The 1,138,792-nt window shown below is 44.1% G+C and overlaps 1 protein-coding gene across 1 annotated transcript; it reads left to right on the top strand.

Annotated features, from left to right (window-relative positions):
• Positions 1-312,203: 312,203 nt before the first annotated feature.
• On the top strand, positions 312,204-1,023,244 carry SLC6A3 (solute carrier family 6 member 3). Its single transcript, XM_078685725.1, has 14 exons — positions 312,204-312,489; positions 343,526-343,657; positions 393,719-393,956; positions 756,690-756,828; positions 784,560-784,694; positions 862,194-862,297; positions 894,536-894,660; positions 951,784-951,896; positions 996,542-996,670; positions 998,027-998,126; positions 1,001,268-1,001,368; positions 1,005,695-1,005,862; positions 1,017,030-1,017,101; positions 1,023,221-1,023,244. Exons 1-14 carry the CDS (start codon positions 312,204-312,206, stop codon positions 1,023,242-1,023,244), a joined length of 1,866 nt encoding a protein of 621 aa, XP_078541851.1.
• Positions 1,023,245-1,138,792: the final 115,548 nt, after the last annotated feature.

The following is a 1,138,792-nucleotide window of genomic DNA, read 5'->3' as shown; positions in this document are numbered from 1 at the left end:
TTCAGAGCCCCGCGGCCTCTCCCAAGGCTCCACCAAGGAGAGATAACCGAGATACGGCGGAAGAGCTGCACGTGGGGGTGGGGGCTCAGCCAGCATCTTAACTTAGCGCACACAGGCTCGCTCTCCCACTGACCACGACCATTCGAACATGAGGTGATAGCAAAGTTTCACTAACCTCACAGAAGAAGGGCTCTCCAACTCCAGTCTGTCCAGGCGGCCCCAGTGTCACTGACTTCTTTGCGTCGGCTACAGTAAAATATTGCATGATTCAATGGAGGGCGGATAAAAATTGCACGTGGTGCCCGAGCCGATGCAAGCTGGCGGACGGTACCGTAATTATAAGCAGTGCTCCCTTTAACCATGAACATGCCGTGCAGCCCGCAAACTATTCAGCCGCATCGAGAGCCCAAAATATACTGCGCGCGCTTCCACAGTGACGTCCCCCCGCAATGACATCAGCCTGCCAGTAAGAGCAGAGCCGCGGCAGTTAGATTCAACCAGGATACATTGTACTAAAGCTGCCTGCAGCCTTAGCTCAGCTGAACCCCAAGCCTGCTGGAGTAGTGCGCATAAGCCACGGCTGCGCGTTGCCACAGACTCTCAGTTTAAGTCAGGCTTGACAGTCACTCAGGCTTGACAGTGACAACCTCAAATACTGGTAATTCACTCAACTTTTAAATACGCTGATTTGAGCGACAATCCTTTCACATGTGGTAATGTAACTTAAAATGCGTTAGTGTCACACCGGATGTGTGACACTTGGCAGGCTGCCCACGCCCCTATGGAGGAGCCGTCACTGAGTTTAGTCTGTTCTCTTTAATCCAGTAAAAAGCAGAAAATATTCTAATCGAACTATCTCTTCCCTCGGGGAGGAGGGAGGTTTGCTTATGATTTCAATGGAGAGTTCTCTGAGAGAGAAATGGGATTGCAAGGAAACACCATTCCTTTTTCTCGGGGGTTCGCCATTGATAATCATAAACATTGATTATATTAGTTAGCACATTACAGAGGAAATCCACAAGGGAAGAGATAAAAATGAAGAAGCACAATGTAGGCAAATAGATTTCTTAGAGGGGATTGCCCAATCTGTGCATTTGCCCTCGTATCTGAATCATGAAAAGAAGAGTCTTTTAAAGGTGTGAATGCATTTCCAAGTCGCAGCTTTGCAAAGTTCAGAAATAGGAATGTTTCTAAGCAAAGCTGCACAATGGGCTTCTCAGGTAATGCTTGGTAGGCTTTCTGGCAACCTAGGATTTTGCAGGAGACAATCCATCTAGACAAAGATTACTTCAAAGTGGCAGATCCTGTCCTTAAACGACCAGATATATGAAAAACATATTTTGATTTCCTCTAAGACTTTGTCTTATCTGCATAAATATTCAATACCCTTCTTACAGAGCGAGAATGGAGAGATCTTTCTGCAGGAGAAGAGGGATTTTGAAACTATGTAGATAAAGACAGTCTGATTGACATGAAAATGTGACACTATTTTAGGCAGAAATTTAGGATGTTTCCTCATCACTACCCTATCACTGAATAATTGTACAGAGGTTATAAAGACTAAGCAGGATGCCTTCCAAGATAGTTGTCGGAGATAGGCCATATGTAGTGTTTTGCCTGTGCCGTCACAGGCGTAGCGCGTAAGGGTCATGTGACCCCGTTAATAAAAGGGGTCTGGCACGCACATAAGCCAGTTGGGCTACGGCGGCTAGACAAGTAATCAGCATACCTGGCTCTGCATTGTTATTTCAAAGCCCCCAAGCGTGCCACTAATTGTACCCCATTTGTGTCGCCCCTACCCTGGTTCAGGGCCGGCCCACGACACAACAGCTGGCAACGAGGGTGGGCGTGCCCTCACCGCATGTCGGACTGCGGTAAGGCGGCCGTGAGCACTGCCATCGGCTCGCGGTGCTCGTGCCCTGGCGTGCGGCGCGCTGCGCCCTATTTCAGCGGCGGCTGGATCGGAGTGACCGGAGGCTGACGGATTCCCTGTGAAGGCCCTGCTGCATCTGCGAGGCCCGCGAGGTGAGGCGCAAGACTGCTCCCGGCCACGCTGCCTGCCACCTATTGGCCTGCAGGCCACGTGGTGCCCCACGCGGGAGGCGCGCAAACTCCTGCTACTGGTCCCTGAGATCTGGGAGGCTCGAGGAGCTCCTGTTGCCTGTTCTCCTCTCCAAGGCCCCAGAGAGCGTGTCAGTGTGCCCTGCTGGGGTCACAGGCCCCGTTTCAGTGCGTGGAAGGGGTAAAGAAGCAGAAGGCCTACATCACATGCCTAGGGGTGCACGGTGAGCGAGTAGAAGAGCTCACCACAGAGGCAGCACCCACCCTGCCCAATTAAGAGGTACACAAGTTGCAGCCACTACCTGGCCAAGGGACTACAACCACCAACGTCTTTGTCACTGATGACGGACAACGCATGCTGCTAGGGTTCCGAGCAGCGGAAGATCTAGGTGTAGTGACATTTGCCTTCGGGGTACACAAGGAGTCAATACAACACCTTCTAACAGAATTCTCGGAAGTCTTCAAAGGAATCGGGAAGTTTAGAGGCAAAGAGGTCCACCTCCATATTGACCCCACGTCATTAACCGCCCAAGTCGTTCAGCTCGCTCACATATGGCATCAAGGCATGGTCAAGACCAAGTCACGACTTAGAACCAAAGTGTGGTTACCCCTAATGGACGAATTGGTGGAGGCCACTGTCCGGACCTGCACTGCCTGCCAAGTGACTGGAGAAGCTCCTCGACCGGCCCGATCATTGTGGACCCAGGCTGAAGTCTCCGTGGTCATGTGTCAGTCTCGACTTTGGCAGCCTTCCTGATGGTCGCCACACGCTGGTGACTATTGATGACCATTCCAAATATCCCGAGGTGGAAATCATATCAGCACCCAGTGCCAAGGAAGTGAACCCTAAACTTGAAAAGATCATGGCAGCTCACGGTCTCATGCGTGAGCTGAGGACTGACAACAGACCTCCCTTCCAAGGGCAAGAACTCGCCACATACCTGAGCGCTCTTGGCATTCAACACCGCCGAATCACACCCAGATGGCCACAAGCAAACGGCGAAGTGGAGAGATTCATGCGAACATTGAATAAGGTGATTCGAATCACCTATGACAAAGGAAAGTCCAAAGAACTAGCCATTTTTACTTTTCTGAGGAGCTATCGTCAAACATCCCACACCATGACGGGTGTGGCCCCAGTACACCTCCTCATGGGCCGAGTGGTCACGGACTCAATATCTCACCACCCCCAGTGGCGGTTTGAGACACCAGATGACAGCCAAATTGATGCCAGACACCACAAGGCGCATGCTCAGGTCAGTCGTCGACGGAGGGCCAAAACCCCCAGCTCACAAGAGGGGATGCCCTGTTGCTTAAGAATTGCATTACCAGCGGCAAGTTCCATCTGCCATATGAAAAGGACCCGTGGACTGTGGTCAGTGTCAAAGGAACCAGGGTCATTGCCACTCGAGGAAGAGAAACTGTGACCCGCAATGTGTCCTACTTCAAAAAGTACAAATCTGAGGGGGTCTGTGTCCTCCCTGAGAATGCTCGAGAACGGACCGTACTCCACGTAAATGGAAGATGTCAACCCCAGCGGCTCGATGGACATGTTCTCACCTGTGGATGGTCGGGGGTCCCCTGACCCCGTGTTAACTCAGCATGACGGAGCAGCGAGTGAAGAGCTGGAGAGTAGCCGCAGTCACCCCAAGCCCAGGCCGGCGAAACCACACCTAACGCCGGAGTCCGTGAGACACAGAGCCGGGGCCTGTCACAACACCAACTGCGGGGAAACCCAGCGCCATCCTGCTGACTGAGAGACCACTTCACGTAAGACTGTTCTCAAATGTGCCTGTCGAATATTTTGTCAAGTTGGAATTGATAAGTTAGCAGTGGAGCAGAAGACATACCTGCTAATGTTTGTTTTGATGTTTGTTGGTGAGGAATGTAGTGTTTTGCCTGTGCCGTCACAGACGTAGCGCGTAAGGGTCATGTGACCCCAAGTTAATAAAAGGGGTCTGGCACGCACGTACGCCAGTTGGGCTACGGCGGCTAGACGAGTAATCAGCATACCTGGCTCCACGTTGTTATTTCAAGGCCCCAAGCGTGCCACTAATTGTACCCCATTTGTGTTGCCCCTGCCCTGGTTCAGGGCCGGCCCATGACACAACAGCCATATAGATAGGTTCGAAGGGAGGACTCATAAGTGGAGAAAGGACAATATTTTATTCCCAAGACGGAAAAGGAATTCTGAGAGGAAGATAGATTTTCTTAATACCCCCTTAGGAATCCTTGACTAGGGGCATTTCGAAAATGGATGTTTGTGAAATACTTTTTTGATATGCTGTGATTGCTGTAAGATTAATTCTGAATGATGGAAATTGCAATCACCGGGTATCCAAAAAAAGGAGCTTGGTAAGAACCGCTTCTTCTTTGCATGTGAGAGGACTGAGATTGTACTGAGCACATCGGATGTAGAATCTCTTCACCTGAAAGAATAAGAAGTTCTAGTAACATTTATTTTGCCTTCTTTAAAAAATCGATTAATTTCTGAGGAAGGTTCAGGCTACCATATTGTATGACTTCAGGATCCAAGCTCCTAAGTTTAGCGATTTCAGGTTGTGGTGTTGAATTTGGCCTCCAGATTTCCAAAGAAAGTCCTGTCTGCATGGCAGCTTTCTGAGTGGACGCTATGAGAGGTGAAGAAATCTGCCTGACCAGTGGACCCATAAGGAATTTCCCAGTATGCCTGGTTGATAAAACCTCAAGGTGAAGCTTGGGCATTTCTTGTTTTCGCCTTCTGCAAAAGGATTTATTTGAGGGAAAACCTGAGTTGCAAAAGATGTTGTGAAGTACAGAGTTATCTAAAACCCATTTGAGATTTTCTCGAATTGTTCTGCTGATCTTGTTCCTCCCTGCTTGTTTAGATAATGCATGGATGTACTGTACATCTGAACTAGGAGCGAGTTTGTCCTGAATACAGGGAGGAAAGCCTTCAGGGCTAGATGTACTCTCAGCTCCAGTAGGATGATGTGGTAAGACTGTTCCTTCTGAGATCACATGCCTTGCATTTGAAGATAGTCCATATGAGCACCCCCGCATGTAAGGGAAGCATTCGTCACTATGATTTGCGATTGGATGTCTTGATGGGAATTCATTCCTTTCAGAAGATTCTCTGAGTGGCACTGCCAGCTGAGCAATTTTGTTTGCATAAACAGCACAGTACTGAAACAGCTTCTCGGCTGTGGCCGAGGAACTTAGAGCTTTGTTGGACAGAGAAGGGTCAGCCGCCCTTATCTTGTTAAACCTGACTGTGGCCGTCGACACAGTAGATCACGCCACTCTTATTCAGAGGATGTTAAATGTGGGGGTCATTGGCAGTGCCTTGAAATGGCTCTCCACCTTTGTGAGGAATAGATTGTTCCAGTTGATTGACCAGTCTTGGTATTCTCAGTTTTCCTCTGAACTGTGGGGTGCCACTGTGGTCTTCTTTGATCTCCACTCTTATAATCAAGTTTCAAGTTTCAAAATACTTTATTCGGTTTACATGATAGAAAAACATAAAAAGTTACAAATCCTCATAAAAATATACAAAACACATATATACATATCTGGACATACGGACACATCATCATCAGAATTTAAAAAGTTACTACTTAAGCAGATAAAATACAACAGCCAACTTTTATGATTCCACACAGTTTCTGTACCTTAGAGAACATTTCAGAAAGCCAACCACAAATGGTATATATTCTGGCTTTAATAGTTGTAGGAAATAGAGAGCGGGGCGGACCTGTATAAAATGTAACTTTTTTAAAAGCGATTTTAAAAAGAACCTCGGGGGGGCTTCATATAGGCTACAAAAAACATAAAGTGCAGCAAGTCCTGTGGAGACACTCCGTCACAGCCACAGGGTGCTAACACTTGTCCTGTATGGCACCCCTTCGGAACAGCAAGTAAAAGTTGGAAATAATCCATTCGGAACCTGATCAGTAAAAACCGCTCGTGAGCCGACAGAGGCCACGAGAGATATGGCTCCATATCTGGGGTAGATTTGAGCATCACGTATTTGCGGATGCTAGTTTTTGACAATTCCATCCCATCTCTATCTAATTTCTTTTGTAAAATAAAAGATTGCTTCACGAAGGCCACATCTGCTCTAATAATATGATCAGGTCTTAAAAAAAGGTCCGGACGCCCCAGCTCTCCAAAACAGCCCTTTAGTTATTTTAACCAAGGAATATCAATCATCTGATCCAGGCTCAAAATTTCTTTCAATAACTCTTGAGTAAAGCCAAGATCTTCATTCAGCCAGCTATTGAGCCAGAAAAGCAATGGGCGCAGAATATAACACTCTTTTAATCTTTATCTCCTACCACTGGCCGAGATTGTTTTCTCCTTTGGGTTGTCATTGGTTTCATATTTGGGTGACACCCAGTTGGTTATATCCATCTTCCCTGACACCAGTCCCAATCACCACAATCTGATCTCCTGTCTTCATGAGATAGCCAGTTGGATGGCCTAATGTAAATTGAAGTATCAATTCAGAAAAGACTGAGGTCATGTTTTTTGGCCATGGCTTCATTAGGAAAGGTCCGACTCTTGTCCCATACTATCTGAAAGGACTCCCCAGTCCCAAAGGGGTGATAAAGAGCCTTGGGGTGTGACTTGACTCTAGCCTCACCATTGCCCACCAAGCAAAAACATTGGCAGCTAGCTGCTTTGGTACCTTGAGACTATTAAGGAAGTTACTAAACTTACTCCCTGTCCTAGCTAGAAGACTAACTGTCCTGGTCCTGGTCATCTTTCACCTTGACTACAGTAATGTTTTGTACCTGGGTTCACCTTGTTATGTGACAAAAAGGTTACAAGCTATTCAAAATGCCGCTGCTTGGCCTCTGATGGATCTCCCCAGGCATCAGTCTGCTAAAAGTGCTCTGAGAGATCTTTTACTACAGTAATGCCTATGCACACAAAATCAGAAATCTTTCGCAGTTGTGTACAGTAATGGCACACAAATGAAGAAAAGCCAAAGTCAACAATAAAGCGAGCAAAATTCTTGGCACAGAGGTGCTGTGAAAAGGTTTAATGGTTCCACAACCAGCCTGGTACTGTACACGACTGCGAAAGATTTCTGATTTTGTGTGCATAGGCATTACTGTAGTAACTGTTTTAGTATGCGAGTTTCTATTTACATACTGTTGAGCGGTTAGGGGGTCTTCTCCGCTCGCCTGTTGCACCTCATTAACTTACTTTGCTCCAGCTACCCTAGCGTCCACATCTGGTAGAGCGCCCACTGACATTCTGATATACTAAAAACCCTTTCCTCCAGTATCTCTGAGAGATCTTCCCTAGCTGCCCGCTTAGAAGCGAGTTCACTTTAAGGCTTTATGTATCCTACATAGATCACTCTTTAAGAGAGGTCTTATTTTATTCAGATCGCCGGCTACTCCCTACAATCCAGGGAGAGCACATAGATTCTCCTCAGCTCATTTGTTACACATTCCCAAGTTTGACAGGTCTCAGTAGGGTGGCTGCTATTTTTCTCATTAGGCTCCCAAACTCTGGAACACCCTTCCCCTTGCATTTTGCCAGCAGTCTAATTAGCTTTCCTTCTGTAGGCCTTGAAGACCTTGCTATATGGTAGGGAGCTCTGCTGGTTAAGTTAGCTGTATTTTAACTGACTGAGCACTGGGAGGCCTTTGGGTAGCTACGTGCTATATAAGACTAGCAGACTAGAATAGAATGAACGGTTAGTATCACTGTCTACTCTTATCTTCTGGAGAGTTGATTCCATTAATGTTCAAGCCACTATTGGAAAGGTTCCATGTGGAAACGTGCATTCGGGACCCAAAGAAATGCATGATGCCATGATCCCAGTAGATAAACTTGTGTTGCCCTTTGGATGAGCTATTTTTTTCAGATTGTGACATTTCTGAAAGATGGATGATTGTCTCTCCTCTGAGGGAAACCCTCTTTGTGCACTATGTCTAGGACTGCACCCAGGCCTTGTAGGTATTGAACTGTTATTGAGGTCGATTTCTCATGATTCACATGCAGCTCCAGCTGATTGAGAGTGATGACAGTCTAATGATAAAGTTGACTTTCTTATTAGTACAAAGCCTTGGTGGCCCAGCCATCTATGAGGAGCACAAACACTTTCCTCCTCATCCCCCCTTATTCAAAAAGAAAACCAATCAATCTCGCTCCTTCTTTGGAAATGCGCTGATCGTCTGGAATGCCCTCCCTAAGGAATTGCGCTGCAACCCCTCCTACATTACCTTCAATAAAGACCTTAAACTGCACCTCCTCGGCAAATACTACGGCCTTTAAATCATACCAGTGACCTCTGACGAGTCTATCCTCCTCTACTTTACTCCCTCCCCTCCCCTCACCTTTCCCCTCCCCCTTCTATCTCCCACATCCTATGTAAGAATGTATGTTAATTTATCTGCTCTTGCTATGTCTCTGTTTATTAGACCTCGATGGAACGTTTGTTTTTTATTTATTGTTTCATACTGTGCTTTTTGAGCAACGTCTGTAATCTTGTTTTTCACACATGTAAAGCGCTCTGATACCCCCGGGTCTAGCCAGCGCTATATAAAACCTTTCAAATAAAAATAAAATAAAAAATCTCCAGCTACTAATATTATTCGTGTTGTAATAGTAACCACGTCAGATAAATTTACTTTAGTGGCCACCCTATGCAAGATTACCAGCACTGATCACCCCAGTACATCATTCAAAGTTGCCAGTACTAAGGTAAAAACGTTTTTTCAATGTGGAATTCTATTACAGGACTGGAGGCTTCAGATTATTGCGTCTCTTTCTTTACTGTTCAAATCACAGCAGCCAATGAAAACGTTTTACACACAAATAAAAATACATTTCCCATCATGCTTATACAACCTATCATATCTCATCAACTCTATAAGAGTCACCCTCTCCTTTCCATGAGCCTCTTTCTTTGCTGCTCATGCAGGTTTAAGTGCAATTTCTATTTCTATTTTATTGGTTTGTAATGCGTACAGTCAACTGTTCTCACAGGCGCGCTCGCTTGTCAGAACGAGCTGCTGAGTACGTGCATGGTTTTATCTTTCAACTTTGTATGCTTGACATATTTTAACTTTATAGATTGTACGCGTACTAGCACAATTGTGTATTAGCCCAGGTCAAGCAGATTCTGAGTTTTGGCTCCTGCCGGGAGCGTGGGTGGAACCCTGAGGTAAGTGGTGTAGATTGGTGGCATTTTTGCAGTATTTTGAAGCATGACCTTAGGGCTTACAGTCAGCTGACTTCCCTAATCAGGCCCGACGTGTATAACATGAGCCAAGCGTCGCCCGACATGCGTAGCCAAATTGGCGTCTTCCCCTCGCTCGTTCCGAGGCTAAAAAAAGACCAGTAATCATAATGAGCTGCACGTGTTGAAGACGCTTGACCGGCTGGAATAGTAGTCAGCCCAGGGAGTGCGCACACACTCCAGAAAATTGCAAAATTGGATCTTACGCCCTGGATTAGGGCCAGTGTCGTAACAAAACCTGAGTGGGCCCCCTACAAAGAACATGGAGGGGGCCCCCCGAACCACGACTCACCACTTTGCCTCACTGCCAAAAAATCTGGTATATTTTTGAGTGAAACCTCCAACATTTAATGAAATGCCTTTAGATTGCCTAGCTCAAAGTTTGAATAAAACAGTGAGAAAAACTCCTAACATATAAACAATGCCATTTGTGACATTATTGTTAAGATAAATTATTTTTCTGAGACAGCAATCAGAACAATGCCAGGGAGCTGGCCTATTGCCTCAGGAAATGCCTATAGCTGAAGAACAAAGAACAACTGCATAGGGTCTGGATTATAATTGACATTGATGGAAAATAACTTGAAACTTTGAAAGACAATCCCAAACCTGCAATTTCACAGACACAACTGACAATATACATGAGTAGTACACAAGTTACAACTCAGTAACTTGCCAGCTCCAAGAGAAATAAACTGATGTGAATTATCTGCATGCCACACACTTGCGTCTGCCAAGGGGTGTGTATGATAATAAACACTCTATAGTATTTAAAATGAATTGAGGAAGCAATTTCAATTTCTACCATCATGGCTTTATTAGTTAGCATAACAAAAGCAGGAAGGCAAACAAGGCTGAAGATGGAAACTGCTTGGATGCTTCAGAACATTGATGTGAATGTTTGTCTGTTTTTATCATTTCTGTAGTGTAAACAATGCTAATTACACGATTTAAGGTCCACACATTATAGACAAGTGCAATCAACACCATAAATAACATCTCATGTACAATAAAACCAAACCATATCAGCAAGTACATAATGACAGAATCTATACTATCTGTAGCCGGTGAAGCAAAGGAAAAAGTGCAAATACCATCAAAGTGCATTATAAAACAATCTGCAATTCAGCAATATACACAACCCAAGTGTGTTTTGTAAACCAATCCTTTCTTCTTGCATCAAGGTGAAAACACTTCCAAAGTGCATGATAAAAACAAGTCCAGCAGTATGCAGAATTGAAGCCAGGTTGGTCTAACAATTCCCTTTGGTTTGAGCATGAAGGCGCAAATATTTCAAAGTGACTGGTCAAACAATAACGCACAGCAGCATACAAAAATCAAACCAGTTAAATCAAACTATGGCCCTTTGGTTTGTGCATGACGGTGTAAATATGTCACAGTGACTTTTTAAACAATAACACATATAGCAAGCAGCTGCATAAAAAGATCCATGTACTGTACCCTTCCCAGGCACATAGACATCTAGCGCAGAGTCACTACTCCTGCGCAACTCTGCACATCTACCTGAAGTTGGCCATGGGTGAGTCAAGCACACAGCAGTTGAGCTTTTTAAAAAGTGAGTGAGCCTGTAGGCCTCACTCCAGTGACACAGGGCAAAAAGGATCTGTTCCCTACTACTAATCACTACACAGTATGCTACCATCACCTCCCTTGTGCTGCTTAACTCCTGGTGAATGCGGTAGCCTTCTACCACTATGAAGGTAATACTTTGGGTGCCCCTCCTGGTCCAACAAGATCGCATTCGGTGAGACAGGCCTATGTCATGGCACACTCACATGATCTGTGCTCACCTATGTGAAATATATAAACAATAGGAATCTAGACAACAGTACAGTAGCAGTAGAGCCCTCAGGGCAGGTGTACACATCCTTAAACATGCAGAGGACCTTTCCACCATATATATATATATATATATATATATATATATATATATATATATATATATATATATATATATATATATATATATATATATATATATATATATTCTACAACTCCTTCACCTATGAAGGAAAGGCGCACTCCCAAGCCGGTGACTAATTTCTTTGTTTCTTTATTTTATCTCGGTCCAGCAGCCTGGCGCGTTTCGGGGCATCTGGCCCCTTAATCATAGGCGAAAAGTGGACATCACAGCAAAACTTGCTCCCAGCATTCCCTGCATGCTTCTAAATTTATGGGCCTCCAGTGTGCCTCTCTAATGAGTTTATTACAAATGTATGCTGGAACTTGTGGTTCTTTTTCGAGCCGATTATTACCCTCTAGTGGGTTCTGTGAATTTCTAATGTCCACATTTATTTTAGAAAAGTTCTTATTTGATGCTGTCCATATTATTGCTCACTTACGTACCGGTTTGCTCCAAAACAGCCCACTTTTCAGGCTGATGAGGAAACCTACCTCGGCAGGTCCGAGGCGGCAGCGATTACCCCTTACTGTCTCTTGACGTTGCGAACACTGGTCCATTTCGGGGCATTGTGGCGCTCTTTTGCGGGCGGTGCATCCATCGGCAGGACCAAGCCGGAAAATATTTCTACAACTCCTTCACTTTCGAAGGAAAGGCGCACTTCCAAACCGATGATAGAAAAGTTCTTATTTGATGCTGTCCATATTCTTTAAGGAGGAAACATTCATTTGAATGCAATTATTATTATAAGATCATGATTATAGGTTTTGAAAATCTCTCTCTGAAACCATAATAGTGTAGGGAAATAGCTTGTTACTCTTCTCTTCCAACCTGAAGGTAAGCAGTTGACGTAACACTTTGGTTTTCTATATCATCTCATCTTACTTTATTGTCTATTTTGAGTTTCTTCCTGCTAAGAAAGATCCACCGTAGGTGAGCACTAATATTTCTCATCAAGATTAAAATATTTTGCAATCTCTTTTGAATGCTAAAGTGGTATTTATCACTATGGTTTTAAAAGCAGAACATGCAGCAGTCATGGGTCATTGGGTAGGCACTCAGGGGAAGCCAATTCAAGGTGTCACCAAAAATGGTGCAGAGAAAATGAACAGGCTTAAGTCAAAACAGAAACAGTAGACCCCAACATGCAACTGGTTCCAAGGTAACATTGGTATCATGTGTGAAACCAAGGACCTTCTATGATTTGTGCCAGAATAACCTGAGTGTGCCATGACAGGAGCATTTGTGGTGGTCACTCTGGTTTCCCTGTCCTTAACAGAGACATTTTAAACAATGGGCAAAGTGGGCTCTGGCCCAGGGCCCCAGGCTTTCAGGGGGCCCCCGAAACAGCGAGCTCTGATCTGCAGAGAGTCTTGCCCTGATGACCTTGAATAATTCAAAAACTGATTCTTTAGAATGCAGTTTTCCTTTAACATATTTTTAATGTAGGAAACGAATGAGAGTCTATTACACACATTTTGCATGGAATGTTTCATGCAAAATCCATAAAAAATTGTTTCTTTTACATCACACTAGGTCCTCACAGATGAGAAATGGGAGGACGTCACAGAGATTACTTGCAGTAATGTTAGTGAGCTGCTGCTGTGTATCAGTATTGAAAACACACATCACGATCCCTGAATAACATTTAGAATTTTGCCCAGTGTGCCTGTGCACTGCCTGTGACATGGCCAAAGAGGGCATGAAAGCCGTGGTGCGGTGTTCGGCGTATATTTCTAATGCGGGCAATGAATTAGTTGATGTATAAGAGAAAGATCCTCTGAAGTAGCTAAATTTCACATGCACTACACTCTCGCATCAAGGATGAGTGTTTTATGCTGGATAGTACCTATTATTCTCACATCGCATGCATAGTTTAATTTAGCATTGCACCACAGTAAATGTATTTCTTTGTTGCAGACTTAATTTGAAAGATAGAAGCACATAGTTTATAAAAAGAATAAATACTCCTGCATTGAGAAGTGATTGAGAGGAAGACGGAGAATGCATAGCTTTAGAAACCAAGGTGCTGCTACTTTTTCACAATGACCTGCAAACACACTGTCAAGGCTTGACTTCCAACTGAATAGTTTTTTAATGCTGTTTTTGCTGTGATAAACAGCTCCATCCCCACATTAAAAAACGTACCTAACTTAGTTGCTTGCAGGCTGCTTCTGTAGCATCCATGGAGGCAGGCGCAGACGTCTGGTGCTATCGCACGTGCAGTTTATACTGCACTCATGACCCGCCCTGACCCACCTCCGTGAAGGCGCACAGAATGCGCACCAAATGTTAACGTGCTGTCGTGCGGCTGCGTGATCCCAGCCTTGGTCTCTGAGGCCGAGGGCCGGTTTTAATAATGGGCTGCCGCCTGTGCACAGAGCCAGCCTTTGCGGTGCATGGGCGGCAGGCCATTATCACTATTTAAATGCTTCTCTGCTTCGGAGATTGTGTCCAGCCGATGCATGCGGTGATACTGACTGTTCTTTGATATTTCGAGCCAGTCTGCAATGTGCTGAGGGAGTGCACTAGACCTCGGGCCCCCAGACCACAGGGGCTGCGGGGGGCTATGTTACGCCCCTGCTTAGGACTGCAACAATATATGATTACAGCTTTGCTGAAGAGCTAGGTACTCTGTTTTTTCCTACACTGCATGCACAGAGGTTTGCTACCCCCTGACTCCTGCTTTAAACACTACAATTCCGGTTGGCAAGAGTGTGACAAGGGGTTCCATAATGGAAGATTGGGTTAGATATGAGGAAAAGGAGGAAGAACCCTTCTATGATGGACAGCAGGAGACTGTCTTGGAAGATAATCTAACTGATGCTCTGGAAGCATCAGTCCAGCAGTCGGTCAACCGGGCAATTGAAAGTGTGTTCCCTAGCACTGTGCGAGCAAGCCTTGGCAGCAGCGCTGAAACCAATTACCAAACAATTAGAAAGTTTTGCGAAGCGCCATTGGTTCCAGAACCCCCTTGATCCCCCAAGACGACGCCCCAGCAGGCAAAAGCAAGGCAAAGTCAGGGCAATGGCCCCATGCAGACGCGCTAGCTAGCTTGCCACAGGCAAAGGCAGAGGAAAATGATTATGCCACACCAGGTATCACAGAAGGTGGTAAAGTGAAACGCAAACAAAAAGTGTGTGTTGACACCGACACTACTGATACGAACACCACTGGCGAGGAGGACCCTCCTAAGAAAAAGTATAGGAAGGCAGTCATCATAGTGCCCAATGTGACGCCTCAAAATCCTAACATCCCCTTCACATTTAATCCGACTGACATCGTCCACCCAGGTCATCTGATTGTACTCTGGCCACTGAAGTGGCCGACTATTTACATGAAAACCTTCAAAAAGGTTTTGATAAAGAAGTGCGCAATAGGTTGTGCTTCGAGTGCTCTCGGCCTGATATCCCGGATAAAGTGGCGGAGACGCCTGATATAGATGCCAGTCTTTTAAACTTCCTCAAGAAGTTTACGAAGGATTCCAAAAAGGGGATTGAACGTGCCTGGCGGGGCTGCCAGGACAAACTCCTGGATGTGTCTGGACACCTGGCCAAAATTCTAGAGATGGCCCTTGTAGCCAAGGAATCATCCTCTCCTGTGGATCCAGACATCCTAGCGGGCTGGACACAAAGGGCAATTTGCTTATTAGGAAACGCAAATTGCACCATCTATACGGAGAGACGCAAAACTCTACTTGTGCGGATGGATACCAATCTTACGGAATTGGCTTCAGCCGAGCCTGGTCCCCTTGCAGAGGGCAACCTCCTTGGTGAGAGATTTGTGAAGCACGTGTCAAGCTACGTGGGTACTTTGACGTCACTGGACAAGGCACAATCCGGAATAAAAAGGGTGTTTCAGGCAGGCCTTTTTAACAGGGCTGGCGAGGCAGGGGATGCATTGCTCGGCCGTCAGTACTACCAAGATCCTCCCAGAGGCGACTACGGATGAGGTAGAGGTGACTGGGACTCTACCAGAGGCAGAACCTTCCAGCCCACGTGACAGAGGTTCAACAAGCAGCGCTTCAACAGAGGTGGTCACTGTGCAGGATTCCAGAACCAAAATTCTACAGGTAAGAGTTACCAAAATTTCTCACTTACCCTTGGGAGGTCATACTCAGTTCTTCCCTCACAATTTGGTAGTGTTGTCACAAGATGCATGGATTTTGCAAATCATTCAGGGTTTTCACCTGGACTTCTATCAAACTCCATTCCAAGACACTTACCCGAGACAACTCAGTTTTTCCCAACAAGAGTGTGCTTTTATAGACGCAGAAATAGAGGAATTGCTGCAGAAGCGTGTGATTGCCTACTGCGACAACTTGGCTTGCGGGTTCTGCAGCAATGTCTTCTTAGTGCAGAAGAAGGGTGGTGGTCACAGGTTGGTGTTAAACCTGAGAGAATTTAACCAATTTATGGACTACAAACACTACAAGATGAAGGGTATCCATCAATTAGCAGATTTACACAAGAAAGGAGATTGGATGGTCTGGTTAATTCTAAAGGATGCTTACCTGAGGATTCCAATTTTAACTCCCCAGCGTCGTTTTCTGCAGTTTGATGGAGGAACTGGTGGTTTGAATACTTGGCCCTTCCTTTCAGGCTTTCCTCAGCTCCATGGTGTTTCACTAAGGTAATGAAACCAGTGGTAGCTCATTTCCGAGAACAGGGCATTCGCATGATAGTGTATCTAGACAACATACTTATCATGGCTCAGACACAATCCCTAGCCAACCAACATTTGCAAACGACGGTGTCCCTTCTGCAGAATGTGGGGTTCATGATCAACGAGTCCAAGTCGGCACTTTGTCCTTCCCAGACAATGGACTTTCTAGGGTTTGTCATAACTCACAGATGGCTCAACTAAGCCTTCCCCGGTCGAAGTTATGGGATATCAAGAAGGAGCTCACATCAGTGCTTGCCAAGCAGACGGGCTCCCTCAGGACAATTGCCAGAATAGTGGGGTTACTGGCATCCTCAATACAGGCTATCTTTCCGGGTCCCCTTCATTACAGGGCCCTTATGAGACTGAAAATCCAGCACCTTCAGAAGGGTCTGTCTTATAAGGACCTAGTCCCTTTGTCCCAGCAAGTGAGGGAAGAAATGAAATGGTGGTTGGGTCACGTAGAAGGTTGGAACGGCAGAGCTATCTTTGGCTCTCAACCGGAGGTTGTCATAGAATCAGACGCCAGCCACTGGGGCTGGGGAGCATGTTGCGGAGATATCTCCACAGGAGGACGGTGGCCACTCCAAGAACTATCCCTCCACATCAATTGTCTGGAGTTGTTGTGTCAGGAACTGTCCCACAGTTAGAAAGTCACTGACCTGCAGGATGCCAACCAGCTGGGACGATGGTTCGAAGTAAGGTCCTCTATTCCCTTTAGTGTTAACCCCCACAGCGTACTGTATACCGCTCTGAGAGGGAACACTCCGGGGAAAAGGGGAATGGATAAAACAATAAACAATGCTGCGAGGCCTGGTGTCCTCAACTGTGCTGGATGTCTGAAGGAATGGAGTCTGCCTGAAACCATACCACCCAACGAGGAGTTACTGCAGGGAAAGAGAAAAGAGAACGTGATGCATAGAATACTGGCTATACACGGCACAACTGCAGAGTACAAGGCCACTGCGGTAACTTACACTCAAACATGCAGCAATAAGACAAAACCTGAGCAGCAGCAGAAGCAGAACCTAGAATCCAAGGTGAACTCAATCCGACTGAGTTTCTGAAAATAGTCACAAACTGGAACTCAAATGATCCAAACAAAACAAAGTCTCGGTCCCTATGACTGAATAAACTAACCTAATTACCTAGAGGCGTGACACGAGAAGTTCAATCCGGGAGCTAGACACACGGCACAGCACAATCACCCCTTCCCTCGTGCACTTTTGCTGTCAAAGCAGAACGAAGGAATTCTTGAGGGTTAAAAAAGGGCACAAGTATATCCCGACGTGCTGTTGGAAAATCACAGCGTTAGCACCGACTTCCTTGTGCGCTGTTAAATACACATCGAAAATGAAGGGGGTCTAGAAGGCTTTGTGAGGCTCAATAGAGTTAATCAGTGGGAAGACGGCACTGACCACAGCGGGTGGGATGATCCTTCTCTCCCCTCCCGTCTATGGACACGTACCGCGTTGTCATCGGATTCGATCTCCAAGGCTGCTTCCTCGTACTTCAACCAGATAGGCAGCAGAGCACTCCAGTGTCGGTCCGTGCATGCTGACCCAGAACCAGGAAGGGAATCCAAACACTTGGAGCGGCAACGCCGGAAACAGGAACACAGAGGCTAACTTGTCAACCCCGACCTCAGGAAAGGGAAGGATTTTATACCAGAGCAACTTCCGCGTTCATTCTGGCCCTTCCGTATATCCCAGTAGGCAAGGGGATTCTGGGACTTGTAGCCCCTTGGCAAGTTCCAGATAATCGGGCTGTCATACTTCATTCATTCTCCAGTCGCTCAATCATAGAGAAAGGGGAAGAGGGCCCTAGATGTGGGTGTAAAGAACCCCTTAACCCCTGTCTTCCTCTGAATAATCATGACATGTTGGCAGGGTCATTTGCAATACGGACACTTGCCCCCAAGCAAGTCTCTTGTTGCATCCTTCTCCAGATGGACAATATCTCGACAGTAAGGTATATCAACAAGTTGGGAGGTACGAGGTTGTCTCTACTTGTGGAGATAGCAAAGGACTTTTGGCACTATTGCCTGAGTCATCAGATATCAGTGATAGCGGAGTACATTTCGGGATAGTCGAAGACTGTCGCGGACTGGAATTCCAGGTATCTAAAGGACAACAGCGATTGACAACTCCAACCCCAACTGTTCCATTGGTTGCAGCCAGTGTGGGGTCCTGGCATGACAAACATGTTTGCGCCCAGATTGAACCGTCAAATACAGACGTTCTACAGCTGGAGGCCAGACCCCTTAGCGAAAGCGACAGATGCCTTCTCCCAGGATTGGTCAGGGAACCTGAATTATTCTTTTTCTCCTTTCATTCTGATCCCCAGTGTGACGACACCGATAGCTTGTCAACAGGCAGAGTTGATCTTGGTGACCCCCCTGTGGAAGTCGCAGCCCTGGTTCCCGATATTATTGGAGAGGAGCTGCGACCTCCCCAGGACGCTCCCTTGGACTCAAACGATGCTGCAGGCCCCACATGGAGAACTGCATCCGATGGTAAAATCGGGGCAGTTGTCTCAGGTGGCATGGAGGCTTTCCGGCAACAATGGGAAATGCCAGGATTTTCGGACAAAGCTTCCACATTCATCAAGCAAGGCTGAGCCCGTTCCACAAGAAAAAGATATTCTTCAGCTTGGAAAGGCTGAGTATGTTTGTGCTCGGAATGGTACATGGATCCCGTGGAGCAGAGTTACTCCATATTGTGAATTTCCTGTCTGATAAAGCTTCAGAAGGTTTAGCATATCGTTCAGTAAATAACTTCAGATTGGCCATATCCGCAGGGCATATACAAGTGGACGGAAAACCGGTGGGTATCACCCAGTTGTATGTAAGTTACTTACAGGTTTTAGAGTGGCTACTACCCCTAAACTTAAATATTTATGTTTGTGGGACGTATCACTAGTCACATCCCTTTTTCACAAATGGTCGAATAATACTTTGTTATTCTTGAAACAATTGTCAGCCAAACTGGCTATGCTTTTGTGTTTATCTGCATGCAGACGCTCTTCAAAGGTAAGAGCCTTGGACCTTACAAGTAGAGTATTTACTCCGGAAGATATTTCTTTTAACATTACTGGCAAAACGAAAACCTTGTCATGTAGTATTGAGTATAATGCTTTTTACCCAGTAATGAGAAGTTATGTGTAGTGCAATGCTTTAAATCATATGAAGAATGTACACGGTCTTTGCGATCAGAACGTGCTAACCAACTATTGATTGCTTTGCAAAAAAACGTTTAAACCAGTGTCGGCAGCTACAATAGCCAGATGGTTGAAGTCCGTCATGAAAGAAGCTGGTACTGATAACCAGATATTTGGGGCACATTCTGTACGTGGTGCCATGGCATCCAAAACATTTATGTTGGGTTCCATTATGAGATTGGCTGATTGGTCTTCAGAGTCCACATTTAAGCAATTTTAGTATAAACCAGTGGGTGATATAACTACTGTGGTGTTTGATAAGCGTTAAAAGAGCAATAATCCAAAGCCTCCGGTCCTGTAATAGAATACAAAATTTGCTAGCATTCGTGTCAAGAATTTCCAATTCTATTAAGGACATGGAGGCGCGGATTAGCCCACTGGTTGTATTTCAATTATCATTGCAATAAAGTACCCGCCCGTATGTTGTATATATTTTGGTTGACAGAGATTACGGGTTGTCTGTTTCATTTTATTTCAGGATCTGAGAAGAAGACCGAATAAACGCTCTTCTGGTTAAAGAAATTGGACAACGTCCTAGTTCTTGTTTCGAGTTCTTCCACGTTGGAGAATGACATTATGGTTTTTTTTCGAATTAATGTTCATTTGGACTTAAGGACTCGAGCAAAGAAAGAGGCTCATGGAAAGGAGAGGGTGACTCTTATAGGGTCCGATGAGATATGATTGGTTGTATAAGCATCATGGGAAATGTCGTTTTATTTGTGTGGAAAACGTTTTTATTGGCTGCTGTGATTTGAACAGTAAAGAAAGAGAAGCAATACTCCTCGCCTCCGTGTCCTTAATAGATTTGAAAATTCTTGGTGCGAATGCTAGCACATTTTTTATTCCTCTACATGGATAATACTGAACAGTACTAGTTGTGATGCCCCAATCACCAGGTTAGTATTAGTAATATTGCATGATTTATCACTCAAATTTAAGTTTTACATATAATTCGAAAATCCATTTATCTCCAGAAGTCAGTTTATGAGTTCAGCAAACACACACATTTTCATTGCAAATATACACCTTTCAATTTTGGAATACATCTACTAATTCAACCAAGCAAACGTTTCTAATTTAGCATGCTGTACTGCACACATTGGTGAGCTACTTTTAGGGAGCTAGAGAGCTACCAGTAGCTCACGAGCTAGTCAATGGAGGCGCCTGCTTTAGACTCCTGTATCTGTTTCGTATCTTATACGTAGTCCATGTACTCTGAAGTCCTTATGTAATGTAACTGGTTCTATTGCAAAGTGCTCTGACACTTTCAGGTAAAGTACTCACTATATAAAAGCGCATAAATACATGATTTTTCGCAGCATCTCCTGTTCGCAGCACAGGGACACAACAGCTGAAGAAGCCTGCTGGGGCAAGTTGGTAGCCCAAAGTCTTCAAACCGCTATCGCTGCCAACGTGAAGCACCAAGGACCAAGACACCCGATTTACAGAGTTGCACCCGAGTTCGCTGAGCCCGGGAGTGCTGTCAGAAGGCTGCTGGGACCCTCAGATGACAAGTTATCGGCCCAGGAACGATTGGCATGTGACCGCAACACTGGGCAACTGGTAGGCCAGTGATGACTGGATTTTTAACAGACCAGTGCGAACTTTGTGGGACGTTGGCCGTGTAACCAGAACCCTCTCACCATCTTCATGGACCAAGGAATTCAAGCTGGAAGACCCCATGGACTGTGTCGTATCCACAGCATCCTTGTAGCATCGTCAGCATCCTTCTTGCCTTGCATTAGGACCACTCCATAGGAATCCATTGCAATGCTGATAACGTGCCTGGAACTGCTTGTAGACTGCTTCTTCTGTGGAGGTAACTGTTTCTAAGGACCTTGGCTGTCCGCTTGACTAGCTCCCTGACGTAGTTGGTTGACCCAAATACTTCTACCCAATCGCATTGATAGTTACCCAAGTTTCCTTTGAAAAAGTTTCCAAGTGTCAAATTCATAGAATTTGTCAGTGCTTGCTCGTGGTTGAATAAAAATGCTTTGGCTTATTATTACTTGTAAAATCCATATCCCCGGAACCGTCCAATGGATTTTTTTCATTGTTGTGTCTAAATTCTTATAAAAATACTGTCTATTTTTATAAAGTGGTGTCAGATTCCCTGAGTGTCTTGTCAATTTCTTCTTCAATTGTTTTGGTGCTGTTTAAATGCTTTACACTTGTTCCTCTGTGTGAGCTTTGCTACTTAGTGCCACAACTACCCAGGGTTAAGCAGAGGGTTTGACAGACGAAATCTACTGGACCTAAAGGGGTTGGTAATTGTATTACATGTTGAGATCGCACAACCACACCATATAATACACTCCATTTTTTAAAAACTGCGACTGGTCTTTAGTCTCATTTTTGTTTGTTCACAACAAAATCAATAAATTTGGTTATCAACAAATATACACTCCATTTAGTCACAGCCAACTCTGAAAGAGATCCCAAACCCTTTTTTGAGGAGCAGTGTGTTTCAGATACACCCATAACCAAGGAGTAAGAATGAATCAAGAAAGAGGTGCCTCAGGAGCAAACTTGGTGGCACGTCCCTTCCTCAGGATATTCATGAACCAATGGTCCAGTACATCCCAGATCCAGGCATTAAGGATACAGCCCCTCTTCCCCTATCTTGACCTCTGAAGGGATTATCCTGAGAATAGAAAGCTGCAGAGGAGAGTACGTGGGCGAAGTTGCCACCAAGTAGCGAGAGGAGGGTGATTGTGAAAATGAATAGCCAATTTTCTATTCTTAGTGGACTACTTCTCCAATTCCTGTAAAAGTAGATCAAAAAAGGTCCTGAACCAAACAAAGGAAGTTCAGCAAAAGTTTATTTTTACCTGAACCCTTCTTCCATGTATGAAGATAACAAACTTTTACGGCCAGTTAGATCCAGTCCTGTTGGATCCCGAGTCCCCTGAATCTACCTAGCGCCAAGACACCCAAGGGCATTCGCGCGCTCTATAAAATTATAAATCAAATCAAATCAAACAATTCCTGTGAACTGTTACAGCAGAAACGGCCACCAAGGAATTCACCTTGAGAGTGTCTAAAGGCACTGCCAGAAGCAAATTGGAGCAGTTTCTCAATAATATCTAAAAGAACACAGATGGAGCTATCTTCCAGGGGGGAGTTAAGGACTGAAAATCCTTCATAAAGAACTGGGCAGTGTATGCAAAGGAAAGGTAGCAGCTGGATGCTCACATCTTATGTTTAAATCCCTTTTATTGATAATTAAGTAAATTCACAATGCAGCAATCATCCCGCCTACATCCAGTGGCTGATGGGGGACAACAGGGTAAGTTGTCAATAACAAGGGGAAGGGTGACTGTTGTAGAGGACAAGAGGGGAAGGCAGGGTCAGGAGAGGGGAGGGTGAGGGGAAAGTAGGTAGAATTGTTCAACACACCTCCCTAGGGAAATATGTATAGCGCTCAGTGCGCAGGGGAGATGTATTCTAGAAGTTCTCAGGTACCTTTCAAGTGGTGTCATGATCCTCATGCATGAAGTGTTGTACTTGTAGATATGCTGGACAAGTCAGCGCCCTAAATTAATTACAAAGAAACCATACTGGGTTTTGTCAATTTGTGGCAATGTCCTATTTACGACTGCCATTAGTTTCTTCATTCCCAAGAGTTCACATAATTTATGTAGCCAGTCGAGTCATGTTGGTGCAGTATCTGTACCGCAACGGGATAGGAGGACTTGTTTGACTGCGCCAAGCACCAGAGTAATGACACGCCCCCTCATCGACCTCAGGGGATATGTTAAGAGGTTCAAAAGTCCCAGTAGGATATAGCTAGGAAACCTGGGAAGCTCAGTGTCATATATCTCATTGATATCCGTTAAAACTACTGCCCAAAATTGTTGCACTTTGGGGCAGTGCCCAAGAAGATATGCCAGTGTGCCAATTTGTCCACAGTGCCTCCAGCATGTAGCATCTCTGCCTTGCTTCCATGGAGTCACCCTAGCTTCCTTATAATACCAGTAGTACTCAATTTTAAATAACATTTCCTTGCCAGACGTCCTACATGCGGAGATGCAGGCTCTGTGTAAGATTTCGCTCTATTCTTTGGTGGTGAAAATACGTTCTCATTCTACTTCCCAGCGCCTCTGTGCCAGTGATTTAAAGGGCACCATGGTTGTGTTGAGGAATGCGTAGATGTCGGAGAGAAGATGTTTGTCTGAGGAGGGAGTAATAATCCATTTTTCAAATGGAGTTAGGGGTTGGCTAGTGTGTGGGCGGACATGGGGCTGTGTGACCCAGTGTCGAATGGCAACGTGCTGCCAACATGCACTGGGCGGTGGACCACAGCTAGATTGGAGTTGTGTGAAGTCCATGACCCATCTAGGTCAAAGAAATCTCCCACCCTCTTGCAATTGGCGGTCTGCCATTGTGTGAAAAATGACCCTTGTATCGCTGGTGGGAAGTCTGAATTCCCTATGGTAGGGATCTGGGGTGAGATGCGAGAGGACAGTTTTCACAATACTTGTACTTTATCCTATACTCCTATCATCTCTTAGACTATTAGGGAGCTATAGACCCATGTTGGTCAGTGGGGTTTAGACAGCCATGGTATTTTCCAAATATGAATTCCGGCTAAAGCTTGATCTATGAAGTACTAATTCTTCTCCGTGCTAAGTCTGGATCATTCCGCCAGGTACTGAAGTTGTGTTGCCTGACAGTAATGCACTAGGGGATGTATGCCCAACCCACCCTCCGCAGGAGCTAATTAAGCCAGTTTTGTTGCCATGCACGCTTTCTTACCACCCCCAGATAAAGTAATCTATGAGCTGTTGTAGTTTGCCTAGGGTATGGGGAGGGGGCAGTAATGATAGTGTTTGTAAAACATAGAGGATCTTGGGCAAAAGGGTCATTTTGACCATTGCAATTCGTCCCAGTCAGGAGAGGGTGTATCCCTTCCATGAGGAGAGATCGGATCGGGTGGTAGCAAGAAGGGTGGCATAATTACTTTTGGCGGTGCGTCCTGGCATCAGGAATATCGGCTAGCCCAAATATACTACACCGTAGGAGGCCCAAATGAATAGGTAGAGGCATTCAAGCTGGGCTTGGTCAGCTTTTGTAATGGTAAGATTAAGTGCAAGGAATTTTTAGAAGTTGATTTTGAATCCAGAAGCTCGTCTGAATGCTTCCATCTCTTGCATTAGTGAAGGCAAAGAGGTGAGGTGCTTCATTAAAGCTATCATGACATCATCTGCAGATAGGGCTAGGTTATGTTCCCTGCCCCCATTGTTATTCCTGCTATATCAGGACTACTGCGTATTCTTTCAGCAAAGGGTTCCATCTATAAGGCAAAACGTAATGGAGATAAGGGGCAGCCCTTTTGGGTGCCTCTAGTGATGTCAAAAAGTTGTGACATCAGCCCATTGACTCTGACCATTGCCCTATGCTGTGCATAGTTAGCTCAGCTCCATCAGCAGACTTGCACGCCTAGGCCAATCTTGGCACGCACTACTTGAAGATACAGCCAGTGGATACGGTCAAAAGCCTTCTCAGCATCAATAGATAGGAGAAAGGCTGGGATATGAGAATGCTGTATTTTATCAAGGAGATGGCAAATAGGTTTAGTATTGTCACTGCAGCTTCTCTTGGATGTAAACCCTGCTTGATCAGAGTCTACGAGGCCTTGCATAGATGGAGCGAGACGGACTGCCAAGATCCTAATGAAAATGTTGGCCTCTACATTTAGTAGTGAAATAGATCGGTATGATGAGCAATGTGTGGGGACTTTGCCAGGTTTCTCGATAACCGCAATGGACGCCATTTTCATTGTGTCCGTGAATGTGCCTGTTGTGCTAAAGGAATTATATAGGTGCTCCAGGATTGGTGCCAACACGGGTGCAAACTTATTATAGAAGTCCAAGGTGTAACAGTCCTGTGCCGTCACTTTGCTGGGTTGCAGACGTTGTATGGCCATAAGTACGTCATTGGATGGATGACTTTTTTTCAGTTTTGAGGATTCGTCTTGGGAGATCTGGGCCAAGGGGACCTGCGTCAGATAGGATTCAGCGTTTCTTAAAGCTAGGGCTTCCATCATGTACAGTGTAGAGTAGAAGTGCTCAAGCTCTTGGGCAATCCATGCTCGCATTTTAAAGCAAAATGCACACTCATGTCAGTGGAATCAGATTCTGCAGCATCCTTCAGTGGCAATATGGAAGCAGTCAGGCAAGGGGGGAAGAGAGAGTTCACCTTAAGGACATCTCAGAAGTTCTGGTCAAACTTGCAGTGAGGATGTTTTTTAGGCCAGTAGCGAGGTACAGAGGTGTTCTCCAGATCATTCCACTCCTGAAGCAACTCTAGCAAGATATCCTGGTTGAACTGAAGGCCCCGAGAGGCTGAAGGTAGGTATCTATCAAAATGATTACTCTGACCAGCATAATCAGATGTGGATGGAAGTGTAACCTAAGGAAAACCCATGTTCACCTTGAGATGGGAGGAAACCTCCTTAAGGATATCCCTCTTGATATATCAACTTTTCACCTCGATTATGGTGTTTTTATCACCTGCTTCAGCATAATTAGCATCCTCAATCTGCAATGTTTTTAAATCAGTTTCAACAAAAGGCGGTGGAGGCACAGACATAGGAGCAGGAAAGCGTTTGTCAAACACCAAAGCTGCTGTTTCCTCAATTAAATATAATATAAAAGTCACAGAATCCAGAAAAAGTGTTGCAATAAAATGGGGTAAAGGAAAAGGAGGCAGAGGTACTCCAGGATTTGGATTTTGAACTGAGGGAGAGTGCTCATGAAGGCGAGGTCTGTGTGCCTTTTTTGAGTGCAAGAAGGGCTCATTTCAACCAGCGCCAAATGCCTCTGAAGCCGTACTTATGAGATGTAGAGGAGCACTGGCTACTCATGATCAAAGAAGACGACAGACAATATTCAGGTAATGTAGAAAGAACAAAAGAGTTCATAAAACCCACAACCTGATCCACTAATACCATGTGACACTAGTGTAAGAGGGTGAGTGCATAGCTGAATCCTCATGCCCAAATATCAGCCAGAAGACAAACCTTGCATAGTAGAATTCTGTAAATGAAAAAACTGAGGAAAGTACAAACATTACCAAGGAAGGGAAAACATTAACATTCAAGAACAGATGCCAAAGCACATATGTGCCTGCCTGACAGAAGACAAGATCTAAACTGGATGAGTTTGTGGAGGTTGACCTTTTACTGCCTTTCATAATGGGAGGAGTTAGAGTGGGCTTAGAGTGGCCTGTCTCTGGGGGTGGATAAGCTCATTGCTTTGGACCGGATGAGGGTAGGGATTGTAATGACTGGTGGTCATTTTGACCAACAGTTGTTACTAGACCACTGACAATTTGAGCCTGTTTGTCGGTGCTAAGCTCACTCAGTAGGTTTTACCCTTTGGGAATATAAGTGGGTCGTCTGTAATCAACTTTCCTGATTGAAGATTATTTTAAACGTTGCTATATTTGTTATCTGCAATTGGTGTATTTTGTTCAATAGTTGAACTATGTAGCAAATGTGCCTGATCTGCATTGCCACCACTCATTTTTCGCCTTTTTCTAAGCCCCATTTTTGCTGGTACTATGACTTTGTGCACTGTGATACTGCTATTCAGTACCACCGTGCACGTGCTCTGACTCTAAAATGGTATTGGTAAAATTGGTTTCACCCAATTGCTCTATTTGACTATCCTGTAAGAACATTGTTGATGGCACAGAACAACTTTACCTATGACAGGAAAGTTAAATGTCATATTTGGGCTGCTGTGTTTATTTACATCATCTCTCACATACATGACAAAAATATATGTCTGCCAGGAGCACCAGTGCTTTGGCTGTGTCACAATTTCAATGCACTACAGTGACACAATGCAGGTAAAAGTGCCTTTGCCCTGTAGAAATATTCCAAATATTAATTACCCCTAAAGTATGCCTTGTAAGTACACAGAGGAAGGTGCTCATATATAGATAGTGGGCTCGCTGGGTTTTGGAGGTAGTGTGCTTCCACACTGAAATAAATAACAACGCCTATATCACTGTTTAGGCTTTGCCAGACTTTTCCCTGAGCAAGCTTAGATGGGGTTCACATTTTTACTTTCCAACTCCGTGCTTTGGAAAATGCCAGAAAAATGCCTCAAATTTTCAAAACCTAATTTAATTGCTAAATCATATTTATGATAACTTAACCGACAAAGTAAATTTGTAAACATTTATTTTGTGCGACCTAAGCCAAAACTGACCTAAAACTTGTTTTGTCCCTCCAAAGCTAAAATTCAAATGTATTGCTAGGAGAGTTAACAAACCTGGTTCTGAGAAAAATAGCTTGTCTGAGTCCAGGAAGAGCAGATGACTGTTAACTGGTGACCATGAAGAAGGGATTAGCTATATGGAAGTGGATAGGGACAGTTGGCAGATCAAAAGGACAGCTTGAGCACTACCTGTATTTGACAAGGGGATACCAGGGAGTGCTTCTCCAATGATTTCTCTGGACCCTCCTAGACAGCCAGGCTCAAGTCACAGTAGGGGAGAAAGCATTTTCTGCCAGTCGGAAGGGAGGAGAGATCCTCAAAATATAGGAGTGGTTAAGGAGCTGCTGATAGGTCTGCTTGACTGATGATAGATTCATCCATCTTGAAATAGGGACTCGGGTAATATTACAGTAAAGCAAAGAGGAAGTGCTGCCAAAGGAGGTGGGGCTATGTTAAATAGATAAGATTGGGTGGCAGAATTTCTTCAATCACTCGCTAGTGCACGGGGTAAATCAAGCACCTCATCCAACATCTCCTGTGAACAATTCTGTCCTTGGAAGGCTCCACCTGAAGAGGAACTGCTGGAAGAAAACTCCTATCTCTTGCTGTATGAAGATGACTTACTTAAGGACTCCTAGATCTTGCTGGCACCCAGTGATTGGAGTTGCTCTCTAGTGGTCAAGTGGCTGGGCTCCTGTTTGCCTGCTTCAGGGACACTAAAATCAGTCAGACTCCCTAATTCAAGAGAGCTTAGCTAACCACAGAGGTCTGGACCATACAGGAGACATGGCTGGAGAGATACCTGGTGCCTTGAAGCCTGCCCGATAACTTCAGGCTGCAGAACTGGTCAGGAGGAACCTTCCCTGCACTTAAAAAGAAAGTGGGATTTAGTCATTTTTTTTATACCTCCGGGGGACTGGGCCAATATCCTGTGGCTTGTCTAGAAGGTTGCACCTGATGCAGGCAAGTTAACCAGTCTTGCGCTAACCAGAGTTTTTTGCCACACTGGAAACTGGTCCATCTGGACCTTGCAGAGAAGGTATCGGGCCTTGTGGTTCCCTGCCCATCTACAGCTTGCAGCCTTGCCCCGCTGGAACTGTATCTATATCTCCAAGGTCATGGCCTGCCAACCCAATTTAGATGTGGGAGGACCATAGGTTTAATCATAGCAGAGACTACTTAATCTCCGCCATGAATAAACCTCTTCAGCGGCTCTGTGAGGTAAGGGCCACTAGAGAGAGACCTTTAATTCTGAACGCCTCATTTAAATGGATGGAATGAAAGGTCAGTTTTCCCCGCCATCACAGCCAGGAAAACCTTGGCGATGAGGGACGGTGAAAGCTGCTACATGCTCTCCTTGCCATATGACGGGACTCCCATCGTGAGGGGATCTTTTTTTTCTATTTTGAAAAAGAAAATCTAGTTTTGGGGGATCTTTTTGGAGAAAAAAACTGTTTGGGGCAGGGCTCTGTCCTTTTGATGGAGCCCTGCACCAAACTGCAAAAATGAGAAAACTTAAGAGGGCAGGGGTGGGGCTGGCGTACTTCTCCTGAGAACCTCCTTCACACATTAATCCTAACGCTGTGCCCAGAACACAAGGAAGAGGAAGTGTAGCCATCCTGATTCGCACAATCGTGGACCGACCCCGATAGTTATTTTTTCTTCTATAAATTCCACATACACCTACAAACACTGACAGTAGTATCTGTATATGCCTCAGGTGGAGACAAAAGTGCCCTTATCAAAAGTATTACTAGATTACTCTCATCCTCACCACCCAGCAAAATACTAATAGGAGGCGACTGGAATTGGTGAAGTGGAGGCTAAATATGCTTTATTGTAGGTTACAGGAAGTCAAGGTATGTCTCCAATATTATCTGGCTTCTTACTTGACAGTAAATGAATGCAGCGTCACCTCCATGCAACTAGTATGGGCGGCAGGGAAAGGCAGAATCAGAAGGGACTTAATGAGGGCGTCGGCCTTGCACAAGAAAAAGATTGCTCAGCAACAGACTCTTTTTGTTGCAGTCCCTCCTTTCTTCCACTCCTTCTTGGTGTCTTATTTCCAATCTGTTCCTTTGTTTCTCTCCTTTGTTCCTTTTTTTGCTTTCTCACTTTCTTTTAACTCCTCTTCTGCCTTCAGTCTTTCCTTTCTTTTTCTCCCCCCTTTCTCTTTCATTATCTCAGTCTCAGTCTTTCTTTCCTTTTCTATTCTTCTGCTCGGTTCCTCATTTCCTTTCCCTCTTTTTTCCATTTGTCGTTTCTTATTTCCTTTTCTTTATTTTCTTCCCGCCTTCAGTTCTTCTTTATTTCTTCTCTCCTTGTTTCCTTCTTTTTTTCTACTTCCATCTTTATTTTCTTTCTCTCTTTTCATCCTTTTTCTGTACTTTTTCTTGCTCTACTTTCTTTCCTCCTTTCTCCTTGCTTTCCTTCCTTCCCTCTGTTTCTCTCCTTTCTCCCTGCCCCTTCATTCCTTCCATCTTTCCTTTTTCCCTTTTCCCTTTCTCACATTCTCTTTTTGTTCATTCTCTAATTTCGCTGTCTCTCTTCATTCTTTCTTTGCCTCGGTTCTTTCTTTCTTTCTCTCCTTCCTTTCTTCAAGAGTACTCTAATTCCTAAACTAATCTCATTATTCATGTACGTGTGTTTCATTTTTGGCTTAAATGTATTCTCATTGACATAGTTACTTGTAGAGGCCTATGACGCCTCCTTGTATATATTTGTATATATAGTTAAGGATGAACGTGTATGCTAAAAAAATCACACTCTTATTTAGTGTATGTGTGTCTGTACATAATGCGGAGTGCTTGGGCATGTTGTCCTAGGTCTGTGAAATCTTAAGAGCTGGCTTTGCCAATAATTCTTCTACCTTTGCAATAACAAGACAACATTATTCTTAATCTTGAATATTTAAGGCAGAGCCCTATCTGGATCTCTGGACTGCAACCAATGGACCTTTGGACAATAATCAAGATAATGGATGCCTTACAGGCCCTATCTCGCATAATGAGCATACTGTCATCCTCTCGGTTTCATGTCAAAAAGTGACACTCGCCTTCCACATGTCAAAGTAAGAGGATTAAACAGCTGCATAGGTTCCCTACAGGATACAGCTGTTATGCCATTCATAATTGTGCTCCCTGCAGCAGGACTGGGTGTTCAAGGGGTGGCGTTTAAGTTGCTTGGTCTTTATGAAACCTTATATTATACATAGATAGTAACTCTGCACGGGTTTGTTTGATCAGAAGTCACTCTCACTAGTGAAAAGACAAATTTACAAAGGTATGAAGTGACTTTCTGAAGGATAAGCACGATAAGTAGCATGATTTATACTGGCGGAGACCTGAGACAGCAGATAACACTTCAAAGGTGCACAACTCATGATGTTTTGAATGCTGCTCCTCACAGCAGATCGCTACATCCTAATATTTATGAGATACCCTCTCCAGGTTTAGATACATTGGTAATCGATAAGAGAAGCCAAACAGCACACGGCACTGATAAGAAGGGCTCGAAAAACTTTATTGAAGGAGTTAAAAACACAGGACATTCTTAGTACGATTGTCTTTATTTATTTTATTTTCATAACATTTTCTTTCAGCAAACGTATGTGCTCCTTCTTCCTGTAGCATTTTTCTTGCAAATCATGAGACCATATTGAATGCGTGATTTTTATTTAGTTGAATGTACAGCCTAAGATGCTCTCTGATATGATGTTCAAGTCTGACGGTGTTTTAACGGATCCACTGAGAGATGAACATTTAATATTTCCTTTTCTTCTTGTGTTACAATAAAACTTGATTTATTAAAAATGAATCCCCCGGGTCTAATGATCTTTCTTTTCCATCCGGGGATTACAGTTAAGTCTCCAGTCTCTCTCCATTGGGGTCACTAAGACGGACTTTGCCAATTTTGGCGGGAAGCCATAGTTAATGTGTTGCAAACTGAAAGTATTCTGTGGTATGGCAGGGGTGGTTTACCATGTAATACTAGCTCAATACACAAAGATGGACTCCGGGTACTCTCTCAGTACACCTACTCTCAGTCCTGGTAGAGTGGCAAAGAGCAGACAGGCTACTTAGAGGAACATGTGCTAAGCATTTAACATCACCAACATGGACGATAAGTTATTGACTCGACTCAAGAGAAATCCGACACCAATTTATAAAAATAGCTCTGAATTTTATATGTGTTTAGACACTATAATGAAATCAATAAATACAGTATAACCGGAGTTGTTAATTTTTAAGCAATAAATAAATCAATACTTTGCAAAGTGAAAAACATTTACGTTGCCGTCAGTAGAAAATATATACAAATGATACTTTAGAAGGTGAGTTCAACAGGACCAACTTAGAGTTAAGGTCTCGGAAGAACTTAGACCAGCTCACAACAGCTAGCATGAATGTATCTGACTCAGGGGAGCAGGGTACAGAGGTGCACTTTCAGCTGTCAAACAGAGCTGCCAATCAGACTTGCGGTGTGGAAATGCTTACCTTAGCAAAAAGATACTTGCGGGGTGAGTTGAGTAAAGCCCTTTGGAAGCAAAGCAAGGAGCTGACTCTGGACTAGGAGTCTCCAGGTAGATCCAATATAGCTGGCTTGGGGGACTCGGGTGCAGAGGTGTTCTTGGCTATCCGCAGTGCTGAATAGGATTCAGGGCCAGGGGAGCTGGCAAGTGTGCCAAGAGGGGCAAAAACAAATGCAAGATCTTTACGATGGAGCCACAGGAGTGGTTGGACATTCAAGCAGATGAATCTCTTCTCATGATACGTTGAGTAAAAAAAGTAGTACTCGGACTGACCACCAACAAGCCTTGGTACCTGCAAGCACTCCGGTTAAGGAAATCTTTATCCAGAGGACAAGGGGAAGGTTGTAGAAAGCTTTGCTTCACTGAGGGACTGGACTATAGTTCCCAGAAGCCACCTGCACAAGAACTTTGAGCAACCATGCCGGGCGGCTCAGCGTGCAATTTTTCAAGGTTGTGGACCTCTCAGTTTGCACCTGCCGACTGCAGCGGTCTAGTTCCTCTAGCCCAAGGGAGTTCTTGTGAAGTCTGGAGTTGGCAGAGGGGTTTGCCTTCCTTGCAGAATCTGTCTCTTGCCTTTGTCGAGTCGCAGTCCAGTGGTTGCAGGGGCATGCCACAGGTGCAGAGCTTAGCGTGTATCATCATGGAGTCCTGCCTTGTCGTGGACACGGATCTCGTCTTAATATCACGTCAAATCTAAGGTTCTGGTGTCTGGGGTGCCCCATTAATTCTGGATTTAGGGGGTGTTAGTGGATGTGACGACTAGCAGCTAATGGATAGTGCAGTTAATCCACCCCAGTAGTGACTAAATGCTGTGGGTACATGTAACTAGTCAGAACCTGATTTCTAACGTTAAATTCAATATGGTCAAAACCATCCTCGGTCATGCACCTCGGCTGCCAGCCCCTAGAGGTGTGGTCAGCCTTGTGGAGGTGGACGCCTTCCTGCATAGTTAATTTCCCACCTGCCTGTGATAAACAGTGCCTGGGGCAGAGGGAGGCTATGTCCTCAAGTGGGGGACAGTTCCTTTGTCCAGTGGCATCAGTAAAGCCTTTGATGCTCACCGCCATAATGGTCTAATCACTAGCCATCCTGTGTGGGCAGAGGTGTCACCTCCTGCTCACATAGGTCCTTTATCTCTGACCTCTGGGAGTGGTGCACACTCCCCAGCATGAGGTCAGACTTCTGTCATGGTGACAAAGCTTAAAAAAAGCCCGCAAAAGCACAACAGCACTGGTTAAACTTGGTGGGCACTGTCTAAAGTGCCATCTGGGTATATGCTGGTTAAATAATAATAATCCACATTTGTAAAGCGCACCACCACCCGCAAGGGTCTCTATTCGCTGGGGGCCGTCGGGAAGATTAAGCAAGCTATTGCCCAGAGTCACATGGTGCTGGGCTAATCTGCCGCCGGTGCCAGGTATCGAACCTTGATCCCCAGATTCTTGAGTCAGTCGCCCTAGCCGCGGCGCCACACCTCTTCCTTAAACCTCGACACCACCAGTGTGTCTGGGGTTAAAAAGCACAGTGTTTGACACCAAGCATGAAAGTAATCAGCAGGACCATCATGGAGCTGGACATATAGGTAATATCCTAATGCCAGGCCATGGTATCTTGTGGACAACCGGTCATTTGCAGTAAAAGATGACTAATATATATTAACTGCATTGAGGTGTCCCTGTCACACATGGTGTGTGCAGGTTCGAACTAGAGAAGGGAAGCTGCTCATGCTGGGCTGACATGGCAGACCTGTAGTATTCAATTTAACTTGGGTCACTCTGGATGGCACAATAAGTGCTGCAGCCCTGGTACCCCTTTTACATACGTGCCCTGGGTACCACTGGTACCATATACTAAGGCCTTACAGGGGTGTAAATGTACCTGCCTATTGCATGTATCAATCCACATCTACAGATTAAGGAAAAGAGCACTGGTTCTGGGCCTGTTTAGCAGGGCCCAGCACACTTTCAGATCAATTACCACAGCATCTTAGTAGGAAAAAGGGGGAAAGGTGTCGGGGCACTGTAATACAGTCCATTTTACAACATCATGTGTGTAGTGGGTGGATCCCTTCTTGTAAATTGACCTCCTCTGGTGATGCCCATGCAGGGATGCACTAGGAAAATGTATCATTGGAAAGGGGGCAGTCTCCCCTTTCCTGTTGTGATTGGTGATCGAGGAATCTGAGATATGCTCCACTTGCACCAATCACAGTGAAAGCAGCCGGAGGTTAAAAGCTCTAGCTGATTTAACTTTGAAATCTGAGTGTGATCGGCATGCATAGCGCGCGGCTCATCACACTGATTGGAATAGTAATCTCGGGCTGTGAAGGAAGCTCTTCATTCATGGTTCGAGATTTCTAAACAAAGAGAAAATCCTTCTGGCACCAGAAGGATTTTGAGCCTGCGGCGGGAAGCCGAGATGTTCACGCCCTCTGCACTGATAAGATAGGGTGGAGGACATAAATGTCTCATGCTACACATTGTAGTGGATAAGAAGATATTCAAAATGGGTGTTTTAAGTTCTTAATGAAAGTGAGAAATGGGAGTTTTGTTCGAATATCAATAGGCAGACAGTTCCTGGTGGTAATTACTGCTCCAATGAAGCAGTGTTTCAATGCAGGTCACAATGTTTTGGGGTTATGTACTCACATATTCCTGTGGCAATGTTTTGTGTTGCAACTGATTGCGGTATTGCTTTTAGTGCTACAAGGGGTTTTGTGGAGCCCCTCTTAAAATATAATTTCCAAAATCCAATCTGAAGACAACTAGAGCTAAACTGTTGATTGTTTTACTTCGCTCTGACAAGGTTAGGCGACTCATTTGATTGAAAGTAGATATTTACTGGCTTGGCCATCCAGCGCGATGGAGGAATTCTTCTAACTTCAAAAGGTGGAGTTGTCCCAGATCATTAATTTTTTAATGAAGATTTGTCAGTCAGCACATTAGTGTATGGAGATATACTCTGAGATCAGACTACTCCACGAATAGGTTTCAATTCGGAGGGGATAGTATTGACCCCCAGTGGACACTGCATGACATTTTGGATATTCATCCCATGTAGTTCCCAATCTTCACCACTTGGCGTCCATTGGTGAGAGAGGTGGAAAACAAAAACATCTATGTAGCATTCTAGAGTTCAGATCAGTCTGCCATGATGAATTGTGTCACAAACTGCTGAAAAATCTAGAAGTGTGAGTAGTGATTCAATGGTTCTTTTTAGCAGCATGGATGAGTAGAGGGGAGAAAATCTGTTAGTAAGACAATCAATTAACCGCCAAAAATACCCTCGGACACATAGTAACCACAGACAATTACGTAAAGGTAGTTGATTTATTACAAAGCCAAAAATAACTGAACATAAAGGCACCTCAAGATGAGAGTGTAAAATACATCAGAATTAGCATAAAGCCAAATCTGCGTTTCTAATTAATACAATGTAGCATGAACAATATGATTAATTCAAGAAGTAGAATGCAGATGTTCAGAAAGCATGAGTCCAAATTTCCCTGCTTCGAAGGTTGATGAATAAAAAAACATGAATCTATCCCTACACTAACATTAAAGTGACATCCCTACCTAAGCATCTCCAGGAGGAAGGGTAAAATGGTGTCAGCATGAGGAGTCTTCCTAAGAAGTATCTCCACTTTCAATGGGCCATGTAGCATCAAGGTACTGGGACAGAGCTTGTTCTTAGGTTCTCTCTCTCCGAAGGCAGAAGAAGAAGTGGGCACTTTCCCTCACTCTCATCACATTATTCGTAGATAACTTTTCCAATATTCATTGCGGATCACGCCATCTGCTCTGGGTACAACCCTAAAGGTGTTTTTCCATGGGATAGCGGTGTTCTTTCCTTGCAACATTTTTTCCTTGGTTCCCAGGCCTTCTCCTGTGTGAAGCATAACGACCTTCCTGTCACGAGTGAGGTTATCACTAACCAGTTCAGCCGGATACAGCAGGAGCGATGAGAAGCTAGTTCACTCCCTCCCCGATATGGAACCACCTAGGAGTATTACAAACACCCGCCAGATGTCACCATAGTTGGGGAAGGGGTAAAAAGGGACAAAGGAAACAATAAAGTTGCAGCAGCCAAATGACGTGGTACGAGTACTGTCGTGGAGTTGTGTAGACCTCTCTCCCTGCAGTGACTCAGTGTATCTTGTATAAAGATATAAGCATCCACACATAAATATACAGACAGCACTGGCAGTGCTCTATCAATGAAATATGTGTCTGTGATACACTTACAATTATAACTGCTGCCAGCACCTCATAACAAAAAAGGCACAAAAAGGAAAAATAAAGAAAAGAAAGCAAATGGTGTTCGTATCACTTCATTAGCAGTGATAACTCTGAGGCATAATAGGTAATTTGATATTTCTTAACCACTATGCACTTATCTGTCACCAGTCTGTCCTCTGGTACTCTTGTAGTACGAATAGATGAACGTTTCTTTTCTAGATCCGCAGTGTAGACCAATCCAATGCTACATGCACAACTAATCCGAGCCCTCAACAGCTCAAAGGGCTATGAGATCCATTACCTCGTAGAAGAGGCTTAAAGGTCACGTACTGCTTGCGAAGTATATTGCTCCTTTCTACTCAGGAGGCCTCGTTGAGGCCAAGTGCCCCGGGCGTTCAGCACACAACAAACAAAGGCTCTCGCGCTTCCTATGTGTGGGAGAAGAAAAGTGCCCCCAGCGCAGGGGTTTTTCAGATATGCTTAGCGCCGTTCGGCGCTCCAGGAAATAATAAGGCGCCACGGGCGCGAAGAACAATCAGGGATTTCAGGACCTCGAGGAGAGAGGAAAATCACACGGCACCCCTGATGCAAAGTGATAATGAAGACTTCCGTGCCGTCCGGCGCTCGAAGGAAACAAGGCGCCCTGGGCGCGAAGAACTGCGGGACTGCAAGTCGGCTTCTTCCTTCAGGTGACAAGCACCGTTCCCCTGGCAGGAAGCGATTAAAAGAAGAGAAGAAAGGAAGATAGGACTAACACCATCCCTAGAATGCTGGGAGATGTAGTTCATGCATTCAACCATGTTTCCCACTATCTAGCCCTTCCTCGGGTATGAATCGTGACACTTCCTTTATCAACTCAAGCCACACAAATGTAACTTCTCTTCTTGCCTGACTACTGACACAAAGACATTATTCTAGCTAACAAGAACGCTTCTTTCACCTGCAACACAAAACATGAGAAAGAACAAGTTCCATGGCACACATGAAATTCAGCTATTAATTCTAAAGTGAGAGTTTCAAGGAAACTACATTTCAGGTCTACGAAATTAAGCTAACATTAAAAAAAATCATAAGAACTTTAGGAAACTGCATAGGAAACAAGGCACCTTCAGTTAATGCATTTACCCACATATAAATTGCACTATTAATAAACTCCTTCAGTACGTGAATAATTGTCAGTTTCACAACACAAGTTCTTCACATTAATGTTTTCTGCTAGTTACATTTACCTTCCATGTTAAAGAAGCATTAGGTGAGGTGTTGATTTGTTCTTGAATCAAATACGATTTATATAGGGGTGGCTCCTCCATAATGGCGTCAGTCACAGAAAAATAAAATGATTATAAAACAATAATATAATTTTATGTTTCTGTGACTGGCTCTGGCTGAGGCATGCCTACGTACGGCGGGGAGGGGTGGCCCATGACAGGAAGGAGTGGTGGGCACTTAGAAGTGTTCATGTCAGTTTGGCCTGCCGTCTTAAGCTGGCCAAACAGACATGCACACTTCTATTTCTCCACAGCCAGGTTGGAGAAATCCTGCAGGCTCCCAGGCACTGTCTGGGTGGCAGACCAGGCTGCTCAGACAAATACTGGTGCTGCTTTCATGCTAGGTATAGCAAGAGAGCTGCATCTGATTGAGTGGAGTGCCTGTGCTTTCACGGTGACTGCCGGGAGAGAAACCCCGAGGCGGGCAGCGACAGATACGTTTTTCTTTTAGTATTTCCCCCTAAATTCCCCATTTTCCCCTTGTTTAATTGCAATATTTTTTTTGTAAGAAGGATGCTACTGAACTGACGAATCTATGTATGATATTGTTGTTATTCTGACAGAGTCATTGGTGTATGCCAACAGGACCAGGTGCCTTTTTAGGTTTCGCCTGGCGTCCACTGCGCATCAGTGTTCGCGCAGGCGAAATCTTTTGTTTAGCAGTACGGGGCTTTGTCCCGCCTGTCTCTTCCATTGGCTAGCTCCATAAATGGAGGCTAGCCATTGGAAGAGAGACCTGTCCGTTATTCTCCGAGCAGATTTGTGGGCGTTCCGTAGATTTTTTCTCATTCCGCCCCTTTTAGAACGCCATGCGGCGGTGGGCGGATGTTTTTTTTTTCTCGGCATGTTTTGGCCATTTTGGACATGTGTTTTGCAGGGGTGGGTTGCGCGATTTCAGTTTCCTTGATTTGCTAGCAGGTAAGCGTCATTTTGTACGTCCGTGGCTTGTCTTTGTTTCCTGTTTGTTTACTTTGTAGGTCTTGTCCGTGTCCTGTCGTCTCTGTGTAGTGTTCTTCGTGTCTGCTGTCTTTGTTTTTGTAATCTGGGTGTCCTGTGGTCTTGGTTTGTTGTCGTGCATGGCCCCCCTTCCCTCTGCCCGCAGCTCTCCTCCCCGCAACTCTTCTCCGTCCCGCTCTCGCTAACGATAACGTCAAACAATTGCCCAAGGGAGCACACAGCCTGAAAACCTCGTCTCACCCACTCCCCAACCCCGCTTTCTTCATAGAACAGTCCACTTCTCCCTAACCCAATGCCCCGTTGAGTAGGTTCCCCTTTGTAGCGCCGAAAGCCTTCTATTACAACCCCAGTCAGTCCACTTATGGCGTTCGCTTTTCCGATCCTCAAATGGCCACAAAGTCCTGCTCCCTTCATGGATTTCACCGAGTCAGTCACCTCGTACCCAACTCCTCACACAATGCCACGTATGCCGCTCTTATAGATTACCAGCCTCTGTCCATTGCAGAGCCTTTATTCTCCTATCACGAAGCCCCGTCCCCATTCTCACGGCAGGGTAAGCATCTAAAGAACTAGCCTAGAAAACAGCTTACTCACCGTCACAGTTACTCCCCATGCTTGAAGCTGCTCCTCGAGGCTGGCTGTTTCTGCGGCCTCAATAACAAGAAAAAAGTTTTTTAATGAACTGCATTTGTAACACGTTGCCAGGACTTCAACCCCGCTTCTATTTTTGGGCAGTTTTAAATAACACGAAAGTAGGTATTGGAGTGCTTTACATGAGCACCAACTACATTACACAAGTACATTAGGTAATGTTATTCTTTCTGTGCTGTGGCATTTCTGAAGTAGCGTCCAAACCTGGGCCTGTGGTGTTCCTGAATCCAAAGCACAGTGGTACGCAGTAGTGTAACAGGTTGTTATTCCTCCACTATAGTTGTACGCCGTCTTCTTCCCAGTTCAGTGGTATTTGTCCCTCGCAGTTACAATTGCAGCCTCTCTCGTGTAGTCAGGACATAATGTTTCTACTTCTGAGGTTTCATTTAGCTATTTAAGGTATTCTGGGAGTTGTTTTTTCGTATGAGTGGCCGGCCGGATACCAATGGTTTGTTCAGAATAGCCAAGCACTGGAAACATGGCTGTGCTTGCTTCCCTGCCCCCTGGCTGTGCTTGGCTCCCTGCCCCTGGCTGTGCTTGCTTCCCTGCCCCCTGGCTGTGCTTGCTTCCCTGCCCCCTGGCTGTGCTTGCTTCCCTGCCTGTGCTTGCTTCCCTGCCCCCTGGCTGTGCTTGCTTCCCCGCCCCCTGGCTGTGCTTGCTCCCCCGCCCCCTGGTTCCCCTTCCCCTGGCTGTGCTTGCTCCCCTGCAACCTGGCTGTGCTTGCTTCCCTGCCACCTGGCTGTGCTTGCTTCCCTGCCCCCTCGCTGTGCTTGCTTCCCTGCCCCCTCGCTGTGCTTGCTTCCCTGCCCCCTCGCTGTGCTTCCTTCCCTGCCCCCTCGCTGTGCTTCCTTCCCTGCCCCCTCGCTGTACTTGCATCCCTGCCCCCTCGCTGTGCTTGCTTCTCTGCCCCCTCGCTGTGCTTGCTTCCCTGCCCCCTCACTGTGCTAGCTCTCCTGAGTGTGTGTGTGGCTCTGGGTGGGTGTGTGTGGCTCTGGGTGGGTGTGTGTGGCTCTGGGTGTGTGTGTGTGTGGCTCTGGGTGTGTGTGTGTGTGGCTGTGTGTGTGTGTGTGTGTGTGTGTGTGGCTCTGGGTGTGTGTGTGTGTGTGTGGCTCTGGGTGTGTGTGTGTGTATGGCTCTGGGTGTGTGTGTGTGTGTGTGGCTCTGGGTGTGTGTGTGTGTGTGTGGCTCTGGGTGTGTGTGTGTGTGTGTGGCTCTGGGTGTGTGTGTGGCTCTGGGTGTGTGTGTGTGTGTGTGGCTCTGGGTATGTGTGTGTGGGGGGCTCTGGGTGTGTGTGTGTGTGGCTCTGGGTGTGTGTGTGGGTGGTTCTGGGTGTGTGTGTGTGGCTGGCTCTGGGTGTGTGTGGCTGGCTCTGGGTGTGTGTGTGTGTGGCTCTGGGTGTGTGTGTGTGTGGCTCTGGGTGTGTGTGTGTGGTAGTAATTGCTGTCTGCTGAGCTCGTCCGTAGGGTACAATAGGTCTCACATTTGCGAGAGATTAAGCTAATGGCAATGTAAATGACAATGCCATTTATTTATCTGTTTTCAAAACCAACACATAAATACAAATGTTGTCATTTACAATGCCAATAGCTCTAACTTTTCCAAAGGCGAAACCATTGCATTGTAAATGCTTGTTTTAATAGTGAAGAGATCATGGAGTACGGGAGGTAATAGTATTCTTACTGGCCAATTTCAACTTCTTGTGACAAGGCTTTTCTTTGGTCAAGACTGCTATCAAGACAAGAATGCAGAGGGGGAATGAGAAAGTGGTCTGAGCAGCCAACTTGAAGGACAGAAAAGCATTTGATGATTTATGGTTCCCTATGTAGACCTATTTAAGCTGCACCCAAACCCCATGGCCCTGCTTGCTTTTCCTGAGTTTGGCAAATGTGAATCTCGTTCGATACTGTTTGGGCCTCCGCCATGCCTCTGCCATCCCCAGTAGTTATGTGAGTTGTTGGTAACTAGGCAGAAGCTGTCACCCCACCTCCTTAAAGGATTTCTGATTTTCCTCCTGTGAAAAAGAAGAAACAGTCATTGGCAATGAACCTAATGTAAGGCTCATGAGGTTTACAGACACACAACACTTATGTCTTAGGCCACTATTATTGTAGCAGCTTCATTATCAGAAAGAGAGGAGCATGTTTAATATTGGGGGTGTGTGATAAATCATTCTTGCCACTAATTACACATATTATAACGAACAATATATTTCGTCACTAATCAGGCATGCAGTAATGTGAAATCTCAAAATTGAGAGTATTGCATGTAGACCATTTGCCCCTGTGTTATCCTTGCGCAGGAACAGGTGTAGAGGGAGTCTAAAACAGGAACAGGGTATGGGAACGAAAGATCTGAATGGGTACATTTTGCATGTTTTCACCTAGGGATCCGCAGGCTTCCACATATCAGCCCTTTTACAGAACAAACAGAGAGAGTTTGGCTTTTGTACAGTGTGAAGAGGCTGTACATGCAGTTACTGTGATTACTGTGTCCTATTTGGACTCACCCACAAGTAAAACCTCAACTGGTACAACCTACCACAGCCCTTGCGACAGAGAGATTAGAAGGATAGCTAAATTACATAGGTAAGATGAAACCTGCAGCCATGCAACTCTGTCTCTTTTTCTGTCCTCCCATCCTCCTTTTCAACATTCGGTTCTCTTCATCTCTAATTCCCTAACATGGGAGTGGGAGCAAACAGAGGAGTTAGCTGATATCTGCATTGTCCCAGCAGGACGAGAGGCACCTTTTATTAGGTTAGTATCACTTGTTTTTGACAAAGACAAGAGTGAGATAGAAAGAAACTCTGGCAGAGGATAAGAGAGAAAGTGTAAGAGAATGAGAGTAGCAGAAGGAGTCTCAAGAGTTTGGGTAAGTAAGAGTAAGATTAAGTAGGAGTAAGATTAGGAAGTAGAAGTAAGGATGTATCATTAACATCTACATAGGAAATGACATTACTGGATTTCCCGTTATCCATATGCTCAAGAAGTGACATCACTGGATTTCCCATCATCCATCTGCACAGGAAGTGGCATCACTGGATATCCCATCATCCATCTGCAAAGGAAGTGACATCATTGGTTTCCTGTCCATGGAGCCCTGCACTGCTTCCTCCTACCAGGACCTGTTTAATGACAGATGCACCACAGTCATGCAGGAGACATGGGCAGTGGGTGCACCAAAGGAAAGCCTATCTCTGCTTGGACCATGCCCAGTGCCAGAAATCCTGGTTCTGCCCCTATCCACTGCTACTCTGCAGCGCTCCTTGACCCTGGCCGCCAATCGCCACACTGCTGCCACACTGCACCAAAAGACACGGAAGGAGTATTCACATGTGCCTGTTGCAAGTTCTCATGCACTTTCAGGGACCCTACACCCACCACTCCCACACCACTAGCATTCCAAAAGCTCACACTCACACAAACCAGCCACCAGCTCACACTCACACAGACCAAACAGCACCCCACACTCTTAAGCATGTTGCTCAACATCAGCTTACTCACCAAACACGCCACAGAGATATGGGACCTCACGCCACAGTGATTGAAGGACCTCAAGACCTGGCTCATCGACGGAGATCCGTGATCTTCCGGGAGCTGCGCCCCTCTTACTCCCCCTACTCAGCGCCTTGAGACCCCTTGGGTGAGTAGCTGCGCTTTATAAATCTTTTGATTGATTGATGAATTGATTGATTGGGACCTTCTTAATGACCATGCTCCAAATCTGCTCTTTCTCACAGAAACATTGCTAAACTCAACCTCGACACCAGACATCGCTACAGCCATTACCGCCAGCTACAAGATTGCTAGGCAAGACCATCAGTACAAGCCCAGAGGTGGAGTTGCATTCATATTCAAAGATATTGTCATCTGCACCAGCTACACGGACTCACCCATCAGCTATATGGGACACCTCACATTTAAGATACACATCTGAGTCAACTTCTCCCTGGGCATAACCCTCATTTACAGACCAACAGGCCCCAGCACTAATTTCACCAGCAACATCACAGACTTCATTGTACCCCTCATCATCAATGCCAGCACTTTCATCCTCCTTGGAAACATTAACTTTCACCTAGAAGGTTGCACCAGCCCAACCTCTATGGCCCATAATGCCAGACTCCTGTATGGCCTGACTTTCTACTCAATCAGCAGCATCATAGTCGATAAGCCAGCAACTACCCCTGGAACAACCCGCTGCAGCTGGAAAAGCCTCAGAAGAGGAGCACACCAGCAACTTGCCAATTGCCATATAGAGCCTCAACAACTGTATCATCAAATGTGCCAAAACCCTTGCCAGCCCTGCCAAGTGTCACACATATCAGGTTAGATTGACTCATTTCAGTGCAGATTCCAGCATCACCGCACTGAAATGCAATGTCATGGTAATTTAGCAACTTCTCTTTACCTTTGCATTGCTGTAGATGCTCTCAGCACAGCAGTGTATCTGCCATCCCGAGGTGTGCTGTCTGGGGTGGAGGAGAGAAGAGGTGTTAACAGGCGCTCCCTGTTATATAGCTATGGGCTGGAGCTAGTTTCCCATGACATTTTAAATAGTATATTTTTCAATCTGGCCAAATTCAAATACACCACGTTTTTCCCGTGTTCAGAACCATTTTTTAATATATGTTCAGGGATCTAAACCCACAGCCATGCTAGGTGCACTATTGTCGTACATTCTATAGTGAATACCAATAAACAACACATATGTAAATTGCAACTTAAGCAACAGTAGCAACTTAGAAGAGTCTAGTGTTTCCTGGTCTGCTTTTTTATCCGCCTGTAATATTTAAGAACAAAGCAACAAATACCAGAATGCACCTTTGCTATAGGCTAAAAAAGCAATTTATGGCTGAAGATGTCACCTAATCATGTCTGAAATTTATCTTAGGAAACACAAGGAGATGATGGGCGGAGTCTGAGATTAATAGGGTATTGATATCGGCATGAATAATAGGTTGAGAGAAGGCTTTGGATAAAAATATGTGGTCAATTCTGGATTGGGGGAAATGAACAGGGGAGAAGAAGATAAATCCCTGAGAACAAAGAGGGCAAAATCTCCAAGAATCTATAAGAGATCTTTGAGAAAAGGCTACATTTAATTTTTTGTGCATGGTAGAGGTAATAAATGTAGACTTAGAGGAACAATCCAAAAAAGGGTCCCTTACTAGTTTGTAATCGCCCCCAAAGATGGGGTAGTCATTAAAAAAGGACATCAATTTATGAGTGATATTAGGCTAGAAAGATTTATCAAGCTGTGTTTGGGCATATATGTTAAAAAGAGTGAGTAGTATTTTATTAGTGTTTAGTTTTAAAATAAGCCAACAGACTTTCAAATCATATTCTTGTGAAATTAGTGAGACATTCAAGGAACGTTTACATAGATTTACAGCGCCATTACGTTTACCTGAGCCTGGTGAGGTGAAAGCATAACCAACCTACTGCCGTATTATTTTCTTGGCTTCCATGTCCACAATATGTGCTTCTTGTAATAGCTTGTCAGCTTTTAATTTGCCTAATGATACAATACCCATTGACATTTGATGGGTGACCCCAATCCTTTCACGTTCCTCGAAATTACATGCAATGTCATACAGAATTAAATATTTTGTGATGCGTAGTTGCTAAATAGAGCTATTCTTAAACAGTAAAGAACTTTGGGCCAGATGTAGGCAGCTCAATCCCGGTCGGAAACGGACGGAAATACCGATTTTCGGCCGTTTCCGACCGGTATTGAGCTTTTGGGATGTAGGGGACTGAAAATAGTCCGAATCAGTAAATTTACCGAATCGGTAAAGTTACCAAATCGGTAAATTTACCGATTCTGTAATTTTACCGATTCGGTGAATTTACCGAATCGGTAAATATACCGATTCGGTAAATAAGAAGTGGTAAAATTGAATACTAAGATGTAGGTAAGCTCTTAAATACCGAATTTGCTTGAAATTCGGTATTTAAGAGTCTGTATTTACCATGGATTGAAATTAGGTGGTAACCAGGTGCAGCCTATAAAAAAGGACCCAAAATGCAATACTTTTTTCACAATGGCGGCATTCTATGTCATTGGGAGGCGGCTATGTCTACAGGAGGAAGGAGAGAGGGAATGGCTGAGACAGGAGCAGGTCTACAGACAGAGGATCACCTTGTTCATGCTCACAGAGCCAGAGATACTCCAGAGGTACAGGTTGGACTCAGACACCATCTTGGACCTCATCAGGGACCTCCACCCACTGTTGGAGCACACTACCCCAAGGGTGCACGCCATTCCACCCCACGTGCAGGTGCTGTGCAGCCTACACCTGCTTGCGACTGGGAGTTACCAGAGTGTGGTTGCTGCGGTAGGTGGGGTGACCCAGAGCAGCCTGTCACGCTTTTTCCACAAATTCCTTGACGCCATGGTACAGAGGATGGACCAGTATATAACTTTCCCTGAAACCCATGCTGAACTGCTCCAAACAAAAACTGACTTTTATCTGATGGCGCATTTCCCCAATATCATTGGCTGCATTGATGGCACCCACATTCCCATTTGTCCCCCTGCTGCCACCAAATACATATATAGGAATAGAAAGTCCACCCACACCATCAATGTGCAGGTGGTCTGCAATGCCAAGTGCGCCATCCCTGACCTTGTGACAAAATTTCCTGGGAGTACCCACGACTCCTTCATATTTCAAAACAGCGGTATCTATGCACGGCTGACAGCAGGGGAATTTGGTGAAGGATACCTGCTAGGTAAGACACCATTAACACCTATTGCAGAAAGAAGTACATGTATGCATGTGAGTAATGTACTCCCAATTCCTTTTAGGGGACAGTGCATATGCCCTCCACTCCTTCATCCTCACCCCCTACCTCAACCCCTCAACACCCAGCCAAAGGAGATATAACAGGGCCCACAAGAGCACAAGAAATATTGTGGAGCGTACCTTTGGTACATGGAAGAGCAGGTTCAGGTGCCTGCATAAGAGTGGAGGCGCCCGGCTGTAAAATCATTGCTGCCTGTGCCATGTTGCACAACCTTATTAAACAAAACAAAAGCCAATCCTGGAACGTTAATCCAACAACAATAAAGTTTCAAAGACAAGCTGCTTTGATTAAAGCAAAAACAACCTATTTATATTTCAAGCAAATTTATTCTTATTTTGTAAAATAATCGTTTTTCTTTTTAGCACACTGTTTGTCGTGCATGGAAAATACAAAATACAAAATGCATACAGTTATATGTACATTATATACAAACTAATAAATCCACAATTTCAAACACACTTGGCCATTCATTCGTACACCATCCTTTCACAACAATAGAACAAAAAATAATAAAAAACAGTGCGTCCAAGCATCGGAAAATAAATCAGTCCAAAATATTTCTTTTCATATTTTTGCAAGCTTATTGTTGTTGTAATTGTCACAAGATCTCTTGTGAACCCAAATATATGCAAAATGAGATTGACCAGATGCTGGACGAAAAATGGTCGACGCGTTTCAAACCCCTGTAAATAGGGTGAAGTTCTCCTCAGGACCGGATTGGTTCTGAAACAATAAAAATGACTGGCTTTAGCGCATATGTATGGAGCATAAACAACTATAAGAAAGAAGGGATCAACTCCCTGTGTTCAGCTGAGGCTGCCTACCTTATTCCAAAAAAGAACGCAACCAATGGTGGACAGTTAAGTTTCCCAATGGAGTTGTATTTTCCCAAAAGATGTAGTGCCAGCAACTGTGCAGAAAGAACAACAAACGCGACAACATTTACTAATGTGTCACACTTTCCCATTCATACGATACATTCGTGGGCAGTTGCGAGATGATGCAGGCAGCCTTTGTACTTACCCGGTAATGCACAGTTCCACGTTTGCTGCGCTGTCATTAGTTTTAAGGGCGTCGGCTCCTGTTCTGTAAAAATGGAGCGAAATAAGCGTTAGCTATCTGGCGCTTCAAGGGCTGGCTTAACGATTGACCGCAGCGCGGTATAACGTACCAATGCGGGACGAAGGGAGCAGTCCTTCTCCTTAGGCGGTTTCCATGTTTAGCACTACAGAAGACCTCGGGTGGAAGCCTATTCTCCGTGCTTCCTGGATGATCACCAATACCTGGGATTTCTGGGATTTGTAGTTCCAAGGCGGTTATGACATAGAAGTGAAACAAAACCCGGCCCGGACTATTCAGAATGTTAGTCAGTGGGACTTTACACAGTAGGCTTGTAAATTTCAGAGATCTCATTTAAACCCCGTGTGGCGGTGTTAAACTTCATTATAAGCATTGCCTCACGTTGAGACAATTGGGCATCAACGTCACCACCTCTGGGGTCTTTTTCAATTTTGGACAGCACTGTCCAGCGCAAGTCTGTATTTTCATGCTTCCACTTAGCCCAATGATTGACTAATGGGGCATTTTCCACTTTCCTGCGGATGCGCGATTTATGTTGCGTGATCCTATTCCTGATTTCCTGTGTTGTTTTCCTAATATAGACTAAAGGGCATGGGCACACAATTGCATAAACGACGTTTTTTGATTTGCAATTAGTGAAGGTGTCGTGCCTCCAATGAATATCGTCGAATGTAAACACTGAGTCCTCAATAGTCTCAACACAACAAGTGCACGTACCGCACTTGTGGTGTCCTTTAGGTGGAGGTAATCCAAACAGGCTTTGTAATGTGGGAGCCTTAATAGTTGGTAATGCCGCCCTCACAACATAATTGGCCACACTTTTGTCCTTTTTGTATGCAAACAGTGGTGGCACTGAGAAATCTTCATGCAGATTGTTTAGCAAATGCCAGTTAGATGTAATGAGCTTCCTGTGTAAGTTAGTTGCTGGACAGAAAGTGGTAACACACACCATCCTTTTAACATCTGGCTTGGTTCTTTTTTCAAGCAAAGTCTCACGAGGAGTCCACCAGGCTCGTTTGAGTGAATTTTTCAATAGTTTTTTCGGGTACCCTCTCTGCATGAGTCGGTGTTTCAAATGCTCTGCGTGTCTGAAATATTCTTCCTTACTGGAACAATTTCTGTGAATTCTCAGAAATTGCCCGAACGGCAGATTTTGTTTCAGGCTCCGAGGGTGGTTACTAGAGTAATGCAACGCTTTATTCCTGTCGGAGGGTTTTCGGAACAACGTTGTGCTTAAACCTCCATTAGAAGGTTCCACTTTGACGTCCAAGAAGTTAATGGATTCATTTGATGCCGAGACCGAGAACTGGATGTCAATCGTTCTTGAGTTCAGCCAACTCACGAATTGTCCAAGGTCTTCTTGTCCTCCTGTCCAGACCATGAATACGTCATCAATGTATCGCATGTAATGGGAAATGTTGCTGCTAAAGGGGTTAGTTTGATAAATGAATTTATCCTCAAAAAGCCCCATGAACATAATGGCTAGCTCTGGAGCAAAGGGGCAACCCATCGCCACCCCCTTGGTTTGATAGCAACTAACTTACACAGGAAGCTCATTACATCTAACTGGCATTTGCTAAAAAATCTGCATGAAGATTTCTCAGTGCCACCACTGTTTGCATACAAAAAGGACAAAAGTGTGGCCAATTATGTTGTGAGGGCGGCATTACCAACTATTAAGGCTCCCACATTACAAAGCCTGTTTGGATTACCTCCACCTAAAGGACACCACAAGTGCGGTACGTGCACTTGTTGTGTTGAGACTATTGAGGACTCAGTGTTTACATTCGACGATATTCATTGGAGGCACGACACCTTCACTAATTGCAAATCAAAAAACGTCGTTTATGCAATTGTGCGCCCATGCCCTTTAGTCTATATTGGGAAAACAACACAGGAAATCAGGAATAGGATCACGCAACATAAATCGCGCATCCGCAGGAAAGTGGAAAATGCCCCATTAGTCAATCATTGGGCTAAGTGGAAGCATGAAAATACAGACTTGCGCTGGACAGTGCTGTCCAAAATTGAAAAAGACCCCAGAGGTGGTGACGTTGATGCCCAATTGTCTCAACGTGAGGCAATGCTTATAATGAAGTTTAACACCGCCACACGGGGTTTAAATGAGATCTCTGAAATTTACAAGCCTACTGTGTAAAGTCCCACTGACTAACATTCTGTATAGTCCGGGCTGGGTTTTGTTTCACTTCTATGTCATAACCGCCTTGGAACTACAAATCCCAGAAATCCCAGGTATTGGTGATCATCCAGGAAGCACTGAGGATACGCTTCCACCCGAGGTCTTCTGTAGTGCTAAACATGGAAACCGCCTAAGGAGAAGGACTGCTCCCTTCGTCCCGCATTGGTACGTTATACCGCGCTGCGGTCAATCGTTAAGCCAGCCCTTGAAGCGCCAGATAGCTAACGCTTATTTCGCTCCATTTTTACAGAACAGGAGCCGACGCCCTTAAAACTAATGACAGCGCAGCAAACGTGGAACTGTGCATTACCGGGTAAGTACAAAGGCTGCCTGCATCATCTCGCAACTGCCCACGAATGTATCATATGAATGGGAAAGTGTGACACATTAGTAAATGTTGTCGCGTTTGTTGTTCTTTCCGCACAGTTGCTGGCACTACATCTTTTGGGAAAATACAACTCCATTGGGAAACTTAACTGTCCACCATTGGTTGCGTTCTTTTTTGGAATAAGGTAGGCAGCCTCAGCTGAACACAGGGAGTTGATCCCTTCTTTCTTATAGTTGTTAATGCTCCATACATATGCGCTAAAGCCAGTCATTTTTATTGTTTCAGAACCAATCCGGTCCTGAGGAGAACCCCACCCTATTTACAGGGGTTTGAAACGCGTCGACCATTTTTCGTCCAGCATCTGGTCAATCTCATTTTGCATTTATTTGGGTTCACAAGAGATCTTGTGACAATTACAACAACAATAAGCTTGCAAAAATATGAAAAGAAATATTTTGGACTGATTTATTTTCCGATGCTTGGACGCACTGTTTTTTATTATTTTTTGTTCTATTGTTGTGAAAGGATGGTGTACGAATGAATGGCCAAGTGTGTTTGAAATTGTGGATTTATTAGTTTGTATATAATGTACATATAACTGTATGCATTTTGTATTTTGTATTTTCCATGCACGACAAACAGTGTGCTAAAAAGAAAAACGATTATTTTACAAAATAAGAATAAATTTGCTTGAAATATAAATAGGTTGTTTTTGCTTTAATCAAAGCAGCTTGTCTTTGAAACTTTATTGTTGTTGGATTAACGTTCCAGGATTGGATTTTGTTTTGTTTAATAAGTTCAGTTGGACTCAGCCTTTCTGAGTAAGGAGTCAAGGCCCTTTTTTGATTCTTGTATGTTGCACAACCTTGCCGTGAAGAAGGGCACAGAGGTGGAGTTGTCAGACTTTGAGGATCATGAAGAGGTTGCTGTGCCTGAACCACAACCTGCTGGAATGTCAACACCAAGTGATGGCAGATACAGACGTGAGGAGATTAGACGCAACTATTTCTGAGTAAGTAATGAGACACAGACAGGTTGTGTATGGGACCAACGTATTTTAATGGTGCCACAACGTTTAAGCACGTAAGTGCAACATAAAAAAATATACACGTGGGGACTGTATGTCCCGGGTTACTTCACCCATGAACGGTAATGTAACTTGCGCCCGCGCTTCCCTGAGCCACTTGGATGTTGTTCGCTTTGTTCAGCGTGCCCTGCAGCCTCAGCTTGGCGCCTGGTACTCCTCCGTGTCTCCACATTAGAGCTTACTATGCTGCTCCGGCTACTTGTGTCTTCACCCTCTGCCACGTCCAGGGCAGGATTCTGTGCTGTGTGGGATATCAACATTGCCTCTAGAGCACTGGTCATTCTGGCCATGCACCTGGTGACCTCAGTTGTATTCTACGTCAATGCCTCCTGCATATTTATGCCTCTCCTGCATAGCAGTGATGTGGCAGTGGCCAAGCGATTGATGGCCGTATTCTGGGCACGGGCATCCCTGCGCCATGTGTGTGACACACTGTCAAGTTTAGAGCATAGCTGCGTTACTGAGTGGCTCATCTGCTGCATCCCTGCTGCAATGTCCCTATTTGTTTTGGCAACTCCTTTATTCGCCTCCACTATATCTCTCATGCCCTTCCCTATGTCTCCTATGTGCACATTCAGGGCTCTGATTTGGCGTTGGCAGGCTTGGATTGATTTGCCCTGCATCCTTTGAATGCGCACCATGCTCCCCTCCAGCCCACGGAACACAGTGCCCTCACCACGTCCACCTGCACTGCTGAGTCTGCGTTGTCTTCTGCGAGAAGTGCCCATCTCATTTTTGGACTGCAGTGCTGCTGAACTATCATCCACGGTATATTCAGCCTCCCTCTCACCCTCTGCTGCCTCCATTGATGATAGTGGGGCCACAACACGCCTCCTGGCTGGTGGGGTTACAGGAGTGGAGTGGAGCAGAGATGGTGAAATTTCTGGTGAGAATTGCAAGTGAGGGGATTGGGAAAGCTGTGGGGAGTGCAGCAACTCTGAGGTCAGTACAGTGTCATCTTCCAGGGACATGCCAGTTGTGAGTAGTGTGCGACCCCACCCCCAATTGTAATGTTAAAGCTCCCTCGAGCAGTTGGCTGACGAGCCTGGGACCCCGCACCTGCGCGCCTGAGTGGTACATGACCTGGCAGATATTTGGCAGCCACCGGCAACCCCAGAACACGGCCTATCCCTGCTGACGAGGGGTGATACCCCGAAAAACATCGGTCCAGGGATGGCGAAGACAGCGAAGATAGCAGAGAATCGAAAGAAGATGCATCGCGGAACACGTAACTACATTTACCATAGTACTTAGGGGCGATACCGCTGGTGTGTGAGTAGTGTGCGACCCCACCCCCAATTGTAGTCTTACATTTGCTGACTACATTTCCCATAATGCATTGCTCCTGTATAGTGCTAGCAGTACTGGACTGGGGTTTGCTTGTCCACAAAGGGTAAAGGGAAGCAGGTTGGTATGGGGTGTCATGCTGTGCATGCGTCTTACCTTTTTTTGTTGCACCTCTGGCTGAGCTGTCCCCATCTCCCAGTCCGCAGACGCTGTCTGCCTCAATGGTTGAGGCCACCAACTCCTCCAGGTCAGTCAGGGGGGGGTTGTGTTCCTGCCTCCACCGGTTAGGCCTGCCTGCTTGTGGATTTCAGCCATTTTCCTCTTGGTGAGGCTCCTGAGGTCATAGAATCTTTTTTTAAGGTCCTCAGTGTTCCTGGTTGGGACTCCCACAGCATTCACCTTCTCAACAATTGCCTGCCAGATTTTTCTTTTGGCAGACTCGGCAACAGTGAGGGATTGCCTGCCAAAAAGTTTGTTGTGCACCCTCACTACCTCCTCCACAAGTACCTGCAGCTCCATGATGCTGAACTTGATTTTCCTCTTCCTGTCTAGCTTTTGGCTTTCACTGCTGCTTGCCATTTTTCAGTTTGTAAAGTTACAAAAAACTCTCCCTGCTGCTCTGTGACTCTGCTCAGCTCTGACTGCCTCTCCAGAACCTTCTAATTAGTTGCAGCTGCCTGGGTAGCCACTTCCTAGTAGGGAGGGGGGAGTGTGTTTGCACCTGATTGGCTGCCTTCATAGGTTTCACTTTGTTTTTTTTTCCGATCTGGTATTTACCGAATCGGTATTTACCGAATCGGTATTTCCCATTCAATCCTATGGCCAAAAAGGCCCATAGGAATGAATGGGGAATACCGATTCGGTAAATACCGATTCGGTAAATACCCAGTCTCCGATACCGAATTTTACAGAATCAGTATTTTTTACTGAATTTTTACCTACATCCCACTTTCCGATTCTAAAATACCGATTTGGTAAAATTCGGTATTTTAGAATCGGTAAAATCGATTTACCTACATCTGGCCCTTTGTACCTAAAATAACCAACTTGCAGCAAAGGAAAAGAGAGAAAAAGTGAAGAAATGGATGACCATCAAAGAGAAAGTATTGAACTGGAAAGAAGCAAGAAATTAAAGAAAGAGAAGAGAGAAAAAAAAGGGAAAAGAGCAAAGCAAGAGTATAGAATAACCAAAGAAAAGAACATAACTGCATGTGGGAGAACAAGAGTATACAAGTATCATACCGAGAAGCAAAACAAATGACTGAGCATGTTGGGGCCACAAAGGGAAGATGATGCTACCGAATTCCAGAGGTAACCAGTAAGAGACAATCCAGACAACACAGAAATATGGAAATAAAACTATGAGGGATATGAGATAAAACATTACATATGGGAGAGAAAAAGAACACAAGTTAACTCACATGAGAGTAAAACATAACTATGAATAACAAAAATGTAATACTGTGAGATCATATCATGTTAAAATATCAAATACATAAAAACACAACATAGAAGAAATAAATTAGGAATGTGGAAGTTTAGATGTATCCATAGCTTCAATTTTACAACTGTCTATAAACTTCTGCAAACGTACAGGGTCTTTTTATGTTGTTATTTTATTTTTATGCCACCTTAAAGGGGCATGGGTTGATTAGGCCTAAACAAGTACCAATGGAATGAAGAGCAGGATGCATGTCCAGGAACTTTTTACATCTATCTGCAGTGGGTTTGGCGAGATCTTGAAAAATGAAGAGTAAGTTACCAGACCAAGTAATTCGACCTTTAGCTTTGGTAGCTTGAATTACCATGAGGAGATCCTGGTATTCCAAAAAGAAGATGATAACTCCCCGAAGCCTGTGTAACATTAAAGGATAATGGGGAATATTATCCAGTCTATGAGCTTGCTGTATGAGCTTGCTTTATGTTGAGATTTGATGTTTCAGGCATATCTAGAACTTTTGCAAGAACAGACTGAATGAATGAAATAGGAGGAGAGCCTTCCATCCCCACCGAAAGACGATAAATTTCAAGGTTGTTGTGCCTTTTTTGGTTTTCCAACTCTTCTGTTAGTTTTTTTAAAGTATGCAACTTCGGTTTGAAGGCGTTTAAAATCTTGGGCAGGGTCTTGTATGTTGCTGATTTGTTGTTCCATTTCTGCAACTCTATTCTCCATTAAAGACCATTGGTCATCTAGTTGAAGACAATTTGTCATCTAGTTGTTCTTATTTGTGTCTTCCATGTATGGTGTTAAAGTGCCATTTCCTCCAGAATGAGTTCCATGGAGAAAGAGGCAATGTTTCTAACGGTCGAGGGAAGGTCTTTTTTCAGTCTTTTATTAGTTGGAAGAGGAGTTGTTGAAGGCAACTTACAGATAGTCTTAGTGGAGGAGAGGGGAATGAAGGATGAACATGACAGATTGGATTCATGGGAGTTACCAAGAGCTTCCATTGCAGGTTCAAGAACAGCAAAGGCGTTCTTCATATCAATCGGATACTGTGCAGCAAAGGGGAATGATAGGTGCAGTAAGCTTGAGATTTCTAGCTTTGCCCATGAGTTTGTACATACTCAGGAGAAAATGCCAGCAATAATTAGTGTAATTATAAAAGTAATGTAATTTTGAAATTTACTGCTGGACTCTTCTACATAAAAGTAATTCTTATGCAGACCAAATGAGCAGGATAGGAAGCGTATTGAAATAGTGAAAAAATATGCATTTACCTGATGAGGTGAGAAGCTTCTACAGTCGACATCTACCTCAGTGATTGAGTTCAAAATGGTGGGCACGACTGCATGCACAGTGTGTCTACCGCCGTGTCGGGATAACTCAGCGAACATGAGAGTTGAAGCTTGAAAAGGGAATGTAAGTGAGCAGGAGGGTCTTGGCAGTGTTCATGCTGTATTAGGCGTACGCTTCGGCCCAAAAAACTGGTGCCGGGAAGGAAAAATTCCCATCTTCATTGGGTGCTGAGCCAATATTTCTAATAGAGGCATTGCTTTCAACCTTGTGTGAAGACACAGCACATTATCCCCCACCAGCTCCATAGATCTGTTAAAGTGAAAGTCAGAAAAGCCCCTTACAATTGGTAGGGGGTAAAGGGAAAGACTGATTGCTGTGAGGTACGTTGCCAACTGTGACATGGATTTGAAGGATTTCATACTTACAGATAATTATGAGAAAATAGTGCTGCAAGGCAACTAGGGGGCTTAAACTAGTAATTCAGGAAACTATGATGTACTCTGTGGTCTATCTTGTTTTCACTCAGAACAATGGTAGTACTTACTCCTATAAATTGCAGCAGAATAGTACAAAATCCATACCAATGACTGTAAGATACCAGTGTTTGTGTGTGCATCGATTCGTGGCTTTGGGAGATGCCCCCTTATGTTTCACCTGCAAGAGATTGTAATAGTTTTATTGCATTCCAAACATCCCTAAATCTGTCTGTTTTCCTTTTCTCCCCAAATGTTATCCCCCAGAGGATATTTTTTTTTACCTGGTTGTACCCTCCACCAAAGTATTGGGGTTCTTGTGATATGACAGACAACCTGGGGCCAATCCATTGAGGACACCTAGGTAATGGCACCCCAAAATGTGTACGCAAACTATCTCAAATCCCCCCAATTAGGTGGTCAAATCACACTCATTGGGAAGGCATAACTCATCTGTACAACTGAAGTATTTTACTCCTGGATTAAGTTATGGGCTGCAATTACAATGGAACTATTTATCAAATATACCCCAAACGATTGTTCAGCACAATATAATCCTAAAAGCTACATTGACGTGCCCTTACGATACAATCAACACATGATTTTGTCAAGGGAAGGCTTCCACATGTTATACTGGCTATGATATTAGGACCCTTAACGTTGCCACAGCAGACATGAACTCTTTTTTAAAATTGTGTTAAAGTGTTTGTTTTAACTGCTGTTCATTCCTACCTTGCTTCTTGGGGCTTTTGTTTACTTCCCTGACCCCCGCGCAGTCGAGTTGAACGCTGCCGCGGGACAGGCTCTCCCCATTTGCCGCCATCCCCGAGCCTCACCTCAGGCCACGCCCACCTGCACGAGGCCACGCCCACTCGTTTACTTAAACCGAGCTGACTGCGAGCTCGGTCCTTGACCCAGATACTCCTGAGGCACAGCCGGGAGCGTAGATTGAAAACGTACAAAATCGACCTCTTTTTTAAAATTGTGTTAAAGTGTTTGTTTTAACTGCTGTTCATTCCTACCTTGCTTCTTGGGGCTTTTGTTTACTTCCCTGACCCCCGCGCAGTCGAGTTGAACGCTGCCGCGGGACAGGCTCTCCCCATTTGCCGCCATTCCCGGAGCCTCACCTCAGGCCACGCCCACCTGCACGAGGCCACGCCCACTCGTTTACTCCTGAGGCACAGCCGGGAGCGTAGATTGAAAACTTACAAAATCGATCTCTTTTTTAAAATTGTGTTAAAGTGTTTGTTTTAACTGCTGTTCATTCCTACCTTGCTTCTTGGGGCTTTTGTTTACTACCCTGACCCCCGCACAGTCGAGTTGAACGCTGCCGCGGGACAGGCTCTCCCCATTTGCCGCCATCCCCGAGCCTCACCTCAGGCCACGCCCACCTGCACGAGGCCACGCCCACTCGTTTACTTAAACCGAGCTGACTGCGAGCTCGGTCCTTGACCCAGATACTCCTGAGGCACAGCCGGGAGCGTAGATTGAAAACTTACAAAATCGATCTCTTTTTTAAAATTGTGTTAAAGTGTTTGTTTTAACTGCTGTTCATTCCTACCTTGCTTCTTGGGGCTTTTGTTTACTTCCCTGACCCCCGCGCAGTCGAGTTGAACGCTGCCGCGGGACAGGCTCTCCCCATTTGCCGCCATCACCGAGCCTCACCTCAGGCCACGCCCACCTGCACGAGGCCACGCCCACTCGTTTACTTAAACCGAGCTGACTGCGAGCTCGGTCCTTGACCCAGATACTCCTGAGGCACAGCCGGGAGCGTAGATTGAAAACTTACAAAATCGATCTCTTTTTTAAAATTGTGTTAAAGTGTTTGTTTTAACTGCTGTTCATTCCTACCTTGCTTCTTGGGGCTTTTGTTTACTTCCCTGACCCCCGCGCAGTCGAGTTGAACGCTGCCGCGGGACAGGCTCTCCCCATTTGCCGCCATCCCCGAGCCTCACCTCAGGCCACGCCCACCTGCACGAGGCCACGCCCTGAACGCCTCCATAAAACATGTGCTTTCTACGTACGCGCAGCGGACCGGCGCAGCGGGCGCGCCTAAGGCAAGCCCGTCTGCGCCCGTCCGCGACGGGCCGGGACCAGGGGCCACAGACCCTGCTCATTTTTTGGTGTACTCCTCAGCCCAGCTCTCTGCACATTCTGCGGGCTCTCCTCTTTCCCCTTCCCTGTTGCATCATCTGGATTCTCTTGGCATCTCTGCCTCTCGCTTCCCCTGCCCACTATCCCCATCCACAGCTCCATCTCTCCCCTTTCCGGTTCCTCTCTTGCTACTCGCTCTTCACCTATCTCGTCGGCAGCTTCTGCTTATCTGCTTAATACCCGTTCTGCAGTCAAGCACCAGACAGAACTTTCTCATCTCTTAAACACAGATTCCCCAGACTATTTATTTCTCACTGAAACCTGGTTTGCCACTGACTCTGTTCCGGATCTTCTGGCCATCCTCCCCGACACCTATTACGCCCTCCGAGCAGATCGCCCGGTTGGTAAGGCTGGGGGTGGTGTGGCAATGATCATCCGCTCCACTTTGAAATTCCAACTTCTTGCTTACCCCCCCATACCTAATGTGGACTTCTTGGTGGCCCGATCTCTTAACCTTTCCACACCTCTCACTGTTGTCCTTATGTATCGTCCCCCTCAATCTATGCCTTTATATGTAGCTGCTCTACAGGATCTTTTGGCCACGCTGGTGGTCAACAACTCTTCGGTTATCCTGCTTGGTGATTTTAACTACTAGCCAGGTGACCCCAGGGAAGATCTGTACTCCAAAGATTTTTCCACTACCCTTCAATGCTTGAATTTCTCATCCCATATCTCGGCCCCCACCCATGCCCAGGGCCATATCCTGGACCAAATTTGGTCACTACGGTGTGACGTTTCATGCCCCTCTATACTCCCTTTCATTTGGTCTGACCATTCTATTATTTCATTCTCTATTCACTCGGCTTTGGCCGACAAACTGCCTTTGCCCAAAAATATTCTGGCTCGCAGCTGGAACCAAACTGACCTCAACTCTCTGTCGCTCTCCTTGGCCTCCTCAGCTCCTGATCTCACTGACCTCTCCCTGGATTCGCAGGCAGATACCATTAGTACTTGGCTCTCTTCCTCCTGCGATCAGGTCGCCCCGCTCAAGAAGGTCAAATCCGTCCGCCCTTATGATGCACACAAATGGTTTACCAGCGAGCTCAAAGATGTTAAGCTTGACCTTAGGCGGTCGGAACGCCACTGGAGACGGAACTACTGTCCCATCTTCCGTGCTAAATACAGACTTCTCCTTAACGACTATAAAAGAGCAATCCTCGCGGCCAAAACCAAATACTTCACCGAGAAAGTCGCCCTCTCCGCTAATAAATCTCGAGAAATCTTCTCTCTGGTTCATAATCTAGCTACTTCTGATCGCACCAGCATTAGTCTCGTCCCATCCCAGACCCTCTGCTCTTCACTCAACGATTATTTTATTGATAAGATCGCTACCATAAAGGCTAATATTCCCACGGTGTTTCAATCTGATCTCTTCTGCCCCCCCCCCCTTTGCCCCCTTCCTCTCTGGATCATTTCCCACCCATTTCTATGGATCGCTTCCTTAATCTGCTTTTAAAAGTCAAGTCTGGCTCTCCGGCGGACTGTGCCCCTGCACGGATCCTCAAACCTCTTTTCACCAGCTGTCCTGCCCCTCCCCTTGCCCTTCTTAATGCTTCTTTGGCTTTGGGTTCTGTTCCTTCATCTTTCAAATCTGCTATAGTTTTCCCTATTCTCAAAAAAACTGGCCTGGACCCCTCTCTCCCCTCTAACTTCAGGCCTATCTCTCTTCTCCCTTACCTGGGCAAGATCCTTGAAAGCCATGTCACATCCTGTTTGTCCACCTTTATCGAGGAGAACCACCTCCTAGCCTCCCATCAGGCGGGTTTCCGCCCAGGCCATTCCACGGAGACAGTGGTCATTGCGGTCCTGGACGAACTTAAGAGGAAAGCTGACATCAATCTCCCTCAAGCCTTGGTCCTCCTCGATTTGTCCGCTGCGTTTGACACGGTCGATCATTCCATCCTTCTCGACCATGTCAGCGCAGCGGGCAGCAGGGGCACTGCACGTTCTTGGCTTGCGTCCTTTCTTTAGGGAAGGTCCCAGGCGGTTCACCTCTCAGGTTTCTCAGCTCCTCCTCGCTTGGTTACCTGTGGAGTCCCCCAGGGCTCTTCCCTTTCCCCCCTTCTTTTCAATCTTTACATCTACCCCCTTATCACTTCCCTTCTCGAGCTGGGGGTCTCTCTGTATAACTACGCCAATGACCTCCAGCTCGTCTTAGATCTCTCTTCCCCTTCCAATTCTCTTTCTAAGCTCTGTTCCACTTTAGTCTTTATATCTGAATGGATGAGCATCAATCACTTGAAGCTCAATCCGGACAAGACGGAGCTTGTCCTCACGGGTGGCTCCTCAAACCCTTGGTCCGCGCTCCACTGGCCCCCTTCCTTTGGCTCCCCCCTTCACCGGTTTCCTCTGTTCGGACCTTGGGCATTAAGGTCAGCCATGACCTGACTATGCATGCCCAAATCAGCTCCGTTTTATCCTCTTGTTTCCTGTCCCTCCGCCTCATTCGGAAGATTTTCCGGTATTTCTCTACGGACGCCCTCAAAACCATAGTCATGGCTCTTATCACCTCCCGCCTTGACTATGGGAATGGCCTGTATGTGGGCATCCCCGCTTATGAAACCTTCCGCCTTCAGGCCATTCAAAATCAGGCAGCCCGCCTTATTCTTCGCCTCCCCAAATTTGCTCACATTACCCCTGCACTCAAGTCCCTTCATTGGCTTTCTGTGCACTTTAGATCCTTCTTCAAATTGGCCTGTCTGGCCTTTCGGGCTCACACTCACTCAGCTCCTCTCTTTATCAGTTCTCTCATCACTCCTCACGCCCCTAGTCGCACTCTCCGCTCCTCATCTCTTTCTCCTTTGCACGTCCCCCGCTTCCGTAAATCCAGAACGGGAGGCACCCGATATTCGGTTCAGGCCCCCCGGCTCTGGAATAGTCTTCCTCTTTTCATCCGCTCTACCCCCATCTTTACCCACTTCTGTAAAGCGCTTAAAACTTTCCTTTTCTCCCAGGCATTTTCCTGTTAGCCTCCCCGGGTCCCCCTCGTGAGTCTGGTCAAATCCCAGCGCCAGGAAGCCGCTTGGCCGCAGTGCGCTTAACCAAGTTCTTTTTTCATTTCATTTCATTTCATTTCATTTCAACCACATTAGCTGCATACATGCCACACCCAGCCAAGGATCAACACAAGGCAGACATTACAATAGAAATGTTAAGAGAAGTGATGGAGATGTATTAGTATTTTGGACAATATGTGTCACAGCAGCAAAGCACCGAGGTGACACGCCCAGTTCAGATACCCACCCATGGTCTAGCACCATTAGGTAATACAAATTATCAATGCAGTAATGGGGTATTGCCAGAGAAAAGCAGAACAAGATTTTGTTTTGGGGATCTAATAAAACATACCAGCTCAATGTGGTAAACCCTAATTTCAACACTGCAGGAAAACCTAGTTTAAAAAATATTCCTACGTGGATGGTGCCTACTTATCAACAATGTCGGCCGTAGGGAAGTTAATTTGCAGATTTATATACAATTATGTATGGTATTCCTTCAATAGGGATACTGACAGAGGTCCTTTATTAGATCCAAGAGAATACTGGTGATCCTCCAGCCCTAGATCATGTCATGAAATTGATTGTCAATATAGCTATAATTGCTGAAACTGTTCTTTATCATGTCAAATCTGTTTATTGCATATAAATTGAACATACAAAGGACAAAGATCCAAAAAAGAAAGAAGGCGGGGAGGGGAAGGGGTTAAACAATGCAAAGTACTCACTGCTGATATGGTGCATTGGCAAGACCCTGCCAAAGTTCTCCTGTTGCAACCAAGGGGAACAATAGAAGGTAAGGGTGCACCAAAGACAAACCAATATGCTTATTAATTAATAGTGTGTTTCAATATACTGTCATGTTAAAATACAATCTGTATCACCATAGCCATAAGGGGGCAGGAGTCAAGTTTACAAAGTGATTGCCACTAGTGTCTCTGTTGTAGTGGATGCCCCTCCCAGGGGAGTGAGGTATCAGGAGGTTGGGAGCTTGGTTTCACTGGCTCATTGCTCGGCCTAGGTAAATATACTTTGTGCATATCTGCGTAATGGCGTAGGGAGATGAAAGTACTAACGTGGTATTGCTAATGAGAAAAGGGTGTTATAAAATATTCCCCTTCTAAAGAAAATAACAGGAGAGGGAAAGAGAGTCGGGTAGGAGTGGTGAGTGGAGGGAATGTGCTCAGGTCTTCAAGAGAATGTAAAATCGGAGTGCCATAGGAGGAGGTAGATGCCCCTGTAAAGTCCTGTCTCTTTGGGGAAGACTGGCGTGTGCCTCTTGAGTACGGTAACAGGGAATCTTCGAATGACTGCAATGCTCTAAGACGTGAGAGGGTGAAAAGCGCGTTCTCAATCTGGGATGGGTGTTGGATTAATGGTTGCCAAATGCGGGTGAATTTGGTGTCCGTATGATTGAGAAGGGCAGTAAGCAATTCTAGGGCAATAACATGCCACAGCCGGAGAACCCACGTTGCGATAGGTAGAGGAGCATGTTTCTTCCAATATAAAGCTGTGGTCTGTTGTGCCACCCCTAGCATTTGCGCTATTAGGTGCCAATCAGAGTGATTCATGGCAGTTTGCTGTGAAGGTCGAATGCCCAACAGGGTAACTGGTGGAGAGTTGGGTCTGGGAAATCCTACCGTATCTTTAATGTGGCTAAGGGCTTCCTTCTAATAAAGGGCCTGGGTGGGACAGGACCACCAGATGTGAATGAAGTCACCCGTTTCACCCTGGCATCTCCAACATGTTGGAGGGAAGCCTGGGATCATCTTCCAAAGGCGGGCAGGGGTGAAGTACCATTGTGTCATAAATTTATAAGCTGATTTGCGTAGGGGGATGCTTTGATATATTTTAGGAATGTCTCGCCATAATCGGTCCCAATTTTCAGGGGAAATCTCTCCATCAAGGTCCACATTCCATTGTTTTGGTATGTATGTGGTTGGTGTAGTTGCGAATGTTGTAGCACTTTGTATGTGTTAGAAATCAAACATCTGGAACCCTCAAAGGCCCAAACTAGGGCCTCAAAGGAGGTGAGCTGCCTAGTCACTCCTTCAATTTATGCAGGAGAAGAGAGCCAGTGTCTGGGTTAATAATATTGCCTTCTTGCATTATCTACAAGGCGAAATGATTTTGTGCACCGTTCAAAGGTGTTAAATGTGGCACTCTCGAATAAGTCTTGAATTAGGCGACATTCGCCCTCCGTCCAAGATAAGAAGGCGTGAGGCTCGAGGGCAAGCGGGAGGGTGGAGTTGCGTGCTAAAGGAGTATTGGGAGATGTGAAGGAGGTCAGGCCTTGAGGTATCGCCAGCTTGTCCCATATGTCTGGGTCCGTTTTTGTAGGGGTAGATATGTATGTACTACGGGGACGAGCTGCACGAGGAAGCCAAGGCAAGTCCTAAAGAGGTCTATAAGCTACAGCTCGATACATGTGGAACCAGTGCTTTTCGCTCTCTCGCACCACCCATTCTTAGGTATAGCAAAGATGACAGGACCAGTAATATTCAAGGAGATTACGGCACATTAAACCTCCCCGGTTCCGGGGTAGCATCAAGACTTTGTTAGAAAAACTTGGGCGGTCTTTTCCCCAGATGAAGGCAGTTAGATCACGTTGGAGGGATTGAATATCAGTTTGTGGGATTGGAGTACGGAGGGTTTGGAACAAATATAGCACCTTCGGGAGGAGAGACATCTTAACAGTGTTCAGCCAACCTAGCCAAGAGAGGGGAAGGTTTCACCATCTATGGATATCTCACCTTATAGCCTGTCTGTAGCTTGGCCACTTGGCTTGGGTCCAGGAGGATAGTGAAGGGGTCAGGTCTAGTCCCAGGTATCATATTGAAGTCTCAGACCATTGTAATGGACTCAGGTACTGTAATTCTTGTATCTCGGAAGAGGAGAGTGTAAGATTCAGGGTGTGGGACTGAGCTAAATTAATCCTGAAGCCCGAGGCTTTTTCAAAGGAGAGCTGGAGTGATGCTAATTCTGGAAGGGATGAGGCCAGAGCAGTAAGGGACAAGAGAAGGTCGTCCGCATATAAAGAAATCTTGTGCTGATATTCCCAAAATGGAATGCCAGAAATGGTGGGTGAATAGCGTATTGCAATTGCTAAGGACTCTATTACCAGGGCGAATAAAAGCGGGGATAGCAGGCAGCCTTGTCTAGTGCCCCTACGCATAGCGATGGGAGTTGTGAGACGACCACTGATGCGGATACGCGTGGTCGGTTGAGAGTAAGAGGTCATCAGTCTAGATGGCATGCTAGAGCCTAATCCTATTTGATGCAAGACCTCTCTGAGGAAACACCAGTCCACACGGTCAAATGCCTTCTCCGCGTCTAACGACACCAAGCATGCAGGGATGTCACGGAATTGAGGTTTTGCTATAAGGTGAGCTATGCGACAAATATTATTGGTGCCCTGGCGATGGCAGATAAATCCCACCTGATGGGGCCAACAATATTAGGTAGATAGGGTTCTAGCCGTTTTGCAAGGATCTTTGTAAAGATCTTCACGTCGGTTTTCAGGTGGGCTATGGAATGGTAAGATGTGCAAAGGGAGGGGTCTTTACCTGGTTTTGGGACTAGAACTACCTCAGCTTCAAACTGGTTGGGGTGAGGCCAGTGGCATCAGAGAAGTTGTTAAAGAGGGGAAGAAGGTGAGCCTGGAGCTGCAGGGAAAAGTGCGATAAAAAGCAACATTAAGACCATCCGGCCCATTGCCCATTGCCGGGTTTTGCCCATTGGAAGCTGTTTAAGTACGTTTGCAATCTCTTCCAGGGAAATTGGCTCATCTAGGAGTTTTGCGTGGTGGGGTTGATGAATTCCAAGGGAAAAGAGTCAAGAAAGGAGGCAACGCTCTCCCGGGAACAAGGTTCGGCAGCATAGAGTTCTTCATAAAAGTTTGAGAGAAGAAGACTTTTCTCATTTTCAGATGTGGCCCAGGAGCCGCCGGGCCTCCTAACTTTGGATATATGGGTTCACTTGGCATGAGCCCGCAGGCGTCCCGCAAGGCATTTACTTACTTTATCCCCCCCCATTTTTAATTTTTGCTTAAGAGCTAGTAAGGAACGTTCTGCTTTGTTGGTTTGGTGCAGGCGTAATTGCCCATGCAGCGTTGCAAGTTGCTTTTTTATCATGCAGCGAGGGTTGTTGGTGATCTTGTCGCTCTAGCGCATTATTAGCCCCTTAGAGAGTCGATTCAAGGAGGCGGGCCTCTGGGAACGAGCTATCGCAATGGAGGAAATAAACCCCCATATGGTTGCCTTAAAGGCATCCCATCTGACCAACTCCGACGTGTCTGAAACGTCATTGGCGATAAAGAAGGCCTCAATCTCTTTCCGTATGTCTGCCACATCCACCAGATCATGCAGTACATGAGGAGGGAGTCACCATCGTGGATGAGCTCTGCGCCGCAAGTCAAGGGGTTGGAAAGAAATGGCGATTTGGGCGTGGTCAGAGATTGAGATGACAGACATCTCCTCAGCAGTTAAAAACGGAGAGCAGGGGGGGATAAGAAGAAGTGGTCACTTCGCGAATATGAGTGATGGATATGGGAGTAGAATGAATAGTCTCTGATGTCAGGGTGACAGTATCGCCAGGAATCAGTGATAATATTCCTGAGGGCCGTCAACATGGCGCCCAAGCCCTGGTATGTAATTGCACTTCCATCCAGGTCAGGGTCACACACCAAAATGAAATCCCCCCAAGAACAATCGTCTTCTCTGAGGATTCTAGGAGTTCTCAAAGGCGGGTGCATATGAACAAATCCTGGGCCTGATTAGGTGCGTAGAGGTTTACTAGTGTCAAACGTTGTGTGCCCCATTGTATCTGGAGTTTAAGGAATCGACCCTCTGGGTCATGTACTACCCCGGGTATCCTCCCAACCAAACCTGCCCGCAGTAGTGTAACCACTCCTGCAGTTTTGGAAGGGTAGCAAGCCCAGTAATGTAGTGGATATTTAGGGTGTGTCATGAGACTTGTATCGGTGGAGATAAGGCGTGTCCCACGCCGATCGTGAGGTTTCCCCACGCACTACGAGGACCCCCATTGAGGACCCGTATTCTTTTATCCATTGACTTGCCTGTTTATCCTTGCCCTGCATTTGTGGCTATCGGGATTGGCCACCCGAACATTATTGTGCGATCCATTGAGCCAACTCCGGTACTCCCGGTGTGGGCATTCTGTATATATAACTGCTAGGCAATCGTGTGTTGTCCTGAAGATGAACCTTGTATTAGATTAGGGTTCGAAACGTCGTCGACCTTCATACACTAAATGCTTTTTTATCCACTGATATTATTATTTGCATATGTGTATTCTGGATTGTCTGTGTATAATTTATGATATTCAGACTGCCATAAATTGCCTATTTTTCCCTGTTTGTTCCTTCCCTGGTTGTGTTAGTCGGGCACCGGCTGGTGTCCCACTTGTATCACACCTAACTTTTACGCAATTTATACATCCTGAAATTAAACTGTCCGGCTGGACATTTGATATAGAACTATCTAGTCTATATTTATTGGATTTATCGTTCTCTGACCTAGGGACATTGTTTTGGTTAATCTATGGGTTTTTAAGGCCCACCTTAGTGGTGACTTATATGTATTAAAAAGGGATTTTTAGGCCCGACTAAAGGTTTATTTTTCAGGTCGAAATGGCCATTTAAAACTGCACACCCAGGCTGCAGTGGCATGCCTGAGACTTGGTTTGAGGTGCTACTTAATTGGGGGGCACAATGAAAACTACAGCCCACTAATAGTATTTCATTTGCAAGCCCTTGATGCATGCATTACCATGTACTAGGTATTTCCAAATACATTCATTGTGCCAATCAGGTGTATATCAATTCTGCCACGTTTGAAAAGGATAAACAGGCAGTTTACCACTTTCAAGCAGGAGTAAAGTGTACAGAGTTCCATGGCCAACAAAAATACGTTCCGCAAAAGAGAGCAAATATCTGGGGCAAAACCAAACAAGAATGTCATTTCCAACAGTAGGTTAAATTTTTTAGTAAGATTACACTTTGTAATAAGTTTACTACACTCGATATTCACAAATTCTGAGTGTAAACTTGTTACAAAGGTTGCATGTCTCCCCCCAGAGTAAAGCAATTGGCTATCTGTTGTGTGGATGGGTGATATCTCACCATCAACACCCTATAAGAACCTCCCTAAAACCCTCATACTCCTCCCTAATCCCATCCCCTTTCGTAGTAAGTCAACCTATTTTCCCACACACTCCCCTCTGTCCTGCACACATTTACTACTAAAGGCTATACTTACATGTGTGGAAACTCCTCAGTTGGGATGGAGAACTCCGCACAAATAAAAATAGGCAAAAATTACATTTTGTATTATGACAAAACGTACTACAAACAGCAGTCTGAGAATCAGACCCTAAGAGAACATTGAAGGTCAAAGTACACCCAAATCATGCATTTGTACTTAGCACAAGAGAGTGTCACTCCATTTGAGAGCATTTCTTTTGCAGTTCAAACTTACAGAATCAAAGAAAGTCCCCCAGCATAGAGTCAAAAGATCATCATAGTGTCATCTATTCCAACACTGGAAGCAGCAGCAGCAACAGCTAGAACTCTCAATTCCAGAGTTTTATAAGTTAGATGAGTGCAAGGGGCAGAGACTCAGGAGAGTTCGAATTCAATATGAGTATGACACAATATTGAGAACAATAGGTTTCCGTCAATACCAACTGACACCCCTATAGACACTGCATATCATACCTCCGCATGAATACCCATCGATATATTCTTATGATGGCTAGGAAAAGCTGGCAGCAGGCAACAAACAGCGGCATTCAACTCCTTATGTGGTGGTTGAGGGAACGTTTGAGGATCAGGGGTTGAAAATCAGACATATTTTTGACTAATCATTCTCCCAGCAAGGTTACAAAATAGGTATGAGACAATGGGAGTCTGGGGATTACAAAGACTCGTGGGTGAAAATTATGAAATCTATGGAGCTGTGGGTACAGATGGCAACTTTGAAAAGTCTTCCAATGGTAAATGCCCAGCACAGTCTACCATACAAAAGAGAGAGATACCACTCAAAATGTAATTCTGCTGCTGATTGAGCTGCAAAGTCTGCTGTTCAGACATGCAACACAACAGTAATAACTACTTAGCAAACTAAAACTGACCTGGAAACAGCAGTGAGATCATTCACAATAAAACGTGTTGCCTCTATTTTTTCCTAGTGTAATATGTTTACTTCCTGGGACAAGATGGGCTCAATAAAATCTCACTTTTAGGAGTGAGTGATCCCAACATTGAAAATGAATCAGTTGTGCTTGAAGGGGAATTAAGACAGCCTTTGAGGGGATATGTGCCACTCATGCTGGACACAATCACTCTTCACATGTTGCATGAGTATTATGGATTCCATTAACGACAAAAGCTACCCAGCAATATGCATTGCACTATTCAATATGTCCATAATTAAAACCTCCAATGGTTTCATGACCCTATAAATACCTCACAGACAAAGAACTAAACACTTCAAAATAATTCATGTCAGTTATATTGGTGCACTCTCACCAGTAAACAAATATAGGTACAGGTAGTGGTAGTCCCAGTTGGGTGGGGGGGGGGGGGGGGGGTGTGTGCACAGCATTCACTTGAATCAAGGGCTGACTTTTACTTCCAAAGTATTAGCGGAGGCATTTGCAAAAGTGGAACTGCTATTTCAGTTCCCTAATCCATTCAAACCACATGTCACCATAGAAAAGCTCAATTGCTTAATGTGCCTTGACTAGAAGCATTTCAAGTGGAGATGCATCATGGGTAAAAGCCTGAGTACTGCTCAGATAGCATTAAATGAGTTCCTGAGACGTGTATTATTAAACCGAACACCTTATAAAACATTATTTTATATGAAAATTTAAATTTATGTTTTTAATTAGTGTTTTCTCTACTAGAATGATTCTTGAAGTTGTTCCCACACATTACCATGTTTATATAAGTTGTATCTCCCAAGCCTTCTGTGCTTCGGCAGGTGCAGCAAACAAAGGGAGGGCTGTTTTATTATCGTGGAGATTTAAAAGTGAAATCTTAGTGGTGTTTAGAGATCCTAGAGTAGGGATAGATGGACTATTCTAAAGGTGGTTATAGGAGCTCAGCTTTTGTGCATAGTCAACTTTTGTGGTCCTTTGGATGACGACATAGTCGCACTTAAAGAGATTTACTATGCTGTGGTAAATAAATAAATAATACCTCTCTTTTTGAATGTATAAATGATTAACAGATAGCTCAATAAATAAGAGTCAAGATTCGAGGTAGTAGGAGTTTTGCAGGTTTAATACAGCATAAAGGACAGGAACAGGACAACCTGCACGGGAACAGAATGGTAAGCCCTGGCAGCGCTGCCAGGATCTGGATCGGGACAAGGGATAACTTTTTAATAACAGTACATGGGCATATATACATAACGCAAACACATAGCATTACATTGCAATAGGCGTAGCAGTGGGTGGAGCAAAGGGTGTGACGCGTAGCAATCGCGAAAGATAAGGGTGAAAAGAGGTGTAACAGGGCGTATACATAGACATGTGATGCAAACGTAACAGAATATGTCATGAATGGGGCGGGAACCATGGAGGGGGCTACCTGAGGAGCCGGGACCTCTAACCTGATGGTGCGCGCAAACTGGCAATGACGTATCACTAGGAGAAGCTGGGGGCTATGAACTCTGTGCTAGGAGCAGAGACTGAAGTCTAGAGAGTCAGGGCGACATGTACCTAAACAGTATCTAGTATCTGATGTTTAGGGAACATGTTGATATAAACTAGAAGTCAGGAGGGGAAAAGCTAACAGACTCTAAGACTGGAGCATGCATTATTCTACATGTAGTGCGTGATGAAGAATATTAAATGACCATTAAATGCAGTATTTCTCTTACATGGAGACGTAAAGGCTAGACAATGACGGAAACTATTGATGCGATTCAGTAGCTTTAGGAATGCAGAGAAGGAGGGCTGTACTGATAACTCGAATCATAACATACTCTTGGCAGACTCAGAGGCAGAGCCAGGCTGAACCGGGCACTGTGAGGCAGGAAGTAAGTGAAGGGTCGAGGATACAGGTGGGGGCTGTATCGCTCCTCAGCGAGGCTTCAGGAGACAGGAGCTGAATCTGGTGTCCGGGCCCTTTTGAGGCCTAGAAACGGGGACTTTACAATGGAATAACGTGCACACTGAGAAACGTGGCAACGTAGCTTTACATAGGCCTGATATTCGTAGTATTCACGAGAACTGGAAACTGGCATACTAGAGGTGGACACAACTATAATTGCGTCTTTAATCGAACATGGGGAATAACATATGCATATTAATCATGCACAGATAACATATGATGGAGGACGCGTAGGGACACAGAACATGGCAAAATTTACTTTTCCACAATGCTTAACGTGCTTCTGGCCTGCTGGTGATAGGGGGGATTGTAACATCCTGCAGGACGTTAGTTTGACTCATTCAATTTAAATAAGGCTCAGAATAAACCCAGGGCAGCAAGCTTTCTGGCCAAATTAGCTAAGGATTTAGCCTTAGTTGATCCTTGGCGCCTAGATAACCCTCATTCCCAGGAATTTACTTGCTTTTCCAAGAGGATCTATACGGCCTCTAGGATTGATTTTCTTCTTGTTCTCGTTTCTATGGGCAAGGAGGAAGGCAGGCATAGTGCCTAATCTCTTCTCAGACCACTCAGTTCCGGTTATTGAACTCAATGTCAATTTTGAGAAGGTAGAAAGACCTAGATGGGGCCTTGATAAAACACTGTTGACCAATAGAGGGTGGGTGGAAGTTATGAATTAGAACCTCAAGGATTTACTCGAGAGAAATATAGGGTCGGCCCCCCCCTTTTTTGTCTGGGAAGATTGTAACACATTTTTACGGGAGGAGGCCTTTGCATTTAAAGTTCAAGTACTCAAACTAAGAAGGGAGAAATAACATGCTCCTCCTCGTGGAGCTGGATTAAGACATTCGGGTCCATATAAGAGACGATGGGTGGGATTCTCGCTCAAAACTATGTGAAGCTAGACAGGCTCCACATAGCTCAGACAACCTTTAATCTGAATTCCATCTTTCAACAGATCTACAGAGAGAGCGAGCAGGCAGGACGATTCATAGCATGGTCTGCTAAAAAGAGACAGAATAACTCTATTATCAATTCAATCTATGATGGAACTAGTGGCCAGAATGTATCATAACGGAGGGGGCAGAAAAAGTATTTCTAACTCATTATACACAACTCTATAAGTCCTCATCCGTTACTATGCCCAAAGCTATCAATAAACTCCTTAACAGTATTGATATGCCTTCTCTTAGCCAAGAACAGCAGGCTAGCCTAGTGACTCCCATAACGCTAAAAGAAGTTCAAGAAGCAATTAATAGCTTCCAAAATGGAAAAGCGCATGGGAACGATGGCTTACTAGCAGAGATGTATGAAATCGTCGAAAAACAGCTGCCCCCCTTTCTGGTGACTTTCTTCAATTAAATATTAGAACGCTGTGAAGTACTTAGTAGCTTTTCGGAGGCGGTAGTTACCTTTTTTTTTTTTTTTTTTAAAGTGAAACCCTCTGATCAGCCTGGTTCTTATTGCCCTATCAGCCTTCTGAACGATTATAAAATCTAGGCCAGGATAATTACCTCCAGAATAACTCTTCTTGCTCAAGAAATTGTCCATTCAGATCAATCAGGATTTTGACCGGGGAAGACCATTTCAGCGAAGACGCACTTTCTCCTCCAAGCGATAGATTTCTGTGTAAGTATGAAAACTAAGGTGGCTATCATAATGATACACGCAGAAAAAGCATGTGATCTAGTTCAGTGGAAATCCTTTTTGCTTCCATGATTAGAATTGGCTTTCTATCGAAGCAGGTGAAGTGCTAAGGCTGCCTTTATGACCAAGCCAAGGTCCTGATGAACTAATGTTTGGTAGGAACCATTTAAATCAGTCAGGGCAATCGCTAGTGTGGCCGATCTCTCCAGTGCTTTTTGAACTGTTTATTGAGCCACTGGCACTGTCTCTCCGACAAGATCCCCTAAAACAAACCTCCTATCTTCGGTGCTAAAAAACTGAATTTATTTGCAGGCGACTTGATCTTGTGTCTGCATGCTGAGGAGCTTCACATTAAAAGATATTTTGATAAAATCCAAGCCTTTTCAGAATTGGCGGTGGATTAAAATTAATCACCCAAAACAGACATTTTGTTATTTAACAGCCCCAATAATGTACTATCTAGTGAATTACAGTCTCAGGTTTATGCTTCGTGCCCCATTAGGTATTTATGCATTTTTATATCTCACTGTTTCTCCGGTCTCTATCATCTCAATTATGTACCAACGTTAGCAAAAGCCCAGAATCTACTATTGCAATGGCAGCTTTATCCACTCTCCAAGATTAAGCTCTCCCCCTTAGCCCGTGAACAAGGAGCAGCATCTCCGAAACGCGTAGAGCTTCAATAATTTTCTGGACATTGTTTGCCGGTTTATCTGAATAAAGAATGACTGCTACAAATGGCATAATTCGGCTGTTTTTGAGTGGGTCCTTGCAGAGGGGCAACCTTTTTGGAGAATATATATATATATATATATATATATATATATATATATATATATATATATATATATATACACACACACAGACGCACACACACACACACACACAAGCCCCTGGAAAGCTCCAGACTAAAAATATTGAAGACATTTTGAGTTGATCTCATATGATAAGATTCATATGTTGATTGTGATGGATGCCCACTAGGGGGCTTGAAATAGGGAGAAAATCAACATTGTGGCAACTGCGAGATGCCAAGGCGGAACCTCTGAAGAAAGTCGAGGCTGACTGAAACGTGTCTGGACTGCCAAGTAATTGAATATAACCCTTTAAATTTACTGTTGGAGTGCGGCTCATTGCTTTCCGAGTAGGAGAGAGTTGGAGTAATATCTATATAAATACACACACACACGCATACACACACACACACACACAAAGAAGCGCCTGGAAAGCTCCAAACTAAAAATATTGAAGACATTTTGAGTTGATCTCATATGATAAGATTCATATGTTGATTGTGATCGCTAACATCGCCATCAGAGGGGGGTTCAGAGCAGCACAATTTAGGCCCCATCCTCATACGTGACAGAAGTCCAAAGTATATATGTGCACTTGACATTATATCCACTGAGTGCTTTAACGTTATTAACATGTGTGACAAATTTAAATGTATAACTGAAATATATTCACTGTAGAAACTAGAGAGTTATGTGTGTGCACTCATTTTTAGTTTAATCATGAAGGGCCATATGTAGGAAGCCTAATTGCGCTCGCAAATGCTGAAATTCGCAGAATTTCGGCATTTGCGATCGCAATTAGGGCAGTGTGCTACGTAGCACACAAAAACCCACATGCAAAATAAGGAATCGCAAACTTTGTGATTCCTTATTTTGCTATTGCATTTAAGGAATCGCAAATTGTGATTCCTTAAATGCAATGTAGGAAGCATCCATTTGTGCAAATTTTGGCTTAAGGTATCGCAAAATACCACCAACTTCAGGTTGGTTGTATTTTGCGATTTCTTCGAAAAATGCACTTTTTGGCATTTTTCAAAGTGCCATGTGGGTCACATACATGCCCTTAGGGCATGTATGTGGGCCACATGTGCACACATGTTAATTTCAGGGGTGCAAAAGGGTGTCCTATTGACACCCTTCCAACTCTGAAATTGCATTCTCAATTTGCGATTCTCTAATTGAGAATCGCAAATTGAGAATGTCTTCCCATTCATTCCTATGGGCCTTCTAGCCCATAGGAATGAATGAGAAGGTATTCCTTATTTGTGAATCTCAATTTGCGATTCGCAAACAAGGAATAAGTGGGATTCGCAAAAAAATTTGCTAATCCTACCTACATTGCGTTTTGCGATTCTCTAATTGCGAATCCCTAAAAATCGCAATTAGAGAATCGCAAAACACAAATTACCTACACATGGCCCGAAGAGATGTAATTTTCATTTACATTCTACACTTATTTTTCAAGTTGTATTGCATTTATTTTGAAAAATGACATTTGTGTATGTAAACATGTACTAATTTACTCACATTAAAATGCTTAACTAAAGTCACCCTGAATGCAGTCTTCAATTGAAATGTATTTTAAGTTGCCAGCAGGTTTTTCTCTTTCCCTTGCAGGTTTATTATATTTACCAGCTAGAGAAAGGCTATTAGTCTGTATTAGGAGACTGATAGAGAGGCCTGAGAAGAAACATGGCAGTGAACATGGAAAAACAATGGTTGAAAGAGGCCTTCTGATCATCATGTACCAGGACGGCAAGATGTTCAAGGTTGGGAACCGAAGTTGCGGTTCAACACAGTGTGAACCTGAACTGATGTTGCAGATGCATTCAAGCAGCGTCCTGATTGGTCCCTGGTGGTGAGAGAGAGATAAAAATGTTCTGAATTTCTTGTTACTTTTAAATTGGTGTTCTCAGTGTTGTTGATAGATTAGGACGGGCCAAAAGAGGTGTTGCTATGTATTTCTGCCGCAGTCTTCTTTGGGAATATCGTCAAATTGAGAGAGATCCCTTGGGGCGATGGTTATGGGTCGAGGCCAAATTAATTGGGATGATCTTAAATTTTGTAAATTACTATGGCCCGACAGTAGATTACACCATAGCCCTATTAAAGATCAGTGAGTTACTTAGGGGGGCCCGGGGAAAAAGAATTTTGGGTGGAGACTTCAACTTTATTCAAGACCTTAAAAAAGAAACCTCGAATAAAAATAAAAAAGAACTGAAACACCAAACAAAGAAAGTGCCGGAGGACTTAAGGCATGAGCGTCTACTGGTAGACCCTTGGCGTGAATCTAACCCTACTGTTGCTAAATTTACCTACTATTCCAATCAATTTCACACGGCCTCCCGGACAGATTTGTTCCTAATTTCATGATCTTTAAAGCTTATAGGCAGTGGAATAGGGGCTAATCCATTTTCAGATCATTCCCTTGTGACAATGGAGTTGGAAATTGAAGGGGGCGGTAGGATTCAATCCAGGTGACAGATGGATCGTCCCTCACTGGGTAGCCTAAACCAAAAACTTGATATTGGAGTGTTTTAGAATAAATGAAGATACAGCAGAATTTTTTTCAGTCTGAGGTGGGTTTAAGGCTGCCTTTCGAGGGCAGATGATCGTGCGCTCAGCCGCTCATTTGAGAAAAAGGCGGGATAAGATTAATCAACTCCATCAGGCTGTAGACCATGCTATGAGCTCCAGAGATACTCAGCCCCAGGGGTGTGGGGACGTTACGACTCAGCTAGAAAGGGCAAATCCTACATTAAAAGAGTTTTTTTTAATTGAAACAAATAATAGTTCCAGAACCTTCCAACAACAAGTTTACGAGGAGAATCAAATGGTGAGAAAAATGCTAGCAGGGCAAACATAAACCAAACAAGAGAAAGCCTTGATATCAGAAATAATAGTTCCAAAGACCTGAGATATTATAAAAGATAAAGATGGTATAGCTCTAGTTTTTATGGAACACTACTCACAGCTTTACTCTACAAAATATGAGGTAGGGTTGGGCCAAATTCACAAATATTTCGAGGAAGTAAATCTTCCAATCTTACCCGGCCCGTTAGCTAAACAACTTGAGTGCGATATTTTGGTCGCATAAATCTTAGATACAGTGAAATCAATTGCACGGGTGAAGGCCTGTGGAGCAAATGGGCTCCCAATTGAATTTTATAAAACAATTTCCAAAGAACTGACTCCCTTTTTGGCGAAACTATTCAATGCAGTTAGATTGGGAGGTACTGTTCCTCCTATCTTTAAGGAGTCTATCATCATTAGTTTTGTCAAAAAAGGGAAGAACCATAAGGATGTTAATTCTTATAGGCTGATTAGCCTCCTTAACGCCGATTTTAAGATTTTAATCAAAATATGGGCTCAATGCTTTACCCCGATTGCCCAGGCTTTAATCCATCAGGATTAGTCCAGGTTTGTGGCAGGGAGGTCAATGTCCTCTAATACTGGATTTTTAATACAGGCCCTTGATTTTTCTACAAATAACAAAACTCCAACTCTAGTTACGATGGTAGATGCCGAAAAGGCGTTCAACCTGGTAAACTTTATAAACTTTATAAACTTTAAAAATAAATATAATCTGTTGTCATGTGCGATACCATCTGTTCAGGCTAACGCCTTATAAAGCCAAATTAAAGGGGGTCGGAAACTGGTATACCTTACTGAGAAAGGGTGAAGAGTCCCCCCTGGTCGAAAAAGTTCTGGCCAAATTAACCTGTGAAACTAATTGTTCCTTCTCATGGTATGAGTGGGAGGAGATAGCTCAGCTAGGAAGTAAGGCCCTTAGAGCAGCCAATTTGTAAAAGGATGGACTTTTTATCTCGGTGGCTGGCCTATTTCACCCCAAAAGCTCTTAATAAATGTTTTCAGGGAGTGGAAAATAAATGCTTTCATTGTCAGACTCGAGGCGGGGGCGATTGGCTCCATATATTTTTTACATGTCCGAAACTTGAAATATTTTGGGGTAAGAGCTTCTCATCAATAAGCCACGTCATTAATAAGACACTGGACCCGGAAGCCGAGGTGGCTTTCTTTGGCATCTCCAAAAAAACGTCATATCTGACCAAAGCTGAAAAGACATACATGGCGATCTGTTCCCTAGTAGCTTGTTCCCTAATCCTCCAAAAATGGAGGTCCGAGGATGTTCCTCTTACTCAAAATGGGTGAACAAAATGCTAAAGACAAGGAGGTTTGAGAAGGCTTACTCCAAAAGAGTCGGGGCAACGAAAAAGTTTACTAATGTTTCGAAATTCTTCGATAGTTGCGAGCCCATCGCCGATAGGTAGCACTTTAGCACTTGCCATTTTATTGTTATATACTTAAGGATAGTCATGATTGCACTTTAATGCTGCAGGGCTCTTTGCCGAGGTAGAATGTTTACTCAATTAAATAATACGATCTGTATGGGGGGCAAAGGTAAACAAGAACAATAATGTTGTTTAACCCTGCAATATTTTAGTATTAAGCACTATTAGCACTTTTGAAATTAGGACGATAGGAATGTTAGCACTTGGCACTTTCGTGTTATATATTTAAGGGAAGATACGATGGTATTTTAATGTTGCAGGGTTTTTCAATTAGATAGACTGTTTATCCACTTAATGAACACAACCTGTACAGTGGGGTAAAGGCCAACAACAATAATAATATATGCAATTGGTCAACCCTGCTGTATATCAACATTTAGCACTGTTAGCACTTTGCAAATCATGGTAGTAGGAACATTGTTTTTCTTCTGTTGTTTTCTGATAATGTTATTGATCAAAGGTTCTTAGCAGACTTTGCTTGTCTTTTTTTTTAATTGCTATTTTTTTCCTGATCATTGATTACTGTATATTGTGCCCATCTGCTCTGCTCAATAAAAAAACTTTACAAAAAAAATACACAAAAAAGTATGCAAAATACTAAGGAGATGAAATCGATAATAGGCGGAAGAAATTAGAAGAAAAAGAAATGTGGCTCAAGTCAAATTGGCAGAACAGCAGGAACTCCAGTTAAATCAGCAGGCAAATAATCAAGGAAAAGGGGAAGGCCAAGGTGAAGGTAGTGGAGGCAAGCCAAGAGGGAGAATGAGCAAAGAAGAGGCAAATAAAAAGTTTTCCTGTCACAGGTGCGGAAAATTGGGGCACTGGAAAAACAAGTGTAAATTAATACAGAATAATAATGTAAAAACTCAAAATTTAAATCTGCAGACGCAGAATGAAGTGTCAGTGAGGCAACAGGTAATACAAAATCAGTTACCACCTGCCCCTGTGCCAGATTTTGTAGACAAATACGGTGACACCACAGTTTCTTTTGCAGGACATATTTTTTGAAAATGAGTCATATTGACGGTGCTTGAGAGAGGGGGAAGAGGAATGTGTACTTGGCGCATTTTTACCGGTAGATCAGTCAGGTCCTTACATAATGGCAAAGTTGAGGGAAATGACATCACCTTTTTGTTGGACACTGGTGCAACCTGTTCTACTGTGAGAACAACAGACATCCCAAACCTACCCCTCTCGGGAGAAGCGATCCAAGTAGTTGGTGTTTCTAATAAACAGATTAGGACCCCTATTACAGAACCAATGGAGGTACGTATTGGCAATTTTAAGGAGATGCACAAATGCGTTGTGTGCGACTCTAGCCCTGTAAGCTTGCTAGGAAGGGATTTATTATGCAAAATGAATTGCACAATCTTTTGCACACTAAATGGTGTTGAAATTCAGACTCCAGATGAAGATGGAGTGTATAAAATCATGTTAGCTAAACAGGAAACTGTAACTAAACTAAAAAGATGACTCTAAATGATTTACCAGTAGAGCTTCAAAATATTGTAAACCCTGATGTATGGGATTTTTCTGCAAAAGAAGTAGGATTAATGGCAAATGTCGATCCAGTAAAAGTGACAGTAAAGGAAGGTGCAGTTTACCCAAATATACAACAGTAAAAGCAGGTGTTGCAGCAGAGATTGAGCGTTTGGTTGAAAAAGGCATTCTAAAAGAAATAATGAGCAGTTCATGTAATTCACCTATAATTGGCATAAAGAAATCAAGTGGGAAATATAGGGTAAGTCAAGACCTGTGTACAATAAATAAAATTGTTGTTCCATGTTGCCCAGTTGTACCGAATCCAGCAGTGATTCTGTATCAGATACCATGGAGTGCAGGATGGTTCACTGTAATTGATTTATGCCATGCCTTCTTCCCCATCCCATTGCATCCAGACACTACATTTTTATTTTCGATTAAATTTGACGAGCATGTTTACGTTTGGAATCGTGTTCTTCAGGGGTACACCGAAAGTCCATCGGTTTTTAATCAAATTTTGAAAAAAATGTCTTGAATCCTTGGTGCTGTCTGGACAGTCCATTTTGGTGCAGTACATAGATGACTTACTGGTTGCGTCTAAAACACAAAGTGACTGCATCATTGATACAATTGCATTATGGAATCATTTGGCTGAAGGAGGACATGAAGTGTCACTTAAAAAATTGCAATTTTGTACCACATCGCTCAAGTACCTGGGACACCAGTTAGAGAGAGGAGTCAGAAGAGTGACTTCAGAAACATGAAACTTCCTCAGACACAGAAAGAAATCAGGATGTTTCTCGGAGTTGTAGGTTACTGCAGGCAGTGGATTGTGGGATTTGCAGTGCTAGCTAAGCCATTGAGTCAACTGACAAAGAAACGAGCAAGAGATCCAGTGGAATGGAATGATGAAAGCACGACTGCTTTCTTAAAATTACGCAACTCTCTGTGCGCAGCCCCAGCATTAGGGAAGCCTGATTATTCAAAAGAATTTGCACTATTCTGTGATGAGAGAGACAATTGTGCTCTTTCAGTTCTAACCCAGACACATGGTCTAATGTGACATCCCGTGGCATACTTTTCTGCCACACTGGACCCAGTAGCATCAGCATTACCAGGATGTTTAAAATCTGTAGCTGCAACTTGAATGAGTCTAGGACAGAGTGAATCCATTGTAATGGGACATCCTGTAACAGTGTATGTTCCTCATTCAGTTGTGATTCTGTTAACAAGAACCCGTACTCAGTACCTCACTCCTAGTCGTCTCACTAAGTATGAGCGAGTCATTCTAGGTGCAGAAAATGTGACAATAACTTGATGTACTGTCCTGAACCCTGCAACCTTATTGTCTAATTTTGAAGCGGTAAAGGAGGAAGTCTAACATGATTGTATCGACTTTACTGAATACAGTACTTAACCACACCATGACATACAGGAAGAACCACTAAAAAATCCAGAACATGAGCTTTTTGTAGATGGCTTATGCATGCGTCATGAGGAAGGAGGATTGAGTGCTGCGTATGCTGTGTGCACATTTGCTGATTTAGTCAAAGCATCCTATTTACCAGGAGTCAAGTCTGCACAAGTAGCCGAATTGTTGGCTTTAATAAAAGCTTGCAAAATTGGGAAAAGTTGGAAGGTAACCATTTATACTGATAGTCAGTATGGTTACGGGGTTGTGCATGACTTTGGCCAGATTTGGATGCAAAGGGAGTTCATGACATTTTGTAGAAGAATTACTTGAAGCCATTCAATTACCAAAAGAAGTGGCTGTGGTCAAGTGTGCTGCTCACCAATCTGGAAATGGCAAAGTGACAGCTGGTAATCGTTATGCTGACCAGGTGGCCCAACATTGTACCAAGTACAAAATGGCAGTGAACAAGAAAATCAGTAGATGTGGAATCAGCTGCCAACGTATGCTGCTAGGGGGCGTAGGAACATGGGATGAAGTGAAAGGTCTACAAAATGAAGCAGAACCCAAAGAAAAGGAAGAATGGGAGAAAATAGGTTGGCAGGGAAGAGCTGAAGGTGGTGTAATAATCTACTAAAATGGGAGACCAGTGCTACCTGACCTTATGCCTGCAGCAATGGCTAGGATGTATCATGGGGACACACACATAGGCAGAGACGAAATGATAAGATTGTTTAGACAGCATTGGTTCAACACAAAGTTCAGGAGCATAGCAGAGAGTCTTTGCCAGAGATGCTTAATTTGTCAACAAATGAACCCTGGAAGGAAAACTGTAGTTTGCCCCGGGAAAATTGGAAAGGCGGAAGGTCCATTCATAAGACTCCAAATCGGTTTCATTCAGTAACCTGCTTGTCGATGATTAAAATATGTCCTTGTCATTGTTTGCCTATTTTCCAAATGGGTAGAAGCTTACCCGCCCAGGAGAAATGACAGCCTTACTGTAGCCAAACTCCTGTTGAGAGAGCTCATTCCTAGGTTTGGTTTATCAGTAACAATTGAATCAGACCGAGGGTCTCATTTTAATAATGAAATAATTCGATTAATTTGTGAAGCATTCAAAATTAAGCAAAAGCTGCACTGTGCATAACGCCCAGAGGCTTCTGGAGTGGTAGAACAACTCAATGGCACTATGAAATCGAGGTTGGGGTAAATGTGTGAATCTACCTCATTAGAGTGGCCTGATGCTTTACCTCTTGTTCTGATGGGACTCAGAAGCATACCAGACAAAAATACAGGCTTGAGTCCCATGAGATACTCATGGGAAGGGCAATTAGGCAAACATGTGTACCAGGATACAAGCTGTTAAATATATCTAATGATTTGGTATTGGAATACTGCAAAGAGTTGGCTGACCAAGTGTGTTCAATCACTCACCAGGTTGGGGAAGATCCTGTTGCCAGACAGTCAACTCAAGCACATGATAGTGATAAAAGATCACACCTGAGAATCCTGCCTAGCACCAAGGTGGGGAAAACCACATCAAGTAATACTGGTTACCACCACAGCTGTGAAATGTCACGGAATACCAAATTGGATTCATGCTAGTCATACCAAAAGAGTGACTGAACCTGATGGAACAGAGGCTGAAGGTTGTACAGCTGAAGGATCTCAACTGATTGATCCTGAAGTAGCTGATAAAGAACGACATAGCACAAGTCAGGATGAATGGATTCCAATAGTTGACATACCTGAAGTGACAGTAAGAACAAGAAGCCAAATGTATTTGGATAGTCAGAGTGATAGAGAGGATAAGACAGGAATCGAAGAACACACTCAGATCACCGAAACAAAAGCAATTATAAAATCTGAGGAGGACCAGATAAGAAAAGAGCAATATAGTCAGACAATAGAAATTAGAAACAGCACTCCTGAGTCTGAGGAGGGACAGATAAGCACTTGAGAAAATGTTCAGGCAGAAGACAATCAAGAAATTACAAGACCTGGGCAGGACCAGACAGGTATAGGAAAACGTGTTCAGGAAGAAGAAGGAGAACAAAGCCAAAGTCAAAGCCAAATCCAACAAACTCCTGAACAGGGGCAGACTAGTATAGAAGAACCCATCCAGGCAGAAACGGAAGAGGTAATAAGCCCTGGACAAGGTCAGATAGAGAGGAATTCTGAAGACAACGAAAATCAAAAAGTGACACAAATTAATGAAAATAAAAGGACACATGAAGAAATTAAAAGTACAGTGGCAGCCAAGAGACTCAGAAAAGGTAATACTTGGCCTAGTGTTATCAAGAGACTGAAATATCGCCTTAAAACAATAGGTGAAGAACCAGACCAAGTAGATGAAATCACAAGTCAGTCTGGACCATCCACAGAGAAACCCAGAAGGAGAAGACCACGCTTGAAAAGACTGAATAATAAATTCAAAGGTCCTGAATGGACCTATGTGATTCTCGAGGATTTTGAGAATTTGGAAATCAATACAGAAAGCAATGAAGAATTAACTGCTGATCAAATTGACAAAGAAGTGAGACCAACTTGAACATAAATTCACAGTTTATTTTCTGTGCAAAAGTTACACAGAGGGGTTAAGTCTCCTTAGTCAGAAATGGCTGATAATAGAGTTATTGGAAACTCGAAAATAAATTGTATAAAGACATGCTGTAGAATATGCATATGTAGTATACTGAGAGTGTTTATAGCATGGCTAGGACTGACAATAGCAATACCTTACTTGATGGCTGCTAATAAACAGAATGACACTAGTACACATGAAAAGGTAGCTACCCTTAAGCAAGACAGAGTACAATTAGAAGCACCAGATGAGGTAGAATTACACCATAGTATAAATAGAAATGAGACAGATTTGTATGTATTTGCCAATCTGTTTGTACATTTTGTAGAAACCATGGAAGTTAGTGATTGCTAAGTCTGTATGAAATTACAGACATCTGTAGCAGAAGGAGTGACATATCATCATTTACCACTGACATATGGTATTTCATGTAGTATTTTAGCTAGTTTGTTTTATAGAACTGGAAAGTTACAGTATTATTATTCTAAGATAGATGTGATTTTTTCTGAAATTCCTTTACTCAGAAACATGAACCCTGTCCTTAGCAGTAGAGACTCACAGTTTATGGGTGAATATTTTCCAACAATGTCAACAATAGATATAGCTGAAGCACACAAAAAGAAAATCTAACATGCAAGTTACATGAAGAAGAGAATTTTTTTTTTATTTAGTTGAAAAAAGGAGACAGGATTTCCATAGAAGGGCTACTGAACCGAAACCCCAGATACCCAAATGGGCTGAAAGGGAAGAATGTATTGCAACTGGCAAGACTCATGCTGCTATGTCTCTGGACTTTGAAAAGAAAGGGACAATCTGTCTCCATAGGTTAAAAACAGAGTATAACAATGTATTTATCAGTTCCAGTGAATGTGAACACAATTTCCTGATAATTGGGGGTTGGGGACTAAAAGGGAGAACTGATCCAGTATTTCCTGGAGTCTATTATATTTGTGGGAACAGAGCTTATTTTATGCTGCCTGATCATTGGTATGGGAGTTGCTATTTTGGAATAGTATTCCCGAAGGTATACCATGTAAAAAGAATCACTGGAAGCATTGAAGACAGTAATGGACTAACACGACATAAAAGAGCTAGTTTTTCAGAAATTGTAGGAGATATATTTAGTGCATTGATGTCTTCAGTGGGGTAATTCTGAATACACAAAGAATTTGCAAATTGTCTACAGTGGTGGATTGCTTATCGACTGACACTGCTGGAGGATTCTTACTGACCAATACTGAATTAGTTGCGATAAGATCAATGGTTTTACAAAATTAACTTGCTCTTGATATATTATTTTCAAAAGAGGGCGGAGTCTGTAGAATGCTGAAGGCGCAACATTGTTGCACTTACATACCTGATAAGAGTATTGAAATTGGAAGGTATGTCAGAAATATTACTCATTTGGAAGAAGAATTGAAACCACTGGAGGTTGATAGTGCATGGAAGAGACTAACTAATGGTCTCTCCTCTGTAGGTAGTTGATTTTCTATTGTAGGAAGAAGTATTGTAGGTCGAATACTGATGCCAATGATGTGAAACGCCCTACTGATATTAGTGATAATGATCTGGTGCAAATGCTGCAGAAACAGAAAGTGTTATACAGTTTCTAATGTAGGAAAAAGTATTGTAGGTAAAGTACTGATGCCAATAATGGGAATAGCACTACTGATTTTGGTGATTATGATCTGGTGCAAATACTGCAGAAACAGAAAGTGGTATGCAGTAAATGAGAAAAGAAAGAAGTGAAAATACGATGAAATTCAACTTGAGGAAATGAAAGGGGATATTTACAAAAGAATGAAGGGTTTTCAAAAGAAAAGAGATAAAGGAAATCCTAAAGTAATAGAAGAAATTGAATTGGGAGAATGCTAAAGTTGGCATCTGGTTCCGTAATTAGTGATGGTATAGAATACCATCAAAGAGGGAATTGATGGAGCAAGGTTTCATATGTACAGAAACTTGCTCGTATTCAATCCTCTCGAAATAACATGTAACTTATTAATCAACATGTTTTGTATTTACTAATAATTGCATTACACAACATTTTAGCATCTAGGGGAAGCTTACCTATGTGCTTTTACTAACATTAACCCGAGTGTCCTAATATGGCCGCCGAAAATGAGGGAATCTTTCTGCGCATGAGTCTGCTGCACCTACGTAGTGTGACGTATCTTTGCTTTTGGTGGGAATTCTTGCAGCTGCGTACTAGTGCCAAAGATGGCCGCTTCATGCTTCACATACTAATGCACATGCTCCTTCTCAAACTAAAACTTGTATGTTCTGCTTAACTATTAATTCTATAGTTAAAATAAAGTAAAGGGTTTAGAGTAGAAATAAGTGGAATACAGTGCATTCATTTATTTTCGTATGTCTGTTTTTTACTTCATTGATAGCTCGTATTTGGGCCTGAAAGGTGCTGCAAACCTCCATCTTGAAATCCGTGCGCATGTGCATCTAAACGCCCAAAACCTTGAGGTCATCATTGACAAGCTGCCAAAGTCCCGACTTACTCGCAATGTTCCTGGGAACCTGACCGTGTGACCCCAGGAGAGAAAGAAATATGAACTGTATTTAATACATTGTATATGATTTGAAACAAATATTGCTGGGTGGAATAAAAGCATGGAAAAGTAATTTATGGGCGAGAACTTCATCAACTATATCAAATAGAAATTATCTCATACTTGTATGGTGTGATGACCTCTCCTCGCAATTCTGACCAATCAAACAGGGGAATACACGAATTTGCAACATTGGGGGTGGTACATGTCCCTGGAAATAGTATAATTAAGGTAGGTTTAGTTAGTTAGATTGTCTGTCTTGTCACAGACCTTTCACTGACCCAACGTATGCTGAAGGAGAATCGAGAGCAGAGTGCCAGTTGAGCACTTTGACAGAAGAATCGGGAGTTGACTGAGGGAGAAGAATCGATCTACCCAGTCAGGGTCCAAGAGTAGCCATCGAGAGGGGTGTGACGCTGGTGTTGCACTTAGCGGAGATTGCCGGTCCTGTCCTGCACCTGTCCTGTTGGCACCTGATTAGTCGGGAGCCCTTTTTTTTGTCCCAGCCAGTGGCCAGGGTTGGTCCTCGCACCATTCTAGGTAAATATAATCTGTGTGGCATGTCCTTGTATTGTTTGCCCTGTTCCACCCTTCCCAGGTACCAATATCTAAAGACATTTTCTTAAAGTCCAGCAAGATTTATGTTTTAATATTTGTTTTCTTACTTGCAAACTCTCTAATTGTTCTATTGTGGCACCTGACTCACAAAATATTGCATATATAAAGTGTTTAAAACTTTCCTGAGTCTGTGGTTATTTTATGAAAGTAAATGTTATATTATAACCTATTATTCTAACTTTCTTTGATCCATCAGATTTAGGACTTAAAGCATAAGAGACAAGGATTTTTTAAGTCATGGTGTACAGGTATAAGTCCTAAAAGTTAATAAACCCCTGATAGGCAGAAACGGGTGATTACAGGTCTAGTAGTGTGTATGTTTATGGGCCCAGGTGAGTATGTTGTGTTAGTGAAAATCCTGGACTGGTATTCCCACGCCATCAGTATGATTATGTGAGGTTTCAAAATATGAAAATGTGATTTGTTGGAGCGAAGTTCATACCACGTTGACTTTGCGGTCTTTCCATACTTAGTAAAACTATATTTAAAGCATTTAATTTGGGGGTGAGGAATAATGTTTGGAGACCTTTCCTAAGCCTAGGAATATTCTCCGATGTCCTACTAATTTTGCTGCACAATTGAAATTTAGCATTAGTCTGATTTTTTTACCATTATTATATTATTCAGTATTTGATAGCCTCCGCCGCACTAAACGTCTCCTTTGTAATTCAACCAGTTTACTGCTGCATCTGTATTTTATAATTTTTGTACCGTACCGTTAAGTTTTATAGTAAACCTTCATGGGTTTCTAATCTTTAATCTCAAACTCCCTTTTTTAGTCAGTCCTTTTTTATCGACTGTGTTTCGAAATGCTGTTTTGAATCTTGTCTCTAGTGACTCATTTCCTCATAGATTTTGAGGATAACACCCACCCAATGTACGTAAGGGCGAGCCTCTGTCATGCAGATTTCATAGGGACCCACAACGGTGCTGCTGTCAAACAGTCCTTTTTAAAAAAAAAAATTTTAATACATTTTATTGACAGACAAGCCAGATGATTGACAATCACAATTTACAGAAAAATATAGTACAGATATATCTCAATATACAATAGATCAGGCTCATTAGATTTCCTATGCACTTTGTTTAACCTAGAGAGAAAAATAAATAAAAGAAGAAAGCCCCCAAATAACAAAAAAAAGCTCCTAACCCTGTAAGATCAGTAACATTATCATTATCGCCCCCCCCCCCCCGGCAACTGTAATCTATAACTGTTACTTCTTCAGTCCTCAGGATCGTTTGTTGCTTAAATGGGTCCACCTCTTGACCTAACCACGCCTGATTGCAATAATGACACAGGTCAATAGAAGGGTCAAGCGAGGGAAAGGAAGGGAAAGGGACAGCTTGGAGGGAGATCTGAAACAACAAATAAACAAATAATCACTTCCACTATCATAGCAATCACGTGTCTCATATGCTGACAATGAAGGACCCCTATCACCATGTACCTGAAACTGTGGGAAACTGACTCTGTGAATAACTGAAATAAAGGAAAGTTGCTGTCCCTTGTTTTAGGCGGGATAGGCAGGTGACACTGTACTGGGAAGACAAAAACCCACAATGAGACCCTGAAGACAACTATGGCCCAGACAAATATGCTGCTGCGAGGCTTTTTTCTCTTACCTGCCTTCCGCTTTTGTGCCCATAAAAATACGCATAAGGAAATAGGACTGTAATACAGTCTATGCAGAATAAGGTTGTAATCCAACAGTTTGACTTGAACGCACTCGATGTGGACCTGTGACTTATTCCATGTCTGGATTTCCCATGAATAACGAGGATGAATTCCAAAAATGAAAAAATTATACCATCCGGTATGTTGAAGAACCAAGAATCGTCCTCCGCATGAACTCCAATACTAGAGTTCACCAACGGAGGACCTGTGCACAAGGCGGCTGAAAATGCCGTCCTGTATTTAGTGAAGATTTCACTAAAAAGACACTGTTGTTCCTAACGGCCAAATCGCCGTTAATTAACTCAAATCAATACCATCCCCCGCATGAGCAATCAAAGGCAATGCTCGCCAACGGAGGACCTTCGAACTAACCACACAAAAGGACAAAGATTCGTCCTCCGCACGAGCTCAGCAGCGGCTCACCAACGGAGGGCAAAGGAGTGAATTGCTGATCGTTTCAACCGAGTGCAGCCGCACAGCAGTGAATCAGGACAATTCCGACCGACAAGGGCAAATCCTTCGTGAACAATCCAGGAAATGAAAGAACAAAGGTCTAAGCCAGAACAGCAGGTCGAATCAAGAACACAGCTAGTAACACAGTCCAGCTAGCAGAATATTCGACCCACTTCCCGGTCTGTCATGTGGTTAAATAGGCGTCACATGATAACCCAACATGCAAGGCCTTATGGGAGATGTAGTTATTTGCCTAACTCATCCCCATTATCGTTGCACACTAAATAGAACCATGACAATAACAATGCAAGTTTTTAAATAAAGTTATCCCAGATCTTAACAAACTTCGCCACTGCTTTAGTACCTCTGATCTTGGCTAGTGAACCTTCCATAGTATAAATTTCATTAACAAGGGCCCACCACTCGGTCGTATGAGGAGGATTCTGAGAGATCCAAGCTCTAGCTATGACCAGTCTAGCACAGGACAGAAGGATATTCAACAAGTCTTTATTAGAACTGTTGGTAGAATATATAGCCAATAGAACTTCGGCTGCGGATATTGCAGAATTAATCACTTGTTTTTGAAGTAGGATATCTTCTATTGCTGACCAATACTTAGTTAATGATGGACAAGAATACATCATGTGTGTGAGGTCTGCTGCCACCAGACCACATTTAGGACATTTAGTACGATCACTAACAAAGCTGTTTGGTGACCATTTCGAAATTCTTAGTGGAGTATGATATAGATGACATATAGTCTTGTAAGACTGGAGCATTAAGCTTGAGGAATGAACCACTTTGTCAATATTCACTAAAGCAGCCGAAATATTCTGGGCGGTTACATTAAAACCTAATCTTTCAGTCCATTTTAAAGCCATTTTGGGGCATTCATCTGTTCTATTTTGGCTAAGACACTTGCATCCCAAACTAATTAGTGATTTCCTATTCACCGGATAGAAGCAAGTCCATATGTCTGAACCGCTCAGCTCTTGCAGCCTCATCTTACATGTTAAAAAATCCCTTATTTGAAAATATTTAAATTGCATAGATTTAGGTAGTTTATACAAGAGTTTCAGTGTTTCAAATTGTAGGAGCCCACCAGTACCATATAAGTCTCCTAGTGTCTTAATGCCATCTTTAGCCAAGTCACGCCCAGTTTTATCGCTAAAAATATCAGGAAGTCCTGGATTATCCCAGAGTGGCAAATCAGTATGAAAAAAAGAAGTACCGCAATTAGTCAGTATCAGGTTCCAGATGCGTACTGCATCCCTTGCAGTCTTAAATTTGACACGTTTAAAATATTTCGGATCATGCACTCTAGCCAAGAATTGTTTCGAGTCTCTACCAAGCAAAAATTGATGAAAAAAGTATTGATGGTTAACAACATACAGGCTACGGAGCCGACCCAAAAAAGAAGCAAAAAAATAAGATCTAAAGTCAGGGAAGTTAAGACCGCCCTTATCAAGTGGAAGTTTTAATATCGACATTGATCTTCGGGACTTTTTATAGCCCCAAATAAAGCTGCTGAGAATGCCATCTAGTTTTTTAAAAAACAAATTGTTAACGCGAGAAGAAATAGACCTGAAAAGATATAAAAGTTTCGGCAAGATGGTCATCTTAATAAGATTAATTCGCCCGAGGAGATTGAGCGGGATCTTGTGCCATTTTTTCAAAAGAACTGACACTTCTTTTAACAAAGAATCATAGTTCAGAGCATTTATTTCACTAATCTTAGCAGATATCTTTACCCCTAGATATACCGCAGCCTGGCAGAGCCCCAGCACTGGTGAGTTAGACTGGTAATTCATTATAACTTGAGTTTTGTTGATATTTAATTTATAGCCAGAAATAGCCCCAAAGTTATTTGCTTCCTCAGTAATCCCTACCAGTGCATCCGCCACGTTTGACGTATAAATAGCTAAGTCGTCAGCATATACTGTGATTTTAAGAGTTTTGTCGTCATGCCGGACAGGTACAATCTTAGTTTGAATTTGAAGGGCGTTGATAAATGGCTCCATAGAAAGAGCGAAGAGCAGGGGTGACAAAGGGCACCCCTGCCGGGTTCCCCTTGAAATTGCAAAATTTGATGACAATGTCCCAGCATAGCTTATTTTGGCATTAGGGTCCCTATACAATGCCTGTATACTTTTCAAGAAGCGACCCTTTAGGCCAAACTGCTTCATAACCCCCCACAAATAATCCCACCCCACTCGGCCGAACGCCTTCTTTGCGTCTAAAAGAATCATACCGAGCGGGGTGAGATCAGTTGCAGCTACACCAAAGGCGGTTATAGCCATGTTGACATGAGTAGTGGTGTCCCTCCCTACAACAAAGCCATGTTGTTGATCATTAACAAGCCGTGGCATAAGTGGAGCCAATCGTGTTGCAAGAAGTTTAGAGTAAGCTTTTGCGTCGGCATTGATCAGGGATATGGGTCTGTAAGACCCACACTCCGTAGATGTTTTTTTTTTTTTTTTTTTAAACATAATTTTGGCTGTCTTCCAGGAATCCTGAGCTTTCCCTGTAGAAGCGATTAAGTTAATAACTAGACAAAAAAGTGGTAAAAGTTCCTCCACAGAAATATTATAAATTTCTATAGGGAGTGTATCCTCACCTGCACCCTTGTTAGAGGGGAGAGAAGTGATAGCAAGACGCAACTCCGATATTGTAACCTCTTCCTCCAGTAAGTCAATGCATTCCTGATCTAAATACTCTTCTGCGGGCAAATTCTTATTAATGTATGTTTGTATATTGGCCTTGTTGCAGCAACTCTCAGGAGTATACAGCTTTTCATAATATGAAACAAACTATCCCAATATTTGTGCTGGTTGAGTAATCAAGGTATCGTTGGGGCCCTTAATAGATTTAATTAATGTTGATGCACGATCCTCTGCGACTTTGTACGCCAGGACCTTCCCAACTTTATCCCCGCATTCATATTGAGATAGTTTGTACTTATGTATTTTAAGGATATTTCTCTCCCTGAGCGAACTTTTTAGAGCCAAGCGTAAAGTAACTAACTCAGTTTCTAATTGAACAATGTGTTGCACACTCGGCCCGTCAGTTCTAAGTGTATCGGCAAGTTGTTTTTCACATAACAGAATATTCGCTGTGGCCATCTTAATCTTCCTCTTGCGCTCTGCATTTTGTTTTAGTACATATTGTTGAGCCAGACCACGAATAGAGGCCTTACAAGCATCCCATACCGATAAAAGTGATGCGGTGTTAATGTTAATATCAATAAATTCTTTAATATACTCCTTAAGTTTAGCTATAAATGCTATATCTGCTAATAAATATCTAGGGAACGTGAAAGGTCGAGATTCCAGTGCCCTTTGGGCTATACTAAATGAAAAAAGTATGGGGTTGTAGTCAGACGATACTCTAGGGAAAATCTCCATATGCCCTGTCTCCATAACTTTATCTGATGCCCATGCCAGATCGATTCATGAACACAGTTTATGGGGTGGGGAATAATACGTATAGCCAGCTATACCAGGGTGTAGATTCCTCCACACGTCTTTAACGTTGTGAATCCGTGCTAATTCCAGAATTGTAGCCCTAGTTTTGCGCATACGCCGGAATAAACCTCTCTTGGTTACATCCTGGTCGTAATTCAGCACGCAATTAAAATCCCCCATCAGAATCAGTTCCCCCTCCCAAGCAAGTAATTCAATGTTCAGCCAGTCAAAAATACGTGGTTCATCAATATTAGGCCGATAAATAGTACAGAAAACATATTTACAATTTTCCACCTCCATTTGAGCGATAGCCCCTCGGCCTCCATTATCTGACGCTGTTTTAATCACTTCCCCCCGTAGTTGCCTCTTCTTCAAAATCGCCACACCCGGTATAGAAGCATTTAACAAAGTGCATACCACCAAATCGTACCCCAGTTGGCCCAATAACTTCTTATCCTTGTAACAGATATGTGTTTACGTTAACATAACCAGGTGTGGATCATACATTTTCAGCTCCTCGGAGACCAAATGCCTTTTATTTTTATTGTTCAGGCCGGAAACGTTCCAGGCTAAACATCTAATTTGCAGCATTATAACTTATTGGTAGATTTAAACGTTCTGCACAATTCTTTAATTCCAGCATCATAACCTGTCTGTAATCCACAGCGAAAATCACCCTGAAGCTTGTCTTGTCCTTTTCTACTTTTTTCCCCTCCCCCCAGCCACCAAACCCACAACCAACCCCTATCCTGCCTCCCCTAAGTACCAGAAGGGAACCCCCCTCTAACTTCCGCTGCCGCTGGAAGGGCAGCCAACTAAGGGGGCAGCAGTCTGAAGATCCCTCTCCATCCGAAAAAATAAATCTTGGATCACCCAGATATGAATAATCAAATAATTAACAGATCCCCGACCAGAATTTCATTTTAAGCATTTCCTATTATAAGTGCCATTATACTGTACTAATTTTTGAAAGTACATTCTCCGCTTCTTTAACCTCATTAAGATAATATGTATGACTGGCTTTAATAACTTTGAGACAAGCCGGCTCCTGAAGGAAAACCTGAGCCCCAGCTGCTTTGAAGGGGTCTATTAACTGACGCAGCTTCCAGCGTTTCTCCATTGTATTCTTGCATAAATCCGACCTTACAAAAAAAGTTACATCTTCTGTCACCACAGGGGAATTTGGTCTGCCTGTCTAAGTAGAAAATTCCCGAAAAAGATCAGGAAAGGGCAGGGAAATTGACTTCCTTTATTTCTGTTTACTAAAGGCAGTCTGTGAACTCTTTGTAATTGTGAGCCCCAATCCCAATCGGCCAGGTCAGGGAAAGCCCGTTGAAATAGCTTAACTATGTAGGCTCGAGGGTCCGAGCCCTCTGAGCCCTCAGGAATTCTGAATAGTCTGAGGTTCTGCCTCCGCTGTCTATTCTCCAGTTCTTCGAGTTTATTTAGCAGCGCGTTAATTTCCACATCATGGCGGTATGACCGTAGTTCTGTATCTGCGGATTGCTCTTCCACCAGCACGACCAGCTGCTGTAGTTCTTCAACTTCTTGTGTAATACCAATCATCTTACTAGTCACTTCTAATAGACAGTTTTGCATTTTATTAATATCTTCTTTTAGTTGCAAAAAGTATTGCTGAGCTTCATGCCGCTGTTCGGTCAGATTATGAAGTATTAAAGCCAAAGAAGAACTCTCTGATTGAGCGGAGCCTGCCGGATTGTTGATGCTAGATGAGATATCAGAGAAAACATTAGTGACAGTATGCGCATCCGTTAAGTGCTTTCCGCTTGCCTCAGCCCGTGGAGCAGCAGTAGAAGGGGTAGCGATGGTAGTTTGAGTAAACCCGATACTGCTAGCCCCCTCTCCCCCGGATGTTGCCACATTTGCTTCAGCTAATGAGTATCCCCCTTCTGCATAAATTGTGTCCGGTGTTCCGGCCGCAAGTGAGATATCAGAAGAAGTAACTTTGCCACTTGCTTCTTGGAGTGGATGAACTGTCTCAGTTGGGCTAGCACCTGATAGTCGAAGTGCCATGGTTTTGACCCCTCCTTTTGCCTTATTCCACTTTCGTAGTGGGCTCTCGTCCAAGATAGGTTTGTCTCTCGTATTTGAGAATGATATAACCGTTGAGAGAGTAGAAGGGTTAATATTTGTTTTGTTCTTTACTTTGCCTTTAGCCTTCGCCCTCCCTTTTTTCCTAGATAGCTGCTTAGCCGCGTCCGTAGGAGATCCCATAGTCTCCTCATCTTCCTGTTCGTCAATTTCCTCATATTCATCGTTAGAGAGCCCCTCGATTCTTTCCACGCTCCCAGAAGCAAGCTCAGTAGTGTTATTTACGCCAGCACTGTTAACTTCATATATTTCCTGTATTACTCCGCTCTGCTCCAGATCGATAATAACCAGTGCTTGGGGTTTCATCACCTAGCACATCGTCCTTTTCAGGGCAGCTTAGTTCCTGGTTAATGCTCGCCTGCTCCTGCTCCCCAACTGTGAGACCCGCAATTCCTGTGCTCCCCGGCACTTCACTCAGAAGCACTCCTTTGTTGCTGCCCAAAGGGTCATCAGTCACAAGAATGGTGTCTTTATTCCGGTTAGCTCCCCCATTAAGCAGCACCCCCAACTGATGTATCCTCATTTAGCTGAGTTTTTGAAGTATTTGCAACATTGTTGTCCTTTGCGCGGGTAGCAGTTACAGTAACCAAGGCAGCTTTTGGCTGTCAAACAGTCCTATGACAACAATATACATAGAGTGGGCTTTAGCCCCCCCTTTCAACCATAGGCTTTCTACCACCAGCCATCAGTCCACCCCTTTAAACAGCCTGTTTTAGCCACTGGCTTGAGTCGTCATCAATCACAGCTGTTTGAATATATAATACTACCTTCACTGAAGTTCTTGCATTAAATTGAGTGAGGGGCTACGTCACGACAAATAGCCTTCTTCTGATTTCTCCTGGTTTTCTGTCCTGGGTGCCACGCACTACCATGCCAATGCTGCATGCCATAGCACGTTTAACCCAGTCCTACTGGCTTTGGAAAAGCTTGCTGATGACCGGTCGTCCGATCAGACCCAGGGTTAATGCCCTTGAATCTTGAGGAGCCTTGACTCAGATCAGATTTACTAACTGAGCTGAAAAAGCAGCTGGTCCCAATTTGGACTGAATGAGGCTACTCTGTGCCGAGAGGGGCTCGGCTGCAATTTCGCAATTACATACAGTGCTCTATGTTCATTGTTTTTCACTACCCAGCTGTGAAATAGTCAACACTTAACCAACCGGGAGGAGTGTGGAGGGCGGGGGGTGCTGAGGTGGAGTGCATACAAAATCGCCAATTCAATGAATCGGTAAATTAGAGCCGTATCAGTAAAGTGTGGTTGACCCGCAGACCTCGGTGCCCCTTGGAAGTCTCTGTGTAAAACGTCATGGGAGGGAAACTGGGAGCAATGGTTGTTCAACTGTTGTGCATCCCAGGGCCAACCAATTAGACGGTGACTTTTTTGATGCTGTAAATAAGCGGGATGAATAGGCACAGGAAGGTAAAATAATATCATTATGGGCGAGGACAAAACATCCACTTCCCGACAGGATAAGGTGTAAAGTAACACGACGTAGCCAGCAGCCCCTGCAGTGCAGGTGAATGTGACGGAACGACGGAGAGATAGTGACGAAACACGCAAAGGGCAATAAAGGCAGGCACGCGACCGGAAATGTGAGAGTTCTGACGCAGAGGTACCCATTTTGCCATGTTTTATTAGCTGCCCAGCAATTAGGGGGCGGTCATACGTATTTGTTCTCATGTCTGTTTCTCGCTAGATCTTTTTCGTTCTAATTCGTTTGTTTGGGTGAACAAATGTAGTTCATCCTTTTACCTGACGACCCGGTCTCCTTGCGTGTTTTGTTTTAGACGGCGCTGTCGAGTGTGAATGCACACACACTCTTAATAAATAGTGTAATCGAAAGCAAACGAGTAAAACTGACTGCACATGTCAATGTAACTTGCGTGAGTGGAGCAGTCCGCCGAATTCATGATGCGGCATAAGTTGTGTATGTGCTTTGGGGGTTTTTAATAATCAATTATTAGGATTCTGCGTTTGGAAATCATTTTTAGTACACAATAGGGAATACTCTAGTCTCTAAACTATGAAAACGACAATAATAAGAGACGTAATAGTCATAACAATAATAAAATACACATGTCAAAATAACAGTAGAACAGTCATTATCTATTTGTATTAACCTCCCTAACCACCTTAAATTCAAGACCAAGGGTACCAAACAGATACCGGTGGTTGACTCATTTAGGACAGAACGCGTAAACGAAGGAAGTGCGCTGAGGGCGTTTTAGCGCCTCGGATAATATTTCAGCACCACGGACAGCTCTTCGGTAGCCGCAGCCTCGAGAGCTGTCCAAACATCAGAGCCCGACTCAACTAAAAGGGCGGGGACCATGTGGGGAGGGGCTTCAGGGGTGCCACAGTTGGGGTGTTGGAGGGGTTATTACAGCCCCCATTCGGTGTGGCTCAAGGAGAGACAGCGGAGTACAATCATGATTCATGATGCTGGGCTGAAGGCGTAGTTCCGGGACAACCTGGGGAGCTTTAAAGTGTGTAATTGTTGTATCGAGTTTTATTTACAACGTATAGATGCCCTATAATAAAAAAAAACAGTATTATTAATAGCAAAATGGTAATTTGTAAATCGTACGGGAAACAAAGAATAAAAGAACGAATTTCGCAGTTTGGTGTCGAGGGTTTTTGGAACTGAGAGACCCCAAGTAAATGAGGCAGGAAGTGGGGTACGAAGCCGAGGCAGTCTGAGCGGGGACTGCGGTGGGGTGACACATGGAAATCTCCCATCATTTGGTCAGAGGGCGAGGTGACAGACCGAGACCCCGGGTAAAGGCAGGACGTGAGACAAGTCTTTTACCCCAGAGTGGACGAGGGGGTGAGAGCTTTAAGAGCCCTTCGAGTGGAGGGAGAATGGTGTGGTGAATGACAGAGTCCGAACCCAGGGTGGAGGCAAGGGTGGGTGGCAGGCTGAGCTCACGCCTTATATGTAGAAGTGGGTGGCGGAGTCCAAACCTCAGGGTGAAAGAGGTTGTGACCGCCTGAGATCTCAGGGTGGAGGCAACTCCCGACCTTCAGGGTGGAGATTGGGGGTGGATGTTAGAATCCAACCTTCTGTGTCCAGGCGGGAGGTGTGAGAATCCGGTCCTGAGTGTTGGGCAGGGGTGGGTGAGCTCGGTCCAAGAAGGATATGACTGGCTGAGACCCCAGCGACGGAGGCAGGCGCGGGTCTGAAAGGCTGACTCCCTCGCAGCCGATCCTCCTCACGCTGGGCGGCGGAGGGGGCTGCTGAGAAAGAGGTGGGCACCTCCCTCGGCCCTCCCCCGACACCAGACCCTGCCTGACACCGAGCCTCAGGCTGCAGTCAGCATCAGGACCACCCATCCCTCAGCAGCCTCTGTGGTGCCCCGCGGGTCGCTGTCCAGGACCGTCGGTGACACAGCGCCCCCGACTGTGCAGAGGGGCATGGACAGGGAGCCGAGCCGAACCCCGAGGCCTGCCAGCCTCACCGAGGCATCGAACTAAACCACAGCCAGCGGCCGCGACTTCAAAAGTTAACCCCGCTGTACTCTGCGCTCCCAAAACCTCAGAGTGTTTTAAGGTAAGAAAATAAATTAAGATCGCTCGTAATATTGATATAGACTGACAACCTATAATATAGAGTGTATTTGTGGATATTGAGATGGATATAACGTAGCTGTGTTGTTTTGTGTGGGTAGTATATATATATATATAGATACACACACACACATACGCAGATAAGTACACAAAGACCATTTTGACGTATCATAAATGCATTCAAAGGTCGTACACTTTTAGGAACCTACCTCGCAATAGTCTCAATAGGTGAATGTTCTCAGAACACCTGCTCCTCCCCCCCCGCCCCCCCCCCCAAAAGATTAAGTATAGCCAGTGATTGGGACAGAACTAAACAAATATAAAGCTATAAAAAACAGTGGTTATGAAGACAAGTCTCAGGTCTTAATTTAATATGTAATTTATAGATTTTTTAACGTAAAGAGCAATGGGAGAGATCTAAGTAGGTCTATACGAGCAGCTCCCCCCCCCCCCCCCCCCGCCCCCCGGGCGGCGCCCCGGCCTTTTCCTGTAGGCTCCCGCGAGGGGGCCGCGGACATTTTAATTGCGGAGTTTAGATTTCCAGTGTTGTGACGACTGATTAGGGCAATTATCGCTCAATTGCAGCCTTTTTTCATAACACGTGCGGCAGACCCCGTTTCAGAAGGGGATGGGGGGTACATTTTAAACTAGACGTGAAAACCATACTTGTTAACCTAATCTGTCAAGCAGCTCGCGCATGAAATAAGCAACAAAAGTCTCTTCTCTCGGCAGCCTAAACACTACACAATATCAAGGGCATAAAACACGTTTGTTTTTCGTTGTAGAAAGATTTTTTTTCGGACTGTGTCTATAAAGGAACATTTATAATAAATGCTCGCACTCCAAAATACGCTGCATGTCTACTAAAGTGCGTTTGCTGATCCTGTTTTTATTTTTTTGTGTGGAATATTCACCTCGATAGAAAACACTAATGTGTTTTAACCTACATTCGCGAACAATTGCCTAAAAACACCAAGGGTCGTGGCTATCAGTGCAGTGACACCCGAGGTTGACGAGGTCCATACACCCCCAAGTAAGTCTTCTTTTTACTACCAAAGCCCTGTGGGTGGGACATTTTCTTCGCTTGCTTGTGACAACTACAACTGCCGGTTCGCCCCTGCCTCGCAGGCTGTAAATATGTAAAACAAAATATATATTTATACAAGGTTTGCAGCCAGCTGTCCATTAGTGCCTTATCGCAACCCTGATTTCTGCAGTGGCGCAGCCAGGGTGCCAAGGGCATTAGTGAAAACGGGCGCTCTGGCTGCTATTCGAATTGTAAAATATATCAATAATTAGGATTTGGTGGACCCCTTTAGCCTCTGTGCTCCGGTGCCACTGCACCTGCTGCACCAGCTGGGTTTCTGTAATTCGTTCTATAGTGGAGCCTGCATCCTCCCTAGTACTCTATTTATAGCGCCTCATCTTTTAGAGGCTCCAGTGGCAGTAGAAGGTTGTCTGTGAAGCGCTCTGCAAAGCGTCGGAACCCTTTACTGGATGAAAATTCAATCAGGTGTACCTTTTGCAACTTACCTGGTTCTTTTGTAAAGCGCTCTGACACCTTTGGGTAAAGTTCACGCTATATAAAACCGGCGGCTGCCTTGTTGGGCGGCGTGTCTGTGTGTGGGAGGGGGGGGGGGGCGGGGTTTGGCGGTAGTGCACTTGGAGACGATTTAATTTGAGCACTTTGCTGTATTCAAGGAGAAAAGGACAGTGCAGTGGGCAGTACGCGCTATCAGGGCACGACATCCAGCCTGGCGCAACTGCGCCAACCTTCCGGCATTGGAACCCTCCTGGGAAACTTACGGAACACCGCAGTTTAAAACACGTGAAAATACTCTGCAACCATGGAAATCCCCCCACCTTAGAACTAACTAAAACCTTATTTGCAGTACTGGTGGCTAAATACATAGGTTGGTTGGCACGTACTTCGTTTTTTTGCCGTTTTATTTTTGTATAGCGCCAAATTGACCCGAAGATATCGGGGCGCTCTATGCGATCACCACTTGCGTTGCAGACGGACACCACCATTTTTAGGCGCGGAGCGATTTGTCCAGCTACACAGGTTGTTAAGCATGGCGGCGAGACACAGCCCCGGCTCCTCGGCTTCAAAGTCGGCCGCTCAAGCCGTTACGCCCTATTAATAGCCTCTGCTAGTGACACTAGAAACTAGTGCGGGAAACTATCGCAAGTGCTTCGAGCTGACATTCGTCATTAGGAGGAGCTGCATTTGTAGGAATTTGAAGAAAGGCACACCCCCTGCCCAGCTACTAAAAAGAATAATAGGGCAGAGTTTACTGAGAGTTTACTGTAGAAACAGACACAACAACAACAACCAGACCGCTCACCAGGACATAACCACACACGGGTACACGCAAACACACCTGCACGCGCGCGCGCTCACACACACTTACGTTCTACCAGAAAGTCACATACCTAAATATATTGAGTACAGGGCCCTCACAGATGTACATACAAGGCATAACTATGACAAAGACTTAGGCAAAAGCACAGTCAGAGCGGCACTAAAGGCACTGCACACGCACAGCCATCCCACGCACAGGCAAACAGGTGCGGGCACACGCACAGCCATCCCGAATGATGCAAGCGCAAACACTGCACACACAGGCTGACACGAAGGCACGCAAACAGACGATCGCAGGCAAAAGTGGACACTTGGGCAGATGAGCGTGCGCACCCAGAAGGCACACGAAGACCCGCCCACCCACTCACATACACTCAAACACACAAATACAACACACAGAGCAGAGGACAGGCAGAAAACAGGTGCGCAACAAACACGCTGCGAGGCACGCAGATGCACACAAACACACAAATGTACATAGACAATCAAGAAGGAACAGAGAGACTGGCGCACACAAGCGCAAGCACACAGACCCGCATACAGACACACGCACCGTCCATCAACAGTCAGCGCCCATCAATCAGACGCAGGCCGCGTCTGCCCTCGGCCCTCGCCTTTTCTCCTGAAGTGCCCAGAAGCCGAATGAAAATCGTGCGCCCCAGGAGGACGCGTCTATTTAGCCAACAAGCAAAAGGACAAGTGGGTCTGCTGACAGCCGTCGCGTGCCCCGGTGTGGGGCCTCACGCGGGTTCCTAATGGGCAATCATCTCAAAAGTCAATACCCTCTCTTCTGCGCCTCTCTTCCTCTGGCAGCCCAAGACGCAGCCTTTCACGGTATTGATTTTCAGAATGTCAGTTTGACATTTGATTATTTTTCCCTTTTTCCCCCCCAAATAGAATCACAGCCTTCATTTAATATTCAAATAACACTGCTCGTCCCTGAATAATTCTACATGTAACCTCTAAACAAAAGCAATACGTACATCACTAGTGAATACAAATACCTTTTTTTGTTTGTTCTGTAGGAGCTGTTTTGGGCATTTCCTTTTATGGCATACAGCTGCAATCAGTGGTTTTCATATTTAATTGCAGGGTGGCTATAACGAGTTCAGCACAGACATCAAAAAGAGAACAAAGTGAGGTTTTATTATGTGTCTGTTTTGATCTATTTCCTCATCTTCTAGTCCGTATAAATCAAAGAAAAGCAACCCGAGCCTGAGAGGGGCTCGCGGCCAACTTCAGCACTCTCCCGCCATTTTCTTCCTGCCGCCCGTGTCCCTGCCTCTCCCTCCTAGAGGCCAGGATGTTCCTTCGTAGAAGCTCCCCCCCTCTGATGCCATCCATTGGCAGACATTCTATCTCCCTTGTAGAGACCAGGATGTTTCTTCCTAAAAGCTCCTCCCCCTCTGATGACATCTATTGGCAGACATTCTATCTCCCCGGTAGAGACCAGGATGTTTCTTCCTAAAAGCTCCTTCCCCTCTGATGACATCTATTGGCAGACATTCTATCTCCCTGGTAGAGACCAGGATGTTTCTTCCTAAAAGCTCCTCCCCCTCTGATGACATCTATTGGCAGACATTTTATCTCCCTTGTAGAGACCAGGATGTTCCTTCCTAGAAGCTCCTCCCCCTCTGATGACATCTATTGGCAGACATTCTATCTCCATTGTAGAGACCAGGATGTTCCTTCCTAAAAGCTCCTCCCCCTCTGATGACATCTATTGGCAGACATTCTATCTCCATTGTAGAGACCAGGATGTGCCTTCCAAGAAGCCCCTCCCCTTCTGATGACATCAATTGGCAGACATTCTATCTCCCTGGTAGAGACCAGGATATTTCTTCCTAAAAGCTCCTCCCCCTCTGATGACATCCATTGGCAGACATTCTATCTCCCTGGTAGAGACCAGGCTGTTTCTTCCTAAAAGCTCCTCCCCCTCTGATGACATCCATTGGCAGACATTCTATCTCCCTGGTAGACACCAGGATATTTCTTCCTAAAAGCTCCTCCCCCTCTGATGACATCCATTGGCAGACATTCTATCTCCCTGGTAGAGGCCAGGATGTTTCTTCCTAAAAGCTCCTCCCCCTCTGATGACATCTATTGGCAGACATTCTATCTCCCTTGTAGAGACCAGGATGTTCCTTCCCAGAAGCTCCTCCCCCTCTGATGACATCTATTGGCAGACATTCTATCTCCCTGGTAGAGACCAGGATGTTTCTTCCTAAAAGCTCCTCCCCCTCTGATGACATCTATTGGCAGACATTCTATCTCCCTGGTAGAGGCCAGGATGTTTCTTCCTAAAAGCTCCTCCCCCTCTGATGACATCTATTGGCAGACATTCTATCTCCCTGGTAGAGACCATGATGTTTCTTCCTAAAAGCTCCTCCCCCTCTGATGACATCTATTGGCAGACATTCTATCTCCCTGGTAGAGACCAGAATGTTTCTTCCTAAAAGCTCCTCCCCCTCTGATGACATCTATTGGCAGACATTCTATCGAGACTAGAGTGACCACCGTACCTCAGGTCACTACCACCCTGTCTCCTGTCCTGAACTTTTCCCCAACAAAAAATTGATTTCAGGTGTGCTGATTTAATGAGTCCAAAGGAAGTAAAACAAGACCACAGCACCCAAAATGCATTGGCTTATCACATAAAAATCCAGGCCTGCAAATAGTGTCTGCAGGCGCGGCCGGTAGAGGACAGAGTGGTGGGGTGGTGGAGCTGGGCGGAGGCGTGGGGTGAGGGGGGAGTTGGCAGGTGACGGGATAGGGAAAATAAAAGAAATGACGAAATGAAACCACTTACCTTGCACTCTTACAGGTTTTTTATGCGCTAGTTTCTTTAATTGTCAGTTTATCCTTCTTTCACATCCTCCTTCTCTACCTCTTTTGTGTTTTCTCTCTCTTCCTCTGAATCATTCTAATGAGGAAAAATAAGTGCCAATTCCCCCAAAATGAGTGCCGATTTGAGCCACCTGCAACCACTGGCTCAAATTAAGCTCTGGCTGGTCACCACTTTCCAAGTTACCACTGTTTGCCTTGTTTATGGTTCCTCTTCAGGTGACACACTAAAGTATACCAAAGAGTAATGGGTGGAATGCTTGAATGAATCCCAGCCACTGGTAATTACTCAAGGCTGTAACCCAGTCCATCGCTATTTTGCACTCCATGCCCCTTCAGCTTAGACCCAACCGTATGCAAATAGGTCTTGACCCTGCTCCAATGAGAACAGTTCAGCCTGTAATGCTAGGCGTATTCAGGGGAGATTGATTAAATTTGCCATAGTTAGGACTCACTAGCCAGGTACAGCTTGATTCCAGTGACATAGCATGCATGGGACACATCTATGCGCATACCCGTCCCACTATGCGTGACACACTAAATTTCCGAATTTGTGATGGGTGGAACGCTTAAATTATCTCAGACACTGGTAACCACTCGGGCTGCATCCCAGTCCATTGTTATTTTGCCCACCATGTCACGTCAGCTTAGACCCAGTCGTATGCAAATCACTCGACCCTGCTTCAATGGAATCGTCCAGCCTGAACTGCCAGGCCAGGTCCTCCTTGAACCGAAACACATGCAACCTAGGACCGGTTTCGCCCTATTTAGGGCTCATCAGATATAGCTTGTTTCAGTGACGTAGTGTGCACAGGACCCACATCTGGACATACACATGAAACTTAGAGTGACACACAAAAGTACACAAAAATGTGACGAGTTGAATGCTTGAATTAATCCAGCTCCTGGTAACCACTTGGGGATGCCTCCCAGACCATCATTATTTTACACACCATGCCACCTCAGCTTGGACCCATCCGTATGCAAATCAGTCTTGACCCTGCTCCAATGGGAACAGTCCAGCCCAAACTGCCAGGTCAGGTCATCCACGAATGTGAATGTTTTGCCATTGTGCAATATTCCGTCCATCACCTTGTGTGTTTTGTTGTTCGCCCAAGCAAAATAACGATGGATTAAACTGGGGGTGAATGATTTGCCATTGTGCAACATTCCGTCCATCACCTTGTGTGTTTTGCTGTTCGCCCTATGTGGGAAGGATATGCCCAGACGTGGGTCCCATTTTCACTGCGCCACTGGAGTCAAGCAAGCCTGGTTGATGACAGCTGATTAGCCAGAAACCGGTCCTAGGATGCTTGATTCCGATCCAGGGAAGACATGGCTTGGTAGTTCGGGCTGGGCTGTTCCCATGAGACACAGGGTCAAGACTGATTTGCATATGGCCATGTCTGAACTGGGGTGGTGTGGTGAGCAGAATAATGATGGATTAAAACCAGATCTGTGACTGGGGGGGGAATGTTTTGCCATTGTGCAACATTCCGTCCATCACCTTGTGTGTTTTGCCATCCATGAACCATAACACAAGCAACCAACCCAGGATCGGTTTCACCCTAGTTAGGGCTCAATAGCCAGGATTAGCTCAGTTCTAGTGACAAGGTGTGCAGCAAAATTCCTACACCTGGAATGTTTTGTCACTCTTCTACCAATTGTCCCTGAATTTATCATTCTCCTCCACACAATGGGATAACATGGGCCCATGCCCTCACTGTGGTGGGTGAACCTCTTTACCTGTTCTTCAGCCCCTCCCAGCCCAAAGCCTCACATGTCTTTTGAGGCTCAGCTTAAGTTAAAGGCTAAGGTCATCTCACCAAGTTTTAGCAGGAAACTCACTTTTGAGTGTCAAGCCTCTGACCCTTTAATTCTGCTTTGCAGTGCAATCAGTCACTTCAACACATATTCTGCTATGCACACATTTCCACAGAACCACCACACTTAAACACCAATGCCCACAACACTGTCTCCAATCTCAGTGAAACTGCTATACTTAAGCATCAATGTGCATAAGAAAATCACACTTCCACACAAATCTACACAAGGATGCATGTCATGGTGTAACACCAATCTACACAGAACTGCTCCACACAAACTCCAATCACCACATGACTGCCATTCTTTAAGTCCTCTCTTTAAAGAATTGCAAAATCTTAGCACCAATCTCCGAAGGATGCAAGGCTTTTACTCCTGCCTGCACCAGAATGCCACAGTTCAACACCACTCTCCTCAAGAAAGCTATTCTTATACAGAAATCTCCACAAAAATGCAAGGCTTTACAACACATATTGACCAAACTGCCAGGCACCAACACAACTCCCCACAAAAAGCCATGCTTTAACCCAAATTTGCCAAACTTATACATCATGCACACAAGCCTATCATGAGTTGCCACCAATCTCAATAGACATGCTATACTGCAACGCCAATGTGCATATGAATAACATTTTAACACAAATCTCCACACACCTGCAGTACGTAAACACCGATACCTACAAGATTGTCATGCTTTCACTCCACAGCATTCTCAACCGGAATGCCTAGCATAAACACCTATTTCCACCACATTTCCACAGTCCAACCCACTCTCCACAATAAAGCCACGCTTTAAAATTAATCTCCCCTGAATACGTCATGCTACAACATCAGTGTCCATATGCCAGACATGATTTGACACTCATCGGCCTGACTGCATACCTAGGATCAGTCATGGCAGGAATTCAATCCTTTATCACTTGTCCCCCAAAAAATGTCATGCTTCGATGCCAAACTCCTCAAAAAGTAATTCTTTGACATCAGTTACCACAAGACCGGCATGTTTTGACACCAGTATGCACAATATTGCTAATTTTTAAGACCAATCGTCACAGGAATGCCATGCTTGAACACCAACCCAGTGCTTAATTTGAGCCGGTGTTTTCCGGTGCTGGGCACCGGAACTTAACTGTCAATACCACACTTATGACACTCTGCCACATGGTGGTGCTGCTCATCTAATTTAGAGATGAACAGAACAACGGTTTTTATGATTACAACATACATAAAAAAATACTAATACATTTCACTGCAGCCATTCCTTTAGCTTTGGGGCCATGGAATAATCGGAACCGTTGCACTTGCGGGCGAGAGAGATGGTGAGTAGTTGTTTTGGTAAGTCATTGGCAGTGATGACAGGGCAATGGGTGTCGCAAGCTGAAGTGGCATTCTGGTCAGGGCCCTGGCATGTATTATTTTACAAATTAAGCACTGCACCAACCTCTAAAACAACTGCATGCTTTGACACCAATAGCTACATGACTGCCATGGTTTTGTGATTTTATTGTAAGGCAGCCAAGATAAATAAACAGGGATTGTAGCATAGGCGAGTCAATGGCTGTTGTAAAACGATACTTGAGTTGTAATACTGGCTCGCTTGTGTAGCCAAATTGTAGAGAAACCAGACAAATCAACTGGGACCTTATTTACAATTCTTTTTGCGCATAGTGAAACTTACACGTCATCAACACCATATGTGGTCAGACTGACTCCCTTTGTGTTTTGAATGTCTGGTTTTACAATGTAATATTTTAATCTATTTATTTGATTTTTAATGCTGCATTGCTGACCTTGTTCTTTAAATGATTTTAAGTAATTATACAATAAAGACTTGCTTAGTGAAACAGACATGTGCACAAAGTATCCTCTGCATAACACTAGAATATGTTGAGCAAAAACAAAACCAGAAATAGTGGATTTTCCATCTACAGTGTATATGAACGTTCAGTGGAAAAACCTTCAGCTGGGTGGATTTTCCACATTCATGAGTGTAAGGCAAGGTAATACCATTGGAAATTACATTGCAAATGTAAATGTGTTGTACTTGTAAAGCGCACGGCTGCCTCAGCAATGGGGCGTCCCGGCGCTGCACTCATACCGCTGGGAACCCTTCCTGGCTTTTCCCTGTGAAATGTCCACTCCTGGGCACCCCCAAGGTGTAGCCAGGCATCCCAGCGCTTTTGGGGCCGTTGTGGAGATTAAGCAAGCTATTGCCCAGAGTTGCAAAGTGGGACACATGATTAGAAGAGGCACCGAAGCGAGAATTTTCAGATCCGAGGAAATTGAGCCCAAGACCTGCCGAGGTGGGAATTGAACCCTGGTCCCGGGCCAGACCTCTGCATCAGGGTCTGCCGCTCTAACCATTGTTCAACAGCCACACAGTCCTGCTTTCGAGAGTATTCACACATTTGCAATGCTTTTGCCATACTTGCAGCACTTCCAATTTTGCACTTACTTCCAGAAGGCTAAATAGTGCAACGCCTGTTGGACACAGCCTCAGATGCCCCAAATTTTATGGGGCGCAGGATTTCTTCACATCGGAAATATTTTCTATTTGAAAAGCTACTGAAAAATAAATATGTGCTTTTTTACTGTAACCTAACATCTGCATGATTTAGCTCTGCTGACAAAATGGAGTTGTAGTACTAGGACTGAAATTCATTTATTAGAGATGGAGGAGCCAACAAGTTAACAGGTAGAGCCGAGCCAGAGGGATGTATGACGTTACAACGCATGCTTTTACCACGCATGCTGTTACAACACGGTTTTTACAACGCAAACCTTTACAATGCATAGCGCTTTGGGGTGCTGGATAGTGAATAGTTTGATTTACTATTCCAACTCCAGTCCCCGTGGACACTAGGGAAGGTGTTGGATAGTAAATTAAATCTATTCCCTATCCTAGAGCGTCCCCAGCGCAATGCGTTGTAATGGTTTTCGTTGTAAAACCTGCGTTGTAAAAGCACTGAGTTGTAAAAGTTTCGTTGTAAAGGATGTTTCCCGAGCCAGAGCCGTGCCAATGGTCTGGCTTGGCTCTAAGAGCCCATGCACGAGCCGAGCCCAGAAAATATTTTGGCATGTAAATCACGCAACAAACATCATGTTAAAATATGATGAAGTTGATCAAAAAAAATTTATTCTTGAACATGCAGATGCGTTTCAACAAGTCAAATTATATCACTACATTGAGAAGTGTTTATTAAAAGTGATAGTTATTAAACATTAACTTAAAAGCATTCCGACCCATGGGCTCCGCCCTTCTGACAATGCCCTAAGTGAACTAAGAGGTCAGTCAGCTGTGATGTGTATATATATCTGTGGTGTCGATTTTTATTGCAGTTGAAGCAAATAAGCATTAATTAAACAAAAAACAGTTTTTTGTGTAGAGTACATCCTGAATTCAAATGTGATCATTAAGAAAAGGGAGACTTGGTTAAATATAAAATTTGACCAGGATCATACAATTGCATCCAGTGGGGAAGCTGGGATTTCAAGTTTTATAGTGTACAATTCGGTCAATGGTAGGGTATCTATTTCTCTCTTGTCCATTTTATGCCAAAGGTTCATCAATGCTTTGGTTCAGAAAAGGGGGTGGTGATGAACAGAGTGCCTGAATTAAGCAGACCACTCTTACCCAGTCCAAAGATCAGGGCTTGATCCATCACCGTTTTTTAGCTCATTGCACCATCCCAGCTCAGAACTTGGCTATATGCAAATTAGTCTGTACCTGTCCCAGTGCATGATGGGAACAGGGCAAACCAAACTACCAAGCCAATTCTTATACTGGGAAGGAAACAAGCTTCCGGGGACCGGTTTCTGCCATTTCAGGCGTCGTCGGCCCGGCTTGCTTGAATCCTGATGGTGCAATGAGCAAGGGACTCACATCTGAGTATACCCTTCCACGCTTATGGTGGACAAAATGATTCAGAAAAGGGGGTGGTGATGAACAGAGTGCCTGAATTAAGCAATGCTTTGGAGCAGATTTACAAGTCCCTTGCTCCTCTGTTACGCCGCCGTTGTGTCACTTTTGTGACGCAGCGGCGGCGCAAAGCCAGCACCATGCTGCAGGGTATTTACAACGTGACGCATCTGGGAGATGCGTCACGTTGTAAAGCCCTGCGCCACATGTAGGCGTTCCGGTGAAGGGGTGGGCGTTCCGGCGCAGGAACGCCTCCTAAAAGTGGCTGAGTGAAAACTACAAGATTTCACTCAATCACTTTTAAGGCCATGCTACGTCAAAACCCTGTGCCTGCTTGAAGCAAGCGTAAGGATTGACGCAGCATGTTAGGGTTAGGCACCCCTGAGCCTTGCTGGAGCTGCATCGCGCTTTTGACGTAACTCCAGCAATGCACCGCCTTTGCACGACACGCATCTGCCAATCTGTGCGCCACGGTGCGCCGCATTGTAAATGTGGCATATCAGTGGTGAAGCACCGGTGGGCAGATGCATCGCAACTCTTCTGGCGCATCCCTGCTGATTAGCAGATATGCGCCAGAAGTAGTAAATCTGCCCTTTTGTCTTTATTTCCTAGCATATGAGGTGACAGCCTGAGCAACAGGCTGTAGCCACCTGAAAGCTCGGCTCGTTTTGGGTTCGATGGTTCAAGAACACCTCGAGCCGAGCCAGAGGCAGGCATCTTGATCGAGCTTGGCTCGAACTTTCAGTGGCTAACCCACCTTTAGCATCTAGTGCTCCCAGAGCACAGTTAGCGGGTTGTGGGTGGGTATCTGGAACACGATTGTACCTCAAAAAATGTAGAAAACTGCAAATTGTGTGCCTATGCATACACCTCCATGAACTTCTACATTTTTCTAATCAGACCCTTACACCCCACTTCTCAGGACTCTGGCTTGAAACAATGGGGGTATTTATAAACAAACTCACTCATGGTATTAAGAATTAAATCAAATAAAGAAATATGACTTCCAGCCTTTTCCCAATCAGGCTTTGGTTGACTCTCCTACTGGTGCCCAAAACAAGATGCAGAATTGGGGAAAGGGAAGGGGGGTGGGGGGAAGCTGAAAGTATTTTAGCAGGGGGGGTCTTTGGCAAAGAGAAGCTCTTAGCCTGTTCCTGATGATTGCTGACATACATCACTCTGAAAAGTGCTGTGAGAACAGTGAAAGAAAACAGTGTCTCTCCTTGAGCTACAATATAATGAGAAATCAGAATGATTTTTTCTCATTCACGTCCTGGCAGGGAGCAGGTCTCAAAAAGGATCTCAAAATGAATTACTGATCCTACCCCTTTGAAATAAGAGGAAGGAGCGCATAGTTAATATTTTTATAGTGGTATTTCTGAGTGCGCTTTAAAAAGGATTTTTTCATTATAACTGCAGTATGTGAACTGTTGAACAGGGACATAGTTGCCTTGTGAGCTCATCTGTCGTGAAACAACTGCAGCCCGAACTGGCAATTTAGCCAGCAGTGCATTGCATTTTGGGATTTGTAGTTTTGCACTAAACAAAGAAAGAATGGGCTCAAAATGTCATGCAGGCAAAGTATTTTTGTCTAAAAAGCCAAGACAGGCAAAATGTGCCACACGTAACATGAAGGCATTTGGCAGATGGGTGTAAGTTGCGAAAAAAGGCAATGTTTTTATCAAAAAATCTTGGACATTTTTAATCCTGTGCTTGCAATATATTTCTAATGTCACATAAGGGATTTATTACAAGAACATGTAACAGAGAACTTTGCTTTTGTACTATTCTTTGGAAATGCATGTCCGCCCAGGGATTACATTTGTAATGTTTGGCTTGCTTTTCTTTACAGTGCAAATATACATTGAGGTAATCTGGAAGGTATTCCAGCATGCCAGCTTTCTCTATAGTTTGTGGAGAATGTGTCACCAAGACTCACTGTCATTGTTCATATTACTTGCAGTATCCAACATTTTCTGGAATACATTTAAGAAAACATGTGTGTCATTTTTTCAGCTTCAATTACATAATCGTTTGCAAAGGGGGGCGCAACATTAATTCGATTGAATACTTCTGCCATAGACTGATCCTCTCACTGTGCTTTGCCACATTCATAGCCAAGTCACACATGTATGATATATTTTACTCTCTTTTCTGTGTGACAGCAAAGGCTGCATTGACCCATATACGAGCGCGACAACATGTCTGCCATCTTTTGGCACCTGATACTATAAATCCCAATCTTGTTCAGACTTTTGTGACTCTTCCCCCCAGAAACAAATCCTCCCATACTTTGCCACTCACCACCGCCTAATGACACCCACGAATGACTGAGTTTCCACCTCAGGTCATTAATGTATTTAACACTGGCACATTTTGTAAGCCCAACTTTAAACCTACAACCTTAATGTTATCAAACATTTGGCCAAGATACACAAGACTGCCAATTTTACTCATTTGATGGCAAATATGTATTGCTCCTTTAGGATCTGTGTTTCATTTGTGAAAAAAAAGTGTAAATGTCCAATTTTTCATTAGGAGCCCACATCACTGCTACTTAATGCTGGAGGTTGCCAGATACCAAGGCTGCCTAGTTTTAATTCCCCACCAATCTTCTTTCTTTATTCACCTACACTACCTGTCTCTTCATCTCACTATTGTAGGCTCTTTTCATCCCTACTTTCTTATTTTGTTACTGATTTACTTTTTCTTCCGTCTTCTTTCTCCCTTTACTATCTTTCTCTTGTCCTGGTTAAAGTACTGGTCCATAAAGTAAGTACCAATGCCCACCACAGGCAATCCAATCCAATCCAAAAATCTTTATTTCGGCCAATTAGGCCATAAAAGATGCATAAAAAGACATACACACATTTAAAATTCAAACATACAAGTATCAGCATTTCAATACATTTAAAAACAAGTATATAAAATGCATAAGAGGAACAAACAACTACATTCCATGTCATTGAGGATGGAATGGACAGTGTGATGGGAGACATTATCAGCGGGAGCCAGAGGTTGCAATGACACAGTGGTGAAGGCATTCATCCTATAATGGTTTTGCCTTAATCAACTTGGACCTAATACGCCCCATGGCCAAGAGATATTTTGCAACTGCGAAAACAATGTGGGGGGAGGAATCAGTTTTCAGTATTCTGAAAGATGTTGCACAGTTCCTTATTGCCATATTCCTACATAGGGGGACCAGCCAATATTTCCTAGGCGACTTGTAGGTAGGGCAAAAAAACAGAACATGGATTTCCTCCTCATCACAGGAATTACAGCCAGGGCATATTTTATCCCCTCCATTGGTCCATTTGCTAGTGAAGGATTTGATAGGTAGGGTGCCAAACCACCACTGTATAAATAGCTTCCTTGCCATGATCGGGTAGATAAAATCCATAAAAGTTTCAAACTTATAAGAATTTTTGGATTCAGTAAAACAATGAGTTAAAGTGCCGATGCTGGGTGCAGTCATGTGAGAGACAAGGTTTTGTTCCTTGTAAGCTTCCACAAGTCTTTTCCGAGGGACCCTATTACAGCCTGTTTCTGGGGCCACCCACAGCTCATTAAAACCAAGCCGGAACAATTCTTTTTTAACGAAGGCTAACCAAGGAATCTTATCATTGTGATTTAGATTCATAACATGCACAAGATCTTGCCTGTAGTGACTGAGCTCCTTTGTTGACCAAAGTCTGTGCCAAAATCTTAAAGGTTTGGATTCAAGGTCCTCCCTAATGGACGGTAAACCCAAATCAAGACGTAAGGGAAACAGAGGAGTTGCAATTGGGAGAGCCAGAAGACGCCTCATAAAGTTATTTTCAACATGTACCAACTCAGCTGCAGCTTGATGTCCCCATAGTTCACTACCGTAAAGTGCAGCTGATTTTGCTTGTGTTTTGTACATCTCAACTGCAGGAGCTATGGGTTTATAGGTTGAGGTGTTCGTGGCCTTTAAAAAAGCCCCAGAGAGTTGAGAAAGCCTTATTCGCGAACTTGAAATCTGTGGTCCCCAGGATAGGTTCTCTTGTAGGGTTACGCCCAGGTACTGGAATGTTTTAACCCTCTCTAGGACCGTGGAATTTAGGGATGGGTTAGGTCTAGTTGTGGGAGAGGGGTTAAAAACCATGAACTTGGTCTTCCCTGTGTGGATCTCAAGGCCATACTGCCTGCAGAAAAGACCAAATCCGTCTAGGATTCGCTGAATTCCCATGGGTGATTTGGAAAGCAGGAGGGTGTCATCAGCAAACATAATTGCCGGCACCCTCCTGCCTGCCAAGACCGGGGCGTCATTGTCCCTAACGTTAACTAAGTGTAAAATGACACTGTTCACGTATAGACAGAAAAGAGTAGGGGCAAGGACGCAGCCCTGCCTAACCCCCCGGGAAACAGGAAACCTTTTTGACAATACTCCACCCCGCCCACATCGTACCTGGGCAAAGTTGCCCTGATGGAGTCTTATTATAGCCTGGAGTAGGTTAATGGGCACTCCCATCTCCTTCAGGACCTCCCAGAGTTTTTTCCGTGGTACCAAATCAAATGCTGACTTCAGGTCTACGAACACCATGTACAATCTCCCTCCCTCGATGCTCACCGATTTCCAAAAAAGGAGGACGAGGCGGAAGATTTGATCCATGGTGGACGTATTTTTCCTGAGGCCAGCCTGGAGGGGACTTAAAATTTCATTTTCCTCCATCCAGTCCAAGAGTTGGTCCAATAAATGTCGAGAATAAATCTTTTGGGGGACATCTATGAGGCTGATCGGCCTGTAGTTGGACGGGAACAGAGGACAGCCCTTCTTGAAGATTGGGACTATCTCTGCCCCCAACCAAGTACAGGGGATCGCCATTCCACCTGCAAGTGAATTGAAAAGAATGTAAAGATAAGGCGCCCAAATCTCTGGTTGGGACCTAAAAAGGTCACCTGGTAATTTATCAAGGCCCGGGGCCTTTCCCAACGCTAGACCATCTATTGCGCTGACCACTTCCCCTAGCGTGAACTCCAAGGTGTCTCCAGGAAGGGAAAGGAGTGTTGCAACAACAGCATCAGTATTCTCTAGGGTATCTGCATAAAGTTTACTAAAATGATCTTCCCATATATGTGCTGCTATATTGGGTTCAACTGCAGGTTTGGGTTCCCCTGAGCCAATGGTCACGAGTGACCAGAATCTTCTTAAGTCCTTAGTTGTTAGGGCTGCTGAAAGGTCTTGCCATCTATCCCAGTCCCAGTCTGATCTCGCACGGGCCATTGTGTCCTTATACTGACGCCGCAGAACGGCCACCCTGGTACGAGCTACGCCCTCTCTGACTGCAGTAATAAGGTCTGATTTGGCCTTTCTGCAATCAGAGCTGTACCAGGTGGAGGTTCTAGTTTTGTACTTGGGCTTTGGCACCTCTGGGTAGAGAACCTCTCCTAGAACTCCCACTAGGTCTTCGTGTATAAAAGGTAAAGTTTGATGTAAATCTTGGGAACTGGATTGACTAATTAGTTCATGCAGGGCCTCGAATTTAGGCAGCACCAGATCATAGATTTTCCCAATATTTTCTGTTGACTTGGAGAATTTCTGCCATCTCACCCTACGCCTATTAGAGGTTAGTACCAGGTTTCCCCGTTCATCTCTATCCTCAAGTGATTCTGATCCGGGATATACTGGAAAATAGGCCAGGGAGAGTAGGAGAGCATTGTGATCACTATCTGTGTGGGGGATTATTTTAAAATCCTCTACCTTTGGCCAAAGACTGGTATCTACAAGAATGTAGTCCAGTCGTGACTCATGATTTTTTCTGTTAAATGTACATTTTGAGGGAGTGTCTGAGGGTGTACGTCCGTTGCAAGCTCTTAGCGCAAAGTTAAGGGTTAGTGACATAATTTGGACCGCAAGTGGAGACCAGGATCTGGGATGGGGCGATTGGCACACTGGAATACCCCAGAAGTCATCTTCTGCCGTAAGGGCCCCTTCCCTCAAGCCCTCTAAGGGCTCGAAGTGGCAGTTAAAATCTCCACCCATTACCACCTTGTAATCGGTCGGCAACTGACCCAAGAAGGACACAAGGTCTTCAAGTGTGGTGGACTCCGCCGTTGGGCCAACTGGGCGGGAGTAAACATTTATAATTGCCAACTTGGGGGCGCCTGACCAGTTCAATAGAACGCACTGAATATCTGGAGAGAACGTGGCTATGGTTTCCGCTGTGCAGCCAATATGACACGCTACCCACACCGCCAAACCACCCGAGGGCCTCCCCTTGCCATTCCAAGTAGCCTGAATTTCAAATATTGCGTAGCCAGTTTTAAGAACGGGTTCCCTCGCCCAAGTCTCTTGAAAGAGGCAGATATCACTGTTTGTTATTAGGGAATCCCATTCTTCAGTGTGTATTTTATTGGCAATGCCTGCGACATTCCATGACAGTACCCTCAGGGCTCTGGAAGGAGTGTGGAAAGTAGATCCCTGCCCCCCTGTAGTATCACTACCACTGCATACATGTGAGATAGGAATCCCTAGAGGGGGAGGTGGACTATGGTTGGATGTGACTGAAAGGATTTGAGTCGTGCCGTGGGAATCACCTGTCATCTGGGGGGGGGGGAATTTGCACCAGGTGAATGAAATTTAACATCCTGTACGCTTAACCCCCTCTCTAGAGCAGAATGACCAGGGGAGGAGCCCAGGCGTCAATCACAGGAATCCAAACCAGAAAAAACTTCAAATCTATTACTAACTTCCAGGGGTGTAAAAGGAAGCAAATGGTCCATCCCCCCTGTTTGAAAAGAGTAGTCCGATCTCCTATGATTGGTGCCATAGCCCCTTTGCGGGACGGATTCCCACCCATAAGCATTCTTTGAAACCATGGGGCCAGGCTGCAGGGGGAAGTAATGGTTTATTTTTTTTGGACCAATAATACCTGTCAGGGCCGTAGAAGGCCATGGACATGACAGGGGAGCTACTAGGGCTCTAGGATAGAAATAGGTAAGGTCGCACGGCATAATTGATTTGCCTAGGTTCCCTGGCATCCAGCTCAAAATGTGCCTAACAACTTCTGGGTCCCTAAAGTTGATCACAATCAAGTCGCCCTCTATATCTTTCTCCCGCCCCCCCCAACCAGGAGAGTCGACGCACGTGCACAATGTCCCCAGTAACATTCTCCGGAAGTGGCCTATTTTTGGACAGCCAATACACGGTTTTATTTTTAAGCTGCTGTGGGCCTTCTCGCTTGTCAGGGTCAAGGGTAGGGACACCCGTAAGCACCACTACGTAAGGTAGTGCTTCCGGAGGAAGTTCAACCTGGGGAATTCTATGTTTTACTACTCTGCTTGGGGGTTCCCTCTCTCCAGCCGACTGCGTTGGTCTTGTAGCCATACTGTTTCCACCCTTCGGGATGGCACCATCCATATGCATGGCAGGTCGGGAAGGAATGGTAGAGGTTGTAATCCCTAAGGGATTTTGGGTCACTGTTTTAGTAGGAACATTGGGCTTAGGGAATGAGGCCGTTGTAGTGGTGATAGATGTTGTATGGGCCGCCTTAGCTAGATTAATAGATGTTGTATGAGCCACCTTGGCTGAAGTAGGTTTTGAGGTATTAAGTAAACCGACCGCAGCCAGTGCTGTATTAGGAATAGAGGGGGCCTTCTGCTTGTCCGGCTTGTTGAGAATAGCCTGTTCCAAATTCCCTAGGCGTTGTTCAATGGCCAATAGCCTGTCTACAATAGGGGAAGTAAGCGTCCTGAGCATTTGCCCAAGATGCTCCAGGGTGGGGACGAGCGGTGTTGACACTTGAGGGGGTAGTGACGTGTGTAAGTGGCGGTGATTCTTGTGTAGTCACTATAGTGATGACAGGTCTTGTATCCGCTGTTAGTTTAGGAGCAGGGGCTACACCCCCACCTTTCCCCTTGCCAAATTCAGTGTGACTAATTTTGCCCTTTTGATTAGAACCCCCCTTCCTCATTCTCTTTTTGGGCGGAGGACCATGAATTTTTGGGGCCTCTATCTTCCTCGGTTGATTTTTGGCGATGATTTTACCAGTATGGAGGGGAGCTGGTGTAGCTTCCTGGCCTACATCAGAATTACAGGGTGGCGAGGGAGCAACAGTAGGTGGGCTAGGTAGGGCCCCAGGAGAAGGTGGTGAGGGAATAGTGTCCCTTAGAAGTTCTGGTATACCCTGGGATGCAAAAGGATCCTCAGTAATAGGGGTCACCCCTGAACTAGATAATATAATATGCGGGGATGTTGTCAAAGAGGGTCTGACCTTATAACCCTCGATGGAGCGACGACGCTCCACCCTTCTCTCCACTAGGGCTTCTTCCCTTTCTATTTCTGAAGTAGATTTCTTAAAGTAATTGTCTAGTGTACCCTTGTTGAGGTTTACCCCCGCAGTCCCAGGTGAGGCCGTGTCCATGATGGCAAGAGAGTACACAACTATAGTACTTAGACAGGAATATCAGTTCTGAAAATGGCCTAGCCAAGCAATGATAGTGGAACAAAAACTAGCACAGAATATTAAAGTCCGGAACTCAATACCACACGTAGGGAAAGTGTAAATGCGGTTATATACGTAGGAAACTCAAGTCTAGGAAAAAAACACATGGAAATAAAAGAGACGGGGCCCAGCCCAGCCTCTCCGGCCACCTAACGGCCACACAACGGCCCGCTCTTTGCCCGGTCTTCGCGCACGTCCCGCGACGCGTCCGGAAGCTGGGCTAAGTAGGAGGAGACGGGAAGAGGCACCAGGTGCGCGCGATTACCTGGCGCAAGCACCTCTGGGCCTCGCAGTCCCGCTCCCGCTGGCTGCCTCGACTCCCTACAGCAGATGGTGAAAACGTGTAATGGAGCACACGGGCTCAGTCAGAGTTCCGATATCCCCAGGCACAGTCAATGCACGACAGTAGAGCACACAGGCTCAGGCAAAGTTCCGATATCCCCAGGCACAGACAATGCACGACGGTGGAGCACATGGGCTCAGAGATCAAGGGTCCCAGTGGGGAGATGGGCAGCAGTTGGAAGGGCTCACCTCCACGCCTCAGGCAACACACACGACTGCGAGCGGCACACAGGCAATCACATGTGCAAATTAAGCTCTGTTGTGGGGCAGCCCCAATAGATGGAAAGACATCTCCAGAAAACTGTCCTGTAGGACATTACAGCAGTTAAATCTCCTGATATCCAAGGCATCTTCGGTGATCATCTTCTATTTCTGTGAAATAAAATAATTTCACATTTTTCATCAAATACATTTGCAAAGAAAAACACTAAGGAATACAACAGTTTGTTTTTATATGTGTTAAAGCTTTCTCAAGATGCATCCAATTACAGAAGGTGTATATACTGACTACGTGACTCTGCATCATCACAAAATAAAATGATAAAATGATGAATGAATAGTTGAATCTTTTCAAACACTCACCCCCAGTCCCATCACTGGGTTTAATCAATTGGAATTTTGCTTGTTACGTCTCCCCAATTTGGATCCAACTATATGCAAATCAGTCTTAACCCTGCTTCCCATGGGAACAGTTCAGCCCGAACTGCCAAGCAAGGTCCTACCCAGACCAGAAACAAGCATCCTGGGACCGGTTTTGGGGTACTTCACTCTGCATTAAATAACACACAATGAGTGTGATTACTTTAATTAATTTTTGAAGCAGAACAATAATATTTTGCAAATGTATGGTGCTAGTCTCTAATCACAAAGTTCATCTAAGTGATCTTTCCCATTGCTCTCAGAGGTATCACCAGTGACTCAGATTAATTCCAGTATTTCCTTCCAACATATTATTTTATGTTGGTCATAGCACATATTAAATTATAGCAAGTGAATAGTTGGATTACTTTAATATGCATCATATCACAGAATGTGTGTATTTTTATTTCACCCTGCATTATATTATATTAGATTATTATGGTTATTAAACAGTGCACTGAATTACAAAAATACATTACTCTGAATACATGACTAGATATTCAATTGTAAGAAACTACTCCTGTTACCTCGACTTTCACTGGATTACATAAGGAGATTGTTTTAATTTAAGATTCAGTTTATTACAACGGTACGACTGACCAAAATACATGTATAGAGTTACAGAGATATCCTGTGTGCCTAATCAATATGTAATCTAGATAAGAAAAGGTAATCACCACTAGAAACTCACAGTATTTTTTTCTATTTAAAATGATATTGCTTACATTCTACTGTTAGACTAATATTTAGTTTTCTCGGCAAAGAGTAGATCTATTCAGTTCAACTTGATTGCTTTTTACAAAATTTGATGTGTACAATCCAAAAATGTTACAACATTTGTGCATAATACCACAAAATAGTAACCCAACATAAACCATTACTTCTTGAATTAACCTTAATCTATCATCGTTGCCTATATAGATCTTACACAAATTTAGCAGGACAGGGGAAATACTTATTATATTTTCCAAACCCTCCCTAACCAAAATACACAATCTGCATATTATAGATGCTCCATGCCTGTTCCATTTGTCTATATTTGCTCCTCTGGGGACACATTGAAATTGAAATTTCATCAATTTCAGTCTCTTAGTTGGATGCATAAATTAATTTAAGTATTATTGTAGTTTAGGGTTTGTTTAACTAACTATTAACTATTAACATTTTCAACAACTTATACCCTTGAAGGTTAGAACAACTCTGCTCTTTTTACTGGTTTTATTTTTTCATAAGGTTTTTAAAATCACTTTTTGTGATTGTACTATTTGAACATATCTCAACCAAATTGTATTTTGTTAAAAAGGGATCGTAGACATATGCTGAATAGCTGCTCAGAAGATTTAGGCAATTCACACCAAATTGGTGACTTTATTGAACTATTGGTAGCCAACTTTGATGTCCTTACGTCAGAGATTACAATGATTAATGTACCCAGCATTCCATGACATAATAAAGACGCTCCTTTGGGTAGTTTATCAAACATTAGATTAAAGGAGAGTATTCTGTGTTTGATTGCAGAAAGAGACTTATAAACTATATTTACACACACTTTACTGGATAACAAAATATTTATGTTTATTGTGCAAAAGAGTACAAAAACAGATTTCCTTGATTAATTTCACCCCTATTAAAATGTAGAAAATATTTACTTCAAATTGCATTAGATTACAGAAGCAGATGATTATGATTGCTTCACTGTGTATTTTAAACATTTACTATGAAGACTTCAATCTTTTTCAGATTACATATCACTGATTACTTTTTATTTATTTGAAAAGTTTTATATAGTGCTGGATAGACCCGGAGGTATCAGATCACTTTACATGAGAAAGGACATTGTTTCAGAACATTGTTTCATCAGTTACAGTTGCAATTACCAGTATATGCTTAGGAGAAAAACGTGAGCTTACACAATAATATAAGATATTAGCGCGTAGCATATACAAGACACCCGTCATATGGAGAATGGAAGGTAGTGGGGGAAAGGTAGACAGGGGAGAGAAAAACAGACAGAGTCAGGTAGATGTGAAGGGGGAAAGTACTCCTGGGGGAACAAAGCAGTCAAGACAGTCGAGGAGAGAGACAGATAAAACTATGAAGAACTGTGAAAAACAATGTTCGATGTCTAGCTGGGTTGGTGACGGCTGAGGGGGTGACCCAGAGCCACACTCTGCTATAGCTACATAGGAGAACTCCACTGGGCAGCGGCCAAATGGTATTCGGGCTACGCAGTAAGTACAAACAGTTATAGTTTCAGCCTGTGGAGCATTGTCATGGTTTAATAGAAGGCAGGTACAGGCAGCATCTCGGGACCCAACGCCATGAAAGGCGATTATAGTGCAACAGTCCGCAAACAAATGGTGCCCCTGGTGTTCCATTCGGAGTGAGCCTGTGGGTCTTCACACCAATGTGGGAGTTGTAGCTCATTGTGGTAACGGACAACTGTAGCAGCCATCTCAGGGGTCAGGTAAGAGATTCTGCCCCTGGTGTTCCATTCGGCGGGTCCCCTTTTTTCTTTACCCTTTGTAGTATCGGGGGCCCCTAGGGTATTCCCTCCACTTCTTCAGGAGTCTCCTGAACTGTCACAGGAGGAAACTCTTCATTGATGCCTTTCAGTTGCCATTATAGGGTTAGGCGGGACGGGGGGTGGAGGAGAGAAAACCTTGTCACCCTTGGTGCAACCGTGCTTTCCTTAGAGCACTACACTGGTTTGGGCGCCAAACGGTTGCTGCACCCTGGTAAGGACTACTCAGTCCTACTCACCCCCTCCATCGCACTTCATGATCATGATCCGGCTATCAGCGGCCGCTGATGTCACAGGGACGCCCAGGACCAGTTCCTTCTCCCAAGTGCTCCACCTACGATGCAGACCTTTCAGTCTAATCTCGCTGTGGATTAGACTCTGCACCCCTTCCTATCACTGCGCCACTTGTTTGGTGCTCCTGTGCCGAAGCGTAGCTTTGGGATGCTGCGCTGGGCTAAATCAAACCCTTCGGCCCCATACTATGAGGCCGTTGATCTGCTGCCCTTCGAACTTCAGAGCCGGCCCAGCAACCGCGGACACTGCAAATGTCCATAAAGATCACTGGACGGGTCTATACTTCCCCGCACCCAATGCTGTAAAGTGGGGGCTGCCGCTATATATATATATATATATATATATATATATATATATATATATATATATATATATATATATATATATATATATATATATATATATATATATATATATATTATTCTAACTACTTGACTACTTTATCATGTTTCAAATGAGATAAAGTGAGTGATTTGATTACATCAAATGGCATTATTAAAGTAGATTCCTCTTATTACTTCCCTCAGTGCTATGTGGAGGGTCACCGGAATTATGTGATTCTGCAGCTGGAGCATTTCTTTTTATTTAGTTAGGTTTATTTTACAATTGTTTTATAACCCAACAATCTGCTTCATAGTTATTAGATTTAAACAAAAAAATTATAGTTCAAACTGTTCAAATGTTACTAAAAAAGTGTCACATGTGGTGCCTTGTGATCGCAGACACTTTTTGTTGCTGGTGATAAACTAGTACTTAGAAGATTAAACCTTTGCCCACTATTTAATGTGTGTTAAAGTGACAGATGAGATAGTGAAATAATACTGCCACAGAATATTCGGGCCGACGACGCCTGAAATGGCAGAAACCGGTCCCCGGAAGCTTGTTTCCTTCCCAGTACAAGAATTGGCTTGGTAGTTTGGTTTGCCCTGTTCCCATCATGCACTGGGACAGGAACAGACTAATTTGCATATAGCCAAGTTCTGAGCTGGGATGGTGCAGTGAGCTAAAAAACGGTGATGGATCAAGCCCTGATCTTTGGACTGGGTAAGAGTGGTCTGCTTAATTCAGGCACTCTGTTCATCACCACCCCCTTTTCTGAATTATTTTGTCCACCATGAGCGTGGAAGGGTATACTCAGATGTGAGTCCCTTGCTCATTGCACCATCAGGATTCAAGCAAGCCGGGTCGACAACGCCTGAAATGGCAGAAACCGGTCCCCGGAAGCTTGTTTCCTTCCCAGTACAAGAATTGGCTTGGTAGTTTGGTTTGCCCTGTTCCCATCATGCACTGGGACAGGAACAGACTAATTTGCATATAGCCAAGTTCTGAGCTGGGATGGTGCAGTGAGCTAAAAAACGGTGATGGATCAAGCCCTGATCTTTGGACTGGGTAAGAGTGGTCTGCTTAATTCAGGCACTCTGTTCATCACCACCCCCTTTTCTGAATCATTTTGTCCACCATAAGCGTGGAAGGGTATACTCAGATGTGAGTCCCTTGCTCATTGCACCATCAGGATTCAAGCAAGCCGGGCCGACGACGCCTGAAATGGCAGAAACCGGTCCCCGGAAGCTTGTTTCCTTCCCAGTACAAGAATTGGCTTGGTAGTTTGGTTTGCCCTGTTCCCATCATGCACTGGGACAGGAACAGACTACTTTGCATATAGCCAAGTTCTGAGCTGGGATGGTGCAGTGAGCTAAAAAACGGTGATGGATCAAGCCCTGATCTTTGGACTGGGTAAGAGTGGTCTGCTTAATTCAGGCACTCTGTTCATCACCACCCCCTTTTCTGAATCATTTTGTCCACCATAAGCGTGGAAGGGTATACTCAGATGTGAGTCCCTTGCTCATTGCACCATCAGGATTCAAGCAAGCCGGGCCGACGACGCCTGAAATGGCAGAAACCGGTCCCCGGAAGCTTGTTTCCTTCCCAGTACAAGAATTGGCTTGGTAGTTTGGTTTGCCCTGTTCCCATCATGCACTGGGACAGGAACAGACTAATTTGCATATAGCCAAGTTCTGAGCTGGGATGGTGCAGTGAGCTAAAAAACGGTGATGGATCAAGCCCTGATCTTTGGACTGGGTAAGAGTGGTCTGCTTAATTCAGGCACTCTGTTCATCACCACCCCCTTTTCTGAATCACAGAATATTCTACATCACACTGCATTATTAACATTATTATATGGTTCACTGACAAAATATTGACCCTCAAAATATCTCCATACCAAAATATCAACCACAATATCAATGTAAAAAATATCCTCACCCTATACATATAATAGTAAGTACAAAAATATTGAAACAATATAATTGCAATAAAAAGCATTGTATTAAATATCGTTTTTGAAATATATATACGTTAAAATAATAAATAGGAAATGTATGAAATAGTAAAATTAATTAAAAAACATAAAATAGATTTAATATATATTTTAACACATTTAACAAAAACCGTAATAAAAAAAAGTTACAACAATTATAATAATTAATATATATATATTTATATATTTAAAAAATACCAAGGTTACTCCCAAGAGAAAGTCACACACATAGGGGTTCCGCACATCACCTCGCAGGCAGCAGCGTGAAGTCAGACTGCATGCATTCCATCTAGCCATACGCGTTTCAAGCTCCCTTGAGCTCTTGATCACTGGCGGCATGAAGAGGGAAACAGGTAAGTAAGAACAAATGACTTTTATTCAGTATGAAGTCCCACCTATGTGGGTGTCCCAAGGCATTCTGGTCAATGTAGTTCCATATATTACCTGACAGACTTCCATGTTCATTAACCAAGTGGAATCTGCTCCCGCTTCAATTAAATATCACTTCTGTAAGGTAGAAACATTCTGCGAGCTCTGTTTTCCTGCTGCTCAGTCTTCAACTGGGTGAGGCCCCCTATGTCCCACACGCACTCATAGTTCTGAGTACAGAGGGCCCGCTATTCAGCGTCCGCGCTTTCTTGTGGCCGGACCAGCCGCATTAACAAAAAACACCAAGGTTGCCCCCAAGAGAAAGCCACCCACATAGGGGTTCTGCACATCACCTCGCAGGCAGCATCGTGAAGTCAGACTGCGTGCATTCCATCTAGCCATATGCTTTTCGAGCTCCCTTGAGCTCTTGATCACTGGCGGCATGAAGAAGGAAACAGGTAAGTAAGAACATATGACTTTTATTCAGTATGAAGTCCCGCCCATGTGAGCGTCCCAAGGCATGCTGGTCAATGTAGTTCCATATATTGCCTGACAGAGTTCCATGTTCATTAACCAAGTGGAACCTGTTCCTGCTTCAATTAAATATCACTCCTGTAAGGTAGGAACGTTCTGCCAGTTCTGTTTTCCCGCTGCTCAGTCTTCAAGCCGGTGAGGCTCCCTATGTCTTGCACGCACTCATAGTTCTGAGTACAGAGGGCCTGCTATTCAGCATGGGGTCTTTCTCGCGGCCGGACCAGAGGCATTAACAAACAACACCTAGGCTGCCCCCAAGAGAAAGCCACACACATAGGGGTTCCACACATCACCTCGCAGGCAGCAGCGTGAAGTTAGACTGCGTGCATTCTATCTAGTCATAAGCATTTCGAGCTCCCTTGAGCTCTGGATCACAGGCGGCATGAAGAGGGAAACAGGTAAGTAAGAACAAATGACTTTTATTCAGTATGAAATCCCGCCCATGTGGGCGTCCCCAAGCATGCTGGTCAATGTAGTTCCATATATTGCCTGACAAACTTCCATGTTCATTAACCAAGTGGAACCTGATCCTGCTTCAATTAAATATCACTCCTATAAGGTAGGAACATTCTGCCAGTTCTGTTTTCCCGCTGCTCAGTCTTCAAGTGGGTGAGGCCCCCTATGTCCTGCACGCATCCATAGTTCTGAGTATAGAGGGCCCGCTATTAAGCGTCAGGGCTTTCTCGCAGCCGTATTAACAAAAAACACCAAGGTTGCCCCCAAATATATATACTTAAAAAATATTAAATGAATTCTCTTAATTTAAAGTATAATATTTTTTTTAACCAATATAAAAATATAACATATATATATATATATATTCACTGAAAAAACCATAGGTTAGAGACCATATATAGTTAGCTGGACATTTTATTGACATAAAACCAATGAAATTCCATATATAGTTAGTTGCACTAACTATATATCGCGCACCCGCAATCCACTGCTGATGATGTCACATATTACATCATTCATGACATGGTCAGTGACATCACTGATGACATCACTGATGACATCTCAAATGACATCACTGATGACATCACTGATGACATCTCAAATGACATCACTGATGACATCATCTAGTGTCTGTGTGTTTTTGTAAAGTTTAAATATGTTTTACATATTGAAGAATGAGTGGATGTATGGAAGACTGAGTGTGTGTGTGGCTGGCTGGGAGGTGTGTGACTCTGTGCATATCAATGTGTACTTGTATCAGTGATTGTATAAGAGAGTAAGTATGTGTTAGTATATGTGTGAAAAGTATGGTGTTCTGTGTTTAACTGTATAGATGAGGAAATCGAAGTTGATTCTTCACAGGACTGACTAGGTGTATGAGTGCATATGATAGTGTTGTAATAATGAGTGACTGTATGTATGAGTGATTGTATGGGTGAATGAGTGAATGTGTGTGTAGACGTAGGAATCAGTGAGTGCGTATGTAGTAACTGGTATTGGTGTGTCATGATGTCATCAGTGATGTCATTTGAGATGTCATCAGTGATGTCATTTGAGATGTCATCAGTGATGTCATCAGTGATGTCACTAAAGTATGGTGTTCTGTGTTTAACTGTATAGATGAGGAAATGGAAGTGTGATTGATTCTTTACAGGACTGACTAGGTGTGTGAGTAACTCCATGGATGAGTGGCAGTGTGTGAGTGTCTGCATAGGTGTATGAGTGCATATGATAGTGTTGTAATAATGAGTGACGGTATGTATGAGTGATTGTATGGGTGAATGAGTGAATGTGTGTGTAGACGTAGGAATCAGTGAGTGCGTATGTAGTAACTGGTATTGGTTTGTCATGATGTCATCAGTGATGTCATTTGAGATGTCATCAGTGATGTCATTTGAGATGTCATCAGTAATGTCATCAGTGATGTCACTGACCATGTCATGAATGACGTAATATGTGACATCATCAGCAGTGGATTGCGGGTGCGCGATATATAGTTAGTGCAACTAACTATATATGGAATTTCATTGGTTTTATGTCAATAAAATGTCCAGCTAACTATATAAGGTCTCTAACCTATGGTTTTTTCAGTGAATTTTCAAGGTTTTGTAAATGCAAATTCCTAACTATATATGGTCTGTAACCTATGGTTTTTTCAGTGAATGTCATTGGTTTTTTAAAAGCTAATATCTATAGCTGTAAAATATATTCTTTATTACGTGACGTATCACGTAGCCACGTGAGACGCCTCATGACGCGTCGCATAACCGTGACGTATCGGCTCTGCAGCGCAAACAAAACCCGTAACGTAAGCGTGCCGGAGCACGCTTACAGATATATATATTTTTTTTAACCTTAATTAGACAAAATCCACACGTGCACATATCTTGAGGCCTTGCAAAGGCACATCAAACAAACAGTCCCTACAATTTTGCCAAGTTTGCTGGAAATCTATTCCCTTAATTTTTTATTTACTGTTTCTCTTGGTTTTCCCCTTGTTACGCTTACCGGGACGCTACCCGGTACGCGAACCAGACGCTCCAAAAACACAAGATGGCGGACTCCCGTTACGCTTCCGGTTAGCTGCCCGGTTCGCGTACCGGGAAGCGCCTCCACCGCGAAAAATCACGGGGGACTTTAATATCCTCCTCATCAATCCTAGGGGCAGGAGTGGTCTACCTTGCCCCCTTTCCTTCATTTCCCCCTTTGTTTTTCACCACATCTTGTCTCTCGATCGTACCGAGAGACAAGATGGCGGCCGCTCCGGACTGTTTAGAATGTTGACAGACACCGGAGAGCCAATCAGCTTCGCTTCGTGAAGTTCCGTTACGCATCAGGTACGCGAACCGGGGCGCTAACCGGAGCGCTGTCACAGATATATATATTTTTTTAAACGTTAATTTCTCAAAATCCACTGGAGCACATATATTGAGACATAGCAAAGGCACGTCGGGCAAACCATATCTACAATTTTGCCAAGTTTCATGTAAATCTATTCAGCCGTTCGAGCTAAAAGTGAGTCCAACCGCCCTATGGAAAAATGAATGGGAAAAACGCGTTTTGGGACCCCCCTTTTTTCTCGGCCCCCCCTTGACGAAACCCCCCCAAATTTTCAGGAGCTGCTCAGAAACAAAATGTGCCATTTTCCTGAAAATATCAGCAAATTCCGTCCACAAACGCCAAAGTTATTAGACATAGAATTTTCAGAAATCCCATAGAGAAAAAATCCTAACTATATATACCCACTGGCTATCGCCAGTAGGTAATATACATATATAAATATATATAATCTGCATATCTATATAAATATAAATGCATGCATACATATACATATATGCATACATATGCATGTTATTTACATGAAAGTTTTAAAAACACTAATAAAAGCAAAGCTAAAAAGCCACCTCATTACAAACAGAATGGCTTTAACTTAAACGAGGGCGAGATCTATTGCATTTTCAATGCTTGTTTACTTTGGTTCTATCAAGAAGGCATTCAGATGTGTCACATATTTGCCATAAATTCTGAATGTTAGCACTCTAGTTGCTCATTAGATCACTGTAGTAAAGCTAGTGCTCACCAGGGAAGTCTGCTGCTAATCATGGTTTGCAGCCATTTTCCCGCATTTTTTATCCCGCAGACTTTCAGTCCGCATACCATTATCCCGCAAGGTCATTGACCTCGCATACCATTATCCCGCATTTTTTCAAAACGCATGTGCATTTATCGCGCATGCCTTTACAAAGAATTATGTTTTAAAGGCATATATGGTAAATGCATTTGCGTTGTGAAAACCACGATGACGAGAGAGGTAAGTGGGTTTGTGTTAATTTTTTCATGGGTTAGTGATTGTGTAGTGTAGTGTAGTGTTGTGTAGTGTAGTGTTGTGTTAGTGTAGTGTAGAGTTGTGGTGGTTGTTTAGTGTAGGGTCATGCTGGGGGTAGTGTTTTAGGGTTTAGGGTTGTGTTGTAGTGTTTGCGTAGTGTAGGGTCATGCTGGGGGTAGTGTTTTAGGGTTTAGGGTAGTGTTGTAGTGTTTGCGTAGTGTAGGGTCATGCTGGGGCTAGTGTTTTAGGGTTTAGGGTAGTGTTGTAGTGTTTGCGTAGTGTAGGGTCATGCTGGGCGTAGTGTTTTAGGGTTTAGGATAGTGTTGTAGTGTTTGCGTAGTGTAGGGTCATGCTGGGGGTAGTGTTTTAGGGTTTTGGGTAGTGTTGTAGTGTTTGCGTAATGTAGGGTCATGCTGCGGTGTAGTGTTTCAGGGTTTTGGGTAGTGTTGTAGTGTTTGCGTAGTGTAGGGTCATGCTGGGATGTAGTGTTTTAGGGTTTAGGATAGTGTTGTAGTGTTTGCGTAGTGTAGGGTCATGCTGGGGGTAGTGTTTTAGGGTTTTGGGTAGTGTTGTAGTGTTTGCGTAGTGTAGGGTCATGCTGGGGTGTAGTGTTTTAGGGTTTTGGGTAGTGTTGTAATGTTTGCGTAGTGTAGGGTCATGCTGGGGTGTAGTGTTTTAGGGTTTTGGGTAGTGTTGTAGTGTTTGCGTAGTGTAGGGTCATGCTGGGGGTAGTGTTTTAGGGTTTTGGGTAGTGTTGTAGTGTTTGCGTAGTGTAGGGTCATAGTGGGGGTAGTGTTTTAGGGTTTTGGGTAGTGTTGTAGTGTTTGCGTAGTGTAGGGTCATGCTGGGGGGTAGTGTTTTAGGGTTTTGGGTAGTGTTGTAGTGTTTGCGTAGTCTAGGGTCATGCTGGGGGTAGTGTTTTAGGGTTTTGGGTAGTGTTGTAGTGTTTGCGTAGTGTAGGGTCATGCTGGGGGTAGTGTTTTAGGGTTTAGGGTTGTGTTGTAGTGTTTGCGTAGTGTAGGGTCATGCTGGGGCTAGTGTTTTAGGGTTAAGGGTAGTGTTGTAGTGTTTGCGTAGTGTAGGGTCATGCTGGGGGTAGTGTTTTAGGGTTTAGGGTAGTGTTGTAGTGTTTGCGTAGTGTAGGATCATGCTGGGGGTAGTGTTTTAGGGTTTAGGGTTGTGTTGTAGTATTTGCGTAGTGTAGGGTCATGCTGGGGGTAGTGTTTTAGGGTTTAGGGTAGTGTTGTAGTGTTTGCGTAGTGTAGGGTCATGCTGGGGGTAGTGTTTTAGGGTTTAGGGTTGTGTTGTAGTGTTTGCGTAGTGTAGGGTCATGCTGGGGCTAGTGTTTTAGGGTTTAGGGTAGTGTTGTAGTGTTTGCGTAGTGTAGGGTCATGCTGGGCGTAGTGTTTTAGGGTTTAGGATAGTGTTGTAGTGTTTGCGTAGTGTAGGGTCATGCTGGGGGTAGTGTTTTAGGGTTTTGGGTAGTGTTGTAGTGTTTGCGTAGTGTAGGGTCATGCTGGGGTGTAGTGTTTTAGGGTTTAGGGTAGTGTTGTAGTGTTTGCGTAGTGTAGGGTCATGCTGGGGGTAGTGTTTTAGGGTTTTGGGTAGTGTTGTAGTGTTTGCGTAGTGTAGGGTCATGCTGGGGGTAGTGTTTTAGGGTTTTGGGTAGTGTTGTAGTGTTTGCGTAGTGTAGGGTCATGCTGGGGTGTAGTGTTTTAGGGTTTTGGGTAGTGTTGTAGTGTTTGCGTAGTGTAGGGTCATGCTGGGGTGTAGTGTTTTAGGGTTTTGGGTAGTGTTGTAGTGTTTGCGTAGTGTAGGGTCATGCTGGGGGTAGTGTTTTAGGGTTTTGGGTAGTGTTGTAGTGTTTGCGTAGTGTAGGGTCATGCTGGGGGTAGTGTTTTAGGGTTTTGGGTAGTGTTGTAGTGTTTGCGTAGTGTAGGGTCATGCTGGGGGGTAGTGTTTTAGGGTTTTGGTTAGTGTTGTAGTGTTTACGTAGTGTAGGGTCATGCTGGGGGTAGTGTTTTAGGGTTTTGGGTAGTGTTGTAGTGTTTGCGTAGTGTAGGGTCATGCTGGGGGTAGTGTTTTAGGGTTTTGGGTAGTGTTGTAGTGTTTGCGTAGTGTAGGGTCATGCTGGGGGTAGTGTTTTAGGGTTTAGGGTAGTGTTGTAGTGTTTGCGTAGTGTAGGGTCATGCTGGGGGTAGTGTTTTAGGGTTTAGGGTAGTGTTGTAGTGTTTGCGTAGTGTAGGGTCATGCTGGGGGTAGTGTTTTAGGGTTTAGGGAAGTGTTGTAGTGTTTGCGTAGTGTAGGGTCATGCTGGGGTGTAGTGTTTTAGGGTTTTGGGTAGTGTTGTAGTGTTTGCGTAGTGTAGGGTCATGCTGGGGGTAGTGTTTTAGGGTTTAGGGTAGTGTTGTAGTGTTTGCGTAGTGTAGGGTCATGCTGGGGGTAGTGTTTTAGGGTTTAGGGTTGTGTTGTAGTGTTTGCGTAGTGTAGGGTCATGCTGGGGGTATTGTTTTAGGGTTTAGGGTTGTGTTGTAGTGTTTGTGTAGTGTAGGGTCATGCTGGGGGTAGTGTTTTAGGGTTTAGGGTAGTGTTGTAGTGTTTGCATAGTGTAGGGTCATGCTGGGGTGTAGTGTTTTAGGGTTTAGGGTTGTGTTGTAGTGTTTGCGTAGTGTAGGGTCATGCTGGGGGTAGTGTTTTAGGGTTTAGGGTAGTGTTGTAGTGTTTGTGTAGTGTAGGGTCATGCTGGGGGTAGTGTTTTAGGGTTTAGGGTAGTGTTGTACTGTTTGTGTAGTGTAGGGTCATGCTGGGAGTAGTGTTTTAGGGTTTAGGGTAGTTTAGTTGTTTAGTGTATGCTAAAGGCATATTCGTTCTAAAAGTTTTCGTTATTTTAATTTGCGGCCTAATAGTACATGCGGGATTTTTTTTGCGGACTGATTGTATGCGGGATTTCGTCATATATTCGCTAATCATACTTTCTATGGCAAAATGAACCCCCTCATTTTGTTCCTTTTTAAATTAAATGTTTTAAGAGTTACCACTTTATTCCAATCAAGATGGCTTCAGGTGTGCCATACCTTTGTAATAAGTAGGACTGTTAGCACTCTAGTTGTTCTTTAGAACACTCTGGGACATTCTGTCATTGGGCTATAGTTGGGCTACATCTGGCTGATATTTGGGCTACATTTGTTTTTTTTTGTCTCTGGTGGCCATCTTTGGGCTACATTGGGCTACATTGGGCTACATTGGGCTGCATTTGGGCTCCAACATATATATAGCCCAATGTAGCCCAATATATATTTTTCAAAGTTAATTTTCGTAAAAACCACTGGAGCCTATATCTTGAGACATAGTAAAGGCACATCGGGCTACCAGTCCCTACAATTTTGCCAAGTTTGGTGTAAATCCATTCAGCCGTTCAGGCTAAAAGTGAGGCCAACCGCCCTATGGAAAATTGCATGGGAAAAACATGTTTTGGGACCCCCCTTTTTTCTCGGCCCCCCCTTGACGAAACCCCCCCAAATTTTCAGGGGCTGCTCAGAAACAAAATGTTCCATTTGCCTGAAAATTTCAGCCAATTCTGTCCTCAAACGCCAAAGTTATTCGACATAGAATTTTCAAAAATCCCATAGGAAAAAAATCCTAACTATATATACCTACTGGCTATCGCCAGTAGGTAATATATATATATATATATATATATATATATATATATATATATATATATATATATATATATATATATATATATATATATATATTCACTGAAAAAACCATAGGTTTCACACCAGTTATAGTTAGCTGGAAATTTTACTTGCATAAAACCAATGAAATTCCCACGTTATAGTTAGTTGGACTCACTATAACTTGCGCGTGCAATGCACTGCTAATGACGTCACATATTACATCACTCATGACATGGTCAGTGACATCACTCATGACATCACTGATGACACCATCCAGTGAATGTGTGTCTTTTTAAAAAATAAATATGTGTTATATATGTATATGTAAAAGTTGATGGAAGAATAAATGTTTAATTAAGTGTTTACATGGATGTTTTAAAAAAAAAAATTGATTGATTAACTCGCTTATTAAGTGTATCTTAGTGAATACATATATTAGTGAGTAATGTGTAAATATTTAAATATATGGATTAGTGTTTCACTTTGTGTATAAGTGGCTGCATGGGTTGGTGAGTAGCTACATGTGTAGGTATATGGGTTATTAGATGTTTTTCTTAGTATCAGTATGAGTGTTTGTATGGTTTGCTGGGGGTATTACTTAGCACATAGATGCATGAGTGACTGACTCTCTGTTTGTATGTGTTTGGAAGACAGCATATGTGCAGGACTGTATGGGTGGATGAGTGTATATATGTGTTTGTTAGTGACTGAATGACTGTCTCACTAGTGTCTTTATCAGTAACTACATATGTTTTAATCTAATATATGTGAATATTGATGTATATAAGTGAGTATATGTGAGAGTAAGAGATTGTAAGAGTTCCTGTTTAAATAAGTATGTGTTTCTATAAGTGATTGTTTAAGAGAGTAAGTATGTGTAAGTTTCCTTAGAAGTAAGGTGGTTGTGTGTGTATAGCTGTATATGCAAGTAAATGGATGTTCAATAGTTTATCTGCATGTGTGAGTATGTGTGAGAGTATCTTTTGGATGACTGTCGGTGTGTAACAGGATGTATAGGTGTATCACTACATATGATGAGTGAGTATATGTATGAGTGACTATATAGAACTGTTGGTCAATGAGTGGATGTGTATATAGATGGTGGAATTATTGAATTGGTTATTGTAACTGGTATGGGTATCTCCATTTTTTTGAAAATCTTAATTTCTATTTTTGAATATGTGTTTCAAGGGTTACATTACAGTGAAAAGAGGTCTGTCACTCTGTCACAAGGATGGTGTCATCAGTGATGTCATGAGTGATGTCAATGACCCTGTCATGAGTGATGTAATATGTGACGTCATCAGCAGTGCATTGCACGCGCAAGTTATAGTGAGTCCAACTAACTATAACGTGGGAATTTCATTGGTTTTATGCGAGTAAAATTTCCAGCTAACTATAACTGGTGTGAAACCTATGGTTTTTTCAGTGAATTTTATAGGTTTTTAAAATGCTAATTCCTAACTATAACTGATGTGAAACCTATGGTTTTTTCAGTGAATTTCATAGGTTTTTTAATTGCAAATCTCTATAGGTATGAAATGTAATATTTTTTATAATGAATTTTATATTTTATAATTATGTAATACTATTTTTTTTAAAAATGTTTTAAATTTTTAATTGTTTTGTCCTGGAGCGCTCCCGGGGCGCGTACCGATGCGCTCACCGGTGAGCGCTATGTTATCGCGCGCCCCGGGGCGCGTACCGGTGAGCGTCCAGTTAGCGCTATTGCCGCGAACGAAAACAACATCGTGTCGTATCGTGTAACCGCGTGATGCATCATATGACGCACAGCAAAAGCGCACCCGGAAGCACCCGAGCGCATACGATCGCGCAACGTAAGCGCCCCCGGGCACGCACCGGGGCGCGTAGCGTAAGCGCGTCGGGTTATGTGATCTGAAAATAACACTTTTCATTGGTTCAGATCAGTTTTGGTTTCCAAATGATGAGAAAGCCCAGGTCATGAGACCTGAAAATAACACTTTTGATTGGTTCACAACAGTGTTGTTTTCCAAATGATGAAAGCCCCCACCTTTTTTCCTCATTCTCACTTTGTTGTTTGAGTGAAGAAGACCTGCATTCATTCTGTGAGAAATGGCTTCACTAGTAGCAGCTGCAGGTGCATCTGCACCACCACCACCTCCACCACCACCACAAGGACCAGCACAACACCACATTGGTGGTCAAGAAGAAGAGGAGGACGAAGAGGAGGAAGAGGAGAGGCACTTTCTGCCTGAGGACAATCCCCCATACCCAAGGAACATTTTATTTGGGAGTTTTACAAGATGCCAAGGGGTGCAAAAAAAGTGAATGCAGCTAAGGTGACTTGCCTCATCTGTGGCGAACAACTGTCAAGAGGGAACCCAAACAAGAAATACTCTTTTGGGAACCACAGTATGATTCGACATATGCAGAGGAAGCACCCGAACAATTATTCGGCAGCAGAGGTCAGGGAACTGACCAGGAACCCTCCCCATCCTTCTTCTTCAAGCGCCTCCAATCAACCCACTCCATCGGGTCCAGAGGCTAGGGAGATGGTCCCTAATTTACAAACCAGGTTTGCAAAATTTAAATGTGTTTGCATATATTGCAACAAAACAATTTCATATGGTGAGCATCACTTTACTCAATCGAGCTGCAGACAACCATCACTGCAGCAAGCAACTTTAATTTGTTTCTATTTTTTTTGCTCCAGTTGAGCTGTTTGCAATTCCCTGTGTTTTGTTTGACCCCAGAAAAACTACAAAAAAATATAAAATTGTTCAGAAAAACCAAAAAAGTAAACAAAATTCAAAAAAACAATAAAAAATTTAAAACAACAAAAAGAATAAAAAAACAGTTCTTTTCAGAACTACCTCCAATTAATATAAAAATGCTACATTTAAAAAAACTCTGTCTTTCTTTTTTTCTCCAGGGTACGCGTACCGGTACGTGTACCGGTACGCGTTCCGGGGCGCGCACCCCCCAAAAAAATAAAAAATAAAATAATGAGTGTGTGTGTGTGGTGTGTGTGTGTGGGGGTGGGTGTGGGGTGTGTGTGTGTGGGGGGTATGTGTGTGGGGTGTGTGTGTGTGTGTAGGTTGTGTGTGTGTGTGGGTGTGTGTGTGGGGGGGTGTGTGTGGGTGTGTGGGGGTGTGGGGTGTGTGTGTGGGTGTGTGTGTGTGTGTGAGTAGTGTGTGTGTGGTGTGTGTGTGTGTGTGTGGGGGGGTGTGTCAGAGGTGTGTGTGGGGGGTGAGGTGTGTGTGGGGGATGTGTGGGGTGTGTCTGTGAGGTGTGTGCGTGTGTGTGGGGGGTGAGGTGTGTGTGGGTGGGGTTGTGTGGGGTGTGTGGGTGTGGGTGGGGGTGTGGGTGTGTAAGGTGTGTGTGTGGGGTGTTTGGGTGTGGGTGGAGGTGTGAGTGTGTGTGAGGTGTGTATGTGGTGTCTGTGTGTGTGTGTGTGGGATGTGGATGTGTGTGTGTGGGGGTGTGTGTGCGGGGTGTGTTTGTGTGTGTAGGATATGTGGGTGTGTGTGGGGTGTGTGTATGGGGTGTGTGGGTGTGTGGGGTGTGTGTGGGAGTGTGGCTGGCGGTGTGGGGGTGTGTGTGTGTGTGGGGTGTGTGTGTGGGTGTGTGTGTGTGGGGGGGTGTCTGTGGGTGTGTGGGGTGTGTGTGTGGGTGTGTGTGTGTGTGGGGGGGGTGTGAGGTGTGTGTGTGGGATGTGTGGGGTGTGTCTGTGAGGTGTGTGTGTGTGTGGGGGGGTGAGGTGTGGGTGTGGGTGTGTGGGGTGTGTGGGTGTGGGTGGGTGTGTGGGTGTGTAAGGTGTGTGTGTGGGTGTGTGGGGTGTTTGGGTGTGGGTGGAGGTGTGGGTGTGTGAGGTGTGTGTGGGGGGTGTGTGGGTGTGGGGGGTATGTGTGTGGGGTGTGTGTGTGTGTGTGTGTGGGATGTGTGGGTGTGTGGGTGGGTGTGTGTGAGGAGTGTGTGGGTGGGTGTGTGTGGGTGTGTGTGTGGGGTGTGTGCGTGTGGGTGTGTGTGGGATGTACTTGTAGGTACCTAAATCAACCACAGAACCCAAAAGCTCTTTTCAGAGCTACCCTACATCTGATCACTCAAAATGATTATTTTACACTAACTTTTTTCACTATTTTTCACCAAAGTACGCTCCCCGGTACGCTCCTCGGTGCACGTACCGGGCGCTCCCCCACGAAAATCAAATTTAAAAAACATTTTGTTTTGCCCCGCGGGGCCCTTTTATGGCACCCACATCAAACCTAGGGGGTCAGGGGGGCTCTACCCTGCCCCCTTTTGGTCATTTCCCCCTTTGTTTTTGCCACATCTTGTGTCTCGATCCTACCGAGACACAAGATGGCGGCCGCTCCGGACTGTTTGGAATGTTGACAGACACCCGAAAGCCAATCAGCTTTCCGCTCGCGAACTCGCGGTGCGCACTGGAGCGCGCCCCAGTACGCGTACCGGGGCGCGCTTACAGATATATATTTTTTTTTGAACCTAAATTACTCAAAATCCACTGGGGCACATATCTTGAGACATAGCAAAGGCACATCGGGCTACCAGTCCCTACAATTTTGCCAAGTTTGGTGCAAATCCATTCAGCCGTTCGGGCTAAAAGTGAGTCCAACCGCCCTATGGAAATTAACATGGGGAAAACACGTTTTGTGACCCCCCTTTTATCTCGGCCCCCGCTTGACGAATCCCCCCCAAACTTTCAGGGAAGGAGCGGAGCGGAGCTGGCCATTTTCTTGGAGAAATTCAGCCAATTCCGTCCATCAACGCCAAAGTTATTCCCAATAGAATGTTGCGGATTTCCTATGGAAACTAGGTCCTAACTATAGCTACCTACTGGTAACCGCCAGTAGGTTATATATATATATATATATGTATATATATATATATACATATACAACTAATTTAATATCTTTGGAAAAACAAACCATTCTAATTAAATTAAAAAAGTAAGCAACTTAAACTTTTGTACAAATATTTTACACATTACACATTAGAAACATTAATAATGATAAATATTATAGTTTTGAATAAACAAAAAAATAACAATATAAATTATAACAATATAAAATAAATTATAAAATATAAAATGTAATACATGTACGATTCCCACTACAATTTATACCAGACTTCTCCAACCAGTAGCTCGTGAGATACTGGTAGCTCTCCAGCCTACTAAAGAATAAGCTAATGCTTGTTTGAAATAATATATGCATTCCAAAATTGAAAAGTGTGCATTCGAGGCAACGATTTGTATTTTCAGAGCTCATAGACTTAGCTGATGTTTGGAGGCCAATGGCTGGAGTTCCAAAATGATATTTAAAACAGATATTTAAGTGTTAAATCATGAGGCATTGAGGAGATGTAACTAAAATTATTAACTTGCTTCTAGAGGCTTTCAATCCATAGCTGTTATGTATTAACCCTGTATTGTAATTGTAATTGCATTTATATAGCGCTTACTACCCCTGACGAGGCGTCCAAGCGCTTTTTCGGCAGGTAGCACGCTACTCCGGGACCCACAGAGGATTAGTGTTGAATTAGTATAGTGAAACAAGCAAGTACATTTTAAGTGGTGGATAGGTTAATCAGTTATTTGGATTTGGAATGATAGCAGAAGGATAGAGTAGGAAAAAGGTTTGTATTTATTTATCGCTCGCTTGTTGACGCATGCTATTCAGGGAGCCTATAGAGGATTAGTGGTGAATTAATATGGTGAAATATGAGATAATTTCAGTGGTGGATATTAGTCTGTTACTTGGAGTGAGAAGGATAGCGGATGGATAAAAGGGGAAGAAAGATTTGCATTCATATAGCACTTGTTACCCCTGATGGGCGTTGACGCGCTTTTCTGGCGAGTAGCACGCCACTCCGGAACCCATAAAGGATTAGTATTGAAAAGTAGTATAGTATAAATATGAAGTAATTTGAGTAGTAGATATGTTATTCAGTTATTTGGGCAGTATATTAGTTTAGTTGAATATGGAATATGGAATTTGAGAAGTGAAACATGTTAGTCTGTTAATTTATATTGAAAAAGGATAGTGGAGGGATAAAAGAGTGAAGGATTTTTTTTAAAAGTCTTAGCAGTAGGAAGAGGCTTTTGGATGAGTAAAAAGGAGTTTTGGAGGGAAGGAGTCAGAGGGGAGAGTTTAGAAATGTTTGTTTTAGGGGATTGGTGTAGTAAAAAGAGGTGTCAGATGATGCAAGGAGGGGTAGAACAGGAGAAAGTCTAGATAAGGTTATTTTGGCGATCATAGTAGTGGTATGGGGTTTGGGATAAATGAGAGAGTGGATGTAGAGGATATATTGATAGATCTATAGGATGAGATAGGGTAGTGCATTAGAAGGAGTAGTAGAAAGAATTTTGAGAGGAGTCAGAAGGTTGGGCTAGAAGATATATTGAGTGAAGTATAGGCTGAGAAATAGGCTAGTGCATTGGAAATGCTAAATTAGAAGAAAGAGATAAGTATATAGATCCATAAGTACATTAAAAGTATATAGATACATAAAAAAGTAAGTATATTTAGATTAAATATATTGATAGAGGCACAGGATGAGAGATAGGGTAGTGCATTGGATATGCTTTTTCAGGAGAAAAGTAACAGACACACAGATCCAAGTACATGGAAGGTACATAGATGTACAATGGAAGTATGTACATGTAGACCAAAAATGATTTTTATTTATTGATGATTATTATTATTATTATTATTATTATTTTTCTTCTCTTAACAACATAATTGTTTTACATGTTTTATAAAGTAATACACAAAGATAGGTACATATCTATAGTGAAAACAAATGCTTATATAAAGAGGGATATGCTGTAAATTTCTATTTACGTATGGTGCTTATGTGGGGAAGAGCCAGATCTTGAGTAGTTTTCTGAAGATAAGATGGTTGTCGCTGGATCTTATGTTGGGGGTAAAGAGTTCCATAGTTTGGCTGCTTGAACAGAGAAGGATGTGCCACCCATTGTTTTTTTCTTTTATGGTGGGATTTTGAGACGAGATGCTCCTTTAGAGCGTAGGTTCCTTTGTTGAATGTGTTTGGTGATTTTATTCCTGATGAAGAGTGGTCCTATTCCATGTATTGCTTTGTGGGTAATACAAAGCAGCTTGAACGTGGATCTTCTGGCAACCGGTAACCAATGCAGGGCTTTCAAGGCAGGGGAGATGTGGTCTCGTGGTTTGATATGCAAGAGTAGTCTGGCAGCCGAGTTCTGAATTCGTTGTAGTCTTTTCATGGTCATTAAAGGTGATCCCATGGTAGAGGCTATTGGCGTAATCGAGTTTGGATAGAACAAGGGAGATGGTAGCTTGGACCTTGTGTGGAAATCCCAAATGAGGGAAAATTTGTCGCAGCGTTTTTATAGTAGCAAAGCTTGATCTTGCTAGTTTATTTACTTGGACATTCATAGACAGCTTGGAGTCCATGGTCATTCCGAGGTTTCTTACTTCCTTCGATACTTTAGGCAGTGATCCCAGTTCATCAGGCCATGCGGCAAGCGGGTTGTAATTTTTCCAATCGCCACACATGAGTATTTCAGTTTTTGAAGCATTCAATTTGAGATGGCTCCAAGTCATCCACTGATCCACGGCTCTGAGACAGCTGAAAGTTGGTGATTTTCCAATGTCTTTGGGGCATTCAAGTTGAAGGAGTATTTGCGTGTCATCTGCATAGTTGTAGCACGTGAGGTGAAATTTATTGATCAGTACTGGTAAAGACTTCATGTAGATGTTGAAAAGCATGGGCAAGATGATAGAACCTTGAGGGACCCCTGCTTTTGTGGAGTACGGTTTGGACGAGAAAGGTGGGGTGTGGATGACATTAGTTCTGTTTCGAATGTAGGACGCGATCCAGTCTAGAGCAGTTCCCTCTATGCCGGCTTCATAAAGTCTTTGTTTCAGAGTGTCATGGTCAACCGTGTCAAAGGCAGCTGAGAGGTCCAAGAGGAGTAGCGCAGCAACTCCGCTGTGGTCAACTGTATTCTTTAGGTCATCCCAGATGGCAAGGAGGGAAGATTCAGTGCCTCTTCCCGGATGGAAACCTGTTTGGAAATCAGAAAGTATGTCATTCCCTTCAATGAATTGGGACATCTGGGTGAACGCTGCTCTTTCTATCAGTTTGCCCAGGAAAGGTCCATTTGTAATGGGTCTGTAGTTGTCGGGGTTCAGCGGGTCCAAGTTTGTTTTCTTCCGTAAAAGGCGTATGTATGACTTTTTGAGTTCTTCTGGAAGTATTCCAGTAGTTAAGGAATCGTTGATGATTCTTCTTACTGGAATGACAGCAGAGGTTGTTGAAAGAATTGAATTGTCTTGAAAGTTTGTGGCGGACAGGGGTCAGAAGGGCTGCCGGCAGGCCTGCTTGCTTTGACCAGGTCCATAAATTTATCGTGTGAGATGTGTTGGAAGGAACGGAGAGGCTTGATTAGAGCAATCTTAGATAGTTGTTTTGTACAAGGGTTAGTGCTGGTGCTTTGTTTCTGTTGTAAGTACGAGACCAACGTGTCTGCTTTGTCCTTGTAATGATTTGCCAGTTTGTCTGTAAAATCTTGAGTAACAGGATGAGTTCCTTCTAGGCAATTTGGTTTTCAAAATTCATTGAGTATTTTATAGAATTCTTTATTTGCACATTTAGCGTTTTGAATTCTGTCTGAATAGTACCTTTTCTTAGCTATTTTCATATCAGTGATGACAACCTTCTCTGATGCACTGAGGTAATCACTGATGGTAATCTGCATGGGGTGGCCACTAATGTAATGTTTTCTGGCACGCTCACTATCAGCACATTAGTGATGGGTATGATTTTCATTGGGAACAAGTAGCTCATATTAGAGAAAAAGTTGGAGACCCCTGATTTATACAAAACTACACAAACTATTATAGTAAATATATAACAAATGTTCTGCTCCCACTTCACGCAATGCACAAATAATAAAACAGGGTAAAATTGACAAATCTCCCTTCTGTAAATGCAGCAGTAGTGAATGTGTTGGATTGCGAATACATAAAATGTACCATTCCCACTCTAGCCAGTACAACAGTAGGCAAACTGCTGGAGTGCAGAGGGGTAAAATGTACGAATCCCACTACAATTAGTACAGCAGTAGGGAAAGTATTGGATTGCGAAGAAGTACAATTTAATATTCTCACTCCAGTCAGAATTCAGAATATCTTTATTCGGTTATTTGCAGAAAACAACCATAAAAGCACAATTTAATAAACATCATAAAAACTACATGATTAAACCACATTGTCCCCAAGTATAAAACACAATTAATCTGTTAAAAGATATATACAACAATGTCAGGCGTTAACCATCCATGCTGATTCTAAATTTTAGGGCTAATTTTAAAAAACTAATTACAAATAAAATGCATTCATTATTTAGCAGCTGTAGGTAACAAAGGGCGGATTTAACCTGAATAAAGTTCAGACTTTTGAGAAGAGGCTTTAGGTAAACCGTCCGGGGAATATCATAAAAAGGGCAAGAAAATAAAAAGTGCACCAAATCCTGCGGAGACACGCAGTCGCAGCCGCAGGAAGGTAGCACTTGGCCTTGGTGGCTGCCTCTTGGAACAGCTAGCAGTAAATGAAAGAGGCCCAGCCGGAACCTAATTAACAAGAAACGGTCATAACTCGACATTGGCCAAGTCAAGTAAGGTTCCATGCTTACTGTGGTCTGTAGGACAACATATTTTCTATTACTGCTTTTCTTTAGTTCCACCTCCTCCTGCTGAAAAAGCTGCAAACAAGAAAAGGTGTTTTTCACGGACTCTACGTCAGTTACAGTGATGGAGTCGGGGTTTGAGAAGAGTTCAGAACGCCCCAATGCAGTGAAACGTTTTTTCAAATATTTTAGCCACGGGATTTTTAACATGTTATCCCATGTCAGTGCTTCTCTCAGGAATTGGTGGTTTAGCGGGAGATCCTTATTTAACCAGCACTTCAGCCAGAATGTTAGAGGCCGAAGTGCAATGATGTCACCTAAATAAGGGGAACCCAGCTCCTCGTGCACTATGAAATTGGCAGTTCCTCTCGGGAGCCCCAGGAGCTGTTTCATAAAATTGTTTTCTGCTACCACCAAGTCATTAACAGTTGTGTGCCCCCATAACTCACTTCCATAACAGCCTATTGCCACACTCTTGGCCTGGTATACTTTTAACAGAGCGGCAATTGGCCTTTTCCCCATTTTCCTCGCAAAATTAAAAATTGCCGCATTTGCCCGTGTTATCTCCCCTTTTTTCTTCTGTACAGCGGGGCCCCATTTCAGTTGGTTATCGAACAGGACCCCCAGGTATGAAAAAGTTTTTGACGTGGGAATCTTCTCCCCATTTACATAGAATGGTAACTCCTTGGCTTTTGTAGTTCGGACTGGACTGTTCCCATGGGGCACAGGGTCAGCGCTGATTTGCATATCGCCATTGTCTAACCCAGGGTGGTGTGGAGTGGAAAAACGATGGATTTGGGCCCAGATCTTTGGACTGGGGTGAATGTGTGACATTGATCCACATTCTGTCCATCATTATTGTGTTTGCAGGTACCGCTCTAAGTGTACTGGGGATGCTCAGACGTGAGTCCCAGGCACTCCACACCACTGGAGTCAAGCTAGCCGGGCTGATGAGAGGTGTTACCTCGAAACCGGGCCGGTCCTCGGATGCTTGTTTCCGTTCTGGGAAGGACATGGCTTTTGTAGTTCGGACTGGACTGTTCCCATGGGACACAGGGTCAGCGCTGATTTGCATATCGCCATTGTCTAACCCAGGGTGGTGTGGAGTGGAAAAACGATGGATTTGGGCCCAGATCTTTGGACTGGGGTGAATGTGTGACATTGATCCACATTCTGTCCATCATTATTGTGTTTGCAGGTACCGCTCTAAGTGTACTGGGGATGCTCAGACAGGCACTCCACACCACTGGAGTCAAGCTAGCCGGGCTGATGAGAGGTGTTACCTCGAAACCGGGCCGGTCCTCGGATGCTTGTTTCCGTTCTGGGAAGGACATGGCTTTTGTAGTTCGGACTGGACTGTTCCCATGGGGCACAGGGTCAGCGCTGATTTGCATATCGCCATTGTCTAACCCAGGGTGGTGTGGAGTGGAAAAACGATGGATTTGGGCCCAGATCTTTGGACTGGGGTGAATGTGTGACATTGATCCACATTCTGTCCATCATTATTGTGTTTGCAGGTACCGCTCTAAGTGTACTGGGGATGCTCAGACGTGAGTCCCAGGCACTCCACACCACTGGAGTCAAGCTAGCCGGGCTGATGAGAGGTGTTACCTCGAAACCGGGCCGGTCCTCGGATGCTTGTTTCCGTTCTGGGAAGGACATGGCTTTTGTAGTTTGGACTGGACTGTTCCCATGGGACACAGGGTCAGCGCTGATTTGCATATCGCCATTGTCTAACCCAGGGTGGTGTGGAGTGGAAAAACAATGGATTTGGGCCCAGATCTTTGGACTGGGGTGAATGTGTGACATTGATCCACATTCTGTCCATCATTATTGTGTTTGCAGGTACCGCTCTAAGTGTACTGGGGATGCTCAGACGTGAGTCCCAGGCACTCCACACCACTGGAGTCAAGCTAGCCGGGCTGATGAGAGGTGTTACCTCGAAACCGGGCCGGTCCTCGGATGCTTGTTTCCGTTCTGGGAAGGACATGGCTTTTGTAGTTCGGACTGGACTGTTCCCATGGGGCACAGGGTCAGCGCTGATTTGCATATCGCCATTGTCTAACCCAGGGTGGTGTGGAGTGGAAAAACGATGGATTTGGGCCCAGATCTTTGGACTGGGGTGAATGTGTGACATTGATCCACATTCTGTCCATCATTATTGTGTTTGCAGGTACCGCTCTAAGTGTACTGGGGATGCTCAGACGTGAGTCCCAGGCACTCCACACCACTGGAGTCAAGCTAGCCGGGCTGATGAGAGGTGTTACCTCGAAACCGGGCCGGTCCTCGGATGCTTGTTTCCGTTCTGGGAAGGACATGGCTTTTGTAGTTCGGACTGGACTGTTCCCATGGGGCACAGGGTCAGCGCTGATTTGCATATCGCCATTGTCTAACCCAGGGTGGTGTGGAGTGGAAAAACGATGGATTTGGGCCCAGATCTTTGGACTGGGGTGAATGTGTGACATTGATCCACATTCTGTCCATCATTATTGTGTTTGCAGGTACCGCTCTAAGTGTACTGGGGATGCTCAGACGTGAGTCCCAGGCACTCCACACCACTGGAGTCAAGCTAGCCGGGCTGATGAGAGGTGTTACCTCGAAACCGGGCCGGTCCTCGGATGCTTGTTTCCGTTCTGGGAAGGACATGGCTTTTGTAGTTCGGACTGGACTGTTCCCATGGGGCACAGGGTCAGCGCTGATTTGCATATCGCCATTGTCTAACCCAGGGTGGTGTGGAGTGGAAAAACGATGGATTTGGGCCCAGATCTTTGGACTGGGGTGAATGTGTGACATTGATCCACATTCTGTCCATCATTATTGTGTTTGCAGGTACCGCTCTAAGTGTACTGGGGATGCTCAGACGTGAGTCCCAGGCACTCCACACCACTGGAGTCAAGCTAGCCGGGCTGATGAGAGGTGTTACCTCGAAACCGGGCCGGTCCTCGGATGCTTGTTTCCGTTCTGGGAAGGACATGGCTTTTGTAGTTCGGACTGGACTGTTCCCATGGGGCACAGGGTCAGCGCTGATTTGCATATCGCCATTGTCTAACCCAGGGTGGTGTGGAGTGGAAAAACGATGGATTTGGGCCCAGATCTTTGGACTGGGGTGAATGTGTGACATTGATCCACATTCTGTCCATCATTATTGTGTTTGCAGGTACCGCTCTAAGTGTACTGGGGATGCTCAGACGTGAGTCCCAGGCACTCCACACCACTGGAGTCAAGCTAGCCGGGCTGATGAGAGGTGTTACCTCGAAACCGGGCCGGTCCTCGGATGCTTGTTTCCGTTCTGGGAAGGACATGGCTTTTGTAGTTCGGACTGGACTGTTCCCATGGGGCACAGGGTCAGCGCTGATTTGCATATCGCCATTGTCTAACCCAGGGTGGTGTGGAGTGGAAAAACGATGGATTTGGGCCCAGATCTTTGGACTGGGGTGAATGTGTGACATTGATCCACATTCTGTCCATCATTATTGTGTTTGCAGGTACCGCTCTAAGTGTACTGGGGATGCTCAGACGTGAGTCCCAGGCACTCCACACCACTGGAGTCAAGCTAGCCGGGCTGATGAGAGGTGTTACCTCGAAACCGGGCCGGTCCTCGGATGCTTGTTTCCGTTCTGGGAAGGACATGGCTTTTGTAGTTCGGACTGGACTGTTCCCATGGGGCACAGGGTCAGCGCTGATTTGCATATCGCCATTGTCTAACCCAGGGTGGTGTGGAGTGGAAAAACGATGGATTTGGGCCCAGATCTTTGGACTGGGGTGAATGTGTGACATTGATCCACATTCTGTCCATCATAATTGTGTTTGCAGGTACCGCTCTAAGTGTACTGGGGATGCTCAGACGTGAGTCCCAGGCACTCCACACCACTGGAGTCAAGCTAGCCGGGCTGATGAGAGGTGTTACCTCGAAACCGGGCCGGTCCTCGGATGCTTGTTTCCGTTCTGGGAAGGACATGGCTTTTGTAGTTCGGACTGGACTGTTCCCATGGGGCACAGGGTCAGCGCTGATTTGCATATCGCCATTGTCTAACCCAGGGTGGTGTGGAGTGGAAAAACGATGGATTTGGGCCCAGATCTTTGGACTGGGTTGAATGTGTGACATTGATCCACATTCTGTCCATCATTATTGTGTTTGCAGGTACCGCTCTAAGTGTACTGGGGATGCTCAGACGTGAGTCCCAGGCACTCCACACCACTGGAGTCAAGCTAGCCGGGCTGATGAGAGGTGTTACCTCGAAACCGGGCCGGTCCTCGGATGCTTGTTTCCGTTCTGGGAAGGACATGGCTTTTGTAGTTCGGACTGGACTGTTCCCATGGGGCACAGGGTCAGCGCTGATTTGCATATCGCCATTGTCTAACCCAGGGTGGTGTGGAGTGGAAAAACGATGGATTTGGGCCCAGATCTTTGGACTGGGGTGAATGTGTGACATTGATCCACATTCTGTCCATCATTACTGTGTTTGCAGGTACCGCTCTAAGTGTACTGGGGATGCTCAGACGTGAGTCCCAGGCACTCCACACCACTGGAGTCAAGCTAGCCGGGCTGATGAGAGGTGTTACCTCGAAACCGGGCCGGTCCTCGGATGCTTGTTTCCGTTCTGGGAAGGACATGGCTTTTGTAGTTCGGACTGGACTGTTCCCATGGGGCACAGGGTCAGCGCTGATTTGCATATCGCCATTGTCTAACCCAGGGTGGTGTGGAGTGGAAAAACGATGGATTTGGGCCCAGATCTTTGGACTGGGGTGAATGTGTGACATTGATCCACATTCTGTCCATCATTATTGTGTTTGCAGGTACCGCTCTAAGTGTACTGGGGATGCTCAGACGTGAGTCCCAGGCACTCCACACCACTGGAGTCAAGCTAGCCGGGCTGATGAGAGGTGTTACCTCGAAACCGGGCCGGTCCTCGGATGCTTGTTTCCATTCTGGGAAGGACATGGCTTTTGTAGTTCGGACTGGACTGTTCCCATGGGGCACAGGGTCAGCGCTGATTTGCATATCGCCATTGTCTAACCCAGGGTGGTGTGGAGTGGAAAAACGATGGATTTGGGCCCAGATCTTTGGACTGGGGTGAATGTGTGACATTGATCCACATTCTGTCCATCATTATTGTGTTTGCAGGTACCGCTCTAAGTGTACTGGGGATGCTCAGACGTGAGTCCCAGGCACTCCACACCACTGGAGTCAAGCTAGCCGGGCTGATGAGAGGTGTTACCTCGAAACCGTGCCGGTCCTCGGATGCTTGTTTCCGTTCTGGGAAGGACATGGCTTTTGTAGTTCGGACTGGACTGTTCCCATGGGGCACAGGGTCAGCGCTGATTTGCATATCGCCATTGTCTAACCCAGGGTGGTGTGGAGTGGAAAAACGATGGATTTGGGCCCAGATCTTTGGACTGGGGTGAATGTGTGACATTGATCCACATTCTGTCCATCATTATTGTGTTTGCAGGTACCGCTCTAAGTGTACTGGGGATGCTCAGACGTGAGTCCCAGGCACTCCACACCACTGGAGTCAAGCTAGCCGGGCTGATGAGAGGTGTTACCTCGAAACCGGGCCGGTCCTCGGATGCTTGTTTCCGTTCTGGGAAGGATATGGCTTTTGTAGTTCGGACTGGACTGTTCCCATGGGGCACAGGGTCAGCGCTGATTTGCATATCGCCATTGTCTAACCCAGGGTGGTGTGGAGTGGAAAAACGATGGATTTGGGCCCAGATCTTTGGACTGGGGTGAATGTGTGACATTGATCCTCATTCTGTCCATCATTATTGTGTTTGCAGGTACCGCTCTAAGTGTACTGGGGATGCTCAGACGTGAGTTGCCAGCAAAACGGCATCGTCCGCGTAAAGTAAGACGGGTAGCCCTTTACGTCCGACATAGGGATAATCAGCACATGTTTTTAAAAGAGTGTTTTCCAGGTTATTAATATATAAATTAAAAAGAAACGGGGCCAGGATACAGCCCTGTCTTACGCCCCGGTGTACTCCGAATCCCCTGGTCACATTCAGGTCCTGGGTGTATCGCACATTAGCTCGGGTGTCCTGGTGTAAGTCCGCCAAGAAGTTCACCAGGGTCTGCTCCACCCCCATATTTCTCATGGCTTCCCATAGTTTGGCCCTGTTGACACAGTCGAAGGCTGAAGAGAGGTCCATAAAAGCCATGTGGACTGTGCCCTGACGTGCCAACGTGTATTTCCCCAAAACCATGTATAAGTTGAGGCACTGGGAGATGGTAGAATGGCCTGGTCTAAAGCCATACTGGATTGGGGAAATTATATTATTTTCGTCGGCCCAGGTTGTTAACTTGTTTAGGATTACACCACCTACTACTTTTACGACCAAATCGATCAAGGATATTGGCCTGTAGCAGGATGTGCTGTTACGGTCCCCTTTTTTGAAGACGGGGACTATTGTGGACAACCCCCAGGACTTTGGGCATTCATGGTCAGCGGCTGCATTAAATACAGCAGAGAGAACGGGTGCCCACAATGATGTCCTTGATTTAAAGAGGTCCGGGGGCAGACAATCGGGCCCAGGTGCTTTCTTACTGGTTAGGCCCGTGATGCCCTTCTCCACCTCACAAATGGTGAAGCGCAGGGGGTTAGTCCCTGAGTCACCTGTATCATATATAGGCTGGGCTATATCACTATTAAAGATGCAACTAAAATGGGAAACCCAATCATCTTCAGATATGTTAGTACCTAAAGGGGAATCACCTGGGGATTCAACAGGGGTTTGTTTATGATACCCCAAAATGTAGTACTGTTACCAAGTGTTGCAGGGTCTAGCAGGTTTTCCCAAGTAGACGCGTTTACAGTCAGTACAACAGTAGGGAAAGCTGTTGGATTGCGGAGGGGTACAATTTACTACTCCCACTCCAGTCAGTATAACAGTAGGGAAAGCGTTGGATTGAAAAAAAATACTACTCCCACTCCAGTCAGCACAACAGTAGGGAAAGCATTGGATTGTGGAGGGGTACAATTTACTATTCCCACTGCAGTCAGAACAACAGTAAGAAAAGTGTTGGATTGCGGAGGGGTCAAATTTACTATTCCCATTCCAATGAGTGCAACAGTAGGGAAAGTGGTGGATTGTGGAGGGGTACAATTTACTATTCCCACTCCAGTCAGTACAACTGAAGGGAAAGTGTTGGAAAGTGGAGGGGTAACATTTTTTTCCCACTCCAGTCAGTAAAACTGTAGGGAAAGTGTTGGATTGCAGAGGGGAACAATTTACTATTCCCACTCCAATGAGTGCAACAGTAGGGAAAGCGTTGGATTGCGGAGAGGTAAAATTTACTAATCCCACTCCAATTAGTACAAAAGTAGGGAAAGTGATGGATTGGGGAGGGGTAAAATATTCTACTCTCATACCAATGAGTGCAACAGTAGGGAACGTGTTGGATTGTGGAGGGGTAACATTTACTATTCCCACTCCAGTCAGTAAAACTATGGGGAAAGTGTTGGATTGTAGGGGGGTAACATTTACTATTCCCACTCTAATGAGTGCAACAGGAGGTAAAATGTTGGATAGTGGAGGGGTAAAATTTACTATTCCCACTCCAGCCAGTGCAATAGTAGGGAAAGTGTTGGACTGCGGAGGGGCCAAATTTGCTATTCCCACTCCAGTCAGAGCAACATTAAAAACAAGTAAAATATCTTGAACGAAATAAAAGTATTTCAAAAACATAGTAAATATAGAAAAAATAAATATGTACAAGGAAACTACAAAGGTATTTAATATTAAAAATGTAAAAAATAAAACATATTACAATGTTGAATACATATCACAAATACCTACAAATATTATTATAGATGAAATATAAAAATAATTTTCATACGACTATTTTTATTTAGAAATATTTTTATTAACCAAACTTTTTAATTATATAAATTCAATTTTGTTACTTCCCAACCTATAACCCTACAACACTTACAACCTGCAGCTAAAACTTAACCTTAAAAAGCAAAATATTTAAACTATTAATATAAATATGTATCAACGAATTATCATTAATTAAATATTAATTATTAATTAATTATAATTAATTTACTTCCCGCAATATACCCCAGAACACACTCATAAAATTAAACAGAAAATGATTTACCCAATTAACATAATTAATGATCAATTTAATAATTGATATACATTTACTTATTGATTACTTAAAATGCATTTACTCCCGACCCCATACCCCTACAAAACCCACAACCCAAATCAATCATCTGAAAAAATGTAATTGCACAATGACTTAACTTCCCACCCTTTACCCCTATAAACCCCACATCCCAAACCTAAAATTAAATTTAAAAACATTTAATTACACAATTAAAATAATGAATGAGCAACTAATAAAAATTAATTCTAAACTAATTATTAATGAATTTAAATGATTTTACCCCCTTCCTTTACCCCTATAAACCCCACAACCCGCACCTAAAAAAGTAAATTAGACAATTAGCATAATTAATTAATATTAATTAACAACTAATTAAAAACAAATTACTACCCAACCTTTATGGCTATAAACCTCACAACCCGCACATTAAAGTTACTTGAAAAAAAATGAATAGCACAATTAATATAATTAAATATCAAATAAATAAATATTATTAAATAATAAATAATAATTAATGTGTTATAATTAAATTACTTTTCACCCTATACCCCTATAAACCCACAACCCGCTACAACACTAAAAATCACAAAAAGAAATACAATTAAATGTAATAACTACTCAAAATTTAACAACTATATTAGAAAACATAAACAATAACTATACAAAAAATTTACATTTTAAATATATACTAAAATACATACCAATAATTTAAAAATGATATTTAAAACAACTATATTTTTACGAACGATATAAATAACTTGAATATTTAAAAAATCTATATTCCTTACCTTAAAATCAATATTCTTGACAATAATATTCTTGCCAACGATATTTCCATATCATGATATTTTGGACACAATATTTTGGTATTGTGATATTTTTTTTAGAAATTTTGTTGGAATGCCTATTATACCACATAATTTAGCCAACCCTGCGCATAATTTGATCCCCTTTTACTGCATATTTTCAGGAGCCCTGTCTGTAATACATGAGATTACTCTAATTACTTTAATCCGTATTGGATCATAATATGAGAATACTATGATTATTTTACTGTGAATTTTATGACAAAAGATGAACACTTTGATTTCCTCACCTTGTAATGGGTTACAAATCGATTTTTCTGTGATTGTTTCTTTATACATTACTTGGTATTAGATTACAGTGGGCTTTTAAATAATAGATACTTCTGATTACTGCACCCTGCATAAGACAACAGAAACAGTCTTCGCTCATTACTTTAGTATGCGTTGAATACAAGAATTATAATGCTTTGAATAATATACCCGGCATTTGATTAATGAAATACAGGACTCCAGTTACAATGGTCAACAAGTGAGTAACATGTTTCTTTAATTGAATTACTATGCATTAAGCTTGGGGAGGAATGATGGTGACGGCTGCATGATTACATTCTGTTTCTGTAATTACTTTGATCTGCATTAGATTACAAAACAAGGTTCCTCAAACAGTCTTAGACTCCAGTAGGCTACATAAAAGGCATATTTAAATTCATTTATTCTGTATCAGATTACAACATAAGATTCCACCAATGAAATGAGTCTGCTTTAGATCACATGAAGTGACGCTAATTAACTTTGTCATGGACTGCAGAGGCAGATTACTCATCACCATACACTACACCAGATCGAAGAGGAAGTTACCTTAATTACCTTGTTCTTGAATGTGTAAAAAAAGCATATTTCTTTGATTGCTTCATTTTGTATTAGTTGAAAGGGGAGTACTGTGATTACTTTAACCAGCAGTTGATTCAAATAATTACTCAAAATATGTTACTTTTTATTGGAATACAAAAGATTACTTGACTTTTTTAACTTCCATCCGATTACATATTGTGGCTCCATTGATTACTTTTCCCTTCACCAAATTACTGAAGATTACACAAATTACTTCCCCATGTATTAGTTAACAAAAAAGTTACTGGCCATGCCATACCAATGCAAAACACACACACACACACACTCATTCTCTCTCTCTCTTTCTCCCCTACCTGGATGAGCAGGGACGGCACAAATGTAATCACACATAAACACTCGCACAGGCAAGCAGCACAACAGAAGAGCAAGCAGGAATAGCAATATTCGCTCACCTAACACTGGCAGAACACATGCAACAGCAGTGCAGATTTCCTCTAGACTGCAAAAAACAGAGACAGACTACATTTGGGCAGGCTGCATCGATGCACGTGCATTGCAGGTATGGCACAGAGAAAAAATCTCGAGAAAATAAACAATCGCTTTTTAAACTTATTCTTCGATTTCAGTCTTGAAATATTTTGTCTTTGCCAACATTGCATATAGGCAACGGTCATGTTTTAGTTAATCTCATGGCAAAAACTCACAGTGCTTAATTTGAGCCGGTGCTTTCCTGTGCTCAGCACCTGCACCTATTCCTCAGCACTGCACTTATAGCACCAATTAAGGACACACTCATTTGGAAGGCACGCAATTTTCCCCAGAATCACAGGATGTTGATGCACGCCAAGACTCAAACCTATTTCCCCCGCTCCTTAATCGGCAGCTCTAGCCATTAGGTGAAGTCCTCTCCAGAATAATAGGTGCCAGGGCTCCAGTCAGGAGGCAGTTTGCACCAGCACATTTCTCCTGTTAGCACTGAGGAGAGCCTCAGCACTTTTATTTGACAAATTAACCACTGCTCACATCTAGGCATAAAGTTCGCATTCCACCAAGATCCTGGGCTAGGGGATGGTAGCATTAGTCGTAGGGACAGGAAAGAGATGTTGGATTTAAGAGGTAGAGTTGGCATTAAATAGCCTTATGGAATTAGGTGCAGGATTGTTACAGGTTATGCTCGGTGCTAGGGTTAGGCTTAGGTTTAGCATTAATTTTAGGGGTAGGGTCAATGTTATGATTGTTATGTTATGTTATGTTATCAATTGCTTATAAAGCGCACTATCACCAGAGGTTTCATGGCGCTAGGTGTGGCTTTGTAATCATGTTTTGTATTTGAGGGTTTGTATTTTGTTTCCAATGTAGATGTATTGAGTCAGTGCACTAAATATCTACAGATACAGAAGTGCAAGGAATCATTACCCAGAGTGCATTCTTGCTACTTTGAAGTGCCGATACTCTCCCATCGAAAGTACTGCACCAATGCTGAGAAGTGCCGGTACATTCCCATTCAAAGTGGTAGTATCTACCCATTTAAAGCACCGCATTAAGTTTTGATATTTTCTCACCTGATTCTCGAAAAATTTAGAAATTTACTTATTTAGACTTAAAGACTTCCCAGAGTACTCCTGGGGAATTCATAACTGCCATGTTTCCAGACTGCTTATGTATGACATTGTCATGTTTGGCATGTGTTTATGTGTGACATTCAAATGCCTCACCAGTGCTATTTTCAGTTTTACTTTAAAACGAGTAAAGTGGTTATGCTCATATAATGAGATACATTTCAGAAAGGAATAAGTGACACCTTCAGCCATCATTTGCTTTTTTAGCCAACAGAAAAGTTGCATTGTGGAATTTGTAGTTTCCTTCTTAAAAATTACAGGAGGCTGAAAAAGCAGAGCAGTAAAGCAGAATGCTCTCAATTTTAACACAACTCTTCTAGGTTGCTACTGCTGCTTACATTGGCATTCACAAATGTATTGTTTGTTGTTATTCACTATAAAATGAATAGTGAAATTCGCATGGCTTTGTGTTTAGATCCATGAACATATTTAAAAAGTGCTTCCAGCTGTGCGATATTCTCTTTACCTAAAAGAACTGTCAAACTTGATGCTGCTTCTGAACTTAAGAAAAACATGGTATATTTAAACTTTGGACAGATTGAAAAAAATACTTATTAAAACGCAGTCAGCAATGTGAGTTTTTTTAAAGAGCCAATAAAAAAGCAGCTATGAACTCACAACCATTGACTTAAATGATGCAGTAGAGGGCAGGGACTGGCTCCAGCCCATAGCTACATAACAGGGAGAAGGCTGTTAGCACCTTTTCTGTCCTTCCCCAGACAGCACACCTCCGGATGGCTGATACATTGCCGAGAGCGTCTGCAGCAACGTGAAGGTAAAAAGACTTAGCTAAATTACCGTGACGTTGCATTTCAGTATGGTGATGCGGGGATCTGCATTGAAATGAGTCAGTCTAACCTTAGTTGCGTGGGACTTGGCAGGGCTGGACATTTAGGACTCTTGGAAGTTCATAGTAGTACGCAGTAAACGTGCTCACACACTGACATGTACATTTCCAACATAGAACATCTGTTGTTTATCCAAGGGAAACATTTTGACTATGGAAGAACCCCTACCATACAGCTTAGTCATTTTGTGGTGTCCTTCACCTTTCCCGCTCTGAAAGCAGAAGTATTCCTACACTTATCAGGAGTAAATCTCTGATCATTTTCAGGAGGGAAAAGTGGCTGCCAAAAGTTGTGAAGATTCATAAATTGCCGAGTCTGTGGGGATTTTTCACATTTAGCAGGTGTCTACCACACACAGAACCAAGCCTATGAGCAGATTTGCTCTTTTGGAAAATGAGCCATATTGGTAAATTTGTACTTGTGAGAATTTCCATTTACAAGTCCAAATTCAGATTGTATGAAGTGGCACTGTGGATTTTGCACTTTTGCTGCCTAGTACTCACACACCTTAAACACTTCATTTAACTTTGCTGCGTTTGCTGTAATTGGTTCTGCTTGCTTCAGACTTGCTCAGAAAGATAGTTTTCTTCCAATATAATATCCGCCGATCCATGTGATTTTGTTTGCTTCATCCTAAATCAGGACTTACCCTTTCCTCACAGTTTTACATATGAGCAGTGTGGCCTAAGATATTGAGGACACTAAAACAATTTGTACTTTTTATGTAAATAATGAAAAGCTAGGACATATGCCAGAATGTTGCACTTTCCTTCTGAGGGAATGGGCTCCTGTTGCAGTATTTAAGGAAAGGAACTATTTCAAGACAAACCAGAAAAAGTACTTTGCTTCCCTGGACAATTGTTGTAAGCTTGTAATCTCTGTGTTCACATGCCTACATAAACTGTCACAACAGATTAGAATTTGAGGGTCTTTCCCAAGAACTGGAAGTTCCTCAGAGAACAGACTACTGTCCGGAGGAGGAGCCAAGTAGAGCAAGGAAGTCCAACGTAGGTCGAGGAGGGCCGGATCAATGCCAGATTTTCAGGATAATCAATTTACCAATTTATATTCATTGTTTGTAAAGGTATGTTATGTAAAAATTGTGAAAATCTGACACAGATCCAGCCCCCTGGACCTATATCGGACACTCATGAAGTAGAGACCTTTAATTATGGAAATAAGCTTGTTTCACAGCCTTTGATGCCTTGTTAGCAAGTGGTAAAAAATGAATGTCGCAAAGCATTGTAAATTCTATGTTATAAAATAAATGGTGCAAAATATTGTAAATTCTATGTTATAAAATAAATGGTGCAAATCATTGTAAGTTCTTTGCAATCAAATAAATGGTGCAAAACATTTGTAAGTTCTATGATATATTGCAAGTCTTGTCACACATGGCAATACTGAAGTCACAGGAGCTATGTTTATGTAGCGATTCATCCCAATGCATATGAAAAATGTATTTGTATCGGGTATTAATTTGGTGAATATGAGAGTAATTTCACATTTTTGCGATTCAGATTTGTGACATGGGAAATACAATTATCCCACATACTAACTAGTCATCTTATGTACGGAGGAGCTGATATTTTCACGATAACATATATTTTCATTCTTTTTCAAGCATGAGCAAATCCGAATCATAATTTTGTCTGATATGTATGAATTTTTCTTTAATCAATAGCAGTATTGTGTGCTTAATTACCTTAATGACCTTATCTTGGGTACAAGTGGGAGCAGGTCCGGCCCTTGGGGTCTCTCTCCACAGATTCAACAGCAGGTGCAGTCCTTCTTCTGTCTTCCACATGTCCAAATGTGTTCTGAAGAGGGTCCTGGGAGTGTCAAATGTATTCACAATGCGTGCAGAGCTCCCTGGGCCCAACCAGATGTGTGGCTAGTATAATGGACAAACCCTCCCTTGTGGTCATTCAAAAAAGATTCTGGGGACAGCCTTCTCTCCTCCTGGGATTAGTGCCTAGTTTCCTAGCTGGACAATGAAGTGATAGGTCTAGGCATGAGTTACATCTGCTAATGACACAGTAGGCACCTTTTAAAATAAATGTAATTTAGCTCCTGGGCCTAGTCATATTGCCATCCTTTCTGGTGGAAAGGCATCTCCCCACACCCACGCCTTTTGTCCATAGTCTAGGCGAAATATACATCTCCCCACAGGAGAGCCATTAACAGTCAGGGGACACTGAGCACTGGCAGAAAGGCACATTTGGCTTAGGCAGGAAAATGCCAAATATCTAATTTTATAATAGTAGTTTAAAATCTGACTTGACTATTAGGTTGATTTTGAAACTATCATTAAATTGTGTCCTTGAATCAGTTTTCTAGCTAGTCCCAATGTGAAGTTATGCATTATATGATGTTGTGTTGTAACCCTTTGCTTTCCTATGAGATAGTCAGCATTTTCACAATGAAAAACAACTTTTGAGATTTTCTCACTGCCAGGACAGGTAAAACTTAAGTACACATGTCCTACCTTTTAGTTACTTTGCACCATGCACTATGGGTATCTAGGGCCTACCTTAGCGGCGACCTATAATTACTAAAAATGAAGGTATACGCCTGGCAAAAGGTTTATTATGCCTATGGGCAGCAAGGGTCTATGTAGGGGAGACATACGTATTAAAAAAGAAGGCTTAGGCCTGAAAAAAGGTTTATTTTGCCAGGTCAAACTTGCACTTTAAAAACTGTACACACAGGCTGCAGGGGCAGACCTGAATACATGCTTTGCAGTGTCACTTTAGTAGTGGCAAAATATGTGCTGCAGTCCACTAGTGGGAAAACAGAACAGGGTGGTTGGACAGGATTATTCACACAACAATTCCTTAGTCACACAGTCAATCTGTACCATGTGACCCCTGGATTAGTATTCCAAACGAATTTATTTTTCTTTTTTATACATTTGTCAACAAATTTTGGAAAACAGACACAAACAGAACCACTGTCAGATCAAAAGGTTTTGTGTTTCTATCTAGGACCCTAATTCGATATTCCCGATTTATGCCCTTATATGGTTATAATAAATAGTATCCTTATAAAGGCATAAGAATCATATCCATATTTAGTAATAGCCCATGCAGTCCAAATACGGCAAGGCTACTCCCCTAGACTCCTAGAAAGTACAACGCATTCTTTAAACAAACCAAGCCTCCAGCAGCCCGGGAATTCCCCCTGCTTTTGTTTTGATTTGCACAAGAACTCCTGGAGTCCAGAAAGAACTGTTAGTTCTTAGTGACGTCTTATGTCCAATCTTACATCAAACCCGGCACCTTTCAGGTATAAATATACCAACATTGCCTTAAGCAAACACACGGTGGTTTGGAGCAGAGCGGCTATCTACTTACCCGAAGCCCAGCTGATGCGAGAGCCGAAGGAAGCCGCCCCTCCCTTTTGACGCACTGAGAAAGACGCTGTCTTTTTCTCCAGCAGAGAAATTCCAGCTCCAGTGTTTCCAGTCATTCTTGCGGGTTGCTGGGAGATCGAGTCCTGAGACACGAGATACAAGACCTCCTTCATTCTAGAACCAAGGTACGGAGCTGATTAAACCCCTAAGAGAATTCTTGATTCAGATTCCTTGGCAAAAACCAACTTAACTTAAACTGCAACTTACTTACTCCTTCCCACGTATTAGGCTTAGGTCAGGTACTCCGGGGTAGGCGTATCTTAGAAGCACCAGTTGAGTACGGTAGTCAATGTTTTTATGTATGTATATATTTTATCCATTTTAAAGTATCATATGGCTAAGAAACCATATCAATGCTTTTACAGTATTATTTTATAATACTCCTTTTACTGTACGCACTTTACTTCATGATAAGTATTGCAATTGTGGCAATTCATTTCTCTTGCATGAGAAAGAAGACTGCTCAATAAATAAGACCTTTTATTGAAAACGCCCGTCTCTCTATTTCTCTGCACTCTGGTGAAACTAAGTATGCACAATTGACTGAGTGAAATAGCTGTCTATTGTTTTCACACGACTCTAGAGATATACTCTTTATTCTGAGGGAGCAAAGTTGTCATGTTTATGCGGTTGTCAGAAGCTAATCCCTTCTTGTCTAAATCAGGAGAGTTAACTCTTTCCTGAACATTCGAGAAAGTCTCTAGTGACCTCTGAGCTAGCTGGCAAAACTAATTAAGTCTAATATAGTCAGTAGAGACCTAGATGACCTCAGTCCTACGTCTACACTGCTGTCTATATTATTCCAATGCGCAGAGCCTATTGGGAATATAGGAACTACACTACACAGGGACAAGAACCCAAATACTGTGGGGCAGATTTACTACTTCTGGCGCATCTCTGTTCATCAGCAGGGATGCGTCAGAAGAGTTGCGATGCATCTGCCCACCCGTGCGCCACCACTGATGCGCCGCATTTACAATGCGGCGCACATTGGCGCACGGATGGGCAGATGCATGCCGCATCCCCCATCGGAAAGGCGGTGCATTGCTGGAGTTGCGTCATAAGTGTGACGCGGCTCCAGCAAGGCTCGGGGGTGCACTATCCCTAACATGCTGCGCCAATCCTTACGCCTGCTTCAAGCAGGCGCAGGGTTTTGACGCAGCATGGCCTTAAAAGTGACTGAGTGAAATCAGCCACTTTTAGGAGGCGTTCCAATGCGCAGAGCCTATTGGGAATATAGGAACTACACTACATGGCACCCAACGTTTGGTAAGGCGATAATCTAACGCAAGACATTAGAGTAACTCAGTCGTGCTTTTTCACACAGACCCCTTTTCCCGTAAAACTCCAATAGACATCTGGAGTGGGTAAAAGGTTAATATCCGCCGGAACTTAGTAGGAAGAGATTCCTATGTATTAGTTTTTGGTTTAGTCAACGTTGAAGGATACAGTGTTCCAAAATATTGTGCACCTAATCTTTGTTTCCTTGAAACTTGCTCTGCAAAGCAAAAATAACTTTCTGTCAGTAAAATTCCAGAAGGTGACGAAGAAAGAGATGCTTTAGCGTCTCAACTGTTGTTAGAGGCCACAACTCTCCAACAGAATCACCCGAATGCTATAAACATTCCGGTAAATGTAAGAAGAACTATAACTAAAAAACGTATAGAAAATGGAGTATCATCACGAGGGGGTACAGTCATATTCGTGGTAAAGGCCCATGAATATCGGCAGACAGAGGTATTCTATTCATGGATACATTTTCCAGCAGCACACTCTGTGACACAAGATTTCCACTATTACAAAATAGAGGAACCTCCGGATGAATACACTCCTTTCGAGGACGTTGAAATCCCACTAACTTACCTGCTCTGGTTTAATGGCGCCCTAAAACATCAAAATCACATCACCAGGCTAGGTCCACTAGGTAGACCAGGAGCCACGTGGCCGGTTCTAGCCAGCTACACACCACACCCTGACATTGAAAAGATGTCAGACCAGGAACTCTTAGCTCAGCTAAAACAACTCATTAAAATACATAGACAATTGGTCCAATATGTCATGCGGACTTCAACAGACCAACCAGCAATAAAAATTCCACAGACCACCCCTCACCAGGGGAACACAAATAAAATCACACCACAGAATATACAATCAGCCATTGGCAAAATACCCGCAAAACGGGAACAAATTCCATTCTGGTTATCCCAGAAAATCACTCAAATAGAGGCGGTATTTCCTGATACTACACCTGAAACACAGATTTCTGACTATCTGTCTTCCAAAGGGGATCGCACCACATGTGGAGGACTGTGACACTTGGGGCACAGTCTTTGCTTCGATTTACACAAAAACACATGGTGTTCCGTCCATGGCGGTTATACCAGACATACTAAGACAGATTCAAAATGAATACGGTCCAGAACCTGCTTTAACTCTGGGTATGAAATTACTGAAAGACTTCAAGCAGGTCTCAGCTATATTACTAGCCAACATAAAAGGAGAAGCAGCATCTGTGGCGATCCGCCAGAAATTGAAAGAAACAGATATAGCAGAACAACCTTTTGAACTTGCCAGAATCATAGCAAAACCCTATGAAGAACTAGGAAGAGATAGTTTTGGTGGAAAACCAGTAAAACCCCAACTACTTGAAAATCCTGAAAAAACATTTATTAAAAATAATCTAAACACTCCAAAAAAGAGTTGGGATGGAAATAAACAATCCACTCGCAGGGAAAAACGATTCCAGTCCAGAGGAAGGTCTCCTCAACGAAGAGATAGATCTCCAGAACGAGGAGGCATGTCTCCCCAGAGGGAGCCCTCTGAGAAAAGATACAACTTTAGAAATAGGGATAAATTGAGAAAATCTGATAGATATCAAGATATTGATACACGTCCCTCTTGATCTTTTCAGACTTCCTCACAGAAATCGGAAAGAAGAGGACGGTCAGAACACAAGGAAGAGCACGTCAAGTCCAAAGACAAGGAACCTGCTAATCAAAGTAAAAAAATACAATTTCCAAAGAAGAAGGTAGCTAGTATTAAAATAAAACATGCCGAGGATACTGAGGACACAACTGAAAAACGGAGAGTGGGCCCAGACAATGCTAGACAGCGCAACAGAAGTAACCATAGCTCACAAGATCCTGATTAATCTTCTGGAGACAGTGGACACGAATGAATACATTCAAGTGGAAACTGCAGACACCAGAGTTAGCAAACCCCATAAATTATACGAAATAACATTGCGTATAGAGGGGGACAAAACTAGGAAAATAAAGGGTCTCTTTTGGGACAACTTATCGAAAGGCTATGACATCCTGTTAGCTGAGAAAGACTGGCCACCAGAGTTTGTCAGGGAATGCCCTCATGGCGAAGAAATGATTATGCCTGCCTTATCAAATCATATTCCAATTCATAAAAAAATATACATTTGCAAGAAAATGGGCAGTAGCCCAAGCTCCTGCATTATATAAAAATCATGTAGGATGGGATGAGGATTCTCCTCCTCACAAAATCCAGTTAAAAAATCAACCCACTGCACAAAGGCAGTACCCAGTTAAACAAGAAGCTAAAAAACAAGTCAGGGAGATCTTAGATCAACTTGAATATCAGGGGGTGATTGAAACATGCACCTCACAAATGAACAATCCTTTGTTTCCTGTCTCCAAGCCAGATGATTCATATCGTCTAGTTTTGGACTACAGACACCTAAACTCCTGCTGCAAAACATTTGCAGTACAAAACTCACACAGTGTAGCACTAATGAATAACATTGTGCGCAAAAAGTATAAAACGACATTAGATGTCTCTAATGGAATCTTTTGTCAAAACATTGCACCTGAAAGCAGGTATTTGACTGCTTTCTCAATAATGGGGTCGCAAAAACAATTCTGTCGACTCCCACAGGGATTCAAGAACAGCCCAGGATTATTCTCAGCAAGGGTAACAGAGTTACTACAAATATATGATGATGAGGCATTATCTTATGTCGATGACATCTATCTCACAGATGATGACCTGGAGACTCACTTGAAAAGAGTGAACACCATAATACTTGGGTTCGCATCTGAGGGTTACAAATTCAACTTTAAAAAGTCAAGAATTGCCCATCTAACTGTCCTGTTTTTAGGATATGAATTATCAAGTGAAGGCAAAAGCCTAGCAGACAACTTCTTAGAGAAGTGTGCTGTACTCCAAGCTCTAAAAACGCTGAAGAACTTACAATCAATACTAGGTTTCCTGAATTTCGGAAGAACATACATTCTAAATTATGCAGAGAGGTTTAAACCACTCTATGAATTAATAAAACCTGATTTCAAACCAATTAATTGGACTCAGAAACACACAGAAATTTTAAGATCATTACAAGCAGACATGTTAACTAAAACAAAATCGCAAACACGCGAAAACATACGCAACCTTGTAATCCGAGTCATCCCAGGAAGATGTGGATTCACGTACCTAACCTCTAATGAGGGAGAAACGGTACCAATAGCTTACAAATCACATTTGTACACACAAGCTGAAATGAAATTCAGTTCTTCTGAAAAAAATTCTAACAGCGGTTCAAACTGCTGTAGCAAAAGAAAGAACCCAAAGCAGAAACATACCTGTTTTAACAGCAGAATCAGCCCTTGAGACAGTGACAAGACCACACATTCCAAATGCTGTGGCATTAGATCCAAAATGGATACAATGGGAAAACTCTCTTGCTGCAGAAGACGTGAAACACGCGTTTGATCCAAAAATGAAAGACTAGAAGATCTAGAATACGAAAATGAATATCCTCTGCCAATCGAAATTCTGCCTCTAGAACAATACACTGTGTGATTTACACAGACAGATTCGCACAACACTACGTTGTGGGAAAACAAACTTACAATGCAGCGTGCGCGATTGTTAAAGTTCGCTGGCGCTCAGGTAAATTCAGACCGATAATTACAAAAACTGAATCACTCAGAAACTGTACAGCTCAGCGAGCTGAAATAAGATCTTTAAAGATGGCGCTTGAAAATGCCGATCGCAAATTCCCCACACTAATAGTGTGCGATTCGCATTTCTGCGTCAAATCTTACACTAATGAAATGCAGACATGGATCAAAAACGGTTACAAAGATGACACAGGTGCCACAATAAAGCATAAAAAGCTTTGGGAACAAGTAGTTCTTTTACAGAAAGAACTACAAAAGACTCACGTGATACATACACTGAGTCATCAACGTGATGGCGTTCACGTTGCAGGGAATTCATTGGCTAACAGAGCCACAGCGGCAGCGGTCAAACCGGCTTCCGTAGCTACAAAAAAGCGTACTAAAAAACAAATAGACGGTGAAACGCTACTAGCAGTAAGAGCCTCAATGAAAGGCAACTATGCAGCATTACCTCTCAACTATCCACTCAGTAATACATACATAATTGATGCAAACTCCGTTCCTTTTGCTCAAATCCCTGGAGTGGGGGATAGAGTAATTCCAAACACGAACCGGAGAGCTTACTTGTTTCAAGAAGCACACATGGGACAGGGTCTAAGGCACCAAGAGATCGTGAAATCTCTAAAAAAATTACAATCAGAATACTGGTGGCCGGGGATGAGCTTGCAAAATTACAAATTTGCAAAGGATTGTTCAGACTGCAACCGAGATCGCAGTTGTGAACCGGACCAGACTACTGCCAGGACACCCTTATTAGAAAGCATCAGGCTATCTATACGCAGAAATCCAGCCGGAGAAATGCGTTCCCATAAATATTAAGACTAGATTAACTTAAAATGTAGACACCAGCGCTCGGCTGACGCCAGAACTGTTATAAAAGATTTGCGAGTCTTTATCTGCACATACGCAATTGGCATGCTACATTCTGACCAGGGTCCTGCGTTTAGCTCTCGAGCTTACAAAGCGGCCATGACCAGCATGGGCATTGCATTGCGGTACTCTTCTCCCTTCCATCCTGAGGGAAATGCGGTAGTGGAAAGAAAAAAACGGGACATAAAGCAATCTATAACGGCGAGGGTATTAGGTTCGGGTGATGGGTGGGTCAAACATTTAACAAGTGTCCAACGTAGTCTTAACAATCTGCCAAGAAATTCTCTAAACAGTCTCACTCCCTACGAACTATTGTTCGGTACTAGAATGCACATTCAGGACTTAGATAGTCACACTTCAGTGGTAGAAGAAACAGCTTTTGATATCAAAGACCGTTTGGCTGTTTTACAGGACTTAAATGAAACAAGAAGAAGTCTGAGTAATATAAAGTTAAAGCCAACAGCCACTGAAGAGAAACTACCTGTCCCAGCAAGACCTGTCTGGATGCCAAAGATTGGGGATCTAGTCAGAGAAAAGATCGCGGTGAAGAAGGAATTTGGGCCTTCTTACAGAAAAACAGTACCTGTCTTAGCTGTCAGCGGAACAAGATCAGTTGTACTACCGCCCCTTGCTGGTAAAAAGGAGAACTGAGTTGTATCCATCGACCTGGTAAAACCACAATCATGTGGCCAATAATAATTAGTAGGCCCAGTGGACTCTCAAGAAATAGCAGAAGACCAAATCTTGCTGCAATCCAAGAGGTTCAAACTGAAAGACTAATCACATTTGATAAACCTGCAGTGAATAAAAAAGGACTATGCAACAAAGCCATGGAACTTGTGCCTCTTGAAACCCAAATTGCAACAGTTTGTCAAGAAACACCTGTCTACAACGATGTAGCCTCAGACTATGCTAATGAAACAAAGAAAAATCCAAAAGCAAATGAAAATCCGGAAGCTATTCCAACAATTGACAGAACTGCATCTGGCTACTTCATCAATTTCGATGACTTTTCTGAAGATCCTAGCGAGCCTGAAGAAACATCAGCAACAAAAACTTTCAAAGACAAAGTAACTGAACTTTTTCAACAACTAAAAGAAACATATCTGATTTCACCATGGATTGAATTTTGGATTGTGTTAGGTGTACTTTTCCTCCAGCTTTGGCTCATCATGGTTTTATGTTTGGGTAGATTTATTGATGGAAAATATAGTACAATGGACACAGCAAGCGAGAACATCAACTTGGTCCTAAAGCCTCACAGATCCTCTCACATCGAGAAAAAAAAACTGTCATCAGTGAACATCACAGCCAATCCAATACCCGGTGGGGTAGCATGGGACAAAACGGATTATGAAATCTATGGCCCGATTGAGCTCTTGAAATATCCACACCAGTTCAAGGTTTCCTTAAGTGACTTTGTGACACCAAGTACTTTCTCTGATGATTGGGACTTTGAAAATATTAATAATATGATGTCACATTTAGTAATGTCAGCTAAATTCACAGAACATGATTATTTGCAGGGTACATCTAATTATGAAGAAATGTACTGTTTTAACCACTATGGTCATCACTATTTGCATAAAACTGCTCAGCCTAGAAATGTTTTGACTTATAACCAATGGGAACATTGTCCAACTCCGCCAAAAGGCAGTTCAAAAACATTTTATGAGAAATTCACATACTTCTCAGGGTTTAACAACAGTGATGCAGAAACATTTTATTTCAAAATGTTAAATAAGACTGGAATGAAAACAATGTTGACAAATACTAAATTAATATATTCAGAAGCATTTTATGAAAAAATGTCTACATTTGGTTTTGAATTTTGGAAAAACAACATTGAAACAAAAACCATCTGGGGTTCAAAAGACTGGCAGGTACAAGGTCTAGAAGCACTATTTAGAGCCTGCATTATCCCAGAACAGATAATATTCCTGAATGACACAATTCAGCAAACAACCTGTCTTGGTTTAGCCAAGATAAAAGACTTAAACAAACCGTCTATTCCGAAGCCCATACCTGATAGTAATAGCACTACAGATGTGGAGATAGACGTATCCCATATTTTACACCAAAACAGAACAAATCCTGATTGGAAAAAATGGTTTATCTGGCCCACAGACACAAATAACTGTCAAGATAGATTCCTGAACAAAACACAGGGGTCTAGATACTCCCAGAGACAACATCCAGGGATAGTTATAACATACAGTGTAGGGAAACTATGCCTTGAGTGGCTACAGAAATCCTAACTGGCTGAAATTAAGCAACACTTGACTTTACTTAAAGACGGTGCTGACTTGCGTGATTTCATACTGGGACCACGCAAATAGCGTCAAAAACGTTTCATATACGCCGGTATATACGCTGCTTCCAACGAACCTTGGAAAGTAACACAAATTGAAACAGCTGAAAAAATACTAGAAATTGATCGTATAAATTTGGAAAAATCACTTTCTGTAGTGGACAATGGGTTAACGACTCTGTCCTCCAGAATATATTCACTGGACAGTATTGTATCATCTGCTATTGATATAATAGAGCAGGACTTGCCGATGTTACAACATGGTCAGTCCCAGTTACGTTCTATTGTACAGCTAGGCTGGACGTTACAAAACCTGCGTTCAGGCTACGTGCCATGGCGTTTAATCAACACAACGTCATTATTCTCTATCTTTAACCTTACTGATAAACAAATCAGTTTGGCACAAAAAGGAGCAGACTATATGATTCTGAGCATTGAAAAACTTGAGAGATTACCATTGACAATGTCAGAGAGACCTGTCATTGAATGGATAATATATGGAACGATTACAATCCCACTAACAACGTTCCAGTTTAAATACTGCCAGAAGTATATACCAGCAGTTCATCAAAGAAGAGGGATGAGGAATCTTGTCCCGTTCAGTTCCCCAGGGGTAGTATTTAGATTAATCAAAGAGAAAGGGACACTTGTATCTACACGAACCATTGGTTCAAATTGACAACCCTCATAGACGCTGAAGATTATGACGATACGGTATATTTGTTTTTCCGCCCCTCATCTAGCGTCATGGCATAGTCATTGGGTGGTCAAAGGTAAAGTATGCCAGCCTCACCCGAGGCACCTCTGGGAAGTGTAGAAGTGTCCAGAGATCAGAAGTGGTACCTCCAAATGGAAAGGAACACAAGGTCAAACTATGAGGGAAGTGATAAAAAACAGTTTGCACACCACAGGCAAATTTATTCAAAAAAGTGAGAACTGTTGGCTAAGAGAATAGGGTATATTCGTTAATCGTGTAACTAGATTATCATATACTGTTAGTTGATAAAAGTCGACATGTTTCAGCTCCTTATGGCCCAGCCGGATCTATGGAGCTTTCGTCAGGACAAATACAAGCAAGGCGAAGTGTACTTACACAACTTGTGCAGTATTCATGTGTTTAGGTAATCACAGATTCATTTTCCTGTATATTGGAAACACAAAACACAACATCATATTGTTCATATATGTGAAGTAGGCATACTAGACTGGCCAAATGTGTCACAGTCGATGACACACTATTCTTATTAGAAGGTGCCAATTTACCAAAGGTGCATGGTAATACATGCACACAAACTATATGTGGGCGGTGAAAAAAGTAGAAAAAGTGAGGGAAAGCAAACTGGTTATGGTCTCAATCGGAAAGCGAACACTCAAGTTACTCATATCATTTCTTTGTTATGACGCTAGTAATTTAATGGTAACCTATATCAATCATCATTACCATGTTGTCACAGGCATCGTTTGGAAAAAGCGCTAGTTGTGTAGTAAGCATTTGTATTCAGTAAACATTTTCTCATTCACTGGTTATCTTTATAATATACACGGTTTCTCTGTGTACATAGTAAGCTGAATGGTAAAGGCTATTAGGTGAAGCTATGACGCTAGTACATATTTGAATCATTTTAGGGACTCCGCGCTAAAATACCTGATTACACGGAGAAATTCTCATCTTCAGGGTGCTATGAGCCGCTAGGAGTTGTGGTCTTGGCTGCAAACAATAGACACATTGCGTGAAATGCCTTGTTAGTCAGGGGAGCCCCGCCAGAGATGGACTCGGGAGGCTTCTCACTTACCCACGTGTGTCCGTCTAGTGCCTGTGCTGACTCTGCCCCTGGAAGCGCCGAGCGCGGGCAGAGCAGCGTCTTATGACGTTTTGTCATGGAAATGGACAATGTCTCTTGTTCTGGAAGACAGACTAGCGTCAAGATGAAATACATTAAGTGGTTGACAATACACGCAATTGTGCACAATTCAATAAATAATTCAATGCTATACCCACATGTAATTTTTGTGTACAAAGATTATTTTATAAACGGGACTTTACAGTGTCAGCAGATGCGATATTCGACACTAGTGCCATGAACTTAGACACGGTCTGCGGTCTAGTGCCATGCACTTAGACAAGGTCTGCGATCTAGAAAAACAGACTCATGTCAAGGAAGCTGAAAATACCCTTAATAGTTGAAATAACACGTAGTAGTGCACGATTCATTTCACAAAATGCTACACCCACGTGTACATTTTTTCTGAACGATTGTTTTTCAAAAATAGGGTTTTGACGTATCAAACATAAAAGGTATAGGGCACTCGACTGGTTTATTCAAGGTATCAGGGTCTTCCACGGGTCAGTGGGGAGATCTATTTTAATGAGAGGTATGCCAAAGTGTTTTAGCAAATGATCAATAGATGCTCAGTAACAAAAGCTAAATGGGGCCAGATGTGAATTACACATTCGTAACAGGTAGGGAGGTTAATGTGGAACTCACACTGCCTCCTAAGGCTAAAACTCAGCTCACAAAGGACTCAGTAGAAATGATGCCAGGGAATATTATCGTTCATCCCCAACACGTGGGTTTGCAAGCGATTCACCCATCTTTGCTCCTTTTCGAAAAGGATTTGTTCAGAATTAGTGTCTCTGTCTTGAAGCATCTCAAGGACTGCCCAACTTAGGTCGTCACATGTGTGGCCAATTTCGACAAAGTGGGCACATAGTTTCGTTGTGTTCTTTTTTAGCCTCATATTACTTCTATGTTCTCCGATGCGGATTTTCACCTTCCTGCAGGTCATGCCAATGTATTGTTTTTGGCAGGGACAGGTGATAAGGTATATCACGTGGGTCGAGTTGCAATTTGTGTGATAGCGTTGGGTCCATAGTAGTTGGTCAGTCAACTGTAATGTTTTCGTGCTCTTAGTGAATTTGCAGACCCCACACATTCCGCAGGGGTGATGTCCTGTAATCGGGACCATGTTTAGGTCTCTGATGCTGGGTGGTGGTCGCTTTTTCAGAGGTCGTGTGTGGACCAACACATCTCTAATGTTTTTTGTCCTTTTATTGGCAAATCTCGGCTTCGGCCAATTATAAGCACCCGAGGTGATGATGGACCACTTTTTCTTTATCAGTTTTTGGACCTCATACGTTGTTGGGCAGAAGGTAGTGACGCAGGTCACAAGGTCTTTTACTGGTTCTTTTTCAAAGGTCTGTAGTAGGCAGTCGCGTGGTTGATTGTTTGCCCGTTTTCTGCACTTGGAGATAACCCGAGGGGTATAATCTCTAGCTTGAAGTTTATCACTTAGAATTCGCGCCTGTTGTGTGTAATCACTGGTTTTACTGCAATTTCTTTTATGTCGCAAAAACTGGCTATATGGTAAATTGTCTCTTAGCGGTTGAGGGTGATAGCTCAGGTACGACAAAAGACTGTTTTTAGCAGTGGGCTTAGTGTATGTCTTGGTTTCCAGTTTTCCGTTATCACAGAAAAGCGTCAAGTCTAGAAAGTCAATGCTTTTGTTGCTCGCTGTAAACGTGAACTTCAACCACCGGTCCTGCCCGTTTAGCCAGTCGATGAACATCTGTAGATCTTGTTCAGTGTCCCAAATCATTAAAACGTCATCAATATAACGTTTCCAGTAAAGTATACTGGAAACGAATGGATTTTGGTTGTTGAGGACGCAGTTTTTTTCAAACTGACTAACGTATAGTCCAGCTACCGAAGGAGCAAAGGCACTGCCCATAGAAGTTCCATGGCATTGTAAAAACAGTTGTTTGTTGTACTCGAAATAATTCTCCTTCAAGGCCATGTGACAGCATTCCAGAACAAAATGGCGAGGAGTGTGGTATGACCAATCTTCTTGGAACAGTAGATCTTCTAGCATTTGCATAGTCTCATCCTGAGGTAGACTCGTGTACAAGGATTCGACATCCAAACCCACTAGAAGCATAGTGTTTGGGTCGAAATCTCTATTTGCAATCTGTACTAGGAGATCCCGAGTATCCTTGAGATATGTTGGTGTCCGTTGCACAACAGGTTTGAGGAATTGATCAGCAAATTTGGACAACGGTTCCAGTAGGGACCCAATGCCCGAAACTATTGGGGGACCTGGTGGAGGGAACTTATTTTTATGGGTCTTCGGTAGGGAGTAGAAGAAGGGGATTTTTGTAGATCTGGGTGTTAAGTAGTCAGCCTCCTTCTTCGAAATCCAACCATTCACCTCCGCTTCATGTGTCATGATAGCTATTGTGTTGGTAATCCTCTCTGTGGGGTCAGAATCAAGCTGCTTGTAGAAAGTTTCATTCGAGAGCAGCGCAAGGCACTGTTGGTCGTAACCTTCTTTTGTTAGTATGACCACTCCCCCACCCTTGTCCGCGGGTTTGATGACTATATTGTCATTTTGTCTCAGTTCAGTTAGAGCTCGGCGTTCATTTCTGTTTAAATTCTGGAATGCTTTTTTGTTGTGGTCCAAGTTGTCAATGCCTTTCAGAATTGCTTGTTCGAATGCTAAGATTTCTAGTGGGACCGCATTGGTTGGAGGTACGAATTTTGATTTCCTCCGTAGCGTGGTGTCTCCTTCGTTGCTTTGAGTAGATGAACCGTCAAAGAATGCTTTCAGTTTGAGAGTTCTACAAAATCCGGATAACTCACACTTGAGTTTGAATGGATCCGAAGGAGGAGTTGGAACGAACCCCAGGCCTTTGTTCAGGATGGTCACTTGGTCCGGTGTTAGAGGAACCCCTGATAAATTGACTATCAGAGAGTTTTTTTGTTGGTCTCCGACTGTGCTGACGCCATGCTCCTTGTTTGCACGTTGGGTAGATGATCTTGCCAAGTCAGATTTTTCTTCTTGCCCCTTGGTTGGTTTTGGCCTTGGCCTAAAAAAGACTGCTGTGTCTGATGTGAGGTACTGGCCATCGGCATTGGCATCATCTGGTTTCCCATCTGTGGGTGTTGATCCATATTGGGATTGTAAGGGTTCATCCATCCACCGAAAGGAGGCATGTACGGTTGGAAGAAGGGCATTGGATTCCCTTGGAAGAAGGGCGGCTTTTGCCATCTATTTCCTCTATTTCCTCTATTGTTTCTGTTGCCTCATCTTGGTCCTCGGTATCTCGGATTGTAACTGCCTCTTCTTGTGGTTTGTTGTTCATAGCTCCCCTCCGATCCATTAGATGAACCACCCGTGGAGTCGGCATCAGAGCCGGTCTCTGCTGCCGTGTAGTCTTCCTTAGAATAGGGGTGCATTCGTTCCTGGCTAAACTTTTTGACGTCTTTAGCTAGCTTTTGTAACTTGTTTTGCATCAGAAACTCTTGATTTTCTTCCATTTCTTTTGTAATCTCATCTAGTCTTTTCTTGTAGATGAGAGGATTGATGTTTCTTTTCAGTTCTTGTTCACAGGTTTGTATTTCGGCCAATAAAGCTTCCGAGAGTCTTTTGGCTGTCTTAACTATCAGGACTAGATAGTCAAGGGTACATTTCCACGATATAGATGACCAGTCGCGGCGGAATGCTAAATCGTGTAAAAAAATTCTCGGGGCATTTGATATCCATAGGCCTCTAGGAGCAGTTTTAAATCGTAGATACTCGGTCATGATAATACCATGAATGGCAGTTCGTATCTGTTCTCTTTTTTTATTAGACAACGTCTCCCACTCGTCTGTTTGTGCAATCGCTTCAGAGAGATCAGCATTTTGAAGCAGAGGTTGCGCTGCTAGGATCTCGTCGATGTCGCTTCCGGTGAAACTCAGACCATTGTTTCCCTCCATCATTCACCACTCAAGGTTTGCAAAGGAACAAAACAAACTATCAAGCTGCTATCTGAAATTATAGCGCGGATAGATTTATTCCCACAGCTGTCCGCTGCTTAAAGACATTCATCAAAGAAGAGGGATGAGGAATCTTGTCCCGTTCAGTTCCCCAGGGGTAGTATTTAGATTAATCAAAGAGAAAGGGACACTTGTATCTACACGAACCATTGGTTCAAATTGACAACCCTCATAGACGCTGAAGATTATGACGATGCGGTATATTTGTTTTTCCGCCCCTCATCTAGCGTCATGGCATAGTCATTGGGTGGTCAAAGGTAAAGTATGCCAGCCTCACCCGAGGCACCTCTGGGAAGTGTAGAAGTGTCCAGAGATCAGAAGTGGTACCTCCAAATGGAAAGGAACACAAGGTCAAACTATGAGGGAAGTGATAAAAAACAGTTTGCACACCACAGGCAAATTTATTCAAAAAGGTGAGAACTGTTGGCTAAGAGAATAGGGTATATTCGGTAATCGTGTAACTAGATTATCATATACTGTTAGTTGATAAAAGTCGACATGTTTCAGCTCCTTATGGCCCAGCCGGGTCTATGGAGCTTTCGTCAGGACAAATACAAGCAAGGCGAAGTGTACTTACACAACTTGTGCAGTATTCATGTGTTTAGGTAATCACAGATTCATTTTCCTGTATATTGGAAACACAAAACACAACATCATATTGTTCATATATGTGAAGTAGGCATACTAGACTGGCCAAATGTGTCACAGTCGATGACACACTATTCTTATTAGAAGGTGCCAATTTACCAAAGGTGCATGGTAATACATGCACACAAACTATATGTGGGCGGTGAAAAAAGTAGAAAAAGTGAGGGAAAGCAAACTGGTTATGGTCTCAATCGGAAAGCGAACACTCAAGTTACTCATATCATTTCTTTGTTATGACGCTAGTAATTTAATGGTAACCTATATCAATCATCATTACCATGTTGTCACAGGCATCGTTTGGAAAAAGCGCTAGTTGTGTAGTAAGCATTTGTATTCAGTAAACATTTTCTCATTCACTGGTTATCTTTATAATATACACGGTTTCTCTGTGTACATAGTAAGCTATTGATCATTTGCTAAAACACTTTGGCATACCTCTCATTAAAATAGATCTCCCCACTGACCCGTGAAAGACCCTGATACCTTGAATAAACCAGTCGAGTGCCCTATACCTTTTATGTTTGATACGTCAAAACCCCATTTTTGAAAAACAATCGTTCAGAAAAAATTTACACGTGGGTGTAGCATTTTGTGAAATGAATCGTGCACTACTACGTGTTATTTCAACTATTAAGGGTATTTTCAGCTTCCTTGACATGAGTCTGTTTTTCTAGATCGCAGACCTTGTCTAAGTGCATGGCACTAGACCGCAGACCGTGTCTAAGTTCATGGCACTAGTGTCGAATATCGCATCTGCTGACACTGTAAAGTCCCGTTTATAAAATAATCTTTGTACACAAAAATTACATGTGGGTATAGCATTGAATTATTTATTGAATTGTGCACAATTGCGTGTATTGTCAACCACTTAATGTATTTCATCTTGACGCTAGTCTGTCTTCCAGAACAAGAGACATTGTCCATTTCCATGACAAAACGTCATAAGACGCTGCTCTGCCCGCGCTCGGCGCTTCCAGGGGCAGAGTCAGCACAGGCACTAGACGGACACACGTGGGTAAGTGAGAAGCCTCCCGAGTCCATCTCTGGCGGGGCTCCCCTGACTAACAAGGCATTTCACGCAATGTGTCTATTGTTTGCAGCCAAGACCACAACTCCTAGCGGCTCATAGCACCCTGAAGATGAGAATTTCTCCGTGTAATCAGGTATTTTAGCACGGAGTCCCTAAAATGATTCAAATATGTACTAGCGTCATTGCTTCACCTAATAGCCTTTACCATTCAGCTTACTATGTACACAGAGAAACCGTGTATATTATAAAGATAACCAGTGAATGAGAAAATGTTTACTGACTACAAATGCTTACTACACAACTAGCGCTTTTTCCAAACGATGCCTGTGACAACATGGTAATGATGATTGATATAGGTTACCATTAAATTACTAGCGTCATAACAAAGAATTGATATGAGTAACTTGAGTGTTCGCTTTCCGATTGAGACCATAACCAGTTTGCTTTCCCTCACTTTTTCTACTTTTTTCACCGCCCACATATAGTTTGTGTGCATGTATTACCATGCACCTTTGGTAAATTGGCACCTTCTAATAAGAATAGTGTGTCATCGACTGTGACACATTTGGCCAGTCTAGTATGCCTACTTCACATATATGAACAATATGATGTTGTGTTTTGTGTTTCCAATATACAGGAAAATGAATCTGTGATTACCTAAACACATGAATACTGCACAAGTTGTGTAAGTACACTTCGCCTTGCTTGTATTTGTCCTGACGAAAGCTCCATAGACCCGGCTGGGCCATAAGGAGCTGAAACATGTCGACTTTTATCAACTAACAGTATATGATAATCTAGTTACATGATTACCGAATATACCCTATTCTCTTAGCCAACAGTTCTCACCTTTTTGAATAAATTTGCCTGTGGTGTGCAAACTGTTTTTTATCACTTCCCTCATAGTTTGACCTTGTGTTCCTTTCCATTTGGAGGTACCACTTCTGATCTCTGGACACTTCTACACTTCCCAGAGGTGCCTCGGGTGAGGCTGGCATACTTTACCTTTGACCACCCAATGACTATGCCATGACGCTAGATGAGGGGCGGAAAAACAAATATACCGCATCGTCATAATCTTCAGCGTCTATGAGGGTTGTCAATTTGAACCAATGGTTCGTGTAGATACAAGTGTCCCTTTCTCTTTGATTAATCTAAATACTACCCCTGGGGAACTGAACGGGACAAGATTCCTCATCCCTCTTCTTTGATGAATGTCTTTAAGCAGCGGACAGCTGTGGGAATAAATCTATCCGCGCTATAATTCCAGATAGCAGCTTGATAGTTTGTTTTGTTCCTTTGCAAACCTTGAGTGGTGAATGATGGAGGGAAACAATGGTCTGAGTTTCACCGGAAGCGACATCGACGAGATCCTAGCAGCGCAACCTCTGCTTCAAAATGCTGATCTCTCTGAAGCGATTGCACAAACAGACGAGTGGGAGACGTTGTCTAATAAAAAAAGAGAACAGATACGAACTGCCATTCATGGTATTATCATGACTGAGTATCTACGATTTAAAACTGCTCCTAGAGGCCTATGGATATCAAATGCCCCGAGAATTTTTTTACACGATTTAGCATTCCGCCGCGACTGGTCATCTATATCGTGGAAATGTACCCTTGACTATCTAGTCCTGATAGTTAAGACAGCCAAAAGACTCTCGGAAGCTTTATTGGCCGAAATACAAACCTGTGAACAAGAACTGAAAAGAAACATCAATCCTCTCATCTACAAGAAAAGACTAGATGAGATTACAAAAGAAATGGAAGAAAATCAAGAGTTTCTGATGCAAAACAAGTTACAAAAGCTAGCTAAAGACGTCAAAAAGTTTAGCCAGGAACGAATGCACCCCTATTCTAAGGAAGACTACACGGCAGCAGAGACCGGCTCTGATGCCGACTCCACGGGTGGTTCATCTAATGGATCGGAGGGGAGCTATGAACAACAAACCACAAGAAGAAGCAGTTACAATCCGAGATACCAAGGACAAAGACGAGGCAACAGAAACAATAGAGGAAATAGAGGAAATAGATGGCAAAAGCCGCCCTTCTTCCAAGGGAATCCAATGCCCTTCTTCCAACCGTACATGCCTCCTTTCGGTGGATGGATGAACCCTTACAATCCCAATATGGATCAACACCCACAGATGGGAAACTAGATGATGCCAATGCCGATGGCCAGTACCTCACATCAGACACAGCAGTCTTTTTTAGGCCAAGGCCAAAACCAACCAAGGGGCAAGAATCAAAATCTGACTTGGCAAGATCATCTACCCAACGTGCAAACAAGGAGCATGGCGTCAGCACAGTCGGAGACCAACAAAAAAACTCTCTGATTGTCAATTTATCAGGGGTTCCTCTAACACCGGACCAAGTGACCATCCTGAACAAAGGCCTGGGGTTCGTTCCAACTCCTCCTTCGGATCCATTCAAACTCAAGTGTGAGTTATCCGAATTTTGTAGAACTCTCAAACTGAAAGCATTCTTTGACGGTTCATCTACTCAAAGCAACGAAGGAGACACCACGCTACGGAGGAAATCAAAATTCGTACCTCCAACCAATGCGGTCCCACTAGAAATCTTAGCATTCGAACAAGCAATTCTGAAAGGCATTGACAACTTGGACCACAACAAAAAAGCATTCCAGAATTTAAACAGAAATGAACGCCGAGCTCTAACTGAACTGAGACAAAATGACAATATAGTCATCAAACCCGCGGACAAGGGTGGGGGAGTGGTCATACTAACAAAAGAAGGTTACGACCAACAGTGCCTTGCGCTGCTCTCGAATGAAACTTTCTACAAGCAGCTTGATTCTGACCCCACAGAGAGGATTACCAACACAATAGCTATCATGACACATGAAGCGGAGGTGAATGGTTGGATTTCGAAGAAGGAGGCTGACTACTTAACACCCAGATCTACAAAAATCCCCTTCTTCTACTCCCTACCGAAGACCCACAAAAATAAGTTCCCTCCACCAGGTCGCCCAATAGTTTCGGGCATTGGGTCCCTACTGGAACCGTTGTCCAAATTTGCTGATCAATTCCTCAAACCTGTTGTGCAACGGACACCAACATATCTCAAGGATACTCGGGATCTCCTAGTACAGATTGCAAATAGAGATTTCGACCCAAACACTATGCTTCTAGTGGGTTTGGATGTCGAATCCTTGTACACGAGTCTACCTCAGGATGAGACTATGCAAATGCTAGAAGATCTACTGTTCCAAGAAGATTGGTCATACCACACTCCTCGCCATTTTGTTCTGGAATGCTGTCACATGGCCTTGAAGGAGAATTATTTCGAGTACAACAAACAACTGTTTTTACAATGCCATGGAACTTCTATGGGCAGTGCCTTTGCTCCTTCGGTAGCTGGACTATACGTTAGTCAGTTTGAAAAAAACTGCGTCCTCAACAACCAAAATCCATTCGTTTCCAGTATACTTTACTGGAAACGTTATATTGATGACGTTTTAATGATTTGGGACACTGAACAAGATCTACAGATGTTCATCGACTGGCTAAACGGGCAGGACCGGTGGTTGAAGTTCACGTTTACAGCGAGCAACAAAAGCATTGACTTTCTAGACTTGACGCTTTTCTGTGATAACGGAAAACTGGAAACCAAGACACACACTAAGCCCACTGCTAAAAACAGTCTTTTGTCGTACCTGAGCTATCACCCTCAACCGCTAAGAGACAATTTACCATATAGCCAGTTTTTGCGACATAAAAGAAATTGCAGTAAAACCAGTGATTACACACAACAGGCGCAAATTCTAAGTGATAAACTTCAAGCTAGAGATTATACCCCTCGGGTTATCTCCAAGTGCAGAAAACGGGCAAACAATCAACCACGCGACTGCCTACTACAGACCTTTGAAAAAGAACCAGTAAAAGACCTTGTGACCTGCGTCACTACCTTCTGCCCAACAACGTATGAGGTCCAAAAACTGATAAAGAAAAAGTGGTCCATCATCACCTCGGGTGCTTATAATTGGCCGAAGCCGAGATTTGCCAATAAAAGGACAAAAAACATTAGAGATGTGTTGGTCCACACACGACCTCTGAAAAAGCGACCACCACCCAGCATCAGAGACCTAAACATGGCCCCGATTACAGGACATCACCCCTGCGGAATGTGTGGGGTCTGCAAATTCACTAAGAGCACGAAAACATTACAGTTGACTGACCAACTACTATGGACCCAACGCTATCACACAAATTGCAACTCGACCCACGTGATATACCTTATCACCTGTCCCTGCCAAAAACAATACATTGGCATGACCTGCAGGAAGGTGAAAATCCGCATCGGAGAACATAGAAGTAATGTGAGGCTAAAAAAGAACACAACGAAACTATGTGCCCACTTTGTCGAAATTGGCCACACATGTGACGACCTAAGTTGGACAGTCCTTGAGATGCTTCAAGACAGAGACACTAATTCTGAACAAATCCTTTTCGAAAAGGAGCAAAGATGGGTGAATCGCTTGCAAACCCACGTGTTGGGGATGAACGATAATATTCCCTGGCATCATTTCTACTGAGTCCTGTGTAAGCTGAGTTTTAGCCTTAGGAGGCAGTGTGAGTTCCACATTAACCTCCCTACCTGTTACGAATGTGTAATTCACATCTGGCCCCATTAGGCTTTTGTTACTGAGCATCTATTGATCATTTGCTAAAACACTTTGGCATACCTCTCATTAAAATAGATCTCCCCACTGACCCGTGGAAGACCCTGATACCTTGAATAAACCAGTCGAGTGCCCTATACCTTTTATGTTTGATACGTCAAAACCCCATTTTTGAAAAACAATCGTTCAGAAAAAATTTACACGTGGGTGTAGCATTTTGTGAAATGAATCGTGCACTACTACGTGTTATTTCAACTATTAAGGGTATTTTCAGCTTCCTTGACATGAGTCTGTTTTTCTAGATCGCAGACCTTGTCTAAGTGCATGGCACTAGACCGCAGACCGTGTCTAAGTTCATGGCACTAGTGTCGAATATCGCATCTGCTGACACTGTAAAGTCCCGTTTATAAAATAATCTTTGTACACAAAAATTACATGTGGGTATAGCATTGAATTATTTATTGAATTGTGCACAATTGCGTGTATTGTCAACCACTTAATGTATTTCATCTTGACGCTAGTCTGTCTTCCAGAACAAGAGACATTGTCCATTTCCATGACAAAACGTCATAAGACGCTGCTCTGCCCGCGCTCGGCGCTTCCAGGGGCAGAGTCAGCACAGGCACTAGACGGACACACGTGGGTAAGTGAGAAGCCTCCCGAGTCCATCTCTGGCGGGGCTCCCCTGACTAACAAGGCATTTCACGCAATGTGTCTATTGTTTGCAGCCAAGACCACAACTCCATAGCACCCTGAAGATGAGAATTTCTCCGTGTAATCAGGTATTTTAGCACGGAGTCCCTAAAATGATTCAAATATGTACTAGCGTCATAGCTTCACCTAATAGCCTTTACCATTCAGCTTACTATGTACACAGAGAAACCGTGTATATTATAAAGATAACCAGTGAATGAGAAAATGTTTACTGAATACAAATGCTTACTACACAACTAGCGCTTTTTCCAAACGATGCCTGTGACAACATGGTAATGATGATTGATATAGGTTACCATTAAATTACTAGCGTCATAACAAAGAAATGATATGAGTAACTTGAGTGTTCGCTTTCCGATTGAGACCATAACCAGTTTGCTTTCCCTCACTTTTTCTACTTTTTTCACCGCCCACATATAGTTTGTGTGCATGTATTACCATGCACCTTTGGTAAATTGGCACCTTCTAATAAGAATAGTGTGTCATCGACTGTGACACATTTGGCCAGTCTAGTATGCCTACTTCACATATATGAACAATATGATGTTGTGTTTTGTGTTTCCAATATACAGGAAAATGAATCTGTGATTACCTAAACACATGAATACTGCACAAGTTGTGTAAGTACACTTCGCCTTGCTTGTATTTGTCCTGACGAAAGCTCCATAGACCCGGCTGGGCCATAAGGAGCTGAAACATGTCGACTTTTATCAACTAACAGTATATGATAATCTAGTTACACGATTACCGAATATACCCTATTCTCTTAGCCAACAGTTCTCACCTTTTTGAATAAATTTGCCTGTGGTGTGCAAACTGTTTTTTATCACTTCCCTCATAGTTGTGTTCCTTTCCATTTGGAGGTACCACTTCTGATCTCTGGACACTTCTACACTTCCCAGAGGTGCCTCGGGTGAGGCTGGCATACTTTACCTTTGACCACCCAATGACTATGCCATGACGCTAGATGAGGGGCGGAAAAACAAATATACTGCATCGTCATAATCTTCAGCGTCTATGAGGGTTGTCAATTTGAACCAATGGTTCGCGTAGATACAAGTGTCCCTTTCTCTTTGATTAATCTAAGTATATACCAGCAGGCCTGTATGAAAGGTTGGTTAAAGGATACATCAAGTCAACATGGAATTTACCTTATACACACAAATGTTATAGTGAAGGAAAAAAAGAGGTATTTCTTAGTGGTAACAATTGTAAAAAATCACTAAGCGGTACACTTCTGTGTCAAGGTATTAACTTGCATGGAGCCTGCGAAGGGTCTTCAAATAATCTTTAATGTCACCTGCACGGCACTCCTGCAACAGAGATAGAGCCATTCTTTAGACAACTTTCCAACTGCAGTTATGTTCTAATAAGTGACCACAGCTGTTGTGGCATGGTGCCAGGAAAAGCCTATCTCGTGAGCGTTAGTTCCATGGTCATTTGCTGTATGCAAGTATTGTATCCAAAACAGCAATCCAGACATGGAGGCGGCAATATGGCCTTCTTTGAATATCTCTTCTATTCGAATTGATACTTTAAGCAGAATGAAGTCCATTCTTTTACAGATAACTGTGCCTTTAACCTCGTCCAAAGAGACGTATGATCTGCAAGTTGCAAGGACAGCAGCAGAGATACATTCCCTATTATCAACAAATTGCCCCGTGCATTTCGTAGAAATGTTAGGTCAAATCTTAAACATGTCTGATACCAGTGGCATCACACATGTATTTAAGACAATTTTTTCGGGACTGTTAGCACCCTTTGAAACAGTTCTGGGCATTTTCCCGAATTTTGTCCATTCCTTTTTCAGTGGCCTGCCTCTTCTTTTGGGACTCATAGCAGGAATTTTATTTTTGATCCTTCTGCACCGATATGGCAAGCCAAGTCACAGACAGAGCTCCAGCTACAATGGAAGAAACGATCTTAGCAATACGCTACCAAGACCAAATCACTAAAGTGCTCGGATTGGTCCGGCTAAGAAATCTGAGGGCAACCTGGTTTCTTTCATTCAGACCAATCTGTCAAGATTGCATCTTACCTGTGCTTCGATGTCTGCTATGCGGAGAAGAATGCGTGTTAGACGTCTGTCTTACACTACCATCAGCAGTACCAATGGATATCGATACTTTGCTAGGTCCCGTAACGACTCATGCAATGTGTTGTCCCCAGCGGCTACCTATACTGATGACGGCATTCGTTGAGACTTCACCATTACGAGTAGGTGGCGGTGAAGTACGAGAGGAAAGCAGCACCAAACAGGTACAACCTTCTGTGAGCATTGCTGATCCCAACATCGATGATAGCAATCATTCCCACATACGCACAATTTCAGCATTTTCGAACTTGGTCGAACTTTTACCTGATGTTGTAGACCAATTTTTCGCAAGCCTGTCTGATATGATGTTCTCCCCTGAACAAAAAAGAATAACTTTTAAAACAACGAGCACACAGCGTTCCCTGAACTCTGAATTTGGCCTTCAATTGTGATAAACAAAGCCACTGAAAACATTTGGAACTATTTTTTCCCCTGAAAACGAAATTATTTTTTCCACTTCCAAAATATTAACTTTTTTGGCACACAGTAATCTGCTTAAAGTAGAACTATTCTTAGAGAACAGAGCTTCTATTTTTAGAGATACTAGAGACAATATTTTACCTCATCCTCTAGCACATGTACAGTATTGTATAAATATGTGATGAAATGGTCTCGACCTTCTTTTCTGTATTCAGAGCCATTTCATGTGTAATTTTCGCACATTCATTCAGCCAAGATATATATGCATTTAACTGAATGATACCACTGCTTAAAAAACATACAGTACCATTACTCATTTTCGTGTATTTACCATATACCATTTCAAATGCGAATTTTGTATTTTGGGGTGGGTTGTTAAACACACATGCATCGTTATATGTTTAATATTGCTTAGTTTTTAGTAATGATGGACATTAATACGTGGAGTGGGTGTTGTGTTTCTATCTAGGACTCTAATTCGATATTCCCGATTTATGCCCTTATGTGGCGGTGAAGTACGAGAGGAAAGCAGCACCAAACAGGTACAACCTTCTGTGAGCATTGTTGATCCCAACATCGATGATAGCAATCATTCTCACATATGCACAATTTCAGCATTTTCGAACTTGGTCGACCTTTCACCTGATGTTGTAGACCAATTTTTCGCAAGCCTGTCTGATATGATGTTCTCCCCTGAACAAAAAGAATAACTTTTAAAACAACGAGCACACAGCGTTCCCTGAACTCTGAATTTGCCCTTCAATTGTGATAAACAAAGCCACTGAAAACATTTGGAACTATTTTTTCCCCTGAAAATGAAATTATTTTTTCCACTTCCAAAATATTTACTTTTTTTGGCACACAGTAATCTGCTTAAAGTAGAACTATTCTTAGAGAACAGAGCTTCTATTTTTAGAGATACTAGAGACAATATTTTACCTCATCGTCTAGCACATGTACAGTATTGTATAAATATGTGATGAAATGGTCTCGACCTTCTTTTCTGTATTCAGAGCCATTTCATGTGTAATTTTCGCAAATTCATTCAGCCAAGATATATATGCATTTAACTGAATTATACCACTGCTTAAAAAACATACAGTACCATTACTCATTTTCGTGTATTTACCATATACCATTTCAAATGCGAATTTTGTATTTTTGGGTGGGTTGTTAAACACACATGCATCGTTATATGTTTAATATTGCTTAGTTTTTAGTAATGATGGACATTAATACGTGGAGTGGGTGTTGTGTTTCTATCTAGGACCCTAATTCGATATTCCCGATTTATGCCCTTATATGGTTATAATAAATAGTAACCTTATGAAGGCATACGAATCATATCCATATTTAGTAATAGCCCATGCAGTCCAAATACGGCAAGGCTACTCCCCTAGACTCCTAGAAAGTACAACGCGTTCTTTAAACAAACCAAGCCTCCAGCAGCCCGGGAATTCCCCCTGCTTTTGTTTTGATTTGCACAATAACTCCTGGAGTCCAGAAAGAACTGTTAGTTCTTAGTGACGTCTTATGTCCAACCTTACGTCAAACCCGGCACCTTTCAGGTATAAATATACCAAAGTTGCCTTAAGCAAACACACGGTGGTTTGGAGCAGAGCGGCTATCTACTTACCCGAAGCCCAGCTGATGCGAGAGCTGAAGGAAGCCGCCCCTCCCTTTTGACGCACTGAGAAAGACGCTGTCTTTTTCTCCAGCCGAGAAATTCCAGCTCCAGTGTTTCCAGTCACCATTGCGGGTTGCTGGGAGATCGAGTCCTGAGACACGAGATACAAGACCTCCTTCATTCTAGAACCAAGGTGCGGAGCTGACTAAACCCTTAGGAGAATTCTTGATTCAGATTCCTTGGCAAAAAAACAACTCAACTTAAACTGCAACTTACTTACTCCTTCCCACGTATTAGGCTTAGGTCAGGTACACCGGGGTAGGCGTATCTTAGAAGCACCAGTTGAGTACGGTAGTCAATGTTTTTATGTATGCATATATTTTATTCACTTTAAAGTATCATATGGCTAAGAAACCATATCAATGCTTTTACAGTATTATTTTATAATACTCCTTTTACTGTACGCACTTTACTTCATGATAAGTATTGCAATTGTGGCAATTCATTTCTCTTGCATGAGAAAGAAGACTGCTCAATAAATAAGACCTTTTATTGAAAACGCCCGTCTCTCTATTTCTCTGCACTCTGGTGAAACTAAGTATGCACAATTGACTGAGTGAAATAGCTGTCTATTGTTTTCACACGACTCTAGAGATATACTCTTTATTCTGAGGGAGCAAAGTTGTCATGTTTATGCGGTTGTCAGAAGCTAATCCCTTCTTGTCTAAATCAGGAGAGTTAACTCTTTCCCTGAACATTCGAGAAAGTTTCTAGTGACCTCTGAGCTAGCTGGCAAAACTAATTAAGTCTAATATAGTCAGTAGAGACCTAGATGACCTCAGTCCTACGTCTACACTGCTGTCTATATTATTCCAATGCACAGAGCCTATTGGGAATATAGGAACTACACTACACAGGGACAAGAACCCAAATACTGTGGGGCAGATTTACTACTTATGGTGCATCTCTGCTCATCAGCAGGGATGCGTCAAAAGAGTTGCGATGCATCTGCCCACCCGTGTACCACCACTGATGCGCCGCATTTACAATGCGGCGCACCTTGGCGCACGGATGGGCAGATGCATGCCGCATCCCCCATCGGAAAGGCGGTGCATTGCTGGAGTTGCGTCACAAGTGCGACGCGGCTCCAGCAAGGCTCGGGGGTGCCCTATCCCTAACATGCTGCGTCAATCCTTACGCCTGCTTCAAGCAGGCGCAGGGTTTTGACGCAGCATGGCCTTAAAAGTGACTGAGTGAAATCAGCCACTTTTAGGAGACGTTCCTGCGCTGGAACGCCTACATGTGGCGCAGGGCTTTACAACGTGACGCATCTCCCAGATGCGTCACATTGTAAATACCCTGCAGCATGGCGCTGGCTTTGCACTGCCACTGCGTCACAAAAGTGACGCAACAGCGGTGTAAAAGAGGCGCAAGGGGCTTATAAATCTGCCCCACAATGTTTGGGGCAGACGCAACTGGCCAATCATGGGAGGTCTTTTAGGGGCAGGGGGATGCAGGGTCAACCTCTACACAGGAGCACCTACCCCAGTTCGATTGGAAGGATATATGTGGTGGCTGGCATGTTATTTAGATAGAGATGCCTTTACGGACACCCTTTGTGCCCTTGCTGGGGTGGGACTTCGTCCCGTAGCATCACCTTTGATTGGAGAAGGGGCCATCTCTGCCGTAGGCGCTTAAAAGCGACTTCGACTCGTGCCACACGGGATACCTTCATGGGCACTGTTGTGCCCTTGCTAGGGTAGGACTTTGTGTGCCAGCATCACCCTTATAAGAGGAGGGGGCAACCCTGCGACGCTGCTGTAAGCTCTTAAACGTTCCTTTCAACTCTTGCAGCGTGGGATGCACTGGAACAACGTTTGGGAAATCTTGAGCAAGCCATAAAAGTTCACGCATGGCATTCCCACAGGCTTTCGCATCCTGCTCATGAAAATTTGTTACCTGCTCAGAACAACCCACTGAGTGTTCCTGCTGACACTCGGAGAAGAAATCCCCTTGATATTTCTGACCGGCTGGCTGCCCCCTCAAGGTGTATGCCCTCAACACCAAGGGCGCTACCGCACATTTGTTCCCAGTCCATTGGACCTAGTGGAGGACCAGATTCTGCCACTCAGGTTCGACCAGCACTCTGCAACAGTAGAACTGTGATGTATCTGCCACATGCCGCCACCCCTTCTGTGGTGGTGCTTGGGAACGTACCGCCTCTGCCCCATGGCTCAAAGGAGTCTCACGACCAACTTAAAAATAAAGTGACTCTTTGGATTGGCTCACACTCCAAGCTAGGCCAACAGATCCACAGGAAAATAAAAAAGGGGAGAAGAGTGAGTTGGTTGGGGAAGGACACGAAAGCCTACGAGGGCGACACTGTGGTGGTCAACTGCAATCAACCCACAGAAGCTGCCTGAGTCCTGGCAGCCGTTAACTAGTTTAGGTTGGGCAAGCAATCCTCAATCCAAGCCCTTCCACTGGGTTTTCACTAATGGCCAGAAGTTGTTAGTCCTGCATCATGGACACATGTGGGTCATAGGGTTCTCCCTGTACCTCGCCGCTCCCCTTGCCTCCTTCCCTAGAGTCCCTTAACCGCTTTGCATCATTCAGCTCTTTTGTGACTGACTGGCACCTTATGCTCCTGGACTGCCCCCCCGCCCCCCCACCCCTCCACATCCCCACAGGTGGATGCCCTTCATTCAATCCACAGGCACACCCAGCCATATACAACATCAAGGATTCGGTCCTAGTTAGTTGGAACATACCTGGTCTTGCCTCCAAATTCAGTGTGATATGTCTGAAAGAATCCTGGGAGGCTTCGAAATGTTTCCTCCTGGAGGGTTACAAAGCTTTCTTTGTTCCAGCAACTGAGGCGAGTTCTGAGAGGGCCGAAGGGGCTTGGTGAAATTATGTCTCGTTGGCAGTCTCCTGGTTCTCTACTCCATGATCTAAGAGTGATGCTGCCTTGCCCCTGGTTCTTCATCAATTGATTTTTTATAATTCGTTCTCTGGTTCCCAGAATACTTCAAATAATAAATTACTGGGGTTCCATATTGATTCCCAACTTTAATCATGGCCGGTGCCTTCAACATACACTTGTGTGAGTGTCCTTTGGCTGTTAAAAGTAAATATTGTTCCTGTCGGATTGGAGATGGTTTACACATGGACATATAAAAGAGGGTGCTGGGCTGAATTCCATCCTGTATTTTAATAACCTAGCTTTTGCTATGGATAAGTTGGTTAACGCTGCAGTTCTTGGAATTGTCCCCACTTTTAAGGGCAGGGGTTGCTGAACTATTATTGATTTTATTTGTGTGTCGGCCCCTTTCTTTTCATTGATGTCCAGCTCAGAAATGTTATATAATGTATTTAGTGATCATAACCCTGTCTCTCTCAGTTTGCAGTGAACCCAACCTGTATTATCCAGAGCTAGGGAAGAAGTGGGTTCCTATAGACCCTCCGATCTGGGTAGGCACTTATGGTGGGCCATGGTGGACCAGATGGTTTAAAACAGGCCCTGTTTCACAGCTGCACCAAGAACTTTGCAATTTGTCTAGATCTGACTGCTAGTGACTCTGCGATTTTAGCAGTATCTGGGAAGATATCTAACACGATTGGGGTGCCCTTCCTCCGCCCTGGCACCAACCCTTCTCCCTCTGTCACAAGTTGGTTTGACTCAAGATGCTCAAAGGCCCTTCGAGCACTAAAGAGTGCAGTTACCCCCAGAAATAGAGAGCTTGTTCTTTCTGCCCGAAAGACCTATAAGAACGAGCTGTAAAGATGCTTTGAGGGCACAGGCGTGGAATGACCTTTTGTTAGTGTAGGCTTGGAAGAACAGCTCGACCATTTGGTTTATTATCAACCAGTCATGTTTTACCCAATCTATTGGTACTACATTATGTCATCACATTTCCCATGGGGGGCGTGGCCAACAGCCGAGCATGGTAGACGTGAGCTAAGCTCGCTCCGTCTACAATCCCCTTTAATCCTAAAATAAATCCTGAAATTCCGACATCTGACCCCTACCCCTCACCTGAATCCTGTAGAACCGCTGCCCTCCTCGTCTGGAGGCCTGTTCAAAGAGCTGGGAGCCCTGAACCGCGGCGTCCGCACTGTAGCGGTGTTCCGGGAAAAAGAGGCCTGGAGGCGGAAGGGAAGCCGCGACCCACAGTGCATTGTGAGGCGGACCGGAAGTGGCACAATCCTGGGTGCGGCCAGGTCCCTGGTGTCGGCTGGACACCCTGCTGTGGATTCTGGACACCGGAGCACGGCGGACGCCCATGGGGTAGCACCCCGCGGACAGCAGTGTGCTCTGTGAAGCCGGATGCACTGGGCGGAGTGCTAAAGGCGTGAGAGGCAATTGCGGCGTTGGTGGGGAATGGACATGGCACCCTGCTGGCCCGCGCGACCCGAGGCGGCTGAGGCCCGTGCGGATGGAGCGCCTACATATTGAACATCGCGGCAGGGGATCCACACCAAGAGACGGGAGACTGATCGCGACACCGCAGACACGCACTGGTGGAGGCTGCCGGGATTGGACGAGTGTCTGCAAGGTGCGGCCTGGATTCCGGCAGTGGTCCCCGACCCACGGTGCGGTGAGGGCGGACAGACACGGGGGAGCGACAGCGGGGGAGGAGCCGCACACGAGAACGCCGAACAGCTGAGCGGAACCGGGGACTGGCTGGAGAACTGTGGCGCAGCGCTACCCTGACACCAGAGCGCGAGACCGGCCACGGCCTGGGAAGGCCTGCATGATATACCGCAGCCCGGGAGCCTACGGTACCCTCTATAAGGTGCCGGGAACTTCCGCGATGGCTGTGGGGGTTGGGGGACCGCACGCCACACGGAGAGAGGGGCTTGACATCGACCCCCCACTGGGACATAATAGCTACTGAGCGGACCTCACCCCCTCCCCCCCACCCCGGTGGGTGATACTGCAAACGCGACACGGACACACTAGTACTTGAGGCCCACCACCTTACTGCCTGCAGCGGCCAACTCCTCCCCTTAGACGCTAAAAATCTGCTATACAGCCAGGTTCAGCGGGGATCAAGCAGTGCTGGCCACCACACTATTTATGATGCAATACTTCTCGCCGGCCCACGCTATTGAGGACCTTACTGGCGAAGGTGGGTGGACCTGACCGGGTGGAGGGGCCCGGGGTACAGATTCCTTCCCTCCGCGCGCTTCGGCGCTGCTGACCGCGAGGCGCGGCCACGGGAGCGAGGACCAGGGCAGGAACAGACGCAGCGGGACCCCATGCCCATCCCAAACGCAGGCACCTTATGCTGACGGCAGCTCTACATATGTGAAACTGACACTGATCCGCATACTGCATTGGTTCCTAGCAGAAGGAGGGATATCAAAGGAGCCACGGCCGCACTTGAGGGGACGAGATTGCGGAACGCACTTCTACAGCGGTTGGCCCGTTTGGATCCCCTTTCCCAAATAACGTAGCACGGAACAGGGGCCCCGGCGGAGTAACTCCCCTCATTACAGACTGTTGCAGCCGGGAGGAGCTGGTACACAGCAAGACATGGGCGCGCACTGAGGTCGGAGCGAGCAACTCCATATCGGTCTGCAGAGGACATTATTGTGGTAAGATGGGTCGGAACAGGATTCCTCGTAATGGAACACATGCCTCCGGCTCAGAGGATCCACTGGCCTCCTCCAGCGAGGACGTGGTCCCTCCAACGAGCGTTACTGCACACGAGGCCAAACTAGATCTCATATTGACGGAGATTAGGGCATCCAGGGAGGCTCTTGAGACTCGGATAGACACAATGTCAACTGGGCTGTCGCTCCTGAAGGACGACCACAAGAAATTGGCCGAAAAAGTGTCCGAACACAAACTAGCAATTGCAGATTTGATACCGCAGCAGACGGAACATTCCACGAGATTGGAAAACCTAGAGAAGCAGATACGGGGTTTAAGGGACAGAGTGGATGATGCTGAAGGGCGCTCACACCGGAACAACATACGCATTTTGGGCGTGCCGGAGCGCAGAGAAGGGACAAACCCGACCCGTTTCATGGAGGACTGGCTGAAGACTGTCGTGGATCCAGCGGAACTCATCCAGATGTATAGTGTGGAGAGAGCACACAGGGTGCCTCGCCTCGCCCATTGATAGCGCGCCTCCTCCACTTCAAGGACAGGGACCCGATTCTGAGGGCCGCGAGGGAGAACGGCCCAATCAAATACGAAAACCAAACGGTGTCCATCTATCCGGACTTCACTCAAGCCGTACAGAAGGCCAGAGCGTCATTTTGGGGCGTGAAACGCGCCCTCAGAGACCTTAATGTAAAATATGCATTATTCTACCCGGCACGCCTTAGAGTCATCCACGACCGTAAGACTTACTTCTTTGACACTCCTGAGGAAGCCTCGGAGTGGATGGAAATAGCAATTACACCACTCCCGTCCCCTCGGGACGGCCAGAAAGTTCCGGAAACGCAGAGATCCGATGGTCGAGACACGACTCGGGCCGCCCCCAGTCTCCGGAGATAGAAGCACCCAGAGATGTCAGGCTGGAAGAGGAAGGAGACGGCTACCCGATAGAAGTGGCACTACTTACAACTAACGCCTTGGCGGAACATGATGCACACATTGGGACAGTGCCGAATAACCAAGCCAGCTCTCATACGGCAGCCTCTGATACGGACGGCAGCCTGCAGCTGTTCCCACGAATCACGGCGCAGATGGCGGCAGACATGTGAACATTGGTCCAGCGGGAACGGTTTGGTAATGTAGCGGATGTTCTCCTTGTTCATTGGGGGGGAGGGGGTCTAGGACCCGGAACACTTACAGCTATAGGGGACTATGCGAACGAGACTTTTGGTGACAAACTGTTGTGAGCGTTTGACTGGGCTCACACCCCCGGGCTCAGGCACGATTCCAGTGAGATTTTACCCCTGTTGGGTATTATGGTTTGGTCCTCTACGTTCATAGGGAGGGACCTTAAAGTTGGGGTAATGTATGCACACGCAGCACTGAAAATGTACAATATGTGGCCAGCAATGTTGTGGCCGAAGGCATTGTCTCAGGAAGGTCTGTTCTTGGAACGTAAGGGGTTTAGGTTCAGTACATAAAAGACACAGGGTGCTGGCTCAACTGAATAGGTGGAAGGTACACATAGCGTATCTCCAGGAAACGCACCTGAACGGGGCGGAGGGAACTAAACTGTCACGGAAGTGGAAAGGCCAACTTCACGCCACAGCGTTTTCTGTGTTCTCCCGAGGGGCAGCCATTGGGTTAGGAACACTGTTCCATTTAAACCGGCCGAAACGAGGGTGGACAAGGAGGGACGGTATGTGTTCGTCAGGGGGATGCTGAATGGTGCATGTGTAGTGTTGGGTAGTATATATGCCCCAAACGTGGACCAGTCAAAGTTCTTTGAAGGTGTTGGCAGTGTGTTGTCGGATTGGACGGAGTATGACTGGGTGATTGGTGGTGATTGTAATGCGGTGCTGGATCTCGCACTGGACAGGTCACACCCCCCTGCAGGCGACAGAAAGCAGGAAGCAGGCCGTAGCGTTAGCACAATGGGCAGATGGATGGGAACTAGATGATGCTTGGAGGATACTTAAAACGTCGAATAGGGAATACACGTTTTACTCCCCGCCGCACAAATTGCACACCAGAATAGACCGTATCTTCTGTTCCAGGACGCTGACGGCCTCCATTGTAAATGTGCAGCACATGGGTAAGACACTGTCGGACCACAACCCGGTGTCCCTACAATGGGGGAGATTACCCACTCCGATACCGACATGGCGCCTGTCCCCGGGTCTCTTGGAGGACCCGGTCTTCAGGTCCACACTGCTGGACGCTAGTACAAACTACTTTAATGAGAACTCTGACACGGCCAGCTCCAGACAGATCGAATGGGACGCCTTCAAGGCTACCGTACGTGGGGTGGCGATGGGTACGAAGGTGGGCGTTAAACATCTGGTGTTGGATAAACTACGGACAGTGGAGGACAGTCTGGCGATGCTGGAGAACGAAGCCGCTGGCACGGACGGCGTTCTCACGCAGCTCCAGGAGGCCCATATACAGCATGCGGAGCTCTTGGAGGAACTGAGAGTACTAGACCACAGGGAATACACAGCACGACAGCACACGCAAGCAGATAGAGCGGGCACGCTTTTGGCGTGCCTGACGCGTGACACTCCGGCGAGCGCCCCTATAATGGAGGTACAGAACGACACCGGGGAGTTAATTCAGGATCAGCGGGAGATCAACGCTGCATTCCGACATTATTATTCTGTTTTATATGGCCCACACGCGCCATTATCGGAACAGACCTTTGAGGCGTTTTTCTCTGACATATGTGTTCCCCAACTGAGTGAAGCACAAGGTGCGGATCTCGCGAAGCCTATCACACTGGCAGAAATTAGGGTGGCCATCAGAGCTTTGCCGAGAAACAAGGCACCCGGGACCGACGGACTCCCGGCAGAATTCTACCTGATGTACATCGACCTATTGGCCCCGCGCTTACACGCACTATACGGTGAGGCGCTGGAGAACAGCGCATTACCGGACACGACACTACAGGCCCTGATCATATCGCTTCTGAAGCCTGGGAGGGACGCCTTACAGTTGGAAAACTACAGGCCCCTATCACTTTTAAACACAGACTCTAAAATCCTCAGTAAGATAATGGCAATACGCCTCTCCCGCTATATCCCAGACATGATACACCCTGACCAATGCGGGTTTGTACCGGGCAGGAGTACGGCTCTGAACCTACGGAGACTCAGTCAACTAATGTCCCCAGACGCTGAGGGCGGAGCGGCTGAGGGTTGCATCTCCCTGGACCTCAGACCGGCCTTTGACTCCCTTAGATGGGACTACATGTTTGCGGCTATGGCTAAATTTAGGATCCCGCCGGAATACATAGCCTGGGTGTCCTTACTTTACCGGAAGCCCACGGCGCGGGTTCGGACCAACAGATGCATATCAGATCAGATTGAGATAGTAAAGGGCACGAGGCAGGGATGCCCACTCTCGCCCTTATTGTTTATCATCGCTCTAGAGCCCTTAATGATTAAGGCACGATCCGTTGCGACCGCAGTGGGGATCACTAGACTTCACACTCATCATGTCATATCGGCGTACGCCGACGACATATTGCTGTTCCTCAGAGATGTAGATGGGACGCTGACACCGCTGCCGAGGATCTTTAGCGACTTCCAAGAGTTGTCGGGCCTCAAGATCAATGAGGCGAATTTGTACGGGTTTGGTTTCCATGGTCCGGTGGTAGGGTCGCATGTCCAATTTCCGCCGTACAGCTTCCAGGTGGCGCCCACGACGTTTAAATATCTGGGTATCCAGGTATACCGGCAAACACAGGACCTGTTGGACGGCAATCTGGGTAAGGCCCTGACCAACTTGAAAATACAGGTACAGTTCTGGAACACCCTACCCCTGTCGGTGGCAGGCAGAGTAGCTATCTCAAAGATGGTAGTGCTGCCGAGGCTGCTATATTTTTATACGAACTTGCCGATACTGGTGCCTATGCCCTTTTTAAGACCCTGACCGCGCTGCTGACGGAACTGGTGTGGGGGACAGGCAGACGACGTATAAGTATGGCCAAATTACAGCTCCCTACAGACCGGGGCGGCATGGGAGTGCCTGACCTGTTTGCCTATAGCTGTGCGTGTCAACTTCAGTGGCTGGCATATTGGCTCGCAGGTCGTAATCTCCAGGAACTGGGTATGACGGAGACGGATAGAAGTCGGGGTACGATTCACCGACTGCTGCTTCCGAGGGCCAGGATATCGTCTTCGGCCCCGCCCCTACTTAAATTAGCGATCGCACACTGGAAGTGGGCGGTCAGGTACACAAACAGGCGGTCGGCAAATGCACCCTTGATACCGCTACTGGGCATCCCGCTAGGGACAGGCACGTTAACGGAACGGAGATTGCGGCCCTGGCTCGATGCAGGGGTTGTGCAAATCGGGGATTTTTTCTCGGATGGCAGGCTCTTAACGAACGCAGACTTCACCCGACTGCACCAGACACCAAGAGCGTTATTCTTACAACATGCACAAGTAGCACATTACATAACCACACACTGGGCGACGGACGGGACGGAGCCTGACATGAATACGTTGATTGCTATGCAATACCTTATGGGGACGGGTAGCCACCTGACGAGGTGGCTGACAGATGATATCCAAGCCGGCAGGGCTATTTCTCTACAGCCCCTTAGGACGCGCTGGGAAGGTGACATGGGAAGAACGCTCAGTGATAAGGAATGGGCAATGGCACTGAAGCTGCCAAAGAAAGTGTCTCGTAACCCTAAATTCAAATTCATCCAGCTCATGATTGTACATAGGGCTTACTTAACCTCTCACAGGATACATGCCATGTTCCCAGATGCAGCTGACACCTGCCCCAGATGTCATCAGGAAGACGCGGGTCTATTACACATGTTTTGGGACTGCCCTAAGCTGGGATAATATTGGGGAACGGTTCACCAGATTCTGAACGCAATATCACCGGGTAGGCCCTACACATCGGCGTCATACTGCCTACTGGGGTTAGGTCACAAAGAGATAAAAAGGAGTGTGGCTACTAGATTTGTGGATTTGGTGTTGCTGTTGGCGAAGCGGGCAATAGCGATGAAATGGAAGTCGGCTAGGCCGCCGGAAGTGGGGACATGGAGTGGGGAAGTGGTGATATGGGGTAAAGCTGAAGGGCAGGAGCTACACAGAGAAGAGCGCAGGGGCCTTAGAAAGACTCCCATTTCCTTAGATTGGAACGCACTCCTACTGGAGTTTGAACAGGGTGTCATGGACCACGGCGACTAGATTTCATAAGGTGGATTGTGCAGGGGGACGCCATGCCGGCCTGATAGCGCCGCCTACAATGAGAGTCACTCACGGATTCTGAGTACGGGAAGACATGCCCTTGGGGCAAGATACAGACCTTAATAGCCCTGCAGGTTGTTTATTCATATTTCAAAGTAGGAGACCGAGAGACCCAATAGATACTAAATGAGTCATTATGACCGAGTCAATGCCACTCTAGGTTCATTTTGTGATTTGAGTAAGTGCTGGGGGGAGGGGGGAGGACAGGGGGGGAGTTCGGGTCTTTGCGAGTTTCACCATTACACACGAAAACGGAAAATAGAAATGCTGATACTATAATGTCCTGGACACTGTAATTGTATTATGTTCAAAATACACAGTAGAATATGATGTGTAACGGTGATTTTATACTGCAAATAAAGATATTTAAAAAAAAAAAAATCACATTTCCCATTTGGAAGGATTTACAATCATGTTTCTCAAGAGCAGTCAGTTGTACCTGAGTTACTTACTATGGGGAGATTGAATTTGGTATTCAATTTAGATGAGGCTATCCATGAAATTCTATGTCTCACTAGGAATATGGCCCTGGGTCCGGATGGCATTCCACCAGACTTGTACCTTAGTGAAGCTGCCGTGTGGGGTCCAGGCTGACCCAGGTTTTAAATGCGGAAGTCAGGGAGTGCCCCCCCCCCATCTTAGTCAACCTCAGTTTTAGTCCCCATTTTTAAAAAGGGAAACATGGAAAATCCTCAGTGCTATAGACCTATTTTCCTGATTGACTCTGTTGCAAAGTTTCTGGGGCGGATACTGCTGGCCAGGTTATCGAGTTGGGCAGAAGGAAATATACCTGCAATATGGCTTTAAAAAAGGGTTGTCCACAGCTGATCAGTTCCTAAGCCTGTACTTAGTCGCTATCAAGTACACTGCCGCCCTATCTTAATCCCTTCACTTGGCTTTCATGAACCTCACGTCAGCTTTCAACAGGGTTAATAGGGATAGACTGTGGATTATCCTCAGAAGGACGGCGGTAGACCCTGACATTGTTTTTTTCTGCGGGACCTCCATGCCCAGACTTCGGCAGCAGTTAGATATTCCAGCCAGTCAGCTGACACCGAAAAATTCAAGGTACGAAGAGGGGTGCACTAACAGTGCATATTGGCCCCTTTTCCACTCTGCCTTTACATCAATGGAGTCGAGCAGGCACGGTTGAACGCAGGGGCAAGGGCCCCGTCTAGGTTCCCGCTCGCTTCTTTTGAATTCATTTGGAACATTTGTGGACAACTTAGACCTCACAGTTAATCTTACAAAGTCCTTTGTGAGGGTGGTGGGCCCCTGCTCGTCCAAGTCTCAAACATTTCTTGTTCACCATCATAACATTTGTAAAGTGAAGGCCTTCCCATATGTAGGCATCTTGTTTGACTCCCACATGCGCTCGAAGTCGTTAGCGACAGTTAAAAAACGAGGCGCTTGCTACATCGGTTGCTGCTGTTTTTAGCTTTACGTCAAGACTAGGTTCCAAACTCCTTAGGACCATAGTGAAAATTTATGAGGTGAAGTGCCTCTCTAAGGGTGTTCATGGCAGTCACATTTGGGAATATGTTGCTGTGAGCTGCATCCAGACCACAGAGAATACATTTTTGTGGAGGTTACTCTGTGCTTACCAAAGTACTCCCTCTTTGTGTGCCCATAAAGAGCTGGGTGTTGGATATGTGAGAGACCCTTTTGCTCTCCGTCTTTTGTTGGGCTGGATTAGGTTGTGGGCAAGGGAGGAACTTGGCCTGAATAGATCTAAGCATTGTCTTTCCCTTGATGGTGTCCTTAAAATCCCTTGGATAAAATACATTAGGGATTCTTTTACGTCCTTGGGGAGGAAGGAGCTTTTCTACAATCCTGAATGCATTTGTAATGCCGACAGGGGATGGGTCGAGAATAACTTCTTAGCGAGGACATCCCTGCATAGGGAAAAGACCGGACTGGTGAAACCCAGGGTTTGGAGATCTATATCGTTTAAAAATACACAGTCGAATGAGCAGAATCTCACCTTTGTAAAAAACAATAGAGACCCCTTCCTGCTCTCTAGGTTCAGGCTAAACCTCATGCACTCTCTGTTAGCTGCCGCAAAGGATGCTTTGACTCTGGATTATTGGGTTCCTGTGGTTACGACAATACGTTTCCGCAGGACCCTAGAACAGCCTTTATTATTCCTTTATTGTAGGGCAAGGGCTTTTCTCAAGTGCGGGTCCACTTTGATCTTCTTACAGATGTTATCTGATGAATTTACAGTTTAGCTGGGGTTGGATTTTGTTTTAGTATTTTATCTTTCGTAATTAGTATTGTATTTATTATTATTGGTTTTTATCTTTGTAAATTTTTTATGGTACGAAAAGTAACCGTATAAAGACTACAATAAAATTGATGGAGATGTCGCTATCAAACTGGAGGTGGGCTTTAAGTTTAGATTTAGACTGTGTTATCAGGGACCCAGGCAACAATGCTGTTCGGACAATTTGAAATCAGCTAAAACCTTCCTTTGGTGGTGAGGGAAAAATTGAGGAAAGAAGGGATGGAAGGGAGGATTGCTGGTCCATTTTTTGTTTGGCCATTACCTGTTGTGTGTGCTTCCTAAGAGAAACCAAGGGGGTTTCCATCCGATACCTCATTTATCTTGTTCTGAAGGGACATCTGTGAGCAATTATTTTGCACCAGAAGATGTATCCGTACAGTATGCCACCGTGGATGATGCAATTTGATTAGTGATAAATTGTGGTTGCAAGAAATTAGGTTATTAGCTGAGGGGGTGAGCTCCCCACTCAAGTAACAACCACAGTCCTTGTCAGGGTGAACCACAAAAGTCACTAAATTAAATTGCGTTTAACCCTCTGGGAGCCTGGCACAAAACAGGCTTGCTTAATTTATAGGCAATGTGCAAAGTATTTGTGTGGCATTCAAAAAGGAATAAAGTTAAAACAAAAACAAGAAAAATCCCAGATTCAGGTAGAAACATGTAGTACATTCCAATAAATAAGAGGACACTAAAATGATCAACATCCAATCAGTAGAGCCAGAGATATTCATTTTAAAGTTGTGGATTAAAATAACACCAAGAAGCACAAAAAGGGGGAAAGTCATAATTTCTGTTTGACTGCGATGGAGCGGGAGTCGGATACAGGGACCAGCTTAGTCCCACTGAATAGTTACCTTCTCAAAGTCCACATGAAGAATTCTGTTCACATTGGCGGGTGCCACAAGGAGGAGGCTGTTCGTGCGACTAGCAGGTGGAGCGCTGCAGACAGTTGTTACTGTAGCTTGAAGAGCCTATTGTCACTGGAGCTCTGCCTTGATTGATCATTGCGGACGGTCGCTGTCGGCATGAAGAGGTCACTTCACGGTCGCGAGGAGCCCAACATTTCTGTAACTTCACCTTTTCTTCAAAAGGAGTTCTCATTGATACCAGCCAAGTACCAGGATCTAGGGAGCACCTCATGGGCATCAAGACACACTTCAGCAGAGGCCAGCAGCAGGGTCTTGCAGTTTCCAGCAAGTCCAGTTGGTGATTGTCAGGTGGGAAGTTGCAGGGAGGCCTCTGGAAGCTTGTTGTGTCCCTGTAGCTCTCACAGGAGGTCAGCCAACTCAACCGTAGCAATACTCTGTGTAGACTGGGTGGAAGGAAAGTAGGTCCAATCTTCCTTCTCCAGTCAGCAGGGAAGACCCTCTTTTTCCGACAGCACAGTAGTCCTTCTTCTAAGTCTTACACAGATCCTGGAATGTTCTGATGAGAGGTTCTGAAGGCCCCACTTTTATGCCTGTGTTCGCCTTTTTGTGGAAGAATTCCCTGAGCTACCATCACAACTGGCTCCGTCCAGTTCTTCCCCTTCCCAGGGTATCACTGACATAATATCGAGGGACAAAATATAGAGTACTCAAAATATCGATTCCAAAATATCGACAGACAAAATATCGAAGTCCTATCTACAAACAGGTAAGTACAAAAATATCGACTCCAAAATATCGTCTAAAAATATGTACTTTGTAAAAATATCGAATTTATTAAAATTAATGTAAAAAAAAATATTAAAAATAAATAACTAAAATATACTTACAAATACTTAAATAACCTTAAAATTATTAAATAATTAATGTGTTATAAAAAATAATACAATTTTAATTGTTAAAACATATATATATATATTTCAACACTTGTTGGTTCAAGTTTCACCTCTGTGTACGGCGCTTCCTGCAGGTGCGTTGCTTCATGCGGCGGAACCAGAGCCGCTTAACATTACAACTGGGTCCCCAACGAACACAAGGTCCACTGGAGAAGAATTGAAGCCGCCACTCCCGTCACACCAACTTTTGTGAGAATAACTTAATTTATTCTTAAGTTCATTACAGCTTATTCACAGCATGAAAACCAACGTGTTTCGTTAGCTCCCCACTAACTTGATCACGGTTGTGTCAAACACTGTTTGCTGGTTGTGTTTTAAAATGGGAGTTCCCACCCACCTCGGTCACATGATCATATTCATGTTTTGTCGTTTGTCAAAGGAATTCTGGGATATGTAGTCCCCTTTAGAAATGGAATGCCCATTATAACACAATTAAACCCAATTCATTCCGTATGTTTGTCATTGTGCCCCTGTTATTCCTAATCATTGAACAATTGTTATCTTATAACATTTTCCTTTACAGCAAAATCATATTCAAATTTTTTTTTTCATTTTTTCTGCATTTCTCAAAATGATTGTGAGAGTAAGGAAAAAATGATGGGCACCTGAGCAGACCATTTCCGTTTCTTTTCTGAACATAATTTATAGCCCTCTAGTGGGCTGACATTTCTGCACAATTATAACTTTTGAGTTATTTAAAGAATATGTACAGTTCTCATATTTCGTGAGACCGAGCCTTATGATGTTTATCTGTAAATTAATCATTTATGTGGGATTTATGGGAAAAGAGAGTTTATGGAGATTTATATGAGAAGCGTATAAATTTGAGATTTTTGGTTTTTCATAAAAGTTGGTGTGACGGGAGTGGCGGCTTCAATTCTTCTCCAGTGGACCGTGTGTTCGTTGGGGACCCAGTTGTAATATATATATATATATATATATATATATAAACATAACATTATTGAAAAATATACAATATTATTACCGTAGGATAGCTGGAGTGTTAAAATTACTATTCCCACTTCAATGAGTGCAACAGTAGGGAAAGCGTTGGATAGTGTAGCGGTAAAAATTACTATTCCCACTCCAGAGATTGCAACAGTAGGGAAAGCGTTGGATAGCGTAGGGGTAAAAATTACTGTTCCCACTCCAAAGAGTGCAACAGTAGGGAAAGCGTTGGATAGCGTAGGGGTAAAAATTACTATTCCCACTCCAAAGAGTCCAACAGTAGGGAAAGCGTTGGATAGCGTAGGGGTAAAAATTACTATTCCCACTCCAGTGGGAGCAACAGTAGTGAAAGCGTTGGATAGCATAAGGGTAAAAATTACTATTCCCACTCCAGTCAGTGCAACAGTAGGAAAAGCGCTGGATAGCGTGGGGGTAAAAATGACTATTCCCACTCCAGTGAGTGCAACAGTAGGGAAAGCGTTGGATAGCGTAGGGGTAAAAATTACTATTCCCACTCCAGTGAGTGCAACAGTAGGGAAAGCGTTGGATAGCGTAGGGGTAAAAATTACTATTCCCACTCCGGTGAGTGCAACAGTAGGGAAAGCGTTGGATAGCGTAGGGGTAAAAATTACTATTCCCACTCCAGTGGGTGCAACAGTAGTGAAAGCGTTGGATAGCATAGGGGTAAAAATGACTATTCCCACTCCGGTGAGTGCAACAGTAGGGAAAGCGCTGGATAGCGTAGGGGTAACAATTACTATTCCCACTCCAGTGAGTGCAACAGAAGGGAAAGCGCAGGATAGCGTAGGTGTAAAAATTACTATTCCCACTGCAGAGAGTGCAACAGAAGGGAAAGCGTTGGATAGCGTAGGGGTAAAAATTACTATTCCCACTCCAGTGAGTGCAACAGTAGGGAAAGCGTTGGATAGTGTAGCGGTAAAAATTACTATTCCCACTCCAGAGATGGCAACAGTAGGGAAAGCGTTGGATAGCGTAGGGGTAAAAATTACTGTTCCCACTCCAAAGAGTGCAACAGTAGGGAAAGCGTTGGATAGCATAGGGGTAAAAATTACTATTCCCACTCCAAAGAGTCCAACAGTAGGGAAAGCGTTGGATAGCGTAAGGGTAAAAATTACTATTCCCACTCCAGTGGGAGCAACAGTAGTGAAAGCGTTGGATAGCATAAGGGTAAAAATTACTATTCCCACTCCAGTCAGTGCAACAGTAGGAAAAGCGCTGGATAGCGTAGGGGTAAAAATGACTATTCCCACTCCAGTGAGTGCAACAGTAGGGAAAGCGTTGGATAGCGTAGGGGTAAAAATTACTATTCCCACTCCAGTGAGTGCAACAGTAGGGAAAGCGTTGGATAGCGTAGGGGTAAAAATTACTATTCCCACTCCGGTGAGTGCAACAGTAGGGAAAGCGTTGGATAGCGTAGGGGTAAAAATTACTATTCCCACTCCAGTGGGTGCAACAGTAGTGAAAGCGTTGGATAGCATAGGGGTAAAAATGACTATTCCCACTCCGGTGAGTGCAACAGTAGGGAAAGCGCTGGATAGCGTAGGGGTAACAATTACTATTCCCACTCCAGTGAGTGCAACAGAAGGGAAAGCGCAGGATAGCGTAGGTGTAAAAATTACTATTCCCACTGCAGAGAGTGCAACAGAAGGGAAAGCGTTGGATAGCGTAGGGGTAAAAATTACTATTCCCACTCCAGTGAGTGCAACAGTAGGGAAAGCGTTGGATAGCGTAGGGGTGAAAATTACTATTCCCATTCCAGAGAGTGCAACAGTAGGGAAAGTAAATACTTCATATAATATTTAAAAATATATATATATTAATATCTATAAAACATGTATTAAAAGTAATCCCCAATTTAATATAATATAATATTTAATCAATTAAAATTACAAATTAAAATTAAGTATTACAATTAGTTACCTATTAATACAAATTAATTACAAATTAACAATCAATTAATTAACAATTAAAAATTAATTAACAATTAATTCAAATTAAATACAAATAAATCAATTACATTATTTGATGAATTATAAATAAATTACTTCTCACCCTATTCCCCTATAAACCCACAACCCGCTACAGAAAATAAATTAGTACAATTAACATAATTAGCAATTAATCAATTAAATAAACTTAATTGGCAATTAAAATTTAATTAATTACACCAAAAAATTAATTAACAATTAATTCAAAATGAATACCAATAAATAAATTTACATATTTAATTAATTATAAATAAATTACTTCCCACCCATTTCCCCTATAAACCCACAACCCGCTACAGAAAATAAATGAGTAAAATTACCATAATTATCAATTAATCAATTAATTAAAATTAATTGCCAATTAAAATTTAATTAATTACCAAATAGAAATTATTTAACAATTAATTAAAAATAAATACCAATAAATAAATTTACATATTTAATTAATTATAATTAAATTACTTCCCACCCTATTCCCCTATAAACTCACAACCCACTACAGAATTAAATTACCCACAAATTAAAAAACATAAAATTCATTAATTAAAATAAATTATAACATAAATACACACTTTTAACACATATAATAACATAAAAAACACTATAAAAAATCGATATTATTAAAAATTCGATAATTTTAATAACCTATATTATATACTTTGATATTTTGACTTTTTATATTTTTAACATTCGATATTACATTACTTACCTTAAAAACGATATTTTTGATGACTATATTCTGTCCATTCGATATTTTGTCCATTCTATATTTTGAACTCGATATTATGTCCATTTGATATTTTTTACTCAATATTTTGACTGTTTACTTTTCCCGGGTCCTGTCTCCAAACTGTCTAAAGTGACAAAGGAAAGGGCGAGCCTGGTGTTAGACTTGGCCCTTTTTGCAGGGTTATCCCCAAACGTTTTGCTTCTTCCTCCTATTTTTTCCTGACCTGTTGTTGGTTTTAGGACTCCGGGCACTTTACCACTGCTAATCAGTGCTAAAGAGCATATGCTCTCTGTGTAAATTGTGAACATGATTTGTTATCTATGATTGGCATATTTGATTTACGGGTAAGCACCTAGTAAAGTGTACTGAGTGTGCTAGGGCCTGTAAATCAAATGCTACTAGTGGGCCTACAGCATTGATTATGCCACGCACATGAGTTGCTCTGAAAAGTGTCTGCTGGCAAAGAGAAATTTTCAATAGTACAGCATCTGTAAAAGAATGACTTATAGCAGAGGCATCAGTACTTTTGGCCCTTTCTTTTAAACAATAAAAAAAAGCTGACGCGCTCAAAAACCTCCTAGCTTTGTCCACACCAACAGGAGCCACAAGCCTCCTGGTCAGCTATATGAGTAAATCGGGCTCTCTAAAATTGTGAAGAGACTCCTAGATGTATAAACAGATTCCAGTCACTGCCCTGAAGAGAATCCCTTGAAATAAATTGGGTTTCGAAACACGTTGGTATATATCACCAACAGGGGATCAGCCTGTCTAAAATTATGTATAGCAACTGAGGGAAATAATCCCTTTAAAATGTATACCCCCATTTGAATGAACTGTTAACATCCCCGTTGGTCGGTAACCCAATTCTGTTCCGTTTAAACAGTCTTTGATGGAAATATGAGGCTACCTGACTTTTTTTTGCTGACTGGTAATAACTTCAATTGATTTCATGTAATCGCTTTGATGTTTTCACTTTTTTGTTATTGTTTAATTGTGTAGTGCCGTCCACATTTGTCTTGTGAAATCACCAATTGATTGTGTTGTAATTTGTTTTCACATCTTTAGTCTTTCAGTTCAGTTTTGACATTGTGTCAATTGTGAAGTGTAGTCCATATCCGTCTAGTGAATTTATAAAACATATAATAATTGAACAATTAAATGATGTAGACCATCTTATTTATGATTTTGGTTTCAGTCTGCTCAAATAGCTGGCAGCCGAATAAACGGTCAGCTAGATATTTAAATTATTTGCAATTTATCAGCCCACCCCTTGTTATAACGAATACTTTTAGAAAGTAGGCATTTTCTTGTTAAACCATTCTGTGTGCCTCTGCCTGTTTGTGTATGGACTGTCTGGTTTTGGAGTGACAGGGGCTGGGGAGGGGCATTCTCTCAGACACCCACCAGGGGGGGGGGTAGATATGTGTCCTGCCTTTCCTGAATGAGTGAGGGCTGGGCTGTATAGATCTGGGCTGCATTCAGAGTAGGGGGGGGGGTAGTTTTCACTAGCACCTGAATAGTTCTGGTCTGCATTTAGTGTGGTAGGAGGAGATTTCCCTTCCACCTGAATAGGGCCTGTCTGCCTCACACAATGCTGTCTACACCTCCTGCCGGGCAGCTGCACCAGAGAGGACATAACTGGTTTGAACTGGGCTCAGAGACCCTGGCACAAAGAGAACAAATACATTTGGGGTATAAGTATTATACCTAAAACCCCTGAACTTTAGACTATGTCTGGAATCAAGAGGAACCTTTGCTAAGGCAAAGAGCTGGAGAAACTGAGGAGAAATACTGCCCCCTTGCTGTGTGTTTGGGGTTGGCCTGCAGTTGATGTTTCTGCCAAGGAAAGGAGAAGGACTTTGCTGTGTGCTCATGTCTCCTGCTTGAAGATCTCCAATGGCTTGAGTAGAGCTTGCCTCCTGTTTTTAAGTCTCACAGACACAAAAACTTCACCCCCAGCTCCCCTCAACTTCCTTGCTGGAAGTTTGAACTGCTAGGAGGTGCCTTTGACTGTCCTGGACCTCTGAAGGTTGTTTTTGCTGTTGGGAGCTGGAAAAGCAATGCAACTACAAGAAAACCGTGCATCGCTCTTCTTGGAGCAGTTTTTCCATCGCAGCACCACCGTGAGAGAAGAATCTCTACGCATCGCTGGGCCACAACAGAAACAAGCGCAGCGCCTCTGACTGCTGCAAGACCCGACGCATGGAGGGATCATGGCTGCAGAAACCGATGCAGCGCTGTCGATTCCGCCGCATAGATCGCTGTCGCATCTTGGATTTCTGTGCATCGTACCTGTGCAGCAATCTTTCCCGACGAATCACCTGCAGATCGTAGTCACCTCGGAATCGATGCATCGCTTTCCCCCTACAGACCAGACTCAATGCACCACTCTCTTGCATGCAGCAGAACTGTTGCATCGCATCCTCAAGGTCTTAGGAAACGATGTATCTCTTTGTTTTTCAATGCCTCTCATCGCTGCAGCTGTTTGGCCTTCTGAATTTTGTCGCAACAACAGGTACTTTGAGACAAATCATGCATCCATAGTTTTCTATGGACCCAGTTGCTTAAAACCTTTGTAAAGTCATTTTGTTAATACTTGTATGTTGGAGTTTTGTCATTTTGCTCTTGTTAAGTTTTGATGAAGATACTTTATTTTTCTTACTGGTGTGGTGTCCATTTGTGGTGTTATCTCTGTCTTACTGTGTGTTTTGAGTACAAATACTTTACACATTTCCTTTGGGATAAGTCTGTCTGCTCGTGCCAAGCTACCCAGGGAGTGAGCAGGGGTTATCTAAAGTGTGTATCCCCATTACCCTGACTAGAAGCAAGGGTCCCTTTTTGGACAAAGGTGCCTACCTCTGCCAACTAGAGACCCCCATTTCTAACACCTCGTGTCAGGTTCCATTGTGAGTGCTGCAGGCAGGGCCCTTTGAAGTATCATGAAGGTAGGGCACAGCTCATTCCAAGCCATCATGTGAGAAAAAGCCATTCCATAACCACTTAGGCCTTCTTTGTTCACATGTCTGGGAGCAGTACACAACCCACAACAGCAGAGCCATTCACAGTCATGTGACCCAGCATACTGGCAGAAAAGCACATTTGTTGTAAGGAGAAAAATGCCGACATTTCTAACTTAAAATCTGACTTTAATTAGAGTGCAAGCATCATTTCTCTATCAGCTTCCAACCGGAAGTTAGTATTTATTATTAAGTATAAGATGTAGCCGAATGTTAGTCTATGGGCAAGATACCCTTACAGCATTGAAAAATGACTTTAGGAGTTTTTCACTACCAGGACATGTAAAACTTAAACCCACATGCCCTATCTTTTAAACACCATGAACCCTGACCTACAATCCTTTAGGGCCTAACTTGAGGGTGATTTACAAATATTGAAAAGTAAGGTTTGGGCTTGGTAAAATGTGCATTTTGTCAGGTTGAAATGACAGTTTGAAACTACACTTCAGGCTGCAGTGGCAGGCCTGAGACATGCTTTAAAAGGCTACTTTAGTGGGTGGCACAATGAGTGCTGCAGCCCACTGGTAGCATTTAGGTTACTGGCCCAGGGTACATTTAATATGCCAATTAGTTGTGGTCCAATTTTACCATATTTTCAAGGGAGAGCACAAACACTCTACAAAATTGGGTTTAGCAGGATACGGGTACAGCAGGAAGGTAGAGGAAAGCAAAAACATCTGGGGTGATCCTGCATAAAGGGCCAAATTCAATAGTGGTCCTGGGACAGATTTGGCATAGCACAACATTCAATCTGCTTTCCGTATTATGCCTGTTCATTCAGTTAATTTCCAGCTTCTGTGGATACAATTTGAAGGGGTGATATATGTGGACAGAGTACTGCTAGTGGGTTGCACAATTTATTGCTCTCTTTTTGGGTTCTTCAGCACTTTGGTTTACAATGGGTGGTGAGGAAGAAGGCAGAATGTAAGCTGTTTTCCCATTATCTGGATGATATTCTTTTTGTTCAAGGGAGGCTCTGATGAAAGTGCCAGGTTGTTGAGCATTTTCCAAGAAGTGACAGAGGACTTTGGGGTATTACTGAGCCCTACCACAGTTGTGCTTTGAACTGGATACACTAAAAAAGGAGGATATGTTTTCACTTGAGGAGGCAAGGGAAGCAAGGAAGATAAAATTTCACAAGGTTCAACGCCTTTTGATGCATCTACATTTCACCTGCAGAGTGGTAAGGGCTGGCCGAACTTTCTGTAGAAGGATGCATTTGGCCTTGTCAGAAGCTTTGCTACTGAAGCTCAGAGTGTGGGTTATGTGTGCGTCAAGGGAAGATTTCTGATGATGGAATCATTTTATTGAGAGCTTCAATGACCAGAGCATGTTCTTGATGAGGATAAAATTGAGTGTTTTTTTCAGATTTTCTCACATGTGGCGCTGCTATGTGCGTTTGCCTTTTCAGTGATGGAGCATGGTGTTCAGAGCAGTGACCCGGGCACTGGTTGACTCAGGGCAAAAGTGTTGCTTTTATTGCATTCTTTCTGTTGCTGGTGGCATTGATGGTTTTAGGAAAGGAACTGGCGAACAGACTAGTCTTGCTAAATGTGGACAATACAATGGATGTAAAGTTGGGGAACAAGCAGAAGGCATGAGATTTAAGGTGCTTTATGCTGTTGATATTTATGCGAGGTTGTCTACAGTACAATATTGTTTTTAAGGCCAGACATCCTTGGAGCGAGCAATGACATAGGTGATCTTGGTCGCAGTGGGAGAGGTTCTGGCAGTTGGCCCTTGGAGCGGAAGAGAGGAAGACATAGTTGCCTCCAGACATTTGGTACCCGGGAGAATGAGCATCTTGAGTTTGGTTGAGCATTCTGTGTCCAGTAATACTAGACAATCTTATTTCTAGACCTGAATGTAGTTTCAGGAGAAAGGTTTGAGTCAATGAGCTAGTGGTGAGAGAGGTCTGGAACAGTGTAAAAATGATGTGATCCATTTTGTTTTAGAACTGATTGACAGGGGTTTGTCGGAAGTTAGCATTTCTGAGAAGTTAGCAGATCTATCATTTTAGGTTAAGTTAATTTGGGGATATGAACTGGCAGAACGGTAGTTGTTGAAGAGAGTATTGATTGTTTTGTCCAAGGTTTGCAGAGGAAGGGAGAATGTTAAGGATCCAATAATGTTTACTTTGTTAGTACAGATACTTGGAGTTTTGTTTGTTTGTTGTCATGACAGCTTGAGACAAATTTTTCGTTCTTTGCATGGCTTGGATTTTCTTTGGGGCTTTTTCATGTGTCATAGTTGTTAGGGTTTCAAGGATAGACCAGGTTTGAAGCTTCATCAGGTGTTTTTGGAAGATACACTATTAAAGATATAGCTTTGCAGACCAGAAACAGACAAAGGGGACTGGGGAGGTGGGTAGTTTTGAGGCAAAGTGTGGTGGTTGATGCATGTGTTTGGTGTGTCAATGTTATTTACATTTGAAACCTCCTGCAGAGGAGGAAATAGTCTGCCATTTGGATGGTACAAGGGTAACATCGGTTAATCGTTTGGGTGTATTACGAAAGACTCTGTCTTGTTTGGGTTTGGATGCCAAACATTTTGGCACACATTCCTTTAGGATTGGAGCTGCATTGGCGGAAGCAAGGTTAGGAGTTCAAAATGATGACATCAGGAGGACTCAGAGGTGTCACTGTGAGCATTATGTGAGGCGCATGTCAGGTGTCGTTTCTTGTTCATAATGTGATGTTCTTTTGTAGTTTGCGTTCAAGGCCCGGCTTCAGAAAAAACAGGGACTTGGATTGTGGGGCACTCCGGTCCGGTGGGCCACAAAATTTGCTATCCAGGTGGTCACTCTTTAGGACTTCCCAGCATTATACCTAAGGTTTACTGATGGACTAAGAGAAGGATGAGAAGGGAACAACTGTTGCCCTAATTAGCCAAGTTGTTTCCTGAAAGGAACTGTCCAGACCTCCTCATAATTAATTTGAGGAAGAATGACTTGGTCTGACTATCAGGCCTATCATTATAGAATGTAATGAAAGAGGACCTTGTGAGGATAAAGAATATCTGGGCTGGCGGGTGTATAGTTTGGACAATATTTTTCCCCAGGAGAACATGCCGGGTGAATTGAAACTCACGGCTGTGGATAAAGCAAGTCACAAGTTGACCAGAGCAATGAGGTGTTGTCCCAGGTTCAGATTAAAGAAGAGGATGACACAGTATATTGTGCGGATGGTGTCCATTTATCGTTGTTTGGTAAAGCGTACTATGTGATGGAGTAACAGGAGTTCATTGCTAATCTGTGGGATGAAAAGCTTTGTGCTGAACACATTTGAGGACATTAGTGTGTGATTACGCGATGCAGAGGATTTACCATGGTTTTCCTGGATTGTGCTAGTTGGGAAGAGGAGGAATTATGAGCGGATGTATCCACCACCCCTTGGGAGGGGAGCACAATGGCAGGGCCTGGGGGGACAAGTAGGGGACAGCTGGAGCAGGTTAAGCTAGAGAGAGATGTAAAAGTATGGTGACGTGCTTGGGCGATGTGGCTGTGGTAGGAATGTTTATGAGAAGGAGAGGGGAAATGCAAGTGTGGTGTGTGAGCCATTTCTTGGTAAAGGATTTGATTTCTTGTGGGAATCTTTAGGGAAGGAGGTTGGCCAAGTTGTAAACTATGCATTAGTGAGGTTTGAGCTTTTATTTGTTGTAGGCCTTTATCACTATATGGTAGTCTGTGGTTGATGTGCAATCATGCTTGATAGGTGGTCTGGGGAGCAGGACCCAGTAAGACTGTCTCCCCCAGAAAGATTTGGGTGTGTGGAATCAATCAATCAATCAATCAAAGACATTTATAGAGCGCACTACTTACCCGGAGGGTCTCAAGGCGCTTGGGGGGGGGGGGGTGCTGCTACTGCTCGAACAGCCAGGTCTTGAGCTTCTTCCTGAAGGAGAGGTGGTCTTGGGTCAGGCGCAGGTCGGACGGGAGGGAGTTCCAGGTCTTGGCGGCCAGGTAGGAGAAGGACCTTCCTCCTGTTGTCGTTCTTCGGATGCGGGGGACGGCGGCGAGGGCGTGACTGGCTGATCGTAGATGGCGTTTGGGAGCGTAGAAGTTGATGCGGTTGTTGAGGTAGCTCGGGCCTTGATCGTGTAGGGCTTTGTGTGCGTGGGTGAGGAGGCGGAAGGTGATTCTTTTGTTGACGGGGAGCCAATGCAGGTCTCTCAGATGTCCGGAGATGTGGCTGTGTCGTGGGATGTCGAGGATGAGTCTGGCTGAGGTGTTCTGGATCCGCTGGAGTCTCTTCTGGAGCTTGGCGGTGGTTCCGGCGTAGAGGGCGTTGCCGTAGTCCAGTCGGCTGGTGACGAGGGCCTGGGTGACCGTCTTCCTGGTCTCGGTGGGGATCCACCGAAAGATCTTCCGTAGCATGCGCAGGATGTTGAAGCATGACGAGGAGACGGCGTTGACTTGTCTGGTCATGGAATGGGCTGCAAAGCCTCTCTAGTGATATGTGAGAGCGAGAAGTCGGGATGGGGTTTGCTTATAGGTATGTGTACCGGTTATGGGTCAAGGGCAACCCTTCTTGGCTGGCCCTTGATTCATTGTGCAGTTAGTGTAGAGCTGGTTAAGGGCTGTTTTATTTGATCTGGCCACCTACACTGTTGTTGAATAGAGGGGTCTGGTATAGTGTATGGGCTGATATGCCAATGCAGAAATCAGGGGATGGTGAGTCAGGAGCAGGAGTAGCTACTCCTTGGGTGGGTGAGAGGTAGACATGTTGGGGACATCTGGAGCAGGTTAAGTTGGTGAGAGATGTGAGAGTTTGGTGATGTGCTTGAGTGATGTGGCTGTGGTAGGAATGGCTGTGAAATATGAGAGAGAATTGCAAATGCGGGATATGAGCGATTTCTTGGGGATGGATTTGGTATCCTGGGGTGGGGGAGACTTTCGAGAGGTTTTTTCCAGGCTGCTCACTATGTATTAATGAAGTAGAGTTTTTTTGCGGTATGTAATGATGTTCATAACTGCAGACCTGTCCTAATAAAGTGGCCTTTATCACCAAATGATGGTCTGTTGCTAATAGGCAATCGTGCCCAATATCCATGTTTGAGTATAAGCTTTCAGGTATTTTCTGTTTTTCCCTGACGTTGGACTGTGCAAGTGTGCATACCAACTTGTGTACGTTAGCTGCATGCACTGCCTGATTCCTGAGCAGACTCTACCCTTTAGAGTTTAAGGAAGCAACATCCTACAGTCCTCCATTTTGGAAAACAAGAACACTGTTTATGTTTCAGTCTTATTCGTTGGTATTTGAAGATAATCAATTCCTCATAACAACTGTATAATTGCCATCACCTGTAGAATGTATTTTAGGGTCATTGGTCATGTCAACCCTTCCTGCAAGTTTCTCCGCATTACTGGGGTTCCTCTTTCTTTGTATTCTCGTTCTTTTGTTTATTGTCCCTAAAAGCTTAAGGGCTTTTAGTCTCTTGGGGCAGGGCAAACTGACAGTGTGGAGAAAGGGACTGAAATGAAAGGATCCCATCATTTCTGGAAATGTTTTTCTTTATCCAGGCTATCGTAGACTAATTTCTTCATGCCCAATGGGAGCCACAACTTTTGTAACCACAAGTGGAGCCTCTGAGTTTCCCCCCCACCCATAGATTAAGGCTCCACTATTTTGCTGCTAACAGTGGGAAAATTGTTTTCCCTTTAGTAGTGTATAATGGTCAGCACCACTGGAATTATGCAGCAGGGGAAGACCGAATCATGCTGAAGAATTGACTAAATTATGCAGCAAGAACAGGCAAATTAAGCGGTGTAATGCAGCATATTTTGTGATAGTATTACTTCCATATTTTGACATTTTTGTGTATGTTAAAACTGGGTAGGAAAAGGTTTCCTCTCATTGCACCAGTGTAACACCAAAATACAGCAATAAGCAACTGAAAGATGACCATTCATACCTGTGAAGGGCCTCCCACTGTGTGGCAACAAGTCGCTAAATTTGTAGTAACTTTTCATCCATATGAGCTAGAATCTATTTTTTTGTTACAATCTGCAGATTATGCTGCAGATAATGTATTTTGTGGCAAACAGCAAATCCATAATTATGTGGAAACTGCTGCGGCCGCAGAATCATATATTTTAAGTGGCCCTAAAAAGATAAATCTCTTCCCAACAATATCACCCATGGGCAGTGGCCCAAGTCAGCTCTTGTTGTATGTATGCTCTCTTGCACCTCGTCCAATAGTTTTGTAGATATGGGAGCTCCATCAAATATGGACTAGTGTACCCTGGTTCTTCACACTCCCTCCAACAAGTTGCAGGGCATATGTTATCTATGTGGTTCATCGATATCTGTTCCAATTGATCGTCATATGGTGATATTGCTAGTTCTTTTTCTTACTTCTTTTGAAATATGAATTTTGCATGACTCGTTATCTCCATCAGAATCTTGGAGATCAATACTATAGCTACCATTTAGGAAGTGTGTGCTTGAATCAGCTTTTCACATGCTGTAAGGGATCAACAGCTGTCCTAGAGCAGCGTCTTACTTGTACATTGGTATCTTCTTGCCTCTAGGAGTTGAAATTCTTCCTTTTTCTGCTGGAAAGACTTGACATTGCCTCTGTAGAACAAGTCGCCTACTGTGTCATAATCCTTTTCTTTCCAGTTCTCAAAAGCTTTTTCCATCTATATCTGGGTGAAAGTCTATATTATTTAATATAGGGAGTGAATGATGCACATGAGATCAGAGATCCTTCCTTATTCACTATATCCCAGACCCTCAAAGCAGATCTTGTTATCGGAGGGATATAAAGTCTGGACTGTCTCTGGTCGCCCATATAGAAATGCCTGGAAATCCCCTGTCTACTTACAGAATTATTTTTGTGTTTCCATGGGATATGGCACTGTTCTAAATACATTAGGTGGGAGGCTTTATTGAATTTGAGGAGGTTAGGTATACCTAAGCCCCCCCTTCTTTAGTGCAAGTGAGCTGTGCGTTCATCATCCCACAGGAGAACTCCACTACAGCCGATGAATATGGCAGACACACACCAAGGTGACAGGGACGGCGCCTTACAAGCGTAAACCACCCAGCGACAGGGCATCCCACTGACAGTAATTTCATGGAACGTAAATGGTTTGGGGGACAAAATTAAGCGTGGCTTAGTGTTACAGTATCTTAAACAGACGACCCCAGCAGTGGTGCTCCTCCAAGAGACCCACCTACAAGGAACAACAGCTAAGGCTCTTGACCGCTAGGGCTTCCGGATGGCAGTGCACTCAGACTTTACCACTGGCTCTAGAGGGGTTGGGATTCTTGTAAACAAGCGATTTCCATTGATAGTAACTGGGTCTCATCATGATGATCAGGGTAGAATTGCGGCACTCTCGTGCCAGTGGGATGGTAGGCTGTACAATGTTGTGTTAGTATACATACCTCCTACGCTACATCAGGTCGCCTTTCCAGATCTTGGGAGGTTCCTGCTTACACTCCTCCAGGGGGAATTGATTATAGGGGGAGATTTCAATGCCACCATGAACGCAGACATTGACTGGCACCCCCCAAGAACCACAAGTAGCTCCACACACAGACTACGGGAGTTTGTAGACGCAATTGGGCTGATAGATATTTGGCGCACTAAACACCCAGAGGACAGACAGTTCACATTCCATTCAGGTGTACACAATAGCCTATCCAGACTCGACTACATTTTCACTCTGGCCACAGGGGTCCTCGGGTTGGCAGAGGTCAGACACTTGCCCAGAGGCATATCAGATCACTCTCCAATCTTAATAACATATGCACCATATACCCCACAAAACCAGAGGTTGTTCCCCATCCACCCAGGGTACCTCAAGGACCGCAAGATAAGTAAAGGCCTCATCAAGGCGACAACATATTATTTCGAGGAAAATCGACACTCAGTCTCCTCTCCTACTACACTGTGGGAGGCATACAAGACGGTGCTCAGAGGCCATGCTATTTCCCTGATTACGGGCCAAAAGCGATAGAGTCAGAAACACATTGATGGGCTGGAATTTGAATTCATGCAAGCAGAAGCAGCCCTAGCAACAAACACTTCCAAAGAGGCCGCACATAGACTACATCTGGCACAGCACGAATATAAGGCATTCGCACATGAAGAAGCTGCCACTAGACTGACTAAGACACAACACACGATATATGAGCAGGGGGACAAAGCAGGTCGCTTACTGGCCTGGTTAGGAAAGAAAGAAAGTGCACACAATTGGATAGCTCAGATTAGGTCCGTCGAAGGGGACCTGGTAACTACACCACACCAGATCACTGAAGTGCTTGCACAACACTACAAGACTATTTATACGCCCCTACTACTGCAACGGTGGACGAGAACATAGCATTTATAAGGGATATCCGCATGCCTGAACTAGATGCAGAAGCCATAGCCGCCCTGGAGGAAGATATTACTCCGAAGGAACTCACACAATCCATTAGGGTATTACACGTGGGGAAGGCGTTGGGGCCCAATGGAATCCCTATTGAGTTTTATAAGCGAGCTGCCCCACAGCTTGTGCCACACCTACTAACCATGTACAGGTAGAGTCTCGACAAAGGGATTTTACCTAAAGACCAGAGACTCGCCACTATCGTGGCGATACATAAGCCTGGTAAGCCGCCCCTCGAGTGCACATCCTATAGACCGATTCCCTTCTGAATGCAGAGGCCAAAATACTAGCCAAGACACTCGCAACCATGTTGCAACCACACTTGTCAGCGGTGATCCATCTAGACCAGTCCGGCTTTAGGCCCCACCGCAACACATCACTAAATCTCAGAAGGCTGCATGGCGTGATGGAACGTAAATTGACCATTGCGGAAGATGCAATTACACTCTCCCTAGATGGCATTTGACTTGGTGGAATGGCCCTTCCTATTCGCAGTTCTTCGGCGTATGGGATTCGGACCTAAGTTTTGTGCATGGGTCCAACTGTTGTACACGAAGCCAGTGGCACAGGTAGTGGTGAACAGCCATTTATCAACAGAATTCCAACTAGGCAGAGGGACACGACAAGGCTGTCCTTTATCACCACTTTTATTTGCAATTGTTCTTGAACCGCTGGCGGCATGCATCAGGCAGGATCTGACTATACGAGGGCTTAAATGGACCAATGGATGGGAACGCCGCATCTCGCTTTACGCGGATGATATATTACTATACTTAACTTCCCCGGCACGGTCAATCAACTGCCTCATAGACATCTGCGCGGCCTATGGGCATGCATCGGGATATACCATTAACTGGGAGACGTCGCTTCTTTATATCCAAAACGGCTCCCCTCCACGACTCCCGCGTGGATGTACGCTCCAGATAGTCACGGACGGGTTTAAGTATCTTGGTTTTTTATTACACATTACCGATCACAGTTTACGGAATGTAACTTGACTCAACACTTGTCGCGATTCAAAAACGATGTCAAACACTGGCGCACACTACCTCTGACGCTACTGGGTAGAGCCGCTCTTTTTAAGATGATGGCACTCCGACCACGCCATTCCCTATCCCCGCTGCCTACTTCGCTGCGATTAATGCGGAAGTCACGACCTTACTGTGGGACGGGAAAGTGCCCCGCATAGCCCTACACAAACTAACCAGGAGCTGGTACGATGGAGGGATAGCTCTCCCATTTTTTAAAATTTTTTTTTTATTTTTTTTTAAAAGACCTTTATTATTCAACATGAATTGTACACAGCATTCAGCTTACAACCCAGCCGGGCCAGCCGCGAGTAAAGAGTATTGCATAAAGCGTATCAGAGGAACACAGCCTAAAGGCCGACAACCCTGGGGTTCGGCAGCGTATATCAATTTGCAACAATATCGCACAATCACACTATCATTCGGTGCTGTAAAAAGTACCGGTCTGTGGGCTTTTTTTCTTTTTTCTTTCTCATATCGTATGTGAACTCAACGTCACAGCGCTAAGCTGGCACTCATCAGCGTTTTCAGGTGTGGCAGAGCCTCCTATGAAACGTGTGATCCGCAAGAAAGAGTGTCTGTTGAAATCGTCCGTCAGCGGGCGTGGAGTAATATAGATTAAGGATGAGGCTGCTCAGTGTCCGAATGTGGTGTTGAGCGTGTATGCACGTAGCCCACCAACTCTGATGAGTGTGTCTGATATCTGTATCGGTCCTTAGGTGGAGACACCTAGGCCATGGCTGTTGTTTCCGAAGGCCTCATGGTGCAGTGAGTGCAATGATCAACTTACAAGGGCTTTATCCAAAGGGAGATAGGATCGGAATGTCAACAAACTTCAAACATTAACAACAGAAATACAAAAGGGAGGCGGGGGGGATGGGGGGGGATGGGGGTAGATACGGCCATGTGTCCGAGGAGGGAAGTGTAGTGCCAAGGTGTCGGTAGCGGTCCAGTGAGTGGGTAGGCAGGAGTCCGTAGGAGGGGAGCTCGCCTATATGTCAAGTGCACAAGGGGGGAGTTGCCACTATGGGGGCGTGACAGTTGTGGTTGTGCAATGCCCCGTGGGAGGCAGCAGGCAGCTGGATCTCTCGTCGTGGTGGCGCGCGTGGTGGTGTAGGCGTGGGAGGGGTAAAGCACTCGCCATTGCGCGATAGCCGGGTATTCAGCACTTGTCGGGCAAGGTATGGTGGCTGTGCAGGCAGCGATCGGAGCTATATACATGCCTCTCGGTGACCAGTACAGGGAGGGGGGGAGGGCAGCACATGTCGCTTCACGTGATCCCCTGCTCTACGCATTTCTGCTGGAAGGATTGTAGGATGTCATCCCAGTGTTGTGCGATTGGGAATTTCCTAAGTCCCGCTGTCTCTTCTCGCCGCAGGACGGTGCTCTCCGCTCGTGCCCAGTTCACTAGTGACAGGCTCCAGTGTTTGATATGTGGGGGTGTATCGGCCTTCCACCGCTTGGTAAGCAGTCTCTTGGCCGTGATCAGCCCAAGATCCCAGTATCGGGCCTGGACCTTGTTCAGCCGTGTGCGCTTGTACAGTCCCAGTATGCAGGCCTCCCATGTTCGCGGTACCTGTTCGTTGGTGCAGTGCTTGAGCAGTGCGGTCACACCTTCCCAGTACTGTTGGAGGGCAGGACAGAGCCAGAGCATATGGAGGAGGTCCGCTCCCAGTAAGGAGCAGCGGCTGCATGCAGTATCAGTGACTGAAAAATATCTGTTGATCTTGTCCGGGGTGAGGTATGCGCGGTGTAGTATGTATAGCTGTATAATTTTGAAGCGAGGGTTACGGGGGATGTTCACTGGGCCCGCCAGGATCATATCCCACTCCTTGTCCGTCCAGCCCCTACCTCTGTCTGTCGCCCATTTCTCTCTCAGTTGCACGGTGGTGGGATGGGTATGGAGAAGTAGTGCTTGTGCTATCCAATGAATTACGTGTGTGCCATTGCACATGACATGCAGATATTGTATGAAGTGATGCGTGGGCAACTCGTTAGATATGTCCCCCCAAGCGGCAGTCAGCGTACGGATGAGGGATGCATGTAAGAGGAATTGTCCAGCCGAGAGAGATGTCTCGTCCACTAGAGTGACAAAGGGGAGGAGGGTGCCATCAGAGTACAGATCTCCCAGGGTTTCCACCCCCGCAGCGGTCCAATTGTCCAGTTGGATAGCCGTTAAGGCCCCCGTCGCAGTCGGGGTGCCCAATATTGGGAGTATCGGAGCATATGGTATTGTCGCTCGGGTCAGCCGCAAACAGCGGAGGAAGCATTTACGCGCCACTGCGAGCTGTAGTTGTGGCGGACGGGGAGTGCGGGTCAGTGGATGAAACAACACATGGACCTGCAACTGGGACCAGATAGCGGTGTCCGTGGCTGTGTCTCCCAGGTTATTGCCACCTAGCCATCCCGACACCCACTGCATTTGCGCCGCTAGATAGTATAACTCCATGTTGGGAACAGCTAGCCCTCCCGCTTCAGTAGGCATATAAAGTTTCGTTAACGCAACCCGTGGCCGGCCCTTATTCCAAATCAGGTCACGTAGTAGGACCTCAAGATCTCGAAACACCCGGGCAGGGATATAAGTCGGTATATTCGCAAAGTAGTACAGTAGCCGCGGCAGGACTATCATCTTTGTTAGGTCTATGCGTCTGGGAACGTTCAGTGGCAACGTCTTCCAGAACCCAGTCTGCGATCTGGTAGAAGCGATCGCTCGCATCAGGTTCCCTTCCAAAATATCCGCAGGGTCACTGTAGACGTGGATCCCAAGGTATCTGAACGTCGTGGGATACCACCGTAATCTCTCACCCCCGATGTGTATCGCACTCTCGGGAACATTCGGGTTAAAGGAGTAGGCCCCCGATTTGGTCCAATTCACCTTCAGGCCCGACATTTCCTCAAAGGTTGTAAATATGTCAGTCAGGGACGCCGGAACGTCACTGAGGTCTTTGACATATAAAAGGAGATCATCAGCGTACAATGGCACCACATGAAGTCCATCCGCCATCGGTATTCCCCACTCCGCCCCCTGAGACCTGAGCATCGCAGCCAGGGGCTCCACAGCTAAGGAGAACAGCAAGGGCGATAGGGGGCAGCCCTGTCTGGTGCCTCTCCGCACACAGACCGGGTCAGAAAGCAGCGCCCCAGTACGAACGCGAACTATGGGTCTTCGGTACAAGAGCCCAACCATAGCCTGATAGTCGTCCCCTAGCTCAAATTTGTCCATGACTGCTCGCAGGTAAGGCCATTCAAACGCCTTCTCCAGGTCAAGTACCAAGCACCCGGCGCGTGGCCATTGTCGTGTGGCGTATTCTTGTATGCGGAATAGGCGGCGGATGTTGTGTGACGTGTGTCGTGTCGGTACAAACCCGTTCTGGTCGCAATGCACCAGTGCAGGAACTAGAGGGGCCAACCTGCGAGCCAGCGCGGAGGGGAGGATTTTATAGTCTGTGTTGAGGAGTGCCAAAGGGCGGTAGGAGCCCATCCGTTCGCTGTCCCTGTCTGGTTTGAGTAGTGATATAAGGGTGGCTTCATTTAGCGTCGGGGGCAAGGAGAAGTCATCTGTTGCCGCAGCATACATCTTCACCAGGTGGGGAATAAGGATGTCCGAAGCGGCTTTATAGAATTCAGCCGGCAAGCCATCCGGTCCCGGAGACTTGCCATTTGAGAGGTTAAATATGGTATCGCGGAGCTCTTCGAAGTCCAGTGGTGCTCCGAGTTCATCCTGTTGCCCAGCCGTTAGGGTGGGCAGCTGCACAGCAGAGAGATATTCAGTTATGGCAGCCCGCGAGACACGTAGCCGGGAACGATACATCCTCGAGTAGTGAGCCGTGAATGCCTCGTGTATTTGACTTTGGGAGTAGAGTATACTACCATCGTCTCCCTGTAGAGCCGAGATGGGGGCCGAGCGATCCTCCCATGCAATCAGCCAGGTTAACAGTTTGCCAGGTCTATCACCCTGCCTATGGACGCGGGCGGAGTGTGCCGCGAAATTGATGTTGCGTAAACGGTCTAGTAGGCGGTCATGTTCCGTTCTGGCCTCTGTCAGTCGGGCGCTCGCATTGCCCCCCACAACCTGTTCAAGGGCTAGTAGTTCGGCCTCCAGTCACGTCAGGTCGTCTTCAAGCTGTCGTCGTATGTGTCCCTATGTTCCCAAGCAATGCCCTCGGACCACCACCTTGAAGGCATCCCATTCAGTTTGGGGAGAGGACGCCGTACCAGCGTTGAACTCAAAGTATTGAGCCGTCTGTGTGATAAGAGAGTTGCGGAAGATCGCGTCCAGCAAGAGGTCTGGTTGGAGGTGCCAAGTGGGAATAGGTGGGTGTGGATCGTCCCAGGCAACGACCAACGTGTGGGGATTATGGTCCAAGTGTGTTCGGCCCATATATTGCGTGTCCTTTACTAGCGGGAGAAGATCAGTGGAGACCATGTATCTATCTAAGCGTACATGTAGCGCATGCGCACCTGACCAGTAGGAATACGAGCGTGTTGTGGGGTTGCGTGCCCTCCATGCATCCCGGAGATCCCATTGTAAGGCCCAGTTGATGAGGGCTTTTGTGGTATTGTGTGTCTGGGCATTGGCCGGGGGTGCGGTAGATCTGTCTAAGTTTACGTCCAGTACGCAATTGTAGTCACCCCCAAGGATCCACGGGATGCCATGCCAGGTCGCTAGTGTTGTGGAAAGGCTATCTAAGAAGTTGCCCTGGTCGGTGTTCGGGAAGTATAAAGAGGCAAGTACCACAGGGCGTCCATCAAGTCTGCCTCGGGCTATCACATATCTACCCTCTGTGTCAGTCTGTGTGTCTATGGCCGCCCACGGGGTGCCCGGCCGAATCCATATGTGTCCCCCGAGCATAGGAGGAATACTCCGTGGCGTAAAGTTGTCCGCGCCATCTACGGCGCAGTGCATGTACCTCAGTTTTGTTTAAATGTGTTTCTTGTAGCAATGCTACATGAAATTTGTGGCGTTTCAAGTAAGAATAAATTTGGTATCGTCTCGACGTGTGTGTATACCTCTCACATTCCATGTGCACATTCTGAACTCAGCCATACTCACGGTTGTGATAAGGAATGCCCGCCTCGCCCACCACCCACCTCCCAGGCGAGAGCCTCCACAAGGCCCCCGGCCCCCCCCCAACCACTCAATTCAGACACAGGCAATTGCATATAAGGAAAGGGTGTAGGTAAGTTTCCGAGAATGATGGTGAAAAGAAGAACAAAATGTCCAAACATTGCAAAACAGCAATAGATACCAAAAGGTCGGCCACGCAACATGTCGCCGTCCAAACGCACCAAAATAGTCAAGTCTAGGGGGTAACGTGTGCTAATCACAGTTCTGGCAGTGTATGTATTCAAGGAAGGAACGGGGATCATTGGCCTTCCCCGGGGCTTATGCTGCGTACGCCTTGCGGCCAATGTTAGGGTCCAGGAAGGCAGCGCTGTTGCTTGTTATGGGGTCATCTGTTTGCCTAAGCTTGCAGAGGGGAGACAGGTATGTCTTCTTCCCCAAGTCTCTGGTGTGGGACAGTCCCCAGGCTATACGGGCAACTGGTACTGAGGAGAGAATGGAAAGCGCTGCAGCATGTTCCCACTTCTCATCCACCCCTACAGTGACTATAAGGCTGGACAGGTACTCACTGTGTCAAGTTCACTCCCTGCGTCTCCAGGGCGGCGGTAGACATCCCGGGCAGCGGCTCGCAAGTTTGGCTTCGCAGCAACCACCCGGACCTTGGTTCCGTCTCCGCTGCCCCGGCAGGGTCCGATAGGGTGACTTGTGTGCGGCTTCAATGGAGCATGTCCGCCGTTTGAGGCGTAAGATCATGGTAGATCCACGGACAACTGGGAGTCTGGTATCCCATAGATGGCTTCATCATCGCTGGGAACTATCCATGGGCTGGTGACTTGAACGTCGTCTGAGGTTGGTGAGGCGCTCAATTGGGAGACCCTTTGGAGTGCATCGCGTTGCTCCTGGATCATTTGGTCCGCCGGTGGGGAGTGTCGCGTCGGTTCCTCCGGACGGCCGGTTCTTTGGTCCTTGTTCCTGCGGCGATGGCGCGGCCCGCGTGTCCGTGGTCTTGTCTCGTAGCTCTGTGCCTGCCTGGGTGTTGAGTCTGTGCCACTATCTAGCCATTCGCTGACCTCTTCAGGAGTACTAAAGAAGTAGGTCTTGTCCCGTGCCACCACTCTTAGTTTAGCAGGAAAAAGTAGGGAGTACTTGAGGCCCGCGGTGCGGGGACGTCGTTTTAAGTCCAAGAAGTTGTGCCTCTGACGTTGTACCTGAATGGTGTAGTCCGGAAAAAACATCACTGTAGTATTGTCAATGCGAATTTCCCCGAGCCTTCTAGTTTCTCTCAGGATCGCGTCTCTGTCCCGATAGTTCAGCACCTTGAAGAGTAGTGGCCTCGGATTAGAGCCCGTGGTGTGAGGTCTCGTAGGTACGCGATGTGTGCGTTCCACTACAAAATGGGGCTGGCGGACACTTGCCCCAACATACCACTGCGTAGTCCTGCCCCGCGGGCTAACACGGAGGACGCGTGGGAGGCCAACGGATCAGCCGAAAATACGCCGCCGCAAGCGGTCACACGCCACGGGCCGTGGGCACCACCTAAACCGCACGCCAGTATCCGGCCACTCGAACTGCACTGTTGGCCGGGTCGCCTTGCACATGTCCGGAGGAGTGAGGACTCGCACTGGGACTGGAGGAGCCCCGCCGAAGGGAAAAACGGATAAATCACTACACAAGATGGCTGCTGATCAGGTGACCGCGAGGTTAGACAGCGTGTTAGCCGCCATGGAACGCATGGAACAATCGCTCCAACTGACCAGAACATCCCTGGAGTCCAAAATAGACAGCGTCGCCATAGACCTAACCCACCTACGAGACGACCACAAGAAGCTGTCTGATCGAACTAAAGCGTTCGAGGGAACGGTGACGGAAGTTGGACCCAAAGTCACACAAACAGATAAACAGATACAAGACCTTCTGAATAGAGTGGAGTTCCTTGAGGATCGCGCTGAGAACGCCGAAGCGAGGGCGAGATGCAACAACATCAGGCTCGTGGGGGTCCCGGAAAAATGGGAAGGCCCTCGTCCTACCCAACGAGTTGAGGACATCATCAGTGATGTCATTTGAGATGTCATCAGTGATGTCATCAGTGATGTCACTGACCATGTCATGAATGATGTAATATGTGACATCATCAGCAGTGGATTGCGGGTGCGCGATATATAGTTAGTGCAACTAACTATATATGGAATTTCAATGGTTTTGTGTGAGTAAAATAGGGTTTTTTAAATGCTAATTCCTAACTATATATGGTCTATAACCTATGGTTTTTTCAGTGAATTTTTAAGGTTTTGTAAATGCTAATTCCTAACTATATATGGTCTATAACCTATGGTTTTTTCAGTGAATTTCAATGGTTTTTTAATAGCAAATATCAAAAGCTTTAAAATGTCAAGTACGTGGTAGGTAAAAACATTTTCGTGTTTATGCACGCTGATGTGCTTTGAACGCTGCCCCCCCCCCCTCTTTTCTTTTAGGAGTATTCTCTCTTTGCAGATAGTGAAGGGTAGGTAACGCAGGCCTTTGCCCCCGTTGTAATCCGTCGTGCCTGCTTCCCTCTCCATTTGATTGATTATTATCCAAGCATTTACTGTTTTGGAATTGGTTCTCTTTGGTTCATTCTCTATTTACAAACAAGCACAGAGTCGCAATACTCTGTTTAGTCTTTGCAGATAGTGAAGGATAGGTAACGCAGGCTTTAGCCCCCGTTGCAATCCGTTGTGCCTATTTTTATCCCTCATTTGATTGATTGTTTGGCCGAACATTGATCGTTCAGAATTGGTTCTCTTTGGGTGATTCTCTATTCACAAATAAGCACAGAGTCGCAATACTCTGTTTAGTCTTTGCGGATAGTGAAGGATAGGTAGTGCAGACTTTTGTCCCCTTTGTAATCCGTCATGCCTATCTCTGCCCCGTTTGTTGGTAGTTGGTTCAGCCCGGACCGTTTATTAGAGGTAGATCATCCGACTCCACCGGAGGACACCCCTAATAAAAAGGACATATATATAAAATGCGGACTAGCCGCTGTATCATGCAAGCAAACTATAACATAAAAATCGTTAGAAAAAACAAAAGGAATCAAGCAAAATCAGTAGGCCACTGATGAGATCTCTTTTTGACCTCGCTAAAATAGAAACATTAGGAACAACCCCTCATGAGAAATATGAAACTAGTGAGAGGAACGGAGCTCGACGCCATGATGGCTGCAAGACAGCTCGGCTCCGCCGCCCACCCCGCCCAAAATAACGACAAACCCTATGCAAATATTATAAATATATACAACACACCAGCAAAGTAACAGGGTAAAACGTTTTATTAAATAACTATTTACATGGCAGCCTGCTGCAACATCGATCCAAATGCATGACGCTGTTCATGTCCCTCCTTCCTTAAAGTAGCAATGCTGGGCTACTTTGGGCTACTTTTTAGTAGGATGTGGGCTTTAGAAAGTCTACAAAGGCCATCACCCGGCGAGGTAGCGGCCTAGGGGTGGAGGACCATTGTGCAAATAGCCCGGGGGTGACACCACGCGCCAAGGCTCGTCCCCAATACACCCAGAGATGATGTCCAGCAAGTTGTGTGGGGGGATGCCTTGCTGATGCCGCCACCCCCCCCACCTTCTTGTTGCCTGATCCGGCCAGCTCAATCGATCGAGCATGAGACTCTTAAACCCAGGGTCGTAGGCCCGGCCATCTTAGTGATGTGTAATGCATGCCGCCGTTCCCGGGATTTCTCCCCGACTACTCTGCGGCCTACGAGATGGAGAGGCCAGGGCGTTGACTAGGCGGGGCCGCAACCACAGCGCCAACGATCGCTGCTGACGGAGGGGAGCCTTGCCGGTGAGAGCCACTGATCTGAAGAACCACTGCCTGCGGTGCCTCCCTGAGCCGCTTGACGGAGGCCCCCGAGGGGCGGTGTGGTGGCGCGGACTCGGAGGGGGCGCTTGGCTCCTGCCCCCTCCCCAAGTCTTGTTGCCCTGGTGTGGCCTGGGATCGACCCCGACATAGGCGGCCGGCTCCCGGGGTCCGGCGGGACTTTTAGCCTTTTGGTGACTCTTCCATTCTGGACCCTGTCCCACAATCCGTTTGACCTGGGGACACGTCCTGCGGTGCCCTCGCAATGCGGCCTGGTCCCTGAATGTGTGCGGGGGGACGGTGTTGATTGGATCAAGATGGTGGCTGGTGCCCTTCTTCATGGCTCACGTCCGGACCGGGCGACTGTTCCAGGCCCCCGAGGGGCGGTGTGGTGGCGCGGACTCAGAGAAGGCACTTGGCTCCTGCCCCCTCCCCAAGTCTTGTTGCCCTGGTGTGGCCTGAGATCGCCCCCGACATAGGCGGCCGGCTCCCGGGGTCCGGCGGGACTTTTAGCCTTTTGGTGACTCTTCCATTCTGGACCCTGTCCCACAATCCGTTTGACATGGGGACACGTCCTGCGGTGCCCTCGCAATGCGGCCTGGTCCCTGAATGTGTGCGGGGGGACGGTGTTGATAGGATCAAGATGGCAGCTGGTGCCCTTCTTCATGGCTCACGTCCGGACCGGGCGACTGTTCCAGGCCCCCGAGGGGCGGTGTGGTGGCGCGGACTCGGAGGGGGCGCTTGGCTCCTGCCCCCTCCCCAAGTCTTGTTGCCCTGGTGTGGCCTGAGATCGCCCCCGACATAGGCGGCCGGCTCCCGGGGTCCGGCGGGACTTTTAGCCTTTTGGTGACTCTTCCATTCTGGACCTTGTCCCACAATCCGTTTGACCTGAAGACACGTCCTGCGGTGCCCTCGCAATGCGGCCTGGTCCCTGAATGTGTGCGGGGGGACGGTATTGATTGGATCAAGATGGCGGCTTCACACAAACCTGACTCAAGTGTTGCTGCTGATGCTATGCAGACAAAAACTGGTTTTCAGTTTGTACATTCTTCAGGATTTTTCCATCCAAGGCTGGTTGAGAGTTTGTAGAACGATGGCTTCAGATTTTCAACATACTACTCTTCAACATTCTTCATAAATGTAAGAATGTGAGACTCACTAGGAGAACGGCCGTTTATCTTTCCTTTCAAAATGCTGCCAACAATATTTTCTGTATGGAAGACACCATCTTGTAGCATAAAGGGCTGCGTCAAGGGTGGTATTGCCCAGAATGTCTTGTTTTCAAGTGCTCGTAATGACGAAGCCAGGACTGTGGCAGAGCATCCAAAATCTACAAAAAACACCACTGCCAACTCTTCAATAACTTCCATCACCCAGCACCGCATTTCCAAAGAAACAGCATAGTAAGCTTTCGTGGCCTTTAGAGTTTTCGGAAGCAGTTTCCCAAGACCATCACTGCAGCCATTGCAATCCAACAGAGGAACTTTTTCCAAGATCGGCATATTAACAGGGCTGCTGGTGTAATCGGGGCTCTTGCAGTCATTCAACTTAATTGAAGCTTTCACAATGACAGACAGCCCACTGAACTTCGTGCCATGACATTTACTTATAACATTCTGCTGGGTCTTCGCCGAACTGAAGCCTACAAATGCAAAGCATTTCATTCCGCTTTGACATTTCTTGACATGTAGTGGGTTGAAGTCTTTAAAGAGGTCCACAATTTGCTCCTCAGTCACATCACTTGAAAGATTCCCCAAGCCAGGCAGGTCCCACACCACTTGAAAGGACCTGCCTGGCCTCGACCAAAATGGCGCCAGTATGGGAGCGACTTGCAACTCCTTATGACATTCTAGTTACTTAGCCTTGACGTTATGGGGGATGTATGCGGTCTTTGTGCACATGGCGGGCGGGGAAGGGTACTGACTGGGCATACGGACAACCCTATTGATGTCGGTTTTTCATTATTGATTATTGTATTATTAAAGCTTCGAAGTAATGTTACCCATGATACTCGCCCTTGGTGTGCGTATGGACGATTTTATTGTAACTGATCCTGTTATACTTTCGAATAAAAAATCAACCTTCACTGATCCTGCAACCGTTTGTCACGTTTATTTTTTTCAATTAAATGGCTCGCTTGTTACATACTCCTATACCCCTGGCTTTTGACCCTTTCCTACGCGCGGTCTGTACTACCGCCCTCGGGCGATCTATGTAATGAACAGACTACCATTGCCGAGACACAAGGCAATGCATCTCAGAGAGATAAGTCTAGTACGTGGTAGATAAAAACATTTTCGTGTTTATGCACGCTGATGTGCTTTGAACCCTGCCCCCCCCTCTTTTCTTTTTCTGCAGGTTACATTGGAATTTCAGCTAAAGTATGGAGAAGACCTAAACCGCACCATGTTCCACGAAAGGAAAAATAGGCTAGCTCTGTGAGACGGTACATTATATGTACGAGCTATCTCTGGGAGCGTGAAAGATTGTATGGTATGCATGGGCCCTGATTTGTACGGTATGAATGCGTATGTGTGGCGCACGACTGGGTCAATAAAAGAATGCTTTTTGTATGACTGAGGCGTTGATCGAACGGTTAATGGAATGAGAAAAATAAGCCCGAACATGGTATCCGCATGTGAAGGACGAAAAAGAATATAGCACTTTCCTTACTTAGGAACGACTCTCTCTGGAGCTAGTGAATGGGAGAGTAGCCTACACCAGAAACTTGAAGGGTTATTTCAGTACGACGAACCCGACCCCAACCGATATTCCAAATGTACACCCAAAATAATGCGCACCAGTAAGTCAATTTATGTGCTGACTAAATAAGAGAAGTTAGCTCGGCTCCGCCACCCACCCCGCCCAAAATAACGACAAACCCTATGCAAATATTATAAATATATACAACACACCAGCAAAGTAACAGGGTAAAACGTTTTATTAAATAACTATTTACATGGCAGCCTGCTGCAACATCGATCCAAATGCATGACGCTGTTCCTGTCGAGGTAGCATAGGTGGCGGCCTAGGGGTGGAGGACCGTTGTGCAAATAGCCCAGGGGCGACACCACGCGCCAAGGCCCGTCCCCGCGGTCAGCTGCAGCAGGGCGACCCTTAGCGTTTCACTCCCCGGTCAGCTGCACCATGACTGCCATTGGCGTTCCACTCGGTTGGATGGCCGGGGACCCGCTCCGGTGGCCGGGGTGAAGAGCGGCTGTTGCTGCGGAATGCTCAAAATGGCGGCCGGATTTGGGCCTGGTCCACTAGAACGACTCTGGACTACCCTGGAACTCGAATGCTTGCCTGCTCGGGCATGAGCCCCACTCTTGAAGACGTCCTCTCAGTTTTAAAGGTTCTACGAGAGTCGTTGGCCCTCGACTCCCGCTGGCTTCCGATGGGGGCAACCGCCACTGTTGCTCGACTATCCCCCATGGATATACCGCTGCCACGGGTGTCCGCCGCCTTATCCACATCTGGTGCCGTGAGGGAGGCTGATTCAGTGCATCGGCGGAGGGATACGCCTGCTGTCCGCTCTCCGGAAGTGGCCACAACATTGTCACAGGATGGTAGTGCTCTCATGCTGACGGCAGTTTTTGTCCGAATTACTAAGAGACACTGTAGACTGCCAACTTGATCAGCTCCGGTGGGACCTCAGCGTGACCCGGTAGGGAAGATTTTGCCTCCCTCGCCTTTGAGTCATGGTTCATGCTGCCTGTTCTTTCTGTTGGTGCTAACGAACTTTTTGAACTGCCGAAAGGGATTCTGGTCCTGCCGCTACTTATTGGAGACATTGAACTATACTCTGGACCTGCCTGGCCTCGACCAAAATGGCGCCAGTATGGGAGCGACTTGCAACTCCTTATGACGTTCTAGTTACTTAGCCTTGACGTTATGGGGGATGTATGCGGTCTTTGTGCACATGGCGGGCGGGGAAGGGTACTGACTGGGCATACGGACAATCCTATTGATGTCGATTTTTCATTATTGATTATTGTATTAATAAAGCTTCGAAGTAATGTTACCCATGATACTCGCCCATGGTGTGCGTATGGACGATTTTATTGTAACTGATCCTGTTATACTTTCAATTATAAAATCAACCTTCACTGATCCTGCAACCGTTTGTCACGTTTAGTTTTTTCAATTAAATGGCTCGCTTGTTACATACTCCTATACCCCTGGCTTTTGACCCTTTCCTACGCGCGGTCTGTACTACCGCCCTCGGGCGATCTATGTAATGAACAGACTACCATTGCCGAAATACAAGGGAATGCATCTCAGAGAGATAAGTCAAGTACGTGGTAGATAAAAACATTTTCGTGTTTATGCACGCTGATGTGCTTTGAACGCTGCCCCCCCCCACCTCATCATTTAGATTACCACCGCCCATTGCACAAAAGCGTACCGGGCGCTCCCCACGCAAAAAAAATGATGTATTTTTTATTTTTTTTATTTATTTTTTTTGCCCCGCGGGGCCCTTTTAAAGCCTCCACATCAAACCTAGGGGGTCAGGGAGGATCTACTATGCCCCCTTATGGTCATTTCCCCCTTTGTTTTGGCCTCCTCTTGTCTCTCGATCCTACAGAGAGACAAGATGGCGGCCGCTCCGGACTGTTTAGAATGTTGACAGACACCGGAGAGCCAATCAGCTTCGCTTCGCGAAGTTCCGTTACGCGTCAAGTACGCGAACCGGAGCGCTGTTACAGATATATATATTTTTTTGAATGTTAATTTATCAAAATCCACTGGAGCACATATATTGAGACCTAGCAAAGGCACATCGGGCTAACAGTCCCTACAATTTTGCCAAGTTTCATGCAAATCCATTCAGCCGTTCGGGCTAAAAGTGAGGCCAACCGCCCTATGGAAATTAACATGGGAAAAACGCGTTTGGGACCCCCCTTTTTTCTCGGCCCCCCCTTGACGAACCCCCCCCAAATTTTCAGGGGCTGCTCAGAAACAAAATGTTCCATTTTCCTGAAAATTTCAGCCATTCCGTCCACAAACGCCAAAGTTATTAGACATAGAATTTTCAAAAATCCCATAGAGAAAAAATCCTAACTATATATACCTACTGGCGACCGCCAGTAGGTAATATATATATATATATATATATATATATATCCAAACAGCTTAGCGAAAATCATACCGGCGCCTCTTCGTTTGTGGCGGGCCTCGACGGGGTTTCGCCACACCCCTTTCAATCCAAACAAATTACCGTCTTTCACTCGTGAGAAAGCGGCGGAGGCTGCGAAACGCGTTGAGTGCTAGTGTTGCGGAATAAAAACACTTGAAAAGCTAATCTGGGCCTCGACTCTCTGTCTGTGAAGCAAAGACGGTAATTTGTTTGGATATATATATATATATATATATATATATATATATATATATATATATATATATATATATATATATATATATATATATCCAACCAAAGCAGAGTCCCAATTGAGAAGCAAGCCTCGTGAAGGTAGATTAAAACCCACTTTATTGGTAATGAACAGCCTGCCAGCAGGCTCGTTCCAGGAAGCAATGGTGTCCCAAGTTCAAACGCCAGACGCGTTTCAGGCGAACTGCCTTTCTTCAGTGGCGTAAAATGGCAAATGCAGGCTGTAGGCGCTTACAAGAGAACACTCCGTCTTTCATCCCCTGCTGCGGTAGGCGTGGCCTCGTATGAGGCATGCTGGGTGATGTAGTCTTCTCACAGTTATCCACAGTGGGCGCGCCTCCATGCCTGCATGTAAAATCTGCCTAGTAAAGGTGTGTCTTCCAGGGCTGCACCTGCCCCGCTTTGTGTGCTGTTCATTGGGGTGTCGGAGCTTGCCTCCTCCGCGTGATTACAGCTCCGCCTTCACTCCTTCATGGACAGCACATACCGTCCAGGATCCGCTGTGGCGACAGGTTTGTTTCTCGCGACCTGGGGGGCCGCTATACATCCAACCAAAGCAGAGTCCCAATTGAGAAGCAAGCCTCGTGAAGGTAGATTAAAACCCACTTTATTGGTAATGAACAGCCTGCCAGCAGGCTCGTTCCAGGAAGCAATGGTGTCCCAAGTTCAAACGCCAGACGCGTTTCAGGCGAACTGCCTTTCTTCAGTGGCGTAAAATGGCAAATGCAGGCTGTAGGCGCTTACAAGAGAACACTCCGTCTTTCATCCCCTGCTGCGGTAGGCGTGGCCTCGTATGAGGCATGCTGGGTGATGTAGTCTTCTCACAGTTATCCACAGTGGGCGCGCCTCCATGCCTGCATGTAAAATCTGCCTAGTAAAGGTGTGTCTTCCAGGGCTGCACCTGCCCCGCTTTGTGTGCTGTTCATTGGGGTGTCGGAGCTTGCCTCCTCCGCGTGATTACAGCTCCGCCTTCACTCCTTCATGGACAGCACATACCGTCCAGGATCCGCTGTGGCGACAGGTTTGTTTCTCGCGACCTGGGGGGCCGCTATACATCCAACCAAAGCAGAGTCCCAATTGAGAAGCAAGCCTCGTGAAGGTAGATTAAAACCCACTTTATTGGTAATGAACAGCCTGCCAGCAGGCTCGTTCCAGGAAGCAATGGTGTCCCAAGTTCAAACGCCAGACGCGTTTCAGGCGAACTGCCTTTCTTCAGTGGCGTAAAATGGCAAATGCAGGCTGTAGGCGCTTACAAGAGAACACTCCGTCTTTCATCCCCTGCTGCGGTAGGCGTGGCCTCGTATGAGGCATGCTGGGTGATGTAGTCTTCTCACAGTTATCCACAGTGGGCGCGCCTCCATGCCTGCATGTAAAATCTGCCTAGTAAAGGTGTGTCTTCCAGGGCTGCACCTGCCCCGCTTTGTGTGCTGTTCATTGGGGTGTCGGAGCTTGCCTCCTCCGCGTGATTACAGCTCCGCCTTCACTCCTTCATGGACAGCACATACCGTCCAGGATCCGCTGTGGCGACAGGTTTGTTTCTCGCGACCTGGGGGGCCGCTATACATCCAACCAAAGCAGAGTCCCAATTGAGAAGCAAGCCTCGTGAAGGTAGATTAAAACCCACTTTATTGGTAATGAACAGCCTGCCAGCAGGCTCGTTCCAGGAAGCAATGGTGTCCCAAGTTCAAACGCCAGACGCGTTTCAGGCGAACTGCCTTTCTTCAGTGGCGTAAAATGGCAAATGCAGGCTGTAGGCGCTTACAAGGGAACACTCCGTCTTTCATCCCCTGCTGCGGTAGGCGTGGCCTCGTATGAGGCATGCTGGGTGATGTAGTCTTCTCACAGTTATCCACAGTGGGCGCGCCTCCATGCCTGCATGTAAAATCTGCCTAGTAAAGGTGTGTCTTCCAGGGCTGCACCTGCCCCGCTTTGTGTGCTGTTCATTGGGGTGTCGGAGCTTGCCTCCTCCGCGTGATTACAGCTCCGCCTTCACTCCTTCATGGACAGCACATACCGTCCAGGATCCGCTGTGGCGACAGGTTTGTTTCTCGCGACCTGGGGGGCCGCTATACATCCAACCAAAGCAGAGTCCCAATTGAGAAGCAAGCCTCGTGAAGGTAGATTAAAACCCACTTTATTGGTAATGAACAGCCTGCCAGCAGGCTCGTTCCAGGAAGCAATGGTGTCCCAAGTTCAAACGCCAGACGCGTTTCAGGCGAACTGCCTTTCTTCAGTGGCGTAAAATGGCAAATGCAGGCTGTAGGCGCTTACAAGAGAACACTCCGTCTTTCATCCCCTGCTGCGGTAGGCGTGGCCTCGTATGAGGCATGCTGGGTGATGTAGTCTTCTCACAGTTATCCACAGTGGGCGCGCCTCCATGCCTGCATGTAAAATCTGCCTAGTAAAGGTGTGTCTTCCAGGGCTGCACCTGCCCCGCTTTGTGTGCTGTTCATTGGGGTGTCGGAGCTTGCCTCCTCCGCGTGATTACAGCTCCGCCTTCACTCCTTCATGGACAGCACATACCGTCCAGGATCCGCTGTGGCGACAGGTTTGTTTCTCGCGACCTGGGGGGCCGCTATACATCCAACCAAAGCAGAGTCCCAATTGAGAAGCAAGCCTCGTGAAGGTAGATTAAAACCCACTTTATTGGTAATGAACAGCCTGCCAGCAGGCTCGTTCCAGGAAGCAATGGTGTCCCAAGTTCAAACGCCAGACGCGTTTCAGGCGAACTGCCTTTCTTCAGTGGCGTAAAATGGCAAATGCAGGCTGTAGGCGCTTACAAGAGAACACTCCGTCTTTCATCCCCTGCTGCGGTAGGCGTGGCCTCGTATGAGGCATGCTGGGTGATGTAGTCTTCTCACAGTTATCCACAGTGGGCGCGCCTCCATGCCTGCATGTAAAATCTGCCTAGTAAAGGTGTGTCTTCCAGGGCTGCACCTGCCCCGCTTTGTGTGCTGTTCATTATATATATATGCATATATCTAGTTCAAAACTATTAATAAACTAATAACTTTAACTTATATTATAATTTCAGAATTTGTAAAATAATGTAATACTATAACAGCTATATGTATTCGCCCGAAAAGCGTCGGCGAAGGTTGCCGAGTGTTGTTCATGGAAGCAGTTTCCTTTGGCAACTTAACCTTCTTGGGTGTGCGCCTCACCCTGGGACAACCTCTTTCTTCACATTAATACGGCAGGAACAGAGTACCATCGTTTTGATCTCCCCATCTGAATGATCTTCCCTTAGCATCTGGGCATGGTACTTCACTGCTCTTGCCCATTTGCAACAAAATAACTTTCCCCTGTCTTTCTGATCTCCCCTTGAATCTTGAAATCAATTTCATTTTTTCTCTTGCCGACTTGCAACAATCTAACTTTCCCCTGTCTTTCTGAGCTCCCCCTAAAAATCAATTTCATTTTTCCTCTCACCCCTCTCAAAACGTTTCCAAGCTGCAATCACACCGTGCTCACTTATGTCTGCAAAACGATCAGTAAAATGAATATTAGTTTCTTATTTTGGTTTAGTTGCCAGGTGAGTTTTTATTCTTTTATTTGTTTTAATGTTCAAAATGTTAGCCTTTCTGTTGCTTGAAATCACGATCTGTGAAACAAATATTACTTTCTTATTTTGCTTTAGTTGCAAGGTGAGTTTTTATTAGTTTTAATGTTCAAAATGTTAGCCTTTCTGTCGCTTGAATTTCTAGATTATACCTGGCGCTTTTTGTCTGATGTTGCCAGTAATGTGAGCTTATTTATACTTTTTAGTCATGTCGCATTTTAGACAGGTGACTAAGGGGGTCCCTCTAATTGGACTTTGGCTGCACCATTGATCTTGCCCCGTAGGCCCCCCTTGCGCTACCCCATAACCCCCCCTTTTCTGCAGAGGACATATGGTGCCCCATAAGGTTGGGCAGAGCTCAAGTGGAGGGATGGGCATTGTGCTGACTACCCTGGTGTGCTGGTTGGTGGCCCAGGTCAACGTCCATGCACTCTAATTCGAGTGGCGCCTTATGCTCTGGAGTGACAGAGGTCTACAGAGCCTGTGACTGCTACTACGAGGCTTGCCCACACCTTACTGGACGGATGCCTCTGCTGTGTGGACTCTGATTGGGATAGTGCGTGAGTTCTGTGTGTGACACCCCTGATGGGTTTCGTGCGGACTGCGCTGCAACAGTGAGGCCTGGGCATTCTTCCTTGTTTGGCCCCTTTGCTGCCCTGTGTAGTGCTTCACATGTTGGTGCCCACCTTCTACACCACGGTCAAATATCGCTGCTTTAAATGGGCCCGTAGAGTGTGGGCAGAGAGAGGACCCCCCTCCCCACTACCACTGGTGCCTGGTGGACACCCAGGCTGGCTGGTGGGCTTTCCCCTGTGAACAGGTTTGAGGAGCTGCTTGGGGCCATTAAGGACATTAAGGCTACACTGGTCCCGAAACTGGGTGCCCCAACAATCAAAATGTGTTTTCTTAGGGCTGACTAGGCAAAGTTGAGAGATGGCATTGAATCTAATGTATCTACGTTGGCTGGTCTGTGTCCTTCAATGATGGACATGCAATTTCAGTTGAAGGCACTCCAGGCAGAGCTGGCTGTTTGAAGCTGGGCGAATGATGTTAATGGTCGCTAGAGGTGCAATAATATCCGCATAATTAGGTAAGGGCCCCAACATGGGCCTTTTTCTTGAGGACTGGCTGCTTAATAAAGTGCTGGATGAACGGAGGTCCACTTTCTTCTCAGTGGAGCGTGGACAGAGTCCCTGGTCGGTCGCCTTCCCCCATGGCTTTGCCTCAAACAGTGGTGGTGTGCCTCTTCAATAATCTGTACCACATCCTACAGGTTGAGCACATGAAGGGCCCATTGCAAGTGGAGAGCAGTCCCAGCACCTGATAAGTTGGTTCGGGCCCCTTAGCAACTGATCACTTCTCTGCATAGCCCAGGGAGTCTCTAACCTCTCCTAAGCTCCTTTCCACAGTCCTCTATTCATCCCTGCTGCCAATACAGCCCTGCCCTGACAGGGGTTTCCGACCTGACGACCCGGTGTCTCAAAGCACATGAAGGGCCCATTGCAGGTGAAGAGCAGTCCCAGCGCCGGATAGGCTGGTTTGGGCCCCTCAGCAACTCATCACTTTTCTGCAGAGCCCAGGGAGCCACATTAACCTATCCTAAGCTCCTTTCCACAGTCCTCTATTCATCCCTGCTGCCAATACAGCCCCGCCCTGACAGGGGTTTCCGACCTGACGACCCGGTGTCTCAAACAGCACCCAACACCAGCCTGCTTCTGTTGCTGCCCAGAGCCCTTCTACCTGAATCTACAGGCCATGAGCATGGGTCACCTAACAAGCTCCATTGCACAGGTTTTAAGGAGCAATCTAGTCTCTCGCTCCAACTCTGAACCCAGTTTGTCTTCCAGGGTAACTCGAGATATGTCTAAGCTTCCCATGATGGGGTGGTTCTGGGCCCAGACTGGAACAGCTTCCTTATGGGTTGTGGCTGTTATCTTGGTGGTTATGATATGCCCCTCTGTATGATTATTTAGTGTACAAAGAATACACTCTCCTGCCCTTAGCAAACGTCTCCGCATCCTGGTGCTCGGGCCCTCTGCTTCTGTTGGTTACATAAAGAGTCTGCCTGACTTAAGTTTGTGAAGCTCCTTTCCCACCGCTGCCTTCCCTGTGGCCCCGCCCCATCCTCTCCCATTCGCCACCCGCCTCCCAGCTTCTGCTCCTCCCTCCCTCCACCCTTCTTAATGCAGGCCACTGCGCGGCCGTGCCGCAGGAGCGCCGGAGGCAAGCCCGTCTGCGCCCATCCGCGTCTGGACCGCGCCCAGCGCCAGGACCCCTGGCCCCCGACGATGCCAGACCACACCACGGACTTATGACGCCGCCACCCTCTATGCACTCAAACCCGGTCAGAACCCCGCCTGCTACCGAGCCACCCCGAAATGCACCCACGGACCCTTTACCTGCCAAGCCTGCAATTTCACCTGCCTCCGGACCTGCACTGCACCTGAAAGGCCAGGCACCAGCAACAACCACCTCAAGTGCATCCTGCTCAACACCCGCTCCGTGCACAGACACGCCGTCGAACTCTGGAACCTGCTCGACACAACATCACCAGACGTCGCCTTCCTAACGGAAACCTGTATGAACGCCTCCTCAGCCCCCGACATCGCCATAGCCATCCTGGACGGATACAAGATCACCCGGAGGGATCGCGTCAACCAGACCGGAGTGTGATGTATTCCTATAGGTTCTGTATCGATCCCCCTATTCCTGACCCTATTCTGGTTAACAAGTTAACTAGCAGCCATCCCATGAGGCAGAAAACCCCCATGATGCAGGAACCGTTATCTGATTAAGCCACACTACGGCACAGGAACGTGTTATCTGATTAGGTCATAACGCTTGCCATCTAATTTGACAAGCGATATTCCTCCAGCCCCTGATAAGGCATACGGAGTTCTCAAAACAAATCAAACCTATGACAACCTGGGAAAAACCCTGCGGCCATTGTTTTGATTTCACCGAGAACTTCAGCAAAAGAATGTGCTAACGACCAGGTCATATGACATCCTTATTGACGTATCTATGTCCATCCTTACGTCAATCTCGGCACCTTAAAGGTATAAATATTACCGATATTGCCCTATGCAAACACACGCGGTGGTGACGAGATCGGAGCAGCCAGACTTGCCGAAGCCCAGAGCAGAGCAGACCCCGCTGGCGCAGCCCCGCCTTCCTGACGCGCTGAGAACGAGAAGCTGCCTTTTCTCCTGCCGAGAAATCCAGCTCCGGCGCTTCCGGGTAGCCCTCGCAGGCAGCCTGGAATATCGAGACCAGAGACGAGAGATACCATCCCTCATTCATCCTAGATTCCAGGTACAGAACTGAATAACCCCTTGCAGAGAATTCTTTAGTCAGTCACTTGGCAAAACAAACTTAACTTAAACTGTAACTTTCTATTCCCGCCCACGTATTAGGCTTAGGTCAGGTACACGGGGTAGGCGTAGTTAGAAACACCAGTTGAGTATGATTAGTCAAATGTATATGTGTATGTATCTATTTTATTCATTTTAAACCTTCATATGGCTTAGAAACCATATCAATGTTTTTACAGTATTATTTTATACTTCTGCTTTTAATGTATGCACTTTACTTAACCATAAGTATTGCAATAATATCGATCCATTTCTCTTGTATGAGAAAAGAGACTGATCAATAAATAACATCTTTCATTGAACACGCCCGTCTCTTCCTTTTCTCTACAATCTGGTGAGACTAAGAATGCACGTACTGACTGAGTAAAATAAGTCTTCTTTTGTTTTCACACGACTCTAGAGATACACTCTTGATTAGGGGAGAGCAAAGTTGTCATGTTCTATGGTTGTCAGAAACTAAATCCCTTCTTGTCTATCCAGGGAGGTTCAACTCCTCCTTGCCTATTCGAGAAAGTTTCTAGTGAACTCTGAGCTAGCTGGCAAACCCAAAACTTTAAGTCTAATATCGACAGTAGTAGACCTAGTTAACGTCTGGTCTAGGCCTATACTATTGAAGGTATTATTCCAATGCGCAGAGCCTATTGGGATAATAGGAACTACACTACATGGCGCCCAACGCGTTTGGAAGGGCGATAAAACTAACGTAAGACATTTAGAGTAACTCAGTCGTGCTTTTTCACTCAGACCCCTTTTTTCCCATAATACTCCAAAGACGTCTGGAGTGGGTGAAAAGTAATATCCGCCAGACCTCGCAGGAGGAAACTCCTATGTATGGTTCTTGGTTTAGTCAACGTTGAAGGATACACTGTTCCAAAATATTGTGCATCTAATCTTTGTTTCCATAAGAACCTGATCTGCAAACAAACTAAATAACCTTCTGGACAGTACAATGTCAGACACTGAAGGAGAAAGAGAGGCAGTTAGAATAGCAACTGAACTCGCAGCAGCTGATAATGCACTGCAAGACGCTGACCAGGATATAATACTCATCCCGGTCAACACAAGAAAATCTATAACTTTAAAACTTATAGAAAATGGACTGACACCTAGAGGTGGCACAGTCATATTCGTAATTGAGGCACACGAATATCGGCAGACAGAGGTATTCTATTCATGGATACACTTTCCAGCAGCAAATGCTGTAACAAAGGTCTTCCACTATTACAAAACAGAGGAACCTCCTAATGAGTACACTCCTTTCGAGGAGGTGGAAGTACCACTTAAATTTCAAGAGCATCTGCTCTTATTTAATGGCGCCCTAAAACACAATAATCACATCACCAGGCTCGGTCCATTAGGTAGACCAGGAGCAACGTGGCCGGTTCTAGCCGGATACACACCACATCCAGACATCGATGGGATGTCTGCAGCAGAGCTTTTAATACAGCTAAAACAATTAATAAAAGTACATAGACAATTAGTCCAATATGTAATGCGGACTTCAACAATTCAACCAGCGATTAAAATTCCACAGCTGACCCCTCATCAGGGGAACACAAATAAAATTACACCACAGAACACACAATCCTGCCTAGGTAAAGTACCAGCTAAACGGGAACAAATACCATTCTGGTTAGCACAAAAAATCACCCAAATAGAGGCGGTGTTTCCAGACACCACCCCGTTAGAAAAACACAGGATTCTGACTATCTGTCTTCCAATGGGAATCGCACCACACGTGGAGGACTGTGACACTTGGGGTACAGTCTTTGCTTCCATCTACACAAAAACGCACGGTGTTCCATCCATTTCGGTAATACCAGATGTGCTAAAACAAATTCAAGACGAATACGGTCCAGAACCCGCTTTAACTCTTGGTATGAAATTACTAAAAGACTTCAAGCAGGTCTCGGCTATATTATTAGCCAACATAAAGGGAGAAGCAGCAAACGTGGCGATCCGCCAGAGGTTAAAGGAGACAGATATAGCAGACCAACCAGCTGAAATTGCCAGAATTATAGAAAAATCCTATGAGGAACTAGGTAGAGATAGTTTAGGTGGAATACCAGTAAAACCACAACTGATTGAAAGTCCTGAAAAAATATTTTTTAATAATAATTCAACATCACAAAAAAAGAGCTGGGATGGAAACAAACAATCCAATCCTAAAGAAAAGAAATTCCAGTCCAGAGGAAGGTCTCCTCGGCGGAGAGAAAAATCTCCGAACCAAAGACACAGGTCACCCCAAAGTGACCCCTATGGGAAAAGATATAACCTTAGAAATATGGATAATATAAAGAAGCCTGATAGATATCAAGACATTGATACACGTCCCTCTCAATCTTTTCAGACTTCCTCGCAGAAATCGGAAAGAAGAGGACGATCAGAACAAAGAGAAGAGCACGCCAAGTCCAAAGACAAGGAACCTGCTCATCTAAAAAAGAAATTACAATTTCCAAAAAAGAAGGTAGCCAGTATCAAGGTAGTTAACAATGCCGAGAATACTGAGGACACAACTGAAAAACGGAGAATGGGCTCAGACAATGCTAGACAGCGCAGCAGAAGTGAGCATAGCTCGCAAAGTCCTTATGAATCATCTGGAGACAGTGGACACGAATGAATATCTTCAAGTGGAAACTGCAGACACCAGAGTTAGCAAACCTCACAAAATATATGAAATAACTTTACGTATAGAAGGGGATAAGACTAGAAAAATAAGGGGACTATTTTGGGATAATCTCTCCAAGGGCTATGACATCCTTCTAGCTGAAAAAGACTGGCCACCAGAGGTTGTCAGGGAGTGCCCTCATGGCGAAGAAATAATTATGCCTGCCTTCTCAAATCATATCCCAATTCCCAAAAAATATACACTTGCTAGAAAGTGGGCAGTAGCTCTAGCTCCTGCTTTATATAAAAATCATGTAGGATGGGATGAGGACTCTCCTCCTCACAAAATCCAGTTAAAATCACAACCTACTGCACAAAGACAGTACCCAATTAAGCAAGAAGCTAAAAAACAGGTAAAAGAAATCCTAGATCAATTAGAATACCAGGGGGTGATTGAAACTTGCACCTCACAAATGAACAACCCTTTGTTTCCGGTCTCCAAACCAGACAATTCATATCGTCTAGTTTTGGATTACCGACACCTTAACTCATGTTGCAAAACTTTTGCAGTACAAAACTCGCATAGTGCTGCACTAATGAATAACATAGTGCGCAAAAAATACAAAACAACATTAGACATCTCTAATGGATTCTTTTGTCAAAACATAGCACCAGAGAGCAGATATTTGTCTGCGTTCTCAATAAATGGCACTCAAAAACAATTCTGTCGGTTAGCCCAGGGGTATAAGAATAGCCCAGGGGTATTCTCAGCGAGAGTAACAGAATTACTACAAACATATGATGACGAAGCATTATCGTATGTCGACGACATATACTTAACAGATGATGACTTGGATACTCACTTGAAGAGAGTGAACACCATAATACTTGGGTTCGCAGCAGAGGGTTACAAATTCAACTTTAAAAAATCCAGAATTGCCCATCTAACAGTCCTGTTCTTAGGATATGAATTATCAAGTGAAGGCAAAAGCCTGGCTGACAATTTCCTAGAGAATTGTGCCGTACTCCAAGCACCTAGAACACTAAAAAACCTACAGTCAATTCTAGGCTTCCTAAATTTCGGAAGAACATACATTGCAAATTACGCAGAAAGGGTCAAACCCCTTTATGATCTAATAAAACCAGATTTTAAAAGAACCAATTGGACTCAAATACACACAGAAATTTTGAGATCCTTACAAACAGACATGTTAATTAAAACAAAATTAGAAACACGTGATAACACACGCAATCTTGTGATTCGAGTCATCCCAGGAAGATGCGGATTCACATACCTGACCTCTAATGAGGGAGAAAAGGTACCAATTGCATTCAAATCACACTTGTACACAGAAGCTGAAAAGAAGTTCAGCATTAAAGAAAAAATTGTTCATGCAGTTCAAACCGCAATAGCTAGAGAAAAAGATCAAGCTGACGGTAGACGTATCACAGTCAGAACAGCAGAATCAGCCTTTGAGGCATTAACAACACCGTGTAATTTACCAACAACATTGAATCCGGAATGGATACAATGGGTGAATTCAATTACAACGGGCAAAGTATACTACTACTTTGATCCAGAACTAGAGGAACTGGAAAATCTAGAATATGAAAGAACATTCCCTCTGCCAAACGACATTCTGCCCTTACGACAATACGCTTGTGTAATCTATACAGACGGACATGCTCAACCCTCCGTTTGGGGAGAACAAGCATACAACCCCACATGTGAGATTACAAAAGAAGTGTGGCGCGGAGGTAAACTAAGACCTCTATTAACAAAAACACACTCAGTAGAAACAAATTCAGAACAACAAACTGAAATAATAGCATTGAAAATGGCGCTAGATAATGCGGATCGCGAATTCCCGACACTTATAGTGTCCGATTCATATTACTGCGTCAAATCATATAACAAGAATTTGCAGACATGGATTCAAAACGGTTACAAAGATGACACAGATGCAACAATAAAGCAGAAACTGCTTTGGGAACAAATAGCTCTTTTACAAAAAGAACTACCAAAGACTCACGTGACACACTCACTGAGTCATCAGCGTGATGGCGTTCACGTTGCAGGGAATTCATTGGCTGAAACAGCCACAGCGGTAGCAACTAAATCGGCTTCCGTAGCTCGAAAAAAGCGTACAGTGAAGTATATTGACGGTGAAACAGTGCTGGCGGTGAAAACGTCATCAAAAGGCGACTGCTCAGCGCTACCGATCAACTATCCACTCAATTATACATACATAATCGATGCAAACTCCGTCCCTTTTGCTCGAATCCCTGGAGTGGGGGATAGAGTGATTCCAAACATGGACAGGAGAAACTTGTTAATAGCAGACGCACATATGGGCGAGGGTCTCAGACACCTCAAACTAAAAGATTCTCTGGAAGAATTACAATCAAGGTACTGGTGGCCAGGCATGAGCCTGCATCATACCATGTTTGTAAAGAACTGCCCAAACTGTAACAGAAATCGCAGTGGTGAGAGAAACGGTGTAATACCGTGTCGTTTCACTCCAGAAAGAATCAACAGTAAAAAGCAAAGCGTCCGATTAACATATACAGGCTAGTTTCCACTTATAATGTAGATCACCAGCACTCGGCTGACGTCTGGACTGTTATACAAAGATTTGCGAGTCTAAATGGCATATACGCTAAGAGCATGCTACGTTTGACCATTGTTTTCACTCTAGCCCTCCAGCCTGAGGGGAAACATGGCCAAATGAGCATAGCACAGCGGGATTCTTCTCACTTCCTTCCTGAGGGATACGGGATGGTGTAAAGAAAAAACCAAGGCAGAAAGCAATCTATAACGGAAAGGATATTAGGTTCGGGAGCTGGGTGGGTCAAACATCTAATAAGTGTCCAACGTAGTCTAAATAACTTGCCAAGAAATTCTCTGAAGGGATTCAGTCCGTACGAATTATTATTTGGAACTAGGATGTTAGTCTTAGACCTCGACAGTCAGACTTCAGTGGTGAAGGAAAAAAGCTTTGATATCAAAGATCGTTTGGCTATTTTGCAGGACTTAAACGAAACAAGAAAAGACCTGAGCAACATAAAGTTGAAACAGCAGCCAACAACCACTGAAGAACCACCACCTGTCCCAGCAAGACCTGTCTGGATTCCAAAAGTCGGGGATCTAGTCAGAGAAAAGATTGCGGTAAAGAAGGAATTTGGGCCTTCTTACAGAAAAGCAGTTCCTGTCTTGTCCATCAACGGGACAAGATCAGTTGTACTACCGCCGCTTGCTGGTAAAAAGGAGAACCGAGTTGTATCCATCGACCTGGTAAAACCACAATCATGTGGCCAATAACAAATAGTAGGCCAAGTGGACTCCCGATAAGTAGTAGAACACCAAGATTTGCTACAAACACAGAGGTTCAATCTAAGAGGCTAATCACATTCGAAACGCCTACAGAACTACAACAAGGACTATGCAACAATGCAGTGGAACTTAGACCTCTGAAAACCCAAATAAAAACATTTAGCAGAGACACACCAATCTATAATGAAGTAACAAACGACTATGCAAGAAACAGTAATCCTGAAGCAATTGGAACAATTGACAGAACTGCATCCGGCTACTTCATAAACTTCGATGATTCCTCTGAAGGCTTCACTGAATCAAAAACACAGCCATCAACAAAAACCTTTAAAGATAAAGTTAAAGTACTTTTGAAACAACTGAAAGAAACATATCTGATTTCTCCATGGATTGAATTTTGGGTGGGTTTTGGTGCATTTATCCTCATACTTTGGCTCATCATGATACTAACTTTGGGACGCTTCATTGAGGGAAAATATGCTAAAATGGACACAGCAAGTCAGAAAATCAACTTGATCCTCAAACCACACACATCTTCACACGTCGAGAAAAGAGAACTTTCTTCAGTCAACTTCACAGCCAATCCTATACCGGGTGGGGTAGCATGGGACAACACTGACTACGAAATTTATGGTCCGGTTGAAATCCTGAAATATCCACACCAAATTAAGATCTCGTTGAGTGACTTTGTAAAACCAAGCTCATTTGCTGATGATTGGGACTTTGAAAGTATAAATAATATGATGTCTGACTTAGTGATGTCTGCTAAATTTACCAAACATGATTATTTGCAGGGTTCGACAAATTATGATAGTATGTACTGTTATAACCACTATGGTAACCATTTTCTACATAGATCTGCACAACCTAGAAATGTTTTAAATTATAATCAATGGGAACATTGTGCAACCCCTCCAAAAGGAAGCTCAAGAACCTTTTATGACAAATATTCATACTTTATAATTGTCAAATAAGACAGGGACAAAGACCATGATAACAAACACGAAATTGATATATTCAGACTCATTCTTTGAACAAATGAATACTTTTGGTTTTGATTATTGGGACAAAAATGTTGAAGTAAAGAGTGTTTGGGGTACAAAAGAATGGCAAGTACAGGGTATAGAATCTTTGCTTAGAGCCTGCATGATCCCAGAACAAATTATATTTTTAAATGACACTGTTCAACAAACTACCTGTCTTGGCTTAGCCAAAATCAAAGACTTAAATAAACCGTCTATTCCAAAACCAACAATGAACAGCAATAGCTCTACAGATGAGGAGATAGACGTAAATTATGTATTAAACCAAAACAGAACACATCCTGATTGGAAACAGTGGTTGATCTGGCCCACAGATACTAATAACTGTCAAGACAGATTCCTGAACAAAACACATGGGTTCAAAATGACCAGGCCAGACCCTAGATATTCCCAAAGACAACATCCAGGGATAATAACCACCTACAGTGTGGGCAAATTATGCCTTCAGTGGCTACAAACTTCCACACTGGCAGAAATTAAGCAACACCTAACTTTACTTACTGATGGTGCTGACTTGCGTGATTTCATTATGGGACCACGCAAACAGCGTCAAAAACGCTTCATAGCAGCCTCTGTATATGCAGCATACAACGAGGCCTGGAAGGTTACTCAAATTGAGACAGCAGAAAGAATACGGGAAATTGACCGTATTAATTTGGAAAAATCACTTTCTGTAGTGGACAATGGGTTAATGACTCTGTCCTCCAGAATTTTTTCTCTGGACAGCATTGTGTCTTCAGCAATCGACATAATATCGCAAGACTTACTGTTGTTACAACATGGTCAGTCTCAATTGCGTTCTATTGTACAGCTTGGCTGGACATTACAAAATCTGCGTTCAGGCTATGTGCCTTGGCGTTTAATCAACACAACATCACTATTCAATATCTTTAACCTTACTGATAAACAAATCAGTATGGCACAAAAGGGTGCTGATTATACAATCCTGAGCATTGAGAAACTCGAGAGATTACCAGTGACAATGTCAGAACGACCTGTCAGTGAATGGATAATACATGGGATAATTAATATTCCAATATCAACCTTCAGGTTTCAATACTGCCAAAAATATATACAGGCTGGCATGTACAAAAAATTGGGAAAAGGGTACATTAAAACAACATGGAACTTGCCCTATTCACATGCATGTGTCAGTAATAAAGGACAGAAAGTGTTTCTTAGTGGCAATAATTGTGCGATGTCACTAAGCGGTACACTTCTGTGTAATGGAATTAGTTTGCATGGAGCCTGTGAAGGGAACTCAAATAACCTTTCATGTCACCAGCTAGGCGCACCTGCAACAGAGATAGAACCATTCTTTCAAAGACTCTATAATGGGAGTTACGTTCTAATTGTGGACCGCAGATGTTGTAGTCTTATGCCCGGGACTCCTTATCTCGTAACTACGACTGCGAAGGTCAAGTGCTGTGGACGCTTATTGTTCCCCAGCTCCCTTCCAGACAGGGAGGCAAGGGCATGGCCCAACTTGAAAATTACTTCTATTCGAATAGATACTTTAAGCAGAATGAAAACAGTGCTTCTTCAGACGCCGACAAGGCTCACGTCATCAAAAGAAACGTATGATCTCCTAGTCGCAAGGACGACTGCAGAGATTCACTCCTTATTATCAACTAATTCCCCCATACATTTCGCAGAAATCCTGAATGAAATCTTAAATATTTCTGATACCAGTGGAGTCTCAAAAGTATTTAAGACAGTATTTTCGATGGCATTAACACCATTCAAAGCCATACTGGGTATTTTTCCAGATTTCGTCCATTCGATTTTTGGCGGACTTCCCCTCATTTTGGGACTAATTGCAGGAATCCTATTCCTAGTCCTTATATTTCGTTATGGCAAACCGTGTCACAGACAAAACACCTGCGACAAGGGAAGAAACAATCCTAGCCATTGGATACCGGGACCGGATATCAAAAATCCTGGGACTATCGCGGCTTAGAGACCTGAACATGACTTGGTTTCTTTCATTTCGACCAATGTGGCATCGATGTGTTTTACCTGTATTAAGGTGCTTGCTATGCGGAGAAGAATGCGTGTTAGACACCTGTCTGACGCTACAATCAGATGCGCCAATGGATGCAGAAACATTGTTGAGTCCAATAAAGGCTCATGCTTTGTGCTGCCCTCAACGGCTACCAATCCTGATGACGGCATTCGTGGAAGCTTCACCACTACGATTAAGGGGTAGTGAAGTTCAAGATGAAAGCAGCATTGATCAGGTACGACCTTCTGTCAGCAATACTAATCAAAATGTCAATGGAGACAATCGTGCGCACGAATGCATGGTTACACCTTTTTCCGAGTTAGTGGAACTCTCCCAGGAAGCTGTTGACAACTTTTTCGAGAGTCTAAATGATATGATGTTCTCACCAGAGCAGAAATAGAGACTTTTGAGCAAGCTCGCACACGGCGTTCCCTGAATTTGGCCTTCAACTAGAAAAGCAAAATACCATGAACAATTTTCCCTCCAGTTCACGGACAGCAATTTTTTCAGCAGCCCCAGAATATTTTTGCATATTTTTCGGGACACTATCTTCTGCTTAAAGTAAGAACTATTCTTAGAGAACTAAAATTTCTAATTTTAGATAGTTTATAGACATTAGCTGCCCGCTGGTATGTTCATAATTATTTTATTCTGTTATGGAATGGTCTCGAACCTTTTTTCTGTATTAAGAGCCATTTCATGTGTAAATTCTCATATACAAATTAGTGATAATGTATAGATATGCGTGATTACTTTAGCATTATTCTACAGCTTGAGTGCATATATTACATGTGACTGTTTTTTCCGTATAGTTGATAATTTCAAAATGCATTTATGTATTTTGGGGTGGTAAGGTATACACGATACTCTACAGTATGTTTTACTATGCATAGATTCGTAAATATGTCCATAGTTAGCGTGGAGTGGGTGTGATGTATTCCTATAGGTTCTGTATCGATCCCCCTATTCCTGACCCTATTCTGGTTAACAAGTTAACTAGCAGCCATCCCATGAGGCAGAAAACCCCCATGATGCAGGAACCGTTATCTGATTAAGCCACACTACGGCACAGGAACGTGTTATCTGATTAGGTCATAACGCTTGCCATCTAATTAGACAAGCGATATTCCTCCAGCCCCTGATAAGGCATACGGAGTTCTCAAAACAAATCAAACCTATGACAACCTGGGAAAAACCCTGCGGCCATTGTTTTGATTTCACCGAGAACTTCAGCAAAAGAATGTGCTAACGACCAGGTCATATGACATCCTTATTGACGTATCTATGTCCATCCTTACGTCAATCTCGGCACCTTAAAGGTATAAATATTACCGATATTGCCCTATGCAAACACACGCGGTGGTGACGAGATCGGAGCAGCCAGACTTGCCGAAGCCCAGAGCAGAGCAGACCCCGCTGGCGCAGCCCCGCCTTCCTGACGCGCTGAGAACGAGAAGCTGCCTTTTCTCCTGCCGAGAAATCCAGCTCCGGCGCTTCCGGGTAGCCCTCGCAGGCAGCCTGGAATATCGAGACCAGAGACGAGAGATACCATCCCTCATTCATCCTAGATTCCAGGTACAGAACTGAATAACCCCTTGCAGAGAATTCTTTAGTCAGTCACTTGGCAAAACAAACTTAACTTAAACTGTAACTTTCTATTCCCGCCCACGTATTAGGCTTAGGTCAGGTACACGGGGTAGGCGTAGTTAGAAACACCAGTTGAGTACGATTAGTCAAATGTATATGTGTATGTATCTATTTTATTCATTTTAAACCTTCATATGGCTTAGAAACCATATCAATGTTTTTACAGTATTATTTTATACTTCTGCTTTTAATGTATGCACTTTACTTAACCATAAGTATTGCAATAATATCGATCCATTTCTCTTGTATGAGAAAAGAGACTGATCAATAAATAACATCTTTCATTGAACACGCCCGTCTCTTCCTTTTCTCTACACTCTGGTGAGACTAAGAATGCACGTACTGACTGAGTAAAATAAGTCGTCTTTTGTTTTCACACGACTCTAGAGATACACTCTTGATTAGGGGAGAGCAAAGTTGTCATGTTCTTTGGTTGTCAGAAACTAAATCCCTTCTTGTCTATCCAGGGAGGTTCAACTCCTCCTTGCCTATTCGAGAAAGTTTCTAGTGAACTCTGAGCTAGCTGGCAAACCCAAAACTTTAAGTCTAATATCGACAGTAGTAGACCTAGTTAACGTCTGGTCTAGGCCTATACTATTGAAGGTATTATTCCAATGCGCAGAGCCTATTGGGATAATAGGAACTACACTACAGGAGGAGGCATCGCCATCGTCCACAGGAACACCATCCGCATCACGACCAATTCCGACGACACCCTCACCGCCTCCGAGCACCTCCACTTCCAGATACACACCGACCCCAAGACCACCCTCAGAGGCACTCTCATCTCCAGACCCCCGGGACCACGCACACAATTCAGCGAAGCCATCGCAGACTTCATCAGCCCGCACGCCCTCACCTCCTCTGACTACATCCTCCTAGGGGACCTCAACTTCCACTTGGAAAACAACAATGACAGCAACACCACCACCCTGCTGGACAACCTCGCCAACCTCGGACTCAAGCAACTGGTGAACATCCCCACCCACTACGCCGGCCACACGCTTGACCCCGTCTTCTCCTCCAGCAAGCACATCTCCTTCAGCCACTCCACCGTACTTCATTGGACTGATCACGGCTGTGTCCACTTCAACTTCAGGAGAACCACGACCCACCACCACCCGCAACAGGCTCCCCACAGGAGCTGGAACAAGATCACCATTGACCAGCTCACCACCTCCCTCAGCCCGAACCCTCCCACTAGCGCAACGGACCCCAGCGAAGCAGCCCGCAACTTCACACAGTGGCTCACCAACTGCGCCGACGACCTCGCACCTCTGAAGAACCCACCCAGCAGACCCGGCAGCAAGAAAGCCTCGTGGTTCACCAACGAACTCAAAACATCCAAGAAAAACTGCCGCACTCTCGAAAAAGCCTGGCGCCACGACCAGACTACAGAAAACATGACAGCCCTCAAGAACGCCACCCGCATACACCACCAGCTGATCCGTACCACCAAAAGAACAACATTCAAAGATCGACTGGACAACAACACCCACAACAGCAAGGAACTCTTCAGCATCGTCAAAGAGCTCTCCAACCCCAGCGCCAGAAACAACGACATCACACCCTCGCAAGACCTCTGCGACTCACTCGCCTCATTCTTCCACCGCAAGATCGCTAACATACACAACAGCTTTGGCGCACAGACCACGCACCCAACCACCGAACCAACGCCCCCACCACCACCCTCTGCAACTGGACCCCGGTCAACATCGAAGCCACCACCCGCACGATGAACACCATCCACTCCGGATCCACTACCGACCCCTTCCCCCACCACGTCTTCAACAAGGCCGACTCCATCATCGCACCCCAACTCCGGGACATCATCAACATCTCCTTCACCACCGCCACCTTCCTGGAGAGCTGGAAGCATGCCGAGCTCAGCGCCCTCCTGAAGAAACCGACAGCGGACCCCACCGACCTCAAGAACATCCGCCCCATCTCGCTCTTCCCTTTTCCTGCCAAAGTCATCGAGAAGACCGTCAACAAACAACTCGCCGCCTTCCTCGAGACGAATGGATCCCTCGACCCCTCACAGTCTGGTTTCCGAGCCAACCACAGCACCGAGACCACCCTCATCGCAGCCACCGACGACATCAGATCCCTGCTCGACAACGGGGAAACAGCTGCCCTCATCCTCCTGGACCTCTCTGCAGCGTTCGACACAGTTTGCCACCGCACACTAATACAGCGCCTCAGCAACTTCGGAATCCAAGAGAAAGCACTGGAGTGGATCATCTCGTTCCTCGCCGGAAGAACCCAGAGAGTCTGCCTCCCCCGTTCCGATCCACAGCCACCGAAGTCATCTGCGGCGTACCTCAAGGATCCTCGCTCAGCCCCACCCTCTTCAACGTCTACATGAGCCCCCTCGCGGCCATCGCACGCCAACACAACCTTAACATCATTTCCTACGTCGACGACACCCAGCTGATCCTCTCCCTCACCAACGATCCCGCCACCGCCAGAGCCAGCCTACACAAAAGAATGAAAGACGTCGCCAAGTGAATGAAGAACAGCCGCCTGAAACTGAACTCAGACAAAACGGAAGTCCTCATCCTGGGATCATCCCCCTCCACCTGGGACGACTCCTGGTGGCCCCCTGCCCTGGGCACCACCCCCAAGCCAACGGACCATGCACGAAACCTGGGCTTCATCCTGGACTCCTCAATCTCGATGATCAAACAAGTCAACGCCGTCTCATCATCCTGTTTCAACACCCTGCGCATGCTCCGAAAGATCTTTCGATGGATCCCCACCGAAACCAGGAAGACGGTCACCCAGGCACTCGTCACCAGTCGACTGGACTACGGGAACACCCTCTACGTGGGAACCACAGCCAAACTACAGAAAAGACTCCAGCGCATACAGAACGCCTCCGCACAACTCGTCCTGGACATCCCCCGCCACAACCACATCTCCGCCCACCTGAGAGACCTGCACTGGCTCCCCATCAGCAAGAGGATCACGTTCAGACTCCTCACCCACGCACACAAGGCTCTCCATGACCAGGGCCCCAAGTACCTCAACAACCGCCTCACTTTCTACACGCCCACCCGCCAGCTGCGATCGACCAGCCTCGCCACCGTACCACGCATTCGCAGAGCCACCACCGGAGGAAGATCCTTCTCCTACCTGGCGGCCAAGACATGGAACTCCCTCCCCACCCACCTACAGCTGACCCAGGACCATCTCTCCTTCAGGAAGCAACTCAAGACCTGGCTTTTTGAGCAGTAACGGACCCCTCCCCCCCAGTGCCTTGAGTCCCTAGTGGGTGAGTAGTGCGCTATATAAATTGATTGATTGATTGATTGATTGATTGATTGACTGGTATATCACAGCTAAGGAGCTTTGGCCATTGGTTGAAAATTGCCAACATCTGTAAGCTTCATATTTTGTTCCAAACCAAAGCTGCCACTTTTTCTGCACAGTAAGTTAGCGTTGCCCTTTTAACACTTTTTCTGAAGCTGTCTTCAGAACCAAAGTGGACAAAATACACCTCAAGTTTAGAGCAGTGAATTCTGTACAAGAAGAGAATAGCCAAAGCCGCTTACTTTGTAGCTGGGGAACCAGGTTTGAGTCTCAGCGTTGGCTCAACATCCTGTGATTCTGCTCAAATAACTAATCTCCCGCGGATACAAAAAAACAACTCTGGGCCCGCAGTAGGGTTTGAATTTGATCGCTAGATTTTGGTCTGTTGTGCCATGTGTGTAGAGCAATGATATGTCACGCAGTCTCATGACTCTCTTCAGAAGGACGCACGGTGGAAGGTATTAAAAAGGAATCTTTTATATGTTCCTGATCCACGTGGAACCACAATGAAGGTCTACTGAAAGGGCAATATTAAAACTATTTTGTGTTGGTTACAGATACGTTTTGCCAAGTGTCTAATTCACAGAGAACATGTAGAGCATCGGCAACATAGCAAAAAAATTTCGGAAATCCTTGGTTAAGTTCTTTAGAAAACTCTTCCAAGCCTCAAAAGTTTAAATTTTCTTCACATATACATATAAATGATGTTAAAGTTGAGAGGAGACAAGTAAGTAACCCCCAAAGAACTGTGGGGAAAATCTCCGATCTAGCCTATAAAAGGTACCTAGGCACTTTCTGGGAAATATTGTTTACTTCTTTTTCTTACTGTTTAACCCTAAATTAAATTATTGGTAATTCCCTTGCCCACAGCTTACACTCTGCAGTAATATTGCTGCAGTGACCCAGCTGGGGAGAGTAGGGAGGAGTTGTCCTAACGGCTAGGGCGGTCGACCTGGAATCTGGGGAACTGGGTTCGAGTCTCGGCAATAACGCTGAACATCATGTGATACTGGGCCAATTACTTAATCTCCCCGTGCCTAACCAAAATAAATGTGTCCTAATGTAACGCAACGAGTGCTATGTAAAGCGCTCTGATACCCGATTTGGGTCAAGTTCGCGCTATCTAAAACTTCGTAAAATAACAAATAATAATTTTTTTAAATCTATGTTTTGCATCTTTTTTCCTGTCAACCGCAATACTTCACCTATCACGGAATCATGTCTGTAGACCTGGCTGGACGTGAGGAAGGTAGTGAAAAAGAACATGGTTCCCTGGATTAATTCAGTGTTTGCAGAGTGTAGTCAGAGGTCGCATATCAGAGTAGGTAATCAGAGGTTCAATGTCACCTTAGGATATAATGCTTATCGTTATTATACTTGCTGCAGGCAATCTAGTACAAACCCATACTACCTAATTTCTAATTTATGTTAATTGGTACAGTTCCTGCTTAGTAAAATGTAAAATCCCCAGTGTCTTCATGTTTACAGCACTCTACCAATTGTCAGGCTATTGGTTGTTGGTATGCGGTTACATCATGGACTAATAAATCTATGCTGTTTACCTTTTGTGAGGTTAATAATTACCTCCCCAATACTTTGTGTTCACTAAATATACCAAAAGCACAAAACATGCTGTCTGCCATCACAATGTCTGCTTTTGGACTGAGGGTGTTTTAGGGTGGGAGGGGGGGGGTGAACAGCTGTGAGCAGCTAGTTTGTGATTATTTGAAGTGCAAGGTCTTGAGGTCCTTTTTGAACTGGTGTAGTTTTTTGCTTTGGTGTAGTTGGAGTTCATTCCAACTCTTGGCTGCGAGGTAGGAGAAGGATCTTACCCTTGCTCATGTCCTGTAGAAACGAATGACGGTGGTTACTTCAAGGTCAGTTGAGCGGATGTTTTTTTGGGAGGGGTTTATGGAGGTTCGCTGATTCAGCTATTGTGGTCTGTTGTTATGAAAGGCTTTGTAGGCATGAGTGAGCACCTTGAAGGTTAGTCTTCTTTCTATGGGGAGCCAGTGGATGTTGTGGAGGAGTTGGGTAATGTGGTTGTGTCGTGAAATGTCGATGATGAGTCTACCTGTGGCGTTTTAGAGAGTCTGGAGTTTGCGGAGACCGTTGCTGTAGTCCATTCTGCTTGAGATGAGTGTATGGGTGATATTTTTTCAGGAGTCAGCGTTTTCCACTTGAATGTTTTGCAAAGTATGCCGAGGTGTTTGAAGCATGCTGAGGATACAGTGTTGATCTGGCTATTCATTGTTAGTGAGGAGTCAAGTATGATGCCAAAGTTGCATGCCTCGTCTGTTGGGGTGGGTGGTTTTCTAAAGGTGGATGGCCACCAGGTGTTGTACTATGTGTAGGAGGTGCAGCAGAGTATGATGACTTCTGTTTTCTCTGCATTAACCTTCAGCCAGCTGTTGCTCATCCAGGTTGGAATGGCTTTCATCCCTTCTTGGAAATTGCTCCTGGTTATGTTGTCTTCCTTGGTGAGTGTGAGGATGAGCTTTGTGTCATTTTTGTATGAGACAATTTTTATTTTTTTATTTTATTTTATCTGAGGATGGTCGTGATGGTGTCTATGTAGATGTTGAAGAGTGTGGGGCTGACGGAGGATCCTTGTGGTACTCTGCATCTGATATCTGTCATTTCTGAGACGAAGGGCAGGAGTCGGATTCTCTGTGTTCTGCATGAGAGGAAAGATCTTATCCAGTCTAATGCTATTTTTCAGATGCCGGCGTAATGGAGCCTGTTGACTAGTGTGTGGTCCGAGATGGGGTTTTAAGCCTGCTGAGAGGTCCAGAATGATGAGGGCTGCCGTGTGGCTTTGGTCGAGGATCCTGCTTATGTCATTAGTGTCAGTGATGCGGCTGTTTTTGGTGCTGTGGTTGTTGCTGAATCTGGATTTAGAGGTGTCTCTGATGTTTTTTTCTTTATAATGTACTAGCTGGGTGTTGATGACATTTTCGATTAATTTTGCAGTGAAAGTGAGCATAAACATGGGCCTCATGTTTTTGTGATTTGTTGGTTCTGCTGCGGGCTTCTTTTAGTATGGTGTTGACTTTGGGATTCTTCCTGTTGTCAGTGAATGTGGCGGTCTTCAGGCAGCAGTTCCTATTTCTGCAAAGTTCTGGTTCGAAAGCAGTGTATGCTCTGTCTAAAATGTGTGTCTGGCAGGGAACAGTAGGTGCTCTGGACTGAATGCTCTTCATTGTCTTTAAGTTGTTTTCTGTGGTGAGAACTCTTCAGGTGAGAATGGTCTGGTGGATGGCATCGTTTGTGGTGTGGATTGAGGCGGTGTGTCGTCTTTTTTCTCAAGGTTGTCTTACAGCATTTTGATCTTCTGGTGAAAGAAGAACCTTACTTTGTTGCAGCGTTCTTGCTACGGAGGGACGTCGGTTCTTTTGCTATTGTTGTTTTTGTATTCCTGTATAATGGCGAAGATTTCCTTTGAGTTGTGGGCGTTGGAGAGGATTCTGTCTTGGGTGAAGTTTTCTTTGTCCATTTGATGAGTGCTGACTTGGTGGTGTGCTGTGATACCTGCTTTGTAGGCGGGTGTCATTCTGGTGTTTTTTATGTTTCTCCTCTTCTTCTCCAGTCTTTGGCATGAGTGCTTGGTTTCTCCTTGATCCATTTTGAACCATTTTGCGTTCATGTTGTGTCGTCTCTTGCTGTTCTAGATGGTGGGCGAGGGTGTTGGCGCATTTGGCGATTCATTGGTAGAGTTTGCTTGCCGCTGTATTGCACTCTGTTGTAGTTGGTGAAGGAGTGCAGACTTTGTTACTGTTTCTGCATGGGGGTGGAACGTGCGGTTTGACATCGAATCGATATGTGCTGGACTGTCCATTTGTGTAGTAAGTTAGAAAGCATTCTCTTATGCCTGATTATATTTTGATAACTCTATAGTGCTTGTCACGTTATTTCAATAATAATAAAAAAGAGTTAAAAATGTTACTAGGTCAGCCAGTCCCCGGGGAGACCCAAGCCAGGACGCCGCTGCCCGCTGAGTATCTCCTCTGTGGAACCCTCCAATACTAAACCGTAACGTATACTGTGGTTATGTGGTGGCCGGGCTTGACTGACTGTGAACTGGATGCTTCAACTTGCCTGTACTCTCCGGGACATTGTGTTTGATTTGTGGTGCTTCGTACTTAGAGGGACAATTGCTGTGGGGACAGCGTAGGCATGGAGGTGGAAGTTGGGGCTGGCACACGTTCCACTGACAGAGTTCCCTCGGGAGAGGGCGGTTCCTCACTCCTGGGTTGGGCGAAAGGCGCTCTGCTAATTGGGGGAGTGGGTAGTTTGAAACTTACAGAGCAGGGAACAGGGTGGGGGGGTCGGTGTTGGGGGGAGGACATGGGGGAGTTGAACGGGGGCAGAGGGGGGGCAGAGGGGAGGGGAATGGGGGGGTTGGTAGGAGTTAGGGAGGGGGGGGTGTTGTTTGTTTGGTCACTACTGAATGGAACTGAGAGAGCCCGGGGGCTTGCAGGGACACCGGGGGCTAAACAGACGGTGAAACGTGGATATGGCTCAGAAATGGGACAAAAGCCTCAAGATACTGAGTTGGAATGTAAATGGGCTGGGGGAAAAACTGAAACGCACAATGGCACTCCAATTTGTTAGGCGCCACCTGCCCGATGTTGTGATGTTACAGGAGACTCATTTGCTGGGCAACACCTGTCACGCCCTGAACCAATACGGATACACCCTAGCAATACACTCTGGTTTTACCATGGGGTCCAGGGGGGCGGGTATCCTCCTACGGCGTGCCTTCCCTTTCCTTCCTGACTGCACTGATACTGACCCACAGGGGCGCTTTGCCGCGGTCGCAGGCACATGGGAGGGGCGCAGGCTGACTCTGGTGTCCGCATATATCCCGCCCGGTCTCCAGTCGCAGGCATATACGGATCTGGGTGCACTCCTCCTGTCCCTCCCTGACGGGCAGCTGTTTGTAGGAGGGGGCTTCAATGCGGTGGTCTCAGGCACAATGGACAGACACCCACCCAAGGACATACCTCTGGGGCAGAGGTGGTTGGGAGATTTCCTTGGGACGCTCGGCCTCACAGACATATGGCGCTTGGCACATCCCACAGAGACACAATACACTTTCTTTTCAGGGCCACACCACTCCTTCTCCCGCCTCGACTATATCCTCACTCCTTTGCACCGAGACACAGTGGTGCGGGCGGCGACGCATCTGGCAAGGGGCATATCTGACCACTCACCGGTACTAGCCCACCTTACGGTTGGAGATAGGCGGGAGGGGTGCGTGGCACCTATAACCGTCTGGTACCTCCGCGATGAGGAAACACGTAAGGCACTGACTCTCTCCGCAACAAACTACTTTAGAGACAATAAGGGCACAGTGGAATCGGCAATCACACTCTGGGAGGCATTTAAAATGGTCCTTAGAGGTGAGGCCCTATCGGCAATTACAGGTCGCCGTAAGGACAAAGAATTGCAGCTGGTCGCGATTGAGTCGGACCTGAGCGCGTTGGAGGGCGCAGCGTGGACTGGGGATACGCAGGGGGCACGCCATAGGCTGTCCCTCAAAACCGCGGAGGACCGGGCAGTGGCGACGGAGGCTGCGAAACAGTGGGCAGTCTCTAGGGAGGGCAGGATATATGACCAGGGGGACAAGGCGGGTAGGCTTCTTGCGTGGCTCGACAAAAAACAGCAGGCCAGTAAGGTGGTGGCTGAGATCCGTACGGCCGACGGCTCAGTCCTTACAGAGCCGCACGATATAGTCGCTGAATTTGCCCGTCACCTCCATTTTGGTTGTAAATCTAGTTTGTGTCTCTCACCGAGTCCAGTGCAGTGTATGCCTGTTTCATTTTCCAATGGTATGTTGTTCCCAGAACAGTCAATTCTGTTTGGGTGGTGTATCATCTGAAGACCAACCACCCACGTAATCGCTTTTAAAGCTTTTCTTTATCTGTTACCCAATTAGCAGTTCACTCTTTTGAAAGTTTGGCCATATTCAAGTTCAAGTTCAAAAAGCTTTATTCGAATTGTAAAAACAGTTCATAAAAGCATACAATAAAATACATCTAATTGAATTTCATCATGATTACAAACAAAGTCATAAAACACATAGTAATTCATTAAAATATTTAGTATCTAAATTAAAATAGCGAGACCATATATAAAACTACACAAAATGAATTAAAATTTTCGGATGGGAGGCCAGTTAATCTAATACGATAGAGCTTCGTAATCTTAGTACTACTTTCAAAAAGGCCGTTACTGTAATAATTGTATGATGATCGGCCAAACAACGCAATTTATTGTAAGCCTCACGGGACTTTCGCACTCCCCAAGTACGCAATAGGGGCCTTAAAATTTGTCTCCTTGGATGTGCGTAAAAGGTACAATAAAAGGTAAAATGAATGTTAGACTGGAAAGAAGACATGTCACATGGGCAGATTACTTTCTCCTTGGACCATTCCTTACGTATTGGGAGCATAATTATCCTAAAAAATGTTTCCAACCTAAAATAAGTTAGTAGTCTACGGTCATAGAAAGGCTGAACTATTAAGAGATAGAGCTGGATAGTGTTATGGAGGATGACAGCATCATGATTTTTTACTGTTATTTTTGACCTCTCATTACCCCATCTCTTAATTTCCAAGTGCTCCATCAAGACCTTTTTTAGGGTTGTCCGCGACACCAGGTCCAATGATGAGGGATTTAGGAAATATTCTGGGTGGCCGATGTAATTTACAAAGCTCTTAATATAGGAGAACCACTTTACGTTTTTTACTCCCTCACTTTGTAGACAGTCCTCTATTATCATTCTATTAAGGAAAGTGGCCGGATTGGTCTAGATGTTATGCCAAAGTAATATTGGTGCCACCCTTATGATGTCAGTAATATAGACTACTGCCAGTTCCTCGTGAAGTACGTAAGTAGACGTACTAGGCGGTAATGCTAAAAGGTAGCGTAAAAATTTGTTTTCTGTACATTGAATTACTTCAGCCGATAACCATCCCCACAGGCCAGCACCATATGTACCTATCGAAACACATTTTGCTCTGTATATCTGAATGAGCTCCCTAGGAGGTCTTGACCCTATTTTTTTGGAAAAGTTTAAAAGAGCTCCAATGGCTTTATTGAACAAAAGGGCTCTGGCCTTTACTGCTGGTTTCCAACTGCTGATACGGTCAAAGAGAACTCCTAAATAACAGAAAGTATCTGTTACTTCCAGCAGTTTATTTTCTAAAAAGATGCTACATGGAGCTCTCACTTTCTTTATACCACAGGACATTGTGAAGGTTTTTGATATGTTTATATTGAGGCCCCGTTCAGTCATAAAAAGTGCAAAGGTATCAACGGCCCTTTGAAGTCCCCTCTTGGTTTATGAAAGGATAGCCGCATCGTCGGCATAGAGCAATATCGGTATGGGTCTTCCCTTAATAACAGGGTAATCGTTATAACTCTGCACCAATTTAGCGCCCACACCGTTAATGTACAGATTAAACAACAGGGGTGCCAAAATGCACCCCTGTCTAACACCTCTATGGATCCAAAAGAAATCTGTACATTCCCCCTTCTTTCCATATCTGACACGGGCCCCCGCACCAAAATATAGTTGTTTGATGAAATTTAAAATATTTATGTCCAGCCCTATGTCCCCTAGTGTTTGCCATAAAAGATCATGCCTTACACAGTCGAAGGCAGAGCTAAGATCTACGTATGTAATGTACAAGTTATTAGCTCTGGCGTGCGTATATTTGGCAGTAATGAGGGCTAAATTCAAACCCTGCTCTAAGGTTCCCCGCCCACGCCTAAACCCATATTGGAGCGGGGAAAGAACGTCCTTCTCTTCAAGCCATTCTTGGATTCGGGATAGAATGATCCTGCCTGCAATCTTCATAAGGCCGTCTAGAAGAGAAATCGGCCGATAGCAGGCAGGATCATTTCTTTCCCCTTTTTTGAATATAGGAACAAGGACTGACTCCTGCCAGGTTTTTATGAAGCCGACCTTGTTAGAGCAGTTAAGGACGTTGGTAAGAATAGGAGCCCAGAGATCAGGGAAGGTTTTAAAAATATCAATTGGGACATTATCAGGACCGGGGGCTTTGGCAGCCGAACTTTCTTGTAAAGCTTTTTGAACCTCATGTAAATTAAAACAGATATCTATCTGGGTTCTAGATCCCTGCGTTTCTGTGGTGGCTCCCATAATAATGGGAACTAGCGAGCAGGGGGGCGCGCTATAGAGTCGCTCAAAATGGAGAACCCATTCTTGCGCAGAGATGGCATTGTCTATTATAGGGCCAGTGCGCTCCTGATAGTAGGGTGCATTTACGGCCTTCCAAAAGGCCACATTATCCCTTCTTTCTGAAGCCTCTCGTAGTGTATTCCAGGCCTGAGTTTTAAGATCTTGTTTCCTGACAATAGTGCCTTACGGTAGTTTAGCCTCGCAAGCTTAACCTCGGGTCTGCTCACTGTGGATGAGTGAAGGGCCTTCTTTAGGGTCCTCAGTGCCCTTGTACATTTTGCGTCAAACCAGCCCCTGGGGCCCTTTGAGGAATTAGAAAAAGTTCTTGTTAGTAGTTTTTTTATAGAAGAACAAATTTTACCAAACGCCTCGGTCACCTTCAACGGGTCACCCTCTAAGGACAGACAGACATTAAACTCACTAAAGGATGACCTCACAAGATTTTTTAAAAAGGATTCCGGAACGACTTTGTTCCACTTAATGGTAAAACCATTTTTTTGGCCCAAGATTGGGTTAAAGTCATAGTTTGGACATATAGCAGGGGGTTTACTATTTAACTCAAGGATAAGTGTCGCTAGTATGGGATAGTGATCACTCATTGGGGAACAAAGGGTCTCCCAATCTGCTACCAGAGAAACGTACCGTGATGAGTATAATATGAAATCTATTGTTGTCTTCACACCCCTACCATTGAAAGTTGGAAAACATTTCTTGGGTGGGTTACAAAGCTCGTTAAAAAATACAAGCGAGAAATCCCCCATTAATGTATTAAATAGGTCCCCAGCTTTTGTGTGGGCAAAGTGATAACCTGTTGCCCCCTGTTCATCCTCATCTATACCACATACCCCCTTAGTACTCATAGGGCAGGTTGAACAATTAAAATCACCTGCCCAAATGACAGCCATATCCCCAGATGTTCGGTCTTCTAAGGAGTTTAGTGTATTAAACAGATTTTTAAATGTTTTATCCAGGTCTAATACTGGGATGTTATTGTAAAGGTTGATAAAGGCCAGGTTTTTATGGTGACCCCAAGATCCCAGTAAGATTTGGAAATATGGGTTATCCAGGAATGACTTCCGAATAATCGGGCCTGTGGTAATAGACACGTATGTGGCTAAACCTCCCTTTGCTCTACCTCTTTTACTGGGGATAGCTGGAGTGAAGAATGTCTGATAGCCCAGTATGTGTAGTGGTTCTATTACCCACGTTTCTTGGATGGCAATAATCGAGTGGGTTGAAATGATCGAGTGCCACTGGGAATCTTGTATTTTAGTGGCTAGACCTGCCACATTCCATGTCATGACCGTACCCCGAGTTTCTAGGTTGGGCAACGGTGACAACTCTGGATGAAAGGGGATAGGAGAACGACATTGATATTTGGGGATAATAAAGTTTTAACAGGTAGAGGAGTTAAATAGGAATGAGAAAGATCGTTTTGGAGCGTGGGGTGATCAAGTTAATCCACACTATCTAATCCTAGTAGGGCATCATATCTATTTGTAAACAAGGGATAAGACAGATAGTCTTCGTGTTGCCTCTGGGATTGGGGAGCCTGATGTTGTCTTGGAAAAACCATGGACCTAGGATAGAAATAATCTAGTTGTTTTAGATGTATCCCTAGGATTTCTTTCTCCTGATACCAATCATTCAGGAAGGTCATCACTCTATGGTCTCTAAAGTTTATAATTATAATGTCACCACTAATGTCCTTTTGTCTTACTCCCATCCAGTTAGCCCTTCTTACATGTAAGATTTCCCCGTTGATGTGTGGAGGTAGTGGTCTGTTCTTTTTTAACCAATGAATTGTTTTATTTTTAAGGCTCCCATAATCTTCATATTGAGCTAGTAGTAACTCAGGGACCCCTGTTAGAACTGCGACATACGCAGCAGATTCTGGGGGGAGCATAATTGAAACCTCACGATAATTTCTCCTGTAGGGCTTATTTGAACTGGGCCATTATTTTTTCCTGCTGCCAGGGGTGCAGTTGACGAACTTTTTGCACCCCTTACATCTGGTACGTCAGTGGCAAAGGTTTTTTCTTTTGAAGCTGTCCCCTCCCTTGCTTCCCCTGTATTGCCTAAGCCCTGCGTGATAGGAACTCGAGAGCTGTCTCTACTTTGGACAGGAATTGTAGCGGGTGGAATTTTGGACATAGAAAGATTCCCGTTAGGTTTAGAATAAGCTTGTCCTTGCGCTGATTTAGTTTCCAATCTGGGCGCTTTAGTCAGGGAAGCTGGAACAGGATTAGATTGTCTAACAGGAACATTCTTAGGTACTTGTTTAGTTAGTTCCTTTAAGAGTTGAGTGTTAGTTTGTGTATTGTTTTCCAACTCTCCCAATTTTTCAGTGATTATTTTTAACCTGTGTACAATTGGAAGTACTAAGGTTTGCATTAGGGTTTGTATGCTTTCTACAACCTCCTTGACAAAGGAAGGTTGGATGGCAGGAGTATTTAAGATAAAGGGTTGTTTTGTCTTCAATTCCCCCGAGGGTATCGTAATTTTCCCTTGTTTAATCTCTGGTCTTTTCCTCGATTTTACGTTTCTCGCTAGAGGAATATCAGCCGCTCGCTTCCTCTTTCTCGGAGGGGAATGGGTTTTACTCCCCTCGGGTACAAGAGGAGTAGGTTGAGGCAAGGATTTCGCCCCCTCTATAGAAAAAGGATTATTACCTAATAAATCCCTAGTAGGTGTGGGGGACCTAGAATACTCGCGCAGTTGGAGCGGGATGCTAATGTCTGCAATGTTGTTAATTTCAGACGAGTGGTGCAAGAGTGACAGGGCCGCGTCCCCCTGCCCTAGAAGAACTCCACCCGTGTTCTCCTGGCTAGCGATTAACGCTGTTGAGTAGATGGTGGGGGATCAACACTATTTGGATCTTCAGGGGGTGTATCAGCTTCTGGGGTCAAAGAGCTAGCCACATGTGGAAGGGCAACAAAAGATGGCAACAAATATGAGTCCTGTGTGTTATCAATAGTCTCTGATAAATTAATGATGGAGTAGGGAGGTAGTCCGGATAGAGGCAGGGACAAGCGTCTCTCTGACTGCTCGATAGCAGTTGTTACCGCCCCAATAGTTTTTTGTAGCATGCGGTCAATGGCAGTCAATGTTGTAATGTTATTTTTGGCCTGAACAGAATTTTTAGAAGAAGGCATTTTCGACTGCAATAAACAGTTCCCAAACGAATAACAGGCCTGTGTCCCGCTTACTTGTTTGTCGCTTTACTAGTCATAGATGATCAATCTGAGTTGGAGAAAAAGGGGGGGCCCAGCCCGGCCTCCTCTGCCCCCCGAACGGCCGCAAAACGACCCGGGCTTCACCCGGACTGCACCGCGCGCGTCCCGCAGTGCGGGAGGAGCTCAGGTGTTTTTGTGCGCCTCCGGGCGCTTCCGCTGGCGTAGTTGGATGGAGTCAGCAGGAATTGTGGGCCCTGTAGTCCCCCCGCTCGGCGGCCGCGTTTACTAGGCGGCGGCGGGGGGGACCTGGTGGCGTGTCGTTAGCGCTCCCACCGCGCCGAACACAGTCCGTGACCAAGGCAGCAAAGCAGAGGCTGGACGCGCTGGCGAAGGGCAAAAACGACCCGCAAGGGCTCCGTGGGCCAAAGTAAGTTGAGTCTCTTACTCCAGTATTACGTGCTGCAAGGCACAAAAAGCGCGAAAAATCCTTTCGGCCGGTATCTCTCTCCGTTGCTCCCCCCGGAGCCTGCAAAGCCTGGAAGCCACGAAGCCGCACTGAGCCCGAATCGACCCAGTCAGCCACAGGTGTGTTGTAGTCAGGCAGCTCAGGAGGGAAACGCCCGGAATCTAACGGGTGCCGCCGCACCGATACTGGTAAGTTTTCTCCGCACCGCTCTAACTCACTGGTACCGCAAATTCAAGTGTCCAGACGCCGACATCAGTCATACATCGAAGTCCCGAATACTTTTACTCAGTATGGGTTTTAATCCACCGTCTTGTATCCTCCGCTATTTTGGAGCTATTTTGGAGCTCTCAGTGCAGTGCAGCACCAATTTTCTCCGTCGGGTCCTCTCCCAAGCCTCAGTCAGCGGCTCCACGCCTGCGCCTCAATGCAAGCAGTCGCATCAAGTACACCGATCGTACAATGGGGGTACGGCTCGTACACCGATCGTACATGGGGTACGGATCGTACACCGGTCGTACAATGGAGGTATGGCTCGTACACCGATCGTACAATGGGGGTACGGCTCGTACACCGATCGTACAATGGGGGTATGGCTCGTACACCGATCGTACATGGGGTACGGCTCGTACACCGATCGTACAATGGGGGTACGGCTCGTACACCGATAGTACATGGGGTACGGCTCGTACACCGATCGTACAATGGGGGTACGGCTCGTACACTGATCGTACAATGGGGGTACGGCTTGTACACCCCATGATCGCAGGGGTACAGTGCGTACCCCTGCGATCATGGGGGGTACGCACCGTACCCGGGGGGGCGTTCCGTACCTGTTTCGGCGCGAACTCTGCTTTTACGGCTGTTTTCAGCCCCCGTAGAAAAAGGGTCGTACGGTACGTACCCGACACGTATCGTACTTGCTGGGTCGTAAAAACCAGCCGCGAACCGTACAGATGTCGCGTACAGCGGGTTCCGAGGGAGAATCGTACGGAGATTAGAGTTGTACGGTGTCTTGTACGACTCGTACGGAGTACGGCTCCTGGTACGAATCGTACTTCGTCGTACGTACGGGACGTTTACAGGTACGATTCGTATGGGGAAAAAACGCTCCGTACGACGATTCGGAGCGCTTTTTACCGGATCGGAATCGACCCCTAGGTAAGTACAAAAATTATCGGAAAAATTATTGATGTAAAAAATATTGTTATAAAAAATTCTTATCAATATAATAAACATAGTAAAACATATTATATACTGTTTAAAATTAATAAGTAATATATATAATTTAATAAAACATGACCTAAACATATACATATAAATATATATATACTTACTTAATCAGTTTTAATAATTATTTAAATAACTTATAAATAACTTAAAAATATTATAAATTACAAATAAATCTATGCACGTAAAATAATAACTTAAATAAAAATTAAATTATTATGTAAAACAAATTACATTTTTTTATTTACTTTTAATATTTTTTTTAATTAATTATATACTACATTAGCTAAAATGTTTTTAAAAAAAATTCAATTGCAGAGGGAATAAAACTACTGTCCCAACTCCAGAGAGTGCAACAGTAGGGAAAGTGTTGGATAGCGTAGGGGTACAAATTACTATTCCAACTTAAGAGAGTGCAACAGTAGGGAAAGTGTTGGATAGCGAAGGGGTAAAATTACAATTCCCACTCCAGAGAGTGCAACAGTAGGAAAAATGTTGGATAGCGTACACGTTAAAAAATACTATTCCCACTCCAGAGAGTGCAACAGTAGGGAAAGGGTTGGATAGTTTAGGGGTAAAAATTATTATTCCCACTCCAGAGAGTGCAACAGTAGGGAAAGTATTGGATAGCTTAGAAGTTAAAAAAGCATACTTATAAATATATTAATGTTTTAAAATAATTAATTAATTATTAAATGAATTGAAACTATTTACAAATACCAATAAATAATGATTAAAAACATAAGTGCCAATGAATAATTAATTAACAATAAATGAATAATAAATACCAATTAATTTTAATTAATAACTATTAATTACCAATTTTTTATAACAAAAACATATTAATTATAAAAAATCATTACCAATTAAAAAATAGTGAACAATTAAATCATTTTGTATACCAAAAACATGAATTATTAAAAATTAATTTCCAACTAATAACGGTGTATTAATATATTAATTAAAATTTAAATAAATAATAGTTAGTGATATGTAATTACCAAATAATTATTAAACAATAAATAAATGTTCATAACCAAAAAATATATACTTTTAAATAATTACCAATTAATAATTAATGTCCAATAAATTAATTATCATTACCGAACCCGAAATTTTATAATGACTTAATTAGATATCAATTACTTTACACACTATTCCCCTACAAACGCATATCACACTCCAATAATAAAATAATACACTTAACATTACTATCAATTGATCAATTAATAAAAATGAGTTACCAATTAATAAAAATTAATTACCAATTAATAATTAATTAACAAATATAATTATCAATACCAATTAATGAAAATAAATGATTAATTAATTATATTTAAATTACTTCCCACCCTATTCCCCTATAACCCCACAACCCACTACAGAACTTACACACAAAAATTAACTAAAATTAATTTATAATTCCTAAAAATTATTAATTAATTTGGTATAATTAAATTACTTCCCACCCTATTCCCCTATAAACCCACAACCCGCTACGGTACTAAAATAAAAGATTAACTTAAAATAACAATATTTACATATAAAAGTTGTATACATATATTTTAAAACCAGTAGAACACTTTACCCAAAAATATAATACATACATATTAAATGCATACTAAAATACATAACTATCATATAAATATCGATATTCGTAATATCGATATTAGTAACATCGATATTAGTCACATCGATATATTTGATATCGATATTACTAACTTCAATATTACTTACATTGATATTTAAAAAATCGATATTTCTTACCTTAGGGTCGATATTCTGTCCATCGATATTCCTAACATCGATATTCAGTCCCTTCGATATTATCACCTCGATATTATTGTAGGTCGATATTTTATTGTCGATATTTTGACTGCTCACCCTACGGTAGTGCGACTGTTAGTAAGGAGAAGAGATTTCAGAAGGGCTCAATTTTTAGGTCTCTTCAGAATACTGAAGATACCATTTCCCCCCCACCATATTAGAATGGCGGGGGGACCGTGGCAGACGGGAAGACCGTCTGCCGCTTATCCGCCCAAGAAAAAGGGTTTCATATGGTGGCTGTGTCTGCTAGACACCACCATCCATATCAGGATGCAGGCGGAAGGGAGCCTTCCTGTGAGTGCGTTGCCGCCCCAGAAAGGCATGCGGATTTCGAGGTTGGGGTCCCGTTGCGGGCACCCATGATGTTGGGGCGTGGGGGGTACCTATGGTACCCCCTACATGTGTATGCATGTGCACTGCACGGTGCCTGCCACGTTGTGCCTGCACTTTCTTTCCTTGACTTGGGGGCCCATTAGTATGTTGGGCCGATCGCCAAAGCCCGCATGGTGGTGGTGCTCTACCCGACATATTCCCCCACCCGCATGTAAATTTCCCCCGCCACAATACCATGGCGGGGGGACCCCGGCAGATGGCAAGACCATCCGCCGCAATTTTAGAAATGCGGGATGCACCCGCCGGTGTTTCGGACGTATCCTTAGGCATTTCGGGCAGTCCCATTTCCCAGGGGTATGGCGGGTGGACTAAGTCCACCCGCCATGTTATTGCCCCCCTTTGTGTTATTATCTTGAAAAATGTTAAATGGTGAGTATAAATTCCTTATTCATTAAAATGCATTGTACGTATATGTACAATTCTCTAGTGTATATTAACTCTTGTGTAATCATGGTGACAAATATTACAATTAATCTATTTAAAAATTAGTATTTACTACAAGGATGAACTTTCAATTTTTATAAAAGTATTTCCATTGGTTTAGTGACAAAGGGGTCTATTAGGATGACGGGCGGACTTTGTCCGCCTGCCATCCTATTGGGACTAGGGACCGCCCGCCATAAGGGCGGGGGTCCCGCTTGTGGCATTAGGATGCGGCCGCCACAGTGGCGGCTGCATTCTACATTCATAACATTGTGGCGGGTGGTGCACTCTGCACCGCCCGCCACAATGCCATGAATGCATGCATACATTTGCATGCGCAATGCAGCAGGCACCGCGCGGTGCCTACCGCATTGCATATGCAAATGCATGGGTGTACCACAGGTACCCCCGTGTGCACCTCCCACTTCACTTTGGGGGCCCGCAGGGGGTCCCCAAAGTGAAGACCGCATGCCTTTCTGTGGCGGCATCGCCACCACGGAAAGGCATCACTTACACCTCATGATAATATGGCTGGCGGTGTCTGTTAGACACCGCCACCATATTATTCCTTTTCTGCCCCGGCCGCAAGGCAACCGGGGCAGAAAAGCGGCGGACGGTCTTTCTGTTCGCCGCGGTCCCCCCTGCCATACTAATGTGGCGGGGGAATTCTGGACACGATGTCGGGCAGATTGCCTCCACCAGGCCGGCGGTGGCTACCGCCGGCCTGGCGGAAGCAATCCGCACGAGATGGTAATGGGCCCCAAAGTATCAAAAATAAGTAATTGTATAAGTATTGACTTCCAAAATTGTTCCTTTCTTAAAAATATTGTGTGGCAAAATTATATGCGGACCCTAAATTGCATGTATCTAAAGAAATTCTATTCTTTATTTATTTTTAACAATTTTTTCAATTTAATAATACATGATAAAAAAATCCTAAATATGAATATACTTCCGAACAATTTATTTTTAAATGTCATTTTTTAAAACAATGATTTAAAACTATCGTTTTAAGCCTATTAAAAGTAATATTAAAAATCTTTGTATAATATTTGGTAGCAGTATTCATGTTTAATTTCAATATTTTATGGATTTTTTATCATTGTTGGGCATTTTCGTGTTTATAAGGTTGAAATTCTGGTTTGTTTTTAATTAGTAATTCAATATTAATTCATGTTTATCTTGAAATTTAAAAGCAAACTTGATAAAACTTATGTTTATTGTATCATTCCTTTTTTTATTTTTGTTTTCATGAGCATGTTGGATGTTTGCTAAATTCTTTAGAAACCAAAGAATTGGTGAAAACAAACATTTTCCTTTACCGTATGCATATGCTACATACAAAACTATATTCACAATTATTGTATTCTAATTATCCTTGACCTTTCTGCAGCCTTTGACACTGTCAATCACAACACTCTCCTCAACACTCTTCAACAGAGAATGGGCATGGAGGGCACTGTGCTTAAATGGTTTGCTTCCTTCCTCTCTTATAGATCCCAAATGATCAAAATAGCCAACAGTCTTTCATCTCCTCTGGCAGTAGGTCAAGGTGTTCCTCAAGGCTCTATACTTGCACCCACACTGTTTAATCTCTATTTAGAACCACTGGGAGATCTCTAAGCAAATCTGGGGTCCACTATCATCTCTACGCAGATGACACGACGACTTGGTAACGACTTGCGTTGAAAAAACCGCGTTGTATCGGCACGCGGTGTAAAAGCACGCGTTGTAAAGCTGTACAACCCAGTATTATCCTTCTACCTGTGTTTGGTATTCTTTTGTAACATGCACACGTCACTTTTCTCTTGTAACACACTGTTTGCTACCTCTTACATTTTGTTTGCTTTAGATACTTGCACAAGTGCCACCATTGACTACGTAACGTTTGTTCTTGTGTTTGAGTGTCTGCCATATATTGCAGTACTATACCTCTACTTGTACTTTGTACGCTTTTGTAAACTGCACACATCACTTTTTCCTCCTATAATGCACTGTTTGCTACCTCTTGTATTTTGTTTGCTCACAATTGTCCCTTTTGCCTCATGTAACTTAACGTTTGCTTTTTGTAATTTGTTCACTTGTAATGTTCTCCTCATGTATCAGATCTGTTCCTTTTATGAAGCGCTCGGGTAAAGTCCGCGCTATATAAAAACGCATAAAATAATTAAATAAATAAATAAATATTTGCCAACTTTACACATGCCATAAGAGGCATAGACATACGGCCAGGCAAAAAAAGCAGGTTATAGCTGTATTTGTGAGCCCCGTAGGGGGAGACCAAACCTACGGAAGCAGAACTAGTTGTATTTGTAAGCTCCCCTCTGACATAGGGGGAGACCAAACCCACGGGGGAGAGGAGATAGTTAGTTTGCAGCTGTATTTGTAATCTCCCCTCTTACGTAGGTGGAGATCAAACCGACGGGGGAGATCTTCTAGTTAAGGCTGTGAGACGCTCCCTCGCAAGACATCAGCGGGTTCGCTGCTATTCATTGAGATGGCGGAGTGAATTGGATATGTGAGACTGATTTCGTGAACTATTGAATTTTAAAAGAACTCTTTTGAATGGCAATAACAACAGCGACCCACATGGGCTATACTTCTTGGACTTCCAGTCCCATGATGCAATGCTTATGCAACTCACCTGAGTGTAATTAGTTGTGATTAAAAGGAATATACTGGAGCGTGCTGGCTGACGTCATTGTTGCAGTTTAGCTTTGAAAGAACGGCGCACGGCCCGAAATGCGTCTGCAAAAGCTGCCGAGTTTTGTTCATGGAAGCGGTTTCCTTTGGCAAATTAACCTTCCTGGGAGTGCGCCTCGCCCTGGGGCAACCTCTTTCTTCACATAAATATATATAGTATTGAGCACTGCTGATACACAACTATTGTCATTGGGTTTATCTTTCTGTCCGAAAAATGGTATTAAATATGTGCAATCTCGCATCGATGTATTCAAATTTCTATGAACACTAAAATTAATTAAGCATTTTAAACTGAATAAAGCCAATGAGACTTGTGCTACAATCATTGCTTCAAACCAACCCAGCAAAATCTTCTAAAATCTGATATCAGCACATTAAGAAAGATATATGCACTAGTCGGGGACATTGATGACACTATTTTAAACACACAGGAAGAGCACCAACAAATGGGCATAGAGAGTGGCTGTGCAGCAGAGTTCATTTCGCCCTCCATCCACTTTTATTCCTCTCATGCCCAAGGATGCAATAGATACCTTCAGTGACTGCGTAATTAAAGATTTGAAAAAACTCAGCCAGAGTGTCCTGCGCCAAAAAAATCTAAGAAGTTATTCTGAAATACAATATTCTAAGCTCATGCGCAAAATCAATGAGAATGGCAACATAATTGTGAATAAAACTGACAAAGGAGTAAATATAGTTCTTTAGCCTCGAGATGCATATATAAAAGAAGCAGAACGACATCTGAATGATCAATTATGCTACAAAAAGGCCTCATTCCATGAACTTAAATGAATTAAAGATAAAGTATTTAAGGAACTAGCCCAGTGGAAAAGAGAGGGTCTGATAAGTATACACGAGTACAACTTTCTCAGAAATGATCATCCAATCACTCCAACTTTATATTTCATCCCAAAAGTACACAAGCAATTAACACCCATGTCTGGAAGACTGATCATTTCGGCTCAAAAAACCCTTTTGAAGCAATGTCCAAATATGTGGACTTTTACTTACATGAGTATGTGGAAAATCTTCCTTCATTCATCAAGGACACAGACCATTTCCTTACTAAATTGCAAGATGTTACCTGGAATGAAAACTATTATCTTATAGTCATGGACATATGTTCTCTATATAACAGTATTCACCATGCTGATGGTCTGAATGCGGTAAAATATTTTCTATCGAATAGGAACATACAATTCTCTAAGCATAATACTATGTTGCTAAGAATGATTGAATTATGTTTACTGAATAACTTCTTTTTATTTAACAAGGAGGTGCATCAGCAGTTACGTGGGGTGGCTATGGGGGCATGCTTTTTCCCCCCAGCTACGCATGTTTGCACGTGGGCTGGTGGGAGAAGCATGTCCTCAGACACACCCACAGGGAGCAATTCGCCAACAATGTTCTTAGGTGGTGGCGGTTTATTGATGATGTGTGCATAATTTGGCGAGGTTCTAAAGAATCAGCACAGGACTTTGTCAATGCCATCAATGTCAATAATGTCAATCTTGAGTTTACTGCTACTATAAGCAATGAGAGGGTTGAGTTCCTAGAGGTGGAGTTATATATTGAAAATAATACCATCCAGACTTAACTCCACAGAAAGAGTACAGCAGGGAACTCAACATTGCATGCTAGCAGCTCCCACCCCAGACACTTGATCAAAAGCATTCCATATGGAGAATTTTTAAGAATCATAAGAATTCGCAGTTTCAACATAGATCTTAAACAATGCTAGCAGAAAAGCTACAAAGATTTCAAGCAAGGGGCTACAAAACACAGGATCTGTAAACAGCTCTAGTGAAAGTGAGTAACATCAATAGAGAGACAGTTTTGCCTAGTACTGTCCAGGATACAGTATCTACTGTGGTTGGGAAAGAAAGCAATGCACAGAATTGAGATAAAGCGGTAAGATTAATAACTACATATAGCCGCCGTGAGAAACAGGTCAGGAACATCATTAGCAAGAATTGGCCAATTCTCAGAACTGACATCACTCTCTCTACAATCCTGAAAGAAGTACCAGTTATCACCTTTAGGAAGGCACCCTCTATGAGGGATGCGTTGGTTAAAAAGAGCCCTGAAGTACTTACTCCTAGGCATTGGCTCTCCAATAGGACAGGGTTTTACAAATGTAGCTCATGCAGGGCATGCAAGTTTGGGGTCAACAAACAGGAATACACCAAGGCATTTGGACATATCCCCTCCAAAATCAGGGAAATGTTCACTTGCAAAACTGAGTTTGCGGTGTACGTACTTGAGTGTTCATGTCATCTCAGTACGTAGGCAGCACTAAGCTGCAAGTGTTTAATCGCATTCTGCAACACCTGCGTGCGATAGTAAATTCAGACCCCAGTTATCCGGTTGCTCGGCATTTAAAGCTGGTTCATAAAAAAATCTTAATGATTTTAGCTACTTTGTAATAGATGCAGTACCCAGGTCATTAAGGGGAGGCAAGAAAGAAAAGAAACTATGACAGTTGGAGACCCAATACATTTTACAACTCGATACTAAGATGCCAAATGGCCTCAATACTGGAGAGGGCTTACATAATTTTTTGTAAAGAAATATATTTGAATTTGCGTCTAGGTTCCTTCTCTCATATATACTGCATCTGCTTCTCTATTTGCACATGATCGTTTGATATGAGTGACTCTCAGCTTCTTAGTTCAATGGATTTTAGCCAGATTTCAGCCCTATGTTTACCTTGTTTTACCTGATTTGATCGGTTTTACTTGGTGTTTATGGGGTTTTTATTTGGAGATTTTAATCAAATTGATGGAAGTTGTATATAATGACTGTATTTATTTGTATCATGAAGTACTGTAATACTATTAGCATTTGACCATATTCAGGTCCAACAACTATTCACATTTGCACTGCTTACTTTGCACACTGAATTGATTTTGTCTCTGCGTGCACATAGATGAATCTATATGAACTGATTGTGCACTATCTCTGATGTTTATGTTTTCTGCATCAATGTACCCCATATACGGAGTACAGGCACTTTACAATCATGGAGATATGGTTTCAGACATAGGCCAGCCAACCTCTCAAATACACGATTTTTAGGAATTTGATCAACTATGATTGACTAGTCGGTTCATGTTTACTTTATCATGAGCACTTTCTAAGCACAATCACTTTGTTTGTATAATATTTGCACTATTTAGTACTTGATTTGTTCAACATATTTTAGCTGCTATTAGGGGAACTTTATTTTGACCCGATGTGCCATTTTGCAGTGGTAATAGAAACTATCGCAATTGTGCACTTGCCCTATATTCAACATGTATTTTCGTGTATTGACTAAGTCGATAGTTATTCAGTTGTACATAATTATTTACATTTGTAATTGTACATGGTTACCATGCAGTCTTACTTATTATCATATGGCACAGCAGTAGTATGTTGTTTAGTTTCATTATGCGAGTGGGAGGGATTGCTCTCTCGAAGTGTCGCTATATAATGATGTCACAGGTCCTGGCACGTCATGTGATCAAGACCGGGGAAACCTGGTCGAAACGCGTCATGCTGCTGAAAATACAATAAAGCACTGAATTGAATGAAAATACGCTGTGGCCTGTATCTAATTTGCCGAGGAATAGCAATGCCCTTCAGGATTGTGGTTACTTCACACACACACACACCTACACACACACACACACACACACGCACACACACACACACACACACACACATATATATATATATATATATTCACACATATATATATATACATATATATATATATACATTTATATATACTGAAATCATAAAATATTGAAAAAACAGCTCATTTTAATTTAAATATACAAGTAAACAACATAAATAACTTACAAGTTAAAACATATTTTACACATTAAAAACATTATTAATTTTAACGATGTAAAATAAATTGTAAAAGTTTACATTTAATACATATACTATTCCCACTTCCATGTATACAAAAGTAGTCAAAGTGTTGGACTAAGGATGTAAAAAATTCACTCCTCCCACTTCACACCATGCAGCAGTAGGAAAACGGTTACATCACAAAGGGGTAAAATGTACCATTCCCACTATATTCAGTTTGAAAGTAGAGAAAGTGTTAGATAACACACGTGTTCAATGAACTATTCCCACACCATTCGCAGCAGCAGGAAACTGTTAGATTGTGCAGGGGTAAAACTTACAATTACCACTCCAGTAAGTGAAACAGTAGGGAAAGTGATGGATTGCGGAGGGGTAAAATTTACTATTCCCACTCTAGTCAGTGCAACACTAGGAAAATGTTGGATTGCGTAGGGGTAACATTTTCTATTCCCACTACAGTCAGTGCAATAGTAGGGAAAGTATTAGATTGTGGAGAGGTAAAATTTACTATTCCCACTCCAGTCATTGCAACAGAAGGGAAAGTATTGGATTGCGGAGGGGTAAAACTTACTATTCCCACTCCAATGAGTGCAACTGCAGGGAATGTGCTGGGTTGAGGAGGGATAAAATGTACTATTCCCACTCCAGTGGGTGCAATAGTAGGGAAAATGTTGGATTGCGGTTGGGTAAAATGTACTATTCCTTCTCCAGTGAGTGTAACAGTAGGGACAGTATTGGATTGGAGAGGGATACAAGTTACTTTTCTAACTCCAATAAGTGCAACAGTGGGTAAAGTATTGCATTTGTTAAGAGGGGTAACCTTTACTATAGCCAATCCAACAAGCGAAGCAGTAGGTAAAGTGTTGGATGGCAGAGGAGAAACATTTACTAATCCCACTCCAATGAGTGCAACAGAAGAGAAAGTGTTGATTGTGGAGGGGTAAAATTTACTACTACCCCACTCTAGTCAGTGCAACATCTTAGATCTTAGAACCATGTTATGTGTGCTTGGTCTCCAATCCCTTTGGGAAAACCCGTCAGGTGTCCTGTTCCCTAGTAAAAAAACAATAAAGGAGCTATATTGGGATTATGTGGCCAAGCGGTACTGGAGAAAAACTGATGCCGAGTACATGACTGGTCGTTTTTTGGAAGCTAAAATCTCCCCTAGTCTAGAACTTTATTGGGACTCCATAACCAAGCCAGGGGACAGGAAACTTCTTTTTCAAATCAGGGCAGGAGCTCTCCCTATTAGGTCCCTAACAGGCAGGTGGAGAGGTTCATTTAACACTAACTGCCCCGTTTGTGGTACTCCAAAGGAAGCCATTGGGCATTTGCTATTTTCTTGTAGGGCCGATGTCGTTCCAAGGCGAATCTGGTTAACACCGGTCTGTAAAAATGTTGGCACCTCTAGTAGCTCAGTAGCTCTGAGAATTATCTGCACTAGCACTTGTTTGCCATTAGCTATAGCAACAGCTAAATATCTGGGATGGGCATGGTCTATTAGGCAGAGAGCTATAGCCGTGAGACCACCTATATAGGGATTGTTTTATTGTATCCATTTGAGTAATTGTGTAAATTTTAACTATTTGAAAAAAAAATGTAATCATGTTTTTCATAAAGCCTTGTAATTGATTGCTATTTGAATGAGGTACCTATTTAATGCTGTTTTAAATTTATGTATGTAATGTGCTTTTATGAGAATTACTCGAATAAAGCCTCTTTGACTTGACTGACTTGAAACAAACAAATTCTCTTCAACACAATGAAATAATTTAAAAAACATAATAAGCAATTAAAAACATAAATATGTAAAGAAAGAAATACATTTTATTTGAAAAATAAAATAAAAACATTCCAATGATAAATTCATATAATAAATAACTACATATATTATTATAATTAAATATAAAAATAAATTCTCAACAGCTAACAAATAAAATATTATTTACATTTAAAAAGCACAACACAATTAACATATACAATAATAGATAACATACTTGTATATAAAATAATTACTTACATTTACATTTGTTACAATTTCATTTATATTCTACTCTAAACTTCAACTAAGAATACTACTCATATCCCAAAATGTTAATTTAAAAATTATTATTTACATGTTACATATATATTGCTTAAAGTAATAATAATATAAATGTATTCCTAAAATAATTATAGTTCATTACCACCCCACCATTTATCCTTACAAAAACACACACACACAAAACATATAAATATTAAAATTATTATTTTCAACATATTAATAATTAAATCTTAATAAAACCTTTATCATTAACAATTAGGTAATAATAAATGAATAATATTAAATTAATTCACCACCAATTACCCCTACAACTTCTAAAAATCACACCTAATATATACTGTGAATAATATTTTTCTGATAACCAATTTTATTGATTTTCAAAAAAGTGAAGGTGAATACAGCAAATGTGAATAATATTTTATGTACATATTTTACATAAATATTTTTCATTTCTATCATTATTATCAATTTACTTTATTATTTACTATAAATAGCTTCCTATACACCCTTTACACATACATAAACTACAACACACTTCCAGAACAAAAAAACATTTAGGGGTCGATTCCGATTTGGGAAAAACCGCTCCGAATAGCCGTACGGAGCGCTTTTCCCGTACAAATCGCACCCTGCAACGTTCCCCGTATGTATGACGAAGTACGATTCGTACCAGGAGCTGGACTCCGTACGAATCGTACAGAGACGGTACGAATCAAATCCCCGTATGAATCTCCCTCGGAACCCGCTGTACGCGACATCCGTACGGTTCGCAGCTGGTTTTTCCGACCCAGCAAGTACGATTCGTGTCGGGTACACACCGTACAATGCTTTATTTACGGGAGCCGAAAACATCCGGAAAAGCAGAGTTCGCCTCGAAACAGGTACAGAATGCCCCCCCCGGGTACGGTGCGTACACCCCATGATCGCAGGAGTATGGTGCGTACCCATGCGATCATGGGGTGTACACACCATACCCCGCGATCATGGGGTGTACGGTGCGTACACCCTGTGATCGCGGGGTACGGTGCATACACCCCATGATCGCAGGGGTACGCACCGTACCCCTGCGATCATGGGGTGTACGGACTGTACGGTGTGTATGTGATTGTGTGCTTTTCCGTACCAATCGCCCTTATCTGATGTGGACCGTACGAATCGCGTCCTCATACCCCGGTTCGGATCGTACTCGTCGGGTCGTACGGCATGTTTACGATTCGTACGGAGATGGCTTCGGATACGAATCGTACGACGTTTTTTTTCCAGGATCGGAATCGACCCCTTAATATACTACAAAATGTGCATAAATATGTTTACTTCAAATAAATAATATTATTTAAAAATGATTAATTATCAAAAATGTATTTATTTAATAATTCAATTGTAGTTACTTCTCAACCTACACCCCTACAAAACCCACAACCCACACCTAAAATGTAACTTTAAAAATCATGTTTACACTATTAACATAAATATTTATCACTATACTAATTTGAATTTATAAACAAAATACTATTACCTAATTATAATTAATAATTTCCCACACTATACAACTACAAAACACACACAATGCTATTAAAATGTAAAAAAAACCTAAAAATTAATTACACATTTAACATATTTAATTACATTTTAATAATTAATAACAATTAAAAAGTATTTATTTCTTCATTTTAATTGATTTACTTCCCACCCTATACTTCTTTAAAACCCACAACCTACATCTAAAATGTAAGTACATTCTTTAACTGAACAATTAACATAATTAATTATCAATTAAATTATTATTATTAATTCAAAACAAAATATCAATTCCTTATACTTAATTTAGTTCCCACCCTGTATCCCTATGACCCCCTCAACCCGCATCTAAAATGAAAATGTAAAAATAAAAATGACACAATTAACTTAAGTAATCATCAATTACATAATTAATATTAATTAACAACTAATTAATAATAATTAATTTACTTGACACTTCTACCCCTCTAAACCCCACAACACATACCTAAAATTAAAAATATATATTGCGTACACCTTGAGCATAATTATTCATCAAATAATTAATATTATTAACAATTAGTTATTATTTCATTATAATTCATTTACTTCCCACCCTGTATCCTTATAAACTCCAAAACCCGCACCTAAAATTTAAATTAAAAAAAAGAATTGTACAATTAACACAATTTATTATAAACTAAATACTTAACATTGATTAAAAACGAATTAATAATTAATTATAATTAAATTACTTCCCAACCTGTGCCCCTTAAGACCCACAACCCCTTAGGGTTCTAAAAAATACAAAAAAATAATTAAAATAATTTTAATAACTACTACAAATTTAGCAACTACATTAAAAAACCTAAACAATAATTATACCATTTTTTACATCATATACTTTAATCATATTTACTTATCTACATAATAATAAGTAAAAAACCATGTTATTAAGAACTATATTTTTGTAAATGATATTAATGACTTCAATATATTTAAAGTCGCTGTTACTTACCTTAAAATTGATATTCTTGACAACGATATTCTTGCAGATGATTTTTCCATAAAACAATATTTTGTACACAATATTTTGTTAGGACGATATTTTAGTTTCAATATTTTGTCTGAACACCGATTTAAAAAGAGCTGTACCGGTAGTATTACTGTCTGACCTCCAGAAGAGCTCAAAGTGTTCGGTTCATCTCATGCTTCTAAGCATATGAGGCAATTTTCCCAGTACTTAAAGTGCCAGCTTTACTTTGAGTCGGAGTCCAATTAATTCTCAATAGGTGACCAGTGCCAATATCTGAACCCATTGGCAGCGTATTTATGAGTGGGTATGCAGCAGTATTACTATTATCTTATTTCCAGCAATGTCCAAAAGGTCTACATGAGTGCTAAGGCATTAGTATGTATGTAAATAAACTTTATTGTTGGATTAGTTAAAATCGTAACAATTTTACATATAAAATGTTAAATTTATAGAGTAAAACCATTAGGTACATATAACCTCCACGATATGATTATCACACAAATTTTCACGTTTAAAATTACAGCTCAGTATAGTGTTTAACATTGATTGTACTGGGATGTTTTTTGAGGCTAGTTTATAATCCTTTAAAAACTTTAGAAGTTTACAGTTTAGTTGGGGACCTGATGGGGTGAGGCACTGGATGAAGGCAGCCCTTCATGTCCTAATTTTGATCATTTTAAAGTCCAGCCGCAATAAGGTGACTCATGCGGGATAAAAGTATGAGCAGATTCGAATCAGGTGAATAAAGTCCTCTTTTGTTTGTCCAAAAAATCTGCATGTTGTAGGACCATTGTATTTCCAACTGGGTTGATCAGCTATTGTTGGTAGCTCCCCAAACCGAAGTGCCATCAGTCGTTTCTTTGAAACTGCAGAGAATGTGAGGCTTAGATAAGGAGCTTGTTTTAAAGAGTCTCAGGGCCCAATTCTGATCTTGTTTGGAAAGCATACCGACCGAGGAGTCCGACTGAACGAGTACAATGCATCCCTATGCATCCGGATCCGATTCGGTCAGACTCCCATTTACTTAAATAGGAGCCTGTGTTCCGAACGTGAACAGAGGCTCCCATTGAAGAAAGGGGTGGTTGGGGCAAACCTTGCACCCTGTGGCAGGCACTCTATGGTGCCTGCCACTCTGTGCATGGTTGGAAAGGGGGGAGCCATGGGTACCCACACAGGCCTGATTCTGAGTGCCCTGGGTGAAGAGGGGCCTACTACAGGTCCCCAAAGACCGATTCCTGCAGCCGATTTGTTCCAGACATATTGAATCGGAAAGGCTGTCCAGATCGGTCATCGTACTCGCTCGTTCGGAAACCAAGTCCATAGAGCTGTATGCATCAGCCCCGGATATGCTCGTCCTGTCCGGATGCCTTTCAGAACTGATTCAGTCACCCCTGTTGGTTTCCAGGAATCGTACTTGCTCATTCAAAACTGGGAATTTGTCGGTCGAAACAAGGACTATGGATTGGATTCGGCAAGCCCAGAACCGTTATGGAGCCCTTCCGAACGACATCAGAATCGATCCCATAATTGATGATTATCATCCATGCATGTGCTTGCCTGCTAAACATGTTGTTATCTTCTACCAGAGATTGAAGTCTTGCCATTTTGTTGGTGATGCATTTAAATGCTGAGAAAACAGTTTTTTCTCCACAGGTCTCCCGTCTTGGTTATTTGGAGAGCTTTGTGTAGATATTTATTGTATGAGGATTTTTTGGCTTTTTCAACTTCTGTCCACAGGGCTTCAGTGATTTGTGAATGTTCTTGGTTAAGTTTTATTTTGTACCAGATTTTTACGGTTGAGTACATCTTTCCTAATGATTCGTTAATTAGTCCGAATTCCAGCCACACTTATGTTGGTGATGCTCTTTTTGCTAGCTGGAAGGCTCATTTGTAGATAGTGACTAGCAGTTTGTTAAGACGTGTGGAATCTTTTCTATAATGAGTAATGCTACCCTAGGATAGTGTTGGCAAAAGCCTTGCAGCCATCACTGCGAGTAGTGGTTTAAAAGTGGGCATTCCAGTTTTTTGCTAGGATGCTAAAGGCAAATTTTAATGCACCAGCCATTTTTTCTGTGTAATTCCTCTGAGCTTGTTGGTTGAATCTGTTACCTAGGTAGAACCCTAAGTATTTGTAGCTTGTGACTTTCTTCTTGAGTTTACGGCTCAGTCTGCTTTGGGTCAGCATGGTTTTAGACTTACTTGTGTTGATTTCTGATTTATTGATTGTTATATAATCCTGCATTTCTGTTAGCACCCTCTGGAGGCCAACCTCTGTTAGACTCATTAATACCACATCACCAGTGTATGAGCGATGCAACAGAGATAATGTCGCAGGAGGGTGAGTGTTAGTCCATTCCAATCTTTGTGCTAAGTCACACATGAACAGATTGGTGGAGAGCCAGCACCCATCCTTTTTCAAACCCCTAATTGTTATGATCTTCCTCAAGACCCTTGTGCCATTGCCTACTTTGACTCTTACCCAGGTATTGGTATACGGTTGAATTATTCATCGAAGTATAGTTTTCTGGGATGTTCCAGTCTTTTAACTTTGTCCACAGCCTGTGTCAGTCCATGGAGTCAAAGGCTGCCTTTAGGTCTATAAAGTAGAGGTGTAATCTTTTTCTTTCCCTTTTACACTTGTTGGCAATCTGTGATACTGCTAATATATTCGTTGTGGTTCTGGTTCATTTCTTGAATTTTATTTGCTTGACTGGGATCAAGTTCTGCTTCTCCGACCACTTGGTCAAGTCTGCCAGAATCATCGATGCATAGTATTTTGCTAAGTCATATTTGATAAATTTCAGAAATTGAGCGGCTAACTGAGAAGATCAGCCTTTCAAAAATGCTTGCATAGGATCTTGGCAAGTCCTGATGTTTAGAGTATGCTATATTGGGGGCAACCAGAACTTTCTTAGTGGTGGCAATTTTTCACAGATGCAGAGGATGTGGGACAATGATTTAATTTCCCTTGCACAAAAGGGGCATTGCCTATTGGAAGCATCAAGATCCCTCTGGCCTTACTAATAAGCTTTTAAGGGGATTAACCCAAATCTGAGTCTCATCAACAGTTTCTTCATATCCTTGCCAAATAGTGTCAAAGATAGATTGTGGAGCCCATAGATCATACAGTGTTGCTGCCCAAGTTGCCTGTACCTGTGTCTTCAGGGTCTGCACTTCTTGCTTCCTCAATATTAGTTTTGATTGTTTAACCAGCAGATGTCATGCCAAGGTCACAGGGAGGTCACTTGACCAGATCTCTTGGGCCTCCAAAACATCAAGAGCAAAGTTTAGATGCAAGCTTGTCAAGGGGTTGTTTATTACTTCCCAGATTGTATGTTTTAGTGTGTTATATTATGCACGCTTGGCTTTAAAACAGTAAACCAATAATTTTGCATTCAGTATTAAATGTTGCGAAAACAGATACAATTCTAGCTGAATTTTGACGTTTGAAGTGCAATCTGGTACAGAAAATATCTTCTACAGCGAGTGAATTCCGCTTTATCCAGCCAATATGCCAGTCTCTGAATATCATTGCTTTGTAAGCAATGGTTGGTAAGAGTTTGTAGCCCTTCACCTTTGGGAGAGGCTGTAGACCAGGATTCACCATTGATTTCTGCAGTTTGTAGAATGCCAATTTTAGAGAGTTTGCCACCACCCGCTGAGGATGGACGTGCAGTGCGATACGACTCTTGCTATCCAACCAAACCGCAAGATATTTGTAAATGTCCACAATATCAACCGCACTCCCCTCAATAAACCAGGCTCTTCTCTTGTTTAGTCTGCTTGTAATAATCATGACCTTTGTTCTTGCTACGTTGATCTTCAAGTTATTGGATTTACAGTACTTAGCGATTGCATAGAAAAGTCCCTGTAGGCTTATTGGTGCCTGTTCACCGAGTACTGTGTTGTTTGCGTACTGGAGAAACTGAACTCTAAAACCAGCCATCCTAGGTAGAAATGCCCTCTCCTTTTCAAGATGCTCCTTTAGATGTGCCAAGTAGAGGTTGAATAGTAATGGTGCCAGTATGAAACCTTGCTTTAGGCCTTTATTGGTCATGATTTTTGTAGTTGTGGTCCACTCAGAGCTGATGTCTATCTTCACAGAAGTGTTGGAATACAATGATATAATGCCCTTTAATAAAAGGGTGGGATGCCCCAGGCATTCAACTTTTAACAAAAGGTTTGCTCTTGAAACGCTATCAAATGCAGTTTGGAAGTCTATAAACCCAAAGTATAGGTCCTTGCTCTTATACGCTATAGTAGCTTCACTTCAATAAGAGCTCCAGGTTAGATTATCTTCAATGTGGCAACCCTTTTGGAATCCTGATTGATTTGGGGGAATACGTTTTTTTCTGTTGCCTATGCTTGCAATTCTTTCTTAAGGATGCTTGTGTGGCACTTCCATTCTGTGTGAATCAACTGATAATTCCCCGGGCAAGAACAGGGCCCTTTCTTATACATTGAATCCAAAAGTGAACCTCTCCATTATTCTGGAATAGATGCCCCTAGCAAATATGCTTGAAATATGGGGGCCATTACTGAGGCCCATCTTTTTGGCACCCATTTAAATATCATAGCTGGAATGCTGCCTGGGCCTGGAACTCCTCTTATGCGCATTGCATTGATAACTTTTACCACTTGGTCCTATCTTATTGGTGTTATATCCACTTTGATTCCGGACTATGGTTCTGCAGCTGGTGGACCAACAGCTGGGTGATCTATATGTAATCTTTTGCTAAAGCACACCCACTTGACAGATGATGTTAATTGCTGTTGCCTGATATTTTGACCCTGAGATGCAATTTATTCATAATCAGATATTTCTCTGGCCATTAGATTTCATTATTTAATGTGATTCGGCACACTTTTGGGATTCTTTTTCCTTTTTTCTGGCATAGACGATTTTCTTGTATCTTGACCTTATCAAATATAATTTCATATGGAATGTTGATCAGTAATACATGTCTCACCATATTATTTATTAGCGTCTGTGCACTATATAGGTTAGAAAATCAGGAACCCATGTGATGGGTTCGGAGACCTAGTTTGTGTGTATGGTTACTGCTAAATTTTAACAGTGTTTGCCATGATAAGAAAGAAAAATTTCTTTCTAGAGTCCCCTCACTCACCGGGGTTTCCCCACGGTGACATGCTTCATCATTGGGGCCATCCCAGTTCTCTACGAAAAGGGGCGTGCTGCGACTAGCGGACTACGCAGGAGCATGGCAAATACTGTTAAAATTTAGCAGTAACCATACACACAAACTAGGTCCCCGAACCCATCACATGGGTTCCTGATTTTCTGATATAAACTGGAGGCCGACCTAGTTTAGTTTACCCTCCTTCTCCCCCCATTTCTTGTTTTGCACTATATAGGTTATTCATCCGAGGTGCAACGTAACTTAAGACCCTCCCATTCATGGTTTTTTTACACAATTTATTCGCTCCATTACTCCATTCAGACATGGTTTGAAGGGATTGGGGAAATGGAGGTACACCCCCACTTTGAGAAGTGCCTCTTTTAATACTTTGTAAGTAACAGCTGGCCCCTGTTCTGCATGTAAGGCACCATTTGTATTCTATTGTATTGTATTGTATTTGTATTTTATATAGCGCACTTCTACCCAGAGGTCTCGTAGCGCTGTATTCACACCGCTGTGGAACCCATCCTGGCTTTCCTTTGAAATGTCCACTCCTGGGCACCCCCAAGGTGAAGCCAGGCATCCAAGCGCTGCTGGGGCCGTTGTGGAGATTAAGCAAGCTATTGCCCAGAGTCAGAGAGTGGGACCCATGATTAGACTAGGCACCGAGGCGAGAATTATCAGGTCCGGGGAAATTGAGTCCAAGAGCCGCCGAGGCCGGAATTGAACCCTGGTCCCGGGCCAGACCTCTGCATCAGGGTCTGCCGCTCTAACCATTGAGCCACGCTTTGTGGTGGTTTGATTATTATTTAGGATTTGTTTTGGACATTTTGCACTGTAACTCAAAGTACCAGGATGTTTTTGGCATTAATAGCTGCCAACAACATTAATGCAACATATGTAATGTTGTAGACATTCCCACATGGGATGGGATTAGTCATTGCTTACTCTAATCAACTCAGGTATAGCTGATTCATTTGGAATATCTTAATCAGCATTTTCAGTTGTTATAACTATATGAAGCCTATTAGATCTGCCGTCCCTCAATCTTTTTGCTGAATCTTTTTGTTGGCTTCTGGACACTGAGCCCTTTACAACTGCTAATCATAACTATAGTGCATATGCTTTTTCCCTAAACATGTGTAATTGGTGTATAGCTGATTGACATATTTAATGTACTTGTAAGTCCCTTTTAAGGTTGCATACCATATAACCAGGACCTGTTAACTAAATGCGACTAGTGTGTCTTTTACTAGTGTGCATGCAGCAATCATTGTGCCACCCACTAAAGCAGCACTTTGAAACATTTCTCGGGCCTGCTGTTGCAGCCTGTAATGCAGTTTTAAAACTGCCATTTCGACCTAGTGAAATAAACCTTTTTCCCAGCCCTAAACCTTCCTTTGTATTACACTTAAGACATCTCTAAGGTACGCCCTAAAGGTCCATAGGACAGGGTGCATTGCCTTTATAAAGTAGGACATGTGGGTTTTACATTTCACATGTCCTGGTAGTGAAAAGTTCCTATATTCGTTTTTCACTACTCTAAGGCCTATGTCTCCCATAGACTTACACTGGGTTGCCTTATTACCATTGACAAGTGCTAATCCGATTCAATACTGATTAAAAAAGGGATTGCCTTTATCTAAGAAGCTCTGGTAATTTGAATTGCTCAATGCAAAGAAAACCTGTATCCATAAACCTGAGTAAAGAAAAATTCATAAAACAATATCGGAGGTTAGATTAAATAGACACATCACTGTTTGTTGCCTTCTAAATAATTTGATCAGATAAAGGGCCATTGAAAGAGAGAAGGAAGAGGGCAGCCTTGAAGGATTTGATTGCCAGGTTTTTGAAGCAAGTAGACCTGACTCCGGTTTATTTAGAAAATAAGAAACATTTGGTCACGGATTGATGTTCATGAAATTCAAAGATGCAGAATAAGATTTTGGATAAGAGCTCATTCATTCTGAGTCCTGAGGAGAACCCTAGAATACTGAAGGGTTTCGAAACGTGTCAACAGTTTTTGTAACTCTCAAGTGCATCTTAAATCAGAGAAAGTGAGGTTCGGAGTTGTTATTGAACAGAAGACTGTAATTTATTTTTGCCTTTTGAACCTGTACTGTAGCCCTGTGTGGTTTAATAGCCCAAAGAGATGAGCCCGAAATATATGAAATAATAAGGAGGCTCCTTATAAGCTCGGAAATGTCAGAACATGGGCTCAATTGCATTTTATAAAAATTTGATGTGTTACTATTCTGCATGATGTACAAAATTGTTTTCGATATTTGTTATATTTCCTGTGTGACGACAGGAGTTTTTGGAACACTTTGATGTTAGAGGGCTATGTAAATTGTGTTATGTATGTGCTGTGTATGATTTTATAATTATGAGAATTTGCAGCATAAATTGAGAAATGTTGTAAATTGAGAAAATAATTTATATAGAAGAAAAGTCTGAAAATAAATGGTGGTCAAGGGGCGGTAGGGGTCGGCCCTGTAGTCAGACTAACCTCAAGGGTCCAGGGCCGTGGTAAACGTAGTTGTCTGCCCGCTCTCCCTGGCTGGAGGTTTGCTGAGCCCAACCGCCCCTTGATAAGTATAGTACACTTAAATCTGGGGTACTTCTCACATACAGCGAGTATATTTTTCTCTCTGCATGCTGAAGCATATCTTTAGCACACTATGCATAGATCTGTAGATTTTACAGGGGTGTGACACTGGTGGATTGCGTGTTTTACCTCTCCAGTATCACCCTGAGGAATGCCAAGGACCTACATAGGCCAATAGAGTAGGGCAGAAACATGTTGCCACTTTTAGATTAGGGTCATATGAGCACAATATCCTGTTTGCACCTTTCCATATATTTTAACTATTCCCACCCAACCAATGAATAAAGGGATACCTTGGGGCGGATGAGGGATTTTTTAGGAATAAAAAAAAATCAAGACTTCCCAAAAGAGCTTTTTGTAACATGGTTGAGCCTACCCTAACCTTTAGGAGTCAGGGTAACCCCAATGATGAAGAATGCCACTACTAGAGTGGGTGAGGATGTGTATAAAAATAGTTTTTCCACCTCTCTATTTAATCATGTGGATTTACAAAGAGGTTACGATTTAGATATGGTGAAGGGAAGAATTTTCCAGAACCAGATGTGGCACCGGGTATAAATATTAGACCCCCCCCCCCAGTGGTACCCCCAGGTCCTGGACCCTTGGTAGTGATATTGGTAGTACTGCTCCTGCCTAACCCTAAAACTTGGGACCTAGAAATATTTTCACCAAAAGTTCCTAGAGAACTGACAGAAGACCAGGACCTACCTGCCAGTCCGTCTGCTCATGGAGCATTGCCAATCAACTTGACTTCACAGTAGCTCTTGCTACGTTCTTCTCCACACTAGCAAATCACTTTCCGCAAGAACTCTCAGTGATGGTATCCGACCTCGTGAAGGCCTCTTCATGTACAGCCTACAGCTTCATCCAGCTAGAGGATTTAAACTTTGTCTAAGCCCGAAGGTAAAAATCTTCATCGAGCTTGACAGCAACCGGCTCTCCATAGACAATGATGATGACTGCCTCAGCCTTGAAATTCAGGTTTTCCTGCTTGGAGTTTTTTTCTGACATCAAGGGCTTCTTCCGAACGTTGTCCAGCTGCTCCCTGGCTACAACGATTCCTCTTCAAGAACAGACTGCTATCTTGCTCAGTTGAACTTCTCCTGGACTTTTCTTCGAGAATTTTTTTAAGACTGAAGTAAGCTGAGACTTGGCCAAATACCCCCATTGTACCCGACCCGTGATCCATTGCAGTCAGCCTTAACTTTTGACTTTGCCCCGGTGACCAGATGCCCACAGTTGGTGCTTGATCTTTTAGGTGCTAAGTTTCACTAAAAACTTCAAAAATTCATAACTACGGTAATATGTCTTGGTGTAATTTTATTCATTTCATTTTTCTATTTTGGTTTCATATTTCTCATATGTTGTGTTTTCATTGTATTGCTGTTTGTGTGCTGCAAAAAATCTTTACACAGAGCCTCTATGTGAAGCCTGACTGTTTTATTGCTAACGTACCAGAGGGTTAAGCAGTGAAGTGACTTTTTGTGGCACACCAAAACAAGGATTGTGGATGTGGCCTGAGTGGGGTTGTAACCCCCACAGCCAATAACCCCATTTCTTACAACATCCAAGACACATGCATGAGTTGAGTATATACATTACTCTGCTTTATAAGCTTGGGAAAATTCTAATGACAGAAAAAAGCCAAATGACTAGCTATATTTTCAAGATTTTCTTGAAAAAGACTAGTAATGATTTGGTGGAATCCTTTTCAAACATTTTCAGAAGATGGCCTTTTTTGATTTCCTCACATTTACTTGTAAACATCAACACAGATACAGACTATGAAACAGAAACAAAGTGGATACATTGTTTTCCATCAAGAAAGTGTCATTTTGATGAGAAAAACAACCCATTTGGTAAAAAGAAGCCATCCGGATGCCCAGAGACATTATGAGGAATTTAAACGATGAGAGGACTAGCACAGATTAGGAGCTGCTGCTACATAATGCCTATGTGAAAGATCCTTGACCCTACGCATTTATTCATATATTTCCTCATAGTAGCCGGAGAGAGAATAGAAAAAAGTGATTTATACAATCCGTGGGGTAGTGGGATATCCTATATAGCAGAGCTTTGCCCAAGGGTTGGGGTACCACTCAACAAAATCCTTCCCACATTACTGATGGGCCATGTTTGTGTTGGACTTGTCCCCTACATATTAGAAACACACTGAAGTCTTGTTCAAGGATGAGGGATGGTGGTGGTTTTTGCCTTCTCCCCTCTATTGCCCAAGGTCTGCCATAGTCGATAATGTTACCCCAAATATTAAATTCCCAGGTGTTGCCCAAGGGACAGGGAAGGATTTGTTACTTTATTCCTCCATGTCACACCCTCGCTACCTGACTGTTATCTGGGCCCTGCTTCTCAAAAGTAAACATACATGTTTGTGTAAGTTTACGCTTTTTCAGTGTTAAAAAAACTGCATTTTAGTAGTAAGTTCCTAAGCACGAAGACTCCACTCGGGGCAAAGAACTACTCACGTAAACAAATAGGCATGCCCTATATTTTTATGTGCAGAGTTCTCTGCCCAGACTGCAAAGTCTCTAAACTCGTAAACTTAATATTAAAATGCAGTTTTGTGAATACTGAAAAAGTGTAAACTTGCACAAATGTGTAAGTTTATCTTTGTGAATCAGACCTTGGTGTCTTGACCATAGGTGTGAACAGTACTCCTGGGAAGTTTTAATCTGCTTTGCTCCTACTTGTCTTGTAGAAGGATGCATGAGAAGCAAGACAGCGTCAGATGTCTCAGTGTCCCAATCGCATTTTCAATGCAGACAGCAGGGCAAATGTCAGCTGCAATTGCCCTAACTAACTGAAATATCCTACTAATGAAGGTTACATAGGTAACACAATGGGGCTTGAGATCCCCAGCTGTGCATATAGTTCTATTTTTAAAAAAAGGCAGTCAGCAAAATATTACACTGACTTGCCATCCTTCTAGACTTAAAAAACACAAGAATTGCTCTATAGTGCTGGTTCACCTAGTAGAGCGTGAGAATTTATCTGCAGGTATAGGAGTGGTGCTTGTATTCTGGTGTATGAATACCTACAGAAATATTCTCACACTCCATGATGTGGGGGACCAGTACTAAAGAGCAAGGCTTGTGTTTTTTATATATATGCATTTCCTATAGTTCCAGACAATGCTGCCGCTTACAACGTGGCACTTGGTGCGTACTCAGGAATGCTTATTCAAAGATTTTTACTAAGCCACAAACGACAAAGCAACAACAGACCTGTTTCGTCCCCTTTGGCCGTTATCAATTTTAAAGCAGATGTCGCCTTCGCCATTTTTAAATACACCATTGTACACCTGTGCTACAGAAACAAACAGTGATAGTTATAAAACCTTACATGAATTGCTTAGTAAGGTGGAAACCGTGTTGTCATGGGGACCCCATGTCATCATTACATGGGAATTCCTGTTCCATTCAGATCACGTATATGAGGAATCCATGTTCCATACTTTGTTTATAATTTCAACTTATAAAGATTGTGTACATACTTATTAATATAAGTATTTTATCACAAAACTCCATGCCCAAAATTGATATGACAGCAGTGTTTCTTATAAAACCCCTTAGTGCACCATGTATAAATGGGGTACTTTTAAGCCTCCTGCATGGTTACTTGTGACCAATATATCTAACATACCACAGTTTTGGCAGCTCCTAAATTAGCACTGTGTACGGCCATACAGCAATCACCGACCTAATTGAAAATATCGGAACCACCCTTGATCACCCCAAGAGGGATACTACTGCCTCCCAAGTGTAGCCCTGTATGGGCAAAAACTCCCTATGTTTAAAAATGCGGGAGATCAGTATTTGCGTAGTGGGACCCTCAGCTGCCTAATGGCTAAAATAAGTAGAATATAACTTCCAATCATGCCTTGTATGGGCTAGCTATCTGCGAGGTATATGGTGGTCGTAGTCACCAGAGACTTGTTCCACCACACCTATTGTTCGTAAAAAGTGTGTGCAAAGCAAAAAGTGTACCAGTGCAAAATGATATTTAATACATTGCTGAACTGAAATGTTTTCCAAAGTGTATTAACCTTTATTATGTATGTATACTATGGCAATACGCAGCTACCCTTCATGTGGCACAACTCTTCATCGCTGTTGATCCCATGGGGCTCTAGGATGAATTTCTATAATGTAAACATGACTCTAATTGTTGTAGGGCCCTAATTTTGTCCCCTCCCCTTTCATATTGAGGGGCCTGATCAAGGCTAAAGAAACTTAGCAATTCCCTGTTGCTGTTATGGTCAATTAAAAAGTGCCTGGCCAATGCATACAAAAAGAACTATTGATGGACAGAATGCAGAACAATGTCATACATTCACCCAGTACAGAGATCTGGCCCTAAATCTATCGGGTTTTTTGCTCACTCACCATGCCATTCCAGTTTGGATCCAGACAAATGCAAATCAGTCTTGACCCTGCGCCCAATGTGAACAGTCCAGCCCGAACTGCCAGGCCAGGTCCTCCCTGGACTGGAAACAAGCATTCTAGGACCGGTTTTGGGGTTTCACCCCTCTTCAGCCAGGATAGCTTGATTCCAGTGGCATGGAGAGCACGGGACTCACGTCTGAGCGTACTCGTCCCACTCGGGGTGACAAATGCAAAAAGAACTATTGATGGACAGAATGAAGAATAATGTCATACATTCACCCCAGTACAGAGATCTGGGCCTAAATACATAGTTTACATAGTTTTTTTGCTCACCATGCCATTCTAGTTTGGACCCAGCCATATGCAAATCAGTCTTGACCCTGTGCCCGAAAGGAACAGTCCAGACCGAACTGCCAGGCCATCATCCCCTTTGCTATCGCTTGGCCAATAGATACATCCTGTCCTGATTCGTTATTACATGCATGTGCTCCAGCACCCTTTACATTGCTTGATGCAGTGTGCTGCCTATGTGTCTCTTGCCATATGGGCATAGTAGGCAGTAGATGACTAGAATTACAATTGAGTAATTTAGTGATCTGATTTTTAGTTGCTGTGCCCGGGACATCATAATCCTTTACCTTGCTGCTTCCCCTGCATGCTTTACATCTCGTGTACGGTAAAAACCCAGTGATTTCGAGTTTCTCCATCCTGGCATTCATATAATGGCTGTTCACCAGTAAATTTCTAAGGAAATAACTTTTCCTATTTCTAACTTGTGGAGCTGTTAAGCTTTGGACTAATTACATGATCTGCCTTCAGAATATGCCAGTGTTTTCTGCCAATCTGACATCATTTCCTAGACTCAACTGAAAAGTTCACGATCAGCCTTGTCCCCTGTTCGCCATTATCCACCTGCATCTCGGTCCCTTTCTTTATCAGCAATTGTTGTCTATCAAGAGTCTGCACTTTTATAGAAGCTTGATTCAAAACTGCTTTGGAATACCCCCTTCTTTCAAATCACCCCAAGGCCTCCCTTTCTGCCTGTGAGTATGTTTGGGGTGAGGAACAGTTGTGCTTGATGCACAGCAGCTACCTGTAGGGTATGTTATTCACTAGGCGGCGTGGATGTTTGCTCTTGGCATGCAGGATAGAATTACCAGCTGTCAGCTTCCCATACAGTTTAGTCTTCAGCCAGCTATCCTCTATATATACTAACAGATTGAGGAAAGGCACTTGAGTATCGCTGATCTGCCTAGTGAACTGTAAATTAGGAGAGTTGTTCTTCATTGTTTGTATGTACATCTCCACCTCTTGTTGGGACCCTGTCCATACAATTAAACAATTGCCACTGTATCTTTCCCAAAGGACCACCTTGTTCACCCAACAATCATTGATATCCACCCTGGCAATGCACTTCTCCCAGCAGCCCAACACTAAATTTGCATAGCTGGGGGCAAAGCACTTGCCCATGGCAGTCCCCTTTCTCTGCTGGTACAGTTGTCCTGTGAACACAAATATGTTGTTATTCAAGCAGAAGGAGATTAACTGTAAAACCATCATGTTATGTTCCTGACATTCTTTTTTTTTTAGTTCAAAATATTTTATTGTAGAATTTTCATAATAAACAATAAGCAAGACATACAAAAAAGAATAACAATTCAAAAAATCTAGAACAATATATAACACAATATTTTCTTATTCAATTCAGTAGATATGAGGTTAAATGTAATCATAGACAAAACTAAAAAAGGGGGAGGAGGGGAGGGAACCATGAAATAGCAAATTAATAGTAATTTATAAACAGAGCTACAATGCAATATCAATTAATACAATAAAAGAACAATAAAAGGGGAACAAACAATAAATACACCATTAATTTGATAAATAAATGTCAACAGAAATCCAGAATGAATGATATGAAATAGAATTATGAGAAACCCCAGATAATGATAACTGTGCACCTCTTCTTGTAAAAATGACCCATGACCACCAGGCGTGAACTGATAACTTTGAAACATCTTTCCAACAGAAGGTAATGGATTTTATCACAGCTGAGATTAAGAAATTAAATGGTTTACATTCAAGATCACTTAAATCTTTCGATAATGTAACAAATTTGCATATTAACAGTTTATAGCTAATGTCTTCATGAATATTTTTTTTTTAAATAATATCCCAAACTTCTGTCCAGAATTTGTAAATTAAAGGACAAGTAAAAAGCATATGTTGAAGTGAGCCAGGATGCAGATTACAATGCCAACATGTATCAGATTGGAGAAGGTTAGCTTGAAATAAACGTTTTGGAGTCCATAAGCAATTGAGTAAAATATAAGAATTAGTTTGAAAAAGCGAAACAGGTAACCATCCAGATATATTACTGAGCCATATATTTTTTCATTTATCAATAGACAAGGAAAGCGATAATTCATTATTCCAGAACATTGCAATCATATTTATGTTACTACCTAAAGTACTGGACAATTTTTATATAAAATAGAAACACCATGAGTACTCATTGATATAGTTTGGATATAAATAGATAAATCAGCTTGAATATTCGATGGAATAACTTGTGAAAAAGAATCTAAAATCGAATTACTTAAATATTCATATTTTATAAGTTCAGAATTAGCTAAACCAAACTATGGGGCCTATTATGATGGCGGACGGACCTGCGTCCGTTTGCACCCCAGAGGTGGCGGGACCGTCCGCAGGGGCAGCGGCGGTCCCTCTGTGCAAATTAGGATGTGACCGCCACCCTGGCGGTCACATCCTGTATATTTAACATAGCGGCGGGTGCTGCTTGAAGCAGCACCCGCCGCAAGGTTAATAATGCATGCTTTGCATGTGCATGCACAAAGCGGCAGGCACCGCGCGGTGCCTGCCGCTTAGTGCATGCACATGCAGGGGGGTACCATAGATACCCCCTATGTGCACCTTCCACCCCCCGTTTCACCCTGGGGGCCCGCAACGGGCCCCCAAAGTAAAGACCGTATGCCTTTGCACGGCAGAAATGCCGCCGTGGAAAGGCATGGGACCGCGGGCATCATAATATGGCTGGCGGTGTCTCGCAGACACTGCCACCATATGTATGCACTATTTTCGCTGGTCGCGAAGGCGACCGGCGGAAAAGCGGCGGACGGTCTTGCCGTCCGCCGCAGACCCCCCAGCCATCCTAATGTGGCGGGGGGTCTTTTCAGTCACCGCAGCGGTGAATCCGCATCCTCCGGGCCGGCGGTGGCTTCCGCCAGCGCGGAGGATGCGGATTCACCGCAATCGTAATCGGCCCCTTTGTTTGTAAAGTCTCAAACGGTATAAAATTGTTATTAGAATAAACATCTTTAAGGTAAAAAATACCAGCTTTAATCCATGAAAACCAAAAACTAATATTTCTATTCAGTTTAATGACATTGCTATACCACAAAGACAATTCATCAGTACTACACATGGGATATTGAAAAATTGAATCTATATAATTGAAAATCATTTTGGTAGATTTGAGGATAGAAGATTTATGAAAAACTGAAAATGTGTTAGGCATTATTAACAGAGTGGGTAGAGGAAAAGGTTTCACAATGGATTTTTCAATATGTAGCCGTGTAGGTGGATTATGGAAAAAAGATTGATTAAACCATATGGCACTTTGTTTTAAAATAAAGGCTTTATGATAAAGAAGGAAATCTGGAATACCAAATCCAGCATTACATTTAGACATTTTTTATTTATTATAACTAATACGGTGTGCTTTGTTATTCCAAAGAAATTTGGAAAGAAGTTTATCAACATCTTTATAACATTTTGATGGAAATTGAGTGGGAATCATGGCAAGGGTGTAAAAGATTTTAGGAGCAACATTCATTTTAATAGATTCCATTCTACCCCACCATGAAAGATGTAATAAAGACCATTTAGACATTTTATCTTTAATATAATTTAAAACAACATCACTGTTTAAAGTTATTGTCGATTTTACAGAAGAAGAGAATAAAATACCTAGATATTTTAATTTATTCTTTTGCCAAATAATTTCATTCATGGGAATCATATCAGGAGTACAGTATACATTTAAAGGAAAACATTCAGTTTTTTTAGTATTTAATTTGTATCCAGACACCATAGAATATTTTGTTATTATTTCTATTAATGGAGGAAATGAGGATGATGGATCACTGATAAATAAAAGTACATCATCGGCATACGCTAATGTTTTAATGATAACATCCTTAACATTGATTCCTTTAATAGTATCCCATTTTCGTATAGAGGCAAGAAAGGGCTCAATGCCAATTAATAACAATAGTGGAGAAAGGGGATACCCCTGACGTGTACCTCTAAAAAGGAAGAATTAATTCGAAACTTGGCCATTAATAAATAAATGAGCAGTAGGGGCAGAATATAAAGCGGAAACCATGCGGATAAAAGTCTCACCAGAATTAAAAGACAATAACATATGAAATAAAAAGTGCCAATGAAGTTTATCAAAGGCTTTTTCAGCATCCAAAGCCATGTCACCTGAAGTACTAGTCAACGTATGACCTTGTTCAATGACATGTAACAAAGTTCTAGTATTATTATCTGAATATCTATTTTTCGTAAACCCAGATTGATCTGGATGTATGATAGAATCTAATACAGGGGATAAACGTGTGGCCAATATTTTAGCATATAATTTACAATCTTGATTTATTAAAGAAATAGGGCGATAATTAGATACCAGAGTGGGGTCTTTGTCTGGTTTAGGAAGAACAATAATTAAAGCCTCAGTAAAAGAAACAGACATAATTCCTGATGAGCCAAACAATGTAAAAAGTTGAAGTAATATAGGTGAAAGTTGGGATTGAAATTCTTTATAAAACTCTGCAGGTAACCCATCAGGACCTCGAGATTTATTTAGTTTGAGAGATTTTATAGCTGATAAAATATTTCATCTTTAGTAATAGGTAAGTCCAGTCCAAGTTTGTTTGATTGAGAAATCTCAGGCAGATTACATGAGGATAGGAAATAATCAACCAAAGAATCATCATTAACATTAGGTTTATTATATAATCTAGAGTAAAAATTCCAAAATTCAATAACAATATCTTTATGCGATAAAGCAATTTTACCATTGGGGCCATGAATAGAAGTGATTTGAGTTTTATCTTTTTTAATACGGAGATTATTTGCATTGAAACTACATTTAGCTTTGGTCTTAGAAATTTGAATGCCAGCTTTTTACTAAGAATTGTATTAAATTCATAACAGAGCTTTTGTAACTTATCCCATTTTTGTGGATGTAATAAAGAGGCGCTCATATTTCGCTATTTGTTTTTCTAAGCTTTTAACATTTGCATTAAAGGCCTTATTTTCGTGGGCCATAATAGAAATAGTAGCTCCTCTAATATAAGTTTTGAAAGCATCCCGTCTATTAACCACAGTAGTAGAACCTTCAGGATTCAGTTGAAAATAATCATTAATGGCGGATAAAAGTTTTGGCTTATTATGATCATTGAGAGCTATACTAGAATTCATTCTCCATCTAGATTGTTTAGTAAAGGTTGAATTTAGGTTTAAAATACAAGAAATCATAGCATGATCAGAGACATCAATATTGCCAATCATAGGTGTTTTGATAGAATTAATAAGTTGTCTGTTAACTAATATATAATCAATTCGAGAATGGGAATTGTGTGGGTTTGAAAAAAAAGTAAAAACATTTTCCGTAGAAAAATGGAGACGCCAGATATCAACTAACTTAGTAGTTTGAAGAAACATTTTAAAAGCAAAATAAACCTTAGGGGGATGGAATTTCGTACAAGATAATCTATCTAATAAAGGATCAAAAGTTACATTAAAATCACTGGCAACAATTAAAGGGGCATTCCCAATTTCTAACACTTCCGTTGCAAGATTATTCCAAAAACCAGGATCATCCGCAGTGGGACCATAAACATTTAATAAAAATATAATAGAATCATGAACTTTAACAATTAAATATCTCTCATCTGTATCAGTAAATTTACTCAGAATTTGGCAATGAGATTTCTTTGCAAATAGTATAGCTACACCATTTTCCTCACCATTAGCAGGAGAAGAAACAATATTGTCAACCCATTTTCTTTTCATGTAATCTAAGACTTTATCATCAACATGAGTTTTTTGTAAAAAACAAAAATCGGCTGTGGAACTGCCTAAATAATCTAAAAATTTAGTATGGTTAACTGGATGGCGCAAACCTTTTACATTTAATGAAATAACTTTAATATTAGCCATAATGGAAGAAGAAGAGAGAAAAAGGTAAGAAGAGGATAATAAGAATAAGCACAGATAATGAGAAGAGAGTAGCTCCAGAAAATATAAAAGGTAGAGGAGAGGAAAAAACATAGACAAAAAATACAAAAACATGTTCTACAAGCATGGCCTGAACCGTTGGAGCCCAAAAATGGATGAAGTACTCATAAATATGTCAGCAAAAATCATACTGGAGAAAAGTCAAGTAGTAGGGTCATGAGTGTCCATTGAATGTTGTACTTGTTGATCAAGAAAATGTCGCAATTCTTCTGTTCGGTAAAAGGATTTGGAGAAATTATCTGTCCATATGCGCATTGTAGATGGATCAAAAAGGCCGTATTTGAATCCAAGACTTCTTAACTGTGGGCGAAGGTCAGTAAATTCCTTACGTATTGTAACAGTTTCTTTAGCAAAGTCTTGATGAATGAAGATTTTATTGCCATTGACCATCAGTGAGGGAATTTCTCTTGCTGCTTTTCAAATCAGTACCAAATGATAATGACGAAAAACTTTAAATATCATTTGTCTAGGTTTGGTATGTTGAGGATTGCAAAGAGAAGGGATTCTCTGGGCCTTATGTTCTTGATATTCTTAAGGAAGACTTCAACAGCCTCCAAACCCTGTTTGTGAGATATGCTTGTATAGAGGCTTATGATGTGAGATATGCTTGTATAGAGGCTTGTGATGTTCAAAGTTATTAATAAAAAATTCTTCTCCCATTGGATACCTTTAAAGGTACTTATAAATGTTGGTGTGTCCTTTACATATAAACTTAAGTCCTTGACAAAGGGAAACAGAATAAATCAACAAAAATATAGGCATTTTCTAAAAGACTCCCCTTGGATGACACAATAGGATGCCCAGGGGGAACCTCTCCATTCTTGTGGATTTTAGGTATATGATAAAACGTGAGTACCTGCAGGTGTTCCACCCTTAGGATCCGATACTCTTCGAAAATCAAGGACCCCTTTATTACTCTATTGCTCTAGGAGTTCATAGAAGGCTTTGATGCTTTCAATTTAGTCATGTTTGGTGATTAGCTGGTAGCATTAATCATCTGACAGTTGTCGTATAGCCTCCTCAAAGTATTTCTCTTTACTCTGAAGCACAACACTGCCCCCCTTATCCGATTGTTTAATTATTAGTGATGCCTCACTTTTGAGGGCTAATACAGCCCACTAGTGTTCCTTTGTCATGTTATGTCCCCTGTTTGTATTCCCTGGCATTTCCAAAGTCCATAGTCTATCCAAATCTCTAATGACTGTTCATGAAAGCAGTTAATAGCTTCTTGCGGGGACTACGGGATGAACCTGAATTTAACTTTGAAACTGCTCTTCCCTCGTCGCTGTGATATTCCAGCTCTCTCTAGGATTGACAGAATGTTGTCCATAGTGTTTTCAGTGGGTTTTGGGGCCATTTACTGCAACTCCTGGATAGTCTTCAGCGCCTCCAGATCTTTCCTGTCAAAATATAACTTGGCTCAGAGCCATTAGCAGTATGAGTGACATCTCTTTTTGCATGTAGCATATGTACCTTGCTAAGTTTAATTTTGCCTATAAATTGATAAAGAGAGAAGATGTGGTCTAAAAGCCAGGGTGGTTGATCTCAAATCTGGGGAACCAGGTTCGTGTCTCGTCAATGACGCTCAACATCCTGTGATTTTGGGCAAATCACTTAATATCCCTGTACCTAACAGAAAAAAATGAAAATGTCCTCGTTTAACGCAACTGGTGCTCATGTAAAGCGCTCTGAAACCTGATACCTTCGGGTCAAGTTCGAGCTAAGTAAAACTTCCCCCCCCCAAAAAAGGTTTTATCCTTCTGTGTGTATAGCCCAGTTGTGCTGTGGGGCAGAATGTGAGGCTAGGTACAAAACGTAAAATAGCAACAGCACCTTTTATAAAATCGCTGTGAAAATGGAATAAATAAATGAAAGTGAATAAACACATTGATCATGTCCTCAATGACCTGTTGTTAAACATTAACTAAAGCTCTTTCAGTGAATATATAACACACAAGCAAGGTGTAACCTGGTATTTACTAACATTTTGAGTGTTGGGAGGGGTCTTGACTGACTCATTGGAAATAAAGCCTCAAGTTAGTGCTTAATTTGTAAACATTTAGGTACCTGAGCTGAAGGTAGTCTGCTTCTACCGCGCCACCCACTCCTTCTACTGCTACCGAATGGCAGAGCCAGCATTTCCCCCTTGCTATCACACTTAAACAAGTGTGACATTGTGGACTGCTGCAGGCCATTCTATGTTGTAGGAACCGCCTGGAAGTGCAAGTTTAATCATTTTTTAATACTATGTATTGCAAAATATTTGTACTGTGCTAAAAAAAATAGTCTCGAGTGCCACCTTGTGGTGTAATCCATAAACAAGTGTCGGGGTGTCAAATTAAATACAGGTGCTGAGCATCAGAAAACACCTGCACAAATTAAGCACTGCCTTAAGTAGTCCTAGGGCCACATTATACATGTGGGGCAATTTCCCACATTGCGCATAGCGCCCCTTTAAAAAGGTGCGCCCGGTGCAATAAAGGAAAATGCCCTTCATATGAGGAATGTGCTCCTCCCAGGGCAGCTGCAAACTCGTGCAGCCCGGTGGGACACGCATTCATGTGAAATACGATGCTGCTGCTTTAAAGCCGTTCTGTATTTCACTGTACAGGTAGCAACTTGCCTGCACTTTTAAAGGGAAATAGAGATCCCCTTGCAGGTGGCAACGGGATGTCTGGGGGGGGGCATAGGCTCCCCTATAACCCCTGCAGAGGGTTGCTCAAGGAGGCGCACTGACAGTGCATCATCGTCTAGGTGGCGCACTGTCAGTGCGCCTCCTGAGGGCTTCTTTGCATCTGCGCCAACATAAGTAATACAGCGCGGGCACAGAGGCAAAGGGATTCCCTTATTTGCATGAGGCATGCCCCCAGGCAAATGGGGAAACGCCCCTTTGAAGATAGCTCTGGTGCTTTATGTGCGCGAGTGCTATTGGTATTAGAGAAAGGCCCGCACAAGTGTCTATGTCCCCTTCTGTAATACCAAAGTGCCCCAGGGGCACACAAAGTGGGCGCAAACGCCCGTTGCGACCCCCAGGGCCACTTTATGTATACAGCCACAGATGTTCATAATCTCCCTCAACTATGGTAATGCATAGCATATCTTTCTGTGACTTTTCCTACATTGTTTATGACTTTCTCTTTTATCAAATGCAGATGATACTAACAAGATATTTAAGTTGAACACAAATCATTCAATCTGTGCATTGAGAAAAAATGTCAGGCCCTGTTGATATGGACCTAGTAGTTTTTATCTGCAAAGTGATTGCAATATAAATAGATGAATAAAACAAATGAATAAATACATAAAAGAAATGCTACATATTTAACGGGGAATATGAGATAAAGCAAGCAATGTTTCCTCACATTAAATACGCTGCTCCAGGGTAATGTTATGGAATGACAAAAAAAAAAAAAAAAATGAAAGTGTGTCCTCATGTAACGTAACTGGTGCTATGTAAAGCGCTCTGATAACTGATTCGGTTCGGTTCAAGTTCGCGCTATATAAAACTCTCAAAAAAAAAAAAACAAAAAAAAAAGAATGTGAACTATGCAGTGCAGTAATACATTTGTGAATGTACATTTATTACTGCTGGAGCGTTCAATAAGATTAGCTCCTTGGATACGCTTATTTTCACAGAATGAGCTGCTAAATTTACAATAGCACATGACTCCGGCTCCTATTCCTGAAGCTCCCTCTGTGGTCACTTTCTCGACGTTCCAGCTGTGTTTATAAGTAGGAAGTGCCAGGGTCATGCTGACACAGCTGTCTAATGAGGAATGGTATCACAGCACAGGCAATTTAGAAGTGGGGGGTTGGCTACATGTAATTATGAGGTGCTTTGCAATCTGTCATTTTCATATCTTCCTGAGGGGTGGGTGGGTTAAACAATGCTTCAATAAGTGGAAATCTTTTACAGTATATTATTTTTTTCTTCACAGCCAACAACTAAGTGGAGTGATGCAGAAGTGTACATTTCACATGCCAAAAAGGAAAATCACATTTGTTTTTTTATTAGTTAGCTTCAGTACTTTCCTGACAGCACAGCCGCCTTTGGGATAGACACATTCATAGTAGGTCTGCTTTCCTCAGTTCTGATTAGACTGTTCCCTGTTTATTTATGAATGAGACTGTTGAGGTAGAGGTGCAAATCAACAGCAGGGCCAGTTCTGCACACTTCTATCATAACCGCCCTCATTGATATGGTTGGTATCAGCGTGCAACCGCTCACTTGCCATGGAAATTACATTATGAACTGATAAATGTGGGAAGAATTGTTTTGGGGGGTACATGCCACTGAAAGTACTGCCATCCCTGCCAAACCTGTGGTTCACCTACCACATTTAGTGATTGACCACTGGTGGAGCCTCCACCAGCACAGCCCACCAGTCTTTGGCTGTGACTTTATCTATGTTCTGAAATTCAGGGATTGGGGTAGGAGAAGCTTCTGGGTAGGCAGGGATAGGCATCCAATCCAACCAGGGTTTGGGTTTGCTTTTGCTTTTGCTTTTCACTCCTTGAAACATTTAGCTATTGTGATCTGTTTTGGGCATCTGTGTCCTGTTTGAGACCTTCTTGAAACTCCAAGTCTACAATATTTTGTTTTCTTCATCAGGCCATCTTCTTGTTGTAAATCAAGCAGTGTTTGTATTCAGTTCATTGGTAAGTTCATGGTTTAGTGTTTGTCTCCTATAGTTGGATATATAGATGTCCATGAGAGGACTGCTTCACAGGTAGCATCACTGTACTGCACCTATCCCCGAGAACCGGGATGCCATCAAATGCCAGAACTTCCCCTAGCCACGGCAAGACTGACATGGGCTGAAGGACTATCCATGCGCTCCAGTACTACTGTGGTCCCAGTCCTCAGAGAATAGTGCACATCTGTATGTCAGAGAGTGCACTGGATGACCGACAGCCTAGAAAGGCCTTTGTTTTGTTGCCGACCCTAAACCTGCTACAATTCAGCTGTTCATGGACAGAAAATGAATTCTGGCATAGCATTGACTTCCGGACTCCAGTGATAGTGACTTCCTGGAGTTCTTACATTAACATTGGAGTATTAAGAGTGCTTAATTTGAGCTGGTGGTTCCCGGAGCCCGGCACTTAATTGTCAACACTGGCACTTATGACAGTCTGCCACATGATGACACTGTTTTTCTAATTCAGGGATGAGCACAGTCACAGTTGTTTCAATAAACATTACAAATCGACTTATACCTGCTGCCCAAGCCATTCTTAAAATGTTGGGGGGCCTGTAAAAGTCTCAAATGTCACTCTTGTAGGAGTGTGATGGTTAGAAGTTGTGTTGGTACTGAAATTGGTGGTTCCGGCAGGTGCAATGACTTATTCAAGCTGTAGCGGCCTCTAGACAAGGGCCCCGGCAACAGCTTAATAAAACTATTGCAAATAATCTCTCTGACTCCCTCTGATTTCTCATATGTGAGGTCCTGTTTTGATCTAAAAGAAACTTTTTAGGGATGTTGCATGAAACAAACACAACATTTCTCTGCAAAATGTCTGGAATAGACTCACACACACACATACCACTCACGTTAAAAGTAAATTAAAGGGAAAGTATTTAAAACAAACTGTTTAAAAATTATCCAAGGTCATCAGGGCAAGACTCTCTTCAGAACAGAGCTGGCACTATCTGGCCCCCCTTGAAAGGCTGTGTCTCTGGGCCAGAGCCCACTTTCCCATGTCTTGAAATGTCTCTGAACCTTCCTGTTCACGTGAATTGATGTTTCCTCAGGCAACCTCTTCTCTCCTCTTGGAGAGAGGAGGTTATGTGAAGACACAGCCGGCATGTTTTACCTCACTTTTCTCACTAGTGTGCCTGGGGTGAAGAGTTACCACTGCTTTGTTCACATTCCTGGCTAGGCCTGATAGGGTGCAGTAGTTTAGATCTCTTCAGGTGTTCCTGTTGGAAAACAGGGCCTCTCAAAGTGGCACCAGACTTGTCAACACACGGTGCGACTGTGTGACAATCAATATAGGCTGACCCGGGGAGGAGTCAATTTTACACAATGGCAGATAAAAAGGTGGTGAAAACCACTGTACACAGTGGATTTTTAACTTATTTTCTGAGGCTTTGAACTGCTGAAGTCCATTAAGGGGGTGTAAAAACATCCCAGGACATCAGCACCAGCCTTAGAAAGATTTTCTATGTTTTTGGAGGTGGGGCTTGCGGACAGCGTGGGGGCAAAAGTGCCTCTTAGGTACCCCCTCCTCAATGAGATGTTTGTTCAAGTTGGCAGGTATGTGTCACTCTTCTCCAAGACCCAGCACCCCCTGGTTTAAGAACCCAGAAACACCTAAATTCCCATTGTATAATTGCCATCTGCTCTAACTGACCCGGTACCATTGTAGCAAAGGTCTGCTGCTCCATCTTACCAGACAAGTAAGACTGTCTTGCGTACTTGACGTTCCCTCATTATTTCCTGCTTTCTCAGACTATCATCAGCTGCTAAACGTCATCATCTTGAAACATACTTTAATCTTTCATTGGGGATTTTGTAGCCTGCCATCTACATCATCCTTAACATCTTTGATGCCCCTTTTTCACCTGGCAAGGCAGGAGGCTGCTCCTCTCAACCTCCCTGGCTTCAATGAACTCAACTACTCCTGGTGATCCCAAACTGCACAGCCACACTCAGACCCTCCTCATATATTTCCTGGACCTGTTTACTTGATAACAATGGTCCAAACGATGATCAACATATTTTTTTGTTTGTTAATGGTGGAATCTTTTTGGAGGTCACCAGCAAGGTAATGGTTTCACTAAAAATCTAGACATCCTTTTAAAGAGAGATGCACAATATTTTTTTTACACCTTTCTTTTCTGGTGGAACAATACAGTGAGGATGCTGGTTAAAAATGTGTTGGGATAGTAGGTATTTGCACAGTGTTACTTACATTTCTCTTTTACAGGGCTAAAAAGCCCTATGAAGATTGTATTATTAACCCCTCAATTCTCATCAGCATCTTTCTCCCCTCTACTTGTTCGCCCTTGCCATGGGCACTTGTCAAGTCTGAGCCTTCTGAGTCCTTTCCCTAATGACAACCCCATAACTTTATCTGTGCAGCGTGAGGAAAAGGTAACAATGCACTAATTACTCCATATATTTTGTGCTGTACTAAATAGGGATTTCACTTTCCCTCTCTCTAGTCACTTGACCCCAGAAAACAAGGAACAGTCAGATTAATGGGTGGGCAAGTCTTAGGCCAGCAGATGATTTTCTGTTTGGCCGTTCTCCAGGAAGTGGGTTATCATGTTAATATTCTGTTGTCTGTAGTGAATGTTTTTGCGTTATTCTCTTATTTTAACACATACTATACATGACTCCACTCCAATATGTATTGCAGACTGCAAAAACAAGTGATCATATATGCAAAGTATTCGTTATTGCACTTTCTATGTATTCACTATTGCCTCAGAGCGGTAAGTCCTGGTCAATAGCTTCAGTGGTGCTAGTAAATTTACATACTCCACAATTCCCCAAGAATGGCATCCGTCCACGACAGGCAGTGACCAAAAAGACAACTGTGTGGTTCTGGTTTTGTGTGTCTGTGGTCTTGTATGAACTAAATAGTCGCTCAAGAGTTTGTCCCTCATTAACGCAAATTAAGGTTTTTCATAATGGTTACTACTCACCTCTAGTATGCCCTAATGTTTGTTGATACTCTTTTTCAAGTAACTGACTATCAGGAATAGGTGGTGACATATATGACCGTTGAGAGAAATTTGGTTATTGGTTGAGGGGACTGTAATCCTTTTCAAGTAACAACTACAATCCTTGTCAGGGTGACCCACAAAAGCCACTAAATTAACTTGTGTTTAACATTCTGGTAGTTTGGCACAAAAACAATCAGGCTTAACTGAGAGGCACTGTGTTAAGTATTTATGAAGCACACAAACAGTAATAAAGTCAAAACACAACACACTGGAAAATTAGAGTATAATGTGGATGAAATGAGACCAAAATAACAAAAATCCTATCAGTAGAGCTGGAAATATTGAATTACAAAGCTGTAGGTAGGGATAGTGCCTAACAGCGCAAAGTGCCACTCATAGTTATCTGGTCATGCTGAACGTGGCGAAGTGCCAAGTTTAGGCCTACCACAATGGAGCATGGGCTGGATACAGTGACTCTGTTAGTCCCACTGAAACAGTGACCTTCTCAAAGTCTGGCCCCGAAGAGAGTGTTACGTATGGTCATCGCTGTAGCATGAAGAGAAGGCCTGGTTTTGCAGACTGTCATCACTGTAGCAGGAAGATCTGTTTGGACTGCCCGGATGGTCATTGCTGGAGCTTCACGTTAGCAGTCATCATGGGCTGTCGTTGTGTAGTGCAAAGTGCATATCTCGCATTCCTAGTCATTGCTGGTGGTCACTGTAACATGAAGAGTCGGCTTCACCGAAGCTTTGTGCTGGCAGTCGTTGCAGGTGGCAGAGTCTTGGTGTGAACGGGTTCATTTGCAGGCACGATGAGCCCAAAAATTCAGAATTTTGCCTTTTCTTTACAGAGGAGTACACTCTGATGCCAGCCAAGGGACCAGGACCAGGGGAGTCACCTCGTAGGGATAAGGGATTAGGGAACTCACTATAGCAGTCCTGGCCCAGTTGCAGGTGCAGGAAGGTCCAGGCAGGTCAAGTTGCAGCACTTCAGCTGGGCGGGTACAGGGAGGTCAGTGGAGCTTTTTGTGACTATGTAGCTCAGAACAAGAGGGCAGCTAACTATCCTTTGGAGTCGCTCTGTTGGTTCTGAGTTCATGGAGAAGGTCAATGTCTTTATTCCTCAGGCAGCAGGGTAGCAAGGCAGTTTTTACAGCAGCAGGGCAGTAGGGGAGTCCTCCTTCTGAGTGTTTCACAAGTTCAGAAGTGATGAGTAGTTCAAGAGGTTCAATATTTATACCAGATTGCCAGTCTTTGAAGTGGGTGGAAACTCCTAGACCACCCCGACATCTGATTCTGGAAACTTCCTGCCTTACCTTGCCCAGGCTCCAAGAGGTCTAGGGTGACAAAAGACAGGGTCAGGTGTTTTGGGAGTGTGCTGGAGGCACCCCCTTTGAAATGTAAATGGGTCAGGGAACAGCTCCTCCCCTCCCATCATGGCAGGATGACCCATCTTGCTATCACCTAGTCCCATTTGCCTAACTGTCTGGGAGGAATACAGAAAAGCCAGCTGCCAACTACACCCCGTCATGTCACCCAGGACACAAGCTGCAGGGACCAAATGGTTAGGACAAGAAAATGCCAACTTTCTAAAAGTTACATTTTCAGAATTGTGACTTAAAATCCAACTTTACTACTAAAAAATTGAAAAATAAATTGAGTGTAAACATGGCATTCCTACCCACTCCCAATCAAAGTTATTACTTATTAAATTTAATAAGGTAACCCAATATTATCCAATGAGAGAGCTAGTCCTACAGTAGTGATTTTTTTTAGGGTTTTATAAACTACCAGGACCTATAAAACGTAGAGATAAAGTGTACATATTCATCTTCAAAAGACCATCATTGTACTTTTACTATCACTTTTTATGCTTTATCTTATACAAAGTGACCTGTTAGCAGATTGACAAAGCATAGTTCCTGACGAGTGCCACTACACCAACTAATGAGTAATAGATAGGCAGAAACATGGTGTCCACTCTATTTGGGGTTGAAGATCTCCAATCCCATAAGTATTTCTAATCATATCTCTTGGGGACAGAGTAAATTAGTTGGGCTCCACCAAGAGGTAGTTTTAGTTCAAACAGTTTTTTGTGCACTCTGCGCCACCACTCATCCCTTCCATTCATGGCGCATTCATCTAAAATAGCTCCTCATGCCTAAAGGAGTTGTAGTCCATACCTCATCACCTGGTTTTGGATGAGGGGGAGCGCTATGGTGAAGTATTCAGTCTAAGGGTGGGTGAGGGTTTTCGTCCTAATAGGCAACTGTTCCTGAAGCAATGTTCAATGTACACAATTCATGAGTTTGCAGAATTCTACCACACTAGTGGACAGAGCTGAGTGTTTGGATCAAATGGCACATGCTTCAATAAAATCAGAACACCCTTGGCATCATTTAGATAGGAAGGTATTTTTTAAATGTGCGGTTGTAAACTTGCAACAACGGTTTTGAAACTGTACTGGAAAGGAATGGTCTCTCAGGAGGGGGCAGAGTATCTTTACTGATGTTTGGAAGTGTATAGAAATATGGAGCCAGTGCTTTTTCAGTCATGAGGAATTCAGCCTTTTGCTAAGACACCCAATTGGCTTGTACTGCTCCTGTCACCAGTTTGCTGATTTCCAGTTTAACATTCTCCAGTGGGTCTTGTTGGAGTTTTTTGTAACTCTTCTCATCACTTCAGGCAAAGACATTCCCTTCTTAGTTCTTCTTGGTTTTGTAGCTCTATTCCTCACTTGTAATGGCTTGTTTGATGTCTAAAGGGCGTTTCGGGACTGGTGACAGTCCATCCATCCTATTTAAAGTCTGTACAATGGCATACACTCCAAAGAGGATGAACTGGACATCTGCCAATTTTTGGTAGATGTCTCACATCTGCCAAACTCTTCATAATCTCCTGGGCCTTTCCTCTTCTAGAGGCAGTAATTCCTTGCCTAGCTTCAGGAAGGATGTGAGCACTGGAGAGCTTTGCCTTTATCACTGCCAGGCATTGCAGCAATGTATAAACTAATTATGCTACCCAATCTATTATACACCCTGCAAAACACCCCATATAAGATACTGGACCTTTTATTCCGACAAGCAGAGAAGGAAGTGCAGCTTTTGCTGATGAATAAGAGGGATAGCCCTGCTCTGTATTAAAAAATACTCGCAATTGCTAATGGTATATGAGGGTGCCTCTGACCCACTGGAGGAACCAGCGCTGAGAGTGGAGACATGCCATGAGAAGGCGGGGGCAGTCCTCTATAGAAAGCAACTCCGGTCAGTGTTATCGACCCACACTCAAACAGTGACACAAGTCTGGAAGCAGGCCATGAGATACTTGGGTTGAGTTGGGAAGCTTGGCATGAATACTCCATTTTGGGACAGCAATGCTCTCTTGCAAGTTGGACGGCTGGCCAAGTGTGAAATGATAAGAATAAGTGCACAAGATGATATATGGGACAAGAACAGTTTGTTGCCTTTAGAGGCACTCTCATGGAACTACAAATTGGCATCTTCTGAGGTGTTCTGATATTTAAAAATCAGGCATGCGCTAGAAGAGCCTATAACCAAAGACCCAGGAATCTTTGCAACTAGAAGACAAGGTAGTGATTGAACCATTATGAAGGAAAGCAATCTCTCTGATATGTAAGAAAATAATGTATGACTTCCCAGATGTTATGGTCAAATTAAGAGTGGACTGGGAAAAGGATGTGGATTGATTCGGGACGTTGCAATACGATTGGGGTTTTGCCTGATACAATTGCATACATTTCATAGATCATATTACACCAAGCAAATGATACACAGAAAAGGGAGGGCGACTATGACAAATACAGAAAAATGGTGACTTCACTTATACATCAAAAAAGATGACGGAGGGAATGTTGAACATTGTCAAACATTCATGCCCAGACGTGGGTCCCTTGCTCACTTTGCCTCTGGATTCATGGTAGCCTGGCTGATGAGGGGTGTTACCCCAAAACTGGTCCCAGGATGCTTTTTTCTGGTCCAGGGAAGACATGGTTTGGCAGTTCGGGCTGGCCTGTTTCCATGAGGAACAGGGTCAAAAAACTGATTTGCATATGGCTGGGGCTGAACTGGGATGGCAAAGTGAGCTAAAGAACGATGATGGATACATCTCAGATCTGTGACTGGGGGTGAGTGTCTGAAAGGTTTCAGCACTCTGTCCATTATCTCCTTGTGGTTGCTTTGTTCACCCTAAGTTGGCAGGGTATACCCAGACGAAGGTCCCTTCCTCACTTTGCCACTGGATGCAAGGTACCCTGGCTGATGAGTGGTGTTACCCCGAATCTGATCCTAGGATGCTTGTTTCTGGTCCAGGAAAGACCAGGCTTAGCGGTTCGGGCTGGACTGTTTCCATGAGGAACAGGGTTAAGACTGATTTGCATGGCTGGGACTGAAATGGGATGGCGAAGTGAGCTAAAAAACAATGATGGATTCAACCCAGATCTGTGACTGGGGGTGACTGCCTGAAAAGGTTCAGCTCTGTATACATTATCTCCTTTGGTTTGCTGGCTTTACTTATACAATCTGGTCCTGTACACGACTTCAACACTATTGGGATGCAGTGAGGGATTGTCTTCATGCAGCTGCCTGGGCACATGTAGAAAGATTAGTCAAAGCAGTGGTGCTTAACATATGGGGTGCCTATGATCTACCAAAATATACCATGTTACTAGTGATATTAGGGCTAATGGTGGCAAAAAGAAATATCACAAGGAGATGGAAAGCGAGTGACCCATCAGATATACACACCTGGAAGGAAGATATGGACTGGTGTAGGCTTGCAGAGAAGCAAGTCTATGAAGGAAGGGGATGCCCCAAAAAGTGTGCAAAGGTCGGGAGACCCTGGCATATGTTCCTGGGAGGAACATATGTTTGGAAATATAGCCTTGGTGCAGAGGCTGCACTGCCTGAGAAAGAAGTGGGTGGCAGAGAAAGGAGGGGGAAGAGTGTATGGATTTTTGGCGTTGCGAAGAGATGATATTATTGATTATATGGAGAAATAAATATCTGCTCACTTGTTTAGGTGAAGTTGGCTGTTGATGATTTCTTTGTTGTAAACCCCAATAAAATATTTCTTTAACAAAAAATATTCTGACCTACAAACCCCTGGAACAGGTCTTTTTTCTTGTTCCCCACTCAGGTTTCCGTTGGCATCTTCCGTAAAAAGTATCCTCATTGGGTTGCCACCTGGTTAGGGATTGCGACCATCCCAGAACTTGGACTGCTGATACTGCTCACTCGAAGTACTGGTTTATCTTTCACATTGCTCCCCTCATTGGAGCTAAAATCCAGTGTTGGTTTCAATCTAAGTTTTTCTTTTAATTAGGTTGTTCTTTGAGCTAACTATAATACTTTTCTTTGACATATGTATAAGTCGTATCATGTATACATTTTTGCCTCTTTTCTTACTTTGGCAACTTTGAAATTGGCCAAGACTTTAAATTGTGCTATAATCGCTTAGATTTCTTCCCCTTCTTCTTGTTCTGCTAATTGTTGCCTTCCTTTTTAGGTGGCAATCGATTCATGTGGCCCTAGTTAGTTAATTTTAGTGGAACATATTATTTGGTAACAAGACACACTCTCCTCCAAGGGAAATACTTCACAAACTATTCTAGAGGAATAACTTTGCTGTTTATTTACCCATTATTTGGAGTGCCTGTCCCATACTAGTCTCAAACTATCTTTAGGACAGTGGTTCCCAAACTTTTTTGACCCGCGGCTCCCTTGACCCATTGGCCATTGCCCGTGGCCACCTACTGTTACTTTTTTTGGAGGCCGGGGGGGGGGGGGGGGGGGGGGGGGGATTGTAAGCCCGGCCACTGGAGTACTTGCATTTTTCTCCTTGAAAATAATTGGGCTGAAGCTGATGAATGTTTTATAATCATACACGCAGGGTGTTTTGTATTACTAAGGCGGCAGCCTCTAATAAAAGTTTCCTAGTTACACTTCTTTGCCCATGACTTTTTTAGATTACCCTCTTAAACTTTTTTATCCCACTTACAGTGCTAGATAGCTCCCTTATGAATGTAGGCCCAATTGTTTCTGCGCTTGAAGAATATTTGCATGCACCTCCATTTCGACCCATGTCATATGTGCCAACACACCTGTCTCAGCAGGGTGACTCACACTTTTTTAAACCACATACAGCTTTCTTTTTTCTATCTCCTCCCTAAAATTGCCTCCAAATCAATGCAAGTAAAATAAATTCCTCTTATATTTTTTTTAAACGTCTCTCTTTCTTGCTTCAAATGTTGGCATTATGCCATATATGGGGTTTTACTTCCCTGTGTTCAAGAAGAGAGCCGGCCTGTCTGGAAGTGTGTGTACTGAAAGAAATGTGTACTGCAAGTACCTATGATTCAAGTACAAATGGCAATATTTTATAATACTAGTATGTTTAATAGACAGGAAACTGTACTTTCCTGATAACTTGCATTGGTGTAAAATGTATTTGGAAAAAAATGAAACTATTAATGTGTCTAACAAAATAAATTAGGCATCTTCTGCCTACTTTGGGAGTGTTTGAATGTGGGGATCCAGTGATATATTGAGGTCATCTCCCTCGAGATGCCTTCTATTAAGCATTATGTTTACAGCTTTAGGCATTCACTTAGAAATCATCAACATCATATGTTTAAGTCTAATTAGTTTAACTGAAGCCAACAACCCCTTCAATGTTAAATGCATTAAAGTGCTTGGTGTGTGGCTCCCCTGGCTAGACTTGACGGCTCCCCAGGGAGCCACGGTGCACTGTTTGGGAACCACTGCTCTAGGAGGAAGCTGTTTTGGAGACTCCTGTTTGTCTCTGAGCACTCAGAAACCTGCAGAACTAGACAACTGGCCCCACCGGCTATCATTTTATTTCCCTTTTTTCAAGACTTGCTTCCTACGAACAGATTGAATATTTTTTTTCTTCTCAATTTTTTCGCGGATACTCCATCTCCTGCGTTTATATTTTTTGATCTAGCTTTTGCAGTACTGTGTTCCGTTGATTTAATCTGTTAAGATCCAAAATGTTCCTTTTGAGGTCAATTACAAACCAAATCTGAATTGACATAGACTTATTTGCCCTGTTTGAAATTTCTCATTGCATCTGAGGAGTCCTCTTTCTACACGAGGACTATGTTTGTTGCTACACTTAGGGCCTGATTTAGAGCTTGTTGCATGGTATACTTTCCTCTCAAACGTCATGGATAGCCCGTCCGCCATATTAGAAGTGCACTCTATGCCACGGCACACATTACCTATGTTAGATTGTTTTTTATTAATTAAAACAATAATGCCTAGTTCAAATAAGCTTAAGTTTGCATGACAGGGTCACAGCCAGCTTGCAATTACATCTATTCATATTTGTAGAAATAAATATGCACCTTTGTTTTATGTGAATGAGCTTGTCCACATGTATGTGTTTCTCTGTGTGCTTGTTCATTTCAGGAAATTAGCAAAATGGAAGCCTGATCTATGGCTTCTGTATTAATACATTGTATTCATTTTGATTCCTCTTAAGGAATCCATGTCCAGGATGTTCCTGTCTTTGCAATTTCAAGGTCCTATTGCTCGAGCCTGTCCTATGGACCATTCATTAGTTGAACTGTCTTTTGCATTTCTGTATTACATACATGTCTTGCCATTTCCTTCATTTGTTATGCACTCCTCATTCATTAATATGCAGTAGAAGCAGGCATTTTAGATGTATCTTATTGAGTATATATTATATATTAGAATATGAGACTGATACATTGCTAGTTCAACCCTATTATGTCAAATCTCACCCCTGAATGAATGTGTGTGGCTTTTCTGTCCTAAACTCTACAAAAGATGAGGATTTTGGTATATGTGCCAGACATTCTTTGACTTTCTTTGCCTTTCCTACTGTGCAAGCTTTATGCAAGTATGTTATTTGATTTATACCTAGTCTTTTCTGATTTTTCTTTGGAAGCAGAATCTATCTCAGTCATGTTGCAGAGCTATGCTTAGTCCTGGCTGTTTGCTTTCTTTGGAGGTAGAGCTTATGTTGATCTTCTCACATTATTTGATTTGCTATTAATACATTGATTGCTATTGAATAACTAACTATATTGATCTCCAAAACCCCAGGTGGGCTACAGAAACTTTCAACTCATTTTGACGAGTCTTGCCTTGCTTGTGGTTTGGAGATCAACACGACTAAAACAAAATTAACGGTCTTTAATCTTCGCAAATTGCAGTAAAGGAGTACAGTTTTAGAGGGGGTACCTCCTGAGAGAGTGGACTAGTTTACCTACCTGGGTGTGACATTTTCTGCAGGTATGTCCTGGAAATCGCATGTCAATAAAGCGATTATAAAACACAAGCAGATTATGGATGCAATACTTAAAGACCATTGTGCTTCTTTAACTAAACACATCGCACCTGCGCTCCGTATTTATGAAGCCAATGCACTGGACTTAGCACTCTATGGGTGTAACTGTGGGGCTTTTCCAATGTTGAGGAATTAGTAAGACCTGAAAATAAATTTATGATAAATCTTGCCTTTCTTCTTTCCAGTGCTCACTTGTATTGAATTTTTATGGACATGGGAGTAAGAGGGCTGGCAGGAACGGTTAGACTATGACCACTTCTGTGCTGAAGGTGTGTCTGAACTACTCCAGAACTTTCCCACTATGTTGCGGCACTCCAGAATGTAATGAAAACTGAACACTTTGGCAGGGCTACGTGGCTCTCGGAAATTAATAGACGCTGCACTCACTTGGTATGTCTGAATTATGGGAGCGACCAGCTGTCACCTGCTTTCTGCCCAAGGATGCACTTAAACAGTGGTATTGGGCTAATACAATGGCCAATGATTCTAAAAAGGCTGCTTGTACCAAACTGTCAAGTGAATTCCTTGACTTTAAGTCCTCTTGTGGTTATGAGCTATTTTGGGATCAAGTGACAGGAAATTAAAATTTCAGTTCAGAGTGGAAGCTCTACCGTTGAGAGCGTTCACCTCCAAATGGCCGACCGGGGGTGGTGCTGAGTTGTAACTGTTCAGAGGAAAGTGCTCCGCATGGTTATTTTTGCATGCGGTGCTCATGACCGCCCTCGCTGTGCTTGGCTGGCACCTGTTTGTAGGAAGCTAGGCATGCATAAGCACTCTATTGCTCTCCGCATCCCCAGAATAAAATTGACGTCCATTTTATGCCATCGCAGTTGCTAAGTTTTTGGGCACCATCTGGATACTCAGGAGGAAGGTTTCCCCTTCTCACTAGAGAAATTGGTATTTTTGCCCGGTACTTGGCTCCTTATACAGTGTGCCATGCTGAGCATTTTTGGCTTTTACCTCTTTCCTGTATTCTGTATGTATTTGCATGTTCTTGAATTGTTTTAATCATGTTTTTTGCTGATAAATTAAGATGTCTGAGAGCATCACTTACTGATATATGAATTTATTTTAGGTATTTTTTTTTATCTATTTATTATGTACTTCGTTTTAACTGTACTTACACTTTTATGACCCTGGTGGCCGAAAAAAAAGTTGTTTCAATCTGAGCTTTCTTTGGAGGTAGAGCTTATGTTGATCTTCTCGAATTATTTGATTTTGTTTTACTATTGAGACATTGATTGTCATTGATTACCTAACTACCATTTGCCTTCTGTAATGATCTAACATTTGAATAAATCTATAAGGTTTCACTTTGAACTCGGTCTCGTGTAAAATTGTTTGACTGACTTGGACTTATTCTTATGAAGACTCAGATAGTCCATATACTATGTATCGACCCTCTTAATTGATTTAATTGGCTCGTCCACACCTAGATCACACATTCCTCTTACACAGTCTCTATTTGCTGTGGTGCTGTTGGTCAGATGGTGGAAGAGGGTAGGATTATTGTTACGTTGTCCTGCTCACATTGCCTCTTTTATTTGCCTAGCTAATCATGTGCCTTCACATTTGATTGCAGCTGCATCATTTACAAAGCCATCACAACCAGCGTCCCATTTATCTTGCAAACAAGCTCACCGTATTTGGTGGCTCTCAACGCTTCTGCAGCCCGAACACCATAAAACTGCAATTAAGGGCCTGATTTAGAGTGCAGAGGACAGGCTTTACACCATCTGGGCAATACTCCTTCGCTCTGATGATGTACCCATCAATGTCTGCTAGTCCTGCGGACATCTCTTAACATTGGCAGGAACAGCGGTCACGGTGGTTCCTGTCACTGTGTTACAAGTTTGAAGGATTGCTCTGTCAAACATAACAGACAACCGTCAAACTTTTGACTTGTTTTTCTTTCAACAACAAAAATCCCAAAATGGGATTTTGTTTTTTGAAAAAAATCCAAAAACTAATGGCCCCACACCATGAGAGTTGCCTGCCGTGGTGTGGAGGGCACTTAAATGTTTTCACTGTCCCTTACAAACAGTTTTTTCACAGGCGTAAACGGAGTGAAAACTGGCTTTTCGACCGCCCACTCTAAATTGGACGGACCATCGAATGGCCAAACCTCCAAAGGCCCGTACTCTGTCGGGCCGTCAAAGGAATATGTCAGTGTGTCAAAGGAATATGTCAGGGCGGAGCCAGAAGAGGCTCCATTACTGACATATTCATGGTCACTGTAAAACAGGCTGGTTGACCAAGGCTTTGGCAGAGAGGGTACTTAATTGAGCCCTGGATTGTTTCTGCTGACCACCAAGCACCACTACTTTATGCATTAATTTTACTGAGGCTTTTTCTGTTCCTTTGTGAATTTTCTTTTAATAAATCATACCATTTTCACCATTTTCTGTGCTTTTGTGAATTTACTTGATAGATATCATACATGTTCTGCTGCTTTGGCTGCACGTCAAGGCTCTTTCCAGCCTCTTGGGCACTAACTCACTAGTCTGACTCCATCAAACGTAGTAAATATTCTTCCTGCAGATACCCACACCACTGAAGTAACTATTTGGTTCCAGAATTTTGTACATGGTCAGCAGGCTAAGATGTACAGCCTGGTCACTGTGGATGCGTCATATAGAGATGCCCATATTAAGATGTCATTTTTCTCCTGGCTAACTCATTAGTCGAGAAGTGTTCATTCTTCAATAGCCTAGAAAACTACAAGTCACATCTCGAATGAGGGTGGAGAATTCCAAAGAGATTTGCTAATCCACGTTTATTGAATAGTGCTCAGTGTTGGCAGTGGCCAAAGTAAGACTGTATTTAGAGAGGGAAATTAATAGAGTATAGCGTACCCTAGGCCTTGCTGTCTTTGCATCATCTCATACCACAAACTGAAACCTAACATTGAAAAGACAATATTCTCTTATGACTGACGAGAAATAAAGATATGGCTTTAAACTGCTTTTAGTAATGTGTTTAGTTGGCTGTTACTTTACAGCTGTGTTTGAATTTTTTTCCGAAGCATTGCCTTATATTTTTCAGCCATATTGTACCCCTTCAACATCAACAGCTGTGGCTTGATTCTCAAAACGTTTTCGGGCACTTAAGAGTAACTTGTGTAGTTTATGTGCGCAAAAAATGTAATATCCCACTAAAAATTACAGATGAGGATTCTCGAAGTCATTATCTGTGGATGAGTTTGTGCAGATGTTGAATTTACGAATGCGGTCAGTCTGCATGCAAGAAATGTGGATTTTCGTACAGTTGTGAGTGTGAAGTAGGGGTTGGGAAATGGGAGTGTCAAGGAGTGGTCAATGGTAATATTTAAAACACAAAGTCAAAACATTGTGCGTAATCATAGACATTTGTAATACCCTTCCCACACTTTGTGCCTCATTACAATGGCCCTTTTAGTTCCAGTGGGGCTGGTAATAGCAGTTAATGGCTCTACTGCACATTTAAATGCGTGGGAACACAACAGATCTGTTTACATTTACCCAGAAATGTCAGTTACTGAAAGCAGCCAAAATCTCAAGGTGAAAGTTCAAGTGAAAATGAGAAATAACCACGTAAAAATGATTTTTTTCAGTACCCCTGGAACTTCCTCATTTCTCATGGTTCACCCCATAATTCAGGCTATTTCAGCACCCTGGCATTAAAAGGACCCCGGTATTGTTAAATCGGGGAGTGCAGAATTAACATCACTGCATCTCAAGCCTTACAATGATACCCTTTCGTATTACTAAAACCCTCTCTTGAAATATTTGCTATTGGTGTGAATAATTGGTTTAGCGTCACTCAAATCCCAGATTTTAAGTGAGTGTAAAAGTAGGAATTTTAATGTGAAATGAAGAGAGGAAATTAAACAAGTGTGAAAACGCACAGTATCCTACATTTGTTTTCCCATTTCCCACTTTGCATAAGCAGGGTTAGGGGAAGCATGCTTACATACAGAAGTGCGCTGCACTTGTGAATGCCCATGGCACGCCACTGGGACTTTTTGTGTTTGTTTTATAAATGCCCACGTCTTTGATGTAGGTCTTAGCGCATTTACACATTTTACTGATACTTGGGTCCAGAGTTTGGTAGATGAGAATTCTAAATTGTGCACCATGAATACATTCTTGGATGCATTTGTAACCTTGTGATGTTTTTTTTTTCATAGAGAATCACGACCATCACTGGAGGATCTGGAAAGTTGCTTTGTGGTCCGCCCGTTCCCTATGATCAAAGCTCGAGCCCCTGTAGGACAGATGTCTTCAGTGGTGGCTCCTGCCAAAGACTCCAACACCATGGTTCCTAAGGAGGTGGAGCTCATTCTGGTCAAGGAGCAGAACGGAGTGCAGTTCACTAACTCAACACTAGTCAACCCTTCGCAGACGATCATTGAAAATGAAGAGAGGGAGACCTGGAGTAAGAAGATTGACTTCCTCCTCTCAGTGATTGGGTTTGCAGTGGACTTAGCAAACGTCTGGAGATTCCCATATCTCTGCTACAAGAATGGAGGAGGTACAGTTAGTTCTTCAGTCCATAAGAAATCTACCAATTTAGTGCCTGATGTTCTATTACCATCTACCAATTTAGTGCCTGATGTTCTATTGCCATCTACCAATTTAGGGCCTGATGTTCTATTGCCATCTACCAATTTAGGACCTGATGTTCTATTGCCATCTACCAATTTAGTGCCTGATGTTCTATTGCCATCTACCAATTTAGTGCCTGATGTTCTATTGCCATCTACCAATTTAGTGCCTGAAATTCTATTCACTTTTACAAACCAGGGATATGCAATTTACGCACCGAATGGATTGTGAATAGGAATGCATAGGTGCCATCACAAACTGCCTCTTTGCATGCGGTCACAAAATGACCTGCCTAACGACTATTAATTAGCCTGGTTGCAATTGGCAACCGTCTGTGAATGGCTGCAAATTCAGAAATGGGGGGCTGCAAAGAACAAACCTCTGTCCATGCTTCAGCATTCCTATGTGGGATTTTCCTTTATTAAAGGCATCCTTTAAAGAGACCGGTGTAGCTTTAAAAAAATACTTCCGCTTAGCAAATCAGATATCACCCCTTAGAGGTATTGATATCTGATCAATGGTTTTCCACAATTGCCATAACAAACCATTGATATAAGCCTTTCCATATTGCAAATAGTAGGGATGCACTCTTTTCACACCCTCTCCAATTTGTGATGCAGTTAGAATGATTTTTCTAAGGGCCTGATTAAGATTTCGGTGGATGGGTTACCCTGTCATAACAGTGACGTATATCCCATCAGACGAAATATAAATCCCATATTATCCTATGGGATTTATATTTCGGCGGACGGGATATCCATCACAGTTGTGATGGAGTAACCTGTCCGCCAAAATCAAAATCAGGCCTTGAGTCTTGAAAGGAACTTGTGTGAATACTAAAAAGGCATTTTGTAGTCACAAACCCTGTATTTAGTAAAATACCTTTATATATCGTGTCCTTAGTCCTTAACAATTCTACAGCTGTCTTACGCCATTTTTAATTTTTTGTTTAGTATATTAATTTAGGACCGAATATGATTAAGGCCTAAGTAAAATTTTGGACGGAAACATGAGTTTCCAACTAAACGTTTCGACCAAAATGGCATTACGACTCTGGTGGAATTACTGCATACCTTAACACTGCATGCTGTAATACGATCACAGCAAGCATTGTTACTTTTTTGTTGAGATGGAATGAGTATTTCTTTTATGTATGTTGTATAGTGCTGTCTTGTAACAGAAATAACTGTCAGAAAGACAGTTTTTCTATTCTAAACCCCTTTCCACACACCTCAACATGGCTGTTCACCATTTGAGTACAGAGGGAAATAGATACATCTCTTGTAAGTTCGGGATATAGTCTAAGATATAACTAACCCCTTGCATGCTGATGACGGCCCCCATCCGTCATGCACTACGGCGCTCGTGTGCTGATGACGGCTGGGGGCCATCATGATCCCGCCCACTCGCGATTCTGCCGCACAGGCGCAGAATCGCGGCAGCATGCAAGGGGTTAAACTAAATTCTGTGGCACTGTGCCCTTTATCAAGGGGAATGGGTAGTCCTAGTGGTCATCACAGACAGATTATGGGCCTTATTCACAAAGCTAAATGTTGCAATGCACAAGCCAAAGCACAAATGTAATGACAAGAGGGTTTATTGAAGATACAGGATTGAGCGTGGCTTCCATCTCTGCCAGTCCGCCTCGAACTGTCAGAGTCGACCGTCCCTGCTCAAACACAAACAATTGAACGCACACAAGATAACAAGCCACTTCTTTTGAAGAAAAAGATTACAACATATCTCCATCCCTTTGTAATCCATGCTAAACATATAAGATAAGACAATTAGCAATAACAAATGATATCAATAAGAAGCAAAATTAAATAGCTGTACAACAATAGAAGAAAATACCAAGAAGAAAGCATTGAAGCAAAAAAATAAAAGAAATACAACAATTTATATTTAAAAGTCTTGCAAATACCTTGGAGCCCTTCTCATTCTTTGAGCTCTTTCAAATCCGGAAACCATACTCTAACTTCCCACCATCTCTTGGACATTTTCATTAGCACCACAATCACCAGAACCAGAAAGTAACGGAACTGTTGAATTTTCCACATCTTCAATTACCATAAACTCACTGCACCCATCATCCCTCTCAACATACCTGACCCTGCACTCTTGGGAACCAGACTTAGCAGTTCTCCTAAGCTTTCACTTTTTACCATTGGTCAACATCATATACCAACAATGAACTTCCTTCACTTCAAAAGGTCCATAGAACTTGCACAAACCTTTCACTACTCAACTTGACCATATTTTCGCCCAATCTTCTGGTAAAAACCTCCTTTCATGGCTAGTCATACCATCCAAGGACTCTGATACATCCCCACCACCACATTTGGTGACCCATTCGGTCACCTGGTCTGTCATGGTTCTTTCACTCTTAATTAACTCCTTCATCCCTGAGGGTTTAAGTGTAGTACTGGGCTTTGTACCCCATATCAAATAAAAAAGGTGAAGCATTAACAGAAGCATTTTCTGTAGTGCGATATGCCCAGACTTAGGGGGTCATTAGGATGGCGGATTTCCCGCATCCTCCGGGCCGGCGGAAGCCACCGCCGGCCCGGAGGATGCGGGAAAACCGCCGCGGATGCTGGCAAGACCCACCGCCAAATTAGGATGGCTGGTGGGTCTTTGAATCTGTCCGCCGCTTTTCCGCCGCGGTCGCCTTCCGACCGCGGCGGAAAAGCATTAACATGGCTGGCGGTGTCTATCAGAGACCGCCAGCCATATTAGGATGGCGGAATTAATATGCTTTTCCACGGCGGCTTTTCCGCCGTGGAAAAGCATACGGACATTGACTTCGGGGGCCCGTTGTGGGCCCCCTTGGTGAAGGGGGGGTGCACATGGGGGGTACCTATGGTACCCCCCTGCATTTGCGTGGACAAAGCTGCAGGCACCGCGCGGTGCCTGCTGCTTTGTGCACGCAAATGCCGTGCCTGCATTTTTAACATTGCGGCAGGTGCAGCTTGAAGCTGCACCCGCCGCAATGTTAAAGATTGAGGATGTGACCGCCACCCTGGCGGTCACATCCTATTCTGCATGGAGCCCCTGCAGACGGTCCCTCCTACTCTATGGTGGCGGACGGACTCAGGTCCGCCCGCCATCATAATCGTCCCCTAAGTCAGAAACTATTTTCTCAGCCCTCAACTTGTTAGCTAGAGTAAACTGAATGGCACTGTTGGTCATACAGTCCACCCTTTCAACAATTCCATTAGCTTGGTAATTTACAGAGCTGCACATGAGTGATTGACCCCACATGATGACAAAAATTCTCTCATTTCTAGAGAAGTGAACTGGGTACCATTATCTGTAATCAGAAAAATAGGAAACCCTTTGTCCCTAAACATTTCCATCAAGATGCTTCTTGTGGATACAGGGGAAATTTCTGACATAAATTTGACTACTAACCACCTAGAGTGTACATTGACCGATACAAGTGCGAATCCATTCTCACGTTTGACCACAAACATAGGACCAATAAAGTCCACACATGCACTGTGCCAAACCTGCCCTGGTCTATGCAACATACCTAAATCTACCTGACAACCAAATTTCAGTCTCTTTTCATTCTCCTTACCCTCTACATATTGCTCTACCTAGCTTACCACATTGTCATCCATCCCTGGTCACCAAAATTACAACCTTAATCTTTTCTTGGTAAGTGCCCAAAAACAGTTTCTTCAGCGTATCCACAGGCGGTACAATTTTCTCACCACACAGCACCATATTGTCACCTATCAATAACGATTCATCCAGCAGTTTACCATAAGAACTCAAAGCTGCCAGCAAAGTACTCTCACTCCTCCTACCTTTTACAATCATTAGCACTACCTTGTTCAAAACCTCATCATGCTCCATAGCTTCATGCCATTCTTTGACACACACCACTCCCAAGCTCCATTGAACTACTTTACCCACACTTGCCACAGCTCCTTCTGTTCCACTCCGAATGACTGCTTCTTCATTCACATATTCCAAATCTAACGGCAGACAGGAGAGACAATCTGCCTGAACATTTCTCCACCTAAGGTATATAATCAACAGTGCAATAGTACTCTTGCAACCTGGTTGCCAACCTAGCGAGTCTGGCAGATCCCTCACCTGCACCCCCGGAGATTAACTTTTAACAAAGGTTTATGATCAGTATGGAGTACAATCCCACTTCCCCGTAAATATGTTCTGAAGGGCCCCATCCGCCAGGCTGCCACCTGCCCCTCCCTGCCAATTGCAGAATAATGTTGTCCTTTAGACTTTAAAGAGCGGGATGCAGATGCACTAGTTTGTTTTTGTAGAACCATGAAATTGTGACAACAAAGCCTCTATCCCAGTGGCACTCGCATCTGCAGTCACAATAGTTTTGTAGTTAGTGTTGATGGAACCAAATCCCAGCCTCACACACTTCTTTTTTGATATTGTCAAAACACTTTGTTCATCACCCCAAGAAAAATGTACACCATTCCTCAACAGATTTTTCAAGCAAAATGTTTTACAAACTTGGAATAGTACTCGTTTAAACCCAAAACTTATCCTAATTGATCTTTTTCTCGAGGTGCAGGTTCCAACTTAATTGCAGATAACAAATCCTTTTAGCTGACACAGTGTGCCCAAGATACTCAATCTCATTCACCAAGAATTTCTCTTTCCTCAATGTCAACACTGATTTTGACATTCTATCCAGAACCTGTTTAATGCAAGATTAGGACTTTCCACAATGTACCCAGACACTTAAAGGTGATTCTGAAAAAGGATGAAATTATTGAAGCCCCTGAACACCTCAGTTATAACTCTCTGGAAGACACTGGCTGTCAATGACAGACCAAAGGGCATCCCGGTAATTTGGAAAGTGCCCTCCATAGTTATGAATGCTGTCAAAGGCTTGGAATTCTCTTGAAGGCAGACCTGATGACAGGCATGTTTTAAATCTAATTGTGAGAACAAATTCCCCCCGTGTGAATCAGAATCAATTCATTTATGTTGAGGAGAGGAAGACTATCTGCCACCACATTCTGATTCAAACTTTTCGAATCCACACAGAACCTAAGTTTCGTATCTGCTTTCTCCGTGATTACTATGGGAGAGATTCAACAGGTTCTATCGCGTCACTCTCCAACAGCTCATCCAGCATTTTCCTTACTTCATCCCAAACCAGAATGGGTACCCTTCTGACCTTATGTTGAACTGGTACCACAACGTGCTTTAATCTTATCCTATGGATGTAACCCTTCAACTCCCCCATCTCTTCTCTAAAAATACCTTCCAGTCCTCTGATTATATCATCTAGTGTAACCTCTTCTACCACCTTGACACTAATTTATTATGATGTGCGAATCATACTAATGAAGCCACCCTAAAATGGGTGGACCGGGTACTGCAACATACACCTTGTATTTTATGCATCTACCTCTGAATTCAATGTCAGTAAGCATATATCTGATATTATCTATCTGTTTCCCTTGATACCCACCAGGGTTGATATCTTTTGCAAATAACCTCACCTGTGGCCATTCTGCCAAAAACACTTTTTTTGGGTATAATGGTATGTAAGAACCCTGAACCCTGAATCCACCATTAACTCCACTTGTTTTCCTGGAATGACGAATTATGAATGAATGAATGAATAGCATTTTTATACCGCGGTGCCTTTGGTTCTATTTTTTCTACCTGAGCAATTATCACCACCCTCAATACATCCTATCTACCCCTATGCTCATGGAATCAGAAAAGACTTCTTCTGATAACCCCACTACTTTCTCCTTCAGTGGATTACGAGATATCCTGGCAAAATGTCCCTTATGCCACATTTTCTATGTCCTTTACCTACAGCAAAACACTTCTTTGCCTCTGTAGTATGACTGTAACTACCATACCTCCCACAAACATTACATGGTGGCCTATTGCTAGACAACCATTTCCAGGATTTACAACTACTAGTCTTGGCTTCTACTGCCACCTCACTCTCCACCTTGTCTACTGATGACACGTCATTACCTTCCCTTACGACTCTCTTAACCATTTCCTGCATGCAATATTCTAACTCTGCCACAATCTTTGCTATTTTAATAGAATCCTTCAGAAGAGGATTTTTAGCAGCCCACAACCTTCCATGCAGTTTTCTACTCCTGCACTGAACAATTTATTAGTTCCTAATAATTTCTTCCATCATGGGTCCACATTGGCATTTTATTGAAAATTCCCGTAGCCTAGACATTAACTCATCGACTGATTCTCCAGGCCTCTGTGTGTAAAATTGTATCTCCCCACAACCACATTAATCCCTTTAGCAAATCTGACCTCAAGTATTTTTCTTGTTTCGCTGTACAAATCTTTCGGCAGTTGACCCTCTTGAAATGGTAATGCAGGTAAATATTTAAAAACACTTTGTCCTTCCTTGACTAAGCATTCAGCAACAACACCCTTTTCCAGCTTGTACGAAATCCTGCCCATCCAATAGTTCAAGATAGTTGTTGAACATGTCTACCCATTCTTCCCACTCAAATGGTGGATCTCAGGTAGGCAAAGAATGGTTGTGGTGATGTTATCAATGAAGCTTCTATAATCTCCGGTGACTCATACCTAAATCATATGCTATATGGTCTTTCCTCAAGTACAGTCAAAAGGAAGATTACACAGACTTAAATTTTGCTAATGGGTCTTTCCCCTAACACCACAGGATGCATTCCCATGAATCATGAAGAACTGCTAGAGTTACGTTTTGACTCAGGATCATTACTCTAATAACAGAAGAAGCAGTTACTCCAGAAAGCTGAGGTAATGTTCAGTTCCATCTCAAAACGATATATTGCTCCCAATCCTTATGCAAGTGTACTATGGCAATACAGTCTGAATACTCCTGGTAATATCACATTGTTTCCTCACCAGACAGTAGCACTGTAGGAGCTGCGTGATGGATTACCAGGCAGGTGAGTGTGCTTGAGATACACTGAGCGCATACTCTCTGTAAGTTCTCTTAAAGTGCCTGGCTCAGTGGGCGTGGCCAAGATGGCGAGGTGAGCGGACGCACTCTCCGCGAGCTCCTCCGACCTCAGGCCCCTAAGCCATGAAATCGCACTAATCTCCCCCCGGTTAGTACCGGTGAGTTGGCAGAGTCACACATCCACCGACGGTCCATCGCTGGACGGCTGTCCTGCAGGCGATCTGCAGCCGGAGGTCTCAGCAGAGCGGCGACTCCTGGTGCGTGGCCTTGACGCGGCTCCGAACACGAGGCCGCCTGGGCGACGGAAGACACCGAGTCCAGCACCGAGAAGCGACAGGCGTCCCACGCAGCTCGACCCCCGGACACAGACACCGGCAGACTCCGAGGTGGGAGTGACGCCCGGGGGCGGTCGACAGAGGCGACGTCGAGGGGTCCCGCCTAACCGGAAACACTCACGCGAGGCCGGGGACGCGGCCTACTGCTGAAGCATCCCGGCCCCCTGCTACGGACCAGGCCCTCATGAAGCTGCCACATAGCGCTACACCTGCGGGGGTGAGGGGCACCGCAGTCAGCGCTCCCCGAGGAGGACACAGTGAGTTGCCCAACGACGGCGTCCGGCGAAAGGAGAAGCCCCGGGACCCGCCCCACGTGGAGCTCAGGGGGCCCGCGGGGAAGTGACTGGACGCTTGATCCACCTGGGTGTCGGTGGACGGCGGGGCGCGACGGCCCCCGCTCGACCCCGGTGGCAGTGTCGAACCAACGAGTTGAGGGTCCCTGGGCCCGGGGGACGACCGGAGGGGGCCGGCGGGAGCACAACGCAGCGTAGCCGGCGCGAGGCTTTCACGCGAGGCCGGGGACGCGGCCTACAACTGGAACGGTGAGGAGAGCTACAGGGACCGCGCTCCCCGGGGTCTAGGCCCGCGACGACCGGCGAGGGAGTGGCCGCAGGTCTGGAACGCGGCTAGAAGCGAGACCGACCTGCGTATCAGTGGGGGAAGAGACACATCGAGCGCCCGGAGAGACATTATCGGCGCCCCGTGGGACGTGACAAGCCCCAAGGCGCGGGCCTTTGAAGGGGCTCAACGGGCAGAGATTGACGGCCTCAACCCTGAGAGGGGACTAACTACGCTTTGTTGAGAGGGTGCCGCTGAGGCGTTGGGAGGCTGCGAGGCATCGATCGGAGGCCTCGCTCTGCAGAGAAGGAGGGTCGAGGGTCCCATCTGAGCCGACATTGCCTCCCCCAATGGCGGACTGCGACCAAAGGGGATTGGTGACCCCGCAGAGAGAGGGGTCGGCTTACAACCTCGAACGGGGGAGGCAGGCTGCAACACGGGGATTGAGGACGCCGCCCTCCCCGGCTGGACTCTCACCGACACGCGGCTGCCCCTCGTCCAGGCCTTGCTGCCCGACTGGCCCTGCCCGGGCTCCAACACCCCCTGTGATGGCGGACAACAGGGGGCCGAAGAAGGGGGACCGGACACTGCCCGAGATGTTGAACAGGGGAACCTCGAAAACGGACAGAGAACAACACTCGCCAGGCCCCTCGAGAAGCCCGCTAGACACGGAAGAAAGAGAGCCGCCGGTCACCAGATCCTTCCTGGAATCTCTATTCAGCTCACTGCGGGACGACTTTCAGACGCTGAAACAAGAGGTAGCCGGAGAAGTCAGAGAAGTGCGGAGAGAGTGTTGTATCCAAAGTATGACAGGAGAAGGAGATAAACTTAATGATTACATTTAATCAGGAAATCCAAGTACAGCATAAGATCCATCAGAGTGCACATCCAAGAAGCTCCAGTCTTCAACTGAAGATCAGGAGAAGAACATTCTACAATAACCTAGCAACCAGGTGCTAAGATAGAAATACATGAAACAGCATGAGCAATAAGGAAACATAGGATAGGATAACATAGGATAGGATATAACACACCTCCTTCCCCACAATTACAAAACAAAGCAAAATAAAATAAACAAAGTGAGAAAACAAAAATTTTGGAACTGAACAACATATCAAGTAATGTAATCATTCAAATATTTGGGTGTAAACTTAATTCTAGATGACTTTGAACAGGATGCAGAGACCTCAGAAGAACCTGAGGTAAGTTGAGGTACATCTAAAGAAGTTGCGTTATTATCATTAGAAATCATCAAAGGAGTAGATTGAAGAAACTCTTCCTCATGAACATTAGGATCGTCAAACAAAGACATAGCTCCCTCAGACACGTTGGAATTACATGAAGGGAGGTTGTAAGGAGAAAAATTGTTAGAGGCAACTGCATTAGGAATAACATTGGACCCTGAAACATTAACAGGAGTAACGCTCGAGTCCTTCACTTTTGAAACGGCTCTTTTACTCCACCACTTACCACCAGTAACCTTAACAGCATGTTTGCTGATTTGAACAATAGTTGTCTCCGGATAAAACTTTGAACCTTTGTTTTTACATGGTCTTCGGATTCTAACTTTGTCACCAACGTTTAAAGAAATTTCTTTTACATGTTTATCCAGATCATACCTGATCTTGGACTTGAGTTGGGCAGATACAACCTTGTCCTTGACAAGATCAAGATCAACAACACCTTTACCTTGAGAAGTTTTGCTAACAACCCAACCAGGTGATAATTCATTAAAGGATTGTCTCCCTCTTAACAAGAGGAAAGGTGTCACCCCAGTGGTTGAGTGTGGTGTGTTGTTGTTTGACCAAACCCTGTCGCAGACAACATCCTGAACACAAATACCAGATGAAATAGCTAATTGGACTGCATCCTTCAGGACACGATTCGCTCTCTCCACTAAACCGTTGCCCTGTGGGGAATACAAGGCAGTGGTAAGATGTTTGATAGCAAAATTATCCAAAAAACTGTTCATCTCATAAGATACAAATTGTACCCCATTATCCGATACTAAGAACTTGGGAATTCCTTCGGACTGGAAAAGTTTCTTAAGACATTTTATGACATTACAGGTATTGGGTTCTTTTAAAAATTCACAGGCAAGCCACTTGGAGTGATAGTCTACAATAGTAAGTATAAACCTGAAACCCTGGTTTAAACCACCAATAGGCCCTAGAAAATCCATACCCAATTTCTCCCATGGACTGTCAGGGAAAGCAACAGGACACAAGGGTTTGTTAACAGTCCGCAAAGATTTCTCAGCACGAGAACACTCGCTACAGCCATTTAAAAAGGTATCTACACAGATGTCCATCCCTGGCCACCAATAATGAAGCCTCAATCTCTTTTTTGTGCTTGTGATCCCACCATGACCGTTGTGAGCAATTTCAATGATCTTATCTCGAATAGAAGGAGGAGGAATGAGGGAAACACCTCTCAACAGTAAATCACCCTCCAAACTTAATTCATCTCTGACTTTGGAGAAAGGAAGAAGATCCTTATCAATAAGATTCTCTCTTGGCCAACCTTCAGCAATATACTTTTTAAGAGTTTGAAAAGAAAAATCCCGCAAAGACTCTTTAATCCAAACAGACTCAGAAACCACATCCTTTGCTAGAACTAGTCCATCTAGAAGGTTGACAACTACTTCTTTGTCATCAAGAATAGGAGAAAACTTCAAAGAACTTGAAGGACATCTTGACAAAAAATCTGCCGTGAAATTCTTCCCACCAGGGATATGCCTCATAATGAAATTGAAGTCATAAAGCTTTGAAAGAAGACGACTTAATCTAGGACTAGCATTCCTTAAACCCTTGTCATTCCAGATAAAAATCAATGGCTTATGATCTGAAACCAGCACAAATTCACGACCCCAAACATACGTAGAAAAATGTCTAACTCCCCAAACGCAAGCTAAAGCTTCCTTTTCGGTGGTACTATAATTTCTTTCCGAAGAGGAAAGTTGACGGGATGCAAAGGCAACAACATTTTCAATCCCACCATCAGCTTGACTCAGTACAGCACCCAAACCGGTATTGCTAGCATCCACTGTAATAAATGACAGAGAGTTCTCATCAAAGGGCTTGAGAGCTGGGGCATGTATAATCAATTCCTTTAGAGAATCAAAAGCCACATTATGCACTTCATCCCACACAAATTTAACATTATTCCTAGTAAGCGACCTCAAAGGCTCACTAACATGTGCAAAATTCTGTACAAATCTCGAATAAAATTCACTTAAACCCAAAAATGATCTTAATTGATCTTTGTTAATGGGCTGAGCACAATCACGAATACCTTGCAAGAGATCATGTTTTGGAGCAATGCCTTTATGAGAAATGGTATGGCCAAGATATTCAACCTCACTAAGGAGAAATTTGCATTTCTGTTTTTTAACAGTCATACCATGGTCACTTAAAATACCAATGACTTGATCAAGTTTGACAAGATGTTCTTCTACAGTGTTAGTAGAGATCAAAATATCATCTTGATAGGCTAAGACGTCACGAACTTCCCCAAATAACTGAAACATTAGTTTCTGAAAAACTGATGCCGCTGAGGCAAGACCGAAAGGTAACCTCAGATATCTAAAAAGACCAAAAGGAGTGTTGAATGCAGTTAAGTCTCTAGACTCTTCACATAACTCTATCTGATGATAAGCAGCTCGTAGGTCTATGGTAGAGAAAACCTTTGTACCCCTTAATTGAGCCAACATATCTTGAATACGCGGGAGAGGAAAACAATCTACCTGAATATTTTTGTTAAGGGCTCTTAGGTCTACACACAGCCTGAGCTCATCACAGTTCTTCTTAAGTGCGACTACAATTGGAGAAACCCACAACGAAGAGTTGATGTTTTCAATGACTCCCTCTTTACTCAGCTGTTGGAGATGAGTCTTCAGTCTTTCCATAATGCTCAGTGGAACATGTCTTATCTTATGAATCACTGGAACAGCATCAGGCTTCAAAATAATTTTATGTTCAAAGCCTTTAACTGAACCAAGATTATCAGAAAAAACATTGTTGTATTTATTTATGATACTCTCTAGAGAAAGTTCCTCAGTATTCAGAGCATTAATTGTGGTAGAACGGTCTAAAGAAATGGGATTTCTGGTACCAGGTCTTAACACTAAAGGAAATTTGCCCTGATCTTTCCAACCCAACACATTATAACCCTTTTTAGATACATAAATTTTGGCCTGAATGAAACGATCTTCAAAGGTTAAACTGTCGTTGAAGAAACCCATTAAATCAATGACTTTGCCATTAAATGCAACAGTACGTATATCAGGAGGTAAGAGTAAATTTTCGTCCCAATGTTTGAGAAATAAAAAATCTGCAATGATGGTAATAGGGGATCCCGAATCTACAGTGACCTTAACAAGAATCTCACCAATTTTTAGATCACATACAGGATCATAGATAGAAGGATCTTCCTGACCATCTATCATATCTACAGACAACAAACATTTTTTTACAATCTGTTCTTCACATGCATTGGAATTATCAGAATCAGAGACTTCAAGGTACATTGTCTTGGACTTAAACTTACAAACTGCAGCAAAATGACCAATCTTTTTACAATTTGTACATTGTTTTTTCAAGGCTGGACAAGAAGTAGAATTAGCAAGATGTAATTTTGATCCACATCTATAACAAATGGGAGGTTTATCAGACTTTTTCCATTCAAGTTTAGGAGATTGACTACGTTGAGAACTTTTTGAGGAAGTAGATTTTACTAAATCTACATGTGTAGGAGGTTTATTGTTGCTTAATTCTTTAGAAGCAGAAGCAGATCTCTCTATTCCTCTAGCTAATTCTAAAGTTTCTTGCAAGGAAGGATTGCGACAACATACAATTATTTCTTGAACTTTGTTGTTAAAACAATTCACAACAATTTGGTCCCTGAGATACTGATCAATAGGGCCTTCAAATTCACAAGTTGCAGCCAAAATTCTTAACTCAGCTAAAAATATATCATTTTTTTCATACTCCCTTTGTTTGCGTGTGTAAAATCTGTGTCTCTCAACAATTACACTTGGTTCATCCTTAAAATAATTTTCTAGGCAAGCAATAGCCTCAGTGTACTCATTCCAATCATCTGAAGGAGGTCTAATAACAGAGGGTTGATGATCAAAAATTCTTTGACCTTCAGCGCCTAAGGCACTATATAACATTGCATTTTTCCTGGTAGCAGGAAATTTTACAGCATCAATGGCAATTATGTAACTATTAAAAGCTTTAAACCAATGTGACCATTTTATTTTTGGTGTACCTGGTTCTGGAAGAAAGGAAGAAGGAAGAACTGCAGTTTGTTGGGCCATCCTGAATTAATATAATAATAACAAATGAATAATGAATATAAAAGAACAAGGTATAATCAAAATTTACCGTAAATAATACACATTGTAGTAAATATACAATATCAACAGTGTATATGAACAAAATTGATACAAGTTGTAGTAAATATGCAGAATTAGCTCTCTGTACCAGCGTAAAACTATACAGGTTGTGGTAAAATGTAATATGAGCTGTGTGTATCAGCGTAGACAATACACGTTATGGTATATATGTAGTAACAGCTGTGTGTATCAGCGTAGACGATACACGTTATGGTAAAATAGTCAATATCAGCTGTGTGTATCAGCGAAGAAACACACTTGTAAATTTGAAAGTAGCCTGTCTTAGAATCAAAGCAAATGAACAAAAGAAGTATTAAAATACCTTGTGGAAGAAAAATATTGAAGTTCGCAACAACGCACTGAAGTCCGTGAAAGGACGTTGTAATGACGGTAGCTAGGCAACCCCAAAATGGCCGCTACGTTGGACGATGTGCGTGCAAACGTCAACTCGTGATACCGTTTTTTTTTTTTTTTTGTGGAGCCTGCCGATGGACGTCGAAGAAGAAGAAATGCAGCGAGCGTCGTTCTCGTGGAGTCCAAACCGCCAGTGGAGAAAGAATGGCGATATTTTGAACAACGAAAGTTCTAAGGAGGTAGAAGTCAATGTAAAGATTAATAAAATGTGAAAATTGACAAATAAGAAAAATGGGAAAGTTGCTTGCCGCTTGTAGAGAAGTTTGGTAGGTTCATAGAAAAGAAGTGAAAGAGTCTGCCGCAGGTGCAATCAAGGGCACAGCTAGATCGGCAGCCGCTGATTATAGGTGAAGAAAGTAGTAGTTGGAATAAATAATGATAAAAAAACTGCCGCTGGTGCAATCAGAGCACAGTGAAAATATGAACAGGCAAATATGAGCAGGCGCAGGTGCAATCAAATCACGAAGGATAAATAAAGAGTCTATTTTAAACGAAAGTCACTGTTATTTTCTAGTGGCTGTAGTAAAAATCACTGTTAATTTTGTAGAGGCTGTAGTAAGACTTATAAAAGATAAAGTCAGGCGCTGGTGCTATCAAATCACAGAATATGAAAATATCTTACTTTAAATGAAGTCAATGTTGTTGAAGTTTTGAAGAAATTCAATTTGAAGCAGGTTGACAGAGGACTTGAATAGATGTAAGAGGAAAAATTCAAAATTAACTGAGGAACATCTGAAGTCTGATGAGATCTGTTTAAAATTAAAATTTCAGGCCTAGGTTCGTAGGTAATGCTGACTTGACCACCTCGTCGCCAATTTATGTTGTATCCAAAGTATGACAGGAGAAGGAGATAAACTTAATGATTAAATTTAATCAGGAAATCCAAGTACAGCATAAGATCCATCAGAGTGCACATCCAAGAAGCTCCAGTCTTCAACTGAAGATCAGGAGAAGAACATTCTACAATAACCTAGCAACCAGGTGCTAAGATAGAAATACATGAAACAGCATGAGCAATAAGGAAACATAGGATAGGATAAAATAGGATAGGATATAACAGAGAGGTAGATGGCCTGGGCGAGAGGGTGGCTACCTTGGAGGGAGCTGGTCACTCCAGAGACGAGGAGATTGAGCACTTGCAGCAGGAAGTGCTCTGTCTTCGGGACCAACAACTGGACCTCCAAGCACACACTGAAGATCTTGAGAACCAATCCCGTCGAAACAACATCCGTGTCCGGGGAGTGCCATCCAAGGAAGAAGGAGAGGACGTTGCCACCTATCTACAGTGCATGTTCAGGGAAGTACTGGGAGAAGCGGAGGACTTTCCTATCAGAATAGACAGGGCGCAAAGAGTGGGCCTGGCGAGGCGGACCTCTGCGCCACCACCAGACATCCTGGCCTTCCTGCCGGACTACCCGCTTAAGGAGCGCATCCTCCGTGAAGCTAGGAAGCAACAGTCGTTCAGCTTCCGGGGGCACTCGATTGTGCTTTTCCAGGGCTTGTCGGCGATTACGCTTCAAAAACGCAGGACATTCAAGATTGCGACTGACTTTCTGAGAAGCCATGAGACGCAGTACTCTTGGGGGCACCCTTTCAGGCTTATCTTCCAATGGAACGGCACCTTGCACCAACTGCGCTCCCTCCAGGACACATGCGAGGTACTGGGCATCACCGCAACGGACGAAGACCCACCCACACCACGCCACAGACGCACCACTAGGGACGGCTGGCAACGGATCCCGAACCGCCGGTCCTCTGCTTCGTCCACCCGCCCAGACTCACCCACTATCCGGTCCGGTATGGACAGAGCGGTGCAGGAAGCTGCCAGGGGCACAGCCACCAATGCCGTAGCGCTGACAGCTTAAGAAGCCTCCGGGGGAGAACGATGCAGCCTTTCTATGATGCAGGTTTGGGGGTACGGGGGGGGCGGACGGGGGTGCAGTGGCCGGACGTCCACTACAGTAACCAACCACGGTCTTGTCCTTGAGGGGCCGGACTGGGACTATGAGAACTTGGGTCTTGTTGTGGGGAAGGGGGGGGGGGTTTGTAGCTATGGTGCTTAGGGGTTGTTACCGAAAGGTTGGCGGAGAGAGAGGGGAGGTTGGGTGGGGACAAGCCAGAGGAGTTCGGGGGGAGTTGGGGGGAGAGGGGTGGGGATCGTCCAGTGCTTTTAAGGCACCTACCTCGGCCGGGTAGAGCTTCCACACACTACTTAGCACAGAGCCGCCCTTCCTGGGTCCCGATTCACTGCTTGCACTACAGTTGTCCCTATAATAATGGCGACCCTTAAGGTACTGACCCTTAATGTGAAAGGGTTGAATAATCCCGTAAAGAGGAAAGCAGTCTTGTCCTTGCTTGAGAACTCCCAGGCTGATATTTGTCTCTTACAAGAGACCCATTTGCTGGCCCGTGATTGCCATAGGATGCGATCCCACAAATTTCCTACACAATTTTTTTCGTCCAACACCACCAAGACAGCGGGGGTGGCAATTTTAATTTCCCGAACGTTCAGGGGGGAGGTTTTACATAAGTTTGCAGAGCTGAAAGGGAGGCTTCTGGTGTACAGGGTTAAGTCAGGAGGTCTAGTGTTCACCATAGGGTCGATATATAGCCCCAACGAGCATCAAGAGCGCTTTTTTCACTGAGCCTTAGTGGATGTCACAGCCACCGCAGATAGACACATCATCATAGGAGGGGACCTAAACATGGTATTCGACTCATCTCTAGATAGGTCGGCCCAGAGGTACCCACAAACAGGAGAGATTTCACGAAGCGGCAAGTCCCAACTAGAGGACCTAGATCTTCACGATCTCTGGCGCCACCTCCACCCCACCGACAGGGACTACTCCTATTACTCACATGCGCATAAGACGTATGCAAGATTGGACCACCTCTTGGTCACGGGGCCACTATGTGACCTAGCTACAGCATCTGAAATGGGGGTTCTCTCCTTATCGGATCATGCACCCGTCACGGGCACCTTTTGCTTACCACCGGTGTTGTCCTCACGCGGGGTTTGGCACCTCAGAGACACACTGCTGCACAAAACGACAGTAGTGAAGCATATCACGGATTCGATCCGTGATTATCAGACCCACAATGATAATTCCGACACCTCATTAGCAACGCAATGGGCGGCCCTGAAAGCGGTGCTCAGAGGCGAATTTATAGCAATATCATCTGCGGAGAATAGAGAACGACAGCTCAAACGAGACAAACTCACAAACAAGGTGCGCGAGCTGGAACATGTACATCAGCGCACGGGAGCCCCTAGGGTTTGGAAGCAAATTAAGGCAGCGAGGAAACTCCTGTCGGCTTTAGACATGGACAGAGCGGAGTATGCGGCGCTGCGTTTGAAGCATGCGTACTACACCGGGGGGGGACAGATGTGGCCGGCTGCTGGCGAACAGGCTCCGAGTGGTGCAGCAGCGGCATTTGGTGAAGGAGCTCCGGGTCTCGTACGGCGAGACGGTCACAGACGACGACCAGATAGCGGAGACTTTCCGTCGTTACTATGCAGACCTGTACACCGGTGAGCCCCCAACGCCATGTGCGGTGGCGAGCTATCTGGACTCGGTCGACCTCCCTTCCTTAGCTCCGGAGCAAGCGGAGTACCTTGAAAGGGACATTAGGATCGAAGAGGTGATCACGGCCATCTCTAATCTCAAGCATGGGAAGGCCCCGGGCCCGGACGGATATACCTCACTTTTTTACAAAACGTTTTGCTCTGTGCTGGCCCCTGTCCTTACCAGGCTTTTCAACTCATTCTCCGCGCCTGGAGCTATTCCACCTGATTTACTCCAGGCGACTGTGTCGGTTATCCCCAAACCAGGGAAGGACCGAACTCACTGCGGCTCATACAGACCGATTTCCCTCCTGAACGTCGATCTCAAGCTATACACCGGGATCCTTGCAGCTCGGCTGGCACTTCACCTGCCCGGACTGATTGAACCGGACCAGGCGGGATTCATCCCGGGGCGTCAGACGGTGGACAACACAAAGAGGGTGGTTCACCTCCTGGAGAAAGCCTCCCGGATCCCTGGGGAAAGAATGTTGTTAGCTGTGGACGCAAAGAAGGCATTCGACCGGGTCCACTGGCCTTATTTGGAGCGGGTCCTGGGAAAGGTGGGGATTGGGGAGAAGTTCCGCGCCCTAGTGTTCAACTGCTACAGACTCCCATCGGCAGTAGTGCGGGTGAATGGCTGTAGCTCCCGAAGGTTTACCATAGAGAGGGGCACCAGGCAGGGGTGCCCACTGTCACCGCTGCTCTTTGCTTTATATATGGAGCCTCTGGCTCAAAAGATACGTCAGAACCCGGCTGCGACGGGGGTTAGAATGGGGGGATGTACCCACACGATTAGCCTCTATGCTGATGACGTCATACTGACGCTAGCTAACCAGAGGGGAGCGCTTCCGGCGTGTATTGCTGGAGGCTTTCTCGGCGGTTGCGGGCTTCAAAATGAATATGGGAAAATCCGCGGCCCTTGACGTCTCCTTGACCGCGGCGACGAGAACTGAACTTCAGAACCTCTTCCCCATGCATTGGTCTTCGGATCTTGTACCCTATTTAGGCATCCTCCTGGCACCCACCTTGCCCGCTATGGTGACCGCCAATTATGCGGCCTTGGGAAAGAAAATCAAGGAGGAACTGGGGCGCTGGGACAAAGGCACTCTGTCCTGGCTGGGCAGGGTAGCAGCAGTTAAGATGACGATCTTGCCACAGGTTCTCTATTTGTTTCGGGCCCTGCCGCTCATGCCTCCCAAGGGGTGGATCCAACAGACGCAGTCGGACCTCGCGCGCTTCATCTGGCAGGGCCGCACACCCAGGCTGAAGAGAGCCCTCACCACGCTGGCCCCGGAGGCGGGGGGTCTGGGTATACCGGACTTGCGCAAGTACTTTCAAGCGGCACAACTGCGCTATCTCGTTGAGTGGAGCAGATGGGAGTCGGATAAACACTGGCTCTTCCAAGACCAAGTGGTAGCGGGCAGGCCTCTAAAAGAGGTGCCCTTCTTGCGCAGAACTCACCGCCCCCCCAATCTTACGCGCCTTTCATAACGCGTGTCCCTCTGCAGGTATGGGACGCCACCAATCTTGTTCATGACCTCACCACGTTCCCCTCCCCGTTTACACCATTGGTTGAGAACCCGGATTTCACCCCCGGGATGGAACAGGGTGCCTTTCAGAGTTGGCAGACGGCGGGGTGCAGGGCGCTGTTCCATATGTATGCCCCAGAGGGCATTATCTCATTTCAGGACTTCAAACGCGAATATCACCTACCAGAAACGGAGAGACTGCGATATTTGCAGGTGCGACACTGGGCGTTGCAACCGCAGGTACGTGACTCAGCGGACAGAAGGCTTTCACCTTACGAGAAGTGGCTTGTGACTCGCACTTCAGATGCGAAGTTGATCTCAGATCTTTACCAACTTTTGCAGCCCCCTTCCTCTCATCTTTATAATCCTGGTAGGGAGCGTTGGGAACGGGAACTGGGGAGGACATTGAGTCATGCAGAGTGGGACCAGATTTCATACCGGGCACGACACTCCGCTTACCACACCGGACTTACCGAAACATTCACGAAAGTGACCACCTACTGGTACTACACCCCAGAGAGATTGCACGAAATGTATCACAGTGTTGAGGACAAATGCTGGTGGGCTTGTGGGCATACTCACACATGTGTTATGGGATTGCCCTTAGCTACACCCCTACTGGAAGGAGATCTTGGACGAGGTAGACAAGCACTTTGATATTGAATTGCCACGCTTCCCTGCATATGTACTGCTAGGTCTCCCTAACCGGTTGATGTACCCCCTTAAGTCCCGACGAGGCAGACAGATTGCAATTGCGCTGGGGTCGGCCATTCAAAACATTCTTATACACTGGCCCACCACCACACCCCCCTCTATCACGGGCTGGCTACATAGGTTATGGCATGTCTTGGGCATGGAGAAGTTGTCGCTCACAGTGGCGGGTGAAGTGGAGCAATTCAGAGAACTGTGGCAGCCGTTTCACTCACTGTTGGTCATGGAATTTAAGGAACTCACATGTCCACGATATCTTAGACTTTTGAGACTAACGTCACCTGCAGATGCCACTGACTGATGGAGTGTAAGTTGGGATGGATGAAAGGAGAGGGCGGCGGAGGGAGGAGTGCACGAGGAGGCACACTAGGCACTGGACGGGGGAGGGAAGGGAGGGAGTAGGGGGGAGGAGGGATGGGGGAGTTTATAATGGGGATGGTTTATAGTGTATTGTTGTCGCTGTATGAGTATCAATGACGGAGCCGGCTGGTTACTTCGTTTGCAGAGACTTTATGCACCAATTGCACTCCAGCATGGCGATAACGTAGCACAAACCCTTTTGCGACTAGGGTTTCTTGTTTTTGTAAATGACTCAATAAAATGCTTTAAACCTAAAGTGCCTGGCTCATATGGGTGTTTGCAGTGAAATTGGCACTTGCCAGGTCCCACTGGACCTGTGCACATTAAGTTGAATATTACACTTCGTGCCTGCACAGTTTTGGGCAATGGAATCACCAACCTGGGTACTGCTAAGAAAACACCACAGCAATTTGCACAGGTTACACAAGGCGATCCCTTGAAGCCAAATGATGGGTTCAGAAAACCACGCTGCTAATGATGATACGGAAGCATTTAGGACTAGCAGCTCATCTTCAAAATTATGTTGCGATGTGCAAGCTAAATCACAAATGTAATAACAAGAGGGTTTATTGAAAAAACAGGTTGAGTGTGGCTTCCCTCACGGCCAGTCCGCCTCCAATTGTCAGAGTCGAACACCACTGCTCAAACACACATGATTACACGCACACAAAATAACATTCCAATTCTTTTGAAGAAAGACCTTACAACAGTAAACTTACAATTTTGTGTATATTTAAATTTTTTGGGGAAGTCTCAAACTACAAGTCAATAGTAAGTTTACGATTGCGGAGACTCTGCAGGTGGGACGTAGAACTCCGCACCTAAAGATGGGACATGTGTATCTTTTTATTTCTGAGTTTTGGACACCCAAGAGTCCCAGATTGTAGTATCAATTTTGATCTTCATCCGTGGGACTTTCACTTAAATCCATCTTGAACAATAAGGTTTGCCTTGCTGGATCTCAAGTTGAAGGCGGATGTGCAACTACAAAATAATTTCTCTCAGTATCTGGGGTCTCAGACCTCCCAAGATTGAAAGATGCTGCAGAGAAATTTTAATTTTATTTTCTGAGCTGTAAGCCATTGGAAGACAATAGTGCTCAATGAAAATTGGTCTGATGTGAACAGAGCCCGACAACCTGGTTTTGTGTTCTCTCTAGTGAAGGACCTCTTGTTGAAGCTCAGGCCTAAACAATGTTAAAGCAGTCAACTCTCGACATCACCAAGGCCATCATCAGTTTAATGCTCCTATGTTCACTAAACGAAAACGTGGTGCTAAAGCTGGGAATATCATCCCCGCCCCGTTAGAGGAATATCTTGATCTACCTATCACCATGCATACAAACCCTTCTGTGGCCCCTTCTGAGGAGTCGGATAGGGCTCAAGCACGGGCCTGTTTGGTCCCGTGCTCAAACAGGTTTGCCACTTTGGATTTTGAACCTGACGAGGACGATCCAGCCGTTGTGGGGGGTCATCCTCGTGCTGGCAAGTCCTGTGCAGAGATCCAGGCGAGTTGCAATCCGTGTGGGCCCTTTAAGTCCGATCTGATGTTGAGGATTACTGAGCTGGAAAAGTTGGTTGCATCTTTGTGTGACAAGGTAGAGGGTCTATTGGTGGAACGGGTACCCTCCCACAACTTTCGAGCTCAACTCGCCCCTCGAGAGATAAGCGATCGAGTGGAAAAGATCAGCATAGCGCAGCTCAGGGGTGCCCCCCCCCAACCAACCTTCCTCTATCACTTGCCAAGTAGACACTAAGCCCCGCAGGGCCTCATTTCACAACACCTACCACTAGATCATACTCCGACTCTGCAAGACCTAGGGTTACACAAGGACGACCCCAGGGGCAGGGCCCAACTCTGGAGGTGACTCGGCCTCTGGCCCCCCCTAACAGAGCGCTGACTAGGCGATTGATAGATACAGGCCCCCAAAGCGGCTCATCTCATCATAATAGGGCTACTGTATACATGACACAGGTTCCAAAACTGACGACAATAGGGGGTTACGAAAGTAATGAATCCATACACAATAAGGCAATTCACTGGCTGAGACACACTAGGGGGTGTAGATCCATCATACGAGAGGATATGGTCAAGGTGAGGCGGGTCACTAGGGTGAACTCCGAAACTGATTGTATTGAGATCCAGTTCTCCGATTCTTCCCTAGCAGAAAATCTTTTAGCCTTGGAATTCAGAACATTCCCCCGTCTATTCATCTATCCAGATCCGTCGGTCTCCGCTCTAGATAACGGCCCGGGAGGAGGGAGGATCCGGACTGTCCCAAGTAGACTGACTAGAGGGGGAGCAAATAGCAGATGACTCCGTTACTGCGTGCAAGAGTCGTGCATTGGGAGCCGATGGTATGTGTATGATGCCACCTGAGATAGAAGGATTAGTATGTAAGGGCTCAGGGCCGTGTATCACTGCCAACCCCGGCCTTTCCGGGCCGGGCGGGTCGAGGCATGAAGACCATGACACTTCTACCGTGGGGGCAATCCACCTGCTTCTTGGAACATAGCTGGATTACAAAAAAAATTAGCCCTTCCTGAGTGGAATGATTTCATCCACAAATACGATATCTGCTTGTTCCAGGAGACAAGGAGTCTGGTCCCCCTGTACATGCCGGGGTACACTACATACTATATCCCTGCGACCAGCTCGGGTAGAGGCCGGCCTTTAGGGGGGCTTTTGATTTGGGTCAGTATTGGTCTGAACTGGTCGATAATCCATTGTAGCACCTCTTCCCAGGACATCTTACACTTATCTATCGGAGGGGGTAAAGAGGTAGACCATATAGAGATCTTTAACGTTTACATTAGGGGCTCGCCCAGTGCTGTAGCGGCACCTACCCTATCAGTCCTCGACGCTGAGCTGTCAGCTATCTCCAAAAAAGCAGGGATCATTGTTGCAGGAGATTTTAACTGCACCTTTGAACCCCTGAGTGAAGATGATATTCTGGGCACCAGGGAGGAAGACTCTAAACAGTCCATTCCTACACTTAATCTAGCTCCAATCAAGAAATGGTCCCAAAGAGCCATACAGATTAACGCCTTGGCTTTGGAGCATAATTTAAGAGCAGCCAACGGTAGGACCCGTTCAGATCCTGGTGGGGCATATACATTTAACAGGATCAGCTCCCCTTTCCGCATTGATTATATATTGATAGATGTGGGACTTTGGGCTGCCCTCGTTGATATGGAGGTCATTCCGAGTTCAGACAGTGACCACAACCCCCTGTCCATGCATCTTTCTCGATCAGCAGATACCACATCTATTGCCAGGGATACACTCACGCTGCTGTCAACGAGGGAGGTTCAACCATCCAATTGTAACCGCCGCCTTAGGTGGCATATGGTGGCTAAACAGGATCAGACTCTAGAAAATATTAGGGCCATACTGGAGTCTAAGACCTCCGAGCTCGATTTACTACTAAGCCCGTTTCCAAAGGCCACACGGGATCCCAGGTTCACTGAGATATATCAGGAGACCACGGGCAAAATAGGCGAGTTCTTTAGCATAAAGGACGAGGGGGGTCCCAAACCACACTCCACTCAAACAACAAACCTATGGTATACTGCCCTGTGCCGCGAAAGGAGGCAGGATCTCTCGCTAGCCCTCAGAACAAAAGATCAGGCAAAAATAACAACAGCGAGGAAGGTATACTACAGGACATTAGACAAAGCGAAGCGGGAGTGGGAAGAAACCCATTGGCAGGAGCTTAAACAGGCAGCCCAGTCGAAGGACTCCTCCCCGTTCTCGGAGCTCATCAACATCAGTACAAGGAAGGGAGAAGCCTCAATCCCAAACCATATCACACCCCATCAATGGTATGAGCACTTTAATGGTCTGTACTCAGGAGGAGGGGGGAACCCATTGCTTGACCAGGAGCCTTGGCTGGCCACCGTCGGGATTCAAGATCCGGGGGATGCATTCGGTCTCGAGGAGGTAAAATCTGCCATTGCTGGTATCGCCCCGGGTAAGGCGGCGGGCCCAGATGGGCTTCCCGGTGACCTAATACGTCACGATAGTGAGGTTTGGGCCCTTTTTATCCTCCGGGTCCTGAATTGTATTGCGCGTGGCCACCCCGTTCCCGACTCCTGGAAGGGTGCCGAGGTGGTGCCGATCTACAAGAAGGGGGATAGGGAGGATCCTGCCAATTATAGGCCGATCAGCCTAATCGATGTTGCGCAGAAAGTGGTTGGCAGGGTCCTCCTCACGAGGCTAAGGTCTTGGATCAATGAGGATAAAGTTCTGTCTCACTTTCAGGCAGGTTTCAGACAGGGGATAGGCACGATGGACCAGGTCTTTAGATTCTGTATGATTTATTGGAAGATGGTAACAATCGAGAAAGGCAGCCTTTACTTGGCATTTATTGATTTAAGAACAGCCTTCGACCTGGTCCCTCGTGCCAGGCTTTGGCGGGTCCTGTCCAATCTAGGTATCCCCCCCCCTGATTCTGGATTTGATTGTGCGCCTTCATGAAGGGAATTATGCTAGAGTGAGGTGGGGCAGGCAGGGACGCCTGACGGAGAGAGTATCGGTTGAGAGAGGGGTCCTCCAGGGTTGTGTTCTGGCTCCGACCTTGTTCTCCCTCTTTATCAACGGGGTGGTGGAGCACTTGAGGGAGGACTCGGCTGACGCGCCAACCCTGGCAAGGGAAAAATCACCCACGTTGCTTTTCGCAGACGATACCCTCCTGATCTCTAAAAGCCCTATGGGTTTACAAAAGCATTTAGATCGGTTTAGCCAATTTTGTGTGCTCCGAGGCTTGTGCATTAATACATCTAAAACCAAGATTATGGCCTTGTCCCCATCCAAGCGTTTTAGAAATTTCATCAGGCTGGATGACTCCCCTTTGGAATTAGTCGAAGCTTTTGACTACCTAGGCGTACGGGTCAACAACCTGATGAAATGGAACTCACATCTGGCCAAGATGTTGTTGAACCATAAACGCATGTCGGGGGCTATTGCAAGACATCAGCGTCTATCATATAGCCGTCCGATCGTGCCTGCCATTAAGGTGTATGAGGGGAAAGCCTTGCCTTCATCCCTGTACGGGGCGGAACTGTGGGGATTCGAGAAAATCAAGGAGCTAGAGAGATCGGAGAACAAGTTCTATAGGGACTTGGTCTCTCTTCCTCCGTCAACCCCTCTGGTTCCTCTCCGTCACGACCTTGGAAAACATGCAATAAGGGATATAGCAAGGCTGCACCCCCTTTTGTTCTGGGTAAGTCTTAGAAGGACCCCAGAACTGTGTAACCATGCTGCCGGACTGGCGGAATTGATTCGCTTGGATACAGGCCACAAGACAGCTTGGATAACAAAATTGAAACAGCTGGTGGAGACCATTGGCCTAATAGATGTTTGGGAAAGTCAGAATCCGCCACCAAAGCAAATAGTCAAGAAGGCCTACTGGGAGTGGGTGTCTAATAACGCCATACGAAATTTGCAACTTGGCCCCTTGACGGAGAAATTCTTAGACTTTAAGCCTACTCTCAAGCTGGAACCTTTTCTGGATTTTATTGAGTCCCTGAGAGATACGGCACTGTATTTGAAGCTGAGGTCTGGCACACTCCCTCTGAATGATTTTACATCAGTCTGGAAACACACAGGGGTGAGGGTAAGCGGGTGCCCTGGTTGTGCTTCCCCCACGGAATCTATTTCCCGTTTTCTTTTTGCCTGTCCAGCGTACTGGCAGGCAAGAAAAAGGTGTCTGAAACCCGTGTGCGTTAACCTGGGGGTTAGGAACCATAAGGAGGCACTCTGCATTCTTACAACAGACACCTCTGCCCCTAGTATAGTCTGTGCAACAGCAAAATATTTGGGAAGCGCATGGCTAATCAGATTAAAGCGCTTATAGGCGAGGCACACAAGTAGCGTCACAAACCCCCGCCTCCTAATTTTTTTGGTTTAGATACATTGTTCTTATAAAAATTGTATAACTCTTTTAATAGTTTTTTAAACCTTGTACATATTGTCTTTTTTAAATTCTAATTCACACTGGATGTATGGCAAGAGATACATTGTTTTTTAAGATACTCACGTTCTTTTCTTTTAACCTACGAATGAATTGTGTAAACTTTTATGATACATGTATCGAATAAAGTCATACAACAACAGCTTTGAGGTAGTTGAAGTAACACGAGGAGCCTTTGAATCAAATTGCGGTGGGGATTAATGTTTTGTAGTAATGTGATTTGGTGGCCAACATACAGTCGGAATGAATCAAGATCGGAGGAGCTCCTAGTTCCATAGGCTACTGAATGGTAGGCTATCAGCTAGAGATGATTAGAGTCTGTGGATCTTGGTTTTAGCACTGTTCATGCAGAGGTAATTCTTATTCACCTAGAAATGAAAGTGTCTTCTTCAAGCATTAAGGGTATTTTTCTGGTCCTGATAGTTGTCCAGACATATATGTAGTCAAATATCGTCAAGGGATAGTTAGACCTATGTGTGGAATTATGATATAATCTGTCTCAGTGGCCCTAATTACATATCAAAAACGTAAAAGTAAATTTCAGAACCTCGAATGGCCCTGTAAAAAATTAATTTTATTGATAAGGTGAAAGATCACATTTTAAATTGCTGACAGCTGGATAAGAATGATCAGCACACTTGAAGAACTGTCACAGTTATTCCAGCCCATTTCTCCAATAATTTCTCATTGAGGTTTGTGCTGCACTGTTTCATATGCAGCTGATATGCCCATAAGAATAAAGAATTTTGAGTACCCATTCTATTCCCCACTTAGAGGGTAACCATAGCCTCTCTGCTGTTTGTAAAGGCACTCTAGTCTCTCCCGTGGTCTAAAGAATGTATGTATGTTGTATAGCAAGCTCTTTGGTTATCCAAATTTCAAGTTGTTGATTTGCCTCCCCCTCCACGATCTTGCTAATGAAAGGGAGATTATAGCAGCTTGCAATTTGCTTGGTCCAACTTGTTGGCAAATGTAGTTTAAGCATAAGGGTGATTACTGAATGTTTTACAGCATTAGGCACTAATCCTTGTATCAAAGGCATCTTTGATTCCTATTATTCCTGGGGCAATTGTGACAAAGTAATCTTTGGTAGTAGGAATTCTGCAAAGTTTGATAGACGTTGCAGAAGATTCCAGTTTTCCCACTAATTTGTGAATTTACAGGAGATTAAGAGCCTTGGAAGATGAAAATGGGACATTTATAGTTGGAGGTTAAATTGATGGGCTCGATGATGTCCCCACTTTTTCTAGTAAATAGCTGAGATCTTGATGGCCTTATTTTCACGGAATGTAGTCAGGCGTTTAACATGCTAGCCGTACATGATAGTGGCATCTTTTATTACCCTCGGGCTGAGCTATTTTTAATTTTGGAGAGCTTTCCAATTAAGCTCTTAGTTTGATTGATTCAAGTTGCTAAATATGTCTTATTTCTTGATAGACTGCTCTGTTCTCACACACAGGTTTTGTATAGCTTCAGGTTGAATTTTGTGTGGGTCTTCCTCCGCCTGTGTTCCAGTTTGGGCCATTTGTTTGACTTTTTCACAATTGTAAAGTACGCATTATACCAAGTGTTCTTGACAGTTTTTATGGAAGGCATCAAGATCAGCATTTAGAATAGCGTCAATCGAGATAATGGGTTCTATATTAGTAGAATTTTTTTCTAATCCGCTTAAAACTTTCATCCAGTGCTTTATTAAATTTAGATCACTCTTGGATGGCTAGCATTGTATTTTGATATTAATGTTGATCAGTGAATGGTCTATTAAGGTTTTTCATTTAATCATGAAATAATCCGTAGTGATTCCACAGGTGAAGTCCAGGTCCAGTGTGTGACCTGTCAGATTGGTTGTTGAGGCAATCAGTCAGGTGAGTCCAAAATATTTGAGGTATTGCTTGTATAACTTGCTTACTGCTCTGGTCATCTACTGAGATGTTGACTTTAACCAACAGCATGATGTTAAGCAAGAATGTTATGTCCACAATTTCTTTAACAGATGCTGAGTTATAGCTCAGTTTGTGGTACATTATTACAATTACGAAGAAGGAATTAGGACAAGGAGAGATCCACACAGCCATGTGTTTGAAGCATGAAAGAGTTTGGTACCACAAGCGTATTACAGATTTGTGGTGGATTAGTGGCTCTGTTAGGATTTCAAAATTAGGAGGCAGAAGAGAAACATGCAGAGTAGTGTCGTTATTTGAGAGCCAGTTTTCTGTCATCTCTTAGATTACACATTCCTCTTCCTCAATCCTGGAATGTGAGTGAATTTTTAGTGCTGAATGGCTGTTCTTAAGGACCATTTTCCAATAGGAACCAAACATGATGTAGGAATGTTCAAGTAGAACTCTGATAGGGAATTAGCCTTTGAGACAAGAAGCCTAATTCTTTATGTTAGAGTGAGTTCGACGTTTTAACTTGTAGGGAACCACTACATCAATGACCTCACTATGAGGTCTCTGGGGCCAGCGAGGTTATGTCTACTCCTCATACTTAACGATACCAAAAAGGGTGGTAAATTCCAGAGGGCATGTTACCGGGCTTACAAGTGGATCCCAGAGGGTTCCCTGAGAAATTAACAGTTAAATTAGCATTTCTAAATCTAACATTCCCCAGTACTTCCTCATTTACCCTCCAACCTGTAGTTTCACCCACAGATTTAATTTGCCTTCAGGTGCTGGAGTCTCTTGGTGATATGTACTTAATATGCTGATTAACCTCTGACCTTTTAATTATTGTAATTCACAAGGGAGCTGCTAATACTTCATACTGTTACCGGGTTAATTCAATTTTGGGGGCCTCACTCTTGAATGGGTACTATTGTATTTTGATTTTTAGAGTAATCAGACAATGGACTGTACAAACGTTTGGTTTAATAAATAAAAAACTGTAGTGATCAACATGTAAAGAAGAAGTCAAGGGTGTGGCAGAGCAGTAATTAGAATTTCAGTTATGGACAATTTCCGAATCATTGAATTCGTAGCCATCAACGTTCATATTTTTTCATTTAGAATATAGTCAATCGTGGCAGCATTGAAGGTGCTGCTTAAAATCAATGGCATTAGTATGAGTAGTTAATAAACCCCCCACCTTATGCAGCATTTTCTCATTGAGCTGAACAGAGGTATTAGGTCAAGAGATGTTCCTCTATGATTATTTGTATTCAATTACAACTACACACATAAAAATCCTTTAGGCATATTTGCTAGAAAATCTAACATCCAGATTGTGAGGGCCTCGAAAACCCTCACCAATTTAACAAACTTTTGATCTAAATATTGTTGCCTGGATATTGAAAGTGAACTAGAGATGACGTTTAATGAAGACAGTCCATTTCTATTCTATGATGTCCACATGTCCATGTTGTTGTGAAAATCCAATAGAAATGGCACAGTGTTAGTGAGTGGCTTATCAGGCTGCCATTCAGACAGGATTACCGGCTCTTCAATCAATGTCTGTAGCTCATGGCAGCTTGTCATATCAAGAATCTTCAGCAAAAACAGATACATTTTGTAAAGCTAGACATTAGTAACTTTTAATAGAGATATAGGTCAGTGTGAGGAACATGGCGACCTCAGCAATACATTCTTTATTGTCTCCTGGACAAGAAATAGTGTGACAGTGTTGGAAGGTTGATCAATCAAGTTTGGGGAATAGCAAAATGTTGGCAAATTCTTTGAGGTTTGATCAGTTCAATAACTGGTGACCTAATCAAGTGATGATACATTAGGGCATGAATGCTCTGCTCTCTATATAATACATTCCTACATGTAATTGTTACTATATTTTCAGTTTAAATAATTTTGTAGTTCATGCCACCATTGTTTAGTTAGTTCAGTAGACATATTCAAGCCTTTTGTTGTCCCTAAAGCAATAAGTCCTAATGAAAGAGTATTGATCAGTCCAGACTGAACCTAGAACCCGGTCAGAAGAGAAACACAACTGCTTGAAAGCACTGTACATACATTGTACTGGATGGTGTACAGTTTGAGGTGGCGTGAAGACCCAGGGACCCAGGGAGAAAGATCACTTGTGAGTTTCTTAAACTTGCATTACGCCATACGTGTTAAAATTAACACAACCTGCATAAAGAAGTGCAGAAGTCCTTTAGGCAGGCTGGAATGAACAAATACACAATTGCTTGTCTTGCTTATGCATTTGTGGGTAGGAAAAAGAGACAAGAGTACTGATTGCAGACCATCACCTAAGAGCTAAGGATAGCAAAGTATTGCACCTGTTTTCAATACCATCATCTCAAACATTGCAGAGGGAAATAAATGTCGTACATAAGTATTCATGTTTAGTATAAGAGTATCTGATCGACAGCACATAGAGAATCCTTGTGAGTGGTTGTTTGCTCTATACATTTACCTTTACCGTTACTTTTACCTTTGTGATTATTATTATTTTCATTCTTCTTTCTACTTCTTCTTATAATTATTAGCATTATTATGTTAATAATGATAATACCAATAATACATATAATTATTAGTATTAATCTTGAGGAAATTAACAATAATAAGAACAATTACATTATTATTATTTTTATTTTTTTATTTTTATTATTATTATTATTATTATTATTATTATTATTATTATTATTATTATTATTAACAATACTAATGATAATAATAATAATAATAATAATAATAATAATAATAATAATAATAATATTAATAATAATAACACAAATAATAGGAATACTAATATATATAATAATAATTATAATAATGATACTAACACACTCATTATTATTGTTAATATGATGTTGCTCTTTTTGTTACTGTTGTTATTTTTGTTATAATTTCCGCTAGGATTATTTAAAAAAAAGTTTATTAGCACAATATTTTATCAAGTCAACAGAAGCTGCCATCAACCATACAAGCTGCAGCAGGAAAATGTTGCACATTTTGTATTAGATTAATATTAACACCCCAAACCACAAATATTTTTGGCATTACTATTACTATTTTATCACTATTTACCATGCAGCAGTCTTTGCAGGTTAATGGGCTATGCTACGGCAAACTAATGGCATCTCTAGATAGTCAATGATAAGGCGCCTTCAGAGCAGTTTCTAAGGGTTCACCCTTAGCATTAAAAGTAACCATGAGAACACGCACGTTGGTGATTGTGACAACCATATCGTCAATATAAGGCATGTCTTTTTTTTCTCAACAGGTGCCTTCCTGGTCCCCTACCTGTTTTTCATGGTTATTGCGGGGATGCCTCTATTTTACATGGAGTTGGCGCTGGGGCAGTTCAACAGGGAAGGAGCAGCCGGTGTCTGGAAGATCTGTCCCATTTTCAAAGGTAATGGCTTCATTCAAAATGTGGAGACTAATCAAATTAAAGCGACAATTCTGCACTCAGGCTGCACATATTTTGATGCACCTTTGCTCTAACAATATTACTATAAGTGTTGAAGACTATGGCAGGCCTCCCAACTTACACTGTGCCACTGTGCGCCCTTGATGTTAGCACTCTTCACATGGTCTTCTGGCGAAGAGCCAATATCATACTGTGACCAAGAAGTCAACTAGAAACACCAACTCAGTAGATTTGCAACCACCTGGAGGCATGAAATGCTGTGTTAGAGGCCCTTTGGTTTTCTCTGTTTGAAATGAGTTAAGAGTGGCTGCCTAGGAAAGACCAGGTATAAAAACTACCCCCTCACCCAGTCATGCCCTCTTCAATGTCCACGACTGTGATGGTCTAAAAGCACTGCCACCCCTCCAGGCCCCATCCAAAATGTCTCACTCCTGACTCACATGGTGATGGTGTTTTCGAAATTGGCAGGTCTGACTATGATATTGTTACAGTATAGGTCACTGCACAAAGCAGTGAGCCTATTTTTTTGTTTTAATTGCCTCCTGGCAGAGTGGGGTGTGAAAATCCATGGCGCCACAGTCCATTGCAAAGGAGGTTTGGCCTCTTGAAAAACTGGGATTGTTTTAGGCAGGACAGTTCCTCTTAAAGCCTGCCTTGGTTGCAACCACATTAATAGATAATTTCTCCCTCAGTTCTACTGAGCTTTCAAAGACATGGGGCTGTGTAGGTTCTTACACTGGTCTAGGGAAGCATATCCAGAGCGAATTGTGATATTTAAAAAAATATTTCACTCCTATGTGTCAAATATATTTATTTTCTTCTCTCTACATCGCCTTCCTCTTCTTCACATTAAAACCCCCACGTCCCGTCTGAACCTAAACCTCCTGAATCTACTTATGTAGCCATCATCGCAAATACTCACCTCTAGACAAACACCCCAATGGTGAGACATTCGCTGACAGCTCTTCTAGACTGAAACTGTTATTTATTTTAAAGTACCAACACTGTTGCACTTTCTATGACTTTCTGTTTATCAATCACCCTGGTGAAATAGCTCTGTATGCTAACCACTTGCTGGGGAGATAGCAGGAAGACTCCCTGGATGCGGTACTACCTCTTAAAACAGTCACAAAGAAAAGTAGTACTTTTAAATCTGCAAAAAACTGGAACGCAGATGGAGGAAAGACTGGGCGGTTAATAATAAAGCGGCTTACCGATCTGCCCTGAGACTCTATAAAACCTCCCTGAAAAAAGCACAGGTGGCTTTCTTTGAGAATAAAATAAATGTGTCATCCAACTCCTCGAGAGAAACTTTTAAAATAGTTAAACAACTACTTAAGGTTCCTTCTCCAGTAAGCACCCTGGAATGCACAGAAGAAAGATGTAATCAACTAGCGGACTTCTTTGATTCTAAGATATTAAGAATCCTTGATAGTCTACCGCAGAACGTCTCTGTTTCTTATGACGACATGGACCTGGCCCCTACTTCTGGCCCCCGGCTGGACTCCTTTAGTTGTATTACCAGGGATGACTTCTGTAAAGCTCTATCTTCCTTGAAAAGTGGCTCTCCGTCTGATCCTGCGCCCATGTATATCCTTAAGCGGATCGTAGATACGATCGCCCCATTGGCAACAGAGCTTCTAAATGCCTCTTTTTCCTGCGGGGCTGTGCCACCTAGTTGGAAACAGGCCAGGGTCAAAACCCTTTTAAAAAAAACGGGGCTTGATCCCTCGGACCTGGCCAATTTCCGCCCGATTTCGTTGTTACCCGGCCTTGGCAAAATTGCCGAAAAAATGGTCAATCAGCAGCTCTCCGGGTTCCTCGAAAATAACCTGCTGCTGAGCAACTCCCAAACGGGTTTTCGTCCGGGGCAAGGCATGGATACAGCCCTGATAGTGGTGGCGGAGGAGGCAAGGTGTATCTTAGATTCAGGAGGATCCGCTGTTGTGATCCTCCTGGATCTAAGTGCAGCATTTGATACGGTGGACCACGAAACTCTAACTCACCGTCTCGCCAGACTGGGCGTAACAGGAATGGCCCTGAAATGGCTTACATCCTTTTTGAATAACCTCTCTTTCAGAATCTGGGAAGGTGGTGTACTGTCTAAATCCACCCCCCTCCAGTGTGGAGTCCCTCAGGGCTCTTCTTTGAGCCCTACTTTGTTTAACATATATATGGCCCCACTGGAGGAGGTGGTGGCTCCCTTTAGGATCAAAACAGTCACCTACGCGGACGACACCCAACTAGTCGTCTCGCTAACCCAACAAGAGGGATGTCTGGATAACCTCTCCGCCTGCCTTGCCGGAATATTCTCCTGGATGTCCAGTTCGCGGCTCAAACTAAATGGAGCAAAAACAGAGATCATGCTCCTGGGTCATCATTTTACATCTCTCCCCAAAGCTGTCTGGCCCCCCTACTTGGGTGAGTCGCCCATACCGAAAGATAAAATTAAAAGCTTAGGGGTGTGGTTTGAGCCCGACCTAACTTTTAAGACGCAGGCACAGAAAGTTGCAGGCATTTGTTTTGGCCTACTACGATCAGTACGGAAAGCTCTCCCTCTCCTGCCTCCCCAGTCCAGGACACTACTGATTCAGGGGTTAATATTATCCAGACTGGATTATAGTAACACCCTGTTTTTAGCAGCTCCTGAAGCTACCATCAATATCCTACAACGGGTGCAGAATGCTGCAGCCAGGATGCTTGCGGGTGCCTCAAGAAGATCTTCGGCTAGACCGGTCTTGAGAGCACTTCACTGGCTGCCAATACGCGAAAGAGTCATCTTTAAATCGCTATGCATCACCCATAAGGCTCTTCAGGGTAAAGGACCTCCTGTCCTCAGGAGCCTGATCTGCCCCTCCAAATCATCTCGGGCTCTCCGGTCGGACCTCGGAAACCTAGCCACGGTTCCCAGAGTTAGGAAGGTACGCACAGGGGGTCGCCGCTTCTCTGTAAATGCGGCAAAAAACTGGAACTCTCTCCCCAGTCGGATTCGTATCGAACCCTGCTATTTTAAGTTTCGAAAGGCCCTTAAAACATTTCTTTTTCCCAAGGACTCCTAATTATCGGTACCCACTACACACTATCGGTGTGTAGTGATCAGTAGCAGTGAACAGGTCATTTTTTACCCTGTGTCACTGGAGTGACAGCTACAGGCTCCCTCACTTTTTTAAAAGTGCTGCTGCTGTGTGCTTAACACGAGGTACATGTGGAGTGCCGTGATGGTCCAGAGGAGTGACTCTGTGCTGGATGTATGTGTGCCTGGGTAGGGTGCAGTACAGAGATAGAGCGGTATGGAGTGGTAAATGTGGGATTAGTGTATATGCTGAGTGTATATATGTCTGCGAGGAATGCATTACATTAGAGATGTAGTACTGTGCAGTGAGTGCACAATGAAAACATATGCTTATTGTATGTGTGCTTGCATGAAGTACAATACTTGAAGGGGAAAGTATTGTGTGGCGCATACGGTGAGTGTGTTTGCTGGAAGTGTGAGTGTTTGCAAATAGCACATCCTGGTACAGTATGGAAAAGCTTCAGTGCTGAACAGTGCACACAGTCTGAATGCGTGTACTGAATGCTTGTGCACTTGTGATGGTACAACGCATGGAGGGAAGAGTGCTGGACAGTAAGTGTACTGTGAATTTACACTGAGTAAGTGTGCCTGCATTTGTACATTAAATTGAAGGGGTCTGGGCGCATCTTAGGAAAGGGGATGGGTCTGATAAGGAAATCATAAAGAGTAGGACTCGGACCTGGGATTAACCCTTTGATGTGCATATCACTGTGGCTGACATCCAGGTGTTAACTCTGGTCACTCACGTGAATTGTGTAGTGGGTCAATCAGCTTCAGAGTCTCGCCTGCTGTGACAGACATCCTTTCAAGGGGAAAGAAATTAAATAGAAGTGGGCACTTCAAAAGAAGCGGAACTCCAATGTAAAACTTCAAAGATTCAGACCCCAAATCACATTTTGATGTCTGGGAATGGACTTTAGGAATGGGAGGTTGAGACCCTAAACTTTGTCATCTGCCAAGCAGCCAGGCGGGTTGCGTGAGAAGGGGAAGCTATGCAAGACTTCTGCCTGTGACCAGGATTGGGGGACAAGGTGTGCTAGTCTCCCTGCTGGTGAGGTGTCATCACCCAGGGGGAACTAAGATCACCTGCCCTGGAGCAATGGCCCCTGTCTGCTTGTCAAGACCAGGGACTAAGACCAGGGGCCCTGTGTAGAAGAGGAGTGTGTTGGAGGCAGCGAGGTCCAGTGGGGAGCCCTACGGAGAGGACACCCTGAGTCAGGTGTGAAGAGAACAGCTTCACACTGATTGGGTTGTAGCCTGTGTGCAGATACGGTCCAGTGACTCCTGCATGCCAGGAGAAGGCTGTCGTGGTCTAAGCTGTGTGAAGACTGCTGTGCAGGAAGCGCCAGGCCAGCACGACCAGGCCGCAGTGACCCCTATGCCAGAGAGAACCACAGTTAAAATTATTTGGGCCAGAAGTTTGATACTTGTGTCCACTGAGATCTGTGAACTCGTACATCAGGAGGGGCTGTCATAGTCAGATTTATCGCACTGGCAGAGTCTGCGCATTATTGTGAGTAATGTGGCAACTCTGTATGCCAGGAGGGGCTGCCGGTATTAGTGTTGCCAAGTGTTTGGGTCGTGGAACAGACAAGGGGATTACTGCAGTGACCAGCAGGTCAAACCTGCCAATTGCACCTGACTGAATCACACAGGATTGCAAGGACACTGCAAAAGACGTTGCACACTCACTGAAGCTCTAGTCGGGTGCCGGTAAATCCTCCCCCTGTGTTAGGGGTGGAGTGACTTACCTCGTGTTGGCTGAGCGGAAGCAGCTCCGATCGCTGGACAAGCCGGCGGTGCTGCTCAATGGAGAGAGCCTATCCTGCCAGGTGCTGCTGTGTGAACTGCACTTGACCTTTCTTTGCCAAACAGAATCTGGACTCTGGAGTTCCAACAGAGAGGGCACTGACTGCAGCGCTGAACACCTCCATCCCGCCAGAGGGGGTTAGATTGGAATTGGCCCTGTGTGTCCCCTGTGGGACTTGCAGCTAACGGGCTTGGGACACAAAATACACTTTTGACTAATAGCTAAGGAGTCAAAGGGAAACCCTTGAGTACGGCCTAGTAATATGGATTCCGTGGATGTGGCCCCCAGAGAATAACTTGGGACAGGTTACAAGGTAGAGGGTGGGACAGGGATTTTACTGACAACTAGTAGAGACCCAACCTCAATGTTATTGCATAGGAGTATTGTTTTTCCTTTGTATGTGTACAGTTAGAAATAAAAGACTTCTTTTTCTTATAAAAGTAACTATTGGACTGGACATTTATTAATTGTGCATATTGTGTGCATTGTGAGTTATAAGTCACCTTTATTTACCTGTATCAAAACGTCACCACCCCACCACTCAGGGAGCCTCGTCCACAGCTAGCACCAACATTCAAGTACAGAATGGGTACTTGGTCCAGTTGTTCAGGATCCATAGTAGGCCTGGCTCCAGGAGGTCATGAGTAAAAGGCCTCAAACATCACAGTGTGGCCCAGTATCCCCCTCATACTCAATGGCTCTATGAAAAGGGTTCTAACAAAGTAATTAATCAGGAGCCTTCATACTGTGTGTTACATTGGTGACTCTCCTGTTCTTCTATTTTTCTCCAGTCTCAGCTCTAGACTTCGCCCAGTATTATTGCTAACATTATTTCCCCTTGAATCTGCCTTTTATAATTGTTACTGCCCCTGTGAGTTTCCTCATTTTCTCTCTCATGCGCTATACTCCCTACTTTCTATTATCGGCAATCATGGTATCTGTCAACCACCATCCTTTCTGAATGAATGTGGTGACCCCGAGATCCACTGGAAGGATTGGACTAAGTTATTTGAATCGTACCTGATCGTAATGGGGGGTGAGAAATGCTCAGCGTTGTGAAAACAACATATACTACTGCATAACTTGGGTGTTCATGGGCGTAAAGTGTATGAAACTCTACCTGATCCCAAAGTGGATGACGACGATGATTTTGATGCGTACGATATCACACTTATGAAGCTAGAGGCACACTTTGGAGACAAGGTCAATGTGGTACTCGAACAACATCAATTCTTTAGCAGAGTACAAGGGAAGAATGAACATATAAATAATTATATCGCAGCTTTAAGAGGTCTTACCCAGTTATGTGAGTTTGGGGATCTCAATGACTCCCTCATAAGAGACCAACTTGTCAGATGCATGAACAACAGCAGGGTCGAAGAGAAGTTACTCGCAAAAAAACCCACTCTTAGAGATGCTATCTCTATTGCACAGTCGATTGGACATATGGTGAAGTGTGTAAAAGAAATGAAAGCTAAAGAATAAATAGTGGCTTCTGTACAAGTAGAGGTCACTAACAGTGAAGTACTTAAAATATCTAACAAAGTGGGCACTAAAGAAATCCCATCCAATAAACCTATTAAAGAGGGTCATGGGTTAAAATGTTTTAGATGTGGCAGCAGCAACCATCTGGCCATCAGCCCCTTTTGTACAGCACAAAGTATTTTATGTAAAAAGTGTAATAGGAGAGGGCACTTAGCCTGAGTGTGTAGAGATGGGGTGAGTAATACTGTCAAAATAGTCAACTCTAACGAAGAACCACCGGTTAAATTTGTGTTCCAAGTAAAAGACAGTGATTTTGGTTCCAAACCTAATTACCCCAAGTGTGTAATACTCTTTGACAACAAACCATTAGAAGTATATGCTGATTCCTGTTCCCCGTTCACGTTGGTAAATCTTAAGGACTTTGAGAGTTTGCTGGGTCGTAACAAGGCCACCTTAAATCCTCCAGATATTTCACCTGAAGGATACACCAGCGACCCCATTCCTCTTGTGGGCGTGGTAAACAGCCACATAGACTTTAAAGGTAGATCCACAGTAGGCAAGGTGTACATAGTTGAGAGTGGAGCGAATCTGCTGGATGGCAACACCAGAAAGAGTTGGGTATCATTCTGGACCCTAATGACAAGAATCAAGTCATCCTAGTTGATCTTCCTAACAACAGGCCCTTGCAGGAAGCTTTTCCTAATCTGTTCACGGATAAACTAGGTAAATTACGAGACTTTCAACATAAAATCGAAGTCAGACTAGGTGCCAAGCCTGTGGTGCACAAGACACGTCAAGGTCCACTACGTCTTAGGGAAACTCTTAAAATGGAATTGGATAAACTGTGTGAAATGGATGTCATCCAACCCATTGAAGCTTCTGAATGGCTAGCACCATTGGTTCTTGCATCCAAGGCCAATGGACAAGGTATTCGGCTTTGTGTGGACCTCCGCTGTCTCAACGCAAACATCTGGGTAGAGAGATTTCCTCTCCCCAACATAAACGAGATGTTAAGTACTATGGGCAAAGCATGTTATTTTTCGGTCATCGACCTATCTATGGCGTATCAACATGTAGAACTTCACCCTGAATCAAGACCGCTGACAGCATTTACTTCACCTTTTGGGGCCTATATGTTTGTAAGAATGCCGTTCGGCCTTCCCTCAGCAGCTTCCATTTTTCAAAAAGGGATTCAACACATTCTTAAAGGAGTCAATAACACCCTCTGTTTCCAAGATGACATACTAATGTACGGAGCAACAGAAGAGGAGCATGATGCCACCCTCAACTCAGTATGCCTGAAACTCTCACATGCAGGGTTAACAGTGAAACTTGAAAAGTGTAAGGTCAAGGTCAAGTCAGTTGACTATCTGGGGCATACTATTTCCATAGATGGTTTTAGGCTCAAGCACAGCTTAATCCAAGTAGTAAAGGATGCTCCATATCCATCGAGCAAAGATGAACTCAAATCTTTTCTTGGACTAGTAGAATAATATGTCCAAGTTCGAGAGGAACTTTGCTGATCTATGTGATGGATTACGTGATCTCCTTAAGAAAAATACAATGTTTGAATGGGAAGAAAAACACAATGATATGGTCAAAATGATAAAACAACGCATTCTGGACTCACCTGCTCTAAGTACATTTGACCATAATAAGAAAACTGTACTAACTACGGATACATCTGGTAGAGGGTTAGGAGCCATGCTCTCTCAAAAAGGAGATGAAACCATCATAGCGTTTGCATCCCGATCCCTCAGCTCCGCAGAACGAAACTACTCAGTCATTGAGAAGGAGGCATTGGCATGCTTCTGGGCAGTACACCATTTTACTCTTGTGGGGTATAAGATTTGTAATACACACTGACTACAAGCCGTTAACTTTCATATTCTAATCCAAACATACCCAAAATGTATCCCCCACGGATAAACAAATGGGTCCTGGGCCTTAAAAACTTCTGCTTTAAAGTAGAATATCTACCAGGCCCTGAGAACGTGGTTGTGGATTATTTATCCTGGTCACCCCTCATGGATAACCACAGTGAGGAACAGTTAGATGTCCCCATTTTTTGATGCATCTTCCCTCACTAACAGAAGTAGAGTGGGATGAGAACATGAAGAAAGACAAAGTCATGAAGGTACTCAAAGACTTCATCATCAACGGTTGGCAAAAAAACTTTCTGAAGTCCCTGACATCATCGGAGATTACTGGGAGGTTAGACTTGAACTAATACTTATGTCTGTTCGGATACATTGGGGTGATAAGGTCATTCCACCCAAGGACTTGAGGAATAAAATAATCGATCTGGCCCCTGAGGGATAATTAGGCAGGAGCCTCACAAAAAACAAAGTTAGAAGTTGCTTTTGGTTTCCTAAAATGGATTCAATGATTGAACTCAAGGTCAAAGAATGCTCCAGCTGTGCTAAAAGCGACAAAAGCAAAGTCCTTCACAAAGTCCCTCTCTCCCCTGTCGATGTCCCCATGGTACCATGGACCAAACTGGTCATAGACATAATTGGCCCAATGGAGGCCCTCGGTCCCCAGAAAAAGTTCATGTTTGTTCTTGTCAATTACACCTCGCATTGGGTACATTTCAAGTTTACGTCATCCACCAAAACGAACAATCTCATCTCTTTCCTAAAGAACATTTATATTTGTGTCTGAAACAATGAGAGAATTCTTGGATGAACTAAACATAAAACATGAGAAGACTGCACTCTATCGTCCTAAAGCAAACGGTATGGTAGAGAGGGTGAATCGCCTGGTGAAAGAACACATTCAACTGGCAATGCCAATGGGTTCAATGTTGAAGATTCCCTCAGAGAGTGTATATGGGCATACCACACCACACCCAACAGTGTCACAGGAGTGTCTCCCTTTGTGTTCCTGAGAGGGAGGAAACCTAGCACCAAAATGAACACCAGGTGGTTGGAGGGTGGTTAAAGTGTTTAGCTTGATCTAGATCAGAGAAATTAGAAAGTTAATCTACATCAACAAAAATACAAGTTGTGGTATGACAAAAAACATGGGGTCAAAAATGTTGATTTCAAGGCAGATACACCTGTGGTTGTCAAGAAACCCACTCATATGCAACCCGGGTCGAGCAAGTACTATGTTCCCCTACGAGTGGACAAAGCGGGCAAGAATGTAGTTCACTTAGAGAATGGGCAGACGTGGAGTCATGAAAGACTTGTGGCCATCTCATAATGTTGTCTTTATATACATTTTTGTTTCCCTCTATAAAGGAGATGTGTTGTAATCTTGATAATGGGTTCCCTAGGTGGTACATTCCGTTCCCCCCTCACCTGCCCTGTCCTTTAGAACCTCCCATGGGGAGTTCATGTTAGAATGTTGAGTTCTCTGACTGTTGATTGTGAGGAGAGTGGATGATCAGAATAAAGGTTCCAATTCTTACCTGCTCTGGAGTCTGCAACATTTCTTGGACTTCAACAGTATGTTTCTGCCATCAGATAATATTTTCCTTCTAAGGTCTTGCCTACCACACAGCATAAGCTTTCTTTAGGCAAAGCCTCTCGGGCAACCTAGAAATCATCAGGAACTGTCCAAGCCATTGCAAAATCTGTATATTTGCCTGGTCATTTACAAGCATTTACAAGCATGCCCCTGAATCCATTTCTTACACTTGCTTCTGTCTAAAGCACAGAGAATCATGAGAGTCTCCAAAGTGCCACCTTCGGATGCAATGGATAACCACCCTCCTTCCTACATGGGTACCACTTTTATACCTTAGACACCAGATAAACCAGATACAGAACATTAGGGCCTATCTGGACCTGCATTCCACACATCAACCTTAGGTCTTGAGCGCCCAACATACCCACCAAGAGTTACTGCTTTGCATTTGATTTAGCCTTCACCCAGCATACCAGCTACTGTATCATAGTTACCAGATAGTGTAGCTCAAAATCTTGAAGACCTAGCCCTCCTGCTTATATTTAAGTTTCAAAATCATAAGCCTAACATTTGGCCTTGAGCTCGTCCATACCAGCTGGCATATGAAAGTTTCCAGTACTTTAAATACAGGTTCCGGAACATGGCACACTACTCTCTGTAGCAGGTAAAAGCATCTCAGGATCATAATCATTTTTACCAGTGGCATGTCAACCACATAAAGAGTGATAGGGTTACCAAAATGTGACAGGACTCCTTTGGTTACTGATGACTCTCTTGAAATTCAATGTATCCACATCATAACGTTGCCGGGCAACATGTATCCCAAATATTTAAATACATGATATTGTCACATTTGTCCCAACTTTGACATGTCTCTTTTTTGTGTGCCATACCACCCAAAGGAAATACTCTGAATTTGTGCCGGTTATGTCAAATATTGGACAGTCCCTCAAACACTCCTGGATGTTACAACAGGCAAGGAGTAGCCTGCTTGGGGTTCCACATATAAGCTCGACATACAGTGAGACTAAGTGCAAGGTGTCACCTATGGTCATTCCCCAAACTCGCATAAACCTTTTCATGTGTGCCTCCAGCGATTCGATTTCCAGAACAAATAGCATTGTTAATGGAGAGCATCACTGTTGTGTCTCATCCCTTCTAGATTTCTCCCCCATCTTCACCCTGGCACAAGGTGATCTGGAATCTCCTCTAATGAATAAAGACGAGGCCAAAGTGAAACCTAGCCAACCTACCAAATAAGAACTCCTTACTAACTGACTCAAAGTCCTTCTCAGTATCAAAATAATCATTTTATTTTAGCCTAAGGCCCGTGACTCTCTTTCTCTTGCAGCTCCTATTCTGTTGGAGGAGCTCAGTCTGTTTTCCAGCTTTCTTTCCCTATATGTTAAAATGAAAACAGTTAAGCGGCATGTAAAAAGTTTTGACAACAGGTAACCTATCTGAATTGTTTTACTTCTGTGGTCAAAACAAAATACTTTTTTGCTTGGGTAGTAATTTCCTTGACTTAAGGCTGGCTCATGAACAAAAGGGAAGTGATATCTTCACCCCTCAGAAAGTAGATAAGCATGCATCAATATCCTGTCAAGCGTGTCTAAGGATTCCCATTAAATCATTAGCCTAGGCAGTGTGCTTACACCTTTCTTGCAGTGTAACCACCAACATCCATTTCTGTGAGCCTTAAGTGTCCAAGAGAACCGGACAGAGAACACTTGAGGCACGTCTCACTAAATGTCAACTTTTTTTGGTGCTTATCAATGAAAACACAAGCATTGCATCACATTGTCACTTTTCAAACTCACCCACAACTCTGGCTTAGTCCACGATTGCTCTGTAGGATCATGGTAGTTAGAACTTAGAGCCCCTGTCCTGGTGGGTTCTGAATCTACAGTCTTGAGGGATGACTTAGGTAGCATACTTAGGTACTTAGGCAGCAGAAAATTTACACTGCCGGACATCAATTGGAAGTACATATTATCACTTAAGAAAATTCAACAAAGTCATAAAAATGGCCCAAGAGCATTTGAAAAGTTGTATCACCTAAAAACTGACAAAGTAAGGTTGGGGGCACAAGCTATCCATATGACACACTCAGTAGTAAGCATTACGACCGTTCCAGTCGTCAAGATCCCACTGGTTGGGGTATCAACCAAATCGCATGGCCACTCAATTGAGATTTAACAACCTTACTGACAATCTGATAACCATTGTACTTCAAAACAAAGTGAAACGGAAGCCTTGAACACTAAACACTTCCTTATCATTGAAGACCAGACTTAAAACCTCTGGCTCTGGAAGCAGAGCACACTCCAACCTAGCCAAATCAGGCCTTAGTTCCAACCAGGGCCGGACTGGCCGTAGCAGGCACCGGGCATTTTCCCGGTGGGCCACCAGGTTGGGGGCCAATTTTGGGCCCCTGGCGTGCCGTTTTTGTTATAGGGCCGTTTTTGCAGCATAGCTGCAAAATTGACCCACAACAAAATCGGCCGATACCGGCCCTGGCAAACAGCTCCCCCCTTGGGGGAGTGGCCGAGCACTTTGCCAGGGCCGGTTTTGGTTCCCAGTCCAGCCCTGGTTCCAACTACTATTGGGGCTTCCAAAAGTGTGAGTCTGGGTGAAAGAGCCATATCTGCTCTCACGTTGTGACAACACTGTTTACAGGACCGATACTAGGCATGTGTAAACATAGTGCGAATGTCCTTGATGCTCTCTGGCAAAAGGAGATGCTTCTTTCAACCCACAGCTCTGAATCCCTGTCTACTACGTGATTCACATTTGTCCCATTCACACAAAGTTCCCTCTCTTAGGTGGAGCTGTTGACAGCGTCTAATGGCAACTCCTCAATTCTCTGGTGAGACAATCACCATCTCGGTGTCTTTTACGCCTTTCAATATATCTTGGAATCTGAGGCCACTTTTGGACCTGAAACTCAAATCTCTATCCTTGGACCACATTCAGCCCGAAACCACATTCAAGCGACTTTCACTCCAACCCTGCAAGACATCACACAATCAAACCATTACCACAATCTAGCACACTCCATACAATTACCACAAATGCGATGACTGCAAACGGAATTACTGCCTACCACGATCTAATCCAACACATTTATCTCAAATGCAATGACAGCATACCACAATCCAATCCAATGCAATTACTGCTATCAAACATTACCGCAACACATTTCTCCCTATTAATACATACACCTTCTTCAGCAACTCTCTACTTGCAGTGCCTTCTAATACCGCTTTGTCAGTCTTCAAGTTCTGGGCAATAAAATCAGGACTTTTTGGGACTTGGATCTTTATTCTAACTTGGGCAATTATTTTGTAGCTCCATTCAGGGCATTAACCTAAACTATGCTCCTTTTTGTCAAGGTGTTTAACATTACCTCGACTATCAAACTAATAATGCAGAAATTTCACAGTAATCTCTCTTTGGTAAGTTAGAAAATGTGGCACAGTTACCTTTAATTACCATTACCCTTTTTTCCGCTCACATTGATGAATCTTTGCCACTCTATTATCACCAAAAGAATTCCTTCACAAACATTGTCAAATTATCAAATGCAAATAGACATTTTAGTCAATAATGAGAGTTGAGTGTAGTTTAAAAGTGATTTATTTTCTTAATTAAAGTTTAAGGTTCTCTGACTCTTCATTCATTAGTCAGGTATGAATAAGATTACAGAATTGATAAAAGAAAAATAAAGGTAGTACAGAGCATATTATAATTTCCATACATCGTGTTCCATAATAGAAAGAATCCCTATTCTTAGAAAATGAGGCACACATGATGTCAATCAGAACTCATGAAGAGTTCAACAATAGAAGAAAGATTGATATTAACATGAATCTAAATCAATAATAAATAATTGCGGAATCTCCCATAAAGAGAAATAAAGCTTAGTGCAAATAAGCCTTGGCAAAGCCAGTTAGTCAAAACACAAAGCTTGGGGATTTTAATAAAAGTCAGATGGAACAAAGCCTGCATCTAATCTGCCTTTGTCTGCCTCAGTTGTGCTCTCCATCAAGGCCTGTCCTCCCCTCCTCTGCAGGTCTGAAAAAGTTGGCAAAGTTCTCCGCCCCTAAATCTGTCTGAGTCTGCTTCTGGCTTCTGCAAGGGTTCTGAAACTCCTAATCTAGGAACGCTTTTATATAAAAAACATTTTTACAAAGCAGGTGGCATTTTTTCATCCTGCATCCAATTGGAAACCAGCATTCTCACTTCCACCATTCCGCAGTTTGCATACGTCATCCATCAGACCGGCAAAAATCCTTCTCACAACATATTTTGCATCTTATTTTAATATAACGTTTTTATTTTTAATTACACACGTAACATTAGCTGCAAAAGAACTATGTTATTTAAGCAAGAATCATTAAAGCATAACATGGTAATGCATTTTTAAAGTGCGTGTTTTTCCTATTCTCTCTAAAGCAAAGCATTAACTGAGGCTTTGTTTAACATTTCCAGCAACTAAATAGATAAGGCTCTGAGGTTACATGCTGTAAATTATGCCAAGCGTTCTCTCTTCCACACAGAAAGAAAAATTCCTTTTCTTATCTCGAAGGTCACCTGGAGCTTTCACAGCAAGAGCTGAATCATGAACTGTTTCTGTGTTCCTGCATTTAAAATGTTGTGTTAATTTAGTACAACTATATTCTACTACTGCACACATTTAACATGTTTGCAAACTAAAATTGCATAAGGAGACAATCCAAACTAGCCACATTAAATCAGACTATGAATTAATTGTGCAATGGTTTACATGATTTATTAAATAGAAAACATCTGACTAAAGTCTGTGAATATCAAAGCCTCATGTTTTCATTTTGCAGCTCCAAATGTCTGCATGCCATTTTTTAAAATGCATTTTTATGTCTGAAGCCCAAGGCAGGGTTGCGAATAGTAATGCGTAATTCTATAGGAAATGTTTACGCTCTTTCAGGATAATGGGCAAGATAAGATTATCTAAAGGGGTGAAAACTGAGGGTGTGGTTGGGGTGGTAGTGATATCTTCTTTGCTGTGCATCTCTGTGATCCTCGTTCCAATAGTGACATGTAGGCGCTGATTGGTTTGGTGGGTCAATGGGAGTGACTTCCCCCCCTCGAGGGGTGTGGAAGAGTTGGTACTGTGTGGGCTGATTACTATGTTGGAGCGAAGTGTGGTCAAGGGTGGATCATTAGATGTGGGTAGGCAGTGCAGTGACATTAGTTGGGGTGACTTTGTGACCTGTGGGAAACTAGGGTGTACCTTAGAGGGTACTGAGTCCTTATTAGATACTGCATGCTTTATGATAGGGAAAACGTTGTGTAATAAATCTAGGATGTGGTCTGATGACTGGACAAGCATAATCTCATTTTTATAAATGGAGATGGTTACTTTTGCATTGAAAGTAGGCGCGGGAGCCACGGATAGTCCAAGGCTGTGTGACGCTTTCCTGGATGTTAAGATCAGGAGTATTGCATAAAGAGCTTTTCTCCAATGAGCTCTTCTTTTTGTGTAGAAGATAAGATTGTTGTATAAGGCTCCTTTATGATACGCAGAAGTAAGGGTCAGAAATGAGGTTTTCTGGGTGCACATTGAGAAGTCTGTGTTTGAAGATCTTGGAGGCCTTTCATGTTAGATTGGTTGAGTATTTTTATTTTCTAGGCATCGAAGCTATCCAATTCCAGATTGGTATTCAGTGGGTATCGCAAGACAGGATCCATACCTGAATAGGGGTCTGGACCCAATATAAGAGTGAGTAGATGAGGCGAGTTAGTTGGCTTTGGAGAAACAGAGATAGTAGGAAGGTGCTCACTTGTAGACTGCCATCTTCATAGCAGTAACAGGACGTAAAGCGGCTTACAGTCTTTGAGTCCGAGTACTGTTTTCAGGCTTACTAGTTTAAGGTTAACAGGCAGGCTATAGATCTCTGGGTATCTAAACACATGGACAGCATCTTTCTTGGGGGCAGGGAGGACCTAATATTAGAGAAGGTAGTGTGAGAGGTTCACCTGGCATATGCTGTCCACTAATTAAAGTGGGCCCCTTGCACCAGTCCAAATGACCCTTATTAATGATTAGGTGGCCTGGCATATGCTGTCCACTAATTAAAGTGGGCCCCTTGCACCAGTCCAAATGACCCTTATTGATGATTAGGTCAAAGACAACCTTTAAAGAAAGCTATCCTAGCGGTAGCTGTGGAGGGCAGTCTTCATACTAAGTCTCAAAGGAATGTAAAGCAGCTTGTTTTACCAGAATAGAACCTCCTGAATACCCAAATGAAAGGAGAACCACACAAAAGATATATAAAATATATGTATTTATTACTGAAAACTCTCTACTAACCTCTAAACAAGATTAGAGCACACGGCACACAATTATTAATCAATAGAACAACAGTAAATAGCACAATACACAGCGGGCTCCAGGGGGAGACCGAACCATATACTAAGAAAGTGGTATAACAACCACGACTTGACTAGACACAGTGCCTAGATCACATAGAATCGCTGGGACCCCAAGGAACCACCCAAAGTAGTGACACAGGGGACCCACAGAGGACGTGTGCAGTGTGAGAACAAAGACGCAAGCTCCGCACAACTCTATAGGAAATTCACGGTTGGAAATTTACAGTTTAAGGACACTTCGGAGAGGACTTCAAGAAAACCCTTTGGAACATATAAGGTTCTAAGGCACCCTTGTGAGTACCGGAGTACCCGTGTTACCTATCCCAGGGGACCCGGGTGCATAGGGGTCGTCGTGTCGGAAACCTTTGTTGTTTTCAATGGCATGACTCAAAAAAGTGCTGCTGCCAGGAAGATGAAAAGTGTCTGGTGGAATCCAAGCCTGTATCTGAGGTGAGAAGAACCTGAAAGCGGAGGGGACAGAGTCTGGGTCACTTCAGGGTGACCAGGGGCTCGGTAGACTAATGCCCACCGATGTCGGGTGCTTCAGGTGAGATGATGAGATGTCGACGATGACCAAAGTCTGGTGGTGAGCTGTCCTACAAAGGATGTCGAGTGCTGAGGGGTCAGTGTCCGGATTGAACACCAACAAGCCTTGGCAAATGCAACCCACACTGGCAGAGAAAACCAGTCACGGTGAGGACCAGCAAGGTTCTGGAGACTCTCCAAGCTATGGGAAGTCAGGGCACTTCTGGAGCAACCAGGGAAGTCCAAGATAAATCAAAGTTACCTTCACAGGGACCAACAGGCCAACGGACCGGGGATCACAAAGGGACCTCAAGCTGAATCACGAAATACCAGCCCACGGAACACTTGTGGAGTGTAGGCTGGAGATCTTCGGTGAAATTACTACTCAGAGTCAGGACTACAAGTAGCCAGAAGCACAGCCTCAGGGATTGCCAAAAAGCATATGCTACTGCAAAAGTACACGGTGCACAATAGTTCAGGTTGCATGGTCCCCACAAGGGATACTGGTCTCAGAATTTCTGAGAGGGCAGATCGACCTCAGGGGTGCTCGGGTACTCAACTTCTGTGTTGCAGAAATCCTTGGAGTCCTTAGGAGCTTGGGAGATACAAACCGGTCAGATGCATTAAAGGTGTCTGCCTTGCAGGGTAGTAATCCTTTACTCCAAGGGAGATTCTTCCGTTATTTAGCATAGTGTAGATTGTTGAAGTACTTGGTTTCTGCTTGCAGAGTTTAGTCCAGGTAAAATCTAAAGTCCTGTAGTCAGGGTCCTTACTTTCTACCCAGGGAAGGGGTTGGACAAACTCTGGGGACACTCCTAGGAAAGGGACAGGACAGAGGGGGGGACACCCATGTCCTTTGTCCAGTATCATGCCAGAGCAGGAGCCAATGGCTCCTGCAACCGGTTTGAGCTGGACTATGCACAGGGACACCAAATGTACCCCCAGTGCAGACTTTCAGGCACTCTCAGAGTGCACCCACCCAGCCCCAATACACTAACGCCTGTCATGGAGGAACCATACCTCCCACACCAGTTACTGATGTGGAGGTATGTGGAGGTATGATTCCAAGGTGTTTGACACCAAACACAACATGTTTCTAAGCAGCCGTTTTAGCACATACCATGAGGTGTGTTTTATAGAATTTTTATTGTTCTTTAGGAAATAGTCGTGGCCCTCCAGGTGAAGGCGCTTTCAGTGCCGAAACGCGCGTTGAGAAGATGCATCTTTTAGCCACCTCATATTATTTGTGTTTGTTTTTGTAACATTGTTTTTCATTATGTCTATGTATATGTATTAATATTCTGTCTATTTTAGATCATTATTTAGCTTTGTGTTAAACGTGCAATTTTGTACGTCGCTTAAATTATGTTGCATCAGAATTATGTCTTTTCTATACATTATTTGAATTAAAGTTTTTTTTTAAATGAATAAAATAAATTTCCAATATGTTTTAATGTAGCTTAATTACATTCAAATGTCAAGAACAAATTCCCTTCTGCGTGTAACTTTATAGCATACAAACTTTCAACCATAACCATTCATACAGACCGGAGCAAAGAGGAAAACTAAACTAAAATGCGAAAGTTTATTCAATGATTATTTAAAAGCATTTCTTCTCTTGTCATCAGAAGCACGATAAAAAATTACACAGTTATACAGAATAAAATCACAAAAAAATAATAATACAAGTGGGAAACAAATCTAAGGAATAAATGAATCCTATTGTCGTGAGCTAAATACAATAGTCACAAATATAATCAGACTCTGGCATCCAATTGAATATTTTACAGTCAGAGTTGTTATTCCATGGACTTAAGGTACTTAAACTCAGTAGAGTGCATCGACGCGTTTCGGTGGGCAAATGTTTAGGAGCCAGCACCTTCTTCAGGCTACATTAATAGAATCCCACAAATTTAAAATCTCATAGAGGGATCACATACAATCTCACGCTCTTCGAAATAAGGTTCCAAGGCCACGATGATGGCTATCTTCAAAGCGGTCATTAGATATTTGGCCGTAGATACAGTTGAAAATGATCCATATATTAGTATATTGCTAGACAATATTATAGGTTACGTCGTAATCTCATTCATCTATTATATTCAGCCGCCAGCGGTCTGCTCAACATCGGAAACGCTGGAATTCGGGCATACACCTCAGGCGGTAGCTTAATTATATTCACACTGAGCTCTCCTTATCATGTTCTATTGTATTATTACCCTGTTCAGGAGCTCTAGAAGTGCTACAGTGGGGCCTTGATACTCGCATTATGGTTCCATCATACAACCACCAAACATATGGCAGAACTTGATTACTATATCCCTTATGGTATTTGACGGTCAAGTTGCCCTGATCCTGTGGTTAATGCTGCTCTCATGCCTACTGAGGTTAGTGCCTCATGTCACCAACCCCCCACACTTTCTTTATCAAGGGGTATAGGACCTCCTCAGCAGCTACATGCATTTTCTCTGCTGCGCCAAAGAATAAGGCCTTGCGTGGCGGGGGGGGGGGGCTTAACGTATGGTAACAAAATATTACTTTACGTTAAAAAACATAGAAATTCACTGGCTAAACCAAAGGTTTAAGTAACGTTATAGTTAGGTGTGATAAAAATACCCTTTCTATTTAAATTAAAAAATTCTTAAAAAATCACTGAAAAAACTAAGGTTACAATAATGGTATACACCGATGACTATGTCAGTGACAACCTGAATGTTTTGAAAAAACACAGAAATGTAGAAGTTAACGTTAGCAGAGCTAACTATACCTTGTGCTCCTGCTATGCATTGCTTATTACCGCACATATTACATCACTCATGACATGTTCTATGACATAACTTATGACATCACTGATGACGTCTCAAACAACATTATTGATGACATCATCCAAGCCTCTTTTGTAGACATTACTCCAAAAAACAGATCTTTTTTTCATACCTAACTATGACTGTACTTTAACCTTTTTTTAATGAATAACTATATTGCCATTATGTGAACTTTTTAAATACTCTTGTGAACTGTTGCTGCTCTGTTAAAAGATACTCACATTCACTCCATGGTTAAGGCCTGATTTAGAAGATTGTGATAACAGGACAGATGCCAAAAAATGACAGATGTCTCAACTGATATCTCTGCTTTCCCTGTCCTCACTTAAAGGACAGGGGAAGAATGCCTTCTTGATGGCAGAACCAACAATGGCTCCTCCATCTTGAAGGGTAACTGGTGGTCAAGACACCATCAAAACCTACGCTAGACTAACACAAAATTTAGGGTGGCGAACCCTCCACTACTTCTGGTGATGACACATCTGCCCAAGACCGCTGTTATAAAGCATCATAGAATGCTCTTGAAATGTCCCTGATGAGCTGGGCCAAAACTTCTCAACAAGTCAAGCGCATTTTTAATGTGAGATTTGGAGAGTCCCCCCCCCATTTGAGGACATATTCTTGGTTTCCATTTTTGTGATGGCAGAAGGACTTGCTGTCTCTGAGATTTTACACCAGAGGGGTGTTACATCATTTTCACTAGTGAAGCTTTGGGGGAAAAGCCCCGACTCTTTGTAGGGAAGCACAAAATGTGGTGGACCATCTTCCACTGGCATGGTAGAGGTGTTCCTTCCGCCATACTGATGGCGCGGGATTACCAGCTCAGTTTACCATACTCACCTGGGCCCATAAACATTCACACATTGAACCGGTATACCAGCTTAACTTCCTGCCTATCAGAATTATTATTCCCCTTAGGACTTATACCTGTACACCATGACTTACCAAACCCTCGTCACTTGTGCTCTAAGTGCTAAATCTAAGGATCAAGGAGTTAGAATAATAGGTAGAGAACAACATTTACCTTCATAAATAACCACAGACTCAAGCAAGTTTAAAAACACTTTATCTATGCGTTAGTTTGTGAGTCAGGTGCCACAGTAGTGAAATTACAGACTTTGCAAGTAAGAAAACAGTTATTAAAACAAATTTTTGCAGGACTTTAAGAAAATGCCTTTAGACATTGGTACCTGGGAAGGGTGAAAAAGGGAAATGGTACAAGGACATACTTCACAGATTATATTTACCTAGAATGGTGAGAAGACCAACTCTGGCCACGGGCTGGGACAAGAAAAGGCACCCGACTAAGCAGGTGCCAACAGGACAGGACAGGTGCAAGACAGGACAGGTAACCACTGCTAAGTTCAACGCCAGCGACACACCCCTCTCTGCGGCTACACTCGGACCCAACTGGGTAGATCGATTCTTCTCCCTCTGTAAAACTCCTGATTCTTCTGTCAGAGCGCTCGACCAGCCCTCTGCTCTCGATTCTCCATCAGCATACATTGGGTCAGTGACAGGTCTGTGACAAGTCGGACAATCTAACTGACTAAGCCTACCTTAGTTATACCATTTCAGAGTGTGTCCACCCCCTTAATGTTGCAAATTCTATGTATTCCCTTCATTTGATTGGTCAGAAAGACGAGGAGAGGTCATCACACCATACCAGTATGAGATCATTTCCATTCGATATAGTTGATCAATATTCCTGCCCATATTTTATTGACCCATGATTTTATTCCACCCAGCAATATTAGTTTCAATTCATATACAATGTATTCAAAATCATTCAGTTTCTTCCTCTCTGGGGTCACACGGTCAGGTTCCCAGGAACATTGCGCGTAAGTCATGACTTTGGCATGAGAGACACATTAGAATCCAAAAATTAATTAATGCACTATATACCACTTATATCTACTCTAACCCCATTAATTTATTTTAACTATAGCCTTATTAGTTAAGCAGAACATATACGTTTTAGTTCTAGCAGGATCATGTGCATTAGTATGTGAAGCATGAAGCGGCCATCTGGGCACTAGTGCACAGCTGCAAAGAGTTCCCACCAAAAGCACTGATACGTCACACTACGTAGATGCAGCAGACACATGTGCAGAAAGATTCCTGCTTTTTCAGCAGCCATATTAGGACACTTGGGTTACTGTTAGTAAAAGCACATAGGAAAGCTTCCCATAGAAACTAGAAATGTCGTGTAGTGCGGTGTTTAGTAAAACATGTTGGTTAATAAGTTACATGTTATTTTCGAGAGGATTGAATACGAGCAAGTTTCTGTACCTATGAAACCTTGCTCCATCAATCCCCTCTTTAATGGTATTCTATACCATCACTAATTACGGAACCCGATGCCAACTTTAACATTCTCCCAATTCAATTTCTTCTATTACTTTAGGATTTCCTTTATCTCTTTTTTCTTTTGGAAACCCTTCATTCTTTTGTAAATATCCCCTTTCATTTGCTCAAGTTGAATTTCAATTTCTTTTTTCTTTTCTCATTTACTGCATAACACTTTCTGTTTCTGCAGCATTTGCACCAGATCATTATCACTAATATCAGTAGGGCGTTTCGCATTATTGGCATCAGAATTCGACCTACAATACTTCTTCCTACATTAGAAAATCAACTACCTACAGAGGAGAGACCATTAGTTAGTCTCTTCCATGCACTATCAACCTCCAGTGGTTTCAATTCTTCCTCCAAATTAGTAATATTTCTGACATACCTTCCAATTTCAATACTTTTATCAGGTATGTAAGTGCAACAATGTTGCGCCTTCAGCATTCTACAGACTCTGCCCTCTTTTGCCAATAATATATCAAGAGCAAGTCGATTTTGTAAAACCATTGATCTTATCACAACTAATTCAGTATTGATCTGTAAGAATCCTCCAGCAGTGTCAGTCGATAAGCCATCCACCACTGTAGACAATTTACAAATTCTTTGTGTATTCAGAATGACCCCCACTGTGGGTATCAATGCACTAAATATATTTCCTACAATTTCTGAAAAACTAGCTCTTTTCCTTCGTGTTAGTCCATTATTGTCTTCATTGGTTCCAGTGATTCTTTTTACATGGTATACCTTCGGGAATACTACTCCGAACTGGCAACTCCCGCAGGCAGCTTAAAATAAGCCTTGTTCCCACAAATGAAATAAACTCCAGGAAAACTGGATCAGTTTCCCCTTTTAGTCCCCAACCCCCAATTATCAGGAAATTGTGTTCACATTCACTGGAACCAATGCATACATTGTTATACTCTGTTTTTAACCTATGGAGACAGATTTTCCTCTTCTTTTCAAAGTCCAGAGACATAGCAGCATTAGTCTTGCCAGTTGCAAGAAATTCTTCCCTTTTAGCCCATTTGGGTATCTGGGGTTTTGGTTCAGTAGCCCTTCTATGGAAATCCTGTCTCCTTTTCTCTACTAAATTCAAAAATATTTTCTGTAACCTACATGTTAAGTTGTCTTTATGTGCTTCAGCAATAACTATTGTTTTCATTGTTAGAAAATATTCACCCATAAACTGTGAGTCTCTACTGCTAAAGACAGGGTTCATGTTTCTGCGTATAGGAATTTCAGAAAAAATAACATCTATATTAGAATAATAATACTATAACTTTCCAGTTCTATAAAACAAACTAGCTAGAATACTACATGAAATACCATATGTCAGTGGTAAATGATGATATGCCACTCCTTCTGCTACAGATGTCGGTAATTTCATACAGACGTAGCAATCACTAACTTCGATAGTTTCTACCTAATGTACTAACAAGTTAGAAAATACATTTAAATCTGTCTCATTTCTAATTTTACTATGGTGTAATTCTATCTCATCTGGTGCTTCTAAATCTGCTCTGTCTTGTTTAAGGTTAACTACCTTTCCTTATGTACTAGTATCATTCTGTTTATTAGTAGCCATCAAGTAAGGTATTGCTACTGTCAGTCTTAACCATACTATGAGCACTATCAATATACTACATATGCATATTCTACAGCATGTCTTTATACAATTTCTTTTCGAGTTTCCAGTAAATCTATTATCACCCATGTTTGACTAAGGAGGCTTAGCCCCTCTTTAACATTTACACAGAATATAAACTGTGAATTTAATTTCAAGTTGGTCTCACTTCTTCGTTAATTGGATCAGCAATAAGTTCCTCATCACTCTCATCACTAATTTCCAGATTCTCAAAGTCCTCAAGAATCACAGAGACACATTCAGGACCCTTGAATTTATTATTCAGTCTTTTCAAGCGTGGACTTATCCTTCTGGGTTTCTCTGTGGATGGTCCAGACTGGCTTGCTATTTCGTCTACTTGGTCTGGTTCTTCATTTATTGTCTTAAAGCGATATGTCAGTCTCTTGATAACACTAGGCCAAGTATCACATTTTCGGAGTCTTTTAGCTAGCACTGTGCTTTTATTTTCTTCAAATGCTCTTTTGTTTTCGTTTTGTTGGGGCACACTTTGTCTATTTTCATCTTCTGCTTTCCTCTCTATCTGACCTCGTACAGGGCCTATTACCTCTGTCATGTCTGCCTGGATGGGTTCTTCTATACTAGTCTGACCTTGTTCAGGAGTTGGTTGAATTTGGCTTTTACTTTGGCTTTGTTCTCCTTCTTCTTCCTGACCAGGTTTTTCTATACCTGTCTGATCTTGCTCAGGTCTTGTAATTTCTTGATTGTCTTCTGCCTGAGCGTTTTCTGTAGTACCTATCTGTCCCTCCTCAGAGTCAGGAGTGCTGTTGCTGTTTTCTTCTGTCTGAGTACATTGCTCTTTCCTTATTTGGTCCTCCTCAGATTTGATATTGATTTTCTTTTCTGAAATCTGAGTCCGTTCTTCTATTCCTATCTCATCCTCACTATCACTCTGACTGTCTAAATACGTTTGACTTCTTGTTCTTATTGTCACTTCAGGTATGTCAACTATTGGAATCCATTCATCCTGACTGGTGCTAGGTAATTCCTCATCAACTACTTCAGGACCTGGTTCTTGGGATCCTTCAGCTGTCTACTTCGTCAGGTTCAATTACTCTTTTGGTATGACTTGCATAAATCCAGTTTGGAATTCCTTTGCACTTCACTGCTGTGGTGGTAACCAGTATTACTTGATGTGGGTTTCCCCACCTAGGTGCTAGACATGATTCTCAGGTGTGATCCTTTATCACTACCCAATCTCCAGGGTTCAAATCGTGTGCTGGAGTAGAATGTCTGGCTTCAGCGTCTTCCCCAACCTGGTGAGAGATAGAACGCACTTGGTCAGCCAACTCTTTGCAGTACCCCAATACCAAATCATCAGATATATTTAACAGCTTGTGTCCAGGCACACATGCTTGCCTCATTGCTCATTGATCTTCCCATTAGTATCTCATGGGGACTCAAGCCTGTTTTCTTGTCTGGTATGCTTCTGAGTCCCATCAGGGCAAGAGGTAAAGCATCAGGCCATTCCAATCGGGTAGACTCACACATCTTTCCCAATCTTGATTTGATTGTGCCATTCAGTTGTTTTACTACTCCAGAAGCCTCTGGGCGGTATGCACTGTACAGCTTTTGCTCAATTTTGAATGCTTCACAAATTAATCAAATTATTTCATCATTAAAATTAGACACTCGGTCTGACTCAATCGTTACTGGAAAACCGAATCTAGGAATGAGCCCTCTTAATAGGAGTTTGGCTACAGTTAGGCTGTTATTCCCCCTGCTTCTACCCATTTGGAAACTAGACAAACAATAACAATGACATATTTTAATCCTCGACAAGCAGGTAACTGAATAAAATCAAGTTGGAGTCTTATGAATAGACCTTCTGCCTTTCCGATTTTTCCAGGGCAAACTCCAGTTTTCCTACCTGGGTTCATTTGTTGACAAATTAAGCACCTATGGCAAAGAGTCTCTGCTACATTCCTGAACCTTGGGTTAAACCAATCTTGTTTAAACAGTCTTATCATTGCATCTCTGCCTATGTGTGTGTCCCTGTGATACATCCTAGCCATGGGTGCAAGCATACAGTCAGGTACCACTGGTCTCCCATCTAAATAAGTTATCACACCATCTTCTGTTCTTTTCTGACAACCTATTTTTACCCATTCTTCCTTTTCTTTGGGTTCTGCTTCATTTTGTAAATCTCTCACTTTTTCCCATGTACCTACGCCCTCTAGCAGCATAAGTTAGCAGCTGATTCCACAGGCATCGATTTTCTTGTTTACTGCCATTTTGTACTTGGCACAATGTTGGGCCACATGGTCAGCATAACGATTACCAGCTGTCACTTTGTCATTTCCAGATTGGTGAGCTGCACACTTGACCACGCCACTTCTTTTGGCAATTACATTGCTGCAAGTAATTCCTTTACAAAATGTCCATTTTTAATAGGAGTTCCTGAAGAGGTCATGAACTCCTTTTGCATCCATAATTGGCTTAACTCATGCACAACCCCATAACCATACTGACTATCAGTGTAAATGGTCACTTTCCAATTTTTCCCAATTTTGCAAGCTATTGTTAAAGCAATCAATTTGGGTACTTGTGCAGACTTGACTCCTGGTAAATAGGATGCTTCGACTATACCAGCCAATGTGCACACAGCATAAGCAGCACTCAATCCTCCTTCCTCATGACACATGAATGAACTATCTACAAATAGCTCATGTTCTGGATCAATTAGTGATTCTTCCTGTATGTCTGGGCATGGTTTAGTACTGTATTCAGTGAGGGCGATAAAATCATGTTCGACTTCTTCCTTCACCTCTTCAAACAGTGAATTAGGTAACAGGGTTGCCGGATTTAGAACAGTACATCTGACTATTGTCACATTTTCTGCACCTAGAATAACTCTTTCATACTTAGTCAGCCGACTAGGAGTGAGGTAGTGTGTGTGAGTTTGTGTCAGCAAAATCACAACTGCACGTGGGACATATACGGTTACAGGGTGTTCCATTACAATGGATTCACTTTGTTCAAGACTCATGCAAGTTGCACTGACAGACTTTAGGTACCCTGGTAATGTTGATGCCACTGGGTCCAATGTGGCAGAGAAATATGCCACAGGACGTCGCATTAGGCCATGTGTCTGTGTTAGGACTGAGAGAGCACAATTGTCTCTTGTGTCACAAAACAGTGCAAACTCTTTTGAATAATCAGGCATTCCTAATGCTGGAGCCTCACACAGGCAGTTGCGTAATTTTAGGAAAGCAGTCATGCTTTCATCATCCCATTCGACTGGATCTTTTGACCGTTTCTTTGTCAGTTGAATCAATGGTTTTGCTAGTATTGCAAATCCCACAATCCACAGCCTGCAGTGACCTACAACTCCAAGAAACATCCTGATTTCTTTCTGTGTATGAGGTAATTTCATGTTTTTATTTATTTTGATTCTTTCTGAAGTCACTCTTCTGACCCCTCTCTCTATCTGGTGTCCCAAATATTTGAATGATGTGGTGCAAAATTGAAACTTATCAGGTGACACCTTATGTCCTCCTTCAGCTAAATGGTTCAGTAACGCACTTGTATCAACAATGTAGTCACTTTGAGTTTAAGATGCAATCAGTAAGTCATCTATATATACTGCACCAGAACGGACTGTCCAGGCAGCACCCAAAGTTTCGAGAAATGTTTTCAATATCTGATTAAAAATCGATTGACTTTCCGTGTACCCCTGAGGAACACGATTCCAAACATAAACATGCTCGTCAAATTTACACGTAAATACTAATTTACTGTCTGGATGCAATGGAATGGAGAAGAAGGCATGGCATAAATTAATCACAGTGAACTATCCTGCACTCCCTGGTACCTGATATAGAATCACTGCTGGATTTGGTACTACTAGGCAACATGGAACAACAATTTTATTTATTTTACGCAGGTCTTGAATTACCCAATATTTTCCACTTGGTTTCTTTATGCCAATTAGAGGTGAATTAAATGGACTGTTCATTATTTCTTTTAAAATACCTTGTTCAACCAATCGCTCAATTTCGGCAGCACCAGCTGCTTTTATTTCCGGACTCATTTTGTGCTGATGGGTATTTGGGAAAACTGCACCTTCCTTCACTGTCACTTTTACCGGATCAACATTTGCCATTAATCCTACTTCTTTTCCTGAAAAATCCCATACATCAGGGTTTACAGTATTTTGAAGCTCTTCTGGTAAATCCTTTAGGGTCATCTTTTTAATTACAGTCTCCTGTTTAGCTAACATGATTTTTTACACTCCATCTTCATCTGGAGTTTGAGTCTCAACACCATTTGGTGTGCAAAAGATTGTGCAATTCATTTTGCATAATAAATCCCTTCCTAGCAAATTGACAGGGCTGGAGTCGCACACAAAAAATGTGTGCATCTTCTTAAAATTACCAATACACACCTCAATTGGTTCTGTGATGGGGTCCTAATCTGTTTATTAGAAACGCCTACTACTTGGATCGCTTCTCCCGAGAGGGGTAGGTTTGGGATGATTCAGAAAAGGGGGGTGGTGATGAACAGAGTGTCTGAATTAAGCAGACCACTCTTACCCAGTCCAAAGATCAGGGCTTGATCCATCACCGTTTTTTAGCTCACTGCACCATCCCAGCTCAGAACCTGGCTACATGCAAATTAGTCTGTTCCTGTCCCAGTGCATGATGGGAACAGGGCAAACCAAACTACCAAGCCAATTCTTATACTGGGAAGGAAACAAGCTACCGGGGACCGGTTTCTGGCATTTCAGCCTCGTCGGCCCGGCTTGCTTGAATCCTGATGGTGCAATGAGCAAGGGACTCACATCTGAGTATACCCTTCCACGCTTATGGTGGACAAAATGATTCAGAAAAGGTGGGTGGTGATGAACAGAGTGTCTGAATTAAGCAGACCACTCTTACCCAGTCCAAAGATCAGGGCTTGATCCATCACCGTTTTTTAGCTCACTGCACCATCCCAGCTCAGAACCTGGCTACGTGCAAATTAGTCTGTTCCTGTCCCAGTGCATGATGGGAACAGGGCAAACCAAACTACCAAGCCAATTCTTATACTGGGAAGGAAACAAGCTACCGGGGACCGGTTTCTGGCATATCAGCCTCGTCGGCCCGGCTTGCTTGAATCCTGATGGTGCAATGAGCAAGGGACTCACATCTGAGTATACCCTTCCACGCTTATGGTGGACAAAATGATTCAGAAAAGGGGGGTGGTGATGAACAGAGTGTCTGAATTAAGCAGACCACTCTTACCCAGTCCAAAGATCAGGGCTTGATCCATCACCGTTATTTAGCTCACTGCCCCATCCCAGCTCAGAACCTGGCTATATGCAAATTAGTCTGTCCCTGGCCCAGTGCATCATGGGGACAGACTAATTTGCATATAGCCAGGTTCTGAGCTGGGATGGGGCAGTGAGCTAAATAACGGTGATGGATCAAGCCCTGATCTTTGGACTGGGTAAGAGTGGTCTGCTTAATTCAGACACTCTGTTCATCACCACCCCCTTTTCTGAATCGTTTTTGGCCACTATAGGTGTGGCAGGGTATACTCAGACATGAGTCCCTTGCTCACTGCTCCATCAGGATTCAAGCAAGCCGGGCCGACGACGCCTGAAATGGCAGAAACCGGTCCCCGGAAGCTTGTCTCCTTTCTGGTGAAGAATTGGCTTATTTGCATATAGCCAGGTTCTGAGCTGGGATGGGGCAGTGAGCTAAATAACGGTGATGGATCAAGCCCTGATCTTTGGACTGGGTAAGAGTGGTCTGCTTAATTCAGACACTCTGTTCATCACCACCCCCTTTTCTGAATCGTTTTTGGCCACTATAGGTGTGGCAGGGTATACTCAGACATGAGTCCCTTGCTCACTGCTCCATCAGGATTCAAGCAAGCCGGGCCGACGACGCCTGAAATGGCAGAAACCGGTCCCCGGAAGCTTGTCTCCTTTCTGGTGAAGAATTGGCTTGGTAGTTTGGTCTGCCCTGTTCCCATGATGCACTGGGCCAGGGACAGACTAATTTGCATATAGCCAGGTTCTGAGCTGGGATGGGGCAGTGAGCTAAATAACGGTGATGGATCAAGCCCTGATCTTTGGACTGGGTAAGAGTGGTCTGCTTAATTCAGACACTCTGTTCATCACCACCCCCTTTTCTGAATCGTTTTTGGCTACTATAGGTGTGGCAGGGTATACTCAGACATGAGTCCCTTGCTCACTGCTCCATCAGGATTCAAGCAAGCCGGGCCGACGACGCCTGAAATGGCAGAAACCGGTCCCCGGAAGCTTGTCTCCTTTCTGGTGAAGAATTGGCTTGGTAGTTTGGTCTGCCCTGTTCCCATGATGCACTGGGCCAGGGACAGACTAATTTGCATATAGCCAGGTTCTGAGCTGGGATGGGGCAGTGAGCTAAATAACAGTGATGGATCAAGCCCTGATCTTTGGACTGGGTAAGAGTGGTCTGCTTAATTCAGACACTCTGTTCATCACCACCCCCTTTTCTGAATCGTTTTTGGCCACTATAGGTGTGGCAGGGTATACTCAGACATGAGTCCCTTGCTCACTGCTCCATCAGGATTCAAGCAAGCCGGGCCGACGACGCCTGAAATGGCAGAAACCAGTCCCCGGAAGCTTGTCTCCTTTCTGGTGAAGAATTGGCTTGGTAGTTTGGTCTGCCCTGTTCCCATGATGCACTGGGCCAGGGACAGACTAATTTGCATATAGCCAGGTTCTGAGCTGGGATGGGGCAGTGAGCTAAATAACGGTGATGGATCAAGCCCTGATCTTTGGACTGGGTAAGAGTGGTCTGCTTAATTCAGACACTCTGTTCATCACCACCCCCTTTTCTGAATCGTTTTTGGCCACTATAGGTGTGGCAGGGTATACTCAGACATGAGTCCCTTGCTCACTGCTCCATCAGGATTCAAGCAAGCCGGGCCGACGACGCCTGAAATGGCAGAAACCGGTCCCCGGAAGCTTGTCTCCTTTCTGGTGAAGAATTGGCTTGGTAGTTTGGTCTGCCCTGTTCCCATGATGCACTGGGCCAGGGACAGACTAATTTGCATATAGCCAGGTTCTGAGCTGGGATGGGGCAGTGAGCTAAATACCGGTGATGGATCAAGCCCTGATCTTTGGACTGGGTAAGAGTGGTCTGCTTAATTCAGACACTCTGTTCATCACCACCCCCTTTTCTGAATCGTTTTTGGCCACTATAGGTGTGGCAGGGTATACTCAGACATGAGTCCCTTGCTCACTGCTCCATCAGGATTCAAGCAAGCCGGGCCGACGACGCCTGAAATGGCAGAAACCGGTCCCCGGAAGCTTGTCTCCTTTCTGGTGAAGAATTGGCTTGGTAGTTTGGTCTGCCCTGTTCCCATGATGCACTGGGCCAGGGACAGACTAATTTGCATATAGCCAGGTTCTGAGCTGGGATGGGGCAGTGAGCTAAATAACGGTGATGGATCAAGCCCTGTTCTTTGGACTGGGTAAGAGTGGTCTGCTTAATTCAGACACTCTGTTCATCACCACCCCCTTTTCTGAATCGTTTTTGGCCACTATAGGTGTGGCAGGGTATACTCAGACATGAGTCCCTTGCTCACTGCTCCATCAGGATTCAAGCAAGCCGGGCCGACGACGCCTGAAATGGCAGAAACCGGTCCCCGGAAGCTTGTCTCCTTTCTGGTGAAGAATTGGCTTGGTAGTTTGGTCTGCCCTGTTCCCATGATGCACTGGGCCAGGGACAGACTAATTTGCATATAGCCAGTTTCTGAGCTGGGATGGGGCAGTGAGCTAAATAACGGTGATGGATCAAGCCCTGATCTTTGGACTGGGTAAGAGTGGTCTGCTTAATTCAGACACTCTGTTCATCACCACCCCCTTTTCTGAATCGTTTTTGGCCACTATAGGTGTGGCAGGGTATACTCAGACATGAGGTCCTTGCTCACTTCTCCATCAGGATTCAAGCAAGCCGGGCCGACGACGCCTGAAATGGCAGAAACCGGTCCCCGGAAGCTTGTCTCCTTTCTGGTGAAGAATTGGCTTGGTAGTTTGGTCTGCCCTGTTCCCATGATGCACTGGGCCAGGGACAGACTAATTTGCATATAGCCAGGTTCTGAGCTGGGATGGGGCAGTGAGCTAAATAACGGTGATGGATCAAGCCCTGATCTTTGGACTGGGTAAGAGTGGTCTGCTTAATTCAGACACTCTGTTCATCACCACCCCCTTTTCTGAATCGTTTTTGGCCACTATAGGTGTGGCAGGGTATACTCAGACATGAGTCCCTTGCTCACTGCTCCATCAGGATTCAAGCAAGCCGGGCCGACGACGCCTGAAATGGCAGAAACCGGTCCCCGGAAGCTTGTCTCCTTTCTGGTGAAGAATTGGCTTGGTAGTTTGGTCTGCCCTGTTCCCATGATGCACTGGGCCAGGGACAGACTAATTTGCATATAGCCAGGTTCTGAGCTGGGATGGGGCAGTGAGCTAAATAACGGTGATGGATCAAGCCCTGATCTTTGGACTGGGTAAGAGTGGTCTGCTTAATTCAGACGCTCTGTTCATCACCACCCCCTTTTCTGAATCGTTTTTGGCCACTATAGGTGTGGCAGGGTATACTCAGACATGAGTCCCTTGCTCACTGCTCCATCAGGATTCAAGCAAGCCGGGCCGACGACGCCTGAAATGGCAGAAACCGGTCCCCGGAAGCTTGTCTCCTTTCTGGTGAAGAATTGGCTTGGTAGTTTGGTCTGCCCTGTTCCCATGATGCACTGGGCTAGGGACAGACTAATTTGCATATAGCCAGGTTCTGAGCTGGGATGGGGCAGTGAGCTAAATAACGGTGATGGATCAAGCCCTGATCTTTGGACTGGGTAAGAGTGGTCTGCTTAATTCAGACACTCTGTTCATCACCACCCCCTTTTCTGAATCATTTTTGGCTACTATAGGTGTGGCAGGGTATACTCAGACAAGAGTCCCTTGCTCACTGCTCCATCAGGATTCAAGCAAGCCAGGCCGACGACGCCTGAAATGGCAGAAACCGGTCCCCGGAAGCTTGTCTCCTTTCTGGTGAAGAATTGGCTTGGTAGTTTGGTCTGCCCTGTTCCCATGATGCACTGGGCCAGGGACAGACTAATTTGCATATAGCCAGGTTCTGAGCTGGGATGGGGCAGTGAGCTAAATAACAGTGATGGATCAAGCCCTGATCTTTGGACTGGGTAAGAGTGGTCTGCTTAATTCAGACACTCTGTTCATCACCACCCCCTTTTCTGAATCGTTTTTGGCCACTATAGGTGTGGCAGGGTATACTCAGACATGAGTCCCTTGCTCACTGCTCCATCAGGATTCAAGCAAGCCGGGCCGACGACGCCTGAAATGGCAGAAACCGGTCCCCGGAAGCTTGTCTCCTTTCTGGTGAAGAATTGGCTTGGTAGTTTGGTCTGCCCTGTTCCCATGATGCACTGGGCCAGGGACAGACTAATTTGCATATAGCCAGGTTCTGAGCTGGGATGGGGCAGTGAGCTAAATAACGGTGATGGATCAAGCCCTGATCTTTGGACTGGGTAAGAGTGGTCTGCTTAATTCAGACACTCTGTTCATCACCACCCCCTTTTCTGAATCGTTTTCGGCCACTATAGGTGTGGCAGGGTATACTCAGACATGAGTCCCTTGCTCACTGCTCCATCAGGATTCAAGCAAGCCGGGCCGACGACGCCTGAAATGGCAGAAACCGGTCCCCGGAAGCTTGTCTCCTTTCTGGTGAAGAATTGGCTTGGTAGTTTGGTCTGCCCTGTTCCCATGATGCACTGGGCCAGGGACAGACTAATTTGCATATAGCCAGGTTCTGAGCTGGGATGGGGCAGTGAGCTAAATACCGGTGATGGATCAAGCCCTGATCTTTGGACTGGGTAAGAGTGGTCTGCTTAATTCAGACACTCTGTTCATCACCACCCCCTTTTCTGAATCGATTTTGGCCACTATAGGTGTGGCAGGGTATACTCAGACATGAGTCCCTTGCTCACTGCTCCATCAGGATTCAAGCAAGCCGGGTCGACGACGCCTGAAATGGCAGAAACCGGTCCCCGGAAGCTTGTCTTCTTTCTGGTGAAGAATTGGCTTGGTAGTTTGGTCTGCCCTGTTCCCATGATGCACTGGGCCAGGGACAGACTAATTTGCATATAGCCAGGTTCTGAGCTGGGATGGGGCAGTGAGCTAAATAACGGTGATGGATCAAGCCCTGTTCTTTGGACTGGGTAAGAGTGGTCTGCTTAATTCAGACACTCTGTTCATCACCACCCCCTTTTCTGAATCGTTTTTGGCCACTATAGGTGTGGCAGGGTATACTCAGACATGAGTCCCTTGCTCACTGCTCCATCAGGATTCAAGCAAGCCGGGCCGACGACGCCTGAAATGGCAGAAACCGGTCCCCGGAAGCTTGTCTCCTTTCTGGTGAAGAATTGGCTTGGTAGTTTGGTCTGCCCTGTTCCCATGATGCACTGGGCCAGGGACAGACTAATTTGCATATAGCCAGTTTCTGAGCTGGGATGGGGCAGTGAGCTAAATAACGGTGATGGATCAAGCCCTGATCTTTGGACTGGGTAAGAGTGGTCTGCTTAATTCAGACACTCTGTTCATCACCACCCCCTTTTCTGAATCGTTTTTGGCCACTATAGGTGTGGCAGGGTATACTCAGACATGAGTCCCTTGCTCACTGCTCCATCAGGATTCAAGCAAGCCGGGCCGACGACGCCTGAAATGGCAGAAACCGGTCCCCGGAAGCTTGTCTCCTTTCTGGTGAAGAATTGGCTTGGTAGTTTGGTCTGCCCTGTTCCCATGATGCACTGGGCCAGGGACAGACTAATTTGCATATAGCCAGGTTCTGAGCTGGGATGGGGCAGTGAGCTAAATAACGGTGATGGATCAAGCCCTGATCTTTGGACTGGGTAAGAGTGGTCTGCTTAATTCAGACACTCTGTTCATCACCACCCCCTTTTCTGAATCGTTTTTGGCCACTATAGGTGTGGCAGGGTATACTCAGACATGAGTCCCTTGCTCACTGCTCCATCAGGATTCAAGCAAGCCGGGCCGACGACGCCTGAAATGGCAGAAACCGGTCCCCGGAAGCTTGTCTCCTTTCTGGTGAAGAATTGGCTTGGTAGTTTGGTCTGCCCTGTTCCCATGATGCACTGGGCCAGGGACAGACTAATTTGCATATAGCCAGGTTCTGAGCTGGGATGGGGCAGTGAGCTAAATAACGGTGAAGGATCAAGCCCTGATCTTTGGACTGGGTAAGAGTGGTCTGCTTAATTCAGACACTCTGTTCATCACCACCCCCTTTTCTGAATCGTTTTTGGCCACTATAGGTGTGGCAGGGTATACTCAGACATGAGTCCCTTGCTCACTGCTCCATCAGGATTCAAGCAAGCCGGGCCGACGACGCCTGAAATGGCAGAAACCGGTCCCCGGAAGCTTGTCTCCTTTCTGGTGAAGAATTGGCTTGGTAGTTTGGTCTGCCCTGTTCCCATGATGCACTGGGCCAGGGACAGACTAATTTGCATATAGCCAGGTTCTGAGCTGGGATGGGGCAGTGAGCTAAATAACGGTGATGGATCAAGCCCTGATCTTTGGACTGGGTAAGAGTGGTCTGCTTAATTCAGACACTCTGTTCATCACCACCCCCTTTTCTGAATCGTTTTCGGCCACTATAGGTGTGGCAGGGTATACTCAGACATGAGTCCCTTGCTCACTGCTCCATCAGGATTCAAGCAAGCCGGGCCGACGACGCCTGAAATGGCAGAAACCGGTCCCCGGAAGCTTGTCTCCTTTCTGGTGAAGAATTGGCTTGGTAGTTTGGTCTGCCCTGTTCCCATGATGCACTGGGCCAGGGACAGACTAATTTGCATATAGCCAGGTTCTGAGCTGGGATGGGGCAGTGAGCTAAATACCGGTGATGGATCAAGCCCTGATCTTTGGACTGGGTAAGAGTGGTCTGCTTAATTCAGACACTCTGTTCATCACCACCCCCTTTTCTGAATCGTTTTTGGCCACTATAGGTGTGGCAGGGTATACTCAGACATGAGTCCCTTGCTCACTGCTCCATCAGGATTCAAGCAAGCCGGGTCGACGACGCCTGAAATGGCAGAAACCGGTCCCCGGAAGCTTGTCTCCTTTCTGGTGAAGAATTGGCTTGGTAGTTTGGTCTGCCCTGTTCCCATGATGCACTGGGCCAGGGACAGACTAATTTGCATATAGCCAGGTTCTGAGCTGGGATGGGGCAGTGAGCTAAATAACGGTGATGGATCAAGCCCTGTTCTTTGGACTGGGTAAGAGTGGTCTGCTTAATTCAGACACTCTGTTCATCACCACCCCCTTTTCTGAATCGTTTTTGGCCACTATAGGTGTGGCAGGGTATACTCAGACATGAGTCCCTTGCTCACTGCTCCATCAGGATTCAAGCAAGCCGGGCCGACGACGCCTGAAATGGCAGAAACCGGTCCCCGGAAGCTTGTCTCCTTTCTGGTGAAGAATTGGCTTGGTAGTTTGGTCTGCCCTGTTCCCATGATGCACTGGGCCAGGGACAGACTAATTTGCATATAGCCAGTTTCTGAGCTGGGATGGGGCAGTGAGCTAAATAACGGTGATGGATCAAGCCCTGATCTTTGGACTAGGTAAGAGTGGTCTGCTTAATTCAGACACTCTGTTCATCACCACCCCCTTTTCTGAATCGTTTTTGGCCACTATAGGTGTGGCAGGGTATACTCAGACATGAGTCCCTTGCTCACTGCTCCATCAGGATTCAAGCAAGCCGGGCCGACGACGCCTGAAATGGCAGAAACCGGTCCCCGGAAGCTTGTCTCCTTTCTGGTGAAGAATTGGCTTGGTAGTTTGGTCTGCCCTGTTCCCATGATGCACTGGGCCAGGGACAGACTAATTTGCATATAGCCAGGTTCTGAGCTGGGATGGGGCAGTGAGCTAAATAACGGTGATGGATCAAGCCCTGATCTTTGGACTGGGTAAGAGTGGTCTGCTTAATTCAGACACTCTGTTCATCACCACCCCCTTTTCTGAATCGTTTTTGGCCACTATAGGTGTGGCAGGGTATACTCAGACATGAGTCCCTTGCTCACTGCTCCATCAGGATTCAAGCAAGCCGGGCCGACGACGCCTGAAATGGCAGAAACCGGTCCCCGGAAGCTTGTCTCCTTTCTGGTGAAGAATTGGCTTGGTAGTTTGGTCTGCCCTGTTCCCATGATGCACTGGGCCAGGGACAGACTAATTTGCATATAGCCAGGTTCTGAGCTGGGATGGGGCAGTGAGCTAAATAACGGTGAAGGATCAAGCCCTGATCTTTGGACTGGGTAAGAGTGGTCTGCTTAATTCAGACACTCTGTTCATCACCACCCCCTTTTCTGAATCGTTTTTGGCCACTATAGGTGTGGCAGGGTATACTCAGACATGAGTCCCTTGCTCACTGCTCCATCAGGATTCAAGCAAGCCGGGCCGACGACGCCTGAAATGGCAGAAACCGGTCCCCGGAAGCTTGTCTCCTTTCTGGTGAAGAATTGGCTTGGTAGTTTGGTCTGCCCTGTTCCCATGATGCACTGGGCCAGGGACAGACTAATTTGCATATAGCCAGGTTCTGAGCTGGGATGGGGCAGTGAGCTAAATAACGGTGATGGATCAAGCCCTGATCTTTGGATTGGGTAAGAGTGGTCTGCTTAATTCAGACACTCTGTTCATCACCACCCCCTTTTCTGAATCGGGTAGGTTTGGGATGTCTGCTGTTCTCACAGTAGAACGGGTAGCACCAGTGTTCAACAAGAAGGGGATGTTATTTCCCTTAACCTTGCCGTATATGTAAGGACCTGACTGATCTACCGGTAAGGATGCACTAAATACGCATTCCTCTCCCCCCCTCTCAGGCACCATCAATCTGACTTGTTTTCAAAAAATGTGTCCTGCAATAGAAACTGTGGTGTTACCATATGTTTCTTACCACTTCCCTCCCGGGATCCGGTGTCCACACTGTATTTGGCTTGACTCACAAAATCTGGCATAGAGGCAGGTGGTAGCTGATTTTGTCTTACCTGTTGTGGTTGCCTTATTGACGCCTCCTTCTGCGTCTGCGGATTTAAAATTTGATTTTGGACATTATTATTCTGTATTAATTTACACTTGCTTTTCCAATGCCCCAATTTTCCACACCCGTGACAGGGAAACTTTTTCTTTGCCTCTTCTTTGCTCATTCTCCCTCTTGGCTTGCCTCCACTACCTTCACCTTGACTTTCCCCTTTTCCTTGATTATTTGCTTGCTGACTTAACTGAAGTTCCTACTGTTCTGCCAAATTTTACTTGAGCCCACATTACCTTTTCTTCTAATTTCTTTTGCCTATTATCAATTTTATCTCCACAGAATTTTGCATACTTGAGAATTTCATCGATAGGCTTTGCTTGCCAACACAATTTATGTTCTTTAATCATTTGGATATTTCTGGTTTTAATCTGGACACAAAACGATATATAAAATGTGTCATGTCTTTATTATCAATATTTTCCAACCCACTATACTGCTTGAACACTTGTAAAAGAGGCTCATAATAGGCATGTACTGATTCATCCTTTTCTTGGGTTGTTCAGTCTATTTTTGTCCAATCTGTTTCCTTTAGGGTTACCTTTCCCTTTAGGTAGGTTATTACCTGATTATACTTTTTCATTACATCATCTGACGGAGCTCCTGTCTTCTGATCTCTAGGGTACTCATCATTTGGCCAATCTACTGTAATTTTGCATTCTGTCCATAAATCTGCAGGGACAACTATATCAAATAAACCATCTAAATCTTTTAGCAGTACTTTTGAAACTTTAACAAACCTTTCAACTTGTCTATACCATTCTACTGGTATTTCTCAGAATTTTTGGAAGTCATTAGTAAATGATAAAATATCCTGCCGGGACCATGGAACATGTACATAACCTCCTCCTGGCACTTGCACTTCTCTCATCGGCCACAACCTTTAAACCTTTTCTGTTTCTTTCATTAGATACTCAGATGCAGTTCAATTTGCCTGTGCTTCTTCTTTTTTCTTTGTCCATCTAGCGTTCCATCTGTCTAAGTCTACCCATTTTTGTTAACAATGATAATAATTCTTTTATCTGCAGTTTTCGTCCTGACACATTCATGTTTTCTAAATCTTTGTCAGAAAATTCAGCTCTGTAAGGTTTCTGTAATACCTTTGATTTTCCTATGTCAATTCCCATTTCCATGGCCAAATTCATTAATTTCTCATGGAATATATTATTGTATTTCGTGTAATGCTTCTGCATATGAACAATAACTCTTCTACATTAAAAGAATTCAATCTTTCTAATCTTACATTTCCAGCTACCATTTCCTCCAATTCTACTCTTAGTTTAAAAATGTCTAATACCTTTGACTGTGATTTTGGCTTTTCTATATCTCGTGTCCATCTTTCTATTTCTTTAGGGGTTACTATGGTAGCACTTCTTGTTCTTGTGAAAGTTTCAATCTGTACTTCTTTTGAGCATCCAGGAGTAATGTTCCTGATTGAATCACCTACTGGTTCTTTTATAGGCAAATCCATCATGGAAATTACTGATTCACACTCACTTGCCTGGTCATCTACTATTATATTTTCTTTTCTGGGCTGTACTATGGGTGTGGTCAGAACGGGAGTTTTAGGACTAGGTTGCTTGTCTCCATATAAGGAAACAACGGGACCTATAGTTACTGGTATCGTTAGGGCTTCAGGACTTGTATTCAGTTGGGTTATTTTCTGAATTAATTCATTACGCTGTTTATTTATTGCTTCCCTTTCTTTCTCTTGTAGTACCTTTTCTGTAGTGATCTCATGTACAATCTGTGGAACCAAAGGTGGTTTTAATAATGGAGCACTATGGTTAACTCTATTTGTTTCATCATGATAAGGTGGCGGATTTTTCATTAATAAATCTTCAAAATAACTGTCTTCTGAATCTCCACTACTAGTCATTAAATGTTTTGTTTTTCTGTACTTTTATTACCTGTAGGTTCTTCTGTGTCAGTCAGTCAGTCAGTCAAATTTACTTTATTCGGTTTATGTGCAAACCATAAAAGCATACTAAAAAAACAAATAATGTCCACAGATATAAAACCATGATTTACATTAATAAAATCAATTAATACTCATGTATTTACATATATAAAAACGATAAAAAAGACAGCTTGTGCAGATTGCATCATAACACAGCAGTAAATTAAAACATACATAGTTTTGACGTTAGCTTATTCTCCTTAGAGTTCCTACGGCTGCGGAGAGAAAATTAGCAATGTTAAAGATTTCCCATACATTTGTCAACATTTGCAAGTGGAGTGAGGCTGGCCTAACTTGCATAAAGCCTTTATTGCCCAAAATTGGGAGAATGAAGCGCTTCCGGATACCAGTAAGATGCTCGCAGAAAAACATAAAATGCATAGTGTCCTACCCAGAGAAGTTGGCACAGGTACAAACCCCTAGGTCTTCAACCCTCTTCCAACCTGGCAGATCACCGAGAAGAAAGTGAAATTGATTCAATCTAAATCTAGTCAATAAAAATCAGTGATTAGGGTTTGTGACAATATCCAAATACGGATCCACAGACAGGGTGGTTTTTCGCAATTGATGAGCCCTTACTGTTACCTTTTCCAGCTACCTCTCCTCTCTGGCCATGGTAGCTATTCGCAGGTATGTTTCCTTAGACCATTTAACATATCCCCTCCGTAATTTTTCCGGTGAGTTGTATAATTCAGGTCTATCCAGCTTATCTGATAAATTCTGAATATATTTAAGCCACGGAATACAATGCCCGTGATCAAGTGCCATACAATGTTTCAGAATTTCATGATTTAGCACTAAATCAGGATTTAGCCAGGTCACTATCCATTTCAACAGAGGTGCCACTGCAATCAAATCTTCAACAAAACCAATTCCACATTCCTGATGGACTATGTAATTGGCTGTTGATTGCGGAACGGATAGGATATTCTTAAGAAACCTATCTTCAACCATCTGGACGGCCTTCACATTTTTAATACCCCATAGGTCAGCCCCGTACATTGCAAGGGATATACACTTAGCTCTATATATTTGAAAAAGGGCCTTCATTGGTCTCGCTCCTAATTTTCTAGCAAAACCTAAGACTGTTGCTCTGGTCAGGACATTTTTTTTCGCTAAAATTTGAGTTCCCCAGGATCCATGATCATCGAATAAGACTCCTAGGTATGGGAACGTCGAGACCCTAGTCAGTATATTCCCCTCACAATGAAGAGTTTTAACCTTTAGAGTTCTCTGTCCAATGGCCATTACATGAGATTTGGAGAAGTTTACGCTCAAATCCAATGATCTCATAAAGGCCGCAAAGGAGTTTAAGAGTAGCTGGAGACCAACCGCCGTTCTGGCTAGAAGAGCGGCGTCGTCCGCATAGAGAAGTGCAGGGATCATGCGTTTCCCTGCGCAAGGAATATCTTTGCAGGAGGCACATAAGGTGGATTCTAAATTATTAATATACAATGTAAAAAGCAGGTGCGCCAAAATGCACCCCTGCCTGATGACATTGGCAATTGGTATTCCTTCAGTGCAGTTGCCCTGCTGATCATACCTCACAGTGGCAGATAGATCCCTATGCAAGTCCGCTAAGAAATGGACGATGTTTCTGTCAACTCCTAGGGTCAGGAGCATGGTCCACAATTTTGACCTGTTCACTCGGTCAAAGGCCGAGGACAGGTCCATAAAGGCCAGAAAAAGTGCTCCCTTCTTCGCAACTGTATATTTCCCTTTCAATAGCTGCAAATTTAGGCACTGATCTATCGTGCCCATCCCTTTTCTGAAGCCATACTGCGCAACAGAAAGTGTACCTGTCTCCTCCAGCCAACCCGTTAGTTGACTTAACACCACACTTCCTAGTACCTTTACCGAGGAATCAATAGGAGATATCGGACGGTAACAGCTCGGGTCCCCTCTATTACCTTTTTTAAATATTGGTACTATAACGGATTTTGCCCACGTAGTTGGCAGGCCCAATTGACAGGCATTGACAAAGACATTATACAATATCTTCGTCCATGTCTTAATGTCTGATTTAAAGAGGTCAGCCGGCACTCCGTCCGGTCCAGGGGCCTTGTTACTCGTCATTTGGGTTATTGCTTCTGATACCTCTAGCTCTGTAAAAGATAAAGTGTACTCTTCGATGTTAAGATCCAAGTTAACATGCTTTTCTTCCCCGTCATAGACCTGCTAAAAGTGACTATGCCAGCCTTGTTCCTGTATACCACAATCGAGCTCGCTATTGCAAGTTTCCTGAAAAAAAGGTCTGTTGACCACTGCCCAGAATTTGGAGCTATTGTTGACTACGTCAATAGATAAAAGCTCATTCCAGGCCTCCTCCCTGATTTCTTTTTTCCGTTTCCATAGGGCCATTTTATATCATTTCCTTAGAGTAGCTATTTCCGCTTTATCCGGGGGGGTGGATTTCAATGCTACCACTAGCTTCCGGTGAGCTAATGAACAATTATGGTCAAACCATTTCTCCCCGGGCCTTTCATGGCCCTTACATGACTTTTTAAGATCTCTATTAATTTGGGTACAAATTTTAGCATAGGCCACAAGGACCTCCTCATCAACTTTACCGTCTGTCAAACAAATGGACATTTCATGACCAACTTTAGCTACCAAATTGTCAAGAAACTCTTGAGGCACCACCCGGCACCATTTCAGTCGTCGAGCTTGGTCTGTGGGCCGTATGTCTAGCATACTGACTGTTCTGTTAGTTTTTTCTTTTTTCTTTAAGTCATCTACCAAGGTCAACATTACGGGATTGTCATCACTATAAGTAGACCAGGAGACGCTGTACCGGCTTACCCTGTTTGCCACTGCAGAGCTAACAAAGATGTAATCAATGGTTGATCCAGGTCCCTTACCTTTAAAAGTAGGTACTTCCCCCCAAATTGTTTTGGGTAAATCAGGTCATTTTCTGCCACCAATTCCTCTAAGTTGGCACCCTGTGGCGAATGCTCGAAATGTATTTTCTCTTGGTCGGCTGGCCCTAAGCTATCCCAAACAAAGCAGTTTTCTTTACAACTATGAACATTAAAATCACCCAGCACAAAAACCGAATAACAATTTGTGGCATTTATACTATACATTTCCAAAAATTCTTGTAGACCGACTAAGTGTTCATTAAAAAAAGCCTATCAAAGGAATTATAAAAATAACGATGTGCCAAATACCAGCGTTCTTGGTTAAAATTTGCACAGCCAAACAATACGGTGTGCCCGTCTCCACTTTAGTGTAGATACCCTCAATTCCTAATGAAATAAGGGTTAATAGCCCTCCCTTAGCCCTCCCCATAGGGGAGGCAACTGCTGGTGTCCAGAAAGCTGTGTAACCGTCCAAGAAGAACGTATTTTTAATATCCCAGGTTTCCTGGAGGCCGATGATATCACACTCAGTGAGACAATCCCTCCATTTTGGATCATTTGCCTTGCTATTTAGCCCAGCGATATTCCAACTAAGAATCCTGGTCCCTACATGGGTGCTCCTCGGCGGGGGACTTAATACAGGGGGCTCCTTATTTGCTACTGTTCCATTAGACATGGTAAACTCAGCTAATGCCGGGGAGTCCAGTCAATCGATCTCCTCAAGATTAGTAAGTGTCTCATATCTGTTTTGTGTTGGAACACTAAATTCATTCAGTCCCCAGTAATGTGCCCTACCAGGTACATCTATCCTGCATCTTTCTGTTTGTGCTGTATTCCGATAAAAGAACCCTAGAGGCAAGATATTAATACCTGTACCCCTTAGGTTCCTGGTCCCTGCCCTCCCGAGGATCAGTAAGCGGAGATCCAAAATTAAGCACTATACAGTCCCCACCACACAATTTCACAGAGTCCCCGATCCAGGCGACTCTGCGTGTCATTTTGAAATCTCTGAAGAGACTGCTACCCAACCCAGTTAAATTATCAAGGTAATGGAGGGCTTTATTTCTAAGAGATGACCAGTGTTCTTCCACACCTTGCTGCAGGGGATGGACGTTCGATAATATAACAGTCAGTGGGGTAGCCTCAGGAGGTAAATTAAACTGGTTTACTCGGTTTGGGGAAGAATTAATTACATGCACCGGGCCACGGGATACACCCTTCTTTAGGTCTTGTTTCCGGCTCATGCTTGCGCAGGCAGTAACCGTGGTGCAATTCTCAGCCATGGGAATTTGGATGTTACTACTTTGTCTCATAATGGCCCCATTTTGTACAGTACTGCGCCCCGCCACTTCTCCCCTTTTGTCTTCCCTATTGTTGTCTGCTAAGCCCGTATGCCGATCCCCTCCCTGGGTGCTCTGTGATGGCAATAAATAATTCTCAATTTTACTCAATCTGCCATCTATCTCCTCAAGCTTTCTAAGTATAGGATTAAGTAGGGACTGTAGTCTCTCTTCTAATTTCACTACAAAATTATTTTCCATATCAGAATGGATCTGCGTAGGAATATGCTGTGAGTTTACACTTGAGGTGGTGTTTTTTCTCGGGGTAGCAGTATTTTGTGGGCGACCCTTTCTACCCTGGGAGCCCCTGGTTTTGGGTACCTTACTAGCTTGGTGTGTAGTCACTGGGATACTGCCTGCCTTCCTTTTCTTTTATGTGATATTGGTACTCACAGCAGTCCCACCATTCCCCACTTGAGCTAATCGTTGCTTTCCACTAAAAAGTTGTGATGTGGGGGGTTGGTTGGGGGAAATATTTTCCGCAACAGGGGATAAGGTATCCAGAACCACAGGCAAGAATACAATAGCTGGATTATGTATCAAGACCTCATGCATATTTGATGCCCTCTTGTTTCTATTGCGTCTTTTACTGGTGCCAACCCCTGCTGAGACAAACACCTGGGTGCCCGCTTAAAGTCTGATGACAGCCTTTTTTGAGTTTTCTCAATCTCCTGTAGCAATTCAGAATCAGCCCTTATAAAAAATGCATCAAGGGTCTGTGCAACGCCTAACCCCCCTCCTCCTTTAATTTGACCCTTATTCATTTCAGCAGTGAGGCCCAAGTAGATATGAAGGAACTGTTACAATAGTTTGCAAAAAGGTCTCACTAAAGAGTCTTACTTGCTGTCCAAGTTCTTTCAATGTTCCTTTTGTCACTTATAGTCCAGATAAAAGGGGGATGGCCCAGCCCAGCCTCCTGCGGCCGGTGACGGGCGCGGACGGGCCCGCCTTTGGCCCGGGCTTTGCCCAGGCAGCGCCCGGGCACGCCCGCGCGCATGAGCTCCTGTATGGTTTTGAGCACTGCTGGCGTGAACTCTCGCGGCCCCTCTCGCGAGACCGCACTGCCTCCTGGGGGATGTAGTGCCCCGGCAGCAGCGGTCCACGGGAGCAGCGAGGTGGCAGAGAGGCAGAAAGGGGCTGTGTAGCAAGGCGTCCCGGTCCCAGAGGCTTCAGGTGAGTGAACGGTGTTGGCGGATAACGAAAAGGTACACCTCCAAGCAAGAGGCGCGTCCCGTGCTGCGTGAGCTCCTGTGTGGTTTTGAGCACTGCTGGCGTGAACTCTCGCGGCCCCTCTCGCGAGACCGCGCTGCCTCCTGGGGGATGTAGTGCCCCGACAGCAGCGGTCCGCGAGAGCAGCGAGGTGGCAGAGAGGCAGAAAGGGGCTGTGTAGCAAGGCGTCCCGGTCCCAGAGGCTTCAGGCAGCTGAACGGTGGTGGCGGATAACGAAAAGGTACACCCCCAGGCAAGAGGCGTGTCCCTTTCTGTGGTCAATACAGAATATAATCCTTCCACTAACATGGACTGCCTTCATTGTTTGATCTACTTATCTCTTGTCTCTTTGGGAAATATGGGGTAAAATGTACTTACATTTCTGTCACACCGAGGTCTATCTTGTTCAAAAGCCTCAGTATCCCACTCTTCTAAAGCTTCATACTGCGTTAATCTTGGTCTAGGGTCTTATTCATTCATGCAAGTTCGTAAATTGTGTAATATTCTACCTTTAAATGTACCATATTCTGGCCAAATGCCAATATACCATCATCTTTCTTGTACTCTATCCAGTTCTCTAGCCATACACAAGTGTGATAACCTCTTTCTATCATCATGTATGACGCGGGCGTGATATATGGTATATGGTCTTCCTCTAATATTCTGTTCTCGTGCAAACCCTAAATGTTTTCTATCTGGGCGATTTCCTATAAATGCTGGATCTAGATGCCACATATAATTACCGCTGTCTATTAACACTGAAATTTCAATTACTGCTTTTTCCAATACCAGCACGTCTCTTATTTTCAGTGACCAATCAACAATTAACTTACAAAATTGCGTTAACCAATGCTTACGCGGCTTTCTGTGACGTGAGTTTCGCTATTTGTACTCACCCCTCCTAAACAATTTTCCCACGATTACACACCAGCTGTTTCAACCAATCCCAGCGTGGCTCAAATGACATTAGTGCAGCACCACAACTGACCCCCTCCTTTGCAAGGTAATACAACAATTAAATTTCTTTTAATTTTAAATGCACGTTTAATTAATTAACGACATAGAAACATGCGCTACTGTGCTTGATTGACTAAATTCAAAGGAAACGAATTTCTCTCACAGCGAGGAAAACCCTTCCGTTTACCCTTCACGCACTACGAGGAAAACCTCTTCCGCTTACTCTTCATGCAAGCAAAAAGAACCTGCTACTCCTTCAGACTTACTCTTTCTAGGTGATCTAAGACCAAAGTTTCACCAGCGAACTCCTTTGCTATCAATTACTCTCACTTTCACTGAAGAAAAAAAATCCCTAACCAGTGCTTTAAGTTCTACCTAACTTTACGCACTTACTTCATCAGGCCAGTAACCTCACTGCAGTGTGGCTTCTATTTACCACCCGCTGTTCAATATCCCCGGGGACTTCCAGACAACATGAAACAATACAAAAACAGGTTTTGGTCAATACATAAAATAAAATAAAATCAATACACAACTAACTTCCTATCCTAACTAAACCCTAACCATCAATCTGCTACCAAAGAAATACTGATGGTGCGATATTACCAGCTCAGTTTACCATACTCACCTGGGCCCATAAACATTCATACATTGAACCAGTAATCCAGCTTAACTTCCTGGCTATAAGAATTTTTATTCACCTTAGGATTTATACCTGTACCCCACGACTTACCAAATCCTTGTCACTTGTGCTCCAAGTCCTAAATCTAAGGATCAAGGAGTTAGAATAATAGGTAGAGAACAACATTTAGAGATATCAATATAGGACTAGCTATGTTGTGTTAGAGGAGACTCAGAAGGTATATCCGTAGGCAAACCCTTAGGTTTGGACATGAAGCCCTCACACACCAACCTAGTTGGTGTCATGCTTCATCATCGGGCCCACCACAGTGACACCGAATGTGTCCCGGGTGTGCTGCGACTCCAGATTACTGAGGAGCAGGTATTCTTACTGAGTGTGCAGTGCTGGTGAGAATGAAGGTGAAAGGTTTAAAAGCTATCCAGGTGGTCCCAGTTCCCGAGGGTAAGAGGTAAATTTAATACCTGGGCCCCTGTTAGCAAGATAAAAAGGCTGTGGACGTTGTGGAGTATATTAGGGGCTCCTACGTCCTTGTGGTCTACATGTTTCAGCCAGGCCTTTTGATTAAAACTGGCTTTCCTCAGGACCAAATGAGTATGTGTGAGTGAAAATAAACTATATTAAGTGAAAGTGTATGGTAAAAAAAGTGTTGCACTCGCTAAGGTGCCGTACGTGTAAGAGGGGGATTCCCTCTGCTTTAACTTGCTACTTGCTGTTAAAGCCTCATGGGTCACTTGGCAGGGAAGGAAAGGAGACCTATCGTCCTGCTCCAGTGTCCCGAGTCACTCGGGACACTGGAGCAGGACGATAGGTCGCAGGAACCGCTGATCGGAAATACCGGTCTCCTTTCCTTCCCTGCCAAGTGACCCATGAGGCTTTAACAGCAAGTAGCAAGTTAAAGCAGAGGGAATCCCCCTCTTACACGTACGGCACCTTAGCGAGTGCAACACTTTTTTTACCATACACTTTCACTTAATATAGTTTATTTTCACTCACACATACTCATTTGGTCCTGAGGAAAGCCAGTTTTAATCAAAAGGCCTGGCTGAAACATGTAGACCACAAGGACGTAGGAGCCCCTAATATACTCCACAACGTCCACAGCCTTTTTATCTTGCTAACAGGGGCCCAGGTATTAAATTTACCTCTTACCCTCGGGAACTGGGACCACCTGGATAGCTTTTAAACCTTTCACCTTCATTCTCACCAGCACTGCACACTCAGTAAGAATACCTGCTCCTCAGTAATCTGGAGTCGCAGCACACCCGGGACACATTCGGTGTCACTGTGGTGGGCCCGATGATGAAGCATGACACCAACTAGGTTGGTGTGTGAGGGCTTCATGTCCAAACCTAAGGGTTTGCCTACGGATATACCTTCTGAGTCTCCTCTAACACAACATAGCTAGTCCTATATTGATATCTCTACATATAACCAGGGGACCCGGACTGGCTTACCTAGTCCTCTCTCTCCCTTTTGATTTGCAGAGAACAACATTTACCTTCATAAATAACCACAGACTCAAGGAAGTTTAAAAACACTTTATCCATGCATTATTTTGTGAGTCAGGTGGCACAGTAGGGAAACTACAGACTTTGCAAGTAAGAAAACAGTTATTAAAACACATTTTGCAGGACTTTAAGAAAATGCCTTTAGACATTGGCACCTGGGAAGGGTGAAAAAGGGAAACGGTACAAGGACATACCACACAGATTATATTTACCTAGAATGGTGCGAAGACCAACCCTGGCCACGGGCTGGGACAAGAAAAGGCTTCAGACTAATCAGGTGCCAACAGAACAGGACAGGTGCAAGACAGGACAGTAACCTCTGCTAAGTGCAACACCAGCGTCACACCCCTCTCTGCGGCTACACTCGGACCCCGACTGGGTAGATCGATTCTTCTACCTTGGTAAAACTCCCGATTCTTCTGTCAGAGTGCTCAACCAGCCCTCTGCTCTCAATTCTCCGTCTGCATATGTTGGGTCAGTGACAGGTCTGTGACAAGTCGGACAATCTAACTGACTAAGCCTACCTTAGTTATACCATTTCAGAGTGTGTACCACCCCCTTAATGTTGCAAATTCTATGTGTTGCCTTTATTTGATTGGTCAGAAAGATGAGGAGAGGTCGTCACACCATACCAGTATGAGATAATTTCCATTCGATATAGATGATCAATATTCCCACCCATAATTTACTTTCCCACGATTTTATTCTACCCAGAAATATTAATTTCAATTCATATACAATGTATTCAAAATCATTCAGTTTCTTCCTCTCCTGGGGTCACATGGTCAGGTTCCCAGGAACATTGCGGGTAAGTCAGGACTTTGGCTGCTTGTCAATGCCAGCGGCTTCAAGGTTTTCTGTGTTCAACTGCGCAGACGCAGCCTTTCAAAATGGAGTTTGCAACACACTTCAGGCCCAAATACGAGCTATTAACACCATCAGTGCTGCAGCAATTCCCCCTCTGTGCTGCTTCTGATTTATTCTCATTGTTCATGACGAGCTCAGCTCGTCATGAGCAAACGAGCAGTGTACTGCATGACGAGCTGAGCTCGTCATGAGCATCGAAGGGGTTAATGAAGTCAAAGAGAGACACATTAGAATACAAAAATAAATGAATGCACTGTATACCACTTATTTCTACTCTAACCCCGTTACTTTATTTTAACTATAGCATTATTAGTTAAGCAGAACATACAAGTTTTAGTTCGAGCAGGAGCATGTGCATTAGTATGTGAAGCATGAAGCAGCCATCTTGGCACTTAAGCACAGCTGCAAAGAGTTCTCACCAAAAGCAAAGATACGTCACACTACGCAGATATAGCAGACGCATGCGCAGAAAGATTCCCTCGTTTTCGGCGGACATATTAGAACACTCGGGTTACTGTTAGTAAAAGCACATCGGAAAGCTTCCCCTAGATACTAGAAATGGCGTGTAGTGCGGTGTTTAGTAGTCACAAAACATGTTAGGTAACAAGCTACATGTTATTTTCGAGAGGATTGAATACGAGCAAGTTTCTGTACTTATGAAACCTTGCTCCATCAGTACTTGCTGTCTGTAAATCTGGTAAGCTATCTGGCAAGGTTTAAATAAGGCCTTAAGATAGTTTCCCTGACAAAACAGAGGTGATGGTTATGTACAACAACAAATTAGATTGCGAGAGATTACGGGGAGGAGGAGCGTTCCTAAGAACATGGACTCAAAGTTACTTTTCAAAACCTAACCTAAAATCCAACTTTTTATCAGAGACCATGTACCAGTCATCATTCCTTTTTGACCAATTTAACTACACTCATTCATTCTGTCTCTTCATGCGCAGACAGACTTGAATGCAAGGAAAAAGAGTGACTTCTTTCAAGTGAAAACTCAGCAGCCGATGTCACCTATGCCAAATAATAAGACTGGTTCCAGTCACTCTCTCTTTTCATCTCTTCTAGGTGTGGGCTTTACTGTTATACTCATCTCCCTCTACGTTGGATTCTTCTATAATGTCATCATCGCCTGGGCCCTCCACTACCTCTTCTCTTCATTCACCACAGACCTACCCTGGATTCATTGCAACAACTCCTGGAACAGTCTGAACTGCTCAGAAACGTGGTATTCTAATTGGAGCAGTCTCGACGCGGAAGCCATTGACTACACGTACAAGACTACCCCTGCAGCTGAATACTTTGAGTGAGTAAGCAGCTAGAGGCCTATTCTTAGCTCTGCAGCACAGTGGTAACAGGCCAGTGTTGACAAAGTGATCTATTTTAGAAACCGAGCAGCAGACGGTCGTGGCGGCCATCTTAAACAGCTGCCTCCGATTTTGTTACTGAGGCTAGTTTACACTATTCTGCTTTATGTCTTAAAACTGTGTTGAACTTTGAGAATTATGTTTTGTTAATATGTTCTACATTTCTCCTTTTTATGCAGATACACGTTTTTGTTTTAGTATGAGTAGCATATTTTATGCATCCAGTTCACCAGCAAACTGCATGAAATGTCTTTTAGTATTAATCACAAGTACAAAGCCCACGAAATAGAACTTGAGTGGAAAGGCAACTTTATTAAAAGTCAAAAAGCATAGATTAACTGCAAATCGTCATCCCATCTTTCAGAGGTAGAATACATTCGTATTGTTTCTGCACATTTTTAGATAAAATCTGTTGAATCAGAGTTGCAGCTTTATTTTCCTGGACACCAAGTGTATCACAATGATGGAAGCTTATATGTGTTGTGTCGAAAGGATGCTACACACAACTTTTACTTCATTGTTTTCAATACCATTATGGGCAAATTTGAAAACAAGTTTTAAAACAATGGAAATAAGCATTGGTACACATGCTCACACAATTATTTTTTTATTAATGTGTTTATTGTAAGCCCATGCCACAGAAATAAAATAAAGTAAATATACTGTTACCTCAACATGCTGGCCAGTGTAGGGTTGTGTGAAATCCACTAAATTTCTTTTTGTGTGATTAAGTGAAATGTACGTGAGAGGCAAAATCTGGCATTTTATTTTATTTGATATAAAATAAATCCATTTTGTGCTTAGAAAAAAAGTGTTACATTGCAAATAGTATGAACAACAGTCATTTGTGTTCAGTTTGTTTGTGTTGTTCCATATTAGGATTTGTCCTCAAACAACAACCTAATTGCGTAACATGGCGTTATGGTATAATTCTGCGCAATTCATATATGCGTAATGAGACATGCAAGAAATTCTGCAAGAAAAGGTTGGCGTATTAAAGATTTTGCACAGGCCTAGTTGCCATATACTTGCAAGAAAGATTTTTCAATAAAATATTACCATTGCCTTTTATTGCAGTAGAATAGTACTGGTGCTTCCTAGTAAGCAGGACTTTGACTGACACAGAAACACTTTTAGTTTTAATACACATCACAGGAAAATATGATTCATATTGATGGACATAAAGGGTACTGGAGTATGTTGTTCAGAGAACCATAGTAACCATATCTGTGCTAACAGATATTACAAACCCTATGGTATTCCCAAAGATAGAGCTCCATTTGGAGGATCTATTATGACTAATAAAAAGTATGGTAGAATGCGCCACTGTGGCATGGCAAGGGGAATATGCCATCATAGGAGATGTTTCTCACAGATTCCACCAGGTTTTGTCATGAACAAGGGAGTCATTTTGGTGGATAAATTTAAACCAATGTTTGGTGGGCAACCTTACTTCAGGCGGCTGGGGTTAGTATGGCGGAAGCTGAGCCTCCAAAACGTCAGCCGGTTGATGGCCAGCCTGCCTAACTTTGACTGTAAGTTGTCAGTATCACCTACATTGGAAATTAACGGAAGAGTAGACTTTTGCAAGATTGATGATTGTGGCTGCGAGTTCATTGCATATAAAAGAAGGTATTCTACTGAAAGATAAGTCATGCAGTAAAAAGAAACACAGGAGTTAGAATGACGACAAATGATTCTGCAATTTGTGAAGAATTTCTGTAATTCTGATTTTTTTCAAATAATCTCAATTTACTGTAATCTACCAAACTAGTAAAAAAAATGAATCTGTTTTAAAAACATTAGAGGAGTAGACATTTTCAAATCTAGATATTTAGTTGGTGCAGCAGTAAAAGTTGTTCTGACCAAAAAAACACAGGAAAAGCCAAATGCAAAGCTTAATTTATGTAAATATGCATTTTATCTGTCCTTTTTTTAACTGTTGTTAGTACTCATTCAGCTAGAGTGCTTTAACCAAAATGTTGCCAGCGAGTGCTTTCAAACTCAAATAAAATATTTACAATCGTTACACATTATTGTAGTCAATTATCAAGGGCAGGAACCTCTTTCTGGATTGTTCAAACAACTGACAAATATCCTCAGTGAATGAGGAACGGAAATAATATTCTTCATAAAGTCTGTGTGACATAAATTAAAGGTTATATATGCATTGATCCAAAATGATAAAGTCTGATTTAGAAAAGAGAGCCTTGACCATAATAGAATACAACTCTAGATAATATATAAACGTCCCTACCTAGAAAATCTCTACATATGTGACTCAGTCGCAATACACAAAAGGCATTCAATACAGTTCACTGTAATTGTCTGTTTAACTGTTGTTACAAGAATACATTAGGGGAGAAAAGGTATAAAGTTCTTCATGTGCAATACACCACATTTAAAGGATGCATTTGTGCCATTTGCTTAATTTGTGGGACCATAGAAATTAGCACCTCAACAATGCACAGTTGACCTTGCATCTCTGGTATGGGGATATGTCCATGTTATCTCCCCTGTTAACTCAGTGCCTTTCAATAATGGAAATTAACTTTGGTACTTGAAATTTTGCTTTGCTATGTATTTATAAAAATAGGGATTCCTTTGGATTTTCTTGTTCACGTCCAAATATTTACTTAATATAAATATGTTATCCAAATTCTCTGTTATAAATCAATAAAATCAGTTTCAAAGATCTTATTATCTTTGATGTGTGTCGCGATATCAAACTTCCTTCATCACAGGAAATTACTAGTTGAAATCTCTTGTTGCCCATTTCAAAGACAGCACAATGAAGGCATACGTGGGATTAGCATTCAACTTGTGCATTTAAACCTTCTCTGTAGGGCAACGCTGTGATCCGCTGGACACACTTACCTTTGTATGCTGGTCCTCCACAGAGACACTTCACTCTGAACCTCTCAAACACACCCGACTTCAAGAGTAGAGAGGCTGGTAGGATTCAGAGAAAATGGGTGCTGTCTTGAAAGAGGCTTCCTCCAATGGGTGCACTACGCCACACTGATAAGTGAAAAGAGTGAAGACAAGAAGTAATACATGTCCCACAAAGCCACAGAATTCTCACAAGACTTGGAGATGTTGGCAGTCATTTTGAAAAATTAGTATTCGTGTATAAGTTCGTCATGGTCCATAGCATTCTTTCTAGGCAATTGTGATACACAGTAGATGCAGCCAGAATTTGTTCTCAGATCTTCAGAAACTCCTGGCTCTGTTATTGCTGCAAGTTGATCAAAGCCTGAACTCAATTCAGAAATGTACTCTAGCACAGCAATTGTGTTTCAGGATGTTGACTTTGCCCTTGAGCAGTAGTTTCAGGAGTCATCCATTAAGGGTTATGAGCGCTTATTCTTGTGCTTGTTTGTTTGTAGAACAGGAGCCAAAAGAATCCTCATCTTGCACAGAATTGGGAAATCTTTCTTAGAGACATATGATATTAAGACTAATTTTATATTGTATTTTTTTCATTATTTTATAACGTTTTCAGCAATATCACAGTGAATTCGATTCCATTGAAAAACAGACCGTAAGTCTAATATAACAAGCCACCAGACAAACAGCAAATATGAAAAAAATGCCACATGATTCAAACCTCCTATCACTCGTCAGGCCACAACCAATCACACTGGCCTAACCTCTGATTCTGAATATGAGTCTACTCTAATCCCCCATACCAACATCAGGAGTGTGATCATCTCGCACGGTATCCTATCCCCCTTCCGCATCCCTCACCCTTGTCTGTCTCAGCCATCCCAGTGAATATGGGCCGCCCCACCACATTCACCTACTCAATCTTCCCCTGTGTACCAGTGTGAGGGGCCCCGTGTTGTTATCTTTTGTAAGCAAGGCATAATAGCTCAGAGCAGTGGTTCCCAAACTGTGGTCCGTAGACCACAAGTGGTCAGTGACACATTCCCAGGGGGTCCGCAGGCAGCAGTTTTAAAAGCACAGCAAAGTTCCTTGTATAATCAGCAGTTGTCTGGCAACAATAAAAGTACCAAGATAACTCCAGTGATGAATGTACCTGCTGGAAAGAGGTGGGAGTTTTGTCCAGTGGCAGCTTTGACTCATCTAAGGGAGTGGCAGATGGTTAATATGCATGATGCAAAGAAATTGTACCATGCATTTAAAAAACAAAAAACTGTAAGTATTTTATGTGTGTAGCACAGTGTGTTACTGCTTTTATTACAGAGATTATTTGTCACTGTGTAGTTCATAAATTACAATCGTAATCTAGCACAGTGAGCTATAAACTGCCATCAAAGAGCTGCATACAAACTGCATGGTACAAGTTATTAAGTTATTTATTTTTCCCAGTCTTTCATTATCCTGATGCTGCTAAAAAAGGTTTGTTTGGTTAGAAATACATTTGTATTATTAAAGTCAATACTAACCACTGTGTTATGGTCTGAATCCTGACTGTGTGCTTCGCCAGACCAAGCATTCTTAAAAAATGCCTCCCAGAATGGATAACATGTAAATCCTACATCTTGCAATCCCCTTTGTCTTATGTAACATTTGCTATGTAACGATTTACACAGATATGATCCATTATCTTTGTATGTGTGTGATGTAAAGTGTTCTGACACCCTACACTGGTATGAGAGGTGCTCTAAAACAAATGAAATACATGTGACAGAGGGTCTATGGAGAGATGAGTGGCGCTGTTGGAGGGTGATAGTGAGGGAATCAATGAAGAGCCCCAACAACCATTGTTGTATCCTGGTTTGCAGGAAGGTCAGCATTAACTATGCTTTAAAAGCTAATACAATTCAACATAAAACGACAAATGTGTTGTAGAATGCACCATTTCCCCCAAACTTTTCTTGGGGGAGAGCCCCCCCGAAGCCCACTTTGTAGTGGTCAGGCTCACTCGCTGCACTTGGTATGCATCGCACTTGGGCTGGTCTGGCAACATTTCTAGGGCTGCTTTGGGTTTTCAGTCTGGCCCTGGCAGGAGCAGGAGCCAAGTATCGTGAAATAAAACAAGCATTGAAAATATAGTCACAGAGATGTAGCACCAACCTTTTTGATTTTTGCTAATATTTTCAATATAAAGTAATACAATCTTTAGTAATTTGTGTATTTTTTTGGTGTGCACTCGTTTGTGTATTTTTTAGGATTTCCTATTCATCTTTATTCAATTTTGATGAACTTGCTTCTTGCGTCTTGCTAGCCTTCCAGATTGGATCCAATCTGGAAGGCTAGCAAGACGGACATTTGCTCCTGGCACTCCTTATCCTCAGCTTGTGTTCCAGACTAATAACTAAGTAAGGACACACACCACAATAGAGTGAGAGGAGTAACAAGATAAAGGTTTTTTATTTAAGTTCATCAAAATTGAATAAAGATGAATAGGAAATCGGAAGTAGCCCTGTACTAAGATATCAAAAAACCATTAAGCATATCAGAATTGATTGATGATGCAAGTAAGAAATCTGTAACCTAATGAGATTGCTTGATAAAGACAAACTCATCATTAAGTACTGACCAGTATCTGTCAATTGAGCTTATTGAAGAGATTATTCGTTCACTATTAAAGTCAATTGAGAAAGGCTGATATCCTACGAATTCAGATTATTTTAATCTTAAAATCATTGTCCTGAAGAAAGTGACGATCCTTTCTAACACCGAAATGCCGCGTCAACAGTTTTTTTCAGATAAATATTGATGATCAATTGTTTTTAATGGATTATGGGTAAAATATTTTGATGTGTAAGACATAATTTGCTGACCAATAAAACAGACAAATAGAACATTCCTTTGAACTTGTAATGTTTTTAACAATGTTTTTGATCATGTGGCATCTCGTACAAACTAATATGTAAATTTGGCAACCTGGCAAGATTAGACCTTGTAAAAGTTTGATCGTAAAAAATTCGTGGTCATCCAGTTTCGGCTGGATAGACAATAGGGTTTGAAGATACTGATCTTCTCCCTCTATAATAAAAGGAAAAGGGAAGTTTGTTTTTAGTGTGAAGTTCTCCTGGTTCATTCATTTTAGTAATGCATTCCTTGGTTCCTACTGCTTCTTCAGTTAGCAGTCCAAACTCCATCAACCTTATCAATTGTTTCCATCTACACTGAAATTTCGTTAGTTTAAAGAGAAGATTCATCACCTTCTCTCTCTAAGGTGTGGAAATTGAGAGGCAAATATTATAATCCCAGGGGTGTTTCTCTGACATTGCACTTCCTATTCAGAATTCAGAAATCAAAGCACATTAAAGGTAGAGGCACTAGAGGCATTTGATTTCCTGGTGTAGGTCTAAAAGGTTTGTAGCATCTTCCTGTAAAAGAGGTAAGATGGCAAAATTCCTAAAGAATTGTTTTCTTGTGGGGCTCAAAGTATCTACTTTGCATAGTCAATGGACAGCAATCTGAGCCATTAGAGGGTTCTCTATTTCAGAATGTGATTGTTTGGCAGCTCGATTACTTAAGAGCTTCCAGTTATGAAGGCCTATTGTTCACACTCCTATGCCTTCCTGGATTTTGCCTTTGGTGCTTAGTATTCTACAGGACAAAGAATCAAAGAAGGGTCTTGACTCCTAGCTCAGGAAGGCTGAGTCCAACCAATATCATCAAACAAAACAAAAGCCAATGCTGGAACTCCCTGTTCACAACCAATATTATTCAACAATAGCTGCTTTGAATTAAACAAAAACAACCTGCTTTTAATTTAGCACCATGCGGGATTTATTCTCTTTAGTAGAATTTTTCTTTTTTTAGCACACTATTTTTTGTGCATGGAAATACACAATACAAAATACAAAGAAATTTTTATATACAATATATACATACAGATTCATAACTCAAAAACAACATTTTACAGATTTCATACACACTTGGCCATACAATCATACACAAACCACTCATACAACTGGAAGTGAGAAAAAACAATGAGTCCACGTATCGGTGACGTATTTGATGGAAAACAATTCTTTTCGTGATTTCTAATTCTTAAAGTCTGTTTTAGTCACAGTTTTACCAAAGTCACTCATGTGACAACATTAAAGAAAGGGCTGTTCTAAAACACCAGTGGTAAACAGATACGGGACAAGACTGGTCGACGCGTTTCAAACCCCTGCGTCTTGGTGGGGTTCTCCTCAGGACCGGATGGGTTCTGAAAAATAGAAATGGCTAGCTTAGGATTGCTTACTCAAAAGTGAAAAGGGACGTACTCCAGTGAACCAAAGCGGCTCCCTACCTTTGGCCGAAAGTCAATAATCGCAAACAGTGGTGGGCGGGTTCCCAAAGTCGAGTCTAATTTGTATTTCCCACAAAGGAGTGATCACAGGGACTGTGTGAGGAAAAACACAAACGACATTCAGTATTTAGTCATACATCCCGGCCCACTCATTCTGGTGATCTAGGCAGAGAGGGGGGGCGTCCTACTTACCCGCTAGTTCACAGCTTTTGACTCGCTGTTCTCTCCTCGTTTGCTCGGGAGCGGCCGCTCCTTTGCTGCAATAAGAAGGAAAAATGTGTCAATAATCTGCGTCTCAGGCGCAGTGGCGGTGTGGATCAGTCCAGCGAGGTAACACACCGATTTAGGAAAAAGGCGTCCGTCCTTCTCCTCGGTTCAAACGAATGATTCCCTCGAGTTGGGAACTGACAAAAGTACTTCCTCGTTATGGATGCCAACCCGGTGGTCTTGGGACTTTTAGTTCTATATCTATTGCGGTCAAGTCACAGTGTGAATGTAAACAGTGGACCGGATTGTGGACTGGACTTGGCGAACCCATTAACTAGGGCGGCTCAGACGTTAGGCTTATAAATTTCTGATATTTCGTTTAATCCCCGTATCGCGGTGTTAAACTTCATTATAAGCATTGCTTCGTGTTGTGATAATTTGGCATCCAGGTCGCCGCCCCTAGGACCTTTTTCAATTTTGGATAACACTGTCCATCGCAAATCAGTTTTCTCGTGTTTACATTTTGTCCAATGGTTAACTAGTGGGGCATTCTCCACTCCTCTGCGGATACGCGATTTATGTTGCGTTATCCTGTTCCTGATTTCTTGTGTAGTCTTCCCAATATAGACTAGAGGGCACGGGCAGATGATAGCATACACGACATTTTTGGATTTACAATTCGTGAAAGTGTCGTGCTTCCAATGGATATTCTCAAATGTGAACACAGAGTCCTCAATGGTTTCATTACAACAGGTGCACGTTCCACACTTATGATGTCCTTTGGGTGGTGGTAATCCAAAAAGACTTTGTAATGTTGGTGCCTTCACAATTGGTAATGCCGCCCTTACAATATGGTTAGCCACGCTCTTGTCCTTTTTATATGCAAAAAGTGGCGGTGCTAAGAAATCCTCATGCAGGTTTTTTAGTAAGTGCCAATTGGACATTATGAGTTTCCTATGTAGGTTTGCAGCTGGACTGAAGGTGGTGACACACACCATCCTTCTGACATCTGGTTTGATTTTTTTCTCCAGTAAACTTTACTGGAGACCACCTTCAAAAAAGTCTTTTTGGATTACCACCACCCAAAGGACATCATAAGTGTGGAACGTGCACCTGTTGTAATGAAACCATTGAGGACTCTGTGTTCACATTTGAGAATATCCATTGGAAGCACGACACTTTCACGAATTGTAAATCCAAAAATGTCGTGTATGCTATCATCTGCCCGTGCCCTCTAGTCTATATTGGGAAGACTACACAAGAAATCAGGAACAGGATAACGCAACATAAATCGCGTATCCGCAGAGGAGTGGAGAATGCCCCACTAGTTAACCATTGGACAAAATGTAAACACGAGAAAACTGATTTGCGATGGACAGTGTTATCCAAAATTGAAAAAGGTCCTAGGGGCGGCGACCTGGATGCCAAATTATCACAACGCGAAGCAATGCTTATAATGAAGTTTAACACCGCGATACGGGGATTAAACGAAATATCAGAAATTTATAAGCCTAACGTCTGAGCCGCCCTAGTTAATGGGTTCGCCAAGTCCAGTCCACAATCCGGTCCACTGTTTACATTCACACTTTGACTTGACCGCAATGGATATAGAACTAAAAGTCCCAAGACCACCGGGTTGGCATCCATAACGAGGAAGTACTTTTGTCAGTTCCCAACTCGAGGGAATCATTCGTTTGAACCGAGGAGAAGGACGGACGCCTTTTTCCTAAATCGGTGTGTTACCTCGCTGGACTGATCCACACCGCCACTGCGCCTGAGACGCAGATTATTGACACATTTTTCCTTCTTATTGCAGCAAAGGAGCGGCCGCTCCCGAGCAAACGAGGAGAGAACAGCGAGTCAAAAGCTGTGAACTAGCGGGTAAGTAGGACGCCCCCCCTCTCTGCCTAGATCACCAGAATGAGTGGGCCGGGATGTATGACTAAATACTGAATGTCGTTTGTGTTTTTCCTCACACAGTCCCTGTGATCACTCCTTTGTGGGAAATACAAATTAGACTCGACTTTGGGAACCCGCCCACCACTGTTTGCGATTATTGACTTTTGGCCAAAGGTAGGGAGCCGCTTTGGTTCACTGGAGTACGTCCCTTTTCACTTTTGAGTAAGCAATCCTAAGCTAGCCATTTCTATTTTTCAGAACCCATCCGGTCCTGAGGAGAACCCCACCAAGACGCAGGGGTTTGAAACGCGTCGACCAGTCTTGTCCCGTATCTGTTTACCACTGGTGTTTTAGAACAGCCCTTTCTTTAATGTTGTCACATGAGTGACTTTGGTAAAACTGTGACTAAAACAGACTTTAAGAATTAGAAATCACGAAAAGAATTGTTTTCCATCAAATACGTCACCGATACGTGGACTCATTGTTTTTTCTCACTTCCAGTTGTATGAGTGGTTTGTGTATGATTGTATGGCCAAGTGTGTATGAAATCTGTAAAATGTTGTTTTTGAGTTATAAATCTGTATGTATATATTGTATATAAAAATTTCTTTGTATTTTGTATTGTGTATTTCCATGCACAAAAAATAGTGTGCTAAAAAAAGAAAAATTCTACTAAAGAGAATAAATCCCGCATGGTGCTAAATTAAAAGCAGGTTGTTTTTGTTTAATTCAAAGCAGCTATTGTTGAATAATATTGGTTGTGAACAGGGAGTTCCAGCATTGGCTTTTGTTTTGTTTGATGATAGTATTCTACAGGAGGCACCCTTAATTTGTCTCTATACCATTTCCTTAAAGTTCTTGACACTTAAGGTTTTGTTCCTGATGGAGTTCTCTTCAGATCATAAATTAGAGAACATTGGGGCACTCCTTTCTCATAAACCTTTTTATGAGGTTTTTCAAAGAAAAGGTTGTATTGAGACCTGATCTGATTTTTTACCCACGGTTCAATCATCATTTCAACTCTCTCAGTATCTGATTCTTCCTGTCATTTTCCCCTCTCCTTTTTCTGATCACGAAATCCTGCGGCACTGTTTAGATCTTCATCGGACTCTCTCTATTTCTATTCAAAGAACTTCTTTCAGTCTCTTTGCTTGCCACCTTTGGTATGGCCAAAAAGACTCATCATTTATGCACCGTGACCTTGAGTAGATGGGTTATAGTGATTATTTCTTTAGGTTATGAAAAAGCTGGGGTTCCTTTAGTGTTTGTGATTCAGTATTGTTCCACTAAAGGAATCTCCCGCCTCTTGGGCAGCATTTAAAGGAAGCTCCCATAAGGATATTTATGCAGCAGCAACTTGTACCTCAACCCATACCTCAATTTCTCATTATACATTATAAATGAAGCAAGTCATTTCTTCTTCATTGGTACAGCAGTATTATCAGCATTACATTAATGAGTATGTAGTTTCACTTGTAATTTAATAAATCTTCACAAAGTGTTGCAAGATCGTATGGTATGTTTTTATTGACAATTTATACTTAGCTTGGGTATACACTCATTACGTTAGGGGTGGGACAAGGAAGACAGATGATGATGGTAATGCACCGATTACTTGCTGGTAATCTTCATTACTCCGAGTCAGAGTATTCGTCATCACAAGTCTAGTCCCCCCCTCTCCACTGTGGAGTTAAAAACGATGTAACATTTGCATTTGTATAAGAAAGTAAAAACTGCTTCTTAATAGATGCTTAGTATAAACCGGCTGTGTGCAAGAAAGGCTCCTCCTTTATCAGTCACAGTACAGGACACAGCATAGTAGCCATATTGGGAAGAGAAATTATGATCTTTTGTTATAAAGGTGAAGCCTGTACAAATGGAGGCAGGAGGCTCATTATGTGAGGACCATTATGAGAAAGACTATGGCTCATAGTATTGAAGATTACTGGTACATAATTGGAGCATTTACACTCGCCAGTGCATGAGCTTTTCTCACACTCACCTTGTGTTTTATTCTAATTGATTCCCTTCTTTGTTCCCAACAGTGATGGGCACAATTGTTTCATTTATTGTTTAAATTGTGCATGTGTGCAGTTACCTCATGATTGGTTCTTTGTTATCAGTGTTCCATTGATTGTGAACATTCAGAGATTTTGATAGTTGATGCTTGTGCAACAGTGACATTTTGACTTACAGCTCCAAAACGGCAGACATGGCTTGACCAAATGAAGAAAAAGCAATGATGACCAAAAAAACACATGACATTCAAATGTGCCCACATTTCGTTCAGTGCTTTTGAAGTTATACATGGAAAAGCATTCCTATGGCAAAATGATTTTTTTCATTTTGATCAATTGACACCAAATGTGACATGCTTAACGGCTGACTTATGAACACCATTCCCCCAAGTTTGATGCAAGTGGGTGGAAGGGAGATATTAAGGGTGCAAATGTGGAATTTATTTGATATAAAATTAACTACACAGGCACCTCTGCAACACATAGCATATATATATAGATTTTGTTTTTACCTACTAGCATTTGCCAGTAGGTAGTTATAGTTAGGACCTTGTTTCCATTAAAAAGTGTTTTTTCTTTTGCCAATATCTTTGGCACCGTTTGACGAATCTTCGTGAAATTTTCCAAACTAATGACCAGCTCAGGTCAGGTCTTATTTTGAAAGTTTAGGGGTGATTCGCCAAACTGGGGCCGAGAAAAAAGTGGGGGTTCCTAAATGCATTTTCTCCATGTTAATTTCCATAGTAAACTTTAGACAAAGCTACAGCCCGAACTGCTAAACGGAATTACACCAAATTTGGCAAAAAGGTAGGTCTTGGTTCAAAAAGTGACCTTTTTGTTTAAATGGTGTAAATTCTTTCAGTAGGTCCTTAAAGGAAATTAAAAAAATAAAAATATCGATATCTGAGCAACGAGGAGGATTTGTGAAACCTCCCGAACACGAGCTTCATTCTGATTGGCTGCCAACACTCCAAATCAGGAAGTGTTGGCAGCCATCTTGTGACTCAGGTGTAGTCTTCCTCATTTCCATAGAAGCTAAACTATAAACTCAATGAGACACAAAAAAAGAAGGACCCAATGAGGAGCACTTCTGGACCTAATCAGAGGTATGAGCAGGGCCACTGGAATTATGTGACTGTTTGGCTGCACCAATTTTCACATAATTAAACATTTTCCGCATTTGCCAAATATTCCATCATATGCTGCCTAATCTGCAGATTTGAAAAAAAAAAGCCTTGTTTCTAGCTCAAACGGCTCAAATGTTCTCAAAAATGCAGCTTCAAGTGTTACAGTGTGGTGGAAGGCCCTTTGCATAGCTGAAACGGTCATGTGTTACTTATTACTAAATGTGGGTCTTAAATTGGTACTAATGGTGCACAAACCTCTCTTCTTTCTGTGCCTCTCTTGCCCCCTTCTGAATTTATCTTGCATCTTTCTGCACCTTTCTTCCTCTTTCTGCACCTTACTGTCTTCTTTCTGCACTTCACTTGCCTCTTTCTGAACTTCTCTTGCCCCTTTCTGCATCTCATTTGCCTCACCCAGCACCTCTGTTGTTTTTTTCTGCAGATCTCTTGCCTCTTTCTGCGCCTCTCTTGCCTTGTTCTGTACCTCTCTTGCCTCTTTCTGTACCTCACTTGCCTCTTTCTGCACCTCTCTTGCCTCTTTCTGTTCTTCTCTTGCCTCTGTGCATTTCTCTTGCCGGTTTCTGCACTTACCTTGCCTCTTTCTGTACCTCTCTTGCCTCTTTCTGCTTCTCCCTTGCCTCTTTCTGCACCTCATTTTCTTCCTTTTACACCTCTCTTGCCTCTTTCTGCACCCAAGTGCTTCTTTCTGCACTTCTCTTGGCTCGTTCTACACTTATCTTGCCTCCTGCTGCACCTCACTTGACACTTTCTGCTCTTCTTTTGCCTCTTTCTGAAACTCACTCTCTTCTTTCTGCACCTCTCCTGCCTCTTTCTGTACTTTACTTGTTTCTTTCTGCATCCATCTTGCCTCTTTCTGAACCTCACTCTCTTCTTTCTGCACCTCTCCTGCCTCTTTCTGTACGTTACTTGCTTCTTTCTGCATCCATCTTGCCTCTTTCTGAACCTCTATTGCCTCTTCCTGCAATGCTGATGCTTCCTTCTACACTTCGCTTGCCTCTTTCTGCATCCTTCTTGTCTCTTACAGCACCTCTGTTGCTTCTTTCTGTACTTCTCTTCCTTCTTTCTGCATCCCTCTTGCTTCTTCCTGTACCCCTCTGGCCTCTTTGTGCACCTCTCCTACCTTTTTCGGCACCCCTCTAGCCTCTTTCTGCTCCTCTGGTGGTTCTTTCTGCACTGCCACTGCTCTTGCTTCTTTCTGCAACTCTTTTGTAAATTTCTGCATCCCTCTTGCCTTTTTCTGTACCTGTCTTTCCTCTTTCTGTACATCGCTTGCCTGTCTGCACCCATGTTCCCTCTTTCTGCACCCCTTTTGCCTGTTTGTGCAACTCTCTTGCCTCTTTCTGCAGTCTCTTGCCTCCTTCTGAACCTCAATTGCCTCTTTCTGCACTTCTATTGCCTCTTTCTGCACCTCTCTTGCCCCTTTCTGCTCCCCTGTTGTCTCTTACTGCACTCGTCTTTCCTCTTTCTGCACCTCTCTTGCTTCTTTGTGTACTTCTTTTGCTTTTTTCTGCACCCCCTCTTGCTTCTTTCTGCACCTCTCTTGCTGCTCCTCTCTTGCCTCTTTGTGCATTTCTCCAGGCGGTTTCTGCACTTCCCTTTCTTCTTTCTGTACCTCTCTTGCCTCTTTCTGCTTCTCCCTTGCTACATTCTGCACCTCACTCTCTTCCTTCTGCACCTCTCTTGCATCTTTCTGCACTTTTCTTGCCTCTTTCTGCACTTTCCGAGCCTCTTTCTGTACCTCTCTTGCCTCTTTGTGCATTTCTCTTGCTGGTTTCTGCACTTCCCTTGCCTCTTTCTGTACCTCTCTTGCCTCTTTCTGCCTCTCGTTTGCTTCTTTCTGCACCTCACTCTCTTCCTTCTACACCTCTCTTACATCTTTCTCTACTTCTCTTGCCTCTTTCTGCAACTTCTCTGTCAAGCTGAGAGGCGGTGGTGACAAAGCTACGAGCCAGTAGAGCTCAATGCCTACAAAGCCCTTCTCTCCACATACAAATTAGCTATTTTAGCTAGGAAAGCAGAGTATTATGAAGGAAAGATTATCCTGGCAGAGAATAAACAGAAAGACACTTTCACCCTTTTGAAGGAATTGAGTAAAAAAAACGAGAAGAAATCCACAATCGCATCTGTGATGTTTTTCAGGAGTTTTTCCTCCAGAAAGTTAAGGACATCATCTCGGAAATTGCTAGAACCCCTACTGACCCCAGTTCCCTCCACCAGACCAATTTCCGTCCCTGCCTCAGCATTCAGCTATCTAATTTCCCTAAAATGGATTCAGCCACCTTAGTATCAATAGCAAATCATACCAAATCAGGCTCTCGAATAGATCCTTGTCCTCCGAGGATTTTCCAAATGGCACTGCCAGAGCTGGAGAAACAGGTCTTGGGACTTCTAAATAATTCGCTGGATTTGGGCTATTTAGCGATAAATCTTAAAGAAGCCAGGGTCACCCCCCTGTTGAAAAAACCTGATGCGGATATCCTGACGTTAAAGAACTATGGACCCATCTCTCAGCTCCCCTTTATAGCTAAAATATTGGACCAGCACGTATTAAAGATACTTTCGAGGTATCTGGAGGACCATCAGCTACTCCAAGCTAGACAGGCGGGCTTTAAAGCTCATCATAGCACAGAGCTAGTGGTGTTATCCATTCTGTATGAGCTCAGAGTTAGGGCTGATAATAAACAGCCGACTGCCCTGATTATATTAGATCTGTCAGCATCATTCGATGCGGTCAGCCATAACATACTGCTGAACCGTCTCACCAACCTGGGCATTAGCGGGCAAGCATACCAAAGGCTAGAGTAATTTCTGTCTGACCATACTCAGAGAGTTCAGCTGGGTGAGCAGATATTGGATCTGGGCTCTTTGGACTGTGGAGTACCCCAGGGCTCTGCAATATCTTCACTCCTTTTTAATATCTATTTGCAACCCCTTGTGGAGGAATCGGACTCATATGGACTGTCAGGTTTTTAATTACGCCGATGATACTCAACTTCTTATCCGGCTTAATAACTCTTGCCAGGCCCAGGAGTCGGCTAAACCGAAGTGCTTGTCATTCCAACAAGCAATAGCCCATGGTGTGATCTCTTCTGGCCTCCGGAACTAGGTGTAGCTCCGGTACTAGTCCCTGTCATAAAAAGCCTGGGGCTGAAAATTGACTCTGAACTATCTATGTCTTGTCAGGTTATCACTGTAGTAGGACTCTGCACTGGTTTACTCAGGCAGCTACAAAAACTCGCTCTTCTCCTCTCAACATCTTCACTACAGTCAGTTGTCTCCACCACCGTCATCTCCAGGCTGGATTACGGGAATGCCCTCTACATTGGCCTCCCTCAGAAGCTTATCAGGAGATTTCAGGTGGTACAGAACGATGCGGCTAGGCTTATCTTTAGACTCCCTAGAAAGACACGAGCTACCCCTCTGTTACATAAACTATATTGGCTTCCCATTAAACAGAGAGCGCAGTTCAAGGGTCTATGTATCGCCCATAAGGCAATCTATGGTCAGGCACCCAAGTATATTAAAGATCGATTGGAGAAATATGTTCCTGGCCGGGCTCTGCGATCATCTGAGGCCTGTAGGTTAGCACCCCCCAGGTACATCTCTAAATTCAAAGGGGGTAGGGCATTCTCCTATTCCCTTCCGCAGATCTGGAACGATCTGCCGGAATATCTGCGTAAGAAACCGGCTCTGCTCACCTTTAGGAAGCTGTTAAAAACTTTTTTATTTAGGGAGGCGTTAACAACTGCGTAACTCCTTCTACCGCCGCTGCTATGATATTTCTGCTCCAGTGACTTGCTCACTCTTCTCTAGAAGCGCTTAGAGACCTGATGGTGATTTGCATTATATAAAAGTCATATAACATAACATAACATAACTTCTCAAGCCTCTTTCTGCACCTCTTTTGCCTCTTCCTACACCTCACTAGCTTCTATCCGCATCTCTCTTGCCTCTTTCTGCATCTCTATTGCCTTTCCTGTAGCTCTGTTGCTTCATTCTGTACTTCTGTTGCCTCTTTCTGCACCCTTCTTGTCTCTTGCAGCACCTCTGTTGCTTCTTTCTGCAATTCTCTTCCTTCTTTCTGTACCCCTCTTGCCTTTTCTGTACCATCTTGCCTCTTTATCCACCTCTCCTACCTCTTTCTGCACCTCTGTTGGTTCTTTCTGCACTGCTTTTGCTACTTTATGCACCTCTTTTGCACATTTCTGCATCCCTCTTGCTTCTTTCTGTACCCCTTTTTCTGCACCTCTCTTGCCTCTGTCTGCACACATGTTCCCACTTTCTGTACCCATGTTGCCTGTTTCTGTAACTCTCTTGCCCCTTTCTGCACTTCTATTGCCTCTTTCCGCACCTCTCTTGCTTCTTTCTGCACGTCTGTTGTTTTCTTTCTGCACTCGTCTTCCCTCTTTCTGCACATCTCTCGCTTCTTTCTGCACTTCTCTTGCTTCTTTCGGTACCTCTCTTGCTCCTTCCTGCACCTATCTTGCCTCTTTCTGCTCCTCTCTTGCCTCTGTGCATGCCTCTTTCCGCTTTCTGCACTTCCCTTGCCTCTTTCTGCACTTCTCAAGCCTCTTTCTGTACCTCTCTTGCCTCTTTCTGCACTTCAAGTGCCTCATTCTGCACTTTTGCCTCTTTCTACTCTTCTTTTGCCTTGTTCTATACCTCTCTTGCCTCTTTCTGCACCTCACTTGCCACTTTCTGCTTTTCTTTTGCCTCTTTCTGAACCTCACTCTCTTCTTTCTGCACCTCTCTTGCCTCTTTCTGCACCTCACTTGCTTCTTTCTGCATCTCTCCTGCCTCTTTCTGCACCTCTATCGCCTCTTCCTGCATCTATGTTGCTTCTTTCTGCACTTTTCTTTCCTCTTTCTGAACCCTCCTTGTCTCTTGCAGCACCTTTGTTGCTTCTTTCTGCATTTCTCTGCCTTCTTTCGGCACGCCTCTTGCCTCTTTCTGTACCCCTCTTGCTTCTTTCTGCACTGCTCTTTCTTCTTTCTGCGCCTCTTTTGCAAATATTGCATCCCTCTTGCCTCTTTCTGTCCCCCTCTTCCCTCTTTCTGCACCTTTCTTACTTCTGCCTGCGCACATGTTCCCTCTTTCAGTACCCGTTTTGCCTGTTTCTGTAACTCTCTTTTCTCTTTCTGCAGTTCTCTTGCCTACTTCTGCACTTCATTTGCCTCTTTCTGCACTTCTATTGCCTCTTTCTGCACCTCACTTGCCACTTTCTGCTTTTCTTTTGCCTTTTTCTGAACCTCACTCTCTTCTTTCTGCACCTCTCTTGCCTCTTTCTGCACCTCACTTGCGTCTTTGTGCATCTCTCTTGCCTCTTTCTGCACCTCTATTACCTCTTCCTGCAACTATATTGCTTCTTTATGCACTTCTCTTGCCTCTTTCTGAACCCTTCTTGTCTCTTGCAGCATCTTTGTTGCTTCTTACTGCACTTCTCTGCTTTCTTTCGACACGCCTCTTGCCTCTTTCTGTACCCCTCTTGCCTCTTTCTGCACTGCTCTTTATTCTTTTGTAGTGTAGTTCCTATTATCCCAATAGGCTCTGCGCATTGGAATAATACCTTCAATAGTATAGACCTAGGACGGAGGTTAACTAGGTCTTCTACTGACGATATTAGACTTAAAGTTTTGGGTTTTACCAGCTAGCTCAGAGTTCACTAGAAACTTTCTCGAATAGGCAGGGAGGAATTGAACTTCCCTGGATAGACAAGAAGGGATTTAGTTCCTGACAACCATAGAACATGACAACTTTGCTCTCCCTTGATCAAGAGTGTATCTCTAGAGTCGTGTGAAAACAAAAGACAACTTATTTTACTCAGTCAGTTCAGTGCATTCTTAGTTTCACCAGATTGTAGAGAAAAAGAAGAGACGGGCGTGTTCAATAAAAGATGGTATTTATTGATCAGTCTCTTTTCTCGTACAAGCGAAATGAATCGATATTATTGCAATACTTATGGTTAAGTAAAGTGCATACAATAAAAGTAGAAGTATAAAATAATACTGTAAAAACATTTATATGGTTTCTAAGCCATATGGTGGTTTAAAATGGATAAAATAGATACATACATATATACCTTTGACTAATCGTACTCAACTGGTGCTTCTAACTACGCCTACCCCAGTGTACCTGACCTAAGCCTAATACGTGGGCGGGAGTAGATAAGTAGCAGTTTAAGTTAAGGTTGTTTTGCCAAGTGACTGACTTAGGAATTCTCTGTAAGGGGTTATTCAGTTCTGTACCTGAGATCTAGAATGGTTGAGGGCTGGTATCTCTCGTCTTTGGTCTCGATATTCCAGGCTGCCTGCAAGGGCCGTCCGGAAGGCGGGGCAGCGCCAGTGGGCTTCGCTTTCTGCTGGGCTGCTCGGCAAGTCTCGCTGCTCCGATCTCGTCACCACCGCTTGTGTTTGCTTAAGGCAATGTCGGTAATATTTATACCTATAAGGTGCCGAGATTGACGTAAGGATGGACATAGATACGTCAATAAGGATGTCATACGAACTGGTCGTTAGCACATTCTTTACTGAAGTTCTCTGTGAAATCAAAACAATGGCCGCAGGGTTTTTCCCAGGTTGTCACAGGTTTGATTTGTTTTGAGAACTCCGTATGCCTTATCAGGGGCTGAAGGAATAGTGCTTGCCTAATTAGATGGCAAGCGTTATGACCTAATCAGATAACGCGTTCCTGTGCCGTGGTGTGGCTTAATCAGATAACGGTTTTTGCATCATGGGATGGCTGCTAGTTAATTGTTAACCAGAACCGGGTCAGGAATAGGGGGATCGATACAAAACCTATAGGAATACATCACACTTTCTGTACCTCTTTTGCAAATATTGCATCCATCTTGCCTCTTTCTGTACCCCTGTTCCCTCTTTCTGCACCTCTCTTACCCCTGCCTGCGCACATGTTCCCTCTTTCAGTACCCCTTTTGCCTGTTTCTGTAACTCTCTTGTCTCTTTTTGCAGTTCTCTTGCGTACTTCTGCACTCCACTTGCCTCTTTCTGCACTTCTATTGCCTCTTTCTGCACCTCTCTTGCTTCTTTTTGCATCCCTGTTGTCTCTTTCTGCACCCCTGTTGTCTCTTTCTACACTCGTCTTACCTCTTTCTGCACCTCTCTTGCTTCTTTCAGTACCCTTCTTCCCTTTTTTGCATTGCTTTTGCTTCTTTCTGCTGCTCTCTTGCCATTTTATGCCCCTCTCCTGCCTTTCTGCACCTCACTTGCATCTTTGTGCACTTCTCTTGCTTCTTTTCACACATCTGTTTCTTCTTTCAGCAATTCTCTTGCCTCTTTCTGCACTTCTCTTGCTTGTTTCTGCACATCTCTTGCCTCTTTTTGCACCTCTCTTTCCTATTTCTTTACCTCTTTTCCGTCTTTCTGCATCTCTGTTCCCTCTTTCTGCACCTTTCTGCCTGTTTCTGCACCTCTCTTGCCTGTTTCTGCACCTCTCTTGCCTCTTTCTGCACCTCTGTTGCTTCTTTCTGCACTTCTCTGGCTCTTTCTGCACCGTTCGTGCCTCTTTCAGCACCTCTGTTGCTTCTGTCTGCACTCTTCTTCCTTCTTTCTGCACCCCTCCTGCCTCTTTCTGTACTTGTCTTACCTCTTTGTGCACCTCACCTACCTATTTCTGCACCCCTCTTGCCTCTTTTTGTACCTCGGTTAGTTCTTTCTGCACCTCTCTAGCTTCTTTCTGCACCTTGCTTGCTTATTTCTGCATTTCTCTGGATTCCTTCTATACCTCTGTTGCTTCTTTCAACAATTCTCTTGCCTCTTTATGCACTTCCCTTCCTTCTTTCTGTACCCGTACTGCCTCTTTCCGTGCCTTTCTTGCCTCTTTGTGCACCTCCCCAACCTCTTTCCGCACCCCACTTCCCTATTTCTGCACTTCTCTTTTTTCTTTCAACATCTCTGTTGCTTCTTTCAACAATTCTTTTGCCTCTTTCTGCACTTCTCTTGCTTGTTTCTCCAATTCTCTTGCATCTTTCTACACCTCTGTTGCCTATTTATGTACCTCACTTGCTTCTTTCTGCACCCATCTTGCCTCTTTGTGCACCCCTCTTCCCTCTTTGTGCACATCTCTTGCCTCTTTCTGCATCTATTGCCTCGTTTTATACTCATGTTCCCTCTTTTTGTACCTTTCCTGCTTGTTTCTGTACCTCTCTTTTTTCTTTCTGTACCTCTCTTGCTTACTTCTGCACTTTTCTTGCCTCTTTCTGCACCCTTTGCACCTCAGTTGCTTCTTTCTGCACTTCTCTTCCTTCTTTCTGAACCCCTCCTGCCTCTTTCTGTACCTCTCTTGCCAATGTATCCATCTGTCCTACCTCTTTCTGCACCCCTCTTGCCTCTGTTTGCACCTTTATTAGTTCTTTCTGCAATGCTCTTGCTTCTTTCTGCACCTCTATGGCAAATTTCCGCATCCCTCATGCCTCTTCCTGCACCCCTCTTCCCAATTTCTCTCTTTGTGCATCTCTCCTCCCTTTTTCTGCACCCCTCTTGCCTCTTTTTGCACCTCTGTTGGTTCTTTCTGCACTGCTCTTGCTTCTTTCTACACCTCACTTGTTTCTTTCTGTACCTTTCTTGTTTCTTTCTACATCTCTGTTGCTTCTGTCAGCAATTTTCTTGTCTCTTTCTGCACTTTACTTGCTTGTTTCTGCAATTCTCATATGTCTTTCTACGCATCTGTTGCCTCTTTCTGTACCTTACTTGCTTCTTTGTATACCCCTGTCCCCTCTTTCTGCACCTCTCTTGCTTCTTTCTGCACCCCTCCTGCCTATTTCTGTACCTCTCTAGCCACTTTGTGCATCTCTCCTATCTCTTTCTACATCCCACTTGCCTCTTTTTTCACCTCTGTTAGTTCTTTCTGCAATGCTCTTGCTTCTTTCTACATCTCTCTTGCCTCTTTCTGCACCTCTATTGCCTCTTCCTGAAACTATGTTGATTCTTTCTGCACTTCTCTTGCCTTTTTATGGACCCTTCTTGTCACTTACAACACCTCTGTTGCTTTTTCTGCACTTCTCTTCCTTCTTTCTGCACCCCTTCTGCCTCTTTCTGAACACGTCTTCCCTCTTTGTGTACCTCTCTTGCCTCTTTGTGTACCCGTCTGGCCCCTTTTTGCACCTCTGTTGGTACTTTCTGCACTGCTCTTGCTTATATCTGCACCTCACTTGCATTTTTCTGCACTCCTCTTGTTTCTTTCTATATATCTGTTGCTTCTTTCAGCAATCTTCTTGCCTCTTTCTGAACTTCTCTTGCTTGTGTCTGCAATTCTCTTGCGTCTTTCTACACCTCTGTTGCCTCTTTCTGTACCTCACTTGCTTCTTTTTATACCCCTGCTCCCTCTTTCTACATCTTTCTTGTCTGTTTCTGTACCTCTCTTGCTACTTTCTGTATCTTTCTGGCTTCTTTCTGCACTTCTCCTGCCTCTATGCACCCTTCGCACCTCTTTCAGCACCTCTGTTGCTTCTTTCTACACTTCTCTTCCTTCATTTTGCACCCGTCCTGCCTCGTTTTTGTACTTGTCTTGTCTCTTTGTGTACCTCTCCTACCTCTTTGTGCAACCCTCTTGCCTCTTTTTGCACCTCTGTTGGTTCTTCCTGCACTGCTCTTGCTTATTTTCGCACTTCACTTGCCTCTTTCTGCACTCCTCTTGTTTCTTTCTACATCTCTGTTGCTTCTTTCAGCAATTTTCTTGCCTCCTTCTGCACTTCTCTTGTATGTTTCTGCAATTCGCTTGCGTCTTTCTACAGCTCTGTTGCCTCTTTTTGTACCTCATTTGCTTCTTTTTATACCCCTGTTTCCTCTTTTTGCACCTTTCCTTCCTGTTTCTGCACCTCTCTTGCTTCTTTTTGTACCTTCCTTGCTTCTTTCTGCACTGCTCTTGCTTCTTTCCGCACCTCACTTGCCTCTTTCTACACTCCTCTTGTTTCTTTCTACATCTCTGTTGCTTCTTCAGCAATTTCTTGCCTCTTTCTTCACATCTCTTGCTTGTTTCTGCAATTCTCTTGCTTATTTCTACACCTCTGTTCCCTCTTTCTGTACCTCACTTGCTTCTTTCTATACCCCTGTCCCCTCTTTCTGCACCTTTCCTGCCTGATTCTGCACCTCTCTTGCATCTTTCTATATATTTCTTGTTTCTTTCTGCACTACTTTTGCCTCTTTCTGAACCCTTCGCACCTCTTCCAGCACCTCTGTTGCTTCTTTCCACACTTCTCTTTCTTCTTTTTGCACCCATCCTGCCTCTTTCTGTACATGTCTTGTCTCTCCGTGCACCTCTCCTACCTCTTTGTGCACCTCTGTTGCCTCTTTTTGTACCTCTGTTGGTTCTTTCTGCACTGCTCTTGCTTCTTTCCGCGCCTCACTTGCCTCTTTTTGCACTCTTATTGTTTCTTTCTACATCTCTGTTGCTACTTTCAGCAATTTCCTTGCCTCTTTCTGCACTTCTCTTGTTTGTTTCTGCAATTCTCTTGCGTCTTTCTACAGCTCTGTTGCCTCTTTTTGTACCTCATTTGCTTCTTTTTATACCCCTGTTCCCTTTTTTTGCACCTTTCCTTCCTGTTTCTGCACCTCTCTTGCTTCTTTTTGTACCTTCCTTGCTTCTTTCTGCACTGCTCTTGCTTCTTTCCGCACCTCACTTGCCTCTTTCTACACTCCTCTTGTTTCTTTCTACATCTCTGTTGCTTCTTCAGCAATTTTCCTGCCTATTTCTGCACATCTGTTGCTTGTTTCTGCAATTCTCTTGCTTCATTCTACACCTTTGTTCCCTCTTTCTGTACCTCACTTGCTTCTTTTTATACCCCTGTTCCCTTTTTCTGCACCTTTCCTGCCTGTTTCTGCACCTCTCTTGCATCTTTCTATATATTTTTTGCTTCTTTCTGCACTACTTTTGCCTCTTTCTGAACCCTTTGCACCTCTTCCAGCACCTCTGTTGCTTCTTTCCACACTTCTCTTCCTTCTTTTTGCACCCGTCTTGCTTCTTTCTGTACTTGTCTTGTCTCTCTGTGCACCTTTCCTACCTCTTTGTGCACCCATTGCCTCCTTTTGCACCTCTGTTGGTTCTTCCTACACCGCTCTAGCTTCTTTCCGCACCTCACTTGCCTCTTTCTGCACTCCTCTTGTTTCTTTCTATATCTCTGTTGCTTCTTTCAGCAATTTCCTTGCCTCTTTCTGCACTTCTCTTGTTTGTTTCTGCAATTCTCTTGTATCTTTCTTCACCTCTGTTGCCTCTTTCTGTACCTCACTTGCTTCTTTTTATACCCCTGTTCCCTCTTTCTGCACCTTTCCTGCCTGTTTCTGTTTCTCTCTTGCTCTTTCTGTACCTTTCTTGCTTCTTTCTGTACTTCCTTTGCCTCTTTCTGCATCTATTGTACCTCTTACAGCACCTATGTTGTTTGTTTCTATACTTTCGTTCCTTCTTTCTGCACCCCTCCTGCCTCTTTCTGTACTTGTCTTGCCTCTTTGTGCACCTCTACTATCTCTTTATGTAGCCCTCTTGCCTCTTTTTACACCTCTATTGGTTCTTTCTGCACTGCTCTTGCTTCTTTCTGTACCCCACGTGCCTCTTTCTGCACTTCTCTTGCTTCTTTCCACATCTCTGTTGTTTCTGTCAGTAATTCTCTTTCCTCTTTCTGCACTGCTCTTGCTTCTTTCCGCGCCTCACTTGCCTCTTTTTGAACTCTTCTTGTTTCTTTCTACATCTCTGTTGCTACTTTCAGCAATTTCCTTGCCTCTTTCTGCACTTCTCTTGTTTGTTTCTGCAATTCTCTTGCGTCTTTCTACAGCTCTGTTGCCTCTTTTTGTACCTCATTTGCTTCTTTTTATACCCCTGTTCCCTCTTTTTGCACCTTTCCTTCCTGTTTCTGCACCTCTCTTGCTTCTTTTTGTACCTTCCTTGCTTCTTTCTGCACTGCTCTTGCTTCTTTCCGCACCTCACTTGCCTCTTTCTACACTCCTCTTGTTTCTTTCTACATCTCTGTTGCTTCTTCAGCAATTTTCCTGCCTATTTCTGCACATCTCTTGCTTGTTTCTGCAATTCTCTTGCTTCATTCTACACCTTTGTTCCCTCTTTCTGTACCTCACTTGCTTCTTTTTATACCCCTGTTCCCCTTTTCTGCACCTTTCCTGCCTGTTTCTGCACCTCTCTTGCATCTTTCTATATATTTCTTGCTTCTTTCTGCACTACTTTTGCCTCTTTCTGAACCCTTTGCACCTCTTCCAGCACCTCGGTTGCTTCTTTCCACACTTCTCTTCCTTCTTTTTGCACCCGTCTTGCTTCTTTCTGTACTTGTCTTGTCTCTCCGTGCACCTTTCCTACCTCTTTGTGCACCCATTGCCTCCTTTTGCACCTCTGTTGGTTCTTCCTGCACCGCTCTAGCTTCTTTCCGCACCTCACTTGCCTCTTTCTGCACTCCTCTTGTTTCTTTCTACATCTCTGTTGCTTCTTTCAGCAATTTCCTTGCCTCTTTCTGCACTTCTCTTGTTTGTTTCTGCAATTCTCTTGTATCTTTCTTCACCTCTGTTGCCTCTTTCTGTACCTCACTTGCTTCTTTTTATACCCCTGTTCCCTCTTTCTGCACCTTTCCTGCCTGTTTCTGTTTCTCTCTTGCTCTTTCTGTACCTTTCTTGCTTCTTTCTGCACTTCCTTTGCCTCTTTCTGCATCTATTGTACCTCTTACAGCACCTATGTTGCTTGTTTCTATACTTCCGTTCCTTCTTTCTGCACCCCTCCTGCCTCTTTCTGTACTTGTCTTGCCTCTTTGTGCACCTCTACTATCTCTTTATGTACCCCTCTTGCCTCTTTTTACACCTCTATTGGTTCTTTCTGCACTGCTCTTGCTTCTTTCTGTACCCCACGTGCCTCTTTCTGCACTTCTCTTGCTTCTTTCCACATCTCTGTTGTTTCTGTCAGTAATTCTCTTTCCTCTTTCTGCACTTCTCTTGCTTGTTTCTGCACTTCTCTTGCATCTTTCTGCACCTCTGTTGCCTCTTTCTGCACCTCACATACTTCTTTCTGTATCTCTCTTGCCTCTTTCTGCACCCCTTACCTCTTTCTGTACCTCTCTTTTCTCTTTTTGCTCCCCTGTTCCCTCTTTCTGTGCCTTTCCTGCCAGTTTCTGCACCTCTCTTGCTTCTTTCTGTACCTCTGTTGCTTCTTTCTGCACTTCTCTTGCCTCTTTCTGTACCCTTAGCACCCCTTTCAGCACCTCTCTTGCTTCTTTCTGTACTTCTCTTCCTTTTTTTCTGCACCCCTCCTGCCTCTTTCTGTACCTTTCTTGCCAATTTATGCATTTCTCCTACCTCTTTCTGCACCTCTCTTGCTTCTTTCTGTACCTCTGACTTAGAGGTAGTTTTAATGCCTCTGCCCTATTATGTACTAGGGCCTAACAGGTGAGGTCATGCCAATCAAAGGGGTATCCCAACCCATAGTGTACCCTAGTGTATGTAGGTGTTTTCACTGTATTCTAAGTGTCTTTTAGCATAGCACTGGCTCCGGGCCTGGTTAGTCACAGTCAGTTACCACTAGTACCAGTCAGCAAAAAGTTAGGGGCACAGAATGACTTTGCAACAAGGCCTCTTTCTGAACATTTGTTTGTTCTTTCTGCATATCTATTGCTTCTTTCTGCACCTTTCTTCGTATTTCTGGACTTCTGTTGCCTCTTTCTGCATTTCTCTTGCTTCTTTCTGCGTCTTTCTTCCTCTTCCTGCACATGTCCTACCTCTGTAGACACAGTTAGAAATTAGTATTTTTAAAAACCTTTCAAATTCACTAAAAAAACCCTAGGTTTCAGGGACATTAGGGTTAGAAATTAGCATTTAAAAAACCTCTGAAAACCGGCTCTGCTCACCTTTAGGAAGCTGTTAAAAACTTTTTTATTTAGGGAGGCGTTAACAACTGCGTAACTCCTTCTACCGCCGCTGCTATGATATTTCTGCCCCAGTGACTTGCTCACTCTTCTCTAGAAGCGCTTAGAGACCTGATGGTGATTTGCATTATATAAAAGTCATATAACATAACATAACATAACATAACTTCTCAAGCCTCTTTCTGCACCTCTTTTGCCTCTTCCTGCACCTCACTAGCTTCTATCCGCATTTCTCTTGCCTCTTTCTGCATCTCTATTGCCTTTCCTGTAGCTCTGTTGCTTCATTCTGTACTTCTGTTGCCTCTTTCTGCACCCTTCTTGTCTCTTGCAGCACCTCTGTTGCTTCTTTCTGCAATTCTCTTCTTTCTTTCTGTACCCCTCTTGCCTTTTCTGTACCATCTTGCCTCTTTATCCACCTCTCCTACCTCTTTCTGCACCTCTGTTGGTTCTTTCTGCACTGCGTTTGCTACTTTATGCACCTCTTTTGCAAATTTCTGCATCCCTCTTGCTTCTTTCTGTACCCCTTTTTCTGCACCTCTCTTGCCTCTGTCTGCACACATGTTCCCACTTTCTGTACCCATGTTGCCTGTTTCTGTAACTCTCTTGCCTCTTTCTGCACTTCTATTGCCTCTTTTCGCACCTCTCTTGCTTCTTTCTGCACGTCTGTTGTTTTCTTTCTGCACTCGTCTTCCCTCTTTCTGCACCTCTCTCGCTTCTTTCTGCACTTCTCTTGCTTCTTTCGGTACCTCTCTTGCTCCTTCCTGCACCTATCTTGCCTCTTTATGCTCCTCTCTTGCCTCTGTGCATGCCTATTTCCGGTTTCTGCACTTCCCTTGCCTCTTTCTGCACTTCTCAAGCCTCTTTCTGTACCTCTCTTGCCTCTTTCTGCACTTCAAGTGCCTCTTTCTGCACTTTTCTTGCCTCTTTCTACTCTTCGTTTGCCTTGTTCTATACCTCTCTTGCCTCTTTCTGCACCTCACTTGCCACTTTCTGCTTTTCTTTTGCCTCTTTCTGAACCTCACTCTCTTCTTTCTGCACCTCTCTTGCCTCTTTCTGCACCTCACCTGCTTCTTTCTGCATCTCTCCTGCCTCTTTTTGCACCTCTATCGCCTCTTCCTGCATCTATGTTGCTTCTTTCTGCACTTTTCTTTCCTCTTTCTGAACCCTCCTTGTCTCTTGCAGCACCTTTGTTGCTTCTTTCTGCATTTCTCTGCCTTCTTTCGGCACACCTCTTGCCTCTTTCTGTACCCCTCTTGCTTCTTTCTGCACTGCTCTTTCTTCTTTCTGCGCATCTTTTGCAAATATTGCATCCCTCTTGCCTCTTTCTGTCCCCCTCTTCCCTCTTTCTGCACCTCTCTTACTTCTGCCTGTGCACATGTTCCTTCTTTCAGTACCCCTTTTGCCTGTTTCTGTAACTCTCTTTTCTCTTTCTGCAGTTCTCTTGCCTACTTCTGCACGTCATTTGCCTCTTTCTGCACTTCTATTGCCTCTTTCTCTACCTCACTTGCCACTTTCTGCTTTTCTTTTGCCTTTTTCTGAACCTCACTCTCTTCTTTCTGCACCTCTCTTGCCTCTTTCTGCACCTCACTTGCATCTTTGTGCATCTCTCCTGCCTCTTTCTGCACCTCTATTACCTCTTCCCGCAACTATATTGCTTCTTTATGCACTTCTCTTGCCTCTTTCTGAACCCTTCTTGTCTCTTGCAGCATCTTTGTTGCTTCTTTCTGCACTTCTCTGCTTTCTTTCAACACGCCTCTTGCCTCTTTCTGTACCCCTCTTGCCTCTTTCTGCACTGCTCTTTATTCTTTCTGTACCTCTTTTGCAAATATTGCATCCCTCTTGCCTCTTTCTGTACCCCTGTTCCCTCTTTCGGCACCTCTCTTACCCCTGCCTGCGCACATGTTCCCTCTTTCAGTACCCCTTTTGCCTGTTTCTGTAACTCTCTTGTCTCTTTTTGCAGTTCTCTTGCGTACTTTTGCACTCCACTTGCCTCTTTCTGCACTTCTATTGCCTCTTTCTGCACCTCTTTTGCTTCTTTCTGCACCCCTGTTGTCTCTTTCTGCACCCCTGTTGTCTCTTTCTACACTCGTCTTACCTCTTTCTGCACCTCTCTTGCTTCTTTCAGTACCCTTCTTCCCTTTTTTGCATTGCTTTTGCCTCTTTCTGCTGCTCTCTTGCCATTTTCTGCACCTCTCCTGCCTTTCTGCACCTCACTTGCATCTTTGTGCACTTCTCTTGCTTCTTTTCACACATCTGTTTCTTCTTTCAGCAATTCTCTTACCTCTTTCTGCACTTCTCTTGCTTGTTTCTGCACATCTCTTGCCTCTTTTTGCACCTCTCTTTCCTATTTCTTTACCTCTTTTCCGTCTTTCTGCATCTCTGTTCCCTCTTTCTGCACCTTTCTGCCTGTTTCTGCACCTCTCTTGCCTGTTTCTGCACCTCTCTTGCCTCTTTCTGCACCTCTGTTGCTTCTTTCTGCACTTCTCTGGCTCTTTCTGCACCGTTCGTGCCTCTTTCAGCACCTCTGTTGCTTCTGTCTGCACTCTTCTTCCTTCTTTCTGCACCCCTCCTGCCTCTTTCTGTACTTGTCGTACCTCTTTGTGCACCTCACCTACCTATTTCTGCACCCCTCTTGCCTCTTTTTGTACCTCGGTTAGTTCTTTCTGCACCTCTCTAGCTTCTTTCTGCACCTTGCTTGCTTATTTCTGCATTTCTCTATATTCCTTCTATACCTCTGTTGCTTCTTTCAACAATTCTCTTGCCTCTTTATGCACTTCCCTTCCTTCTTTCTGTACCCGTACTGCCTCTTTCCGTGCCTTTCTTGCCTCTTTGTGCACCTCCCCAACCTTTTTCTGCACCCCTCTTGCCTCTTTTTGCACCTCTGTTGGTTCTTTCTGCACCTATCTTGCTTCTTTCTGTACCCTTCTTCCCTTTTTTGCATCGCTTTTGCCTCTTTCTGCTGCTCTCTTGCCATTTTCTGCCCCTCTCCTGCCTTTCTGCACCTCACTTGCATCTTTGTGCACTTCTCTTGCTTCTTGTCACACATCTGTTTCTTCTTTCAGCAATTCTCTTGCCTCTTTCTGCACTGCTCTTGCTTGTTTCTGCACATCTCTTGCCTCTTTTTGCACATCTCTTTCCTATTTCTTTACCTCTCTTCCCTCTTTCTGCACCTCTCTCGCTTCTTTCTGCACTTCTCTTGCTTCTTTCGGTACCTCTCTTGCTCCTTCCTGCACCTATCTTGCCTCTTTCTGCTCCTCTCTTGCCTCTGTGCATGCCTATTTCCGGTTTCTGCACTTCCCTTGCCTCTTTCTGCACTTCTCAAGCCTCTTTCTGTACCTCTCTTGCCTCTTTCTGCACTTCCAGTGCCTCTTTCTGCACTTTTCTTGCCTCTTTCTACTCTTCGTTTGCCTTGTTCTATACCTCTCTTGCCTCTTTCTGCACCTCACTTGCCACTTTCTGCTTTTCTTTTGCCTCTTTCTGAACCTCACTCTCTTCTTTCTGCACCTCTCTTGCCTCTTTCTGCACCTCACCTGCTTCTTTCTGCATCTCTCCTGCCTCTTTTTGCACCTCTATCGCCTCTTCCTGCATCTATGTTGCTTCATTCTGCACTTTTCTTTCCTCTTTCTGAACCCTCCTTGTCTCTTGCAGCACCTTTGTTGCTTCTTTCTGCATTTCTCTGCCTTCTTTCGGCACGCCTCTTGCCTCTTTCTGTACCCCTCTTGCTTCTTTCTGCACTGCTCTTTCTTCTTTCTGCGCATCTTTTGCAAATATTGCATCCCTCTTGCCTCTTTCTGTCCCCCTCTTCCCTCTTTCTGCACCTCTCTTACTTCTGCCTGTGCACATGTTCCTTCTTTCAGTACCCCTTTTGCCTGTTTCTGTAACTCTCTTTTCTCTTTCTGCAGTTCTCTTGCCTACTTCTGCACTTCATTTGCCTCTTTCTACACTTCTATTGCCTCTTTCTCTACCTCACTTGCCACTTTCTGCTTTTCTTTTGCCTTTTTCTGAACCTCACTCTCTTCTTTCTGCACCTCTCTTGCCTCTTTCTGCACCTCACTTGCATCTTTGTGCATCTCTCCTGCCTCTTTCTGCACCTCTATTACCTCTTCCCACAACTATATTGCTTCTTTATGCACTTCTCTTGCCTCTTTCTGAACCCTTCTTGTCTCTTGCAGCATCTTTGTTGCTTCTTTCTGCACTTCTCTGCTTTCTTTCAACACGCCTCTTGCCTCTTTCTGTACCCCTCTTGCCTCTTTCTGCACTGCTCTTTATTCTTTCTGTACCTCTTTTGCAAATATTGCATCCCTCTTGCCTCTTTCTGTACCCCTGTTCCCTCTTTCGGCACCTCTCTTACCCCTGCCTGCGCACATGTTCCCTCTTTCAGTACCCCTTTTGCCTGTTTCTGTAACTCTCTTGTCTCTTTTTGCAGTTCTCTTGCGTACTTTTGCACTCCACTTGCCTCTTTCTGCACTTCTATTGCCTCTTTCTGCACCTCTTTTGCTTCTTTCTGCACCCCTGTTGTCTCTTTCTGCACCCCTGTTGTCTCTTTCTACACTCGTCTTACCTCTTTCTGCACCTCTCTTGCTTCTTTCAGTACCCTTCTTCCCTTTTTTGCATTGCTTTTGCCTCTTTCTGCTGCTCTCTTGCCATTTTCTGCACCTCTCCTGCCTTTCTGCACCTCACTTGCATCTTTGTGCACTTCTCTTGCTTCTTTTCACACATCTGTTTCTTCTTTCAGCAATTCTCTTACCTCTTTCTGCACTTCTCTTGCTTGTTTCTGCACATCTCTTGCCTCTTTTTGCACCTCTCTTTCCTATTTCTTTACCTCTTTTCCGTCTTTCTGCATCTCTGTTCCCTCTTTCTGCACCTTTCTGCCTGTTTCTGCACCTCTCTTGCCTGTTTCTGCACCTCTCTTGCCTCTTTCTGCACCTCTGTTGCTTCTTTCTGCACTTCTCTGGCTCTTTCTGCACCGTTCGTGCCTCTTTCAGCACCTCTGTTGCTTCTGTCTGCACTCTTCTTCCTTCTTTCTGCACCCCTCCTGCCTCTTTCTGTACTTGTCGTACCTCTTTGTGCACCTCACCTACCTATTTCTGCACCCCTCTTGCCTCTTTTTGTACCTCGGTTAGTTCTTTCTGCACCTCTCTAGCTTCTTTCTGCACCTTGCTTGCTTATTTCTGCATTTCTCTATATTCCTTCTATACCTCTGTTGCTTCTTTCAACAATTCTCTTGCCTCTTTATGCACTTCCCTTCCTTCTTTCTGTATCCGTACTGCCTCTTTCCGTGCCTTTCTTGCCTCTTTGTGCACCTCCCCAACCTTTTTCTGCACCCCTCTTGCCTCTTTTTGCACCTCTGTTGGTTCTTTCTGCACCTCTCTTGCTTCTTTCTGTACCCTTCTTCCCTTTTTTGCATCGCTTTTGCCTCTTTCTGCTGCTCTCTTGCCATTTTCTGCCCCTCTCCTGCCTTTCTGCACCTCACTTGCATCTTTGTGCACTTCTCTTGCTTCTTGTCACACATCTGTTTCTTCTTTCAGCAATTCTCTTGCCTCTTTCTGCACTTCTCTTGCTTGTTTCTGCACATCTCTTGCCTCTTTTTGCACATCTCTTTCCTATTTCTTTACCTCTCTTCCGTCTTTCTGCATCTCTGTTCCCTCTTTCTGCACCTTTCTGCCTGTTTCTGCACCTCTCTTGCCTGTTTCTGGACCTCTCTTGCCTCTTTCTGCACCTCTGTTGCTTCTTTCTGCACTTCTCTGGCTCTTTCTGCACCGTTCGTGCCTCTTTCAGCACCTCTGTTGCTTCTGTATGCACTCTTCTTCCTTCTTTCTGCACCCCTCCTGCCTCTTTCTGTACTTGTCATACTTCTCTGTGCACCTCACCTACCAATTTCTGCACCCCTCTTGCCTCTTTTTGTACATCGGTTAGTTCTTTCTGCACCTCTCTAGCTTCTTTCTGCACCTTACTTGCTTATTTCTGCATTTCTCTGGATTCCTTCTATACCTCTGTTGCTTCTTTCAACAATTCTCTTGCCTCTTTATGCACTTCCCTTCCTTCTTTCTGTACCCGTACTGCCTCTTTCCGTGCCTTTCTTGCCTCTTTGTGCACCTCCCCAACCTCTTTCCGCACCCCACTTCCCTATTTCTGCACCTCACTTTTTGCTTTCAACATCTCTGTTGCTTCTTTCAACAATTCTTTTGCCTCTTTCTGCACTTCTCTTGCTTGTTTCTCCAATTCTCTTGCATCTTTCTACACCTCTGTTGCCTATTTATGTACCTCACTTGCTTCTTTCTGCACCCATCTTGCCTCTTTGTGCACCCCTCTTCCCTCTTTGTGCACATCTCTTGCCTCTTTCTGCATCTATTGCCTCATTTTATACTCCTGTTCCCTCTTTTTGTACCTTTCATGCTTGTTTCTGTACCTCTCTTTTTTCTTTCTGTACCTCTCTTGCTTACTTCTGCACTTTTCTTGCCTCCTTCTGCACCCTTTGCACCTCTTTCAGCACCTCGGTTGCTTCTTCCTGCACTTCTCTTCCTTCTTTCTGAACCCCTTCTGCCTCTTTCTGTACCTCTCTTGCCAATGTATCCATCTGTCCTACCTCTTTCTGCACCCCTCTTGCCTCTGTTTGCACCTTTATTAGTTATTTCTGCAATGCTCTTGCTTCTTTCTGCACCTCTATGGTAAATATCCGCATCCCTCATGCCTCTTCCTGCACCCCTCTTCCCATTTTCTCTCTTTGTGCATCTCTCCTCACTTTTTCTGCACCCCTCTTGCCTCTTTTTGTACCTCAGTTGGATCTTTCTGCACTGCTTGTGCTTCTTTCTAGACCTTACTTGCCTATTTCTGTACTTCTCTTGCTTCTTTCTATACCTCTGTTGCTTCTTTTAGTAATTTTCTTGCCTCTCTATGCACTTCTCTTCCTTCGTTCTGTACCTTTCTGCCTGTTTCTGTACCTTTCTTCCTCTTTGTGTGCTTCTCCTACCTCTTTGTGCACCCCTCTGGCCTTTTTTTGCACCTCTGTTGGTTCTTTCTGCACTGCTCTTGCTTCTTTCTACACCTCACTTGTTTCTTTCTGTACCTTTCTTGTTTCTTTCTACATCTCTGTTGCTTCTGTCAGCAATTTTCTTGTCTCTTTCTGCACTTTACTTGCTTGTTTCTGCAATTCTCATATGTCTTTCTACGCATCTGTTGCCTCTTTCTGTACCTTACTTGCTTCTTTGTATACCCCTGTCCCCTCTTTCTGCACCTCTCTTGCTTCTTTCTGCACCCCTCCTGCCTCTTTCTGTACCTCTCTTGCCACTTTGTGCATCTCTCCTATCTCTTTCTACATCCCACTTGCCTCTTTTTTCACCTGTTAGTTCTTTCTGCAATGCTCTTGCTTCTTTCTACATCTCTCCTGCCTCTTTCTGCACCTCTATTGCCTCTTCCTGAAACTATGTTGATTCTTTCTGCACTTCTCTTGCCTTTTTCTGGACCCTTCGTGTCACTTACAACACCTCTGTTGCTTTTTCTGCACTTCTCTTCCTTCTTTCTGCACCCCTTCTGCCTCTTTCTGAACACGTCTTCCCTCTTTGTGCACCTCTCTTGCCTCTTTGTGTACCCGTCTTGCCTCTTTTTGCACCTCTGTTGGTTCTTTCTGCACTGCTCTTGCTTATATCCGCACCTCACTTGCATTTTTCTGCACTCCTCTTGTTTCTTTCTATATATCTGTTGCTTCTTTCAGCAATCTTCTTGCCTCTTTCTGAACTTCTCTTGCTTGTGTCTGCAATTCTCTTGCGTCTTTCTACACCTCTGTTGCCTCTTTCTGTACCTCACTTGCTTCTTTTTATACTCCTGCTCCCTCTTTCTACATCTTTCTTGCCTTTTTCTGTACCTCTATTGCTACTTTCTGTATCTTTCTGGCTTCTTTCTGCACTTCTCTTGCCTCTATGCACCCTTCGCACCTCTTTCAGCACCTCTGTTGCTTCTTTCTACACTTCTCTTCCTTCATTTTGCACCCGTCCTGCCTCGTTCTGTACTTGTCTTGTCTCTTTGTGTACCTCTCCTACCTCTTTGTGCACCCCTCTTGCCTCTTTTTGCACCTCTGTTGGTTCTTCCTGCACTGCTCTTGCTTATTTTCTCACTTCACTTGCCTCTTTCTGCACTCCTCTTGTTTCTTTCTACATCTCTGTTGCTTCGTTCAGCAATTTTCTTGCCTCCTTCTGCACTTCTCTTGTATGTTTCTGCAATTCGCTTGCGTCTTTCTACAGCTCTGTTGCCTCTTTTTGTACCTCATTTGCTTCTTTTTATACCCCTGTTTCCTCTTATTGCACCTTTCCTTCCTGTTTCTGCACCTCTCTTGCTTCTTTTTGTAGCTTCCTTGCTTCTTTCTGCACTGCTCTTGCTTCTTTCCGCACCTCACTTGCCTCTTTCTACACTCCTCTTGTTTCTTTCTACATCTCTGTTGCTTCTTCAGCAATTTTCTTGCCTCTTTCTTCACATCTCTTGCTTGTTTCTGCAATTCTCTTGCTTATTTCTACACCTCTGTTCCCTCTTTCTGTACCTCACTTGCTTCTTTCTATACCCCTGTCCCCTCTTTCTGCACCTTTCCTGCCTGATTCTGCATCTCTCTTGCATCTTTCTATATATTTCTTGTTTCTTTCTGCACTACTTTTGCCTCTTTCTGAACCCTTCGCACCTCTTCCAGCACCTCTGTTGCTTCTTTCCACACTTCTCTTACTTCTTTTTGCACCCATCCTGCCTCTTTCTGTACATGTCTTGTCTCTCCGTGCACCTCTCCTACCTCTTTGTGCCCCTCTGTTGCCTCTTTTTGTACCTCTGTTGGTTCTTTCTGCACTGCTCTTGCTTCTTTCCGCGCCTCACTTGCCTCTTTTTGCACTCTTCTTGTTTCTTTCTACATCTCTGTTGCTACTTTCAGCAATTTCCTTGCCTCTTTCTGCACTTCTCTTGTTTGTTTCTGCAATTCTCTTGCGTCTTTCTACAGCTCTGTTGCCTCTTTTTGTACCTCATTTGCTTCTTTTTATACGCCTGTTCCCTCTTTTTGCACCTTTCCTTCCTGTTTCTGCACCTCTCTTGCTTCTTTTTGTACCTTCCTTGCTTATTTCTGCACTGCTCTTGCTTCTTTCCGCACCTCACTTGCCTCTTTCTACACTCCTCTTGTTTCTTTCTACATCTCTGTTGCTTCTTCAGCAATTTTCCTGCCTATTTCTGCACATCTCTTGCTTGTTTCTGCAATTCTCTTGCTTCATTCTACACCTTTGTTCCCTATTTCTGTACCTCACTTGCTTCTTTTTATACCCCTGTTCCCTCTTTCTGCACCTTTCCTGCCTGTTTCTGCACCTCTCTTGCATCTTTCTATATAGTTCTTGCTTCTTTCTGCACTACTTTTGCCTCTTTCTGAACCCTTTGCACCTCTTCCAGCACCTCTGTTGCTTCTTTCCACACTTCTCTTCCTTCTTTTTGCACCCGTCTTGCTTCTTTCTGTACTTGTCTTGTCTCTCTGTGCACCTTTCCTACCTCTTAGTGCACCCATTGCCTCCTTTTGCACCTCTGTTGGTTCTTCCTGCACCGCTCTAGCTTCTTTCCGCACCTCGCTTGCCTCTTTCTGCACTCCTCTTGTTTCTTTCTACATCTCTGTTGCTTCTTTCAGCAATTTCCTTGCCTATTTCTGCACTTCTCTTGTTTGTTTCTGCAATTCTCTTGTATCTTTCTTCACCTCTGTTGCCTCTTTCTGTACCTCACTTGCTTCTTTTTATACCCCTGTTCCCTCTTTCTGCACCTTTCCTGCCTGTTTCTGTTTCTCTCTTGCTCTTTCTGTACCTTTCTTGCTTCTTTCTGCACTTCCTTTGCCTCTTTCTGCATCTATTGTACCTCTTACATGTTGCTTGTTTCTATACTTCCGTTCCTTCTTTCTGCACCCATCCTGCCTCTTTCTGTACTTGTCTTGCCTCTTTGTGCACCTCTACTCTCTCTTTAATTACCCCTCTTACATCTTTTTACACCTCTATTGGTTCTTTCTGCACTGCTCTTGCTTATTTCTGTACCCCACGTGCCTCTTTCTGCACTTCTCTTGCTTCTTTCCACATCTCTGTTGTTTCTGTCAGTAATTCTCTTTCCTCTTTCTGCACTTCTCTTGCTTGTTTCTGCACTTCTCTTGCATCTTTCTGCACCTCTGTTGCCTCTTTCTGCACCTCACATACTTCTTTCTGTATCTCTCTTGCCTCTTTCTGCACCCCTTACCTCTTTCTGTACCTCTCTTTTCTCTTTTTGCTCCCCTGTTCCCTCTTTCTGTGCCTTTCCTGCCAGTTTCTGCACCTCTCTTGCTTCTTTCTGTACCTCTGTTGCTTCTTTCTGCACTTCTCTTGCCTCTTTCTGTACCTTTAGCACCCCTTTCAGCACCTCTCTTGCTTCTTTCTGTACTTCTCTTCCTTTTTTCTGCACCCCTCCTGCCTCTTTCTGTACCTTTCTTGCCAATTTATGCATTTCTCCTACCTCTTTCTGCACCTCTCTTGCTTCTTTCTGTACCTCTGACTTAGAGGTAGTTTTAATGCCTCTGCCCTATTATGTACTAGGGCCTAACAGGCGAGGTCATGCCAATCAAAGGGGTATCCCAACCCATAGTGTACCCTAGTGTATGTAGGTGTTTTCACTGTATTCTAAGTGTCTTTTAGCATAGCACTGGCTCCGGGCCTGGTTAGTCACAGTCAGTTACCACTAGTACCAGTCAGCAAAAAGTTAGGGGCACAGAATGACTTTGCAACAAGGCCTCTTTCTGAACATTTGTTTGTTCTTTCTGCATATCTATTGCTTCTTACTGCACCTTTCTTCGTATTTCTGGACTTCTGTTGCCTCTTTCTGCATTTCTCTTGCTTCTTTCTGCTTCTTTCTTCCTCTTCCTGCACATGTCCTACCTCTGTAGACACAGTTAGAAATTAGTATTTTTAAAAACCTTTGAAATTCACTAAAAAACCCTAGGTTTCAGGGACATTATAGTTAGAAATTAGCATTTAAAAAACCTCTGAAATTCACTGAAAAAAACCATTGGTTTCAGCGACGGTGTAGTTATGAGTGTATGTGATGGTGCTGTATTGATGAGTGACTGCATGCATGAGTGACTATTTGGGTAAATGAGTACATGGGTGTGCAGACCTAGGAATCAGTGAGTGGGTACTAACTATAACGGCCACATTTTTCTGGCTTTGTGCGAGTTAAATGTACAACTAACTATAACGTCCCTGAAATCTGTGGTTTTCCCAGTGAATTTCTAAGGTTTTTTTAAATGCTAATTTCTAACTATAACATCCCTGAAACCTATGTTGTTTCCAGTGAATTTCAAAGGTTTTTTACATGCTAATTTCTAACACTAACATCCTGGAAACCTATGCTTTTTCGGTCAATATACATATATAAATTCACTGAAAAAACCATAGGTTTCAGAGACGTAATAGTTAGTTGGAGATTTCACTTGTACAAAACCATAGAAATTCAGCCGTTATAGTTAGTAGACCTAACTATAACTCACGCCCCCGCAATGCACTGCTGATGACGACACATATTACATCACTCATGACATGCTCAGTGACATCACTCATGATATCGCTGATGACATCTCAAATGGCATCACTGATGTCACTGATATCATCCAGTGACTGTGTGTTTCTGTAATGTATAAAAATATGTTTGAAATATATATAGCAATATATATATATATATATATATATATATATATATATATATATATATATATATATATATATATATATATATATATATATATATATATATATATATATATATATATATATATATATATATATATATATATATATATATATATATATATATATATATATATATACATATTACCTACTGGCGGCCGCCAGTAGGTATATATAGTTAGGACCTAGTTTCCATAGGAAATCCGCAACATTCTATTGGGAATAACTTTGGCGCCGGTTGATGAATCTTCGCGAATTTCTCAAAGAAGATGGCCCGCTCCGCTCCGCTCCTTTCCTGAAAGTTTTGGGGGGATTCGTTAAGTGGGGGCTGAGAAAAAAGGGGGGTCCCAAAACGTGTTTTCCCCATGTTATTTTCCGTAGGACGATTAGACACGGCTACAGCCCGAACGGCTGAACGGAATTACTAGAAATTTGGCAAAATGGTAGAGTCTGATTCGCAGATCACGCTTTTGCTTAAATGGTGTAAATCCCTCCAATAGTTCCTGAGAAAATGAAAAGGAAAAAAATGTATATATCTGGCCAGAGCCTAACCACACATCTCATCGTGAGATCTGATTGGCTGTCAGCACTTCATCCAAGAAGTGTTGGCAGCCATCTTGGGACCAATAGACATGATAGCACCTCATTAAAAAGCATTGCAGTTAATAGAAGGTTTTAGGACTTTAGTTACATTATAAACCATTTGTTGATGGTGCCATACTCATTTTAGGAATTGTGGTGTGTTCTAAGGTGATTTTACCATGTGAAAAATCCTTCTGCTGGGATATCATGAATCACGTTTGAAAGAAAACTATTATCTCATGCTTTTCCCACAGTGGTTTGGAAGGGGATCTATAAGCTAAACTGAAAGCATATTTTCTGTAAATTCACATTATCTTTCTCAGTCATGTGAGAATGAAGTCTGACATTCTCAGTAAAACATGTACATCCAACAAGGACAGAGACTGTCAGTTGATTCCTTTGTGTTCTACTGCAGCCTCCTAGAGCTTTCTAAAGAACAACTAGAGCGCTAACAGTCCTACTTATTACAAAGGTATGGCACACCTGAAGACATCTTGATTGGAATGAAGTGGTAACTCTTAAAACATTTAATTTAAAAAGGAACAAAATGAGGGGGTATATTTTGCCATAGAAAGTATGATTAGTGCTGCAGAAAGAAAAATTAGAGCACATTTTGAGTGACTTCTCAAATCCTCTTCTATTTCATTAAAACATTCTGACATGCAGTCTCCCAAGATGGCCACCAGAGACAAAAGAGCCCAAATGTAGCCCAAATATCACCCAGATGTAGCCCAAGTATAGCCCAATGACAGAATGTCCCAGAGTGTTCTAAAGAACAACTAGAGCGCTAACAGTCTTACTTATGACAAAAGTATGGCACAACAGAAGCCATCTTGATTGGAATGAAGTGGTAAGTCTGAAAACATTTAATTTAAAAAGGAACAAAATGAGGGGGTACATTTTGCCATAGAAATTGTGATTAGTGCTTCAGAAAGAAAAATTAGGGCACATTTTGGGTGACTTCTCAAATCCTCTACCATACCAGCAGCAGACTTTCCTGGTGAGCAGTAGCTTTACTACAGTGATCTAATGAGCAACTAGAGTGCTAACATTCAGAATTTATGGCAAATGTGTGACACATCTGAATGCCTTCTTGATGGAACCAAAGTAAACAAGCATTGAAAATGCAATAGATCTCGCCCTCGTTTAAGTTAAAGCCATTCTGTTTGTAATGAGGTGGCTTTTTAGCTTTGCTTTTATTAGTGTTTTTCAAACTTTCATGTAAATAACATGCATATGTATGCATATATGTATATGTATGCATGCATTTATATTTGTATTTATATAGATATGCAGATTATATATGTTTATATATGTATGTATACATATATACACATACATATATAAATGCATATGCATATATATGCATATATATATGTGTATATGTGTGTGTGTAGAGAGAGGTAGAGAGGTAGAGGTGTAGAGGTAGAGAGGTAGAGGTAGAGAGGTAGAGACTAGTAGAGAGAGAAGTAGAGAGAGGTAGAGAACTAGAGAGTGAGTAATAGAGAGTAGAGCGTGAGTAGTAGAGAGTAGTAGGGAGCAGTAGAGAGAGTAGCAGAGAGTGAGTAATAGAGAGTAGTAGTGTGAATAGTAGAGTGAGTAGTAGAGAGTAGTAGAGAGTAAGTAGTAGAGTGAGTAGTAGAGAGCAGTAGGGAGTGAGTAGTAGAGAGTAGTAAAGAGTGAGTAGTAGAGAGTGAGTAGTAGAGAGTGAGAAGTAGAGAGTAGTAGAGAGTGAGAAGTAGAGAGTGAGTAGTAGAGAGTGAGTAGTAAAGAGTGAGTAGTAGAGAGAGAGTAGTAGAGAGTGAGTAGTAGAGAGTAGAGAGGATTAGAGAGTGAGTAGTAGAGAGTAGTAGATAGTGAGTAGTAGGGAGTGAGTAGTAGAGAGAGAGTCGTAGAGAGTAGTAGAGTAGTAGAGAATGAGTAGTAGAGAGTGAGTATTAGAGAGCAGTGGAGTAGTAGAGAGTGTGTAGTAGAGAGTAGTGGAGAGTGAGTAGCAGAGAGAGAGAATAGTAGAGAGTAGTAGAGAGTGAGTAGTAGAGTGAGTAGTAGAGAGTAGTAGAGAGTGAGTAGTAGAGAGTAGTAGAGAGTGAGTAGTAGAGTGAGTAGTAGAGAGTGAGTAGTAGAGAGTAGTAGAGAGAGAGTAGTAGAGAGTGAGTAGTAGAGAGTAGTAGAGAGTGAGAAGTAGAGAGTGAGTAGTAGAGAGTGAGTAGTAAAGAGTGAGTAGTAGAGAGAGAGTAGTAGAGAGTGAGTAGTAGCGAGTAGAGAGGATTAGAGAGTGAGTAGTAGAGAGTAGTAGATAGTGAGTAGTAGGGAGTGAGTAGTAGAGAGAGAGTCGTAGAGAGTAGTAGAGTAGTAGAGAATGAGTAGTAGAGAGTGAGTATTAGAGAGCAGTGGAGTAGTAGAGAGTGTGTAGTAGAGAGTAGTGGAGAATATTCCAAAGTTTGGCACAGCACCACTTGCACAACAAGTCCAATCAAATCATATCACTTAGAGTCCTTATTGAAGCGCTGAATCTTGGTGTATATTCAAATTCTTTTATTTTCCCTAAGTTTATGTACCACAGCCAGCCGACGCGTTTCGTTCTGTACAACAGAACTTCTTCAGGGCGTTCTTATTTCCTTCAAGTTATGTCGGTATCCTGTTGTCATATAACTAGATATTTCTTCCAAATGTTAGACGAGACGTAAGTACATTCTTATTCAAAGTGACTAGGTATCAATTTTACCCACACAATTCGGGCAGACTTGAGTAATTTATAGCATCCTCAAAGTCAGTCTTTCAAAAATTCCAAAGTATAGGACATGATAATCCAAATCCAAATGTTTCTCAAGAAAAGTAATTTTCAATCGTTTGGAATTTCGGCATTTGGGCAGATATGACCCACGGACACAGTTTATGACTTTTCTCGAGAAACATTTGGATTTGGATTATCATGTCCTATACTTTGGAATTTTTGAAAGACTGACTTTGAGGATGCTATAAATTACTCAAGTCCATGGATGCTGCTGGGAAGGCCCCCAGAAACACCCATTGCACACCCCTTTAACGCAGGACACTGAGTTAAAGGGACTGATATTAATCAGGCAGGATTACGCCACAAAAAGTGGCTTAGTCCTGCCTGATAAATATCACTCAGTCTTCTGCGCCACCGGAACGTCACAAAAAGTGCATCATTCATGACATGGTCAGTGACATCACTGATGACATCACTGAACACATCTCAAATGACATCACTGATGACATCATCCATGTGACAATCAAATACACCTCATCACACACTAGTATAATCTTTCATCACTCACTGTAAAATAGAAAGTGCCATATTTGAAACCATTGACACACCAATAGAAATTTCTAAACACCCACTCAGTTATTCATAGAACTATACACACATCTAAACTCTTACCTATAGATTCAGTGTTATATGCAGTGAATAATCAACAGAACACTATCAAATATACTTATACGCCTATTTCAACATTACACACCAGCGCACATTGTATTCACTTATAAAGACATCCTTCTGACTTATGCAAACAATTGATTATACTTACATGTACTCACCTACACACTTATACAAACACCACTTCATCTATTTATATAGATAGTAACTCACACTTAGTGTGTTATAAAATCACTATTACAAGTATACAGTTATCCATATAGTGACTCATACAATCATTAAGTCTTAGACACACTTAATTAGATATATCTGTCACATACACTGCCTTTTTTTTCAAGTTTAATGGAGATGTACCATTGAGAGAAATATTTCATCACCACCACACCCATAAACATATACACTCACTGAAACAACTGTTATAACATGTAGTCTTAACCTCATATACCTACTGAATGAACTTTTCACACATTTTTTGGCAATCACACATCCCCCACCAAACCACATAGACATTCATTTACCCATACAAATACTCAGTTAAGAAACCAATAACAAATATAGTATTTAACATAGCAATTAAGACAAAGCAATAAAGACTTTCACACAGTTTAGTAACTGCACATTATATATAGTGAGACTCTACAAATTAGTCAAGGAAACAATCAATGACACTGTTACTAAATCCACGATCCACACATTTATATTTATATATCCACTCATTCTTCAATGCAAAGTAGTGTATTTATAATACATATTTAAATATCAAAGCAAACCACATTCACTGGATGATGTCATCAGTGATGTCATCAGTGATGTCATTTGAGATGTCATCAGTGATGTCATCAGTGATGTCACTGACCATGTCATGAATGATGTAATATGTGACATCATCAGCAGTGGATTGCGGGGGCGCGAGTTATAGTGAGTACAACTAACCATAACGGGGGAAGTTCAATGGTTTTGTATGAGTAAAAGGTCCAGCTAACTATAATCTATATATATATATATTTATATATACGTGCGCGGACGTGCGCGGACCTTCGCGGGCGCGAGCTGCATGCAGATTCGCTGCCAATGTCCGTCAACACTCCAAAACCGAAATTGTTGGCAGCCATCTTGTGCCTCGGTAGACTGAGGCACAAGAAAGCAGAAAAACAAACCTGTAGAACTCAAAAAGGGGGCAGGGTAGAAGCACCCTGACCCCCTAGGCCTGCTCAGGGGGTCCCACGAGGACCCCCCAAGACAAAAATAAATAAATGTGTTTTTCAACAAATCGCGGGGTGTGCGTACCGTGCGCGCACGGGTCCGCGGCACGTACGCATACGGTATGCGAACGGTGCGCGTACCTTTCCGAGAAAGCTGCATGCTTATTGGCTGTCAACACTCCAAACCAGGAAGTGTTGGCAGCCATCTTGTGCTCATTAGACTGAGGCAAAAGAAAGCAGAAAAACAAATGTGTAGAACACAAAAAGGGGGCAGGGTAGAAACCCCCTGACCCCCTAGGCCTGCTAAGGTGGTCCCACAAGAACCCCCAAGGCCAAATATATATATTTTTTAAACCCGGTATGTTTTTTTAAAAATTACCTCCCAGGGGGACCAAATCGCGGGGGCATAGTGATAAAGAAGTGTGGGGGTGCCCAATCCCCCCCCACACTGCCCCGGGGACTGCCGCCCTCCGGGGCAAAGCAACACAGCCCCCTGGTGCATACTGGAGGCTCCTGGTGGGCTAGTTGGCCCCCAGGGACCCCCAGTATGCAAGGGGAATTAGTTCCCCCTCTGCAAACGTGCCAGTGGGCTGCGTTGCAGAGAGGTGTAAAAAGGGGCATAGCCTCATTACACCTCTGTGCAATGCAGCCCCCTGGCGCATACTGGAGCTTCCAGGTGGGCTAGTTGGCCCCCAGGGACCCCCAGTATGCAAAGGGAATTAGTTCCCCCTCTTCAAACATGCACGGGGGCTGCGTTGCAGAGAGGTGTAAAAAAGGGTGTGGCCTCATTACACCTTTCTGCAATGCAGCCCCCTGGCGCATACTGCAGGTTCACAGTGGGCTAGTTGGCCCCCAGGGACCCCCAGTATGCAAGGGGAATTAGTTCCCCCTCTGCAAACACGCCCGGGGGCTGCGTTGCAGAGAGGTATAAAAAGGGGAGTGGCTTCATTACACCTCTCTGCAATGCAGTCCCCTGGCGCATACTGAAGATTCCTGGTGGGCTTTCAGGTCTTATATAGTTAGGAATTAGCATTAAAAAAAACTTTGAAATTCACTGAAAAAACCATAGGTTTCAGGCATTATATAGTTAGGAATTAGCATTTAAAAAACCTTGCAAATTCACTGAAAAAAAGCATAGGTTTCAGGCCTTATATAGTTAGGAATTAGCATTTAAAAAACCTTTAAAATTCCCTCAAAAAAATATAAGTTTTAGGGATGTTATAGTTAGCTGGACATTTCACTCATACAAAACCATTGAAATTGCTCCTATATAGTTAGTTGTACTAACTATATTTTGCGCACCCGCAATCCACTGCTGATGATGTCACATATTACATCATTCATGACATGGTCAGTGACATCACTGATGACATCTCAAATGACATCACTGATGACATCACTGATGACATCATCCATGTGACAATCACATACACCTTTTCATACACTAGTAAAATCTTTCATCACTCTTTGTAAAATACAGAGTATCATATTTGAATCGATTGTCACAGCAATACAAGTATCTAAAAACCCACTCAGTGATTCATAGATGTATACACACATCTAATCACTTACCTGTAGGTTCACTCATACATGCTGTCAATGAACAATAGAACCCTATAAAAAATACTTATACACCTATATCGACATTACACACCAGCACACATCCTATTCACATATGAAGTCATCCTACTCACTTATGCAAACAATGGATCATACTTACATATTTACTTAGCTACACACTTATACAAACACAACTTCGTCTATTCATTTAGATAGTAAGTCATACTTAGTGAATTATAAAATCATTATTACAAGTATACAGTTATCCATACAGTCACTCACACAATCATTGAGTCTTATGTATACTTATTTATATACCTACATCTGACACATACACTGCCTTTTATTTTTCTAGTTAGTTGGACATGTACCATTGAGAAATATATTTGCTCATCACCACACCCATAAAGATATTCACTCACCCAAACAACTGTTAGAACATGTAGTTTTAACTTCATATATCTAGTGAATCAACTATTCACACATCTTTGGGCAGTCACACACCCCCCACTGAACCACACACACATTCACTCTCCCATACAAATACTCAGTTAACTGATCAATAACTAATATAGACTTTCACATAGCTAGTAACCAACTGGAGAACCAGTTTACACAACAACTGACAAAGTGATACAGATATTCACACAGTTTAGTCACTATCCACTATATTTAGTGAGACACTATAAATTGGTCAAGTAAACAGTCAATTACACTGCTACTAAATCCTCCATCCAAATATTTATTTTTATATATCCCCTCATTCTTCAATGCAAATTGCTATATATATAATGCATAATTAAATAACGAAGCAAACCACATTCACTGGATGATGTCATCAGTGATGTCATCAGTGATGTCATTTGAGATGCCATCAGTGATGTCACTGACCATGTCATGAATGATGTAATATGTGACATCATCAGCAGTGGATTGCGGGTGTGCGAAATATAGTTAGTACAACTAACTATATGGGAGCAATTTCAATGGTTTTGTATGAGTAAAATGTCCTGCTAACTATAATACCCCTAAAACTTATATTTTTTTGAGTGAATTTTAAAGGTTTTTAAATGCTAATTCCTAACTATATAAGGCATGAAACCTATGTTTTTTTTAGTGAATATATATATATATATATATATATATATATATATTACCTACTGGCGGTCGCCAGTAGGTATATATAGTTAGGATTTTTTCTCTATGGGATTTTTGAAAATTCTATGTCTAATAACTTTGGCGTTTGTGGACGAATTGGCTGAAATTTTCAGGAAAATGGAACATTTTGTTTCTGAGCAGATACTGAAAATTTGGGGGGGGTTTGTCAAGGGGGGGGCTGAGAAAAAAGGGGGGTCCCAAAACGTGTTTTTCCCATGTTAATTTCCATAGGGCGGTTGGCCTCACTTTTAGCCCGAACGGCTGAATGGATTTGCACAAAACTTGGCAAAATTGTAGGGACTGGTAGCCCGATGTGCCTTTGCTAGGTCTCAATATATGTGATCCAGTGGATTTTGAGAAATTAACGTTCAAAAAAAGATATATATCTGTGACAGCGCTCCGGGCAGCGCTCCGGTTCGCGTACCTGACGCGTAACGGAACTTTGCGCAGCGAAGCTGATTGGCTCTCCGGTGTCTGTCAACATTCTAAACAGTCCGGAGCGGCCGCCATCTTGTCTCTCGGTAGGATCGAGAGACAAGAGGAGGCCAAAACAAAGGGGGAAATGACCATAAGGGGGCCTAGTAGATCCTCCCTGACCCCCTAGGTTTGATGTGGAGGCTTTAAAAGGGCCTCGCGGGGCAAATAAAAATAATATTTTTTTTCTTTGTTTTTGCGTGGGGAGCGCCCGGTACGCGCACCGGGAAGCGGTCCGAGGAGCGTACTATGAGGAAAAAAGAAAGACAGGGTATAAACATTTTGGCAATTTTGTTATAAATGGAAGGTAGTTCTGAAAAGAACTGTTTTTTTATTCTTTTTCTTTTTTTTCTTTTTTTTATGAATTTTCTGAACAATTTTTTGATTTTTTTTTGATTTTTGAAAACTATTTTGTGTTTTTTTTGGTTTTTTTTAGGGGAAATAACAAAAAAGCAGGGTTTGAACATGTCTCAACAGGAGCAAAAAAAAAATAAAAAGGATTCATTGTTTTCTCATCTTGTTGCATTTATGATTTTCTCCAGCTCGGTTAATCAAAGTAATACTCTTCTCTCCATAACAAATAGTTCCTCCACAATATATACAAACTATTTTGTAGTGTTCAAAAGGAGCTTGAATATTGTGGATTATTTCTCGGCCTTCTGGTCCGGCGAATGAGCTTTGTCCACTGGAGGTGCTGGGGATGACATCTGGGGGGTTGGCAGCAAGATCCCTTACTTGTGCTTGGGAAAGATTATTAGGATGCCATCGCTCCATGTGGCAAATCATTGTATGATTGCCAAAGCTGTATTTCTTGTTGGGGTTGCCACGAGAAAGTATATTTTTACATATCAAACAAGACACCTGGGGTGCATTGACCTTCTTTTGTCCAGGTGGAATTTTAAAAAATTGCCATATGTAGTGCTCTTTAATATGGCTCTGCCTTGGTGTTTCTGGCAGGAACTGCCTTACTTGCTCTTCCTCCTCCTCCTCCTCTTCGTCCTCATTATCTTCCTCTCTACCAAAGTCCAGTGTTGGTGGTGGTCCTTTTGGTGGTGGTGGTGGTGGTGGTTGCTGAGAAGCACCAGCTGCAGCTATTACAGAAGCCATTGTGAAAAATAGGTCTTGCTCTCTGGAAGTAGAAAGTAAGAATGAGGTAAAAAGAAGGAGGGGTTTTCATCATTTGGGAAAAAAAATAGTTCTAAACCAATGAAAAGTGTTATTTTTAGGTCACATGACCTAGCCTAACAACATTAGGAAACCAAAAGTGAAATGAACCAATGAAAAGTGTTATTAACAAGTCACATGACAAGTCACATGACCTGCTATGCTTACGTTACGCGCTCCGCGCCGCGCCCCGGATCGCTTCCGGGGAGCTGCGCTTCGCGCCTCTGTTCGCGCTCCGGAGCACTTCCGGGTGCGCTAACGCGGCGCGTCATAAGACGCATTACGCCGCAACGCGATACGTCGCGCTTTCGCGACGCGCCCCGGATCGCTTCCGGGGAGCTGCGCTTCGCGCCCCGGTTCACGTACCGGAGCACTTCCGGGTGCGCTAACGTGGCGCGTCATAAGACGCATTATGCGACAACGCGATACGTCGCGCTTCCGCGACGCGTCACGATGTTGATTTCTAACGCGGCAGTTGCGCAAACGGAACGTTTACTGGTTCGCGGACCGGGTCGCGGCACCACATTAAGCTAACGGGAAGCTTCCCGGTTCGCGAACCGGGAGCGAACCAAAACATAATAATAATAAAAAAAAAAATAATAAACATATAAAATACATTTTTTGATTTAAAGAAGAATACATTTTACAGCTATAGATATTAGCTTTTAAAAAACCAATGAAATTCACTGAAAAAACCATAGGTTATAGACCATATATAGTTAGGAATTAGCATTTACAAAACCTTGAACATTCACTGAAAAAACCATAGGTTATAGACCATATATAGTTAGGAATTAGCATTTAAAAAACCTTTTTTTACTGACACAAAACCATTGAAATTCCATATATAGTTAGTTGTACTAACTATATATCTCGCACCCGCAATCCACTGCTGATCATGTCACATATTACATCATTCATGACATGGTCAGTGACATCACTGATGACATCACTGATGACATCTCAAATGACATCACTGATGACATCACTGATAACAACATGCAGTGATTTTATGTTTATGTAAAGTTTAAATATGTCTTACATATTGAAGAATGAGTGGATGTATAAGTGTCTGGATGAAGGATTTAGTAGGTGCATTACTGACTGTATGAGTGAGTGATTAAATATGTCTCACTGAGTGCATGGGTTAGTGACTAAACTGTCTTAATTTGTGCATCATTATGTCTGTTGTTCTGTAAACTGCCGCATGTGTTGATCAGTAGCTATATGAGTAACTATATGGGTTATTGATTGGTTGCCCAAGTATTTGTATGGGAGACTGAGTGTGTGTGTTGATGGTTGAGAGGTGTATGACTCTGTGCATAGATGTGTGAGCAGTTGCTTCACTAGATGTATGAGTTCAAAAGTGCATGTGGAAACAGCTCTATGGGTGGTTGACTGTGTGCATGAGTGTATTGGTGAGTGAATGTATATCTCAGTGCTACATGTCAAAGTAAAAACATATGTAAAACACAGTACATGTGAGAGTTGACATATATAAATAACTGTACATAAGAGGCAGTGAATGTGTGAGTGGCTGTATGGATCATTATGAAATTGTATCAGGGATTGTATAAGAGAGTAAATATGTGTTAGTATCTGTTTGAATACGTAAGGTGTGTATAACTGCATAGTTGAGGAAATGGAGGTGTGATTGATTCTTTGCATGACTGACTAGGTGTGTGAGTAACTCCATGGATGAGTGACAGTCTGTGAGTGTCTATTTACACTGAGTGTATATAAGGTTATATTAGAGTCTGAAGAAGTTCATCGTATTATCACATGAATGATGTCATCAGTGATGTGATCAGTCATGTCAAATGAGATGTCATCAGTGATGTCATCAGTGATGTCATCAGTGATGTCATTTGAGATGTCATCAGTGATGTCATCAGTGATGTCATCAGTGATGTCATTTGAGATGTCATCAGTGATGTCATTTGAGATGTCATCAGTGATGTCATCAGTGATGTCACTGACCATGTCATGAATGATGTAATATGTGACATGATCAGCAGTGGATTGCGGGTGCGAGATATATAGTTAGTACAACTAACTATATATGGAATTTCAATGGTTTTGTGTCAGTAAAAAAAGGTTTTTTAAATGCTAATTCCTAACTATATATGGTCTATAACCTATGTTTTTTTCAGTGAATATATATATATATATATATATATATATATATATATATATATATATATATATATATATATAACAAAGAAGAGACCAGACTTGGGAGGCCACGCACTTGGTAGGGCTCTTTACTCCAATAAGGCAACAAAGCTCGAACACTGTAAAAGCACAAATGTTTATCATGCCGGTGAGTTTCTCCTTACGCGTTTCGGGCGTCCCTGCGCCCTTGATCACAGGACTCTGGCAAAGTGGAGGGCAGAATGCCGTTCCTCCAGCTAATAAATTTTCTACCCCGCCCGGGGGCGTGGCTGCAGTTTGCATGCTGGTAGTTGGAGTTCTACTGGTAGTGTAGTACTTGCATAAAAACGGCTGCTTGCTCCACAGTAAAACAGTATATTCACCTTGGTAGGTATTTGTTAATTCTGCAGTTGTGGCAATGTTCGTAATCCCGGAGGCAAGAGGGATCCAGCCAAGCTCCATGCTGCGCTGTAAGGTGAGGTGCTGGACACCGCTGTGTGCGCGGGGGGGGCCTCCCGCGACCCTGGCAGGCCGCAATTCAATATAACAAAGAAGAGACCAGACTTGGGAGGCCACGCACTTGGTAGGGCTCTTTACTCCAATAAGGCAACAAAGCTCGAACACTGTAAAAGCACAAATGTTTATCATGCCGGTGAGTTTCTCCTTACGCGTTTCGGGCGTCCCTGCGCCCTTGATCACAGGACTCTGGCAAAGTGGAGGGCAGAATGCCGTTCCTCCAGCTAATAAATTTTCTACCCCGCCCGGGGGCGTGGCTGCAGTTTGCATGCTGGTAGTTGGAGTTCTACTGGTAGTGTAGTACTTGCATAAAAACGGCTGCTTGCTCCACAGTAAAACAGTATATTCACCTTGGTAGGTATTTGTTAATTCTGCAGTTGTGGCAATGTTCGTAATCCCGGAGGCAAGAGGGATCCAGCCAAGCTCCATGCTGCGCTGTAAGGTGAGGCGCTGGACACCGCTGTGTGCGCGGGGGGGCCTCCCGCGACCCTGGCAGGCCGCAATTCAATATAACAAAGAAGAGACCAGACTTGGGAGGCCACGCACTTGGTAGGGCTCTTTACTCCAATAAGGCAACAAAGCTCGAACACTGTAAAAGCACAAATGTTCATCATGCCGGTGAGTTTCTCCTTACGCGTTTCGGGCGTCCCTGCGCCCTTGATCACAGGACTCTGGCAAAGTGGAGGGCAGAATGCCGTTCCTCCAGCTAATAAATTTTCTACCCCGCCCGGGGGCGTGGCTGCAGTTTGCATGCTGGTAGTTGGAGTTCTACTGGTAGTGTAGTACTTGCATAAAAACGGCTGCTTGCTCCACAGTAAAACAGTATATTCACCTTGGTAGGTATTTGTTAATTCTGCAGTTGTGGCAATGTTCGTAATCCCGGAGGCAAGAGGGATCCAGCCAAGCTCCATGCTGCGCTGTAAGGTGAGGCGCTGGACACCGCTGTGTGCGCGGGGGGGCCTCCCGCGACCCTGGCAGGCCGCAATTCAATATAACAAAGAAGAGACCAGACTTGGGAGGCCACGCACTTGGTAGGGCTCTTTACTCCAATAAGGCAACAAAGCTCGAACACTGTAAAAGCACAAATGTTTATCATGCCGGTGAGTTTCTCCTTACGCGTTTCGGGCGTCCCTGCGCCCTTGATCACAGGACTCTGGCAAAGTGGAGGGCAGAATGCCGTTCCTCCAGCTAATAAATTTTCTACCCCGCCCGGGGGCGTGGCTGCAGTTTGCATGCTGGTAGTTGGAGTTCTACTGGTAGTGTAGTACTTGCATAAAAACGGCTGCTTGCTCCACAGTAAAACAGTATATTCACCTTGGTAGGTATTTGTTAATTCTGCAGTTGTGGCAATGTTCGTAATCCCGGAGGCAAGAGGGATCCAGCCAAGCTCCATGCTGCGCTGTAAGGTGAGGCGCTGGACACCGCTGTGTGCGCGGGGGGGCCTCCCGCGACCCTGGCAGGCCGCAATTCAATATAACAAAGAAGAGACCAGACTTGGGAGGCCACGCACTTGGTAGGGCTCTTTACTCCAATAAGGCAACAAAGCTCGAACACTGTAAAAGCACAAATGTTTATCATGCCGGTGAGTTTCTCCTTACGCGTTTCGGGCGTCCCTGCGCCCTTGATCACAGGACTCTGGCAAAGTGGAGGGCAGAATGCCGTTCCTCCAGCTAATAAATTTTCTACCCCGCCCGGGGGCGTGGCTGCAGTTTGCATGCTGGTAGTTGGAGTTCTACTGGTAGTGTAGTACTTGCATAAAAACGGCTGCTTGCTCCACAGTAAAACAGTATATTCACCTTGGTAGGTATTTGTTAATTCTGCAGTTGTGGCAATGTTCGTAATCCCGGAGGCAAGAGGGATCCAGCCAAGCTCCATGCTGCGCTGTAAGGTGAGGCGCTGGACACCGCTGTGTGCGCGGGGGGGCCTCCCGCGACCCAGGCAGGCCGCAATTCAATATAATTGCAAGTGCGTGGCCTCCCAAGTCTGGTCTCTTCTTTGTTATATTGAATTGCGGCCACAGCGGTGTCCAGCGCCTCACCTTTCAGCGCAGCATGGAGCTTGGCTGGATCCCTCTTGCCTCCGGGATTACGAACATTGCCACAACTGCAGAATTAACAAATACCTACCAAGGTGAATATACTGTTTTACTGTGGAGCAAGCAGCCGTTTTTATGCAAGTACTACACTACCAGTAGAACTCCAACTACCAGCATGCAAACTGCAGCCACGCCCCCGGGCGGGGTAGAAAATGTATTAGCTGGAGGAACGGCATTCTGCCCTCCACTTTGCCAGAGTCCTGTGATCAAGGGCGCAGGGACGCCCGAAACGCGTAAGGAGAAACTCACCGGCATGATAAACATTTGTGCTTTTACAGTGTTCGAGCTTTGTTGCCTTATTGGAGTAAAGAGCCCTACCAAGTGCGTGGCCTCCCAAGTCTGGTCTCTTCTTTGTTATATTGAATTGCGGCCTGCCAGGGTCGCGGGAGGCCCCCCCGCGCACACAGCGGTGTCCAGCGCCTCACCTTACAGCGCAGCATGGAGCTTGGCTGGATCCCTCTTGCCTCCGGGATTACGAACATTGCCACAACTGCAGAATTAACAAATACCTACCAAGGTGAATATACTGTTTTACTGTGGAGCAAGCAGCCGTTTTTATGCAAGTACTACACTACCAGTAGAACTCCAACTACCAGCATGCAAACTGCAGCCACGCCCCCGGGCGGGGTAGAAAATTTATTAGCTGGAGGAACGGCATTCTGCCCTCCACTTTGCCAGAGTCCTGTGATCAAGGGCGCAGGGACGCCCGAAACGCGTAAGGAGAAACTCACCGGCATGATAAACATTTGTGCTTTTACAGTGTTCGAGCTTTGTTGCCTTATTGGAGTAAAGAGCCCTACCAAGTGCGTGGCCTCCCAAGTCTGGTCTCTTCTTTGTTATATATATATATATATTCACTGAAAAAACCATAGGTTATAGACCATATATAGTTAGGAATTAGCATTTAAAAAACCTTATTTTACTCACACAAAACCATTGAAATTCCATATATAGTTAGTTGCACTAACTATATATTGCGCACCCGCAATCCACTGCTGATGATGTCACATATTACATCATTCATGACATGGTCAGTGACATCACTGATGACAACATCCAGTGACTATGTTTCTGTAAAGTTAAAATATGTCTTACATATTGAAGAATGAGTGGATGTATAAGTGTCTGGACGAAGGATTTAGTAGGTGCATGACTGAATGTATGAGTGAGTGATTAAATGTGTCTCACTGAGTGCATGGGTTAGTGACTAAACTGTCTTAATTTGTGCATCATTATGTCTGTTATTCTGTAAACTGCTGCATGTGTTGATCAGTAGCTATATGAGTAACTATATGGGTTATTGATTGATTGCCCAAGTATTTGCATGGGAGACTGAGTGTGTGTGTGGCTGGATGGGAGGTGTGTGACTCTGTACAGATCAATGTGTACTTGTATCAATGATTGTATAAGAGAGTAAGTATGTGTTAGTATATGGTTGAAAACGTAAGGTGCTCTATGTTTAACTGTATAGAGTAGAAAATGGAAGTGTGATTGATTCTTTACAGGACTGACTAGGTGTGTGAGTAACTCCATGGATGAGTGGCAGAGTGTGAGTGTCTGTATAGGTGTATGAGTGCATATGATTGTGTTGTAAACATGAGTGATTGTATGTATGAATGATTGTATGGGTGAATGAGTGAATGTGTGTGTAGACGTAGGAATCAGTGAGTACGTATGTAGTAACTAGTATTGGTGTGTCAATGGTTTCAAAAATTATACTCTGTTTTTAACACTGGGTGAAACAGAGGTTATATTAAAATGTGAGGAGATGCATTGTATTGTCACATGAATGATATCATCAGTGATGTGGTCATTGATGTCAAATGAGATGTCATCAGTGATGTCATTTGAGATGTCATCAGTGATGTCATCAGTGATGTCACTGACCATGTCATGAATGATGTAATATGTGACATCATCAGCAGTGGATTGCGGGTGCGCAATATATAGTTAGTGCAACTAACTATATATGGAATTTCAATGGTTTTGTGTGAGTAAAATAAGGTTTTTTAAATGCTAATTCCTAACTATATATGGTCTATAACCTATGGTTTTTTCAGTGAATTTTCAAGGTTTTGTAAATGCTAATTCCTAACTATATATGGTCTATAACCTATGGTTTTTTCAGTGAATTTCAATGGTTTTTTAATAGCAAATATCATAAGCTGTCGAATGTCAAGTACGTGGTAAGAATTTTTTTTTTCGTGTTTATGCACACTGATCTGCTTTGATTGCTGCCCCCCACCCCTCATTTCTATTAGGAGTACTCTCTCTTTGCAGATAGTGAAGGGTAGTTAACGCAGCCCTTTCCCCCTTTGTAATCCGTCGTGCCTGCTTCTCTCTCCATTTGATTGATTGTTCTCTTTGGTTCATTCTCTATTTACAAACAAGCACAGAGTCGCAATACTCTGTTTAGTCTTTGCAGATAGCGAAAAATCGTGTAAAAAAACAAAAGGAATCGAGCAAAATCAGTAGGCCACTAATGGGATCTCTTTTTGACCTCGCTAAAATAGAAACATTAGGAACAACCTGTTGAAAATAGCAATGCGTATGTACATAAGCGGCGTTCATTTGTGTTCACAGTACCCCTTGTTGATTGTTTCAATCGAGCATTGAATTGTTCGATGTTAATTCTCTTAAGGATCTTCTCTACCTGCAAACGAGGAAGAATAGGAATATTCTCTCTCCCTTTGCAGATAGTGAAGGGTAGGTAACGCAAGCCTTTAACACGTCGTACCTATTTCATTCCTCATTGATTGATTGATTGTCCGAACATTGACTGTTTGAGAATTAGTTCTTTTTGGAGGTATTCCCTGTTTGCAAATAAACGTAGGAAAATCTTTGCAAGTAGTGAAAGGGTACGTAATGCGGACCTTTCTCCCCCGTTGTAATCTATCATGCCTATCCCCACTGATTGATGCACCTGTTTCACCCGGACCATTTACTAGACATACGTCATCTGGCCCGACCAGAGAGCACCCCTAGTGAAAAGGACATATGCAATAATAACGAAGTGATCACTGTATCCTGTTAACAGAAACTTTAGCATGAAACAACCTGGAAAGAAAAGAATAGGAAAACGAAAATCAGTAGGCCACTGATGAACATGAACTTTTATTAAACAACGAACAAAGAAACGATAACATAACGTAATGATAAAACCTATTAATGTCCTAGAAACAAGAAAACGTTAAAATATGCCAGTGGTGAGAGACCAGAAAAACAGTAAGAGAAACCAAATCACCCCTCGCTGTCCCACCGCCTGCCACGCCAAAAAAATCGATAGACTAGGGAAAATGCAAGTCAGTAGAACATCCGCCCCCACTCTGGAAACTTCCAAGGTGGGGCAGGGTTCCGGCTACGCCCAGCCGGGAGCAGCCCATATAAGGCAGGTCCTGCTGCCACGCCTCGGCCAGGAGATCCTAACGTAGGGTGTAGCCGGAGGAGAGGCCGAGACCAGCGGGACCCGGCCAGGGGATTGCCTTTACAACGCTGAACAGTTGCAGGGGGGGGGAATGTCTCCTCGACCCTCCCCTCTCTCTCCCAGTCCGGCCGCGGTGGCCCTTGAGAGTTGCAGGTAGTCCCGCCACATGCTCTTCCGGTCCGGCCACCAACGGTCGGGGGGCCGAGGCCGACGGAATCCGGCTGCAGCCGATAAACCAAGAAACCCGTTCATGGGGCCAGAGCCAGGGGCGTCCGGCCGACATCCACCGGAAGCCCGGCCCGAAGACGGACGGGACACTTCTTTCTTTTATAATGGCTGCGACAACACTGGGGGGGGATGTCTTGCACATGCCTCCGACCCCCCCCTCGTCCTCATCGCCTGGTCCGGCCATAACAAATCTCAAGCGAGACGCCGTGGGGTGCACTGGGAGGGAGAGACGGTGCGAACAGGCCTCTCCCGCCTCCCCAGTGTAGGCTTCCCAGCTGCACCCTCAGCGGTCCAGGCGCCCGGAAAAGAGTTCTTCCACTGTGGCCATGCTGCAACGTCTCGCCCGGCAGGGTGGAGCCCGTCCGTTCATTTGACCCCGCGATCGCCAGTAGCTACCGAACTCTCAAAATGGCGGTCGACCTGGCAAGAGCGGGCCCAGCATAAAGAAATGGCCCGGTCACTGGTTGACTCCACCACCGTAGTCCTCCACGACCTTGAAGATTCTAGAGGAGCCGCGGGAGTCTCCCACCCCCGATGGGGAATGACTGCCATGATCACCCGTGGAGTGACGAAACTGTATCCGCGGGACGTCGGCGCCAGCCTCACTTTGAATTACTAGAATCCTGCAGACCTCACTTCCGGTGAAAGCACAGTGTGACCCGGTAGGAAAAATTGTTGCACCCCCTCCCCTTTTTGACTGATAGTTCAAACCACCGATCCTTTCCTTTGCCCTTTTAACGGAACTTTGGACTGCCTCCCCCTCTTTTACATTTTCTAGAGAAAACAAAACATTAACCACTACATTAGCATAGCAGTTGACACCAGAACTGTTTTCAAATTGAAAACCAACAACATCTTCAACAGAATCCTTTTTGTTTCTGCTGTGACCCTGCTCCAGCACAGGCATTGTCCCCAGCAGTAATTCTGCAATGCCGGTAAGAATAGCTGTGGTGCCTACTGGACTCACTCACCCCCGCGGCGCCCCACGCCGTTATTTGCTGGGCGGCAACTTGCTAGACATCACCTTCGTGACATCCAGATTTCAGCGCGTTCTGCTGCCTTGGAACTATTCGCACAACAGACCGCTACTGACAAGAATATTTCATTATTGGTGCTGTCAATTTCAATAAATCTATTACTGTTTTTGTTTTGTTGTATATATTTATATGTTATTAAAGTTTTATATTCCTACTACTTTGTTGGAGTGCTATATATTTTTTATGTGACACATAATTGTAAAAACTTTGATGTACAAAGAGTCATTCCTGGAATCTTCCGCTTCAGGCTCGGTCCCCTCCCCAATCACAATACAGGATAGTTTTCAGATAGTAGGAACACGTGTGGTGTGACGGATCTCATCGGGTGTGGGCCTTGATCTACTATAACTCCTTTGAAGAGGGGTGATTCTTTACAGCTGGGGCCATAAACTACATCTGCAGGGCTAGCTGATAGCCTGGACAATCGGACACAGAGGAAGAGGAGTGTCAGAGGGTGCGGTAGTGAATAGGGCGAAAGGGAGGTGTCGGGCGGGCACAGTGTGATTCTCAGGGAAGAGCAGCGCAGATGGGGGGAGGTTTATTGCCCATGCATAAGACAGAGAGCGGGGGTGACCAGTGCCTGGGGAAGATGCTTGCGAGGGTGAGGAGCCATGCTACGAATCGACAGCGTGCAGAGAGTGGGTCTGGTCAAGACATCTAAAATGGCTGCCGTGCACGACAAAAGTGTGGCATTTCAAAAAAGGCAAGATGGCGCAGACAATGTTTTTCAACACTTCCTCATTTCCTTCGAATCGAACGTTAACAGACGTTGGGGCATATTACCAAAGTTAAGCGATATTTATCGCTAACGATGCTTACCAACCAATTTTTTACCACTAAGCATCGTCAGAAATTATCGAAGATAAACCTTACTATTATCAAGGTTTATCGCAAATGCGATAATAAACGGCCGCAATGCATGAATATCGCTAAAAACTCAGCGATATTCATGCATTACCGAGCTAATACTCTTAGCCATGTTATCCACCTCCCATTGGATAACATGGCTAAGAACTGCTCAGGGCAGGTGTTACTTTTTGGAGATATTCGCGCTTAGCGCGAATATCTCCAAAAGTTGGTAATAGGAGATAGATATCTTGCATGTTGTAATGCAAGTTATTGTGGTATATGGAACTCATACCATAATCTCTCAGGAAAGCAGAAACTGATCCTTTTGGGACCGCCTAAAAAGGCCTAGGGGGTGAGGAGTACTCTACTTTGCCCCCTTTTCACGTTCCGAACTATTTTATTTTACTCTCTTCTGTAATTACACAAAATACCAGCGATAAGATGCATCGGAGACACACAGTGAGAGAAAGGAGGCCGGAGATGAAGAAGACATGTCAAATACACATTGGAGATAATATAGTGGCAGAAGGGAAGTAAATATGAGTAAACTTACCATGTAACATAAAAATGTTGCACTCTATACTATAAGTCTCATTTTATACTACAATCACTTCGCTACAACCTCATAAATTAAAAATAAAAATAAATAATGTCTCAAACAATTTTTGATTTCTAAATATAAATTTATTCTTCAAAATTTTCTAAATTTGAAACAACTAGTAACATGTCCTCATCAGTAATTTCCTCTTCAATCATCTCATCTGGAATCTCCTCATTAAAAGTCTGCAATGATGATTCTTGTAACTCTATGGTCTCCAAACACTCGATAAATTCGCCATCAAGAGATTGATCAAAAAAATCATTCAAGTCATCTCCTCCTTCTGACAATATTTCATTATTGGTGCTGTCCATTTCAATCAATGTAGTGGAATCATTCAAGTCATCTCCTCGTGACAATATTTCATTATTGGTGCTCTCAATTTCAATCAATGTAGTGGAATCATTCAAGTCATCTCCTCCTTGTGACAATATTTCATTATTGGTCCTGTCCATTTCAATCAATCTAATGGAATCATACAAGCCATCTCCTCCTTGTGACAATATTTCATTATTGGTGCTCTCAATTTCAATCAATGTAGTGGAATCATTCAAGTCATCTCCTTGTGACAATATTTCATTCTTGGTGCTGTCCATTTCAATCAATCTAATGGAATCATACAAGTCATGTCCTCCTTGTGACAATATTTCATTATTGGTGCTCTCAATTTCAATCAATGTAGTGGACAATTCAAAAGAAATTGCCACGGTCTCTTCATTGTGAGCCATTTTATTTTGAAATTGCTTGCTGTAAATTGCAGAAAAAAATAATCACTTTCATTTATCGTTTTTAGTAATACATAATATAAAACTAACTTCATCAAGTATTTAGTATAACAGAAGGACTGCAAATAAATAACAGAAAACATTTTTCAAATTATCTTCAAGTGTACAACATAGTTCCCCTTACAAATTAACAACTCACCTTTTTAAAAGTAGCAGAAGTGTTAGTACTGTGTAAATCAAACACCAGAAATTCACCACCAAAAATTCCTCACAAATGTACCTCAGACAGTAGTATCACAAAATGGCTGTGGTTTCCTCTCATTTGACATATATACATAACCAATTAACTTTCATCACACACAAATACAAAACCAAAGTAACATTTTAATTGGTTCTAAATTTCAACACTTTCAAATGTGTTTTCCCCATGCAATTTTCCATAGGACATTTACATACGTCTACAGCCTGAATGGCTGAACGGAATTACACCAAACTTGGCAAAATGGTACATCAAACCTAAGAGGTCAGGAAGGATCTACTATGCCCCCTTATGGTCATTTCCCCCTTCGCTTTGGCCTCCTCTTGTCTCTCAATCCTACCGAGAGACAAGATGGCGGCCGCTACGGACTGTTTGGAATGTTGACAGACGCCGGAGAACCAATCAGCTTCGCAAAGCTCCGTAACGCGAAAAGTACGCGAAGCGGAGCGCTGTTACAGATATATATCTTTTTTTGAACGTTAATTTCTCAAAATCCACTGGAGCACATATATTGAGACCTAGCAAAGGCACATCGGGCTACCAGTCCCTAATATTTTGCCAAGTTTCGTGCAAATCCATTCAGGTGTTCGATTATTATTATTATTATTTTTTTTTGCCCCGCGGGGCCCTTTTAAAACCTCCACATCAAACCTAGGGGGTCAGCGAGGATCTACTATTCCCCCTTATGGTCATTTGCCCCTTCGCTTTGGCCTCCTCTTGTCTCTCGATCCTACCGAGAGACAAGATGGCGGCCGCTACGGACTGTTTGGAATGTTGACAGACGCCGGAGAACCAATCAGCTTCGCTTCACAAAGCTCCGTTGCGCGAAAAGTACGCGTCCTAGGACGCTGCCCGGTCCGCTGTTACAGATATATATCTTTTTTTAAACGTTAATTTCTCAAAATCCACTGGAGCACATATATTGAGACCTACAAAAGGCACATCGGGCTACCAGTCCCTACAATTTTGCCAAGTTTCGTGCAAATCCATTCAGCCGTTCGGGCTAAAAGTGAGGCCAACCGCCCTATGGAAAACTCAATGTTAAAAACACGTTTTGGGACCCCCCTTTTTTCTCGGCCCCCCCTTGACGAACCCCCCCCAAATTTTCAAGGGCTGCTCAGAAACAAAATGTGCCATTTTCCTGAAAATTTCAGCCAATTCCGTCCACAAACGCCAAAGTTATTAGACATAGAATTTTCAAAAAACCCATAGAGAAAAAATCCTAACTATATATACCTACTGGCGACCGCCAGTAGGTAATATATATATATATATATATATATATATATATATATATATATATATATATATATATATATATATATATATATATATATATGTATGCCAAGGTGTATTGAAGTATGAGTGGGTGTATGAGTGTCTGAATGGATGATTTAGTAGGTGTGTGACTGACTGTATAAGTGAGTGATTAAATGTGTCTTTCTGAATGCATGGGTTAGTGACTAAACTGTGTGAATGTCTTTATTAGTCTGTTAGTTGGTGTGTAAACGGCTGCATGGCTTGGTGAGTAGCTACATGAGAGTCTATATGGGTTATTTCTTGGTTGTATGGGTGCCTGTGTGTCTTTGTGGGTGGATGGGGGTATTACTCTGTGCATAGAAATGTGAGTGGTTGTTTCACTGAGTGTATGGGTTCAAGAGTGCATATGGAAACAGCTGTATGGGTGGGTGAGTGTGTGTATGGGTGTGTTGGTGAGTGAATGGATGTCTCAGAGGTGCATGTGTGAGTAACTACATATGTTTTAAAGCAGTATATGTGAGTGTTGGAGCATATAAATGACTATACGTGAGAGTGAGTGATTGCAAGAATATCTGTATGGATGAGTGTGTATTTATAAGAGTGATTGTTTAAGAGTGTAAGTATATGTTAGTATCTGTATAAATAATTGCGTTGGTGTGTGTATGACTGTATAAGCAAGGAAATGGGTGTGTGATAGTTTATTTGCATGACTGACCAGGTGTATGAGTAACTCTTTGGGTGAGTGGCAGTGTGTGAATGTCTATATGGGTGTATGAGTGGATATATCAGTGGCTGTATAGATTAATTACTGTGTGTATGAGTGACTGTATGGGTTAGTGGGTGAATGTGTGTGTAGACGTATGAATCACTGAGCAGGTATGTACTAACTGCTATTGGTCTGTCTATGGTTTTGATATTGGTGGTCTGTATTTCAGAGTGGGTGTATGAAAGGTTTTATTAGGGTATGAGGAGGAGCAGCAGATGATCACGTGGATGATGTCATCAGTGATGTCATCAGTGATGTCACTGAGCATGTCATGAGTGACATAATATGTGACGTCATCAGCAGTGCATTGCCGGGGCACGAGTTATAGTTAGGTCTACTAACTATAACTGCCAAATTTCTATGGTTTTGTACGAGTGAAATCTCCAACTATCTATAATGTCCCTGAAACCCATGTTTTTTTCAGTGAATTTCTAAGGTTTTTTAAATGCTAATTTCTAACTATAACGTCCCTGAAACCTATGTTTTTTTAGTGATGGTTTTTAAGTGAATTTTAAAGTTTTTTTAAATGATAATTTCTAACTATGCCTACAAAGGTAGGACACGTGAAGAAAGAGGAAGAAAAGCCCCCAACTTTTGCTGATGGGTACTGGTGGTAACTGACTCTGACTAACCAGGCCTAGAGCCAGTGCTATGCTAAAAGACACTTTGCATACATTGAAAACACCTACATATACTAGGGGACACTATGCGTTTGGGTACCCCTGTGATTAGCATGACCTCCTCTGTAATTGCCATGAGTTAATGCCTGGGTCATTGCATGAGTACATGAGTAGTGCCTGGATGATCAGAGTGCTACAAGGAGAGTGCATGGTGATTTTATAAGTGCTTGGGTTTTGGCGCAGTGATTGGATAAGCAAATAGGATTGGCAAGGTGATCGGAGGACTACATAGATAGTACCAGGGAGATTACTGGACTGCATAGGTAGGCCTCAAGGTATTACAGCAGTGCATGTGTTAGTGACTGGGTCATTGCATGAGTACATGGGTACTGAGTGAATAATTAGAGCACTGCAAAGAGAGTGTGTGTCAGTGCTTAATTTGTAAAAAATGAAGTCCAGGTGCTCAAATGTTTCTCAGAGGCCACACCCACTCTCTCCCTGGCTCCACCCACATCCTCCACTGGCTCCACCCATTTACTCTATTGTCTTCGCCCACATCCTCAACTGGCACTGCTGAAAATCAGATGTAATACCCGATCTGAATTTTAGCAAGGGAGCCTTCCTCCAAGTAAGGTTTTGATAGTAGGTTCCCCTGCCATGTGAACATTTTGAAAAGATTAAATCAAAAGTTTATTTAAAGCACAATTTTGAAATAAATGAGCTACAATGACTAATGCTTTGAAAAGGGACCTGTGAAACATTCTAGTGCTCTGTGCCGATTGAGGAAAAGGACAATACTGGGCTATGCCATTTTTAACAGAGTCTAATTGTGTGTCATGAGTTCAAAGAAACAACTTTTACATATCTTATGTCAAAAAATAAACCAAAACATTCAAACAACACTCTAAACTGAAACATTAAATAAAATCATGCAAACAGGGCCAGACTGGGAACCCATAATAGCCCTGGCACGTTTTGTTAGACCAGCTCCCATACGGTGTGGAGCGAGAGCAGCAAGCCTAACGACTGCTAGAGGGGTTTGGGTGGGATTTTCCCCTCAAGATACAATTGTAAATAGAAAGACCAAAATGGTGCACAACACATTTTTCATTACATATTTAACTGTATTAACTTTCAGAGCATAGTAAATCATAAATGATGACCTGACATAAGCACCCAGGCCAGAAAGCATGGAAATGTCACACATAGGCACCCATGCCATAAAACGTGGGAATGTCACACATAATCAATCACCCATGCCATAAACTGTGGAAGTGTCATACATAAGCACCCATGCCATAAACCGTGGAAATGTCACACATAAGCACCAATGCCAGAAAGCATGGGAATGTCACACATAAGCACCCAAGCCATAATCTGTGGAAATGTCACACATAAGCACCCAGGGCCATGCCATAAACTGTGGAAATGTTCCACATAGGCATCCAGGCCATAAACCGTGGAAATGTCACACATAGGCATCCAGGCCATAAATCGTGGAAATGTCACACAGGCATCCAGGCCACAAACAGTGATAATGTCACATATAGGCACCCAGGTCATAATCTGTGGAAATGTCACATATTGGCACCCAGGCATAAACAGTGGAAATGTCACACATAGGCACCCAGGCCATAAACTGTGGAAATGTCACATATAGGCACCCAGGCCATAAACTGTGGAAATGTCACATATAGGCACCCAGGCCATAAGCTGTGGAAATGTCACATGTTGGCACCCAGGCCATAAACAGTGAACATGTCACATATAGGCACCCAGGCCATAAACTGTGGAAATGTCACATATAGGCACCCAGGCCATAAACTGTGGAAATGTCACATTTTGGCTCCCAGGCCATAAACAGTGGAAATGTCACATATAGGCACCCAGGGCATAAACTGTGGAAATGTCACACATAGGCATCCATGCCATAAACTGTGGAATTGTCACATATAGGCACCCAGGCCATGAGCTGTGGAAATGTCACATATAGGCACCCAGGCCATAAACTGTGGAAATGTCACATATTGGCACCCAGGCCATAAACAGTGGAAATGTCACACATAAGCTCCCATGCCATAATCCATGGAAATGTCGCACATAAGCACCTAGGCCAGAAAACATGGGAATGTCACATATAAGCACCCATGCCATAAACCGTGTAAATGTCACATATAGGCATCCAGGCCATAAACAGTGGAAAATGCATTGGAAATGTCACACTGGCTTTGAGCCCTACGCTGTTTACGTCCGCCCTCTGGCCTTGTTAGCCAAAGAACGTAACAATCAAATGACATCTTATGTGGACGAAACCCAGTTGGTGTTCACTTTTACTAACAACCGGGTTACTGACCAACTGAAATTCCGTGAGGACGTCATGGCCATTTCTGATTGGATGACTAAGAACTACCTGCAGCTGAATTCTGCTAAAACAGAACTGCTCCTGGTAGGCCGTGACACCCATAAATGGGACCCCCAATGGTGGCTCCCGGCATTACGTTTATTTTATTATTTTATTTTATTTTATTTGGTTCTCCACTGAGGACCACAAATATTTAGTACACCATATTCAACTTTAAACCACTTTGTTAAAAAGTTTTCGTTCTAATACAAAGTAAAAAATGGTTTTAAATTTTTTTTAACGTTATAACATACAAATTCATTTGGCGGAGCTTTACATAGAGTAATCATTTCGTGTGCTGAGTTGATTCTACATTTAGCGTAGACTGGTTGTAGAAACCTTTTTCTTGCCTTAACAACTGTTGCATTTAGGCAGGTGAACAATAGATGCTCTAAGTCCTGCTCTCTGCCGTTACACAGATTACAAATAGTGCTTTCTTTTAAGTGCCACCTATATGTAACAGCTTTTACAGGGAGTATTCCTAATCTGAGCAGCACAATCGATCTCGTAGCCCCATGGTTAAGATTAAATTTAATATACTGTTGAGGTTTCTTGAAAACAATAGATTCTGCGACATTTTTATGAAGAGGCAATTTAAAACAATGCTGAACGTCAAGGTCAAAGATAAGTCTTGGGGTAAAATGTTTTAAGAAGAGTTTCAGGTGGGCAGGTGTCCAGGATAGTAGCAGAATAGTATTAGTCTCTGAAAGTTTGAAAGCAGTTAAGACATTTCTTGAAAATACATGCTCCGATGATTCACGTCCAAATGTTTCTATTTTAAGCAAGGATCAGAGCGTTCCTTCATCCGCGTGTAGGAGATTGTATGCCCACCTGATGATATTAGCAATTCCTCTGGCATAGGCACTAGTTAATGAATACTCTAGGCGGAGGGCTTGTACTGGTACCGCCTGGGACAGCTTAGTGAGTTTCCGTAGGATCCTACCTTCTTTTAGATCTAAAAAGCTCCATTGGCTTATTGGTATATATTCCAGAGCGCATGACAGTACTGGCGGGATCTTTACGCTGTATACCTTAAGCATGGAGAAGAAGTGTCTTTGTCCAGAAGCAGGGTACAATCTTGAAAGTGCTCCCACTTGCATATCCGATAGTGAAGATTCGACCTAGATAAGTGTATTCATTTACGACTTCCACCCTTTTTTCCCCTAGGGATCAATGGAATTTGATGCTCTTTTTCCTTCCTGAGAACGGGACTATTTTTGTTTTCGCGATGTTCGGGATTAGATAATTTTCCTCCGAGTATTTGTGAAGTGCCTGGAGGCTCCTTTGCAGTCCAAATGGGGTTAGATCTAGTAAAATTATATCGTCTGCATATAACATCGTATGTATTTTGTGGAGGGCAATTTTTGGTGGAAAGTTACATATCTGCTGAAAACGTTGAGGCAAATCGCTAAGATACAGGGAAAACAGTAGGGGAGCAAGAAGGCATCCTTGCCTTAGGCCATTTGGAGTCAGGATAGAACTAGTGAGACCTTTTTCCCTTCCCATTTGAACCTGGCACCAGGTTTTTGTATGCAATGATATGAGTATGTGTAATAGTTTGTCCGGGATGCCCATTTTGCCAAGTTTTCTCCAGAGTGTTCCTCTATCCACTCCATCAAATGCGGTGGAAAAGTCAATAAAAGCAGCATATACGACCTGAGATTTAGCTGTCACGTATTTATCTAGGATGGTTTGTAACACCGCAACGTTGTCCGTGACCGAATGATTTGGTCTAAATCCAGCCTGATATAGAGGAATTTGTCCAGATGAAAAGGCCCAATCTTTAAGATGATCTAAAACTGTTGCAGTAAAGATTTTTTCTGTTGCATCCAAGAGGGCTATTTGCCTATAGTTACCAGGGTGTAGCCTTGTACCCTTTTTATGTATGGGTATTACTATACTCCCCTTCCATGATTTGGGAATTTCTCCAGTAGTGAAGATATAGTTAAAAAGGGGAGATAACATCTTGCTCCATTCTTTGGGGTTGCACTGGAGGACCTTGATCGGTATTTGATCTGGACCTGGAGCTCCTGTTGTTCTCGCCTTTCTTATGTGTAACTTAATTGAGAAAGGGCTAGATACTCCACTATTTAGAGGTTTTATTTTTGCATTCATAGTAAGATTATGGATCGTTTCTGAATTGGTGTTTAGTTTGTATAAGTTGGCAAGGTAAAGATCCCATTCCTTTGGAGGGACCGGGATAGCTTGTAGGGTTTTTTTCGTGCCCGTTTCTTTGGCGATTATGCTCCAATAGGCTCGTTGGTTATTTTGCTTCGCTGCTATCTGCAGGTCTACCCAATTTTGATCTTGTGTTATTCTCTTGTTTTTTTCCTTTTCTCTCCTGCGTTGATTTTTTATTTTGTTAATTTGTAGCTGTTTAGATGGAGAATATTCTAAGAACTGTTCTCTTATCAGTTTATTCAGAAGTTTTGTATTGGTCGCTAACTTTGGCCTTTTGTTTTAATTCTTTGTTGTTATTGATTGCATCAATTTTTCCTGCAATTTTTGTGTTAGCTTTTTGATGACCATTTCAAAATTTGTTATCGGATTTGCAGAATGGGTTACTTGCAGAAGTTGCGTTGAATCAATTATGTTGATTATCTTGTTGAATGTCACCGAATTCCAATGAATACGTCTTTGGCTTGGGTTTGCCAGAACTGTGCTATGGTTGTACATAATTGGACTTGACAAGGAAGATTGTATTCTCCACTCTGTTTTTGCTTGTAGAGTGGCATGATCGCTACCATGAACAAAATTAATTTTGAGCTGTACAACTGATCTATATAGGTCATAGCTACAGATCATATAGTCCAATAGTGAGGGACTACTATTACCCTGTCTTGTATTTGAGGCGGGAATGTCGCCTTCTACGTTGCCATTCAGTATTACTCCATTTAACACAGGGAGTGATGCTATTAGGATTTTTCCTCTTTTATCCGCCTTGTTTTCTTTAGGCAGTAGTGGAGTGGAGATACCCAAGGCCACTTCTTTGTGCCAATCTGCCCATTTTTGTAATGACTCTTTAGATATTTTCCCATTTAAGTCCCCCATGATAAAGAACGCTGGATAACCTTGGTTTTCTATTGTTTGTTCAATGCCTTTTAAGATTTCTAAAGCAAGTGTGTCCATTTTTGCTCCAGGGGGGATATAGATGTTATAGATTAGAAGATCTTTTAAAGTTTCTAGAGGATTTGTCCCGTACTTGATCTTGATACATTGGTGGTTATTTGAATTAGTTGGTATTATTTCATGGGCCCATTTGTAATTTTCATTTAATAAAATCGCTATCCCTCCTTTCGCATGTCCCCTTTCAACCTGCTCTGCAATGGTATCATATACGAAATATTTCTCTTGGTTGAAGTTTTGTATAGACCACATTTCTTGGAGGGCCACTATAGCTGGGCAGTTTTTTGTTATTTCAGTCATTTTTTCTTTAGTTTTTCCCGCTATATTCCAAGAGGTGATCGTCAAGCCTGTGCTAAACGGGAAATGTATTGTCCTTGGTTTGTTTATTACGGTTCAGGGTCTCCGAGATCCAGGTCCATGAGTATTCCCCCTTTATTGTTTCCTCGCTGGGGGTATTTTTACTTCAGACTTCTCTTTTACCATTCTTTATGGAGACAAATATATTTTCTGCAATATGGTCTGGGGGCTTGGTCATGGTGTTAGAGATTTGCTTAGATCGCTGCGTTTTAAGAGATTCTTCTGTTGTGGGTTTTTTGTGAACTTCGTGCTGTAATACTGGGATCAGATCGTAACCATATTTATGGAGGGTCTCGCTCTCCTTCAGTATAATTCCTGGTATTACTGGAGACCAAAATTCTACAATTGATGTTGTTGTTTTTGATTCTTCTGGGAACGTAACTAATTTTATTTCGTTTTTCGCTTGCGATTGTAACGGTTGGATCTTTTGAAGCAGACTAATAATTCGATCACGATTGAGTGGAGCTTTGTCTACCGGAAATAATTCTGTAATTTCCAGAAATGTAGGCCTGATTATCTCTGCCTGTGAATGCTTTTTCTGGGTAGAGACAGTTCTTTTTGGGATCTCTTTTAGTGCTGGACTTGAAGGACCGTGTCCTCCTAGAGAGACATTTTTTGCCTTTGGATTTAGTTTGCTCCGTTGGTTAACATTACCAGTTTGGGTAGATACTGGTGATTTCTGCTCCTTTATTTTCGAGATCTGGGAAGGGTCTGCTCTTTCCTCTTTATCTGATAATCCAGTTGATAAAAGGGGATCATTCTGATATCTTATTTTATGTGCTTTCTTTTTCGCTATTCTTCTTTGCGCGTTTCTCCCTTTCAGCTTGGTCCTCTTTTGTTTTCTTTTGCCTTTATTACTTTCTTGGCCCTGTGAATCATCGCTGGGCAGCTCAATCTCAGCAGTTGTTTTGCAGTGAGGTATTTCAGGGCTATTCACAGTGAATGTAAGTTTGGTTTTTGTGAAAATTGGATAGTACTCTTTAGGCTGATAATGTGACATTGATATGGTTTCCTCCTTAAAGAGGCTTCTGAGGGAATAAATATGTTATTATCCTGATTAACCTGAGGTTTCATAAAAGGTATCCTTCCGGTTTGAGTTGCAATTTTTTTAAAGGGAGAAGCGTTTCTGCTGAGTCAGCTTTTGGATTATAAGAGTTTTCCTCTTTGCATTTACCACAGACTCCTGTTATTTTTGTTGATTTCGCTTGCTCTTTCTTCTTTTTTCCCTCTACTAGAAATGTTAATATTCCTAGTTGAGTATCGAGGGTTTGGTCAGAGTTTTCCAGTATATTCCCTAGATGAATGAGAACCGATTCCAGGATATTTTGCAGGGTAAACAAAGATTTGGAGACTGGGATGTAGTTGTTAGAAAAGCCTGTATTTTTGAAGAGAAACAGGTCTGGCGATTTTTCTAGATAACCCTCTCAATCAGAAGGTTTTTGCGGAGTGCTATTCTGTATATTCTGAGTTTCCTTTTGGGGTCCCTTATGAAATATTAGGTCCTTGATATTTATGTCTGGACAGGTGATATTATATTCTTGGGATTGTTGTGTTTTGGGTGATTCTGGTAATATTGAACCTGACACATTATGGTTAGAGTTTGAGTCCTCCAGGGCAATTTGAATACTTTTTTGAGGAGCCTCAGGTGTTCTTTGACTTTGAGTGTTGGTTTGATATAATCCGTCCTTTGCATCCTCTTTACACCCTTTTTTTTCCTTGGTTATCTGGTCTTTTGTTAGTTGCCCTTGTTCATCTGACTTTAGATTTACGAAGTACTTTTTAATCCCGGGAGTTACTACAGTCTTTCCTGCTCTTAGCATCTTGCTAGTACTCCTTCTAATTGCTTCTTCTGTTCCCATCCTTTTCATAAAGATGGTTCTTGACCTTAGTTTTTTGTAAGCCATGACAGTATAGGAAGTCGCTTAGTGTTGTTTTGGTTATAATTTTAATCGTCCGGACTATAGCGAAGAGTTGTTCCCTGGGGGTATTGACCCGCAGTGTACTCGAGATGCTATCCCTTGCTGTCCCCTTCTGTTGATCCAGAATTGAAGAAGATATTTTTGCCCAATTCTAGGCAGCCCAAGTGGAGGGGTAGAGCTCCAAAGTGCCAGTAGACCGGTGCGCCGCTCATGCAACACCGAGACTAGCACCCGGTTCCCGTTTCCTATCTCCGTTTCTCACGTGACTATAAGTTTTCAAGTAAATCAGAATTGAGTTACTAGTCATACTTTACTTGGTAATAGTAATTATAATTCTGCTCGTTACCGCTGCATGTTAATCCAGTTAGTTTAAGGTCTGCTTCCCAATGGAAGTTTTTATAGTGCACAACCCAAGCCGTAGGAGGTGTTTAGTAGGTACTGTGGACCGCTTAAAAATGATTGTATAACAAGAGAAAAGTGGTCAATTAAATGATTTTATGCTCCTTGCAATTAGTTGACAGAGTCCTTGGACAGCTGCAGTAAAAGGGAAAATTGTAGCTCCACAAGGCTAATCCTTGCCGAATCAGCCACGTACCTAGGACCGATAGTAAGTCGTGCCGCGTCCTGGGTATCCTTTCAGGCTACTGCCACACCTGGCCGAACCCGGGCGATAGGTTACTGCCCCCAATGGTGGCTCCCGGCATTAGGCTCCCCCCACAACCAAATAACACTGTCAAAGATCTTGGGGTCTTGATGGACACTGCCCTTACTTTTGAGCCTCATGCTAAGAAGGTGGCAGGCACTTGCTTCGGCCTCCTGCATAGCCTCAAATCTATTCTAGGCTTTTTTGACTCTTCTACCCGTCAACTGATAGTACAGTCGGTGGTGCTATCTCGTCTGGACTATTGCAATGGTCGACTGCTGGGCACTAATAAAACTGTCACGGCCAGACTCCAGCGTGTACAAAATGCTGCCGCACGCATTCTTTTTGCTGTATCCAGGTTATGTCGCACCTCCAATCTTCTTCGCCGTCTTCATTGGCTGCCTATAAGACAAATAATTCAATTTAAGACCCCATGTATAGCTCACAAGATCATGCATAGTCAAAGTCCCCTAATTCTACAGGAGCTTTGAACAATCTATGTCCCTAGGCGGGCACTGCGCTCTGCCGATCTACATCTGCTGTGCACTCCACCAGTCCGCCGCTGTAGAGCTGGAGGCCGTTCTTTTAAAGCTCAGGCACTTGCACTCTGGAATTCCATCCCCCTGACTGTGCGCAGCACCAGCGACTACTGGACATTTAGGAAGCTGATTAAAACCTGTCTTTTTACATCCATCTAGTTTCTTGCCTTCCTACTTTTTGCTCCGCTAGCGCTGGGACGCTCTATTTCTGGGGCAGCCATGCGCTCTATAAGTCTCTATAACATAACATAACATAAGGCTTATTAAGGCCAAGAAGTACGGAAATGTCACAGATATGCACCCGTGCCATAATCCATGGAAATGTCAAACAGGCATCCAGGCCATAAACCGTGGAAATATCACACATAGGCATGCAGGCCATAAACCATGGAAATGTCACATATAGCCTCGGTTGAGATGAATTGTGACAAAACTAAAGTAGGAGGACAGAGACGCACAGGATTTGATTAAGTCTTTGACCACTCTTGCTATAGTTGTATTGAAGTGTTGTTTTATTTTTGATAAGTATAAAGTGGTATCACGCCTGTGTGAGGGACGCACATGCAATTATAATTACTAAAGGATGCATGCAAACACTGCTTAAAAAAGTAAGACATGAGGACGATAGGCTAAGAGGGCATGGTTGAAAATTCAGAAGTATTTAATCAAAATTTTTGTCTGGGGTTCACGGATGAAAAATTAGCAATTAAACAAGAGGGCCACCAAACACCAGCGTGACGCAGCCTAGTCTAGAATGAGAGCTGTTTCCTACAACAATAGCAAAGAAATGGGACATTTTGTATTAGGACTCAGAGAGAAGAACATAATAGGAAGGATCAAACATAAAATCTCGAAAATGTCCTCCACTGGTGATGAGAATTGCAGGTGCTGCAGGCGAGGGATTTGTTAACTCTTATGAACTGTAGAGATTTTTCACACGCACTGCCTGTAGAAAAGGTTGTGAATGAGAGCTCTATCTGTTCCTTCCGAACTCTTTGTGACCAAATAAAGTTAAAGACGCACCGGGGAGTCACCGAGGGAGGACAGAAACTCAGTGAAAGGTTTACAGCCTTTCCTTAGGATAGTTCTGTGGCCACAAAGCAGTACCTACGCTATAGTGTGCAGCAGCCATCAGAAACTATGATAGTGCACACGGAGTTACCAGCTCCTATAATGAGGGCTGTAAAGCAATGCTACGCTGTTCTAAAAATAGAGCCCAGGGGGTGTTTTATCTTGTCTAATAAGCCATCTCAGGTGAATGCCTGGAGGACGGTGAATATAAGCAAACTCGGTCATAAACAAAGCCGCACTTTATAATATATATAACATGCTTAAAGAAATAGCGTCATAAACAAAGCCACAATTCAAAATATATAACATGCTTAAAGAAATGCTCTTTTTGTTAGAGACTGACTCAACTGCATACACCACACAAATTCCCTGAGCAGCTGAGCAACAAGGTTTGATGACGTAGGAATCAGAATAGAAATATCCGGAATCCTTAAGAGAAGAAAACAGCATTTCATTTCAGATTTGTGCAAGTAAAAGTGAAACCAGTGTTTATAGTCACATTAGGCCGGGGGTTAAGCCAGGGGCAAGGCCCTGCCCTTCCTGCCTCCTGGCCTGGGGGCCGGAGCATTGCACACAGTGCTCTCCCGGCACCAGTGGCATGAATGCTCGGGCCTCTGACTCCATGACGGTCACAGCGCATTGATTTATTTAATTACTTACTGGTTTCTGCTGGTGGCACTGCTTCATTAAGAGGCCTGCTGCTGCTTCCAAGTGCCGGCCTCGATGTTGTAGTGACTCCTGCAATGCGCGTGCGCCGGGATGTGGTCCCTTGAATGAAACAAGCATTTGCAATGCAATAGGTCTCGCATTATTAAAGTTAGAGCTATTGGCATTGTAAATGGCAATGCCTTTTATTTATGTTTTTGTTTTTAAACATTTACAATGCTAATAGCTTAGCCCAACTGAAAAACGTAGGAAATCACATTGAGCCTTTTTAATTAGGATTTATCTTTGTTTTACATTTTAAATCAAACTTAAAAAAAACACACAAATTTGTCTTCCTCTTAAGAAAATTAATGAAACCCACAGCACCTGTGGCCAAAGTGCATTCTGTCTGCGTTGCTCTTCAAAATAGAGAGGAACAGTCTCAATGGTGACCCAGGCATCGGACTAGGTACAGAGAAATGAGCAGAGGCTTGAAGTCAACAAAGCATTGGGAGTTGGCGTGTTGTCATACAATTATGTGGACATGATAGATATAGAACCCTGAAGACTGGGGCAGCACATTGATGGAAGTGGATGTGGATAAGCAAGTGGAGGGGCTCCAGGCAGGTCAGACCATGGCTCAAAAAAGTTTATAAACCTATAAAGAAAGGAATGTCCACCCTCCTTCAAAGGCCAATTGACCCAAACCAACAGAGGAGCTAACTAATTACAAATGTAAAGCATGTCGTTAAAAGTTGAACTAAACAGATGAACATTAAAAAAAAGCATTTGCAATGCAACAGGTGTCGCATTTACATGAGTTTGAGCTATTAGTATTGTAAATGACAATGTCTTTTATTTATGTTTTATTTTTTGAAACGTAAATAAAACTCTTTGTCATTTACAATGCCAATAGCTTAAACTCGCGTAAATGTGAAACCTATTGCATTGCAAATGCTTGTTCTTTATTTGGAGCATGCTGCCCTGCAGACCAAGTTTGTTGTCCAGCATGTGCATTTACCCGCTGAGCACTTGCACTGCTTTGCCACCTGCGCCCGTGAGTTATTCACCTGCATGTGAAGTAGGAATGTTAACCATACGAGTGTTGGACCCGTCACAGTCTCCATATAGTAAGTTCAACAGTTACACAATCAGTGACATTTAAGCAGGCGATCGCTCTTCCCTGCAGCAGGTGCGATAACCCGCAGTGCTGCAGGCTTCACGTTATTTGCAGACTGCACGAGTCCCTGGAGTGCGCTCGCTAACCTGTGAGATTTTAACGGGGTTGACAGACATCTGCAGCATGTGCTTTAACCACATGAATTGTCACTGGCATGGGAATGTCTTTCCTCTGGTACAGAAATCCACAACCTGTGGTATTGCAGCATGTGACATGTATGTTGTGCAGAGAGGTGCATGCTCGTTCACTCGCAGGTTTCTTTTCAGCTGGAAGTATTATCTGGAAGTTACTCACTATATAGTTGCACGTGCTATCTTGCTATAAACGAATTAACTACTGTCTCACTGGGATTGGGGCCTTTTGTGACCTGGGGGTGGCAGGGGGTGCAGGGAGGTCACACGATCCTTCTTGAAACAGCAGTTACACACTTGGCTTAACATGCTCCAAATACTGCACCATCACTGGTGCACAGAACCAGTAGAGATGCTCCATGTACCAGCTTTGCACCAGTGGTGAACCCTCGTGTGCCAGCAATGCGTTAGCAAAGCGCTGTCTTGTGCCAGCACTGTTTTACTGAACAGTGCATACGTGCCAGCAGGTAACCAGTGTACAGCTCCGAGCTGCTCGGGATTCACCAGTGACCACAGTTACAGCCCCCTTGTGGCCACCGGTACAGCAGTGGACTTGGCGCTTTCTTTTCGTTGCACTGCGCAGATAGACATCTGACACTGCAATCAAAGCGCATGTGCTGTTGATCAGTGAGTGTCCATTCACGCGCATGCTATATGGCACAGGGTTTATCCTTCCGTTATAGAGAGCCACAGTTTAAAAAAAACGGAAGTCAGGCACTTTTGCCTGAGACGGGGGCGGGGCCTGCAATCCAGCAGGAAGTCCCGCCCGCCGCCACAGCCGCCGCCGCCGAGGAAGAAGTGGAGCGATGAGACACTGAACACGCCGAAAGAGCCCGGTAAGTGGTGGGGATGGGGGTCACGCGCGTGTGTATGTGTCTGGAGTGCGTGTGTGTGACTGTGGGGGAGGGGGGTGTGTGTGAGCGAGTGTCTGCCGTGTGCCTGCGTGTGCATGCGCTCGCCTGTGTGTGCGCATGCAGAGGGGTGGGGGGTGGGGGCTGCCTATATGTGAAGCGCTCTGATACATGATTCGGTTCGGGGCTGGGAAATAAAAAAAAAAATAATAAAAAAAAAAAAAATGCTGAGTTACTCTGCGCATGCGCGGGTGAGACGCGCGTTCACGCGGTGAAAACCGCGAAGGAAACGCTCGTGTCAGATTGGTGTCCACTCTCCCAATAACGGGCAACATTAGGTCTGAAGCAGACTCTCTCAATGCTCACGCATTGAGAGTACGTCTGCTCGACCTAAAAAAGGTACGCATGCTGCCGCAGGCCCCTATCCCCATATAACCAAATAGAGCCCAATCAGCAGTGGCCTGCCTATCGGCAAAACGGAAGGCAAATTGAATCGCCTTCATGGACAATGGATTTATTATCGGGCTTGCTCTCTCAACAGCACAGCAACACTCTTCTTCACTGAGGGAACAGAGTGTGAACAACACTGCAGTAAGTCAGTCTCAATTATATTTGACACTTGACGTACAGACTGCAGTGCAGTCGGGTTGTTGTTGTGAGTTTGCAGTGGCAGTGTAGACCCGGCCCCGATGAATAAGTGCCGGTGCTAAGCACCAGCACAAATTAAGCACTGGCGTGTGGTGAATTTATAAGTGCTTGGGTATTGGAGTGTTTGGATTAGTACATGGTAGTGGCTGGGTGACTGTAGGAGTGCACAGGGAGTGACAGTGTGATTGCGGGACTGCATTGGTACTACCTGGGGAATTGAAGGAGCAAATGAGAAGTGTGTAAGTGGGTACAGAACTGTATAGGTAGGGCATATGAGATTGTAACAGTGATCAGTTAGTGCCTGGATCATTGCATGAGTACATAGCTACTGCCTGAAAGATTCGAATACTGCAAGGAGAGTGCCTGAGTGAATTTATAAGTGCTTGGGTATTGGCGGAGTGTTTGGATTAGTACATGGTAGTGGCTGGGTGACTGGAGGACTGCACGGGGAGTGACAGGGTGATTGCAGGACTGCATGGGTACTACCAGGGGAATTTAAGGAGTGAATGAGAAGTGTGTAGGTGGTTAGAGGACTGCATGGGTAGTACACAAAGATTGTAGCAGTGCATGTGTTAGTGCCTGGATCATTGCATGACCACTTGGGTAGTGACTGGATGATTAGAGTACTGTAACTTAGGTTTTGGGGCAGTGATTGGATAAGGAAATAGGACTGGTTGGGTGATTGGAGGACTGCATAGGTAGTACCATGGAGATTACTGGACTGCATAGGTAGTCCTCAATGGATTGCAGCAGTGCATGTGTTAGCGACTGGGTCACTGCATGAGTACATGGGTACTGAGTGGATAATTAGAGCACTGCAAGGACAGTGCATGGTGATTTTATAACTGCTTGGGTTTTGGCAGAGTGATTGGATAAGTACATAGTGATGGCTGGGTGATTGAAAGAGTGCATGGGTAGTGACAAAGGGATTTCTGGAGTACATGGGTACTACCTGGATAATTAGAGGAGTTAATCAGTTTTGTGTAGGTGGTTAGAGGTCTTCATGGGAAGTGCTTAGTGGATTGTAGCAGTGCATGTGTTAGTGCCTGGGCCATTCCATGAGTACATGGGTACTGACTGGAAGATTAGAGTACTGCAAGGAGAGTGCATGGTGAATTTATAAGTGCTTAGGTTTTGGTGGAGTGATTGGATAAGAACATGGTGCTGGCTGGGTGATTGAAGGAGTGCATGGGCACTGACAGGGCGATGGCTGAACTGCATGGGCAGTGCAGTCCAGGTACTGGAGGTACCTGGTGGGCTAGTTTGCCCCCAGGGACCCTTAGGATTCAAAGGGACTTAATCCCCCAACTTAAAACGCGCCAAGGGATGTGTTTGCACACGTCACATCAGGCCCCACCCCCTCCCTTCACCACTGTGCAAACACATATTCTAGTAAATATGGTGCAGCCTGCGTTTCTAAAGTGACGAAGCGTGTTGTTAGCCTTCTTGGCTTAACGACACGGTTCGTCACTTTATTGTAAATATGCCCCAGAGTTGGTTATTAATTAAGTTGCCAAAACTATTGCTGATTGAGTAAGCAACCAATGAGGTAACTCAACTTGGCTTCATCTTATTTAAACTGTGCGGGTGAAGTGAAAAATTCACTGTAAAAGAATCCAAAAACTCTTTTAATCAAATTGGGTCCCCAGAAACACATGGAACATTTGAAGGGACAGCTGGAATGTCTATAGAGTGTGACACAAGCAGGGCCGTACTGGACACCAACATCAGCCCAGGAAAATGTAGCTCAAGCAGCCCCATACCACATGTAATGAATGAGAACAGCATTTATCTGATTGGCTGGCATGGTGGGGACCTGTTTTGTTGCTGGTCACCAGCCGACCACGTCCCTGTCTGTAGGAGACATGAACCTCCCAAATACAAAAATAAATGGTTTAAAACGTGCTTTAAACCTTTTGTTTTGGATTATTTGTAAAAACAGCTTTCAGGGACATGGTTGGTGGTCCCCAGCAATTAAACCAGCCCATTTTAGCAGAGAAACTGGCCCCACCCTGCCAGCCCACCGGAGAAACACCTGATGCCCAGTAATGCTAGCCCAGGGCTGGACACAAGGCCTGCCTAATCACTGAATTATCAATGTGCAGTTATTGTAACTCTTGTAATTGGTCCAGAGAAGGTTTCATAGCACAACAAAAGCTATGGAATATGTGGCATTACAATATATCAGGACTGAATGCAGAGAAGTTCTGTTGAGATTCCTTCTTGATTGCCATGAAAAGAGTGGCTCTTTCCAGCAGTCATGGTGACCTCCTGCACAGAATACATACAGTTCATAAAAGGTGTCAGGTATCTTCTTCAGAGAGTCACAATTAGGAGTAGAAACCCATAAGGGGGAAAAATTCTTCTTTTGCAATCTTGTAATTGTTGATTGAACATAAGGCAACTCTAGAGAAATCAGCAAGGGACAAAACGCCTCCTGAAATTGGGATATAGCTGGAGTAGAATCCAGAAGAAAAGGATCCAATCTGTCAGAAGCAAAAATGAGGGACATAAATGCCATTCTGCCCCATGTCATTATCAAACTCTACTTAACGGTACTTGCTGCTCTACTCACAAAAAAACGCACCTAAATTTGCTAATGGACGTGTGATACACAACTATGCTTGAAAGTCTCCTCTGCTTCAGATATCCAGTGCACGCTGCGATTGAATCAAATTGCTGTAATTTCTTGCTGTAAACCACAATAAAACCACATCCTCTGAGTTCTTTTGACTCAAGTAGTTTCTGCTGCTAACTGACGAGAAAGAATCATGTAAGCTAACACATCCATTCCTCTTTGCTGAATATCACATAAGGACCCTTCAGTGGAGGACTCGAAATAAGGGGATTCAAACATCTTCGCAAAAGCTTGGAGGAGGGCATCAAATGATTATAAATAAGCATCAGAAGGGCATATTTACAAGCCCCTATTGCCACAACAACATCACTTTCAGTGATGTTGTGGTGGCGATAGGGGCCTTGCCTTATTTACAAGGCAGCGTTAAGTCACTTAACGTGGCTTAACGCTGCCCTGTAAATAATACAAGAAAGAGTGGGGACCCAATAGACACTTGGAGGGTTGGTACTAAGCCTTGGAAATAGGGCATCCTTTCACGCTGTTTTTAGCATGAAAGGGGAGGATAATGGGTGTTGTGGTGGGCGGTTTTTCACTCGACACCAATTGATTTTGATGCTGCCCCCTATTTACAAGGGAAGTGTAAATAGGAGGCAGCGCCAAAATTAATACCAGGGAAAACCTGGTCTTAAACAGGTGAAACGAGGAGAAATGCTTTATTTCTCCTCTTTTTTACTGTTTCCATGTGTGCTGCCTTGTGCAGTACACATAGAAACTGCAAATTGCCCATGATTGTTTATGTGCTGGAAGGTCCCCCTTCCTGCACATAAACAATCATTTAAAAAAAATGCATTTATGCAACTTCTGTGTGTGCTGCATTAAGCAGCACACATTGAAGTTACAAAGCGGCATTTAAAGATTGTTAATGTGCAGGAAGGGGGACCTTCCTGCGCATAAAGAATCTTCCCCTCGACACAGGCACCCTTGCCATATGGTGCAAGGGTGCCTGTGTTGGCACTAGGCAGCTGAAGTTAGCACCAGCGCAGGGGGAAATGCATGGCTGCACCATATTCTAGTAAATATGGTGCAGCCTGCGTTTCTAAAGTGACAAAGCGTGTTATAAGCCTTCTTGGCTTAACGACTCATTTCGCCACTTTATTGTAAATATGCCCCAGAGTTGGTTATTAATTAAGTTGCCAAACCTATTGCTGATTGAGTAAGGCAACCAATGAGGTAACTCAACTTGGCTTCATCTTATTTAAACTGTGCGGGTGAAGTGCAAAATTCACAGAAAAAGAATCCAAAAACTCTTTTAATAAAATTGGGTTCCCAGAAACACGAGGGGCATTTGAAGGGACTGCTGGAATGTCTATAGAATGTGACACGAGCAGGGCCGGACTGGACACCAACATCAGCCCAGGAAAATGTAGCTCAAGCAGCCCCCTACAACATGTAATGAATGAGAACAGCATTTATCTGGTTGGTTGGCATGGTGGGGACCTATTTTGTTGCTGGGGACCAGTCGACCACGTCCCTGTTTGTAGGAGACATAAACCTCCCAAATACAAAAACAAATGGTTTAAAACATGCTTTAAACCTTTTGTTTTGGATTATTTATAAAAACAGCTGTCAGGGACATGGTTGGTGGTCCTCAGCAATTAAACCAGCCCATTTTAGCAGAGAAACTGGCCCCACCCTGCCAGCCCACCGGAGAAACACCTGATGCCCGGTAATACTAGCACAGGGCTGGACACAAGGCCTGCCTAATCACTGAATTATCAATGTGCAGTTATTGTAACTCTTGTAATGGGTCCAGAGAAGGATTCATAGCACAACAAATGCTATGGAATCTGTGGGATTGCAATCTATCAGGACTGAATGCAGAGAAGGTCTGTTGAAAGTCCTTCCTGATTGCCATGAAAAGAGTGGCTCTTTCCAGCAGTCATGATATCCTCCTGCACAGAATACATACAGTTCATGAAAGATGTCAGGTATCTTCTTCAGAGAGTCACAATTAGGAGTAGAAACCCATAAGGGGAAAAAATCCTCCTTTGGCAATCTTTTTTTTTTTTGTTTTTTTAAAACCTTTATTGACATTTCACAGTTACAGTCATAGTCCGGCAAACTGCACGGTTAAGCAAGGGTACAGAGGTAATACAGTCGAACAATGTAGATCAGGATCAAAGATATCGTACACCTCACAGTATCGATGCGTAACTCAGGAGAGCTGTACGGAACAAGGTCAGAGGATCAGAGAGGTTTGTGTTTTTTAAATGAAAAAAATGCAGGATCTGATATCATACAGTTAAATATCACCAACACTAGGGTTACACTTGAGACAGGATATTTGCGGCAGGACCATCACAGGCAGGGTATACATAGCAGAACGCACACTCAGGATATTCGACAAACAAGTCAGATCCCCGCCCACACAGTACCCGCCCGCCACGGAATGAAGCAGTAGGACAGAAACCCCGTACTGAACTAAAGCAACGCCCAGTGAAGAACCTAGAATCAGACCCTCAATAAAGGGGAGGGGAAGAAGAAGAAAAGGGAAAGAAAAGCCAAAAGAACAACATGAAAAGAAAGGCCATGGAACTAAAAGAAAACCAAAAGAACCCTATATCCCACACCCATCCCCCCACCCTGCACCACTGCATACGGCCACGGCCCACCCCCCTAGCAGCGTGCCTGTCGCCCATTGTAGAAACCCGAAATGTAGGAAGAAGAGACCAAGAAGAGGAAGGACAATATTCAACACAAAAGAAAAGGAAAGAAGAACGAACGAGAACCCCACAGAAGGGGAAGAATCCAGGGGGAGCCCCTAACACAGGCACCCGACCCCCCCCCCCCGGGTTCCCGCACCCCTGCAATAATACTGTAAAGAATAATAAAATACGAAAAAACCATATGCAGGGCCAAAATCAATTATACAGCCCACCCCCGCGAGCCGACCAAACAATATGGAAAACTCTCCATGCTAGGGAAGAAGGAGCCAAGTGTCAACGTTATACATACAATTCGCCGGCCCGAATAGAAACATGGCGCGAAGTTATAAACGAGAAAGCACAAATAAAACCGCACAGTGAGAGGGCATGCCAACACAAACAGAGCAGAATGTCTAGCAACAGTCCAAGTGGCCGCACCATCCGGGGCGCCGCCGCCATTTTGTGACTGCCTTCCAAGCACATTAGAACGGAATACCAGGACGGCCATTTCGTAATTGCAGAGTTCGACATCAGGAAAGGCAAATAGAAGGATCATGTGACAAAGTAGATCAGTGGACTCTGTGGGTATCCGACATAGGCTTATGAAACAGTGTCAAATAGGCAGTCTATGAAGAGCATACAGGAAGTGGCACTAATGCAAACACTCTCACATGTCGCCAAGAAAAGCGGAGCAGGGACCCACCACCAAACCTGTGCAGGAAAGGGCCGAGCAAAAGCTGCATGGGCAAAGTCTCGCACACAAAGTGCCTGCAACGCTGTGTCTCACTGTCCCGGCAATGTCCGGCGTCCCCCGTCGTAATCCAAAGCCAGCTCCTCCATTTCAGCGCACGGGGGACGTCCCCTACATGGCCCAGCCGTCACCGCTTACACTTCCGACACCGACTGCGGGCTCAACCGGGCCACTGACCACTCGTCGGGGGGACCCCAAGCCCCAGCGACGTCCAAACAAGTGTCATGGCCGCCCGCCCCAAGATCGATAAAAGGGGAAAAGGAGGCAGCAGCCCCATGCACCACTCATTAGTGTCCGTGCCCCAGTACAGGTGTATACGCAGGATCAAACCCCCACAGTCCAAAAGGGCGCATTGGCGATACCACGCCGGAGCCAGCCCCATATGGCGGAGACATGGATTATGAAGTTGTGCCCTCCTCTGAACAGGTGAGAGCATCCCTTGATGCACTGCTATGTAATCCAACTGGGGATTGCCCAGCGTTCCACAAATTAATTCACATGAAAGTTTACCAGTTCATATCGATATGAACTGGTAAACTTTCATGTGAATTAATTTGTGGAACGCTGGGCAATCCCCAGTTGGATTACATAGCAGTGCATCAAGGGATGCTCTCACCTGTTCAGAGGAGGGCACAACTTCATGTTCACATAGGGCACCCAAGGCAAGAGGTGCCGCTTTGATTGCACGCTGAACTTGAAAAGAGGAGCTATTGAACAGAGATAACCATTAATGTTAAGAATCGCAGTGCGCTCACAGCCTCTAAAAACTGCCACAGCTCTGGAGACATGGATTAGGCAGCTGTTTGCAGGGCAGGCAGCACGCCATTCAAACAGCCCGCAACAAGTAGGGGCCGAATAAGCCCATTAAAGAGTGGAAGGGGGGGGGGGACATCAAAACGGCACGATACTCAGCACACGTCTCGTCCTCCCGGTGCATGGGTAGCGTTGGAGCCAAGTCCATAGGGGCGGGCTGACCTGAGCAATCGTGGGGCGGGACCTTACAAAGCTCAGCATCCGACGCTGTGGATCTCGCTGGCGGCGTCTCAATCACGCCAGGGCCCGGCTGGAAGTCTCTCTCTGGCCAGGAACACAAATGGCCGTAACTCCGCTCCTGAAGCGCGGAAATCGCCCAGAAGCGAACACATCCACCTAGCACCCCCTCCGACACATGAGGCTCCGACGATATGCGGGGCAGACGGGGTATTCAGGCAGCGGGAGAGGAGAGCCGGCGGAGCCGGGCACCCGTGCGACCATCTTGGCCGCTGGCCCGGCTCCGCCCACCCTCCTTTGGCAATCTTGTAATTGTTGATTGATCATGGACATAACTCTAGAGAAATCAGCAAGGGACAAAACATCTCCTGAAATTGGGATATACCTGGAGTAGAATCCAGAAGGAAAAGGATCCAATCTGTCAGAAGCAAAAAATGAGGGACATAAATGCCATACTGCCCCATGTCACTTTCAAACTCTGCTTGAAGGTACTTGCTGCTCTACTCACAAAAAAATGCACCTAGATTTGCTAATGGACGTGTGATACACAGCTCTGCTTGAAAGTCTCCTCTGCTTCAGATATCCAGTGCATCGAACACTGTCTGCACATTATCCGGTTCTGAATGTTCAGCACGTAACTGAAGCTCAACCCAACCAAGACAGAAATTGCTCTTATTTGACAAGTATAATAAACAAGAAACTGTACTGACATGGCTCAAACACAGGAACCTTGGCTGCTTCGAACCTCGATTCATTTGGATTCAACCTGCACACCAATCTCATCCTCATGGAACACATTGCCAAAAAATACAAAGAAGGTGTGGTACCAATTCTCTCTTCTAAAGAGAGTTAAAGTGTTTCTCCTAGAAAGCGACTTCACAATTGCTGTTCAATCTCTCGTACACTTGCATATGGACAGTGGCAATGCTCTGCTCTATGGCCTCCCCGATTCCACACAGGCACTCCTTAATGACATCCTTCAAGCCTAGCATATTTCATCAAGAGGCTGAAGAAGTATGATCACCTCATCCTCATTCTGGTGGAATACCATTGGCTCCCCTTGCTGGCTCACACCATCTTCAAAATCAGCTGCAACATTTGCAAAACCATTTTGACCAGCTACCCTATTTACAGGCACACTTTCTGTCTGTGTTGGTTCTCAGCACACCCGCAGCCAGGACACCATCAGGCCGCAGACTAAGAAGTGTAAAAAAGAAAAAAAACAAGACAGTAGGCCTTTTCTATCTGTGCACCCCTGATCTGGTACAACATCCTGGTATCCATCTGGACCAACCCAAAGCTGCTGAAATTTAGGAAGGTGTTGAAGATTCATCCCTTTAAATAACTCTACATAACAATGCATTCATAGTCCACAAACCAGCTACCTCTCCTATCACTCATCTACTTTATGCTTGTCTCTGACCCTGTAAGGTAATCTGTTGCCTTTTCGCTAGGTTTGTTCAATAGAAATTCCCCGTACATAAATCGCCATTGTAATGCATCTTCCTTTCATTAAATCTTCTTTGTATATGCTCCAAACAAGAACTGACATCACAGGAAAATATACTGCAACATCTTGGATTTGAAAACTTGGACATACTCCAAAGGAGAGCCCACCATCTTGGAGGTATTTCTATGGTCTTTTTTAATCACTTTCAAGGAGTTCATAGCATTCACATGACAATAAAGGCCAAGCACAGATCTGACATACTGCAATCTGAGCTAAATTCCGAAATCTCTGTGAGGCGATGTACAGAAAACACCTCCTGGTCACTGTGAGACAGAAGCACCAGAAAGATCCAAGTGATGAGAATGCTCAGCATCAGTTAGATCATAGCATCAGATAACACGTTAATGAAGAGCACGCAGAAAGCTTTTTTCCCTTAATAACCCAAACAGTCTCTGGTAAGTCCATGTACAAATGTCTACTGATTCTCTTGTATGACTATCAATCAATTAGTATTTGTATAGTGTAGGAGTCACCCCTAGGGGTATCTGGGTCCTGAGGGTGCAGCATCTCCGTTGAACAGCCAAGTCTTGAGTGGCTTTCTGAAGTCCGCCAGGTTGGGTGCAGTTTGGAGATGGAGGGGTAGGTTGTTCAAGGTCTTGGCGGCAATAGCGGAGAAGGAGTGCCCCTGCTACATCTGCAATGGAAGTAGGAGGGGTGTGCACTGGTGAGTGAGGCGGAGCCAGTGGAGATCTCTGAGATGAGGGGTGATGTGGGTCCATTTGGGGAGGTCCAGGCTTACTGTGGAGTTCTGTATGGTCTGGAGTCTCTAGAGGAGATTGATGGAAATTCTGGCACAGAGAGCGTTGCCATAGTTGAGGTGCGAATGACGAGGGCCTGTGTGACGGTCTTTGTGGTGTTGCTTGGGATCCATCTAAAGATTCTGTGGAGCATGCACAGGATTTGGAAACAAGAGGAGGTGACTGCGTTTACTTGATGTTTCATGGATAGTTGGCTGTTGAGGATGATGCAGAGGTTGCATGCATGGTCCATTGGTGCAGGTATTTGTCACAGTTCTGCTGCTCACCAGCTGTGGTCCCACACAGAGGTGTCTTTTCTGGATAATTGCACTTCTGTTTTGTCGGAGTTGAGTTTGAGGCAGCTGTCTCTCATCCATTTGACTATGTTGGTCATGGCTTTGCAGAAGTTGGCTTTGGCATTGAAAGGGTTATCGGTGAGCAAGGGGTTGAGATTGGTGTCGTCGGTGTGAAAGATTAAGTTCAGTCTGTAGGATCATACGATGTCATGTGTATATTGAACAGATTGGGGCTGAGGGATGATCCATGGGGCACATCATATATGATGTCCTTGGGAGCGAAGGTGAAGGGAGGTAGGTGTATGATCTCTGTGCATCCTGAGAGGTAGGAGGTGATTCACTTGAGGGCGTGTTGCTGTATGCCGATGTTGTGGAGTCTGTTGATGAGGATGTGGTGGGAGATGGTGTCGAATGCCATAGAGACGTCAAGGAGGATCAGGGCTACGGTCCCCCCGCCACTCGGTCGAGGAGGCTTCTGATGTTGTCTGTGGTGGTGATCAGCGCTGGCTCAGGGCTGTGATAGCCTAAGAATCCTGATTGTGAGGTGTCGAGTAGGTGGTTTTGTTGTAGGAAGTCGGTGAGTTGTTGGTTGATGGCTTTCTCAAGTACTTTTGCTGGGTATGGGAGGAGGGAGATCGGTAGGTAATTTTTGAGGTCGCTGGGGTTGTCAGAGGGCTTCTTTAGGAGGGTACTAACTTCTGCACGTTTCCATACATTTGGGAAGGTTGCTGTAGAGATGGAGGTGTTAAAGATGTTGGTGAGTTCTGTGCAGATTATGTTGGCTTCAAGGATGAAGAGATGGTGGGGGCAGAGGTCAGTGGGTGCTCCTGAGTGCATGGATGACATGATGTTCGTGGTGTACTGGGTGTTGAGTGGAGACCAGGTTGTTATTGTTCAGCTGGTGATCGTAGGTTTGTTGAGGTTGTTGAGGCTGAGTGTGGTGGGTGGGTTAGAGGTCAAAGTTGTTGCAGAAGGCAATCATGCTGTGGAAGCAGACTGAAAGAGTGTCACAGAATTGTTGGGATGGGCGGACGGTATTCTCTGTGGCTGCCGGGTTGGAGAATTCCTTGATGATTTTGAAGAGTTCCTTCATGTGGTTCGTCACAGTGTCAATGCTGTTATTGATGGCTGTTCTTTTGGCCTCCTTGATGCTCAGGTGGTAGTTGTCGAGGGATGCTTTGTGAGTAGCACTGTTGGAGGGGCCCTTAGCTTCTCGAGTCGGTGACAGTTTCACTTGCTGGTCATAAACTCTGGGGTATACCAGGCAGCTAGTCTTGAGATTTTCATGTTTTTTGCTGAGTTCAGTGAGTGACTCTCTCAGTGTATTTGTTGATCCAGGTGGTAAATTTGTGGATGGCCTCGTCAAGATCTGCTGATGTTTTGGGTGGTGTGGAACTGAGTGTCTTGGTCCTTTGAGTCTCAGTTACCTTGCCCCAGCTATGGTGGGTGGCGCTGTGGTGCTTTGTACTGGTGTGTTGGGCATTGGAGATGGTAGAGTAGAGGATGGCATGGTCGGTTCATGTGAGCTCTGTGACTTGTGTGAAATAGATTCTGTCGCTGGAGGTGAAGATGGCGATGAGTGTGTGTGCGGCTTTATGAGTGGGTTCAGTGACTAGTTGGGTGAGGCCCATGTTGTTGAGGTTCTCTAAAAGGGAGGCAGACTCGGCGTCCTTTGGGTCATCATTGTGAAAATTGAGATAGCTGAATATGACGTAGTGGAGGGAGTCAATGCCGAGGGGGGCATTGCAGAAGGCTGGACAGGGTCCCGGGTGGGGGGGGGGGGGTCTGTAAGCGTGGGTGCCTCTAATTGTGGTCTTGACGTCAACTTGTAGTTGAAAATTGAAGAGCTCCATGGGGTTGTTGGTTCATTATTTAAGGTGCTGCATAGGATGGTTGCCTTGTATTTTATGGCTATTCCCCTGGCATATATGTTCATGCAGAATCCCTGTATCATTTTGTAGCAGTCGGGTATGGCGGTGGCGATGGCGGGGTTCACAGTGGGGTTGAGCCACATCTCAGTGATGAGGGCCAAGTCCGGGGAGAGGGTGGTGATGGTGTCCCAGATTTCACTGGTGTGTTTGCTGAGAGATTGGGTTTTGAGCAGAATGCACTGGAGTTGTTCTGTGTTGTTAGTGGTCTTCTGATTGGTCATAGCACTGGTGCCAGGATGGGTTGGGGGCCCTGTGTAGCAGGAGAAGCGGCAGTGGTGGTAGGGAAAGGGTCCTTTGGTAGAATACAGAGAGAAAGGGAAGCAGCAGGTGTTGCAGCATTCGGGGTTCAGGGCCAGGAGCTCCTTGGAGGTGTAACGGCAGACATTAGGGGGACCAGGAATCCTGGGGCTGGACACGGTGCAGGCTTGGATGGTCACAGACAGGCTTGCCTTTGACGTGCCTTCTGTATGTTGCCAGCGCAGCCACGCAGCATCCTCCATTTGCAGTCCTGGGATGTGGGAGAATCTAGCCGGGCAGTGGGAGGGTGGGGAGCGAGAAGGGAAAGTCAGTAGTGGATGGGGTAGTGACTGCAGCAAGTCACCAGGTGCAGAGGCAAAAATAAGGGCACAAGATGAAAATGAAGAGACAAAATAAAAATAAGAAAAAGCTCAACAAAAGGCAAAGTAGGGTGGGTGAGGTCAGGGAATGTCGGAGTATGTCGAGCCAGTAGCGGTCATCCAGGACTGAACCAGCATCTTCTGGTGAAGTACAGAGTGCAGGCTGATGAGGCTGTTGATTCTGGCGACAGGAGTGGGTGGAGAGCGGTGCACTGGACCAGGGGGTCTAGGGCTGCTCCCAGTTCCATCCTGACCTACCCTGCATAAAAGCCCCTGCAGTGAGCAGTGAGGCATCTGCATTTTTCCTCCACTTTTCAAGCTCGCTGATAGTCTCTAAGGGTCCAATAGGATTCTAGTTGGGGCCTCATACCAAAATATTGATTTTTTATATCAGCCTGCATGTATAGGGACTCCATGATATTGACTAGCATAATATCTTCAAAGTAAGCGTATGTGGAAATCGATAGGTACATTCATGCTTCTGCCTCACTAAGTAGTGATATAGTGTTAGTTAAAATTTTGAAGTAGGGTACATGCTGGCTGTTATTTCTGTAGTCAATATTTTGATATTAGTCTGCATACACTACAGTTAACACACTGACTGTGCCCAGTTAAGCCGCCGTGGGGCCTTCCACCTGTTACCATCCACCACCAATGTCATAGCTGTAGTGTATGCAGACTAATAGATAATGCAAGAGTGTTTGCCTAGGCATTAAGACCCCCTGTGATCTTCAGAGGCACACAAATTGCAATTATGAAAATATATCTATCTTATCAAAAATCTTTTAGGCTCCTATACATTGGGGTGGCCACCAGAAAAATAAAAATACGTATAGGAGAGCATCATAGCAACATAAGATGCAGACAAACAAACACTAAAATGTTTTATTTCTTAGAGAAGGGGCATAGCAAGGGTGATCTTCTTTTCTGATTTTGGAGAAATTGTCAAATCCCATTGAACATCGGATATCCAACAAAATAGTGTTCTATGAAGAATGAAAATCGATTTTTAGGGAATTGGAGAACTCATATACTGTGTCTTAATGATGAAATTCCTTGGGACATCTTTAAAATGATAAGTAAACATACACTGATAGTCTATCATATGCAAGGATAGTAACGGAATGTGACTACCTAATTAGGAAATATATTTAAGACATCTACATAGTAAGTATTTCACTAACAACACCTTTGAAGATTTCTAATTCCTGATGCCAACTCATAAGGCCTAATCCAACAACAGAAATTAGCTCCTTGTTGAGGACTGTTTACTGTACTATATTAGCAATGTTTCCCTCATAAACATACAAAAGCACACTTTGTTGAATCAACCGTACCATTGTGTCACTGTGTCACTATGATGTCAGTTAGTCAATTAACTTTAGTCGATACTTAAAATATAAGATCATAAAAGTACAGATGAATACAATTTAAGACATCAATCAATGCAGAAACTAAAGTTATGTACATATCATTATAAAAATGTTAACATCAAAATTATAACAATCGCAATTAAAAAACAATTAATAAAAACAGTTTGAAGTTCATTCGATGGTATTATACAACCGCCTGATCTTCCATGATTGAGTTAAAAAAGATGCCACTGAGAAGCAAACCATAGGATTAGGCAGGGATTGTTAAAAGAACATTGCTACGTGACAATGTTTAAAGGGAAATTTGTGCATCAGGGGCAGAATGAATATTTTGCAAGGTTCTATGTAAAATTTGCTGAAGAAAAAAAAATTGTAAATTTGCAGAGATACCATCCATGGGGCAAAAAGATAATTCATTTATAGAGTAGATTCCTGCAGGATGTGCTAACATACAACGGATAAAATTCAATCGGAATCTAATTAAAAAGAATCTATGGCGTGAGTTAGTCTCAGTAAATAAATATGACATTGTCCCTTCCTGAGCCTTCGGACCTTCAAGGTATAATTTTAGCGATACCTTTGTAAATTTGTTTGCAATCTAGCATCTGCCCTTTCTTTTAAGAAAACAGGATTTTATCTCCCGTTTTGAAATGCTCAAACAGTCACTGGGGGCAACAAATAAACGCTCTAAGCCTAAGGAAGAGAGAGGAGATTTGATATACGAAATCCATGTAATCCTATGGACATTTTCCATGGATAAACAGTCTTCAATTAGTTTTTGAGTAATGTGAATAGACTCCCTTCTCCAAATGGAGTGCCACAAGATAATTAGAGCCAACGAGGTTGTGTCAGTCAAATATGGGACCTCTAATTCTGTGAGTAATAAGGTTAGAGCAGTTTACGGGGAGTCCCGCTAGTTTATTCCAAAAGGTGTCCTTTATCACTTGGAGGGCAGACGGGTTGGTATAACCCCATATGCCCCCCCTCTAAGTTGCTACTGACACTGATTTAGCTCCATAAACCTTTTTTACCATGTCGATAGGTTTCGCCCCCAATTGTTTGATAAATAAATGGAGAGCAATGATACTCCTCTCAAGTGTTAACCCCCTAGTAGCGAGCATATGGGACTGTGATAGTTGCCCACCTAAATAAGAAAAGGTATTGGTATGGGCTATTTCTTCCCCAGATATATAGAAACTCAGGACCTTCCTGTCTTTCTGGCCAGTGATTAACATGAAGGACTTTGCCTCGTTAGTTTTAAGTCTTAATTTTTGTATGTAGGTTACATAGATGTTTAGTAACTTTTGCAGGGCCAGGCCTGTGCGGGCAATTAGCACTGCATTGTCAGCATACAGGAGAATTGGGGCGCGAACGTTGTTTATTTTAGGAACGCAAGATGTTGAGCCTGACAGGGGGCGCCTCTATCCCATTAGTGTAGATAGAAAAAAGAAACGGGGCGAGTACGCAACCCTGCCGGACTCCTCTATTGATTGGAAACGCCCTTGTGCACTCCCTCCCCTTTACTCTCGTATCTGACGCAGGCCTTGGCTGATGAATAAAGCTGCCTAATGAAAAGTATGATAGCACCATCTATGCCCATTTCCTCCATTATCCTCCATATGTGTTTGTGTGCCATGCAGTCAAACACTGCGGACAAGTCCATAAATGCCAAGTATAACCTACCAGATTGTGCTTGGGAATACTTGCCGATTAATAGACTTAGGTTGAGGCACTGATTTTGGGTACCCATTCCCTTTTTAAAACCATATTGGACTGGGATTAAAACCTTATTTTTGGCTGCCCATTCCTCTAAATGAGCCAATAGAACCCTACCCATGAGTTTGGCTGTGCTGTCCAACAATGATATTGGCCTATAATTTTGGGCTTTGGATTTGGCTCCCTTCTTGTAGATTGGTATTAGAATTCATTTCTTCCATGAATCAGGTGGGCCTACTTTTGCGACTGCATTAAAAACATTTGTCAGCACAGGACCCCATAAATCTGGCTGATCAATGAAGAAATCTATAGGGGTACAATCCGGTCCTGGCGCTTTATTAATGGAGCACGGGGTAAGAGCTTCTCTGATCTCATAATAATCAATGATCAGTGGGGGTTCAATGGAAGGTATCATGGGTATGTTCTGTGATGTCACCCCCTCTGCATTAATTTCAAATATGCGAGAGAAATAAACAACCCATGATTCCTCATCCACATGGCAATCCAATGTACGTGCTGATTGTGGTTTGAGGAAGGGGGCGTTAATAGTACTCCATAAATCCTTAGAGTTTCTTTAGATCGCCGCTAGGTGGAGTTGTTCCCACGCTTCTTCCTTTAAGGTTTTAATTCTATTCTTCTTGGCCTCATTATATTGGAAGCAAATCTGCTTCACTAGGATTGTATCTTTTGGGATTGACCCAAGGGTCTTGACGCAGAGCTGTTAGGGACTTGGTACATCATTGATCAAACCATCTAGGCCCTGATGTTTTGGTAGTCGTTTTTTTCCTGGATAGATGGTGCCTGACTTCAATTAATATAGACTCAAATGCCATGGTTACTTAGGTTGGATTGGATGCAGATTCTAGGCAAGTTAAAATGTCCCTCTGGCTCTTTGTGATTATTTTTGGAACAAGGGATGATTTGTCTGCTAGAGCTCATTTTAGGGTTATCCCATTCGTTTTTTTATTGTGGGTTTGATGTGCCTTATCTGTTCTGAATGGGTTCCTGACCATATCAGTTTACCAGTGATTGCAGCGTGATTACTAAAATTTAGATAGTTATTCGCACAGCTAGAGATACGTTTTTTAAGGGGTTCCACTATGATTATATAATCAATTGTGGTGCCCTGAGAGGGTATTCCAAACGTTTTTTGCAACATACCAGTAGAGATGTCAATTGGGTTACAAATCTCTAAGTTGTTTCTCACCAGAAGTCTGATCAGAGCTTCCCCGTACTGGTTATGATTAAAATGATATAGGGGATCCCATTCATTGTTGTTAAAACCACATGCTGCTTAATTTGATAAATGACAGCAATGTGCATTAAAATCACTCAGCCACAATATTTTTGGAGATGATCTACAACCTTTTTCAAGTTTCCTGTAAAATTATTGTTATTAAAATTACCTAAAAAAATAATGTCGTCATCTGGACCTTTTAGAAATAGTAAGTGATAAAAGGGGGACACATTATGATATAAAACAACTTCCATCTGTAGAGTAGTTCTTAGTAAAATTAAAATCCCTCCCCTAGCTCTACCTGATCTTGATGGAAGGGCTGAGGTTTGAAAGGAACAATAACCGTTCAATGTAGTCGGCTCGATCTCCCATGATACCTGGAAACAGATCGAGTCATACAAGATTACAATGTTTATCCAATCTGGGTCCAACATTTTACTACTCAGACTAGCAATATTCCATGACATGAATGTGATTGGTTTGGGCTGATCATTTGTTTCAGTTGCAGGTATATGAGTTTTGAGAACCCATATAGGGGGATTTTGAACAAGCCATCAATTGTTCTGCGGTCTCCATTTGGGTGTTATATAGTCTTGGAACATTTGTTAATATTATGACTTAAGGGCAAGCTGCCAGGGGAAGTGCCATCTTTGCATGATTTTCATTTGGGCCCCTTTTGGCCAGTTCAATCCTTTGGTCTGGTCTCATGTCGAGTCTTAAGGGGGTCAGGGTAGTATCCTTAGATGTTCATTGAGTTAGGATACCAGTATTATTTTCACTAGTTGGTTTCGAGACCGAGGGATTAATATTTTGAGCAACAAGTTGTGGCTGATTACTGGGGGGGGTCTGATGGGATTCCCCCCAAGTTCGTATTTCTTCGCAGTCTCGTTAAGTCCTGGTTAACTGAACAGCTGATATTACAGCCGATGTTATGGTAGTTTTGGTCTCCCCCTACAGACCGAAAAGTTTCTATTTTTGCCTCAATTCTGGACAGTCTATCTATCAATGGTTGGAGTAAAACAGTAATTGACTGTTCTATCTTTGAAATAAAGGAGTCTGTAAAAGATGAGTGAAAAACATCTGATTCTTGGGGTAACAGTTTTTTTATTGACCTCCTCCCACCTTTTCTCTTCTTGGGGGGGTTCTGATGGGCCCGGGGGGGAGGATAAGGCTTTGGGAATATGGGAAATCCGATGTTTGGACTGAGTAGTGGTAGGCTCTGAATTTGTAAGTGGGGGATCTATTACTGACGTGGTATGGTCCTCCTTATTTAGGAACTCAGTCCGAACAACAGGTACACCCTTTTCCCCCACAGATAGCCTTCGTTCAACAGATAAAATCTCCTTATCCAGTGCATCAGTAGCTCTTAGAGGAAAGGAGTCTAAAGTGTTCGTAGGCTCACCTCCATTAGTTGTAATTGTCGATTTCCATTTCCCCATCTTATGTCCGCATGAATACAATCACGAAGGCGGCTCCTGCCGCGATGCCCCCTGGGGATTGGAGTCCCCAGACAAAAGTGCTGGCGTGCAAGGAAGGGCTCCCGTGCCGGAGAGCCCGGAGCAGCTATATGCACGTCCTGGTGTGAAGACAAGCGCATAGGCGGCTCCTGCCACGATGCCCCCTGGGGAATGGAGTCCCCAAACAAACAAAGTGCTGTTGTGCAAGGAAAGGCTGGTTGCAATAAACCCAGTCTCATGGCTGGATGGCCGCTCCTTTCTTACCGGCCAAGCTGGGAACCAGCCATTTTCACTGATTGAGTTTGGTCAAGGAGTTGGTTGTTATGTATAAAAGTGGAGAGTTGTTGATTCATTCAATTCTCACTCATGACCCTATAAAGGGCCTGATTCACAAAGGTAACTTACACTTTTGAGTAAGTTTTCACTTTGTGGTAAGTTTACTGCTTTTTGTGTTCCTAAATTCCGAGGGTAAACTTACTGCAAAAGTGTAAGTTGCATGTTGCCACCTGCAGAATATTTTAATTGGCTTACTCTTGTGTAGATGGAAGACGTCCCTCCTTAAACCCCTACATGACCCTCACTAAATCCCAGTTAATCATGCCTAATCCCATCCCCTTTTCTAGTAAGTCTGCTCATCTTTTACATCCTTTCCCCTTTGTACGTGTCACATTAACTACAAAACGCTTTACTTGCGTTTGCAGACATACTGTAGTCGATGTGGAGAACTCTGCACTAAAAAAATATGGATAACGCAGAAGCATAAAACCATGCATTCAGTTTGTGAATTGCAATTTGTAGTATGTTTTGAAGTACTACAAAACGTACTACAAAGTGCAGGGTGTTAATCAGGCCCAAAATTCATAACATGTAAACTAATGTCATAAACATCTTTAGTGAGTCACTACAAAGTATCTGCAGTCTTTCATTTATTAGTCTGCTTGAGACAGACTGCAAGTCTAGTCACTGAAACTTCACACATACATGACAACAAACAATTATGTTGCATGCATTGAGTGATGAAAACACGTGAGACGCACTCAACATTGTGACTCTCCCCTAATTAACCCCTTCACTGCGGCGGCTATTCCGCCGCAGTGCTAAGGGGGCGGGGCGGCTGCGCGGCGGCCGCATGCTGGTGACGGAACCGCTCCGTCACCAGCGTTGGTTGAGCTGTGCTCGTGACGGAGCGGTTCCGTCACGGCCCGCCCCGCTCAATAGAACGCTCAGCGCAGGCGCGGAATTCGCGCCACGCATGAGCGTTCTATCGAGCTGGGCGGGCCATGACGGAACCGCTCCGTCATCAGCACAGCTCAACCGCGGCTGATGACGGAGCGGTTCCGTCATCAGCATGGGAGGGGTTAAATAGACCACAACTGCTGCATTGATATCAGAAGGAGTGACATTAGTAAATTAATGATTCCGCCTGGTTTGGCATTCTGGCTTGGTATGTGAGTACACATCAGTTGCCATTATTTGGCTGTCCTGACCATCATTACTTTTAATTTCCCAAAAATCCTGCAAAGCCATGCTGAGCGAATTATTAAATTTCAGTAGAGGAAACCACCTAAGTAAACTGCTGATACCTTCCTCTTGGTGGCCCTCCTGTCTTTTTAATTATTTTGAGTAAACCACTGATACTAAATGACACACATAGTTCAGGGCATACAATTCAGAATCAATGCATGTTTTGTGTACACTTACAGGTTCACTACAATGTCGAGCGGAAGTGACACCTCATCTGTCCTGGGACTGACCAACAGTCGGTCGGCGATCCCAACCGCCCCATTAAGATGCATTTCTTTATTTTACTATAGGAGCATGCATTTTGGCAGTAAACCGGCGGTAATGCATGCTCCCATAGTAAAATGGGAGGTGCATTCATCCCTGCACTCCATGGCAGGCACCTCAATGGGCTAACAATACAGCCTTACCTTATTGTTGTTTTCGGCGTAGAAGATAATCATGGAACCCAGCGATCACTACTTATTTTCTATTCTGTCATTCAAAGGAAAACAGACTCTTCCACACACAACCCTAAACATGAACTTATATTGACAGGTAATGAGTAACATTAAGACCTTGGTCATGAAGAAAGCAGTAGTTCTATGTTAGGGCTTATAACAGCAGCTGAAACATGTTGTCAGGGTAAGGAACAGGGAATAATGCCTACCCCTTGGGTCCGATTCAGAAAAGGGGGTGGTGATGAACAGAGTGCCTGAATTAAGCAGACCACTCTTACCCAGTCCAAAGATCAGGGCTTGATCCATCACCGTTTTTTAGCTCACTGCACCATCCCAGCTCAGAACTTGGCTATATGCAAATTAGTCTGTTCCTGTCCCAGTGCATGATGGGAACAGGGCAAACCAAACTACCAAGCCAATTCTTGTACTGGGAAGGAAACAAGCTTCCGGGGACCGGTTTCTGCCATTTCAGGCGTCTTCGGCCCGGCTTGCTTGAATCCTGATGGTGCAATGAGCAAGGGACTCACATCTGAGTATACCCTTCCACGCTTATGGTGGACAAAATGATTCAGAAAAGGGGGTGGTGATGAACAGAGTGCCTGAATTAAGCAGACCACTCTTACCCAGTCCAAAGATCAGGGCTTGATCCATCACCGTTTTTTAGCTCACTGCACCATCCCAGCTCAGAACTTGGCTATATGCAAATTAGTCTGTTCCTGTCCCAGTGCATGATGGGAACAGGGCAAACCAAACTACCAAGCCAATTCTTGTACTGGGAAGGAAACAAGCTTCCGGGGACCGGTTTCTGCCATTTCAGGCGTCTTCGGCCCGGCTTGCTTGAATCCTGATGGTGCAATGAGCAAGGGACTCACATCTGAGTATACCCTTCCACGCTTATGGTGGACAAAATGATTCAGAAAAGGGGGTGGTGATGAACAGAGTGCCTGAATTAAGCAGACCACTCTTACCCAGTCCAAAGATCAGGGCTTGATCCATCACCGTTTTTTAGCTCACTGCACCATCCCAGCTCAGAACTTGGCTATATGCAAATTAGTCTGTTCCTGTCCCAGTGCATGATGGGAACAGGGCAAACCAAACTACCAAGCCAATTCTTGTACTGGGAAGGAAACAAGCTTCCGGGGACCGGTTTCTGCCATTTCAGGCGTCTTCGGCCCGGCTTGCTTGAATCCTGATGGTGCAATGAGCAAGGGACTCACATCTGAGTATACCCTTCCACGCTTATGGTGGACAAAATGATTCAGAAAAGGGGGTGGTGATGAACAGAGTGCCTGAATTAAGCAGACCACTCTTACCCAGTCCAAAGATCAGGGCTTGATCCATCACCGTTTTTTAGCTCACTGCACCATCCCAGCTCAGAACTTGGCTATATGCAAATTAGTCTGTTCCTGTCCCAGTGCATGATGGGAACAGGGCAAACCAAACTACCAAGCCAATTCTTGTACTGGGAAGGAAACAAGCTTCCGGGGACCGGTTTCTGCCATTTCAGGCGTCTTCGGCCCGGCTTGCTTGAATCCTTGGGTCCAACATTTCTTTTAACTTTACATTAGTGAGACTACAATACAAAATAACAGTCTATCACTAGGTAATGTTAGGAATTCTGCCCACGTGGAGAAGTGTGGCTCAGGTATCCTGACACGTACAAAGGGGAAAGGATGTAAAAGATGGGCAGACTTACTAACATTCCATGGTGGAGAAGTGTGGCTCAGGGGTTAGAGGCAGCAGACCCGGAAGCTGAGATCGGTCCTGGACCAGGGTTCAATTCCCCGCCTCGGCGGGTCTTGGGCTAAAAATTCCACGGACTCGATAATTCTCGCCCCGTTGCCTACTCGACTCACGGGTTCACACTCTGCGACTCTGGGCAATAGCTTGCTTAATCTCCACTACGGCCCCTCGCGGCGGGATGCCTGGCTTTCACCTTGTGGATACCCTGCCGGGGTTATCTCACAGGGGAATACCAGGACGGGTTCCCTAAGCAAGCGCCATGAGACCCCTTTGCGGGGGTGATACGTGCGCTATATAAGTAACCACGTTTACGTTTTTACGTTTGGGATATATTTAGGTGTTCCCTTTTAGAAACCCACCCTGGATTGAAAGCAATTTATCCACTGGGACTGGGTCCAGTGAGGAAGCATGCCACTTTGGTGGGTGAGGCCCTAGCATCTCTAGGCAGGTTGTATGATACATTATTTTCCCAATAATCCTCTCATTACTTCATGGCTTTAGGAACCATATAATGACTGCCTTGAGAAAGCTTGCTGGCTGATTGGCCAGAGCAAAACATATGTCTGCTGTAAAGATACAAATGAATATACATTCCAGTACTGTTGGATATATGTGTAATCATTCTTTTCAACATATGAAGTGGAGGTGTATCAAGATACCGTTTGCTGGTATGTCCCCTGAATATCTAAACTGGAATATTGAGGTATACAAATATCAAGGCCAAAATTTTGAATCCAAAAATATCAAAAGATAGGTAAGTATAGATTTCCTATTCCTAATTCCACACTCCTAATGCAATTGCAATACCTATATACATTTCACTCAAAAGGGACGGCACCTAAGAGCATGCTTGAATATGGTACTTTAAAACCAATGGTCATAAACATTTCTTAGCTGGAGAAAAAAGAAATAGTCCCACAATAGATGTAAGTTCATAAATGTGTTTGCAAAGGGAAGATACCGTTCACCTCATGTTCCTCTATGGCTTCCATGAAACAACTTACTCTCCACCTTGTCCCAATCCCAACTATAAATTCACACCTTTCAATCTGTGATGTAGGAATTCTTGAAAAGTAAAGCCTGTCATAATACATATTTATTTCCAGACTAATTGCCTGATTTAAAGCTTGGTGGATAGGGTACTCTGTTACAGCTGACCACAGGGCCAATTTAGACTGCAGATGATGGACTATACTCCGTCAGTATGACAGAGTAAAATATTACGTTGCTCTAAAGGAGTATCCACCTTCTGAAGCTACAGATGTCTGATGGCCCAGCGGGCATTTCCTATATTGGCAGGAACCAGTGTCATGGCAGTACTTGGAGGTAAAAGCAGTAGCGAGATGTGGTCCTGATGAAAGCAGCGGGACACCTAGATGGGTCCATAGTCTGCAGAAACCTGTCGACCGTTTAAAATCCAAAATAGTAGTTATTTGTTTTTCTACTATATCTCAGCACTCATTTTTAATCTTTGGAAACATAGGGGATACCTAATAAAATTTTTCTCTCCTAGTTCTCCAATTTTATATTCCTTCACTTTTTTCACACCATTATTTGTTTTTCTTCACGCACTGCTTTTTTCAGTTATCATTTCATGGTTATCTGCCTTACACCGTTAAACACATTAGGGCAACCACTTTTCCAATATCAAGTGGTTGCACGATTGCTCTCCTCAGGGTGAGGAGGCCCAAATGATGATAAGGGCGGAACCGTTTGATAACTGATGGGTACTTTTACAAATGTGGAGGTATCCTGTGGCACTTGATTCACTTTGGTCCTGTATGCTCTTTTTTAAGTTGAGTCCCAGGCATTGTTCAACAGACAGTACTTATAGACCCACAGTCACTCTTTAGTGTGTATACTGTTTGAGTGGGGATTGTGACTGTGTGTGGTCTTTAAACTTTCCCTTGGACCCTTCTTCTATCTGTTGGGTTATGTTCAAGTTGAGCTTTTCAATCTAGTTTTTAATGTTTTATTCTATTAGAAACAGAAGATGAGAAAATGTTTCTTACCATACTCGCCTTACATGTAATTCAAATTTGTCATGGGCCTCTAAGTTTCTGTTTACTTGCCTCAGTGCTTTGTTGGAAGGTTTCCGATAGTTCTAACATGCACAGCGCGTGAAACTAAAGCATGTACGCTTTCACTTGTGTTTGATACTTTGTTAGATAAACATTGGAGACAAAGATACTTATTAATGAGCCACTCTGCTTTTTTTGTGCCTTGTGCACCACGCAACCGCCTGTACATTTTAAATACCTTTCAAACACTAGCTTTTTGTTTCTTGACTTCAGCTCTTTTTCTGACGGGATTCGGGCACCCTTTTCGTGTCTGCTTCCATTTTGAATCTTTATCCTAGCAACTTGACAGACATGTACAGCCGATTGCCTATTTCCATTTGTTCCCGTATTTTAAGTTGGTATTTTAATTATTTGAAGCGTGATTTCTCTTTTTGCTTCGTGTTCATGGTAGTCCGTTCGTTTTTCAGGCTCAATCCTTAAACCTATTTCAAGATGCGTGGATTTTTACATACGGGAACCCCCCGATTTTCTTAACAAAGTTGAAAACATGAAATTTGATACTACCAGACAACTGCTAGAAACATTTGATGTCATTTCCCTCCACACAAAAAATCCTCAAGATGCTGCCTTGAAAACAGTTGAGTATTTCCTAGAAAGTAGACCTGGACCCCACAGAGTGCCCACACAATTTCAGAGAGAAAAAACACCAGACAGGCTAGTGTGTGTCTCTACATACTGCCCACAGAAGAACTAGTTTATGAAGATAATACACCAAAACTGGCACCTAATATAAAAAAGGAATGATTTGATCTCAACACCCTTTTTTGCACTGAAAAAAATGCACATTTTGGTAACCAGCTAGTAAGGGCACCAGTACAAGACCACCATAAATCTGGCACCTGCACAATGTGTGACCAAACTATAGAAGGCTCAGAATTTCAGTTGGGCAGTATCAAATGGAAACATACTAAGTTTTCAAACTGCCGTACAAAAAATGTAGTTTATGGCATAATTCTCTCACAAAAAACTCTGCATTGACAAAACAAACCAAGAAATACGCCAAAGAATAGTTCAAAAGAAGTCAAAAATCCAGAAAAAAGTAACTTCAGCCTCCCTAAGTGGTCATTTTTTAGAAAAGGGACACACAGAGAAAGACCTTAAGTGGATAGTCCAGATGGCAATACAACCACATCCGAGAGGAGGGGACACATAGCAGACTGTGGTCCACAAAAAAGCTCACCTTATCCTACGCTTCAGCACAACACCCAAAGGACCAAGGGCCCGATGTAGGTAAATCTTTTTTACCACTTCTTAAATACCGATTCATACCGAATCGGTATTTAAGAAGTTGTAAAAAAGAGGAGGGCAGATGTAGGTAATTAATTACCGAATCGGAAGGAATCGGTATTTACCGATTCGGTAAATACCGAATCGGTAATGTCCATTGATTCCTATGGGCATTGAAGCCCATATGAAGCAATGGGCATTACCAAATCGGTATTTACCACATCGGTAAATGCAGAATTTTGCAACCACTGGACACAGGGGGCCAGATGTAGGTAACTTCTATTTACCGACTCATAAATACCGAATTTTACCGATTCGGTATTTATGAATCGGTAAATATGAAGGAGGGAGATGTAGGTAATATTTGTTTTTGAATTACCGAATCTGTAAGATTCGGTATTTACCGATTCGGTAAATACCGAATCGGTATTGCCCATTGATTCCCATGGGCCTTGAAGCCCATAGGAATCAATGGGCAATACCGATTCAGTATTTACTGAATCGGTAAATACCGAATCCTGCAAGGGTGCAGGGGGTGTCACTTTGACACCCTCTTGCACCCTGAATACAGGCATGTGGCACACATACATGCCCTAAGGGCATGTCTGTGTGTCACATTGCACAGGTGTGCATGCACAGATGTGCATGCACACCTGTATTCGGTATTTTACCACCCAATAGGATTGGGTGGTAAAATACCGACTCTTAACGGCCTGTGGCACTCTTAGGAGTGTCACCTACATATGGATTTACCGAATCGGTAAAATTACCGATTCGGTATTTTACAGAATCTGCAAATTTACCGAATCAGTAAATTTACCGATTCTGTAAAATAATGGCCCCTACATCTCAATCACCAAATACCGGTCGGTAACGGCCGAATTTGGCCGTTACCGACCGATATTTGGTGACCTACATCTGGCCCAGAGAGGTCAAATTAAGACAAGGCAGTCCTATACAGTGCACAATACAGCTTGAAGTATTCATGAATTACATATGGAAACTACCCAGACCAGAATGCATTTGGAATTTGTCAGGCCAAAAAGAAAAAGAACAAAAAACAGTGCAAAAGAATAAAAAATCATAAATGACATGCCATATTAATATATGAAAAGATTACAATGAACACAAGCAATAAGACAAATAACGCTTCCAATAATTAAAATACCAACTTAAAACATGGGAACAAACAGAAGTAGGCAATCAGCTTAAATTTCTGTCAAGTGGCTTAGAAAAAGATTCACGATGGCAGCACATACGAAATGTGTGCCCGTATCCCGTCAGAAACAAGATGAAATCAAAATAAAAAGCTCCTGTTTGAAAGGTATTTAAAATGTATAGGCTGTCGCGCAGTACACAACTTGCAAAAAAGTGGAGAGGCTCATTAATAAGTATCTTTGATTCTCACGTCTATGTAACAAAGTATCGCACACAAGTGAAAGCGTACAGGCTTTCGTTTCAAGTGTTTGGATGTTGGAACTGTCAGAAACCTTTCAATGAAGCACTGATGTGAGTAAACCGAAGCTTAGCAGCTCATGACAAAATTGAATTAAATGTAAGGCCAGTAGGGTAACAAAAAATTTCTCGTCTTCACTTTCTAATAGATCGGTTAGTCAATTTAACTTTATTCGATCTCAAGAAATACGATCATGAAAGTTTAATGCATCATAAAATACATATTTGCTCATACAGTACAGTTCCAATAAATTTAGAGCACGGATAAAAACAAGATAAAAAACTTAGGTAACCTAGAACTAAGAAACCCTCTGTTACAGTGTACTAAATCCATCCAGATCCAGTATAATGTGCAAAAAAGTGCCATAACCATTTAGATAAGAACACGATTAAAAGGCAAACAATCTCTTATTTGATAGGGCCATACAAATATAAGAGGCAAGAGCAAAACATACATAAGGGTCAGTGAGCATTTGTAAAAAGTTCAAAGCTGGACGACATTGCTCAAAACTATATTTCTGCAGGAGGGGAATAATATACTTTTGCCGTTCATACATTTAAAATTTACAGAAAAATATAAAATGTAAGTTTGACTGTGGAGAAATGGTATCACATGAACAAAATGGCAATTCATCAATTGACTACACACCTGCCCGAAAACCCAACATAAACAGGATTAAATTCAACCTAAAATGCACCAATATATATCGGTGCCACATATTAGTAACAAAAGACTGATATGATTTTGCCGCATCCGGAATTGTGGGTAGCCCCAGGCAGATGGCTACCGTGGATTTCTCCTTGTTTTGAGCGTGTCTTTTGTTTTTTTTTGTAATTTATGTTGAGATTTCATTGCAACTTTAGAAATTGAATGACACGTGAGTGGCTCATTGAAGAGGAAATCAAAGCCCAATATCGACAAGCTTACTTTAACATTTTGCAGCCATGATATGTTATGGGCATGTTCGAGGGTCAGACAATCCCTGAGAATATCTTGGGTTAAACCGATTATCTTAATTTGCCAAATCGAATGCCAAAGTAATACGGGTGCTAGGGATATCACATCAGAAATATATGGAACGTTCAATTATTGGTGCATGTTAAAATTTGAACAGCTGTTAGGAAGCGTTAACATTTTCTTATAAAAAACCTTCTTCTAGACTTTGAAGGACGTCAGCCTTTGTTGCTCCCCAAATCCCTGTCCTATATGTAGCTGATGGTACGACTTTTGCAGCATAAATCTTTTTTATTGGGTCTATAGCTTCATACCTAATTTTTTTTATAAACGAAAATATAGCCATAATGCTCTTTTCTAATGTGCTGCCTCTATTTGTAATCACATTAGACCATGTCCCGCACTATTGAATAAAACCCGCAAGTATAAAAAAGTCTTTGTAATTTCAAGTTTACGGGACGTAATATTAAAAGCGGGTATTCTTTTGAGTTGTTTCCCCGTAAACAAAATATAGGATTTGGTTTTATTAACCTGGAGGTCCAGCGAAGCAATATAGGACTCATTGTTATCCATAAGCCTTTGTAAAGCTGAACCAGTCCTGACCATTAATATGCGTTAAGCAGTATGGTAATGCCCTTTTTGTTTATCACGGGGACATCAGTAACAAATTGGTCCACTGCACATTCAACACCATTAGTATAAAATGAAAATAAAAAGGGGGCCAGGACGCACCCCTGCCTGACACCCCTAGGGACAGAAAAAGACCTTGTGCATTCCCCTGGCTACCAAATCTGACGCATGCCAAAGACTGAGTAAATAATTGGCTTATAAATTTTATTATGTTTACATCCATGCCCATATCCTTCAGGATACTCCATAGTTTACTATGAGAGACACAGTTGAACGCTGCAGAGAGGTCCATAAAAGCCACAGAAATATTTCCTTCCTTAGCTTGGGTGTATTTAGCCATGATCAAATGCAAATTTAGACACTGGTCCAAAGTCCCGATCCCTTTTTAAAACCATATTGAACTAGTATTAGTATATTTTTATCATTGGCCCAATCCTCTAGTTTGTTTAATAACAGACAGCCCATTAATTTAAATGTGCCATCCAAAAGTGAGATTGGCCTATAATTTTTTTGTAGAGATCTGTCCCCTTTCTTGTATACTGGGACAATGATTGTCTTTTTCCATGAGACTGGGGGATCCACTACTGTGATTGCATTAAATACATTAGATAAAAAAAGGGATACAAAGATCAGGGTTATCAAAGAAGAAATCAATTGGAGACCGTCTTGGCCTGGGGCTTTAGAGCTGCTACTTTGCAACAGGCCAGCTTTTACATCCACCATAGAAAAAATAATCGGGTGTACGGGTCCGTGATTAGGGGATCACGAACTAAAATTTCCCTTTCTGAGACTGTACCAAATATGCTTGAGTAATAATCAACCCTAGCGTCCTCTCCCACGTGGTGTCTACAGTTGGCCCTGTATCTTGGTTTAAAAATGGTGTATTTATTATATCCCAAAAGTCTTTTGAGTTTTTTGAGGATGCTGGCTGTTGTCATTTATCTCAAGCATCCTCCTTCAAGATTTTTACTCTACATCTCCTGGATTCCTTATATTGAGTGCAGAGGTGAGTAACCTGTGCCCTGTCTCTTGGCTTCTCCCTTAATGCCATGTTTAGATTACTGAGTGCCTTGGAGCAGCTGGCATCAAACCAATGGGGGACCGAGGTTTGGTGCTTCTTCTTAAGAGTCCGTAAGTTGCTTTCCACAGCACAGAGAACTAAAACAAAAGCCTGGACTATGTCTGATGATTTATTATAGGGATCTAAGCAGGTCCATATTTCCAGCTGTGTATGCCCAACTATTTTTGGTTCTAGTGCAGTTTTATTTAACTTGGCCCATTTGAGGACTGTACCATTTCTTCTCATTATAGTAGGGGCCGGAATTGTCCTCTCAAATGAGTTAAGGCAGCCTTTCCAAAATATTTGATAAGTAATTGCAGCATGGTCACTAAAATCTGTAACAAGGGTTTCCATATGATTAAAAAATATTTTTAATAGTAACGCGATCAACAGGTAATCAATAGTAGTACCATGTATTATATCGCCAAAAGTTTTTACTAAAGTTCCCGTGACTTCATCAATTGGGTTAAGCATCACCAGGTTTCTTGTGAGCAAGAGCCTATTTAGTTCATTGCCATATGTAGTATATGAAAATGTAATAGTGCCTCACCTTCTTCCTCCATTATGCCACATAGGGGAGATACTAACCTACTACAACTATGGGCCAGCCAGACTACATTCAGGGGATTATGATGGATCTTTATTGCCTTATCAATTGCGCACTCTAGTGACCCAATTACCTGGGACATGCTGCCTCAAAGTTGTTGTTATAAAAATTGATGAGCAACCTGTCCTCCACTCCCGGCCCATTACAGACTATAACATGGAAATAAGGTGACTCCACATCACTTCTAAAGATTTTGACACATAGTGTGTTTTGAATTAGAGTCAACAATCCCCCTCTTGCTCCCCATGATCTTGAAGTGATTTCTGGTGTTTGTATTGAGTGGAACCCTTAATATGAACAGGCGCACATTCCCAAGTCACTTGCACACAGACTGGGTCATATTGTTGAATAATTCTAAACCAATCTTTGTTCTCTCGTTTGGCTCTTAAACCAGCAATATTCCAACGTATACATTTAATCAGATCACTGCTCTGGGTTGGTGGTGAATGAACTAAAATAGGGGCTGCCTCCTGATGTAGGTCACTATGCTGGATATCCTGACCCGACCTACAAACCATCTGTCAATCACAGGTATCAAACCCTACCAAGACAGAAAATGTATTAGTTAATGGAAGGGCTGCTGGGTGGTTAGGTCTCTGTGGGATAGGTGAACGTAGAGGAGCAAGTTTGGTATCAAACCCTAAATTAGAGGACAGGAAACCCTGAGGTCTATAAAAGTATCCTAACGGTAAAGTGTAAATTTGAGTTGATGGCATAGTACCATTAGGAAGTATACCCAATAAATAGTGCGCGAACCATGGATTGTTAAAATTGAGCACAATACAATCCCCCACGATTGATTTAAGGGAGTTGCCCACCCAGTGAACTCCTCTGGCCATAATAATATGGCTTGCTAGGTTGGGGCATTCATAGACATCAACATACTTCAACAGCTAGTGTAGCAATTTATTCAACAATTGGTAGGTGGATTCTGACTGTACATATTCCAATTGTGGGGTATTTGCCAGAATAATCACATATGGGCAGGCCCCCAGTGGAAGGTTTAAATTAGGACTATTCACAAATAAATAACCTTTTCGACCCTCACCAAGTGGATCCTGCCGAGAACTAGATGTGGCTGTGACATTGGGTACATCAATGGACTGTTGGGGCTGTGGTTCAGGATTAGTGCATTGGGTACTCTGATTTTTAGTACCGGTACCCCACTGCCCTGTAGGCGAATATACTATATCTCGGGCTACCAAATTAGTGGTATTGATTGGAGGCGGCAGCCCTAACCGCGATTGTGCAAACCTGGCCTCCTGATTATGATGTTGTACAGTAAAGTGCTCCAACCTTACAACAGGCTGAAAAGTGGTTGCGGGAAGATCTTGGGGTTTGTTAAGCAGCAAAACCGACGAGGTGCTGGTGTCTTAGAGGGCCCTGCAGGTATGTTACAGCCCTGCCTATTAAGTAGAGCTAAACTAAACTCAATATGGTCCAATATTTCCATTAGAGGTTGTATAAGACAAGAGATAGTGTGTTCCAGAACCATAGAAGTTATAACAGTCCTAGACCCTACTTCTGATGAAACCATTGAAGAAGGTGCTACATCAACACCATTGTTCAATTTGGTGAGTCTATGGGACCTACCACCCCTCTTCTTTTTCACTGGTGGCTCATCTGGTGAGTCCCAATTTCTGCTGCCCCTTGCTAGAGGTTGGGAGTCCAGTGCAATGTAACCGATTAGAGACGGGGGGTTAGCAACTCCTGTACCCAAAGTGATATCCGTTACTGAAAGTAATTGAGAGTTCTTTAGGCTCACCTCTCCTCCGGACAGTCTTCATTTCACCCTTTCAATTTCCTTAAATAAAACATCTGCGGCTGTCAAAAGAAAGGAGTCTGGTGTATTAACAACCTTTGGGCCTTAATCACAAGATTTCGACTTTCGTTTCCCCATGATAACAGCAGGAGCTTTGTAAAAAATGAAATAAGAAGTCAAATTGAGTCCACTTTAGAGGGGGGCTCAGCCCAACCTCCTCCGGTCTCTGACGGGCATGAACGAGCCTGCCCTTGGCTTGGGCTTTGTCCGGGCATGGCCAGGGCACATCCGTGCTGCGGAACTGCAGGCACTCTTTAAGTTCAAGAAGAGGCGTGGGTGCTGATGTGAAACCGATGCCCCTCTTGTCATTCTGCACAGCCCAGCAGGCAGTCCAAGTTGCAGGTACCTGTAGGAGTGCAGGTGTGCTGGCGTTCAACCCTGCTCCGGGGACCGCTGGTGCTCTTTAAGCGCGTGAAGATGCACAGGCTGATGGGAAACAAAGTCCCCCTGTGGTGTTCTGCCCAGCCCAGCCCAGCAGGGAGTCTAAGATGCAGGTGCTAGTAGGAGTGCTTGTGTGCTAGCGTTCAAATTGCACTGCAAAAAGGTAGGGAATGTCATGTGCCGGGGTAATAAAAAGAGTGTGAAAAAGCAAACACTACAGTTTATGAGATAAAATTCCACCCTTTTTATATTTTTCACAGTAAAATCCAGTCTTGGTCCTGAGGAAACCTCGAACTGAAGTGGTCGAAACAAGTCAACTTTTTACCACTCCGAGGGAGTCTAATAACTCATAAGTTAAACCTGTAATCTGAGGCAAGCAATAATTAAGCTTGGGGTCTCTCTTGAAAAATGTAGGCCTAGCCGGTGATCTCCACTCCGTTTGCAGAGTTTGAGCAGTTTTCCACATTCCACGCTCCACAGAGCATGCAGAGTTTTTTCTCGATCACGTTGTAAGTTGGTGAGCGCGAGCAAGGGAAATCCAACGCTAGACCACCTTCCAGCGGGATTTCTCAACGCGGGTGGTTGTGGATGGTCACGGCTGCTCAGGTTGAGAAACCATCCGTTCACGTTGAGGAAGCTGCAGCATGAGTAGAAAATTTACCTGAGCAGCAGAAAGAAGCAGTGCCCTCTTGCACTGTGCCTGGTGCTGTTCGCACTTGTTTTCTAGTACAGGACAAACACCTGCCACTAACAATCAGTGCAAATGGTGTGATCAAATGCACTCCGCCTCTTGCGGAACTCCATATAGCTTTGCTTAGGGTTTTAGTCACTTCACAGAGTTCATGTAGCAGAACTCCGCAAACTACGCCCAGTCCTAGGAAAATTAAGCAGTGAACAAAACCCCTTTTTGTAATGCGGTCATTCATGAGCCTTGTCTAAGAAGTGACATTTAGTATAGACTGTTGCTTGTAAAGTTCAAGACTAGTTTATTTTAAACTCCTTTGTTCAATCCAAATTTTCTTTGAATATGTATTCTATGTGACAATATGAATATGTCGAGTATATGTTTTTTGTAATACATGAAACTCTTGTGAAAGTATAACTGTTATTCTGTTTTTAACAAAGTCCAAGTGGGTATAAAGACCCTGTGATGCATGTGATATAAATGTGTTTGACATAAGAAAAATGGATAAAAAGTTATATTTAAAAAACTAGTGATACAATGAAAACTAAAGGTATCAGGAAATCATGAACCTAAACCTAAAAAGAAAACAGTGTGCTAAATAATTTTAGCCTATGCATATTCAAGTTTGTACTCTATAAGTGGTCAAACCTTGGGCTGCAGTATAAGCCCAACCCCTCAAAATAAAACAACTTTCTAAAAGTGGCATTTTCAGAACCGTGACTTAAAATCCGACCTTACCATTAAAGAGGGTTTTAAATTACAATTCTTTAGATGCCAAACTCAACATTCCTACCTGTTATTCTATTAACCCAATGATATTCTATGGGAGAGGTAGGCCTTGCTGTAGTGGCAAACAAATATTAGAGTTTTTCACTACCAAGACATGTACAAGTTTAAAGTACATATCCACCTTTTTAAATACACTGGACCCTGCCCTATGGGTAGTGTAGAACTACACTAGGGGTGACATATGTATTAAAAAGAAGGTTTAGGCCTGGCAAAAGGTTTATTTTGCCAGAGTGAAGTGGCAGTATAGACTGCACACACAGGTTGCAATGGCATTTTTAGTGTTAATTTAAGTATGTTTATGTTTTTATTGGCTAGTTTGTTTTACTGCAAGTTTTAATGACTACTTTGTGTGTAGTTTGAGTTTTTTCAGTTGTTGTGTTTTTGGTGGATGCTAAATAGGGTTTCTATTCCTCTTTTAAATATATGTATCTGTTAAATTGTAGTAATATAAATATATTTTAAATACTAACTTTATTTCATTAATTTTTAATGTGTGCTTTCACATTTATTGTATTGTAATAATGCTTGTTATTTATTGTGTTTATTTTTATGAGTAAATGTATGGTGAATATATATTGATATATAGCTTTATATTTGTATTATTTTTCTGATGGATTATAATTGTATGCTGTAGTTTGTGTATTGGTTGTTATTTTAAAAATATATTTAATTAAAAGAGAAGCTTATGATGTAAAATATTTTGTTATTTATAGCGATATTCTTGTACTCAGTATTGTTTCGACTATTTGAATGTTGTGAATATATTCAAATATTAGATGAAGTTTTGTTTTTTGACTATTGCGTATTCGATATTGTAAAATTCAGATATTTTTGACAGGGGTGTTTTTGGTATCTATATTTGCATTATTTTTGGTAAGTTTAGGTTGGCAATAGTTGTAATCAATATTATTTTGGCGATATTTTGGTGAGTTGTTATCAGTTTCTACAATATTCTGTCATGAAACTCTATCTGGGCTTACTAAAGGAAACAATTTGTTTCAGACATTAGGCACTATCAAAGGACCCCATAATGCTTGATCCATCTTATACGCAATAGTAATTGAAATTTGACCATTGTAGAAATGAAAAACCTATTTCATGCAAACAGCAGCTGATTTGTTATGCTCTAATGACAATATCAAATTACGGCAAAAGGTATCTTATCACATGTTCTTTGCCTGGCAGCGTGTTGTGTTGTTGAAATTCTTTGCTGCTCCAGCTACACTTTGCATCCAGCCTCCTGTCTCATGCACTTTTGTTTTGTTTCTCCATAGTGATTCCCTTGGTTCATTTCCTTGTTGTTCTTGCCATCCTTACCTGTATTATTGTCAGGAGCCTTTGCTCCTTTCACGATGTATCCCCTGGTAAAAGTGCTGCTAGTCTCCCACAGTCTTTCTGGCGCTGCAGCGATGCCTGGTATTTTCAAAATTTGTCAGCAGCCCACTTAATTTAGAGACTATTCAACAGCATTTTAATGCCATTTAGAATGCTTTTTTTCACATCTCTAGTGCCTTGATATTCTATTGTACCATATTTAGTGAGAAGACGTTTCAAACTAAAGTTAAGTACTCCACTTCATGAAAGAGATGCCGGTGACCTGGTTATTACTAGAGATTCTTGTATTATATCTTCCCTAAACTCAATTTCCCCCCAGTGGCTTCTTCAAGTTCATCCTTCTAATGGGCTAGGGACTCAAGTAAGGTGAGTATACACACCAGCTTCATAATCTATGTGGATAATTCAAGGGGTGGTTCTATTTTTTGTGATCCTAAGAGTAAAAATGGCTGTTGTGGGAACTGATCACTTTCCTCTTTATTAGCAACTCTAAAAAAGACAAAAGTATGAAATAGTTTTGCAGATATGAATATATTATCTGTTGAATGTTTACATTTATGTGAGATAAAAGTTTTTTGGGCCTGCAATTCTCCATCAATAGATCTACACGGAGCTATCTGTTATACATTATAGTCCCCAACTGTTATAGTTAGAGGACCCATAAACAAATCCAAAAAATGATTAATCTTACCCAGATCTAAATTGATGTTTAAATCACACTCCATAAAATTAGAATAGTTTGTCTCCCATTCCGAAGGAGCCTACGAATTGACATAGATTCTCATCTTTAAACATATTAATGTGAAAATTCCTCACCAAAATAGACTCTGAATGCCACAAAGATCCATCACCGCAACCCCATTGTCCACTCAACCCACTTCCACCACCAGAACCATTCACCTTACTGGTTAATTTAACTAAATCCACTGAAATCAAATTAAGTAAACCTTCAGAAGGTCTACCATTCCTGTGTCCCATTGCCACTTAGCCAGGGGTTGCAAAACTGATATTGTGGGGAGTCAAACTGGTAAGTCACCCACTTTTCTTGAAAAGTATTATATCTGGCTGGCCATAAAATGCCTAAAGTTCAATATCATGGCTTGTCGCAAACAAGCTAAAATGATCTTTCTTATGGTGGCGGGTCAAGCCATGTTTTTCCAAATTAATAAGTTGTCATTGCTCCTCCTAACATTACAGCTAGGAAAGATAATTAAAGCCATCTTGTCTTTTGTTAGGTAAATTAGGGGTGTGATGATGATGTACCTAATCATCTATATTCCTAGAATACGCCATGTCCTGATTTAAAGAATGATGAATCAGTGCCACACTACAACCAGCAATTTACCTCTACAATTAAAAGTCTTTAGTTTTTCCACCTTAGTAGGGACAGTATTCTGATTAACCGGCTACCACTCTTTCATTGAGTCATGGCAATATTAATACTAGCTTTAGGAAAAATATTTCTTTGATTACATTCTAATGCAATCTTTTCCAAAGATCAATATTCCAGTACGTTTTAAATTATCCCTCGCTTTAAGAGCACAATTCAAAATCAATTGCTAGTTGAAGCCAGTGACTTCCTTTCCTGTAGGTGGAAACTAAAAAGCAATACTTTTAATGTTCTTAGTATGTGTTGTCTGTTTAACAGTTTTAATTTTTTGATCTCTCTTCCCCAATCTATATTTGTCTGCATAACGTGATTTATTATTTTCTAATATACACAATGGTTCAAAATTGCACAAAGTTGGCGGGCAGAAATCAAAATATTATTCTGTTGCCATTTTAACAGTTGTTTGTTACATACAGACCAAGTTTATTCTTATCTACCTGAGCACCTGCAATTTCCTTTTTTTTTTGTTGTAAACACTTTCTGAGAACCTAGAAATTGGTCTCAGTTTAACTTCCTTCTTGGGGCCAGCTTCTCTTAGGGGAAAAGACTTTGCTTAGTCCTCGCCTTATTTTGAGCTTTAATTTTTGCTCCAGTAAACCTCTCCATATGACCTATTCACAAACTGCACTTTGTAGTACATTTAGAAGTACTACAATAGTACTAGTCCTGTACTACAAAATAATATTCACAAACCTTTGTGTAGTGACTTCTACCGCTCCAATCTTTTCTATGCGAATATCTCCTCCCATATTATGGGGGTGTCTGCACATGCAGGTGTACGTGTTAATAGTAAATGTGGTAATAATCTGCTGTAGTGGCTAGAAAATGGGGATATGTGTTTCTAAATGAGATGGTATTAGGGAGATAAGGAGGTTTTTAGGGAGGGATTTATGGAGTGTAGGAAGGTGGATACCTGACTATGGTTACCCCAGTTTTTTTTTGCCTTGTGTTTAGCTGGTTTTCGACTTAGTTGGCCTGGGATTCTGCTAATCAGGGTCCCAGGCTATCTGCTCACCCTTTAAAATGGACTCCATGTACCCTAGGTGCATAATTAATTGGATTGGGTCACCTTATGAGCCCCTGTACAGTGTACTATAGGTACCCAGGGCATAGGTGCATCCAAGGCCTACCAGGGGCTGCAGCATATCTTTTGCCACCCCTGGCTGGCCATCCAAACTGACACAACTGGCTGATCACTCAGCTGGGGCAAGGTTGTGTAATCACCCCTGGCTTAGATATAGTATACCTATGTCTAAACCTATATCTGGACACATATGCACCTATAAGTCACTCCTATGGCAGGCCTTAACAATCCTGGAGGCAGAGTGCTTGGTTTTATGTGAGATGGTGCTCTAGCATGAGCTGAGCCTGTCTGCAGCTTTCGGAACCATTTCCTTATAGCTGTTCCAGGGTATTGCCATACCATATACTCTTAAGTGCATTATAATCCTCGCGGTTATTGCTAACTTTGGTTTGGCTTTATCAAAACATGTCGTGTAAGGTGTCATACACTTTGGAATACTACCCCCTCGCCAGTTCTGTTGACAGGGGTAGCATTCTGCCCTTCTAGAGGGAAAACACATGTTACTTTACTTAAACGTGGTTAATTCTAACCAGAGCCTCAGCATCACAAAATGGATGCTGCTGCCACCGACACAAGTCTGGCCTCCTGCTGCTGACCGAAACTTGGCAGGGGAGGCCTGGACAAAGGGTTTCCTGTCACAGGGAGGTGCTACACCACCCCAGACAGGAGATAGTGGATTGGAGCAGGGAGGGCTGAAAGAAACTAGACACTGCCTGGGGCACACAAGGTGTCCCATGCAAAATCCAGTCAAACCGGTTCTGGGGCACTCCAGCCCCAGCTCTGGTGCGAAACTGGACAAGGGGAAAGGGGTGTAACCACCCCCTTCCTGGGTCCCACCCATAGGAGGGACCTAGCACGTAATCCAGCCCCTTGATTTGGAATAAAGGTAGGAGCTGTGCCCATGAGCAGTAGATTTTATCCTGACTGAAACTTTGATACAGAACTCTGGACCCTTCGACATCCCACTCGACGTGGAAGACTGAAGAATCTCCCTTGTGGTCAAGGAGTGACCACCCTGTGCAAACAGGCACCATCCAGCGGCCAACAGTTTGCTTTGTTGCAGTTCCTGCCAGAACTCGAGCAACAGAGATCAACAAGACCCAGCTTCCCTGACTTCTAACAGCCCGATCCACAGTCCCAGCGAATCTGAGACCCGTGGAGGCGATGTGAAGCGTGGAGCTGGCCATCTTGAAAAAACTACGAAGTGCTGACCGTGCAGCTCCCAAGGCACCCTTGAAGCTGTGCATTGGGGTTTGAGAAGCCCTAGCCCCGAGCAGCTCGTGCACTGAAGATCACCCCTCCACACTCACCGAGTGCTGCATGGGGCCTTTTTGCATTTTCCTGCTTGGTGCGTTGGTTCGGTCACTTGCCCGTTGGCTAGTGGCCCCAGTACCAATGAATCCTTGAAACTACTCTGCTAGTCTGGTTGCTCCAGAATGGCCCTCGCTCCCCTGAAAAGGAGCAACATCTCTGGCCTTGCTGGTTTGAGTAAGAAGCGATCTTCCAATCCTGCGTGGGTTGCACTTGCCAAGGCCTGTTAACTCCGATCTGGAAGTCGACACCGCCGACAGCGAGAGCCTTTGTGGGACAGCTCGTGATTCACTCCTGATTATCCTCGTTGCCTCAGAGTCCATGTGGCAGGGGAGACAAGCTTCGCGATAACCACCTGATTGCGCCCGATATCGCCTGGTTCCTTCCTGGTTCCATCCTGGTCACTGGCTAGTGACCCAGACTCTGTCCCCTCTGCTTTCAGGTACTCTACATCTTTGATCCACCCTTGGATCCAACCGGACACTTCTCTCCTGGCCGCCTGCAGCATCTTCATCTCCAGGCTCCATAGAACTCCACGACGAAACCGACATACTTTGGCACCTATGCACCCGCTTCCTGTGGGTGAGGTAACGATTGAACGCCAGTGCTCCTGTAGTGGTTTACACCTCTTGTGTCCTAGTTTTAAGTGGCTAAGTTCTAGTCCTGTCAGAAGACTTCTAAAACAGTAACTTTGTAACTTTTACGCACCATTGGCTTTGCATTGGTGCATGCGTGTGCTTTTAGCGCTGCACCCGATTCCCGCAGGCTATTCCCGTCCTAACTGCTTGTTAGTCCAGTGTAGTCCCAGTGATTCCCAAGGCCCTAGGCCTTACCACTGTTCGTAAAGTGATACTTATACCACTTATTTAATATATGGTTTGAGTGGCCACAGGGCCTATCCATAATTGTGCAACTTTCATATGTTTAAGTGTGCTTTTGTTTAAACGCTTGTGCCTCTACACTCATAAAGAGTATAGAGGATTATTCTAGTAATAAATACATATATTTTTATAATATATAACTTGTGTAGTGTCCTTTCATTTGATATTACAGGATTGCATATGGTAAAACAGCTGGCTTCACATGCCCTCTTGAGTTTAGCCTAAGACTGCTTAGTCTATGCTACCATTAGGATAGCTTGTCTAGAAGGTTGACTTACAACCACCACCCTAAGGGATTGTTTGGACTGATACAAGGTGCCCCCAGAATTGTGGACATCATACATCAGGCCAACTTCTCACAGGGAGTGATAAGGAAGTGCTGAGAGAGGGACATGCATTTACAAATTCCACCCATAAAAGAGAAAACCCATCGCTATTCACAAAGCTCTTTTTTAAAGTTACTATTGTCAAAAAGGACCCAAAACAGTTGTAAATGTACTGAAGTATGTTGAGCACCACACAGGGTCCCTCACAGGCACTGCAATACACTCCGGTAGAAAATATTAAATACAGAGACTTAAAATAATACCCTAGAGAAAATAACATTAAATACAAATTATTTAGATTTTTAAATTACTGAAGTACACATACATATGTGTTTGTGTATGTGTGTTAAAAGTTATGTTCAATTATTGTTTTTAATTAAATTAATATTTACATTTTTAAAAAATCCTTAAATACAACTTTTATACTTAAAAATAGTTCAAATGAATTAAACTAATGAGTGTTAATAAAACTTAGTAAATAACAATTACATATAAAAATGACATGGTGGGATTTTTTTTAAATTATACATATTAAGAATAAAGAATTACATGCATGTTTTCAATGTATTTAATTAATTATTAAACAATACATTTGATGAGTTAATGGGCTGTAACATGTAATGTATTATTTTCCTCTGTACTTTACTTTAGGAAAATCTCTGGCCTGTGGCAAAGTTCTCCGCAAACATGGGAAAAGTTACTAAGAGTTACAATACCCTTGTAAATCCTGCTCCAGCAGAGTCCAGCCCCTCTTTTGAGGGGTGGAGACAGGTAAACCTGATTCTAGTAGTTCATTTACACTTGGAAATGGTGAATAACAAAAAAGATGTGAAGTTACCACAGAGTGCAGTACTAATAAGTTTACATATGAATATATGTACACGTATAAATGTACCTTTGTGAATCGGCCCCTATATCCTAATCATAAGGATAATCCTTGAAGGGACTTACAAAATAAATAGGTGGTCCCATGAGGGATTTCTGAATTTTAGCTCTATTATCCATTGGTGGTTAGGCTGTAAAATAGCAACCTTGATGGGTGTTTTTTAATCTTTTATTCTTAAGCAGACATCAGAATTGAATCTTGAATTTAATTGACTTAATTCCTCCTTCCTATTATCAAATGGTTGCATGAATATTGAGGACAACAACATCAACATAACAGAATATCGTGCCAAAACGTCTTCTACAAAAATATCAGCTTTAAATTCTTTGTATGTGAACTACCAAAATATCAAATCAAAAAAATTGTGGAACAGAAAATCTCCAAAAATAAGGGAGTATATAGAAACATCCCTATTTATACTAAGATACATAATTTATTTAAAATATTAAAATACTAAACAAATATATCATTTATAATTGCCAATAGGTAGTTATAGTTTATACCTTGATTCCATGGGAAAAGCATTTTTTGACTTCCTTATTTGGTGCAGTTTGACAAGTCTTCACCAAGTGTCCTCCTGTCTCTAGTTGTACATGGTAAGTTTCGGAGTGATATGTCAAGCGGGAGCCTAGGAAAAGGGGGGGGTCAAAACAAGTATGTTTCCTATTTTAATTCCTGTAGAGATTTAAGAAATAACTACATCCCGAAGCACTGGACAAAATTCCACCAAATTTGGTAGAAAGGTAGCTCTTGGTTCAGAAAGGGCTCTTTTTGTTCTTTGGTGTAAGTCTGTTTTGTAGTTTTGGAGATATTACATCAAAAATGAATTTGTATATCTAGAGGAGCAAACCTTCTGCAAATCGTGCCGATCTCATGATGCAGTGTTGGCAGCCATCTTGGGACTTGGACTCAGACGAGTCCCAAACAAAAACATTAAAAAAAAAGAGAGGGGGAGTGGGTAGGAATACCCTGAAACCATATGCCCGGTGCTGGGATCCCCCAGGGACTCTACCTGGGCCAAAAAGGTTTTCTTTCAAAATTTTCATGGTGATAACGTGACGGATTTGTGGTAATTAATTGTTTTAAATAGTGTGGTCTACCGTGCTTATTTCTCTTTCAGCCTTCGGGTGTGCAGGTCCTGGGGAAAATCATGCATTATAGAAAAGAGGAGGGTGCGCATGCGGTACCACTCCCCAAGAGCAGTTTAAGTCCCAGAGACCACCCCCTCTCTGGGGTTGTTTTAAAAAAGTATAGGAGGCATGACCCCCCTCCTCTGGCCTTTAAAGGCCCCAAAGACCACCACCTCCCTGGGGCATGTTTACATAAAAGGAGGGGTGGCAGTGCGGACCACCCTCTAAAATAAAAAATTGCCCCTGGGACTGCCATCTCCCCAGGGCAAAAAACAAGTAAAATTTGGTCCCAAGGACCACAACCTCACTGGGCATGTATTAGTAGGAAGGGGGCTCTGTGGCCCCCTCTCAAGCTGCTCTTTGAACCAGGGAATACCACCTCCCTAGGGCTGGTCCTGCGCAAAGGTAAGGAGGGTCCACCCTCCTACAGCCATTAGTGGCCCTGGGGACCAACATTCCATGGCTGGCTCCCTTTCTTCCGAGATACCCACCCTCGGGAGATAGTTGTTTGCTCTTGCTTGCCGGGAGCTTTGACAGCTACCACCAAGTGAGAGCAAACTGTAAGTCTGCACCTAGTGGACGAGGGCAGGAAAACATCTCCGGCTTGCTGGGAGAGTCTTTTCATCTGTTTTCCTGTGCGCTGTCAAGTGGGCAGGAACACAGATGAAATAATTGCTCCCACGTGCAGGGAGCAGCATTTTTGGCTGGTCCCTGTGTGTGGGAGCAATGCTGGCTCCTGTTGGAGGCGGGGTGTTGGCAAGGACATTGAGGCTCCTCCTGTGGTCCCCAACGTTGCAAACTGGGTGACCTGGGGGGGTTCCGAGGTACCCAGTATGAAGAGACAGTGTCCTGGAGTGGGGTGCCGGGGTCAAAATCAGCCTAGAGAGGGGTGACCACACACTCCCCCGTATTATTTAAAAAGTATCCAAATAACCAAAATCATCTGCAAGCTCCTCTTGTTTGCCCTGCCCAGTTTTCCAACGCAGTATGTAAAGGTCTTCCTACTTTTCCCAAGTTGATGGACAGTTTACCAAAAGACCCCCGAGCGCGTTTCCCACTAATTTTGGTGATGCTTTCTTGATTTAGTGGAACACGAGGACATCTCCACCAAACAAACAACCTCTTACTTCATATAGTTAGGAAGAAGTAACCTTGTTTGGTGGATATTGACCTCTTTGTAGTCTTCTGGTCTTCTCTTGATGAGGATTCATGTTATCACAGATTTGTGGATGTGGATGTTGCAGGAACAATCACATTGCTGGAAATACAAGCACACAAGGTGACTGGAGACATGACCCTGTAGACCCTTACACAGCAGTAGTGTAGATTATGCACTACACATTTACCCAACGAGGTAGCACTTAATAATTAACCAGTGGAAAGTACTCCAGTTGGGTAGACTTTTTTGGCAAAACTGTGGACACTTCTTAGAAAAAATGGGGTTCCATTCTGATCTTGTTGCTCATTTCATGGAAATTAAACCTCTACGGGAAGTCCTTACAAATATAAATCCAGTCGGTGCCCCATTTGAAGCTCCACTTCTGTAAAGCACAAATGATCCTAACTTCTTGGTTTGGTTAAGGCAAAACAAGAGTGTTGCCTCTCATATCCCACATTGAAAAACAATCTAAATGCTTAATGGAGGTGAATGCACCATTGATCTATTGGAGAGCAATCTAATCTGTAGTGACTGTGATGAGTGGTTTCTTTTTTGCCTTGAGAGCAGAGTCTATGGTTCTCCCTTTTAATTACCCTGAGTATGCAAATGTCCAAAATCATATGCAAGCCACCCATTTGGCCTGCCCCATTTTCCTTAGCAGAATGCAAAGGTCTTCCCGCCTTTTCCCAAGGTGATGGATAGCTTACCAAACCAGCTTCTCTAGACGAGGATTCATGTTATCACAGCTTTGTGGATCAAGATGCTCATGGAACAACCACATTGCCGAAATTATATGCACACAAGGTCACTGAAGACATTTTCTCGTGGTCAATTACTCAGCTGTAGTGTAGAATATGCACTAATTATTACCCAACGAGGTAGCTCTTACCAGTACTAGTAGAATGTACTCCTGTTGGGTAGGCGTTTTCTGCAAAACTGTGGGCTCTTGTTCAATAAAGTGGCTGGTGAGGTACCGGTTTGGGCCTGTCACTCACAGAGCTACTTACACACCATCTGACATACCCATTCAGCCCCTCTCATGTACACTCACAGACCCACACAGCCACTCACACACCTACTCACAAAACCATACAGCCACTAACACCCCACTCATAGACTCACACACCCACTCACACACTCATAGTGCTAATCACATATCCACTCACATACCCACATAGCCACTCACACACCCAGAAAAATACTCACAAACCCACTCACTCACCCTTACAGACAATCATACACCCAGTTACAGATTCATACAGCCACTCACACAGCCATACAGTGAATCACAGACCCACTCACAAAATTTACAGGTTACAGTTAGGGAATAAAAATGTAAAAACCTTTGAAATTCACTAAAAACAACAAAGGTTACAGTGACATTGTAGTTAGGAAATAGAATAAAGAAAACCTTAGAAACTGAAAAAAACAAAGGTTACAATGACATTCAATTTAGGCTCAGATTCCAATCGTACAAAACCAGTTAAATTAAGCAGTTATAGTTACATTAGTTAATTATAACTTACCCCCCTGCAATGCACTGCTTATGACCTCACATATTTCATCACTCATGACATGGTCAGTGACATCACTGATGCCATCCAAATTGGTGTAGAGGTGTGAAGGGAAGATCAAGCAGAGAAGGAACATATGTATTATATTCTTGTTTCATTGATTATGTGCAGCATTTAACCTGGTAAATCTACAGATTGTGTGGAACAATTCAGAGAAGCTCGGAATTTTTAGTTGGATTTTGAAGGAACTCTACTCGGTGAATTGAGCAAGAGTGGAATTGAATAAAGATGGGAGTCTTTCAGAGAAAATTGAGTTAAAAATAGATTACAGCAAGGTTGTGTGTTGACCTCAACTCTGTTTGCACTTTACTTAAGAGGTTTACCTACAGTCTTGTCAGGACTACGTCATTCTCACTAAAGATGGTAGGCCAATATGTGTCCTATATGCTTATGCTGCTGATCAAGTACTCACAGACAAGACCCAAAGAGGCCTCCAGAGACACTTGGAACTATTTGCGGGGTATTGTACAGTTAAAATGCGATTGGTAAATATGGAGAAGACAAAAAAATGGGGTTTGGGTACAAGAAGAAAGACTTTAAGTGGTTCCTGGGTCGGACTATGATTAATGAAGTAGACCGTATGTATTTTCTTCCAATCTAAGCTGGAAAACATACTGTGAAATGGTAAAAGTAAATTCTATGCCATCAATAAAGCGTTATGCAAATTGAAGAGGGAGTATGGGCGCCTGAATATTGGCCCAGTGTTAACTGCATTTAAAGCAATGGTCTATACTAGGTTTTTATACATCTCTTTGATTTGCTTGCTGAATCTGGAAAGTATTGAAGGGGAGTGATTACCGAATTTACCTAAATTGGCTATGATTCAAGCAATACGCTTGGAGGCATGTTTGATATCCTGGTTCTGTCTCTCTGAAAAGCCACTCTGAGGTTTTGGAATAGACTGTTAGATGTAGGTGAAGATAAGATTGTATACTGTGGAGATTGGGTCCCGGGGGGACTTGGCATGAGCCGATGTCCCCCTGGGATTGTTCGCACAATGCGATCTCCCACGGGAGGTGATTGGTTGGTTGGGTTGTGGGAGGGGCTTTGCCGTGCGCGGGGTGGGAGCGGGAAGACGACGTCACTCGCTGCGAGTGAGGAGGCGGTGTTGTCGTTTTGCCCACCCACCCGCCCTATGTTTGGTAGGTTGGTCAGGTATGTTTCTTTTGTATTTATGTCAGTTTTTGTGTTCTTAAAAAAAAAAAAAAAATGAAAAGATAATAAAAGGAAATGTCACTTTAGGGCAGCATGGATAGTGCTCCTTTTCTGTTATATGTTTGTTAGGCGTGTTTTGGGGGATAGGATAGTCTAGAGCGGACATATTCTTTCTCTCTGGGGGGTGGGGGAAGGGTAGGTGGATAAGGGAAAAGAAAAGTTGGAAGAAAAACTTTGGTTGGGATATAAACAGTTTGGGAGTTTTGGAAAAATGATGAAATCATTGGGGAATGGTGATGAAAAAACAGTTGGGGAAAAAGGTTTTGGAAAAAAGGTACAAAGGTTGGTGTTTTAATAAACGTAAGGTGCGGAGTCTGTCTTTCACTGTCCTAGTAATAAAGTGACCTTTTATGCTATGAGCAGAAATGTGTGGAGTGTCTTTATTGTGCGAAAGACTGTTAAAAGTAAAATTGAAATGGGCGGCAACTGCAAGTCTAAGGGCGTATGTTTTAAATGTAGAAGAACGTTTCTTCTCCAATTATTTCAGAATCCATAAAATCACGGAAAATGATTTGTGTTCAAGAATGGAAAAAACTCAAGAGACAGGGTTTATATGTACGTTTTAGCTCAAAGGTCCACAACCAAGCTGAGGGATGTATGGAATATTGACTTATAATTCCCTTATTTATCTTTCTTGGCTAACTTTGAAATGAGGCAGGAAATTCTTAGAATTAGATTGGGTCTTATTCCATTTTATTCTTGTGCACAGATGGCTGCTTTTTTAAATAAGTATAGCGATGTAAGTAATTGTGGGTTGGGAATGAAATGCACTAGCTTCCAGATTTTACTGGACTGTTTATATTTTATTACAGAAAGACAGACATTTTTAAAAGCCATGTCAAGGTAATATGGTGCGTTGAATTGACAGGAAACCATGACATTTTGTTTTGAATGAAGTTCCTCAATGTGGTATTTGCAAAAGGGTTGTTTTTATTGTCTATTAAAGGTAAAATGGGTAAAATCTCTGTTATTTTTAATGAGTCAACATCTTTTCAAATTATAGGCAATTTAATTGAATGGTTAAGAGAATGTTATATTGATATATTGCGCTCTCAGGTTAAAGTTATAATTAAACACGAATGTGTGTCTACAGAAAGATAAATATTACAACGAATGCTGGTAATAGGCAACGTTGGATGAAGGCAGTAAAGCGATGTGTGCTACACTGGAAAGTGATGAGCTTGGTGCTCAATTCTGCGCAGCCACCCAGTTTCCTAGGATTGATCCATGACACTAGATACGCATTAAGTAAGTGTGTATTACCACACATGTGCTTATTTGGATATCTTTGAGCTACACGAGGAACCTAGTCGGGTGCAGCTGCACTGTGCATGTTATTTGGACACTTGTCAACATTCTTTAGGAATGGGAGTTTAGAAAACTGGGTGGCTGAGCAGAATTGAGCACCAGGCACATCACTTTTCAGTGTAGCACGCATCGCTCTACTGCTTTCATCCAACTTTGTCTATTACCAGCATTTGTTGTAATATTTACCTTTTGTGTTCAATTGTAACCAGAATGATGATAGCACTTGCAATGTACTGTGGTTTCAAATATGTCGTATTACATCATGTTTTAACATTTTACTTTTGAACACTCCAATATGGCCGCCGTATATGTAAAACATTGTCCTACCACTATGTTCGGTGCCTGTGACGTGATATCTGGTGTTATAAGATGGCTGTTTGTTTTTGTGCACTTATTCACGTGATCAAGGCTGCGAATGCAGTTGAAACGCGTTGTGGTGGAATAAACCCAGTTTCAATTCTACTTGGCTTGTGTTTACTTTAACCTGAGAGCGCACGTATGTGGTGACTATTGGAAATATATATATATATATTCCAGAATTCCAGAACAGGGGTCACTGAGGATCGATCACCTGTCTACATATGAGAAAGAAAGGTCAACAGGATATTTGCATTAATTGGAACTGGGCCATGATGATCCAAGGAGCTCTGTATCCTTTAAGTAAACAACTGTAAATTAGGAAGAAAAAAAGAAAAAGAAAATCTGAACCAGACGTGATGGGTAACAAGTCTGAGAGGTAAGGCAAACCTAACCTCTGATAGGGGGATTTGCAATTATACCGGTAAATCCGGCAAATCAGAAACTACAGATTAATTCAAAAGTAACAACTAAACAGCAAAATGTCAGAAAGGAATGCCAAATGCGAAATTAAAGCTAAGGTGCTTTATGGCAATCAAACATAGCACAATAGGAATGTAACAGGTGCACAAGGGGATTTGGAACCAAGACCCAGCCCAATAATATTAAAAAATTGGAACAAACCAGAATTACAGAAATTATTAAATGGTAGGAGATAACAACACTGAAGAATTATATTGAATGCGAGCAGATCCCTAAAGGGCTGGACATCTTTGTACTCCCCAGATTGAATGACCTAGACACAGACCCATTGAAATAGTGGCAGATGGGTACCACAGAATGCTCTGTAAGGCTGATGAGGACATTGATAGTACATAGAGAGAGGAAGCTTTCTAAAGCAATGGAACACATCAATGGGTTGGAGGAATGATTGGAGTCTGTAAAAGACAAAGAGTGAGTGGGAAATGCCTCATCTGCAATGGAGAAGAAATTAGAGAAACATGAGTTGGAGTTTGAGACCAAGAATGCATGATAATGTAACAGTGACAGAACAGGTTATGCCACAGGCAGGATTTACAGTTTCACAAGAAAATGTGATTTTTTTAGAACAGCTCAAATGAATGTGGACCGCTCGGAAATCAGCTCAGGGGACAAAGGGCTCCCAACCACAATGTCCAGGTTGGATTTTTCCATGGAAATGAGATTGTATCAGATAGAAGCAATAAGAAGGGACATAGGAGCGTCTCCAGATGGAAGACAAGGAGGTCTTGCACTTGCAATGTACTATGGTTTCAAATATGTCGCATTACATCATGTTATAACATTTTACTTTTGAACACTCCAATATGGCCGCCGTATATGTAAAAGATTGTCCTACCACTATGTTCGGTGCCTGTGACGCGATATCTGATGTTATAAGATGGCTGTTTGTTTTTGTGCACTTATTCACGTGATCAAGGCTGCGGATGCAGTTGAAACGCGTTGTGGTGAAATAAACTCAGTTGCAATTCTACTTGGCTGGTGTTTACTTTAACCTGAGAGCGCACGTATGTGGTGACTATTGGAAATATATATATATATATATTCCAGAATTCCAGAACAGCGGTCACTGAGGATCGATCACCTGTCTGTATATAGGAAAGAAAGGTCAACAGGATATTTGCATTAATTGGAACTGGGCCATGATGATCCAAGGAGCTCTGTATCCTTTAAGTAAACAACTGTAAATTAGGAAGAAAAAAAGAAAAAGAAAATCTGAACCAGACGTGGTGGGTAACAAGTCTGAGAGGTAAGGCAAACCTAACCTCTGATAGGGGGATTTGCAATTATACCGCTAAATCGGCAAATCAGAAACTTCAGATTAATTCAAAAGTAACAACAAAACAGCAAAATGTCAGAAAGGAATGCCAAATGCGAACTTAAATCCAAGGTGCTTTATGGCAATCCAACATAGCACAATAGGAATGTAACAGGTGCACAAGGGGATTTGGAACCAAGACCCAGCAAAATAATATAAAAAATTGGAACAAACCAGAATTACAGAAATTAATAAATGGTAGGATATAACAATACTGAAGAATTATATTGAATGCGAGCAGATCCCTAAAGGGCCGGACATCTTTGTACTCCCCACATTGAATGACCTAGACCCAGACCCATTGAAATAGTGGCAGATGGATACCACAGAATGCCCTGTAAGGCAGATGAGGACATTGATAGTACATAGAGAGAGGAAGCTTTCTAAAGCAATGGAACACATCAATGGGTTGGAGGAATAATTGGAGTCTGTAAAAGACAAAGAGTGAGTGGGAAATGCCTTGTCTGCAATGGAGAAGAAATTAGAGAAACATGAGTTGGAGTTTGAGACCAAAAATGCATGAAAATGTAACAGTGGCAGAACAGGTTATGCCACAGGCAGGATTTACAATTTCACAAGAAAATGTGAATATTTTAGAACAGCTCAAATGAATGTGGACCGCTCAGAAATCAGCTCAGGGGGACAAAGGGTTCCCAACCTCAATGTCCAGGTTGGATTTTTCCATGGAAATGAGATTGTATCAGATGGAAACAATAAGAAGGGACATAGGAGCCTCTCCAGATGGAAGACAAGGAGGTCGAAAGGGAGAAGGAAGAGGATGAGTAACCAAAGGAAAAAGAACATGATAATGGAAACAGATAACACTCTAGTTGTAAACATTTTAAAATGGCTTGATTCATTCCTGCACAATAGATCCTTCCAGATCTTCGACGGCGACACAATATCAGCCAGTAAACCCCTGAACTGTGGAGTACCGCAGGGCTCTTCACTAAGCCCTGCGCTCTTCAATGTTTACATGAAACCATTAGCTGGGCTCGTCGAACCGTCAGGTATAAAAATCGTGTCATATGCTGACGATACCCAGCTAGTGGTTTCACTGATTCAGGAAGGCGCCGGTCACACCTCAGGAAGTCTGATGAACTGCCTAGAGGACATAAAAAAGTGGATGACATGCTCCTCCTTAAAACTTAATGGAGACAAAACCGAGCTCATGCTCTTAGGCCCCGCATTACCCACGTCACTTTCCTCCATGTGGCCTGGATGTCTGGGCACCCCTCCCACTCCCAAAGAATGCGTAAAAAGCTTAGGAGTATGGCTGGACAAAAACCTCTCCTTCTCCACCCAGGCTACTAAACTATACGCCATCTGTTTCGGCTTACTTAGAACACTAAGGAAAGTCCTCCCCCTCCTCCCTATGGAAGCCAAACAGGTGGCAGTTCAGGGCCTGATTCAGTCCCGGCTGGACGCAAACAACGCCCTGTATGTGGGGGCCCCTGAGTCGTCCATGCGGAAACTACAGGTGGTCCAGAACTGCGCAGCCCGCGCCCTGCTACAGATTCCAAGGACACAGTCTGCTAAACCCGCACTGAGCAGCCTACACTGGCTCCCAGTGAGACAGAGAGTGGCATTTAAGGCACTATGCATTGCCCACCGAGCTTTCTGGAAGTCAGGTCCAGTGATCATTAACAAACTGGTCACTCAATACCATCCCAATAGAACCCTTCGGTCCACGGAGGCCTTTCTGGCCGTAGTCCCAAGAGTACGGAGAGCCAGGACCGGAGGAAGGATGTTTTCCTTAAACGCTGCTAAGATGTGGAACTCACTCCCACTACAAATCCAGTCCAATCCTAACTTACTCTCATTCCGCAAACAACTGAAACCCTATCTGTTTGCCAGGCCCATTTAAATCTCAGTCTCCGCTACCCCCAGCTCTGTTCTCCATGCTTTAGCGCTTGGAGGCCCATTGGGCAGCAATCGCGCTTTACAAATCACAATACAATTAAATACAATACAATTTTCATCTAAACAACTAACCAACAAACATATGAATCTACTGAACAAAGGCCTAAGTTTTTGTTGCCTGATTAAAATGGACCTGGCACTGCCAGAATAGACTTATATAAATTCTCAAGGAAATTGAAACATAAAAAAGACTTTTCACAGGAAAAGAATATTAAACAAGGGACTAGGGAAGAGTTCAAAAGGAGAAGAAACACAATATCTGTATTAACATCAGAAGATGTTGTGCATCTGAGAACATTAACCTCCCTGACTATGGAGGCAGTCGATACACCAATAACAGAAGATGTAGAAAGTACATCAGACTCACAGTTCTGTGAGTCCGTGGGGATTTCAACCAATGAGTCAATCACGAGTATGTGCAAGCCCAAATCCAAGTTTTGCCCACAACTTCCACCCGGGAACAAGATAGATGTTTTTCAAGAAATAGTAACAGAGGAACTGCACAGGATAACTAAAAATAAAAATGACCAAAAGAAAAGAGAAAAGAAACCCCACAAAATGACCAAAGATGACTGGTGGGCACTTATAGACTTGCGAAATTATGGGAGTGTTCCCATTATTGTCTGACAAAGGAGGCAATATTATCATACTAAACAAGGAGCAATACATCACAGAAGAAAATAGGCAATTGAGGAACATGGAACAATAGTAAAGACTATCAGGTGACCCCACAAAAGAATGTAAGGAGTTGTTCCATAAAACTTTGTCAATTTGGCACCAAAAAGAACTGTCGGATGATGATGAATATCGCTATATAAAAAATGACCATTCTATGACTCCCACCATTTATTTTCTGCCAAGAGTCTAGAAAGACAAAAACAATCTACCAGGGAGACCTTTTGTGAGCTCAATTGGAGCCCTCCTTGAAAACACTTCGAGATTTATTGATCTTTTTCTTTTTCAATATGTGATTGCATTGCCATCCTACCTCAGGGACTTACAAGATTTTTTAATAGAATAGATGCAATACCCTGGAAACCAAATTATTGGCTGACCACAGTTCACATGGTTTCTCTTTACACTTCTATTCTATACTCATACGGCATAAGAGCCTGTGAATATTTTTTGAAGTCAAGATCACTTTCACTCTTAGAGCATTCCAGAATGATAATGGAAATGATGGGTTTCTGCCCCCAACACAATGTGTTTTTAGTCAATAATTAGTGTTTTCGACAAAAACACGGAACAGCCATGGGGACATCCTTCGCACCAACCTATGTAAATCTCACCATGGATAAGTGAGAGGTGGAAACTGTGTGGAATGATCAAAACATGGCCAGAGCAGACCAGGTCATCATATGGGTCCGCTATATTGATGATTTATTCTGTTATGGGAAGGTGAAAGAAAGGACTTTGAAAAGTTCATTGAGTCCATAAATGACAATCCACAAAAACTTAAATTCACCTTTGAGATCAGCAATACAGAAATAAATTACCTCAATATCAGTGTGTATGTGAAGGTTAACAGATTTTGTACAAAGATTAATGGGAAGGTCACTAGTAGCAACAGCACCCTCCATACCAACAGTGGGCACCCAGATGCATTAAAATGGACTTTCCCCTACAGGGAATTTCTCCGAGCAAAAAGGAATTGCTCAGAAACATAAGAATTCAAAGCACAAGCAGGGAAAATGTGCTAGCATTTTTAAATAAGGCGATTGGATGATGCAATAACGTAGAGTTAGAAAAAAGAAATGTAACGAACTATGTTATGTTATGCTATGTTATAGCAACTTGTATAGCGCTCAGCTGCCCCAGCAAAGGGGCGTCCCGGCGCTTCCAGCAACAGAAAAAAGAACAGATTGCTACGGCTGGAAGCTCAACGGCCAAAATAAGCTATTTTAGCGGAAAAAGGTGTGTTTTAACAGCCTTCCTGAAGTTCAGCAGACATTCCAAATCCCGTACGTGGACGGGTAACAAGTTCCACAATTTAGCTGCCAGGTAGCGGAAGGAGCGACCTCCCGCTCGACAGCGTTTCACCCGGGGAACCGTGACCAGGTGCTGTCCCAGAGAACGCAGTACATGTGGAGAAACATATGGGGTCAACAAGTTGCAGAGCAGATTAGGTGTGGCAAATTTCAGAATCTTAAAAGAAAGACATAACGTCTTAAACTGAATCTGCTCTGCCATAGGGAGCCAATGAAGTCTCTGGATGGAATCGGCGATGGAACAGAACTGAGGAAGTCCTGCTAAGGCTCTGGCCATCGCGTTTTGAATATGCTGCATCCGGATGATCTCAGCTTGGTTAGCCCCCAATAGCAGGGAGCTGGCATAGTCCAGGTGAGAAAGTATAGTTGACTGGACTCTCAGCTGGCGAGTAGACGAGTCATAAAATTTCAGGATAGGTTTAAGACCTCGTAAAAGGCCAAAACATGTGCCAGCCACTTTTTTGAGTGGATGCAGAAACTAAGAGAGGAATCCATCCACACCCCCAAGTTCTTGATTTCTTTCTTTGGTTCTGGGGCCTTGCCCAGAGCCATTAGGCCACCAATAGTCACCCCACAAGTCAGTATTCTTGCTGACTAGCAAATCTTCTGTTTTATTTGCATTTAATTGCAACCAGTTGGAAGTCATCCAGTCCGCCACGGCCGTCAGGCCGCTTCTGAACCTGGAGACATTCAGGGTAGAACCTTCAGTCAGTGCAACCACCAGCTGCGTGTTGTCCTCGTATGAGACCATTGAAAGGTCCCACTGCCTGGCGACTGCCGCTAGTGGCTGAACATAAAGGTTGAACAATGTGGGGCTCAACGCCAAACCCTGAGGGACACCCTGCTCAATGGAATGCACCTGGGATAGATATGGAGGGGTGGAGACACTGAAATATCTTCGGGTCAAAAAAGATCTAAACCATTCCAGGGCCAGGTCTGAAATTCCTGCCTCCTCCAGACGTTGAAGCAGAACACCGTGCGAGACCGTGTCAAAGGTGGCACTAAGATCCAGCAGGATCAGTGCCGCCGTTTGACCAGAATCGAGGATGGTCCGCAGGTGTTCAGTCATAGCCAGGAGTGCAGTCTCTGTACTATGACCAGAGCGGAAGCCATGTTGCGTTGCATCCAGAATGTTATTGGAGAGCAAGAAGTTGGTGCGTGTGATGTTGACATGAGCCTCCGCAACCTTCGCCACCCAGGGAAGAAGAGAAATAGGCCTACAATTCTCAGGCTTAGTGAAGTCTAAGGTTGGTTTTTTGAGAATAGGAGAGACCCAAGCCTGTTTCAATCGTGCCGGCACCATGGCGGACGAAAAGGAGGAGTTAATTATCTGACGCAAAGGCGTCAGACAGCAAGGAGGAGTCCCTAAACTGAGCAGGCTTTAGAGGGTCGGCAGGAGAGCCAGATTTAATTTTCACACTCAGCCTACTCAGTTCCTCATGGGAAATCTCCGGGATAACCGTAAGACTAGAGGTCGGCCCTGGTCTAGAGGGAGTATAAGTACAGGAGGTGGTCATAGAAGGAAAGGACCGGTAGATCGCATGTACTTTCTCCACAAAGAAAGAGGCCAGTTCTTCACAATGGAATCAGAAGTAGTTATAGGCACCGAGGTCTTCTTGGCACTAAGATCTTTTAAGATTTTAAAAATGTATTTGGCAGGATTTGGGCTAAGTTTAATCTCGGTGGTGTAGTAGGCTGCCCGCGTCTTACAAATGGCTCTATGATGGCTCTATGTTTTAAGCTCAGCCAGCTAATGTTCTTTTTTTTCCAGTGTCATAATCTTTCCTCCATTCGCGCTCCTTTCTTTTACACAACTTCCTCAGTATAGTCAGGGCATTGTTGTACCAAGGGCTAGACTCCTGAGAGCGACCCTTAAACCAGCTCGCCGGAATCAGAGAGTCTAGCCCACGAGTAATCCAGGCGCAAAACATCTCATAGCCTGCCTCGATGTTGTTAAAAGGACCCACTACTGGTGGTAAAACCTAATAACATGACAAAAAGAAATGGAAAAGTCCATAATGGAATACAACTCATCCATCATGAAATAAGAAATCTTTTGAAATAGAGAGGGCAGATCCTATAGATGAATGACACTCTAAGAGAGACCATCTCATAACACCCTAACATCACATATAAAAAAAACACTTCCTTAGGAAACAGACTGGCCAGCAGTTACATGCAACCAGAAGAAAAAGTGGGCAGAACATCCCTCATGAACCGGCTCATGACAAAACAATAACAATTGAAACTATGTACAGCCATGTCGTGTCATCGCTGGACCATTTGTGAATCACAGCCTGCAAGACAAAAAGAAAGATAAGATTGTGCGTCATGCATCCAGCAAAGAAGAAAGAGAGAAAGAATGAGAGAGAGGAAGAGAGAGAGAAAGAGTGAGAGAGGAAGACAGAGAAAGAGTCAGACAGAGAAAGAGAGAAATAGTGAGATACAAGTGAGAGAGAAAGAGAGAAACAGTGTGAGGGAGAGGAAGAGGGAGAGAAAAAGAGTGAGAGAGAAAGAGTGAGAGAGTGGAAGACAAAGAAAGAGAAAAAGAGTGAGAGAGAGAAAGAAAGAGTAAGATACAAGGAAAAGAGAGAGAGAGAAACAGTGTGACGGAGAGGAAGAGAGAGAGAGAAAGAGTGAGAGAGAGGAAGAGAGAGAGAAAGAGTGAGAGAGAGGAAGAGAGAAAGAAGGAACAAGAGAGAGAGGAAGAGAGAGAGAAAGGAAGAGAGAAGACGGAGTGTTGACACTGGGGAAAATCTTCGCAGCTCATCTTTGTGCCACCGATGTGTCTCCAACCATGTGCTGGGATATAGGGCACCCTCAAGTTTAGTCCTCTGAAAGATAGTATAGAATTAGTAATTGCAGGGTACATACAAGTGCACAGGCCTAATTCTCTGTTTCGCCAATGCACACTCAGGCTCCTGCACCCCATCCACTCCCACTGCTAGGGGGTGTCTGTGCACTCTTGTGCGCCCAGGCTGCTGCACACTATCCACTCTCACAACCCAGAGGTGACTGCCCGCTGCTGCAGAAAGAAGCCTCTCTGCTTACCTTCCACCACCAGCGTGTGTGTAAGAGGGTCCACCACGTGCCGAAGCAACTTTCTGAGGCGTTGTCAGGATGGCCACGCATCATCGCAGTTTGTACACGCTTTCAGCTGTGGTGGTGTTGGGGTGGTGGGACATTGATACGTGAATCACAGCCTGTTAGATAAAAAGCAAGATAAGTTTGTGGGTCATGCGTTCATCAAAGGAGAGAGGAAGAGAGAGAGAGAGAGAAAGAAAGAGTGAGAGGAAGACAGAGAGAAAGAGAGAAACAGTGAGAGTGAGAGGAAGAGCGAGAGAATAAGAAAGAAAGAGTGAGAGGAAGAGAGAGGGAAAGAGAGAAACAGTGTGAGAGCAAGAGAGATAGAAAGAGTGTTAGGGAAAGGAAGATATGAGGAGGGACACTGATTGCCCACACTGTGGACAAAACCCTCACAGCTCACATTTACGCCACCGCTGTGTCTCCAAGCACGTGCTAGGACCTAGTGGAACTCTCAAGTTCCCACATCTGAAACATAGTACAGAATAGGTAATGGCAGAGTATATACGACTGCATACACCTAAATCGCTGTGCCACTTTTGTGCATCCAGCCTGCTGCACCCCATGCACTCCCGCCGCCCAGAGGTATGTACCCGCCGCTGCGCACCCAGGGCTCATTGCTCAACTTTTCGCAAGCAGAGCACCCTCCATATCATGCAGACCCGCTCTGCAAGCCAACAAGTCTTACATTTGGTGGTGTGTCTTGATTTAATAATGGCAAAGGACATACTAGTGCACTCATCATCATCGCAGGTTGCACACTCGCTCAGTCCTTGCAGTGCTACTAACTCAGTCATCAGTGAGGCCACGTACGTGGCGGTAGGCCCCCGCTGTTGCATGGCTCAGACCTACACTGCAGTCCAGCAGAGCACACAAAACATGAGGTATCCGGACCACCGGGATGGGCCATCACAGTGGCGGTGTGCATCTGCAGGCCGCAGTACATGCGGTGCGAGCAACTCTAACATGGCGTAGAGCATGTGCGCTCAGTGTTTTTTATTAGTAGGGTCACGTGTCCTGTGACGCCTGTGCTGGATGGGTGTGTTGTGGGTGTATACCAGCCATGAGGGAGTGCCTGTGGCATACTGACAACTCGACGTGTGACCAGCAGACAGTGTTGCCAGATTGGGCTAGATCACGCACAATTGGGCTATATTTTTCCTCATTGTGCTGTACATTTTTGGTTGGTGCTAGTTGCCAGATTATAAATATATATACAGTGCTCCAGCAAAGTAGTATGTTAAAGCGCTTTATTAGACAAATATTTACTTGGCAGCCTGCTGCAACATCAATTCCAATGCATTCACCGCCTGCTTGACGCTGTCCTTGCCCCTCCTTCCTTAAAGTAACAATATTGAGCTACTGTGGGCTACTTTTTGGTTGGCTTTGGGCTAGAGAATGCTTTAAAAATCTGACAACACTGCCAGCAGATGACTACAATGAAACTCTGGACCATGTAGCGTTGTTGTCCTTCCCTGTAAGCATAAGGGGAGTGGGCTAGCCTGTTGTATGCCAGTAGTGCATGAGGCTGTAAAGAATGACTCCGGAGTTGGGGGCGTGGCTCCGTCGTGAGCTCTATGAGGAATCAACTGATGCGGCTGTCTGTGTTGTAGTGCTGCCGTCACCCGGGTCACAAGTGCCAATGTTTTACTCTGTGAACCTAGTCCCATAACATGACCAACATGGAAGGTGCGGGGAATCACTGACCCTACATTCATCCATAGTTCCACAGAAGATAGATGGTGGATATGACACATCTGTATAGATATGAATGTCTAATACACATTCAGTGGAGTGTTGCAGCTGTAGCAATACAGGGCCATGGAAAGTTCAAGTTTCAGTTTTTCCACATGGAGGGCAGCCAATTAGAGACAAACTCGTCGGACTTAGGCTGCGCCAAGAAATGTACTTATACAATCACTCCGCCAATCCCCACGCACTTATAAATTCATTATACACTCTACTTGCAGTACTGTAATGATCCAGTCTCTACGTACGTACTTGCACAATGACCGATACAAAGTTACATTACCAAAGTTTTCCCCCACTGTCAAAGGTAAGTTGGTTGCATACGCTGTCCAGAGCACAATGTAATGTGGTAGGGCCCAGGGGCAGCATGTTGCATACATAATGAACACTCGGACACAGATAGATAGTGGACGTGGGTGCAGGCATGTGCGCTTGACTCCTTTTTATTACCAGGGTCCCTTGTTTGGTGACGTCTGTGGTGGGTGTGTGTGGGATGAGTGTAAGTCAGCTTTCCGAGAATGGTTGGTGGTGGAAACAAGTACAACAGTATTAATTGCATTAGACTCAGAGATTCAATCATAAAGGGTCAATGATTTGTGCTGCAGTACAGTAGGGGCACCAGATGTGAAATAATACACAAAAGATTGTATCGTAAGGGGTCCATGACTTATGGTACACTGAGGTAGGGGCACCAGGTGTGAAATTATAAACAACATATTGTAGTGAGGGCTGGGCCTTGTTGAGCACATTGCTATGTTAGCATAGGCTTATTAGACGTTTAAACACCATTTTACCTTTTGCTGCTTTTGCACACGACACTGCATATAACTGTTGTTGTAAGTTAGGCTGCGTGAATTACTTCACATGAGAAAGGCTTGTTTTCAGCATCCCTAGACTTATAGTGAGACCCTAGTCTGCACAGTGAGTGCTGAAGCCTCCAGTAGAAACCACAGCAATGGAGCGCACACCGCTAGCCCCTCCTCCGGATCGCCCCTCGGGATTCTGGTACTTGTAGTTCAATAGTGGATCACCCAGGTGGGTGCAAGTCGGTACTTGTTGGACTGATGAATCTCTAGACCCGATACATGTCCCGGGTTTTTGGGTATCGCCCGAGACATGGCTCGGGTTTCGGGATAACTTCCCTCATCAGTAGAGAAATGGTTAGGGGTGGAAGAGAAGGCCGCCAAACAACCGTCAATGGCCTCGATGCCCGAACCGGCACGCAGGGCAGCATCCAGGAGCCCGTCGGCTCAAAGCTCAATGGAGCCAATTAGTAGAAACCACAGCAATGGAGCGCACACCGCTAGCCCCTCCTCCGGATCGCCCCTCGGGATTCTGGTTAGCGGTGTGCGCTCCATTGCGGTGGTTTCTGCTGAAGCCTCCAGGTTTATCATAACAAGGTAGCTGTTGTTCGGGCTGATCGACTCACGTTTTAGACATAACATACATGCAGCTGCAAGCCAACTGAGATTTTGGCGCCTTTAATATTGCACTGTAGGCATGATTTTAGGCACTTGGAAGAATCCCATTTTTCCAGAGAGACGGAGAGCTTTTACAGATCCTGATGTGATTCATCCCTGCTCATCTTAGAGGTATTGGGTCCCCCACATAAGCCTAAGAGAGCTTCTATATTTTATAAAACATAGTTCCTAGCTAGGGAGGGTGATATACTAGGCGCTATAAGACCTGTTTTCACCATCATTGTAATATGATTTCTCCTTTTGTGCTTTATGGAATTGTAACAATGCCGATCATATTATTTATAATCATATGTCTGCTTATGTTAGCAAAGGTACTGCATATTAGAGCACGTTGTTAAAATAAATATTTTAACCTTTCCTGTGTCTCTTTTTTTACTCCTGTTGTGGACTGGTATGAGAGTATAATGAAAGAGTCTTTTTGCTTCCCACCAGTCCTGAGTATAACCTAAGTCACATGTTCTGGGTTGTCTAATCATTGGTTTCTTTGCTATAGGATGAAGAGCTAATGTGACACGGATGCTAGTCGGTTAGGATTTCTAGGTACTAAGGTGAGTTTTTTGGTCCACCACAATCCACTGAGGTCCTGGATCTCTGTGCACAGTTCTGTGTCTGAGCAGAATCCCTGCAACATGACACACCCAACTTAGTGGTCTTATTTTGAGACTCTCGAGTAGTGCTTATATCAGTCCACAACCCCCTCGCTATTGTTTCTGGTTGACGGTAGTGATGGATTACCTACCTATAGTTAAATAGGTCTTTTCAAGCTTCATAATTTAAAAAGGTTTCTATTGAGTTACTACCCAGTTGTGCTACATTACTTTGTTTGTCTTTTTCTTGTCTGTGTCGCTATGGGTGATGTTGAAATACCCCAGCATAGCCAGATGGCTGTCCGCAACCATTTGCAGGTCTATGCCGTCCCCTTAGAAGGCATGGCAATTGTTTTTGTGGTGATTGCTGACGCGGCATACCCGATAGTAATACGTTCCATGTTTACGCTCCCACAGCCGTGCCTTTGGAGTACACTCCATATAGGACACAGGGATTCCGATTTCTGCTTGGCAGCAAAGCGTTTGGTTTAATGGTGCCCTTCCCCACTCTTTAACGGCGGTTCGGTTAGGTCCTTTGTCCATCCCAGGCGCTTCCTTGGACTGTCTTGGCTGGATTTACTCCGCACCCCCGTGCAGCGGTGGTTCCCGTTGGTAAATTGAGGCCCCTGTATACCTCTGCAGTAGGGGTTATACAGGCTTTGGTTCAATACATATCCCGCCACATCCAGGGCATGGCACCTAGTGTTGCGGCTCATCCAGTTGGACCGGACGGAATGAAACTTAGTCCCGTCATAGTTAATGTGGTTATGGGCAAGCGCCCCCAGGATAAGGATGATATGCCTTATTGGCTTGCCGAGAAATTTGACCAACTGGAGGCAGTGTTTCCTAATACGACTCCTATGGAGAAAGACAGGATTCTTACTATAAGTTTGCAGAAAGACTTAGTGCCGGAAGTGACTGATTGTGCTACATGGGGTATGATTTTTGCGGCAGTCTATGCTAAGTGCTTCGCCACTCCGTCCATGGCTGTCCTACCCTCCATCGTTAAGCGTGTTCAAGATGAGCACGGACCGGAGGTGGCTGTTGAGTTGGGAATGAGACTCGTTGGAGTGTTTGACGTAGTTTTCAATCTCGTCCTTGCTAATGTTAAGGGAGATATAGTAAGCTCCCAGGTGTCTAATGCTTTGCGCTATGTCCCCGAGGCCGAGAAACCCCGTCAGTTACTGAAAATGATTACGGCGGCTTATAAGACCATTGGCCGAAATAGTTTGGGTGTTAAGCCTTTTGCTAAGGCAACGTAAAAGCATACTCAGGCGGCAAAGTCTGACAAAGATGAACGCCTCTTTGTTCCAAAACAGAATTGGAATAAGAATAAAAAACAGGGGAAATAGCAAAAGAAACAGGGGTCCTGTCCCACTTCACCTATACCTGCGGCTACTGAGCGCACATATGAATTGTGCAACCGCGCTACTATAAAGTCATCTGATCGTTTTCAGGTAGAGGACGGGGTGCAAAACAAGAGCAACCCTTCAAGACAGACGGTAAAGGCAAGCAGGACGACTCTACACCTCAAAGACCCCAGTTTCAGAAAAAGAAAGTTACTGCGTTAACAGCGAGATATGCCACGGATAGTGAGAACACAGCTTCAGAACCTGACGTGGGCGCTGACGCTACTAGACAGCCCGGCGGAAATTACCAAAGGGCGGGAAGCATTGCGTCCACTTCTGAAGGTGACAGCAACTGACACGTTTGTTGTTTTTGAGACAGCTGACACTAGAGTGGCTCCCCCTGAACGGCTTTTTGAAATTGTCCTTTTAATTGAAGGTGACATACAACGTACTGTAAAAGGGGTATTTTGGGAGAATTTGACTACTACCTATGACATTTTGTTAGCAGAAGCTGCATGGTCCCCACCCTTCGTTCTGTCCGCTTCGCAAGGGGAGGAGGTAATCCTTCTCGCTTTCGTGCACACAGTGCCAAAGGAGCAGGCCCTGAATTTTGTGGAGGAGAGGGCTAAGGTGCTTGCACCGGCTTAGTACCGTGAACACTGTGGTTGGGACATATTTTCACCCCAACATGAGATCTCATTGCAGTCTATGCCACAGCCTCAACCCCAATACCCCATGCGATGTGAAACGAAAGCTCTCGTGGCAGATATCCTTGAACAATTGGAGTATCAAGGGGTGATTGAAACTTGTGTGTCTCCGATGAATAATCCTCTTTTTACTGTGACCAAGCCTGATGGCTGAAACCACTTGGTATTGGATTACTGGCACTTAAATTCTCATTGTCGTACATGCGCGGTACAGAATACTCACAGTTTTGCCCTTGTGGATAGTCTCGTGCGTAAACGTTTTAAAATCACACTTGACATATCCAATGGCTTTTGTAGCCATAACCTGTCCTCTCTTAGTAGTCAATGGACAGCGTTTACTTGTAGTGGCAAACAACGCCAGTTCAGAAGATTGGCTATGGGCTATAAGAACAGTCCAGGCGTCTTTGCCACCCGCATAGTCTCTCTCTTAGAGAGACTCGACCCGGATGCATGTTCGTATGTGGATGACATTTATCTCACAGACGACGAATTATGGCAGCATCTGTGTACCGTTGACTGCATAATTTGTCGGTTTGCGGATTTTGGTTACAAATTTAACTTTGCAAAATCTCACATTGCAGAGTACACAGTGTTGTTCCTGGGCTATGAGCTCAACAATGAAAGTCGAGGTTTAGCACCTCACTTCTTGGAGAAATGCGCTCAGCTGGAAGCTCCTACAACACTGAAGAAACTACAATCTTTACTGGGCTTTTTGAATTTTGGGAGTACTTACATTCCCAACTATGGCCAGCGTATCTAGCCCTCTTTATGCCTTGGTACAAGCTACTTTTACCAAATCTTGCTGGCTGCCTGAACATTTTGCGATCTTTGCAGTCTGATCTTCTTGATTCTAATTTCTTGCTGACTCGTGATAACCACACAAACCTGGTAATAAGAATTGTGCCAGACACAGTGGGTTTCACGTACCTGACTTTTAATGAAGGTGACACAGTCCCTATCGCTTACATGTCACACTTGTACACTTCGGCTGAGCTGCAGTTTTCCACTGTGGAAAAAGTGTTGACAGGACTGCAGATAGCGATTCTGAAAGAACGTGCACTGTCGCAGGGAAAACTAATTATGGTTGTTACTCCGTATCCTGCCCTGGAGGCAGTAACGAAATCCAGTGTACCAAATTCAAAAGCTTTGCATCCAAGGTGGAGACAATAGGCTACGTTCTTGACATCTTCGGATGTCACGTTCATATTTTACTCCTCTTTGCAGACTCAGGAGTATTTGCAGTATGAATTAGTTTATTCGGCTCCTCTGACAATGCGTCCGCTGGAGGATTCCATTGTATCATTTACACTGATGGTTCGGCGCAACCGGCGATGGGTTCAAAGCACGCTTATTCTTCGGCCTGCACAATAGTGGTTGGTACTATGGTGAATGGAGAATTCAAGTCAGATGTCGTGCATACACAGACATTAGGGGACTGTACTGCCCAGTTGGCAGAGCTTCCTACTCTTATGCTTGCATTGGAGTACGCTGATCCTAGTGTGACTACTCTTATCGTAAGTTACTCTTACTACTGTGCACAGTCTCATAATGACAGTTTGTTCTTTTTGACTCAAAATGACTATCATGATTTCAACTGTACCACAATAAAACATAAAATGATCTGGGTTCCAGTGGCTGAGCTTAAAGAACGGCTCCCACTCGTGTGTGTGATTCATACTCTTGGTCATCAGCTCGTCGGAGTTCACGCTGTTGGCAATAGTCTTGCTGATGAAGCAACAAAGACCGCAGTAGCGACATATGTAGTTGCAGCAGTTACACATTCCAAAAGTAAGATTGTTGATGACAACTTGGCAGCTATTGCCGCAACAGAAAAGGGGGGTAAATACCCAAAAGGTTTCCCTTCCAGATACTCTTATCATTTAAGTCCTGATAAAGTTCCTTATGTGAGAATTAATGACGTTGGTGACAGATTGATTCCCAACGCAGACCGCAGGTCCTATCTGATAACAGCCGCTCGTGAGGGTATGGCATCTGCTCATGCCGACGTCTCTGCAACTATATCACTTTTACAACAGCGTTACTGGTGGTGCAGATTGTACAAACAAATGCGTGATTATGTCCTTCATTCTGACGTTTGCCAGCAGATTAAACCTTCTACTGCTGCTCGCCCGCCCCAGACACAGTTGTATATATCTAATAAACCACTTGGTTGTATTTATTTGGATCACTGCGGTCCTTTCTCCTCTGATACTGCGTATAAGTACATCTTAGTTGCAGTTGCTTCTTGCACGTGCTTTGTGTGGGTGTGGCCCCAAAGGAGTGCTGATTCTCTGACTGTCGTGAGGGATTTGCGTGTCTTTGTGGAAATTTTTGCATGTGGTACCTTCCACTCGGACCAGGGTCCAGCGTTCGCCTCTAAGACATAAAAGGATGCCATGCGTTCATTCTGGGTCCAAGTCAAATTTTTGTCTCCATAGCGGCCAGAGGGCAATAGTGTTGTGGAGCGGTAGAACCGTGACTCAAAGCAATCCTTGACAGCTAGGGTTTTAGGTACAGGCCGGAACTGGCTAGCCCACATCACTAGCGTTCAGGGTGCACTAAATAATCTCCATAGAAGGTCTCTGGGTGGGCAGACCCCTTACGAAATGCTCTTTGGCATCAAAATGTTTGTTCCGGACCTTGAGGGTCTAGACCAAGTGGCATCTGCAGCTCCCTTTGACGTAGATGAACATTGTGCTGTTTTCCAGAATCTACAAAAGACCAGTGACAGTCTTGCAAAGGAACATTTGCCCCCCACAACTGATGCTGCGTTGTAGATTCCGATAGTTGGCTGGCTACCCTGAGTTGGCGAACTGGTCCAAGAGAAGGTCGAGTGCAAGAAGGAATTTGGCCCCTCATATCGTGCTCCAGTTCCTGTGCTTGGTGTGCAGGGTACAAGAACAGTAATTTTACCTCCACTTCCTGGTCGAAAGGAAAACAGGTACATCTCCATCGACAATGTCAAACTACTCAGAGTGGCCGATTCTTCATAGTATGACACCTGCGGTCTCTTGTCCTGCGATGCTGAGGAACTCTGTTTTGGCTCTGGCACCTACCACCAGGCCTGATGTTGCCATTGAGATGAATGCAGTTACAAATCCTTTATTGAATCCACCAGCTGGTGATCCTCTTGATGATACAGAGTACACTTATCCCACAGACTTATCTATGCCCGATTTAGAGACCTGTGTGGCTAATCAATCACGTTTTTCATTTGACACTGACTCTACCACTTCAAAGTCTCCCTCGAAAGTTTTGATTTTTGCTGTTTGGTTTAATAAACATTTTTTAATTCCCCCTTGGACTTATGTTTGGCTGGTGCTTTTTTCAATTTTTTTATTCATGTCTATTGGATTTGTGGTGTGTTTTTTCTGTCTTGTGAATGGACACTATGTTAAAGAAAGATCTACAATTACAATGATTGATGGAACTTTGGTACCCCACTCCACATCACATATCATGAAGAGGGACCAGACTTTTGTGAATATCACTGCATGGCCTGTCTTAGATGGTATTGTGTGGGATGCTGTTAAATTTCAGATACATGGTCCCACAGAGGTTATTAATGTCCCTAATGTACTTCGTGTTTCAATGGGGGATGTGGTTAAACAAACTATACGCTCTGATGATTGGGACATCCAAGCCGTAGAAGCTGTATTTTCTGATTTGAAATATTATTCTGTCTTTAACGCAGAAGATCTGTATTTAGACTCTGCAAAGTATGCTGACTTGTTTTATTACCAACACTATGGCAATCATTTTCTGCACAAAGCAAACACATTTAGGATTGTGGTTAATTACACACAATGGGAATATTGTCCCACTCCTGTTGAAGGCAGCTCCAAAACGCTTTTGAAAAAGTTACTTTACTGATTTTAATCACTCCAACCCGGATGTGTTTTATTTTAGGATGACTGAGAAGTCCTCTTACAAAGTTAGACTTACCCACACTAAATTATTGTATTCAAAGTCCTTTATCGACCAATTGGCAATAGGAGGCTATGAGCTGTGGAAAGATACGATTGATCTTAAATCTGTATGGGGTTCTAAAAATTGGCAAGTGCAAGGCACCGAGGCTTTGCATCGTGCATGTCTCATCCCGAACCATATGTTGTTTCTGAATTCGAATATTTCACAAACCACCTGCTTTGGATTGGCTATGTCTAAAAAATTTTAATGCTCCTTCTATTCATGATTTGGGAGAATACTCCAATTGGAATAATCACACCAGTAGGTCCCTTAGTGATTTAGAGACTCTATCACAACATTCATCCTTTAACATTTCCAGTATGGATCCCAAAGGCTGGTTGTCATGGCAAACAAGTGCAGATTCATGCCAGCATTGTTTTCTGGGTTTAGCCCGTGGCTATACACAGGTTAGGTTGGATCCCCGTTTTGAGAGTGACGATTCTGTCACTACCTATTCAGTAGGCAAGCTATGTCAAAATTGGCTCAAACACTCCACTTTAGCGTCAGTTAAGCTTCATTTGTCTAAATTGACTGACAATGTTGATTTGAATGACTTTGTGAAAGGTCCTGCAGCAGGCAGGTCAAAAAGATGGATTTATGCTGTTTACAACAAAGTTTGGAAATTGTCCCAAATTGAAGCTGCTTCTAGGTTAAGAGCTATTGATCAAGCTAATTTAGAAAACGTGCTTGCAGTTGTAGGTAATAGCATTAACACACTTTCTTCCCGAATTTACACATTAGATAATATTGTTTCTTCTGTAGTTGATATTGTACTAGATGAAGTCTCAGTTTTGTACCATGGTCAAAATCAATTGCGTTCTATTATGCAATTTTCATGGACTTTACAAACTTTAAAGACTGGGAAAGTGCCTTGGGACTACATGAATACTTCCTCTCTATTTTTACCATTTAATTTGACTGTGAAACAACAATTTATGTCAATGAAAGATGCTATATTTTCACTATTGCATACTGAAAAGTTGGAACTTTTACCATTTTCTGTGGCCGAAACAAATTCTGCAGTTTGGCTTATTCATGGGTTAGTAATGCTACCATTTCCATTGTTTAAATTCGAAGCATGTATGAAACATTATGCCATAGGCAGATATGAACCATTAGGCAGCTCATATCTCCATGAAGTTTGGTCTCTACCCTTTACCTATAGGTGCCTGAGGGAGGGTAAAGAAGTTTATTTAAAAGGTGAAGATTGCACTTCAACACCCGACCACTCATTGGTCTGTTGGAATATACAATTGCACGGCTGTAATTCAGAAGCCCCCAAATTTGGCCTGCATTTTAAAAGGTGCCCCAGCTATTAAATCTACTTTCACGTTGTTAGCAAACGGTAGTTATTTATTAATAAATAATGAAGATTGCTGTGGTATGCTGGCAGGGATACCGTACATAGTGACTGTCTCCCAACGTGTAGTCTGTTGTAAGAATGTGCTCTTTCCTCCTCCACATGGGAAGCTCGTTATATCCATCTGGCCTTCCATTCCGACCTTGAAAGCAGAGTTCAACAAGATGAGTGGAATAAGGGCTCTTTGGTCTCAAAAAGAAGGCGCCCTTACATCTGTGCGTGAAACATTCGTCCTTCACGTGGCTAATACTCGTACCGATGTACATGCCTTACTAAATACTGATCTCCCCCCGCATTTTGGAACATTGATTCACACAATATTCAATGCCTTGTCAACCTCAGGCTTGGCGTACTTTTTTAAGGTAGTAAGTTCTGGCCTTGTGACATCACTCCAAACTTTATTTGGTGTGATACCGGCATTTTTTCATTCTATTTTTTATAGCCACTCCGGCGGATTACCGTTAATTCTCACCTGGGCTGCCGGTGTATTGGTGTTATTTTGCCTGCTCCAAAATGGTTGCACATTCTGTGCCCCATGACGACCTGCCCTGGCTGCTCCAACTTTGTGACCGGATGTTTGAATACTATGGATCGTTGCCTCTGGCTACTTTGAGTGAGGCATATGGTTTATCTTTCCGGTTTTTGTATTTTACATGCGTGCAGACAGTTTTCCACTGCCTGGATTGCAGTTGTGAATGGGCTCTGGATTTGTGTCTCTGCAATACGGTGTCTTCTAACCCAGATTATGATTTACTAATGAGTCCCTTAGTTGCTTGTGAACTAGACTGTTCTGGTGTCTGGATTATTGCCTGCTCAGCAGCGCATGGAGTCTTAGGCAATTGGAATATATGAACTGCAGCCCGTGACTTTCTGGGACGCAGTTATCTCGAAGAACATCTGAGTTGTCCTCTGATGGTGCTAGAGGCTCCGACTGTTGAGAAACATGTGTGTTCTTTTCCATTAATGAATTGGATGGCTGAAATGTTAATTGACGATAACAACGACTTCCTATTGGAGGCAGTTGCAACGTACTGTTCCTATACGCTGTTAGATTGAAGTGATGTTTTTTCCTGCTTCATAGACACGTACTGGACTAATTAATTTTTTTGCTTCATTTTTTTCTACGCATTATGTGTGTTTGACACAATATGCCCTGTTGGGTTTTTAATTTTTTGGATACTAATTCAGAACTCACTCCCAATTATCCAGTTTGGTGAAATTTTGAACTTAGTTCTGTCTCATTCGAACTTGAACTCTGCGTTCTAAAAATTGCCCCTACTTCTTGTGCGTTCTCCGATCAAGATAGGGTGTAGTGAGGGCTGGGCCTTGTTGAGCACATTGCTATGTTAGCATAGGCTTATTAGAAGTTTAAACACCATTTTACCTTTTGTTGATTTTGCACACGACACTGCATATAACTGTTGTTGTAAGTTAGGCTGCGTGAATTACTCCACATGATAAAGGCTTGTTTTTAGCATCCCTCGACTTACATCGAGACCCAGTGTCTGCACAGTGAGTGCTAAAGCCTCCAAGGTTATCATAACAAGGTAGCTGTTGTTCGGGCTGATCAGCTCACTTTTTAGACATAACATACATGCAGCTGCAAGCCAACTGAGATTCTGGCGCATTTAATATTGCATGTAGGCATGATTTCAGGCACTTGGAAGAATCCTGTTTTTCCGGAGAGACAGAGAGCTTTTGCAGATCCTGATGTGATTCATCCCTGCTGATCTTAGAGGTATGGACTCCCCCGCACAAGCCTAAGAGACCTTCTATATTTTATAAAACATGGGGGCATATTAGCAAGGGCGATATCGCCGCTTTAGCTGGACTTTTTCCTGCTAAAGCGGTGATATTTTTATCGCCCTATTAGCAAGCTGTCGCTAACAGCGATAGCTACAGGTTTGGGGTCCGCTTTGCATGTCAGAGATATTTATCGCTAATGACATGCAAAGTGGGCGTACCCAACCTGTTAGCAACTGAAAGCAGTTGCTAACACAGCTGTCGCCTATTAGCAAGGCAGGCGAAGCGATAAAAAAAATTGCGCTAAGCTTGATTATCGCTAAAACCTAATGCCTGCTCAGACCATGACTTAACCTGCATATCCAATCAGAGGTGGCTATTCACGTTAAGTCCCCATTAGCGATAATGCCTGAATATCGCTGAATTTCTAGCGATATTCACGCATTGAGCCTCTATCGCCGGATATTTTATCGCTTTAGAGATAAACGTTGCTAATAGCACATTATCTCTGCGATAATATCTGGCGATAGGGGGCGATAAAAACATGCGCTAAGCGCATTTAGTGATAATTTTCGCTATTTGTTGCTAATATGCCCCATAGTTCCTAGCTAGGGAGGGTCATATACTAGGCGCTATAAGACCTGTTTTCACCATCATTGTAATATGATTTCTCCTTTTGTGTATTATGGAATTGTAACAATGCTGATCATATTATTTCTAATCATATGTCTGCTTCTGTTAGCAAAGATACTGCAGCTAAGAGCACGTCGTTAACCCCTTTGGTGCTAAGGCAATTCCAGCAATTTACTCTAATTTCCATTGAAATGAATGGGCACTGCATGACGAGCTGACCTTGTCATTAGCATGGAAGTGGTTTTCTGATGTCTCTTTTTTTACTCCTGTTGTGGACTGGTATGAGAGTATAACAAAAGAGTGTTCTTGTTTCCCACCATTCCTGAGTATAACCTAAGTCGCATGTTCTGGGTTGTCTAATCATTAGTTCCTTTGGTATAGGACGAATAGCTAATGTGACACTGATGCTAGTCGGTTAGGGTTTCTAGGTACTGAGGTGAGTTCTTTGGTCCACCACAATTCACTGAGGTCCTGGGTCTCTGTGGACAGTTCTGTGTCTGCGCAGAATCCCTGCAACAATATTGTATCATAACGGATCCATATGAGTTGTGTTGATAGAGTCATCAGAAGCATTTAGTGTCTGCGTAGCCAGTTATGATGTGTGGTGCGGGTGAGCCGCACTGGGAGCAATGCGTGTTCGCCTACTGGACTGCGTCATCTGCAATCGCGACTTGATGTGAATTATGAGCCCTGCTATCCGCAGTGTAAATCGAAGACAATAGTCAGCACAGACATTGAGGAATGTTTTTAATCACTTCCTCTTGACAAAATTCGAGGACATAGAGTTCCATTCTCTCTGCAACAAATAAATCATGTCTCAATTTAAATTGTGAGCTCTGCTGACCGCAGTGTAGGTGTATGGAACAAAAGACGAAACATTTATGGAATACACTGATGAAATTTTGGTTCTTCTGAGTACAGTTGTAAAGTACAGTATTCTGAAGTTGGAATCTGAACTAGTCAATCATCATATCGTCCACCTTTACCAGTAGGAAACAGTTTTGGAAAACAACGACCTTCCAGACTTTTTTCTCACACACTCATGGGAGTTCCTTTTGCTTTTTTCATCTGAAACAATTTATTAGTATCATCTATCAATTCTTTTGAATGTAGAGGATAATGTTCATAAAAGTTTTCTTTCCTTGAATTCTCCACTTTTTCTATTTGTCTACTTGAAATATATGTTTCATCTTCTAAAGTCATTTCTTCTTCTTCTACATTTACAGTTTTATAGTAAATATTGTTTTGCACTAGATATAATGTTGCCTTTTGGACTTTCCTGACATCTACTAACTCTTGCCATATTTTCCGACTCTTTGTGGGTACACCATTAACAAGAACGACTACAGGTTCAGTATCCTCTCTTTCTACACCAACAGTTTCAACATTTTTCTTAAAATCTAAAGGTAAATACACAACTCTTCTTTTTAAACCTCTTTGTAGATCTGTTAGAGACAGCTTAGCTGTTTTAGGCTGCATACGAATTATAGCCTGAAAAGGGTGCACAGATTGTTCAAGGATGGCCTCATATGTATTTAAATGTATAAGTTCAGGAGGTATAGCTACTAATTCTAAGTCATTACGGACAGCTCTAGCTGGCATTTTGTTCTAATTTATTGTAACAATATTTACAAATTTATTGTACAGTACCTAACTCAAAACGTCCTTCCACAAACAGATAAGCAGCAAATTATTTCCATTTATCATTGTTTTCCTTTCCTGTTTTTAAAAACACATCTACATTACTAGTTTGGATTGTATAATAAGTACGTCGACAACAAATACAAACTTAGTTGGGATTTTCACCAGAAACTACTTTAAACTTTGTTGTTTCTTTTTCAAACTTCACATCAGTACTACCTTCCATCTCTTCTTTAACACCTACACTTATCAACTCTTACTTTCTCTACACTCCTCTTGACCAGCAAAGAAACGTAACTCTATATCATCACAATTATTTTTTTACATCCAACAATGAACCATGCAAAAGAGCTGTATTAATTTCATTTAGACATAATGCAGGACTTTATCACGTAGTAAAATCTTCTAACTAACTTTCGCACTTCGGAAAGATGTACTGCTAACATTCCTAAATGATGAAAACAACTTTGACATACTTTCCGAAAAAGACAAGATAATGACCTTGAAACCCTGTATTTTTTCTCACTTTGCAAGGATCGAGTCCTTGTAATATCTTAATCTTCTGTTTCACAGTTTTTCTTCCATATTGTCAAATTTAGTAAACTATCAATGGATTGTTGACATATACTACAAATACTACTACAATCCCATGTAAACACTGGAGACTGGGTATGTCTCCCTTGAACTTCCTCAGCTGGTACTTGTTCAACATTTCTAGGAATTATCTGTTCTTTTGCAATTGGAGAGACATTTTTCACTTCATAACAACGACCACAGGTATCAACTGTATGCAGTAATCTATTTTGTTGAAAATACCAAAATATTGTATCATAAAGGGTTCATGAGTTGTGCTGCACTGAGTTAGTGGCCGCTAAAGCACTCACCGTGTGCGCACCCTGCGATGATGCTACAAATGATATTAAAAAAGTTCTTGAAGCAAAGATACCAAAAGGATATTATGTAGGTTTTAGGGACGTTGTATTTAGTTGCCTACTGCACTCTGTAATTAATGAATAAAACCTCAATTTTAATTGTGAGCCCTGATGACCGCAGTGTAGGTGGGAGGCAGCGGTCAGCAGGGGCCCACAGCCACGTGGCATTGAGTTGGGCTGCACAGTTATTGGTAATTTAGCGTGTGTGCAGCTAGCGATAATAAGTGGTGCACTCAGTTAGTGGCACGTGAAGCAATCAGCATGTGCGCACCCTGCGATAATGCGTGGTATGGGTGGGCCGCGCTGGGAGCAATGTTTTTTGTCTATTGAATTCCGCCTTAATAAGGCCAGGTGGCGATGACTTATGGTGCAGTGAGTTAGTGGCACCTCAAGCTCTCAGCGTGTGCGCACCCTGCGGTGATGCGTGGTCCGGGCGGGCCGCACTGGCAGCAATGTTTATTGTCTATTGAATTCTGCCTTAATAAGGCCACATGGCAATGACTTATGGTGCAGTGAGTTAGAGGCACCTCAAGCACTCAGCGTGTGCTCACCCTGTGATGATGCGTGGTCCGGGCAGGTCGCACTGGCAGCAATGTCTTTTGTCTATTGAATTCTGCCCCAATAAGGCCACGTGGCGATGATTTATGGTGCAGTGAGTTAGAGGCACCTCAAGCACTCAGCGTGTGCTCACCCTGTGATGATGCGTGGTCCGGGCGGGCTGCACTGGCAGCAATGTCTTTTGTCTATTGAATTCTGCCTTAATAAGGTCACGTGGCGATGAAATATGGTGCAGTGAGCTAGTGGCACCTCAAGCACTCAGCGTGTGCGCATCCTGCGATGATGCGTGTCCAGGCGGGCAGCACTGGCGGCAATGTATTTTGTCTTTTGAATTCTGCATTAATAAGGCCACGTGGCAATGACTTATGGTGGACTGAGTTAGTGGTACCTTTGGCGCTCTGTGTATGCGCATCCAGCGATGATGCATGGTCAGGGCCGGCTGCAGTGGGAGAAATGTCTTTTGTCTAATGAATTCTGCCTTAATAAGGCCACGTGGCATTGACTTCTGATGCACTGAGTTGGTGGTACCTTTGGCGGTCAGCGTGTGCGCACAGTGCGATGATGTGTGGTCCGGAGGTGCCTCACTGGGAGCAATGTGTCTTGCGTATTGGACTGTGTCATCTGCAATCGCCACTCCATCTGAATTGTGATGCCTGCTGTCCGCAGTGTAGATCAAAGGCAGTACTCTGTACAGACATAAGGCTGCGGTGCTGTGCTGCTGGGTTCACAAGGGGCCTGTGTCGAGGAGGCCTGTGGTCACGGCGGCAGCCACGTGGCAGGGTGAGGGCCGCCGCTCTGGAAATGGTTTGGTTTTCCCACAAGTGAACCATGCCCAGAGCTCTAGTGTATTTATTCATACTCCTACGTTGGAGTGGCGACATTTGACCAGTCCACTCGGCTTCTGCTTCCGGGTGGAACAACACAGCTACATGACCGAGATCTTCCCCACTGCCTGAGGTAACATGATTGCGTCTATTGTCCACAACACTACAAGCACCAGCAGTATATGTACACATGGAGAGGTTTGTGCTCTGCTTAGTGAGGTCTGTCCAGCACATCAACGCTACACTTGGTATTGTGTGCATTTTTATTGATGGATGACTTGCATCCTTCACACATACTTGGTTGCCACATCTGCCAACATTCAAGTATTGTTTGGCTGAGGGACGATGCCATTTTTGGAAGGTCCGCTGTCCAGTTCTGGGCTGCCTTGGTGGTAGCAGGGAGGGGGTGGTCTGGGAGGGATGTGCTGAGGGTGGTGACAGTGGGTGTTGTGGCCTTCTTGGGTGTCGGAGCTGCGTGATCAGTAAGTTTATGACATGTGTTCGTCTTCAGATGTGATTCTGGGTTGGACTCCCTTTCACACGGTAGTTAGTCATCCTGGTTTACACCAGTAAAAGGCAGATGTTAGATTTGTACTTCTAACGCGGCTTATTGCCTGTTTTTGGATCGCACCCCAGATTTGGCTGCTCGTTGAAAATATCGGGAAGTGGTGTTTTTGTGTTGTTTTTGCACGGGAATGGCTACTGTGAATATTATTACTATTAGTTGTTGCTCTCATATGTGGTGATTTTTTTGCGAAAGCTATTGGTGGAAAACTGGGGATATCAGCTGTTTTCACTAGGTTGAGAATGGAATGATAATTAAAAAATCACTGAAAAAAACAAACTTTTCAGGAACATTATAGTTAAAAATTAGTATTTAAAAAACCATACAGACACTCACACACCGCCACTCATCCTAGTCATTAATGCACTCATCCTAGTCAGTCATGCAAAGAATCAATCACAGTCCCATTTACTCACTTACACAGTTATACACACACCACCTCATTTATTCATACAGATACTAACACATACTTACTCTTTTATATAATCACTAACACTAGTATACACTCATTCATACAGCCACTCCCACAATCACTGACTCTCAAATATAGTCATTTATATACTCCAAGTCTCACATACACTGTCTTTTACTTTTGTACTTACTTGGACATCGACTACTGAGACATCCATTCACTCAGCAACACATCCATACACACACTCACTCACATATACAACTGTTTCCACATCCACTCTTAAAGTCATACACCCAGTCAATCAACCCCTCACACATCTAGAGTCACGCACCCCACCCAACCACACACACACTCAGTCTCCCATACAATTACTCAGGCAACTAATCAATAACCCTTATAGACACCAGTGGAGCTACTGACCAACTGATGCAGCAGGTTATACACCAACAGACAGACTGATACAGACAGTTTAGTCACTAGCTCATGTATTCAGTAAGAGACATTTAATCACTCACTTAAACAGTGAGTCACACACCTACTAAATCCTCCATCCAGACACTTATACATCCACTCATTCTTCAATACAGCTTAGTATATATATATATATAATACATATTTACATTTTAAAGAAAAACACATTCGCTGGATGTGGGAGGGCGGGTTTCATAAACAGGCGTGGAGGCTGAATGGGGTTTAACAAAAAGTGGTTTATTGATAATAAGAGGGTTGGCAGATTGATGGAGTGAGGGTCCTTGGTGATCTTCTTCTTCTTCTGAGGACTCCTGTGAGCTGGAGGGGGTTGATATGGGCAATGGTGTTGTCTTGCTTTCTGGTTCCTCTGGACCAGGATGGTTTCCCGGGAGGCTCATAGGAGGTTAAAAAGAAATAAGGGAACCGTAAGAAAGAGGTTCTGATAATATTGGGGTTGATTCTCCCTTCACCACCACCTTGGTGTTCTATTTATCTGGTTAGTGCCCTGTATAGGTAAGAAGAATATGCGCAGAGCGAAGGAAAAACGAGGGTAGGATAAGAGGGTAATGGGGTATTTTTAAGTGCCGAGGATATAAGAAAATGAAAGCTGCACAACTCTTAAATCAGAGGTCAATTACTCGGAGTGTTCTTTGTCATAGATTGGCGTGTATCTCAGCAAGAGGAGTCACAGTAGCATTTAATACCCTCCTGTTCACTCCCTTTCTCCCCCTTGTACTCCCTCCCGCTTCTTCCCCCCTCCCTTTCTCAACAACCCCGAGCCGTAAGTACTCACCGGCTCCGCCGTAACTCTCCTGAGTTACGGCCGCTCCCCAGCATCCTCCGGACACCACCAGTCCTCGTACCAGCTTTCCTCGCCTTCTTCTGGGTTCCCTGGTGCTCTGGCTTCCGGTAGGTCGGGTCCCGCGTCTTCTCCCTCGGGTCCCGTGTCTTCTCTGCTTCTCTCGGGTCCCGCGTCTTCTCGCTCGTCCACTCCACCTCGGGGTCTTCCTCCTTCTGCCCAAATGCTTTCACCACCTCCTTTTTCAATCCGCCTGTCTCTTATTGGTCCATGGTTTTCTCTTCCGGTTTCTGGAGGCGGTGCTTCCGGGTTGTGCCTGTCGACGCGCTCCTGTGGAAATAGATGAGAGGAGTATGGATGGTGTCACGGAGGCAGCACCCGCAATTGTGGGCCCCCCTTGATGCTGGTCCGGTAATCGTCCTTCCCCTCACTGAATCCTCCTCACATCCCCTTTCCCTTGCTGTCTTTCTTCTAGGGTTTGAATCCTGAGGATATCTAGACAAATAATCTGCATTCCCTTGCTCTTGCCTTTTTCTATGTTTAGTATGGAATCTATATGGTTGTAAGGAGAGAAACCATCTCAGTACCCTCTCGTTATGACCCTTGTTTCTGGCTAACCATTCTAATGGTGCGTGATCGGTGAAAAGGGTGAATTCTCTTCCTTCCAGATAGTACCTTAAGGTCTCCATAGCCCACTTGATAGTGAGGGCCTCTTTCTCAATTGTAGCATAATTCTTCTCTCGTGAAAAGAGCTTACGGCTAATGTACAAAATTGGCTTTTCTCCTTGTGGGGTATCTTGGGATAAAACAGCTCCTAGACCTTGATCGTTGGCGTCTGTTTGCAAAATAAAGGGTCTGGAATAGTCAGGGCTGATCAGGACAGACTCAGAAGTTAGTGATTTTTTTAGGGACTCAAAGGAGTGCCTCACTTCAGTAGAAGGCGATTGTAATATTGCTTCTGTTCTGCTGTTTTTCTGTAGTAGATCGGTTAGTGGGGCTGCCATTTGTGAAAACCTAGGGATAAACCTTCTATAATACACTAACAGCCCAAGAAAGGCTCTTAAATCCTTTTTGGTTTTTGGAAAAGGTATCTGTGAAATGGCCGATAATTTGGACGTCTGTGGTCTTATGACTCCTTCTCCTAATAGGTATCCTAAGTACCTAACCGTCTGAGCAGCCAAATGACTCTTGGCAGGATTGATTTTCAACCCATGTGATCCTAATGTTTGAATGACTTGGGAGAGATGTGACAAATGTTGGTCCCATGTATCGCTATATATCACAATATCATCGATATATGCCCCAGCGAAAGTATCATGAGGTCTCAATATCATGTTCATGGCTCTTTGGAATGTTGCCGGCGCCCCATGTAAGCCAAAAGGTAACATCTTAAACTGGTAAAAACCATCAGGGGTTGAGAAGGCCGTTTTTTCCCTGTCTTCTTTTTTTAGAGGTATCTGCCAGTACCCTTTACATAAATCCAGGGTACTAATATACTTAGCTCGCCCTATTCTTTCCACCATTTCATCCACACGTGGAAGGGGATACTTGTCAAACTCAGAAATTTTGTTTACTTCCCTAAAGTCAATACAAAATCTCACTGACCCATCTGGCTTCGGTACGAGCACAATAGGAGAGTTCCATTCGCTTTTGGAGGGTTCTACAATATCCATCTGCAACATCTTTTGTATTTCCTCCCTTATAGTCAGACGGCGAGATTCAGGTATGCGGTATGGTCTTAATCTAACCCGCTTACCTGGTGGGGTTTTAATGGTATGTTCAATAAGAGTGGTTCTCCCTGGGGTCGTGGAAAAGACAGGGTCCAGGGGTTGTAATACTTTGGTCAGGTTTTTCTTCAAAGAATAGGGCAAATCGGGATCAATACACTGATAGAACAGTGGAACATGTGGTTCTACACTATGGACTGACACCGGAACAGGTTCCTCCCATTTTTTAGGCAAATTCACGTGATAGACTTGGGATGTTTTTTGTTGCTGTCTATTTCTATGCGATAGGTTACTGGGGTGACTTGATGGAGTACTTTATAGGGTCCCTGCCACTGCCCTAATAGTTTTTGATCAGAGGAAGCCATCATAAGTAACACGAGGTCCCCCACTTCAAAAGACCTAAGTTTAGCTCCTTTGTCATATTGTTTCTTTTGGGCAATCTGCACATTTTCTAGATTATTTCTGACAATGTCTCGGATTTGTCTCAAATGCGTTTTTAGGTTTGAGACATAGGCAGGAAGGGGTTTTGTGTCATCTTGTTCTGTTTCCCACTGTTCCTGGGCCATATCAAGCAATGTGCAAGATTTATGCCCGTAGAATAACTCAAAAGGTGAGTACCCAGTACTTTTCTGTTCCTTACATCTAATGGCGAATAGAGCCAAAGGAAGGATGTCCTCCCACCTCCGGGCTTCTAGGTCCAACAGTTTTTTTAGGGTGACCTTAACGGTGGGGTTATATCTTTCAACCAAACCGGTGATATGCGGCTGTTCTGATTTGTTTTACCCCTAACTGAATACATATGTCTTTCATCATTTTGGAGACAAAGGGAGTCCCTTGATCAGTTACGATCTCCTTTGGGAAACCCATCCTAGAGAAAACACAGATCATAGCCTTGGCAATGTTGGCTGTGTCCGGTCGGGGAAGTGGTATCGCCTCGGGAAATCGGGTAGCGTAGTCAACTATGACAAGTACATATCTACACCCGCTTCTAGAGGGTAACAAGGGTCAGATTATATCCATGCCAACTCGACAGAAAGGTTAATCGATAATAGGAAGGGGAAGCAATGGTGCCCGTGGAGGGTGATAACGGCTGTGCCGTTGACAAATTGGACATTCCTTGCAATATCTGTTCACTTGATGATATATATCTGGCCAGTAGAATTTTTCTAAGATAGCTTTCTCTGTTTTGTCAGCTCTAAAATTACCCCCTAAAAGATGACTATGAGCAAGCTACAACACTTTCTCTCGAAACAGCTCTGGAACTAACAACTGTGCCTTTTGGTCAGGATTACCTTTTCTATACAATAAGCCATTCTTAGTAAAAAAATAAGGACCTACATGTAGTGGGTCTTCATCCTCAAGTTCCTTATTCCAGGTTTCCTGCAGTATAGGGTCCTCTCGCTGTGCAGCGTGGAAATATCCGTTTGTCTCCCATGCGTTTTCTACTGGAATGACAGGCACTACCAGGGGGTCTCTCCCTTTTTCGGCCCTTCTCTGTCTTCGGCTTTTCCGGGGTTTAGAAGACGGCCACTCCCTTTCTGTGTCTTTGGAAAAAGGGGCAGACGCTAACCACTCGTCTTCCGCCGAAGAGGAATCCTGTAACAACTGAGGTCGTTTAGCGTAATCATTGCCTAGAATCACTTGTTTGGGTAGATGGGGTATCAGTCCCACAGTTAAGGATGTTCCTGAATCCTGAGGGTGTTGTATGAGTACCCTAGCAGTGGGATATGGTTTGGTGTCACCATGTACACATTTGATAGCCACCATTCCCTCTATGGGACCTATGCTATTACCAAGGTCTTGGGGTCTGACTACACTGTGCAAACATCCAGTGTCAGCTAAAGCAGTAAAAGGTTGTCCATTTACGGAGACAGTACATTTATAAGGGGGTAGTTTCCTTTCTGGGAGAGAACAGTAGTAGTTGCGGGCCATCCCTATTTCCATGGGCTCCTCTTTTTGTGGACAGAACCTAGCTATATGTCCCATCCCGCCACATTGGAAACACTGCGGTCCTGTTGTAGGAGGTCGAATAAATGGGATACTAGGCAAAGGGGCACTGGGAACTAGAGCAAGAGGTTCGGGTTTCTTGATTAATGGGGGTCTGGATGGTCGGTGGGGCGCGTGTCCCCCTGTTTTCCCCATGACTTCTTCTCTTCCCTTTTGAAAATCTTGTGCCCTGTTATATGCACTGGCTATCTCTACTGCTGTTTCTAAAGTAAGGTTAGCTTGCTGTCGGACCCAGCGTTGAATGGGTGGATGAAGAGATGTCAAATACTGCTCAAGGTAAATCTTAGCCATGATTCCATCCTTGTCAGTAGTTGCCGGTTTAAGCCAACGATCTGCCATGTCCTTCACCCTAAAGTATAAGGCGCGAAGTCTCCTGAGGTCCTTCCTTCATTTGTCTTAGCTTTAATCTATATGTCTCATCATCTATTCCTAATCTTTCCAATATGCATTTTTTTATCTCTGCATATGGGACCGCCCCTTGAAGGGTGGCTGCCTGGTATGCTGCTTGTAAATCCCCAGACAGAAGAGGTCCCAGATATTGGCCCCATTTGTCAGCGGGCCATGAGGCTGCAGTCGCCATTCACTCAAAGTTACTAAAAAAGAAATCGGGATCCGCCCCAGCTACATATCGCTGCAGCACTACAGATGGCAAGGTGGTGGGGCCTCGCTGTTGACCTAGGGCTTCAGTGAGTTTATCCATGGTGGCTCCGTGGGTCTGCCCTTGTCCTGTAAGTACCTGTTGCAGCTTGCCTCGATCTTCCTCTACCACAGTCAAAAAACGTTCCTTGACTTTACCCAAGTGTTCCTGGTTTTCAGCCATCTTCGCTAGGGCAGCCTCCATTTCGCCTTTATATCCCACTTCTGACACCACTTGTGGGAGGACGGGTTTGATAAACAGGCGTGGAGGCTGAATTAGGGGTTTAACAAAAAGTGGTTTATTGATAATAAGAGGGTTGGCAGATTGATGGAATGAAGGTCCTTGGTGATCTTCTTCTTCTTCTGAGGACTCCTGTGAGCTGGAGGGGGCTGATATGGGCAATGGTGTTGTCTTGCTTTCTGGTTCCTCTGGACCGGGATGGTTTCCCCGGAGGCTCATAGGAGGATAAAAAGAAATAAGGGAACCGTAAGAAAGAGGTTCTGATAATATTGGGGTTGATTCTCCCTTCACCACACCTTGGTGTTCTATTTATCTGGTTAGTGCCCCGTATAGGTAAGAAGAATATGCGCAGAGCTAAGGAAAAACGAGGGTAGGATGAGAGGGTAATGGGGTATTTTTAAGTGCCGAGGATATAAGAAAATGAAAGGTGCACAACTCTTAAATCAGAGGTCAATTACTCGCAGTGTTCTTTGTCATAGATTGGCGTGTATCTCAGCAAGAGGAGTCACAGTAGCATTTAATACCCTCCTGTTAACTCCCTTTCTCCCCCGTTGTACTCCCTCCCGCTTCATCCCTCCCCCTCCCTTTCTCAGCAACCCCGAGCCGTAAGTACTCACCAGCTCCGCCGTAACTCTCCTGAGTTACGGCCGCTCCCCAGCATCCTCCAGACACCACCAGTCCTCGTACCAGCTTTCCTCACCTTCTTCTGGGTTCCCTGGTGCTCTGGCTTCCGGTAGGTCGGGTCCCGCGTCTTCTCCCTCGGGTCCCGCGTCTTCTCTGCATCTCTCGTGTCCCGCGTCTTCTCGCTCGTCCACTCCACCTCGGCGTCTTCCTCCTTCTGCCCAAATGCTTTCTACACCTCCTTTTTCAATCCGCCTGTCTCTTATTGGTCCATAGTTTTCTCTTCCGGTTTGCGGAGGCGGTGCTTCCGGGTTGTGCCTGTCGACACGCTCCTGTGGAAATAGATGAGAGGAGTATGGATGGTGTCGCGAAGGCAGCACCCGCGATTGTGGGCCCCCCCTTGATGCTGGTCCGGTAAGCGTCCTTCCCCTCACTGAATCCTCCTCACATCGGATGATGTCATCAGTGATGTCATACGTGATGTAATTTGAGATGTTGAGTGATGTCACTGACTATGAATGAAATAATATGTGATGTCATCAGCAGTGCATTGCGGGGGCGTGAGTAATTAATAGCTCAACTAACTATAACGGCGGAATTTCTATGGTTTTGTATGAGTGAAATGTCCAACTAACTATAACGTCCCTGAAACCTATGTTTTTTTCAGTGAATATATATATATATATATATTCCTTCAGCAATCCCAATAACACGCGCTCTCAGATTCTTGTACAACAAGAGTTTATTTGTGGGTAACGCGTTTCGGAAGCGGACTTCCTATATCACACGAGGAACCCGGTGTATCTTGTGGGTTTACATAGCGACAGAAGTGGAAGTAAAAAGGGCACAGGAAACATTACAAGTAACTTGGCGGCCATCTTAGAGTGTCCAAAAATTGCGAGATATAAATCAAATCATATGCCTGTCTGCACATCAAGTTATATTTGTACACAGTTGATGTATACACGTGAAATCATTGTTATTGTGTGACATACAAATCAAGTGAAAGAACGAGAAATATTACCTGCGCACACTGCACTCATAGATAATAGCGGGAAGAAAAAATCAAAACGCCACTAGGCGCCAGTATGGAATCTTTTTTACTGAACTGTAATTGACTGTACAATACCCCAATACCCCAATGACCACAATATGCCACTAGTGCGAGCATATAATGTAAATAGCAAATATCTTGGAACAATCCACTATAAGGACATGGTGTCAGGTCTATTTACAATGGTCTATGAGGGTTCTAATATGGCTACTGTGCATACAGCCGCATCGGCTCTCTGACAGGGTTACGTATTTCAAGCTCCGCTCAGGAACAGTTAGTCAGTTTCACTCCGTCGCATGCACATCCTAGCGCATTAACTTTGCAGCCTAGAAGCGTTTTACATTTTTTCTTCCCGCTATTATCTATGAGTGCGTTGTGCGCAGGTACAATTTTGTGTTCTTTCACTTGATTTGCATGTCACACAATAACAATGATTTCACGTGTATAAATAAACTGTGTACATATATAACTTGATGTGCAGACAGGTATATGATTTGATTGATATCTCGCAATTTTCGGATGCTCTAAGATGGCTGCCAAGTTACTTGCAATGTTTCCTGTCCCCTTTTGACTGCCACCACTGTGAGAAGTTGGTCTGGTATATGTTGTCCACTATTCTAGTGGGCACCTTGCACTGGTCCAAACAACCCATATTGATGGTAGATTTAAGACAACCTTTATAGAAAGCTATCCTAGTGGTAGCTGTGGAGAGCAGCCTCTCGGCTAAGTCTTGAAAGAATGTAAAAGAGCTTGTTTTACCAGTCTATAATCTTTTGAATGATCAAATGAAAGTGCACCACACAAGGTATATATATCAAATATATGTATTTATTCTGAACACAACGCCTCTAGTCTCTTTATGAGGCTAGAGGCCAAAGTACAATACAAGGAACTTAATTAGCATACAATACATTTTACAGTATACGTTTTGCACTAGGGGGCCTCACAAACCATATACTAAAATAGTGGTATAAAAACCATGTGAGGGATAGAAGTCAGGCCTAGGGCCTGTAGAACTGCTGGGGCAACCAGGAACCACCCAAGGTAGGGACTCAGGAGACCCACGGGGGACGCGTGCAGTGTCTAAACACAGCCGCGAATCACCATTGACTTTCTATGGAGAACGAACAAGTTACAATTTTAAAGAATAAGGACACTTAGAGGTGAACTACGATGGAACCCTTTTAGACTAAGACACTTTAAGAGTCAAGACCCACGGGAGCACCGGAGTAGTCGTGTTACCTCACACAGGGAAGCCGGGTGCATAGGGGCCTTTTGGTGTTGGGTTTCGTCGTCGATTCCAATGGAGAGCTGCGAAGAAGTGTTGCAGGCGACCAGAGGAAAATTGTCCAGGTGGATCTAAGGGTGGATCGGAGATATGAAGAACCTGAAAGCAGAGGGGACAGAGTCTGGGCCACTAGCCAGTGACCGGGATGGCGACAGGAAGATGCCAGCCGATGTCGGGCGCTTTCAAGTGGAGTAGGTGAAGCTTGACTCTTCACCCACGAGGACCAGGAGGTGTCGACCATGACCAGGAGCTGGATTCGAGCTGTTCCATGAAGGATGTTGATTGCTGCAGCATCAGAATCCAGATTGGACCCAACAAGCCTTGGCAACAGCAACCCACACAAGATGACAAGATTGGCTTCGGTGCAGACCAGCAAGGTCTGAGGGACTCACCCTTTGGAGGGGAGTCAGAGCACGCCTGGAGCAATCAGAAAAGCTCAAGGAACGAAGGAGTGTCCTTTGTGGGGACTCACTAGCCAAAGGACTAAGGAACGCAAAGGAGCCTCAAGCTGCAGTGAATAAAACGGGCCCACGGAACACTTGTGGAGTGTAGGCCTCTCAGCTTTGGTGCAAAAGGTGCTCGGGGCAAGGGCAACAAATAGCCCAATGCACAACTTCAGGAAACTTCGGGAAGTAGGTGCAGTTGCAAAATTGCAGGATGTCCAGGAGTTACGGTCCCACGTCTCTCGTGTCAGCTACAGGTCTCAGCTTTGCTGGGCACTCGTATCAGCCTCGGAGATGTTTGGAAGTCCATGTCCTGTGTCACAGATTCTTTGGGATCCGACGGGAGCCTCGAAAATGCAGACCAGCAAGATGCTCTTTGGTGCCTGTTTGAACAGAAAAGGCACTCCTTGACCCCAGGGGAGATTTCTTTTGTCTTCCAGTCAATATGGAATGTCAAAGGTTCAAGATTTCTTCTTCAGAGTTTCATCCAGGGTAATCTAAAGTCCTAGTGACTGGGTTCCTATACTTATACCAAGTTTAGGGGTTGGACTAACTCTAGGTTCCACCTATGGGATGACCTGGGGAGGGGGTGGTTACACCCCTTCCCCTTTGTCCAGTTTCATTCCAGAACTGGGGCAGAGTGCCACAGCAACCGGTTTGAACTGGGAAATGCATGGAGCACCTTGTGTGCCCCAGGCAGTGTCTGAAAAGCATTCACTGAATGCAACCCACCCTGCCCCAATACACTAAAGCCCGGCTGGGGAGGTGCTGGCACCTCCCTGGACAGGAAACCTACTGTCCAGGCCTCCCCTGCCGGAGTTTCGTCCAGCAGCAGAAGGTCAGACTCCTGGCAGCAGCATCTATTTTGTGATGCTGGGGCTCTGTTTAACTTTAACCGGGTAAACCAGTGTGTACATGTCTTCTCCCTTTAGAAGGGTGGAATGCTACCCCCGCCACCAGAACTGGCTGGGGGTAGCATTCCAAAGTGTTTGACACCAAACACGACATGTTTTGATAAAGCCAAACCAATGTTAGCATTAACTGCTATGATTATAATGCACTTAAGAGTATATGGTATAGCTATATCATAGAACAGCTATAAGGAGATATTTCCGAAAGCTGCAGAGGGGCTCAGCTCATGCTAGGGCACCCTCTCACACAAAACCAAGCACTCTGCTTTCAGGATTGTCAAGGCATGCCATAGGAGTGACTTATAGGTCACTATGTGCCTATGTATATATAGGTAGCTATAGGTTTACTATATCTAAGTAAGGGGTGCTTACACCACCTTACCCAGGCTGCAAGTGCAGATCTGTGGTGCCATTTTGAAAGTCTTCCCAGGGGTGTCATAATACATGCTTCAGCCCCTGGAAGGTCTCTGGGGTACCTATGCTCTTGGTACCTAAGGTACCATATACTGGGACTCACAAGGGTAACCCAATAACCAATCTGGTATGTACCTAAAGTACATGGTATCAATTTAAAGAGAGAACAGGTAGGCTGTGGTCCTGATTAGCAGGGCCACAGCCAGACTAAAGTCGGAAAACCAGTGAAAACCAGCAAAAAGTGGGGGTAACCATAGGAAGCATATCCTACTCTCCTACAACTACTATCTCTATGTAAACCCACAACATGCACCCAGTTTCTCGTGTGATCAAGGAAGTCCGCTTCCGAAATGCATTTCCCCCAAATAAACTCTTGTTGTACAAGAATCTGAGAGAGCATGTTCTTGGGATTGCAGAAGGAATTAAATGCCGGTTTTGCACCACCGGCAGTCATCGTGCCACCGGTCGATGGGCGGAGCTTCCAGAAGGGGTGTGTGTTGTTGGAAAAATATATAATATATATATATATATATATATTCCACACAAAAGAATTATCGCGGCACACCTCTTGGTAGTTTTAAAGATTATTTCAGATTGTGATAACCTCCTACGCGTTTCGAACCGTAGCTCCTGTTCACAGCGGTGTTACACAGTTGTCCCTTTTCCCTTTCTTTCTTTATATCGGTGTACACTGATGGATGTTGTGGTGCATTGTGGGCCATGTAGTATGTTTTTTTAATGTTCCAATAAACTTTATTGAGCGGCCATATTTACGCGCTTGTGTGTCCTATTGGTGGTAATAACACCAAGCCTGAGATGCTTGAGGAGTGGGGCAATAACAATATGGACTGCTCAAGGAATATGATGTTAATAATCATAAAGTATGCCAGAAAGGAAGTAGAGGAGCTTCATCAGAAAATAGCAGATATTGAGAGCCAAATAATAGCAACAAAAGAAGACAGTGGAACAATTAAAAAATTAAGAGCTGACATGGAACGGAATTCGGATAAGCACGAGGATGAAGTGCAGGACAGGAAACAACGAAATTGCCGTAGGGATGAGGATGACTATGAGTTTGGAACAATCCTCACATTTGCAAAAAGATTCGAAGTCTTCAAACAACAATGGAAAACAAACACTGACTCAACCACCGGTCAATTAATGAGTGGATCAGAATCCGATTTCAGCGAGGGGGATCAGAGACCAATGGGCCTGAGAAAGTTTTCTTTTTTAGAGGAGATGAAGCTGCTCTATCAAGAGCAGCAGACACCCAGGGCCAAGACAAGAAGCCGCGGCCGAGGACGAATAAGAGCAAGGGGAAGGGGATTCTTTCCCTCAACAAACCAAGAAGAAAAACAAGAAGAGGCAAGCAACAGAAGCGGCAGATACAATCTGAGGACCCGCACAGTGGTGAGAAAATAAATGCCACCGGTCAAAGAACCCCAGATCTAGTCATTAATCTATCAAGACACACCTTAACTGAAGCTGAGAAAAATCTCCTCAACAAAGGGCTCTCATTTTGCCCTGAAATACATCAGGATCCCATTGACACCAAAATAGATCTCTACAAATGCATAAGGAAATTAAAACTCAAAAAATTCTTCACGAAATTGCCATCAAATAGACCAACTGCCCAAGAGCCAGCTACACAAGTGGAAGATTCACGGATGTATAAAATAGCAGAAGTACCACAGCTTCGGGTTGCATACGAACTGGCAAATGAAATAACAGATTCCCAGATACCTAATACTCAAATTCTGGAAGAAATGGGAATACAAACAAACAGACGAATAGCTACGGTATTCAAAAAGAAATCCAAATTTTTCCCTGCCCTTCACCCAGGAAATAAGATCGATATATTCCATGACCTAGTGATGGGAGATCTAGATAAAATGCAAAACAACGTGAACCAAACAAATCGGGAAAACTTGACCAAAAAAGAACGCATGGCAATACCAACCCTCAGGAACAATAACACCATTGAGATCAAACCTGCCGACAAAGACGGAAACATAGTTGTGATGGAGAAACAGCATTACATAGAGGAGGCCATGCGACAATTAAGTGAAATGAAGAATTATAAAGTCTTACAAAGGAATCCCATTCACGACCTCATGATGGATCTAAGTAAGAAACTGGACTTGTGGCACAACAAGGGACTGTTAACGGAAGACGAGAAGAAATTCTTAAGGGTTGACAATCCAATCACTCCAACCATTTACTTTCTTCCGAAAGTCCATAAGACATTGAATAAGCCACCAGGACGGCCCATTATCTCTAGTTGTGGGAGCCTGTATGAGAACATCTCAACTTACGTAGACTACTTCATAGTTCCAATCGTCCCAACACTTAGTTCCTACATAAGGGACACTGGCGATTTCTTGCGCATACTGATGAACACCGAGTGGCAACCAACTTATTTGCTAGTGACAATCGACGTGGTGTCGTTGTACACCTCTATTGACCACAAGACGGGACACAGGCAATCCGGTACTTCCTCCAACAACGACCAATAAACGAGCTGGAACATTCAAAGATGATAATCGAGATGATAACGATGCGATTATACAACAACGTATTTCTCTTTAACAAGATCTATGCACAGTGTTGTGGAACAGCCATGGGAGTTTCCTTCTCTCCAAGCTATGCTAATCTCATGATGGGTGGTGGGAGAGGAGCATAGCTTGGAGAGAAGAAAACGACCATTATATGACAAACGTAGCACTATGGCTGCGTTTTATCGATGATTTGTTCTTATTGTGAAAAGGAACAGAATCAGAGTTCCAAACCTTCTTTTCAATTCTGAATACTAATGACGTGGGCCTAAAATTCACATGCACAGTAAGTGCAAAGGAAATAGAGTTTTTAGACACCAAGGTCTATGTCAAGGACAATAAAATACAAACAACCGTCCATAGAAAGAAAACAGCGACAAATAGTCTGGACTGAGCTTTCACCCTCAAAATTTTAAAAAGAGCATACCGTACGGTGAACTGTTACGAATGAAAAGAAACTACTCAGAGGATCTAGAAATGGATAAGAAATTTGCAGAAACCAAAACACATTTCTTACAGCGTGGATACAAACACACAGATGTAAACAGAGGTGAAGCTAAAGCAAGGAAGAAAACCAGAGCAGAAACACTACTGACTAAAGAAGAGAGAGCAGACTATAAGAGAGTTGAAAGAGAGACCCAAGGAACCAGCAACAAAAATGACAAAACAGCATCAAAAGATGAACAGCCGCGAATGATAATAACTGGCACGTACTCCAAAAAGATCCTGATATAGGAAATAACATAGGAGAACGCCCATTAGTATCATACCGAAGAGCACCAAATCTTTCAGACCATCTGGTGCAAAGTCACTTTGAAACTAAGAAACCTGAATCCTGGCTCCAAACAAGAACTAAAGGCTTCACAAAATGCATGATGTGCAAAGCCTGCAAAATAGGCCGCAACATTAAAAATCTCAAAGATCCAGCGGGAAAGAACTTTGAAATCAGGAACAATATAACCTGTTAGTCATCCTTTGTGGTTTATAGGCTGCAATGTTGTTGTGGTAAACAATACATCAGGAGCACAGTATGTCCCCTAAAAAAAACGGATATTGGAGCACACTCGTGCAATACAAAATGGGGACTACACGTATGCAATCACTACCCACCAAGGAAAAACATGGCTAGATGTTAAATATTTTGGTCTGGCGATTTTCCCACAGCATGAATAAGGTGGGAATTGAATTCAAAAACTGAGAAGACTGGAGTCAGAGTTAATAATGAGATTCAGAACAAAGCAACCGTCAGGTTTAAACGGAGATGAGGAGATGTTCGTACACCTATAGGAGATAGACTGTTGACAACATACGGACTAGCCCAATCCCCAACCAAGATTGTACCTTCTTGAAGATAGGAAGAGCTAAAAAGAAAAAAGAGGACATCCAAATCCATAAGGAATATTGAGAATTATGGACATGCTGTAAAGACTTCCTTCCTAATATGTTCTGATAGTGAACATCAAAAACTTTATTTCTCAGTGCTCAATAGTATGAAAGTGATATGCTATCAATGGCCAAACGGTGCAAACAGAGATCGATAAAGACATGCAATTCATAGGGTGGGAAATGCAGGGCGGGGGGTAAGGACACTCAGCCGTAGAGATGCCAACAGACACTTAGTCAACAATTACTTACACGATCAATATAGAAGCTACTGCGATATTGATCAATGTGTTCATGGCGCCGCCATGAATTAAGTAAACGCTATTCATCTAACTTTAGAGAAGCGCGAAGTGTAATGTAATAATTACTTAACCCCGCTGTTTGACATTACCACCAATAGGACATACAAGCGCGTAAATATGGCAGCTCAATAAAGTTTATTGAAACATTAAAAACACATACTACATGGCCCACAATGCACCACAACATCCATCAGGGTGCAGCGATATAAAGAGAGAAGGGAAAAGGGACAACTGTGTAACACTGCCGTGAACAGGAACTACGGTTCGAAACGCGTAGGAGGTTATCACGATCTGAAATAAACCATCTTTAAAACTACCAAGAGGTGTGCCGTGATAATTCTTTTGTGTGGAATAAAATGCGAGACACTGCCCTGGTCTCGACGTGAGCACCGACTGAAAAGTGCTCCCTGTGCTACAGGACAATTTGAGTGAAAAAAATAAATATAAATAAATAAATATATATATATATATATATATATATATATATATATATATATATATATATATATATATATATATATATATATATATATATATATATATATATATATATATTCACTGAAAAAACCATAGGTTATACACCATATATAGTTAGGAATTAGCATTTACAAAACCTTATTTTACTCACACAAAACCATTGAAATTCGCATATATAGTTAGTTGCATTAACTATATATCGCGCACCCGCAATCCACTGCTGATCATGTCACATATTACATCATTCATGACATGCTCAGTGACATCACTGATGACATCACTGATGACATCTCAAATGACATCACTGATGAAATCACTGATGACTACATCCAGTGACTGTATGTTTCTGTAAAGTTAAAATATGTCTTACATATTGAAGAATGAGTGGATGTATAAGTGTCTGGATGTAGGATTTAGTAGGTGCATGACTGACTGTATGAGTGAGTGATTAAATGTGTCTCACTGAGTGCATGGGTTAGTGACTAAACTGTTTTACTTTGTGCATCATTATGTCTGTTGTTCTGTAAACTGCTGCATGTGTTAATCATTAGCTATATGATTAACTATATGGGTTATTGATTGGTTGCCCAAGTATTTGTATGGGAGACTGAGTGTGTGTGTGGGTGACTGGGAGGTATATGACTCTGTGCATAGATGTGTGAGCAGTTGATTCACTAGATGTATGGGTTCAAAAGTGCATGTGGAAACAGCTGTATGGGCGGTTGACTGTGTGCATGAGTGTATTGGTGAGTAAATGGATATCTCAGTGCTACATGTCAAAGTAAGTACATATGTAAAACACAGTACATTTGAGAGTTGACATATATAAATAACTGTGCATAAGAGCCAGTGAATGTGTGAGTGGCTGTATGGATCATTGTGAACTTGTATCCGGGATTGTATAAGAGAGTAAATATGTGTTAGTATATGTTTGAATAAGTAAGGTGTGTATAACTGTATAGTTGAGAAAATGGAGGTGTGATTGATTTTTTGCATGACTGACTAGGTGTGTGTGTAACTTCATGAATGAGTGACAGTCTGTGAGTGTCTGTTTACACTGAGTGTATCTAAGGTTATATTAGAGTCTGAAGAGGTTCATCGTATTATCACATGAATGATGTCATCAGTGATGTGATCAGTAATGTCAAATGAGATGTCCAAAGTGATGTCATCAGTGATGTCATTTGAGATGTCATCAGTGATGTCATTTGAGATGTCATCAGTAATGTCATCAGTAATGTCACTGAGCATGTCATGAATGATGTAATATGTGACATGATCAGCAGTGGATTACGGGTGCGTGATATATAGTTAGTGCAACTAACTATATATGCGAATTTCAATGGATTTGTGTGAGTAAAATAAGGTTTTGTAAATGCTAATTCCTAACTATATATGGTGTATAACCTATGGTTTTTTCAGTGAATTTTCAAGGTTTTGTAAATGCTAATTCCTAACTATATATGGTCTATAACCTATGTTTTTGTCAGTGAATTTCAATGGTTTTTTAATAGCAAATATCAAAAGATTTAAAAAAAATATTCTTCATTAAATCGAAAAATATATTTTATATGTTTTAATACCATTTTTTAATGTATTTTTTTTGTTTCGCTCCCGGTCCGCGAACCGGGTAGCTTCCCGTTAGCTCAATTTGTTGCCGCGACTCAGTCCGCAAACCGGTAAACGTTCCGTTTGCGCAACTGCCGCGTCGCGCAATTATACCATGCATCGCCATATGGACAGGTGGCACCCTATCAATTATAGTGCTGCACAGGTACGTGACCTGCAGGATAACCCCCGTCCTGTGGCCAGTACATCATATCAAGAGGCACTGACGGGACCAGAGGCGAGGGAGACGGTCCCAAATATTCAGCTGAAGTTTGGGGAAGTGAAACATGTATGCATTTATTGCGGACAATTGATTTGCTACAGGGAGAGTAGCATATATTTAATCAATGCTGCTATTGACAATCATAATTGTCCAAAACGCCCCTGAAAATAAATTATCTTTTTTTTGTTGTTGCTCCTGTTGAGCCCTTTATAATGAATCATTTTTGTTTCCCCCCCCAAAAAAACAAAAAAAATATAAAACCGTTCAAAAAATACAAAAAAAGTAAAACAATGTTCAGAAAAATAATAAAAAAAATATAAAACAACAAAATAATAAAAAAAAACAGTTCTTTTCAGAACTACCTCCCCTTTATAAAAAATTGCTAGAATGTTTAGCACTCTGGCAACCTCTATTTCTTTTGATTCGCTTCCCGGTTCGCGCGCCGGTACGCGAACCGGTAGCGAACCAGAAAAAAAAAAAAGAAGAGTAAGTATAAGGGAAGGAAACAGAGAGTAATGTTAAAAGAAAGACAGCTAGAGGGAGTAACACAGAGATACTGTTTAATAGATCTATTTACCGAAGAAAAGATGGAAGAGGGTATAATTGTGAAAAACAAAATAGATAAGGAAGTGAAAGAAAAAAAGGAGAGTAGAAGAATAATAAACAAGAGTTTCTTAGAGAATGTAAGTGAATATTCAAAATAAGAAGAAAAACAGTAAAGGATGTGGAATGAGAGGTAGGGATAGAACCGGACTAAAAGAACAATCCTGAGGGAAAGTGTTAAGAAAACAGTGAGCAAAAGTAAATAGGAATAAAACAAGATGTATGATAGTGACTAAGGTTAAAACATGTGGAATAACAGAGAGAAAAAACAGAAAGCAGAAAAGAAGAAGTGACAGAAAAGGAATGATTGAAACAGCAAAGAAATGTAAATAACATAGGGGCATATTATCAACACAGGCGATAAAATTATCGCTGCTTTTATCTGCAGAAAACTGCCGCTAAAGCCGCTTTTGCGGCAGAAAACTGCTGCTAAAGCCTCTTTTGCGGCAGTTTTCTGCCGATAAAAGCAGCGATAATTTTATCGCCTGTGTTGATAATATGCCCCTTAGTGTGTTTGAACTACAGGGAGAAAGCATACTGAACAAGTAGTGAAAGAGTGATGAGTTAGAGATAGTGAGAGTAATAGAGATGGAGTGAGTGAACAGGAGTGAGGAACTATGAGAACAGAGGGACTGAGAAAAGGAGTGGAAGGAGTAGAGTAAGTAAGTAATAGAAAAAGGAATGAGGGAAGTAGCAAAGGCAGGAAACTGACGGTTAAAGAAATGAAGCAGTGGAACTAATAGAAGTTAAATGTGATAGAAATGTAACGAAAAGAGTACAAAACACTTACCTTATAATTGTCATTAACTTAGTCACTTGTTATTTTTATACTTTCAATCTGTGAAAAAAAACAAAAATTTGAAAAATATTAAAACATGTATTTAAAAATTAGAAAAGACAAGGGAAAAGATTGACAATCATCCAATTTTACAAAGAAATAAAGTTAGAGATAAACATGCAGAAAAAAAGAGAAAGAAACGGTGATAGACAGTCAGAGACAAAAAGAAATTGAAATAGAGTAAATTACTAAGAGAAAAAAAGAAGATACTTTCAGTGACAGAAAAGAAGGATAGAAGAGAAAACTAAATTGAAGTTGTGTAAGCTACTAAAAGAAAGTGAGTAAGGTAAACTATATAAGGAAAGGGTGAATAAGGAAAAGAGAGTGAGGGAGAGAGGAGACAGAGGAAGTGAAGGAAAGAGTGTCAGATACAGACTGAGTGAGGCATCTACACAATGTGATTCATAATGTTAGGAAACACAGGTAATGTAATTGAAAAACGTTCAATTTTTTTTGCTCATTCCACAATCACATCACTTGTGTTTCCTTTGCTTAGGTATCTCATTGTGCAGATGTAGTCTAGCATATGAAAGACTACGCAGAAGGTGAGCACTGTATGCAACAACTTTGACACTTACAGAAGCCTCAGCTTCTCCATGCCCCCTACACAGTCCTAAATATATACATTTTAAACTGACGGTATCTTGTTGCAGATGAAGTGAGGCCTATCTTGCAACATGGTGCATCTTTTGCACTGCTGCTGCGTCACAAAAGTGACGCAACGGCGGCGCAAAAGAGGCGCACGGCCATCATAAAACTGCCCCTAACATTTTAAATGATTGTTTCAGGATGCCGATAAGGTATGGCCTATCCAGAGATTTGTTTGAGGTGAGGCCTACTCAGAGTTACAGATTAAATTTAGGCTTGTTGAAGAGTACAGAGGAGATAATACATGTGCAGGCCTACCAACGAAGTGAGTCATGTCCACTGCACTCTTGAACAAAGGCCAGACCTCCTCTGTCTCCCTGGACAGGCCTAAACCTCATCTGCACAATGTGATTCGTAATGTTAGGAAACACAGGTGATATAATTGAAAAACGTGCAAATATTTTTGCTCATTTAACAATCACATCACCTGTATTTCCTCAGCTTAGGTATCTCATTATACAGATGTAGTCTAGCATATCCAAGAGTACGCAGAAGGTGAGGACTGTATGCAACAGAGCAATGTACATTACTCACCTCCCTTGACACTTACAGAAGCCTTAGTTTCTCCATGCCTCCTACACAGTTCTAAATGTATATCATAAATACAAAAAGTACAGAATTAATTATACATATTAAATGGTTTATTTTTGCTGTTCTCAGAATATATCAAATTTCACTAAAAACAGTGACTTGAAGGTATTCATCATATAACAGCGGGAAAAGAAAACACAATCAAAATGATTGTGTTTAAAAAACCATATAACATAACCAATCAGAAATCAGAAGTCCTCAAAAGTAACTTACTTTCCATGACGTCGAAGGATGTCCTATGAACAGCTTATACTCTGTTGTGCTGTTATTATTTTCAGGCCGCCACTTTCTGAAAGAAAAGCTCCATCGTTTTGACAAATATGTTACATACAATAAATGACTTCTCGCTCTCTACCGCACTTCTCCTCAAGGCCAAATCGTGTAAGAGCCATTTATAACTCTTGGAATTCTTCTAAGCAAATCCCGTCATTTTCTTTTTCCGCAACTTTCAGAAAGAAAATGTTCAAGATCACTTTTACAATCCTGTACTAGTAATATTTTACCCTTCTTGCTCACTCATGTTCCACATTTCCTATGACACTGATACTGCTTACTATGAGGCACACTTACACTACCTCTATGACTACTACAATTATTTAATTCTCTACATCACTTTTAATTACAAAGCAATTTAAAACAGTACATTAAATTATATCAACTCCTAGAATCATTATAGGCCAGTTACCTACCCAAAATTCTTTCTTCTGAAAACAGAAAGTAAGAATATTTTTAAGTCAAAAGGCAACATTGTTTCATAGTCAAATGTGAAACATTTCCGAAACATCAGCTTTTTTTACATTTTCAATAAGCTGTGTAATAAGTGGATGTTGTCAAAGGACCATCATGTCATATAATAGCTGCAGTTAGAAATGTTCTTCCTAAAATCAATGACTGTGTAGTCACAACATTTGTAATTAAAGTTGAAAACTTACTTTCATCAGGTTTATATAGTTGGAATTTTTAAATGACATTATAACCAAAAGTTTGTTAAAAAAATGTGGACAGCATTGCAGACTTATATGACCTCTACTCCATGTTTTGATTGCCTGCTTGAATTAGCTTATTAAAAGAAACAGTTTTTCTGAACTCATTCAAAGTGCAGTTATTTTTCCATGACGTCAAGTGTTATGGTAAGAATACTGTTTGCTTTTGGAAATACTCTGTTGTCCTTTAAGTAATCCGTGCCCACCACTTTCTGTAAGAAAACCTTCTTTTTTTCATGAACTACTTAAAACTCAAAAATAACTTTTTACTCTGTACTACACTTATCCTCAAGGCCAAATAGTGTAGGAGCCATTAGAACCTCTTGAAATTCCTCAGAGCAAATCCCGAGATTCCTACCCTAAAATTTTGGTTGTAAAAACACCAGGTAAGAATTTTTAAGGTCAAAAGGCAATTTTGTTTTGAAAGTTAAAACAGAATCATTGCAGAATGACCAGCCGTTTCTAGACTTCAAATAAGCTGTGTAATGTCCTGATGTTGTTGAAGGACCGTCATGATATATAATTGCTGCAGTTACAAAAGTCCTTCCTGATATTGACAACTGCGAAGCCACAACATTTTTAATTAAAGTTGTCAATTTTGTTCCATCAGGCCTACATCGTTGGAACATTTAAATGACATACTGGCCATATGTTTGTATAAATAATGTGGACAACATTGCAGACTTACATTGGCTACACTCCATGTTGTGATCAGCTGCTTTTACTAGCTTATTAAAGGACACTGGTTTACTGTCTGGCAAAGTTAAATATATAAATCTTTCTGAGTCTACACTAGTAGTACTTGATACCCTACAGTTCTCGCAGTCATGCTGCCATTGATAAGAAAGGCCAAACAGATGATCTACATCCACACCTTCATCTTGCAATACATCAAGCATATACATTAAAAACTCCTGACAATCTTGCTGAATATTTTGAGAGAATTGCGTTTGACCTGAACATTTGTCTAACAGATTTCGAATTTCAGACACACTTTCTATTTTTGTTCTATCAGTGCTACATTTCTCTAACACAGAATTCAACAAACTGCAAAATCTTTGATCTGAATTGACCACAATCTCTTCTTTTAAAGTTTCTAGAGAAAAGACAACATTAACCACTACATTAGCATAGCAGTTGACACCAGAACTATTTTCAAATTGAAAACCAACAACATCTTCAACAGAATCCATTTTTTTTCTGCTTATAATTTCGGGTTCATCGACTTTTCGTCTTTTTGCTACAACCTCCCTACTATTGGTCACATTTCTTCGTTTCCGGCCTACCACACGTTTCTCAAACAAAGGATATTGAGGCAAATGTGGCGCATACTCTCTTCTTAACCTATTGTATTCCTTAACACAATCTAGATCGGCACAAATATTTGTGACATCACACTCAATCAAGTACAATCCCGATAAAGTTCTGACTCGTGACAATGCCACATATGCCATACCCTCCTTGAACACAGAACTGCCAATATTCACCAATGCACTGTCTACACTTAAACCTTGCGATTTATGGATTGTCACCGCATATGCCAAACAAACAGGAAACTGCTTACGGCGAACATATAAGTCTTTTACAAGCAAAAACCTAGCAGAGCAACGACCAATTAGCTGTACTTCCACAATGCCATCAAATTTAATTTTTAAAAATTCAATTCCATCTCTATTTCTGTATTTCTCAAAATCAACAACATTACCCATTGATCCATTTACCAGACCTCTTTCAACATGTAAATTCCTTCTCAAAATGATACGGCAATTTAAGCACACATTCAGAGTCTTTTCAAAACCAGCAGTTTTAGATATAGTCTTCTCTAATGAATCCAATTTAGATTTCAAATTCTCAGACAAAATAATTGTTGCTCCCATATGCTCTATTCTGTCAATAGCTTCCAGTTTCACAATCTCTTGGTTTTCTAAATTCAACATTTTGTTGTTGAAGATGGCACATTCTGCAAGAGTTGATATCAAACATATTCCAGATTTCTTCTCAGTAATTTTCCGAAAAATATTCTCTGGCAGAACGTCTTCTTCTGGATACAAATTTGACAGTAATCGTGCATGTAAAGCTTCTTTCCCATGCTCGGTCACTTTCCCGATTCTAACATCTTGTAGAATATTCTTGTAATCTTCATCCTTCGCCTGACGCATATTTTCACGCAGTTCAGCATAATTGAAGTTTAACCATATATACAATACAATACAAAAATCTTTATTTCGGTCATAAAAGACCATAAAAGATATACAGGTGATTTGCATCATAAAACATTTAGAGTTATACAAAAACACTCAAGATTAAAACTAATTACTAAAACATTTAAAATACGAGAGGGGTAGGAGGCGAATAATAGAGATATTTCATACAGCCTTAGTGTTCCTAATAATCAATGCCCGGGTTCGCCACATTGCAGTCAAGAATTTAGCCATTACAAACACAGTAGGGGGTGCAAGATCTGTTTTGAGGACTCTATAGGCGGGGGCAAAAGTTCTAAAGCCCAAATTCCTTAGGTAGGGGACCAACCAATAGCTCCTAACCATATATTGACGTTGCCAATGCTCCCTAGACACTTCCTGGTATCTTCATGCGTGAGCATTTTGAACACAGGTTGTCCTTTCACTGGTGTCAGCTGCAGAAGATCACTGAAAACAATGATGTGTTTACCACCAAATAACACATCATACTCTGTTTTGAGAACTTCTTGCATTCTCAAATGCACAAAGAAAAGCATGACATTGGAAACCATGCTTACTTCGTCAATGATAAGAAGTTTCATTTTCCTCAAGACTCTGGAAACTTCACAACAAGCATCTCCAGATAACTTGTGGTATTGTAATTTGTTATCATGCTCCACTGGCAGCATCAGTAGACGATGCAAAGTAATACCTTTAATATTATGTGCTGCCAGTCCAGTTGGAGCGGTGACAACACAAGACAGCGATGAGTCAGTCCTTTTCTGCAAATAACATGAAATTGCTTTAATGAGGAAACTTTTTCCAGTTCCCGCTTCTCCACTCATGTACAGTCGGACAGGCTTCAACGACGTACATAAGCACTCTTTCTTCTCATGACTTAATCCATGATCAATTTGGTTGGTAACTTCGTCATATATTTTCCTCTGCTCAACGTTGAGTTGTCTTTCCAAGTCTTCTAAGTTAACCGCATCCTCCTGAGCATGTGCCATGGCTCTTTCCACTTCAATCATGGCAGTGGCAGCTTCATTTTCGATAACTGGTCCTCCTAGTGGATCCTGAGTCAATGAAACAGAACTCTGACTGTCCTGAGAACTGTCTCTAGCAATCTCGGCTGCAATCGTTGCTTCCTGCTCGATTTCCGCATTCAACATTTCTAGATATTTGGGAAAAACAGGACATTCTATGGTCTCCTTGGCGGCATTGAAAGAGTCTTCGTAACAGAGGAAATCTCCAAGCAGTTCCTCTTCTGCACGCCAAGGCTTGAAAAGTTGCAAAAGAGCTAAATAGAAAAACTATTTTCTTTCAGGAGATTCGCCACTCAATTTTCGATGGTTTACCAATTGGCATTTTCTTTGCTTGACCAGACATCCCTCACTTCCATTTACAGCATACACTCCTTTATCAATATCTTCTTTGATGTTCCTCTTGAATATGTAATTTTGTAGAACCTCATACAGACAAACATTCTCGAGGTGACTGCTTCTATTTGGATAATATGTATCCAACATGTTGGTCTTCAAAATATCGGTACTGTTTGGCTCCTTTTCCGCCAAATACTCAATTTCCCGCACAGGTTTCAGAACTCGATTACGTGTTGCAGCAAGACCAAGACTCACCCAAATGATACTCCTAGATTTGGCATAGAGACTTGCTGAAGATAACCGGTCAGAACATTCGTAAGCTCCGATTTCTCGATGAGACAACATCTTCAGACTGAAACTGTACAACTTCTTACTGAGGCTCTTTTCATGGGAAATGTCCTCCCACATATCCTTCAATTCTGTCTTTTCTTTTTTGGTGATGTAAGATGTCACATACCGAGCCACAGCCATACAGTTATCAGTCCCAAACTGTATATCCATGTTAGCATTCCACATGGACAAAATCACTGGGTTGTAGTCGTTGATGTACTTGGACTCTTCGTTCCTTTTCAAATTATATGTATTTTTGGGTGATTTCCTCGTCACATTATGTCGCAGCGAAGACATCAAACTGTTCACTCTTCCTTTAGAAATCACCGGTCGTGGAAAGGCGAAACGACATTTTGTGTAGAACTTGTCCTTGTTTCTGAATTTACGACGACAGTACTTTCCACAACGATGGCTTTGGAAGCGTAAAACTTGTTCTCTTAGGCTTTTGTCTTCCTTTGTGTTTGGAACAGCACATGTAGAATACTGTTCTATGAAACTCATCACTAAGTCATCCGGATCTGTTCCAAATTTGGGTGCATCTTTGATCCATAGCAGCATATGTATATGAGGAGCACCTCTTGCTTGGTACTCCTTTCTCCAGAAGAAATCCAACAACTCTCCAAGAGGTGGATTCTTCTTGTTCATGATGAAAGACATCATAGCTTCAAATCTATGATTGAAGTACCTGCATACATTCACTGGATCCAAAGAGCACAGTTCTCCGGGTGTCTTGATATTTTCAATGTTTCCATTTGCCTCTCGTAGAAATTCAAGTAAGTCTTCCCAGCCATACTCGGCACAGCTGAGAGTGAGGAACCATGTGGGAGTTCCTAAGTTCCTCAGCATACATTTTAAATCACCATGACGACGGTACCAGTACTCATTAGTACCACGCTGACACGCCATGAGATTAATCAGGTGAGAATCCAAAATACTGTCTTGCACATTGACTTAATCCATAAAGTCCCTTGCTGAGATATTTTGCATCTGTATACCACTTTTCAAGATGTGATTCACTGCATATGACAGTCCAGACAGATCGCTTTCAAACAGTAGATGAAACAAATAGGGAATGCATTGACGAAACCTAGGATCTTCTGCATACAATCGTAAAGTCCGGTATTCAGAAGCAGGAATTTGATCAGGTCGCTCATCATATCTTCCTCCTTGACCTGTTGGAAATAGTTGTGGGAAACACCGAGCTTCCAAACTTTCCTCCCAAACACTAATGGGACTCCCTTTGGCTTGTTTCATTTGAAACAACTCAATAGCATTCCCCATGACTTCCTTGGAATGCAAAGGATGAACACTATAATGTTTATATATTTCTTCATTTTTAGAGGCTTCTACTTTCTCAATTTGTCCAGCACACAAATCGCTGTCCTCTTCTTCACTTACTTCCTCTTCTGCAACATATACATTCTTGTAGTACTTATTGTTTTTCTTCAAATACAATGTTGCCTTTTTGACTTTCCTGACATCCACTAAATCTTGCCAGATTTTCTTACTCTTTGTCGGAACCCCATTAACTAGGATAACCAGAGGTTCCTCTTCCACTTTCTCTACTCCAATTGTATTAATGTTTTTCTTCAAATCTAGAGGCAAATAAACAACTCTTCCCTTTAATCCTCTCTGTAAATCTGATGGAGGCAATTTCCCTGTCTTTGGCTCCATTCGTACAATAGCCTGAAAGGGATGGACACTTTGAATCAAAATAGATTCATAAGTATTTAAATCCTTCAATTCAGAAGGAATCTCAACCAATTCCAGATTATTATGAACCGCTCTAGCAGGCATCTGGTTTTGGTTTAATTTGTTACAACAATAAGTACACACACGTTGATCCGATCCCAAATCAAAACAATTTTCTACCATCAAGATTGTTGCAAAATCCTTCCATTCACTATTATTTTCCCTTTCACTTTTTGCATATAAATCCACTAACTTAGTCTGATTCTTATAATAAGTGCGTCGACAACACACACACGTGAAATTAGGCCTCTCACTTGATTTCACCTGAAACGTGGCAATTTCCTTCTGAAAATTATCTGTACTGGAAACCTGTACACTCTCTTCCACATTACCTTCTTCTTCTGGGTCAATTTCAACATTCTTCTCTTTACTTGCAAAGTAACAAAACTCAATTTCTTCACAAATATTCTTCACATCTACTCCAGAACCATGCAAAAGAGCAGTGCATAATTGTTTAAGCATAATTGCTGGACTCTTAGCATAATACAACATTCTAACTAATTTCCTCACTTTATTATGATGCACTGCTAGCATCCTGAAATGATGAAAAACACTCTGGCATACTCTCCTGGAAAGACAAGCCAGTGAATGACCATGCAAACCTGTCATTTCTCTCACTCTGCAAGGATCTAATTCTTGCAACAACTTCATTTTCTGTTTTAAAGTTTTCTTATTAAATGTCCGTACAAAATCACAAAGCAAATTGATGGAATCCTGTCGCACACTGCAAATACTACTAGACTTCCAGGTGTACACTGGTCCCTTAGGACGTCTTCCTAAAACCTCATTACTTAACACCTCTTCTGCATCTGTTGACACAAGTTTTTCTTTTTCAACCGGACAACCATCTTTCACCTCATATGCTCGACCGCTGGTGTCAACTGCATGCACCAAATCATTATCCTGGAAATAACTCTCCTCATTAAAAAAAATGCCTCACAACTTGAACTATGCATCCATTCTCCTGAAAAAACTTCACAAAAATTACTACGATTAACTGTTCTCTTCCATCTACTATTTGTTTTGAAATCATAAATTACCTTGTTTAGTTTCCTAATTCTATTGATTATCAAAATAAATAACTTTCGCTTAATTTCGAATGCCTGATCAATAATTTTCTCAATGTTTCTCTTTCTCTTATAAAAAGCCACTTTCTGTTGACGTTTCTTAACATTTTTTAACAAATTGCCAATTATCCTGTTGCGGAACATTCGTCTACGAATGTCCCTAAACTGATTTTTCCTTCTACTACCATGCACAGAGTTATCTCCTGCTCTAGCAGTAACATTTTCGATTGGCCTTTCCTTTCCGTTTAAATTGGCTCTCTTTTTCTGGACTAAAACATGTTCTGCAGTGATACTTTTTTTCTGCAAATGTTTCTTAGGAATGATTTCGTTGTCTTACCCGGAGGTTTCTTGGTGACTTGACGAGTTTTTATTGTAGAGGACTGCTGCAAGCATGTAGTAAGCTGCTGTCTTTGACGTTTTGTAGCCTTTCGGCGGCTTTGCTTCGATGGCATAGTGTAGTTTTGAAATGATCTGCAGTTGAATCTGTGGTAAAATATAATAAAAAATGTTATTAACCACTATTACCAAACAGTAAATCAATAACAGTCGTCAAAAAATTAACACACTAGTTGTCATTTCTACATACAATAATTTTTAGTGCATTGGCAAATTTAAATCTCACAAATTCGTAGCAAAGAAATGGAATGCTTCTACATTTGACCTGTGCTCTTTTATATGTGAATCTGAACTAATTCTATTAGCATATTTCACTATTTTATTAAAGACACTTCACACAAGCTGTTTTTGAAGTTGTATTTAATTTTAAATGAAACGGTTTACATGGTTACTTTTCATTTCCAGTAACTTTTAAAAATAAGTCTTTATAGTTCCATAGGCTCGAGCAGGTCAGCTTCCCACCCTATGTCATACAATTCTGACAAATCGGCATCCTCATCATATTCTTCTTCATCCACAGGATTTAAATCATCCAAGGGATCTACTTCCACTGACGTTTCAATTACAAGTTCAATGATAAGATCGAGATCAACAGATTGTTCATTATCACTCATGCTTGATGTTGTCGTTATCTTTAAAGAAAGAGAACAGCAATGAGATGTTGCAGAGTAAGAGACAAATCTCAGAGACTATAATAGTAAAATTGTTTAACAATAGTAACATTTTGCAGATATTATTTAACCATGTCCAGCGATGCTGAGGAGGTGAGGCCTATGTCCAAGTTTTCAGTGAACAGGACTCATCTCTTCTTAACCTTGGATAAGCCTCACCGACTCTGTGTCCCCTGCTCATACTTAAATGTAAAGGGGCAGGTTTATGTTAACTGGCGCATCCCCAGGGATGCACCAGTTAACGTGCGCCGCTGCTCTGCCAACCATGGTGTGCCACATTTACAATGCGGTGCACCATTGAGCAAAAACAGCACAGATGCGTCACGCATCTGTGCCACAAAAGCGGCGCATTGCAGGAATCACGTCGTAAGCGCGACATGTCTACTGCAATGCACAGGGGCAAGCCACACATTGCATGGTGCGTCACTCCTTATGCCTGTTTCAAACAGGCGTAAGGATTTGATACAGCAATGCCATAAAGCTGACTCAGTGAAATCTTGTAAATTTCACTGTGTTACTTTTACAGGGCTTTCATGCAAGTGAATGCCCACCCTGCAACAAAACGCCCACATGAAACCTGACGCAGGTTTCATGTGGCACAGGACTTTACAGCGTGACTCATCTGCCTAGATGCATCAAGTTGTAAATATGTCGCAACATAGCGCATCTTTTGCGCCGCTGTGCGTCACAAAAGTGACGAACAGCGGCGCAAAAGAGGCGCACACCCATCATAAATCTGCCCCTAACATTTTAAATGATTGATTCAGGATGCCGATAAGGTGTGGCCTATCCAGAGGTTTGTTTGAGGTGAGGCCTACTCAGGGTTACAGATGAAATTTAGGCTTGTTGAAGAGTACAGAGGAGATAGTACATGTGCAGGCCTACCAATTAAGTGAGTCATGTGCACTGCACTCTTGAACAAAGGCCAGACCTCCTCTGTGTCCCTGGACAGGCCTAAACCTCATCTGCACAATGTGATTCGTAATATTAGGAAACACAGGTGATGTAATTGAAAAACGTGCAATTTCTTTTGCTCATTTCACAATCACATCACCTGTGTTTCCTTTGCTTAGGTATCTCATTGTGCAGATGTAGTCTAGCATATGAAAGAGTACGTAGAAGGTGAGCACTGTATGCAACAACTTTGACACTTACAGAAACCTCAGCTTCTCCATGCCTCCTACACTGTCCTAAATGTATACAGTTTAAACTGACGGTATCTTGTTGCAGATGAAGTGAGGCCTATCTTGCAACATGGTGCATCTTTTCCACCACTGCTGCGTCACAAAAGTGACGCAACAGCGGCGCAAAAGAGGCACACGGCCATCATAAATCTGCCCCCAGTATTTTAAATGAATGATTCAGGATGCCGATAAGGTGTGGCCTATCCAGAGGTTTGTTTGAGGTGAGGCCTACTCAGGGTTGCAGATGAAATTTAGAAATAAATAAATATATTTATTCAACCACATTCATGGGGAAGTGACTTAAAATGCCCTAACACACATGAAAGCGTATTTTTAAGGCCCTTGCACCATTTTTGCGTCACTTTTAACATGGCTATGTAACTCAAAGAAACAAAATCTAAATTTGCCAAGCACACATGGGGGCGTACTTACAAGGACCTTGCACCACGGGGAAATGACTTAAATTAAAATGGGGAAAATAACGTCAAAGTGACTCAAAGGCCTTGTAAATATGCTCCAAGCAGCCTATGAAACTCTAGCAGTACATTTCAAGAAACCTAATTGACTTCAAGAAACGTTTTTAAACACATGAAGTAAACTAATTATTCACCCACATTCATGGGGAAGTGACTTAAAATGCCCTAACACACATGAAAGCGTATTTTTAAGGGCCTTGCGCCATTTTTGCGTCACTTTTAACATGGCTATGTAACTCAAAGAAACAAAATCTAAATTTGCCAAGGACACATGGGGGCGTATTTACAAGGACCTTGCACCACGGGAAAATGACTTAAATTAAAATGGGGAAAATAACATCAAAGTGACTCAAAGGCCTTGTAAATATGCCCCAAGCAGCCTATGAAACTCTAGCAGTACATATCAAGAAACTTAAATGACTTCAAGAAACGTTTTTAAACACATCAAGTAAACCAATTATTCAACCACAATCATGGGGAAGTGACTTAAAATGCCCTAACACACATGAAAGCGTATTTTTAAGGCCCTTGCACCATTTTTGCGTCACTTTTAACATGGCTATGTAACTCAAAGAAACAAAATCTAAATTTGCCAAGCACACATGGGGGCGTATTTACAAGGACCTTGCACCACGGGGAAATGTCTTAAATTAAAATGGGAAAAATAACATCAAAGTGACTCAAAGTCCTTCAAAATATGCCCCAGGCAGCCTATGAAACTCTAGCAGTACATATCAAGAAACCTAATTGACTTCAAAAAACGTTTTTAAACACATCAAATAAACCAATTATTTTCCCAAATTCATGAGGAAGTGACTTAAAATGCCCTAACACACATGAAAGCGTAGTTTTAAGGCCCTTGCACCATTTTTGCGTCACTTTTAACATGGCTATGTAACTCAAAGAAACAAAGTCTAAATTTGCCAAGCACACATGTGGGCGTATTTACAAGGACTTTGCACCACGGGGAAATGGCTTAAATTAAAATGGGGAAAATAACATCAAAGTGACTCAAAGGCCTTGTAAATATGCCTCAAGCAGCCTATGAAACTCTAGCAGTACATATCAAGAAACCTAATTGATTTCAAAAAACGTTTTTAAACACATAAAGTAAATCACTTATTTACCCACATTCATGGGGAAGTGACTTAAAATGCCCTAACACACATGAAAGCGTATTTTTAAGGCCCTTCCACCACTTTTGCGTCACTTTTAACATGGCTATGTAACTCAAAGAAACCAAATCTATTTGTAAAACATTTGACACAAAGCAACATTTTAAATACACAACTTTCTTCATAATTTTCTCCTTAAAGCATACTATTCTCTATTTAAATTAAATGAATCTTTTCTCACCTTAGCAAATACTTTTTGAGTTTTAAAACAGTCTCAGACACACACCAATTTGTCTTTAGCAGAGCAAAGGGTATGCACTCCAGAGGCTGCAACCAACAAAGGCACAGAAATGCTGTAATTCATCACACATATCTCTCATGTCACCCAATCAAAACTCTTCCCTCACTTTTTTCAAATCAACACCCTTCCCCCCTCTGCCATTTCCACCTTTTTCCATAGCAACCACCTCCTGAAAGACATCTCATGTTTACAAGTTCACACAACAATGTTTCAATTTAACTCTCAACTCTCAGTACACCTGCGTATCCAGTGCAATCATTCATCAAATGATTTTTTCTTTTCCACTATAATTTCATCTTTCAAAGAACTCATCCATGCACCCTAACTTTCTGTTTTCAGCAATCAAAATCCACCAATCACTGCTACTGAATCATTAGCACAGAAACTTCTCAGTTTTTTTCATTACAAACTCCTACTCTTTCAACTGCCATTTCATTTCCACACTTCATCTGACTGCAGCAGAACCTCCTCTCACCATGTTTTCTGTCTGGATTGTTGGACATAGTTACATTCACTGGGCTCAAAGGTATGCTGATAACAGAAATGTACACAACCTCAATTTACAAAATGTGGAAATCAACTGGATTGGCCACAGAGGATTAAGATGTCACCAATTGATACCATTGGTGAAAACCTTTTCGCATTTGCCAAAACCTGACCTGTTAATTGTGCACTTTGGAGGAAATGACTTGGGCACTTTGACTGGGGTAGGTCTGGAAATGCTTTTAAAGAACACCTTTGAGCAATTGATGGCACTTTTTCCTCAAACTGCCTTGGTATATTCAAATATATGCCAAAGACAGAAATGGAGGTGGTCCAACCAATTTTGTCCACAAATTGAGAAATCGAGGAAGCATGTAAATAAGTCTGTTTCAGCTTACATGAGAGACCATGGAATGGGCTCCATCTACAACAATAACTTGCGTTACTACATGCAAGATATCTACAGAGGAGATGGAGTTCACTTCTCAGATGAGGGGAACAGAGTTTTCATCCTGAATTTAAGACTATGTATTGGTACCTACTTATAAGTACCTAGAACTTACACAGAACCCAAAAGCTCTTTTCAGAGCTACCTTAACTATGATTACTCTTTAAAAATTTCAAATGTACCTTTTTTCACTAATTTTGACTTTTGTTCGCTTCCCGGTTCGCTACCCGGTTCGCGTACCGGCAGCTAACCTCGCGAAAAATTCAATTTTTTTTTCTTTTTCGACATATATGAGCCTCCTCAGCCACCCTTAGAAAACCTAGGGGGTCAGGATACGTCTCCCGTGCCCCTTATACCCTTTCCCAACATTGTTTTTCCTCCATCTTGTGATTAAATTCGACCGAAACACAGGATGGCGGACTCCCGGTACGCTACCGGTTAGCTACTCGGTTCACGTACCGGGGAGCGCCTCTACCGCGAAAAAAAGGAATTTTTTTATTTTTTATTTTTTGCCCCGCGGGACCCTTTAATAGCCCCCTCATCAATCCTAGGGGGTCAGGAGGGGTCTACCTTGCCCCCTTTCATTAATTTCCCCCTGCGTTTTTCTTCACCTCTTGTCTCTTGATCCTACCGATGACAAGATGGCGGCCGCTCCGGACTGTTTAGAATGTTGACAGACACCGCAGAGCCAATCAGCTTCGCTTCGCGAAGTTCCGTTACGCGTCAGGTACGCGAACCGGGGCGCTAACCGGAGCGCTGTTACAGATATATATATTTTTTTGAATGTTAATTTATCAAAATCCACTGGAGCACATATATTGAGACCTAGCAAAGGCACATCGGGCAAACAATATCTACAATTTTGCCAAGTTTCGTGAAAATCCATTCAGCCGTTCGAGCTAAAAGTGAGTCCAACCGCCCTATGGAAAATTGCATGGGAAAAACGCGTTTTGGGACCCCCTTTTTTTCTCGGCCCCCCCTTGATGAAACCCCCCCAAATTTTCAGGGGCTGCTCAGAAACAAAATGTTCCATTTTCCTGAAAATTTCAGCCGATTCCGTCCTCAAACGCCAAAGTTATTCAACATAGAATTTTCAAAAATCCCATAGGAAAAAAATCCTAACTATATATACCTACTGGCGACCGCCAGTAGGTAATATATATACATATATATATATATATATATATATATATATATATATATATATATATATATATATATATTCACTGAAAAAACCATAGGTTATAGACCATATATAGTTAGGAATTTGCATTTACAAAACCTTTTGCATTTACAAAACCTTGAAAATTCACTGAAAAAACCATAGGTTAGAGACCATATATAGTTAGCTGGACATTTTATTGACATAAAACCAATGAAATTCCATATATAGTTAGTTGCACTAACTATATATCGCGCACCCGCAATCCACTGCTGATCATGTCACATATTACATCATTCATGACATGGTCAGTGACATCACTGATGACATCACTGATGACATCTCAAATGACATCACTGATGACATCACTGATGACATAATTCATGTGATAATACGATGAACCTCTTCAGACTCTAATATAACCTTAGGTACACTCAGTGTAAACAGACACTCACAGACTGTCACTCATCCATGAAGTTACACACACACCTAGTCAGTCATGCAAAGAATCAATCACACCTCCATTTTCTCAGCTATACAGTTATACACACCTTACTTATTCAAACAGATACTAACACTTATTTACTCTCTTATACAATCCCGGATACAAGTTCACAATGATCCATACAGCCACTCACACATTCACTGGCTCTTATGCACAGTTATTTATATATGTCAACTCTCACATGTACTGTGTTTTACATATGTACTTACTTTGACATGTAGCAATGAGATATCCATTCACTCACCAATACACTCATGCACACAATCAACCGCCCATGCAGCTGTTTCCACATGCACCTTTGAACCCATACATCTAGTGAATCAACTGCTCACACATCTATGCACAGAGTCATACACCTCCCAGCCACCCACACACACACTCAGTCTCCCATACAAATACTTGGGCAACCAATCAATAACCCATATAGTTACTCATATAGCTACTGATCAACACATGGAGCAGTTTACAGAACAACAGACATAATGATGCACAAATTAAGACAGTTTAGTCACTAACCCATGCACTCAGTGAGACACATTCAATCACTCAATCATACAGCCAGTCATGCACCTACTAAATCCTTCATCCAGACACTTATAAATCCACTCATTCTTCAATATGTAAGACATATTTTAACTTTACAGAAACATACAGTCACTGGATGTAGTCATCAGTGATGTCATCAGTGATGTCATTTGAGATGTTATCAGTGATGTCATCCGTGATGTCATTTGAGATGTCATCAGTGATGTCACTGACCATGTCATGAATGATGTAATATGTGACATGATCAGCAGTGGATTGCGGGTGCGCGATATATAGTTAGTGCAACTAACTATATATGGAATTTCATTGGTTTTATGTCAATAAAATGTCCAGCTAACTATATATGGTCTCTAACCTATGGTTTTTTCAGTGAATTTTCAAGGTTTTGTAAATGCAAAAGGTTTTGTAAATGCAAATTCCTAACTATATATGGTCTATAACCTATGGTTTTTTCAGTGAATTTCATTGTTTTTTTAAAAGCTAATATCTATAGCTGTAAAATATATTCTTTATTACGTGACGTATCACGTAGCCACGTGAGACGCCTCATGACGCGTCGCATAACTGTGACGTATCGGCTCTGCAGCGCAAACAAAACCCGTAACGTAAGCGCGCCGGAGCACGCTTAAAGATATATATATTTTTTTTAACTTTAATTAGACAAAATCCACACGTGCACATATCTTGAGGCCTTCCAAAGGCACATCAAACAAACAGTCCCTACAATTTTGCCAAGTTTGATGGAAATCTATTCCCTTAATTTTTTTTTTACTGTTTCTCTTGGTTTTCCCCTTGTTACGCTTACCGGGATGCTACCCGGTATGCGAACTGGACGCTCCAAAAACACAAGATGGCGGACTCCCGTTACGCTGCCGGTTAGCTGCCCGGTTCGCGTACCGGGAAGCGCCTCTACCACGAAAAATCGCAAAATTTAATTTTTTTTATTTTTTGCCCCGCGGGGGACTTTAATATCCCCCTCATCAATCCTAGGGGGTCAGGAGGGGTTTACCTTGCCCCCTTTCCTTCATTTCCCCCTTCGTTTTTCACCACATCTTGTCTCTCGAACCTACCGAGAGACAAGATGGCGGCCGCTCTGGACTGTTTACAATGTTGACAGCCAATCAGCTTCTCCTCAGACTCCCGTTACGCTGCCGGTTAGCTGCCCGGTGAGCTGCCCGGTTCGCGTACCGGGACGCGCCTCTACGGCGAAAAATCGCAAAATTTTTTATTTTTTATTTTTTGCCCCGCGGGGGACTTTAATATCCCCCTCATCAATCCTAGGGGGTCAGGAGGGGTCTACCTTGCCCCCTTTCCTTCATTTCCCCCTTCGTTTTTCACCACATCTTGTCTCTCGATCCTACCGAGAGACAAGATGGCGGCCGCTCCGGACTGTTTAGAATGTTGACAGACACCAGAGAGCCAATCAGCTTCGCTTCGCGAAGTTCCGCTACGCGTCAGGTACGCGAACCAGGGCGCTAACCGGAGCGCTGTTACAGATATATATATTTTTTTGAAGGTTAATTTATCAAAATCCACTGGAGCACATATATTGAGACCTAGCAAAGGCACATCGGGAAAACAATATCTACAATTTTGCCAAGTTTCGTCGAAATCCATTCAGGCGTTCGAGCTAAAAGTGAGTCCAACCGCCCTATGGAAAATTGCATGGGAAAAACGCGTTTTGGGACCCCCCTTTTTTCTCGGCCCCCCCTTGACGAAACCCCCCCTAATTTTCAGGGGCTGCTCAGAAACAAAATGTGCCATTTTCCTGAAAATTTCAGCCAATTCCGTCCACAAACCCCAAAGTTATTAGACATAGAATTTTCAGAAATCCCATAGAGAAAAAATCCTAACTATATATACCTACTGGCTATCGCCAGTAGGTAATATATATATATATATATATATATATATATATTCAAACCAAGTTTGACTCCTGTTGACGCTGGTGCTCTACATCATGCGTGGTGCATTTCCTTTCCGCAGGGTCCAGCCGATAATTAATTACACAAATATCCAATCCTTCAATTGAAGAAGTAAGAAAGCACACATTCGAGTGTTTTTAGGAATAACAGCGACTTTATTTTAGACGCTTGTCTCGCCCAACGCGTTTCACCTTCTCACAAGGCTTGTTCACGGGATAATGAGCCCTGACAAACAGACTTCGTTTATTTTTACCATAGAGTCACTTCCTATTTTTAAAACAAGTGCATTGTGGTTATTGTGGTTTGTGACCTAAATAAAGATTATTTAAACATTTTTTCTCTGGTTTTCCTTTTCTTTCTTTCTGTGTTTAGTGCTCAGTATTATTTTATGTGAAAAAAGAATATATATATTAAGCAATATTTAACGTGAAGGCTGATGTGTTTGCACCTAAGTCAGTCATTCAATTATTGCTCTATAGTGAGCCATGATTGTCTCTATGAAGTTTTCAATGATATTTTGTTGTATTGTACATCGCATCTCATTTCAATCCATCATTGTAGTTTTGTTTCCTCCCGCTCCCTGGTGAGCCGCGTTGCTTTTATGCTTTCTAGCCACTCACTTCCAAAATGGAGGGATCTTTTCTTCCCTTTTTGTCTTATGAACAACAAAAATTAAAATCTGATATCCTTAAGAATTTAGATAAACATGAAGAAAGAGTACAACAAAGAAAACAACTTAAATTCCAAAGGGATAAAGCAGATTTTGAAGAAGGAAGAATTTTTACATTTGGAAAACATTATGAGGCCAGGAAAAACAAAACACAAAATGAAACAACTGTTCAGGACACCTCAAGTTTTGACTCCCTATCGAGTACGGACGTAAGTGAGGGAGAAGATAATTCACAAAAAACAACAGAAACAACAGAACAAAGAAAAAAGGCAATTTTTTTGGCGGAAATGCGGATGGCTCTAGAGCAACAAAATGTAAACAGTCAACCAAAAAGAGGCAGAGGAAGGGGACGACCAAGGGGAGGAAGAGGAAAACCAGAAGAGGCAAGAGAGGCCAGGGGAGAGGAACAAATGGATACCTGGTCCAGAGACAGATTGAGACAACCTCGCAGATAGACATAGGAGACTCTAATACACAAGAATTATATATAGTCAATCTCTCCAAAAGAACATTAAGCTTAACTGAAGAGGAAACACTCAAGAAAGGCCTACATTTCTGTCCTACCACACATTTGAACATCGCAGATACCAGAATAGACTTATACAAGTACACAAGAAAACTGAAACTAGCGAAAATGTATGCAGAAAAATTGAAATTGGGTATTGTACCAACCATTGGAAGTGAAATCGAGTCACCACTTGTTGCTGAAGACATAGAAAGTTTAAGAACACTAATGACAATGGGCACTACATCGCATTCCCAAGAAGATAATGCCTTAATGGAATTGGAAGAAACAATGTTAAGAGACGGAGCTAGTGAAAGTGGTCTTAAGTTGAAATCGAAGTCTACCCAAATCTACCACCTGGGAACAAGATAGACATCTTCCACAAAGCATTAGTGGAATAACTATATAAGATGAAACCGTATATTGGCAAAAACAACTTGACAAAAAAACAAAGGGAAACATTGAAAAATCTTAAAAATGATAAAATGATTGAAATAAAACCGGCCGACAAAGGCGGAAACGTCGTCATTCTCAATAAAAAGGAGTACATAGCAGAGGCTAAAAGACAACTCCTAGATGAGGAATGTTATCAATTACTGCAGAATGATCCAACTAAAGAACTGCAAAATAAACTGCAAAACCACCTAACAGAATGGTATCAGAAAGGTCTAATAGATGCAGAAGAACAACAATATTTGGACAAAAAACATCCCACCCTACCGACTTTTTATTGCCTCCCCAAAGTGCACAAAAATTGAGGGAACCCGTCGGGAAGGCCAATAGTATCTGCAATCAACTATCTGTTAGAGCCAATATCAAATTATGTCGACCACTTTCTATCACCACTAGTGAAGGAACTTTCTTCCTATATTAGAGATACAGCAGACCTCCTCAAAAAATTGGAGGATGTAGTCTGGATGCCAACTTAAAAACTAATAACTATGGACGTGGTATCACTATATACCAACATAGAACACTCCTTAGGGACAAATGCCTGCAAATATTATCTGGGAAAACGTAATATCAAATATAAAGACCACAACATCATGGTAAATGAGATGATCTCATTGTGTTTGAATAATAGCATCTTTTTATTCAATAAACAGATTTATAAACAAATAAGAGGATGCGCAATGCGATTTTCATTTTCCCCGAACTATGCCAAACTTACAATGGGTTGGTTTGAACATTGGAATACTGAGAACTATGAATGGAGAGAAAAAATCATTCTATGTCTCAGATTCATTGATGATCTGCTAATTATCTGGAACGAGACCAAAGAAGACTTTGAAACATACTTTGAAATACTAAATAATACCTCAGCAAAATTAAAATTCACATTTGAAATCAGTTCCGAAAAGGTAACATTCTTGGACAGGGAAATATATATTGAGCAGAACTCCCTACAAACAACGCTACATAGAAAGAGTACAGCCACCAACTCAACGCTACATGGTGAGAGCTTCCATGAGGAAAATCTAAAGTGGAGCATCCCCTACGGGGAGTCCTTAAGACTCAAAAGAAACTGTTCAAGTGAGAAGGAATTCTTGAAACATAGTGAGAATGCTAGCAAACGATTCCTAAATCGACAATACCCCAAAAAGGTTGTTACAAAATGCCTAATGAAAGTTATGAATCAAGATCGAAAAGAAATTTTAAACAAGAAAAAAGAAAAGGAAATGGACAACAAAATTAGATTCATAACAACATACAGCGCAGGAAACAAAAAACTTAACATCATCAGAAGACATTGGGGTATCCTCAAACTGGACCCGACCATGGCAGAAATCATAGGAGATCATCCGAATATCACATATCGACGAGCAAGAAGCATAGGAGATCAAATCCTCCATAGTCATTTTAAAGAGGCTCCAAATAAAACATGACTACAAAGAGATGGTTTCTAGCCGTGTAAAAGCTGCAAAGTCTGCAAGATTGCGGTCCCAACAAAGGGGATCAAGATTGGAAGAGGTAAAAAATGACCTTATTTAACTGATTTGAGCTGCACTGATCTTAAATTGCTGGCGTGATTATGAATGGGCTTATAATTTTTCTAATTTGCGATGAATCAATATTTATGTTTTGTTTACATGCCTGAGTTGACTATGGCGCCTGTTAATTCTGCTAGTCACCTGATGCATGACGTGTATAACAGGAAGTCCGTTTGCGGCGGCCGCCTAACACTGACGAAGGCGTACCGCTGAAATGCGTTTGTTTCAAAAACTTTGTGCCAAATAAATCCGGAGTAAGGATTTACCCCCCTTGAGTGCTGACTTTATTGGGAGTGTCTTGGAGACTGTACGCGACTCTGCCGTCGCGTTCTCAGCACCCGCTACAGAGTGCGCAAGAATATCGGCAGAGAATGGGAGCGTTTGTTATATATATATATATATATATATATATATATATATATATATATATATATATATATATATATATATATATATATATATATATATATATATATATATAGTAGTTTTCCACCAAACATCCAGTACATAACGATAGAAGAATAGCGGACCCAAAGAGTTCTTCGTGCCAAAAGTATTAATTTTATTTTAAAGCACCCAGCATCGCCGCCATGACGCGTTTCAGTCCCACCTGGACCTTGATCACATGACGCGTTGCGTAAGTGAAAAGCCATTTTTAAATCAGCCGTGCAACATTATTCACAACACCTGTGCATTATATTCATAGAAAACGTAGACAGACTACAATGATCTTTCTAATGAGAACATGAATGATGAAAAGTAAAAATGCTAAAATCTTTACAAATATTTACAATTCAAATACGCTGTCTGCTTAAATGCATTAACAACAAATACAATTTATAAATATATTGAATATAAATATATAAATAAATAAGTAAATAAATATCTATGTACACACTCTATATACAATAAAATATATAGTGCAATCATAGCGGAATTCTATAGGGCACAGTAATAAACATGATGGGACAGAACTCATCAGTCCCATGATCTATACATAACCTCATATTAGAGAGGATGAACAAACGAGAAAATGCAATGAAACCACCTCTCGTTACCGTTGCCTCAAACAATTCAGCATATCATGATCTCATTGCTAAAAATAGTTAATCAATCATTCATGGTCTGTCAAATAAGGAAACTGCGATCCAACATAATTTCCTAAAGAAAAATTAAGCCCAAATGGGCATGCACAGTTGATTGGTAGGTGAGCTTTCCAAACAAACTTGAATAATCTATAATATCATCACCAGCCGTGGATGAGGAATAGATTCTATGTGGGGTGGAAATACACAAACATTATGGTGAATTAAAAACATAGTAACATAGGTCTTAAGAAGGCGCACTTGATGATACAGATTTAAGTGAAATGGACAAAGGGAAGGAATCGTATTTTGCTCCGATAGCTACAAATGTAAATAGTGGTGGGCTTAAAGTCATAGTTACAAAGAGGTAGTCATGTCCATTACATCATATATCCTTATAAGTTAAAAAAGGTATATATGTAACTACATCCAAGATAAATAGCCCATTATAAACATGTGTATCAGTCTTCCGTTGCGTTGAGACCTGTCGGGGACTTAGTGTTTAATTCAATTTTGTAGCGTGTTTCTAATAGGCGAAGCACATTCTCACGATTGCCACATCTGCATGATTGAGGTATATGATCAATTGCATAGTAACTCAGATGTTTAGGGTCACTATCATGGGCCACCTCAAAGTGCCTCGCCACTGGATATGCCTGGTCCTTGTTGGAGATTGCACGTATATGCTGAAGAATCCTCTTGTGCACTGGCAGCTTTGTGCTGCCAACATAACGTAGTGCACAAGGGCATTCCAAAACGTACACAACATAATCCATCTTGCATGTAATTCTTTTGTTGATACATACTGGATTGGGCAAAAATGGAGTAGTATATTCCTTTTTATTTTTAGCAAACTTGGAAGCCTTACAAACGATGCATTTATAAAAGCCTTTTTGTGAGGACAGCCAATTAGTTGGAGGTTTCAGGGCTGTCCCTCACAAGGCAATTGCCCATGGATCTGGCTTTTCTAAAGGTCAAAAGCGGTGTACGGCTATATGTAGCTAGATCTGTCCCTATTACTGGGCCATTTAAAATCAGGGCCCTTTTTTGTTTCAGAATACTCCTGATTTTTCTGTGTTGTTGATTATAAGTTAGAATGACCCCAACTTTAGGTGGCTCATTGATTGTCTGACTCACCCTTGATTTTTTAGGAACAAGTGCCTGGTCTCTAGTCAGTGCCTTGGTCTTATTGATAGCTTTATCAACAATAGTTCTAGTATAACCTCGGGCTAGAAATCTTTTCTTACTGTTTTCCTGCGCAATGCAGCATTCAGTGTCATTACTGCAGATCCGTTTCACCCTCAACATCTCCCCATAGGGAACACTGTGGATAAGATGCCGCGGGTGATGACTAGCTGAATGCAGCAATGAGTAACCTGCAGTCGGCTTACGATATAGTCTGGTAGCAATGGCATCATTAACAATGAACACCTCTACATCTAAAAAGACCGCAGTCTGGGTACTCATATGTGCAGTGAACTCGAGGTTGAGATGATTATCATTCAGTTGTTTAACAAATTGTTGGGCCAGGTGCTGAGGACCCTTCCACATAATAAAAAGGTCATCAATAAATCTCAGCCAAAGGGGTATATGATTTTTAAGAATGTGATCAAACTGGCCCCTGAGGACCTGCTCTTCCCACAGCCCCATAAGCAAACAAGCATAACTGGGGGAAAAGCAGGCCCCCATAGCCACACCCCTAATCTGCTGATAGATGCTATTGTTGAATGTAAAGAAGTTCTGTTCCAGGCACATAGTGACCATATTAATGAGCATGTTGTTATGCATAGCTAAGCATGCTGGTCTGCGATTAAGGTAGTGTTGGACTGCTTTAATACCGTCCCTGTGGCGAATGGAAGTGTACAGTGAAGTGACATCCATGGTGATTATTATTGAATCATCACTCCACTGTATCCATTGAATCTTCCACAAAAAAATATATATATATATATTACCTACTGGCAGTCGCGAGTAGGTAGTTATAGTTAGTACCAAGTTTCCATAGGAAGAGCATTTTTGTTTTGCTTATAACTTTGGTGCCATTTGATGAATCTTCATGAAATGTTCAAAATAAATTATTCGTTCATATCACCTCCTATGTTGAAAGTTTGGTGGTGATTGGTCAAGGGGGTCCGAGATAAAAGGGGGGTCCCAAAACGTGTTTTCTCCATGTTAATTTCCATAGGAAAGTTTAGACAAGGCTACAGGTTGAACTTGTGAACGGAATTACCCCAAATTGGGCAGAGAGAATGGTCTTGATCTAGAAAGCATGCCTTTGTTTATTTGGTGTATATCCGTTCAGTAGTTTTAGAGAAATATGAAAATGTACAGATATCGATATTTGGTCAGTCTGCCATCTGATTGGCTGAGGCGTTATGAGCACGAGCTTGCTGCATATTGACTGCAAGCGCTGCGAGCGGTTGAAACTAGGAAGTGGTTGTCGCTATTGTGCGTTTATACTATACCGGAAGCGGGAAGCGAAGTACTCACGCCTACCGGTGTGAAGACTCGGGAATCAAAGGGAGCTGATTGCTGTAAAGTGATGGGCTCTGTGAACTGTAGGATACTAGTTGATGTAATATACCTGTATAAGTAGTGTTAGTATGCGTTTACAGTAAACAGGGAGTGGGTAGCAAACTACTTTCTCCTACTCGTCTGAAGACTTGGGGATTAAACCGTGAGCCTAAATCGTGAGCTGATTGCTATAAAGTGATGTGCTCTGTGCGCTGTAGTACACCTGTGGAAGTAGTGTTAGTTTGCGTTTATACAATACAGGGAGTGGGAAGCGAACTACTCACCAGTACCGATCTCAAGTATATAAAGTTAGAATGTAGGGCTGTCATGAGGGGAACCTTGGAGAGTTTGTACACCGTGCTGCAGTAGACGGTTGCATTGCTGTCTGCTCCTGTTGGTGGGTGTTTAAGGTGTCTTGTTTTTCTGCAATAAATCTTCTTATCGGATCCACTGCTGTCTGCCTCTTCACTACATAAATTTGGCAAAGAGCGGGAGAAGGTAAAAAGAAGGCAGCACTCCCCAATATTTCAAAGTTGCTTGCGTTGTGCTGAAGACCCGTTTGCTTTGTGTAGCTGTTTCTACTCATCCCAGGGTCGTCGGCTCATTGAACTATGTCATCCGACCTCTGGTAGGATTCATGTTTTTAGATTTTGCGCTTCCTCTGCATCTTCACTACACTCTGGTCACTGTACTACACGTGTGTAAGTAGTGTTAGTATGCGTTTATACTAACCAATGCATCTTGGTCCTAGGGAGCGCAACCTCCCAGGCGCAGCTCATACAATGTCCCGGGGTGTGCATCCGTGGGACATTTATGTTTGCTATTAGAGGGCGGGTGCATAGCTTCCACCCTGCGATAGCAAATCCTTGGTTGACTAGTTGAAGCGAGGGGAGGAAAACCTTGTATCACTTTAATAGAGCGGATACGGATGGTAAAAATGAAAAAAGAAACAAAAGAGAAGCGGGGTCAAACCTGTTCATTTAAATGAGGTCCCCGGTGGGTAATGTTCCATGGCCAATTCTATTAATATATTGCGGGGTCTCTGTAGGATTGGGGATCTTAATGTCACATGTAAATTAGGCACGGGAGGGCAAAGAGATGTTTCTCAGCCTAGGGGATCGCCACCTTCCCGGGTATTGTTTACTAATTGTTCGTGGGGCTTCGAGGCCAACTGAAGTCTGGGGATCGCCACCCTCCGGGGCTTTATTTAAATATGCAGAGAGGGACTCGGCAGTCCCTGAAGCCTCTGTGATCCTAGGCAGTACCTTATTGGTTCTGTAGAACAGAGATCTGTGCACACGTATAGGGGTGAAGGTTTTAGTGTCAAAACCAAACTTTCAAATTGTTATTTTTGTAGATATTAAGTAGGTCGACATCAGAGTTATCATAATGGGGATTTTTAATCAGGATCAATACAGAATGAACACATGTTTCGTCACAGCGTGGTACAATTGTGACTCTTCAGGGCTGGGAAGGACATAAAAACATAAAATAAAATAAAGGCACCGAACAGAAAGGATCACCACAAAGTGTAACCACTTCAAACAGACAAATATGCACGGGTGCAGAAACTGTGGCACCTACTGTGGAGACCCAAAGTAGTGGAAAATACATGAAATAGGTGACTTCATACGTCACATATAGGGATCCAAGAGTGTAAGTCAAGTGACTTAGCATAGGAAGCGTTGAAAAAAGGCAAAGAACAGCACACTTGCTATGAGTTCAAAAAAACTTAGACTATCTGGCACGGAAGAGAACATAATGGTTATCCACTGCATTGGTATTACAATTGTGATGGTGATACATAAGTGTGAGTACATGTGCACTGAAAAAAACTAAAAGGTTGACATTGCGGTATACTGAACTGGCAGATGTAGCATGCTTCAATTGAAACATATTAAACATGTTTATACATAGCAGGTGCCATATGGAAAATATCACAGGTGAGAGACAAAAGGATAAGTACATTGTGAATCAGAAATGCACTCTGTCAGCAAGTGGTGAGGCTACGAAAAATACAAAATAGTTGTTTCTTAGAACTGAGATCCGACACACTACCAAAGCGAACAAATTGAGCGAACCCAGGAAACTAGTCAATGTGGCGTAATTCGGACACTAGTTCAATGCGGTATATACAATGAGCCACCTAGCAATATTAAATACATCGGGTTATCAGATGATAGACTATAGAGCGTGATAAGATCATACAATTTACTAGTGAGCGGAAAGTGTTGAGATAACGCACCGCTAAACAATAAATTCCAAAACAAAAAATAATACAGCCAATTTCTATAACTGGGAACTGACTCAAGAAGTGTTAAAGCACGCAATTACCAATCTGGTAGCATTTTTGGTTCAATACATATTGAAATATATCTGGTCATAAAGTCTACATGACTACAAGAAATGCAAATGGGTGCGGCTCAGGCATGTCCTGAGCAGGATTGTTAAGGAAAACTCAAACTGTGTTTATAAACAGGAATCTAAGTGCTAATGAAAAAAGTAAGTGAGCAAGGTAGTAGGAAAGAGAAACAAAAAGAGTTGTAGAGTTTAGGCAAAGCTCCTACTGCAATCATGCACCTGCACCCAATGGATTGAAAAGGAAACGTGGGTGTACCTGTAATGTTTGCAAAGTCTCAATGAAATCTACGGAGGAAAATATTAGGGCAGAAAAAACAAATGATCAAAACTATTGTACCGCTCGGTATGGGTGGAGTAAAAACAGTAAAAGGAACAAGGACATCGTGCGCAAAACGTACACTCACCGCTGTACAAGTGGTAATTCCAACACGGTTGCAACACGGGTAGTTCACAAAATATTTAAGGTCTTCAGGAAAGTATTTTAAGATAAAACATGACCTTATTGGTTCTGTAATCACACGGGCAGTACTCATGGTGTTATAAAGTGATACAGGCATAGAACCCTTGCAGTTGTAGAATTATGCAGGCTTCATTTATGTAATAGTCTGTTGGTTTATATTTGGTAGGTGCACCGCAAAATTACAAATGTTTTCCATCATAACCTCCTATAAACAGACGATTTTCACAATAAACTACAGACAAGTGTTGTCAGAAAAAGAAGACCTATACACTCACTTATTTATTGGAAAAAATACCTTTTATTAAAACAACACATATAAATAGAAACACAAGTTTATTAGAACAAACAACAGTATAACATAAAATACGTGGGTGGGACTCCTCTGAAAGAGGCGTACAAAACCTGCAAGACAACATGTGGAAGAGGGAAAGAAAGGGGGAAAGAAAGGTAGTCAGAAAGAAAGGATGAAAGTGAGAATGGGACAGAGAGCGTGTGGGTGGAAGGGAGAAGGGGAGGGAGAGTCAAAAGAACAGAGGGAGGAGGAGACAGAGCGTCGGCCTACTGCGCCTAGCCCTCAGTATTTACCTCCCGTTACCCGTTTGTCTAGGACGCTGGGAACCGTGAGAAAGAGTGTGGTCCAGCAAGTCCTTAAAACGAAACATATGAATGAGGCCAGAGATTACATTATTAGCTACGAGAAAATCGCTTGCCTGCACTTGTGCACCCAAGGTGCTGCACCCCAGCACCTTTTCCTGCACTGTGCTCAATTGTATGTCCTGCGCATCCAGGCTTCACTGCTCACCTGCACCATCGATGTGTCCAACGACATGTTGGTGCAAGGTCCGAGTCCGGGGTTGTAGGGTGGGAGAGCAGGTCACTGGTTGGGGAAGGTGTCTTGATAACACGATGGAAGGCGTCAGAATGCTGAGGCATCATGATGAGGTGAGCACCCGCTCCGCCCATTTTGGCTCAATCAATTCAGTGTCTGAAAAGGGAGAAATATTTTAATGGTGGGAATGTCTGGGGTAAATGAAGATTTATTTCAAGCTTAATAGAAAACACCAGTTGAGTGCATCCTTCGTTTTTAAAGTACGATCTACTAACTGTTAGTGGTAATCGTGGATCAAAGAGGAGTTGGAGTGCACAAGAATTCAGAAGGTTAAATATTAATATGTTATGCCAACGTTTACATACAAACGAATAAAGCGCATGCTAGAAACATAATGTGTACCTGTAATGCAGTGTCGGAAGACTGTGTGCATGTACACATAGTAATGAGCTCACTGCAGTGCCCTAAAAGCCATGACACGTGTCTGTAGGGCAGCGCTGCCCACTGGCTCTGGCCTACAGTACAGTCCAGTTGGTCCTTAAAATGAGACAGAGATGAGACTGAATCAGGTCAGAGATCACATCCTTATGCACAGCAACATCGCTTGTTCGCACTTGCGCACCCAGGCTGATGCACCCCTCCCCTCCTGCAGCACCACGCCCTACACGTGTCTGTAGGGTAGAGCTGCCCGCTGGCTCAGGCCTACAGTATGGTCTAGCCGGTCATTAAAATGAGACAAAGATGTGACTGAATGAGGTCAGAGATCACATTATTAGGGATGGCCACATCACTTGTTCGCTTATGCGCACCCAGGCTGATGCACCTATCCCCTCCCGCAGTATGGCCAGAGATTAGATTATTAGCTACGGGAACATCGCTTGCTTGCACCTATGCACCCAGGCTGCTGCACCCCAGCCCCTTCCCCCCGCATTGTGCTCAATTGTAGGTCCTGCTCACCGAGGCTTCACTGCTCACCTGCCACCATCGGTGTGTCCAACGATGTGCCGGTGCAAGCTCTGAGTCCAGGGTACTTTTGTAGAGTGGGAGAGCAGTTCTCCGGTCAGGGACGGTGTCTTGATACCACAATGGAAGGCGTCAGAATGGCCAGGGCATCATTACGGGGTAAGCACCCGCTCGGCCCATTTTGGGTCAATAATTCAGTGTCTGAAAAGGGAGAAATAAGTTAATGATGGAAACGTGTGGAGGTAAATGAAGGTTGATTTCCAGCTTAATAGAAAACACCAGTTGAGTGCATCCTTTGTTTTTGAAGTACGATCTACCAACTGTTAGTCGTAATCGTGGTTCAAAGAGGAGTTGGAGTGCACTAGAAAACACAAGGTTAAATAATAATATCAATTTTCAAATGATCTTTATTCGGATTTTAAGACAACCATAAAAGTACATACAGAATGAAACACATTAAAAGCACATAAAAAGCAACATAAAAGTTAAAAACAAGATTTCCAATTTTGTTTAAGCAGCATATATGGCATAAGGTGCATAGTACAAGGTAAAAAGAAACATAAATCTATTTGTACATATAATCATCGATTTCAATTTCAATTTATCTGCTCCCTCAAAGTAATCATACATATCCAGACACACATATAGTTAAATCTGTGTACAATTTATATCTGAATAGTAAAGTGCAATGTGCATTTCATAGCGCAATACTGTAGTCCATTATGCATGTTCCATACTTGCCCTTGATCTCACACAGACTTTTATAAAACAGCTTACAGTATATATGACTTCATCTGTTGGTAACATTTGCAAAAATCTCAGTGCCAGATTAAAATCCCTTAGGTTATATTTGCGGAAAATTGGCATTAAGTATTGGCGGATATACAATTTATAGTAGCCACAGAACAGAAAATAATGCAACAAACGTTGTTTCCCACCTTCAGAACAGGGACAGTCCAACTCTTCTAAATTTTTGTTATAACCAAGGGGGAAGCTTAGTAAGTTAACGATGCTTCCGTCCCGGAACCGGAATAAAAGACTTCGGTTCCATCTTCCTATTGGGATTGACAGGTATCTACAAAGCTTGTTTGGATTATCATTACCTGAATCAATAAAGGGCAGATATTTAATGACAGCAGATTTGGCAAATTCAGATCTCATCCGTTCCTCCTTGTATAAGTCGAGCAATGCCCGTTTTACACTATTCTTGTGTGCAGGAACAATGGTATTGGGAGAGCTGAACAGAGAGCCGTGTCCCACGCTCAACAGGCTGTTCTCGACAGCATTTAACCAAGGTATATGGTGGGATCTTTCGCATAGTAAGCAGTCAGATATTATGCTGCGTGTTAGGGACGCTGCTGGGTTTGACCATATCTTTATCCAAAAGAGCGCGGGCCTTGACCTGATAAAATCAACAATATATGGCAACCTAAGCTCATTGTGGCAAATAAATGTGGGGGCACAGGGAACTCCCCCCAGCACTCTTCTACAGAATCTATTTCCTCCAACTGGAGAGGCGTGCTGTTACAATAGCCCCACACTTCTGCTCCATATGTCCCCGTTGGTTGACATTGAGTTCGATAAATATTGAGCAGGGGGGTGATAACATCTGCCAGTTTGGGTTGACGGAGAGATAAGACTGAATTAATTGACTTACCAATCTTATTTCTCGCGTAGGCAGCATGTTGCTGCCAAGAACCTGTGTTAGAAAATAATAACCCTAAATAGGGGAAGGTGCTAGTACATTTTAAAATATTGTCACCTGATTTAATTGAGGTAATGTTGTACTTTTTAGGTCCACAGTTCATAATAAATGATTTTTTAAAATTGGTATTTAAACCCAAATCGGACATAAAAGCAACAAACCCAGTAATTAAAGTTCTTAAAGCATTAGGTGTACGCCCCATTAATACAGCGTCGTCCGCATAAAGTAAGGCAGTAATAGGGGAACCATTTATAATCGGTACATCCTTCACAATCTTATCCAAAGTGCTGCACAACCCATTAATATATAGAATAAAAAGCAGTGGGTCGAGTACGCAGCCCTGTCTAACTCCTCTGCTAATAAAAATATCATCAGATAATTCGCCCTCGTTGTTAATACGTACTCTGGCCTTTAAATCCCTATGTAGGTAAGAAAGAAAATGTACCAGTGAATCATCTAAACCATAATCAAGCAAAAGTGACCACAACCTAGAGCGATTAACAAAATCAAACGCAGAACTCCATAATAATAATATGTTATACCAACGTTCACAGACAAAGGAACAGAGCGCATGCTAGAAGCATAATGTGCGCGTGTAATGCAGTGGCGTAAGCCTGTGTGCATGTACACTTAGTAATGAGCTCACTACAGTGCCCTAAAAGCCAACGTCACATGTCTGTAGGGCAGCGCTGCCCGCTGGCTGAGGCCTACTGTACGGTCCAGCAGGTCCTTAAAATGGGACAGACATGTGACTGAATAAAGTCAGAGATCACATCATTAGGCACGGCAACATTGCTTGTTCGCACCTGCACACTCAGGCTGATGCACCCCACCCCTCACGCAGCACTGATCTCAACACGTGTGTGTAGGGCAGCGCTACCCGCTGGTTGAGTCCTACAGTACGGTCCAACAGTTCCTTAAAATGAGTCAGACATGTGACTGAATGAAGTCAGAGATCACATCATTACGCACGGTAACATCGCTTGTTCACACCTATGCACTCAGGCTGACGCACCCCACCCCTACGGCAGCACTGCGCTCAACACGTGTCTGTAGGGCAGTGCTGCCTGCTGGCTTAGGCCTACAATACGGTCCAGTAGGTCTTTAAAATGAGACAGAGATGTGACTGAATGAGGTCAGAGATCACATCATTACGCAGGGCAACTTCGCTTGTTCACACCTGCGCACTCAGGCTGATGCAGTCCACCCTTTCCGCAGCACCGCGCTCAATTTGAGCCGCTCTGCACCCAGGCCCCACTGCTCACCTGCTGTCATTGTTGTGTGTGCAAACACTACGGGTAGCAGTGTTCACAATTCAGTTGCAGTGTTGATTGCAGGAAGGTGTACACCTCATGGATCCCTTTTGAAACACGACTGGCAGTAGGTTTTACAATTTAGAGCCAGTGTTGATTGCCAGGATGGTGTACACCTCATGGATCCCTTGTTTTTTTATGTGCATTGTGATATGCGAGGGGGATGTGGCCATATCACCTGAGGCAGTGTGGAAGAACTGGGACTTGTGGCGTTGTCGTTATCCTATTTATATGTACGCAAAGTGGGCTGGGCTTGTACACTGTATCCAACTGTATTTAGGAAACCCACGGCAGGCAACACCATCCTGCATGCATCTAGTTCACATCCTGATACACTGGATGATGTCATCAGTGATGTCATTTGAGATGTCATCAGTGATGTCATGAGTGATGTCACTGACCATGTCATGAGTGATGTAATATGTGACGTCATCAGCAGTGCATTGCGGGCGCGCGAGTAATAGTTAGCTGAACTAACTATAACGGGTAAATTTCAAAGGTTTTGTATGAGTGAAATGTCCAGCTAAATATAACATGTGTGAAACCTATGTTTTTTTAATGAATTTGCAACGTTTTTTAAATGCTAATTCCTAACTATAACGTGTGTGAAACCTATGTTTTTTTCAGTGAATTTCAGAGGTTTTTTAAATGCTAATTCCTAACTATAACGTGTGTGAAACCTATGGTTTTTTCAGTGAACTTCAAAGTTTTTTTAAATGCTAATTCCTAACTATAACGTGGCTGAAACCCATGGTTTTTTCAGTGAATTTCAAAGGTTTTGTAAATGATAATTTTTAAATGTATTCTTATATTTTTTTTATACTAATTTACTACATTATTTTAAATTATTTATTTTTAGATATTTTATTTTTTAAATTACATTACATATTTTTTTAAATACATTGAAAAATAAATGTTTTCAAAAATATTGAAATTGTGATTTTTTTTAAAAATATTTTTTTAATTTATATATATTTTATATAGCAGGCAATGATATCCTATGGAAGGAAATTCAAGTTACTGAGAATTACTTTTCAGGATCAGTAGTGGGCTGAAAGATGCAGCACTGAGGTCTTTCCTGATAACAGGTGAGTAAATCGGAATTCGTAGTTCGGCTGATTTTAGAGGAATTTTTTAAAGTTCCAAAGCTCCACACTTGGAAAAATTTCCAAGTGAAACCAGTCAATGTTAGCCTATGGAAGGAAATTCAAGTTACTGTAAGTATGGTTAGAATTACTTCTCAGGATCAGTAGTGGGCTGAAAGATGCAGCACTGATGTCCCTCCTGATAACAGGTGAGTAAAGCGGAATTTGTAGTTCGGTTGATTTTTTAAAAACATTTTAAACTTCCAAAACTCCACACTAAAAAGAATTTCCAGTGAAACCAGTCAATGTTAGCCTATGGAATGAAATTCAAGTTACTGTAAGTATGGTTAGAATTACTTTTCAGGATCAGTAGAGCGCTCAGAGATGCAGCACTGATGTCTCTTGTGATAACATGTGAGTAAATCGAAATTCGTAGTTCGGCTGATTTTACAGGAATATTTTGCTCAATAGTGAAGGAAGGGGGCGGGGCCTGAGGTAACATGTGTGCAAACACGCCCTGTGACGCGTTTTAGGTTGGGGAATTAATTCCTCTTCAATCCTGAGGTCCTCTGTGAGCCAACTAGCCCACCAGGTACCTCCAGTATGCGCCAGGGAGCTGCGATGCAGACAGGTGTTTAGAGGGCATGTCCCCTTTTTACAACACTCTGCAATGCAGCTCCGTGGTGCTTACTGGAGGTGCCTGTTTGACTAGTTGGCCCCTAGGGGACCTCTGGATTAAAGAAGAATTAACTCCCCAACTTAAAAAGCGCCACAGGGCATGTTTGCACACATATCACCTCTAGCCCCGCACCCTACCTTCACCACTGTGCAAACACGCCCGTACCGCGTTCTAAGTCGGGGATTAAGTCCCCTTGTATACTGGGGGTACATGGGGGCCAACTAGCCCACCAGGAACCTCCAGTATGCGCCAGGGGGCTGCGTTGCAGAGTGGTGTAAAAAGAGGCATGGCCTCATTACACCTCTCTGCAATGCAGCCCCCTGGCGCGTTTGCAGGAGAGGGAGCTAATTCCACTTGCATACTGGGGGTCCCTGGGGGCCAACTAGCCCACCAGGAACCTCCAGTATACGCCAGGGGGCTGCATTGCAGAGAGTTGCAATGAGGCCACGCCCCTTTTTACACCTCTCTGCAATACAGCCCCCTGGCGCTTTTTCAGAGGGGGAACTAATTTCCCTTGCATACTGGGAGTCAACTAGCCCACCAGGAACCTCCAGTATGCGCCAGGGGGCTGCGTTGCAGAGAGATGTAATGCGCCACGCCCCTTTTTACACCTCTCTGCAACGCAGCCCCCTGGCACTTTTTCAGAGGGGGAACTAATTCCCCTTGCATACTGGGGGTCCCTGAGGGCCAACTAGCCCACCAGGAACCTCCAGTATGCGCCAGGGGGCTGCGTTGCAGAGAGGTGTAATGAGACCACACCCCTTTTTACACCTCTCTGCAACGCAGCCCCCTGGTGCTTTTTCAGAGGGGGAACTAATTCCCCTTGCACACTGGGGGTCCCTGGGGACCAACTAGCCCGCCAGCAACCTCCAGTATGCGCCAGGGGGCTCCGTTGCAGAGAGGTGTAAAAAGGGGCATGGCCTCATTACACCTCTCTGCAAGGGAGCCCCCTGGTCCATACTGGAGGCTCCTGGTGGGCTAGTTGGCCCCCCAGGGACCCCCAGTATGTGAGTGGAATTAGGTCCACCTCTGCAAACGCGCCAGGGGGCGCGTTTGCAGAGAGGTGCAGCAGTGCAGGGAGGGGGCGTTGCCTCCTCCCGATCCCGTTTAAAAAAGAAAAAATACTTTTAAGAAGGTGGGCTATGTAGCCCCCTTCTTTTTCTTTTTTTTTGGCCCTGGGGACCCCATCCCCCAGGGCCTGCCCCCAATTTTAATTAAAAAAAAATAAAATTGGGACGGGGGCCACGTGGCCCCTCACCCAGGGCCCTACTCCTCCCCGAGGACCCCATCCCTCGGGGCATGGGCCTTTTTTTATTTATTTATTTTTTAAATTAGGAGGGGGGCTGCTTTGCCCCCCTCCTGTGGCCACCTTTGGCCCCGGGGACCCCATCCCCCGGGGCCGGCCTTTTTTTTAAAATCATTTTTTTAATTTATTTTGGCTCGGGGACCGCGTGGCCCCCCTCCCGGGCCACTTCTGGCCCCAGGGACCTCATCCCCCGAGGCCTGGCCCTCCTCGTTGGGGGCCGTGGGGAGGTCCCCAAGCCCCCCACGGTCTCTGCTGGCTCCTGCTTTTCTGCATGGGAAGCAGCTAACATGCTGCTCCCCATGCAGAAAAGCAATAGTCTTTGGTTTTTGGAAGAAAGAGCAGGTTTCCTGCTCTCTCTTCCAAAAACCAAAGAAGTTTGCTATGGTAGGGCGGGCGGCTCCCGCCCTACCAGAGCAAACAGCAGTGTCCCGGGGGTGGGCACCCCGGGACACTGCAGGAGCCGGCCCTGGGGGGTGGCGGTCCCCAGGGCCATGAAGGGCTCCAGGAGGGTGGCCGTGCGGCCCCCCTCCCAACAATTAAAAAAGCCCCGGGGGTGGTGGTCCCCGGGGCTGGGTGAGGGGTCCATCACGGACCCCCCTGTTTTAAATATTAGTGCCCCGGGGAGGTGGCGGTCCCCGGGGCATGTGGGGGGCTTGAGCTCCCCCACACAGGTTTTTTAAAAATGTATTTTATTCGAAGTCCTGGGGGTGGCGGTCCCCGGGGCTGCGGGGGGCCATGAGGCCCCCGCATACTTAGTAATAAAGCCCTGGGGTGGCCGTTCCTGAGGCTCGGGGGGCCGTAGAGGCCCCCCATCATCAATATCAAAGCCCCGGGGGGTGGCAGTCCACGGGGATGCGGGGGGGCCTTGTGCCCCCCGCTATCATAATTACTTTGCCCCGGGGGGTGGCAGTCACTGGGGCAGTGTAGGGGGGATTGGGCCCCCCCCACATTTTTCCATTATGCCCCCGGGATTTGGTCACCCCGGGGGCTAATTTGAAAAAAGCAGACCGGGTTTTTTTTTTATTATTCGCGGGACCCCCTGAGCAGGCCTAGGGGGTCAGGGTGTTTCTACCCTGCCCCCTTTTTGCGTTCTGCACGTTTGTTTTTCTGCTTTCTTGTGCCTCGGTTCTACCGAGGCACAAGATGGCTGCCAACACTTCCTGGTTTTCAGTGTTAACAGCCAATTAGCATTCAGCTCGTTCCCGGGTACGCGTACTGTAAGCTTACGGTAAGCTCCTCAAGATATATCTATGATTTTACTTTTGATTTTCTCAGGAACTACTGAACGGATTTACACCATTTAACAAAAAGGGCGATCTGCGAATCGAACTCTACCTTTTTGCCAAATTTGGCGTAATTCCGTTCAGCCGTTCGGGCTGTAGCCCTTGCTAAAGGTCCTATGGAAAATTGCACAGGGAAAACACTTTTTGGGACCCCTTTTTCCTCGGCTCCCGCTTGACGATCCCCAAACTTTCAGGGAAGGAGCGGAGCGGAGCAGGCCATCTTCTTGAAGAATTTCGCGAAGATTCGTCCACCGGTGCCAAAGTTATTCCAAATAGAATGTGGCAGATTTCCTATGGAAACTAGGTCCTAACTATAACTACCTACTGGCATGTCGCACTCAAACATGTATATGATATATATATTAAAAAAATAAAAAAATATATATATATACATATATATATATATATATATATATATATATATATATATATATATATATATATATATATATATATATATATATATATATATATATATATATATATATATATTCACTGAAAAAACCATAGGTTATAGACCATATATAGTTAGGAATTAGCATTTAGAAAACCTTATTTTACTCACACAAAACCATTGAAATTCCATATATAGTTAGTTGCACTAACTATATATCGCGCACCCGCAATCCACTGCTGATGATGTCACATATTACATCATTCATGACATGGTCAGTGACATCACTGATGACATCACTGATGACATCTCAAATGACATCACTGATGACAACATCCAGTGACTGTATGTTTCTGTAAAGTTAAAATATGTCTTAGATATTGAAGAATGAGTGGATGTATAAGTGTCTGGATGAAGGATTTAGTAGGTGCGTGACTGACTGTATGAGTGAGTGATTAAATGTGTCTCACTGAATGCATGGGTTAGTGACTAAACTGTCTTAATTTGTGCATCATTATGTCTGTTGTGATGTAAACTGCTGCATGTGTTGATCATTAGCTATACGAGAGGCTATATGTGTTATTAATTGGTTGCCCAAGTATTTCTATGGGAGATTGAGTTTGTGTGGGGGTGGCTGGAAGGTGTGTGACTCTGTGCATAGATGTGTGAGCAGTTTATTCACTAGGTGTATGAGTTCAAGAGTGCATGTGGAAACAGCTACATGGGCAGTTGACTGTGTGCATGAGTGTATTGATGAGTGAATGGATATCTCAATGCTACATGTCATAGTAAGTACATATGTAAAACACAGTACATGTGAGAGTTGGCATATATAAATAACTGTGCATGAGAGCCACTGAGTGAGTGGTTGTATCGATCATTGTGAACTTGTATCAGGGATTGTATAAGAGAGTAAATATGTGTTAGTATATGTTTCAATAAGTAAGGTGTGTATAACTGTATAGTTGAAGAAATGGAGGTGAGATTGTTTCTTTGCATGACTGACTGGGTGTGTGAGTAACTCCATGGATGAGTGGCAGTGTGTGAGTGTCTGTATACACTGAGTGTATCTAAGGTTATATTAGAGTCTGAAGAGGTTTATCGTATTAGCACAAGAATGATGCCAAATGAGACGTCATCAGTGATGTCATCAGTGATGTCATTTGAGATGTCATCAGTGATGTCATCAGTGATGTCACTGACCATGTCATGAATGATGTAATATGTGACATCATCAGCAGTGGATTGCGGGTGCGCGATATATAGTTAGTGCAACTAACTATATATGGAATTTCAATGGTTTTGTGTGAGTAAAATAAGGTTTTCTAAATGCTAATTCCTAACTATATATGGTCTATAACCTATGGTTTTTTCAGTGAATTTTCAAGGTTTTGTAAATGCTAATTCCTAACTATATATGGTCTATAACCTATGGTTTTTTCTGTGAATTTCATTGGATTTTTAACAGCTAATATCTGTAGCTGTAAAATGTATTCTTCTTTAAATCCAAAAATATATTTTATATGTTTATGAATAATTTTTTTTTTAAATATTTTTTTTTCTTCGTTCCCGCTTCGCGAATCGGGAAGCTTCCCGTTAGCTGACCTTGATGCCGCGAAATAGACCGCGAGCCGGTAAACGTTTCTTTACCGCAAGTGCCGCGTTAGAAAACAACATCGTGACGCCTCCCGTCCGCATGACGTTTCACGTTGTCGCGTGATACGTCATATGACGTGCTACGTTAGCGAACTGGTACGCGAAGCGAGTCGCAAAGCGCAGGTTTCTGGAAGCAAACCGGGAGGCCCTGCAAAGCGCTTAACGTAAACACAGCAAGTCATGTGACTTGGTAATAACACTTTTCATTGGTTCATTTCACTTTTGGTTTCCTAATGATGTAAGACTAGGTCATATAATCTAAAATGAATACTTTTGATTGGTTGAGAACTCTTGTTTTTCCCAAATGATGAAAATCCCTCCTTCTTTCCTCACTCTGACTTTCATCATTGTGAGAGAAAGACCCTTTGTGATCACTGAGCAATGGCTTCTTTAGTAGCTTCAGCTGGTGCTTCCCCACCACCTCCACCACATCCAAGGAAGAGTGGACCACCTGCTCAAGTTGTAATTCAACAAGAAGAAGAAGAAGAGGAACAGGAGGACGAGCACGAAGAGAGGCAGTTTTTGCCTGAGCAGCCCAGGACGTCTCACCGGAAAGAAAACTTCATTTGGCAATTTTTTAAAATTCCCAAAGGTCAGAAAAAAGTAAATGCAAGATACGTAACTTGCCTTATATGTCAAGATAGACTGTCCAGAGGGACCGACAAAAAATACAGTTTCGGAAACTACACAATGCATCGCCATATGACTAGGTGGCATCCTAACAACTACAGTGCTGCACAGTTTCGGAACGACCTAGATAATCTCCCTATTATGGCCAGAAGATCTGTTGTACCGGAAGTAACGGGACCAGAGGGCAGGGAGATGGTGCCAAATATACAAATGAGATTTGGTGATGTAAAACACATCTGCGCATTTTGCGATGGATTCATTTCCTACGGAGAAAAAAGCATCACTCTGATCAACAGAGCTACTGACTATCATATGCAAGTTTGTCCGAAACGCCCAAAATAATAAATACTTCTTTTTTTTGTTTTGTTGCTCCTGTTGAGCCCTTTACAATGAATCGTTTTCATTGCCCCCTCCAAGAAAAACCCAAAAAAATATAAAACTGTTCCGAAAAATTCAAAAACAGTAAAAAAATGTTCAGAAAAATAAAAAAAAAAGTTCTTTTCAGAACTACCTCCCCGTTATTAAAAAATTGGTACAATATTTGGAACTGTGCCAACCTCTATTTCTCTTAGTTCGCTTCCTAGTTCGCTCGCTGGTACGCGAACCGGAAGCGAACCAAAAACAGTAAGTATAAGGGAAGGAAACAGACACTTATGTTAAAAGAAACACAGCTATAAGGGAGTAAACTAGAGATACCATTACCCGTAATCCACTGCTGATGATGTCACATATTACATCATTCATGACATGCTCAGTGACATCATCAGCAGAGGATTGCGGGTTTTTTGGCAACATGCCTTATCCACGGTTTAATAACGCTGCCTTTTGCTTTATATAAGTTTTCAAATTGTATGAAATATATACCAATAGGTCGTTATGAACCTTTAGGTAGTGCTTTTCTTCATGAGGTCTGGTCGCTTCCATACACATACAGATGTTTCAAAGATGATCAAGAAGTTTATCTGAATGGAGAGGAATGCACTGAGACGCCAGATCATTCACTAATGTGTAGGCACATACAGTTACACGGTTCATGCAACAAACACCGACCAAATATGGCTTGCGTGTTGCAAGGCACGCCAGTTCCTGCTATCATCCCCACGTTCAAGTTGTTGGAAAATGGTAGTTATTTGATGCTCAATAATGAAGATTGTTCTGAGTTAATTAAAAGTATTCCTTTTATCGTAACAGTAAGTGAACGGGTTATTTGCTGCAGAAATGTTCTATTTCCTCCCACACATGAACATAGGGAGTTTTCAATCTGGCCACAAATACCAACCTTGGGACACGTTTCAACGGCATGGCAAGAATAAGAGCTCTTTTGTCTCAGAGAGAGGTGGCCTTGAGTTCGGCCCGTGAAACTTTCGTACTTCACATAGCGAACACCCATACAGAGGTGCACACCCTTTTCAATTAAGATTTGCCTTTCAATTTCAGCAACATGTTTCCGACTATCTTTAACGCATCCTCCACAAAGTCCCTGGCACACTTTTTTAAAGTTGTTACCAGTGGTCTCGTGACTTCATTTGAGAAAATCTTTGGAGTCATCCCTGCTTCCTTTCATTGTATTTTCTGCACTCTGGTTCGTAGATTGGCATTTTTACTTGCATTACCAGCGGACGCTCTTGTGCTTTTTTACATTTTTAAATATGGATGTCCCTCCTATGCAACCTCCGACCCTGCAGCTGCTGACACTGTTCCGCAATCGCATGCTAGAATATTATGGCACAATGCCGTTGGCGATATTAAGCACGGCATATGGATTATCTTTTCGGTTCTCCTACTTCACCTGTGTCCAGCCTGTATTTCACTGCCTGACCTGTGATTTCGATTGGGCCATTGATTTGTGTCTCTGCGGACCGGTTTCTCCTGACGTCGACTTTAATCAGCTGATGACTCCTATCATTACTCACGAGTTGGTTTGTCCTGGCGAAAGGATTATGGCTGTGGCATTGATGCATGGACTACTTGGTCCCTGGAATTTACTGGCGGCAGCACAGTCTTTCTTGGAACAGAGCTTTCTTGAAAACCCACCGAGCTGTCCTCTGATGGTGATAGAGGATCCGGTGCTGGGAGAGCACGTATGTTCTTTTCCGCTTTTAAATTGGATGGCTGAACTGTTTTCGGATGAAGACGGTGACTTCCTATTGGAGGCTGTTGCAGCTTATTTTGCATACACAGTTATGTCATAGACCTTTTTCATGTTTGATATGCTGAGTACTAGCATTTCATTGACAATTCATTGACTTATTTGTCAAGTTTTTATTATTTACCTTGCCTATTGGCTTAAGACTCGATAAAGTACTTGGCTGTTTTATTTTTCTTTAGCATTAAATTTTCCTAGTTTTTAATGCTTTACCTTGCGGACCGTCCACATATAAACTTGCAATCTGCTCTCATGAGATGGCACTTCTATTATCTTATTCAGTTCGTTTCCGGATCATGAGGAGGTGTCATCTAGGTCCTGGATATCTTTACACCGTGTTAAGTTAGCATGGGCTCATTACCGGTTTAAACGCCATTTTTCCTTTTTTGCAACTTCTGCACACGACACTTAGTTGTTGCTTTAGCTTTCCACCTAGTAGTTCATCGTGGTTTACATGAGAATAATATGTTATTGGTCTACTATCTGCTTTACTTGTTAAACTATATCTGTACAGCGAGTGCTAAAGTTTCAAGAACAACACGATACAGAATTGTTATGAGGTCTGATCTCCACGACTTCATACTCATAACATAAGTGCAACTTCTGCCAATTCTGGGCATGAGGCGGGTTTTATATTGCTTTGCCGAACACACATACACAACAGTTGATGCGGTTCACATGAAGAGAGAGCTGGTGTATGCTGATGTGATTCCTTCAAATCTAAGACACTAAAGTATGGGCACGCCCTAAACCAACACAAAGAGACCTTCTTAGCAAATAATATAATATGTGTATTAGGGAGGGTGAGATATAAGCAGCCGCGGGCCGTGGAGGGAGTTACGATGGGGCAGGGAGGCGGGGAGGGGGAGAAGCAGGGTGGAGCCCTCTCTACCTTGCCCCTCCCCCTCCCCGCCTCCCTGCCCCACCGTAACTCCCTCCACGGCCCGCGGCTGCTTATAAGTGTTGCTAACTCTTATTCATTTACAGCATGTTAACATACTGTCACCATTCGCTTTTTATGTACTAGTAACTATGCTGGTAATTTTGCTACTGATAATATGTGTACTTGTATTCTCCACCCTGCTTCTCCCCCTCCCCGCCTCCCTGCCTCACCGTAACTCCCTCCACGGCCCGCGGCTGCTTATAAGTGTTGCTAACTCTTATTCATTTACAGCATGTTAACATACTATCACCATTCACTTTTTATGTACTAGTAACTATGCTGGTAATTTTGCTACTGATAATATGTGTACTTTTATTATCTAAGGTACTACGCCTGAGAAGACGGCATTAGTAAATAAACATTTCAAATACACATCTGTTCTTCTTAACTCCATGTTCTGGTTTCTAAGAAATCTATAACGACCGACTGTTCATGAGTTCCACGTATCCTGAGGTACTATAAGTTCATATTCTGGATTGTCTAAACATTGAGAGTTTGTTATATCCAATGTGACACTGTACCTAGCTTGCTAAGGAGTTTTTGATTACTAACGTGAGTTTTGGGACACCCTAATTCGCCGAGGTTCCAATCCTCTGTCCACAGTTCTGTGTGAGAACAGAAACCCTGCGACAGGGGCACCCCCGACCCTTGCTGGAGCTTCATCACACTTGCGATACAACTCCAGCAATGCGCCACCTTTACGGCACAGATACATCACGCATCTGTGCTGTTTTTGCCCCATGATGCGCCGCATTGTAAATGCAGCACACCATAGGTGACGGAACAGCGGCACAAAATGACTAACACATCCCTGGTGATGCGCCAGTCATCATAAATGTATCCCTATGCTTCTTATCTTGTTAGAGATGAACCGCCATATGTATCATCAAAGTTATTTGCATTTCCTAAATAGCGAACTTTAAGGAATAAATAGCGATTCTTTACCATTCCTAGTTTGCGATGAGCTATTTGCTAATTAGCCGAATGTAGCCCAATGAAGCCCAATGTAGCCCAATGTAGCCCAAAGATGGCCGCCAGACACACAAAAAAACGAATGTAGCCCAAATATCAGCCAGATGTAGCCCAACTATAGCCCAGTGACAGAATGACCAATCAGCTTCGCAAACCTCCGTTACGCGAAGCGGAGCGCTGTTACAGATATATATCTTTTTTTGAACGTTAATTTCTCAAAATCCACTGGAGCACATATATTGAGACCTAGCAAAGGCACATCGGGCTACCAGTCCCTAATATTTTGCCAAGTTTCGTGCAAATCCATTCAGCCGTTCAATTATTATTATTATTATTTTTTTTTGCCCCGCGGGGCCCTTTTAAAACCTCCACATCAAACCTAGGGGGTCAGCGAGGATCTACTATGCCCCCTTATAGTTATTTCCCCCTTTGTTTTGACCTCCTCTTGTCTCTCGATCCTACCGAGAGACAAGATGGCGGCCGCTACGGACTGTTTGGAATGTTGACAGACGCCGGAGAACCAATCAGCTTCGCTTCACAAAGCTCCGTTGCGCGAAAAGTCCGCGAACCAGTGCGCTGCCCGGTCCGCTGTTACAGATATATATCTTTTTTTAAACGTTAATTTCTCAAAATCCACTGGAGCACATATATTGAGACCTACAAAAGGCACATCGGGCTACCAGTCCCTACAATTTTGCCAAGTTTCGTGCAAATCCATTCAGCCGTTCGGGCTAAAAGTGAGGCCAACCGCCCTATGGAAAACTCAATGTTAAAAACACGTTTTGGGACCCCCCTTTTTTCTCGGCCCCCACTGGACGAACCCCCCCCAAATTTTCAAGGGCTGCTCAGAAACAAAATGTGCCATTTTCCTGAAAATTTCAGCCAATTCCGTCCACAAACGCCAAAGTTATTAGACATAGAATTTTCAAAAAACCCATAGAGAAAAAATCCTAACTATATATACCTACTGGCGACCGCCAGTAGGTAATATATATTATATACATGTTTGAGTGCTTTTATGGCACAGAAAACAATGCTATAAAAACCCGCATTTCATATGAACAGTCCTAAGCTACACTGCATGGCTTTACCAACGGCCATCGTGTAAACAGTTTTCTACTCAAGAAAGGTAGGCAACCTGAATTTCTAAATTCAGTGTCCATTGGTAGCTGCACCTTGCAAGGACAATTTGTCTAAGGTTCTAAAGAGTATAAACCAGTAGTTCAGTGACTGTTTTCAAACAACATTTCCCTGTCCAAATTTACTCCTATATTGCCATCTTAGAGCTTCTGGAGAAATGTCCCTCAGTTAACTTTTGAGTTCATCATTTCTGATGTCACAAATACCCCTAAATGGCAGTATAGGACTATACCCCTGTGGTTACCTTTTACCTACTGTGTATCCATATAGAAATATACCCATACAAGCCTAATATATGGGCGCCTATTCATAAAAGTAATCTGAGACAAAATCCTAACTTTACGACTTTTGGTATTCACAAAAGGCATTTAGGAGTAGTAAAGTTAGGATTCCTAACTTTACTTTACGACCTTCAGTATTCACAAAAGGCATTTAAGAGTAGTGAAGTTAGGATTACTTTCTTTACTACTCTTAAACTGAGACAAATCCTAACTTTACGACTTTCGGTATTCACAAAAGGCATTTAGGAGTAGTAAAGTTAGGATTCCCAACTTTATTACTCCTAAACTGAGAACAATCCTAGCTTTATGACTTTCGGTATTCACAAAAGGTATTTAGGTGCAGTAAAGTTAGAAATAAAGGCCATCGTTTTACCCAAAGAATCACAATACAAATTATTATAGTACTTTGCAAAAATGCAATAAAGTTATTTTGAAATGTTACCTGTTGTCCACTAAATAGAGAATTGAGCTAGTCATAATTACTATCATTTGGGTACACTGGTTTGTCTAAGAGCACCATAACTGGCAGTGGGATGTGGTACCACACAACTATAAGTCTGTGAATTGATTTGTCAAAACATAAAATAAACATCTTGGGGAATTTGATTTAAAAAGTCAAAAAGGGATTGTGCTGGTTGACCAGACCAAAAAGTACAATAAATTAGATTTTTTTTTATGGTAAGTAATATGCGGACTTTAAGCCCCATTTAAGTTTAAGTTAACAAAAGATATCACAAGCGACAGTGCTCACACTGTCTTAGGTGAGAGCTAAAACTGGGACCTCAGACAAACATAGACGTATGACCATGATTTTGCATGGACTAAGATCCATAATGATTAAAAAGGAGATTCAGTAAACTAAAGTATATACTTAGAATCACACATTTTGGTCAAGCAGGAAAGCTGTGTTTGATCCCAGATTTTTAAGTTTCACACTATGCAATTGGCTGCTAGTTGGTTACCTCCTGAAATCAAACGTTAATGCTTGTCCGTCCTCTTCAGGGGATGAGATTAGAGGTTGGGTGACAGGCCAAATATACCTTTTATTTTTGGAAAGTTTTACTTAGCAAAAATCTTGATAAATGACATAAGAGCTCTTCACAAGAGACAGACTGCAAAACACGTTTTTTTAGGCACAGTGAGATTCGCAAGGGTTGACAGGAAGCAGAGTCAAGGTCGGTATTCAAACTCTGTTCCTCATGTTCCATGGTCAGAATCTGTGAGATAATCTCCTGTGAAAGCTTGACTCATTCTGGGTTAAGGTTCTAAAAGGTCCTCGAACTAAGCCCTGAATCTGATTGGAGTCTGACTTGATCTTTTAGTGGCTCGTTCATCTTTACAGTTAGGTTGCATTCTGGTACTTGTAGTTTTGTATCTATAAAAGTGAAAACGAAACTGAACGTTCCTGAAAGCAAATTTATAAACCAGGACTGAATAAGTATAATTATGTGCCTGTAAGAAAGAAGGGAAGGTGGTGGAGAGAGGCACAACGAGCCAAAGATTCAAATGACAATAGTGCAAACGTGTTTTCATTAAATAGGCCTTCTGCTTTTCAAAAGTTTATTTTGAAGCTAAGTGGAAATCTCATGAGGTAGGCCAGCAGAGGGTCTTCTCCAGGGCTTCAAGTGAAATAAAAAAGGGTGGGGTTCCTGAAAGGTTGTGGCCTATGTAATTAAGCGCATTGCTTAAATATGTCAACAATGGGTCAGATTGACCAAAGTGTTGCGTTGCCCTTTCATCAAGCAAGGTAATATCAGGGCAACACTTCACTAAATTCAGATTTAACAAGCCACGTAATGCCACCTGCAGTGTTTAGTAAATCTGGAGTAACTCAAGTCTTTGCGTCAACTTGTCCCCAAGATGCGTTCCATGGGTAGAGTGCGGGTGTTCCCACGTATCCACCTATGGATGTCGGCCCATTCCCAAATGTACCGTGAGTGGTAGACCTGGTAATGTGTAAAATGCTACAACTTCCCATTGGAGGTGTAATGAGTAGAAATATCTTTATTCCTGCCCTTTTTTCCTTTTTCTCCGTGTGCTTCATTCTGCAGCACACATAAAAACAAGAAAATGCCTCAGGAGATTATTTATGTGCAGGAAGGGGCACTTTCCTGCACAAAAACAATCTTGTGTTAGGTGCAGACACCTTTGTACCATGACCCAAGGGTGCCTGCATTGGAGCTAGGCAGCCACAAAAGGTCCAGCACATGGAGAGGACAGGAGTGCACCATTTAACGTTAATATGGTGCATTCTCCCACTCTCCCTTTTGCGCAGCACAGTGTCTTGCTGTGTTGCATTGCCTGAAATATCAACAAATCCCCTACATTTCTGTGATTCCCATAGTGTTCCATGCAGGTAGTTGTTAGGTTCTTTACTGTGCTTTTGGTTATCACATCCATGTATATAATGCAACAACTGACATACACCTAAACCTAGCCAGGACTATAGCTTTGTCAATCATTATTAGCTCTTTAAGATAACTGAGTAATAACAATGCTTTTGTTTTATATAATTAATAGTGAAATGTTTCAGCTCTAATAGAGTGATAATGTGAATTAAACATTACTGAGGCCTGTGGAAGGGAGTAGTTGTCTACACGGTGTCTCAATCACTCCTGTTACGGTTACTTTATGTTAGACATGTACACCCTTTTACCATCCATCTCCATATCATACAGCTCATCTTTCCTCTTCTGCACCCTCTTTTCCTTCTCTTGAATGCACTTCCTCGCATCCCTTTCTTTCTCCACCTCCAAACATACGAAGCACTGATTCACATGTAAGCTCTGTATTTTCTTTTGCCTTGTCAATATTTTGACAAGTGTGACCATCATTCTCTCACATTTGTACAGAATCACAATTGAAACTCAAATATGTGACCATGGCTCTTCTCCTTCTGCGGAGATGCCAAGGATTGGATGTCCATGTATTCTGAATACCTTTTTGACCCACTGACAGGCATCCTGGGAAGCTCAAGCTGTCTTCAGTCTAAACGCCAGAGTGCTCAGTTGTGACACTTTATAAATATACGGAGGCGGATAAGTTGAAAATATGCATTATATAAATTTAAAATACTAAACGGAAAAAAAGAACATTACATTATGGAAGTAGCTAACACATTTAGGGAATGCAATATTACATAAAACTTGAAATATAAACAAAAAACAAATCGCTGACATAGATTACCTAAATGTTGTTTACATTTATTGTTCAAAAATCGATCAGTGTTATTTGCTGTTATAGTTAAGGACATGAATACAGGGCATGATAGGGTCCTGTTTCAATGTCCTCCTTTTATTATTACTTGCTCTGATACCAGGCTGGACCAGCTCACTTAAAATCCTGGTCTGATCTCAGAAGCTGATTTGCCTCTTTTTACATCCAGCTGTGCTGTTTCACTGAGACACAGCAGCACTGCAGGAGAAACGATAAAACAATTGTGAAACAATTATTTCTGTCACCCCGGTGAATGAGAGGAGGGGAACAGAGGAAATGGCTCTAACATTCGAGGTGCTTGGGATACCCTGTCATTCCAAAATGTAGGGGGATATATGCCCATTTCCCTTCACACTTCCAACACCCAGGCGGCCATCTTTGAATGCCACTTGTAAAAATGGAAAAACAACTGAGAGATGCCTGCTGCACATGTGCACACACAAGGGCAGGCACCTTAAAACGGTGAATAAAAACATTTTTATATGGCTATCTGCATTATTGCTGCGGTCTGAGTAAAATTCGAGAGGGATTTTGGGGGCAAAATAGAGTACTGAGTGGCGGCTAGAGGGAACTAGTTGGTGAGTGGCAAAAGGGAGCAGTCAATAAGAGATGGGGATAAATAGAGGGGAAAGAGAGCATGGGAGACAAAATAGTCTCTCATGTGTACTACAGTGCAAAGCCAGATTTGAGCAGGGGAAGGACAGAACTATCAATCAAAATACTAAGGGTCCGATTCGTAGAACTAACTTAAGACAAAATCCTAAACTTACTACCATTTTGGTATTCACAGAAGGCACTTACTCATTTTGGTATTCACATAAGGCACTTACTCATTTTGGTATTCACAGAAGGCACTTACTCATCAATGAGTAAGTGCCTTCTGTGAATACCAAAATGAGTAACTTACTCATGAGTAAGTTACTCATTTTGGTATTCACAGAACAATGAGATAGACAACAAAGGCATCCAGTTATGAGCATAGGAGAAACCTCAGCCCACTCTAAGCATTGGTAATGTAATGAAAAAATTAGGTTAGGCAAACCACAGCTTAAGCTGTTGTAACCGAGACCTAAAAAATAACCATCGCTCCCAGCCTGCCAAGGCTAACCCTCTTTGTTTTGCCAAATGCTTGTTCAATATGCAACCGAGATTTAACACAGAAGCTACAGTATATGGAGCCATCAAGTGGTTTTACCTATATTAGCTGCCATGAATAAACAGAATAGGCTTGCTTCTTCCATCCAAAAAATCTAAAACTAGATTGTGCAGTATGAGTGCAGGACCCTGAACCATATCTTCCCCATCCAACTCCCCCACAGGATTGGGAAATAGTGCCACTTATGATCTCACCTTTTAATGACCCTGGTGAGATCCCTTAGTACTGGAATCCAAATGTGCTGTTGCATTCTACTCTCAAGGTTTATAACTGGAACATATGCGCAAAAACAGCTAAGCAAGAACCTACTACCCCAAAACAACAAAAATGTCCCACCACATATCATCAGTATGTCCAACTAAGGGAGCGCTTGACAACATATTCAAGCTCATCAGCCTCAGTAATAAACCGAGCGGCCCTCCAAGCCAAAGAAAGAGACAGACTAATTTGTGGAGAATCATTTTCCTTGCAGGCCACTATAGGTGGCACGGCGTGCAAGCTGCATTGGCCTCCTTACAAGGGCCCTGGAACGTATTTTTATTTTATTACTTAAAAAAATATATTTTTTTTTTATTAAGCATTTTTAGTTACTAGCACACAGTTATACATATAATTTAAACATGAGGGATATACAGTTCGAACTAATGATACAAAAATCATACACATTTACAGAAAAAATTAGCTATGCAGATAGACAATAATGAAGGGCACAGGTGACACAGTTTACAAATTAATCCAAATGAATTCTAAGCATCATCAACAATCTTAGCCATTGAGGACAATAACCCCAGATCAGATCAGATCAGAGAGAGAATCATGCCCCTTCCCAAACCATTGACCTTGGAAGATAGTTAGTTACAGCTAGAAAATACGATAAGTCAGGGACCATTCGCTTCCTGAGCCTCCTTCCAGTTTAGAACCGGAGCCCAGATACTCCTGCCAGCCAGTCTCCCTCTTCTACCCCTTCTCTCGTATGCATATCCGGATCCGGGTCAGACTGATTTGCATATGGCCATGTCTGAACTGGGGCGGAGTGAGCTAAAGAATAATGATGGATTAAACCCAGATCAGTTGACTGGGTGTGAGTGCCTGCAATGCTCAACACTCCGTCCATCATCCCCTTTGGTTTTGCTTTGTTCTCCCTAAATTGGCAGGGTATGCCCAGAAGTGGGTCCCTTGCTCACTTTGCCACTGGATTCAAGCTAGCCTGGCTGATGACGGCTGATTAGCCAGAAACATGTTGCAGGATGCTTGTTTACGGTCCAGGGAAGACATGGATTGGCAGTTAGGCTTGGACTGTTCACCATGAGGCACAGGGTCAGACTGATTTGCATAAGGCCATTTCTGAACTGGGGTGGCGGAGTGAGCTAAAGAATGATGATGGATTAAACCCAGATCAGTTGACTGGGGTGAGTGCTTGCAATGTTCAACACTCCGTCCATCATTCCCTTTGGTTTTGCAATGTTTTTTTTTAAACATATTTTATTGATTTTTTAGTTGCATCATATATCCGTACAGCTTTTTTACAGTCAGTATGGTTGTTTCGGTCAGCCACATTCCACATCCGTCATACCTCATAACATATGTACTATCTTATAACAAAATTTCAAAAAGGTCTCCAGCAGTATCATCATTTTGCCTGAACAACCAACATTTCCTACAGTTAGGCCATACATGGAATATGTAGTCTTCATGTATACTCACAAACCCCATAACTCCCCCCCACCCCGAAAATCCCTAGTCACAGTTCCATTAATGCAATTTCTCCAAACCATTTGAACCATACCATATTTCCAACGTGCATGTGATTAAGCATACTGTATATCTGTGTGACATGGTAAATCAAGGCACGGGCGACATATGGTATCATTGTACTTACGGCACAATTATACATCCATATCTATCTCAGCTGATTTCAGCTCTTCCAACATAGCCTCCCATTCTAGTGCTATTGGTGTCCTAGGCAGACCCCTCATGTTCTCCCTTCGCAGCGCTGCACCCTCTGCACAGCTCCAGCGCATCATTTCCGCGTGCCAGCTCGACACCTCCGGAGGCTTACGCGACTTCCAGCGCATAGTAAGGGTTCTAATCGCCAATATTAGTGCAAGATCTATGAATCGATATTGTGTTTTGTGTTTGGATACGTTTATGCAGACCCACAAGACATTCTTCCACTGAGTCTTGAATCCTGTGGTGCGCTGCCGCCCCGGTTATTCTCCTAATCTTGGTCCAGTATCCCCTTATCGTCGGACAGGCCCAAAGCATGTGTATTAAATCCGCCCCTTCTGTCCTACACCTAGGGCATGAATGTTTTGTTTGTGGGAACATTTTATCCAACCTACCCGGTGTCAAATAAGCACGATGTAATACCATAGTTTGTATAAATTTGAATTTTGAATTTTGAATTTCTCGATACTTGTCTGGGATGCTCAATTATTGCCGTCCATTCCTTGTCTGTCAGGTCTCTACCTGTCTCCCTCATCCATCTGACCTTCAGGGTATCCAGGGAGACCTGTGTATGTGTGCTAATGCCAGTATATATCCAGCGGATCAAGTGTCTCCCTCTTCCCATATAGTGTATCATCTTAACCAGCTCGTTGCTGGCAGGTTCCCTTCTTTGTGGCGCCCAATACTTCTTTACATATTTATCAGTGCAGCGTGCGTGAAATACAAGTGTGCTGGGGCGCCCGTCTCATTAACGAAAGTGTTGTGATCTAGCAGTGTCTCATTTCCAAAGGGGTCCGCTACTGTGCTAAGGCCTGCTTCAGTCCACGGCGCTAACTTACGTCTGGTGAGTTTGCCTCCTGCTAGTGGAATACCCAACAGCGGTATATTGTCAGCTTATGTAGAGGACGCATTTGCATACCGCATTGCTGCTGTCCAGCATTTGAGCGCAATATCCAACAGGGGTATAGTGTGGTTCCTATATTTCCAATAGGCTCTGCGCATTGGAATAATATATCCTGTAGTTTAGACGTAGGACTGAAGTAGACTAGGTCTCTATTCCGAATATACTAGACTTAATTGTGTGTGTGCCAGCTAGCTCAGAGGTCACTAGAAACTTTCTCAAATGAACAAGAAGGGATTCGTTTCTGACAACCGCTTAAAACATGACAACTTTGTTCCCCAAGAATAAGAAATATATCTCTAGAGTCGCGGAAACAATGGATAGTTATTTCACTCAGTCAATCGGGCATGCTTCGTTTCACCAGAGGTGCAGAGAAAAAGAGAGACAGGCGTTTTCAATGAAAGGTATGTATTGAACAGTCTTCTTTCTCAAGCATAAGAAATGAACTGCTGCAATCGTAATACTTGTGGTAAAGTACAAAGCGTACAGTACGAAGAATATTATAAAATAATATTGTAAAAGCATGATATGGTTTCTAAGCCATAAAATACCTAAAATGCATAAAATACATACATTGATAAATAATGACTAAAAGTACTCAACTGGTGCTTCTAAAATACGCCTACCCCGGTGTACCTAACCTAGGTCTAGTACAAGGGAAGGAATAAGTAAGGTGTAGCCTAGTTTTAGTATTCTTTGCCAAGAATTTATTCCAAGAATTCTTTTAGGGTCTAATCAGCTCAGTACCTTGGTTTTAGAATGTAGGAGGTCTGATATCTTCTCTCAGGACTCGATTTCCCAGCAACCCGCAAGGGTAGCCTGGAAACACTGGAGCTGGATTTCTCGGCAGGAGAAAGTACAGCGTCTCTCAGTGCGTCAGCTGGAGGGTCAGCTTCCTTCGGCACTTGCTGCAGCAGGGCGCGTCGGGCAAGTAGATAGTTGAACTGCTCCAAACCACTGTGTGTTTGTTTGGACAAGTGTGGGCATATTTATACAAAGGAAGAAGGTAACCAGGTAAAATTCAGGCGCACAGCATAAGTATGGCAAATAGTAAAGCACACAAAGTAACAGAGTTCTCAAAGCAAGAAAGGGAATGTCACCCACTTCCCCACAATCCCAAAACGATAGTTCCAGGTACAACAAACTTAATAGTTCCTTGCTGAGCTCTCAAATTCCAAAGTGATGTGTCATATACAGTGTCACTCCAAATCTCCAGTGATTCAAGTAGTCCACAATATCAGGTAGTCCAAAATATAACCAATAGTATCTAAATAATGTTCAATGGCCACTTCAGCTAAGACACCAGGGCTCGTCGTGGTTCACAATTCCAGTTTATTGAAACTCCTTCCAATCAGTATAAAGTAATTATAGCAGCCAACACGTGTTTCGTCAGGCATTAATATCATGCCATACCGACTTCTTCAGGGCTGCAAGCCAAGAAGATGTATTAGCAACATAGGAAACTGTACAAATGACTGTTCAAAGTTAAGAAAATTTACACTTGGTCAAGTCATCATCTGCGTGAAAAGACATAGTCCATAGGTGATCATATTAAAAGGAAAGCACCGAAATCAACAGTGCAACCTGAGGTGTCTATAATAAGCATAACTGGACCCAAAGCCCAACAAAAGCAAAGTTCATACGTATTTAAAATAACTTTACCAAAATAAGTTGTGTCCTTGAAAAGCAAGTTAATCCTCAGTGTATGCAACAGGATAGGAATCTGAAACGATATGAACCCATCCTTACTCTCGCATCCGTCGCAGGCCACAGTGCACAAGTATGCCAAAGTAGTAAGTTATACTCACTCCACAGGTCCAAGAAAAGTATATGTATAAATATATCTTTCGAGTAATATATCCGCTGTCAAATCCACAAAACTGCTACCAAAGTCATATCATGAGTAACAAATATCCCCTGTAATAGACATAAATATAAATATAACCAATGGGAAAGGCTATATGAACTGTAATGACTAGGTCTTCAAGTCATAATATAATGCATAATTCCCACTCACCTCGATTAAGGTGATTATCGTATCAATGTCATATTCCGATTCTTCTACGATATAAGCATCGATCAGACTACCACGGGTACACGCTAGTCTGCTGGTATATAAATAACCCAGATCAATAGACTATTCAGAAATCTAATTATTGTAACTGTTCAAATGACCCCTTGTAGGATATTTACCTTGCTCTAACTGCGTGTACGCTATCCCCGATATCCACAACGGCAACTGGCGTGCTCCTTAGGCGCCATATTGTTTAAGTAACCGCCTCCCTGGCGGTTTATCTAGAAAAACGATCGCCATCTTATAGTGGTTAATTATCCACTACTATCTACACATTTAAGATTGTGAGTCAAATGACATACTGCATCTCTAGTCATTGTGGTTAAAAATATTTTATAAAGCAAACATAAGCTGGAATTCGTAATACCCTCCGTTTAGTCTACTACTTAGAAAATATATAAAGCAAACAAGATCTAAAATTCGTAGTACCATCCGTTAAGTATCGAGATGGAAAGTGATATAAAAGCGCGTCCCTATTGAGAAATATATAAAGCAAACCGAAGCTGGTATTCGTAATACCCTCCGTTTAGTTTACTCCTTAAAAATATATAATGCAAACATAAATTTGAATTCGTAGTACCATCCGTTATGTGTCGAGATGGAAAATAATATATTATGAAAGCATGTCCCTACTAGTCAGTCCGGGTATTCGAACCCTGCCTGTTCCGGACTAAGTAAGCCCTAAGTCCTTATTATGTAGTACCATCCACGCCGTTGGTGGTTCAGAGTAAAATTGAATTATTATATCAGCACATGGCCCATTGTACACTGCGAGGTCCGCACAAGATAGCAAGCAGCAGGACGACTCCACACACTGCAGAAGCCCATCCCGAGTTTCAGCTATCAGTAGTTCATAAGGGGGAAAGAAGAGTATATATAGGGTAAGGACAGATAAGGGAAAAGCAAAAGAGGATATAAAGTATATTAAATTCACAAAATACCATATGTAACAAGAAGAGTATTCAAGCATAATTGATCGGAAATGTACAAACAATAGCGGAAATATTTACAAATTACCATGTATAATAACATGTTTAAAGTAAACATAAAAGTATACAACTATAAATTTGAATTAGAGGTTATTCGGTCCATTCTATATCTTCACCCAACTTTTCTACACAGTTATCAAATGTTATTCACTTTCAAGTCACCCTACATGTCGAATTTTAACATTCCTGATTTATAGGCAAAAATTAATCACCTAGAAAAAATTGCAGCTCAGAGTCTAAATTCAGACCCTCTTCAACGGCACGGACTACTTGAATCACTGGAGATTTGGAGTGACACTGTATATGACACATCACTTTGGAATTGGAGAGCTCAGCAAGGAACTATTAAGTGGGCATATTTATACCTTGAATGTGCCGAGTTTGACGTAAGATTGGACATAATAACGTCATTAGAGACTTAATTCTCTGAAAACTCCATGAGTTCTTGGATAAATCAATACTCATGCAGGGGGAAGTCCCTGACTGCTGAAGGCGGGTTTTTCCAAGAAATCGTTGTAGATTTTCGGAACTAGTGGAAGTAGCCAAGCCGTATTAGGACTACTTGAGTTGTGTCTTAATATGGTTATGATTTCTATGCCTATATAAGGATACGGTATTTATACCTATATAAGGGCATGAATCGGGAAAATGACTCTAGGGTCCTAAAACGCTATACAACACCCACTCCACGTATTATGTCTTATATTACTAAAGCTATAAGCATAAGAAACATAACTAAAGCATGTGTTCATAATTCCACCCAAAATACATGAAATGCATTAAACATAGTTTATACACATACATGAGTATTTGTCTTGTACGCATTTTACAAGCAATGGTTGTCATTAAAAAATGCTACCTAAATGAAACATGAAATGACAGTTATGAAATGGCTCTAAATTTACAGAAAAAAAGTCGAGACCATTCCATAGCATAATATATAAACAGGTAAAGTTTTCATGAGATAATGCCAAATATTTGTCTATAGGAAGTATCAAATGAATCTCTTGTTCTCTAAGAATAGTTCTACTTTAAGCCGATTACTTTGTGCCAAGTGAAAAGGGTCTATTCTGGGATGAAGAGAAAAAGTTTTCAAGTGTAGATTGTAAAAGCATAGAGTTCCCAAGTTAGAGGGTTTGTTTTGAAAAACCGAAGGCCGAATTTCAGAATTCATGGAACGCTGTGTGCACTTTCAAAAGTTATTCTCGGTGTCGGGAGAAAACATCAAATCATCTAAGCTGGCAAAGAAGCAGTCTACCACAGTTGGTGAAAGTGGAACTACTACATCAAGTAGATCAAATGTGCATAGATGTGAAACATCACCGTCAGCGTCAGTCGCATTAGCAATGTTCGATGTAGATGGTACCTGTGTGCCTGTTGTTCCACGTACCTCACCAATAGCTGGATTCGCTGGTGAGATCTCAATGAATGCCGTCATAAGAATTGGCAGCCGTTGGGGGCAACACGATGTGTGAGTCGTTACAGGACCCAGCAAGGTGCCAACGGCCGTTGGCAGTGCTGATGGAAGTGTAAGACAGATGTCTAACACGCATTCCTCTCCGCAAAGCAGGTATCATAGAACAGGTAAGATGCAATCTTGCCAGATTGGTCTGAATGAAAGGAACCAAGTGGTATTCAGATCTCTTAAAGGAGCCAAGCCAAGAATCTGTGTAATTCTGTCATGATACCGCATGGCCAGGAGAGCCCGTTCCATTGTAATCTAAGTATTGTCGGAGACTGGACTTGCCATATCGGAGCAGGAGAAATTAAAATAGAATTCCTGCTACGAGTCCCAAAAGTAGAGGCAGACCACCGAACACAGAGTGCACGAAATTTGGAAAAATGCAGAGGACTGCTTCGAATGGTGTTAACAGTCCTGAAAAGATCGTCTTAAATACATGTGCGATGCCACTCAGACATGTTTAAGATTTGACCAAAAAGTTCTGCAAAATGTACTGGGCAGTTTGTTGATAATAATGCATGTATCTCTGCAGAAGTCCTTGCAACTTGCAGATCATACGTTTCTCTAGACGAGGTCAGTGGCACAATTTTTTGTAAAAGAATGGCTTTCATTCTGCTTAAAGTATCAGTTCGTATAGAAGAGATATTCAGTGAAGGCCATTTAGCCGTCTCCCTGTCTGTAGTACTCTTTGGATACAATACTTGCATACAACAAGTGACCCTGGCCGACCCACTAACTAGATAGGCTTTTCCTGGCAACATGTAACAACAGCTGTGATCGTTGAGCATAATGTAGCTCCCATTGGGAAGCTGCCTGAAAATCGGGTCTATCACGGCCGCTGCAGTGCCGTGCAAGTGGCAAGAAAGGTTATTTATAGAACCTTCGCAGGCTCCATGTAAATTAATACCTTCCCATAAAAGTGTATGTCTTAGTGAGTTTTTACAATTTTTTGCACTAAGAAATACCTTATTTCCCCCACTCCAACATTTGTGTGTATGGTAAAGACCAGGTTGACTTAATGTATCCATTACCCAACCTTTCATACAGGCCCACTGGTATATGCTGTAGACAATACTGAAATTGGAAAATCGTCACTGGTATCGTGACGGTGCCATGTATTATCCATTCAACGACAGGTTTCTCAGAAACTGTTAATGGTAATCTTTCCAGTTTTTCAATGCTCAGCACTGTATAGTCTGCTCCTCTTTGTGCCAGAAAGATTTGTTTATCGGTACGATTAAAGACAGTAAACAATGACGTGATATTGATTAGACGCCATGGCGCATAGCCTGAACGGAGATTTTACAACGTCCAGCCTAGTAGCATTATAGAACGCAATTGAGACTGGCCATGTTGTAACATTAGCAAATCCTGTTCTATAATATCAATCACAGAGGATACAATGCTGTCCAAAGAATAAATTCTGGAGGACAGAGTCGTTAACCCATTGTCCACTACAGAGAGTGCTTTCTCTAAATTAATAGGATCAATTTCTCGTATTTTTTCTGCCGTTTCCATTTGTGTTATTTTCCAAGCTTTGTTGTATGCAGCGTATATACTGGCGTATATGAAACGTTTTTGACGTTGTTTACGAGGCCCAAGTAAGAAGTCTCGTAAGTCAACGTCTTCTTTAGGTAAAGTCAAGTGTTGTTTAATTTCTGGAAGTGTGGATTTCTGTAGCCAATGAAGGCATAGTTTTCCTACACTGTATGTGGTGACTATCCCTGGATGTTGTCACTGGGAGTATCTTGGATCTGGCCTATTCATTTTGAACCCTTCTGTTTTGTTCATGAATCTATCTTGACAGTTATTTGTGTCTATGGGCCAGATTAACCATTGTTTCCAATCAGGATTGGTTCTGTTGTGTTTCAAAATCTGTTTCACGTCTACCTCCTCATCTGCAGTGCCTTTACTGTCAGGTGTGGCCCTAGGTATGGACGGTTTGTTTAAATCTTTTATCTTAGCTATGCCAAGTCATGATGTCTGTTAAACGGTGTCGTTCAAAAATATAATTTGTTCTGGTATAATGCAGGCTCTGAACAAGGCTTCTAAACCCTGCACCTGCCATTCTTTTGTGCCCCAGACAGTTTTTGTCTCAATGTTGTCTTTCCAAAAGTTAAAACCTAATGTAGACAGTTGAGCATAAAAGTTTACAGAATAAATTTGTTTGGTATTGGTCAACATGTTTTTAATTCCTGTCTTATTCACATTTTTGAAATAAAACGTTTCTGGGTTTGTGACATTAAAACCTGTAAAGTAGGGGGGCGTGGCCACGGAGGCGACCAAGACGGCCGCTTCCGACTGAAGCTCCGCCGTCCGGGCAGCCAATTTACACCATCCTGCGGACATAAGCCTGACCTAATCCCGCTCAGCACCTCCATCCTGTAGCAGCGGCGATTCGCCGCCATTCGACACCTGTCTTTGGCTCGGGGGTGCCCTGTGACTGTCTGTTCGGCGGAGGAGACGGAGCGCCACCCCACCGGCGTCCTCTCTTTCTGCACCTGGCCATCTGGTGAGTTCTGCGCCGGGGGCGCGTCGCCTTTCACCCAGCGTTCGCTTGGGGCGCTGGGGGCTTGGGCGCGCTTCTTCCGGCCCGGCTCGGGGGTTGGGCCGTGCTGACTCCGCGGCTCCGGGGCGCACTGCGGCCTTCGGGCCTGGAGCGTAGGCCGGAGCCGGGGACTTGGGTAGCGGCTGCTCCCGGCGGGTTCCGGGGGGTTGCGTGGTCTGGCCCGGGTGCCGCGGGGGGACGCGAGGGTGGTGGCAGGCGTCTCGGGGGCTTGGGCTGCTGCGAGGCCAGGTGGCCTCACCTTCCCTCGGTGTCTTCCTCCCGTAGCTGCCTGATGAATGTGGCGCTGTGACGGCTGATCCGATTGCTCCTTACCTGACGGCGCGGCAGTCCTGGTCCGCCATTTTGCCGGAGAGTACAGCCATTGTGGTCCTGAGCATTCTGGAACCTGGATGCAGTGCATTTTCTTTACCAGCTGCGGAGTGTCGGGGGTGTCTTTCCCAGTGTGTAGCCGGCCTTCACAACTGCTTAGCTCCTGATTTTATAGGCACCACTCCACTGCCTTTGGCTGCCTGATCTCTGCGAGGCCTCTTTTCTTCGGAGGGCTTATATGACTGTTGCTGCGCTTCCGCTCTGCACGCCCCTTCTTGATCGCCTGCAAGCAACCACTTCGTCTACCCTACACCTGTCTTGCTGTCTGTTATTCCGCACCAGGCTGCCCACTAGTCAGCATGGGGAAAAGAGACCCTAATCAACGAAAGCTCAGCTTTGACAAGGCCTCCATGTTGGCCACGGACTCCGCTACTGGATCCTCATCGGACGCGATGCCTCCCCCCCTCAGGAAAACACCATCTTCTTGGTCACGGCCATGATGACCAAAATGAGGGCTGGATTCAAATCACTTGACAGCAGATTTGACACCTTGGAACAAAAGCTTGCCGACATGGGCTCTAAAGTGCATGCACATGATCGCCGGCTAGATGTTGTCGAAGCCCATGTTTCCGGTATTGAGGACGCGGACGCCAAAGCACTGAAGCGACTTGAGCAAGTTAAAAAGATCCTAAAGGGAAGTGGCTAAAAAAATGAAGACTTGGAGGCACCCGGATGACGCAATAATGTTCGCATTTTAGGCGTGCCGGAATCTCCCCAAACTGGTCGGATGGACGTCTTTGTGGAAAACCTACTCATTAACCTGTTCGGCAGGGACCAATTTACTCCGGGGTTTGTGGTGGAGCTGGCCCACCGGTCCCTGGGTCCCCGACCAAAACCGGGTCAACCGCCGCGTCCCATCATAGCCAGGATCATGAACTTCAGTGACCGTGATGCTGCCCTCCGAGCGGCCCGTGAGAAAGGGTAGATAAGATGGCAGGGCGATTCCCTGTCCTTTTATCCAGACTTCACCCTCATGGTTCAAGAGGCGCGCCGGAAATACACTGGGGTCAAGGCTGCTCTACGCAATTTAGGTCTTAAGTATGGTATGCTTTATCCTGCGCGCCTTAGGGTGGACGTCGCTGGCAAGGCCTGCATTTTTGACACCCAGACGGAAGTTCAGGAGTTTTGTCACTCTTATGAGTCCAGAGGCACTTAGGCTGCTGTTAACTCCAGAGCACCCTTCCCGGCACAGGGAGATTCCCAGCACAGCGTGGAACTGTTCTCGAGCTCAGGCCCGGGCTGACATTTTGACTCTTGCCCTTGTTTTTTGATTCTCCTCTTATGGTATGGACAATTTGGGAACTGTCTGAAGGTCTACTGGTCTGGTTATTACATGGTCATTTGTATTGGTTGGCCCGGATGTCGTGGCGTTGCTACCCCAATGGCGAACGCCTTTGTTTTCTGGGTATTTGTTGATTTATTTACTGCGGTGGACTTAGTTTACAATGTACTTCTTCCATACATAATGTTGCATTTCACCGCCACACTGGGTTGGGTTTTCCTCTTTGGGGTTTGTGAGAGGTTGGGTGGGGGGTGGGAGTGGGGTGTTTTTTGTTTTTGTTTTTTTATAAAGTGTCACGACATTTCCACAACTGCAATAATCGTGCTGAGCTGCTCATGTCATAGGCCACCTTTACTTTCCCTGTACTCATGGCCAGGTTAGGGTTACAGCTCGGCCCCTCTGAACTCTCGTTGATGTCCTGGAATGTTAGGGGACTAAACAATGCCAGGAAAGTAAGCACATTTTTAATTACATTGCTAGGCCTAAGATTGACGTAGGTTTCCTGCAAGAAACTCATTTATCATCGGATGATGCTTCACAAGTTGCCAAAAGCTGGGGATCTCACCGCTTCTTCTCCCACTATAGCAGACATTCCAGGGGGGTCGCTATTTGTATACATAAACGGATACCCTTTGTGCTAACTCACACAGTCATTGACAGAGAGGGCAGATATGTCATTGTTGCGGGGACCCTCTTGAGCCACAAGATCACACTTGTCGGAGTCTATGGCCCTAACACAGACACTCCTGATTTTTCCAATGAGTTGCAGGTACAACTGCTGAACTCGGACCCAGGTTTGTTGCTAGTCGGTGGCGATTTTAATCTGCTGCTTAATCCGTCCAGAGACAGTACATCCTCTGCCCCAGACACTAAACCTCACTCATGCCCAGTTCTCCTTGATATATGCTCCCACTTTTCCCTCATAGACATCGAGGCGTCTTTGCATGTCTCTTCACCGGCTTACTCACACTACTCCGGGTTCCATGACACCTGGACCAGGATCGACTATTGGCTAATTACCCGGAAGTGGCTGGGTGGGTTGTTGACCTCCTTACGCTTCCACGCACCCTGTCTGATCATTCCCCCATAGTGTTGAGACTGAAGATTCCTAGGGAGGGTGGTTATGAAAGGAAGTGGCGCTTCCCCGGAAAGCTTTACCAGATCCGGTTTTCATGGAAGAAATTAGGGGGGCCATTGAGGAATAGTTTGAGCTCAACATGGGTACGGTTGACACCTGGGCTGTCCTGTGGGAAGGGTTTAAGGCAACCATCAGGGGAGTATGCATTGCTAAACATACTGGATTGCTGCGCGAAGTTCGCGCGGCCTTGTCCCAGATAGAGCGTGACATAGCGGCGCTAGATGCAGAACAGCTTCAACAATATATGGAGGAGAGGGAGACAAAGCGCTTACAATTGATGGAGTTAGAGAGGAGGCCGACAGGGAACTTAGATTTTTAGTTAAGTCACACACGGCTAGGCAATACGGTGAAGGCGATCGACCGGGCAAATTGTTGGCACAACTACTTCGCCCTCCTTACAAATCTTCCTACATTACGGAACTCAAAGGCCCGACAGGAGACACACTGCGCACCACACCTGAGATCTGTGAGACCTTTTTTGTCTTATTACACATCTTTGTACACTTCCACGTTAGCTGATGACGCCACTGACCGAGGTAATTGCCTTAATGAGATAGCGATGGTGTACTTGGAAAATTGGATGAAAGACTTTCTGGACGACCCCATCACGCCTGACAATATTGTCGAGGCTATTGACTCCATGAGAGGGTCTTCAACCCCTGGATTGGATGGCTTTTCGGCCGATTTTTACAAGGCCTATAAAGAACTGTTGGTTCCCCGCTTGGTGGAGGTGTACGCCGAGGCCCTCGAAACGGGTTGTCTGTCCCCCACTCTTAGGGAGGCGGTCATTGTGCTTCTACCCAAGCCGGGAAAGGATGCCACTCAGTGTGGATCTTACCGCCTTCTATCTTTATTAAACTTGGACTACAAGATCCTAGCGAAAGCCATCGCCATCCGCCTTTCGTTACTAATGGAGTCCATTATATCCCCAGCCCAATCTGGCTCCACCTCACTCAATCTCCGCACCCTTTTTTCCATTTTGCACCGTGTTGACCCTGCCACCCCGGCAGCGGCGATTCTCCTAGATGCCGAGAAGGCTTTTGACTCTTTAGAGTGGCCATTCCTTATGTCTGTGATGCGCCGTATGGGAATACCTGAGTGCTTAGTGAAAACAGTGGAGTTATTGTATACTCTTCCTACGGCCAGACTGCGCCTAAATGGTACTATCACTAACCAGTTCATCCTGAAGCGTGGCACACGGCAGGGCTGTCCTCTGTCGCCCCTATTGTACATTTTAGCGATGGACCCGTTGGTCCGTCATTTTCAGGAGAGGCACTTACACCGCGGTCTCCAGTTTCGCACAGGCCCACTCTTGATCTCGCTTTATGCAGATGACACCATCCTCTATGTCAGGCAGCCCCAGATCAACCTAGGGCCTTTGATCTTGGAAATAACCCGGTTTGGAAAGTTTTCGGGCCTGCGTATAAACTGGCATAAATCTGTCATATTTCCACTTACACCCAGTACAGCCGAATGGTCCAGCCCCTTCCCCCTCAAGTGAAACCGGGACTCGGTGAAATACTTGGGAGTCCACCTTCATTTAGATACTGAATCCATCATCAGACTAAACTACGGCACTGCGCTGACTGCCCTGGAGGGCCAGATTGAACGGTGGAATCAGCTCCCATTGTCCATGGCTGGGCGCGTCGCAATAATTACAATGATAGTACTGCCACGGTTTTTATATTTGTTCAATAATATACCTGTGCCCCCCACCACATTTTTTTTCACACAGTTACGTTCCTTATTACTAAAACTGGTGTGGGGAAACAAGACTCCACGCGTGTCTTGGCGCGTGTTGACACTCCCATATGAGCGTGGTGGACTTGGTGTCCCCGATTTTTATCTTTATTTTTTGGTAGCACAATGCTCCTACGCGTACCCATGGTTCCACACTGACGCTCAGATTATTTATCTGAAACCGGAGGCCGACTTGGTCTTGCCGGGGTCGCTATCCACCACTCTACCGTCGGGCTTTCCTAGAGACCCGTGGGATATTCAAACTGTTTCATCGACCTGCTGGGCGTGGGGAAGACTGCGCCGACTTATTGGTCTTGACCAGCTGTACTCTCCGGCCCTCCCATTGCCCAATCCCACCTGGCTACCAATAACTGGGGAATCTGTGGTACGGCAAACATTAACCAAATTCCACATTTCCACTCTTGGGGACTTGTTCCTTGATGGCCATGCCTTCTCACTCACAGAAGATCATCGCTTCACGGAGAGATCATTTATGGACTCCTTTGTGCTGACCAGGCTGCGCTCTTTACTGCGTGCCTCGTTCCCCTCGTTCCCCCTCCCTCCTGAGGAGATGTCCACCCTCACCTTTCTCATTCAACACCCATCGGGCAATCATTTGGTATCTAAGTTATATCATATGTGCTGCGAACTTCTCCCTTCCCCAGATCAAGGGGTGCGGGCTGCATGGGAGGCAGATTTGGGTTACCCTATTTCAGATGATCAGTGGCAGTGGTGCTGTAGGGCGACCAAAGACATATCTCTAAACAGTAAACATAAACTTCTGCACTGCATAGATTATACTACACACCAGCCCGACTGCATAGGATAGACCCAGCACGACCCCACGCTTGCCCCAAGTGCGGTGGGCCCTTTGCGGACTTTGCGCACCTCTCGTGGTCGTGCCCAGTGATCCATGATTATTGGACCCGGGTGCACCGCACACTTGGTGATATGTTGCTCCTGAATCTGGGTCCCATCCCTGAGATTGCCCTTTTGGGCTACATGGCCGAATTTCCGAGGGCGGTGCGTAGGCTAGCAGCGCTGGGTTTTTTATTGGCTAAGCGCGAGGTGGCATTGCGATGGTGTGACCGCCGCCCCCCGTTACACGGTTCCTGGCTCCGGAGCTTGGCGCACTGCAACGCCAACAGTGAGGAGTACTCCACCATCGTTCCCTCTACTTCTAGACCCAATGATATTTGGGGCCCGTACCGCTCATATATCGCCGGCGCCATGGCCAGGAGCCAGCCTCCCCCTGCTCATGATATTGTTCCCGAGGGGATTGGTTGAAGGATTATGCAGGGTTACTAACTTTTTCACTTGGTTTGTATAATACATTGTACGGTACCCCTGTTTATTTTACCCTTTTCTTCCAGTTGATTGGGAAACTCAGGCGATGTCCATACCCAGTTGATACAAATGTGAGGTTTTGCTCCCTCCGAGGTCTACCACAGGCTCTGCGTCCCCCCATGTGCCTTTCACCTTGGCACAAGAATGATATTTGAGTATGTTTGGATTATTGTATGCTATATGTATGTGACTAAAGTGACACACTATGATTCATCTGTATGTCTTCATCATGTATGTTTCCATTTATTTTTGCCTTTCTTTTGGAAAATTATAAATAAAGTTTAAAAAAAAAAAACCTGTAAAGTATGGAAATTTGTCATAAAATGCTTTAGAGCTGCCTTTTGGTGGTGTAGGACAATGTTCCCATTGATTGTAAGTAAAAACATTCCTAGAGTTTACAGATTTGTGCAAATAATGGTGACCAAAATGATTATAACAATACAGTTCTTCATAACTTGTTGAACCTTCTTGGTGTTCATGTTTTTGAAATGTTGCTGACATTTCTAAGTCTGGCGTCATATTATTATCAGTTTCAAAGTCCCAATGATCTGAAAAGGTGCTTGATGAAACAAAATCACTTAAAGAAACCATAAACTGGTGTAGAATCTTCAACAGCTCCATCGGGCCATAAATGTCATAGTCAGTTGTGTCCCATGCTATACCACCAGTTATAGGAACGGCTGTGATGTTCACTAATGACAGGTCTCTTTGCTCCCGATGAGATGACTTGTAAGGTTGTTAGAGCAAGTTGATGTTCTTACTTGCTGTGTCCATTGCACTGTACTTTCCATCTATCATTTGTACCAAACTCAAAACAAGAGTGAGCCATAGTAGCAGAAACAGTACACCTAACCCTATCCAAAATTCAACCCATGGCGAAACCAGGATAAACAGTCATAATATCGATTCCAAAATATAGAATGGACATAATATCGAAGTAAAAATATAGAATGGACAAAATATCGAATGGACACAATATAGTGGTTACAAATATCGAATTTAAGGTAAGTAATATCGATTTTCAAAATATAGAAGTCAAAATATAGAAGTATACAATATAGGCATTAAATATATCGATTTTTTAATAATACCAATTTTTTTAAAGTGTTTTGTATGTTAGTAAATGTGTGAAAAGTGTATATTATTTTTTGTAATGTATGTTTAATGTATTTTAAGTAATGAATTTTATGTTGGGGGGCGCTAGAGGGCGCCGGGCAAGATGGCCGCACGTATGTGAGGCTCTGCCGGGACCGTAATTAATATGTGCTAAAATCCTGTACATCCTGCTGCTTGGACCCCCCAGCTTGAAGGCAACATTCACCTGAAGTGCCTGTGACTCGAGAGCGGAGCTCTCCCTTGAGCGGAAGAATCGACTGACCCGTGATTCCGGAGGTGCCGCGCGCCGCATCCTAGACGGCCGGAGGCGGGTGATCCAGCAGAGTGAGCCACGCTGCGGCTTGGGACTTATTGCCTGCTCTTCCTGCCCGGATGACCGGTCTGGTGCCCTGAACGTTGAGCTGCGGAAGGTGGCGGAGCACTGAAGACGGCGGGACGGTGCCTGAAAATCGAGCGGACCGCAGTCCGATCCCGCTGGTGGTGGTGAATGGGGCGAGGGACTACACAAGTCCGGGGCTGCGGAGGCGGCGCTGGGCCGCACTGGGCCTCGTTGCGCAAGCTTCGGCTGGCTGGGGTGCGGGACGGTGCTGAACCGCTACGGAAGGGTGCTGGGGGAGAGTTGCGGCCCAGCGGGCTTGGAAGGCCACTTACCATTGTGGTCCAGCATGGGAAGTCTGACTTGCTGCTCTGGTCGGTGTCCTTGGCCTGCCGCCATGATCACGCTGCCGCTCCCTGTTCTGCTGCTGCTGGTGAGAGGGCCAACTGGGTCCTTGGTGCTGCAGCGCTAGCCCGTCTGCTTGGATTTGAGGATCGCCTGGGCCAGAATTGCGGGGGTGCCTGACCGACCCCACGGACTACTACCTCTGGTCTGAGCCTGATTTAGAGGCGGCGCCATGGGCAGGCCGGAGCGTAATCAGCCTAAGATCAATTTTGAGGCGAAAAAAACTGCGCAGTCCTCCTCACAATCAACGCCGGACACTGAGAATGCGGGGGCGGCGGGCGGAGGCCCGACCTTGGAGAATACGCTGGTGGCGATGCAAAAAACGTTGCAGTCCATTGAATGCACCATGGAGGCGGTCAATCATAGGCTCGACCATATGGCGACGCAGTTCGACCGGCAGAACGAGAGGATGGGCGAGGTGGAACAGAGGGTATCCGCCACGGAGGATGGGCTGGCCACAGTGACCACTAAGGTATTTAATATGGAGAGAGTGCTGGCGGTGATTCAGGCGAAGAACGAGGAGTTGGAGGGGAGGTCCAGACGCAATAACATTCGCGTCACGGGCCTGCCGGAATCCACGAATGTGGGGCGGATGGAGGACTTCATGGAGCGAATGCTGGTAGACATCTTTGGCTCGGACCAGTTGTCAAGGGTCTTCATCGTGGAGAGGGCACACCGCACGCTGGCGAAGAGACCGGTACCTGGGGCAAATCCGCACCCAGTCATCGCTCGCATACTTAACTACAAGGACCGTGATTTGATACTTCGGCTTGCCAGGGAGAAGGGCTCCATTGAATACCAAGGGAATAAACTGGAGTTCTTCCCCGACTTCACTGTGGCGGTGCAGACAGCGCGAAAGGAGTTCACTACGGTAAAACAGCTGCTTCGAGAGGAGAACTTTCCATATGCCATGCTGTACCCTGCGCGGCTTCGGATAGGGCCCCCTTCTGACAATAAAATCTTTGCTACCCCTAAGGCTGCTATGGACTATGCGAAAAAACAGAGGAAACGCAAAAGGGACTCAAATGTGCAGCAGGAGGGGGAAGGGGACCAGATGGACGGTGTGGAATAGGCGTCTGACGCCTTGCAAATAACTCTTGGTTGAAGAGGCTGCTCCTACGAGAGACGTTTTTGCTTGGTACGGTATGGCTTGTTGCCCTGATGCGTTGTTTACCCTGCCTTACTCTGCAGAACGCAGTTTCAAAGTTTTTTGTAAATTCTCCTGTACTGCAGGGTGTTTCACTTGAGGGGCAGATGGCGATTGCATCACTCCTTGCGCGGGGCAGCTGAGCCCAGAATGATACTTGGGATGTGCACAGACGCGCTCATGGGACTGGGACTGTGGAACTGTTGTATAGCTGCTAGCTTGCCCTTTGATACTGGCGTACTGCTGTACTGTGCTTCATTTGTGGGGCGGATGTCGATTGGTTCCCTACTTACTAGGGGCTCCTACGCCCGGATTGGTGAGCGGGTTGTGCACAGTGGCACCTGCACATATGGAGTTGTGTGATTGTTATGTAACTGCTTGATAGCTCCTAGATATTGGCGTACCGATGGATCTGATGTGCTGGTGTTGGGAGAGTCATTTTCTTTACTGACTACGTCAGGCGGCTGAGATTTGCAATGATCCTTGAGGCTCTGAGGGTTGGGGGGAGGGGCGGGATGTTCTAATTGCTTGCGCGGTCCGCTCTCTCGTCAGATTTCTGGCCGGGGTTGTGCGCCACTGCGTCCCCACACATGGGAGATCCCCACACACTTATGTATGCATGGTTGGGGTGGCTAGGGGAGGGGGGGAGGGGTCAGCTTTGGCAGGTTGGGGTTGCTGAAGTGGGTGGAGGGGGGATGGGGGGGTTTTGGTTTTCCTGGGTACGGTCGCAGTCTTTTCTTGAGAATGATGGGAGGTGTGTGAGGACTATGCAGGGGTTGGGTGGCTACTGGGCGCTACTGTGCATGGGAAGGGTGACTCTACTTACTGGCCCTCATGGAAGGAATGGTTGTGTGAGTTATGCTCAATGTGGCCTGGTGGGGTGGATTTACAGCCTTTGGGACAAATATTTGATCTGGATGGATGGCCGGGGGGGGTAAAATTACATGCGTTACTTGGAATGTGAGAGGGTTGAATCGCCCTCAAAAGACTAGGCAAATGTTGGCATTTCTAGACAGACATGGTGCACAAGTTGCTTTCCTTCAAGAGACGCATTTGGGGGGTAGGGCTGCAGAGACTGTGGGTCGTAGATGGGCGGGATTTAGATCGGCATCGAATTACTCCTCTTACGCACGTGGTGTGATGATTCTGATTAAAAAATCTGTCCCGTTTGTTAAACTGCATGAGGATATTGACAAGGAGGGTCGCTATATTATAGTGCATGGCAACTTGTGTGGAACCCCTGTCACGCTTCTTAATGTTTATGGACCAAATGTGGACGACCCTGATTTTTATGTTGCACTATGGAATAAGGTCTACATGTTCCCACAGTCGGCTGTGCTTTGCGGGGGGGATTTTAATATTGTACTGGATGGGGAGATGGACAGGAAACAAGACAAGCCCTACGTACGAAAGAAAGCGGCTGCTGAGGTACATGAGGGAATGGACGGACTTGGACTGGTGGATGTGTGGCGGTTGAGGCACCCGGGTAGGAGAGAAGGTACTTGCTATACGTCAGCTCATGATACGTGGTCGAGATTGGATTACTGGTTGGTGACTCGGCATGTCTGTGGTTGGGTTATGGATGTTGATCATTTGCCGCGCACGCTCTCCGATCATGCGCCGGTCCGCTTGGTGTTGAGTATACCGACGTGCACGCCTGCTCCATTCACTTGGCGCCTGTCGCCGGGAACATTGACTGATCAGGTGTTGCGCGAGCGGCTCAGGACTCTTATTGAGGAATTCTTCGACAAAAATGTTGGCACGGTTGATAGTGCATGCACGGTGTGGGAGGCCTTTAAGGTGACTATCCGTGGGGCGTGCATTGGTCTTCAATCTGGGGTCCTGACATCGCTAAGAGGTTCCATGTCTAGGTTGGAAAGGGACCTGTTGACACTTGAGCGCCAATTGGAGGACTGCCCTGGGGAAGCCTTGTTAGCAGACATTAGGTCGAAAGTCTCTGAGTACAACGAACTAGCTGATCAGGAGGTGAAGTTCTTAACCAAGCATACCAGGGCGCTGTATTATGGTGAAGGGGCAGACCGGGGAAAGGCCTGGCGGATCGCATACGAGAGCCTTGGGCCAAGCATTGCACGGTGCAGGAAATAGTGGATGGGGTGGAGGTTGTGACAGACACGCCGGGCATTCTGGGCTGCTTTGCGAAATATTATGAAAGTATGTATGAGCGTCGGGAGACGGCGTCAGAGGAGGAAATAGATCGATATTTTGAGGACATAGCTCTGGTTTGGCTTTCGAGGGGACAGCAGGAATTTCTAATGCACCACATCACGGTGGAGGAGTTTCGGGAGGCGATAGCTGCGCTTCCTAATGGAAAAGCTGCAGGCACAGATGGTTTGCCGTCCGAATTTTATAAAGAGTATGTCGATCTTCTGCTCCCGCACCTGGCGATGGTGCTGAAAGAGGCTGTAGAGCAGGGCCAGTTTCCAACTACGATGAGAGAGGCGCTTCTAGTTGCATTGCCGAAGCCCGGGAAACCTTCTAACCAGTGTGACTCGTACCGGCCTCTCTCCCTCATGAACACGGACGTTAAAGTCATAGCCAAGGTGCTCGCTACTAGGCTGAAACTGCTTCTCCCGGTAATGGTACTACCTGATCAATCGGGGTTTGTGCCGTTCCGGTCTACCACCCACAATCTCAGGGCTCTTTTTGCTGTATTACATTTGCTCAAACCGGAGTTGGCAGCGGTGGCTGTCATGCTTGACGCCGCGAAGGCCTTCGACTCAGTCGCATGGCGGTATATGATAGCCATTTTCCACCAGATGGGGGTGCCATTCTTTTTCACATCGTTGGTGACTCTTCTCTATACTAACCCTATAGCACGGGTGAGGGTTAACGGACAGGTCTCAAACTCGTTCTCGGTACAGAGGGGCACTCGGCAGGGATGCCTCTCTCGCCTTTGCTGTTCGCCATTGTGATGGAGCCCCTGGCCTGTGTTTTAAGGCAACGGTATGCTGACGCAGCACTAAAGTTCCCCCTTCGCTCGCTGGCTGTGTCCATGTATGCCGATGACATGGTTCTTTATGTGCGCGAGCCTGCTCGCCATCTTGAACCTATCCTTAGAGAGTTCATACGGTTTGGCCGCCACTCGGGACTGACCATCAACTGGGATAAGTCTGTTATGCTGCCTCTCACTGATGCTACCCTTCCTTTTCCCTTGGAATTTCCACTAGAATGGGCGGAGGACTCGGTGCGCTACCTTGGGATCTGGATTCATCGAGATAGTCAAGAAGTCATTAGAGCCAACTATGGCGTGGCTATCTCCAATCTGGAGGATCAGGTGGCTCGATGGACTAAGCTCCCTCTCACCCTCGCCGATCGGGTGTCTTTAATTAAAATGGTTGTGCTACCGAAATTTTTGTATCTTTTTGTTAACATACCACTTCCGCTGACGTCGCACTTCTTTGCCAGGCTGAGATCCTTGCTGACCACGTTAACCTGGGCTGGGAAAAAGCCACGAGTGTCGTGGGATGTGCTGACTAAACCATACACTTTAGGAGGTTACGCTGTGCCGGATATGAAGTTATATTATCTGTGTGCACAAGCGCATTTTGCTGCATATTGGGTGTCTGCGCCCCCGTATACCCCGCATGTGGCGCTTGAAGCCAGTTCTGTTCTCCCATACCCACTGAGAGCTATGATGGGTAACAATCACTCAGTGTTCGAAAAGGGCGAGGTGGACACTGTGCGCTCCACGGCTAATGCGTGGCGGGAGCTTGGTAGGAGAGCGGGCAGGTTGCCGTTATATGCTCCAAGCATGCCGCTATTATACCATTCGGACATATCGGTGTCGGGTGAAGTCGGTGGTCTGCAGATCCTTCAGGGAGCTGGACTACACAATATGGGGGATCTCTTCCCAGGGGCCACGTTCCTCTCGTTACAGGCTGTGACGGAGCGGTCCACAAATGTGGTCATGGCCACTTTCCTTTATGTCAGACTTCGGGCGGCTATACACTCCTTATACCCTACATATCCGGAGGAACCTTTAACATTGGGGGCCTTGCAGTTACTTTACACCGCGACTGACAGGGTTAAATTGCTTTCCAGATTATACCGAGCTGCTCAGGAGGACGAAGGAGGGGGTGCTGTACTAGCTAGGGCCAGATGGGATAAATGTCTGCCAGAGCCATTAACAGATGATGAATGGACTGAATGCTGCTCCATGACTGGGGGGTATGTGGCCAACGGCAATTTTCGCCTCTTGCATTTTAAATTTCTACATCAATGGTATTATACACCTACGCAGCTAGCTAGGTATGGGCTACGCGACTCTGCTCAATGTGTCCGGTGCGGAGGAGATGATGCGGATTTCGTGCATTTGGCATGGGGGTGTGCACGAGTGTATGACTTCTGGGTGGCTGTGACTGAGGCACTGACTAAGATGGTGAATACGGAGGTTGAGGTGGATATACGCCTGTGCTTACTGGGGCTCGCCTCCGGTGTGCCTAGTTCGGAACGGAGGTTGATTGTCCTGGCATTGCAACTTGCCAAGCGGAGGGTGGCTATGGTGTGGGGTGGAAGGCGGGCGCCTGATGTCCAGTTGTGGCTGAGAGATATGGCCTACTGCAGGGACCAATTGACTTGCTATGCTGAAAATCTGCCGGTGAGGTCGCGTCCGCGCGACGTTTGGGCTCCATACACTGCATACATGCTGTCACTGGCGGGCGATGATGCTTCCGACGATTAGGGCGAGGGTCTGTTGCCGGGAGATGGAGAGCTTGAGTGCTTACCTGACTGAATGGTTACGCTGCCGGGGGTGAGTTGTCCTTCCTATTTGATGTATGTGCATCGTACGGAAGGGCTGTCTTGTTCAGTTGGCTTGATGGTGTTCACCCACTGTCTGAGGACTCATGCGGGGTTATGTGTCCGAGGTTGCACAGCTTGCTCGACTACTGATGATGTCTTACGTACCTTCTGTGTTAATCTACCATTCTGTACTCCTGTACTGGACTTTTACTGTGACCGGGGACCGGGAATGTTTGGGCTGGGGGGTTGGGGGTTGTTCCTGTGGGTTATAAAAACTGTAAAATAAGACCTATATATGATGAGCGAGATACGGCTGCGGAGGATGGTCTAGGTTTGGATTGTGACATATTATTGCCCTCTGCGATCTTTGTATGTGCTCGCCTGATGTCATCTGATATGTGCTTCTAATTGCTAACTGTTGATTTGGTAGCAGCCGGCCCTATACAGGGTTGTGGGCACACTGCTGTGTATGAGCACGTATTTGCAATAAAGGTCTTAAAAAAAAAAAAAAGTAATGAATTTTATGTTATTTAATTTTTGCGTAATTTAATTCTGTAGCGGGTTGTGGGTTTATAGGGGAATAGGGTGGGAAGTAATTTAAATATATTAAATTAAATATTAATTTTTAGCAATTATTATTACTTTTTAATTACATTTTGCTTTTTAGTTCTGTAGCGGGTTGTGGGTTTATAGGGGAATAGGGTGCGAAGTAATTTAATTGTAATTAATTAAATATTTTTATTTATTTATTGGTATTCATTTTGAATTTATTGTTATTTTTCAATTGGTAATTAATTTTTATTAATTGCCAATTAATTTGTATTAATTGATTAATTGTTAATTATGTTAATTTTCTAAATTTATTTTCTGTAGCGGGTTGTGGGTTTATAGGGGAATAGGGTGGGAAGTAATTTAATTGTAATTAAGTAAATAATTTTTTTCATTTATTGGTATTGATTTTAAATTTATTGTTAATTAATTTTTAATTGGTAATTAATTTCTATTAATTGGCAATTAATTTTTATTAATTGGTAATTATTTTGTATTAATTAAATATTTGATAATTATGATAATTGTATTAATGTATTTTCTGTAGTGGGATGTGGGTTTATAGGAGAATAGGGTGGGAAGTAATGTAATTGTAATTAATTACATATTAAAAATACTTTTTGTGTATTGATAATTAATTTACTGTTAATTTTTAATAGGTATTAATTTTTATTATTAATTAGTTTTTGTTATTGAAAATTAATTAGTTGGTAAATAATTATGAATAGGTTATTAATTTTTAATAACTAATATGTAGTTGTATTTCTAATTAATTATTACATAATATTAAATTGGTTATTATTTTCAATTAATGTTTTATTGGTATTGATATTTAATTTATTTATTGTCAGGTGTGGCCCTAGGTATGGACGGTTTGTTTAAATCTTTTATCTTAGCTATGCCAAGTCATGATGTCTGTTAAATGGTGTCGTTCAAAAATATAATTTGTTCTGGTATAATGCAGGCTCTGAACAAGGCCTCTAAACCCTGCACCTGCCATTCCTTTGTGCCCCAGACAGTTTTTGTCTCAATGTTGTCTTTCCAAAAGTTAAAACCTAATGTAGACAGTTGAGCATAAAAGTTTGCAGAATAAATTTGTTTGGTATTGGTCAACATGTTTTTAATTCCTGTCTTATTCACATTTTTTAAATAAAACGTTTCTGGGTTTGTGACATTAAAACCTGTAAAGTAGGGGGGCGTGGCCACGGAGGCGACCAAGATGGCCGCTTCCGACTGAAGCTCCGCCGTCCGGGCGGCCAATTTACACCATCCTGCGGACATAAGCCTGACCTAATCCCGCTCAACACCTCCATCCTGTAGCAGCGGCGATTCGCCGCCATTCGACACCTGACTTTGGATCAGGGGTGCCCTGTGACGGTCTGTTTGGCGGAGGAGACGGATGCGCCTGGCCATCTGGTGAGTTCTGCGCCGGGGGTGCGTCGCCTTTCACCCCGCGTTCGATTGGGGCGCTGGGGACTTGGGCGCGCTTCTTCCGGCCCGGCTCGGGGGTTAGGCCGTGCTGGTTCCGCGGCTCCGGGGCGCACTGCGGCCTTCGGGCCTGGAGCGTAGGCCGGAGCCGGGGACTTGGGTAGCGGCTGCTCCCAGCGGGTTCCGGGGGGTTGCGCGGTCTGGCCCGGAAGCCGCGGGGGGACGCGAGGGTGGTGGCGGGCGTCTCGGGGGCTTGGGCCGCTGCGAGGCCAGGTGGCCCTACCTTCCCTCGGTGGAAAAGAGACCCTAATCAACGAAAGCTCAGCTTTGACAAGGCCTCCATGTTGGCCACGGACTCCGCTACTGGATCCTCATCGGACGCGATGCCCCCCGCCCCTCAGGAAAACACCACCTCCTTGATCACGGCCATGATGACCAAAATGAGGGCTGGATTCAAATCACTTGACAGCAGATTTGACACCTTGGAACAAAAGCTTGCCGACATGGGCTCTAAAGTGCATGCACATGATCGCCGGCTAGATGTTGTCGAAGCCCATGTTTCAGGTATTGAGGACGCGGACGCCAAAGCACTGAAGCGACTTGAGCAAGTTGAAAAGATCCTAAAGGGAAGTGGCTAAAAAAATGAAGACTTGGAGGCACCCGGACGACGCAATAACGTTCGCATTTTAGGCGTGCCGGAATCTCCCCAAACTGGTCGGATGGACGTCTTTGTGGAAAACCTACTCATTGACCTGTTCAGCAGGGACCAATTTACTCCGGGGTTTGTGGTGGAGCTGGTCCACCGGTCCCTGGGTCCCCGACCAAAACCGGGTCAACCGCCGCGTCCCATCATAGCCAGGATCATGAACTTCAGGGACCGTGATGCTGCCCTCCGAGCGGCCCGTGAGAAAGGGGAGATAAGATGGCAGGGCAATTCCCTGTCCTTTTATCCAGACTTCACCCTCATGGTTCAAGAGGCGCGCCGGAAATACACTGGGGTCAAGGCTGCTCTACGCAATTTAGGTCTTAAGTATGGTATGCTTTATCCTGCGCGCCTTAGGGTGGACGTCGCTGGCAAGGCCCGCATTTTTGACACCCCGACGAAAGTTCAGGAGTTTTGTCACTCTTATGAGTCCAGAGGCACTTAGGCTGCTGCTAACTCCAGAGCACCCTTCCCGGCACAGGGAGATTCCCAGCTCAGCGTGGAACTGTTCTCGAGCTCAGGCCCGGGCTGACATTTTGACTCTTGCCCTTGTTTTTTGATTCTCCTCTTATGGCATGGACAATTTGGGAACTGTCTGAAGGTCCACTGGTCTGGTTATTACATGGTCATTTGTATTGGTTGGCCCGGATGTCGTGGCGTTGCTACCCCCAATGGCGAACGCCTTTGTTTTCTGGGTATTTGTTGATTTATTTACTGCGGTGGACTTAGTTTACAATGTACTTCTTCCATACATAATGTTGCATTTCACCGCCACACTGGGTTGTGTTTTCCTCTTTGGGGTTTGTGAGAGGGTGGGTGGGGGGTGGGAGTGGGGTGTTTTTTGTTTTTGTTTTTTTATAATGTGTCACGACATTTCCACAACTGCAATAATCGTGCTGAGCTGCTCATGTCATAGGCCACCTTTACTTTCCCTGTACTCATGGCCAGGTTAGGGTTACAGCTCGGCCCCTCTGAACTCTCGTTGATGTCCTGGAATGTTAGGGGACTAAACAATGCCAGGAAAGTAAGCACATTTTTAATTACATTGCTAGGCATAAGATTGACGTAGGTTTCCTGCAAGAAACTCATTTATCATCGGATGATGCTTCACAAGTTGCCAAAAGCTGGGGATCTCACCGCTTCTTCTCCCACTATAGCAGACATTCCAGGGGGGTCGCTATTTGTATACATAAACGGATACCCTTTGTGCTAACTCACACAGTCATTGACAGAGAGGGCAGATATGTCATTGTTGCGGGGACCCTCTTGAGCCACAAGATCACACTTGTCGGAGTCTATGGCCCTAACACAGACACTCCTGATTTTTCCAATGAGTTGCAGGTACAACTGCTGAACTCGGACCCAGGTTTGTTGCTAGTCGGTGGCGATTTTAATCTGCTGCTTAATCCATCCAGAGACAGTACATCCTCTGCCCCAGACACTAAACCTCACTCACGCCCAGCTCTCCTTGATATATGCTCCCACTTTTCCCTCATAGACATCGAGGCGTCTTTGCATGTCTCTTCACCGGCTTACTCACACTACTCCGGGTTCCATGACACCTGGACCAGGATCGACTATTGGCTAATTACCCGGAAGTGGTTGGGTGGGTTGATGACCTCCTTACGCTTCCACGCACCCTGTCTGATCATTCCCCCATAGTGTTGAGACTGAATATTCCTAGGGCGGGTGGTTATGAAAGGAAGTGGCGCTTCCCCGGGAAAGCTTTACCAGATCCGGTTTTCATGGAAGAAATTAGGGGGGCCATTGAGGAATAGTTTGAGCTCAACACGGGTATGGTTGACACCTGGGCTGTCCTGTGGGAAGGGTTTAAGGCAACCATCAGGGGAGTATGCATTGCTAAACATACTGGATTGCTGCGCGAAGTTCGCGCGGCCTTGTCCCAGATAGAGCGTGACATAGCGGCGCTAGATGCAGAACAGCTTCAACAATATATGGAGGAGAGGGAGACAAAGCGCTTACAATTGATGATGGAGTTTGAGAGGAGGCCGACAGGGAACTTAGATTTTTGGTTAAGTCACACACGGCTAGGCAATACGGTGAAGGCGATCGACCGGGCAAATTGTTGGCACAACTACTTCGCCCCCCTTACAAATCTTCCTACATTACGGAACTCAAAGGCCCGACAGGAGACACACTGCGCACCACAACTGAGATCTGTGAGACCTTTTTTGTCTTATTACACATCTTTGTACACTTCCACGTTAGCTGATGACGCCACTGACCGAGGTAATTGCCTTAATGAGATAGCGATGGTGTACTTGGAAAATTGGATGAAAGACTTTCTGGCCGATCCCATCACGCCTGACAATATTGTCGAGGCTATTGACTCCATGAGAGGGTCTTCAGCCCCTGGATTGGATGGCTTTTTGGCTGATTTTTACAAGGCCTATAAAGAACTGTTGGTTCCCCGCTTGGTGGAGGTGTACGCCGAGGCCCTCGAAACGGGTATTCTGCCCCCCACTCTTAGGGAGGCGGTCATTGTGCTTCTACCCAAGCCGGGAAAGGATGCCACTCAGTGTGGATCTTACCGCCCTCTATCTTTATTAAACTTGGACTACAAGATCCTAGCGAAAGCCATCGCCATCCGCCTTTCGTTACTAATGGAGTCCATTATATCCCCAGCCCAATCTGGCTTTGTACCGCATCGCTCCACCTCACTCAATCTCCGCACCCTTTTTTCCATTTTGCACCGTGTTGACCCTGCCACCCCGGCAGCGGCGATTCTCCTAGATGTCGAGAAGGCGTTTGACTCTTTAGAGTGGCCATTCCTTATGTCTGTGATGCGCCGTATGGGAATACCTGAGTACTTAGTGAATACAGTGGAGTTATTGTATACTCTTCCTACGGCCAGACTGCGCCTAAATGGTACTATCACTAACCAGTTCCTCCTGAAGCGTGGCACACGGCAGGGCTGTCCTCTGTCGCCCCTATTGTACATTTTAGCGATGGACCCGTTGGTCCGTCATTTTCAGGAGAGGCACTTACACCGCGGTCTCCAGTTTCACACAGGCCCACTCTTGATCTCGCTTTATGCAGATGACACCATCCTCTATGTCAGGCAGCCCCAGATCAACCTAGAGCCTTTGATCTTGGAAATAACCCGGTTTGGCAAGTTTTCGGGCCTGCGTATAAACTGGCATAAATCTGTCATATTTCCACTTACACCCAGTACAGCCGAATGGTCCAGCCCCTTCCCCCTCACGTGAAACCGGGACTCGGTGAAATACTTGGGAGTCCACGTTCATTTAGATACTGAATCCATCATCAGACCAAACCACGGCACTGCGCTGACTGCCCTGGAGGGCCAGATTGAACGGTGGAATCGGCTCCCATTGTCCATGGCTGGGCGCGTCGCAATAATTACAATGATAGTACTGCCACGGTTTTTATATTTGTTCAATAATATACCTGTGTCCCCCACCAATTTTTTTTTCACACAGTTACGTTCCTTATTACTAAAACTGGTGTGGGGAAACAAGACTCCACGCGTGTCTTGGCGCGTGTTGACACTCCCATATGAGCGTGGTGGACTTGGTGTCCCCGATTTTTATCTTTATTTTTTGGTAGCACAATGCTCCTACGCGTACCCATGGTTCCACACTGACGCTCGGATTATTTATCTGAAACCGGAGGCCGACTTGGTCTTGCCGGGGTCGCTATCCACCACTCTACCGTCGGGCTTTCCTAGAGACCCGCGGGATATTCAAACTGTTTCATCGACCTGCTGGGCGTGGCGAAGACTGCGCCGACTTATTGGTCTTGACCAGCTGTACTCTCCGGCCCTCCCATTGCCCAATCCCACCTGGCTACCAATAACTGGGGAATCTGTGGTACGGCAAACATTAACCAAATTCCACATTTCCACCCTTGGGGACTTGTTCCTTGATGGCCATGCCTTCTCACTCACAGAAGATCATCGCTTCACGGAGAGATCATTTATGGACTCCTTTGTGCTGACCAGGCTGCGCTCTTTACTGCGTGCCTCGTTCCCTTCGTTCCCCCTTCCTCCTGAGGAGATGTCCACCCTCACCTTTCTCATTCAACACCCATCGGGCAATCATTTGGTATCTAAGTTATATCATATGTGCTGCGAACTTCTCCCTTCCCCAGATCAAGGGGTGCGGGCTGCATGGGAGGCAGATTTGGGTTACCCTATTTCAGATGATCAGTGGCAGTGGTGCTGTAGGGCGACCAAAGACATCTCTCTAAACAGTAAACATAAACTTCTGCACTTTAAATTCTTGCATAGATTATACTACACACCAGCGCAACTGCATAGGATAGACCCAGCACGACCCCACGCTTGCCCCAAGTGCGGTGGGCCCTTTGCGGACTTTGCGCACCTCTCGTGGTCGTGCCCAGTGATCCATGATTATTGGACCCGGGTGCACCGCACACTTGGTGATATGTTGCTCCTGAATCTGGTTCCCATCCCTGAGATTGCCCTTTTGGGCTACATGGCCGAATTTCCGAGGGCGGTGCGTAGGCTAGCAGCGCTGGGTTTTTTATTGGCTAAGCGCGAGGTGGCATTGCGATGGTGTGACCGCCGCCCCCCGTTACACGGTTCCTGGCTCCGGAGCTTGGCGCACGGCAACGCCAACAGTGAGGAGTACTCCACCATGGTTCCCTCTACTTCTAGACCCAATGATATTTGGGGCCCGTACCGCTCATATATCGCCGGCGCCATGGCCAGGAGCCAGCCTCCCCCTGCTCATGATATTGTTCCTGAGGGGATTGGTTGAAGGATTATGCAGGGTTACTAACTTTGTCACTTGCTTTGTATAATGCATTGTACGGTACCCCTGTTTATTTTACCCTTTTCTTCCAGTTGATTGGGAAACTCAGGCGATGTCCATACCCAGTTGATACAAATGTGAGGTTTCGCTCCCTCCGAGGTCTACCACAGGCTCTGCGTCCCCCCATGTGCCTTTCACCTTGGCCCAAGAATGATATTTGAGTATGTTCGGATTATTGTATACTATATGTATGTGACTAAAGTGACACACTATGATTCATCTGTATGTCTTCATCATGTATGTTTCCATTTATTTTTGCCTTTCTTTTGGAAAATTATAAATAAAGTTTCAAAAAAAACAAACCTGTAAAGTATGGAAATTTGTCATAAAATGCTTTAGAGCTGCCTTTTGGTGGTGTAGGACAATGTTCCCATTGATTGTAAGTAAAAACATTTCTAGAGTTTACAGATTTGTGCAAATAATGGTGACCAAAATGAATATAACAATACAGTTCTTCATAACTTGTTGAACCTTGTTGGTGTTCATATTTTTGAAATGTTGCTGACATTTCTAAGTCTGATGTCATATTATTATCAGTTTCAAAGTCCCAATGATCTGAAAAGGTGCTTGATGAAACAAAATCACTTAAAGAAACCATAAACTGGTGTAGAATCTTCAACAGCTCCATCGGGCCATAAATGTCATAGTCAGTTGTGTCCCATGCTATACCACCAGTTATAGGAACGGCTGTGATGTTCACTAATGACAGGTCTCTTCGCTCCCGATGAGATGACTTGCAAGGTTGTTAGAGCAAGTTGATGTTCTTACTTGCTGTGTCCATTGCACTGTACTTTCCATCTATCATTTGTCCCAAACTCAAAACAAGAATGAGCCATAGTAGCAGAAACAGTACACCTAACCCGATCCAAAATTCAACCCATGGCGAAACCAGGGTAAACAGTCATAATATCGATTCCAAAATATAGAATGGACATAATATCGATGTAAAAATATAGAATGGACAAAATATCGAATGGACACAATATAGTGGTTAAAAATATCGAATTTAAGGTAAGTAATATCGATTTTCAAAATATAGAAGTCAAAATATAGAAGTATACAATATAGGCATTAAATATATCGATTTTTTAATAATATCAATTTTTTAAAGTGTTTTGTATGTTAGTAAATGTGTGAAAAGTGTATATTAATTTTTGTAATGTATGTTTAATGTATTTTAAGTAATGAATTTTATGTTATTTAATGTTTGCGTAATTTAATTCTGTAGCGGGTTGTGGGTTTATAGGGGAATAGGGTGGGAAGTAATTTAATTATATTAAATTAAATATTAATTTTTAGCAATTATTATTAATTTTTAATTAAATTTTGCTTTTTAGTTCTGTAGCGGGTTGTGGGTTTATAGGGGAATAGGGTGGGAAGTAATTTAATTGTAATTAATTAAATATTTTTATTTATTTATTGGTATTCATTTTGAATTTATTGTTATTTTTCAATTGGTAATTAATTTTTATTAATTGCCAATTAATTTGTATTAATTGATTAATTGTTAATTATGTTAATTTTCTAAATTTATTTTCTGTAGCGGGTTGTGGGTTTATAGGGGAATAGGGTGGGAAGTTATTTAATTGTAATTAAGTAAATCATTTTTTTCATTTATTGGTATTGATTTTAAATTTATTGTTAATTAATTTTTAATTGGTAATTAATTTCTATTAATTGGCAATTAATTTTTATTAATTGGTAATTATTTTGTATTAATTAAATATTTGATAATTATGATAATTGTATTAATGTCTTTTCTGTAGTGGGATGTGGGTTTATAGGAGAATAGGGTGGGAAGCAATGTAATTGTAAATAATTACATATTAAAAATACTTTTTGTGTATTGATAATTAATTTACTGTTAATTTTTAATAGGTATTAATTTTTATTATTAATTAGTTTTTGTTATTGAAAATTAATTAGTTGTTAAATAATTATGAATAGGTTATTAATTTTTAATAACTAATATGTAGTTGTATTTCTAATTAATTATTACATAATATTAAATTGGTTATTAATTTCAATTAATGTTTTATTGGTATTGATATTTAATTTATTTTTAATAATATATTAAATCATTACTTTCCCTACTGTTAAACTCACTGGAGTGGGAATAGTAATTTTCACCCTCCCGCTATCCAGCGCTTTCCCTACTGTTGCACTCTCTGGAGTGGGAATAGTATTTTTTAGGGAAAACAAAAAGGAGAGTGAGGATTTTTTCACTCAAAAGTGAGGAGGGAACTCCTGGTCCCCAGTAAATATATGAACAAAAACAGAAGGAGGAGTGCCCCCTGAAGGCGAGACAGAGAAAGTCTCTGCGCCTAAAGCTTAAGGCTTAATTAAGCACTTGTGCCCAACCTTGATATAAGACATAACATGTCTTTTTTGAAGACCCCTCACTCACCAACCTAGTTGGTGACATGCTTCATCATCGGGGTCCCACCCCGAAGGCTGAGTGCCAACAGGGTGTGCTACGACACCTGATTACAGTGGAGCAGGTATTTTCTCTTTTTATATGTGCAGTGATAAAAGAGGGGTAAGTGTTTTAAAAGGGGCCAGATCTACTCACTTCAAGACTTTATTCCTGATTGACTGGACACCTGGTAAAAAACTGTGACACCTTTGTCTAATTAGGTAGACTTCGGTGTCTAAGACGTGTTGTGTTGTAAAAATAGCGACGTGTGCTATGTGATTAAAATATAAGTCTTAGGTCTACATGTTTCAACCTCGTATGATTGTGGGTTTTCGTCAGGACCAAAAGGAAAAAGAGAAGGACCTGGGTGGTCCGCCCACGCTAAGGAGCGCCCTGCCCTAGATCCGTGAAAGATGGGTACACAAAAATTGTGTCCCTGCAAAATGTAGTCTTCTCCCCACTCTGGAAGACAAAAACTCATAAAGCGGTAGAAATCCGCCTCATGGGCGTTCGTGGTCCAAAGGCGATGCTCGCGTAATTTGCGGCTTCTGTTCCTCGGACTGGTAACCTACTTGGTTCCATCAACGATACACCCCGTAGTAATCCCTTGCCTTCAGTGCAGGGGCATTATGAATGCCCCTGCACTACATTTTGCAGGGACACAATTTTTGTGTACCCATCTTTCACGGATCTAGGGCAGGGCGCTCCTTAGCGTGGGCGGACTACCCAGGTCCTTCTCTTTTTCCTTTTGGTCCTGACGAAAACCCACAATCATACGAGGTTGAAACATGTAGACCTAAGACTTATATTTTAATCACATAGCACACGTCGCTATTTTTACAACACAACACGTCTTAGACACCGAAGTCTACCTAATTAGACAAAGGTGTCACAGTTTTTTAACCAGGTGTCCAGTCACTCAGGAATAAAGTCTTGAAGTGAGTAGATCTGGCCCCTTTTAAAACACTTACCCCTCTTTTATCACTGCACATATAAAAAGAGAAAATACCTGCTCCACTGTAATCAGGTGTCGTAGCACACCCTGTTGGCACTCGGCCTTTGGGGTGGGACCCCGATGATGAAGCATGTCACCAACTAGGTTGGTGAGTGAGGGGTCTTCAAAAAAGACATGTTATGTCTTATATCAAGGTTGGGCACAAGTGCTTAATTAAGCCTTAAGCTTTAGGCGCAGAGACTTTCTCTGTCTCGCCTTCAGGGGGCACTCCTCCAATAGTATGTTTTACCCCTACGCTATCCAACGCTTTCCCTACTGTTGCACTCTCTGGAGTGGGAATAGTAATTTTTACCCCTACGCTATCCAAAGCTTTCCCTACTGTTGCACTATCGGGAGTGGGAATAGTAATTTTCACACTCCCGCTATCCAACACTTTCCCTACTGTTGCACTCTCTGGAGTGGTAATAGTATTTTTTACCCCTACGCTATCCAACGCTTTCCCTACTGTTGCACTCTCTGGAGTGGGAATAGTAATTTTTACCCCTACGCTATCCAATGCTTTCCCTACTGTTGTACTCTCTGGAGTGGAAATAGTAATTTTTACCCTTCCAATATCCAACGCTTTCCCTACTGTTGCACTCTCTGGAGTGGGAATAGTAATTTTTACCCCTACGCTATCCAACGCTTTCCCTACTGTTGCCCGCTCTGGAGTTGGAATAGTAATTTTTACCCTCCCGCTATCCAACGCTTTCCCTACTGTTGCACTCTCTGGAGTGGGAATAGTAATTTTTACCCTTATGCTATCCAACGCTTTCCCTACTGTTGCACTCACTGGAGTGGGAATAGTATTTTTTACCCCTACGCTATCCAACACTTTCCCTACTGTTGCACTCTCTGGAGTGGGAATAGTAATTTTTACCCTTACGCTATCCAACGCTTTCCCTACTGTTGCACTCACTGGAGTGGGAATAGTATTTTTTACCCTTACGCTATCCAACGCTTTCCCTACTGTTGCACTCTGTGGAGTGGGAATAGTAATTTTTACCCCTACGCTATCCAACGCTTTCCCTACTGTTGCACTCTCTGGAGTGGGAATAGTATTTTTTACCCCTACGCTATCCAACGCTTTCCCTACTGTTGCACTCACTGGAGTGGGAATAGTATTTTTTACCCCTACGCTATCCAACGCTTTCCCTACTGTTGCACTCACTGGAGTGGTAATATTAAATGTTACCCTCCTGCTACCCTACGGTAAAATATTGTACATTTTTTATTAATAACTTAAATTAATTATATCTTAATTTTAAGGTTATTTGAGTATTTTTAAGTATGTTTTAGTTAATTATATTTATTATTTCATTAATTTTAAATTACTTTTAAGACATTTTAAAAAAATTGATATTTTGACTGACTATATTTTTTACACACTATATTTTGGATTCGATATTTTTGTACTTACCTGTTTGTAGATAGGAATTCGATATTTTGGCATTCTATATTTTGGTGACTATATTTTGGTAAGTCTATATTTTGTCATTCTATATTATGTCAGTGATCCGAAACCAGATATGTTTTCTCAAGTTGATGAAGGAGTTTTGTTATTTTTTCTTTAAAAAGTGTTTTTGCTGGCGTTATTTCTGGTTCACTGAGATCCTCAGAAAAGTTATCGAAGTTGATAAAATAGGCAGAGGCAGTTCTGTCAATAGTTGGTATTGCTTTTGGATTTTTTGAGATCACTGGAGTTGCTTCCTCCTTTGACATGTTTGTATAGTCAGATGCCACATCATTGTAGACAGGAGTTTCTTGACGAACTGATATTTGGGTAACAAGAGGGACGAGTTCAATTGCTTTGTTGCATAGTCCTTCTTTTCTCACTGGAGGTTTATCAAAGGTGATAAGTCTTTCAGTTTGAACCTCTTGGATAGTAGCCAGATTTGGTTGTCTGCTACTTCTTGGGAGTCCACTGGGCTACTACTTATTATTGGCCACATGATTGTGGTTTTACCAGGTCAATTGAAACTGTTCGGTTCTCCCTTTTTCCAGCAAGGGGCGGTAGTAACACTGATCTTGTTCCAAGAATTGCTAAGACAGGTACTGCTTTTCTATAAGAAGGCCCAAATTCCTTCTTTACCGCAATCTTTTCCCTGACTAGATCCCCAATCTTTGGAATCCAGACAGGTCTTGCTAGGACAGGTGGTTTTTCTTCAGTGGTCGTTGGGCTTTGTGATGTGTTACTCAGACTTCTTCTTGTTTCTTTTAAGTCCTGTAAAACAGCCAAACGGTCTTGGATATCTAACCGTTTCTGTTCCACCACTGAAGTTTGACAATCAAGGTCCTGGATAAGCATTCTAGTACCAAACAATAATTCATATGGAGTGATTCCCCCCAGAGAATTTCTTGGCAGATTATTAAGACTACGTTGGACACTAAATGTTTGACCCACCCGTCACCCGACCCTAATACCCTAGCTGTTATAATTGCTTTAAGTCACGTTTTTTTCTTTCCACTACCGCATTTCCCTCAGGATGGAAGGGACTCAAAAACCTCAATGCAACCCCCAAGCTGGCCATGGCCTCCTTGTAAGCTCGAGAGCTAAACGCAGGACCCTGGTCAGAATTTAGTGTGCCGATTGCGTATGTGCCGATAAAGACTCGCAAATCTTTTATAACAGTTCTGGCGTCAGCCGAGCGCTGGGGCCACATCTAAATGAATCTTGTGCAGGAATCCACTGCGACCATGATATATTTATAGTTACCATCTCTCTGTAAGGGACCACAGTGGTCCAGGTAAACACATGCTAATGGTTTATCTGAAATTAGAAGGGGCGTCTGCGCAGGTTGTTTCACTGTAGAAACTTTTATTTTTTGGCAGATTTCACATTCTAGAACATAGTTTCTAGTTTGTTTCCTCATGCGTGGCCACCAATATCTCTGTTTTAACAATGATACTGTGGCGGAAACTCCTGCGTGTGCAGAGGAGAGTCCTTCGTGTGCTGCTATGATTAGTCCTAACCTATGTTCCATGTTTGGGATTGCCCTATCCCCCACTCCAGGGATTCGAGCAAAGGAACATTGTTTGCATCAGTTATATATGAGTACTTCACTGGAAAGCCTTTCGGGAGTGTCTTACCACTGTCTTTTACTGAAGCAGCGACAGCTTGCATTATTTCGCTGTCTATTTTCGTTTCTGAACGAGGGATTGCAGCTACCGAAGCTGTTTGCACAGCTGCATTTGCAGCCTCATCAGCCAATGAATTCCCTGCAACGTGAACGCCATCACGCTGATGACTCAGTGTATGAATCACGTGAGTCTTTGGTAGTTCTTTTTGCAAGAGAACTATTTGTTCCCATAGCAGTTTATGCTTACTTGTGCCACCTTTAGCGTCTTTGAAGCTGTTCTGAACCCAGTTCTGCAAGTATTCGTTGTAAGACTGGACGCAGTAATACAAATCGCAGACTATGAGTTTGGGGAATTTGCGATCGGTATTTTCAAGCGCCATCTTGAAAGCCTGTAGTTCAGCTCACTGAGCTGTACAGTCTCCGATAGATTGAGTTTTTGTGACCATAGGTCTAAATATACCTTCACGCCAGCTACCTTTAACAATCGCGCACACAGCACTGTAAGCTTGTTTACCCCCAATTGCGGGCTGTGCTGATCCATCTGTATATATTATACAGCCGTAATGTTGGAGTGGAAGAATTTCAGTCGGCAGAGGACATTCTAATTCGTATTGTAGGAATTCTTCCGTTTTTAAATACGGGTCAAAAACATATTCAACGTCTGTTGAAGCAAGGGAGATAACCGATTGTACCCATCTCGGATGTAGAGCTTTTGCATTTGGAATGCTTGCTTTTGTTACTGCCTCTAAGGCAGGTACAGGTGTAAAGATTTTTATGCGTTTACCCTGTGTGAGGGCTCTTTCTTTTGCTACAGCAGTCTGAACCGCTGTCAGTATTTTTTCTGTTGAAGTGAATTTCATTTCAGCCGGTGTATACAAGTGTGACTTTTATGCTATTGGTACCGTCTCACCTTCGTTAAAGGTTAGGTATGTGAAACCGCATCTCCCTGGGATGATTCGGATCACTAGGTTACGCACGGTGTCGCGTGTTTGTAACTGTGGTTTTGCTAACATGTCTGTTTGCACTGAACGCAAAATTTCTGTGTGTTTTTGTGTCCAATTTGTAGGTTTTAAATCAGGTTGATTAGTTCGTAGAGAGGTGTAACCCTTTCTGCGTAGTTTAGAACATAAATTCTTCCAAAATTCAGGAAACCTAGAATTGACTGTAAGTTTTTCAGCGTTTTTTGAGGTTGAAGCAGCGCACATTTCTCTAAGAAGTTTGCTGGCAGGCTTTTGCCTTCACTCGATAACTCATATCCCAAAAATAGGACGGTGAGGTGGGCAATTCGTTATTTTTAAAAGTTGAATTTATACCCCTCAGAAGCGAACCCCAGTATGATGGTGTTTACTCTTTTCAAGTGTACGTCCAAATCATCATCTGTAAGATAGATGTCATCGACATAGGATAATGCCTCATCATTGTACATTTGTAGTAACTCTGTTACTCTGGCTGAAAATTACCCTGGACTATTCTCGAATCCCTGGGGGAGACGGCAAAATTGTTGCTGTGCCTCCATTATGGAGAAAGCGGTCAAATACCTGCTTTCAGGTGCAATGTTCTGACAAAAGAAACCATTTGAGATATCTAATGTAGTTTTATATTTTTTGTGCACAATGTTATTCATCAGTGCTGCACTATGTGCGTTTTGTACTGCAAAAGTTTTGCAACAAGAGTTTAGATGTCTGTAACGCAAAACTAGACAATATGAATTGTCTGGTTTGGAGACAGGAAACAAAGGATTGTTCATTGATGAGGTGCATGTTTCAATCACCCCCTTGGTATTCAAGTTGATTTAAAATCTCCCTGACCTGTTTTTTAGCTTCCTGTTTTACAGGATATTGCCTTTGCATTGTTGGTTGACTTTTCAACTGGATTTTATGGTGATGGGAATCCTCATCATATCCAACATGATTTTTGTATAGTGCTGGGGCCTGGGCTATAGCCCATTTCCTAGCATATGTGTATTTTTTATGAATTGGAATGTGATTTGAGAAGGCTGGCATAATTATATCTTCACCATGTCGGCACTCCCTGACAAATTCAGGTGGCCAGTCTTGTTCAGCTCGTAGGATGTCATAACCTTTAGAGAGCTTCTCCCAAAAGAGTGCTCTAATTTTTCTTGGTTTGTTCCCCTCCATCCGGAGTGTTACTTCAAATAACTTATGTGGTGCACTAACCCTGGTATCTGCAGTTTCAACTTGGATGCTTTCATTCAAGTCCACTGTCTCCAGATGATCCTTCAGGATCTTGCGAGCTATGGTTACCTCTGCTGCACTGTCTAGCATTGTTTGGGCCCACTCCCCGTTCTTGAGTTGTGTCCTCAAGATCCTCGGAATGTCTGATCTTTAGACTTGCTACCTTCTTTTTCGTAAATTGGGTTTTCTTATTTTTTGGAACGTGCTGTTCGTCTTTAGACTTCACTCGTTCTTCTTTTTGTTCTGAACGTCCTCTTCTTTCGGATTTCTGCGAGGAAGTCTGAAAGGTACGAGAGGAACGTGCATCATTATCTTGATATCTGTCAGGTTTTCTCAAATTATCCCTATTTCTAAGGTTATATCTCATTTCAGAGTGCTCCTGTTGAGGAGACCTTCCACTGGACTCAGAACGCTTATCTCTAGGAAGTGTCTGTTTGGTGTTTTCCCACTTCTTTTCAGGAGTAGTGAGATTATTTTAATAAAAACGTTTTCAGGATTTTCAGTTAGTTGAGGTTTTACTGGTTTCCCACCCAAACTATCTCTACCTAGTTCTTCATAGGATTTTTCAATAATTCTGGCAAGCTCATATGGTTGCTCAGTAATATCTGTTTCTTTCAGTTTTTGGCCGATCGCCACAGATGCTGCTTCACCTTTAATGTTGGCTAATAGTATAGCCGAGACTTGTTTGAAATCTTTCAGTAATTTCATACCCAGATTTAAGGCCGGTTCTGGACCGTATTCATTTTGAATCTGTCGCAGAACGTCTTGTATTACCGCCATAGACGGGACACCATGTGTGTTAGTGTAGATTGAGGCAAAGACTGTACCCCATGTGTCGCAGTCCTCTACGTGTGGTGAAATCCCCATAGGTAAACAGATTGTCAGAATTCTGTGTTTCTCATGAGTTGTCCTATCAGGAAATACTGCCTCTATTTTAGTAATTTTTTGAGCTAACCAGAACGGAATTTGTTCCCGTTTTGCGGGCAATTTACCAATGACTGACTGTATAGTCTGTGGTGTAATTTTGTTTGTGTTCCCTTGATAAGGGATGTGCTGTGGGATTCGTACAGCTGGTTGGACTGTAAAAGTCCGCATGACATATTGAACCAGCTGTCTGTGTATTTTGATCAGCTGTTTTAGCTGAGCTAACAATTCAGGAGCTGTCATTCTTTCAATGTCAGGATGTGGTGTATAGCTGGCTAGGACCGGCCATGTTGCTCCTGGTCTACCCAGTGGACCGATCCTGCTAATGTGATTTTGATGTTGTAGGGCGACATTAAACCAGAGTTGATTCTCATGGTAAGTTAGTGGAATTTCAACGTCCTTAAAAGGAACGTATTCCGCTGGTGGTTCCTCTAATTTATAGTAGTGGAACTCGTGTGTTGCTGCATTTGTGGCAGGAAACAGAATCCATGAATAGAATACCTCTGTCTGCCGATATTCATGTGCCTCTATTACAAATATTACTTTACCACCTCTTGGTGATATCCCATTTTCTATAAGTTTTATAGTAATGGTTTTCCTTTTATTTGCCTGGATGAGTATAGCATCCAGGTCATTTTGTTGGAGACTTGTGTCGTCTAAAACTGCCTGCGCTGCTGCTGCAGCTCTATCCCTTTCGTCGTCACTCATTGTGTTGACCGAAAGTTTGCAGAGCAAGTTTCAAGGAAACAAAGAATAGGTGCGCAATATTTTGGAACACTGTATCCTTCAACGTTGAACAAACTAAAAACTAATGCATAGGATTTTTTCGTCCTACTCAGTTTAAAGAGGATATTTTATCCTTTAGCCCACTCCAGACATCTATTGGAGTATTTTACGGGAAAAGGGGTCTGTGTGAAAAGCACGACTGAGTTACTCTAGTATCTAGCGTTAAATTATCGCCTTACCAAATGTTGGGCGCCATGTAGTGTAGTTCCTATATTCCCAATAGGCTCTGCGCATTGGAATAGTATATCCTGTAGTTTAGACGTAGGACTGAAGTCGACTAGGTCTCTACCGAATATACTAGACTTAATTGTGTGTGTGCCAGCTAGCTCAGAGGTCACTAGAAAATTTCTCGAATGAACAAGAAGGGATTAGTTTCTGACAACCGCTTAAAACATGACAACTTTGTTCCCCAAGAATAAGAAATATATCTCTAGAGTCGCGGAACCAATAGATAGTTATTTCACTCAGTCAATCGTGCATGCTTCGTTTCACCAGAGGTGCAGAGAAAAAGAGAGACGGGCGTTTTCAATAAAAGGTATTTATTGAACAGTCTTCTTTCTCAAGCATAAGAAACGAACTGCTGCAATCGTAATACTTGTGGTAAAGTACAAAGCGTACAGTACGAAGACCATTATAAAATAATATTGTAAAAGCATGATATGGTTTCTAAGCCATAAAATACCTAAAATGCATAAAATACATACAGTGATAAATAATGACTAAACGTACTCAACTGGTGCTTCTAAAATACGCCTACCCCGGTATACCTAACCTAGGTCTAGTACAAGGGAAGGAATAAGTAAGGTGTAGCCTAGTTTTAGTGTTCTTTCCCAAGAATCTATTCCAAGAATTCTCTTAGGGTCTAATCAGCTCCGTACCTTGGTTTTAGAATGTAGGAGGTCAGGTATCTCTCTCTCAGGACTCAATTTCCCAGCAATCCGCAAGAGTAGCCTGGAAACACTGGAGCTGGATTTCTCGGCCGGAGAAAGTACAGCGTCTCTCAGTGCGTCAGCTTGAGGGTCGGCTTCCTTCGGCACTTGCTGCAGCAGGGCGCGTCGGTCAGGTAGATAGTCAAACTGCTTTAAACCACTGTGTGTTTGTTTGGACAAGTGTGCGCATATTTATACCTTGAAGGTGCCGAGTTTGACGTAAGATTGGACATAATAACGTCATTAGAGACTTAATTCTCTGAAAACTCCATGAGTTCTTGGATAAATCAATACTCATGCAGGGGGAAGTCCCTGACTGCTGAAGGCGGGAATTTCCAAGAAATCGTTGTAGATTTTCGGAACTAGTGGAAGTAGCCAAGCCATATTAGGACTACTTGAGCTGTGTCTTAATATGGTTATGATTTCTATGCCTAAATAAGGATACAGTATTTTATACCTATATGAGGGCATGAATCTGGAAAATGACACTAGGGTCCTAAAATGCTATACAACAGGGGGGGCAAGTCTCTCGGAGGTCTATGTCCCGGCAGTAACATTGCGTGTAATGTGCCATTATCTATATCCATGTCAGTGTACCCTATTTCCTGCAGGTTATGTCCCACCGTCCAGTACGATAACCATTGTAATTGGCAAGCGTAGTAATAAGCACGGAAGTCTGGAATTCCCAGCCCTCCCATACGAGTACTCCCCTGCAGCTTCTTCAGACTTATACGCCTCCTACCCGTGCCCCATAAAAGATCTATTAGCAAACTGTTCAGTATTTTGAAGGTGGATTGTGGCACTATTAACTGCAGGTTTGTAAAGTAATATAACAAACGCGGCAGAACAACAATTTTCGCTAGTGCGGCTCTCCCCATAACAGACAATGGCAGTGCAGTCCAAAAGGTGACACTGGACCGTAAAGCTCTAATTGCTCTATTAAGGTTACCTTCTAGCATATCTGCATGTGCCCTGAATATTTGGATACCCAGATACTTAAACGTAGTTGGTGCTAAATGAAGTGTGGTATCACCGAATTTTATGTCCATGTCTTCCGCATGTTCTCTAAAGAAAAATGCATGCGACTTTGTAGTATTTAAAGCAAGCCCCGACAAACCTTCAAATTTCTTGTATAAGTCAAATATTGGGGTTAAGGGCAGGCGGAGGTCTCGTATTTATACAATAATATCGTCAGCATAGGCAGAGAAGAGGTGTTTCGTGTTCCCTATCGGTATTCCCCGATCCAGGAAGTTCTGTCTCATTGCCATTGCCAAAGGTTCCAGTGCCAGAATGAAGATAAGAGGCAACAGCGGACACCCCTGTCTTGTCCCTTTATGTATCGTATATTCTCCCGATATGTGCCCACCTGTTCTCGTTCGCACTGTCGGGGCCTTGTACAGTAGACGCAGTCATGCTATGTACCCTTCCCTTATCCCAAATTTCAGTAACGCTTCAAACATATATTCCCAGTTGATCGAGTCAAACGCTTGCCTGAGACCTAAGGAAATGCAGCCCGCTTGGGGTAACTGTTTTGGTGCTTCTGTCATTAAATAATGTAATTTCCTAATGTTCAGCGATGTGCTACGTGCCGGCAAAAATCCGGTCTGGTCTATGTGAACCAATTTTGACATATATGGCAATAACTTATTGGCCAGCACTTTACTCAGTATTTTGTACTCAGTGGGCAATAACGATAGTGGGCGATAGTTAGCCATATCCATGTGGTTTCTCCCTGGCTTTGGTAGTGATATCACTAGCGCCTGCGCAGTGGTGAGAGGTAAGGAACTTTCCTCCCAAACTGCCTTATACAGGTCCGTCAATTGGGGTACTAGTGTCTCCGCATATGTGGCGTAAAATTCGATGGGAAGCCCATCCATACCAGGGGTCTTATTACGTGGGAGCCCCTTCATAGCGCTTTTGATTTCTTGTGGTGTAATGGGTCCCACCAGGTCTTTTTGTGCTGAGAGCTGGAGCACTGGGAACAGTATAGATGACAGGAAAGTCTCTATTTGTTCATCGGTAGCCGTTACTGCCGCCCTATATTTATTTATTTATTTATTTAGTGTATTTATAGAGCGCAGAAACCTGTCACCCAAAGGGCATCCTGGCGCTTTATAATATATATATATATAATATAATATATATATAATGTAGCGTAATACTTTCTGAAGGCCTCGTTGATTTCTCCCTGGCTGGAAACCCTTGTTCCATCTTCCATGCTAATTTCACTGACCACTACTGTGGGAGGGGTGTCCCTAACCAATCTAGCCAGCAAAGTTCCTGCTTTATCTGCGTCTGCGTGCGCATGTCGGGTATATGCCTGGTAGTCTATAACTCTAAGTGATTCCAGGAGTTCGGCATGTTTAATTTGCACCTCCTGGAGCGGGCCCTTTTGGCCTTTGTCCGTCACAGCCTCTTGCTCTAGTTTGCTCATTCTTTCTTCTACTTCCACTAGGGATCTATGGAGTTCCTGCCTCCCGCCCACCATCACACTGATCGCCTTACCTCGAATGACTGCCTTAAAGGCATCCCACTCCACAAACCTACTTGTTGCCGTGTTACTGTTTTCTGCGAAATAACAATCTATAGTGTGTGATAGATCACTACGGAACACTGGGTCTTCCAATAATTGCGGCCACAACCTCCACGTAGGAACCGGAGTGGGTATCCTTCCCCATGTAATAACTATCTCCTGTGGGTTGTGATCTGAGAAAGTCTTGGGCAAGTATGTGGAGTGAAGTACTTGCATGGCTATGCTGTTAGAGCAAAAAATTCTGTCAATTCTAGTGTGCAGGTCATGTACCGTCGAATAAAAGGAATATTCCCGTTGCCCAGGGTGACGCATCCTCCACACATCACACAACTCCCATCCCGCATCCCAGCTAACCAATGCTTCAGTCTGTTTAAAAAAACCTGCTCCGCGCAGTGGCGGGTGCGACCTATCTAGGGGCACATCCATGACTGCGTTAAAGTCCACCCCTATTATCCATGGGCATGTGTCCCAACCCACTAACGCCCTACTCAGCGTGTCCCAGTACTTATCCTGGTCAAAGTTAGGGGCGTAAACTGATCCCAGCACCACCAATTGTCCGTCTAGGGCACCCCTCACAAACACATATCTTCCCCATTTGTCAATCCTCTGTTCATGCCCCACAAATGGTACACCATGCCGCACCAAGATCGTGGCCCCCCGTGCGTAATTGGAATAGGAGGTTGAGAAAATGTTAGCTCGCCATTTCTTTCTAAGTTTCACCACCTCACTGTCCACCATATGTGACTCTTCTAAATACACTATCTGTGCTTTACGGCGCTGAAGGTGCGCATGTATCCTATGTCTTTTGTGTATTGTGCCCATACCCTGTATGTTCCATGTCACGATGGTATATTTACCCAACGTATACATTGTTCCAGGTGGTGTATCCACATGGGTATTATCATGGTTCGTAATGGTGCCAATGTATCCACACATTCATGAACAACGTGACCATCCCACCCCTCAACAACACCAATACTCGGTCTGGTCTTCAAACCATACCAGACCATAAAACAAAACTGAACTAAGAAAAACAAAACTGTCATGTAGAAGGCCTTCGCCATGTGGGGGGCTACGCCTGCGCCCAGCATGCGATGTTCATGCAACTTAGGTCTACCAATTTTAAGCTTCTACGGTACCGGGGCCCTAATAATGACTTGCTGTTTGTAAAGAATCTAGTAAGAATTGAGGGGTGCAAACAGAATTACAGCTTGCAGTTACATAAGAAAAAACAATACTTGCACAAGTCCATCAACCGAACAGGTCCGTGATCAGCTGCGGGGTGGCAGAAGGGAACAGGGCCACACTGCCCCCAGAGTCCGACCCCTGCGTCGCCTCATCCTCTGTGGAGGACTTAGTATCTGTTTGTGGGGCATTCGTGAAGGTTGCCGTAGCGATGATCGCTAGCTTATTGTTCTGTCTTATCTGTTGTGAGGTGACTTGTACACGTGCAATTGTCCTTCTTGTTCTACCGCCTCTGCGACCTGTTGAGGCACCTGCAAGGGATTGTTGCCTGTCTTCAATTTGTGTGGCGATCTCCGCAGCGTCGGTTAGTTTCATTACTTCTAACCAGTCCTCAATGTCTCCTGGACTTTCAAAAAAGTAAACTTTCTGTTCATGTATTATTTTTAACCTTGCCGGGAACAGGAGCGCATATTGTATATTCAGGTCCATGAGCCGTCGTTTCACCGCCATAAATGAGGACCGCTGCCTCTGAACTAATATCGTGTAGTCTGGGTATAAGGAGATTCTTGCGTTTTCAAAATAGATCGGCGCTGCCTCCCTGGCCCTTTACAATAGAGTGCCCCGATCACGAAAATTCTGTAGTTTTACTATGAGAGGCCGTGGTAGGGCACCTGGTCTCGGCCTCCCGGTGGGTATTCTGTGTGCTCTCTCTATGCAGTATTGTGTGGAGAGTCCCTCCGTCGTGACATATAGCCAGATGCATCGGATCCTTCGCTATTCTACGGTAATCCAATCACTCTGATGTTGTTTCGTCGTGCTCTCCCTTCCGCATCCTCTACACGTTCCCTTAAGGTGCCCACCTCTGTCTGCAGCTGTTTCACATCAGTTTCAGTCTGTTTCTGTTTCGGTATCACCTCTGCTAGCGTCGCCGCATGATCTCTCACCTTATCAGCCGTCTTCGCATGGTCCGCCCTGAGCAAATTCAGACCAGTGGTCAGGGTCCCTATTTGAAGTTTAATTGCTATTCTGGAGTCTCACACTTCCTTTGGTATAAGATCCAACGTATCCTCCGGTGCCGGAGCAGGCATCGTAGTGGGAGGGATACAGCCAGACGCCGGTGTTCTATCCACGCTGTCCATTCTGTCGTGGACGGGGTTCATGCCGCTGAGTTCCTGCTGTTTTGCCCTGTTACGCCCCATGGTGACAGGTTAGTATGGCGCACAGCAGCAACCGCCGTACCCCGCAGGCCAAAGGATCCGCACTATACCCCGCTGTCATGCCTCAAATACTCCTGCCTCTTCCACAGACCAACTTCTCTACACGTGCAGTCCACAGCACACCAGTGTGATCGTGCACCTGGCGAGCAGGTCTCACGCCAGCATCAGGGTGGCGCAGCCAAAGAAGTACCTTAGACATTCTTCCATGTCTATCCCACACAGTGCCCCACGTCTCCCTTGGTATATTGTCTGACAATAGCCTCTGCACAAACCCCAGGTCCGAGCACGGGACGTAACCTCACTTAGGGGATCCACAAATTCGGCAATCACTAGTAATTTCCCATTAGTGTATGTACTAGAGCAGGACATTTGCAGGTCCACACGGCCTACCTCTCACTGCCTGCACTCCATCCCTCCTCCTGTCACCGTGCAGCTGGGGGTGCCGTCAGCGGCGCCAGGGAGGCAGGTCCACAGCCGCGGTCCCGGCAGCTTTTAGGTACAGACATATGTTGCAGCGTTTCACCACATGCACCGCTAGATCCCAGCAACAGGTTGCAGAAGGGGACGCAGGGCCAGCATCTTCACCATTTATCCAATTAACCAATGTGGGCTCACCTCCACATTCTATATGACGCCTGTCTCCTCCCAGCATTCTTTTATCGGGCCATGAGCAGGGTTCCTTGGGTGCGAACTGGGTATGTACCACAAGTCCATCAGGGAGCCGTCAAAATCGTTCACCGCCACCCACCGTCAGGCAGGCCAGCGGCAATCTGCGCAAATGCAAATGGGCGCTGCTGTTGCAAGAACGTCCGTTAAGCCTGCAGTCCGGGCCCTGCCATCCAAGTCACCCCAGGCGCGGCCGTGTGGAGAGGAACTGTGCAGTCCTCTCCCCCACTCCGAACTACAATGTGCAACAAGCGAGGCCACCGCCGTGCCGCACCAGGTGTCGCCCATCTCTTTCCGCCACTAGGGAAAACAGGCCGCCGGACAGCGGCGGGCTCGCATGATAGAGTTTCCGGGTCACGAGCCCTCCTCCGTCCTAACGTGCCGCCCTCCACAGCGCTCACCTCCTCCACACAGTCCCAGTTCGGAGCAACGATTGCCCGTCCTCGGCGTGTGCCTGCCCCGGCTCCAATCCGCGTCGCAAGGGCACCGGGTCGGTTGACCTGAGGCCTATAATGCTGCACCTCCTTCGGCTACGCAGTTTGGCTCCAGAGCAATATTGCAGCTTTCCACTCGCAACTGCTCGCACTCAAGCGACATCGAGCGTCCGTGCCTATTCCCTCTGCAGTATCCCACAGTTGTAACTGTCTGTCTGCTTACAGCGTGTGGCTTGTGAATTTTAGGATTTTGTCAGCCCGGGTCCGGAGCTCGACTAGCAGACGACTGCCATGCTTGGCTGCTGGCCATGCCCCCCCCTTGGTTTTGCAATGCATTTGCTTCATCTCAAATAATACCTAAGTATTTTTCTGCATAAAACTCAATAACTTGTTTCTCGCAATGTATTTGCGGAGTAACCGCATGCGAAGTAAAAGGATAATAAATAACAGTAGCTGAAAAGTAAAAGCATGCAATATAACAGTTTATGCAAAGTAAAATATGCGTAGAAATATAAACTTGAACAAGTGGGTGCGTAGTAATGGTAGATTACCGTATGCAATGCATTTTGTCTTGTGAAAAAGCCTACATTTTTTGGTCTCATATATAAAAAATGAGCTGCACTTTTTGCATACACCGTCCGTATAGAGGATTCCTCAGGAGGTTACAGTGTCTGTAATACCGTCTTCCTGCAGCCTTGTGCTATAGGGTAACTATAGCCACCGTTAGGATCTATGAAAATGCACAGAATAACTTAATTGCAGTCCCTATGACGTATTTGTGTGTGTGTGTGTATATATATACTAGCAGCCCATCCCGACGTTGTCAGGGTATGAATTGCTGCCAGCTAGTAGTATATTGTTTTGTAGGATTTCGTTTTGATAGCATTTCTTATCTGTGACAGCCCTGTGAAACGCTCCGATTCACAGTGCACTGCTGATGCACTTAAGAGTGCGCGTTCAGTAGTGTGTGAACTCGAGTTTCCCTTCTTTATTTTTCCTTGCAACATTATATAGCGCGAACTCGATAACATGGCATGAGCACAATTTACATTACAGAAGAACACATTCATTTGTGGTAGGCACGGGGAGACAAAGCGATTTGCCTAGAATCACAGGGTGTTGAGCTGATGCCGAGATTCACACGTAGCTCCCCAGCTCTAAAGTTCGCAATTCTAGTACTTGTGGTGGGAGGTGTGTCTAAAAGTGTATGTCGGTGCTGGCCATCAATGAGAGAGACCTGTGCATTTTTCAAATCGGTGGTGAAAAAATGTGAGTATGTTGCTGGAGATGTGGGCCGCCGTGCCACCAATGTACTTACCGGGGGAGGGTAAACACCCATTATTCCGCAACTTTCTTTCCGCATACCATCACTCAGCATACTTTCATTACGAAAGTACCATGACTCCGCAATGCCATTATAACGCATGGCATTACATTTTATATGCTTTACCACACATACATTTACAACCAAATTCGTTGTAAATGCATGAATGGTAAAAGCATGTTTTTTTTAAATGTTTGGATAAGGTAAGGATGGGTAAAGGGGTATATGTTTTGGGGTACTGAGGTATATGTTTTGGGGTGTTTGGGTATTTTAAGGGTTCAGATATAGTTTTGGGTTATGGGGTACAGGGGTAGTTTTAGGGTTTAGGGATAGGTATGAGTTTTGGGGTACAGGGGTATTTTTAGGGTTCAGGGCTAGGTTTGGGTTTTGGGGTATAGGGGTATTTTTAGGGTTCAGGGGTAGGTTTGGGTTTTGGGGTACAGGGGTATTTTAAGGGTTCAGGGCTAGGTTTAAGTTTTGGGGTACAGGGGTATTTTTAGGGTTTAGGGCTAGTTTTGGGTTTTGGGGTACAGGGGTATTTTAGGGTTCAGGGGTAGGTTTGGGTTTTGGGGTACAGGGGTATTTTTATGGTTCTGGGCTAGATTTGGGTTTTGGGGTAAAGGGGTATTTTTAGGGTTCAGGGGTAGGTTTGGGTTTTGGGGTACAGGGGTATTTTTATGGTTCAGGGCTAGATTTGGGTTTTGGGGTACAGGGGTATTTTAGGGTTCAGGGGTAGGTTTGGGTTTTGGGGTACAGGGGTATTTTTAGGGTTCAGGGCTAGGTTTGGGTTTTGGGGTACATGGGTATTTTTAGAGTTCAGGGGTAGGTTTGGGTATTGAGGTACAGGGGTATTTATAGGGTTCAGGGCTAGGTTTGGGTTTTGGGGTACAGGGGTATTTTTAGGGTTTAGGGATAGGTTTGGGTTTTGGGGTACAGGATATATTTATAGGGTTAAGATGGGTTAGTGTTTAAGGGTGTTGGGGTATTTTAAGGAGTAAGGGTGGGTTATGATTATGGGGTGCAGGGGTATTTAAAGGGAGCAGGGTGGACACCCGGAGCTGGAATGTACAGAACCTGGGAAGAAAAATCAATGAAATATTGGGCACAACGCTCTTTTTTTCCGTAATCCCGCGCCCCGCACACGCCCATGCCCCCAGCACATGCCCACAGCACACGATATGAGACATGGCATGAAGGGCGGAACGTACCACACGCCCCCAGCGTTTGTCACGCCCCAGCACACGCCCACAGCACAACGCAGACACGCCCACAAGGGACTACTTTACTGGAACGGTTCTTTTACCTTTTAAATGTATATGGTAGGCGTCTGCATAGCCTATGTCCCTCTGCTGCAACTGCCCTTTCCAACGCTGTATTGGGTGTTGTGATTGGTGCTGTGGTTCCTGAGATTACCCGCCTCAAAGGTTTGGGCTCTCTCTTTATTATATTAGTATAGATATATATATATTATATTATATATTATATACATGTTTGAGTGCTTTTATGGCACAGAAAACAATGGTATAAAAAGCTGCATTTCATATGAACAGTCCTAAGCTACTCTGCATGGCTGAATTTCTAATTCAGTGTCCATTGGTAGCTGCACCTTGCAAGGAACATTTGTCTAAGGTTCTAAAGAGTATAAACCAGTAGTTCAGTGACTGTTTTCAAAGAACATTTCCCTGTCTAAATTTACTCCTATATTGCCATCTCAGAGCTTCTGGAGAAATCTCCCCCACTTGACTTTCGGGTTCATCATTTCTGATGTCACAAATACCCCTAAATGGCAGTATAGGACTATACCCCTGTGGTTACCTTTTACCTACTGTGTATCCATATAAAAATATACCCATACAAGCCTAATATAAATGGGCCCGATTCACAAAAGTAATCTGAGACAAAATCCTAACTTTACGACTTTTGGTATTCACAAAAGGCATTTAGGAGTAGTAAAGTTAGGACTCCTAACTTTACTTTACGACCTTCAGTATTCACAAAAGGCATTTAAGAGTAGTGAAGTTAGGATTACTATTTTTACTACTCTTAAACTGAGAAAAATCCTAACTTTACGACTTTCAGTATTTACAAAAGGCATTTAGGAGTATAAAATTTAGGATTCCCAACTTTATTACTCCTAAACTGAGAACAATCCTAACTTTACGACTTTCGGTATTCACAAAAGGTATTTAGGTGCAGTAAAGTTAGGAATAAAGGCCATAGCATTACCCAAAGAAACACAATACAAATTATTATAATACTTTGCAAAAATGCAATAAAGTTATTTTGAAATGTTACCTGTTGTCCACTAAATGGAGAATTGAGCTAGTCGTAATTACTATAATTTGGGTACACTGGTTTGTCTAAGAGCACCATAACTGACAGTGGGATGTGGTACCACACAACTATAAGTCTGTGAATTGATTTGTCAAAACATAAAATAAACATGTTGGGGGATTTGATTAAAAAAGTTGTTGGACTTGGGCCTTAGGGCAGGTTCACCCCTAATCTTTTTGCTTTTATTTGTGACCCTGTGTAGTGATTGTTGGGTCTTGGCGCACTTTTTCCCTGTGTCCCAGAGTGAAAGTGCGTGCGTGTAGTATGGCTGGCCTGCCCTCCCATAGGAATGCATGGAGAATGTGTGTGTCCATGTTAGTTCCTGATGTGTGGGGAGTGCAGGCTCGAGTTTGGTATGTGTGAACTCGTGAGAATGAATGCTGCGCAATGGTGTGTGCGGCTTGTGTGTGTCTAGAAGGGAGGTGCTACTTCTGGACATTGATGTATGTGTGCAGTGAGGATACTGGAGCGTGATTGGCTGGAGCTGGCTGGCATGCCAGGCTCCAGGAAGTCTGGATGGGTCTGCCCGGTGGTGAGTGTGAGATCAGCATGAGTGATGTGTGGGAGGAGCATAAGTGTCCTGGATGGGCTGGGGTTTTCCCCACACAATGCTGGCTCCGCCCCCCTGTGGTTTGTCTAACGACCCAAGCCTCCCCAGTGAATGAAAGGGGTGGTTGGGCCATCAAGGGTACTCCCAGGCCAGATGCAACTGGTTTCCCCCCACCCTGCACCCTGAAGACAAAGGAATTCATGGTATAAAAATGGGGCTGTGTCCCCACAGAAATTGTTCTACTTTTGGATCCTTGCCAGAGGGGGCTGTTGCTGCTGCTGGGGCCAAGAGGACCGCCACTTGGCTTGTCTCCCTGCCTGGAGACCCAGTGTGCTGGCTCTGGCCCTGCCTTGCCCCCCTGCCTGCCTCCAGACCCTGCTGGAGCCTTTGCTTTGCTCTTAGCGCTTGGGAGCGCTTATTTGCCTGCTAGCGCTGTGGAACGCTTTTCCTTTTGCTCATAGCGCTTAGGAGCGCTTTATTTACGAGCCGGTGCCCACCCGGCATTGGCCGCCTGAATTGCCGATTTTCGGCATAGCGAGTGCCCACCTCGCTATTATATTTGATTTGGAAGCCGGTGCCCACCCGGCATTGCCCCGTCCTTGGATATTTAAATCATCACGAGGGAGCCCACTCCTCGGATGCTGAGAGCCCGCCTGCCTGCCTGAGACGAGCCGGAAGTATTGGGCCAGCCGGCCACTCACAGTGCGGCCCGGAGAGGCCGACCGGAAGTCCCACCTCCCACCGAGCCGCGAGACAAAGGAAGCAGCCGGCGTGTCCTGCCCGAGGCTCCCGATCGAAGGGAGAGCCCCGGGACAAGAGAGAGGAGCCGCCGCAGCGCCAGACAGCCGGTGAGTGTGGCAGTGCCGGTAGCGCGAGATCGCGCTAAGTGACAGAGTGAAGCCACGAGGGCTTCGTGCTGGAAGCCGCCTGGTTGGGTGAGCGGCCCCGAGGGGCAGCGGGCCGCTCCCCCGCTTGCAGGGGCAGTTTCCTTTTGCCTTGAGCGGCCCCAGTGGCAGAGGGCCGCTCCAACGAGCGACGAGGCATTTTCTTGGTGGGAGCCACGAGGGCTCCAGAGGCCTCACCATTCCCGAGCCTGCGAGGCTCGAGGCGCCCACATTGATTGCGAGCCCACAGGAGGCTCTGGGGGCAGTTTGTGATTTACGAGCCAGAGAGGCTCCTGAGCCCTTTCATTGTTAAAGAGCGTTGAAGCTATTTAGTGCCAGCATATCTGCTTTGTGAGCCCTGAGAGGCTCTGAGGGTGCCAGTTCCTTTGCGAGCCCTGAGAGGCTCGAGTGCCCATTCCTTGTTCCTGAGCCCACGAGACTCCAACGTTGCCTACCTGCTATTTACAACTGTCCAGCACTTAGTGGACAGTTGCTACGTTTAGGCTTTTGTGTGCTGTGCTGCCTGCGCAGCCTTCCCTGACTTTGAGACTCAGGGCATTCCAGCCCCTTGCGAGGCCAGTTGGCCTGAGGGACATTTCTAATGTTGTGCCATGTGCACCCTGCGCAATTTATGATTCCTGCTCATTTGATTTCTGCACAAATGTTCTACCTGCACCTCTGAATGTGTTTTAATGTTTCATGTGCCCTTGTTTGTTATTACCTTTGCTAAAAGTGACCTGCTTAGGTAATTCTTTGTTCTTGTATTCCCCTTTGCTAAGAAGTGACCTGCTCACTTTGCTTTGGCTGTTTCCCTGTTAGCCAGACGCTGCTGGTGCGGCAGGAGGACGGATTAACCCACTCCCCGTGTTTCCAGGTGCCGCCTCCCCGAGGACTCGCTGGTGTGAGCGAGAGCTGCAGTCGGCAGGCTCAGACCAGCGCTCCCAGCTGGAGTCCTCAGGGTTAGAGGCCAGGAGAATCCACAAGCGCAACCCGGGGGACTGCGAGGACCAGCAACCCCTGCACCGACCAGCTGGTTCCTCTTCCCCCAGGCGCCACGCCCACCGACACGCCCACCGGCGATACGTTTATAAACATCATCAACCCCTCCGCGACGCGGGACGCGCGCGGGGCGGAGCACGGGGCGAAGCCCGGGCCAAGGGCGGGCCCGTTGTTGCCCGTTACTGACCGGTAGAGACCGGACCGGGCCACCCCTCTTAATCTCAGCAACCCCAGAAATCTCAGCCAGTAGATCAAAACAATGCCGCCGAAAACCAGGAGCACTACAAAGACTAAATCCAAGAACGCTCAGGAGGTAGCACGAATAACCGGGCCCATTGACCTATTTATCTCACGAACTAACGAGGTAATCAACCAGAGTATCTCGCTTCTTGAAAAAAGAGTGTCACTGGACCTCATGAACGCGAAACGATCATCCCTAGGTTCCATAGCAACCGCTACTTCTCCCATTCACCTTAACTCTCATAATTGTTCCCTCCCTGTGTCCGTGTCTGTTCCCGACAGTAACACAGTCCCTTCCATAGTAGACCTCTCAGTAACTCAGTTTGAGTCTGACCTATCATTAATATCAGACGACCTAGAGGCAACCCCTGATTTGGCGGCGTGTCAAAACCAGGAAGAATCCCAGACTAACTCAGACTTGCACCACCAAGGAGAAAGGGAAGGAGCCATTTCGAAACAAGGCAGCACAAAACCTATGGACGATACAGTAGCCACTGCTTCTCATTTAGGTCATGTCACGGACTATCTAAACCTCACAACACAAACCCTCCAACAAAACACACTACCCCCCCCCCCCCGCAGTTAATCCTCCTCATCTTACAATCTCAAACGAGGCTACCAACAACCTCTGCAGAACGTGCAATGTCACTGCACAAGTTCTGACCACAGTAAAAGATCTCATGTTCCAGTATCTGAAACCTATCCAACTCAGCATCAGAAACCTGGAAGCCCAGCTGAACATACTTTCTGCAACAATTCTTGATACCAACACACGCATTGAAATAAAGGGCCAGCGAAACGTTCCGCAGTCCTCAAAAACCTATCCCCAACCACAACCGACTAAAGCAATAAAACGATCGAACCCGACTCCCCTACCCCCAAAAAACCAAAAACATAATACTATGAACCAAAATTCACAAACCACAACGCCCCGTTTGCAGCAGAGCAAAACCACTGTGGTCCCGAATCAACAAACATCTAACATAGGCCCGACTACCCAAGATACTCCAGGTCTTGTGACAAATAATCCCAGTAATCTGCAATCGATAAAAAAGCCAGCACCTCCTCCACTAAAATCAGCGGCCCCCCAGCCTTCTCCCAAATTTTTCCCCAAAAAAACACCAGCAATCAGACGCCCAGTCCACTTGCCTCCTGAAGCCACCCCGTATACAATAATACTTACCGGTGTACCAGAACTAACTCACGATACACCCGAAACTGCATGGTCACTTAAGAACAAGGTCATGCAATGGCTAAGCATTAACAGGCCCTTAGAACCCCATCACTCGGGAGGGATCTCCTCAACCCGCAGGGTAGTATGGGTAGGCAAAACAACAAAAACGACCCGCGGGGACTGCATTATAGTAACCTGCAGAGACCCCTCCGTAGTGGATCACATCTGCGCATGGCCCTCGCTGGAAAAAAAGGGGGGAATTGATGCTCGGCATCTTTCTTTCTTTTGTCCTCCAGCGAGACAACATCGTTACACTCCACCTTGGAACTGGCACCAGACTCCTAAAGAACCATGGAACCAGTCGGAGTATACCTACGACCACGGCAGCAGAAACGCCCCGAGAGATTGGCCAAGGCAATACTGGCAAGATAGGCCCCTTCAATCCACCGAAGGCTGGCAGGGCTTTCCAACACAGAACCGCTTCGACTGCCTCGAGATGGTCGATTGACCACTCGGGGTTGAATCCAGGATCATAAATCCCATTATCACCACACATCTAACCAACCCAATCCAGCTCCGAGTAGACTCGGTCCCCACTCCAGGCAATCACAAAAACCTACTCCCGGTAACTGCAACTGCCCCCTTCAACATCTTTAACAACTCTACCTGCACAACCTCAATAGAACGAGACAGAACCACTACTGGCTCGTACCACCAGCAAATCACAACCCCTAAAGCTGTTTCCAACCACGCACAGGTCCAAATACCTCAACCGTCAGAAAGTCAGACTGCGAAAACCTTGTTAGTTACATCACACGTCCCCGTTGACTCCACAAACCAGAGTTTATCCATCGCATACTGGAACATTGCAGGCTTATCCTCAAAAATAACACTGGGGCCATGGTTAGACACGGCCAGAGAACACCAGATACTGTGCCTACAAGAAACCTGGGGCACAACCCCATTACACCTCGCTGGATATAAAACCCTGTTTACCCCAGCGGTCCAGGGAAATATGGGTAGACCAAAGGGGGGGTTAACGACCTATGTTGCTAATACCCTCCCTTTCAGAGTGAAATTATTAAAGGAGTCTCCAACATTCCAAATCATGTTAATTACGCAGATAACCGCACCTAAAGACAACATTAATTACATACTCATAAACTACTACAATAACTCTAGTACTGCGGATTGCTGGTCAAACCTAGAAGAGATCGCTACATCTTTATCCTCGTTCCAAAACGACAATAATGCATCTACAACGCACATCGTCTGGGGTGGCGATTTTAACTCCCCTTTGTGCCCTAACCACAAAAAGGGAATCTGTGGTCTCCAAAATGAACTTGGTAACCCCATACCCCACTTCGCCCACTCGACAAGTGGAAACAAACTTAATGATATCCTATTCTCTTTAGACATGGATCACGTGAATGAATTGGTTGACCCGCAGCAGGACTTTTCACCTACCTTTCATGGGCGAGGTCATTCCACTACCATAGACTACATAATAGCTTCCAATTCACTCAAAGGGCAATTAGCGAACTTTCAAATTGGGTCAAACCCAATAAGCGACCACTATCCGCTCAGCATAAAATTCACCATCTACCGGGCAAGAGCTCACCCTGCAAAGCTGAGCTCCCTTAACCAGCAAACACTGTCCATGAACAAACTGAATGGGTATACAGTGAAATGGGCCAAGATTGACCCGGAAGAGGTGACACAGAGGGTCCTTAGAAAAACTGATCAATGGCTATCCAAATGTATGTCTCTGGAGGCACCACCACAAATAATCGTCAGTAGTTTCCAGAAAATTCAGGAAACAATAAGGGATGAGCTATTCGTCAATCTGAAAAATAAGATTAAGTTCCCTACCACGAGATGGTTCGACACCGCTTGTCGGAAAGCACTTTCATCTCTTAAAGAAGCTCTGCGTAAACCCACGAGAGATCCTCACGAAATCTCCTGCCTGAGAAAAACATACAACTCTGCAAGGCAAGATCGCAAAAAACAAATCAAAAAGGACCTGTGGCTACGTTTACACGATAGTGCCCGAAGAAAAGACAGTACCGCATTTTGGCAAACCTTAAGATCTCCTTTCCTGGCCAACAGCACAGACACAGAACATCTCGATGTGGCAATAACCGAGGAAGACTGGGTTTCCCACTTCGCAAAAATATTTGGACTATCCCCAGATTCCGCAGCAGACAATACAACATACGAGGGCCAGCAAACGAGAAATGCCGTCTATCCGATTAAAATATACTTTCATTGTAATGAAATCACAAAAGCAATCAGGGCCTCCAAAACAGGCAAGGCCCCCGGCCCTGACGGCGTTCCAATGGACTTGTTCCTTCACGATGTAGACGTTTGGTCGCAGATAATCACCCGGGTTATGTCAGCAGTAGCGTCGATCGGTCTTTTCCACTCATGGTCAACCTCAATTCTCCTACCCATTTTTAAAAAAGGCGACCGCAACGATCCCGCTTGCTACAGACCAATCTCCCTTCTGGACTCCATGGGCAAGATTGCAGGCCGAGTACTCCTGGACCGACTACAATCTTGGGCCCGGGAGAATAACATCATAACCGACCTGCAATATGGTTTCCAGAGGGGGCTAGGGACCGTGGAGCAGGCCCTTAATCTTGTTCTCCTCGCTGGCAAATACGTTCACGCCAAAGGAGGAAACATCTTCCTCGTCTATGTCGACCTAAGTGCGGCATTTGACTGCGTCCAGCACGCAAAACTCTGGCAAATACTAAGCGACCTCGGCGTAGATCCCCCGATAATAACCTTTCTACGAGAACTCTACTCAAATACAGAAGGCCGAGTAAGATTTGGTATCAGTGGCGAATTGTCCCGTTCATTCCAAATACAGAAGGGAGTAAGACAGGGATGTGTACTGGCTCCCTTCCTGTTCAACCTTTACACAAATGGGCTCGAACAGGCTATGTTGGAAGGGAGCCAGGACCTCCCCCAGATAAACCATCGCTCGATACCCACATTGTTGTACGCTGACGATTCAGTCATTTTAGCACGGACTTTAAATCAACTCCAGACACAAATCAATAAATACGCAGCATTCATGGACTCACTTGGTCTCAAAATAAACATCAAGAAAACTTTCACAATGCATATCGGTCCCAGGATTAAAAACCCCAAACCAATAATGGTTGATAACAACAAACTGGAAAAAACCCCAGCCTATCCATATTTGGGAATCCTAGTGGACGACGCAATGAATTGGCGAAAGGCAATTGAAGCCAGGAATCTTCATTTCCGTCGTGCAAAATTGGCACTTACCTCTTTCTCGAGGAAACTGGGGAAACCAGCTCCACCCGAACTCTTGACCATATACTATGCAAAATGCCATAGTGTGGCCACTTATGGAGCTGGCATCTGGGGCCATGGACGTATCGATCAGTTATAGGTCACTGAAAATGCTTTTATAAAATACATCTTAGCCCTCCCTCAAAGTTCCCCGATATTAGCTTCACACCGAGAGCTTGGCATGGAATACATCATTGACACCGTCCGATGCCAGCCTATCTTATTGTGGCACCGAATTTGGAGCAATCCCGAATGCCACCTAACTCGCTCCCTCATCACTGACTGTTTAGCGCTTACAAACTGTCGGAAAATCCCGTGGCTAACTTATATAAGTAACTTTTTTAAAGATCTCGATCGCGAGTCCTACTTTGAAGAACCGCCCTCAGTGGAAGACATCTCCAGGAAACAGTTAAAGACAATGTGCATGGCCCATCTGAGGGATCTACGTAACCAGGCAGAGATCACTAAACCATCAAACGAAAAAATCTGTGCCCAACAGTCTGAAAAATGTATACAGCCCTATTTGACTTATTTTTTATCCAATTACGAAAGGTTCTTACTAACAAGACTACGCTTCAATATTTTCTTTCGCTTAGTTTCATTTCCAGAAATGCACAACTGGTCGCGCAACTTGATGAAATGTCCCTGTGACGGAATCTCCCCACAATCTACAATCCACGTTGTCCTTTTCTGTAAATATTATGAACTACCAAGGAAAACGTGGATTATCCCGATTCTCCGAACCAGTGGATACAGACAAACTTTTCCAGCATTTCTCCACCTGCAAACTTTAAAAACATCACATGAAGCTAAATTTATAGCGACTTTTCTTAAAGCAGTCTTAACACTACGTCGAAAGGTTTCTAGTCAACCCAGTATCATATAGATGTGTAAAACCTATTTTTCTACTTAAATGTCTCTCCTATTTTTACTCATTTTATTCCATTTATATGTTCAAATTTCTAATATGTACTTTTCATGATTATTCAAACTGATAATCGAATAAAAGTTGATGAAACTGAAACTGACCTGCTTAGAGGAATGTTTGTTGTTACCTTTGCTAAAAGTGACCTGCTTAGGTAATTCTTTATGTTTTTATCCCCTTTGCTAAAAGTGACCTGCTTAGAGGATTGTTTGTGTCATTACCTTTGCTAAAAGTGACCTGCTTAGGTAATGCCTTGTGCTTTTATTTCCCTTTGCTAAAAGGGACCTGCTTAGGTAATGCCTTGTGCTTTTATTTCCCTTTGCTAAAAGTGACCTGCTTAGAGGAATGTTGATGTTTTATTGCCTTTGCTAAATGTTACTTGCCTAGGTGATTATTTTAGGTTTCCTTCCCTTTGCTAAATGTGACTTGCTTAGGTGATAGGTTTTCCTTCCATAGGTCCTGATGATAAGGTCCTAGTTCCCTGCGTGATTTCCCTACAGTGTTTAGGGTGGCGTAGGAGGTATTTTCCCGTTACCAGTAGTTACTGGTTGTATGCTACATTAACTATTTTCTGTGTTACAGTCATTATATGTTTATGTGCCAAGTGTTATTTCTAAAAAGTGCATACCCCTGACAGTGGTCCAGGTGGCCCTGTCCTGTACATAATCCCTTGTAAATCTTGCCCGTGCCTGTTGGCACATTGTAAAGTGTGTGTGTTATCTAATGTGTTTTTATTATTATAATACAAAGGCTATTTTTGATATAACCTTGTGTGGAGTTTCCTTTGTGGTGGGCCTTTGGTTGTTGTCGCTGGGGTGCGCGCGCAAACGCTTTACACATCGCCTCCGAGATTAGCCTTGCTGCTCGCGCCACGTTACCTAGAGGGTGAGCGGGGGTTATCTTGGTGTGTGACTCCCTTGCCCTGACCTTGGAAATGGTGGTCTCTGACTGACCTTGGCGCAAGCCTTGGCCAGCCAGAGATCCCGTTTCTAACAAAAGTCAAAAAGGGATTGTGCTGGTTGACCAAAAAGCACAATAAATTGGATTTTTTTTATGGTAAGTAATATGTGGACTTTAAGCCCCATTTAGGTTTAAGTTAACAAAAGATCTCACAAGCGAGGGCGTGGCTTGGCCGGCTTCAAGATGGCCGCACTGTAAGTGGGCTCTACTGGCCAAGCTCTTTATCCGCCACGATCCTGCAGCCTGAACGTGCTTTGCTGCCCTTCGCTACCTACACCTCGACCGTGGTAGTGTGGGGAATTACCTATGCCTTCTTCGACTGTCTCCGACATCACTGGGTTGCTGATCGGGCTGGCGCCTGGCCCGCACCGTCTTTCTCCCGATCCCGGGGGCGACATCACACCTGGTCCGTGGTGCTCGGCGAGGCGCCGCGGCGGTGCACCGGCTGTCTGGCGGTGAGTGGTGTCCTGCGGCGGGGCTGCTGGTGGTGGGCTGGGGGCTCCCGGCGGCCTGGCCTGCGCGTGTGGCACTGCGGCCTAGTTGGGGCCTAGCTTCTGCCTCGGCTGCGGCCCTGGTGCGGGGCCGGGTCCCGGCTGGCCCACTTGCCCACCGGGGATTGGTGCGGCGGTGCGGGGGCCCTAGCCGGTCCGCTCTAGGTACGCCTCCCTCTATGGGGCACGGGCTCCTGCTCCCTTTGGGCTTCGGTCGAGCCGGGCCTGGGTGATCGCTGCCTCTTCCATCTGGCGGCGTGGGGCCCGTGTGCGGCTCCGGCTGAGGGGGTGCCGCGTTGCGCGGTCGCTGGGAGGCCTTTCCTCCACTGGGCCCTGCTCCTGCCTTAAAGACGTCTGGCGACCCAGCGGACAACTCTGGTGCGGCGCCTCCTCCTGCGATTGTCTGCCCTCAAGCCTAAACTCGTCCGCCTGCTAATTGCTGTGGCCCGGGTCCGGTGATTCCTCCCCCGACCCCCGGCCTTGCGCTGCCCTGTGAGTGGCCTGCCCCTGCAGCTGGTGTTTTTCGCCGCCTGTTACACCCTGCCTGGACCTCATGCACAGCTGAGCTACTGGCCATCACTGAAGCCCTATCCTCGCCTGTGAATCCTAAATTGGCGGCTGGCCCCCTCTGCTTTGGGACTTTCTTTTTGATTCTGAGTGCCCCCGCTTGCGGGGCAGAGTGCTGGGCCGCCTGCCACTGTACGCCCCCTGCCGGAGTCCTGCTGGGTTTGGAGGGCCGGAGCCCTGGGTACTGTGCCGCCTGAGGCCGGTGGGGTCACTGACTGAGCCATTTAACTCGGCCCCTGGTACAAAACTGTCAGACCTGTACCCTGCCTCGGGGTCCGGAGGGTGGCTGGTGGTTCGGGCCTGACATTCCTCCCACTCACCTGTTTGGTCGCACCACGTTGTGTGGCTCGGCGGTCTATTGCCTTGCTCGTCCTCCTGACACCTTGACTACTGGTGAGCTCCAGGCGCACTCTTCTCTCGTGCCTTGGCTCTCTCCTCCGCTGGTCGACTCCGCGGCAAACCACATCACCATGGGGAAGTCGGACCCCAGGCAGCCCAAGATAGCTTTCGAGCTCCCGTAGGTCTTCCCGTCAAGACGGTGCGGGCTCGGAGGCGGCGGACTCTGTTGGAGCCCCCGACGCTCTCCCTGGCCGCGACGACGATCTCAAGTCTATAATGTTGGAGGTGAAATCGGCGGTCTCCGGGATCGCCTCTCAACTGGACCAGCTCTCGGCTCGGCTCGACTCAGTGAGGGCCCGGGTGGACTCCCACGACAACATGCTCCTTCATGTTGAATCCAGGATCTCCGACGCCGAGGACGCGGCCACTCAGGATCGACAGAAGCTGCTCCAAATGGACAAAATCCTGGCGGGCATTCGTGAAAAGAATGAGGATTTGGAGGCGCGCTCCCGCCGGAGCAACCTCCGCCTCACGCGCCTTCCAGAGTTCACCAACATCTCCAAAATGCAGGATTATCTGGAGGACCTACTCAGGGAACTCTTTGGGGATGTCCTCTCATCCTTCTTTGTGGCGGAACGCACGCACCGGTCCCTGGGCCTCCGCCCTCGCCCTGGTATGCCCCCCCGCCCCATCGTTGCCAAGATATTGAACTTTCGCGACAGAGATGCCATCCTCCGGGCCGCCAGGGACAGGGGCACCATCATGCACCAAGGGAATACCTTCTCCTTCTACCCCAATTACACCATGTCCGTGCAAGCTGCAAGGAGAGAATTTCTGCCAGCCAAGCGAATCCTTAAAAAACATGATGTGTCTTACTCCCTGGCATATCCGGCAGAACAGAGAGTCCGCCAGGGCACCAAGACGCTTTGTATTCCCCGACCCGAGGGAAGCGCTTGCCTTTGCCAAACGCCTTGACAAAGACTCTAGGAATTCCCACTCTGGGTCATCCCATGAAACCACCACTCAGCTAAGTGACAATGACTAACTGTCCAGGCCGGTCACTGTTTGTATTTCTCCTTATTTACTGTGATTGTTATCGGACCTCCGTATCCATGCTGTTTTAGTACTCGCAACTCTTACCCCTTTATTGTCTGAGAGGGTCTAAATGCATGCGAACTGCAGATTGCTCACATGTGTTGTTTTACTAATTCCTGCAACTGTTATTGTGTCATGTATTCTCCTTCTCTCGCCTCGGCTGTTTTGAGGCTCCCCTTCAGGCCCGCTCGGCATGTGAAATGTTCGCTTTACACTTTCTTTTTCAGGAGGCTGCTTTTTGCTCTTAGCTTGGCCACCCTGCTGTCTCGCAGGGGTGTCCGCCGAGCCCTGCCACGCCCTACCTGGGATGATTCCCACATCTTTGTTTTTGATTCCCGATCCAAGTTTTGGGTTCCCGGGGTGGGGTGGGTGGTATTCTCAGCCTGATTGGGGGGTTGGAGTGGGTGGTGGGAGGTGGGGTGTGGGGTGTGGGGTGTTCTGGGTCAGGTCCACAAGATATGGACCTAGTTTTTCTGGTGGTGTGGGGGTGGGGGGTGGGGGCGTTCCCCACATGAAGTTGTGTTTTTTTTGTACTGTTATCTCAATGATGGTTTTCTTCTTTGTATGCTCCAATGCTTATATTGTGCCACGTCTGATCTTTTGCTTCCCTATGCCCGGCGAGACACTTGCTGCTCCTTTGACCCTGCTTAGCCATGTTTATTCCATCCCAAGCCATGCGCCCTATCTGTGGCCCTGTCTTGTCACCTCAGTGACGGAGTGCATTTTTTCAGCCCTGGTGCTGGTCTTCTGCTGCCTCTGTATGCCCTCCTCCCCCTGTCAGCTGTGTCGCGGCGGTGCGCCTCTCGTACCGCCGATCCTCTTGCTACCTGGCGCAAGTGTCTGCCCTCCCTGATCTGGATTCTGCGTCCATCGGGCCGCCACCTGTCCTCCTTGCCCCGGGGGTTTCCCTTTCCCTCCTGCGGGATTGGGGGGGTGGGACGCGATTGACTGCCTGGCGGTTCCTCCCGCACTCCACTGTCTTTGTCTCTTCCCTTAATGGCTAATATAACGTGCTGGACTTGGAATGTCCGTGGCCTTAATGACTTCCGCAAAGCCCGCCTGACCCATGCCCACTTGCAGCGCCACTGCGTGGATATTTGCTTATTGCAGGAAACTCACCTGCTCCCCAACTCGGCATCCAGGCTGCATGCGCGTTACTGGGGGGAGGCCCACTCCGCTACTTATTCCTTCTGCGCCAGGGGGGTCTCAATTCTGCTGCGCCGAGGTCTCCCCTGGCAGACTTCCACTGCCCTAATTGATCCGGAGGGTAGATACGTGGTTTTGCACGGCCTCCTATATGCCCAGCCGGTTACAATCACTGCGGTCTATGGCCCGAACTCTGATGACCCCAATTTTTTTCATCACGTGTGGCATCTGATCTCCTCCTGTGGCCCTGCTGCTGTGATCTGGGGTGGGGATTTTAATATAGCTTTTTCTACCGAGCTGGACCTCTCGGGGGCCCACCGGTTCCACCCGCGTGCCACTAGTGCCCTGTCCTCTATCCTGACTGATAATTCGCTCTTCGACATTTGGCGTCATCTCCGCCCGGAGGCCTGTGAGGGGACTTGTGAGACGGGTGCGTGCGGCTGCTGGTCGAGAATTGACCTTTGGATAACTTCACCTGATGTTTTGTCTTGGACGGTCGATGCCCCTCACATGGCCCGAACCCTATCTGATCATGCGCCGGTTCAACTTATCCTCAAACCCCACTTCTCTTAACGTCGGGCCTTCTCCTGGCGCCTTTCTCCCTGTGCCCTCAAGGACACCGTATTCTGCAACGAAATTCAGTCCTCCATCACTAAATTTTTCGACCTCAACGTGGGATCAGTGGACTCAGCTTCTGTCCTCTGGGAGAGTTTTAAGGCATACATACGGGGGGAGTGCATATCTAAACAATCTGGCGTTCTTCGGTCTATTAGGTGTACGCTAGCTAGGCTGGAGGGAGAGATACGTGACCTTGATGCTGCTCTGCTATTGAATCCTGGTCCGGATGTGCTGGCGCTCCTGCGCCAGAAACATACCGAATTTTCTGACGAAGCTGGCCACGAACTCTCCTTCTTGGGCACAGAGGGTCGGGCACGTCGATTCGGGGAGGGGGACCGCTCGGGTGCACCCTTGCCAGCCTACTGAGCCCTCCTATGTCACGCCCTCTGCGACAGGGATCCGGATCGCACCACGTCCACTGGGGTGATTTGCGCCCGGTTCACTGCATTCTATTCTGATCTTTATTCCGCCGGCCCTCCCCCCACCTCGGTGGAGTTTGCCCAATACTTTGAGCCAATTGCCATGGTATGGTTAGCGGATTATCATTGGAAATTCCTTGATGAGCCTTTTTCGAAGGAGGAGATACTGGCGGCAATAAACAGCCTCCCGAGTGATAAGGCACTGGGCCTTGACGGTCTGCCAGCTTCCTTTCATAAAACTTTTGCCGCTCCTCTTGTCCCGCATCTGGCCGCCATGTACAACGAATCCTTCAAGACGGGCACGTTCCCACCATCCCTTTGCGAGGCCTCGCTGACCCTCCTTCTCACGCCCGATAAGCCGGCGGATCGGCGTGATTCGTATCGCCCCCTTTCCCTTATTAATATAGACAACAAGATGTTCGCCAAATTCTCGCCTCTCGCCTTTTACTTTTAATGCCCTCCCGGATCAATCTGGCTTTATCCCCGGCAGGGCTACCTCACACAACCTCCGAACCATTTTTTCCGATCTACACCAAATTAACCCTGAGCTCCCAGCCGTGGCGGCATTGCTCGACGCCTCGAAGGCGTTTGATACCCTGGAGTGGCCTTTCTTATTCTATGTTTTATCGCGCATGGGCTTCAGTGCCCATTGCTTGCAGAATATTCGTCTTCTATATACTAACCCCACGGCCCGGCTCCGTATAAACGGACTGGTGTCTGATCCTATCGCCATATCTCGCGGAACTAGGCAGGGGTGTCCTTTGTCGCCCATGCTTTTCGCGATCGCAATGGAACCCCTAGGTGCTCGGCTGTGGCAGCACCACACCCACAGGGGTATCGGTTTTTCATCTCGCTCTCTCCTGGTATCCATGTACGCGGACAACGTCACTCTTTATGTTCGCCACCCCCAGGACAACCTTAGCCCCCTGGTGCGTGAGGTCATTCGATTCGGCGGACTCTCTGGCGTCCAGATCAACTGGAATAAATCTGTGCTTTTTCCCCTAACTGACGCCACTCTGCCGTTCCCACCTGATTATCCTTTTGAGTGGGCTTCCGGCCCCACTCGTTACCTGGGGATTTGGTTGAGCTCTGGCGCTCTAACTTTGGCCGCGCTGTGGATTGGTTTGAGTCCAAGATCCCTCAATGGAGCAGGCTACCGCTATCCCTGGCGGGCCGGGTTGCTATAGCCAAGAGGGTAGTCCTCCCCAAATTTCTTTATTTATTTTCCAATATACCTATCCCCCTGATAGCTTATTTCTTCCATCGACTCCGCTCGTTGGCGGTGTCGCTGGTGTGGGCCGGGTGGCAACCTCGAATTGCGTATGAAATTTTGACACTTCCTATGTCGATGGGTGGTCTGGGTGCCCCAGATTTCAGACAATATGCCCTCTGCGCTCAAGCCAGCTTCCTCCATTTCTGGTTACATCCCAACCCTTACCAACCCCATGTCGCAGTGGAATCAGATGTGGCCTCCCCCTGGCCCCTGTCCACGGCCCTATTCGCACCCGCTGTTCGACCCCGGGTGGAAGTGAATACTGTGGAGACACTGCGCTGGGCATGGTCGCAGCTGAGCCGCCTAGCTGGTCTTCCTCTGCTGTCCGCCAACGCCGCACCCATTGTTGATCACCTGGATTTTCCGCCCCTGCAGTCCTCTGCTATGTCTCGCCATGCGGTGTCTCGAGGCCTTAAGACCATTGCGGACCTATATCCGGACGACTCCTTCTATTCCCTTCCGGAGTCCCTGTCCCCGATGGACACACTCCTTTTTTATCAGCTGCGCGCCACCTGACGGAAACTGCACCCAACTTTCCCGCACCCCCGCCTACTTTCCCGGCATTAGACTACGTGTACACTTCGGCTTTCCCACGAAAACTCGTTACCAGATTGCATGCGCTTACTTTGCAGGCCTCTACCGTTTCCTCGTCTCGTGCGCGCGATGCTTGGAGCGCAGACCTCGGAGTGGAGATTTCAGACGCTGATTGGCTTTACTGCTGTAACCAGATCACTAAATTGTCCCTGAATTATCGGCTTCGCTTGATCCACTTTAAATTTTTACACAAGTTTTATTGCACGCCGGTACTTCTTCACCGCTTGGGGCTATGCCAAGTGGACTCTTGCAGGCGCTGTTCGGCGGCGGCCGCGGACTTTGCGCACTCGTCCTGGCTCTGTCCTAAGGTGCAGGGGTTCTGGATAGAGGTCTGTTCCATTACTTCTGCCATTACCGGCACGGAGGTGCGTCCGGATCCTTCAGTTTGTCTTCTTGGTTTTGTGAAATCCTGTCCTGATGCTTCCCGCCGGCTGATCGCCATGCTCCTTGTGCTGGCAAGGCTGCGAATAGCTATGTGCTGGGGCCGTCGTCCCGCTCCTGAGATCACTGCCTGGCTGGAGGACGCCTCCCGTTGTCAAACGCTCCGGTCTAAATTTTGGGACCTGATGCCGGCCAGATTGCACCCGGTTGATATTTGGGGCCCCCTGGTTGCCTATCGCCTCTCCCGCGCCCCCTCTAGCGGTGCTGCCTCCCCTGCGCTCCCTGCCGGCCCTGGGCCCGCGGCGGCCGCTGCTGATGACTGCACCTGACAGCCCTTTCCTACCCTGTCCTTCACCGTGTTGACAGCTAATCCCTACCTGGGCTGCCTCTCCCGCGCTCCCTGCCGGGCCAAAGCCCGCGGTGGCCGCCGGTGCTGGTTCTCGGTACCCCTGGCTGGCATGGCCTCGACCGCCCCTATGCCTCTCCCCCTGGGGTTCCCGCTTTTCATGTCACCACTCCGAGAATTCTCTTCTTTTCTCTTGTACTTACCAGGCAGCACAGTACTGTCAAGCTATTGTTTTCATGATTGCTTGTTGAACATTCGTTACCTATTGAAATTGACATGGACTCGCTATTATGTAACTTGTCACCCTGCACAATGTACAGACGTGGAGCTTTCTGTTGCATTGATTTGTTGTAATATGTATGCATTCTGTAAACTGATAAATAAAATATATTTAAAAAAAAAGATCTCACAAGCGACAGTGCTCACACGGTCTTAGGTGAGACCTAAAACTGGGATCTCAGACAAACATAGACGTATGACCATGATTTTGCATTGACTAAGAGCCATAATCATTAAAAAGGAGATTCAGTAAACGAAAGTATTTACTTAGAATCACACAATTTGGTCAAGCAGGGAAGCTGTGTTTGATCCCAGATTTTTAAGTGTCACACTATGCAATTAGCTGCTAGTTGGTTACCTCCTGAGATCAAAGGTTAATGCTTGTCCGTCATCTTCAGGGGATGAGATTAGAGGTTGGATGACAGGCCAAATCTACCTTTTATTTTTGGAAAGTTTTACTTAGCACAAATCTTGATAAATGACATAAGAGCTCTTCACAAGAGACAGACTGCAAAACACGTTTTTTTAGGCACAGTGAGATTCGCCAGGGTTGACAGGATGCAGAGTCAAGGTCGGTATTCAAACCCTGTTCCTCGTGTTCCAGATCATCTCCTGGGAAAGTTTGACTCATTCTGGGTTAAGGTTCTAAAAGGTCCTCGAACTAAGCCATGAATCGAACTGGAGTCTGACTTGAGCTTTTAGTGGCTTGTTTAGGTTGCATTCTGGTACTTGTAGTTTTGTATCTATAAAAGTGAAAACAAAGCTGAAATTTCCTGAAAGCAAATTTATAAAACCAGGACTGAATACGTATAATTATGTGCCTGTAAGAAAGAAGGGAAGGTGGTGGAGAGAGGCACAAGGATCCATAGAAACTTTTGTCTTTTCTTCAATTGAAACTAAAAAAACACACATGCATACTTTATTGAAACTTGAAAGAACATAAAAGTTTTGCCAAATTCTGTTACAATTCAAATGACAATAGTGCAAACGTGTTTTCATTAAATAGGCCTTCTACTTTTCAAAAGTTTATTTTGAAGCTAAGGGGGAATCTCATGAGGTAGGTCAGCAGAGGGTCTTCTCCAGGGCTTCAAGTGAAATAAAAAAGGGTGGGGTTCCTGAAAGGTTGTGGCCTATGTAATTAATCGCATTGCTTAAATATATCAACAATGGGTCAGATTGACCAAAGTGTTGCGTTGCCCTTTCATCAAGCAAGGTAATATCAGGGCAACACTTCACTAAATTCAGATTTAGCAAGCCACGCAATGCCATCTGCAGTGTTTAGTAAATCTGGAGTGTCGGGGTGTGGGTGTAGCGGGCCGGAAAATCAGGCGAGGAGGCCGTAGGTAGTGGGCAATACTGGAGGTTTATTAGCGTGAAACAACAAGGAATGTCACAAGCGAAAGGAGGGGAGGCTCCAGGCGATGAACTCTGGTCCGGCTCTTCCTGCAACTCGAGGTCTTGAGGCTCTCCAGGGATGGCTCCGATGACGGGGAGGATCCACGGAGGGCAGTAAGAGAGGAAACAAAAGTACAAGGGACCGTTAGTCCTATCCGGAACTCTACGCAGTGGATACCGCTCACCGTCACCCGGATAGTGCGAGGGGGGGGGGGCGGAAACAGGCGGTGAGGAAAGGAGGGTACCGGGAAAGGGGAATACAGGGTAGGAAATAGAGAGGGTGCCAAGGTGGGACGTGAGAGAGACGGGGAGGGGCTGCTGTGAGGTGCTATACAGTTTTTATACAGTGCAGGGAAGGTGAGACTACGGAGAAGGGGGTATTTACAGGGGCAACACAGGGACTCCTAATGAGTAGGGAATAAGAAGGTAAAAGGCACTCACGCGGTCCGCCGTAACTCTCCGTTGAGTTACGGCCGCTCTCCAGCCACCTCCGTTGGATTCCACCACTCCTCAGTCCACACGTCTTCTTCGCACGTCTGCTCTCCTTCTCCGTCTCCAGCCAGAGGGTCCTGCCACGAAACTCCGACGATGGGTTCTCCTTGATCCTCCTTTTTATCCTGTGCTGGCGCTGCCTCGGGGGCGGGACTTCCGGGGTCAGCGCGATATGGTTCCTCCGGCCCTGGCGCTCTGGTTGGTCCCTGCGGGAGAGAGAAGGGCGGGATTTCGTTTGTCAATGCGGGAGTTCCGAGTCCGGCCTCGGCAATGGCGTTCTGGCTCTGGAGTTGCAGTCCCGGAGGTAAGGGTCGAGGTATGTGCGGGGGAGGGCTGTCCCCGACGTGGGCTTTTCGTGGCGGTGTCTCACATGGAGTTACTCAAGTTCTTGTGTTAACTTGTCCCCAGGATGCGTTCCATGGGTAGAGTTCGGGTGTTCCCACGTATCCACCTATGGATTTTTGCCCATTCCCAAATGTACTGTGAGTGGTAGACCTGCTAATGCGAAAAATGCTACAACTTCCCATTGGAGGTGTAATGAGTAGAAATATCTTTATTCCTGCCCTTTTTTCCTTTTTCTCCAGCACACATAAGAACAAGAAAATGCCTCAGGAGATTATTTATGTGCAGGAAGGGGCACTTTCCTGCACAAAAACAATCTTGTCTTAGGTGCAGACACCTTTTTACCATGACCCAAGGGTGCCTGCATTGGAGCTAGGCAGCCACAAAAGGGCCAGCACATGGAGAGGACAGGAGTGCACCATTTAACGTTGATATGGCGCATTCTCCCACGCTCCCTTTTACGCAGCACAGTTTCTTGCTGTGTTGCATTGCGTGAAATAGCGACAAATCCCCTACATTTCTGTGATTCCCATAGTGTTCCATGCAGGTAGTAGTTAGGTTCTTTACTGTGCTTTCTGTTATCACATCCATGTATATAACGCAACAACTGACATACACCTAAAATTAGCCAGGACTATTGGCTTTGTCAATAATTATTAGCTCTTTAAAATAACTGAGTAATAACAATGTTTTTGTTTTATATAATGAATTATTAGTGAAATGTTTCAGCTCTAATAGTGTGATGATGTGAATTAAACATAACTGAGGCCTGTGGAAGGGAGTAGTTGTCTACACGGTGTCTCAATCACTCCTGTTACGGTTACTTTATGTTAGACATGTACACCCTTTTACCATCCATCTGCATATCATACAGCTCATCTTTCCTCTTCTGCACCCTCTTTTCCTTCTCTGGAATGCACTTCCTCGCATCCCTTTCTTTCACCACCTCCAAACATACGAAGCACTGATTCACATGTAAGCTCTGTATTTTCTTTTGCCTTGTCAATATTTTGACAAGTGTGACCATCATTCTCTCACATTTGTACAGAATCACAATTGAAACTCAAATATGTGACCATGGCTCTTCTCCTTCTGTGGAGATGCCAAGGATTGGATGTCCATGTATTCTGAATACCTTTTTGACCCACTGACAGGCATCCTGGGAAGCTCAAGCTGTCTTCAGTCTAAACGCCAGAGTGCTCAGTTGTGACACTTTAGAAATATACGGATGCGGATCTGTTGAAAAAATGCACTATATAAATTTAAAATGCTAAACGGAAAAAAAGAACATTACATTCTGGAAGTAGCTAACACATTTAGGGAATGCAATATTACATAAAACTTGAAATATAAACAAAAAACAAATCGCAGACATGGACTACCTAAACGTTGTTTACATTTATTGTTCAAAAATCGATCAGTGTTATTTGCTGTTATAGTTAAGGACATGAATACAGGGCATGATAGGGTCCCGTTTCAATGTCCGCCTTTTATTATTACTTGCTCTGATACCAGGCTGGACCAGCCCACTTAAAATCCTGGTCTGATCTCAGGAGCTGATTTGCCTCTTTTTACATCCGGCTGTGCTGCTTCACTGAGACACAGCAGCACTGCAGGAGAAACGATAAAACAATTGTAAAACAATTATTTCTGTCCCCCCGGTAATATGAGAGGAGGGGAACAGAGGAGATTTATTTATCCCCCTCATCCCCCCACCTTACCCTGTCATTCCAAAATCTAGGGGATATATGCCCATTTCCCTTCACACTTCCAACACCCAGGTGGCCATCTTTGAATGCCACTTGTAAAAATGGAAAAAAAACTGAAAGATGCCTGCTGCACATGTGCACACACAAGGGCAGGCACCTTAAAACAGTGAATAAAACCATTTTTATATGGCTATCTGCATTATTGCTGCGGTCTGACTAAAATTCGAGAGGGATTTTGGGGGCAAGATAGGGGACTGAGTGATGGCTAGAGAGATATGGTTGGTGAGTGGCAAATGGGAGCAGCCAATAAGAGATGGAGATAAATACAGGGGAGAGAGAACATGGGAGACTCATGTGTACTACTGTGCAAAGCCAGATTTGAGCAGTGGAAGGACACAACTATCAATCAAAATACTAAGGGCCCTATTCGTGGAACTAACGTAAGACAAAATCCTAAACTTACTACCATTTTGGTATTCACAGAAGGCACTTACTCATTTTGGTATTCACAGAAGGCACTTACTCATCAATGAGTAAGTGCCTTCTGTGAATACCGAAATGAGTAACTTATTCATGAGTAAGTTACTCATTTTGGTATTCACAGAAGGCACTTACTCATTGATGAGTAAGTGCCTTCTGTGAATACCAAAATGGTAGTAAGTTTGGGATTTTGTCTTAAGTTAGTTCTGTGAACTTACTACCATTTTGGTATTCACAGAAGACACTTACTCATCAGTGAGTATGTGCCTCCTGTGAATACTAAAATGAGTAACTTACTCAAAATGAGTAAGTTACTCATTTTGGTATTCATAGAAGGCACTTACTCATTGATGAGTAAGTTCCTTCTGTGAATACCAAAATGAGTAAGTGCCTTCTGTGAATACCAAAATGAGTAAGTGCCTTCTGTGAATACCAAAATGGTAGTAAGTTTAGGATTTTGTCTTAAGTTAGTTATGTGGATCGGGCCCACAGGGACAAAAATGCTCCTGGAGGACAAAACACACGAATACGGTGGAAAGTCATCTAAGCTGAATCAGGGAAATGAGATAGACAACAAAGACATCCAGTTATGAGCATAGGAGAAACCTCAGCCCACTCTAAGCATTGGTAATGTAATGAAAAAATTAGGTTAGGCAAACCACAGCTTAAGCTGTTGTAACCAAGACCTAAAAAATAACCATCGCCCCCAGCCTGCCAAGGCTAGACCTCTTTGTTTTGCCAAATGCTTGTTCAATATGCAACAGAGATTTAACACAGAAGCTACAGTATAGGTAGCCTTCAAGTCGTTTTAACCATATTAGCTGCCATGAATAAACATAATAGACTTATTTCTTCATAAAATCTAAAACTAGATTGTGCAGTATGAGTGCAGGACCCTGAACCACATCTTCCCCACCCAACCCCCCCCCCACAGGTTTGGGAAATAATGCCACTTATGATCTCACCTTTTAATGACCCTGGTGAGATCCCTTAGTACTGGAATCCAAAGGTGCTGTTGCCTTCTACTCTCAAGGTTTATCACTGGAACATATGCGCAAAAACAGCTAAGCAAGAACCTACTACCCCAAAACAACAAAAATGTCCCACCACATATCATCAGTATGTCCAACTAAGGGAGCGCTTGACAACACATTCAACCTCATCAGCCTCAGTGATAAACCGAGCGGCCCTCCAAGCCAAAGAAAGAGACAGACTAATTTGTGAAGCATCATTTTCCTTGCAGGCCACTATAGGTGTCACGGCGTGCAAGCTGCATTGGCCTCCTTATGAGGGCCCTGGAACGTATTTTTTGTTTTTTACTTTAACAAATATATATATATATTTTTATTAAGATTTTTTAGTTACCAGCACACAGTTATACATATAATTTAAACATTAGGGATACACAGTTCGAACTAATGATAAACAAATTGAAGCCCCGCAGAGAACACCACTGTCTGTCCCATTTCTAATGAATCTAACAATCTATCCGGTTCTATGCCCAGTCGTTCAGCTCATTTCTTCTCATGCTTTTCCATATCATCCTGTTTAAGTGCTACAAGTTCGGCATACGTTCTCCTTATGGTACAGTTCCTCCCTTCTCTAACAGTGTCAATGAATTTTACTTTGCTGAAACCAGGCACACCACCCACCTTTCCGCTAAGAAAGCTTCGCAACGGCAGGTATTTAAAAAAGTTTGACTTCTCAATGCCAAACTCGACCTGTAGATCACTAAACTGGCGGATTCCATCTGGCCGCATTAAATCCCCCACTGTCCTGACACCCCGCCTCGCACACTCTGCCATAATCGTATCTGAGAAAATTCCGGGCAGCACGGGATTTTTATAGAACTGCATGTAAAAGTTTATTCTCCCAAGGCCCGTCTTCTTTTTAAGTGCTGCCCAGATTTTAAAGGCAGCCATCAAGGTCTTGAATCTTGGTTTTTTTGTAATAGCTGTGCTCACTAAACTTCATGAAACAGTTTGGCGCATCATCCCCAAGTAGTCTATACACATCTGGTAGCCCAGCCTTGGCCAGGGGGTCCGTTGTACACCCACCAATTAAGTAACTCATATATTGGATAGCTGCTGCCCAGTAATAGGTTTTAAAATCATGAACAGCAAAGCCTCCTCTTTCTCTCGACAATGACATGAACCTGAAACCCTCCTAGTTTTGCCATGCGCCCAAATAAACCTATTTACTATGTGCTCAAGTGCCACAAACCAGTGTTTCCCAAATTCTAAGGGTATTGCCCGAAATAAGTATTTTGGGCAAAAACATCATTTTAACCACATTACAGCGGCCCACCAAAGACATATGTAAATTATTAACTTTATCAAAATCTGATTTAGCCTTGCTGATTACGGGTTCAATGTTTATTGCGACTAACTTCCCCAGCTCAGACGTTATATCAATACCTAAGTAAACCATTGACTCTGTCACCCGGGCATCGTCAAGACAGGCCTTGCCATTCCTAACTATCTGGGTCTTTTGCCTTTTTAGGGCATACCCGGTGAACCTCCCAAAGCCGTGAGCTACCTTCTTCCCTGCAAATAACGCACTTGAGGGATTGGAAGTAACGATTGCTACATCGTCCGCATATGCCAGGATTTTTGTTTCCAACCCGTGGCTGATAATGGGCTAAATTCCCTTAACAGCCTCCAGCAATCGAATTAGGGGATCTATATAAATGGCAAAAAGAAGAGGGGAGCAGGGTCAGCCCTGCCTTGTGCCACGTTTAATCATAAATGATGTTGTATATCCTTTATTTAATCTTAGCTGGGCCATTGGTGCTTTATACAATATCCGGATAGCTTTAAAGAATCCCCTCCCAATACCAAACCATCTCAAAGCCTCCTAGAGGTAGTCGCAGGAGACCCTATCAAATACTTTCTCGGCATCCAAGAGCATCAAAGTCATAGGGTCCCCTGAGACCTCTGTTGCATCAAACATAGGGGCTTATTAGCAAGAACCTCGTTAAAATTATCGCAGTTTTAGCGACAGAAAACTGCCGCTAAACTGCGATAATGGGCTTGCTAATATGCGTTATAGAATTCCAATAGAAGCCCAGGTTAGATGTGCAGGACATCTAACCTGGGCTTCTATTGGAATGCTATAACGCATATTAGCAAGCCCATTATCGCCGTTTTAGCAGCAGCTTCCTGCCACAAAAACAGCGATAATTTTAACGAGGTTCTTGCTAATATGCCCCGTAGTTATTACCCGACAGATGTGTTGCGTTGTTCCCCTCTCTGCTATAAACCCATGCTGACATGGATGGATTTTTTTCCCGATGAGATGGTTTAGTCGGGTCGCCATAGCTTTAGAGAACATTTTTACATTGCTGTTCATCAAAGTTATTGGCCTGTAAGACCCTGGTTCCCTTGGTGGCTTACCCTTTTTCAAGCATATTATAATATCTGCTCCGGCCCATGACTCAGGTACCTCCTCGCCCTCCTGAGCCCGGCGGATGATATCCACCAGATCGGGTCCAATCACTTCTCTAAAATTGTATAGAATTTTAGGGGGATCTGGTCTGGACCGGCATCTTTACCCGGAGGGAGGTTTCTCAGTGCACCATAAATCTCATCCTGAGTTAATACAGTCTCCAGGGATTCCCTATCTGCCACATCCATACCTTGTACGGGGATTCTGGTTAAGTATTCCTGGATTAAGTTTTGCTCCAGCTGAGATTCATCACTATATAAGTGCTGATAAAATTGTTGAAAAACTTCCCATATGCCGGGTGGGTCAGCGATTAATTTCCCACTGTCATCTACTATTTCGGGTATTTCCCCTGTTGTGCTCCTTTGTCTCAATCTGATAGCAAGTGTGTGCCCACCCTTTCACTAAGTTCTTAATGGTGCACTTTATTAGCCAAGAATCTTTCAGCAGCCTTGGCAGCTATTTGCTCTCCTAATTCTGCCTTGGCTATGGCCAGCCGAAGCAGAATATCACCCGTCGAGTTGCGCCTATTTACCGCAGTTGCAAGCTCCTCCTCAATCCCAGTCAGAGTCTTAATTTGCGCTTCCTCTCGCTGAGCCAGCTTCAAGCAGACTATAGCTGAGGGTCATCCCCCTGACCCCAGCTTTAAAAGCATCCCAATCAATCAAATCATTTATAGAGCGCGCTACTCACCCGTGAGGGTCTCAAGGCGCTGAAGGGAGGGGGTTGCTGTTACTGCTCGAATAGCCAGGTTTTGAGGTGTTTCCTGAAGGTGTGGTGTCCTGGGTCATACGTAGGTGGGCGGGGAGGGAGTTCCATGTCTTGGCGGCCAGGTAGGAGAACGATCTTCCTCCGGTGGTGTTTCTGCGAATCCAAGACTATCCCAGCGCTGGCGCTACCCCTATTAAACTCCCAAAATTCCTTCATCCATTTTTCCACATGGAGTTTGTATTCTTGTTCTTGTAGTAGCCTCTTTTCAAATGTTCAAGCCTGCTTGGGCCTCACCAGTAAAATCCACCGAAAAGACTAGGGGGTTATGATCCGAGAGTACCTGGGGATATATCTCTATCCTAGCCGGTGCCACCAAACACTGGGAAATAAAAAAATAATCAAGTCTAATGAGAGCCTTGTGAGGGGCCGAAAAGAACGTGCTACCGGGGTCTTCGGGCTTTAAAAGGGCCCAGATATCAGTTAATCCATTGTTCATTACTAAATTCATGAGGGCCTTGAACACCTTTCTTTTTCACCCTGCATAGCCACCTCCTACATTGCCCCACAGCCCTCCCAAACCGTTAAGGTTACAATTCCTACACATTATTACTGGAGTAGGCCAGGTTGTTAATTCACTATCTAAAAATTCAAACACCTCTACATCATCCCCTGTAGATCCATACTCTGAGCAAACTGTAACTATTTCACCTCCCCATAGACATTCTACCAGTGCCCAGCAGCCCCACTTATTGGCCATTTTCCTTTTAATTATGATATCCCGTCTCTGGGTGAGGATAGTGAGCCCTCTTATTCGGGTCCTTTGCTTGGAATTAATCATAAGTTGTAACCCTAAATGTTCCAGAATATTACCTCTGGCGCCCTCTATGTGGGTTTCTTGTATACATATGATATCCATATGCAGTGTTTAAGTAAAATAGCAGCCCTTGGCCCGGGTCATTTAGCCCACATATATTTATGGAAGCAATTTGAAGATTCATTTATTAGATATAAAAAAGGTTTCTTACTAGCCACCCGTCCAAATACTGCTTTAGTTCATTCCAAATAGATTTAACAAAGCTCATTTTAATCATTTTCCTAGAGCCAAATACCACAAATTCCCTTGTGTATTGTGCTGTGCAATCCTGTGCTTTGCCCACACTCACCCCACCCCCCTACACCCCCCGCCCAATGGTGGAATCATCCCCCACCCCGACACCCCCAGTCACCCTCAGAGCAAATAGGTGAGTGGTGACCTAAGTATGACAGCCAAACTTACATCTCGAGTCCCCATTATCTCACCCACCCCGCCCTATCCCTTACTACACCATCAGGCCCCACACCAAAATACTACTAGATATAATCATATGTAAAGAAAAAGAGAGATTGAACCAGCCTATGTCAAACTGAGGCCTGCTGCTGCCCAGAGCCCAACAAGTAAGGCGTTTCATAATCATCAATCAATCAGCGGTCTGGCCACCACGCAGCAGTCGACCTTGTCCTCCCCTCCCTTTAGCATCCCTCAGCTCTGTCAGATACTCCTGCACCTTCATTTCTGAGAAGAACATTCGCACCCTCCCATTTAGGATAACGTTAAGTCGAACAGGAAATAACAAAAATGCCTCACAGCCCACACCCTGAAAGGGAGATATTAGCTGCCGTAATCTCCATATCCGCTCGACCGAGGCATGGCAAAAATCTGGGCGGGCAAAAAAATAATGCCTCTCAAAAGTCAGCTTAGAGTCAGGCCTCCCTCCGTCAATTATGACCTGTCTTAGGAGAAAGTTCCCAATGTAAATTAATATTGCTCTTGGCCATTCCCCTTGTCTAGCGGCATTGGCTTTCTTCTGCGTCATTGGGAAGCGGTGTGCCCGCTGTTCCTCCGTGTCCCAGTTCCAATGGGATGAGTCCAGAAAGGCGCCTTTCAACAGAGACACAACAAAGGACATGATATTTTCCCCTTCAATATTTCCAGCCAGACCTAATAAGCGTACAATTTTTTTTTTTTTTTTTTTTACAAATTATGCACTGCAACTAAACACCTCACTTTGGGAACACAAGCTCAGGAAATCTTGTATCAACGTTTCAAACAGACAACAGGCAGCGCACTTTGTTGCACCAGGGAAGAGCAGTGAAAAACACTGATGAACATTCGATTTTGGGTCCACTTTCGAACATAATGGCGAAAAAGGTGCACTCGTTTTTACTGCATCATAAAAGGAAATGTTGTCCTCACATATCCTTGAGTTTGGAAGCTACCATGTCCCATTATCTTATTTTCTTTATTTTTTCTCAGGCCGTGTACTTTCTGCTAAGAGACATATCATACATACCCCAACCCTCGCTGGTTACTTTGTACATCTGGTCCTTTATCTGTCTAGAGATGTTCTTTTGTTGTGTTAATTTGCGCGAACTCCACGTGTTGCTGGTGACAGGGGGTTTTGATGGGTGGCTGCTGTCTGTTTACCAGTTTGCTTGATTTAATGACCTGGAGCAGTTCTTTTGAGTTACTAATGCTTTCCCTAAAAGCTGTTAAGCTTTGATAGCTGCCAGATATGTTAGCTTTCTCTTGTCAACATATCGTAAAACAAATATCCAAAGAAATAAAACAATGGGACTCCAAAAAAGCAAATAAGAAAGTGAAATAAAAGAGGATAACATAATACAAAGAAGAAAGAAATAAAGTAAACAATGTTTAAACAGATACTGAACTTGGGGAAAACAAGAGGTGAAAAATGCAAAGTCCTGTAATGGCAGTGGGGGGGGGGGGGGTGTTTGATCATTTTAAGGGGTTGTGATTATAAGTCCTACTGGCTCAGCGCTTCCGACACAGCGTGGCCTTTGTAAATCGCAACTTATGGTGACCCCATAGGTACTACAAAATATGGAGACAGGACCGAACTGGGAACCCAAAGCAGCCCTGGCAATTTTGTCAGACCAGCCCCCAGAGGGAGGAGAGGTGCTAGTATGAAGCACTACTGCTTTTGTTACTGGGGGCTGATATTGCAACAGCGCAGTAAAACCGGCCCCCATTGCTACAAAACTAGCCCCCACCCTTCCAGCCGCCCGGGGAAATGCCTGATGCCCGCTACAGCCAGTCTGGCCCTTTATGGAGATATCTTATAAGGAAGGTTTCATTATTGTGTATTTAAACAACGAAAGGGGAAGGGTAACATGGATTACTCTCTTACCCGTAGGGATTAATCTAACAAACAACAGAAGAGTACCTTAATAACACAGAAAACTACAACGGCGAAGAGGAGGGTCAGAAAAATTATTCCACCACTACCACCCATGAATGCATGCACAATTCGGGGGTTCATTATTGTGTATTCGTGTTTTCTTCATCTCATTTATACTCTCTAATTTTAGAGCAGAATCTCTTTATATGCGTGTTCTTTTTTTTAAAAAGTATATAATGGCTGTCATACCTCTTCTCAATAAAAAATGTTTCTCAAAGAAATGTCTTGTCTTTTTTAGAGTGAAATGCAATCCAGTCTCGAAAAACTGGTACTGTAACCTTTTCATGTCTTAAAAAGTGTTCACGTTTTTCATAATTGGGGCTACTGCAATTATGCTACAATGGGTGGTAATATTATGTGGCATGGTTGACTAAATGAAATGGCAAGAAAAAGCAAATTATTTTATAGCTATGTTTGCTTCTTAACACAACTTTAGACCTGGGGCCGTATTACACATTATCGCTGTTTGTGCCCGGCGCAACTTTCAAAAGGTGCCCCAGGCGCAAACAGTGATGATGCTTCCCATTATGGTGTATGCGCTGCCCCCAGGGCAGCTGCGAACTTGCGCTGCCCTTGGGGCAGCGCATTATTGTGTACACACAGAGCAGCCGCTCCATGTTTTCACAGTGCAGGCGTCATCTGCCTGCACTTTCAAAGGGGATTAGAGATCCTCTTGCAAGGGAATGTCTGAGAGGACCATGGGGCCCCTTTTAACCCCTCAGAGGCCTGCTGTCAGGAAGCGCACTGACAGTGCACCATCTTTTAAATGGCGCACTTTCAGTGCGCCTTCTAAGGGCTTCTTTGACTCTACGCCCACGTCTGTAATGTTGCGCGTGCACAGAGTCAAAGGAATTTCCTCATTTACATAGGGCACACCCCTATGCAAATGAGGGTACACCCCCTGTTGATAGGCTGGCGCTTTAAGTGTACCAGCGCTATCGGAATTATAGAAGGGGACGAGCAAGCATCTGCGTCCCCTTCTTTAATACCAAAGTGCCCCAGGGGCGGACAATGGTCCAGGGAACTACTACATGCTACTCCAATAGCTTCTATCAGGACTAGACAGGGAACCCAAAGAAGCCTGGGCAATTTTGATGCTCCAGCTCCTGGCTGCCTAAGTTACTGGGGGCTGATATAGCAGCACCACTGCAAAACCAGCCCCCCAGTAACAAAAACAGCCACCATCACTGCAAAATCAGCCCCCACCCTTCCAACCTCCCAGTGAAACGACGAATGCACGCTACAGCCAGCCTGGCCCTGGCTTCCATTCAATGTGTACAATTTTTAAAAGGCTGGCAGTGTCCCTTTATGGGGTGCTACTGTTTTAAAAAAGACAACACTCACTTTGACAGAATGCGAACGCACGCGGGGATTAAGGTCTGTAGTTCTTTTCAAACTTAAATACCTGCATTTGCAGGGAGTCATAATATGCCTCCTGCCTCCTCAACATTCATGAGGCAGGGGCTTTTTGCGTTCTTCTGAGAATATCAATGGTGCCTAGTGCCTGAATGGTACATCAGTCATATTGTAAAATGGTGTGAAAGTTGCATTCAGTCGGTGTGCCATAGGTACATACTGGTTTGCATGTGTGGCATCAGGACCCAATGATGCAAAACTATACAGTCCTATCTATTGTTATTGGAAAAATATTGAACTGTAATTTTTGAATTACAAATATGGTTTACTGGTCTGAGCAATTGAATATTAACTATTTTATATTGCTGTGGTTTTAATTACTCATGCCTAAACACACAAAAGTCTGTCTGGCTGTACGTAAACAAGAAGAGAAGAACAATAAATCAAGGGAGAAGAATAGAGTCTATGAAGTGTATAGAGAAAAGGAGGAAGAGCTTCCCTTCAGGACAAGAACCCTCACTCACCTTTAGGTGACATGCTTCATCATATGGGTTCCCTCCTCACACCGTGGTGTGGGCTATAACTCCCCGAGGGGAGGAGCTGAGGTGTTTTTCCAAAAGATGAGTGTAAGAGAATACAGATGAATGAGGGGCAGAGTGCAGAGAAAGTAAGTGAGTGATTTAAAATTGTCTCCCTTGATCTAATGAATTTTTATTAGGTGGTCACAAGGACATGATGAAAATGCAAGCTGTTTAGGGATTCAACAGATATAACCCTAGTTCAAGGTCAACATGTTTCTGCCATTTGTTGGTCCCCTAAAGGGATCTGGAAGCATTCGTCAGGACCTAAACTAAATAGTCACCCTGCATATGTGACAAAAAGAGAAAGAAAATATACAGGCCACCACTGGAACATTGCTTCTTTGGTATTTGCCATGTAAAAAAGGGAGAAAACTTAATAAAAATATTTTTTTAAAAGGACACCCAAATAGGATTTATAGGTTAATTCATCTTCAAAGAAGTCAAATAATTTAGAACATGTGAAAATAAGTGAACCAGCATCCTCTTGCAACTAATATTTGTGTGGTTCTGCAAAGTGTAGCAAAGAGATCCACATGGAGGGGTACTCAAGAGAACTTCCCAAGACTGTTGGACGTTAATGCTCACTATCTCTCCTGCAGGGCATTGCCACAGCCAAATCCCTCCAAGTAGCTACGCGTACAGGGGAGTAGTACAACAGGCGAACAACCATGAACTTAATAATGTGTTTGAGTTGGTTAGAAGGGTCCACAGAAGAGTGCACAGCCAGAAAAAATGCAGATCATTTCGAAGTGGTATCGTCAGCTTTGTCTTCCTTGCAAGGAAAACACCATTCTAAAAACACAGGGACCAAGACTGCAAGGCTCGGGCTGGTCACTGCCTTCCATATGCATACCATAATGGTGTTGGCATCTGTACAGACCTTTGAGAAGTATATACCACACAGCAACTCAAAGGGTGACGGGTTCTAAATCTATGAGGGGCATGGCCAGAAAACAGTAGAAAAAATGGGAATTTCATTTTGGTATTGTCCACAGGGAATACAAGCTACTGGGAGACAACAAAAACCCCACAGTTGAGCTGCATGCTGATGTATACACACTGGAAGAGAACCCAAAACTCTACTATATCAGTAGAGACTTAAGAAAATATTTTATGTTTCTGTTTGGCCTTATAATTCTAAGCTACCACATCGCAGCTTGCTATCTTTCTGTATCTGGAAAAGCCTTGAGAGATGCCCCACGCTACATAAGGGTCCTTAATTCATCCTAAATTAACTAAATAGAAATTAGAATGCTAGGTGAGGACATACTGAGCCTTCATATCAGCTCCCAAGTGCCAAGCATGAGTAGTCAACGTTTCTTGAAATTAGTGAAGGGGTAGTCTGAAAAGACAGAATTCTACCTTACTATTAGCAACATTGTCTCTCTGAAGTATGTCATAAACTGCGTAGATGCTCTGAATTAATTCTTATAAATGCTAAGAAAAATAAGTTACTTTTTGCTGGTGGACTATCATAGGTGCTTCTACCACTCTGGTCGACCTATTAACAATTTACAGAGTATCACGGACAATGAACTTGCCTTCTTACTTAACATTAGAGAGGTAGTTAAATAAGCCCATTTACCATAACAATTGTCCAAAAACATTAAATAATGTGTTACCACCTTCCAGAAAGCACCTCATTGTGAGCCACAGTTATACCAGAAACATATTAAGGCAACACAATGAATGTACACAGGCAGGCCAGTTAGCAAATCCGAATATTAAAGCTTCAGAACAAAAGAGCGGGGGAGATTTACAAGCCCCATGCACCACCTTTGCTTCTCTTTTCCCATCTTAAAAGTGACGTAAAAGTGGCGCAAGGGGCTTGTAAATCTGCCCCAGCAAGTCTAATTCTTTACATAAATGGAAGAGGCTATATCTTAGACAGGGAGCCAATGTAACTTGATGAGGAATGGTGTAATGTGATCAAATTCATCGAATGATAATGCAGGTCTGGCCGTGGCTTGCATGATAGATGTAAGTGGCAAGAGTTTGGCTTCCAAAGTCCCGTCTTGACAGACTCAAGGCCTGAGTCTCTGATTTTGAGAGAGAAGGTATCAAGAGTGGCTTAATTTTCTTCAAGATGTGAAAATAAAATGTTCCACGTTGGGAGACGCTTTCTGTAAAACTTTGTTTATAGGAAAAAGATATGAGACTTTTGTGGCCATGCTAAGTAGAACTGAGAAATTGTGGTGGTTTCAAGATACCACTAATACGTTATTTTCGAGCCAGTCTAATGTTTAAAGGGTAGAGCATATACAGTAAGTTTTTAGTAGTGCAAAAAAACAAAGGACTACTTGGATGCCGAGAGCAAAGGAAATTTGAGATAACCTTGAGTTCCAGTTAGCTTCAACAGGTTCAATTAACCAGTGAAAAAGAAATGGGTGTGTGGAAGGGTGGGTTGCCAGACGTTTTCAATGAGAAGCTGGAAGGTCTGAAATGTGTTTCCCACTGATTATATTAAGATAATATATCACCTTGTTTTTACAAAGTAAGAAATGCGCCTTTGGCATTGAGAAGCATTTTAAAAGATGTACTGGTAGGGTTAGAGAAGCCATAGAATTATCTTAATGGTTAAGGGCTATGACTTTGGCAAGAAAGCCAAATGCAAAAGTTAAAATGTGCATCAATTTCAGGGAACTCATTACATGTATTTGACTTGACAGGCTTTCTTTGCCTACTATTATTGAGATGCTAGCGAGGCCATGGTATTCTCAGCCCAATGCATATCGTCAAATTAAATGATATACTCAGCCCAAACTGTTGACCTTCGGCATTCTAGATGTCAAACACAGATTCCCGGGGATGTCAACCATGTCAAAGCAAAAGGCAGAAGTTATTTGAAAAGGTTCCTGAAATGATGCATTTTCTGGATAACATGGTGGTGTGGGGAAATGACCAAGAACAGCATGATGAGGTGGTGAGGAAAGTAGCCTTGGACTTTGAGAGAGGCAGATGTGATAGTGAGCATCAAGAAATGTAAATTTGCAGTAAGTGAAGCGAAATACTTCACCCATCGTATTGCAGGTAGTGGTTTCTAGCCAGAGTTCAAGATGCTGAAAGACATTGAGGACAGTAGCGGCTGGCAGGGATCAGAAGTAGAGAGACGGGGGAATTACAAAGTAAGAAAAACCCACTTACCTCCTTGCCGTGTCTTACCACAGGGCCCGCAATACTATGATTTCTGAGCAACTGGGCAAATTACCCCTTCTGCACTTGACTATCAGTGGTGGATGAGCAGTCAAATGCTTCCTCAAGGGGAAGTGTAGATACAGGTAAGTAAACATGTCTCATAAATCAAAGTGCAAACAGTACGAACAATAAATCAATGTCCAGTCAAATACTTGCTTTTATAAGTAAAATAGGTCTCTCCTCCGTTGTCCTTCGTCGTCTCTCCTCCGGAACCAGGAAGCACACAGGCTCCCTCCACTAAGCCAATCACAACATTGCAATGCAGTCTTGTGATTGATCTGAGTGCCGTGGCTCGGTGCTCAGATGGGGAATGGGAGGCTGGGCATGTTCCCCTCGAGGCAGTGTAATGCAGCCTGGTGGGGAACATCCAAGTGTGCATGGCTGCTTGGCCAGCCCAGGAGGTATGTCTGTATGTATGTATGTATGTATGTATGTATATATATATATGTATGTATGTATGTGTGCATGTGTGTGTGTGTGTGTGTGTATATATATATATGCTACTCAAAGGTGGACACCTTCGAGCTTTGATATATATATATATATTACCTACTGGCGGTCGCCAGTAGGTATATATAGTTAGGATTTTTTCTCTATGGGTTTTTTGAAAATTCTATGTCTAATAACTTTGGCGTTTGTGGACGGAATTGGCTGAAATTTTCAGGAAAATGGCACATTTTGTTTCTGAGCAGCCCTTGAAAATTTGGGGGGGGTCGTCAAGGGGGGGCCGAGAAAAAAGGGGGGTCCCAAAACGTGTTTTTAACATTGAGTTTTCCATAGGGCGGTTGGCCTCACTTTTAGCCCGAACGGCTGAATGGATTTGCACGAAACTTGGCAAAATTGTAGGGACTGGTAGCCCGATGTGCCTTTTGTAGGTCTCAATATATGTGCTCCAGTGGATTTTGAGAAATTAACGTTTAAAAAAAGATATATATCTGTAACAGCGGACCGGGCAGCGTCCCAGGACGCGTACCTTTCGCGCAACGGAGCTTTGTGAAGCGAAGCTGATTGGTTCTCCGGCGTCTGTCAACATTCCAAACAGTCCGTAGCGGCCGCCATCTTGTCTCTCGGTAGGATCGAGAGACAAGAGGAGGCGAAAGCGAAGGGGCAAATGACCATAAGGGGGAATAGTAGATCCTCGCTGACCCCCTAGGTTTGATGTGGAGGTTTTAAAAGGGCCCCGCGGGGCAAAAAAAAAAAATAATAATAATAATTGAACGGCTGAATGGATTTGCACGAAACTTGGTAAAATATTAGGGACTGGTAGCCCGATGTGCCTTTGCTATGTCTCAATATATGTGCTCCAGTGGATTTTGAGAAATGAACGTTCAAAAAAAGATATATATCTGTAACAGCGCTCCGCTTCGCTTAACGGAGGTTTGCGAAGCTGATTGGTCATTCTGTCACTGGGCTATAGTTGGGCTACATCTGGCTGATATTTGGGCTACATTTGTTTTTTTTCGTCTCTGGCGGCCATCTTTGGGCTACATTGGGCTACATTGGGCTTCATTGGGCTACATTGGGCTACATTTGGGCTCCAACATATATATAGGCCAATGTAGCCCAATATATATTTTTCAAAGTTAATTTTCGTAAAAACCACTGGAGCATATATCTTGAGACATAGCAAAGGCACATCGGGCTACCAGTCCCTACAATTTTGCCAAGTTTCGTGGAAATCCATTTAGCCGTTCGAGCTAAAAGTGAGTCCAACCGCCCTATGGAAATGAAGGAAATGAATGGGTAATTTGTAATTAGCAAATAGCTCATCGCAAACTAGGAATGGTAAAGAATCGCTATTTATTCCTTAAAGTTCCCTATTTAGGAAATGCAAAAAACTTTGATGATACATATGGCGGTTCATCTCGAACAAGATAAGAAGCATAGGGATAGATTTATGATGACTGGCGCATCACCAGGGATGTGTTAGTCATTCTGTGCCGCTGTTCCGTCACCTATGGTGTGCTGCATTTACAATGCGGCGCATCATGGGGCAAAAACAGCACAGATGCGTGATGTATCTGTGCCGTAAAGGTGGCGCATTGCTGGAGTTGTATCGCAAGTGTGATGAAGCTCCAGCAAGGGTCGGGGGTGCCCCTGTCGCAGGGTTTCTGTTCTCACACAGAACTGTGGACAGAGGATTGGAACCTCGGCGAATTAGGGTGTCCCAAAACTCACCTTAGTAATCAAAAACCCCTTAGCAAGCTAGGTACAGTGTCACATTGGATATAACAAACTCTCAATGTTTAGACAATCCAGAATATGAACTTATAGTACCTCAGGATACGTGGAACTCATGAACAGTCGGTCGTTATATATTTCTTAGAAACCAGAACATGGAGTTAAGAAGAACACATGTGTATTTGAAATGTTTATTTACTAATGCCGTCTTCTCAGGCGTAGTATCTTAGATAATACAAGTACACATATTATCATTAGCAAAATTACCAGCATAGTTACTAGTACATAAAAAGCGAATGGTGATAGTATGTTAACATGCTGTAAATGAATAAGAGTTAGCAACACTTATAAGCAGCCGCGGGCCGTGGAGGGAGTTACGGTGGGGCAGGGAGGCGGGGAGGGGGAGGGCTTCTCCCCCTCCCCGCCTCCCTGCCTCACCGTAACTCCCTCCACGGCCCGCGGCTGCTTATATCTCACCCTCCCTAATACACATATTATATTATTTGCTAAGAAGGTCTCTTTGTGTTGGTTTAGGGCGTGCCCATACTTTAGTGTCTTAGATTTGAAGGAATCACATCAGCATACACCAGCTCTCTCTTCATGTGAACCGCATCAAGTGTTGTGTATGTGTGTTCGGCAAAGCAATATAAAACCCGCCTCATGCCCAGAATTGGCAGAAGTTGCACTTATGTTATGAGTATGAAGTCGTGGAGATCAGACCTCATAACAATTCTGTATCGTGTTGTTCTTGAAACTTTAGCACTCGCTGTACAGATATAGTTTAACAAGCAAAGCAGATAGTAGAGCAATAACATATTATTCTCATGTAAACCACGATGAACTACTAGGTTGAAAGCTAAAGCAACAACTAAGTGTCGTGTGCAGAAGTTGCAAAAAAGGAAAAATGGCGTTTAAACCGGTAATGAGCCCATGCTAATTTAACACGGTGTAAAGATATCCAGGATCTACATGACACCTCCCCATGATCCGGAAACGAACTGAATAAGATAATAGAAGTGCCATCTCATGAGAGCAGATTGCAAGTTTATATGTGGACGGTCCGCAAGGTAAAGCATTAAAAACTAGGAAAATGTAATGCTAAAGAAAAATAAAACAGCCATGTACTTTATCGAGTCTTAAGCCAATAGGCAAGGTAAATAATATAAACTTGACAAATAAGTCAATGAATTGTCAATGAAATGCTAGTACTCAGCATATCAAACATGAAAAAGGTCTATGACATAACTGTGTATGCAAAATAAGCTGCAACAGCCTCCAATAGGAAGTCACCGTCTTCATCCGAAAACAGTTCAGCCATCCAATTTAAAAGCGGAAAAGAACATACGTGCTCTCCCAGCACCGGATCCTCTATCACCATCAGAGGACAGCTCGGTGGGTTTTCAAGAAAGCTCTGTTCCAAGAAAGACTGTGCTGCCGCCAGTAAATTCCAGGGACCAATTAGTCCATGCATCAATGCCACAGCCATAATCCTTTCGCCAGGACAAACCAACTCGTGAGTAATGATAGGAGTCATCAGCTGATTAAAGTCGACGTCAGGAGAAACCGGTCCGCAGAGACACAAATCAATGGCCCAATCGAAATCACAGGTCAGGCAGTGAAATACAGGCTGGACACAGGTGAAGTAGGAGAATCGAAAAGATAATCCATATGCCGTGCTTAATATCGCCAACGGCATTGTGCCATAATATTCTAGCATGCGATTGCGGAACAGTGTCAGCAGCTGCAGGTCGGGAGGTTGCATAGGAGGGACATCCATATTTAAAAATGTAAAAAAGCACAAGAGCGTCCGCTGGTAATGCAAGTAAAAATGGCAATTCTCGAAGCAGAGTGGAAAAAATATAATGAAAGAAAGCAGGGATGACTCCAAAGATTTTCTCAAATGAAGTCACGAGACCACTGGTAACAACTTTAAAAAAGTGCGCCAGGGCCTTTGTGGAGGATGCGTTAAAGATAGTCCGAAACATCTTGCTGAAATGGAAAGGCAAATCTGAATTGAAAAGGGTCTGCACCTCTGTACGGGTGTTCGCTATGTGAAGCACGAAAGTTTCACGGGCCGAACTCAAGGCCACCTCTCTCTGAGACAAAAGAGCTCTTATTCTTGCCATGCCGTTGAAATCTGCTCCCAAGGTTGGTATTTGTGGCGAGATTGAAAACTCCCTATGTTCATGTGTGGGAGGAAATAGAACATTTCTGCAGCAAATAACCCGTTCACTTACTGTTACGATAAAAGGAATACTTTTAATTAACCCAGAACAATCTTCATTATTGAGCATCAAATAACTACCATTTTCCAACAACTTGAACGTGGGGATGATAGCAGGAACTGGCGTGCCTTGCAACACGCAAGCCATATTTGGTCGGTGTTTGTTGCATGAACCGTGTAACTGTATGTGCCTACACATTAGTGAATGATCTGGCGTCTCAGTGCATTCCTCTCCATTCAGATAAACTTCTTGATCATCTTTGAAACATCTGTATGTGTATGGAAGCGACCAGACCTCATGAAGAAAAGCACTACCTAAAGGTTCATAACGACCTATTGGTATATATTTCATACAATTTGAAAACTTATATAAAGCAAAAGGCAGCGTTATTAAACCGTGGATAAGGCACGTTGCCAAAAAACCCGGAATCCTCTGCTGATGATGTCACTGAGCATGTCATGAATGATGTAATATATGACATCGTCAGCAGTGGATTACGGGTAATAGTATCTCTAGTTTACTCCCCTATAGCTGTCTTTCTTTTAACATAAGTGTCTGTTTCCTTCCCTTATACTTACTGTTTTTGGTTCGCTTCCGGTTCGCGTACCGGCGAGCGAACTGTGAAGTGAACTAAGAGAAATAGAGGTTGGCACAGTTCCAAATATTGTACCAATTTTTTAATAACGGGGAGGTAGTTCTGAAAAGAACTTTTTTTTTAATTGTTTTTGTTGTTTTATATTTTTTTTATTATTTTTCGGAACATTTTTTTTACTTTTTTTGAATTTTTCTGAACAGTTTTATATTTTTTGGGGTTTTTCTTGGAGGGGGCAATGAAAACGATTCATTGTAAAGGGCTCAACAGGAGCAACAAAACAAAAAAAAAGTATTTATTATTTTGGGCGTTTCGTACAAACTTGCATATGATAGTCAATAGCTCTGTTGATCAGAGTGATGCTTCTTTCTCCGTAGCAAATGAATCCATCGCAATATACGCAGATGTGTTTTACTTCACCAAATCTCATTTGTATATTTGGCACCATCTCCCTGCCCTCTGGTCCCGTTACTTCCGGTACAACAGATCTTCTGGCCATAATAGGGAGATTATCTAGGTCGTTCCGAAACTGTGCAGCACTGTAGTTGTTAGGATGCCACCTAGTCATATGGCGATGCATTGTGTAGTTTCCGAAACTGTATTTTTTCTCGGTTCCTCTGGACAGTCTATCTTGACATATAAGGCAAGTTACGTATCTTGCGTTTACTTTTTTCTGACCTTTGGGAATTTTAAAAAATTGCCAAATGAAGTTTTCTTTCCGGTGAGACGTCTTGGGCTCCTCAGGCAAAAACTGCCTCTCTTCGTGCTCGTCGTTCTGTTCCTCTTCTTCCTCTTCTTGTTGAATTATAACTTGAGCAGGTGGTCCACTCTTCCTTGGAGGTGGTGGAGGTGGTGGGGAAGCACCAGCTGAAGCTACTAAAGAAGCCATTGCTCAGTGATCACAAAGGGTCTTTCTCTCACAATGATGAAAGTCAGAGTGAGGAAAGAAGGAGGGATTTTCATAATTTGGGAAAAACAAGAGTTCTCAACCAATGAAAAGTGTTCATTTTAGATTATATGACCTAGTCTTACATCATTAGGAAACCAAAAGTGAAATGAACCAATGAAAAGTGTTATTACCAAGTCACATGACCTGCTGTGTTTACGTTAAGCGCTTTGCAGGGCCTCCCGGTTTGCTTCCAGAAACCTGCGCTTTGCGACTCGCTTCGCGTACCAGTTCGCTAACGTAGCACGTCATATGACGTATCACGCGACAACGTGAAACGTCATGCGGACGGGAGGCGTCACGATGTTGTTTTCTAACGCGGCAGTTGCGGTAAAGAAACGTTTACCGGCTCGCGGTCTATTTCGCGGCATCAAGGTCAGCTAACGGGAAGCTTTCCGATTCGCGAAGCGGGAACGAAGAAAAAAAAATATTTAAAAAAAAAATATTCATAAACATATAAAATATATTTTTGGATTTAAAGAAGAATACATTTTACAGCTACAGATATTAGCTGTTAAAAAACCAATGAAATTCACTGAAAAAACCATAGGTTATAGACCATATATAGTTAGGAATTAGCATTTACAAAACCTTGAAAATTCACTGAAAAAAACCATAGGTTATAGACCATATATAGTTAGGAATTAGCATTTACAAAACCTTATTTTACTCACACAAAACCATTGAAATTCCATATATAGTTAGTTGCACTAACTATATATCGCGCACCCGCAATCCACTGCTGATGATGTCACATATTACATCATTCATGACATGGTCAGTGACATCACTGATGACATCACTGATGACATCTCAAATGACATCACTGATGACATCACTGATGACATCTCAAATGACATCACTGATGACATCATGACACACCAATACCAGTTACTACATACGCACTCACTGATTCCTACGTCTACACACACATTCACTCATTCACCCATACAATCACTCATACATACAGTCACTCATTATTACAACACTATCATATGCACTCATACACCTATGCAGACACTCACACACTGCCACTCATCCATGGAGTTACTCACACACCTAGTCAGTCCTGTAAAGAATCAATCACACTTCCATTTCCTCATCTATACAGTTAAACACAGAACACCATACTTCAGTGACATCACTGATGACATCACTGATGACACCTCAAATGACATCACTGATGACATCTCAAATGACATCACTGATGACATCATGACACACCAATACCAGTTACTACATACGCACTCACTGATTCCTACGTCTACACACACATTCACTCATTCACCCATACAATCACTCATACATACAGTCACTCATTATTACAACACTATCATATGCACTCATACACCTAGTCAGTCCTGTGAAGAATCAATCACACTTCGATTTCCTCATCTATACAGTTAAACACAGAACACCATACTTTTTCACACATATAGTAACACATACTTACTCTCTTATACAATCACTGATACAAGTACACATTGATCTGCACAGAGTCACACACCTCCCAGCTAGCCACACACACACTCAGTCTCCCATACAAATACTTGGGCAATCAATCAATAACCCATATAGTTACTCATATAGCTACTGATCAACACATGCAGCAGTTTACAGAACAACAGATATAATGATGCACAAATTAAGACAGTTTAGTCACTAACCCATGCACTCAGTGAGACACATTTAATCACTCACTCATACAGTCAGTCATGCACCTACTAAATCCTTCGTCCAGACACTTACACATCCACTCATTCTTCAATATGTTAGACATATTTAAACTTTACAGAAACAAAAAATCACTGGATGTTGTTATCAGTGATGTCATCAGTGATGTCATTTGAGATGTCATCAGTGATGTCATCAGTGATGTCACTGACCATGTCATGAATGATGTAATATGTGACATCATCAGCAGTGGATTGCGGGTGCGCGATATATAGTTAGTGCAACTAACTATATATGGAATTTCAATGGTTTTGTGTGAGTAAAATAAGGTTTTGTAAATGCTAATTCCTAACTATATATGGTCTATAACCTATGGTTTTTTCAGTGAATTTTCAAGGTTTTGTAAATGCTAATTCCTAACTATATATGGTCTATAACCTATGGTTTTTTCAGTGAATATATATATATATATGAAACATTTCTGTGCCATATCGTGTTGGTGGTAGGTATTGTGTTACCTCAAGCGCCTTCTAACACACAACAAGAACCTCAAAAACTCCATAAGCAAGAGAGCAGCACTCTCCTCTCACTCTCTCTGTCTCCCGCCTTTCTCTCTGTTTCTCCTCTCTCTCTCTGGGCCCCATTCCTCTTGTCTCTCCCGCCTCCTCTCCTCTTGATCCTAGTTAGGTGGTCTTAGCTTCTCCCTCTCAAACTCTCTGGGTTTCTCATCTTCCTCAGCCTTAGCTTTCTGAAGGGCCAATTGCAAGCTCAGGGTCTCTGCTAGACTAACCCATCCAAGGGATTTACTCCTGGAAGTGGTGACAGTGGTACCCTAGAAATTCGAGGTAGTGTGCACACCTGGGATATTTTGGACACTGAAGGTGGTGAGTGTCTTGGTGAAACTCCAGAAAATGTATTTTCTCTTAGTGTGTCTGGGATATGTCTGTGCTGAGGTGATCCTAGAGCCTGAATCCACAGGACTCTCTTACTGGGTTCCTACTGAGGTTCCATCTCCAGAGTTAACTACAGCCTCACTCTTATCTTATCACCTGGTATCTCATCTGGAGGTGATCGGGATCAGGGTGAGCACTGCAGTGATAGGTTGTAGTCCTTTGGTGAAAGCTTGGTGGGGGCAAGGGTCTGATGGGGCTCCGTAGTGGATGGACTGCACAGTGGATGTGTTTTCATCGATGAGATGGAGGGCGATATGGACAAAGTGGTTACCTTTGATGAGATCGGAAGTCGTGTTGTGAGGTCTTTCGGGTCTCGTTGGGGATCGAAGTTGGTGTATATGTAATTTATCTTGCTGCAGAAAAATTGTGAGACCTTGATCCAAAGGTCCTGTGAGTGAGTCAAGTTGGAGGCGGCCACTGGGAAGGTGAAATCTTTCACAACCAGGAAAATCTTTGCGGTCTGTGAGTGCAGAGCGTTTGGGGGCCCAGATCTAATGGTGGTAGTGTCTAAAGGGGAATTTAAATGTGTTCCTGTCTACAGTGTAGTGGCTTGTCCTCTATCTGTGCTCCAGCTGTTTGCAGTGGTGCTTCATTATCCTGACTTCATCCGTGTACCAGCAGGCTTGTGATCTGGAATTTGCAGTTGTATTGGGCTTGAGTCACATTTTTATCTTTCAAAATCCTCTAGCAGAGCAAGGATGGAATCTGCAGCAAGGCAGGGTTTCACGAGGCTTGATACCTTTACTGCAAGGACATGCTGATCCAGTTTTCAGCACAGTATGAAGCTCCAAATGGAGGAATCTAGTTTTCTTGCATGTTTTGGATGCGATCACCCATGGCTAGCCTCATTACCATATCCCCGTCCTCTGGAGGTAGAAAAAATGACAAATTCTCACTTTTCTACAACTGCAGGAAAGTTCCTTCTGGCCAGATCTTTTGCCCCTGATGCCTCAAGGCAGGCCCCTTATCTCCAGATCTGTCTCTAGCCAGGTTTCCTGAAAGATCCAGTCATCTGTGGACAGCTGGGTGCTCTGGGAGTCAGGACTCCTACTGCTCTTTGTGTCCTTGAAGCAGCAAATAGGGGACCAACAACCTTGCCCATGAGAGGAATTCTCGTCCCTGGGTGCCAGCAAGAGTCAGGTCGGGAGTCTTTGAGTCATTGATTCCTTGAGTCTTCTTCATTCAGCAGGATAATATAGAAAATAGATAATAATTCAAAATATCAAGTGAAGACCTAATATACATTTAAAAATACTTACTTTAAAAACAAATATTCTCTAAATGCCTTTTAGAAATCCAGTAATATTTAATAACCTAACTCGAGTCCAAAACTATTATCAAACAAACTAATAAACAATTGAAATACAGTATTCTTTCTGCAATCCGATGAACATTAGAAAAAGGCATACAATGTGTGGGCTGAGGGGCAGATTTAATATTCCAATCTAACTAACATTGGGGAAAGTGCATAAATGAAAAGGAGGTTCAAATGTATTATTTTCACTCCAATTAACAAACACCGGAGAAAGCGCATACATTAGGGGTGAGGTAACAGGTTTACCATTCTAGCTCCAGTCTAACAAACGGGGAGAAAGTGCAAACAAAAGGAATGGCTCAGATGTAGTGTTTTAACTCCAGTCTAATGCACATTTGGGAAAGTGCATACAATTTGTGGGCTGCTTTACAATTTTAACTCCACTCTAACAAATGTTAGGGAACGTGTATACACTCAGGACTTCACATTTACTATTTTAATTCCAATCTAACCAACACTAGAGATAGTGTAAACATTTCCTATTGTAGCTCCAATCTAAGAAACATTAGGACAATGCATATATTGACTGGGGGCCCATTTACTATCCTAACTCCTGTCTTACAAACACTGTGGAAAGGGCATACATTTGTTCAAATGTACTATTTTAACTCCATTCCAACCTAACACACATTGGGGGGAGAGTATATATGGGGGGCAGCTGTCACTGTCACATTTCATATTCTAACTCCAATCTAACAAACGTTGGGGTTGGGAGAGTGGGTACAGTTCACGGTTCTATCTCCAATCTAACAAATATTGAGATACGTGCATACATTAGAGAGATCACATTTATTGTACCTGACTAATAAAAACAGATTTAAAATGATTTAAAAATATAAATAAAACATTAAAAAGCCTAAATTTTAAGCAGATATCATAACACTTTTAAAATGTACTAAAATAAATATCAAACCCAAAAACTAAAATATTCCCAAACTATCATAAAAACTCAACCAAAAAACTACTATTATATTGACAAATTGATTTAAAAAAAAACCCAATAATTATAATTTAATAATTTATTTTTGAAAACACAACCCAGCCCATCTATCAATATAGTTCAAAATCTAAATAAAAAAGTCATACGTTCATAGAAAAGAATGATATGTTCACAGACTTCAACAATTTATGAAAAATAAACAAGTTGATTAAAAAGTTTTAAGTTAAAAATGAACACAACTCAATATCAACTAACATATAAATTAATACACATTATGACATATTTTATTTATAAATATCCACTCAATACATTAATAAACCCCATAAACCCAAATATATAAGACCAATACATGTGAGGCCAGCCCGTAATCCCAAAGGGTGGCCTCTCCGCCCTTTGGATTACGATACTCGCTGTCCAGCAGGCTTTTCATGCTGGACTTTCCGACATGGAAAGCCTGTTGGGGAAAGAGTATGGGGGTCCCTAGCAGAGCCCCCTTGTCTCTGCACCCTCTGATTTGAGGCTGAGGGTGCACTGGTGCCCCCCTTTTCATCTCTACATGGTGTGGCAGGCACCCCGAGGTGCCTGTCGTAGAGTGCAGGGATGAACACAGACTCCCATTCCTCTATGGGAGCTTGTTCCGTGGGGCCGGTTTACGGCCATCACAGGAGCTCCCATAGAGAAATGGGAGTATACGACCGAACAGTGTTCGGTCGCATCCTGATTAGGCGGTCGGGACCGCCGACTGGAGGAGGTTGGTCAGTCCCATTTATGCGTCGGTCCGCCAGACATTGTAATCACCCCCTAAATATTTACATTAACATTAAGAATAAGTAATATACATGTTAAAAATAACCCAATACACCATACACTATATGAAGAAATAATTAAAAAGTTGTACAAAAACACATAAAAATGTCATATTTTAGGACTATTAAATAAATAAATATGTATAATTGAAATAATTTAATAATACAATAATAAATTAGTAGCAATTCAAACATATTGTATTTACACAATTACCCACTTAAACATCTAATAAGCTCCACAGCTTGAACTGTACATATATTAAATATGTAGACAATTAAATACAAATGTAAAAATAATTTTAGCACATATAAATGATCTAAAAGGAATTAATATTTTTTTTAAAATCTTTTTATTGTTAACAAACAAAAACTAAATAATAAGCATCAGGCAATCATCAATAACTTTACAATAAACACTTGTACATTACCATCCATCATAATGTAAACACCGAACTTCCTTATGGATCATGGAGACTCCAGCGCTGCAGCATCACTTCGCACAATTGGAGGGGCACATATATTTCCTCTATAACTGTTCCAGGCGCCCCAGATCCTCCCCCACTTTCCAGGGTGACCCCTCGCCACATACACCGATCTCTCTCTGAACATACTTCAATCAAGGTCTTCCATCCATTTCCCTATTTGAGGCGCCCGATTAGCACCCCATAGTTGCGCCATGTTACGATTTGTGATCATACATGCAAGCGTCAGCCATTGCTTCCCATGTGTCGAGAGATCCGAGGGTTTCCAGACATTCAAAATACATCGCCGGGTCTCCATCTGTATCTCCACCCCCAGTACCTCCTGGAACTTCTCATGAATCTGAACCCAATAGTGCTGTATCTCCGAACAGTGCCACAATACGTGCATAAACGTGCCAGTCTCTCCACATCCTCTCCTGCACCCCCTCTCCGCAGCCAAACCCATCTGTACCAAGCGAGGCCCTGTCATGTAAGACCGATGCAGAATTTTCAGTTGCACTATGTGAGAAGTTGGCCTGGTATATGATGTTCACTATTCTAGTGAGCACCTTGCACCAGTCCAAACAACCCTTATGGTGATGGTTGTAAAGTCAACCTTATAGACCAGCTATCCTAGGGATAGCATGGACAAAAGCAGTCTTAGGCTAAACTCAAGAGGGCATGTGAAGCCAGCTGTTTTACCATATGCACACCTTTTAATACCAAATGAAAGGACACCACACAGGTTATATATTCAAAATATATATGTATTTATTTCTAAACAACCCCCTGTACTCATTATGAGCACAGAAGCACAAGCGTATAACAAGGAACTTAATATAACATACAATAGGTTGCACAATATGGATAGGCCCTGGTGGCCCGTTAAACCATATACAAAAATAGTGGTATAAGTACCACGTCACGAACAATGGTAAGGCCTAGGGCCTTGGGAATCGCTGGGGCTAGACTGGACTAACAGTAGTTAGGGAGCAGGAGGCCCACAGGATGCTAGTGCAGTGTCTGAATGAACACGCGTGCACCTATAGAAGGCAATGGGTGCGTAAAGTTAGAAAGTTAAAGAGTTAGGAGTCTTCCGACTGGGCTAGAACTAAACCACTTGAAACTAGGATACTAGGAGAGTAAGCCTACACAGGAGCACCGGAGTACTCTCGTTACCTCACCCACAGGAAGCGGGTGCATAGGTGTCAAAGTGCGTCGGGTTTCGTCGTGGAGTTCTATGGAGCCTTGGAGAAAAGATGCTGCAGGCGACCAGGAGAGAAGAGTCCGGTTGGATCCAAGGGTGGATCGAGGATGAAGAGTACCTGAAAGCAGAGGGGACAGAGTCTGGGTCACTAGCCAGTGACCAGGAAGGAACCAGGCGATGTTGGGTTGCAATCAGGTGATGTTGTGAAGCTTGTCTCCGCTGCCACGTGAACCAGGAGGTGTCGACGACAACCAGAAGCTGGGCACGGACTGTCCCACAAAGGTCCTCGCTGTTGGCGGTGTCGGATCTCAATTCGGAGTCAACAGGCCTTGGCAAATGCAATCCAAGCAGGAATCGAAGATGACTTCTGAATCATACCAGCAAGGTCTGATGGGCTGCTCCTTTTTCAGGGGAGCAAGGGCCAGTCTGGAGCAACCAGACCATCATTGAAAATTTGAAGGTTCGTCCTCACAGAGGCCACTAGCCAACGGGCTAGTGACCGAACAGACACGTCAAGCAGGAAAATGTAAAAGGGCCCCACGCAGCACTCGGTGAGTGTGGAGAGGTGATCTTCAGTGCAAAGGATGCTCGGGGATGGGGCTTCTCAATCCCCAATGCACAGCTTCGAGGGTGCCTCAGGAGCTGCACAGAAAGCACTTCGCTGGCTTTCCAAGATGGCCGGTCCCACGTCTCACGTCGCCTCCACGGATCTCAGCTTTGCTGTGGCTGTGGATCGAGCTGTTGGATGTCTGGAAGTCCGGGTCTTGTCAGTCTCTGTTGTTCGAGCTCCGGCAGGAGCAACAACAAAGCAAACCATTGAGCGCTTGATGGTACCTGCTTGCACAGGGTGGTCACTCCTTGACCACAAGGGAGATTCTTCAGTCTTCTACGTCGAGTAGGATGTCGAAGGGTCCAGAGTTTCATATCCGAGTTTCAGTCAGGATTATCTAAAGTCTTGGGACACAGCTCCTACCTTTATTCCAAATCAAGGGGCTGGATTACCTGCTAGGTCCCTCCTATGGGTGGGACCCAGGAAGGGGGTGTTTACACCCCTTTCCCTTTGTCCAGTTTCGCGCCAGAGCTGGGGCTGGAGAGCCCTAGCACCGGTTTGAACTGGACTATGCATGGGACAGCTTGTGTGCCCCAGGCAGTGTCTCATTTCATTCAGCCCTCCCTGCCCCAATCCACTATCTCCTGTCTGGGGTGGTGCTAGCACCTCCCTGTGACAGGTAACCTATGGTCCAAGCCTCCCTCGCTGGAAGGGCTCCCAGCAGCAGGAGGTCAGACTTGTGTCTGTGGCAGCAGCATCCATTTTGTGATGCTGAGGCTCTGGTTAACTTTAACCGGGTTTAAAGAAAGTAACATGTCTTCTCTCTCTAGAAGAGTGTAATGCTACCCCCATCGCCAGAACTGGCGAGGGGGTAGTATTCCAAAGCGTATGACACCTTACACAACATGTTTTGATAAAGCCAAACCAAAGATAGCATTTAACCGTGAGGTTCATAATGCACTTAAGAGCATATGGTATGGCAATATCCTAGCAGCTAAAAGGACATGGTTCCAAAAGCTGCAGACAGGCTCAGCTCATGCTAGAGCACCATCTCACATAAAACCAAGCACCCTACCTCCAGGATTGTTAAGGCCTGCCATAGGAGTGACTTATAGGTGTATATGTGTCCAGATATAAGGTTAGACATAGGTATACTATATCTAAGGTGACCTCTCCCTTTTTTTCAATAATGGTGTGGGGTCCAGACCATTTGTCTTGGAGGGCTGCTGGGGCCACTGGCTCCAACACCCACACCTTCTGTCCTGGCTGGTACTCAGTCAGCACAGCCTTTTGGTCATGCCAAGCTTTTTGAAGTTCTTGGCTAGCCTCAATGTTTTTGGAAGCCTTCTCCATATACTCAGCCATCCTGGAGCGGAGACCAAGTACATAGTCCACTATATCTTGTTTAGGCTTTTTGAGAGGTAACTCCCATCCTTCCCTCACAAGACACAGGGGTCCCCTTACAGGATGCCCAAACAAAAGCTCAAAAGGGCTGTAGCCAACCCCCTTTTTTGGGACCTCTCTGTAAGCAAACAGAATGTAGGGTAAAAGGATGTCCCATCTTCCCCTAAGCTTTTCAGGTAACACTTTTATCATCCCTTTTAGGGTCTTGTTGAACCTTTCAACAAGCCCATTGCACTGTGGATGGTAGGGTGTAGTGAATTTGTAATTAACACCACACTCCTTCCACATAGCAGTCAAATATCCTGACATGAAGTTTGCACCTCTGTCAGAGAGACAGAGACAACCTCCTTTGGAAACCCCACTCTGGAGAAAACTCCAAGTAGGGCCCTTGCCACAACAGGTGCTGTTGTGGTCCTCAGGGGAATAGCTTCTGGAAACCTGGTGGCATGATCCACTACCACCAGTATAAATCTGTGCCCAGATGCTGTTTGGGGGTCCATTGGGCCAACAATGTCTATCCCCACTCTTTCAAAGGATACCCCCACCACAGGTAGTGGTATGAGGCGGGCCTTTGTTGTGCCACCTGATTTGCAACTGGCTTGGCAGGTAACACAGGAGCGACAAAACACCTTGGCATCTTCTGACATATGGGGCCAGTAAAAGTGAGGGACAAGCCTGTCCCAAGTCTTGTTCTGGCCTAGATGTCCTGCTAAGGGAATATCACGGGCCAAGGTTACAAGGAAGCCCCTAAATTGCAGAGGTATGACCAACCTCCTGGAAGCACCAGGCTTGGGGTCTCTAGCCTCTGAATAAAGGAGCCCATCATCCCAATATACTTTATGGGTACCTTGAGCATTCCCAGCAGCCTCAGCAGCATCCTGCTGTCTGAGGGGTTCAAGAGAAGGACAATCTAATTGAGCCTGCCCCAGATCTGCCCTTGAGGGTCCCCCTGTCCCAAGAAACTCAACCTGATCAGGTTCAAGCTCTTCTAGGACAGTTCCCTATTGGATCACAGAATCATCCTCCTGGGAGGGCTGATCCTCAACCTGGGGCAGGGGGGAAGGCACTGCCTTAACCCTCTTGCTCTTTCTCTTGGGTTGTGTCTGGTCTATAGTTTCAAGATCCAGCACAGGTTCAGGTAAGCACTTTTTGGCCTGTGACCTGGTCACAGCAAGGCCATGTGCTGAAATACCTAGCATCTCTGCATGAGTCCTATACTCCACTTCTGACTATACTGAGTTTTCTAGATCATTGCCCAAAAGACATTCAACTGGGAGGTCTGCACTTACCACAACTCTTTTGAGGCCAGTTACCCCTCCCCAGGAGAAATTAACAACTGCCACACTATGTGTAGTAGTGACATTGCTAGCATTGGTCACTAGGTAATTATTACCCAGTACAATCTGTCCAGGGTTCACAAAGTTAGGTGTCACCATAGTGACACTGGCACATGTGTCCCTGTAAGCTTGAGCCACTTTATCATTTATCAAAGGTGTCTGTCTGTACTTGCCCAAAGTATTGGGACTCACAGTAGTGGACATAGCCATGTCCACATCACAGATCAGGACAGCTTGATTAGGAATCCTGACTAGGCCAGGATCCACCTCAGTACCCATGGTTAACCCCACTATAGCCTTGGGTTGGGAACTACCACTGCTGACTGTACTAGGGGTGCAGGTGCCTTAGGGGCTGCAGAGGTAGGGGCTGTACCTTTCTTGGTGCACTCACTAAACCAGTGAGAGGCAGTTTTACAGTAGTTACATCAAGGTTTCTTAGGACCTTCTTTCATTTTCTTAGAGTTTTGGGACCCCCCCTCCTTAGAAGTATTTTGGGGGCCTGAAGAAGACTTCTGGTCTTTTTGCTTTTGATCTCCACCCTTTTGGTCTGCCTTTTTCTGGTCACCACCTTGGTTCTGGGGTCTCTGCTTAACCCTGGTTCTGACCCATTTGTCTGCCTTCTTTCCCGATTCTTGGGGAGAGGTCAGATCTGAGTCAATCAGTTGTTGGTGCAACAACTGTTTCTGACAATTATTAAGGATTTGTTCTCTCATAATCAAATTATACAATCCTGTATAGTCCTTAACTTTACTTCCCAGTAACCAACCTTCCAGAGCCTTAGTGGCACAATCAACAAAGTCAGTCCAGTCCTGAGTCTGTGTATTCTGGGTATCTCTGAACATTAACCTGTACTGTTCAGTGGTTAAGCCAAACCCATCAATTAGAGCACTCTTCAGGACAGTGTAGTTTTTAGCATCCTCATGACTAACAGTGAGGAGTTTGTCTCTTCCTTTTTCTGAAAAGAAGAGCCACAAGATTGCTGCCCACTGACTCTGGGGAACCTGCTGTACCATGCAGGCCCTCTCCAAAGCAGTTATCCACTTGTGGATGTCATCCCCATCTTTGTAGGGGGGCACAATCGTACTCAGGTTTCTATGATCATAGGACCTGTCTTTATCCTTGGGGATATTTGCTGCCACCAGTGGAATCTAATCCACTTAACTATTGCTCCCTTGCTAAAGCAAGTTTAGCTTGCGCCAGGGCTGTTTCCTCTTTCTCTATCTGAAGTTGGATAGCTCTCAGCCTAGCCTCATGTTCTCTTCTCTGGGGGGAAGTCATTCCCATTTGAGAACCCCTTGAGGCATTAGAGAGGAGAGACTCCCTGGAAGGAAATCTTTCCCTTCTATTGCCTGGGAGAAGTCTACTATTAGGTTTGGAAAGGTGAAACCCTTCTCCATCCCCATGTAAACTTAGGTTATCCTGGCTAAGCCTCCTGACTTGGACCTGGCTATCATCTCCATCTGAATCTTCCTCCACTTCCTCACCATCTTCTGGGGTTAAGGAGTCATCTTCTGTGGAGGGGACACCTTCACCTCTGTTATCTAAGGGACCTGGTTTAGAGGCCTTCTCAAGTTCACCTGCCTCTAGGACTTCTATCAGGTGTTGGATGGTAGGGTTGAAACCCTGTTTCAACTTCCTGGAGGTACACAATGACCTCATCTCTCGGAAGTTGAGCATCTCATATCTGAAGGCTGCCTTGGGAAGGTCACTTACCACAGGTAGAGAACTGGGTTCACCTGTGCCAGACATGTCTAGTGAGGTGTGGTGTGTGCACCTACCTACACTGAGTGTTTATCTACTAGAACCTCTCTAGGAGTTGTAGTCAGGGTGTGCTAGGCCCTTTCCTCTACAACAACTAAGTTCAGAAGAACTTAAGTATTTTAAGCTTTGTTATATGTACCTATGGTACCTAATGTGATCTTTCAAATGATATCAAAGATTACAATGGTAAAACAACAGCAAGCTCAAATCCCAACCGCTGCACCCAATGTGAGAAGTTCGCCTGGTATATGATGTTCACTATTCTAGTGAGCACCTTGCACCAGTCCATACAACCCTTATGGTGATGGTTGTAAAGTCAACCTTATAGACCAGGTATCCTAGGGGTAGCATCGACAAAAGCAGTCTTAGGCTAAACTCAAGAGGGCATGTGAAGCCAGCTGTTTTACCATATGCAAACCTTTTAATACCAAATGAAAGGACAACACACAGGTTATATATTCAAAATATATATGTATTTATTTCTGAACAACCCCCTGTACTCTTTATGAGCACAGAAGCACAAGCGTATAACAAGGAACTTAATATAACATCCAATAAGTTACACAATATGGATAGGCCCTGGTGGCCCGTTAAACCATATACTAAAATAGTGGTATAAGTACCACGTCATGAACAATGGTAAGGCCTAGGGCCTTGGGAATCTCTGGGGCTACACTGGACTAACAGTAGTTAGGGAGCAGGAGGCCCACAGGATGCGGGTGCAGTGTCTCAATGCACATGCGTGCACCTATAGAAGTCAATGGGTGCGTAAAGTTAGAAAGTTAAAGAGTCAGGAGTCTTCCGACTGGACTAGAACTAAACCACTTGAAACTAGGATACTAGGAGAGTAAGCCTACACAGGAGAACCGGAGTACTCGCGTTACCTCACCCACAGGAAGCGGGTGCATAGGTGTCAAAGTGCGTCGGGTTTTGTCGTGGAGTTCTATGGAGCCTTGGAGAAAAGATGCTGCAGGCGACCAGGAAAGAAGAGTACGGTTGGATCCAAGGGTGGATTGAGGATGAAGAGTACCTGAAAGCAGAGGGGACAGAGTCTGGGTCACTAGCCAGTGACCAGGAAGGAACCCGGAAGGAACCAGGCGATGTTGGGTTGCAATCAGGTGAGGTCGTGAAGCTTGTCTCCGCTGCCACGTGGACCAGGAGGTGACGACGATGACCAGAAGCTGGGCACGGACTGTCACACAAATGTTCTCGCTGTTGCCTGGTCGGATCTCGATTCGGAGTCAACAGGCCTTGGCAAATGCAACCCACATAGGAATCAAAGATGACTTCTGGATCAGACCAGCAAGGTCTGATGGGCTGCTCCTTTTCAGGGGAGCAAGGGCCAGTCTGGAGCAACCAGACCAGTGTTGAAAATTTGAAGGTTCGTCGTCACAGACGCCACTACCCAACGGGCAAGTGACCAGACAGACGTGTCAAGCAGGAAAATGCAAAAGGGCCCCACGCAGCACTCGGTGAGTGTGAAGAGGTGATCGTCGGTGCAAAGGATGCTCGGGGCTGGGGCTTCTCAATCCCCAATGCACAGCTTCGAGGGTGCCTCAGGAGCTGCACAGAAAGCACTTTGCTGGCTTTCCAAGATGGCCGGTCCCACGTCTCACGTTGCCTCCACGGGTCTCAGCTTTGCTTTGGCTGTGGATCGGGCTGTTGGATGTCTGGAAGTCCAGTTCTTGTTGGTCTCTGTCATTCAAGCTTCGGCGGGAGCAACAACAAAGCAAACCGTTGAGCGCTTGATGGTGCCTGCTTGCACAGGGTGGTCACTCCTTGACCACAAGGGAGATTCTTCAGTCTTCTACGTCGAGTAGGATGTCGAAGGGTCCAGAGTTTTGTATCAGAGTTTCAGTCAGGATTATCTAAAGTCTTGGGACACAGCTCCTACCTTCATTCCAAATCAAGGGGCTGAATTACCTGCTAGGTCCCTCCTATGGGTGGGACCCAGGAAGGGGGTGGTTACACCCCTTTCCCTTTGTCCAGTTTCGCACCAGAGCTGGGGCTGGAGTGCCCCAGCACCGGTTTGAACTGGACTATGCATGGGACGCCTTGTGTGCCCCAGGCAGTGTCTTGTTTCATTCAGCCCTCCCTGCCCCAATCCACTATCTCCTGTCTGGGGTGGTGCTAGCACCTCCCTGTGACAGGTCACCTGTGGTCCAAGCCTCCCTCGCTGGAAGGGCTCCCAGCAGCAGGAGGTCAGACTTGTGTCTGTGGCAGCAGCATCCATTTTGTGATGCTGAGGCTCTGGTTAACTTTAACCGGGTTTAAGGAAAGTAACATGTCTTCTCCCTCTAGAAGGGTGGAATGCTACCCCCGTCACCAGAACTGGCGAGGGGGTAGTATTCCAAAGCGTATGACACCTTATACGACATGTTTTGATAAAGCCAAACCAAAGATAGCATTTAACCGCGAGGTTCATAATGCACTTAAGAGTAAGTGGTATGGCAATATCCTAGAACAGCTATAAGGACATGGTTCCGAAAGCTGCAGACAGGCTCAGCTCATGCTAGAGCACCATCTCACATAAAACCAAGCACTCTGCCTCCAGGATAGTTAAGGCCTGCCATAGGAGTGACTTATAGGTGTATATGTGTCCAGATATAAGGTTAGACATAGGTATACTATATCTAAGCAAGGGGTGATTACACAACCTTGCCCCAGCTGAGTGATCAGCCAGTTGTGTCAGTTTGGATGGCCAGCCAGGGGTGGCAAAAGATATGCTGCAGCCCCTGGTAGGCCTTGGATGCACCTATGCCCTGGGTACCTATAGTACACTGTATAGGGACTCATAAGAGTGATCCAAATCCCAATTGGTGATGTACCTAAAGTACATGGTGTGAAATTTAGAGAGAGAACAGAAGGGTTGTGGGTCTGATTAGCAGGCCCACAGCCCCATTAAGTCGAAAACCAGTGAAGCAAAAAGCAAAACAAAATGGGGTGACCATAGGATAGCAGACCCTACTCTCCTACACACTAGTCAAAATCTCATTTGGATGGCTACTGTTTTCGGGGAGGACACCGCTTCTCTCCAATCCTCATCATCTATGACTAACCCATCTGCGCTCCATTGTTCTCTGAGTGTTGCTAGCGGATCCTCCATATGATTAATCAGTTTTCTGTAAATCACCGAGATGGTTTTAGTGGGGAGATGTCCGTCTAGCACTCGATCTTCCAGTGGGGAGGCCTCAGGAGGCGTAGTGCTCGGGGAATATTCATCAGTAGGGCATGTATTATCTGAAGGTATCTGTATCTCTCGCTTTCACTTAGCTGATAGCTGTTTTGTAGGGTCTCAAATGGAAGGATCCCATCCTTCCCCCACACATCTTTGACCCGTGAAATCCCAATAAGGTCCCACCGGTCAAAGCCCTTAGTTTTCCATAAGTTACCTAAGCCCTCAGAGCTCCATAACGGACTGGCCTGTGTGATCCTTCCATCCCATTTGAGATGCCGATTAGCCATGTGCCATACCCGAACCACGTGCGCTGCCGGCCCAACGAGGGGGATCCTACCCGGTCTAGCGAAGAGGGCTCTCATATAGTCACGTCCTGGCATCTGGCCCCGGTCCATAGCATATCCGGGGTCCAGAGGTGATCCATAGATTGTGTGATTAATCGCCGCCAGCTGGGAGTCTCAATAATATTCACGGAGATCAGGCAAGCCAATTCTCTCATCATACCAGGGCAGTGTAAGTTTAGAAAACGCAATACGTGGTCTACCTTCCCAGAGGAGCTGTCTCTGAATAGACTCTATGTCCTTGAAATAGGAGGGAGGCACTGGATCCATAGCATTCTGAAGCGCATTCAAAAACCTGGGCAACGCCATCATTTTAAACAGAGTGGCGCGTCCTAGCAGGGAGAGCGGAAGCTCCATCCATCTCTCCACATCGCGCCGAAGCCGAGCCAACGGATGCCCCAAATTATTGTCATATCGTAGCTTCGGGTCCATGGCCATGAAAATACCCAGATATCGAAAGCCCGTCGGTTCTATCCTGAGGGGACAGTAGTCCGGGATGTCAGGTGGGTCACCACTAAGCACGAAGAGGACGGACTTCATCCAGTTAATTGCAAAGCCTGAGTACCTCCCGAATATGGCAAGAACGTCTAGGAAATTATTCAGTGACTCTCGGGGAGTAGTGAGATAAAGCAGAATATCATCCGCGTAGAGCGATATCTTGTCCTCCCAGTCTAGCGTCCATCGCAGCCCTCTGATCCACCTGTCCCATCGCACCCAAGCCGCGAGCGGCTCAAGAGCAAGTGCAAACAATAAAGGGGAAAGAGGGCACCCCTGCCTCGTGCCACGCCCCAGGGGAAAATCCGCGGACCTGTGATTATTTACTACAACTTTAGCAAGGGGGCATGAATACAAGAGGCGAATCCACCCAATTAACTCGGGACCAAAGCCCATTTTACTCAAAACTGCAAACAGATAGGGCCATTCGACTCTGTCAAAGGCCATAGTGGCGTCTAACGACAGGAGGACCGCTGGTTCATGTATATATAATGCACTGTCCAGAATCCCGTGCAGCCTCTGTATATTTAGCGCCGTGTTGCGGTGAGGCATAAAGCCCGACTGATCCTGATGAATCAAGGTCGTAATGACCTTCACTAATCTGGTAGCTAACAGTTTTGCCAATATCTTGGGCTCAGCATTTAGCAGTGATATTGGTCGGTAAGAGGAACATTCCGTCCGCGGCTTACCCTCTTTATGAATGACTACTATATTGGCTATACCCTGATCATATGGGATTAGTCCCTCCTCCTTACTCTCAAGAAACATTTCTCGCAAAAAAGGTGCCAATTTATTGGCATTTGGTTTATACAGTTCTACGGGGATTTCGTTTGGGCCAGTGGCCTTTCCGGAGTTCACCCCTCTGATCGCCTGCACCACCTCATCATTCGTGAGGGGAGAATCAAGAAATTGCCGATCTTCCGCCGATAGAGTCGGCATCTGGATATCCTGTAGCATATCTGCGTACTCAGTCTCTGTATATGCATTCGCCGCTGTGTAAACCAGTCTATAGTAGGACGAGAACTCCTCTACTATCCGTTGCGGATCTGTAATTTTACCTAAGTCATCTGAGTGTAACTCCGGCACCAGTCTCCTCGCCCTATCCCCTCTCTCTAACCACGCAATCAACTTCCCAGCCTTATCACCATGCTCGTAAATCCGACTTTGAGTGTCCGCATGTTGCGCCCCAGCCCTCTCCCTTGCCAGATTCTTATACTCATCATGGAGGAGTTCCAAACGGTGTCCCACCTCCGGAGTGTTAGTCTCTGACTCCTCCCCCTCCAGTGCCACCAACTCTGTCTCTACTCTATCTACTTCTTCGCAGCCTTTTTATCTTCTCTCCGGAGATCAGCGACAATGCCTCTCAGCTAATTACTGCTTTGTATGACTTGCAAAGGGTGCACTTTGACTCCACCGTTCCCACATTATCGTGGAAGTACCGGTTTGTGGCCCCACCGATCTCCTTCTTAATGGAGGGGTCGTTTAACTGCCATGCATTTATGGGAACAACTCTGCCGACATCTCTGTGCCCCACCTCCATGCGAAACCAGACCGGCGAGTGATCGGAGATCCCTCTGCCAAGGTGTCTCACCTCCTGCACTCCGGCCACCTGCGACGACAGCACAAACATAGTCTATTCTTGAGAGGGAACCATGAGTAGCCGAGGAGTGAGTAAAATATTTATCTAACGGATTTCTCAGTCACCATCCATCAATCAAACCAGTAGTCTCCACAAACTCTGACAACCAACGACTAGAGGCCGGTAAAACTTGGGGAGGGAACCTATCCAACTCTCCATTCATCACAGCATTAAAATCCCCCCCTCCACAATCATTACTCCAAGGGGCAAGGATAGGAAAATTCTTCCTAGATCTCGGAAGGTTTCAACCTGGAGGGACGGTGGAACATACACGGACAGAAAGGTCACCGTCCTTCCCTCCCACAGCCCAGAGATCCCAACATACCTACCACGGCTATCCGTCCAAGTGGCCTGAATCGTCAGCGGGAAGGAGTTTCTTACTAATATACCCACCCCCCTGGATCCCGAGGTAAATCCAGCATGTTCTACTAGTTTGTATCCTCCCCTGTGCAACGCCATACAGCGATTACCAACCAAATGGGTCTCTTGTAACAGAACGATATCGGGAGCATGTCTCCTAATCAACTGGTTAACCATCCCTCGCTTAATTTTTTTTCCCAACCCATTCACATTCCAACTGAGCGCGGTGAACCCCAATCCCTGTCTACCAGTAGACATTAAAGTGGTACATTTTGTCGATGTCACCTGATGCATGAAAAAAACAATAAAAACAAAATTCGCAAAAACCAAACATATGATATGCAACGCGTCGTTGGTTCAAAATTAAAATCAAACCTCTCATTTTCAAACCCCCTTCAACTCTTGTCCCACCTCCCCCCTCCCTGCACCCCTGCCTGAAGCTTGCGCTCATCCCCAACTAGCAGTGTGCCCGTCGCCCCAACCTACTCTAAAGCTAACTAAACGAAGAAACAGAGGAGGGCCCAGAGACCGACCCCCGCCACCCCTCCCCCCGCCACACCGCCCCTACACAGTCATGTCCCCAAAACAATCCCTTCAGGATTAGCAGTCTGCAAGGAAGCTTCCTCCCCCCGCCCCCCCTCCCCCGCAATGTGCATGACATTTAAACCCTACTTCAGCACCGTGTCCCATGATTATTGTTCATCTGCGTCTTCCCGAGGTGGACCCCCGGTATCTGTTGCACCCGTGCTGTCGAGCCAGTCAATCACCATTTCAGGAGTGTCAAAAAACCAAGACTTCCCATTATATTCCACTCGAAGGCGGGCCGGAAACATCATGCCATACCTCATTCCCTTGTCTCGCAGTCTGCGTTTCACAGATAAGAAGCCTTGCCTCTGTCTTTGTACCGCCTGCGTGAAGTCCGGAAAAAAGGATAGAGTCGCATTCTCAAAACGCAGTGGAGGTCCCCTGAGGGCCGCCTGAAGTAAGACATCCCTGTCACGAAAGTTTAGGACCCTGGCAATTACAGGGCCGGGGGGTGCCCCCGGTTTGGGCCGCCCCCCCGGGACCCTATGCGCCCGTTCAACCGTAAAGAAATTGCTGAGGCCCTTCCGTTTGAGATGGTTAAGTTTCAAGTTTTCAACAAACAGGTCCGGTGCTTGCCCCTCAGATTTCTCAGGCACCCCCAGGATGCGAACGTTGTTCCGCCGTGCCCTTCCCTCGAACTCATCCAGCTTGAGATCCGCGAGAGCCCTCGAGGTCCTAAGATCACGCACCTCCTGTTGCAGTTGGCTGACGTCATCAATCAAGCTGGTCGTCTTTACCGCCAGCGTCTTGACTTTTTCACTAGTCTTTGTAAGATCCGCTCTAATCAGACCCACCTCTATGGTGATCGTGTCAAGCTTGGTGTCTATGGCTTCCATTTTCTGGCCCAGGGAAGTTTGAACGCCCTTTATAGCAGTCATGAGATCTGCAAGCGTTGGTTCCACCAACTCCAGAGCATCTTCTTCCCCTTTCCCTTGCAGCTTTCTGGTCTCCACCGGGGACCCCCGGGGCAGGGTGTTTCTATCCAGCCTGTTAGACAGAACACTTTTGGATCCCTTAACGTTCCGTGACGACGCTCTGTCTTGGTCCGTTTTGGTCGCCATTTCACCTCTGTACCACAACCTGGTGACTGCACGTATCGTATTTGCGCTCAACGGCTCCCGCGGGTCGACCCGCCAACACGTTACTGGGCAGCTTTCAAAATATACACTCCGGACTCATCCGTTGCGTCGCCGGTGGGAGCCAAATTTGAACTCTTGGGTGGGGGCTGCTACTATATGTTCAGTACTCCTCGATTATTCCCTCAGCCTAGCACAGGGCGCCCACTCAATATACTGCTACCCTCTGGACAAGTACTCAGTCATGCCCATGCCCGATCTCAGGGGCTCGCCTCGGTTAATCCAGTGCCCACTCACTGCAACTGGGGTACCTACACGAGTCCGAGGCCTGCCTGCATCTGTCCCGGAGCCTGGGGGGAGAAGTGGAGTTCCGCCTGCCAAGGCCCAGTGTCGTCAGGCAGTACACTCCTGGCCACTGTCTCATCAGTGGGGGCCAGAGGCACCCGCCAGCTTCAATTGTGCACAATTCCTTGCCCAAGGCACTCCCGGTCCCCAGACGGGCATTCACAGAGCGGGGCCAGCTACAGTCATGTCAGAAGGCCCCGCCCACGCCGGGGGCGAGACGGTAGACAGCGCCTATGGTCTTCCCCATGGCGCTACCCCGGCAATCGTGGGTCTCACTGTTTCTGGGAGCAGTCTCCCCACTCCTGCAGAATCAATATGTCTCGAGGGCCTCCAGCCCCCGCCATTGTCATTTAAGGCCGCCACACACCAAAGCACGGTCCGGGGCCACTTCTCTCTGGGTCTCGCAATGTATCCTGCTCTCACCGGACCCACAGATGTCCTGCGGGTCGGGCCCAACGTGTAATTCGGCCCCGTTGTTGTCGCATTCCGGGGCGGCTCGCCATTCACGGGAGGCCCCGGTCTGAACACCCGACCGGGCCTCGATCTTTCCGACGATGTGACTCCGCCCACGAGTCTCGGGAGAGGCTCGTTCTTCAAGGCGCTGTTGCCGTGTCTCGTAGCGCACACGGGGGCAGGAACGGGGAGTCAGGATCTCTACAGGTAGCACAGCGGGAGGAAGGGAGCGGCGGAGCCGACCCCCTAAGCGGCCATCTCGGTCGCCAGCTTGGCTCCTCCAAAGGAATTAATATTTAATTTAAAAAAACATTACCTACTCAATCCCACAAAAAAACCAGCAAACCGAAGTAAAATATTACACCATTATAATAAAAAAAATAATTACAAACATTTTACCAAAAACATTAATAATGAGACAAACATCTTACACAATACAATAAAACAACATAATAAAACAATACTGTAGTAAACAATATCTAAAATGCCTATTATTGTAAAACAGTAGAAAACATGAACTTACCTTTCATATTTTTGCCCAGAGTACTTTCTCAGTTATGAGATTTTGAGCTTGATATTATGGTCAACCAACATTGTTGAGTCAATATTTAGGTAGAATAAGCCCAGGATTCATGGTATTTCCAGGGTGAGGTAATAATGGGAATAATTGTGGGGTACACTGAATTGAGGCCTTATTTTTGTGAATCCTGTAACTTGGGTGGTTCTTCGATCATTGAATGAGGCCAAAACAACACCCTCACCTATAATTCATGATGCCTTATCCAGATAAATCTTGATTCTAGTACCAGAAGTAAAAAATACAGGTTTCTCAAGGTTTTTCTTTCACCCAAGGTTAGCAGCCTGACAGATATTTTTAAATGTCAGTCAAGAGTAAAGTAACTGTCCATGGATAATATGTTAAATATTCTCCAACTACTCTTTCAATTTCATTATTGGAATTAACTCTACCTCATGTTTCATTATTCTCTACCTCAAGAAAGGTATTAGATCTCCTTCCACCTCCCTCTCAGAAGATAGTGGTACAGTCATTGATGGTCTTCCATCTTGACAATGGAAGTTTACTCTATCTTGGCTGTCTGCAATATGTGTTGAACAGATTACAGGTGGTCCAGAACACAGCAGCGTGTTTGCTGCTTAAGATACCTAAGCATCAATCTGTATCTGGGTCACTGTCTGCTCTGCATTGGCTTCCAGTCAAATAATTCAGTTTTGGCCTCTATGTATTACTCACAGAGCATATTATAAAAATACTAATACTTCGTTCCACGATGCAACCCTATAAGCCTAGGAGATTACTAAGATCTTCCTCCCTAAACTTAGCTGAAATACCAAGGGCACAGAAAGTAAGAAGTGGCGAAATTGTGGAACTATGGAGGATGAAGGTTGTTTTAGGAAATTATTAAAAACGTGACTGTTCGTTTAATTGGGATTTGATAAGCACTGAGTTAGGTTTTTCAGTACTGGGAGGCCCTTGGAGGGTAGCCATGCAGTATATAAGCATGAATGAATTGAATTGAGAGGCAATATATTGTCCATCTCCAGGGACCTATAATGCTTATACCCTGTACAACAACACAACCGTTTCACAATGTCAAATAACATAGTTTTTCTTTATGAAGGCTGGAAAAACCATAGGTGCATCAACATACTGTTGACCACTACCCACGCATTTGTTTGATTTATTAGATCAAATAACACTTATGTTGATGATTGTATCTCGTTTTGCATGTATTTGTGTTACTAGAGTCAGTCGGATTGTTGTTCTGCAGATGAGTGGTGTTATAAATGCAGCTCAGTTTTTTATGTGTGATTGGTGTGGAGTATGTAGTCTGTTATATTTTTGGGCATTTGTTTTTTTGCATAATGATTGCAACAGTGAAATAGTGGACTTGCTTTTAATTTTTCGGTTTACTCTAATACTTAGGTCGGCCTTGACTGTGCAGCTACAAGATCCATTGTTCCCTATATGCCAATAGTAGGCTTATGGAAAGCCCATTTCAGCCATTGCTTTGAAACTTTGTCATTCACAACTTGAATCAGCCCAGAGGTGTGATGGTATGGTTGTCATCTGATGTATCATGTGTGTTAGTCTGCATCCTAAGATGTGGTTCCATTGCAATACATGGGTGACTATTTATTTTACTTTTGAAAAATACCCGGGTATCCTTTGCCGCATTCTTTTTGATATCTCCTGTATGCATTCTGAAAGAAAGCAAATCCTTTGTGATTACTTTCTCCCTATATTGAAGATGTTTGGGGAAATGTTTTGGTGAATTTTAATTAGGTTTCCTGAAAGCATTATTTTGAGCAGCTAACATGATTTGTAAATATACAAGATTGTGTCTAGTTGCTTAAAATGCATTGTAGATAAGTTCATCACTGCTTGTTTGGTATTTTCTTTGGTTGAAACAATAAAAGCTATGGAGTTTAACACGAACCATTCACAATATGACTTCACTTTCACAGATATCAATATTGTCTAAAGTTAGTTTACAATTGAGAGTGTCAGCATCATCAACAGCTTTTTGTGCTGTATGTCTAAATCTTGTAACATTGGGTATGTGGTTCTTATATGTGTTAGCATCCCACTGAGTTGGTGCAGAGCAGGAAAATCGTCAGAGAAATATCGTCTGACATAAATATCCCTGCAGAAATATCGAAATGAAGAAATATCGATAACAAAAATATAGTTTGACCAGAATATCGACAGACAGGTAAGTAATATCGATAACAATAATATAGTTGTAATAAATATCGTTTACAAAAATATAGTTTACAAAAATATCGATTTTTTTAATAATGTCATGTATTTTAGTGTTTTTAATGATAATTGTTTGCCATTTTAATATATGTTTTTGAATTTTAATAGTTATTAATGTATATTATGTTGAATTTTGTGTTATTAGTTCCGTAGCGGGTTGTGGGTTTATAGGGGAATAGGGTGGGAAGTAATTTAAATATATAAAATTAATTGTTTAATTAATGTGTTAATTTAATAATTATTTGTTAATTAATTTCAATTAGTCAATTATTAATTAATTATGTTAATTAATTATATTAATTAATTATGTTAATTGTTTAATTCATTTTAGGTGTGTGTAGTGGAGTTTATATGTGTAAATGGTGTGAAGTAATTAAATTGTTATTGATAGATTACTAAAAACTTTATAAATTATTAACCATTAATTAATTAGTAATTATTAATTGTAAATGTGTAAATAAATTTAGGTTTGTGTTGTGGTGTTTATAAGTGTATATGGTGTGAAATCTGTCATTTAAAATTTAAAAAAATAATTTAATTATCATTAATTAATTAGTAAATATTAAATGTAATTGTGTAATTATTTTTAGGTTTGTGGTGGATATTATAGTGTTAAATAATGTGCAAATATATATTTTTTCATTATCTTTGTTAATAATAAAATATTTAAATGTACGTATTAATTATGTTTATATTGGAAATTAAATTTATAAAAAAAATTGATAGTTTTTTTTTTTATTGTTTTGGGTTCCAGCACTTTCCCTACTGTTGTACCCTGTGGAGTGGGAATAGTAATTTTCACCCCTACGCTATCCAACGCTTTTCCTACTGTTGCCCTCTCTGGAGTGGGAATAGTAATTTTTACCCCTACGCTATCCAACTCTTTCCCTACTGTTGCACCCTTTGGAGTGGGAATAGTAATTTTTACCCCTATGCTATCCAATGCTTTCCCTACTGTTGCACCCTCTGGAGTGGGAATAGTAATTTTTACTCCTACGCTATCCAACGCTTTCCCTACTGTTTCACCCTCTGGAGTGGGAATAGTAATTTTTACCCCTACGCTATCCAGCACTTTCCCTACTGTTGCACCCTTTGGAGTGGGAATAGTAATTTTTACCTCTACGCTATCCAGCGCTTTCCCTACTGTTGCACTCACTGGAGTTGGAATAGTAATTTTTACCCCTACGCTATCCAACGCTTTCCCTACTGTTGCACCCTCTGGAGTGGGAATAATAATTTTTACCCCTACGCTATCCAACGCTTTCCCTACTGTTGCACCCTCTGGAGTGGGAATAGTAATTTTTACCCCACGCTATCCAGCGCTTTCCCTACTGTTGCACCCTTTGGAGTGGGAATAGTAATTTTTACCTCTACGCCATCCAGCGCTTTCCCTACTGTTGCACTCACTGGAGTTGGAATAGTAATTTTTACCCCTACGCTATCCAACGCTTTCCCTACTGTTGCACCCTCTGGAGTGGGAATAGTAATTTCTACCCCTACGCTATCCAACGCTTTCCCTACTGTTGCACCCTTTGGAGTGGAAATAGTAACTTTTACCCCTACGCTATCCAATGCTTTCCCTACTGTTGCACCCTCTGGAGTGGGAATAGTAATTTTTACCCCTACGCTATCCAACGCTTTCCCTACTGTTGCACCCTTTGGAGTGGAAATAGTAATTTTTACCCCTACGCTATCCAATACTTTCCTTACTGTTGCACCCTCTGGAGTGGGAATAGTAATTTTTACCCCTACGCTATCCAACGTTTTCCCTACTGTTGCACCCTCTGGAGTGGGAATAGTAATTTTTACTCCTACGCTATCCAGCGCTTTCCCTACTGTTGCACCCTCTGGTGTGGGAATAGTAATTTTTACCCCTACGCTATCCAGCGCTTTCTCTACTGTTGCACCCTTTAGAGTGGGAATAGTAATTTTTACCCCTTCGCTATCAAATGTTTTAACTACTAATGTTTTAATTTTATTAATAAATGTATGTATTAATATTTTTAAATACTTTTATGTGTTAATTAAATATAGAAAATGTTATTTAATTCAAAATGTTTTATATATGTTTTTATTTTATTTTTATATAATTATTAAAGTTTATTAATTAAATAATGATAATAATAAAATGTATTCAAGAAAATATATGTATATGTACACATTTATTAAGTTTATAATGATTAAATTAAGTTTATTTGTTATAAATAGTCAAAATATAAATGTAATGTTATTTATTTTGTTAATAATATTAATAATATTTAATTATTTAATTTAAGTTATAATATTTTTTTAAAGCCGATATTTTTTACATCTATATTTTTTACATCTATATTTTTGAGTCGATATTATTGTACTTACCTGTTTAAGTATAGGGAGTCGATATTTTTGTAATCGATATTTTTACATCTATATTTTTGTAAACTATATTTTTGTAATCGATATTTAAACATGGAACCACTGAGTTTACATATGATGTCCTATTATATTGTTTCAGAAAATCCAAATGACGTGATAAAAAGTTCACTTTGTTTCCTAGGGTTAATTATTAATGAATTATATATTTTTTTTAACTATCCTTCAGACCAGTTGGCACCCACGTGTTCACATAATGAGTTATAAAGATATCATGTATCACCTCAATGGTTAGTAAAAATATATGTATTTACTTACTTCTGCTTTATAGTGATAGCATACTTAAATGAGATTTCATACAGCACTAACAATATCTGTGTTAAGGATCAAGTCCTATGTGATACAATAATACTCTTAAATGCTACTTGAATTCAAACATGCCTTTATATGACTATAATACTTTCAAACCTCATGGCAAGAGGCATGGCTAACTGCTGATGACTCAGCAGGTGTGGTGTCATATTACTCCAATCCCATTCACATTGACTGAATTTCTGAGAACGAAGGGTGGGCAAATTTCACAGTATCAGCGCTATAAGGTGTGATGTGTCTCATATGTGCAGAACGTACTATGCAACAGCACCTAAATGATGAACTACATTTCCCTGGAGTCCCTGAGCTGCCTTGTTGATCTGAGAAAGTGGGGTCCATCTTAGATTATTGCGTATAACTTTGCTAGGTAATTGTGCTACAATGTTGCTGCAGACAGAATTTTGGCGACTTGGATTCAGGATTTCCTTTTGCAAAGAGTAGCTGCTTATTTGAAAGGTTGTTGGGAACATTTGTGTCTAAAGAGAACTATCCTGAAAATCAAGGTGTATTGAGGAAACACAATTTGAACATTTTTGAACATTTGACTTTGTGCATTGCTAAAAACTTTAGAAATTGTTGCATTTAATTGTGGGTTGATCCTGTGACAGAGCAGGAAGAATGTTCATATTAAGATAATGCCACATACAACCTGTATATCTGATTATGTGTATGGTATTAAGAGATTTTGGCAAGGTATACTGAACTTCCAATAGTTGGAATGACAGAATATTAATACATATTACTTACTATTCCAGAAGCACAAAGAGTCAAATAGGAACTAAGCTTATCTAAAGCAGAGAGCAGATAGTTATGAAACCTAAAGTAGTTATGTTACTGATAGGGGAGACTTTGCCGATTTGAAATCACGTTGCCTACCTGGACGTCCCTAGCTGCCAGTAGGACCCTTGTGCCTTGCTTCCTGATCCCGGTGCTTCCCGCGCCGTGAGCGCGTCCTCACCCGCCTGTCCCCCCCGCCGCCATGACCTACCAACTAAGCGGCCGCAGTGCGGGGGGACTACATCGCCCAGAGCACCGTGCGGGATTGCCCCGCCCACCAGCTGCACTTCCATGCCCGGAGGCGCTTAAAGACCCAGCGCTCGTCCGGGGGAGTGGGAGACTTTGCCTATTTGAAATCACGTTGCCTACCTGGACGTCCCTAGCTGCCAGTAGGACCCTTGTGCCTTGCTTCCTGGTCCCGGTGCTTCCCACGCCGTGAGCGCGTCCACGCCCGCCTGTCCTCCCCGCCGCCGCGAACTACCAACTAAGCGGCCGCAGTGCGGGGGGACTACATCGCCCAGAGCACCATGCGGGATTGCCCCGCCCACCAGCTGCACTTCCGCGCCCGGAGGCGCTTAAAGACCCAGCGCTCGTCTGGGGGAGCGGGAGACTTTGCCGATTTGAAATCACGTTGCCTACCTGGACGTCCCTAGCTGCCAGTAGGACCCTTGTGCCTTGCTTCCTGGTCCCGATGCTTCCCGCGCCATGAGCGCGTCCTCGCCCGCCTGTCCCCCCCCCGCCGCCGCGACCTACCAACTAAGCGGCCGCTGTGCGGGGGGACTACATCACCCAGAGCACCGTGCGGGATTGCCCCGCCCACCATCTGCACTTCCGCGCCCGGAGGCGCTTAAAGACCCAGCGCTCGTCCGGGGGAGCGGGAGACTTTGCCGATTTGAAATCACGTTGCCTACCTGGACGTCCCTAGCTGCCAGTAGGACCCTTGTGCCTTGCTTCCTGGTCACGGTGCTTCCCGCGCCGTGAGTGCGTCCTCGCCCGCCTGTCCCCCCCGCCGCCGTGACCTACCAACTAAGCGGCCGCAGTGCGGGGGGACTACATCGCCCAGAGCACTGTGCGGGATTGTCCCGCCCACCAGCTGCACTTCCGCGCCCGGAGGCGCTTAAAGACCCAGCGCTCGTCCGGGGGAGCGGGAGACTTTGCCGATTTGAAATCACGTTGCCTACCTGGACGTCCCTAGCTGCCAGTAGGACCCTTGTGCCTTGCTTCCTGGTCCCGGTGCTTCCCGTGCCGTGAGCGCGTCCTCGCCCGCCTGTCCCCCCCGCCACCGTGACCTACCAACTAAGCGGCCGCAGTGCGGGGGGACTACATCGCCCAGAGCACCGTGCAGGATTGCCCCGCCCACCAGGTGCACTTCCGCACCCAGAGGCGCTTAAAGACCCAGCGCATGTCCCGCATCGCGGGACGCGTGCGGGCAGTCCCCGGGCTGAGCCCGGGCAGAGGGCGGGCCGTCTGTGGCCGTCTGGGGACGAGAGGGGCTGGGCTGGGCCTCCCCCCTAAGAACTTCATCCCGGTGGCTCCGGGTATGTGGACTGCCACCTCTATTAACTTTGTTTAGTTTTAGTAGTTGAGTCACCATATATACTTTCTTCTACTTGTAGGTCTCTTTCCCATATATCAATGTCAACACGATCCGGGAAGAGCCTGAGGGGGGAGGCGGATGTGTGAGTGGAACTATGGACCAGTTTATCACTAACGCAGTCACGCTTGTAGAGAATGAGATTGCTTTGACGGAACATTGCCTCTCGTGAGTCGCGAGTCTCGTGAGTCTCGTGAGTTTTCTGGGAGGTGAGACTCCTTGTGCCTCGCGTGAACAACCGGACGTAGATTTGCAAACCGCCCCCATTGTAGGCGCCCTCGCAGGAACCACATTGATTGCTCAGATCGAGCAATTAATGAGATCCTTAATCCTCCCTGTGCTAGAGAGAATAAAAGGCCTGAATGAACGACTGGACAGATTTGAACAGGCCTCCCTGGACAACTTTTTCTCCCTGAAATCTTTAATTAAATTACATGCAAAAATAAGGGAGGATGGGATGGCAGGGATCCCAGCCCCTAGGGCAACAGCTCCGGATGCCACCTGTCATCACAAACCAGTAGGGATAGTGCAAGGACCAATTGAGGCAAACACAAACACAACGACGGCACACTTGGCTGTCTCCTTGGGGGTTCCGCTAGGTAAAGGGATGGAGGCCGCGGATGTCTTAGTGCATTCTGAAGCCCCTAGGAAAAACAGCAAAGTGGCCAATAAGGCCAAAGAGCCCGCCCACACTACTGTCGGGTGCCCAGCCAAGAATAGGACCCCTGTTCATAGTAAAAGAGACAAAATGACTGGGTCTGGCAATTCGATCGCAGCCCTAAAAGGCCAGCAGGAAGGTGAGAAGGCTGTAATTTCTGTCCAACACGCCAATTTACCACCTGACTGCCAGCCATTTGTTGTTGTCTTAACGGGGGTACCTCCGCTCGCATCAGGCAAGCAGGAGTCTTATAACGAACTCAAAAATAAAACACTTTTTTGGCTTAGGGAAAATAGACCCCTATCTAACTTTATGGATGGCCGGGTTATGCAAGTGAGAAGTGTTAGCTGGGTAGGCACTAGGCCTAAAGAGCTAAGAGGAGACTGTATTTTAGTTAATTTCAAAGACCCTAGGGTAGTTAGATTCATTTGTAATCAGGAATCTAGTGGTGGTCCCTCTGGTATTAGTACTCGTGACCTCAGTTACTTTAACCCGCGTCCAGTAACCCCTTGGCCAAGTGACTGGTTTTACGGGGAGGGAAGGAGAAGTAGGTACCCCCTACATGACCCAACTCTTTTTAGCTTGATGCGCCAGAACACAGGCCTTAGTTCCCACTGGCCATGGTGGGGTTGCTGACCCGTTGGCCATAAATTGATTAGAATTCCACCTGCTTACACTAAACCAGCCACGAGTAGCGGTAAGAGCCGTTTTGTGGACATGGACTCCTTCGGCCCACACGAGCCCTCTACTCTTTTTTCCCCTGGCCTTCCACACACGACTGTTCTTGGTGGCCTAAGCTTGACTAATTCTAGTGTAGTGGTAGTGGCGGAGGCCGTAACAAAGGAACTTGGTTCCGAGTCCAATTCGATTATGCCCCGACACCTAGATGAGCATGTAGTAATTGACAATGAGTTGAAGATTGTCAGCTGGAATATAGCAGGCCTTTCCCGTAACCTAGAGTCATCAGAGTGGAACACCTTCATCGAGTCCTTTCGGATATGTATTTTCCAGGAGACTTGGTGTTTGGAGCCACGTCATAAGGTCGGGTACACAACCTATTTTGTGCCCGCTATTGTTTCTTCCTCAGGAAGGGGTCGCCCCTCTGGTGGCCTACTTGCTTGGGTCAGTATCTCACTGGGTTGTCAGATTAGGCATATAGAAACCAGGTCCCCTGATCTACAGAGAATTGCTGTGAGAGGGCTCCATAGCGGCCGCTCCCTAGAAATCTTTAACATATATGCAAGAGCCCCCAATGGGGGCTTGGCATCCCCGACTCTAGTGGTCCTCGAGGACGAACTTAGAACTTGCAGCCCTAATGCCTATTTTTTGCTTGACGGTGACTTCAACTGCTCTTATGAGCCCCTGGCAGCAGATCACATTTTGGGTATTTTAGACGAGGATACCAGGAGAGGAATCCCACCTCTAACCGTAGCACCAATCAGGAGGTGGTCCAATCGGGTGGTGCAATTAAATGCCCTCACATTGGAATTTGGGCTAAGGGCGACTAATGGGAGAGCAGTCTCTGACCCTGATGGTGCTTACACGTTCAACAGGGTTGGCTTTTCGTCCAGAATCGATTACATCTTGCTGGACTTCAAGCTCTGGGCTAACCTGTTGGATATGGTAGTTCAACCATCTGTGGACAGTGACCATAACCCACTTATTCTATCCCTAACCCCCTTATGGAAGGTAAATAAAGCCCATCAGGCGCCTCACGTTTCGAGGTCGACAAGCTAAGTCTGCCCCGCGAATTGTGGGAGACGCCTGAAATGGGCCAAGGTTGCTATTGATGAGGAGAAGGTTCTGGAAATAGGGTTAACTATGTCTGAGACCGTAAACAGGCTGCAGCTCACTAGCATGAACCCCAGGAGATATCATCTCTTTTTTGCCTTACCACTAAAACCTTAGGCGATCTTTTCATCATAGATAGTCGAGGTGGCAGAGCAGGCAAGCAGGGGCGTCTTAAGGGCAACCCAGGATGGTATTCTACCCCTTGCAGGAAGGCAAAAAGGGATCTAATCAACGCAGTCCAAGCCAAGGAAATTGGGTCGATTAGTATTGCAAGGAAGAGGTATAGGGCTGTAATTAGTGAAGCTAGGAAGGGGTGGGAAAATCAGTTTTGGTGTGACCTGAAAGCTGCAAGTGCAGGGAGAGACTCTAGGGGCTTTTGGGATTTAGTGAGATCTAAGAATAGGCCCACTGAATCGCTCATAACATGTAATATTACTGAGGGGTCATGGTTTGAGCATTTTGCTCGCCTTTACACTACCATTGTGGAAGATGGGCCAGCCCCCTTTGAACTTTCAGCGTCGGGTCCCCCTGGGCTGAGGGAGGGTATGGCATTCACTGCTAAGGAGGTGGAGAATGCCATCAAAACTCTTGTACCTAATAAAGCTGCAGGGCCGGATGGCTTACCGGGGGATCTGCTTCGCCTCAACTTGTCGGAATAGGGGACTCTTATCGCCGCCTTGCTTTATGCAACCTACCTCGGTGCCACTCTCCCTGAATCCTGGATGGGCGCTGAGGTCGTCCCAATCTTTAAAAAAGGGGAGCGCGACAACCCAGCAAACTACCGCCCTATAAGCTTAATTGATTCATCTCAGAAAGTCGCAGGGAAGGTAGTCCTTGGGAGGGTGCTCCAGTGGGCGGAAGAAAATAAGATCCTGTCCGACTTCCAAGCAGGTTTTAGGTCTGGCATGGGGACCATTGAGCAGTCGTTCCGACTGCTGATGTTATATTGGAAGGTGGTTGTACTGGGCAAAGGCAGTCTGTATCTTGCATTTATCGATTTACGAACTGCCTTTGACCTAGTGCCCCGGGGCCGCGTATGGAGGGTATTGTTCGATTTGGGAATGCCTCCGTATCTATTATCATTAATAATGAAGCTCCACGTTGAGAATTTTGCTCAGGTGCGGTGGGGCAATCAGGGCCTCGGATAATAGTAAATAGAGGAGTTCGACAGGGGTGCGTTCTTGCCCCCACTCTGTTCTCATTATATGTGAACGGAGTGGTGGAGCATCTTTTAAAAAATCCTGCTGACGCACCATCCCTGGCTGGGAGGAGAATACCCACCTTATTATTTGCAGACGATACCCTTCTAATTTCCAAATCCCTGGTTGGTCTACAGAGCCTACCTGACAATTTCCAATCTTTCTGTGAGATTAGGGGGCTAAAGATCAACACAGAAAAAACAAAATATTTGGTCCTGAATCCTCCCAAACAACTTGGCCGGCCACCTGCACTAAATATGGTACCCCTGGATAGAGTCAAGGAGTTTGACTACCTTGGTATCCGCCTCTCGGATACTATGAGGTGGAATAGTCACCTCCATAAAATGCTACTAAGTCATAAAAGGGTGGTGGGGGCTCTCCTTAAGGAACAGAGGTTATCTACCCTTAAACCTATTGCCCCGGTGCTAGATATTTATATGGCAAGAGGCGTTAGTGCGGCGCTATACGGGGCAGAGCTTTGGGGAGCCCAGAATGTAGATCAGCTATCCTGCTCTGAAAATAAATTCCTGAAGGATCTGATGTCCCTCCCCAATAGCACTCCCACCCTCCATTTGCTTTTGGATATGGGTTGTCGCCCCATTAAAGACTTGGCCCGACTAAGACCCCTTCTCCTTTGGGCTCGCATATGGAGGGTCCCTGAACTTGGTAGTTATGCAGAGGGGCTGAAGGAAATATTATCCATGTCCGGTTGGCCTAAAATAAGGTGGTTAGTGGACGTAAAAAACTTGTTAGAAGAGCTGGGCCTCGGAGAGGCTTGGCACTCTAGGTCCGCACCTCCTAAGGTGGTTTTGAAAAGAGTGTACTGGAACTGGGTAATGAATAAGAGAAATAATGACCCTAATCTATGTAAATCCTCTAGTGATTTTGTAATGGTAAAGGATGTAGCACTCCGGGAACCCTATCTCGACATTATTTCAAAATCTAGAGATAGGGCCTTATATTTTAAATTCAGATTAGGTGTGCTCCCTGTGGGAGAACTGACGGCACGCTGGAAGATTCCGGCGCAAACTGTTCCTTTCTGTCGTTTCTGCCCTTCTAGGATTGAGTCAGTGCCCCATTTTCTGTTCGAATGCCCTGCTTATAAAGCGCCTCGAAACAGATGGTTAAAACCATTGTGTAAAGAGTTGGGTACCAGACACTACAGTGTGGCTTTGCGAATTTTAAAGTCTGACATGCGGCCCCTGCTTGTTTGTGGTATAGCGAAGTTCTTAAGCTGGACATGGTTAATTAGGTCAAAAAGGCTTTTGTACATTGTTTAATCTAGGTCATTTTGTCAGACCGTTTTAGATAATTTATTGCCGCCATCTTAATTGTATCTTATTTGTATTCTGCTCAAATGTATGGTATGGCTAGGCTTTTTTTCTTTTATCATTATTGTAATATGTATGTGCTGCTTTTTAAGATATTTTGTATATCGAAATAAAGCCAATTTGACTGACTGATAGGGCACAAGTGTTGGTAAACAAATGTAAAGATACTCATCTATTGTTATGCTCCAGTTTCAAAAACATCAAGGCTCAAATTATGATGTCAGGCAGAAAGCCATCCAACAGCTTGTCAGAGGCATTCTGCAAGACATCTTAGGTTTCTCTCCGACCACCATATTATGATATTGGCGGTTGGAGGGAAACCTGCGGGGAATTCCGCTCCACTTCCAACGGGCTCACAGAGGCTGTCGGGCGGCGGGCGGAATTGTAATCCCAAAATGGCAATGGAGCCAACCTTGGCGGGAACACAATGTCGCTTTCTGCCTGCCCTTTCATGGCAGTCCATCTGCCATGAAAGGACAGGCAGAAAGTGACTTTGGGGGCCCATAGCAGGGCCCCCTTCCCCATGGCCCTCCGCTATGGGGCCTGGGGGGCTTAAACATCCCTTCACCGTGTGAATGGTGCCTGCTACATGGTGTAGGGATGTTTGAAAACATCCATTTTTCTAATGCAGCTTGTGCTGCGGCCCTTTTCCAGCCGCCGCACAAGCTTCAATAGAAAAATTGATGTTTCCGACCCCCATACGGCGGTCACATCCTAATACTGTGGGTGGCATCACCAACTAATAGTCGGGTGGATTCCATCCTGCTATAGTGTCTGACGGACATTGTAACAGGGCCCCAAGTTTCATATCAGAACACAGAGTTGGTTGTACAGAGAGGCAGCTAAAGTTTGTCAAACTTTGGTGCCCACCAGATGTGATGAGGCGGAGTAGTGCTTTCCAGTGTCTGTTTTCTCTCTTATCCCAATCTTATCTCCCCGTGGAAGCGGTGAGAGATAGAAAAGTGCATAATTCCATTTGCCTCCAAAGCACATGATTAGTGTTTCGACAGACATACATACTACCAGAACCTGGAGGTCATTGTGGGATCATAATAAATATTACATGTTATGTTTTTATACTGTAATATTTAGTTTGTTTTGCTAGGCATGAAAGATTTTTTTTTCTTCCGCAAAAGAAAATATTTATTAAAGGGAATGCATTGAATGCTGTACTATAATATTTGTTTTGTAACAGGTAATAAATATTAAAAGCATGCTTGTTTCTATTATTCAGGTGTATTAGTCTAAATCTTTTTTTGATGTTTTGAAAACCTCATTTGTCTACAAGAGCTAGCTGTTCTGCTGCTACTCTTTGTAATGTTCAGCTAACAAAAGACGACTGTTTATGCAGGACTGGGTTTTGCGTGAAGTTCATGTGGAGAATAATGATTATGCAAAGCGTTGTCATTCTTTTATAACTGCCTATTAATGTACATATAAACACCGATTGGCAAAGCTTCAATAGCTTCAATGTGACAATGCAATCATATTTAGGCACCATTGCGCATGTCTGTTGGTTTGTGTTTACACTTTAAAATTAAAGCCAGACCTATTCACTTTTCCAAATCTTGCTGTATAATGAGTTCTCAAGCAGACATCTACTTAGATAGTTTTTATTTTTTTCTTATATTTTCGTCATGTAGTCCATATACGTACTTTAGATCCGTGAGAACCTCTGACCTTCTTCAGATGTTCCATTCTCAAAGGTGTTCCTAAGATATCTATTTAATTATATCATCTACATGTTAAAATTCAGTGGGTTGATTTGAGAAGTTAACATTGAGTGGCTGAAGCAGGTTACACTTCTAAAATCCCTTTTTTATTCCTGTCTTTAATAAAACCAGATCATTGACATTACATTTCTAGTCTTTCTGCCCATGTTTGGTTAGCAATTGGAGGTCACATTTGAGGAAGTGTTTGGTCTGCAACCTTTGAAATATGCTGGACCTCTCAGGTTTTGGTGTTAGCATTCTTGCTTCTACATCAAATCTTTTTTCCACATTGGTATTAACTAATGCATAAGATGGACTTAGGAAGAAAGAACATCAGACCTATGGTGACATTCTCATTTTAAAATTCTTTAGCCCTCATTTGGAATGTCCTAGTAAACACAGATGTAAATATCTGCAGTGCTTATATAATGAATATAATGCATTACAGATGCATGAGTGGTTCTGCTGTAAACGTGCGAAGCATACATGTGTAAAGAACCTACTGTTGATGAATTGTGCATCATGGTAATTATCAACAATTTCAAAATGCAAAGGAGCAGTAAAAATGTCAAGAAATCCGATTAACACTATTGTTACTGGTCCAGCTGTTCTGCCAAGTTTTAAATGAAGTGGTTTATCTTTTAACCTTACAGTTTAAGTTGGGGTGGAGTTAGAGTTGCAGTGTCCCCAAAATAGACATAGGGGGGACAGACATGACTTTACAAAACTTAACTAGAGTTGGGTAAAATTATTCTTCTGTAACTCTCTATTGTATGTCTAAATACATTTTTCTAAAGGACAAAATAATATTGTGTTATTATTCAGATACCATTCAATGACTTTTAGCTCAGTCGCTGTCTTAATTCATGCTTTTTCAGCATGACAGCCAGGTAAATGATATAGAAGCCAATGCTCAAAAATAATTGTTTTTTAGCAGATGCAGATTTTGCTATCTTTTCTAAACTTTAACAGTCTAATTTTTCATTAGATGTCACGTGTTTTTTACAACATAAGGTCTCTGTTACCAGATACCTGAGAGCCTAGCCGGTCACTATAAATCCATTCACAACGCTCAATGGGGTTGGTCTGGATGGTATAGTAGATAGAAAAGGAGAAATTGCTCTTTTTCTAGGTGTCCCCTCACTCACCAGGGTTGCCCCATGGTGACATGCTTCATCATTGGGGCCATCCCAGTCCTCTACGGGCTGGGGCGTGCTGCGACTTGCGAATTACGTAGTAGCACTTATAATTGACTATGTGTGGTGCGGGTGTGATAGTGGAGTGGACTAGGTGATGTGTTTAAAAATACCTGCCCAGTAGGTTTTCAATAGACTTTATTCCTGCCTCTAGGTGGTAGTATTAAAAATGGGGTGGAAAAATAGGGTCCCTAAACGTAATGTGTTAAGGTGTACCTATCAACTCCTGTCAACATGTTTCGTGCATACCCCAAGCACTTCTTCGGGACTACACAGGGACCAGCCCTCTGTTTGCCACTCCTTAGCTCTGCAATGAGTTATTTTTAGTAAAAAATGCTGCAATCTATAATTAGTGCATGCAAGAATACCTACGTATTTATTCCAAACACGTGGTTCATGTAGTGGGACCTAACTGTGCCCCATGGACTCGGAGGGGTTCAGTATCCCAGCAAATTTGCTCACAGAATACCTCCCTCTTGCAGACACCTACTAGCGTCCCTCCGGTCCGGTCCGGAGGGACGCTAGTAGGTGTCTGCAAGAGGGAGGTATTCTGTGAGCAAATTTGCTGGGATACTGAACCCCTCCGAGTCCATGTGGCACAGTTAGGTCCCACTACATGAACCACGTGTTTGGAATAAATACGTAGGTATTCTTGCATGCACTAATTATAGATTGCAGCATTTTTTACTAAAAATAACTCATTGCAGAGCTAAGGAGTGGCGAACACAGGGCTGGTCCCTGTGTAGTCCCGAAGAAGTGCTTGGGGTATGCACGAAACATGTTGACAGGAGTTGATAGGTACACCTTAACACATTACGTTTAGGGACCCTATTTTTCCACCCCATTTTTAATACTACCACCTAGAGGCAGGAATAAAGTCTATTGAAAACCTACTGGGCGGGTATTTTTAAACACATCACCTAGTCCACTCCACTATCACACCCGCACCACACATAGTCAATTATAAGTGCTCCTACGTAATTCGCAAGTCGCAGCACGCCCCAACCCATAGAGAACTGGGATGGCCCCAATGATGAAGCATGTCACCATGGGGCAACCCTGGTGAGTGAGGGGACACCTAGAAAAAGAGCAATTTCTCCTTTTCTATCTACTATACCATCCAGACCAACCCCATTGAGCGTTGTGAATGGATTTATAGTGACCGGCTAGGCTCTCAGGTATCTGGTAACAGAGACCTTATGTTGAATATAGTATTTGGAGGGTGAGCCTTAGCTTTTTCTTCCCTCTATATCCCTTCTCTTTAGTATTGTTACGTGTTTTTTACAATCATAGATTCTGGTAGACTTTATAAAATCATTCCAATGTTTTCCTGTATGAACTTTTCAATTGTAGATGTTATCTTTTATAATGAAATATTACTTGTTCTTCTCAACCAGCTTTAGTCTTCATAAATTTGTTCCCGACAATTTAGTTCTAGATTATTCCACCTGAGCATGGTATAGATGAGAAAAATACCGTTTATCTGTCATTACTGAACATATTAGTCATGCTCTTCTTAGCAGAAAGTAGTTGACTTTGGATCCTATATTGTATGGTAAAAAAAATCTCTAGGCAGAATTTAAAACTATCAATACATCCACAGAGTTCTGTTGAATATGTGTTGTTGCCTTTCTGTTTCTCCCTTTAACTTTTAATATTCTTGTCCAACCGAGAGTCATGAGTTAATTAGAACCCCAGTCTAGAAATATATTAGATCATGTCACTTTGGAGATTCTTTCTGTCAGCTGATGCATTTCTGATACGGATTTTGTGTTTGGCAGGTATGTGTGCACTATTCATACCTTTCGCTAATAATATCATATTTTGATACACGTTCACAACATTTTATATCATGTAGCGCACGTTCATCAGGTTGGAGCCGGTGATGACTCAGGGAATTACAGTCCTTTTCATTTTTGCTAGTTATTCATTCAACTCAACAATGAGGACCCAATGTCTGAAAAAGGACTCACATTTCCTAGGTGTATGGGGTCCTTCTTCATCACCTTCTTCAAAATAAGTGTATTCATGTACTTATCAATTTCCCCAATGCTTTATCACTCTTTTGATTTGTTCTTTAAAGGGCCACTTGTTGAGAAAATGTCCTGAAGTCTCACTTTATACTTCGTATTTTTATAAAGTATTAAAGACTAAAAATCTATTGATTTCATTTGCAAGGTGCCTTTTTTCTTCCTTGAAATAATATGTGGTATTTAGCAGCTTGATCATTATCCTTTATTTATTTCATGTAACTTACACTTCAATTCAAGTGAAACGTTTGTGATATGTTGTTCCATGTCCCTATCATTTATATCCAACATTGTTTTAACTTATGTTACCCATTAACTCAGCTCCCAGTTAATTGTGATAATTTCCTCCAGTAGATACACCATGAAAAAACACATTACCCCTGTGTCGCTGCATCACAACCCATGACTCGCCTTTTGATTCCAGCGTATATTCACATGTTCTCACTGGTTTAATCAAAAACAATTTTTTATTTGTTATATTATTGTATAATATAGCCTAATATGATTAAGATCAACATAAATCTTTACTTCTCATACTAAAATTATAACTTACAAATCAAGCATATCATAGATATTATACATATATCAAACAGCGTTGGAAAATAGTATCATAATGGTGCAACCGTACAATGTGCCTAAAAAATTAAAACCCAACAACCTTTATTTTTTTGTTGAACAGATAGTTGTATATGCTACATTGACACTACATTGTCCTGATTATTAATTGCCATGCTACTCAGTTTTTTTGCTTGTTACAAAAGAATAAAAGGCAGCCAAAGACCCCCTATTGCAGATGTAGAGGGGTATTCTGATATCCTATGGGCTAAACCACTTTGGGGCTGGGGCAAGTTACAACCGCCACAAAGCAAAACACAGAGACCCTGTCCCTTTCCCTCAGCCCTTAGGGATCCGCTGAAATCCGAAACAGACATCAGACCCTCCAGACTGTAGGAAATATGTTAAATTCACAGGTTATCAGCACCCCTACAGATGCACCAGTGCTTACTTGTTCAATGATTGGAAACTTCTCATTTAACTTAGCCTCTGCATAACATTATATGCCACGACAGAGAAGACCAGAGGGATCCTGTATTGATCTGGCAATGCTGGTCGGGCTTCACCAATCTCCAAATGTAAGTTTTAAGTGTGAATGCTACAATTTTACATGACATTTTTGAGGATGAATTACACTTTAGTGACCAAAGGAGCAGACGATTGCCCTGAAAAATGTAAATAAACTGACATTCATCAAGTACTCTGATGCAGACAGGCCACAAGTTGAGAATAAAAAGTAGCTGACGCTGTCCCTTCCATTCCATACCATCTGACGGAATTCTATTTACGGTGTCCACTTTATTGCAAGTCGAGAAGTGGTTTGACCCTCAATACCCCCACCATGCCTTCCAGAATGTAGAATCAAAGTATGTTGGGTACATGGGTGTCCACAGAGATCTTTTCAGGGGGAGCACAATTTTAACATCATCCATTCTCTGACCCGTTCCAACTAGCAGAAATGTTTTAAAGGGCAAGTGAAAAATCCAGGGGGAGGCAGGGGTTGGGGGGGGGGGGGTGTTCAAGCGCCCTTCCTTGCGCCTCCATGATTGCGTACTCTTGAATTAGGCCTCACAGAGCTTTTTTTTTGTCCTCTCCCTGGCAGCATCCACTTCCTTACTAAGAAGGCTCAAAGAGGGGTGCACCTACAGAACCTTTAACTGCCTGAAGGGGTACCTGCCTAGTATTTTCCCTATGATTGCTTAAGAGATATATGAAAAGAGTGACACTGTCTTTTCTACTGAAATTAGGGATGCGCATTCACGCTCTGATTTAGGTTAAAAAAAGGGCAACAAGTAAACAACAGCATTACACTTTCACAGTAGAGAGGCTTTCTCATTCCTTTGGAAATTTTGAAAGTGTTTTATTACTATTACTCTCAATATAGAACATATTTGTAGGTAATTGTTCTTATCCACCCTTACCTTTGTGAACACATGAAATGCAGATTAAACACACAGCTCTAAGCAGTATGTGATCCACTGACCTGTATACAAGGCATCACTGCTAAGATATAACAAATAAAGTCAGGAAGTGAAAACTAACTTATATCTAGATGATTAGATGAATTCCCAACATGCCAATCCCCTGTTAAGGTTGTACTATCACTTTGTAACATGTCAGTTCCTATGTCACTATTGTGCATTGTGTTTGCTAACTAATCGTAGCACATCTTCGTTTTAGAATTTGTGCCCTGAATGTAGGCCATTGTCATAGAGCTGCCACATGGGCAAATGAAATGGATGATATCCTTCAGCCATGCATCGCTTTTAAGTTAAAGGAATTCATGACACTCGGATCAAGGGAAAAGAAAATCTTAAATAGCTCTTTGTTGAAAATGTAAGACTAGCTCAAGGTGTCACACATGACATAGGTCTAAGTGGAAGCGTGTTGTTTAGCTGTCACCTCCTACAGAAAAAACACATTCTAGTTTGAAGACAGATATTACTTGAGAAGAAAGTAAATTGCACAGTTCTACAGATGTATTAAACATACAGAATCATAGCTCACTATATGCTGTTCTAACAACAGTCCACAATTCATGATCAAAAGGTATTTGACCAGCCCCCTCTTTGGTTCAACACACTTTCTACAAGGCCTGGCTGGAGCCTCAACACACTGGACCTCTGCGAGTCAGGGAAGAGAGAACCAGGCATTGCCTTGTCTTCAAGTATTCCGCTAAGTGACTTGACACCTGCTAGGTCAAGAGCTCCTAAGCTCAGCCTTCGTCTTCGAGCTAACTTTCTGTGATCCCAATCCTGTTTCAGTTAATGAGAAAGCCTGGTTACCCACTGATTTGAATGTAACTTTTACTCCAAACTGATTTTAAATGCTAAAATCATTTGGCCACTTTATTTTGCATTGTTTTTGATAGTTTTACAATATCCCTTTTCCCCTGGTGGGTGACTGAACTTGCTTATTACATTTTTTGTTTTGTATCTTATTCGGATGGACATTTAGGTTCTACATACCCTACTGTTATTGCTGTCTGACCTATTGTTGTAAATATTCCACCTGTACTTTCTCTAAGGAAAAGCCTTACTGCTTGAATTAAACCAGAAAGGGTGGACTATTTATATATTTAAAGAAACCAGGTTAACTACGTGATCAGATTGATTGTGCCTTGAGGAGGCTCAGTACAGCCTAGATCAAGACCCCATGGCCTAACATTACGATTTCCTACATTGTTCCTAATTTCTAAGGGCTTTATTACGAGTCTGACAGTCAACGGACCGCTAGACTCACGGGGTGCAGTGGTGGTAGTCTTCCAACTTACGACCAGGGTGGTCGGGCTGCCCTGGGACCACCGCAACCACCAGGGATCTGTATCACTGTCGGTGGTGCGGTGGTATTGAGCCCGCAATATTCTTGGCCTGGCCCCTGCGGGCCCGCCAAGCATATTAACGAGTTTCCTCACTGCCACACTTTTCATGGTGTTGCGACCTCCATGAAAAGTGTGGCGATGAGGAGACAAAGTTGTGCCTCACACCATGTGGATGTACACGGGGGCACAACATGTGCCCCCCTATGTGCATGCACACCAGAACCTGCATGGTATGGACCGCAGCTGTCCATGCCGTGCAGGTACTGCCTTTGTTATTCCCACGCACCACAAAACTCTTAATAAGGCCCTATTTAAGAAAGGTAGGTCTGGATTCTCAAAGGTCCTTAGGGCTATAGGTGTTAGCTACATACATGAAATATTTCTGCCTGCAAAGCAGAACACATAACTCACACAATGAGCATTATTGTATTGAAATCCATGTACTCTTGTGGAAAGATCTGCATGTCTGCAGGACTAGGTGAAGTTTCGTAGTGGGAAATGAGGAGGTTAAAGATGTGCCAGGCAGGGGGGGGGGCAAAGTGGCTGCATAGTGCCTACTCACAAACAGTTTCCACTCATTATCACATGCTACATAAACATGGTAAGGGGTTCCTACAAAATGCCGTCCTATGTGTCTCTCAGGGTCAGATGGAGTGTATCGGAGTCAACATGTGATTTTATTACAGAAGATCGACCCCCAGAATATTGTGGTACAAGAATATCGAGAACAGAAGATCGAGGGGAAAAATATTAAATGGAAAGGATATATAGGGAAGTATAGATTTACCTTTCCTGTGATATCTAAGTATCTACCACATAGGTACATATATGTGGAGTTAGGTATAATCAAGTCAGACATACCAGTTGATATTGTTTTCGATATGTTGTTGTCGATATTGTTTCCCATCAATATTCTGAAGTTGATATTCAGGGTTGCCACTTCACCATATTTAATGTAGGTGTATGGAAAAAAAGTCACAACAAGGAAACATATTTTCCAAGTGGGGAAAGCAATGAGGTTAAGAAACTGCGATCCGCAGCAGAAATTGGTGAGTTTTTTGCTTGCTGACAATCCCTTTGTGTAGGTTCAGGGTTACCTAACATACTAATGTAAATCTAGTAAAGTGGAAGACTAATAGGACAGACATGCGGGGCATGTTTACAAGAGGATATCGCCACCAGAATTTTCACTTTTTGTGACGTTCTGGTGGCCATGTTCCTCTCTCCTCATTTACAAAGTGACATTAAGCCACTTACGTTGCTTAACGCGGCCTTGTAAATAAGGCCCCCAGTCTCTTAGCGATTAAGGGAAGTCTGTGAGAAATCACAGGAGGAGTAGGAGTAAAGCTGCTCCAGCTGAGCAGACATATGCCTACGCTTTCTTTCTCTTACTGTGGCAGGAGTAGAAGCAGGTCTGTCTCTACTGGAGTAGAAGTAGGCTTAAACCTTCTGCTAGTGCAGAAGTAGGCTTACGTCTTCTGCTGTGACAGAAGTAGGCACACATCTGTCCTCTCTGGGGCAGAAGTAGAAAAGTGCATGCACTTACTGGGGCATAAATAGGTATAAACCTGCGTTGCCTGGTGCAGAAGTAAGCTATCCTGGCTGAAGACGGCTGATAGCCAGAAACCGGTCCTAGGATGCTTGATTCCGGTCCAGGAAAGACATGGCTTGGCAGTTCGGGCTGGACTGTTCCCATGAGGCACAGGGTCAAGACTGATTTGCATATGGCCATGTCTGAACTGGGGTGGCTTGGTGAGCAAAATAACGATGGATTAAACCCAGATCTGTGACTGGGGGTGAATGTTTTGTCATTGTGCAACATATTCCGTCCATCATCTTGTGTGTTTTGCAGAAGTAAACACAAGCCTGCTTCTCTGAGATTTTTGATTGCTTTATGCACCGGCCCAGGCTCCTTAATGATGATGTCCTTGTTAAAAGAAGTTATGACACTTTGTTACATTTCTTGTTTACAATGAACAATGAAGCACCTGAGGATCAATTACCTTTTTGATCTGCTTAATTATTTGCTTGGTTGCAGGATGGTGAGATATCCGCCTTCTGGGCTCAGAGGTCAGATGAGCGGTTGTACCACATCAATGGGTTTCCAAGGAGCACAGAGCATTAGTTTAATGACCCTGTTGAGAGCATGTTATTGATGGGGCCGTGAGTCACCACCCGTCCATTGCTGGTTCTTTGTTAAGCGGTCTGTGGTATTTATCAGCTGCAAGATGCAGCTCAGTGAAGCTGCCCTGGAATAAATGTTAACACAGTTCCAGTGAATTATAACCTTCGTGCAAATAATGGCAGTCCAAACACAACCATAGCCTTCGTCCGGTTTGTTGTGGGGATGGGCGCTAATCCTAGCCCTGGATAACGCACTATGGTGCACCGAGAGAGCAAATGTGACAATCTGCAGGGGATCTGAGATTGTTCCATGTCCCTACAAGAAAATATTTAGATCATGGCGCCAACTCATTTTCCTGCACAAATTTGCACATAAAATGACTATAAAGTGTTAGGTTTCATGGACAGTTCAGAAGAGAAACTGCTGAAATATTCCAAAACTTCAGCAATGAGCATTAAGTCTCAGTGGTGTAGCTAGATGGGGCGGTCCGCCCTGGACAGCAGTTTTTTTGGGGGTGACAGGTGAGGTGAGCAATTTAGGCAATTTTTTTTTGTTGATTTCATTTTCCCCTCATACTCAGGCACCGCCTCTGGTGGCAAAAGCTCTAGCCCGCCACTGTTAAGTCTGCTGCAGCAAATCATGTATGTCTTTTTAAGAGAAGGAAAGCTTGTGCTGCTTCTTCTAGCCCAAATCAGGGCTCAGTGGACGTGGAACTCCTCAGCCCATCCAGCTTTGATTCTAGCCCCCTACACATCACCCCACCACGAGCCTACAGAGCATCTTGCATTTGTCCACATGACTATCTGCTCCAGGATTATTACTAATTTCTTCATAAGCATTGTGGCAACTGAGATGTTCAGAAATAAGTTGTATTTTGATAACACAGAACATAGAAATGCTCATATAACCCACCACCTCTACCTCCCCCAAAAAAGCAACCATTTGAAACATCCAAAACAGGTTATAAAATGTACGTCGTTTTGAAACTTTACCTATGCTCTTCTGTGATTAAAAAAAAAAACACACACAAAATTATCGAGTTAAAAAATAGCGCCACTCTTTGATTTATAAAAATTGAGGTTAAATACAGCAAGAAAAGCAGTCTGAAGTAGAAAGAATAGTAATAGTCCCTCTCTAGAGCTACTGTAGCCCCTACTTTTCTGTGAGGGCTAAGGGCTTTCCTTGTTTTCCTGAGCCTAATGAAGGAGATTTAGGAAAAGGAGTCCTACAAAAGTGTCAATGAATGATCGAAAGCTGTATTTTAAAGCTCAGTTCACAAAAAAATTAAATCTATAAATTTAAATCTATATATCTTTGACCTGCACCTACATCCCTGGGATTGCACATGTAAATCTATGCAGGGCTTAGATTTCTATTCAAACCTGTGAAACACAGGTCTGTTGAGCAAAGGTTTGGGCAAACTCCTCCCAGACCCTCTTCTACTCTTTTGGCATAGTGTCTGACACTGTCGGGTAAAGAGGAGAGCCACACGTTCATGCCCAGGAAGACATCAGCTAACTCAGTCCTTCAATAATAATTCAGCCATTGGCAAAAGCGCAACTGACGACGAGGGCTAATACCATTGGGTGTGCTAATATTCCAGGTTGTGATCAACCTGGCTACCCCTTTCCCATTTTTTTTTTACATAATTATAATTTCTATTTGTAAAGCGTGAACATACCACCCTTTAAGGTTTTAAGGCATGGGGGGCCATCAGGCAGTGCTTAATTTGAGCAGGTGCTTTCAGGTGCTCAGCACCGGCACTTCTTTCACACTACGATTTCTGTTCCTGCAGGTGGTGGTTTCAATATTCATTGCCAAATTTAAAATAAAAAGAACCACATACCTTGCATGGTGACGGGCTGGTATGTTTTCATAGGCAGGCATACATCTGTTCAGGCAGGCATGATTGTGTATCATCACTTTAGTGATGATGTTGTCACGCCTATAATGAATCTAAGAAGTCATCAACGAATGGCTTGCATTCTATTCCCGGAGTCTGCTGCACCCTGCCACTGCCTGAGCCTAAGCCTCCCATTGGATAACTGTAGTGGGGGCCTGCAGCCCTGCATTGCTACTATCTTCAACGGGCTTGATGTGGGGATGTCCCACCGCAACTTTTGTGCGCTATGGAGTCACCTGCAGTTTCCGTGCTCTGCCTCCAAGCATGCTAATTGCTGAGTGTGCTTGAGCCCAGTAGGTGCAACAGCCATACTCACATCTCACAGGCATTGCAGCATTGCAGCTGGGGACAGTGCTTGTGCTGTGGCAGGCAGGGTCACAGCAAGCTGAGCAGTGGAGGCCTATGCCGTCATCATAACTGGACTAAACCAATTACAGGCAGCACTAGCAGTGACATGACCTGCTGTGCTCAAGCAGCCATCTGACCTGCAACAAACCCAGTCAGACCACACTGATTAATATGTTCCAAAAAAGCATTTTCATTTGGTGTACATTTTGTTTTCGCACTCATCTGTCGGAAAAGGTAAAAAAGTAAAACGCATGTCTTAGGGGACAGACAGCAGAGCATGGTTACAGGATGGAGACTGAGGTAGTGTGGGTGATGAAAGTTGGGCACAACAGAGGTAGAAGTGGGCTGCAGCCTCCTTGGCAGCATTTTCAGCCCCGGCACTTAATTTTTTTTTAACAAATGAAGCACTGCATCGGAGAGATTAAGTGAGCTATTGCCCAGAGTCACATGATGCTGAGCTGGCACCGGGGATCCAACTGTGATTTTCGTGTTCCAGAGTTTGCTGCTCTGACCACTGCACCACACCTATGCCCATACATATCCTCTAAGGAACAGATAGCTTCTAAGAGTTTACATCGGAAAAGTAAAATGTTTTCCCGCTTGCATTAAAAAAAGGTGACTTGAGTTTAGAAACCATAGCGTCAAGGTAGGTAGATATCAATTTAAGAACAGTAAATCTTTGCTTACCTGTATTTACTGATCTTGATGACCAATGGGTTGTTAATATTCTGAGGTCGATATTGATGAAGCTGGATATTAAAACCTCAATATTGTTCCACCACATCTGCTAACGTGTTATTTGACTGACTCTACTCTTTATGGGTACAAACTGGTTCATTCGACATATAAATGAGGGTGCCGAAGACCTCATGACATTACAGACAAACTGGTCTCTTATGTCTAGTCTGATATATGACTGACTATCCGAGCACTACTGGCCTTTTTGAGGTACTGGCATGGAGCCTGGACATTAAATAGAGGTCTATTCATCAGGTGCTTTGGCAACCCACTGGATATTTTACTTGCTACAACTTGAACTCCTGTGGTATGGACAGCCCAAATGAAACAGGTTCACCATCGGGGTGGCTTTTTGCTGGCCTTGCCCCATCTGCATTCTTTCTAGTTCCCTTTTTACCACTCACCAAGTGAATAAGGCAAAGCAAAGAACACTTTGAAATAAAAAGGAGGGCTGGAGCTGATCAGCAATGCCTGGAAGATGAAGCAAGTTTGTAGAAGAATCCGAAAGAAAATGCGAGATGAAAAGAAAATGGAGATATCAAAAACGTGGGAAAGAAAGACAAAGATATAAATATATAAATACATACGTACAAATATATATGTGTGTGGCACTTCTTCAAATTTGTCTGTTACAGATAGCCACACGGTTTTAGCTGTGGTCCTATTGGGGACTCCCTTAAAAAGTTCTAGCCATGCCATTGAAAAGAGGCAGACTCTTGCAAGCACTCAGGACATTTAATACAGCCAATGAGAAGCAGTAAGCACCACACCCATGGGGCAATAAGAGCTAGCAGTGAGGAAAGATAGGATGAATATAAGAAACTCCAAAAGATAGTTATTTATGTTATGTTATACAGCGCGCTAATACCCTTAGGTGTCTGGGCGCTTATGGTCCAAAGCTGTAAAAGGGAAGCTCATTTTTAAAAAGACAGGTTTAAGGTGTATCCTAAATTCAAACAGGGATGAAATCTTTCTGAGAGAAAGTGGAAGAGAGTTCCATATCCTGATAGTACTATGTCTGAACACCCGCTCCCCCCCCCCCAGTTCGTCTTTTTTGACTCTGGAGGTAGGCATTAGGAAAGCATTGGCTGACCGTAGTGATCTGCTAGGAGAGTACCAGCTAAAAGCATGCCAAAGAAATTGTGAGCCTTCTCTGTAAAGTGCCTTGTGTGAGTTACAAAGTACCTTGAATTTCACGCGCTGGGCGACTGGAAGTCAATGTAACTCTTGGATCCAAGCCCTAATGGACTGGTGCTTGGGAACGTCTAGCACTAATCTGGCGGCTGCATTTTGCACCGATTGTAGTCTTCTGAGCTGATTGGACTGCACGTTATTATATAAGGCATTACAATAGTCCAGTGTTGATAAAACCAGGGAAGTTAAAACTGTTTTTCAGTTTTTTTAGGGATAAATGGAAGAATTTTACGGACGGTTTTAATGGTAAAAATGTAGAAGACACCACCTGTGAAATCTGAGATTTAAAATTAAGCTTTTCATCTATTTTGACCCCCAAATTCTTAGCCTTTGCAACCGGTGTAGGAAGGGGGCCCAAAGTACTTGGCCACCAAACTGGAGACCATAGAGGAAACAGCTTTCCAAATAGCATCACCTTGGTTTTACTTGAATTTAACTTCAAGCAATGCCAACTCGTCCTTGCTTAGGGAGACCATGCAATCATGAAGTTTGGTGGAGTAGTTAACATCCTTGTCTATTGTTGAAATAACCAATTCTGTGTCGTCGGCATACGAGGTTGGGATTAGATCAAAACTTCTGATCAAAGGTACTAGTTCAGACACATAAATATTAAAAAGCATAGGGCTCAATGAAGAGCTCTGTGGTACCCCACAAGGCAGAATAAAAGGTGCAGATTTAAAATCGCCTAGTTGCACGGTCTGAGTCCTATCTGCTAAAAACGAAGTTAAAAGTGAGAGTGCCTTTCCTCTCAAACCTATAGTCTTTAGATGTTCATTCAACAAGGTGTGGTCTACGGTATCAAATGGCGCGGACAGGTCAAGGAGGATGAGAGCCGCCGACCCACCGCCCTCTAATGCGGTGCGTATTTCCTCCGTGGTCTTTATCAGAGCTGTCTCAGTGCTGTGACATGACCTAAAACCGAACTGACTTTGGTCTAAAATTTTGTTTTCTAGTATGTAGGTAGAAAGTTCTACATTTACAATTTTCTCTAGAATTTTCGCAGGAAGCTGGAGCCTCGTATTGGGTTGATAATTGGCCGGATCCGTTATATCTAAATTAGTTTTTTTTCATAACGGTAAGATGCAGGCCTGTTTTCACAGTGTTGGAAATATTCCTTGTAAGAGCATCTGATTGTAGATGTCAGATAGCTGAGGACTAATAATATGGCTTATATTATGTAGAGTCCTCGGAGGACAGGAATCATCCGGGGAGCCAGATTTAGTCCTTAACAGAAGGGTGGCAATTTGCACTGGGGAGGTAGGGGTAAAATGTAAGAGCGGCGTTACGGTCTTAGCTTCCTGTTCTGTAACATTAGTGCTAGGTGTATACAAGGGAAATTGAACATAAATTAGATCAACCTTTGATTTAAGCGCCCGCGCCAGTGTGTTACAGAAATCTTAAGTGCAGTTATCAGCATCGTCCTTTTTAATGGTTGTCAAGTTGTTTATAACCTTCAAAATTTCCTTACTTGAATTACCCGATATTTCTATCTTCAACGTAAAATATTGGCTTTTCTCAGTGATTACTTTTTTCTTATATTCAGTTAGCATTCTTTTATATTGTTTTTTCTCAACTGCATCATAATCTTTACGCCAGGCTCTTTCTTGCCTCCTACAGGCTTGTTTTTCTGATCTGAGAGCTTCAGAAAACCATCGGGCAGATGGCGTCTTTCTGTTTTTGTTAGCCACCATGACAGGTGCTAATTGAGCAAAATTAGATTCAAGCCAAGAAGTATAACTTCTAGCTAAACCTCTACTTCCAACTCAGGGTCTCTGAGACTATAAACTAGCTGGCTTTCCAGTACGCCTAAATCCATATTGTGCCAGACTATCCTGCTAGTATTGGTAGTAATGTAATGTAATGTAAAAAATATTTCTATAGCGCAACTAACACCAAACGGTTTCTTGGCGCTCGAGCAAAAAGGGGAGAACAGTCCACAGAGCAGAGGTGTTAGTTGTAAAAGTTGTGGAAATTGGGAGAACAAAAGGTAAAAAATAGGATGGGATAGGATGAAAACAACATTCTCAGTCTGTGCTGATATCAGAGAGGAACTTAATTAGCCGTGAGAATCCATGCTGGATGACAATACACACATTGAAATGTCAATGTGTATTTTAAACACTTGAGTATATACCAGTTTAATAACATTAGTGTAAAAAGTAACATTCACTAGTCCTACAATTACGAGCAACTGGGCAGGCATTCTGAGCAGGCTCCTGGCACAATGAACAGATCTATGATGTAATTGAGCATCAGTGATCACCTCTGACAGGTCAGTATAAAGCGAAAACCTTGACACATTTCGCCATAACCCCTGGAATGCTGCCATATGGAGCATCATTTTACAAGCATCCTGGATTCTTTGATTGACAAAACCACGTTGCACAATATTTGAGCAACACCTAGAATTATATTGAATGCATCCGTGGTAAATGTATTTTATTGCACACAAATTTTGATGGGATATTTACTGGTTCAGAAACAGTGAAGAAAACTGTGCCCTGACACTGTAATCGAAACTGGTTCTATTTTTGTTTTAAAAATGATTTTCACTTTGCAATTATATTACTGAGGCACACACTTTCTCAGACTTAAATTGTTTCTGGTGTTCCCCAAATATTTCCCTGCAATGCATACATGTTATTGTATCAAGTATACAGATTTATTTTAAGCATGCACATGATTACTGCTAGTGAGAAATATTGTGTCAGGCCTTGAAATATTCAAATATTTCTCTGGTTCCCATTCAAATTTGTCAGGAACAAAAGTTGTAGTCAAAACATTTCATTAACAGTGTTCTAAAAAACGAAGTTTAGTTCAATTTTCCTAAAGTTTTCTTGAGGTGTAACTACCCTCAGTCTCACATGAAGAAAGTCAGCAAATTAATGAGGCCCCTTGCGGCACTTTTGCGCCGCTGGAGTGTCCATTTTTTATATGTTCCGGTGCCGCAATGTGCCGCAGCATATTTACAAGGCCACATAAAGCCACTTTGCATAGCTTTTCATGGCCCTGTAAATATGTGCCCCTTTCACGCAGAACACTGCGTGAAAGGGGTGTTGCATGGGAGTTGCTGGGGGTGATCCCACGCAACACCCATGGCATCTGAAGTCACTTTTGTGACACACTCCAGCAATGCGCCACTTTTGCGTCATACAGATATGTCAGAAATACTGACGTATCTGTAACTCCTTGCGCAATGATGCGTCATACTGTCAATATGACACATCATTGGTGGTGCAAGGAGGGCGCAGTGAAAAGTGACGCATCGCTGTTTTCACGCAGCGATGCGTCACTTTTCATAAATGAGGCCCTATATACATTTCACACACTTTGTATCTTAAAATCCTCTCATTAGTCACATCCACGTTTTTTATTGGGTTTCATGCAGACATGAACTGAAGTCACCTTGTGGAGTGGGGGCACTAATGATGCATAATTAAAGACTAACTGGGACACCTAATTTGGCTAACATGTAGGATACTTTCATTGCATTCTGTAGATCTTTCTTTCACAGTTCCTCTATCCTAATTTCATTATCTCCACACAAACTTTTTTTCTTTTCTCTTAGAGTTAATTATAAGAGATTATTTTCACTTTATCTTGCACAGTTTTCCTCTCCTGTTGCTTTAATTGTTTTATTTGCTTAGGTCACTGTGAGGCTGTGGTCCATGAAGAAGGTACTATAAATAAACTAATGTATTTGATTCTATAAATAGAGGAAACTGTGGAACAAAACCAATCAGCTCAGTTCTTGTCAAGGCGATTGGGATATTTTGAGAATTATAACAATTCTGGTTCCAGTCATAAAAAGGAAGGTCTGTGTGTAAAGCTGTCTTGCTACTAAATTACACTTAAGGGCTGATTGTGAGATGGACAGTACTGCTGGGGTGGTACATTTGCACGTGAAAATAATGTTTCTGTGTGATAATATCGCACTGGTATCAGCAGTTATCAGTTAAACCCAGTAAAGTGGGGAATTACAGTGTGGAATTTGATTTACTGGTCGTAAAACAACTCAAAATTCGCAATTCGGTTGGGTTTTAATGTATACATTTACCTCCTGCTCTTGGAAGGTGGTAAATGTATGCTGAGGCCTCTGTGGAAGAAGAGGGAGTGGAGATGTGGGGAGTGGAGGAGGGAAGGGGGTGCTATGTTCTCACAGGGAAAGATCCTTATGCACTTACCCCACCCAGCAAAAAAGCGAGGGGCCTAGGCTTGGCCTCTGGTACACCCAAAGGTTCATATGATTTTTTGGGGTAAATCTACTACCTGATAAATCCAGGTCGGGTGTTCCAACACCATGGAAAACCAGTTGCGGGAACACAGATCCACTCAGAATCAGGGAGAGCGGTGGAAGGGCGTACAGGAACTCCACGTCCCTTGACTGATAACTAGTTCCTCATTGGCATTTTTTTAAATACTCCAATGTCGTAGAATCTGAACATGGAAGGTACATGTAATCAATCAACAAGACCTGAAAGATAAAAGTAACTCCTTTGGTTTTGTTTATTTCAGGCGAGGAGTTTTGCATCTCCACCAGAGCACCGGCATCAACGACCTCGGCCTGCCGCGCTGGCAGCTGACATCTTGTCTGATTGTCGTTATAGTTCTTCTCTACTTCAGTTTGTGGAAAGGAGTGAAAACGTCTGGAAAGGTGAGATTTTGGGATGATAAACCAGTTTTTTTCAAAGTGACTTATTTAAATCAACGGTGTAAAATATGTTATGAGAACTGCTGAATCATGGATGCAGAGCTATTGTTTGATGGTTACAATGTTTACACTGGCTTCCAATACGCAAGCGTGTCACATTTAAGGTATGCTGCATCGTGCACAAAGCAGTAAATGGTAAAGGTCCTGGCTATCTAGCAGAAAAACGTATTCAATACCAGCCACATAGACCTCTACACACAGGAGCCAAACTCCTACTCCTTGTCCCGCGTTTTAAAAAATCCCGCTTGGGTGGGAAGGCATTCTTCCACTTAGCCCCCTATTACTGGAATGAGCTGCCTACTCAGCTCTGGAGATGCCCATATTACCTTCTATTTAGAAAGCTCCTTAATACCGAGCTTTTTTAAAATACCCGCTTCTGATCTGCCTTGACTGCAGCACCTCAGTAGGGCGGAGATACCCCTTTGTGGGTGATTTGGGTGCTTTACAAGTAATGCATGATCACTTTTAAACTCCATCTCTTCATTCAGAAGCAAAAAATGTGGGTATCCTGGAAAATGAATTAGCACTCCTGCAGATCTGGGAGTGTGCTTCTCCCAAGCTGTTAGATTTCAAACCCCCCCCCCCCCCATCCCCCTAAATGCCACTGTGACTGGCCCAATTATAGATGTGTTCTGTTACGTCCCCGGGGGTGGCATCAGCAGGCCAGTGGGAGCTCTGCAAGAATGGACTTGCACTCTGTGCTTACTGGGATCGCTTTGCGTATTGCCTTACAATGACGACATACTTGTGGGATACCATGTGTGCTGCTGGTGCTTGGCAAGAAACAAATTGATAACATTACATTCCTCCCAAACTTCAGAGTTGAGCAAAAGTTTCTCAGATTTTGCAACTGGCACCTGTATGGATGCAGAAAAAGAAAGAAAGAAAGAGGAAATGAGACAGAGAGACACCGAAAGGTATGGAGAAAGAGATAAAGCGAGAGCTATCCATCATTTACTGTTCATAGTCTTTGTACTTCTGTAAAGGCTGAGGGTGAAACCTCAGAGAATAGTGCCAAAGTTATACTGGCATTTTCTGATGACAGCTCTAAGCCAAAGCACTCCGGACGGTTACCGGACGATGGTGTCACTTCTTCTTCCACTTGGGTGGAGATCATTGGGGTCATGACCGGTGATGCTGGGGTTCCTTGATCAAGTCTGATTGATGGAGTCGAACTCTAGTCCTTTGGGCTGGTGAGTGTGCTTCCTTATTGTGCGGACTGTGGCAAAGTATTTTTGAAGTATAACAAAGTGCATGTGAGGCTATGACCTCCTTAATTGTCAGTTATCATGCTGCTGTTGATTTTGGTCACTCACCATGGAGTATGTTAAAAACTAGGTTTGAACTTTTCACCGCCTGGACAGGTGCCCAAAAGTACAGGATTGCCCACTTAAACAGATGGTGGTTTAGCGTGTCAATGCCGACTTACTACATCCTTACTGTGTTGCCTTTGGGGTTTGATGGCTTCATTGCTACCTATGTGGGGAGTCCAGGACAAATGATTCAGGATGAACTCTCATGTTTGTCACCCTTGCAACATCACAACTGGAGAGGTCTTGGTCGAAGTGTGCGGAGTGTTGTAGTAGCCATGTAAAAACTGGTGTATGGCCCATTCTACATGCTGGTCCCTAGCTCAAGAATCCGGAAGACTTTGTTGAGCGTCTTCATAAACCTTTCCATTCCTCTCCATTCACTTGGGGCCATTGCAGTATGATATGTCAATGTTTTATACCAAGGGACTGGACATATGTGTCTTTTTCTAGTCCTTGGAATGTTGGACCATTGTCCCTTCTGACCTGCAGGGGAAGGCTGTGAGTAGCAAACACCACTTCTAGTTTTGCTATTTCCTTGTTGGATGATGTGGAGTGAACCACTCTTTGTCTGGATATTTACTGTAATTGTCAACAATGACTAGGAGGTGATGGCCTCCAAGCAGAGAGGCAAAGTCCGTGCTCGGTCGAGCCCAATGCAATTTGGGACTGTCTTCAGATATGACCAGTGCAGGCGAATCAGCTTGCTCTACTGCTTAGCAAGTAAAGCACTTGGCAACAGTTTTCTGTACCTGAGTATCTCGGTCGGGGAACCAAACTTTCTGCCGGAGACACTTTTTTGGTCTTCACTACTCATTGATGAGTGTGGGGGGTGGTTTGTAGAATCCTGAGCAGGAGCTGAGGCAGAATTACAATGTGGTTCATTGTTACAGCTGATCACCTTCTGCTAAACACTGCTCCCTGCAAACTTTATACATCACTTGTATTTGCTTTTGGTTTTTCATTTTGGCTATTCTATCATGTTGGGCCATCAGTTGTTGGCGGCGAGCACCAGTTGGACATGCCAGAAGCATTTGTCAATCTGGGAAGCTTGGCATATTTCAGTTAGGGTCCTAGGCTTTGCCAATGACCCATCGACAACCCAAGAATGTTTTCCTCTATTTCTCTGGCTGCCTGCTCAGCTAAGGTTGCAGCTCAGTAGGGGCATGATAGACTGCTGGATTATCATGGCCGGGCTGATAAACAACCTCAACTGCATGTTCCTGGAGCTGTAAGATCAATTTGTACATTCTGAGTGTGGGTTTAGACCTTGACCCTTGGAACAGGGGAACTAGGGGCTCGTGATCAGTACACACGCGAAATCTTTTTCAATACAGATATAGAGGAAAATGTTAGCATCCCTGTAGCACACTAATGGCCGCTTGCTCACTTTGGGAGTACCTTTGTTCTGCATTGGTGAGAGTTTGATTGACATGAGTGATCGCGTCCTACCCATCGGGATGTTGTTTCTGCATCAGATGAGCTCCAAGTTCTGCTGGGTTGGCAACTACAACTAGTTCAGTTTGTTTGTTGAGGTCATAGTATTTCATCATGATCTCCCCTGATAGGGCAGCGTTGGTGTCATCAAAAGCCTGTTGTTCTTCGGGTCCCCACACCTATGAAGATTCGGCCCTCAAGTGGTCATGTAGTGGTTCAGTTAGTGAGGTGAGATTGTGGATGAATATGCCATGGTATGTGACCATGCCTATAACATTTCCAACGTTTAAGACATTGATGGGCAGACAGGTATTTTGAATGTCTTGTACCTTCTTTGGGTCGGGTGACACTCCTCATTCAGAAGATCTGTATCTGACGAACTCAATGGTTCTTAAAAACACAAATTTTTCATGATAAAGTGTCAATCCACTTTGTTTTAATGTGTGACAGTAATGCCCTCAGGTGTCAGTTGTGTTGTTCCATGGTCAGGACAAAAACTAGAACATCACTGCTGACATTTAACAAACCATGAAATCCTGAATGTGCTGCCTGTGTGCAATTTTGAAAGACATCAGCAGTGCTGGAAATCCCAAAATATAGCCTGCACTATTGGTGCAGTCCCACATGCGTTGAGAATGTTGTGTTGTATCTAGATTCCCTGCTGAGATTGATCTGATGATATCCTTACTCCAAAGAAATCCCTGAGGACCATTTGGCTCCTTTGATTTCAGTGATGATGTCATCAACTGTGGGTGCCAGATTGCACTCTCTCTCTTGATTGCCCTATTTGGCATTCACATGTCTACACATATGTGGACGGCTCTAGATTATTTTGGCGCTATGATGGAGAGCATGCACGAGGTTGGGCCCTCCACTTTCTCGATAAGCTTTCAGCTTCAAGGCTCTCCAGATCGAGCTCTGCTTGTGCTTAGATGTGGAAGCGGATTCTACTATGTTGGAGCACTACTGGTTGGATGGTGTAATTTAGTTGAAGTTTGGCAACTTTATTCTTTAGGTAGCCAATGCCTTGGAGCACCTCTGTGAACTCTTCTAGGACCTGTACAAGTATTTGCTGTTGTACTTGAAATGCAAAGGCAATTCGTTTTAGTGACTCTGCTGCAATGCAACTGATGAGGGTGGTCCCTTTTCCTCGTGTTATGAAAAATCTTGCTAGAGTTGAGTTTTGCTGGTGTTTGACTTTGGGGACAAACATGTTGGTGAGATCATTTTTGGACAGTACTACTATATGGGTAGATTTCTGTTGTTGTCTGGAATAACATTGGGGATGGTCGTAGTTGTTGGTAGTCCTTCATCAGTATTAAGCACACCATGGCAACTGTATCAATCAAACAGCTTGTCTGACGTCCATGAATTTGTAATTAGCATTGTGGTTGTTTTCTCCTCGCGTCTAGTGCTCTCCAAGCTCGTAGATTAGGTGTAGTTGCATGATGAGTTTTTTTTCATCAGAGTCTTCTAGTTGGTCTTTTCCTCATTTATCAGACTTGAAATGCCTCACTGTGGCATTTGCTTTCTTTGTTGTCTGGCCTGCTTTCATATTTTGTATGAGTGTCATTTTACAAACTCCGTCGCAGTGGTTAATTTTTCCGCATGTGGTAACATGATGTACTGTCTCACCACAATACTCTTTTTTTTATTTTTGAAATGTGTTTATTGAGCAGAGCAAAATAAGCATAGTTTTTTTTGTTTCAAAGCTTTATTCGACTTTTAGTCATAAAAGCAAACCTCCTAACCATGATACAATAAATACTAAGCATAAAAGTAATTAGTTAAAAACATATTAAACAACAAAAGTCGAATGCTGATAAGTTCTAGAAAATGTATACATGCATTTTAAAAATTCATTAGAAAAAGTTAAAAGAAAACAAGCAAGGTTAAACAGGCAGTTGATAATCCATATTAACCAGTAGGCTTTACAGCACGTGATCTTATTACCCACGCCCAGGCCAAGAATTTAGCTACGCCTATCACCAGTGGTGTTGAGGAATCAGATGTTAAAATTCTTAGGGCTTGTGAACAACAGCGGGTGCCCATATTTTTACAAACTGGTTTTAGCCACTTTCGACGGTGGGTGGCATACAAAGGGCAAGAAAAAAGCAGATGCGCAATGTCCTCTGTTTGGTTTTTACAATGTTCGCAGAAAGCGTCCTGCAATGGGGACCAGTATTGTCTAAAAGCGTTCACTGGGAGTGTTCCCACACGAAATTGGAAATATAGTTTCCTGCCAAATGGACGTTCAATTACATCCCAATATTTTTCATATAATGGAAGTTGTTTAGTGTCCAGAAAGCGTGATGACAGGGTGGATTGCAGGCCTTTACGATACAGTGAAACATATACCGAGTCCCAATAAATATCCTTCAATTGCTTTTTCGAAGGAAATGAGGCGACATCCTTATTGCCCCACAAATGGTCAAGGCCCAACTTCCCCAATGTACTCCGGAGCTCCTTTAACCAAGCAATGCAATGGAAACGGTCAAAGTTCACAACATCAAAAAAAGCTGATGCATAATGACTTAACTCTGGGGTTACCATTAGGCGCCTCCAATACAACAGAGGACGTAGGCGGGCGATATCTTCAATATTTTTCCTACCTAGGTCCATCTTTAGTGGGATTATGGGGGTACTTTGTGGGGCCCTAACAAGCCCTGGCAGAAATCTATTTTCCGCCCGCCCCAAATCTCCTAAGTTTGAAAATCCCCAGAGCTCAGACCCATATAGGCATGCACTCAGTACCTTCATACTATAAATTTCGAGTGCACAATTTATGGGTCTTGTCATGGATGTATTATGTTTGATGGTAACTGCACCTGCTAGCTGACTAAATTTTAAAGAAGTCATGTTAATGTGTGATTTCCATTTCATGTCATGTTGGAGGATAATTCCTAGGTAGGCAAAGGCATCTACTTTTTCCAGTGGCTCGCCCTTATATTTTACATTCATGTGGAACCAACATGGATTAAATACCCGCAAATGGACTGAGAGCATATTGCAACAGTAATCTAACTGCATCTTAAATTATTTATAAATGAACAGATCTTGCTTATTAATTTTCTAAAGTACTAGAGTGCTACAGTGACCAGAGATATTCACACTAAAATTGTTCGGGGACCTATACATTTGCATGAAGTCAACAAAAAAGCAAGGATAGCTAAAATCATAGTCCAACTATAGTTCAACTATATCCTTGATTTTAGGGCACTGCTTAAAACAGTATCTCAACATTTCACAAATGTGCAATGATTTACCTGCAAACGTGCTGCAGTGTTAATGTGCTGTTGTGCCTTATTTTAACCCCTTCCACACTCATGACGAGCTGGGCTCGTCATGAAGTAGCCTCCTCGCACGCTCATGACGAGCCCAGCTCGTCATGTTGTGTGGGATTTCAGATTTCTCAGCACAGCAGGGGAATATGCTGAGCAGCCAAGTGGTTAAAGTGCATATCAAGCGCGCTAAAAAGTGCAATGTGCTATAAAACTCCCAAGTGCTAAAGTGCAAAATCTATAAAAATGTATATTCCCACCATGATTTCAGAATTCTCATAGTACTTCCAAACAGCAGTAAACTTTCTTGAGCGCCTACCCTGCTAGCATATGCTTCTTCAAACATCATGGTTTGTTTAATTTTGTTTAACCATTTTGAGTAAGAAGGTACGTCTTCAGACCTTCCATTCTGGAGGATTAGAGAACGAGCAACAAGGGAACAAATCACTGTGAAGGTCTCTTCTGCTTTTGTTAGATCTGCCCTTACTCTAGAAATACCAAAGAGGGCTACCTTAGCCTCTGGATCAAGCATCTTCTGAATTGCTTGGCTTATAAAATCAAAACCCAAAATATCTCTAGTTTTGGGCACTTGAAGAATATGTGTAGCCAAGCCCCTTCACCTTCTGCCTGGCATCGGAAACATCTATTATCCACTTCCGGATATCTTTTACTAAGAGATTTTGGAGAATAGTATGCCAGCCACCGAAATAGAAAGGCCATCCTTTTAAAATTAACAGCTCTTTAATGCCTTACTCCCTAACTGGGCTATTGACTGCCTCTCCTGGCTAGAGAAAGAACAGTGAGTTTCCCGTGTTACTCTTCCTAAGAATTTTTCAACCAAGGGGGACTCGTTACATTTTCTCAGCTGAGAGTACCAGTTGCCAACCCCACTTAATTTGGCTTGGTATAAGGCGCTCACCTGCTTTGGTGGGGCACCACTTAATGATAGATTATATCTATTTATAAAATGTACGATCTGTAGATACTCAAAAAAGCCAAGCTTATTGCGTTCACTGTATCTAGTTTGAACCTCTTGCCAGAAGATTACTTTATTGTTCATAAAAAAGTGCCCCAGTTCTTCTAAACCACAATCCTTCCAACTTTTAAGATGACTAGAGTGGATTTGAAGACCCTGGTTTTTACATTCCACTAACTTTAAATAGTGGGATCTGGAAGAGCCGGCTTGTTTAAAAAACGATTGCAATCTAGAGGCGAAGTCCTGTACTGTCTTATATCTGGTCTTCTTCGGCAATTTAGATGTTTTTAGAAATATCGGAATTTGCAAACCAGATTCCTGAACCATTTTGTCAAAGAAAAAATTGTCTAATAATCCATTTGATTTCAGTAAACGAGCTGTAAGATCTAAAATCGCTGCCTCATAATAAGTTTGAATTGTTGGCAATTCTAAACCACCCTGATTGATTTCTAGCTGTAATATTGCTAGCTAGACCCTGGAAGCCGTCCTACTCCAGACAAGTTCTCTAAACATTGATTCTAGCTCTTCAAAATAATTGATATTGATTTTCAAAAGGACATTTATAAAAAGGAATACTAATAGGGGAAGAATAGACATTTTTATTAGAGCTACACGGCCTATTAAAGTTAGGGGCAGAAATGACCACTTGTCGAACAATGCTTTGATTTTATTCCGCATTGCTAGATAGTTTAAACTGAATAGTTGTTCGTAGTGGTTAGAGACATATATTCCTAGATATTGTATTGGTTCCGCTTTCAAAGCCTGGGATTTGAGATTGGAGGGGAGAAAATTACAGTCAACATTCAATTTTAAAATCTCGGTTTTGTTCTGATTTATTTTGTACACCTCTATCAATTCAAATTGGCTGAATTTTGTAAGTTCCCGGTCCAGGTTCAGGCTCTCATGACTTAAATATAAAACAACTTCATCTGTGAACAGGTTTAATTTTGCCATCCCCGGTATTAGAGCTTTAATTTCTGGATTTTCGCTGATTCTTATGGCCAGGTGCTGGATGAAGAAGTTAAACAGTGAGGGGTTCATCGGGCAACCTTGTCTGGTCCCACAATTAATATTAACCGTTCCTATTTGATTGTCATTTATAACCACCTGAGTCTGGCCACCCTGATAGATGTTCCTCAACATATTGATGACCTGGACAGGGACACCAAATGTGTCCAAACCACAGAAAAGTGCTTCCCAGTTAACCAAGTTGAACGCCTTTTCGACGTCCACCATCACGATGAGCGTTGGGGTTTTACTGTTTTTAAAATCGTCAAGAGCCTGAATTAAGAACCCAGTATTTGAGGACATAGACCTCCCTGCAGCAAACCCGGACTGATCACTGTGAATCAGTTCTGGGGCTATGGGGGTGAAGCATTGGGCCCAGACTTTCATTAGAATCTTATAGTCAGCATTTAAAAGAATAATCGGTCTATAGGAATTGACATCCTTGTGGTTTTTGCCCTTCTTCACAAAGCTGACAATTATTGACTCCTTAAAACTTGAGGGGACCCAGTCCCCAAGCTTAATATTATTAAACAGCTTTGCCAAGAAGGGAGTCATTTCCTTAGAAAATGTTTTATAAAATTCTATTGGCAGCCCATCGGTTCCACAAGCCTTTGCCCCTGCAATAGATTTCAGAACTGTTAAAACTTCTGTTTCTGATATGTCAAGTTGGATTTGTTCCACGAGCAACTCAGACAAGCTCTGAAGATTTACCCCCTCAAAGTATTCCTGAATTAGGTCCAATCTTGCCTCATATCTAGTGGTGTATAACTGCTGATAATGTTCCATAAAGACTTCGGCTATGCCGTCCTTATCCGTTATCATGTCCCTGGTCTTAGGATCAATGATCTCGGAAATCAAGGCTGCTTCCTGTTTGGTTTTAGTTAACCTGGCTATCAATTTACCCACCATTTAGCTGCCCTCATACACACGTTGTTGGTATGTCCTAGAACTATTTATTTCTTCAATTAAAAAGAATTCCCTAAGTGTCTGTTTCGCCCTCTCAAGCTGACCCCCTGCTTCCCCCTCCCCCTGTGACAGAGTATTTCTCTGGTGCAAGGCATTATCGATAGCCTGCTGAAGTTTGGCTATTTTTTCACACCGTTGTTTAGACTGGGCGGCTAAAAAAGCGATCATTTGCCCGCGCAGGGCTGCCTTGAACCCCCCCAGACTGAAAATACTCTGCCATTTCTTCATTAATCCTAAAGTATTCCAGTATCCATTCTTTTACATCAGCTACCCATTGGGGGTCCTGAAGGAGGAGACGATCCATCTGCCACCTAGATCTTGTCCTCCTTCCCTCCTCAATTTCCCAATCTAGTTTTACAAGGGAGTGGTCAGAGAATGCATTTGCCCCTATTTCTGTATCTATATGTTTCAAAGATTGTGATATTAGATAAAAATCAATACAGTGAAGCCGTTTGAAATTGTCCGGAATGGCATTTATATTTATAATTGGTCGGGTTAATTTGGCGCCAGGGATCTAGCAATAGAAGCTCCTGTTTTAAAACGTCTAGGACTTTTTGGTTTTTGGCTTTTACTGCTTCTTGTTTTTGTTAGAGGTGTTTGTCTTCAAATCTTGAATGAAATTAAAGTCCCCTCCTAAAATGATCTGCCCCAGTGTCCCTCTAAGTAGCTCACTGACTTTCAATAGTGCTGTAGTATCGTCTATTATTGGGCCGTAGTAATGTATGAAATTTAATGTCTTGCCATTTAATTTGACCTCGACCCAAATCCACCTTCCAAAGGGGTCTCTCCGGAATTGACCAAATTCCCACGGGAGTCCTCTACAAAAGTAAATAGCTACCCCTCTTTTGGCTAGCCCAGTTGATGCATGGAAAGCATGAGAAAATACTCTGGGAAAGAAAAGCTTTGCGGAATTTGTTTTTAAATGAGTTTCTTGAAGAAATAACACCTGCAGCGAAAAAGAAGCCAACCACCTAATAAGCCCTCCATACTTTTGTTTGTTTAGTATTCCCTTCACATTGACCGTAATAATACAGCACTTATTTGACATTTCTAAAAACTTTCATACTGCAACAGAAAAATCCCACAATCCGGTTTTCCTTTCCCCACTTGCTACTGTTTCTGCTCTTTTTACTGCTATACCTTCCCCTGAACCAACCCCCCCCCCCCAGCAACCCCACCTCTGGAAATGTGGACCACCACACTAACCACATCTTGCCCCCCTACTTCTCATATGGGTGTCATGGTACTACACCCTGTGTGACCCCCTCCCCCGGCAATAGAGAGCTTCAGTGAAATTCTATCATATCATTTCATTTTGAAGCTGAGATCTCCTTCAGAAGACCCTGAGCATCTTCTAAATTTGAAAACCTGTGAAACTCCCCCTTCACAAGAATACGCAGCTTGGATTGTTGGGCTATATATGCCTGTGCACCTTGAGCTTTAAAGAGGAAAATAAGTTTGACAAACTCTTTGGCCTATGTGCAGCTGCCGCTGACATGTCAGAAAATATACAACATTTCTAGATTTCATTAATTGAAAATTATCTTTGTTGTATGACCTTAGCCAAGATCCTTTCCTTGATATCATAGTCAGCAAAGTTGAACAAGATGGTGCGTGGAATCTTGGCAAACCACACCGCCGCCTAGCCACAGGTGACCCCAGTTTTCTCCTCCGGCAATGGCGGTTGCAGTTCGGCATTTCTGAGTAGCATGGCTTGGAGCTGAGGTCTCGCTGGCTGACGGCTGGCACATAGAACTGTCCCCAACGTGTTTGTGGTGTGCCCGGTGATCGGTGAGGTGATGGCAACATTCCGGCAGGAGCTGAAATGAGGCCCATATGGTAATAGATTATTGGACAGCTGGACGAGGCAAGGATATCCAAAATGGTGCAGAGCTGGGAGGAGTAGGAACGGCCGGCCTGTTGGGAAGACGCTGCCCTTGTGGAGGTGAGGTGCACAGACATTACCGCAGTCTAAAAGCTTAAAAGTTTAATTAGGTAAACGGAGTGGCAGAACGTTTTTCTATCTTCTGGAGTCAGAAACTCCCTTTTAATTTCCCTTTCAATTTTTGAATGTGAACATGTATCACAAATCAAGGTGCTTTCAGCTTGCAAAAAAACAAACAAAAAAGAACTTGGAGGACTTTGAACATTTGCTGTGTGGATTCATCCAATGGGGAGTGCTAAGGATATAAAGGGCGAAAGGAGAAGGGGGAGGCAAAGATGGGAAAGCATCACAAACAGATGAATCTCATTGCCAAAGTTGATTCTGCCGTGGGACTGAAAGCCAAAACTCGCTTGGCACAGGCTACAGTGCCCTGGCCTCAACTCAAGTTTTGAGAGCTCGGAAGAGGAGCCGGTTGAGCTGTTTTTGGAAGCAGGGGCTCCCACGGTCCAGCAACAGATAGAGGATCCTGTAGTTACAGAGAAAAAACAGGCTGCTGATCCTACAGCAGGGTTTAGCAAAGACGAGGCAAAAAACACAAAAGACTTTCAGTTATTTTCGAAAAAGGCATCCCGGGCTCCTCCCCTCAAATTCATTGCCCAAGCACCATGGCTGATGGAAGAAGGGATAGAAGGGATACAAGACATCCACAACAGCTCGCGACATACTTCATCTACATCTGCATTACTACTAGCCCAGGTGGCTGCCCAGCCGACTTAACAGTGTAAGAATCCAGCCAAAGGTGTGTGGGCCAGACCGTACCTCCTTCATCCGGCACCACTTCCCTACTCCATACCCAGCTCATTCAGACACCGGTAGTAGAGGCAATTGAACTGCGACCAGGGGCTCAGGCCCAGGCACAGCAACAGACCCTGCCCCAGTTGGCAATAATGTGGGACCACCGGGCCAGTCCCTGGGGGGTGAGAGGGGGGAAAAGAAACTATAACAGCTTATCTCAGAACCTGTAGAAGCCTCAATGGATGCCTCAATGGATGCAGCCCTTTCTAAAAGAGATGGATATTAGGACCTTGCTAAACCTGATCCTTGAGGAGATAAGAGAAATGAAGAGATCTCAAGCAAATGAAATAGCCTCTCTTTATCAGCGTCTTGGGAAAATTAAAGACGCAGTGGCCTGCTTCCCAGTAAAAATTCAAGAAACCGAGTCAAGGATTGCCCAGTTAGAGGACCAAATGAGCTCCATGCTCCTGAGAGTACATGAAGCCACCAAGGATAAGAATATTTTAAAGAACAAACTTGAGGAACTTGAAAATCACTCGCGACGATTGAACTGGGTTATCGAGGGGAGCGAGTGCTCCCAGGTATTGCAATGGGTGGAATATTTTATCAAGCAGAGGGTGTTGCCCGAGCACAATGGAGACCTAACAATCACAAGGGCTCATAAAGTTCCCTCTCACCCGTTGCCTAACTCCAAGAGTCTCACCACAATACTCACATGGTCTGTTTCCTTATTGGCTTGACTGTCTCTTTGGCACAGCATGTGCTGCCTCTTTGGGTTCACTCGGCTCTGCTTTAATCAATTTAGATATGATAGTTGTATATGTTATGTTATGTTATGTTATAGGTGACTTATAGCGCGCTCAATTACTTACAAAAGTGTCCTGGCGCGAAGAAAAACTACAAGCAGGAAGCAGAAAACAATTAAGAGGTCTGATTAAAAAGATGCGTTTTGAGTAGTTTCTTAAAGAGGCGGAAGTCCTGAGTGTGGCGCAGCAGTGCAAGAAGACTGTTCCAGAGGATGGCAACCTTAACTGAAAGTGACTAACCCCCATCCTAGACCGGCGGAATCGGGGAGTGATCATCAGACGGTGAGAAGCAGAGCGTAAAGAGCGGTGGGGGATGTAAAAGGCCACACGCTTCTTAATATAGGAGGGACCTGAGTCATGCAAGGCTCTGTAGGCCAAAGTAAGGGCCTTAAATTGCACTCGCTGGACCACAGGAAGCCAATGGAGCTTGCGCAGATGGAGCCTTGTGCTAGACCTCTTAGAGATATTAAAAAGGAGTCTGGCCACCGTGTTCTGAATTAGTTGAAGTTTATTCATCAGGTATCCAGGGATACCGATGAATAACGCATTGGAGTTATCCAAGCGGGACAAGATAAGGAACCGCGCCACCATCTCCCTAGCCGGCTGCGGTAGCATGGGGAAAAACCTGCTCAGTGACTTGAGTGTTCCAAAACAGACACCCGTAAGTCTCTTAATGTGTTCAGAAAACCGGAGATCTTCCCCGAACCAAACTCCCAAGTTCTTAGCCGGGCCACCCTCAGACAGTGGACGGGGAAAGTCCGGAGGCCACAGGGTTTCTGAAAAGAGCAGGGGAAAGTGCCCATACAGCAGTATCTCTGACTTCCCCTCATTGCACTTGAGTTTGGCCAGCACCAGCCATGTGAACACGGTCGCAAGGCATTTCTGCCCAGCGCCCGTGTTTAAATCAGAGCCGTTCCAAGTAAATAAAAGCTGGGTGTCGTCAGCATAAGCCATGTTTTTGGGACCCAGCTCTTCGGCTAGGGAAATTAGGGGAGTCAAATAGATGTTGAAAAGCAAAAGGCTCAAGGTCGAGCCCTGAGGAACTCCAGTCGAAACTTCCCTGACCAAGGATGAGAAAGGGGGCATCCACACCTGCAGGGAACATGCATCCAAAAAGGAGTCTAGCCAGGCCAGAGCTGCACCGGAGATGCCAATGGAAGAGAGGCGGGCAAGGAGAGGCGGGCAAGGAGAAACTGGTGAGGTACCGTGTCAAAGGCGGCAGAGAGGTCCAATAAAATCAGAGCTGCTCTGCCGCCCCCGTCCAAGCACTCCCTAATTGCCTCCGCCATCTCAACCAACGCTGTCTCTGTGCTATACGATGATCTAAAGCCCGACTGGGCAGGGTGAAGCGCCCCAGAGGTTTCCACAAAGGTCTCCAATTGGCAGAATACGACCTTTTCGCATACTTTGGCCAGTGCTGGCAATAAGGAAATAGGACGATAGTTCACAGGTACAGAGGGATCTGTTGTAGGTTTTTTAAGGAGAGGGAGAAGTTTAGTTTGCTTCCATTGTGCTGGCACCGTGGCCGACTGAAGCGACCAATTAAAAAATGTCAGTGACTTCTGGACACACCACCTCGGCAACCCCTGCAAAGGCTCTGGCAGGACACGGGTCCGAGGGGGAGCCATACTTGAGGGATTTAAGGATAGCAAGAATGTCAGCCAAAGGAATTATCTGCAATGCCATTGGTGATGCCAGGCTTTCTTGAATGGATTGTATTTTATTAATAAAGAATGTGGACAGCTCCTCGCACCAATCAGGGGAAGCTGAGATAGTTTTATGCTCCGCACAGGGGGACAAGAAACTTCTGACAATGGAAAATATCTCATTGCTATTGTTGTTAGCTTTCATAATTCTATCAGCATAAAAATTGCTCTTAGCCTTCCTAACGGCTATATATTAATCTCTCTGAGCCGCGCGCAGAACAGATTTAGCCGCTGGACAATAGGCCACCCACCACTGGCGTTCCAATTTCTTGTAACCCAATTTTGCCTCTTTTAAAGACAAAGAATACCAGGGCTGCGAGGGGGATGGCCGGTGAGCCCTGGTGGAAACACGTTTACAAGAGGATTCGACCCCTGCGCTAACCCAGGCATTAAAGTTATCTACCGCCCCCTCCAGATCGGCTGCAGAAGCAGCCCTAGAGTTAGTAAGGACCTCTGTAAGCGCAGGAATATGGATCCTACGGGAGAAAGCCCCAGAAGTCGGATAACGAGCGCTCAAGGATTTTCCAATGTCCCAGGAAAATGATGTCAGGGAGTGATCAGACCATGTGACCGGAAGTGGATCCGCAACGACCAGGTCAAAATTAGAACACACTAGGTCGATCAGATGACCCCCTCATGCGTAGGTTTAACGACCCACTGAGTCAGCTGAGTCAGGGCCAAATGTTCCAGCAGGGCCGCAGGGTCCGGAGCCTCCGGGGTGTCTAAGTGAATGTTAAAATCGCCCAGGAGGAGAAATTTAGAAAAGCGCAAGACACGAGGGGCAATAGCATCCCCTACCGACTTTAAAAAGGCTCCTGGCGGGCTGGGAGGGCTGTAGACCAATGTACCCCCCAGCGTAAAATGTGGAGATAAAGTAAAGGAGAAATCAAGGGCCTCACCCTCCACTAAATCCACCGAAGTTTCACACGAGAAGGCCCAGGCTTCCCTAAAGACCACAGCCGTCCCCCCCACTCCCCGTTAAATGGTCAGCACGTGCTAGATGGTACCCACGGGGAATTGCAAGCTCCACCACTGGTTCGCATGACTCCCTGAGCCATGTTTCTGTAATGAAGAGCATATCCAGCTTGTTATCCATGATTAAATCAAAAATGTTAGCAGCAGGTCTGACTATTGATCGCGCATTATTGAGGGCCGCCACAACCCCAGGCCCCTTAGCAGCCTGATAGCCCAAGCCCAGTAGTTCAGTATCAAAACCAAAACTGCAAGTGGAACACCTACTGGAGAAATTAGAAATGTTGTTGCACCGTTTGATGCCTCCACGGGTTACCGGATCCAAAGCTACTAGTACATCGCGGCCAAAGACAGGCCGGACCGTCCTACTGGCTGATTCTGACGCGGCAGCATGGCTGGGCCTGGGCGCCTCCGGGGCGCGGACGGGCGCAGATGAGCTGCCCTTGCAAGTCTGTGGGTACGTCCAAGGTCAAGTATCGTAGCTAGTGGCATTTCAGCAGTTTTTAGAATTTCTTTCTGACGTGCTGAGGAGCAGCACCCTTGAATGACTTGTGCCCATAATTCTTCTTCTATGTTTGAGAGTTCACACGTGCTGGCTAGACCTTGCAGGCACACATAGAAAGCATTTATAGTTTCTTGCAGGCCTTGTCTTGCTTGCCGCAAAACCAACAGTTCGTAGCCAGGATTAGCTTTTATGTTAAACTGAAATTCAGAGCTGTTAGCGCTGCTGTGTATCTATCGTCTGGCCTGATGTCTCGGAGTGTCACAGACATATTGCGTACTTCCTCACCTACTAGGTGAGAGAGGATGGTCCTTTTTGCCTCAAGATCTGTCTCTTTCGCAACTTTTAAATACTTTTCATAGCTGGTCACCCATACGTTCCAGCATGCTGCAATTTATGAGGGTGCTCGTAACACGTTAAATGGTTGACCTGCACTCGCAGCATTGTTGAGCTGTGGAATGGCGCAATCTTGGGGCAGCGAATAAGTCATTGTGTTCAGAGTTAAGGCTCATCTACTGACGACTCATCCAGTCATGGGTGTGTGTCCTAAACAGTTGCTTCATTGAGTTCTGGCACTGTGAGTTATTGGTCTATTAACTTTTTCATAGAGTCCGTTGCTCCTCATCATTTTGTTGTGTGCTTCACTGTTTCTTGTGAGCAGCTGCTATGGGTAGGATTATTTTCATGCTCCCTTCTGTGCCAGAATGGGGCTTATCTGCCTCTTACACATTGGTTGCTGGGAAACATGCGCTACCTGTTCTAGCTACAAAAAAGGCTTTGTAGTGTCTTGATCATGTGAGCGCTAGGACACTTGCGGTTCTGGGCGGACTCTAAACAGGAATTACATCATCTGCTGGGAGGTGTTAAGGTGTGTTGATAAACGTTATAATGCAATACGTAATAATTTGCATGCTCCCATGTAGGGAAGATGAAGCGTGAAGAATAGGGGATACATGCCTCGAAGAAATAAGGCTGCACTCCCTGAGAATTTGCAAAGGTACTGCAAACTGCTCATGTGTGCTATGTGTGCCCAAAAATTGATAACATGCAGACTGCAGTTGACGTATATGGAGTCAAAGTCCCGCTCAGCCCATACACAGCCAGGGAAGAAGTTGACACCCTGCAGAGATGCACATTCAAAAAAGCTCGCCAGAATCCTTTGTTAAGGCTGAAAGAAAAGAAACTGCCCCATGCCATACCACAGAGACATCATCTATATGAAGCAAACACTAAAGGCAGTTACAACTAGGTACGAAGACAGAAACCTACTTATCAGCACAGACGATTAAAGCACCACACGACCTCGAAAAGGATGTGACGACCCAAGCTCAGGTGCGAGGCCAATGCGTGCAGCAATTGCAGGTGGCATACTGTGCAACAAACGCTGCCTGAACAGCATATAGTCTCAATGGCAGTAGAAGGGAGTGCAAAATATACCACAGCTACTTTCCTGAAGCCACCACCTTGTTGGACTCTGCGAAGAAACTGAACATTGTTGCCAGGTGGACTGCATGAATCAAAAAGTTTGATGATTTCATATATGTGCTAAAAGAAGAAGGCAAAGGGAAAATCATTAAATATTTGTAAAACTGTGCTGGTGATGGAGTGAAAGAGGTGCTAAAGAAAGTCTCACAAACTGATGTAACGTCGTACCAAAATATAAAAAGAGCATTGGAAGTCAAGTTCAGTCTGATGCTGAGTGTCAACTATGAAAGGTACATTTTCAACCAAGTATGGCAAAAGGCTGGTGAAATGATTGATGAGTTTGTTGAGAGAGTTTACACACTTATCAAACACTGTGACTTCAACGATGCAGAAGCCATGCGCCTCAGAGTCATCGATGGTTGTCTTTCAGACTCTTTCAGAAGATGCACGTTGAGAGAGATACTCAGTTTAGAGAAAATTCGGATGGCTGCAAGAGCAGAAGAACAAGTAGATCAACAGACTGCTGATATGGAAGCAGGAACAGTGCACAATGAATCAGTATGACAAGGCTCTTACACAACTATGACAATTACTTGCTGATGCAGGTCTCACTCTGAATGCAACAAAATGCGAGTTTCACAAAACCAAACTTAAATTCTTTGGTCACATATTCTCTGATGGGGGAATGATTCCTACCCCAGATAAGGTGCAAGTGCTGTCATCTACTTCCTTCCCAACATGATGTAAACCTGTTACGATCCTTCTTAGGTATGGCCACTTATTGCGCACAGTACATTTGTGACTTTGCTACAGTGAGTGCCCAATTAACAGACTTAACAAAGTAGAATGTCCCATACCAGTAGTCTCCTGAATGCGATCAAAGTTTCATCGCGATAAAACATGGGATTGAGAATGCATCCAAAATGGCCTCAAGTTACATACTGAGATCATAGTAGATACAACCCTGGTGGGGCACTGAGTTATCCTTTCTCAACACATTGGACTTCGGAATGGCCAAAGACACATTTTGGCCTAAGCCAGTAGAAGCCGGTCTGAAATTGAACGCGCCTACTCTAGCCGGAGAATAAGAGCCTGGCTGGAGTGTGGGCCTTTGAACATTTTCATGTGTTTTTAAATGGGAAAAGTTTCACTATCATCACAGACTACCAGGCATTGCTCACTTTCTTTGGAAACCCAACAGCTAATGCGCCCCCTCGCATCGAGAGATAGGGTTGCGAGTGCAAGAGTCCAACTATGCTATTGTAAGCAAGATGTGGACCAAAACCCCAGAGATTACTTTTCACGAGTGCCGCTACAACTTCACAGTTTGACATCCAAAGCAGGTGAAGAGTATCTCAACTTCATTGGGAGGTCCAGCATGCCAGCAGCTCTATACATTAAACAGATTATTACTCCTATCAACGCAGGTTAAGACATACTCATCCTCAAAAACCTCATTACAAATGCAATCTTGTAAGAAAAGTATTCAACCTTTTTCTGATGATGTTGAATTAAAAAAAATCAGAAATGTACAGGATGAGGTATTCATCACCATCACCTGAAATGGTGTCATATTGAGAGGCTCGAGAATCATCATACATGAGAGCTGATACATCAAGTCATTGAGCCAGCCCATGAAGGACATTGTGCCATGGAAGCCACCAAAAGAAACCTAAGAGACATAGGGGCCGATTATGATGGCGGATTTCCCGCATCCACCGGGCCGGCGGAAGCCACCGCCGGCCCGGAGGATGCGGGAAATCCGCCGGGGAGCCCTGCAAGACCCACCGCCATATTAGGATGGCTGGTGGGTCTTCCTATCTGTCCGCCGCCTTTCCGCCGCGGGCGGATTGCGCCCGCGGCGGAAAAGCATTAACATGGCTGGCGGTGTCTATCAGACACCGCCAGCCATATTAGGATGACAGCGGAAAGATGCCTTTACACGGCGGCATTTCCGCCGTGTAAAGGCATACGGATTTGTGTTTGGGGGCCCGTTGCGGGCCCCCAGGGGTGAAGGGGGGTGGGGGGTGCACATGGGGGGGTACCTATGGTACCCCCCTGCATTTGCCTGCACAAAGCGGCAGGCACCGCGAGGTGCCTGTCGCTTTGTGCATGCAAATGCACAACTTACTTTTTTAACATTGCGGCGGGTGCTGCTTCAAGCAGCACCCGTCGCAATGATAAAAATACAGGATGTGACCGCCAGGGTGGCGGTCACATCCTAATTAGCACGGAGGGACCGCCGCTGCCCCTGCGGATGGTCCCTCCTCCTCTAGGGTGGCGGACGGACGAAAGTCCGTCCGCCATCCTAATGAGCCCCCAAGTGTGGCTCCCTCACCATGGTGAATGAGTTGAGAAAGAGCTGAAAGCGTACCACCCTTGTAACTTTATCCCCCAAGGTGATGCAGCGTCCACCTACAATCTGTGACCGTCTTCTGCATGCCGGGGCGAGAGTTGCAGTTGATTTTTTTAGACTTCTAGGAAATGGACATAATCTCATGGTGGTCATTGATGATATTTGTGTATTCCTTTGGTGCAAGACTTATCATCATCAATCAATGACAAAGTAATTGAGCGGCTTGATGACATATTTGCAGCATGAGTCATCCCCGCTGTTCTCAAATCTGATATGGCCCGCCTTTCAATAGTAAAGACTTCAAGGATTTCCTGTTTGACTCAGTGTCAAGCATCAAGAGAATACACCTCTGTGACCCCAAGCAAATGGTGTTGTTGAACGATTTTTGGGACCCCTCAAGGGGGTAAGCTAGCATCTATGGAGAGACTCAATCTAAAACAAAGCCATGTGTCAAGCCCTTCATGCCTACTGATCAACTCCTCTCACCACAACTGGCGAGAGTCCTGCCACTTTGCTTTTTGGGAGAGCCATTAGAACCAAACTACCACAATAGGAATCAGACCGATCGATTAATGTCGATAAGGTATGTGTCACATACACTTCTAAAAAGTGCAAAATGAAAACATATGCTGATCCTCACCAACAAGCCCAGGAAACAGTTTTCGATGAAGGGGACTGGGTACTGGTCAAACAGAAACAGAAGCAGGAAATAGAGATCTGTTTGCTGTACACCCTTAGAGAGTTGTAACGTGCAAAGGACACATTGTGACAGCGCATCGTCCTGGGTAGTCCACAACTTTAAACACCTCCTTCAATGTTCATAAGCTCCGGTGATAACAAGAAAGGCGACCCTACCTGAATATCTAGGTCAAACACCTGAGCCTATTTCATAGGTGCACAATCAATGTGCACTCCAACTACCTCATACCACTTGATCTGGCAGACCAGTATGAGGAATTATGTAATCTGCTGGGAAGTGTTAAGGCATGGTTCTAAAAGTTATGATCCAATGCATGCAGTCTGTGATCGTATGCAGAGGAATAAAGCCGTCTGTTACAGAGCTGGGGTAGGTGATATAGGCTGCATGTATTGTCAAGCTACTGTTTTGTGAGTGCTTTCCTGCTGCCGTCCATTAATGTCAGGCTCTAGACTTTAGATCGGGTGGTGCATGTCTGCACTGGGTAGCCCAGTCCTTGTCCCAACATTGTTCTGCCCCTAGGGGCGGCTAGTGGGAGGCCTGAAAGAATAGACATGCACTCTGTGCATACTGTGATTGACTGCGTACCACCTTACATATGCGTTCATTCTTTACTCATGAAAACAATGACACCACTCATGGGAAATACCAAGTGTGGTGCCAGTGCAGGGGGGCAGGAAGGAAACCAATATCTACATTTCAGTACTCTTTCATCACTGTGCCATGGGAGCACAGTAAGCCCACATGCGAGGCCTTACTGGCTTTGAAATGGAAGTGAGACAATATTCCATGGAGGAAGCACAGCACCACCCCTCTTTACACGATGATAACTAGTCTGAAGCAATCTCATGATATTTGTATGGGGAAGACCACTGCGGTTAGGGGCAAATGCCACAGGCCTTTGGTCTCTCTCAGACCAAAGCCTGTGTCTAATACGTTGTGTACAAACTAGCGGTTTTGAAGTTGTCATTTGATCTGGAACACACATCTGGATAACTCTGATGGCAAGGTTTGGGTCACATTTATTTCAGGGCAGCAAAATGGTAGCGGATTGGTTTACATAGGGCCTTTTGGTTATAATGCTACATGGATGTGGGGTGTAGAGGAGTAAAGGTGCCTGTCTTTCACAATTTTATTACATCTATTTGATTATATTACACAAAGTTATTTGTCTGGGCCTAATGCCTGTAAATAGGAAGGGAATACTCAAAGGGTTCAAGGGTTTTCAGCCCTGCAAGCAAAATAAAGTTTAAGAAGTTGGATTTCTGGGGGTGTGGCCTGGAGGATGATGAAGTGAGATGTGCTTCATAGCAGCTCCTGACTAGGCTCCCTTGCACTGGTCAGAATACTGCATTCTTTGGCTTCCAACAACATTTTGCACACTGGAGGGGCAAAGTGTCAGCGAAGTGAATTTGGGGATTTCTGGGTGCGACAAGCCAACATGAAGTGGCCTGTTACAAATGCACTACTGGCCAAGATGGAGATTGCTATATGCCAGGCGGTGCCTACACAGACAGCCCCTTGACTTTCATCTTGCTTCACTCCTTCTGCTTGGGTTAGTCAGTGGTGAGGGATGGAGGCAGGCTCCAAGCAGCGATGCTGGTGTGGCACCCAAAGGAACCTGAGGCTCTACGGAATGATGGAGGCCTGAATGGTGAGGTGTAGGACCTGCGACTGATGCCGCCATGGTGATTGTTGGTGGTGGACATCGGAAAATACGGTGAGCGGGCAGCTGCCACAGGCTTCATTGTGCTGAGCAGCGGTGCTCTCACAGTAGAGGGAAAAGCTTGGAGTGTAGGGATGCACTGGACTTTCAAAGCAACTCTGATTTAGAAATAGGTGGCACAGACAAACAGAAGCCTGCAGGTATGATCCAAACTATGGATTCTGCTAATACATACTCCAAAAACGGTGGGGCTGACATTCATTGGGATGCATTTGGACTTGTGACCAGAAACCTCTTTTGAACTCTGCAGATATTAGCTCATAGGGACATGCATTTAACATATAGGATGTATGATAGATTGAACTGAGATACAACCTTGCACCTCTGCTGAAATATTGATTATGCTGATGCATATAGGGGAGTTGACAATCTCTGAGTCTTTGAGTGAAAGATCTTCAATCCTGGCACAGTGGACAGTGGACAGGTACCACAGCAAAGAATCTCAAGCAGACCAGCCCTGGGACATGCACAAGCTCCCCGAAAGCAAAAAACACTCAAATCAATCAGAAACAAAGCTCGTGTTGATATATGAGCCAAGCACTGAGCACCCAGATAAACTCGGCTCTGTTGTCAAAGAAATTGAGGACACTGAGTTGGACCAAGAGGGCAAAACATGGCACTGGAATTAGGTATATTAAGAGCTCAGCAGAAAAATGAAGCCCAGAGGGTCAGACGTGGAGAATACTATGGCTGAAATGGCTATTGATGTAGTGGAGCTGAAGACCGACATGGCTGAAATGATGGAAAGAATCAGATTTCTGAAATACCAAGCATAAGACATGGAAGGGAGGTACAGACTCCAAAATGGACGCATTGATGGCCTTTCCGAGGGCAAAGAGTGAGAAGATGTGGAACCATATCTTGAAAATTGTCTCAAATACTTCATGGCCTCTGAGAGCCTATCCAACTGCTTTGCTGTAGAAAGGGCCCACAGAATCCCATTCCACTCACCTGCACAGGGCGGCCTACTCAGGTCTATCGTAGTAAAACTGCTGCATTAAAAATTCAGAGATCTCCTATTTAAAATAGAGTAAGTGTTGGGTCTATTCACCATTGAAACTCTAAAGTTTTGCTGTTTCCATATTTCAACTCTGCTGTGTGGCAACAGTGTGGTTCACTGTACGCTGTCAAGGGGAAACTCTTAAATTAAACCTCCTGATTATATACCTTTATCCCGCAAAACTCAAGGAGATCACAGATGACCAAGCAATTTTCTTCACATGCCCATGTGAAGTATGTGACTAGGCTGAAACTAGAGAGACTGCATGAGAACTGGCAGACAAGCTGGAACCCAAGCCTCTGTATTGGAAGTGAATTAAGTGAAGTGAACATAAAGCAATGGTTGAGCAATTGCTCAGGCCATGGTGGCTCAATGGAAGGTGGTGGCGGCAGTGCTGGGTGGATCACCAGATCAAACAGTGCACTTGACATCACATGACACAACTGGCAGTAGCAGCACCTTATCAAAAGTCGCCAGAGTAGATATCAACATTACCTTTCATCTTTCACCCCAGAACTGCAGATGATTTTGTGTTACTCTGATAATATAAGTAAGAGGGCCACCAAAAATCTGCAGTTAGGGGGCAACTGAGTCCTGTTGTGCAGTCATGAGTTTCAAATGGGTCAAGATACAGGTTGCCTGAGGGTCAAACACCATGTAGAGTGCAGACACCACAGTCCCCTCTCCTCCCCCAAAAGCTGGGAGTCTTCTTGGTTATACACCTGTTAAAGTTTGGCATAGCGTGGTATATTATGCTACACTTTGTTATCATGTTGATCAAGCAATCTGTTAATTGGACCATGGACAGTTTTAGGCCAAGTTTTACTTGTCTAGCCACAGTGGAAATGCCGCACTGTGCCATTGATGGAAGTGGAGAATAGACTCCAAGAGGCAGAGGGTTGAAACCATGACTACTAACACATCATATGGAAGAGATGGGTGCACATGCGCCATGCCCAATCAGAATGGGACTAAAATGGAAGCATATCGGCTACCGCAAAGTAATGGCCCACGAGTACAAACTACAATTAATGTCTACACATTCCTGACTTAGAATGTGAAAGACTTGGACAGTACCACCAAAGGACACAAGATACATACCTATCTCAAGAGGAGAGGTGCACATATTGCAATATTATTAAAAAACACACATCTTTCTGGCCCAGAGTGTGCTAAGTTGAGGTAAAGATGGAAAGGGCAGCTGCACAGTGCAGTTCACTCTGCGCATGCTAGGGATGCTTGTTAGACCTCAGATTCTTGATGAGATTTTCCCCTAACCTTTTTACCTTCAGACCTCCTGTTTTTGTTGACTTGGTTTTTGCTGGCCTTAGGCATCTGCACACTTTACCATTGCTAACCAGTGCTAAAGTTATTGTGCTCTCTCCTTAAAGCATGGTAAAACTGGTTTATATCGAATTGACATATTTAATTTACTAGTATGCCCCTATTAAGGTGGCACCACCTGTGTCTAGGTCCTGTAAATTAAGTGCTACTTGTAGGCTTGCACCCGCTTAAGTAGCACTTTAAACATGCGTCAGGCATGCCATTCCAACCTGTGTGTGTGTGCAGCTTTCAACTGTCATTTCACCCTGGCAAAGTAAACCATTTGCCAAGCCTAAACCTTCTTTTTTCATACATATAAGTCACCCTTACGGTAGGCCCTGGACAGCCCAGAGAACAAGGTGCAATGTATGTAAAAAGTGAGACAAACTTTTAAGTTTTTCATGTCCTGATACTGTAAAAAATCTGAAATTAATTTTTCACTACTGCAAGGCCTACCTCTCTCATAGGATAACATTCGAGTTACCTTATTACATTTAAAAGTGTGATTTCCAAATGAGAAGAGGTGACCACTACGTGTTTGGTGTCTGGAATTTTAATTTCAAATCATGAGATATTGTGAAATTGGATTTTTAAATTGCAATTTTGAAAATGTCACTTTTTGAAAGTTGCCTTTTTCTTGCCTTAGCCATTTGGTTCCTTCAGCCTGCTTCTGGATCACGACTGGGTGTGGGTTACAGTTGGGCTTTGTGTATTCCTCCTACACAGCCACACACATTGAGAAGCTTAGGTGTGAGTGGATGGGCTATCACTGGCAGGATGGGAGGGATGAGCTGGGCCTAGCCCCACCTTCACTTGAATAGTCTGTGTTCTCTCTCCACACAAAGGGCTGTGGAGAGAGAACAAAGGGCTGTGTAGTTAGACTGGAGCCAGGGCTAGGAACGCAGGGCATCTGTGCACTTCAAAGGCATGACTCTATAAGATTCTCCCCACTTCAAAGGCAGAGCTAGGTATAAATACTGCACCTCAGGCACCTACTCTTTAGTAAACTTTTGGACCTGTGGATACTCTGCCAGTAAGGACTGATGTGCTGCTGAAAGGACTGCTACTCTGCTGGACTGCTGCTCTAAATGCACTGCTGCCCTATTGTGTTGACCTGCTGCCTGCTGCCCTCCTGACTGAGTAAGAAGGACTGGACCTGCATTTCTTTAACCCAGAAACCAGAGTGACTCCAATTGCAAGTTGACTGACCTCCTGACCCGAAGCCTCAGGGGCAGGCTTCCAACAACCTTGCCTCTGCACCTGGACTAGACCGATCGCAAAGACCTGCATCATCTCCACAGCCTGCAATGCTATTGGTCCCGCCACTGTGCAATGTATCCTCAGCGCAGGCCCTCTCAACCCTCATCGACTGCAGCCTAGATACCAACGCTGCACTCTGTATTGCAGCCTCACAGCTCTTTGGAACCGATGCATCGCGCCGACTGCACGCCACACCGTTGACGCGTGACTTACCATCAAAAGCCCTGTTGATGGGATCTTTGATGACAACACAGGCCTTTGCATTGCAGTCTCACTGCACCTCGAAACCGAACTATCGATTCGGCTGCACGATCCATCCTTGACACAGTTCCTCGCAGCTCTCCGCAAACCAGAATTTAAAGTAATTTGTTCAGCTCTATTGTGTTCGCCTTGAACTTGTGACTTTGTCCATGTCCGGCGCAACCAGATACCAACAGTTGACACTTTGTGCTTTTTGCCACTATTTTTGAAAAAAATCTTTAATAGTGCATATCTCCGGTTCTACTGATTGGATCTTTGTCGTTTTGGTTTTGTTTTATTTATTAAACAAAGCACTATGTTTCTAAATTGGTGTGGAATTCTTTTTGTGTGGTGTTTTCCACTTTATTACTGTTGGAAGTGTTTCACACATTCTTTACACATTGCCTCTAAGTTAAGCCTGACTGCTCTGTGCCAAGCTACCAGAGGATGGAGCACAGGTTAATTTAGGGTTGTCTTGTGACTTTCCCTGACAAGGATTGGGATTGTTGCTTGACCATGGTCACACCCCAGTCAACCAACAGTCTGATTTCTCATACTGAACTTGTAGTGATTTCCCCAGGGGGAGATATGTGCCTCTGTGTGGACAATTCAATGGTAAAGCACACCATGTAGTCAGGTTGCACTCCACCAATTGTAAACAAAACATTTCTAGTAATGATCTCCATGCAGCTGAGCATACACCCTCAAGATCCAATATACATCAGAGGGTGACTTTAACTGGGTTATGAATGTAGAGACAGACAAAGAAACTGTCTGATTGTGTCGATGAAAGTGTCCTTGCAAACGTACAACACATCCATTGACCAGGGATTATTCCTACTATTTCACGCTTTGCATACCAGGATAGATATGATACTAGCGACACCTCAAATCAGTGGGGAAACCTTAGGGCTTATATTTAGCCATGCCTTCAGATCACAACTCCCTCCTATGGCTGTTGAGATGGGGCACCATACATTGATTCCGGAGCAGTTAGACACCTTAGAGAGAGAGATCTCCCTCGGGGAATGGGAGAAGCAGTGTATTAGATGGCCTCTGGCAAAATTCTGGGCAACAATGGGTTCCCTTTGGAGTTCTACAGGGTTTTCCAGAGGCAGCTAATACAGCTACTGTTATCTATGTACAGGCCAGCAGTGGTGAACTGCCCCCTAGCATCAGAGAAGCCACTATGGTGGTGATCCCAAAAGGGGATCTCAATCCACTGGAAGTGGAGTCCAACATACCTCTGTTCATGCGTAATTTGGTCTGCGAAATGCTGGGAAAAGTGCTGGTGAATAGATTACTGGTGATCCTTCCATGCCTGGTTCATCAGGGTCAGAGCTTTATCATACTGGGCAGAAATACTATCCTAACTGTGTGCAGACTCTTTCACTTTATTATAAGTAACATTCTCCCACAGATGTAGTAGTTAGAGGTGGCTTCCATAGCTATGGAGAAAGCCTTTGACACTCCAAATTGGGAATAGCTACAGGCGGTACGACAAAGCATTGGCTTTTGTGACAAAAATGATGAAGTGGATAAGGCTGATGTACACTAATCCCAATGCATGTGTTTAAATTGGGGGTGGGATATCGGAAGCTTGGAGAGTGAAGTTAGACACGAGGCAGGCTGTCCACTTTCACCCATGCTCTTTACTTGATGCTATGGAGTCACCTGTGCAGCATTCATGGGGCTAGTGAAGAGGCACCCAGGATTCCCATCAATGGGCTCCACCATACTATTTGCTATATGCTGATGATGTATTACTTTATGTGAATGATGTGCGCAGACGGCTGCCGCAAATGCTGGTTGCATTTGACAAAGTTGGGAGGGTGCCTGGCCTCCATCTCAACAAGACCAAGTCATGTTTTTCAAATGTAAAGTTTATATGCGTTTATAAATCTAAGGAATATAAAACTGTATTTGTCTCAGCCAATACTTACATGTGAAAACATTATAAATCGTACATTGTGATAAACAATTGTGTGCTATTCTGCCTTCAGGTTGTCTGGATCACTGCTACCATGCCATATTTCGTTTTAACGGCTTTGCTTGTTCGCGGAGTTACTCTTCCTGGAGCAATTGATGGGATCAAAGCATACCTCAGTGTGGATTTCCTCCGGTTATGTGAGGCTTCGGTAAGGGATATTTGACTTTATTTCTTGGCTTGTGTTAGTTCAACTTCTACATAAGAACATTTCTGCAGCTGCAGTTGGATCTACATAATGGAGATAAGAGTGTTTTTTATTCTTAAAATAAATATATTGTCAAGTTTCACTGTAGCAAGCTTTCTGCTTAAGCAAGTTATCCTCTTACTGCATTAGTGCAGTTGAATGAGCAGCACTGTGGGATTGAGCCGGAGAGACCTATTTAGCGATCTCGATCCATGTATTGTGCCAGTGGACCTGCTTTGAATCCTGTGCAGTATATATATATGCCTGGTGGACATGCCCTAGCTGTCTAGTTCAGAACTATAGGCCTGACTTCTTGGTGGTGGCCACACTCTTTCCAGCCTTTTTTCCTTTATCACACTCTCATGGGATCACACAAGGAGAGGGTGAGCTTGTTGCTAAACAAAGCTGGAAGCAGCCGGCAACCAGTTTCAATGGCTGAGCCAGTTGCCATTTTGGATCAGCAATTTAGTTGAGGTTCCAGAGCGCATTAAAGGCTGAGTTTGCCATAAAAGAGGCTTCTCTTTCTATCAAGACTCGGAGGGTGATGCCAGAGACCAATGACTCTATTCTGGATGGGACTGAGGGTGAGGTCAACCAGTCCCTGACTGTTACCCTCAAACCAGCTGAGGAAGATGATTTCTTCAGCCTTTATCAGAAGAGGAAACAAAAAAATGTTTGCCTCCACGTTCCCCTGTGAAGACGGTGATGATCCATGAAGGGGTGCATGTAGACAAGCAGAATTTTCCTACGTTTCTCACAAAGCTGGATGCTCTGCATACATTTGCGGAAGAATTTTCCGGAGTACAATTAGGTGGAATCAGGGTTAAAATGGCTTATGCAGCTGCTAATTTTTCCATCTGAACATTTACGTTTTCCAATTACACAATTCAGTCATGTTGGAAATTGGGCTACTGGTTGACTGGGGTGAGAACAGCCACCCGATCCTAATCAGGTTAAGGCACAAGCAAATCCCAAACTAACCTGTGTTCAACTCGCTGCTAGCTTGGCAGAGAACAATCAGGCTTAGCTTAGAGGCAATGTGTAAAGTATTTGTGCAACACTCCAAACATTAAAAAGGTAAAAACACTGCACAAAAAGATTCCACACTAGGTAAAAAACAGGCCAAATTGAGTACATAAAACAGGACCAAAATGACAAACATCCAATCAGAAGAACAAACATTATGAATTTTTTAAGTTTAAAGTATAAAAAGGCACCTAAAAGCATAAAGCTCCAACCGGGGATATCTGGTCGCACTGGATCAGATCGAAGTCGTAAGATCAGGCTGACCGCTATGGAGCATAGGTCGAATATATTCCTAGATTAGTCCAGCTGAAGGTTTGCCTTCTCAAGTTTTGTGCCTAGAATCTAGTTAGCATTGGAGAGGCTCACGGGGAGCAAGCAGAGCATTGTGCATGGCAGTCAGCATGACGAGAAAAACAGGCTAGGGTTCGTGGATGGATGGTCTGGAGCTTTATGTTGTGGTCCCCTGTGCGCTGATGATGATGCTATGGCAGGAGACGGGCTTGTGGCAGCCAGCGCTGATTTTCCATGCAAGCATTATGGTTCCGATGTGAATGGGCCCGTTTGTGGTAATAAAGAGCCCAGAAGCTTGCATTTATGAGCTCAATAGGGTTCAGGACCTATGGAGCACTTCTTGGAGGTCAGGGACTAGCTAAAGAGGAGTCCATGAGCTGTTGCAGAGCCTGTTATGTCCCTGAGGCTCAGATCAGTAGGCCAGAAGACTAGCCCTTTGAGTCACCCAGGGATTCTGGGTTCAAGATGGAGTTGCAAGTCTAGTTCTTTTTCCTCTAACAAAAGGGCAGCAGGCATCAGGTCCTATAGAGCAGCAGTCCAGCCGAGTTGCAGTCTTTGAATCAACGTAGCAGTTCTGCTTTCCGGCAGAGTATCCACAGGTTCAGAAATGTACTGAAGACTTTGTGCTTTCGGTGCTTTTTTATACCATGGTTCTGTAAGGTGGGAGAAGCTTCCTGACAGTGGCTTATGGAATTTCCTGTCTCCCATGCCCTGGCTCCAAGCTGGCTGAGGTGACAATGCGGGGTTGGTAGGCCCTTTGTGTGAAGGCAGAGGACAGGCTATTCAGGTGTAAGTGAGGCTGTGCTCAGCACTGACACCTTCCTGCCAGCGGATGGCCAACTCAGGCTCACCTAAACTCTGTATTGTGTGACTGTCTGGGAGGAATTCACAAAGTCAACTGTCAGTTACACCTAGTTATTTGACTCAGGCGAGGCTGTAGGCACAAAAGGCTAAGGGCAGAAAAATACCAACTTTCTAAAGGTGTCATTTTTTAAATTGTGAATAAAAAAAACAACTTCTCCACTAAATAGGGTTTTTCACCCCAATTCCAAAGATGCCAAACATGAACTGGTGAGCTCTTTGAATTCAGAAATTAAACGTATAAAAATGCAATAAAGTAACTCCAATGTTATCCTGTGGGAGAGACAGGCCTTACATTTGTGAAAAATGAATTTGACTTTTTCACTAAAAAGACATTTAACATTTAAACGTACAAGACCTACCTTTTAAATACATTGCACTCTGCCCGCTTGGCTGTCCAAGACTGATATATGTATTAAAAAGGAAGTTTTGAGCCTGCAAAAGGTTTATTTTACGAGTGCAAAATGGCAGCTTAAACTGTTAAGGCAGGTCTGAGATGTTTAAAGGGCTTCTTAAGTGGGTGGCACAATCAGACCTGCAGGCCCACTAGGAGCATTTATTTTACAGGCCTGGGGCACATGTAGTGCCACTTTACTAGGGACTTACAAGTAAATTAAATATGCCAACTGGGTATAAGCCAATTCTATAATTTTTTAAAGACTAAGCACACACACTTTGGAAATGAAGGAAGGTCTATAGGTTGGATAAATAAAAAGTAAGAGACATACAACTTGTAATTGAAATGTTTGGGCAAAATATCACACGCAGTAAATAGCACATGTGCTGGAATTGTTTTCTGGCAAGATGGCCGCTGACCGGCCGTAGTGAGAGGTCGCAGAATCCTCTCCTCCCTTTCTGCACTTCAAATATTGATTTAAAGAATGCGGATGGTCCCTAACTGGAAGATTCTCCCCTTGGTTGCTCGGCCTGATTTACCGCTGTGGCTCCCGCACTCCATCGCCTCACTGGTGGTCTTTGTCAAGTATAATTGTGTGCGAGCAGTAGGGCTGCTACAATGGTGGAGAGCTAGGCACAGGATGGCACTGAGGGGCCCAAAGCAACCTAAGGATCAGAAAGATTCAGGAGGTCTCTGTGCCTACAAAAACACGACAAAAGAAGTCGCAAAGGACATGTCGGCCCTGAACTCAGCTCCGCGCAGCACGGGGCAGACGCATAGGACAATCCCCCGAAAATTGAACGACCAGCAGGGCAACGGCGCCGGTCCAGCGATCAGTGGTAACAAAAATTCTATTGATGCTGCCCGGAAAGCCGCTGCGTCAAAACGTGCCCGCGATGTGGGCAAAGCTAAGAAAAGCATACTCCGACAGCCTACCCTGATCGAGTCCTTTTACGGCGAGGCCATCGGAGAGCGCGGAAGCTGGAGCCGGTGCTGGAACCATGGGGCTTGAGGACGCTGAAGGCTTGGTATCCGGGCAACGCATGGATACAATGCTGCATGCATCTCCCGGGACAGCCGCGAGTCAGCGCGAGCAGAGCGCTGAGCTTACTGTTTCATCAGGCACGGCTCATGATGTGCTGAATACCGAGGTAGGAAAATATGATTCCGGTGCTGGTGCCATTAACAAAACTGAAACTGAAACTGAAACTGAAACACAAAAGGCTTTCTTGGGGGGTTTAGTGAGTAGTCAGGACTCGATCCACTTAGCAGCCTCTTCAGTCCGCATGGATCTGGAAAGCTCAAGGCAGCTACAAAGGCTAACCCAGGACAATGGGGCTACTGGTTCCCCTGATGGCGAGTGCTTCTTTTCTCTCAATGATGATACAGACCCCTTGCTCTCAAGTGAGGGAAGTTTGTCTAGTTATTCTGACTCTGCAGAGAGCTCATCGGTCCAGATAGCCCCGGCACACCATAGGGGTATCCAACAGAAAAAGAGGATTAAATCAAAGTCTAAACTGCCAGACAGTCCTGCAAACACGGAGACCGCCCGGTAGCTCCTGTGGGACTATTCAGTCACATCTCACCTATATCAAGATGAAAGTGGCACTATTACCCAGGCGGGGCAGAACAACCCTAGTAGTCCGCCTCAGGCTCCGTCACTCGATCTCCTCTACACCACCCTGAAGCAAATGCAGGGAGAAGCTAGGACAGAGAGCCGGAGATCCAAGCAGGCTACACAAAAGATTCAGAGCTCTCTGAGGAAGATGAACAAGCTATATGAGGACATGGCAGATAGGGTCGCCCACGTGAAGGAGAGAACAGGAAGACTGGAAGATGATGTTAGCAGATGGCAGACTTTTAAGCAAGTACAAGAAAAAGCGGGTCAGGATTTTCAGTGGAAATTGGAGGATTTTGAGAACTGCCAGAGGCGGAATAACATAAGGCTGCTGGGGGTAGCTGAAGGGGTGGAAGGGCAGGATGTCAGGTTGTTCGTTATTAATTTACTGAAGGGTGCCTTCCTCGATCTGAGTGCTTGAAACTGGGAGAATGAGGTGCAGCGAGCTCACCGGTTTCCACTAGTTCAGAGGAAAGGTCATGAGGCTTCTCAGCTTGACAGACTCAGGGCAATCCTTGTCTATGTTGGTAATTATCTCCTGAGGTAAGAAGTTATGGATAAGGCAAAGCCTGAATCCAGGCGTACATTTGACGGTATTACATTTTTTGCCGGACCTGACTTCTGTCATGTGACTATCGAAAGAAGATGGAGGTTAAGGCAATTAATTGCCCCTTTTCAGGGTCTCGGCTGTTAGGCTTACCTTTTGTATCCTGCAAGGGTTAAAGTGATTACCAAAGGACAAGTTAGAATGTTTTTTTCAGAGGTCAAGGCTCAACAATATTTGGCTGAGTTGAAGGAACAGAAGGGCGGATGAGGATGGGGGTCTTTGAGAACAAGGTTTAGCCAGGTGTTTCTTTCATTTCTTTTTTTTCTGTTATTCTTGGATATCTAAAACCAAGGTGTCATTAAGGGACATAAATGGTGGAAATGGTGGAAGGGGGGAGGGTGCGACTTGCTACGGGCTAAGCTGTCACACATAGGTCATGTATGACCTATTTGCCTGTAAGTGGGGTGGGGGTCTGGTCTGGCGGGCGTTAAATGGGGGGCTGTGGGAGGAGGCGGGATCTACACAGTATATCGCAGCCAGGCATCTGAGGTAGGGGGTGGGATGCACAAGGTGGAGTAAGGTTTGGGGGAGAAGGTATGCAGGGTGAGTGAAGAGGAACTTGGATCTTGATTTGTTGGTTAAAGGGATGGGACAGGTTTTTGATGTTTTTTAATGAGTGTGCGGATTGCTTTTGTAAATGTCTGTGGGTTCAATGATCACCTCAAAAGACAGCAAGTTGCCGCTATTCTGAGATTAATGCAATTAGATTTTGTTTGTTTGCAGGAGATGCATGTAGAGGGGACAAGGGGCTATTTGTTGGTGCAACTGGGGTTTTTCTTACTAGCCCATACAAAACAGGGGGCCAAGACCAGAGGGGTCGCTATATTGTCAAAAAGAAATGATGTTACAGTTAAAAGAAATGCTGAAGATCAATGGGGTAGATGGGTTCTCCTTGAATGTGTAATTTCTGGTGAAGTATTTACTATAGGATCATTGTATGGGTCTAATGAGGAGACCCAGATATTTTTGAGTTTTTAGATTTAGAATTAGCCTTATGGCCTGAGCCGGTTATACTATGCAGATATTTCAATATAAATGGGCTTGGTGGGCTGGGTACGGAGGTCGGACATAGCTATCTTGGTTGAAAAAAAGAACATGTCGCGCAGTAGTTAACTTGGCTCGGCACAATTCTCTAACCGATGTATGGGCACGATTAAATCCTCTAGTCTCTGCCAGCACTTATTATTCAGCCCACACAAAGTCTGTGTTAGGCTGGATTATTTCTTTATTTCTAATTCTCTGATGTCAAGGGCCCAGATTGAGAAACTGCCTCAGATTATCTCTGACCATAGTCCGTTGGTATTAACATTGTATGTATGTATGTATTGCGGTCTTATATAGCGCAAATACTGTCACCCAAAGGGTATCCTGGCACTTTGACAAAACAAACTAGCACACGGTCACAGCGATCACGCTACTCTAGGAAAGAGATAAGTTTTTAGATTTTTCTTAAAAGATGGAAATTCACTTTGGCTCCTCAGAGGAAGCGGAAGAGAATTCCAGAGACTAGCAGTGGCAAAGCTGAAAGATCGACCTCCCATTCTTAACCTCTGAAACCTGGGAACCATTACCAGGCATGCAGAGGAAGAGCGCAAGGTTCGTGAAGCAGTGTACCAGGAAAAAAGATTCTGCAACAGAACAGGTCCCTGTCCATGCAACGCCTTAAAGACCAAACACGAGGCCTTAAAAAGAATTCGTTGCTGGACTGGTGGAGATCACGCAGCGCTGCGGTGGACGAGGCAATGCGCGGGCAAGACAAGGCCAGTTTGGCTGCCATGTTCTGAATCCGTTGGAACTTACCAACCAGGTTCTTAGGTGCACCCAAAAGCAGTGCGTTGCAATAGTCCAGCCTGCTTAGTATAATCCCCCGCACAGCTTCAGGTCTAGCCGGAGTTGGGAGAATGGGAAGGACTTTGCGTAGCATATGGAGCAGCACCATGCATGTGGCGATGGTCCTGTTGGCAAAAGCATCCAGTTGTAGGTTTGGACCAAACATAACTCCCAAATTGCGAACAGAGTCTGCTGCTGTTACTGCACCCGAAAAGGAGGAAGGCCAGAAATCCTCCGGCAAGGAACGTGGAACACGATCACTGGAGCAGTACAGCACCTCCATTTTAGATCTATTAAACTGGAGTGAGTTGGAACACAACCAGTCTGCTGTAGCAGACATACAGCGGTGGAAGGTCTCTAAAGAGATGGCATCTCCACCTTCCAGCGAGAAAATCAGTTGAGTATCATCGGCATAATTAAATACCGAGATACCAAAGGAGCTGATCAGTTGAATTAGAGGGCGGAGGTACAGATTGAACAATATTGGGCTGATGGCTGAGCCCTGGGGCACCCCCTGCCCAACCTTCTGCACACCTGATCTGTAGGGAGGCAGTGCCACCACCTGCTGCCTATTGCAAAGGTACGAGACTAACCAGCCCGTGCCAGTCCTGTTACTCCAGCCTCCTCCAGTCTCCTGGTGAGAGTCGAATGGCTGACCGCGTCGAACGCGGCCGACATGTTGAGCAGCACAAGGAAGGCTGCTCGACCTGTGTCGACTCGCGAACGAAGTTTGTCCAACATGACCACCAAAGCCGACTCTGTGCCATGCGCTGGCCGGAACCCAAACTGGGCCACATCCCGACAGTTGTTATCTTCCAGGGACTGGGTAACCACCTACTCCATGATTTTAACCGGAAAAGGGAGTAATGAGATGGGCCTATAGTTCTCCGAGCGGGTGGGGTCTAGAGTAGGCTTCTTCAGGAGGGGGGACACCACTGCTATCTTCCAACAGTCCGGAACCAAAGCAGATTCAAAGGACTGGAGACAGAGGGAATACAGTGGGCGAAAACGTTCCCTATGAAAAAGTTTCCAAATTTTATGAGGAAGAGGGTCCATAGGGGAACCCGAAGACACCGTCTGTGCCAGTCTACAAAAATAATCGAAATTCGGGACAGAGAAGCAGCTCAACCGAGGTTGATCGAAAAGATCTTCAGGGTCACCCAGGGTAGATGGAGAGACCCGGGGTATCAGAGACTGGGAGTCAGGCGAAGTAAGACCGCTCAAAATGGTGGCTATCTTATCTTCAAATGCGGCAGCCAAAGAGTCGCATAAAGCCTGGGAGGCCGGGATGTTATTCGAGGCACATGCAGGCCGGGAGAGGTCACTAACAATCCCAAACAGAGTCTGTGACTTGTTAGTTGCTTGATTCAGTGTCTCCTCAAGATAGATAGCTTTCGCACGTTTAATCTGTGCTTTACATTCCATTAAAGCGAGCTTAAAGATGGTTTTATACGGATCTAAGTAGTGCTTCCTCCAAGCCCTTTCAGCCCGCTTACAACGCAGTTTCAACTGCCGAAGATCGCTGGAATACCAAGGCTTGGCTTGTCTCTGTCTGTCCCTTGACCTACGGAAAGGAACCACCGAGTCCAAGGAGTTCGAGATTTGTTGACACAGACTGGTATAGCTTTCTTCCGCATTAGCCCCCAACACATATTCGCCAGGAAGTAAGATAGGCAGAACCGAGGCCTTTAAAAACTTGGACTAAGGCCTACCCACCTTAAGAGGCTTCAACCTTGCAACATCTGAGGAGTCGGCCGCAAGGTGAAGAGAAAAGGAGACCAGAGCATGGTCCGTCCAGCATTGAGGAGTTATGTCTTTCACCGACACCTGCGTGGCATCCGCGAAGACTAAATCCAAGATGTGGCCCTTCAGATGAGTTATAGAAATTACCAGCTGTTGCAGCTGAATATTGCTGCACGCCTGGCATAAATCATTATAAGCAGAATGTGCAGGACATTAAAACTTACAAGGGCAAGTAGACGGGAGAAGATATGGACTTTTGAAAGCTTAAGGATGAAAATTATATTAGACATATGAAGAATTGGATTGCAACATATTGGGAGATTAATAGAGGAAGTGCTTCTTCTGAGATAACCTGGGATACCTTTAAGGCAGGCATTCGAGTAGAGACGCTGAGTTTTAGCCTATATAGGCAGAAACAGGAGGAACTAAGATCAAAAGCACTTGTAAGGCAGTTACTGATGCAGAGGAGGAACTGAATTCAGCAATTCTATCCAGGGCCCCCTGGATCGAGCATGCCTTAAAGTTATTTATACGAAGGCGGAAGCAGTTGATGGTATTGCTAGCAAGGCAGCTGCTAGTTATTTAATAAAAAAGGAGCAATGTCATGAACTAAGTGAACGTGTGGGGCATACCTTGGCGGCTCACACAAGACAGAAGGCGGCCTCGGGCGAGGTCAAGGAGATCTCGTATGGTAAAGGGACCACAGAAACCGACCCTGACGAGATCTGTGAGGTTTTCAGGCAGTTTTATGCTGGGTTGTACAGTGAGGACCATCCAAATGATCCGTCAATTATTCGAGAGTATCTCAGGAATATTTCTGCTCCTCTGCTCTCCGAGGAGGATAGGGAGGCACTCGAAGTACCTTTGACTCCTGATGAGATAGCTGTAGCACTAAACAGCCTCCCTCCAGGTAAAGCTGCAGGCCCTGATTAGATCCCGTCAGATTCTACAGGGTCTTTTATCAGGTTTTCCATCAGGACTTAGTAGATACGATGCTACAGGCTCAAATGGGTAATTCCATACAAAGCTCCTGGGCAGGTGCAGATATTGTGGTAATACCGAAAAAGAGCAAATCACTCTTAGAACCAGGGTCTTATAGACCTATTATTCTCATCAATTCAGATGCAAAAACCTTTTCTAAGGCAATGGCCTTAAGACTTTGCAGAATTATTGGGGATTTGGCTAGTCCTACTCAACATGGGTTCATCCCAGGGAGGGGCACAACACAGCATGTCCGTAAAGTCATCACCCTCTTTGACGCAATGGAAGTTTCCGGCGACCCTATGGCTGTTATGCTGCTGGATGCACAAAAAACATTCGATAGGGTCTCCTGGAACTATCTCTGGATGGTCTTGAGGTGGGGGGGCATCGGGGAAGGGTTTATCAGAGCAGTCCAGGCCCTTTATAGTGCTCCTACAGCCCGACTTAGAATAAATAGAGGTTATACTGCGTCTCTTCAAATTAAGCGTGGGACTTGTCCGGGGTACCCATGCTCGCCACTGTTATTCGCACTAAATATATTGACCCACTGATCCGTAAGCTAGAGGCAAACGATAAGATTCTCTCAGTAAAAGCCCAAGGTCAAGATTTTAAAACTCAAGCATACGCAGATGACGTTGCTATAGTGACCCCGTTTCCCGTTAGTGCTATTGTAGAGGTTGAATTAGAAGCTCAGCTATTTGGTCAGGCTTCAGGCTATTCGCTAAATGGGCCCAAGACACAGATAATTAAGAATAAGGGGGCAGTTTGTAATGAGGTATGAGTAGTTGACTCCGACGTATATTTAGGTATTAGTATTTTGGCAGATCTGGATAAAATCGTTGACATGAATATCAAACCTATAATATCCAAAGCTAAAAAGGATCTGGATAGGATGCACAATCTCCACCTGTCTTTAGTTGGACACTCCAATTTGGTTAAGAAGCTTGCCCAAGTTCCTCTATTTATTTAGGGAAATACCTCTGATATTTGAGGCTAAATGGTTTTTGGCGCTGGAGCACCTAACTAATAGATTTATTTGGGCGCACAGTAAAACCAGGAGGGCTCTTCGCTTCATGACTCTTCCTAGGGCTAGGGGTGGTTGGGCGGTTCCTGATTTTAAGATGTACTATTGGGCAGCCGCCCTCCAGTATATGCGTGGCTTACTAGGTGGGGAAGCGGCAGACCCAATGGTTAAGTCAGGGTCTACTATTTGTACGCTATACTCATTGGCGAGGAGGCGGAGAATTGTTTTCTTAAATACACTGATCCTAGATACTTCGTAAGAACCAGATATAAGACACTGATTGCTGCCTATAAAATTTGGAGTTCCTTCTGCAAAAAACATGGGCTTGGTAGGTTCAACGCGTATACCTGCTTGTTTAGGAACTCATCCCTACCAGGGGAAATCTTTGGAGATCCTGTCATGACTGAATGGGGTAGGCAGGGAATTCAGAAATTAGGGGCCAGATGTAGGTGGCCAATTACCGGTCGGTAACGGCCGAATTCGGCCGTTACCGACCGGTAATTGGATTTTGAGATGTAGGGCCAGTCATTTTACAGAATCGGTAAATTTACCGATCGGTAAATTTACCGATTCTGTAAAATACCGAATCGGTATTTTTACCGATTCGGTAAATTTGATATGTAGGTGGGACTCTTCAGAGTCCCACAAGCCTTACAAAATTGGTATTTTACCATCAAATTCAATTTGATGGTAAAATACCGAATCCGGTGTGCATGCACATGTGTGCATGCACACCTGTGCCATATGACAGGCAGACCTGCCCTTAGGGCATGTATGCCTGCCACATGGCACCCGACCCTGTTTTGGGGGTGCTAGAGGGTGTCAAAGTGACACCCCCTGCACCCTTGTGAAATTCGGTATTTACCGAATCGGTAAATACCGAATTTTACCGATTCGGTAAAAAAACATCTGGATTGTCCTACATGTCCCCCCTTCATATTTACAGACTCTTAAATACCGAATCGGTAAAATTCGGTATTTAAGAGGCGGTAAATATGCTTTACCTACATCTAGCCCCAGGTTACTTGATGGGGATTAATGGATTTCTTCAATTCTCGGAGATAAAGGCTGTTTTTGGCATTGATAAAAGGAGCTTCTTTAAATATCTACAAGTTCGGAGTTTCTTTGTTAATAAACGGGGCGGTGCCGTAGGGTTTAGCGTAAATAAGATACTGAATGTCATCAAGGGTGGTGCAGATTGTACTATTCGCAGGTTCTATTCAGAGATTTCTGCAAGTAAGGGTGACAATTTGGGTTAATACGGCAGCAAGTGGGCAGAGAAGCTCGGGGTAGATCAAGAATGCTTCCAAGATTCATTGGAATTGGGACGGACTATGCTGTGCTCTGCTGGGCTTCAGGCTCTGCTGGGTTTCAGACGATATATTATTTGTACTATACACCCGCTCAGTGGGGCGGAACTGTAGGTATTAGCGGTACCTATAGCGTGTCAAACGCAATAGGTACCGGCAGGGAAGAGCCTCGGTGTTCCAGGGCTGATTGAGCGCCGGACATCTCCTCACTACCGTAACAAGAACGGAGGGAGACTTAACAAAGCTTACCATTGGGAGCTGTGATCCTGTTCAAATTCCTCTCGGCTGGTATGAGAGGCTAGGATTATTGAAGGTGCGCAAAGCCCAGTGTCCTTTGCAGTGGCATTGAAAGGTATATGCCCTGAGGAAATTGCCTGATACAAACCAAGGCAATGAAACATGTCGGCTGTGAGTAGGTTGTGAATCGATTGGTAGTATTCACAACTTCCTTTTTTAATTCTATATATGTTTTGTATGCAACAAATAGGGACAAAATTAAAGGAACTAGTCCTAGTTGCAGAATAAAATATGTGTTATGTGTTAAATGTTGTACGTTGAGTCACATATATTTTTTGTTCACTGCATCACGCTTGATCTTTTCTTTGGGTTTAGGACATGTTTCCGTTATAGCTTGATGGTACCAATGATGAGCAACAGGGCCATCCTGGTGAGTACCAGCCAGGGGTCCCATTGGTGTTGCGCCCGTGAGGTGCCATCTCGCTTTCTCACCTTTTTTCTATGTTACACTAGGTGAATGTGGGCTTTGTAAATGTTTGTTAAGTCTATCAGAGTTGGGCTATTTTAATAGTGGCAGCAGACTGAGGCATCCCCTACCCCAAATTCATTGCAAGAGGGGAGGTATGTTGTAATTTTGGTGCAACTTGTGATGCCGCAGATTTCTTGACAATATTGTTTCTGCCTTGAGCACTAGGACATCATTATTGTTGTGACTTAATGAGTGGAGGGCGTCCTAGTTCTTGTGTTTCCCTCTGTGCTCCTTCTTTTAGTCCAAGTATATTTGGGAGCCTATTTCAGCGTGGAAGGAGAATCTGTAATGTTTTGTTATTCCTTTTCACTTGGTGGTATGGTAGCAAAAATTATGATTTGTATGTATAACTCAGATGTGTGTTTTTCTTTTTCCTATGTATAAAAAAGTTGATCCTTGCTGTGCTATAACATGAAAATCCAATAAAAACATATATTAAAAAAAAGTAAATAGCACCTTTGCTAAAAAGCACAGGAGGACTACAGCCATGTTGTGTTTAGCATATTTGCTAAATATTGCATGCAGGTTTTACTTGTGATCAGACAATTCATTAAAGTCATGCACTATTTACCATGGCATGCGTTAATTACCACTACGCCTAACTCATAATCATAATAGAGTCCTAGGGAATCAAATCCAACAAAGTTGGGATTTAACAGATAGCCTGTCAATAATGGAGCAACAGGTCCATTTCCTTTCAAAAATTTCATTTGATGCCTTCCGGCAATGGCTGCAGTTTCAGAGGTTTCAATTGCAGCGAGGAGGCATCTCAGGATGCTCTTTTGGATAGCGGACTCAATAAGGAAAACAATGTTGATGGATCTTCCTTTTGCCGGTACTAAATTGTATGGTAACCAGCTGGAGGAAATGGTGCAAAATCAGCAGATGAAAGGAATCTGTTAGCTCCAGTGAAGTTTGTTTCAAGAGGAAGAGGTTTTGGCTATAGGAGGGCATTTGGTCCTATATCTACATCCAGAGATGTTTAGTCCTTTTAAAGCAGGGGTTGTGTTCTGGAAGCCTATATGGTAGATATAGCTATGTTCCTTCCAGCCTCTTCAACCAATTCACTCCGAGCCCCAAAACCATGACTATCTGACTCCATTTAGTTTTCTAATTAGTGGGTTGCTTTAAAATCTTTGCAGAAGTCTAGTCATCATTCGATCATAGCAAAAGGGAAGTAGGGACTGTTCAGGATGGCTACAAAGTAAATGTTTCTTCTGCTCAAGAAATTTTCTTTTGCACTCCTGTTCTAAGGGATCAGGCTAGCCAGTCAGCGCTGTTGGTGGAGATTCAAATGTTGACTACTGTTTTGGTGCTCGAGGAAGAGAATGGAGTAAGACGTTATTCAATCATCTTCCTTAATCAAAAGGTTTCAGGAAAGTTCAAGCCAGTTCTAGAGTTAAATGCTGTGACCAAGTTCATCCCTTATCAATCATTCAAAATGCTGACCCTGAAATAAATGTTACAGATTTCAAAGTAGAAGACATCCTGTCCTTAATTGATCTCAAGGATGCCTATCTACACCTGCCAATGAGTAGGGAATGTGATAGTTTTCTATGCTTCTGGGTGCAGGAGAACAATTATCAGTTTCATGTTCTTCCTTTTGGCCAGGCATCGGCCCCAATAGGCAGGCTAGCTCATTGCTTCTTATTTAGTTTTTTCAAGAACAGAAGATATCCAGTGGTAACTTCCCAATAATTCTAGAGAATCTGAGGTCTGTCCCATCATAGAAGATTCAATTCATCTGAGTCATCTTCTGTTTTTTACTTTTTTTACAGAGTTTTATATAGCGCGAACTTGACCCAAATTGGTTATCAGAGCGCTTTACACAGCACCAGTTGCATTACATGAGGACACATTCATTTTTGTTAGGCACAGGGAGATTAAGTGATTTACCCAGAATCACAGGATGTTCAGCGTCATTGCAGAGACTCAAACCCAGTTCTCCAGATTTAAGGTTGACCGCCCTAGCCGTTAGGCCAACTCCTCTCCCTTCAGGTATTCAGAAAGCAGAGACTTCAATCTCATTTGTTAGATATCTTGTAGAAATCACAAGCATCTATCAGAGAATAGTTAGTGGTATAGGAGTATATGGCATCCACCCTTTTCAGTTGTTCTTTGGGCCTCAGTGCACCTGTACCCATTAGTACATCACCTCCCTGCCCGCTGTAATCCAGTGTCTCAAGACTTTGACATTTTGGTCTCAGTCCTTCTATAGGTAGTGCGAGAACTATAGTGGTGGCTTCTTCTTCAGTCCTTGGCCCATGGGTCTCTCTTTCTACTTCTCACACTGAAAGTGCTAACATAGGATGCCAAAACCAACAGTTGATGGACAGAATGCAGAACAATGTCATAAATTAACCCCAGTACAGAGATCTGGGACTAAATCCATCGTTTTTTTGCTCACCATGCCATTCTGGTTTGAACCCAGCCATATGCAAATCAATTTTGACCCTGTGCCCCATGGGAACAGTCCAGCCCGACCTGCCAAGCCAGGTCCTCCCTGGACTGGAAACAATCATCCTAGTACCGGTTCCGGGCTTTCAGCCCTCATCAGCCAGGATAGCTTGATTCCAGTGGCATGGAGAGCACAGGACTCACATCTGAGCATACCCGTTCCACTCGGGGTGACAAATGCAAAAACAACAGTTGATGGACAGAATGCAGAACAATGTCATACATTCACCCCAGTACAGAGATCTGGGGCTAAATCCATCGTTTTTTTGCTCACCATCCCATTCCAGTTTGAACCCAGCCATATGCAAATCAGTCTTAATCCTGTGCCCCATGGGAACAGTCCAGCCCGAACTGCCAAGCCAGGTTCCCCCTGGGCTGGAAACAAGCATCCTAGGACCAGTTTCGGGCTTTCAGTCCTCATCAGCCAGGATAGCTTTACTCCAGTGGCATGGAGAGCACGGGACTCACATCTGAGCATACCCGTCCCACTCGGGGGGACAAATGCAAAAACAACAGTTGATGGACAGAATGCAGAATAATATTATACAGTCAACCCAGTACAGAGATCTACACCTAAATCCATTGTTTTTTGCTCATCATGCCATTCCAGTTTGAACCCAGCCAAATGCAAATCAGCTTTCACCCTGTTCCCCGTGGAAACAGTCCAGCCCACACTGCCAAGCCAGGTCCCCTCTGGACTGGAAACAAGCATCCAAGGACCAGTTTTGGGATTTCAGCCCTCATCAGCCAGGATAGCTTGATTCCAGTGGCGTGGAGAGCACGGGCCTCACGTCTGAACATACCCGTCCCACTCGGGGTTACAAATGCAAAAACAACAGTTGATGGACAGAATGCAGAACAATGTCATACATTCACCCCAGTACAAGCTCACTACACCACTGGAGTCAAGCTATCCTGGCTGATGACAGCTGATAGCCAGAAACCGATCCTTGAATGCTTGATTCTGGTCCAGGGAAGACATGGCTTGGCAGTTCGGGCAGGACTGTTCCCATGATGTTATGTTATGTTAATGTGATTTTTATAGCGCACAGCTGCCCCAGCAAAGGAGCGTCCCGGCGCTTTTGACTGGCAGAAGGAAAATACCAATACATAACTGAGCAGAAAGCAAAAAGGAATAGCCCAAAGGCGCTCTTATGGGCCAGGAGGGAAAAGGAATGTTTTGATGGCCCTCCTGAAAGCAGACAAGTCCTCTAGGGCACGGATATGAGCTGGAAGTAAGTTCCAGAGCTTGGCCGCGAGGTAACGGAAAGACCGACCTCCGGCCCGAGAACGTTTGAACCGTGGAACTGTGGCCAGATTTTGACCCAATGACCTCAAAGAGCAGGAGGGAACATATGTGGTGAGAAGATGCGCTAAAATCTGGGGGGAAGACAGTTTAAGAATTTTAAAAGAAAGACAAAGAGTCTTAAACTCGATCCTTTGAGCCATGGGGACCCAATGGAGCTTATGAATGGTTGCTTTCGCCGAGCAGAACCTAGGTAAGCCCACCAGGGCTCTGGCCGCAGCGTTCTGAACACGTTGCATCCGGATGACTTCCGCCTGATTGGCCCCCAACCAGAGTGAACTCGCATAATCTAATCGCGAGAGTATAGTGGCCTGGATTATCAACTGTCTGGTCGGGGCATCAAAAAATGTCAGGACTGGCCTAAGCTCACGCAATATCCCGAAACAGGTAGCAGCTACTTTTTTGGTGTGTCCGCAAAAGCTAAGGGCGGGATCTAACCAAACACCCACATTTTTCACCTCAGACACCGGGATGGGAGTTGGACCTAGCTCTGAGGGCCACCACTGATCGCCCCAGAGGTTGCTGTGTTTGCCCACGATTAGAACCTCTGTTTTCTTTGCATTAAGCTGCAAGCAGTTCGCCGTCATCCAGCCAGCCACTCCTGTCAGACCATCCCTGAACCTAGAGGCCCCGGAGACGGCCTCCCCACTAAGGGCCACCGCCAGCTGCGTGTCGTCAGCATAGGATACCATATTCAGGCCCCACTGCTTGGCGACCGCAGCCAGCGGCTGCATATACAGATTGAACAACGTGGGGCTAAGTGCCGACCCCTGAGGTACTCCCTGCTCAATGGAATAGGGCTTGGACTCAAATGGGGGTATAGCGACCCGGAATGTGCGATCTGCTAGAAATGACCGAAACCAATCCAATGCCCTCCCAGAGACACCTGCTTCTCCCAGACGACGCAGCAGTATCACGTGTGAAACCGTGTCAAACGCGGCACTGAGGTCAAGTAACACCAGTGCCGCAGTCTGATCGGAATCCAACACGGAACGCAGATGTTCCGTCATAGCAAGGAGAGCTGTCTCGGTGCTATGACCTGCCCAAAACCCATTCTGACAAGAGTCAAGGATATTGGCGGTTTGGAGGTGTTTAGACAGGATCTCATTCACATGAGCCTCAGCGACCTTAGCGGCCCATGGGAGAAGAGAAAGTGGGCGATAATTCTCCAATTTAAGCGGGTCCAGCGCAGGTTTCTTCAAGATAGGCGTGACATAGGCCTGTTTCCATTTGGTGGGTACTATGCCAGAAGAGAACCAAAGATTGATAAGGTCGCGGACAGGGGGAAGGCACACAGCAGCCGACTCTCTCAACTGCACAGGTCTAAGCGGATCCGCCGGAGATCCAGATTTAACTTTCGCCGCCAGCCTGTCCAACTCCACCTCAGAAATGCCAGGAAGTACCGATAGAACCACATTAGTGGTAGAGCAGGGCCTCTGGTCCTCACTCGTAGGACGACGCTAGGGAAGGAGCGATAGATGGTCTGCACCTTTTCCAGGAAAAAGGTAGCAAGTTCTTCTCAGTGAGACTCAGAACAGATCTCAGCTGCTGGGGCTCTTTTGGCAGTCAAGTCTTTAAGGACTTTAAAGATCAGCTTGGTGGGATTAGAGCTACGTTTGAACTCTTGGGCGTAATAGGCCGCACGAGCCCTACAGATGGCTCTATGGTACGTTTTAACTTTGGCTAGGTATAGAGTTTTTTTTCAGTCTCGTAGGTTTTACGCCAAGCGCTTTCTGCTTGTTTACATGATTTTTTTAAGAGCGATAAGGCGCTATCAAACCAGGGGCTTGGTTCGAGTAAGCGACATTTACTCCATGTTGCAGGGACCAAGAGGTCGAGGGCCCGGGAGACCCAGTCACAAAAAATATCATAGGCAGATTCAACGTCATTGAAAGGGCCAGGCGGATGTTCGCCGAGCAGCCGATGGAAATCCTCAAGTTTTAGCTTCTTCCATGGGCGTTTGAGAATGACCCTGTCTATGGTTTTGAAAGGGAGGGCACTAATAGCAAGATGAAGTTCGAGTAGGTGAAGGTCGGACCATGCCATCGGGGTTGGCGGCAAGGTCGTAAGCCCGGACAGATTAGTAAATATAGGATATGTCCACCCTCATGCGTGGGGTGAGTAACCACCTGTCTTAGCTGCAATGCCTCTAGGTCTGCGAGTGTGCTACCAATAGCAGGAGAGTGGCAGAGTTCGAAATGGAGATTGAGGTCGCCAAAGACACTGAAGTTGGCAGACCCAACAACCCGAGAGCTCACTATTTCTGGAAAAGCCTTTCTGAAAGTGACATCACTGCCAGGGGGGTCTATAGATCAGAAGACCTGAGAAAGTGAAATGATTGTTGATTGAAATGGCGAACTGTGCGCTCTCACAACCAGCTATGGCTAATTTCTTCCAGACACAAGGGTTGCAAGATTTAACTATCGCTGCAATACCCCCACCCCTGGAATTGCGATTATGGGTATAAATGGAATAGTCTGGAGGGAGCGCTAGGTTCATCTCAGCCGTGGCTTCATCGTGCAGCCAAGTTTCGGTCATGAAGAAGACATCAGGGGCCTCCTCCAGAACAAGGTCATGGATTTCGGCATGATGTTTGACCAATGACCTAACGTTAAGATGTCAGATTTTTAAGTCTCGGTGAGCCGAATGCTTGGGGGGCACAGGTGCTATATGAGGAGGCTCGGTAAGGGCACTAATAGGAGTGGAGGATGCAAGCACGAAGTTGCTACAAGAACACTGAAAGGGGCCGCAAAGCGGGTCAAGAGGGGCATGCTCACAGTGCGAGGACAACTGCCGGATACTGAGTAGCTCTTCCCTTGCGTACAGACCACCGACAGGCATAAAAGATACAGAGTCCATGGCCCCTGGCGCCTCCTTAGCGCTAACGGGCGCAGACGGGCAGGACTCTGGCATGACTCCGGCGTGGGTCCGGCGTGTCCGCAAAACGCGTCCGCTACGCGGAGAGAGGTTGTCCCCTTTTATACTCAACTAGAGCGCATCAGAGCGCTTAAAACCCCCAATATGGCCGCTGTGGAAACTACGTCTCCTCGGGACCGATCTCTCAGCGTCTATACTCAGCTGAGAGTGGCCCGAGTGGTGGAAGAGGGAGGAGGGATGTCTGGCGGGTAAAACGCTTCGAAAATCAAGCTGTATTGCCAAACACGAAGTAAAATACAAACGCTTATTAAATCAAGCAAAATGCAGTTTTTACAATAAAAATGCTCGAGTAAAGTTTGTAGGGAAAGGACCTCCTGGCTTCCGCCTCAGGAGGGTGAAAAATTGCACAGCTAGAACAGGCGCAGGGGACTTTTATACTCAACTAGAGAGCGTCAGAGCGCTTAACACCCCCAATATGGCTGCTGTGGAAACTACATCTCCTCGGGAACGATCTCTCAGTGTCTATACTCAGCTGAGAGTGGCCCGAGTGGTGGAAGAGGGAGGAGGGATGTCTGGCGGGTAAAACGCTTCAAAAATCAAGCTGTATTGCCAAACACAAAGTAAAATACAAACGCTTATTAAATCAAGCAAAATACAGTTTTTACATTAAAAATGCTCGAGTAAAGTTTGTAGGGAAAGGACCTCCCGGCTTCCGCCTCAGGAGGGTGAAAAATTGCTCAGCTAGAACCGGGTCAAGGCACAGGGTCAAGACTGATTTGCATATGGCCAAGTCTGAACTGTGGTGGCCTGGTGAGCAAAATGAGGATGGATTAAACCCAGATCTGTGACTGGGGGGGTGAATGTTTTGCCAATGTGCAACATTCCGTCCATCACCTTGTGTGTTTTGCTGTTCGCCCTATGTGGGAAGGGTATGCCCAGACGTGGGTCCTGTGCTCTTTAGCCACTGGAGTCAAGCTATCCTGGCTGATGACAGCTGATAGCCAGAAATCGGTCCTAGGATGCTTGATTCCGGTCCAGGGAAGACATTGCTTGGCAGTTCGGGGTGGACTGTTCCCATGAGGCACAGGGTCAAGACTGATTTGCATATGGCCATGTCTGAACGGGGTGGCATGGTGAGCAAACTAACAATGGATTAAACCCAGATCTGTGACTGGGGGTGAATGTTTTGCCAATGTGCAACATTCCGTCCATCACCTTGTGTGTTTTGCTGATCGCCCTATGTGGGAAGGGTATGCCCAGGCGTGGGTCCTGTGCTCACTACGCCACTGAAGTCAAGATATCCTGGCTGATTACGCCATTTGATGCCTTCTGGCAATGGCTGCAGTTTCAGAGGTTTCAATTGCAGCGAGGAGGCATCTCAGGATGCTCTTTTGGATATCGGACTCAGCAAGGAAAACAATGTTGATGGATCTTCCTTATGCCGGTACTAAATTGTAGGGTAACCAGCTGGAGGAAATGGTGCAAAATCAGCAGATGAAAGCAATCTGTTAGCTCCAGTGAAGTTTGTTTCAAGAGGAAGAGGTTTTGGCTATAGGAGGGCATTTGGTCCTACATCTACATGCAGAGATGTTTAGTCCTTTTAAAGCAGGGGTTGTGTTCTAGAAACCTGTATGGTAGATAAATCTATGTTCTATCCAGCCTCTTCAACCAATCCACTCCGAGCACCAAAACCATGACTATCTGGCTCCATTTAGCTTTCAATTTGTAGGTTGGTTTAAAATCTTTGCAGAAGTCTAGTCATCATTCGTTCATAGCAAAAGGGAAGTAGGGACTGTTCAGGATGGCTACAAAGTAAATGTTTCTTCTCCTTCTCAAGAAATTTTCTTTTGCACTCCTGTTCTAAGGGATCAGGCTAGCCAGTCAGCGCTGTTGGTGGAGATTCAAAAGTTGACCACTATTCTGGTGTGGGAGGAAGAGAATGAAGTAAGACGTTATTCAATCATCTTCCTTGTTCAAAAGGTTTCAGGGAAGTTCAAGCCAGTTCTAGAGTTAAAGGCTGTGACCAAGTTCATCCCTTATCAATCATTCAAAATGCTGACCCTGAAATCAATGTTACAGATTTCAAAGTAGAAGACATCCTGTCCTTAATTGATCTCAAGGATGCCTATCTACAGCAGGGAATGTGATAGTTTTCTATGCTTCTGGTTCAGGAGAACAATTATCAGTTTCATGTTCTTCCTTTTGGCCAGGCATCCGCCCCAAATAGGCTGGCTAGCTCATTGCTTCCTATTTCGTTTTTTGAGGAACAGAAGATTTTCAGTGGTATCTTCCCAATAAATCTAGACAATCTGAGGTCTGTCCCATCATAAAAGATTCAATTCATCTGAGTCATCTTCTGTATTTTTATTTTTTTTACAGAGTTTTATATAGCACGCACTTGACCCGAATCAGGTATTAGAGTGCTTTGCACAGCACCAGTTGCATTACATGAGGACACAATCATTTTTGTTAGGCACAGGGAGATTAAGTGATTTGCCCAGAATCACAGGATGTTCAGCGTCATTGCCGAGACTCAAACCCAGTTCCCCAGATTTAAGGTTGACTGCCCTAGCCGTTAGGCCAAGTCCTCTCCCTTCAGGTATTCAGAAAGCGGAGAATTCAATCTCATTTGTTAAATATCTTGTAGAAATCACAAGCATCTATCAGAGAATAGTTTGTGGTACAGGGGTATATGGCATCCACCCTTACAGTTGTTCTTTGGGCCTGAGTGCACCTGTACCCATTAGTACATCACCTCCCTGCCCGCTGTAATCCAGCGTCTCAAGACTTCGACATGTTGGTCTCAGTCCTTCTTTAGGTAGTGCGAGAACTATAGTGGTGGCTTCTTCTTCAGTCCTTGGCCCATGGGTCTCTCTTTCTTCTTCTCACACTGAAAGTGCTAACATTGGAGGCCAAAACCAACAGTTGATGGACAGAATGCAGAACAATGTCATACATTCACCCCAGTACAGAGATCTGGGACTAAATCCATCGTTTTTTTGCTCACCATGCCATTCCAATTTGAACACAGCCATATGCAAATCAGTCTTAACCCTGTGCCCCATGGGAACAGTCCAGCCCAAACTGCCAAGCCAGGTCCTCCCTGGACTGGAAACAAGCATCCTAGGACCGGTTTCGGGCTTTTAGCCCTCATCAGCCAGGATAGCTTGATTCCAGTGGCATGGAGAGCACAGGACTGACATCTGAGCATACCCATCCCACTTGGGGTGACAAATGCAAAAACAACAGTTGATGGACAGAATGCAGAACAATGTCATACATTCACCCCAGTACATAGATCTGGGCTTAAATCCATTGTTTGTTTGCTCACCATGCCATTCCAGTTTGAACCCAGCCATATGCAAATCAGTCTTGACCCTCTGCCCCATGGGAACAGCCCAGCCCGAACTGCCAAACCAGGTCCTCCCTGGACTGGAAACAAGCATCCTAGGACCAGTTTCGGGCTTTCAGTCCTTATCAGCCAGGATAGCTTGACTCCAGTGGCATGGAGAGCACGGGCCTCACGTCTGAGCATACCCGTCCCACTCGGGGTTACAAATGCAAAAACAACAGTTGATGGACAGAATGCAGAACAATGTCATACATTCACCCCAGTACAGGCTCACTACGCCACTGGAGTCAAGCTATCCAGCCTGATGACCGCTGATTAGCCAGAAACCGGTCCCAGGATGCTTGTTTCCTGTCCAGGGAAGACATGGCTTGGCAGTTCGGGCTGGACTGTTCCCATGAGTCACAGGGTCAGATTGATTTGCATAAGGCCATGTCTGAACTGGGGTGGTGGAGTGAGCTAAAGAATGATGATGGATTAAACCCAGATCAGTTGACGGGGAGTGAGTGCTTGCAATGTTCAACACTCCATCCATAATCCCCTTTGGTTTTGCTTTGTTCGCCCTAAGTTGGCAAGGTATGCCCAGACGTGGGTCCCTTGCTCACTTTGCCACTGGATTAAAACTAACCTGGCTGATGACGGCTGATTAGCCAGAAACTGGTCTCAGGATGCTTGTTTCCGGTCAAGGGAAGACATGGCTTGGCAGATTGGGCTGGACTGTTCCGATGAGACACAGGGTCAGACTGATTTGCATATGGCCATGTCTGAACTGGGGTGGTGGAGTGAGCTAAAGAATGATGATGGATTAAACCCAGATCAGTTGACTGGGGTGAGTGCTTGCAATGTTCAACACTCCGTCCATAACCCCCTTTGGTTTTGCTTTGTTCACCCTAAGTTGGCAGGGTATTCCCAGACGTGGGTACCTTGCTCAATTTGCCACTGGATTCAAGCTAGCCTGGCTGATGACGGCTGATTAGCCAGAAACTGGTCTCAGGATGCTTGTTTCCGGTCCAGGGAAGACATGGCTTGGCAGTTCCGGCTGGACTGTTCCCATGAGTCACAGGGTCAGATTGATTTTCATATGGCCATGTCTGAACTGGGGTGGTGGAGTGAGCTAAAGAATGATGATGGATTAATCCCAGATCAGTTGACTGGGAGTGAGTGCTTGCAATGTTCAACACTTCGTCCATAATCCCCTTTGGTTTTGCTTTGTTCGCCCTAAGTTGGCAGGGTATGCCCAGACGTGGGCCCCTTGCTCACTTTGCCACTGGATTCAAGCTAGCCTGGCTGATGATGGCTGATTAGCCAGAAACCGGTCCCAGGATGCTTGTTTCCGGTCGATGGAAGACATGGCTTGGCAGTTCGGGCTGGACTGTTCCCATAAGGCACAGGGTCAGACTGATTTGCATATGGCCATGTCTGAACTGGGGTGGTGGAGTGAGCTAAAGAATGATGATGGATTAAACCCAGATCAGTTGACTGGGAGTGAGTGCTTGCAATGTTCAACACTCCGTCCATAATCCCCTTTGGTTTTGCTTTGTTCGCAGTGTATGCCCAGACTGAACTGGGGTGGTGGAGTGAGCTAAAGAATGATGATGGATTAAGCTCAGATCAGTTGACTGGGGGTGAGTGCTTGCAATGTTCAACACTCCGTCTATAATCCCCTTTGGTTTTGCTGTGTTCGCCCTAACTTGGCAGGGTATGCCCAGACGTGGGTCCCTTGGTCACTTTGACACTGAATTCAAGCTAGCCTGGCTGATGACGGCTGATTAGCCAGAAACCGGTCCCAGGATGCTTGTTTCCGGTCCAGAGAAGACATGGTTTGGCAGTTTGGGCTGGATTGTTCCCATGAGGCACAGGGCAGACTGATTTGCATATGTCCATGTCTGAACTGGGGTGGTTAAGTGAGCTAAAGAATGATGATGGATTAAACCCAGATCAGTTCACTGGGGATGAGTGCTTGCAATGTTCAACACGCCATCCATAATCCCCTTTGGTTTTGCTTTGTTCACCCTACGTAGGCAGGGCATTCCCAGACGTGGGTCCCTTGCTCCCTTTGCCACCGGATTCAAGCTAGCCTGGCTGACTACGGCTGATTAGCCAGAAACCGGTCCCAGGATGCTTGTTTCCTGTCCAGGGAAGACATGGCTTGGCAGTTCGGGCTGGACTGTTCCCATGAGTCACAGGGTCAGATTGATTTGCATAAGGCCATGTCTGAACTGGGGTGGTGGAGTGAGCTAAAGAATGATGATGGATTAAACCCAGATCAGTTGACGGGGAGTGAGTGCTTGCAATGTTCAACACTCCATCCATAATCCCCTTTGGTTTTGCTTTGTTCGCCCTAAGTTGGCAAGGTATGCCCAGACGTGGGTCCCTTGCTCACTTTGCCACTGGATTAAAACTAACCTGGCTGATGACGGCTGATTAGCCAGAAACTGGTCTCAGGATGCTTGTTTCCGGTCAAGGGAAGACATGGCTTGGCAGATTGGGCTGGACTGTTCCCATGAGACACAGGGTCAGACTGATTTGCATGTGGCCATGTCTGAACTGGGGTGGTGGAGTGAGCTAAAGAATGATGATGGATTAAACCCAGATCAGTTGACTGGGGTGAGTGCTTGCAATGTTCAACACTCCGTCCATAACCCCCTTTGGTTTTGCTTTGTTCACCCTAAGTTGGCAGGGTATTCCCAGACGTGGGTACCTTGCTCAATTTGCCACTGGATTCAAGCTAGCCTGGCTGATGACGGCTGATTAGCCAGAAACTGGTCCCAGGATGCTTGTTTCCGGTCCAGGGAAGACATGGCTTGGCAGTTCCGGCTGGACTGTTCCCATGAGTCACAGGGTCAGATTGATTTTCATATGGCCATGTCTGAACTGGGGTGGTGGAGTGAGCTAAAGAATGATGATGGATTAATCCCAGATCAGTTGACTGGGAGTGAGTGCTTGCAATGTTCAACACTTCGTCCATAATCCCCTTTGGTTTTGCTTTGTTCGCCCTAAGTTGGCAGGGTATTCCCAGACGTGGGCCCCTTGCTCACTTTGCCACTGGATTCAAGCTAGCCTGGCTGATGATGGCTGATTAGCCAGAAACCGGTCCCAGGATGCTTGTTTCCGGTCGATGGAAGACATGGCTTGCCAGTTCGGGCTGGACTGTTCCCATAAGGCACAGGGTCAGACTGATTTGCATATGGCCATGTCTGAACTGGGGTGGTGGAGTGAGCTAAAGAATGATGATGGATTAAACCCAGATCAGTTGACTGGGAGTGAGTGCTTGCAATGTTCAACACTCCGTCCATAATCCCCTTTGGTTTTGCTTTGTTCGCAGTGTATGCCCAGACTGAACTGGGGTGGTGGAGTGAGCTAAAGAATGATGATGGATTAAGCTCAGATCAGTTGACTGGGGGTGAGTGCTTGCAATGTTCAACACTCCGTCTATAATCCCCTTTGGTTTTGCTGTGTTCGCCCTAACTTGGCAGGGTATGCCCAGACGTGGGTCCCTTGGTCACTTTGACACTGAATTCAAGCTAGCCTGGCTGATGACGGCTGATTAGCCAGAAACCGGTCCCAGGATGCTTGTTTCCGGTCCAGAGAAGACATGGTTTGGCAGTTTGGGCTGGATTGTTCCCATGAGGCACAGGGCAGACTGATTTGCATATGTCCATGTCTGAACTGGGGTGGTTAAGTGAGCTAAAGAATGATGATGGATTAAACCCAGATCAGTTCACTGGGGATGAGTGCTTGCAATGTTCAACACGCCATCCATAATCCCCTTTGGTTTTGCTTTGTTCACCCTACGTAGGCAGGGCATTCCCAGACGTGGGTCCCTTGCTCCCTTTGCCACCGGATTCAAGCTAGCCTGGCTGATTACGGCTGATTAGCCAGAAACCGGTCCCAGGATGCTTGTTTCCGGTCCAGGGAAGACATGGCTTGGCAGTTCGGGCTGGACTGTTTCCATGAGGCACAGGGTCAGACTGATTTGCATATGGCCATGTCTGAACTGGGGTGGTGGAGTGAGCTAAAGAATGATGATGGATTAAACCCAGATCATTTGGCTGGGGGTGGGTGCTTGCAATGTTCAACTCGCCGTCCATAATCCCCTTTGGTTTTTTTTTGTTCACCCTAAGTTGACAGGGTCTGCCCAGATTGGGTCCCTTGCTTACTTTGCCACTGGATTCAAGCTAGCCTGGCTGATGACGGCTGATTAGCCAGAAACCGGTCCCAGGATGCTTGTTTCTGGTCCAGGGAAGACATGGCTTGGCAGTTCGGGATGGACTGTTCCCATGAGGCACAGGGTCAGACTGATTTGCATATGACCATGTCTGAACTGGGGTGGTGGAGTGAGCTAAAGAATGATGATGGATTAAACCCAGATCAGTTGACTGGGGGTGAGTGCTTGCAATTTTCAACACTCCGTCCATAATCCCCTTTGGTGTTGCTTTAAAATACTAGAACACATCATAAATGAGTTGCACATTTTTGCTGTTATGTTGATTTGTGGTGTGATATGTTAGTATGGGGAAACATCCTTTACAACGCAACTTTTACCACGCAGTGCCTTTACGACGCAACTTTTACAATGCAAACCATTACAACGCATTGCGCTGGGGGGCGCTCTAGGATAGGGAATACGTTTAATTTACTGTCCAACACCTTCCCTAGTGTCCACGAGGACTGGAGTTGGAATAGTAAATTAAACTATTCACTATCCAGCGCCCCAAAGCACTATGCGTTGTAAAGGTATTCGTTGTAAATACCGCGTTGTAAAGGCATGCGATGTAAAAGTATGCGTTGTAACATCATACATCCGTTAGTATGCTGTTTTTCATTGATAAGTTGTTCTATTGGAGTTGTATTTTGTTTTATCATTGCGTTATCATTGTGTTCTTCTGTTGCATTTTGTGGGTGCATTCTATTGTTTTAAGTTGTTGTATAATTGTTCTTGTGTTATTGTTGCATTGTTGTGTGTCTGGGCACTACTGTCATTTTGGTATGTTATTGTAATATGGTGGTTGTGGTCTCATGATGTTGCTGTACCTCAACTGGAGTCTGTTGTTTTAGCTGCATAAGTGAGGAGGATATAAATGTTTGCTCCTAACACTCAAGAAAGGAAATTTGTGTGCTGATGTCACAGCTTTTGAAAGTGAAAATAGGCAGAGCCGGTGATCTGTGCCTCTGGGCATATCTTAGTCCCAAAATCAGCAATTATCACTGGAGAGGGCCTCTTCAAAAGAGAAGACTCTCCCTTTCCTTAGATACCTCTCCATTGTAGGCCCCAGGATAGGTATTGGTGCAAAAGGGTGATTCCTAAGCAGGGATCCACCCACTAGCCACAAGGGACAGATTCAAGCAAGGGCAGGCAGTGGTTCCCTAGGCATAGCCAAATGCTCCTCCACCAAGGAGGACTGCAGTCGTTCCAGGCCCATAGTAGGGGCAATTTTAGGATTTTCCTCCAATTTGGCCTCTTGGGGAGGCCAAATGATAGGGACAGATTTGGCACTGACACTGGACCATGCACTAAGCTCCAGCAGTCTTTCTGCACCCCTTGGGCCTGCAGCCTGAATTGCAAAGTCATCCATATGACAAGCACGAGGGGAACTTGATTCCATTGGGTGTAGTTTTTACATTTTCACTGTATGGTGCTCTGGGGTGTTGGTTGCTCTGCAGTGCCAGGATGAACAAACAACACACCATTGTCTTTCTATTTTCCCCTGCTGATCTACTACTCTTTCTGATGCACCGGTAAGGGGCAAATAGGCGATAGTGTAATCTGAAATCCCTCCATTCTATTAGTGAAAGTGAAGCTTTCCGTTTACTGCATTAAAAAAATATATTTATTTAACTGAAAAAATATTGACTTGGAGACATTTTGTTGCATTTGTGAACACTAAATTATATTTCCACCAGTAAGAAATGGTCATTACTATTGAATACCTTTGTATACTGGTAATTATTTCAAAGGTTATGGAGTAACAAACTGATAGAGTGAAATACCCGTGGTAGGGTTATAGAATAAGTGACTCAAGTGATAGAATTATTAATTATTGTATTTATTCCCATAAAAGAAGACAGGTTGTAATTTGAGAACTATTATATTGAGAAGTGTGCCTAGTGTAAGGAGCAAAATGTAGATATTCATTGATGCACCTAAGCTTACCGTGCACTTTACAACTTATCCAGATTGGCAGACACTGGCAAGAATTGCTGGGGGTAACCTAGAAAAGTCACAGTGTTCACAGGCTATCCAGAAATTAGATGTTTAAGAAAGCATTATCCAAGTATAAAGAATAGTTGGCTGGAAAGTATTGTTATGTTTAGGATGTATTACGATACAACGCGTTCTATTACAACGCGGTATGTTACATCGCAGTTTTGACAACGAAAGTCGTTACATCGACATGCGCTGAAGGGCGCTGGACTTAGGGACAGTGTGAATTACTATTCCAACTTCAGTCTACGTATAGTAGGGAAGGTGTTGTAATAGTAAATTACACTAACGACTTGCGCAGTCAAAATCGCAATGTAACATACCACGTTGTAATGGATGCGTGTTAAAGGATGTTTACCTTATGCTTATTATCATATCATGTCCAAAACCAATATAGTATATTTTAATACATGAAATGATAACAGAACTGCAAATATCTTATCAGTAGAACCTGAGATATTCAGTTTAAAAGTTTTCAGTGAAAATAGCACCTAAAAGCACAAAGTGCCACTTGCGGTCATCTGGTTGCGCTGGACAGGAGGACAGTCACAAGTTCAGGCTGACAGCGATAGAGCACGAGTCAGATACAGGTACCAGTTTAGTCCAGCTGAAATGTTACCTTTAAAGTCCGGAGCAAAGAGTTCTGTTTGTGTTGGAGACGGTCGCGAGGAGCAGGCCGGGCATCACGGGCTGTCATCGCTGCAGCGCAAAGAGCAGGTCAGTCATCTTGGATGGTCATTGCTGTAGCTTTGCGTTGCCGGTCAACGCAGGCTTGATTGTTGTAGTGCGAAATGCTGCTTTCGGTTTGCTGGTCGTTATTGGTGGTCGCTGTAGCATGAAGAGCAGGTCTCATACGAGCTTCACGTTGGAGGTTGTTATGGTCGGCAGAGTCTCGACGTGAATATATCCATTTGTGAGGAGCCAAAACTTCAGGATTTTCACCTTTTCTTGCAGAGGAGTACACTCTGATGCCAACCAAGGGTCCAGGACTTGGGTAGGCACCTCTTGTAGATCAGGGGCTCACTCCAGCAGAGGCCAGCAGGGCTCAGGCAGGTCCAGTTGCAGGTCCAGATGCAGGCAGGTCCCTTTGCAGCAGATGGTGTGCAACTTCAGGGAGGTCTCTGAAGCTTTTTGAGTCCCTATAGCTCACGTAGGAGGCCAGTCAACTGACCCTTGGAGTCACTCTGGTTAGCCTGGGGTGAATGTAAGCAAGCCTAGTCATCTTTCTCATATGGCAAGGCAGTCCTTCATCCAGCAGGGCAGTCTACTGGCAGCACGGCAGCCCATCTTCTCTAATTTCCTCAGTTCTGATACGTTGCTTTGGAGGTCCAATATTGACACATAGAGCAATCCTTGTTGGGGGGATACCCTGTTCTACGCCCACATATGGTTCTGGAAAGTTCTTTCCCTGTCAAGGCTCCAAACTGCCTGGGGTGACAAAAGACAGGGCAGGCCTGGTGTCAGGTTGCTTTGTGTGTGCAGGAGGCAAAGCCCTTTGAAGTGTAAGTGGGGATTGGTGTAGGTCACCCACCAGCCATACAGTCATGATGGCCCATCCTGTCCATGCCAAACCCCCTTTTGTGTTACTGTCTGAAAGCAATACACAAACCTCAACAGCAGAGCTATCCACAGTCATGTGACCCTGGACACTGGCAGAAGGCACAAATAGCTTGGACAAAAAAAGGCCAACTATCTAATAAAAGTGATATTTTCAAAATTGGGATTCAAAATCATATAAAAGTGTACAATTTTATTTGAAAAGGCTGAACATGTCTTTAAAACATATTCAATGTAACAGTAAGTATGTGCAAAACAAGCTTGTCCATAACATTCTGTGTTCTATATGAAAACTGAAATATAGGCCAAAGTTATACCACATTCAAATTGGCAAATTTAGTTAAAAACACCCTTAAAAGTAATTTTCAAACTGGGTGAGAATATCATAGACTTTCGTTTTTATGATCAATGGTCCACTAATCAACAATAAATCATTGGTTTAACCAGAACCATATATCAAAGAAAGTCTCTAATTTCAACCTATGTTAGGTCGATTTATGGTAAAGACCGACCAGCAACGATGCATTTCGGTGGGTTTTTAATGCGCCATACCACCTTCTTTAGGAAAAGAACAGTTATCTCCCACTAGTTAGAATCTAGTATATATTTCTCCTTGTTAGATGAAACCTTGGATTATTATGCCTCATCAGGGGTTTCCCAACTATCCCATAAGCATGTGGATGTTATAATGAACTGGAATTATTTGTGTTGTTCCTTGTTCATACTGTATGTGGGACTAAACAGTCTCCACTGGTTATTTGTTCCAAACAACAATTACATACATCAGCTTTTGAAGGGACCCGATAGGTGCCAATAAAACTGCCTCAAGTCCTAATATGATCACCGCCTGTCTCTCCTTTGAATTTCTGAAGTATATTCCTCCAGGGTCACCATTTGCACTCGCTTTGTCAGGAAAGGATTTGAATAGTGACAGTGCCACGCCGCATATCCCCAGTCAATCTAGCCAGTCAATCAGCAGATTGTGATTGACCGTGTTGAAGACCGCCGTCAAGTCAAAGAGGAGGAAGGTAGCATTACCCTTTCCATCTACTGTGATCCTGACCATCTCTGTGACTACAATAAGGGCTGCTTCCATAGAATGTCCCTTGCGAAACCCAAATTGGGATTCATCCAACAGATGATTATTGTCCAAGAAAGCCAATAACTGAGAGTTCATTTTCTTCTCAATCAGCTTAGCTGGAAATGGAAGCCTAGAAATTGGTCGATAACTATTAGGATCAAAAATATTTTAATTGGCTTTCTTCAGCAATGGAAGAATCTAAGCAGATTTCCATGCTTTGGGAAATACACCAGACCTAAAGACGGCGTTGAAGAAAGACGTACATTGAGAAGCCACTGTGTCAGGAATAAGCTGCTAAATTTTTGGAGGACAGGGATCCAGAGGGGAACCTGACCTAGTAGTACGAATCATCTGATTAACTTGATTATGTAAGATCGGTTTAACGCCTGAGAATGTACTCTCATATCCATCCCTAAGGTGGACATCATTGATGATCTGAGGCAAAGATATAATGGAGGAGAATACGTTAAAAATATTCTCAACTTTACTCTTAAATACAATGGGCAACAGTTCATGGGCACAATAGATTTTAAATACTTAAGCTAAAATGAGCAGAGTTTCATAAGGGATTTTTAGATTCTAATCTAAATTAGGTAGTCAACTCATTAGGGAAATGGTTGATATTTACAAGGCTATAGGGGTGACCACTACCACACATGGGGCCAGTCTTTGGGGTTAAGCCTCTATCACTGCCTTGCAAGTTGAGGAAAAGAGTTTTTTTAACGGTTATTATGTTTACCCGCTTCTGTTTCAACTGTGATTGTTCCCCAGGAGGTCAGCCTGCAGCATTTAAAAAACATACTTTTGGTAAGACCTTTGTTATTATGGTGTTCCCTACGGGCAAAAGCGATAACTAGATTTACTAGATCAATTATCTTAGATTGTATAACCCTGGATAACGTTTCACGTATACCCTGGTTAGCTTATATTAATTCCTTTTTTAGTATGCTGTCTAAATTGTCCATGTGGTCAGATCCTGCACAAGTGTTGTCAATAACTAAGATGACCAAGAAATAATCCTTTTTTGCAGTATAGACCAGCGAATGGCTGTCGGCAGAACAATATCGTCAGTTGACCGCAGCCCTATACATGTCATTCGATTTGGAGGAGGGTAGAAATCGTTATTTATCCTCTGTGACAAATATGCAGCATCTTTTTGTCTTGGTAAGACTGATATGTGGTATTGTGCATCACTTAGTGGCCTTTCCAGATATGAAGTCTTGTCCTTAAGATACAAACCCCTGCCCATGTGACAGTCCAAGCAAGGAAAGCACATTGCGCTTTCTGCTGTTTTGTAATCTTTATCAGGTGCTTTAAACTTAAACCTATTTTTGTTGTAACGAATATTAGATCTTGAAATGCTGCCATGAAATATTGGATTGCACTAAGTGAACGCTATGTGTGTTACAGTGTTACCCTTTTTATTTTAAAAGGCATAAATGTGAGGAAACGTTTTTGTATTAGTGAGTCCCTGATATTAAATTATGTAATTCATGTATATTATGAAATGGATATATATCATGGATGATATTTGGTTACTAAGGTGTTTTTATTGTATTATACATTCCATGCACTTTTATGACTGTACTTTTTTTTATGTTTGGAAAGCTTTATTAGCAAACAATAACATATGTAACATACCAGCTTTTATGGCTGTTCTAACTAGCCGAATGAAGTCTCAAGAACCAAACAGAGCTATGGAATTACAAAAATCCTGATTATAGCCTTCAATTCTATTAGCCGCAAGGGAAGAAAGTTGAGTAACAGCTTGGAAGAGGGCTTTGGTAGAACAGCAGGTTGACTCAATGGATCTAAGAAAATAATCTGATTTATCCCTGGTAATACATTTTTTTGTAACCTGCGAGCAACGTTTTATATTTCTCTTTTTCAATTATGTTTTAATTTTTCCTTCAAATGTATCCTTGTCCACGACATTCCTGCTTGGCTGCCCGAAGCGTTCCGTCAAACCAAGATGAAGAAGGTTTGCTCCTCCTACAAACTCTCTGTTTAATCAGAGATACTTTATCTGCAGCTGCGGTCAACCAAGGATGAATAGTTTGCCTACATTACATCAACGTCTTCAGTCTCTTCTGGCTGAAATTTGACCAGAAAAAAGTTGAGTTCCCTCACTTCCACACTGTGCCATGCCCGGTAAAGGGTTGATCCACCTATAGCTTTCTTGGGGCCAGAACAATTTAGCACTATAATCTCCCAGCTGACTGCACTATGGTCTGACCACGTTATTGGGAAAATAAATGGGTTATAAATAATTCGAACACTTTGAAAAAATACCACCAAGATTATGTCCTGCAACATGAGCAGGACCAATCACACGTTCTTCCAGACCAAATGCTGACAAAAGGTAGAGGAGCGTTTCTGTGTCATGGTCCTTTTGGATATCTAAATAAAAATAAAAATCTCCCTTTATTGTGAAATCTGATGCAAGTAATGATGACTCTAAAAAGGGACCGATTGTGTCCGGAAAATGGGTTCTTGGTATAACAGGAGTCCATTAAACAATTGAATTTTTAGTAAACTCTAGGTTAAATATGAAACCTTCATTCTCAGGATTGGGGCTGGAGTGAACCTACCCGAGAAGACATTGTGGTATATAACCGCTAACTCTCCTCCTTTATTATGCTCTCTGTCCTGTCTATGTGTAAAATAGCCTGGTGGGTCTGCTGCGGTAATTTCTGGGCCTGGCGACTGGTCAGCCCGTGTTTTGGTGGCAAAAAATAGGTCTATCTGATGGGTATCTACTAAGTCTGCCACTTCAAAATGATGTTTGTATCGTTAGTTCAACAATCGCTCTATATACCCCTGAGTAAATCCACCAGTTGTTCATCGTGGCATAGATGATCCTGTTTTATTGGCAGTGCTGGCACCAATTGGATGACTTGTATCTGCAGAGGAGATCAGCCATGCCAATAATTTCCCTGCTTTGCCACCTTCTTCAAGTAATTGTGTCATGCATCCATGATGGTGACTAATTTTGAAAAAAAAACAAGTGCCAGAGACCAAGATTTTTCCCATGGAGCCTCTGGAGCTTTCACCTCCTACTCTACCCACTAGTGCGGTCATATGCCAAGATCAGTGCTACATATTTAAAATCACATTTTCTGCCAGTCCACAACTGTTAACATGACCTGGATGTGCTAGCATTATGCTATTTAACATATATTGAATTATTAACAGCCGCGGCCCGTGCAGGTAATAGCAAAGGGGCCGGGTGGGGGAGGGTGAGGGGGACTTTGACAGATGACAAGGGAAAATGAAATAAATTATTCATTTTCCCTCGCGGTTGTCTGTCGAAGTACCACCCTTCACCCCACCTGGCCCCACCGCTCCACCTCTCTCACCTGCACGGCCGTGGCTGATTATTAAACTGTTTGCAGATGTTCGAAAAGTCGACAACCAGTTCCACAATGTGGTGGACTGTTGCAAATATGTGCTGGTGTCAAGAAATAAGTGTTGGTTCCAAGCACCAGAAAACACCAGCACAAATTAAGCCCTGACAGTGAAGGCATTTCATCCTCTTCATCAGGTGAATATATTCAGATGTAATGCGTTGTACCTGTTGGGCAGACTGTATGTTGCCCGGAAACCTATTTTCTAGCTATTTTAAGAACTTTTCAAGTTTAGTCGCTTCACTCCTAAGTACCATCTTTATCCTATGTGAAGTTTTAATACAAATCTCACATAACACCACTTTAGAGGGTTTCATTTCGATTAACAGCACATGCCCTGCGCTGAGCCTTCATTTTCTTTGAAATATTCAGTTACCTTGTATCTCCAGTAGGAAGAACCAGTTTTGTTTTATTGTTTTCTATATCTAAAAAAACGTGGTTCTGAATGCAGCCGAGGAGGAGGTATGTTCCAGTTTTTCGCTGTCAGATAAGCAAACAACGACCACCCTGTGACACTTTTAAGAAGAGTTGTAAACAGCAGATGCCGAGCTCACGATACTTGAAGAACAGAGAGGTGGAATGGCTAAAAAATAATCGAAGGCCCAAGTTCGTTTACAGTTCTAAACGAAATGCACAAGATTGTTTTCTATATATTTGCAGCCTGTGTCGCCTATGTGAACGGAGTCCAAATGACGTATGTCTAGGTAGATTCAAAATTCACCGAGAGCACAATTTAATAGCTGCAAAATTATCGGGTTGCATATGTATGACATTTGCACAGTTTCAGTGTACTTATGAATTACATTCCACAGTCAAATGCGGGACACTTTGAATGACTTCTTGTACGTAAAACTAAGCAGGTTGGCCAAGTTAAATAAACTGAAATGTTTAAAGAACATTTCTTGTTAAATATTGTATAAGTCCTGATGCATACATTTAAAAAAAGGCTTAATCATTTATACAGTTGTTTAAACCATAATGCTGCCATAAATATATCATTACTTTTATGCGGCTTGACCACAACTGAATTTTCTCTTAGGTCGCTCATGGCAGCTTCTGTTGGTGCATGAGTTAAGATCACATTTAATGCAATTTCATGAACATAAAATGGTCACATGTTATACCCCCTCTTTCTCTAGCATTGCTGCCTTAATCTGACGACAGACTGTAAATATATGCTGGGGTGTTTAAAACGAAATCGACCCCAGTACTTTACTGACTTGGGCCTAGTTATTTTGTCTCAAATGTGACCAGCATGAGCCAGTCTCGCTGTCTCAGTGCAGCACGTTTCTCTTCAGCAAGCCAGTGACTGTCATCGTCTCTGAGCAGTCACGGTGGCACGCTGAGGTGGGACTTGGGACTGTCCTGCCTAGGACTGGACTCTGGGTCACAGCGGCGTGGTGGTGGGGTCAGCTCCGGGCGGCATGAGTTTTGGGGGCAGCAGCGGCCTCCCGCTTTTGCCCCCTAACAGCATCCTGAGATCCTCACGGGTGAGTAGCACGCTTAAAACTTCCGCGATTGATTGATTGATCAAACCCCCCACCGCTCTTCAATGCTGCCGCGGGTTGGCAAACACATGGACCGCCACGGGCGCCCAAAGGGATAGCAAAGCCACTGTCAGGTCACTGTGGACTTGCCATCAGCACTCTGACTCGCTGCTGTCATGTACTAGGACACTTGTTGCAGAAATGGCGGCTGGAAAAAAAGAGACGGATACAATTTGTAGGTAACGTTCATGAAATTGCTTCATCATCTATGAAGCAATTACATGAATGTTACAGTAACAATGTTATTAAAGTACACAAGTGCCAGACTCAGGCAGTGTTCTCCATAGGTATACACCCCTCCTCGACCTGGGAAAGATCCCCACTGCACTGGGTGCTGAGGAGTAAACCACAGTGACTCAGTCAGCTGCAGCGCTTCATGCAGGAGCTAGCTAGCTAATATTGCGTGATAACATTTTAGTGCAGTGATGCAGACAATTAGCACTAAAATGCGTTATTCTAGCCCTCGATGCGTGGTACTTCGCAGGAGGCAATTTTGATTATTTGAAGACGTTGAATATTGTACGATGGAAGACCTAAATGTGCAGTATTACACTAATCCAAACGAGTGATAAATAAGGCCAAAAACAACAGGAGAATGTGCTGAAGCGGGAAGAAATGGCAGCCTTTTCCTCAACGATTTTAGATGAAAAAAACAGGTAGAAGCTAGTATGTCAATCTGTTGTTGAAATGAGAGAGGAGTGAAAAATAAAGCTCATATTTCTCAGACCATAATGGATTGAAATCAGATGTGTGGCTTAAGTATTCTTACTTGTGTCGTCACTGTTGTCCTCTGAGGCGGAAAGCCGGAGGTGTTTTGCCCGCATTTCTTTTAAAACTGTATTACTGTGTTGAACTTGATTTTAAAACTATTGGGTACTCACCCTGATTACTTGCTTGAACTTCGCCTGTCAGTGACCCTGATCCAGTGGATCTTAGCGCTGAGACAGGGTAGGATTGCTCGGCCGCCATCGCGGCTCAAACGCTAGGACACGCCCACTTTGGAGGCCACGCCCACCCCGACCTATTAAAGCGCTGACTGCGAGCGCGCCAAAACTATCACTGTTGTCCTCTGAGGCGGAAAGCCGGAGGTGTTTTGCCCGCATTTCTTTTAAAACTGTATTACTGTGTTGAACTTGATTTTAAAACTATTGGGTACTCACCCTGATTACTTGCTTGAACTTCGCCTGTTAGTGACCCTGATCCAGTGGATCTTAGCGCTGAGACAGAGTAGGATTGCTCGGCCGCCATCGCGGCTCAAATGCGAGGACACGCCCACTTTGGAGGCCACGCCCACCCCGACCTATTAAAGCGCTGACTGCGAGCGCGCCAAAACTATCACTGTTGTCCTCTGAGGCGGAAAGCCGGAGGTGTTTTGCCCGCATTTCTTTTAAAACTGTATTACTGTGTTGAACTTGATTTTAAAACTATTGGGTACTCACCCTGATTACTTGCTTGAACTTCGCCTGTCAGTGACCCTGATCCAGTGGATCTTAGCGCTGAGACAGGGTAGGATTGCTCGGCCGCCATCGCGGCTCAAACGCTAGGACACGCCCACTGTGGAGGCCACGCCCACCTTTCCCACTACAAATGTGTCTTTCACGCAAGCGCAGCGGACGAGCGCAGCGCGAGCGCCGTTTGCGCGCCTAAGGCAAGCCCGTCTGCGCCCGTCCGCGATCGTACGCGGTCCAGGGCCATACCCCCTGTCCCTCGGGAGAACGATATACGGTGGAGTAAGCAAGAACTACTAGCCTTCCGCTATGACATTGCTGAGCCGTGTAGGCACAATTTACGAGTAGAGGATAACACAGGTTGTGAACATTGCCACTTCTCCTATGACCTCGGTAAGAACAGGGACACTTTGGAATACACCATACGATGCGGTCTGATAAATGTTCGCTCATTACGTAAACACAAGTTAGATCTATATGATCTGCTCCTGGAAAAAAAATGGGAACTGGCATTCTTAACCGAAACTTGGCTGGATGATGAGTACACGCCTGATGCCCTAGAGGCACTTCCAGAGGGCTATATAATACACAGGCAGGATGGGCAAACAGGTAGAGGAGGGGGCATTGCTATTGTTGCCCAGGAAAGTTTACGATGCCAATTAGACCACGCGCCCATTCTGGACAGTGAGACAGGGAGCTTTACGATCAAAGTGAATAACAACTGCACACTGAGAGGTATGTTGATCTACAGACCTCCTGGCCCCTCAGCCAGGTTTGAGGAGAGCCTGGTTGAAAGCATTATAGAGAGCTCGCTATCCAAAGACAAATGTATGGTACTTGGTGACCTTAATCTACATTTCAATGACCCCTCTGACACCACCAGTATGAATTTTTGTAAAGTATTAGGAGCCTTACAACTGAATCAAATTGTAAGCGGCCCCACCCATCAGTTAGGTAACCTCCTAGATCCTATATTCGTTAACTAGGGGGAAGTAGAAGCGACAACTCCCACCCCCATCCCATGGTCAGATCACTATTTTGTACCTTTCGCCATCCGAATTCCTGAAGGCAAATCTCTGCGACCCACTGCACGGTACCATCTTAAGCGAAAATGGGCCACCTTCACTCAGTCTAAGTTCTGTCAGGCCCTTACCAAAGGAGGGGATCCTGGGGGAGACGATGCAGACACGGCTAACTTTCTTCTCTGCAAGCGCATCAATGATGCTCTCGATCTTACAGCCCCCCTGTCAAAAGCCAAACCTGGTGGTCGTGTTAATAAAACAGCACCTTGGTTCAGTAATAACTTGCGGGACGTAAAAATCGCATTGAAGAGAACTGAAAGGCTATGGCGGAGAGCTCTCTCAAAAGATACTAGAGAAGCCTACCTGTCAGAGAGAAGACTTTACCACGGCTTAATTAGAAAGTCGAAAGCCACATATTATGCGGCTAGGATCAGCGAAGCCGGTAACTCAACGAAGGAGCTGTTCCTACTCTATAAAACTCTCTCAAATGGAAAATCTGCCATTACCCCCGATGACTGCTCACCCGAGTCTTGCGACAGAATCGCAGACTTTTTTGCCGAAAAAATATCCAAAATTTATTCGGCATTTCCAACTCCTCCCATGAATGGGATTGACTTTGTGGAAAACCCAAGAGAATGGGGAGACGCACCCACACTGACGAATTTTGTCACCCCACCCTCGGAAGATCTTGTTAAAATCTGTAGGTCCGTGAAGTCAGGCTCTCCACGGGACCCTACTACTCCTAGACGCCTAGAGGACAGCCTAGCGGTTCTGGAGCCTTACATCAGGCATCTACTAGATGTGTCTTTTAACACAAAGACAGTGCCCAAAGAATGGAAAAAAGCGGTAGTCCTTCCTCTTAGGAAAAAACCTAATATTAGCTTCGATAAATTAGACAACCTACGGCCTATCTCTCTCTTACCTTACTTGGCTAAGGTGGCCGAAAAAACGGTTAATCTCCAGCTTATGGATTTCGTGGATAAAGCTGCCTTACTGCACGACACCCGGGTTTGGCTTCCGCCCCCGCCACTCAACGGAATCGGCACTTCTGATGGCTGTGGAGTCCCTAAGGCAGGGGGTGGATGAGGGACATACTATGGCCCTTATCCTATTGGACCTAAGTGCAGCATTCGACACTGTAGCGCATTCCACCTTGCTACAGTGTCTGAATAACGGAGGCATATCAGGAGCCGCACTCCAATGGATCCGATCCTTCCTGACTGGGAGAAGTTTCCAGATTCGTCAAGGAGACCACTACTCTAGAGACATGGGTCTGGGCCAGGGAGTCCCTCAGGGATCGTCCTTGTGCCCAACCCTTTTCAATCTTTATGTCTCCCCAGTGGCGCCGATTGCCGTGGGACATGGTTTGCAAATTGTATCCTATGCCGACGACACGCAGCTGGTTGTCTCCCTCTCGCGTGCACCCGGCCTTGCCATGGACAGCTTCAGGGCCTGCATGCAGGACCTTGCTACCTGGATGTCCACAAATTGCCTGAAATTAAATGGCAACAAGACCGAGGTGCTCGTGGTGGGAGGAAACCCCTCCATCTGGTCGTCGGCATGGTGGCCTTCGTGCCTGGGTGAGGTACCTACACCCCGGCAGGAAGTCAGAAACCTGGGGATCTGGCTCGATGCTGACCTGTCTCTCGGACCCCAGATAGACAGGGTCACGGGCACTTGCTTCAGCGTTTTAAAAATTCTGCGAAAGGTCCTAGTTCTCCTCCCTATGGCCGCACGCAGAACACTGGTACACGCTCTGATTACTTCACGCATGGACTTTGGCAACCTACTCTATCTGGGAGCTACCTGTAAGGCAATAAATCGACTACAGGTGCTACAGAATGCGGCAGCTCGTCTTATATTAAAACTACCTAACAGATCAGACTCCAAAGCTGCCCTCCAGTCCCTTCATTGGTTACCTATAAAGAGCAGAGTTGAATTCAAAGCCCTCTGCACCTGCCACCGTATCCTTGCTAACAAGGCACCAGCACCACTCCAGAACCTAGTCACCAGGTACATTCCATCCCGCTCTTTGCGCTCCTCTCAGGGAGGCCTACTTAAGGTCCCGAGGGTAAAGAGAGCTCGCATGGGAGGAAGATCCTTCCGATACCTGGGGGCTAAGAGCTGGAATGCTCTACCTCTCAATTTACGTCTGGACCCCTCTGAATCAAGTTTCCGGAGGAAATTGAAAACACACCTCTTCTAAAAACAGTAGGCCCTTCCCCTTTGATGTCTTATGAGTGCTTCAGTTAGCGCGGGGACACGCTTTTAGCGTAACCAAGCGCTTTACAAAATGCCCTTAATAATAAAAAGTCCCAGATCTGTTGTACTGAGGAGCATGTGCAAGCGAGTGTGTAGCTCATCACTGAGGACTAAAAAGAGTAATCTTGTCTCCCTGGGCATATGTCCTGCCACATATTGGAAAACTGCTTTTGGTGTCAGTAAGTTTCCTTTCTCCCAGAAAGTCTCTAAAGATTTTAGATTGTTTACGACCTGGGGACCCTCGCAATAATGGGGTGGACGCAGTGCCTAATTTGTAAAAAAAAAAGTAAGTATGGATTATATGTGACTCCGATGCTTTGTAGTCCGCATTGTCTTCTAAAGCATTTCCTGTACTTCTATTTAGATCTTATTGAATCTCCTTTGTTTTTAAGTGGTAATCATCTTGTGTGTTCATTCGAAAATGTGCACTGCTTTTGCTTATGCATGCGAAAATATGCTTCTTTTTACGTCTTATTGCATCTGCACTGTTTTCAATTGGTAATTGGTAATTGGCCGGGTCTGGTGGCTCAGTGAACTAATGCGTCCATCGCAGGGGCCTGTGTTCGACCTCATGGTCACAGATTCAAATCACGGCGGGTCCACTCAGCCTTTCATCCATCTGAGGTCAATAAAATGAGTACCATTGAGTTGGGTAACAATGAACATGTTATTCAGTGCCAAGACACGTACGGGTAATCGTGCGCTTTACAAATACACCTGTTATGTTCTGTAATATTCTTGTGGGCTTATTTATGCGAACCCTGTGTCACTTTTGCACCTCGTAAAGTGGTACATGTGTGACTGCGGGCACTCATTTCAATTTATGAAACCATGCAAAGCCACCCTGCGTGGCTTTGAGTGGCCTCATAAATCGCGAGTAAGGCGACGCAGCGCAAAATGCGGTGTCACCTTACTCTGCGCCCGAGAGGCATTCCATGGGCGTTGCAGTGGGTTTTCCTACACAACACCCATGGAATTTGACTCTGCCTCATATTTACAAAGTGATGTAAACCTGGGGATGTGCCAAATCCGCACACATCTCAAGGTGAGGTTTAATGAGGAGAAATATGTTTATTTATCCTCCTTAAACCCCTCTTAGGACTGTTTTTGTGCAGAAAGGTGCCCATTCCGGCACAAAAACAATCCTGCATGCAACAGAGGAACCCTTGCACCATGGTACATGGGTTCCTATGTTGGCACTGCGTTGCCCAGATGGCGCCAGCTCAGGGAGGAAGGACAGGAATGCACTGTATTGCTTAAATACAATGTATTCCTGCCATTTCACTTCGGTGTAGGTCAGTGCAATAAAGTGCCTTGCTACTCTGGCCTATACCAAAATCCCATAAATTAGCCCCTCGGTCTCTAGCCTATGGGCGAGTAAGAGTATTTTGCTTTGGTTGGTAACCTGAACACTGGTCTTTGCTTTCAAGCCAGATAACCACAGAATAAGCACCAGGTATCCTTATGATAATTCCTAGAATGTGCACTTTGTACACTGACTGGTTTTCGAATGGGTGTGCTATTTTCATTGTGATCTATGTACTAATAGTTCACATCTTAAATTATCCAAACACAAGGGATCGTAAAATGACTTGCCTAAAAAATATTAATGAGACAGGGCACACTTTGTGACTCTCTGTGATTGTCCAGACCGGGGTACCGATGGACAGAGCGGTCCCTCACATCCTGAGCTATGTCCAGGTGAGGTGAGGAGTGCACCCGAAAAATAATGGGTTTCGTCCAAATTCCTGTGACATTTCATATTAATACGAAGACACAGGACAAAGTAGGTTGTATCACATCCAACCACGTTAAATTGGATATTTACATACCTTGTACAAAATATTTTATATTTTCACTTTCTTTGCAATAGTGATTAATTGTCTAGGTCCTGAGGAAGGCTGAGATCCTAATTTGATCTAAATGGCTGAAACATGTAGACCTTGTTTTTCAGAATGATGCAGCTATTTTTTCTAAACTGCATACGCACTGTTTTTAGATTTGACACCAGGTTAGATCATAATAAAGGTTTTTTCTTCCTGGTAGACACTTTTAAATCACTTTATCACTGCACGCACTGCAACCATCACCCTTGAAACACATCCATACTGCTTCATAAACAGTGGATTTAGTAGATCCTAGGTCTTGACCACTTGAAAACATCCCTGAGCTCCTCCCTCCAAGGGAGGGGGTGGTAGCCCTTGGTTGCACTAGGGTTTGCGACCAAGAGGAGGTCCCAGATGATGAAGCATGCCACCTCAGTGGGTGATGGGATTCCATCCTCTTTAAAGGACTCCTCCTAGATTGTTGAGAGATTTGAAGACTAACACTCTGTTGTGCTCTGTCAGCTTGTTCAAGCCTGACTGGACCCGCGGATTCCTTTTTGGTTCTGTCCACATCATAAATTACCCAATCACAAGGGATCGTAAAATTACTTGCCTAATCTTAATGAGACAGGGCACAATTTGTGGCTCTCTGTGATTGGTTGGGAAAGAAGAAATGGGGCCTGAAAAGAATAGTAGGCCTCAGTTGCTGCTTTTGCATTTCCAAAAGGGAAATATGTGGTGGGTGCAGAAAGCTGTGATGGGGGGCACATGGTTGTGTAAGATCAATCAATAACAAATCATATCTCTTTACTAATGCTGTCCATTTGAGAGATACAGTCTTTATTGCAGGTATTACGACAACTGTAACTTTCTCAATGGGCTATCTGTTATGTGATGGGGGGACTAGAGGACAAGTGTCCTCCAGTGGTTTCATCTAGCTAACACCTAAATCGCACATGCAAGCCTTTTTGGTGCTGCATCATATGGGGGAAAACTGTCCTGTGCTTAAAATACCCCTTTGAAAGTCGTTCTGCCTTTTACATCTGCATTATAAGACTCTCACCCATCCATTTCTCTGGCAGGATAGCTTTGCCAACTGGGCTCGGACCCCTTCAAAACAGTTTGTACAAGGCCACCATGGTGCTTTTGGTTCAATTGCCTCCCTGAGTGAATAACTTAGCTTTCAATGAAGCTCTATCAAAAACTGAGTATGGAGGCTCTAAATAAAACATAATAATAATGTATGTGTGTAAAGGTTACTTATAAGGACCAGATTTTGTGTATTGCGTCACTTCCAGTACTAGGTAAAAACACCCCCAAAAAGGTGGCTTCTCCCTGTCACCCAAACTGTGATCTAACCTTTCATTAGGCAAAAGCGTTAGGCGAAGATGTTAGAAAGAGATACCCTTCTAGAAGCTGAATTGTGAAGTGTGAAAATATCAAATCTGGGCTCAATCTCGACTCCCTGCTTCACCAAATGAAGTGATCCTAGGCAAATACTGTCTTTCACTGAGCCTCCTTTTCAGCCTGCAGGCTTGAAGCTGAGTGAGACTCTGTTCCCTCAGGGCTCGTTTTCAAAGTGGCAGGTGGGGGTATGGTCGAGCAATAAGGAAACATTGCTTTCGCCTCCTGTCTCCCTTTGTCCTCAGGCATGCAGAATGCGTGCAGCTGTAAACAGCACAAACAAAAGGGTAGAGGGCGTAGCTGGACTCCTGACTCACCTTCTTTCTGTGACGATCAGATTGGTCACAGATAACTAAAAGCAGGCCAGCAGTTCAAGTACAGGGCAGTTTAGGTAGCGCGTCTGCGCTCTAATAGCACTGCAAATCATGGAGGTGAGGGGGGAAATTATTTTATCCCCTCATTCCCCCCCACCCTTGTCCCCTGTTCTTCCCACTCTAAAATCTGGGGGGATATATCCCTGCATCCCCCACACTTCCTACGCTCATGGATCTGGCTTCCTGAGAATATGCATTCTGTTTGGTTCTGTGCTTCAGAACATTTAGGGGCATATTTACAAAGGGATTGCGCCACTGGAACATCCCTTTTTTCGACGTTCCGTCGGCACGATGCTCTGCACCATATTTACAAAGTAGCATTAAGCTACTGTTAGATCTGGGGGTCTCTAGTTGGTAGAGGTAGGTACCAATGTCCAAATAGGGACCCTTGCTTCTAGTCAGGGTAAGGGGGTACACTCTTTGGATAACCCCATCTCACCCCCTTGGTAGCTTGGCACGAGCAGACAGGCTTATCAAAGGCAATGTGTAAAGTATTTGTACCAACACTCACAGTAACACAGTGAAAACACCACAAATGGACTCCATACCAGTTTAGAAAAATAAAGTATCTTTATCTAAACTGCATAAGACCAAAAAGACAAAAAAACAACATACACAGTTCAAGAATATGATTTTAAAAGAGTTCTAGGGTTTGCGTCAAAATTATCCACAGTTGCATCACGTTTAGCCCAAAGTACCTGTAGATGCGACAAAAGTTCCAAGTGGAAGCTGCAGCGGTGAAAAACAAGCGATGCGTCACTCCTGAGACCCTGGGGAGGCGATACGACAGCCCTGTTGCATGCAGCGGGCGTCTTGAGATGAATCCGGTCTGTATGGGGAGGGATGCGATACCTTGTATGGATTCCAGTGCTCAGGTTCAGTAGGAAGCGTCTCACACAGGCACGATGCGACGATCTTCGGGACGGCGACGATCTCAGGTGCGGCGGCGCAGCGCAGCGTCGATCTTCTCCTCTTGCGCCCCCTCGATGCGATGGCTCTGCGACGATGTTCGCAGCATCGTGATGCGGTCCACAAGCAAGCGGTGTGGCGATCTCACCCAGCGATGACAGGCTCTGCGACGATATTCGCACCGACAGGAAACTTCCCACACCGGGGAGATGCGTTCCGCAAGCGAACGACCCATCGGTTCTTGCAGCGGCAAAAGGTGCTGCGACGATCTCGATCTTCGTGGTGGCGGGAATTTCCTCCCACTGTTGGGGATGCGCTCCGCAAGCGAGCAATGCCTGAAAATTGCAGATTGTCTTCTTTTCTCATTGTCCAGCTTCCCAAACAGCAGGCAACAACTTCCAGAGGCCCCACAATTGGATCAAGCACTCTAGGAAGGGCAGAATTCACTCAGCAGAGTTCAGGGGAAGCTGGGGATGAAGTTCTTTTATTCCTGGGACTTCTTAACAGGAGGCCAGCTCTCCTCAGGCCCTTGGAGATCTCTTCAAGCAAGGGGACACTGCAACAACAACGTCCTTCCCCTCTCCTTGGCAGCAAAGCAACTGCAGGTCAGCCCACAAACACAAAGCAGGACAGTCCTTCCTCTTTAGTCTTCCAGCTTTCTCCTTGGCAGAGGTTCCTTCTTGATTCCAGGATGATCTAATTTTCTGTAGTCTGGGGTCCTGTACTTATACGTCTAAAAGTCTTTGCTCCCTTTGTGCAGGAGGGCTCTGAGCCCGGCCTGAACCAGTTCTGGGTGTTGATTGAACACTTTGTTTTCTTGGCTTCTCCTTTCCTTTCAGAGAGAGTGGCAGGGTCGTCAGCCACCCAGCCGGAGGTGGAGCCAGCATTGTGGAAGGCAGGTGCAGCCCTATTCAGGCCCAGGTGCTATCCCCTCCCACCACTCAAGATGCAATCATTCAGCCTAGGGCTGACTCATCCAGCCTCCTGGGGGCTCCCCAGCCCCTGTAACTCTCAAACCAGACAGTCAATTCACAAACAGGCCAAGGCCCACAGAAAGGTCAGACAAGAGAACAGCAACTTTCTAAAAGTGCTGTTCTCAAACACAGGATTTAAACACCACCTTTCCTAAAAGATGTGTTATTAAATTCTGAGTTCAGGGATACCAGACTTGTATGTCCAATCTTGCTCCTATGGGAAGATATGCAGGTAACCACTGTAGCCTATGGGCAAGGGGTATTACAATATTGAAAAACGAAAATGGCTGTAATTCACTACCAGAGCATGTCACCTGCACTAGTACATGCTCTACCTTTCACATACACTGCACCCTGCCCAAGGGGGTACCTTGGGCCTTCCCTATGTGTGACCAATGTGCACAGAAAGGGGAGGGTTAGGCCTGGTCAGTGGGGACACTGACCAGGAGGACATGGCAGTTCACAGACTGCACACAGGCACTGCGGTGGCAGGCCTGAGACACCATTTTAGGGCTACTCATGTGGGTGGCATAATCAGTACTGCAGGCCCACTAGTAGCATTTGTATCACCAGCCCTGGCACACTCAGTGCACTTTACTAGGGACTTCCTGGTAATACAAATAAGCCAATCATGGATAACCAATTATAATTACAAATTACACAGAGAGCATATGCACTTTAGCACTGATCAGCAGTGGTAAAGTGCCCAGAGTCCTATTGCCAACAACCACACATCAGGAAAAACAAGGGAGGAAGAAGCAAAAAGTTTTGGGATAACCCTGCAAAAAAGGGCCATTTACAACAGCCACTTTGCGTGGCTTAACGTCGCTTTGTAAATCTGTTACTCTTTCACACAGTTTTCTGCGTGAAAGGGGCATGCAATGGGTGTTGCTGTGGGTGTTCCACCACAACACCCATTTCTTTTTGATGCTGCCCCAGATTTATAAGGATGTGTAACTATGAGGCAGCGCCAAAAACTAACGCCATGCAAAAGCAGGCGTTCGATTGGGGCAACGTGGAGAAATACTTTTAATTCTCCTAATTTTTGCTCTTTTGATGTATGCTGCATTGTATGCAACTGACATAGAAAGGCCAAATCACTTTTGAAGATTGTTTATGTGCAGGCAGGTGTCCCTTCCTGCTCATAAACAATCATTTCCTGCAACACAGACACACTTGCATTATGATGCAAGGGTGTCTGTGTTGGCTCTAGGCAGCTATTTTTAGAGCCAGCGCAAGGAAAAGCACAGATACGCAAGGTGTGGCGCAGCAACCAGAGCGGCTGACTCCAGAGCTCAGGCTCACTGTTCGATCGCCGGAAGCAGCTCAGCATCATGTGACTCTGGGCAATAGCTCACTTAATCTCCCAGACGAACCGGGAATGCTTGGATACCCTTAAGGGTGAAAAGTTTGTGCTTTACAAATGTGGAATTATTATTATGTATTTATTTTTCTTGTGAATACAGTGCATCCCTGCATTTTTAAATGCACAGCGCGGCGCTGCTAAATTAGCCGCAGCGCAGCACTGTTTCCTTGTGAAGATACCCCTTAGACAGATGATGATAATGGGTAAGACCCCCTCCCCCACCCAGATGTGTAGTGTGTAAATATAACCCCTGAGGAGGTCCATAAGTGCTACCCCCACAGTGCATACCAAAGAGGGTGAACCGTAGGTAGAACAACATGTATTCCATATGCAGGTGCTCGACATGTTCCACCGCCATTGAATGGCAGCTTGCCACAGGTCATGCCCCTCTGTAGTACCAGGTCTCATACTAAGGAGCAAAACTGCTTTGCACATCTATGTAAAGACCTATTTTCCATTTAAAATGCTTCAGTGGGCACCTATTTCGTACTAAAGAAAGAGCACTTCTGCTTCTTTGTAACATGGATATATGTCCTTCACCAAGCAAACGGTGATTATTGCAGATTGCAGATTACAGTTTGCGCAAAGGCCACAACTCCTCCAATCCAGTTTGTCCTTTTTTGTTACTATACCATGTCCGCAAACTCTGCCTATTTCTGTTTTGATTTGGGTGTCAGAGTGGGCTAAAGAACGGTGATGGATTAAACCCAGACCTGTTGACTGGGTGTGAGTGTTTGATTGGTTCAGATGCTCCGTCCATCACCACCCCCTTTTGTACCGCTCTGTTCACCATAAGTTGGCAGGGTATGCTCAGACGTGAGTCCCTTGCTCACTTTGCCACTGGATTCAAGCAAGCCTGGCTGAAGATGGCTGAAATGCCAGAAACCGGTCCTAGGATGCTTGATTCCGGTCCAGGGAAGGCATGGCTTGGCAGTTCGGGCTACACTGTTCCCATGAGGCACAGGGTCAGACTGATTTGCATATGGCCATGTCTGAACTGGGGTGGCAGAGCGGGCCAAAGAACGGTGATGGATTAAACCCAGATCTGTTGACTGGGTGTGAGTGTTTGATTGGTTCAGATGCTCCGTCTATTGCCACCCCCTTTTGTACCGCTTGGGAACATGGACTCCTGTTTCTTCCTGGCTGATACACTCTGCATCTGCAATATGTCCTATCTATCCATCTCCACCGTTACACTGCTTCTTTTTTTCCTCTTTGCCTCTTTGCCGACTCTCTTTTGCTTCCTCCTTCCCATACACGTACCTACGGCTGGCTGTCGCCCCCGGCTCCATTTTGAGGAAGATCATTTCATTCCTAAGGTTCTTTCCTCGTTTTCACTTCTTGGATCACTCCTTCCAGCTCTCATTCCACTTCTATCACATTGATGTGATCTTAGAGCAGCATTAAATGTTATAAATGCAGGCAGCATTATGTTACAGAAGTCTTTTGGTCTGTTTTTATGCTAAACATGATGTCAGGTGGTCTGTATGCACGGGTGCCTATGGATCTCTGAGAATGGCTGTAACTGTGTTGATCTGTCTCCATATTTGCACATATGTGTAATGACAGTAAGACGGCCCCGTGAGTTTAACGTTTGATGTTGGCCTATGTCGTCATCTATGGGTCAAACATCTACAACCTGGCAAGGTCAACTGAGCCTTCCATCCTTCCGAGATCCGTACCTCGAGCGCCATTCAATTTGACAATAGCAACACCTGTTAGTTATAAGTTTGAAAGTTTTTAAATATTTTATTGCGACATTCAAGTCAACTGAAGTGTAAAAATTAAAGAAAATTACGAAGTATACAGCATAAAAGTTTGTTTAAAGATAAAATGTGTACAAGCAGAGCAATCAATGTGTGTAAAGCATAACATGGAATGAACTTGTAGCTTAATATCTTTAGGATTCAGCAAGCTAGTGTAATAAGGTTTTTGCATTTAGATTACCACAAAAGCAACTAACAGGCTATACGCCTTAATTGCATATGTATTAGCACCAGAGATGTTGACCAACTGATAACATTTGTATGTCCTAAAAATGGACTGATCTGGATTACAGTATTTATCTAGGTGACAATTTTCAAAGATTCCGAGCTTCTTGAATAAGAGCTAATGGCACCACAGTACCATTGATACTTCTACATGGTTGACATACAAATGTACCAGAAGGCGCAAGCTAAAGTGCTATATATATACATATATATATATATATATATATATATATATATTACCTACTGGCGGTCGCCAGTAGGTATATATAGTTAGGATTTTTTCCCTATGGGTTTTTTGAAAATTCTATGTCTAATAACTTTGGCGTTTGTGGACGGAATTGGCTGAAATTTTCAGGAAAATGGCACATTTTGTTTCTAAGCAGCCCTTGAAAATTTGGGGGGGGTTCGTCCAGGGGGGGGCCGAGAAAAAAGGGGGGTCCCAAAACGTGTTTTTAACATTGAGTTTTCCATAGGGCGGTTAGCCTCACTTTTAGCCCGAACGGCTGAATGGATTTGCACGAAACTTGGCAAAATTGTAGGGACTGGTAGCCCGATGTGCCTTTTGTAGGTCTCAATATATGTGCTCCAGTGGATTTTGAGAAATTAACGTTTAAAAAAAGATATATATCTGTAACAGCGGACCGGGCAGCGATCTAGTTCGCGTACTTTTCGCGCAACGGAGCTTTGTGAAGCGAAGCTGATTGGTTCTCTGGCGTCTGTCAACATTCCAAAAAGTCCGTAGCGGCCGCCATCTTGTCTCTCGGTAGGATCGAGAGACAAGAGGAGGCCAAAAGAAAGGGGCAAATAACCATAAGGGGGCATAGTAGATCCTGCCTGACCCCCTAGGTTTAATGTGGAGGCTTTAAAAGGGCCCCGCGGGGCAAAAAAAAAATAAATTTTTTTTTTGTTTGTTTGCGTGGGTAGCGCCCGGTCCGCGAACCGGGAAGCTTTCTGGGCAGCGTACTGCAATGAAAAATGAATGATAGACTTTTCAAATGCTGTATGTTAATTGATTGTTGGTTTGGTTGATTATTTTTTTATTTTTTTTATTTTTTAAGCATTGTTTATTGTGTTTCATAATTTATTAAACTTTCTAACGCGGCGCGTCATATGACGCATTACGCGACAACGCAGGTCCAGAATATAGTCAAAATGTCTCCACCAACCAGCGGTCGGCACACAACCCCTTTCAGCAGGCTAAATAGTTCTGTTAAATGACAACAGAAGGGACAGGCAACAAGAACCATCAGTCAAAGAGGGGAGGGCAAGTTCTTCTCTACCGGGTCACGTTGGGGCGCTACCGGAACTGATCGAATTGGTAGTCTACAGTGTTTCTGGATGTTTCAGACTGAAGCTGGCGTTAGCATGAGAGCACCACCATTTCGTAGCTCCGTCGTGGCCATTCCACGAGCAATCATGCTAGGCGCTCCCCACCAGAAGCCTGCGGGAGTCGGGGGCCCCCAAGACTTTTGTAGAATCTTCAAGGCTGAGGGGACGCTTTCGAGAATGGAGCCCAAGCTCTAGCAGACAAGCGTCCGAGTTCCAAGGTGTCGCAGGCCTATTTTAGTGGACCACGCCCAAATCTGAAGAGACGGCCGCCATTTTGAGAGTCCTGTGACAGCCGCCTATCGCTGCACCGCAAGAGCGGGAGCAACTCAAGTACATGGTGAGCGAGACGCTGTAGTCGAAAGAGCAGGCGGTAAACAGCTGAATAGCGGAAGAGGCACAGTGTAGCAAAAGCGGGCTGAATGGCAACTGAAAATGAAAAGGGGTGCCCCACTACAGCGTGTCTTTAGGTGAAACGGATTGTGGGACAAGGTGAAGAATGGAAGAGTCACCAAAACGAAAAAAGTTCCGCTTGACCCCGGGAGCCGGCCACCTATGTCGGGGGCGATCTCAGGCCACACTAGGGCAACACGACTTGGGGAGGGGGCCGGAGCCAAGCGCCCCCTCCGAGTCCGCGCCATGACACCGTCCCTCGGGGGCCTCCGTCAAGCGGTTCAGGGTGGCACCGCATCACAACAGCCCCCACTTACTTTAAGAATAGTGAAGATGAAGCAATTGCAAATAGGCTTCAGACAATGTGCCCCCTCCGAGTCCGCGCCATGACACCGTCCCTCTGGGGCCTCCGTCAAGCGGTTCAGGGTGGCACCGCATCACAACAGCCCCCACTTACTTTAAGAATAGTGAAGATGAAGCAATTGCAAATAGGCTTCAGACAATGTTACAAGCACTCCTCAAAACTTTGAACCTTCAGAGTGCATGAGTTGGGACAGCGAGGGGTGATTTGGTTTCTCTTACTGTTTTTCTGGTCTCTCACCACTGGCATATTTTAACGTTTTCTTGTTTCTAGGACATTAATAGGTTTTATCATTACGTTATGTTATCGTTTCTTTGTTCGTTGTTTAATAAAAGTTCATGTTTATCAGTGGCCTACTGATTTTCGTTTTCCTATTCTTTTCTTTCCAGGTTGTTTCACGCTAAAGTTTCTGTTAACAGGATACAGTGATCACTTCGTTATTTTGGCATATGTCCTTTTCACTAGGGGTGCTCTCTGGTCGGGCCAGATGACGTATCTCTAGTAAATGGTCCGGGTGAAAAAGGTGCATCAATCAGTGGGCAGTAGATAGGCATGACAGATTACAACGGGGGAGAAAGGTCCGCATTACGTACCCTTTCACTACTTGCAAAGATTTTCCTACGTTTATTTGCAAACCGGGAATACTTCCAAAAAGAACTAATTCCCAAACAGTCAATGTTCGGACAATCAATCAATCAATGAGGAATGAAATAGGTACGACGTGTTAAAGGCTTGCGTTACCTACCCTTCACTATCTGCAAAGGGAGAGAGAATATTCCTATTCTTCCTCGTTTGCAGGCAGAGAAGATCCTTAAGAGAACCAACTTCGAACAATTCAATGCTCGATTCAAACAATCAACAAGGGGTACTGTGAACACAAATGAACGCCGCTTATGTACATACACATTGCTATTTTCAACAGGTTGTTCCTAATGTTTCTATTTTAGCGAGGTCAAAAAGAGATCCCATTAGTGGCCTACTGATTTTGCTCGATTCCTTTTGTTTTTTTACACGATTTTTCGCTATCTGCAAAGACTAAACAGAGTATTGCGACTCTGTGCTTGTTTGTAAATAGACAATGAACCAAAGAGAAAAATGAATCAAATGGAGAGAGAAGCAGGCACGACGGATTACAACGGGGGCAAAGGCCTGCGTTAACTACCCTTCACTATCTGCAAAGAGAGAGTACTCCTAATAGAAATGAGGGGTGGGGAGCAGCATTCAAAGCAGATCAGTGTGCATAAACACGAAAATGTTTTTACTTACCACGTACTTGACATTCGACAGTTTATGATATTTGCTATTAAAAAACCATTGAAATTCACTGAAAAAACCATAGGTTATAGACCATATATAGTTAGGAATTAGCATTTACAAAACCTTGAAAATTCACTGAAAAAACCATAGGTTATACACCATATATAGTTAGGAATTAGCATTTAAAAAACCTTATTTTACTCACACAAAACCATTGAAATTCCATATATAGTTAGTTGTACTAACTATATATCGCGCACCCGCAATCCACTGCTGATCATGTCACATATTACATCATTCATGACATGGTCAGTGACATCACTGATGACATCACTGATGACATCTCAAATGACATCACTGATGACATCACTGATGACATCTCAAATGACATCACTGATGACATCACTGATGACATCTCATTTGACATTACTGATCACATCACTGATGACATCATTCATGTGATAATACGATGAACCTCTTCAGACTCTAATATAACCTTAGATACACTCAGTGTAAACACAGACTCACAGATTGTCACTCATCCACGAAGTTACACACACACCTAGTCAGTCATGCAAACAATCAATCACACCTCCATTTCCTTAACTATACAGTTAAACACACCTTACTTATTCAAACATATACTAAAACATATTTACTCACTTATACAATCCTGGATACAAGTTCACAATGATCCATACAGCCACTCACACATTCACTGCCTCTTATGCACAGTTATTTATATATGTCAACTCTCACATGTACTGTATTTTACATATGTACTTACTTTGACATGTAGCACTGAGATATCTATTCACTCACCAATACAGTCATGCACACAGTCAACCGCCCATACAGCTGTTTCCACATGCACTTTTGAACCCATACATCTATGCAGAGAGTCATACACCTCCCAGCCACCCATACACACTCTCAGTCTCCCATACAAATACTTGGGCAACCAATCAATAACCCATATAGTTAATCATATAGCTACTGATCAACACATGCAGCAGTTTACAGAACAACAGACATAATGATGCACAAATTGAGACAGTTTAGTCACTAACCCATGCACTCAGTGAGACACATTTAATCACTCACTCATACAGTCAGTCATGCACCTACTAAATCCTTCATCCAGACATTTATACATCCACTCATTCTTAAATATGTAAGACACATTTTAACTTTACAGAAAAATACAGTCACTGGATGTTGTCACCAGTGATGTCATCAGTGATGTCATTTGAGATGTCATCAGTGATGTCATCAGTGATGTCATTTGAGATGTCATCAGTGATGTCATCAGTGATGTCACTGACCATGTCATGAATGATGTAATATGTGACATGATCAGCAGTGGATTGCGGGTGCGCGATATATAGTTAGTACAACTAACTATATATGGAATTTCAATGGTTTTGTGTGAGTAAAATAAGGTTTTTTAAATGCTAATTCCTAACTATATATGGTGTATAACCTATGGTTTTTTCAGTGAATTTTCAAGGTTTTGTAAATGCTAATTCCTAACTATATATGGTCTATAACCTATGGTTTTTTCAGTGAATATATATATATATGTATATATATATTACCTACTGGCGGTCGCCAGTAGGTATATATAGTTAGGATTTTTTCTCTATGGGTTTTTTGAAAATTCTATGTCTAATAACTTTGGCGTTTGTGGACGGAATTGGCTGAAATTTTCAGGAAAATGGCACATTTTGTTTCTGAGCAGCCCTTGAAAATTTGGGGGGGGTTCGTCAAGGGGGGGCCGAGAAAAAAAGGGGGGTCCCAAAACGTGTTTTTAACATTGAGTTTTCCATAGGGCGGTTGGCCTCACTTTTAGCCCGAACGGCTGAATGGATTTGCACGAAACTTGGCAAAATTGTAGGGACTGGTAGCCCGATGTGCCTTTTGTAGGTCTCAATATATGTGCTCCAGTGGATTTTGAGAAATTAACGTTTAAAAAAATATATATATCTGTAACAGCGGACCGGGCAGCGCTCTGGTTCGCGGACTTTTCGCGCAACGGAGCTTTGTGAAGCGAAGCTGATTGGTTCTCCGGCGTCTGTCAACATTCCAAACAGTCCGTAGCGGCCGCCATCTTGTCTCTCGGTAGGATCGAGAGACAAGAGGAGGTCAAAACAAAGGGCGAAATAACTATAAGGGGGCATAGTAGATCCTCGCTGACCCCCTAGGTTTGATGTGGAGGTTTTAAAAGGGCCCCGCGGGGCAAAAAAAAAAATTAATAATAATAATCGAACGGCTGAATGGATTTGCACGAAACTTGGCAAAATATTAGGGACTGGTAGCCCGATGTGCCTTTGCTAGGTCTCAATATATGTGCTCCAGTGGATTTTGAGAAATTAACGTTCAAAAAAAGATATATATCTGTAACAGCGCTCCGCTTCGCGTAACGGAGGTTTGCGAAGCTGATTGGTCATTCTGTCACTGGGCTATAGTTGGGCTACATCTGGCTGATATTTGGGCTACATTTGTTTTTTTGTGTGTCTGGTGGCCATCTTTGGGCTACATTGGGCTACATTGGGCTTCATTGGGCTACATTCGGCTAATTAGCAAATAGCTCATCGCAAACTAGGAATGGTAAAGAATCGCTATTTATTCCTATTTAGGAAATGCAAAAAACTTTGATGATACATATGGCGGTTCATCTCTAACAAGATAAGAAGCATAGGGATACATTTATGATGACTGGCGCATCACCAGGGATGTGTTAGTCATTCTGTGCCGCTGTTCCGTCACCTATGGTGTGCTGCATTTACAATGCGGCGCATCATGGGGCAAAAACAGCACAGATGCGTGATGTATCTGTGCCGTAAAGGTGGCGCATTGCTGGAGTTGTATCGCAAGTGTGATGAAGCTCCAGCAAGGGTCGGGGTGCCCCTGTCGCAGGGTTTCTGTTCTCACACAGAACTGTGGACAGAGGATTGGAACCTCGGCGAATTAGGGTGTCCCAAAACTCACGTTAGTAATCAAAAACTCCTTAGCAAGCTAGGTACAGTGTCACATTGGATATAACAAACTCTCAATGTTTAGACAATCCAGAATATGAACTTATAGTACCTCAGGATACGTGGAACTCATGAACAGTCGGTCGTTATAGATTTCTTAGAAACCAGAACATGGAGTTAAGAAGAACAGATGTGTATTTGAAATGTTTATTTACTAATGCCGTCTTCTCAGGCGTAGTACCTTAGATAATAAAAGTACACATATTATCAGTAGCAAAATTACCAGCATAGTTACTAGTACATAAAAAGCGAATGGTGACAGTATGTTAACATGCTGTAAATGAATAAGAGTTAGCAACACTTATAAGCAGCCGCGGGCCGTGGAGGGAGTTACGGTGGGGCAGGGAGGCGGGGAGGGGGAGGGGCAAGGTAGAGAGGGCTCCACCCTGCTTCTCCCCCTCCCCGCCTCCCTGCCCCATCGTAACTCCCTCCACGGCCCGCGGCTGCTTATATCTCACCCTCCCTAATACACATATTATATTATTTGCTAAGAAGGTCTCTTTGTGTTGGTTTAGGGCGTGCCCATACTTTAGTGTCTTAGATTTGAAGGAATCACATCAGCATACACCAGCTCTCTCTTCATGTGAACCGCATCAACTGTTGTGTATGTGTGTTCGGCAAAGCAATATAAAACCCGCCTCATGCCCAGAATTGGCAGAAGTTGCACTTATGTTATGAGTATGAAGTCGTGGAGATCAGACCTCATAACAATTCTGTATCGTGTTGTTCTTGAAACTTTAGCACTCGCTGTACAGATATAGTTTAACAAGTAAAGCAGATAGTAGACCAATAACATATTATTCTCATGTAAACCACGATGAACTACTAGGTGGAAAGCTAAAGCAACAACTAAGTGTTGTGTGCAGAAGTTGCAAAAAAGGAAAAATGGCGTTTAAACCGGTAACGAGCCCATGCTAACTTAACACGGTGTAAAGATATCCAGGACCTAGATGACACCTCCTCATGATCCGGAAACGAACTGAATAAGATAATAGAAGTGCCATCTCATGAGAGCAGATTGCAAGTTTATATGTGGACGGTCCGCAAGGTAAAGCATTAAAAACTAGGAAAATGTAATGCTAAAGAAAAATAAAACAGCCAAGTACTTTATCGAGTCTTAAGCCAATAGGCAAGGTAAATAATAAAAACTTGACAAATAAGTCAATGAATTGTCAATGAAATGCTAGTACTCAGCATATCAAACATGAAAAAGGTCTATGACATAACTGTGTATGCAAAATAAGCTGCAACAGCCTCCAATAGGAAGTCACCGTCTTCATCCGAAAACAGTTCAGCCATCCAATTTAAAAGCGGAAAAGAACATACGTGCTCTCCCAGCACCGGATCCTCTATCACCATCAGAGGACAGCTCGGTGGGTTTTCAAGAAAGCTCTGTTCCAAGAAAGACTGTGCTGCCGCCAGTAAATTCCAGGGACCAAGTAGTCCATGCATCAATGCCACAGCCATAATCCTTTCGCCAGGACAAACCAACTCGTGAGTAATGATAGGAGTCATCAGCTGATTAAAGTCGACGTCAGGAGAAACCGGTCCGCAGAGACACAAATCAATGGCCCAATCGAAATCACAGGTCAGGCAGTGAAATACAGGCTGGACACAGGTGAAGTAGGAGAACCGAAAAGATAATCCATATGCCGTGCTTAATATCGCCAACGGCATTGTGCCATAATATTCTAGCATGCGATTGCGGAACAGTGTCAGCAGCTGCAGGGTCGGAGGTTGCATAGGAGGGACATCCATATTTAAAAATGTAAAAAAGCACAAGAGCGTCCGCTGGTAATGCAAGTAAAAATGCCAATCCACGAACCAGAGTGCAGAAAATACAATGAAAGGAAGCAGGGATGACTCCAAAGATTTTCTCAAATGAAGTCACGAGACCACTGGTAACAACTTTAAAAAAGTGTGCCAGGGACTTTGTGGAGGATGCGTTAAAGATAGTCGGAAACATGTTGCTGAAATTGAAAGGCAAATCTTAATTGAAAAGGGTGTGCACCTTTGTACGGGTGTTCGCTATGTGAAGTACGAAAGTTTCACGGGCCGAACTCAAGGCCACCTCTCTCTGAGACAAAAGAGCTCTTATTCTTGCCATGCCGTTGAAACGTGTCCCAAGGTTGGTATTTGTGGCCAGATTGAAAACTCCCTATGTTCATGTGTGGGAGGAAATAGAACATTTCTGCAGCAAATAACCCGTTCACTTACTGTTACGATAAAAGGAATACTTTTAATTAACTCAGAACAATCTTCATTATTGAGCATCAAATAACTACCATTTTCCAACAACTTGAACGTGGGGATGATAGCAGGAACTGGCGTGCCTTGCAACACGCAAGCCATATTTGGTCGGTGTTTGTTGCATGAACCGTGTAACTGTATGTGCCTACACATTAGTGAATGATCTGGCGTCTCAGTGCATTCCTCTCCATTCAGATAAACTTCTTGATCATCTTTGAAACATCTGTATGTGTATGGAAGCGACCAGACCTCATGAAGAAAAGCACTACCTAAAGGTTCATAACGACCTATTGGTATATATTTCATACAATTTGAAAACTTATATAAAGCAAAAGGCAGCGTTATTAAACCGTGGATAAGGCATGTTGCCAAAAAACCCGCAATCCTCTGCTGATGATGTCACTGAGCATGTCATGAATGATGTAATATGTGACATCATCAGCAGTGGATTACGGGTAATGGTATCTCTAGTTTACTCCCTTATAGCTGTGTTTCTTTTAACATAAGTGTCTGTTTCCTTCCCTTATACTTACTGTTTTTGGTTCGCTTCCGGTTCGCGTACCAGCGAGCGAACTAGGAAGCGAACTAAGAGAAATAGAGGTTGGCACAGTTCCAAATATTGTACCAATTTTTTAATAACGGGGAGGTAGTTCTGAAAAGAACTTTTATTTTTATTTTTCTGAACATTTTTTTACTGTTTTTGAATTTTTCGGAACAGTTTTATATTTTTTGGGGTTTTTATTGGAGGGGGCAATGAAAACGATTCATTGTAAAGGGCTCAACAGGAGCAACAAAACAAAAAAAAGAAGTATTTATTATTTTGGGCGTTTCGGACAAACTTGCATATGATAGTCAATAGCTCTGTTGATCAGAGTGATGCTTTTTTCTCCGTAGGAAATGAATCCATCGCAAAATGCGCAGATGTGTTTTACATCACCAAATCTCATTTGTATATTTGGCACCATCTCCCTGCCCTCTGGTCCCGTTACTTCCGGTACAACAGATCTTCTGGCCATAATAGGGAGATTATCTAGGTCGTTCCGAAACTGTGCAGCACTGTAGTTGTTAGGATGCCACCTAGTCATATGGCGATGCATTGTGTAGTTTCCGAAGCTGTATTTTTTGTCGGTTCCTCTGGACAGTCTATCTTGACATATAAGGCAAAATACGTATCTTGCATTTACCTTTTTCTGACCTTTGGGAATTTTAAAGAATTGCCAAATGAAGTTTTCTTTCCGGCGAGACGTCCTGGGCTGCTCAGGCAAAAACTGCCTCTCTTCGTGCTCTTCCTCCTGGTCTTGTTCTTCTTCTTCTTGCTGAATTATAACTTCAGCAGGTGGTCCTCTCTTCCTTGGAGGTGGTGGAGGTGGTGGGGAAGCACCAGCTGAAGCTACTAAAGAAGCCATTGCTCAGTTATCACAAAGGGTCTTTCTCTCACAATGATGAAAGTCAGAGTGAGGAAAGAAGGAGGGATTTTCATCATTTGGGAAAAACAAGAGTTCTTAACCAATGAAAAGTGTTCATTTTAGATTATATGACCTAGTCTTACATCATTAGGAAACCAAAAGTGAAATGAACCAATGAAAAGTGTTATTACCAAGTCACATGACCTGCTGTGTTTACATTAAGCGCTTTGCAGGGCCTCCCGGTTTGCTTCCAGAAACCTGCGCTTTGCGACTCGCTTCGCGTACCAGTTCGCTAACGTAGCACGTCATATGACGTATCACGCGACAACGTGAAACGTCATGCGGACGGGAGGCGTCACGATGTTGTTTTCTAACGCGGCAGTTGCGGTAAAGAAACGTTTGCCGGCTCGCGGTCTATTTCGCGGCATCAAGGTCAGCTAACGGGAAGCTTCCCGATTCGCGAAGCGGGAACGAAGAAAAAAAATATTAAAAAAAAAAAATTATTCATAAACATATAAAATATATTTTGGGATTTAAAGAAGAATACATTTTAGAGCTACAGATATTAGCTGTTAAAAAACCAATGAAATTCACTGAAAAAACCATAGGTTATAGACCATATATAGTTAGGAATTAGCATTTACAAAACCTTGAAAATTCACTGAAAAAACCATAGGTTATAGACCATATATAGTTAGGAATTAGCATTTACAAAACCTTATTTTACTCACACAAAACCATTGAAATTCCATATATAGTTAGTTGCACTAACTATATATCGCGCACCCGCAATCCACTGCTGATCATGTCACATATTACATCATTCATGACATGGTCAGTGACATCACTGATGACATCACTGATGACATCTCAAATGACATCACTGACGACATCACTGATGACATCTCATTTGACATCATTCTTGTGCTAATACGATAAACCTCTTCAGACTCTAATATAACCTTAGATACACTCAGTGTATACAGACACTCACACACTGCCACTCATCCATGGAGTTACTCACACACCCAGTCAGTCATGCAAAGAAACAATCTCACCTCCATTTCTTCAACTATACAGTTAAACACACCTTACTTATTGAAACATATACTAACACATATTTACTCTCTTATACAATCCCTGATACAAGTTCACAATGATCGATACAACCACTCACTCATTCAGTGGCTCTCATGCACAGTTATTTATATATGCCAACTCTCACATGTACTGTGTTTTACATATGTACTTACTATGACATGTAGCATTGAGATATCCATTCACTCATCAATACACTCATGCACACAGTCAACTGCCCATGTAGCTGTTTCCACATGCACTCTTGAACTCATACACCTAGTGAATAAACTGCTCACACATCTATGCATAGAGTCACACACCTTCCAGCCACCCCCACACAAACTCAATCTCCCATAGAAATACTTGGGCAACCAATTAATAACACATATAGCCTCTCGTATAGCTAATGATCAACACATGCAGCAGTTTACAGAACAACAGACATAATGATGCACAAATTAAGACAGTTTAGTCACTAACCCATGCATTCAGTGAGACACATTTAATCACTCACTCATACAGTCAGTGATGCACCTACTAAATCCTTCATCCAGACACTTATACATCCACTCAAGACATATTTTAACTTTACAGAAAAATACAGTGACTGGATGTTGTCATCAGTGATGTCATCAGTGATGTCATTTGAGATGTCATCAGTGATGTCATCAGTGATGTCACTGACCATGTCATGAATGATGTAATATGTGACATGATCAGCAGTGGATTGCGGGTGCGCGATATATAGTTAGTGCAACTAACTATATATGGAATTTCAATGGTTTTGTGTGAGTAAAATAAGGTTTTGTAAATGCTAATTCCTAACTATATATGGTCTATAACCTATGGTTTTTTCAGTGAATATATATATATATATATATATATATATATATATATATATATATATATATATATATATATATATATATACAACCAAAAACCTTCTCCAGTTTAAGAAAAGAAATCCGGGCCACTTGGAAATGCAAAGCGTATTTATTTAATGGCTTTCTCGACGCGTTTCGCAGGTGAAACCTGCTTTTTCACGAGACAGAAACCAAACGAGAAGTGCTCATTATATACAGTCACATGGTGTTCTAGTCACATACATGGAAGACAGACTTGTTGGTATATCTACGGGCTGAGTTCGAAAATTACAGACCTCGCCAGGCAACAAAAGTAAAGGCTGCAAAAAACGTTAGGTAACACGTAGGATGCAATTTAAATTAAACCAAGTTAGAAATTATTTTCATCACCTGAATATAAATAGTTGACATTGCAGGGAATTTGAGGATTTCACTTTTCGAAGTTATATAAACAATTGTTTGCACGATTGGTTAAAGCATATGTAGTATTCAGGTCTTTGACAAAATCTAATGCCTCTTGTTGGCTTCCGCTCCAGACAATAAAAATATCGTCTATGTAGCGGAGCCAACACACAATTTTAGTAGAATATATTTGGGTCTATGTAGCGGAGCCAACACACAATTTTAGTAGAATATATTTGGGATTGGTAGACCACTCTCTCTTCCCACAGGGAAGAGAGAGTGGTCTACCAATCCCAAATATATTCTACTAAAATTGTGTGTTGGCTCCGCTACATAGACGATATTTTTATTGTCTGGAGCGGAAGCCAACAAGAGGCATTAGATTTTGTCAAAGACCTGAATACTAACGACTTTAACCTGAGTTTTACATGTCACATTAATCCCACAGTCATTGAATTCCTAGATGTAAGAGTTGAAATCAAAGGCAATAGTTTAACTACGACTCTATTTAGGAAAAGTACAGCGGGCAACAGCTTACTGCACGCCTCTAGCTGTCACCCCACAAATCTGATTAACTCTATTCCAGTAGGAGAGTTTCTGAGAGCTAAACGAAACTGCTCGAATGAAAATGATTATAACAGAGAAACAACCCTTATGAGCGAAAGGTTCAAAGAACGGGGATATGGACGCAAATGTATAGCTAGTGCCCTAGCCAAGGTAAATGAAAGAGAAAGAACCAGCTTACTTAATCCAAAAAAGAAAGAATGTCAACCGTCCACAAGTGTGATGAGTAGATTTATTACTGACTATCATTGTGACTCGAAAGAAGTGAGGAAAGCACTTAACAAATACTGGAACATACTCAAGCTAGACAAAGACTTAGCTCCTGAAATCTCGGAACATCCCCAACTTACCTTCAGGAGACCTAAATCCCTCAAAGACCTTCTTTGCTCCACTCTTTTACCCAAAACTGTGAAGCAGAGAATCCCGGTGCAAGGTTTCTACATTTGTGGCAGGTGTAAAGCCTGTCGCAACAGTAAAAAAACCAAAGAAGTACAATTGTCTAAAGACACAAATAAATTCAAAATTACCAAACATGTAACATGTCTGACTGACCATGTTATATATGCCCTACAATGCCCCTGCCAGTTATATTACATTGGCAGCTCCAAGCACCAGGCCAAGAAAAGGGTGCTCGAACACATGCGGGCGATAACCAATGGGGATAAACAATATCCCATTGCGAGGCATTTTGCAACACACCATAAAGGCAATGCAAATATGCTGTCCTTCTGTGTACTTGAGACAGTTCCCATGAGGGAAAGAGGGGGAGATCGTATCAAGGAGATGAGGAGACTCGAATCGAGACTGATTATCAAATACAGGACGACCCAACCGAACGGTCATAACTTACATGAGGAACTCAGTGTGCACCTAGGTTAGCTTGCGAGTTTGACTGTGTGTATATACCTGCTGTTTTTTAACTAAGCACTAATTTTATCACTTTATCACATATAATACAGTCACTGATTCCATGTTTTTAATTTCTGGTTTACAGAGTTTGTTGGTGATCATAATTGGGAATCTGTTCGACCTTTGGGAACACCTGATTACATAAGACTGTCTGAATGGACTACCTGAATAAATTGGGAAAAATGAGTGATTTATGCCCACTGGGGCTTTATTTAAAGGAAAGCTGACCAAGAATTGGGACAGCTTTGAGTACGATGTGGTACTGTACAAATACTCAATGATTAATGAAAAGCCCACTTGGGCTTTATTTGGTTTGAAATGCATTTGAGAATAAGTTAATCATGTACTACATATGCTTTAACCAATCGTGCAAACAATTGTTTATATAACTTCGAAAAGTGAAATCCACAAATTCCCTGCAATGTCAACTATTTATATTCAGGTGATGAAAATAATTTCTAACTTGGTTTAATTTAAATTGCATCCTACGTGTTACCTGACGTTTTTTGCAGCCTTTACTTTTGTTGCCTGGCGAGGTCTGTAATTTTCGAACTCAGCCCGTAGATATACCAACAAGTCTGTCTTCCATGTATGTGACTAGAACACCATGTGACTGTATATAATGAGCACTTCTCGTTTGGTTTCTGTCTCGTGAAAAAGCAGGTTTCACCTGCGAAACGCGTCGAGAAAGCCATTAAATAAATACGCTTTGCATTTCCAAGTGGCCCGGATTTCTTTTCTTAAACTGGAGAAGGTTTTTGGTTGTATACATTGGGACTCGCTATCCCATCCGAGGCCCGCCTTAGAAAAGCGGCAGGGTTCTACAGCGACTCGTTTGGTTGGATATATATATATATATATATATATATATATATATATATATATATATATATATATATATATATATATATATATATATATATATATATATATATATATATATTCATATTCACTGAAAAAAACATAGGTTAGAGACCATATATAGTTAGCTGGACATTTTATTGACATAAAACCAATGAAATTCCATATATAGTTAGTTGCACTAACTATATATCACGCACCCGCAATCCACTGATGATGATGTCACATATTACATCATTCATGACATGGTCAGTGACATCACTGATGACATCACTGATGACATCTCAAATGACATCACTGATGACATCACTGATGACATCATCTAGTGTCTGTGTGTTTTTGTAAAGTTTAAATATGTTTTACATATTGAAGAATGAGTGGATGTATGGAAGACTGAGTGTGTGTGTGGCTGGCTGGGAGGTGTGTGACTGTGCATATCATTGTGTACTTGTATCAGTGATTGTATAAGAGAGTAAGTATGTGTTAGTATATGTGTGAAAAAGTATGGTGTTCTGTGTTTAACTGTATAGATGAGGAAATCGAAGTGTGATTGATTCTTTACAGGACTGACTAGGTGTGTGAGTAACTCCATGGATGAGTGGCAGTGTGTGAGTGTCTGCATAGGTGTATGAGTGCATATGATAGTGTTGTAATAATGAGTGACTGTATGCATGAGTGATTGTATGGGTGAATGAGTGAATGTGTGTGTAGACGTAGGAATCAGTGAGTGCGTATGTAGTAACTGGTATTGGTGTGTCATGATGTCATCAGTGATGTCATTTGAGATGTCATCAGTGATGTCATCAGTGATGTCATTTGAGATGTCATCAGTGATGTCATCAGTGATGTCACTGAAGTATGGTGTTCTGTGTTTAACTGTATAGATGAGGAAATCGAAGTGTGATTGATTCTTTACAGGACTGACTAGGTGTGTGAGTAACTCCATGGATGAGTGGCAGTGTGTGAGTGTCTGCATAGGTGTATGAGTGCATATGATAGTGTTGTAATAATGAGTGACTGTATGTATGAGTGATTGTATGGGTGAATGAGTGAATGTGTGTGTAGACGTAGGAATCAGTGAGTGCGTATGTAGTAACTGGTATTGGTGTGTCATGATGTCATCAGTGATGTCATTTGAGATGTCATCAGTGATGTCATCAGTGATGTCATTTGAGATGTCATCAGTGATGTCATCAGTGATGTCACTGACCATGTCATGAATGATGTAATATGTGACATCATCAGCAGTGGATTGCGGGTGCGCGATATATAGTTAGTGCAACTAACTATATATGGAATTTCATTGGTTTTATGTCAATAAAATGTCCAGCTAACTATATATGGTCTCTAACCTATGGTTTTTTCAGTGAATTTTCAAGGTTTTGTAAATGCAAATTCCTAACTATATATGGTCTATAACCTATGGTTTTTTCAGTGAATTTCATTGGTTTTTTAAAAGCTAATATCTATATCTGTAAAATATATTCTTTATTACGTGACGTATCACGTAGCCACGTGAGACACCTCATGACGCGTCGCATAACCATGACGTATCGGCTCTGCAGCGCAAACAAAACCCGTAACGTAAGCGCGCCGGAGCACGCTTACAGATATATATATTTTTTTAACCTTAATTAGACAAAATCCACACGTGCACATATCTTGAGGCCTTGCAAAGGCACATCAAACAAACAGTCGCTACAATTTTTCAAAGTTTGCTGGAAATCTATTCCCTTAATTTTTTTTTTTACTGTTTCTCTTGGTTTTCCCCTTGTTACGCTTACCGGGACGCTACCCGGTACGCCAACCGGACGCTACAAAAACACAAGATGGCGGACTCCCGTTACGCTGCCGGTTAGCTGCCCGGTTCGCGTACCGGGAAGCGCCTCTACCGCGAAAAATCGCAAATTTTGTTTTATTTATTTTTTGTCCCGCGGGGGACTTTAATATCCCCCTCATCAATCCTAGGGGGTCAGGAGGGGTTTACCTTGCCCCCTTTCCTTCATTTCCCCCTTCGTTTTCACCACATCTTGTCTCTCGAACCTACCGAGAAACAAGATGGCGGCCACTCCGGACTGTTTACAATGTTGACAGCTACGCTGCCGGTTAGCTGCCCGGTGAGCTGCCCGGTTCGCGTACCGGGACGTGCCTCTACGGCGAAAAATCGCACATATCTTGAGGCCTTGCAAAGGCACATCAAACAAACAGTCGCTACAATTTTTCAAAGTTTGCTGGAAATCTATTCCCTTAATTTTTTTTTTACTGTTTCTCTTGGTTTTCCCCTTGTTACGCTTACCGGGACGCTACCCGGTACGCGAACCGGACGCTCCAAAAACACAAGATGGCAGACTCCCGTTACGCTGCCGGTTATCTGCCCGGTTCGCGTGCCGGGAAGTGCCTCTACCGCGAAAAATCGCAAAAAATGTTTTCTTTATTTTTTGCCCCGCGGGGGACTTTAATATCCCCCTCATCAATCCTAGGGGGTCAGGAGGGGTCTACCTTGCCCCCTTTCCTTCATTTCCCCCTTCGTTTTTCACCACATCTTTTCTCTCGATCCTACCGAGAGACAAGATGGCGGCCGCTCCGGACTGTTTAGAATGTTGACAGACACCGGAGAGCCAATCAGCTTCGCTTCGCGAAGTTCCGTTACGCGTCAGGTACGCAAACCGGGGCGCTAACTGGAGCGCTGTTACAGATATATATATTTTTTTAAACGTTAATTTCTCAAAATCCACTGGAGCACATATATTGAGACATAGCAAAGGCATGTCGGGCAAACCATATCTACAATTTTGCCAAGTTTCATGTAAATCCATTCAGCCGTTCGAGCTAAAAGTGAGTCCAACCGCCCTATGGAAAAATGAATGGGAAAAACGTGTTTTGGGACCCCCCTTTTTTCTTGGCACCCCCTTGACGAAACCCCCCCAAATTTTCAGGGGCTGCTCAGAAACAAAATGTGCCATTTTCCTGAAAATGTCAGCCAATTCCGTCCACAAACGCCAAAGTTATTAGACATAGAATTTTCAGAAATCCCATAGAGAAAAAATCCTAACTATATATACCTACTGGCTATCGCCAGTAGGTAAAATATATATATATATATATATATATATATATATATATATATATTACCTACTGGCGGTCGCCAGTAGGTATATATAGTTAGGATTTTTTCCCTATGGGTTTTTTGAAAATTCTATGTCTAATAACTTTGGCGTTTGTGGACGGAATTGGCTGAAATTTTCAGGAAAATGGCACATTTTGTTTCTGAGCAGCCCCTGAAAATTTGGGGGGGTTTCGTCAAGGGGGGGCCGAGAAAAAAGGGGGGTCCCAAAACGTGTTTTTAACATTGATTTTTCCATAGGGCGGTTAGCCTCACTTTTAGCCCGAACGGCTGAATAGATTTGCACGAAACTTGGCAAAATTGTAGGGACTGGTAGCCCGATGTGCCTTTTGTAGGTCTCAATATATGTGCTCCAGTGGATTTTGAGAAATTAACGTTTAAAAAAAGATATATATCTGTAACAGCGGACCGGGCAGCGGCCCAGGACGCGTACTTTTCGCGCAACGGAGCTTTGTGAAGCGAAGCTGATTGGTTCTCTGGCGTCTGTCAACATTCCAAACAGTCCAAAGCGGCCGCAATCTTGTCTCTCGGTAGGATCGAGAGACAAGAGGAGGCCAAAGCGAAGGGGCAAATGACCATAAGGGGGCATAGTAGATCCTCGCTGACCCCCTAGGTTTGATGTGGAGGTTTTAAAAGGGCCCCGCGGGGCAAAAAAAAAAATAATAATAATAATCGAACGGCTGATGACCATAAGGGGGCATAGTAGATCCTCGCTGACCCCCTAGGTTTGATGTGGAGGTTTTAAAAGGGCCCCGCGGGGCAAAAAAAAAAAATAATAATAATAATCGAACGGCTGAATGGATTTGCACGAAACTTGGTAAAATATTAGGGACTGGTAGCCCGATGTGCCTTTGCTATGTCTCAATATATGTGCTTCAGTGCATTTTGAGAAATTAACGTTCAAAAACAAGATATATATCTGTAACAGCGCTCCGCTTCGCGGAGATAAAATTATATGTGTATTACCTAGCTGTTGCTAACACCAGTTAGCGACGGCTAGTAGGAGATAGCGACCATCTTGGGTCCCACTTTGCATGTGAGTGATATTTATCACTAATGACATGCAAAGTGGGCATGCCAAGATGTTAGCGACTGGAAACAGTTGCTAACATCGCTATCTCCTATTATCAACTTTTGGAAATATTCGAGATAAGCGCGAATATCTCCAAAAAGTAACAGCTGCCCTGAGCAGTTCTTAGCCATGTTATCCAATGGGAGGTGGATAACATGGCTAAGAGCATTAGCTCGGTAATGCATGAATATCGCGGAGTTTTCAGCGACATTAATGCATTGCGCTCGTTTTTTATCGTATTTGCGATAAACCTTGATAATAGCAAGGTTTATCTGCGATAATTTCTGACGGTAAAAAAATCTTTGCAATGCATCGTTAGGGATAAATATCGCTTAACTTTGGTAATATGCCCCAACGTCTGTTAACGTTCGATTCGAAGGAAATCAGGAATTGTTGAAAAACATTGTGTGCGCCATCTTGTCTTTTTTCAAATGCCACACTTTTGTCGTGCACGGCAGCCATTTTAGATGCCTTGACCAGATCCACTCTGTGAACGCTGTCGATCCTTAGCATGGCTCCCCACCCTCGCAAGCATCTCCCCCAGGCAGTGGTCACTCCCGCTCTCTGTTTTATGCATGGGTAATAAACCTCCCCCCATCTGCGCTGTTCTTCCCTGAGAATCACACCCTGTGCCCGCCCGACACCTCCCTTTCGCCCTATTCACTACCGCACCCTCTGACACTCCTTTTCCTCTGTGTCCGATTGTCCAGGCCGGTCCTAGGCTATCAGCTAGCCCTGCAGATGTAGTTTATGGCCACAGCTGTAAAGAATCACCCGTCTTCAAAGGAGTTATAGTAGATCAAGGCCCACACTCGATGAGATCCGTCACAGCAGAAGCGTTGCTATTATCTGAAAACCATTCTGTATTGTGATTGGGGAGGGGACCGAGCGTGAAGCGGAAGATTCCAGGGATGACTCTTTGTACATCAAAGTTTTTACAATTATGTGTCACATTAAAAATATATAGCACTCCGACAAAGTAGTAAGATTATAAAACTTTTATAATTTATAAATATATACAAGAAAACAAAAATAGTAATAACATATAAACATTTTTAGAGAAAAACAACGAAGTAGCGGTCGGCTGTGCGAATAGTCCCAACGCAGCACAACGTCCAGATTTCCGGCGTGGGGCGTCGCGGGGGGTGGGTGATCAGTAGCAAACTGTTGTGCGAATAGTTCCAAGGCAGCAGAACGCGCCGAAATCTAGATGACACAAAAGTGATGTCTAGTAAGTTGCCACCCAGCAAATAACGGCGTGGGGCGTCGCGGGGGGTGGGTCATCAGTAGCAAACTGTTGTGCGAATAGTTCCAAGGCAGCAGAACGATGGCACCAAGGTGATGTCCAGTAAGTTGCCGCACTGGTTTTGGTATCCTACAATGCTGCTCCGAATAACGGCGTGGAGCGCCCCGGGGGAGGCGGCGTGAACGGGCCTCTCCAGGTGGAGTCTCGTCTGTTGTAGTGGGGCGCCCCTTTACCGTTTCAGTTGCCATTCCGTCCGCTTTTGGTCCACTGTGTCAAAATCCGCCATTCAGCTGAGTTGCGCCCACTCTTGCGGTGCAGCGATAGGCGGCTGTCACAGGACTCTCAAAATGGCGGCAGGCTGTTTCCTTTTTGGGCCTGGTCCACTGAAATGGCCCTGGGACACCTTGGAAATCGGACGCTTGTCTGCTAGGTCTTGGACCCCATTCTCGAAAGCGTCCCCTCCGCCTTGAGAATTCATCAAAAGTTTTGGGGGCCCCGACTCCTGCAGGCTTCTGGTGGGGAGCGGCTGCCATGATTGCTCGCGGAATGACCACGACGGAGCTACGAGATGGTGGTGCTCTCATGGTGACGCCAGCTTCAGTCTGAAACATCCAGAAACAAGGTGGGGCTTTCATCGTTTGGGGGAAAAAAAAAGTTTTCATCCAATGAAAAGTGTTGTTTTTAGGTCATATGATCAAGCCTTCCATCATTAGGAAACCAAAAGTAAAATGAACCAATGAAAAGTTTTATAAACAAGTCACATGACCTGTTATGCGGCATAGGGTATAAAATGCGGAGAAAATACGTTGGCACGTGAGGCGGCGTCAGTAGCGGACCGATGTGCGAATAGGCCGAAGGCAATACAACGCGCCAAGATCCGGATGGCATCGAGGTGGTGTCATAGTTGAGAGTTCTGAGCAGCGGTTGTAACACTGTCTGAAGCTTATTTGCAGCTGCTGCAGCTTCACTACGCGCCAAGATCCGGATGGCACCGAGGTGGTGTGTAGGAAGTTGCCGCACTGGTGTGGCCATCCTACAATGCTGAAAGTCGGCGTGGGGCGCCCCGTTGGCCTGTGAGTTTGCGTCAGTAGCGGACCGATGTGCGAATAGGCCGAAGGCAGCACAACGCGCCAAGATCCGGATGGCACCGAGGTGGTGTCTAGTAAGTTGTCGCACTTCTGTGGCCATCCTACAATGTTGAAAGTCGGCGTGGGGCGCCCCGTTGGCCTGTGAGATGGTGTCAGTAGCGGACTGATGTGTGAATGGGGCCAAAGGCAGCGCAACAATATTTTCTACTATATTTCCGGTGTAGAAGAGACCACAAGGCGCTGAGATGCCAAGATCCGGATGGCACCGAGGTGGTGTGTAGCAAGTTGCCGCACTGGTGTGGCCATCCTACAATGCTGAAAGTCGGCGTGGGGCGCCCCGTTGGCCTGTGAGATGGCGTCAGTAGCGGACCGATGTGCGAATAGGCCGAAGGCAGCACAACAATATTTTCTGACTGACACCACAAGGCGCTGAGATGCCAAGATCCGGATGGCACCGAGGTGATGTCTAAGTTGCGGACTGATGTGCGAATGGGGCCAAAGGCAGCGTAACAATATTTTTTGTATGGAAGATACCACTAGGCGTTGAGATGCCAAGATTCGGATGGCACTGAGGTGATGTCTAGCAAGTTGGTGTGGTCATCCTACAATGCTGAAACTCGGCGTGGGTCACCCCATTAGCCTGTGAGATGGCGTCAGTAGCGGACCGATGTGCGAATAGGCCGAAGGCAGCACAACGCGCCAAGATCCGGATGTCACCGTGGTGGTTTCATAGTTGAGAGGCACTTCATCTGCAGTGGGGCGCCGAGATCCGGATGGCACCGAGGTGATGTCTAGCAAGTTGCTGTACTGGTGTGGTCATCCTACAATGCTGAAACTCGGCGTGGGTCGCCCCATTAGCCTGTGAGATGGCGTCAGTAGCGGACCGATGTGCGAATAGGCCGAAGGCAGCACAACGCGCCAAGATCCGGATGTCACCGTGGTGGTTTCATAGTTGAGAGGCACTTCATCTGCAGTGGGGCGCCGAGATCCGGATGGCACCGAGGTGATGTCTAGCAAGTTGCTGTACTGGTGTGGTCATCCTACAATGCTGAAACTCGGCGTGGGTCGCCCCATTAGCCTGTGAGATGGCGTCAGTAGCGGACCGATGTGCGAATAGGCCGAAGGCAGCACAACGCGCCAAGATCCGGATGTCACCGTGGTGGTTTCATAGTTGAGAGGCACTTCATCTGCAGTGGGGCGCCGAGATCCGGATGGCACCGAGGTGATGTCTAGCAAGTTGCTGTACTGGTGTGGTCATCCTACAATGCTGAAACTCGGCGTGGGTCGCCCCATTAGCCTGTGAGATGGCGTCAGTAGCGGACCGATGTGCGAATAGGCCGAAGGCAGCACAACGCGCCAAGATCCGGATGTCACCGTGGTGGTTTCATAGTTGAGAGGCACTTCATCTGCAGTGGGGCGCCGAGATCCGGATGGCACCGAGGTGATGTCTAGCAAGTTGATGTACTTGTGTGGTCATCCTACAATGCTGAAACTCGGCGTGGGTCGCCCCATTAGCCTGTGAGATAGCTGTTCTTTGGATTTGGGCCTGGCTCGTCTGCTGTAGTGGGGCGCCCCTTTACCGTTTCAGTTGCCATTCAGCTGAGTTTCGGCTGCTCTTGATGCTACAGCGACAGGCGGCTGCAACAGGACTCTCAAAATGGCGGCCTGTTCTTTGGATTTGGGCCTGGTCCACTAAAATGGCCCTGGGACACCTTAGAACTCGGACGCTCGATTTTTTTTTCCTTTCCTGTACATGCAAAAAAAGGTAAATGCCCGGTACGTTACACGCTTCATCTGCCACGATGAACTCTCTAGAGGAACCGAAAAAAAATATAGTTGTGGTAACTATACCATGCATCGTCATATGGAGAGGTGGCACCAATTAATTATAGTGCTGCATAAAAGAGAGATTTGGAGGAGAACCCCTGACCTGCTAGTACATTCATCAAAGAAGTGGCACTGAGAGCTTCAGAGGCAAGGGAAACGGTCCCAAATATTTAGAAGAACTTTGGAAAGATTAAAATGACATGTTTAGATTGTGGCAAATTTATTTCATGTGGACATCTGAGTGTTACTCTAATAAATACAGCATATGAACATCATCATAGTCGATGGTTGGTAGAGACATTTTGACTATATCCTGGACCTGCCCGTCCTCGCCCAAAATGGCGCCAGAATAAATGGGACTCGTAACTCCTTGTTGTGTACTGGTTGCAGAACCTTGAAATCACGAGATACGTATGCAGTTTTGAAGCACATGGCGGGCGGGGACGAGAATTGATTGAATATTTTGACATCCCTATTGATATTAAGTTCTGATGTGTTATTGATTACTGTACTGTTGAAAGTTCGAATTAACGTCACCCATGGTACTTGCCCGCAAATGTATATCTAGATAATTTTATTGTAACTGGCCCTGTCGTATTTTAATTATAAAATGTACGTCCACCGATTCCGTAACTGTTAGACACCTTAGTTCTTGCAACCTAATGGCCCGCCCGTTACGTTCCTCTACAGTGTAAATGTCTATTCATCATATACGATTACAGTTTGCTCCGTGGCCGGCCCACGTGGTTATAGGCTCGTATTTGTATAATGAAATTTTCACAATAAAGGTTTTTAAAAGAAAACATGGTAGTAGTATATACATTGGTAAAGTTTTTAATAATAGTCACTGTTTTAGAATCATTAAAAGGCAAGTGAAATAAAGCAGACCAATTACATGAAGGGTAAAAGGTATAATACGAAGGAACGCAGTAAAGATAAATGGTCAAGGGCTGTTGTGTTTTCTATTCCTGCAACATAAAGTGATCGATAAGAATCTCATATTCAGGCGTATCGGCGACTAAGACAGCAGGTCGACCCTCTTTTGCTCAACGGCTCCGTCATGGGACGAAGAAACGCTCTTTTTCTCGAAAAAAGAATATATTTTACTTGCAGGACAGTTGTAAAATTTCCGGGAAAGTACATTAGCCTGGAACATTATAACATATATTTAAGAAAAAATAATGTTCGGAAGTAATGAAAAGCGTAATTTTTAGGTCATATGACCAAGCCTTTCATCATTACAATAAGAAAAGTAAAATGAACCAATGAAAAGTTTTATTAACAAGTCACATGACTTGTTATGCTTACGTTACGCGCTGCGCGCCCCGGATGACTTCCGGATGCGCTAACGCGGCGCGTCATATGACGCATTACGCGACAACGCAGGTACAGAATATAGTCAAAATGTCTCCACCAACCAGCGGTCGGAACACAACCCCTTTCAGCAGGCTAAATAGTTCTGTTAAATGACAACAGAAGGGACAGGCAACAAGAACCATCAGTCAAAGAGGGGAGGGCTAGTTCTTCTCTACCGGGTTACATTGGGGCGCTACCGGAACTGATCGAATTGGTAGTCTACAGTGTTTCTGGATGTTTCAGACTGAAGCTGGGGTTAGCATGAGAGCAGCACCATTTCGTAGCTCCGTCGTGGTCATTCCGCAACCAATCATGGCAGCCGTTCTTTATCGTTATTTTGGGCGGGGTGGGTGGCGGAGCAGAGCTGTTTTGCAGCCATCATTGTGTGGAGTTCAGTTCATCTCACTAGTTTTGTATTTGTCATGAGGGGTTGTTCCTAATGTTTCTATTTTAGCGAGGTCAAAAAGAGATCCCATTAGTGGCCTACTGATTTTGCTCGATTCCTTTTCTTTTTTTTTACACGATTTTTCGTTATCTGCAAAGACTAAACAGAGTATTGCGACTCTGTGTTTGTTTGTAAATAGAGAATGAACCAAAGAGAACTAATTCTAAAACAGTAAATACTTGGATAACAATGAATCAAATGGAGAGAGAAGCAGGCACGACGGATTACAATGGGGGCAAAGACCTGCGTTAACTACCTTTCACTATCTGCAAAGAGAGAGTACTCCTAATAGAAATGAGGGGGGGGGGCACCATTCAAAGCAGATCAGTGTGCATAAACACGAAAATGTTTTCACTTACCACGTACTTGACATTCGACAGCTTATGATATTTGCTATTAAAAAACCATTGAAATTCACTGAAAAAACCATAGGTTATAGACCATATATAGTTAGGAATTAGCATTTACAAAACCTTGAAAATTCACTGAAAAAACCATAGGTTATAGACCATATATAGTTAGGAATTAGCATTTAAAAAACCTTATTTTACTCACACAAAACCATTGAAATTCCATATATAGTTAGTTGCACTAACTATATATCGCGCACCTGCAATCCACTGCTGATGATGTCACATATTACATCATTCATGACATGGTCAGTGACATCACTGATGACATCACTGATGACATCTCAAATGACATCACTGATGACATCACTGATGACAACATCCAGTGACTGTATGTTTCTGTAAAGTTAAAATGTGTCTTACATATTGAAGAATGAGTGGAAGTATAAGTGTCTGGACAAAGGATTTAGTAGGTGCATGACTGAATGCATGAGTGAGTGATTAAATGTGTCTCACTGAGTGCATGGGTTAGTGACTAAAGTGTCTTAATTTGTGCATCATTATGTCTGTTGTTCTGTAAACTGCTGCATGTTTTGATCAGTAGCTATATGATTAACTATATGGGTTACTGATTGATTGTCCAAGTATTTGTATGGGAGACTGAGTGTGTGTGTGGCTGGCTGGGAGGTGTGTGACTCTGTGCAGATCAATGTGTACTTGTATCAATGATTGTATAACAAGGTAAGTATGTGTTAGTATATGTTTGAAAATGTAAGGTGCTCTATGTTTAACTGTATAGACAAGAAAATGGAAGTGTCATTGATTCTTTACAGGACTGACTAGGTGTGTGAGTAACTCCATGGATGAGTGGCAGACTGTGAGTGTCTGTATAGGTGTATGAGTGCATATGATAGTGTTGTAAAGATGAGTGATTGTATGTATGAATGATAGTATGGGTGAATGAGTGAAGGTGTGTGTAGACGTAGGAATCAGTGAGTGCGTATGTAGTAACTAGTATTGGTGTGTCAATGGTTTCAAAAATTATATTCTGTATTTAACACTGGGTGAAACAGAGGTTATATTAAAATGTGAGGAGATGCATTGTATTGTCACATGAATGATATCATCAGTGATGTGGTCATTGATGTCAAATGAGATGTCATCAGTGATGTCATCAGTGATGTCATTTGAGATGTCATCAGTGATGTCATCAGTGATGTCACTGACCATGTCATGAATGATGTAATATGTGACATCATCAGCAGTGGATTGCAGGTGCGCGATATATAGTTAGTGCAACTAACTATATATGGAATTTCAATGGTTTTGTGTGAGTAAAATAAGGTTTTTTAAATGCTAATTCCTAACTATATATGGTCTATAACCTATGGTTTTTTCAGTGAATTTTCAAGGTTTTGTAAATGCTAATTCCTAACTATATATGGTCTATAACCTATGGTTTTTTCAGTGAATATATATATATATAAATATTTTTTTAAAGCCAAAACAATATATATATTACATACCTGTAATTTATAGTCATTATAAATGGCAGAAGTATGGCATGTGCAGAAGTGTGGTATGAACAGCTATTTAAAATTTGTTCTTATGTATGGCAACGTGTGTGTAGCTATTAGGAGAGCGATTGAGCACCTCATCAGGGATAGACAGCGCAATATAAATTCTCAATGTGGTGGCCATGTACTGTACAACAGAACAGCCTATTGGTTTTGTCAATACTACTACCGTAATGCAGTCCTTGAGTCGAGTCCACCTCTGGGAGCTTTTTCTTCATCGATATGTGTCTTCTATTTGTTTAACCGCAGCGCACGGCATCCATGAAGTTCAACGAAGCTTATCTACAAGCCCCTTGCGCCGCCGGTGCGTCACGTTTAATTTGTGAAAAAAAGTGACGTACCGGCGGCGCAAGGAGCTTGTAAATAAGCCCCTCGGTAGTACTCAAAAGCTGGTTCTTAACTACTATCTTCCGAAAGAGTGGAGCGCGCTGTGGTGGCGGCGATTGTGAAAATGTTCGCGTAAAAGTGTCTACCAGCTCATTAGGCCAATACTGACCTAAATGGGGGCGAATTGGCCGTCGTGCGGAAAAAATAAAACAGGGCAGCATACGGGGAAACATATTTCATAATGCGCCATTAGAGTCGTGAGTAAAGTTGACCCGTTATTTTGCTTTTCATGGCCCGGGAACAATTTCTCTCTCCAAGAGCTCACGACAATAAACGCAAAAGTAGTAATCTGAGAAATTGAATTGGGCACACTCGTTCAACAGTAATTTGCAAAATTACCGAGCATTCAGCACTATCTTTCATCTTTGGGCTGAAAGAGTTTCCTGCAATTATCTCTAATAGCAGCCTTTCTTTTCTCTCCTTTCCCGCCTTTCTTTTGTGCCCGGATCTGGGGCCTGCTCGCAGGTTTGGATCGACGCAGCTACTCAGATCTGCTTCTCGCTCGGCATTGGGTTTGGTGTGCTAATAGCCTTTTCCAGTTACAACAAGTTTTCCAACAACTGCTACAGGTAAGGCTTGAACCGCGATCAGTTCGTTGTCGGTGAATGCATGCCTGATCAAAACCGTCTTATTTGCAATTAATTGCCACTTTAAAGCCTCATGTCTATGTAGAGAACATTTGTTGCAAGCTTTGTGTTTTTGATTTAATTTCAAGGACATAAAAGACATGAAAATGTGTACAAATTACGATAAATCATATTCCCTTAGAGTGTTTAATTTATTGAAATGCTCATGAATATATTGTAAACGAAGATACATCTTTATAATATCCACTGTTGACCTTATTGTTCTTACAATAGCGAGTACGTTATTCAGTGTAAGTACCATGCTTTCCAATAGTTTTAAATACACAAATAGACACTAGACGAATAATTCATTTTGGTTTGAAGTAAGCTGTATGCTGTGTCAGATGTTTTTTATTTCATAGGACCAATAGATCAGGATTCATACTAGGTTTTCCGGATTTCCACATAAAACAAATTAACACACACTATATGTCAGTAATGTTTAATTAAAAGGAGGATGGTGGGGAGGGGGGGGGGGGTCCCCAGGCCTTACCTTTTTTTCAGGGCCCTCATACTTAACAATTTATTTGGATACTGAAGCAAGTCTGCCTTTTTTTTTATATAATGAAGTGCTAACAGCTGTACAGCTGGATAGCACAGGAAGGTGGAGCTGCCTGCCACATTCCCCCTTTCATAGTAGTACACACTATTTTTATTAATTTATTATGAATTTAAAATATTTGAGGGTTGTGTGTCTTACATAACATTTTGAACTGGGGCCCGCAATAATGTCTGACATGTCTTTGCTAAAAATCTAAAAAAAACAATAAAGTGCCTTGCCTGAATCAATTTAGACTAGAGGAACTGACAGGATAAATGGGAGAGAACCCCGGCAAAAACACGGGCCTCTCCTTGCCAAGGGGCTTATCCCAAACCCTGGTTTACTTAACAAAAGGGAGTACGGACATTATAATTGGAACTTTGATTGGTTACAGTACCATCATGTTATGTTCTAATGAATTGAACTGGACTGTAATTCTGCCCGTGTCTTTCTACTTGTGGTGCAGTTTTAGCACAAATGAAGGCTTTGTGGTTGAATAGTGTATTATAAATGTTGTGTCATAAACAGTTCATGTTGTGTATGATACACAAAGGATTTTGATCCATAAAGTAATGAATGAGTTTATGATTAATCAATGTTGATTAATCTATGTGCAGGGGCGGCTCCTACATTAAGGCGGAGGATCGTCCTCCCCACTAGTTTAAATGCCCCCAGATGAAAAATAAAATGGTAATAGACATTATTACCATTTTATTTTTCATTGACTCTGCAAACCCCCATCCCGAGCTGACTTCCGGGGAGGAGGCAGGGCCGCTGCTGACAGGCAGCAGCAGAGAGGAGTGATGGGCTGGGCACATTAAAGTGTGTATGTCCCTTTGGCCGGTTGTCTTGCGACGGGCAGCCAGACATGCACACTTTAAACCTCTCAACCCAGCTGTCTTGCCAGCTGGGTTGAGACTGAACAAAGGGCTACAGGGCTCTTTGGAGCGCTGAGAGAGCCTGTTCCATCCAATCCTGGCAACACTATCATACTGGTTGAGAGCAGCACCAGGATTGGTTAGTGAAGCTTGCGGGCCCAAGGAGACAACATCGGGATGTCGCAAGGACGCGCAGCAAGATAAGTGTGTTTGTTTAATTTTTTTAGAAATGCATTTTAAGTTTATAATTGCCCTAAATCGCCAATGTACATTACATTACTGTTTTAAAGTTAAACATTTTAACTTTAAAACAATAATGTAGTTCATGTCGGCATGCATTTAGTTTATATATTTTTGCCCCTATTTGACCGCCCCCCCCTCCGCCACCCATAGCTGGCCACCACCACTGCCTACATGATCATACTAATTAAAATTCTTGCTCCCTGCAGTGAGTAGTTGCTCTAAATTGATCAGTCAATGTACTTTACTTTATTGTTTTGTTCTTTGTGGTCCAACCCTGTGATAGGTTAATGATCCAACCCCCAAGTTATGGCTAATTGGTAAAAATCTGGCATAGTTCTTGGTCTCCTCGTTTTCATTGGTCACTTCTGCTGTATGCTTGATGCTGTACGCTAGCCATCAACCAGCAAGATGATTCAAAGAGTTGATGCTTGCTCCTGACATCTGTATGATCTGCATTCATGGGTTCACACACAGCAAGGCCAACTTCCATCTTTCCAAAGTCCGTAAATTGAGTACCTTTAAAATGCCCATCAAGCTTACAGCAGAAGTGACCATTGGGTGACAGATGGTGACTAGAAAGTAGCAAATAGTCATTAAGCAAGTGTGAGCACTTTTTAGTAAGTTGCCTCTAAAGTCATTATTATATGAGAGATTAGTATTTCCTGAGGGAACTGGTTGCACCGATATCAACTCTATCGAGAATTATGAGGTCCTTGAAGTTACGTGGACCTGACATGTTTTTACTGGAAATCTCTAGGGAAATTGCAGTGGAAAATGAAGAATTACTATTGGACATGAAGTTACAGATTCCCTCTGCATAGCCTCAGTGCTCATGGGATTCCCAAGGGGTAACCTGTAATTCATGTTAATTTCTGATCCCTGGATATAATGGAAGCCCCTGTATCAGTAAATGAGGGGTTGCCAAATTAACCGCATGCGTGCGGTCGATATTCTGCTCCTGCGCTGAGAATCTGTAAAGCCCTTTATTCATGACGAGCTGGGCTCGTCATGAGCGTGCGAGGAGGCTACCTCATGACGAGCCCAGCTCGTCATGAGCGTCGAAGGGGTTAATAACCCCCACCTCACCGAGGCAGTCATGTTGAGACTATATGTGCTGACCTGAATCTGTATCAGACTTCTGGTTTTGTTGCTCTGATTCCATCCAAAACACATTATTTACCCCATGAAAAGACTACAATGTGGTTACTAGTTTGATATGAGCTACATATTGTCTTTATTTTTCTGAGGAACGAGGAGCTATAGTTTTTGAAGAAATTTGATTAATATTTAGGATTCGCAAGGAATAAATCACAACTCTTGTCAGTATGAACCCCTAAAGTCACTAAATTATCGTCAGCTCAACCCCTGGTAGCTAAGGCACATGGCAGACAAGCTTAATTTAGGGCAATGTGTAAAGTATTTATGTAGTACCAAAACAATAATACATCGAAAATGCCAAACAATAAAAGTCCCACACTGTGTTAGCAAAATAAAGAAAGGTTTAATAAACAGAATTACACCAAAATGCCACAAATCCAAGAATCGAAACAGAAAATATGAAGGTTTGAAGTTTTAAAATAACACGAAAAAGTGCTAAGCGCCAGTGATAGTCTATGGTCACCATCGGCAGAGATCTAAGTGCAATTACACAGGTCAGATACACTAGCTAAGTTTGCCCTAATCAAAGATTTTACGTTCTGACTTAGAGACTGATTTAGATCTTGGCGGGACTCCCGTCATCCCGCTGTGGAGGCGGTTACAAGTACTTCTTTCAGCTGACGGAGTCCCCCCCACCATTTTTAGATCTGGTTGATCTAAATTGAACCGCCATATGCATCAGCAGACTGTTAGAAATGGGATTTCTGGTTGGCTAGGGCATGTGCCTAATAAGGCAGAAATCACCACTCTAGTCAGGGCAAGGGAGTTACACGCTGAAGATAACCCCTGCTCACCCCCTTGGTAGCTTGCCAGAGCAGTCAGGCTTATCCCAGAGGCAATGTGTAAAGCATTTGCGCAAAACACTCACACAGCAGCGACACACAAGGCACACCACAAAAGAAACCCCACACAAGGGTATATAAAAAATAGCCTTTGTATTACTCATAAAATACATTAGAACGCAATCACATATATACACTGTGCCACCTGGCACTAGGTATTACTTTACAGGGATTATATACACTTACATGGCCACCGGGCCACTGTCATAACCATTAGAGCTCACTAGTAGTGAAATAAAACCAACTACTGGCAATAGCGCACTTACCATATACATATTAGGCATACCTCGTGGCATCACGTAGAGAAGCATATTATGCAACACATCATCAGCCGTAGCGCAGTGCATATTCCATAAACATAGCAGACCCCCCCTAGGGATAATACTGCACCCTAGGTGATCCTTACACCATATATCGTCATCACATCTGGCCCCACCTAAACATGAGGACGACCATCAGGCTGGCTGGCCTTAACCTCGGGGGCCCATCTTGAGCTTCCCCGCAATTCCCTTTGTCCCAAAGTCAGGTCTCTCCTAACATGCGGCCTTCAAACTGGCCACCTGGCTGCCGATACAGCAGAGACACATGCGCAATTCACAGGGGGCGAGGGTGCAACTCACCCGTGTCCCCAAACATGAGTGCCTCCACATTTCAGCTGCCCGCAATCCGGAGGTGCAGCTGTGACCATAAAACAGGCACCAACAGTGTGCCTTGCAAGCCCCACTCACTGGGGCTTCTCCTCTTTATAGGGCCAATCAACGGGATATGGCATCAGGGAGCCCATGAGGCTCGGTCTCCTTCTGGGCATCATGCATAGCTCTCACCGGCAACACAGGAGCCCCGCCCACACTCAGGCACAGGCTTGCTTGACCTCCGGCTAAGGCGCTGCTTCCTCTGGCCGGCCACGCCCCAGGTCAGGCTCTCCTCACCTGACTTCCGGTTTCGCGGTGTGGCTGTTCTTCCCGTTCCCACCGCAGGAGCCCCTTTCTCGGGCTCAAAGGGGGTATACGATGAAGCGCTTACGATGCGCTGGCAAGCTGGAGCCCCTGTCGGGCTTAAAGGGGATACGCGGGGCTCTCCTCATTCTCACAAGAGCCCCGCCCCCAGCCAGGCACAGCTTCAGTCTGACTTCCCTTTTCTTCGCAGGCTTTGTCGTTGAGCACTTCTCCCAGCTCAGATCCTCTCTCCTGTCCCTCAACAAACATGGGCGGCAGGGTAACAAAAACAAGAGCGCTTCTCACGCGCCTTCACCCCTTGGTCACAGAACTGACGAGGGAGCACCCTTGAGCGCTCTACATACTTTCCTCCAAAGTAAGAGGAAGGACAACAGTCCTCCAGTCCCGCCTATGCTCTGGATGGAAGCAGCAACTTCAGGTCATTTCACCCCTTACCTCAGGGCAGCACATAGGGTAGAGCTGGGCCCAGGCAGGCCAACTTACAGGGCCCTCCAGTAGAGGGGAAGTCCTTTGTGGCGGTTATTCCTGGCACCCAACAGCTCTCCTCATGGGGTTACAGCCCCAATACTTATACTCATGCAAGCCTTTGTTCTGCTCTGGCACAGGGCACTGGACCTATTCCAAACCAGTCCTGGGGGGGCACTTAACAAGTGCACAACACTCCCCAGTGTAGGCTCTGGCCCCAGACACACAACAGGTGGGCGGAGCCAGCATTTTGGAAGGCAGGCACAGTCCTATTTGGGTTCCGGTGCTACTCCTTCCACTACTCAAAATGTAGATCAGGCCTATTCAGCCTATTGCTGACTCACTCAGGCCCTCTTGAACCACTGCACCTCCCCAACCCCTGTCATCCAGAGCCAGACATGCAATACACAACAGGCAGGCACATAGAACACAGAAATGCCCACTTCTAAAAGTGGCATTTCTAAAATAGTGATAATAAATCTGCAAACACCATTACACAGCATTCATCACCACTATTCGAAACACACCAAACTTGATCACACCACCCCTCTCATCTCAGGAAATACCACTGTAACACATATCAGGGAATCCCTAATGCATTCTTATGAGAGGGCAGCCTCACGGTAGTAAGAAACCAAAATGGCTGTTTGTCAATACCAGGACATGCCACACAGTTAAGGCACATGACCTACCTTTTACCTACACTGCACCCTACCCATAGGGCTAGCTAAGGCCTACCTTAGGGGTGACTGATATGAAGTAAAAGGGGATTTACAGATGTGGCAACCACTTTATGTGCCACATCACAGCGGCAGTAAACTGAACGCACAGGCCCTGCAATGGCAGAGGCCTGAGACAGGTTTGAAAGGCTACTTTGGTGGGTGGCACAAACAGTGCTGCAAGCCCACCCGTAGCATTTAATTTACTGGCCCTGGGTATATGAGATACCACTTTACAAGCGACTGATAGGTAAATTAAATACGTCAAACAGGTATAGACCAATCTTACCAAGTTTGCCATAGAGAGCACATGCACTTTAACACTGAACAGCAGTGATAAAGTGCCCAAAGTCCTAAAACCACTGGAGGTAGGCAAACAGTTCTGGGATGACCCTGCAAAAAGGGCCAAGTCTAACACACACCATCCCACTTCTACTCATCACACATATGCTCCCTCCACAACATCTTTAAGCTTCACAACTGCAAACTGAGAAGTCCTCAGGCAAAGAGCCCTCCTGCAGGGCCCATTGGGCATTGCAGCGCTGGCCCAACGAGGAGCTGCCCTGTCATGAAGCATGACACCCCTCAGGGTGTGGGAGGGCCCTTGCTCCTTATTGGAGCTATACTTTGCAATAACACATTATCTTACCAGGCACCTGTTCATAACTAACATTACATTCCTTGCCTGTCCCCCCAGTTCTTCCCGTCCTTCCGCTTCTTCCTCCTTTCATTTATACGAACAGAGTACTTTCTTGTTTTACCATAATTCCATGGGGCCTGAATGCTGGACCTCCTAATCCTTTGTCCCTCCTTGTGAGATTACCAAAATGCCATGTGTCAGGGCATTTTCAAGATGGCTAAAGACTTCAGCCACACAACTTCGGCCCTGAGGGCTGAAGATATGTGTGGTAGTGTCATAGGAAACTCACCATTGTACCCCCACATATAACACTAAAATCAAGTTTTAAGCAGGCACGTCACCCACAACAAACCCAGAGACACCAGTCTAGTAGGACAAAAGCAGGGTCCATCAGCAACCAGTCAGGTGATACACAAGAATTCTCTTGGAATCCTGTTCTCTTCCTTTCAAGTGTGCCTCGAGAATTACATGTGACTCAACGCACCTATAAGCAGGATTTTACAGTGTGTTTTCACCGGAGGCCCACAGCCCCCACTCAATATTTAGTGGCGTACAGTGGAGTCATCTCTGGCCATCCAGGCCAGTCTATTGTTTGCTCCTGGGAAGCATATCAGACCTTATTCACAATTTATTCAGGCTGGGTGTAGCTGGAGAGCTAATGCACATTAGCCTCTCAGTACTGTACACAGAGGAAAGGTGACTTTTAAAAGGTTACTTCTCCTTAATATTTATAAAATATCCGACTCCACTCATGGATGTGTTTTTAATAACTATTAAAATAGTTTAATTATTTTTCTAGCAGGTCCCATTCCAAGGATACAGTATGAGTAATTTAATTTGCCCTCTGGTTTCCTACATAGGACAGCTAGACATGCCACTGTTAAAATTGAATTTTGTACCTTGTCACTGTAGGGAAATTAATGCCCCACTTTTAAATACCTTTACTTGTGGGCTACAAGGCCTACATAGGTGTGACTTTTTATTGTTTAAAAGGGAGGGCTTCACCTGTAAAAAAGGGGTTATTTTGACAGGTCACACTGCAGGTTTTGCTCTGTAACAGTCAGGCTACACAAGGTACTTTTGTAGCCATATTTGCACTGTCACTGTAGTGGATGGCACAATAGGTGCTGCAGCCCATCAATTGCATTTAACTTCCAGGCCCTGGGTGCACTTTCTACACCATATACTAGGGACTTAAAGACAAGTTAAATGTGCCAATCAGGAATAAACACATTTAACCATGTTTAATGTGGGAGCTCAAGCACTTTACTCGTGGTTAGCAAGGGTAAAGTGCATACAGTTCTAAATCCAGCAAAAATAGGGATTTCCTACAGTTTCCTTCTTTACATGTTCTGAAATTAGCTTTAGGCTTAGCAACTCTGAACCAATGGGGAGATTTACTAACATCTAGAGCAACACAGTGCAGCAATTCAAGTTGCTGCACTGTGTTGCGCTAAGAGGAGGAAGAAGGACAGCATCACATCTGCCTACATATGGAGATGCTGCTCTCGTCATCAGCACTGGCACTATTGTAGGCTGCCTGGTGCCACACAAACACCTTTGCATCCTAGTGCACAGGTGTGTGCATGATTTCTAGCATATAATTTTTTACTGGAAAAGTACTTTTCCAGAAAAAAATACTATGCATTGACATCCTTTACATTTTATTCCAAAATGGATGTGTGCCGTGCAGTGAAGCGCATATTGAATGAATGAAAAGTTAGGAGAAATAAAACTGTTTCTTCTTGATAGTGCCTGCCTTCAATAGTTGTTATTTTTGGTGAAAAGCCTTGCCTACCATTTTTAGTACATAGGAGTTTTAATTCAATTCAATTTAACTTTATTTCGGTCTATTTAGACCATAAAAGTGCATAAAAATGTATAGCATACATAAATATCAGGGTCTTAGGGATTGCATTGCTGAATATATATACTGGAAGGGGGCATCACTGTACACACAAATTCATCATCTTTTTACAATTTTAAAAATAATCAATTAATTAATTTAATAAAACAATAAATATTTAAAAAGATCATCCTCTTTTTTTTTAAAGTGGGAAACTGGATTTCACTGGCATAGGATATTCCATCACAAACCACTGCTCATTCTTAATAATAGGCCATGTCGCTGGTTTCTAGTAACATCAGCGATTGGTGGGAGGTTACACCACACTTCATTAAACTATGAAAAAGACTAACAGTTCCAATCGATTATTAAAATTTTTGTTAATGCTTCTAGAGTCTCAATCCATTTTTAACTCTAATGTACAACACATTGCAAAGAAATTTGGATATACAAAAAAACACCATTTGCCTGGTATCAGATCTTAGTATACGCTCGGCTTGCCGACAATTTCGCAATATTAAGTTATTACATAGTGGTTTAATCCATCTTTTCCTTGCACTTTCATAAGCGGGGCAGAAAAATTAAAATATGCATGTAATTTTCTTTAACATTGTACAGGTATTTACAAAAAGTGCACTTGTCAAAATCTTTGTCCTTTACATTAATACCACATTTGGATTAATTCTCGTTCGTAAGCAGGACCCCGTAGCTGAATTTTAGGTACAGCTATTTGGCAATTTGTGGACTTATTTCATCTAGCAATGGTTCAAACTGTGAAATATCTTGAAATGTAAGAAAGGCTGTGGTTGAAGATCCTAGGCTGGTGGCATGTAAGGTATCAGTACTTATGTAATTCCAGAATTAAGTTTTTACAACCTTGCCACAAGCCCTAGTTAACTCTGACGGGTTGTCCCAATAATGAGACAAGCCTATTTTTCCGAACCAGCTCGAGATATGTCTGAACCACGGTATGCCCTTTGAGAGCCCAAAGGGCATAACCTCTTGTAGACCCCTTCTGTAATGTACCAGTTCTTCCGTTGACCAGATTCGTACCCAATATAAAAGGGGGCGTAGTGCTGCGAGACCAGGCCCGGACTGGCCATAGAGGGCACCGGGCAATCCCCCGGTGCGCCGCACAGGTGGGGGCCGGTTTTGGGCCCCTGGGGGCCGTTTTTGTTACAGGGCCGTTTTTGCAGCATAGCTGCAAAATCGTCCCTGTACCAAAATCGGCCAAAACCCGGCCCCGGCAAAGAGCTCGGCGGCGCCTCCAACCCCTCCCCGAGTGGGGAGGGGGGGCCGGCCGAGCACTTTGCCAGGGCCGATTGTGGTCCCCAGTCCGGCCCTGTGCGAGACTATCCGTGCGCTTTAAGTCAATGTCCAGGAATACCGGAAGCATCGGGGTTCTATTCGGCAGAGACAGTAGCTTACAAATACATTTATTTTCTCCTATTTCGAAGCTACGTTTGCAGAAAGGACCCCAGAGTTCCGCCCCATACAAGGCAGATGACTGAGCCTGGTATTTAAAAACCTCAATAGCGGGGGAGACTGACTTAGAAATACTCCCTCCATGTGTCTTTGCGATTGGAATACAATTTTGTAGCAGAAATATTCTATTTTTCTCCAGCTATGGTTTCCAAGTTAGTTTAGAATCCAGTGTGATGCCTAAATAATTAAAACTGCTCACATGTTCTAGTCTTTGACCATTCAGCTCCAGGTTCATTTTAAAAGCCTTTTTTGGATTAATAGACATGTATTTTGTCTTAGATGGATTAATCTCAAGCCCTTTTTTAAAACAGTAGCAATGGAAGGAATTTAGCAGGTTTTGGAGACCGCTGGGTGTCTGAGAGATCAAGATCGTATCGTCTGCAAAAAGTAGAGCAGGTGTCACCTCCCCACCCAGTTTGGGTGAGTCATTCATGCATCCTCCCAAAAAACTGGGATGCCATTTACATATAGTGTGAACAAGGTAGGTGCCAATACGCAACCTTGCCTTACGCCTCTTTTCACAGGTATTTCTCTAGTCAGTTCACCTCTCGGTCCCCATTTGACTTTGGCATAATTATACTTCAAGCAATCTAATTATCTGTACTAATAATTCGATAGGGACCCCGATGTCCTTCAAGTGACACCACAATTTACTCCTGGGGACCAAATTGAATGTGGCTCGTAAGTCCACAAAGGCTATATATAAAGTGCCCCGCCTAAGCGTGATGTATTTCCAGCAGAGGCATACGAATCTAAAGACTTGGTCGATAGTACTGGTCTTCTTTCTAAATCCAGCTTGGAATTTTGTCAGTATATCAACCTCTTCCATCCATAACGATAAGCGAGCCAATATGTGTCTAGCAAATACTTTCTGGGGAATATCTATCAAGCTGATAGGGCGATAATTCGCCGGGTCCAGTCTGTTTCCCTTTTAAAAAATTTGACTATTTCAGCCCCCTTCCAGGATTTAGGTATACAGTCAAATTTAGCAATCGCATTACAGAGTTGATTTATGTAAGGACCCCAGATACTAACATCATGTTTTAAAAGATCGCCAGGAATTTTATCTGGGCCTGGTGCATTGCCCGGTTTAACTGCTTCTAAAACCAAAATTGTTTCCTTCAATGTGAAGGTCAGATTTGCTGCCTTCTCTGTAGTGATCATGTCCTCAGATATTTTAAAACTACTGCTGCCATCACATTCAGAATCGAGGGCCGAGAAGTGGTTCACCCAAGTATCTTCATCTAGGAAGAGATCCCTTTGGACTCTACCTGTCCTATTGCCCTTGGCAATCAGGTTCCAGAATCCCGCCTGGTCCTTTGTCTTAGCTGCCTGCAATAGATCCGCCCATACCTCCTCATCCCAAATTCTTTTTGCGTGATCTAATATCTGTTTATATATACGCCTTTTAACCCTTGTATGTTCTACATCTTTATCCTTAATGGCTTGGATTAGCTCATACTTCGCTAGTCTGCAGTCCTTGTTATACCAAGGTTCACCATTTTTAGCCTTCTTTGGATTTTCTAGACTCGTTTCTTTGGGAACTTTACTCAATACATGGCCTAGAGCCTCTACCAGTCTGTCATGCAGGTCTGACACCCTTGCTTGTCCTAGATCATCCTCGTTTCCTAAATATGATGAAATTAGCTCTGAGAAAATTAAATAGATGCAGGCCATTGCTCTATCGTCCCCAAGAATAAATGGCCATTTAACAACTCTGTTATTCCTCTTTAATTTGATTTCATCATCTAATCTGCCAGCGTCACTGTGAGAAGTTGGCCTGGTATATGATGCTCACTAGTTCTAGTGATCACCTTGTACCATGCCAAGCAACCCTTATGATGATTGGTTGTAAGTCAACCTTGTAGACAAGCTATCCTAGGGGTGGCATGGACTAAGCAGTCTTAGGCTAAACTCTGTAAAGGCATGTGAAGCAAGCTGTTTTACCATACACAATCCCCTTGAATACCAAATGAAAGGACACCACACAGATATATATTGAAAATATATATAGATTTATTTCTACAAATATCCCCTATACTCTTTATGAGCACAGAAGCAAATGCGTTAAAACAAAACACAGTTTAAATATACAAAAGTTGCACGAATATGGATGAGCCCTAGGGGCCACCTAAACCATATACTAAAATAGTGGAATAAGGACCACTATGGGAAAAGGAAAGAGGCCTAGGGCCTGGGGAATCGCTGGAGCTGTTCGGGACTAGCAGTGATGAAGTCGGGAAAGGCCCGCGGGACTCGGGTGCAGCGCTTAAAGCGCACGCATGCACCAATGCAATGTCAATGGTGCGTAAAAGTTAATGTTTAAGGAACCTTCCGATGGACCTACAAGGATAAAACTTAAGACACAGGCACTAGAGGTGTACACCAGTGTGGGAACACCGGCGTTGTTGAGTTACCTCACCCACAGGAAGCGGGTGCACAGGTGCGAAGTAGTGTCTGGTTTCGTCACGCAGGTCGATGGTGCTTGGAGCTGAAGATGCTGCAGGTGGGTCGTCGAGGAGAGTTCCGGTGGATCCAAGGGTGGATCTGAAGAGGTGAAGACCTGAAAGCAGAGGGGACAATGTTCAAAGTCACTAGCCAGTGACTACCGTGGAACCAGGATGGAACCAGGCGATATTGGGTGCAAACAGGTGATGAAGTGAAGATTGTCTCTGCAGCCATGTGGACACGAAGAGGTGGAGGACGTCCAGGAGTCGATCACGAGCTGTCCCACGCAGGCTCTCGCTGATGGCGGTGTCGGCAACTTGATTGGAGCAAACAGGCTTTGGCTAAAGCAAGCCACGCAGGAATCGATTCAAGCTTCTCACTCGGACCAGCAAGGTCAGAGCGGGTGCTCCTTTTCAGGGGAGCAAGGGCCAGTCTGGAGCAACCAGACCAGCAGTGTAAATCATAGTTTTCGTCGCCAAGATGGCCGCTAGCCACGTGGCAAGTGGCCGGGATGGCGCGTCGAGTGGCAAAGTGCAAAAGGGCCCCACGCAGATCGTGGAGATGCTGGGGGGCTGATCTTCGGTGCAAATGCTGCTCGGTGTTGGGGCTTCTCAAACCCCAAAGCACAGCGTCGAGGGTGCCTCGGGTGCTGCGCAGTCAGCTGCTCGGGGGTCTTCCAAGATGTCCGGTCCCACGTCTCTCGGTGCCTCCACGGGTCTCTTCTTTTCAGGGACTGTGGATCGGGCTCTGAGATGTCTGGGAGTCTGAGTCTTGTCAGGCTCTGGGCTCGGGCTCTGGTGGGAGGCGGCGGCAAAGCAGACGTCGAGTTGCTGGTTGGTGCCTGTGTTCACAGGGTGGTCACTCCTTGGCCACAAGGGAGATTCTCTTCCGTCTTCTGTGCAGCAGAATGTCGAAGTCCAGTCTTCTTCTTATTTTAAGTCGAGTTCAGGATGATCTGAAGTCCTGGGACACAGCTCCTACTCTTATTCGAATTCTAGGGGCCGGATCACCTACTAGGTCCCTCCTCTGGGTGGGACCAGGAAGGGGGGCGGTTACACCCCCTTTCCTTTGTGCAGTTTCGCGCCAAGGCTGGGGCTGGAGAGCCCCAGCACCGGTTTGAACTGGCAAATGCACAGGGACACCTTGTGTGCCCCAGGCATGTCTGATTCTATTCAGCCCTGTCCTACCCAATACACAAAACCCTGTCTGGGGTGGTGCTAGCACCTCCCAAGGCAGGAAACCCTTTGTCCAAGCCACCCTCGCTGGAAGGATTCCCAGCAGCAGGAGGTCAGACTTGTGTCTGTGGTGGCAGCATCCATTTTGTGATGCTGAGGCTCGTGTTTACCTTTACCCGGGTTTCAGGTTATGTACATGTCGTGTCCCTCTAGAAGGGTGGAATGCTACCCCCATCGCCAGAACTGGCGAGGGGGTAGTATTCCAATTCGTATGACACCTTACTCGACATGTTTTGATAAAGCCAAACCAAAGATAGCATTTAACCGCGAGGTTCATAATGCACTTAAGAGTATATGGTATGGCAGTATCATGAAACAGCTAAAGGACGTGGTTCCGAAAGCTGCAGACAGGCTCAGCTCATGCTAGAGCACCATCTCACATATTTCCAAGCACTCTGCCTCCAGGATTGATGAGGCCTTCCATAGGAGTGGCTGATAGGAACATATGTGTCCATTCTAAGTTAGATATAGGCATACTATACCTAAGCAAGAGGTGATTACACCAACTTGCCCCAGCTGAGTGATCAGCCAGTTGTGTCAAATATGGAGGCCAGGCCAGGGGTGGCACAATACGTGCTGCAGCCCCTGGTAGGCCTTGGAAGCACCTATGCCCTGGTTACCTGGGGTACACTGTTACAGGGGCCAATAAGGTGAACCAGTTCCAATTGTGTATGTACCTAAGGTACATGGAGTCCATTTTAAGGAGAGAGCAATTAGCCTGGGGCCCTGAATAGCAGGATCCCAGGCCAACTAAAGTAAAAAACCAGCTAAACACCAGGCGAAAAGTTTGGGGGTAACCATAGTCAGATATCCACCTTCCTACAGTCACCACCACCAGATAAAATTAAAGAAAATATTTCTGGTGGAGCTGACAAGCACAAAGGTTGATGATCACTCTCCGTTCTAGAGTCTATCCTAAAATCGCACAAATGACTCCAGCATTTCAAGGATACTAGTATGTAGTCTATATGACTGCTCGAATTGCCTCTATTAAAGGTGTGGGCTTTGGGTCTATCCGATGGGAGTCTCCCATTGCAGGCCCTAAGGCTATGGGCCATTGTAAATCTCAAGAGTTGAGTAGTGGATACTGTACATTTAGCTGCTTGTTCACTAACCAATTCTGGGATGTTGTATGCTTCATCTTCAGCTTCCAATAGTTCCCCGAAGCCCACTACAGGCTCGAAGTTGGAGTTGAAGTCACCACCTACTAGGATGTTTGATCTATGCCCCAATAGCTCGATGGCAGAATCCAACTGACTAATCACAGCTGATTCCCTACTTACAGAGCAGGGTCTGTTGTAGACGTTATACAGGTATACGATCCTGCCATCATTAGCCATTAGTTTTAGGCCCAATATATCTGGGGAAGAAACATCGAGAGGGCCAATAGTTAATTGTAAGGATACTCGTATCCAGATCACCAGTCCACCTGAAGGCCTGCCTTTTATAGAGGGAGTCGCCCCTGCCCAGTATGTTTTGTAACCCACTCTATGAGGAATATCTAGTAGCCAAGTCTCTTGCAGGATAATAATATCATACGCCTCTATGTATTCAAGCCAGGTAGGATCCAGCCTGTTCCTTTTTAGACCAGCAATATTCCAAGATATAATATTTATCATGGTGTAGGCCACGATAGTTCATTTCCCAGCCTAAGAATATTGGGGTTTGAATCAGGTACTATTGGTGCTGGTGTTGGGCAAGAAGAGGGAGCCTCAATATCTGCAACCGAAGAGGCACTAGGATCTTTTAATATTACCGTGTCCAGCACCTCAATGGTCAGTTTTTCCTGGCCTTGGGGGTAGTGGGCTAACCCAATATGCTGGTCCAACGTAACACTCTTGTCCACACGTTTTGCCCTTCCATATGCTGTTGATATATCCAACCCAACAATCCTGTCCTTTACAAGTCAATCTAGATCATCCAAGGTGGATAGGGGCTCATAACAGTTATTCCACTGTACCACCGGATTCGGGTTTGTTACAAGACCTCTCTCTTTCGGTCTATAAAAGTATCCTAGTGGTAGGGTGCTGATGATTGTGTACCCCCGGTCAGACATGTCTTTGTTATCCAAAATTGCCCTGACCATTTGTGGCCGCCTAAAATTTACAACCACACAATCTCCACTTATATTCTTCCTGGATTCGCCTACCCAACCTACCCTGCGAACCATCAGAATATCCGCTTCTCTCAATGGATTGAATTGTCTGAATTTTGCTAGCCAATAAATCACTTTATTTTTTAAGCTTAACCAATTTTCTTTCTGTCCTCTCCTAAGCACGGGGACCCCTGTTAATATTAGGGTATATGGACTTGATGCTGGTGGAAGCCTAAGAACATCTTCATTGGGAATTAAATCTGTATCTTTTAGGCTGTACATGTGCGGTGTATTCGCCTGGAGGCTCTGTGTTTCACTTCCTATATTTTTGGGAAGATAGCCTTCCGATAGCGGCTGTGCATTATCTCCTTGTCGGCCCCCCATTGCTAATCTATTCCCTGTAGTGTGCTTTTTCTTTACACTGGGGCTACTTCCAATCTGTTTACGGCAGTTAATTATTTCAGGTTCAAGTGGAATGGGCCTGGTGGGTTTCCCTCATCCTTGCCACGGTCCCCATTAATACAGCTTGTAATATACTGCTGTCCCCATGAGTTTTGGAGACGAACTAGCCTCTCCTCTAACTAGCCTCTCCTCTAAGGGTCTTAACGCTTCATTAATATGCATGGCAAGGGAGGATAAAAGATCTTCCTTTGCAGCATCTAGGGAACTTTCCAGAATAGACTCAAGGTCCCTATTGTAATCTTCAGAGTCGATATTATTCTCATTAATGTTGTGCTCTGTTTGGGTGGACACACTCTTCCCAGCAGTTCTAATTGGAACAGTGCTAGTTTTTGGTTTCCCTCTCTGTGTTACAACCCCAACCACCCTAGTCCTTGACTTCCTAGGAAGTACTGGTTTCTTTTTTGTATTTTTTGTATCCTGTTCTTTTACCTGCTGCTGTTTCTGGTTCCTTAGTCTAGTCCCTATTGGTAAACTAGAAGTATCAGTTGATTCTATTGAAGTGGACAGATCAAAAGCTAAGTCATCCTCTATTTCTGTGTCTCTCGACAACTGCAGTGGCATTACTGGGGTCCCTGAGAGTCTTGGTGGGTTACTCTGCAAAAAAAATGGGTCTAGGGACAACCTCTTTTCAGCAATCTCAATCTCCTGATTTATGAGAGTTTCTGGCCTCAGAAAGAAAGCGTCCAAAATACCCGCCGTACCTTTGCACTTACTCATATTTTCCTCTACTTGATCCAATTAGTATGGGGATAATATTAAAAGAGGAACACAAAATGTAACAATGAAGCCAGACATAGAAATAAAGAGGCAAATTAAAATGGAGAGCGGAATCGGCTACTTCTTCAAGTTCTGTCTTACCGGTCAATCAAGTCTTTGTCAGGGTAAAAATGTTAGGGGAATGGCCCAGTCCAGTCTCTGTCGGGCTATGATGGGCGCAGATGGGCCCGCCCTTGGCCCGGGCTTCACCCGCGCGCGTCCCGCGCTGCGGTAGCCCCTTCTTGCTTTTAAGCACCTCCTGGTGCATGTGACCCCTTGATTGGCTAGCGGTGGGACGCTGGGAGTTGTAGTCCCCTCTCACCAACAGCAATGGTGGCTCTCAGCGGTGCTCGCTGGTGTCTTCGAGCGCGGCGGCCCCCTCAGCACTCGACCTCTTCTCCAGTGGCTGCAGGTTAGGTGCAGGAAAACAGAATTTTTCAACAGTTAATTCGGGTTTTAATTAGAAACTCTGTGGTAGTGTAGAAGCACCCACGTAGCACTCATTGCATGCCCTCGGACTCAAAGTAGCACAAAGTAGTTCACAAATGTGTTTGCAGTACTTTTAGGGCTATTTTCCAAGGCAGAAAAGTTTTGCACTGGAAAATAAATACTGTATCAAGTTTTTGCAATGTTTAGCGTCAATTTTTGTGCCTTTGCCTCTACACAAAGTCTTGATTAATCTTCCCCCTAGTATGGTGATTTCTGTACTCAGCCCACTGCCAGAGGACAAATCAAATAGATATAATGGAGTCTGCATTAGAAACTACCTGCGGTTAACAACTTCAACAAGGCACTGTTGGGTGTGGAAATCCATTTTGCTTGACTACGATTATTCTTCAGATTCTGCCAAATTATTTAGTACATACAATTCAATTCAAAAGCTTTTATTCGATTTGTACATACAAATCATACAAGCAAAAATACATGATTGAAATATTAAAAAATCACCATATAATTATTCCAAAAGGAAAAGAAGGCTAAAGTGCATCAGTTTGGAAGTGATCCCTCCTCTATAGGCCAGCATCATTATAAAATACAAACATTCTTACATAAATTAGCTGGGGATCAGTAGGAGTTACTCACTAGACTTTTCATGGGGAACTGTACATTAAAAATTATTATAATCAATCAAAACTGTGGTCAACTTCATGTTTAGCAATACCTTAATTACAGAAATTGATATAAAATTTAAAAGTGGAAGCATATCTGTACAGACAGGAGCGTTAAACAGTAATATCATCATAAACAGATCCTGGCAGCTGTAGAGCATAAGTACAGACAGGTAAGTAAACAACATTATATTACAATACTTTTCCTGGCAGCTGTACATTTTAGAATAAAAGTAGCTAAAAAAAAACAAGTCTCCTCATTCTCTAATGAAGATAAAAATATCAATGCTGTTTGTGTAGTGCAAATGTTATATTTGATAAAAATAGGTTTAAGGTATTTTAGCCTAAAACACTGATAAAATTTGCAAAAAAGCAAAAAATGGCAACTACTCTGCCTAGAGGTGCTATCGCATGGACAGGGGATGTTTGAACTAGTCTTTGTATTTGGAAAAGCAACCAAGTGGTGTACTATGCCCAATCTGACCCGTGTTAAAACGTACTGGTGAGAAGGGCGAGTCACAAATACAAGGTAGGATTGTAGTCCGGGAACTAGATTTAGGTCTTTATAAAATTTTATAGTAACAAGATTGCCAACGGCTTTGTCTCGTTCTGCCTTACGAAAATTAAGAAACGTTATCTTGATTTCTTTTTTTGAAATGGAGACAACCTTTTCAGGCTCACGAAACACATCAATATTAAAAAGAAGTAGATACCAACGATGAATGTATCTTAACCATGATACGCGTGAGGAGTGATCCAAGCCTATACAGTCAAGGATAATGTCCTTGGTGAATCGAGTCTCTGGCTTAGCCCAAATAGAACGCCACAATAAGAGTGGCCGAACTGCTGCTAAGTCAGAAATATACTCGATCCCAACTTCTTCGTGGATCAACTGGATGGAGGCAGAAGGGGGAACACATAACAACCTCCTTAAGAACTTGTTTTCCTCCTTCTGCAAAGAAATACCCTCACAGTGACCCCATACCCCTGCCCCATACAGAGCAGAGGAAACACAGCATACATTATAGATGTTCATCATATCAAGAATACTTCGTGACCCGAGTTTAGAGGCAAAACGAAATATGCTACTGGTAGACCGTAGCATTTTTGTTTTTACGGCCTCAAATTCCGCATTCCAAGACCCTCTATTATTATATGTTATTCCCAGATAATAAAAGGACTTTACAGAAGTTAGCTTTTCCTTATCAAGGAAGAAAGTGTGCTTTACCTGCTTGGCTGCCTGACCACAAGACATTACATATGTCTTAGTTTTATTCACACGAAGCCGCCTAGCTTGAATGAACTGCATAAAATTATCGATTAGGCGCTGTAGGCCCAACTGTGTTCGCGATAAAAGAACAGCGTCATCCGCATAAAGTAACAGCGGAACAGGTTTACCATCAATCAAAGGGGCATCAGCTGGGATGTCAGTCAATGATCGGTCGACACCATTAATAAAAAGGGAAAATAAAAGCGGGGCTAAAACACAACCCTGACGTATGCCCCGTGACACTCTAAAAAACGGGGTACATTCGCCAAGGGTGCCATAGCGAACTTTACATGAGAGTTTTTCGTACAATCTAGCTAAAAAGTACACTATTTCCCTAGGTGCCCCGGCGTCAAGCAGAACCTCCCAGAGAATGTTATGGTTAACCAAATCAAAGGCGCTGCTCAGATCAGCAAAACATAAAAAGAGGTTGCCACTTTTGGCCACAGTATATTTACTAATTAAAAGGTCCAGATTTACGCATTGGTCCAGTGTACCCAGGCCTTTGCGAAAACCATATTGGACTCTAGTTAGAATGTTAAAATCCGTTGCCCAGTCTTCTAGCCTCTTCAGCAAGATCCTACTCATCACCTTTACAGAGGCGTCCAGTAGTGAAATAGGACGATAATTAGAAGCCTCTGCCTTGTCACCTTTCTTATGTAAGGGAATGATAATCGATTGACCCCAAGTAGAGGGAAATTCACTTTCGGCCGCACAATTAAAAACCCTCACCAAAATGGGAGCCCATAACGCTGTTTCGTCTTTGTATAAATCCAGCGGAACCCCATCGGGGCCAGGGGCCTTTCCTCCTTTACTTAAAGAGATAGCTTCCTGACATTCTTCTAGTGTTATAGCCAACGGAAGGGGCAACCATGGGTTTATAACTGGTGGTGATAACTCAGAGGTTGACCTTTCTGGATTAAATATTTTAGAGAAATGGTTAACCCAATCGCTACATGCCACGTATGAGGTCAGTTCTGGGACATTTTCTTTATTGAGAAACGGGCTGTTAATTGTTTCCCAATAGAGTTTACTATTTTTGGTCTCAGCCGCCTCCCTCAACTTATCCCACGCCTCAGACTGCAAAACCCTTTTCCTTTTATTAATAGCTGTTTTATAACAGGCCCTGAGATATTGTATGTCCGTCTTAACACGTGGTTTAGTGCCTAGTGCATTCTTTAGGTCACGGAGGGCGACTATACATGTCTTATCAAACCACCCCTGTTTTGGACCACTATTAGCTGACGGGGTTATAGTAAAAATACCATCAATACAGCTATTCATAGATACAAAATAATCTGTTAGGCAGCCAGAATCACTGTCATCATCCAAGCAATAACTAATTTGGTTCTTGCAAAGCATAACGACCTCCTTCTGCTTGGTTTTAGAGTTTAGACCAGTCCATTTAACCCTCAGGCCCTTTGGTCTAACAGGCACTATATCAGTTATACATTTACCACCTGGAACTAATGAAGTACCATGCCCCAAGAGGGTGACTCGTAGGCTATTGTGGTCACTGAGACTTTCTTCATTCACATACAAATCCGTGTAGGCTCCACTGCTAGACATCAAAATATGATCAATAAATGAACCTGCACCCCTGCCTGTAAATGTAGGGCATATAATTGCCTGATTATTAACATTGCAATTTAACAGGGTCAGATCTAGCATGGCTAGCATATTATTTAAAGTGGAACCATAACTGCAGTGTTGAAAGTGGGGAGAGTCCTCCCTCCCCCCCTGATCTCCCCAATGGCTATTTAATGCTGCATCGAAACCACAGTTATTCCCATTGGACAGATGACAGGGCTGCAAGTTAAAATCACCAGCCCAAACCACCTCAGCCTTTCTTTTCGAGATATCAAGAGCCTTATTGATTTCCCTTTCTAGAGGCAGTAAAATATCCCCCCTAGTAGCACCAAAATTATTATTATAAAAATTAACGATAACTAAATCAATGTTCTTCCTGCACTCCACCCTAATAACTTGGCTGTATGTCCCCACGGTTGTACTGTATTTAACCGTACATTCACACAGCTTGGTTGACATTAACAATAAAAGGCCCCCCTTAGCCCTACCCGAGCTAGATTTAGTTGCTCTAAGGCAGAAGGATACATACCCTTCAATGTTGATGGGGTCTGGACACCAAGTTTCTTGAAGTAGGATTAAATCAAAACCCTCACCCAAAAAACTGGTCCAAAAGGGTGTACCTAATTTGCCGGTAAGACCAGCGATGTTCCAAGAAATAAGAGAAATTCCTGCTGGTTTACCAGGATTACCACCATCAGATATCTCCAACTGATTTGCTGGTGGGAAAAAGGCAAGACCCTCTTCCCGAATGATGGTAACTAGACTCAGGCTCGGACTAGTGGTAGTTATACATATATCAGAGCTACCCTGATTACATGTGTACTGGGGAGGTATTGGTAGTGCCAATGTAGTGACTTCGTGAGGTACAGTAAGGGGTGTGACAGAGGAAGAAGAAGAACGCTCCATATCAAAAAAGGACTTAGGAATGTTTAGGTCCAGTGCATCTAGGGGGCTAAGTCAGTCTACCTCATCTAACACGGCATATCTGTTTGGGTGGGCGAATTGTGAGGACATTGGGTTTTGGGAGTGGGGCGGGTCCTGCCACATTTGTTGCCACGGATGTTTGTCTAATTGCGGAGGCTGGAAAGGTTGCTGCCATTGATAAGCAGGCTGATATAAAGGTGGCGGAAGATGAAAAGGGTGTTGCCAATGTACTTTAACTTGCTGCATAGGAAAAGATGAGGCATTTGGTAACTGCTGCTGTAAATTAACATAGTGTGGAAAAGGAGGGGGCGGATAAGGTGGTTGGGGCCAAGGTTTGACGGCTTGCTGTGGAAAAAACCCTGGTCCACTGTTACTTTGAAAAGTGGGACAGGGGGGGTTAGGACGTGCGGGTTTTGATAAAAAATGTGACAAAGGAAGTGGTTTAATTTGAGTCGCAGGACCACTATTGGGTGCATTACATACATAACTAGCTGCCCCTACATCCCTAAAATTGACAGTTATTACGTCCCCTTCTATTGATTTCTTACTTCTGCCCACCCAATCCCCTCTCCGGACGGTAAGAATTTCGCCGTTCATGCTATTAGGTAGGGGTTTATGTAGATGGAGCCATTGAGCACATTTGTTTCTAAGCTCAGTAAACGTTTCTTTTACTCCCTCTTTCAATGGGGGAACTGCTGTCAACACAACAACAAAAGGAGAAACCTCTGGTGGTAGATTGATGGACCTGAAACGTGCCTGCTTCGGTTTGGTCCCTTCAGGTTTATTTATAGAAAGAGGTGCGGTAGTTAAATTGGGTTTCCCTGCTACTTCTTTAGCTTGAATAGATGTGGTGGCAATATTAGCAACATCAGAGTGTTGAGTCGCCTGTACAGGGACATTCCCCTTTGGTACAATTATTGGTTGGACGGAGTTGTTCGCTGTTTGCGACTCAAGAGATACAGAGTTCCCAAGGGCTACGCTACCTTGGACCTTATTTAAAGCGTCTTTAGGGGACTTGGTGCTCGTTAAGCATTCAGAGACTAAATCTGTAGTCCCTTGCAAGTGAACATGCCCTTGTCCTTGCTTTTTTTGTGGCCATTTGGAATGTATTAACGAAGTAAGCCTGTCCACTTTAGAAATTAAAGGTTTGATTTGTGCTGCTAAAGTGGCTTCAAGGTCCAGTTTTAAATCTGTAACCATATTTTGCACCCAGCACGGGATACCTGATATCATTTGTGGGGTGGGGGAAATCAAATTGTGATTCCTAACTGGAGCTTTTGCTTTACTTTTGCCCTTCGATGTAACCTTAGGAGGGTTAGGAGCCCTTTTCCGGGGAACAATGGGTACAGGGGCTGTTTCCACATTATTGGACCCACTCAGACTCGAGTCCTCTTTGTCAGGCGACTGACATAATTCTAGATCTGGTGTACCCTCCAGGTCTTCGAAAGATGGATCCGAGTCTGATTGGGCAACCGATAAATCGACAGTATTCGGTACAGTCGGAACACTGTTGGTGGGCATGGTTATAGGTAAGGAGCAATTATTATTCAGACTCTGCATAACAGGGGATTTAACCTTTGCCAAAGGGCCCAAGGATGAGCGCCTAGCATTAGCAAGGTCCATAGAGACTCTTTTTTCCAATAATACAATACTTTGGTCAATTGTCTCGTGCACGCGTGAAATAAAAAGATCAATAGGTCCTGTCACCTGAGCTACCGCCGTAGCTTTTTTTGCGCAACTTCGAGTTCTGCTACGCATGGTCGACATTTTAGACGAATATGGTTATCAAGGGTGAAGACACAAGAGTTCTGGGCCAGGGCCGTCCTCTGCCGTCCTTGAACGGCTTTAAACGGCCCGCTCTTTGCCCGGTCTTCGCCCCGGTAGTCGCCCCGCGCGCGTCCCGTGTCGCGGTAGAACTGAAGTCAGTAATGAAGGGGAAGGCTGGGGGCGTGGCCGCCGGGGGAAGAGGCAGCAGCTGTGTGCAGCTGAGGCTGCTGGACCTCGCAGTCCCCCGGTAGGCTCCACGCACAAACAGTTGTTGTAATCCTCAACCTGGGAGCGCGTTACTCACCACGGACTGTGGATCCGCTCACACCAGGGAGGACGGGGCAAAAGAGGCGGTGAGCGGCACCCGCGAAGCGGGTGTCGCGAACAGTTAATGCAGATGGCTGGAAGCAGGGAAACACACAGCACAAGTCTGACTCCTCACGGAATGCAGGTAAGCCCAGAAAGCGCCAGTGAACCAGGAATCCAAGCGGTGTTAAATGCGGAGGCTGGGGGCGTGGCCGCCGGGGGAAGAGGCAGCAGCTGTGTGCAGCTGAGGCTGCTGGACCTCGCAGTCCCCCGGTAGGCTCCACGCACAAACAGTTGTTGTAATCCTCAACCTGGGAGCGCGTTACTCACCACGGACTGTGGATCCGCTCACACCAGGGAGGACGGGGCAAAAGAGGCGGTGAGCGGCACCCGCGAAGCGGGTGTCGCGAACAGTTGATGCAGATGGCTGGAAGCAGGGAAACACACAGCACAAGTCTGACTCCTCACGGAATGCAGGTAAGCCCAGAAAGCGCAGATCTTTTGACTGGGTGTCAGTGTTTGATTGATTCAGATGCTCCGTCCATCACCACCCCCTTTTGTACCGCTTTTGGCCGCCATAAGTGTGGCAGGGTATGCTCAGACGTGAGTCCCTTGCTCACTTTGCCACTGGATTCAAGCAAGCCGGGCTGAAGACAGCTGGAATGCCAGAAACCGGTCCTCGGAAGCTTGTTTCCGGTCTAGGGAAGACATGGCTTGGCAGTTCGGGCTGGACTGTTCCCATGAGGCACAGGGTCAGACTGATTTGCATATAGCCATGTCTGAACTGGGGTGGCAGATTGGGCTAAAGAACGGTGATGGATTAAACCCAGATCTTTTGACTGGGTGTGAGTGTTTGATTGATTCAGATGCTCTGTCCATCACCACCCCCTTTTGTACCGCTTTTGGCCGCCATAAGTGTGGCAGGGTATGCTCAGACGTGAGTCCCTTGCTCACTTTGCCACTGGATTCAAGCAAGCCGGGCTGAAGACGCTGGAATGCCAGAAACCGGTCCTCAGAAGCTTGTTTCCGGTCCAGGGAAGACATGGCTTGGCAGTTCGGGCTGGACTGTTCCCATGAGGCACAGGGTCAGACTGATTTGCATATAGCCATGTCTGAACTGGGGTGGCAGAGTGGGCTAAAGAACGGTGATGGATTAAACCCAGATCTTTTGACAGGGTGTGAGTGTTTGATTGATTCAGATGCTCCGTCCATCACCACCCCCTTTTGTACCGCTTTTGGCTGACATAAGTGTGGCAGGGTATGCTCAGACGTGAGTCCCTTGCTCACTTTGCCACTGGATTCAAGCAAGCCGGGCTGAAGACGGCTGGAATGCCAGAAACCAGTCCTCGGAAGCTTGTTTCCGGTCCAGGGAAGACATGGCTTGGCAGTTCGGGCTGGACTGTTCCCATGAGGCACAGGGTCAGACTGATTTGCATATAGCCATGTCTGAACCGGGGTGGCAGAGTGGGCTAAAGAACGGTGATGGATTAAACCCAGATCTTTTGACTGGGTGTGAGTGTTTGATTGATTCAGATGCTCCGTCCATCACCACCCCCTTTTGTACCGCTTTGGCCGCCATAAGTGTGGCAGGATATGCTCAGACGTGAGTCCCTTGCTCACTTTGCCACTGGATTCAAGCAAGCCGGACTGAAGACGGCTGGAATGCCAGAAACCGGTCCTCGGAAGCTTGTTTCCGGTCCAGGGAAGACATGGCTTGGCAGTTCGGGCTGGACTGTTCCCATGAGGCACAGGGTCAGACTGATTTGCATATAGCCATGTCTGAACTGGGGTGGCAGAGTGGGCTAAAGAATGGTGATGGATTAAACCCAGATCTTTTGACTGGGTGTGAGTGTTTGATTGATTCAGATGCTCCGTCCATCACCACCCCCTTTTGTACCGCCTTTGGCCGCCATAAGTGTGGCAGGATATGCTCAGACGTGAGTCCCTTGCTCACTTTGCCACTGGATTCAAGCAAGCCGGACTGAAGACGGCTGGAATGCCAGAAACCGGTCCTCGGAAGCTTGTTTCCGGTCCAGGGAAGACATGGCTTGGCAGTTCGGGCTGGACTGTTCCCATGAGGCACAGGGTCAGACTGATTTGCATATAGCCATGTCTGAACTGGGGTGGCAGAGTGGGCTAAAGAACGGTGATGGATTAAACCCAGATCTTTTGACTGGGTGTGAGTGTTTGATTGATTCAGATGCTCCGTCCATCACCACCCCCTTTTGTATCGATTCGAATTAAGGCACTCCGGTGGTTGCACAACCTTACGCGTACACTGGGATCCTGCTGAGTACAGAGACGGCGGGTAGAAGGTGCTTCCGTGTTTGCAGATTGATACGCAGACGCCAGCAACGTTGTGTGGGTAGTGACCATGCGTTAAAGGATCGCAACATAGGACCTTAATTCGAATCGAGCCACGTCGACTTGGTGAAAAGTTTTTGAACGCCTGAACCAGTTCTATTACAATATACTTTGATGTTCCCTACCTCCACGGGACCCCATTAACCTTTGCGCCCCGTGTGGAAGAGTCCCAGAAATTGAATTACCTGTAGACCCATCAGGTGGACCCACGGAATACCTTTGACATTTTAAGGAGAAATCATATACCCTTCCTGGTGTGACAGAGTCCACACACGGTTGATATTCTTACGTTTCTCCCATGCGGGGATACCAAGATTACCTAGCCTTGGTGAAACTGCCCCTTTCTTCCTTTTTGTCCTGATGAAGACTCGCACGGCCGAGGTGTAATTTACCCGTCGGGCCACAAGACGAGTCGAAACGTCAACGCTCACCCATTGATCTCACCCGGACCTTGACTGATCCCTAACTGACGTGCCTATTTTGGAATTTATATCCAATTGGTGTATCAATAAACTATATATATGAATTATACTTAGGCCAGGTGAACATTTTGGACGGTGATTTGTAACCGATCCTCTCATTGTCTCTAATAACTGTAATTGTTTTGTCACTATTTTCTGATTCCCCTCTTTCTCTAAAGCACGTACATCATTCTTTATCACTTCTAACTATGCACGTTCCCTTTGGGGGCATACTCACCTATGAATGTAATTATTGTATTATCGTGATCCATTGGCAATAATGAGTTGATATTTAAATTTCCTTTTTGAATAAAAATCTACTTGATAAAGCAATGAATTAAAATTGCTTGGTAATAATTCAGTCTGTTGCTTCCTGTTTTTCTGTATGGTATTTATTACTACGAGCTGGTGATTTATATGCTCTAAAATTATTTGATTAATTAACTATGTATTGATTTATGCATTTCTTAATTGAGGTCTAGGACCATTGTTTTTCCCATATCACATAATACCCGGGTCCCTGACCAATTGGGCCAACCTCATTTTTGAAAATGACAACATAAGGATAGTCAGAAAAGAAATAGATATGAAGCCAAAACACATTGATCTGTAGGTACTCAAATTACAGAAATATGTCCAAATCAACCATAACAGGCGCTCGCACGATTCTCCACAGCCCCCCATATCCCTATACAGTTTACTCCATAATAAGATTGTATACTGGAAATCAGACATACGAATTTGTTACTTAAAGTCTCAACAATTGTCGTATGGCTAGTCAAGCAGTTTTATTAACCCACCCATGTAGGAACACTGCCCTAGTTGTGAAGTGGATGCCGAGTGGTCCGTGGCCGAATAGATCTTGATTGGACCCCAGATATCTTTTGGGCGTGAGGCACGTGGCTGTGTGCTTGCATACAGATCACTATTAAGGTTCCAGTATGCCCAGCTTAATGCGGGAGCGGATTTACATCCCCAGTTAATGACAATTTCTCTTTTCGACAGCAACAGACTAAGGGCGACACATTTCCAAATACCCTTAGGAAAATTGGCAACGTAACCCAGTAAGGCCACCTCCGGTGTGGGGATAAGGGCCAAGCCTACTATGTCTCCCAATGTCTTGTGAACTGAAACCCAATAAGACTGTATCTTAGTGCAATTCCAAGTGAGGTGTGCAAAGTCTGCTTGCGGAGCCCCGCATTTTAGGCACTTGTGCGGTCTGTTTGGGTCTATTCTGTGTCTTTTCGCTGGAGTCACGTACATTCTGTGCAAAAACTTGAAATGGATTAATTTGTGGCGACTATTTAAGGATATATCTTTCGTCACGGAACAGCATTTGGCCCAATGCTCTTCAAGAATGGGGCGTCCCACGTCATCCTCCCAAGCTTTGTGGATCTTGTCATCCTCAACAGGAATTATAGCTAAGCATACACGGTATAGTTTAGAAATAAGATGCTGCCCTTCCCCCCGCACTCTCTACAATTGTGGTGAGTGGGACAAACGAGTCAGGTTCACATAATACATACATGATAAAATCCCATACATCCATAAATATATAAAACCGATTGCAGCTAATACATCACGCTTTTCCTCAAGTTCATTGATTTCAAAATAAATAAAGCCACATTAAAACATGCTCGGGGATCTTTCAGTGCGAGTAAAAACTCAAGGGCTGAAGATCTGGGATTTCAAGTACCCAGCGGCGCCAGGGACACGCCCGAAGTCCTCTGGGTTCCCTTGCCTTGGTATACAGAGACACGGAATACTTCTAGGTGGCGTCAGAGATCAAATTTATTAGCTGCAGCTAGTAACAGTAATCCCAGCAATACAACGCGGTGTAAAACTCAAGAAACTGTTCAATTCTTGTAGAGCAAGACTTCAGTATTTATACACAATATTCACATTACAAATGGATACCCACTGCAGCAAATTCTGACCAATAGAAACACATTTCTATACATTATCACATTCCAAAAGGCTCACTTTACATTGTACCAACCCCACAAGTTAATTATTAGGATCGTCCCAAATTCAATTACCAAAAGCCGGACAAACCCATAATTGAAAGCACAATGCATATAACGAAGGAACATAAAAAGAAAACGATGATAGATAACGAGCAAGAAAAAGCATGTGTAGAAAAGCTAAAAATTAACGCTGTACTGAACTTTGACTCGCAATCTCAGACAAGGATCAACTAAGGAAATTGGCCTAGCAAAGGGTCAGTTTCAGGTAAAGAGTTCAATTCCTTACAATGCACCTTAGAGTCAAGAAAAGGCTTAGATAATAAGTGTATGAACAATGAAGCCCATGCAACTTTGTTTGTTTGGTTACTTCCACAGGCCTACGTGAGGGCAACACAAAAATGGAGGTAAAGACAAAATGGAACCTATATTTGAAACAAAGTCTCTGAATACGTAATGAACTCGCTAGTTAACATGGCGAATTCACTCCACATTAGTCGTACTCGCTAAATACGGTACAACATCACCAAAATCGTGATGGAACCATAATATCACAGGACAAGGCAGATTTTACAGAACCTCAGGGTATTTTTATGAGTTCTGAAATTTGGTGTGTTAAACATCGGTTTAAGATAATATCGCCTGTAATGGGAATATATACTACAGAACAACATAAAGTGCATCATGCTTTATTTACTAACACCTTCACATGGACATGGGATCAAGGCAACATCTCCTAATAAGAAAGGCAACCAAGTGATGAACAATTCCAAGTCTAAGCCTGGTCAAGACAGAACGGTGTTGGATATTAGTAACACTGGTTAGATATTGCTGATGGCCCTTCTCATGTCCAAGGGACAAATAGGATACTACTGTCAGTTTCATTCTCTCTGTATCCATCCGTTACTCAGTTCTATGTTGTAAAAAAGTATCTTTAATGCATTTTTAGTAACAAGATAATATTTGGCTCGGGTCAGTCCATAATGATAATTTAAGTAAAGTCCTATAAGCTAGCCAGGGAAAATGCAAACCATTTTCCAATGCCATACAACCCAATATAATAGATTTAGTAAAACTGGTTTCTTCTTTAGACCTAATAGAAAGCCAGAGTAAGAGAGTTGTTAATAGTATCAAATTCTCGAGATACTGTAGGCCACCTCATGATGGGTGATCATGGGGGAGGCTGAAGCCGGTAAGCACAGTAATTGTTTTAGAAAATTATTTTCCTCTACTTGTAATGGCTTACTGGGGTATCTGCGGCTTCTCCTTGGCCTTGTATATCTACAACATTTCTTTAATAGGTCAACAACCCAGTTTTGACGAAAACTTAAAACTCCCATGAGAATTTCTATTCATCTTTTCTTTGGCATTTAAAATCTGTTGAGCCCAAGAACCAGTACTCAAAAAAAAAACTCCCAGATAGCAAAAGGAATTAACTTTAGAAATTATGGTATTATCAATATAAAAGGCCTACGTTTAGTTGGCTTTTGCCCGCAAATCATACTAACAGTCTTGGTTTCATTGATTTCCATTTTTTTGGATGCCATAAAATCCCCAAAAGCATTAATCAATTTCTGCAGGCCAGCCTGGGTCCTGGATAGCAACATAGCGGCATCTGCATATAAAAACACTGGTATAGGGTGCTCAGCGGCACATGGGGCATCAGTATGTAGGGAGTGCAGAGCAATAAAGAAAAGGACAAAAAACTAAAAAGAGCTCTTGGACTTCAGTTTAAGTTTTTGCCAAAAGAAAACTATTACATATTTCCACTCCTGACTGCTCTGATTCTCCAATTAGAAACAGGACAAAGAAAGGGGGGCGGGGGAAAGAAGTCTAATTTCTTAATACTGCCCTCACATACTTTTCAGAGTCACGCTTCATCATTGGGCAGCATCTGACGCCCAGGTGCAGACCAACACACTGGGCAGAGCGCAAAAGAATTCTTTTGAATATACAGTGGTGAGGAAAGAAAGTATATAAACAGACAAAAGAATAGGGAAAAGGTTATTCCCTCAAGAAGAGATCATAAAGTGCAAAACACAACCAATAGTGTTAAAACTATCTGAGGGGAACCGAAGGATACCTTTAATCTTGGTCACCTCGATCTGTGCCCCAGAAATTATCATATTTTTACAGATTGTAATTTGCCAAATGTTTTCTTAAAAGCCTGCAGTCCACTCTGCCATATACCACCTCTATCTAGTCTTCATTCCATTTCATGTCTCTTTCTTCTGCCACACAGTCCTTTCCCACCCCTGCTTTCTCTCTTGTATTACCTTACTCTTTCTCCCATTCTGCCTTTCTGTCTCTTTTGTCTGGGTCAGAGTCTGACGATGAAAATAAGTCCCAGTGCCAGTGGCCATCAGCTGCAACCACACTCTAGAATTTAAACAGTGCCATGCATCAAGTTTACTAAATCATCTAAATAAACATCATAACGTCAAAATGAGGCATTATTTTGAATACATGATTGATTTAATAAGTTCTGTACATTGCGACCTCTCAGAGTTCATTCCTTCTAGTTCTAAATATTCATTTTGTACAGTCGATTTTCTAGGTGAAGTTTGGAAGTGTGCTATGAATGTCCCCAGGCGTACAAAGTGATGTGCCATAAGTGTACACCAAAAATGCTCAAAATAATGTTCTTTTTTTCCTAGCTATGATGAACTTAAAAAGCCAACACATTGTTCTTTCTGCAGCACATATAGGATAAAGTGCCCTCTGCCATACATTATTATACATTACTGCAAGCCAACCAGGAGTGCCTTTATATGGCCATGTAACTCTGAAGAGATTTTTGACTTGCAATATTATTTAACCTATGCAGAAGATTTGTTTGCTTCATAATATCTGTTCACACAATTCAACCTCACTCAAACGCCTAAATCCTTATTCCTTCATGTGAATGCACCTATGGGGAATAAATGTACTGAGAGCACACCAATATGCAACTAGTAATTTGTTACAAAAAAGTACAATATTTAGTTTAATGCAGGTCACTTTAAAAAAAAGATATGTTTCATAAAGTGTGGTAACATGCTTTCCTGTATATGAAATATGCTGCTGTAAATGGCCTTTATGCTAATTGCTGTTAATTTTAGGAAAACAGTTCAGAAGAGCTGAACAGACAGTTCTCATTTCACTGTTCAAGAAACTACTTGGCCTGCCCTTCACACTTTCTGCTGGCAGCAGCCATTTGATGTCACAATTCAACTTCAATAAGTTATTACAATTCAGCAGCCACATCATGTTGTTATTACAGGTGACTAGTGATGTCACATCTAGGCAGGTTTTTGTCCATGGTATGCCGTCTCCCATGTATTATAATATGATTTTGTTTTAACATGCTTGCTGGTAATATCCCTTTTATTTCATATCCCTGAGCCACTCATTTACAGCAATGAAAAGAGAACCCATTTAATAGACGGTAAAATAGAATAGAGAATGTAAGTGGAAACACAATAAACAGAATATGAAACAAGATATGCAAAAAGTAAGAGATTGGGTCAATGTAATTGCTAAGATTTGAATGAAGCAGCACTGGCAATTCTGTGTAAAGTTTTAATCTGGTATATATTATTTTTTCACATGCAGTTAAAAAACACAACTGCGTTCTCAATCTTATACTCTTTTCTTTTATATTTGTATTTGTCTTCATAGGGATGCAATCATCACCACGTCCGTCAACTCTCTCACAAGTTTCTTCTCTGGGTTTGTCATCTTCTCCTTCCTTGGCTACATGTCACAGAAGCATAATGTAGCAATCAGTGATGTTGCCAAAGATGGTAAGTGCAGCCGCCCACCACGGTCTGCCTCACAGCACTGCCCCGCACTGAGTGCACAGTGAGGTCCACTCTTGGTCATCTTTACACAGCACAACTGCATAAAATTGTCATGAACTGTGTCTTTCGATAGCTGTGGAAACACCTTTAGCGAATAAGGTAGCCTTTTAGTAAATACCAGACTAGCATAGTGCACATCCCTCGTAATTCAGAACCAATCCTATGGTTAAATGTTGTAATGAATTAATCAAAACCAGTTAGTCATTCTTAAGCAGTGTGGCATATCTGCTCTCAGGTGTCTTTATTCTGCTGAACCTTAAGCCTACTTTAAGAAACGTGTAATATAATGTGTGTTCTTGATTAAGTTAGTTATATGTGTGTCATGATGGTATATTTTGTGCAAACAGAAGAATGCAGTGTATTCTTGTAACTTCTGTTCCATGCAGAACAAGCCTTGACAAACACAAACATTTTGGCCATTTGTTGCTGTTGCGAGTTACAGAGATGAGCATTGGGCTGCAATTACCTTACCAAGTGGAGGGCATGGGGGGGGTAGGGGGGGGGGGGGTTAGAGGCAGTCTCCCTGGACTGGGGGGCCTCAAGTAGGGCATCCCTTTGATGTGAGATTGGATATTTCCAAAGGCCTCACAATGTTTCTGACTGCAGGGCTGCAGGGCTGTACCCTCCACCGCCACCCATATCTCAACTGATTGAGTTCAGGCGAGAAGTGCCAATTCAAGAAACCTGGTGACCGCCCTGTTTTTTTTTTAGTCCGTTGGGCACAGACCAAGGGCACACACACCCCAGGTGTACAGCGAGGGAATCCCAGTGGTGCAAGAGAAGCAATCGGTAATAGACAACCAGTAATCAGTCAGTTGAGGGTAGAACCAAAATATATGTACAAAATTTGCACCCTCACTCGGAATGTCTGGGCGGGAGGCTTCGGTATGGTGGAAGAACAGGTTGATCTGCCCAAGAGTGAGATACCTTCTGTGCAAAACATAGAGCTATATTCGTTTGTTTTGTTAATTCTGGGAGACAGTGGCAGGGTTGGCCAAGATCATGGCCCACTCCGCTTCGCTTCATGCCCTGCACAGATCTTTGATTGACTGGTCATGAAGTGTCAGAAGGGGTCAGCAGGTATGTCCTTGCAGCGCTTTAGTGAACCACATGACCAAGTGACTCCCTGTGCCCAATAGGTGTAGCCTTGATGAGTGCCATGGCTGATACAGATGGGTTCAGAGATGTACCTGCCGGTCTTGACTTGGGTCAGTGATGCAGTGTATAGGAGCTGGATAAGCCTGAGCTGGATAAGCCCGACCTAATTCAAACTTGGCCTGTACGGTGAACAGGCATTTCCATTCCAGGGAGTCAAAGGCCTTCTTCAGGTCCAGCACCAGACAGGCGGATTGTGGCCAACGGCCTAGTGCTTGTTCCAGAACCCGAGAGAGGCAGCAAATATTTAGGGATGTACTGTGCCCTGTAGACCAGGTGTGGAATCACTGTCGCCAACCTATCTGCCACAATTTTACAGAGAATTTTGTTTGTGTTAAGCATCACCAAGGGTCAGTAGGAGCCAAGATTAGATAGGTCACATCCTGGATTAGGTATGGAATCAATCAGTGCCTTCAGGAGAGACTAGGGAGGACAGGAGCACAAGAGCACTTTGACATACAGGATCTGAAGACAAGGGACCAACAGCATGTAGTATGTTTTATAGAACTCCTGGGGGAGCCCGTTGGGGCTGGGAGTTTTACCCGATGCCAGCAACCGGATGGCCTGGCGAATCTCAAAGGCGGTAATTGCCGCGTTGAGCTCAGGTGCCAGGTTGGATGGGAACCGTGGTAAGTGCACGCTAGACAAGAAGCCGAGTCAGTGATCCCAGCCAACGGCACATAAAAGCGCTCATAGAATTGAGTAAAGACTGCATGTATCTCAGGCTGCATGTGTAGTTTCGTTGGCCAGGTGCAGTGATGGAGACGGTGGGGTATTGTGGGCCATCTTGTTTAGTCAACCAGGGCAGCAGAGCACCAGATTTGTCCACTCCAGAATGAGTCTTGGCACATTGCGCAGCGTAGTTGAGACAATGCAGGTGCTCCAGTAGGGCCATGTGCTCTCGCCTCGACCCGGCAAGCTGACCCCCGCCCCCAGTTGAGGAGATGGCTAGTCTCTTGAGATGAAGAATGTTACTTTCTACCCCAGAAATATTCTAGTATAGCTGTTTTCTTACGCCTGTGTGCCTTGATGGGTTGCTGATAATGGAGGTTGAGGTCCAAACCTAGGCTCATGTGGAATATGATTAAAAAACACGCCAACTCATTGGAAAAAAAACCATAGTGCCCGCTTCACAAGGAGCCTCCAGCATCATGGCTGGATCTCCACACTGAGAAACTGCATTGCGGAGATCCCGCCACGAGTGCGAAGGCTCTTTGTAAATTGGCCCAAATTTAAAGTGAAGTTATGTTTCGGTGTGCTTACAGCGCTACAATGTATGTTTAAAACAACCTCTAAAACTCAGAGAAAGGGCAGTTATGGTACAAAGGATAGCCTACAGACCACTACAATTAGTAATTTTGCTGTACACTGATCATAACGTGCTCAGTCTGCTCACATATTACATCACTTGACAGGGGAAATTACATCATTCATGACATCACGGATTACATCATTGATAATAACATCATCCCTGACACTGTTGTTGACAGTTTTATTTTTTTAATGATGTGAATGGCAACATTTAACTATTTATATTATGTGATCTGAGTTATGTTTTGTTTTGTAACCATAACTGCAGTTTAGCTGTTATTTTTCTGTGAATTTTCAACATTCGTTATAGTGCTATGAGAAAGCCTAACCATAACTTCACTTTCAAACAATGTGTTTTACATGGCATTAAGTAGGGTGGATTTCTCTGGGTCTCAGACTCGGAAATAATTAAACACTGATTCAAGGAACGACTGGACAACAACGCACACAACAGCAAGGAACTCTTCAACATCGTCAAAGAGCTCTCCAACCCCAACGCCGGAAACAACGACATCACCCCTTCGCAAGACCTCTGCAACTCCCTCGCCTCCTACTTCCACAACAAGATCGCGGACATACACAACAGCTTCAGCACTCAACCGACGCACGCCGCGACCGAACCACCGCCCCCCACCACCACCCTCCGCGCCTTGACCCCGTTCAGCACCGAACACACCATCCGCACGATGAACTCCATCCACTCCGGATCTCCGACAGACCCCTGCCCTCACCACGTCTTCAACAAGGCCGACGCCGTCATCGCACCCCACCTGCGGGACATCATCAACACCTCCTTCGACATCACCACCTTCCCGGAGAGCTGGAAGCACGCCGAACTCAGCGCTCTACTCAAGAAACCATCAGCCGACCCCACCGACCTCAAGAACTACCGCCCCATCTCGCTACTCCCGTTTCCGGCAAAAGTCATCGAGAAGATCGTCGACAAGCAACTGGCCGCCTTCCTCGAGACAAACGGTTCCCTCGACCTCTCGCAGTCTGGCTTCCGGGCCAACCACAGCACCGAGACCGCCCTGATCGCAGCTACCGATGACATCCGAGCCCTGCTCGACAACGGAGAAACAGCGGCCCTCATCCTCCTGGACCTCTCCGCGGCCTTCGACACTGTCTGCCACCGTACCCTAGTACAGCGCCTCAGCAACGCCGGAATCCAGGAGAAGGCACTGGAGTGGATCATCTCCTTCCTCTCCGGAAGGACACAGAGAGTCCGCCTCCCCCCGTTCAGATCAGAGGCCACCGAAGTCATCTGCGGCGTTCCTCAAGGCTCCTCGCTCAGCCCAACACTCTTCAACGTATACATGAGCCCCCTCGCAGCCATCGCACGCCAGCACAACCTCAACATCATCTCCTACGCCGACGACACGCAGCTGATCCTCTCCCTCACCAACGACCCCACCACCCCCAGAGCCAACCTGCACGAAGGGATGACAGACGTAGCCAAATGGATGTCGAACAGCCGCCTGAAACTGAACTCGGACAAGACGGAAGTCCTCATCCTGGGATCCTCACCCTCCGCCTGGGCGACTCCTGGTGGCCCCCCGCCCTGGGCAGCGCACCCAAACCAACAGACCACGCACGCAACCTGGGCTTCATCCTGGACTCCTCCCTCTCCATGACCAGACAAGTCAATGCCGTCTCCTCGTCGTGCTTCAACATCCTGCGCATGCTACGTAAGATCTTCCGATGGATCCCCACCGAGACCAGGAAGACGGTCACCCAGGCCCTCGTCACCAGCCGTCTGGACTACGGCAACTCCCTCTACGCAGAAACCACCGCCAAACTCCAGAAGAGACTCCAGCAGATCCAGAACACCTCAGCACGACTCATCCTGGACATCCCCCGCGGAAGCCACATCTCCGGACACCTGAGAGACCTGCACTGGCTCCCGGTCAACAAGAGAATCACCTTCCGGCTCCTCACCCACGCACACAAAGCCCTACACAACCAAGGCCCAGGATACCTCAACAGCCGCCTCAACTTCTACGCTCCCAAACGCCTGCTTCGATAAACCAGCCACGCCCTCGCCGCCGTCCCCCGCATCCGAAGAGCCACCACAGGAGGAAGGTCCTTCTCCTACCTGGCCGCCAAGACCTGGAACTCCCTTCCGACCCACCTCCGCCTGACCCAAGACCACCTCGCCTTCAGGAAGCAGCTCAAGACCTGGCTGTTCGAGCAGTAGCGGACCCCCTCCCCCCAGCGCCTTGAGACCCTCCGGGCGAGTAGTGCGCTATACAAATGCTTTGATTGATTGATTGATTGATTGATATTGAAGTGAACCCCTACTGGACCCTAAATAGAAGAAGGGGTCTAAAAGAGAGAAAGTTTAACCAAGAGAGTACAGAAGAAATGGTGTGGAGAGGAGAGCAGGAGCCATTGAGACTCTCAGAAGACAATAAGAAGACTGCTACACCTTCCACAGAATTTAGTAATACTTGATTCACAGTCTCAAAATTGCAGAATTGAAATATTTTCCGTTCTAGTTATTCACAGCAAAATTATTGTTGTTGCTCATTTGTCTGATACTGAAAACAAGCATTGGTAAATCCAATAGGCCTGGCCATCTTTTAGGTGCATGATCAGTTACTATGTGAGATGTCTGGATAAGATGTATGACGTTACAACGCATGCTTTTACCACGCATGCTGTTACAATGCAGTTTTTACAACGCAAACCTTTACAACGCATAGCGGTGTTGGATAGTGAATAGTTTAATCCGCTCTCCCTGCCTGACACGCCCCCCACCCTCGAGCGCTGAAAGGCAGCGTTACCTGGAGCCTTCGTGGGACACTCTGTGCTTGCCTGGTGTGGTGGAAATTGCTTATTGTTCTGCTGCCCGCTGTTTCCTTGGGGCTGCCGCTGACGCTGACTGCTCGCCGGACCCGCTGCGCGGGTCCCGCTTCGCAGCACGACGGCAGTGATTGATAGACCTGGAGCAGAGCGTGAGGGCTGAGGCATAAACTGCAGCAGGGCTGCGAGCATTCAACAGGGACTCCGTATCCCAGGAGTCCCTGCATCGACCTATTGGAGACACCTGGTCAGCTCTCCCTGCCTGACACGCCCCCTGCCCTCTCCCTACTCCCTTCTCCCGCCCGGGAGCGCGCGGGAGAAGCCCGGGACAAGGGCGGGCCGTCTGTGGCCGTCAGGGGCTGCAGGAGGCTGGGCTGGGCCCACTTTCTGACATCGCGTTACTGCTATATGGACACTGATTCAACATGTAAGCTGTTCTGACATCTTGATTCGCTCAACCTACGGACCATTGCTATAGTTTGTTCCTGTGTGTTGAGAAATTTTGTTTCGGCTTATACTGCTTTCTTCCCTCCTTCAAGTGTACTGCCTGCTAAAGTATGCCTTCCCCTCTAACTACCCCTGTCCAAAGCTCCCCCCAGCCCGAGGTGGGGCTAACAATCTTGGGTCCCCTAGATAAATACTTTAGCCGGGCAACTCAAGACATTGATAAAGAGATTGCTTTGGCGGAGTGACGTGCTGAGCGTAGACTATCTATTGAACTCCTTAAAATTCCCTTGGAGAAACGGCCATCTCTGGGTTTTCCGGCATTGGTTCCTCCCTTATCATCTTTAACCCTGCCAGTGGTACTAGAAACGCCTTATACATTTTCCCAGTCACCTGGCCTAACGACTAACATTCCTGTGGGTGATGATAGGACCATTCTGGTTCCTACCTCGCCTATTATATTAATTGATTTACCTACTAGTGAGGAAAATACTGCCCAATCGAGTGTGCCACTTCACGTGGTTACTAACAAATCGTGCACCAAAAGAAAAAGATGCATTGCCCCGAAGAAGTGCTGTCTTCCCAAACACCCCAAAAAAATAAGGAAAATTGGAACAGGCTTGTGTACTCCTTGCGAGCCTAATGGGGTTGGCTCTGATGGGGTCGAGATTGCCAAGGATGGAGTCACCCCGGCTAGCTCTGCACCCAACCCTAGTGACCCTTCATCGATGGGATCGGCCGAGACTCCACCTCCTGCTCTACCCCTGCTCCTCCAGTTGGAGAGGTTGATGAGGTCTCTCCTGACTCCCATCGAAGAACGAGTCAAAAGACTAGCCGATCGATTAGACCATTTCGAGCAGGCTACCCTAGATAATTTCTTCTCCACCAAATCCCTAATTAAGTCCCACCTTAGGACGGGGGATAGCAATAATCTTCTAAAACCAAGTGGGCTGGCAAACATTGCATCTGCCGCTGAGCCTCTTCCCCCTGTAGCCACTATTACAAATAGGCCTCGGTCGACGGGACAAATCCCTAAGACTAATTTCCATCTACCGGACCACCCAAGTAGCAATACTTCACAATCCAAAAAGCGCATAGATACTGTGGCCACGGGTACCAAAGATAGATCCAAAACTGGTAATCCTGTATTGAACAATTCCCAAGCCCCACTGAGCATTCCAACGACCCGCCCTGTTGTTCCTGCCCTTAGTCTGCCTGATACACTTCCTACGAGGGTGCCTCGTAGGATACCACCTATGAATCTTCCTCCGGATTCCTATCCTTTTGTCGCTATCCTCACCAATGTACCACCTCTGCAGGTTGGGCAAAGAGAATCCTTCCAGATGCTGAAAAACAAGGCAATGCACTGGTTGAGGATCAATAGACCATTGCCCAGGGAAGTGAATGGGTTGATTATTGGAGTAAGAAGGACAGACTGGATGGGTTGTACTCCTAAGCGCTTGGAGGGGGATTGTATAGTTGTCAATTTCCAAGATCCCAGGGTGGTACGCTTGATTACGAGGCAAAATTGGGGCACAAGTAGTGCTGGAATTGGTGTTGTCGACCTAACATTCTTCTACCCAAGACCAACAGGCATTCAATTTGGCATAGTCCCTGAAGTAGGTTGTTATAACAATCTCCCCTCTCCAGGATTTGTTCCTTTCGCTGCACCTTACCAACAGGGAAGCTATTGTAATGTATCAACGTATAATCGTTTTGAACTGATGGCAGATCCGGGGTGGGTCAATTGACCAAATGGAAAAAATCTCCAGGGTTCGGGTCACGATGAATCCAACTTTGATTATACCATGAACAACTGGGGAAGTATGAACCTTGGGGATATGTGTGGGGAGTCTGTATCAACTCTTTTGACAACCGAAAATGCGGAGCCAAATGAAACTAGTACCAATTGGGAAACTGTGAATCTTGAGGCAATGTGTGGGGTGTTTATTCCTATTCCGGGGGTATCCGAAAATGAGGATCTAATTATAACTAGCACTGTTGGCATTCAGGAGGTTGTGCATAATAATGAGGACAAAAATCGAGATGGGGAGGGGCACGTAGGAATCCTAACAAGCTATTCTGGGGTGCCCTCTGCAGGAGCAGTTCTTATAGATGGTTCCTGTTCAGGCAAGATGGTCTCATGGAACATCGCGGGGTTTAGTAGCAAGCTGGCATCCCAAAATTGGATAGACTTCATCAATGGTTTTGATGTATGTCTATTCCAAGAGACATGGGCCTGCGATCCTATATTCCTTCCTGGCTATCTAAACTTTGCAATCCCGGCTAGTAGAGGCGGCAGGGGCCGACCGATGGGAGGCCTTACAATTTGGATACGGAAATGCTTACAAGCAACAATTAAAGTGGTGGATTTGGGTTGCAAGGATATCCAAATGATAAGATTGGCATCAGACCATTGGGGAGGGTTAGACATTTATAACATCTATGCCAGGGGCAGTACCATAGGGAACTCATCTATTTTAGAGGCTTTGTCCACTTTTTTGGAAAAGCATCCTTGGGAAATAAAGTTGTAGTAGCTGGCGACTTAAACAGGACTTTCGAACCACTAGACAGCTCAGATGATCCCTTGGGGCGAGAGGAAGACAGGCAATGGGGCGTTCCGATTTTAAATCCGGTCAGGCGGTGGACGAAAGACATAATACAACTGAATGCCATCTGCCTGGAACAGGGACTAAGAGCCCTAAATGGGCGAACGAAGAGCGATAGGGAAGGTGCTTGTACATTCGACAATGGTCGTGGCCAAAGCCGGATAGACTATGTCCTCTGTAGCCTAAACTTATGGCAGTTGATATGCGACATGGAAATTAAGGGCAGATTGGAGAGTGATCACAATCCTCTCTGTGTGACCCATAACTGGTGGTTGGCCACAACAGGGAATCCCCAATCGACTGACGGTCCACTGCCTGTTATGGCCAATGACATGCGCAGACTTAACTGGCCGAGTGTATTGGCTAATGCAGAATCTATGGCATTTATAAGTTCTGAGGTGGACATTGCAATCACCGCTATGGAGGATGCAAACCCAGTAATTCCAGGGTCTAGGGAAATAACTGACATACATGATAAGCTCTTTTCCCTTTTAAAACCGCACTTCCTGAGGCCCCGTAAGTTAAATAGCAAACAACCACCCAAACTAGCCAAGTGGTTTAATCATCAGTGCAGGGAAGTGTGGTAAATAAATAAATAATACCTCTCTTTTTGAATGCATAAATGAATAACAGATAGCTCAATAAATAAGAGTCAAGATTCGAGGTAGTAGGAGTTTTGCAGGTTTAATACAGCATAAGGACAGGAACAGGACAACCTGCACAGGAATAGGATGGCAAGCGCTGCCGGGGGCAGAATCTGGAATGGCTAGCCACTTTTAATAACAGTACATGAGCATATATACATAACGCAAACACATAGCATTACATTGCAATAGGCGTAGCAGTGGGTGGAGCAATAGGCATGACGCGTAGCAGTCGCGAAAGATAAGGGTGAAAAGAGGTGTAACAGGGCGTATACATAGACATGTGATGCAAACGTAACAGAATATGTCATGAATGGGGTGGAAACCATGGAGGGGGCTACCTAAGGAGCCGGGACCTCTAACCTGATGGTGCGCGCAAACTGGCAATGACGTGTTACTAGGAGAAGCTGGGGGTTATGAACTCTGTGCTAGGAGCAGAGACTGAAGTCTGGAGAGTCAGGGCGACATGTACCTAAGTAGTATCTAGTATCTGATGTTTAGAGAACATGTTGATAGAATCCAAAAGTTATCGGGGTAAAGGCTAACAGACTCTAGGACTGGAACATGCATTATTCTACATGTAGTGCGTGATGAAGAATATTAAATGACCATTAAATGCAGTATTTCTCTTACATGGAGACGTAAAGGCTAGACAATGACGGAAACTATTGATGCGATTCAGTAGCTTTAGGAATGCAGAGAAGGAGGGCTGTACTGATAACTCGAATCATAACATACTCTTGGCAGACTCAGAGGCAGAGCCAGGCTGAACCGGGCACTGTGAGGCTGGAAGTAAGTGAAGGGTCGAGGATACAGGTGGGGGCTGTATCGCTCCTCAGCGAGGGCCTCAGGAGACAGGAGCTGAATCTGGTGTCCGGGCCCTTTTGAGGCCTAGAAACGGGGACTTTACAATGCATTAACGTGCACACTGAGAAACGTGGCAACGTAGCTTTACATAGGCCTGATATTCGTAGTATTCACGAGAACTGGAAACTGGCATACTAGAGGTGGACACAACTATAATTGCGTCTTTAATCGAACATGGGGAATAACATATGCATATTAATCATGCACACATAACATATGATGGAGGACGCGTAGGGACACAGAACATGGCATAATTTACTTTTCCACATTCCCTCCTTGTCACTACGTTTCCATCAGGAAACATCAATATTCATGATACCATCTATTATTTCATACAGTATCATTTGCTCGTCTCGAATTCTTTTTGAACGGGATTTAGAACGGGACCTAGGACTAGGAATACAAGATGTAGCACAAATGCCGCAAATCGCAGGGCCACATTGTATACAGAGGCAGCAGCTGAATATGATCGCTACTGCAATACCTAGAAAGGACAAGACTTTCCATCCCCAGGCGGAAACTATATTCCAGAACCAACCGGACCATGTCCAGGTGCCTGGATTTTGGTGTAACAGATGGGCAATTTTATGAAGTCTGGTTATAGCTGAATAAACAGACGGCGCGTTATTTGGAATGAAAATGCAGCAACTAGATCCGATGACTCTACATGCCCCGCCCCTATCGGCCAGTATGACGTCAAGGACGAGACGATTTTGCAAAACTACAAATCTCATAGCAGATTGCTCTTCGGTTAAGTTACCTAGGGCAGAGGCAGTCTCATTTACTACAGCTTCAAGGGTTCTGGTTAACCTACGGATTAGCTTACTATTCTGGATAGGTCCTATAAAGAAGAAGAAACCTCTATTGAAATCTGTATACTGTTCTAGAGCAGTTTCGGTATAATCGACAATTGGGGACTCGATCTCCCTTCTATGTCTAATGTGTACTAGATGTGTGTTTCTATGATAATCAGATGGGGCTAGGAAAACAGGTGGCAGTAGGAAGGCAATGTAACAGGTTCCCTCCCAATCAAGGGGCAGACGAACATATGCGGTTTGACCACAAATAAAATATGAATGACGTGAAGCTTTAAAAATAGATTTCCCACTGTCACTATACTTGACAATAGTAGTACAATCGCTATGTCCTACGTGTGTAGAACCATTATTTCGGACACATAATTCGCCTTTGACTGGTAGTACTAAAATTGCAGGTAAGTCTGGAGTAGTATCAGACTGAACATTCAGGACCATGAAATTCGAAGAATAATTACCTAAATTATACACTTCATTTTCTAGATCTAACCCGGTTCTGTGGGGGAGACCTTGCTTGTCTGGAAAACATGTACTGTTAAGAAAAGACATATCTGTTGAGGATGACGTTAACGTGGACCATGCTCCACACGAACCATTATGTGAAAAAGGATAAGGAAAGAGTGGCAGAACTCCCTTCGGTGTCTGAAAAGGGGGGAGTCGACCACACACCCAACAATTAGTGGCATTGCTGGTCTGGTGTGAATAATGTAACATGCGGATAAAAGAATTATTTCGCATAGCGAGGCGGTAAGAGAGTTCATGAGGAGGCAGATCACTAAACGTGTGCTCTACCGTAACATTAGAAGACTTATTTACATGAGAAACTGGTAAATATAGGTAAAATGCATAACTGGTGCAGGAAATCATAATGCTGAGAAATAAAACGAAACTTAGAAAAACGATACATCGGATTGCGTTTTGACTAACTCTCTCACTATGGGGGTCTATTTTATACATGTCAGAAACAGTCTAACCGTTTCACCTAGGGGAGGACTTAGACAATCAAACTGGCTGACTTATTTTACTAGACCGGAGTTTCAACTTATACTCCTGCTGCGGAGTTTTCTCTAACAGGGAGGGTGCAGTATCATTGTTCTTTGCGGGACAGTCCTTGAGAATAGTACTTTGGCAGTCTTTCAAATCCTGAGAAATGTTCTTTGAAACGGGCTTCAATCCATAAAATTTCTTTATGTGCGAAAGGTGCACCCAGCCTTTGCGTCCCTCCAACTTCACGGCTGTGCGGGTGGCGAGGAGGACCTGTCGGGGCTCCTTCCAGCGAGGCTCTAGCGGACTTGAGCGGTCAAAATTTCTCACTAAAACCATGGATCCGGGAACGATTTCATGCGGTGCCACCTCGGTATTGTCTGGAAATGCGGCGGCAACCTGTGAACGACAAGAGTTGAGGGCAGACATCAAGGAAGCTAGGTAATCTGTCAGCATATTACTTGAAACATCGGTAATACTTCGGGGTCTGGGTGTACCCCACATGTTAGGGGGGCGGCCGAAAACGACCTCATACGGGGACAGACCTGATCTGGAATGTGCGACCATGCGCATATAGAACAAAGCGACTGGCAGAGCTACTAGCCAGTCCACACCTTTCTCTTTACATACTTTGGCGATGCGGATTTTCAGGGTCTGGTTATGTCTCTCTACGAGACCTGCTGCTTCAGGGTGGCGTACACAATGGAACTTCCACTGGTACCCTAACAAAAGGGAAACATGCTTCATTAACTCTGAGGAGAATGGCTGGCCGTTATCAGAATATACGACCCTAGGGAGTCCATAACGGGGGAAGAACTCACGAACCAACTGCTTGGCAGTGGTCGCGGCTGTGTAATCTGGGACTGGATATGCTTCTGTCCACCTGGACAAAGCGCATACAACTACGAGGACATACTTGAAACCTCGACATCGCTCCATCTGAATATAATCCATCTGGAGGACTTCAAAAGGGTGGTCAGGAGGTTGGAATCCACCTTGTTCCACCGGGACACTTTTACCTGGATTAAACTGACAACATATCATACAGGTACGGACTTTCTGCTTGGCTGCAGCTCGTAAATGCTTGTTGAACCAAATGTTCTGGATACTGTCTAACATAGCTTTTTCTCCTAAATGTGCTGGACTATGTGCGGTATTGATAATGACTTGAACCATAGAGTCGGGGAGAAACCATGTGGCTTTTCCCTTCGTCACCCATCCTTGATCTGTCTGGACCCCTCCTTGTTCGGACCATTTCTTGATTTCTTCGGGAGTAGCATGTAACTGGATATCTATGACATCTTGAGTAGGGTCCTTAATTGTCATACATGTAGTCGGATCTAGAGTGTGTGTCATGTTAACTGGAATGTCTGGAGTCTGAGCTGTAAGCTTGGCTGTGCGATCTGCTAGATCATTACCCTGGGAAATAATGTCAGTAACTTTCGTATGTGCTTTGCATTTCATGATAGCAATGGATGTCGGTAAATGTATTGCATCTAACAGAGCTTGAATAAGGAGACCATGCTGAATCTTGGTTCCATGAGAAGTCATGAAACCTCTCTCCTGCCAGAGCACTCCAAAGTCGTGTACGACTCCAAATGCGTAGCGTGAATCTGTGTAAACATTAACTTTCAGGTTCTTGGCGTGTATGCAGGCTTGTGTCAGAGCAACTAGCTCTGCTGCTTGAGCGGACAGGGTTTCAATACGGTGTGTCTCAATAACTTCAGTGTCAGTGGTCACTGCATACGCGGCGACTAGTTCTCCTGTACTTGTTCTCATGCATGAACCATCCACATAAAGTGTCAGGTCAGGGTCTGGTAACGGAATATCGGTCAGGTCTTGTCTTGGCTTTGTCGTAATGTTGACTACTTCCACACAGTCATGTGTGGCAGGATTTGGATTAGCTGATGGTAACAGTGTAGCAGGATTGAGAACGTTGCAGCGTCTGATTTCTATGTGTGGCTGAAACAGTGTCAATTCATAACCTGTTAAACGTGCAATTGTCAAGTGCTGGGTCTGTGTTCGATTTAAAAGAACTTCCACGGAGTGTGGAACTTGTACTGTCAGGGAGTGTCCTAATACTATGGAATCACTTTGTCTGATAGCTAGTGCTGTGGCTGCAACTGACTTGAGGCACGCAGGCAGAGCCTGGGCTACAGGATCTAATGTGCTCGAAAAATAGGCACATGGCTTGTATTGTCCTGCTTGATCTTGTGTGAGAACAGATAATGCTGTACCTTCACGTTCTGTGACGAAAAGTGTAAAAGGCTTACTGTAGTTTGGTGTAGCTAGAACTGGAGCTTGGCATAAAGCTTTCTTTAATTCATTGAAACTAAGTGTATGTTCAGATGTCCAAGGGAGGACAGTCGGTACGGCTGCCTCCTGTGTCGTTAACTGTATCAGTGGCTTGGCTAGAAATGCATACTGAGGAATCCATTGTCGGCAATAAGAAGTAAGGCCGATAAAAGCACGTACCTCCTTCTGGGTCTTGGGCTGAGGAAGACTCGCTATTAACTGAATACGGTCAGGTGTCAACTGCCTACCCCTCTTGGACAGTAAGTGTCCTAAGTAGACCACTTGCTGGACACAGAATTGAAGCTTCGAAGGGGACACCTTGTGCCCCATCTCGGCTAGGAAATACAGAACTGTGAGGGATGCTCGCTCGCAAGCACGTTCAGAACGGGCTGTGATCAATAGATCATCGACATACTGGAGCAGGGCAGTGTCAGTTGGCATGTGAACATTATCAAGTTGTCTCTTAAGTGCTTGACTGTAAATACTAGGGCTTTCTGTGAAACCTTGAGGAGCTCGTGTGAACATATAGCTCCTTCCATTTAAACAGAATCCGAAAAGAAACTGGCTGTCTGGATGAATGGGAACACTGAAAAACGCGTTCTTGAGGTCGATTACAGTAAAGAACATGGCTTCGGAATCAATGGCTGTTAATAGGGAAGAGATATCTGGGACCACTGGGTACTGGGGAATAATACATTTATTAAGTTCTCGTAGGTCAATCACTAATCGATATACTGGGGGTGCATTTGGATCAGTACGTTTCATGACTGGAATGATCGGAGAATTGCATATATTGGAGTCAGTTTCTACAACCACTCCTTGAGCGATGAGCTCGTCAATAATTTTGGATAAGGCTGCTACAGCCTCAGGTGGCAATCTGTACTGTCTGATTCGTGGTAACACTACACCTGGCTTGAGAGTCACACAATGGGGTGTGATTTGCATGTAACCTACATCAGTTGGACCTTGCACCCATAAATGCTGCGGAACATTAGACAATCTGGGATCAAAATCTCGTAATACATAGTGACCCTTAAAGTCACGCAGGAACAGACGTATTCCCTCTGGGGAACAGCATATAACTGCACCTAATTCTTTCAGTGTTTTAATGCCTAATAGATTTTCTGGACATGACTTAGTAAGTAACAGATCAGTAGTACGGGACAATGGACCTACTTCTAGAGTAACTGGCTTTGATATTTCATTTACAATGGGTTTTCCTGAAAATCCAAGGGAAACATTTCTTGAGCCTGAGAGCGGAGCCCCTGGAACTTCGGCGTGGCTAATTGTGGTCCTACTTGCCCCTGTATCAATCAAAAACTTTCTGTCTTTCCCTAATACTTGACTGTGAACATAGGGACCTTCTTGATCTACAGGTATCTCGATGAGAGGCAAGCCTACCTCCCTCTCTAGGCTGTTTCATGAATACGGCTGATACTCTGGATACTCGGACTGTGCATACTGGTACATCTGCTGTGTAACATGCTGTGTTGCAGCGATGGGCTGCGGTGCTGTAACTGTCTGTGGTGCATTCTGTGGCTGAGGAGTCTGTGAAACTTGTTCTTGTCTAGGTGGACGTGGTCTTTCTTTAGTCTTACCAGTAGCTATGTTGTGTTTCAGAACTGCACACTCGTTTATAAAATGACCTGGCTGTTTACAATAATTGCAGTTCCCTTTAACGGGAGTTGCAGGATGACTGGCTTGATTCGGACCCCTCTTCTGACTGTCTTGTGGAATAGATTGTGCAACTAGTACTTTCATTTTCGTGTCTTTCATACGCTTTCTCTCGTGTTCTTGTTCTTCCCTGATTCTATTCTGGTGGTATTGGAGCATCTGTAACATCTGGGACGGGGTATTAGCTTGCCAGGTACTTTCGACTTTCAAAACTCGATTTTTAATTGGTGGACTTGAATTCTCGACTAATTTAGTAACAAAAAGGTGAGGGTATGACTCACTACTTGTCTTGAGGCCACTGTTGATGCTAAAACATTTCTCAAATCTAGAATAAAAATCACTAATGTCTTCGTCTTGTTTCTGTTTACAGGCTGAGATTGCATCCCAGTCTTCCTTTTTCGTTGTTAACAATCTGGGTAAAACTTGAATCAATAATTCAGGTAATTCTTTACATTTCGCTCCAAGACCGGTACCTGGTACTCATGCCTTATCTTCAGCTTCTAGAACTGCCCAATCTATCTTTTTCTCTCCCACCTCCCATTCTTTTTCCTTGAGCTTTTCATACACCCCTGCAGGCAGCAGAACCTTTAACATTTTAATTATATCTGGATACGTGTATTCTCCCATACGGAGCATGTCTTTTAATTCTCGATGGAACCCTGCTGGATCTTTATCATGACAGGGAATTAATTTTTTCATCTCTAAGAGTTCCATCTTTGTGATCGGGGTGTAAACAAACACTCTTTCTAGTTCGCCACCCGTTCCTCTAACTGGGTGGACTTCTCGTAACGGATTCTGTCTCTCCATGTAAAATGGTTTACTTTCTGGGGGTGAGACATGAACAAAATGCGGGTTCAAAAACGTTCTATATTTGTGACGCTGTTCTAGAATGACACTAATTAAATCGGTACCTAGACCTTTCCATCTATACTGGAGTAACTCGTTCAGGATATCATGTAACGGGCCTGGATCAGAGTGCTGACCCTCATACAATGTAATGAGGTGCTGGATCATATACATACCCACCAGTCGCTGCTCGGCTGGGGGCAGTTTCAGAAACATTTGTGCCACTATTTCGTCTGGAAAAGTGGTAGAATCAGTAATCCATCGGACTGCTGATCGGGCTAGTTCTTGTTCATGCATAGTACTTAACTCACTGTAACCGATTCGTGATTTCAGAATGTGATCGGTAGCTTGAAACACTTGTTCTAGAGAACCTTGTTCTGGTGCTGGATGATGGAAAGTTGACTTGTGTTCTAGGCGTAAATGGCGATCTGGAAATCTAGATTTTCCTACATACGCTATTCTGGCGGGATTCTCGTCGTCTACCTCTTCAGTATCAGAGTTACTTTCTTTCTCGCTTACTTGTGCTGCTTTACGCTGTTCGTGTAACTTTATTATTTCTTTACGGATTTTCTTGTACATACTTTCCATAGCACTGATGGTCTTGTGCTTACCCTCGGCTATATTATCACTCCACTTTGTCAGGGTTCTCATTTCGACTTGATCTTTGGACGGGTAATCTTGTTCTCTTATTAAACAATTAATCAAAAACTTTAGTATCATGAGCTGGATCTCAGCTTTCCTTTGAGACATGACTTCGCCAATGCTTTCTGGATCATCCCCTGTACGGATGAAACGATATATTCTGTCTAGATCTTCTTTCATATTCGGTAGGGTGACTAGATACTCGGCCACCTTTCTTACGCGTAATGAATATAAAACCATATTATCCTCGCCTGGGACTGGATCATAGCCGCATTCGGTAAGGGCTTTCCTTATTTCTGCAACAGACTGATATCTGGGCGTGCGCTGTGACGCTTGAGCATGTAATTCGACTGACGTTAAACGCTTGTGTGGCGGCGGGGTTTGAGGAGGACCTCCTCCTGCGGCCCCTAAACTAGAATCGTCAACTGATACTCTTCGTACTAGTGTGGCGGGAAATTGAAATGCGGGCTGAACTGGTATGGCGGACTGGACCTGGGGGACCGTAGCAGGCACTGCAAGGGGTACCCCGGTGTCTGGAGGAACGGGAAGTGCCTGATTTACAGGGACTGGCGGAGCGCGAACAGGATTTGCATATTCTGGGACTGTGTCGTCCAAATAGGACGAAATGAAAATATCAGCTGCGGTCGGTTTGTGACGTAGCTTGGTCGGAACTAATGGTGGCGGGAAATTACTGAATGCCTCTGGGGTCGCTTTTGGCAAACCCTCGGCAAGAAGAGGATACATACCCTTAATAAGGGCATTCCTCTGTCTGTCTGACTGTTCGGCTTTAACTTGTTCACCTATCTCGATTAGTTCTTTTTCTTGGGCTCGTTCTAAGGATTCTCTACTTAATTCTGACTTTCTGATTTCTTTTTCCGTTCTTTTATGAGCTTCTTTGCGCCATAACTCGATGGCATCTTTCTGTGACTGTCTGGCTTTCTTTTTCCATAATGCCTCTTCTACTCTCATGATGCACTCGGCATCCCACGTACCTGATACGGGCCATCTATACTTTTCCTCTAACTCTTTGGTATACTCTACCCATAAATCTAGATATAATATGGCACTTATGCCATGCTTCTGATACATAAAATGACCTGGACTGTCCCTAGGCGGGACTGGAACTGCTGCTTCCAGCAGACCCTTTCTGGTTTTTAACTGACGTAACTTAGAAAACAAGGGCATGACTGAACTGTAACTGAGACACAATACGTAATTACACAATAAACACGATAATTACTTCACACTCATACCACAACATCAAAATACATGAAGAACATTTAGAATAACAGTTCGAACAGAATACTACCTGGAATACGGAACACAGAATACATGAATTTTCTCGAGAACAGAACTGACTAGAACAGAAACTAGATGCACTGCTGAAACAGTACGAAACTTACCGGTCTCATAAAGAGACACGTCAGGACCCGCATCCACCGAAGTGGACACTTCGTTTGTGGGTCTGTGTACCACCAACCCACGGACCAGAGTCAATTAAATTGACCCTGTCTAGATACTACCCCAGTAACGGTACTCACCGGGCAGCAAGAACGGAAGGCCTCGGACTGGACTGGACTGCTACGACGACGGACGACGAACTTCGGACTTCAGTTACGGGTGGACCTCCAGATACCTCGGACCTTGGACTCTCGGCTTGGGCTCTGGTCGGGACTCGCCGCGTTCCTCCACCGCCTCGTCTGGATGCTGGACCGCCTCCTCCGTCTCCTCCGTGGGCCTGAGGGATACTTGAAGCAGAAATATCTGCACGTGCACGGTATGGTTCCGTCACGGCTGCAGAGGGTCAGGGGGTCGGCGTGGCTTCACCGGCGCGTGGGGAAAGGGCAAGTCCCTGTTCGGGCGCCATTATGTGGTAAATAAATAAATAATACCTCTCTTTTTGAATGCATAAATGAATAACAGATAGCTCAATAAATAAGAGTCAAGATTCGAGGTAGTAGGAGTTTTGCAGGTTTAATACAGCATAAGGACAGGAACAGGACAACCTGCACAGGAATAGGATGGCAAGCGCTGCCGGGGGCAGAATCTGGAATGGCTAGCCACTTTTAATAACAGTACATGAGCATATATACATAACGCAAACACATAGCATTACATTGCAATAGGCGTAGCAGTGGGTGGAGCAATAGGCATGACGCGTAGCAGTCGCGAAAGATAAGGGTGAAAAGAGGTGTAACAGGGCGTATACATAGACATGTGATGCAAACGTAACAGAATATGTCATGAATGGGGTGGAAACCATGGAGGGGGCTACCTAAGGAGCCGGGACCTCTAACCTGATGGTGCGCGCAAACTGGCAATGACGTGTTACTAGGAGAAGCTGGGGGCTATGAACTCTGTGCTAGGAGCAGAGACTGAAGTCTGGAGAGTCAGGGCGACATGTACCTAAGTAGTATCTAGTATCTGATGTTTAGAGAACATGTTGATAGAATCCAAAAGTTATCGGGGTAAAGGCTAACAGACTCTAGGACTGGAGCATGCATTATTCTACATGTAGTGCGTGATGAAGAATATTAAATGACCATTAAATGCAGTATTTCTCTTACATGGAGACGTAAAGGCTAGACAATGACGGAAACTATTGATGCGATTCAGTAGCTTTAGGAATGCAGAGAAGGAGGGCTGTACTGATAACTCGAATCATAACATACTCTTGGCAGACTCAGAGGCAGAGCCAGGCTGAACCGGGCACTGTGAGGCTGGAAGTAAGTGAAGGGTCGAGGATACAGGTGGGGGCTGTATCGCTCCTCAGCGAGGGCCTCAGGAGACAGGAGCTGAATCTGGTGTCCGGGCCCTTTTGAGGCCTAGAAACGGGGACTTTACAATGCATTAACGTGCACACTGAGAAACGTGGCAACGTAGCTTTACATAGGCCTGATATTCGTAGTATTCACGAGAACTGGAAACTGGCATACTAGAGGTGGACACAACTATAATTGCGTCTTTAATCGAACATGGGGAATAACATATGCATATTAATCATGCACACATAACATATGATGGAGGACGCGTAGGGACACAGAACATGGCATAATTTACTTTTCCACAGAAGCCAGGTTAAGTTTGGGTAGAGCAATTAGGAACAGGGACAGGTTAGCGATTAGTGGCGCTAGGAAGTATTACAAGGATAGCCTATCCCTAGCAAAAAAAACATGGGACGAAAAGCATTGGGCCGAACTAAAGGAGGCTTCGGGGGCCAAGGATTCCAGGTTATTCTGGAATATTGTCAAGTGGGGTAGAGGTGGAACTCCAGACAAACCCGATAACAACGTCACCGAGGGTGCCTGGGTGGATCATTTTAAACCCCAATATGCTGAGACTACAGAGTTTAAGGATGTGGAAGCAATTTCAGCTGTATTTCCCATTGGGAATGTATTTACCCTTAAAGAAACCGAAGTCGCAATATGCACTGACCCCGGGGGAAGGGCCACGGGTTTAGATGGTGTACCTTCTGATGTTTTTACAAATGACAAGGCGAGGTGGGCCAGATATATATTCCTTTTGGGAAATGCTATTGCGAAGGGAACGGTTGTCCCTGAATTATGGAGGGGAGCGACCATCATACCCATATATAAAAAAGGGGATCGGTCTCTCCCGGTTAATTACAGGCCGATAAGCTTGATCGCCACTGTCCAAAAAGTGGTAGGGAGGATGGTGGTAAATAAACTAATGGATTGGGTTGACGAGAACAATGCCCTGTCCCCCTACCAGGCTGGTTTTTGGCGGGCTACTAGCACAGTTGACCAGGTGTTTTCGCTTTGCTCTGCTACAGTGGGGGACGGTGGTGCTTGGCGAAGGCAGCCTGTATGTTGCTTTTGTTGACCTGCGGGCTGCCTTCAACCTGGTCCCAAGGAGAAAGCTGAGCAGTTTTGAGCCAAATAGGTCTTCCGGCAGAGCTACTTACCCTGATAATGAGGCTGCATGAGTGTAACTTCGCCAAAGTCCTATGGGGCATGAATGGCGAATCCTCTGTTGACTTCCCGGTCGAACGTGGAGTGCGACAGGGGTGCGCAATGGCTCCCCTGCTCTTCTCTTTATTTATTAATGGGATAGTGGCTCGGATGCTGGACGCCAGTGTAGATGCGCCTTCGTTGGCGGGCCTCAGGGTTCCGATCCTGATGTTCGCCGACGATACGCTAATTCTATCCAAAACTCCAGCCGGCCTGCAGCGAGCTCTGAATATTTTTGATCTCTTCTGCAGGGAGCATGGCCTGGAAGTCAACGTGGGTAAGACCAAGCTGATGGCCTTTACACCAAAACGTAGACCCCGGCCAAAAATATTCCTGAATAACTGCCAGCTTGAGGTGGTTACTGTATTTACCTATCTTGGGATACAGATAGCAAACGACTCGAGATGGTCGCAGCACATAGAAAAGGCGGTCTTGAGGCACCAACAGATCTCGGGGGCACTTCGGGTGGAACATAAAAAATCGAAGTCCAAGCCAATAAAACCCGTCTTGGCTGTATATGACGCCAAGGCTCTTGGGTCTGCCCTCTATGGGGCAGAGCTGTGGGGATTTGGGAAGCTCCTCCCTTTGCAGATATCTGAGAATAGGTTTTTATGGGGAATTATAGGACTCCCGCAGAGCACACCATTAATTCCACTTGGTCTTGATCTAGGGAGAAGATCAGTTAGCGACCTAGCGAGGTTGCGCCCGATTCTCTATTGGAGACGCCTCTGGACTACCCCGGAGATCCGGCATTATGAAGAGGGGTTCTTGACCATGATTAATGCTGATACTTTCCACAAGATAGTTTGGCTAAAAAATCTCAGGACTGCCCTAGGCGATCTTGGCCTCTTAAATTTATGGGATAATCCATCTGGGGAACCCTTCCCAAGCAAAAACACGATTAAAGACCTATATTGGGATTGGGTAGCTGGAAGACTCTGGAACAAAACCAGATCTGATTCCATGACGGGGCGTTTTTGGGAAGTCAAACTGTATCCTGCCTTGGAACCATATTGGGACAGCATTACTAATCCTGGGGATAGGAAGCTCTTCTTCCAGCTAAGATCAGGTGCCCTTCCCTTGAGATCATTGACAGGTAGGTGGAGGAGCTCCTCCACCTCTTGCTGCCCAGCCTGTGGTGTAGCAAACGAAAGTATAGGCCACTTTCTATTTTTGTGCAAAGCTTACACCACCCGAGAAAAGTCTGGTTAGTCCTTTTCTGTAGAAACTTAGGGACATCTAGGGGTGTCGAGGCACTACGAATACTTTGTACCTCCACCGATATGCCTGTTGTCTTAGTAACAGCAAAGTACTTGGGGTGGGCATGGTCTATTAGACGGAGGGCAATTCTCACTAAAGCAAATTGATTGGGGTACTTTTTGTGGTTTCTGTGTAATCATGCATCAAAGTTCCTTGATTATTGTCTATGTCTGCACAACTGTTTTTAAATTTGTTTTAAAATTTTGTGTATAATTAGGATATAATCTTTTAAATGATGCATTTTAAATGTATGTTTGTGCTTTTATGACTATAACTCTCGAATAAAGCTTTGATGATGATGATGATGATGATGATGAATAGTTTAATTTACTATTCTAACTCCAGTCCCCGTGGACACTAGGGAAGGTGTTGGATAGTAAATTAAATCTATTCCCTATCCTAGAGCGCCCCCCAGCGCAATGCGTTGTAATGGTTTTCGTTGTAAAACCTGCGTTGTAAAAGCACTGCGTTGTAAAAGTTTCGTTGTAAAGGATGTTTCCCGTCTGGATACAGTAACAGAAAGCTCACAGAGATACTGATCAGGAAGCACTCTATGAAAAGCGCAAGTGTACATTGAGCTGAATGGTTTTCAGTAGATGCATTTGGATAGCATTGAGTGTTTTTATGTGCTCTGGTCTTATGCTCTGTTTCACTGTAGAGTATCGTGCTATTGTGTCTTGAGAGTGTATGATGTATAAGGAATGTTCGTGATGAAGATTGAACCAGAGGCAGTTGGGATAGTTCAATCAATAATTTAATGAGCTCCTGTCAACATGTGTCTGCTTGTGTACTGGAGTTACATACTGAAGAATTGTTTCTGTAGCCTAGATAGGGATGTGGTCTAACAAATTGACTTGTTTCATCAGAACCATGTTAATTGCCCCTGGTGCCTCATGGAAAAACAAATAAGAACCATTTTTTCTTAGAACGATGTCACTCACTGTCAATTCTGGGCGAACCATCACCTACACCATTGCTGCTGGCCCCGACCACCTGTGAGGCTGCCTAGATTTGTGGTTGCTACCATCAGACCACTTTGCAAACAAGGATAGCATTTATACTTTTAAAGTGTTGGGTCGTGGTGCTGAGCAGGGACAGCATGGGCAGGTAGAGAGTTTACCTTAAAATTAAACATGCAACAGCTTTGCAGATTTCCCTCAAACAAATCGGTATAGCTTAGGCAGCAGCACTTAAATCTGAAGAAATATCTATAGACACACCGAATAGGTGCAACATATAGGGAAATGGTGCAAGCTTATCTATCATACCTTCCAAGGACAGTATAGGCAACAGAGTTGCCTGGCTCCCTCTCACTTATCGCAACTACTTTTCATACTGGAACATTGCCAGCTTAACTCACCAATAAAAAAGTAACAGCATAGAAAGAACAGACAGTGCTTCAGACCAGGCTTTCCTTCCATACATTGGTTTTAAGGTTGTCTCTTGGCATACGGGTACACATACCCTCACCTAAGCTTTCTCCCCTGGGGTACTTCGCCTGGGAGAAGGGCTGGAACAAATGAAAATTTACTGCACCTCACTGACCAACTTCCATCATGGAATTGAAGATGAGCAACAACCCCAAATATAAAAACTTGGCCTATTTGTGACCCTGCGAATCAGCAATCCAGTACAGTTTGGAGTCTCTGTCCCTGTAGAAAGCAGCCTTGAATCACATGCATATGGTCAGTTGGGCTCAAGGCACAAACAGAGGGATCAGAGCTTGATGGGAGAAGTTGAGGCAATAGGTGCAAGATACTCTTTGAGTATGAACATGGAGTACCTAATGCGAAGTGTACATTAGTACACCCCGTTGTAAACTGTCATCATTACCCTCCGGTAGTAGGTTTCATATATGTATAAATATTGTAAATCTGATCGAAAGTAGGTGCATTGTTAAAATTCTGCATGTGTCAGTTCTGGAATACCAAGACATGCAACATGTTAAGCTTGAGGTACATTCAAATCTTCTCAATAGAATAGGGATTCTCTCATGGATCAATCAGGAGGGTGGGATAGCTTTGGGATCTGGTAGCCTGGATCTAAGTGATCACAGATTTATTGATGAATTTAAAATAGATACACCCTCGGTTGTCTTCGGAAGGAGAACAGGGATATGTCTGATCTGAAATTAGCAGGGATATTTTCCAAACTCTGCATGCTGGGCAAGAGAAGGTCTGGTGTATAATTTTTGTTTTATTTACTTTTGCGATCTCCATCGAAGTCTAGATTTATTTCTGGTGTTTCTTCTCTCATGAATAGTAATTTGTCTTTGTATCAACATTTTCTAAATTGAAAAGCTTTATATGTTAAGCGTACAATATTGCGTACAATATTGAAATAGATTACATGAGTATGTGGCTTCAGCTATTTTCCAGATATTCAAAGTCATGATAAAATTGTACTACAGAGTCAAGGTCAGTGATTTTTGCTTAAGGGACAAGAGATGGTGTGAATTGAAATCTAGGTCATGGAGTCTTGATAGCCATGTTTGAATAGGCAGGGGCCTTTGAATTAATGATGGTTTTGGTCAGGCTATTTTTGATGGAAAAAGCTTTCATTCAGACCGTGAGATGTCACAGAGATGTTTTAGGGTTTCCATGTCTGCTGGATTTGATATTTTTATTTATACTTGAGTAGCATCAGTGTGATGGTGAATCCTTATCCCTTCCATATGAAGCATCAGATTGCCCTGTACACTTTGAATTGAAGGGGAAAATGATTGATCTCTGAGGTATGCACCATTTGAGTTGGTGGTTCTGCGATTTGAAGTTGCCTTCTTTCACAAATTACGATTTCAAAGTGAGAAAGGATTTTAACTATGTTAAGGCTGAGTCTTTTAAGCCCATTCTGGTGGGTAGTATGTTTAGTAGAGAATTGTGGTCGGTGGTTCAAGCGCTGATGATAAGTCTAGAAGTAAATTAAGCATGCATGTTTGCCATCTAACAGACATTGGATTTCATTTAGCGCTTGGAGGTTGGGTGTCTCCATGTTCCAATTCAAGTGGAAGCTGGATTGATATGAGTTTAGGAGACTATATTTGGGATGAGACTGATGTTAGTGGGAGACCTTTTTTTTCAAGATTTTTCCAAGGAATGGTAGTTAGTATCCTGATCTTAAGTTTTAAAAGTCTTTGTTGTCTACGTTTGTTTTTTCAGTAGTGGGTAGTCTGTTCAGTTTTAAGAGGCGATTCGAACATTCCAAAGTTGAGTGAGCAATTGATGTTATCTGGAATGAAAGGTACAAATGTTTGGTGCTGGCTATCAGATAGACTGATATGGTCATCCATTTAAGATGAAGGCTTCAGTCAGTTTATTACATTTTAGCATGGACTCATAGTCTAGTTTCTTTCATCTTAACCATTTGGGTACACCTCTTTTTGGGGCTGATTGTCATTTTTTATTACGGATTTGTAGAGGGTTTTTTCAGACAAAAATTGATGATGATATCACTGCTGAGGTAGTGCTCTGGGGTTTTGCTGGATATATGGGATTTATTCTGAGATTGCCTATTTTATCAATCGGCGGTCCTACCTCCTCCTCTGTTAGAATTCCTTTCTTTAAGGAAGGATGATAAGGGTGGTTCTTTCCCTCCTAATGAAACTAGGAGAAGACGACGAAACAGAGCAAGGGGCCAAAAAAAGGAGGAAGCATGAATGTTTTCCACATAAACAAATGATGACACTTAGAGGGGAAAAAACATAGCACACAAAAAACTCTCAAGAAAATACACAGAGAAAAGGAATAAAAAAATCAGTGATACAGACATGAGAATAAACAAGGGAATGTAATGTAGTGGCCATTGTGTCTCAATGCAGATGAAGTCTCCCTTAACATTGTGATGCAAAATAATACAAAATAATTGACTTAAATAGTCTTCAGGAATAGCACTTCCTACAATGACCAAGACGTGCACCATCTTCAATTGGGAAAGCCAGTATATGTTCTCACTTTCACTCTTTGCTTAGCAGTAATAATATATGTGTCCAGCAGGTGTGACTGTTTGCCTAGTACTGATAAAGTGTAAGCAATGAGCCATTTCTTTCTTTTTAATACAACTTCTGCTGGAAGACAGATGCCCTCAACCAAACGCTTAAAAGGAGAGACCCACCGAGCCCAAGGCCAAGCAAGAACTTGTTTGGCTCCAGGGCAATCCAGGCGAAAGGCTTTTGACACCTGTAAGTTTTAATAAACTGAACAATAAAGATACATTCATTCACCTCTGAGAGTCTACAAGCACCATGCTCCAGTTTAGCCTTTTATGCTTGAGGCATGAAGCAACAGCAGCATGGCGTCGGGGGGTAGAGAGCTTGCCTGTGCGGTGTGCCTACAGGCATCCGAAGAAGATGGGCATCAGTCCGACACTGGTGTTGCAAAGAAGGATCTTTAACAGTTTTGAAGAATATTATTTGGGTGTGGAGGACTTCTTATATCAAAATGCGGCAGTTGGAAAAGATGTTTCTTTTATTTATGGTTTATTTTCTAGGTTTCTCTCTTTACATTCTTGGGCCTAGGTTCTCTAATCCAGACTTCAGGTCTGAGAGTCATTTGGAGTCCCAATGATGAGCAAAGAGACAGGACTCTTCAATCCCATCCGCAGAATGACAGAAGAGACTTAGCCAAGACCACTTGTTTGACACTGCTATGGGGATTAGACCTTTATTGCTGGTGTGGTCAGAGAGCAGCACAAATGCTTATCTGGCTCATTGAGAACTACAAGTAGTGCTCGGTGGTTGGTTGATGCGGGTCCATTGGAATACACTTGGCCGTCTTTTTTTTTAGAGTTTTATATAGCGCGAACTATACCCGAACCGAATCAGGTATCAGAGCGCTTTACATAGCACAAGTTACGTTGGTATGTAACCTTTACAACGAAATTTTTACAACGCACTACCATTACAACGCAGGCATTACCACGCATACCATTACAACGCATTGCGCTGGGGGGCGCTCTAGGATAGGTAATAAGTTTAATTTTCTATCCAACACCTTCCCTAGTGTCCACGGGGACTGAAGTTGGAATAGAAAATTATACTTACCACTATCCAGCACCCCAAAGCGCTATGCGTTGTAACGGTATTCGTTGTAAATACCGCGTTGTAAAGGTATGCGTGGTAAAAGTATGCGTTGTAACGTCATACATCCGTTACGTTTTACATGAGGACACACACTTCCATTTTTTTTTTTTTTAGGCACGGGGAGATTAAGTGATTTGCCTAGAATCACAGGAGGCTAACCTTGGTCACATCCATCTTGGTCAAATGTCAGCCTCACCAATCGATGAAAGGATGAGTGAACTAATGAATGAAACTCAGCCTGTAACACAACATAGTGACATCAATAGTTGTCTTGGTGCTACTAGAATGCAGAGCAGACTGAAGAACAGGAAATGACTCAGAGGTTGGTGATACAGAACCATGTTTTAAGTGCCTCGTGGAAAGGAAGACGATTGGAAATAGCATGATGTTACAGAGGCAGTGTGTTCTTTGTCCATCACATAAGAGGCCACAGCCTATCTGTCGATATAAGGTTCCAATATCAAGGTTTAGAGAAAGAGTGGCCTAAACTCTGCAGGGGCCCGATGACAAATGAATAAAGCCTTCACGATAACACACTCGTTAACTGGAAGGCACTGTTTATTGACTGAATGTACTGGGGTGTGCTCCCAGTGGGGCACCCCAAGGACAAGCCTTGCTGCAGTATTTTGGATATGCTCCACTGTAAGTTTATCCAGGAAACCCAAACTATACAGCATTCTGTAGTCAAGCCAGAATAAGATAACTGCCTCAGTGACTGTTTTCCTATTATAAAGGAGAAACAATGAAAAAAATATTCTACAAAGTTTCAAGGTAAAGAACGAGAAAGTGAAAAGCTTGGCCACCTGTGTATGAAAGGATAAATTGTGATCAAACGGAGCACCAAGATTTATTACATCTTAAATGGAGCGCCAAGATTCATTACATCTTAAATGGAGCGCCAAGATTTATTGTGCCATTGAATTGAGCACCAAGATTTATTGCGTCTTGTCCCATCAAGTCTGGCCAACAAGTTGTGTTCCATTTTTAAGATTATCTGCTAAGTCGACGAATCTCAGTTTCATCTTTAGTAAGCTCCAAATGGCTGAAATGTATCTATTATGCTATGGTGACCACTCAGTTGGATGAGGAAACTGATTCCTCAAGAATCATTTGCATACCATCTACCTAGCAGAAAAATGAAAAACGAATTTGTTTAGCAATTGGGTGGCATGCCCATATTGATTAGTACTGGGTTGAAAGAAAAAGCCTGAGAGCAATCACAGTGGAGCTGGAGAAACATGGAACAAAAGAGTGGACAAGAGATTGCTTTCTCGTTCTTAGCCAGTAAAATCTGTAACCGGCTAATTGCTTGGCACGTTCCTCCAGACAAGTGATCAGTTTGGATAGGGAGCTGTATTGGATGCCACAGTTGGTCGAGGAAGACCAAATCATGAAACCTCCGGAACCTAGCATCATCCTGATGTCATCAAGTGCTGCCACCAACACTGATTCTGTCCAGCAAGACAGATGAAAACATTCACTTGTGTAGGACAGAGGTAAAACAGTCTTCTAACTAGGAGGTAACCTGTGCAGTAACTACTAATTCTAGCACCTTAGAGAGAAACGGCAACAGAGAAATAGGGCAAGTCAAAATATAAAGAGGGATCAGTCGTGGGAGGGATTTTTAGAAGCTGCATTATAATGGCCCTTTCCAGCGATTCATTTCAGCCAGTTGTTTCTGGTACTCAGCAATGACACTTAATTGTCAAAACCGACACTTGCGACAGCCTGCCATATGTCTATGTCTATGTAATGGTTCTTGTTCAGCGCATATATCACCCAAGGGTCTCATAGCACTATGCCGAGACTCAGGAACAGACAGGAAAGATGGCTGAAAAAGAGGAGGATTTAAAATAGCCAAGTCTTAAGGGACTTACGAAACTTCTTGTGATCTAACTCGGTTCGCAAGTGCAGTGGCATGGAATTCCAGAGAGTGGGGGCTAGTTTCGAGAATGCACTGCTACAATATTTAACTGTTCCAACCTTAGGGATTATCAATAGATGTTTATTTGCAGAGCGGAGTGTCCGTGTTGGCTGATACATTTTCAATTTATTTGCCAAGTAATGGGGACCCTGTTCATTTAGAGTTTTATTAACAATGCAGCAGATTTTAAAATGTATCAGCTTCTTAATTGGCAGCCAGTGGAGGGCCTACAGGCTGGGTGCAGAAGGGGAGCGAGCAGGAAGGTTCAGAACCACTCTAGCTTCTGTGTTCTGTAAAACCTGGAGCTTATTTAAGAGTTCTTCATTAATGAATGCCAATAGAGCGTTCCCATAATCCAGGCGACTAATAATTAGACCCTGAATTAATGGAAAACGGTGGGACCCATTTAAAAAGTTTGCGAAGGGCATGCATCAGCCCATAACGGGTACGCGTTACTTGATTGACATGATCATACATAGTGAGTTGGTTGTCGATCATTACGCCAAGGTTACAGGCTGTTTCTTTCGGCAGGGGACAGGTACCTAAGGTAGGAGGCCACCAATCATTTGTCCACAGCGTCTGTGCATTACCAAAAAGGACGACTTCCGTTTTATTTGCATTTAGCTGGAGGTTGTTGGTAGACATCCAGTTGTTTATATCCAGCATGGATTTCCCAAATCTTTGTTTAGTATTGGCAACATCAGATCCAAGAGTAATTAACAACTGTGTATCATCGCCATACAATAGTGTATCGAAGCCGTGATACTTGATGACTTTAGCCAGGAGGGAAACATATAAATCTTGGAAGTGAAAGTACCGATTTGGACTCTGGAAGTATGGTCGCTCAGACAACACCTGAACCAGGACAATGCTGGGCCTCCGACATCCGCCTCTCTCAGGCGCTCCAAGAGGATGGAATGGGAGATGGTGTTGAAGGCGGTTGACAGATCTAAAAGGATCAAAATGGCCGATCTTAGATTGTCAAGAGAGAGTCTGATGCTATCCACCACTTCTAGTAGGGCTGTTTCTGTACTATGGAAAGCTCGGAACCATGACTGAGAAGGATCTAGCACTTTGTTTTTTCCAGATGTTTAATTAGTTGACCATTAATCAGTGACTCCTGGATTTTGCCAAACAAGGGAAGAAGGGAGATTGGTCGATAATTGTTTGCCTGTTCAGGGTCTGAGGTAGGTTTCTTCAGAATGGGTCTGACTATGGCCTCCTTCCACCTGTGGGTACCCAAGGAGGGTAATAGTGAAAGGTTAAAGAGCCTGGTTAGACTGGGAACGATAGCTGGACTGATTTTTGATAAAACCAGGGAGGACACTGGTGGCGATGTTCATCTAATTTAGAGATGAGCACAACAACAGTTGTTTATTAATGCATTATATACATTAAAATGACTAATAACTACCACCCAAGCCCTTTCTTTGGCTTGGGGGCCTAGAATAGTATGAATTGACACTCTTGTAGGAATTTTATGGTTAGTAGTACTGTCTTTGATAGTGCTTGGCAGGGGCGAAGGGTGGTGGAAACTGCAGTGACCTCCTGACAAGGGCCCTGGCGCTTATTTTATTTTTTACAAATTAAGCACTGGCCCTTTTCCTAGGCTTGAGAAGCATTTGCTTACATGCAGGAACAGTTGCAAACCTCTCATCAAACCGGGGTGGAAAGTGAAGTCTGAGCTAATATTTTTTATTTTGGTAAGCGTCAATTCAATATTTACGGGTATTTAACTTGCTGAAGATGAAAGGATGCCAGAATGTGAAGGTAGAGAAAGAAAAACACAGAAGAATTTTAATATGACACAGAGGAACAAATGTTCTTGATTTGTTTCGAAAAAATGAAGATCGAAAGATTTTCAAACAAATAACCCGAGGTGAGGATATTACTCTTTGCTTCAATCAGGATTGTGAGCTCCTTTGCATTTTGAAAGTACTTGTTTGCCTGAGTAGGATGGGAAGACAGTTAATTATTTTACAATCTCTTGCAGGTGTTAATCAGGTGTCTTTCTTAGAATTTAGTAACAAATAGCGGCTTATGCACCAAGGTGACTTTAGTTCTATTTGAGTATTTCCTACTTCTTGAAGACCATAAGCAAAATTCTTATTCTCTCACCTAGACCAGCTATAATTGCTGAAGTCAGTATTAGACGTCACTATTGAAAACTCGTTTAGTCATATAAGCATCAATGGCAAAAGTCCTGCATGTGATCACAAACGGAACTGGTACCTAATCTGAGTTTTGGTAATTCAGTCGTCTGTTTATCTGCATCATATGAGGCGTCTTTGAATGAAATAGGATAAACTTCAGTTTCACCCCGTAGACATTAATTGTCTAACACTACAAAAGCAGGTGTCACATTGCAATCAATCTGATTGATGGTTGTGCACAAAGTATATGTGTATTTCTTGTTGGGGAGACATGAGGCGCTTAAATGCTTAAACATCAATACTATCCATGCCACAGTCCGGCCTATCCGCCTTCTTAAAGTGTTAAAATGAATCTCCATTAAGAACTGGTAAATCTTCCTTTTACTTTTCCAATATCTGAGCACTTTATTAGGATAGATGCTTAATATTATAGTAACACCATGCAAAATACCCAAAAATATAAATTGGCTGTTTTTTGGAATCAGGCAAAACCAAAGGAGATGATGGACTGAGTGTTGAACATTGCAAGCACTCACCCCAGTCAACTGATCTGGGTTTAATCCATCATCATTCTTTAGCTCATTCCACCACCCCAGTTCAGACATGGCCATATGCAAATCAGTCTGGCCCTGTGCCTCATGGGAACAGTCCAGCCCGAACTGCCGAGCCAAGTCTTCCCTGGACTGGAAACAAGCATCCTGGGACCGGTTTCTGGCTAATCAGCCGTCATCAGCCAGGCTAGCTTGAATCCAGTGGCAAAGTGAGCAAGGGGCCCACGTCTGGACATACCCTGCCAACGTAGGGCGAACAAAGCAAAAACAAAGGGAATGATGGACGGAGTTTTGAACATTGCAAGCACTCACCCCCAGTCAACTGATCTGGGTTTAATCCATCATCATTCTTTAGCTCACTCCGCCACCCCAGTTCAGACATGGCCATATGCAAATCAGTCTGACCCTGTGCCTCATAGGAACAGTCGAGCCCGAACTGGCAAGCCATGTCTTCCCTGGACCGGAAGCAAGCATCCTGGACCGGTTTCTGGCTAATCAGCCATCATCAGCCAGGCTAGCTTGAATCCAGTGGTAAAGTGAGCAAGGGACCCACCTCTGGGCATGCCCTGCTAACTTAGGGCGAACAAAGCAAAAACAAAGGGAATGATGGACGGAGTGTTGAACATTGCAAGCACTCACCCCCGGTCAACTGATCTGGGTTTAATCCATCATCATTCTTTAGCTTACTCCGCCACCCCAGTTCAGACATGGCCATATGCAAATCAGTCTGACCCTCTGCCTCGTGGGAGCAGTCCAGCCCGAACTGGCAAGTCATGTCTTCCCTGGACCGGAAGCAAGCATCCTGGACCGGTTTCTGGCTAATCGGCCGTCATCAGCCAGGCTAGCTTGAATCCAGTTGTCATCAGCCAGGCTAGCTTGAATCCAGTGGCAAAGTGAGCAAGGGACCCACATCTGGGCATACCCTGCCAACTTAGGGCGAACAAAGCAACACCAAAGGGGATGATGGACGGAGTGTTGAACATTGCAAGCACTCACCCCCAGTCAACTGATCTGGGTTTAATCCATCATCATTCTTTAGCTCACTCCGCCACCCCAGTTCAGACATGGCCATATGCAAATCAGTCTGACCCTGTGCCTCATGGGAACAGTCCAGCCCGAACTGGCAAGCCATGACTTCCCTGGACAGGAAGCAAGCATCCTGGACCGCTTTCTGGCTAATCAATCAATCAATCAATCAATCAAGACATTTATAGAGCGCACTACTCACCCGTAGGGTCTCAAGGCGCTGGGAGGGGGGGGTGCCGTTACTGCTCGAACAGCCAGGTCTTGAGCTTCTTCCTGAAGGAGAGGTGGTCTTGGGTCATGCGCAGGTCGGACGGGAGTGCGTTCCAGGTCTTGGCAGCCAGGTAGGAGAAGGACCTTCCTCCTGTTGTCGCTCTTCGGATGCGGGGGACGGCGGCGAGGGCGTGGCTGGTTGATCTGAGGAGGCGCGTGGGAGTGTAGAAGTTGATCCGGTTGTTGAGGTAGCTCGGGCCTTGGTCGTGTAGGGCTTTGTGCGCGTGGGTGAGGAGGCGGAAGGTGATTCTCTTGTTGACCGGGAGCCAGTGCAGGTCTCTCAAGTGTCCGGAGATGTGGCTGTGTCGGGGGATGTCGAGGATGAGTCTTGCTGAGGCGTTCTGGATCCGCTGGAGTCTTTTCTGGAGCTTGGCGGTGGTTCCGGCGTAGAGGGCGTTGCCGTAGTCCAGTCGGCTGGTGACGAGGGCCTGGGTGACCGTCTTCCTCGTCTCGGTGGGGATCCACCGGAAGATCTTCCGTAGCATGCGCAGGATGTTGAAGCATGACGAGGAGACGGCGTTGACTTGTCTGGTCATGGAGAGGGAGGAGTCCAGGATGAAGCCCAGGTTGCGTGCGTGGTCCTTCGGTTTAGGTGCGGTGCCCAGGGCGGGGGGCCACCAGGAGTCGTCCCAGGCGGAGGGCGAGGATCCCAGGATGAGGACCTCCGTCTTGTCTGAGTTCAGTTTCAGGCGGCTGGTCGACATCCATTCGGCTACCTCTCTCATCCCTTCGTGCAGGTTGGCTCTGGCGGCGTCGGGGTCGTTGGTCAGGGAGAGGATCAGCTGGGTGTCATCGGCGTAGGAGATGATGTTCAGGTTGTGTTGGCGTGCGATCGTCGCGAGGGGGCTCATGTAGACGTTGAAGAGGGTTGGGCTCAGCGAGGATCCTTGGGGTACGCCGCAGATGACTTCGGTGGCCTCTGACTTGTACGGTGGTAGACGGACTCTCTGTGTTCTGCCGTCGAGGAAGGAGGTGATCCATTCCAGTGCCTTGTCCTGGATTCCGATGTTGCCGAGGCGCTGTACTAGGGTGCGGTGGCAGACAGTGTCGAAGGCCGCGGAGAGGTCCAGGAGGATGAGGGCCGTTGTTTCTCCGTTGTCCATCAGAGTTCGTATGTCATCGGTGGCAGCGATGAGGGCGGTCTCGGTGCTGTGGTTCGCTCGGAAGCCAGACTGTGAGGGGTCGAGGGATCCATTCGTCTCGAGGAAGGCGGCCAGTTGTTTGTTGACGGTCTTCTCGATGACTTTGGCCGGGAACGGGAGGAGCGAGATGGGACGGTAGTTCTTGAGGTCGGAGGGGTCTGCTGTGGTTTTCTTGAGAAGGGCGCTGAGTTCGGCGTGCTTCCAGCTCTCAGGGAAGGTGGCGGTGTCGAAGGAGGTGTTGATGATGTCCCGCAGGTGGGGTGCGATGACCGCGTCGGCCTTGTTGAAGACGTGGTGAGGGCAGGGGTCGGTCGGAGATCCGGAGTGGATGGAGTTCATTGTGCGGATGGTGTCTTCGGTGCTGATCGGCGTCCAGGTGCGGAGGGTGGTGGTGGGTGGCGTTGTTGCGGTTGTGGCTTCCGTTGGTTGGTTGCTGAAGCTGTTGTGTATGTCCGCGATCTTGTTGTGGAAGTAGGACGCGAGGGAGTTGCAGAGGTCTTGCGACGGGGTGATGTCGTTGTTAGCGGCGTTGGGGTTGGAGAGCTCTTTCACGATGTTGAAGAGTTCCTTGCAGTTGTGTGCGTTGTTGTCCAGCCGGTCCTTGTAAGTATTTTTCTTGGTGGCGCGGATCAGTTGGTGGTGTTTCCGGGTGGCGTGCTTGAGGGTGGTCATGTTGTTCGTAGTTGGTTCCCTTCTCCAGACTTTCTCGAGGGCTCGACAGTTCTTCTTGGAGCTCTTGAGTTCGTCGGTGAACCATGGTGTTTTTCTGCTGCAGGGTCCGCGGGGTGGGGTTCTCAGAGGGGCGAGTTCGTCTGCGCAGTTGTTGATCCACATCGTGAGGTTGTCGGCGGCCTGGCTGGGGTTCGCTGAGCTGGCGGGAGGGTGCTGGCTCAGGGAAGCGGTGAGCTGGTCGGCTGTGATCTTGTTCCAGCTTCTTCGGGCAACCTGTTGCTGGTGGTGGTGGATCGTCGTTCATCAGCCAGGCTAGCTTGAATACAGTTGTCGTCAGCCAGGCTAGCTTGAATCCAGTGGCAAAGTCTGCAAGGGACCCACGTCTGGGCATACCCTGCCACCTTAGGGCAAACAAAGCAAAACCAAGGGCGATGATGGACGGAGTGTTGAACATTGCAAGCACTCACCCCCAGTCAACTGATCTGGGTTTAATCCATAATCATTCATTAGCTCACTCCGCCACCCCAGTTCAGACATGGCCATATACAAATCAGTCTAACCCTGTGCCTCATGGGAACAGTCCAGCCTGAACTGCCAAGCCATGTCTTCCCTGGACCGGAAACAAGCATCCTGGACCGGTTTCTGGCTAATCAGCCGTCATCAGCCAGGCTAGCTTGAATCCAGTGGCCAAGTGAGCAAGGGACCTACGTCTGGGCATACACTGCCAACTTAGGGAGAACAAAGCAAAACCAAAGGCCCTTTGTTTTTTAGAATCTTTACCCATCTGAGGGTGAGATTGGGGAACTTCCAAGATTACCAATGCTTTCTTTTCAGCTTTTCTCCATAACATCTTAGCTTCTTCCATGTCTTTTTTCATGGCTTTCCTCTCAGGCATAGCAAGAGCAGAAACTACCTTGTGGTGTTCACGCATCTCCTTAACTACATCCTTCATTGTACTAACTAACATATCCCGGACACTCTTACTAAATCAGCATATCCTTTGTCCTCATTAGACTCCTCATTCATGGTATGACCGTATGCCATAATGTGTTCCTCAATTTACAATAGTCCTCATCTCAGAACATGTCACTGCATCTGTAGCACACAAATGCACCCAGTAACTATTTATTTTCTTAATCTGATAGACCGTGGACTATATTGTCTCCTTATCCTGGCCACCTGTTTGTGGAATTTTGGTGATAGCAACTACTGAATATCCATCCATACAGCAGTGTCCCTAGAACTGACATAAAGTCCTGTTCACATACCGCACTACTTGGAGAGGCTGAGGAATGCAATGGAATTTCTAGGCTTACTTGTGAGCCAGTTTCTATGAGCCTAAGGGCTTCATTAACCCCTTGCATTTTGGGGTTATTCCCCCGCTGTGCTGGGGGGGGCACGCACAGCGCCCCGGTGCTCATGACGATGTTGGTTAGACCACCACAGACAGGCCATCGGTGGTGGTTTAACCAACATGCAGTAGAGTGGTCCGACCACCGCATTATGATGCAGTCGGACCGCACCAGTTAGAGGGAACATGTGACCCTTCAGACAAGCTCAAGGCTTACCAGGAAATCCCTGCCCAGTCATCCCAATCAGTCCTTCCCAGTGGATAGTTAGTTGCCTGCTGGAACTGGGCAATTACACATATCTTTGCTACTCTTGGTGTGGCTTGAAAGCAGGTCATATTTGTACTCTTCCCAGGTGAAATATGCTCCAACCAGGGCAGTGGAGTCCACTATTCAACTCCAGGTTATTATCCACTGCATCCTGAACTCCTCTTTTAAGTGGGGCAATGAATATTGCATTTTGAAAACCATATTGTGCTTACCCATACTTTCGAATGGGCATGCACGACACAAAAGACCTGCATCCGACCTGGAAAAAGTCTTTTCAATCTGCGCCCTGTCGACTATGTGGTTTAAATCAGAATCTTTAACCCACATACTATGTGCCTGTCCAGCCGTCCTGGACCAGCGGAGACTGCATCTATAATTCATTTTCAACGACCTGAAGATTCGTTCAAGCAGGGAAGCGGTGATACGCTGGCTGGAGGGCATGTCCATCATTTTGGCCTGCCGGGGGGTCAAATATATGACAGCTGTCAGAAGACTCCTATGGCAAGTCGATGGTGAGCAAACAAAATAAGTAGGATCCATGTCACCACGCAACAGCCGACCCATCATAGCAACAAGCGGACAGTACGATAATCCATAAAATGACTTCGCTTTGCTGTAGGCCGCAAATAGACGCTCATGAACATTTGAGTTTTGAATAGGAGCCTTATCAAAACAATCGTCTTCCTCAATGGGTCCCCATAGTTTCAATAACACTGTTCCTTTTTTTTTTTTTTTTTTATATTTTTTTATTAACAGCGAGAGGAGTGGAGAAGAAGAGAGAAAAAAAAATACATAAACAAAAACAAAGCAGATCATTTCAAAACTTAAAAGGGAAGAGTCTTCTTGAACAAATAACACTGTTCCAAGTTTTAACTGGTAACTCCTACCAGAGTTGTAATGTTACAACAAATTGATAGTCCATCTTCCGTGTTTTTATTTAGGAGATGAGGAGAGATTACACCGAATAGATTAAAGATCTATCAGGGTTTTTAAGCTAGGAGAATGACTCTGTAAGTAGGAACAGCTATACAGTAGTTTTTAAAGAAAAGTGTTTGTATTTTTGTTGAAAAATTATGGTATTGTGTCCAAATTAGGTGTATCTTAAAAATGTAACAATACTTTTTTATGTTTTTTTTATCCATATCGGGGGAAAATTGTAATGATTTTTATTAATCAAACAATAAAACATTGACTTGACTTGACATATTGTGCTTACCCATTGGCATACAACATTAAACCTTGGCCACCTATGACAGATTGCATAATATGTGGTATAAAAGGCTACAGAATTGTCCCCATTGCTTGCAAAATGTTACAATGTAAAGGTCTACGTGATTGCCTCAGGAGCAAAGTGATCATCTTTAGCGACATTAAAAAAATAGATACATTTCAGGTCATTAGTTAAGATTTATGTAGCATGAGCCAAACCATCACTGTAGATGATTTGTGTGCAATTTTTAGTCACTCCATCCATGATTCCTCGGATCCCAACCACGATGTCTTTTTGTCTAGATTCTTGTAAGTTAGACTAGTATTCCGATCTAGCTTATTACTATGGTCAGGTTTCGTGAACTATTGGACCTCGAATCTGGGCCTGAAATCCAGCACAGTCAGAAGTCAGACTCTACTACAGTCAGGTTTCATGAACGAGGAAATCTAATAATTGCTTTGAAACCAATCTTTGTTTTGTGTTTTTTTTCTGTTAAGTTTATTTGTCAATAATTGTAAACTTAGTATGTTCACATTTGGTACAGTATGTTTGCAAATACCTTTTCCACAAATTTGTATTACTTTCTGCGAAGAATTTGCAACTAGTTTCTGTTTTATTAATTAAAAAAGAAACTTTCTGGTCTATTCCAGGTGTGTCATATCAGGTGTTTGGCCAACGCGCACACAGAAAGGGTTAAGTTGTCTAGAGATGGGGGGGCGTGGCTTGACTGCCGAGCGGAATGGCTGCTTAACTTGGCAGCTCCGCCAACCAAGCAATAAATCCGACATTTATCCTGCTAACTGACGCTGCATTTTGGACCCACAACGAGCCTGCCTACCTAGACGATCCTCTGATTGATTCTCCAGCAGATCCGGTGCTCCGGAGTGTGAGGAAGCAGCTGCATTGTTCGGTGGCTGGCTATGGAGGTGCGGCCTGCGAACGGAGCCGAGCCGGGGCCTGGATTTCCGCCCAGCCTGAGGGAGAGCAGCACAGAGACACAGAGGCGTTGGGGGCTTGCACGGGGCTCTGCCGGCATCTGCGGCGAGGACAAAACTACCGGCCGGTGAGCTGCCCCCGAAGCCGATACACGACTGGTTGAGTGCCAGGGCAGAGCGGCCGCCGCGCGGAGAGACAACGGGACACGCAGCGCCCCATCGGGCTCCACCGCATGCGGCCGGTGACGGGCTCCGGACTCTGAGAGCAGGGCGGGGGCGCTCCGGGCTTGTGTCAAACTGCCGCGGCGCCCATTAACTGCACCATCGGAGGTTGGGACTGCGAGGAAGGAGCCACTGAGGCAGTCCCCTATGCGAGGAGCGCTGCACCCGAGCCGGCATCTTAGAAAGGGCTGCCCTGCTCTGCCGCTCTGCCATATAACCACTGATGATTAGTGGCGGGAGCGGGAATGCTCCCCGAACCCTGATAGAGGCGCCTGATAACCGCTGGCTAGAAGATCTGTAAAGGTAGCGCGACGAAACGAGATAAGCTGCGCCTTGGGTGATGGTGTGAAATTAAGCTGGCCAAGGCCTGGGCATCGCTACCACACGCGACACAGCGACACTGTATACAGTCAGTAGACAGCGCGAAGACACTGCTGGAGCGCAGCCTATAGCCCGAATTTATACCAGTGAAGTTGTGGGTGTTGACCCTGAGTGTGATGTGGTCCTGATAGTGAGTCCGCAGATGAAGGTCCGTCTTGACAGTTGAGGCACGACACTTGCATGCATAGTGGAGATCCGGCCAGGCCTGATATAATAAGCTGTGTGAGTCGCTAAACGAGGCAAACCTGATCGGTGACTGGCCAACGTCTGGCACTGAAGCCTGAGGCACCATGGGCAAGCCTGACACGAGGCAACCGAAAATCACATTTGATAAAACGAAACAGAAAGCTGCCAATCAGGACCACCCTGAGCCGGACACTGGAGGTGAGAATACACAACCATTCCCAGCTGAGGACATTTGTCACATGTTTCAGGACTTAAAAACGAGCCTGCAGACCATCAATGCTAAGATGGATACCCTGGCCGCCCGAATGGATGGCATTACAAGGCGCATGAACAAGCAGGAAGGCAGGGTGAGTGTGCTGGAAACACGAGTGACTGAAACGGAGGAGGGCCAGACGGAGCTGGAAAAGAAAATAAGAGGCATGGATAAAGTCCTGGACTTAATTCAACAAAAGAATCAAGATTTGGAAGCGAGATCGCGCCGGAATAATATTCGCGTCACGGGCGTGGCAGAATCCACGGATATACCGAACATGGAGCGCTATATGGAGACCATGCTGAAGGACCTCTTTGATGACGGATTGTCCCCAATGTTCCTAGTAGAAAGGGCGCATAGAGCACTAGGGCCTAAACCTAAACCAGGAGCCCCGCCAAGGCCGATACTGGCCCGGATCTTAAATTACAGAGACAGAGATGCGATCTTGAGACTGTCAAGAGAAGAAGGCAAGATACAATATAAAGGGAATACCATTGAAATGTACCCGGACTTTACTCTTCAGGCGCAGGCGGCCCGCAGAGAATTCTTACCTGCAAAAAAGAGATTCCAACAGACGGGCACGAAATATGCGTTAATCTATCCGGCAAAGCTCAGAGTACAGGGCCCAGGGAAACCAAAGTTTTTTGTTGATGCGAAAGCTGCACTCCAATACGCTAAGCACCTGGCGAAAGAGCAGAAACAAAGGCCTACTCCGGAGGAACAGGAAACCCCGGACCGGCTAAGTGATGTTGAATGATATATACGTTCCCTGCACTGACTTATTGGTTCTGGAGACTGAGATCATGGCACTGCGGAGCGGTGGGGAGCACGTCCGCGTTGAGGAGGGAGCTGAACAAATCGCCTGACATGTTATACGGTATGGTTCGGGTGGGTCCTGGAGAGGCAGCGTTCTTAGCTGCGCTTGGTCACCCTGTCACAAGTACGGGGTAAGGAGGTGGTCACCCCGCGTACCCTCTGGGATGATTCCCACAGTTACTGCACCCGTTGAACTGATCCCCGGTGATTGTTCATTCACTGTGCGTTGGGATGTGGCGTAGGGCGGGGGGGGGAGAAGATTCACAACCTAGTTGGGGGGTTGGTGTGGGTGGGGGGAAGACGGGACTTTTGCTGTTATTCTTTGCCTTGCTGTTATTTACTGGGTCACCATGCATGCCAACAGGATGGAACGCTGAGAATGTCTGTTTTCAGGTGTATGCTATAAGTTTGCTGTACATTGCGTACGGATCTCTTGAGATGCTACTCGGCATGTCCGCACAACAATTGAAGTATTGGCGGATGCCGCCTGCAGATATTATTACATGGCCAGAGTGATGGCAGGAAGCACGGACGTACATTCTATACACACATTGAAATGTCTTACGTGGAATGTTAGGGGCCTTAATGATTGATGAAAAATCAGGCTTACACACTCGTACCTGACAAGGCATGGTATTGATATTTGTTTCTTACAGGAAACACACCTACTAGGTACTGACACAACCACTCTGAGGAACAGAAGATGGGAGGTGATTGCCGCAGCTGGGTTCTCTAGCTACTCCAGGGGGGTGGCGATAATGTTAAGAAAGGGCCTACACTGGCGCACACATACCACAATCGCAGACAAGGATGGCAGATATGTAATACTGGTGGGAGCGCTATATAATACATCTATTGCCCTAGTGAACATTTATGGACCTAATACTGACAGCCCTGATGTTTTTCGCACGATATGGCATGAACTTCAGAAGCTGGGCCCTGTGGCGATTCTGTGGGGGGGGGAGATTTCAATATTCCCCTATCTGCAGAACTTGACAGACAAGGGGCCTCACGCGCGCACCACCCTAAGGCAGCAGAATTACTACATGAGATAATAGACGATCTCCTTCTGATAGATTCATGGAGAGCCACACACCCGACATGCAGAGAGGGCACCTGCATAACACACCACAGAAACGCTTGGTCGCGATTAGACTACTGGTTGCTTACGAGAGACTTACATGCTTGGGTGATTGAGACCTCGCACCTCGCTCGCACTCTGTCCGATCACGCCCCTGCACAGATAACGATTAGAATACCCCCGGCGGAGGAGGAGCTTGGCGGGCATCCGTGATGGCCGCGTGAGCACAGCGCTCTCCGGACCCCCGCCACTCCCGGCATGATATCCTGAACATATCCTGATTTCTCACAAGGATTAATGGAGAGGAACCTGGGCTGATCTTAATATTGTTTTCGGATTTTGAATTGGACAAGGGGCACCGAAGCTACATCGACTCAAACTTTCGGCGCCCGCCTTGGTGGCGCGCCTGGGTCTTGGTGAGGCTCTGTTGCCGTGTCGGAGTTGAACAACAGCGGCAGGGGGACTCGACTCATGGGTCCCCCTCTTAACTTTCGGTTTCGATTCTGACTCAGGCTACGTCTTCCAACGGAGGTGTCTGGCCGGTACTGAGTCCAGCGGCGCGAGATTGCAGTTGAGCCTGTTGTCTGCTTCGTGTCCCTCCGGGCCGGTTCACACCTCGACTTGCCCTCGCTGCTGACTTCTGGCTCCGGCGCCCTGTCTTCCTGTGGCCATTTTCACCAGGTCGCGTGGGTCCCGTGGGGACGCGGTCTCCGATATGACTGGCAGGGGGGACCAAGAGCGGCGGAAGACCAAGACGCCCCTTCGCGGGGGCCCAGTCCAGTCTAATATCATGGACCGGTACACACAGTCGAAGGTGTCCCCTGGTGCCGCCTTGTCTGGCCCGAGTGCCGTGGGGCACCCTTCGGAGGCTTCGGCGGAGCCGTCCCTGCAGGACATCATGGGCGCCATCTCTGGTATGAGAGAAACCATCGGCCAACAGTATGAAGCTCTGGCCCACAAAATTGATACTGTGGCTATTGATGTGAACCTGATTCGGGCCGACTTATCTAAAACCAATGAGAAGGTGAAGTCATTGGACCTCAAGTCATCTAGCCTCACGGCTGACGTCTCGGAGATACAGACGGAGATCGGCAACCTCAGAAAGGTGAACGATTTCATGACTCAGCGCTTGGAGGATTTTGAAAACAGGGCACGGCGTTGTAATGTACGTGTTATTGGTGTCCCGGAAAATCCTGAACCGCATTCTGTTGATCTCCTGGTTGAGGACTTGATACAAAACTACCTTTCTCCATCCGGATTGAGCAAATTCTTTGCGGTGGAACGTGCCCATCGTGTTCCCGGTGGCCAGGGCAAGCCGGGCGCCCCGCCGAGGCCCATTGTTGCAAAACTTTTTTACTACAGGGACCGAGACGCTATCCTGCAGGCCTCGAGAGCTAAGGGCCCGGTGGCTTTCGAAAATGCCACGGTGAACTTCTATCCGGACTTCTCACAGCTGGTGCAAAGGCAGCGAATGGGCGTCCGTGGAGTCAAGAAGTGTCTCCGGGACCTGGGTCTGCGATACGCCATGCTTTTTCCTACCAGGCTGCGAGTGGAGTACAATGAACGGACCCTTTTCTTTGATCGACCTGATTCGGTGAATGACTGGCTGGACTCTCTGCCGGACCGGCCTAATTTCGCTGATCCCACCGAGCACCCGGGTGGTGCCGAGGGTGGTGCGGAGAATTGAACTTGTTATCTGGGCCCCGGTTTCCGTATCATGTAATTTCTTCCTGGGTTCAGTACTTGAGTGATTTGTTTTCAGTGTACTCTTTTCTCCCCTTATTTCTGTCGGGGTGGTGGGTGGGACAGGGTCTTTTCCTCCTCCGGGGTCTTTTTGTAGAATGGGGGTTTTTGGGCGACAGGCACACTGCATATTGGGGTGGCTTTTTTGTCTACTGCAGGGGTGCAGGGTGGGGGGTGTTTCCTTGGGTGTTGGGGGGGGGGTTGTTGGGGCGTTTGTATTTTGTGTTTTGTTTTTTCAAGGCGATTCTATTTTGCTAATTGTATTTTCAGTGTCATGCTCATTGGGGGGTGGTTTCTGCATTACTTCGTGGGATGGGGGTAGCGGGTTGAGGTTTATTTCATGGAATGTCAATGGTCTAGGGGATCGTATAAAGCGAGGGGTGGTGTTGCGATGCCTGCGACGTTTGTCTCCCGATATTGTCTTTCTGCAGGAGACGCACCTAGTGGGCAATACTTGTCGCGCGATGAATAGGTGGGGCTATCGTCTTGCTGCGCACTCAGGGTTTACAACGGGTTCTAGGGGGGTGGGCATCCTTGTCCGGGCTTCTCTTCCCCTTGCGATAGATGATGTGATCCTCGATGATCGGGGGCGTTATGCCGTCCTCGTGGGACGATATGAGGGCAAGACCCTTTCCCTGTTCACCGTCTATGTGCCCCCTGGCCTGCAGACCTCTACCTTCTCTGATTTGGGCCGAGTTTTGCTGGGACTCCCTGATGGTGCTCTTTTCATGGCTGGTGACTTTAATTCTGTTCTCTCTGGTCTGAGTGATCGTTACCCCCCTAGGGATATTCCCTCGACTCATTTATGGCTGGGAGGTTTTTTGGATACCTTTGGTTTGGTGGACTGCTGGAGACTTATGCACCCCACTCAACTTCAGTATACTTTCCACTCTGGGGCCCATGGGAGTTTGTCTAGATTAGATTACTTCCTCATGCCAGCTGAACAGTCGTCGGCTGTCCGGGAGATTAGGCACCTCCCCCGGGGCATCTCGGACCATTCTCCGCTCTGGCTCTGGTTTGATGTGGGGGTGGAGGCGGCGGGCCGGGTGGCTCCTATCAACCCTTGGTACCTGGCCTCCCCTGAGACCCGTGGTCAATTGATTGCGTCCTTGGACAATTACTTTCTGGAGAACGAGGGGTCTGTCTCTTCTGCGGTGTCCCTATGGGAGGCTTTTAAGACAGTAATTTGTGGGCAGGCCCTGTCCCTTATTGCTGAAACCAAAAAGGCAAGGAATCGGGAGGTGGTGGATCTTGAGATGGAAATACTTGAGATGGAGGCTAACCTGGAATCGGGTGTCACTCGTGCCAAACTCCATGCCCTGGGTCTGAAGCAATTTGCCTATAAGTCTCTGGTCACAGATGCGGCCAAAATGATGTTTAGGGAGCAACAGGGTCGTCTGTATGATGTTGGGCACAAAGCGGGTAAGTTGCTTGCCTGGTTGGACAAGAAAGAGAGGGCGAATCGAGTGGTGCCTGTGATTCAGACTTTGAATGGTGTGCGGGTAACGGACCCGGTTGGAATAGTGGAATGTTTTGCGGACTACTTTCGTGCGGTCTACTCCCCAGTATCGGTAAGGGATGACGACGACTCTCGCCTCTTGCTGCGCGACATAGCTTTGCCCCGCCTCTCCGACTTGGAGCGGTCCTCCATGGAGGCCCCGTTCTCTACGGACGAAATCGCGACTGCTATTCGCTCTCTCCGTTCGGGCAAGGCTTTGGGCCCGAACGGTTTGCCAATCGAGTTATACAAACTGCGCCCTGATAGGATTGCGCCCCATCTTCGAACGATGTTTTCGGAGTCCCGTGAGCGGGGTGCTCTCCCTTATGACCAGCGTCTGGCCACGATTGTGGTAATTCCTAAAGATGGTAAGCCCCGGGATCTTTGTTCGTCATATAGACCCATCTCCCTGTTGAATGTCGAACCTAAGGTTCTTGCCAAGGTCCTGGCTACTCGCCTCATAATGGTCATTAGTGACTTGATTCATCCGGACCAATACGGATTTATCCCGCACCGTAACACAGCTCTTAATCTGCGTCGCCTTCATGGAGCCATCGCGAGGGCGGGGCTTCTGACGGAGCCGGCCATTTTGGCTTCGTTGGATGCCTCGATGGCCTTCGACACGATAGAGTGGCCCTACCTTTGGGCGGCTCTTGAGAAGTTTGGTTTTGGCCCGGGGTTCATCGGGTGGGTTAGGCTGCTGTATACCGACCCCCTGGCACAGGTCGTGGTTAACGGTCGAGTGTCGGCTCCCTTTCCTCTTGGTAGGGGGACCAGACAGGGGTGCCCCTTGTCTCCACTACTTTTTGCTCTCGCGTTAGAGCCGCTAGCTGCGTGGATTCGCTGGGAACCTTCTCTCAAGGGTATACGTTGGTCCCCAGATTTTGAGGACCGTGTTTCGCTTTATGCGGACGACATTCTTCTTTATCTTACTTCCCCGCGTAAATCTTTGAATGTCCTGTTTGACGTTCTCGCCTCGTTTGGTAAGAATTCTGGTTTGATTATCAACTGGGCTAAGTCCTGCGTCTATGCTATTTCGGGTGATCTGCCCCCGTTGCCGAATAGATTTCCCATCCAGGTTGTTCAGTCTGGTTTCAAATACTTGGGGGTTTTTATTACATTGGATTCGTCGCTCAGATTTGAACGTAATCTCCTTCCCCCGCTTCATAGATTGAGGCTGGACGTGGCTCGCTGGCGTAAATTACCCTTGTCGCCGCTGGGCCGGGCCGCCCTATTCAAGATGATGTCCTTGCCGCGATTCCTTTACGCGCTCCAGAATTGCTATGACGATATCCCCGCTACTTATTTCCGAGAGGTCGAGAGTCTACAAAGGCAACTGATTTGGGACGGGCGCCCACGTATTGCACTTGCGAAGCTCACCATCCCTTGGTATGACGGGGGCATAGCACTTCCTGATATCAGGAGATATTATTGGGCTACGCAACTGTCTGCCATTAATCATTCGATGTATTCCCCGGGTCCGGATCCGGCCTTTGAAATGGACAGACTCCAGCTACCGGGTGGTGACTTTAACAGAGCGCTTTACTCTAGGTCGGCTGGGCTCCACCTTACGGGACCGACTAGGATCGCGGTTCGTGTGTGGCGCGCTGCGAATGTGAGCTTAGGGTGGGATGAACGAGTGACGCTGGCGACTCCGCTTTTCGCGTCTGAGCTTTTGGGTTGTCTTTGGACAACGAAGGGGTTTGACCGCTGGGATATGATTGGGATCTGTAGAGTGGGTGACATGTGTGCGAATGGAACTGTGAAGTCTTTCGAGGCCCTTCGGAATGATTATGACCTGAGTGATAGGGAATTTTTTAGATATTTACAGGTCCGTCATGCCCTCACTTCTGTTCTGACTTCCGGTAACGCTGTCCCCGAGTCCTCCCCCCTCGAAGATCGTATCCTGGATGGTCATATCCCTGATAGCACTATCTCCTTGATTTATAAGAAGCTTATTCACAATCGCACGGACTTGCTCGTTCGACTTCGGGAGGCATGGGTCGGCGACGGGCTGGAATTGGATGACGAGGATTGGCAAGTGGCGCTATCTTCTCCGAAAGAGGTCGCCATTCCGGCCCGTCTCCATCTGGTTCAGCTCAAGATCCTCCACCGGGTGTATGTTACTGGTCCTCGTTTGGTTGTGATGGGTTTTTCCCCGGATGGCCTCTGCAAGCGTGGGTGTGGGATGAGTGCCACATTTCTTCACATTCTTTGGGAGTGTCCGAGGGTGGCTGCCTATTGGACGGGGGTACTTGCGGTGATGGCTGCTGTGACTGGAATTGCCCTGGTGCCGGAGGCAAGGAGATGTTTGTTGAATGTTTTGGAACCTACCGATTGTTGGGTGGCCCAAACCAGGTGGGCGACCCTGGGGTATATGGTTGCGAAGCGGGACATAGCGCAACTTTGGGGCTCGCACAGGCCCCCCACTGTCTCCGTGTGGGAAGAAAACATGGACTGGTCTATGTTCCGCGAAAAGACTGTCTACACAGCCAGGGGCAGACCTAGGGCATGGACGAAGATCTGGTGTCAGTGGAATGCCTATCGCGGGGATATTTGTGCTCCTCCCCTGGTGGAGGCCCCTGATGTTCCCTTGTCACCCTAAGTTGGCGTTCCTGAACTTTTGTATCCTGTCCTTTTGTTTGATATAATTGTGCTCCTCCCCTGGTGGAGGCCCCGGATATTCCCTTGTCACCCTAGGTTGGCGTTCCTGAACTTTCGTATACTGTCCTTTGGTTTGATTGACCTCCCCGCTGTCCCCCCGCTTTGACTTAGCCTACTGATTGTGACTTTGTATTCCTGCTTAGTGAGGTTTCCCCCCCCCCTCCAGGGCTGACTCTCTGTGTATTACTCCTTCGCCTTGTTTTTGTTGTTTGTTGTTTCTGGTGTGCTTTAAAATAAGAAAAATGTCTTATTCTGTTCCATATTGTGGGCGACATTTTGTATCCAGATTGTGCCTGACCGCCAGAGTGGCGACCACTGTTTTATACCGTGTTATGCTCCGATCTTAGCGGCCAGCCCGTGCGGTTGTAGGCCCATCTCTGTACACATGACTTTGTTGCTCAATAAAAGTTTTTAACCAAAAAAAAAAAAAAAAAAAAAAAAAGAATACCCCCGGCATTCACCCAGCCTTTTACATGGAGGTTCCCGTCCGGGGCCTTACGAGACCAAGTATTCCGTGAGGGCCTGCGAGCCAAAATTGAAGACTACTTCACTCTAAATGAGGGCTCGGTAGACTCACCCGGGATGTTATGGGAGGCATTTAAGGCTGTCGTGAGAGGGGATTGCATAGCCTTAAAGACTAGAGTACTACGAGACATATGAAACACTTTACAGAGATTGGAGCGAGAAATACAAGACCTTGAGAGACAGCAGGTAGCTAGGCCATCACATAACACGCTAGCACACATACGTTCAAAACTCACTGAATATCAAACTGAGGCGGAAAGGGAGGTCGCATATATACATAAATACGCGCAAGCACGAAGATATGGCGAAAGTGGCAGACCTGGCAGGACACTTGCAAATTTACTTGGGCACCCAGAGGCAACTCTTATGTAGCAGAATTACAGACATCTGATGGTGCGACAGTGCGTGCGCCACCGGACATTCTGGAGGAGTTTGCTGGTTATTACTTAGAGCTCTACACCTCTAAAATATCCCCGTCGCAGGCTGATCTAACTGACTATCTAGATGAGATATGCCTTGCGTGGTTTAATGACTGCCGTTCACGGTAGAGGACATCAGAAAGGTCATAAGCGCTATGCCGGGTGACAAGGCTCCGGGAGCAGATGGGCTGACAGCTGCCTTTTATAAGGAACATGCTGAAGTGCTGGCTCCCTGGCTGCATCGTATGTATCAAGAGGCACTGGAGGTCGGTAAACTACCGCCAACTGTTCGAGAAGCCATAATCATTACAATTCTGAAGCCAGGTAAAGACCCCACTAAGACGGACTCATACCGACCGTTGTCCCTTATAAATCTCGATGCTAAGATTTATGCTAAATTGCTCGCGGATAGATTGACACCTATGGTACCTCAAATTGCATTGACAGATCAATCAGGTTTTGTCTCGGGTAGATCTACAGCGAATAACCTGAGAACCTTTTTCGGTATGCTTCACTATTTGGCCCCTCACGTGCAGGCAACAGCTGCCCTGCTGGACGCCACAAAGGCGTTTGACTCCCTGGAGTGGGACTTCTTGTTTACCCTGCTACGTCGGCTGGGTTTCAGCCCTGTATTCCTAAAGCAAATTCAGCTACTATACACTGAACCCTCTGCCAGGGTTCGAGTGAATGGTCGCACGTCTGCGCCCATTATCATAACCAGAGGCACCAGACAGGGATGCCCACTGTACCCCCTGCTGTTTTCTATCGCGACGGAACCCCTGGCTGCCAAATTGAGACAACAACATGCCCATAGAAGCATAGGATTCACTACGCGTGGAATCCTCATCTCACTATACGCAGATGACATCACTGTTTATCTCAATAACCCTCGAGATAACTTTGACACGATAATGCGAGAGTTCATTAGATATGGCGGCCTGACAGGTATACAGATTAACTGGGCCAAATCCACTATGTTCCCGCTAACTGATGACACGGCTCCAATTACATCAGAGTTTCCTATAACGTGGGCGACTGAGGAGGTGCGCTACCTGGGCATTCAGCTGAGCCGCTCGCTCCAAGAACTGTGGACACTGAACTATGGAAGTGCGATAGATTGGATAGAGAGCAAAGTGACGCGGTGGAAAAACCTTCCGTTGTCTCTGACGGGGCGCATTGCCATTGCTAAGATGATAATTCTCCCCAAGCTGCTATATCTTTTTGTAAATTTGCCCATACCTCTGAACTCGCATTTCTTCACACGCTTACGCACTGCGGTGCTGGTCCTGATATGGGCGGACAAACAGCCACGAGTTTCCTGGCAGGTATTGACTCTGCCCTTTACTCAGGGTGGCTTGGGGGCACCGGACTTCGAACTCTATGGTTACAGTGCGCAAGCCCAGTACCTACATTATTGGCAACATCCGGTTCCCTATCAGCCGCATGTAGCGATCGAAATCGATAGAATCTCCCCTCTTCCCCTAAACACGACGGTTTTTCAGCCTTATAAACACCCACGACAAGATGTTGACACCGTTGAGAGTGTACGATGGGCTTGGGGTAAGATAGCAAAGAGAGCACACATTACTAAACTATATGCCCCATCAATGCCCTTGAAAGGGAATCCATTGCTTACACCTCTGACGGATGAGGCAATAGCAAAAAGAGCACAGTCGCACAACTTACACAAAGGGGGAGACCTATACCCGGCAAAATGCCAAAAGTTTTTAAATTTTAATTGTGTAAAAAAATTTTTTAAAAACTTTTGGCATTTTGCAACTAGTGTGTATGGAAAGTATACTTATTTGTGCATCCGAATATTTCACCATAAACGTTGAAATCTATGTCAATACAGATTAGGTGAATATTGTTTTAACCACATATGAATGAATTCATTGTTTTTTTATTATGTATTGAAAATTTTTTAACTAAAAAATAAATTTTGTAATTTGTACACATTTTTCACTGTTTTTGTGGTTCTACTAAAAGCACATGGTTGAGTGTACAGTGTTTGAAATGAATGAATGACCCAGTTCCCCAATTTTGATTCAAACCCAGGGAACACTTAATTTCTTCTTTCTACATTACCCTGTTCCTGTGGGTGTTACTAAAAGGGTACTCTCTTTCTTTTTTTAACCTTAGACTTTGCCAGTGAGCCACCTATGCTACCAGCGCTAGAGAACGTACTAGCTAATGCCTCGCCCTGCAAACTGGTTACACGTATATATAGTATAACACAGAAGGAAAACCCACTCACGAGTATCAAGTCACGAGAGGCCTGGAATGGTGAGGCAGCCTTAGACATTACGGAGGAACAGTGGAGCTATTGCTGTACCCAGCTGAAGTATCTATCGCCCAACTACAGGCTCAGGCTCATCCACTTTTACTACCTACATCGCCTATACCGAACACCCACTCAGATGCGCCGTATGGGGCTATGTGAAGATGACAAGTGCTGGAGATGCAATGTACATACTGCCAACTTCACACACATGGCATGGGGTTGTCCTGTGATCTCACGCTACTGGGGGGAGGTCTTCACACATATTGAGCACATAATAGGCACTGCTGTTGAGAAGACGATCAGACTGGCGCTACTGGGGTATCTGAGAGATATTCCGGTGAAGCGGCGTAAACTCGCTGCAATGCTGCTGCTGCTGGCTAAAAGACAGGTGGCTATTCACTGGCGGAAGAGGCAACCACCGGCAGTAGCGGCCTGGTTAAAGGCGGTAGTATATTGTAAAGATCAGCTTGAGGGGTATTGGGAACAGATGCCGGGGGCTCTAGACCTGTGGATATATGGTCCCCATTTGCGGATTGGCTGAGACTGAGAGGTGCAGACTTTCAGACAGAATAGCTAACACTCAACCAACCACTATGCGGCCACATTCACACTGTAGAGGGTAATTGTAAGAGACGCAACGGGTATCTACATAGTACATACTGGCAGAACGTGTGGAGGGGGGAAGGAATTTGTATGCGAGACACCGCCAATTGTAAATTTAAGTGACGGATTTCGAAATTGTCGATGCTGTGCTCCCGGATGTTCCATATTGCAATATGACACCTATGATTACATTTCTGTGTACATTCTTACAATTGTTTATTACGCTGCCTGCCCACGAGGTTGTTGGCCGAATAGCTGTGTTCTTAGCTACTGCACGATTGCTGCCGGCCTCCGGGTTGTGGGCGATGAGCTGTGTACTGTATGATGACCCAATAAAGGTTTTTGAAAAGCAAAAAAAAAAAAAAAAGTTGTCTAGAGATGTGCAACATTCTGTGATAACGCACTACTACAAATATAATGTGTGATCTGTGTTGACATTTCACAAAATATTGCATTTGTAGTACTTATGGTCCCAAGGGTCTGTCTAGCTAAGTTTGTAAAATCTTAATATGCTATTGGGGTTGCACAGGAAGTGCAAATTTGTAGATAGACCCCCTACACACACATTCTTATCTGCTACTCTATTAAGCACACTCACCAAAGACAGCAATTGTACACCCCTATGTGGACTGTTGTAGAACAGCTAGTGAGGTAGGAGTCACTTCTGACCCAAGCAGAAGCTTGCAGTAATCCTCAACCTTCACATGCGGCACCATCTGTGTTTGTGGATTATGCTTTGGCTTTTAAAAGGAATGCAGACAAAGTACAGGGGAACATCAATGTCAAGATGTGAAGTAGTAGGGGAAATTGGTTAAATCACCTTGCTCCACTTGGCTTGAACTAACTCCAGTGAGCACAGATCTAGGGCAATTTACGGTTGACTAATTCACTATGACACTTGCAAAGTGGATTGGCCATGTCCTTTTCAAATATGCAACACCAAAATGTGCATAAACATTAAGCAGTAGATAACCTCAACTCAGAAGTGTCGGCCTCACCGATCTGCCATTTTGTCTGAACGGCTGCAAAACAGTGAATGCGGAAAGCACATGCAAATATGCAGTATGGTAAAAAGAAACAGAAAAAACATGAAAACGTTTGTCAAAAGGGTACCTTTTTTGCTAACATATCAGACATATCGGGTGAAACCCTAACCGTGACTTTTTCAATAATTAACTCGAGTTTAGAGAAAATTGTTTTGCACCCAGTCCATCAATTTGGACAACAGACGCTTCAATTTAACAATCCCAAACGTGTGTCAATGTTGTGCAAGCTTATGCATGAAAAACAACATGTAAAGTTATTTTAACTGACAAATGACTCTGGCAAAAGTGAATTGAGCATACGAAAATGTGCTTCCTACTTTTGTCAAGACATGGCACACTTTGGGATCTATTTTACTACATGCATATATATATGACGAGGTGCAGTACATTATGTGACACATGCCAAGCAATACTTCTTTCAGCGCAGGTGAACCAGCCCACCCTCTATGCTTTTAAACTGGCAGGCTGAAAGCAAAGGCAAGAACTACCGCACAGTCACTGCAGGAGGCCACTGATGTACACTCTCACACTAAGGTTTGTTATTACCAGTAAAGAATATTTGCAATTGCCCGAGGTTTTGCTGAAGTTAAAAGATCTTTATTTAGATAGATAGCAAAAGTGGCACCACTTGGTGTTTTCACAAAAAAATCTCTCAGTCCAATTGGAGATAGAGCTACTTTCCTCAACGTTGTCGTTAAGTGAAGGACATATTACTAAAAAGTGACGAAATTAAAATGCTAGCAAGTCAGAAAAAAAGTCGAATAATTTTGTTGCAATGTCTGTGGTTTCTACTGAGACTTCCTCCATCTGTGACAGCCTGGCAAATTAAATAAGGTAGAAGCACATTTTAAACCTTTTTCTGTGTCTGAGTTGCCAATTAGATTAACAGATTACAATAACTTGAACACAAATGAAACTATGCTCTTAATATCTTTATTGATCACAAGGAAATAGGACACCTATTAGACCGGTGAGCCTACATAAAATAAAAACGCCTCTTAATTTTGCAACAGAATGTGAATTCAAAAGACCAAATAGGATGCTGCTGTTAGCACATCTGCAGCCTGCAAAAAACACAGTTGATGGACAGAATGTAGAACAATGTCATACATTCACCCCAGTACAAAGATCTGGGCCTAAATCCATCGTTTTTTTGCACTCCACACCACCCTGGCTGTATGCAGACACTGGCTATATGCAAATCAGCTCTGACCCTGTGCCTCATGGGAACAGTCCAGTCCGAACTACCAAGCCATGTCTTTCCCAGACCGGAATCAAGCATCCAAGGACCGGTTTCTGGCTATCAGCCTTCATCAGCCTGGATAGCTTGACTCCAGTGGTGTGGAGAGCCTGGGACTCACGTCTCAGCATACCCAGCCCACTCGGGGTGAAAATTGCAAAAAACACATCTGCAGCCACCATGACTCTTGCAATAATAAAGTTGTGTATTTAAGAAACATAATGTGGCTCGATGTCGCACAATGGCATGATGAGAGTGCTGAGAAAACTGCATGTATAGATCTTTTTATGTGTATATGTGTGTGTGCGCGCCTTTACACTGCATAATGTACTGCCGGTGTAAGTCATTTTTATGCACCACGAAGCAATGGGACAGTGATGGTCACTATGAGTGTGTGCGGCTCTCGCTGAGCACCCAGCTTCTGCGATTCTTCATAAGCTGGTTGTAACTTTGTGATGACTGATCTTCTTGTGCTTGCACTCGGTCAAATCTGCTAAGTGTCACCACTGATCATGGGTGATCTACAGATCCTGTTCCACCTCAAGCCCTGACTGGATTTCCACAAGGATCGCTGTAATTAACAATGAAAGCAATAAATATAGTAATATCACATTGCATGAATGTGCATGTAGAGAAGTTTGCTGGTTTGGTGGTTGGTAGGTGATGACAGTGGCAATTTTGCCAACATATAACCTTTTTTTTACCAGTGACTGATTACCTTAGGATGAAAGAGATTAGACAGGTAGTAACCACCAAGGTGCTCCAGTGAGAGCACGTGAGCCTTGACTGACTTGACTGACATTAAGTGGAGTAGCTTGACTAAGGATTCAAACCTCAAAATGACACATGGAAGTCTGATGCTCAAATTTGTTGAAACTTCTCCTTCGTGAGGCAGATCACATCCAACCACTTATTTTTTTGCCTCTAACGTGACAAGAGCCTCTACCTCTGCACCAGCGAGATAAGTAACCTCCTGCAAAAAGGATTTCCTCACAACAACCGTTCCTTGAGGGCATAGATGTTATGTATCTCATCATCTTGTTCGACCACACAGTGAATGATGATGTCAATGTCAGTGTGGAAGAATTCCCACTTTCTGATTGGTGGTTTTGGTTCAGTGTTGCCATGTTACTGGCTGCCACTGCTTTAAACTGTTGTGTCAAGATATGATCCTCTAAAGTTACAGGACTGTTAATCCTTCATTTTTAACTTAAGTGGTGTAATTCACTTACTTCGGATTCGCTATGTGGATCACCCTGAAGGTTCACCTGAATATTGGCATGGCCATCAATATTTCTGAGTGTGCGGGTTCACGCAATGCATTGGACATACACATTTAATTATTGCAGCCTTTCACAAGAATATATGATGATATCCCGCATTCTTTTTCCCCGCAGTTGTGATTCCGCATACCATTACTCCGCAAGTAGGAACAACGACTTGCGGAGGGGGGCGCTGGAAGTTGGAATAATATAATTTACTATTCCAACTCCAGTCTTTTCGGACACTAGGAAGGTGTTGGATTTTAAATCCAACACCTTCCCTCTCCCCTCCACAAGTCGTTGTTCCGACTTGCGGAGTAATGGTATGCAGAATCACAACGCGGTCGTGGTAACAACCGCATTGTGATTCCCTGCGGGGAAAAATAATTGTGGTAAACGCTGTTTACCCGTTCACATATTTCACATGAAAGATCGTATGGATATGGTATAATCAGTTTTCATTAGTGGCTGAATGAGAATTCATACATAATGTTACGTGATTTGTAATTGCTGATAAGGTAATAGATATGTTTCTATCAGTATGACCCCTTGCAGTGTGAGTGTTAATTACATAATCCTTAATTTCTTAATTATTTGTTTCTCACTCTAGTTTTATTTTGGTAGTATAGTTTTCTTTTTCACCGAGTTGAAGCTCAATCGTTTTATTTTCCCAGCACCTTAAAAGAGAAAAGTTTCAAAACCATCTCAAACTTTAATATTTACAGTTACAAATTCTATCAACACGCGGGTCCTATTCACATTCAGGCTTTCTATCCAATTTTGGGTGCAAGCTTTCATTGGTATTTAAAAAGAGATTGTGCTTTGTGTACACATTGAGGGTGTTTGTTCCTATAGTTCACCTGGCAATTCATAGGAGCAAATGATGCACATGTATATGTGTATGCTGGAATTGGAAATAACATTCAGTATTAGCATTTTATTCACAATTCCTTGGCAAAATAGGATCCTATTGTCCCCCCTTTACTTTACAAATCCTCCACAACCTCAAACTTGTCAGTGTGCATTGTGGACCGGAATATACGGCCAGATTCATCAACGTGAAATCAGCTCGCAAAGGGCCAGATTCTGAGAATCTGGCCCTTTGCGAGCGCAATTTTTGCATTTGGAATTCATCATCCCAAATGCAAAAATTGCTATTATAGAATTCGCAATTTTGCGAGGAATTGCATTTAAGGAATCTCTATTTGAGATTCCTTAAATGCAATTCATGAAACATTTAAAAATTGCGAATTCGCAATTATGGGCCTCTATTTACCGCAAATTCAAACCTCGTGGTAAATAGCGGAAACTTAGAAAAATGCACTGAAGTGCATTTTTCTAAGTTGTATGTTACACACACACATGTCCTTGGGACATTTGTGTGTGTAACACCAGCGTCCAATGTCATTTCAGTGGTGCAACAGGGTGTCCTTTGGACACCCCTGCACCCTTGAAATCGCAAACTCAAAATGCGAATCGCTAATAGTGATTCGCACATTTATATGTCTTCCCATTCATTCCTATGGGCCTTTAGGCCCATAGGAATGAATGGGGAGTTATTCCTTATTTGCGATTAGCAATTAGCTAATCGCAAATAAGGAAGCTGTAGGAATCGCAAAATAAATTGCGATTTGTACATGAATCCCATTTTGCGAGTCTGTAATAGCGACTCCTTAATAATCGCTATTACAAACTCGCAAAACGGGACTTTGATGAATCTAGGGGTTAGTGTCCAAATCATTATCGGACCATTAGAATTGTGAACCTCATGCAACTAATATCAATTTGCAAGATTGTATTTTTCGTGTGGTGAGTGACCACAAATAATTACAGCAAAGAACTGTTCATAATTTCCTATTTGTCAATATGTGATATTTCATTGAAAGTTGATTTGTTTTTTATATTACACGCATAATTAAAATAATTGAACTTTCTTACTTAGGTCCGGGATTGATATTTATCATATATCCCGAAGCAATCGCAACCCTCCCTCTATCCTCAGTTTGGGCAGTCATATTTTTCATCATGCTTCTGACATTGGGAATTGACAGTGCCGTAAGTAAAGCTATTTTTCTCACCTGTACCCTCTCTCGGTGGATCCTGAATCTTCTGTGAAAATCAATGTGCTTTGTTCCCTATCCTGCTATATTCGCCACAGACATCCTAAATGTTTGAGCAGCTCAATGACAGACTTGAATTATTATTTCACAACCCTAACTTATCTTTACAAAGGATTTTAAATATCTTGGGAGTAAGCCCCTCTATTGCTAAATTTTAGCATGACTGAATGTTGATTAGGAGCTAAATTTGCGGTCCAAAAAATTGTGCATGTCGGTTCAAAGAATTATGGGACTGATTACGATGGCAGTGAACCCGGCACTGACAAGTTGTCAGTGGCGGGTTCATCGTGAGGCCATTTTCCACCCGCCACATTATAATGGTGAGTGGTAAAGCGGTGGTTGGAAACTCTGACTGCCATGCATCCTATGGGCTCCTTGAGCCCGCCGGTGCTGCGGAGGCCATCGTATTCCCATAAATGGTGGCGGTGCCTATCAGGCATTTCCGTTTGGATTGGTTCACCCGCCATGGAAAGGCTGATGGGGATGGAATTTGGGGGCCCATAGTGGGCCCTCCTTGCACCCAGGCACTTTGGGTTTGGGGTTGGCGGCACCTATGGTGCCCCCTACATTTCCCTGCACCATGCGGCAGCATGGTGCCTGCTACGTAGTGCAGGGAAATGTACAAAGTGCATTTATAACATTGCGGCAGGTACTGCTGCCAGCAGCACACACCACAATGTTAAGTGTGCTACTTGCGGCCACTGTTGTGATGGCTGCATCGTAATACGAACTGTGGGACTGGCGCCTTGTAGACGGGCAGTCCCTCTCCTTGAGACAATGGCGGACAGACTGAAGTCCGTCTGCCATCGTAATCAGCCCCTATGTTTTGCAGATATTTCTGACTTCCTCTTGAGAGAGTGTGGCACGTTTTTAACAAATGTAAGTGTAGAGTTATGGGTAATAATATGGGTGTTCCACATGAGAAGCCATGGTGGGGGTCATTAGCAAGCTGGTGGACAGCCTTTCTTCGTGATTTCCATTGGCTGCCATGATATCCAAGGATTAAGTTTAAAGTGTACTGTCTTGCTTACAATGCTGTTCCTCAAACAAACCTTCTTATCTGAACTGCCTCCCACATTAGGCAGGCAGTCATGTCTCAGAATATGTTTCTATCTACTCATTGAGGCTGAGCATTGAAAACATCTCTCGCAGAGAAGTGATTCTTCACTGTTAACATGACTACTTTGTGGAATTACCCACTTCTCAATGTCAGTACCCAGCCCACTCTAATTAATTTCAGGAAGCAACTAAAAATGCATATTTTCTGCCTCTTCCTGAACCAACACCTGCCCTATACTATGTGAATTGTTTGTGCTATAGATAAATCACTCTAGGCTCAAATAGTGTATGAGTGTTATCTGAAATAAATAAACAAAAAAGTAGAATTGTATGGCCATTTGAAAACAGTCCTACAGTTTTTACACCATTTGCATGCATGCAAATACTCCTAAAAAGGTTGGAGTAAGTGTGCAAAAGAAATGTAAGTCTATACTTCTGGCAGTGGGTGTATAAACAGTGCTGTTTGTGCAAGTACATTCTATCTAAATGTGCAAGTTGGGCAAGATTAAGCATTGGTGTACACTGTGAAGAGGCAACAATGTACTTTATGGGTGTAAAAGAACGCATGCCAATTATGGCCCTAAACACACACACACACACACACATATATACATATATATGTTTGTGTGTGTGTGTGTGCATATAAATAAATATATCACTTGGATTCCACTGTTATTATTGCAGTTCTCCTTTCTCCAACAAAACGGGCACAGACCATAAATAAATATATATGTTTATATATGTGTACATTTATCTATATTCTGCAGTGCCTGCTTTGAGCACTTCAAGTACTCGCATGTTAGACGTTTTTTGTGCGTCTGGCTAGACATAGTATTATATATATATATATATATATATATATATATATATATATATATATATATATTACCTACTGGCGGTCGCCAGTAGGTATATATAGTTAGGATTTTTTCTCTATGGGATTTTTGAAAATTCTATGTCTAATAACTTTGGCGTTTGTGGACGGAATTGGCTGAAATTTTCAGGAAAATGGAACATTTTGTTTCTGAGCAGCCCCTGAAAATTTGGGGGGGGGTCGTCAAGGGGGGCCGAGAAAAAAGGGGGGTCCCAAAACGTGTTTTTGCCATGCAATTTTCCATAGGGCGGTTGGCCTCACTTCTAGCTCGAACGGCTGAATGGATTTCCACGAAACTTGGCAAAATTGTAGATATTGTTTGCCCGATGTGCCTTTGCTAGGTCTCAAGATATGTGGTCCTGTGAATTTTGAGTAAATTAGGTTTAAAAAAAGATATATATCTAGAGCCGCGCCCGGTACGCGTACCGGTGAGCGCTCCAGGCGCGCCACGCGACTTGCGCACGGCAAGCTGATTGGTTCTCGGGTGTCTGTAAACATTCGAAACAGTCCGCAGCGGCCGCCATCTTGTGTCTCGGTAGGATTGAGACACAAGAGGTGGCAAGAATCAAAGGGGGGAAATGAGCAAAAGGGGGCAGGGTACACCCCCCTGACCCCCTACTTTTGATGTGGGGGCCATAAAAGGCTCCCGCGGGTGAAAAAAAAATAAAACAAAATTCGATTTTCGTGGGGGTGAGCGCCCGGTACGCGCACCGGGGAGCGTACGGGGGAGCGTACCATGGAGATTAAAAATGACAGACTTTAAAAAAAAAAAAAAAAAAGCTTCTTTTTATAAATTGGAGGTAGTTCTGAAAAGAACTTTTTTTTTGATTTTGTTGTTTTATATATTTTTTTTTTGTTTTTGTTTTTTTATATTTTTTTTAGACTTTTTAAAACAATTTTATATTTTTTTTGGATTTTTGTCAAGGGAAAAACAAAAACAAGGATTCCAAAACTGCTCAACAGGAGCAAAAAAATTTGAAAATTTAGGGACTGGAAGAGCAGCGGTGTTGCTGTTTCTTTAGGGCAATGAGTTCAACACTCTGCTCCCCATAGCAGAGCAGTTCGTCACACTCCGTGCACAAAAATTTGATGCCTGCAAACACCGGCTGAATGTTAGGGACCATTCTTCCACGGGGTGGTCCCGAAGGTGTTGCTCCACCAGTGGAGGTGCTGCCGCCATCTGTGGGTACATTCCGTGCCAGCTCTCTGACACTCTCCCTGGCAAAGTTGTTAGGGTGTCTTCTTTTCACATGCCTGATCAAATTAGCATTCCCAAAACTATATTTTTTCAGAGGATTGCCTCTGGATAAACTACTCCCACATATTTTGCAGGTTACTTTGGGAGCGTTGACTTTTTTCTGTCCTTCAGGGATGTCGTAAAATTTCCAGATGAAATGGGTTTTTTTCTTTTGCTGAGGAGGGTCCTCATCTAAAAATCCATCTGAATCACTGCTGGATGACTCTCTTGCAGCCATTGCTGGAGATCAGAAAAGTAGGAGATAGAGTAGACAGAACAGCTCTTGCTCTCTCCAAGTACAAAGCAATAGTGAGAGAAATGGGTGGGTTTCACACAATTTGGAAAAAAAAAAGTTCTGAACCAATGAAAAGTGTTATTTTAAAGTCACATGGTTTGACGCGCTTACGCTACGCGCCCCGGGGCGCGTCCCGGGCGTGTATCGTAAGCGCATCGGGGCGCTTACGTTGCGCGATCGTATGCGCTTCCGGGTGCGCTTACGCGGTGCGTCATAAGACGCATCTCGCGGCTACGCGATACGTGTCTTATGACGCAAGGCGTGGCGGCTACGCGATACGTCACGATGTTGTTTTCGTTCGCGGCAATAGCGCTTCCGGGACGCGCATCAGTACGCGCCCCGGGGCGCGCCGCAAGATTGCGCTTACCCGTGCGTTCACCTGTCCGCGCCCCGGGAGCGCACCAAAAATAATATAAAAAAAAAATAAAAAAAATTATAAAATATAAAATTCGATTTAAAATGTATTATTTTTATAAAGATTTGCTATTAAAAAACCTATGAAATTCACTGAAAAAACCATAGGTTATAGACCATATATAGTTAGGAATTAGCATTTACAAAACCTTGAAAATTCACTGAAAAAAACATAGCTTATAGACCATATATAGTTAGGAATTAGCATTTAAAAAACCTTATTTTACTCACACAAAACCATTGAAATTCCATATATAGTTAGTTGTACTAACTATATATCGCGCACCCGCAATCCACTGCTGATGATGTCACATATTACATCATTCATGACATGGTCAGTGACATCACTGATGACATCACTGATGACATCTCAAATGACATCACTGATGACATCACTGATGACATCTCATTTGACATTACTCATGACATCATTCATGTGATGATACGATGAACCTCTTCAGACTCTAATATAACCTTAGATACACTCAGTGTAAACAGACACTCACAGACTGTCACTCATCCATGGAGTTACTCACACACCTAATCAGTCTTGCAATCACACCTCCATTTCCTCAACTATATAGTTAAACACACCTTACTTATTGAAACATATAATAACACATATTTACTCTGTTATACAATCCCTGATACAAGTTCACAATAATCCATACAGCCACTCACACATTCACTGGCTCTTATGCACAGTTATTTATATATGTCAACTACCACATGTACTGTGTTTTTTTACATATGTACTTACTTTGACATGTAGCACTGAGATATCCATTCACTCACCAATACACTCATGCACACAGTAAACCGCCCATACAGCTGTTTCCACATGCACTTTTGAACCCATACATCTAGTGAATCAACTGCTCACACATCTATGCACAGAGTCATACACCTCCCAGACACCCACACACACACTCAGTCTCCCATACAAATTCTTGGCCAACTAATCAATAACCCATATAGTTAGTCATATAGCTAATGATCAACACATGCATCAGATTACAAAACAACAGACACAATGGTGCACAATTTAAAACAGTTTAGTCACTAACCCATGCACTCAGTGAGACACATTTAATCACTCACTTATACAGTCAGTCATGCACCTACTAAATACATCATCCAGACACTTATACATCCACTCATTCTTCAATATATAAGACATATTTTAACTTTACAGAAACATACAGTCACTGGATGTTGTCATCAGTGATGTCATCAGTGATGTCATTTGAGATGTCATCAGTGATGTCACTGACCATGTCATGAATGATGTAATATGTGACATCATCAGCAGTGGATTGCGGGTGCGCGATATATAGTTAGTACAACTAACTATATATGGAATTTCAATGGTTTTGTGTGAGTAAAATAAGGTTTTTTAAATGCTAATTCCTAACTATATATGGTCTATAACCTATGTTTTTTTCAGTGAATATATATATATATATATATATATATATATATATATATATATATATATATATATATATATATATATATATATATATATATATATATATATCCATATGCAAACGCTCCCAAGAGTGGAGGTGCCACACATGGCATGTTATTTTCTTTTCTTTATTGCAAGACTGCCGGGCAAACAGACATCGTGGTTACAGCTTAGTGATGTGCCAATATTTCCAAACGCATTTTGGGCGTTCCTCATCCTTGGTCTCTAGAGCGGCAATAAAGAGGTCAGTCAGCAATAGTTTTTATCGCACTCACGATGGTTCTTATATGACCCACCCTCATGGGCATATACGCCAAGTGCATTGTGGTTTCTGAAGTTCATAAAATCAAAGTTGATTCCTTAGTGGATGCTGCAAAAGTCTCCATAATTCAAAATAAAGGCCACAGTTGGTGCTGTCAACTCACGAGGCTGATGCTCAGCTTACTTTCAGTCACTGCAACAGGACACGCCGCACCCTCTGCACCTCGAAATTCAAGGTGCTGGACCTGCACAGTCAGCAGCTGGGCGCCTTCGCGACCAGAGCAGGCTGCAACATATCGATATGCAAATGCCCCCAAGAGTGAAGGTGCCACACACGCTGTGTTATTTTCCATTCTTTATTGCAAGACTGCAGGGCAAACTAACTTCGCGGTTATAGCTTAGTGATGTGCCAATATTTCCAAATGCGTTTCGGGCGTTCCTCTCCCTTATTATGTATAGAGGTGCTCATGTTTAAAAAATCTAAATACCCCCTTGAAGCTATATAGGATGCCATGTTTCTGTTTAGTTGATCATTGTATCATTTTATGTATCAGTTCACACTGATGATGATATTCTTTTTTCTTTTAAAACATTTTTTTTATTGAACAGAGCAATAGGTAGCCGATGGTACAAAACATATTTCACTTACAATTTGAATATCAATACATTTTAATACATTTCTAAAAAACCGTTGGATATCAAACAAGAGATAAAAAGAAGATAAGAGGAAGCGAGATTCATCGACATAATAAAAAACAGCCAATATCATCATTAGGACTTTCAAGAAGTTATGTGCAAAATCCACAATTTATAAAGTGCAACTGCAAAGTGCAAAACTACAATAAAGTGCTACTGCAAAGTGCAAAATGTACAATAAAGTGCTATCTTAAAAGTGCTAGTGCAAGCTAGTGCAAATCAGCAAAAGATGCTAATAAAGTGCAAATGTCCTAAAAAAAACCTTGTTGCATTCATAGATGCAACGGCTGTTATTGATGAAAAAACTTTTATTGTCTAATCTCGATTTTCTTTTCGAATCATCCTCCCTTCAGTTGTTCTAGATTCCCAAAATATTTCCAATTCTTTTCAAATCTCCCGATGGCTCCCACTCTGCCAGCATAGGCTTTTTCAAAAAGACAGGTTCTCCTCATTTTGTTAAACCCTTTTAATTGTGATGGGATCTCACTGGATTTCCAGTTTTGAAGTATTAAAGATCGAGCAACAGCACAAGATATAAATATAAATACTTCTTTAGCTTTATTAAACCTGCTACTATCCTTGCATATACCGAACAGGGCCGCTTCTACCACTGGCAGAAATGTTTTCCCAATGGCCTGTTCGATATCCGCAAATATCCCCTTCCAAAAAGGCTCTAGCTGCGGACAAGCGAAGAAAATATGGTGCCATCCTCCCTGACCACTAGCCATACATCTAAAACACTTGTTCTCAACTTCAGGGTACATCCTCTCCAAAGCCTCTGGTGTATAATATGCTAACCAGCGAGATAGAAAGGACATCCTCTTATAATTGGCTGCGCGTAGAGATTTATTTCCCAGCTGGCACAAAACCTCCCAATCCTTAGAAGAGAAAGTACACTGAGTCGGGAGGCTTATTTTGTCCAAATGTCTGTCTACTAATGCGGTTTGACCAGAGCGATGAAGCATCTTGTACCAATGTCCTGTACCTTTATTTTTTCCTCCATAAAGAGCTGTTAACAAGACATTTGGGGAATTAGGCAGACCACTGATCTCTTTTATGATGAAATAGACAATCTATAAATATTCAAAAAAAGTCGGTCGCCAGGGATTATTAGTTCTAGCTAAGACGTCCTGCCAGCTAATTACCCTGTTTTGGACTACCAGATGTCTCAACACGTAGAACCCGCAAAGTTCCCAATTTTTTATGTGGTTCAAACTTACTTGGAGACCTATTTGAGTACATCCAATTAAACTTAAATAATGGGAGCCATCGGAACCATGTTTTTTAAAAAGGAGCAACAGTCTAGACGCATATTCTCTTAGCGTCTTGTATCTTGACCTCTTTGGAAACTTTGCAGTTTTAAAAAAAATTGGAATTTGAGAACCTGCCTCTTGAAGCATCTTTTCAAGAAAAAAGTGATCTCTTGTCTGATTACCCTCAGTAATCCTGCCATTATATAAAAAAATGCAGCTTCCTAGTATGTCTTCAAATGGGGTAGAGCCAAACCTCCTTGATCTACTGAGAGTTGTACCACGGGCAGTTTGACTCTCGAAGCTTTATTGCCCCAGATAAATCCTCTCAACATTGTTTCCAGCTCTTTAAAGAAACCTAAATTAATTTTAATGGGAACATTGCTGAACAGAAATATTAGCAGGGGCAACACTGATATTTTAATCAATGATACCCTGCCTATTACTGATAGAGGAAGCAAAAACCATTGATCTAGAAGGTTCCCAATTTTGTTCTTCATTCTAGTATAATTCAGGACAAAAAGTTTATCATATTCGCAAGTCACGAAGATACCCAAGTATCTGATTGGGTCGCTTCTTGCAGCTTGGGCTTGTAAATAAATAGGAAGAAAATGTAAATCGGTGTTCAAAGCAAGGACCTTGTTTTTTTTAGCATTTATTTTATAGCCCCCTATCTTTTCATAGTCCTTGAGCTCTCTCATTAGGTTCTCGATATTTTCCTTTTTAGGTGTTAAATAAAGGATAATATCATCGGCAAACAACTTTAGCTTTGACATACCGATGAAGGGGGGCTGAATAGCCACATTATCCCTGATCTTTACCACTAGAGGCTCAATAAAGAAATTGAAGAGCAAAGGGGACAACGGGCAACCCTGCCTTGTTCCCCGATTTACCCTAATCTTCCCGGCCTGTTTTGCATTAATTATTACTTGAGCCGATGCTCCCTCATATATATTATGTAGCATCTCAATAATTGGGACCGGGAATCCAAATTGGCCGAGAGAATAAAAGAGTTGCTGCCCAGTTGACCAAGTCGAACGCCTTTTCTGCGTCGACCATTAAGATACAAGCTGGAATCGAATTAATATTAAAATAGTCTACTACCTGTATTAGGAACTCGGTGTTTGCTGCCATATAGCGTCCTGCAATAAACCCTGTCTGATCATGGTCGATTACTTCCTGGGCTGCGAGTACAAATCTTTCCGCCCATACTTTCATAAGGATTTTATAATCCGAATTTAATAAGCTAATTGGCCTGTATGAATTCACGTTGTCTTGGTTTTTATTTTTTTTAACAAAACATATAATTGTGGATTCTTTAAAATCCACAGGGACATTCCCACCCAATCTAATATAATTAAATAGCTTTTTCAAGGGTATTACTAGTTCTTTAAAAAAAAACTCGTAAAATTCAATTGGGTACCCATCCTGACCACAGGCCTTTGCCCCGGATGTTGCCTTTATACATGCTTGTATTTCAGAAGTACTTATTTCGAGCCCGATTTGGTTAACCCGATTTTCTGAAATTCTGGGGATCTCTATATTTGCAAAATATTCCTGGATAATTTCTTCCCCTACCTGATATTCCGTAGAGTAAATTTTTTCAAAATGGTCCAATCCGAGACCCGCAGAGTGGACTGGAGGAGGTAGAGATCTTGTCATCATCTACCTCCTCCAGTCCACTCTGCGGGTCTCGGATTTTCACTATCTTTGATGACTCCTGCCTCTTTCTCACAGAGTTAGCCAGTAATTTCCCCACCAGTTGACTGTCTTCGTAGATCTTTTTCTGGAAGGCTTTCGAGCTATTTATCTCCTCCAGAATAAAAAAATCCCGTAAAAGTGCTTTGGCCTGTTCTAGTTGATTCGAGTGCTGTTGGAACTGTAGGGCATATTCCTTCTCTACGGCTGCCTGTAGCTTCGATATTTTTAGCTTTCTTTCATTCGCCTGAGGACTAGTATACACGATAATCTGGCCGCGTGCTGCTGCTTTAAATCCGCCCCATACTGAAAAGGGTGCAGCTGTATTATCATTCATTTAAAAGAATTCTGTAATCCACTTTCTGAATCCTGAGACCCAGTCCTGATTTTGGAGCAGGGTACAATCCAACTGCCACTTGGGACGCTCCCCATCCACCCCTCCAAATACTAGTTCAAGTTCGATTCTGCCGTGGTCAGAAAACGGATTGCATCCAATCTGGGTTTTTGAAATCTGAAGAGATCTAGATATCAAAAAGAAATCTATTCTGGATGCAGTCCTGAACCGATGGGAATAGCATGAAAAAGATAATTTTTCTACGTTCCTGCAGCGCCAGGGATCACGTAATTGATATTCAAGTAAGAGCGCTTCAAAAAAACATTTTGTTTTAGGCTTTAACTGCTTCTTTTTCTTATTAGAAGTGTCCCTTTTCAAATCTTGAATATAGTTAAAGTCGCCTCCTAGAATAATCTGCCCTGGGGCTCCCCTTAAAGCTTCGTAAATTTCTGTCAACCCTGAAATGTCATCAAGGATGGGGCCGTAATAGTTCACAAAATGTACTACTTTCTCTTGCAATTTTGCTTCAACCCATAACCACCTCCCCTTGGGATCTCTTTGAGCCTGTAAGAATTCCCAGGGCAGATTCTTCGAAAAGTAAATAGCGACTCCTCTCTGGGCTACCCCTGCTGATGTAAAAAAAACATGAGAGAAGTATCTCGGAATAAACAACTTAGGGGCATTAGACTTCAAATGTGTCTCCTGAAAATAGACCACCTGGGATTTAAGAGATATTACCCATTTCAAAAGAGCCCCGTACTTCTGTTTATTTAACATTCCATTAGCATTAATTGACAGGATATTGCATGTATTAAGTTTCATCTAAAAAAGATCTTTTCCTTGTTAAGTACCTACTATTAGAAATCGAAAAAATACTATACCTATTGCGCATGTTCCTTTTGACTGCATTTACCCCCCCCCATCCCCCATCCTACCCAGGAATGTGGAAACTCCCTTCCCTTCCACGCTGTCCACATTCCTCCCACTTCTTCTATTCTGGGTGTCCTCTTGCTATACACCCTGAGTGACCCGTTAATCTGGGTCTGCCCCGTTCTTACTATTATTTTACGATTAACGCTAGACAACGCTCCTCTTTTACCCCCCCAAAAGGAGAAGGAAAGAAAGAGAACAAAAGAAAAAGAGCAACTCAGAAAGAGTAAAGCATTGCAAGCCATGGCTTGATTTTTCAGGCCCTGGCCCCTGTAGAAATCTCCTTAAGAAGAGATTGTGCCTCTTCTAAGTCGGTAAACAAAAAAAACTTTCCCTTGACCAAGACCTTCAACTTAGATTGCTGTGCAATCGAGGCTTGGACGCCGTTTGCTTTAAATAGATGTAAAATTTTAACAAATTCTTTTCTCCTTTTTGCAGCTGCTGCTGTCATGTCAGAAAAGATCCTACATTTTGTTGTTTCTGACACGAAAACTGTCGTTGTTGATAGGCTCTAGAAAGAATCCTCTCCTTAATCCTATAATCAGCAAAATTCAATAAAATAGTTCTTGGAAATGTTGAATTTGCAAAGCGCTGTGCCGGGACCCGGTGAGCCCTTGTTATAGTCAAATCCCCCTCAAATTCTGGTTGAACTGTTTGCTGAATAAAAGAATTGACCCACTGAATAGTGTCAGAGCCTTCTGTTCCTTCCAGAACCCCTACAATCCTTAGATTTGATCTTCTAGAGTGGTTTTCAAGCTCCTCCAGCTTCTTTTCAAGAGAGTTCTTCTTTGTGGCAGCTTCCCTAGCAGCCCCCGTGGCCAGGTTCATTTGATCTTCAAGGGCAGATATCCTTGCCTCTGCCTCCTGTAATCTACTAGGGAGCGCCAACATTGACTCCTCAAATTTGTCCATCCTTGAATGTAAGGCAGCTATTTCCACTTGCTGATTATTCTTTATTTCCCGAATCTCATCAAGGATCAAATTCAGCAATTCACGGATATCTAGCTGATATCTCCCCTCAGATCCCGGGGGGCTGACTTTTTCTGACAATAAATCTACGTTTGTACTCATGTTTCTCCGATTAGAACTCAGCTGCAGGCCTTCTCCCTCTACTCCTTCTACCCCAAATACTCCGCTTTGTATACTCGGTATTTGAGAAGAATCTTGCACAGAACCCCCCTCATCTACCACCTAATTTGCGAAAATTAGGGGAGATTGCAGTAGGGACGAGAGCATAGGTTCAGGTCCTTGTTCATGGCAATGCGTCTTAGTTGTTTTTGTCTGACCTGAGTCTTCAGTCAGTGCAATGTTAGCTGGCGTGGCAGCGGGAGTTGGGGCTATAGGGGATTGTGAGGGGAGAGACTTCGGGGTGGTTTTCTTTGCAAAGAGTGGGTATCCTTCATCTCCTTTCCTCCAATACCACTCTTATTCTTCTCCTTTCCAACCTGAGATGGTGTTTCTGAAGCAAATATCAAGGTAGAAGCTGGCACTTCTGCTTCTAATTCGGATTGCATTGTTATATTTAAAATGTTTTCCCGAACCACAGCTGTCTTCTTTGGCTCTGTAACTTGCAGAGAGGTAGAAGAGAGGGGTAGCTCGTCTTCAGAGGACTCGAGCGTGGTATCCTCAGCCGAGTTCTCAGCCACAAGCCACAAGCCACGAGCAAGCCGTAGAAGCCGTAGAAGCTGTGTACTTGAGTCAGCGACGGCTTCATAGATACGTTCGAGCGCCCCCCAGCTTCTCACTCAATTCCCGGGACGCCGTTGCCTCGGTCCCGTGAAAAATCCGCACAGCGCCACAGAAGCAGGGATCAAAGACGCCGCAGCAGTCCCAGTCTGTTAGCTAGCATTTCTCTGCCGCCATTCCAGGGGCGGGGTCCCAGGTCACGGGTCACAAGAGGCTATACGGAGGCGTGGTACTCCGTAGCCATCCGATATCGCTCAGTGAGGATTCTGATGATGATATTCTTGTCACCAGGTATATGAGGAGACCACTTAGACAACCGTAAACTGGTTTTGGTCCGGTTTTTACTGACATTTGCAATGCGTGATGAAATAGTTAATTTTGTTTCTAATTCCTTGTTTAGAGTCAGAATGTAGTGGGGCTATGAGTTACAGTGCCTGTGCATACATCTGCTTCTTGATTACTTATTAAGTTACAAAATTATGCCAACTTGGGCAATGATCGCTGTACAGTGTGTGACTGTATTACAATTGTATTTTTCTACTATTATACGTATTACAGACGTTTTTAGGGTTCATGAACATCAGTAATTTATTTGTTGCCTCTCACTATGCCACAATAGTTTTATTGCACACTGGGGCATTGACTGGTGTTTTGATAAATTCTTTCATTTATGTAATTTTATCAGTGGTATCTATCTTATTACATGTTTGTCCACTTGGGTGGTGGCAAATACGGGCAGTGCTTAGTTAACTACAATCATATTTATGTACGAGATCCCACTGTGCCTTTAACAGCCAGGCTGGCTTGCAGTCCAGTGTATTTCAGTTTTATTTCATTGATGGTATATTGTTTCTTTCCTTTCTTTGGAATTTGTCCCATATATGGTCAATTTGGATGTACCGAACCTGTTGTCCATCAATTTGGTATTCCAAGATGGCCACTGCAGCCACTTTTCACTGTTATGTCCTTTGTTTATTTCCATGCGCTTATGTTGGTATTTATACCTTTTGTCACTTCTGCTTTCTACTCGTGAACAAGACACCTTATTGTTGAAATGCACTGAGTGTGCTGCTCAATAAACTGCAAATTACCAGCGGAGAGTACGCATGCTTTTTCCTCTTGAAGCAAACTGGAAATTGCCGTTTTGAAATTTATGGGGGCCCACACCTGGGCACGCGCTACTTTTGGGTGTAAATCCATTCAGTAGTTCCTGAGATATTAAAAAAAGAAAAAGGACACAAGCTTCACTCTGATTGGCTGTTAACACTCCAAACCAGGAAGAGTTGGTAGCCATCTTGTGACGCGGTTACCGAGTCACAAGAAAAATGTAAAAAAAAAGGTGAAAAAGGAGAAAAGGGGGCAGGGTAAAAACACCCTGACCCCTAGACCTGCTCAGGGGGTCCCACAAGAACCCCCAGGGCCAAAGAAAGCATTCTTTTGTTTTAAAATAGTTAAAAAAAATCGACCGAATTCGCGCTGGGTGTGCGAATCTGGAGGACAAAATTTTAAAAAATAACGAAGCGCGGGCTTCCGCGCTTCGTTGTATTTAAGCCGCTTGGTGGGCCAGGTCCCGGGGGCATGCTAAATTTGCTGGGGCTCGCGGGATGCCCCCACAGTCCAGGGGACTGCCCCCTCCCCGGGGCATAATGAAATAAGGGTGAGGGGGCCGCACACTACTGTTGGGGCAATGAGAACCTCAAGACACAAGTGCACTTCATCCCCCGAGCAGCAGTGCGCCAAAAGGTGCGTTTGCAGAGTGGTGTAAAAAGGGGGCATGGCCTCAGACCATCTATCTGCAATCCAGCTGCGTGGCGCTTACTGGAGGTACCTGGTGGGCTAGTTGGCCCCCAGGGACCCTCAGTACACAAGGGGACTTCATACCCCAACTTAGAACACACCAGGCGGTGCGTTTGTAGAGTGGTGGAGACAGGGAGCACGGCCTTTGTCTACCTCTCAGGTATCCCACTGTTGGCCCTTAAAGGACCCCCAGCAGCGAAAGGGATTTCAATCCCCATCCAAGAATCACCAGGGAACACATTTCTAGAGTGGCGGGCAATAGGGCGCGGCCTGCCAAGAGAATTTAGCAATCCCACTGTTTGGGACTTACTGTAGGTAATAGAAGGGTTAGTTGGCCCCCAAGGATTTCCTTGGGGGCCAACTACCCCTCTTGTTACCTCCAGTAAGTCCCACACAGTGGGATTGCTAAGATTTCTGCGGAGGCCATGCCCCCCTTTCTCCACCACTCTGAAAACGCGCTTCCTGGCAGACTACGGGATGGGAGATGACGTCCAATTTACTCCTGAGGGACTTTGGGGGCCAAGAAGCCCTACTGGACCTCCTATAAGCACTACACAGCAGAATTCCTGAGTGCTTATCCGAGGCCCAGCACCCTTTTCCACCACTCTGCAAACGCGAATACTAGTTGAAGAAGTGTTTGCAATGTAATAGGTTTTGCATTTGAGAAAATTAGAGCTATTGGCATTGTAAATGCAAAAGTTTTTTACTCATGTTTTTTTGGAGTGGAGTGGATGTACGTTGTGTTTAGTGGAATTATGTGATATGTTGTGCAGTGAAATTATGTGAATAGAAAGTATGTGGTATTTAGTGTGTAGGAATTATGTAGAGTGGGTTTATGTGTTATGGAGAGCAATTATGTGGTATGGTGGCCTGTGTTGTGGAGTGGTAACCTTAGGTGTAGTCTTCCTCGTTTCCATAGCAGCTCAACTATGAACTCAGTGAGACAAAATGATGGAATCACTGCGGAGCACTTGTGGTCCTAGTCAGAGGTATGAGCAGGGCCACTGGAATTATGTGACTGTTTGGCTGCAATGACTTTCGCACAATTATACATTTTCTGCATTAGCCACATAATTTCTCATCTGCACCCTAATCTGCAGATTTGAACAAAAAAAGCCTTGGTTCTAGCTCAAACATTACCAAAAATTCAGCGGCAAGTGTTACAGTGTGGTAGAAGGCCCTTTGCAAACATAGAATGGTCACCTGTTACTTATTGCAAATGTTGGTGTTAAATTGATACTAATGGTGTGCAAGCCACTCTTGCTTCTCTCTGCGCCTCTCTTGCCTCTTTCTGCATTTCTATGGCTTCTTTCTGCACGTTTCTTTCTTGTTCTGCACTTCTCTTGACCTCATTCTGCAAATCTCTGGTACTTTCTACACCTCTCTTCTCTCTTTCTGCACACTTTTTGTCTCTTTCTGCACCTCTATTCCTTCTTTCTGCACTTCCTTTGTTTCTTTCTACACCTGTCTTGCTTCTTTCTGTACCCCTCTTGCCTCTCTCTCCACCCCTCTTCCCTCTTTCTGCACTTATCTAGCCTCTTTCTGTACCTCACTTGCCTCTTTCTGCACCTCTATTGCCTCTTTCTGCAGTTCTCTTCCCTCCTGCACTTCACTTGCCTTTCTGTAACTCTCTTGCCTGTTTCTGCACCTCATTGTGCCTGTTTCTGCACCCCTCTTCCTTCTTTGTGCAACTCTCTTGTCTCTTTTTATACCTCTCTTCCCTCTTTCTGCACCACTCTTGCCTCTTTCTGTACCTCTGTTCTTTCTTTCTTCGCCTGTCTTGTCTCTTTCTTCATCCTTCGTGCCTCTTTCAGCACCTCTGTTACTTCTTTCTGCAGATCTCTTCCTCTTTCTGCACCCTTCCTGTCTCTTTCTATACCCCTCTTGCCTCTTTCTGCACCTCTCTTACCCCTTTCTAAAGCCCTCTTGCCTCTTTTTCCACCTCTGTTGGTTCTTTCTGCACCTCTTTTGCTTTGTTCTGCACTTCATGTTCCTCTTTCTGTACCCTCTTGCCTCTTTCTGTACCTCTGTTGGTTCTTTCGGCGCTGCTCTGGCTTCTTCCTGCACCTCTGTTCCAAATTTCTTCATCCCTCTTGCCTTTTTCTGCACCCCTTTTCCTGTACCTCTTTTGCCTCAGTCTGCCCACCTGTTTCTGCAACTCTCTTGCCTCTTTCTGCAATTCCCGTGCCTCCTTCTGTACCTCACTTGCCTCTTTTTGCACCTCTGTTGGTTCTTTTGCACTGCTCTTGTTCTTTCTGCACCTCTATTGCAAATTTCTGCACCTCTGTTCCCTCTTTCTATACCTCTTTTGCCTGTTTCTGCACTCGTCTTCCCTCTTTCTGTACCTTTCTTGCCTGTTTCTGCATCTCAGTTGCCTCTTTCTGCACTTTTATTGCTTCTTTCTACATCTCTGTTGCTTCTTTCAGCAATTCTCCTGCCTCTTTCTGAAGTTCTCTTACCTGTTTCTGCACCCCTCTTGCCTCTTTCTGCACCCATCTTCCCTTTTTGTAAAACTCTCTAGCCTCTTTCTGCCCCGCCCTTCCCTCTTTGTGCACCACTCTTGCCTCTTTTTGTACATCTGTTGCTACTTTCTGCACTTCTCTTGCTTCTTTCTGTACCCGTCGTGCCTCTTTCAGCACCTCTGTTGGTCCTTTCTGCACTTCTCTTCCTTTTTTCTGCACTCCTTAAGCCCCCCCTCCGCACTTCTTTTGCTTCTTTCTGCGCGTCTGTTGGTTCTTTCTGTACTGCTGTTGCCTCTTTCTGTATTCCTCTTGCCTCTTAAAGCACCACTTTTGCTTCTTTCTGCACACCTCTCTCTTTTTTCTGCACCCGTCTTACCTCTTTGTGCACCTCTGATGCTTCTTTCTGCACTTCTATTGCATCTTTCTGCCCTGCCTTGCTTCTTTCTGCAGCAGACTTGCCTCTTTCAGCCCCTCTGTTGCTTTTTTGCAGATCTCTTGGCCCTTTCTGCACCTCACTTGCCTGTTTCACTACCTCTGTTGCTTTTTTCTGCAGATCTTTTGCCTCTTTCTTCACCCCTCTTTTCTCTTTCTGTACCTCTCCTGCCTCTTTCTGCACCCCGTTCCCTTTTTCTGCACCTCTCTTGAGACTTTCTGTACATCTGTTGCCTCTTTCTGCACTTCTCTTGCTTCTTTCTAAAACTTCTGTTGCTTCTTTCAGCAATTCTCTTGCCTCTTTCAGCACTTCTCTTGCTTGTTTCTGTACTTCTATTGCTTCCTTCTGCACCCCTCCTGCCTCTTTCTGCATCCCTCTTCCCTATTTGTGCAACTCTCATGCCTCTTTCTATTTTTCTCTACCCTCTTTCGGCACCACTCTTGCCTCGTTCTGTAACTCTGTTGCTTCTTTCTGCACTTCTCTTGCCTCTTTCTTTACCCGTCATGCCTCTTTCAGCACCTCTGTTCCTTCTTTCTGCACTTCTCTTCCTTCTTTCTGCACCCCTCGTGCCACTTTCAGCACCTCTGTTGCTTCTTTCTGCACTTCTCTTCCTTCTTTCTGCACCCCTCGTGCCTCCTTCTGCACCTCTGTTGCCTCTTTCATAACCTCTGTTGGTTCTTTCGGCACTGCTCTTGCTTCTTTCTACACATCTGTTGCTTCTTTCAAAAATTCTCTTGCCTCTTTTTGCACTTCTCTTCCTTTTTTTTAACCCCTCCTGCCTCTTTCTGTACCTTTCTTGCCTCTTTGTGCACCTCTCCTACTTCTTTCTTTATCCATTTTGCCTCTTTTTGCACATCTGTTGGTTCTTTTTGCACTGCTCTTGCTTCTTTCTGAACCACACTTGCATCTTTCTGTACATATCTTGCTTCTTTTTAAACCTCTGTTGCTTCTTTCAGCATTTCTCTTGCCTCTTTCTGCACTTTTCTTCCTTCTTTCTGCACCCCTCCTGTCTCTTTCTGTACCTCTATTGCCTCTTTGTGCACCCCTTCTACCTTTCTCTGCACCCCTCTTACCTCTTTTTGCACCTCTGTTGGTTCTTTCTGCACTGTTCTCACTTCTTCTGTACCTCATTTGCATCTTTCTGCACCCCTGTTCCCTGTTTCTGCACCTTTCCTGCCTGTTTATGCACTTCTCTTGCCTCTTTCTGCACCTCTGAATTAGAGGTAGTTGTAATTCCCCTGCCCTATTATGTACTAGGGCCTTGCAGGGGAGGTCATGCCAATCACAGGGGTACCCCAACCCATAGTGTACCCTAGTGTATGTAGGTGTTTTCAGTGTATTCTAAGTGTCTTTCAGCATAGCACTTACTCTGGTTAGTCAGAGTCAGTTACCACCAGTAGCAGTCAGTAAAAAGTTGGGGGCACAGGATGACTTTGCAACAAGGCCTTTTTCTGCACCTCTGTTGGTTATTTCTGCATATCTCTGACTTCTTCCTGCACTTTATTTGTCTTTCTGGACTTCTGTTGCCTCTTTCTGCATTTCTATTGCTTCTTTCTGTGCCTTTCTTCCTTTTTCTTCACATGTCCTACCTCTGTAGGCATAGTTAGAAATTTTCATTTAAAAAAAAATTAGAAATGTGTTTGCTTGAGGGAGGCAAGATGGCTGCCGACTGACCTCTGTGAGAGGGCTACAGCTTCTCTCTCTCTGAATGTCACTAGGGAAGGAATAGAAATGTGCTGATATGTGCTGATATGCCACATTACTCTTACCTGGCCGATTGGTTGACGTGGCGGGAGCTGAGTTGAAGTTCCCGACGAGGATCCAGGTGCCTGGTGACGATTGCAATGGTGGTTGCCAGAGTGCTGCTACGGGAGATCGGGATTACCTCTCAGACGTTGTGGGAGTGCTCGCTCAGTGGCTCTAAGATGGGGCCAAAGACCAACAAGCCCAGTAAGGATGGGACACGGAAGGACCTGCAAGGGGAGACATCTATTCCCCCTGCGAGTGTGAGAACCATGGGACAATCCCGTTGTGGGGTACTCCTGAAGAAGAAGGATGGAGCCTGGTGGCAAGGGGCAAAATGGTGCAGCAGAGGGACGAGGCAAGCCGAGGACAGCGGGAGCGGAGAGCTCCATGCGGCAGGCAACACTGGCAGAAACCTTTGCAGCAGTAACGTGGTAGCGAGCTGCAGGACGGCTGCACTCAGCAGAGGTGAAGCCGACACGATCGGAGGTGGAGAGGATGGATTGACCCCACCCGCGGGGGAAGCTGCGGCGGCGCTTCAGGCTGGAAGGGGAAGATGAGATCATTGAAACTGAAACTCTTGAATCAGATGACCAGCCTGGATTGCCGGGACTCTCTGAAGAGCGGGATGCATCAGAACGGCTGGAGCATTCAGGTAACTTGCAATGTTGTGGGAAAAGGTTGCCTGAAACGGACGGTCTATCTCTGGTTTTGCAAGGCAGTGCAGTATACGTGGGAACGGGTCTTGGGCAAGGTCATGCTACTTTCTGTACACACACCGTTGGTGCAGATGTGACTGTGCCAGAAGAAATAACCGTAGGGCTGATTCAAAATTCAGTACAGTCTAAATTACCCTTCGTGTCTCCAGAGGGGGATACTTTTTTCTCACTAAATGAAGATACTGATCTTTTGTTCACGAGCGAAGGCAACTCTTCTGAAGGATCTGATTTTGATTCTGGTGATTCCTCAACAATTCAGAAGATGCAGCGTCCTAAGTCTCTAGCACAGAAGGGCAGGGGGGTTTGGGGAGGTGGGGGCCAGCGGGCACAGTACAGCACAGCACAGTACTTGAGGGTAGATCTTCTAAACAACCAAAGGAGGAGGAATACTCAAAGAAAGCCTATGGGAAGGCAAAAATTAAATAAGGATGGTAAAATGATAATGATAAACGTCAATAATACATAATGAGTTTGCGTGTAGCTTCACTTAATATTTGTGGGCTAAATGACAAAGCCAAGAGGCAGAGAGCCACAATAATTTTGAAAGCACTACATATTGATATACTTTGCCTTCAGGAAACTCATATAGATGGAAACAGAGGTAGGGTCCTGGAGCAGCTTGGGTTTGAGCTTATTATTAACACCAAACAGGCTACTAAAACAAGAGGTGTGGCTATTTTGTCCCAACTGCGTGATATAAGTTTTGGGAGGTAACTGGTGCATAAGTGGGGTCGCTGGGCGATGGTTGAATGCACGATATATGGTGACACACTAACAGTATGCTCGGTCTATGGTTCGACTAAAGATGACCCTGAATTATTAAAGTTTTTGGATGTGGAGCTAGCTTCCTGGCCCACTACTTTAATAATGTGTGGAGATTACAGTATTAATGGTTTGGGTGGTCTCTGGGGGGTGGCAGGACATAGATATGGGGGCAGAAAGAAGAGGGTCTTTAGGGCATTTTCTAGTTTGGTTCAGAGTAATGAACTTTTGGATGTATGGTGGCGCCTGCACCCCAATGACCCTGGCAGTACATTTTTCTCTGCACCCCATAAAGTAGTAGTGATATTGGATAATATTTTTGTTACATATTCTCTTTTCCCGAGGTGTAGAATTGAGAGCCACACCCGGATACTCTCGGACCATAACCCGTTAGCTTTGATAGTTAGCTTGGGGGGAGGGGTTAAGCAAGAGCGGGTGTGAACTTTTGAGAGGGGACTGTTGAAGGATTCTGAATATGTTGTCCATATGAATGAATGGATTAGGGGTTCTAATAGGGGGAGTGCTAGCCCTAGGGTAGTCTGGGATGCGTTTAAGGCAGGAATCAGGGGTGAGACTCTGAGTTACAGCCTGTTCAGACAGAAGAAAGAAGCCCAGAGGGAGAAAGTGCTGAGCATCAGACTGAGGGAAGTGGAGGAGGAACTTGCGAGGGCTGTCAGTAGGAGTAACCCACTGGATGGGATACTGCTCAATTTGTTGTAACTAAAGCTGAGCTAGGAGATTTCATTGCAACCAAGGCAGCAGAAAGATTCCAGTAGGGAGCACTGACACAAGTTTAATGAGAGGGTTGGGCACACCCTGGCAGTCCGACTAAGACAAAAGAGCTTGGCAGAGGAGATTCGAGAAACCTTAGATTCAAATGGGAATGTAATTGAGGGCTCACCAGGGACTCGGGAAGTGTTTCGTCTTTTCTATGGAAAACTTTACTCTGAGGAGCAGCAAAGAGAGCAGGGTCGAATTCAAGGATATTTAAGTAGGATTAGGTTGCAGGGTATTGATTCTAATGATAGGGATAGATTCCACTGACTCTGGAAGAGACGCATGGTGCACTAGGGAGTCTCCCCTCCGGAAAAGCAGCAGGACCGGACCAAATTCCGTTAGAGTTTATTAAACTTTCCTTGAAGCAATTGGGTCAGATCTGGTGGATATGGTGTGTTAGGCCAGTAAGGAAGCTCAATTCCAGAATCTTGGGTTGGTGCCGACATGATAGTATTTCTGAGAAAGGGTAAACCTGCTAGTGAGCCTGGTTCCTACCGGCCTATTACGCTCATGAATAGCGATGCAAAAATATATTCGAAGGCACTGGTGACCCAGTTAAACAAAATAAATGGGAACTTAGTTCACCCCAGCCAGCACAACTTTATCCCCGGCAGGGGCACAACAGAGCATATCCGCAGGGCTATAACCTTGTTCTATGTGGCGGAAGTCTAAGGGGACCCTGGCTTTGATTTTACAGGATTTTGAAAAAGCATTTGATAGGGTCTCTTGGGACTTCTTATGGGAGGCAATGAAATGGTATGGTATTGGGTGTGGCTTCATCAGCGCAGTGAAGGCTTTGTATAAGGCTCCGATGGCTCAGCTAAGGCTGAATGGGGGTATACGGCACCAGTGGTAATTAAGCGCGGAACACGGCAGGGGTGTCCATGCTCACCCCTGCTTTTTGCTTTGTATATAGATCCTTTGGTTAGAATGTTGGCGGCTAATACCAGAATTAAGCTGACGAGATTTCATGAGTTGGACACAAAGACAATGGCTTATGCAGATGACATTGCTGTGATCACCCCATATCCTGCTAAAGCCTTAGCCGCTATAGAGGCTGAGGCCCAAGCTTTTGGCTTATTAACAGGGTATGCGTCAAATAGCTCAAAGACCTAGATAATTAAAAATAGGGGACCTACTTGGACGACCCGCGGGTGGCAGACTCAGCCATTTATCTAGGCATTAGTATTACACTCAAATCGGGGAGTTAGTGGGGAAAAACGTTGAACCAATCATTTGTAAGGCAAAAAAAGACTTTGATAGATTACACAATCTACATATGTAAATTGTAGGACGTTGCAATGTGGCTAAAATAGTGTTCTTGCCTAGAATATTTTACCTCTTCAGGGCAATACTATTAGGATTTGAGAAACATTGGTTTAGGGATTGGAGCATGTGGTGAATAGGTTCATATGGGCGCACTGGAAAACTAGAAGGGCCTTGAAGTTTATGTCACTACCACGAGATAGAGGTGGCTGGGTAGTCCCAGATTTTCAAATGTATTACTGGGCTGCGGCCTTTCAATATATGAATAGCTTAGTTGGTAGAGGGCAGTAGATTTTTGGACAATAGCAGAACCGCCAGACCTTTATAAACTTTTGTTAGGAGAAGAAGCTAGGAATTGCTTCATGAAATTCAATGAGCCCAGCTACTTTAAAAAAACAAGGTTAAAACGCTGATAATTGCATTTACCATCTGGGCAGCGTGCAAGAAAAAAACTGGGCCTTGGTAGAATTTATTATTATACCCAACTGTATAACTGATGCAACTATGAGAGAATGGGAAGAGCGCGGACTACGAAAGATAGATGATCTCATGGGGCTGGGGGATATTCGCCCATTTAGCGAAATTCAAAATGATTATGGTATCAACATAGGGAGTGTTAGACCTGGCATCTTCGCCGTGGTTTCCCCCTATCTTTTTGCCTACCTCCTGTATTTTTGATGCTGTGCTGGATTTCATTTTTGCTGGTTTAGATGCTTTGGGCACTTTGCCACTGCTGTTCAGTGTCAAAGTGCAAGCGCTCCCTGTGTAAATTGTTATTATGACTGGTTATCCATGATTGGCATATTTGTGTCACCAAGAAGTCCCTAGTAAAGTGCACTGAGTGTACCAGGGCTAGTGATAACAAATGCTACTAGTGGGCCTGCAGCACTGATTGTGCCACCCACCTGAGTAGCCCTAAAATGGTGTCTCAGGCCTGCCACCGCAGTACCTGTGTACAGTCTGTGAACAGCCATGTCCTCTTGGTCAGTGTCCCCACTGGCCAGGCCTACCCTTTCCCTTTCTGTACACATTGGTCACCCCTATGGAAGGCCCAAGGTACCCCCTTGGGCAGGGTGCAGTGTATGTGAGAGGTAGAGCATGTACTTGTGCAGGTGACATGCTCTGGTAGTGAATTACAGCCATTTTTGTTTTTCACTATTGTAAGGCTATCTTGCCCCATAGGCTATCATGGGGGATGCTGGCTACAGTGGCTACCAGCATATCTTCCCATAGGAGCAAGATAGGACATAAAAGTCTGGTATCCCTGAACTCAGAATTTAATAACACATCGTTTAGGAAAGGTTGTTTTTAAATCCTGTGTTTGAGAACAGCACTTTTAGAAAGTTGCTGTTCTCTTGTCTGACCTTTCTGTGTGCCTTGGTCTGTTTATGAATTGACTGTCTGGTTTGTGAGTGACAGGGGCTGGGTGGCTCCCAGAGTCTGAGTGGGCCATCCCTGGGCAGAATAGCTCCGTCTGCATCCAGAGTGTTGTGGTGGGAGGGGGTAGCACCTGGGCCTGAATAGGGCTGTGCCTGCCTTCCACAATGCTGGCTCCACATCCTGCTGGGTGGCTGATAACCCTGCCCCTCTCTCTGAAAGGAAAGGAGAAGCCATGAAAACAAAGTACTCAAGGAACACCCAGAACTGGTTCAGACCGGGCTGAGAGCCCTCCTGCACAATGGGATCAAAGACTTTTAGGGGTATAAGTACAGGACCCCTGACTACAGAAAATTAGATCATCCTGGAATCAAGAAGGAACATCTGCCAAGGAGAAAGCTGAAACTGAAGAAGGAATACTGTCCTGCTGTTGTCTGCTGGACTGACCTGCTGTTGCTTTGCTGCCAAGGAGAGGAGAAGGACTTTGCTTTTGGTGCTGTGTCCCCTTGCTTGAAGGAATCTCCAAGAGCCTGAGAAGAACTGGCTCCCTGTTAAGAAGTCCCAGGAACAAAAGGACTTCACCCCTAGCTTCCCTGAACTCTGCTGAGAGAGTTCTGTCCGTCCTAGAGTGATTGGGCCAGTTGTGGTGCCTCTGAAAGTTGTACCTGTGTTGGCAAGCTGGAAACCAAGCTTTTAAAGACTTTCAGCAAGTTTTGTCGCATCGCTCGATTGCGGAGCATATCCTCGTCAGTGCGAGGAAATTCCCGCCGCTATGAAAGCCGAGATCGTCGCAGCGCCTGTTGCTGCTGCCAGAGTCATCACATCCTTCGTTTGCGGGACGCACCAGACCGGTGCGTGAAGATTACCATCGCTGCGAGAGTCGTCGCAGAGCCTGTCGTCACTGGGTGAGATCGTCGCACCGCTTGCTTGCGGATCGCATCACATCACGTCGCTGCGAGTGTCGTTGCAGAAGCCATCGCATCGAGGAGCTGCAAGAGGAAGATCACCACTGGTCCACGCATAGTCGCCCCGGAGATTGTCGCTACTCCAAAGATCATTGCATCATGCCTTTGCAAGCTTTTCACTACGGAACGCCGCACCGGAATCCATACAAGGTATCTCATCCCTCCCCATACAGACCGGAGTCACCGCATCACGCCCCCTACATCCAGCGGGGCTGTCGCATTGCCTCCCCAGGGTCTCAGGAGTGACGCATCACTTGTTTTCCACCGCACCAGTTTCTGTTTTGGGACTTTGTCACATATAAAGGTACTGTTGGCTAAACGTGACGCAACTGTGAACTTTTCACGCAATTGTGGATTATTCTATCGCAACTTTAAGAACTCTTTTGCAACCATATTCTTGAACTGTGTATGTTGAATTTTTGTCATTTTGGTCTTGCGTAGTTTAGATTAAATACCTTTATTTTCCTAAACTGTTGTGGAGTCAGTTTGTGGTGTTTTCACTGTGTTACTGTGAGTGTTGGTACAAATACTATACACATTGCCTTTGATTAACTTTGACTGCTTGTGCCACGCTACCAAGGGTGTGAGCAGGGATTATCTCAGAGGGTTTCCTCCTTACCCTAACTAGAAGCAAGGGTCCCTATTTGGACAGTGGTACCTACCTCTGCCAACTAGAGACCCCCTGTTCTAACAGGGAGCTTTTTTAAATATCTGCAGGTATGTAGCTTTTTAAGAGGGGAAAAAGGGGGATCAAATCACTTTGAGAAAACAGGAATTATTGATATTATCAGACTAGGGGAGAATTGTACTATAAAGCGAATCTATGCAGAACTCTCATTGCTTAAATCAGACTATTTGGATAAGCATGGGAAAAAATGGGCCGATAAGCTTGAAGTGGATCAGGATGATTTTCTTGATTTTTTGGAGTTGGGCTAGACCATCTTGTGCTTTGCAGGGCTTCAGGCTCAGCATTATAAGGCGATTTTCTCTTTATATTATATGCCAAAAAAGGTTGCACAATGGGGGGGGGCAGGAGGGGATTAGCTGCTCCCGCTGCGGTTGCTTGGATGCGGATGCAATGCATATGTTTGCGACGTGCCCGCAGCTAAAAAATCTGATCAGTGTAATTGAAAACTTTATTAATCAAACGCTGAAGCTAAAAGGCTCTCTTACGTACGCCTTAATGCTCCTTGGGATTAGCAATATGGGATTGCGAGATTCATCGTATCACTTCTTGTTTCTGGCTATGACTGTTTGGCGTATTTGCATTGCGTGGCTGTATCGCTCAGCCCCTACATTCCAGCATTGACTTCCAAATTACTTGCCACTTATAGTCTTGAAAAAGGAATTTATGAGAGGAAGGGCAAAAGAGGGAGAAAGTTGGGCAGGTCAATATGGGCTCCTATATACAGGTGGAAAGAAGTTATAAATGAATAAGAGATCTTGAATGTGAGTAAATAGACAACAATGTACTTTTAATTTTAGTGATTGAAATGCCTTTTCCTCTAGATCTGCGGTTAAAGTATGCAATTGAAACTTGTGCTTAGTGTATAAACTCGGATGGGTTGATTCTCAAGCAAAAAACTGTATAATTGATAATGATGCTGTACAATTAAAAAACAATAAAAATATATTTTAAAAAAAACTTAGAAATTCACTAAAAAACCTTAGGTTTCAGGGACGTTTTAGTTAGAAATTTTCATTTAAAAAACCTTTGAAATTCACTCAAAAAACATAAGTTTCAGGGACGTTATAGTTAGAAATTAGCATTTTAAAAACATTTAAAATTCCATAGGTTTCAGGGATGTAATAGTTAGAAATTAGCATTTTAAAAACCATAGGAATTCACTGAAAAAAACATAGGTTTCAAGGACATTATAGTTAGTTAGACATTTCACTCGTACAAAACCTGAGAAATTCGTCCGTTATAGTTAGTTGAGCTAACTATAACTCACATCCCCGCAATGCACTGCTGATGACGTTACATATTACATCATTCATAACATGGTCAGTAACATCACTGATGGCATCTCTAATGACATCACTGATGACATCATCCACGTGATAATCCGATGCACCTCCTCACACCCTAATATAACCTTTGATACACCCACTTTAAAATACAGACTACCATTTTCTAAACCATAGACACACCAATACCAGTTACTACATACACACTCACTGATTCCTAGGTCTACAGGCACGTCCACTTATTCACCCATACAGTCATTCACACATGCAGTTACTTTTCAATACAGCACTATCACTTGCACTAATACACCTATAAAGACACTCACATATCACCATTCATCCATAGAGTTACTCACACACCTAGTCAATCATGCAAAGAATCATTCACACTCCCATTTACTCACCCACACAGTTATACACACACCACCTCAATTATTCATACAGATACTAAAGCATACTTACTCTCTTTTACAATCATTGATACAAGCACACACTCATCCATACAGCCACTCTTACCATCACTCACTCTCACATATAGTAATTTATATACTCTAACACTCACATATACTGCCTTTCATATATGTAGTTATTCACAACTGTACCACTGAGTCATCCATTCACTCACCAACACACCCATACACACACTCACCCACCCATACAGCCCCTCACAGACGCACTCTTGAACCCATACACGCAGTGAATCACCCACTCATACATCAATGCAGTGAGTCACACACAGCCCACCCACCAACACAGACACACAGGCACCCATACAGATACTCAGACAACCAATCAATAACCCATATAGACACTCATGTAGCTACTCACCAACCCATGCAACCGCTTACGCACCAATAGACAGCCGGATACAGATATTCACACAGTTATATATATTACCTACTGGCGGTCGCCAGTAGGTATATATAGTTAGGATTTTTTCTCTATGGGTTTTTTGAAAATTCTATGTCTAATAACTTTGGCGTTTGTGGACGGAATTGGCTGAAATTTTCAGGAAAATGGCACATTTTGTTTCTGAGCAGCCCTTGAAAATTTGGGGGGGGTTCGTCCAGTGGGGGCCGAGAAAAAAGGGGGGTCCCAAAACGTGTTTTTAACATTGAGTTTTCCATAGGGCGGTTGGCCTCACTTTTAGCCCGAACGGCTGAATGGATTTGCACGAAACTTGGCAAAATTGTAGGGACTGGTAGCCCGATGTGCCTTTTGTAGGTCTCAATATATGTGCTCCAGTGGATTTTGAGAAATTAACGTTTAAAAAAAGATATATATCTGTAAGCGCGGACCAGGCAGCGCTCTGGTTCGCGGACTTTTCGCGCAACGGAGCTTTGTGAAGCGAAGCTGATTGGTTCTCCGGCGTCTGTCAACATTCCAAACAGTCCGTAGCGGCCGCCATCTTGTCTCTCGGTAGGATCGAGAGACAAGAGGAGGTCAAAACAAAGGGGGAAATAACTATAAGGGGGCATAGTAGATCCTCGCTGACCCCCTAGGTTTGATGTGGAGGTTTTAAAAGGGCCCCGCGGGGCAAAAAAAAATAATAAAAATAATAATTGAACGGCTGAATGGATTTGCACGAAACTTGGCAAAATATTAGGGACTGGTAGCCCGATGTGCCTTTGCTAGGTCTCAATATATGTGCTCCAGTGGATTTTGAGAAATTAACGTTCAAAAAAAGATATATATCTGTAACAGCGCTCCGCTTCGCGTAACGGAGGTTTGCGAAGCTGATTGGTCATTCTGTCACTGGGCTATAGTTGGGCTACATCTGGCTGATATTTGGGCTACATTTGTTTTTTTGTGTGTCTGGCGGCCATCTTTGGGCTACATTGGGCTACATTGGGCTTCATTGGGCTACATTCGGCTAATTAGCAAATAGCTCATCGCAAACTAGGAATGGTAAAGAATCGCTATTTATTCCTTAAAGTTCGCTATTTAGGAAATGCAAATAACTTTGATGATACATATGGCGGTTCATCTCTAACAAGATAAGAAGCATAGGGATACATTTATGATGACTGGCGCATCACCAGGGATGTGTTAGTCATTCTGTGCCGCTGTTCCGTCACCTATGGTGTGCTGCATTTACAATGCGGCGCATCATGGGGCAAAAACAGCACAGATGCGTGATGTATCTGTGCCGTAAAGGTGGCGCATTGCTGGAGTTGTATCGCAAGTGTGATGAAGCTCCAGCAAGGGTCGGGGGTGCCCCTGTCGCAGGGTTTCTGTTCTCACACAGAACTGTGGACAGAGGATTGGAACCTCGGCGAATGCATTGCTGGAGTTGTATCGCAAGTGTGATGAAGCTCCAGCAAGGGTCGGGGGTGCCCCTGTCGCAGGGTTTCTGTTCTCACACAGAACTGTGGACAGAGGATTGGAACCTCGGCGAATTAGGGTGTCCCAAAACTCACGTTAGTAATCAAAAACTATTTAGCAAGCTAGGTACAGTGTCACATTGGATATAACAAACTCTCAATGTTTAGACAATCCAGAATATGAACTTATAGTACCTCAGGATACGTGGAACTCATGAACAGTCGGTCGTTATAGATTTCTTAGAAACCAGAACATGGAGTTAAGAAGAACAGATGTGTATTTGAAATGTTTATTTACTAATGCCGTCTTCTCAGGCGTAGTACCTTAGATAATAAAAGTACACATATTATCAGTAGCAAAATTACCAGCATAGTTACTAGTACATAAAAAGTGAATGGTGATAGTATGTTAACATGCTGTAAATGAATAAGAGTTAGCAACACTTATAAGCAGCCGCGGGCCGTGGAGGGAGTTACGGTGAGGCAGGGAGGCGGGGAGGGGGAGAAGCAGGGTGGAGAATACAAGTACACATATTATCAGTAGCAAAATTACCAGCATAGTTACTAGTACATAAAAAGCGAATGGTGACAGTATGTTAACATGCTGTAAATGAATAAGAGTTAGCAACACTTATAAGCAGCCGCGGGCCGTGGAGGGAGTTACGGTGGGGCAGGGAGGCGGGGAGGGGGAGGGGCAAGGTAGAGAGGGCTCCACCCTGCTTCTCCCCCTCCCCGCCTCCCTGCCCCATCGTAACTCCCTCCACGGCCCGCGGCTGCTTATATCTCACCCTCCCTAATACACATATTATATTATTTGCTAAGAAGGTCTCTTTGTGTTGGTTTAGGGCGTGCCCATACTTTAGTGTCTTAGATTTGAAGGAATCACATCAGCATACACCAGCTCTCTCTTCATGTGAACCGCATCAACTGTTGTGTATGTGTGTTCGGCAAAGCAATATAAAACCCGCCTCATGCCCAGAATTGGCAGAAGTTGCACTTATGTTATGAGTATGAAGTCGTGGAGATCAGACCTCATAACAATTCTGTATCGTGTTGTTCTTGAAACTTTAGCACTCGCTGTACAGATATAGTTTAACAAGTAAAGCAGATAGTAGACCAATAACATATTATTCTCATGTAAACCACGATGAACTACTAGGTGGAAAGCTAAAGCAACAACTAAGTGTCGTGTGCAGAAGTTGCAAAAAAGGAAAAATGGCGTTTAAACCGGTAATGAGCCCATGCTAACTTAACACGGTGTAAAGATATCCAGGACCTAGATGACACCTCCTCATGATCCGGAAACGAACTGAATAAGATAATAGAAGTGCCATCTCATGAGAGCAGATTGCAAGTTTATATGTGGACGGTCCGCAAGGTAAAGCATTAAAAACTAGGAAAATTCAATGCTAAAGAAAAATAAAACAGCCAAGTACTTTATCGAGTCTTAAGCCAATAGGCAAGGTAAATAATAAAAACTTGACAAATAAGTCAATGAATTGTCAATGAAATGCTAGTACTCAGCATATCAAACATGAAAAAGGTCTATGACATAACTGTGTATGCAAAATAAGCTGCAACAGCCTCCAATAGGAAGTCACCGTCTTCATCCGAAAACAGTTCAGCCATCCAATTTAAAAGCGGAAAAGAACATACGTGCTCTCCCAGCACCGGATCCTCTATCACCATCAGAGGACAGCTCGGTGGGTTTTCAAGAAAGCTCTGTTCCAAGAAAGACTGTGCTGCCGCCAGTAAATTCCAGGGACCAAGTAGTCCATGCATCAATGCCACAGCCATAATCCTTTCGCCAGGACAAACCAACTCGTGAGTAATGATAGGAGTCATCAGCTGATTAAAGTCGACGTCAGGAGAAACCGGTCCGCAGAGACACAAATCAATGGCCCAATCGAAATCACAGGTCAGGCAGTGAAATACAGGCTGGACACAGGTGAAGTAGGAGAACCGAAAAGATAATCCATATGCCGTGCTTAATATCGCCAACGGCATTGTGCCATAATATTCTAGCATGCGATTGCGGAACAGTGTCAGCAGCTGCAGGGTCGGAGGTTGCATAGGAGGGACATCCATATTTAAAAATGTAAAAAAGCACAAGAGCGTCCGCTGGTAATGCAAGTAAAAATGCCAATCCACGAACCAGAGTGCAGAAAATACAATGAAAAGAAGCAGGGATGACTCCAAAGATTTTCTCAAATGAAGTCACGAGACCACTGGTAACAACTTTAAAAAAGTGTGCCAGGGATTTTGTGGAGGATGCGTTAAAGATAGTCGGAAACATGTTGCTGAAATTGAAAGGCAAACCTGTGTACGGGTGTTCGCTATGTGAAGTACGAAAGTTTCACGGGCCGAACTCAAGGCCACCTCTCTCTGAGACAAAAGAGCTCTTATTCTTGCCATGCCGTTGAAACGTGTCCCAAGGTTGGTATTTGTGGCCAGATTGAAAACTCCCTATGTTCATGTGTGGGAGGAAATAGAACATTTCTGCAGCAAATAACCCGTTCACTTACTGTTACGATAAAAGGAATACTTTTAATTAACTCAGAACAATCTTCATTATTGAGCATCAAATAACTACCATTTTCCAACAACTTGAACGTGGGGATGATAGCAGGAACTGGCGTGCCTTGCAACACGCAAGCCATATTTGGTCGGTGTTTGTTGCATGAATCGTGTAACTGTATGTGCCTACACATTAGTGAATGATCTGGCGTCTCAGTGCATTCCTCTCCATTCAGATAAACTTCTTGATCATCTTTGAAACATCTGTATGTGTATGGAAGCGACCAGACCTCATGAAGAAAAGCACTACCTAAAGGTTCATAACGACCTATTGGTATATATTTCATACAATTTGAAAACTTATATAAAGCAAAAGGCAGCGTTATTAAACCGTGGATAAGGCATGTTGCCAAAAAACCCGCAATCCTCTGCTGATGATGTCACTGAGCATGTCATGAATGATGTAATATGTGACATCATCAGCAGTGGATTATGGGTAATGGTATCTCTAGTTTACTCCCCTATAGCTGTCTTTCTTTTAACATAAGTGTGTGTTTCCTTCCCTTATACTTACTGTTTTTGGTTCGCTTCCAGTTCGCGTACCAGCGAGCGAACTAGGAAGCGAACTAAGAGAAATAGAGGTTGGCACAGTTCCAAATATTGTACCAATTTTTTAATAACGGGGAGGTAGTTCTGAAAAGAACTTTTTTTTTTATTTTTCTGAACATTTTTTTACTGTTTTTGAATTTTTCGGAACAGTTTTATATTTTTTTGGGTTTTTCTTGGAGGGGGCAATGAAAACGATTCATTGTAAAGGGCTCAACAGGAGCAACAAAACAAAAAAAAGAAGTATTTATTATTTTGGGCGTTTCGGACAAACTTGCATATGATAGTCAATAGCTCTGTTGATCAGAGTGATGCTTTTTTCTCCGTAGGAAATGAATCCATCGCAAAATGCGCAGGTGTGTTTTACATCACCAAATCTCATTTGTATATTTGGCACCATCTCCCTGCCCTCTGGTCCCGTTACTTCCGGTACAACAGATCTTCTGGCCATAATAGGGAGATTATCTAGGTCGTTCCGAAACTGTGCAGCACTGTAGTTGTTAGGATGCCACCTAGTCATATGGCGATGCATTGTGTAGTTTCCGAAACTGTATTTTTTGTCGGTCCCTCTGGATAGTCTATCTTGACATATAAGGCAAGTTACGTATCTTGCATTTACTTTTTTCTGACCTTTGGGAATTTTAAAAAATTGCCAAATGAAGTTTTCTTTCCGGTGAGACGTCTTGGGCTGCTCAGGCAAAAACTGCCTCTCTTCGTGCTCGTCCTCCTGTTCCTCTTCTTCTTCTTCTTGTTGAATTACAACTTGAGCAGGTGGTCCACTCTTCCTTGGATGTGGTGGAGGTGGTGGGGAAGCACCAGCTGAAGCTACTAAAGAAGCCATTGCTCAGTGATCACAAAGGGTCTTTCTCTCACAATGATGAAAGTCAGAGTGAGGAAAGAAGGAGGGATTTTCATCATTTGGGAAAAACAAGAGTTCTCAACCAATCAAAAGTGTTCATTTTAGATTATATGACCTAGTCTTACATCATTAGGAAACCAAAAGTGAAATGAACCAATGAAAAGTGTTATTACCAAGTCACATGACTTGCTGTGTTTACGTTAAGCGCTTTGCAGGGCCTCCCGGTTTGCTTCCAGAAACCTGCGCTTTGCGACTCGCTTCGCGTACCAGTTCGCTAACGTAGCACGTCATATGACGTATCACGCGACAACGTGAAACGTCATGCGGACGGGAGGCGTCACGATGTTGTTTTCTAACGCGGCACTTGCGGTAAAGAAACGTTTACCGGCTCGCGGTCTATTTCGCGGCATCAAGGTCAGCTAACGGGAAGCTTCCCGATTCGCGAAGCGGGAACGAAGAAAAAAAAATATTTAAAAAAAAAATTATTCATAAACATATAAAATATATTTTTGGATTTAAAGAAGAATACATTTTACAGCTACAGATATTAGCTGTTAAAAAACCAATGAAATTCACAGAAAAAACCATAGGTTATAGACCATATATAGTTAGGAATTAGCATTTACAAAACCTTGAAAATTCACTGAAAAAACCATAGGTTATAGACCATATATAGTTAAGAATTAGCATTTAGAAAACCTTATTTTACTCACACAAAACCATTGAAATTCCATATATAGTTAGTTGCACTAACTATATATCGCGCACCCGCAATCCACTGCTGATGATGTCACATATTACATCATTCATGACATGGTCAGTGACATCACTGATGACATCACTGATGACATCTCAAATGACATCACTGATGACAACATCCAGTGACTGTATGTTTCTGTAAAGTTAAAATATGTCTTAGATATTGAAGAATGAGTGGATGTATAAGTGTCTGGATGAAGGATTTAGTAGGTGCGTGACTGACTGTATGAGTGAGTGATTAAATGTGTCTCACTGAATGCATGGGTTAGTGACTAAACTGTCTTAATTTGTGCATCATTATGTCTGTTGTGATGTAAACTGCTGCATGTGTTGATCATTAGCTATACGAGAGGCTATATGTGTTATTAATTGGTTGCCCAAGTATTTCTATGGGAGATTGAGTTTGTGTGGGGGTGGCTGGGAGGTGTGTGACTCTGTGCATAGATGTGTGAGCAGTTGATTCACTAGGTGTATGAGTTCAAGAGTGCATGTGGAAAAAGCTACATGGGCGGTTGACTGTGTGCATGAGTGTATTGATGAGTGAATGGATATCTCAATGCTACATGTCATAGTAAGTACATATGTAAAACACAGTACATGTGAGAGTTGGCATATATAAATAACTGTGCATGAGAGCCACTGAATGTGTGAGTGGCTGTATGGATCATTGTGAACTTGTATCAGGGATTGTATAAGAGAGTAAATATGTGTTAGTATATGTTTGAATAAGTAAGGTGTGTATAACTGTATAGTTGAGGAAATGGAGGTGAGATTGTTTCTTTGCATGACTGACTAGGTGTGTGAGTAACTCCATGGATGAGTGACAGTGTGTGAGTGTCTGTATACACTGAGTGTATCTAAGGTTATATTAGAGTCTGAAGAGGTTTATCGTATTAGCACAAGAATGATGTCAAATGAGATGTCATCAGTGATGTCATCAGTGATGTCATTTGAGATGTCATCAGTGATGTCATCAGTGATGTCACTGACCATGTCATGAATGATGTAATATGTGACATCATCAGCAGTGGATTGCGGGTGCGCGATATATAGTTAGTGCAACTAACTATATATGGAATTTCAATGGTTTTGTGTGAGTAAAATAAGGTTTTCTAAATGCTAATTCCTAACTATATATGGTCTATAACCTATGGTTTTTTCAGTGAATTTTCAAGGTTTTGTAAATGCTAATTCCTAACTATATATGGTCTATAACCTATGGTTTTTTCTGTGAATATATATATATATATTCACTGAAAAAACCATAGGTTATAGACCATATATAGTTAGGAATTAGCATTTAAAAAACCTTATTTTACTCACACAAAACCATTGAAATTCCATATATAGTTAGTTGCACTAACTATATATCGCGCACCCGCAATCCACTGCTGATGATGTCACATATTACATCATTCATGACATGGTCAGTGACATCACTGATGACATCACTGATGACATCTCAAATGACATCACTGATGACATCACTGATGACATCTCAAATGACATCACTGATGACATCTCACTTGACATCAATGATCACATCACTGATGATATCATTCATGTCATAATACAATGCATCTCCTCACACTGTAATATAACCTCCGTTACACCCAGTGTTAAATAGAGAGTATCATTTTTGAAACCATTGACACACCAATACTAGTTACTACATACGCACTCACTGATTCCTATGTCTACACACACATTCACTCATACAATCATTCATACATACAATCACTCATCTTTACAACACTATCATATGCACTCATACACCTATACAGACACTCACACTCTGCCACTCATCCATGGAGTTACTCACACACCTAGTCAGTCCTGAAAAGAATCAATCACACTTCCATTTTCTCATCTATACAGTTAAACACAGAACACCTTACATTTTTGAAACATATACTAACACATAGTTACTCTCTTATAGAATCACTGATACAAGTACACATTGATCTGCACAGAGTCACACACCTCCCAGCCAGCCATACACACACTCAGTCTCCCATACAAATACTTGTGCAACCAATCAATAACCCATATAGCTACTTATATAGCTACTGATCAACACATGCAGCAGCTTGCACAACAACAGACATACTGATGCACACTTTCAGACAGTTTAGTCACTAACCCGTGCATTCAGTAAGACGCATTTAATCACTCACTCATACAGTCAATCACGCACCTACTAAAACCTTCATTCAGACACTTATACATCCACTCATTCTTCAATATGTAAGACATATTTTAACTTTACAGAAACATAGTCACTGGATGTTGTCATCAGTGATGTCATCAGTGATGTCATTTGAGATGTCATCAGTGATGTAATCAGTGATGTCACTGACCATGTCATGAATGATGTAATATGTGACATCATCAGCAGTGGATTGCGGGTGCGCGATATATAGTTAGTGCAACTAACTATATATGGAATTTCAATGGTTTTGTGTGAGTAAAATAAGGTTTTTTAAATGCTAATTCCTAACTATATATGGTCTATAACCTATGGTTTTTTCAGTGAATTTTCAAGGTTTTGTAAATGCTAATTCCTAACTATATATGGTCTATAACCTATGGTTTTTTCTGTGAATTTCATTGGTTTTTTAACAGCTAATATCTGTAGCTGTAAAATGTATTCTTCTTTAAATCCAAAAATATATTTTATATGTTTATGAATAATTTTTTTTTTAAATATTTTTTTTTCTTCGTTCCCGCTTCGCGAATCGGGAAGCTTCCCGTTAGCTGACCTTGATGCCGCGAAATAGACCGCGAGCCGGTAAACGTTTCTTTACCGCAAGTGCCGCGTTAGAAAACAACATCGTGACGCCTCCCGTCCGCATGACGTTTCACGTTGTCGCGTGATACGTCATATGACGTGCTACGTTAGCGAACTGGTACGCGAAGCGAGTCGCAAAGCGCAGGTTTCTAGAAGCAAACCGGGAGGCCCTGCAAAGCGCTTAACGTAAACACAGCAAGTCATGTGACTTGGTAATAACACTTTTCATTGGTTCATTTCACTTTTGGTTTCCTAATGATGTAAGACTAGGTCATATAATCTAAAATGAACACTTTTGATTGGTTGAGAACTCTTGTTTTTCCCAAATGATGAAAATCCCTCCTTCTTTCCTCACTCTGACTTTCATCATTGTGAGAGAAAGACCCTTTGTGATCACTGAGCAATGGCTTCTTTAGTAGCTTCAGCTGGTGCTTCCCCACCACCTCCACCACATCCAAGGAAGAGTGGACCACCTGCTCAAGTTGTAATTCAACAAGAAGAAGAAGAAGAGGAACAGGAGGACGAGCACGAAGAGAGGCAGTTTTTGCCTGAGCAGCCCAGGACGTCTCACCGGAAAGAAAACTTCATTTGGCAATTTTTTAAAATTCCCAAAGGTCAGAAAAAAGTAAATGCAAGATACGTAACTTGCCTTATATGTCAAGATAGACTGTCCAGAGGGACCGACAAAAAATACAGTTTCGGAAACTACACAATGCATCGCCATATGACTAGGTGGCATCCTAACAACTACAGTGCTGCACAGTTTCGGAACGACCTAGATAATCTCCCTATTATGGCCAGAAGATCTGTTGTACCGGAAGTAACGGGACCAGAGGGCAGGGAGATGGTGCCAAATATACAAATGAGATTTGGTGATGTAAAACACATCTGCGCATTTTGCGATGGATTCATTTCCTACGGAGAAAAAAGCATCACTCTGATCAACAGAGCTATTGACTATCATATGCAAGTTTGTCCGAAACGCCCAAAATAATAAATACTTCTTTTTTTTGTTTTGTTGCTCCTGTTGAGCCCTTTACAATGAATCGTTTTCATTGCCCCCTCCAAGAAAAACCCAAAAAAATATAAAACTGTTCCGAAAAATTCAAAAACAGTAAAAAAATGTTCAGAAAAATAAAAAAAAAGTTCTTTTCAGAACTACCTCCCCGTTACTAAAAAATTGGTACAATATTTGGAACTGTGCCAACCTCTATTTCTCTTAGTTCGCTTCCCAGTTCGCTCGCGGGTACGCGAACCGGAAGCGACCCAAAAACAGTAAGTATAAGGGAAGGAAACAGACACTTATGTTAAAAGAAAGACAGCTATAAGGGAGTAAACTAGAGATACCATTACCCGTAATCCACTGCTGATGATGTCACATATTACATCATTCATGACATGCTCAGTGACATCATCAGCAGAGGATTGCGGGTTTTTTGGCAACATGCCTTATCCACGGTTTAATAACGCTGCCTTTTGCTTTATATAAGTTTTCAAATTGTATGAAATATATACCAATAGGTCGTTATGAACCTTTAGGTAGTGCTTTTCTTCATGAGGTCTGGTCGCTTCCATACACATACAGATGTTTCAAAGATGATCAAGAAGTTTATCTGAATGGAGAGGAATGCACTGAGACGCCAGATCATTCACTAATGTGTAGGCACATACATTTACACGGTTCATGCAACAAACACCGACCAAATATGGCTTGCGTGTTGCAAGGCACGCCAGTTCCTGCTATCATCCCCACGTTCAAGTTGTTGGAAAATGGTAGTTATTTGATGCTCAATAATGAAGATTGTTCTGAGTTAATTAAAAGTATTCCTTTTATCGTAACAGTAAGTGAACGGGTTATTTGCTGCAGAAATGTTCTATTTCCTCCCACACATGAACATAGGGAGTTTTCAATCTGGCCACAAATACCAACCTTGAGACACGTTTCAACGGCATGGCAAGAATAAGAGCTCTTTTGTCTCAGAGAGAGGTGGCCTTGAGTTCGGCCCGTGAAACTTTCGTACTTCACATAGCGAACACCCATACAGAGGTGCAAAACCTTTTTCAATTAACATTTGCCTTTCAATTTCAGCAACATGTTTCCGACTATCTTTAACGCATCCTCCACAAAGTCCCTGGTGCACTTTTTTAAAGTTGTTACCAGTGGTCTCGTGACTTCATTTGAGAAAATCTTTGGAGTCATCCCTGCTTCCTTTCATTGTATTTTCTGCACTCTGGTTCGTGGATTGGCATTTTTACTTGCATTACCAGCGGACGCTCTTGTGCTTTTTTACATTTTTAAATATGGATGTCCCTCCTATGCAACCTCCGACCCTGCAGCTGCTGACACTGTTCCGCAATCGCATGCTAGAATATTATGGCACAATGCCGTTGGCGATATTAAGCACGGCATATGGATTATCTTTTCGGTTCTCCTACTTCACCTGTGTCCAGCCAGTATTTCACTGCCTGACCTGTGATTTCGATTGGGCCATTGATTTGTGTCTCTGCGGACCGGTTTCTCCTGACGTCGACTTTAATCAGCTGATGACTCCTATCATTACTCACGAGTTGGTTTGTCCTGGCGAAAGGATTATGGCTGTGGCATTGATGCATGGACTACTTGGTCCCTGGAATTTACTGGCGGCAGCACAGTCTTTCTTGGAACAGAGCTTTCTTGAAAACCCACCGAGCTGTCCTCTGATGGTGATAGAGGATCCGGTGCTGGGAGAGCACGTATGTTCTTTTCCGCTTTTAAATTGGATGGCTGAACTGTTTTCGGATGAAGACGGTGACTTCCTATTGGAGGCTGTTGCAGCTTATTTTGCATACACAGTTATGTCATAGACCTTTTTCATGTTTGATATGCTGAGTACTAGCATTTCATTGACAATTCATTGACTTATTTGTCAAGTTTTTATTATTTACCTTGCCTATTGGCTTAAGACTCGATAAAGTACTTGGCTGTTTTATTTTTCTTTAGCATTAAATTTTCCTAGTTTTTAATGCTTTACCTTGCGGACCGTCCACATATAAACTTGCAATCTGCTCTCATGAGATGGCACTTCTATTATCTTATTCAGTTCGTTTCCGGATCATGAGGAGGTGTCATCTAGGTCCTGGATATCTTTACACCGTGTTAAGTTAGCATGGGCTCATTACCGGTTTAAACGCCATTTTTCCTTTTTTGCAACTTCTGCACACGACACTTAGTTGTTGCTTTAGCTTTCCACCTAGTAGTTCATCGTGGTTTACATGAGAATAATATGTTATTGGTCTACTATCTGCTTTACTTGTTAAACTATATCTGTACAGCGAGTGCTAAAGTTTCAAGAACAACACGATACAGAATTGTTATGAGGTCTGATCTCCACGACTTCATACTCATAACATAAGTGCAACTTCTGCCAATTCTGGGCATGAGGCGGGTTTTATATTGCTTTGCCGAACACACATACACAACAGTTGATGCGGTTCACATGAAGAGAGAGCTGGTGTATGCTGATGTGATTCCTTCAAATCTAAGACACTAAAGTATGGGCACGCCCTAAACCAACACAAAGAGACCTTCTTAGCAAATAATATAATATGTGTATTAGGGAGGGTGAGATATAAGCAGCCGCGGGCCGTGGAGGGAGTTACGGTGAAGCAGGGAGGCGGGGAGGGGGAGAAGCAGGGTGGAGCCCTCTCTACCTTGCCCCTCCCCCTCCCCGCCTCCCTGCCCCACCGTAACTCCCTCCACGGCCCGCGGCTGCTTATAAGTGTTGCTAACTCTTATTCATTTACAGCATGTTAACATACTGTCACCATTCGCTTTTTATGTACTAGTAACTATGCTGGTAATTTTGCTACTGATAATATGTGTACTTGTATTCTCCACCCTGCTTCTCCCCCTCCCCGCCTCCCTGCCTCAACGTAACTCCCTCCACGGCCCGCGGCTGCTTATAAGTGTTGCTAACTCTTATTCATTTACAGCATGTTAACATACTATCACCATTCACTTTTTATGTACTAGTAACTATGCTGGTAATTTTGCTACTGATAATATGTGTACTTTTATTATCTAAGGTACTACGCCTGAGAAGACGGCATTAGTAAATAAACATTTCAAATACACATCTGTTCTTCTTAACTCCATGTTCTGGTTTCTAAGAAATCTATAACGACCGACTGTTCATGAGTTCCACGTATCCTGAGGTACTATAAGTTCATATTCTGGATTGTCTAAACATTGAGAGTTTGTTATATCCAATGTGACACTGTACCTAGCTTGCTAAGGAGTTTTTGATTACTAACGTGAGTTTTGGGACACCCTAATTCGCCGAGGTTCCAATCCTCTGTCCACAGTTCTGTGTGAGAACAGAAACCCTGCGACAGGGGCACCCCCGACCCTTGCTGGAGCTTCATCACACTTGCGATACAACTCCAGCAATGCGCCACCTTTACGGCACAGATACATCACGCATCTGTGCTGTTTTTGCCCCATGATGCGCCGCATTGTAAATGCAGCACACCATAGGTGACGGAACAGCGGCACAGAATGACTAACACATCCCTGGTGATGCGCCAGTCATCATAAATGTATCCCTATGCTTCTTATCTTGTTAGAGATGAACCGCCATATGTATCATCAAAGTTTTTTGCATTTCCTAAATAGCGAACTTTAAGGAATAAATAGCGATTCTTTACCATTCCTAGTTTGCGATGAGCTATTTGCTAATTAGCCGAATGTAGCCCAATGAAGCCCAATGTAGCCCAAAGATGGCCGCCAGACACACAAAAAAACAAATGTAGCCCAAATATCAGCCAGATGTAGCCCAACTATAGCCCAGTGACAGAATGACCAATCAGCTTCGCAAACCTCCGTTACGCGAAGCGGAGCGCTGTTACAGATATATATCTTTTTTTGAACGTTAATTTCTCAAAATCCACTGGAGCACATATATTGAGACCTAGCAAAGGCACATCGGGCTACCAGTCCCTAATATTTTGCCAAGTTTCGTGCAAATCCATTCAGCCGTTCAATTATTATTATTATTATTTTTTTTTGCCCCGCGGGGCCCTTTTAAAACCTCCACATCAAACCTAGGGGGTCAGCGAGGATCTACTATGCCCCCTTATAGTTATTTCCCCCTTTGTTTTGACCTCCTCTTGTCTCTCGATCCTACCGAGAGACAAGATGGCGGCCGCTACGGACTGTTTGGAATGTTGACAGACGCCGGAGAACCAATCAGCTTCGCTTCACAAAGCTCCGTTGCGCGAAAAGTCCGCGAACCAGTGCGCTGCCCAGTCCGCGCTTACAGATATATATCTTTTTTTAAACGTTAATTTCTCAAAATCCACTGGAGCACATATATTGAGACCTACAAAAGGCACATCGGGCTACCAGTCCCTACAATTTTGCCAAGTTTCGTGCAAATCCATTCAGCCGTTCGGGCTAAAAGTGAGGCCAACCGCCCTATGGAAAACTCAATGTTAAAAACACGTTTTGGGACCCCCCTTTTTTCTCGGCCCCCACTGGACGAACCCCCCCCAAATTTTCAAGGGCTGCTCAGAAACAAAATGTGCCATTTTCCTGAAAATTTCAGCCAATTCCGTCCACAAACGCCAAAGTTATTAGACATAGAATTTTCAAAAAACCCATAGAGAAAAAATCCTAACTATATATACCTACTGGCGACCGCCAGTAGGTAATATATATATATATATATATATATATATATATGCCACGAACTCCGCCAAGTCCCGAAGAATCACCCTCAGAACAACAACGAAACCGGACCCACACGGATAGTTTGCAAAAATTAAAGTTTATTCCATCCTTTGTGCAGAGAACACGCCGCCATGACGCGTTTCGGGATCTCCGCCCCTTGATCACATATATATATGTGAAGAGCAAATTGCGCAGGCGCTTTGGTAAAGGCTCAAGGGGGCGGACGAAGCCCCTTTTTCAAATAAATGGCATTTGAAAAACGAGAGTCAGGCTTGGTGGAATCCTTACTACAGTCCATGAATAAGGGGCGGGTTTTGGCCCCGAAACGCGTCGGACATTCTTTACTAAAGAGGGAGTCTGCAATCCTTGCTCGGTGCCATAAATAGACCGGAGGGTCCAGATGCCGCGGTGAGCCTTTACCAAAGCGCCTGCACAATTTGCTCTTCACACATGTTCGTCGGCCTGCCTCGGTCGAGGTAAAGGGCTTCGCTCCAGAGGCGGAACTTGTATCCATTCAAACGGAGCCTGAGGCGACAACAAACACAATCGCCTGACAGCACGGCATCTCTGTATTATTGAGCGATGGTTGCAGATCTACCCTCCCCTCCTACTCAAGGAAGCTAAATGACATTAATGAAGGCAAGGAAACACCACTCTACTAAAGGGCAGAACAAACTACCTAACTGGCAGGACTACAATTACCAGGAGTCGTGGGGTCGTAACTCCGCCCACTGGGGGCAGAAGAAGCCCCTTTTTCAAATAAATGGCATTTGAAAAACGCGAGTCAGGCTTGGTGGAATCCTTACTACAGTCCATGAATAAGGGGCGGGTTTTGGCCCCGAAACGCGTCGGACATTCTTTACTTAAGATGGAGTCTGCAATCCTTGCTGGGTGCCATAAATAGACCGGAGGGTCCAGATGCCGCGGTGAGCCTTTACCAAAGCGCCTGCGCAATTTGCTCTTCACATATATATATATATATATATAAAACATATTTAAACTTTACAGAAACACACAGTCACTGGAGGATGTCATCAGTGATGTCATTTGAGACGTCATCAGTGATGTCATCAGTGGTGTCACTGACCATGTCATGAATGATGTAATATGTGACGTCATCAGCAGTGCATTGGGGGGCGCAAGTTATTGTCAGCTCAACTAACTATAAGGGCCAGATTCCTCAGGTTTTGTAAGAGTGAAATGTCCAACTAACTATAACGTCCCTGAAACCTATGTTTTTTTTCAGTGAATATATAGATGTGATCAAGGGCTCATCGGGCCCGAAACGCGTCATGGCGGTCGATGGTACACTGAAACAATAAAGACTGCAAATTACTTACTTGGGTCCGTTTTCGTTTATCCAGACGATTGGAGAGAGAGAGAGATAGATAGATAGATAGATAGATAGATAGATAGATAGATAGATAGATAGATAGATAGATAGATAGATAGATAGATAGATAGATAGATTGGTCAGCTGTAATGCATGCAATAGGAAGAGGCAGTTATGAGAAATACACTGCAGTCCCTTAGAAGCAGCTGAGTGCCAGGTGATGGAGTCAACCTTAGGGGAATTAAACAAAGTTGAATTGCCTTTGGTTGCCAAAAGGTCTCATTGGTTTAGAGCAGCGTTCTCCAAAGTCGGTCCTGGAGGGCCGGATCATGCCAGATTTTTTGCATATCCCTATTTAAATAGATTTAGTAATCTTAAAAATCTGCATGGAAATGTCCTTCCAGCATCGACTTTTTGTGAACCCTGGTTTAGAATAATCTGGTGGGAAACAAGAATGGTCTGAAGTCTTTTATGAGAGCACATTCTATGCAAAATGTATAGAGACTGACAATGTTTTCTCCTGGAATAGTAGGAAATGTATTACTCCTCAAATATACTGACTTTCCTGTGTGCACAGAAACAATAAGAAGTACTTGCTTGCCTCCAATAATGCCCTACCGTGGTGTGTGCCACACTGTGCTATGAAGCAGCTAAATGGTGAAATTTTGTGTATAATAAAATGCTAATCAACGTACTGGACTTGTTAGTAAAAGGTATCTTAATCTCTTTCAAATTGATCTTCTACTTTTGGTCAAAGTTCAAATCACACTAAACCCAACAAATAAGAAACATTGAATGCAAGAACATGTACATTTGATATAACTTTGTTCTGCCCCAACTTTGGAGTTTTTGTGACATACTAACATACTTATGCAGAAACTTCACAGCAGAATGATTAAAGCTTTCAGTGCCAATGCTGTAGAGGCATCATTTTGTGACACTACTTTTCATGATGGGTTACATTTTATAATCTGCACCACATATTTCGAACTTGTGATCTTGTGAAACTTTTGAATCATATTACTATCATTTTGCTACTATTATGCTCAGTTTTAGAACTATAGAAGTATTTATAATGTTCAGCTCAATGTATTTTTTTATCAGTAAGAACAACATTTTCCTTCTCATCATAGAACAGTTCCTGAATGTGTAGTATTTCATTCAGGGGTCTGTATTTTTGATACTTTGTTACTTTGTATTTTAGATGGGTGGAATGGAGTCGGTCATCACTGGTCTGATTGACGAGTTCAAGTTCCTTCACAGACACCGAGAGCTGTTCACCTTGTTCATCGTTGTGTCTACGTTTCTGATCTCGCTCTTCTGTGTAACCAATGTAAGCTATTCAAATGTCTCTCAGAGGATCCTACAAGACAGTGTTATAGTGATGTTTTAAAATGGCAGATGCTGTCTTTTGTGTTTAAATAATTTAGGTAGTAGGATGTCGATGAACCCTACTTACTTTTCCTGTGATTGTATTACAACTTCATTGTGCATTTGTTAATGTACCAAGAGACCCGCCCACTAGTGTTAGATTCTAAAAAGAAAGGCTTTTCATCTTTCAAATAAAAAGTAAAAGTGAGATTATTTCTGCTGCATAATTGATGATAATGTCAAGGTGTGGGGTTACAAGTAAGAGCATTTGCCACACATTGTATAGAGATTATGCTTTGTTGCAAGGAATTCGGACTGATATCCTGATCTGCTTAAATGGGGAGAAAGAAAGTTAGATGTTTTTAACTCAACATAATCATATAATTAATTCCATGTTAAGCAGGACAGGACTGCAGATCAATCTGTGAATTTTTGTGGAAATGCTTCTTTCTGCCATAGAAGATAAAAAGGTGGGAGACAGCCAGGGCCGCACTGGGAACTAAAACCGGCCCTGGCAAAGTGTTCGGCCAGCCCCCCCATACCCCCTGAGGGGTTGGGGGGGGAAGGCAGAGCTGTTTGCCAGGGCTGGTTTCGGCCAATTTTGTTACACAGACGATATTGCAGCTATGCTGCAAAAACGTCCCTGTAACAGAATCGCCCCCCCCCCCCAGGGGGCCAAAACCGCCCCCCCCCCCCCCCCACTGTGGCAGCCTATCGGGGAAACGCCCGGTGCCCCCTACGGCCAGTCCGGCCCTGGAGACAGCCAATAAATCCACCACGAACCGCAAATTGGGGGGTTTGTGGGCAGTTTGTGTGCTGTCACTGGGAAAACCACTGGACTTGCCCAAAACTCCCTACATCTGACTGTGGTTTGCCTGTGGAGGGAATGTGGGTGAATTTACAAAGAGATAAGGGAGCCATATCTCTTCTGCAAATCAATTAAGTCATCTACAGCATAAGCACTAACATGGCAGCTCCGAAAATTAGTGCACGTGCTGCAGAATGTGCAGTTTTTTCCAAAATGGATGCTCGGCACCATGATACCTGCACTAGTTTAACGTGTCATTAGTGATTTAATTGCTTCTAATTTTAAAGGGTTACGTGCATCTGCATGCAGCACTGTTGTAAATATTATAGAGACAAAAGCAAATCTCACGAGTGGTTGTTTATGCAACACAGCAGTAAATGGTAAAAAGAGAAAAGCAAATGTTCGAGAGTTATGATTTATGCAAATGCCAATGCAGCAGTATATGCGATAAAGAAGAAAGCAAACCTTCACGACTGAATATTAATTTCAACCATGTCCTTCTTTTCCTAGGGTGGGATTTATGTATTCACTCTGCTGGACCACTTTGCTGCTGGAACATCTATCCTTTTTGGAGTTCTCATTGAAGCTATAGGCGTCGCATGGTTTTATGGTGAGAAATGTAGCTTGTTTTACTAATGGTGAGATTATGCTAATTTCAGGGGCAATATGGGGAATGCTTATGTAAGTTTTCCCCTAAAGACAACGGGCCCGATTCACAGAACTAATTTAAGACAAAATCCTAAACTTACTACTTTTGGTATTCACAGAATGTACTTACTACTTTTGGTATTCACAGAATGCACTTACTACTTTTGGTATTCATAGAATGGATTTACGACTACTAACTTTACGTCCGCACTCGGGCCGGAGATTCCACCCCGTAGGCGGAGATTCCGGGCGCAGGCGAAGATTCCGGCACATTGACTTAATAATTTTTACGCTGTAATATGTGCACATGTTTTAATCTTTTATTCTTTTAACTCTTGGTTTTAAGGTTTTAATGGATGTTTTTATCTCTGGGGCTGTGTTTAATTTTATATCTTGACATCTGTTTTAAAGTGGGATTCTGATATATTTGCTGTGTTGCACACAGCTTTTATGATTGTAAAAATCGAATAAAGCTTTATGAACTTGATTCCGGCACATAGGTGGGACTTGCGGCCCGTAGGTGGGACTTCCGACCTGCGGGTGGAGATTTTGGGAATGGCTAAATCTCTGCCAACGGGCGGAATCCCCACCTCCGGGCCGGAACTCTCACCTACGGTCAGGAAGTCCCACCTAAGGGCCGAAGTCCCAACTACGGGCCGGAATCTCTGCCTCCGGGCTGGAATCTCCAGCCCGAGTGCGGACGTACAAGAAAAGAAGAGCATGAGAAAAAGCTAAAATGTATTCCTGAGCAAGGGCACTTGCATACTTCTAACTCTCAACCAGTGGCAAAGTAAATAAACATACTGACCGCTAAGCCGGATCATGTACGTCATACAGTAGTGATAGTCATTTGTTATCACAGTGCATAGCTAAGTAAAACCATTACGCCAACAAGTGGCAATACAATTAAAGTTCCACAAAATATCCATGTTTATGTGAAATATAGTTACTCTTTTATTTCAGTTGAAAAAACCCTAGAATGCTTTGAAATATTTCGAAGAAAAGTCTAAAACAAGAAGACTAATGGGACCGCCAAGCCCGTGGTGGCAGTCCACCCCCCTGTATTACAACTACGGTGGTGGGATTCCTGATCCCACGGCGGTGGCACATCGGTGTGAGGCTGTAGTATGCTGGTGGTGCCATCACGGCACCACCAAGCATATTGCGAGTTTCTTCACTGCAACCCTTTTCATTGTAGTGAGGAAACTAAGGGGGCCTACACGGCCCCCTGTTGCGTCTGTGCATGGGTGTGCATGCAGGGGAGCTACATTGTGCATTTCAGGCCACCCAGGAACTGTCTGTGGTGCTCCCACAGCAGTGATTTTCTAAGGCTCTCCCATGAGCCATAGAAAGACACCGCCATGGGACCACCGCCGCAAGTCCGCCTGGCCAGTATTCCAGTCGGAATACAACGGGCTGGCTGACTAAGGGTTTGGCAGTGTCACATCAGGGCAGGGTGTGGCGACCCAGTGCACCACCACCAAACTAGTACTAAGGCCCTAAATGTATTCTTGGAATTCACAATGTCTGTGCATGACCTTAAAATGCATTTTGGAAAGACCCCAGGGAGATGCATAGGCAATGATTATGCAAGAAAATTCAATGTGTCAGCCAATGTCAGGTTTTTTCTGGGCAAGTTTAATTATAGTAGCCATGTTAATGAGGCCAGGGGTGATTGCAGTCTTTAAACGTCCATGTAAAACTGCAGGCCTGTGTGTTTCGTTTAGCAGTGTTCAGTTATTACAAAACATGCTGGGCTTATCTCCGATGTCATCAGGTCGTGCTAGTCCTCCTCAACCCCAACCCAAGCTCTGTCAGTCTCTAGTTTGGGTTTGGGCTGGCCTCTGTTGTGCAAATGTTAATAAAGGGCCTTTAATTATAGGGCTCCCAGTGCCGGAACTCTTTGCGGGGACTATGTGAGGCCTCCACTCCCCCCAGTGTCCTTTATTCTAGCTGCAAAAATTTCCAGACACTCTACTACCCTGATGTTAAGCTCTGTACATTCTGAGTTGAGTGCAGCAAGAAGGACCTGCCTGCATGTTTTTGTACAACTGCCTGATTGAAGGCGCCAACAACAGCCTCCTGCGGTCTGATAGCATAGCAGATACAGATGCCGGGCAGATACAGAGGATGTGATTTAAGGTTTCTTTTTCAGCAAAATGGAGTCCACAGTTTATCTTGGCCAGTTTTATCCAGTGGGGAACTTGATCCAAAGTTATCTGGAAGCCTAAGCAAAGGTGCATAGATTTAAGTTTAAGATGAAGTGGAAATCAAAATATGTGTGTGGCTTTAAAGAGTCATAAGAATTGTTACTTTGACGGAGTTGGGCAGGCTTTTCCCAGATTTCTCTGTCTTCTTGCATGGAAAGAAGCCTGGTGGATCTGTTAGGGATTTTTAAAACTCGGCAGATGAGATCCTGGTGCTTCGTGGGTCAGAGGCTTGCAGCAACTGCAGAGCATCAGGAAAACTTCGCCTGAAGATTGATATTGAGTTTGGCTGGTTTATTTGGAGCCAGACGCAGGCTGCTAATGTGTTGTCCTCTGCCAGTCTAAATTGATGGCACATTTTCAGGAAAAAGCATTTTGTGGCAATTGATTGTTTTGTTATACCTAACTCTAGGCGTAGCTGAGCCTGTGATGTACGTTTTGTAATATTTTACCATGTTAAACCTTAAAAAACACAAGTCTTGGTTGATTGTGTTCTGAAGAAAAGCATTTTGTGCTTTCCAAAAAATAGGAATGTGAGGGATACTGTATGACTGTCAATGGAATAAGAGAGCATCATGGGTGTCGCAGGGGAGGGGGCAAAAGGGGTCACTCGCCTCCAGATTTTCACTTGCCCTTTAATGACTATGCCCATGTCCTTTGACATTGTCAAGAAGGGTGGGAGGATGGATGACGTTAAAATTATGCCCCTCCCTGAAAAAAATGTCTGAGACGCCCATGGAGAGTACAACTTGCTCACACTATCACTGCTGTGTGCACTGTGTGTTTAACATGCATGGACTGTAGTTGACATTTTGTAACACCCTCATGTTGTTATGTGTGTGCACTTTTGTATTTTTGGCCACACCATACCTATGCTGCTATTTCATTTCTTCTAGGAGTTGGACGTTTCAGCGACGACATTGAGCAGATGATTGGACATCGGCCTGGCTTGTACTGGAGGCTTTGCTGGAAATTTGTCAGCCCTTGTTTTCTGCTGGTAAAAAACATAAGAAAACATTCCGGACAAGTTATACATTTGTGTCATTAGAAAGAAAAGTATTAGTTTTTCAAGGAACTGTCCGATCTAACACTTACAGATTTTGACTTAGGGGGTATTCAGGGCCTGAATGGGAAACAATAGCACCCCAGGCAAAAATGTTTGAACCACCTCACTCTCTTCCCTCTCTCCTATCTCCACCTCTCTCCTCTCTCTCTTTCCTCTCTTTCTCCTAAATCACCTGCTGTGACTCCTGTAATCAACATAGATCGGTCTCCAGGGCCTCTAGTGGCATAACACAGGCCCTACCAGCCATTGCGACATAGCGGGCCGCCAACCCTCCATGAGGCCCCCAATCCTTTCGATGGGGACCCCAGTAGCCCAAGACCAATCAATATCTGTGAGCTATGGGAGACTGAGGCCTCTCATCACAATCTGCAGGTGGACCCATCATTTCACCGTACGCCATTGAGTGGCTCCAGCCCCATTGGGAAATTCCCGAAAAACTAAACAGGCAGTTCGGACCTGGTGATATTCCACCAACTAAGATTCAGCAGAGTGTAGCCTCAGAACCCTTCTCACAGCATACATCTGGGGGCTTATTCCCATAGAAGCCCAGGTTCTGGTGTTAACCTGGGCTGCTATGGGAATTCACAAGGGCATATTATCAAGCCAATTATCGCCGTTTTTCAGCGGCAGTTTCCTGCCACTAAAGCGGCGATAATTTAATCACAGTTTTTGATAATATGCCCCTTAATTTATACTTTTCCTAGCTGATTCAAGCGGTAACTTATTATTGTAGGGTTTGAGCTAATAGGCAAATACTGATCAGACCACGAAGTTTGTGCAAAAAGGAGTTGCTGTCATCAGAAAATAAAAACTAAAAGGTACCTGTTCACTTTCTACATGAAAGTCAGACAAGGCTGCTCTTGAAATACTTGATGAATCCCAAAACCGAGGTCTGCCTTTCTAAGTAAGACAGAACATAATTCTGTGATGGAATATAAGTTAGACGATCTATCTACTCAGATGAGCCAGAGAGCCCTTGCATAAATGGACAATAAACAGAGAGAAAGGCTGGGATTTCTTTTTTAGTAAAATTAAAGATATGCTGCTCAGTGCTGGACATTCCTGTGATGAGGCAATGAATCAACTAGAAGCCTACAGCATTTCTGTGGACTTCATTCTTCTCTTGAGAGCAAGCAGTGGCAAAAGTATTAGGTCGGATCCTGGCAAACTGATGGTTAACTATATCTTTACATTAATTGCAAACATATGCTATGAAAATTAAGCAAAAACAAAGAAAACTTGCTTATGCTTGCAAAAATAATTTCAATTAAAAAAAATAACTTTCAACATATAACTTTACTAGAGCATTATAAGGTCATCCTAACAGGCATGTGTTCCTGGTATAGAAAACTTTGGGCCATATTATCAAGCAATGGCGATACATTATCGCCGCTTTTATCGGCAGGAAACTGGCGCTAAAGCGGCAATAATGGGCTTGATAATATGCCCTTGTGAATTTCCATAGAAGCCCATGTTCTGGTGTGAACATGGGCTTCTATGGGAATTCACAAGGGCATATTATCAAGCCCATTATCGCCGCTTTAGTGGCAGTTTCCTGCCGATAAAAGCGGCGATAATGTACGCCCTTTCTTGATAGTATGACCCCTTATTTTTTATTTTTAATGCACGTCACAGGAACTTAATCTCAATGGTGGAAAAATAAGTTACCATTGGTGATGAATCACTGTAGCCTGAAGACATAGTTTAAAATTTTAAACACACAAGTGCGAGAAAAAAAACACTGCACTGCCGTTTGGGATTTTGCCCTTCTGCGAGCTGAATAAATAAATGTCGTGCTACACTATTAGTGCTTGTTGTCCCAAATTGATTTAAAAATTGTTTGTCTCCAGTGCCCTCTCTCCCTGGAGGGGTTTAATAAAGAAAGAAATAGTTACTGGCACAGGCCAAAATAGGTGTAGCACAAATCTCTCTTCCCTTTTGCAGTTCAAGGCCCACAAAGTGTGGTTTCTACAGTTTATCAAAGATGTATCACTGTGTTTCAGCAGAAGTGATTTGAAGTATGGTTACGACTAGTGATGCTATTTTTATGAGTTTTTGATGCACCTGCCACAACCTCCCTCAGGATCCAAAGAACTTTAAAAAATCTCGGCGCTAAGCTAGAGCAGAGGATGGGGGAAGGAGAGAGAGTCTAGCAGCAAATGACTTCGGCCCTCATTATGATTTTTGTCGGACTTGCGTCCACCCAACACCGTTGTGGGGAAGGAACTAACCGACCATAGGTCGGCGGTTTCAACACCCTAATTTGGATGCGAATGCGCATAGTGCTGTTGCAAACTTCCATTTTTTAATGGGAACTTGTGCTGCGGGCCGAAACCTCCCGCTGCACAAGCTCCCATTGAAAAATTGATTGGAAACATCCCTGCACCGTGTGGCAGGCACCTCACAGTACCTGCCTACGGTGCTGGGATGTGAAGGGAGTACCATAGGTTCCACCCAGGGCCACAGGTGGAGGGCCAGGGGGGAAGGGGGCCCTACTAGGGGCCCCCAAAGGCACTTTCCGACAGAAGTTCCATGTAGGAAAGGCCGACATGAAACTGCTTACTTAATCCCTATGACAGAAACGCCATCCTTACGGGATTATGAGGCATTTCCGCTAGTCCATGGTAACCGAGTCAAATTCCCCATCCAGTTTAAACTCTGACCGCCATCATTGTAATACTGCGGTCGGAGTGCCAATATCAGTCAGAAAGCCTCAAAAACCATTGGTCAGAGGCTTGCCGACAGACATTGTAATTCGGCCATATGTTTACAACATCTCAAAGAGTAAGTTCCATCATGAGCCCCCGACAAACCCCTGAAGAGATCAGTAGTTAGGACGATGGGCAAGGTATACTCTTCAGCCAGAAACATATGCAATGTAGAGTTCATCCTTCAGTTGTACCTAGGTTGGCAGGATTTAGCTGTATCCACAAGTGTGAAAACCTATAGTTTTACATGTAGCACACTTCCAGTTTAACTGGCATTCTCCTATGTGCTTGCAATTCTCTGTGCGTCACTTCCGCTTTGATATGCAGAAAGGCCCTTTTCCATGTCGGTGTCCATGCTGAATTCAGGAAACCGCAAGAGGTGATATTTTCAACCATAAACGGCTATTTGCGGTATAGCACCGTTAAGACCTTATATGCTATCCACTGTGGGCAGAACTGCCATCACTGTGCTGCCAATATTTGCATTTCGACTTTTACCATCAGAGGGCTTCTGAAACAACCTCTGCTCCACATGTGAGTGGTCCCCCTCTGGAAGATTGAGCAAATCACGCAAAATGTGCTTCTAACCTCCATCAGTGACTGGTAGTGAGTATGGGACACCCATTATTCACATATCGGAGCAGTTGTCTGATGGAACCATAAATGCGATTGCCATGTATGCGGTTCCACGCGGTCTTCACCATTCAAGTCTTAACTACTCATATGCCTTTACCACGCATGCGTTTACAACGTAAAATGTGTTGTTAAGGCATGTATGGTAAAGACATCATGGTTAAGTCTTATCAGATATGTGTAATCCCCGACCCCTGCCCCTCGCCCTGAGCCCTAAAACTACTCCCCTCCCTCCAGAAAACCAACCCCTTACCCCGAGCACTAAAAATTTCCCTGCACCTAACCCTAAAAGTACCCTGATCCCTGCCCCCCATCCTGAGCCCTAAAACGGCCCCCTAAGCCCCCAGCTTGAGACCAAATAGTGCCCGCCTCCCTCCTGAAAACCAACCCGAGCCATAAAAACATCCCAGATCCTTCCCCAAAGGCCTGAAGACTACCCCTACCCCAACTGAGTTCTAAAAACTACCCCGACCCCCCAAACCCTGAAAAACTACCACAACCCATCCAAGCCCTAAAAACGACCCCAACCCCACGCCTAAAAACTTGCCCCACCCCACCAGCCCTGAAAACAACCCCAAACCCCCAGGCCGAAAAATAGAAAGATCAGTAAATTATAAATTGTGATTTTGAATATACACCTATGTACTTTGACATTTAATGCAGCGTGTGCTCGAGGCTGGAATGTAATCCCTAAGGCTACCTGACCAGGCTGAATGTTCTACTTGCTCCAATGAATATGTCACCCAGCAATAGTCAATTTACTACATCAGCTCTTCTGAGTATGTGGAGGGCTAAAAGATCAGTGCAGAGATACCTTAATTTTTTTTCATGACCAACATATGTGTATGAATGGACAGTCCAATTAATCTGATTAAATAGAATGCACTAATCTATTACTTCTTTCATTTGTTTTCAGTTTGTAGTGGTGGTCAGCATTGTCACATTTAATCCACCTGTTTATGGAAGTTATATTTTTCCGGAATGGGCAAATGTTATAGGCTGGTTTATTGCCATATCCTCTATGGCGATGGTACCCATATATGCCTTCTACAAATTCTGTCGCCTACCAGGATCCTTACGAGAGGTATGTTTTATGATGTATGATCTGTAAATGTGTTGATGTCATAGGTGACACACATTCCATACATTGAATTTGTAGCTGTTTGATATGGCTCCTAACACTCCTTGGAAATTATGTCTTTGATTTAAAAAGCTATTGTAGTAATGCACAGATCGATGAAATAACACTGTGATGTGAATCCAGAAAAAAAGTCCTTTGTCATTTACTAGAAACTGTGAATAACTCATATCACATCACTGTATATTTATGTCTGCTTACATCATTTCTCATGCTGTGATGAGCAATACCTGAAGGGCTCTCCCATTTTTAAGGTCTGGTAGTGTTCAAGACCTTTTTATTTATACATATAAAATACTTACCTATTTGAGCTTTGGGCCAGCCCTCTTCATCCATTGGCCTGTTGTTGTGTCATTCTCATTTTTCTTCCTCCTTCAGTATACTGCATGGGGCACTTATCCATTGGCTATCTTCACTGTAATTGACGGCATTCTGCTCTTTGACAAGAAGCACATCCACACACAAAGTAGTTCCCTTCAGTGACAGGGACTACTATGCCAATGTGTGCTTTTTTACACTAAAATGTTGTGTTGCTTTTAGTCACTGTTGTGTTTTTTCATTGGCAAGGGCCTGGCAGCTCCCCAGCACCACAGTTTTACAAAAAGCATGACAAAACAGAACAAGCATTGACAAAACCAAAAGGTTGGCAGACAATGCCCGTCCTGTTGGTTTTGCCAATGCTTATTAATGTATGACGCTGTGTGGTAAAACATGAGATAGGGATTTCAGTCTCTAAACTTGGATGAAGCCAAGTCATCCTGAGACCTTGTTGATAAATAAAATAACCTATATGGGCGAGCTAAATATGTTTACGTGTTTTAAAACCTGCTTAACCCCTTGGGCGCGGCCGCGATTCTGCACCTGTGCGGCAGTTTTATTGAGTGGGCGCCCACTGTGATGGGGTTAAAATCCTTGTGCCTCCCCTTTGACAACAAAATACCTGTAATACAAACTGTAAATTTTAGGGGGGGGAGACATCAATTAAGCCATAGCTATTATCTTTAGTGAAGAAAATAAAACACTGTTCGCACGTGGTATGTTGTGTAAAACACTGGATTTTTAAAATCAATTTTGAAACACTTAAAACTATTTTTGAAAAACCTACTATTTGACTCCTCCTTTAGTATCCATAGCTTGGGATGACTACCTCAGGAGTCTTCCTTCTCCTTCTTCGGAATCCTGAGACTTCTTGTTTACCTCTACCGCCTGAATCGAATGCAATGGTGCACATATTACACTTCCCCTCTATTGTAGAATTAATCGTATATGCTTCTTTACAGGGGGGATTCTGCATGCTGTGTTATCACACTATCTTGTTGTTTATGGACCCGTTTATGTAAACGCATTATGTCTGCATAGCATATCGAACTCTTTATGTAAAGCGTTCTGACACTCCTTAAGATCTGGTCCACGCTATAGAAATGGTCACGTAATTCAATAAATAAATAAAACCACGCAAATTGAGTCATTTGCTTTACCTTATTTGCACATTTTAAATTCAGACTCAGCTATTAAATACGTTTTTGATAAAGCTGTCCCTTAGTTTTCTAATATCTTTCTTTATAACAAATATATACTTGCTTTCAGCATACACCAAATCAGATCACCACTTAGGAGTAACCTTGGTTACTACAACTGTATGCTTAATGAAAACACTAGCATCAGAATATAAATATTGCTAAGTCATTGTGCGTATGTCGTACTTCAAATAACATTTTCTTGATAAATGTATTTATTTATTATTTTTTCAACTCAATAAACGGGCATATTTCAGTGACAACACAATAAGAAAAAAAGAAAAAAATCCCAGTACATGTGGACTGTAAAGATGAACATCAGAAAGAAAGATAAGGAATACAGTTGTAGTGATTTAACCAGATGTCTTTCATATCAATTTCTGGAGAATACCGGCTCAACCACCTTACAGCATTTGGTTTATCTGACTCCCAACACTCATTCAACACTTATAGTCTTCTGTAACCCTAACATTCTAATTCCCATAAACATTCTAATTCTTACATGGCAACACATTGAATACTAATATACTACATGGACGACCCCGCCCTTGATGAACCCGATCTCAATATGCAATGTGGTTCCTTACCCCTTACTTCGATTTATAACCATCTAGTGAACTCAGGAGACACTCCTTCCATCTCTCAGTCTAGACACTCTTCCATAGTAGAATACTATAATTGACCCTTAATCCACATGGGGATTCCTCTCCTTGCTGTGCATTCCTAGCCCCATTCCATGTATATGAACGTTTATCCCGGGCAAGAAGTCAGCCAGCACTCTTAGGGGCAGATTTACAAGCCCCATGCGCCTCATTTACGCCGCCGTTGCGTCACTTTTGTGACGCAGCGGCGGCGCAAATCCTGCTCCATGGTGTGGGGGTACTTACAACGTGATGCATCAGGGAGATGCGTCACGTTGTAATGCCCTGCGCCACATGTAGGCGTTCCTGTGCAGGGGGGGCGTTCCGGGGCAGGAACACCTCCTAAAAGTGGCTGAGTGAAATCTACAAGATTTCAACCAGTCACTTTTAGGCCCATGCTGCGTCAAAACCCCGCGCCTGCTTGAAGCAGGCATAAGGATTGACGCAGCATTAACTAGATAGGGCCCCTTGCGACGCAACTCCAGCAATGCGTCACTTTTACGGCACAGATGCGTCACGCATCTGTGCCGTTTTTGCACCATGGTGCGCCGCATTGTACATGTGGCGCTTCCATGATGGCGGAGCTGTGGCGCACAATAACTGGCGCATCCCTGCTGATTTGCAGGGATGCGCTAGTTATTGTAAATATGCCCCTTAGTCCAACCCAGGTTTCTCAAAACAGTCTTGTAATCTTCGTTTGCCTCTCATCTTTCCACTTGTGCTCCAGAAAATGGGCTTGTCAGCTTTTGCTACTTGTGGGAAAGTGGAGTATTAAGCAGTGAGACTATTTAGGCTTCACTATTCAGTACTTCCAATATACCCTAAATAGGTCCTTTGGATTCAAACTAATAAATCCCTAGCTCAGTCCTGGTAGTATGGCACAGAATAGTCAGGCTTTACAAGAGGAACATGTGCTAGGCATTTCAGAGTACCAACATGGATGATAACTAATTGACACAACTCGAAAGTAATCTGAAACCAATTTATGAAAATAAAGCAGGTTTTGTATATAAATTAGGCACCAAAACGAAGACAATCAAATGAGTGTAACCAGAGTTATGGATTTTTAAAGCAAAAATAAATCAGTGCATTTCACTATTGCAAAACGTTCAAGTTGTGGTCAATGGTGAAAAACACTAGCGACATACAGTCACTTGCAGGTTGATTTAAGTGGAAACCACTGGAGGGTATGGTGATGCAGGTCCCAGGACCAGGCTCCAACAGTCAGTTGAATTTTATCTGCCTTGTAAGGCCCGGGGACAGAGTTGTCCTGGCTGTCCCTGGTGCTGAAGCTGGAGCTGCAGGTTTGCTGGTTTTACAGCTTAGACTGTGCTGGTGAGGAAACGGGTGCAAAATCTCAACAACGGGGCCATTGAGGCATTGAGTTGAAGGTGCTGTGGTTTTCTCTTGAAGCACAGCGTAGAACAAAGGTATTGGTTGCCGGACTGGCCAGCAACAAGCTTTGGCAGTTGTAAACTCAGCCTTGGGTTACTTCGATGTCCTGAAGTCCGGGGGAAAACGGTAGCCACCTGAAACTTGCTGGAGGTCAGGACTACATTTTCCACAATGCACTAGACCATTTAATTGTGGGTGGTCCCTCAGCGGGCCTGATGGCCAGTGATCCTTTGGTTCTGGGAAGAATTCCCACGGTCAGGCTCCACCTTGAGGCTCTTTTTCTTCTTCTTTGGGGTCTTCTCTAGCACGCATGAGACTCGGGAGTGGAGCCTCACCTCAATGATAAATCCCCTTATGAAGGGGGTTCTTTGCATACATAGTGTAGACTATTCATGAAAGACACATTCATCACTGTGGACTCTCGAGATACTATGCTACTCTGCAACAACAAAAACTTGCTGGTTGGTGAATTCTTTGCACCCACATAATCTATGTATATCAGTATTAATGCAAGTACAAATTATGTGTCAGCATCTTTGGTGCTACACGTTAACAGCCCTGAGAAAGTCTTTTTTTAAGACAAAACTCATGTTGGCTGTACTGGTTTCAATTGTATCTTGTGGCTTGACTGTACCACATTAGGATTGCAAAATAAATCTTTTTATTTATTCTATAACAAAGTTCCAAAAACCCTCATATTATTTGAACCAATTAAGTGTACCACTGCTACGATTAATATATGTGTGTCTCTTTTTTCATCAAACTGGAACATAACTGTATTTTATTGTTCATGCTTGTGTGTTCCAAACATTAATGGAACATTGTAGAAGTAACTGTCTATGGCAGTGTGCTCATTCACACCTCTTGGCACCAGGGGTGCAATCTGTGGTAGCACTGTAAAAAATTGTCTATATGACTGACCACATCTGTAGGGAGGTACTTGTGCTGGTGGTACTCTTTCCACTGCTACTGCCTTTTGTAATTGTATGTTCTATGTAGGTAATTAAACTGGACTAGCTTAAACCTGGCACTGCTGCATATTTCACCTGAAGATATGTCCCTTTCCTGTCTTTGTCTGTTATGGACTATGGACCCATCCCATTGTTCTGCAGCCTTAAGGGATCTACCCTTGTCCGTCCGTAATGCTGTATATGTGTTAGTAACCAATGTAGCACCACCCAATGCCTCTCAGTGTAAAAAAAAACTGTATTGTCAGGGTTTCAGTTATCTCTGACACTTCTGGAAACTCTACCAAAATCTGTCCCATCTCAAATGTTATTAGTGCTTTTTTACATATCGTCCAGTAGGATATAAGTCACTGGTTATCATGGAGCCTTCCTCTCGCTGTTGCATTACCTCCATGGCTCTTCTGAACTGATGAACGACTGAAGGGAAACCAACTGCAAGGCAATCACAAATAAGGCTAGTCTTCATACTATTATTCAGTACTGTCCCCCAGACTCTTTCTACCTGCCTTATTATGTATGGATATTTTTGAGGTATGTGACCCCCCCCACCCTCCATCATCAGTAACTCTTGCAATTTTGTTCATCAGTGGGTGCCACTAGGAAGCTTTGGCTCACAATTGGATGGGTCAGAATACAGAATGTTCCCAAAAGAGCACAGGTATCCTCACGCCCTGTACAATTCACCCCATGTCGTGCTTATATTACACTCTTCTGTTGTGTGCACCACTTGCATGACTAAACTTAGAGGTGAATCAGTTCCCACTAAATACTTAAATCTCCCATAGGGAATAATCTGCTCTTTGCATGATTTACACACAGCCCCAATATCTCTCAAAGTAGTCAACACACGCATGCCAAGTGGGACTGACACCACTGTATCATGGAAATATAGCAGGATGTCTTCATACATCGAGACCACATGTGTAGAGTACAACACCCTAATGCCCTGGTCTCACAATGCTCCCCCTAAAAAATCCTTTGATGGTTCCAGCTCTCATGCTGTTAGGAATGGGGCACAGGTCAGCCCTTCCTAGTTTCCCTCTCTATGGACCAGCTATCATATATCACTTGACTAGTATTCCCTTCGGCTCTGGGATCAGAGTGCAATATTTCTATCCCGCCTAAAAATACAGGGTCTCTCCCCATGTGTTCTAATACACACAGCATGTAGGTCAAGCCTAGTGTTTCAAAGGCTATTTTTCTAAATCTAGAACAGCTAGGTCATGGGGGTCCTCCAACCCTTCTTGGCTGTGCATGACAAGAGGTGGCCTTTGAAGATTCAATGGTGTACTCCTATGTAGTACAAAACCATGTTTATCTGTAAGTGTCAATGCTTGCACAGCCCCAAGAAACATACAAGCTAAGACGTTGCTTTGCCCTTTTATATTATTTAGCATGGATAGTGACCTGTAGGAATTCCACTCCTGTGGTTCTTGCTCCTGTTTTGGTCTTATTACTATGTCTGACACCAGTAGTGGCCGGCAGGGAACAAAGGTGGAAGGGCAGGGGGTGGTGGGGTACATAATACAAAATAATAAAAACACTTAGCTCCTTGCTGCGTCTCTCCTCCATCGTCCCCATACTCCGGCAGGAACCAGGAAGTACACCCAGGCGCTCCTAAGCCAATCACAATGCTGCAATGCAGCATTGTGATTGGTCTGAGCACCATGGTTCGGCTCACAGACAGGCAGTGGGAGCCGGGCATGTTCCTCACCAGGCTGTGCATTACAGCCTGGTGGGGAACATGGAAGGTGAGCAGGACTGTTTGGCCTGCTTAAGACACCCGGCCAATCAGTCATGCGCACTTAGAGTGTGCAAACCACTCCTCCACCTGTGACACCCACCCTGCCCTAACACAGCCCAGAACGTACAAAAAATAACAACGTTATTATCATTTTATTTTTCCTGCAATGAGAGCATTGAGGCGACGCTCCTCTGCCTTAGCGGAGGAACAGCCCCTGTCTGGCACTCTTATCGAAGTCGACAGCTTCCCAGTGATCAGCATGTTGTGAAATACTCTGATCAATTTGCACACCAAAACTGTGGTTTTAGTCTGATATTGGTCCAATGGTAAACCATGTCCCTGAGGCCCTTCCCTTCTGTTACGTGTTTATTGCCACCAGAATACTTTCTTTAGATAGGAGAGATTCGCAGTTACAACTGGCGATCGGTGAAACACAGTAATCCAGTGCTCTCTATCATATTATCCATAACCTCCTCCGTTTTGCTGTTTGTCTGCATGCAAAAGTGAGATAGCTAGTATTTTAAGATTTCATTTATTCCCGGCTGTATGTATGTTATTTCCCCACTCTGTCATGTAAGCCCCAATATTGTAGTATAAGCTCATCCCACCTTCAAAAGCCAAGCAAGCATTTGTCCCGTTTTATCCTCTTCTCCATACCTCCTCTGTCATATTCTATTGGTGTTTCTAGTCATGTGTGTCCTCAATGTCTCCGAGCTTGCTCTTGAATGCCGTTTTCATTCTCCTCACCTCATTTCTAGCTGATTCTTTTTCCTGGGATTCTAAGTTCCCCATGTATCTGGTGAAGCTCAATTTCGAGTTGTAGTAGATCTCATAAATCTTGGTTGACTTCAATGTCAGACTGAGAGCACAGAATGGTTTATTTGTGGCTTGGTTTGAGTGTAGAACACAGTGAGTTTGGACAGGAATGTCTCCTGAGTGTTAAAAGAAGTGTGCCACTGCGCTAAGTGACCCAATTGCAAGTAAATCTGGTATCCTGATTTTTTTTGACCCCGGCACATACAAACATCTGACTGTGTACTACAGGTATGAGGCCAAAATTGAAATTGAAACCCAGAGCCTGGCTCTGAGACCATGGAGGGGTGCCGACAGTGTACCCTTTGCTGGGTACGAGACTAACACCTGCGTCCCTAGCCATGTACAGTGAGAGGTAGTTGCAACATCCCTGTTTTTAGTGACCAGAAATTTGAACATGACTTTTTACCTGTGCAGTGATATAAACATGATGCCTATAGGCTCCCTTCAGTAAAATTCCACTCACGTGGCATACCCGGACAATGCACTTCCATCCCTGTATGAATGTTGATTGTGTGTGCTTGTATCTTGCAAGGTAGCAAGACCCTATGTTGTTTGTGAGTGTGCATGCATACTGTTACCAGTGGGATCAATTTTGGATTGTCCCTGATCTTATGTGGCACAAGATGGAGAATGTGAAACAGCTCTCCACATTGTGGAAGTGGATTGTCTGCATCCTTGGGGAGGAAGGTGTAATTCTAGACGAATAAATGTGGAGTTAGTGAGATTGAACTGCCTTTTGGAATTTGGTATCACACTTTTAGCAATGGATTGCTGAGTACTGCCATTTGCTTAACGGTGGGGGGATGGAAGTAAGTCAGCAGAAACAATTACTAGTAAAAGAGAAGTTTCTAGGGGAAGAACCTCGTCCTTTGTTTTTGTTTGAGAAGTCCATTCTGGGAGGCTGATAATAATCAGGTGCGGAGCTTCATATGCACTTTGTTCCTGATGTGAGCACCCCTCTTAGGTTCCGCACCATCGCTACCTGCTGCAGGAGCCATTGCATTACACAAAAACACGTCTGCACCACAGAGGGAAAATGAACTATGAAAACAAACCACGCAGAGAGCAGATTCATATCTTCTAGCCAAAAATCCAGTATAAAAGTGTGTCCCACACTTCCCACCTTTGCTCCAGTTTGAATTGCTTCACCACTCAACTGCTGTGTTCCAGGTTTAGCATCACTGAGTACCTCTCTCCTGAGGGTGTGGGGCCATAGACTGGTTTTTGCAAACCTTGCTAGAAGAAGCTATGAGCCTGTCAGTGGACCTGGGACCATCCTGCTATCTGCCCTCCTACAGGGTCTGCATGCCCTTGGAGGAGATCCCAGCTGCTAAGCCAGTCGGAGGATCTGCTCAGATGGGGCAAATGAATGTAGGAGAGTGCAGAGAAGACTTGTGATGTGCCCAGGTTCCCCCAGTCTCACTGCCTGAATGCCATGTCAATTCTGACTGAGGAGAGGTATTGTCTGACTTGCTAGTGTCAAATGCAAGGTAAAGACTGCCCTGTTTGGAGATTACCATGTAGAGAAATGCAGACATCTTGTTATGATTCTATGTTTGTTGCACTTCAGTGATTACACCAGTGCAACACACCAAAGGAAGAAGATCATTCCACTGCAACCTCTGGATCAGACTGCTGGAGGTGACTTTGTGGAGATGTTATTGTGCTGCTGCCTGATGGTGGAACTAATGAGGCAGGGTTTCTCGATGGAACCTCAGGGAGTGTGGCTGCTTAGCCTGTTCCCCATCCACTGGTACACCCGCTCTTGGTAATCCCAATTGTGCACCAACTCAGGTAATTCCATACACCTGAGAGACATTGACTCTGAACATTTGCCTAACAGAGGTTAGTGGAACAATGTATTAAACATTGCTAATCCTGCGCGAGAACTGAATGGAGGTCAGAGAACTCTAGGGAGCATAGTGAGCCTGCACCTGAGCTTTACTTGTGATTCCATCCATGTTTTAGTTCTTTACTGAACCCTGTAGACTCTTTAATTCATCTCTGTAGAGTTGCTTATTCCGCGTGTACGGTATTAAGAGAAACATTGGGCTGGAATTTACATTATAACATCTGATCTTTGATTGGTTTATTTCTGAGTCTATTTCACCTATGCGTCCTTTCTCAGATACCTTGGACTGCTTTTCCAAGGAGTCAAAGTGCAGAAAGTGTGTCCTTGCCCCGTTTGCATAGTCGTAGGATGGACTCTCGGGCACCAGTGGAAAATGACTTCAACCACCATGGTTGGTACCCAGTAGCCCCTGTTTGCCATGTACGCGTCCCTCTGAACCGGGGTTCACATATGTTATCCCTTTTTTGCTGTGGTTTGGCCAGTTAACTACTTTTTGTTATCACATTTTCTTAACTTAGGCCCTGGTCTTACTTGAGGTGAGTGACTCTGGGCAGCGTCAGTCACGTATCAGGCTGTCTTCGAAAGGCCAATAAGAGTGATGCACAGTGACAGTGAGTGTGGATTTGCCCAGAGCAAAGCAAAGACAGCCTGGTAGAAACTGGCATTGGAAAAAAATAGATGTGAATAGCAAGAGTCATTTCTCAGTGAAAATAGTCATCATGTGTCCATATATCCATCTTAGTCACTGTCATGTGTGCTCCCACAGTGCTCCTCCTTATCTCCTTAGATACAAGTGCAGGAGGGCTGGTTCCATGCACGGGTTTAACTACAGTCGCTGACTGCGAATGTATCCAATTTGCATTCATTGTATGTAAATGTAATTAATGTGGATATCCTTAAAACCTGGCATGGAGTTGGCCCTCCTGGACCTTTGCTGGAAACTCATGTTTTAGATCCACTTCTACTGTCATGTGAGTTCATCCAAGGCTCTTTCACCTGAGATGGTTAGTACCTGATCTGGCCATTGGGGTTCCGGAGGGCTCCCCAAGCTCACAACTTTTACCACTGTCTGTGAAGTTCTGCAAGGATGTTCCCTCTCTCCTTAGATCTCAAACATAGTCGTTCTGTGTGCTCCTGATGCTGGTATGAAGTCCAAACTGGACGGATTCCACCAGCAATTCTTATGCTGGAGATGGTTTCTGATCACAGTGATTCATCCCAATGTGTACCAGTGTTGTGCTCTGAGACATATGGCGGCAAGTGCTGCAACACAGGAGCAACAACTTTGTACTAACAATGAGTACAGGGGAGGCTTTTGTCTCACAGTGCCCAGATGGTGGTAAATGTGTTCCCCCTATGAACTCAAGCCCAGGCCTCTAAGCATTGCCGCTCTATCCAGGGCCAGACTGGGAACCAAAATTGGCCCTGGTAAAGAGCACGACCGGCCCCCCTGAGAGCGGACGAGCTGTTTGCCAGGGCCGGTTTCGGCCGATTTTGCTGCAAAAACGTCCCTGTGACAAAAACGGCCCCCACCCTAGCGGCCCACCGGGGAAACGACCAGTCCAGCCCTGGTTCCATGTGGCAAATGGGTCCTTATAATACACAACAGTAGCTGAAGATTCAGCTGATGGTTATTATGAGCTACTGAAATATCTCAAAACTTAGTTCTGCTCTCTATGTTTTTTAGTATCAACAGTGCTTTAAATGGTCAGGTACTCTCCGGCACGAGTACCTGCACTTCTTTAATTTGAAAGGGAAAGTACTTGCACGCCTCAGTACTAATACAATACATTTAATGGGGGGGGGGTACCGGCACTTCTCAGGAACAAACATGTACTCTAAAGAGTAAGTACTTGTACTTCTATATTTCCATTTAAAGCATTGGACATTAGCACCATTTCCAAGTTGAAAAAGAGCACTGGCAAAGTCAAGAGGTCTGTGTTTAAAGTGCGAACGCATGCAAACCGTATATATGCGTGCCAGTGTTTGTGTTAGCGAATTAAAGCCACACCTATTCTCATCACCAGCGCATTTCCAGTAAGTGGACTTGTTTTGTCTTTTATTAGTGGTAATATTTTACTTCGAATAACGATAATGCCAGCTCATATTCACCATGAAGACAAAGTAGAAATTAATTTTGGTCAGCCGTCCCTAACATCACCTATATGGTTCTCTTTCAGAAACTTGCGTATGCTATTACACCGGAGAAAGAACATGAGCTGGTGGACAGTGGGGAAGTACGGCAGTTTACGGTAAGAAAAAAGTGTAATATTGCAGAACCTCATTTATTGTTGCACTGAACACGTGTGGTATTTGTCATCAGCACAGCATCCATTGTTATTCAATTAACATGGGGGACTGGCGTTGGGAAGCATTGCAAGTTGCCTTACTGGCTTTGGTAATCCTCCATTTTGAATTTTAAGTGCTATATTAATTTTAACTGCCCCGAGCTTATCTCACTCATTGGGTTTAGAAGGTCTGAATTCAGTTAAAATGAGGCCTCATTCCGGTGGAAAGCACTGAAATGGACATATGCGCATTAAATGAATAAAAGGAAGCAAGCATTTGTATGTCTGATAGAATATGCCAATTTTGACTTGATTTTTAGGTCTGGCTGTAATGCTTCAGTGTCAGTTAAGCTATTCCTATTGTCCGCTGGGCTCGTGGAATTGCGAGTCTTAGATAAGTCTTTTATGTTCTTTGGTAAATTGCATTAGTTTACGGCTCTATGATTGACTGGAATCACAGCTGCACAGTGGGTGCGCCCATTCACCTTCAGAAGTCTATTTTCAATTAGCCTTTTTCCAATAATACATGTCCTGTAAAGTCACAATTCTTTCTCTGCTTGGGGCCAAAGTATGAGATTTTGGCAGAGCGGTGGCATGGTGGTGCAAACCACCGTGCCACCGCTTCGTTAAAGCTTGCGCTGCCCACCCCCCTGATGATGACTTATTCATAGTCTGGCGGGTGGGCAGTGTGGTGGTTCCCCTTGCAGTGCCCTTTAAAAAGCGGCGGTGTCTTTTATAAATGCACCACAATGGAAATTCCTCACAAGGTTCTTGCACGGCATGGACTCATAAGTTCATGCTGTGCAGGACCCTGTGCAAGAAAAAAGGGGAGAGATGGAAAAAGGAGGAACAAATATATAGAACTGATTTCCAAATAGGTGACAATAAATTCTCCTAATGGTTTTGTGGCAGAAGTCCACTACTCAAAAAATCACATATTCTCAATGTCATCACACACACACAAGGGGATAAGATTACACATTTTATTTATTGTAATCAAACCGAGATGTTCTTATCTCATTTCTTTTTTATATATATATCACAAAACAGAAAAAAATCATATCAAGGCAATTTTATGCACTATACACAATGAAATGACATACCTATGTACATACCTATATACAACAATTACACACAATGGACGACATATACACTTTATAAAACGAACAAAAAATATATATATCATGGAAAGCACTTATTATCTTTTCTTCACCCTAGGAAACAATATTACAGGAGTGCTCTCCTATTCAATCTAGGGGGTACACTAGGAGGTAGTCGGACACAACAGGTTCCAAGCAAGAACCTCATGGAACCTAAATCTTCAGATGTGTCCAATGGCATCAATTTCCCCAAATTAATTGAAAACATAGACTCCTCCATATGGAAAGTGTCGACGCGGTCGTGTTTCGGCCTTCCAACAAGTCTGGCCTCTTCAGGACAGGGCGACAAAAGAACTCCATGAACGCAGTTCCAGGGCGGCAAGCCGCCGGAAGCCCACAGAGCGCCAACTATTTCTTCTATGCGTCCGTTCTGTGTGTGCTATTCTTCACAACAAGCTCGGGGTAGTAGATATCTCAGGGGCCACTAAACTCGGCGTGGGTTATTCGTAATCCAAAATTCTGTACATCGCCAGCATGTGCATGCACACAGAGGGCACTTGTTCTGCCCCCCCGTGTGCATCCACAAATGTCTGAGGCACAGGAACCCGACATGAAAAGCCTGGTGGATAAGAAATTCGCAATTAGCTTGGCGGGACTGTGACGGGCCAGCCAAGCATATTGCAGCCTCTGACCGCCGCTCCTAACGGTGGTTCCCTGGCAGAGCCGGCGGTCCTAGTGCAGTCCGACTGCCCAAGTCCTTATTGGCGGTCAGACCACAGTTGCAGCAGTGGCTGGATCCGCTACACTCGCGCTTCCACAAATCTGGCGATCCAAGGGCCTCCAGACTCGTAATCTGGCCCTAAGTGTTTTGCAAGTGGTATCAACTGCTTCAGTGTTTATTTTGAACTCATTGCATCCTTTGCTCATTCTGGCATGCATAGTGTATTCAATCATCGCCTCAAAAATCAGAGAATTTATTAAATCAAAATCACCTCACATACATTTCAGTTTGTGGCTATACTATGGGTCTTGTCCTACCATTTTCCGTCATATTTAGACATATAATGCTTATGTTGCCCAAAAAGCTATAAAATAACACAGATCTTGTCAGGAGAGAATATTTTAAAAAGCACTTGCACTTTCCCCTACCTTGGCTTGCTATTTTCTAATACTGGATCCTGGCAGCCTCATGTTGCCCATGGAAGGAATAAAATGAGTAAAGCTATAAACTCTTTAATCTCCCTCCGCCAACCCATCCAGGCTGACGTGATTTCATCACTGTTGCAAATATATAAAACACAGTGTCTACCCGTAGGTACCTACGGCGCCGAGGTGTGGGGTTATTCGAACTGTAACCAACTACAGTTCGAAGAAAACAGATTTTGCCGGAAGATCCTGGGGGGGGTCATAACAGCTCCAACATATGTGTGCCATAAGGAATTAAACCTTCTCTACATAGAGGACTTCATAAGATCCAGACCTGCCCTTTTCTGGTTAAAAATATGGAGAAATCCCGCCGTCTCTCTCTCTCGCGACATTATCACTGACTGTTCAAATTGTGAGAGGGCTGACCAAATACCATGGTTTAGGGCTGTGGAAAAAAGTCTTACAAATGTGGGGCATGGGCACCTTTTTTCCTCCCCCCAATTAATTGACTGTTCTCACAAGACTTTAATCAAAAAGGCTTTGTACGACTCTTATCGTAAGGAGAGGGAAAGGGGCGACTCTGTAAAACCATCTACAATAAGATACACCTCACTTATGGAGCCATGTGACAGGTCGCACGCCCTGCCACAGAGCTACCTCCGCCTTAAGCTAGGTAGGTGGAACAGGAGCCTGCTATTTCGGTTTAGAGATGGAAGCATCATAAATCTACTCTGCTTCCCACTAGGCTATAATAAACATTTGGAAAATTTAAGTTGTCCCTGTAATCTTGGTGGAAAACAAAGCTTGCTCCATTTTACCTTTTTCTTTGGTTTTTATGCAATGCACACTAAGCACTTTTTAATACCATACTGCAGGAAAAATGCTTTGATGGATTTTAAATTAGCTTTTAAAGATCTAATGAAGCTAAAGTCGGACGAAGCGACTTTTAGAGTGAGTTGCTTCCTTAAAGCTGTTGTCCGGTCCCGTGCTTCCCTGTCTATTGAGTAAGGAAACTCGCACCATGCACTTTTTGCATATCTGCACACTGTATATTTGTACCGCGCGGCTGCCTTTTGTTAGCCATGAACTAGTTATTCGCTGCTATGAATTTGTAATTTTAAAGGTTCTCATTTGTATATCTTTGCTGTGCCATTAACCCTTCTACTAATTAACTCGCATTGCGTTATTTGCACATTTGCATATTTTGCACTAGCGGCCGCTCTTTTGCACATGATAAAGCTATGTCATTGTTATGAATTATAAACTGTATAGGAGCCTAATGTTTTAATTTTTATTTTGTACAATCATGCTTTGTTGTTGTGTTTGACATGTACTTTTATGGATGTTTTACAATCCGAATAAAGATCTTTTGACTTGACTTGACTTGACTTATGTAATACATATTAAAGCCAACGCCCTTTAATTCTTCAACTGGTGGAACTGCTGCCACGTTACCCATACTCCACTCCTACACAGAGGCAGTAATATAAAAATACAGCTTTGCGCCATACCCCATTTCAAAATGGTGCTACGTTCTACTTGAAAATGAGCCACAGAAATAATTTTATTTATTCAAGTTTCATGCCCCATTTTCTTTCAAAACACAAGTAGATGATGGACGGAACGCTGAAACTTTTCAGACACTCACCCCCAGTCACAGATCTGGATTGAATTCATCATCATTCTTTAGCTCACTTCGTCACCTCAGTTCAGACCCAGCCATATGCAAATCACTCTTGACACTGTGCCTCATGGGAACAGTCCAGCCCGAACTGCCAAGGCAGGTCTTCCTTGGACCGGAAACAAGCATCCTGGGACCGGTTTCTGGATAATACCCCTCATCGGCCAGTCTAGCTTGAATCCAGTGGCAAAGTGAGCAAGGGGCCCACGTCTGGGCATACCCTGCCAATTTAGGGCGAACAAATCAAAGACAGAATGGTGATGGATTAAACCCAGATCAGTTGACTCTCATGGTGAGTGCTTGCCATGTTCAACACTCCGTCCATCATCCCCTTTGGTTTCCCTTTTCTTTCCAGGCATGTCTTGTTGTGTTGCCTGACGCATTTACACATTGCTTTGTAAATAAAAGGTGTGCATCTGCTCCCTCTGGCAATATCACCTTTATATATAATTAGGGCTCCCGGTTTTATGTTATCCGTTTTTGAGAATTTCCTTCTGTATTGATCCATAATTATTTTTTGCTCATGTTATTTGTATTTGTTCATATTTACTCTGTGCTTAGTGTAAAAAAAGAAGCTGCAAGCGCTATATTTCCACACTTATTTAACTGACAAATATATACTCATTTTTGAATGCCCAGTGGGTTTTAGCCATTTAGCCAATACAGTCATCTAAAAACATTTGCACTGTAGAACAACGTCAACCGTTGTTCTTATTTAGGCTTCATTAGGAAATATTTTTTTATTTTTAACTCCCCTATACAGTTCAATCTGCGCATCTTTTGACTGAGCACTCCTGTTTGACAGTAATGAAAAAACCATCCAAAAGAAACCTATTTTCTTATATTAAAACATGAATAGAGACAGGAAAGTAAATGTGTTTTTGTTTGTATTTCTCTGTATAAAGCAGTGAAAATTAAAACTTGGAAGCTTATATATAATGTATTTTCTTGAAAGAGATATCCTCTCAATGAAGTAGCCACAGGATCAATGGCGCATCGAAGAAAAATAACTGAAAAAGCCAAAGGTGGGAGAGGTGAAATTATCCTGGGGCAATCCCAGAACCCATTTCGGGGGCAACCCTTGAATTAAGGAGTGGGTGAATATCATCTTGGGGAGGGTGTTTGATTAACTAATTACCTGTAGTTGCCCTTTTGGCAGTGAAGAGTTTCTGACTCAGACTCTTTCCTAGTCCTAGCAGGCCCAAACAGTTACATGAGAAATAAATTCATATTTCCTAATGGTTTAAGAGCCTATAGTTAAATATTATGGTAATATCTATGGCTAAAGCTAACAGGGTCCCCTGGCTTGTGTACATAAGATCAATGTTCACAAAATGAGGGCACCCCCAGATCTACACTTCACCGGACTGTATTAAAAGGGAGGATGTAAGCTGGACAATGACAAGTTTTTTAAATATGCTAACATTGGAACGTGAGGAGCAGGAGCTAAAGAAACCATGTGTAAAAGCCAATTATGTGTTATTAACTACTCCCTCACTTGAGCCGTATTTAAAAATAGTAACTAGACCTTTTCATCGCCAGCTTTTGATTAGATTTCGATTTAATTTAATTTGAAATAATTCGAAATAATTTAACTGGCGTTTTTCCTACTTGGAGCAAACCTGAAAATTCTAACCCATGCCACTGTGATAACTATTCTACACAAGACACTTTGCACTTTGTTATGTTTTGTGAGTACTACTCTGACATGCAGATTTTTTTTTTAGTACCTATTCTAAGAGAGGCGGGTTTTTTACAAGTCAGGCCCGCTCTTACTTATTTGCAGATGTTAAGTAGCACTCGCGACATTTTCTGTGTTGCTAGTGTTCTGGTGGCTGCTGTACGGAACAAATCTAAAAGATTAGCCACCCACAACAACCCTGTCTGATTTTATAAGTATTTTAATATCTAATCATGGGTTTTCATTGTATATTGTATATTGATTGTTATTATTGATTGTATATATATGAAATGTGTTTATCTTGCATTTTATGATTTTAAGTAATCGAATAAAGTGTTTTGACTGACTGACTGATTGTGGTAATATACAATAAATCTGTTTCACTTCATGGTTCAACTTTCGATGCAATACTGGTGAATTTCATTAATAAGTAATATAGTAATTAATCTGTGAACTTCTTTTCCTTTTTACACAGATTCGTCACTGGCTAATGGTTTAAAGGCCTTTGCTGTAAAAAGTGAAAGTCAAGATCGTCCCTTGCGAAGAAAGACAACATAACAAGGAGGTTGCTTTATCGACAAGTGCAACCAGAAGCTTTTCTTTTACATACTACACCTCTACAACAGATAAAGGCTTTCCGCTTCAGACTGCCCAGTTTTCAGGAAAATAAATAATTATTGTGGCTGTTGTGGTGGTAAACTTAGCATACCAGGTTACTTTGATGATTTGCCTGATTTTATTGGCCATACTTGGTAGGTGCATGAAGCTCACAAGTGAGGGCATCACAACATGCCCCCTTAAGCAAATGCAGTAACTGTTAGAAAAAACTGTCTGGAACCTTTGATTTGTACTAAATGGTGGAAAGGATGGTGATTGACTCATACATGTTTATTGGGCTTAAGGATTCACTTCAAGCTGTGATTAGCCAGTCATTATCTTTGTTTGTACTACATTTGATAGTCCTTGACATATGAATCCAGCACAGTTCTGATGACCTCTTCTCTGATCAGTACTGCATGGCACACTGTAATGGCTTCAGATACTGGTGTCCACTGTAATGCAGCATTCAATGGTAACCACAGTTGCTAAATGATGTATGCCAAAACATAGGGAAGTTTAGGGAAAACTAAACATGAAACATTTCATGATAAAGCATGTGTGACAAAAAATTAACACACACAGTGGGTATATTCTTTGTTTATGAACTCTTAAAATAAAATGCTAGGTTTTTCACAACTCTCGCACACACGTCCCTGCTAAAAGGCGTTGATTGGAGGTAAAGTGTTACAAACTCATTGAACCATTATTAGGCTTACACTGTTGACACATTTGTTGAAAAAGATTTATTGTGTCATCACCATGTCACTTTGTGGGAAATAAATACTCTTTGCAAACACCCACACATCACACACGCCCTGTTCTATTCAGCACAGAACCAATACGCCTGCAGCAGATGCAGACACTCACAATAATACCCACTTTATAGCTGAAATAATTGTAAGTACCGAACAGCATAATACAAATATGCTTTTAAACCACTGGTTAGAGTGATATAATCAGTGCAGTGAAAGCGCTAAAGTTTGGAGATGGGTAAAACTAAACTATATAAGTGTTTGTCTCCCCCTCATACACCTGCCAACATACAACTCTATATAAATAAAATGTGCATCTATGCTATCATTCAGTTTTTTTGTATGTTTTTGCTGACATCACAAAATCAATGCTAAGTTAAGTAGTACTGACAGACAATATATTAATAGTTGCTGACATGGATCAGCAAAGACAAACCCCACTCAAATATTACCCAAACAGCAAAGATAAAACCCACCAAAAGTTGCCTGAACTGTGCCTGACTCTTCTCCTTCACCTTCCTATGAACCCTGCTGCAAACTCCAACTTGACCGGGGCAACAGGAAAAGAATACTTATAAGGAGTAAATGTATTTCACTGCATTCTGGTAGGCCTACCTCAAGAAAGACATAGGGGGTCCATTGCCCGCCCGTCATCCCATCGTAAATCGGGACCGCCCACCATAAGGGCGGGGGTCCCGGGGGTGCCATTAGGATGTGCCCACCACAGTGGTGGGCACATCCTGTACTTTCAGCATTGTGGCGGGCGGTGCTCTCTGCACCGCCCGCCACAATGCTGAAAATGCACTTTAACATTGTCATTTGCAAAGCAGCAGGCACCGCAGGGTGCCTGCCGCTTTGCAAATGACAATGAAGGGGGCTACCACAGGTACCCCCCATGTGCACCCCCCACCTGTACTTTACTCTGGGGGCCCGCAGGGGGCCCACAGAGTGAAGACCGCATGCCTTTCCGTGGCGGCAGCGCCGCCGCGGAAAGGCACTGCACACCACACATCATAATATGTCTGGCGGTGTCTATTAGACACCGCCACCATATTATTGCTTTTCCGCCCTGGCCGCAAGGCGACCGGAGCGGAAAAGTGGCGGGCGGTGTTTTCCTCCGTTGCGGTCCCCCCGCCATTGTAATGTGGCGGGGGGAAAAAGGGTGGCGGGCGGGCATTCATGTCGGGCGGATTGCCACCGCCACCATGTCGGTGGCGATCCGCCCGACATCGTAATGGACCCCATAGTGTGAACCATAGATATTAGAATATTTTCTATGTTGTGATGGTCATTTATGTTATTAAGCATTTTTAATTTTTTTTCACGGCTCTTGGGGGCTGAGTTTTTCTGTTTATTAAGAATTTCAAGTGTATGGCTAAACTCAAACCATTCAATTGAAAACCAGGTTTTTCATTATTTTATGGAGTTAATGTACTTTGTATGGAATCAGTACCTTGAACTACATACCTTTTAATATTTTTTCTGTTTGCTTACATTGTTGCCTAAATGAATGTTGTTCTCATTTTCTATTTTCTATTGGGCCAAGGTGGATATCATTGGAACACACACTGATTCACTGCTTTTGTAAAACTTTTTGGGGGGTTTGTAAAACAAACATCACAGTCATCAAACAGTAGCCATGGCTCAATGCAGCTTTAAAACCTGGCTGTGTCCCATAAAATTAAATACTGTAAGAGGAATCCTTCAAATTTACTAACATTGAAAATTCTTCAGTTGTCTAACAGTTTGAACTGTCCACTAAGTAAATATTTATACATTAGATGCATAATATTATCTTTCTGTTTCAGAAGCATAGTGTGTGATTTGCTGATGTTACAAGTACCATATTGTTAGTCATGCAGGCATATGATCCCCTGGGAATTGCAAGATGTTGAAAGACAGTTCCAATATATTGAGTCCAGATTCTACTTCCTGTGTAGCATGTTCTATCTTCCTTACTTGTTCTTCAGCTGATATCCATTTCAACACATATGAAATCCACATTTGAAATGTTTCTACCAAAACATTCCTGTTTGTCTTTTTTTGCCAGCAGAATTCCCCCAGAAGTAGTAATTTGGTTGCTTTGCTTATTCTTAGAAGGATAATTCCCACTAAACACAGATAAGTGTAGATATTGAAAGTTTAACTTGTTCTTGTCAATAATGCAACGACAACCTGCCCTCATATTATATTTATTGTTGTACACATCCCCCATATGTGCATTCATATACCGAACACAGTTAATCATTGAGGACAAAAGTCACTGTTAGAGTGGACCAATTTGCCAACAGGCACTGCTTATTCTCTGCCATTGTTGCTCCTTTGTTGTCTCAAATAATGTTCTCGCATTTCTGCTATTAGATATAAATGTCCTGCACAGGTTGAATGCGTGCTACAACCGTTACGTAGTTCAAAACCTGGTATCGCTACTGTTCAGTTGTACACAAAAGCCCCACAAAGCGTTACAATCTATCCTGCATATAAATGTATGTAAACAAAGCAGGAGGTTCCATTATATAAGTTCTGATCATAAAGTGGGCTTATTTGAATGTGTTACAGTATTCAGTAGAGGTAACTGGGACATACGTCTATTTATCAACATGGGAATGAACGTCTATTTATATTTTACCTACATTGGAGGTAAATGTGTTAGTATAAGTGTTTCCCTGTGAAAAGCAATGTCAGTCTAATGGGATCAATCATATCCATGAGCAGCTTAGTCATGAAATCGGAGTCACGCTTCAAGAGTCATGGAGTAGCCAAAATTGAGCACTGCATACCTCTGAGTATTGTTAAATCTGTGCATCTTTTCCATCACCTCCCAGTAGTTGAAAGAGTATGGAGTCAGGCATTTAGATTTCAAGCCCTGTTTCTAGGTCTCTGATTAGGGATGTCACATTAGTTTCAGATTCTGCAGCCATATCATGACTAATATGTCTTCCCAAGTATTTAATTTTTTTTACTAACCTTTATCAGTAAAGTACTGAATGTAAACATGTCAGTTCTCAGTAATGCATATAGTATTGATTTAGCCAAGTTTGAAGATTGCATTGGTATTCCGTATTTATAGCAAGACATTATTTGCATTGAGTGGTATTACTTTTGATGTATCCTTAGCAATATCCCTGGGGCACATGCCAGATCTGTACCAGTTAATCAACAGTTTTAAGACAATAACTAATATCAAAGGTGTGACAGGATATCCCTGTCTTGTGCCTTGAGAAATGGGCCATGTTTCAAAGAGCAGATTATTAATTTCAACCACTCATTGTAGATTAGGAACACTCAATGATTAAATCGTCTTCTTGTTCAAAGTGTAGTAACACTTTTTCCATGTAATACCAGTCAACTGGTACAAATGCCTTGTATCCATTCAAACCGCCTGTCACATAATGCCTGTATTCATCTCGTAAATGTTCCATTTTCAAAAATTGATCCCTGATATGTGAAGAGGTATTTGATTGCAAAGGCCCTGAGTCATCACCATGTACTAAAGTACCAAGAAACCAGGCTATGCCTTGCAGCAAGTATTTTCCCAATTATTTTATTGCAACATTGACCTTCACATTAACTGTAGGAATCATTCAGAAGGGGGTCTGTCCCATGTTTGGGGAGCATCACAATCACAGCTTCCCTCGAAGAGCTAGTTAAAACCTGTTTATTTAAGGCCTCATTGTACATCTTCAAAGGGGGTAGGACTCCATTTGTTCCATGTAGGATTTTTTCTTCAGTGGACAAGCAGCACACAACCTCCTGAGGTTTTTACTGGTGTCTGGATTATTTATTGTCCATTTAATACGAACAGTGTCAATCAGGTTTTATGAATCATTCTTTATTTCTACTCTTATTGCTTGGCTTTAATGATCTTGTATAAAAGCCTTGTTATCCATGTTGGAACCATGCATTCCTGTTGAGTTTAGAGTTCTGAGCAGTATTCTGCAAATCTGTTGTTAATCCCAACCTTATCTACTATTAACCACCCCCGCGTATCCTTGAAAAACAGTAGTAACTCAAAAGTGAAGTATCCAGCTCTATTTACCAGCCACAACAGTAATCCTTGCCTTGCTTTCTCCCTTGTAATGCTTTTTAACATAATATCAATAATAATCTTGTTTACTCAATCTCCAACCCCTCAAATAGATATTTTGTCTGCTACCTACGCATTCTAATTTCACCTTTTAGCTTGGTCAGTTGGGTTGTGAGGTCTTATCTTGCCCCATAGAAGGCACCTAAGTAGTGCCCCATATATTTACTTTAACAGCTTCCCACTGTACATGTCAATTGAATCCATGTTAAGAAGACAATATTGTGTGATCACACATCCTATCTCACCTTGGCATTGGTTTCAAACCAATCACAGTAACATATCGTTCAATAGTGAACAATCTGTGTAATCCACTCCTCGAAATCCACTTTGTTCAGAATTCAGTAATGCAAAATCAATTGGAGAACATGGGCCTCATTTAAAGTATGGCTCTTGTCCCGCCAGTCTGTCAGGTCTGCGGAGGCTACGGCATCCACTCCACTTGAATAAGACAACCTGTCAGATTAAGACATTCTGCCCATCTGACTAGGATCTCTGTGCCTTCAGATGAGCTGCTGCTGCAGTGGCTCCATGGAAGGAACGAGCCTTCGTCTAGTGGGTGCCATGTTTGATGCTCCAGCCCAGCAAATTATTTTGTTTTGCTAGAAAAAACTCCTAATGTGGGAATTTGATCTTGAAGAACAAAATAACAATGGCCCAATGTATGATTTTACCCCATGTCACTATGAAGTGTAGGGACTCCAACACCTGGTCAAAACATTATTTCTTACTCTTGACTATCTATGTCTACTCTGACTGAGGGAAGGGGTAAAAGGGCATATGGTAACTTTTTTTGTTGTGAAGTTTGCAATTGACTTCCTCAAGTGCTATGCAGTTTTGAGTGCTCCAGCCAAAATCTGGGTAGAAAGAAATCTGAACTCCACTCAAGTTTATTTCACCTTGTTTGCTGGTAGCTGTTAACCCCAAAGTGTTATATTTAAATCTCTGCAAACAAATCCTAATAATTTATGTGAACAAATCAGATGGTTAACATTAGGTCAGAGGTCTAGGCACCCTGTCTATTTCGATATCCTCCAGCTCTACCTGGTTCCAGAACAATACTAGTATCAGATTAGCAGAAAGACTGCTAAGTAGTGTTTTTAGTTCTCTCTGGCAGGCCTAGGAGACATGTGAACTTTCTTCTTGATCTGTCTTCCAAGTGCATTGATATCTTCTGTTTTATTTTAAGAGACAGTGGTCCCTCAGTAAGCAAAGAGTAGAGAGGAAATCAATATAGCCAGAATCGGTACTATATTTTAGCCGTATCCAGCCAGATAGGGGCAATTTAATATGCAAATAAATGAAAATGAATTCACATGTTTTGCTTATTTCAGTGGGACATAAGCCTGTATCCATGATCTCACATAACAAGGGAAAACGAAAAAAGGCTCAGGCAGCATGTACTTGTCTGTATCGGGTAATCACAATAAAACAAACAACAATTGCAGAGAGGTCACCTTTACCATCATATAACATACAAATCACTATGTATAAGGTTAACAACTTTGTCAACAGCGTTTCGATCCTTAACTGAGATATATAGTATCATCATCAGGACTTTCAAGATATAATGCCTGAATATAATTGCCTGTAGTTACTGAATCAGGAGGAGGGAAATTACAGAATTTGGAAAAAGAAAAGGGAGAGAAAATAAGGTCAGGCAGTGAGTAAGGGTTATAATCAGTAGCTATGCAGAGTCAACCAGCGACAAGCTGGATCTTAGTTTAAGGAACATAGAAATCTGAGAAGGGGCCAATAAAGTTTGTTCGGCGATGCAATGGCAGTATTCCAGATAGATATATCTTACCGCTGGTAAAATTGCTGTGCTGCTAGCGATGTGACGGAAATAAACCACAATCATATGGGTGTGAGACAACGTATATCAAAAGTGAGTGAAAAGGTTTGTAACGACTCACGAACCGGACGTGATTAAAGGTGAAGTAATAGCCTTGTGTAATTATTAAGTGTAGGTGGGGACAAACGCAATACCTTTTGTCAAGCGGCAAAGCGATACAATGATCGTATGAGGCAGTCGTCACACCTGATGGTAAAAAGGGAGGGTAATGGAGGGAGAGCTAAATTGGGATAAGAATGAAAAGGCACGAAGTGAGGCAATCAGGGATGCTTACCTATTAGGATATCTTAAATGTCTGGAAATGGGTCCGCTAGGCAATAACCAGCAGCAAGGGAGACCTGGCCATGGGAAATCCTTTGGGGTAGACGAGGTCTGTGTGACGGGCGACTGCGCGATCTGCAACAACCAGCCGGTTGTAAATCTAAATACCGGGGCATAAGGAAATCTCTAAGCTTAACTGTTATAGAGAAAGTGGTACTATGCCCTTGCAAGCGCATGGGAGATGTGCTTACCGGTTACTCGATCGATTGCGGCATAATGGCAACTACTTCTACAGGAAGTAAGGAAGGCGGGCTCGGTCAGGGCTGTGTACTGTGTCACGCGGTCAAGTCCTGTCTCTTCACAATATTCTGCAGCTCGTTTGTCTTGGTGGAATGATTTGTGGTCCCATCTTAAAGACCTGAAATCCTTCTTTCCACTTCTGACATGCACTTGCACATTTTATCTAAGACCTGCCAGGGCAGTGTCTTAATTATCACCAAATTAAATCTCTTCTCCGTGATTTGTTTATTAATCAGGTGGAAGCTGTCCCTATAGAGAAACCCCTATTCTTCACATAATATTCAGCCCATTTCTACAGGGTTATTTTGGCAGCCCCTGTTTTTTGCTAAGATTATGCGATGGTCTGCATATAAATAAATATTAACCAATTGAGAACTTACTCTAGGAGGAAAGCAAAATGAATTGGCAAGGCTTACATTGAAATAATGAAAAGAAAAGGGGTGCAAGAACGAGCCGTTGTGTAATATAGCAGTTTTAGAACTATCACCAGATGAGCTTTGCAGTAATGATTGTGGCAGCAGCATGAGCCTGCAACTGTGGTTGGATGCCTTGCAACCTGTGAGAGCTTAGCAGCCCTCAGTGTGCCACCACCTTGACCCTAGGGTGTGCAGAACTGGCATGAAGACAGCAAGCCACAGGGTGGTCAGAGCACACCCTGTGTCCTGAAATATGTTTGAGCTAGATGTATCCAACAGTACCACTGCTGCAAGAGCCCAGCCCCTGTTCCTGTATATGCTCTTTACTGGTGTCTGAGAGGTCACAGGCCCCCAGGCACCAACAACAGTCAGTTACTGTAAGAATATCTCACTGGTCAGGTTGGGCTGCCAGACGTCAATGACAGGCCCCAATGGCATCGCATCACTCCGGCAGCCTCTACGCTCCTCAGCCTTCCCCTCCATCAGATGGCCATCAAAACCTCACAGCAGGTTGCTGGGTCCCTGAACAGAGAGGTCACACCAGAGTAGGTGTTTGGGGCTCATGTGGGAGGAGGGTTTATAATCAGAGAAGCCTGGTGAGTTGCCGGTTGCTGCAGCCATTCAGAAGCCCAACTTTGCTTCCCAGCACACTTTAACATTGTTATCACTTTATTAATATCTATATGAGATAGTGTTCTCTGCACAGAGAAGTGCATTCTGACGAAAGACATGACAATCTTTGTTTCATAAAATGATAAAAATTGTTAAGTACAAGTAAAACACAAAGACTGCCAGAGGGAATTTGGAGCAAATACACAAATTGTTTGCACTGTTGAATAAACATGTTATTCTGCACTTTATCAGAATCCATGTATTTTGTCTGTGTGCACAATCACAATAGATACATGATAAAGTAAAGAAATAACAATGATAACATATTCTGCCATTGATATTGTCCTTAGTGTTTTAGAAACTGGAAAAAGAGATCAAAATGAATTTAAGAACTAGATGACAGTAAAAGGAATAGTTACTAAAATGAATGTACATTACATTGATTCGGTGCCTAAAGGGGTTCATTGACTATCATGTATTGGGACCCAATACCCCTAAGGTTTTCAGTGCTACCTTCTATATGGAACTTAGGACCCTTAGATATTCCATTTCTTCATGTGTGGAGGTCATGGGCATTGTCATGAAATATTTGCATGTCACTGACAGTAGAACAATAAATATTTGGCTATTATAGGTACCACCCGCCCCACCCCAGAATGGGGATTACCATGCAGAATCACTCGGTCCAAATCTGCATGCATTGCTTGCATTTTGGAGACAAATCTGCTTGTATGTATGTATGTATGTGGTATTTCTATAGCACAAACCCTGCCAAAAGGCAAGCCTAAATTCAGTGAGTGATGGGAGAGGTAGATGAGAATGTTGTTCAAGATTCTGGGTGCATAGATGGAAAAGGCCTACTGTCTTGCTTCATCTTTTTTATACTTCTTAGTTTGCAGTCTAATGATGTTCTGACTGAGGGCATGCCGATAACCATCAAAGATGGTGGGATTGGCTGCAAGAGAAGCGTAGCCTCTGGTCAGAATGCCTTTGTAAATGATGCAGTGTGTTTTGAAGAGGATTTGGGCTGGCAACAGAGTTTCATCAGCGTGGCCGTGATGTGAACATATTTCTTCCGGGCTTCGATGAGATGTGTAGTGGCATGTAGAATGTCGCACCTGCTCTGAGGTGATTTTGCCAGCTGAATTTTTCTGCCAGTTAGATTGGGTCCAGTCTTCCCACACCCAAGAAATCTTGTTGCAGGGAAACCAAGCTGGTTATAATTTGGTTCTGCACTATCCTATTCAGGAATACCACTCAACACAACATAATGGAATACATTGTATTTGAATCAGTATATTTTGAAGCAAGTCTAAGACACTGATCCTTGAAACTAGTGACGTGTCCATTGCTACAAATCCTCCGTACCTTAAAATTAATCAGATATGTCTTAAGATAGTATCAAAAATTTTGTACGTTGATAAAGAACTAAACTGCAATTTTCAGTTATTGAAAAAAGCAAAATGCAGACAAATGACCTCTTGTCTAATATATAATTGAATACATTGTATTTGAATCAGTATATTTTGAAGCAAGTCTAACACTGATCCTTGAAACTAGTGACGTGTCCATTGCTACAAATCCTCCGTACCTTAAAATTAATCAGAAATGTCTTAAGATAGTATCAAAAATTTTGTACGTTGATAAAGAACTAAACTGCAACTTTCAGTTATTGAAAAAAGCAAAATGCAGACAAATGGCCTCTTGTTTAATATATATAATAATTCTGGCATGTAGCTCATAATTATAGGTGACACTCATACAGACATTCATATTACAAATATCATGATCATTACTTCAGCAATGATGGGTGCTTGTAACAGCATTACATCATGTGATCTGTCATTTATTTTTGTGTACAATGGTAAACTACAAAAGACATTTTCAACCTTTCCCCCTCGGAAGTTTGGGTTATATTTGTCCTAGTAATTCATTTCCTACAGAGATCAGATTATACCTATATTCATAAAATGCGTTTTTGAACAAAACAATTCAGTCAATTAATTTATTTCAATTGGGATTATTAAAATGACAATTAAACATTATTTCCCATATTCTATATTATATATATGTTTTAATCCTATTGCACAGGAATATCGCTGTCATTAGATGTATTAGAAACTGACCTCATTTATTACAAATAACAATTATTTCTCACCACAAGCTACCTAATGTATTGTAGTGTGTTGTATTTTTAAATTCTAACCTCAGTTAATGGTTCTCTTATAAAGCTGTGACCTATTTCTTATATACACAGAAAGTATTTACAAAAGAATGTGTTAATCAAATGGTATTTCCTAAATAAAAACTCAAAGTTTTCTTTCTGGAATTTGATAGAGGTATTTCTTTTGGAAAAGATTCAATTCAGTCACTACATTTTACTTTACATGTCACCTGTGTATTATCGAGAACTTTTTGCAAGACATTGATATTTCTTTGACAAGATTTTTAAAAAAATCGTTTCTCTTGTTACACTCTTCTTCCCTGACTAGGACGGGGTTGGAAATCCTGTTTTGGTTGCAAAAGTCTGTTTGTGCCCACAATAGGAAAACATTTTGAGCGTATATTGTGGGTGTCTGTTCCTGCTAGTCTCAGTAAGTAAAACCTCTGCAAGTGACAGGAGCAAATGCCACTCATGCCTTTTTTAGCATACCAGAGCATGGAAAATAATGTGCACTATTATCACCCCTTCTGAGATGTGCAGGTCGTTATCCGGTATAAACTACACACCCACTATTTGCGCACTTTGCACCAGTGAGAATTAGAAGCTGCATAATGTGCAACCAATTTCTGCTCCTGTGATTGGGTCCTTTTTAATTAATGGATGAGGGCTATGTCTTCTGTTTTAGATTTTCATTGGAGAAAAAGGTTGATGGTCACTGTGGCCTCAGCAACGGAATTCAGTATATTGTAAATAACATGTACAACACAATCTGTGTTTATGTCTTTGAACATATACAACAAAGTACTCTACTTGTAACAATAAGCTTTAAGTCAGATATGTGCCTTGTTCAAGACCCCACTTTTGGGTAAATATGGGATCAGTCATGGTTTTGTCAACTTCATTTAGAAATGCACTGTTCATAGCATAACAAACATCTAATTTCTACAGTGGAAGGTATAATGACTGACTTGGTACCAAATATAAGTTTCTGCACTCTTGAATTCCTCATACATCAATGTTCTTATGTTAGAATCTGGACTTATGACAATACAGCATTAGCCAGAAGTTATCAAGGGTAATGATTTCCCTTAAAATAACTCAAAACAGATGTAACAAAAAGTGACAACATGAAACGTGAAGATTACAGAAAATATAAAAACTCATTTTAAAAATACTGTTACTATCCTACATTTATATATTTTTTCTATTTTAATTTTCACTTTAAATAATGTACTGCAATTAACTGAACCCAGAAGTGTTGTTAAGGTATGATATGTTCTGTGTATCATAACTATGGGTGGGTGTAACTTGCGCAAGTTGCTATAGCATGACTATGTGAAATTACAGCAAAATTCCACAAGATTATGTGGAATTGCGTGAAGAACGTAACCCGAGGTTTACTGCTATTTTGGCAACCTGACCCTCAAGTCCAAAATGGACCCAGGATCCATTTTGCATTAAGAAAATAGTGCTTACTGCAACTGAGCATGAACAGCAAAAGCCAGCAGCTGCTCACACTCACTAAATATGTTTGTTTCTGTGCTCCTGCAGTAGGATTTTTGGGAGAAATTACTCAGGCGTATTTGCGTAAATTTCAGTCATTTTGCATCAAAAGATGAATGTGAAATTACCTAAATTATTCCGATTACTCTGGCATAACTAAAATTCTGCCCTGCTTAATCTAAACTCAAAGAACTCTGAACACTGTAAGATGTTGTAATTCCTGGAACCATATTATATATCATATTTTCTTGAATGACAAAATAAATTTCAAGAAATAGCTTCATGGTGTACCCTTACTACTCAAATTTACTTTAGGAAAAAAACACAACTGCTTACTTTCTTCAAGAGCACATATGTTAATTCTTACATGATACCTGAGACCTATCTGCATTTATGAGAACAAAATCATAGGTGAGCAATGACTTGAGTACTCAGGCTATGTGCATCATATAGACGTAATCAAATTGTCAGTTGCTGACAAAATCATGAGTGGGTTTGCTATATTGTCTATTAATCAGCAAAATTGTCCTAATGTACTTGGGCAAATAATGTGAACACATCACACACATGAAAATGGTATATCTTTGAAGTGGTGAAGCAGACAAACACCACGTTCCACAAGCATTTTCTGATAGAGGAGTTTCAAGTTCATGGTTTGCATTACCTGTGTTGTATACAGTATTCTGTAACTGGTTGGTTTATGAGTTGTTGGCACTAAAGTTTTACTACTGATTTATTAATATGTTAATTAGATACTTCTTGTTGTCAAAATCAAGACTACATTAAAATGTACCATTCAGCTTTCTCCCACTGTCTTAACACAGATACACCTATTTTATGTTTTTGTTTGTGGGTAAAGCAATTGCACAACATTCACAGCACAAATTGACTGATTCATTGTTTTCAAAAGCACATTTAAAAAACATATTTCAGAGTAAGCTCTGTGTTCTGCTAAAATGGGTTGTATACTGACTTTGGTAAGTGATTTTGTGTGAAAGTGCAGGAAAATTGATGAATAGCTTCTCAAATGATCTAAAAAGACATTTCTCATGGAGAATAACTTTCACATCCTTAAGTATTGTGCACTGTGTACCAAACTGTTAAATGTTTACGAAGGACAAGGTTTAACACTGTAATTGTTAGGCTGTTGTACCTATGACTGTTAACTTACTTTATGTCAGCCAGACTCAATGTGATGCAGAGGAGTCATGTCAATTTCCCCCTGTGTACAGTTGGTGCTGTTTTGATGTTCTTATGTTTGTACTGTATGGGGATATTCTACCTTGTAAGAGTCACAAAATGACAATAAACTTTATAATTGAGAAACCTTATTGCATCTATGTTTTGTTGCCAGTGTATTGCTGTAGAGTTCTGAAAAGCTGTTCCCACTTAAAATCTTAGAGGGCCCTACTTAAAGTTTAACTGGAAAAATGTCCTACTTAGGTGCATGAAAAACATCATTAGTGAGGGCAAAATCACATTCCTGAGTCACCGAACTGTTAGATGTTTACAAATACAGAAATTGTGCCAGTATGGTGAGAGTCCCATACTTGTGTAATGTTGGCATTCTTGGGTGAAGTGACTGTAAAAATTGTTGAACACCCACCAGCCCATAAGATTGTGAGTGCTTACTAAAGATTTACACATTGCTTTCTACCTTGGAAACAACGCAAATGTACTCCTGTCACAGAAAGTAGTACTACCATTACCATAAAGGAGAGGTAACACTCTCATATTTCCTACTGGTGTGGGTGAGAGATTTCTGCACAGAGAAAAGTATATTGCCTATCCGGAAAGAAAAATAAGGTATTTTATTTATCTATTTAGCATTCTTATATAGCAGACTTGCACCGGGGAGAGGTAGTTACCCACGTCACATTGAAATCACACAGTTAACCAAGTCAAAAATAGCAAGTAGTTTAACATTTAAGCTACTTTCAGAGATGAGGAAGACTTATAAATCATTACAATTGGTAGGGGGGCCATCTCATAGCCATTATGTGTTAATTCAATTTGTTTAGAGTGAAATTGTTAGCACAACATTCAATTGATTTTTTTAGATCAGTTCATTTAACTAATTTATGGCTTCATTCAGAAGTAGAGAAGGATTCTGTGATGCTACTTCATTGTGTAGCTTAAATTAGTACAGAAGGTATGGAATATAGATAATTATAGATGGGTAACAGGTAATTACAGGAATGTTTTTCAACAAGGGGTTCTGAGTGACATAAAATAGAGTGACGCTTAAGTTGTCTGTGATGTCACTAAGAAACCTGAGGTACAAAACACTCCTGTTATTCATTTTTCACTCAGCTATAATTGTATGTTATGAGTTGCCCCCAAAATCACCAGCCCCTGGTATAAACTGCTACGCAGTGGCAGAGGCGTAATGGGGGAGGCATACATAACATGGCTGCTGTTTCCAGTGGTAGCTCTTCTGCTAAGGTGGAGGAGCATCACCCCACTGCTATTTAAGCATCGCACAAAAGGAAGATAAAATTATAATAACAGGATGTTATTATCATTTAATTTTGTATTGGGCACTCAGAGCCAGGTGGGGCTGGGGCTGGGCTCCAAAGATGCCAAGCCCAGTGAGGAGTGGTTTGCACTCCTCTAAGTGCACATGACGGGTTTGCCGGCTCTCTGGGGCCAGCCAAACCGTCATGCGCACTTGGCATGTTCTCCATTGGGCTGTGTTGCACAGCCCTGTGGAGAACATGCCCAGCCTCCCCAGGCACTGCTGAGCATCTAAACAGGATGCTCAGACTAATCATGATGCTGCAGTGTTGTGATTGGCTGGCAGAGGCCAGAAGCCTGAGTGCTTCCGTTGCTGTAGCATGCCTGAAAAGGACGGAGGAGAGGCAAAAGTGGAGCGGCATCAAAGAAAAAAGGTAGGTTAATTGTTTTTATTATTGTTTTTTGATCCATTTCTGACCCCACCACCCCCGTTCCGAGGCAGCTGCTACTGGCTGTTATGTAGGCCTGTCCCAAAAGATTACAAAAAACAAGTGGTGGGTGACAAATTCTGTTCTGCGGGTGGAGTTCTCAAGAGTTTTACCCTCTACGCATAGAGTGCTGAAAAACCCTGGCATAGTGGCACAGAGGGGAGTTTTTTCTCTCGCGTGGCTTGCCAATGTTAAGTTGGTGCGTGCAAGTGAGAAAAATTGAACGCTAGACCACCTCCCGGTGAGATTTCGCAACATGACCAGAAACGGCAGGTTGCTACCACTCGTGTTGAGAACCCTGCCACCATGTTGAGAAAGCTGTTGCTCAAGTAGAAGATCTACTCGAGTGGCAGAAAGAAGCAGCGACCTGTTGTGCTGTGATGGCGCGTGGTTATCTTCTCAGTTTATCATACTCAGCTGGGCCCATAAACATTCACACTTTGAACCAGTAATCTCACTTAACTTCCTGCCTATCCATGTTTTATTCACCTTAGGACTTATACTTGTACACCATGACTTATCAAATTCCTGTCACTTGTGCTCTAAGTCCTAAATCTAAGGATCAAGGGAGCTAGAATAATAGGTAGAGAATAACATTTACCTTCATAAAATAACCACAGACTCAGGAACGTTTTAAACACTTTATGCAATATTTAATGAGTCAAGAACAAAAGCAATGCAATCAGGGACTTTTCAAGTAAGAAAATAATTATTAAAGCAAAAATCTTATGAGACTTCAAGCAAATAGTTTTAAAAATTGGTACCTTGGAAGGGTGAAAGAGGGAAACGATACAATGACATACCACACAGATTATATTTACCTAGGATGGTGCGAGGACCAGCCCTGGCCACAGGCTGGGACAAGTAAAGCCACCCGACTAATCAGGTGCCAACAGGACAGGTGCAAGACAGGACAGGTAACCTCCGCTAAGTGCAACACCAGCGTCACACCCCACCCTGCGGTTACTCTCAAAATCCCTTCTGGTTGACAGAATCTCCTCCCTCAGAAATTTCCAGATTCTTCTTTCAGAGTGCTCGACCAGCCCTCTGAGGTTTGCAGCATCCACGATTCTTCTCCAGCATACGTTGGGTCAGTGACAGGTCTGTGACAAGTCGGACAATCTAACTGACTAAGCATACCTTAGTTATACCATATCAGAGTGTGTACCACCGCCCTAATGTTGCAAATTCTATGTGTTCCCTTCATTTGATTGGTCAGAAAGATGAGGAGAGATCATCACACCATACCAGTATAAAGTCATTTGCATTGATTCCAAGTTGATTCAGGTTTCCGCCCATAATTTACTTTCCCATGCATTTTTATTCCTCCCAGCAATATTATTTCATTTAATATACAATGTATAAAGTTCTGCGTTTTCTCTTCCTCTTGCTCCGGGTCACTAGGTAAGCTTCCCACGAACGTCGCGGAAAGATGGAAACTGGAAACGATCCAATGTCAGGGCTTCGAGGACTTCGATGTCATCCGCACATGACTAAATGTTTTCAAAATGGAGTTTGCGATCCCCTTTAGGCCCAAATACGAGCTATCAGCAAGGTTAAAGAAACACACATTAGAATACAAACATAAATGAATGCACTGTATACCACTTATTTCTACTCTAGCCCCATTATTCTATGACTCCACAGCTCCTGCAGCTCCTGAGGTTCCCGGACATCCCACAGCTCCCATGACTGCTATGCTCCCGTGGCTCCCACCCCCCTGCGGTTTCTGTCACCGTATCATCAGCTCACAGCAACAAGAAGCAGGAAGCAGGGGCTGGAGCCAGAGGGAGGCATGCACACTGTTATAGCGTGGAGAGGGAGGTGTCACCCCAAAAAATGTATATATTTTGTTAGACTTCAACCATGAGGACTGAAACGAAAAATATCAAGAGACTCCAATATCTTTCATGCAATATGGATGGGCTGGGAAAAGGATTAGGATTAGTCAGACCCAGACCATGATTAATAGATAGTGAGGAAGGTCCAGCACTTGTGAAACTACCAGATTGCGCACTTGCATTACCTGATGAATACGGCAAGGGTTGACACTGAGAAGGTGTGGTATATCATAGACCACACACCACATGAATGTCTCCTTTGAGTGATACAATTGCTATCAACGGCACAAAGGTGAAAGAAGCTGTTGTTTACCGAACGGATAAAGTCACCCTCAGGGAATTAGACCAACTTGGCTCCAAAATGTGGATCATTAGTTATCGACTTGCACTCCTTCCCACCATGAGCTAACCAAGAATTCTTACTGTGGCAAGTTAGAGGAAATATTGTGGTCTGGCGAAGGGCAGATACCTCAGTGAGGAAGACATGTTCCTCAAGCAAAAATCAAGGTGTTCAGTCAGATCAAAGAGGAGTATGCTATTAACCTTGAAAGATGCATGGAAGTTGGGAATAGGCCTTAATCTTAATGAGCAACAATTTCATTAAACACATGCAAGATGCAAAATGATTTACAAAATACTCTATAGATGGCACCTCACTCCCAAGCATTTATACATCATTGACCATGTACAGATCAACACGTTTTGGAAGCAATGTGGGTCAATAGGGTCAATCATGTACATTCTTTGGACCAGTCCATCGCTGATAATATTCTGGAAATTTATCCAGACGATGGAACAGGAAACAGGAGCTTCTTTTAATAAACACCTGTAAGTGAAACTACTGGGCTGCCCTCGAAGGTTGATTGCTCCTTAGACTAAAAAAAGAAAAAGTGACTTCCGCCATTCTGCTGGGAGCTAGGCAAGCCATCCTGGCATTTTGGAGTGCCATTATAGTCACTACTATTGAAATGTGGTTACAAGGAATCTGGGGCTAGATGTGCAAACGTATAGAATTGTAATTTCCTAATTGTGAATCTCTGCAAATTGCAACTAGGAAGGCGTATTTTTTTATGCATGTACAATTTGAGGCTAAAAATTGTGAGCGGCTACTTAGTCATATCCCAATTTTGGAAATTGCAAAAAGTGATTTCAAATATTTTGACTGGAGTCGCAAGTCGCTAATTTAACCACACAGAGAGAAAAAATACTTCCTGGTCTTGGACAATCACCTCTGAACCAGGGAGTGCCTCACAATACATGCCTGGAGATCAGTCTGCGTGTATCTGGAGTGGAGGTAGAGTGTAGCTGCCAATTCCAGCACAGCTATCAGAACCCTTAAAGAAGGTCCATCAGCACCAATGGCAAGCCAACAGGGAGAAAAAGATGGTGGAGGTAGAAAAAGAAAAAATAATTTCTCAGAGAAGAAGTTGGAGATCCTGCCTGAAGAGTGCTGAGACAACCATGAGGTATTGTTTGGAATGGCATCAATGACAATCCTAAACTCCGAAAAGAAAAAGATCTAGCAGGAAAGGCAATAAATAATTAATACCCTAATAGTCACCCACTGCTCCATCAATCACATCTGTAAGAGGTGGTATAACCTCATGTCGCAAACAAAAGAAAAGGTTGCAACACGACTCTCAGAATCATGGGCAACAGGAGGTGGTACGCCAGCTGTACCCCAGCCCACTACACTGGAGACAAGGGTGAGCTATTGCGGGAATCAGTAAAAGTTTCAACGCAGCCCCTGAAACCTTACAAATTACAGTGGCGTAGCAAGGGGGGCAGGTGGGTGGTGGTCCAAATCCGGTGGCATGAGTTTTGTGGGTGGTACTCCCCCACTCTTACCTGTGGACATTGCAGGGCAGCAAATGCTGGGACTGTCACCACCCCCGTTCTTACCTGCGGTCGTCGTGGGGTGGCAAACTCCTGACCGCCACGGACGGCAAAAGGTCTAGCTACGCAGATGAAAAAGTAAGTGTGGATTCTTCACTATTGTCGCATCTCAGACTTTGCATCTATGTCCAAATCCACCTAGAACTGTAGCATACATCAGACGTTTGTTCCTCAAGTTAGTTAAAAAAGTACTGTTATAGGGCATTATGGGACATGTAGTCAAAAACCCAGGATTCCCATGTCATTTCATTATTTCCCATGGATCTCCCTAAGGAGCATAGTGATGACACAAATGTGGAGGGAATGGAGGACTTGAACATTACAGCAGAGGAACCCATTCCCATTGCCAGTCATCCAAGCACAACTCCAGACAAATGTAGCATGCCTCATTTTCACCACAGCGGTACAAAAGGGGGGTGGTGATGGACGGAGCATCTGAACCAATCAAACACTCACACCCAGTCAAAAGATCTGGGTTTTATCCATCACCGTTCTTTAGCCCACTCTGCCACCCCAGTTCAGACATGGCTATATGCAAATCAGTCTGACCCCGTGCCTCATGGGAACAGTCCAGCCCGAACTGCCAAGCCATGCCTTCCCTGGACCGGAAACAAGCCTCCGAGGACCGGTTTCCGGCATTACAGCCGTCTTCAGCCCGGCTTGCTTGAATCCAGTGGCAAAGTGAGCAAGGGACTCACGTCTGAGCATACCCTGCCGCACTTATGGCGGCCAAAGCGGTACAAAAGGGGGTGGTGATGGATGGAGCATCTGAACCAATCAAACACTCACACCCAATCAAAAGATCTGGGTTTAATCCATCACCGTTCTTTAGCCCACTCTTCCACCCCAGTTCAGACATGGCTATATGCAAATCAGTCTGACCCTGTGCCTCATGGGAAAAGTCCAGCCCGAACTGCCAAGCCATGCCTTCCCTGGACCGGAAACAAGCCTCCGAGGACCGGTTTCCGGCATTACAGCCGTCTTCAGCCCGGCTTGCTTGAATCCAGTGGCAAAGTGAGCAAGGGACTCACGTCTGAGCATACCCTGCCACACTTATAGCGGCCAAAGCGGTACAAAAGTGGGTAGTGATGGACGGAGCATCAGAACCAATGAAACATTCACACCCAGTCAAAAGATCTGGGTTTGATCCATCGCCGTTCTTTAGCCCACTCTACCACCCCAGTTCAGACATGGCTATATGCAAATCAGTTTGACCCCGTGCCTCATGGGAACAGTCCAGCCCGAACTGCCAAGCCATGCCTTCCCTGGACCGGAAACAAGCCTCCGAGGACCGGTTTCCGGCATTACAGCCGTCTTCAGCCCGGCTTGCTTGAATCCAGTGGCAAAGTGAGCAAGGGACTCACGTCTGAGCATACCCTGCCACACTTATGGTGGCCAAAGCGGTACAAAAGGGGGTGGTGATGGACGGAGCATCTGAACCAATCAAACACTCACACCCAGTCAAAAGATCTGGGTTTGATCCATCACCGTTCTTTAGCCCACTCTGCCACCCCAGTTCAGACATGGCTTAATGCAAATCAGTCTGACCCTGTGCCTCATGGGAACAGTCCAGCCCGAACTGCCAAGCCATGCCTTCCCTGGACCGGAAACAAGCCTCGGAGGACCGGTTTCCAGCATTACAGCCGTCTTCAGCCCGGCTTGCTTGAATCCAGTGGCAAAGTGAGCAAGGGACTCACGTCTGAGCATACCCTGCCACACTTATGGCGGCCAAAGCGCTACAAAGGGGGTGGTGATGGACGGAGCATCTAAACCAATCAAACACTCACACCCAGTCAAAAGATCTGGGTTTGATCCATCACCATTCTTTAGCCCACTCTGCCACCCCAGTTCAGACATGGCTATATGCAAATCAGTCTGACCCCGTGCCTAATGGGAACAGTCCAGCCCGAACTGCTAAGCCATGCCTTCCCTGGACCGGAAACAAGCCTCCGAGGAACGGTTTCCGGCATTACAGCCGTCTTCAGCCCGGCTTGCTTGAATCCAGAGGAAAAGTGACCAAGGGACTCACGTCTGAGCATACCCTGCCACACTTATGGCAGCCAAAGTGGTACAAAAGGGGGTGGTGATGGACGGAGCATCTGAACCAATCAAACACTCACACCCAGTCAAAAGATCTGGGTTTGATCCATCACCGTTCTTTAGCCCACTCTGCCACCCCAGTTCAGACATGGCTATATGCAAATCAGTCTGACCCCGTGCCTCATGGGAACAGTCCAGCCCGAAATGCCAAGCCATGCCTTCCCTGGATTGGAAACAAGCCTCCGAGGACCGGTTTCCGGCATTACAGCCGTCGTCAGCCCGGCTTGCTTGAATCCAGTGGCAAAGTGAGCAAGGGACTCACGTCTGAGCATACCCTGCCACACTTATGGCGGCCAAAGCGGTACAAAAGGGGGTGGTGATGGACGGAGCATCTGAACCAATCAAACACTCACACCCAGTCAAAAGATCTGGGTTTGACCCATCACCGTTCTTTAGCCCACTCTGCCACCCCAGTTCAGACATCCTTGCTCACTTTGCCACTGGATTCAAGCAAGCCGGGCTGAAGACGGCTGGAATGCCAGAAACCGGTCCTCGGAAGCTTGTTTCCGGTCCAGGGAAGGCATGGCTTGGCAGTTCGGGCTGGACTGTTCCCATGAGGCACAGGGTCAGACTGATTTGCATATAGCCATGTCTGAACTGGGGTGGCAGAGTGGGCTAAAGAACGGTGATGGATCAAACCCAGATCTTTTGACTGGGTGTGAGTGTTTGATTGGTTCAAATGCTCCGTCCATCACCACCCCCTTTTGTACCGCTTTGGCTGCCATAAGTGTGGCAGGGTATGCTCAGACGTGAGTCCCTTGCTCACTTTGCCACTGGATTCAAGCAAGCCGGGCTGAAGACGGCTGGAATGCCAGAAACCGGTCCTCGGAAGCTTGTTTCCGGTCCAGGGAAGGCATGGCTTGGCAGTTCGGGCTGGACTGTTCCCATGAGGCACAGGGTCAGGCTGATTTGCATATAGCCATGTCTTAACTGGGGTGGCAGAGTGGGCTAAAGAACGGTGATGGATCAAACCCAGATCTTTTGACTGGGTGTGAGTGTTTGATTGGTTCAGATGCTCCGTCCATCACCACCCCCTTTTGTACCACCATCATTTTCACCACAGGCAGGATTACGTTGGACGACAAAGTCACTCTCCCAACCAGTCCCATCCAGCACCCATATATCAGGCAACAATATCAATGTTTTCCAGATAGTGGGCACAGTCTGAACCATTAGACACATCACGCTGGAGACCCTGAAGCCAAGGCACAATTGTTTGGGGGTTGAGGCATTCATAATTTATATTCAGCATCTGAAATGCAAGCAGATCAAACTTATGAACAGGAAGATGCAGAACATGCTGCAATGTATTTTATATGGCTTGACAACATTGAGGCACAATTGGCAGTCATAAACAGCTATATGGTCAGCCTCACCACTGCCAAATGGGAATTATGTCACCACATAGGGGCTGATAGTGCCAATCAAATGTGTTGAGACCATAGCACAGCGCTAGGGTGGCCCATTATTTGACTTTACTTCGTCCAGAAGGCCCAGCAAAGTGAAAGTTTGGTCTACTACCATTTTCAATTATCTTTATTGATTCTTTAAAAAGAAATTCATCTGCATTACATTAGCAATACAGCAAATCAAAATCAAATATATAATAAATAGTAAAGTAGAATTTTTATGAAAGAATTTAATTGCCAACAACTGCAGTACTGGGATAACAGTAATGACAAAATAAATAGCATGATGAATAATGAATATCATAAATTCATCAACTATTGAGTATAAATATCAGAAGTATGGAACAGAGGAGGCAACAACATATATCGCCACAAAGACATATGCTAGTTGTATTGCTTTATAGATAAGAAACATCCACGAGAAATGAAGGGATAAAAGAAGGAAAAAGAAAAAGAAGAAAGAAGAAATAGAAGAAAGAATACTGGAGAGAAGGAAGAGACATCTGCTTCATCACTAAGAAAATAAATCAAGAAATGGAATCAAAGGTATTTTGAGCTACTAACTCCTGAGAGGACGAGTTCATATAGTTGTCCAAAGATTGCCAAACGTTATTAGAAATTGAAGATGAAAAATGCTTCTTTTCAACAAAAGTATGAGCTCAACGGAGATATGAAACCCATACCCACTAGGTATGATAAGACAGGAAATGAAAAGATTTCCATTCTGTGAGTATAATTTTAATAGGAATGGATAAAAGTAAATCTAAGAGCTCCAAATCTGTATTCTCAAGAGGTAAATGAATAACTGTAGCCCATGAATCTAGCAAAATCAGAGGTAAAGAGAGAACTATAGAAGTATTAAAGATTCGTTATAAATATTTCTGTTTCAGGCCCCAAACAGAATTTAGTAGCATACATTCAAAAACATATGTTAATGGGTGCCTGGTGCTAAATTACAGTTCCAACAGAGATCACTATCTTGTAACTTAAACTTATGTAGACAATCAGGAGTCCAATGTAGAAGATTTAATGTGAAGAATTTTGATTGGATTAATGAAGGAGCGATCTTATTATGTAAAGACAATTTCCCGATTAATTGCCAAGTATCTTATGAAATATGTTTAAAAATGTCATCTTCAAATGGTGAGACGATTTAACACAAGTAATTGTAGAATGCAATGGCAGTGCACCAGATAAAAATGTATACATTTTAGAAGCAATATGACCTGAATGTGTCCACATGGATAAAAGTGAGACAATAACCAAATCTGTAGAGAGGGGTATTTTTGAAAGTTTAACATTTAGTTTCAAGAAAGAATAAACGTATATATTACTGAGATTATGTTTCCTGGCTAGTAAAGAAAAAGGAAGAGGCTCATGATTAGCTTCATAGAGGTCTTTCACCAGACTGATATCGTTGGCAGCCCATAAAGAAGCCACGTTGGGATCAATGTCAGTTTGAAGTTTAGGATTAAACCATAAAGATGACCATGTTGATTCATGGACAGGTTTAGATACTTTCTTATCAATATATTTTAATGCACTAACCTTGTAGATATAATACATTGAGAGTGAGCTAAAACAAGCTTGGAGGCTGGGAGAAAGGAAGAAGGGGAAAAAAGAGCGCATAGCTCTCGTTCAATATGAATCCAAGAAGGTATGTGTTGTGAATCTAGTAAAAACCAAAGTGCACCTTGAAATGCTAGAAAGGAGAGTTGGTATGAATGCTAATCCAGAAGGTTACAACCACCCATAACAAAAGGCTTCTTAAGGTCTTTATTAGTATTTCTAGCTCTCTTATCATTCCATAGGAATCTCAAAGAGATTGAATCAATCTCATGAAAGAAAGCAGAAGAAAACTTTATAGGTAGCATGGATGATAAAACATTGATGATAGGGGTTATCATCATATTAAGAGTTTGCAATATGCCCCACCAGGAAATACATTCGGGAGACCAGGAAGATAAAAGAGCCCTAGTGTTAGGTATGATATGAGATTCATTATAAGTAACGGTATCTGAGAGCTCTTTACAGAACCAGATCCCTAGATATTTAATACGAGACAATTGCCATTTAAAACCTGAATCACCCATGTGAGAAAGAAAACACAGAGAGTTGAGGGGGAACAGTTCATTTTTTTCTTTATTAAGAATATACCCAGAGAAGACTGAAAAATCACTAATAATATTAGAGATAGAGGGAATCGCTGATACAATATCCCCTGAAAAAATGAGGACATCATTAGCGTCCATTTTAAGTGTACATGACCCAAATTAAAAACCTTTAATATCCGGATTCAGATTAAGTAAGCAAAGCAGTGGGTCAATGGAAAGGAGAAAAAGAAGGGGTGAAAGAGGACACCCCTGTCTAATCCCTTGGCGAAGATTAAAAAACAGAAGACGTAGTGCCATTAATCCTGATATTAGCTTTTTGTTGCGCATAGAGAGCCATAACCATATTAATAAAGGAATCACCTAGGCTATGGGATTCTAATACTGTTCGTAAAAAAGGCCAAGAAACTTTTTCAAAAGCCTTTTCGACGTCAAGGGGATCGCCGCTGATGGCAATGAGGAGAGTTTTGTTTTTTCTAAAATGTGACAGAAAGTCTGAATATTATCTCTGGCAAGTCTACCCTTAACAACACCTGTTTGGGAATCATGGATAAGATTGGGAATATGACCTTCTAGGCGTCTAGCTAAGATTTTGGCGAAGATTTTAGCTTCCATGTTTAATAGCGAAATTGGATGAAAATGTTTAGGATCAGAATGATCCTTACCTTCTTTCGGGATGACTACAATAGTAGCCTCAGCAGCCAAGCCTGAAACCTTGCCTGAAAGAACATAATTATCAAAAATCTTCTTAAGATATTTGACTATTAAAGGAGTAAATGTCTTATAAAAGTAGATAGGAAACCCATTCGGTCCAGGAGCTTTACCCTAGCGTGTAGCCTTAATAACTTGAATAATCTCATCAGTATCAATTGGTTTCCCCAGTTCAGTCATGTCAGCATCTGAAATAGTATTAGTAGTGATCAAATTAGGAAAATGTTGGCAGGTACCCTTGGTACACTGATTCCGAGGTGTACATAGAGTTTGATAGAATTATCGAAAAACCCCAAGGATTTCTTGGGTGTGAAACTTCTTTGATCCAGATTTATCAGTAATGTGAAAAATATGAGTAGCATTGGTATTCATATTCTGTTATTTTAGCGTGGTTGCCAACAACTTACCAGCTCTTTTCCGTAACAATAACTGACAGAATTTTTGAGCATGTACTACAATATAGGCTCTTTTAGTGACTATGGAATTAAAAGAATACTTCAAATGTTTGATATCTTGCAGGAGTAATTTATCATTATAATGTCTATATATCTCCTCTTTGTGTTTAATGTCATCCCCCAAAGACTCAAGGACTTTCTAATGTCACTATTCATTATGTCCATTTTTTTAATAGCATAGTTCATTTAAAAGCATCCCACAATATAATTGAAGAATTCACCAAGGATTCATTATCTCTGAAGAAATTATCAATCTCATCATGAAGCTCTTTGACTTCATCATTAGCGTCCACGATTTCTGTGTTTAGACGCCAAGTAGGAGGACCTTTAGTATTCGTGAGATTAAGGAAAGTCAAAGAGACTTCTGCGTGGTCAGAAACAACTATTGGATGAATCATAACATTTATAGTATGTTTTAGAAGAGAGGCGTCTACCAGAAGATAATCAATACGAGAGAAACTAGAATGTGGGGAGGAGAAAAACGTGAAATCACTATTCATAGGATTATGTAATCGCCCGGCATCAACAAGATGGTGAAACAAGCACATAACAAGCGTTTGTTTGTGTGCCCTAGGCGGTCAAAATTTAAAGGCAGAGAGTCTATCCAAAATGGGATCTAGGGGAAGATTAAAGTCACCTCCAACAATTGTTCTTGAGTTTTGTGGAATATCAGTGAGTTTTTTCTTTAATGTTCGGATCATCTATGTTTGGAGCATATACATTCATAATGTAAAGATCATCCTGTGCATTAGTCATCTGAGTAACCATCTACCATTAATATCATGTTCAGCTGCAACTATAGACAAACCAGAACTTTTAGAAATAAGGGTAATAACCCCTTTTTTCTTCCCAGAAGCTTCTGAGCAAGTAATACCAAGTACCCAATCTTTCCTCATAAGAAGAGCCTCTTTGAAACCTATCTTAGGGGCCAATTAGGATGACGGAAGGACCACCATCAACGGCCATTTGATGGTGGTCCTTCTGCCATCACATAGCTATTCACCCATGGCCCAATTAGGATGGCGGTGGGTACCGTGGCGGACGCAAAGTCCGTCTGCCACTTCACCGCCAAAGGCAATCGTTCCGATTGCCTGGCGAACGGTGCAGGGTGCCTAAAATAGTGGCGGTGCCTAGCAGACCCCATCCACCAAATTAGGATGTTGGTAAAAAATGGCCTTTCCATGGTGGCGATGCCGCCATGGAAAGGCATCTGGGGATTTGTTGCGGGGTCCTGCTGTGGGCCCCCCTTGTGTTGGGGGGAGGTGGGGTGCACTTGGGGGTACCAGGTACCCCCCTACCTTTCACTGCACCATGTGCCAGGCACCGTGGGGTGCCCGCCATGTAGTGCAGTGAAATACAAAACATGCGAAACATGAATAACATGCTGTCAGCAGCATCCCCCGCACATGTTAAAATGAAGCATGAGACCACCATGGTGGCGGTCGCATCCTAATTTGTGTTGTAGGACAGCCACAGGCATAACAGACGGTCCTGGTTTACAACAGGATGGCGGACGGACTCCAGTTTCTCCGCCATCCTAATGAGCCCCTTACTCTCTTGAAGTAGGACCACATCACCAGATAAACATTTACAATAATCTAAAATCTTGGCCCTCTTAACACGATGATTCAAACCCCTAACATTAAGGCAAACTACGTTTTTAAGCCAGACATAGATATGTATGGAACATCAAGAAAAAAAACGTCTGATAAGACAGTTCAAGGGCAGTCAAAATATAAAAATCAAACAAAATAAAGCATATATCCCAAAATAAAATGAAGCAGGTGCCCCAAAATCAAGGCGAAGAAACAGAAAAGAAATGAAGAATAGGAGGAATAAGATAAAGAATAGATGTACTCCAAGAAAAAACAGAGCAACAACAAAGTGCAACCCAACCAGGGGATATCTGTGAAAGAAAAAATGCATGTGGGGACAACGTGCAGGAGCAGCAACAGAGGCTATCAACAATAGTGTAGACAGCCCAAAGATAAACAGGCCGCAGAGCAGTGGAACTAGTATTGCGTTGTCAGTTGTATTACTATGTTACCTATAACTCTTGTTAATAACAATAAATAACTTAAGACTGAAGAAAAATAATATAATATACTTGAGCATTTTGAAAATTGGGAATTTTAAACATTTGACAAAATATAATATTGCATAGGAAAATAGAACAAGACTGTAAATAGCAGACAAATAACAGTCGAAGATATTACAATTCTATCTCTAAAGTTTATATAAATAAGAATTAAAAGGTTACACACAATATATAGAATAGATGTCCAACTGTATATTGTGGAATAAAAAATATCATGCACAATAATATATAATTAGGGCAAGTATTAGCTAAGAATTAAATGTAAATAGAAAGTCTTATCATGAAATATCATTTCATAAGCAAGCCATCATGACTATAACAACCTATAGCTTCAGGATGGACATACTTAAAAAAGCTAAATTGAAAAATAAGCATATAAATTCCAAGACAATACATATATTAGTATAAAATACCAATATAAATTATGATACCAAAGTTGATCAATGATATCAATAAGTAGTATATCGCAAATAGATAAATTACCACCAAAAAAGAAAAAAGTAGTATAAGAGGTAAAATAAAAGGTCGGGCAGAAAACAGAACAAAGGAAAGAAAAGAGGATAAAATACTTACCTAACGCAAAGAGATTAAAGAGAGAGAAGATAAAGATAAGTCAAACGAAATAGTTAGAGACATCCAATCATATTAACTCTATAGGGCTATAAATCCCAATAGAGCTAAATAAAAAACAGAGAATTGCATAGTCCTTTATCCATAAGTAAATTGAACAAGACAAGAATAGGACATAAATATGAACCTACGCTTATTCAAAATCCAACTATAGAGTTAATTCAAATAAAATCTAAAAAATAATGCATAATATTTAACATGAATGACCAATTGTAAAGTTGTGAAGTGAAAATATCATGGGCAATATCATTCCATAAGAACAAGTATTAGATAAGATCGAAATATAAGAACTATCACAAGGTATCATTTCATAAGTAGAACATCATAACTAAAATAGAAAACGATAGTACAACTGACAGATCATTGGTGATCCAAGATACCATGAAATGATATATCCATGTATATTGATTATCGCCTAGAAAAAAGCACTGAATAAAGAAAGAGGTAGAGTAGGAAGTAGAATAAAATATTGAGTAAGAAAATAGAAATAATGATGAAATACCTACTTATAGCAAAGAGATTAGAAAAAAGGAAAATAAAGATGAGAAGAAAAATAAATTCATACATACAGAAAATCAGTTGAAATAGAATACCTGAAAAGAAGCATATCAATCAAGTAGACCAGCTTTGTACAGAATAGAACTGCAGAAATGTAAATCCAATTATAACTAAATACAGTACAGAGTATTGCATAGACCTGTAAACAAGAATACCAATTAGAACAATACATACAAATCATTAGGAGTGAGAAGTACAAGGAAGAGAATCTGAGTCCATCTGAGATTCAAAGTGATTATCCAAGAACGTCGAAAGATCTGAAGGTTCATAAAAGATCTGTGGACGACCTTTGAAAGTGATCCGGAATCTTGAAGGACCAGAAAAAGAGAATGGAATATTCATATCAGTGAGTCTCTTGCGTAGAGTCAGGACAACTTTCCATCGGATTACGGTGCCTCTGGCAAAATCTAGTAAAATTGATATTCTGTGACCTTCCCATTTTATTGTCTTGATCTTCCTCATTTGTGCCAGAATCTGATTGGTATGTTGTTGGTGCAAAGGTTTAAAAATCAGAGACCTTCGAGAAGACATAGTTATTGGTTTAAAAAATGGGACCCTGTTTGCACGTTCAATCTCAAAGTCTTTAGTGAAGGAAATATTCAGGGCATTTGGTTTCCAAGTAAGCAAGAAATCAATTACTGAAGGAGAAGACTTCTCACAATCCTCTGGTAATCCAAAATTAGGCAAATTACTTCTTCAATTACGATCTTCCTGTTCTGTTAGATCACTCCTCAATGAAGTAATAGAACGCTCCAAATTTTGGATGTGCTTCGCTTGTTTGTTTGTAAAGTATTCCACATTACTGATTCTCATTTCTGCATTAGAAACACGTAGTGAAAGATTTTTAAGATCATTACGAATTGCAACCACCTCTACCTGCAACAAGTCGGTATTCATGTTGGTGCTTTCTGCAATAATATGGACAGTATTGAACTTGAGTAATATCACTTCCAACGTTGAGGCAGACTCAAGACTACCCTTGTCTGGTGATTCCGGAGTAAGTGAGGTCTGTTTGAAGTGCTTTAGATTCCCCTTAGAGTCTCTGTCTTTTGTTTTCACACCCATGCCTTCCGCCATTGGATAGGCTTGTAGCAACCGCAGTCAGATAGCCTTAGAAGGAGCAAGTAACGCAAAGTATGCCCTTAAAGGTCAGGGTGAAGAATAAACCTCTCCCAAAGCCAGTCAAATTCTTCCTGTTGTGACGACAAATCAATAGGAAGCGCCAAAGCAATATACTATCATGTCACAATACGTCACATGGTGTGAACAACCAGCACTACAACCAGGCGCAATACCAGATCACAGATATTCTATTGGAGATCGCAGTATGAGACGAAGTTTCAGTCAGCTGCCGCCATTTTGAAGTCTCTGATTATGGAGAGAAAGAAGCCTTGTGCAATACTTGGTATTTATGAACACAGCGATGTGTCAAGCAAAAATAAAACAGTACAGTACCTTAAGCAGCATCAATATAGATTTTAGGAGCTTTAACATGTTGTGTTGTGCGGAGAATTACACCGACGGCCGTCATCTTGTAAAACATTGTGACAGAGCTCTTTTCCGTGTTGCTGTTTCAAATTAAATGACATGAGGAAACAAAACACTCCCTGATGTTCCCTAGGTGTTCTGCTGCTCTCCAAAGCTTAAATGTTTTCACAAAGACATAGGAACCCGAAAGGTATGCCATAGGGACCTTGGGCAGTATCAATTTACAAAAAACAGTGGTCCCTACATGTGGACAAGATAACATACAAAAAGCATTAATCATACACCTGATAAGTAGTATGTCTTTTGTCCAGCCGGACAAGAAAATTTATTTTAAATGTTCTGGTTGATAAAGTGAATTTTAAGAACCAAAAAAGATAACAAGTGGGCACAGCCGTGGCCCACAACAATCAAGACAAAACAACAAAGAAATGGCCAAAAGGGCAAAGCGAAAATCTGTCTGTATACTTGTGGTCAGTGCTACAGACTCAATCTCTTAAACATAACCATACCATTGCATCAAATAATATAGCATTATCATATTGCACATGGGGTTTTTTAGTCGACGACGTTTCGAGGCCTTTTTACATTTGTGACATCATCATCAGGACAAGAATTATCAACATTATTGTTTTGTACAACAGTTATTAACACAATGCCTATTATCGCATTAATGTTGGTTTTCTCGTAGGTTCAGGAATACTGATGAGTAAACGCTGATAGATATGCTTTCTTTCACATCAAGTCCAGGGCTTCCATCAGGTTTGTATGGATTTTCCAGGAAAGGAGCATGATGGCTCAATTTGTGATGGCCGGAGCGCTATGGCGAATACGGCAGTCCGATGGGATCGGTTTCACACATTCTGTTAATCTTTTATCTCAAAGGTTTTTGCCCATTAATGCCTCAAGCAACATCCTAGAGCAAAACCTCAGCTCATGCAGAAGTGTTCAGACTTATTATCTAATACACTTAGTTGTTGCAGTGTCTAGCAAAACAAAACTGATTTGCTGGTTCAAGTAATCACAATGCAGCATGAACTGCTGTCACGTTGTGCCTCTTTTTTATTTTGTCCTTGCCGTTTGTGGCCCACTCTCTACGCTGATATACATCAAAGAAACAAGTGTTCTCACACCAATTTAGTTTTTTCTTCTGTATTTAGTGCGTGATCCATAGATTAAAATAATCCTTAAACATATTAGAATGCCAACCTAGTTAAAATTCTTATGCAGAAGTAAAATCGCAATGACCTAACTAATACTCATTAAAAGTATAGTTTATTGTTCAGTGTCAGAAAAACTGCACTTGAGCATTTTTCTTTGGATGTGAAAGGAACCAGATCATTCAAAGTGAGAGAAATCCTGTTAAGAAATTAGTTGAAAGTACCATTGTTACTGTAATCCTCTATTATGTACTCAACGTGCACTGGAGTTGGCTTATAACTGAACAGTTGAATTTTAGGTTTTGTGTCAGTGAAAGGTATTGCTATAAACTAATTTTTAAAAAACTGGCTTAGAGCCCACCCATTACTTAACATTGGTTAGTTTCCATGTCACTCTAGTTTCCTTGCTTCCTGCTGACTGTTCACCTCCTCTTGCATTCTTCCCAGGGCTTTTGCCCCTGCCATGGAGCAAGCACCTAGCACAGCTTCCTGTTTGCGGCCCGTGTCCTTCCACTGGTTGCGTGCAGCTCCAGGTACTTCTTCACTTTTGACCACTGTAAGAGTGCATGGAACTGTCTGGTGTCCCCACCCTCTGCCCTCATGTGTTGCTTACCCCCACACCCCTGTGCTGTTTTTTCACATATTGCACAATAGTGTGGGCTACTGTGCAACATGGCTTAAAGGAAAAAAGCACATATGCAGTCAATGTTGGGTGTGTCATAGTGCTTTTTTTATTCATGTTGCATAGCAGCTCTGGCTGCTGTGTACCATGTCTATAAAAAACAGATGACCAGACCAATAGATCTTGTCTGGAAGAACCTATTGGCTTTGCCAAGTCTTGCTAACCCTGTACTACATTCATGTGAAACTCAATTTGCTTTGTTGTTAAGCATGTGTCCGGGAGTTCACTTAGCGTAGTACTTGAAAGCCATTTTGTACATTGCTATGCAGCAGCCCATGACTGTAGAAGAGCATTGTTTAGTTGAGGAACCCAGGAAACTGACATTAGTGGAATAGGCCAGACCCATACAGTAAATTTTCAGCGACACCGTGGCGCACCCATGTAAGGGACACACTCTTATCTGACTTTACCCAGCCTCTGCAAACATATGTATGCAGCTTATCCCTTCTTTAAGTCATGTGAACTGGCTGCTCTGTTATTGCTACCTTGTCGCTAGACTTTTTATGTTTTTGTTAATGCTGGCAGTAGACTGGTCATCTCTTGCCTTAATGATGGAATAGGGTATTTTTGCAAAGTAGGGCTAGGCAGTGTGCATCTGGCCTTATAAAATTGAAAGCTGCAATTTGGGTGTGTAGGGGATGCAAGCTATAAGTATTAGCATTTCCGTGGTATGAGACAGAAGAATTTGATACTTAATCAACAACAGATTGTGGTACGTCACAACTGTGTGTGTAGTTTTTAGTACCACTCCAAATAAAATACTTTATTACTAGCTGATTTTGGCGAACTTTAATCCACAAAAGGGTCCGCTAGCAGGCATTAAAACTTGAGAATTGAGGGGTTACAGGCCTTTCTCTTCATTAGATCAATTAATCCAATGCATTATCTTGCCTATTTGAAAACTCAGTTGTAAAAAGATAGATTTTAGTTTGTAGACAACATGAACAAGAGCTATGGGGTGCATCGGAGTAGGCAACACCGATGGTGGAAAGCGGTTCCTCCATGTAGACGTGGTCCTGTAACCACTGTGCCCATTGACAACCACCACAGCAAGGGCTCACCACTGAGACTCCTCGCCATCACCACCCACGCACCACCACCACTCCTGCTTCGGACAGACTTACCTGAGGCCTGCCCTGCAGCTTTAGAGCAGGCAGGCGTGAGCGGACAGCAGTAGAAGGCAAGGCTAGCCAAGCAGGGGCTAGTAATAAATTATGCTAGAAACGGTCCTTCCAAGTTCTCACTAGTCTCTGGCTGGCCTGGGTCCTATGATGCCTCACCTCGCTCAGTGGTTAGGTCACGCACACTTTTAATTGCCATGCACATGTCATTGATCACCAGCCCCACCCTCTATGCCTCACCCTGAAGACTGCGCAGACGCAAAGACAACTGCGTGCCACGCACCCAACATTTAATTAATGAAGAGCCCAGAGGCCCTGCCGGCCGAGGCCCAGGCCTGTGCTGCGCACCAATGATTAACTAAGAGGCCAGGCTGGGCCATTTAATTAATGAAGAAACGTAGCTGCCAAGGTTTCAGATTGCTTTTGTGTGACATTTTCATAATTTCAGTGTTATTATGAGTGACATTCAACGACTATGAGTGACACTTTCTCGCGAGCAAAATCAAGCAATGAAGATGAAGGTGAGGGAAGCATAAATATCAGAAAAGACACCCATTTGAGCAACGAGAAGTACTAAGAATATCTTAAAACTGTTCAAAGCGCTGAAAACCTGGTGCCCAGTTTACTTTGGCTCATGATCATGATGCGCTAAAGTAAATGTAAATTAAATAAGAATTTGAGAAGGTACTAATACCACTTACTAGTCTGTAGCAAGCAGCACCCGACTGAACAGACAATAAACCAAACACTGCAGTGAGTGTTTAATTCTTATAACCAGCATAGGGGGCAAGCTTTCAGACTGCTTATGTGTGACATTTTGGTGCTTTCAGTGAGAGTGTAAGTGACTTTCTACTGCCACAAAAGTGACACTTCTTCGCAAGTAAATAAAAGCAATAAATAGTATTTTTGTGCTTGTTTGTGAATTTTAGATTAATATGCAAGATAAAAACCTAGCTTCAGTAGTTAACCAGTGAAACCAGTCGAGACCATGCAAATGGAAAACCTTGCAGTAGGAGCAACTCCTCAATGTGTCCCGGATGGCAAATTCATGATGTTATAATGAAGGCAAGCATGTGTCCCAACATTTGCTGCAACTGAAATAGCCTTCTCGTAAAATGCCCCTAGGTTACATCATTTAATCACCAGAAAAAAACAGAAGTTCGTCGCATATTGAAAAAACACAGGGTTTGGTGAAAACAAAATTGTTCACACAAACTACCAGCTGAGATTTGCCACTGCGGATCTCGGCTGCTAACATTAATCAATATAGTGACTGAGTCTGTCAACGAGCCTAGCTCGCCGGGGCGCCACCACATCCTGAGGTGAGCAGTGAGTTTATAGGCCGAGGCTCACACTGTAAAAAAGTATTATATTTAAATATACAATAATCACACAGACCTGAGTGAGGCAAGCTGACCGGTACAGAGTCTTGCAGCATGCTGGCATGCACCAGAGGGAGGGAGACGTTCAGGTCAAATTAATGTGCTGCAGTGTAGTCTCTGGGATAGATGCGATCACCCACACCCAATGAATGAAAGGTCGCCGAAGAGGCTGGTACTGTGGCACCAATTAAACTGGAAGGCCATGGACAGGTAGCCGTGAGGGCACTCAGCTGCGGCAAAATACAGACACATAACTGCCGCTCGACTTTTTGCCGACAGGTTGCCAGGAATCGAAAATAAGAACTTGGTGATTATTATTGGTATCATATTCCGGCCGGCATGTCACGTTGATGGATGCTGCCGGCCGATGTCTCAGCAGCACTGTCATGCGTGGTTTTGGCAGGACTGGACTACTTTGAATTATGCTGCCAGCGCAACTGAGTCCTCCCAGGACAGCGCGACCCACAGTCCTTAGTGAGTCTGCAGTCCCGTGACAGAAGTCTGTCCTGGACGGCCGCTGCAAATGAAAAGGGGGGGCCCTCGGCCCCCCCGCACGCATGGCGGCGCGGCGACCGCTTCCCCCCTTCCACCCTTTGTGCCTCTCGGTGGTGGGGGCGGGCCCTTGGGCGCGACCCACCACCGATTGGCCGGCGACCTCCCTGACCCGGATACCAGTGTAGAAGGTCCGGGTCAGGGGGGACGGGCTACTGGAGGGGTGGGGCGGGGGGCGTTGCCCCCCCGCCTGGCCCCTTAGGAATAAAGAGGCGGGGAGCGCCCAGGAGACCCCCTTGTCCCTGGACGCTCCCTCACAACACGGTGTGCCCCGCGCTCGGGGCTTCTTTGTTTTCCCACCCACCATCCCTGGAACAAAAGTCTTGTGGCTTCATTATGTCTGGTTTGAGCATAATTTTGCTAGTATACTGTTAACATGTCTTACATGCGTAATAGAACTTGATCGGGTCGGTATATTTTGATGATGTGATTTGGTTTAGGAATTTTTTCCCCTTTTTTAGCAAACTGTGTGTGAAGTGCTTTTGCGTTGATGCCAAGTGTGTTTAGGCCTTTTTTCCCTTTGTAGCTTTACGTTGATGCTGTTATTTATTAGCCAGTGTAGCTGTCCTTTAGAATTTTTTCCCATAGGTCGTCGTATTTATTAGGTATGGGGCATGCGGTAAGGTCATGACCGGTGAGCACATATTTAAGGTCTGAGGGGGCGGGCATCATCCTATGGAGGTTCCCGCCCAGGGGGAGGGGCCTTTGGGCCACTCCTAGAACTCCAGGGGCAAGGTAATTGATGCTTCAAAGGGGCGCGGGTCGGAGTAGTCACGCTTTCCTTAGGCTGGTAGCCACCCCGCGCGCGTATACTCATGACGTCACCGGATGGCGCAGAGTAAGGGCCCTCCTTTAGTGGGTAAATGGAGTTCACGGCGTAGACCGGGCAATTCCCGGGGCACGACTGCGCATGCGCACGGCTCTAGGTGAGGCGCAGCTTGTAGGACCTGACACCGGTTAGCGACGCCCTCCCACAACATCAGCAGAGTTGGGCCTATGGACGGACGCTGCTGGTAGTGTGGGCTTTGGCGCCATCCTAGGGAACAAGTGGGTCGCTCAACGGTGGCCGGAAGTATGGAGAACATGGGGTCTGACCACTAATATTGGCTTCGTGGAACTCTTCCCAATATGGGTAGCATTGAAGGTCTGGCCCGAACACCTATGTAATCAATCAGTGGTGTTTTGGTCAGACAACATGACAATAGTGGAATGTATAAACCAACAGGGGGCACGATGTCCTTTCATACTTCGTCTGATAAAAGAAATTGTGTTGCAGTGCTTAAGATGGAATGTAGTTTTTAAGGCCAAACATGTCCCTGGTATTCTGAACAATGCAGCTGACTCCCTCTCTCGCTTCAAAATGCAGGTTTTCAGGGAACATCTTCCTACAGCAGACCCCTCGCCAGCGCACTTCCCAGCAGTGCTTTGGCAGATTGGTGCCCCAGATTACAGGACCTCGTGGTTGCTAGCTTAGCCCCCAGGACCAAGACGGCTTATGAAGGGGCGTTTTTGTCTTACTGTGCTTTCTTGGGTCAGCAATGGGAGGTGCTATGGGCGCAAGAAGACGGCTTTGCAGCCTATTTAGAATGGATGCATAAGGAAGGACGCTCAGTGGCAGCTGCGAGCAGGCATAGGGCAGCGGTATCATTCTTTGCTCAAGCTAGGGGCATGCGTGACCCCACTAACACCTTTATGGTGCACAAGGCTTTGAGGGGTTGGCGCCGCTTACAAGGTCATCATAAAGATAAGAGAAGGCCCATCGGGCTAGCACGGCTGACGGCTTTACTGAGCGCGCTGGACAATGTTTGTAGCTCGGAGTGGGAGGTACTTCTTTTCAAAGCAGCATTTTCCTTGGCATTCTATGGGGCACTGAGAATTAGTGAACTAGTGGCAGGGTCCAAGTCAGACCTACAGGGCGGCGTGCAAAGGGCGGGTGTAAGGATAAGTGAGGACACTATGTGGGTGACTATTCAGAAGTCAAAGACTGACCAGGAGTCACGGGGTCACACCATAGTGCTCCACCGGGCCCCCGCCAACCCTTGCTGCCCAGTAAGGCACGTGGAATTATTCCATGGGCGGCTGGGGGGCGCGGCGGGCAGGGCACTGCTCTGTCACGCCGACGGTACCCCCTTGACCAAGTACCAGTTCAGGAGGGTATTGGAGCTGGTGGTCAGGAAAATGGGTCTTGACCCTAAAGAGTTTGGCTCTCATTCCTTTAGAATTGGGGCAGCAACAGAGGCGGTGGCAGGGGGCCTCCCAGTGGAGAGAGTGAAGAAAATTGGGAGGTGGTCCTCAGAATGCTACAAACGATATGTGCGAATTGAAATGTTGTGATGAGATGGTGCTCACGCCTGGTTTGTTTCCGCTTTCTTGCAGTTTCTCAGACCTGTCACGCAGGGGAGGAATTTGCCGTCGGGCAGCAACGACATACATCAGCGCGGATCAACAACCGGGAAAAGATAAGGAAAATTGTTTGGATTGTGGGTCACTCCTATGTGAGACGGGCCGAATGTGTTTTTATTTCAGGTGACCGTAAGAAAAGGGCTGCACAACTGGGGTTTGACATCTCATTCTTCGGGAGAGGGGGTTTGTGTCTCAACCAGTTTAGGGACTTCTTCCAGGGGCTGTTAGCGCGCCGGCAATTCCCCCCGTCAGTGGTGATACTTCACCTGGGGGAGAATGATTTGGCCAAACTGGGGAGGCGCATTCTGATTGAGGAGATTATCTCAACTGCCGGGTGGATGGCCAGGACCTGCCCGGGTTGCACGGTAGTATGGTCGCAACTCATACCTCGATGGCAGTGGCGGGGGGGGGGATTCGGTCAGGGCGTTGAATCACTCGGTAAAGAGGATCAACACACAGTTGGACAAGCTGTTTCGAGCCCCCCTGTTTCAGACGATACCTCATGGGTGTATCTGGGGTGAACGGTATTACTTGGGGGATGGAGTTCACTTGAATGGAGCAGGGAATGTCTTGTGGTCTGACAATATCTGGGCCTGGTTGGAGGGATTTGCCAAACAGGAGCGTTCCTAAGGTAGGGTCTAGAGGGGGGAGGCCAGATCGTCGGTTAACAATGCTGGCCTGTGGCGGTAAGGTCATGACAGGTGAGCACATATTTAAGGTCTGAGGGGGCGGGCATCATCCTATGGAGGTTCCCGCCCAGGGGGAGGGGCCTTTGGGCCACTCCTAGAACTCCAGGGGCAAGGTAATTGATGCTTCAAAGGGGCGCGGGTCGGAGTAGTCACGCTTTCCTTAGGCTGGTAGCCACCCCGCGCGCGTATACTCATGACGTCACCGGATGGCGCAGAGTAAGGGCCCTCCTTTAGTGGGTAAATGGAGTTCACGGCGTAGACCGGGCAATTCCCGGGGCACGACTGCGCATGCGCACGGCTCTAGGTGAGGCGCAGCTTGTAGGACCTGACACCGGTTAGCGACCTTGCCATATCACCAGAAATGTACAGAAATCAAGATGAGGATGTTAGATTCGGTTAGGAAACAACATGTATTAGAGTTTTGTTAAGGTTAGCCTCTCAAACTTGTTGACGATATTTGTATCTAATGTCCTGCTGATTTTTGTATAATTGTTGACCATGCAATTAAAACCTTTTTTAATTTCATATCTTAATAAATACGGCCGGGGGACTAGCCCCCGCCTTCCAAAAAGTAAAGAAGTCTCATGTCCACGTTTCTGGGTGTTGGGTGCCGGATTGGGGGGGGGGCGGCAGCCAGTCGCTGACCATGTGAAAAGGGGGGGCCCTCGCCCCCCCCGCACGCATGGCGGCGCGGCGACCGCTTCCCCCCTTCCACCCTTTGTGCCTCTCGGTGGTGGGGTGGGCCCTTGGGCGCGACCCACCACCGATTGGCCGGCGACCTCCCTGACCCGGATACCAGTGTAGAAGGTCCGGGTCAGGGGGGACGGGCTACTGGAGGGGTGGGGCGGGGGCGTTGCCCCCCCGCCTGGCCCCTTAGGAATAAAGAGGCGGGGAGCACCCAGGAGACCCCCTTGTCCCTGGACGCTCCCTCACAACACGGTGTGCCCCGCGCTCGGGGCTTCTTTGTTTTCCCACCCACCATCCCTGGAACAAAAGTCTTGTGGCTTCATTATGTCTGGTTTGAGCGTAATTTTGCTAGTATACTGTTAACATGTCTTACATGCGTAATAGAACTTGATCGGGTCGGTATATTTTGATGATGTGATTTGGTTTAGGAATTTTTTCCCCTTTTTTAGCAAACTGTGTGTGAAGTGCTTTTGCGTTGATGCCAAGTGTGTTTAGGCCTTTTTTCCCTTTGTAGCTTTACGTTGATGCTGTTATTTATTAGCCAGTGTAGCTGTCCTTTAGAATTTTTTCCCATAGGTCGTCGTATTTATTAGGTATGGGGCATGCGGTAAGGTCATGACCGGTGAGCACATATTTAAGGTCTGAGGGGGCGGGCATCATCCTATGAAGGTTCCCGCCCAGGGGGAGGGGCCTTTGGGCCACTCCTAGAACTCCAGGGGCAAGGTAATTGATGCTTCAAAGGGGCGCGGGTCGGAGTAGTCACGCTTTCCTTAGGCTGGTAGCCACCCCGTGCGCGTATACTCATGACGTCACCGGATGGCGCAGAGTAAGGGCCCTCCTTTAGTGGGTAAATGGAGTTCACGGCGTAGACCGGGCAATTCCCGGGGCACGACTGCGCATGCGCACGGCTCTAGGTGAGGCGCAGCTTGTAGGACCTGACACCGGTTAGCGACCTTGCCATATCGCCAGAAATGTACAGAAATCAAGATGAGGATGTTAGATTCGGTTAGGAAACAACATGTATTAGAGTTTTGTTAAGGTTAGCCTCTCAAACTTGTTGACGATATTTGTATCTAATGTCCTGCTGATTTTTGTATAATTGTTGACCATGCAATTAAAACCTTTTTTAATTTCATATCTTAATAAATACGGCCGGGGGACTAGCCCCCTCCTTCCAAAAAGTAAAGAAGTCTCATGTCCACGTTTCTGGGTGTTGGGTGCCGGATTGGGGGGGGGCGGCAGCCAGTCGCTGACCATGTGCAGGCACTGACTCCGTGACCTGATGGTCGGCAAACAACGAATTTGATGCCCCCGACGTGCAGAAGGCTCTTCTGCAATCGCCGGCGCCGGTGCCTGTTGACCAATAATTAGCCCCTCAATGCTTAGTCCCTTCCAAATCAAAATCCCTTGCTTTAGGCAACAGGACAGGACGTGACGCCACTCCCAGGGCGCCAGTATGGCTTAATCTGACTGGGCCCAAGGTTGTGACGTTATAGCGTTCGCCACGGCTCAGTGTAATAACTGTCTGCTCACACCAGTGCCTCACTCACTCAGACACACACACGGTGACGGGCCCCGGACGCCCCCCCCCCCACCATTTCGTACTTTCTCTCGGGGCCCGCACCATTTCGAAGACTCCCAGGGGCTCCGCACCATTTTCAAAGACTCCAGGGCCCCGGCCGGGGCCCCGCACCATTACCAATACTCTCAGGGGCTCCGGCCGGGGCCCGCGCTGCGCACCATTTTAGAGCCTACAGTGCGTCATGGTCACACTCAGATGTATTGTAATAGGTGAGGAGGGGCCCGGCGGGGCCCCCAGGACCGCGAGGCCCCCCCGCAACGCGGGGGCTGCGGGGGCTTGTGTTACGCCCCTGGGGGAATGGTGGTCGGATCCCGATCTGCGTCCTTGGCTAAGCTACGGAATCTCCCCCACTGCGAACGAGACAAATCATCCGCTATTTCATTGACGACCTCGAGGCTCGGCTGCCCCCCAAAACCTCCATGCCAACCATCTCTGAATGCCTGTTGATTATGCTTTAGTACTAGAAGCTACGTGAAGCATGGAAGCTATGCCTAAACTGGTAAATTTAATCACCCTGATATTACAGAGGTATGTTGTATAATTCATACCAAGCTGCAGGAATGAATCGGTTGCATTTTAAGCAAACAACTGATAGAACCGTTTTTTCAACACGGCAGGAACAGAGCGATCAGCAAATTGAGGAGAGTTTTTGACTTTTCTATGCATCTTCTTTGGCCCAATACCGTGGGTCTTGTTGAAATACAAGTGCAAGCATTTTCATCAAAAGTAGGGAATACTGAACAATTATGGGTTTCGGAAGCACGCAAGAGTCAGTATAATTACACTAGTACACAGACCCATTAGAACACAAAGTTGACTATAGATATTTAGCACGGTCTGATGAGGAGGCTTTTCTTTTTCACTACACACTTTCTTGGTGTTGGATTGATGATTGATAGAAGGCACATACACAAAAAGTTTTCTTTTTTTTAAATATGGTTGATCACACAAAACTATGATAACCTTTAAATATTTATCCTGTCTTCTGACTTTGTTTTCAGTTGCCACCGAAGATGGAATCATCAAATTATGAAAACGCATTGGGCATAAATCAAGTGAAACATAAAATGGTTTTGTAAAATAGTAGTATTTGATGTTAATTTGTATTGTGTTAAGCATAATACTTTAAGAAAGTGTTAAAATTGATAATTAAATGTACACACTGGATACATTGATGAAATATGTGTATACATTTTTGATAAATTCATAATGTAGCACCCTCTGACCCCTGCCCATCTTCCAAAAAGCCACCATCGCACCCGAACTACGCCGAACAATCAACTGTTCCATCAACACCGCCACACTCCCCGACACCTGCAAGTGTGCAGAAGTCAACCCTCTCCTAAAGAAGCCTTCAGAAAACCCGACGGATCGCCAGAAATTCAGGCCCATCTCACTGCTTCCCTTCCCTGAAGTCAACACCCAGCTAGCTCAATTCATAGAAACCAACGACATCCTGGACGCCGCCCAATCCAGATTCTGCTGCAACCACAGCACTGAGACCACTCTCCTCGCTGCCACTGATGACATATGCACCCTCCTCAACCAAGGACACACAGCATCCTCCTTGATCTATCAGCAGCCTTCAGCACTGTCTCCAACGGCACACTAGCCACCAGACTTCATGACACCAGCATCCAATCCGAGCATGTAGCAGGCCGCAGGCTCCAGCCTGTGCAGACTGTCTTGATACCAGCGGAGGATTCACACCCTCCCCGACTGGCCAGAGGTGAGGCATGTAGAGTTGTGTGCTGTCTGCTTCTGTGGGGACGGGATGAGGGGGACAGGCAAAGACAGTGATTTATTGGCACCCGCTTGGGCGTGGTCGATGCAGCCGATGGCTGATAGGCAGGCATAGCACCCACGCCACCCTTACTGCGGCCAGAGAGGTGACACTTATACAGCAGCGGTTGTAAATTTGCTACTTGTCGTCGTGGGCCACGCGTACCAACTCGCTACTTGTCGTCAGTCTAATGTGGGGCCTGGGCCTGGTGGGTGAGGCCTAGTACATCGCAACGCAACCCCACAATGAGAGTAACACACCTGTGCTCTATGTGTCGGCGAAGGCAACAAGTAACATTGCGCCTCTTTATTTATCTCCTTGGGCCGCCCTTGCCAGTCCCTAAAACTTTCCTTTTCCTCATATCAGACACCCCTAAGGTAAGCCCAAAGACAGGGTGCATTGTAAGGATAAGGTGGGACATGCCCTGGTGTGTGTAGCATGTCCTAATAGTGAATTACCGCAATTTTCCTTTTTCACTATTGCAAGGCTACCTGTCCCAATAGGCCAGAATGGGCAGTTTGATTATGACATCTTATAATCCTAACTGACTCAGGGAACATGGTAGAAATTCAAATTTAGTATGCCTGAACTCCGAATGATAAAATACATATTTTAGTGAAGTTGGTTTTAACATTCTGTGTTTGAAAATACCACTTTTAGAAAGTAGGTATTTTCTTGCCTAACTATCCAAGCCTGCCTCTGCTAGGTTGTGTATTCCTTGTATGGAGTTTGAGTGACAGGGGCTGGGGGATTCCAGGAGACAGGGTGAGTCAGCACAAGACTGAATAGAGAGATCTACATGCAGATGTGAGGGAGGAGTTGCAACTGGGACCTGAATCCGGCAATGCCTTCCCTCCACTTTGCTGGCTCTACCTCCTGTGGTGTGTCTGATGTCCCTGGCCTACACTGTGAAAGGAAAGAAGGAGTCTTGTCAACAAAGTGTTCCAGGACTGACCAGAACTGGTTGGGACTAGGCAGAGGCTTCTCTGCCTTCAGAGAACAAAGAGAATGTGAGTATAAATATGGGGACCCAGACCCCAAGACTTTAGATCACTTCTGGGAACAAGACACACTTTTTGCCAAGGAAAAGAATCAAGGTAGCTGCATGAGTTTGGACTGCCCCTCTGCCAGTGTGCTGTTTGCTGGGTTAGCCTGCAGTGGTCTCTTCATTGCCAAGGAAATGAGAAGGAACTTTTACAGAACTTCTTCATATTGCAGAATATTACTCCAAGGGCTTGATTTGAGCTTGCTTCCTGACCAAAGTCTCAGGGATACCAGACTTCACCCCCTTCTGTTTGCCTGCATCTGGAACTTCCTGTTCTAGTGCTACAGAAGGAATCTGCAATACCGATGCTGGCAAGCGACGCCGTAATCTGTAACAAAGTCGTGAGCGCTGCTCCGACTTGCGGCGTAGACCCGACGCCGGCCGCCGTGCCACATCGACGCCAGCGACGACCTTGTAAGCCTGCCATAGCCGTGAGCGCTTCTCCGTCTGGCGACTCCGGCCTAACGCCTGCTGCTCCGAAGCCGACATCATCGCGGAACCGATTGTCGACGTGGGTGGTCAAGAATCTATCAACATCATGACAGCGTACGGGACTGTGGTTTCGGCACTATCGTGATGTCACCTCCTCTCTGGTCCGAAGCCAACGTCTCCCCTGCCTGTGCAAGCATCCAAGTCCCGACGCCTCATCTCCCCGAAGCAAGGAACCAACACCACAATGCGCCAACGATGCCGCATCTCCCCGACGCCGTGAGCTGTGTTTGTTTTTGCTTTTCCAAGGTACTGTTCTTTGTGGGTCTGTCTTGACTCCGGGCCCAACGCCGCGCACCTCGCGGTTGAAGCCGTACTTTGGGATTTCTTTGACCTTGACGTCGTGTTAACTCAAGTTGGGGGTATCTGTTGCAAAAGACTGCTTTTATGTGAATAGCCTATTTGTGAACTATTTCTACCATCTTGAATAATTCTTATTGAGTAGAGTATTGTGGATTTTTGTCGTTTATGGTCTTGTAATAAGTCTATATAAATAATACTTATTTTTTATAAAACCCTTGTTGTGTCCATTTGTAGTGTTTTCACTGTATTACTGTATGTGTTCACAAATGCTTAACACTGAGATAAGCCTGTCTGCTTGTGCCAAGCTACCAAGGGGATGAGCAGGAGTTGACTTAGAAGCAAGGGTCCCTATTTGGTCAAAGGTGTATACCATTGCCAACTAGAGACCCCCAGTTCTAACATTGGTTGTCAGCGGTGAGGATTTGGACCTGCATTTGTGACTCATATACAGTGATTGGTTTACACTACTAGTGAGTGCAGACCAAACGCGACCACATACTTTTTTTTGGGTCATTTTTTTTTCCTTGGACTGTTATTTTTCCTGAAAACTACCAATTCTTCCTACCATGAGTAGACCAGCATCTGTTGCATCTATGGATCTAGATTTTGAGGAAGAGAGGTTGGAAACTTACACTTTGAAACAGCTCAAGCATCTCTGCTAGAAATTGAAAGTTGCTACACCAGGCATTTCTAAAAAGGATGACTACCAAGAGGTGCAGAGGACCTGGGTAGAAGCAAGAAATGCCCCTGAGTTGGCGGTGGAGCCAGCTGGGGATGCAAATGGGCAACTGGATAGGCCAGTGTTTCCAGCCAGGGGAGGGGTACCGCCCCCACCTGGCAGTAGTATCTCTTCCAAAGACCTGTCCCCCACAGAGCTGGAAGACAGGGAGAGAAATAGGGCACACAAGCTGGAGATGGCTAAGCTTAAGATGGAGGGTCAGAGGGAAATAGAGAGTAACAAGTTATCCTTGGAGAGAGAGAATGAGAATGGAACATGAGAGAATGTTGAAGGAGTAAGAGATCAAGGCAAAGGGCTTACAGATCAATCCCCAAGGATATCAACAAAGATTTCCATAAGCATGAAGATATTGGGCAGTGGTTTGCAACCTATGAGTTAGCAATGTTGGCTCTCCAGGTCCTTGAGGAAGATTGGGGAGCTGAGTTGTGGGGCCGCTTTGTGAGTGAGGGGAGGGATACTTTGTTAGACCTACCCACTGCAAATAGGATGTCTTATGCCCACATGAAGTAAGCCCTGATGACAAGGTATAGTTTGACTCCAAAACTCTATAGGCAGAGGTTCAGAAATTGTAAGAAGCTGGAGGCAACCACTCGGGTAGAATATGCATCTTTCTTTTGCAGAGCTATGGATGGTTGGGTGAAGGGTAGCAAAGTGGATACTTTTGAGGCACTCTATGATTTGACTGCAAGGGAGCAGTTGTCTGCTAACTGTTTTCCAGAGCTACGCCAGCACCTTATTGATGGCAAGTTGACTAACCCTAGGAAGCTTGCTGAGGAGGCGGACCGCTGGCTCAGTACCGGGATCCACAAAGGTCATGTGGGAGACTCAGCCAAAGGTGGGCAGGGTCTCCAGCAGAAGAGTGGGGGGGACAAGGGTAAACAGAGGGAGTTCCAGAAAGGGCCCCAAAGTAATTCCCAAGGGAACCAAGAGAAGTGTTCCCAGCCTCCCCCTGAGACAAAGTCAGAGCCCCCAACAGGTAAACCTGTTCACAGGGGCCCTGCTACCTGCTTCCAGTGTAAGCAGGTGGGACACCGTTGGTATGATCCCCAGTGTACCCAAAAGGGTCAGTATGTGCCACCCCATGCACCACCCCATCAGATGGCCAGTGTAGTCCTGGGTGGGGAGGAGATGGGTGCCCATGGTGGGTGGGGTCCCACAGAAATGTCCCTTGTCTCATTAGGAGACTTGGAGATGGTCCCTAAGACTCAGCTGCCTGATAACACTAAAAAGTACAGGAAGTGGGTGACCATCAATGGCCATAGAGTGGAGGCTCTGAGGGACACTGGGGTTAGTGTGACAGCTGTCAATTGCCGGTTGGTGTCCAAAGATCAGGTTATTAGTCATGCATTCTTCCCTGTAGTTGCAGCGGACAACTCACAGAGCCAGTGTGAGTTGCCTCAAGTTCCCTTTGGGTGGAGGGTCTCTGTTACTCTTGAAGTAGCTGTAAGGCCAGACATGCCTGTGGATTGTCTGTTAGGCAATAATTTAGAGAACTCCCCTTTAGCTAAGGTGGAGAAGAAGGCACATTTGGAGATGTTGGGTCTGCCTTAGTGGGCGTGTGTGACCACTCGGTCCATGGCAGCCAAGGGTGTTCCAGAGGTCCTGGCGCCTGAAAGTATGGCCCAGGGACCCGCCTTAAAGAGAAGAAGTAGGGGGCGTAGGAAACCAGCCCCCATTGTTTCCACGGTCCAGGAGGAGGCAGACCTTGAGGGGGATGCCCTGGAACCTACAGGGGAGAACATTGCTGAACTGGGGACCTACCTGAGCTGACCCTTTGGCAGCAAGAAGGGGGACCCTCCAGGGAGGAATTTTGGGCAGAGCAGAGGAAGTGCCCTTCTCTTGAGGGTTTGCAGCAACAGGCCACAAACCAGGCAGCAGGTGATCAGTCTGGATCACATTGGATCTACTGGGAGAACATCTTCCTTTATAGCGAGCCTAAGGTTGGTGAGCCTGGGTCAGCCCATGTGCTGGTGGTACCCCAGCGTTTCACAGCCTTTCTACTGGGGTTGGCTCATGATGTACCTTTAGCTGGACATCTGGGGCAGAACAAGACCTTTTAAAGGCTTGTCACCCACTTTTATTGGCCCCAGATGCGTAAGAGTTCAGATACTCATTGTAGGACTTGTCAAACTTACCAGGCAAATGGGAAAAGTGGAAGGAAGTATAAGGCTCCTCTCCATCCTTTTTCTTAGTCAGTACCACCTTTGAATGTGTGGGCATTGACATTTTGGGGCCACTGGACCCCAAGACAGCCATGGGCAACAGGTTTATCCTGGTCTTGGTGGACCATGCTACCCGGTACCAGGAAGCCATCCCACTCAGGACATTGACGGCCCCCATGGTGAGACGTGCACTGATGGGGATTTTCTGCCATGTGGGGTTCCCCAGAGAGGTGGTGTCTGACCAAGGTACAAACTTCATTTCCAGTTATATGAAGTCTCTGTGGAAGGAGTGTGGTGTTACCTATAAGTTCACCACTCCTTACCTCCCAAAAGGTAATGGGCTGGTTGATAGATTCAACCGGACCCTTAAGGGCATGATTATGGGTCTAGAGGAACCTATGAGGCGTAAGTGGTTCATCCTCTTGCCATGCCTTCTTTTTGCTTACCGTGAGGTACCACAAAAGTCCCTAGGGATAAGCCCCTTTGAACTGTTGTATGGACACCCGGTAAGAGGACCTTTGAGTCTGGTCAAGGAAGGCTGGGAGCAATCTCCCAGGAGACCTCCCCAGGATGTATACACTTACCTGCTGGCCTTCAGGAACCAGACTCGGCGATTTAGACAACTAACTCAGGTGAATCTGGAAGCCAGCCAGGAGGAGTTGAAGTGATTGTACGATCAAAATGCCACTCTGATTGAGCTTCAGCCTGGTCAGAAAGTTTGGGTCATGGCCCCTGTAGAGCCTTGTGCGCTTCAGGACAGGTGAACCGGACTATTTGATGTGGTGGAGCTCAAGAGTGATGTCACCTATTTGGTGAACTTGCTGTCTCCAAGAAACCCTTTGCTGGTCCTGCATCTTAACCGCCTGAAGCTCCACTTAGAAAGGTCCGAAGTAGGCATGCTCCTAGCGACAGATGATGGAACGAAGGAGGAGGCCGAGCCTCTTCCTGACCTCCTGTCTGCAAAAGAGCAAGAAGGGTCAGTGGATGGTGTCAGCCTCTCTGCCACACTGACCCTTGATCAGCAGCAAGATTGTTGTCAACTGTTGGGGCAATTCTCTGATCTATTTTCCGTGATTCCTGGTGTCACAGAGTGGTGCGGCCATGATATGGACACTGGGGACAGGCCTCCTGTGAAGTATAAGGCTTACAGAGTAAGTGTCAGAGCTTACATCAAGGAGGAAGTCTCCAAGTTGTTTGCCTTAGGGGTGATTGAGTCCTCCAACAGTCCTTGGGCCAGCCCAGTGGTCTTGGTGGCAAAGGCTGCCGCGCCTGGTGCCACACCTGAACTCTGATTCTGTGTGGACTACCCAGGACTTAATTCAGTCACCAGGACATACGTGCACCCCATCCCCAGAGCTGATGAGCTCATTGATCAGCTAGGGGCTGCCCGGTACCTCATCACGTTTAATTTGACGTCTGGGTACAGGCAGATCGCCTTAACTGATGGGCCAAAGAGAGGTCAGTATTCTCCACACAAGATGGGCACAAATAATTCCGGGTTATGCCCTTTGGGATGAAGAATGCCCCTGCCACCTTTCAGAGGTTGGTCAACCAGGTGTTGGCTGGACTGGAGGATTTCAGTGCCGCCTACCTGGATGACATTGCAGTGTTCATCGCCGGTTAGGAAGAACGTCTGCACCACCTCTGGGAAGTGTTGATGGCACTGCGAAAGGCAGGCCTCATGATCAAGGCGAGTAAGTGCCAGAAAGGGCAGGGTTCCGTGGTGTACTTGGGGCACTAGGTAGGGAGCAGCCAGGTGGCGCCCCTGCAAACCAAGATTGAAACCATCCTGGCATCGGAAACCCAAAAGACTCAGACACAGATGAGAGCCTTTTTAGGACTTAAGGGGTATTACAGGAGGTTTGTCAAGGGGTATGGCAACATTGTTGCACCCTTGACTGAGCTGACTTCCAGGAAGCCGCCCAAGAAAGTGAACTGGAATGACACTGTCAGAAAGCTTTTGACACCATGAAGACTGCCAAGTGCACAGCACCTGTGCTTCAGGCGCCCAACTTCTCAAATGAATTCATTGTGCAGACAGATGCTTCTGAGAATGGGTTGGGGGCTGTTCTATCACAGATTAATGAAGAGGGCCTAGACCAACCTGTAGCTTTCATCAGTAGGCGGTTACTTCCATGGGAACAGAGGTGGAGTGCAATTGAGGATGAGGCATTTGCTGTGGTCTGGGCACTGAAGAAGTTGAGACCATACCTGATTCGGACTCACTTACGGGTTCAGACAGACCACAGGCCCCTCCGATGGTTGATGCAGAGGAGGGGTGAGAACCCGAAGTTGTTGAGGTGGTCCAGTTCCCTACAGGGGATGGACTTTACGGTGCAACACCCCCTGGTACAGAACAAGTCAATGCTGATGGTCTGTCCAGATTTTTCCGCCTTAGTGAAGAGAACTCCCAAGGGGAAGGGTAGTTCTCCCCACATTTCAGTTGGAGGGGACATGTGTTAGACCTGGTATCCTTGGAATGAGTCTCCCTTCCATTTTGTACTGATGGCCTCCTCTGTTTTTGATCTGTTTTGCTGGTTAGATGCTTTGGGCACTGTGCCACTGCTATTCAGTGCCACAGTGCAAGTGCTCCCTACGTTCAATTGATGTATTGATTAGTGACTCCATGATTGGGTTATTTTATTTTACTTGTCAGACCCTAGTACAGTGCACCATGTGTGCCCAGGGCTTGTAAATCAAATTCTGCTGGTGGGCTTGCAGCACTGGTTGTGCCTCCCACAGAAGCGGCTTGTAAAATGTGTCTCAGGTCTGCCATTGCAAGGCCTGTGTGCAGTGTGTGACTGTCATGCCGACTTGGCAAGTGCACCCACTTGCCAGTCCCTAAACCGTCCCTTTTCTTCATATCAGACACCCCTAAGGTAGGTCCAAGGGAAGGGTGCATTGTATGGATAAGGTAGGACATGCCCTGGTGTGTGTAGCATGTCCAAATAGTGAGGTAAGGTAAGGTAATATATTTATTTGTATATGATTAATTAAAATCTTTACAAAAGTATAAAACGCCATATGAGAGTACAAATGATTTAAAATACAGCAGTTACTATTGTCAATTGAAGGTTGTTATTAAGTCCCAATGAGTTTTTCAAGTTTGCTTGAATCTTTCCTTCATTAAATCAAAGAACTTCACAACCTGACAATTCAGTTTAATATTGCTGGAGGAAAAACACAGTTTAATTGCCTGCCTACAGGTCCGAACGGCATGTGATCTAAAAAAAGGTAGCAACAGCTTATGCCTCAGGTCCATTAGTCTCGGGCAAATGCATATTACATGAATGATGCCCTCCTTGCCAGACTCACACAGGCGACATAGGGCCGAGGCGTGAGTTCTCTCCCATGGTGGCAGGTGCGGTAATATCGGGATAGCTCCAAGGCGCAGTTTCAGGAACTTTTCTTTGATTTTTATTTTCATCCCGATATTAAGATATGCTTGTGGCTGTATTTTGCCGTAATCTCCCACCGTTATCCACCCATGCGCCCTGTTGGCTAGGTCTTTCTTATCTTCTATTGCCGAAATTATTCGGGCAGATTTCTTTGCCAACTTTTTGAAGGCCTGGTGGTCTATGGCAGTTTCCCAAATATCGGATAAGCCTAGCACATCAAGAGATCCAAATAAGTAATCCCTAGGCAGTGAAGTGCGACATCTAAGTAGCTCTTCCCAAACGCTGGCATTTAAGGAGTCAGGGTCTGCATCGCGGATCTTGTGCCAGTTAGTTACATATGCGCTCCGTCTTTCTAGTGTTTGTTTGATCACCCCAAATTCTAAACGAATTTGGGCCGGAGACGCGTATTTGGGAAGATTGAAAATAGCCCTGTAACAATTGGCTATGACGGTATCTAACAATGCAGCGTCCTTCCCATGCAGCGATTCACTCCCATAGGTGAGCGTTGGTTGAAGTTTCGCTCGGAGGATTTCAAGGAAGGGTTTAAGGGTGAGGTCAGGGAGTTTAGTCTTTAGTGATTTCAGTGCGAGGTGGGTCATTGTTGCCTTTCCTCGGATGGACTGGAGCTGAGGCCTAGACGTGTTCTTAGAATCCAGCACGACGCCAAGATACTTGTATGTGGCTACCCGTTCGAGCTTTACTCCGTTCAGGTACCAACAAGGGATCCTTTTCATTCTGTAGTTCACCGTCATGACCTTAGATTTGTTAAGGTTTATTTCTAGGGCATTCTTTTCCGAGAAGGCATGGGTGCAATTCAAAAGATGCTGAAGGCCTATTGGCGACCGGCTTATCAGCACTAAATCGTCCGCATATAACAGACTAGGGAGGGTGACTTTTCCTAGCTTGGGCGCATGATTGCGGCATTTGTCAAGTTCTTCCGGTAAGTCCGAAATAAAACAGATTGAATAGAATTGGCGCTAATAAGCACCCCTGCTTTAGACCTTTAGTTGTCCTAATCTGCTTCGAGAAGTGCTGGCCAGTTCCAAGTTTAATTTTAACCCAGGTGTTAGAGTGAAGCAGTATTAGGACGTCTAGGAGATGTTTCAGAATGCCCCAATTGAATAGTTTTTCCCAAAGTTTGTTTCGGTCCACATGGTCACAGGCTGCAGTATAGTCAATAAATGAGAGGAATAGCGGTAGCTTGATGGTTTTTGCTTCGCCCATCAGTAGGGACAGGGCCATGATGTTGGTTGTTGTCCCTTGGCCTTTACGGAAACCTGTTTGGTTGGGAGGGATAATGGCTTTTTCGGACGCCCACGCCGATAGTTCTTCCAGAATGAGCCCGCTGAAATATTTTGCTTCTACGTCAAGCAAAGCAATGAGACGGTTGCTGTTCGGATTGCTCTTGCTCCCATGTTTATATATCGGACTAATGACAGACCCATGCCAGGAGTCCGGGAGGGATAAAGTAAGTCTGGCCTCGTTAAAGACCTGACCCAAAGCTGTACTCCAAAAGGCTACGTCAGATTTGTAAAACATGGGGGGGGATTCCATTCGGTCCCGGGGCCCCATTCGGTCGTCCCTTGGTGATTCGCCGCCCGATGTCTGCTGGGGTGTATCCCAATCCATACATGCTTATCCCCCTCTGGTTGCTGGGGTTACCATCATGACCAAGCTTTGTGATTTCCATGCAGGGAGACTTTGTTGTGGTGTCTCCTATATTGTCATTGTTGAAGTGTGACAATAAGTATTTGGTCCATACTTACTCTGCTATGTGCGAATTTTGCCCCAGATGGTCAGGGTTCTGGATTCTTTTCACCATTTGCCAGAACCTAGAACTGTTTTTCTGCTTTCCTTCGTGGACAAGTTTCCCCCAAAGTTCTTCATTCCTTTGTTTTTGGCTTACCCATTTCAGCCGTTTGAGTTGCTTTTTTGCTTCTCTCAGCACTGGGATCCCTTGTTCACCAATCTGCCGGGGATTCAAATTACTTCTGTTTCTCCGGTGGAGTGGACAGATCACTTCTTGGTGTCCATTCTATGCCCTGTCTCTGCCACTCCTTCCATCTCGTCGGCTAGATGGGTTCAGAAGAGGGCTTGGAAAAAGCTTAGGTTAGAAGACTTCCATCGTCTTCTATTAGAGGAGCCGCTGGACCTTTTGACGGATGTGGAAAAGGGGTATGACCTCTTCTGTTCTTGGATCACCAGGGCCTTGGACTCTCTGATACCTATTGTATCAACTAAAATCAACTCTAGAGAGTCCAGTCCCTGGTACGATGGCGCACTTCGGGCCCTAAAGGGCGCCTGTAGACGAGCAGAGAGGGCCTGGAGGAAAACCTATGCGGCTGATTTAAAAGCCGCATATACCAGGTCCGTTAAGCTCTACCATCGAGCTATCTGCAGGGCTCGTGCGGCCTTCTATGCTACCGAATTCCGGAACAGCCCAAATCCGTCAAAGGCTATTTTTAAGGCCGTAAAACAACTTATGGCGAAGCGGACTACCACTACAACCGTAAGCTCCCTTTCCCAATGTGAATCCCTTGCCTCTTATTTTTTGGGGAAGGTCCTAGCCATCTACAGGACATTCCCTAGCATAGGGTCCACTGTGGAAAGTATTAATCGGGTTCACCATCAGACCACACTGCTTGTTTTCCCCCCCCTTGCCTTGGACGGTTTTGACAAACTTGCGTTGCAAGTTAAATCTGGGTCTCCATCTGACCCAGTAAGGCCTGCTCTCTTTCGAGACCAGGCTTTTATGGGGCGTACAGTTGTATGCTCCCTTGTCAATCTCTCCTTGGAATCGGGAATTGTACCATCTAAGTGGAAACAAGCCGTGGTATCCCCGATTATTAAAAAGCCTACCCTGGACCCCTCTAAGCCTGAAAGCTATCGCCCCATCTCGCTGCTACCCTGGCCAGCCAAGATCACTGAAGCCCACGTCAATTTGGCCCTGTCTGAACATCTGACTCGGACCAATGCCCTCGACCCCACACAAAACGGATTCCGTGCTGGGCACAGTACGGAAACTGCGTTACTTGTGATGGTGGAACATCTCCGGGCAAGGTTGGATGCTGGTCAAACGGCGGCGCTTATTCTGTTAGATCTCAGCGCCGCCTTTGATACGGTAGACCACAGCATCCTCCTGCGTCGGCTCGAGGAGACCGGCATTGGCGGTGTGGTATTGCAATGGTTCCGCTCCTTCTTAGACGACCTCTCCTTCTGTGTTGCCATCCCTCCCTTCAAGTCCAGTTACCATCCACTGGCCATGGGGGTTCCGCAAGGGTCCTCGCTGAGCCCCACGTTGTTCAATCTTTACGTGAGGCCGCTGGCTGATGTCGCCAGGCAGTGGGGCCTTACCCTGGTCTCGTATGCCGACGACACTCAGCTGGCGGTTACGCTCAGCGGGGATGCGGAAATTGAGGCCCCCAGGTTTCAGTCCGGACTGAAGGCGGTGGCCAGTTGGCTGACAGGCAACTGCCTTCAGCTAAACACCACTAAAACAGAGGTGTTGGTCGTCGGGAAGGGAGTGGAGCTGTGGGGGGACCACTGGTGGCCTCCAGAGTTGGGTCCCACTCCGATCCCGGTATCGGAAGTGAAAAATCTGGGGATATGGCTGGATGCGGGCCTCTCTTTTATAGGCCATACGAAAAGAACTGCGGCCTGCTGTTTCGGTCTTCTGAGGGGCTTGAGACCTGTTCTCAAGTTCTTTGACGCCCCGACCAGGCAGCTGGTGATCCAGGCCACTATCATCTCTCGCCTGGATTATGCCAGCTCTCTCCTGGCTGGGGCCAATCAGGCTGAACTAACCCGATTACAACGGGTTCAGAATGCTGCGGCGAGGGCGATCGTCGGCTTACCAAGATTTTGCTCAGTGACAGGTGTCCTTCGCTCCCTACACTGGCTTCCGGTTAGGAAGCGTATTCTTTTTAAAGTCCTGTGCCTCGCTTTTAAAATCTTGAGAGGTACAGGCCCAGAAATCCTGTCGAATTGTCTGTCTTTCTATGTTCCTGCCCGTTGCCTCCGCTCCCAAGGTCTGGCCCTTGCGGTGGTTCCCAGATTCAGGCTTAGCCACATGGGAGGCCGCTCGTTTCGGGTACTGGCTGCGTCAGCATGGAACTCCTTGCCTGTTGAAATCCGCTTGCTTGAGGACCTTCTGACTTTCCGGAAGGCGATAAAAACCTTCCTGTTTTAGTTGTCTTTGTCCCTGCTCCTGTTTTAGCTGTTTATTTGCCCCTTTTACATCCCGTTGTGTTACGAGCTACCTTGTCTTTGCGCCGGGACGCTCCTTGGCTGGAGTCGCTGCGCGCACAATAAATAGACGTAACATAACATAACATAACATAACATAACTACTTGCAAACTAGGGTTTCCCTGATCCTTTCGTGTCCGCCTCAGAGTTTGGTTAATCAAGCGTTTTTGTGTTTTCATTTCCAACCGCATCTGTCTCGTGCTTGAGGGTCCCCTCACAAGGCGAGAATTGGTAGGCCTGGTACTGCCCAGTTGTTCCCCGATGGTGGTGATGAAGTCATCCCAGACATTCGCCAACTTAGATGAACAATGAATTTGGTGGAAGAGGGTTTTCGCGATTGAACCAATAAGGTCGATGTTATCAAGATTGCACCGTATCCGTTTTAAGTTTGCACTGACTTCTGTTTCTGGGCCAATGTAGCGTTCTTTTTCCTCTGCCGAATTGGATTTTATCTCAGCCACCAAGGGCAGGTGGTCGCTGAAATCATTCACATCTATTTTGAATGAAGTTATCCAGCTGAACATGTCTAAGGACATGAACATGTAATCCAAATGCGAGGATTGTGTGCTAGAGTGGAAAGTGGCTGCCGGTGGATCGTCTTCAGCATAACGTCCATTTAAGGCCCTTAAGTTATGGATATTCAATTGCCAAAGAAGGTTTTTTGAATGTTTTGTTAAGTTGTTATTTTTTGTTCGACCTTGCGGCGGCACGCCCCATGCTGTGTCTAATTCATGAGAGAGGTCAGTGCCTTGCTCATTGTTGATGAGAAGCATGTTAAAATCACCAGCCAGGATGAAGGTGTCTGACTCCCCGGAGTCCCTTATTTTTTGTAAAACGTGCCCCAGCTCTTCCACCGATTTTTGTTTCCATTTGGGGTGAATATATGTATTTATAATAATGACTTCCTGGTGCTGCTTTGTTAGAGGGAGTGAGAGCTTTGCCACCTGTATGACACTTGGGGGGTTTATATGAAAGTCCAGAGCCCTAATTTTGCCTATTGTCGTTATAGAGGCGAATACCATCAGTCCTCCTGAACCGCGGCCGAAGGTTGAAGTTTTGGTTGCTGGTGTACAGAGTGACGTAAACCCCTGAAGATCAAATACCTTATCTTCCCAAGTTTCTTGTATTAACAGGAGATCAAATGAGGTTAAGTGTTGTATGAACTCCGGATCGTTCTTTTTATTAACTAAGCCATTGATGTTCCATGAGCAGATTCTTATGGCCCTACGTACCACCAAACGGTTAAAGGGCACTTTCCCATTCTGTCAAACATCAGCAGTCGTTATCGCGATAGTACGCTGAATACATCTCCAATTAGGGTCTGTCGATAACGACAGGTTCGTATCTTGATTGCGATATTGACCCCGTTGGGGACTTTTAATGTGTCGATAACGTTGCCCCGGTGAGCAGCTCCTAGCTCCCTTTAATATTGAAGTGGAGTTTTTTTGGAGCTGAGGTTGGATGGAGGATAAAAGCGGAGTTGGATAGCGGGGTTGCCTTTCCAGCTTCAAGGCAATTCCCCATTGCTGGAACGTTGCCTCCTCTTCCAAGATTTTGTTAGCTATCTCCGGCGAGATCCAGGTAGTTTTGGTAATATCAGGCTCATGGGTCGAGGTGTTGGATTGGAACCCTACTTGTAAGAGGTCGTTCGAGCGGATGTTTGCTAGATTTGTTGAAGAGTGCAGGAGTCTTAGTATGTTCCCCCTATTCAATGTGTCTTCATTCCCTCTGGATATATATTCTGGGATAAACAGAATGGAGGTTGGAATGCTCTGACATCGCACTTTTGTTGGAACCATCGGTGGGCCCTTGATGGCCTGAGAAGTTTGATCAAGGGCATGGCTAGAAGATGATGCACCTAAGGCAAATGAGCCCCCACCTTGGTCATTGTCTAGCTTCGTAGACCAGAGGGCACTGTTTGTTTTCGGCTTATGCTCAGGACAAGTTTCCAAGGTCGTAATCGTAGTACTAGTTGTTTTAGGCTTGGACTCCGAACATATCTCTGAGGTCATAACCGGAGGGGTGGCGTTCCGCCTATTTTTTGCGGCTTCTTCACCCGATTTAATTATACTGTTGTCCGGAGTCTGAACTGGCTGGATTATTTTGAATTGTAGAAGTTTCTGTTTGGTGCATTTTTTTGATGTCATCTTTTTTATGGGATTATGTGTTGATTTTGAACACTGTGATGGGGGCTCTGTTGACGCGCTGTCTCGGGCTTCGGGCGAGGGGGACCAGTGGGCACTGGGTGCCGGGCTCCGGGCATCGGTGTCTGAAACCGCAGAGGAAGGTGATAGTTCTTCTATATTAAGCCTTGCCCCTATTAGGGTACGGTTCCTACCTTTCCTTTTGTTCTTTCTGCGGGATTTTGCGTTGGTTTGAGTTGGAGGTTCAGCTGTGCTCGTGATAGTGGTCGCTTCCTCTATTTCCGGTAGCTCGGTGGATGAAGCTTGGGGCGGCAAGGTAATGGCTAGGCTCTGGTCACTTGGCAACTTGATCTCTTGCCTTGAAGCAGTTACCGGAGGAACTGCAGGAGGGTTGACGGTATGTTGCTTTAATGGTTGGAGGGCTGATGCTTTTAAGTCGCTTATCAGGTCCCCTAGCATAGATGGTAATTTATCTAAGAGGGGGTCATAGGGGGAGGGTTGAATGGTGACTGAATGATCTGCAAGGACTGCGTCTTGGCCCCTCCTTATGAGTCCGTTTAGTTCCGAGATTTTCCAGTCAATCCCTGAAATTGACTCGGCCATTGACTGTAAGACGGTCAGCTGTAAGTCCATTTTTTGTGACTGAAAGTCCAGAGCGGTGGCCGACTGTTGCAAAGTGCTTAGGATTGTAGACCATAGGGTATCCGGGACTGAATTGCCTAAGTTAGTGCCCCCTTCCGATCTTGGAGAGGCATTGATCATCGGTTTCTTTTCAGGGGGTTTGGCATTGTAGGCCGCAACTAATTCCTCCCACTCTTGTACAGAAATAGAAGACATATCATTGTTTATAGAATTATTTGTAGATTGGGAGTCATTAAACTGCAGCAATATACGTCGTTGAGATGCTGTTAACTCCGTTGGTCCAGTGGTTGGAGTTAGTTGTTTGATGATTCTGCTCAGGCTGCCTTGGGATTTTTTTTACGGGAGTCAAAGGAAGTCCTGGCGATTGGGGCGAGAGATGCCCACTTTCTTCTCTTATTAAAGCCATTGGTGGCTCCACTGGTGGCTCCGTGCATACGCCTCGAGTTTCCATACCAGTGATTGCACGAGTTGGGGAACTGCTAACTCGATGGAGGCCAGGCGAGTCTTCTCTTTCCACTTCCCTATGAACCATGGCCATAATTTCCTGAGACCTCTCTTGGCTAGTCAAGGAAGATAGACAGGGCTTACTCGGTTGAGTCAAGTTGGAGGTGGATAAGGTCTGCACACACGTTGACTCAGTTATTTCCGCCTTGTTTGCAGTACTCTGCTCAACCATATGTTTTTTCCTGACTGACCCATTTCCCGGAAAGTTAAAGGTGGTAGTATAAGCATGACTAGTTGTAGAATTGAGTATAGCTAAGTCCCCTGGGTCTGTTGATGTTGATTGTGGTGGTATTGTTGCGAGTATGGCTACCCCGCTGCTAGGTGAATAAAAGTCATTTGAGCAGTTGAATGAGCCTGCTAGGCTCTTTGGTGTATGGGTATCGACTGCTGCACCTTTTAGTAGTGGAGTTTGGAGGCCACTGATGTCCCCTGTCTTTGAAAATATGGCTGTCCCTGGGTCTTTAAGAAAGGAGAACTTTGTGTAGATCTTAGGCTGATATGAACATATCTTTTTCTTTGGCGGCATTCCGTCAATAGTTACCAAGTTTTCCAGGGCTGCTTGTGATGGCTTTTGAGCGGGCCTTTGTAAGTTGTGGGGGGCATTAGTTGGACAAAGCGGCAAGGGGGCCAAGGATGCCTGGTGGTTTCTTTTTGTGAAGTCAATTTGGGTTAGAGGCTGGTTAGGTGACAGCATGTCCAATGATTCAATTGGGGTTAGAGATTGGTTGGATGACGGTATGTCCACGACTGCTAGCGTACGATCCTCTCCAGTGTTATTGCATGCTTTAAGGTTGATGGCCTGGACGTGCCCTGAATTCGGTGAAGCGTTCAGCTCTGGGTTGCCCTGTTTCCTTTTCCTCGTTTTGGATTTGGCAGGTGCTTTAGGCTTTAGTTCAAGTCTGATTGTTCCTGATCTCATTGCTCTGCCTATTTGTAGTTCCTTAGTTGTCCTTTATTATCCCCTCACAGGGATGCCGAAAAAGGGAACAATTTGTCCATGGGCCCCCGCACCCAGCACCACGCTACACCTGGTAGTTTGTGACGGTCTTAATGGCAGGTATTTTGTGTTGTTTGTGGGCTGGCTGGGCTAGTTGGGCTAGTTGGGCTAGCTGGGATTATGTAGTCTAACCGCTCACTATGTGTGCGGCGTACAGTTCAAATCCGTGGGTGTTCCTCTCCTACAACCCACTTATCTGCTTTGCTGCCCAGACACTCCTCTTCCCAACCCAGATGATAACAGTGCTAACAAGGTACCTGTAGTGAGAAGGTGTTAATGGCTCCTCCCGTCTGCTGCGTTCTCCCAGCGCTTGACTCAGCTGGGCTAGGTACTCACACCTGGACGTGAACTAGCACTTTCTTGCTCCTTTCCCCCGATTGAAACTGCCTGATGATGAATTATGGGATGTGGGATTTGCCAGGTGCTGTTCCTCCAGCGCTGGTGTTGTTCTCACAGCGCTCGGCTCACCAGAGCTAGGCGCTCACACCTAGCGCCTTGCGCCGCCTGGACTTCACCCTGATCCCTGATCTCAAAATCTGGGGGGCGATCTTCGAGTGGCTGAGGCCGCTTTGAGGCAGCGTTGAGGCAGCGTTGAGGCAGCGTTGGGCGGCGTTATCACAGCGCTCACGATACGGTGCTCACACCTGTCAACTACGCCTCAGCGGCGGAGGCAGTGGGAGACCAAGATAGCCAAGATGACGGACTCCCCCCCGCTTTTTTTTTTTTTGGGCGCTGACGGTGTTGTTATCACAGCGCTTGTGGAAACTGACAGCGCTCACACCGCCATCGTGCCTTACTCCTCACTCGTTGCTTCTGCTCCTTGATTTTTTCCTTGTGCACGCAGGGGCAGAGTCAGCCTTGGAAGCACAGACTGTAGCACAAGCTGTATTGAAAGTTGCAAGAGTTAAAAAAGACAATAGGACGTTAAAGAAATTTGCTATGCTGTAGCAATACTGTGGCAATACTGTGGCGGCTCCGTGGCAGCTCAGTGGCTCAGTTGCAACTCAATGATGTTCTTCGCAGAACCTGCCACAGGTATTACAATTTTGATCAGAAAAATAGAGGCTAGGCTGCAGCGGGTATTGTCTCTGTCATTCCGCTTTGCAGCTCACAGTTCGCACACACTCTCCCCTCTGCACCTCTTTCACTCTTTTCTGCGGGCTGGGCAGGTAATGGCAGTTAGAGGCAGGTAGAGGGCGGCTACGGCAGGGGTTGCAGTGCGGGAGGCAAGGAGGCAAGGAGGCAAGGAGAGGGAGGCTCACCGTGTTTTCCTTCTACTGCTGGCTTCGTCAGTCAGGGGAGCCTCCGCAAGACACTGAATACACTAGAGCACATCGGAATGCAGCCGCGGAGTGCTGCAGCGGCTGTTACAGTCTCTGAAGCTGGAATCAGGTCACGGGTGAACAGACAGGCAGCCCTTCGAGTCTCTGCTGCTCTGTTCCAGACCCGCCCGCCCTGTTCTGCAACCGACGCCGCACTCACTATACTCCACACTCCGGTCTCCGGGCACAAGCCTTCGTGCTCCAAAAGCTGTACTTAGCTGTCCCCTCTACGCAGCTCTCGCCCGAACACTGAACACCAGCACTGGGCTCCGGGCTCCGAGCTCCGAGCTCCGACCCCCGAGGTCTAACGCTGTTCCAAACGCCGCTCACCGCACTCCACACGTGACTCTCCCTCGTGACTCCCGAGAGAAGTGACTGTTGACCCTCTAGAATAGCTCTTCCTATTAGTGAATTACCTCCATTTTTATTTTTCACTATTGCAAGGCTACCTGTTCCCAATAGGCCGAATGGGCAGTTTGATTATTACATCTTATAATCCTAACTGACTCAGGGAACATGGTAGAAATTCAAATTTAGTATGCCTGAACTCAGAATGATAAAATACATCTTTTAGTGAAGTTGGTTTTAACATTCTGTGTTTGAAAATACCACTTTTAGAAAGTAGGTATTTTCTTGCCTAACTATCCAAGCCTGCCTCTGCTAGGTTGTGTATTCCTTGTAAGCGTGGGCGTAAAATCCGTTCCGCTCGCGGAATTCGCGGATTTTGGCAAAATTCGCAATCCGCGAACTCTCGCGAATTTGCCGCAAATTCGCAAATTCGCACGAAGCGGATTTTTTTGCTTGGTCGCGCTTGACAAATACAATATTATACAATTTTGCGGCGCGCAGCGTTCACTTACCGTCATTCAGCGTTTGAAGAGTTGTTTTTCTCCACGTTTGCGTGTGCTGCGCCATTTTGGATCTTGCTGCGGGATCCTGCGGGAGTTTGTCGACCGCGATTACGTCATCGTGGCTTACCACCTTGCACAGCGAGAGTTTGTCAACGCGAGTACGTCATAAAGGCCCGTGATCACGCATCGCGGGAGTAAACACTTGCGAACACGTAGATGCGGCCGGCAGCGACAATCTCGCAATTGCGAGATTGCAAAATTTGCAATTTCGCACAAGAAATCCACCAGCAGGCAGCATAAACCTTGAAAATGATGATTTTTATCAGAATAACTCCTCAGGTTGACATTTGCCTGCACCTTTTTTTTTGCAAGGAGTCCATTTTTGGGGGGGGGGGGAGGAAGCAAGTGCCCCACAGTCTCCAACTTCCTATTCCTGTCCAGCAGGCTCCTCCCAGTGCTTCGTTCATGTCCTGGTCACTTTGATTTGGATCTTGACCTGGAAGGATTACTTTTTGTGGATGCTGCTGGATATTTGGATTTGAGACCTTTTTGACTTTCTTTGGATCACTTTTGGATTAGAAATTTCACAAGTAAGTTGATGTTGTTTGTTTGGGGCATTACAGTTGCTGCAACTACAATTTTTGAACTTTTTCATAACATTAAATAAAATATATTGTGGGTAGCAACAGTATCCAGTAGCACCAGGGTTAGTTATGGGTGCATGATGCAACTGTTTTGTTGAATTTCAACATCATTTAGGGCATGGATGGCATTGGATTGTGGTGATTTTTGTGTGTTTTTCGATTTTTTGGCTGTTGTTGGGGCCTTTTGCCCAGGGGTACTCAGTGGTGCATGGACTGAGTCTTTCTGTGGGGTCTCTTTAATGTAAACATCATGGAGGGCATGGATGGCATTGGATTGTGGTGATTTTTGTGTGTTTTTCGATTTTTTGTGGTGTTGATGGGGCATGGCCATGTGGGTGGGGGCCATTTTGAGGACTGGTACAGGCAGGGCCTGGCCATGTGGTGGGGGTCAAGGGGCCATTTGGAATCCAGGCAGTGTGCTTTGTGTCATAGGCCTGCATCCAATGTGCCTTGCTTTCATCCATTATGCCCAGGGGTACCCAGTGGTGCATGGGCCTAGTCTTTCTGTGGGGTATCTTTAATGTAAACATCATGGAGGGCATGGATGGCATTGGATTGTGGTGATTTTTGTGTGTTTTTCGATTTTTTGGGGTGTTGATGGGGCATGGCCATGTGGGTGGGGGCCATTTTGAGGACTGGTACAGGCAGGGCCAGGCCATGTGGGTGGGGGTCATGGGTCCATTTTGAAGCCAGGCAGTATGCTTTGTTGTGCCATAGGCCTGCACCCAGTCTGCCATGCTTTCATCCATTATGCCCAGGGGTACTCTGTCAGTGGTGCATTTTATTGGTCTTTCAATTTTGGGGGTGGGTATAATAAAAATGCTTACTTGCAAACCATTAATTGAAGCGCTACATATGCAACATTTATTTAACTGAAGTTCCTCTGGCTTCGTTTGCTTTTAGGTGCAGAAAGACGAATCATCAGCCTCATCGTTCCTCATCAGTGCCAGGAAGAAGTCCTACTGCGGTGTATGCAGCACAACGTCACGTGTGGCCACAGAAAACTCTGCAACTTGTGCAACTGCGGCCTGCTGTTCTGACATCTGAAGAAGATGGCCCCAAAAAAGTTCCCCGTTGCTCCTCTAGCAAGAAAGTTGCCAGTAAGGAGCAGAAGAAGCAAGTGGCGCCACTTACCAAGGAGACTGGTGTGCCGACCGCCGCATTTTTTGGGGAAAGAAAGTACGCCTGCAGCAGCAGCGGGGTCTGCTGGGGACCAAGCTGGGAGCAGCACCTCCGCTCCATTGGGCTCAGTGCCACCACCACCACGCCAACTTAGGTCCAAGCCCTTGAGTGCTGCAGAGGCAGCCAGTATAGTTGTTCAATCACCATCGAGCAGTGATGTTGGCTCATCGCAAGAAAGTAGCAGCATCACTCAATCAACACAGGTTGTTGTAACTCATCTGACGAGTGTTCAACAACCACAGACGCAACAACAACCACATGTGCAAGTACAAGCCCAAGTACATGTGGAAGGGGAGGCGGCGCAAGGAGAGGCGCAAGCAGAGGTGCATGGAGCGGCACAAGTGCCCACAATAGTTGTTCCTCCCAAAGTAGGGGCACATCAGGAAATCGACATTCAAGCCGAGGTATCATATGAGGAAGCCACTCCTCCTGATGATTCATTGTCTTCCAGATCCCCAGCAAGGAAAAGATCAAGGATGGTGTCTACATCTTCTTCAAGCCCCCTTCCTTCTGATGATATGGATGAAAATTGGGAACCACCAGGCCTGTCTGAGAGTGAGGCACACCATGATATGACAAAGGTAGCTAAGCATAAAAAGGAAGGTCCCCGAAAGTCTCAGAGTTATGGAGTGTGATGATGACGCTGAACAAGAAGTGGCGTATACTCCTGCTGAATGTGCTGATGAAGACTCTCACGACGACGACGCAGTCATCATAGATGTCACTCCAGCCTCAGCGGGCATGCAGCAAACAGACATTTTTACCCTATCCCGAAATGCTGCTGAGCGTGATGTTGGCGACATGTCAATGGGACCACCACCAATGCAGTTAACTAGTACACCACCACCTACAGCTTCCATATTTTCTCGCCAGAAGGGACCTCCATCCACCTCAACCTCCATTTCCTCAATTAGTCGTGCTGTAAGTGCACAATTTTGGCAACACACATCCTCCACTTCATATGGCATTAGCAGCATTCCCAGTATCGCCTCCTCCGCCCCCCACAGCCATTTGAAGTCCGCAGTTTGGGACTTCTTTAGTGTTAGCCCAACAAGGGAAAACATAGCCATTTGTACCATTTGTAAGGTTCGAGTTAGTCGTGGTAAGCTTGGTACCAACTATGGTACCGGAGGACAGAGAGGTCATCTTAAGAGATAGCACACTGTCAAATGGCATGCGCACCTAAGGGAGATCAAGGCAGCCCGAATTGCAAGTCAACAAATTGTATCTGTTGATGTTTCATCTGCTGATGACGAGGAGGAAGAAGCGTCAAACATTTCTTCAGCTACACCCAGTACCCCTGTCAGCAGCACACCCCCTGGAAGATATATGAGCCAAACTAAGAGTGTGGGAGCGAGTGAGACACCAATGCAAAAAAGTTCATAATCACTGAGCGTAACTGGGTCGAAGGAGTCATCATCATCCCGTAAAATGGTCCAGCCCACCATTAGAAGCATGTTGTTTTCAGATGCGCCATTTGAACGCAACCACCCAACGGCGCGTCTGTATAACACTAAGCTGGCTAAAATGCTAGCACTGGACCTTCTCCCTTTTTCTTTTGTGGAAGGGGTGGGTTTTCTTGAAATGGTGGCAACGCTCTGCCCTAAATGAGAAGTTCCTAGCCGGTTCTATTTTGCCAGAGTTGCGGTTCCAGCACTACATGAAGATGTGCTGGAGGTGATTGGGGCAGCTTTGCAGAAGAGTGCTGTTCACACTATACATCTGACAACAGACATGTGGACCAATTGCGCAGCCACTGATTACATGTGCATCACTGCACACTGGGTCTCTTTTTCAGGGGTTAAAGCAAAGCTAAACGCAGGTGTTGACACAGACAAAGTTTATAAAGCTGCTCGGAAACATACAACAATAGCCATGTTTGCCATGGAGAAAACTCATACAGGAGAAAACATTTTGCATGAGTTTAACACAAAGGTCTTTGAATGGCTGTCTCCAAGAAAACGCATGATTGGTTATGTTTCCACGGATAATGGCGCCAATGTAGTCAATGCCATGGATAAGGGTAACTATTTCAGAGTGCCGTGTTTGGCGCACTGTATAAACCTGGTTGTTAAAAAGTTCTTGAGTGAAGAAAGTCCAGTCTCCGAGTTACTGACCACCTCCCGAAGAATGTGCAAACATTTCAACCATTCTTTTAAGGTCCGGAAGCAGCTGAGGTGCCTGGAACATGAACGTAAAGTGCCAGTGAAAGCACTCATCCAGGAGGTGGCAACACGTTGGAACTCAACCTTCTACATGCTTGAGCGTCTGTATGAGCAGTATGCGGTAGTCGATCAGTATTTCTTTAAACTGGGTACACCTATGATAGACATGAGGATACAGGTGGAGCAATGGGAGCTAGTTAAAAGCCGGACAGACATGCTTCGTTCTTTTGAGGTCTTCACGCGTGCAGTCAGCAGGGAGGACTGTAATTTGGGAAAAGCTATCCCATTGTTGCGCATGCTAGAGCTCACTCAACACAGGAGCCTTAGAGGGAAACTGCGAAAGAGACAGGCCGCCCCCCACTCACAACATTATCAACAATAAAGGCCTTCCTTATAATACTATGGGATATATATCCCTAGGTGAATTGTTTCTCTTTTACTATTAACAAACTGAGGGTCAAAATCACCCTTCAAGCCTGATGCGCTGTTAGTGGTCGCATAACTCTACTACCATATCTCTGTGTGTGTGTAAGCCTCCCAGGAGGTACTAACTGCTTCCTCCAGTCTCCTACTGTGAAAAAAGGGAAGGGGAGGTTGACAGAGCCTCATGGGAGCAACACCCAGGGGGGGGATTTTTAAGGCTGGTACTCGCCTGAATCCCCACTTATCATCATCAGCGTCTGTCAACCCAAACAGAAAAGGGATAAACGGTGTGCAAAGAAATCAAAAACACCTTATGTGTAACAAAGTATTAAATGACCCTCTAAATTAAAAAGAGCTGTGCTAAACTGGCAATTGTATCTTTATTCTTTGCTGTTTGCTCGCTCTAATAAAAACCAAAAACCGACATGTTTCATCAATACTTTACCGGTGATTTCTTCAGGGTTTTGTTCGGGTCAGCGTATGATTTGCACCTCTGGATTCTCCATTTATTGTACCTGTATTTGGAACAGGAGAACAAACACATACACACACACAATGTACTCGCTGTGTCACCTTATGTCCATTGCAACTCTGGTTAAGAGTGCATCAACTTGAAAGCTGACTGTTTCATTCTAAAATCCTAATAACTATCTTCATACTTTACCAGGTGGCCTCTCTTTTCCAGTCTACCGGCCCCCGTAGAAGAATCTGTGTATGGGGGGTACCCCTACAGCGTTAGCGGGTCCCATATACCGCCAGCTGGTCGGTCTCTATGGAGGAAAAAGCACGACAGTGACCCGTGTACTAGTCATATCCATATATTTTGCCATGGGTGCTAGCGGTGTCGTCGCTTGTTTAATCAGCGCTTAGCGGTCTCTAGTTGTTAAGGAAATGCGGCGTGCTTCTGCACTCACGCTTCTCTTCATGAGCACCCGCCCTCGTTACTACTATAGTTAGATTTGGCCAATCCTCAATTCAGAGAAAGCCGCCATGAATTTTATGTTTCGCGCAGCGGTCGCGCGGCCCTCACTGCAAGTTATGTACCGGTTTGGTACGCTAGGTCTCCCCGCAATGATTATACCTCCCGCCATGATTTTCTCCTTACCGGGAGTTTGCCGAGGTCTGGCTTCCGCTCACCCTTCGTGTACCTGGACGTCATCAAAGGGCTGGTCTAAATGCCGTAGTTGTGGTCATGTGATCGCTGCGCTGCGTGACGTGCGTGTAAAGCGTGACCCCATTCACTGTATATATGGCCGCCATCTTAGAGTGGATAGGGTGTTATTCACATCCACTCTGCTTCATCTTATCTGTCAACAATACTATCTCTCAGAGGGGTTGCTGCGACTACTACCCTTATTTTTCGAGGCTCAAATTATAGACACCACGAATGAGCTATGTCCCGTGTTCGGATTTACTAGTCTCTGGTTGTGCTGTACTTTCAGTAGACTCCGCAGACTGTCAGTCAACGTATTTTGTTACCGATGTCTCAGGTGGTGGTTAGGGGGTACATCGATATTGTTGCAGCAGGCGGTAAGGCTGCCCATTGGCAGATCTTCTGTGCTGACATAGTGGCATGCCCAACTATGCCCATCTGCTCTGATACATTGATTGGCTGACAATCTGCTGGTATACCAGAAACTGTAACATGACAAAGAGTGTAATCTGTCCGGTTGAAACATCTACATTAATGACAGATGATTCCACTCAATAATTTCGTTGAGGCCTTTCTGATCTGTTCCCTCTTCAAAAATCCAACGGGCCTCTTTCCTGAGTAACCTGTTGCCCATATTGTATTGATCCCCCTTAACACTTTCCATTACCACCCAGCGAAGGTCCCTGGGCTGATGTTTCAAATCACTAAAGTGTTGCACCAGTTTGGTAGTGAGTTTTGCTGTTTTTAAGGTACTGAGATGTTCTTGGATTCTGGTTTTTATTTTCCTTGTTGTTAGTCCAATGTAATGCAACTCGCATGGGCACGTGAGCCTATAGATTACATTGCGTGTGTTGCAATTACTAAAACTATTCAGATGCCAAGTCCTCCCATTTGTCCTGACAATCGCGCCAGTCTGTAAGGGCACAGACGTTACAACCCCCACAAGGGTAATGACCCGGGGGGACTGTAGATTCAGTCGGTGTTGGTTGCGAACGTGAATGGACCAGCCGGTCCCTCAAACTCGACAATCGCTTGAATGCGAAACGTGGTTGTGGCATTCGCTTAGAGCTGGTATTCAGTAAGTGCCAGTGTTTCCGGATTATTTGGCGGACTTTAGTAGAGTGGGGGCCAAAGGTGGTAACTACTGGGATACATTCCTTGTGTTCTTTGATCCTCCGGTCCAAGAGGGCTTCTCTAGGGGTGTTGAGTGCCCGCTTTTTGGCTTGTTTAACAATTCTTTGCGGGTAAGCCCTGGCGACAAGTTTGTCCGTCAAGTCCTCAGTCTGTTCTAAAAAGGTTTCCACTGTGGAGCAATTCCTACGGTATCTCATAAATTGCCCGACTGGCAGGTTGTCCCGCAAGGCCCTCGGATGGAACGATTCGTAATGTAGTAATGAGTTCTTATCCGTGGGCTTTTGATGGACTGTTGTCATGAGACCGTTGTCTTTCGCCTGTATATCCAGGTCTAGGTATGTCGCCTTATAGCGATCCACCACCCATGTGAATTTGAGGCATCAATCTAGGTTGTTAAGCCACGTCAAAAATTGATTTAGTCGCTCTGCGGACCCTCTCCGGATGCATAGGATGTCATCTATATATCTCTTCCAGAGGACAATGTTCCCCTGGAAGAGATTAGATGCATGGTGAATATAGTTGGTTTCAAACTGCCCAACATATATACATGCCAGGCTCGGGGCAAATGTTGCCCCCATCGAGGTCCCCGATATCTGCAGAAATAGTTGTTCTTTGTAGGCAAAGAAGTTCTGTGTCAATGCTATTTCAATCGATTGCAACACAAAGGTCCTTGCTGTGTCGTAGAACCACTCACATTCACCCAGGGAGCGAGCTGCTGCCACCAGCGTCGCTTCCTGGGGTATGTTTGTGTAAAGTGACTCTATGTCAATTGTCACTATGAATTGCTCGGCCGGATCATATGTTACTGACTGTAACTGTCTTAAAATGTCAGTGGTGTCCTGCACAAAGGAGGGTTGTGTAACCACACATTCTCGTAAGAAAAAATCGGAAAATTGTGACAAAGGCTCAAGTAAGGAATTAATACCTGAGACTATCGGCCGTCCAGGAGGAGGCCGTTGTGCCTTATGAATTTTGGGCACAATGTAGAAAGCTGGTACCCTCGGGGTGGGATTTATAAAAAATTCAGCTTCCTTGCTGGTAAGCCACTTCTTTTCCCGTGCCTCTGCGACCATAGTTTGTATAGTAGTTTTCAACTCATCTGTCGGGTCTCTAGCGAGAGGTTGGTAGTGTTCCCCCACACCCAATAATCTTTGTATTTCGTTTTCATAGTCGATGGTGTTCATCACCACCACCGCCCGCCCTTATCGGCCGGTTTGATGGTGATGGATCCATTGTCTTGAAGGGCTTTCACAGCCAGCCAATCCGCTTTGGACATATTGCTGTGCTTAGGAAGGTGTTGTTTTTGTTCTAAATCTAAGATGTCCTGCAGGACTTTTTGTTAAAAGCACCCCACCTCCGGGCCCACTTGATGGTATGCTTGAGCATGCTAGAGCACCAACTGAAGGCGGTGTCTTCTAGGTTTGAAAAAGATGGAAAGGAAGAAGCATTGGAGTTGGCGGAGAAGTTATTACAGTGCCTACTTCGCGATGAACGTCTTGAAAAGATCCAGACAGAAAAGCATTACATTTCTGCTACTATTCTGGATCCACGGTACAAAAAGGCAGTGGCAGGCAGAGTATTCTTTCCTTTTGATGACGCAGATGTTACAAAGTACAAACATTGTCTAGCTGTGTCAGCCACTTGGTTTGAAAGAGAACGGCAGGAAATTGAAGGAAAAGGCAGTACATCAGCAGGCCATCCGCAGCCAAAAAAATCCACTTCTGCATCTGTGGCTGTGGCAGAAGAAAGTGATTTTCCCTCTCAGCCGTTAACGACACCAGCAACCGTATCATCTGCACCAGACACAACAGTAATATTGTGTGAAGAAGAGGATTGGCTAACTGAGCTTGGGTTTGCTTCCCAAATGGTCCCAGAAAAAAGTAAGCAAAGTGGAGGAACCCTGGAGAACCTTGAGTCGATGGTGCAGGCCTATCTGAATGAATCAACAGAGGCCCATCTTTCTCATGACCCATTGGCCTATTGGCATGGAAAAACAGATGTGTGGCCAGGGATCACCAACCTGGCTATAAATTACTTGCCTTGCCCACTCGCAAGCGTGTCTTCTGAACGTATTTTCAGTGCTGCTGGTGGCATTGTAACTTCCAAAAGGACCCGCCTCTCGCCCAAAAATGTGAAGAGGTTAACAATGATCAAGATGAATCAGCACTTCATACCACCAGATTACAAAATACGAGAATGCACGCAGGAAGAAGACGAGGAGGACACCAACTTAGATGAAGGAAGTTCTTCCCTGTTAACTGACCTACTCCCGTCTGAATTAGCAGAGTTTGAGGATGAGCTCTTCTTCCCTGACACCGAGCCCTGAAAATGAGTCAATGAATCACTAACTTTCTTTTTCGTCCTTATTTTTATTCCTGTGTGTCTGTCTTTCTTTGTTTTGCAAAATCTATATAAAAAAACTTTAATCACCTAATCACAAAAACAAGCCCATCAGCAGAACTGACTTCACTTATTTGCTTATTGATTTGAAGGTGCCGCAGTCTGCATTCCTCAGGTTCACAAGTTCACAAGAACATGCTCCTCTATCCTCCTCCTCCAGACTGGAAGGGACCAGGATGTATGGTCGAATGAATGGTGGCCGCCTTCCCTGGGAACATGCCCGGTCCCCTCTCATTCAGCCAGAAATTTAGGGGTTATCTTTGACACCTCGCTGGCAATGACCCTTCAGGTCAACAGAACAGTGGCTACTTGCTGGGGAATTATCAAAATTCTCCGACGAATAGTGCACTACCTTTCTCTCCAAGCTAGGAAACAGACAGTAGTTGCGCTGGTCGGGTCAAGATTGGATTACTGCAACTCACTATATGCAGAGATCAATAAGGGACTGATCCAGCGCCTCCAAACAGTACAGAACGCGGCCGAAAGATTTGTATTAGACATTCCCCGCTCCTCCTCTGCGATACTAGCCAGAAAGAGCCTCCACTGGCTTCCTATAGAGCATCGTATCTCCTTTAAAATCATTTGTCTGGTGCACAGGGCTCTGAAAGCTGGAACATCTGATGCGCTGGGATCTCTTCTTTCTGGCTATAACCCTAGCAGATGTCTACGTTCATCACAACATAATCTGTTGGTGATCCCTCGGACTAAGAAGTCCAGATGGGGAGGAAGAGCCTTTTCCATAGTTGCCCCGCGTCTTTGGAATGTACTTCCATTGGAACTTAAGTCCCTATCCTCTCTGCCTCTTTTTAAAAAGGCTCTAAAAACTTGGTGTTTCAAGAAAGCCTACCAGTAATTCAACTCTTGGGACATGGAAATATTTTTGGTTAGGCGCCTTGATGCCCGATGGGCTGAGTCTGCGCGCTATAAATTTGCTTTAATTTCATTTCATTTCACTCCTATTTCCCTCAAAGCAGATGGCTGGATTATGCCCAATGACGAAAGACTCTGCACTTGTGGGGGTGTTCTACTTCTTTGCGGGTTAGTTGACGGGTCTGGGGCATTGCTGTGAAGGTTTAATACCGGCTAAAAGTGGTTTGGAGAAAATCGGAGCAGAAAAAGTTTTTGCGCTTTTGATCACTTGCCTGTCTTTGGGGTGCTGTTTGGGGGGCTTTTAGGTTGTTGGGGGTGGGGTTTGGGGTCTGTGAGCACTGCTGGCACATTTTAATGTTGATTGCATTTGTTTTACAGGAAATCCATGGTGGAAAAGGGGAGTTAGATCCTAGCTGCAGAGCTCATTTGGACTGCATTCCAGGTAGGCCCACAGTTTCCTAAGTGTGGCTTTTCCCGGTTTTGCTTTTCGGCTTTTTTGGGGGGGTGAAACTTGTTTTTGCCCGGGTTCACGGGTCTGGGGGCCTTGCTTGGAAGGGGTAATACCGGCTAAAAATGGTTAGGAGAAAATCAGAGCAGAAAACGTTTTTGCGCTTTTGATCACTTGCCTGTCTTTGGGGTGCTGTTTAGGGGGCTTTTAGGTTGTTCGGGGTGGGTTTTGGGGTCTGTGAGCACTGCTGGCACATTCTAATGTTGATTGCATTTGTTTTACAGGAAATCCATGGTGGAAAAGGGGAGTTAGGGCCCAGCTGCAGAGCTCATTTGGACTGCATTCCAGGTAGGCCCACAGTTTCCTAAGTGTGGCTTTTCCCGGTTTTGCTTTTCGGCTTTTTGGGGGGTTGAAACTTGTTTTTGCCCGGGTTCACGGGTCTGGGGGCCTTGCTTAGAAGGTGTAATACCCGAAAGAAAGTGTTTTGGAGACAATCCCTGGGGAAAAAGTTTTAGCATTTTCTGAGATTTCACTGACTCTACCGTTTTCGGGGGGCTGTTTGTGGGGGTTCCTGGTGTTTGTGGGGGGGGGGGGTTGCGAGTCTTGGAGCAATGCTGAGTATGGATACTTTTGCTTGCTTGGAAGTGGTTTGAATACAATCCATGGTGGGTAAGGGGGGATTTGGGCATACTTTACTTTCAAAGTACGTTTGGTCACAATTTTCTACTAGGCCTCTGACAGGTAGCAGTATCGCACGTTTTTGAGATCTGATTGGGGGTCTTCTGCATTTTTGCGACTGGGTGTAGTAAGGGTCTGGGAGCACTGCTGGGAAGGACTCATTTTGTTCTAAAACACAGTTTACAGTACACCTAGCTTGAGGGGAAAGATCCGCTAAATTAATTCGCTCATACTTATTCATCCTCCAAAAGGAGACTCAGACAGAGTACGCACTTTCAAAAATATTGTACTGTCTATTAGGAAACTCAAAGTGTGACTTTTTGCACTACACGGCGTACATACCTTATATTTATTTGTCAGTGGTGTTCTAATATCGCTTCCTGTTTTTCCATCAATAATTACAGGCCGGGTTTCAGCCTGTGCAATGTGAAAAAAAGGATGAAGTCAGGCTTCACATTAGCGAGCCGCAATTCAGCATCCGCCAGGCAGGCAGTGGACAGGGTGTCTTCTGGTCACCAACATTGATGGACGGAGCGTCAGATGGAATGGAGGAGTCCTGCTAATAAGAGGAATGGTTGGATGCATGCAACTTACCAAATTCAACAGGACAACTACAACAACATACAGATACAGTATCCATTCTTTTCTAATTATCTTTTAAGTAATGTTATTGCTGTGAACTTCTATGAGTGTGACTCTGCATTTCTTTGATCTCTGCTTCTAAATTCATCCCTACAGCCATTCTATAGGTTTTACTTCTGCTATTATTTAAACCTAATTTAATGTAAGAAGTGTTTCTCTGAGTGCAGAGATAGGCAAGTGAAAACGCATAATTATTACTGCAGCCCTGTACTGTCGCATTCTTTCATTCACGGTTGTCGAAATTACTACTTACTTTTTAGTAACCATGCATGCAGTAGTGCATGCACCTCCTTTATGTCACTTAAAATATTTATGGATAGCTTTGTACCCAAAGATTTGTTTATCTTCAATTATTGTTTGTCCATGCTGTGCTTTTTTTTATTCTCTCAACAAAACTTTCCCAAAAACCCCCATTCCCATCCATTTTCCAAACCCTAACCCTCTTCCCCCGGGCTGTGTGGGTTTGATTGATGTGTGACTAAATGACAGCAATAATTCCACACACTTGCTGGGGAGGACAAGGTCATAGCAACAGGCTGGTGAAGGAATCCGAGGATATATTCTTACTCAGCTTGACACTGATTCACTATTGGCAAATGAAAGCAGATTTTCATGTGCGCCATCAACTTGATTGGTCATCAAGAACATCCTCCTCCTAGACGTGGCAAATTATTACGCTGCTGTGTCCTTCACCTTCAGTACTATTTCTTCTAGTAGTAGCCAATGTCAAAGAAATTCAACGCAAGTACTAGTTATACTTTCAATACTTTACCATTTGTTAGGCTACATTGTGGCACTGTTCTAGTGTACTGTCACCTGCTATATTCTCTATCGTACCGTTCTAATGCTACGGTAAGGACAAACAAGGTTTCATTTTCTTTTTTTTAGATGCTGCAACTGCCACTGTGTAACACCACAAGTACCACCGCAATGATGACATTTCATCCGCCCAGGATTGCCAACCTTAATCGCCATTTCCAGTGCAGCCAGCCCTGTGCCTAGCCCTATTTCCAAACACAAATTACAGGTCAGATAAGCGTTTGGGGGAGGTAGTATAATGGAGTATTAGGAGAGACGAGAGACTGACGTTCCTAGGACTATTGAATTCACTTACTCTGTGACAGGCACTTAGTTTTGAAAACATTTGGGCAATTACTAGTACTTACACATCTTGAATGAAGATGCCACTTAAGTTTCAGGAAAACAAACTTACTGTTAAACCCCCACCCACCAGCCTCAAAAGCAGTAAATAACACATATGCTAAGATAAAGTTTAAAGTATATTTATATATCCCTAACATAAATAATCTCCCGCAACACCCAACCCACCCCCCGTCCCGAACCCCAACGAATGTCCGTGAAAACTAAGTCCAAAAAAGTAGAAAACCCAACTCCCAATTCCCACCCCCCAGAATTCTTTTAAAAAGGGGCAAGGGACAGTCTCCTCCTACTGCTGGCTGCTGTTGACTTTTCGGGCCAGGTCGGCATGCTCCTTGCGGAGGGTCTCGAGCAGGGTTTTGGTGTTGAGGAGCTCCTGCTCGAGGTAGGACACCCTAAGTGAAAGGCGGTGCACGCGTGCCTTGCACCTGCTGTGGGGGGCAGCTGATTTCTTTGCTGCTCGGCGGTGGCGGGTGGCTGCGGTACCCCGGTTCCGTACCACTGGGGACCTGCTGCGCTGAATGGCTGACCCAGGGAGCGCGGAGGAGGATGCAGGTGTCGCTGTGGATGTTGTCAACGTACTCTGCGTGTCCCCCTCCTCCTGGGCCACCAGCCGCCGATATTCGGCGACAGTGGCCTCCAGCCTCCGTTGCCGGGCCCTTTTAGCCAGCTCCTTCCGTATTGGTTTGGAAGGAGCATCTATATGAAGAAAGAAAGACATAGTCTGTAACCAATGCTCTTTAAGATTAACACAAAATGATTCAGCAGAAAGTTGTGTCACAGTAGAACAAGCAACTTGCAAGCGCAGTACATAACTATTGTGGCCAGTATCTATCTAACCTCCCACTTCTTCATCCTTGCTCTAACATTAGTGGGAGTTTAAGGAATCAATTCTACGAGCACTATGGACTCACTCCATTAGAGTCGACTATGACTGTACACCAGTCTTATTCTTATTCTTCTCTCTTGTTTAGCAAAATTGGTACGTTAACTTCTGCAAGCCGGCATAATGCCAGCGCAGTCAACTTGCACCCGAGAAAAACAGACACCCGCCATGATGAGTGAGACAGACTTGCGTTACTGTACCAGTCCATTACATGCAGGTGGTGATGCTCTTACTTTTCTATTACGGGTGGCACTGAGAATACTCTGTTACAAGGGCTACTGCTTAATTAATTTAACTTTCACTCTACAGCGCCAATGAATACTAGAAAAGGAAAATGAAGAAGATAAATAATCTGATTATCTATCACTGCACATGGTATGTTTTTGCTTACATATGGGATGACTTTAGGTGCTTTGCTTTTTATTGAGTCAACAGTGATACATCCACACATGAATGACCAAGTTCTACTAAACTTATTAACAGAGGTAGTGAGTGGCCATCGTAATAGCCGGATATATGCTGTGCTTGCAATACAAACTACTGCTACTATTCATGGTAGTATTCGGACAAAATGACAACTTCTTTTCCTTGCCTTTCCTACACTGGGACGGACGTGCGGGTGCGGTGTTACATGCTCTTCAAAGTAACACTTAGTTCATCCAGTGACCGTCTACTCTCTCTAGATACACATATGCTATCTAAGAGTCAGATAGTACCATGATCCAGGCATCCATCCATTCAAACTATATGTCAATCATTCTTCTTCATGTCTCTCATCTGGACAAACCTTACGTTTTCTCACGGGAAAACAACCTTTTCATTTTATTTAGGAAACCACAAGCCATACATCCGTGCTTGACTTGCATTTGAATTTCAACCAAAGCATATATTGCGCACACATACAGTTTCTGTTTCACCCACCCAGGCTGTTCTCCTTCCACCCATCCTTGCTCCATCCTTCACCCAGCCATGCATCATATTCCTTCCCAGCCACCTCGGGCACCAATCAAACACGTATCATTCTTCTTTGTCAGTCATCATTACTTTTAACTTGCTCGTCCTTCCACACTTACTTACACCCTTCTTTCACTTTTCGTTCATCCCATCCATCAAGTTCATCTCAGATCTGATTTGGATTCTCGAAAAAAAATTCACCGCTGAGTTGAAGTAAATTTAGAGGAGGCTACTACCTGGTTGATAAAAACTTTGTTCTAAATTTGAAAGTCTGCTTAACAGTATAGTAACTTAACTGTAGAACATATATACTACACCCGTGCAGAGAGCACACTATGCAGTCTGTGATCTCAATAAGTAAGGAATATAAGAGCTTACCACTGCCCGCCACTACCGTGGCAACCCGCACAGCAGTTTCGTCCGGCACTTGCACGGCCTCCTCCCCAGAAGTGTCCTCCTCCACCTCCGCGCTGGGCCCAGCACCAGATGTTCCACCTACAAAGTACATTTAAGAATGTTAGATGTCATAGACATACACCACTCACTAGTATTTTGTCTAGGAATGAAGAAATGTGAATACAGAAACCAATCTAATAATTTGTGACTGTCTACTCTAAAGTAAAAATGTCCCTTTTTGAAAGGGAAGGGTGTTGTCTTGCAGCACTTTTTGGCACAACTGATGAATGCTTGCTTTTTAACTCGCACCATTTTTCTCATAACAGACAGAAGCTTCACTTCTAAGAACAAATCATCATTACTAGGACGGAGTGACCAACGATTCAGCACCAAAAAGAAAAATTAAAGTTCAAACCAGGTGAGGGCTCGGCTCGCCCACAATAAATGTGTGAAATAAATCACTAAGCACTTTTCCATTTTTTATCAACCGCTTATGTTTTATGACAGGCTTGATTTTAATAAATATTTTTACTTTTAATAAAGCTTTAAAACTTAAATAGACTCTGTGGTTTTTGGTCAAGAGTGAATGAGCAAAAGGTTTTGCAATTTGCAAGCATGAGTCCGTGCCTCTGACACTTCTGGACTCTGACTCCGTACTCTTGTCCTGCGTTGGATAATCATCATTGGGGATCAATCATCGATGAATTCGGGAGCTAAATGACTCTGCCACACTATCTAGTCAGTAAGGAGATTGGGGGTTCTTCAAAGTCTGATATCACTGAGGTATGTGGAAAGTCTCCTGCGCCTATTATAATTGATAAACAATGCACTATTTAGTGTCCATAGCTCTGTTTGTGCAGATTTGTCCCTGCAACAGTAGTAGTATGGATTGTCCTCCTATCCAAACCAAAAGTAAAGTAGTATCTTATTCTTTCTTGGTGGTCATTCACCTTTTTATTGTTGGTAATTGTCAAAGCATGAACATTTAGAAGAATTGAAAAGACATTATGGACAATCCCAGAGGACTGCACTCAGTGCATAGAGCTATTGCTGACTAGAATGGGAGTTTCGTTTAACACCTTTTGCCAAATGTGCAATCTTAGTTAGCTACATAGACAGACTAATAAGAATAATCTAGTAATACCACAGGGAGTCATAGTAGAGGCAGGATAAGAATTTAGATACAGTCTACAAGAAGATCAAAGACGATTTAGAAAAAATCGAATGAGGAACGCTAGGAAAAAATAGGTACTCTATATTAAAATTAAAACTTACCGGGGCCAGCAAAGGAGCCCTCGCATGACCGATCCTGGCCTTGAACAGCAGCAGCAGCCGATAACACCTCCTCCTCTGTCCTCTTGCCCCTGGGGGGAGCTGATGTACAACATGAAAGAAAGAAAGACCCGAAAACATGGATGATTGTTGTCAACCAAATCAAACATTTCAAAAGAACAATAACAAAATATTTTGGCGAAATAGCAAATAGACAACTATTGCACGGGATATATTGACCTATCTCATGTGGTCTACTATGATATTAGTATTGCTTGATTTGCGGACCGTCGACTTGGAAAGTTATGTAACTCACTAAACAAACTACTAAAAAGGTTCGCCTAGGACTGGCAGGCAGCAGTCCGCAGCACGCGAAGTGACAGACAAACTCCATCGTGATTGCAGATCAGCGACAACACTAAAAAGTTTCCTACTACATTAACCAGTCATTAAAATACTCAAACTATCAATCCACCACCACTATTTCTTCTTATTGCCAGGTGTACAAAGGAAGGACTGGACTTGAGTCTTTAGGGGCAGATTTACAAGCCCCTTGCGGCTCTTTTGCTGCGTGACTTTTGTGACACAGCGGCAAAACAAAAGAGGCGCCATGGTGCGGCGTATATTAACAACGTGACGCTTATGGGAGATGCATCACGTTGTAAAGCCCTGCGCCATCAGGGGGCGTTCCGGTGCAAGGGAGGGCGTTCCTGCGCAGGAACACATCCTAAAAGTGGCTGAGGGAAATCTACAAGATTTCAATCAGTCGCTTTTAGGACAATGATGCGTGACTCAAACCCTGCGCCTGCTTGAAGCAGACGTATGGCTTGACGCAGCATTGGGGAGATAGGGCACCCCAGAGCATTGCTGGAGCTGCGCCATCGTTGCGACGCAACTCCAGCAATGCGCCACCTTTACGGCACAGATGCGTAACGCTTCGGTGACGTTTTGGGCCCATGGTGTGCCGCATTGTAAATACAGTGATACAAAAGGGGATGATGGACGGAGGGTTTGAGCAAATCAAACACTCTCCCCCAGTCAACTGATCTGGGTTTAATCCATCACCATTCTTTAGCCCACTCAGCCACCCCATTTCAGACATGGCTATATGCAAATCAGTCTGACCCTGTGCCTCATGGGAACAGTCCAGCCCGAACTGCCAAGCCATGTCTTCCATGGACCGGAAACAAGCATCCTAGGACCGGTTTCGGATTCATAATCCTCATCAGCCAGGCTATCTTGAATCCAGTGGCCACACTTAGGGCGAACAAAGCGATCACCACCCCCTTTTGTACTGCTTTTGGCTGCCATAAGTGTGGCAGGGTATGCTCAGCCGTGAGTCCCTTGCTCACTTTGCCGCTGGATTCAAGCAAGCCGGGCTGAAGACGGCTGAATTGCCAGAAACCGGTCCTCGGAAGCTTGTTTCCAGTCCAGGGAAGACATGGCTTGGCAGTTCGGGCTGGACTGTTCCCATGAGGCACATGGTCAGACTGATTTGCATATGGCCATGTCTGAACTGGGGTGGCAGAGTGAGCTAAAGAACGGTGATGGATTAAACCCAGATCTTTTGACTGGGTGTGAGAGTTTGATTGATTCAGATGCTCCGTCCATCACCACCACCCCCTTTTGTACTGCTTTTGGCCGCCATAAGTGTGGCAGGGTATGCTCAGACGTGAGTCCCTTGCTCACTTTGCCACTGGATTCAAGCAAGCCGGGCTGAAGACGGCTGGAATGCCAGAAACCGGTCCTCTGAAGCTTGTTTCCAGTCCAGGGAAGACATGGCTTGGCAGTTTGGGCTGGACTGTTCCCATGAGGCACAGGGTCAGACTGATTTGCATATGGCCATGTCTGAACTGGGGTGGCAGAGTGGGCTAAAGAACGGTGATGGATTAAACCCAGTTCTTTTGACTGGGTGTGAGTGTTTGAATGATTCAGATGCTCCGTCCATCACCACCCCCCTTTTGTACTGCATTGTAAATACGGCGCACCATGGGTGGTGGTGGCGTGGCGCACAATTACTGGCGCATCCCTGCTACTTTGCAGGGATGCGCCGGTAATTGAAAATCTGACCCTTGGAGTCTAGCATTACGCAGTTCTTTAAACTACACTCATACATAATTTCTCAGGCCAATGAAATGAACACAAATTCAAAAACAAATAAGCATAGTAGCAACGCTACTGAGAAGGAGAGCAGTGCACCTGAAATGCACAGAAGATTTTGAAATATAATTTACCTACAATGTAATCAGCAGCATTATTGCCCTTGGTAAAAAACAAATATTTGCAATATAATAACACACAGAGCAGGAGAAAACAGAGTAGTGATGAAATAGCTACTACTACTCACCAAGCCCGAGGATCTCGATGCCGAGCAGGTCGAGCAAGTCGCGTTCCCGGTTCAGGAGATCTGTCAACGGTGGGTGGCCTGGTTGTAGATGCGCCGGACCAGAGAGTGTTGATACATGGCCCGGCACACCTTCTCCCACCGCTTCGGGCGCTCCCGGAGCCCGTAGCCGCTAGCGATCTTGCCGCCTGCCATGATGGTCCTGGGGAGGCGGCGCTGGACATAAAACACTAGTGCGGCCACCTCCTCCGCGCTAAAGATCTCCCGTGGCATCACTAGCTCTCCCCTCAAACGCCCGCACGGGAGCTGGGCACGGGGTGCGGGACCCTTCCCCTTCTCGGGCTGCTACCCGGCTCCCTTTACCATGGTCTGGGCAGAAAGCAAGGTAAATAAGAAATAAGAAATAGAATAGGGAAGAAGAAAAGAGTTTAGAAAAGTAGTTTAAAATTAACCAAAAGTAGCAGAAAACACAAAAATATAGAGCTAGAAAAATAAAGGGATAGATAATAAGTAAAATAGATTAAAAAAAACTTCAAACAAGCAAAGGATGGCAGAGATTGACAGAGGATACAGAAAGCATGCCCAGAACCATAGCATTGAATGAAAAACAAGATGGTCGCGCCCGTTCACGACTGCGTGGGTAAGTTTGCGCGAGATTTCCCTCGCGATCACACGCGAACTTGTACTAGCGAGCCGCACACTTTGCGAGATTACACATAGCGCCCGGAAATGGAAATACGTCACGCAAACAAGATGGGTACCGCTAGGGTAACTTCGCAACGTTGCGCTACGCAAAAAATCGCAAAAAATCACGCGAACTAACACGCCGCAAAAAAAACAAATCGTATATTTGCACGAATTCGCGGCTTCCGAATTAGATCTCGCGCGAATTCACACCCCGCGAATCGCTTGAAATGGCAGAAAAACAATTTTTGCAAAACTGAAAGCACTCAGCAGGTGCAAAAGTTCAATCTTATCATTAGTAACCATTCCCTGTAGTGTTCCCTGAGGGGCCCCTCCAGAGTTCAGTTGCCTACTTGCAACTATTCTATGACCCTGCTCTGACCCTCACAGCAGGCTCAGAGAATAGCTACAAGTATGCCACAAAGGTCCTGTTAAAAAAATTACACTGCAAGAGAAAGCAATTACAGATAAGGAAGCAGGTGCCAGCCTGGAAGTTCAAATTCAGTGACACATTAATCAGCCCCCTAATTCATTCATGTCAGTTGAGGCAGGGCACGTGTGCTAACGAATTTTACAAAACTGAAAGCACTTAGCAGGTGCAAAAGTTCAAGCTCATCATTAATGAGGAAGCACTTACAGCTAAGGAAGCAGGTGCCAGCTGAAATTCAGTGACACATTCATCAGCCCCAAATTAATTCATGTCAGTTGAGGCAGGGCAGGTGTGCTTTTCCCCCCATAATCTACAGTGATGAACCAGAGGGTGGCATGGGTGAGCCAGAGGGTGGCAGCGGTGAAACAGAGGGTGGCAGTGGTGAAACAGAGGGTGCTGTGATGAACCAGATGTAGAAACAACATGGTCGCGACTGTTGCTACCCGACAAGTAAGGTCGCGTTTGCGAACTGGTAAAAAACCCTTGCGAAATGGCTTAAACACAAAAAAAATCCGCAAAATTCGCGAGAGTTTGCGAATTTTGTGGATTGCGAATCCATAAATACGCAATTTTGCGGATTGCGAATTCGCAAAATTCGCATATGCTTAATTCCTTGTCTGGAGTTTGAGTGACGGGGCTGGGGGATTCCAGGAGACAGGGTGAGTTAGCACAAGGCTGAATAGAGAGCTCTGCATGCAGATGGGAGAGGGGAGTTGTACCTGGAACCTGAATAGGGCTGTGCCTTCCCGCCACAATGCTGGCTCCACCTCTTGTGGTGTGTCTGATGTCCCTGACCTACACTGTGAAAGAAAAGAAGGAGTCTTGTCAACAAAGTACTCCAGGACTGACCAGAACTGGTTTGGACTAGGCAGAGGCCTCTCTGCCTTCAGAGAACAAAGAGAATTTGAGTATAAATATGGGGACCGAGACCCCAAGATTTTAGATCACTTCTGGGAACAAGACGGAGCTTTTGCCAAGGGGAAGAACCAAGGAAGCTGCAAGAGTTTTGACTGCCCCTCTGTCAGTGTGCTGTTTGCTGGGTTGGCCTGCAGTGGTCTCTTCATTGCCAAGGAAAGGAGAAGGAACGTTTATAGAACTTTCATCATGTTGCAGAATATTACTCCAAGGGCTTGATTTGAGCTTGCCTCCTGATCGAAGTCTCAGGGAGACCAGACTTCACCCCCTTCTGTTTGCCTGCATCTGGAACTTGCTGTTCTAGTGCTACAGAAGGAATCTGCAATGCCGACGCCGGCGAGCGATGCCGTAATCTGCAACGAAGTCGTGAGCGCTGCTCCGACTTGCGGCGTAGACTCGACGCCGGCCGCCGTGCCACATCGACGACCTCATAAGCCTGCCATAGCAGTGAGCCCTGGTCCGACTTGCGATGCTGGCCCGATACCTGCTGCTGTGCCGCATCGACTCCGAAGCCGACATCATCGCAGAGCCGATCGTCGACGGGTGGTCAAGAATCTATCGACATCATGACATCGTACAGAACCGTGGTTTTGACGCCATCGTGATGTCACCTCCTCTCCAGTCTGGAACCGATGCCTCCCCTGCCTGCGCAAGCATCCAGGTCCCGACGCCTCATCTCCCCCGAAGCAAGGAACCGACACTGCAACGTGCCAACGACGCTGCATCTCCCCGATGCCGTGAGCTGTCTTTGTTTTTGCTTTTCAAAGGTGCTGTTCTTTGTGGGTCTGTCTTGACACCGGGCCCGACGCCGCGTACCTCGCGGTCGGCGCCTTACTTTGTGATTTCTTTGACCTTGACGTCGTGTTAACTCCAGCTGGGGTTATCTGTTGCTAAAGGCTGCTTTTAAGTGGATAACCTATTTTTGAACTATTTCTACCATCTTGAAGAATTCTTATTGAGTACAGTATTGTGGATTTTTGTCGCTTATGGTGTTGTGATAAGTCTATATAAAGAATACTTATTTTTATTAAACTGTGTTGTGTCCATCTGTAGTGTTTTCACCGTATTACTGTATGTGTTCACAAATGCTTAACACACTGCCTCTGAGATAAGCCTGTCGGCTCGTGCCAAGCTACCAAGGGGGTGAGCAGGGGTTATCCAGTAGTGTAATCCCTTTTCCCCGACTTAGAAGCAAGGGTCCCTATTTGGTCAAAGGTGTATACCATTGCCAACTAGAGACCCCCAGTTCTAACAATGTCCAAAGCACATAATCGCTCATTAAATGACAACTGTGCCTCGGTTGATCTATACAGTGCTTTCAGCCAATTGACTAAGGATTCTGCACAGGACAACTCCTCTCAGACAATCGGATTTTAAAGTCTTCTGGTGGGATGCGCAAGGACACCGCAACCAGTGAGGCCAGCATCAAGGGGACACCAACCCCCAGAAGTCCATTCTGTCGGCCCTGGAGGAGGGGCTCTAACACACTCAAAAGCGCCAACGCACTCCCACACCGTGGAACACCGCAACCAGTGAGGTCAGCATCAAGGGGACTCCAAGCCCCAGAAGTCCATTCTGTCTGCCAGGAAGAGGCAGGGCCATACCCCATACGTTTGGCTGTTTGCAGTCCCACGCAGGTTGATCTTTGGTTCAAGAGGTACTGTGTCTTTTTGAATATTCTATTCACTGGCCTCAGATAAGGTCAGAGTTCGGATCACTGGGCGACAGTTTTATACTTGTCTAGACCAGTTGTTGGGCTGGTCGCAATCACCACCACTCCTTCATTTTCACAGATTGCTAGATTGTGTTGAATAGGACTTAGACTATAGTTGGCTTTTATCCACCTTGGGCTGTGTCTTTTGAGGCTTCTGAGGCCTGTGAGATGGGGAAGGGAAAATCCATGGAGGGCACGGGTGGTGTGCCACCTGGGAAATGGAAAAAGGTTAAAAGGTTAGGAAATCCTTAAAACACCCAGCCAACAATTGCTTATTAGACAGCATTGACAACCTGATAAGTGAGTGTGAAGATATTTTAGACGTAGGATATCCTGTTTCTTCACTCACCCCCACTGGCAACTCCTCTCCCAGAACTACTAGCCCTTGCCGTTCCCCTGCCATCCCAGATATGTTTACAAAGTCACTTCCTACGGGGGCCCTTGCATATAACCAGGAGGCTTCATCCCACATCATGAGGACTCACTCTCATTATCTCCCTTCTAATTCTCCGAACCCTTCCTGTAGCACATCACCACAGTTAGAACCCACCATTCCCTGTGCCAATAGGTTCACTCCCCTCTTGGCCCTACCCGATAAGCCCAAGGGAGACCTTCTTCAACATCCTCCTTAGTCCTCGGATACGATCACAGCTGCTCCTAATTCAGAGACCCTGGACTCAATCACCTACCAGCTCATTATCGACCTAAGGGCTAAATGAAGTAGGGACCTTGAGAGCAATGATCAATGGCCTTACCACACTAGTCAAATCATTACTACAGAATGGCTCACCATCCGTATAGTTGGCCAAACCCACGTTGGGAGAAGACACACAACCCAAACGTAGTCATCCTCCATCACATCAGCTAAAGTTATGCCAAAGGGATACCCCTACCCATGGGCCCCCCCAGTTACACCCTGCTGCTGCCCCCCGCATCCAAATATTTCCTAACCCCACTGTCAATCGAGCCAATTACCCTCTCAATCCAACGGGTGTGCATGGCTCCTGTAATCGCCGGGGATCAGCAATACCAACCTTTCTCAAGGGCAACTATTGTCTCATCATAACAGGAACCACTCATTACAACCAGCCCCTCCTTGTTTGCCACCTGTCCACAAAATCTTCATGGTTAATGTCCCTAAACTTTGCATGAGGCAGGGATATGAGGGGGAAGACTCCTTGACCAACAAAGCGATCCATTTGATCCGCCACGTTAGGGGCTGTTGTCCGGTGATTTGAGATGACATCATTAGGGCACACAGATGAACATTACTAGGCCAACCATTCGACCACATCGAGCTGACAGTAAAAGGGCCATATTTGGCCGAAAAACTTCTCGCCCTAGAATATTGAATCTGTTCCCCTGACTTTTCTTCTATTCAGTTCAAGCGTTCTATACCCCTCATGCCAACTCCTTCTCCACCTTCGGATGGAAGACTTACTGGTTCCACTTTCGAACTTAATGACTGACTCCTGAATGAAGCTCCCCAGCCCCCTAGATTATGCCCTACTCATTATTTCCATGTAGATACCCGCCCTAGTGACAAGGCCTTACAGAAGGCGCCCCACCTAAACGAGGATGGTCCTCTACTAGAAGCAGGTGCAGGTAGCCCCTCTAACAACCCTAGCGGGTCGGAGCGTGTGCTCTGCCGCAAGGATTATAACATTCAAATATATACAGTACTGGAAAAAGGACCAACACCCATAGCTATAGTCTCAAGGAATGTTGCAGGCATAAAACTTAAACTTGAGGATCCGGATTGGCACAGCTACACAGATCAAGGTGATCTCTGCTTCTTCCAGGAGACATGGCTACTGTCCCCCCATTTAAGTTGCGATATAAACATACTGCAAGAATGCTATCCCATTGCAGAGAGGAAGACCCTCTGGGGGGCTTGTAGTATGGATACAAATAACCATGGGAATGCGAACCAATGCTCTTACTATAGACTCAACCAATATACTGGCAGAATACCTAGACACAAACACAACAATGAAAATGTTTACTTTTTTAATGTCTACAACAGACCAACCAGGCAAAATCTCAACTCTGAGATTATTGATTTACAAGACAGTTCCCTGGATCACGTTGACCCCTGTGATACTGTGATTGTATGTGGGGACTTTAACTGCACCTATGAAACACTAAACGGCCTAGAAAGTCTCACAGAGGAAGAGGACATGGCCAGGGGGTTGCCCCAGCTAGAGGCTGGACCGCCAAACCCGTGTACCAATGCCGCAGTGCAGATAATGCAGCTTACCATCTAACACCACATAAGGGCATGTAACAGAAGGGTGACCAACAACAGGAATGACAAATCTTCCCTAAACTCATTTAAACATGGTAGCTCACAGTCAAGGATAGATTACATTATGCATAGCGTGCACAGTTTGAGCAGGGTTGCGAGCTTTAGAGTAGGCGCGAGAGATAACAATGACCATCGGCCACTATGTTTAGAATTAATAGGTTATGTAGCAAGGGATGACCCACCCGGCACTTGCTCGCAAAATATACAGCCTCTAATAGGGAATAACCGTAGAGATATTAAATGGTCTCGGATCACAGGAAACATAGAGCTAATGACAAGTATTTATAATACATTTGTAGAGGTAGTGGGTGTCTAGTAGAGACAAGTGGAACGTCAGTAATAACAATGCTTAATTTCTCAGTCGCAAAGCTAGAGCCCCTTCTCACCAGAGATACTAGGAAGAAACTGAAGTCCAACTGTAAGATGGGCACAAAAACAAACCCCTGGTACACAACGGACTGCAGGAAAGCCAAGAAATGCTTATTGGAGAATCTAAAACAGGGAAGTGCAGACTCAATAAGGAGGGCTAGGGATATTCACAGGAAAACATTGGCTACTGCAAGGAGGATTTGGGAGGAGAACAGTTGGTTGGACCTCCTCCAGATAGTAAAAAACAATAATATGGTAGAGCTCTGGAAAGTAGTTGCATGTGGGGGCAGGGACCAAGTAGCGAGAACAGATCCTCACCTGGATTCGGTAGCTTGGACTGAGCACTTCAATAATTTATATTCGAGCTTCCGGTTCATTCCTATTGATTATTATGAGCCTGCTATCAACGAGAGAGACAGAGATGTGATCATTTTTACGCTAAAAGAAACTGAACAGGCAATAGATACCATCAAGCAGGGAAAAGCTCCGGGACTAGATAGACTCCCCGGAGATCTGATCAAGTATGACAAAAAGGTTTTGGTCCTGTATGTCAACCTAATTAGCAACACTGTAGCGGCAGGTGCACCAGTACCGGCAACTTGGAAGGTGCTGAAATTGTCCTGATCGACAAAAAAGTCACCAAACAGAAATGTGAGAATTATAGGCCAATTAGCCTAATAGATATGCTCCAAATAATTCACGCCAGACAACTATTGAATAGGCTTAACGAATGGTTAGAGACTAACAACATAATGTCCCTGTACCAGGAAGGATTTATACCTTGCACAAGTACGGTGGATCAAGTCTTCAGACTCTTATGCATCATTTGGAAATATGTCAAGGGAAAGGGGGGCCACATCACGTAGCATTTGTATATCTGAGGGCGGTCTTTGACCTCGTACCCTGATGTTGACTGTGGGACTCCCTAAAAAACAGGAAGTTCCTGCAAGCCTGATATTACACATAATAAGGCTAACCTGCAATAACTACGCTAGTGTTTGCTGGGGCATGAATGGGGAGCTCAGCGAACTGATCCCAATAGATAGAGGAGTGAGAAAGGGATGCGTGCTTGCACCCACCTCTACATCAATGAAGTGATTGACCATTTACAAAAAAATTAAAATGACCAACCGAAGTTGAATGGGAATTTGGTACCAGCAATACTATTTGCAGATGACACCATCCTGATCTTGCAGACACCCAGGGGCTTACAAAACGTGATGTACAATTTTGACAGATACTGTAATGAAAAGGCCTAGAAATAAATACTGGTAAAAGTAAGTATATGTCCATAAATCCCTATAAGGGTTTTAGAAAAAATTTTACGATGAACATTCAAAAATTAGTACACGCCCCAAATTTTACTTACTTGGGTATATTACTTGATTCAAAGCTATCATGGCAACAGCAGGTAAACCACTCAGCATTACGACTTGCCCAGGAGGCAGGGGCTGTCATCAAAAAGTACAGCTTATTCTCAAGCAAACCCTTGACACCAGCCTTAGAGCTATGTAAATGCAAGGCGCAGACAGCAGCAATGTATGGATCAGAACTCTGGGGTATTGCTGACATTAAACAACTAACAAATGGGGAAAATAAGTTTGCGGGGAGACCAATGGGGCTACCATCATCAACACCACTCATCCCAATGTTTTATGATCTAAACATGAAGCGCATTGGGCATATTGCAACACTGCGACCGCTGCTTTATTGGATACGCGTGTGGATAACACCAGAATTAGCTGAATATTGAGGAGCTGTAAGAGAACTCCTAGCCATTGATATATGTTCCTTGGCTAAGATTTGTCAAGAAATGGCTCATAGAATTAGGCCTCAGTTCATACTGGACCAAGCCATATAGCTTAACATCAAGTTGCAAAAACGTACTGAAGAGAACTTATTGGTTACACATCCTGAACGTACTCCACTGTGACCTAAGATTGGGAAGGCTAACAACCCAATTTCTTACTATAAAACCAAACCCAGGCTTCGAAGAATTTCTTGATAATGTACAACCACATCTAGCAAGAACTCTGTATTTTAAATTAAGGTATGACACTCTGCAGTTCAAGAGTTATGCGCCTGCACTTTATGCACTACATGCACTTTAAGGTCTACCGAAAACACAACACATATCCTATTCTTCTGCCCAGCATATGCCAGGGCAAGGAGGAAATGGAGAAGTTTTTTGTGCATTACAATGGGATTCAGGAAGCACCAAGATGCATTGAGGGTGGTGAAAGTTAGCACCGTACCGTATGTAATATTTGCCTTATCCCGATATTTGTTTGTACTAGGGATTCTAACACAACAAATGGGGTTAAAGCTGAGATGCCGCTATGAATAACGCACCTTTTTAAGTGGAAAAGCATTTTGAATTGCACAAAACTATCTGTTATCTTAATTGTATCATACAAAGTTGTAGCTGATTTTAAATATGTATACATCAGGGGGATGTACTGGAATACTTAGTGACCAGTTTATACTGTTTTATCCTGAGATTGATGATTATTTTACTGAGAATATAATATATATTGCTTGATTAATTTTAGATCATATCATGCGGGTGTTTAACACATGTAACAGTACAGTTGAGTATAGGCAATTGGTTATTCTGTGAATATTTTGTATTGCTGGGAAACTTTCTATATGACCTTTGGCCGAAATAAAGTATTTTCATGTAGGGAAAAAAACAACGTAAATGACAGGGGTGCTCCTTAATTTCTAGAGGTCTAAAGCAGGATCAGTCATACAGACTATATAACACTGCCAACATATAGAAAATAAAAATGCAGCTGACCACACAGGACTTGCTGTTGCAGCGATTTGTGTGATCATTCAAAAAAAGGCTTCAGATAAAGAGTAAAAAAGCACAGGGCAAATAAGACAGCCCTATCATGCCCACTATGGCATGTCCAAAGCACATACTCGCTCATTAAATGACAACTGTGCGTCGATTGCTCTATACAGTGCTTTCAGACAATTGAGTAAGGATTCTGCAAAGGACATCTCCTCTGTTATCTAACAAAAGAAAGTACCTCTTTATGCATCAGATGCCTTCTCCACAGCCGTACATTCCCCTACACACCACCTCCTTATCGGACCCGGGTTCCCCCCCTGCTACATTTCTTTCCGCCTCCCCTGTCGATCACTCTGAACTAAGCCTCAGGGCCTGATTGGCCATTTATCCCATTGGGTATGTCCGATAAGCGATACAGAGAGGGGGGAGTTTATGGATAAATATTTTATGGAAGGAAAAGACGGTTGCTTTGAACGTTTTTTTGCCAGGCCTGCTTTTGTTTTATTCAGTTCGGCTATGCTAAGCTTTAATACAACAGGTCGTATGACCTGTAGTCGAGCGCGAAATAGTCCAGCCTGGCTTTTGAAATGTGTATTTTCCTGCGCTACTTTCTCCGGGATTACCCCTCGCTATCTTTAATTAATAAATCCTTTATCGTGGCTCTTCGCCGTCAAACGTGTCATTTATGTCGCAGCAGTGAAATATGCTCTTTCTTAGAAATCCGTGGCCTTGTTTGTGTTCCTGGCTGTCCCCCAACCGTGCTGCCCGTCCTTTTGTTTCTTAAGCAGAAAAAAAGGCATTTTGTTCAAGTGATTGATTGGCACAAAATCATATCAGAAAGTCAGGCCTGTGCTCTTTGAACAAATAGTCTGGTAATCGCGCTCTCAGTCTCATAATGCGAACGGTTGGGGTGGGAAGGCGCGCGCTCGCTTACCTTATTAGCTGTATATGTATTTGTCAGGGCCTAGCCGGACACGAGGGATATCTCTTGCTTCAGTGGGAGGTGATTATCTGATTTCATAAAAGTGTGCATGCCTGTTCAAACATTCTTTTGATAATGCTCAAAGTGAAATATAATACACCGGCAGCAAAATCTATGGCCCGTTCTGCAGAATCGACCGCATATGCCAGCAGATTGCACATTGTGCATTCGTGTCTCACACTGTTATTTGGTTGTAATCTGACTCGTATTTTTGTGGAATAAATGAAGGTTAAGAACGAAAGATAGGAGAAAGGAGACTTGACAAAAGGTAGAGAGAGAAGAAATTCTCGGGCAGATTTATGAAGGTCTTGCGCCGCCGGTGCGTCACTTTATTTGAAGCAACGGCGGCGCAAACAATGCGCCCTATTTACAACGTGAGGCATCTAGGAGATGCGTCACGTTGTAAAGCCCTGCGCCATAGGAGGCGTTCCTGCGCAGGGGGGGCGTTCCAGGGCAGGTGCGCCTCGCAAAAGTGGCTGAGTGAAATCTATAAGATTTCACTCAGTCACTTTCAGGACAATGCTGCGCCAAAACCCTGCGCCTGCTTGAAGCAGGCGTAGGTCTTGACGCAGCATTGTGGAGATGGGGCACCCCCGAGCCTTGCTGGAGCTGCGTCGCGCTTGCGACGCAGCTCCAGCAATGCGCCACCTTTACGGCACAGATGCGTCACGCATCTGTGCCGTTTTTGCCCCATGGTGCGCCGCATTGCGGCGCACCATGGGTGGCGGAGCTGTGGCGCAGGATGACTGACGCATCCCTGGGGATGCGCCAGTCATCATAAATCTGCCCCAAGATTTTTGAGTGACAGAGAGAAGGAAGGATTGAAATGAAGAGGATGCTAAAGTGATAAGGGGAGAATAAAGAAACAAGGAGGAACCATAGGCAGGGCCGGCTTGTGGCCCAGGGCGCAAGTCTACAGAGGGGTGAAAAGAACAGTTAGCATGAAGAGCCTGAAAACTACAACGACCCCTCTATCTTTGGCTCCAGTGATTCAATTTAAAGTGCTTTCTATTCGTTTTTAATGAGTTGTACTCATTGTTTTTAAGCACCCTATCATAGGGTGAACAGATATTCAGACCAAAGAAAAAATGGACAGTCATAGACATAGGACTTAAAAAAAAACAAAAAACATATATATATATATATATATATATATTCACTGAAAAAACCATAGGTTATAGACCATATATAGTTAGGAATTAGCATTTACAAAATCTTGAAAATTCACTGCAAAAACCATAGGTTAGAGACCATATATAGTTAGCTGGACATTTTATTGACATAAAACCAATGAAATTCCATATATAGTTAGTTGCACTAACTATATATCGCGCACCCGCAATCCACTGCTGATGATGTCACATATTACATCATTCATGACATGGTCAGTGACATCACTGATGACATCACTGATGACATCTCAAATGACATCACTGATGACATCACTGATGACATCTCAAATGGCATCACTGATGACTACATCCAGTGACTGTATAATTCTGTAAAGTTAAAATATGTCTTACATATTGAAGAATGAGTGGATGTATAAGTGTCTGGACGAAGGATTTAGTAGGTGCATGACTGAATGTATGAGTGAGTGATTAAATGTGTCTCACTGAGTGCATGGGTTAGTGACTAAACTGTCTTAATTTGTGCATCATTATGTCTGTTGTTCTGTAAACTGCTGCATGTGTTGATCAGTAGCTATATGAGTAACTATATGGGTTATTGATTGATTGCCCAAGTATTTGTATGGGAGACTGAGTGTGTGTGTGGCTAGCTGGGAGGTGTGTGACTCTGTGCAGATCAATCTGTACTTGTATCAATGATTGTATAAGAAAGTAAGTATGTGTTAGTACATGTTTGAAAATGTAAGGTGCTCTATGTTTAACTGTATAGACAAGAAAATGGAAGTCTCATTGATTCTTTACAGGACTGACTAGATGTGTAAGTAACTCCATGGATGAGTGGCAGACTGTGAGTGTCTGTATAGGTGTATGAGTGCATATGATAGTGTTGTAAAGATGAGTGATTGTATGTATGAATGATTGTATGGGTGAATGAGTGAAGGTGTGTGTAGACGTAGCAATCAGTGAGTGCGTATGTAGTAACTAGTATTGGTGTGTCAATGGTTTCAAAAATTATACTCTTTTTAACACTGGGTGAAACAGAGGTTATATTAAAATGTGAGGAGATGCATTGTATTGTCACATGAATGATATCATCAGTGATGTGGTCATTGATGTCAAATGAGATGTCATCAGTGATGTCATCAGTGATGTCATTTGAGATGTCATCAGTGATGTCATCAGTGATGTCACTGACCATGTCATGAATGATGTAATATGTGACATCATCAGCAGTGGATTGCGGGTGCGCGATATATAGTTAGTGCAACTAACTATATATGGAATTTCATTGGTTTTATGTCAATAAAATGTCCAGCTAACTATATATCTGGTCTCTAACCTATGGTTTTTGCAGTGAATTTTCAAGGTTTTGTAAATGCTAATTCCTAACTATATATGGTCTATAACCTATGGTTTTTTCAGTGAATTTTCAAGGTTTTGTAAATGCTAATTCCTAACTATATATGGTCTATAACCTATGGTTTTTTCAGTGAATTTCAATGGTTTTTTAATAGCAAATATCATAAGCTGTCGAATGTCAAGTACGTGGTAAGTAAAAACATTTTCGTGTTTATGCACACTGATCTGCTTTGAATGCTGCCCCCCACCCCTCATTTCTATTAGGAGTACTCTCTCTTTGCAGATAGTGAAGGGTAGTTAACGCAGCCCTTTGCCCCCTTTGTAATCCGTCGTGCCTGCTTCTCTCTCCATTTGATTGATTGTTCTCTTTCGTTCATTCTCTATTTACAAACAAGCACAGAGTCAAAATACTCTGTTTAGTCTTTGCAGATAGCGAAAAACCGTGTAAAAAAACAAAAGGAATCGAGCAAAATCAGAAGGCCACTAATGGGATCTCTTTTTGACCTCGCTAAAATAGAAACATTAGGAACAACCTGTTGAAAATAGCAATGCGTATGTACATAAGCGGCGTTCATTTGTGTTCACAGTACCCCTTGTTGATTGTTTGAATCGAGCATTGAATTGTTCGAAGTTGGTTCTCTTAAGGATCTTCTCTGCCTGCAAACGAGGAAGAATAGGAATATTCTCTCTCCCTTTGCAGATAGTGAAGGGTAGGTAACGCAAGCCTTTAACACGTCGTACCTATTTCATTCCTCATTGATTGATTGATTGTCCGAACATTGACTGTTTGGGAATTAGTTCTTTTTGGAGGTATTCCCTGTTTGCAAATAAACGTAGGAAAATCTTTGCAAGTAGTGAAAGGGTACGTAATGCGGACCTTTCTCCCCCGTTGTAATCTGTCATGCCTATCTACTCCCCACTGATTGATGCACCTGTTTCACCCGGACCATTTACTAGACATACGTCATCTGGCCCGACCAGAGAGCACCCCTAGTGAAAAGGACATATGCAATAATAACGAAGTGATCACTGTATCCTGTTAACAGAAACTTTAGCATGAAACAACCTGGAAAGAAAAGAATAGGAAATCGAAAATCAGTAGGCCACTGATGAACATGAACTTTTATTAAACAACGAACAAAGAAACGATAACATAACGTAATGATAAAACCTATTAATGTCCTAGAAACAAGAAAACGTTAAAATATGCCAGTGGTGAGAGACCAGAAAAACAGTAAGAGAAACCAAATCACCCCTCGCTGTCCCACCGCCTGCCACGCCAAAAAAATCGATAGACTAGGGAAAATGCAAGTCAGTAGAACATCCGCCCCCACTCTGGAAACTTCCAAGGTGGGGCAGGGTTCCGGCTACGCCCAGCCGGGAGCAGCCCATATAAGGCAGGTCCTGCTGCCACGCCTCGGCCAGGAGATCCTAACGTAGGGTGTAGCCGGAGGAGAGGCCGAGACCAGCGGGACCCGGCCAGGGGATTGCCTTTACAACGCTGAACAGTTGCAGGGGGGGGGAATGTCTCCTCGACCCTCCCCTCTCTCTCCCAGTCCGGCCGCGGTGGCCCTTGAGAGTTGCAGGTAGTCCCGCCACATGCTCTTCCGGTCCGGCCACCAACGGTCGGGGGGCCGAGGCCGATGGGATCCGGCTGCAGCCGATAAACCAAGAAACCCGTTCATGGGGCCAGAGCCAGGGGCGTCCGGCCGACATCTACCGGAAGCCCGGCCCGAAGACGGACGGGACACTTCTTCTTTCTTGTATAATTGCTGCAACAACCCTGGGGGGGGGATGTCTTGCACATGCCTCCGACCCCCCCCCCTCGTCCTCATCGCCTGGTCCGGCCATAACAAATCTCAAGCGAGACGCCGTGGGGTGCACTGGGAGGGAGAGACGGTGCGAACAGGCCTCTCCCGCCTCCCCAGTGGAGGCTTCCCAGCTGCACCCTCAGCGCTCCAGGCGCCCGGAAAAGAGTTCTTCCACTGTGGCCATGCTGCAACGTCTCGCCCGGCAGGGTGGAGCCCGTCCGCTCATTTGACCCCGCGATCGCCAGTAGCTACCGAACTCTCAAAATGGCGGTCGACCTGGCAAGAGCGGGCCCAGCATAAAGAAATGGCCCGGTCACTGGTTGACTCCACCACCGTAGTCCTCCACGACCTTGAAGATTCTAGAGGAGCCGCGGGAGTCTCCGACCCCCGATGGGGAATGACTGCCATGATCACCCGTGGAGTGACGAAACTGTATCCGCGGGACGTCGGCGCCAGCCTCACTTTGAATTACTAGAATCCTGCAGACCTCACTTCCGGTGAAAGCACAGTGTGACCCGGTAGGAAAAATTGTTGCACCCCCTCCCCTTTTTGACTGATAGTTCAAACCACCGATCCTTTCCTTTGCCCTTTTAACGGAACTTTGGACTGCCTCCCCCTCTTTTACATTTTCTAGAGAAAACAAAACATTAACCACTACATTAGCATAGCAGTTGACACCAGAACTGTTTTCAAATTGAAAACCAACAACATCTTCAACAGAATCCTTTTTGTTTCTGCTGTGACCCTGCTACAGCACAGGCATTGTCCCCAGCAGTAATTCTGCAATGCCGGTAAGAATAGCTGTGGTGCCTACTGGACTCACTCACCCCCGCGGCGCCCCACGCCGTTATTTGCTGGGCGGCAACTTGCTAGACATCACTTTCGTGCCATCTAGATTTCAGCGCGTTCTGCTGCCTTGGAACTATTCGCACAACAGACCGCTACTGACAAGAATATTTCATTATTGGTGCTGTCAATTTCAATAAATCTATTGGATAATTCAAAAGAAATTGCCACGGTCTCTTCGTTGTTTAAATGTTTTTACTGTTTTTGTTTTGTTGTATATATTTATATGTTATTAAAGTTTTATATTCCTACTACTTTGTTGGAGTGCTATATATTTTTAATGTGACACATAATTGTAAAAACTTTGATGTACAAAGAGTCATTCCTGGAATCTTCCGCTTCAGGCTCGGTCCCCTCCCCAATCACAATACAGGATAGTTTTCAGATAGTAGGAACACGTGTGGTGTGACGGATCTCATCGGGTGTGGGCCTTGATCTACTATACCTCCTTTGAAGAGGGGTGATTCTTTACAGCTGGGGCCATAAACTACATCTGCAGGGCTAGCTGATAGCCTGGACAATCGGACACAGAGGAAGAGGAGTGTCAGAGGGTGCGGTAGTGAATAGGGCGAAAGGGAGGTGTCGGGCGGGCACAGTGTGATTCTCAGGGAAGAGCAGCGCAGATGGGGGGAGGTTTATTGCCCATGCATAAGACAGAGAGCGGGGGTGACCAGTGCCTGGGGAAGATGCTTGCGAGGGTGAGGAGCCATGCTACGAATCGACAGCGTGCAGAGAGTGGGTCTGGTCAAGACATCTAAAATGGCTGCCGTGCACGACAAAAGTGTGGCATTTCAAAAAAGGCAAGATGGCGCAGACAATGTTTTTCAACACTTCCTCATTTCCTTCGAATCGAACGTTAACAGACGTTGGGGCATATTACCAAAGTTAAGCGATATTTATCGCTAACGATGCTTACCAACGAATTTTTTACCGCTAAGCATCGTCAGAAATTATCGAAGATAAACCTTGCTATTATCAAGGTTTATCACAAATGCGATAATAAACGGCCGCAATGCATGAATATCGCTAAAAACTCAGCGATATTCATACATTACCGAGCTAATGCTCTTAGCCATGTTATCCACCTCCCATTGGATAACATGGCTAAGAACTGCTCAGGGCAGGTGTTACTTTTTGGAGATATTCGCGCTTAGCGCGAATATCTCCAAAAGTTGGTAATAGGAGATAGATATCTTGCATGTTGTAATGCAAGTTATTGTGGTATATGGAACTCATACCATAATCTCTCAGGAAAGCAGAAACTGATCCTTTTGGGACCGCCTAAAAAGGCCTAGGGGGTGAGGAGTACTCTACTTTGCCCCCTTTTCACGTTCCGAACTATTTTATTTTACTCTCTTCTGTAATTACACAAAATAGCAGCGATAAGATGCATCGGAGACACACAGTGAGAGAAAGGAGGCCGGAGATGAAGAAGAGATGTCAAATACACATTGGAGATAATATAGTGGCAGAAGGGAAGTAAATATGAGTAAACTTACCATGTAACATAAAAATGTTGCACTCTATACTATAAGTCTCATTTTATACTACAATCACTTCGCTACAACCTCATAAATTAAAAATAAAAATGAATAATGTCTCAAACAATTTTTGATTTCTAAATATAAATTTATTCTTCAGAATTTTCTAAATTTGAAAGAACTAGTAACATGTCCTCATCAGCAATGTCCTCATGAAAAGTCAACAATAATGATTCTTGTAACTCTATGGTCTCCAAACACTCGATAAATTCGCCATCAAGAGATTGATCAAAAAAATCATTCAAGTCATCTCCTCCTTCTGACAATATTTCATTATTGGTGCTGTCAATTTCAATCAATGTAGTGGAATCATTCAAGTCATCTCCTCGTGACAATATTTCATTATTGGTGCTCTCAATTTCAATCAATGTAGTGGAATCATTCAAGTCATCTCCTCCTTGTGACAATATTTCATTATTGGTGCTGTCCATTTCAATCAATCTAATGGAATCATACAAGTCATCTCCTCCTTGTGACAATATTTCATTATTGCTGCTCTCAATTTCAATCAACGTAGTGGAATCATTCAAGTCATCTCCTTGTGACAATATTTCATTCTTGGTGCTGTCCATTTCAATCAATCTAATGGAATCATACAAGTCATGTCCTCCTTGTGACAATATTTCATTATTGGTGCTCTCAATTTCAATCAATGTAGTGGACAATTCAAAAGAAATTGCCACGGTCTCTTCATTGTGAGCCATTTTATTTTGAAATTGCTTGCTGTAAATTGCAGAAAAAAATAATCACTTTCATTTATCGTTTTTAGTAATACATAATATAAAACTAACTTTATCAAGTATTTAGTATAACAGAAGGACTGCAAATAAATAACAGAAAACATTTTTCAAATTATCTTCAAGTGTACAACATAGTTCCCCTTACAAATTAACAACTCACCTTTTTAAAAGTAGGAAAAGTGTTAGTACTGTGTAAATCAAACACCAGAAATTCACCACCAAAAATTCCTCACAAATGTACCTCAGACAGTAGTATCACAAAATGGCTGTGGTTTCCTCTCATTTGACATATATACATAACCAATTAACTTTCATCACACACAAATACAAAACCAAAGTAACATTTTAATTGGTTCTAAATTTCAACACTTTCAAATGTGTTTTCCCCATGCAATTTTCCATAGGACATTTACATACGTCTACAGCCTGAATGGCTGAACGGAATTACACCAAACTTGGCAAAATGGTACATCAAACCTAAGAGGTCAGGAAGGATCTACTATGCCCCCTTATGGTCATTTCCCCCTTCGCTTTGGCCTCCTCTTGTCTCTCAATCCTACCGAGAGACAAGATGGCGGCCGCTACGGACTGTTTGGAATGTTGACAGACGCCGGAGAACCAATCAGCTTCGCAAAGCTCCGTAACGCGAAAAGTACGCGAAGTGGAGCGCTGTTACAGATATATATCTTTTTTTGAACGTTAATTTCTCAAAATCCACTGGAGCACATATATTGAGACCTAGCAAAGGCACATCGGGCTACCAGTCCCTAATATTTTACCAAGTTTCGTGCAAATCCATTCAGCCGTTCGATTATTATTATTATTATTTTTTGCCCCGCGGGGCCCTTTTAAAACCTCCACATCAAACCTAGGGGGTCAGCGAGGATCTACTATTCCCCCTTATGGTCATTTGCCCCTTCGCTTTCGCCTCCTCTCGTCTCTCGATCCTACCGAGAGACAAGATGGCGGCCGCTACGGACTGTTTGGAATGTTGACAGACGCCGGAGAACCAATCAGCTTCGCTTCACAAAGCTCCGTTGCGCGAAAAGTACGCGTCCTGGGACGCTGCCCGGTCCGCTGTTACAGATATATATCTTTTTTTAAACGTTAATTTCTCAAAATCCACTGGAGCACATATATTGAGACCTACAAAAGGCACATCGGGCTACCAGTCCCTACAATTTTGCCAAGTTTCGTGCAAATCCATTCAGCCGTTCGGGCTAAAAGTGAGGCCAACCGCCCTATGGAAAACTCAATGTTAAAAACATGTTTTGGGACCCCCCTTTTTTCTCGACCCCCCCTGGACGAAACCCCCCCCAATTTTCAGGGGCTGCTCAGAAACAAAATGTGCCATTTCCCTGAAAATTTCAGCCAATTCCGTCCACAAACGCCAAAGTTATTAGACATAGAATTTTCAAAAATCCCATAGAGAAAAAATCCTAACTATATATACCTACTGGCGACCGCCAGTAGGTAATATATATATATATATATATTTTAAAAAGTGCTATGTACACGATGTTTACACAGAGCCCATGAGCAAGACTTTGATAGCTGAAACTCGTCAGCCGAAATAATAATGCAAGGTTCTGGCATCTTGGAGTGTTCGACTTCTGTTTTCCATTGGAAGCTTGCAAAGGAATTAATATATATATACACACACACGTATGTATATATAAAATGTGTGTATATGCATCTCAAGGAGCAACAGTATCCAAGTGAGAACGGAAACAATTAAGGCATAACCCACTGGAGGGCTCGAAAACACACCACAATTCCCAGAAAGCTTAGCAGCAAAAATGAATCAACGCCCACTGGAGGGCTGTAATGAAATTAAAAGGAAATTACCTTGTGGGTGTGAGCGAGTTGCCGAGGCAGAAGTCCTCTGAGGAAAGTCGGAGACACGACTGAAACGCGTCAGGACTGCCAGTAAATAAATTAATTTTATGAAAATTGCCTGTTGGAGTGCGGCTCGTTTCTTTTCTGCGAAGAAGAGAGTGGAAAGAATATATATATATATATATATATATATATATATATATATATATATATCTTTCCACAAAATGATAATCCAGCACTCCGCTCGTTAGATTAAGTACATTTATTCAGCACACTGTTAACAGCCTACACGTTTCGAACCGAAAGGTTCCTTCTCACGGCAGTGTTACACAGTTGTCCTACTTCACTTTCGTTTTAATAAATGTGCGAGTGGAAGTGCATTATGGGACATGCAGTTCTTAAGCAAAATTATTGCAATAAACATATTACTTTTTAAACATTTCAACGTATTCTAAGCATAGTTTGAGTGCACTCAGCCCTAGATACTGGGATTAGACACACATAAACTATGAACTAGATTTTGAATAAGAGGATAGATGTTATCCAATCAAGTGTCGAGTCCATTTCACTGCCTATTCACCGCAACAGTGACAACAGGACATGTCGCATGAACAATGGGCACTTAGCCCACAGTAAACACAAATATGACTATCGTACATAATGTAAATATGCAATCAACGTATATACATGATAAGACTAGAAGCCAAACTATGCTTAGAATACGTTGAAATGTTTAAAAATTAATATGTTTATTGCAATAATTTTGCTTGAGAACTGCATGTCCCATAATGCACTTCCACTCGCACATTTATTAAAACGAAAGTGAAGTAGGACAACTGTGTAACACTGCCGTGAGAAGGAACCTTTCGGTTCGAAACGCGTAGGCTGTTAACAGTGTGCTGAATAAATTTACTTAATCTAACGAGCGGAGTGCTGGATTATCATTTTGTGGAAAGATTAACATCGGGACCCCGTCCTGGTCCCGACTCCAGCACCAGCTTCTAAGTGCTCCCTTTGCGACAGGACGGTTCGTGATTGGAATATATATATATATATATATATATATATATATATATATATATACATATAACGCTCCTCTACACCAGCAACACGAGTCACTCCAGTAGCGGGTGCTGTACACGCGGCGGTGTCCCGCGATACAAATGTCAGCTCCAATTCCTCCAAAATTGCCCAGCCGGGTCAGAAGAATACAGCACTCTCAGGATTTAGTAGCTTTGCAGCACGGGTTTATTTTTCAAACAAACGCGTTTCGGGAAAAGTTCCCTTCGTCAGTGTTTACATCGGAACGCATTGCACAGCACCATTTTATGATTGCATGTTGGGTAGTTGTAACAAACATAGGACCAATGTGGCCTTCATTTTTGCGCGCCATCTTTAAATGTGCATTGAATTCCAAAAGCGGCTATTTCTAAAAACCTCTTATCTCTACCAAATCGTGCCGTGTATCGGCAGAACATCCAATTTGGATCAGTCATTTCTTTTCACAAATACATCTCGCCGTGTATCGGCAAGGCATGCAATGTAAATCAATCCATTCAACAACAATTCACAGAATCATGGCTATCAATGGTCTCCATGTACCTCATTTTTCTGTATATGATTGTACCAAGAAACAATGTATTCCTAATTGGAACATCGTATTATTCAAACGATTTCGTTTAGATATAAAACATTTACATGTAATTTCTATCTTGCCGTGTATCGACAATTGCAGCCCTATAGGCCGCAAAAAATCTTGGAACAATTATATATATACAGACAATAACAACATCCAACATACCCAAAGCTCTATTTTCCCTTCAAAATTATCTCCAATGGTACATCTTAACATAACAATCCTTCGAAATCCATTAAAAGTTCCTGAAAAATCTAAGAGGACTCATTTATCAATTCATCAATTCATAGTTAGAGATGCCCCAAATCCCATAACTAATGCTGTGCCATTTACCAGTTATTTCATATGGGGTTTAACCTAAGTGAGATGCCATTTCTTCTCCCATGTTTAGACCTCCAGGCGCTTTAGTTTCTAGGTCTATTATATATCTAGAGTCTAGTCTTCTGAGGGTCTGTAATTTGTTACCACCTCGTGGACTCTCAGGAACGCAATCTAGACAAAAAAACCTAAGAAGGTCCCTGTTGCTATTGTGTTTAATTGCAAAATGCCGGGCAACCGGATAAGAGAAGTCTCTATTGGCGATCGCCCGCATATGCTCTAGCACCCTCAGTTTCACTGGATTAATGGTACTGCCCACATATCTCAGTTGGCAGGGACACATCAAACAATAAACAGCATAATCCGTGTGGCAGGACATGAATTTGTTTATTCTTTTGCCCCCCTTGCAACCACTCACCTCATAAGTTAGGGTTCATTTGCTGCATATGCAGGCTTTGCCCTTCCCACAGGGGAAGAAGCCCCTTGCATCCTTTAGTGTACCCTTCACCTAAGATATTGGTTTTAAATGACTCTGAACTATGTGATCTCGTAAAGACCTCGCCTTTTTAAAAGTTATAAGCGGGGCAACTGGTATATCAGATCCAACAATGTGGTCAGTTTTTAAGATATGCCAGTGTTTAGTCAAAATTGATCTTAATTTAGAGGAATTTGCTGAGTAGGTGGTGATCATGCGGAATTTCCCATTGGTGTTGGAACGTGTCTTCTTCTCAAAAAGAGAATTCCGGGACAGTTTCCTTACTTTATTTAAGGCATCATATAGGAGATTACGTTTGTATCCCCTCTCAGAGAATCTGTCTATACTCTCACTGGCTGCTTTTTCAAAATCTTCATCCTGTGTGCAATTGCGTTTAAGCCTCAACAGCTCCCCGTAGGGGATGCTGTTGATAAGTTTCTGGGGGTGACTGCTTGAAGCGTGTAAAACGCTATTTCCTGCTGTAGGCTTTCGGTATAGTGAGGTACAGATTTTGCCATCTCTCACCATCACTTCAAGATCCAGGTAACTAACCTTCTCCTGACTCACCTCCCCTGTAAATTTTAGATTACAGTTGTTCGTATTAAGCAATTGTATGTACTCTTTGGCCTCTGCCACAGACCCATCCCACACTAGGAACAGGTCATCTATATACCTGCTCCAAACTACCACTTTGTTGCTCCATGTGGCATTCTCAGGGGCCCAGGCTACCTGCTCCTCCCACCAGCCAACGAAAAGATTCGCATAGCTGGGGGCGAAGCAGGAACCCATTGCCGTGCCGGATAGTTGTTTGTATATATCATCCTGGAAGAGAAACATATTATGTCGCAAACAAAAGTTAATTAGCTCTATCAACATTTTGTTATGCATTGCATGTTTTAGTGGTTTCTTATTCAGGAAATATTCTACGGCATGTATGCCTTGTCCGTGCTCTATGCACGTATAGAGGCTTGTTATGTCGAGAGTCAAGAGTACATAAGTGGGTTGCCATTCTAATTCCTCCACTTTTTGAATGAAGTCTGATGTATCTCTGATATAGGATTTCAGTGAGAGTACGAATTCAAATACATAATGGTCCAGATATTTACAAAGATTTTCAGTGAGTCCTCCTATTGAGGAGATGATTGGTCTCCCTGGAGGATGGTCCATGTCCTTATGGATTTTAGGCAGGTGATAAAAAGTGGGCAGAATGGGATTAACAGTTTTCAGAAATAAATATTCCTCCAGTTCCATCATCTGCTTGCCATGCCATTTCTTCAGTAAATCATGCAATATATTGATACTTGCAAGATACTCTTTCCTTGTCGTTTTTGCATAGCAAGTTTCGTCATTTAGTTGTCGCATGGCTTCTGTCACATATGATTCCCTTGACATAATGACAATGTTTCCTTCTTTGTCGGAGGGTTTGCATACAATCGAATTGTCCTCTGATAGACTTTTTATTGCCATTTGCTGTTCTCTCGTAGTGTTGAAAACTCTTTTTACAACAGTTTGCTCAGTCCTCATAGTCATGAGGTCCCTAGTGACAGCATCGGAGAAGATGTCAATGGCATCCAGGGCTGTTTGTGGGACGAACTTAGATGGTAATTTGAACCCACTTGTAGGTGCTTCTTGGTCAATTTCTATCCTGGTTAGTCTTTGCGTGAGAGTATTTGCCATTGCACTCTCTTCGGTATAATCCTCTGAGCGAAGATTGTGTAGAACTTCACACGCGGTCAGATCATTGACGCTTAGGAGGTTAGTGTCTCTCTTGTTATTTCTTAGATGTTTCACTTCTTTGTCTGTCGGTTTGACCTTGAAGAATTTATATAGTTTGATCTTACGGATAAATTTGTACAGATCAATCCTAGTATGTGTATATTCCAGGTTTGTTTTGGGGCAAAATGTTAGTCCCAATTTGAGAACCGATTCCTCCGCAGATGTCAGGGGTCTCTGGGACAGATTCACTATGGTGAGGTGTTCAGTTTTCGTTACCACCTCCCTCTTCTCTGGCTCCTTGCCACTCTTGATGCTGCGTTGTTTTGGCCGCTGCCTCTTCCCCTTCCAGCCGCCGCGTCGGGTTTGCCTGCCGCTTCTGGGGGTTTGTTCTTCCCATCTCTCAACCAGCTTTCCCTGATTACATTGAACTCCTGATGAAAAGGAGTTTTAGTAGTTGTCACCACAGGGCCTGTCATTTCATCACCAGACACTTCACTTGCAGTCAAGTCCGAGTCAGAAGTTTCGACTCTGGATTCTGCTTGTGCTCTTGGTATTTGATTCTTCTTTGCCAGATCTTTTCGTGGTTGGTCATATTTTTTGGCGAAGGTCAGGACCCTCCCCATCGCATAGTCCCGTTCATCACGGTCAAACTTCTCCTGTTTTCTTGTTTTAATTTTTATTTCGTATTTTTGTAATCTTTTCTTCATGGCTGCCCTTAGTTGTTCTTGTTCCTCTTTATTAGGATTCTTTGAAAGTTCTTCTTCCATCTCCTCAATCTCCTTTACCACCTTGTCTCGATCACTCCATGCGAACTGGACTAGAATTTCAAGCATCCCTTTGCATGAATTTGCTATGTGCGTGGCCCAGGTCTCTAATAGGAGGGGATCTGGATTTTCATATGCAGGGACAGTAAAAATCCGTAGTCCTCTTGGTACCCTTTGTACCTCGATGTATCCCTGCAAAGATGTCCCCTCCCACCATTTCCGTAGCTCTCGCTCATACAGTATTTCTAGTTTGTGAAATTGGGTTGTATTGGTATATATATATTTACAGAAAAAAACATAGGTTTAAGGGGTGTTATAGATAGCTGGACATTTCACTCATACAAAACCATAGAAATTCCTCCGTTATAGTTAGTTCTGCTAACTATAACTCGCGCGCCCTATGACATCACTGATGACATCTCAAATTACATCACTGATGACATCAGGGGGTCCTTGCTTTTTACATATATCACTGGTGACATGATCCAGTGAATGTGGTTTAGTTGGAAAATTAAATATGTATTATATATATACATACCAATCTGTATTGAAGATTGAGTGGGTATATAACTGTCTGGATGGAGGATTTAGTAGCTGTCTGACTGTTTAAGTAAATAATTAAAAGTGTCTCACTTAATACATGGATTAGTAACTAAACTATGTGAATGTGTGCATCACTGTCTCTGTTGTTGTATAACATGCTGCATCAGTTGGTCACTAACTACATGAGTGTGTATATTAGTTATTGATTAGTTGGGTGAGTATTTGTATGGGACACCGGGTTTGTGTGTGGTTGGATGAGTTGTGTGTAACTACTATGCATAGATGTGTGAATGGTTGATTGATTAGGTGTATAGGTTTACGAGTGCATGTGGAAACAGTTGTTTGGGTGAATGAGTGTATTTAAATGTGTGTTGGTGAGCGAATATTTGTTTTAGTTGTACATCTTCAAAAAAGTAAAAAAATAAAAGGCATTGTATGTGAGAGTTGGTGTATATAAATAGGTATATGTAAGAGTCAGTGATTGTGAGAGTAACTATATGAATGAGTGTATAATTGTAATGGTAATTTTTTAACATATTAACTATGAGTTACTTTGTTTTGAATAAATGAGGTGTTGTGTGTATAATTGTGTGAGTACATGTGTGATTAATTTTTTTCATGAGTGAGTAGGATGACTGCATAACCGACTAAGATGACTGCTGATGTGTCAATGTCTATATATGTGTACAAGTGCATTTGATAGTGTTCTATTAATTAGTGACTGCATGTATAAGTGATTCTGTTGTTGAATGGGTAGTTGTGTGTGTAGACTTAGGAATCAGTGAGTGGGTATGTAGTAACTAGTATTGGTGTGTCAATGGTTTCAAATATGGTACTCTGTATTTTACAGTGAGTGATGAAAGGTTATACTAGTGTTTGATGATGTGTATCAGATTGTCACATGGATGATGTCATAAGTGATGTCATTTGAGATGTCATCAGTGATGTCATCAGTGATGTCACTGACCATGTCATGAATGATGTAATATGTGACAATCTTCAGCAGTGCATTGCCGGCACGCGAGTTATAGTTAGCAGAACTAACTATAACAGACGAATTTCCATGGTTTTGTACGAGTGAAATGTCCAGCTAACTAGAACGCTCATGAAACCTATGTTTTTTTCTGTGAATTTTTAAGGTTTTTTTAAATGCTAATTTCTATAACGTCTCTGAAACCTATTGTCTTTTCAGTGAATTGCAAAGCTTTTTCAATTGCTAATTTCTTACTATAACATCTCTGAAACCTATGGTTTTTTCAGTGAATTTCAAAGGTTTTTAAAAGCTCATTTTTAAGTGTAATAGTAGTTATACCTACTTTTTTGTACTGATTTTCTACAGTTTTTTAACTGTTTATTCATAAATATTGTATTAATTAAATAACATTATATATTTTTCTGAAAATTGCAAAAAACATTTTTTATTTTTTTGCTTTAATATATTTATATTATTTTATTTTTATTTTTTTCCCCAAAATTTTCGGAGTCGCGCATCCAAAGTGTACACATCACGGTGGCTGTGCGGATTCTAGCCGCCGTTTTTGATAGTCATGAAGGATCCGCGTACGGTGTGCGACGGCTATGTGTTTTTCAGTTACGTCATATAAATTTGATAGTACGTGATGGGCGCAGTTGGAATGCGCCCAGTCCGCGACTCCTGCTCCCGTGCATTCGCAACATATGAACATTACAGTACGTGACGCTTGCGCGGTGGCGGGTCCCGCGCGACGTCATATACATGCTGGGGCGAGCTGGGTGCACGACTCCCGCAAAAAAAAATTATATTCTAAAATGATGTGTATGTGTCTTTAATATACATATCAGGGCAAGGGTTTATCTAAGATATTCATAAAAATAATATATTTGTACTTATAATGAACTTATATTATTTTTAAATATATTTTGGCAAAGTCGTGTCGTGTGCATGTTTCGTGAGCGCAGAGTGCGCTGATCCCATGTGAACTCAAATAAAAAGATTTCATTGGTTCATAACATTTCCCACTGTAACTACTGAAGGACCCTACCATTTTAATCATTCTTGTTGGAGCATCTTTAGAGAGACATCTCTTTTCCTACAAGAACCCTTTTTGCTTGTTGTTTTTGGGGGTTTTCAAAAAATATCAAACAAAATGGAATCTGGACAGCAGCAGGAGGAAGTATCTTCATAAGAAGAATTCTTGCAGGAGGCACCACGTCCACAGAGGCCAGAATCTGTTATGTGGAAATTCTTCACTTTTCCACCTGGAGAGAACAAAGTAAATGCGAGAAAGGTGATGTGCAAAATTTGTGACCGAGTCCTGTCAAGAGGCAGTGAAAAAAATACTCCTGTGGCACTGCTTCTATGTACAAGCATCTCCGGACCACACATCTCTCAATCTTGCTCGGGAGGAAATGAGGCGAGCTGCTTTGAACCCCTCACCTGCTGTGGCAAGTACGTCTGGAGCGTCCTCAGGAACACCTGCAATGGACATTAGGCCAGAATTCGCCTTTCTCGACCATCACTGCGTGAAGTGTAAGAAACATGTGCTTCGGTGAGCAATCAATGGATGCAGTTTGTGCTACGCAATGCAACCATCGTTATTCATTTTTGTTTGTTTTTGGAATGATAAGTAATTCCAAAAGTTTCCTGTTTGATTTGTTCTTTTTTTTGTTCATTTTTAAAAAAAAACATTAAAAAAACATACAAAAAAATTGTCAAAAAAAGTTCTAATCAGAACTACCTTATCTTGTTAAAGAAATAACTATAATTGCAAGGTAATGTGTGAAAGTTTGATTGAATATATGTATACAGCATGATTGACTGAAAGAATGCATTAGTAGTGTATGGTGAATTTATAGGTGAAGATTTATGAGGAAGTGACACTGCAGGCTCTTTAGTTGCACTGCACTGTGGCACTTTCGAAGCACAGGGATGTGACATATGTACATGAATATGTTGCAACTCTGTGCTTCCCTCTGCACTGCTGGACAAACTGTAGCCGTGCGGTGACACAGGCACCCTTGCACCATGGTGCAAGGATGTCTGTGTTGTGCGGAGATTGTTTTTGTGCAGGAAGTGAAACCTTCCTGCACAAAAACAAGCAGTAAAGGCATTTTCCTCTTTCAATGTATGCTGTGGAATGCAGCATGCATTGAAAGAGGAAAAAATGAGGAGTAATGAAAACAATTCTTGTTGTGACTTGCCACACCAACTCTAGGATGGCGCAGCATTCACACACATCTCTAGATTTACGATTTCTCATAAATCTGGAGATGTGTCTTGTTCTATGGGTGTTGCGTGGGAACAACCACAGCAACACCTATGGAACGCCCCTTCAATGTAAAGTTCTGTGTATGAAGGTGTCTTTTTTAAAAGGAGAGGAAAAACCACGCAGGGTGGCTTTTCCTCTCCTTGTAGATATGAAGGAGTGCCTGGTGCCATCACTATGTTACTAAAAGTGACGTACTGGTGGTGCAGGGTGCTTGTAAATCTGCCCCATAAGTGCTTAGGTATTGGCAGACTGATACAAAAAGAACATAGTGCTGGATGGGTGATTGAAGAATTGCATGAGACTGACAGGAGGTATCCTACCCTGCATGGGTACTACTTCAGTATTTAATGGAGTGGACCAATAGTATGTATTTTCCTTGGAGATTTGTAGGGATTATGCACAGAATATTTTATGTGTACTTGTGTTGGTGCCTAGGTCATTTTATAAGAATACCACTAGTAACTGGAATGATGACAGTGCTGCAAACAGAGTGAACACTTAATTTATAAGTGCTTATGTATTGGTGGAGTGTTAGGATAAGTAGATAGTGGTAGATAAGTGATTAAAGAAGTGCATGGGGACAGATTGGACTCCTACACTGCATGAGTGCTAACTGGGTATTTAGAAGAGTGTATCAATAGTATGTAGCTAGTTAGAGGTCTGCTTGGATAGTGCACAAAATAATATAGCTGTACTTGTGTTAGTAGCTAGGCCATTCCATAAGTTCATGACTAGTAACTAGAATGATTTCAATATTACAAACAGAGTGTATCTTGAATTTATAAGTGCTTAGGTATTGGTGGAGTAATAGGATAAGTAGATAGTGCTGGATGGGTGATCGGAGAAATGCATGGGAAAGACAGGAGGATTCCTACACTGCATAGGTACTAACTGGGTATTTAGAAGAGCGTATCAATTCTTTGTAGCTGGTTAAAGGTGTGCATGCATAGTGCACAAAATATTGTACCTGCACTTGTGTTAGTGACTATGCCATTCCTTAAGTATACGACTAATAACTGGAGAAATTTCAGTGTTGCAAAGAAAGTGCATGCTGAATTTATAAGTGCATAGGTATTGGCCGAGTGATAGGATACGTAAATAGTGCTGGGTGGGTGAATGGACAAGTGCATGGGACAGACAGAAGGATTCCTAGACTGCATAGGTACTAACTGAGTATTTAAAAGACTGTATCAATGCTATATAGCTGATTAGAGGTCTGCATGCATAGTGCACAGAATAGTGTAGCTGTACTAGTACTGGTGTGTCTATGGTTTTGATAATGGTAGTCTGTATTTTAGGGTGTGAGGAGGTGCATCAGATGATCACGTGAATGATGGCATCAGTGATGGTATTTGAGAAGTCATCAGTGATGTCATGAGTGATGGCACTGATCATGTCATGAATGATGTAATATGTGACCTCATCAGCAGTGCATTGCGGGGGCGCGAGTTATAGTTAGCACAACTAACTATACCGGACGAATTACTCTTGTTTTGTGCGAGTGAAATGTCCAACTAACTATGGCGTCCATGAAACCTGTGTTTTTTTCAGTGAATTTCTGAGGTTTATTAAATACTAATTTCTAACTATAATGTCCCTGAAAGTTGTGGCTTTTTCAGTGAATTTTATATATATGTCTTTAATGTCCTCTCACTCTTACAAGGAAGGAATCAGCACTCAGGTTGTAGATTGGAAGTATTTAATCTGCAAAGGACGTGATCCACGCGTTTTGGCTCATCCGAACCTTGATGACGATACAATACGTCATTGTAGCATCCTTATTTAAATGTACAAATGCCTCAAGTTGCCAACATTAACAAAGGACTGCAAAATACTTTAATCCAAAAAGCTGGCGGCCATATTGGCCTGGTCAAGGTGTGAAAATTCAGGAATTGATACAATAAAGAAAAGAAAACAAGTGTTAATATGCACACAATGTCATTTCAGCATATCTTGCCCGTGACCACCATACCTGTATGTTCGTCAACGTGACTTATTCATAATAAACATACTTAGGATTGCAAACATCAACATAAACAATGGACTACACATTACTTTAAAGTGAAAGACTATCGGCCATATTAATCTGGGCACGTTGCGTATTATAATGGTTCTTACACGAAAGAAAAGAAAAAAAAGAGGTGTTAATATACATACACTATCCCTAAATAAAGTTCTAGCGATTATAGCTCCATTCCATTCACAACTCATTTGAGATGTCATGAGTGATGTAACTGACCTTGTCATGAATGATGTAATGTCTGAGGTCATTAGCAGTACATTGAGGGGGCGTAAGTTATAGTTAGCTCAGGTAACCATAACTGCTGAATTTCACTGGTTGCGTATGAGTGAAATCTGAGTCTAACTATACCGTCCCTGTAATCTTTGTTTTTTTTCAGCAAATTTCTAGGTTTTTAATTTTTTTAAATTGATTTTATATCTTTCAGCGGTTTGCAAAGTCAATATTTACAGCTTCAACGGCCAACCCCCCCTCCCTCACCCCGGGTCCGTGGTAGCCAAAAGCAAGAAAAAATATATCATTTCAGGCTATAAACATTTACACTTTCAGAATACATGTTCAGGAAACATATTCTAGCACAACGATAATTATTAAATCAAAGAAAATGACCTAAGAGCAAATCACAACTAATAAAATAAAAGTCGCTGGAAAAAAAAACAGTAAAAGGGAGCGGGGGGAAGGGCAGAGGGGACACAGCGTGTAGAGTGGTGGAATACAGAAGCTGAAACCCATGGTGGAGAATAGGGATAGGGGGGATACTAGATAAAGTGAAAGGAATAAAAAAGAGGAGGCCGATACATGACTGAGCCTAAGTATTCACTGTATCAAGCCAGTTGATCATAGGATCCCAGACTAACCTGCCCCTTTTCTTTGCCCTCCGGCCTTTTTTAGCGTATATTGCCGACTCCAGCCTATACGTTGCGAGTAGCCTCGCTTGCCATTGACCAAAAGATGGAGGATTCAGGTCTTTCCAGTAGGTAGCTATGCATAACCGTAAGATAGACATTGCAGCAAAAATTAATACCCGCCAGCTTTTGGGATCTAATCGGTCATATAACCCTAACGGGAGGGTACAGGGTGTAAGTTGAATACCTGAGGAAAGAATCTTACTCAAGAATTGTTGTACCTCTTGAATTAATGGCTTAAGTTTAGGGCATGTGGCAAACATATGTACTGCATCCGCGCTATACTCTGCACAGCGGGAGAAGTTTGCCCCAGAGCCAGATGTCCATTTAGCAACTCTGCTAGGTGTTATATACAAAAAGAAAGAGGTTTTTATAAAATTGCACTTGCAGGTATATTTGTGCTAGACCCAAAGCAGAGCAGAAAGCATTTTGCGGAGTATTCAGCTTGAGCTGCCATTTAGCATCAGTTTTACTCATATCATCTGGCCACTGTTCATTCAAGATAGAATAGATGCTTCCTATCCTTGGCAAATTAGGGCCTAATACCTTATCAATAAGTCTAACCACTGTAAACCCAGCAGACCCCCCAGTTTTATGTATTAAATAACTAGTGATGGCCTGATAATGGAAGATTTGATTATTACCCAATTTCTAACAGGTTTGCAGATCTTGAAATGATCGGATGCGACCAGAGTTAAAAAAGTCCCCTAGTCTGCCATTTCCTGCTAAGTGCCATTGTCGAAGATATACGTTTTGAAATATCAGCGGCAAATTATCATTCTATCTAATGGGGGTGTAGCAGTTTAATTTAGATATTCTGAAAACCTTGCGGACATTGCTGAAAACCTGGTAAGCACTGAGCATAGTCTTAAATCAGCCTCGCTTATTGTAGCCGAGTTCCAATTGACTCAAAGGCAGCCCCTTACATTCTCCCCCAGGAGTGAAAGATAAGGAGAGCAGATAAGGAGAGGAATGTCCTGATGGGCTTAAGACACAATCCTCATATAGTAGTTCACAAGAATGTTGTAGTGCCGCAGCCCAATAATATAGTTTTAGATTAGGGAGAGCCCAGCCTCCCCTCTCCCTGGGTAGGGTGAGGAGATTAAATGCTCTCCTTGGCTGCTTGTATGCCCAGATAAACTGCGAAAAGATTAGCTCAAACATAGCTAGTGAGTGATTACTAAAAACAAGCGGGATTGTCCGAAAAAATAGAGTAGCTTGGGAAAATACGTCATCTTTAAGACGTTACATCTTCCTACTATGGTTAAGTGCAAATTATCGATTTTCCGAGTGATTTCTCCATTGTGATAGCGAGAGGAGTCAGGTTTTCTGAAACTAAAGTGTCCAAATGTGAGACTATATTGACTCCTAGATATTTCGCCTTCTTGGTTATCCTACTGTCTACCCAGCTTATTTTCCTATTTACAACTATCTGCTTTTTTGATTTGTACAGGGCATAGCCAGAGATTGATCCAAATTCCTGTGCTTCTTGTTCTAAGGCCCTAATGGCAGCCTCAGGTTCGGGGGTTATTATAGCTAAGTCATCGGCATAAGCCATGATTTTTGTATCTATGCCGAACCTACTCACTGGCAAGATGGAGGGGTTTAGCTCAATTCTTTTTATCAGGGGGTCAGTATACAGCGCGTAAAGCAGGGGTGAACAGGGACACCCCTGCCTCGTCCCTCATGTGATCTTAATTTGCTCTGTCAGATGGCCGTTGATGAAAATGTTAGCGGTGGGATCTTGATAAAGTGCCTGCACTGCCTGAACTATTCTCAGACCAAAGCCGACCCGCCACATAGCAGCCCAGAGGAATTGCCAGGAGACCCGATCAAACGCTTTTTCCGCGTCTAAAAGAATTAACGAAATTGGGTCTCCTGACACCTCTGCGGCGTCAAATAAGGTGATAGTACGGCGGACGTGCTCAGTAGTACCTTTTTCCGGGTATGCAACTGTGTTGCCAATCGGAGACTAAAGGCTCAATGTTGGCAGAGAGTCTAGTGGCAATAATTTTTTTAAAGATTTTTGAATCAGTATTGATTAAGGTTATAGGTCGGTATGATGACATTTCCAGCGGTGAATTATCCTTTTTTGGGGGAAATCACTATTTTGGCTGATGACCAAGGGTCTGAAGGTTGGGCCCCTCGAAGATGGATCTTACCACCTCGGTAAATATCTTTTTTATTTGCAATGAAAAAATCTTATAGAATTCTATAGGTATGTTATCAGTCCCAGCGGTTTTGCCATCTGGAAGACAAGTAAGTGCAATTAAAATCTCATCCCACGTTGGAGAGATTTCTATTGGCTCACATTTGTTCGGGTTGAGTTTACTAATGGGGATAGTCGCTAAATATTCCCTAACTTTAATCTGTATATCCAAATTTGTTCCCTCAATTTCTTCAGAATAAAGTTCCTCGTAAAACTTCCTAAAAGCTTCCTCTGTTTTTCTGGGATCAGAAGTTTCTACGTTATCTATATTTATTGTAGTGATAGAGGTGGCCGTTATCTGCTGTCTAGTAGCAATGGCAAGTTGATGGCCAATATGCTCTCCCAACTCATAGAATCTTTCTTTGGAAGCTGTCCATTTGATGGCTATTTTCTCTGCCAACACCGCACCAATCTCCGATTTGGCCACTGAGATCACTAACTGTGCCTCATCAATTCCTGTTCCAGTCTGGACCGCATGTATTAATTATTTCTCTGCTTCTATCATCCACCCCTGTGCCAGACTGGTTCGCATGTTCTCATTTCTGTTCCTCCTAATAGAGAAGCACAGTGTCTCACCTCTTATGCCTGCCTTGAGAGTATCCCACACAACCATAGTGTAGGCAGTCCCATTATTTATGTTAAAAAATTCTTGTATCCACCCAGCCATATGTTCTCGATAGTTGTTATCGTATAATAGTGCTTTTTCGCAAGTCCAGTGCAAGATTGGTTCCTGGTGCCCCAGCCTTCTAAGTTTAAAATGAGGGGATTATGGTCAGACAGAAGTCGGGGGCAACATCAGTGGAACAATCATGGATTAAAGCAAGCGATACAAAGAAATAATCAAGTCTGGCTAATGACAGATGGGGAGCAGAGAAAAAAGTAAAACCGTTCTGATCCGGCTTCAGACAGGCCCAGACATCTTTTAGATCATGAATACCAACCAAATCGAGCAGCGCACGGAACACTTTAGGTTTCCGACCCTGATAGACCTATACCCCTGTTGAGTCCCATGTGCTAGACAAATTTAAGTTCAGATCACCGCATAAAATTACCAGAAGCGATCAATGAGCAAGCTCTTCGTTTACCTGATGCATAAACCCTGGATCGTCTAGGTTGCTGGCGTAGACAAAACAGATCGTAAATACAGTTTTAGAGAATAAGGTACACCTTGCAGTGACCCATCTCCCTAATACATCAGCTTTAACTTGATTAGCCACTAACTGTAAGGTTTTCCGGGCCAGTATACCAACACCCTTCACCTTAGCCCCTTGAGACGTTGCCCCAATGATTTTAAACCTAAGGGAGTTCAGCAAAGATTTCTGGGCCCCTTCAATGTGAGTCTCTTGGAGACATATTATGTCTGCCCCCATCAAGCGTAATGTCTGCGTGGTTCTCTGTCTCTTTGATAGATCGTTCAGACCACAGATGTTTAATGATACAATCCTAAGCCTATTTGGTGAACCCATTATTTAGTTCTAATGGTGGCCCGTGTCTGAGTGGCGCAGGCCGAGGCCTTCGCCAGACCAACTCCTCCCCTCCCCACACTCACTGACCAGCCCCCACCCGTCCCCCCGTCACACCCCCAGTCCCCCTCCTCCACCCAAGAACCCGTTCGTCAGGCTCTCCTAAGCTAAAATGACACATATTTTTTTTTTGGTTTAACTCCTTAACCGCCGCGGTTTTTCCACCGCGGTGCGGGCGTTCTAAAAGGTGGGTAGGGCAGCGTCGGCCGTTGGCCGACGGCAGCACTGGGGAGGTAGTGCGCCCGTCTGCCAATGGCCGACAGGAGCACGGAAGGGGCGGTGAGGGCGTTCTAAAAGGTGGGTGGGGCTGCATCAGCCGTTGGCCGACGGCAGCACTGGGGAGGTAGTGCTCCCGTCTGCCAACGGCCGACGGGAGCACGGAAGGGGTTAAGTGCAGTCAAACTCAGCCTGTTGTCTTCTGAAACTATGTTTGCCACAGACCCAGTCGCCCTCCCCCTAGCCCCCCAAAAAATAGACAGTCAGGATAAACCTGAATGATAATGAGCACATGTGAGATCCCGGCCACCACCCCATTTGATACCTCGTCAGTTAGTAAGCTGATCTGACCTACCCTGGAAACCCAAAAAGGAACAAGGAAAAAAAAGTACAATCCACAGAGAAAAAAAAGACGAGCAGAGCAAAAAGACAAAAAAAAAAAATTAAGGCTAGGAATGCCAGTCATGCTTTAGCCCCGTTTGAATTTATCAAATTGTATAGTCTTAGCCAGAGTCCAGAGTCTTAAAGACTTGGGGTTTACTATTTAGGACTTCTTCCTCTGGTTAGTTCTTTCAGGTATTCTCCAGC

The sequence above is a fragment of the Lissotriton helveticus genome, chromosome 4_1 (assembly GCF_964261635.1).
Source record: "Lissotriton helveticus chromosome 4_1, aLisHel1.1, whole genome shotgun sequence".
NCBI lineage: Eukaryota > Metazoa > Chordata > Amphibia > Caudata > Salamandridae > Lissotriton > Lissotriton helveticus.
This window is presented reverse-complemented; position numbering and strand designations above follow the sequence as displayed.

Coding starts and splice junctions, on each gene's coding strand:
- SLC6A3 (XM_078685725.1), top strand. CDS start 312,204: ATGATCAAAGCTCGAGCCCCTGTAGGACAGATGTCTTCAGTGGTGGCT. Junction 393,957..756,689: donor CCTGCAGCTGAATACTTTGA/GTGAGTAAGCAG, acceptor TGTTTATTTCAG/GCGAGGAGTTTTGCATCTCC. Junction 996,671..998,026: donor CGCTCTTCTGTGTAACCAAT/GTAAGCTATTCA, acceptor TTCTTTTCCTAG/GGTGGGATTTATGTATTCAC.